The 1097072-nt window shown below is 41.4% G+C and overlaps 3 protein-coding genes, 1 non-coding gene and 3 pseudogenes across 13 annotated transcripts; 3 read left to right on the top strand and 4 right to left on the bottom strand.

Moving 5' to 3' along the window:
- Window positions 1-46980: 46980 nt before the first annotated feature.
- PLBD1 (phospholipase B domain containing 1) lies at window positions 46981-135444 on the top strand. 2 transcript variants are annotated; one of them, XM_027541399.1, is made up of 12 exons: window positions 46981-47642; window positions 75337-75556; window positions 96391-96474; window positions 98177-98315; window positions 103008-103148; window positions 103729-103873; window positions 122265-122465; window positions 122573-122713; window positions 131571-131756; window positions 132463-132569; window positions 134239-134347; window positions 135148-135444. In XM_027541399.1, exons 1-12 carry the CDS (start codon window positions 47537-47539, stop codon window positions 135243-135245), a joined length of 1677 nt encoding a protein of 558 aa, XP_027397200.1. In that variant the 5' UTR covers window positions 46981-47536; the 3' UTR covers window positions 135246-135444. The 2 variants fall into 2 exon arrangements, with proteins under 2 accessions (XP_027397200.1, XP_027397201.1); XM_027541400.1 differs by lacking the exon at window positions 134239-134347 and having other exon boundaries at window positions 47302-47642.
- LOC113892513 lies at window positions 66953-68890 on the top strand (annotated as a pseudogene).
- On the bottom strand, window positions 86178-87452 carry LOC113892514 (annotated as a pseudogene).
- A 687-nt stretch (window positions 135445-136131) lies between the features above and the next one.
- Window positions 136132-251304, bottom strand: ATF7IP (activating transcription factor 7 interacting protein). 9 transcript variants are annotated; one of them, XM_027541398.1, is made up of 17 exons: window positions 251123-251170; window positions 249474-249506; window positions 196485-197971; window positions 188224-188307; window positions 186712-186857; window positions 185200-185337; window positions 177923-177988; window positions 169182-169255; window positions 168506-168594; window positions 165762-166400; window positions 159582-159646; window positions 150894-150972; window positions 149175-149330; window positions 146564-146746; window positions 146408-146434; window positions 144551-144663; window positions 136132-140764 (listed from the first exon to the last, which is right to left on the bottom strand). In XM_027541398.1, exons 3-17 carry the CDS (start codon window positions 197962-197964, stop codon window positions 140345-140347), a joined length of 3759 nt encoding a protein of 1252 aa, XP_027397199.1. In that variant the 5' UTR covers window positions 197965-197971; window positions 249474-249506; window positions 251123-251170; the 3' UTR covers window positions 136132-140344. The 9 variants fall into 9 exon arrangements, with proteins under 9 accessions (XP_027397199.1, XP_027397191.1, XP_027397197.1 ...); XM_027541390.1 differs by lacking the exon at window positions 249474-249506 and having other exon boundaries at window positions 251123-251278; XM_027541396.1 differs by lacking the exon at window positions 146408-146434 and having other exon boundaries at window positions 251123-251273.
- LOC113893899 lies at window positions 165148-165253 on the bottom strand. Its single transcript, XR_003511411.1, has one exon. It is a non-coding gene; the product is annotated as a U6 spliceosomal RNA (small nuclear RNA).
- Window positions 251305-489291: 237987 nt separating the features above from the next.
- On the bottom strand, window positions 489292-609206 carry LOC113893429 (annotated as a pseudogene).
- Window positions 594907-1088436, top strand: GRIN2B (glutamate ionotropic receptor NMDA type subunit 2B). Its single transcript, XM_027541389.1, has 15 exons — window positions 594907-594990; window positions 595341-595571; window positions 596541-596982; window positions 742421-742849; window positions 865420-866018; window positions 956301-956415; window positions 1023849-1024051; window positions 1024768-1024939; window positions 1025976-1026129; window positions 1031191-1031316; window positions 1033935-1034164; window positions 1076826-1076986; window positions 1078779-1078966; window positions 1081934-1082172; window positions 1085655-1088436. Exons 4-15 carry the CDS (start codon window positions 742439-742441, stop codon window positions 1087548-1087550), a joined length of 4494 nt encoding a protein of 1497 aa, XP_027397190.1. The 5' UTR covers window positions 594907-594990; window positions 595341-595571; window positions 596541-596982; window positions 742421-742438; the 3' UTR covers window positions 1087551-1088436.
- Window positions 1088437-1097072: the final 8636 nt, after the last annotated feature.

Genomic DNA, 1097072 nt, shown 5'->3' with positions numbered 1-1097072 from the left:
AAGAGCCTTTCTTGGTGCCTGGAGCTTTATGATCTGTTTGTGCCTCTGCGTCCAGCACAAGGAGACTTGACACTCAGGGATGAGGTTGTGATGTGGACGTTTTTGGTCATTCATTCAGGAAACATATTTGAGCTGCTCTTCTTATTCCAGGAGCTGGGCTTAGTGTACATGGCATAGGTATGGTCTCTACCAAGCCTTGAATTTTACAGGAGAGAGAAATGTAAAGTGATAAATGGGTGTGAAGACCAAACATCTACCTTGACAAACAGGCAAACTTAGCAACTCTAAGCCCGACCAGAAAATCAGTCTTTTAAGGCTCATGAAATGAAGTGAAAGCCACTCAGTCATGTCAGACTCTTTGCGACCCCATGGACTATACAGTCCAAGGAATTCTGCAAGCCAGAATACCAGAGTGGGTAGCTGTTCCCTTCTCCAGGGGATCTTCCTAACCCAGGGATCAAACCCAGGTCTCCTACATTCCAGGTGGATTCTTTACCAGCTGAGCCACTAGGGAAGAGATTGATGAAAAGCTTCTCAGCTGAAGGCGCCAGTGTTCGTGTTCTTTTATAGACTCTACATGCTCGTGAAATATTTCTTGACCTTTAAACAGATGTGTGGCCGTGGCTTGTCCACTTAACAGTGTGGATATGTCATATCAGTGATGACAGTGACTAAGGACAGTACCAGGCAAATTCTTTGCTCTTTCCTAGCTATAAATTAATTAATGTGTCCAAGCCCCTAATGTTTCATTAATAAATCAGCCTTCATAATATCCACCTCAAGGAGTTGCTATAATGATGTTTTCAGTTGAAGTATAGTTGATTTACAATGTTGTGTTAGTTTCAGGTGTACAGCAAAGTGATTAGGTATCATATATATATGTATTCTTTTTCAGATCTTTGCCATTGTAGGTTGCTACAAGATATTGAATATGGTTCCCTGTGCCATAGATCCTTGTCATTTATCTATTTTATATATAGTAGTATATGTCGGTTTATCTCAAACTACTTGTTTATTCCTCTCCCCTACTAGCCAGTTGACAAACAGCTTCTGTAAAGGACCAGATAGTAAATAGTTTATGTTGTGCAGGCTGCCCCGTCTCCATCGCAGCTACTCATCTCTGCTGTCATATCAGGAACGCATCCATAGACAATGGCAGTGGGTAGAATGTGTTCCAATCAAAGTTTATTTTTATTTGTGACTATCGTTTGCTTCCCTGGTGACTCAGACAGTAAAGAATCCGCCTGCAATGCAGGAGACCTGGTATCGATTCCTTGGTCGGGAAGATCCCGTGGAAGAGGGTATGGTAACCTATTCCAGTATTTCTGCTTGGAGAATCACCATGGACAGAGGAGCCTGGCAGGTTACAGTCCATGGGGTTGCAAAGAATCAGACATGACTGAGTGACTAAGCACATGTTTTTTTTTTGCTTACCCCTGTTCTAGCAGATAAGCATTTTTTTTATTTAATGAATTTTTAAAAACATAACTAAAATACCCTTATCATATCCAATGAAATGAATGATAATTCCTTAATATTAATTAATAATAGCTTTATATTTATTAAATGATTTCCCTGATTGTTTCAAAAAAATTTTTTTAATTGGTCTGTTCAAAGCTGGATCCAAAAAGGTCCATGTTTGCATGTGCTTGAAATGTCCCTCTTGTCTCTTAACCTATACTGCTTCACCCGTACACACTTTTTTCCTATGACATTGATTTGTTGAAATTGAGTCATTTTTCCTACATAATTCCTTAATGAATTTAGCTGATTGATTACACACGGTTTTATTTAATTTGTTGTATTTTCCATATTTCTTGGAATTTGGTAGATAGATCCAGAAGATAATTAGAGGCGAGTTTAATACTTTCCCAAGATAATTTATGTAGCCAGTCTCCTAAAGGAGAATTTAGATGTGGAGAATAATACACTGAGATCCAGCTCCAATGATCAATACTGATCTGATTATAATCAGACTAGATTATAATGCCACATTTGGTGCAAGTTTTAATCGCCCACTCCCACTTCATGCCCCCAAAATGACAGAAAAGTTTTATATAAAGAATTGGGAAACAGGAAAGAATATCCTTAGTGAAATAGAAATTATGAGTCAGTTCTGAAAGAAAAACAAATGGGATCAGACTAAACCAAGGAAGAGTAGCCCAAAGCAGTTGGAGAAGAGGACTGCTGGGAAAAGGTAGGATGGGACCTGGGGGAGCTCCAAGCTCAGAAGGAGCAGACAGAGTGGGAAGAGAGGGTCTTAGAGCTAACCCGCACTAGGGTGGAGGCTACCATTGCCCATGAGCATGCATACACTTAGGGGAATGAAGCCAGCTTGGTCCCTGCCTCTGCCTCTGAGGGAGACTGAGGCAGCCATTGTCGGCATGCGCCTCCCTGCCCACACTTGGGAGGAGTGGAATTAGCTCCAGGGTGGAGACCACCATAACTAATGAGAGCAAAACCAGCTGAGTAGTGTGGCAATAGCCCCTCGGACCCTGATCCAGCCTCTAACCAAGTCACGTGTATCAGGGAAAAGGTGAAACCAGCACAAAAGTGAAGCACCAAGCAGGGCCTCAGGCCCTGGCTATGATGCACACCAAGGTAGAAACCACATCACGACAAATCACATATCGGGGAGAAACTCAACTCCCTCAGGGCTCCTGCTACAGCCTCTTGGGCCCCATCTCCACCTCTGTCAGGGTGATAACAGCCATTGATCATAGGAGAAGCTCCAGTTTGTCCCTGGCTCTGGCTTAAGCGACTCCAGCTCTGGCCTCACCTCCCACCGAGGTGGAGGCTGCCAGCACACCAAGGGGAAGACATGCTCACTTCAGATCCAGCTCTCCCAGCAGAACCACTGGGCGCCGAAGACTGCTCAGGATGCTTTACACAAAGACTGGCCTTCAAGACCATAACAGGTAACTGTTTCACCTAATTGCATGGGGCAGAGAAAGTTAAATTGAGAAGACAGAGGAATTTGTTTAAAATGAAAGAACAAGAACAACAACAAAAAGAAACCCAAATGAAGCAGAGATAAATAAGTTACCAGATAAAGAGTTCAAAGCATCTGTAGTAAGAATGCTAACTGAAACCTGGGGAAAGAATAGACGAATAGCGTGAAATTTTTGACAAGAAACTGGAAAATATAAAAAGGAACCAGTCATTGCTGAAGAATACAATAGCTAAAATGAAAAATACACCGGAAGGAATTAACAGCAGATTAGTTGATACAGAAGAACACATAAGTGACCTAGAAGACTGAATAATGGAAATCATCCACTCAGAATACAAAAAGAAAAACAAATTTAAAAAGAGGATAGATAAGAACAGCCTCAGTACTTCTAGGACAACATCAATCTTACCAACATTAGCAATATAGGGGCCCCAGAAGGAGAGACGAGTGAGCAAGAGATAGAAAGTGTACTTAATAAAATTGTGGCTGAAAACTCTCTCTCAACCTGAGGAAGGACATAGATTTCCAGGTACTGGAAACACAGAGTCATCAAGCAAAATGAGCCCAAAGAGACCCATACAGAGACATCTCTTAATTAAAATGACAAAAGTTAAAGAGAATTTTAAAGGCAGCAAGAGAAAAACCAAGAGTCACGTGTAAGGTAGCCCCATAAGGCTAACAACTGGTTTTTCTGCAGAGACTTTGCAGGCCAGAAGGGAGTGGCATGACGTATTTAAAGTTTTAAAAGAGAAAATGTACAACTTGAGGTTGTCATTCAGAATTGAAGGAGAGATAAGGAATTTCTCTGAAAAGCAAAAACTGAAAGAGTTCATTAGTACTAAACCAACCTCACAAGAAGCATTAAAGGGTCCTCTTTAAGTGAAAAAGGAAAAGGCTACAATAAGAAATAAGAAATTATGGGAAAGGAAAAATCCACTGGTAAAGGCAAGTATATAATAGAGTCTGGGGATCAACCACTTAAATAAGCGAGTATGAAGGTTAAAAAAATTTTTAATCAACTATAACTACAAGAAATAAGGGATAAACATGAAAATGTAAAATCCTAGAGGAGGAAATGGCAACACACTCCAGTATTCTTGCCAGGAAAATCCCATAGACAGGGAAGCCCTGGAGCACTGCGGTCCATGGGGTCACGGAGTAGGACATGACTTAGCGACCGAGCACACAAGCATGAAAATGTGAAATATGATACCAAAAACACATAACATGGGGAGAGGGAGTTAAAAATGTACCTCTGTTAAAATGTGTTTGAACTTCAATGCCTACCATTTTACAACTAGTAGATATAGTTCAATGTATATGAACACCACAGGAACCACAAATTAAAAACCTGTCATAGACATGTGAACACAAGCACAACACTGAAGAGAATCAACAAACCACAAAGGAAGAAACTAAAAGAAGAGGAAAACAGAGAACTGCAAAAACAATGAGAAAACAAGTAGCAAAATGGCTATAAGTGCATTCCTATCAAAAATTATTTTAAATGTTAACAGACTGTATGCTCTAATCAAAAGACATAAGGTGGTTAATTGGATTTTAAAAAATGGACCCATCTATATGCTGCCTATAGGAGACTCATTTCAGAGCTAAAGATACATACAGACTGAAATTGAAAGGATTAAAAAAATATATTCCATACAAATGGAAATGAAAAGAAAGTTGGGGACAGATACTCATATCAAAGTGGACTTTGAAACAGGATAGATAGAAAGATATAAATGTACATGTGTCTATATACTAACCCACTAGTAGTAATTAGAAGTCATGACAGCCAAATAGCAATGAACAGAACTAGTGTCCAGATCATGGCTTCTAAATACCATTGTCAAAAAGACTGAGGACTCTGCAGAAGTGATTGACTTTAAGACTAGGGAAGGGAAAATACAAAAGAAACCTGGAGCATCTTGTGTTCACAGAAAGTAATGAAGTAAGTACTCAAAAATAAGCAAAAAAAAAATATGGGAACATATCAAAATGACACAGAAGCCAACTTGAAAGAACTCCCAATGGTTTCAGCTGGAAGGTAATTACTGATAAATAATAAAATTACCCATGATTCCATAAAAAGGAGGTATAATTAAATATATGAATAAATATTGGAGGTGAGACAACACTTCCTTATAGAATAATCTGAGAAATGTAGAAAAATGAAGGAAAAAGAAAATGACTATGGGAATACCAGACTAATATTTTTCAGGCAAGATCCATTCAGTTGAGTTCAGTTGCTCAGTCATGTCCAGCTCTTTGCGACCCCAGCATGCCAGGCCTCCCTGTCCATCACCAACTCCTGGAGTTTAACCAAACTCATGTCCATTGAGTCAGTGATGCCATCTAACAATCTCATCCTCTGTCGTCCCCTTCTCCTCCTGCCTTCAATCTTTTCTAACATCAAGGTCTTTTCAAATGAGCAGCTCTTCGCATCAGGTGGCCAAAATATTGGAGCCTCAGCTTCAACATCAGTCCTTCCAATGAACACCCAGGACTGATCTCCTTTAGGATGGACTGATTCCATCTCCTTGCAGTCCAAGGGACTCTCAAGAGTCTTCTCCAACACCACAGTTCAAAAGCATCAATTCTTCGGTGCTCAGCTTTCTTTATAGTCCAACTCTCACATCCGTACATGACTACTGGAAAAACCATAGCCTTGACTGGGCAGAACTTTGTTGGCAAAGTAATGTCTCCTCTTTTTAATATACTGTCTAGGTTGGTCATAACTTTTCTTCCAAGGAGTAAGCGTCTTTTAATTTCATGGCTTTAATCACCATCTGCAGTGATTTTGGAGCCCCCCAAAATAAAGTCAGCCACTGTTTCCACTGTTTCCCCATCTATTTTCCATGAAGAGATGGGACCAGATGCTATGATCTTTGTTTTCTGAATGTTGAGCTAAGCCAACTTTTTTACTGTCCTCTTTGACTTTCATCAAGAGGCTCTTTAGTTCTTCTTCACTTTCTGCCATAAGGGTGATGTCATCTGCATATCTGAGCTTATTGATATTTCTCCCGGCAATCTTGATTCCAGCTTGTGCTTCCTCAAGCCCAGCATTTCTCATGATGTACTCTACATATAAGTTAAATAAGCAGGGTGACAATATACAGCCTTGATGTACTCCTTTTCCTATTTGGAACCAGTCTGTTGTTCCATGTCCAGTTCTAACTGTTGCTTCCTGACCTGCATACAGGTTTCTCAAGAGGCAGGTCAGGTGGTCTGGTATTCCCATCTTTTGAAGAATTTTCCACAGTTTATTGTGATCCACACAGTCAAAGGCTTTGGCATAGTCAATAGAGCAGAAATAGATGTTTTTTTTCTGGAACTCTCTTGCTTTCCCGATGATCCAGAGGCTGTTGGCAATTTGATCTCTGGTTCCTCTGCCTTTTTTAAAACTAGCTTGAATATCTGGAAGTTCATGATTCACGTATTGGTGAAGCCTGGCTTGGAGAATTTTGAGCATTACTTTTCTAGCATGTGAGATGAGTGCAGTTGTGCTGTAGTCTGAGCATTCTTTAGCATTGGAATTGGAATGGAAACTGACCTTTTCCAGTCCTGTGGTCACTGCTGAGTTTTCCAAATTTGCTGACATATTGAGTGCAGCACTTTCACAGCATCATCTTTCAGGATTTGAAATAGCTCAACTGGAATTCCATCACCTCCACTAGGCTTTGTTCATAGTGATGGTTCCTAAGACCTACTTGACCTCACATTCCAGGATGTCTGGCTCTAGGTGAATGATCACACTGTCATGATTATCTGGGTCATGAAGATCTTTTTGTACAGTTCTTCTGTATATTCTTGTCACCTCTTGTTAATATCTTCTGCTTCTGTTAGGTCCATACCATTCTGTCCTTTATTGTGCCCATCTTTGCATGAAATGTTCCCTTGGTATCTCTAATTTTCTTGAAGAGATCTCTAGTCTTTCCCATTCTACTGTTTTCTTGTATTTCTTTACATTGATCACTGAGGAAGGCTTTCTTATCTCTCCTTGCTATTCTTTAGAACTCTGCATTCAAATGGGTATATGTTTCCTTTTCTCCTTTGCTTTTCACTTCTCTTTTCTTAGCTATTTGTAAGGCCTCCTCAGACAGCCATTTTGCTTTTTGCATTTCTTTTTCTTGGGGATGGTCCTACTCCCTGTCTCCTGTTCAGTATCACAAACCTCTGTCCGTATTTCATCAGGCACTCGTATATCAGATCTAGTCCCTTAAATGTATTTCTCACTTCCACTGTGTAATCATAAGGGATTTGATTTAGGTCATACCTGAATGGTCTAGTGGTTTCTCCCACTTTCTTCAATTAGATTATTTAAAAAAATAAATAACAGCGTGGGGCAACATAGGGGCAAAGGATTGAGATGTGAACTATTAGTTATATATTTTGGGAATATAACTAATATTTTATAATAACTATAATTGGAGTATAACCTTTAAAATGATAAATCCCTATATTATACACCTGTGACATATAATGTTATATACCAACTATTTCAACAAAGAATAAATTTAAAATAATGCAAAAATAACAGTACTCCATAAAAATTTGAACTCCTATGTTTTTAAAAGATTCAGAATAAAATTTATTTAAAATTTGGACATTTCCCATGTGAAGGAAATGAGGTTCAATAAAACAGGGAAAAAATAATTCATGCAATTTTTTTCAGGAACCTGCTTTTGCACAAAATGAAGTTCAAGTGTCTTTCCAAGAGAGTCTTTTAAATGATCATATAGCCTTTGTTTTTGTGACTGAGAGAAGAATAAAAACTGAAATGATGTAGGAAATTGCTCCTTGTGTGCCTGAGTCATGTGAATTTTTATTCAGCCAGCAGATGGTAGACCAGATGTTGGATGATGTGTTCTGAAAATGACCTTGTTCTATTAAGTGATTATAAGTTAACCATTATAGAAATAGAAGACTTTCCAGCCTAGAATTCTCATGGACACTGTATTTGCAGCAACAGCACACTGTTTTCATGTTTGCTAAAAATGGCATTATCTTTTTTTCTGTATTTTTATAGAATGTAAAACTTTGTGCATATGTTTACACATATATTGCATAAGGCAACCCCAGTTAAAACACATCTTATCTAGCACCTTTAATTGCAATTTAACATTGTGTAGATTATTCCGCCAAATTGTTTAATCTGACCGCAGGGAAATAGAGCTCCCAGCAGAGAAACCAGTGCCACACTCTTGGTTTGTGTCCTAATATTTGGACAGATCATGACTCAGAGTCCACATTTGTTAGAAAAAACATGAGTTATCACTTCCAGTTCTGTATTTCTTTTGAAATAAATAATCAGATTTTGTGGTTTGTGATAAAATAGATGTTTTGTAAGAGTGGGAATTGCACCAGAACCTTCTGCAACTTCTAAGGAGATCCTAGATTACTTAGTCATCCTTTCTGTGGAGAAACAAAAATTACAAAAAGCAGTATTTTTCACTCTGCGATTGAAGATTTTTTTTGTTTCATTTTAATGTGATCTCAGAATGATACTTTTATAAAACACAGAAGCCTATGTTTAGATGTGGCAACAGTTCAGCTGCCATTGCAAGCCAGGACTGGCCTGCAGAGCCCCTGAAGTGCAGATTTCAGTCTCAGCTTTGCTACAGGCTAATCCAAGAGCCTTTGGACCAGTCACTTAACCTCACAGGGCTTCTGCAAGAACCAAAGTTTTTATAGACACAAAGCTTTGTAAAGAGCAGAGAACCATAATCATATTGAAGTGATGTGAAGTCGCTCAGTCATGTTCGACTCCTTGTGACCTCGTGGACTGTAGCCTACAAGGCTCCTCTGTCCTCCTCTATCCATTTTCCAGGCAAGAGTACTGGAGTGGGTTGCCATTTCCTTCTCCAGGGGATCTTCCCAACCCAGGGATTGAACCCGGGCCTCCCATATTGCAGGCAGACGCTCTACCATCTGAGTCACCAGGGAAGCCCCTATAATCATATTAGTTATCTTCTTAACCTCTCTGGACCTCAGTTTTAATGTGACCCAAAGAGAGTTGGAGATGATCTTTATAGTACTTTAAACTTTAACCATTCTGTGTACTGATGCATTTGTTTAAATAAAGCAAGAGATGTGGACAGTCTGTTGATACAGTGTAGTATCTCACTGGGTAAAGAATCTGCTTGACAATGTAGGAGATGCAGGTTCATTCCCTGGGTCAAGAAGATCCCCTGGAGAAGGGCATGGCAACCCACTTCAGTATTCTTGCCTGGAGAATCCCATGAATAGAGTGGACTCACAAGCTACAGTCCATAGGTTTGCAAAGAGTTGGACACAACTGAAGCAACTGAGCACACACATAGAATAGATTGTACAGGACCCATGTTTTATCCTGACTCTTGGCTCCGCTCCATGAGGTCTATGGTGACTGATAAAAACAAAGGCTGCTCTTGGAAACTTACAAGTTCCACTTGGAAAAGAACATGTATCCAAAGCAGCAAGTTGGGGACAGGACTCAGTGTTACCATGGGAACAAGAAGTCCCACATTCCACCACCTAGTCCCCTCTGTGAGGTCCTCCGTCTCCTCCAAAAGCACAGTTTCCTGTCTTGATTCTGCCTTGTTGCTTGTACACTTCTTCCCTAGTTCAGTTCAGTTGCTCAGTCGTGTCTGACTCTTTGCAACCCCATGGACTGCAGTATGCCAGGCTTCCCTGTCCACCACCAACTCCCAGAGCTTGCTCAAATTCATGTCCATTGAATCAGTGATGCCATCCAATGATCTCATCCTCTGCTGTCCCCTTCTCCTCCTGCCTTCAGTCTTTCCCAACATCAGGGTCTTTTCCACTGAGTCAGTTCTTTGCATCAGGTGGCCAAAGTATTGGAGCTTCAACTTCAGCATCAGTCCTTCCAATGAATATTCAGAACTGATTTCCTTTACGATTGACTGGTTTGATCTCCTGGCAGTTCAAGGGACTCTCAAGAGTCTTCTCCACACCACAGTTCAAAAGCATCAATTCTTCGGCGCTCAGCTTTCTTTATAGTCCAACTCTCACATCCATACATGACTACTGGAAACACCATAACTTTGACTAGACAGACCTTTGTCTTCCCCAGTAAGAAGGCCCTTTCCCAGCTACAGACAAGAAAGTCGGCTCCAGCTAGTTTAAAAGTAAGGAGTTTATCAAGAAATGGCAACCCACTCCAGTACTCTTGCCGGGAAAACTCCATGGATGGAGGAGCCTGATAGGGGTTGAAATGGGTCAAACATGACCGAGCAACTTCACTTTCACTTTCCACAGGTTAAGGGTTCACTCTCACAAGACTGCCTTCTCTACAGATGGAGTCTTAAGTCCCAGAGGGCCACCAGTACATCTGACCAAATGGCTACAATCCAGAGGTTCCCATGGCCCTCTCCTCAGGATCAATAATTTGCTAGGGCAATTCACAGAATTTGAGAAAACACTTATGTTTTGTTCTTATTGTTGTGGTTCAGTCATATCTGATTCTTTGTGACACCATGGACTGTAGCATGCGAGGCTTCCCTGTCCCTCACCAACTCCCAGAGTTTACCCAAACTCATGTCCATTGAGTCAGTGATGCCATCCAACCATCTCATCCTCTGTTGTCCCCTTCTCCTCCTGCTCTCAATCTTTCCCAGCATCAGGGTCTTTTCAAATGAGTCAGATCTTCGCATCAGGTGGCCAGAGTATTGGAGTTTTAGCTTCAACATCAGTCCTTCCAATGAACACCCAGGACTAATCTCCTGTAGGATGGACTGATTCCATCTCCTTGCAGTCCAAGGGACTCTCAGGAGTCTTCTCCAATGCCATAGTTCAAAAGCATCAATTCTTCAGCACTCAGCTTTCTTTATAGTCCAACTCTCACATCCATACATGACCACTGGAAAAACCATAACCTTGACTAGACAGACCTTTGTTGGCAAAGTAATGTCTCTGCTTTTTAATATGTTGTCTAGGTTGGTCATAACTTTCCTTCCAAGGAGTAAGTGTCTTTTAATTTCATGGCTTTAATCACCATCTGCAGTGGCTTTGGAGCCCAAAATAATAAAGTCAGCCACTGTTTCTACTGTTTCCCCATCTATTTCCCGTGAAGTGATGGGACCAGATGCCATGATCTTACTTTTCTGAATATTGAGCTTTAAGCCAACTTTCTCACTCTCCTCTTTGACTTTCATCAGAAGGCTCTTTAGTTCTTCTTCACTTTCTGCCACAAGGGTGGTGTCATCTGCATATCTGAGGTTGTTATTTCTCCCGGCAATCTTGATTCCAGCTTGTGCTTCTTCCAGCCCAGTGTTTCTCATGATGTACTCTGCATATAAGTTAAATAAGCAGGGTGACAATATACAGCCTTGACGTACTCCTTTTCCTATTTGGAACCAGTCTGTTGTTCCATGTCCAGTTCTAACTGTTGCTTCCTGACCTGCATACAGGTTTCTCAAAAGGTAGGTCAGGTGGTCTGGTATTCCCATCTATTTCAGAATTTTCCACAGTTTATTGTGATCCACACAGTCAAAGGCTTTGGCATAGTCAATAAAGCAGAAATAGATGTTTTGTCTGGAATTCTCTTGCTTTCCCAATGATTCAGAGGATGTTGGCAATTTGATCTCTGGTTCCTCTGCCTTCCCTAAAACCAGTTTGAATATCTGGAAGTTCACGGTTCACATATTGGTGAAGACTGGCTTGGAGAATTTTGAGCATTACTTTACTAGCGTGTGAGATGCGTGCAATTGTGTGGTAGTTTGAGCATTCTTTCACAGTGCCTTTCTTTGGGATTGGAATGATAAGTGACTTTTTCCAGTCCTGTGGCCACTGCTGGGTTTTCCAAATTTGGTGGCATATTGAGTGCAGCACTTTCACAGCATCATCTTTCAGGATTTGAAATAGCTCAACTGGAATTCCATCACCTCCACTAGCTTTGTTCATAGTGATGCTTCCTAAGGCCCACTTGACTTCACATTCCAGGGTGGCTCTAGGTGAGTGATCACACCATTGTGATTATCTGGGTCGTGAAGATCTCTTTTGTACAGTTATCCTGTGTATTCTTGCCACTTCTTCTTAATGTATTCTGCTTCTGTTAGGTCCATACAACTTCTGTCCTTTATTGATCCCATCTTTGCATCAAATGTTCCCTTGGTATATCTAATTTTCTTGAAGAGATCTCTAATCTTTCCCATTCTACTGCTTTCCTCTATTTCTTTGCATTGATCACTGAGGAAGGCTTTCTTATCTCTCCTTCCTATTCAAAAATGACAGAATGGTCTCTGTTCATTTCCAAGGCAAATCATTCAATATCACAGTAATCCAAGTCTATGCCCCAACCAGTAATGCTGAAGAAGCTGAAGTTGAATGGTTCTATGAAGACTTACAAGACCTTCTAGAACTAACACCCAGAAAGGATGTCCTTTTCATCATAAGGAACTGGAATGCAAAAGTAGGAAGTCAAGAGATACCTGGATCAACAGGTAAATTTGGCCTTGGAGTACAGAATGAAGCAGGGCACAGGCTAATAGAGTTTTGCCAAGAGAACACACTGGTCTTCTTAGCCAACACCCTCTTCCAACAACACAAGAGAAGACTCTACACATGGACATCACCAGATTGCTAACAGCGGAATCAGACTTTGCAGCCAAAGATGGAGAAGCTGTATACAGTCAGCAAAAACAAGACCAGGAGCTGACTGTGGCTCAGATCATGAACTCCTTATTGCCAAATTCAGACTTAAATTGAAGAAAGTGGGGAAAACCACTAGACCATTCAGGTATGACCTAAATCAAATCCCTTATGATTATACAGTGGAAGTGATAAATAGATTTAAGGGATAGATCTGATCGACACAGTGCCTGATGAACTATGGACAGAGGTTCATGACATTGTACAGCAGACAGGGATCAATACCATCCCCAAGAAAAAGAAACGCAAAAAAGCAAATGGCTATCTGAGAAAGCCTTACAAATAGCTGTGAAAAAAAGAAATATGAAAAGCAAAGGAGAAAAGGAAAGATATACCCATTTGAATAAAATGGGAAAGACTAGAGATCTTTCCCAGTATCAAGGCCTTTGCATCAGGGCCAAAGTGTTGGAGCTTCAGCATCAGTCCTTCCAATGAACACTCAGGGTTGATTTCTTATTGGATTTCCTTTAGGATTGACTGGTTTGCTCTCCTTGCTGTTCAAAGCGACTCTCAAGAGTCTTCTCCAGCACCACAATTCAAACACATTAATTCTTCGGCTCTCAGCCTTCTTCATGATCCAGCTCTCACATCTGTACATGACTACTGGAAAAACCATAGTTTTGACTAAATTGACCTTTGTCATCATAGTGATGTCTCTGCTTTTTTAAAAGAAACAACAGACCCAAAGTGGAGTCACTTGTTCTAAGCCCATGTACACCAAAGTGAAACTAAATATATATCCTAATTATAGCCCCAACCCCTGAGGAATCTTCAACCAGTCAACCCGGAATTACCTGGTCAGCACTGAGATAATCTGCCCTGTAGGCTCTTTCATTCCCTTTCGGAGGATAATCTTGCCTGAAATAATGCATTATTTGCTAATAATTTCCCTTTTCTGCCTTCTTTCTGCCTATTTAAAGGTCTTTTCTTTTTTATGCCTTAGAAGAGGTCCCTTCTATTTTCAAGGATGGATACTGCTCAATTCATTAATTGTTTAAGAAAGCAGATTTGATCCTTAAATTTACTCAGTTGAATTTTTTTTATTTAACAGTGTGATGGCAGCATCAGGACTGAAGACTTTCGACAACTTCGAAGACAGTAAGAGACACAGGTGTGGTGCCCTGTGAGCTGCCTGAGTTCACTGTCTTTCTCACTATTTCTGAGGCCCATGGGTAAGTCCCTTCTTGGTTCTCAGCTCTGCCCTCTTTGCACTGAGCTGCTGATCTATTTAGATTTCCATAGTTACTTATTTGATTGGAAACCCCAGCCCTTGGTTTTGTCCCCAGATCCCCAGATTCCACATCGAACTATGGGTGGTTATTGACCAGAGTTGGACTGGGTCAGACTTTTAAAAACCAGGCTTGGTCTGGATTCAGACTAGGTCTGATTTAAACTGGACTGGGTTCAAGTGTGAGGCCTTGAGTGGATAGATTTTATGTAAAGGCTATTGGTATTAGGAATCTCAGAAGAGAAAAGTCACAAAATTGGTGGGTGTGGGAAGCGCATTTAAAAGCTGTTAGAATATTCACCACGTAACCCAAGAGTCTGGTGTTAGGACGGTTTGGTCACGAAAGGGGATAGATCAGCACTCGGTTACCTGACAACCTCAAGAAGACTTCTGTGCAGTGAAAGTCAAAGTTGTTCAGTCATGTCCCCATGGAGTATACAATCCGTGAAATTCTCCAGGCCAGAATACTAGAGTGGGTAGCCTTTCCCTTTTCCAGGGGATCTTCCCAACCCAGGGATCAAACCTAGGTCTTCCACATTGCAGGCATATTCTCTACCAGCTGAGCCACAAGGGAAGCCCAAGAATACTGGAGACGGTAGCCTATCCCTTCTGCAGTGGATCTTCCCAACCCAGGAATTGAACCAGGGTTTCCTGCATTGCAGGCGGACTCTTTACCAACTGAGCTATCAGTGCAGTGAGGTACCCTGCAAAACACCACACAGTTCCCAATCCAACAGTATATTCCTTTTAGGAATTATTTTGGCCCTGAGAAACCCAAAACCTTCTCTAAAATAATAATAACAATGGAATCCTTAAAAATCCAAAGAGTTAAGCATGCCACCTTCCAGCACACCTGCTTAAAAGCTATGGTCCTAGAAGCTGTACTTATCTACCAAATGTGGTCAAAATCTTACTAAAGGCAATCTAAATTTTGTGTCTTGAGAACTTGCCTTGGTAACCATCAGGTTCATTGTTATTCAGTCGCTCAGTTCAGTTCAGTCAGTTCAGTCACTCAGTCATGTCCAACTCTTTGCGACCCCATGAATCGCAGCACACAAGGCCTCCCTGTCCATCACCAACTCCTGGAGTTCACTGAGACTCACGTCCATCGAGTCAGTGATTCCATCCAGCCATCTCATCCTCTGTCGTCCCCTTCTCCTCCTGCCCCCAGTCCCTCCCAGCATCAGAGTCTTTTCCAATGAGTCAGCTCTTCGCATGAGGTGGCCAAAGTACTGGAGTTTCAGCTTCAGCATTATTCCCTCCAAAGAAATCCCAGGGCTGATCTCCTTCAGAATGGACTGGTTGGATCTCCCTGCAGTCCAAGGGACTCTCAAGAGTCTTCTCCAACACCACAGTTCAAAAGCATCAATTTTTCTGCACTCAGCCTTCTTCACAGTCCAACTCTCACATCCATACATGACCACTGGAAAAACCATAGCCTTGACAGATGGACTTTTGTTGCCAAAGTAATGTCTCTGCTTTTTAATATGCTATCTAGGTTGGTCATAACATTCCTTCCAAGGAGTAAGCGTCTTTTAATTTCACGGCTGCAGTCACCATCTGCAGTGATTTTGGAGCCCCAAAAAATAAAGTCTGACACTGTTTCCACTGTTTCCCCATCTATTTCCCATGAAGTGGTGGGACCGGATGCCATGATCTTCGTTTTCTGAATGTTGAGCTTTAAGCCAACTTTTTTACTCTCCACTTTCACTTTCTTCAAGAGGCTTTTTAGTTCCTCTTCACTTTCTGCCATAAGGGTGGCGTCATCTGCATATCTGAGGTTACTGATATTTCTCCCGGCAATCTTGATTCCAGCTTGTGCTTCTTCCAATCCAGCATTTCAATGATACTCTGCATATAAGTTAAATAAGCAGGGTGACAATATATAGCCTTGACGTATTTCCAATTTGGAACCAGTCTGTTGTTCCATGTCCAGTTCTAACTGTTGCTTCCTGACCTGCATACAGATTTCTCAAGAGGTAGGTCAGGTGGTCTGGTATTCCCATCTGTTTCAGGATTCCCCACAGTTTATAGTGATCCACACAGTCAAAGGCTTTGGCATAGTCAATAAAGCAGAAATAGATGTTTTTCTGGAACTCTCTTGCTTTTTCCATGATCCAGCAGATGTTGGCAATTTGATCTCTGGTTCCTCTGCCTTTTCTAAAACCAGCTTGCACATCAGGAAGTTCACGGTTCACATATTGCTGAAGCCTGGCTTGGAGAATTTTAAGCATTACTTTACTAGCATGTGAGATGCGTGCAATTGTGTGGTAGTTTGAGCATTCTTTGGTATTGCCTTTCTTTGGGATTGGAATGAAAACTGACCTTTTCCAGTCCTGTGGCCACTGCTGAGTTTTCCAAATTCGCTGGCATATTGAGTGCAGCACTTTCACAGCATCATCTTTTAGGATTTGAAATAGCTCAACTGGAATTCCATCACTTCCACTAGCTTTGTTCATAGTGATGCTTTCTAAGGCCCACTTGACTTCACATTCCAGGGTGTCTGGCTCTAGGTGAGTGATCACACCATTGTGATTATCTGGGTCATGAAGATCTTTTTTGTACAGTTCTTCTGTGTATTCTTGCCACCTCTTCTTGATATCTTTTGCTTCTGTTAGGTCTGTACCATTTCTGTCCTTTATCGAGCCCATCTTTGCATGAAATGTTCCCTTGGTATCTCTAATTTTCTTGAAGAGATCTCTAGTCTTTCCCATTCTATTGTTTTCCTCTATTTCTTTGCATTGATCGTTGAGGAAGGCTTTCTTATCTCTCCTTGCTATTCTTTGGAACTCTGCATTCAGATGCTTATATCTTTCCTTTTTCCTTTGCTTTTTGCTTCTCTTCTTTTCACAGCTATTTGTAAGGCCTTCCCAGACAGCCATTTTGCTTTCTTGCATTTCTTTTCCATGGGGATGGTCTTGATCCCTGTCTCCTGTACAGTGTCATGAACCTCATCCCATAGTTCATCAGGCACTCTATCAGATCTAGTCCCTTAAATCTATTTATCACTTCCACTGTAAAATCATCAGGGATTTGATTTAGGTCATACATGAATGGTCTAGTGGTTTTCCCTACTTTCTTCAATTTAAGTCTGAATTTGGTAATCAGGAGTTCATGATCTGAGCCACAGTCAGCTCCCAGTCTTGTTTTTGTTGACTTTACAGAGCTTCTCCATCTTTGGGTGCAAAGAATATAATCAATCTGATTTCGGTGTTGACCATCTGGTGATGTCCATGTGTAGAGCCTTCTCTTGTGTTGTTGGAAAAGGGTGTTTGCTATGACCAGTGCATTTTCTTGGCAAAACTGTATTAGTCTTTGCCCTGCTTCATTCTGTATTCCAAGGCCAAATTTGCCTGTTACTCCAAGTGTTTCTTGACTTCCTACTTTTGCATTCCAGTCCCCTATAATGAAAAGGACATCTTTTTTGGGTGTTAGTTCTAAAAGGTCTTGTAGGTCTTCATAGAACCGTTCAACTTCAGCTTCTTCAGCGTTACTGGTTGGGGCATAGACTTGGATTACTGTGATATTGAATGGTTTGCCTTGGAAACGAACAGAGATCATTCTGTCATTTTTGAGATTGCATCCAAGTATTGCATTTCGGACTCTTTTGTTGACCATGATGGCTACTCCATTTCTTCTGAGGGATTCCTTCCTGCAGTAGTAGATTCAGTTGCTAAGTTTGTCCAACTCTTTGGGACCCTGTGGGATGCAGCACTCCAGGCTTCCCTGTCCTTCACTATCTCCTGGAGTTTGCTCAAATGCATCTCCATTTAGTTGGTGATGCCATTCAACCATCTCATCCTCTGTCGCCCCCTTTTTGTCCTGTATTCAATCTTCCCCAGCATCAGGGTCTTTTCCAATGAGTCATCTCTACACATCAGGTGGTCAAAGTATTGGAGCTTCAGCATCAGTCCTTCCAATGAATATTCGGGGTTGATTTCCTTTAGGACTGATCAGGTTAGAGGGCCTCAAAATATTGCCAGACAGAAGTTTGGATTGCATGAATCTGTGGCCAGATGTGGCTGGACAGAAATGTGGGTTGAACTTATTTGGTAAGTGTCCTGCCAAACTGCTACCAGCACTCAGGGAACTTAGTAGGGACCATTATGAGGAATGTTCCAGTTGGATAATATTATTTAAGAAGTGTATTAAAACACAAGGAGTACATATTTTAATTGGTAGGAGGAAGCCTCCAAAATGTTTCAAAATTCCAAAAAAGCTCATTAGAAGATTCATTGTAAAAGGCCAGAATGAAAACACTAAGGACATAAAAGGTACCTAAAACAAAAGATCTTAGGACTGCTATAATTCCTACTGCTCCCCTCTATGCTCCTTTGAGTACTTATTCTAACAATCCTCTGTCTGAATTGCCTTTCTACACTGAAAAGACTATTAAACAGTTACCTTTAAAGTAATAGCTTGGCTTGACTTTCTGCTTCCTTGGGACAGGCAGGCTGTTGGTTCCTTCTTTTGGTTATCTTTGGGAATGACTCTGATCTTGAGAAGGTAGTAACTTTTTCGCTCTCTTTGAAGATACCTCTGGGTCCATGAAGTTGTTTAATTCTGCTAGAAATATGTACTGTTTGTCCTGGCTGCAAACATAGAAAAACCCAAGTGAGAACATTTCAAAAGATTAATTCTTTCTCTTTATAAAATGAGAGATGTTACACTAATTAGGCTTATTTGGCATATTAAATTATATGAGAGACATTGTTAAATAAGTGATGATCAACCTTAGGTTATATTATATATTACATAACCTAAGGTTATATAATATAACATATTATATAACCTATGAATGTTATTAATATAATTTCAATTTTAGCAAATAATTTCTCCTGCAGAATGCAGGCTGGTGAAGAGAATCACAAATTCATGCTATGAGGCTGTGTCTTTGGGGTCATCTGCTGACCTCATTTCATTTGATGTAGGCTTTGTGCCTCATGGAAACTCCTAACGGCTACATGTCATGCATACTTAGGACCTCTCTTTGATCATTTAAACTGTGACTACAAAATCCACAAATAACAGAGGTCTTCTGTATATAAAAGGAAACCATTTTGGATCTTCCTAATTAAGATCTTACATGGAGTAGAAGTGAAACTGTTAGTTGGTCAGTCGTGTCCCACTCTTTGTGACCCCATGGACTGTAGCCCACCAGGCTCCTCTGTCCATGGAATTCTCCAGGTAAGAGTACTGGAGTGGGTAACCATTCCCTTCTCCAGGGGATCTTCCCAACCCAAGGGTCAAACCCTGGTCTCCCACATTGCGGGTAGATTCTTTGCCATCTGAGCCACATTGAGTAAAGGCTATGTGCCCAACAAATCTTCTTAAGTCAGTGAGTCTTCATATTTAATCAGATTCCCAAGCCCTGCTGTAGAAATTCTGATGTCATAGAGACCAGGACTCTGTATTTTATAAAGTTTTTGAAATATATATATGTATTTTTAAACTTTTTATTTTGTATTGGGGTATAGACAATAAACAGTGCTGTGATAGTTTCCTGTGAACAGTGAAGGGATTCGTCATACATACACATGTATCCATTCTCCCTCAAACTCCCCTTCCATCCAGGCTGCCACATAACACTGAGCAGAGTTTCCTGTGCTGTATAGTAGGTTGTTCTTGATTATCCATTTTAAATATAGCAGTGTGTACATAGGACTCTGCATTTTTTATAAGGATCTCAGGTGATTGTGATGCTGGTGGTTGTTAGAACTGATATTTGTGACACGATCAGAAATTTCCTAATGATTCTTATGTTTAAAATGACACATACCCTGAGAGTTGTGTCTAAGCTTCTATTTTCTTGCTACAGTTTCGATCTTAGTTCAGTGATCATTCTTTCCTATGTCCTGTAGAGTCCTCTTTTTTTATCCAAGGCAACTGGATTATTTTCACTTGGCTCCAAAGCCAAGGAGAGGATTTTAAAGGAGAACACAGGATGGCTTTAAGGACAAGGGAAATATCTCAAGCATGAGCTCAAAGATACATCTGTCCAGCATGAGTTCCATCAGCCCAGGGTGTAAACGTTCCTCCTAACTCCCCTTGACTACCTGGTCGCCTGCCTTTCCACCAGGATGAGGATCCCCTGGGCTGACCCCAGGTATGAGGGCCCAGAAGGTCCAGTGCAGGATTTATTCCACTGCCACACTGTCAGGGGACATTCAACTGTAAGGGATCAATTATGTTCTTCTTTTGTGTGCTGTTTCTCAAGGACTCTCTATTCCTTATCAGTTCCTGGCAAACAGGAACGAGCAGAGCTGCACGCAGCTGTCAGGACTGAGATCATGAGATCTCACCTGTTTGGATTCCTTTCAGTGACCCCCTTCAGTGACCTTTTCAGTTATGCCCTTCTTATGCAGGGTATTGAATGCTTTCTGGCCCTTTGAAGATTGTTATTTGCTTGGCTTTGTTTTTGTTCAATTTTTTTACTGCCTAAAGCTGCCTTGTATGAAGATATATAAACATGTGTTTCTGCAAATAAAGCACCCTTGTTTCACTCGAGACTTGGGTCCCCTGCATCCCTCTTCTTGTCGACTCCAATCCCAGGTCCCAATCTACAAAGACCGTGACACTGCACAGCCTTTTACAGCCTGGCTTCCTCATCTAAATCACAGGATGCAGAAAATTATTTGACTATTTTCTTAATTCCCCCAAAGATGTACATAACTAACTCTAGTCTACATGCATAAAAGAGATTAACTCGTTACATACAAAGGATGTCTTTGGCCATTTAGGGCTAGATTTTCTCAAGGAATCCTGTTGAAAAATTCTGAAAGATGTCTGAGATACAGTCGTGCTCACTCACTCCAGCTAGGCTTCTATACTCCTTTAGAAATGAGTCCTAAGGGAATACTCACCCCCATCCTGACTCCTCATGAAAAACTTCAACAGTTACCTAATTGTCATACAACTTCTAACTGAAATCAAACTAACATCTGTAAATTGGCCCTTAAATTAAAATTATTTTTGTTTTTTGGCCATGCCACACAGCTTGTGGGATCTGAGTTCCCCCACCAGCAATGAAACCCATGCCCCTGCAGTGGAAGACAGGAATCTTAACCACTGGACCAGGGAAGTCTCTAAAATTCATTTTTTAACTTGGCAAAGCAGTAGATACTAGGTTCCACTTCATACTAAATGTAAATACTGTACAAAATGAAATTGATGTGCCCTAACTTGAATGCTTGCCAAATTCAGACTTAAATCGAAGAAAGTAGGGAAAACCACCAGACCATTCAGGTATGACCTAAATCAGTGAAAATGACAAATAGATTCAAGGGATTAGATCTGATAGACAGAGTGCCTGAGAAATTATGGACAGAGGTTTGTGACTTGTACAGGAAACAGTGATCAAGACCATTCCCAAGAAAAAGAAATGGAAAAAGGCAAAATGGTTGTTTGAGGAGGCCTTACAAATAGCTAAGAAAAGAAGAGAAGCTAAAGGCAAAGGAGAAAAGGAAAGATATACCCATTTGAATGCAGAGTTCCAAAGAATAGCAAGGAGAGATAAGAAAGCCTTCCTCAGTGATCAGTGCAAAGAAATAGAGGAAAACAATAGAATGGGAAAGACTAGAGATCTCCTCAAGGAAATTAGAGATACGAAGGGAACATTTCATACAAATATGGGCAAGCAGAAGATATTAAGAAGAGGTGGCAAGAATACACAGAAGAACTATACAAAAAAGATCTTCATGATCCAGATAACCACGATGGTTTGATCACTGACCTAAAGCCAGACATCCTGGAATGTGAAGTCAAGTGGGCCTTAGGAAGCATCACTATGAACAAAGCTAGTGGAGGTGATGGAATTCCAGTTGAGCTATTTCAAATCCTGAAAGATGATGCTGTGAAAGTGCTGCACTCAATATGCCAGCAAATTTGGAAAACTCAGCAGTGGCCACAGGACTGGAAAAGGTCAGTTTTCATTCCAATCCCAAAGAAAGTCAATGCCAAAGAATGTTCAAACTACCACACAATTGCACTCATCTCACACGCTAGTAAGGTAATGCTCAAAATTTTCCAAGCCAGGCTTCAACAGTACATGAACCGTGAACTTCCAGATGTTCAAGCTGGTTTTAAAAAAGGCAGAGGAACCAGAGATCAAATTGCCAACATCCTCTGGATCATTGGGAAAGCAAGAGAATTCCAGAAAAAACATCTATTTCTGCTTTATTGACTATTGCAAAGCCTTTGACTATGTGGATCACAACAAACTGTGGAAAATTCTGAAAGAGATGGGAATACCAGACCACCTGACCTGCCTCTTGAGAAATTTGTATTCAGGTCAGGAAGCAACAGTTAGAACTGGACATGGAACAACAGACTGGTTCCAAATAGGAAAAGGAGTTCGTGAAAGCTGTATATTGTCACCCTGCTTATTTAACTTATATGCAGAGTACATCATGCAAAATGCTGGACTAGATGAAGCACAAGCTGGAATCAAGATTGCTGGGAAAACATCAATAACCTCAGATATGCAGATGACACCACCCTAATGGCAGAAAGTGAAGAACTAAAGAGCCTCTTGATGAAAGTGAAAGAGGAGAGTGAAAAAGTTGGCTTAAAACTCAACATTCAGAAAACTAAGATCATGGCATCTGGTCCCATCACTTCATGGCAAATAGATGGGTAAACAATAATAACAGTGACAGATTTTATTTTCTTGGGGTCCAAAATCACTGCAGATGGTGATTGGAGCCATGGAATTAAAAGACACTTGCTCCTTGGAAGAAAAGTTATGACCAACACAGACAGCATATTAAAAAGCAGAGACATTACTTTGCCAACAAAGCTATAGTTTTCCCAGTAGTCATGTACGGATGTGAGAGTTGGACTATAAAGAAAGTGAAAGTGAAAGTCCTCAGTCGTGTCTGACCCTTTGTGACCCTATAGACTATACAGTTCATGGAATTCTCCAGGTCAGAATACTGGAGTGGGTAGCCTTTCCCTTCTCCAGGGGATCTTCCCAACCCAGGGATTGAACCCAGGTCTCCTGCATTGCAGGCAGATTCTTTACCAGCTGTGTGACAAGGGAAGCCCAAGAATATTGGAGTGGGTAGCCTCCAGTCTCCAGAGGGTCTTCCTGACCCAGGAATCGAACTGGGGTCTCCTGCATTGCAGGCGGATTCTTTACCAACTGAGCTGTTAGGGAAGCCCCATGAAGAAAGCTGAGTGCCAAAGAATTGATACTTTTGAACTGTGGTGTTGGAGAAGACTCTTGAGAGTCCCTTGGACTGCACGGAGATCCAACCAGTCAATGCTAAAGGACATCAGTCCTGGATATTCATTGGAAGGATTGGTGCTGAAGCTGAAGCCCCAATACTTTGGCCATCTGATGTGAAGAACTGACTCATTAGAAAAGACCCTGATGCTGGGAAAGATTGAAGGCAGGAAGAGACAGGGATGACAGAGGATGAGATGGTTGGATGGCATCAGTGACTCGATGGACATGAGTTTGAGTAAACTCCGGGAGTTGGTGATGGACAGGGAAGCCTGGAGTGCTGCAGTCCATGGAGTCGCAAAGAATAGGATATGACTGGGTGACTGAACTGAACTGGACTGAAGGGCACACTGGAAGCGCCACCCCACAGCTTCCCTAAGGGAAACACACATAATAAAAGGTCGCATCCCACAGGTGGTAAGAAGCAGCATTTTCAGTATTATGAGTTCTAAGTGTTGTCAAAGTTCCCTCATGATTTATTCTGTCATCCCTGAATTACTTAAATGTGTATTTTTAAAATTTTTAAATGTTTGGGGGAGTATTTTGTTACCTTTATCTAATTGATTCTGTTTTCATTTAATTGTGATGTATACACCATTAACTTTTTTTGAGTTGTGGATACTTGCTTTATAGCCTAGAACATAAATGACATGAGTGTGCTCGAAAAATAATGTGTGCATTCTTTATGCAAGATAAATATTTTTGTGCCAGTTGTACCAGTGGGAGGGGCATTTAAAACACTCCTACCAAAAATAGTCCTTCCCTGTTTTTTAGTCCAAACCAAAAAGAAATTCCTTTTTGTGCAGCACACGGCCCTCGCTATGTGCCACTCTCCTCAGTGTTCCCTACGATCTTAACCTGTTCACATCTAACACCATCCAGGCTGCACCACTCTTAGTCGTTCCAGTGAATGTAGAAGACAGTCTTTTTTCTCTGATGCTAATTTTTCAAGCTTTCTTATACAACATACTTATTGTATAAGTAGTGCATTTTTATTCTAAAAAAAATTGAAATTACAGATAAAGTGAAAAGAAAATAAAGAATACCCCATGCTTCCACCTAGGTTTCTTTATGTAGGAAAACCACTCATAATATTTTATATACACATCCATACTTATGCATCTATGCATGTACACGCAATTATTTTATTTAAGTGGATGATATGCCTAATACATGCATGCATTAGTGCTCAGTTGTATCCAACTCTTTTTTATTCCATGGACTGTAGCCTGCCAGTCCCCTCTGTCCATGGAATTTTCCAGGCAAGAATAATGGAGAGGGTTGCCATTTCTTCCTCTAGGGGATCTTCTCAACCCAGCGATGGAACCCATGTCTCTTGTGTCTCCTGCATTGACAGGTGGATTCTTTACCAATGCACCAGCTGGGAAGCCCAATTTGCATAATACTCTGAGTTTGTGTTAATATGGTTTATCTAACTCTCAAAGGTTCAGAGACACCCCAATTTCACAGCCAGTGTTACGCTAATAATTTGGCAGGTGTATGTTCCCATGCTAATTTCTTTCCCCTGAAGTCTTAACATGACCTCAGCTCATGATGCTTGCTCAGCAGGTACTATTTGTGCCAGTTCCAAAAGACATTCTCATTTGATGCTTATCAGTCTGAGACCTGGCCCTGTTTCCCAAGCTCATCTTTCACATAACCATAGTCCTGAGGACTTTTAAATCCAGTGAATCATATAGATTAAGAACAGGAAATCAGACCCACATTCTCAACCAAGCAGCTGCCTGTTCTAGCTAATTCCTTTTGCTCTGACTTCAGGCTCTCAAGACAACTGTTCAGCCTGCCTATATGGAGCACATGTACCAGTCATGACAACACGAGTGTTTCAGTTTGCATGACTTTCCTATTTTTATTCTACGTGAATGCATTGTCACTTTTATTTTCATCTCCTGTTTTTAAATTGAACCAGTCCGTAAGAGATTGTTAGTCACTCAGTCATGTCCTACTCTTTGAGACCCCATGGGCTGTAGCTGACAGTCCATTTTAAATTTAAAAAAAATTTAATTATTTCTTTATTTTTGGCTGTACTGGATATCGCTGCCGCTCAGGCTTTTCTCTAGTTGCAGAGAGTGGGGGCTACTCTAGTTGCTGTGCAAGGGCTTCTCTTGGTGCAGAGCACAGGCTCTCAGGCACACAGGCTCAATAGTTGTGGTGCATAGACTTCATTCCTCCGTGGCATGTGAGGTCTTCCCAGGCCAGGAATCGAACTTGTGTCTCCTGCATTGGCAGATGCATTCTTTACCACTGAGCCACCAGGGAAGCCCTACCTTTTTTTTTTTTAATTAATTAAAGCATGTAATTCTCTTGCTTTTGAGTTGAATTGTGTAGACAGAGGAGCTTCAAAACCTTTCCCCTGTCTGCCTCCTCTCTTTCTTCTGCTCCCAGCTATTCATTTTAAGAATTAGCTCAAGTTCGCCTCAACTAGGAAGATTTCTTTGACTCACTTCATCCCAAGCTAGATACTTCCTTCTTGGAACTTCCCAAAGTACCCTGTGTTTATCAGTCACTACACTTACCACAGTGTATTATAGTTACGTGGTTATCCCTTAACTTCCCTAAGACTGTGAGACCATTGAAAACAGAGATTTTGCCTTATTCTTCTTTGTAATCTCTAAGGTCAGAGAAGGCAATGGCACCCCACTCCAGTACTCTTGCCTGGAAAATCCCATGGACGGAGGAGCCTGGTAGGCTCCAGTCCATGGGGTCGCTAAGAGTCAGGCACGACTGAGTGACTTCACTTTCACTTTTCACTTTCATGCATTGGAGAAGGAAATGGCAACCCACTCCAGTGTTCTTGCCTGGAGAATCCCAGGGACAGAGGACCCTGGTGGGCTGCTGTCTATGGGGTTGCACAGAGTCGGACACGACTGAAGCGACTTAGCAGCAGCAGCAGCAGCAAGGTCTAACAAAGTTCCTGATACATATGTTTCTTTATGAATGAGTAAGTGAATAACTGAAGCACTAGTCAAACTTGAAGGTCAAAGTCAGCTGTATTACTTTATACTTATTTCCATATTGAATATATATACTTTGATATTTAGTTGCAAAACCTAGCCTTCTGACAACATAATTACAATAACAAAAATAATAATAGGTAACATTTACGGGGCAGGTAGCATGATAAATAGCTTTATATGCATTTTGTTGTTACTGTTGTTATTCAGTTGCTCAGTGATATTCAGCTCTTTTCGACTCCATGGACAGCAGCATGCCAGGCTTCCCTGTCCTTCTCTACCTCCTGAAGTTTGCTCAAACTCATGTCCTTGAATCAATGAACCCATTAGCTCATTTAATTCTCAAGACAGTGCTTCAAGGAAACTGTTGTTATTTTAAATTTTCAAATAAAGAAACTGATTCCAAATCCACATGTAGGTTATACTGCTTATATTGCTAGTTGTTATTCCGGTTTTAGTCTGTCCTGCATCCCTAATCCTGGTTTGTAAATTATATATATTTTCTGAGTAGATGAAACCTTAATATGGTTCTAAAGTTCAGGGCATAGAATGTTATACCCAGAGAAATGTCACACCTAGCCTCCCTTCCCTTCTGGTGTGTGGGTTAGTCACTCAGTCGTGTCCAATTCTTTGGGACCCCATCAACTGTAACCCACCAGCCTCTCTGTCCATGGGATTTTCCAGGCAAGAATCCTGGAGTGGGTTGCCATTTCCTTTCCAGGGGATATTCCCTACCCAGGAATCAAACCCGGGTCTCCTGCATTGCAGGCAGATCCTTTACCGGTTGAACCACCAGGAAAGCCGTCCCTTCCCTTCTGCTGCTGCTGCTGCTAAGTCACTTCAGTCGTGTCCGACTCTATGCAACCCCATAAACGGCAGCCCACCAGGCTCCCCTGTCCCTGGGATTCTCCAGGAAAGAACACTGGAGCGGGTTGCCATTTCCTTCTCCAATGCATGAAAGTGGAAGTGAAGTCGCTCAGTCGTGTCCGACTCTTAGCGACCCCATGGACTGCAGCCCTCCAGGCTCCTCCGTCCATGGGATTTTCCAGGCAAGAGTACTGGAGTGGTGTGCCATCGCCTTCTCCACCCTTCCCTTCTACCTTGCTCCAATTCCTACATTTTTTACACTCCATCCCAGTCTGTCCCCTGGGATAGAGGTTTTGGTTTATCCCTCCTATTTCTTTTTTATGAATTGGGAGGACACTCTCAGCTCCCAGCTTCTCCTTGGGGATGGAAGGAAAGGAATGGATGTTACAGCCAACATGTTGGTTGTTCTGGAGACTGCCCAAGGCACTTTTTTTTTGTCTTATCTGAATCTGAGCCTGGACAGCAGGGGATGCCAGATCTAGAGACACAGAGAACAAAGACAACAGCTTGTACAAGCCGGCAGGCATTTGGCATCAATCATCCTCCTGGCTTCGTGTAGGGTGAGCAAATGGAAATCCTCCTATCCTAGCTTCTCCCTGGGGAGGGAGAGAGAGAGAGAGAGAGAAAGAGATGGGGGCTTCCCAAGGGACAGCCTTCTGTCTTGCTTGTCTCGGAGCGCTGATGAGAGCCAGTGTACTCTCAAAGCCTAGAGGCTGCTGAGAATAAGGCAGAAGTCTGAATTAGCATGTCCTCCACCAACAGATTCCCTAACCCTGACTCAGCACAGCCCAATCAGGAAGACTCAGCTCCTGGCTTATCCCTGAGGAGAGAAAGAGAAGACCTAAACACACAGATGACACTCATACTTTTCAGGAGGCTGCCTGAGGGCTGATTTCAGTCTCACCTGTCTCAGAGTGCGAGTGGAACTGACATAGGTCAAAACATGTTTACACTTTAAATTCTACGCTTTAGGTCTGTGCAGTTTATTGTGTGTCAGTGATACCTCAGCAATGCTGTGTCTGTCTCTTATTACAGTCTTTGTTTTAGTTGTTTTTTTTTTTTTTTTTTTTGGCTTCTCTGTATCTTCATTGCCCCACAGGTTTTTCTCTAGTTGCGGCTAGCAGGGCTACTCTCTAGTTGCAATGGACGGGCTTCTCGTTGCAGTGGCTTCTCCTGCTGCAGAGCACAAGCTCTAGGCACGTGGCTCAGTAGTTGTGGATCCCGGGCTCTGAGCACAGGCTCAAGAGTTGTGGTGCACAGGCTTAGTTGTCCTGCATCCAAGGGGGGTCTTCTTGAACCAAGGATTGAACCTGTCTTCCCTGCATTGGTTCAGTTCAGTTAAGTTTAGTTCAGTCGCTCAGTCATGTCCGACTCTTTGCGACTCCATGAATCGCAGCACGCCAGGCCTCCCTGTCCATCACCAACTCCCGGAGTTCACTCAGACTCACGTCCATCGAGTCAGTGATGCCATCCAGCCGTCTCATCTTCTGTCGTCCCCTTCTCCTCTTGCCCCCAATCCCTCCCAGCATCAGAGTCTTTTCCAATGAGTCAGCTCTTCTCATGAGGTGGCCAAAGTATTGGAGTTTCAGCTTCAGCATCAGTCCTTCCAAAGAAATCCCAGGACTGATCTCCTTTAGGATGGACTGGTTGGATCTCCCTGCAGTCCAAGGGACTCTCAAGAGTCTTCTCCACACCACAGTTCAAAAGCATCAATTCTTCAGCGCCAAGCCTTCTTCACAGTCCAGCTCTCACATGCATACATGACCACTGGAAAAACCACAGCCTTGACTAGACAGACCTTTGTTGGCAAAGTAATATCTCTGCTTTTTAATATGCCATCTAGGTTGGTCATAACTTTCCTTCCAAGGAGTAAGCGTCTCTTAATTTCATGGCTGCAATCACCATCTTCGGTGATTTTGGAGCCAAAAAATATAAAGTCAGCCACTGTTTCCACTGTTTCCCCATCTATTTGCCATGAAGTGATGGGACCGGATGCCATGATCTTCGTTTTCTGAATGTTGAGCTTTAAGCCAACTTTTTCACTCTCCTCTTTCACTTTCATCAAGAGGCTTTTTAGTTCCTCTTCACTTTCTGCCGTAAAGGTGGCGTCATCTGCATATCTGAGGTTATTGATGTTTCTCCCGGGAATCTTGATTCCAGCTTGTGCTTCTTCCAAGCCCAGTGTTTCTCATGATGTACTATGCATATAAGTTAAATAAACAGGGTGACAATATACAGCCTTGACATACTCCTTTTCCTATTTGCAACCAGTCTGTTGTTCCATGTCCAGTTCTAACTGTTGCTTCCTGACCTGCATACAGGTTTCTCAGGAAGCAGGTCAGGTGGTCTGGTATTCCCATCTCTTTCAGAATTTTCCACAGTTTATTGTGATGCACACAGTCAAAGGCTTTGGCATATTCAATAAAGCAGAAATAGATGTTTTTCTGAAACTCTCTTGCTTTTTCCATGATCCAGCAGATGTTGGCAATTTGATCTCTGGTTCCTCTGCCTTTTCTAAAACCAGCTTGAACATCTGGAAGTTCACGGTTCACGTATTGCTGAAGCCTGGCTTGGAGAATTTTGAGCATTACTTTACGAACATCTGAGATGAGTGCAATTGTGCAGTAGTTTGAACATTCTTTGGCATTGCCTTTCTTTGATATTGGAATGAAAACTGACCTTTTCCAGTCCTGTGGCCACTGCTGAGTTTTCCAAATTTGCTGGCATATTGAGTGCAGCACTTTCACAGCATCATCTTTCAGGATTTGAAATAGCTCAACTGGATTTCCATCACCTCCACTAGCTTTGCTTGTAGTGATGCTTCCTAAGGCCCACTTGACTTCACATTCCAGGGTGTCTGGCTCTAGGTGAGTGATCACACCACTGTGATTCTCTGGGTCATGAAGATCTTTTTTGTACAGTTCTTCTGTGTATTCTTGCCACCTCTTCTTAATATTTTCTGCTTCTGTTAGGTCCATACCATTTCTGTCCTTTATTGAGCCCATCTTTGCATGAAATGTTCCCTTGGTATCTCTAATTTTCTTGAAGAGAAAATCTTTCCCATTCTATTGTTTTCCTCTATTTCTTTGCATTGATCACTGAAGAAGGCTTTCTTATCTCTTCTTGCTATTCTTTGAAACTCTGCATTCAGATGCTTGTATCTTTCCTTTTCTCCTTTGCTTTTCACTTCTCTTCTTTTCACAGCTATTTGTAAGGCCTCCCCAGACAGCCATTTTGCTTTTTTGCATTTCTTTTCCATGGGGATGGTCTGATCCCTTTCTCCTGTACAATGTCATGAACCTCCATCCATAGTTCATCAGGCACTCTGTCTATCAGATCTAGGCCCTTAAATCTATTTCTCACTTCCACTGTATAATCATAAGGGATTTGATTTAGGTCATACCTGAATGGTCTAGTGGTTTTCCCCACTTTCTTCAAATGTACTCATAATTTTGATGTGGTTATGGGACAAGGTGAACCTGGGATCTCTCTACTCTGCTGTCTGTCTTCTATTGAGAAAGACTATCCCTAGTCTCTCAATACATCCATTTACTGCTTATTCTTTTTTTTCCCTGGCCATGCTGGGTCTTTGTTGCTGTGCATGGACTTTCTCTAGCTGCGGTGAGTGGCGGCTACTCTCTGGTTTAGTGCATTAGCTTCTCATTGCAGTGGCTTCTCTTGTTGTGGATCCCAGGCTCTAGAGAGAAGGCTTCAGTCGTTGTAGTGCATGGGCTCAGTAGTTGTGGTTGTGGGCTGCAGAGCACGGGCTCATTAGTTGTGGCATATGGGCTCAGTGCCCCCACTGCATTTGGCCTCTTTCCAGGCTGGAGATTGAACCAGTGTCCCTTGCCTTCAGCTCAAAATAATTTTTATGTCAAAAAAGGCATATTTTAGGGTGACATTTTGGTTTCTTCAGTATATTTTGGAATACAATATTAGAATACAATAAAGTCAAACTAAAACTGTAAAGATTTTTCTATTGAGATTAGCTCCAATCGAAAGGTTAAATAATTTTAACTCTTTTTTTTCTTTTCTTTTATAATTGTGCGTACTGTCCTAGTTGCAGCATTTGGAATCTTTAGCTGTGGCATGGAAACTCTTATCTGGGGCGTGTGGAATCTAGCTCCCCAACCAGGGGCTGAACCCCAGCCCATGTACTGCGAGCAGGGAGTCTTAGCCTCTGGACCACCACGGAAGCCCCCATGAATTCTCAAAAGGAATAGTCTTGCAATATTTTCATGCGTAAAACTTTACATAAATTGGGAGTAGAAAGCCCTTTTTTTTAAAAGATAAAAGTTATAGAGTTCTTAACATGAACCAGGTTATTTCATAATTACATGATATTAGGCATGATTATAGGTTCTTTGGATAGCCGGACACAGCCAGTGACACTTGGATGAAAGGCTGATTTTTTTTTACAGCTCCAAACTAGTGAAGGATGCCACGCACGGCCACACAGTAGTTTTTGCCTAGAGCCATGGTCAGCAAGCTGGAGCTGTAATGGTAGTTTCATAGCAAACGGGATGAGGTTGGCTAGGTTTTGTGGCTTCCCAGGGATTGGAAATTTGAATACTTCTGAGGGCTGGAAGAAGAAGAGGCCATTCCTGGGTGTTAAATATCTGAGGTCTCTGGCAGTGGGTACTGAATACTGTAACCCAGAGGTGTCAGAACCTGATAAGGAAAGAAGTTGAAGTGTGGGTTTAGAAAACTGCCTCTAAAAGGTGTGAATGATTTTTTTTTTTTTTTTAATTTTAGAGACAGTTTTACTTTACTGAACATTAGGAGCATAAACAGAATCAAGCCTTAAGTATTTATCACTCAAATAATGTGCAGAATGATATAGTATCTGTTAGAAGGTTTCCAAACCTATGCTAATTGTAAACTTTTTTTTACCAGGGTTGACTGCAAGGAGATCCAGCCAGTCTATCCTAAAGGAGATCAGTCCTGAGTGTCCGTTGGAAGGACTGATTTTGGAGCTGAAACTCCATATTTTGGCCACCTGATGTGAAGAGCTGACTCATTTTAAAAAACCCTGATGCTGAGAAAGATTGAGGGCAGGAGGAGAAAGGGATAACAGAGGATGAAATGATTGGATGGCGTCACTGAGTCAATGGACATGAGTTTGGGTAAAGTCTGGGAGCCGGTGGTGGACAGGGAGGCCTGGCATGCTGCAGTCCATGGGGTCACAAAGAGTTGGACACGACTAAGCGCCTGAACTGAACTGATAATAGTACAAGTCATGTTATAGTTTATAATAAAATATAGAAATGTTTCTTAAGAATAAGTCAAAATTTTCATTAATTCAACTGAGTAGACTTCCAGTAAGTGCAAACTGATAAATATAATAAAGTTTTTAAAAATAAAATCACATTAGCTGTAATGAAAGAAAGTGAAGTCAGTCAGTCATGTCCAACTCTTTGCGACCCCGTGGACTGTAGCCTATAATGAAGACTGTTATATATAGAATCAGGTTGGTTTATTCAGGTAGACTAGAAACTTGACTCTGAAGACTTCTAATTCTTTCACATGAATGGAGAGTTTTTAGCCCTGAGTTAGAAACTGGATCAAGAGAGCACTTGTGAAATCTTCTATCACCTGACCCAGGGATCAAACCTGGGTCTCCTGCATTGCAGGCAGATTCTTTACTATCTGAGACACCAGGGAAGCCCCTTCTATCACATGGGTATTGTTAAATCACCTTAAGTCTATTCACTCTGATACTTATGATACACATGTGAGGCAGGTACTAGCATTATTATTCCCACTATAAAGGTGAGAAAATAAAGATATGGAGCTATGAAGTTACTTGCCTAGTTAGTGGCAAAGTGAAGATTTAAAACCATCTGATTTGGTTCTAGAAACAACATACCCATATGGGTTACATTATGTGTCACTGACCAGAATAAGAAAGGTAAGAAGGAAAGTAAAAATAAGTCATTCCCTAGACCTTCAGACCCTAGTGTCAACAAGAGTTGTTTGATAGAAAATATAATGTCTTAAAAGGGAGAGAATCATGCTCTTAAGAGCATCAGAATATATACATACGGAGCTAGTGAAGCAATGTGTCTGAGAGGAAGAGCCAGGGAGCAGTCTTGGAGATCAAAGAGCAAGCTCATTGCTTTTACCAAGCTGATTGTTTATTTGGAGAGGCTTAGTAGAGTCTCCTCTTCAGAGCTTGGGGCATTTCAGTTCAGTTCAGTTCAGCTCAGTTGTGTCTGACTCTTTGTGACCCCATGGACTGCAGCACGCCAGGCCTCCTTGTGCATCAACAACTCCCAGAGTTCACCCAAACTCATGTCCATTGACTCAGTGATGCCATCCAACCATCTCATCCTCTGTCATCCCCTTCTTCTCCTGCCTTCAATCTTTCCCAGCATCAGGGTCTTTTCAGATGAGTCAGTTTTTTGCATCAGGAGGCCAAAATATTGGAGTTTCAGCTTAAACATCAGTCCTTCCAATGAACACTCAGGACTGATCTCCTTTAGGATGAACTGGTTGGATCTCCTTGCAGTCCAAGGGACTCTCAAGAGTCTTCTCCAACACCACAGTTCAAAAGCATCAATTCTTCAGGGCTCAGCTTTCTTTATACTCCAACTCTCACATCCATCCATGACTACTGGAAAAACCATAGCCTTGACCAGACAGGCCATTTAACCAGTTCTTAACCAGAACAGTAGCTACAAACTTTCTAATTGGAGCTCTTATAGCATCTAGCATAAACCTATTTTTTTACCAGGTGTTCCAAAATGCTTATTGAAAATATCTGATTTGGACCTAGAGTTGAACCTTACATGATAGATTGTTTTTGTTTTATTTATTTTGGGGGCTGCACTGAGCTCTCTAGTTGTGACACATGGATTTAGTTACCCCACTGCATGTGGGATCTTAGTTCCCTGACCAGGGATTGAATCCATGACCCTTGAATTGGAAGGAGGATTCGTAACCACTGGACCAGCAGGCAAGTCCCAATAGATTGCTTTTTAAAGAAAGAGAGAACAAGGATAAACCAGGAGAACAATCACATCAAAAAGGGAAAGGGGAAGATATTTCAGACAAACAGGAGGGGATTCACCCAGGAGAGAGAAAATGAGGTAGAAAGGCATACAGAGTCATATTTGTGAAGGTTAAGTTATGAAATTCTAACTTTCTCATGTCAGCTGGTGACTTTTAATAGTGCAGGCCAGGGGAAGTTCAAATCTTCTGAGGTGGTTTTTGAAATCCCAGCCCAGAGAAGATCAGGCTGATAGAGTATTAAGCAACCATGATGATTCTGAAAATGCTTCCTAGATGGTTCATACACACAACTATTGCTTCTGATAATGGAAAGGCTTTGGTGGAAAAAAAAAGAAAAACTATGGAAATGATATGAACAGAACTGTTAATTAAAGTGTTTGTTCAAAGTGAAAAAGCTTGATGTAAAATATATGTTTCAAAGTGTATAATAGCCAATTTAAAACTTCTGATTTGATTTAGACGTGAGTAAGAGGATTTGTTCAGTCAAGACACCTTCAAATATTTTTTAAAATAAAATGATATTTCTTATGGATATTTCAAAATAAAAATTTTAGATGAGAAAACTACCATATTCTTGTCATTAAATTTTGGGAAAATACTGACAGGTGAGGGAAAAAAATCAACACCAAGCCCACAACACAGAGACATTCACTATACTATGCTCATGTAATTCTTTCCTTTGCTTAGCCAGCTTTGTTTTCCCAACCCCACTTAAAAGTAATACCCAACTGAGTATAACATTACTTTGCCAGCAAAGGTCTGTCTAGTCAAGGCTATGGTTTCTACAGTGGTCATGTATGGATGTGAAAGTTGGACTGTGAAGAAAGCTGAGCGGCAAAGAATTGATGCTTTTGAACTGTGGTGTTGGAGAAGACTCTTGAGAGTCCCTTGGACTGCAAGGAGATCCAACCAGTCCATTCCAAAGGAGATCAGTCCTGGGTGTTCTTTGGAAGGACTGATGCTGAAGCTGAAACTCCAATACTTTGGCCACCTCATGCGAAGAGTTGACTCATTGGAAAAGACCCTGATGCTGGGAGGGATTGGGGGCAGGAGGAGAAGGGGACAGCAGAGGATGAGATGGCAGGATGGCATCACCGACTCGATGGACATGAGTTTGAGTGAACTCCGGGAGTTGGTGATGGACAGGGAAGCCTGGCGCGCTCCAGTTCATGGGGTTGCAAGGAGTCGGACACGACTGAGCGACTGAACTGAACTGAAATGAACTTCATTACCTTCACTATAGTTTGGCCTCAGGTCAAACAACAGTGAGGGAACACAGCCCTGCATATCAACAGAAAATTGGATTAAAGATTTACTGAGCATGGCCCCACCCATCAGAATAAGAGGTTTCCCCCTCATCAGTATCTCCCATCAGGAAGCTTCCATAAGCTTCTTATCCTTATGCATCAGAGGACCAACAGAATGAAAACCAGTCACAGAAAACTAATCAAACTAATCACATGGACCACAGCCTTGTCTAACTCAATGAAACTATGTGCCCTGTAGAGCCACCCAAGATAGACAGATCATGCTGGAGAGTTCTGACAGAATGTGGTCCACTGGAGAAGGGAATGGCAAACCACTTCAGTATTCTTGGCTTCAGAACCCCATGAACAGTATGAAAAGGCAAAAAGATAGGACACTGACAGAAGAACTCCCCAGGTCAGTAGGTGCCCAATATACTACTGGAGATCAGTGGAGAAATAGCTCCAGAAAGAATGAAGAGACAGATCCAAAGCAAAAACAACACCCAGTTGAGGATGTGACTGGTGGTGGAAGTAAAGTCTGATGCTGTAAAGAACAATATTGCATAGGAACCTGGAATGCTAGGTCCATGAATCAAGGCAAATTGGAAGTAGTCAGACAGGAGATGGCAAGAGTGAACATCAACATTTTAGGAAGCAGTGAACTAAAATGGACTGGAATGGGTGCATTTAACCCATTATATCTACTAGTGTGGGCGAGAATCCCTTAGAAGAAATGGAGTAACCATCATAGTCAACAAAAAATCTGAAATGCAGTACTTGGATACAATCTCAGAAACAACAGAATGATCTCTGTTCATTTCCAAAGCAAACCATTGAATATCATGGTAATCCAAGTCTATGTCCCAATCAGTAATGCCGAAGAAGCTGAAGTTGAACAGTTCTATGAGGACCTACAAGACCTTCTAGAACTAGCACCCAAAAAAGATATCTTTTTCATTATAGGGGACTGGAATGCAAAAGTAGGAAGTCAAGAGATACCTGGAGCAACAGGCAAATTTGGCCTTGGAGAACAAAACAAAGCAGGCTAATAGAGTTTTGCTAAAAGAACACACTGGTCATAGCAAACACCCTGTTTCAACAACACAAGAGAAGGCTCTACACATGGACATCACCAGATGGTCAATTCTGAAATCAGATTGATTATCTTCTTTGCAGCCAAAGATGGAGAAGCTCTATACAGTCAGGAAAAACAAGACCGGGAGCTGACTGTGGCTCAGATCATGAACTCCTTATTGCCAAATGTAGACTTAAATTGAAGAAAGTAGGGAAAACCACTAGACCATTCAGGTATGACCTAAATCAAATCCCTTATGATTATACAGTGGAAGTGAGAAATAGATTCAAGGGATTGGATCTGACAGACAGAGTGCCTGAAGAACTACGGACGGAGGTTTGTAACATTGTACAGGAGGCAGGGATCAAGACCATCCCCAAGAAAAAGAAATTCAAAAAGGCAAAATGGTTGTCTGAGGAAGCCTCACAAAAAGCTGAGAAAAGATGAGAAGCTAAAGGCAAAGGAAAAAAGGAAAGATACACCCATTTGAATGCAAAGTTCCAAAGAAGAGCAAGGAGAGATAAGAAAGGCTTTCTCAGTGATCAATGCAAAGAAATACAGGAAAACAATAGAATGGGAAAGACTAGAGATCTCTTAAAAAAAATTAGAGATACCAAGGGAACATTTCATGCAAAGATGGGCTCGATAAAGGACAGAAATGTTATGGACCTAACAGAAGCAGAAGATATTAAGAAGAGGTGGCAAGAATACACAGAAGAACGATACAAAAAAGATCTTCATGACCCAGATAACCACGATGGTGTGATCACTCACCTAGAGCCAGACATCCTGGAATGTGAAGTCAAGTGGGCCTTAGGAAGCATCACTACAAGCAAAGCTAGTGGAGGTGATGAAATTCCAGTTGAGCTATTTCAAATCCTAAAAGATGATGCTGTGAAAGTGCTGCACTCAATATGCCAGCAAATTTGGAAAACTCAGCAGTGGAAAACTCCAGCCACAGGACTGGAAAAGGTCAGTTTTCATTCCAATCCCAAAGAAAGCCAATGCCAAATAATGCTCAAACTACTGCAAAATTGCACTCATCTTACATGCTAGTAAAGTAATGCTCAAAATTCTCCAAGCCAGACTTCAACAGTATGTGAGTGGTGAACTTTCAGATGTTCAAGCTGGATTTAGAAAAGGCAGAGGAATCAGCAATCAAACTGCCAACACCCACTGGATCTTCGATAAAGTACAAGAGTTCCAGAAAAACTTCTGCTTTATTGACTACTCCAAAGCCTTTGACTGTGTGGATTGTAACAAACCATGGAAAATTCTTCAAGAGATGGGAATACAAGACCACCTGACCTGCCTCCTGAGAAATCTGTATGCAAGTCAAAAAGTAACAGTTAGAAGGGGACCTGGAACAACAGACTGGCTTCTGATAGGAAAAGGAGTATGTCAAGACTGTATATTGTCACCCTGTTTGTTTAATTTATATGCAGAGTACATCATGCAAAATGCCAGGCTGGATGAAGCACAAGCTGGAATCAAGGTTGTGGGGAGAAATATCAATAATCTCAGATATGCAGATGACACCACCCTTATGGCAGAAAGAGAAGAAGAGCTAAAGAACCTCGTGATGAAAGTGAAAGAGGAGAGTGAAAAATTTGGCTAAAACTCAACATTCAGAAAACTAAGATCATGGCATCTGGTCCCATCACTTCATGGCAAATAGATGGGGAAATAATGGAAACAATGAGAGACTTTATTTTTTGGGGCTCCAAAATCACTGGAGATGGTGAGTGCAGCCCTGAAATTAAAAGACGCTTGCCCTTTCCAAGAAAAGCTATGACCAACCTAGATAGCATATTAAAAAGCAGAGACATTACTTTGCCAACAAAAGTCTGTCTAGTCAAACCTGTGTATTTTCCAGTAGTCATGTATGGATGTGAGAGTAGGACTATAAAGAAAGCTGAGCACCAAAGAATTGATGCTTTTGAACTGTGTGTTGGAGAAGAGTCTTGAGAGTCCCTTGAACTGCAAGGAGATCAAACCAGTCCATCCTAAAGGAAATCAGTCCTAAATATTCATTGGAAGGACTGATGCTGCAGCTGAAACTCCAATACTTTGGCCACCTGATGTGAAGAACTGACTCATTGGAAAAGACCCTGGGATGATGCTGGGATACACTGAAGGTGGGAGAAGGGGATGACAGAGAATGAGACGGTTGGATGGCATCACATCACTGACTCAATGGACATGAGTCTGAGTAAGCTCCGGGAGCTGGTGATGGACAGGGAAGCCTGGCATGCTGCAGTCCATGGGGTCAAGACAAGAACCGACAAGAGTCAGACAGAACCAACGACTGAACTGAATATAAGAATATGCATGCAGCAAAACAAATTTGGCTATAATACAATTGGTGATTGATTCCCTTCCTCCTCCTAGTCACCATTTTCATTTCAGTGGCTCAGACAGTACAGAACTGGCCTGCCAATTCAGGAGACACGGGTTTGATCCCTGTGTCGGGAAGATCCCCTGGAGCTGGGCATGGCAACCCACTCCAATATTCTTGCCTAGAGAATCCCCATGGGCAGAGGAACTTGGCAGGCTTTGGTCTGTAGGGTCACAAAAGAACTGGACATGACTTAGAGGCCAAACAATAGCAACAACCTTGCAAAAGGGTGTCCGTGATGTTAAACTAATTTGGGAGGGCTTCCCTGGTGGCTCAGATAGTAAAACATCTGCCTGCAATTCGGGAGATCCAGGTTTGATCCTTCGGTCAGGAAGACACCCCTCTTCCTCCCCTGGAGAAGGGAATGGCAACCCACTCCAGTATTCTTACCTGGAGAATCCCATGGATAGAGGAGCCTGGCGGACTACAGTCCATAGGGTTACAAAGATCAGACGCAACTGAGTGACTAACACTTTCACTTTCATTCATAGCATTATCATAGGGTTTTTCCATACATATGCACTTTATCTTTACCAGTGTCAGTGCAGTTTGGCCCCTTTGCAGTTTTTACTTGTGGAAGCCATGTTTCTTCTCTCCACTCCATGGCCCATGTGTCACCCGGCATCAGAACAATGCTCTAATGGCTCCAAGTCTCACAAACTCCCTGAAATCTGTTCCTTCTGCATGAAGCCCCTTTCTCTTCAAGCTTTGAAACCAAGTTAACAAGGCAGGCAAATTATGAAAGAGGCACCATGCTTTTCTCTCCACCCACTCATCTTTCTCCCCACCGATTCTACTTTCCCCCAGGTACTCAACACAAACCTACTTCTCCAGTTTCCTTCCTCAGTACAACTCAATTCAGGTAGATGGATACATGTGGACAAATGCATTCATCAGACGTGTTCAAACATGAATCCTAGTTTTGCTTAGCCAAGACCCCACACCACTAGGTGTAATGAATAAGATTGATCATTCCTTAGAAGAACAATAAGAGGTTGGGCTTCATAACTGCTAACCGATTGCCCCTGACTAATCTGTTTTTCATAGCCAGTTTAAAAAAACAAAACAAAACAAAACACATTTTTGAAGAGGAGTTGCCAGGATGTAGAAAAATCATTGCTCAATTTATTTGGCAATGAAAAGATCCATTATGGGTTTGTTTTTTTTTTAAAGGCAACTTGACTTCTGTTAGGTAATTCTTGTTGACACAGCGTTTCGATCAAATTGCTTGGTAGGGAGAGATGAGCAGAAAAGCACTTACAAGCTATCAACCACAGCAGGGACTCAATCCACACTGCACTGTGGAAAATGCAACCTGAGAAATCCACCTTGTGTCAGTGGGCAAGAAGGGGAAGAGGGAAAAAACACAGTCTTGCTAATGGAAGCCCAGAAGGGCAAGCTGCCACCTTCCTAGCAGAATTCACTGGAGAATACAGAACCCCTTTGATTCCTGAATGTGGGGTCCTGAAGTTACTAAACCACGTAAAAGCTTCTCTAAATTTTTACATTATAACTTCCCTATTTTTCTTAATTTTGACTTGTCATCCAGTCTGTTGAACTGTATCAAAGTAATTCTTTCAAAAATGATTCATGCAAGTTCTATTTTCTGAGTCCTTGAACACTGGTTACCTTAACACATGAACTAAAATTAACTCAATATAAAATTTCATGGCCACAACCTTTTCTCTCAACAAAGGCTGTAGAAGATTTTTGAATGGCGAAGTTGCTCTGCCTTTTTTTTTCTTCTCTACTACTTTGTAGGTAACATTTTCCATTTTCCCTTCACTGGAACAATCACAGTTCTTGATTTTTTTTTTTCCTCTTCTTATATACCATTCAAAACCTGTTTTCTTAATAGTTGATAGGCAGTTACCCCTAGGGAGAGACTTACCTTTATTGAGTGAAGACTTTGATAAGTTTATAAGGTAAAGTTTTAACCTCTAGGACCAGGGCCCCATAGATTGATGAGTTCAGGCTTGAGAGCTTCTGTGTTTAAGAGAAGTCATCTGCTGGTTGCTGAAAGGGCACAGGGAGGAGATGCCCAGACTTAGGTATTAGTGGCACCATGGAAAGGGAGACTCTGGAGATGTAAACCAATTAGAAAATCAATGGACAAATACTCATTAAAAACTCCCCCTTAGAAAAGAAGTTTGCTGAGAGGATTATTGTGGGAGTTCTTTGGTCATATTTATTTTACTTGTGTCCATATATGCATTTGGGCTTCCCTGGTGCCTCAAAGAACCTCCTGCCAATGCAAGAGACGTGGGTTCGATCTCTGGGCTGGGAGGATCCCCTGGAGATGGAAATGGCAACCCACTCCAGTATTCTTGCCTGGAGAATCCCATTGACAGAGGAGCCTGGAGGGCTACAGTCCATTGGGTTGCAAAAAGAGTCAGACAAGACTTAGCGACCAAACTACATGCATTTATTTTTAGCAAACCATTTGAAAGTAAGTTGCAAACATCATGACACTTGACCATAGCCTGTATTGGCTAAAAACTAGGACCTCCTTTTGCATACACAGAATGCAATTTTCATGCCCAATAAATGTTTAAATGTACAATGCCATTTAATATGTAGTCCTTATTTATTTAAAATTTTCCAAATATTCTCCCCTAAAATGTCTTTTGTAGATATCCCCCCATCATACACATATACCCACTCAAGATCCAATTAAAGCTTACACATTATTAATATTAATATTTTGGGTCGTCACGTCACCTTAACTGCCTTTAACCTGGAAGAGTACTTCTTCATGCTTTTTCTAGAGCAATGGGTTTTTGAGGGGTGGGGAAGGGGATATCTATTAAGTAACTGACATTTTAAAAAATAATATAGGCCAGTTGTCTTGCAGAATGTCCCACAATGTGGATTTGGCAGATTCAGGAATGGCTGTATGATTTGTGATGCCCCACATGATGAAAATACAAGACTGTCTGTTCAGAAATTAGTAAGAATTTCAGGACAAGTGACAGCAGGGCGTTAAACCAAATGTGGGTCCCTTCTAAGGATGATGATGATGATGATGTGTGTGTGTGTATATATATATATTTTTTTTTGCAGGAAAGATTGCTGAAACTTTTATTTTTTATTTTGCTTAGAGCAAGTTAGAGATTGTAAGATTATAAACTGGTAACTTACTATAGTGTTCATTTATAATTTATATTTAGAACACATCTTACTATTTTTAACAAAAAAAATTTTTTTACTGTTATAAACGGGTTAGATTTAAATTATTTTTCTATAACCTGAAAGAAGATCTGGGACATTTAATACAGAAATATTTTGCATCTGTAGTCCAGATGCAATAAAAGTCACAAAACATAAAACCTACTATTGTAACCCTATATAACTGTCTGGTTCAGTGGCACTAAGTACATCCACATTGCTGTGCATCTCTCACCATCGAGGATGGGGGATATTTCACCACACAGGTCATGTGCCCGTGGAGCTGGCCCCAGCCAGATATGATCCCCATGATGTGATTTAGGCAAAGATGTAAGTGATGCTGTGCACCTCCCATCACATCATATCAGGAAAAGCACTCAGCTCAGGAAAGTTTTCCTGATTGTGTTTTGATCAGTGCTTCTGTTTGATTTTATTTGATCTTAATTTTCAGTAAGAGTATCATTCTTAGGTTGGACTGTAGACTCTTTTGTGTCTCTCACCTTTACCTTCCTTTTCATTTCTATCTTTCTCCTCTATTTTTTGGAGGGCCTCATCAATTTTTCCATCAAATTCCTGACTCCATTTTCAACGGTGTCAGTTTCTGCTCTTCATTCATAGCTTTCAGTGGAAAGTCAATAATACAATGAAATTTTTTGTTTTCTATCAACCCTCTCCTATTCTATCCATCTCCCATTTCATCTCATGCCTTTTCTTCTCAACCTGTTTTTCTTTATAAATTTCCTTCTCTTGATAGAGACAGCCTATCTTCTCATATCCTATAGAAGATGCTAATATTATTTTCCTAAAATTTCTTTGGGTTCCTAAAATTGATAGTTTTTAGAAATTTGAGCTTTCAGGATGATGTTCCTTTTCCCTCATATGGCAATATTTCTAAAAGACTCCATGTTGTCCTGGTTCTTTTTTCTGATTACTCATCTTTACATTGAAAGTGCTAGCAGACAATGTGTTTCTCAACAGAGAGAGTATTCAAATTTCTCTTGGCAATGCTCCCTAGTATTCCTTTCTCAGACTGCAGTTTTCTTGAAGATTGATATGCACAGTTGAGAACACAATTCTCTGTATCCAGGGGATGTTCATCTAGTTTACTCAGCTAGACTGAAATAAGATCTTTTCCTAGTAACATTTTCCTGGGTTTTGACCCTGGGTTTCATTTACATGTTAATTTCTATCCACTTTCCAAGAATTCATTGCCTAAGACTTGTATTCTTGTTGTCTTCATTTAAAAATATCAATGGCAACTAGACCAACCAAATCTTGATCAAATACTTTTCATTTATTCACTGTTACACACGGTTTAGGCTTAAATCCTTTTTTATAATCTGAAAGGAGATCTGGGACATTTAATACAGAAATATCTTGCATCTGTAGTCAAGATTAAACAGAACTAAAAAAGGGTTGCATTTTGTTAACTGTTTTTACTTGGCCTTGGTATTTCTGTCTGTAGAAAGAAGAGAAAAGACTAAGATAATTAAGAGTGGGGGAAGGAAAGTAAATAGAGAAATTGGTGGCATCTACTCCAGTACGTCGGACACCTGATGCGAAGAACTGACTCACTAGAAAAGACCATGATGCTGGGAAAGATTGCAGGCTGGAGGAGGGGGAGACAACAGAGAATGAGATGGTTGGATGGCATCACCAACTCGATGAAGATGAGTTTGAGCAATCTTTGGGCGTTGGTGATGAACAGGGAAGCCTGGTGTGCTGCAGTCCATGGGGTCGCAAAGAGTCAGACACGACTATGCGACTGAACTGACTCCAGGAGATAGCCACTGAATTTAGAAAAGAAATAGAAAAAGAAAAATTACGAAAAAAGAACCCCAGGCAAAAAAATTACATCTCTTAAACAATGAAGAAAATGTGCTTGGCCTCAAGGGTGTTCAGTCTTTTTTTCAGCCTCTTTGGAAAGTAAAGATGGGGACAAAGATGCCTATCAGCTGGGTAAAAAGTTTATAGTTATCTGTAGAGAAAGATAATGATACTAAATCACCTACTCTATCCCATCTACTCTACTCTACTAAGCATCTACTCTAATCAGTATTCAACTTGTATAGCAACTTCTCTTTTAAACTCTGCTTCATTTACTTCAGTCAACCCATGCCTGATTCACGTCTCACCCTTATACTGTGGTCCTAAAGCTAAGATGTGCTAGTGGCCTTACAATTGCTGACCAATGGCAGCTCCTCTTTTATGTAACCAATTTACAAAACACCTGCAGTCTGGAAATTACAATGGATGGTAGCTTATATAAAGTCCGAGCAAGTGAGTAGAAGAGAGGATAGGGATATAGTACAGTTGTTCAGTTGCTATGTCATGGCTGACTCTTTGGGACCCCATGGACTGTAGCACACTAGACTCCCCTGTCCTTAAGTATCTCCCAGAGTTTTATCAAATTCATGTCCATTGAGTCGGTGATGCTCAGTACAGAACTGTGCTATAGGTGAGCAAAACAAGCTGCACGGGCATTAAGCTTGAGCCCAGGAATGTCCATCTTTTCTTTGGTTCTGTAGCAGTCTGAACTCAATAATCTGATCTCAAAGTACCAAATGGTAAGTTCAACTACCAAAACAACCTGCACAAAAATGAATGTAGGAAAATAATAAATAAATACAAGAAAAATTAACTACAGAAGTAAATATACATAAGGAAGTTGAATATTACCCTACACATTTAGTAAAACTTAGTAAATTTTCCAGTAGTAGATTAAATACAAAAAGCTAAGACTTGTTTCTCAAGGAAGGAGGAGACAAAAGTAATGAAAAAACCAAAGAGTAAAGCTTGTGACTTTTTGAGGTCTTGTGTAGATACAAACCATAATATTCAAAGTCATTCCAATGTCAGATGTGTGCATTTGAGAGAGAAAAATATTCAACAGTTGATTAAAAGGCACAGATTGAAATAAAGTGGTGTGAAAAATATTCAAGAACAATAAATTGGAATAAGAATACATAATAAGGTATATAGTAGATAATAAATGTTTAAAAGATAATAATGTATAAGAATGTATAATAACTCTTATACAAACATCTACAAAGTTTGAAGAGCTGATAAGAGAAAGACTCAGTGGGTTGGTGCAAGGGCCAGCACCACCCTTCCTCTAGGAGATGAGTCGCCTATTTGATGGGTGGGGCGGGATGTGGGAGCATTTGGTAATAGAAACTCCAAATAGGTCTAGAGTTACCAGAGCAGAGGAGGCTGTGTTTAAACTTCTCAGAATGTAGCTCATGAATTTGCAAGGAGTTATGTGCCTTACAATGACATGTGAATTGCAGATAAGCAGTGATAGAGGGCACTGTTTGGGGAGGCTGACTAACACCCCCCAAGTCAGAGGATCTTTGTGTCCCTACTCCACACACCCACCCTACCTCCCCACTCTCCACCTCACCACATCCCCCACCCCCACCCACACACACACACATAGAGGCATTGGAGGGGTCTGAGAATGAGCCAGAGGATCCAGTAGAATCCAAGTCTGGATGGAGAGGTTGACCAGAGTGCCAGAGACAGCCAGCTTCCTTCCCCAAAAATGTACATTTTCTTTCCATGCTGAGAGGTGACATCTGAGCCAGAGGCTGCATTTCCCAGTCTCCTTAGCATCCAGGTATGGCAATATGTCTAGTTACTGTTGATGGAATGTGAGTGGAAGTGAATAAGAAGTAAGAGAGCTGTCCCATATTCTTGGGTGATGGTTCCTGTATCCAGTTTGACAACCACAGTGAATTCACAAGGGCTACCTAGAATATGGGCTTCCCTGGTGGCTCAGATGGTAAAGAACCTGCCTGCAATGTAGGAGACCTAGGATATGCTAAATATTCACAGGAAATAATAGTATCAGTGGAAGATACCACAATGAACTAAAGGGAACATTTGAGATATTATAAATCTTTGAGGAAAACATAGTACCATCTAGGACACTGAGTAAATTACTACTTATAAATTGTTTGATCCTAACTAATTAATAAAAGAAACTGTTAGATATTTCTTTTGCCCTGCAAGATTCTCAGGGCACTATGAACCAAGAAAGATGGGGACATCTGTCTTAGGGAATGGTGGAACCACAAAAGAAAGGATACTGGATTCTAAATTCCCACATGAAAGAAAGCCACCAACCAATAAACAACTCCCGCATTAGACTGGTATATGAGTCAGGAATACATTTCAGTTGCATTAACCATTGAACTTTGGGAGTTTGTCATTACCTAACTAATATGCAGAGCATGTAGGAATCCAGATGTGAGGCCAAGAGCCTCAGATGTCAACAGTGGATTCCTTCCACTGCTGTACCACAACGAGGACAGAAGAGATGAACTACATCTCACTGGAAGCCACCAAGCCAAAAAGATGACTCACAGAGTAGATGCCCTCTACCCAGTCAATGCATAAGCTCCCTGAAACAAAAATGAACCTTAAGTAAAGGGGCAAAGAATATGGAGGAGGTGAAGAATGCTTAGAATTTAGCCCAAATGAGATTGAGTAACAAATTTGTCATGCTAAAATTTTTGCCATCGGTGCATAAGTGTTTAAATGCTGTTAATTACACCTTTTGGAAAGAAACAGGCTTACTTGATGTGTTTAACAATTTGCATAGAGATCTGATGTAATTGTTTTATATCTTTCCTAGCAAGACAAATGTGTTTTGCCCTCTAGGGAAGGTGCCTCTTTCCCTCCCTTCCCATCTCCTCTCAACAACTACGGTAAGCTCAGAAGAAAGATGGAGAAGGTGGTGCCTTGGTCCCCAGGTGGATGCAATCATAGGTAAGCAGGGCTCTGTTACACACTGATGGCAACTTCCGGTACCTGTTTATTTATAGGGCTTTGTCGCTCCTTGCCTGCTGTAGACCGTGGTCTTAATGGTCTTTATAATACCTGTACGGGACACACAAGGTGGGCTCAACAGAGGTCTTATTGGATGAATAAAATGCCTTTTGCCTACTTCACAATGTCACCTAGGGCACCCTCTGCCACCTTCACAATGTCCCCCAAGGCACGGTGTTGCCTACTTCACAATGTCACTTTCAACAGACCCCGCACAGAAATGGGGACTTCACAGGAGTTTTCTGGGATATCACTGGTTTCAGTCCCATCTAATCTGAATCACTCGCCAGTGGTGGTTCCAGCCAATGAAGTTTTGAAAAACAAACGATCCGAAGTCCTGAGCGGCAGCAAATGGATTTAGGTTAAACAGCGGGGATGGAGAGGGGCACTAAACCCTGAGTTGTAAGCACTTGGGAAGCCCTCTCCGAAAGCGCGAGGAATCGGAGCTGCGTGTAGGCAGGGGTATGCATTTCTACACTGCCCAGGACGCCCCCTCTCCGCTGCTGCAAACCAGTGGCCGGCCCTGGAGGCCAGCGGTGTGGACATGAACTGATCTGTCCCAGCCCTGGGTCGCCATACCGCTCGACGGAGTGCGGAGAAAGCAGCAAGTAGGTCCCAGGAGTGCAGGAAGGGAACCGGCCCGGCCCGGCTCACGGGGCGCTAGAGGGTCAGAAAGGACCCGCCCTTCCCAGACGGGCCCAGCAGGGCGAAGGTTGTCCTCAAGACCACGTGAGGTTTCCTCGCCCCTAAAAAGCCCCAAACAGGCCGGGCTTATGAGAGAGGAAAGTTAAGAAGGACGCCCGAACCTCCGCGTCCGGGCGCCCCGCTGCCGGCCCTAGAACCTTTCTGCCTGCAGCTGCCTGGTCCTGCCAAGCGGAGCGGAGATTGCGGCCGCCGAGCAATGTCCCGCCACAGCCAGGATGAGCGCCTAGGGCTGCCCCAGCCGCCGGCCCTGCTACCGCTGCTCCTGCTGCTTCTGGCCGTCGCGGTGCCTCTGAGCCAGGCAGGTGAGCCGCGCGCCCAGTGTGCCGCCCCGGCCGGGGGCGCCGGGAGGGACCCTTGGAAGCCTGCGCTCTTCCCTCTGCTCGCGTGCCGCCCCGTGCGCTCCAATCCACTCAAGTTGACTTCCCGCGGGTGTCCGTCTGTTTTCTGGGTGGAAGCCAGCTTCTGCCAGGGGGAACGGCCCGGGTTGTTCCAGCCCTGCTGGCCCTCGGGGGTGGCCCCTGACGAGGACTTGGGGGTGTGTTTCTCCGAACTTAGAAAGTGCTGGCCGGAATTCTTGGCAGACAAATAGGTTCTCTCCGGCACGGCTCTTGGCTTTGCTGATTCTTGACTGATCCTAAAAGAGTCAGCCAAAGGACATCTAAATATATTTATTCTCATCATAGAGTGTGATCCAGGTTGCCACTTTTTTTTTTTTTTTTAAATTGACAATGGCTTTGGTTTAAAGTGTTGAGAAGAGCAACCTGGTATTGTTAGCTTGAAATGTGCTAGGCAGTGTACCCAAGGATTTATGTTCTTTCATATACTGCTCACTGCAGTCCTAAATGGGCTTCCCCGGTGGCATAGTGGTAAAACAGAATCCGCCTGCCAATGCAGAAAACGCAGGAGGCGTGGATTTGATCCCTGGGTGAGGAAGATCCCCTGGAGAAAGAAACCCACTCCAGTTTTCTTGCCTGGGAAATCCCATGGAAAGAGGAGCCTGGCAGGCTACAGTCCATGGGGTGGCAAAGAGTTTGACACGACTTAGCCACTAAACAACAACAATAACACGATCCTAAATAGGTTTATTATCCCTATTCTACAGATGAGAAAGTTTGAGACTGAGCAAGTTTAATGATTTGCATAAAGATACACAGCAAATGGAGGCAGAGCTGAAGTGCAAAACGGCATGTACTTGGCTACTCCCCTCTTAATAAAACAGGTTTTAAACAAGGTTTTATCCCTACAGGTATTGACACTGAACTGTACCCTTTGCTTCAAAAGTAAAAGGAGTGGGTGTGTTTGTGTGTGTGTTGGGGTTGGGGGGGAGGTCTGGGTTTTGTCTGTTTCACTCCCAATGAGTAAAACTAAGATTAAGTTAAAAAAAAAAAACCAAAACCTGAAAAACTTCAAAAGTAACGTGTAAGAAACAATTTATTTAAAACGAGAGAGGATTCATTTTATTTCCTAATCCCCTTTCTATGCTGACCTTGCGCAAGACTAGGGTGGGGTTCAGCAGGGCTATCCCTTCCTAAAAGCGCCTTATGGGTTCTTGTTCTACTGTCTTCCATCAACCAGTATGTGCAGTTACCAGATTTCAAAGCCTTAGCTTTCGCAATGTGCCCACTTATCACTCTTAAATTTTTCCAGTCTCTGAAGCTGCCTCAGCTTCTGAGCTCAGAAGTGATCACTCCCCCGGCTCCTGATCCGTGATTTGCTTGCACATTCTGGAGGCGGTGGTGTCGATGCCGCCTTGTGGTGGCTCACTGAAACTGCTCATTTTTGGACACACCTGGGACAGGCTGGGGAGTGCCCCGGAAACGGAAATGGCGGTAGTGTCTGGAAGGATGGCAGAAACTTTTCTCCCTTTCCTGGTCTCCTTTTAGATTATTGGGATTGTTTTAAATGTTCCGGTAGATGGAATGGGCAGCCTAAAGAATGAGGTGGAGACATTGTTTTTCTGAAGATGGGGCACTGTTTGTTTAGGAAAATATCACCCTGCAAGAAATTGCTTCTTAAACTGAGTCCCCGATTCTGGCCTCAGTCTATTATAGACTTCAAACATAATCACATTGCATTTATCTTTCCAGACCAAAAGCCCCACGTGTGTTTTAGGTTGCCTTGTAAATTTTTCTTTTCTTTTTTTTTTTTTTTTTGCCCAGCAGCTTGTGGCCACAAGCAGAGATTGAACCCAAGCCATCGACAATAAAAGCATGGAGTTCTAACCACGGGACAACCAGGGAATTACCAATTTTTCTAGTCATATGTATAGAGAAGTCAGGTTGTCACTAGGGAAAGAGATGGGTTGGTTGCCAAGACACTCAAAGTGGCATGTGCCTTGGTAAAGTGAGTTTCAGATCTGGCCCTGGGTTTCTCAGGGATAGACTCTAGAAATTCATTCTTTGCAGTTCTCCAGAGCTGATCAGATACAAGGAAACTGATTTTTAACAATCCGGTTATTTGTGTAGCCTGCTCTGGGCACATTCTCACTGTAATCAAACTACCTGGGATAAAAAATATATCAGGGATTCTCAGGCTGAGGACCTGATTCATCTACCTCTCACTAGGACTGGGCATTTCAGACAGTACATAACTGCTCCTTACCAGTCACTGCTTGCCCAAAACAGCTGGTCACAGACTCCTTTTCCACTCTTCCATGGCTTACCAGTACCACTTGAGACTAACTGACTGCCTGTCTAGATTAGCTAATCCCTTTAAGTGGCTGTCAAGGAGTCTACAGTCCTGGGAGTTGTTCAGGCTCCTTAATTGACAGCAGATTTGTGGTTGAGGCCAATCTCAATTGATCCTTTATCTCTGAGGGCTTCCTTATTTCCAGATTCCCTGTGGAAGTTGCACCATATGTTCACTCTTTCCATTGTAGGTCTTCATTCTTGGAAGTCAAATATTAGAGAGATGGGTTGAAATTCCAAGCAGAAGGCATGGGGCCAGACCGCCTGTGTTTGAAGCCTGGCTCCAATACTGACAAACTGCATTACTTTTAGCCAATTATCTAATCTCTCCATGCCTCAATTTCCTCATCTGTAAAATGGGTATTATAATAATACCTATATCGTAAGTTTGTTATGAGGAACAGTGCCTGGCACATAGTGTGAAAGTCCATCAGTCATTTCCGACTCTTTGCGACCTCATGGACTATACAGTCCATGGAATTCTCCAGGCCAGAATACTGGAATGGATAACCTTTCCCTTTTCCAGGAGATCTTCCTTCCCAACCCAGGGCTCAAACCCAGGTCTCCCACATTGCAGGCGGATTCTTTACCAACTGAGCTATCAGGAAAGCTTAACTAACTAGTGCCTTAACTATTAGGCTATATAATTGAGTGTCTATTATGACCAGCCATGGGAGTTGCTTTTCTCTGAAAAGGCATCATGGATCTCTTGATAAGAAAGTGAAAGTGAAGTTGCTCAGTTGTGTCCAACTCTTTGCGATCCCATGGACTGTAGTCTACCAGGCTTCTCTGTCCATGGGATTTTCCAGGCAAGAGTACTGGAGTGGGTTGCCATTTCCTTCTCCAGGGGATCTTCCTAACCCAGGGATTGAACCCAGGTCTCCTGCATTGCAGGCAGACGCTTTACCCTCTGAGCCACTTGATAAGGCAACAGAATTGCTGATGATAATTCCTGTTCAGTGAAGTAATAACTTGTTATAAAAACAGATTTTCTTAATCATGGCCTAACATTTTAGGGAGTTGGGGTGCCTACCAGTACATTAAGCAGCTCTTTCAGAAAGCACTTTCCTGGGTTATAAGTGTCTGAAGTCATCATGATTATTTTTGCCAAAGTGCAATTTTATTAACCATGGCTGCTTTAGAATTTCCCAACACTTTCCTGTTTTTTGGGGTTCCCTGGTGACTCAGCTAGTAAAGAATCCACCTGCAATGTGGGAGACCTGAATTTGATCCCTGAGTTGGGAAGACCCCCTGGAGAAGGGAACAGCTACAGTATTCTGGCCTGGAGAATTCCATGGATTGTACAGTCCCTGGGATCACAAAGAGTCGGACATGACTGAGTGACTTTCACTTCACTTCACCTCACCTCACTTCCTGTTTTTCTGTACCAGTTTTTTTTTTTCTTTAATGTGGTAACGTATTATCTTTTTTAAAAACACACACACACTTTTTATTTTACATTGGAATATAGCCCACTAACAATGTAATAGTTTCAGGTGCACAGCAGAGCAACTGGGCCATACATACACATGTATCCATTCTCCCCCAAACTCCCTTCCCCTCCAGGCTGCTTCATAACATTGAACAGAGTTCCCTGTGTAATGCAATAGATCCTTGTTAGTTATAAGCTTTAAATACAGCTGTGTATATATGTCAATCCCCAAACTCCCTCATTATCCCTTCCCTTCACTCTTTGCCCTGGTAACCATAAGTTTGTTCTCTAAGTCTGTGACTTTGTTTCTATTTTGTAAATAAGTTCATTTATATCATTTCTTTTTAGACTTCCCATATAAGCTATATCGTATGATATTTCTCTTTCTCCCTGTCTGACTTACTTCACTCAGTATGATAATCTCTAGATCCAGCCATGTTGCTGCACGTGACATTATTTCATTCTTTTCAATGGCTGAGTAATATTACATTGTATATATGTACCACAGTTTGTTTATCTGTTCCTTTGTCAATGGACATTTAGGTTGCTTCCATGTCTTGACTATTGTAAGCAGTGCTGTAATGAACATTGGGGTGCATATATCCTTTCCAATCATGTTTTCCTCCAGATATATGCCCAGGAGTGGGATTGCAGGGTCATATAGTAGCCCTATTTTTAGTTTTTAAAGAAACCTCCATACTGTTCTCCATAGTGGTTGTATGAATTTACATTCCCACCAACAGCGCAGGAGGGTTCCCTTCTCTCCACACCTTCCCTAGCATTTATTGTTTGTGGATTTTTTGATGATAGCTATTTTGGCTTGTGTGAGGTGATATCTCATTGTAGTTTTGACTTGCATTCCTCTTATATGGCTGGATGGCATCACCAACTCGATGGACATGAGTTTGGGTGAACTCCGGGAGTTGGTAATGGACAGGGAGGCCTGGCGTGCTGTGATTCATGGGGTTGCAAAGAGTCGGACACGACTGAGTGACTGAACTGAACTGAACTCTCTTAGTCCTATATTAATTCAATCACATCCCAGTTGTTGAACTGGATCAGGCGAAGGCTGAGAAGTCCGTCCTGTGCTAATTAGAGCATCATGAGTGACAGCTGTGTGACCACAGAGGCCTCCATACCTGCCACGTTGACTAGGAAGGATGCAGGGTGCAAACATAAAAGCATCTCATTTTTATCTCCCCCAGTCCCATCAAGCTTCTTCAGTGGAGCCAGAAACTTTCTTGTCTCTTGGAAGAAATCTAGAGCAAGTTTCGATTTTTCTTGTCACTCTGTTCATAATAGCAATGCCTTACTCCCTGTAATGGTGAAAATCTCCAAACTCATGAAGAAAAAAATCTCTTTCCTTAACTGCTCATTTTTGACCTAGCTGTCAGCGTGGACAAGTGACAATGCCACCTACCTCTTAGTCTTCCTAATGCAGCTCCTCCTTCTCACTAGGCTGCACTGGCTCCTCCAAGCTGCAGGAGCTGAGGGGAGGACGGGAGGTGAGGGCAGCTGGCCCCACCCAGGCGGTCTGGATGCTCTTTGGGACTAAGAGCATCAGAAGGGCTTTGCTGGCCCACAGTCACTGATTTTGAACTTCCACATGCTACCCCCATCACATGGGTAAGTGCAAGTCTTGGGCTGTCATGTCAGACTCCTTTCGCCCCTGGAATTTCAGGAGTCCACCTGCAACTCCTTTTGTCCATCTAAGCAGAAGTCAGGGAGAAGGATATGAAGCAATATTCTCTGATTTGTTTTTCTTTTTTAGGAATGACTGAAACTTTGTCCTAGTAGTTTGGTTACACTTGCTGACTCTTTGGGGGCGTAAAAACAGCAAGGTATCATTGCAAATACAGTAAGAAAGCAGTAATGAATTTGTGGGCATCTGAATATACCAGCTCCCCATCTAGTCAAGGCTATGGTTTTTCCAGTGGTCATGTATGGATGTGAGAGTTGGACTGTGAAGAAAGCTGAGCACCGAAGAATTGATGCTTTTGAACTGTGGTGTTGGAGAAGACTCTTGAGAGTCCCTTGGACTGCAAGGAGATACAACCAGTCCATTCTAAAGGAGATCAGTCCTGGGTGTTCTTTGGAAGGACTGATGCTAAAGCTGAAACTCCAATACTTTGGCCACCTAATGAGAAGAGTTGACTCATTGGAAAAGACTCTGATGCTGGGAGGGATTGAGGCCAGGAGGAGAAGGGGGCGGCAGAGGATGAGATGGCTGCATGGCATCACCGACTTGATGGACGTGAGTTTGAGTGACCTCCAGGAGTTGGTGATAGACAGGGAGGCCTGGTGTGCTGCGATTCATGGGGTCACAAAGAGTTGGACACAACTGAACTAAACTGAACTGAACTGAATACTTAGCAATGTTGAATGTCTTTTCATGTGCCTCTTGGCCATCTGTACGTCATCTTTGGAGAAATGTTTATTTAGGTCCTCTGCCCATTTTTTGATTGGGTTGTTTGTTTTTGATGGTATTAAGTTACATTAGCTGTTTATAAACTTTGGAGACTAATCCCTTGTTGGTCACATAATTTGCAAATATTTTCCCCAATCTTTGGGCTGTCTTTGGTTTTGTTTATGGTTTCTTTTGCTATGCATAAGCTTTTGAGTTAAATTAGTTCCTATTTGTTTTTGTTTTTATTTCCACTACTCTGGGAGGTGAATCAAAAAAGATATTGCTGTCGTTTATGTCAGAGAGTGTTCTGCCTATGTTTTCTTCTAGGAGCTGTGTAGTGTCTTTAATCCATTTTGAGTTTATTTTTGTGTATGGTATTAAAGAATGATCTAATTTCTTTCTTATTTTTTTTTACATGTAGCTGTCCAGTTTTCCCAGCATCATTTATTGAAGAGACTATCTTCCCACCATTGTATAGTCTGGCCTCCTTTGTCATAGATTAATTGAGCACAGGTGCATGGGTTTATTTCTGGGCACTCTGTCCTGTTCCATTGATCTATAAATCTGTTTTTCTGCCAGTACCATACTGTTTTGATGACTATAGTTTTCCAGTATAATCTGGAATCAGAGAGCCTGGTCCCTCCAGCTCTGTTTTTCTTTCTTAAGATTGTTTTGATGATTTGGTATCTTTGTGTCTTCATACAAATTTAAAATTTTTTTGTTCTAGTTTTGTGAAAAATGTCATTGGCAATTTGATAAGGATTGCATTTGATCTGCAGATTGCCTTGGGTAATATAATTATTTGGACAATAGTGATTCTTCCAATCCAAGAACATAATATATTTTTTCATCTGTGTCATCTTTGATTTCTTTCATCAGTGTCTTATAGTATTCCCTGTACAGGTCCTTTGCACCCTGGGTAGATTTATTCCTAGGTGTTTTATTTTTTTAAACAATGATAATGGCAATGTTTCCTTAATTTCTCTTTCTGATGTTTCACTTTTAGTGCATAGAAATGCAAGAGATTTCTCTGTATTAATTTTGTATCCTGCAACTTTACTGAATTCATTGATGAGCTCTAGTAGTTTTCTGGTAGTATCTTTAGGGTTTTTTATGTATAGTATCATGGCAGTTTCACTCCCCCACCCCCGCAATTTGGATTCCTTTTATTTTCTTCTCTGATTGCTGTGGCTAAGACTTCCAAAGCTATGTTGAATATAAGTGGCAAAAGTGAACATCCTTGCTTGTTCCTGATCTTAGAGGAAATGTTTTCAGCTTTTCACCATTGACTATGATGTTATCTGTAAGGCTGTCTTATACGGCCTGTATTCTGTTGAGGTATGTTTTCTTTATGGAGAAGGAAATGGCAATCCACTCCAATATTATTGCGCAGAAAATTCCATGAGCAGAGGAGCCTGGAGGGCTACAGTCCATGGAGTTGCAAAGAGTCAGCCTTGACTGAGTGACTGAGCATGTGTTTCCTTTATGCCCACTTTCTGGAGAGTTTTTAAAAATCATAAACCGGTGCTGAATTTTATCAGAAGCTTTTTCTGCTTTTATTGAAATGATCATATGGTTTTTATTCTTTAGTTTGTTGGTGTGGTTTATCACACTGCTTGATTTGTGAATATTGAAAAATCCTTGCATCCCTGGGATGAATCCCACTTAATCATGGTATTTGAGCCTTTTAATGTATTGTTGGATTAGAATTGATAGTATTTTGTTGAGGATTTCTGTGTCTGTGTTCATCAGTGGTATTGGCCTGTAATTTTCTTATCTGTGTGGTATCTTTGTCTGATTTTGGTATCAGAGTGATGGTGGCCTCATAGAATGATTTTGAGAGTTTTCCTTCCTCTGCCATTTTTTCAGAACAGTTTCAGAAGAATAGGTGTTAGCTTTTCTCTAAATGTTTGATAGAAGTCACCTGTGTCCCAGACTTGTGTTTGTTGGGAGTTTTAAAATCACAGTTTTCAGTTTCAGTGCATATGATTGGGCTATTCATATTTTTTATTTCTTCCTGGTTCAGTCTGCATCTTTTTAAGAATCTGTCCATTTCTTCCAGGTTGTCCATTTTATTGTCATACAGTTGCTTGTAGTAGTCTCTTATGATATTTTGTATTTCTGTGGTGTCAGTTGTAACATTTTTTGCATTTCTGATTTTACTGATTTGAGTCCTCTCTCAATCTGGCTAAGACTTTATCAGTTTTATCTTTTCAAAGAACCAGCTTTTAGTTTTGTTGATCTTTGCTGCTGTCTTCTTTGTCTCTATTTCACTGATTTCTGCTCTGATCTTGTTTTCTCTTCTTCTACTAACTTTAGGTTTTGTTTGTTCTACTTTCTCTCATTGCTTTAAGTGTGAGGTTAGGTTGTTTATTTGAGATTGTTCTTGATTCCTGAGGTAAGACTGTATTGCTATAAATTTTCCTCTTAGAACTACTTTTGCTACATCCTATAGGTTTTGGATCATTGTGCTTTCATTTTCATTTGTCTCTAGGTATTTTTTGATTTCCCCTTTGATTTCTTCAGTGATCCATTGTTTGTTGAGTAACATATTGTTTAACTTCTGTGTGTTTGTGTTTTATTGTTTTTTTTTTCTTGTACTTTATTTCTAATCTCAAAGTGTTGTAGTTGGAAAACATGCTTGATATGATTTCAGTTTTCTTAAATTTACACTCACTTTGTGGCCAAACATGTGGTCAGTCCTGGAGAATATTGCATGTGCACTTGAGAAACATGTATTCGTCCACTTTTGGATGGAACGCTCTATAAATATAAATGAAGTCCATCTAGTCTAATGTGTTATTTAAGGCCTGTGTTTCCTTATTGGTTTTCTGACTGGATGATTGACGAAAGTGGGATGTTATGGTCCCCCACTATTATCGTGTTACTGTCAATTTTTCACTTTATGGCTGTTATGATTTGTCTTATGAATTGAGGTGCTTCTTCGTTGGGTACATATATATTTGCAATTGTTATATCTTCTTCTAGGATTGATCCTTTGATCATTATGTAGTGTCCTTCTTTGTCTCTTAGAAGTCTTTAAAGTCTGTTTTGTCTGATAGGAGTATGATTACTCCAACTTTCTTTTGATTTCCATTTGCATGGAATATCTTCTTTCATCCCCTCACTTTTAGTCTGTATGTGTCCCTAGGTCTCAGGTGGGTCTCTTATAGACAGCATATGTACAGATCTTGTTTTTGAAGTCATTCAGACAGTCTCTGCCTTTTGGTTGGCACGTTTCATCCATTTGCATTTAAGGTAATTATCAGTATGTGTGTTCCTATTGCCATTTTCTTAATTATTTGGGGTTTGTTTTTGCAGGTGTTTTTTCTTCCTTTCCTCTTTTATTTTCTTCTCTTGTGGTTTGATGGTCATCTTTAGTGTTATGTTGGGTTGCTTTTTCTTTTTTGTGGGTATATCTATTGTAGTTTTTAGGTTTGTTGCTTCTATGAGGTTTTGATATAGCAGTCTATAGTTGCACAGTTTGTTCTAAGTTGCTAGTCTCTTTCCTACCTAGAGGAGTTCCTGTTGTATTTGTTGTAAAGCTTTTCTGATGATGTTGAATTCTTGACTCTTGCTTGTTTGAAAAGCTTTTGGCTTCTCCCTCAAATCTGAATGATATACTTGCAGGGTAGAGTATTCTTGGTTGTAGTTTCTTCCCTTTCATCGCTTTATATACGTTGTGCCACTCCCTTCTGGCTTGTGGAGTTTCTGCCTAGAAGTCAGCTCATAACCTTATGGAAGTACCCGTGTATTTTTTTGTCATTTTCCCCTTGTTGATTTTCATATTTTTTCATTGTCTTTAATTTTTGTCAATTTGATTACCATGTGTCTTGCTGTGCTCTTCTTTGGGTTTATCCTGCCTGGGACACTCTGCACTTCCCAAACTTGGTTGAGGGGGTTTCCTTTCCCATGTTCGAGAAGTTTTCAGCTATTGTCTCCTCAAATATTTTATTAGATCCTTTCTCTATTTCTTATCATTTTTGAACCCCTATAATGCAAATGTTGGTGTGTTTAATATGTCCCAGAGGTCTCTTAGGTTGTCTTTATTTCATTCTTTATTTTGTTCAGTGGCAGTGATTCCCACCATTCTGCCTTCTAGGCCACTATTCCTTCTTCTGCCTCATTTATTCTGCTTGATTCCCTCTAGTATCTATTTAATTTCAGTAGATTAAGTTAAATCTACTGATTTAAAAAATCTGTTTGTTCTTTAGTTCTTCCAGGTCTATATTAAACATTTCTTGCACCTTCTCAATCCTTGCCTAAATCATTTATCCAAGATCCTGGATCATCTTCACTATCATTATTCTAAATTCTTTTTCTGCCTATCTCTACTTCATTTAGTTGCTTTTCTGGGGTTTTATTTTGTTCCTTCATCTGAGACATAATCCTCCACATTTTCATTTTCTCTAACTTTCTGTGATAGTGGTTTTTATTCAACAGGTTGCAGGGTTGCAGTTCTTGCTTCTGCTGTCTACCTTCTAGTAGATGGAGTATCTAAGAGTTTTGTGCAAGTTTCCTGATGGGAGGGACTGGTGGTAAGTAGAGCTGGGTCTTGCTCTTGTGGACAAGTCTGTGCTCAGTTAAACTTTACCCCACTTGCCTGCTGATGGGTATGGCTGTGTTCCTTCCCTCTTGGTTGTTTGGTCTGAATCAGCCTGACACTGGAGCCTACAGGCTGGTGTAGATAATGGTGACCTCATGGAGGCCTCATGCCAATGAGTACTTCTGAGAACTGCTGCTACCAGTGTCCTTGTCTCCATGGTGAACCATAGCTGGCCCCCTCTTCTGCAAAGACCCTCCAGCTCTAGCAGGTAAGGTCTGGTTCAGTCTCCTATGTGGTCACTGCTCCCTTCCCCTGGGTTCTACTGTGTACCAGATTTTGTGTGTGCCCTCCAAGAGTGGACTCTGTTTTCCCCAATCCTGTGGAAGTCCTGCAATCAAATCCCACTGGCCTTCAAAGTCAGGTTCTCTGGGGATTCCTTCTCCTGTTGCCAGACCCCCACATTGGGAAGCCTGACATGGGGCTCAGAACCTTCACTCCAGTGGGAGAAATTCTGTGTTATAATTTATCTCCAGTTCATGAGTAGCCCACCTGGTGATTATGTGATTTTATTTTATCATGATTGCACCCCTCCTACTATCTCATTGCAGCTTCTCCTTTGTCTCTGGATATGTGGGACAGCTTTTTTGGTTGGTTCTAGCATCTTCCTGTCAATGATGGTTCAGCAGTTTGTTGTGATTCCAGTGCTCTCTCAAGGAGTGAGTGCACATCCTTCTACTCTGCCATCTTGAAGCAATTCAAGGGCTATACCAGTTTATCAGAATATATACAAGATAATTCCCAGAAATGGGAAAAGCCTCAACTAAAGCGATACATAGGGAAGGAAAGGAAGTAGATAAAAGTGTGAGGACTTGGTAAATGGCCAGAAGGAACAACATCAATTTCCTTTTTAGGGTAAGAGCATTGGGGTGCATGTATCATTTCCAAGCATATTTTCCTCCAGATATATGCCCATGAGTGGGATTGCAGGGTAGTATGGTAGATCTATTTTTAGCTTTTAAAGAAACCTCCATACTGTTCTCCATAGTGGCTATATCAATTTACATTCCCACCAACAATGCAGGAGAGTTCCCTTCTCTCCACACCTTCCCTAGCATTTATTGTTTGTGGATTTTTTTTTGATGATAACCATTTTGACTGATGTGAGGTGTTATCTCATTGTAGTTTTGATTTGCATTTCTCTAATACTTAGCAATGTTGAGTTGAGAATACCCAGATCAAATCGGGTAGATGTTTCTTGCCTTCATCACGGTAAGAACTAAAGGAAAAGGTGTTTATCTGAGGGTTGGGAATAGGGTGACTTTAGTTTGAGATGTGTGGAGTTTGGGATATTTTGAGAAAATTTAGGGAGGTTCTCTCATAAAGACTAACATACAAATATTTTGACTGAACATTTATTATAGACTCTGACAGGGCAAATATAAGCATGGCATCACATTTATTGATTAGACCTTAGCTAAAAACATTTTTTTAATAGATAACTTCAGAAGAATTTCTGGGAGAAGTATTAATACTTATTAATCTTTATTATTAAATTTTGTTTCCTGGTCCTGAAACTTATAGAAAAGATCAAAACCTTTCTCCAGAAGAAAATTGAAAAGACCCTCCTCCTTCAGTCCTGAAATTGGGGTATGTGTATGTTAGCTGCTCGGCTCTGTCTGATTCTTTGTGATCCCATGGACTAGCCTACCATGCTCCTCAGTCCATGAGATTCTCCAGGAAGAATACTGGAGTGAGTTGCCATTCCCTTATCCAGGGGATCTTCCCAACCCGTGGATCAAACCCAGGTCTCCTGCATTTAGGCAGATTCTTTACCATCTGAGCAACCAGGGAAGCCTCAAAATTGAGATAGAAAATTTTAAATAACTATTTCTTGGTGATTTACTTTCCATAATATTTGAAGTTTTTATCCGTGAACTTCATCTTGGGTCTTGGTTCTGACACACAAAATAGAAACTTTAGTTTTCACACTTATTTAGACATTATTTTCACTTGTGTCACCTGTTATGTTTTGTTGGATTCCAAATTACAATGCATTAACTATTGAAATAGCAAAAAAGGTAGTAGCAGCAATAATGTAGTGAATCTCAAGGAATTAATTTTGTTTAACATTTTAAGAATTGTTTAAGAATACATTTGTTTTACCTTTTTAAAAAAAAAATAGAGAAGGTTCCAGTTGCTTCTACAACTTAGGTCTCACAATTTTTTGATAACTTATCTTTAAGATGTGACTAGAAAATGTATTAATAATGTTATTATGTAGGTTTCTTATACTACAATGAAACAGGAATTTACTTAATGTGGTTAAAAAAATGAAACTAATAGAGGTAGTGAAATTATGAGGAAACTTGAGTCTAACACTTGCAACTCCATGTCTGTATAGACAGCAGATATGTTATAATCTTCTTGGGAAAAATTGTGAAAGTCTCTTGATTGAGAGAGACAGGCTTGCTCTGAAGTTTGTCCTGCAGCCTTGCAAACACAGCTATAGTTCTAATATAAAGTAGTGTCAAGTTACTCAAACCAGACCTAAGATATCAAAATTCTAATTTACAGTGAGAAATCAAGAATTAATATACTGCAGATGTGATGTGAATCTGTCTCCAATGGTAACCTTCCAGCCAGTGTAAAAGCTGAGGATTTGAGTGGCCATAGGATAAAACATTATATTAAGCCCAAGGGAGTCAATACAATGAGATACATGATGCCACCCCTCATTCTTAAGAAATTTATAGTCAAATTTACTGCAACAAATACACACAAATTCATATAACTAAAGAGAGATCTAGATGAGCAGTGAGCTTAGTGCTGAATCAGAATGGGGCAAAGTTGACTTTCTGTTGATAAGACTTTTTTTTTTTTTTTACAAGTTGATATCTTTATTTTTTTTAATTTTATTTTATTTTTAAACTTTACATAATTGTATTAGTTTTGCCAAATATCAAAATGAATCTATCACAGGTATACATGTGCTTGACAAGAACTCTGAGTTAAGCCAGCAGTGAAGAACCAGGTACACTTCTAGGAGGTGAAGGAAAGAGATCATTCCAGAGCCAAGCAAACCTGCAGCATTTTTATGTACTAGTATTTTGTTTCCTTGAAGATTTTTTCTTTTAAACTAATCCGTTTCAACCTGCTTTGTGTATTAGACACATTATTCAACCCACCTCATATTCTGCCTTTTATTCTAGCTTCAATCAGGTAAGCTGAGGCACTTCACCTCAGCCAAACTGCAAGAGCCCCCACTTTCTACCTCAGAGCTCTTCTGAAATCATAGCTGTTTAGTACTGGAGCATGTGCATAACTGGGAATGGTCAAAGGCCACTTTTGACCTATGCAGGATGTGAGTAGGTGGATAAATGCTCCCTCTTTCCATCCCTGGGGTGTGGTCTTCAGAGGCTTATTTTGCACACCTCTTTGGACCATCTTAAATGCACCCTGCTGCTTTCCCTCCCTCTGTGTTTCACTCTCCTAGCCCCCTACTCCTGTTCTCTGGAGCACTTTGCCAAATGATTCTCTTTTCATCCAGAATCTCAGGCTCTGATTTCTGGAGAGAGTGAGAGCTAAAATACCAACTTATGATTTTGTTGCCTGGAGATTGATTATTCATTAGTTAGTTATTTTCTTAGTGATTCTGATGAAGAGATAAAGCAAATCTAAAAACCAGGTATCCATTTATTTTAAGTCCTTTCAGAGAAGGAAAGATGCAAAGCCAGGGTACAGAGAAGGAAGTTGAGTGACTGTGCTCATTGAACATGAAAGAGAAAAGCAATTCGAGGATCATAGTAAACTATTAGCTAAAACTAATCTGAATAGATTAAGTTGCAATTTTGCTTTTATATTTTCTCTGACATATGCTCTGCTTTCTCATGTATCTTTTTTCCCTCTATCTGACTGACTATATTAGGGGGAAATCGTATTGCTCAGGGTTGAAAACCACTTCCTCTTTCATAAATGAAGTGCTAGCAAACTTAGGTTCCAACTATGGGAAAGAGTGATTTCGGCCATGTATTACTGTTTTACGGATTCTAAGACAGTGTGACGAATTTTTTTTTTTTAACTGAAAACAATTAACTTATAGAAAATATTAGAATACATAAAGAAAAGAAATTCAATTTGGGTGTTTGGGTTTTTACTTAGAAATCAAAAATTGATGGGGCTTCTTTTCATCTTTATTTATGGAAGAAAAAACTTTTTTAGAAAGTAATATTCTCAATCATTCAATAAATATTTATCAAGTGCATTGATTCTAAGGATGTTACTGTTATAAATGTTTAAATCTCATTTTCACGAAGATGGCATTTGCCCCTTGGACATCTGAATGTCCTCTAGGCTTCTTACCCGAGCTTGAGGACATAACGACTTGAGTTATTTTAGACTAACTTCTGTGAATGTTCAGGTAAATTTCACTTTGGGGTCAGGAACACACACATGTAATCTAGATCCATCACAGAAACAGTATTGTGCCAGCTCTAGCATTCCCAGGATATGGGGTCATCAGCAAAAGTGGCCCCTACCTTCACAGAGCCTGCATAGAGCAAGGCTGAGATTAGAATTATGTGATATTTTTCTACCTTTTTGCTATTACAGTTTCCACACCAGTCACTTCACAACGTGGGGATTTTTTTTTTTTTTTAATAGAAAAGCATAAGGCTTAAACTAATCAAGTATTTAAGAAAAAAAATTTTTTTTAAAGGCATGAGACTGGACAACCAGGAAGAGTTGATATATGGAGAAAACATTGAGGAACGGAGGACATCAATTAGGGGTAGCACAAGAAACTCAGATTTTGGCTTAATTCTCAAAGCACTTGCTAAATTGGTCAGTGTGTTAGCAGTAAATTTTTCTCATTGAATTCTCTTGAGGACTGGGTAAAAAAATTTTTTTTTTCCCATATATGGGGGCACATGAATGTCAAAAAAGCACAGATTTGCAGAAGTTTATTATTTGTGGTAAGAAAAGGGGGTAGTACCAGTAACAGTGAAACAGCCATCCTTTCTCATTTCCCTCCACGGTCACTGGTGGTAAGGGTGGATGAGAATGCAGGAGAAAAGCTGGGAAGGGGCTGAGGCTGTAGCATTCATGGTCCAAGATCAGTTTGGAAAGCATATTTATTATATTTGGGAGGAGCAGAAAGGATGTTTCTGTAGATGTTGCCCACAATTATCCAACTATGGTCAATTGACTCAGTAACAATTGGACTCTCTTTCATGACCAGAGCTTCCCTGGTGGCTCAGATGGTAAAGCGTCTGCCTGCAATGTGGGAGACCCGGGTTCGATCCCTGGGTTGGGAAGATCTCCTGGAGAAGGAAATGGCAACCCACTCCAGTATTCTTGCCTGGAGAATCCCAGGGACGGAGGAGCCTGGTAGGCTACAGTCTATGGGGTCGCAGAGAGTCGGACACGACTGAGCGACTTAACTTCACTTGACTTCAAGACCAGAAACCTGGTGAATAGGTGTTCTGCACCTGCCTCTGTTTATCACTGCCATTACTTCCACTTTACCATTTTCAAAGAAAACCCACCATTATGGGCATGACTTGACTGAGAACAACTGACTTTCCTGCTCAAGATCTTTCTTTAACAGTTATAACACTGGCTGATCAGGGCAGCTTGACCAAGTCCCAGTCTATCACCTTGTTGGGCCAAGGTGCCGTGATGCTCGAACAGTAAGATTCTAATTTTAGTGCTCATTTCATATACAGTTTTCCCTGGTGGTCCAGTGGTTAAAACACTGCACTCCCAATGCAGGGAGCCCGGGATTTGATCCCTGGTCAGGGAACTAAATCTTATGTGCTGCAACTAGGAGTTCGAATTCTGCAACCAAAGATTCCACATGCCTCAGCCAAATAAATAAAATACTGAGTCAGTTTTGAATGTTGAAAGCAGATAACTGGATTTAAATATTGTATCTGAGCTTTCTAGTATCTTAACCACTAAAAACTTAGTATGTCCAAAACTAAACATATGCTCCCTCCCAGACATGTTTCCTTTCTGCTCCCTCTCTCAAGTGATGATACAATACCCATCTGCTGAGTCCCAGCCCAGAATCTGAGTCATTCTGGCCTCCTCCCACCTCCCTGATGACCTGAATATAAAGTTTCTCTTTAACCTGAGCAGCTGTGCAATGGTTTCTTAGGCAGAGAAATGAATGCTGTGTATACCATTTCTTTTCTTCATTTTGCTCTCTTCCTATGTCCTCCTCCTTTTTATAGATATTTATTGAATACCTATGGCTTCCCAGGTGGCTCAGTGGTAAAGAACCCACTTACCAATACAAGAGACATGGGTTCATTCCCTGGATTGGAAGATCCCCTGGAGAAGGAAATGGCAACCCACTCCAGTATTCTTGCCTGGAAAATCCCATGGACAGAGGAGCCTGGCAGGCTACAATCCATAGGGTCGCAGAAGAGTCGGACATGACTTAGCGACTAAACAGCAACAAAAATTGAGTACTTGTTGTGGGCCAGACACTGTATTAGGTACTGAGGAAACAAGTTCACAGACTGGGAGCAGGAGCAGACGTGTAAGTAACATTAGACCAGCAGACCTACGTACAAGGTACATAGAGCTTGTAGAGTGAGTCAGTCCCTATAAAGGGGGTGCTGCTTCCTGAGTCTTAAATAACAGTTTTGAGATTACTCAGTAGTCAACAAGGGGGCAAATCTCAGGCAGAGGAAACAGCATATGTAAAGTCAGAGTGTTGGACCAGCTCATGGTAGGCCGGAGAACTGTGTGTAATGGTTTCGAGATCACATGGAGTGCAAGAGGTGGTGGATGAAACTAGATAGGTAGGCAGAAACCAGGTCATGAAGGACCAAGAGGATAAGTCAAAGAATTTTAATTCTAGGAAGTAGAAGCTGTTGACAATTGGGGGTAATCAAGTCAACAAATTAGTTTTGCATTTTAGAAAGGTCACTCTGGCAAAGTATGAAAAATGGATTAAAAGTCAGAGAGACCTGGGGGATAAAAGCCTCTTCAAAGTTTAGGCTAGCTGTGATATCGAAACTAGCATAGCAATGGTCTTCCCTGTGTCTCAATAGTAGAGAATCTACCTGCCAATGCAGGAGATACGGGTTCGATCCCTGGTTCTGGAAGATCCCACGTTCTGTGGAATAACGAACCCTGTGCACTGCAACAACCGAGCCTGTGCTCTAGAACCCGGAAGCTACAACTACTGAGCCTGTGTGTGGCAATTACTGAAACCCAAGCATCCTAGATGCTGTTCTCTGCAAGAAGAGAAGCCACCACAATGAGAAACACATGCATCGCAACTACAGAGCAGCCCCTGCTTGCCACAACTAGAGAAAAGCTGGTGTGCAGCAACAAAGACGCAGCACAGCCAAAAACAAATAAATTTATTTTTTAGAAACTAGCATAGAAAGGTAGAGCTAAGGAGGCACTTACTAACAGGAGTGCTATTTAGGAGGTTTTGATTAAATATAAGTTGTGGAGGAGAGAGGAGACCTGGATGGACTTGGGTTTTAGGCTGAAAGACACAGAGCTAGAAAGCAGATTGGAAGAGAATATGAGTTTTGCTTTGGATATTTTTAATTTCTAGTGCTAAAGGAATCATCCAGAAGGTATTAACCATTGTGCTGTTGGGGATAAAGTGGAACTCCTGGGAAAAGTAAGGAAAAGGCAAGTAGAGGAGGTGGTGATTCAGAAGTGATTGTTATTCCAGAGGCCATGGGAGGAAAGAGGTTTAAGAATAAGTGGTCACCAGGGACATGTGCTTTTGGAAGTTCATGTGACATTAGGATTCAAGAATTTCTTTTGTGATCCAGAGAGGGCTGCTGTGGTTGGTTAGCTTAGAGCTGCAAGACAGTGGAGCACGTTAATATCCTGAATGGGGATGAACCACTGCAGAGAGGGAGCTTTAGGGTACATGAGCAAGAAGATATAGGGTGCAGTGAAGTTCCTAATGAAAGTGGCAGATCCACTTAAGGAAAGTGGTGGGACTCAGAGCATGGGTGGAGGGATGGAGGAGACCATCAATTCACAAAATTATCAGGAACTTGAGGAATCCACAGGTGATAGCTTCTATCATTTCTACAAAGTAAGAATCTAATGTCATTTGTGAAGAATTAAGCAGGAGACCCCCTTCCATTGAAGGAGGCAGAAAGGCCACAGCCAGGAGGAAGAAATCAAGGCATCTGAAAAGAGTTAACCAGACCTGGCTTCCAGCAACCCACTGACTCAGGACTTGAACCAGGCCCTGCCAAAGACTTTCTCCCAATTCTACACTTCCTGGGTTCTGTTGAGTTTTCACCAGGCCTCTTTTTTTTTTTTTTTTTAATATAAAAGAGAGAAGAGACTTTCCGCTATTAAGGGAGGGGAACTAGAGAATAAAATTAAAAAACTCCTCAATCTTTTTTAAATGTTGTGTTTAAAAAAGGTTTTTTTGGTTCAATGTCTCAAATTCATCTGATCTCCTATTAGCTCAGTTTTGGATACTGACTGCCGCCGACCCTCCAGGACACACAGGCTGAGGACAACTTTATGACCCAGAGCCGAACAAGATGCACTGTGGGAGGTTACTATGTATCCTGAGAATAATTGGAACCACACTTTTTGGAGTTTCTCTCCTCTTTGGAATCACAGCTGCTTATATTGTTGGCTACCAATTTTTCCAAACGGATAATTACTATTTCTCTTTTGGGCTATACGGTGCAGTTTTAGTATCACACCTCGTCATCCAAAGCCTGTTTGCCTTTTTGGAGCACCAGAAAATGAAAAAATCTCTAGAAACCCCCGTTAAGTTGAACAAAACTGTTGCTCTTTGCATTGCCGCATATCAAGAAGATCCAGGCTACTTACGGAAATGTTTGCAATCTGTGAAAAGGCTAACCTACCCCAGCATTAAAGTTGTCATGGTCATAGATGGAAACTCAGAAGATGACCTTTACATGATGGACATCTTCAGTGAAGTCATGGGCAGGGACATGTCAGCCACGTATATCTGGAAGAGCAACTTCCACATGAAGGGTCCTGGTGAGAGAAATGAGTCACATAAAGAGAGCTCACAACATGTCACCCAGTTGGTCTTGTCCAGCAAGAATATCTGCATCATGCAAAAATGGGGTGGTAAAAGAGAAGTCATGTACACGGCTTTCAGAGCACTGGGACGGAGTGTGGATTATGTACAGGTCTGTGATTCAGACACCATACTTGACCCTGCCTCATCGGTGGAGATGGTAAAGGTTTTAGAAGAAGATCCCATGGTTGGAGGTGTTGGAGGAGATGTCCAGATTTTAAACAAGTATGATTCCTGGATATCTTTCCTCAGCAGTGTGAGATACTGGATGGCTTTTAACATAGAAAGAGCCTGTCAGTCTTATTTTGGCTGTGTCCAGTGCATTAGCGGACCCCTAGGAATGTACCGAAACTCCTTACTGCAGGAATTTGTGGAAGACTGGTACAATCAAGAATTTATGGGCAGCCATTGTAGTTTCGGAGATGACAGGCACCTAACGAACCGAGTGCTGAGTCTGGGCTATGCAACGAAATACACAGCTCGATCCAAGTGCCTTACTGAAACACCTAAGGAATATCTCAGATGGTTAAACCAGCAGACCCGTTGGAGCAAGTCCTACTTCCGAGAGTGGCTGTACAATGCGATGTGGTTCCACAAACATCACCTGTGGATGACCTATGAAGCCGTCATCACTGGGTTCTTCCCTTTCTTTCTCATTGCCACAGTAATCCAGCTCTTCTACAGGGGTAAAACTTGGAACATACTCCTCTTCCTCTTAACTGTCCAGTTAGTGGGTCTCATAAAATCATCTTTTGCCAGCTGCCTTAGAGGAAACACCATCATGGTCTTCATGTCCCTCTACTCCATGTTATACATGTCAAGTTTACTTCCCGCCAAGATGTTTGCAATTGCAACGATTAACAAAGCTGGGTGGGGTACTTCTGGAAGGAAGACCATTGTTGTTAATTTAATAGGACTCATCCCTGTAACAATTTGGTTCACAATCCTCCTGGGTGGTGTGGTTTTCACCATTTATATGGAATCTAAAAAGCCATTCTCAGAATCGAAACAGACAGTTGTAATTGTAGGAACATTGCTGTATGTATGCTACTGGGTCCTGTTTTTGACACTGTATGTGGTTGTCATCAAGAAGTGTGGCAGGCAGAGGAAGGGACCACAGTACAGCGTGGCGCTTGATGTATGATCTTACATTTGGTGTTTGCAGTTATAGATGCAGACACATGCACACAATCTTCATCCCTCCAGGGGACTGCACGGTGTCTTGGCATCAAGTATTGCCACCAAAGGAGACATATCGCTGCTGCTAGGACTTGAACAAAGACATTTGTATGGGTTTATTTTAATTCTGCCAAAGTAAAGTGACACGTCAAGAAGGATGAGTCAGATTTAACCTGATATTTCTATGAAAATGGGAAGAATTCTTTGTTCATGCACTCTTTCTTTACTTTACGTTTGCCTAACAGTGTTCTGCCCTATCGGAGAAGGTGATGGCACCCCACTCCAGTTCTCTTGCCTGGAAAATTCCTTGGGCAGAGGAGCCTGGTGGGCTGCAGTCCATTGGGTCGCTAAGAGTCAGACACAACTGAGTGACTTCACTTTCACTTTCATGCACTGGAGAAGGAAATAGCAACCCACTCCAGTGTTCTTGCCTAGAGAATCCCAGGGACCGGGGAGCCTGGTGGGCTGCCGTCTATGGGGTCGCACAGAGTTGGACATGACTGAAGTGACTTAGCAGCAGCAGTAGCAATTCTGCCCTATATACCTCACTAGTGATAACTTACATGGGTTGTTGTTGTTCGGTGGCTAAGTTGTGCCCAACTCTTAGCGACCCCATTGATGGCAGCACACCAGGCTTTCCAGTCCTTCACTATCTCCTTGGATTTGCTCAAACTCATGTCCATTGAGTTATTATGGAAGAAAAGGATTTTGAAACTCAAGGGAAATTTCTTTCAACATATACAACCCTAACTTATGGACTGTGTTTGTAGCTATTTTTTTTTTTTTTTAGAAAAGTTTTCTGTCTAACTACCAAGTGAAATGCCAAAGGATATTTTATAGACTGTACTTTTATATAATTGTACTGTTTTAGAAGTTTGTATGCCAATCTTAAAACAAATTGTGCATAGTTTTATATTTTACTCCTCTGCCAAAATTCACCTATTCTTCCTTTTTTAAAAATAAATAGATTCTGAAAAAATTCATACTTGAAAAATGTCTACCCAAAATGTGAAGCTTGGTTGACTGATATTATTCATGATAGATAAAAAGAATAAAGTGTTTCTTTCTCTCTACTTTTAAAATTGAATAGTTAATTTCTGTGAAAAGGTGCTTAAACTTTCAATATTTTAATTTTTTTCATTTATTTTTAAATATTTATTTATTTGGGAGCTCTTGTAACTGTTTATTTAGTTGCAGCACATGGTATCTTCCAACTTCATTGCAGCACGTGTGATCTTTAGTTGAGGCATGTGGGATCTAGTTCCCTGACCAAGGTCCCCTACATTGGGAACAAGGAGTCTTAACCCCTCCCACTGAACCACCAAGAAAGTCCCTTTCTTCATTTGTCTTCAGTCAGTTCAGTTCAGTCGCTCAGTCGTGTCCAACTCTTTGCAATCCAATGAATTGCAGCACGCCAGGCCTCCCTGTCCATCACCAACTCTCGGAGTTCACTCAGACTAATGTCCATCGAGTCAGTGATGCCATCCAGCCATCTCATCCTCTGTCGTCCCCTTCTCCTCCTGCCCCCAATCCCTCCCAGCATCAGAGTCTTTTCCAATGAGTCAACTCTTCGCATGAGGTGGCCAAAGTATTGGAGTTTCAGCTTTAGCATCAGTCCTTCCAATGAACACTCAGGACTGATCTCCTTTAGAATGGACTGGTTGGATCTCCTTGCAGTCCAAGGGACTCTCAAGAGTCTTCTCCAACACCACAGTTCAAAAGCATCAATTCTTCGGTGCTCAGCTTTCTTCACAGTCCAACTCTCACATCCATACATAACCACTGGAAAAACCATAGCCTTGACAAGACGGACCTTTGTCGGCAAAGTAATGTCTCTGCTTTTCAATATACTATCTAGTTTGGTCATAACTTTCCTTCCAAGGAGTAAACGTCTCTTAATTCCATGGCTGCAATCACCATTTGCAGTAATTTTGGAGCCCCCCAAAATAAAATCTGACACTGTTTCCACTGTTTCCCCATCTATCTGCCATGAAGTGATGGGACCAGATGCCATGATCTTAGTTTTCTGAATGTTGAACTTTAAGCCAACTTTTTCACTCTCATCTTTCACTTTCATCAAGAGGCTTTTTAGTTCCTTTTCATTTTCTGCCACAAGGGTGGTGTCATCTGCATATCTGAGGTTATTGAGATTTCTCCCAGCAATCTTGATTCCAATTTGTGCTTCTTCCAGCCCACCATTCTCATTTATCTTAGAAAAGGCCAATATATCTGTCACACTTTGGAAGTAGAAATTCATACTTACATGTACCAAAAAGAAGTCCTTGAAAAGCAAAGCCAAGTGGGTAGAAAAACACAATTTTTTCATAAGATTGAAAAAAAAAAAAGCGAGTGCTTGATCTCAAAAGAAAGCACTAGGTATCCAGCAATAGATGAAATTTATGTATCAAAGATAGTCTTTGGAGATTCTCATAGTGTTTTTCCAGGCCAAGAAGAAGTGGGAAAAATTATCTGTGTAATTTGGACAAATATAGTACAGTTCATCATTTTGTTCTGTGACGTGTATTCACTGGATCCTGTCCATATGTTGAACATACTTCACCTACCTTTTTTTTTTCCCAAAGTTTTTTTTTTTTTCTCCAAAGTTCACTTTGTTGTTGTTTAGTCGCTAAGTTGTGTCCACCTCTTTGCGACCTCCTGGACTGCAGCATGCCAGGCTCCCCTGTCCCTCAACGTCTCCCGGAGTTTGCTCAAATTCATGTCCATGAGGTTTATATGGGTGAGTGGGATAAATTATAACAAGGATAAAGCATATAGTACGCACAAAGCACGCTAGTAAAGTAATGCTCAAAATTCTCCAAGCCAGGCTTCAGCAATACGTGAACTGTGAACTTCCAGATGTTCAACTTGGTTTTAGAAAAGGCAGGGGAACCAGAGATCAAATTGCCAACATCTGCTGGATCGTCAAAAAAGCAAGAGTTCCATAAAAACATCTATTTCTGCTCTATTGACTATGCCAAAGCCTTTGACTGTGTGGATCACAATAAACTGTGGACAATTCTGAAAGAGATGGGAATACCAGATCACCTGACCTGCCTCTTGAGAAACCTATATGCAGGTCAGGAAGCAACAGTTAGAACTGGACATGGAACAACAGACTGGTTCCAAATAGGAAAAGGAGTATGCCAAGGCTGTATATTGTCACCCTGCTTATTTAACTTATATGCACAGTATATCATGAGAAACACTGGGCTGGAAGAAGCACAAACTGGAATCAAGATTGCTGGGAGAAATCTCAGTAACCTCAGATATACAGATGATACCACCCATGGCAGAAAGTGAAGAGGAACTAAAACGCCTCTTGATGAAAGTGAAAGAAGAGAATGAGGAAGTTGGCTTAAAGCTCAACATTCAGAAAATGAATATCACGGCATCTGGTCCCATCACTTCATGGCAAATAGATGGGTAAACAGTGGAAACAGTGTCAGATTTTATTTTGGGGGGCTCCAAAATTACTGCAAATGGTGATTGCAGCCATGGAATTAAAAGACGCTTACTTCTTGGAAGGAAAGTTATGACCAACCTAGATAGCATATTCAAAAGCAGAGACATTACTTTGCCGACAAAGGTCCGTCTCGTCAAGGCTATGGTTTTTCCAGTGGTTATGTATGGATGTGAGAGTTGGACTGTGAAGAAAGCTGAGCACCGAAGAATTGATGCTTTTGAACTGTGGTGTTGGAGAAGACTCTTGAGAGTCCCTTGGACTGCAAGGAGATCCAACCAGTCCATTCTAAAGGAGATCAGTCCTGAGTGTTCATTGGAAGGACTGATGCTAAAGCTGAAACTCCAATACTTTGGCCACCTCATGCGAAGAGTTGACTCATTGGAAAAGACTCTGATGCTGGGAGAGATGGAGGGCAAGAGGAGAAGGGGACGACAGAGGATGAGATGGCTGGATGGCATCACCAACTTGATGGACATGAGTTTCAGTGAACTCCTGGAGTTGGTGATGGACAGGGAGGCCTGGTGTGCTGCAATTCATGGGGTTGCAAAGAGTCAGACACAACTGAGCAACTGAACTGAACTGAATTGAAAGCATATAGAGTCAAAAGTGGCAGAATCAAGCTCCACCTATTGTTATTTAACTTTCTAGGAAAGATTTTTTCTGATTTATACAGATAATTGCTTCATCTCTTCTGTTTGGCCTACATAAATATGTTCACATAGTAGACGTGGTATCAAGGTTTAATATTAATAGCTGTATCAAGAATTGGCACATAAAAAATTGATGGATCAGGTACCCCCAGCCTTGTTCATTTAGCTACTCTGGGATCTTATTTATTCATTTTGATTTTTGAGATGACCCATCTTGCCTTGTAGCTGGTGCTCTGTAGACCTGTGTTAAAAACACAACTGAACACATGAAGAGCTGAATAAAAAGTACTGTAATGAAGCAGAAATGTGGAGAAGTGTTCAACCATGTGGTTCCTGCCTTTCTACTTCCTTTTTATGCAGACACCTATATTCACCCATCTTGCTTAAGAATAAAACTGCACAGCCTACCTTCAGAGTACAAAAAGGATAATGTTCTACAATGTATACTTGCACTGATTGGAGAGCTTGTGGAAAGCAAACAGACCATGCCATTAAGTGAGACAAAACCTTGAGTTTGCCTTTCTATTTATGTTCCAAGTTAAGCTTTCAGTTCAGTTTAGTTCAGTTCAGTCGCTCAGTCATGTCCGACTCTTTGCAGCCCCATGAATTGCAGCACGACAGACCTCCCTGTCCATCACCAACTCCCAGAGTTCACTCAAACTCATGTCCATTGAGTCGGTGATACCATCCAGCCATCTCATCCTCTGTCATCCCCTTCTCCTCCTGCCCCCAATCCCTCCCAGCATCAGAGTCTTTTCCAATGAGTCAACTCTTTGCATGAGGTGGCCAAAGTACTGAACTCCTTATTGCCAAATTCAGACTTAAATTGAAGAAAGTAGGGAAAACCACTAGACCATTCAGCTATGACCTAAATCAAATCCCTTATGATTATACAGCAGAAGTGAGAAATAGATTTAAGGGACTAGATCTGATAGATAGAGTGCCTGATGAACTATGGAATGAGGTTTGTGACATTGTACAGGAGACAGGGATCAAGACCATCCCCATGGAAAAGAAATGCAAAAAAGCAAAATGGCTGTCTGAGGAGGCCTTACAAATAGCCAAGAAAAGAAGAGAAGCAAAAAGCAAAGGAGAAAAGGAAAGATACAAGCATCTGAATGCAGAGTTCCAAAGAATAGCAAGGAGAGATAAGAAAGCCTTCTTCAGTGATCAATGCAAAGAAATAGAGGAAAACAACAGAGTGGGAAAGTCTAGAGATCTCTTCAAGAAAATTAGAGATACCAAGGGAACATTTCATGCAAAGATGGGCTCAGTAAAGGACAGAAATGGTATGGACCTAACAGAAGCAGAAGATATTAAGAAGAGGTGGTAAGAATACACAGAAAAAAACTGTACAAAAAAGAGTTTCACAACCCAGATAATCACGATGGTGTGACCACTCACATAGAGCCAGACATCCTGGAATGTGAAGTCAAGTGGACCTTAGAAAGCATCACTGTGAACAAAGCTAGTGGAGGTGATGGAATTCCATTTGAGCTATTTCAAATCCTGAAAGATGATGCTGTGAAAGTTAAGCTTAGTAACATTCAAATGTCAAATTCTCTGCTTCTTATAAAAGATGAATGAATTGCCTGAATTTATTTTAGCAACTATTCAGTGTATTTACATTGAATTTTTTGTAATATTTTTGATAAGAAAAAAAAAAAAAAAGAATTAAGCAGGAGAGATAGGGTAGAAAGTGAGAGAATGTGGATGCTTTGGCCCAACTATTGAGGGGGATGAAAAGGGCTGCAGACCAGGGTTGAACCCTATTCTGTTTTGAAAAACTGTATTTATTTTATTATTTATTTGGCTGCATTGGGTCTTAGTTGTGGCATGCACGATTTTCAGTGTGTAATGTGGGATTTTTTTGTTGCAGCACTTGGGCTCAGTAGTTGCAAAGCACAGGCTTACCTGCTCCAAGGCCTGTGGGATCCTAGTTCCCTGACCAGGGATTGAACCCAAGTCCCGGGCATTGCAAGGCAGACTTTCAACCAGGGAAATCTCAGATCTTATTCTTGGTTGAATGACAAGGAGGGTGAGAGGTCCAGCTCCTGCCTTGCCCAGAATTCCATCCCTAAGGTTGAGGCACTTAGACCGCCTTTCTGATGCTCCAACTACACCCCTACCTTTGACCTGGTTCTTTGTGCTGTAAGCTAATTGCCTTTGTTCAAGGCTCTGGTTTTCCCCCATTTGTAACAAGGACAAGGGCTTGCCAGGTGGCTCACTGGTAAAGAATCCACCTGCCAATGCAGGGTACATGGGTTTGATCACTGGGTCAGGAAGATCCAGTGAAGAAGATGACAACACACTCCACTGTTCTTGCCTGGGAAATCCCATGGACAGAGGAGCCTGGAGGGCTATAGTCCATGAGGTTGCAAAGAGTCATACACGACTTAAGAGACTGAACAACAACAATAACAAGGATAAACTATGGTGTGACAGATTTCCCAACTCTAATAGAATGAAACTCTTTAAAAGCAGATGTACTAGAATTGTTGGTTACACAGAAAAAGAAAGCCATCAGCCACTCAGTTCAATCGCATCCTAGCATTATTCCTTTTTCTTTTTTTCCAGGGGTCTACTATGCAACTGCGTACTGGATGCCTACCGAGAAGACAATACAAGTCAAAAATGTCCTAGACAGGAAGGGGGATGCCTATGGCTTTTACAATAACTCTGTGAAAACCACAGGCTGGGGTATCCTGGAGATCAAAGCAGGGTACGGTTCTCAATCCCTGAGCAATGAGATCATCATGTTTGCTGCCGGCTTTTTGGAGGGCTACCTCACTGCTCCGTAAGTACCCCAGTCATGGTAGAGAACTGCAAGGCAACCTCTGTCCCTTTCTTTTTTCAGCAGTATCATTTTTCTTCCTAGCATTGTACACTAGAATTGAAAAGTCACCGTGGTCCTTCTCATATGATAGAAACATCAGAATTACATTTACAGGGACTTCCTTGGCAGTCCAGTTGTTAAGACTCCGAGCAGGGGGCCTGGGTTCAATCCCTGCTTGGGGAACTAAGATCCTAAGTTCTGTGCAGTATGGCCAAAAGTTAAAAAAAAAAAAAAAAATCACAATTACATTTGTATCTATAACCATGCTGCCTAGAAGGAGCAAAGCCCCCAGTTGTGACATTTAAAACATTTCCCTCTCATGAAACTGTTGTAAAGACAGCTAAGTCATTTCATCTCACTAGTCATTTATTGTCAGGGAGAAAGCAAAAGGGAAGTGGAGTGGCTCTTTGAGAAGCACAAAACAGAGAGGATTAACTAAAATTTAATTAAAAATAAAATGTAAGAGCATTTATTTTTAACTGTTTCTTAGAATGATACTTTCAAGTGGACAAATATTTTAAATTGAAATTTTGATGTCTTATCATGAATGTTCTATTGTTGTTTGATTCTTGAGTTCTTCCTTTGTCTAATGAAAATAACAAAAATGTAGTTATAATAATGCAATCATGATGCATCCTTTTTGGAGAATGCTTCCTTGAGGAAAGGAAAGTTGCAAATTATCAAACAAGCCTCATTCTTCCTTTGATATAAAATATCTTGAGGACTTGGCTTTCTTCTTTTTATGTTCTGTGACCTAGATCGCTGAGTGCAAGTTTAACCAAACCTCATTTTCCCCTGTTACAGCCTTAGTCATAGTAAACACAGTGCTGGTCTTAATCTGTTTCTAAGTGCTGGCAATTATATCAAATGTTGAATGGCTAATTACTGGGCTCTGGCTGCTGTGTGTTTTTTTTTTTAACCTTAAACTAAAAATTCCTGTTTTTATCTTTCTACCAAATTTTTATTACCTTGCCATACAAGTCCCCGTAGTAGGGAACTCTCTATTTGGAGATGTAGAAAACAGTAAAGTGAATACAATGTTTAAAAACATGTTTAAAACTATTATTCTGCATATAACAATCCAGACTTTTTTCTTTTTCCCTCCAAATCCTTATCTGTTTCTGGATCCACTGAATTCTCATTGCATTCTTTTTAGAAGTTTTTATCTATTTATTTATTTTTGGCTGTGCTGGGTCTCGTTGCTGTGCAGGCTTTTCTCTAGTTGCGGAGAGTAGGAGCTCCTCTCTAGTTGTTGTGGGCAGGCTTCTCATTGTGGTGGCTTCTCTCATTACAGAGCACAGGCTCTAGGGCCCTCAGACTTCAGTAGTTGGGGCTCCCAGGCTTGAGAGCACAGGCTTAGTAGTTGAGGCACATGGGCTTAGTTGCCCCTCGGCTTGCGGAATCTTCCTGGATCAGGGATGGAATACAGGTGGAATCTGTCTGGCAGATGGATTCTTTACCACTGAGCCACCAAAGAAGCTCCTGATTTCAGACTCTGAATCCGCCTTCCCTAGGATCCTGTAGCAGCAGCCTGGGGATCGGGGATCAGGAGTGAGGGAGGGGCCAGCCTAGGAAGCTCACTCATTACAGGATCCTTTAGGAAACATTGGGAAATATTCTTGGCAGCATCTCTGCTGCAGAGAACACAGAAAAAGTGATTCAATCATTAATCCTATGGGAGTCTGAGAGGAAGGCACCCCTGTAGACCAGAGCAGCCAAGGGAGGCTTTGTGGAAGCAGTGAGTGATGAGAACCCTTAGGCTTTAGCCAAAATCATTCAAGGTGGAAGGTAACAGAAGGGAGCACTGAAGAAAGGCACTCAGTCTGAAGAAGTTGCATTTACAGTGACCAGGAGTGGAAGCTCCAAGTGAGCAAGCAGGGACATCTGGTTTGAAAAGGCAGATGACAGCCATGTCATGGAAGCTCTGGGTAGAGGCCCATGTGACGGTGGTCATTCTCTACTTCAAGCAGAGTTCTCTTGAATTGGAAAGACAGCCTCTTTGTTCATCTCCATCTAGGATTTGTGAGTGTGGAAACTCTCCCCAGCTGCTCATGATGGGCTTCCCCTGTAGGTGGTACTAGGAGTCTGAGAGGAGCTCTGCTCTTCGCAGGACTTTGTTGTATCTCACGGAGCCCGAGAAGATGCTGGTGAGCAGGAAGTTGCCTGATAAAGGATAGAAGAGGGTGGAAGGAAGAGTGAGATCAATATTTGTATGTTTGAAGGAGAAGAAAAAGAAAGAGAGGAGGAGAGGACAAGAAGAAAAGAGGAAAGGAAGGAAGGAAGGATGGAACAGAACAGGAAAGAGGAGGAGGAGGAGGAGGAATAATTACAACCAAGGGATATCCCTGGCTGATCAGCGGTTAGGACTCTGTGCTCTCACTGCCGAGGGCCCAGGTTCAGTTGCTGGTTAGGGAACGAATTGCCCATGAGCTGTGCAACCAAATAAATAAATATATGCTACTATTTTTTTTTTTAATTATAACCAAAACCCTCTTTTTATTTATTTTTTTTTCAATGTATGTTTTGGCTATGCTGGGTCTTCACTGTGGCACACCGGCTTAGTTCCCCAACCAAGGATCAAACACAGGTTCCCTTCATTGGAAGGCAGATTCTTAACCACTGGACCACCAGGGAAGTCCCCCAAACCTATCTTTAGAAAGGCATTTCCCATAAGCTCCTTTCAGAGGCTGTCATTCTGACTGCATTACTGAGAAGTTCAGTAAGTAAGGGAATTTCTGAATCAGCACACATTCCAAGGCTCTGCTCTGTGCCTTGCTCAAAGCTTGGAGCCACGGGATACGATGCAGCAAGTGTCAAACAGACCCCTGGCAATGGGTTGGGGAAGAGGGAGGAGAGGGAAGAGGTTACCAGTTTCCTGCCTCCTCTCTGATATGGTCCATGGGGTGAAGGCTTAGTACACATTCTGTGGTGCAAGAGTTTAATTTGAAGGAAGTGCCAAATGGAGTAGAGAGCTGGGGCTCACAGAGACAAGAGCTTTTGCAGGGAGATAGGGTGGGAGAGGCGGGGTGGAGGGTGGTGGTGGTATGGTTGGTGAGTGGCAACTGGAAGGATTCCTGGAATCGAGACTCTTAGACTGAAGGCCCCATCAAAGAAGGACTGCAGCAGTAAGAGCTCCATGCACTGTCTCAGCTGAGCAGGAAGGCAGTGGGACTCCCTCTGAGCAAAAGTATCCAGCATTCTCTGAAGCAAAGCAGAAATAGCTTAAAATATCAACCCTCTGGAAGGACTGTAGCCACAAACCAATGGTGGAGAAACAAGTCACAGGCTAGAGTCTTTTGTTTTCAGATACACTGCTGCTGCTGCTGCTGCTAAGGTGCTTCAGTCATGTCCGACTCTGTGTGACCCCATAGATGGCAGCCCACCAGGCTCCCCCATCCCTGGGATTCTCCAGGCAAGAACACTGGAGTGGGTTGCCATTTCCTTCTCCAATGCATGAAAGTGAAAAGTGAAAGTGAAGTCGCTCAGTCGTTTCTGACTCTTAGCGTCCCATGGACTGCAGCCTACCAGACTCCTCTGCCCATGGGATTTTCCAGGCAAGAGTACTGGAGTGGGGTGCCATTGCCTTCTCTGTTCAGCTACACAAGGGGAGTTATATGAGAAGCAATAGCATCTTCATACCCAGGCATCATTTCATCTACTTAAAACATATACTGCTGGAGACTGTTTTGCAAAGTACAGTCCCACGTACCCAGACACAGCCTTGGTGCTAGGGCAAAGAAGGTGAGTTTGTGCCAGAGGCCAGAAGAAAGAGCTGCCTTGTTTCCCTCTCATTTTACAGAGTTGCTCAGGCAGCTACCAAGAGCAGTAGAAGGTATAGGCCTACCACTTTCTTCCATGTTTAAAATGGAGTGTTCCTTATAGTCTCCTGAACCTCCTAAGGGCAGAAGTGTGTGGAAGGTTGGAGATCGTGGAATGAACGACTTGAGATAGACAAGGATGTTGGTTTGACAACCTCGGAAAATATCATTTGAAATATGAAATATTCAAGAAACCAAATCAAAATGCAAAGACATATCCTCATATGCTCCATCATCACCTTTGAAGCATTCTGCAATTTGCTGCTTCTCTGAACTTTTACAACATTCTCCTGGGTCCAGCCCTTTGTATCAATACTTTATCCTGAAGCTCACGGCCATCTACCTGCGCTGCTTCTGCAGGGTGATCTTGTGTGGAGCAGCAGCACATCAGCTTAGAGCAGGCACTCACTGTTTTCAGGGGTTTCTCTCACTGGTTTGCTCTTCTTCATGCTCTACTCTCCCTCTTCTTTCCCTGCCCCACTCCCATCCCCCGAGGAACCCCCTCCCTGTGTGGTGCACCACGAATTTCACATGTGCTCATGAGCCGTGCCGTGATGCTCCTTCTGCCTCTTGCTCATCCCCTTCCTAGCAACTCTTCGAACTATGATTCCTAAGAGCCAGATGCTGCTCTTCACATCTCTACCGATCAAAATACTGCTCAACCTCCAAGACCCATCTCAGGTGCTGTCTCCTTGATGAAGCTCTTCCTGACTCCATTTCTACTGGGTCAAAGCCCCATCTTTCTCCTCCACCATCTGTTAGTGCTTTGGGGACAGGGTCCCCATCTTTCATCTGTGCATACCCAAGAAGCCCAGCACAGCACTTCTGCCACCAGCACTTACTTAACAGGCTTGTTAAGTTGAACTGAATCCTGTTGTTGTTCCAGTTTTATTAGAGATGAATCAGAAGTGTGAGCTACCTATTTCCATGTAATGCCCTGTCTAGCAGCCTTGGCCAGATGGAATTCTTTCCTCCTTTTTTCTTTTTTTTTAAACTCTACTGGGGTGGCTCCCTAAGAGTTGCAAATTAAGAGTCTCTGATGGCTCACTAATGAGGTAAAAGCTGATAAACAGCCATAGATTGGTTTTTAATAAAATGAGTCATGAGACCTTTGTGGAAAGAATGGTGATGAGGGTGTGGAGACCTGGTCTGCTCTAGTTTTTAGCAAAGCAGCTTATCTCATGCATTGCTGGAGCAGCTGCAGAAATGACTTCTTCAGGGTTTACGCAGCTTGGGTGAGTGAATTCCATGCAGCCAACACTTGTGAATATTACCTTGTGCTGGGCTCTGGGAACAGAGAGACAGTGGGGAGTGAGTTCCTCAGTACTTTGCTCACTCTTTTTAAGTTAATGTGTTGACACAACAGTTGCTGAAACTATGATGAAAAGATATTCTAGCAAGATTTTGACACAAGTAGAGAAAGTAGGGAAAGCAGTCAAAAGGTGGAACCTTTTCAATGTTTGTCTTACCATCAGATACTTCAAGAATCTCCTCCATACCCCCAAACTTGCTCCTTCTGATATTAGAAACTGACTATGGCTTCTGGTCAAGGCTGTAGACACAGCAAAGATAAGTAAGACACAGTTCCACCCTTAAAATTATCAAATGACACATCAACCAGTAATTATTTGGAAATTAACATGAACCACAAAATGGTGATGATGATGATAACGACTGGCATATATATATAATTTAAAATATGTCAAGCATTGTTCAAAACATTTTATATATGTTATATTACTTGTATGAGGTGTGTGTATGCTCAGTTGTGTCTGACTCTTTGCGACCCCGTGGGCTGTAGCCCACCAGGCTCCTCTGTCCATGGGCTTCTCCAGGCAAGAATACTGGAAAGTGAACGTGAAAGTGAAGTCACTCAGTCGTGTCCGACTCTTAGCAACCCCATGGACTACAGCCCACCAGGCCCTCCGTCCATGGGATTTTCCAGGCAAGAGTACTGGAGTGGGGTGCCATTGCCTTCTCCATTAACATCGGCTAGGCATCTTATATTTACTTGGAGCTGGTATACTTGGTGACAGCCTTAGTGCCCTTGGACACGGCGTGCTTGGCCAGCTGCCCAGGTAGCAGCAAGCTCACGGTGGTCTGGATCTCCCTGGAGTGGGTTGCTATTTCCTCCTCTAGGCGATCTTCCTGACCCAGGAATTGAATGCACGACTCTTGTGTCTCCTGCATTGGCAAGTGGATTCTTTACCACTGAGCCATCTGGGAAGCCCATTAAATTATTTCATCCATAACAGTGCTATAAGATATATATTATTATTATCTTCCTATCATTGATGAGAAAACTAGGGCACAGAGAAGTTCAGTAACTAGCTGAAAGTCACAAAGCTAGTAAGCAGAAGCCAGGTTTGGAAACAAGCTATCTGGCTATGGAGTCCACGCACATGCACACAACACGTACAAACACAAATAGATTAATCACAATGGGAAATACTAGAGGAGCCCGTTCCTACTAAAGGAAGTAGGAAATCAAAACAGCTAGGAAAGAGTAGGAGAGAGCTCCTGACAAGCACTAAGTGAAACTCACTCAGTCGTGTCCGACTCTTTGTGACCCCATGGACTGTAGCCCACCAGGCTTTTCTGTCCATGTCATTTTCCAGGCAAGAATGCTGGAGTGGGCTATACCATATCAAGTGATATGGTATTAACATAATGCAGATAGATTTAAGGAAAAGTGGGCATACGAGTGTGTGAGAGATGGAAAGGTGGGTGAAGTCTCCGCCAGCTTAGGAGGAAACTTACTGACTTTACACACCATAGGAGCTGGAGCTAAATCTAACACATCCTTGATCTGGAGACTGGTGTGGGTTCTGTTTGATGAGAATTCAGAGACATGGAGAAGCTGGGAGTCTTTCATATGGTCGAAGAGCCCTGAAGGAGTAGGTCGAGCTTTAAGCTCAGAATTCAAAGCCTCTGCTCTTATCTGCTGTCCGGTGTTGCTATAACACACACGAAATGTAGAGTCCCAGGGCCAAGGGTCAGAGAAGGGCCTCAGCCTTCTGAGGGGGCTGTGAGTGGACTGTGTTCCTCAGGGCCCCTAGATGGGGCAGAATCAGGCGAAGCCTCCATTTCTGATCTCAAGGTACAGGTTTCTCTTCACCTGCTCTGAATGTCAGAATCAAAAAATTTAGCCCTCACCCAAAAAAGAAAGAAGCAATTTTAATAATCCTAGCCTAATTACCCTCCTCTATCTCCATCTGTCCTGTCTACTGTGCTGTGGACCTCTCAGCTCCACCCCCAAGTCAGGGTGAATGTTCCTCTGTTTCAGGGTTTCTCAGCCTCAGCACTTTAACATCAGGGATTGAATTATCCTTTGTTGTGCATTGTAGGATGTTTAGCAACGTCCTTGCTATTTACCCACTAGATGCCAATTGCACCTTCCCTCCCCCTATTGTGACAATGAAATATGTCTCCAGACATTGCCAAATGGATGGAAAAATCACTCCAGTTGAGAAACATGGCCTGTATTGAAATAGACTGAAAAGTAGAGAGGATCTAGAACTCTGAATGGAGCTGGGCAAGATGCAGTGGTGGAGACCTCAGCTAAAATGTATGACTTTTGTTTCTTTACCTGAGTGACCACTGTGGGTCAATAGCCCACAAACTATTTTTTTCCAAAAAAAAGAACTTCATTTTCACTTAAATCATTTTAATGTTAAGAGCCCATTCCTCCTCATGGCAAGAAATGTGACCATAGTTATTTCAATAAGAACAAAATAATTTATCATTGAGACTAAGTCAGTTCAAAATAGGCTTCCCAGGTAGTCCTAGGGGAATGAACCTGCCTGCCAATACAGGAGCATAAGAGACATGAGTTTAATCCCTGGGTTGGAAAGATCCCCTAGAGGAGGGCATGGCCACGCACTCCAGTATTCTTGCCTGGAGATTCCAATGGACAGAGGGTCACAAAGAATCAGACTTGACTGAGCACGCACCCACAAGCAGTTCAGAATATTACACTCCTGTCCCAAACACTTGTCTCCAGAATGGACTGGTTTTACTGAGGCATCATGGAGGGAGGGGAGATGTTTAAGTAGTGATTGTCTGTCTTGTGTCCTTCTCTGGAGCATCTACGGAAGTGGAAGGATCTCACTGAGTCTTTAGCTTTGGTGTTTCCCCACCTGACATCAGATGAGGCTTCCATGGTCTCCCTGGTCTCCAGTTGCACAATCAATGCCATTGACGCTGCGATAGTCACCCCAAGTGTTAGTCCTCTGCCCCGAGAAGGTTCATCAGCTCCCAGTGTCCTCTTATTCCACCCTAGACCTGACAAGAGCAACTTTGGCTGCCCGCTAAAACTCAAGGTGGGTGCAGAGTTTGCTGCATTTAGCTCATGAGCCCAGACAGTCCAGGAAGCCATCTCTGCTTCCCCAGGCAACCTTGGAGGGGAAACATCAGGGCTCTTGCTTCTAAGCAACTAAATCAAGTCACCCAACATACCTGTAGTTTCTGCATTCCATTCCCCTGAACTATGAGGCCAGGGCAGAAGATCTCTTACCTGTCACCCACATACCTGTCTAGCTTTATTGCTGTTCTCTCCCTCCATTTTAGAGGTGATAGAAAAGGGATCAACTTGATAGAGAATATGGCAGCATAAGAGATATATAAATAAAAGTTAAATGCAATTCCTCAATTAAAAAAAAATACTTAAAAATAATTTGAAGGAAATGGCCTCATGAAGTTTGTTGACGTCAAGGACCATAAGAGATTTCAAAGGATTTTAATGTTTTTTGCCTGGATCTGCTGGGCCCTTGTCCTTGAAACAAATACTTTAAATATGCTTAAGGAAAACTTGAAGAATTGTTTTCTTTTGCTTTGTAATCAGTATATTAAAGAGACATTCATATATTTCAAGAATTGCTTAAATCCTGATACCCAGTTGCAGTGCTAGAAACTCTTAGATAAAGGATATCTAGATTTCCACTGTGCCGAGGGCCAAATTCCCATTTTTGAAAGCTGAGTCATGGCCTGCTTACAGTGCTGAACTCTAGGTCAACAAAAGCCTCAGGCTTCCCATGTGGCGCAAGTGGTAAAGAACCCACCAGATAATGCAGGAGACTCAAGAGATTAGGTTCAATCCTTGGGTCGGGAAAATTACCTGGAGTAGGAAATGGCAACCCATTACAATATTCTTGCCTGGAAAATTCCATAGACAGAGAGGCCTGGTAGGCTACAGTGCATGGGGTCACAAAGAGTCGAACAAGACTCAGCACAGCACAGCATAGTACAGTACAAAAAGCATCAAATGAAAACCAGAACTCAGACTTTAGGTAAAATTCCAGTCCAGAGAGTGCAAGGAGCTCACAATTCGACCTACTCTGCTCTAAATTTAGAGCAAATGGTAGACAAAATGTGCCACAAGAGAGCTTCGTGGTAATATAGCTGGTCCCCCAAACAGGGTTGAACAACTCTTGAACCAGAAATGGGGCAGAAAACAAAGAGAGGGAGTATGGATCTGCTGGGCCCTTGTCCTTGGGACAAACACTTTAAATATGCTTAAGGAAAACTTGAAGAATTGTTTTCTTTTGCTTTGTAATCAGTATATTAAAGAGACATCCATACATTTCAAGAATTGCTTAAATTCTGATACCCAGATTTAAGCTTGTGAACATATGATTTTAAACATACAATCAAAGCTATTCATCATAATTTGCTATAGTACCAACATTAAATTACAGTTACTCTGGAGTATAAGTTAAATGGTTTAAAGTAAGCCTACAACATACCTACAAAAACACCTTCCTATCTCATACATGCAAATTACTTCTCCATGTAAAGGCCTCATCACTCTAAGTTTCCCTGCTCCAGAAGTCACTACTCTAAGGCTACTGTGGTCTGAAGAGAAGGGGGAGGGAAAAAAAGTAACAAGGACCAATAGCTATATATATTAATAAAAGACGACACAGCAGAAGAGAATGCAATTCTATAAATGCAAGCCCTCAAGAAGCAGCATGTTATGATAAACCCCTTCTTTAGAAAGGCATCATTTCTATCACTGATAGCACAGGCTAAATTAAATTGTACAGCATGCCATCTTCAAATAACAGTGGAGGCAATAGAATAAATATAGAAGCATCACAGTGAATCCCACTTAATACAACTATACAGACCAACACTTCTCTACAAATTAAGTTCTTTGTCTGACTGCCAGTTAAATACAATTTTAATTTCATAGCTTAACAATTAAGGGTCATACCCTGAAGTCAATACATATACCTGGCATTTCAGTCTAAGCTATTCCATGTACATAGCTGAAATCAATTACAAAGTATGGCCTAACAAATGCTATGCTAAGTCACTTCAGTCGTGTCCGACTCTGTGCGACCCCATAGACGGCAGCCCATCAGGCTCCCCCGTCCCTGGGATTCTCCAGGCAAGAGTACTGGAGTGGGCTGCCATTTCCTTCTCCAATGCATGAAAGGGAAAAGTGAAAGTGAAGTCGCTCAGTCGTGTCCGACTCTTAGCGACCCCATGGATTGCAGCCTAACAGGCTCCTCCGTCCTTGGGATTTTCCAAGCAAGAGTACTGGAGTGGGGTGCCATTGCCTTCTCCGAACAAATGCTAGGGGAAATTTTTTAAAGTAGTTTTTACAAGTATTAAACTTATCTTGCACACTTAAGTCATCATACATACAGGGCGAAGTCAGACCTTTTATATTCCAGTTTATTCTTCATTTAACTTTTAAAACACTACTATAGTTGAATATTAAAACAAAAGCAAGTAGTGAGCATATTATGATTATAGCCCTTCACTCAATCACTACTGCAAATAAAACACTCGCAGTGAGTGTTATTCACGGACCCTACTAAGAGGTCTGACACTGAACACCACCCCTAGGATGATGTTCATCATCCACATATGCTTCTCCGTTGTAATGGTGCCATCGTTCCTGATTTGGATCAAAGTCCACTAATTCTACCTGGTCCATTTCATCAGTCTCTTCTACCTCCTTCCTCTCAGGCAGAAATTTTTCCAGCAAAGAGAGTTCATCAGGAGAGAGAAAGCCATTCTCAGGAAAGTTTACCTTAAATTCAATGATTAGGCGACCCTTTTCATATGGCCTATGATAAATTGGCATGCCTTCATTTAGCACACACTTGAGATCTCCATGGGTAACAATCTGACCTGGATGAGAAGTGATGACTATGATTCAGTTGTCAAGAGTAGATATTGGCTTCTGGAAGCCACACAATGCCTCAGTCAACTGTATATCCATACACATGAAAAGGTCTTCTCCTTGTTGAGTAAAAACAGCATGGTCCTTCTGATCTAAAGCAAGGATAATATCTCCTGGCTCCGGTCCTGGTTCTTGGTCTCCTTCACCATGGAATGTTATCTTGTGGCCATCTTTCACGCCTTTGTCAATATGAACTTCTAGAATTTTCTTTTCTCAAACTGTCTTCCTTCTGTTGTGGCTTTTACATCTATCTTTAGGACTGATCCACTCCCCATGGCCCTGGCAGTCCATGCAGACAGACTGAATTTGCTGAACCATTCTAGGTCTTATTTGATGAATTCTTATTTGTATTCCAGTACTTTGGCAACTGGGACAGCATTCTGCCACTCCTTTCTTACCACTTCAGCCTTCACATTTGTCACAAATCACATTCTTTTGCAGAGCTACTTTTCTTGTTGCACCATTATATAAAAAGGTTACTGCAAGTTGACGCACAACGTTTTTACCTCCCTCTCTCTCTCTGCATCCTGCTCCTCCTCTGAAAAACATATCAAAGATGTCCGTGGGGGAGCCCAAACCACCACCTGCTCCACCGTCTTTAATTGCCTGTTCTCCTCCTTTGTTGTATGATTCCCTTTTCTTTGCATCAGAGAGCACTTCATAAGCTTGAGAAATCCATTTAAATGTCTCACCTTCATTTGGATTCTTATCAGGGTGGTACTTCAAGGCCAGTTTCCTGTAAGCCTTTTTCAATTCTTCTTGGGTGGCATTGGGTTTGACCCCCAAGACATCATAAGTAGTTTTTTTCACCATTTTCACCTGCCAATTAGCAGGCCGATGCCAGTGTCAGGGAGTGGGGAGGAGCGAGTTGCTGTGCACAGCTCAGGCAGCCACAGCTCCTCCGCCTCTCACTGGGCCCTTGTCTTTGGGACAAACACTTTAAATATGCTTAAGGTACTCTAAGTTATAAATGAAGGAAAACTTGAAGAATTAGTGGAACAAGAAGGAAGATAAGAAGACAGGTAGATATTTAATAAGAACTTGTTTGAAATATAAATGAAAATTAGGGAAATTAATTTTTTAAAATATTAATAAGTGGGTAAACCTTGGCCAAGACAAAGTCAGAGAAATAATTTCTGAATCAAACACTGGTATTGAGGGATTTACATAGTACACTGCCCAGAGAGAGAAAGGGGTAAAAATAACGAGAGAGCTGTTATTAAATAGAGAGATTTGATTAAGAAACTCCAACATATGTCTATCAGAAGCCCCAGAAAAAAACAATATAAACAAAAATTGGAGGGAATTTCAGATAAGGAGGAGTTAACAGGGTAGTAGTTGAGAATTGATCAAAATTGAAAAAGACGTGAAGGGAATTCCCTATGGCCTAGTGGTTAGGATTCCAGGCTTTCACTGCCATGGCCCAAGTTCAGTTCCTGCTTGGGGAACCGAGATCCTGCAAATCACCCAGTGCAGCCAAAGCAAAGAAAGGAAAAAACAAAAAACAAAACACTTTCAGTGTTCCCCAGCAGTCCAGTGGTTAGGATTGAACACTTTCACTGCCATGGGCCCAGGTTCGATTCCCTGGTCAGGGACCTAAGATCCCACAAGGTACGTAGTGCAGCAAAAACACAACAAATAAACAAAGGAGTCCTTGGTTAGAAGACACAGCCTATTAAATTGCTACAACCCAGAGGGTGAAACTACAGAGAACTGAGGATAAAGGGAATAATTTTATCTTTATCAACTGAGCTATCAGGGAAGCCCAATATTTTTAAAGTACTAAGGAAAAATAACTAGAGTTTTAAAACCATTTAAATTATCCAAGAGCAAGGGCAAAATAAGGATATTTTTAGATAAATAAAATATTTCACCATGCCCAGACTTCTATTAACCTGTTGATATTATAGGACATACACTGACAAGAATAGCAGGAGGGAATATTTGGGATATAAGGAACAATCATTAACACAAGAAAGAAAGAAAATAAGATTTAATTGTAAAACTTTGAAAAATTTTAATTTTTTTAATTGAAAAGGTAAAACTAAATCTTCTAACAATAACATGATGGATGATGTCAATGGGTAGGTAAAGCTTGCTAAGATGTATATGTTTGGAGGAGAGAAATATAAAATTCATTTAGATTTTATATGGGAATTCCCTGGTAGTCCAGTGGTTGACTCTGTGCTTCCATTGCAGGGGCACCGGTTGCTCCCTGGTCGGGGAACTAAGATCTCATCTGCCACTTTGTGCAGCCAAAAACAAACAAAAATTCACTTAGATTTTATAATAAAATGCATAGTTATGAATGTTTTTGAAATTTTTAATGATGGTTGCCCTTAGGATCGGAGAAGGCAATGGCACCCCACTCCAGTACTCTTGCTTGGAAAATCCCATGGATGGAGGAGCCTGGTAGGCTGCAGTCCATGGGGTCGAGAAGAGTCGGACACGACTGAGCGACTTCACTTTTACTTTTCACTTTCCTGCATTGGAGAAGGAAATGGCAACCCACTCCAGTGTTCTTGCCTGGAGAATCCCAGGGACAGGGGAACCTGGTGGGCTGCTGTCTATGGGGTCGAACAGAGTCGGACACGACTGAAGTGACTTAGCAGTAGCAGCAGCAGCAACCATGATAGAGGTGTTAACTAATACTATGGTGGCAATCATACTGAAACAGATAAATGTATCAAATCATTACACAATGTTATATGTCAAGTATAGCTCACCAAAAATGCTTACTGTATATCATATGAGGGACATTTAATTTTTAAAATAAGTTTTAAAGAAGCTCAAATAGCCAATAATCCTGAGGGGAATGGAAATTAAAACAACATATCATTTCAAATACATCAAATTGTTGAAAATTTGAAAGTCTGATATGCCAAGTGTTGGTGAGGCTATGGAACAAAGAGAAATCTAACATGTAGTTCAGAAGAATGTAATTTGGTACAATCACTATGGAGAACAATTTGGCAATATCTATAACTCTAGGTATATAGAATATTCACCCCAGCATTTTTATATGTGTGTGTGTATATATATATATTCTAGAAAAACAAATGTGTAAAAAGAGATATTTACAAGAATGTTTGAAGTTGTATTATAATAGTGAAAAATTAAAAACCAGTTAAATGTTTATCATCAGATCAGATCAGTCACTCAGTCATGTCCGACTCTTTGCGACCCCATGAATCGCAGCACGCCAGGCCTCCCTGTCCATCACCAACTCCCGGAGTTCACTCAGACTCATGTCCATCGAGTCAGTGATGCCATCCAGCCATCTCATCTTATGTCGTCCCCTTCTCCTCCTGCCCCCAATCCCTCCCAGCATCAGAGTCTTTTCCAATAAGTCAACTCTTCGCATGAGGTGGCCAAAGTACTGGAGTTTCAGGTTCAGCATCATTCCTTCCAAAGAAATCCCAGGGCTGATCTCCTTCAGAATGGACTGGTTGGATCTCCTTGCAGTCCATGGGACTCTCGAGAGTCTTCTCCAGCACCACACTTCAATAGCATCAATTCTTTGGTGCTCAGCTTTCTTCACAGTCCAACTCTCACATCCATACATGACCACAGGAAAAACCATAGCCTTGACTAGATGAACCTTTGTTGGCAAAGTAACGTCTCTGCTTTTGAATATGCTATCTAGGTTGGTCATAACTTTCCTTCCAAGGAGTAAGCGTCTTTTAATTTCATGGCTGCAGTCACCATCTGTAGTGATTTTGGAGCCCAGAAAAATAAAGTCTGCCACTGTTTCCACTGTTTCCCCATCTATTTCCCATGAAGTGGTGGGACCAGATGCCATGATCTTCGTTTTCTGAATGTTGAGCTTTAAGCCAACTTTTTCACTCTCCACTTTCACTTTCATCAAGAGGCTTTTGAGTTCTTCACTTTCTGCCGTAAAGGTGGCGTCATCTGCATATCTGAGGTTATTGAGATTTCTCCTAGCAATCTCGATTCCAGCTTGTGTTTCTTCCAGTCCAGCGTTTCTCATGATGTACTCTGCATATAAGTTAAATAAACAGGGTGACAATATACAGCCTTGACGAACTCCTTTTCCTATTTGGAACCAGTCTGTTGTTCCATGTCCAGTTCTAACTGTTGCTTCCTGACCTGCATACAGATTTCTCAAGAGGCAGATCAGGTGTTCTGGTATTCCCATCTCTTTCAGAATTTCCCACAGTTTATTGTGATCCACACAGTCAAAGGCTTTGGCATAGTCAATAAAGCAGAAACAGATATTTTCCTGGAACTGTCTTGATTTTTCAATGATCCAGGGGATGTTGGCAATTTGATCTCTGGTTCCTCTGCCTTTTCTAAAACCAGCTTGAACATCTAGAAGTTCATGGTTCACATATTGCTGAAGCCTGGCTTGGAGAATTTTGAGCATTACTTTACTAGCGTGTGAGATGAGTGCAATTGTGTGGTAGTTTCAACATTCTTTGGCATTGCCTTTCTTTGGGTTTGGAATGAAAACTGACCTTTTCTGGTCCTGTGGCCACTGCTGAGTTTTCCAAATTTGCTGGCATATTGAGTGCAGCACTTTCACAGCATCATCTTTCAGGATTTGAAATAGCTCAACTGGAATTCCATCACCTCCACTAGCTTTGTTCATAGTGATGCTTTCTAAGGCCCACTTGACTTCACATTCCAGGATGTCTGGCTCTAGGTCAGTGATCACACCATCGTGATTCTCTGGGTCGTGAAGATCTTTTTTGTACACTTCTTCTGTGTATTCTTGCCATCTCTTCTTAATATCTTCTGCTTCTGTTAGGTCCATACCATTTCTGTCCTTTATCGAGCTCATCTTTGCATGAAATGTTGCTTTGGTATCTCTGATTTTCTTGAAGAGATCTCTAGTCTTTCCCATTCTGTTGTTTCCCTCTATTTCTTTGCATTGATCGCTGAGGAAGGCTTTCTTATCTCTCCTTGGTATTCTTTGGAACTCTGCATTCAGATGCTTGTATCTTTCCTTTTCTCCTTTGCTTTCTGCTTCTCTTCTTTTCATAGCTATTTGTAAGTCCTCCCCAGACAGCCATTTTGCTTTTTTGCACTTCTTTTCTATGGGAATGGTCTTGATCCCTGTCTCCTGTACAATGTCATGAACCTCATTCCATAGTTCATCAGGCACTCTATCTATCAGATCTAGGCCCTTAAATCTATTTCTCACTTCCACTGTATAATCATAAGGGATTTGATTAGGTCATACCTGAATGGTCTAGTGGTTTTCCCTACTTTCTTCAATATAAGTCTGAATTTGGCAATAAGGAGTTCATGGTCTGAGCCACAGTCAGCTCCTGGTCTTGTTTTTGTTGACTGTATAGAGCTTCTCCATCTTTGGGTGCAAAGAATATAATCAATCTGATTTCGGTGTTGACCATCTGGTGATGTCCATGTATAGAGTCTTCTCTTGTGTTGTTGGAAGAGGGTGTTTGCTATGACCGGTGCATTTTCTTGGAAAAACTCTATTAGTCTTTGCCCTGCTTCATTCCCTATTCCAAGGCCAAATTTGCCTGTTATTCCAGGTATTTCTTGACTTCCTACTTTTGCATTCCAGTCCCCTATAATGAAAAGGACATCTTTTTGGGGTGTTAGTTCTAAAAGGTCTTGTAGGTCTCCATAGAACCGTTCAGCTTCTTCAGCGTTACTGGTTGGGGCATAGACTTGGATTACTGTGATATTGAATGGTTTGCCTTGGAAACGAACAGAGATCATTCTGTCATTTTTGAGATTGCATCCAAGTACTGTATTTCGGAGTCTTTTGTTGACCATGATGGCCACTCCATTTCTTCTGAGGGATTCCTGCCCGCAGTAGTAGATACAATGGTCATCTGAGTTAAATTCACCCATTCCAGTCCATTTGAGTTCGCTGATTCCTAGAATGTCAACATTCACTCTTGCCATCTCTTGTTTGACCACTTCCAATATGCCTTGATTCATGGACCTGACATTCCAGGTTCCTATGCAATATTGCTCTTTACAGCATTGGACCTTGCTTCTATCACCAGTCACATCCACAGCTGGGTATTGTTTTTGCTTTGGCTGCATCATAGGACTGCATAAATGAATTTTTACATAGTCATAGTATGGAATACCATCAGCACATGAAAATAATAAATTTAATCTGATAATAACATAGATAATTCTTTTAAAATGTCATATGGAGGGGTGGGAGGTGTGAAGGAGGTTCAAGAGGGAGGGGATGTATGTATACCTATCACTGATTCATGCTGATATATGGCAGAAACAAACACAATATTGTAAAGCAATTATCCTCCAACTAAAGTATTTAAAAAAAGAGTTGACCATGTTATTTAGACCACTTCCAGAATAAATTATATTAATGTAATTTAATACTATAGATTTGTATTAAATAAATATTATGACACTAAATGCAAAAAATTTTAAAAATGTCATGTGGAAACAACAAGTTAGAGTGGTAGATGGTATGATATTATTTATTTGTTTATATATGTTCTGAAACATGATAAATAATGCTATACATTCAGTTTAGTTCAATCGCTCAGTCATGTCCAACTCTTTGCAACCCCATGAATTGCAGCACACCAGGCTTCCCTGTCCATCACCAACTCCCAGAGCTTGCTCAAACTCATATCCAGTAAGTTGGGGTGCCATCCAGCCATCTCATCCTCTGTTGTCCCCTTCTCCTCCTGCCTTCAATCTTTCCCAGCGTCAGGGTCTTTTCCAGTGAGTCAGTTCCTCGTATCAGGTGGCCAAAGTATTGGAGCTTCAGCTTCAGCATCAGTCCTTCCAATTCAGGACTGATTTCCATTACAATTGACTGGTTTGATCTCCTTGCAGTGCAAGGGACTCTCAAGAGTCTTCTCCAACAACACAGTTCAAAAGCATCAGTTCTTCAGCGCTTAGCTTTCTTTATGGTCCAACTCTCACATCCATATATGACTACTGGAAAAACCGTAGCTTTGACTAGATGGACCTTTGTCGGCAAAGTAATCTCTCTGCTTTTTAATATAATGTCTAGGTTTGTCATAGCATTTCTTCCAAGGAGCAAGCATCTTTTAATTTCATGGCTGCAATCACCATCTGCAGTGATTTTGGAGCCCCCAAAAATAAAGTCCTTTACTGTTTCCATTGTTTCCCCATCTATTTGCCATGAAGTAATGGGACCGGATGCCATGATCTTAGTTTTCTGAATGTTGAGTTTTAAACCAGCTTTTTCACTCTCCTCTTTCACTTTCACCAAGAGGCTCTTTAGTTCCTCTTCGCTTCTGCCATAAGGGTAGTGTCATCTGCACATCTGAGGTTATTGATATTTCTCCCTGAAATCTTGATTCCAGCTTGTGCTTCATCCAGCCCAGCATGTCACATGATGTACTCTGCATATAAGTTAAATAAGCAGGGTGACAATATACAGCCTTAATGTACTCCTTTCCCAATTTGGAACCAGTCCATTCTTCCATGTCCAGTTCTAACTGTTGCTTCTTGACCTGCATACAGATTTCTCAGGAGGAAGGTAAGGTGGTCTGGTATTCCCATCTCTAAGAATTTTCCAGTTTGTTGTGATCCACACTGTCAAAGGCTTTCATGTAGTCAATAAAGTAGAAGTAGATGTTTTTATGGAACTCTCTTGCTTTTTCAGTGATCCAACAGATCTTGTCAATTTGATCACTGGTTCCTCTGCCTTTTCTAAATCCAGCTTGAACATCTGGAAGTTCACGGTTCAGGTACTGTTGAAGTCTAGCTTGGAGAATTTTGAGCATGTGAGATGAGTGCAATTGTGTGGTAGTTTTAACATTCTTTGGCATTGCCTTTCTTTGGGTTTGGAATGAAAACTGACCTTTTTCAGTCCTGTGGCCACTGCTGAGTTTTCCAAATTTGCTGGCATATTGAATGAAGAACTTTCACAGCATCATCTTTTAGGATTTGAAATAGTTCAACTGGAATTCCATCACCTCCACTAACTTTGTTCATAATAGTGCTTCCTAAGGCCTACTTGATTCGCATTCCAGGATGTATGGCTCTAGGTGAGTGATCACACTCACACTCTGGCTCTAGGTGAGTGATCTCACCATTGTGGTTATCTGGGTCATGCAGATCTTTTTTGTATAGTTCTTCTGTGTATTCTTGCCACCTCTTCTTAATATCTTCTGCTTCTGTTAGGTCCATATTATTTCTGTCCTTTATTGAGCTCATCTTTGCATGAAATGTTCCTTTGGTATCTCTGATTTTCTTGAAGAGATCTCTGGTCTTTCCCATTCTATTGTTTTTCCTCTGTTTCTTTGCACTGATCAGTTAGGAAGGCTTTTTTATCTCCTTGCTATTCTTTGGAACCCCAGTCAGTCTTTCCCATCAGGAAGCTTCCATAAGCCTCTTAACCTTATCTATCAGAGGCAGATAGAAAGCAAACCAAAGTCGTAGAAAACTAACCAAACTGATCACATGGATCACTGCCTTGTCTAACTCAATGAAACTATGAGTCATGCCATTTAGGGCCACCCAAGATGGATGGGTCATGCTGGACAGTTCTGACAAAATGTGGTTCACTGGAGAAGGGAGAAGTGAATGGCAAACCACTCCAGTAGTCTTGCCTTGAGAACAAAAATATATGACACTGAAAGATGAACTCCCCAGGTCAGTAGGTGCCCAATATGCTACTGGAGATAAGTGGACAAATAACTCCAGAAAGAATGAAGAGATGGAGCCAAGCAAAAACAACGCCCAGTTGTGGATGTGACTGGTGATGGAAGTAAAGTCCAATGCTGTAAAAAACAATATTGCATAGGAACCTGGAATGTTAGGTCCATGAATCAAGGCAAATTGGAAGTGGTCAAACAGGAGATGGCAAGAGTGAACATTGACATTTTAGGAATCAGTGAACTAAAATGGACTAGAATGGGTGAATTTAATTCAGGTGACCATTATATCTACTACTATGGGCAAGAATACCTTAGAAGAAATGGAGTAGCCCTCATTGTCAACTAAAGACTCTGAAATGCAGTACTTGGGTGCAATGCTCTACATTATTTATGATTAAATATTTAAATACATATATGTATTAAAATGTGTATGAGAATAATAAATACTGATTCAAGATTGCAGTTACCTCTATGGAGATTGAGTGAGTGAAGTCGCTCAGTCGTGTCCGACTCTGTGCGACCCCATAGACGGCAGCCCACCAGGCTCCCCCATCCCTGGGATTCTCAAGGCAAGAACACTGGAGTGGGTTGTCATTTCCTTCTCCAAAGCATAAGAGTGAAAAATGAAAGTGAAGTCACTCAGTCGTGTCCAACTCCTAGCGACCCCATGGACTGTAGCCCACCAGGCTCCTCCATCCATGGGAGTTTCCAGGCAAGAGTGCTGGAGTGGGTTGCCATTTCCTTCTCCAGGGGATCTTTCTGACCCCGGGATCGAATCCAGGTCTCCTGCATTGCAGGCAGACGCTTTACCCTCTGAGCGACCAGGGAAAGGCCAGGAAGAAGGGAGAAGGGAGGACAATTAATGTCGGCACTTCAATTCTAGCTTATGTTTTATACCTTTTTTAAAAATATGAAACAAATATAATAAAATATAATGAATGATTTAATATAGTTGACTAGTGGATCCTTGGGTGTTTGTTATATTCTATGCTTTTCTATACATTGAAAATATTTCCAATTTTAAATTGTATGTTTGATTTATTAAAAAAGGTAGGGAAGGTTTGCAATAGGGAACCTCCCACTTAGCCAAAATATCAAGTAATTTACTGTGATGGGAAAATCCCAGAAGAAAAATGGAAATGTAACGATTTTCATCTCTCCTTTCAGACACATGGATGACCACTTCACAAACCTCTACCCACAGCTGATTAAGAAACGTTCCATGTTGAATAAAGTGCAGGACTTTTTAACGTACGTATGATTAGCATCCTCTTCTCATTGCTGCTGAGGCTTCAGGGATTGAGTCTGTCATTTCAAACAGCCGTTTTCCCTTCACCCATTTCTTTTCCATTTCTAAGGCAGGACTCTGGAGTGGTTCTTATAGTTAAGTGTAACACCTCTTGTTGATAGCGTAAAAACTGGTTGCAGACAAATGCCTTCTAATTTATGCCCTTTCAGAGGTCAGGTTAATATATCACATTGTCAGCTATGACACAGCTAGAGGAAACCTCACAGTACAAGACAGGCAAAACCAAACCCCTGGATCCCTTCCACCTGGGGGCTCCTCTCCTTTAGAAATCCCCCTCCTCCCTCTCTAAGGTGCTTTCTTTTTATGGACCTAGACTCATCCTAGCTGGGGAGTTAGTGCACATCTTAAGTTATAATTCCTCACATCCTTTGAGAATATTTTTATTTTAGTAAAGCTTTCTGGAGACTAATAATTCTCAATATTCAGAATTTGTTTTACATTTGTGGGAAGGACAGACTGAGACTAATTTGGGGATAGAAGAACTCTTGGTTTGGCCCTCTAAAATATATACCTAGCAACCTGTTTGCCAGATGTGAAGGTCCTTCCGAGCATCTAGGCTAGATCTCATGAAGCACTGATACTGTGTTTTTAAATTGATCTGGAGATAGCCTGAACAAATCAGAAACTGCTTTTAGTATACAAAGTTATGTCAACTCATCTTGCATAAAGTGCAGACAACTAAAACATGAGATGAAAGGAGTATAAAACAATGACAAAAAGACTTTTTTGTAGGACAGTCATTGAGGCAGTTATTGGCAAAAACTGGAATACAACAAATCATAGACTATGAAAATGATCTGAGAGAAATATAAGCAAATATAAACCACTATATCCTTATGGATTTAGTGAAAACATTATAATGTTATATGAGATGCATTTGAATAGTCCGTCCTCAGCTTTCTTAGGTCTCAATATCACAGATAAATAAATAAATAAATATCACATCTGTGTTTCTAGATAGTTCTAGGTAAAGCATGCAGAGTTATAAAGAGAGAGTCATAGTCCTTGGGGCTTCCCTGGTGGTTCAGATGGGAAAGAATCTGTCTTCAGTGCAGGAGACTTGGGTTCAATCCCTGGGTCAAGAAGATCCCCTGGAAAAGGGAATGGCTATCTACTTTAGTATTCTTGCCTGGAGAATTCCGTGGACAGAGAAGCCTGGCAGACTGCAGTCCACGGAGTCATAGAGACTTGGACATGACTGACTGACTAACATGTTCACTTTCATAGTCCTTGGGAGAAATAAAAAATCATTTAGGATTTGCTCTGATATCTTTTCAAAATGATTGGAATGTTACAAGAGCCAGAATTTAAATTATACTAACCTTTGTGTGGGCTTAGTTGCTCAGTCGTGTCTGATTCTTTGGGACTGCATGGACTGTAGCCCACCAGCTCCTCCATTCATGGGGATTCTCCAGGCAAGAATACTGGAGTGGGTTGCCATGCCCTCCTCCAGGGGATCTTCCCAACCCAGGGATCAAACCCAGGTCTCCCACATTGCAGGCAGATTCTTTATCATCTGAGACACCAGGGAAGCCCTACACTAGCATAGGAATCTGAATATATAATCTTTAAGTGCTTGGTTTTAATTTGGCTTTGGATGAACAACCGTAGAGACCACTAGTACAAATCTAATTTGTCTTCCAGGAAGCAAGATCAGTGGACCCGGGAGAACATCAAATATTACAAGAGTGACCCATTTTGGAGACACGCAGACTATGTTATGGCACAAATGGATGGGCTGTTTGCAGGGGCAACAAAGAGAGCTGTATTAGAAGGAAAAAAGGTAAGATTTCTAGAAAGCTACTCAGGATTTATATGGTACGGCAAGAATACTGAAAATGGTCTTTAAAATTACATTCCAGTTAAGGAGAAAATCAAATTAGGACTAAAGAATAAATTTCTTGCATAGAAGTACTGTCTTATCTATCTCATTACTAGAACCTGACTCAATGTCTTACACAAAATCCAAGCCTAACACATAAATAAACCAGCTTGTTTCTGTATCCTCTCTGTCTCGTTCATGTGCCCTGGGTCAGCTTAAAGTCCGATATGAATGTACTGGCTATTTGATTAACCTACTAAAGCTAGAGTTTTAGACAATATGATAAAGAAAAATGTATACATTTTTAAAAGTGTACAAGTATTATGATTTCCATCCTCCACAGCACTTGCACACACATACACACACATAAACACACACACACAACCCAGGCCCACATGTCATAATTTTTTCTGAAAAGTTTACTGAATCATTGAGGATAGAAAGGTACTGTTTAATATACTTCCAAAAATTAGGAAGAGTTTATTTCCTGGAGGTAATATATATACCACACGCACACTGGACAAAATATACAAAATGACAGTTTATAGAAAATAGGTGCAAAAAGTATTCTTAATCACATGAGCTCAGCCTTGGTAATAAAACTAGAAATACAAATTAAAACCATACTGAGAAATGCTTGTTGTTTAGTCACTAAGTTGTGTCCACTCGCTTTGTGAGCCCATGGACTGTAGTCCGCCAGACTCCTCTGTCCATGGGACTTCCCAGGCGAGAATATTGGAGTGCATTGCCATTTCCTTCTCCAGGGGATCTTCCCGAACCAGAGTTCGAACCCATGTCTCCTGCATTGGCAGGTGGATTCTTTACCACCAAGCCACCTGGAAAGCCATACTGAGAAATCTTTTCTTACTTATCAGTTTGGCAAAAATTCCAAAGTGTGAGAGCATACTGTGTTAACAGGTAATAGGGGGAAAAAAACATTTTCCTAAAAGACTGGTGGGAATACAAAATGGCATATCTGCTATGGACAGCTTGGCATCCAACACCAAAATCACATACTCATTTATCCTCTGATGCAAGATTTCCAGGATTATCACAAAGGTTCACTGGCAGCAATATAAGCCTATTCATTGCAGATAATTTACAGTAGTGAAAAGACTGAAAACAGCCAAAGACATGAAGACTGGCTGTACGAATGATGTGGCTGTAAACAGGAATGAGGTGTATCTCCATATACTGCTATGGACTGACCTTCAGAATCTGTTATTAAGTGTAAAAAGTAAAGACTGGTGTATATCATGTGCTGCCTTCTGCATAAGAAATTGAGATAGATAGATAATAGATGATAGATAGAGAGATGATAGATTTACACATATTTTCAAGGAGAAACAGCAATGAAAGTGTAAACCAATAACTAAAAGATAAATGAAAGGAGAATGGAGGGAGCAGAAAGAAAGCTACATTCCTCTGGATGTAACTTGTTTTTTTACATTTGACTTTGAAACCATGTAAATGCTGTTCATACTTACACAAAATTTTTGGAAGCTAAGTGATTCCTAAGACCTGAAAACGAATGCACACAAATATACTTAATACATCAAGTTCATGGTATAACCATATGGGCAACAGTTAGATGATGTCAAAACAGAGTTACTGAACTTCCCTGGTAGTCCAGTGGTTGGGACTCCACACTTTCAGTGCAGGGGGCATGAGTTCCATCCTCGGTCAGGAAACTAGGATCCCACATGCCACACAGCATGGCCAAAACAAACGAGCAAAAAACAGTTATCCTCACAAAGCAGTGCATCCTCAGTGGAATAGATGCTAAGGATAAGAAAACCACCAAAACAGAAATAGACAGCCTTGACTTGTAATCTTACTTTAGTAAAAATATTATATTGCTATTTTGAAATCTGATAGATTTGATAGATAAAGATAAAGCAAAGAAGTATATTAGATAAAAAGATTTTCAGCACAAGAAAAGTTAATGAAGTAAACATGCTGTGTATTTTTTAATTAACATATAGGTAGGAAATCATTACTTTTGGCTTCCTTAATTAAAAAAAAATGTACGTTTCCTTTCTTTGTCCCTTGAAAAAGCCTAGAAGTAATGACAATAGCCTTGACCCAGCAGCATTTAGTCTTCCCCAGGAGAATATGGTCTATCTTAAACAAGACATAGAAGCACTAGCCATGGAGAAAAAGATTGGGAAATTTGACTAATTAAAATAAGAATTTCTTTTTATCAAAAAACAATATAGAGAGTGAAAAGATAAGCTGCAAACCAGGGGAAGATATTTGCAATACATTTAACTAACAAAGGATTTGTATCTAAAATACATAAAGAATGTCAACAAATTTTTAAAAAGAACATACCCAGTAGAAAAATGGGTAACGGGCACAAAACATCAACAGGAACTTCACAGCAGAGGAAGCACAAATGACCAATACACATGTGAAGAAATGCACGATTTCAAGGAAATGCATCATAAAGCCACAGTGAAATCCTATTACACACCAGAACTGGGAAATCCCAACCACTACTGGTGTAAGTAAACTCTTACAACCACTTTGGAAAAGGATGGGACATTACTTGAAACATTTGAGGTTAATACATATTCTACAACCTGGCAGACCCACTCAGAGATTAGATACAGTCTTGAACATGGGGTCCACATATGTAAAAGTTCACAGCATCATTGTTTACTGTGAGCTGTAAACGTCTCAAATGCTTTTCCTAAGTATATTGTGATACCGTATGTTCATGTAATGTGATACCATATGGGAATGAACATGAACGAACCGTTTCCACACTGTCGACATTGATCCATGTCAAAAAATAATTTTGAGCAAGGGAATGCACATGATATGATTCTATTTATCCATATTCTAAACCAGGCAAAGTTTTAAAAATATATTGCCTAGGGATTTATACATAGATGATAAAATGATAGGAAAGCAAGTAATGAACAACTTGAAATTTAGCAGAGTGGTTACTGCTGATGGGGAACAGAAATGAGATTGGTGACTTTCTAAGGCACAGCTGATAGTCTATTTAAAACAGTCTATTTTTTAACTGGGATGCAGGTACATAGGAGTTTATTTTTATTATTTTTTCTTAAAATGTGCATTTACATCTTCATTCTTTCATATGTATGATATCATTCTTGATTTTTAAAATAAATGCAAAAAATTTAAAGGCAAATTACAAACTGAAAAAATCTTGCAATTCATGTCAGACTTAAAGAGCTCTTAAAAGTAGATAAAAAAGAATAACCTAGTAGAAAAATAAAGCATGTTAACAGTTCACAAAAAGTAAATCCAAAGATTCTTAAATATATATTCAGCTGTATTCATAAATGCCAAGATAAACTACAGTGAGGGGACTTCCCTGGCAGTCTAGTGGCTAAGACTTTGTCTTCCAGTGCAGGGGGTTCGATCCCTGGTTGGGGAACTAAGATCTTACATGCCTCATGGCCAAAAAAAAAAAAAAAAAAAAACAACACATAAAACAGAAGCAATATTGTAACAAATTCAATAAAGACTTTAAAAATGGTCTACATTAAATGTAGCTACCAGATACTGTTTTTTCCTTATCAACTTGGAAATAAACTAATTGTTTAATTCGTTGTTGAGGCTGTAATAGTATAATTGAAATAAGCCCTGTGAAGATAATATGGAAATATCTATTAAAATCAAAATCATCTTTAGAAATCTGTTCTACACAGATTATAATATAATGTGTGTTCTACACACATTATTATAGAAAATAATGTGTCCAAGGCTCATTATTGGAAGATTGTCTTTAATAGTAAAAGACTAGAAACCACCTGAAAGTCCATCAATAAAATACTGATTAAAAACATTATAATGCATCCATTCATAGACATACTGTTTAAAAGAATGAAGAAGATTTTTACATCCAATATGGAACGGTCCCCAAGACACCAAAAGATACGAAGAGGAAAAAAAAAAAATCAAGGTGAAAAGAAGCACATAAAATATATTATTATTTATGTTTTAAAAAATGTATTTGTAAGACATTTTAAAAAGATCCCTTGGAGAGGGCATGGCAACCCATTCCAGTATTCTTGCGTGGAGAATCCCCATGAACAGAGGAGCCTGGTAGGCTACAGTCCATAGGGTTGCAGAATTGTACACGACTGAAGCAACTTAGCACAGCACAAGGCATTTTTAAAAGTCTAAAGAGATACACTAGAAACCAAGTGGTAAGCTGGAGATAGGATTGAGGTTTGAGCAAACAGAGAAGAGGAGTGAAAAGAATTTCCACTATAAATCTTATGGCAACCCACTCCAGTGTTCTTTCCCAGGAAGTCCCATGGACAGGGAAGCCTGGCAGGCTACAGTCCATGGGGTCACAGAGTCAGACATGACTGGCCATGCACACATGTATCACTTGTGCCAAGACTGAAAAAATCTGCAGTAGAGAAATGCAAGCAGAGTGCTCTGTTTTCCTTTCCTAGGACCCACTCTTCGAATCTGTGGATAAAAGGCTAAAATGTCTCGTAAACTATAAAGTAATAAAAATTATTTTATAAAGTACAAAAAAATCTTGGTATCTGTTACATGAGGGACTCTTCACAAAGGAATACCTAACAAGGGGAACCCTCCCAATAGAAAATGACATGTGATAGTAACAAATCAATGTTAAGTGCAGTCTTTGTCTTTCCCCAGCCCATGACCCTGTTCCAGATTCAGTTCCTGAATGCTATTGGAGACCTGCTGGATCTGATTCCCTCACTTTCTCCCACAAAAAACTCCAGCCTGAAGTTTTTTAAGAGATGGGACATGGGACATTGCTCTGCCCTTATTAAGGTGAGTCACTCGGTAGCCTTTCTCTTTGTCCTTCTTCTGGTCCATGGAGATTCTTTCTATATGTCACCCAAACATGGCATCTCACCACCCCTGCTGTAGTTACATATCACCTCATGGGTTCCTCTGTCATGGAAGTTAAGAACTGGAAGGAACTGATAGAGGGAATTGGATGTACATGATGTTAAAGAACCCACCTGCCATTGCAGGTTCAATCTCTGAGTCAGCAAGATCCCCTGGAGGAGAGCATGGCAACCCACTTCAGTATTCTTGCCTGGAGAATCCCATGGACAGAGGACCCTGGCAGGCTACAGTCCATGGGGTCGCAAAAAATCAGACACGACTGAAGCAACTTAGCATGCACACAGCACTTCTGTTTCTTCCATCATTTTTCTCATGCTGTATGTACCTGCCACTCCTACCTTCTAGAATCTTCCATTTTGGAAGCTAGGACAGAATCTGTCTTGTGTACATTAAAGGTTAATTTTCCACTACCAAATATAGCAATAAACACCTCAGTAGATGTATATTTCCCACATTTGCAGTCAGTTTTCTGTTTACTTCACTGTGATTCTGGCTACAGGTTCTTCCTGGATTTGAGAACATCTTTTTTGCTCACTCAAGCTGGTACACATATGCAGCCATGCTCAGGATATATAAACACTGGGACTTCAACATCGTTGATAAAGACACCAGCAGCAGTCGCCTCTCTTTCAGCAGTTACCCAGGTAACTAAATTTAGAGAGACATCTCAGTACTTTGAGTCCTATTTCCAGATGAAACCTTGGTGATTCAGAGTAACTGGAATGGATGAATAAATGTTTAGTGATTAGCATATATTAATAAAAACTGGTTTTTAGAGTGCTGTTTGAAGATATATAACTCTATTACTTTTACTTAAAGTACTATGTCATAAACTATGTTAAGAGGATTGCCAGAAATTCACTTCTACAAATGCCAACTGAGTATTAAGTACAAGTCACTTTCTGAGGCTCTGAAGTGGAAGCAAAGATGAGCAAGAAAGATCCTGATTGCAATTTCTCCTTGAGAGCCTGTCTCCAGTTCTCTTTTTTATGATTTTTTTAGTCAAAGTATGGTTGATTTACCCATTTCTTGTATTCTTTGCAATATCCACAGGACTTTACCTAGCGTATGGCAAAAAATAAATTCAGCAAAAAATAAATTTTTGCTGAATGAATGAGTGAATGAATGTACAAGCTTATAGGTCTTATACTAACAAGATAAATAAAATACAGATAAGAATAATATTACTGCTGAATACTGTATAGGCTACAAAAGCAGTGTTAGAAATGTTGTGAGTATTCAAAATAGGGATAACTCACATCTGATTGTTGGGAAAAGGAAAAAAGTTGAGATTTGAGACGAACTATGAATGATGACTAGAATTTGAGCAAGTAGAGATGGATGAGAAGGGACAATCTTTGTAGAATAGGAGTTGCAAACTCCTATGCCTAAAGCAGGGGGCTTCCCAGGGGGCTCATGCTTGCAATGGGCTTCCTAGGTGGTGCTAATGGTAAAGAACCACTTGCCAATGCAGGAGACATTAGAGGTGTGGGTTTGATCCCTGGGTTAAGAAGATCTAAAGGCATGGCAACCCACTCCAGTATTCCTGCCTGGAGAATCCCATGGACAGAGGAGCCTGGTCGGCTACAGTCCATGGAGCCACAGAGTTGGACACAAATGAAGAGACTGAGCATGCACATATGCATGCCTAAAGGAGACAAGAAGATGATATAAGTGAATAAAAGGGATCAGTAAAAGTAAATAGAAGTGGAAACAATTGTAGCAAAGACAGGGTCCATTGAAAGGGAGTCAGCTGTTCAGCACCTACTAACCATTGTCACCCGGACACGTCCTGGAGATCAGTATTTCCATATCCTCTAGCTTCTCAAGAGAGAAATATGGATTTAAAAAACAAAACCCACTGTGTAAACCCCTAAAATTGTATCTGATAGCTGGAATTGCCCCCAACAGCTGGTTTGCAACCTCTTCAGAAAACATCACCAGCAAAAAGACAAGGGGGAAGTTCTTACCAAACATCCAAGTGTCCTATAGGGATATGATGTGGATACTAACCTCTAATTACAAATATGCAACTTACAGGGTGGTTATACCAACTACCTGTCATATCTACCTTTGAAAGAGTATTTTTGTCTGAGTATTATTGCCTCTTCTGGTTCTGTTGTTCTTGATAATACTAGCTTTACCCTATCAGGAATTCTGACCAGGGGAATAGTGGTCTGTTTTACTGTCCTTGTGATCTGATCCTTCCTTTGAGATCACTTGGATTTCATCTTTGTTGTTGTTTGCTGAATTGTTTTAGTATTGAGGGGGACTGAGGACTCCTTTCTGCAAGTTAGACCATGATTTGATTCTTTGTTCCAAAATTTAAGGACAGCAAGATACTGAGACAATGAACCATTCCTATTCTTCCTCCTATTTTTGATATAATGCAAAATTCAACAGCTACCTGAAATCTTTGCTTTCAAAACTCTCCAATCTTAACAGTCCTGGATCCCAAAAGTAGTGAGGGAGAAGGACATGGAGGAATTTCGTATGAAAACGTTTGGCTTGCTAATATTTGCATATATTGTTGTTGTTTGATCGCTTACTTGTGTCTGACTCTTTGCGACCCATGGACTGCAGCACACCAGGCTTCCCTGTCCTTCCATCTCCTGGAGGTTGTTCAAACTCATGTCCATTGAGTCGGTGATGCCATTCAACCATGTCATCCTCTGTTGTCCCCATTCTCCTCCTGCCTTCAGTCTTCCCCAGTATCAGGGTCTTTTCCAGTGAGTTGGCTCTTCGAGTCAGCCAAAGTATTGGAACTTCAGCTTCAGCATCAGTCCTTCCAATGAATATTCAGGGTTGATTTCCTTCCAGAATAGACAGATACAGAAGTATATATATAACTGAGAGAAAACAAAAGACATCTTTCTTACTCCAAGATGTTTTTATAGGAGCCAGTAGAGCAGTGTAATTCATAATTTCTCTAACTAAACTGCTTTGTTCTCAACAGCAAACATGAAAACCACATAGAATTTTATTTATATTACAAAGAATTTTTTAATTAAGGGATCAGTCACATCGGATTCATTCAATAGGTGTGGAACTAAGCTTTGCCGTGAACTCTATGCCATGTGAAGGTGCTGTTGATCCCAGAAAAGAAGCTGGGTGACTTGTTTTTTTTTTGGTGGAGGAATGCCACGGTAGATTGAGTGAATTAGGATCATGATGTTGGTTTTGTACTCAGAGTAGCAGGACCTGGAAGTTCTTCCTAATATGGATAAATATACTAAGAATTGTTGAGTCAGAACTGATAGATCAAGTCATGATATAATTTATTCATCTACAATTTTCCATTAAAATGTGCTAGACAGAGTGTTTGTGATGAAAAACAGGACAAATGGTCTCTATTCTAACAAAATTTTACCTTCTTGTAAAAAATAGAGACAAACAAAAGAAAGCAATGCTTAAAGTGTGATTTGTGTAATAATAGGGAAGAGTAGTTTGGGGACGATGAGAAAACTTTTAAGAGAAAGTAAAGTTTATGTTAAGACACAAAAGCAAGTATAAATTAGGCAGACCAATCGGGATATGTGATGGAATGTGATGGAATGTTCCACATGGAACATAGCACATGTAAAAGCCTGTAGGCAAGAAAAAGTTCAGAGCAGCCCAGAGGGAGGGAATGAAGGGCAATGCAAGACCATTAAAGTGACAAGTGAAAGTGACATTAATAGATTTGCATTTTAAAATTACAAAATGCCAAGCTCCTGAGCGCTGGACAAGAGAGGCTTCCAACAGAACATGTAGAAGTGTGAGGCAACAATCCAGGCAACTCAAACCATGTAACGTGTTATAGCTCAATATATGGAGAGAAGATTGATATTCATCTTCAAGAAGAAAAAAAATATGACTGCTGAATTACTAGAGCAGATCTTGGCTTTCTGTATATTCCTGTTGTTCCTGCCAAAATCCTTGAGGGATAATTGCCTAGTAAGAATTATTACAAGGGCACTCTCAAAACTGTCCTCCAGCATAGGGGGATAGGAGGAGCATTAGTAATCCTTCACAGTGCCTTGGTCAATATTGCAAAAGGATTTGCTTACCCCAGCACACCCAGACTTATTCAAGCCAATCTCGTGCTCTGGGTTCACCAAGAGTCCCAGCTGACTTCATAAAAATAGAGGAGGTTATTCAAGGAAACAAATTAATATAATATCCCCCATTTTAATCTAGAAAGGTTTTAAGGCAGTGTCCAGGATGACAGAGTAGAAAAATTCTGAACTCATAGGCTCTCATGGACACACTAAATCTACAGCTAAGTATGGAACATTTCCCTCTGAAAAAGATCAGAAAACTAGACAAAAATGCTCCCCACAACACAAAATAAAAGAAACACACTGAGGCAGGTAGGAGAGGCAGAGACAGGTCTTGCAAAAGACCTCTCCTTACTGTATGCAGCAACACTGGACAAGGACTCATGAGCCTGCCGCTTCTCCAGGAGAAGTAAGGGATTGGAGCCCCACCCCAGGCACCCCAACCCTTGGGGTCTGCCCCAGAAAGATGAGCCCCCAAAACTCCTGGCTTAGAGACCCAACAGGGCTGAGCTCCAAGGGTTCCAAAGTGCTATAGGAATGTGAAATTCCCCTATTAAAGGATTTTGCATGTGGTCTTACCCCCAGAGCGAGCTGAGTAACAGTAGCTTGGAAAGGGCCATACGTGAAGGAGATTCGTTGTCAATCTAAAGGCATCAGCTGGAGAGGCAGGGGACAATTGAAAAGCTCCTGGGCTCCCCTGGTAGCTCAGTGGTAAAGAATCTGCTTGCCAGTGCAGGGGATGCGGGTTCGATCCCTGGTCTGGGAAGATCCCACATGCCGCAGAGCAACTAAACCTGTATGCCACAGCTACTGAGCCTGTGCTCTAGAGCCAGGGAGCCACAACTACCAAGCCTGTGTGCCCTAGAGCCCGTGCTCCACCAAGAGAGAAGCCACAGCAATGAGAAGCCCATGCACTGCAATTAGAGAGTAGCCCCCACTTGCCTCAACTAGAGAAAAGCTTGCACAGCAACCAAAATCCAGCATAGCCAAAAATAAATAAATAAGAGCAAAAAAAAAAAAAAACCCTCCCGAAGGCAGAGGCACTCATGGACCTGGTTGTTGCACTCTCCACCTAGCACGCTAGAACAGGTTGGTGAGCTTGGATACAATACCCTCCCAACTGCCTAGCTAAGCAGGCAGGGGTGGATGGTGGTGACACCGTCCCAGGTCCTGGCTGAAGTCTGCAGGTACAGTGGTTGCGCCACTCCCCCACCTCCTGGCTGGGGCTGGAGAGCTGTCTTTCTGAAGCCAGTGAGCGTGCTCCAGCTGCTACACTCCTCATCAGTCTTGCTAAAGCCGCTGAGCACGTGCAATCCACACAGGGGACACCCTTTGATCCCTCAGCCTTGCTGGCCAAGGACCCTGGCATTCCTGAGCTCCACAGGGCTGTAACCATCAGAAAGACAATTCTCAGCAGGCAAACATCCCCGGGGCACTGCACAGACAGCAAGTGGAAATAAAACCCAAGTATTCCTGTGAAAAAGACCTATTTACTTAGCCTGGAGCTTCAGCTTCAGGCAGGCTTCAGGTTTTCCACCCCTCTAGAGGCTCAGGAGACATAGCCAGGGAACATAAGCTGGGAGACATCATGCTGGCACACCCCCTTGGCCTCACTATAGCTTGGGAACACTTCCCAGATAAAAGGTTATACACTGGGACTTCCCTGGTGGTCCAGTGGATAAGAATCTGCTGTCCATGCAGGGGCAACAGGTTTGAGCCCTTGTCCGGGAAGATTCCACATGCCACAGGGCAGCTAAGCCTGTGTGCCACAACTACTGAAGCCCATGTGCCTAGAGCCCATGCTTTGCAACAAGAGAAGCCACCATAATGAGAAGCCCATGTACTGCAAATAGAGAAAGCCTGCTTGCAGCAACACAGACCCAGCACAGCCAAAAATTAATTAATTAATTTGAAAAGCAGTTAAAAAAAAAAAGTTTATATACTTCTCTGGATCCTTAGTTTCTGCCACCATCACTAGGCACTCCTGGAAGAGGAAATGGCAACCCACTGCAGTATTCTTGCCTGGAAAATTCCATGGACAGAGGCTACAGTCCATGGGGTTGCAAAAGAATCAGACACGACTTAAACAGACAACACATATGTAAAATAGATGACTAATAAGGACCTTACTGTATGACACAGGGAACTCTACTCAATATCTCTAATGGATGTGGGGAAAAGTGAACCTTTGTACACTGGCTGGTGGAAATCTGTATTGGTGCAGCCACCGTGGGAAACAGTATGGAAGTTCCTCTAACACTACAGCTATCATATGACCCAGCAATTCCACTCCTGGATACATATCCAAAAAAAAAAAAGCCAGAAACACTACCTTGAAAAGATATGTGCCCCTCAGTGTTCATAGCAGCATTATTTACAATTTCTAAGACATAGAAGCAACCTAAGTGTTCATCAACAGATGACTGATAGAGAAGATGTGGTATATATGTTATATATATATATATTTATATATACACACACACACACACACACAATGGAATACAACTCAGCCATAAAAAGAATGAAATTTTGCCATTTGGAACAATATGGGTGGACTTGAAAGGCATTACGCTAAGTGAATTATTTCACTTATGTCAGAGAGAGAAAGACAAATACTATATGAAATCACTTATATGTGGCCTCTAAAACAATATAAATTAGTGAATATAACAAGAAAAGAAGACTCATAGATATAGAGAACAAACTAGTTGTTACTAGTGGGGAGGAGAGAGGGTTTACAGAGGGTAGGGGGACTGGGAGGTACAAGCTATAGGGTGTAAGATAGGTTACATTTTACAACTCAGGGAATACATCAAAGTGTAGCCTTTAGAAATTATATTAAAAATAAAATTTGTTCATGTCAAAAAAAAAGATCTATTGATTTCTATTGCATTGAAGCTTTAAATTAATCAGAGAGAATCAACATGTCAGTAAACCTGAGTCTTCCCATCCACAAATATTGTTTCTTTATTTATTTAGGTCTTCTTCTTTAATTTGAGCAATTTTTTGGTAGTTTTTAGTATATTGGTCTTACATACCTTAAACTAATTTGAATCCTAAGTGAATTTTGATGCTACTGTCATCAGATTCGGTTTTTTATTCCCTTTTCCAATTGTTCATTGCTTGTATGTATGCATTAGTTATCTATCACCATGTAACAAGTCATGACCCAAACTTGTGACTTGAAGGAATGACAGTAATTGTTTAGCATTTCATAGTCTCTATGGATAAGGAATTTAGATAGGGCCCAGTTAGGATGGCTTGTGTCTACAAAGACCCGGAGACTGAGGGGCTGAAATCTCTGATAACTTAACTGAAGCGAAAGGATGTACTTCCAAGGTGACTCACTTCCATGGTCAAAAAGATGCTGCTGACAAATCGATTCCCTTCCATGGGCCTCTCTGTAGAACTGCTCAAGTATTCTTGAAAAAGGGCTCCTGGTTCCCCCAAACCAAGTGATCCATAAGAACAAGGCAGAAACAGCAGTGACTATTATGACCTAGTCTCAGAAGTCACATGCTGTCACTTCCACCACATTCATTAGAAAGAGGTTGTTAATGATTAGTCCACACTCAAGAAGAGGACGTTAGAATCTATCTTTTTAAGGGAAAATTGCCAAGGAATTGTGGAAATTTAAAAACCATCACAATATTGAAATACTATTTTTTGTATATTTACTTTTTATCTTGAGAATTTTCTAAGTTCATTTATCATTCTAATAGCTTTTTTTTTTTTTTTTTTTTGGTAGATTTCTTGGGATTTTTCTAGATGCCTCATCAGCCCATCTCTGTAGGAAGACACTTTTACTTCCCCCTTACCTTCTCTGTCTTTGTTTTCTTCCATGAGTGCACTGGATAAGACCTCCACGACTGTAGACTATAGACTAGAAGTGGCATGGAAATCCTTGCCTAGTTCCTGATCTTAAGTGAAAAAGTATGCAGTCATTACCATCAAGTATGATGTTAATTGTAGGCTTTTTGTAGATACCCTCTATAAGGTTAAAGAGGATTCTGTCTCTTACTACTTTTCTTTATGTTTCTATCAATGAATAAGTGCTGCACTTCATGCAATTCTCATTTTCTATTAAAATGATCACCTGATTTTCATCTTGTATTCATATAGTGAGTTCCATTGATTAATTTTCAGATGTTAAATCAACTTGGCATTCCTTGGGTAAGCCCCAATTAATCATACTGTTACCCTGGAGAAGGAAATGGCAACCCACTGCAACATTCTTGCCTGAGAAATCCCATGGAGAGAGGAGCCTGGCGGGCTACAGTCCTTGGGGTCACAAGAGTCAGATGTGACTGAGTGACTAAGCCACCGCCACCGTACAGTTTACCATTTTTACTTGTGGGAGGAATCATCCAATTTCTTTGTGTTGCTATTGGAATGTTCACCCTATGAACATTTTTATTGCCTTTTAATGCACCTTACCCAAATGTTTGCCATATTAACAAAAGTCTCACAAGCGCTCCTCTTCGAAGCCTTCCTTAACTTTCAGGCAGAGCCAGCTACCCCTCCTTTCAGCTTCCCTGGTGCCTGTGGGTAACTTCTTCAAAGCCCATGTTCCGTATTCATGTCTGCATCCCCAGGGCCAGTACAGAGGCTTGCATATGGTAATCATTGAATAAATATTTATGGAGGCAAGGAAGGAGGAAAAAGATAATGGAAAGAAAAAGGAAAGGAGACAGCAGACAGATTACAGACAACCCATCCTGATGTGGACATGTGGAAACTGGAGAGAGAAAGATGGGAAATTCAGTGAGAGGTGGAGAAGGGCCTGCTGAAGAGAGCATCATCTCTATCACAGTCTCACTGACTTTTCTTCATCCTGCCCTCCCCCCCTTTTTTTTTAAATAAACTGCATGTTTTTAAAACTAATTTATTTAGCACCCTCCCTTTATACTGTTGATTTGAAAACAAGAGTCTAAGATGTTCAGGAATTGTTATCAAGGCATCTCAGATGCACACCTGGACAGTGTAGGGATTGGACCTGTAAGTTGATCCTTTGTAGCCACCCAGGTGGCACTAGTAAAGAACCCGCCTGCCAGTGCAGGAGACAGAAGAGATGTGGGTTCCATCCCTGGGTTGGGAAGAAATGGCAACCCACTCCAGTATTCTTGCCTGGAAAATCCTGTGGACAGAGGTGCCTGGCGGGCTACAGTCCATAGAGTCTCAAAGAGTCAGACACGACTGAAGCAAGTTAGGACCTTAATAGGAATGACATGAATAGGACCCAACTAGTTGTATGGGAATTAGGCAGCACCCAAGTTTTAAGTAAGTTACTTTAAACTCATTTGTGCTTAACCTGTCTTTGAAATAAAAAGAAAAACAAAAAAGCCCCCAAAACTAATGTTTGTTTAGTTCCTACTTATGTGTCCGGCATTATAACTTACACTCAGTGTATGCATAATTCACATTTGGTGTGTTTTATGTCACTTAATTTTCATAAAGACCTAACAAGGAGGGTATTGTATCAGTATTTTTCAAATAAACAGGTTCAGAGAAGTTAAATAGCCTTTTCAGAACCATACTGCTCAGAAGTTGGGCAGTGCGGTTCAAGCAAAACATATCTGACTACAAAATACCCATTTTTTGGTTTGTTTGTTTGTTTTCAGAAATGGTTCCATTTGTATGTAAGTTAAATGGTTAAAACTAAAAGAGACCGTGGATTCAAAGGGCCTCTTGGGATGCGGGTGGGTGGAACTTTTGCATGGGAACCAAAGCTGGAACCTATTCAAAGTGTTCTAATTGAGGAGTACAATAAATAATGATGATGCCTATGAGGCCGAGGCTTCCCGCTTAATTATCTGTAAGTGGAGCTCTCCAGAGCACACTCAGTATGTTTCACCAAGCATGCATGTGTTCCTACTTTGCATTACATCTGGGCGTTCCATCACCTCCCACACACATATTACATACCCCTTTACAGTTTTCTCTGGAGCTTGTTAAAAATGAAGATTCTAAAGTGCCATCCATAGGAATTCTTAACCAGTTGATCTGGGTTGGTACATTCAAACAAGCACCCTAGGCGTTTCTAACTTATTGGGTTTCCATGTCTATCCTTTTAGACTCTGGCAGCCCTTCGGGTTTGGGTAGACATGATTTTGCTCAGCCTTCTTCTGTTTGAAGTTCCAATACTTGAAAGTAGGAAGATAAAAGAATACCCTCAATGCCTGGGGAAAATGTAGCCAAGTCTCCTTCATAATCCATAATATTACTACTTTCATTCATTATTAAATTGCCTTTATAGTTGTAAACATTTTTAATGAAGTACAATTACTTTTATTAATTTCATGTTACCTCTTTTATCCTAGATACTTTGATCATAAGGCTGAAACATATACAAACTATGATTTAATACATGCCAAGATCTATATCTTCTGCCTTTAAAAAGCAGAAGAACCAAAGGAGGAGAAGAAATAAAAGTAGAATTAAATAAAAGTAGAACTCGGTCACTTATTCCAAAGACTGTAGGTAGATTTTGTAGCACTTCATTCCTGCTTTCCTATGTGCCTTTCTTTTGTTTTATGTTCCTCTTTGGTATCATCCCAGGATACTGAGTAGCCACCCAGGTGGCGCTAGTGGTAAAGAACCCACCTGCCAATGCAGGAGATGTAAGAGATGTGGGTTCAATCCCTGGGTCGGGAAGATCCCCTGGAGGAGGAAATGGCAACCCACTCCTGTATTCTTGCCTGGGAAATCCCATAGACAGAGGAGCCTGGAGGGCTACAGTCCAAAGAGTCGCAAAGAATTGGACAAGCTGAAACAACTTAGCACCCGGATGCTGATAACATCTGCCAGGCCACCCCTGCCTTGAATCGTGCCCCACCTAGCCAAAGAAAGCTTCTTCCCTTCTATCTTTATAGAAATTCCACCTTATTCTCCACACTTTGCTTGATTGACTAGTCATAAGGTGATTTTCCCCACCTCCACCCTGTTTAAACATGCAACTCCCCATGATTCACCCTCTCCTTAATTGCTTCTAATGTATTTGCTCCATTGTGCCTATGTGTTGTTGCCCTTTGCATGACTATTCCCCTCAATGTTGTCAGATGTATGTTAGGGTGGAAAAGGCATGTGTTGAGATTCAGTTCTAGATTTATCCCTGACAATGCTGTTTATAAGCTTTAAAAAGCGAAATACTTAAAAAAAAAAAAAAAAAAAAAAAACCACCTCATCTAAGTGCTCTTTTTGTGAAGATCAAATGAAAGTATCCATCCTTCTAAAGCAAAGTTTCTGATGTGTAGTAGGTACACTATTAATGTTAGTCACCACCATCTTCTCCTTCTCTCTTGTACGTAACAGTTATTTACTGAGTACCTACTATGTTTCAAGGGGCTTCCCAAGTGGCACAGTGGTAAAGAATCAGCTTGCCAATGCGGGAGACGCAAGAAACACAGGTTCGATTCCTGGGTCTGGAAGATCCTTTAGAAAAGGAAATGGGCAACCCACTCCAGTGTTCTTGCCTGGAGAATTCCATTGACAATCCGTGGGGTCACAAAGAACTGGACACGACTGAGTGACTAAGCACAAAGATACTACATGTCAAATCCTTTTCTTGCCACTGGAGTGAATAAGACAGAAAAAGTTCCTGCCCTGGTGGAACTTACATGCTATGGGATAGATGGAAAAGGAAACAGTAAACAAGTAATATAACCTAAAGTAAATAACTTCTTATTGAAGAAAAGCAAACAATTTTGATTGTTTGAACATTGATTAAATGTACACCCACCTCTTCATATTTACTCTGTATAATCTTTGCTGTTGTTCAGTCACTAAGTCATGTCCAACTCTGCGATACCATGGACTGCAGCACGCCAGGCTTCCCTGTTGTTCACTATCTCCCCAAGTTTGCTCAAACTCATGTCCCTGAGTCAGCGACATGCTATCTAACCATCTCATCCTCTGTCATCCCCTTCACCTCCTGCCTTCAGTGTTTCCCAGCATCAGGGTCTTTTACAGTGAGGTGGCTCTTCACATCAGGTGGCCAAAGTTTTGGAGCTTCAGCTTCAGCATCATCCTTTCAATGAATATTCAGGGTTGGTTTCCTTTAAGATTGACTGGTTGGATCTCCTTGCAGTCCAAGGGACTCTCAAGAGTCTTCTCCAACACCACAGTTCAAAAGCATCAATTCTTTGGTGCTCAGCCATCTTTATGGCCCAAGAGATTATTATTATCTTAGAATAAGAATTATACTTATTGTTTTATTTGAGCTACTTCAGGATATTCAGGCTCCAAAGTAGGGTCTTCATGTGCCTGAATATCTAATAGTATGAATCTTTCATTGATCCCATTCCTATTGCAGGGTAAAGCAGAAATGTGCTGAAAAATAAAAACAAAAACCCAGCCATACTTGATTGAAGAATAATTACTGGAAAGTGAAGGGGGAAATTGGTTGGTACCAGTTAGGTTCTTAGCAGAAAGAGAAGTCAAAGAATGCCATTCTGTAAGGTAGGAAGACTGAGTCCATTGTAGAGTAGACAGAACAAGTGACTGGAAGATTTCACGTTGTGTGATGACATGAGAGCATCTTTTCTTAGGGAGGAAACAGAGGTTTTTCCCGCAGCAGTCACCTTAGTGCAGGGCTCCCGGTGGAGACTCAGAGTGGAGCACAGGTGGGTAGGGAGAGCAGTCTGGGCATGTGACTTTTGGAGAAGCTGAAGGAATTCTACTACAGTCTCTAGGCTGGGGTCATTGCACAGTGCTTGGAATGTAGTAGGTGTTAAATAAAGTTTTAATGAGAATCAGATAGGCTTTGAGACATCAGACAGCCCAGCATAGGTGATTGCCTTCCCCAAGATCTGAGAAGTGACGTAATTCCTCTTTAGCTGTGGGAAAAACCTAAGCAGAAAGGTGAGTATGTTGCCAAGATATTACTTTGTTTTTTCCTTTAAAAAAAGAAAACTATTCCTGAAGTGTCACATCCATCTATGTTAAAATCAAATGGCAGTAAGACATTTGAAAACAAAATATGTTGTGTAACTGGGTTACTATTATTATTATACTGGCTACTGCTGAACCCTCAAAAGTTTGTGCTGTAAACACATATGTGATTAGTATTGCTTTTGAGTATATAGGACAGTGTCTCAGCTGGGCACATTCATGCATCCATGGTTGGCTGGGGTTGGGTGGGCAGCTCTGCTGATCTTGGATGAACTCTGTCGCACTTAGGGGGCTGCCCAGCTAGAGGCTGGGCCTCCTGCACTTTGCCTCCCATCCCAGATACTAGGCTAGGCTGCACCAATTTTCTCAGCTGTAACAGGATTATAAGGGAGTGAGAAGAAGTGTGCAAGGTCTCTTGAGGCCTAGGCTAGAACTGGCACCTTTTGTTAAGCCAAAACAGTTCAGATTTAAGGGGTGCGGAAACAGACAATGTCTCTTGCTGGGAGATGCTGCCATGTCCCATTGCTAAGTATGGATAAAGCAAGGGGTGAAGACATGCAGTACAGATATTTTTACAATCGTGATCCTCATGCCTGACCCTGAGTTGTATGTCATTCATGAACTTGGTCAACAATAAGTCTACTCTTTTGGAAGGAAGGAAGGAAGGAAAGTTTTTGGTCTTCACAGTGTTGCTGAAATTCAGCCTCTTTACTGGTGCTGAATAGAAATGCAGAGACAGAGTTTGGGGTGAAGCAGAAAAGAGTAGCTTTTATTGCTTTGCCAGGAAAAAAGGGCCATAAAGGGCTAATGCCCTCAAAACTATATGACCCACCCTGAAGAGGGTAATGAGGAGTTTCATAGTGTGAGGAGCAGGGCATTGATCAGCTAATAGACAGTTCTTGGGTTGGCTGGCATCAAGGTGAAGCTTCAGGCACCATCAGTCTTCAGTCTTCTTCAAGCACCAACCAGTCTAGGGTCTTTGTCCTTGTGGCCAGGAGTTTTCATCACTCCAGATGAAAGGGGGAGGGGGTCTGCTTCTTGTAAAAACAACTTAGGAATGTGTGTCAGGCCTTTATCTATGTCTTTCAGGGAAGTGAGAGTTCAGTATTCTTCTGTGTGGCAGAATTATAGCTTAAGTTGTTACCAGTTCCCCAGCCCAACAGCTATTCTTTCTTCTTCTGCTGCTGCTGCTGCTGCATCACTTCAGTCGTGTCCAACTCTGTGTGACCCCAGAGATGGCAGCCCACCAGGCTCCCCCGTCCCTGGGATTCTCCAGGCAAGAACACTGGAGGGGGTTGCCATTGCCTTCTCCAATGCATGAAAGTGAAAGTGAAGTCACTCAGTCGTGTCCAACCCTCAGCAACCCAATGGACTGCAGCCTACCAGGCTCCTCCATCCATGGGATTTTCCAGGCAAGAGTACTGGAGTGGGGTGCCATTGCCTTCTCCTCTTTCTTTCTACATCTTCACATTTTCCAATGATTAACTCTTGAGTCAGTATTTTACTTCAGAAGACAAGGACGCGGGGGCTTATGGTTTCAAAAGCTTTGGAGCAGTTAATGTATGTGATGTGCAAATGAACACCTTTTAAATTTTTAATGGTTTATAACATTATCTAAGTTATAGAGAATTCAGATACCTGTGAAGATACCCAATGAGCTACAAGAAAACTTTGAAAGGCAATTCAGTGAGCTCAGAAATAAAATTAATTAACAGAAAGAATACCAAAGAGAAATTGGTATTTTCTGAATACCAACTGAAATTCAAAAATAGAACCAAGGAGAAACTCTGGAGCTGAAGAACTTTAAATGAAATAAAGACTGAATTAGAAAGCACTGGAAATACTGGAGACCACATGGAAGAGAGAATTAGTGAGCTCGAAGACAAATCTAGAAATGATATAGATAGAAGAGAGGAAATTAAGGTCTACAAAGAAGAAAATCCTATAGAACTATCTGACTCCATTAGGAAATGTATCATTAGGGTAATGGGTATCCCAGAAAGGAGAAGGGAGAGTGAGGAGAGTGTATTGAAAGAAATAACAGTTGAGGACTACCCAAACCTGGGGAAAAAACTGGACATACAAGTCTATGAAGTTAAGCAACTGATGTGTCTTTTTTGTGCCAGTTCCATACTGTTTTATGACTGTAGCTTTGTAGTATAGTCTGAAGTCAGGGAGCATGATTCTTCTAGCTCTGTTCCTCTTTCTCAAGATTGTTTTGGCTATTTGGGAACCTTGCAAGTATTATGCTAAATGAAGTAAGTCAGATGGAAAAAGACACATATCAGATGATTTCATTCATATGTGGAATACAAAAATAAATTAAAAATAAATGAACAAACCAAACCAAACAAAAACAAACACACAGATACAGTGAACAGATTAGTGGTTACCAGAGAGGAAGGGTGGCAGGGGGAGGGCATTTTGGGAATGAGCACACTGGAGTGTATACAGGAGGAGAAATATAATATTTATATATACAAAAATTTATATAATGTTCAGTTCAGCTGTTCAGTCGTGTCCAACTCTTTGAGACCCCATGGACTGCAGCACACCAGGCCTCCCTGTCCATCACCAACTCCCAGAGTCCACCAAAAACCATGTCCATCGAGTTGGTGATGCCATCCAACCATCTCATCCTCTGTCGTCCCCCTTTCCTCCAGCCTTCAATCTTTCCCAGCATCAGGGTGTTTTCCAGTGAGTCAGTTCTTCGCATCAGGTGGCCTAAGTATTGGAGTTTCAGCTTAGCATCATCTTCCAAAGAATATTCAGGACTGATTTCCTTTAGAATTGACTGGTTGGATTTCCTTGCAGTCCAGGGGACTCTCAAGAGTCTTCTCCAACACCACAGTTCAAAAGCATCAATTCTTCAGCACTCAGCTTTCTTTATAGTCCAACTCTCACATCCATACATGACTACTGGAAAAACCATAGCTTTGACTAGATGGACCTTTGTTGGCAAAGTAATGTCTCTGCTTTTTAATATGCTGTCTAGGTTGGTCATAGCATTTCTTCCAAAGAGCAAGTGTCTTTTAATTTCACAGCTGCAGTCACCATCTGCAGTGATTTTGGAGGCCAAGAAAATAAAATCTCTCACTATTTCCATCGTTTCCCCATCTATTTGCCATGAAGTGATGGGACCAGATGCCATGATCTTAATTTTCTGAATGTTGAGCTTTAAGCCAACTTTTTCACTCTCCTCTTTCACTTTCATCAAGAGGCTCTGTAGTTCCTCTTCACTTTCTGCCATAAGGGTATGTCATCTGCATATCTGAGGTTGTTGATATTTCTCCCGGAAATCTTGATTCCAGCTTGTGCTTCATCCAGTGAATTTGAAGTGTCAAATATTTCTTCTTTGGGTAAAACTCCCCCCCCCCCCCCCCCCCCCCCCCCCCCCCCCGCTCTTGAGTAACTGTTCAGTAGTTTAGTAATTGGGCCTTCCCTCATAGCTCAGTTGGTAAAGAATCCGCCTGCAATGTTTAGTAATTAGATGCCTTTCTTTTGCTTTCCAGTAGGTGGCGACATAGCGCAAGTTGGTTTTGTTGTGGTTTTTTTCCTTTTCTATTTTTTGCGACGGGGAGTGGTCGGGGTTCTTTTCCCAGAGCTGCCTCTGGTTATTTTTGAGAGCTGTCACTTCCCACCCTCTTCTGTCTCTGTCAGGGATGTTGCCCTGGACCCTCACTGTCACCGGTGCTGTTGGTGGGGCACCTCTGAGATAGCAGGTTCCTCGGCTGTGTGCAGTTCCCTGGGTATGGGGAGGGAGAGAGTGAAACGGAACCGGGGTCGCAGGTGTCTCTGCCTTGACTGGGGTTGTAGGTGCTGCTGCTGGAGGCAGTGGGGGAGGGGAGGCTGAGTCGTGGTGCCCTGTAGCTTGAGGAACAGGGTTGCAGGGCTTGCTGCCGCTGCCTTCCAGCTCCCTGTTGGCTGGGGGTGCTGTGACCAGGCCACCAGACTCCTGTGTGCCACCTACCCAGCTATTAAGGCTTCTCCCGGGCTCTGGGCCCAGCTATTGTGGCCAGGGGTTCAGGACTACAGGTACTGCCTTCATTGTTCCTCTGGTTCTTCCTCCTCCATATGGTCCAATCCACCCACCTTTAGATAACAGATGTGTGGAATTCTCCAGCATCCTGCTGTGTGGGGCAGAGTCACCTTTGTTGAGTTACGGATGCTTTACTGGTTTTACTGGTTGTAGATTGAGGGGGAGAGATAAACGGAGTGTCTCACACCCCTGTGATGTTGATGTCACTCTTCCAAACGGGGCACATTTTAAATACACTTGGTAGGATAATAAGGATAAACTCTTCTGGGTTGTCCTAAGCAAGAGATCTAAATAGAATTAGAGGAGAATGGCCATTGTTTATAATTCAAGTGGCTATTTTAAAAAAACCTTCTGAAAGTCCATTTTTAAAAAGATTTTATTTATTTTTGTCTGCACTGGATCTTCGTTGCTTTGTGCAGGCTTTCTCTAGTTGCAGCGAGCTGGGACTACTTACTCTTGGTTGCGGTGCAAGGGCTTCTCATTGCAATGGCTTCTCTTGTTGCGGAGTATGGGCTTTAGGGTGCACAGGCTTAGTTGCTCCACGGCATGTGGAATCTTGCTGGACCTGATCTGTGTTCCCTGCATCGGCAGGCGGATTCTTATCCACTCTGCCACCAGGGAAGACCTCAGGTGGTTATTTTCTAAGTCCTGGAAGATGCTTTATTAACTGTAAGGGTTCTCTTTTGTCTCTTAATTAAATTTAGTAAGAAGCTTACTATGAAATGTAATTTGCCAGCTGGCTTTCATCCCAGATGTTTCACTCTATCCTTATCTAACATAGAGTGCCTTCTGAAGTTGCTAGTGAAAGATTAGAGCAAGAATATAATTTTACATATTCAAAGAACACTTGTTTCTCTTATAATGCTATATTTCAGGACTTTGTCCCTTCCCTGGGCCTTTTCTTTAACGTTAAACTCAAAATTATAAAATTAGACTCCTTGACTAAAGTTTTTTGTAAGACAGTTTATCTTCTTTGTTCTAGAACTCTAGATGGCCTACTTTTTTTTTTTTTTGGTCTTCTATAAACAGTCTTGCTCTTGAATGAAATACTGTTCCTTTCATGTTAGTATTAGTCACTTACCTATACATATTAAAGAATGCCTGCCCTCTTGTGTCCATCGAGGCTGCTACAATAAGGAGTGAATTAGCAAGAATATTAGGCCAGAAATACAGCTTTCCATCATGTGGAGATTTTCTATCAGAGAGCTTGCTCAAGGCTGCCAATATGGTTGTTCAGATGAAACACTGCAAAATGACTCCAGCTCAAGTGGTGAATGAATAGTCATTAAAATTTGCTTGTATATAGTCATTAGTATGACTATATAATCATACTATGACTATATAGTCATTAATACTTTGCTTGTCAATCATGCATCCTTAGGTCTGGTTCCTGATTTAATGTATTTTCATCAAATCATAAAATCAAAATTTTTCAATGGAGAGCCCAGGGATGGAGGTTCACCGGCATCTGCTGCCGAGGTGAACCAAAGCTGGAGGAGGGCAATGACAACTGACACCCTAGAGCTTGTTATAAACAGTGAAGCAAGCCAGAGAAACACTATTATTGCATATTAACACACACATATGGAATCAAGAAAAACAGTACTGATGAGCCTATTTGCAGGGCAGGAATAGAGTCGCAGACAGGGAACAGACTTGTGGACCCAGCAGGGGAAGGAGACGGTGGGATGAACTGAGAGAGTAGCTCTGAAATATATACGCATTATATGTAAAATAGATAGCTGGTGGGAATTTGCAGTGTGATGCAGGGAGCTCAACCTGGTGCTCTGTAACAACCTAGAGGGGTGGGATGGGGTGGAAGGTAGGAGGGAAGTTCAATAAGGAGGGGATGTGTGTATACCGATGGCTTATTCATGCTGATGTATGGCAGAAACCAACAACACTGTAAAGCAATTATCCTCCACTTATAAATTTTTAAAAACCCCCAAAAGAAATAATAACTAATACTCTGCAAAATGCATTGTATATGCGAAGTTCTACATTAACAATGATGGTTTGATATTTTGCATGTATGTACGCTGATTCATATATTCATGTTTCCTGTAGGGTTTTTGGAGTCTCTGGACGACTTTTACCTTCTTAGCAGTGGTTTGGTATTGCTGCAGACCACAAACAGCGTATATAATAAAACCCTACTGCAGCACGTGGTACCCCAGTCTCTCCTGGCCTGGCAAAGAGTCCGGGTGGCCAGTATGATGGCTAATAATGGCAAGCAGTGGGCAGAGGTCTTTTCAAAATACAACTCTGGTAAGTGGCCCTGCAGAATAACGTTTACGCATGTATGATTTTTTTAGATTTTGAGTTAACCAGCCAAGCAGTACCCATGCCCTGTCTTCATGTCTTCTCTGCTTCAGGCACATATAACAATCAGTACATGGTCCTAGACCTGAAGAAGGTAAATTTGAACCACAGCCTTGACGAAGGCACTCTGTACATTGTGGAGCAAATTCCTACATACGTAGAATATTCTGAACAAACTGCTGTTCTACGGAGAGGTACTTTCTTCATGCTACAAGTCTGATGAGTGTGTGTGTGTCTGTGCACACATATATGATGGATAATGTGTGGTGTGTGAATGTACTATGGGGCTGTGTATGGTGGGTATGCAGGGGTGGGAATGCTGTTGCTTGTCACACAGGGAAAGAATGACAAGGTTCAGCACATGTAAAACCTACACCTCAAACTCTTACATGACAATGTACTCTTTTTTATACTATTTATTTTAAAAAAAAGTGTTTTGTACTATTTATTTATGACCTCTGTTGCATGCACTGGTTAAGTCACAGTGATGATTTTTCCTAGTACAGAGTAGCGGCTCATTCAATACTTATTTTGGCCGCACCATGCGGCATAAGTGATCTCAGTTCCCCGACCAGGGATGAATCGAACCTGCACCCCTCGGTGCGTGGAGTCTTAACCACTGAACCACCAGGAAAGTCCCATGACAGTGTACTCTTACATGTGTGTGCATGTGTGCAAAGCCACTTCACTTTAGTCATGTCCAGTTCTGTGTGACCCTAGGGGCTGTAGCCTGCTAGGCTCCTCTGTCCATAGGATTCTCCAACTAAGTATACTGGAGTGTGTTGTCATGCCCTCTTCTAGGGGATCTTCCTGACCCAGGGGTTGAACCAGAGACTCTTAAGTCTCCTGCATTGGCAGGTGGGTGGGCTCTTTACCACTAGCACGACCTGGGAAGCCTACCTTTGCAATTTCACTGGGTTTTATGAAAATGAATTGAGATAATTTCTCTCGATTCTTAAGCATATTACCGGTTCATAGCAAGTCCTAGCATCTTGCATTGAACATACTGCTCAGCACACACAGGAAGTCCTCACTGGATATTTGTTGAATAAATGAAAGAGAAGATGATGTCTGGGTGGAAGTTTACAGGCTAGAAAGTTCAGTTCAGTCGCTCAGTCATGTCCAACTTTTTGCAACCCAACTTTTTGGACTGCAGCACGCCAGGCTTCTCTGTCCGTCATCAACTCTCGGAGCTTACCCAAACTCATGTCCATCGAGTTGGTGATGCCATCCAACCATCTCATCCTCTGTCATCCCCTTCTCCTCCGGCCTTCAATCTTTCCCAGCATCAGGGTCTTTTCCAGTGAGTTATTTCTTCTCATCAGGTGACCAAAGTATTGGAGCTTCAGCATCAGTCCTTCCAATGAATATTTAGGACTGATTTCCTTTAGGATGGACTGATTTGATTTCCTTGCTGTCCAAAGGACTCTCAAGAGTCTTCTCCAACACCACAGTTCAAAAGCATCAATTCTTCAGTGCTCAGCTTTCTTATGGTCCAATTCTCACATCCATACATGACTACTGGAAAAACAATAGCTTTGACTAGATGGACCTTTGCTGCAAAGTAATGTCTCTGCTTTTTAATATGCTGTCTAGGTTGGTCATAGCATTTCTTCCAAGGAGCAAGCATCTTTTAATTTCAAAGCTGCAGTCACCATCTGCAGTGATTTTGGAGCCCCAAAATAAAGTCTCTCTCTGTTTCCATTGTTTCCCCATCTATTTGCCATTGAAGTGATGGGGCCAGATGCCATGATGTTAGTTTTCTGAATGTTGAGTTCTAAGCCAACTTTTTCACTCTCCTCTTACTTGCATCAAGAGGATCTTTAGTTCTTCACTTTCTGCCAAAAGGGTCGTATCATCTGCATATCTGAGGTCACTGATATTTCTCTCTGAAATCTTGATTCCAGTTTGTGCTTCATCCAGCCTGACATTTCACATGATGTACTCTGCACATAATTTAAATAAGCAGGGTGACATATACAGCCTTGATGTACTCCTTTCCTGATTTGGAACCAGTCTGTTGTTCCATGTCCAGTTCTGACTGTTGCTTCTTGACCTGCATACAGATTTCTCAGGAGGCAGGTAAGGAAGTCTGGTATTCCCATCTCTTCAAGAATTTTCCACAGTTTGTTGTGATCCACATAGTCAAAGGCCTTGTAGTCAATAAAGCTGAAGTAGATGTTTTTCTGGAATTCTCTTGCTTTTTTGATGATCCAACAAATGTTGGCAATTTGATCTCTGGTTCCTCTGCCTTTTCTAAAACCACCTTGAACATCTGCAAGTTCTGAGTTCACGTACTGTTGAAACCTGGTTGGAGAATTTTGAGTATTACTTGTTAGTGTGTGAGATGAGTGCAATTATGTGATAGTTGGAACATTGTTTGGCATTGCCCTTCTTTGGGATTGGAATGAAAACTGACCTTTTTCAGTCCTGTAGCCACTGATGAGTTTTCCAAATTTGCTGACATATTGAGTGCAGCACTTTCACAGCATCATCTTTCAGGATTTGAAATAGCTCAAGTGGAATTCCATCACCGCCACTAGCTTTGTTCATAGTGATGCTTCCTGAGGCCCACTTGACTTCCCAATCCAGGATGTCTGGCTCTAGGTAAGTGTGATCTGGGTCATGAAGATCTTTTTTGTATAGTTCCTCTGTGTATTCTTGCCACTTCTTCTTAATATCTTCTGCTTCTGGTAGGTCCATACCATTTTTGTCCTTTATTGAGCCCATCTTTGCATGAAATGTTCCCTTGATGTCTCTAATTTTCTTAAAGAGATCTCTAGTCTTTCCCATTCTATTGTTTTCCTCTATTTCTTTGCATTGATCACTTAGGAAGGCTTTCTTATCTCTCCTTGCTATTCTTTGGAACTCTGCATTCAAGTAGGTATATTTTTCTTTTCTCTTTGTCTTTGGCTTCTCTTTTCTCAGGTATTTGTAAGGCCTCCTCAGAAACTATTTTGCCTTTTTCCATTTCTTTTTCTTGGGGATGGTCTTGATCACTGCCTCCTCTACAATGTCACAAACCTCTGACCATAGTTCTTCAGGCACTCTATCAGATCTAATCCCCTGAATCTGTTTGTCACTTCCACTGTATAATCATAAGGGATTTGATTTAGGTCATACCCAAATGGTCTAGTGGTATTCCCTACTTTCTTCAATTTTAGTCTGAATTTGCAATAAGGAGTTCATGATCTGAGCCACACTCAGCTCCCAGTCTTGTTTTTGTTGACTGTATAGAGCTTTTCCATCTTTGGCTGCAAAGAAGATAATCAATCTGATTTTGGTATTGACCATCTTGTGATGTCCATGTGTAGAGTCTTCTCTTGTGTTGTTGGAAGAGGGTGTTTGCTATTAACAGTGCATTCTCTTGGCAAAACTCAGCCTTTGTGCTGCTTCTTTTTTTTTTTTAATTTTATTTTTAAACTTTACGTAATTGTATTAGTTTTGCCAAACATCAAAATGAATCCGCCACAGGTATACATGTGTTCCCCATCCTGAACCCTCCTCCCTCCCCATACCATCCCTCTGGGTCGTCCCAGTGCACTAGCCCCAAGCATCCAGTATCGTGCATCGAACCTGGATAGGCATCTCATTTCATACATGATATTTTACATGTTTCAATGCCATTCTCCCAAATCTTCCCACCCTCTCCCTCTCCCACAGAGTCCATAAGACTGTTCTATACATCAGTGTCTCTTTTGCTGTCTCATACACAAGGTTATTGTTACCATCTTTCTAAATTCCATATATAGGCGTTAGTATACTGTATTGGTGTTTTTCTTTCTGGCTTACTTCACTCTGTATAATAGGCTCCAGTTTCATCCACCTCATTAGAACTGATTCAAATGTATTCTTTTTAATGGCTGAGTAATACTCCATTGTGTATATGTACCACAGCTTTCTTATCCATTCATCTGCTGATGGACATCTAGGTTGCTTCCATGTCCTGGCTATTATACAGTGCCGCAATGAACATTGGGGTACACGTGTCTCTTTCCCTTCTGGTTTCCTCAGTGTGTATGCCCAGCAGTGGGATTGCTGGATCATAAGGCAGTTCTATTTCCAGTTTTTTAGGGAATCTCCACACTGTTCTCCTTAGTGGCTGTACTAGTTTGCATTCCCACCAACAGTGTAAGAGGGTTCCCTTTTCTCCACACCCTCTCCAGCATTTATTGCTTGTAGACTTTTGGATCGCAGCCATTCTGACTGGTGTGAAATGGTACCTCATAGTGGTTTTGATTTGCATTTCTCTGATAATGAGTGATGTTGAGCATCTTTTCATGTGTTTGTTAGCCATCTGTATGTCTTCTTTGGAGACATGTGCTGCTTCATTTTTACTCCAAGGCCAAATTTGCCTGTTACTCCAGGTATCTCTTGACTTCCTACTTTTGCATTCCAGTCCCCTATGATGAAAAGGACATCTTTTTTGTGTGTTAGTTCTAGAAGGTCTTGTAGGTCTTTGTAGAACCATTCAGCTTCAGCTTCTTCAGCATTACTGGTTGGGGCATAGACTTGGATTACTGTGATTTTGAATGGTTTGCCTTGGAAATGAAAAGAAACCATTCTGTCATTTTTGAGACTGCATTCAAGTACTGCATTTTGGACTCTCTTGTTGACTATGAGGGTCACTCCATTTCTTCTAAGGGATTCTTGCCCACAGTAGTAGATACAATGGTCATCTGATTAAATTTACCCATTCCAGTCCATTTTAGTTCACTGCTTCCTAAGATGTCAGTGTTCACTCTTGCCATCTCCTGTTTGACCACTTCCAATTTACCTTGATTCATGGACCTAACATTCCAGGTTCCTGTGCAATTTTGTTCTTTATAGCATCGGACTCTACTACCATTACCAGCCACACCCACAACTGGGCGTTGTTTTTGCTTTGGCTCTGTCTCTTCATTCTTACTGGAGTTACTTCTCCACTGATTGGAGGGTTTAAACAAAACATTGTGCACACCAGAGAACCCACAGAGACTGAGCTTAGACCTGCCTTTGAGTTTTTGTCTACTGTGGAGGTATGGGTCAGCAGTGGCCTGCTGACCAGGGGCAGCAGGGGCAGGGGCTCTGGGTACAGCAGACCTGGGTATGGCATAAGACCTCTTGGAGGAGGTCGCCATTAACCTCACCATAGAGCCACCAGAACTTACACAGGACTGGGGAAACAGACTCTTGGAGGGCACAAACAAAACCTTGTGCACACCAGGACCCAGGAAAAAGGAGCAGTGACCCCACAGGAGACTGACCCAGACTTGCCCGTCAGTGTCCAGGAGTCTCCAGCAGAGGTGTGGGTTGGTGGTAGCCTGCTGCAGGGTCGGGGGCACTGAGTGCAGCAGTGCATGCATGGGGCCTTTTGAAGGAGGTTGCCATTATCTTCATTAACTCCACCATAGTTTGGCCTCAGGTCAAACAACAGGGAGGGAACACAGACCTGCCCATCAACAGAAAATTGGATTAAAGATTTACTAAGCATGGCCCCACTCATAAGAAGACGACCCAGTTTCCCCCTCAATCAGTCTCTCCCATCAGGAAGCTTCCATAAGCCTCTTATCCTAATCCATCAGAGGGCAGAGAGAATGAAAACCACAATCACAGAAAACTAATCAAAGTGATCACATGGACCACAGCCTTATCTAACTCAATGAAACTATGAGCACGGGTCATGGTGGAGAGTTCTGACAAAACGTGGTCCACTGGAGAAGGGAAAGGGAATGGCAAAACACTTCAGCATGCTTGCCTTGAGAACCCCATGAACAGTATGAAAAGGCAAAATGATAGGACACTGAAAGTTGAACTTCCCAGGTCAGTAGGTGCCCAATATGCTACTGGAGATCAGTGGACAAACAACTCCCAGAAACAATGAAGAGACATGCGAGAAAGGAGCTCAGCAGTTTGACACGGGGACAAATCAAACAGAGAGAGACACGAGACCATGGCATGAAGAAGAATGTATTGGCCCAGGATGGCTGGAGAGGAGGCTGTGATGTGGAAGATAAGGTAGTGATGAGAAAACTACAGCCCTTGGATCTTGCTGAGCAGTTTAGCCTTTATCCTTTAGAGCATCAGTCCCCAGCCTTTTTGGCAGCAGGGACTGTTTTCATGGAAGACAATTCTTCTACAGCCTGGGGTAGGGGGTGGGGATGATTTGGGTTTGGGGATGATTCAAATGCATTATATTCATTGTGCACTTTATTTCTGTTATTATTACATCAGCTGCACCTCAGATCATCAGGCATTAGATTCCAGAGGTTGGGGATCTTGCTTTAGAAAACTGGAGTCTTTGTAAAGGGAGAACACACTGAAAGAGAGAATACAGGAGGTGAATTAGGAAAATGTTGAAATAGGTCCACTGAGAGATGAACAGGTACAGAACCAAGATAACGTGTGGATCCTGGGGATCAGGGCTGGTCCTTCATTTCCCAGGTCCTCACATTCATCTAGTAATGACACCCAGGGGGAGATGCCTCACTCCACGGTGGCTCCCGCCAGTGAAATGCACACCACGTGCGTAAAACAGAATTGACTAAGGTGGAAACTTCAGTTGCTAAGAAGATACGCGTGCTACCAAGCAGTGGACCTGCCTCCACTTCTTCTTGGGAAATCCACCTGAGAAGTCAGATCACTAGGTGGTTACTTGGTTAGCACGACAATTCAAAACTGAGGACCCAGCTATCTGACTCTGAAGACTGGTCCATCCAGCTCCTAAGAGCCTGATAGTAATAGCCAGCCTCAAGAGGGAGATGCTTGTTAAAGTAGACTAGTTACCCCAGGCCTTTTCTTCTTGGGACTGCTGCTGCTGCTATGATGGGATTTGGGTTCTTTGCAATCCCATTTTTAGATTCCATGAAGAAATCTACCCTGGTATTAAATAAACTGATGATGATCTGTCTGTAGTTTGTGGGGCTTTATGTTTTATTTTTCCCCCAGAGGCAGAAAATACAGAGTTAAATTCAGAGTGTCTACCATATACTTGATGTATCTTTTATTTATTTTCTTTTGTTTGACTTTCATAACGTGTTTCCAAGGGCTTCCCAGGTGGCACAGTGGTAAAGGATCTGCCTGCCAATGCTGGAGCACAGGAGAGTTGGGTTCGATCCCTGGGTCGGGAAGATCCCCTGGAGAAGGGAATGGCAACCCACTCCAGTATCCTTGCCTGGAGATCCCACGGAGAGAGGAGCCTGGCAGGCTACAGCCCATGAGGTCACAAAGAGTTGGACATGACTGTGCAACTGAGCACACACACATAACATATTTCCAGATAAGTAGTATTGTTACCGGAGAAGGCAATAGCAACCCACTCCAGAACTCTTGCCTGGAAAATCTCATGGATGGAGGAGCCTGGTAGGCTGCAGTCCATGGGGTCGCAAAGAGTCAGTCGGACACGACTGAACAACTTCACTTTCACTTTTCACTTTCATGCATTGGAGAAGGAAATGGCAACCCACTCCAGTGTTCTTGCCTGGAGAATCCCAGGGACGGGGGAGCCTGGTGGGCTGCCGTCTGTGGGGTTGCACAGAGTCGGACACGACTGAAGCGACTTAGCAGCAGCAGCAGCAGCAGTATTGTTACTATCTTACTGAAAGGGAAGAAAAGCTGAGGAAGAAACATATGATTTTCCCAAATAAGTGATATCGTACAGCCATTTTTTAAAAAGCCCCACAAACCTAGTATTTAGAAGCCACAGTGATGTATCGATAGAAGTCCTGGGTGCTTTTAGTCAGAAGGAAGGCATTCAACCTCTCTGAACCTCTGTTTCTTCCTTTAGAAGGAAGAATGGTAATATTTATACATCAGCAGGTGGTTTTGATACTATATTGCTGGCCAAAAAGTTCGTTCAGATATTTCTATACACTGTGATGGGAAAACCTGAAGAAACTTTTTGGCCAACCCGATACAAGATACTCTTTTAAATGCTTTTTTAACCATAAAGCTTTATGAAAATGTAAACAGCAACCATTTTTATTATTCATTTGAGCTATTCACGTAGAGAACTGTAATAGTTAATGTTCATCTACTGTTTACAAAGTACCAGACCCTGTCGTAAGCTCTGCCATCCACGTGAACTCACTTAATGCTCACAGCAGCGATCCTTGTGAGGTTAGACATCATTGTTCACATTTTACAGATGAAGACGTGAGCCACAGAGGGGTTAAGTAACTTCTGTAAGGTCACATACCAGGCAGTCTAACTCCCCAGTCTCAATTACCTAGATATACTGCAATAGTAAATGTGATTTTTAGCCTGTACTTTCAATGTTGTCTTTGTCTGCCTTCACCCTGATGCTGGCTCCATGCCCCAGAATCAGTGAGGTTGAATGTTTTGTCATTTGTTTTGTCCTAATAACTTCACCTCGAGCAGCGGATCCTATAAAATAGTACAGAGAAAGGAAGGCAGACAAGGGCCAAGAGAAGATGCGAGTGGCAGTTAAACCCTGAATGGTGAAGGTGGTCCTACATTGGCTGACAGTCCTGCAGCAATACCTGAGGCTACTGTAATCTGAGATGTTCCTGAAATGGTGATTTTATTAAAGTTGTGTCACATTTGATGCCTAGTGACGAAGGGCTGGCACTGTGAAGCTTCGAATGAAGCTGAGCCTTATCAATGTTTAGGGTCAGAGGAGTTACAAGTCTACTGGAATCTTAAGATCATCTCCAATCCCTTCACAATATAACTTTTCCTTTCCCTCTTCCTACTTAAAAAAAAAAGAGGGGGCAGAAATGAGGTTAACTGACAAAGGCCTAATTATTCAACTCTGAGCCTAGAAGTCAGGTTTTCTTCTGCTTAATAGATTGCCTTAAGACTCTGGGGTGAAAAACCAAAAAATTCTGATGCTCTTCTCCCCCTAATGGAATAATCTAGACTATACTGGTTCTGTAAATTTCTGAGGATCTGTGTGATTACCAGGGTTCACAGCCATTATTTGTGTAATATTACTTTGTAATTACACAGCTGTGCTGATGTTCAAAAGAAAGTACCATTCATGACACTTTGTTTCCTCTCTCTTTTGTCTTCTGTCAATCCCACCCTTCTCTCTCTTCCATTCCAAATCAGGATATTGGCCCTCCTACAACATTCCTTTCCATGAAAAAGTTTACAACTGGAGTGGCTATCCAATACTGGTCAAGAAGCTGGGTTTGGACTACTCTTATGATCTGGCTTCCCGAGCTAAAATCTTCCGGCGTGACCAAGGAAAAGTGACTGATATGGAATCCATGAAATATATCATGCGATACAACAGTACGTAGCACATGTCTCAGGAATCATTCTTCAAAACTCCTTTTCTTCCCCATGGATAAAGAATCCATGTAAGGTTATCACCTCTGTACTAGAAGGCAGTCTAAGAAGTTATTGAATTATCTAGTATTCAGTTGATACTATGCATATTATATATTCAACAAACAGAATTTTGTCCTTCTTTATAAAGATAGGGAAGAAGATTCTATAGATTTAATTGAAAAAAGTCTTACGTAAAACACAAAACAAATAACCCATACGGGGTAAAACCCATACGGGGTATACGGGGTAACTTTTTTTTCTTTTTTACCGTACCATCCCAAACACAGATTTCCTTCCAAGGACAAAAGCAGTTACTAAAATAAAAATTACCCATAAACCCTTTGTTTTTGATGAACAATATCAAAGTCAGATTCGTATTTGTTTTGTTTAAAAAAACTGGACACACACTTGTGCTGTTATTTCTCTTCTGTCCAGTCATCACTGTGAAGGTTTGTGAGTGCAGGTTGAGCCTGGAGTAGGGGCTCGAGGTTGCCTCCCCCCTGTACAAGTCACAGGGGCCTTCCATATGTGGGAACAGACTGAGCAGAGGAGGCCTCTGGGGTGTATGCTCTGGACACCTAGGCTTGAATAGGGCCACACAGCTTACTGTGGAAAAAATGCATCTCAGAATGGCCAGCACTCACTCTGTCCCATCCCTGTTCCCTAGATTACAAGCAGGACCCTTATAGCAAGGGTGATCCCTGCAACACCATCTGTTGCCGTGAGGACCTAAACTCACACAGTCCGAGTCCTGGAGGTTGCTATGACACCAAGGTAATGTGCTGTTGGGTTCTGTCTGCTTTATTTTTGCTGTGCTGGGTCTTTGCTGTTTGGGGTTTTTTCTGCTTATGGTGAGCAGAGGCTACTCTCCAGTTGCAGTGCCTGGGCTTCTCACTGCAGTGGCTTCACGGGCTTCAATAGTTGCAGTTCCCAGGCTCTAGAGCACAGGCTCTGTTGTGGCCCATGGGCTTAGGTGCTTGGCAGCAAGTGGGATCTTCCTGAACCAGAGATTGAACCCGTTCTCCCACATTGGCAGGTGGACTCCTTCCCACTGAGCCACCAGGGAAGTCCCACCCTATTGGTTTTCCAGTGCCTAGGCCTATTCAAAGGCACAGCTGCAGAGATTTTTGTGGCATAAATCACAATAACGTCTCTTATTGTGCCTGTGCTCTGTTGCTAAGTTGTGTCTGACTCTGCAACCCCATGGACTGTAGCGTGCCAGGCTCCTCTGTCCATGGAACTTCCCAGACAATACCGGAATGGGTTGACATTTCCTTCTCAAGGGGATCTTCCTGACTCCGGGAATGACCAGTGTCTCCTGCACAGGCAGGAGGATTCTTTACTGCTGAGCCACGTGGGAAGCCCAATGTCTCTTAAACATGAACTCAATTACAGAATCAGCTTTTTCAGGTTATAGTGGTAGGTCCCTTGCACTAACTTCCAGTCCCTGCTCTGTCACTTCATCACATCATCTCACAGTGCTTCTGAAAAATGGAAAGAAGAGTACTTGCTTCCTAGGGTTGTTGTGAAGAATGAACAATTTAATATCTATAAAATGTTTACAACAGTACTTAGCATGTTATTTGTAAATGTGCATAACCATAATGATGATGATGATGATGATGATGATGGTCATAGTGTTGCTGTCTTAAGTTTTCCCAGACTGGCCCAAAGTCCAAAGAACATATTGAGAGCACAGTGATGTCACTTTAAACGGAAATTGAATCGAGCTGAAGGAATAAGTATTGGGCCAGATGCTCAAGCACTAAAGGGTTTTCACTACACTACAATTGTTAAGTGCTGTAATGTGTCTCACAATATAGGTAATAAGTTTACAGTGGGGTTGAAGCCCACTCATATAGGCTTGTGAGAACCAGTTGTTTAAAACGTCAACACCAGTTTGATAGCCTGAAATGGTGGGATATTTACATCATGGAAATCAGCAAACACTACAAATTGGGGTCTTTTTTCCTAAGAGAGCTAACTGTTAACAACTTATTGGCACAGGACTGCATCTGGAGTGTCCAAGATTATACATTAACTATCTAGTGGGTGGAAAAGAATCATTCTACCACATCTTTTTGTACTTTTGGGCGTGGGCATGTGTCTATTCATTTGCATCTATGGTCCTAAATTCTGAAGAAATCTATTAGATTTAAGAGTTAACTGTTCTATCTGAAGCTCTGAAAACTATTAAAAATGCCAACCCCCTGACACATTATTTTTTCTGTCAGCCTAATAACTAAACAGAAGAGGGTTTAGAATGGTTTGAGCCAAGCTTTAGTCTTTAATGACCAAGATTTTGTGTAATGTACAAAAAATTTAGTGGATGTAGTGAGCCTGGCACACATGAAGCCCCAGTGAATGCTTTTGTATTTATTTCTTTTTAATGATATTTGCAAACATTCAGTAAAGTGTGTAAAAAGTGTTATATCCATTCCAGAGTACACAAAGAGAATTACTTGAACTGGGGAGAAACCAAGCCAAGCTTTCATCTGCCAAATTTTACCTTTTTGAGGAGACAAGAGCCTGCCAATTTTTCATCAAAAAAGGTTCTGTTGAAGCACATATTTTAAAAATATCACTTCTCTTGAGCCATTTTGAATGAGGAAAATCTGAAGTTATGAGACATTTTCTGCTTTCCTCTCTAAGCTTACGTTCTGCTGTGATCCAATGTTCAATCAAGTGTTTTTAAGAACCATGGACCTTATTTTTTGATATCAAGTTCCATCTACTTTAATACTCTTGTTACTGCCCTGATTAATAACAACTTTTACTGAGGAATTAATACGTTCTAGGTACTGCTTCAAGTATTTACTCTCATTAATCCTCATGACAACTCTTCTATGAAGTAGGGTTATTAGTCTAATTTTACAAATAAGAAAACTGAGTCAAAATAAATTTTGGAGGTTGAATTCTAAATATGAGTAATCTGACTCCAGATCTCACACTTTGGGCTGTTAGTTTAATACTCTTCTACGAGTCAATGCAGGGCTTCCCAGGTGGCACAGTGGTAAAGAATCCACCTGCCAAGCAGGAGACATGGGTTCAATCCTTGGGTTGGGAAGACCCCCCCTGAACAAGGAAATGGCAACTCACTCCAGTATTCTTGCCTGGGAAATCCTATGGACAGAGGAGCCTGGCAGGTCATGACTTAGTGACTGAACAACTAGTCAATTCACATTTGGATGCCAAATGGATACACAAGAGCATATTGTGGAAGCTTGCAGGATTTTATTTTAAGGGGAGCTAATATTGTGACTTTGGACAAAGAGCAGGGACCCCATCCAAAGGGGCTTAGTCGTGTTTTTTCCCAATGGTTTTCTAAAACATCCCCCTCCTCTCTCTGCAGGTGGCAGACATCTACCTGGCATCCAAGTACAAAGCCTATGCCATCAGTGGGCCCACCGTACAAGGTGGCCTCCCTGTTTTCCACTGGAGCCGTTTTAACAAAACTCTCCACGAGGGCATGCCAGAGGCCTACAACTTTGATTTTATTACCATGAAACCTATTTTGTAACTTGACATAAAATGGAGGGAGATAAGGGAATAGAAGGCTGCAAGGAAGATACCAAAGGCACTATTTTAGCTGTTTTTCCATTCAGAATTAGTTTTAATGAAATATATTCAATTCAGTCTATCACTTTCATTTTCTGCTGCTGATTTTGTCATTTTTAAAACAAGCGCCTACAATTGGGTGGGGCACCATACAAGAAACATATGATAAGTAAACAATGCCATTTCAGCACACAAGCTTATACACCAGAAAGTATGTAGAAACTGCTCCCTTGCCCCGAGATCCACTGTCTCCATGTATGCCTGGCTGCACAGGCCGCACCTCCCACTTCCCCTGGGCAGCTATGCCATGTGACAGAGTCCTTGGGGGGACTCCGAGTTGAGTGCTGCTCCCAGGCCCCGGCTCCTCAGACCCTGACTCCCTCATGCTCTTTCCCTTTCTCCTTGCTGGATGGTTTTCATGACAAAGCCCTAAGGGATGGTGGAACCTCCAAGAGAAATGCAGTTAGTACGTTTTTGTTTTTTTCTGGTCATTAACAAGCAACAGTCGAAGTCTTTCTCTGGTGTACATACACAATACAGCAGACTTTAATGTTGTTACCTATTAGTTAAAAACAGTTTATCTAACCTAGCAGCAGCTCTGCCTAACAACATTTCTTTCAAAGCTGGAGGATTATATGTTGTTTGAGGGCCACAGTGTTGTCAAATTAAGTAAACCATACTGAACGGTCTAACAGTGACTCTTAACAAGGTGAGAGACTCACAAAAGAAAACAATACTCATAAGGTCTGAGGATAACAGAATGAATCAGAGTACTCAGAATGTTAAAAACCCAGTAGTTTATTTCAAAGTATAAATTTCAGGCTTGCTGGACAAAATCCCACTACAGTTAACACTTATACAGACACCACTCTACTGTACATTTAAAAAAGAAGAAAAAAAAAAAAAAACAAACCCACAAAAACCTTCAAAACCTAATAAAAATAGGGCAACTTGCTACAGCCCAGTTTCTATTAGACATCGGAAGGTCTTACATTGTCATTATTTACACTTTCAACTGTAATAAAGAAATATTAGGATGCAAGTTTCCTACAAAGGAATTATTTTTATACTTAATTTTGAAATGGCTGATAAAATTCTAAAGCCAGGATTCCCCAAATGATGTTTGATTGCCCAGTTGCCTTATTTACAAAAAAAAAAAAAAAAAATTTTAAGGTAGCAATTAAATATAAAGGGTGGGTATTTGACTCTACAAGTAAAAAAAAAGAATGACAAACTTAGCATGATGAAACTGAAGATGAGAAGACAAAACACGTGTTTGTATCGTTCTATTCCTCCCCACTGGCTGGCTCAAGGGAAGTAAGTTTTTGGAATTGGATAAACCTGCCACACTAATGAAACACTTTACAGGAATTGTTCTAACCTTTTTTGTTTGTCCCAAAGTTTTCAGAAAGGGGAGGGGCCATCATTTACCCAGTAGAGAATAAGGCAGGCACAATTATACATTGGTTTTAAATAGAGTTATTTGCAATAATCTAATACTGGGACATGGTCTTTCTGGAAATCAGAATAAAACAGGCCAATGACTGGTCAATGATCAAGTTAAAATAATGAATAAATCACAGGATATTGAAATAGCCCAACAAAGAAAGTCTAGGAGAACACTTGGAAGTCTTTGCGGTAATGTGCTGTGCCAACATTACAGTGTATACAAATGAGAGAGGAGGATAACGCAGGTATTATTCTGTTAATCTTGTACAGTACTGGAAAATTTGTGGAACAAGATAAATGCATATCATGCAATATTAACACCTTGCTGCATGAACAATAATTTGGAAAATACAAGCAAAAGAGCAAACAAACAAAAAAACCACGTTAACACTTATTGGCTACAGGAAGAGAATTGTATGGTGCAGCCTGCCTAGGGAGTTCTGCTGACAGGTGGTCCTAAGCTCCTTGTTTGAGGTCATTTTATTCAATCAAACTTTTCATTTCTTATCTGGCAATGGGGGTTGGGACAGTGGGGAACACATGTCTGTGAGGCAAATGGCATCCCAACAAACATTCACTTTTCAAGGAAGCAAGCTCTGCTCTTCACTTCTCTCGTCAACTTCCACTTTGTTAAATAGCACACAGTATTCTGCATGTTTTAAAAAGTGAGTCCAGAGAAATAGAGGGATATAGTTACCTCATAAAGTTACCTGTTACCAACAGATGTCTTTGTATGTACTTTATAAATGTACTGGCAAGACTATAATTTTAAAATGTGAGGCTTGCTCACACTTAAAATTGGGTGAAAATTACTCTGACAAAGTACAAAGTAGACAGTAACAAACATCACCATTACCTTTAAACATCATATAAACATCCTCTATTTCAGGTTGAAGTATCAGAAGTTTCCAGGATTTCCAATAAGGCAATACTTACACAAGTATTGTCAGACTAAAAAGGTAGCAAACTCGCATTCCCAAAGTGGGATTATTAAGCTTATTTGTAATACTCTGTGAAAAGATACTGTGAAATTAAAAAAGGTACCATGAAGTGTGATTGCTATTAAAAATTATGTGACCAGTAGCTATTTCTAGTTGAGTCCTCCATTCTCTGTCTCTAAAGAAACAACCAAACAGAAAGCTCTCTTCAACATTATAAAACCTGCCTGAAATAAAAACCTAGAGTTCAAGTCTAGCACCCATTGGTAACTCCAATATAGTTGTTGCCTATAAATTCTGTGGCAGGCTAATTGAAAGAAACCATCTTATAATATCTTTTCCCTCAAATAATTACAATCTCTCTTTGTACCTTCCCTCCACTACATGGAATAAAAAGTTTTATTTTACTGTAGTAAATCTATTTTTTAGGGTTACTATTTATTTCTTTTTTCTCTGACAGAAATCACACAGTATAGGTCAAAATAATATTTTCATTCTACTGGGCTTTCTTCACCTGATTATATAATGCTATGAAAGCTTTTTCTTAAAAAAAAAAAAAAAGGATTAGTAAACATAAAGTACTCACCAAGGGAAGCTTTCTAGGCTAGGTAAGCAAATTATCATATGACCATAAAACCGGTCAATAAAGAACAATTTTGAACATGGGCTTTCTGTCAACTGAAATGCTCTTCAACACATAATCAACACTGCAACCACTGCAGGTAAAAACATATGTACATGCAGATATAAGACAGGTGCTCACATACATCTAGAAGATCATCAATTTCTCCCTTTAAAAATTTTCATTGGCATGACATTGGCAATTTCTTTACCATCATCATTAGACCCACAATGAGTAATGCCTACATAGTTGGTTGGCAAATATGACTCATGGAAATTTTAATTCTCATTGTGGCCTATTTTCTGAAAGCAAAAGGAAGATTTTGGAGCATTTACTTTTGGCAATCTGTAGGCTTTCTTCCACATCAATCAAACTTCACATCCAACCTGACAGTACAGTGACCAGTAAAAGTCTCTAAAGAGAGTTTCTTTACAAGTAGAATGTTTCCTATTATAAGCCATTGAAGTCGCAAACCAAGAAGCATTAATATGGAAATGACAGTTCCCTCTTATAAGTCCAGAATACATTAATGACTTAACTCATTTAAGAAGGCAGGAATATGATTTCAAATATGATATGGAAGATGGCTTGAAAATGTATTCCACAAACTCCACAAATTCCTTTCCAAGTATCGCCAACCCCTCTTATCCCCCAAATTACGCCATCTCTCCTGTCTTGAGCTACCTACACTCCAACACGTACCTGATACCAGTATAACTGGCACTCAAATAGAAAATCCATAATCAAAGTTTGATTAAAACTTTGAAGAGGAACAGAGATGCACAGAAGTTGTAAAGTCATTCTTACATAAATGACCCCAAAGGATATACTTTAAACCTTATCCAAAGCTGACATGTGTTGAATCAGATAAAATTTAGCACCATCAAAAGAAAAGATTAATAATATAGGAAGAATGATATGAGGATAAAGAAGAAATGGAGCTTTCCCTTTGATAGTTTAGCTTACTGTATTTTGTGAATTTTACTATTTACTTTCTTTGAAAGAATACTATGGGTGATAAGGTGAACCAGAATTGTTTTCATAATCTCTAAGACAGTGTGCAACATAGATACTAAAATATGTTTGAAGGGAAATTGGCTCATATAAATGTGGTCTTCTTTTGGTTCATTTTACAGAGTTAAATAGTGACCAGAAATAAAGAGCATTAATTTTCTTGGAAGAAAAGAGAAAGTTAAATGTAATGATGTCACTGATCAGACTACATATAAAAGCCTTGGTTTATAATTTACTTGAGGGAAATGTGCTACATTTGGTGGAGAAAAAGGAGAAATGAGGATGAAAGGTTGACAGAGAAGAGTAAACCACAATGGAAAAACGGCCCTGTTTACTTTTGCAGTTAATCTTTAAGGCACAAAAATAAATGGAAAAAATCTCAGATTAGAAAAGGGAGGGCCCACTGCAATTCTTTTTCATTGAATTGACAACCCAGAAAAGACAAAAGAAAACATGAAAAGATCTTTTCCTGTGTTCAGATTAACCTTTTTAAACTATTTGACCATTTTGCTTTTTACTTTTTCTTTGGGTTCCATTTAGAGTCAGTTTAAATCATCTATCTATAAACCTACAAATCACGTAGAAGCAGAATCATGCCAGATACATACCTCAAATCCTTTGATCTACTTGCTTCACACTGGAAGAGAGGTAAATTTGAGAATGAAAATGGGAGATTCCACTGTAATAAACATATAAATACAGAAAAGCACACACCACACATATACTCCAGCCTCAAAACTAAAGCAAGGTGCACATTTGTATTTCAAAACCTTGAAGCCTGAATTGTTCAGGAAAAGATTCTGCTTTATGGGCTGAGTTTATTCTGATTATAAACAAATGTAGTGTATATACACATCGGTCCAAGAAATCTTGCACAATGTGCATTTTACAATGGGTATCATGCACAAGATTAAAACAAGACCAAAAAGTAGAACTTCTGAAAGAGGAAGAGGGAAAGGCTCCAAGGTTTAACTGCTCTGCGAAGAAGAGATCACATCTGTTGACTGAGGATCACAGAAAGGTCCAAAACGCCCATAAATATCCTTGGCTCGTACTGCAAAGTAGTATTTGCTGCCAGACACGAACTGGGTGAGAGTGCATGCCATGGGCAAGGGAAGTGCCTTGACTTCGCCAATCTTCTTCCACTGTGAGGGTACAGTGGCACTGGGTTCCTCGTGGTAAGCGTACAGGTGGTAGCTGTCAACAGTGGCGCAGCTTCTGTCCACCTCCAGAACACTCCAGGACAGTACAATGCCATTTTGACTCTGAACTCGTGCTAACTTCAAGTGAGGCTTCTGAGGCAGAGACGTGCTGGCAGCTTCAGGGGGCAGACGCTGTGGTTGTGGGGCTTCTGGTAAGGGTGCCGGGTGCACAGGGCGTGGGGGCTCCTAACAAAAAAAGAGTCATGTTGATGGATAATGATTGGAGAAAGGACTGTTTGTTAATGCGAGAACTGTAACATCCTAGAAATCACTTACTTTTAGAGAGTCTTCATTTTACATCAAGAATACTGGGAAATAGCAAATATCACACATCTGGCAAGTTCTCCCTGATGATTTGAAATCAGTTCATGACCCAGAAGATGAGTGTTGAGATTATTCCCTCTGTGCTTTTTGGGTCTGAGATACTGAGTTTTCCTTAGGAGACAAAAGCCCTGGCTGATGGAACATCATCTTGACAGAAACTGAAATAATCATCTACTTCTGATAAAATAATTAATGATTTAATGGTCTATACCACAGACCCTTGTTTTAATATAACATATTTTTTAATAACATATGTTGGCAATCTATCAATCATCTAAAATTTGAGTATCAACTCTACTTTCATTTTCAGACTGTTTCTCCATAAAAAGACTAGCATATTCTTATAAGTTAAGTACATATAACACTGACTGTATATTATGTTCTTGGTCAGTCTGCATGTAAAAGGTGACATTTATACCAGACTGTGAAAGAGAGAATTTAGAAATGTAGAAATAGTTGTGAATCTTTCTGCTAATTAGGTAAAAGCATGAACAAGGGCATGGGGATAGGCAAATGAGGGGATTTATGGGCAAAAACACGGAGAACATGAAGAAGAACACACAAATTTGGAAAGGTAAGTTAAGGCCAGATAATGGAAAAGCATGAATACTAAGCTTACAAACTGACTTAATGCTGGACATTATTATCATCTGGGTTTTAAGATTACAATGATAACAGTTTTTTCAAAAAGATTTAAGTAAGAGCCAGGAAACAGAGATATAAGTGGTCTTTTTTTCCCCCAAAGTCAAACATTATTGCTCAATGACTTTAGTTTGGAAGTCATGAAAAAAATAAGATTTCCTTAACTGAAATTCATTTAACAAAATTATGTTTTAATATGTATTTCATTAAATGGATAATTTGCATATACTAAATAGTGAATTCTGTGAAGATCTGTTATCTTCTAAATCTCCATGCCTTTTCAAAGTTCAGTGCTAGTAATGTGCACGTAGTAACAACTCAAAAAAGGATCTGCCAAATAATCTCAAGGAATGAAAATATGCTGAAATTCATGTGTGAAGTGGAAAAAAATTCATATACACATCTAGAGAAAAGCATAATCCACAGTTTAAAAGCTAAAATAGATACAAAGTTAGAGGGGAAAAAAAAGCAAATGCAAATACATTAAACATGGAAAGCTGAAGAAAAACAGATTTGAATACTGGCCACCTTACTGTATTACTTCTCTCAAATTAAGTAAATAACATTAAATAAACATACAACTAGTAAGATCTATGAGAAGGCTGAAGTCATGAACTTGACTGGAGAGAGTAGGAATTTAAGGAGTGTGATAATAGCTTACAACCTATAACAGCCCTTTCTAATTCTTAAAATTCGAGGCTACCAAATCCTCTCATATCTTAAAACAGTTAAGTCAACTGAGTTACTGTTTAGTTTCTGCCACTGCAATGGAGGTTTCTATTGAAGTTTTAGAGATAATATATCAGGGATTTGCTTCAAAATATTCCAGTGCATACACAGGTTTTAGGAGTTTGGGGGTGGCAATACAGAAGAAAGAAAACTGGCTATGACTGCTGAAGACTGATGACTACTGAAGACAGGTGATGGGTATGTGGGGATTGCAACACTAGTCTTTCTACTTTTATATATATTTTTGAAAATTCCCAGTTAAAAATATTAAAATTAAATTAAAAGAATGTTTCTTCTATGAGATACTGCTGCTGCTGCTGCTAAGTCGCTTCAGTCATGTCCAACTCTGTGCGATTGCATGGACTGCAGCCTACCAGGCTCCTCCGTCCAAGGGATTTTCTAGGCAAGAGTACTGGAGTGGGTTGCCATTGCCTTCTCTGATGAGATAAGTGTATTTATTGTAAGACAATTCATATGGAATCATGTGTTAAAAAAAGCTCTGATGGATCATCACATTTGCAAAACTGTGGCATAAATAAGAGATTTTTACTATATATTTCTCAAAGGAATATGGGATGAAGTAAGTTATTTGTAGTTGCAAACAACAGTAATGAGATATTTGCCACAGATCCTATAAGGCTAGATCTGAAGCACTGTGACAACATGCTGGAGGTGCTGGGACCAGAAAAATTTGAGTTTTAAAATGGCTCTGCCTCTGACACTAGTTTGGTAATGACACTGAGTAATCACTTAATGATCTCTAAGACACAGTAGCCTCTTCTATCAAATGGACAATATTGATTCTCAAGGGCTTCCCTGGTGGCTCAGACGGGAAAGACTCCACCTGCAATGCAAGAGACCTGGGTTTGATCCCTGGGTTGGGAAGATCCCCTGGAGGAGGACATGGCAACCCACTCCAGTATTCTTGCCTGGAGAACCCCATGGACATAGGAACCTGGTGGGCTACAGTCTATGGGGTCACAAAGAGTCAGTCACAACTGAGCGACTAAGCACACAGCAAGGTTGGGAGGAGTAAATAAAATAATACAAGTAAAATAGTAGAGTGCCTCGTATATGTGAAGTGCTCCATTAACGTGACTTTTTTTCACTGCAGTGGGACAGTAAAATAACAGCTGCTAAGAGCACAGGCTCTGGAACTGAAATGTAATGGGTTTTATGAGGTATGACCTGGGGCTGGTTATTCAACCACTCTGTACATTAGCTGCCATACCAATAATAAAGGATAAAAAAAGAAAGCTAGAGTTCTGAAGAATTTCTGTGTAAGGACCACATAAATTAACAGTGCCTTGTGCATAGAAAGCACTTCACAAACTAAGCCATTATTATGTATATTTTAAAAAGGATGCATTGCTTGGTAAAAAGTGGTATCAGCCTCAATCTCCTACCACCATTAGAGCCAGCATTTCCATTCACACACTCTATCATACCAAATACTATTACAGTCAGGTCACAGGATAATGTGACATTGATTTGGAGACTAAAACTAAGGAGAAATCTTTGGTTTTCTCTATTATTTCTTAACCAATGAGTTCCCAATACCACTAGATGATTAAAAGTAGTAACTGATAAGTCAGAAAAAGACAAATTTATATGATATCACTTATATGTGGAATCCAAAAAACACAAATGGTCTTCTTTACAGAACAGAAACAGGCTCACAGACACAGAAAATAGTTATGGTTACCAAAGGAGAGGGGAAGGGATAAATTAGGAGTATGGGATTACCAGATATACATTACTATGTATAAAATAGGTTAACAACAAGGATTTACTCTATAGCACAGGCAACTCCATTCAGTATCTTATAATAAACTATAATGGAAAAGAATCTGAAGCTGTACACCTGAAACTACCACAATACTGTAAATCAACTACAGTTAAATTAAAAAAAATTTTTTAATTAAAAGTTTAAAACCAATAAAACGATAGCAATGTAACAGAACTAGTATAAAATTCTGAGAAAAAAATAAAATTAAACATGCAACAATATTTCTTAAAATATTTAATACTTTTAAAAAATATTCACTACTCAAGAATGCTCTCTTTAACCTAACCATAAGTTTAACATGGTCTATTTCACTTCTCATGCCCCAGATGTGGACTCTTTTATATGCTGCACACCACCACAAGCAAACTCTATACTCCTCAACCATCATTACCCAGAAGTGCTTCTGGGTGATGGTGATAGTACCAGCTGCAGTGGTATCTGACAGCATTACAGGTGAGGATTTTGTGAAGCCAAGGGTCCTCACTTACAGTATGCACTTGTGGTGGTCGGTGATGCACTGTGAGCTGAGGTCCCGTTGATCCCAGGGTTAATCCATTGTTTACAACATATGTAGTTGCTTGAGGCACTCGGACTGTAACACCTATAAAAGAAAATGAAGTGATAGAATTAGAATTCTATTCTCAATTTGGTAGAACACTGAATTAAACATTTAAAAATCAGTAAAGTGATGTTTTTAAAATTCAAAAGAAAAAATATATCTAACCTAGAAGTCTATACTCAACTAAAGTATCATTTGAGCATGAGGATAAAGAAATCCTCACATATGCAAGCTACCAAAATAAACAGTCTACCTCCATGAACTTTTCTTCAAGTAGCCACAGAGAGACAAGATCAATAAAGGACAACAGGAGACACAGTGAACAGGAGATCCAGCATAGGAAAGAAATCAATGCAATCCATACCCAAAATCCTAGCACACTGAAACACTGGCAGAACATAGAAGGCAGACAGGCCAGAACGGAGCACTGGGACTCTAAAGATAGAAAACATGAAGCTCTCTTCACAAAGATCTCTGCTGTCTCCAGAACAGGCAAGTTAATCTTGCCTCATTTTAACAATGTTCCTCTCTTCCTTTCCATGCTCTGCTGATCAGCTGAGGATACTCATTTCATCCAACAGAAAACTTTATACAGACATTAGGGCAACAAAAGCAGAAAATTTAGAAGCAGACTTCCTCAGTAGTACAGTACATAAGAATTTGCCTGACAATGCAGAGGACACAGCTTTGATCCCTGGTCTGGGAAGATCCCATATGCCACGGGGCAACTACTGAGACTGTGCTCTAGAGTCCAGTCTACTCTACAGCTGCAACTACTGAAGCCCGAGCCCCGAGAGCCTGCACTGCACAAGTCACCACAATGCGAAAGCTGAACACCACAACTAGAGAGGAGCCCCTGTTCCCTGCAACTACAGAAAGCTCATGTGCAGCAATGAAGACCCAGTGTGACCAAAAATAAAATAATTTTTTAAATTAAAAAATGGAGAAAATTTAGAAGCCTCTCATCGCTCAACCATATTTCTGCAATATATCCAGTACTGTGGGTACCTTGCCTGGGGTGAGCCCTGTTTCCCAGAATTCATTTAAGACACTGCTGACGGATGTCCCCAAAGAAAGCTCTTGTAAACTTGAGAAAGCTAAAGCCAGAATGTGAACTAGAGACTCTGTTTAGTTTATTTTCTCCTATAGCCATCACCTAATAATGGCATGACTGAAGTTTCAGTAAACAGGTGGATTTGTCCCTGCTTGTTAAGTTTGGCAAAACTAAATATTTTTAGTGATACCTATAGAGATTGCAAAACCATACAGAAAAACAAAAAGTAAGGGTGATGGTTACCTCTGATGGAAAGGGAGAAGGATGCAATTAAGAGCAGGCATACACAGACTTTTGGATTCTGATAAAGTTCTATTTCTTAGCCTAGTGGAGAGTTCATATGTGGTTCATTTTGCTATTTTTATTTAAGCTTTAGATATATCCTTTATAGAAACTTGTTTGTATATTTTGCAACTGAAAACATATATATTTCATATATATATATGTGTGTGTGTATACACACACACACACACACACATAAACACACACACACAGAAATTACAAGTTACCTTAAACATTTTCCCATCTTTTATTTCTCAGCCACTTTCCATACCTTTAAGACTCTCATTGGAGGCTATCCTTTACCATTATCTCCATCTGGGCTAAGTCACAATTGATCATTCCCATTTTAATTAGGCAAGTTGTCTCTAAAGTATGGTACAGACCAACATCAAATCAAGTAGGCCATAAATAATTAAACTGAAGACAACACACAGAACACAAATTAGATACCAGTCCATTTTTTTCTGGTTAACTCTCCTAAGAAAAGAAAATGAATGAATAATAGTTTTAGTATGATATGGAACACTTTTTGCTGCATCTAACATCAATATAAGCCACTCCAACTACATGCAAAAGAACAACATAAACAGGAAAAGGGTCTCTTACTGTTTTGGGGATTGACCTGCCGAACAGCAGGAGCCTGCATAACAGTCCCTCGAAGGGGAGCCTGAGCTGGTGGTGCGGGCAGGGTTGTATAAACCACCTGGTGGTTTGCAGGAGCTCTCGGTACAGGGAGTCTCGTGGTCACCTGAGTCACTGGACGATGTGTTACATTCACGGTGGTTGGAGCTAATGAAAAGCAGAAAAATAGATTTAAGATGCAGTAAATTCTATGTTAAGTAAGCAACATTAAATAACAATTCACTTTATACAAAATCTAATTTACTATAATAGACAAGAGTCTCCTTTTGTAATCGTGAAAAAGTTAAGAATGACAGGGTCAACCAAGGTTAATATTAGTACAATCCAAGTTTGAGAAGAAAAGAACACCTCAACCATGTCCAAGGCCCTTCCCACTCTCGTCTGTCTAGATAAATAAACATGTGAAGATGAAGAAAGGGTTTCGACTTTGGGGAGTATGATGCTATAGGAGTGACTTAGAAGGGTAAATTTTCCCTTCCTCAATGTTAAATTATTCTTAGCAGAGTGGAATTTTAGGCCCTCCAGGCCTTCTACTAATGGGTATAAATCAAGAAGAGTAACTTGTGGTCCCATAGTTCAAAAAACTGACTGGCTATTGTAACTGACAGGTTCTTCAGATAAGTCAAATCACCTCCTATTCCAAACAATAAAATACCTATTAAAATATAGGCTTCTTCGTTCTCTATCATGGCATTCCCCCTAATTTATGTTCCAGAGAACATTAATGCCTTGAGTGATATTAACATATATTTACCAATAATGAGTTCTAAAATGTTCACCGATAGCATGGAGTACAAATAGTGATTTTAAGGAGTTAACAATTTTTTGTTAAAACTTTCTGAATTAGAACTACATTTTACAAATGATGTGTTAGCTATATAATACATATCAATAATCAATATACTTTCCTATGGAAAAATATGTTCTACAATAAAACAAATTTGGAGGTAAAAACTGTATACAATAAAGAGACCCCTTAGCCTTTATATATCCTAACTTTCAACGTGAGTCTTTACAAAGAAGAAAGTATATAAGGAGGAATACTTAGCTCTTCATCTTTTTATTCCCCATTTTATTATCTATATTATTAACACTTCTTTCTAAATCATCTAAATTGACTGTCATTTTATTTCACTGGATAAAATTCCATGTAAGCTCAATGCTTTCCTTAATGAGAAAAGTGTTTATGTAAGCATTTCACAGATAAATTTCTTAAGCAATGGGCTATTTTATGAAGAAGACGACCTGTCTTAATTGGCTTCCAAACAGATTAGGGGAGAAGGCAATGGCACCCCACTCCAGTACTCTTGGCCTGGAAAATCCCATGGATGGAGGAGCCTGGTAGGCTGCAGTCCATGGGGTCTCTAAGAGTCGGACACGACTGAGTGACTTCACTTTCACTTTTCACTGTCATGCATTGGAGAAGGAAATGGCAACCCACTCCAGTGTCCTTGCCTGGAGAATCCCAGGGACAGGGGAGCCTGGTGGGCTGCCGTCTATGGGGTCGCACAGAGTCGGACACGACTGAGCAGCAAACAGATTTGGAGATACAAACTACATGTTGAAATGTCTAGTTAATAGTTTCTTGAGAGGTAGCAGGGAAAATATTAATGGTTATCTTCTGACAGTAGTGTTAGGCCAGTTAAAACAATTTCTAGTTAAGAATCACTTAAAAACTCTTATTTGATCAATTATAACATCTTGGTTATAATTAGAATGAATCATTATATTCATCCCTTCCAGAGAAACTGTATTCATTTCTGCTGTTTACACTGTCAGATGACAAAGACATATATAGTTTAACTCTTCTTTATAACCATTCTGTATCAATGCTGCTAGTTAAAAGACTGTCTGCAAAATTAAGTTACACTGCATTCAAAAACATACTTTGTCTTCAAAATGACAATGAGGAATATGCCAATACAATTTTTTTAAAAATAAAAAATAACAATGATTATTCTTAATCCTCTAATCTTTTAAAAAAATAGTTATAGCTTTTATAACTTATTACTAACATAATTAGGGTTAAAACAAGTTCATCTCAAGGGAATGTGAAGAAAAGGACAAAATATCTGCAAAAGACATTTGGTAAAGGACTCATCCAAAACATACAAAGAACTAGAACTCAACAAGAAAATGTACAACCCAGTTAAAAAGTGGACAAAGGCTCTGAACAGACACCTCACCAAAGACGAACAGATGGCAAACAAGCACAGTTAGAAAAGCTGCTCAACATAATATATCATCAGGGAGATGCAAATCAAATAACAATGAGATTCTACTATCCCTATTAGAACGGTGAAAATCTAAAACACTAACAATACCAAATGCTGGTGAGGATGTGGAACAACAGTTCCTTCCTCACACTCACTGCTGGTAAAAATGCAAACTGGTACAGCCACTCTACTCTGGCAGTTTCTGCAAAACCATACTCTTCCTGTATGATCCAGTAATCATGTCCATTGGTACTTACCTAAATGACCTAATTTTCTGTCTAACCTTTCCACTCAGTTTCACAGTCATATTTCACAACAGGCAAAACTAAAGTTTCACCTCAGTGATTCAGTAAGTTTACCTGTCGGTAGCAAGTGTATGGTTGTCTGAGATGGTCCACTTGTTGGCACTCCAGATGGTTGAAGAGGTGGTGCTGGCTGGATGGGTTGCAACGGTCGAGATAAAGCCTGAGAAGAACTCATGGTTGACACAGCGGTATGATTTACCTTTTTAGGGTCTGTTAATTAAAAGTGAAGCAATATGATTACTGATACAAAAATATTAGATATACAAGTTTATCTTTGCCATTCAGTCACATTTTACCACTAAGAGAACAATTTCATTGTATTTTAATTAAGTGTACTTCTGCCAATGTGAAAACCAAGTCAGAACCTTAAATAATTCACTGTTGGTTCTAGCATAGATTTTAAATCACATTTAAAGAAAATATAGTTGTAATTTTTTTTAAAAAATGAAAAGAATCCTACTTTTAACTTAATACAACACGCTTACGGCTTTAGCAGCAGCTACTTTAATATTTGAGTGTTGATGAAGAAAATGCACATTAGATGGCAGAATTTAAGTAACACTCAATGGTGGGGCAATGGAGAGAGATTCTAAGAGGCAGGGATGCTACATAGGGAAAAGGCAAGAGTACTGATGACAAACTTTTATTTTACTTTTTAATCCAAAACCAGCCCTATCTGTGTCCTCTTACAAATAACCAGTATTAACCTGTGTGCTCTAGGAAATTTCTGTAAGATTTGTGTATTAAAAAAATAGTAAAAGCAATACAGAAAATTTGAAATGTTTAAACAGTACTCAGACAGGCATAAATTCAACCCCAACAAATGATGACATAAATCTTCCAATTTTATATCAGTTTTATACAAAGAACCTGACCTTACTGTCACATAATGAATTGTATAGCTACTTAATTTTGGTTTTCTTGAAACCAACTGAACTATCTTATTCCCTAAAATATAATTTCTTAAAATCTCTAGTATTTTTTTTTTAAATTAATGTCTTAAAGGTATAATAACATCTGATCCTACTAGATTTTTCACATGCATTATATAATTACCACCACAAAGTTTTACAGATATGTCTATGAATAAAGTCATTTTGTACAGTCAAATAAGTTTGAGAAATACTCAATGAATCATTCTTGGAGATTTACATTGTAAATCAGCACAGTAAAGGTTCAGAGATATCTGTATTAAGGGAAAAAACCCATATAATTTTAACTCAGCATTTCCCAAGCATATTTAACCATGAAAGTTTTTATTTACAGACACCTATTAACACTGTGGAAGAATAACTTGGAATATTGTTCAACAGCTAACCAATATAATTTCTAAATATTATAACTCAGAATAATACTGAGAATTCTGGGTATACATGCTTTTTAACAATATCTTGATTTAACGCCTACATTAAAATATACATATACACATATGGAAAAAACATTTAAAGTCCAAAGACCTAGATTCAATTCGTACTCTAAATCTATCCTCAATTCTAAAATGGGCATTACAGGGTTATTGTAAGGATCAAGTGAAATAACAGATATAAAAAGAGAAGTATTCCATAAGTTAAATATTCTCCTAGTTGCTCTGTTTTCCTTTATGCTTTGTTAATATTCTCCCAAGATTTGACTTCAGTTTTTTACTTCTAATCTTAAAAACTCTTTCTAAAAAGGACACAAACAGTGCTGTCAAGATTTGTACTAAGTATAATGAGTTAAGAGAGAAAAATGGTACCAAAGCATTCCTTAATATGATTACTTATATTTAAGTACCTTGTAAAGCTCCACTCTCTTCATCATCCATTGTGAGATCAATGACGCCACCTGAATCGTTGCTTGTGGCTTTTCCACTCTAAAAACAAAATATTTGCATTTTGCTATGGGAACTCTGGTAGGCATAAGGAAAATAAAACAATACTGAAGGGAAGCAATGATAATGCACAGCCTGGTTCAATCTGGACCCCTAAATGACTTTACCTAAAGAGTGTTTGTCACATAAATGACCCAAGGATACTCAAGAGTCAAATATCTGCCACACACACACAAAAAATCTTCCACAATAAATTATTTTTTTAATTATATTGTCAATCACATAGAGCTATGCTCTAAGCACTTTAAGTGATTAAATGTAAACATAATTCATTTCTAATATTTAAATGTTGACCAAACCTACACTAAATTATCAACATTAATTCACAGGAAGACCAAAGGCAACTTTAAAGTCAGCATTAGGTTACATAAAATAATCTATTTTTCTCCCCTAAAGAATGGTATGGTATCATAGGATGTAATGTGCTATAATCAGATGACATCCAGTTTGACCAAAGTCAACTCATTGTCCAAAATTATTAGAAATGTAGTTAAAACTTTTTTTAAAACTATATAATGGCAACAAAAAAAGGAAAGCAGTACAACATAGACCTAAAGAGCCAAGATCTTCAAGTCAAAAAGAATAACTGAATCTTTTAGTTCCAACACTTACAAGTTATGTGAACTTATGTTAAAATGTCATTTTCTAAATTTCAAAAAATTGGATATGAAGTCTATTATAAGTATTAATACAAATATGCATTCAAACAGCTTAACACCAGGCATGACACACAGTAACCACTCAATAAATGCTAATCATAATTACTTTATGGTATATTTACAGTCATGTCAACTCCAAATGATTACGGTTTTCATCCACAACACTAAAGTTTTACAAAATTAAAGAAAATGATATCTTGATGTTAGATATACAGGCCAAATTCAAAGACCATGATGTAACTCTAAATCTTACAATTATAAACCTTTTCTAAGATAATGACTTCACAGAAAATGACTTGTTAATAAACATCACAAACCTGTAAATCCGAAACTGAAAAGTTCTTAACAAACCCTTCAAGAAAATAACAGAATCCACTTGCTACAACAGATCTATAAGATCCACTTGTCCAACTAAAGTCCACTTTTAGAATTAAATTTTAAATTCATCAAAAATTACGAGAACAACAGGCAAAGACTAGTAAAGTAGAACCCAACTAGAAATAAAAGATAGTCAATAAAAATAACTCCAAGTGGAGCCAGATGTTGAATTTAGCAGACTTCAAAGCAGCTGTTAAAAATATATTCCAAGAATTACTAGAACAAATAATCCCAAAACTTACGTAGGATCATAAAAGACCCAGAATTGCCAAAGCAATCCTGGGAGAATAGAACAAAACTGGAGGCCTAACACTCCCAACATCAACAATACAACAAAGCTATCGCAATCAAAACAACATGTGGCGTTGGCATAAAAACAGACATGGATCAGAAGAGAGCGCCCAGGAATAAACCCACACACCTATAGTCAACTAATCTTTGACAAAGGAGACAAGAATGATAACAATGGACAAAAGACAGTCTCTTCAGCAAGTGGTGCTGGGAAAGCTGGGAAGCCACATGTCTATCAATGATGCTGAACATTCCCTCACACCATACACAAAAGTAAACTGAAAAATGGCTAAAGACTTAAATATGTAAGACATGACACCATAAAGCTCCCAGATGAGAATGTGGGCAAAACTTTCTCTGACATAAATCACAGCAATGTTTTCTTAGGTCAGTCTTCTGAGGCAATAGAAATAAAAGCAAAAATAAACAAATGAGACCTAAAAAAACTCATAAGCCTTTGCACAGCAAAGGAAACCATAAACAAAAAGACAACCTACAGACTGGGAGGAAATACTTGCAAACAACACAACTGACAAGGCCTTAATTTCCAAAATATATAAACAGGGTATACAAATCAATAACTAAAAAACAAATAGACCAATCAAAAAAATGGGCAGAAGGCTTAAACAGACATTGCTCCAAAGAAGATGGGCAACAGGCACATGAAATGATGCTAATACAGCTAATCACCAGAGAAATGCAAATCAAAACTACAAGGAAGTATCATCTCAAACTGGTCAGAAGGATCATCATTGAAAAGTCTACAAACAATAAGTGCTTAAGAGTATGTGGAGAAAAGGGTACCCTCCTACACTATGCAACCACTATGGAGGAAAATAAAGAGGTTCCTTAAAAAACTTTACCACTTGATCCAAACATCTCATTGCTGGGCACAGATCCAGAGAAAACTCTTAACTCAAAAAGATACATGAACCTCAATGTTCACAGCAGCACTATTTATAACAGCCAAGACTCTTGAGAGTCCCTTGGACTGCAAGGAGATCCAACCAGTCCATTCTGAAGGAGATCAGCCCTGGGATTTCTTTGGAAGGAATGATGCTAAAGCTGAAACTCCAGTACTTTGGCCACCTCATGCGAAGAGTTGACTCACTGGAAAAGACTCTGATTCTGGGAGGGACTGGGAGCAGGAGGAGAAGGGGACGACAGAGGATGAGATGGCTGGATGGCATCACTGACTCGATGGATGTGAGTCTGAGTGAACTCTGGGAGTTGGTGATGGACAGGGAGGCCTGGCGTGCTACGATTCATGGGGTCGCAAAGAGTCGGACACGACTGAGCGACTGAACTGAACTGAAGATACAAAAGAAACCTAAATGTCTACTGACAGATAAATAGATAAAGATGTCTCTCTTACACACACACACACACGGAATATTAATCAGCCATAAAAAAGAATGGACCTAAGGATTATCATGGAGAAGGCAATGGCACCCCACTCCAGTACTCTTGCCTGGAAAATCCCATGGACAGAGGAGCCTGGTGGGCTGCAGTCCATGGGGTCGCTAAGAGTTGGACAGGACTGAGCGACTTCACTTTCACTTTTCACTTTCATGCATTGGAGAAGGAAATGGCAACCCACTCCAGTATTCTTGCCTGGAGAATCCCAGGGACGGGGAGCCTGGTGGGCTGCTGTCTATGGGGTCACACAGTGTCGGACACGACTGAAGCGACTTAGCAGCAGCAGCAGCAAGGATTATCATACCAAGTGAAGTAAGTCAGAAAGATATATGATATCACTTACACATGGGATCTAAAATATACAAATGGATTCACTTATAAAACAGAAACAGACTCACAGACATAGAAAACAAACTAATGGTTACCAAAGGGCCAAAGGCAGGGAGGGATAAATTAGGAGTCTGGGATTAGCAGATACAAACTTCTATATATAAAATAGACAACAGTAAGATTCTACTATATATCTAAGGGAACTATATTCATTATCTTCTAATAACCTGTAATGAAAAAGAATATATACATATGTATAACTGAATCATTTTGCTGTACACCACAATCTAACACAACATTGTAAATCAATTATACTTCAATTTTTTAAGAACAGACAACAGAAAAATTAAGAGCATTAAAAATCAACACAAAATTAAAGTAGGGGGAAAAGTACCCCAAAACAAAAAATAGATGATATATTTTTTAAATTATAAAACAGACCTAAATTCAACCATATCAAAGACTAAACCAACTGAATGGAATAAAATTTCCTATCAGTATTAGGGACTGTCAGATAAAATAACACATCAAAAAATCAATAAGTAAGTAGTTTTTTCCTCCTAGATACTCACTTTAAATACAAATACACAAACACACTGAAAAAAACTGCTGTAATTACATTAATGTTAGAGAAGATACAAAGAGTAAGTCTTATAAAGATAAAAGGGTCAATTTGTCTTTCTTTTTATTGTTTTAATGCTCTATTATAAGGTGCCTATTTTTCAATAGTGTATAATCTATAATAGGAAGAGAAGGTCTATAATCAATGAGCTAATCTACTGAATTGTATTTTTATTTATCCTAACTTGACTGATAAAATTCATCTATTATCACATACTACAGTAGTCTCCTGTTTCTATTTTCTAAAGAAATAAAATCTAATTATTTCAATAATTATTAACAGCAAATAAAAGATAGTCATGATAGCTGGAACTATTTTTATCAGGCTCTTCAGTGTTCTACATTCATTAACAAATTTCATCTATAATAATCTGTGGCTGAGATCAGCATTAACCATATTTTATATGTAAGAAATCAAATCCAAGGTTTAGATAACTTACTCAAGCCTTACATATTAGGTAAGTTAGAGCTGCCAGAGTGTCTGACTCAGCTGCTGCTGCTGCTGCTAAGTCACTTCAGTCGTGTCCAACTCTGTGTGACCCCTGAGATGGCAGCCCACCAGGCTCCCCCATCCCTGGGATTCTCCAAGAACACTGGAGTGGGTTGCCATTTCCTTCTCCAATGCATGAAAGTGAAAAGCGAAAGTGAAGTCGCTCAGTCGTGTCTGACTCTGAGCGACCCATGGACTGCAGCCTACCAGGCTCTTCCGTCCATGGGATTTTCCAGGCAAGAGTACTGGAGTGGGGTGCCAATGCCTTTTCCATGTCTGACTCTAGATCTTATTATTTCTATGTCACTAGGTTCATGTTTTTCTGCCATCAATTCTGAGAAAACTTATGTAATCAAGAAACATTACATGCCTTTATCTGCATTTATACATATTACCAAAGTTCTGAAACTGCTAAAAAACATCTTGTGTCAAATAGGTTTTAATACTAAGAATCTATTTTATTAAAAAGTTATTTAATCATGTGTCCTTCCCCCAAATGACCACTCTCATCATATGAACACTAAGAAAATTTCAAGAAAGCAAAGATATTGGCTTTGTAGGGTACTTTTTTTTTGTACTAAAACAAATAAGAAGATCATATTTAAAAGGCAATAACAAAGAATATATTTGAAAAGCTAGAATAGGGCACTTCGACAACTGCAGAGAATGCCAGTACAGAAGACCGGGCTGCTCCCTCCACACACATCTCTCCAAAGGAACTTGGGAACTACCTTAAGGTTTGGTTGGCTACCAAAAATGTGGCCCTTAGAAAGTTTACATAAATTATTGATAATTTTCTTATGTCCCTTAAACACCTTAAATAATGAACTGTGTCATACTGGCTTATCATGGTTGATCTGCACAAACACCAAGACTGATGATGCACATCTGGTTTCACTGTTAGGAGTCTTGCATTTTGACTGCCATAGCTGGTTACACAGAAAGAAGCAGCTGTCCAATCAGCTCAGGCCATGATACTCAGTCAGGCTTACCTGGGCAGAGACTTTTGTCACTTGTTACTTAAGGTAGTATCCAGAGAGAAAGCCCCTCCTGTGCAGTGCTGGTTAGGGAAGAACATGGAAGCCTCAGCCTGACCGCACTTGATCCCACTTGATGCTTATTTTTTTTCCCTGCTGGTTTGGTTCTCTATTTTTTGCTGTGATAAACCATAACCATGAGTATAATCAACCTATCACAGGTTTTATGAGTCCTTCTAGCAAATCAGCAAAATTGAGGTGGATCTCAAGTCCCTCCAAACAGTAATATAAAACTACAGATGCAGCAGAAAATGATTTCTACACTGTCTTACAACATATGCTGGTAGTTTCAATAAATAATGTTTTACCACATAAAATATATTAGTAATGTACTACATGAAATGAGATCTATGAATAAAATATGTAATAACAATGATATGGAATATGCTAATAAATACTTATTTGGAAGACATTAGAGAAATCTTCATTCAAGGACTACAAAAAGAGAACATTTTATATCTTTAATTATTTTCTCATTAGGTATGAACAACAATCATTTCCATACATGCCATCTAGTTCCTTCTAAATTATGATAGTCTTAGAAGTGTTCAGAAGTACAACTAAGACAGACTTGGCATAGGAAAAAGAAGTTATCTGAGTGGTTAGAAAGCTAAGAGTGTAAAGAATCATAGGCTACCTATTTCACACCAGATTCTATTTGCTACCAAGTAACATACAGGGTCGGAGAAGGCAATGGCACCCCACTCCAGTACTTTTGCCTGGAAAATCCCATGGACAGAGGAGCCTGGTGGGCTGCAGTCCATGGGGTCGCCAAGAGTTGGACACGACTGAGTGACTTCACTTTCACTTTTCACTTTCATGCATTGGAGAAGAAAATGGCAACCCACTCCAGTGTTCTTGCCTGAAAAATCCCAGGGACAGGGGAGCCTGGTGGGCTGCCGTCTATGGGGTCGCACAGAGTCGGACACGACTGAAGTGACTTAGCAGCAGCAGCAGCAACATACAAGGTAAAAAGCTAACAGCAATTTCTTAACATATGTTTTAAAACAACTGTAGTGTTACATTATCAAAGTATTTTTGCACAACAAAACTTTTATCTATAACCCAAAAAGCCAATAAAGCATCAATTTATAACTAGCAGCCCATATATATTTCCATAATAATTTCTTATTATATAATAAAACTTGCATATTACATTTACTATTTAAATTCATAACTGGAACTCATTCAAACCTTTGATCAGGCGTGACCTTAACAGATTAGCTGCCTAGTCATGCTACTTGTGTTTTTCATACAATGGTAGTGAATTACTATTCCTGTAAGCCAAATAAAATATTCATTGAGAGACTTTCCTGGTGGTCCAGTGGCTAAGACTCCACGCTCCCAATGCAGGGGGTCTAGGTTTAATCCCTGGTCAGGGAAGTTAAGATCCCACATGCCACAACTAAGACCTGGTACAGCCAAATACATTCATTAAATAAATAAGAAGAATTTTTTAAAAAATATTTTTTGAGAACTTAGAATTTGGTTATATAGTCTCTTTGCTAATCTGATGCAGACACTTCAGGTGTCTTTTGGATCTACTAGAACAAGTTGCTTCATCAAAATAAAAGTTATAGAATACAATGAAAACTAAAACTTGTGAAGTAGTAATACATGTCTTAGAATTTCTAGAACATAATAAGTAGCTGAGTGTGACTAAATTTTATATTATTTTTTTTTTATTTAAAAAGAATATTTTTAAGCAAAGAATTTTAAAAGTATGGCAAACTTCTATATCAATTTTAATTTCACTGAAATGTTTACAATATTATATATACTTTATTTCAGCAATCTAATATAACTTAAAAATTTTTTTTATTTTATACTGGAGTATAGCCAATTAACAACGTTATGCCAGTTTCAGGTGGACAGCAAAGGGGTTTAGCCATACATATACATGTACCATTCTCCCCGAATTCCTCTCCCATCTAGGCTGTCATATAACATTGGAGTATAACTTTTTGCAATGATGAAAATGTTCCATATCCTTGTTTTCCAATATGGTAGTTACTATCTATGTGTGGCTTTTGAGCCTTGAAATGGGCCTACTGTGATAGAGGAAGTAAATTTTTTATTTAAGGCTAAATTAAGTCCATTTTCATTTAAATAGCCTACATGTGATTAGTGGCTACCACATTAGACAGCACAACTCTAGAAGAATCACCATTTATAACAAGATGAAAACACAGCCATTACAGTGTACATCTTCCTCTCCTAAAACATTACCTAGTATGTCCAAACAAACAAGAAAAAAATTACTGAGAGAAATGAGGATGTTTGTAATTTCTTTCTTTAGCTTTGGTTTTACTTTATAAAGTAAAGCTAGACTTCCTATGTTACCTAAAAGTCACTGAATATATTGATGCTTCCTATACTACATGCCTCCCAAAAAAGTACTCCATATACTTTTAATTAAAAACACAGCTACAAGACATCCTCAGAAACAATCAAAACTTTGACCTTTAATATCATATAAAAAGCCTGCTAAAATTTGTAAGAAATAAAATATTTCTAATAGCTTTAGTTTGAGCTATACAGCATGGGGTGTGCTGCGATTCAAGGGGTCGCAGAGTCGGACACGACTGAGCGACTGATCTGATCTGATCTGATCTATCTATCTTTAGTCAAAAATATCATTTTAATAAAGATGAATAGTCAAAATTAAAGATCACTATGCTCTTGTTTTAAAATTCACATCATTTATTCATGCCTGACTTACTCAAGATTTTTTCTCTCACTAGGAAAATAAATGAGTTTCCAGATATGATTAAGAGGAAGGGAAGAAATTAGACCATCAAACATGCAATGACTTCCCTATGCATCTATTATACCTAAAGCAACGTAGAAGAAGAATCGTGATGAACTTTATTAATACAGGAAAAATGGAGTTACTCCACTCCTGGGTGACTTAAATTTAACATGAAAAAGTACCAAGACTGGCAAAATGTTAATAAGCCAGAAAAACCAAAATTTTCTTTCCATAAAACTATTTCTGATCAGCTCTGAACAACCTAAAATGGTGTCTCTGTGTGTGCTGGCTATGGCAGGACAAAGGATGGGGAGGCGTGGGGAGAGATAAACCAGGGAGACCTTCTTAAACAGATGGGCCAGGAAGAAATTACATGTGGAGACTAAAACTTCCCACTGTATGAAAGAAAATAACCAGACTGTCAGTTATATACAATCCAATATCACTAAGAGAATTACTAATCAAAAAAATTCAATTCTTGTCAAACAACACAGAGAAGCTGTTTGAAAAATTTTGGACAGTTGTAAAAAACAAACTTGGAATAATTTTCATTTTATCAATGAATATCAACAGAAATCCATCTTTTCATTTTGAAACAGTAGGAAACATCTTACCTGTGATGTGCTATCGGCTGCTTTCTTATTAACAGAAGCATCTACTGTTTTGTTTGTCTGGTTTTCTAAGGAGTCAAAAAACAAAACAAAACTCAGAGCTATTTTTAAAGGAACCTACAAAATGTAAAAGGACAGGTTTCTTTATGTACAACAATTCACGTTAATTTTCTCCAATAGTTTTTTGTGTGTCAACATGTTACATATGTAAATTACTCTCTCAGAGACCACTGCTACAAATCTTTCAGAAGGACAAATTGATACTAGAAATCCAAACACTTCATATACCCATTAAACAGAAATTTTAACTCTAACCAAATGAATATTGCAGGGAAGCAATTTAAGATGTGTATAACCTAAATGCTGTAACACAAAAAGTTAAATAAAATATAATCCTTCCCTACTACACACCTCTGGAGAAAAAAACTTAGTAACATGCCAAAATGTAATAAATTCACTAGAAAAATAAAATGATCCTGATGAAATATACATGCATAATCTCAATAGCTCAATCACAGATGATTTTCCTTTATTCATTTTTCAATAAACTTGTATTGAGTATGTACACACACACAAACATACATATGAATTTTGCATGTATAGAACTACAACTATATAGTCGTATAAAAGATAGCTGAATGAAAAAACAGCACAGAAAACAAAGTATGTTTTTCTGCCTCAATTTCTAAAGAAAAGGTATTAAGTTTTGTCAAATGTCTTGAGCGTCTACTGAGGTGATTAATCAGTTTTTTCTCTTTGGTAATGTGGTCAATTACATTAATAGGAGTTCTCCAATGCTGAAACATCCTTATCCACACTTTCTGTCAAAAAGACTTTAGTCAAAATATGACACTCCTTTCATTTGTAAATCTTCATAACATACATACAAAGTAAATCATTTATCAATATATTTAAAAAGATAAAACCAGAAATGATAGATACAATTATTTCTATCTATACATTAAAAAAAATGAGGATAAATATCTACCTGTTAAAAAGAGGGTTTTACAGGCTAGGTTAAGTAAAAGGGGCCCTTCCAATTTCTGCCTACCCTATCTGAATTATCTTAGTTCTTTGCATAGCAAGAAAATATACATATATACACATACATATATGTACATATTCCTGTGTGTGTATATATAACCTAAGGAATCTCTCAGGTATATTTAAGATGTATGTAACTTTTAAAAGACATATACATATCTCTAATATCTTAAAATTACTTCATTTATAATGAATCAGCTTCATTTCTGGACTGCAAAGTTCTTGAAATACTACTTAATAAAAAAATTTTTTTTAATTAGTACTTCTTAAAAATACTACTTAATAAAAAAAAAAATTAATTCCAGGTTACTGACATGCAGAGTATTAACACACATTCAAGACATTACCAAAACATAAGCAATTTACTACCAGTTTTAAAAAACATATATACAGTGTTAGAATACATTCATTTTGATTTAAAACACATTTTCAAGTGAAAATAAAAGGTACGTCAAGAAGCAAAGCAGGTGAGGGAGTTTCATTTTTATTTTCTGTTGATTGGTTGGTTGGCTGGTTTAGTTCTAAGTCATGTTGGACTCTTGCAACCCAAGGGCTGTGGCCCACCAGACTCCTCTGTACATGGAATTTTCTGTGGAATTATCCTCATACAATTATTCTCAAGATTCAGGAAAGATTTAAACTGATTAATGAAATGTTTTATTTCTACACACACACAAATACTAATAAATATGAGAGTTTTCTTATCCAGCATGATTCTCTCTTTGACTTAATTGTCTCAGGACACAAAGGTAATTATTCATAAAGCTGTAATAATATTCTTTATCCTAGATTTCCCATTAACTTCTCCTACCCTTTTATTAGATTGTTGTCTTGATTCTCAATGTAACATTTTATAGATTCAATGTATATTTTGTTTTCTTTTACTACTTCAGATGAATTTTTAAAGTTAAAAGTTACAATTCAATCTATCAAGCAATAAAATTGGCAGGATATAAAGTCAAAAATTGTACAACAAACTCTTTCTATCATATAAGAAACATCTCTGTCTCTTTATTCTTAAAAGACACTGTCACTTTTAACCAACACTGAATTTTTACCAGCATCAAAAAACGGATGCGTGTATGTGCACAGGACATCACGAGCATCACAGAGCGGATGTGCATTACGTGCATGTGCGTTTCACAGGCGTGTGCTAGTAGTGTACCTTGGTAGGTGCTGAATAACTGAATGAAAATAAACGGAGTGCAAAAACTTGTAAGTCATTTTTACAACTCTCTCTCTCATCTAGAGCATTCCCAAGTGCCTGTAACTCCATTTTCGCCCCTCCTGTAGCCAGTGTTTGTGGATGTCACACTCCTTCCTCTCTGTAAAAATCCTTTAAAACTCTACTTCCCACCATCTTGCCATTCACTCCATTCTCGTACCTTCCCAGAGCTCCCATATTCTCTCACAGAAACCTGAATATATTTACACTCATCACATTTATAATTATTTAACATTAAGTTCCCTATTTGACTATGAGCTTAGTTAGAATAGGGACTATTTTGTACATTTCTGTGTGTCTGCATGATTTTAGAACAAAACAGGCATTCAATGTTTTATGAATGAATGCATGCATGCTAAGTCACTTCAGTTGTGTCTGACTCTGTGCGACTCTATGGACAGCAGCCCACCAGGCTCCTCCGTCCACAGGACTCTCCAGGCAAGAATACTAGAGTGGGTAGCCATTTCCTTCTCCTGTGAATGAATGAGATAAACTATAATTTGGTCTCTAAATTTCCAAGTAATCCTTAGGACAACTTTTATTTTACACTTTATAAAAAACATTGACTTACTCTATGAAGATATATGTATATAAATATATACAAATGCATGCTGTCTAGTTATACATTATGTAGACAACATATTAAAAAGCAGAGACATTACTCTGCCAACAAAGGTCCCTCTAGTAAAGGCTATGGTTTTTCCAGTGGTCATGTATGGATGTAAGAGCTGGACTATAAAGAAAGCTGAGCACTGAAGAATTGATGCTTTTGAACTGTAGTGTTGGAGAAGACTCTTGAGAGTCCCTTGGACTGCAAGGAGATCCAACCAGTCCATCCTAAAGGAGATCAGTCCTGGGTGTTCGTTGGAAGGACTGATGTTAAAGCTGAAACTCCAATACTTTGGCCACCTGATGCGAAGAGCTCACTCACTGGAAAAGACCCTGATGCTGGGAAAGATTGAAAAAGACCCTGATGCTGGGAAAGATTGAGAGTAGGAGGAGAAGGGGACGACAGAGGATAAGATGGTTGGATCACATCATTGACTCGATGGACATGGGTTTGGGTGGACTCTGGGAGTTGGTGATGAACAGGGAGGCCTGGCATGCTGCAGTTCATGGGGTCGCAAAGAGTCAGACACAACTGAGTGACTGAACTGAACTGAACTGAAATAAAACTTACATAAGCATAGTTTTCAAAAAGTTTTAATTAAATAACTAATTAATTCATCACTTTATGGATGTATTAAAGTTTGGCTTCAACCTTCATATTCAGCCAAATTTTGCTATTTGACCTCAGCTTAGGTTTTTGCAAGCCTCAATAGCTAAATGCTTACTTTCATGCCACTTATGGCATCCTTAAAATTATGCATAATCAGAGAATATATTATCTCATAGGACCTCCTTCTAATTAACATGGTAAACAAAGCCAAGCTTATCATTAATATTTTTGGTTAATATCTAATAATTTACTTTCAAATATATGTAAGCATTCCAAATAGAACTCAAAATGAAGATCTCCATAATATAATTTTTATATTAAAGTATATGTGTTAAATATATATATGTTAAAATATAAAGTTTTAAGTATACATATAAATGTATTATCACAAAAATAATAATTACTAAAATTATTAATTTTATATACAAAAAAAATTAAAGACAGTCAAGAAATTAAACAAAACAGACTGACATTACAACTAATAAAGTGCATTAAGCTAGATAATTTTGGGAAAAACACACCCTTTGGGTCAACAAATGTTCATACAATGTTAACAGGATAATGAAATTAAATTATAATTCTGATGTGTGTGTGTATGCTCAGTCAGGTCCAGTTGTTTGCAACCCTGTGGACTGCAGCCCACCAGGCTTCTCTGTCCATGTGATTCTCCTAGCAAGAATACTGGAGTGGGTTGCCATTTCCTCCTCTAGGGGATTTTTCTGACCCTGGGATCAAACCTCCGTCTCCTGCGTTGCCTGCATTGACAGGTAACTCATTTACCAATGAGTCACCTGGGAAACTCATAATTCTGCTACTGTATAAGTATTTAGGGAACTTGCAATCATAACATTAGACAGAGTAATCTCTCAAGTTATTTACTTCTTTTCAGGCTATGGTCTTTCAGGGAAAGTTCTATATTTAAGAATTTACCTTATCTTGTAACCATGATTTAAAAACAATGTCAACTAAGCTCAAAATTTCATAAAGAAAAACTCCAAAATCACAGAAAAGAAGGTCCATGATAATCATCTTCCACCCAACATGGTAAAAAACAGTAATGACTGGAAGAAATGTAACCCACCCCCCAAAAAATCTTGCTCATTCACTGAACTCAATTCAAAGTAGGCATCTAAGGAATGTTGTGACAGCAGATACTGCTAATAAATATCATTACTGTACCATGCAAATATTTAATTTTAAATACTAATAATAACTGTATTTTAAGTTTCAGATTTAATTTTATATCCCAGATGTTAATTGTATGAAGGTGATATTCAACTTCATTCCAGTATGAATTTTTATCTACCATTCATTTACTCTTAGTAACTCTATGAAACTCTTATTTTATGAGAATATATACTCAGAAGACAAGTACTCTACTGAAGATCACATAAGAAATTAGAAAAACAAGCCCTGTATATCTCACATGTAAAAATTAATTTTGTACTTTATAATTTTTTCTTATATTTCAAGTTCAACTATATCAAAAGGACAGCTATTACAACAATTTCACTATATACATGATGCCCAGGTACTCTTTCCTGTCTTTCCAAAAGTAGTGGGGATAAATATAAAATCAGAAATGAAGAATAAGCAAGTTCAAGAATGTATATATAATCTATGCTTTCTAAGAACAAGGAAGACAGAGTTCTACAGATTTTAAATTAGGAACAATCAAGTTCTCCTTCTTGTAATACTACAAAGTATATATAAATATATAAACATAATCATGTAAAATATGCCATATGGGAAAATATATAAGAGAAAACAAGAAGCAAGGAAACGTTCTGCAGTAAATTAAAGAGGGAAGACCTAGTATAAAACCATTCAAATTTGGAAGATAGGAGTGAAGAATGCAAAGGTTTTCCCAAATGGGATAATGGGCAGGGGCTTCCCTAGTGTCTCAGATGGTAAAGAATCTGCCTTCAATGCAGGAGACTGAAGTTTGATCCCTGGGTTGGGAAGATCCCCTGGAGAAAGGAATGGCAACCCACTCCACTATTTTTTTTTAAATTCATTTATTTTTTAATTGAAGGATAATTGCTTTACAGAATTTTGTTGGTTTCTGCCAAACATGAACAAAAAATATGGAACACTTCACAAATTTGCGTGTCATCCTTGTGCAGGGTCATACTAATCTTCTCTGTATCATTCTAATTTTAGTATATGTGCTGCCCAAGTGAGTACCACTCCAGTATTCTTACCTGGAGAAGTCCATGGACAGAAGAACCTGGCAGGCTACAGTCCATGGGGTCACAAAGAGTCGGACATGACTGAGCAACTAACACTTTCACTAGAGAAGATGTGTGGTTGTTATTTTCCTCTTATTAGCATATATTATGTCACTTAGATACTTTAAAACATACTGTTTTCTGTATATTCAGATATATCTGCAAAATGTATTATGAAAGTAATTCACAATGCTTGCTACAAAGACAAAATTAAAAATTTTCCCAGGTTAGGAAAACTAGTAAAAGATGAATTACAAATGATAACTTCTCAGTCAAAATAAAGTCTCAGATCCCACTTTAACATCATTCCTCTTGGGTAACTAAAATAGTCTCTGTGAAATTCTATTCACTCTGTCTTCTAATAATGTTTGTCAACTACATACACACATACACACACAAATTCAATTATCTACAGACTATTAACAAGCTTGCATTTCTATTATTAAATCTACATGTTGACTTACCAATTCTTGTGGTGGTAGTGCTGCTCTGTTCTGCAGGAGATGAAGTACTAAAAGCAGAAATTGGAATTTTCATCTGTATAGGACCTCGATTATTTGACGGACTATAGAGTCCTGATGGGCCTACTGTAGGTAAAGAAGTCCTGGTGGCTTGTACAATAGAGTGTGCTGTTGGAACGGCCTGTACAGCAAGTGTTGTTCCTAACGGTGCAGCACTGGCAGGAGAATTCCTTTGAATACTAGGACTGGGCACAGAAGGAACGTTGTTTGGTTTCGTGGGGTTTGGCAAAGATGGCAAAGACACTGGATTTTTGGTAAGACCACTCACTGTAGGTGGGCTTTGTACAGAAATGAATTCAACGTTGCCTGATGGTTGATTGGTCACTAAAGTCCCTGGATGGCTCTGGAGGAGCTGAGGCTGGGAGGATACAGCAACAGGTACATGTAAAATCACTGGTAAAGACTGTAAAGAGATTGTAGGTTGGGGATTTCCACTAGGCACCTGAGTAGAAGCAACTACTGTAGCTGTGTTGGGTGCAGGAAGAACTGACGTGGCTGTCAGAGAACCTGAAGTCACTGGAGGCTGCAATTTAGGTTGACTACTGACAACCGTTGGAGGAGTGACAAGATTGGTTGAAGATACTATAAAAAAAAGAGAGAAGTTTCAGTTTAAATGCTATCTTTATCAGCTAAAATAATACAAAGTTGATGTAGTGCAATATATACAGTAGTCTCTCATATCTTTTAATTTGATTTAAATTCTTGAATTCTTAGATTATTTGCAGAATCATTTCTGCATCTACATTTGGTACATTATGAAAACAGCACGTTTTATCATTAAGATGGAGGACTGCTATTTCTGTACCAAGAGTCTCTGAAAATTAGCATACTTACTTCAGAGTTACTAGCGGGAAATACAACTATAAAACAGTGAAAACTAGGCAAAATTGTAAAGACAATTTTGAAAGTACATTAAAAATGCCTTAGAACACTGGCAATATATAAACTCAAACAGAGTATCTAGAAAGAGTATCATAAATTCATAATAGGTGAACTTAGTGATGGTATTTTATGATATGGATAAAGTGAAACCTGTACCTGTGGATCCAATTTTACTGAACTCCCTGGGAGAAGAACTAGTGAGGAGAGGCTACTACCTCTATTAACATTCTACTGACATTATGTGATATGGAAAATAACATAGGGAAGATGGGAGAAGAATTAAGGAGCTGACAACAAAGAGCAGAGTAAATCAAAATGTTGGTCGCTGGGAGTTTTATAGTCTTTTTAGTTCAGCCATTTATGTATCTTCTCATTTGAGCAGGTTTAATAAAAATCAATGACTAAGTCTCCTTCTCACTGATTTGTAAAGTCTTTCCAAAATCACAGGCACACATAAAGCATTACTGCTGCATACCAAATAAGGCTGGCTGGCTCAAGGACGAGTGCTCGGACGACTGGCTGAGCTGTAAGCTGAGCTCACAGCCCATTTGATGGAATACCACTTTTACTTGAAAGACTGACTTATAAACATACTAGGGTTATTCACACTTGGGTATCTGGCAAATTTTTTCTTGAAAATAAACCAAAGAAGGTAGAGACTTCAAAGAAAACAACCAACAGTATCGATTGGCAATAGTAAAATCTGAGTTTAAAAAAAAAACTTAGAACTTGGGACAATACATCTACCTGCCACCCTGAGAGCATGGTTAGCTTCCCAAATCTTTAAAGGCTCTTCTGAGAAAAACTGATAACAAAGTAAATAAATACAATTAAAAAAAAATTATTAATGAAATGTACCAGTGTTTGGAAGACTTAGAAAACTCGGTGAATATTTTCCAAGTGATCAATGAATGATATTAGTAAAAGACCCATCCAAGTACAAGAGAGATAAACGAATTTAGTGAAAAATGTACAAACGTTTATTGGTGTGATTTCTGATTTCACTTTGCAACTAACCTTTAAGAAACCATTACTTGCTATGTCAAAGAATAATACCCACATTCTCTCTAGGCCTTTTCCAACTACATATTTGTATGAGGCTGAATTTTCTTCACATAATTCAACTAAAACAACAAACTGCAACAGATTGAATGCAGACACAGATATGAGAATCCAGGTGTGTTTGGCCATCTTAATGTTTTAAGTGAAGTTTAAAAGAGACATAAAAATTTAATATAATAATACTCTTTTTGCTAATTTTTTAAATTTTGGTTAAGAGCTACTTTTCACTAAAACTTGCGACTTATGGTATGTAATTCTGTGGTTTAATTGCTAAATCATGCCCAATTCTTCTATGACCAAATGGACTGTAGCCCACCAGGCTCCTCTGTCCATGGGATTTCCCAGGCAAGAATAGTGGACTGTATACTGGTACAAAATACAGGTTTGCAATTATTTTTAAGTGAATTAATAAACATTAAAAGATTATATGTTTTAATTTCTACCATAGTAAATATCAATTATATACCCACATAAATACAATTCTGTAGATTCTTAATAATTTTTAAGATTATACAGGGATGTCAACACCCCAAAATTTGAGAATCACTACAGCAGAAATCTGAATTTCTGTATTTTTATGCACATCTGTGATCCTACTTTTTAAACAAAATTTTGCTCTTAGCACTCAATTTTACATAACTGTGTTCAGTTTCTTAGTCCATTTCAAGCTCAAAAGTGTGTAAGAAAAGAGAACAAAAGCCTTCAATTCCTAACAAAATGTATTTTGGTGTTAAGAATATTACCTGTATTCACAGGGGTTTGAAAAGATGGTGGTGCACTCTCACTTATATTTCTTTTGGACTCCAACATCTGTCTCACCGTGTTTGTATTTCTGTGAAATAGATACACACACAAATGGTCACTGGACATGCCGTTCTAGGGGATATCTACTTATGCATACAGAAAGCAGTGGCTCATAGGAAGAAAGGGTAGCTAGACTTGGATATTAATTTAAAGCACTAAACTGGGAGTGAATGCGGTGAAGCAAAGCTGGTATGAAAACACTGGAATGTTGGGGTGTAGGGCGTCAGGGGAAGAGTCTTCCTTTTATATTCTATGTCCTTAATACTTTAACCTGAAAACCAAATATGGGTCCGAATATCTGCAACACATTAGTTTTTATCAACTCTGACCAAAGAATTTCTCAAATACTTAAGGTAATACTATTTAACACAAGTGGATAAAGAAATCTGCAATGACAAAAGAAAGCCTTATAAAAAAACTAGCAAAATCAATATCCATAGGAGAACAATTACAGCAAAGCAAAAAGAAGCAAATATACTTAATTCAGTATACCAAACACTTATCTCTACAAAAATATATAGCATCACATTCTAAGATCTTTCTGCACAATAAAGAAAATCAGAACCTTGTTCTCTTAATGAAAAACTTGATAAACAGCCTGTTTACAATTCTCACCTGTAGGGCACACTGTTATTGCTGATGACATCAACTACAGACTTTCCTGGTGATACAGGTGGGTTTGGTGGGTTCTGGGGAGAAAAATACCAAGGTAAAATAAAGCCCAATTCACAAGCAATCTTTCAGTCCTCTAAGTGCTTTGTTAATATGTTATCTGTTATTTCTATGCTGCTGCTAAGTCGCTTCAGTCTTGTCTGACTCTGTGCAACCCCAGAGATGGCAGCCCACCAGGCTCTCCCGTTCCTGGGATCCTCCAGGCAAGAACACTGGAGTGGGTTGCCATTTCCTTCTCCAATGCGTGAAAGTGGAAAGTGAAAGGGAAGTCGCTTAGTGGTGTCCGACTCTTAGTGACCCCATGGACTGCGGCCTACCAGGCCCCTCCATCCATGGGATTTTCCAGGCAAGAGTACTGGAGTTGGTTGCCAGTGCCTTCTCCCAGCTTATTATCTAAGAATGGTTATAAATACTGTTACCTCATAAGACCCCTTTAGAAATGGCAGAATTGACTGCTTTACTGTGGAAATAGGGCATTTGATGACCAAAACGTGTAAATTAATCATCACTATTCTACAAAACAAGACTTAGAAACTTATGTTTTTTGCCACTTACTTACAAATCTGTTGCAAAATTTAAGTCTTTTTGTAGGTGTAAAATAAAAGGATTAGGGAATTAATGGTATTAGATCAGGAGTCTGTGAACTTTATAAAGGGCCAGATTGTAAATATTTTAGGCTTTGCAGCTACTCAGCTCTGCCACTGTAGCACAGAAATTAGCCATAGATGATATGTAAGTGAATAATCATGGTTGTGTTTGAATAAAATTTTATGTATGGACACTGAAATATGAATTTCAAGTTATTTCTATAGTACAGGAGAAAATCTTTCTAAGAAAAAAAAAAAAACCTTGGCATTGGCACATATTAAAGTGCTTACACAAATTAGTCTATTGTCACAACTACTTACTGTATGAAAAGTGAATAATTCCTAGACCTCAGTTTTTTATGAGTAAATAAATAATGTGAAAATAGTTTATATGCTAAAAGTGTTCAGTAAGCATTAACAATATGAATCTAAAGAATAACTAGAAAAAAAAATAAATAAATTTAAAGAATAACTAGATACTCATTCAATAAACATCTAGTAAATGCCTACTAAATACCTAGCAGAGGAAGCACCAGATTACAAGCAGAAACTCAAGAAACAAGGAAAATATTTGTTTATCCTCAGAAGTAACTGATTACCAATTAAGTGGTATCCTAGGTCACAAAATTATTTTTATAATTTTTGTTTAAAAAAAACTACTTGTCACTATGTGACTTATAATTTCATAAAAAGATGCCCCAATTATAACTTCAGTACAAACTAAGCCTTTTTCCATCCTCCAAAACAGGGACTATAGAAATACAGTTGTAACATTTATATGCTAATTATCATTATTTGGGCCTCCATTATAATTCTTTCATCATCTATTTCTTAAACTGAGAAAAATAAGTCCACTCAAATCTTAATTAAATATAATACATATTAAACAAAAGGTGATAAACAGAAGCATATCAAGCAGATGCCACTAATCACTCTTCTCAACAACAAATATATTTTGCTACTTTTTATAGGATAAAAGAATGATTTTATCTGTGTAGAGGAGGAAAAAAGATAAAGAATTAAGATAAACTGCTCTGACAGAAACATTTGAAATATCTAGAAAAGGAAATGAAAGTAACATTGTAGCCTCATTGGGAAAAGTTTTAAAAAATTTTTAGGGGAAAGAAGTGCATCTTCTAGTAAGTCTTTGAGTAATCAGTACACTCAAAACACTTAAAATGAAGGTACACATTTCAGAGGGAAAAAATATAAAAGGAGTATAAGCATAATAAATAGGTATATATAAGTAAAGTATGGCTTAATGTCACTGGATGGAGGACCTTAAACACTACAGTGTGGTGACATCAGCAAGATGGCAGAACTGAAAATCCTATAGAATCCTTCCCTTATGAAAACAATGACTTAACAACTTAAGGATCAAATTTCACTTGTAAGAAGTCAAGAAACCTGTTGAGAGATTAGAGCACCCTAAATGAGAGTAAGCCCCAAAGAGATAAATAGTACAAGGTAGGAAAGTCTGTTGCACTTAACCATCATATCCCACCTCCTTCCTTCCACAGTGTAGTAAAATAGAAAAGAAAAAGGGAAAAAAAATCCCAAAAAGTGTCCTCTTCTTCAGGAAAGAAACACTGGAATTTGCATGCAACACTGACTTTCGGAGGACACTGATCAAGGTACTGGCTTCCGTCTCACCCAACTTGGAAGAAGCAGCACACATTGGGTGTCTTGGGGGGTAGATGAGAAGAAAGGCAAACCTCTTGGCTTGGTACTAAACCAGAAAACTGGCAGTAATACAGAGAGACAGTAGGGGTAACTCCAGTATAATGGTTTGCTAAAGCAGCAGCAATTTGAAAGGCAGATACCAGGTCGGGGATGGGACGTTCCCAAATAGAACCAGACAAAACTCTGCAGATTGGAGATACACACACAAACGCCAAGAAAATGCCATCTCTGAAAAAAGGTTTGAAAGGAGATCAGAGTTATCTAACTTGACCTACTAGTAAAGGTCTTCATCTGTACAAAGATATTCCAAAAAGATGGGAAGTGTACTTTTTCAAATGCCTAATTTCAGCAAAAGAGAAACATACCAAAAAAAACAGAGAAATATGGATCAATCTATGAAATTAATCTCTAGAAACTAATCTTAAAGAAACAGACCTAGGAACTACCCAACAAAGAATTCAAAATGACTATCATTAAGATGCTCAATGAGACAGAAAAGAACACAGAAAGAAAACTAAATGAAATTAGGAAAATAAAGCAAGAAGAAAATGAAACTTCAGAATAGAACCAACAGAAATTCTGGAGCTGAAGCCTACAACAACTGAATTTAAACATTTACTAGAAGGGATAAAAACCAGACTGTATCAAGCAGAAGAAAGAATCAGCAAACCTGAAGATAAATCATTTGAAATTATTGAGTTAAGAGAATCAAACAGAAAAAGTGAATGAAAAAAAGGTAAAGACAGCCTAAGAGATTTATTAGACACTATCAAGTGGGCCAATATACAAATATGGGAAAACAAGAATGGAAAGAAAGAAAGTAGGCAGAAAGCCTTCTTAAGTAAAGGCCAAAATCTTCCCAAACTTAAGAAAGAAAACCGACAAATTCAAGAAGGTGAAAGACTTCCAACTCAAAGAGACCTACACTAAGAAACATTATAGTCAAGTTGTGAAAAGTCACAAAGGTTGTAAAAGTGGCAAAAGAAAAGGGACCCATCACATTTAAGGCTGCTTCCTTAAGATTATCAGTGCTTTTATCTCAGAAAAAACCTAGCAGGCCACAAGGGAGTGGAATGATATATTCAAGTGCTAAAAGAAAAATACTGCCAAGCAAGAATATCATAACCAGCAACACTATCATTGCAAAAATGAAGGCAAAATTAAGAGTTTCACAGTAAATACAAAGCTGAGTGCATTTTGCACCACTAAATCCACCATACAAATGTTAACCAGAGTCCTTCAAGTAGAAATGAAAGGACACTAGAGAGCAACCTGAAAGCAAAGAAAAATATAAAACTCTCTAGTAAAAGTAAATACAAAAATAAATACAAAATACTGCATTACTAGAAAGTGGAAATAGAAATCCCACCTAATTCTAGTACAGAATTTAAGTATAAAATATAATTGTAAATCTATATTAACGTACACACAATACAAAAAGATATAATGTATGATATCAATGAAGTGGTGGGAGGAAAAAAGTGACCTGAATTTATTTCCAGTTTAAAACAGTTGTAAACTTAAGAGACGTGCAAATCAAAACTACAATGAGATATCATCTCACACCAGTCAGAATGGCCATCATTAAAACATCTATAGTATTATTAAAATGTCCATCCTACCCAAAGTGGTCAAAAGTTTCAATGCAATCTCAATCAAAATTCCTGTCATTTTTTGCAGAAATAGGAAAAGGCATCCTAAAATTCAAATGAAATCTCAAGAAATTCTGAATTACCAAAACAATCTTAGAAAAGAACAAAGTTGAAAGCTTATACTTCTAATTTTAAAACATGTTACAAAGCTACAGTAATCCAAACAGTATGGTGCTGGAATGCAGACAGACACATAGAAATGTCAAACAGAATACTGACCCCAGAAATAAACTCTTAATGTAAACACTCAAATGATATTCTACAAGGGTGTAAAGGCTACACAATGGGTAAAGAACACTCTTTTGACAAACTGTGTGAAATTGGATATCCAAATGCAAAAGAATGAAGTCAGACCATTAAATCATATATAAGATTTAATCCAAATGGATTAAAGACATAAAACCTAAAACTATGAAATTAAGAAGAGAAAACACAGAGGAAAGCTTAACGACAGTGGATTTGGCAATGATTTCTTGGATCAAAGCAAAGGTAACAAAAGCATTAACAAGACAAAGAAGATTACATCAAACTTAAAATCTTCTGCACATGAAAGGAAACAATCAACAGAGTGAAAAGGACACCTACATGATGGCAGAGAATAACTACAAATCATGTAACTGGTAAGGTGTTAATATCCAGAACATAAAAAGAACTCCTACATCTTAACAATTAAAAGATAAGTAACCAGATTTATGAATGGCCGAAGGACCTGAATAAACATTTCTCCAAAGAAAATATGCAAAATGATCAATAAGCATGTGAAAAGATGCTCAACATCACTAAGCAGAGAAATGCAAATCAAAACCACAATGAGATAAGGCCTCACATCCATTAGGGTGGACACTATCACAAAAGAGGAAAAAAAAATTTTTTTGCCAAAAATATACAGAAATTGGAACCCTTGTGCCATGCTGATGGGAATGTAAACGATGTGACTGTTCAGTTCCTCAGTGTTACTTGTTCAGTCGTGCCCAACTCTGCAAGCCATGGACTGCAGTCCACCAGGCTCCTCTGTCCATGGGATTTTCTGGCAAGAATACTGGAGTGGTTTGCCATTTCCTTCTCCAGGGGATCTTCCAGACCCAGGGATGGAACTGGGGTTTCCAGCACTGAAGGCAGATTCTTTACCGACTGAGCTACCTGGGAAGCCCTAAATGTGACTTTAGCAGTGATGTGACTGCAAAAGAAAACTATATGGAGGTTCCTCAAAAATAACAGAATTACCAAATGACCCAGCAATTTCACTTCTGGGTAGAAATATCCAAAACTTTGACCTCAAAGAGGTATCTGCACACCAATGTCATTGCAGCATTATTCGTAAGAGCCAGAAGTTGAAACCAGCCCAAATATCCATCAATAAATAAATGGATAAAGAAAATGTGGTATATACATACAATGCAGTATTAGCCTTAAAAAAGGAAATCCTGTCATATGCAACAACCCAGATGAACCTTGAGAACACAATGCTTTGTGAAATAAGATAAAACAAATACTGTATGACTGCACTTATGAGATATCTAGAGAAGTCAAAACCATGGAAACAAAGTAGAATGATCATTTCTAGGGGCTAAAGGGGAGAGGAAATGGTAGTTGTTCTATGGAGGTCTTAGTTTTGCAAGATGAAAAATTCCTAGAGATATGTTACACAATAATGTGAATATAGTTAACACTACTGAATTGTAGGATTTAAAATGGTAAATTTTATGTTAAGTTTTTATTACAATTAAAAAAAAAGAATTATTTTTAATAAAAAATTGAAATGCAGGATTTAGATTAAATCTAAAATTTGAGAATCAACTATAAGTCACTGATTTCCATAAAGGAGAGAAATATCTTGATATTTCTTTTATAGTAAAAAAAAGATAAAGGATGAAAGTTAAAGATATCAGTCATAAAGCCCTAAAATAGATTAAACATGAATACGGTCTTAATAGCAAACTGCTTATGAGGATTTTATTTTCTTTCAGAAATTAATAGAAAATGTTTTAAGCCAAATCTGAATAATGGGGTTTGTTATTAACTGATTAATATCAGAGGACCAAGGAGCAAATCTAAACAGAAGAAAAGAATCTGAAGTGGTATTGCTTGTTTAGTTATTTTGGTAAGGGGGATAATTCTCAATATTATTTTATGTGTCTTGTTTTTAAAGCCTAGAAAGACATATGTAAAATTATAGTGGAAATTAAAACATGGAAGAACAAAATCTTTTGACATTTCTCTAGAAATATCTCTCATAAGAAGAAAACAATAACAAGAATGAGTTAGAAAGATGTCTAAGTTTTGAAATTTAAAACTGGCCTTACAAACTAAAAGAAGTAACACAATTTGAAAGACTGAACACTACCTTAACATTTTCTTCAAGTGCCACACACACTAATTGTTCAAATTAATCTTTTCTGATTTTTAGGAATTACACAGTATTTGTCCTTCTTTCCATACTTATTGTAGCTCTTCAAGACAAACTTTTCAGGGATCATAATATTTTTATCTGTGTATCTTAAGGTCTCTGCCTATCTCCTTTAACTAAACAAGTAAGACCTGGAAAACAGTTCTGATAACAAATGAGATATGCACAAACACTGGAAAAATACAAGGTGGGCAGCACTACTTAGTTCAGACACAGGAGGAAAAGAAAAAAATGGAAAATCATATTGTAAAAAACAATGGAAAAATTTCAAAACCCTATGTTTCGTTCAGGCATAGCAAATAAAGGTTTATACCAATTTTCTAATAGAAGAAACAGTTTTTATAGTGTGACCAAAAAAAAAAACAAACTTTTTTTAAAAGCTGAGAAACTAGAGTTTAAAATCAGAAATGTAATTACATCAGTGAAGAAGACCATAATAAAAAAATCTTTGGGTGTGGCCAAATGAGGATTTGATGATTAGCCTGTGTAAACAAACTGTCAGTTGCTCAAGAAAAGATAAATCAGAGCTTAAAAATTTAAGTTCAAAGAATATAAAGATGCAGAACAGATTTGTAGCTGCCAGAAAACAGGAGGTAAGGGTAGGGTAAAAGCACGGTTGAAATTGTAAAAGAGAAGCAGGAGGGTATCCCTGTGTGGTGTGTATCTTGAACTGTGGTGGCAGGTTACATAAATCTATACATGAGATCAAATTGCAGACAAACACACAGATAAACATAATTAATTTATGTAAAACCTGAAGGAAACTGATAAAGTCTACAAAACTATCTGATAGAACTGTACTAATTTCTTGGTTTTGATAATGTACTATGGGTATAGATTTCACCAATGAGTGAGGCTGAGTGAAGGGTTCATAGGAGTCTGTGTGTTATTGTTCCAATTTCTTGTGTATCTATCATTTCAAAATGAGTTGTTTTAAAAAGTCAAGTAAACAGGATATGAAAATGACTCAAGACAGAAATATCTATAGGAATAATGACTACTACTGAAAAAACTACTATTGGAAATTACTATGTACTAGGCAATAAAGTGCGATTCGTGAGGTCGCAAAGAGTCGGACACGACTGAGCGACTGAACTGAACTGAGGCAATAAAGTTATCAAGACTCAAAGAAATGTAACTTGCTCAAATGAAAAAAAGAGGAAAAGAAATTCAACTAAAAACAATACTGCAATGTACAATGCTATACTAAAAATCCATATTACAGAATAACTAAGGAAACAACAGAAAGCAAAGACTAACTGCAGACCACAGTTTGTGCTATGCTACGACACCTGTACTAAACTACATGGAGTAAGAAAGGAAGAGGAGAACTGGGCTACTTGAGGCCGTGTAATACTGAACTGTTTTGCAGGACATAAGAGACTAAACCACTACACTGGCAAATACAGGCATGCCTTGCTTTAGTGCACCTCACAGACACTGCATTTTTAAAAAACTGAAGGTTTGTAGCAACATGCGTCAAGCTTGGTACAATTTTTCCAATAGCATTTCCTCACTTCTTGTCTCTGTGTTACATTTTGGTAATTCTTGTAATATTTCAAACTTCTTCATTATTATTATACTGCTATTTGTTGTTGTTTTAGTCACTGAGTTGTGTCTGACTATCTGTGATCCCATGGTCTGTGGCTTACCAGGCTCCTCTGTCTATGTGGTATTCCAGGCAAGAATACTGCAGTGGATTGCCATTTCCTTCTTGACCCAGGGCTCAAACCTGTATCTTCTGCATTGGCAGGTAGATTCTTTACCATGTAGCCACTAGGGAGACCCTATTATAGTCTACAGTGATCTGTGACCAATGATCTCTGATGTTACTGCAATTATTTTATGTTTTGCATTTTTTAATTAAGGTATGTACATTAAAACGTATCTAAACGATTTTTCAGACATAATACCACTGCTCACTTAATAAGACTACAGAATTAATGTAACATTTATGTATTTTTTTCTTTAATGAAACATTTTTTTTTTTTTTTAACAAATTTGTGGCTTGCTTTATCACAATAATTGCTTTACTACAGTGGTCTGGAACTGAACCCACAGTATCTCCAAGGTATGCCTGAGAGAAACATGGTAAGGCAAATCCCCAAAGCTTAATTTTAAAGATGGATAGAAAATACAATTTCAAGAATGCCTTACATATACATATTACATGTACTGATGTTCATATGAAAACAATGAGGATTAGAAAGGGTTAATGAGCAGAAGTTCCAGAAACAACATGCAGGAAGTACACAGTGTAAAAGAAAATTTCAGACTTCTTTCCTCCTAGGTCAGCACCTCCTAAGATTACCACTTAAAGCTAAATATCAACTATCCAAGAATAGAAATTCTTACTTCTTGTCTTTTCTTAAGATCTTCTTTGGCTGCTCCAAAGCGTTTGGTTAACCTGGCTATCTTGGCCTAAAAAAAGCAAAAATGAGACAGAAATCAAATGGCATTATAATATTAAAAAGGAACCTGTGCATACATAACAAGAAATCTATGGGTAATAGGATCCTCAGAAGACAGTCAACAGCAAAGAAAATAAGACAAGTTGTTGTATAATCCTTGACTTCAAAACCCAAAGTAAACACTCTTAAGTTTTAGAAGATTGGCTTTTTTCCTCCTTGCTCACAAACCAGCATATTTCTGAATATATGTGCTTGCATTTCTTATTATTTAACATAGTTGGAACCACACTTAATTTTCTCACTGAGAATTATATATTAATAGTAAACATATCTATAAATCACAGAAGATCCCTAACCAATAGTACATATGAGTCTGAAATTCTCTAGGCCAGAACACTGGAGTGGGTAGACTTTCCCTTCTCTGGGGGATCTTCCAAACCCAGAAATCAAACCCAGGTCTCTTGCATTGCAGGTGGATTCTTGACCAGCTGAGCCACAAGGGAAGCTACATCTACAGTAATCAAATACTTCTTTTCAACAATTAACCTACTGGCAGATAAATAGCAGCAAGATCTTTTTTGACCCATCTCCTAGAGTAATGAAAAATAAGTAAATAAACAAATGGGACTAATTAAAAGATTTTGCACAGCAAAGGAAACCATAAATAAGATGAAAAGACAACCCTCAGAATGGGAAAAAATATTTGCAAATGAAGCAATTGACAAAGGATTAATTTCCAAAATATAAAAACAGCTTATCCAGCTCAATATCAAAACAAAAAAAAATACCAATCAAAAAATGGGTAGAAGACCTAAATAGACATTTTTCAAAAAAGACATACAGATGGACAAAAAACACATGAAAAGATGTTCAACATCACCAATTATTAGAGAAATATAAATCAAAACTACAATGAGATATCACCTCACATTGCTCAGAATGGTCATCAAAAAAAAATCTACAGACAACAAATGCTGGAGAAGGTGTGGAGAAAAGGAAATCCCTTACACTCTTTGTGTGAATGTAAATTGATACAGCGACTGTGGAGAATGGTATGTATGTGTGTGTAAGTCGCTCAGTCGTGTCCAACTCTTTGTGACCACATGGACTGTATACAGTCCATGGAATTCTCCAGGCCAGAATACTGGAGTGTGTAGCTTTTCCCTCCTCCAGGGGATCTTCCTAAACTAACCCAGGGATGGAATCCAGGTCTCCCTCATTGCAGGCAGATTTCTTTACCACCGGAGCCACAAGGGAAGCCTGGAGAACAGTACAGAAGCTCCTTAAAAAAACTACCATATGACCCAGCAATCCCACTACTGGGCATATACTCAGAGAAAGCCATAATTCAAAAAGACACATTCACCCCAATGTTCAATGCAGCACTATTTACAATAGTCAGGACATGGAAGAAACCTAAATGTCCATTGAGAGAGAAATGGATAAAGAAGATCTGGTACATATATACAACAGAGTATTACTCAGCCATAAAAATGAATGATATAACGCCATTTGAAGCAACATGGATGGACCTAGAGATTTTCATACTGAGTAAAGTCAGACTGAGGAGGAGAAATATTGTATGACATCTCTTACAAGCAGAATCCAAAAAGAAATAATACAAATCAACATTTACAAAACAGAAACTGACTTACAGACTTAGAGAAAGAACTTATCATTGTCAGAGGGAAGGGATACAGGAAAGGTTTAGTCAGGGAGTTTGGGACAGACATGTACATACTGCTATTATTTAAAATGGATAACCAACAAGGTCCTACTGTATAGCACAAGGAACTCTGCTCAATGTTATGTGACATCCTGGATGGGAGAAGCGTTTGGGAGAGAATGACAGATGTATATGTATACCTGAGTCCCTCTGCTGTCCACCTGAAACTATCACAACACTATTAATCAGTTATACTCTAACATAAATAAAAAGTATTAAAAAAAGAAAAGAAATGCCTGAGATGGAAAAGGTTGGGAAAGAAGACACATGGCAGAAGGGGGCTTTAAAAGCTCTCACCCATCTCAGGAAATTGAGAACACTATCTGAATGTTCAGGACATAATGCAAGCTCACAAGTGGCCTGAAAAGACCCTAAGCTGCCACCTCAGACTAGCTTTCAGAATTTATGCAAGCAGGAAGAGAAGAATAAGGCAAGTGTGATAAAACAGGTTGTAAATGGTCTAGCCTAAGTGTTGAAAGAGTACCCCAATGCAGTTAATCTGCAAACATTTGGGAGAGTAACCATTTTATTTTTTAGGCTCCAGGCATTTAAATGAAAGTTGCTCAGTCATGTCTGACTCTGCTACCCCATGGACTGTAGCCTGCCAGGCTCCTCTGTCCATGGAATTCTCCAGGCCAGAATACTGGAATGAGCTGTTCCCTTCTTCAGGGGATCTTCCCAATCCAGGGATTGAACCCAGGTCTCCTGCATTGCAAGTGGATTCCTTACTGTCTGAGCATTTAAGTTAACTGTCAAAATATCAGCTGACCACTAAGCTAACAAAACATAGACTTCAGTGACCATACACAATAACGAATATATACTTTCCAAAAATTGTTTAGAAAACCCACTAATCAAGCAAACAACAACAAGCAGCAATAGCAAACCCTAGATAGAAGGGGAAAATCTGATTTTCTGAATTGTCACATTGCAATATTCAAAATATCCATTTAAACAGTAACAATGAACAAATTAGGGCATATGCAAAGAAGTAAGAAAGTATGGTTTATTCACAGAAAGAAAAAAAATTAACAGAAATATAGCTCAGGCATAAGACTTACTAGACAAAGACTTTAAATAAATGGTTTTAAATCTATTCAAAGAGCTAAAGGATACCATTGAGAAATAACTTGAAAAGAAAAAAAGGAAAAAAATGTCTCACTAATAGAGAGAATATGAGTAAAGAGACAGATATTATATCTTTTTTAAAAAGCATAAATTCTGCAGCTAAAAGTACAATAACTGAAATTAAGAAATTCACCAGAGAGATGGGAGGACAAGACTGTGAAAGAAAAGTTTTGTATACTTTTTTGCATAATAGGTATTAATTCAAGAGGTTAAGTTTAATCTCCAGAGTGATCACTAAGGAAAAAATAAAAACTTTATAGAAAGAGAAAAATGAAGAGAGTTTAAATGGTTCACTAGAAAAAAATCACAAAATAAGGCAATAATGTAGGAATTAAGCAACAAAGAAGGTGAAAGACAAGTAAAATGGTAGGACTAAGTCTTTCTTTATCAATAATTTAAATGTAAAGAGATGAAAAACTCTTCAGTTAAAAGGCAGAGATTGGCAAAGTGGATAATAAATCATAACCTAACTCTATGTTGCCTACAAGACTTCATCAAAATGTAAAATTTCTGTGCATTAAAAGACATTATCAAGAGAGGAAAGTAAAAAGAAAACTTACAGAATGGGTGAAATAGTCATAAATCATGTACTTTAAAGTGTTCAATATCCAAAATATGTAAAGAACTCTTACAGCTCAACAATAAAAAGGCAAAAACAAAAAATCCAGGAATAAAAATAACTTAAATTTTCTCTAAAGTAGATACACAGATGTTTAAACAACACATGAAAAGATGCTGAACATAAGTAGCCACTAGGAAAACACAAACCAAAATCACAATGAAATACCACTTCATATCCATTAGGATGTCATAATTATTTTTAAAAAACACAGACAGTAACAAATGTTAACAAGGAAATGGGAGAAATGGAAACCTCAACATTGCTGGTGGGAATATAAAACAGGAAACAACTGACTGTTCTACAATCAATTAAAAGAATTACCATATGACCCACAATTCCATGCCCCAAAGATTTGAAAACAAGTATTCAAACAAATACTTGTATACAAATGTTCACAGCAGCATTATTTTCGATATTCAAAAGGTAGAAAGAACCTAAATGCTCATCAAATGTTCATCAACTGAAGAATACATAAATAAAATATGTGTATGTGTGTGTATGTATACACAAGTTAACATCTTGAATTAATTCCTATTTATTTTCAACAGTATAGAAAGATAAATATTACTTAGCAATGAAAAGGAATATAGTAGTGATACATGCTACAACATGTATGAATCTTAAAAACATTATGCTGTGAAAAAACAGGCCAGACACAAAAAGTCACATATTGTATAACTCTGTTCATATTAAATATGCAGTATAGGTAACTCAGTAGAGACAGAGAGCAGATTAGTGGTTCCCAAGAGCTAGGGGGAGAAGGAAATGAGAAGTGACTATTTAATGGATACAAGGTTTGCTTCTGGATTGATAAAAATGTTCTGGAACTAGATAAAGATGATGATCATACAACAGTGTGAAGGTACCAAATGACACTGAACTGTAAACTTTGAAAGTAACTGCTATCCAAATTTTACTTCCATAAATATCTAAATATCAGAACAACAAAGAAAGAGATGGGAACTAAATCGGGCTGAGTAAAATGTAAATAAATGGCATGGTAAGGACAGATCATAAATGAATGGAAGCTACAATATGAAATCAAATGGCTGAAATAAAAATACTGTGAGCATTAACACTCTGCAGTGGGCTTTCCTGGTGGCTCAGTGGTAAAGAATCTGCCTGACAATACAAGAGGTACAGGTTTGATCCCTGGTCTGGAAAGACACCACATATCGTGGAACAGCTAAGCCCGTGCACAACAACTACTGAGCCCGTGCTCGAGAGCCTGGGAACCACAACTACTTAGTCCATGTGCTGCAATTACTAAAGCCCGCACACCCTGGAGTCCATGTGCAGTAACAAGAGAAGCCACCACAACTAGAGAGTAGCCTCCACTCGCCTCAACTAAAGAAAACCCCACACAGCAATGAAGACCCAACACAGCCAACAAATAAAGATTAAAAAAAAAAATACTCTGTAGGACAGTGAAGCAACTGGTGGGATTAGGAAAAGTGGATCAAAAACTAGGAGATCTAAGTTACAAATCAGAAAATGAACACAGGTTTAAACTGGTACACAACTGAGGAAACTGAACTACACAGAAGAGAATTAACATGCAGCATTTTAGAAAGATGAATACAATGCTTGAGAAGGACCAGTAAAGATGTAAAAAGCAGTACCAAAGTGGTCGTGTAAAAGGCTGCTATTATAATCAAGGAACTGGGTAATGATGGTCTTGTAGAAAGTTAAAAGATGTAAAAGACAGACTTTTATAAGAAATTTAAAAGTTTTAATTTGGCAACTCACTGTGTATACGTGAAGTGATATAGAGGAATTAGTTTCCAAGAACTAAAAAATTGTGAATAAAAGAAACAATGGGAAGACATTCCTTGAAGATTTTTCTGAGAATTCAAGAATTTTGAGTAAGGGGAACAATGTGCAACTCCACAACATGACTTATTTGTGGAGAAGATGATTGATTTGATGCTGCAAAGATTAAGATTCTAAGGCTACAAAGAAATATGCTAGTGCAAAGGTTTATTAAGTTAGAGACAGACTTGTATCTTAAAAATATGAGTTAAAATCTCAGGTTCTAAAAGCACAAAATCATAGATGCAGCCATGGGACTGATAACAAACCATGAATGAAATTATTCTCTTAAATCTTCCAACATTTTCAGTTCTAATTCAACATTCTAAATAGTACTAGTAAAATAAAATGTAATGATCAGACAACACTATCACTAACTATATAAGGACCCGCTAAAGGTAAGAAACAGGAATAGTGTTGTCCTAAATGATGCATTATAAAATAACTACAATGACCTTATTATTAATAAAGTCTCACTTTAAATAAAATTTACAATATTAAATTAAAAAACTACACTTGTTGGCTGAGATACATAATTCCTAAAATCTAGTCACAGTTGCTTGCAATTTGCTTTCAACTGCGCAACTTTATTTTCATGAAACACTTCTCCCTTATTTGTAAGTAAGGCTCTATAAGTGGTTTTCAAGTCAGCATCTGAGACAATGCTCATTTTTCAGACAACCTACCAAATAGAAACACATTCCCTTCTGACAGAATGAATGCATTGATGAAATTTCCCAGTTTCTTAATCTTGGAATGAAATTAATTACTAACACATGCTACCATGTGCACATTTCAACTAATCAGAAGCTCAAGCACTATGTGTTAATATACAGACATATTCAATAAAAAATTAAAAGTAGCAATTATTCATAAACACAGATCAACAAACTAATGTCTTTAAAAATACAATTCATTGGAGGAAATAGATTAATATAAAAAGAATCACAGCAAACATTATTTAGTACTTAACAGCATTTTAGATGATGCCAGCCTTTCTTCACTGACTGAAGAAATACTGAAGATGCACTACCAAGATTATTTCTGAGGCTTGGCATGGGTTGATACATATCTCAAAAGTATGTTGAAGTCTGAACCCCAAGTATTAGAACACAAACTTATCTGGAAATAGGTAATTGTAGAGGTAATTACAGTTGACCCTTGAACAACATGGAGTTGAACCGCATGGGTCCAATTATACATGGAAATTTTTTTTCAATAAATATACTATTCATATTTTCATTTTACAGATCTTTAAATTGAGTTAGAGTCTGTGTTCAATTAGAGATCACCATAACTGAAATCAAAGGAACTAGGGTTTGAGTTCTGATTCTATCCGAACTGTTCACTGCTGTGGGTGAGTCATTTATGAATTTCTTCATTTTCTGAGGCAGGTACCAGTACACAGATTTTCAACTGCAGGCAGTGGGGACAGCACCTCTAACCCTTACATTGTCTAAAAGTCAACTCTAGTTAAGATGAGGTCCTACTAGAATAGTGTGGGTCCTAATCCAGAGTGACTAGTATCCCTAGAAAAGGGGGGAATTTGGAAGCAGACACACATACAGACACAGCACTATGTGAAGATGGAGCCAGAAATCACAATGATACTTCCACAAGACAAGAAATGCCCAAGATTGTCAGTAAACCGTAGGAAGCTAGAGGAGACAAATGCAACAACTCTTTCTTACAGCCTGATGGCAGCTTGACCTTGGGCTTTTAGCCTCCAAATCTATGAGACACCACATTTCTGTTTTGGAAGTCACCCAGTTGATGGTATTTTTTTTAATGGCAGCCTGAGCAAACTAATAGCGATTCCTTTTATTCCTAATACTTATAAGTTAAATATACTTTATTGTCAACTTGGAAAACATATACTAGAAAGTAAGTTATGAGAATGATGACATGTGGATATGCAATTTACTGTACAAACCTGTAGTTCAGCAAGAACTGTTTTATGCCTCTTGTTACACTCAATCTTTTCCACTCGTGTTTTCAATTCTGCCAATGTCTTATCAAATACAGCACACTGCAGTGCACACAATTTTTCTTCCAGTAACCACTGTACAACCTAAAAATATATATTCCTTTGTTACAAAAATGGAATTTCAAGCAAGCAGCAAACAGTAAATATTCTGAAGTACTCATAAGACAGTACTAATACATTAGCTAGTTTGTTTAAAAAAAAGTACTGGCATCCATAACACAATGATATCTGTTGAAATCCTCTACTTCTGCCTATATATAATATCTACTGTAACAGAATAAAATGTACTAAAAATAGAAAATTTCCAGAGGGTGAAATTTTTAAAACATTTTGAAATTGGAAGTTTTAATATTTTCCTCCCATACCCTCTATTGTGATTTGAGGAAACAAGGTGAAGGACCAGATTTTAATATTTTCTAATCTGTTACAGATGATATTTTTAGCAGACACTAAGAATCTCACTGCTCTATGAAATTTACTCACAGTTTTTGTATTTATCTCATTATGGACCCATAAAGAGGACACATGGTGCGTATCCATGGACCACACTTGAGTAACACTTTCCTAGAGGAGTAAACCCTCAGTATACACAGATGTTTTCAAAATCCTTTCACATAGCTATCTTCATATTTCTAATAGCTCTAAAAGAAAGACTAAACTGGCATTATTATCACCATATGATAAAAAGATCCGAGAGAAAAAAAGCTACTTTTTTACTGTCTCTGTTCCTTTCTCTAATGGGGATATTTACACTTTGAGGCCTAGGTTATTTATAATTTCACCATTAAATCTGTAAGGCTTTGAAAAATTAATTTCACCCAAGTCTCCTATTCTTCTCTTAAAAAAAGATTTGTCGACATTTATGAACACATTTTGAAAAATATATTAAATACTTCATATTTTCATTATTTTTATCTCTAGTCTAATACATACAGTGAGAAGTTTCCAATGCCTGTACTTTAAATATTCCTTTTCCCTAGTCCTTCCAGAGCCTTGTTCATACCATTTTTAATACTAACCCTAAAACACATAACAAAGAGCTTAGAATGCAGGGACTTACAGTCATGAAATCAGCTTATGAAAAAAATTATAAAAGCTAAAATGTTAACATATGAGACTCTAATGTTCCTACTAGAATGAAGTTGAGTGTAGAAGGGAAAAAAAGCTGAAAACTGATACTCAGTTTTGTATAAAGCAAGTAAGAAGTCATAATGTCTCTCCTATTTTGATGATTAGTATCATATCTTTAGAAAAACAAAAACAATTTAGCTTCAAAAGAGTCACAAGGAATTTTAGAATTAAATTAAGGGTAATAAGCCCAATCACTTTCTTCAAGTTCTTTGTTTCTATGAGAAATCTGAATATGTCAATAAAATACAGAGTAAAGTCAAAAACCTAGAAGAATAAAGATGGTGGTGCCTTTTATTTAATATGGTTTTAACTTATAATCTCTAACACCTTTTGTAGCTTCTGGTTTATATCTCCTTTGGCTGTAATCTTTACTTGAAATTCTGCCTCATATTCCTCTTCCAAATATCGACGGCGTTTGGACTGTATATTGTCCATGTCCTCTGACTTAGAACGTTTTCTTCTAAAGAATTCACCTGAAAAGAAAAAGTAGGTGTTTTTATTCAACACCAATTAGATGCTTTTATTATAGACTTTAATGCTTATTTTCCATCCTCAGGAAAATATTATTTCTATCTACAAAACAGCTTTCTCAATCATTTGCTTTTGTGATCAGAAAAGTTAGTAGATAGCTTTTAGCTTTAAACTTGAAATGATTTTCAATATGCTAAATATGAACTTCCTAATGGCTAAATAAGCAAATGGACGAACAACATGAACAAAGAACATTCTTTCCTCAAAATCTTCCTATTAAGATGGAAGATGAACTAACAATATGAGATCATCTCAAACTCATTCCTTTTAATAAATTCTATATACAACATGAATTCTGACAAAATACAGCATTCATTCACAAGTCACAGATTTCTCAGCATGCATTCTCATATCACATACTTCTACAACTGTGCATAGCTTTAATTATTTAATTCTTTCCCCTCAGTAATATTTTTTCCTCACTAAATTTAGGAAAAATTCTTCCTTAATCATTAGCCTTAGGAAAATAACATATCAACAGTTACTCTTAACATATCTTAAGAAATTGCAAATATATATTGATAAAAATAATAAAATTAATGTTATTAGGAAAGCAATTTGGTAAATAATAAATATTCAAAGACCTTCACTTAGAAATTTGTTTTAAATACTGACAACACTCATGAGATCATAAGCAAGTTTTATCTGGTTTCTTTTTGAAAGAAAAAAAATATAAGAAAGAAAATATTAAAATCTCCACACTTATTAAAGAAAAATGGCTATATGTGACCATAAATTTTCCTCTCTACCTCACCCTATATCCATATCTATGTGCCTGATTTAAAATCCAATTCTATTCCACAACTTTTCTTGTATTATAACTTACACATGCACAGATGGAGGGCAGTAAGACAGAGAGTTACAGAATACCAATTTCTTGACTTCTGGTCCAGTGATCTTTCCGTAAACCTAATGACATTCAGTTACATTGTTTTCCCCTTCCCATAAGGCTTAAGAACTTTAAATAAACTGAGATACATACTTTCATTAGCCATATCACCTCAGACACAATTCCTATAGGCCCATGATCTAAAAGAAAATCTAAAACAACTTCTCTCAAGATATTCAGATAGTACCTTACTAAATAGTAAGCTTAAATCTTTCTTATGGAACAATGGAAAGAATAAACAAAACAATAAAGCACATGAAATAATTAACATTGAGTTAACCATCAACAAAATGATTTTACTGTGGCTTACTTAAACTGAAAAATTTTACAATCATTTCATGGACAGAAGAGTATTTTCTACAGCCTTAAAAGCAGAAACAATTTTTAAAACAATTTCAGGTTTGCTTGTACATGCTTACTTTTCTCAGAAGGTCTTTCATCTTCACGTATTACTTGCTCTTCCTCCTCAGGTTTGCTGTCCTTTTCATTGCTTTCTACTTGTTCTGTAACAAAAATAGAAAAGGAAAATTTCTTCCAATATAATTTGTCAACAGTTCATAATAATTTATATTTTTGGTGTAATTAACCAGCTAATGATATTTTATAAAATCAGTCTCAAAATGTAAAATATTGGGAATAAAAAAAGGAGCATGAACTGGTGGAAATCAATGACCAAGTCTAGCTTTAAATGTTCTTGCAAGTACATAATAAACTCTTAACATGGAAAAAAAATAATTTTGATTTTAAAACAAAATATCTTAATAATTTACTGTCATCAATAGATGTGAAAACAACTACTATAGTGCATTTAGATTCCTTTACATTCAGTTATTAAAACTAAAACATTACTTGTGACTAATTACAAAAAAATACAAAAAAAATTACAAGTTACTGACAAACTCAAAACACCTAATATTTTTGACCAGATAGGCTGAATCACTATTTTAATGGTTATGGATAGGTAAAGTCTATCCTAAAGATATCTTTTATCCTAAAGATAAAAAAAAAGTTTTACTAAAAAGTATTAGCTACTTCAATACCAGTGCCAACAACTAAATTAGCTAGGTGCTTGACATACATTACTTCTTATTCTCCAAATAATCCTACACGATAAACAGTATTTTTGCCATCATGTAGATAAGGAAAGTAACATTCGGAAAGGTTAAGTAATTTTCGGGCTTCCCAGGTGGCACCAGTGGTAAAGAACTCGCCTGCCAATGGAGGAGAGTAAGAGATGCAGGTTTAATCCCTGGGTCAGGAAGATCCCCTGGAGGAGTATGGTAGCCCACTCCAGTATTCTTGCCTGGAGAATCCCATGGACAGAAGAGCCTGGCTGGCTTCACAAAGAATAGAACATGACTAAAGCAATGTAGCACAGGTAATTTTCACAAGAGGCATATAAAAGCTAACAATTAAAGAACGTGACCAAAAAATATTTATAAAGATATCTATACAACTGCAATGTTATAACAAAGAAAATTCCACAGGCACCAGAAATGGCCTTTGGTCAATCAATTTATAGCTCCTCAACTAACTCAATCATTTAGGGGAGAAGAATGATTCTCTAATCACTAATCACTAATATACTTGGATTCTATTTTTCTCCCTTATATCCTTTAGCTTCAATAAAACATGCCATATTTCATCATATACTGCAACCAAAATTAAATAAGCAATGATGTGCATATAGCACTATATAAAGATTCCAATAAGGCATTTCTGCTTCAAACACCAGGATTTTAGTTTCAACAGCCCTGAGTAGTGTGTGTGTGTGTTAGTTGCTCAGTTGTGCCCAACTTGTGATCGAATGAACTGACTATAGCCCACCAGGCTCCTTTGTCCATGGAATTCTCCAGGCAAGAATACTAAGTAGAAGCTGAGGTTTAAAAAAAAAAAAAAAAAGGGAATTTTTAGGAGAAAACAGGCAAACACGACTGTTTGTTTCCTATTACAATATTTTTCACACTAAGATATTAAAACAATAAATCTGTAAAACACAACAATAGTAAAAACAAGAATGTTAACACAGTACATATAAAGATTACTGAGACTATACTTAAATTTTAAAGTTTAAAGTATTAGAAAATTAACTTCCTATTTACCACCCTATGCTCATGAGAAATGTTTTTCAGATTTCATCCCTCAACCTCAGTTCAATGAAATCAAAGTTTGTTTTGCTCCTTTGTAGACTACACATTCATTACAAAGCATTTACTGTATTTACTTTCCCAAGTTTTCTTGTCTTTAATACTAAGGGTGGTGACTCCCATAGTTTCCTAGTTTCCAGAGTAACTGGGTTGCTTAAGATTAAGATTTACATAGTCTTAATTCAGCAAACCATCATACCACCAAAGGACAAAATTAGTCTTGTAACTTCAATCGATCAGAAAACAGCAGAGCAAACTGGCCTGGTTTGGTCTGCCTGTCTTATGTGTATGTTACTCTCCCTCTTCTCCAAGAGAGATGTCAAGCTAAGCTTGCGATTCCTTCATTTTATTAAAAAAACTCCTCTTATCATCCAATTCCCTTTTTCCAAATTTGTTTAGAAGATGAGACTATATTCTCAATACTTAAAACACTTATTAGGACTTAAAAATAGACAAAGAGAATTAAAATTTAGGCTTGAGTTTGACTTTATTAATAAAGAATTTGGGATTAAAAAAATGGTATTAACAGAATCTACAGAAAGGAGTAAGGCCCTATCTTTAATATTTTTTGTTGTTGCTCACAAAGCCTATACAGAATCTAAGTGAACTTGCATCAACTCAGAATAATAATCAAAAGCCTATGTACACAGGTTTATATATAACTTAAAGTAGTTTCTGGGATTCCTAAAAGTTATCCAAATACTTAGGTTAAGACTGTTTTTGTTTTTTAGAAGCTGTCCTCATCCACAGTTTCTGCTGTAATCCCTCCCATCTTGAGTACAGACTCATATATTGGCATGCTTTCATATGCATTTCTATCTGTGGTATTCTTTCAACCAGATGAGACAGTAAATTCCCTAAGAGCAGGTACCAAACCTTGTAATTTTGGTGATCCTAAAAACCTTGGGAGAGAGCTAAGACAAATCTTTCTGATGACAGTTACCTTTAATATAATTCCACTAAATTACAGTAGAAAAACTGTGTTGTAGAGGATAAGAAGACAGAATTTACATCAGGGGTTATTTCCCCATTTTCAGAATTACATGGAATAGAACTCTATTCCAAAAAAATATGGACAAAACCATTGCCCTGGGTCAGAGTTGACAAACATTTTCTGTAAATGGTCAAAACATAAGTATTTTCAATCTTGTGGGCTCTATGGTCTCTGACACAACTGCTCGATTCTGTGCTTATGATGGGAACTACTGATAAAAAAATATGTAGTACATAAACAAATAGATGTGGCTATGTTCCAAGAGAACTTTATTGACCAAAACAGTTAGGGCTTATAAGTCATAGTCTGCAATTCCCCACCTTAGATTAATGTCTCTGAGAAACACTTAAAACAAAAAGTTCCTACAGACTAACTAAAGACAATATAATCCACAAAAAAAAAAAAAAAGGCAAAGAAGATAAAACAAGCAATTTATAGATACTAGGAGAAGGCAATGGCACCCCACTCCCGTACTCTTGCTTGGAAAATCCCATGGATGGAGGAGCCTGCATGGATGGAGGAGCATGGCTGCAGTCCGTGGAGTCGCAAAGACTGAGCGACTTCACTTTCATTTTTCACTCTCACGCACTGGAGAAGGAAATGGCAACTCACTCCAGTGTTTTTGCCTGGAGAATCCCAGGGACGGGGGAGCCTGGTGGGCTACCGTCTATGGGGTCGCACGACTGAAGCGACTTAGCAGCATCAGCAGCAGGAACATAAATAGCCAACGTAAATGTCAACCTCACAAGACATATTAAATGTCAGGAAAATGTGGCATTACTGGTAAAATGTCTTTTCCAGAACATTTTTAAAGGCTTTGTTTAACTAATACAAATTTCCAAATAATGTATCTTCCACAGTAAGTTTTTGTGCTCCCTTTTAAAGCAAAATTGGGGGGCAAAGTTACATTTTATTATCTTTAATTCTCCCATTCTCTCTGAAATTCAACTTCAAATAGGCTTTCAACTACGCTGCCCCTTGTGACAAATGACCTCCAGGTCATTAAATATTTCTCTTCCACCTTAACTGAACAAATAGCAGCATTTGATACATAAATAGAGCTAGTTCTTCCTTCCTTCTCAGAACATTCTTTACTTGACTTTCTAAGACAACAAAATCTCCTAATTTTCTTTCTAACGGAAGCTCTTTCTTGGTACTCTTTGCTGGTTCTTCCTCATCTCCTCAATCTCTAATCACTGGACTACAAAGAGCTCAGTTCTTGGACCTCCTCTCACTCACTTATGTCTATATGGTCATATAGACATTATCTATGTGTGCATGCTTGGTCATGTCCAAATCTCTGAGAACTCAAGAAGTGTAGTCTGCCATGCTCCTCTGTCCATGAAATTTTCCAATCAAGAATACTGGAGTGGGTTGCCATTTCCTACTCCAGCCATATGGTAATGTATCTACTCCTAATTATTCCTAGACAGTCCAAGCCTCTGCCCTAAAATCCAGATATATATCTAACATGGGCAACAACAGCCATCTGAATCTGACCTTCCTCTCACATTTCCCTTTCCAAAACTGGTTTTATCTTTGATCTTCCTCAACTTCTTGATAAAAAAAATCTGCAACTTCCACACCAATGTATAGGAATACGAGGTTCCATAAAGAAAATTCAAATAGGTTAAGACAGTTGAATATTAGTGGGCTGAGATAATAAAGAATTTTAGCTGAACACAGTAAACAGTGAAAACAAATTATTAATAATTTTAATTGTCTAAACCATGGCAATTCTATTACTTTCCCTAAAGCAAAATTAGAAATCTTAAATTCTATTCCCATGCAATTATCCTGATTAGCATTTATGATCACTTAATTTATCTTATAAATAAATTAACTGAAGATGAGATGGTGGATGGCATCACTGACTCAATGGACATGAGTTTGAGTAAGCTCCGGGAGTTGGTGGTAGACAGGGAAGCCTGGCGTGCTGCAGTGCATGGGGTTACAAAGAGTCGGACATGACTGAGTATCTGAACCAAACTGAATTTATCCTAAGGATTCAGTAAAAAGGGAAAAACAAATCAATCAGATATTTTTAAAATCTGAAATAATATCTGGAAGGAAATTATGTCAGAACTTAGTATAAAGTCTTATTTACTCTCAGATTATTCTCCTCAAAAATATTAAGAAATAACAATGTTTAAAGAATTTTAAAAAGCCAAGTAGTCAGAAGAGCTCTCCCTTTCATTTCTCCATAAGAAACAGAATGACAAAGGCAAAAATGGAAGGAAAATTTGAGAATACAGTAGCTTGAAAGCTAAGGAGAATCTCAAGAGAGAGGGACTGTTATTAAGAGATCATTTAAGTATGAGAATAAAATTAAAAGAAGGATGCACCTGGATTTAACAACAGGACCATCAATGTCACTCCTCTGAGAACAATTAAGTAGGAGGCTGCTGCTGCTAAGTCACTTCAGTCGTGTCCAACTCTGCGACGTGGAAATCACAATTCAACTAAGTTAGAGAGTAATAGGAAGAGATGAAACTATGCTAGCTTTGTTAATGTAACTTGAAGAGTGCCACTGAAGACAGGAAAGATGGAACAGTAGCTAGAGGAGAGTATAGTAGGAAAATACATGAAAGGTATAACTAATGTGTACACCTCCTCTAGTGTTGCTGCAATGTTCCCACAGAGAAACCTTTCTTTTCCTAGCCTTTTTACACAGACTATGATTTTAAACATTTAGTGAGTATCAGTTATTATACAGTAGGAATAGCTGCAATCGTTTTAGATTTTTCTATCTTTGTAAATCTGAAATAGCTTTTCTATTTGCTTTCTGATATCATTCATTATTTTTTATTGATGCTAATACATATCATAACTGCTACATTTAAAACAAATTTGCTAAAGAAGTGTCTGAAATAAAAAGTTTTATGTTTTCCTACTAGTACAGCCATAAGCATTAGTACTTAGAGGGAAAAGCCAGATTTACAATTCTGTGTTCTGAAAATACTAAAAATTAGTCAAGAATAAGGAATCTGAAGAAAGTAATACCTTGACAGATGAACAGCAACAAATATGACATGAAACAGATTCTACCACCATATAAAAAGAACAAAGAACAGATAAGAAACTATATTTTAATCTACAATAACAAAATTTCCTTTGGATCCGGGGACAGAAAATAAAAGTTCAGTTACCAGCTAAGAAATTAAATCTATTACTAAACTTACTCTGTTAACAGCATACAACCAAATAAAAGTCTAAAAGTAAGTAACCAAAAATAAACCCAACTCTGAATTTTCAAAGTATGCAATAGGGGTAGCTGAATATTCATCTTGCTGCATTTAACAGCACTGTGTGGGAGGAATAGTCTCCAACAGCCTAGATTCTGGAATAAAGGTAAAACATATAAACCCATTAAAGCTTCAATTTGCTCTAACTTTCTTATATTCACTACCAAAAGATATTTTTAATACTACTCTCTCTATACTTACTGAGAAATAAGTGAAGTTCACCCTAAACGCTGTTACTTATTATCTTTCTAAAATGTAAATTTGATCATGTTATTCTCCTCTCCTTGAACTCATTCAATGGTTCCCCAGTGCTAGTATGTTCTGGCATTATATGCAAGGTCCTCCATGACACACTTTTCTTTATATTACTTAAAATATTCTTATATTTCTTATATTACAAATTACTTACTTAATTCCACAAACATTTACTGAGCACTAACTGTGACCCAAGTATTATTTTGACCTGATTATGAGGGCTCAGAGCAGAAGTGATAGCAGTGAAGATGACGAGAAGACACTACATTCTACATCTATTGTGCAGGCAGCAACAACAGGATTTCCTGACAGACTGGATATGGAACATGAACCAAACAAAAAAAGAATCATTCCAAGATCTTTGACCTGAGCAAGTAGGATGCAGTTGCCATTAAGAGGGATTATCTTCATTAAAACTCTACGTTACACAGATAGTGAAAGGAAAGTGCTTCCCTGAATACATCTGTATCTCATAAAGTTACTCTCCTCTAAACTCCCAGCCTACCAATTTAACATTATTACTGTATTCACAACCTTGTATTTAATGGCCTGTGGTTTAATTCTTGTCAGAATCCTCAGGGCAAGTAATAAATTTTACCTTTAAATCCCCAAGCCAAGAAGAACCTGGCCTTTCTATATACACAGGTTTAATAAATGAATGAATGCTCTTTGGAAATGAAGTCATCTTTAATAAGGGGAAAGTTTCTATTTCCAAAAGAAATGTAGGTTTGATATATTGGAGTGGGGTGGGGGAATCCTGTGTCTTTTTTTTTTTTTTCTTCAAACAAACTAAAACCAAATGCTATGCTTCTTATTACAAGGTCACTCCACTCACAGGGCTCTAAGGCTAAGAGAATGTGACACAAAGGAACCATAAGAGTACTCATGCCAGTGTGAAAGTAACTGAGAAAGTTTCACATGGGAATGATGCTTGAGTTTGACCATGAAACCAAAGTAGGATTTTCTCATTCTCCCTTTTTCTCTAGCAATAACAAAAGAGATGGGAAAGACAAGCATTGACCAAATCATGAAGTTTATACAGTTTTTATATAAGGAGTCTGAAATAATCCTAAAAGTAATAGGGATCTAACCAAAGAGAGGAACATAATCAAATAATAGAGATGTAAGTTATTAAGAGATCATTTAGAAAATGAATCAAACATTAGGTAGAATCTAGAATGCTTAGGAAGCAAATGGATAGTCTTTATCAAACATATAATTAGGCCTCCAGGTTTCTGAATTCCAGCAATGATGGTATCATTCCCTGGACAAAGAATATTAAAAAAAATCAGATTTCAATTGGAAAATTGTAAAATGGAATTTGTCACACTTGAAGAAAATAAATTAAATAGTAGGCCTTTATAATAGATTCAAGGTTATTCAGTTGGTAAATGATAGCAAGAACAACTTTTAGAATTTTGATTATGTACTGGAAATTGTTATATTACAGTGTTATATTGGTCCATCTTATCTCTATTTCCAGTCTACAAGCTTCTTACGGGCAAGTGTAATATTTTCTACGTTTTTTATCTCCCTTCTCAGCACTTTACATAATGCTGCTCTCAGAATGCATCTTTGTTAATTCTGAATTCTGTGAAGTTAGGAACCTGTCAAGTTAGAGTATTCTGCTGCTGCTGCTGCTAAGTCGCTTCAGTCGTGTCCAACTCTGTGCGACCCCATAGACGTCAGCAGCCCACCAGGCTCCCCCGTCCCTGGGATTCTCCAGGCAAGAACACTGGAGTGGGTTGCCATTTCCTTCTCCAATGCATGAAAGTGAAAAGTGAAAGTGAAGTCGCTCAGTGGTGTCCGACTCTTAGCGACCCCATGGACTGCAGCCTACCAGGCTCCTCTGGCCATGGGATTTTCCAAGCAAGAGTACTGGAGTGGGGTGCCATTGCCTTCTCCGAAGAGAGTATTCCAGTCATCATCATTCTCAACTTCCTCTGTAACTAAAAGAAACTTAAAACTTTATGAGAATGTTTAACTAAGCTGTTTATTAAAGCTAATCAAAATCTTTAAAATTTAAATAATATGCTAACCTGGAGAACATGTCTCATTTTGTGATATAACTTCAGACTCATCCTTTTCACCCGAGATATCCTCTTCATCAGAGAGGACCAAGAAGGCTTCTTTTGGCAAGCTCTCACTACTTTCTTGTTTAGACGGTGAACCAAAAGAACCTTCCATCTTTTCTTCCAAATCTGGATTTGACTCATCAATTGGAAGGAGAGAAGCTTTAGAAAAGCAAGTGAGTTCATCTTCAGCAGGTGCAAGCTTTTCCAAAATAGGAATGATTTCATCTGTCTCCATAGAATCTGTATTTTCTAGGATATTCTCATTTTTGTCATCTTTTATAACATCTTCACTAATGGTTTCCATAAGGTCTGCAGAATTTTCTTCTTCATTCTTTTCACTGTGGTCAATCTCCACACTGCTAGATATAGCCTCCTCTCCAAGAGCAGATTCTGTGATTGCATCTTCTTCTAACTTCTTTTCAGGAGACAGATCTGAACAAATAATTGTATCATCTGTTTCGAGAGCTTCTGCATCAGCATCACTATTACCATCAGCTTTATTTTTCTCATCAAATGAGAAAATTTTATCTAACTTTTCATCGTCTCTATTTTGTTGAAGAAAATCATCACCTTTATTGCTACTGGGCTCTGTACTATCAGTTTCAGGAACTGGTTCACAGGCTGGTACCGAACTTGGGTCAAAGGTGGGGTCAAAGGCTGTCTCAGAAGTTGGTTCATCAGAGGCTGGATTACCAGAGGCTGAATCACCAAAAGCTGGATCACTAGAAGGCAGATCACCAGAGCCTGGATCATCAGAGGCCAGTGATTCAGAGGCAAGATCACCAGAGGCCGGATCATCACATGCTGAATCACTGGAGACTGGTTCACTGGAGACTGACTCACCAGGGACTGGTTCACTGGTGACCAGTTCATTAGAAACTGGCTCACTGGAGACCAGTTCACTGGAGACTGTTTCACCAGAGGCAAGATCACCAGAGACAGGGTCATCAGAAGCAGGATCACCAGAGGTTAATGTTTCAGAGGCCAGGTCTCCAGAGACAGGATCTCCAGACCCCAGACCTCCAGTAGCCAGATCAGAAGCTGGATCACCAGAAGATGGTTCAGCAGTCAATTTAGAGGCTAGATCTGGACTTATATTATTTGCAGACAAAGGTTCACACTTTAAGTCATCATCCTGCTTGCTTTTTACATGAACATTTAAGGTACAGGGTGTTTCTTTCCATTCTGCTTTACTTTTTTCAGGGTCAAAACAAACATTCTCAATGCCATTCACCTCTTCCTTGTCATTAAGATAGTCCATATTTTCCAAAGGTGAGGTTGGGTCCAAATCTCCATTTTCATGGTTGCCATTTAACAGCTTGACATCAGTTTTCAATAGTTCTTCCTTGACCTTGTACACTGCTTCAAGTTGCTGACGATCACTCACTCTCATTGTTTTTCGAGCCTTAAAGACTTTTTTTTGAGGTTCTTCTATACTATCCATTTTGAATCTTTAAAAAAAAGAAAGAAAAAGAAAGAGTTTAACAATTGAAACCAAAGCCACCTAATTATAGACTTATTGCAAATTGATCTTAGAAGCAAGCACCACTTTATGTAATTTTAAAGTAATTATAGAAAGCATAATTATTTATGCTAATTTATTTAAAGCATAACACATATAATGCTGTGTATTAATTTTTATATTTATTGAATTTATATGACATAAAACTGATAATAGGTACAGTTCATAAGAAATTAATTACTAGGCAATGTTAGGGGGAAAGTAGTTTTCATTCTCAGTAAGCTAATGGATTCAGAGTATGGAGGAGAGAGCGTTAAAAAAGTACATGAAGTAAAAAAGTAGTTGTCATAGGAATAATAAGAGAATGAAAGCAGAGAGGAATGGGGGAGAGGTATAGAGGTAGGGGAAAAAAGAAAGGAGAATTAAGGAACATAAAGAAATATTACATTTGTAACCAGAAATATCTAAATAACTGTTAACATAATGTAACAGATTATTACCTAGAAAGTGAAAAGACAACTCACAATAGAAGAAAATACAGTTGACCCTTGAATGTGGTTTGAACTTTAGGGGTCCTCTTAAAACTTGGAATTTTTTTTGATAAATACATACTATACTACTACCTGACCCACTGTTGGTTGAATCTGCAGGTACAAAGGGCTAACTATTAAGTTACATGAGGATCTTCAACTGTGCAGGGGTTCGGCACCCCTAGTCCCTCCATTTTTTCAAGGGTCAACTGTATTTGCAAATCATATATTTGCAAATAATATATCTGATAAGAGATTTACATCTGGAAAATGTAAAATACTATTGCAATTGAAAAATAACAACAACAAAAAAAAACAACTTAAAAATAGGCAACAAACTTGAACAGACATTTCTCTGAAAGATACAAAAAAAGACAATAAGCAATGAATATAAACAGATGCCTCACATCATTTAGTCATCAGAGAAATACAAATCAAAACCAAAATGAGGTAACATCTCACACACACCAGGATGGCTATTATCAAAAGAAATAATGAGTGTTGGTAAGAATGTGAGCAAATTGAAACTCTCATACAATGGCAACAGGATTGTAAAATGGTACAGCTGCTTTGGAAAATAGTCTGGCAGTTCCACAACATGCTAAATATTACGCATTAAATTTAATCTTTCCTCTTTTTTGTAATGTATTCATGTAAAGCTATAAATTTCCCTCTAAGCGCTGCTTTAGCTGCATCTCACATTTTAATGTGTCATATTTTTCACTGTTCTATTAAAATATTTTCTAGTTTCCAATGTGATTTCTTCTTTCATCTGTGAGTTATTTAAAAGTATATTTCTTTAAAAGGTAGTAACACACAACTATGTGAATAGGCTCTTTAAAATACATATACATAAAGTCAATTTCATTAATAAAAAAATGAGGCAGTGTAGATTTATAAGTCACTAAGCATTGCAGATTTTAGGCCTAACGAAGATGTCCACTTGAAAAAAATAAATTAACACCCTAAGACATAATTTCTCAAATTGTAACCTTATTTGAATAGGGGTCTTTGCAGAGATAATAAAGTTAAAATAAGGTCATTAGGGTGGGTCCTAATTCCATATGATGAGTGCACTTATTAAAAGGGAAAAATCTGGACACAGACACATACATGTGAGAACGCTGTGTGGTAACTGGAGTTAGTCACAAGCCATAGCTAGGAGAGAAATATGGAACAGATCCTTCCTTAGCTTCATCAGTAAGGGCATGGCCCCCTCAGCACCTTAATTTCAGACTTCTAACTGCCAGAAATGTAAGACAATACATTTCTGTTATTTAAGAAAAAAAATTTTTCTTTTTCAAGCAATGTGATTTACCATATAAACAGAAGGTAAAAATAAACAACAGATTATCTCAACACAGAATATTCATTCTACAAAATTCAAAACTGAGTCATAATTAAGCTCTCAGAAATCTAACAGAAGTAAACAACTAAAATCTAATACAGGTTATCTATAAAAGAAAATTGCAAATATCATACTAAATGGTAAAATAGATCAGAACTAAGATAAGGATATTCTCTATCAATGTTTCTGTGTGTGTTAACATCTGGCCAGTTCACATTTGGTCCTAGAAAAAGACAATGTTGCCACTCTACAGTGGAATAAAACAAACATCCTTTTAAGGACTAAGATATACAGGAATCATGAATATTGCTTTTAAATGGATATTCACTTAGTATCACCATTACCAGTATGAATGATGCTAGGATATACTTGCTTGGAGAAGGGAAAAAAGCAGCTCTGAAATCTAGGAATTTAAGGTTCAAAGCTCAGTGTTATTATAAATTGATCTGATGCTTATAGCTAAGCCATGTTGGACTTAACAACCTCAGCATTTAAATTAGGCAAGGTCACTGTGCAACCCAGCAACACATAAATTACTAAATATCTTCCCCTTTGACTAAACAAGTGATGGTTACACTTTTTTTTTTAATCACTTGTGGTTTTACCTTCACTGTAGTTTGTCTTTCTTATAGGTAATAGTTACTGAGATAGTTACTGAGCACAGAATTGCTCCTCCCGTCCATCACTTTCTGATAGTACCTAATCCAGAGTAAGGCTCTCCTGCCTCAAACCCTTCCAGCAAAACCCAACCTATACTATAAGTAAACCCTTTACCAGGTTTTTTTCTAATATCCTCCTACTGATACACCTCAGTTTCCCCCAAGGTGAGCATTCTCTCTCACTGCAACAAATAATAAACCCAACTTTTCAATTACAGGTATGTTCCTGATATTCCATCATTCCTCTAGCTGAAAGGCACAAAACTATGGCCCAGCCTATTTGCTGGAGGCCAGTAAAGCTTGAGAATCAACCATTTTGTCACAGCACTTCTAGATTGCAGTACAAAATCTGCATTCATACTATTACCGTAGGCCAACTACTTATATTTCTTAGTCTTCCTAGGTTTTTAAGTTATATAGCTGAGTAAAACTATTTATAAAAACTACCTTAAAATGAGAAGAAACGTCAAAGCAAAATTATCATAGCACTATTTTTAAGGATTATTAAATGCAGCTACAATTTAAACTTCAAAATTTTCCCCACCTACAATCCATTTTAAACTCACTTACTGAAAAATGTTCTGCAAAGAAGATACAATGCAAGTTTTGTAGACATTTTCCTTGCTGACTCCAAACATAAAAATGATTAAATTTATAGTACTAGGAGTGTGGTTACCCTTTAAATATTTTCAAATACTGAACTGCAGTTCTTCTGGATTTTGACATTGTAAAAGCCACATTTCTCAGCCATTATATACATAACTGGTCACTGTTGCCAGATGCATTAAAAACAAACATTCCTCTTTTTAAAAAAGCATATTTTCATAATTTTTAGTAATTCCAGTAAGAACATGAATTCTGCCAACAGAAACATGTGCTTTAGTTCTAACTCTTATGTACTTACTGTGTGACACAGGGCAAGTTACCTAGCATTTCAATGTTTAATATCAGCCACCTTAAAAAGGGAATATCAGTACCTGACACAGAGGTTGCACTAATGATTATGAGATTCTATACATTAAGTGTTTGGAAGGCAGTTAGCACTCAACAAATGTTATTGTAATTGTCTATGTACATTCAGGATGTTTTTAGGCATACAGAATCTGAAACAAGTTTCTCTTAAATATTTTTGGTAGTTTGTATATGAATTAGAAAGTCTACCATGTACACATCATGTTCAATGTTAACTGCCACCAAGTAACATTTAATAAAAATAAATGTTATCAAAGCAAGCTGGTTTTATCAACAAAATTGCCATCAATACAGTAAAATAAAAGCCTATACAAAGAATTACAGAATAACTACCATCTATACCCACAAGGGCGCACACTACAGCCATTTACAGGATCTTTTTAGGGTTCTAAGTAAATATAATAAATAACAAAGCAAGAAGGAAGAAGCATGAACAACCAGTTCAAACTAGTTCAGCCATATCTATGCAAACCAATCAGCAGTAAGTTTTTTTAAATCTATTTTGCATAAATAATGTATATTTAAGAAAGACACAGCAGAGAAGGGTGTGTTACCTGCAAACAAGTCTCCATTACTATATGACTGGAACAAAACATTTCTAAAGATCATTTTAAATATCGTCATCTGGAACTGACATATCATTCACAAAACTATACTACAAAAGAAATACTACTTTTTTAGGTGGCAACACCACAGTCATGAAAGTCTCACAGGACTGCAATTTATTTTCATAGGAAAAGCACTTATATTTTACAGCAGAAAGTGTCTGCCATATCTAGAAGCAAATATGTAAAATGTAATGAACTACTTTCTCCTGAAAACATTTTTCATAAGGAAGATAATAAGAAAAACATGTTTTAAGTCCTTACTTTAATGTTTAGATTCAAGAACTGTGGGGAAATATCACCACTTTAAAAAAAAAAATCTTTTTCTACAGCATTAACAAGAATTTCACCTTTACTAAAGGAATTTATATTTAAATAACCAAGAAGGGTATGTTACCTGCAAATAAGTCTCTATGGCTTGGGGTTTTTTTGTTTTTTTTTTTCAAATTTTGGGTAAATTATTTTTAAGGAAAGCCCAATAAGCCTCTTCTTTAAGTGAAACCATTATTTTCTTCTCTGCTTCATCCCTCTCCACCCATTCCTTTCACACTCTTCTTCCTAGCAAAGAGATTATAGCTATGAAACAACAAAGAGAAGTATTACCAAAAGCTGTAATGTCTTAGCCTACAATCTGCCTGCTCAAAAAGCTCAAGAATTTAAGTGGCTGTTCAAGAGCTGCTCACAAACTCAGCCAATCAGCAGCCAGCATTCTGATTCCTGCCCAGCAACAGGAGACAGACAATAAGGTCAGAAAAACATAGTTAAAACCTGGATTCACAACACTTCAGTGAGGTTCTTTGTCTGATAAAAGTAACCTAGAACATGATTGCATAAAATTCTAAACCTATAACGTACACAAAATATACCACATAAATAAAATAGAATAAAAGGTGTAAATCTTATTTATCTTCATTTAAAGAATATTTCCAGAAATATAAATCCATGCCCTACCTGGGGAATGAGTCAAATATGGACAATACATAACAAGAACATACATCTCTACACAATGGGTTAGAATCTGCGAGATTCAACTGTAAATTTCTTTTTAAAATTCCATAGTCTTTAACGTATATAAAACATTTATACTAAAAATCCAGCAAAATCTTAAATCCAAATAACTAACAAGATTATTTTCATACCCATCTATCCTTATCGTTATAGATTTCCAATTCCAAAAGTTAATTGTATTCTGGACCCAAAGGTTAACTATGGATAGCATTATAAAGTGTTTTGCTGTCTACTGCACTGAACTGACTTAGTTTGATTCATTTAATGAAATTAAAATGTGATTCTTAATAACCTGTATTAAGTGTTTTAAGTACAATTACTATATTCTTTGCACCTTAACTGCCTTTGGCAGCACGTTACAAAAAGGTTATGAGCTCTCCCTTTTTGAAGAAATAAGCAAATATATATACTACATAATAAATATTCATGTAAATTGAAGGGAAATTTTTTCTACATGATATCATTCTAGTCCTTTAAAAATAAAATTATAAAATAAAAATAGGAAATCTGTTATCAGAATATTTTTTCTCAAATTCACTACCTATGAGATTTTTAGTAGTAAATTTTTAAAATAAACTTCATTTTTTTCTCTTTCAATTACAGAGGAACCTTGTAATTTTTCAAACATACCCAAGAGGGAGCTTGCTGCAGCCATACTCTTAGTTTATATAATCTCACCATAGGAAAAATAAATCAGCAGCTGCTTGAATGCTTCAGTCTCGTGAGAGAACTGAAATTCACTGTTTGATTGGCTTAAAGCCATAGCTGCCTACACCAATCAGACGTCAGCATCACAAACCTTGCCCGGCAACAAGGGAAGCAGATGAGGGCAAGTGCTCTACCAAGAATCCAAACGGTGTAAAATTCAAGGTGAACTATGAAATTGACACATATTTGTAACATACCCCCAGATTCTTATTTCAATAACAGGTCCATAGCAGGGTTTTCCTGATTAAATAAACAAGGATCTATACTACTGCTTTCCAAGAACTGCTTTAACTAACAAGGCAACAGGAAGTACCAAAACTGTTGGGTCAAAGCGCACAGACACATACACAAACACTATATTAATTCAAAGTATGGATATGTGATGAAATATATTTAAAAATAAAATTTTAGCAAAAACTTGCAAAATGCTAAGCAAAGCCATTTAAGTGGACTTGACATTTCTATCTTTGACACAAGCACTCCAATTAAATTCATGCTTTTAACTGATAGTACTGTAACATTATTCTGAATAATGGGATGCTGAAAATAATTTTTCAGATTTGAGTTTATGTTAAATGGATTAAACAAACATTAGTCAGTAGGCTTGACTAATGATGGCTTACTCTTAAATAATCACTTTATGCTGAGGATTCCTAGCCTCTATAGAAACGCAACTCAGTTACTGTGCTAAGAATTCCATTCTCAATTGAGAACCGTGTGATATTATTCTGCACTTCTAAATTTTACTTGAGAATTCTGCAATAGTCCTGGAAATAAAATCATAAAGAATAATCACTCTGCTAATCTGCATACTGTTTACTGTTCATTAGTGAAGACTGGTGAAACTGCGAGTGAAATGATTCATCCTCTTGATATTTATCTGTGCAGATTTAATATAGTTTCTAAATTTTTATCTTAAATACTAGATATCTTGTCAACTTTGTCAATAGCTATTTTTCTAAAACTGTAGTAAAACATAATCACTACTCCTATTAAAACTTCCACAAGGATTTTCATCTTGTTTCCAAACTTCTCTTGAAGTCACTCACAAAGCATTGGCAATATTTACTTGAGAATCCAGAATCCCTTACAGTTCACAATTCTTCAATTCTACTATGCTATGGTTCTTCCCTCAATTGCAAAAAAACACTACTGCACTAAAAAAAAAAAAAAGGAAACATTAACTGGTGGAAATCCATTCCTTATCTAATAATTTAACTCATGAGTTTGGTATGGTTTCACGTGCTCATAATATTTGATGCAACAAATAACCCCTTCTGCCTCTCAGCAACCTCATGATATCAGCTGAGATATCAAAACATATAATGGGATATCCCTTAACTAAATGTTTAAAACTAATCAGCAACAAAGGAAACAGAAGTTTGCTCTACCAACAATCCCTTGGACAAAACAAGAGCAAATCAATATTGATTAATAAGCACAGCAAACCAGAACAATCACTACAGTCTAATTTGTTGCATTCACTGATATATTTTGAAGAATACTAGAATATTCTATATGAAAAAATGCAAATGCAAGATACCTTAAAATAACTTCTTCCAGTGTATTTCGGGGATCATTCTGTTACATACGCAAAGTCAAATTAATTGACCTGATCCAACAAACTCAATTATAGAACACACTTATTAAATTACATCCCCTCAGAAAATTAGCCAGTTATCCATCAGGGCCCACTAGCTTATCCAACTCATCAAACTCCACCAGCACCTGGGCAGCAATGAGTAAAGTTACAGACAGCTATGTATTTTATTTCCTCAAGAATTTAAGAACCACTTTTCCAAAATTTTTCATACTTTACTTGGATGAATTAAAATACCCAGAATGATTTAGGAGGGCAACATGAAAGATGTGAATCCTTCAAATGATAGGAAATAGATCTCACTTTTCTTATCGACTCAATCTAAGGAGAAAGGACAGACAGCTTACTTTCTGTGTCAGTCAGCTTTCACTAGGTAATAAAGCAGTAAGGAAAAAAAAAATGACTGGCTAATAACTAACAATCTTCTTCATTCTAGGTCATCAGCTGAAGAAGCAGCAAATGCTTCCCCAGCCCCCACAATTCCAGGTCTTGTGGCATAGAGAAAAGCCCATAATGACCGAGAAAAAAAAGCCCACAATGACAGAACCATACAATATACAATGGATTTTAAAGCTTTTTCTTAGACACAGTATACGCCACTTGCACTCACAGCCCATTGGCTAAACCCAAGTTAAGAGGGTAGAGAGAAAAAAGCTCTCATGGGGAAACATTTCACATCACATGGCAAAACGCAGGGATAGGTAATCTTACCAAAACAATAACAACAGTGAACTATATAATTTACCCATTGGAGTAGGAAATGGCAATCTACTCCAGTATTCTTGCCTGGAAAATTCCATAGACAGAGCAGCCTGGGAGGCTACAGTATATGGGGTTGCAAAGAGTCAGACACAACTGAGCATGCATGCACATATAATCCACCACAACTCAAAAATACATTATTATAAAAGTTTGGCAAAACAAAGATTTCTAAACTAACAAAACCAAATCTACTCTGTGTTCCAACATTAGCATAATAGTTGTCACAGGATAAATCACCCAAACTCTCCTGATTTCATGTCACTCACCAGTAAAACCAAGGAGGTTAGACTAGATGCTTGCTAAGTTTGATTCTAGCTTAAATTTTGAATTATTTTACTAAACTCTAGCTATATTGATGTTCTTTTATAATTAATTTTTCATTATTAAATACAGAGAACATGCAGCAAGATATAAACTCTAACATAATGAACACATGTGAACCCATCATCCAGATAAGAAATTAAAAACAAAGCCTCCTGTATAACACTATCAGATAGCATGCTACTCCTTCCCCATCCCAATTCCTTAACTCAAAGATAAGCATAATCTTGAATCTGATGTTTATTATTCCCAGGTATGTCTTATACTTTTTTTCTATATTATAAAGTCCCCATTTTATTAATGAAACAACCCACCTTAAAGGGATAAAGAAACTGACACTTATCAAGGGGTATTTATATGTCAGACCCTATACCAAGGCATATTTTTTCCCATTTAAGTGACAAGTTATACAAGTTCAACTTTACATCTGAAATAATACATCAATAGCCAGGCTACTATCATTCATTACATGGATAATAATTAACTTAGTAAAGTAAAAAGACACTTGATTCAGCATGAAATTGCTTTCTTTGCATATATACACTTCTTATGCATTTCATCCTTTAAATTTTGCAACCATGGGGGTCTTCCAGAGTTCAAAACAATAAGCAATAAACTATACTGTATTTGCCACTATTTTCTTCTCTCTTTGAAAATGGAAAAGTCATTTAATATAATTGCTAAGGCCTATTCACACAGTGAATGAGTTCTGACTGTTACAGCCTCAATTTCATCAGCCTACAGACTGGTTCACATATTAGCGCCAACATTATTACAAAGAAGCTCTTAAACATCCAAGTATCTTTTTAAAAGTAACTTTTCATTAAGTCATCCAAGCAAGTAACAATAGAACTAGCTCAACAAACCACAGGGAATTTCCTCAATCTGATAAAGAGCATCTAGGAAAAACCCATAGCTAACATACTTAATTGTCAAAGACAGAAAGCTTTCACCCTAAGATCAGAAACAAGACAAAATGTCTGCTCTTAGGCACTGACTAGAGGTTCTAGCCAGGACAATTAGGCAAGAAAATGAAATAAAGGTCATGTACCTTGAAAAGAAAAAACTGAAACTATCTCAATTTGCAGATGATAAAATCCTATGTACAGAAAATCCTAAGAAATCCATCAAAAATTTTATTAGAACCAGTAAATAAGTCTAGAAGGTTGCAAGATATAAAATCAATATATTGAAAAATATAATAAAAAATACTTGTAAAAACAATTTCAGAATGAAATTAAGAAAATAGTTCCATTTACAATAGCATAAAAAGTAAATTTAACAAAAAGTACAAAACCAATACTCTAAAAAATTACAAAGTGTTGAAGAAACTAAAGATCTAAATAAACAGAAGGACACCTTATACTCTTGAATCAGAAGTCTTAATATTAAGACGTCACTACTCTCAAAACTGATTGACTGATTCAAGGCAAAGCCCTATCAAAATCTCAACTATCTTCTTTGCAGAAACTGACAAGCTGATTCTAAAACTCATATGGAAATGCAAGAAATTCCAAATAGCCAATATGGGGGAGGGGGGTGCGGCAGGGAGAGACAGTGAAAGACTCACGCTTCACATTTTCAAAACTTATTATAAAGCTACGGTAATCTTTACAGTGTGGTACTACTAGGGCTTCCCAGGTGGCTCAGTGGTAAAGAATCCACCTGCCAATGCAGGAGATGCAGGTTTGATTCCTAGGTTGAGAAGGTCCCCTGGAGAAGGAGATGGCAACCTACTCCAGTATTCTAGCCTGGAAAATCCCATGGACAGAGGAGCCTGGTGGGCTACAGTCCATGGAGTTGCAAAGAGTCAGACACAACTTATCAACTGAGCATGCACTACTAGCAGGACAGACAGAGAGAGCAATGGAATCAGTTCAGTTCAGCTCAGTCGTGTCCAACTCTTTGCGACCCCACGAATGGCAGCATGCCAGGCCTCCCTGTCCATCACCAACTCCCAGAATTCACTCAAACTCACATCCATCGAGTCGGTGATGCCATCTAGCCATCTCATCCTCTGTCGCCCCCTTCTCCTCCTGCCCCCAATCCCTCCCAGCATCAGTCTTTTCCAATGAGTCAACTCTTCGCATGAGGTGGACAAAGTATTGGAGTTTCAGCTTCAACATCAGTCCTTCCAAAGAACACCCAGGGCTGATCTTTAGAATGGACTGGTTGGATCTCCTTGCAGTCCAAGGGACTCTCAAGAGTCTTCTCCAACACCACAGTTCAAAAGCATCAATTCTTTGGCACTCAGCTTTCTTCATAGTCCAACTCTCACATCCATACATGACTACTGGAAAAACCATAGCCTTGACGAGACGGACCTTTGTTGGCAAAGTAATATCTCTGCTTTTGAATATGCTATCTAGGTTGGTCATAACTTTCCTTCCAAGGAGTAAGTATCTTTTAATTTCATGGCTGCAGTCACCATCTGCAGTGATTTTGGAGCCCAAAAAAATAAAGTCTGACACTGTTTCCACTGTTTCCCCATCTATTTCCATGAAGTGATGGGACCAGATGCCGTGATCTTAGTTTTCTGAATGTTGAGCTTTAAGCCAACTTTTTCACTTTTTCCCTTTCATCAAGAGGCTTTTTAGTTCCTCTTCACTTTCTGCCATAAAGGTGGTATCATCTGCATATCTGAGGTTATTGATATTTCTCCCAGCAATCTTGATTCCAGCTTGTACTTCTTCCAGCAATGGATTAGAACAGTCAAAAAATATACCCTCACATTTATGGTTAAATAATTTTTGACAGGAGTGCTAAGACCATTCAATGAGGAACAAACAGTGTTTTCAACAGATAGTGCAGAAACAACTGAATAGCCACATGTTAAATAATGGCTTTGGATCCCTATCTCATACCATAAATAAAGACTAATTCCAAATGGGTCAAAGACCTAAATCTAATGGCTAAAATTTTTAATCTTAAAAGAAAACAGATATAAATCTACATGACCTTAGAATAGTCAATGATTTCTTACATATGACCCAAGAGATTAACAAAAGAAAAAAAAACTAGACCTCATAAAAATTAAAAATTTTGTGCTGCAAAGGTAACCATCAAGATAGTGAAAAGATAACTCACAAAATGGGAGGAAATATGTGTAAATAATATATCTGAAAAGAGACTTGTATCTATTAGAATATATAAAAACTGCTATAACTCAATAATAATAAAACAACCCAATTTAAAAATGAGCAAAAGACTTGAATAGATATTTCTCCAAAGATAAGCCAATAAGCAACAAACATAAAAAGATGCTCAACATCATTAGTCATTAGAGAAATGAAGATCAAAACCATAATTAACACTTCACACACAACACAATGGTTATAACCAAAGCAGAAAATAACAAGTGTTAGCAAAAGATGGAGAGAAATTGGAATCCTCATACAGCTGATGGGGCTGTAAAGTGGAGCAGGTGCTTTGAAAAAGAGGCTGGCACTTCTTGAACTGTGCTGCTATAAAAATCTAGCAATTCTACTCCTAGGTATACATATCCACAAGAAATAAAATCACATCCATGCAAACACTTATACACAAATACTCATAGAAGCACTTCTCATAACCTCCTAAAAGTATCTATTCATAATAGCCATAGTCCAGCATAGTCCAGCAACTGATAAATAAAATGTGGTATATCCATTAAAATGAAATATTATCTGGCTATAAAAAGGAATGAAGTACTGATAAATGTAACTTCATGAATAAACCCTGAAAATATGCTGAGTGACAGAAGCCTATCACAAAAGGCCACACACTGAGTAACTTTATTTATATGAAATGTCCAGAATAGGCAAATCTATAAAGACAGCAGATAAGTAGCTGGCTAGTACTGGGGGTTGGGGAAGAAATGAGGAATGGCTCCTGACGGATACAAGATTTCTTTATAATGTAATAAAAAATGTTCTAAAATTAATTGTAGTGATGGTTACACACTGTGTGAATGTTTTAAAAATCAATGAGTTGTATACTTTAATCATGTGGATTATATGGCATGTGAATTACATTTCAATAAGCCTGTGATTTTTTTTTTTAACAGCAAAACTAGAGTTGAATAATTTTTCATTTGTTTTCAACCTATGACTTTTACTGGGTCACACTTTCAAAACAGACAAAGCAACAAAAACAAAAAGAACTGAGAATTGGTTCCCACTTTAGAGAATTAACACTTCTAGGTCAACAAGTAGACCTGTAATTACACTAGTATACTTCTATAAAAGGCAATATGTAGAAAAAACAGCAACCTTGTTCTCCATGTGTTCCTCTCAGATAAGCCAGTTACTTTTTTCCCCCTGTCCTAAATGGGACATAATTCTGTAGTATGTTTATCTCATAGGATGTAATAATGGACATGAGAAGATAAAAGAACAAAACAAATTTTACCAACAAGAAAACAGTACTGAGTATGGTGCAAATGAACGCTCCAGGTACATATATGAATCAAGTATCCTATACATAGAAAATGCAATCAACTGCCTTTTCCAAAAGGACTAGGGAGTCTTAAGTGAAACAGGAGCATTCTCTTTTACTATAAACTGGTACCATAACCAAGAGGCCTTACATGTAATTAATGATAAACTTGCTTATAAACAAGGCTTATTTACTGAACTTTCTGGTGTTACATAATGCTTTGTCACAGGTTCTCAGTGCTGTCTTTATTCAATATGAAGTGTCTTGCCACTGTATTTACCAGTACGTTACATGTATATTTCTAGAAATAATTATTAGGGGAGGCAATGTGGGGAATGAATGAAACAGGTGAAGGGGATCAGGAGGTAGAAACTACCAGTTATAATATAAATAAGTCACAGGGAAGGAATGTCATAGCACAGAGAATACAGTCAGTAAAATTGTAATAACTTTGTATGGTATATAACCTATAATAACATTGAATCACATTTTATACCTGAAACTAATATAAAACTGTAAGTCAACTATACTTCAATTTTTAAAACAAATATTATAAATGGACTATAATACCTACATTCATGTCTATTTTATGAAATACTTTGGCACATCTCATCATGTATTTAGTATAAGATTAATACATTTTAAATGCCCAAGTTTTGCTGTCAGAAAACATCTTAAAAATATGCTGGTATCACTATGACGTACTTTACAGGTCATTTAACAAAAGAATAAAAAATAAAGTAAATATCCGGGAATAATATTAATAAGCTACACGGTGTCTGGAATATAAGATACACTTAGTGAACACCGACTAAAAGAATGATGGGCTATATACATATAACTAAAATAAAAAATGATTCTTAAGCGAAACAATGAAATTATTTTATAAAGCAAAGGTAGTAATCTAGAATATCTCTGACAGAATTACACACTAACATGTTGGCATGTTCACATACAGCAGGTTTACACAGAAGTCAACCTTCCTTTGAGAAGTCAGGATGTTTACTAACAAAAAGTAACATATACCCACCGACACAAAATGCTGCCTCTAACAAGGTTCAATACAGAACTCCATTAAAATTAACCTAATCTGACATAAGAAGCATTTTTCAAGGCTTATAAAACTTGTTTAATTAGTTGATTTCACATTTCAAGAAATAAAATACCATTTTGAAAAAAATCTACTTTTGCTTATTACATAATGATGAAAATCCTCTTTAGAATAATAAACATACCCCAAAGGAAAACCCCTGCAGCCATCTTATCAGTTCTCTCACTGCAACAGAAACTGAAATACAATTTGCATAGTCACTGTGGTTGGCTAAAGAAAGCAGGTTCATGTAACCAATCAGAAAACTAGAAAGTGGGCAATCCTAAGAGGAGAAATTTTTAATCTGCCTGGCAACAGCCTAAAAATAGAAACAATATGCTAGTATGAATCCCAGAATAGACGTGAATATAAGAGGAAAACCACCAGCAAAAACACTTTATTTTCCTGGGGAAAATTATGTACCTTGCATTTCATCTAGAATATTAACTTGGAACTTTTTCTTACTAAGTGGCAATTAAAGAAAAATGAATTCTAAGCTAAATTAATCGACCAATTTCAAGTTACATGCCATTGTCCATACCATTTTACTTATATATGTACACATGTATACATGTACATAAATATTTAAGTGTTCTTTTTTCAGGAGAAAAAGTTAACACTTTAATCACAGTTCTTACATCTCTAAACTTCTAAAATCTGTCAAAATCTGAACAGTGCTGCATTTTTTTTCCTAACACTTTTCCCCTGCAATCATTTGAGAATCTTACTTAAGTGTAGAAGATTTTACTGTGTATTAAAAATATAAAGATTAAATATTAATCAAAGCAGATCTCTAAACAGGTGGGGATTAGGCCTTATTTTTTGACACAAACTTGTTCCAACATATAGTGCTTTCCACACAGTCAACATTCAATAACTGTTTTTTCAATCAAACTACAACAATTCCTGAGGAAAACAATCTTGTTATTCATGTCAAGTAAAAGTTAAACATATAAATATTTAATCTTTACATTACCGCTATGTTTGGTTTTTCAGTTTTGTTTAATGTGGGATAATATTAAAGTTGACAACATGTTTCTGTCACCCAAATAAAAGAATGTTTGTCATCATTCTAACTTTCCAACCTAATTATGCTTCAGTCTTTCTCAGCATTAGTTCCTCAGTGGTGTCCAACTCTTTGCAACCCCATGGGCTATAGCCCACCAGGTTCCTCTGTCCATGGAATTCTTCAGGCAAGAATACTGGAATGGTCTGCTGTTTCCTTCTCCAAGGGATCTTCCTGACTTAGGGATCAAACCCGGGTCTCCTACATTGCAGGCAGATTCTTTACCATTTGAGCCACCAGGAAGCCACATTTATGTTTAGTATGCATGCTTGTATGTATATAACACATTTACTCTGGAGAATCATAAAGATGCCAAGCAATGTGAAGTCTAATGCAATTAACTATGAAGCTCATGAGCTACTACAGAATGACCAAAATTAAAAATAACTAAATAAAAGGAAAATAAAGAGAAAAGGTAAAAGGGGAAAAAATCTGTTTTTATTTTCAAGAATTTAAATTATAGCTGTTGAAATGAAAGGTTGGTTACAATCAAATCATATTAAAACAAATGTGGCCTATCAAAGTTCATGTTTTAAATATCTCAAACCCTCCATTATGTTTTAATAAAGTGGTAAATTAACTTTTAAAATGTTTTCTTTGGTCAAAAAAGGAATTCATGTATTTGATATTCGGAAAGTCTAAAAACTTCATTATGAAAATTACATGTAAAAGACTTATTTTTAATAAAGCTTATAAACAATGTGTTTAAGACATAAAAATGCAGAACAGTTTTAAGTAACAAAAAGAGCTCCAGTGAAGGATGAAAATACATCAAAAAAGCAATCCATTGGTAGTATATCCTTTTAAGGATAGCTAGATTCTAAAATTAAGTTCAACCAAGCCTTTAAAAACATAAATATTATTTTAAGCAGTGTTCTGAATGAAAGGTAACTTAGCTTATTGTTTTACTTATTTTTCTTAATGTTGTATTCACATGTGACTTGGATATTCAGATCTAACTTAGAACTGTATCCACATCTTGACAATTTAAATCTTAAATGTAAATTCATCTTGTTCACTTACCTGAACAAACTATGATCCTCATCAAAAAAAAAGACATGAATTAACCTATGAGTTATAATTAGGAAGAATGTAACAAATGGGTTGAAATTTGATAACAAGGCACAACAAGTGGGAAAAAGTATTTTACAATTCCAGATATCTAAGTCAAATTATCACTTTAAATATATATCTTAGCACTTCATATTTCCTTAAAATTATTTAAAGCAGTTATTATACATTTTAGTTTTACTGACACCAGTTTTATATTTAAGGGAACAGAAAAAGCATGAAATTTTCAAAGTAAACATTTTATCACACACCAATTGGAATTTTGGGAGGATTGAATTATCAATGGCACCTTAGTGTTAAAAATTAGTACAGCAAGTAAATGCTCTAGAGAAGTTTAGATACATGCCAGAAATGTCACCCTCCTCCGTATCTCTATACTCTTACCCATCTCTAGACCCTGACCTCCTACAACCCACAGGAATTCAAAATGTCATCTGAGAACCAGATATTCTGTGGCCGTAGCCTATGTGTACAGAAGTTTAACAACAAACATAACTAAATTTCAAAAAGAAGCCTAATCTTTCATTTCAAAGAGGAAACTCAAATTCTTCTTTGTACCTACAATTTTTCCCTTCTGTAAAAAAGCAATATTTGCTAGTATATTATCATTGAATAGATTTAACTAAAATTATGTTTACTGCAACTTTTTGAATTGATCTTATTTGCAAATCTATGTTTTTCTTCTGTTAGAATTTAAGAAAAAACTTACGCTTTTGATAACAAGATCTCTCTTGGGCATACAACTCAGAATGGACCAGCATTCTTCCAGGGAGCAAAAAAAGAAAAATTACATGCCCACTCTGAAATCTCCCTGGCAAACAATGCATATAAGAGAATATAATCTACTTGTGTTAGGCAAATATTCTTAAAAGCTTACTTTCACAAGTTGGGCTATCAGAAGCTACTACAAAAATCTTGTGATATATTTTAAGAAAACACAGTTCCTTTACCAAAAACTAAGGATTATCACTTTGTTTTCTTTCAGAACCTAAAAAAAAATCTGCAAATCTCACCAAAATATTATACTTTGAAAACTCCCTTAATCTCTCTCCTACTAACCATTAGACCAAGGAAGCCAATGTTTTCCACCCATTCTATAAACATATTGACTGATGACCAGAAGTATTACTGAGATCTCATGTTCTTCTGTTCTCATCTAAATCTGCTCATATTAGTTGTGCTTGCTACTGAATTTGGTTTATGTTTTTACTTTAAATTACAGACTACAATTAAACTTTGTATAAACTGATGAAATATGAGTGCAAAAAAAAAAAAAGCTTTTAGATCTGCATCAGGAGAAGATAATAATGCAGAAAAAAACACAGATTGGAGAGAGTTGGCTTGGGCAAATCATTCAAGACCTTTAGGTCTAAAGTTTTCCATCTGGAATAAATGGAAAACAAAAGGACTGAGAGGATCCTTAAATTTTGACTCAAATAAAATTTTAATAAATTCCACTCAAAAACCCATTGCTCTACTGAGAAATGGCAAAGATAGCTTGGAGTACTTGTGTATTTATCAAATGCCTACATGGTCACTATTATAGGACAGTTTTTAAGACACTAAATAAACAATGTGATTAAAAATTTTTATAGAATTATAACCAAAAATTTGTTACACATGTAAATTTTAACAAATGTGGAAAAGAAATATAGGCAGTAATACCATCTGTAGAAACTTTTCTACATGAATAACCATGAAAATTAGGAGAAGTACTCTATTTTCCATTTACTGCTATCTCTCCAGTATAGACTATTTAATCCTAATAATAAAAACAGGCTTTCAAATGTGTAATTACAAACAAGACCTCTACAGAGCCCTGTCTTCCTGATAGGGTTAGTACACCCAGTTTTTATGAGCCAGATTTCTGAAAACTAACTCTGCATAAAGAATAACTCAAATTCAAATGGGGGGTGGGGGGAAGAGTATGCCTTTCTTACCAATCTCAATTCCACTTCTGCCCATAACCCTACTTATAATTCAGTTATATCCACAAGACTTCACAAGTAGTTGCTAAGCAACAGCAACATGCTGAGTTCAGGACTATTGGAAATCTGGCTGTCTGCCACATTAAAATATTTAACTGAGCCTAGAGCCTCCAGAATTAAAAAAAAAAGAAACAGAAAGAAAAGGAAAAGGAAGGGATTGGGGAGGGAAACCCAAAGAAATACATATATGCAATACGCCACCAAGTTCTTTTCAAGGGTTCACAAATTCAAATCAAAGACCTTATTTTGGTATGTTCAAATATTTATCATAGTTCACTACAAAATTTTTTTATCATCCTTTAAATATTGGAATACACATTCTAAAGTTATTCTACTGGAGAAGACATGTGATTAGCCAGGTCACTGTTAATGGCAATAACAACTCTCTCAATAATATACTGTGCAGAGAACAGTCCTTGGAGAAAACTAGAAGGGCAGTCTCTATGAAATGACTCAGACTTCCTATTAGATCTTTAAGGCCCAGAAACAAAAAATTATACATTCTCATTAGAAGCACTCTATCCCTATAGGCATGACTAACTACCAAATGAAAAGAATTTTCTATCCTAAATTGCACTTTTTAAACATTTTAAACACCTCTAATACCTTAAAAAGTAAGCATATTCAGATATGTATTAACAACCTAAAAATTAACTGTCATTTTTCAACAGAAACTGAAAAGGCATTGAGTATGTTCCCTGACTCATTCACTGGTAAAAATGAAAATTAAGAACATAAAGACTGCTTGTTTAGCTGATAATGGCAACTTCAAACCAATAGGAAACTTCATATTTAGTAGTAAAACATCACAGATATTTCCATAAAAGGCAAAAACAAGAAGTGTAGTATTATTGTTCTAGAAATCTTGACAAAAAGAGTAAGACCTCAGAGAAGATATAAAGAAGAAAACATTTAATTCAGAATAGCAAGAAAAAAGGTTATCTAGAAACATCAACATATAAGAAAAAGACTGACAAAACAATGAAAGTATGTGAAACATTAGAACTATGTTGGGTATATGACTCAATGTAGAGAAATATCAAAGGCACAGAAAAGTAACAAGTAACCACAAGTTTCGAGAAACACTTTAAACCTAAAAAGCATAGTGGGCTCGCACCCCAGCCCTTCTCAGGTGCTAGGCCTCCTTCCTCCGCTCCTCCACCTGCCAGTCTTCCGTGGGAAACAATCTCGGCTTATCTTCCGGGGAGGACAGTGCACTGAGTTGGGGTGCCTCACACCAAGGGCATGCCAATCAGTGAGCAGCAGCCTGCCAGCCTAGTGGCTGCAATGCCAAATAGGCGGAGCTTGTCACCTGGGTGGGAGGCGGGCCTACCGCGCAGCTGTGGTAGCAGAGCAGCCCCCAGTTCAAAAAAAAAAAAAAGCATAGTGCTAATAGGATTAGTACCAGAATAAAAGAGTATCTATTAGTGAATATAATAAAGACAAAAAACTCAAAAGGACAAAAAAAAAAATCAAATAAGCAATTCATAAAAGGAACGTAAGAAAAAATATTCAACTTCAATAATAATCAGAAAAAGACAAAACAAAGAGACAATATTTTGTTTACATCAGATTGGCAACTACTTGGGATTCGTGGTGGCTCAGACGGTAAAGAATATTGTTAGCGATAATGTACAGCAATGAGTAGCATCATACACTGCTGATATAAGACTTCAGTGTCATAACTATTTTCAGGGGCAAATAAGCAGAACTGTGTAATCACTTTGATACAACAAAGGGCTTCCCTGGTGGCTCAGATGGTAAAGAGTCTGCCTGCAAAGCAAGAGACCTGGGTTAGATCCCTGGGTCGGGAAGATCCCCTGGAAAAGCGAACAGCAATGCACTCCAGTGTTCTTGCCTTGAGAATCTCATGGACAGAGGAGCCTGGTGGGCTACAGTCCATGGGGTCCCAAGGAGTCTGACAAGACTGAGCCACTTTCACTTTCACTTTGACACACCAAAGAATACATTGAGATATCCATCTTAAGTATTACTAATAATATATTTTTAAAAGGTAATGTATCAGGATATCTACTGTTGTACTATAATAGCAAACAAATTAATAATCAATCCCTAATAGTTAAAAAATACTGGAAGATCCACTAAAGAATAAAGAACAATAAGACAAATTAAGAACACAGTAGATACTTTTTATTGGTGTGAATATTAAGTATACAAGTAGCTACAGAATTCAATATACTTAACAGTATAAACTTTGAAGTCAGACATACCTCTTTGAATACAGGTATGATCATTTCCTTCTTAAATAACCTGTCCAAGATACTTATCGTCTCCTTGACTCAGTATCTTCATCTATGAAACTGAGACTATTATAATGCCTGCCTTCATAAAAATGTTATGGAGATTAATAAGGACATAAATAGAAAATTCTCAGACATATAAGTAGTCAATAAGTATTCAAAATGTTATGCAATTATGCTTTAAAATGCAAAATAATATATTTCTAAACATTTATATATGCATATAAGGGATATTTCAAAGTCTGGAAGGATAAATGCCAAACTAGTTACACCAGTTCCCTTGAGGAGAAAAGACAAAAGATACAAACTTTTACTTAGACCTGATATTTCAGTTTCAACTTTCAAATGACAACATATTTGTGCGATTTATCTTAACAGTTAAGCTCATTCCACTTTTCCCAATCTCTTTCATGCTAATGCTAAACCAAGGCAGCAGTGATGTGACATTTATGAATGTAGACAGGGACGTGACATTTATGAATGTAGACAGTGTAGTGACTCACATAGACACTAAGCTCCTGAAGAGACAGGGAAAGAAGGCTACCATTGAAAACACAAATTCCCAGCTTATGCCATGAGCAGCAAGCAACAGCTCCCTCATAATCACCTGGGTCAGCATACACACAAAGTAAAACAGGAACTCTCAAGCACAAAGATGAGTACAATCAATTAAAAATTTCAGGGCAGGCGGAGGTAGGGATTATACAAAGGACAAACAGAAAGCTAAGAGATATGAGGGATATACCCAGAAGCAACAACATTCATCCAAGAGGAAGTATAGAAAAAAAGAACTGAGGGGAAAAAAAGGAGAGAAGTAAGAAAAAAAACTTCACAGACCTAAAAAAAAAAAGTTTTCCAAAGAAAAACTAATTACCAAAACAAACTAAATTAAATTTTTTAACACTTAGATAGACATACTATGTTAAGATTTCAGAAAACCCGTATGAAGAAATACTAATAACTCAGAATTTTTTTAAACATCATTTTAATTACAAAGGAATAAAAATTACTGACATCAGACTTGTCATCAGCAATACTAAATGCTAAAATAAAACAACAATATCCCCAAAGTTCAGGGAAAACTTATTTTTAGCCTAGAATCCTATTGCCAGAAAATCAACAAGGACAGAAAAAATCAAAGTATTACTTGTGAGCAAAGACTGAGTTAATAAATTATTGTAACATATATAAAGATATACTTACAGATAGAAGACAGCAAAAGACCCTAGGAAGAAACTCAGATCAGGGGAATAGCAATGCTCCACAAAACAAGTAAAACTCATGAGCAGACTAAAATAATTGAGGACCGACCGTCTTTAAAACAAATATTCTGGAACAAAATACAAGATAATTACAAAATGGGAATTAATGGACTTTAAGATTGTGGAATAAGGAACAAAGGAATAAAGAAAAAATCTAAAAGTTACTAATAGTTACCTAAAAGTTGCTAATAGTTATAGTTACTAAAAGTTACTAATAGTTATCTAAAAGTTACTAAAGTCTAATCTAAAAGTTACTTAGGCTTCAAACTGGGTAAAATGACAAAAATACCATCAAATAAATATGTGCTATATATTACCTTATAATAAAATAACATAGAAAGGTTGAAAACAGGTTAAAATGATACATTAGGCAAATGCCAACCAAAAAAAAGTTAAGTAGATGTACAAAACCTACATATAACATATAAAAAAAAATTCAAATTTAAAATCCAGTAATGGAACAAAAAAGATATTTCTAATTAATAAAGGTACAATCCACTAGAAACATTATGTCTGATATACCTAAATACCACTTCAGATCACATAAACCAAAAATATATTTTTAAAAATTCAAGGAAAAACTAATAAATTCAGATAGACACACTTCTTTCTAAACTCTACAGATGAAAAAAAACAAATATTAAAAATGCATTTCTCAATTAACATGAAGTGAAGAAGTGAAGTTGCTCAGTAGAAAAGTAAATAGAACTGTATATCCAAAAAACCCAGAATACAAATTTTTATGAACAAAAATCAACATACATTAATATTGACTGTGCATATGGTGACAAGGAAATATTAATAAATTCAAAGACCAACCCCCCCCACAAAATTCACACAAGGCCACATTCTCTAGCCATAACTTACTACAGTTAGATAAACAATAATGAAATGAGAGGGAAAGTTATCTCCTTATAAATTTAAAAAAAAACTTTAGATTAAGGAGCAGTCAGTGGTAAAATAATATAAACAACAAAGTATTAACAAAATACCACCCAGGGAATTCAACTAAAATGATACTCAGGAGAAAACCTAAATGCACATATTAATAAAGAAGCACAAACTCAAAAATGCAAGTAAAAGTTATAAACCCAAAGAAAGTAACTACAATAAAAATTGAAAATTATCATGGGAAACTCAATAAAACAGCAAGCAATCAATGAAATCTAAAACCAGCTCTTTGAGAGACTTCCTCAAGGGGGAAAACAAGCAAGGAAAATCAAAAGAAAGCATAATAAACCACATTAGAAATTAAGAAAATATAATTATAAGATAATACACTTGGTTCAAATACTTAAGTATATTACATGTTATCAATGGAATACATGAAAAAAACTAAGGGATTTTAACTTGCTTCAAACTCAATAAAATTCAGCAGTGGAAAGTGGCTGCCAAAAACGTCAATGCAAACTTAAAACTGGAGAACGGAAGTACACTGTCAGAAAAAAGGAACATTCTTTTTAGTAATGTATTTACTTATGAGCATCACAGATAAAAAGAGACTTTTAAAAACAGTAGAATATTAGTGAGGGTGGGATGATTTGGGAGAATGTCATTAAAACATGTATAATATCATATATGAAACGAATCACCAGTCCAGGTTCTATGCGTGATACAGGATGCTTGAGGCTGGTGCACTGGGATGACCCAGAGGAATGGTATGGGGAGGGAAGAGGGAGGGGGGTTCAGGATGGGGAACACATGTACACCTGTGGCAGATTCATGTTGATGTATGGAAAAACCAATATAATATTGTAAAGTAATTAGCCTCCAATTAAAATAAATAAATTTATATTAAAAAAAATAAAAACAGTAGAATAAACAAGAGGATGACCAGGCTAAAGAATGACCTACAACAATGCAGTATATGAGCAAATGTCAGAAAAATGGTGGATATTTAGCCTAGAAAACACAAGAGAATTTTAATGGCTTTCTTTAAATAGTGCAGATTTGTCATGTAAAAATGACAGAGAGATACACAGAGAAAGAGACAGACACAAGGTAGAGGGCAGGAACAAAACAATGAAAGGCCAATTTTGTTTCAAAATCTGCAAACGTTCATTGTTTTGGATGTCCAACAAAAGAAGGAACTGCCTTATAAAATTAGAGCCTTTCTTTTCTGTCGCTAGAAACGATGCAGAAGCCAGATAACTACCTGTCAGAAATAACAAACAGTAGACTCCAGTGCAAGGTGTGATGTTAGATCACTCACGTCTGTTTCACTTCAAAGATTTTCTAGGTCTACATTGCTTGCTAAACAAAAGTTGTTGCCTAAGAGGAACACCAAAACTAAAACTTCAAATTTCATTCCCTAGATTTTTGGATCATGCACACTCAAGCTTAACAGTCTCGAAGACTGCACAACTTTATTATGCTCATGTCCTTTATTTTTGTTTTATATGCCTTTTTAGGTTTTTTTCTCTATAGACAGAACACTCCTGTTTTCCAACATCTTTCTTTGCCGTGACCCCGAACTCTAATAGTAATCAATAAATGCCTGTTTTGGTCTAACAACTCCTTGCCTCTTTATCTATATACATATATAAACCAGTCTATCTCCACTGTCTTCCTAGCCCAACATTCTCCCAAACATTGCCTCAAAGAGAAGTCTGAAAACATTTCCCAACTGTGCTCTCTACACCAAAAGAACACATCCAGCCTCATTCTTCCACTGAACCTCAAGCACATTATTCAAAATTAATATATTTCTACTATCACCATTTCTCCAATTCTAGTGAAATTCTTTACTTGGAGGAAATACATCCACAAATATACATTTTTATACTTCAACAGAACATATATTAAAACAATCATTTTTAAAATCCCAAGCAACACAGTCAAAGGGCAATGGGAAATAGTTTGGGCCCCTGAAACATGAGTGTGCCTTTTATCACAGTTGACCTCTAGATTTTAAGCATTCAACTACACAGTAATAAAGGACCAACTACCCTTTATCTAAAGAACTGAAGTCCCAACTAAAACTAGCACTTTCAGGTTGCAGAAAGAATCTGCTATTTAACTCCCAGAAAGAATGCAAAGGCAGAGAACTGCCTATTCTAATTCCTTCCCTCCATTTCCCTAAACTAGCCTCACCACCCTCTCTCAGCTTCATTCAACTTTCTTACCTCCCCACTCTCATTCCTCTAAAACTATTATACCAATCTGTAATATATCCTATCACTGGCCATACTGATACAGTGTGAAAGAGTGAAGGACAGGAGAACCTGGCATGCTGCAATCCATGGTGTCACAGAGTCTGACAAGACTTAGCAACTGAACAACAATACTGATATATCAGTATGCATTTCTTTATAAACAAATCTTCATATCTTTTCATGCATGCTGAGTTGCCTTTGTTATGCCTGACTTACAATAATGGTTACCATATTCATTATTTTATATAGTTATTTTTATTTCAATGAGATTTTTTTGTATGCAATTTTTCAGACACACACACAAAAAATAATAAATGCTCATGTACCTTTCACCAAGCTTAAGAAATAAAATATTAGACTCAACAGAATTTCTAATTAATACATTCTTGTTAGTTTTAGATTCTTAAATTCACTTCATAAAATGGTAATGAATTTAAATATGTGGAAATGGAAATGATAAAGGTGGTAGGGAACACTTGACCATGTTATATGTATAAATATACATTATCTAATATATGTTAATGAGTCACTTGTGAAAACAAGCATTCTGATTTTGAAGTCAAAGGGGTACATTTAAACTAAAACTTCATGTTTAGTAAGGTTACAAAGTCATCGCTCTTTATGTACCAGTTGGTGTCACTACAACTGAGAACACAGTAACAGGACTATGGAGAGACCTAAAACTGATTTCTATGTAATAAGAACATATTGTATGCATGAATAATACTCATATATGAAGCCTATTGTTATTTTCAATTTAAACCTGAGATAAATTAGAGAAGATGAAAATATTTTTAAGAAATCAAATCCAAATATGACATTCAGAATCTCCTGAAAATTAACATTAAACAATCTAGTAATCTTAGTATTATAAAACTAAAAACAAAAAAACTTCTCAAAGGTGAGAGACAGATATAAGGCCTGAGGAGGTAGGGGAGGGATAAGAGTTATCATAGAAAACGGACCTGAATCTCTTACCTGTGGGCAGCTTGATACTGTGAAAAAGACTTCCTCTTCTGTTAACCACTGCTACTCAGTTCATTTGTATAAGCATAAAAGCTAATGCAGATTTCTAGATCAGCTTTTTTTGAGCCTAAATTCCTTGTTTGGTACATATTCATTTAAAAAAAAATAGGAATACAGTAGACTGGCTACATTTTAAAATTCCTTTCAGTGGTTCACATCTGTTGTGTAGTTTGTGCAGCAAACATCCCATCAACCACAAAAGCCAGAAAACATCAGACAGCATGTCAGTGAAGCTCACAGAACACTCAACGTACATCTTCCAAAGGACTGTTGTAAGTGAAGATGCCTAGAATCAGAATTCTTTTGTATAGCTTTCTATGCTGCCAACTATTAGGTCTGCAGCAACTGTGTGCAGTTAAGTACCTCCCACATATTACCCAATAGTATCAATAGGTACAAATCTACAAAAGCAGAGCAAAAACTTAAAAGGCTTATAGCTTCTCACTATTTCACTTATTCACTGGCAATTGTGGAGGTCTCAGTACTCCTATTCTAATGCATCAACTCTGTTCTTTCAGTCCAAAAGGCTGCATTCTTATACATTCCAAACAGAAAATCCATGACACATATTATTTGCTACCCTAGCACAGCCAGACTGCAGTTACAGCTAGCTGGCGCCAGTAAGAACAATTTACATAAAGCAGTCCTCATTTCATGACCAAACTGAAGAATACTGCTGAGTAAACCCTCCCCCATTTGTTCCCCAACAGGCACTGACTGGTTCTAGAATATATCTAGTTATCTATTTACTAACATGATTAAAATCCAGGTAATAAGAAAAAACCAACTTAGAGTTCTTATATAACTGAAATTCTAACCCCACTACATCAAGAATATTTTTAACCCCCAGAGATATTCAAAAGCCTTAATTTGTGGCATAAATCAACATGATTACATAAATCCAATGATTGCTACTTTAACAATCATTAAAAATATAAGTTATAATTCATATTAGCTAAAAGCTGTCCTTATTCTACTCTACAGCTGCCTTTCAAATTTTAATTAATCACTTAAATAGTAAATGATCATTAAATAGACGTGTTCTTAGAATGATATTGCTTTATGTTTTACCAGATAATAAGATAATACATCTTCAAGTGTCACTATTATGATGTTTAAATTATTCGACATATTTACCACTGGTGAATATTACAAAAGTATGCACTCAGTATCAACACTCAGGTATGTTACATTACAAGTATCTACATAAGAACATATTTTGTGTGATATATTCTTTTTGAACCTAAATCACTTATGTATTGTTTTAATGGATCAGATCTGACTGGGTAAAAATTGAGTCATTATCTATGAAAGTGTTAGTCGCTCAAGTCATGCCTGACTCTGTGACACGATGGATTATATAGCCTCTGTCCCTGTAATTTTCTGGGCAAGAATACAGGAATGGGTTGCCATTCCCTTCTCCAAAGGATCTTCCTGACCCAGGGATTGAACCCAGGTCTCCTGCACTGCAGGTAGATTCTTTACCATCTGAGCCACCAGGGGAGTCCATTTAATATGCTAACTAAGGGTTATCCAAAATATGTTCCTTATTTTTTAATCTTATGTTCAGTTGTCTTAAAACACAGGTCTTAAATTATCCCTACATGCAATAAATAAGGCTCTAAATAAGGAAATGATAAAGCTATATAAAAACAGGAATTGGTAGACTTCTAATATGTGGATAATCCTAAATGCTACCCACATTATCTCTGATAAGTAGTATAGATTTCCTCAACTATATTCTCTTCTTAGGATCTGTGCTCCACCAGCATCATATGAAGGGACAGGGACAAGTATATAAGATTGTGTGACTTCATATAGTAGACACTGTGCAAATTAACACTTGGTGGGAGTAAAGATTTTATACCAAAAGAACAATTGATCATAAAATCTCAGAGTCGGAAATCATCTAAGTATTGTATTCATTCCAGTTTTAATTTTGGTTCCTCCCTCTTTCTACTTTATACACCCAACTCTTTGAATAAATGTACTTTAAAATCAAAGGAACTAAAGTCCTTTAATCCAGCATAAAATATAATGTTAATAACAAGTAGAGACTGTTTTTTAAAGCAAAATAAATTAATCCCAACAATGAATTAATTAACTGTAAGAAGCTCAAATTTTCTGCAGCCTGCTTATCTAAGTGCCAAGAATGGAAGTTACCACACTAAAATTAAAGTTGAGAAACAGTGAGAAACAATGTTTCTCAAACTAACAATGGTAAAGAATCAAGGTTTTATTTCCAATCCATTACAGATTAGTATTCTTGTAAAACACAATGAAGATGAGTTATCTGGGGGTGAGGGAAGCATATAAAATATATGATTCTTATTCTTTGATCTGATATAAAATTATTTTCTTAGATTGATGTAAAATTTTCTAGACATTCTTAATTTTAGTTATCTAATGGAGGACCAGGAACAGATAAACTGATAACTGACCCTGAACTGACCTACAAAACACATTTTGAGTAGGGTTCACCTAGCTAGTCACTACCCCATCCCACCTCCAGCATTTTCAGTTGAGCATCTCTTATTTACTTCTATGCTCCTTTTTTCCCTGCCCCAGTGTAAACTCCTTGAGAGCAAAGGATCTTGTATTCCAGCCATCAAAACAGTACCTGGGAAATTAAGAGGGGCATAATAAATATTTATTAAATTTGTTGATTCAACTGATCAATTCACAGTACATTGTTGTTTCACTGTATCATGCTGCCCTAGCACAAATAAAAACTCTTTGTTTTGTCCCCTTCGGGCTCTTGAAGGTCTTCAATTTGAGATTTAAACACCTTGCTCTTGGGCATTGTTACTGTGTATCAGCCAGGGCCCTAACAACCCTCTTTCCCTAAACCCTTTTCTAGAGTACCTAGTACCCCAGACCTCTCAATTTCATAATGATTAAAAAAAGAAACACAGAGCAAAACAATTCATGCTGGAGGGAACCTTGTGAGGAACAAGCAACCAATCTTACTCATACTTTATTTGTGTCATACACTACACTAGGTACTTTGTTTTGCCCATTTAAATCCCAGTATCAACTCTATATGGTACTTTATCCCCATTTTAAAGAAAACTGAAATTCTGAAAATAAGCAAATAGCCAGGACCAATTGAGCACTTACTATATAGGCATTATATTGATACTCTGAGCACTATTCTAACAAATGAGTGGAAGAATATGAATTTACCTTGACCCTGTTTGATTCTAAAGTTCGTATTCTTACCTGTGGTCCAACCACCTTCCTCATTTAATGATCACAAAATGGCATCTAGAGCTTAAATAATTTATTCAAACTATGCAACTACTCACTAGCAGCACCAAAACAATCACTTCCTGACTTCTACATTAATACTTTTCGCTCTGCATGACATGATGCTTGTATGTCAGAAAAAAAAATCAGTCAGATGACTCCACTGGGCAGTACTGTCTGGTTTACTTCAGCAGAGAAGGCAGACACCCTCAAGAAGATGCAGAAGCAACTCTAAGCTTTTTTTCTTGTGTTAAACTCCCCCTTCTCATTAAACTCAAAGATTTATTGAGTAAGCATTATTTTCATCATTTCCATACTTAAACATTCATGTCCAATAACAGACTTACAAATTACTAATAGAGAACACTCAGTGAAAGTTCTAACCTGAGCAATTTATTAAAAATCCCTTATGTGAATAAACTTTATGCTTTCTTCCAAATGACTTTCTCTTTCAGGAGTGTAAGAAGTGGGAAAACAAGGGAGTCAATCAATGTTTCCTGTGCAAGTTAACTGGATTTTCAATTTTCCCTAAAGCTTTCTAATCTGAAACTCACTTTCTAAAAATGAATAACATTCTTCTAGCACATCACTGGGGTTACCAATGTCATGGCATTACATGAACACTAAGAAGCTGGCTTACTCTGGAAAATGTGGAATTCAAATTCACATCAGATCACAAGTATACACTACCATGTTTCATGGATCATCAAGGAAGTCTTCACATAGCTGAGATGGTAAATCTTTTATACATGGAAGTGAAATATTAACAAAAACAAGTATATATAATGGCCTATGAAATTATGTAGTCTAGTACAGTGAAGAGAACTTTCTATTAGGAACTTACTTATTTTAAGTGTTAATATTTCTTAATCAATTTAAGCAAAACTCTTTTATAAAGTTCATTCCATTTACCTGTTCAGTAAATTGCACATTGTGAATATAATTTAACATTTTTTATTCAATATCATCATTAAAAACATCAATAATGATATAACAAATAAATATAGTGATAGATTTAATAGAGTGATAACATGTAAAGAGAATTTATTATCACATTAAAAGACTTTGAAGAACTTAAATGTTCCTAGTTTGTATTTTTTTAACCACTTTACTTTCAAATGAATGTCACTTTTTGCTGATGTCAGTGGATCTCCTTCAATCAGTAACGATGGTACTCTACTATAAAATCCAGGACAAGACAAATGTGCCGTATCTTCTAAAGAGTAAGCTGATTTTACATATGCTATCTCTCCTACCACATGAAGTAGGTCAGATTTTACTTATGTTTACTTTCTTCTGGATGAGAAGCTGTATTTTAGATATTAATGGCCACCAACAATCTGTGAAGTAAGCAGGATAGGGATTTGAAAGGAACAGCTCACAGGAGCCCAGAAGGTAATATGAATCAATGAAGAGGACCAGCTGTGAGGAGGAGGCCCTATCTGAAGGAGACTATGTACTAAACTGTTGATTATTTTTCTCCAGCAAAATACATTTCTAGCACTACCCAATATTCTATTTTCTAAAAGATGAGACATGCAGATTTTTGTTTAAAATCTGGCAACTTTAAGTATTAGAGAAATATAGCAGTGGTTAAAACATTAAAGAAGTCTGCTCGCTGCCAGTTTGTGGCCACTGAAAGAGAACTATACTGTAAGGACTCTCATCTGTACTGAAACATATAAAACTCTTAGGCCCTGAATTCAAGTTATCTCTTTAGAAAAAGTTATTTTCTCACCGCATGTGTGGACTACTCAGCCAGACTGGAACCGAAACATTTCTCCTACTCTAATTCTGCAATGACAACATTCTATATTGGCTTGACTTAATAAATACATCTACCACTACCCACATACAGCAAAGGAAGGCTAATTTATTCAACAGAGAGGACCCAGGAGTACAAATATGAATATATCAATTACCAGGTAGATATAATGGTGTTAGTTACCACTTCTGAGCATTAATTCTATGAGAAATTTCCCCTTCTTTCTAAACATAACACATTCCCTGATCCAATCCTATCTGATATAGTATATGACATCTGAGAAAAGAAACTGAAGAGCATTCAAGTACTACAGAAAAATTAGTATGCTAGATATTTGTGGAGTATTTTTTGGTATTATTCAAAAACATGTAAATCGCCAACATATCCTTGCCAAATAGAGAGGATTTTTTCCTCCATTTTATAGATAAGGAAATGAGAATCAGAAAATGTAAGTTAGGCAATATAAGAAAAGGTAGCAAAAGTATAATTCAAATATAGGTTTGAATTCTTGGTCAATGTTCTTTCTGCTACCTCAACATTTCTCTTGAAGATTTATGCTAGCAAAATGGCTTGTGAAAAGGAATAAACAAATGAGGAGGGCAAAAAGTGACAAAATAATAATGTAACATGTTAATTACCCAGCACCCAGATTTATTATGCCCTCAATTATTGAGCATAATAGCTAACATTCAGCATAGAAAATTTAAAAACTGTGACTAATCCTAAAAGTAATAATCCCAGTGAGGTCAACTTTATGTTTATAGTTGCTTATGTTCAGAGCTGCAAAAGTGCAACATGGCACTGAAAGAATCAGAAATGAGTAACCACAGTGCATTGGTGTTTCCTCTTGTCTAAGTAATAATCAGTGGATTCATCTTGTGGAGGGTAAGGTGGATGTAAATTTTATAGTCCACAACAGAAGGCAAGAAGAATGGATCATTAAAATTTCCCTGAGGCCCTACTCTGAAGGTTAACAGAAATTGATCAATAATTTCAACCTAGTTAGTTTCTCTCCAGCAATAAAGAATATAAAACCAAGTAGCTGGTTTACATCATATGCAATTTTTGAAATACAGTGAGCTGTTTGTACTATAAGAAGCCAAAAAAATAAGAATGATTAGAGTCACAGCACATTCACTTTCCTATTTCATACTCTGGGGCAAAACCTTACTGAAACGAAATGCACAATGGATAGAATTGCTCACATATATTGGATTTGTCACACATATTGGATTCGTAGTTCTTTTACTTTTTCACAGGCAAGCTCATATGTACATTTACATAAAGAAATGTTCAGATTATGAGAATTCATTACGGCACACAAAAAAGTCCTAATAACTTTACAAAGTAATAAATTAATACATAAAACGAACATACTGCAGCTGTTGATTAAACTGAGCTAATGATCCCAAATAAATTTTAGGCCACTGAATAAATAAATACTGATTAAGTTAGGAAAAACAATAATGTTGCTTAAAAAGTTTAAAAATAAGAACAAGTAAAAACAATTTGAGGGCAAGGCAGCAATTTTAAACTGTTAAATCATGCAAATATAGGTCTTAAAATATAGGTCATGAAAATTTGTATATCAGAAAAGAAATGAAGGATATATGTTCTAGAGTATTTTTCAAGCTGAATTCCACAGTCCCTTAGCACCTAGACATCTACAAATAGGTGACCTAGATCCTAAAGACCATAATTGTCATACATGATCTGGTTTCAAACTTTCATTTTTATCATAACAGACTAATTGTTCTCATTTTATTAAGTAAGTTTATAATAAGTAAATGTCATAAGTTCACATTATAAAATACTTACACAATAAATACACCATTCATATACCCCTTTTATACGCTAGGATTCTTCATAACAACTTAAGGTGCAGAAAGTTGCTATTTTTTAGAAGCTGCTGTATTTAGAAAGTTCAAAACTTACTGTTCTGTGTCATATTAGTCAGGGATATATTCATAATACTCTTGATAAAGATAGAGGGATGTACTATATCATTTAGAAAAAAAATTTTACGTACTGAGATTTAAGTATTAGCGCTTTAATTATAAATAACTGTTCTGCTATCTGAAATAATATAGTAACAAAAATTTAATTCTCCTACTTTCTGGGTCACTACCGACTTACAATATCTCAATAAAGTTTTCTACTTCAGAACAACGTTAAGAAAGCTTTTTGAAAATTTTGAAACTAAATTAACAAAGTTACTGAGTCATTAGTTTAAGTATACTACAGATTTTAACTAAGGTAAACTGGGCACACATAATATCACTTAATTAACTAAAAAACAGATTTACTTCAGTCCTGTTGCATAAGAATATATTAGATACAAAGAAAAAGGTATTCAGACCTAGAAAATGTGAGCTATTTCTAAATTCAAAATCTGAATCTCAATGTCAATTTAAGCAAAAAATATAATGATAAAAAGTTAGCTCCATCAAAACTGAAAGAACTGGGTGGCCGGGAGGAGGCAGCATAATAATAAAGAACTGGAACGCACAGCACAAAAAAAGTAACAGTGCAAAAAAATTTTTTTAATTTTTGTAACTGTGATTTATATCCAGAAAATTAACATTCTTCCCAGAAAGCAATCAAACAATACCTCCAAAACATACAGATACACACACACAAATTTAGAAAAATCACAATTTTCATGCAAAACAAGACTTATTTATGGCTTCTTTAAAAAAAAAAAAAAATCTGAGATAATATACTGTTCTTTGTTTCTACAAATAAATAACAAGCACTGAATTTTCCAACATAAAAGGAACATGAAGTTAATCAGGGCCAGAAAAGCATTACTGTGGTGATCAAATGTTCTGGTAATGACAGAGCATAAGATGGTGAGAAATTACAGGAATTTAACCTTTGACCTCAGCATGCTATGTACTATTTCCATAAAAGAGGCTTATAGGTTCTACCAGCAAACATTTCAACTTCTTAGCCAGCAAGCTCTAAGTTCACCTTCCTATATAAACTTAGTAAAATGCAAATATTTTTTAATTAAAATGTTCAGAGATCAAGAGTAATTGGTTCTTACCTCTGGTCCTGATGCAAGTGACAGGTCTCCTTAGTGGCATAGTGGCTGCCTAAGCAGTTACAAAGACTAGGTTAGCAGCCATTTTGAGACAGCTGCACTGTCTCAGTTGCACTAAAGTGTAATTAAGATGGCTGCAGTGTGCACTCAAGAACTCACACAGTGGAAACTCAGCTATGTATCAAACAAAGCCCCTCCCACTATGTCAGCCTGCAGGAAACTGAACACTGACAACAGCTAATGCATATACTGCAACAAACAATGCAGCTACTCAGAACACAGAAAACAGAAGGCAGCAAGCCAGTTGTGTAACATAATGCCTGCGGATCCCGACTTGCAATACAGAGTTTGGGTACATCCTGATCCCAAACAGCTTAAAGTCCATGCCACATATTAGCAGTTACAGAGATAGAGCCAAATCACACACAGCAAACATCAGGGAATTCGCTTGAAAGAAAGCCTCCATTTCAGTCCAGAAAAAAAAAAAAAAAAAGTCAAACTCTGCTCAAGGTCTTTTTTTTTTAACTCTTTTATAGTACTTTTTACATGAAAAGAGTGCCAATTTTTATAATTTCTAGAAAATTAAGTTTTTTAAATCCTGATAATCAATTTCAATTTATAGAAGGCTAGTTAAAGATTTTCCCACAGAATCTAAGCTCCAAAAAGTGCTCAAATCTAGCCAATGGTTAAACCTTCCAATCAGATTTTTCACTCTTGACAATAATTTTAAATAAGTACTGGGGAGGACTAGAGACTTTACAGCTGAAATGGCAACAAAGCTTATTTTAAGTAACCTGCAATAAAGGTAAAAAAAATTTCTTCTAGTCTGTAGCCCAGATGGTCACAAAGACATCTCCAGGTGAGTGGTTGGTCCCAGGGTAAATTTAATTTCATGCCCTGGCACAGACCTCTCAACATTTTGACATGGGTGAAAAGCAAATAAAAATAAAGAATGTAGACACCCTCAAGGGGAAAAAGTGGGTGTATTAACAACAAGAATTAGTTTTTAGCATTAACCAACCATTAAAAGAAAAAGGACAAAAGCATAGAAAGAACCTGTTTGCTTGATAACTCACATCAGCTAGGAAATCCATCTTTTCCTTTTCTCTTACTTGGTTTACCTTCCTAAATTTAGCTGCCTTGTGCTCTTGTCTCTATCCACCACTAAAGGTAAGTATTTATGAAAACTTGCTAAGGGTGTGGTAGGGATTAGCCAAAAGAAGATTGGCCCCCAAAACTAATGATTGTGTAAGCTGAGTGATGGGCACATGGAGCTCATTATTTCATTCTATTTCTCTATACATTTGAAATTGTCCATAATAAAGGTTAAAAAAAATTCTGCTTTTTAAAAGTCCTTATTTATCCTTCATGAGATTAGTCAGACAATGTAAACTGCTTTAAGTCCTGCATTAGGGGAAGAAAAGTTGATATTAATACTTGATCCAAGCCACATTAATTCTTCAAAAATATAATGGATTCTCTGAGGGTAGCTCAGATCTATTTGTTAAAAGCAAGAAATTGGTAAACTGGGAAAGATTCTAACAGGACAGACATTACTGTAGCACCAGAATGTGGCTAAGGTTAATGGCGAAACAAACAACCAAAACATTTTGAGCTGCCTGATGAACAGCAGTTGATATTCAAGCAGCAGATTCTTTTGGAAGCTTGTTCTACAAAGATTTACACTGTGTAACATACCTTCAAGTATAGGGTGCTCCCCCGCACTCCTTAAACCTCCTATGTCTTGCCAAATACCTTTCCAATGTAAATACTAAATACTTTTTTCTCAATCTAAGCTTTCCAGGGCAAGCTAAGCTGCTGGCTATTGGCTATTTGTGCTTAGTCGCTTCCTTGTGTCCCACTCTTTGCGACCCCAGGGACTGTATGCAGCCCGCCAGACTCCTCTGTCCATGGGGATTCTCCAGGTAAGAACACTGGAGCAGGTTGCCATGCCCTCCTGTAGGGGATCTTCCCAATAGCTCTTATTGGCTATAAGAGCCACCTTTTCACCCAATTCAGATTTCAAAATAAGAAACATAATCTAAGTTCCCTCCTTATACCAATCCTCCTCCAGCCACTACAACCAATTTACTACCGATGGCAACCCACTCCAGTATTCTTGCCTGGAGAATCCCATGGACAGAGGAGCTTGGTGGGCTACAGTCCATGGGTCGCAGAGAGTCGGACACGACTGAGCAACTTCACTTTCACTTATTTATATTCTATTATCCCAAGACACTTTGAGTCAAATCAATAAATATATCGATTGTCTACATGCAAGGGGCTTTAGAAGACAAAGGAGTAGAAAAGTACATTAACATAAATCAAGATTTCATGTTTTATATACATTGTTTAAAGTAATTCTCACACTAACCCTACAAAGTAGCTTTTTCTCTGATTCGTGATTGAGGAAACAGGCTCAGAGATTAAAGAACTTCATGAAAGTGCTAACAGCTAAAATATAGTCTAGGCTACACTCAGCCTAAGCCTACTTGAGCTTTGTCCATCCCTTCCCACATTGGTTCTGTTTCTATGCAACACATAAACAACTTAGAATAATGGTTAGGCTGCTACTCAGAGAACTGGTGTCATTGCCAGTTTCACTCCTTATCCCAAAAAACTATGCTGGTTTACTCAATAAATCCTATTCGTAATTCAACCTAAATTATCTTATCACTGACAATCCTTTTTTTGCTCTCCTTTCCCCTTATTGTGCACAAACCCCAAACCAGGTGTACTTGCTCTCTCAAGATCTTTTATACATACCACCAACATACTCAGCATCTTTTGTCATTGACATCTTTACATATGAGTCCTTATAGGACAGAAATCACAACCTAATTCATTTTCCACTCACTTCCATAGTGTGAAACACAGTATTTATTTGCTCAATATTTGGTGAGTTGGAATTAATTCCTTGTGTTTTTTAATTTTTTAAAAATGCATTTTATTGAAGTATAGTTGATTGACAGCATTGTGTTAATTTCTACTGTACAGCAAAGTGACTGTCATACACATATATAACTTTTCATATTCTCTTCCACTATGGTTTATCACAGGATACTGAATACAGTTTCCTGTGCCACACAGTAGGACCTTGTTGTTTATCCATTCCCCTATATAACACGCAGTCTGCATCTACTAACCCCAAACTCCCAATCCCTCCCCAACCCCACCCTACTCCTTTGGCAACTACAAGTCTGTTCTCAACGTCTATGAGTATGCTTCTGTTTTGTAGATATGCTCATCTGTGTCAAACTTCAAAGCCCATATATAAGTGCTATCTTACGGTACTTGTCTTTCTCTTTTCTTGTCTTTTAAATTATGAAAGTACTATAAAACATTTACAAGAGACTTGGAACATACAGAACATAAGTTATATATAGTTCCACTATATATTACAATTATCTTAAGTAAATGAAGATTTTTAGCTGGAGTTTCAATATCAAACTCTCAAAAATTAATAGAACAGACAGAAAAGTAGGATATAGTAGACCTGACAAGCACTATGAACCAATTCAACATAATTAAAAGACTTACACAACTTTACACACAACAGCAGGATACAAATTCTACTCAAGTTCCCATAGACTATAAACCAGGAGGCACTTGAACATATCCAGGGTAATTCCCTGTGTTTTCATTTCTTCCACAAAAATCTCTGAAAATTCTACATCTTTAAGAACCTTCATTTTTAGGATCTCAACTCTTATTCTCTAGGAAGAATATGTCAGCTAAGTTTTTAACTGTCAACTTAAAAAACTCTGCACTTCAAAACCCAAGGTGGAAAAAATATCTTTTGTAGAGCATTTTTCAGTTTTTAAAGTGTTTAATAGGCACTATACAGGAGAGAGAGAACACATTCTTAGAATAGCTGAATTCTGAAAAAAAACTATAGAAAATTACAAATATAACCATATTATCTACTTTAAAAATTTTCAATACTACTAAGAAAGAGTACAGCTTGATTATATAATGTCAGATTATAATCAACTTGTTTTAGGTAGAGTCTTAATAAACCCAATTAATGTTAATTTGTAAAAGCAAACACATCTGGAAGGCATTTCTAATGTAAGGTAAACATCTCCATGACTACTCAATGTTTTACCCTTTTCCTAAGTAAAACTAGCACTCTCATTTCATTCTTACTATGACCATGTAAAATAATGGTACTATAATCTCAAACATTTTATGACTAGAGAATATAATCATTTGCCAAGGGTCACACAAGTAGTAATGAAAAAGAACTATAAGAGAATTAACTTTAGTCAACTACTATAGTTTTAATATATCACATATCACACTATTAGAAAACTTTGCATATGTAGAATGTTGAAACTTCCATGGAACCTAAACAAATGGCTTCACTGTATTAAGTATAAAATACATTTTATTAATTTTGTTAATACATTTTAATTACACAGGTTACTATCAACATTAAAAGTAACATTAGAAGGTTATTAAGATGGTAAACTGAAAACACCTAACTTCACTCACTCAAATCCCACTAACCTACACTGGAGGTATTTTTTGAAGGCATGAATCCTCAAGAACAAAGAGAAAAGTAAGAGGGACAATAGCTACAAAGATTTCTGGGAACTGGAAAATAAGCAGAATCACTGGTAACTAACTAAGCCATTCCCAAAACACTACATTCTAAGTTGCATAGGGGATAAGTTAGGAACCAATTTGATTTACAGGCAGAAACTTCAAAAGACATAGAAACCAGAAGAACTAAGCACTTTGGAAATTGAGGTCAACAGAGCAAATAGTAGGATGGCATGACTAAAAAAGAGAATATTAGTGAAAGCTGTTTGTGAAACAGTGAAATCTCTAGATGTCCTTACCACATTCTACTGAATGCCTGCTCTCCCCAATCCTAGCAAAGATCTGAAAACAACATCCACAGTTTAAAAGGAGTGTAGTAACTCAACTAGTAAAGAATCTGCCTGCAAAGCAGGAGACCCCAGTTCAATTCCTGGGTCAGGAAGATCCTCTGGAGAAGAGACAGGCTACTCACTCTGGTATTCTTGGGCTTCTCTGGTGGCTCAGATGGTAAAGAATCTGTCTGCAATGCAGGAGACCTAGGTTCAATCCTTGGGCTGGGAAAATCCCCTGGAGGAGGGCATGGCAATCCACTCTAGTATTCTTGCCTAGAGAATCCCCATGGACAGAGGAGCCTGGCAGGTGACAGTACACAGGGTCACAAAGAGTCAGGCATGACTGAGCTTAAGCACAGCACAGCACAGCCAGTGTTATGTGGCAGCCTGGATGGGAGTGGAATTTGTGGGAGAATGAATACATGTATATATATGGTTGAGTCCCTTTGCTGTCCACCTGAAACTATCACACCATTGTTAATCAGCTGTACTCCAACATAAAATAAAAACTTTTTTTAAAAACTGAGAGTAGCATATGAAAAAGAGAGGGACTGAGTGCTCACTGAAGACAATCCAGTCCTCTTCCTTCATTTATCTTTCAGAATGCTGGCAATATCCTTACTCTCCATGTATGAAAATGAAAGACTACTTTCTAAGGGTATATAACAAGCACAGGACACAAGACCTTAGGTCTTGGGAACTCTCCAAAAACAGCCCACCCAGACCAGCCCATAATGAAGTCTAAAACTGACAAATTTAGATATTCTAATCAACTTTTTACTCTGCCACAATATATTATACAGTCAGGCAAGAAAGAGAAAGACAACTAAGAAAAGTCTAATATGGAAGACAAAAAATAAAACACATAGCAACAGACTACACAGGGAGAACACTTCAAAAATAAATTAATATCCACATATATTAAAAGATGCTGCATTCATGTGTCAAGAATAGAATACTACAGGCAAAGAATAAACAAGAGAAATTAAGAACATGACAAAAAGAAAAAAGAAAAAGAAGGTCCTTCAACAGAAGGACCTCATGATAAAAAATCTACCTGAGCAAAAAGACAAAGTTGTAAACAGAAGAGAAAAAAAATGTGAGTATCTACCCGAAAATTCACCTTGGAATGATAGAATAGCAGGAGATATCACCAGTAAAATCATTTAAGAAAAATTTCAGGGTTGAAAGACAACAGCTGCTAAACTGAAAGGGACTGATGAATTCCAGGAAACAATAATAAATAGATCAATATCAAGGAATTAAAGTGAAATTTCAGAAAACCTGGAAAGTAATAACAGATTCTACATGCTTCCATTGAGAGAAAAAAATCAAAAATAAGAATGGCCTTAAATTTCTCAGTGGTAACATAAGCAAGAAGAGAATAGAGTGCCTTTAGAATTCTAAAGTAAAATGATTTCCAACCTAGCCTTGTATACCTAGCCAAACTATCAATCAAGCATAAAAATATAAAATGACAATTTTCAGACACACATGGTCTCAAAAAACTTATTTCCCATATACGCTTTCTCAAAAAGCTACTAGAGAATGTGGTCCACTCCTCCTAATAACAGAGTAAGTCAATAAAAAGATATAGCACACAGAAAACAAAAGACCTACACAAAAGAGGGGTGAGAGAAATCCCCACAACAGTGAATAAAATTTTAAGGATGAAAGTAGTGTACCAGATGTAGAAAGTGAGTAGGTAGCCCAGAGCAACGAGAATTAAGAAACAAAAATGAATCATGATCCTTCCTGCCACTGAAGCTGGATGGGTAGGGGAAGGCGGGTGTCTTCTTAACAAACATAAAAAGTCCTTAGTAAAGAACTGTACCAATTGTACTATCAGGCTTCCCAGGTGACGCTAGTGGTAAAGAACCCACCTGCCAATGCAGGAGACACAAGAGAAGTGGGTTTGGTCCCTGGATGGGCAAGATCCCCTGGAAAAGGGAATGGTGATACACTTCAGTATTCTTGCCTGGAGAATCCCATGCACAGAGGAGCCTAGCAGGCTACAGTCTGTAGGGTTGCCCAGAGTCAGACTGGACTACATCTCAACTATTATACAGATGAGATTCATGGATACACACATCCTAGTATAAAGTTACCTTCATGATCAACTTGTCATAACTATATCAAGAAAGTGAGTCAAGACTTCCACAATTCTCTTAGTTCAATGTAGAAAACTTTAAGTAAATTACTTAACCCTAGAACGGAGAGTAAGGATTACCTAGGACTAAAGTTTAATTTAGTTTACATTGTAGTTAACTAATTGCAGTTAACATTTTATTTTTAATGGTCATATAAGAAAAGCACTATCTTCTTAATCTACCTTTAACTCTTAATTTAAGATATATTTTGTACAAATGATTATTTAAATAGTCTCTTGATCCAATACCCTCAGAATTCAGGAGAAAAAAATATTCTATGAAAGATCTTAATATAGGTTGTAAGTTAATAAACCATCAGGTTATTTTAAGCACAATTCTATAGAAAAATACTAAATATACTGATTGGCCTTGTTTAAAAACTACTTAGAAGAATGATTAAATCTTGTATAAAGTAGCATAACTGAGTTTCTCTACTTTTTATGAACTCACATACATAGTCTCAATAAGAACTTGTTTTCCTTCCTTCCAGGATAAAACTGGATAAATCAAATTTGTAACCATGACCACAGAGACAGGTGATATTTAAAAACAAATCTCTTTTAATTAGTTATGACAGGGAACAAGGACTGCACCTCAAGCATAGAAACGATGCCTTGTTTAAGTCTTCACAGGAAATCATTATAGTATCTTTTTCATAACTTAACAGATTCCCAGCTCAGAGGAATAAAGAATATCACTTGTTGACAGACAAGGAAAAATGTGGGAATCTTAAAGAACCATGACACAGTACAGCTTTAAGTACACCAGGTGAAAACTCACTGAAATAAATTATATGGCTCTTAGCTCCTAATCTTGTAATCAAGCAGATAAATAAGTAAATTATTATACTTTATAAAACAACTAGACAAGTTAATTCATATCAAACATATATAGTTTTGTTAAGCAGATAAAAGGAAGCCCTTCTATACTTAACAGTACTATGTTAGATCAATAAAGCAGTCAAATAAAACATCAAAATAAAATAATTGGAAAATCATTAAACAAACTTATATGGTCAAGTCTATGCCTTATGGGGTAGAAACCTGGTCACAGGAAGGGTTATGGAAGAAAACTGACACTTCGTTTTGCCTCAATTTTAAGTTAGCATGTCCAGCAAGGTAAATAAGCAGTGAGGGATCACACTGCACCCTAAAATTACAAAAAGAAAACAGGATAATTCTGTATGGACCTAGCCCCCCAAATAAATGACTTCATTTCTAACTTTGACAATGACGACAGTCTGAAGAATTATGATAAACCTTGAAGATACGTAACTAATGTGAGAAAATGGCTGCTTTTTCATCATGAGGCTGGTGAATTCAATATCCCTGAAAGATTTTTATTCTTTAAATATTCTAGTGGTGTTTTCTGTTTTTTGTTTTTGTTTTAATTTAATGAATAAATCCTAAATCTGGACTCTCTTACAAACCTTTGCAAATAAACTACTTTTCTGAATGCATATTTTTCCTACTAGGGAGTGGTATTATCAAACTTACTCTTTTAAGTTATTTCTTAAACACCTAAAGTTCTAACTCCAGTAATCAAGAATACTGTCATTTTCTATATACCTCCTTGTACTTCAGTTCAGTTCAGTCACTCAGTCGTGTCCAACTCTTTGCGACCCCATGAACTGCAGCACGCCAGGCCTCCCTGTCCATCACCAACTCCTGGAGTTCATTCAAACTCATTGTCCATCGAGTCGGTGGATGCCATCTAGCCATCTCATCCTCTGTCATCCCCTTTTCCTCCTGCCCCCAATCTCTCCCAGCATCAGAGTTTTTTCCAATGAGTCAACTCTTCACATGAGGTGGCCAAAGTATTGGAGTTTCAGCTTTAGCATCAGTCCTTCCAAAGAACACCCAGGACTGATCTCCTTGCAGTCCAAGGGACTCTCAAGAGTCTTCTCCAACACCACAGTTCAAAAGCATCAATTCTTCCACACTCAGCTTTCTTCATAGTCCAACTCTCACATCCATACATGTCCACTGGAAAAACCAGAGCCTTGACTAGACAGACCTTTGTTGGCAAAGTAATGTCTTGCTTTTGAATATGCTATCCAGGTTGGTCATAACTTTCCTTCCAAGGAGTAAGCATCTTTTAATTTCATGGCTGCAATCACCATCTGCAGTGATTTTGGAGCCCCAAAAAATAAAGTCTGATACTGTTTCCACGGGCTCTCTACAGCTGCTCATGGTTGCCTCTTAGTAAATATTCATGTCTTACTAAAAGATTCATCAACTGATTGAAGTCAAATCTGAAAAGTATGTCAGGAACAAGTGCTAAGCATTTTATATAACTAACCTCATTTAATCCTCAAAATAAGCCTACCAGGTAGGTGGTATCACCATTTTGTGTAAGAAATACTGTTCCGAGACACTAGTTGGCCAGGCTCCAAGACAAAATTACTATATGTTCCATTTCACTGTATTACTAAATGGCTTTAGGAAAATTCTTTGCCTTTTCTTCTTTTTCTTCTTCTTAATTTGCTTGCATATTTTTAATCTTCCCACTATTATATCACTTAAGTTTTACGGGGAAGAAGACAATCACACAAACGACACAAAATTAAGTCATTCCACCTTTTCATCAAACCCTTATTAATTTGCATACATCTGTCCTTCAGATTTATATTTTAAGAACTTACTAATAGTTAAGCAAAAGTGTTTTCTTAATTTTTTTTCTATTTCTTAATGAATGAAACTCAAGATTTTTTTCCCAAAAGTTATTTAACTATTTATAATTTTGCAGATGCAAAGTGTCTGTCAAATCTTTTGACAATTTATCCAGTGGGTTTGAAACTTCATGGTTAATTATTCTCTGAAAAGTTCTGACATCTGTGGATTATCATGAGTTAAATGAAAGGAGTTAAAACACCTTCTTCACCACCACCCCCCTCCTTTTTATTTGGCACCTAAAACAAAGGGGTTCTGTTCTTTCAATAAGCAAATATTTACTGAATAATAAGGTAGGTATTGTGGAAAGCAACTTTATAATTTTAATAGCAGTCTTATACCTAATTAAAAGGGCTTGTCTTTACAATGTGATACTTGTCAAATACATCAATAAGATAAAATTCCTCACTGCAGGATGCTTATAAAGTTCTACACAAGTAATTATAAACATAAAAGTTGAAAGGAATAAAAGCCTTTAAAAGAGATACAAAGTAGAACAAAGTAAAAAGAGAAATTAGAGACTCCTAGCTCAGGATAACAATATCCTTTATTAGGCACATTATGAGTATATTCTCCTAAACATACTACTTTCCCACCTCTGGGATTTTGAATACCCTTTACTAAGAATATCCTTCTAATTCTTCCTTTAAAATACAATTTTTCTAAGGTTTTCTTGACCTCCATCTAACAGAGTCCCATTTTTTGTGCCTCACACACATATCTATTGTGTTATATTTATCATCTGTAGACAACTACTTTTACCTACTTATTACTTACCAGTTAAGTTTTACCTGAAGGCAAAGAATTTATGGCCACATTTTTTTTCACCTGTGTATATTACAAAGCCCTCAAAAATGACATTTTCTATCTTGAAAAAAGTACAGTTTATTTATATAGTTATAAAGGAAGAAAAATAGTATCTGGATAATTCAAACATAAACTCAACTTTGAAACTACAAGAACCAGTTCAAACAGTCAGAGTTTACCTACAGTCTTTCATCCTTTTAAAGTAAGTTAACTGGCAAGATTCAAAGATATTACACTGAGTTCTTGCAAAAGTCATCATGATTTAATGTTTTCAGAGGCAAGTAGAAAGAGAAAGAATTCTACCTAATAAGATATTCATAGTAACTAGAATCTCAGTCAGGAATCATGACTGTAAAGCTCTCAAAATTTCATTTCAAAGGAAGATGTGTATGTGTATGCATGTGTGTTTACTCAGTCAGGCACATCTGACTCTCTGTGAAGCTTTGGACTGCAGTCCACCAGCCTCCTCAGTCCATGGGATTCTCTTGGCAAGAATACTGGAGTGGGTTACCAGGCCCTCCTCCAGGGGATCTTCCCAACCCATGGATCAAACCCATGTCTCTTGTGTCTGCTGCATTACAGGTAGATTCTTTACCCACTGAACAATCAGGGAAGCCCATCAAAGGAAGCTATAGACAGTTATAATTGGATTTAAGTCTTAAAACAGAGAGTCAGTTTTCAGTATCAAATTATCAATTAGAGACCACTTCTCCAGCTTCCTTTAGTAGCAGAAAATGCTACGTTCTCTAATATCCATTTCTTTCCTTCTTTCATAAAATTTTCTAACTTTAGCTGAATGAATGGTTGTCCAGCCAGATACTCCATTTCCCAGCCTTCCTCTCCCAGCTATGTATGTTCCAATGATTACATACAGATCCATAAAACATGCATCAAACCGATATATGCCACATCCATATGAGGCTCTCAAAAGAATGATTGTGCACTCCCATTATTCTTTCTCCCCTGTCCCTGGCTGGTGAAATCATCCATGTTCAACCTAGAAACCATGTTCGACATACGAAAACCACAAATATTAAGCCAAAGCCACTTACACATCTGAAGAGTTTTCCTCTGTATTACTTTATAAGAAAAATAAACATTCATTATCCTTAAAACTAAGTTTCTGAAAAAGTTTAGCCTTTACTGTACTCCAACAGTTCCTGACATTTACTACCTAAAAGAAAACAAAAGTGAAAGTGAAAGTGAAGTCGATCAGTCGTGTCTGACTCTTTTTGACCCTGTGGACTGTAGCCCACCAGGCTCCTCCGTCCATGGGATTCTCCAGCCAAGAATACTGGAGTGGGTTGCCATTTCCTTCTCCAAGGGATCTTCCTGACCCAGGGATAGAACCCAGGTCTCCTGCATTGCAGGCAGACACTTTAACCTGTGAGCCACCAGGGAAGCCCCAAAAGAAAACAAAGGAAGTTAAAAAACAGCCTCTTTTCCATTCGTTTCCCCATTTATTTCTTTTCTTGAGACATTTAATATAATAAAGGTAACAGGGCAGGTACACACCTAAGCTGAAAAGTCTTAACTGAGAAAGAGCTGACGCAGTAAAGTCATTCATTATTGTTTCACCAATCTCTTTTTCTTTTGTCCCTGGTCCTCAAAAGAGCAGAATCTTTTCCTAACATCTAAGTTTACGCTTCTACAAAATGGAAGACATCATCTTTGACAATTACTGACTCAAGGAGAGATTCTTTCACAGCTCTTTTAGTTCCAAGAACCTCCATTTTTACATCCAATTCAAGCTCTCTATGCTATGCTAAGTCACTTCAGTCGTGTCCGACTCTGTGAGACCCCATAGACCCCAGCCCACCAGGCTCCCCCGTCCCTGGGATTCTCCAGGCAACAACGCTGGAGTGGGTTGCCATTTCCTTCTCCAATGCATGAAAGTGAAAAGTGAAAGTGAAGTTGCTCAGTCATGTCCGACTCTTAGCGACCCCATGGACTGCAGCCTAACAGACTCCTCCGTCCATGGGATTTTCCAAGCAAGAGTACTGGAGTGGGGTGCCACTGCCTTCTCCAAGCTCTCTATTAGAATGTAAAAGTGCCATACACATAATTCCTGGGTACCTACCAAAACAATGTTTCACAAAGTAGCACAGGGTTACACAAACAACAAAGAGAGGGAGAAAGGATGACACAACTAACTCACATCATCATCATAGAAAGGGGCTCTCCCTCCCTCTCAAACCAAAAGGGATAAAGCCAGTTATTCATAGTTATCTGATACAAAATAACACAAAACTTTTTAATAATATTCTGAACAATGAAAAATTGCAGATGCAAATAAAGTATTTCTGACAGTAAAGTTAATAGATCATCTTCATTTCCCAGACATTTGTGTTTATATAAGTCCAATTATTATATAAAGACTGTCAAGCAGACACAATCAACTGTACCCTTAGGCCAGCCACATTTTTTAGGAGGGGGACCAACGAGATGTCCTAGTCATTCTCTTAAAGATTAAAAAACCCAAAGATCAAAATTCAAACTTGGAAACATTCCATTATAAATCAATACTAATACCCTGGTTTTCTCATTTTGCAGCACTTAAAAACACTGAAAATGCTGCCCAGCACTCATACTGTCTCCAATACAAAATGGATTTCAGCATACAACTTGAAGCATATATAAACATAGTTTAACTTTGGAATTCACTTTTCTGTTTTGAAAAAAAACTATAACGACAGAAAACACCACTGAGTTACTCCCTACACTGCATGACAGTCTGAGAAAGAATACTGAGAAGTAATTTCTAGTCTTGCAATCTCCAAAGAACATAACAAGATCAAATGGGCAAGAATTTGAAAAGAGAAGGTCCACTAATGGATAGGCAATTTCTGCGTACTATAAGAAACTAAGAAGGACAATACTCTCCAGAACTACTCAATGATACTTATAATTTACTGTTAAAACATCACCCAATTTTTCCCTATAATGCCTCACAGCTCTTAGGAACTCGAAAGTAAGATCTTTACTCTCAAACTTCTTTCTGCATGTGACTCCTTTGAACAACTAGGTATGATAATATATGAATTTCCCTATATCTCAAAACTTAAAAACAAAGTAATAGAAGTTTTTTTTAAGCCAAATCACATCTAAACCTCTTTGCCTTCTTGAACAAATTTAAAATCATTAGATATCCTCTATAATTCAGAATTGTTAATAAGATCCTCAGTTACCATAATGAACATTCTATAAATACTGATTTGTCTCTAGGAGTAACAATTCCCAAGCAAAATAACCTCAAAACTAACTTTGCAAATTTTTGTTCTCACACTTGATACCTAACCCCAATTCACAATCAAGATGCCAGCCATCGCTTCCTGACCCTATCCATATGCATTTTTCTAGTAGCATTTCTCTCCTCTCCCTAATTTACTACTGTGCTGTGTGCTTAGTTGCTCAGTTGTACCCAACTCTTTGTGACCTCTTGGCCTGTAGCCCATCAGGCTGCTCTGTCCATGAGATTTTTCAGGCCAGAATACTGGCATGGGTTACCAGTGCCTTCTCCAGAGGATCTTCTTGACCCAGGGATCAAATCCATGTCTCCTGCGTCTCCTGCATTGTAGGCAGACGCTTTAATTTACTGCAACTTATATATTATAGTCTGGAAACATAAGAATCACAATAGAGAACTAGGAAAAATGCTCAAGGGCAAAGGTCATACACAAAAAAGTAAAAATATGCAAACTTCTATAAGTGGATTTGCTTGAAAAATACCCAAAGACAAAATTTCCCATTAAAAAGAAAATACTGAAGAAAAGTAATTTAGTATCGTAACACAATTTCTAACTTGTCTTAGATTCATTTTTATAAAGCCGATATTTTACCATTTGATTTTTATCTTTATTTCCTTGATTTCTCCTTTACACACATGACACGAATTTTCAAGTTTCACTATATTCAACATAAATATTTTGGCAATTATTTTATATTCTTTCCTGTACTTTTTATAAAAATATTTTTAAAAGTAGAATTACAACTGAAATACACTATTAATCAAGATATTTTTCACTGCAATCAGCAGAAAGAATAGATTTAATAGAGAATTAATTTATGCTAATAATTAGGGAAACATCCTTATGAGAGAAATAGTCAATGTTACCAAAGAGATTAAAAAGAAAAAATTTTAATCTTTATTACATATTATTTACTAGGCTCCATACTGACCAAAAAACGAATCAGATAACGTTTCAAAAATTTCCCATTTAAAAAAAAAGGTCTATGTTAAACAAAGAAGAAAAATTGTTTTTAAATATTATAGAACACTTTACCTCAGCAAGCTATTTCTCTTACTTCTAACTTTATACTTGCACTATTAACATGATGTTATATCCTAAAGCAGATTAAAAATGAAAATGAAATCCTACATCCTCTACCTTATCATCCCTATTAACAATATACCATTAGAGGAAACCAGTAAAGTAACAAACACCTTAATAAAAAATAACAAGTACCACAATTTTTCCTAGAGTTCCTACACAGTACATTTTTGTGGGATCTACAGGAAATGCATCATATCCGTGAATTAAAAACAAAACTGTATAAAGATGTAAATTATCCTAACTTAGGTTTCATGCAACTCTAAACAAAACTTCAAATATTTGGCTGTTTTAAAAATTTGCCAAATTTATTACAAAGGCGGGGAAAACTCACTTAGAAAATTATGAAAAGGAATGCTATGTGTTTTCCCTTCATATATTTATATAGTCTATAGCACTACAGCAGATAAAGTAGTACTGCTACATAAACAAGGCCCTGTTACAGTGTTGTTAACCTGCTTTTAAATTTTACATAAAATATTCCTGTGAGAAGCTGATAAAACTGTAACTCTTTCCCCATAAAAACTTGCAAATTATGTTCACTCACATAAAACTGTGTATATCATGGAACCCATGCAAGTTTTCAAACCTATCTATAGATCCCCCAAAGGTCAATGGGCCTAATTAAATAGCCCTAGTAAATGAAGCAGAACTGACATCTCAAACCTAGTAAGTTATGGTCAAAGAAGCATCTTAAAGTAATAAGAAATGAATCACCAATACAAAATTCAAAGAAAATTAGGTATTTGGAAAAGATTGAAACTAGCAACCCATCTTTACCCAATGTCAAAATAAACTCTATGTAGATGCAAATGTATTTTTTAAGATAATTAAAACACCTGGAAAAAATAAACAGAATAATCATTTAGTTCATCTTATAACAGGTAATATTTTTTATGCAAAGAAGTCCTGGAAAAATAATAAATGAAAAAGCAGTGCACATCACTACATTAAAACATAACAATTCTAAGTGGGTAAAACCACGTCCAAATCTGCAAACCAATAGATTGTAGACAGCCAGGTTCTTCCACCCATGTAATGTTCTAGGCAAGAAATACTGGAGTGGGTTGCCACTGCTACTCCAAGGGATCTTCCCAACCCAGGAATCGAACCCATATCCCTTGTGTCTCCTGCATTGGCAAGTGGATTCTTTACCACTGTTCCACCTGGAAGCCCATAGCAATTGTTTTTAAAAATTTAACTGAAAAAAAAAAACCCTGCAAAAAATATGAAAAGCAGTTTTCATACTCACAAACAACTGTTGCAAACAAATAAGAAAAATATTAACATTTACCACAAAAAAAGATGCACAAAATATCCTCAAACAGCAAAGTCAAGAAAAATGAGAAAGTTGCATATATATTAAACATTTAAAAGTTCAATTTCACTAGTTACCAGGAAAAAAAGTTAAAAAGCTACTATTTCTCAACCACCAAAATCATGGTGGCATGGGAAATGCTTTTCAAAAAAACTAAGTTTTTATCTATTTTGTAAATTACTTTAAAAGCCCTTTGAAACAGTAATTTCAAAGAAATAAGATATAGATTGTGATTCACGTACAAGATGTTCACTGTAGCTTTATTTATAATAGAGAAATGCAAAATGAACAAAATGTTCAATAAGGAAAATCACAGTACATTCTTATTAAAAACACTGATTATGTGGCTGTTCAAAAACATATTTCAAGAACATTTGATAATTTAGGATATTTTCACAAAATGAATATTATGCAATCATTTTTGAAAAACATACTTCTAAAGAACAATGAAATGGATAAATATCCACAATATAACACTAGGTTGTGTGTGTGTGCATGCTCCAGGCTCCTCTGTCCATCAAATTTCCCTGGCAAGAATACTGGAATGTGTTGCCGTTTCCTCCTCCACAGGATCTTCCCGACTCAGGGATCAAACCCATGTCTCCTATACATCTGCTGCATTGCAGGTGGATTCTTTTCCGCTGAGCCACCAGGGAAGTAAATAGCCACAATACGACATTGTGTGTGTGTGTATATGCTCAGGTTAAGAGGCAGAAATGAAATTATGATCCAGAACATAAACTAACTGATCAATCAATAAATAGGAAAGTCACAAAAACATTTAGTGTGTTTATTTCTAATTAATTTTCGACACCTTCTAAACGTGCTAAAACAAGTAAAAAGTTTTAAATATCAATATTCAAATCACAATTTAAAGAAAACACAAACTTTAATGGCTTTGGCTTAAGTATTCAAGTCTTTTTTTCCTGAATTTTTTGTTTAAAATGTACAAATCTAAAAGGATTTTTTTTGACTCCTAGTAACAGAATTCATTCAGTATTCATTCAATCTTAATAGTAACTTAAATTCCAAATCATGCCTGTTATTCACAGAGTACTAATGAACAAAAAATACTAGATGTTCAGACAGTACATTATTCTTAGTTTTAAGTTTATAGAACTATACTTGCCTTTCTAACAAACGTTTAACAGCAAAACTGTCCTACCAATACGTATTTACATAGTTCGTTATGTTCTTCAGTGTTGTCAAGTGCCTCTTATAAGCTTCAACATTAACCTGAGGCAATCATTTGTATATGCAAATGAAAACATAAACTTAAATATATAAAACAAAAATATTTCACTTTTCTGGAAGTGCAGAATGAAACATGCCCTATGACAGAAGTTCTTTTCTTAACCTAACTATGTATGTATACACAGACACAGAAAAAAACATGTTTCAACTCTTAAATATTTGAAATTATACCTGGAGATGGAAGGGGTGTGCTGGGTAATCAACCTGGAAGCATAAAAGGGGAAAAATCACACAACTGCCCTCTAAATATATTTCTGTGTAAAAGACTTAGGAGGTTCAAAAATTATATCACAACAACAAATACTCTGTTCAGAAAAAAAGAATTATTCCTATCATTGCATTCTATCCCCTGTGTGATGTCATTTTTTAAAAACCCATCAACCGAAAGTATTCCTTTCAACTACATCTATTTAATTCTTATTAACAGTACCTGTAGGCAACAAAGTCCCTAAACCAACCAAGATTATAAAGCGACAGCCACTTCTTCATTTGACAGGTGACTAATTTCAGAGTTACATAACCAACCAAGAAAACAGTTGTTGTATATACAAGCCAAAGATGACATTTATGACAACCATTTACAAGTTTTCAGGCCAGTAAGAAATAATTTGCACAATGGTAGAATTATATTAAATCGTATAAAACTTCTCCCAGAGGCTTACCTAAGATTTAAATATAGTGACACTACCATTTTAAACTAAAATAATCAGAATACTTGTAAGTACTTTAAGAAACTAAAACCAGGAACAGACAACTTAAAAAACCAAACACAAACTATCTTACACACATTTATATATAGCAGGCTGTTTTTTTAATCAACTGATTTATGGATGATTCACAATCTCCTCAGGCCTCAGGGTAGTTGGGAGTTCTTTGTAGAATTCTTTATCAGGAAAATTTACCGAGTTTAAGAGTTATATTTTACATATCATTACAATTTTAAAAGTCAAAGTAAAAAATATAATCTAACTGAAGCAGTAATAGACATGCAATCAGAAATAGAAAAAATGTAAAACTCAAATGCAAGCAAGGTTAGAGGCACACCACTGATTAAAACTCCACCGACTGAAGATCAAATTATTTTAAAAAATATAAATACTTAGGAGATTGAGATTTCTTTTTAAAACAACATTATATAGATTCTTCCAATGTCCCCTCCCTCTCATATTTCTAAACCTCAAACTGTTTCTATTTTGAAAACATTCCATAATGAAACTGGTAAGGATAGGGTTAAAAATGTATTTGCAAATATGCAGTTCAAATAATTGCACTTCCCGTGAGAACACCACTAGGTGCTGATCTTTAGCTCCCTAAATAAAAACTTGAATCCAGCAATACACTTAAAGTGAAATTAAAATCGAGAACCACAAATGGACAATCATTTTTACACAAAATTAAGTCCACAGCTTCTCAGAGAATAGGAGAAACACACACACACACAAAAAAAACTCTTAAGTCGCTACAGGAATACAGCATAAAAGAAACGTTTTCCTTGAAAAATACAGGAATTCCCGCGTAACAAAACGAAACCCCTCAAGAAAGAAAAAAATTAAATCTAGAACCCGAATGGCGTCCAAGAACATTAGATCTTGAAAATGAATATTGCGCTTGCGCAGCCACCGCCCCGCCAGCTGCACAACTGCAGCTAGAGCCCGACCCCGCAAGATCACGTGCTCCCATGCAGCGCCCGCCCGCAGCTCCGCAACCGCGCAAGCGCAAACACAACTCCCGCAGCCGCCATAATGCGGTCTTGACTCTTAAGAAATACAATAGTAATTTAACAAAATGTGGTTATAACAGCCCCTGGGACTCACATATACCTTTCGGGGCGGGAGATGAGGCTGGAGGAACCAAGTTCCGTCCTAAAGAGTCGTCCCGCGCAGCCGTCCCCACCGCTGCCGCCTCAGTCTCGCGCTCCCCACTCGCCGCGCCGCCGCTGCCTCCGCCGCCGCCTCCGCAGATTCAAAAACAAACCCGCTTCTCCCCTGCACGCGCCGGGGCCGTTATGCAAATTATTGTAGGCGGGGCTTGGTGGTCGTACTATTGGCCACGCCCGCCGTGCTTTCAGCCAATAGGCTCCCGGATTGGCTGTTCCCCATGCAAATCTCCAGGGTTTTAATTTGAATGAGAAATATTGGCCCCGCCTCCTGCCGTGGAAAAGAGAAGCTAGTCTGAGGTGGTGGCGCTGTGCCCTTTAGTTGCAGTGAGGTGTGTTTTTTGAGTGGCGCATCGCTCAACCGGTGGTAGCACTTTGTGAGCGCCCTCTATGAGCCTCAGGAAAGAAGGAAGGAAATAAGTGGGTGAAAGTTAAAAAAGCTAGGGCAAGGTTTTCGAAAAAGACTGTAGCATGTTACTTTATCGTTTATATTAAAAACTCGGAAAATATACTTTAAACTGTGTAAGTCAGGAGGAAATGGCGCAAACACATCTTTTCTTTCAGTTATTCTCTTCCAGAACAAGCGCTTCCAGTTATACCTTTCCACCTGTTGTATCCCTGTTATTCAGTTTTTTATTGCGAGCCAAACCCTCATGAAGGCCACAGAGTGTGATTAAAAAAAAAAAAAATGCTCCTCGTGTTTTTTGAAGAATCTGGGCTTACGTCCAGTTACTCCTGCTTACTTGCTTGTTACTTGGAATAAGTGTGTTAGTCAGTTTTCTCGTCTCCAAAATGATGATAATAACTGTAATTCAAATCAGTTGAGGAGGCTAAATGATTGGATAAATGTAAATGTGTTCTGCAAAGCAAAGGCAGACTGATGAATTGATAGTGAGGTTTGGTTGGTTTTTTTTTTAAAATATCATTAGTAAACCCTAACGCTTAATCTATTCATTCAGTATTTATTTAGCAATGAGTGTGTTCCAGACCTATATTAATTTGCCCATCTTTAAGAAATCTCTGCTACAGTGGAGGAGACAAAAAAGTGAACAAGGAGTTTTTATAAATAATTAGAAATTAATGTGGGGTGGTTAATATTTATTTCTATAACTTGATTCTGTCCTTAGCACAGAATATATAGTACATTGGTGCTCAGTAAATTACAAATAGAGTCTCAATTATAACAAATTATGTATTATAATTTACTTAACACATAGTGCTCAATTATAAAATAGATGCTCAGCAAATTACAAATCTATCAATATTTAAAATTCTATAATAATAAATGAGGTTGGTATAGTAGAGTTCATTAGCTTTCTTTGTCTTCTATAAGCAAATAAAAATGAATCATTTTCATAATAGTTCATTCTTAATTGTCTTGGCTAATGACAAATAATTGAACATGAACTCACCAATTGGTCAATTTTCTTTCTTGCTCATATTCTAGGCTTGCCTCTCTAAAACTCCAATTAGACAGTTTTATTGTATTTGAATCTTCCCCCATATATCCTCAACCACATGTTTATAAGCTCTTTAGCCATTCTACCTACTGGTTAATCTAACCAATCATTCATTGTTTCAATCAACAAGTACATCGTTTTTTATTTATTCACACACTTTCCTAAGCACTAGAGATGCCCAGAGGAAATGACACTGCCTCTAATCAGGAAGGAGTCATATATACAGATTCCCATTATGAGATCATTACAATCATGAGATTATATACTAAAAATAAAAGAAATATAAAACAAGAGAACATAAATCTTCCTTGTGGAATGTAGGAAAATTTCACAGAATAGGTGATGCTTGATCTGACTCATAATGTAGAACTTAAAGTGGCAGTCAGAATAGGTACAAAAGAAAGAAGATTCAAGTTAGGTAAAACAGAAGCACAAAGACATTGTAAAGGGGAAAAGGTGTGGGTTAAATTTATAGTAGGATGATACTTAGAATATTTATCAATCCTTGTGGTACCAGGCACTGACCAATTAGAAGAGAAGATTTGAAGATCCCTAATTTACCAGATGTTAATCTTCTAGTTGTAGGTTTGTGGAGAGGTCCAATGATTCTTCAGCTGAGCATTGAGACAAACTGGATGGTAGGAGGGATATTTGGTGTAGGGCAGCTACTTACCAGTAAGTACTGAAGGATTTATATATTTTACCCTCCATGATGGGCTTATTTATATATACAGACTGAATAGTCTTCTAGAAAAAAAGTGGAGTAAAGCTATATCACAGAAAAAATTCCAAAAAACAAAAAGGAAAAAAACCTAAAATAGTCAACATTTTAAAATGAAGCAATTGAGCAGCAATTGAACAAGGAAAATAAAACTTTTGAAAAACAGTATAAACTTGAGAAAGGAACAGTTAAAGAGGAAAGCTGGAGTTTCTAAGTACTGTTAGAAACAGTCTAATTTAGTGCTTATAAAAATGGGCTCTGAAGATACACTACCTGAATTAAAATCTTGTCTCTTCCTGCAATGGAGGAGACCCTGATTTGATCTCTGGGTTGAGTAGATCCCCTGGAGGAGGGTATGGCAGCCCACTCCACTTTTCTTGCCTGGATAATCCCTATGGACAGAAGAGCCAGGCATGCAGCAGCCCATGGGTTCGCAAAGAGTTGGACACAACTAAGCATCATCTACTCAATGGACATGAGTTTGAGCAAGCTCCAGGAGTTGGTGATGGACAGGGAAGCCTGACGTGCTGCAGTCCATGGAGTCACAAAGAGTCTGACATGACTGAGCGACTGAACTGAACTGAACAACTAAGCACACATGCACGTTCAGCTTCTTACTACATATTCTAAACTTCTCTATCCAAATGGTTTCAGAAATAGGAAATGAAAAAAAAAAAAAAAAAAGAAATAGGAAATGGGCTTGGTAAAAATTGCCCTTATCTGGTAATGTTTTTACAAAGATTAAATTATGATAAAACACTTTGAGGAATGCTGACTATATACTAGCATTAATACCTTGATGAGTGTTAGCTAATAGTAATCATAGTATCAATAGTAGTATTAGTAGTATTTGTCAGAGTAGTAATAGCACAAACGTAGATCACTGAGCAGTTTCTGTCTATATATCCTATACTACCATTAAGATAGAATATGAATGAACCATAACCTTATAATTCTTGTTGTCCTCCAATTTTCAGAGTAGTTTACTGAGGTGTTAAGTAGGAAAACCTGGAAAAACTTAAGAAATAACTTCTTGGAATAGGTGTATAATAAAAAAGAATCTAAGATGATCTTTGGAAAATTCTGAAAGAGATGGAAATACCAAACCACCTGACCCACCTCTTGAGAAATTTGTATGCAGGTCAGGAAACAACAGTTAGAACTGAACTTGGAACAACAGACTGGTTCCAAATAGGAAAAGGAGTACGTCAAGGCTGTATATTGTCACCCCGCTTATTTAACTTATATGCAGAATATATCATGAGAAACGCTGGGCTGGAGGAAGCACAAGGGGGAATCAAGATTGCCGGAAGAAATATCAGTAAGCTCAGAAATCCAGATAACACCACCCTTATGGCAGAAAGTGAAGAGGAACTAAAAAGGTTCTTGATGAAAGTGAAAGAGGAGAGTGAAAAAGTTGGCTTAAAACTCAACATTCAGAAAACGAAGATCATGGCATCTGGTCCCATCACTTCATGGGAAATAGATGGGGAAACAGTGGAAACAGTGTCAGACTTTATTTTTTTGGGCTCCAAAATCACTGCAGATGGTGACTGCAGCCATGAAATTAAAAGATACTTACTTCTTGGAAGAAAAGTTATGATCAACCTAGATAGCATATTCAAAAGCAGAGACATTACTTTGCCAACATAGGTCCGTCTAGTCAAGGCTATGGCTTTTCCAGTGCTCATGTATGGATGTGAGAGTTGGACTGTGAAGAAGGCTGAGCACCAAAGAATTGATGCTTTTGATCTGTGGTGTTGGAGAAGACTCTTGAGAGTCCCTTGGACTGCAAGGAGATCCAACCAGTCCATTCTGAAGGAGATGAGCCCTGGGATTTCTTTGGAAGGAATGATGCTAAAGCTGAAACTCCAGTACTTTGGCCACCTCATGTGAAGAATTGACTCATTGGAAAAGACTCTGATGATGGGAGGGGTTGGGGGCAGGAGGAGAAGGGGATGACAGAAGATGAGATGGCTGGATGGCATCACTGACTCGAAGGACATGAGTCTGAGTGAACTTCTGGAATTGGTGATGGACAGGGAGGCCTTTGTGCTGCCATTCATTGGGTTGCAAAGAGTTGGACACGACTGACCGACTGAACTGAACTGAAGATCTCTACACCTTTGCATTCACACCCTGTGTAATCATTTCCCCTTGAGTGTGGACAAAACTCATGACTTCCTTCCAGCCAATGTTGTTATTGTTCAGTCACTACGTCATGTCCAACTTTTTGTGAACCCATGGACTGCAGCATGCCAGGCAGCTCTGTCCTCCACTATATCCCAGAGTTAACCAATAGAATATCACAAAGTTGAATAAATTTTTCAGATGTAATGAAGGTCTCATAAAAATTGATTTTGAATAACCAAAAGAGATATTATCTTGGATGGGCCTGACTTCATCTGGAAAAAGCCCTTTAAAAAGGAACTGAGCCTTCCGTAGGGAGAGAGATTCTCCTTGCTTGTTTGCTGAAGTAACCAGAAATGAAAGAGAATAAATTATAACTGTACTCCATAAATACAAAGGCTCATAAGACACTACTATGAACAATTATACATCAACAAATTGGACAGCCTAGGAGAAATGGATAAATTCCTAGAAATGTATAACCTACCAAGACTGAAGCATAAAAAAATAGAAAATCTGAATGCACCAATTAACCAGTAAGGAGACTGAATTGGTAATCAAAAATTTCCGAACAATAAAAGGCTAGGACCAGATGGTTTCACTGGTAAATTCTACCAGACATTTAAAAGAAAGCTAATACCAAATTCTCTTCAAAATCTTCCAAAAAAAATGGAAGAGGAAGAAACAAACTCATTTTAGGAGGACAGCATTATCTTGATACCAAACCCAGGAAAGGATGCCACCAGAAAAGAAAATAACAGACCAGTATTCCTAATGAACATAGATGAAAAATCCTCAACAAAATATTAACAAACAGAATTCAATTAGCAAACAATACATCAAAAGAATCATACACCAAAATAAAGTGGATGTAATGATAGTCAAGATCCAACCAGTCCATCCTAAAGGAGATCAGTCCTGGGTGTTCATTTGAAGGACTGATGTTGAAGCTGAAACTCCAATACTTTGGCCACCTGATGTGAAGAGCTGACTCATTTGAAAAGACCCTGATGCTGGGAAAGATTGAACGTGGGAGGAAAAGGGGACGACAGAGAATGAGATGGTTGGATGGCATCACCGACTCAATGGACATGGGTTTGGGTGGGCTCCGGGAGTTGGTGATGGACAGGGAGGCCTGGCATGCTACGGTTCGTGAGGTTGCAAGGAGTCGAACACAACTGAGCGACTGAACTGAACTGAAGGATAGTTTAATACCTGTAAATCAATCAGTATGATATGCCACATTAATAAAATGAAGGATAAAAATTATGATCAGCTCAATAGATGCAGAAAAATGTTTGACAAAATTCAACCTTATATATGATCAAAAACTCCCAACAAAGTGGTATAGAGAGAATATACCTCAACATAATAAAGGCCAAATATGACAAGCCCAGAGTTAATACCACTCTCAAGGTTAAAAACCTAAGAGCTTTTCCTCTAAGACCAAGAACAATACAAAAATGCCTACTCTTGCCACTTTTATTCAACAGCGTATTGAATGTCCTAGCCAGGACAATTAGACAAGAAAAAGAAATCAGTTATCCAAATCAGAAAGAAAGAAGCAGAACTGTCATTATGACAGTTTTATTATGCAGATTACATTATATGATATGCAGAAACCCCTAAAGACACAAAGAATCACACACACACACACACACACACACACACACACACACCTGAACCACCAAAGCAATCTTGAGAAAGAGCAAATCTGGAAACATGAGGGCTCTAGTATCAAACTATATTACAAAGTCATAGTAACCAAAACAGTATGGCACGGGCATAAAAACAGATATATAGATCAGTGAAACAGAATAGAGATCCCAGAAGTAAATCCACAAATATGTAAAATCAACCAATATGTTAAATATAGTAAGTTAATTTACAACAAAGGAGCCAGGAATATACTATGGGGAAATGACAGTCACTTCAGTAAAAGGTGTTGGAAAATTAGAACAGCCACATGCAAAGAAATGAAGCTGGACAGTTGTTTTATACCGTATACAAAAATGAATACAAAATGAATTAAAATCTTAAATGTAAGACCTGAAGCTTTAAAACTCCTAGAATAAAACAGATGTTATGCTCACTGACATTAGTCTTAGTGAGTTTTTACACTTGACACAAAAAGCAAAGGCAACAAAAGCACAAAGAAACAAGTGTGACTACATTAAACTAATAAGCTTCAGCATAGCAGAGGACACTATCAACAAAATGAAGAGGAAGCCTACAGAATGGGAGAAAATAATTCATAAATTTTGTATCTGATAATAGATTAATATTTAAAATATATAAAGAACTCATACACTCAACAGCAAAAAAATATTGAAAAATAAGCACAATATCTGAATATACATTTTTCTAAGACATACAAATGACCAACAGATACATGAAAAAGTGATCAAATCAGTAATAATTAGGAAAATGTAAATCAAAACCACAATGAGGTATTACTTCACTCTTATCATAATGACTATTATTGAAAGGACAAGAGATAACAAGTGTTGATGAGGATGTAGAGGAAAAAGGAACTTTTGTGCACTGTTGCTGGGGATGTAAATTGGTGCAGCCACCATGAAAAAAAAAAATTAGAGGTTTCTCAGAAAACTTAAAAATAAAACAACTATCAGATTAGATCCGATCAGTCGCTCAGTCATGTCTTCTCCAACACCACAGATCAAAAGCATCAACTCTTTGGCGCTCAGCCTTCTTCACAGTCCAACTCTCACATCCATACATGACCACTGGAAAAACCATAGCCTTGACTAGATGGACCTATGTTGACAAAGTAATGTCTCTGCTTTTGAATATGCTATCTAGGTTGGTCATAACTTTCCTTCCAAAGAGTAAGTGCCTTTTAATTTCATGGCTGCAGTCACCATCTGTAGTGATTTTGGAGCCAAGAAAAATAAAGTCTGACACTGTTTCCACTGTTTCCCCATCTATTTCCCATGAAGTGGTGGGACCGGATGCCATGATCTTCATTTTCTGAATGTTGAGCTTTAAGCCAACTTTTTCACTCTCCACTTTCACTTTCATCAAGAGGCTTTTTAGTTCCTCTTCACTTCCTGCCATAAGGGTGGTGTCATCTGCGTATCTGAGCTTATTGATATTTCTCCTGGCAATCTTGATTCCAGCTTGTGCTTCTTCCAGTCCAGCGTTTCTCACGATGTACTCTGCATAGAAGTTAAATAAACAAGGTGACAATATACAGCCTTGACGAACTCCTTTTCCTATTTGGAACCAGTCTGTTGTTCCATGTCCAGTTCGAACTGTTGCTTCCTGACTTGCATACAAATTTCTAAAGAGGCAGGTCAGGTGGTCTGGTATTCCCATCTCTTTCAGAGTTTTCCACAGTTGATTGTGATCCACACAGTCAAAAGCTTTGGCATAGTCAATAAAGCAGAAATAGATGTTTTTCTGGAACTCTCTTGCTTTTTCTATGATCCAGCGGATGTTGGCAATTTGATCTCTGGTTCCTCTGCCTTTTCTAAAACCAGCTTGAACATCTGGAAGTTCACGGTTCACATATAGCTGAAGCCTGGCTTGGAGAATTTTGAGCATTACTTTACTAGCGTGTGAGATGAGTGCAATTGTGCGGTAGTTTGAGCATTCTTTGGCACTGCCTTTCTTTGGCATTGGAATGAAAACTGACCTTTTCCAGTCCTGTGGCCACTGCTGAGTTTTCCAAATTATGATCCAGCAATTACACTTTTAGGTATTTATTGAAAGGAAATTCAAACACTAACTCAAGAAGATACATGCACTTCCATGTTCCTTACAACATTGTTTACAATAGACATGGAAGCAACTTAAGTGATCATTTAATGGATCAAAAAACAAATAAGATGTGATATATATATAATGAAATATTATTCAGTCATAAAAAGAATGAAATCCTGCCATTTGCAACACCATGGATGGATCTTGAAAGCATTTGGCTCAGTGAAATAAGTCAGAGAATGACAAATACCATATAATCCCACTTACACGTGGAATTTTTTAAAAAATCAACAAAGTAGAAGCTAAACTCATAGATCCAGAAAACAGGCAGACACTTGCAAGAGATGTGGGATAAGGAGGTAAGTGAAATGGGTGAAAGGAGTCAAAAAGAACAAATTTTCAGTTATAAATAAGTCATGGGGATGTAATGTATAGCTTTGTTTCTAGTTTAAAATAATGTATTATATATTTGAAAGTTGATAATAGAGTAAATCTTGAAAGTTCTCATAAGAAAAAAAAATTGTAACTATGTGTGGTGATGGATGTTAACTAGACTTATTGTGGTGATCATTTTGCATGGTATACAGATATTGAATTATGTTGTATATCTGAAACTAATAAAATATCATGTTAATTATTTCTCTATTTTTTTAAATTAAAACTTTTATATCTCAAAGGACAAGATCAAGGAAATAAGAAGACAACCCACCTAATGGGACAGAATCATTGAAAATCTGATTAAAGTCCAGAATTTATAAAGAATTTTTATAACTCACAACAATAACCACAACAAAACCCAGTTCAAAAATGGGTGAAGTACTTAAACAGACTTATCTACAAGAAGATATACAAGTAGCCAATAAGCATACAAAAAGGTGCTCCACAGCATTAGTCATTCAGTTCAGTTCAGTTCAATTTAGTCGCTCAGTCGTGTCTGACTCTTTGCGACCCCATGAGTCATAGCACACCAGGCCTCCCTGCCCATCAACAGCTCCCGGAGTTCATTCAAACTCACGTCCATCGAGTCAGTGATGCCATCCAGCCATCTCATCCTCTGTCATCCCCTTCTCCTCCTGCCCCCAACCCCTCCCAGCATAAGAGTCTTTTCCAATGAGTCAACTCTTCACATGAAGTGGACAAAATACTGGAGTTTCAGCTTTAGCATCATTCCTTCCAAAGAAATCCCAGGGCTCATCTCCTTCAGAATGGACTGATGGATCTCCTTGCCATCCAAGGGACTCTCAAGAGTCTTCTCCAACACCACAGTTCAAAAGCATCAATTCTTTGGCACTCAGCTTTCTTCACAGTCCAACTCTCACATCCATACATGAGTACTGGAAAAACCATAGCCTTGACTAGACAGACCTTTGTTGGCAAAGTAATGTCTCTGCTTTTCAATATTCTATCTAGGTTGGTCATAACTTTTCTTCCAAGGAGTAAGCATCTTTTAATTTCATGGCTGCAGTCACCACCTGCAGTGATTTTGGAGCCCAAAAAAATAAAGTCTGACACTGTTTCCACTGTTTCCCCATCTATTTCCCATGAAGTAATGGGACCAGATACCATGATCTTTGTTTTCTGAATGTTGAGCTTTAAGCCAACTTTTTCACTCTCCTCTTTCACTTTCATCAAGAGCCTTCTTAGTTCCTCTTCACTTTCTGCCATAAGGGTGGTATCATCTGCATATCTGAGCTTATTGATATTTCTCCTGGCAATCTTGATTCCCCCTTGTGCTTCCTCCAGCCCAGCGTTTCTCATGATATACTCTGCATATAAGTTAAATAAGCAGGGTGACAATATACAGCCTTGACGTACTTCTTTTCCTATTTGGAACCAGTCTGTTGTTCCATGTCCAGTTCTAATTGTTCCTTCCTGACCTGCATACAGGAAAATGCAAATTAAAAATCACAATGACACACCACATTATAGCAATTAGGACTATCACCAAAAACAAGCAAACAATAATAACAAATGTTGATGAGAATGTGAAGAAATTAGAATTCCTATGCATTACTGGTGGGAATGTAAAATGGTATACCTCTGTAGAAAACAACAGACATTTCTCCAAAGAAATGTCTTTGTTCAGTTCAGTTCAGTCACTCAGTCATGTCTGACTCTTTGTGACCCCATGGACTGCAGCACACCAGGCTTCCCTGTCCATCGCCAACTCCCAGAGCTTGCTCAAACTCATGTCCATTGAGTTGGTGTTGCCATTGAACCATCTTATCTTCTGTCAGATGGCTAATAAACACATGAATAGATGCTCAACATCATTCATTATTAGAGGAATGCAAATCAAAAACTACAATGAGATATCATCTCACACTGGACAGAATGACCATAATAAAATTAAAAAAAAAAAATTCACAAATAACAAGTGCTGGAGAGGGTGTGGAGAAAAGGGAACTTTACTGCACTGCTGGTGGGGATGTAAATTGATACAGCCACTATGGAAGACAGTATGGTGATCCCTTAAAAAACCAGGAATAAAACCACCATATGACCCAACAATTCCACTTCTAGGCATATACCCTGAAGAAACCAAAACTGAAAAAGACACATGATGTACCCCAATGTTCATTGCAGCACGATTGACAATAGCTAAGACATGGAAGCAACCTAGATGTCCATCAACAGATGAATGGATAAAGAAGCTGTGATACATATATATAATGGAATACTACTAAAACATAAAAAGGAACACATTTGAGTCAGTTCTAATGAGGTGGATGAACCTAGAGCCTATTATGCAAAGTGAAGTTAGTCAGAAATAGAAAAACAATGTATATTAAAACATAATATGGAATCTAGAAGGATGATATTGATAAACCTGTTCACAGAGCAGCAATGGAGACCCAGATATAGAGAACAGACATAAGGACAAAGGTGGGGGAGAAGAAGGAGAAGGTGAGATGAATGGAGAGAGTAGCATGGAAGCATATACACTAACTTATGTAAATATATAGCCAATGGGAATATGCTGTACAACTCAGGGAACTCAAATTGGAGCTCTGTAATAACTTAAAGGGGTGGGAATGGGTGGGGGGGAAGGGACATATGTACACCTATGGTTAATTCATGTTGATGTGTGACAGAAATCAAACCAATATTGTAAAGCAATCATCAATCAGTTAAAAATAAATATTTTAAAAAATCACAATGACATGCCACATTATAGCAATTAGGAGGGCTATCACCTAAAACAAACAAATAATAATAACAAATGTCGACAAGAATGTAAAAGAATTAGAACTCTCATGCATTACTGGAAAGAAAAAGTGAAGTTGCTCAGACGTGTCAGACTCTTTGTGACTCCATGGACTGTAGCCTACCAGGGTCCTCTGTACATGGGATTTTCCAGGCAAGAATACTGTAGTGGGTTGCTATGTCCTTCTCCAGGAGATCTTCCTGACCCAGGGATTGATTGAACCAGGGTATGCCTCATTGCAGGCAGATGCTTTACCATCTGAGCCACTGGTGGGAATGTAAAATGGTATAGCCTCTGTGGAAAAGAGGTTGACATTTCTTCAAAAAGTTAAACAGAATTACCATAGGATTCAGCAATTCCATTCCTGGAATATAAACCTGAAAGAAATGATAGAGGGAATCTGAGATAGGCTTGTACACTCAAGCAAGACAGACAGAACACTTAAGAAATCCATACCGCAAGATCCAAATTTACAGGCCTGCTTAAAGCTGTGACTTAATCTCAACATTATATCCCTCACCTCCTTCCCCACCACCTCATGCTAAAATGATTAGATTTTTAAAATAACATTACAGTACAGCTGGGAGAGCTAAAAATCACAGTGATGGAGATGAAGAATGCCTTAAATGAGCTCATCAGTAAACTCAACATAGGTAAGCAAAGAACCAATAAACTTGAAGGTAGGTCAATAGAAATTACCCAAACTAAAATGCAAAAAGAAAAGCAAGAATCAACAAAAAAAATAGAACAGAATATTCAAGAGATGTGGAATAATATCAAATGGTCTGATATTATACATAATTAGAATCCCAGAAGGAAAAGAAAGAACAAAGTAGAATATCTGAATAACAATGGCCAAAAATTTTCCAAAATTAATTACAGAAAGTAAATCTCATATCCAAAAAGTTCAGAGAACCAAGTAAGATAAATACAAAAGCCCCACAATTTAGGCATATCATATTTAAATAGCTGCAAATCAAAGACAAGCAAAAATCTTGAAGTCACCCAGGGAACAAGATATATTACTCATAGAGGGACAAGGCTTAGAATTATAACATATATGTCTCATCAAAAACAATGCAAGTCAAGAGACAATAAAGTGACACTTTTCAAGTGCTGAAAGAAAAAAAAACATAATTCTATACCTGGCAAAAGTATCCTTTAAAATGAAGAAGACATAAAAAATACTTTCAAACAAATCAGAACTGAGGAAATTCATTGTCAGCAGAAATACTCTAAAAGAAATGTTAAAGAAGTTCTCAGGGATAAAGAATATTAGATAGGTCAGAAACACGCATCAACATAAAGGACTAAAGAGTATCAAAAATGAAATAAATGAAGGTAAAAGAAAATATTTTAAATTACTCTAAAAGATAACTTGTCTTTAAAGCAAAAGGCCATTCTACCATTCTATTAGGACAGTTGTTTTAGATAATGAGAACAGGTAAGACTAGTGAATTCTATGAAATAAGCATATCAACATACTTTGCCATAAAATGAGTTAGTTCCTTGGTTGAAAATTATATTCTTTGGAATATTGTGCTTAAGGCATTCTGTAAATCCACAGGTTGTGGTGGGTTTAGAAGAAGTATTGTAGATAAGAAAGGTAAATCTTCTTCCAAATTATATTAGTCTGAAATAGTCTATATCAGTGAGAACAAAGTATACCCTTTGAATGATGGAATTAATCTAATGTAATCAGCCTGCTGCTAAGATAGACTTATCTCCAGGAATGGTCTCAAAGCAGGAGGGTCATTGTTGGTCTCTACTGTTGCAGCTTGGGCTCATTGCAATGGTTTTGGTTCATGGAAAGCCATGTTGTTAAGTCCATGCATAACCTCCGTCCCTGACCACATGACCACTTTGTGCAAAACCCCATTTGTCAAGGACAGGGATGTCTGAGGAAAAATGATGCCTAATATCTATAGAATGGGTCGTCTTTTCTGCCTTATTTTAAATATACTCTTTTGCTGAGGTTGTTCTTAGGTGATATTCACAAGGAATACAAATATCTCCATACTCTGTGCTCATTTGGAGGGGTCCATTCACATACCTCTACCCCAAACTGCTGTGTCATCAGTCTTCAAATTCTGTTTTGTTCCTGACCATCCAGCCAGATGCCAGCAAATGCCCATTAATAAATATAGATCCATACTTCTAACCAACTCTTTGGTCCTGATACAGTAGACAACTGAATGTACCAGTTGAAATCCCACCAAATGAGGTTTTTCCTTCACCCATATTCTTCAAGTCTACTCCAGAGTGTGACTGTGGTACTGTAGCCATCCAGTTTCAAATGATGCCAGTATATAATTCAGAACCATCTTTAATCCAGGCCCACCCAAATTTTTCTTAGTTATAGGAAGTCCCCATGTATTCACAGGTGCAAAAGAGAGAAGAAGTGTAGCAGAAAACAGAAGCAGACTCATACAACTTACTACTTCCTGTACCAATTTTTCAAGACCAATCTATACTGATGATAGAGTGCTGCCATGCATACTTAATTTTATGCTTCTGTGTATCATACAATACTCAGTTCATGACAGGCAACTGAGGTTACATGGTAACTTAGTGGCTTGTGGTCAAGCTGTCAGTCTGTATTAGGGCCTATAGTGGGACAGAAGCTATTTCTCAAAGGACAGTAGTCATCCACAGAAGATAGTGTACTTCTGCCTAAAAATCCTATAGGAGTCAGCCAGAGGTTCCATATAGTAGCCCTATCTACTAAAGAAAGCACAAGCATAATCATATCTGCTGAGTTATATGGCCCAAATGACAGAACAGATTGTGCAGAAGACTAGATCTGATGCTGAGGTTCTTCCAGGATCCATATCAAACCAGCAGGCTTTGGGTTATCCAGTAAGTGCATCATCAGTTCAGTTGAGTTCAGTTCAGTCACTCAGTCGTGTCCGACTCTTTGTGACCCCATGAATCGCAGCATGCCAGGCCTCCCTGTCTGTCACCAACTCCGAGAGTTCACTCAAACTCACGTCCATCGAGTCAGTGATGCCATCCAGCCATCTCATCCTCTGTCATCCCCTTCTCCTCCTGCCCTCAATCCCTCCCAGCATCAGAGTCTTTTCCAGTGAGTCAATTCTTCACATGAGGTGGCCAAAGTACTGGAGTTTCAGCTTTAGCATCATTCCTTCCAAAGAAATCCCAGGGCTGATCTCCTTCAGAATGGACTGGTTGGATCTCCTTGCAGTCCAAGGGACTCTCAAGAGTCTTCTCCAACACCACAGTTCAAAAGCATCAATTCTTCAGCGCTCAGCTTTCTTCACAGTCCAACTCTCACATCCATACATGACCACTGGAAAAACCATAGCCTTGACTAGACAGACCTTTGTTGGCAAAGTAATGTCTCTGCTTTTGAATATGCTATCTAGGTTGGTCATGACTTTCCTTCCAAGGAGTAAGCATCTTTTAGTAGTAGCTTATGTTGTCTCTAAAATCCAAAGAGACACAAAAGTCATCCTGTCTCTTTCTTACTAGTAGAAGGGATCAAATGAAACAACTTGCACTTTATTTTGGAAGGGACACCTTCCAAGTCCATTCCGTGGATCACTGGACCCTATTAAGCAAACAATTCAGGAAAGGTCATTACTGGTCCTTCAGACAAAAGAAAAGTAACTAACAAAGACATTACAAAAGGCTGTTTCTTTTTTTTTTTTTTGTATATACTGCAATTTTATTTCAATCGCACAAACGAAGTTAGCGTGTAGGAAATTTAAATGGAACAGTATGGTAAAAATAGCAGAGAAACAAAAACTCTACAAAGAAAGTACACCTAGAGCATGAGGATTCAACATTCATTAGTGTTTCATCTTCAGTTCTGACTGACACTTGATGCTTGCAAATTCTGAAACAAACTTTGAGATCATGATGACTATTCTGAAGAGATTTCAGCACCAGCACTAAGGTTGTACATTCAGTTGGTTTGCAGTTGACTTGTTAGCCATTTACATAGTGTGTCTGATGCAAAAGATGCTTCACAAATGTGGGTTCTTAGCCTAATTGGAGTCTTCTCTATGTTCCAGCCCCAATTCTCTCACTCCTAATCAAAGTGCTAACATTAATATAAGAGACCATTTGATGTTATAATTTTAATCTGCATTGTAACTTAGCCGCTCACACATCTAGACTTTGGACTTGGTCAGAAACCTTGACGCTCTGCAGATAAAAGAGATAGAGGTTTATTTTAGGGCAGTCATAGAAGCCATCTTGTTCCTTATCTGGATCTAAAGCTGGAAATTTAAGGTTCTGAACTCATAATTTTTGTTCTTCAAGTTCTACAGTGCCTCTGGAAGCAACACTATTGTTTTTCCCATGAGATAATCTATGGTAATAGCTATTTCTATAGGCCATTGATTGCTCATGACAATGTGTTATAATTTAAGTATCTTGCCCACTTCATGCAGTAGGCTACCATTTTATTACTGGCAACAGGGTCATTAATCCCAAATTTAGGCAGATCAGAGAATCAGTTCAAAAGTCCCATCATTTTGTTTCTGTTCCCTGGAAACAATTGTTCGTACCAATAGAAATATCAGTTAGTATTAAATAAGAGAAGTTAAGATCTAAATGAGTCTTGTGAAGTAAGAGATTCTATATGATTTAAACCTTCTACACCTGTAGTAGAAGCTAGCGAAATAACAGCTAGAGAAGGCTAGTTGAAGGAACAGGGAAGGAGTCACTAACTAACTTCTCTGAAAAGTAAGGGTTGTATAGCTGCCTAAGTGGGACTGCAAAGGGAAAGCTATTGCCTCTGTGTAGTTAGCTATGGCTTCTGTGTCCTAACCAAGTGTCTGTTGCTCATCAACAGGTTTCACAGATAGGAAGACAAGGTGAAGTGAAGGAGAGTGAGGACCATCTGGAAGTTGACAAGGTCAATATTTGACCTCTTTGTTCACCAATTTTGACTAAGATGACCTTTAGAGAGCAATGGCCAGTGCTTCACTTCAGGCTTCTGAAGTACATTTCAAATGGTATTAATAAAAAATAAACCTGTATTTTAAAACATTTTATCAGCATATTTGAATAATAGGCAAGATAAAAATCCTATAACCTTTAGCTTGAGAGGAGCTTAAGAAGGTATATATGCCATTGGTGAGTCTTTGGTGGGTGGATAAAGAATAGAGATAAAAAATGTTATATTTCAAGGAGCAAAAATCAAATTGACATCAGACTTCTCCTCTGTTGTATTAATACCAAATACTTAATTGAGCAATATCATAATAGTTTTGAGAGGAGAAAGGATGGGACATTAGAAATTATGTTTAAATTGTCTTTAATGTAAAAAAGTAAATAACAAATTTATCCTTAGATACTCAAAAGTTCAGAAAATATATGACCTATGTGTCCTTTTAGAAAAGCTACTGACAGTTATAGGCCTATTTACCTAAGAGATTAACCAAAATTAATACCTCCAAAATTAGAAGGTTTGGGTATTAGTTAAGCAGATTTGTTTAAAGGAACTATAGGCACAGCACACAACTCCCAACAAAAATTCTGAGAATAATAATTTAAGAAGCCACTCTGAATTGACTTTACCACACTAATGATCTTGCAAGAATGCAAAAGGGTGGATGTCTCCTTCTCAGAGAAAATTGGACAAAATGTAAAAGCAAGCAGTCTCATTATAAATATTATTTTCCTTTAGATTTTGACCAAAAAAATATTTCTTAGGTAGTCTCACCCTCAATCAAAGTATATATTTATTTTTAGCATTTCAATTAAATAATGAGACAATTATAAGCTATTAAACCCCAGTATAATTTCTGTAAGAAAATACATCAAAATAATGATGAAATTTAATTGAAGTGATGGTACTTTGATTGAGTTTTATCTTTTTATTTGGAATTATTTTCCAAATTGTCTTTCAAAAGCAAGTATAAATTTGTTAATTGTAGGAGTTTGCTTCCCAGTAAGATGTAGCCAGTCTCGCAATGCCTAATCCCAAAGTCCTACTAGAGGAATGGATATGCTATACACACAGGAGACAACTCCAAGTTTCATACTCAAGATACTTGAAACCTGAGGCGAACTCAAACAAAATAAATTTGTAGTAATCTAAACCCAACAGTGGGCTTCCCTGGTGGCTCAGAGGTTAAAGCGTCTACCTGCATCTGCCCACAGTGCAGGAGACCTGGGTTCAATCCCTGGGTCGGGAAGATCCCCTGGAGAAGGAAATGGCAACCCACTCCAGTATTCTTGCCTAGAGAATCCCATGGAAGGAGGAGCCTGGTGGGCTACAGTCCAGGGGGTCGCAAAGAGTCAGACACAACTGAGCATAATCCCAATTGGATCAAACCAATGCCTCTCAATCTAACTTCCTGAAAGTGGAAAAGATACGAACTCTCTGGGATAAAAACAATATTTCAGTTCCCATAAGTTTTTGGATATACAATATTCAACATACAATTCTTTTAAAATGAGACTTGCAAATATGAAGGAAAGATACAGCCTTTAAAAACAGACCTCTAGATTACCCAGATAATGCATATATCCAAAGAAAAACATGATCTGAAAGGATACATGCACCTCAATGTTCATTGCAGCACTGTTTACAACAGCCAAGACATGATAGCAACCGAAATGTCCATCAATGAGGAGTGGATAAAGAAGATGTGGTACATCTATACTATGGAATATTACTCAGCCATTAAAAAGAATGAAATAATGCCATTTGCAGCAACATGAATGGACTTAGAAATTGTCATGCTGAGTGAAGTAAGTCAGACAGAGAAAGACAAATATTGTATGATATCAGTAAAGTACCTACTACATTCCATTTATTGAAGGTTTCCAGTGTGCCTAGTATGTGCCAGGTATTTTAAATATTTTGTGTCATGTAATCTTTACAACCCTGATAGGCAGACATAATCTTCATAGTGGAGGAAATTACAGATCAGAGAGATTACCTGAAAAAGTTAGTAAGTAGTAGGAATGAGATTTAAATACTTGACTCAGTATACTATAATCTTTTCAATACAACTGAGATCTCCAATTAGGAAACAAATAGGAACTAGTATAAAGCTAATATTTAAAAAAAAAAAAAAGCCTCAGGCCCCACCCTAGAATGTTAAACCCAAAACTCTCTGCTAACTGGTAACCTCCACATTTCAAACTCCATAGTCCAAATTACAGAGGAAGCTAGGGTGTTTGTCCTAGATGTTTACAATCACATTTTTAACTGGTCATCTCATAGGATGTAAACTAGCTTCCCTCCAATCACATACCTACCCTGATCTAATCACTGATCTGGAATGCAATTCAAGGTAGCTTTCCTGAGCAGGGCTTGAGTTAAAAGATGACAGTGGAGTGGGTAGGGGGAACTTCTCTGGTGGTCCAGTGGCCCAGATCCTGCACTCCCAATCCAGAGAGCCCAGGTTCGATCCCTGGTCATGGAACTAGAGCCCACATGCCACAACTAAGTGTTTGAGTGTCATCACTAAAGATCCTGCATGCCACAACTAAAGATTGGTTTAAAAACCAATTATTAGACATAGTGGAGGAAACATGAAATGTTACTGCATAAATTAAAGTTAGGCTCAGCTAGTTTTGTTAGTGATGAAAAATCAATAATACTGACCCTTTTTAAAGATAGAAGTTTATTTCTCTCATACATAAAACATAGGCAATTCAGGGCTGTCACACCCCATCATTATGTAAGGAATGCAGGCTCCTTTTAAATTTTTTCTCCTTCTATCTGAGAGCGACACCATCCTGAGCATGGACCTTTTGCCTCATGCGACCAAAATGGCTGCTTGCTTGCCGGACATTATGCCCACATTTATCTTGTGAGAAATTTCCTTGATGCAACAATAAACTCTAAGTCCACTAACATGCAAGCTATCATAGAGGTTTTGGGACAAAAAGGTCTGCAGATGAAATGAAGATGCTCAAATTATGTGGCTTATTAAATCAATTTATAACAGAATGAGAAAACAAGGAAAAAGAAACAAGGATAATAGTTTCATACACTTAGGATGCAAGTAGATGGAATCACCACATTAACTGAATCCTTGATTACATAATGTTTATATATTCTCTTTTTCTGTCTACTACATCACTCTTCCCCTTTGATGGTATGATTTTGATAAGCAGAACTAGGATTTGAGCAAAGGAGTTTGGCAGACAGGTTTCTGGAACCAACAAACTTATATGTTCTATCAACAAGAGGCAGGGATGAGTATGCCTGGCTGCAAGTGTAGCTCCCTAATTAGCTTACTGAACAATTATGAGTGTTATCTATGCTTGTAGGGTAGAACGTGTGTGAGGCCAAAATGGTTCCGTGATAAATATCACTAATGAGTAGCTGTATTCCTTTTCTAATGCTGTGTCACAAATTATCACCAATTTAGCAGCTTAAAACAACACCCATTTAGTAGTCACAGCTCTGGAGGCTAGAGGTTCTGCGTGACTAGTTTCTCTGCTCAAGGCATTGCAAGGCAGAAACCAAGGTTCATCTGGGCTGAGTTCTTATCTGAGGTTCTGTGGACGAATCCACTTCCAAGCTCATTCCTCCTGTTGACTGAATTCAGTTGCTGAAGTTGCAGGACTGGGGTTCCCTTTCCTCACTGGCTGTGAACTAGGGGCTGCTCTTAATTCCATGAGGCTGCTGATCTTCCCTGCCCTGTGGCCCCCTCCTTCTTCAAGGCAGGAATGGTGTATCAACTCCTCATGTTTTGAATCTCTAGCTCTCTGTTTCTGATCTTTATGCCTATATTTACAGCCTTCTTAAACTTAGGTCAGGCCCACCTGGATAATCCCCCTATAATAAGATAAACTGATTTAGGATCTCAAATACATCTGCAAAATCCCTTCACAATAACACCTAAATTAATGTTTGATGAATAACTAAGTGAAGGAGCAGCAGCAGCAGCACAGGAGAAGGCAATGGCAACCCATTCCAGTACTCTTGTTTGGAGGATCCCATGGGCGGAGGAGCCTGGTAGGTTGCAGTCCATGGGGTCGCTAAGAGTCAGACACTACTGAGCGACTTCACTTTCACTTTTCACTTTCCTGCATTGGAGAAAGAAATGGCAACGCACTCCAGTATTCTTGCCTGGAGAATCCCAGGGAAGAGGGAGCCTGGTGGGCTGCCGCCTATGAGGTCGCACAGAATCGGACACGACTGAAGCAACTTAGCAGCAGCAGCAGCAGAAGTAAAGGTGTATATACACTGGGGGCCAGAAATTTAGAGGACCATTTTACAGTTCTTCCTACCACAGCAGCTGCTGTTAGCCCAAAGATATACCTGTACCTTGTGATTCAATTTTTTTTACCCCTTTCTACCTACGAAAATTCTTGTTTGTCCTGTCATATACTTCATTTATCATATGTAACTTAAACGTTTTACAAATTACTTACTTAAAATATGTATTTAACACATTTTATGAAATTTGCCTACATCTCATAAGCTATCTGCCTACACATATCTATAGCTAACACCGTCCATGAATTTCACCTTTATTTTATAGCTTACCCAGTATCTAGACTTAGTACTTCTTATGAGTTTCAAATATCTCATTTATTTGCTTTATCCTGAATGGAAGAATGGAATATTCTCAAATAAGACAGCACACATACATTCTTTCAGTCAGCAAGTAAAGAAAGAAGTGAAAAGGGTATGTCCCAACCACCCCCAATTAAGGAATTTCACAAACATTTCTGCTTATGTTTCGCAGGTCAGAACTGAGTCATGTGAACATACAATCAGGTAGATGGCTTCCCCTACCCCTCTCTCTAGTTTCCTCTTAATTGTTCATGGATCATTATGCCTTGCCAATTAAACCCTTAGCAATACTGGTGGTTTAGCCACTATGATGTCCAACTCTTGCAACCCCATGGACAGTAGTCTGCCAGGCTCCTTTGTCCATGGGATTTCCTAGGCAAGAATACTGGAGTGGGTTTGCCATTTTCTTCCCAACCCAGGGATCAAACCCAGGTCTCCTATATTACAGGCACTCTCCTGTACTGCAGGCAGGTTCCTTATCAACTGAGCCACCAGGGAAGCCCTAGCTGATGAGTTAGCGATGGTGAAGTCAAGTCCAGGTGATAAATGGAAATGATGGTCTTCTTCACTGCCACCATTGTTACTTTGCTTATGGATGCATTGAGCAAGAACAAGGTCAAGGGTGATTGACAACCATAATGTGGGTCGTATCATCCAACTAATAACTAGCCATCATATTTTAAGCAAGGGTTATCAGAATGAACTCAGAATTTGACTGAAGCCATTGGGCAACAAATTCATATATCTTATTATGAATATATAATATATCTTATCATTTTCCTATTTTTAGGAGATCCAACCAGTCCATCCTAAAGGAGATCAGTCCTGGGTTTTCATTGGAAGGACTGATGTTGAAGCTGAAACTCCAATACTTTGGCTGCCTCATGCGAAGAGTTGACTCACTGGAAAAGACCCTGATGCTGGGAAGGATTGGTGACAGGAGGAGAAGGGGACGACAGAGGATGAGATGGCTGGATGGCATCACCGACTTAATGGACATGAGTTTGAATGAACTCCGGGAGTTGGTGATGGACAGGAAGGCCTGGCGTGCTGCGATTCATGGGGTTGCAAAGAGTCAGACATGACTGAGCGACTGAACTGAACTGAAAGCCCATATTCTGATAAGTGGAATTAGTGATGTCCTGGGTCCTAAGAACTTGATATATTAGGTCAGGCCAATATCCAAAAGTTTGCCATTTGCCCTCTCCCAGTGTGTGATGTTATATCATTCTTTCTGTGGGATTTCTCATCTCCCATTATTCAGATATTTTACTTTTATAAACTTATTTAAGCCTGAGAACTGCCTTAGTGCCTATAATTCTATTGTCATGGCTTAAATCAGTTTTTGTTACATCCAGTGTCTTCTTGAAATATACATTTAGCAATGTCTTAGTAAGCTGACTGTCAAATTTTTCTTGCCAATTCCACTGCTGCTGCGGCTGCTGCTGCTGCTAAGTCACTTCAATCGTGTCCGACTCTGATTGACCCCATAGATGGCAGCCCACCAGGCTCCTCTGTCCATGGGATTTTCCAGGCAAGAGTACTGGAGTGGGGTGCCATTGCCTTCTCCGAAATTCCACTGCAATGAAGCTAAAACCATTGATTTCTGAAGTGAAGCATCTTTTGGCAGAATTCATAGTACACTGTCTAAATAGCTACTGCCTTTCTTTTAACCTCTGCAATTGCTATGCCTAGATCACTTGGTTGTTGTTCAGTCACTACATCATATGTGATTCTTTGGAACCCCATAGACCGAAGCACACTAGGCCCCTCTATCCTTCACTGTCTCCTGGAGTTTGCTTAAATTCATGTCCATTGAGTTGGTGATGCTATCTAACCATCTCATCCTCTGCTGCCCCCATCTCCTTTTGTCTTCAATCTTTCCCAGCATCAGGGTCTTTTGCAATGAGTAAGCTCTTCCATACCTGTTTTATTTCCTTAATAGTTGCCACTTGGGCCAGGCTAACCCCAATTTCTTCCAACACTATAGTTACCCAAAATTGTATTTTGTTTTCTGTCTCCATATCAGTTGGTATGGAAAATTAGCTTTCAAAGCCTATTTTCAGCTTTTTCAGTTTATCATTTCAACAATGTGTTCAGGACCTTGTGCTTAAGAATTCCCTGGGAGATCTGAGTGAAAATTCAGACTCTTCAGCTGATCTCAGTCCTATAGAATCAGAGTATCTGAGTACAAGGCCAGGAATCTTCATTTTAACAAGCTTCTTAGCTAAGTCTTGTGTAAAATAAGAATCGCTGCCTGGTTGGCCTTCTCTTATCAATTGAATCCTAATGGCTACAGAGATGGGTGAATAATCAAACCTTGATTGATAAATTTGATGGGGCAGTGAAGAACTAGTATAATATTCCTTCTTGGGGAAGAATTTATTTTGCCTCTCAACATAAAGCCAGATAAAAAAAGTGGGGCAAAAGAGTTAATGTATTTATCCAAGATCACAAAGATAGAAGGAGTTAAGCTGCTTCTTATGCTCCTGTTCTATGCTGAAAGGCATAAGATCTTGGAGTAGACCATAGAACAAATACCTGAAAACATACAACTAAACTATAATTGAGTGAAACAGGCAAAAGTAGATTTTGTATATTATACACGCACTGTTGTTTTACAGTCGCTCAGTCGTGTCCGAGTCTTTGCAATCCCATGGACTGTAGCCCGCCAGGCTCCTCTGTCCATGGAATTCTCCAGGCAAGAATACTGGAGTGGGTTGCCATTTCCTTCTCAATTATACAGGCATAAATAAATGTTTAAAATTATTCATAATTATTTTTGGGAAGACCTGGAATGTAGAAGTTATGTTAGAACTTGATCCACTTCAAACTCCATTTCTCCATTTTTAAAAGCTCAGCTACAAGTGTTCCTATTGAAGAAATATTACCATTTACTTGCTTAGAAAGAAATTAAAGGTGATATAATTCTTGCTTTTGCTAATAAATTAAGGAAAAATTCTCAGTGAAGATAGAGCATGTGGCTGTTGCTCTAGGCCATTACTCACACCCACTCTGTTACCAAACAACAGTTACCATGGGACTATTAGTGGTCCTGCTAGCCATTGGTCAGCACAGCAGTTGGCCCCTCCCACAAGCAACCAACTGTCAAGGAGTGACGTTAGTCATCCTACTCAGCCATTGGTCAGCACAGCAGTGGGCCCCTCCCACAAGCAACCAACTGTCAAGGAGTGACCGTTAGTCAGGTGCCCAGGCAACCATCTGTCACAGAGCCAACCCATTAGTGGTTCTGCTCAGCTATGGGGGGGCCCCAGGCCCCACCCACCCCACCCACAAACAACCAACTGTCAAGGAGTGACTGTTAGTGGTCCTGCTCGGCTATTGGTCAGCGCTGCAGTGGGCCTGCCCACAAACAACCAACTGTCAAGGAGCAATAGGTGGTGAGGGGATTCGGACAAGAATCTGTGGAGTGGTAGTTGGCAGGTGGAGAGTGAGATAAAAGGCAGAGCCCTGTCTTCTCCCCAGGGGCTCTCCAGCTCACCTGGCCTTGAGTGAGTGGTGAGCTGAGGGCCCAGGGAGCAGGCTGGGGACTATGTCCTGAAAGGCTTCAGAGCCCCTGCCAAGGCCGCCTACTGGCCAGCCCAAGGCCTTGAGGTGGCAGTGAACCTCTTCCCCATCCCCACCTCTGTGGCCTCACAGCTATCTTTCTGGGGCACAGTCTATGGGACCTGCCCTTGCCATATGAGGGCCTGAAGAGCCCAAGGGTCAGCTGGGTCCTGGGTGCCTGGCTCCCTCAACAATGATGATGATGGCTGGGCAGGGTCTGGGAACCTGGCCCTGAGGAAGCCTCCAGCTGAGGTCTGCCTCCTCTTAGCCAGGACCGGGACTTGGAGGGTGGAAGTCATGCCTGGGGACCTGACCCTTTCTTGTCAGAACAGAGAATAATTATTTGTTTGGTAGAGATTTATAGGAACATCCTTATCTGACCATGACCTGACCTCCAGAACAAAGGCTTTCACCACGCACCTCCCTCAACTTTCTTAGAAGAGGGCTTTGCTGAAAGCTTTTGGGGAATCTGGGTTTTTAAGACATGAGCCACTCATCTCCTTGCATGGCCCTCAATAAACTTTTCTCGGTTCTGAACTCCAGTGTTCAGGCGTTATTTGGCCTTGCTGTGCACTGGTTACAAGGGCTTGTGTTTTGGTAACAAAAGCAATTTTAGGTCACCTACAGAATCCCCTAACTTGGGATCCCAGCAATATACAAAAATGTGGCAGAAGTAACTAAGAAATAAATGAAAGTCTAGAGAGGAAGTAAATTTGAACTAATTTTTTTCATATTTTACTTTCATTCTCCTTGTTAAAAAAATGTATCTAAAAATTGGAGCTAAAGAAAAAGGATGATTGAATGTTCTTTCAGTGTTACATTTCATCCTGTAAACAGGATGAAGTACTCTAGGATTAAGTACTATGGTTTAGAACTGTAAAGGTACATATCACCGTGTAGATTTTTTTTCCTGGCAGATATATGAGTAATAAATGGGAAGAGATATCATCATAGGTTATATTAGTCTTATTGGATTTTGATCACTTTTGTCCCAAATGTAACAAATTTATTTTGGTATGTCTTTCTTGAAGGTTTATTTTATAGTCCTTAGTTTATCTAATTCTCCTTTAAATCAGTTTTACAATCCTAGTTCCCTCAGAATGAAATAAATTGTTGAGGGTGTCATTATATGTGTGTTTGAGTTATTTTAAACTTTATAGAAATAAAATTTAACTTTCACAGTTATGGAAGTTGTTCCACCTAGATGCCAACCCGTACTCACCCAGCTAGAGCCAGTGAAACTGCCTTGTTCAGGAAGTACATCTCATGGAATACTTAAGGCATTACTCTTTTTGGTCTTTGGAGTGAATTCCAGGCAGCAATATAATTTTACTTAAGCTGACCTCTTCTGTATCTCCTTTTTTGTTTCTGGTTCTTGGTCAGGTTTGGTCCCAGTTCTGATGTGCACATAACTGTTCCCATTGGTAGCAGCAAGGACTGGAAATCTGATTTTATGATCTGAATCATTGGTGATCTCTGTTGATCTGGTGGGATTCTACTCTCTGTTTAATGAGATGTGGTGGAGTATTTTGGCTTTTTTTGTCATTTTTCTTGCTTATTTGACAATTTATGAATCCAAATGAATTAAGCAAATGTTTTGTGCCCACTGGAAAGAATAAAAGAATCTTTGGATGTCTAGACAGGTGAGTTTTCTGTTCTGGGTTTACTTTTTACCCATGGATAAGGTTGTACAACAGAATCTTTGAATTCTCAGTGTGTCTTTGTTATTTAAAATAGCAAATGCATTGTACTTCCCTGATGTACAGTGGTTAAGATTCTGAGCTTGCACTGCAGGGGAACCTGGATTCAATCCCTGGTCAGGAACTAAGATCCTGCATGCTGCACTGTGGGGCCAAAAAAAAGCAAAACAAAACATAGCATATCCATCCCATTGCATTAGAAAGAGGTAGTGCATTACTTTTGGAGTATGTTCACAAAAACAAATTAAATAGCCTTTACATTAAAGGAGCTCCAATTTTGTTGGTTTATACACACTAAAAAAAAAATCTTACAACCTATAAAGAAGATAAGAATTCCAGGGGAAAACCCCTGAATTTCTAAGGTTCTCAATGTGCTGGCTTTTTCAGAAGAAACAAATCTCATTAAAAACTTCTAACTCAGATGAATTTAGATATAAAAATCAAGTTCACAGGACTATGGTGAATCCTTGGACAAATAGGACTAGTCTGATAGATAAGGTTCAAAAAAATAAATAAAAACTGTATCTTCCGGATTTAATTAGTGAAGAATAAGCTATAAAAATTTAATATCATGAAATATATATTCAATTAAATTGAATTATAATTCTAATAAACTTTCTCATATCAATAGTAATTATGTTCCATTAACACATCAACTTAAAATCCTTAATTTCAATATGCTAATATTGGCTAAAGTTTCATTTCTGATTACCTGAAAAATTTCTAAATATGATAGAATACTGAAAATTGGTCATTATATATTAATAGATATATTAAGTATGTTATATATATAAAATATACATTTATTTTTATATATACTTTTTTTATAATAAGACTTTAAAATTATTGATTTTAAATGTATGTATTTATTTTTTATTTGGAGGCTAATTACTTCACAATATTCTATTGGTTTTGCCATACATTTACATGAATCCACCACAGGTGTACATGTGTTCCCCATCCTGAACCCCTCTCTCACCTCCCTCCCAATCCCATCCCTCTGGGTCATCCCAGTGCACCAGCCCTGAGCACGCTGTATCATGCATTGAACCTGGACTGGTGATCCATTTCACATATGATAATATACATGTTTCAATGTACAAGGGTTATCATTACCATCATTCTAAATTCCATATATATGCATTAGTATACTAGTATACTGTATTGGTGTTTTTCTTTCTGGCTTACTTCACTCTGTATAATAGGTTCCAGTTTCATCCACTTCATTAGAACTGATTCAAATGTATTTTTTTTAATGGCTGAGTAATACTCCATTGTGTATATGTACCACAGTTTTCTTACCCATTCGTCTGCTAATGGACACCTAGGTTGCTTCCATGTCCTGGCTATTATAAACAGTGTTGCGATGAACACTGGGGTACACGCGTCTCTTTCATTTCTGGTTTTCTTGGTGTGTATGCCCAGCAGTGGAATTACTGGGTCATATGGCGGTTCTATTTCCAGTTTTTTAAGGAATCTCCACACTGTTCTCTATAGTGGCTGTACTAGTTTGCATTCCCACCAACAGTGTAAGAGGGTTGGTTCCCTTTTCTCCACACCCTCACCAGCATTTATTGCTTGTAGACTTTTGGAGTGCAGCCATTCTGACTGGCATGAAATGATACCTCATTGTGGTTTTGATTTGCATTTCTCTGATAATAAGTGATGTTGACCATCATTTTATGTGTTTGTTAGCCATCTGTATGTCTTCTTTGGAGAAATGTCTGTTTAGTTCTTTGGCTTATTTTTTGATTGGGTCATTTATTTTTCTGGAATTGAACTGCAGGAGTTGCTTGTATATTTTTGCGATTAATTCTTTGTCAGTTGCTTCATTTACTATTATTTTCTCCCATTCTGAGCACTGTTTTTTCACCTTGCTTATAGTTTCCCTGGGATTTCTTTGGAAGGAATGATGCTGAGGCTGAAACTCCAGTACTTTGGCCACCTCATGAGAAGAGTTGACTCATTGGAAAAGACTCTGATGTTGGGAGGGATTGGGGGCAAGAGAAGGGGATGACAGAGGATGAGATGGCTAGATGGCATCACTGACTCGATGGACGTGAGTCTGAGTGAACTCCGGGAGTTGGTGATGGACAGGGAGGCCTGGTGTGCTGCGATTCATGGGGTTGCAAAGAGTCGGACACTAAGCGACTGATCTGATCTGAGAGTTTCCTTTGTTGTGCAAAAGCTTTTAATTTTAATAAAGTTCTATTTGTTTATTTTTGCTTTTATTTCCAATATTCTAGGAGGTAGGTATAGAGGATCCTGCTGTGATTTATGTCAGAAAGTGTTTTGCCTATGTTCTCCTCTAGGAGTTTTACAGTTTCTGGCCTTACGTTTAGATCTTTAATCCATTTTGAGTTTATTTTTGTGTATGGTGTTAGAAAGTGTTCCAGTTTCATTTTTTTACAAGTCATTGACCAGTTTTCCCAGCACCACTTGTTAAAGAGATTGTCTTTTCTCCATTGTATATTCTTGCCTCCTTTGTCGAAGATAGCGTGTCCATAGGTGCATGGATTTATCTCTGGGCTTTCTATTTTGTTCCATTAATCTATATTTCTGTTTTTGTGCCAGTACCACACTGTTTTGATGACTGTGGCTTTGCAGTAGAGCCTGAAGTCAGGCAGGTTGATTCCTCCAGTTCCATTCTTCTTTCTCAAGATTGCTTTGGCTATTCAAGTTGTTTTTGTATTTCCATATAAATTGTGAAATTATTTGTTCTAGTTCTCTGAAAAATACTGTTGGTAGCTTGATAGGGATTGCATTGAATCTATAGATTGCTTTGGGTAGTATACTCATTTTCACTATATTGATTCTTCCATTCCATGAACACGGTGTATTTCTCCATCTATTTGCATCCTTTTTGATTTCTTTCACCAGTGTTTTATAGTTTTCTATATATAGGTCTTTTGTTTCTTTCAGTTCAGTTCAGTCACTTAGTCGTGTCCGACTCTTTGCAACCCCATGAATGTCAGCACCGCCAGGCCTCCCTGTCCATCACCATCTCCTGGAGTTCACTCAAACTCACATCCATCGAGTCGGTGATGCCATCCAACCATCTCATTCTCTGTCATCCCCTTTTCCTCCTGTCCCCAATCCCTCCCAGCATCAGAGTCTTTTCCAATGAGTCAACTCTTCACATGAGATGGCCAAAGTACTGGAGTTTCAGCTTTAGCATCATTCCTTCTAAAGAAATCCCAGGGCTGATCTCCTTCAGAATGGACTGGTTGGATCTCCTTTCAGTCCAAGGCACTCTCAAGAGTCTTCTCCAACACCACAGTTCAAAGGCATCAATTCTTCAGCACTCAGTCTTCTTCACAGTCCAACTCTCATATCCATACATGACCACTGGAAAAACCATAGCCTTGACTAGATGGACCTTTGCAGGCAATGTAATGTCTCTGTTTTCAATATGCTATCTAGGTTGGTCATAACTTTTCTTCCAAGGAATAAACGTCTTTTAATTTCATTGGTGCAATCACTATCTGCAGTGATTTTGGAGCCCCCCCAAATAAAGTCTGACACTGTTTCCAGTATTTCCCCATCTATTTCCCATGAAGTGATGAGACCAGATGCCATGATCTTAGTTTTCTGAATGTTGAGCTTTAAGCCAACTTTTTCACTCTCCTCTTTCACTTTCATCAAGAGGCTTTTGAGTTCCTCTTCACTTTCTGCCATAAGGGTGGTGTCATCTGCATATTTGAGGTTATTGGTATTTCTCCCAGCAATCTTGATTCCAGCTTGTGCTTCTTCCAGCCCAGCGTTTCTCATGATGTACTCTGCATAGAAGTCAAATAAGGAGGGTGACAATACTGTACTCCTTTTCCTATTTGGAACCAGTCTATTGTTCCATGTCCAGTTCTAACTGTTGCTTCCTGACCTGCACACAGGTTTCTCAAGAGGCAGGTCAGGTGGTCTGGTATTCCCATCTCTTTCAGAATTTTCCACAGTTTATTGTGATCCACACAGTCAAAGGCTTTGGCATAGTCAATAAAGCAGAAATAGATGTTTTTCTGGAACTCTTTCTTTTTCCATGATCCAGCGGGTGTTGGCAATATGATCTCTGGTTCCTCTGCCTTTTCTAAAACCAGCTTGAACATCAGGAAGTTCACGGTTCATGTACTGCTGAAGCCTGGCTTGGAGAATTTTCAGCATTACTTTACTAGTGTGTGAGATGAGTGCAATTGTGCAGTAGTTTAAGCATTCTTTGGCATTGCCTTTCTTTGGGATTGGAATGAAAACTGACCTTTTCCAGTCCTGTGGCCACTGCTGAGTTTTCTAAATTTGCTGGCATACTGAGTGCAGCACTTCCACAGCATCATCTTTCAGGATTTGGAATAGCTCAACTGGAATTCCATCACCTCCACTAGCTTTGTTCATAGTGATGCTTTCTAAGGCCCACTTGACTTCACATTCCAGGATGTCTGGCTCTAGGTGAGTGATCATAACATCGTGATTATCTTGGTCATAAAGATCTTTTTGTACAGTTCTTCTGTGTATTCTTGCCACCTCTTCTTAATATCTTCTGCTTCTGTTAGGTCCATACCATTTCTGTCCTTTATCAAGTCCGTTTTGCATGAAATATTCCCTTGGTATCTCTAATTTTCTTGAAGAGATCTCTAAGTCTTTCCCTTTGTTTCTTTAGGTAGATATATTCATAATTTCAGGATGCTAATATTGGCTAATTTAAGGTTCATCTGATTACCTGAAAAATTTATAAATATGATAGAATACTGAAAATTTGTCATTATATATTAATAGATATATTGAGTATGTTATATATATATAAGGTATACATTTATTTTTATATATACTTTTCTTATGTTTATATGTTATTAAACAGCTGTCTGTAAGTGTTCATTTTTGCCACCTTAAGAAGGTTTAAAAATGATGTACGTATGTGGTTATGAGGGTCATCATAGATTTCAGTGAAGTGTTAAAATGCTTACATATGACAAGTATCAAATCTTCATGTTCTGTCTCTGAAATAGCAGTTAGTTAATTTTTTAATATATATGTAATATGGGTGTTTAAGACTACAGGTAGTCTTCACTTTGCACAATTCTGACATGTATGAATTTTAGTTACCACATTTTGTTTTAGCATGTGTCAGTTCAGTTCAGTTCAGTCACTGAGTCGTGTCCAACCCTTTGTGACCCCATGAACTGCAGCACACCAGGCCTCCCTAACCATCACCAAGTGCCGGAATCTACCCAAACCCATGTCCATTGAGTTGGTGATGCCATCCAACCATCTTATGTGTATCATTTTGTAATTCTAGTTACTGTGAGATAATAGAAAATATTTATTGGTCTCTTCCCCCCAATTCCTGACACATGGTTCCTGAAAGCTTTATAATTCTTGGATGCTGAGTGTCTTTTGTTCTAATGAGTTGACTTAGGTTGGGCTTCTGGATGGCTCCTGAGTAAGGGCTGGTCACTGGAAATGCCAGACCATGATTATAAACTTGGAATTGTAATCTCCCCCCACCCTACCTCATTCTCTTGAGAATAGAGAAGGGTTGAAAATGACATCAATGATGGATCATGCATATGTGATGAACCTGTGGGATGTAATACTATCTCCAGGGAGAAAGTGTCAGAATTAAGCTAAAAATGCAGAACAACAACCAGTTAGTGTTGCAAATTGCTTAGTGTGGGGGAAAAAACCCAAACATTTGGTGATCAGAAGTGTCAGAAGTGAAGTGTTCTGTGTGAAAGTAAAGAAGAAAAGCACAAGAAGAGAAATGTAGGTTTCTCGAATGTAGTTATAATGCGTGTTAGTTTCCTAGGGCTGCTGTAGCAAAATACTATAAACTGGGTGGCTTAAGACAACAGGAATTTATTCTGGAAGCTACAAGTCTGGTGTTAGGGTCCTCATTCCTTGCCTTTTCCAGCCTCTGTCAGCTTCAAATGTTCCTTGGTTTACAGCTGCATAGCTTCAACCTCTGCCTGCACCTTCACATGATGTTCTTCCTACTATCTTCACATTGCCTTTTTATAAGGACACCAGTCATACTGGATTAACGCCAGTATGACCTCATCTCTTTTTAAAAAATGTATTTATTTTTAATGAAGGATAATTGCTTCATAATATTGTGAGTATGACCACATCTTAATCAATTACATCTTTTGTAATTGCAAAAATTTTGTTTCCAAATAAGGTCACATTTTAAAATAGAAGGGGTTATGATAACTTCCAATTATCTTTTAGGATCATCATTCAACTTATAATATCATCTTTAGTTAAATAACACCCATTTGCCCAAAATGTTTCCAATTTAATTATCATGGTATATTAATGTTAGTAATTGCACAAAGTAAAAACTTTGCTATAGGTCTTATTAAAAAGCAAGACAATAGACCCCAAATGCAGTTGCTTATGCTAATAATCCCCAGATCACCGAACTGAAACTTAATTACAATTTTGGCTCTCCCAGAAAGGAAATCTTAAAATTAGTCAATTAGGAATTACCTCCTAAGCACTAGTTAGGTAATCTGCCTGATAGACTCCTGTGATCCCCCAAAGGAAAGCAACCTTGCTATAACAATTTGCTTTTATGCCAAGTACAACTTCCTTGTGTCTGCTCCCTTCTGCTATGAAAATCTTTTATTAAGTACTGGTCTTCAGAGCTCCTTTTTATCTGCTAAATTGGATGTTACTCAATTCAAATCAATTTTTGCTCAAAAAACTCTTAAACTTTTTAATATGATTCAGTTTATCTTTTAACACAAAAATTACTATGTTAATAACAGATGCACACCATGACCAATGATCAATCATGTTGCTTCTTTCAAGGTCTGTTCACACCCTTGCTAAGCCTGGTTATTTTCTGGTTTGTGTTTGTTTTTGATAACCATACTGAGTGTAAGGTGATGTCTCAGTGGCTTTTATTTTTTCATTTGCATTTCTCTAAATAGATAGCATATTGAAAAGCAGAGACATTACTTTGCCAACAAAGGTCCATCTAGTCAAGGCTATGGTTTTTCCAGCGGTCATGTATGGATGTGAGAGTTGGACTGTGAAGAAGGCTGAGCACTGAAGAATTGATGCTTTTGAACTGTGGTGTTAGAGAAGACTCTTGAGAGTCCCTTGGACTGCAAGGAGATCCAACCAGTCCATTCTGAAGGAGATCAGCCCTGGGTGTTCTTTGGAAGGCAAGGTGCTAAAGCTGAAACTCCAGTACTTTGGCCATCTCATGCGAAGAGTTTACTCATTGGAAAAGACTCTGATGCTGGGAGGGATTGGGGGCAGGAGGAAAAGGGGACAACAGAGGATGAGATGGCTGGATGGCATCACCGACTCGATGGACATGAGTTTGAGTGAACTCTGGGAGATGGTGATGGACAGAGAGGCCTGGTGTGCTGCAGTTGACGGGATCACGAAGAGTCGGACATGACTGAGCAACTGAACTGAACTGAACTGAATGGTTAGTGATGTTGAGTGTCTTTTCATATTTGGCCATTTACATATCTTATTTGGAGAAATGTTTATTCAAGTCTTTTGCCTATTTTTTAATTTGGTCATTTGCTTTGTTACTATTTTTGTGTTGTAGGAATTCTTTATGTATTCAAAGTTATTTCCTCATCACATGTATGATTTGCATATATTTTCTCTTATTCCATTGGCTGCTGTTTCATTCTGTTGTTTCCTTTGGGGCACAAATATTTAAAATTCTGATGTAGTCCAATTTATTTTTTCTTTTGTTATCTATGTTTTGGTATATATACATAAACATCACCAAATCCAATGTCATAGCTTTTCTCCCATATTTTTTTCTAAGAGTTTTACAGTTTTAGCTCTCAGATCTTTGATTACTCTTTTTGAGTTAGTTTTTGTGTATGGTGTTAGGTAAGGGTTCAACTTCATTCTTTTGCATGTGGATATCCAGTTTCCCCTACATTATTTGATGAAAATAAATATGTTGAAATATGTTTCATTATACGATGAAAAAATAATGTCCTTTCTCTATTGAATGATTTATCATTTGAGCAAATATGTGAGGGTTTATTTCTAGACTATTTTATTCTATTGGTCTGTCTGTCTTTATGCCAAGACCATAGTGTTTTGATTTCTATAGTTTCATAAAAAGTTTTAAATCAGGAAGTGTGTGAGACCTCCAAGTTTCCTCTTCTTTTTCAAGATTATTTTGGCTACTTGAAGTCCGTTGAGAGTCCATGTGAATTTTAGAATGGATGGATTATTTTTTTTCTATTTCTGCAAGAATAAAGTGTTATTTTTTACCTTCTTCCCATATAGAAGAGATTTGTTATGTCATTAAAATAATGTTCTGTGCTTTGTGCTGTACTTAATTTTTAGTGTTCACTTCTGAAAAAGCTGTTTCCTTGCAATTGTGTTACTTTCTGCTATGTTTTATTTTTTTGGCCCACACCATGTGGCTTGCAGTATCTTAGTTCTCCAACCAGGATGGAACACAGGCCCTTGGCAATGAAAGCATGGAGTTCAAACCACGGGGTGGCTGACCACAGAATTCATGTTATGTTTATTTAAAATTACTGTTTTGACATTTTGATTAATAGACAGCAAAGCTATAACCATTTATTGTTCTAAGGTGTATATGATTCTATGTTAATCATGACCACATCTCTTTTTATAGCTTAAAAATTTTTTTTCCTTCCAAAACTAGAACCTAAGTTCAAGGAAAAAACATAAGAAGTATTTTGCTATTCAGAGATCCCCTGGAAATCACAAATATTATTGTTACCTTATTAAAAAAAAAAGTTAAAAATGAAGCTTGTTTGATATGCTCTACTTTTTGAAATTATTTCCACACTGTTTTAAGAGGTGTATAGAAAGAACTTCCCAATCAATACAGTAGCATAACTTTCCTTGGTTAATTGTATTTGATATTCTTTTAAGAATAAAATGTATGTATATTTAAGGTGTGCAACATGCTTTGATATATAGTACTTAATAAAATTATTACAATAGCAAGCTAACTAAAATATCCATCTCCTCCCATAGTTACATTTGTGTGTATATTAAAAATACCTGATATCGGAATTCCCTGGTGGTCCAGTGGTTAGGCCTTTATGCTTCCACTGCAGAGGACATTGGTTTGATCCTTAGTTGGGTAACAAAGTGTTAGGTAACTATGTGTTAGTTGGGTAACACATGCCACATTGGGTAGCAGAAAAACAAAACAAAAAACCTGATACCTACTTTCTTAGCAAATTTCAAGTATGCAATACAGTATTATTAGCTGTAATCACAATCTAGTACATTTTATCTCTAGAACTAATTCATCCTATGTAACTAAAACTTAATACCTGTTGACAACATCTCCCAGCTTCCCTCACCTCCCTGCACCTGGTAACCGTCATTCTACTCTATGCTTTTGAAAATTTGACTATTTTAGATTCCACATATCAGCACAATCATCTAGTATTTTTCTTTCTGTGTCTAGCTTCTTTCCTTGTCTTAGCATAATGTCCTCCAAGTTCATCTACATTATATAATATTGTTAAAATGGCAAGATTTCTTTCTTTTTAAAGGCTGAATAGTAGTCCAGTGTGTGTATGTGTATATGACAGTTTCTTTATCCATTCATTTGTTCATGGATACAAATTGTTAACATATCTTGCTTATTGTGACTAATGCTGCAATGAACATGAGAATATAGATATCTCTTTGAAATACTGATTATATATGTATGTGTGTGTATATATATATATATATATATATATATATATATCTCATATACACATATGTCGTCTGCTTCTCCTCCTGCCTTAAATCTTGCCCAGCATCAGAGTCTTTTCTAATGAGTCGGCTCTTTGCCCCAGTGGCCAAAATATTGGAGCTTTGGCTTTAGCATCAGCCCTTCCAATGAATATTCTGGATTGATTTCCTTTAGGATTGATTGGTTTGATCTCCTTGCAGTCCAAGGGACTCTCCAGAGTCTTCTCCAACACCACAGTTCAAAAGCATCAATTCTTCTACATTCAGCCTTTTTTATGATCCAACATCCATCATGACTACCAGAAAAACCATAACTTTGACTATATGGATTTCTAATACACTGTCTAGGTTTGTCACAGCTTTTCTTCCAAGGAGCAAGCGTCTTTTAATTTCATGGCTGCAGCTACCATCCAGAATGATTTTGGAGCACAAGAAAATAAAGTGAATCACTGTTTCCATTGTTTCCCTATCTATTTGCCATGAAGTGATAGGACCAGATGCCATGATCTTCGTTTTCAAATGTTGAGTTTTAAGCCAGTGCTTTCACTCTCTTTCATCTTAATCAAGAGGCTCTTTAGTTCTTCTTTGGTTTCTGCCATAAGGATGCTGTCATCTGCATATCTGAAGTTGATATTTCTCCTGGCAACCTTGATTCCAGCTTGTGCTTCATCCAGCCTGGCATTTTGCATGATGTACTCTGCATAGAAGTTAAATAAGCAGGGTGGCAATATAAAGCCTTGTCATACTCCTTTCCCAATTTGGAAAAGTGAAAAGTGAAAGTGAAAGTTGCCCAGTCGTGTCCAGCTCTTTGCAACCCCATGGACCATACAGTCCATGGAATTCTCCAGGCCAGGATACTGGAGTAGGTAGCTGTTCCCTTCACCAGGGTATCTTCCCAACCCAGGGATCGGACCTGGGTCTCCTGCATTGCAGGCAGATTCTTTACCAGCTGAGCCATAAGGGAAGGAATCATCCATTGTTCCATGTCCAGTTCTAACTGTTACTTCTTGACCTGCATACAGGTTTCTCAGGAGCCAGGTAAGGTGGTCTGGTATTCCCATCTCTTGAAGAATTTTCCAGTTTGTTATGATCCACATAGTTAAAGGCTTTAGCATAGTCAGTGAAGCAGAAGTAAATGTTTTTCTGAAATTCTCTTGCTTTTTCTATGATCCAACGAATGTGGGCAGTTTGATCTCTGGTTCCTCTGCGTTTTCTAGATCCAGCTTGAACATCTGAAAGTTTTTAGTTCATATACTATTGAAGACTTGCTTGGAGAATTTTCAGCATTACTTTGCTAGCGTGTGAGATGAGTGCAATTGTGCAGTAGTTTGAACATTCTTTGGCATTGCATTTCTTTGGGATTGGAATGAAAACTGACCTTTTCCAGTCCTGTGGCCACTGCTGAGTTTTCCAAATTTGCTGGCATACTGAGTGCAACACTTTAATAGCATCATCTTTTAGGATTTGAAATAGCTTGGCTGGAATTCCATCATTTCCACTAGCTTTGTTCATAGTGTTGCTTCCTAAGGCCCACTTGACTTCATACTCCAAGATGTCTGGTAGGTGAGTGATCCCACCATCACAATTATCTGGGTCATTAAGATCTTTTCCATATCGTCCTTCTGTGTATTCTTGCCACCTCTTCTTAATATCTTCTAGTGTTCTATTTTTTGATAGGTATATCAGTAAGCCCCCCCTTTCTTTTTTATTCAAATTCTACCTCCAACCTTAAATATAGAAAACTATGCCTTTGCAAACTGAAATTAAACATTCTTTAAATTGTATTTCATTCTCCCTGACCCCTTGGCATTTAAGAACAAATACTTCAGCTGAGTCTCTTTATTTTTCTTATGTTCCTTATTTTTATGTTAACCATAAAAATTTGTATGCATTCAGTAAGAATCTGTCCTACTTTCTATGAAGATACAATTAAACAAGTCAATTGCCCTATGAGGGCTGTACTGGAGTATATTTTACAGAAAGAATCTCATTTCATTGGATATGAAAAGCCTACCATGAAGGAACTGGCATGGTTCTTAATATGTGGAAACAAAACACATACATTAGTCAGGTTGAAACACAATGAGTCCAGCTTTTAAAAATAAATGTTTTCAAGACTAATTTTCAAAAAATTTTTATGATCGTAAGGGGGAGTATTAAGAAAAATTATCCAAAACTCAGAAACAAGACCAAAAAATGACTCAGTTCAGTTCAGTTGCTCAGTCGTGTCCAACTCTTTGTGACCCCATGAACTGCAGCACGCCAGGCCTCCCTGTCTACACAAACCCATGTCCATTGAGTCAGTGATGCCATCCAACCATCTTATCCTCTGTTGTCCCCTTCTCCTCCTGCCCCCAATCTTTCTCAGCATCAGGGTCTTTGCAAATGAGTCAGCTCTTCACATGAGGTGGCCAAAGTATTGGAGTTTCAGCTTCAACATCAGTCCTTCCAATGAACACCCAGGACTGCTCTCCTTTAGGATGGACTGGTTAGATCTCCTTGCAGTCCAAAGGACTCTCAAGAGTCTTCTCCAACACCACAGTTCAAAAGCATCAATTCTTCGGTGCTCAGCTTTCCTCATAGTCCAACTCTCACATCCATACCTGACTACTGAAAAAACCATAGCCTTGGCTAGATGGACCTTTGTTGACAAAGTAATGTCTCTGCTTTTGAATATGCTATCTAGATTGGTCATAACTTTCCTTCCAAGGAGTAAGCATCTTTTAATTTCATGGCAATCACCATCTGCAGTGATTTTGGAGCCCCCCAAAATAAAGTCTGACACTGTTTCTCCATCTATTTGCCATGAAGTGATGGGACTGGATGCCATGGTCTTAGTTTTCTGAATGTTGAGCTTTAAGCCAACTTCTTCACTCTCCTCTTTCACTTTCATCAAGAGGCTTTTTAGTTCTTCTTCACTTTCTGCCATAAGGGTGGTGCCATCTGCATATCTGAGGTTATTGATATTTCTCCTGGCAATCTTGATTCCAGCTTGTGCTTCCTCCAGCCCAGCATTTCTCATGACTACATGTCCTTTTAATGTCTAACTTTCCTAACCCTAACCACCCAGGATTATTTAATTTTCTTGGGAATATAGTTTTATGTGACTTAATATTTAATATTGATTAGACCCCAGACTTTGTTATAAGTTTTTTGAAATTATAATTTTATTTTTCAGGGAAAGATGCAAATCATTTCTTTCCCACAGAGGAAAAACAAAAAACTTTGAAGTTTTTCCCAAATCTAGCATATGCATTTCTATATTATTTTTCAGATGGACATTTATATATCTTCCATTCTTCTAATTCTTCTTTGAACTAACTTACCGTCTAACTCATTAATGAGATAAATAGTAATCATTGACATATTCATTCTATATTTGTATAAAAGTCATGTTTTAAAAAATTATGCTCTTTTAAAATCACACTTTGGCACTTCCTAATTAAAATCACACTTTGGCACTAGCTTCTCTGATTTCTCTTTTCTAATTCAAACTACACAGTGCTGTCAGTCTGATCTTCCTAAACTACCACTTATGACACTCCTCTCGGTACGATGAAATATCCTACAAACAGGATATGTTTCCAAAAGTTATTAGCCTGGCATTCACAATCCCTCATTGTTGCGGCCCAGTTGCTTTTAGAACTTTATCTTCCACACAAACTCTCATTTCAGTCAAATGAAAGTACAGTAATTTTTAAAAACCAAAATGTCATATTAATACAGTGAGATTTAAAGATCTCATCTGACTTGTTTTACTGTCCTCTTCCCTTTCTGAAATTTCTATTTCAGCAAACCAACTCATTTTATCTCAGCCGTTAACCCACCATGGGAAGTGAATGCCTGAATTCTTACAGTGTTTTAAACACAACATAAGTAAAGATATATTGTGATGTAATAAAGATATATTTTATCTTTTTTCCTGGTTCCTGGTACAGAGGATCAAAAACTCTTGGAGAAGAGTATCTTTTTTATTACCAATGGGTGACTTATGACAGACCCCTAGATAAGCTCAAAGTGGGGACTGGTCACCAAGAAGACCAACCATGTGATGAAAGGATTAGATGCTTAAGTCTTTGAGCCAGACTGACCTCTAGGGTGGCAGGGGGAGCTAGAGATTGAGTTTAATCATGTGGCCAATGATGCATCCCTTGGACTGCAAAGAGACACAACCAGTCAATCCTAAAGAAAATCAGTGCTGAATATTCATTGGAAGGACTGATGCTGAAGCTGAAACTCCAATACTTTGGCCACCTGATTCAAAGAACTGACTCATTGGAAAAGACCCTGATCCTGGGAAAGATTGAAGGCGGGAGGAGAAGGGGACGACAGAGGATGAAATAGATGGCATCACCGACTTGATGGACTTGAGTTTGAGTAGGCTCCGGTAGTTGGTGATGGACAGGGAGGCCTGGTGTGCTGCAGTCCACGGGGTCACAAAGAGTCAGACACAACTGAGAAACTGGACTGAACTGAACTGAGGAAACTATGGAAACCCCTAACGTTACAGCCAAGACAGTCAGGAGTGCAGGTGGACTTATAGTTAGCGACTCTAGTAAGGGCAGTCACTGGAGAACTGAGTTCTTAACCTTTGGAGTCTTCTAACACGGGGTGTTAGTGTCAGAATATATTGCAGTACACCCCACTTGGGGCTGCAGTGGAGTGTATATCTAACACTATATGTTAATAGTTTATATTCCATGTATGGAAAAAGCTTATTAATCCATTTGTCTGCCTTATCCAGCCATCTTCTTAGGAATTCTTTTCCATGGCAGTGAACTATGTGATTTTTGCCTTTTGGGTACTGCTGATCTGATCAGAATAGATGCATGAGCTAAATAAACCAATAAAAGTCTGTCTTATTGACCTGTGTGTGGAATGTGTATGCTACTGCTAAGTCACTTCAGTTGTGTCCGACTCTGTGTGATCCCACAGACGGCAGCCACCAGGCTCCCCCGTCCCTGGGATTCTCCAGGCAAGAACACTGGAGTGGGCTGCCATTTCCTTCTCCAATGCATAAAAGTGAAAAGTGAAAGGGAAGTCGCTCAGTCGTGTCCGACTCTTGGCAACCCCACGGACTGCAGCCTACCAGGCTCCTCCGCCCATGGGATTTTCCAGGCAAAAGTACTGGAGTGGGGTGCCATTGCCTTCTCCAGTGGAATGTGTATAGAAACACTGAAATGTTAATCTGTTGGCAGGTTTGCTGGAGCAGGAAGTATCTGGCATAGTAAGCCTCTGACAGATTTTTGTTGAATGACTGCATAAAAGAAATTTCTGTAACTTTAGGGCTTGAGAGGGCCATTTCCCCTCATACACGGAAAACTGAGAAAAAGTGAGAAGCAGAGACAAAAAGATCACGTAGATTGGGAAAGATGGTAAGATAAACACTTTGGACTCCTAAAGATTCTCCTATTCCAGACCTAAAGGCCCTTATACATCCTGCTTTGGTTTTCCTTGAAATGGACCTGCGGTTTCCCATTTGCCCAAATTAATTTGAGTAGATTTTTGTGTCTAATGTTTAAGGGTAATTTTTTAGTGATAAAATCATGATTCTCAGACAAATATAAAAATACTATGTATTAAAGATTTTACTAGCTCTGTAGTAGTTAAGGGCTTCCCAGGTGGCTCAGTGGTAAAAAATCTCCTTGCCAGTGTAGGAGATGCAAGAGACACAGGTTCAATCCCTGGTTCAGGAAGAACCCCTGAAGTAGGAAATGGCAACTCACTCCAGTATTCTTGTGTAGAAAATTCCATGGACAGAGGAGTCTGGTGGGCTAGAGTCCGTAGGGTCGCAGAGAGTCAGACATGGTGAGCATTCACACAGGCAGTCATAGTAGTTAAATGAGGAAACCAGTAAGATGTTACAACAGATTCAAAGGAGAATCCAAACAAGAGACACATTTATTGATCAAGAATATTGAAAGGAATTTGCATACAACTGACTTTGGAGAGAGAGTGAGAGTTGTCACACCTCTGGACAGAATGTATATGTTTGGCTCTGGACAAGAATTATCTGCACTGTTACTTGTTTTCTACAAGTTAATTTTCATCTCTAAAGAGTTATAAAATAGCCTAGTCAAAGAGAAAAGTGACTCTCTCTCTATGATCAGATCATTCCAGCAATACAGCTGGAATACGGTTTTATTGAAGGTACATCCAGTCATCTTGTTTGCATATTCTGCTGTCCTGTTTCCTCATACTATTGAAAGTGTGAACTATTAGTCGTTCAGTTGTGTCTGACTCTTTGTGACCCCATGGACTATAGCCCGCCAGGCTCCTCAGTCCATGGAATTTTCTATGCAAGAATACTGGAGTAAGTTGCCATTTCCTACTGCAGGGGATTTCCCAACCCAGGGCTCAAACCCAGGACTCCCACATTACAGGTATATTCTTTACCATCTGAGTCATCACACTATTAATACTAAACAAATGATTCCTGCATTAAAAGGAGTGTTTTCATATCTCTGTGTGAGAAAGTTATCCATCTTGTGGAAAATTTGTACCTACACAGAGACAAGAAGGAAATCCCTGCTGTCACAGAGGTTGAATCAACCCAGTGATCAAAAGATATTAAAACCCCTTGTATCCATTCCCCCAGGCTTTCCTGATAGCTCAGTTGGTAAGGAATCCAATCCCACAAGCTGACTTTAAGCCACTCAAATACAGGAAACTTGCCTTATGCCAACCTGACCTTTACAAAGTATGTTGTAAGAAGCAGCTTAGAGCAAATCAATATTTGCTAACTGATTGTTTTAAGTTAGCAAACTGAAATAAGAAATTTGAGATTCTGAAGATTTAAAACAACCAAAACAATGCAACAACAGAAACTAAAAACAGACACTTTTCCTAGCCTGCTGTCAGGAAAACTCAGAAAAGATTCTTGTGATCTACTGAAGGAGTCCAGTGAACTCACTGTCAAATCTTCAAGCCTTTACTGGTCTCATAATATAGAAACATTTAAAGTCTCTATAAAATTTATGAACATCTGAAACTCAGCGGGGCCCTGTGAAGCTCACAGGCACAGAGGCTTTTTTCCCCCTAGTTTCCTGTAGGTAAGCCTCCATGACCTTCCCAGAGTTCCAGTGGGCTAATCAAGGGAGAAGCAGCCAAGAAAGCACCTGAGACAGGATTAGAGGGAGCAGATAAGCTCATCATAGTTAGGAGACAGACCACTTGGACACACCCTAACCTTGTCAGCAACCCCAACCATGGGGAAGTATCGTTAGAAAACTCTTTACCAAGTTCTCCCAGATGGGGACATACACCTTTTCCAAGTAGGAGCCCACTGTGTCCTCCTTTGCCTGGCAAAATAATAAAGCTATCCTTTTCTACTTCATCTAGAACTCTGTCTCTGAGATTCAACTCAGCACCAGTGCACAGAGGCCAAGCTCTCAGCATCACAGTTAGTTTAGTTGCTCTGTTGTGTCCAACTCTTTGTGACCCCATGAATCCCAGCACGCCAGGCCTCCCTGCCCATCATCAACTCCCAGAGTTCACTCAGACTCATGTCCATCGAGTCAGTGATGCCATCCAGCCATCTCATCCTCTGTTGTCCCCTTCTCCTCCTGCCCTCAATCCCTCCCAGCATCAGAGTCTTTTCCAATGAGTCAACCCTTCGCATCAGGTGGTCAAAGTACTGGACTTTCAGCTTTAGCATCATTCCTTCCAAAGAAATCCCAGGGCTGATCTCCTTCAGAATGGACTGGTTGAATCTCCTTGCAGTCCAAGGGACTCTCAAGAGTCTTCTCCAATACCACAGTTCAAAAGCATCAGTTCTTCAGTGCTCAGCCTTCTTCACAGTCCAACTCTCACATCCATACATGACCACTGGAAAAACCATAGCCTTGACTAGATGGACCTTTGTTGGCAAAGTAATGTCTCTGCTTTTGAATATGCTATCTAGGTTGGTCATAACTTTCCTTCCAAGGAGTAAGCGTCTTTTAATTTCATGGCTGCAGTCACCATCTGCAGTGATTTTGGAGCCCCCCAAAATAAAGTCTGACACTGTTTCCACTGTTTCCCCATCTATTTTCCATGAAGTGGTGGGACCAGATGCCATGATCTTCATTTTCTGAATGTTGAGCTTTAAGCCAATTTTTTCACTCTCCACTTTCACTTTCATCAAGAGGCCTTTTAGTTCCTCTTCACTTTCTGCCATAAGGGTAGTGTCATCTGCATATCTGAGGTTATTGATATTCTCCTGGCAATCTTGATTCCCGCTTGTGTTTCTTCCAGTCCAGCGTTTCTCAGCATCACAGCTATACAGTAAACATTACTTATGCTTCTGGGCTTCCCTGGTGGCTCAGCGCTAAAAGAATCTGCCTGCAATGCAGGAAATCCAAGAGAGGTGCATTCAATCCCTGGATAGGGAAGATCCCCTGGAGAAGGAAATGGCAACCCACACCAGTATTATTGCCTGGAAAATCCTATGGTAGAGAATTCTGGTGGGCTATAGTCCATGGGGTTGAAAACAGACATGACTTAGCGACTAAACCACCACCACCACCATGCTGCTGGGACTTTGCTGAAAGTCCAGTGGTTAATATACTACACTTCCAATGCAGGGCATGAAGTTTCAGTCCTTGGTTGTGGAACTAAGATCCCACATGCCATTCTGTGTGGGCCAAAACAAAACAAAAAATCACTTAGGCTGTATTTTATATATGGAAAGAAAGAAGCCTGTAAAAAAAATTGGGAGGGGGGATTTATTGTACAAGGTACTAAGGGGAATGGGCTGATTCTATCTTTTCTTCTCCCACCCCTCATCTCTCCCCCAAGTCTTAGGAAGCTACAGTTAACTTGAAATGATTAAGGATAAAGATAGTGAAGGCTGCCAAGCGCTCACTGAAATACAGCTAATAAAGAGAGCTTAAAAAAAAGAATTCTTCCCAGGAGCTGACTGTTGGGGTTGGAAAGGCATGTCCTCCATAGAGATAAGTTGGTCCAGGGTGAGTGAGGAGACTGGTCCCTAATCACGGATCTCCCATCTCCAGCAGCTGCTTCTCTGGGAGATCAGTGTAAGACTAACATGCTTAGATAATGAATTCAAAATATTACACCTAGCTGTGAACCCACACAGGGACCTGAGGACTGCTCAGACACAGGGTCCATGTCTCCCTACCCGGTGCTCTTCTTGCTGTAGCCTTCTTTCTTCTGCCTTCACGTGCTATCATCTTCCACTTTTCTGTCAAGCTGTAAAGACAAACCTACCCTGGTGATTTGCCTCTGTGGGAGTTTTGTTGTTAATCACTACCAGGAACTAAACCTGAAAAACCGTGACAGAAAAAAAGGAAGCTACAGTGTTATTACAGTAGACTAATTTCTAACTTAGTAAATGACAAGTGGAAACCAATTTTAGGACTTCTGTTTTCCCCTCTACTTTTATTTCTCCAGTGAGGGGAAGGGCGGAGCTTTCCTCTAGTCCCACCCTCATATTCCACATTAAGATGTAAATGAGACATGAAGATAAAATCATGGCACTAGATTAGGTATCTCTTTGATACAAATGACAATTTACATATTTAAAGCCCCTATAGCTTTTCTTGCCTGGAGAAGGCAATGGCAACCCACTCCAGTACTCTTGCTTGGAAAATCCCATGGACGGAGGAGCCTGGTAGGCTGCAGTCCATGGGGTCAAGAAGAGTCAGACACGACAGAGCGACTTCACTTTCACTTTTCACTTTCATGCATTGGCGAAGGAAATGGCAACCCACTCCAGTGTTCTTGCCTGGAGAATCCCAGGGACGGGGGAGCCTGATGGGCTGCCGTCTATGGGGTCGCACAGAGTCGGACACGACTGAAGCGACTTAGCAGCAGCAATCAATAATCACTAAATCTTCTATTTTAACATTAGCAATGATTTGGTCAAGTTTAACGTGTCATTCTTTGTGTTATTAAAGCAATATTAATTTTTACTTGCTCTCCAAATAGAAAGTTATAATATGGAATATATTTATTCACACTGCACATATTTTCAGAGGTACAATAAATAAACTACTGATCAGTGCTTTGCTTTCATTCTTTAACATTCATGAAATATTCTAATAATATAAACTTAAAATATAGAGTCAGTCAGTTCAGTCAGTTCAGTCACTCGGTCATGTCCGACTATTTGCGACCCCATGAACTGCAGCACACCAGGCCTCCCTGTCCATCACCAACTCCCAGAGTTCACTCAGACTCATGTCCATCGAGTCAGTGATGCCATCCAGCCATCTCATCCTCTGTTGTCCCCTTCTCCTCCTGCCCTCAATCCCTCCCAGCATCAGAGTCTTTTCCAAAGAGTCAACTCTTCACATGAGGTGGCCAAAGTACTGGAGTTTCAGCTTTAACATCATTCCTTCCAAAGAAATCCCAGGGCTGATCTCCTTCAGAATGGACTGGTTGGATCTCCTTGCAGTCCAAGGGACTCTCAAGAGTCTTCTCCAATACCACAGTTCAAAAGCATCAGTTCTTCAGGGCTCAGCCTTCGTCACAGTCCAACTCTCATATCCATACGTGACCACTGGAATAACTATAGTCTTGACTAGATGGACCTTTGTTGGCAAAGTAATGTCTTTGCTTTTGAATATGCTATCTAGGTTAGTCATAACTTTCCTTCCAAGGAATAAACGTCTTTTAATTTCATGGCTGCAGTCACCATCTGCAGTGATTTTGGAGCCCCCCAAAATAAAGTCTGCCACTGTTTCCACTGTTTCCCCATCTGTTTCCCATGAAGTCATGGGACCAGATGCCATGATCTTTGTTTTCTGAATGTTGAGCTTAAAGCCAACTTTTTCACTCTCCTCTTTCACCTTCATTAAGAGGCTTTTTAGTTCCTCTTCACTTTCTGCCATAAGGGTGGTGTGATCTGCATATCTGATATTTCTCCCGGCAATCTTGATTCCAGCTTGTGCTTCTTCCAGCCCATCGTTTCTCATGATGTACTCTGCATGTAAGTTAAATAAGCAGGGTGACAGTATACAGCCTTGACGTACTCCTTTTGGAACCAGTCTGTTGTTCCATGTCCAGTTCTAACTGTTGCTTCCTGACCTGCATACAGGTTTTTCAAGAGGCAGGTCAGGTGGTCTGGTATTCCCATCTCTTTCAGAATTTTCCACAGTTTATTGTGATCCACACAGTCAAAGGCTTTGGCATAGTAATAAAGCATAGTCAAACACAACAGAATGATCTCTGTTCATTTCCAAGGCAAACCATTCAATATCACAGTAATCCAAGTCTATGCCCCAACCAGTAACACTGAAGAAGCTGAACGGTTCTATGAAGACCTACAAGACCTTTTAGAACTAACACCCCAAAAAGACATCCTTTTCATTATAGGGGACTGGAATGCAAAAGTAGGAAGTCAAGAAACACCGGGAGTAACAGGCAAATTTGGCTTTGGAATATGGAATGAAGCAGGGCAAAGACTAATAGTTTTTCCAAGAAAATGCACTGGTCATAGCAAACACCCTCTTCCAACAACACAAGAGAAACTATAGAGTAGATTGATTTTATTCATTAAAGTGTGTATATTGTTTGTAATCTAAAATTTTTTCAAGTTGTAGTAAAGTCACTTCATACTGAGGAAATCATCTGAGTCTTTTGTACTGGTGATTTCAGTAGAAGCATATTAAGAAGTGGAATGTTGGGTTTCACTTCTATATAGTGAACATTAAAGGTTATTCATGGAAGGCAGGGGAGACTACACGTCTGTGGGAGCAGGGGATACATGGGGATTCTCTGTACTTTCCGTTCAATGTTTCTGTTAAACCTAAAACTTCTCTTTTAAAAAAAGTCTGTTTAAAATAGTTACCTGAGTAGGAATAAAACAAGGTAACTTAGACACAAATAATAAACATTTAGACCCCATTTTGATACAAATAATTGTTAACATTTACTGAGTTTTTAACTATATGATAGAGGCTGTGCTGTGTGTTTCACATCCCATAGCCAAGCCTGCAATTGGTCACCTCATATGTTCTCTCCTTATCTTCCCCTTAGTAACAAAACTTTCCATTTTTAGCTAGGTATTTGACTCCCTAGAATACTTTATTTTCTAGCTTCCCTTGCAGGTAGAAATGCCTAGAATTGGTGAGTACTTTGTTTCCCGGCAGTGTACCCAAAGGGAGAGAGCATACCTTTTTTTGCCTCTTCCTCTTTACAACTTTTCACACCTAGCTGAAAGGAATGTTTGCAGTGTTGCATAGAACTAAGTTTTATCCAATAGGCAATATCCAGTAAGCAAAAGTGAAACTGAGCAGGACTCTGTGGGGTTCCTAGACACGGAAGCTTGCTTGTGTCCCCTCGGTTCTTGTTTGCAGGAAGTAGGCTTCAGCCTCCATGACCTTCCCTGTGTACTAAAGTGTAGGTTCAAGCAGTTGCTTATCAGGGAAGGGAGGGGATGCAGAGACAAGGGAGGAGCAGTCAAGAAAGAATAGAGCAGTCTTGGGACAGTGTCCTGGTTCCACCTCAAAGGATATACACAACAGTATCTTTGAAGTCTTTTGCAGGACTAAAACCCCCAACAAATGGAAAATGTTAACTACTTAATGAACCATTCCTCATTCCAGAGAGAAGGTCACAGTTTAATAGTCTTGAGAACCACAGAATCTCATCAGGACGATCAGTTCAGTTCAGTCGCTCAGTCGTGTCCGATTCTTTGAGACCCCATGGACTGCAGGATGCCAGGCCTCCTTGTCCACCACCAACTCCCGGAGCTCGGTCAAACTCATGTCAATTGAGTCAGTGACGCCATCCAACCATTTCATCTTCTGTCGTCCCCTTCTCCCATCTTCAACCTTTCTCAGCATCAGGGTCTTTTCCAATGAGTCAGTTCTTTGAATCAGGTGGCCAAGGTATTGGAGTTTCAGCTTCAGCATCAGTCCTTCCAATGAATATTCAAGACTGATTTCCTTTAGGATGGACTGGTTGGATGAGGATACCTGAGGGACAGTTAAAGGAATGCAAGCCCTGCACATACCTTGATCCTCATCGGCAACCCTGCCCTTGAACCATTATAAAACTCTTCACCAGATCTCCCCTGGATGGGGACACACAGTTTTTAAGGGCATGAGTCCACTGTGTCCCCCTTTGCCTGGCAAAGCAACAACACGATTCTTTTCAACGTCATACAAAATTCTTTTCTCAGAGATTTGATTCAGCACAGAGGCCAAGTTTTTAGCATCAAAAGTAGTTTCCAGTAAGTTTCTGAAAAATCTACTTTAAAAAGAGGAGGCATGATTTTCTTCACACCTTTCTTTTTTTCACTAGCTGCTGCTGCTGCATCACTTCAGTCGTGTCCGACTCTGCATGATCCCATAGACAGCAGCCCACCAGGCTCCCCTGTCCCTGGGATTCTCCAGGCAAAAACACTGGAGTGGGTTGCCATTTCCTTCTCCAATGCATGAAAGTGAAAGTGAAGTCGCTCAGTCATGTCTGACCCTCAGCAACCCCATGGACTGCAGCCTACCAGGCTCCTCCGTCCATGAGATTTTCCAGGCAAGAGTATTGGAGTGGGGTGCCATTGCCTAGGAGATACAGATTTTGAGACAGTTTTGAGGATGGAAGAGCAACAAGATAGAAGGATAGGTCTTTGAGAGCTAGCACTGCTTTCAAACCCTGCCTCCTTTACTTCCAACAAAGTATACATGAAAGAGAAAAAACTACCAACTACCATTTGACTGAACTATCTATTCTTTTTAGTTTTCTGTGTTTCATGCTAAATGGATTCACAGTAAACACAGGATTAAGTATGAGAAAATTGGGTAGTGCATCGAACAACAACAACAGAAATATTATACATGGTACTGGTTTAGATGTGGAGCAGCATGTGGTATAGATTCAATATTGCACACTGACCTTTTCATGACAAACATTCCCCTACTTTAGCTTGGAAAGGAAACCATGTACTGACTGGGGCTGTAGCTTTAGGGGAAATGATAAGAAAGATTAATACTTCTGTGTGTCTTGTCTGCTTCCTGACACTTTCAGCAAAGCCTTACAGGCTAGAGACAGACAGTATAGAAACAGAGATTGACGACACTACAACTTTGCTAAAAGAGTTACTATCTGTCTGAGGCCTGTATTCTAAATTGAGGTCTCTGCAGGGATAAAACTTTCTGCACCCCCCAAACCGAACCAATTATAAACAGTGGCTCAAATCCCTCAGCTTTAGCAGGAGATCAGTTGCTAACAAACAGTAGATTAGGGTTTCTTTCTTCTCACTCAACTGTTTTAAATGACTACAAAGTAACTCCATTAAATTTAGGGAGACATAGTTGGGCAGAATAATACAACCAATAAGTAAAAGACCAGCATTCAGGCTTAAAAAAAAACGATGTCTATACAAGGTCTTGGCTATGATTATAAGAACTGAAAGTAAATAAAAAGGAAATCTTATTTGAAAGAATTATATTGCCTGCAAGAAGGAACTTGTGAGGGAGCAAAGCTAAGGGCCATGAAGATTGTGTTATTCTTCCAGGACTGCATAACAAAATACCACTGACTGGGAGCTTAAACAACAGAGATGTATTTTCTCACAGTTCTGGAGGCTAGAAGCCTAGGATCAAGATGTTAATGGCTTTGGCTTCTTCTGAGGCAGCTCTCTGTAGTGTGTAGACAGCTAACTAACTGCATGGCCTTGTTTCTGGGATCTCTCTCTTTTTTGAAGGACACCAGTCATATCAGATTAAGGCATCACCCTTTTGACCTCATTCAACCTTCAGTTCAGTTCAGTTCAGTCGCTCAGTCGTGCCCGACTCTTTGCAACCCCATGAATCACAGCACGCCAGGCCTCCTTGTCCATCACCAACTCCTGGACTTCACTCAGACTCACGTCCATCGAGTCAGTAATGACATCCAGCAATCTCATCCTCTGTCATCCCCTTCTCCTCCTGCCCCCAATCCCTCCCAGCATCAGAGTCTTTTCCAATGAGTCAACTCTTCACATGAGGTGGCCAAAGTACTGGACTTTCAGCTTTAGCATCATTCCTTCCAAAGAAATCCCAGGGCTCATCTCCTTCAGAATGGACTGGTTGGATCTCCTTGCAGTCCAAGGGACTGTCAAGAGTCTTCTCCAACACCACAATTCAAAAACATCAGTTCTTCGGTGCTCAGCCTTCTTCACAGTCCAACTCTCACATCCATACATGACCACTGGAAAAGCCATAGTCTTGACTAGATGGACCTTTGTTGGCAAAGTAATGTCTCTGCTTTTTAATATGCTATCTAGGTTGGTCATAACTTTCCTTCCAAGAAGTAAGCGTCTTTTAATTTCATGGCTGCACTCACCATCTGCAGTGATTTTGGAGTCCAAAAAAATAAAGTCTGCCACTGTTTCCACTGTTTCCCCATCTGTTTCCCATGAAGTGATGGGACCAGATACCATGATCTTCATTTTCTGAATGTTGAGCTTTAAGCCAACTTTTTCACTCTCCACTTTCACTTTCATCAAGAGGCTTTTGAGTTCCTCTTCATTTTCTGCCATAAGAGTGGTGTAATCTGCATATCTGAGCTTATTGATATTTCTCCCGGCAATCTTGATTCCAGCTTGTGCTTCTTCCAGTCCAGTGTTTCTCATGATGCACTCTGCATGTAAGTTAAATAAGCAGGGTGACAATATACAGCCTTGATGTACTCTTTTTCCTATTTGGAACCAGTCTGTTGTTCCATGTCCCGTTCTAACTGTTGCTTCCTGACCTGCATACAGATTTCTCAAGAGGCAGGTCAGATGGTCTAGTATTCCCATCTCTTTCAGAATTTTCCACAGTTTATTGTGATCCACACAGTCAAAGGCTTTGGCATAGTCAATAAAGCAGAAATAGATGTTTTTCTGGAACTCTCTTGCTTTTTCCATGATCCAGCAGATGTTGGCAATTTGATCTCTGGTTCCTCTGCCTTTTCTAAAACCAGCTTGAACATCAGGAAGTTCACGGTTCACGTATTGCTGAAGCCTGGCTTAGAGAATTTTGAGCATTACTTTACTAGTGTGTGAGATGAGTGCAATTGTGTGGTAGTTTGAGCATTCTTTGGCATTGCCTTTCTTTCAGATTGGAATGAAAACTGACATTTACCAGTCCTGTGGCCACTGCTGAGTTTTCCAAATTTGCTGGCATATTGAGTGCAGCACTTTCACAGCATCATCTTTCAGGATTTGAAATAGCTCAACTGGAATTCCATCACCTCCACTAGCTTTGTTCGTCGTGATCCTTTCTAAAGCCCACTTGACTTCACAGTCCAGGATGTCTGGCTCTAGGTCAGTGATCACACCATCGTAATTATCTGGGTCATGAAGATCTTTTTTGTACAGTTCTTCTGTATATTCTTACCATCTCTTCTTAATATCTTCTGCTTCTGTTAGGTCCATACCATTTGTGTCCTTTATCAAGCCCATCTTTCCATGAAATGTTCCCTTGGTATGTCTAATTTTCTTGAAGAGATCTCTAGTCTTTCCCATTCTGTTGTTTTCCTCTATTTCTTTGCATTGATTGCTGAGGAAGGCTTTCTTATCTCTTCTTGCTATTCTTTGGAACTCTGCATTCAGATGCTTATATCTTTCCTTTTCTTTGCTTTTCGCTTCTCTTCTTTTCACAGCTATTTTTAAGGCCTCCCTGTTCAGTAAACCCTTAATCCAATTTTCTGTTGATGGGTGGGACTGTGTTCCCTCCCTGTAGTTTGGCCTGAGGCCAAACTATGGTATGGGTAATGGCGACTCCTAGGACTGTTATATTCAGTGCTCCTGACTCCACAACAGGCCACCATCAACCCATGCCTCTGCTGGAGACTCCTGGACACTCACAGACAAGTCCAGCTTAGTCTCTTATGTGGTCATGCCTCCTTTCTCCTGGGTCCTGGTGCACACAGGGTTTTGTTTGTGCCCTCCAAGAGTGTTTCTCCAGTCCTATGCAAATTCTGTATCAAATCCCACTGGCCTTTAAAGTCAAATCCCTTGGGGTTTTCAGTCCTTTTGTCAAATCCCCAGGTTGGGGAATCTGTGGTGGGCCCTAGAACTTTTGCAACAGTGGGAGAACTTCTTTGATCTAATTGCTCCCAATTTGTGGATCATCTGCTCCATGGCTATATAATAGGGCTAATGGCAACCTCGTCAAAGAGGATTTATGCCAAGTGGTGGGCCTCCCAGGTCTGCTGCAGCCAGAGCCCTGTCCCTGCAGCAGGCTACTGCTGACCTGTGCCTCTGCAGAAGACACTTAAACACTCAAAGGCCTATAAGTAAATACAAAAGAAATAAGTAGACCTATAAGTAAATTAAAAATAAATATAATATTGAATCAATTTTTGGATGGAATATTTCTGGTTTTATCTGATGGTTTTTATTAGATTATTATTATTAATTTATTTTTAGTAAATATTTTGCCCTGGGAAGGTTTCTTTAAGTATGGCATTTTCCTGATGCATTTAGAGTATGATTGACCTGGTCAATATTTTTAAAGAATACTTGTTACAGAAATTAATGTACTCTCTAATCAACCAATTCTGGTTGTTTTTTTTAATTCTTTAAAATTTATTTTAATTGGAGGATAATTGCTTTACAATGTTGTTCTGGTTTCTGCTGTACAACAATGTGAACCAGCCATAAATATACATACATCTCCTCTCTCTTGAACCTATTCTCCCACCCCTATTCTTTCTTAAGACTGAGTAATATATCATATCTTCTTTATTCACTTATCTATTGATAGGTACTTCAGTTGCTTCCAAATGCTTTGAATATAAGGCAGGTATATATCTTTCTAATTAGTCTTTCCATGTTTTTTGGATAAACACCCAGAAGTAGAATTACTGGATCCTGTGGTAGCTCTATTCTTAATTTTTTGAGGAACCTCCATACTATTTACCATAATGGCTGCACCAATTTATATTTCCACTGACACTGTACAAGGCTTTCCTTTTCTCCACATCCGTACCAACCCATGTTATTTGTTCTCTTTTTGATAATAGCCATTCTGACAGGTGTGAGATGATATTTCATTGTGGTTTTGATTTGCAAGAAATAAACTATACATTTAAAGCCAGTATTATTTGAGGCATGCTGGATTGTTCTGTCGTCAATTTGGCTAATATGGGAGTGCATTTCCCAGAATCCTTTTCCTTATATAGTTCCAGGTTAGAGTTGACCACAAGAAGAATTTGTTCATGATTTGAGAAGCAGAAGTGAAACAGTAGCCATGTCTGTCTTAAGGTCTCCATGGTGATGACCAAATGTCATGGTGCTCGGTGCCTTCAGTTTGTCCACTCCACTCTGTTCTACACTAGTCTTTTCTTCCCAGCTGCTTGCCCTTCTGATCAATAGCAGTTGTAAGCCCACCACCAGACATGTAGCAGTGGACACACAGAGGTTATAGTTATGGAGAGACATAGCTTCCCTTGGAGTGCTCAGCCAGCTCTCCAATCACAGTCCTACATTGGCTACTGGGCTTCTGAGATTTCCTTGCAAGCTTCCACTTGTACCCCTACCCCAGGACTTCAGGAGGATTGCTTATAACAACTATTCTTCCAACTTCCTCTTCCAGATCTTTACTTCCTCAGCTCCTCCCACAGTTGTGCAATCTCTAGTTCTGGTAATAAGTTCCTTGTCTAAAAACACACATAGTGACTCTGTTCCTTCCCTGAACCCTTATGATACATTCAAATGTGTATGTCTTAAAACATATGTAGACCACGTTTATCCCAACTGTCACGTACATTGCCACATTAAATCTTCCTAAGAACTACAGAAAGGTAGCACTGCTATTATGTCCATTTTACAAATGTGGAAATGGATTTAAAGAAGTTAAGTAAGGACTTTCTGATGGTCCTGTAGCTAAGACTCTGAGCGTCCATTGCAGAGGGCCTAGGTTCGATCTCTGGTCAGATACCACATGCTGCAACTAAGATTTCGTATTCCACAACTAAGACCTGGTGCAGCCAAAAAAAAAAAATGTTAAGCAATATGTTCACATTGTCATGCAGCAAGCAAGTGATGAAGTTAAGTTTATAACCCAGGTTACCTGATAGAGCCCAAGAGCTTAACCATCAGATGTTAATACCTATCTACCTTCTGTACAGGAATTCTACCCTAATTCTTATCCTTTCTTACTTTAGTGACTTTATGTTAATCATGCTACCTGTTCCAACAGCCATATTATACAGCAATTAATAAAGATTGCAAATATGTCATCAGGATTTAGTTAATAGCTTAGGAAAGAATCCGTTTTATTGAAAGTCTGTTCATCTATTTCTACATCAGTTCCCAAAAAGCAAAACCCCTGGTTAGGTAGAACTCCATTCTAGGCAAGTTCTAGGGTTTTTCTCATTTTGTTTAATATTTTAAAATTGAGGAATGATTAATGACACATCCTTGGCATATTGCCTATGAAAACAGAGACTTTAAGTTAAGTTGCCACACTCAGTTCTTGTGTGTGTGTACCAAAAGAAGCATTCTCATAAATTTTATTACATCATCCTGAAGACTTTCAAAACAACCTATTTCGTCAATATTTTTGCTGAGTATATTCCATTGTAGGTTAGTGCAACACAGTAGGTATAATTACCTGTGCTATACAGTAAATCCTTGTTGCTTATCTATTCAATAGTAGTTTGTAAATGTTAATCTCATACCTCTAATTTGTCCCTCTCCCCTTCTCTCTCTCCTTTGGGAACCACAAGTTTGTTTTCTATGTCTTGTGTGTCTGTTTCAGTTTTGTATATACATTCATTTGTGTTGTTATTTGTCATTGTTGTTCAGTTGTGAAGTCGTGTTTGACACTGTGTGACCCCATGGACTGCAGCATGCCAGGGTTCCCTGTCCATCACCAACTCCCGGATCTTTCTCAGACACATGTCCATCAAGTTGGTGATGCCATCCAACCATCTCATCATCTGTCATCCACTTCTTCTGCCTTCAATCTTTCCCAGAATCAGGGTCTTTTACAATGAGTCAGTTCTTTACATTAGATGGCCAAAGTATGGAGTTCCGGTTTTGGCATCAGTCCTTCCAGTGAATATTCAGGAGTGATTTCCTTTAGGATTGACTGGTTGGATCTCCTTGTAGTCCAAGGGACTCTCAAGAGTCTTCTCCAACATCACAGTTCAAAAGCATCAGTTCTTCAGTGCTCAGCTTTATTTATGGTCCAACTCTCACATCTGTACATGACTACTGGAAAAAATCGTAGCTTTGAATATACAGACCTCTGTTGGCAAAGTGATATCTCTGTTTTTTAATATACTATCCAGGTTGTCATAGCTTTTCTTCCAAGGAGCAAGCGTCTTTTAATTTTGTGACTTCAATCACTGTCCACAGTGATTTTGGAGCCCTAAAAAACAAAATCTGTCACTGTTTCCATTGTTTCCCCATCTATTTGCCATGAAGTGTGGGGACCAGATGCCATGATCTTTGTTTTTTTAATGTTGAGTTTTAAGCCACCTTTTTCATTCTCCTCTTTCACCTTCATCAAGAAGCTCTTTATTTCCTCTTCACTTTCTGCCATTAAAGTGGTGTCATTTGCATATCTGAGGTTGCTGATTATTTAGATTCCACATATAGGTTATATCATATAGTGTTTGTCTTTCTCTGTTTGAGATATTTCAGTAAGCATGATATCCTCTAGGCATATCCACATTGCTGCAAATGGCATTATTTCATTCTTTTTTATGACCAAGTAATATTCCGTTTCATATATATACACCACATATTCTTAATCCAGTTGCTTATTGATGGGCCATTTGTTTACTCCATGTTTTGGCTATTATAAATAGTGCTGGTGTGAACATTAGAGTGCATGTATCTTTTAAAATTACTGTTTTCATGTTTTCCAGATATATACCCAGGAGTGGAATTGATGGATCATATGGCAGTTCTGTTTTTAACATTTTAAAGGAATCTCCATATTGTTTTCAAAAATGGCTGCACCAATGTATATCCCCACCAGCAGTACATGAGGGTTCTCTTTTCTCCATATTCTCTCCAACATTGTTTGTTTATAGACTTTTTGGTGATAGAAATTCTACCTCATTGTGATTTTAATTTCTATTTCTGTAATAATTAGTGGTGGACAGCAAACAGCAGCTGCATGATGCTGTACTCCAAGGCCAAACTTGCTTTTTACCCCAGCTGTTTCTTGACTTCCTACTTTGCATTCCAGTCCCTTATGAAAAGGACATCTATTTTAGTTGTTAGTTCTAGAAGGTCTTGTAGGTCTTCATAGACCTGTTCAACTTCAGCTTCTTCAGCATTACTGGTCGGGGCATAGACTTGGATTACAGTGATACTGAGTGGTTTGCCTTGGAAATGAACAGAGATCATTCTGTCGTTCTGCATTCCAGTACTGCATTTCAGAATCTTTTTTTGACTACGATGGCTACTCCATTTTTTCTAAGGGATTCTTGCTCACAGTAGTAGATATAATAGTCAACTGAGTTAAATCCACTCATTCCAGTCCATTTTAGTTGACTGATTCCTAAAATGTTGATGTTCACTCTTGCCATCTCCTGTTTGACCACTTTCAATTTGTCTTGATTCATGGACCTAACATTCCAGGCTCCTATGCAATTTTGTTCTTTACAGCATCAGACTTTACTTCCATCACCAGTCACATCCACAGCTGGGCATTGTTTTTTCTTTGGCTCAACCTCTTCATTCTTTCTGGAGCTACATCTCCACTCTTCTCCAGTAGCATATTGGGTACCTACTGACCTGGGGAGTTCATCTTTCAGTGTCCTATCTTTTTGCCTTTTCATATTATTCATGGGGTTCTCAAGACAAGAATACTGAAGTGGTTTGCCATTCCCTTGTCCAGTGGGCCACATTTTATCAGAACTCTCCATCATGACCCATCCATCTTGGGTGGCTGTACATGGCATGGCTCATAGTTTCATTGAGTTAGACAAGGCTGTGGTCCATGCGATTAGATTCGTTAATTTTCTGCAAATTGTGGTTTTCATTCTATCTGCCCTCTGATGGAGAAGGGTAAGAGGCTTATGGAAGCTTCCTGATGGGAAAGACTGACTGAGGGGAAAAACTGAGTCTTGTTCTGATGGACGGGGCCATGCTCAGTAAATCTTTAATCCAATTTTTTGTTGATGGGTGGAACTGTGTTCCCTCCCTGCTATTTACCTGGGGCCAAACTACTGTGGAGGTATGAAGATAACGGTGACCTCCTTCAGAAGGTCCCATGCCTGTACTGTCACACTTAGTGCCCCTGACCCTGCAGCAGGCCACCACCCACCCACGCCTCTGCTGGAGACTCCTGGACACTCACAGGGAAGTCTGAGTCAGTCTCTTGTGGTGTCACTGCTCCTTTCTCCTAGGTCGTTGTGCACAAGGTTCTGTTTGTGCCCTCCAAGAGACTATTTCCCAGTCCTGTGTAATTTCTGACAGCTCTATGGTGGGGTTAATGGTGACCTCCTCCAAGAGGGCTTATGTCATACCCAAGTCTGCTGTCACTGTGGCAGGGGCCAGATAATCACGATGATGTGATCACTCACCTAGAGTCAGACATCCTGGAATGTGAAGTCAAGTGGGCCTTAAGAAGCATCACTATGAACAAAACTAGTGGAGGTGATGGAATTCCAGTTGAGCTATTTCAAATCCTAAAAGATGATGCTGAGAAAGTGCTGCACTCAATATGCCAGCAAATTTGGAAAACTCAGCAGTGGCCACAGGACTGGAAAAGGTCAGTTTTCATTCCAATCCCAAAGAAAGGCAGTGCCAAAGAATGCTCAAACTACCACACAATTGCACTCATCACACACGCTAATAAAATAATGCTCAAAATTCTCCAAGCCAGGCTTCAACAATATGTGAACCATGAACTTCCAGATGTTCAAACTGGTTTCATAAAACGCAGAGGAACCAGAGACCAAATTGACAACATCCACTGGATCATCAATAAAGCAAGAGAGTTTCAAGGAAACATCTATTTCTGCTTTATTGACTATGCCAAAGCCTTTGACTGTGTGGATCACAATAAACTGTGGAAAATTCTGAAAGAGATGGGAATACCCGCCCCCCTGACCTGCCTTTTGAGAAACCTATATGCAGGTCAGGAAGCAGCAATTAGAACTGGATGTGGAACAACAGACTGGTTCCAAATAGGGCAAGGACTACGTCAAGGCTGTATATTGTCACCCTGCTTATTTAACTTATATGCAGAGAACATCATGAGAAATGCTGGGCTGGAAGAAGCACAAGCTGGAATCAAGATTGCTGGGAGAAATATCAACAACCCCAGATATGCAGATGACACCACCCTTATGGCAGAAAGAGAGAAGAACTAAAGAGCCCTTTGATGAAAGTGAAAGAGGAAAGTGAAAAAGTTGGCTTAAAAGTCAACATTCAGAAAACTAAGATCATGGCATCTGGTCCCATTACTTCATGGCAAATAGATGGGAACAGTGGAAACAGTGGCTGACTTTATATTTTTGGGCTGCAAAATCACTGCAGATGGTGACTGCAGCCAAGAAGTTAAAAGATGATTACCCCTTGGAAGAAAAGTTATGACCAACCTAGACAGCATAGTAAAATGCAGAGACATTACTTTGCCCACAAAGGTCCGTCTAGTCAAGGCTATGGTTTTTCCAGTAGTCATGTATGGATGTGAGAGTTGGACTATAAAGAAAGCTGAGTGCTGAAGAGTTGATGCTTTTGAACTGTGGTGTTGGAGAAGGCTCTTGAGAGTCCCTTGGACTGCAAGGAAATTCAACCAGTCCATCCTAAAGGAAATCAGTCCTGAATGTTATTTGGAAGGACTGATGTTGAAGCTGAAACTCCAATACTGTTGCCACCTGTTGCAAAGAGCTGACTCATTTGAGTAGACCCTGATTCTGGGAAAGATTGAAAGCGTGACGAGAAGGGGATGACAGAGGATGAGATGATTGGATGGCATCACTGACTCAATGGACAGGAGTTTGAGTAAACTCAGGGAGTTGGTGATGGACAGGGAGGCCTGGCATGCTGCAGTCCACAGGGTCGCAAAAAGTCGGACACGACTGAGCGACTGAACTGAACTGAATAATTAGTGATATTAAACATTTTTAAAATGTGCCTTTTAATCATTTGCATGTCTTCTTTATAAAGATGTTTATTCAAGTCGTCTGCCCATTTTTTGACTGGATTGTTTGGGGGGGGTCGGTTATTGTTGTTTTGTTTCATTTTATTTATATTTAGTTGTATGAGTGACTTGTATATTTTGTATTAACCACTTGTCAGTCACATAATTTGCAAATATTTTCTACCATTCAGTAGGTTGTCTTTTTGTTTTGTTGATCGTTTCCTTTGCTGTGCAAAAAGCTCTTAAGCTTTTGTCAAATGCTTTTTCTGCATCAATTGGATGATCATGTGGATTTTGTCTTTTGTTAATGTGATGTATCACATGGTTTGATTTGTATAGGTTGAACCATCCTTCTGACTGTAATAATTTCCACTTGATCATGGTGTATGATCCTTTCTGTATATTGTTAGATTTGGTTTGCTAATATTTTGTTGAGGTTTTTTTGCATCTATATTCATCAGAGTTATTAGCCTGTAGTTTTCTTTTTTGGTAGTGTCTTTATCTGGTTTTGATATCAAGGTAATGGTGATCTTACAGAATGAATTTGGGAATGTTCTCTCCTCTTGAATTTTTAATAATTCGAGGAGGCTTGGTGTAAGTTCTTCACTATATAAAGCAACCTAAGTTTTTAAAGAAGACATGTTTGGGAATAGATATATTATTGCCCTTTGTCTCAACAATTTAGAGTACATTTCCTAGGAACAAAAATGTGAAAAGTGAAGGTGTTAGTCACTATGTTGAGTCTGACTCTCTGTGACCTTGGGAATTGTAACTTACCAGGCTCCTCTGTCCATGGAATTCTCCAGGCAAGAATACTGGATTGGATAGCCATTCCTTTCTCCAGAGGATCTTCTTGACCCAGGGATCAAACCTGGGTCTTCTGCATTGCAGGTGGATTCTTTATCATCTGAGTCACCAGGGATACACTCCTAGGGACAAGTATATTCTTTATGAAAGCTCTATACAGTTATCCAATTCAAAATGTTGACATGGATACTTCATTCTAGGAAACATATTCTGATTTTGTCGCAGTAATGCCCTTTATGTTACTCTTTTTTTCTTCAAGCATGGGATCCAAGATCACATATTACATTTAGTTGTCATATTTCTTTGGTCTCCAATATGGAAAAATTCCTCAGTCTTTGCTTGCTATTCATAACATTGACATTTTTAAAGACTCTATTCTATTTTATAGAATGTTTCTCAGTTTGGATTTGTCTGATGTTTCCTCATGATCTGATTCAGGTTACGAATTCCTGATTGACAAATAATAAAAGTGATGATTCTTTCTCAGGATATCAGATCTGGTGGGAACACTGTATAATACTTCGTATTATTTTCATTGTTTTCTACTGTGGTGCATATAATTTCCTCTCCCCAAATCCAGCCCCAATATATTCTGAAAGAACAGGTCAGAGCCTGACTTTGGGCTGTAAATGAAACTAAAGTCAGAAGTATGGTACATCTTGGGAATTTACTATATACACATACAGGGAAGGGAGAAAGAAGACAGGCAACAAGAGTTGCTACAAAGTTCTTCTGATTTCTCTTAGATCCCAGTACTCTCTAGGGAATCTGAGGCCTTATTTTGTTGGCCAGTATGGAAGATACCATCAACCCCATGCTCCCTTCCCACAACTTACTATTTCTGTACATGCAGTGTCCTACTGCTGCCTCATGACTGCCTGAGGGCTTTCTCTCAGCCTAGGGGTAGAGCAGGTTCTAAGTGCTGGGAAGTTAATACCCATGGGAACAGCTCTCAGCAAGTGACTGAGAAGAATGAGAGAATAAGCGCCCCAGCTTCCTCTTCCCCTAGTGGGATACTGCTCAGAGGTTCCACTCATGATTCATAAGCATTGGGGTGCATGTATCTTTTCAAATTAGTGACTTTTGTTTTTTCCAGATATATACCCAGGTATGGAATTGCTGGATTCCACACCTGGAATTGCTCCTTTCTACACTAGACTCTTCTTCCCAGCTGCTAGCCCTGCTGATCAACAGTAGTTGAAGGCCCACCACCAGACATAGCAGTGGACACACACAGAAGTTACAGTTACAGAGAGGCATAGCTTCCAGTAGAGTGCTCAGCAAGCTCCCCATTCACAGCCCTAATATCCACTGATGGATGTGCTTGGCTTCTCAGATTTCCTTGCAAGCTTCCTTTGTCCACCCACCCCAGGGCTTCACGAGGATTGCTTATAACAACTATTCCTCCAACTTCCCCTTCCAGATCTTAACTTCCTCAGCTCCTCCCACAGTTGTGTAATTCTTGTCTAATAACATGCAGAGTGGCTGTGTTGTCCCAGTGGTAATTTGCCAATTACTGTAACTGCTCCTCCCCTTCCCTAATTTACCTCTCTTTTCCCTATCAAGGCTTCCTAAGATCACCTCTCAAACTACTTGCACTGAAATCTTTTGTGTAGGATCTGCTTCCAAAAAATACACCCCAAGACAGCTGTCTTGTGGGACTGTCCCAAAATAATTGGCTAAAATTCTCCATTTTATCAAACTTGAAATTTTACCCATTAGAGATGCATATGGAGTGTCGGGTATGAAGTTGAGAAATTCAAATTTCCCTTTCAGGATTAAAAATTGGTTATATTTTTTCCATATCTTAGGGGGAAAATATTTGGTTATGTTGTTTTCCTCTTGTTAATTTTCAACCTGGCCTCAGTATTGCTCAGAAAAATCATTAACCATCATGAAGTAAGTTAAACTCCTAATACCTCATATTGGAGACAGCCTAATAGAGTTGTCAGTGTCAGAAGAATGATCTCAACCCTACCTCTGTCATTGGAGTTGAGAGACTGAATACACAAGCGGACAATGGCCAAACTATATATAAAAGTAGAACTCTGACCCATAAGAGGGAATCAGAACATGTTACCCAGTACACGCTGTTGAGGAATATTGATAATTTTGGCATATTGATAATACTGATAATTTTGAGAAGGCAATAGAGAAACAGCAGATCTAGGAAGAGTTTCCCACCCTCCCCCTTTCTGCCTTAAAACAGGTCACAAATTTCCCATGAAAAAGGTGGCCTCCTGGTGCCAGGAAGAAGAGAACATTCTTATCACCAGAGACAGTTGATACCAAGATGAGACTGCAGTAACAAACCTTAGCAGAATAACCTTTCTTCCATTAGTTTCCCCCATATTTGTAGTCACTTTTGCACAACTTACTGCCCACAGAATCCCAAACTCCTTTCCTTTGTCTAGTCATTTTACCCCAATTTATAGCCCTTGATAAAAATGATATGTCAACCTGTGAGTCGAATCACTTCTTTGGGGTTTCCAGTTCTTTTTTATGAAGCCCTCATACCATGTAAAGATATTAACATCAAATAAAGCTTGTGTACTCTTCTCCTCTTAATCAGTCTTCTGTCAGCTTAATTATCAGAGTGCATCTACTAAACCTAAGAGGGTAGGATAAAAGTGTTTTCTCCCCTATATCCATAACCTGAAGCAACTTGTCCCAGAATCCAATGTATTATTTTCAATAACAAGCTCAGAAAGCCAGCATGACAGTCAGGCTTGTGGAAGACAAATTGCCATCTTTAGAGATAGTCCAGGAAACCAAACAATAACGCCTATGACAACTAGAACTGTATGGTCAAGACTTGATTAATAATTGACATGTGCTCAGTCACTCAGTCATGGCCAACTCTTTACGACTCCATGGACTGCAGCCTGCCAAACTTCTCTGTCCATGGAATTTTCCAGGCAAGAATACTGGATTGGGTTGCCATTTCCTACTCCTGGGGATCTTCCCGACTCAGGAATCACATCTGTGTCTCCTGTGTCTCCTGCATTGGCAGGCGGATTCTTTACCACTGAGTCACCCAGAAACCCCTAATGATTGACAGCTTACCTAATTTTTGTTCCTACTTCCAACTTAGAACCAATCAGAGAAAGCCATACATACACCCTAACCAATCACGTAGGACACCTCACTTCTAGTTAGCTTACCTGGCAGTTTCCCCATGCCAATAGCCTTTATTTCAGGCATATTTGAAGGCTTCCCTTTTTATTTCACTATGAAGCTTTCCCACTCCTCTGCCTGCCTTTGAGTCTCTGCCAAAACACAAGTGATAGTGGCTGACTCCCTTGCTATAGGTCTTTGCTTTTATTTCCACATAATGCCTACCCTTGTAACTTTCTACATGGGGCTAGTATTTGAAGTTATACCTTATCTTCTCCATCTGCATTGTCCTAATATGAATGGCATGCAGTTTTAGACTTCCAAATATAATGGTGCTTTTTCATCCCTAGATAAGCTTGCACTTTAATTTTAGTGAAACAAAATTTTAGGACATCAAGAGGAAAATGCCATAGGATTTCACAGGTCCTTTTCCCACTATCAAATTCACTCACAAAAACAATATTTAGATTTTACCAACACTGCTTTTGTCCCATATCCCTTGCTTTAAAATGGGAATCTACAATTGTGTGAAGTTTCCTAGTCTCTGTGTCTGAAGGCTGAAGACTATTGAGTAAGCTACCCGGAGCTTTACTGTTGTCTTCAGAAAACCTTCCAAGGGATGTGAAGGAGTGTCTCGGCCATGTTAAGTCCACGTGGTGTAATTGTCTTACAGCCTCTTAGGCTGGTTATTTACGTATTTGTTCTCAGCCCTCATTCTCACACTTGTGTGCTCTGCAGAACATTGTAAGGTGCTTAAATTCTGTAACCGACATATATCTGATGATTTGGGGTCAGATTCTGCTGATGGAGGGAGATTTAAAAGCAAGAGGAGGGGAGATGTGACTCTCCAGTTTTTTCCAGGTTCAAACAGTAGTTGAAACAACAAAGACTGCCTCAGTGATCAAAGAAAGAAGGGGACAAGAGTACTGGTGTCAGAGGCAACAGTAGCAGTGATGTCTGGGTCAGGGGAAGCTGCAGTGACTTTGTCAGCCCAGGGTTCAGGCTCCTGGGCTGTGGCTCAGGCAGCTGGGCTCCAGTAACAGAAACCTTAGCTGCAAACATCCTTGATCTCTGCTTAATGCTTTTGCTCTCCTAACCCAGAAACGGTAGTCTTGATTACAAAGAATAACCTTCCTCTCTTCAGATTTCCCAATAAGGTTAACCAATTCCTTTATTTTGGGGGGCTCCAAAATCACTGCAGATGGTGATAGCAGCCATGATTTCAAAAGATGTTTACTCTTTGGCAGGAAAGTTATGACCAACCTAGACAGCATATTAAATAGCAGAGACATTACTTTGCCAACAAATGTCCGTCTAGTCAAGGCTATGGTTTTTCCAGTAGTCATGTATGGATGTGAGAGACAGACTATAGAGAAAGCTGAGCACAGAAGAATCGATGCTTTTGAACTGTGGTGTTGGAGAAGACTCTTGAGAGAACCTTAGACTACAAGGAGATCCAAACAGTCCATTCTAAAGGAGATCAGTCCTGAATGTTCATTGGAAGGACTGATGTTGAAGCTGAAACTCTAATACTTGCCACCTGATGCAAAGAGCTGACTCATTTGAAAAGACCCTGATTCTGGGAAAGACTGAAGGTGGTATGAGAGGGGATGACAGAGGATGAGATGGTTGGATGGCATCACCGACTGAATGGACATGAGTTTGGTAAACTCTGGGAGTTGGTGATTGACAGGGAGGCCTGGCCTGCTATAGTCCATGGGGTCGCAAAGAGTCAGACACAACTGAGCGACTGAACTGAACTGAACTGAACCTGGAAATGGTAGTCTTGATTACTCGAAGAGTAACCTTCCCCTCTCCAGATTTCCTAATAAGGTTAACCAATTCCTTTATTTAAATATCTTCTGGTTGAAAGAATAGGTTGGTTCTTGTTTGCCTAATTGCATAATGAATGTTGAAGATCCTCAGTAGAGACTTTGAATTAGAATTCTACCCTAAGTGAAATCTCAATGCATCTTTGTTTTGTTCTCTTTAGGATATAAAGGGACAAATTTCTTTCTTATCTCTTTGGGAAGATATTTGCCTTAAAGAGCCTCAGTGGATTTGCATAGATTATTCATTCTGGCTTAGTACAGTTCAGTTCAGTCACTCAGTTCAGTTCAGTCCCTCAGTCGTGTCCGATTCTTTGCGACCGCATGAATCACAGCACGCCAGGCCTCCCTGTCCATCATCAAATCCCAGAGTTCACTCAGACTCACGTGCATCGAGTCAGTGATGCCATCCAGCCATCTCATCCTCTGTCATCCCCTTCTCCTCCTGCCCCCAATCCCTCCCAGCATCAGAGTCTTTTCCAATGAGTCAACTCTTCGCATGAGGTGGCCAAAGTACTGGACTTTCAGCTTCAGCATCATTCCTTCCAAAGAAATCCCAGGGCTCATCTCCTTCAGAATGGACTGGTTGGATCTCCTTGCTGTCCGAGGGACTCTCAAGAGTCTTCTCCAACACTACAGTTCAAAAGCATCAATTCTTCAGTGCTTAGCCTTCTTCACAGTCCAACTCTCACATCCATACATGACCACTGAAAAAACCATAGCCTTGACTAGAAGAACCTTTGTTGGCAAAGTAATGTCTCTGCTTTTGAATATGCTATCTAGGTTGGTCATAACTTTCCTTCCAAGGAGTAAGCATCTTTTAATTTCATGGCTGCAGTCACCATCTGCAGTGATTTTGGAGCCCAGAAAAATAAAGTCTGACACTGTTTCCACTGTTTCCCTATCTATTTCCCATAAAGTGGTGGGACCGGATGCCATGATCTCCGTTTTCTGAATGTTGAGCTTTAAGCCAACTTTTTCACTCTCCACTTTCACTTTCATCAAGAGGCTTTTGAGTTCCTTTTCACTTTCTGCCATAAGGGTGGTGTCATCTGCATATCTGAGCTTATTGGTATTTCTCCTGGCAATCTTGATTCCAGCTTGTGCTTCTTCCAGCCCAGCGTTTCTCATGATGTACTCTGCATAGAAGTTAAATAAACAGGGTGACAATATACAGCCTTGACATACTCCTTTTCCTATTTGGAACCAGTCTGTTGTTCCATGTCCAGTTCGAACTGTTGCTTCCTGACCTGCATACAGGTTTCTCAAGAGGCAGATCAGGTGGTCTGGTATTCCCATCTCTTTCAGAATTTCCCACAGTTTATTGTAATCCACACAGTCAAAGGCTTTGGCATAGTCAATAAAGCAGAAATAGATGTTTTTCTTGAACTCTCTTGCTTTTTCCACGATCCAGCAGATGTTGGCAATATGATCTCTGGTTCCTCTGTCTTTTCTAAAACCAGCTTGCACATCAGGAAGTTCACGGTTCACGTATTGCTGAAGCCTGGCTTGGAGAATTTTCAGCATTACTTTACTAGCGTGTGAGATGAGTGCAATTGTGCGGTAGTTTGAGCATTCTTTGGCATTGCCTTTCTTTGGGATTGGAATGAAAACTGACCTTTTCCAGTCCTGTGGCCACTGCTGAGTTTTCCAAATTCGCTGGCATATTGAGTGCAGCACTTTCACAGCATCATCTTTCAGGATTTGAAATAGCTCAACTGGAATTCCATCACCTCCACTAGCTTTGTTCATAGTGATGCTTTCTAAGGCCCACTTGACTTCACATTCCAGGATGTCTGGCTCTAGGTCAGTGATCACATCATCGTGATTATCTCGGTTGTGAAGATCTTTTTTGTACAGTTCTTCTGTATATTCTTGCCATCTCTTCTTAATATCTTCTGCTTCTGTTAGGTCCATACCATTTCTGTCCTTTATTGAGCCCATCTTTGCATGAAATGTTCCCTTGGTATCTCTAATTTTCTTGAAGAGATCTCTAGTCTTTCCCATTCTGTTGTTTTCCTCTATTTCTTTGCATTGGATCGATGAAGAAGGCTTTCTTATCTCTTCTTGCTATTCTTTGGAACTCTGCATTCAGATGCTTACATCTTTCCTTTTCTCCTTTGCTTTTCGCTTCTCTTCTTTTCACAGCTATTTGTAAGGCCTCCCCAGACAGCCATTTTGCTTTTTTGCATTTCTTTTCCATGGGGATGGTCTTGATCCCTGTCTCCTGTACAATGTCACAAACCTCATTCCATAGTTCATCAGGCACTCTATCTATCAGATCTAGGCCCTTAAATCTATTTCTCACTTCTGCTGTATAATCATAAGGGATTTGATTTAGGTCATAGCTGAATGGTCTAGTGGTTTTCCCTACTTTCTTCAATTTCAGTCTGAATTTGGCAATAAGGAGTTCACGATCTGAGCCACAGTCAGCTCCCGGTCTTGTTTTTGCTGACTGTATAGAGCTTCTCCATCTTTGGCTGCAAAGAATATAATCAGTCTGATTTCTGTGTTGACCATCTGGTGATGTCCATGTGTAGAGTCTTCTCTTGTGTTGTTGGAAGAGGGTGTTTTTTATGACCAGTGCATTTTCTTGGCAAAACTCTATGAGTCTTTGCCCTGCTTCATTCCGTATTCAAGGCCAAATTTGCCGTTACTCCAGGTGTTTCTTGACTTCCTACTTTTACATTCCAGTCCCCTATAATGAAACGGACATCTTTTTTGGGTGTTAGTTCTAGAAGGTCTTGTAGGTCTTCATAGAACCGTTCAACTTCAGCTTCTTCAGTGTTACTGTTTGGGGCATAGACTTGGATTACTGTGATATTGAATGGGTTGCCTTGGAAACGAACAGAGATCATTCTGTCATTTTTGAGATTGCATCCAAGTACTGCATTTCGGACTCTTTTGTTGACCATATGGCTACTCCATTTCTTCTGAGAGATTCCTGCCTGCAGTAGTAGATATAATGGTCATCTGAGTTAAATTCACCCATTCCAGTCCATTTGAGTTTGCTGATTGCTAGAATGTCGACATTCACCCTTGCCATCTCTTGTTTGACCACTTCCAATTTGCCTTGATTCATGGACCTGACATTCCAGGTTCCTATGCAATATTGCTCTTTACAGCATCGGACCTTGCTTCTATCACCAGTCACGTCCACAGCTGGGTATTCTTTTTGCTTTGGCTCCATCCCTTCATTCTTTCTGGAGTTATTTCTCCACTGATCTCCAGTAGCATATTGGGCACCTACTGACCTGGGGAGTTCCTCTTTCAGTATCCTATCATTTTACCTTTTCATACTGTTCATGGGGTTCTCAAGGCAAGAATACTGAAGTGGTTTGCCATTCCCTTCTCCACTGGACCACATTCTGTCAGAACTCTCTGCCATGACCCGCCCATCTTGGGTTGCCCCACAGGCATGGCTTAGTTTCATTGAGTTAGAGAAGGCTGTGGTCCTAGTGTGATTAGATTGACTAGTTTTCTGTGAATATGGTTTCAGTGTGTGTGCCCTCTGATGCCCTCTTGCAACACCTACTGCCTTACTTTGGTTTCTCTTACCTTGGACGTGGGCTATCTCTTCATGGCTGCTCCAGCAAAGCACAGCCATCCTAGAGGAGCTACACATTCAAGGTCAGTCACTCAGTCATGTCCAACTATTTGCAACCCCATGGATTGCAGCACGCTGGGCCTCCCTGTCCATCACCAACTCCTGGAGCCTCCTCAAACTCAAGTCCATCAAGTCAATGATGCCATCCAATCATCTCATCCTCTGTCATCCCCTTATTCTCCCAACTCCAATCTTTCCCAGCATCAGGGTCTTTTACAATGAGTCAGTTCTTCACAGCAGGTAGCCAAAGTATTGGAGTTTCAGCTTCAGCATTAGTCCTTCCAATGAATATTCAGGAGTGATTTCCTGTAGGATTGACTGGTTGGATCTCCTTGCAGTCCAAGGGACTCTCAAGAGTCTTCTTCAACACCACTGTTCAAAAGCATCAATTCTTCTGCTCAGCTTTCTTCACAGTCCAACTCTCACATCCATACATGACCACTGGAAAAACCATAGCTTTGACTAGATGGTCCTTTGTTGGTAAAGTAATGTCTCTGCTTTTAAATATTCTGTCTAGGTTGGTCATAGCTTTTGTTCTTAGTACAGATATGTAAATATATTTCATGAAAAGACTCTAGTGACCTTGATCTACTTTGCTTAAGAATAAGTAATGATATTTTAGTACTCTTTTTTGATAAATTTGAAAAGTATAAGCAACAAAACAATGTTTTAAAAAAATCATTACCAAGGCTGAGCCCCATATGGAGATCTTTCAGAACATCTTCCATAACATAGGTTTTTCCCAATCAGTAGTCTGAGTTACAGTGAAGGCTTGTGAAGGTAATTAACATCTGTCATTCTCAAGCATGAATTTCCCTCTTTATGAAGTCCAGTTATATACTAGACTATTTTCTTTTTGCTTTAAACACTTCTTTGGCAATAAGAATAATACCTTATCATGGGCCCTCCCTTGGAACCTCCCATACTTTCTGGAATTCAAGCAACTAAAAGGTTAATGACCTTGCCTCAGGGCTGGGCTCTGGGACTCATTGTCTAGCCCACATCCAGGAGGCACCTGCCTTGGTGAGAGTTGAATCCTAAGCCCAGTGGGGAAGACAGGGCTTCTAATATGGTGCTGGCACTTTGGCATTGAAGACCCAGGATACACCTAAGGGACCTGTTGATGGTCCCCTATGACCCTCATACAACTGCTTATGGGAGATGTAGTTTCTGTAGTGTTTTGGCTGTGAGCAAAAAAAGGAATGAAAATGCAGATGGGCAGGTCAAACAGGGGCAAATGCAGCCATGGATAGACAGAAGTCTGTACTTTCTGCTATCATTACAGGCACTCTCAAAACAGGAAAACGGAAAAAAAGACAAGGCTCTTTGGATCAGTTTGGAGCCAAGAATGATCTGAGGTGTAAGAACCACTTTTTAATATTCTCTTTGAATTTCACATCCATTTAATGGTGATTAATTCATTAAAATTCATGGAATGCCCATTGATCAAGGACATTAACATTACTTTTATTAATAAAAATGTTAACGATTACTTATATTAGCATTTTCCCTGTATCAGGTCTAATCTAAAAGTCTAAAACTGATTCAAGAAATCATCATCAATCCTATTTTTAAAATGAGAAAATTAGTTAAGATTTACTTGACCAACCAGTATTTGAATCCAGGCAACTCAGCCTGGCACATGAGCTCACATTAATTGCCACCTTTCATTTGGCCTGAAGAATTTTTTTTATCCTATTTTTAAATAATATTTCCTATTTGATTGTTGATATATGTATACTGATTATATAAAATTAATTATTATTAAAACTGTTCTAGAAAAATTTTGAATGGAATGGTTCAGCAGCAACTGAAAAATCAGCACTATGAAAATCATTGCTGGCGTTAAGACAAACTGAAAACTTACTCATAATACAAGCCACATGATGACTATCAATTCAGTTAAAATGTTATTGGAAAAATTTTATGGCAGGTCTTTCCATGGAATCATGACTCATACTGGGGCATCTTTTAGCTAGTGAACACTGTATCAAACCATATTTCCAACTATTTCTAAAAATCAACAAATTACTTGGAAATTAGAATAATTTGAAGAACAATTTGTATCAAGCATTTATCCTATGGTACATAGTTCTACACAGATACATACCTTACATATGTAACAGAATAAAAAATTTTATATAGACAAACCCACATATATATATCTTTTATAATTTAGAAATCAAAAATGTATCCTTTATATTCACTGATATATAGGTTAATTTATAATACATATTGATAATCAAATATGCTGAATATCCATTCAGTTCAGTTCAGTCGCTCAGTCGTGTCCGACTCTTTGTGACCCCATGAATCATAGCACGCCAGGCCTCCCTGTCCATCACCAACTCCCGGAGTTCACTCAAACTCATGTCCATTGAGTTGGTGATGCCATCCAGCCATTTCATCCTCTGTCGTCCCCTTCTCCTCCTGCCCCCAAATCCCTCCCAGCATCAGAGTCTTTTCCAATGAGTCAACTCTTCACATGAGGTGGCCAAAGTACTGGACTTTCAGCTTTACCATCACTCCTTCCAAAGAAATCCCAGGGCTGATCTCCTTCAGAATGGACTAGTTGGATCTCCTTGCAGTCCAAAGGACTCTCAAGAGTCTTCTCCAACACCACCGTTCAAAAGCATCAATTCTTTGGCGCTCAGCTTTCTTCACAGTCCAACTCTCACATCCATACATGACCACTGGAAAAACCATAGACAGACCTTTGTTGGCAAACCATTGACTAGCCGGACCTTTGTCGGCAAAGTAATGTCTCTGCTTTTCACTATGCTATCCAGGTTGGTCATAACTTTCTTTCCAAGGAGTAAGTGTCTTTTAATTTCATGACTGCAATCACCATCTGCAGTGATTTTGGAGCCCCAAAAAATAAAGTCTGACACTGTTTCCACTGTTCCCCCATCTATTTCCCATGGAGTGATGGGACCGGATGCCATGATCTTCGTTTTCTGAATGTTGAGTTTTAAGCCAACTTTTTCACTCTCCACTTTCACTTTCATCAAGAGGCTTTTGAGTTCCTTTTCACTTTCTGCCATAAGGGTGGTGTCATCTGCATATCTGAGCTTATTGATATTTCTCCTGGCAATCTTGATTCCAGCTTGTGCTTCTTCCAGCCCAGCGTTTCTCATGATGTACTCTGCATAGAAGTTAAATAAGCAGGGTGACAATATACAGCCTTGACGAACTCCTTTTCCTATTTGGAACCAGTCTGTTGTTCCATGTCCAGTTCTAAATGTTGCTTCCTGACCTGGGTACAGGTTTCTCAAGAGGCAGGTCAGGTGGTCTGGTATTCCCATCTCTTGAAGAATTTCCCACAGTTTATTGTAATCCACACAGTCAAAGGCTTTGGCATGGTCAATAAAGAAGAAATAGATGTTTCTATTTATCAGTCAGCTTCATCTTAAACATGCTGAAATTGTAAGAAATTTATTTTTTCTCACATAATTAGTAGTCCAGAGTAGATTGTACCTTAGCAATGTCATCAAGGGCCTTTCCATATCTGCTCTGCCTTCTTCAGTGTGAGGGGACCCTTAGGCTTGAGCCCCTCATAATTTCTACACAGCCACAGTACTTTCTGCTGATACACCTGTGTTGGTTTAAACACAAATTTTTTAGTAGTCTTCTCCCAAAAGGTGGAGCATAATTCTCTTAAAGTTGGGCTGCATTTAGTGATTCACATTTAAAGAATAGAATGTCATGGAAATGACAATGTGTTGCTCCTGAAATTAGGATATAAAGGCATTTGGGTTTCCTCCTTACACTTTCTCTTGGGTCACTCCCTCCAGGGAAAGCCAGTAACCATGTCATGAGAATGCTCAGTTAACCCTATGGAGAGGTCCACATGACAAGTAATAAGCCTCCTGCCAAGAACTAGCAATGAACTGAGACCTTCTGCTAACAGCCACGTGATGGCATAATCTAGGAAGTAAAGTTCCTAGCCCAGTCAAGCCTTTAGATGACTGCAGCCCTAGCAGGTGTCTCAACCACAACTTCTTGAGAGACTCTGAGTCAGAGCCACCCAACTAAGCTGCTCCTGATTTCTTGACTCACAGAAACTGTGGAATAATAAATATTTGAGATAATATGTAAATAAACATGTAAATTGTAGCATAGTACTGGATAACTAGTGCCTTATCTATAGATGACAACAGCTGGAGAAAGAAAGGAGCAGCTTTTTCTCTCTGTCTGTCTGTCTCTCTGTCTTAACTCTTTTTAGAAACTTTTCTGAGGCTTCCCAGTAGATTTCTTTTGACATGGCCAAACTTGGTCGGTCACCTCCCAATTTCTCAATCACTGACTGGTAAGGGACTATCATCATGATTGACTTATGCTGAAGATCCACCCCCTCAAGCTGGAGCTAGTCAGTCTCTCTGAAACAGAAGACTTTGTAGAGTTTTGACTTTTGACAGTGTCACGCGAGTGTATGTTCCTTGGTTCTCTGTCTCGTCACAACCAAGATTTGGAGCAACGGACATTAAAGCCCTCGGCGCATCACAGCTCTCGGGTCTTGGGGACAAACCGTGTTACAGCTCTTAGGCAAATCAGTGTTACAGCTCCATTTTATTTAGAAGATAGCAGGAGAGAGGGAGAGTGAGAGAGAGTGAGAGAAAGAGAGAGAAAGAAAGAAAAGAGCACGCGCATGTGGGAGAGAGAGAGTCCGAGAGAAAGCACTTTGGCTCCTCCTTTTATATGTTTTTTCCTCCACCTGGGCCTGCCCTATGCAAATTGGGCTTAGCCAGGAGTGCTGTTTGTTCTGTTTGTTCTGCCTGAAGTCTTCACTCTGCTCCTCAGACCTTCCTTTGACCTTCCTTGTCTTTTAACCACTGCCATTTTGGACTCCTTTCCCCTATTCTACATACCTAACAACAGGAAGGAAGTAGATTAGATAAATGGATATTGAGGTGAGTCAATCAGGATAGTCTAGATCATGCTGTGTAACAAATAGCCACCAATTCTTTATGGTGCAATGCACCAAAAGTTCATTCATCTCTCATACTACCTACTAACGTGGTTTTGCTAGAAGACCCCAGCTGAAAGAGGTTCATCTCAACATTGCTTTTGTGATCTCCCCAGAAGTGAGATGGAAAGGCTGCTAATGGTTGACTAGGTCTTAAAGCTTTTTCCAGGAAGTGACATGTATCACTTCCTCTATCTTATTGACCAAAGTAAATATACCACTAATTTCAAAGTGGTCAGATCATGCAATCTTACGTTGTGATCAGAAACTGGAAATGTAGAAATATTCGGTGAACATTACTAATGAATTACCAGAAGAAGAAAAACAGTGTCTGAAAAACCTGCTTGCTGGAGGGACCAGAAATTGGAGTTGCAGTTTGAAAACAGACTTTCTACACTCTACCCTCTAACATTTGCAAACTTCTTAAGGAATCTCTCTTTCGTTGTTATTGTTTTTAAGAGCAGAAGTGGTGGAATAGATCAAGTGTTAATTGCTGGTGCTACATCTTAGTGTAACATATGTGAACAGATCTTGGCAAATTAACTGAAAATTTCAGTGAAAACAGTATTGACCCAGCATCAGGTATTTAATTGCACTCTAATTTCAGGTCTTGCATGCATGTGAAGTCACTTCAGTCACATCTAACTCTGCAACCCTATGGGCCATAGTCCACAGGCTCCTCTGTCCAGAGGATTTCCCAGGCAAACATACTGGATATCAGGTCTAATAATGTGTAATTTTGCTAATAATCATCAAGTTATAAATAACATATTGAAATGTTAAAAGTGTCGCAGTGTTGAAACCTGCTGCTCAATAGCTAAATTTGCAGGATTCTTCATACTTATGACACGGCTTTTCTTTTTACAAGATGCATGGAAACCTCCTGGGTGAGGGAATAGATCAATTCTGCTATGTCAGTCTTCTAGTTCCAGTCCTGCAAAGCTCCTGACCTTCTGGACTTCACGTTCCCTGCTTTGCCTTTGTTCTAAAAGTGAAAGTGAAAGTCGAGTCCTACTCTTTGAGACCCCATGGACTAGTCCACAGAATTCTCTAGGCCAGAATACTGGAGTGGGTAGCCTTTCCCTTCTCCAGGGGATCTTCCCATCCAGGGATCAAACCCTGGTCTCCCGAATTGCAGGTGGATTCTTTACCAGCTGTGCCACAGGGGAAGCCCAAGAATACTCTAGTGGGTAGCCTATCCCTTCTCCAAAGAATCTTCAGGCCCAGGAATTGAACTGGGATCTCCTGCATTGTAGGTAGATTCTTTACTAACTGAGCTATCAGGGAAGCCCTTTATTACCCTCTTTTTAATAATGTCTTCCTGATAACTGACAGACTGATAAATCTGGAACTAAAACTCAGTTCTGACTCTGAGCTCTGGTATCACTTTAGCTAACTCCATCTTATTTTCCAGTTCCTGACAGGAAGCCCTCTAGTTATCTGATTGCTCTACATAGCCTTACTCTGTTTTTCATGTCCCTTTCTTCTCCCACATATATCTTCTTATTCCTATTTTTACAAAGCATGTATCATACCACTCTGCAATAGCTGACTTCCTGGGTATCGGCCTTCCCAGCCTGTAAGCTCTCTGAAAGTAAGTTTCATGTTTTATGTGATTTTTAAAATCCACAGTTCTAATGTAGTGAAAAATAACATAGTGCTTGATTCTTAAGAAGTGTTCAAGGAATGTTGAATGGATATTTAATACTACAAGGATCAATCTTGGGGAGAGGGATTGTACGTCCCTGTGTTCTAGGAAATACTCTTGAGTTTCAAAAAATTCACTGTAAAGATCCATTGTTTACACTCCTAAAGCGGGGTAAGTTAGCATTATCTACTGAAATACATTACCAGGAGAAAGGTCAATAAATTTAGGCCTTAATTTAGAATCAAAGGTCACTCAAATAACTCCTTACAAGCGTGACACTGGCAGCAGTTCTCAGCTTTGTTCCATATTGGGGGATGACATCTATCTTTAGGTCATCCTCTGGCAACAAAAAATCTGGGGATGCAGTGGAGAAGTGTAGTTTAAGGAAATCGCTCAGGCAATTCCTGTAGTCACCCAGAGAAGGTGACCTGTTTTCCTTCCTCCCCAGTCACTGCACAATGGGGAGACATAGAGGCAGGCCAATCTGATTTTGGTCTTAGAGACTTTATAAGGGATTCGGCTGCTGGGGGCCACCCAGAATCAGGTAGCCAGGCTTTTACTGCCACGAAGTAGCTGAGCTCTTACTCTTTCTGGCTCACATTGCCGGAAATTTACATTTAAAAATTACATTCTTTATAAGTTTGGGCTTTTATGGTAGATCGTTTGTTATTGAGCTTGTATTAAGTTTTGTTCTCGGCCTTGCGGGTGGAGACTGACTTCCGTGGCCCTGATGTCATCTTTAGCGAGGTCACGCCCTGGCTCAGCAAAGCTACAGTCTTCAAGGCTCAGGGTGTAGTCTGGCTGTAGATCATTTGAAAGCCTGAAGTAGTCATCACCGGTCGACACACTGTCTTCTTTCAGTTCTCTGAGCAGGAGTTTCCCAACCGGCTGGAGTTGGAGGCTTGCAGGGGTGGGGCTGGAATGTCTTCCTCATTCCTTCTTCCCTTCCCCTCCACTCCCTTACCCTCCCCTCCCCTCCCCTCCCTTCCCCTCCCCTCCCCTCCCTTCTCTCTCCCACTCACTTACCCCTCTTCCCCCTCCCCCACTCCTCCTCTTCTCTTCTCCTCCTCCTCCCCCTTCACCCCCTTCACCGCCTCCTCCAGGCTGCGGTTGCTGGTGCGGGTGAGGGGGAGGGGGAGGGCCGAGTGGCTGGAAGTAGAGAGTGGGAAGGACCGGAGTCCTAGGAGGCCCGGTAGCTCCCGGGCCCTTGAGCACGTGGACAGGAACTCTGTTCACATTATCTGTAGAATGATCATAAATTATGCAAAAAGGCAGGTCCCCTTCACGAGGTCGTCTGAAAGGACGCACCAGTGTTTTAATGATAGTTTTACAGAGAGCCAGTTCATTCATGATTACTACTCTCCCATCTGTAAAATGGGGATGAAACAGAAGTTAAACAAATATTATCCCAAAATAGGAAGCTTGTGTAACAAAGCTGTGTTCGTTTCCTCTGAACAGTGAAGAGGAACCAAGCAACTGCGCGTTGTTGATTTTATTCCAAACAAATACAGACCCTATACAACAAATGCCTTCCTTTGTTCTGGGTCTTGTAAAGAGTCGTTTCTCTACAAAGAAAGGATCCCCTTGGTGCATTCCTTGGCCCAACGGGCCGCGGGGATTATGAAGAGAAAGCTCTCTGGAGCCGTTTTCCTGGTTGGAGACATTGTTCTGGAAAGCAGGCTGGGTTGCCATGGCTACGGCTCCCCAGCGGCCTCGCCCTGCCCCTTTCCACCCGGCCTGCCCATGCTGCCTGCTTGTACCAGGGTTGTCCTGACTTCAAACGTTCCTCCCACACAGCACGGAAATGGCAGGGAAATTCCAAACTATAATTCCCAGATGGCCTCTGAGACCCAAAGGCAGAAAAAAAATAATTCCTTGTACGGTAGTCCTGAATTGTCTTAGAAAAAAACAGCCGTTAGATTGAAAGCTTGTTGAAGGCAGGAACCACGTCCTCATCGCTGAAGCAATGCTCCCCTCTCACCTAACCATGTTACCTCCCAGCCCAAAGTAGGCAGACACACAATGGGATCTGAAAAAAAGTTTATGACTATTTGCCAGCGAGGTGGCAGTTTAACAGGGGGTTAAAAACAAGGACTCGACCAGAATCTTGGTCTGTCACTTAATTTGATGAATTTGATGAAATACTTAATCTTTCCAAGCTCCATTTTCCTCATCTCTAGAATGGGAACAATAATGTCTGACTCAGAGGTATATATGAATACTGAATAACATACTGTAATATATGAAGTACTTGGTATTGTGTATAGCTTATAGCAAGCTCTAGGTGTTATGATTCTGTTTACTTCTAGATTACCTTCATCTCCTCTATAGCCTTCTGCTTGTTCCTGTGGGGAGAAACACTGCCCCTACTAAAAAACAAATCGAAAAAACCTAAACAACAAAAACCTTCTGGCAGAATCTATATCAGCCCCAGTCTAACAGTTAATGAAATGAATATAGAAGGGCTGCGTAAGTTATCTATTTGTGTAACAGCGTCAACTAGGGCATGCTAGTAACAAGCTTCATTTATGGAAGACTGTCGAACATAAATAATGCAAAGTGAATGTGTTTCAATGGTCCACCCATACATGCATTTATGGTATAAAGATAAAAATAGCACGGTGACGTCTTTTAGTTTGACCTTCTCCCTCTTCCCTCCCCCAATCTCTCAGGATATTTGGAAACTCTACAGACCCGGTTTTCATTGAATGTCTTTGAGTATGTGTGTGAGAGAGAGAGATCTGTACACTCACAGGGGTCCCCACAGTCCTCCCCACACCAGGGCTGCCTTCCAACTCAAACAAGCCTTGGGGTCTGGAGGCACTTATCTAGTGCCTCTGGAAGAGTCTAAACATCTTTGGGATACTCAGGAGAAAGGGAATTTAGCACCCCACACCCCAAGTTTGCTCTTCCCCTCCCCCACACCTCACACCTCGCTAAGTCCGGACTTTGGCTAGAATTCCTAGGTAGCCTTTGGAGTTTAGGGGTGATCAAGAGATGTAAGTGGTCCAGGAAGGCTCTGAGCCCAACCTGGCCGCAGGATGTGCACACCCTGGACAGCTATGGACCACAGCTCAGACTGTTGGACTCTGAGAGGAGCCACTTCAGGGTGGGACTGATCAAATGTCAGAGGTCCTGGCACCTGGGGGAGGGGAAGCGAGGATAGGATTATCATTCCACCGTTACCTAATACTGCTGTGTCCCTTGGTTGAGAGCGTATGTACGGCTTGTATGTATTTTAGGGCACGAAATGAGAAGAGCATGTGGACAGTCCTGATTCGTGTATTGTTATTAATGCATAGAGCCGAAGGAGCCCAGTAATTACATCTGCAAGTATCCAGAGTGTAGCGCGCTCCCAAGACACCTTTGTGCGGTGTATGTTGAGGTTGTGCAATAATGCAGCAGAGGTGCAGAGAGGCGGTGTGAACTGCAGGGTGTGAAGTGTTGTTCCCTCTCCTTCAGACTCTTATACATTCAACACCCCCAACCCCCAGGGATACACATTAAACCACCCTAGACACACAATCCTCCCCTCCCCCCACACCGCAGCCAGCCTTCTCTGAAAACTGATACCCTGAGGCCCTTTTCCCTCACCAGCCACAATTAGGGGAAGTATGAGGGAAAATGCGGACTGGATCCAGGCACAGAGGCAGTGCTCTGTCGTTTTTCCTTACTTAGTAGGCCGCTGTTCCGGCTCCAGGCCTTATATTTTATCTGACTTTGCTACTCCAGGAAACAGCTTTAGGCTCCTGCGAGTCCAGGCCAATTCCACTTCTCACTGCGAAGTCCATTTTGTATTTTCTGTTTCACCCTCGTCAAGTCTCAGCCGTGGCTGTTGTTCTCAATCCAGCTCAGAAACTGGCTCAAACCGCCCTGAACTGGATTTGGTGGCTGTTGAGACACAGTTTCTGCCTCTTTGTTAGGGCGGATCCGGCCTCATTTGCTCTTCAGTTTCCCTCCCTCCTGTTTTCCCAGAGTCACCACCAGCAATTCCCCTCCCCCTGCCTCTCCAGTTTGGCATTTTTTTACCCTTCCCTGGGCCAAGGCCCCATGAAGTAGATTAAATTCTTTAATAAAATAGTGGGTTTAGGTTGTAAACCTTCAGCTTTTGGGACATTAACTGTTTTATTTTTATTTTTTTTAAAATTTGTTATCTAACCAATTGACATGGTGCCCTTAAAATCTTGGCTCTCGTTCTAACCTAGAAATATCTTAAAATTTCACTCTAGATGGAAAGAACTTTAAATTTCACATAAAAGACTGAAAGGTGTTGGTGTATTACATTGTTAATTTGTTTTGTAACTATGCAAATAAAAATAATTTATTCATTTCTTTGTTGAGAAAGGACAAAACATAATATATAGAGAATTTTTTAACAGTTACTTGTACTGGCTGTTGCAACCTCACGATTCCCAGAGAAAAAACTGAAGACTTGAGATGGTTTTGGTTTTTGAACATGTAATTTTAACCCTGGATCAGATTCTGTGAATTGTTTAGTGGGGAAGGCTGTTCGGAGAATGCGCGGGAACCATTTCTAACGTAGTGCAGGTGGAGGCAAAACTCAGAATGTGACGAAATGAGGAGAGGACAGGGCTGGGCTTTTGTAAGTTTTCTTTGTATGAAATGTAAGCATTTCTTATGTTTTGGAACGAGAGAAGGGGCTGATTATGCAATACTGTGGAGGTAATAGATGTACACTCTAAAATGGCTAATTTTCTGTTATTGTGGATTTTACCTCAGTCTTAAAATTTAAGCGTTTTCTGGACAATAATTTTTCTTTTTCTTCTTGTGGTTTTAAAATATCAGAAGAGAGATAATAAGCAACCATATTCGGGGTGTGGCTCTATTAGGTGCTTGACGACTCTCTGGTCTCCCTCTGGTGGCCAAAGTGAGCAGTGTGTCACGATGTCGCAAGGCCTTTTGAGCCTGTCTCAATTATATGTCGAAGCACAAACACTGGGCTGCTTTACTCAGAATCGTCCTCAATGCCTTGTTTCGTGTTCATTTTGTCTTACTTACGTGGTTGGTACAGGGCTCTTTTACTGAACAAGGATCACAGATGTTTTGCTTCTGCAGTGTTACAAAGGATTAATTATAACTGAGCAACTTAAAATTCAGCCCTACATCTCAAAACAGAATCAAAAACGTCATTTTTCCTAGGCTAAAAACCCGAGTTAAATTGCTCATTTAAGTGTTTAGTTTCCGTAGAGCATAAAGCCCTGGAAAAAAGCCAATGATAACAGTAGATCTGGAAAAGCTATTTTTAATATGCACTAGAAGACGGCTGGCTTTGTCTAGTGATTCACTACCCCGAGAAAGAAAAAAATGTACATAAAAAAGGTGAGTCGATTAATTGAACTTAAGAGATTTACAAATCTTAGGTGGTTGTTGTGGAAAGAAAAGCAGTATATTGCTGTATTGGAGATCAGGTAATTCAGATCAACCTTCTTCTTGGTAGGTATCTCTTACTTTAGGATCTTCACACCTTCTGTTTCACATGCTTAAAATGCTTCTCCCTCCTCCAGTTCCTCCTATTCATGGTTAAGCCTCACCTATCAAGCGTTTTCTTATATGCCACCTCTTCAGAGAAGCCTTCCTGCCTGGTTAAAACTAGATTTCTTATACTTGGTTAAAAGTAGATTCCTTATATAAAAGTATATTCCTTGTTATCTTCTTATATGACATCCTCTCTTTTTTTGTTATAGGATCACTCTAACTTACAATTGTGTATATTTGTTTTCTTGAATATTCTTTTTCTCCTTCATTAGCTTTCTAAATCCCCTAAGGGCCATGCCTATCTGATCAGAACTGTATAATCAGCTTTTGGAAGAGTACTTGGCCAAAAATAAATGATTAAGTAAAATAACAAGGAATAAATATTTGTTCAACAGATAAGTTAATTTCAAATACCCTGTTTCTAGCTCCAGTCCAGTACTTTCTGGACTACTTTTCTTCTTTTATACCTTGTAGGTTTTTCAAGAGTTAGCTTGTGTTTTTTCCTCTCTTGGAAACTCTCAGAAACTACTGATTTGTTTTAGAGCTCCTTTTCTCATAGTGTGAGAGCTACTGAGTGTAATGGAATTGTTACAGTTCCTCGATTTTTAAGCCACCTAAAAAAGAAACAGATTAATCATCAGTTTCATACAGTCTGTGTTTTCTCTTCTGTGGTATCTGATTTTATTCTGAAACATCTCTCCCCACCATGTTCCCCTTCCCCCCTTTTGATTTCTGAACCTGGAGTTCTCTACTTGGTGCTACTTGGTGCTCCCTTCCCCGCACCCCTTACCCCCATCAAAACCTTCCCTGTGATGGGGAAAGGGTCTACCAATTCTTCAAAAGAGTCTCTTCCTCCAGTCCAGAGAAAGACTCCTCCATGCAGAGATTTAAATTCCCTGGAATTTGAAGTAGGCAATTTGCATTTCTGAGAACCTTTAGATTAGATGTCAGTCTTTTCTTTGGACTTCAGCCCAAAACAAGAGTAATCCCTTAGGGGCATTTCTTTACCTAGGCAAATTAACTATTATTACACTCTTCCAAAAGCTGTGCTAGGGATTGGAGGACTTTTGAGACCTGTGGTTTATTCTGTATTTATTGAATGGTTTTGATTGACTGATGGTTGTGTAACTTGTAGAATTCCCTAGCTGCCTACAAAATGCTGTGACTTTCACCCTTTTTAAACTGGTATAAGGTAGTAGTTAAGAGACTAAAACTACTGGAAGTCAGAAAAGCTCAAAGCTCTGAAGTTTTGGTTTTCTTATCCATTTTCACTTTCATCTGCATGGAGTGAATGTCCACTTTTTAGTGTTGTAATAATCATTTTAATAGCATTTGTAGAGCAATTACTTTATGCCCATTACTATTCTATATACATAAACTACATCTGTGTAGTATTCTACATCAATATATGACTAGATAGATAGATAGAGTCATTTAATCCCAGTGACACTTTGGGCGTAGATATCATTGTGTTTGTGTCTGTTTTACTGCTGAGGACATTGACAGCACAGAGAGGTTAGGTAACTCCCCCAAGGTAACACAGCTAGTTAGGTGGCAGAACACATAAACAAACCTGGGCTGTTTGGGTTCTGAATCTATGTATATAAAACCCTAGTCTCATTTACCTGGCACAAGATGACTATTGCTAAATGTTCATTTCTTATCTCCTCCCTTATTTCCATGAAAACACGAAGTCATGACTTCCTTAATATAAAACCCTAGTAATTTGGAACCAGCACAATCCCTTACTTTTTCGTTGAGGAAATGGAAGGCCAAAGAGCTTGACCCATTTGTACTGTGTGGCTGGATGGAAGTAGCACTGGATGGAATTGGCTCTCCTAACTAATCCATGAAGGAATAATGGTTTTCTGTATTGTGTTCTATTTCCTTCCTCTTAACATTTTTGAAAAGAAAGGAAAAATGATCCCTCTTATTAATTTCACTCCTACCCCCACCTCATTTTTCCGCAGTTGAGTGACACAAGCTCCACTTGCAGAGACTTAACTAAATGGAATGTGCTGCTTTTCTGCCAGAGCACACAAGGGAGCAAGCTCCTGTTCGCCCCTGGCAAAGCCAGCAGGGAGGAAAGTTAGTCAGCACTCACTCCTTTAATTATTCTTCCTCACTGTTTTCCCTCTTGATCCCCTCCCTACTTGTTTCTGGCTCCACCTCTCTGTTCCCCTCTCTGGATTATGAGTAGTGAGCTATTGCTTGTGTTCATTCTCATAAAAATCCCACCCTGAACCAAGATGGGAGAAGTAACCTAGGTTGTCATTAGCTGTCTAATCTCCCCCACAACCTTCCTTGAGAACAGTAGAGACAGCCCTGATTTCCTGTCTTCAATGTGCTATTATCTCTCTCTCTATATATATGCATTTGCATGATTTAGTTAACCTGTGCTAGCCATCATTTTCTCATCTTTGAATGAAATATTATGTTTCCTATTGTTTTCTCACAGGGAATTTTGGCTTCTCCGTGAAGAAGTACTGTGACAAAGCTCAAGAGAACACAATCTTTGCTTTATTTTGTTTGGCTTAAAATAAAAATTTTAAGAAGTATCACTTAAATGTCTGTAGTCGCAAAAGTGCAACATGCCATATGGTCTTTGAACAGCGCTATTCTAAAAGGTCACTATATGTAGTGTTGTGTTGTAAACACAGACAATATAATTTCAAAGGAAACTTATGCTTTTACTATCAAGGAAGAGGAAATTGAGGTTTTTATTTTCTTCTTCTTCCCCTTAGCAGTTTTCTTGGAACTGGACCTTGGAGAAGTAGAGTACAATAAAAGGAGCTTCTGGCTAGAGTGTTTGATGCCTCATGAGTCACAGTGTGAAGTAAGTTTGAAAATCTGGATTAGGTTCAGATAGTGGAAGTTCTTGATTTTAACAATACTTAAAAAAAATTATTGAGTTTCTACCATCTGCCAGGTTTTTGTTTTCTGCATGCTGTAATCATCATACATAACTTGAAACTGAGACTTAAGCAACTTGCCTGAGCTCACAGAGATGGAACAATTCCATTCTAGGAATTTCTAGTCTTTGAGGGCAGAAGGAGATTGAGGGCATCAGAGGATGAGATGCCTGGATGGCATCACCAAAGCAAGAGACATGAACTTGGACGAATTTCTGGAGATGGTGGGAGACAGGGAGGCCTGGCAGGCTGCAGTCCATGTTGCAAAGAGTCGGACACAACTGGGCGACTGAACAAAAAAAGCGCTGTAATAGAAATACATTCATACTTCAGTGTGTCACAATGCAAGGAAGGATCATCTCAGACAGGAAGGCAAAAGGGGAAAAGCGATTGTTACTCAGCTCAAAGTTCACGATATCTAGATGTCACAGATTCCTCTTGTTTGGACTTAGAGTTATCTCCTACGATTTTAGAATCTATAGCTTAATAATATATTTAACCATCCTGGCCTATCGCACATTTATGAAAGGAAAAGAGGATTACCATAATTTAAAAGTAACATTTAACATAATTTTCGGGAATTCCCTGGTGGTCTAGTGGTTAGGTTTAATTCCTGGTTGTGGAACTAAGATCCCACATGCCACGTGGCTGGGCCAAAAAAAAGGGAAAAAGAAAGGGAGATGATATATAATGGCTGCTGTTCTGTGGCATACGTAATGTCATGCAGAACAGGAATATCACAGACCCCTAACCTAACAGTGGCATAAATTCCTTTGTCCCTAGTCTCTCCTGGGCTCTGGTCTCTATCACCCCTTGTGGCCACAGCTGAAATAGTCATTAAAGAAGATTCCTTTTTTCTTCCAGCATATTCCTTTAGGGAAGGTTTGGGGAGACTTGAATATTAATTGCCTTAGAGGTTGAGTAATTATAGAGCTTTGTTTCCCAGGCCTGGGGTTTCTAAGGCAATCCAACTCCCTTATAATATTGGTACATTTGTTTTTATCGACATTCCTTGAGATTGTCACCAAAACCAGAATCCTTTTTAAAATAGCTTATCTTCAAATACAGTCACATCAGGGGTAAGGCTTCAACATATGAATTTCTGTCATACACAGTTTTGTCTGTAGCAGTACTATTTTCATGTATAACAGTTCACATATTTGGATTGAGGACTAAAATGAGGTCTTCAGGATTCTCTGTCTAATGTTAATTTTTGCTTTCTTCTTTGTTGATTTTATGTTCAAGTAGACCTTTATGTACTGGCCCTTTGACAACTCTAGAGTATACTTTTAATGATTTAATAAATGCAGTGGAAAGATAATACCTTTTTCTGGGTAATTCTAGTAAAAATTTTTGTGGTTGCCGATCAGATCAGATCAGATCAGTCACTCAGTCATGTCCGACTCTTTGCGACCCCATGAATCACAGCACGCCAGGCCTCCCTGTCCATCACCAACTCCCAGAGTTCACTCAGACTCACGTCCATTGAGTCAGTGATGCCATCCAGCCATCTCATCCTCTGTCATCCCCTTCTCCTACTGCCCCCAATCCCTCCCAGCATCCGAGTCTTTTCCAATGAGTCAACTCTTCACATGAGGTGGCCAAAGTACTGGACTTTCAGCTTTAGCATCATTCCTTCCAAAGAAATCCCAGGGCTGATCTCCTTCAGAATGGACTAGTTGGATCTCCTTGCAGTCCAAGGGACTCTCAAGAGTCTTCTCCAGCACCACAGTTCAAAAGAATCAATTCTTCAGCACTCAGCCTTCTTCAGAGTCCAACTCTCACATCCATACATGACCACTGGAAAAACCATAGCCTTGACTAGACGAACCTTTGTTGGCAAAGTAATGTCTCTGCTTTTGAATATGCTATCTAGGTTGGACATAACTTTCCTCCCAAGGAGTAAGCATCTTTTAATTTCAGGGCTGCAGTCACCTTCTGCAGTGATTTTGGAGCCCAGAAAAATAAAGTCTGACACTGTTTCCACTGTTTCCGCATCTATTTCCCATGAAGTGGTGGGACCGGATGCCATGATCTTCATTTTCTGAATGTTGAGCTTTAAGCCAACTTTTTCACTCTCCTCTTTCACTTTCATCAAGAGGCTTTTGAGTTCCTCTTCACTTTCTGCCATAAGGGTGGTGTCATCTGCATATCTGAGGTTACTGATATTTCTCCCAGCAATCTTGATTCCAGCTTGTGTTTCTTCCAGTCCAGTGTTTCTCATGATGTACTCTGCATGTAAGTTAAATAAACAGGGTGACAATATACAGCCTTGATGTACTCCTTTTCCTATTTGGAACCAGTCTGTTGTTCCATGTCCAGTTCTAACTGTTGCTTCCTGATCTGCATACAGATTTCTCAAGAGGCAGGTCAGGTGGTCTGGTATTCCCATCTCTTTCAGAATTTCCCACAGTTTATTGTAGTCCACACAGTCAAAGGCTTTGGCATAGTCAATAAAGCAGAAATAGATGTTTTTCTTGAACTCTCTTGCTTTTTCCATGATCCAACAGATGTTGGCAATTTGATCTCTGGTTCCTCTGCCTTTTCTAAAACCAGCTTGAACATCAGGAAGTTCACGGTTCACATACTGCTGAAGCCTGGTTTGGAGAATTTTGAGCATTTCTTTACTAGCGTGTGAGATGAGTGCAATTGTGCGGTAGTTTGAGCATTCTTTGGCATTGCCTTTCTTTGGGATCGGAATGAAAACGGACCTTTTCCAGTCCTGTGGCCACTGCTGAGTTTTCCAAATTTGCTGGCATATTGAGTGCAGCACTTTCACAGCATCATCTTTCAGGATTTGGAATAGCTCAACTGGAATTATATCACCTCCACTAGTGTTTGCCGAAGAACTGTACAAAAAAGATCTTCACGACCCAGATAATCACGATGATGTGATCACTGACCTAGAGCCAGACATCCTGGAATGTGAAGTCAAGTGGGCCTTAGAAAGCATCACTACGAACAAAGCTAGTGGAGGTGATGGAATTCCAGTTGAGCTATTTCAAACCCTGAAAGATGATGCTGTGAAAGTGCTGCACTCAATATGCCAGCAAATTTGGAAAACTCAGCAGTGGCCACAGGACTGAAAAAGATCTGTTTTCATTCCAATCCCAAAGAAATGCAATGCCAAAGAATGCTCAAACTACCTCACAATTGCACTCATCTCACAAACTAGTACAGTAATGCTGAAAATTCTCCAAGCCAGGCTTCAGCAATACGTGAACTGTGAACTTCCTGATGTTCAAGCTGGTTTTAGAAAAGGCAGAGGAACCAGAGATCAAATTGCCAGCATCTGCTGGATCATGGAAAAAGCAAGAGAGTTCCAGAAAAACATCTATTTCTGCTTTATTGACTATGCCAAAGCCTTTGACTGTGTGGATTACAATAAACTGTGGGAAATTCTGAAAGAGATGGGAATACCAGACCACCTGACCTGCCTCTTGAGAAATCTGTATGCAGGTCAGGAAGCAACAGTTAGAACTGGACATGGAACAACAGACTGGTTCCAAATAGAAAATGGGGTACATCAAGGCTGTGTATTGTCACCCTGTTTATTTAACTTATATGCAGAGTACATCATGAGAAATGCTGGACTGGAAGAAACACAAGCTGGGATCAAGATTGCCAGGAGAAATATCAATAAGCTCAGATATGCAGATGACACCACCCTTATGGCAGAAAGTGAAGAGGAACTCAAAAGCCTCTTGATGAAAGTGAAAGTGGAGAGTGAAAAAGTTGGCTTAAAGTTCAACATTCAGAAAACTAAGATCGTGGCATCTGGTCCCATCACTTCATGGGAAATAGATAGGGAAACAGTGGAAACAGTGTCAGACTTTATTTTTCTGGGCTCCAAAATCACTGCAGATGGTGACTGCAGCCATGAAATTAAAAGACGCTTACTCCTTGGAAGGAAAGTTATGACCAACCTAGATAGCATATTCAAAAGCAGAGACATTACTTTGCCAACAAAGGTTCGTCTAGTCAAGGCTATGGTTTTTCCAGTGGTCATGTATGGATGTGAGAGTTGGACTGTGAAGAAGGCTGAGTGCTGAAGAATTGATTCTTTTGAACTGTGGTGCTGGAGAAGACTCTTGAGAGTCCCTTGGACTGCAAGGAGATCCAACCAGTCCATTCTGAAGGAGATGAGCCCTGGGATTTCTTTGGAAGGAATGATGCTGAAGCTGAAAGTCCAGTACTTTGGCCACCTCATGTGAAGAGTTGACTCATTGGAAAAGACTCTGATGCTGGGAGGGATTGGGGGCAAGAGGAGAAGGGGACGGCAGAGGATGAGATGGCTGGATGGCATCACTGACTTGATGGACGTGAGTCTGGATGCACTCTGGGAGTTGGTGATGGACAAGGAGGCCTGGCGTGCTGTGATTCATGGGGTCGCAAAGAGTCGGACATGACTGAGCGAATGAACTGAACTGGCCTGGAATGGGATATGTGCATATCCTTGGGATAGTCACTGGAGCCAGGGCAAAAGGCTATGTTGATTGTCCAGTTCTGGGTCACATGCCCATCCCTGGATCCAGCATGAGAATAAAGTGCCCCAACTTGAACTACAGGGACTCAGAGTAGGGAAGAAGGTGTTTCTCCAAAGGAAATTAAAATGCTGCTCTCGAGAGACTGGGGAACAGATAATGGTAGGTAGAATCCAGCAAATATTCCATGACATCTAAGTTTTCTTATAATGCCAGTATGTTATGATTTAATCTTGAATCACTGAGTATGTTGAATCAAACCAACCCATTGTTTTATAGGACAATACTGGTATTGTTTAAAAAATTCAGAGTTCTTTTCATAATCCTTGAAAGATAAAGGAAACATGTAACTAATTTTGAAGTACAAAAGTGTACAGAGACACCTCACTCAAATGAAAATGCTAAATTGGATTCTTAGAGGAACCATGCACTGGCTGTCTTCAAAAAATACAACGTTGAACTTCACTGTGAAGGATCCTTATTCTGAGCGGATCATTTTTTATGATCATCCTCTGTTGGTAGCTATGTGCTGTGAGACCTAGTGTTGCTTCTCAGATCAGATCAGATCAGATCAGTTGCTCAGTCGTGTCCGACTCTTTGCGACCCCATGAATCGCAGCATGCCAGGCCTCCCTGTCCATCACCAACTCCCGGAGTTCACTCAGACTCACGTCCATCGAGTCCGTGATGCCATCCAGCCATCTCATCCTCTGTCGTCCCCTTCTCCTCCTGCCCCCAATCCCTCCCAGCATCAGAGTCTTTTCCAATGAGTCAACTCTTTGCATGAGGTGGCCAAAGTATTCGAGTTTCAGCTTTAGCATCATTCCTTATAAAGAAATCCCAGGGCTGATCTCCTTCAGAATGGACTGGTTGGATCTCCTTGCAGTCCAAGGGACTCTCAAGAGTCTTCTCCAGCACCACAGTTCAAAAGAATCAATTCTTCAGTGCTCAGCCTTCTTCACAGTCCAACTCTCACATCCATACATGACCACTGGAAAAACCATAGCCTTGACTAGACAAAACTTTGTTGGCAAAGTAATGTCTCTGCTTTTGAATATGCTATCTAGGTTGGTCATAACTTTCTTTCCAAGGAGTAAGCATCTTTTAATTTCATGGCTGCAGTCACCTTCTGCAGTGATTTTGGAGCCCCCAAAAATAAAGTCTGACACTGTTTCCACTGTTTCCCCATCTATTTCCCATGAAGTGATGGGACCAGATGCCATGATCTTAGTTTTCTGAATGTTGAGCTTTAAGCCAACTTTTTCACTCTCCTCTTTCACTTTCATCAAGAGGCTTTTGAGTTCCTCTTCACTTTCTGCCATAAGGGTGGTGTCATCTGCATATCTGAGGTTATTGACATTTCTCCTGGCAATCTTGATTCCAGCTTGTGCTTCTTCCAGCCCAGTGTTTCTCATGATGTACTCTGCATAGAAGTTAAATAAGCAGGGTGACAATATACAGCCTTGACGAACTCCTTTTCCTATTTGGAACCAGTTTGTTGTTCCATGTCCAGTTATAACTGTTGCTTCCTGCCTGCATATAGGTTTCTCAAGAGGCAGGTCAGGTGGTCTGGTATTCCCATCTCTTTCAGAATTTTCCACAGTTTATTGTGATCCACGCAGTCAACGTCTTTGCATAGTCAATAAAGCAGAAATACCCCCAAATCAGCATGTCTTCCTTCTTCTGGCAGCTCAATCTTGTAGTATCCCACAAAATAATACTTTTATTACCAGGTATCTTTATGGAACTGTGCTAACTGTGCACACCCATAGGTATGAGTTTGAAACTCCCTTAGATATCTGGGGAGGAGGAGAGAGGGAGAGCACAGAAGTTAGGTTTTGGAGACTGTTGTGAAGGGAAGAAATGGGTATGGGGACACTGTAAACTTGACTGGTCCCAGGGACTGGACAGGGACTTGCAAAATCTTGAGAAGATCCTTCGAAAATCTGAAAGGTGGGGAAAGGAGGCCCTGAGACTGAGGACTGAGGAAAGGAGCTTTATTTCCCCAGGTCAAAGGACAGTACTGTTCTTTCTATTATCTACAGGGAAAGTCCAGTCTTCTTTGTTGAACATTTTAATCTTCCACAATCTGGCGTAGTTCTCTAACAGGTAAGGAGGTAGGATCTTGATTCAGTGGTATTCTGTAACTAGTTCTCACTGACTCCCAAGAGCCAAGTGTGGGCATTTCTTTCTAATTTCACATTGTGTGATATCACATTGGTAACTTGAAATTTGCCATGATGGCTTTTTGGAAAATGCTACAAATTATGTTCTTTTATTTTTGTTTTTAAAAGGCAGTTAAACATATAGCCACACACCACTGATTAGCTTATTATGAAAAGGACATCTTACTAGAGTGAAAGATAGGTTTACTGAGGCCCCCAAGAAGGGATGTTTTCAATGTGTGCCCTGGACAGAGTTTTCAATGTGTGTTTTTTTGGAACTGAGGAATTTGAAGGAAGAAGAAGGAAATTTAAATGAAAGGGACAAAACTCCAGAAAGTTTTATATAGTTGCTTTTAATTTAACTAAGGTATTTAGCATCAGACAGATATGGGAAAGTTGAAAATCTCTCGAATTATTTGTATGAGTCCATCTGATTTTAATACCAATACCTGATACAAATAATACAGAAAACAGAATAGAATACAGATGAATATAGAATATATTCTATGAATGCAATATTCTATGAATATATTCTAGAATGCAAAATGAATTTGAGGTGTGTGTGCATGCTATTGTGTCCAACTCTTTGCTACCCTATGGACTGTAGCCTACCAGGTTCCTCTGTCCATGGAAAATCTCCAGGAGAGAATACTGGAGTGGGTTGCTGTTACCTTGCTCCAGGGATCTTCCCAACCCAGGGATCAAACCTGTGTCGTTTGAATCTTCTGCATTGACAGGAAGATTTTTTTTACCACTGTGCCACCTGAAATTCTATACAATATTAATAAATGTAATTCAGAAATTTATCCTATTAATAATAAAGAATGTATAATTAAGATTTATAGGAATGCAAGGATAGTTCAATAGCAGGAAACTATCAATATAATTGTATTAATAAGTTTTAAGAAATCATACCATATCAATAGATTCTGAAGTGATAACTGATAAATTTTAGTAGCCATTCCTGATAAAACTCTGCAATAAAGGATATAATTGATGAATTTGACTATATTAAAGTGAAATTTTCTCTTCATCAAAAGAAAGTGAAAATATCATCTACAGACTGGGAGAAAGTTTGAAATATTAAAACAAATTCTTACTCAGAAGATTTAAAGAGCTACAAATCAACATTAAAAAAAAAAAAAAAAAAAAACCTGAAAGAAAAATTGGGGAAAGAGTCAAACAGAGAATTTACTGAATGAAAAGATAGTTAATCTCACTGTTATAAATGCAAATTAAAACAATATGAAGTGCCAATTTATCCATCAGATTAGCTAAATTTAATGATGGAAGTGTGGAACAACTGGAATTCTTACAGACTGCTGATGGAAGTATAAATTGGTGCAATCACTTTGGAGAGCAATTTTGCAATTCAGATAAGGCTGAAAAGACCCTCACTTTACTGCACTTCACAATAAACTGTGGAAAATTCTTGAAGAGATGGGAATACCAGACCACCTGACCTGCCTCTTGAGAAATCTGTATGCAGGTCAGGAAGCAACAGTTAGAACTGGACATGGTACAACAGACTGGTTCCAAATAGGAAAAGGAGTTCATCAAGGCTGTACATTGTCACCCTGTTTATTTAACTTATATGCAGAGTACATCATGAGAAATGCTGGACTGGAAGAAACACAAGCTGGGATCAAGATTGCCAGGAGAAATATCAATAAGCTCAGATATGCAGATGACACCACCCTTATGGCAGAAAGCAAAGAGGAACTCAAAAGCCTCTTGATGAAAGTGAAAGTGGAGAGTGAAAAAGTTGGCTTAAAGCTCAACATTCAGAAAACGAAGATCATGGCATCTGGTCCCATCACTTCATGGCAAATAGATGGGGAAACAGTGTCAGACTTTATTTTGGGGGGCTCCACAATCACTGCAGATGGTGACTGCAGCCATGAAATTAAAAGACACTCCTTGGAAGGAAAGTTATGACCAACCTACATAGCATATTGAAAAACAGAGATATTACTTTGCCAACAAAGGTCCGTCTAGTCAAGGCTATGGTTTTTCCAGTGGTCATGTATGGATGTGAGAGTTGGACTGTGATGAAGACTGAGCTCCGAAGAATTGATGCTTTTGAACTGTGGTGTTGGAGAAGACTCTTGAGAGTCCCTTGGACTGCAAGGAGATCCAACCAGTCCATTCTGAAGGAGATGAGCCCTGGGATTTCTTTGGAAGGAATGATGCTAAAGCTGAAAGTCCAGTACTTTGGCCACCTGATGTGAAGAGTTGACTCATTGGAAAAGACTCTGATGCCGGAAGGGATTGAGGGCAGGAGGAGAAGGGGACAACAGAGGATGAGATGGCTGGATGGCATCACTGACTCAATGGACGTGAGTCTGAGTGAACTCTGGGAGTTGGTGATGAACAGGAAGGCCTGGCGTGCTGTGATTCATGGGGTCGCAAAGAGTTGGACACGACTGAGCTACTGAACTGAACTGAACTGAACTTATTGCACTTCAGAGATATTACTTTTTCTGCAAGTTGAAGCAAGTCTATTGGTACCATCTTTCCAGCAGCATTAACTCACTTCATGTCTCTAGGCCCCATTTTAAAATTCCTGAAGTGCTACTGTAATTGTTTTGGCATTATCTTTTAGCAATAAAGTATTTTAAATTAAATTATGTACATTGTTTTCCTAGACATAATGTTACTGCACACAATAGACTACAATATAACATAAACATGACTTCTATATGCACTGAGAAAGAAAAAAATTCTGAGACTGCTTTATTGTGGTGGTCTAGAACTGAACCTTAACACCTCTGAGGTATGCCTATACTTTATTGGACACAAACCTTGTACATTTCCTCAGGTTCCTTCTTTCTGAAGGCACTGTCCATCTTCTAGTTTTCACTAATATTGCTGCCTCTGCTTGTGATTTTGCCACGCTCCCTAAGTTGCTTGGAGTCTGAGTTGAAAACCCAGACTTTCATAGCGTTCATACTGCTTATGCCAAGTCCTATTCACAATAAATGGTCTCTAGGCTTCCAGACTTGGATATAAACCTACCCACAGGTTATCGGATTATAGGATTTGGATTATAGGATTTGTCAGTTATAGGACTTGGCTTTTGGAGAAACTGCCAAGAAGCCAGATGACACAACCTTAAATGCAGGGGTAGAGAAGTAGTCAGCTCCTTGTTGGGTGAGCAACAAGGAGCTCACCTTGACCTATGGGAAGAGGGTGAGGGGAAGAGAGCTGGGCAGATAAACCCCCATCTCCCTTTTTTGTGCTATGAATTTTGCTCTAAACGTGTTTTCGTTCTGGGGCAAGACTCACACACTGTGTAAGCACATCTGCCAAGTGATCCTGGCACTATCCGGGCTTCCGTGATACAAGGTAATGAACTGCATTGTATCGTTTTGTATCTTTTCTTGCTTCACTTCCTTTTATCCTCTTCTCACTGCCCTGGGCTTATACTTTCTCAATAAACTGGCAGTACCTTAATTTTTGCCTCAGGCTCTGCTTTCTTGAGTTCTTAGGCTTACACTTTTACTCCTAGCTCCATAGAGAGAGTCTTTACACATGTGCCTAAGGAGATATCTATAAGACTACTAATTACAAACTTGTTGATAACAATAAAAACTTGTGAGCAATTAGCTGTTACTGTGGTGATATGTACAAAGAGATAAAATACCCCACTGAAAATAAAGGAACTGGAGTGTCATGTACAACATGACTAGTTATCAAAGTAATACCCAGTGGGGCAAAAAAAGTGGTAACAAAGAAATTCATACTGTACCCAACCATTTATATGAAGTTTAGAAACATAAAAACAGTATCCTAGAAATGTCTAGATATGTGTTTGTAGTAGAAATATAAAATTATCTTGGGGAATGAGAAACACATACTTTAAGATAGCTGTTACCTTTGGAGAAGGAGAAAGGGAACGGAGATCAAGTGAGTCTGTTGGGAGAGTCAGTGACATCTGTAATGCTTTAATGCATTAATGTAGTGCTTTAATGCTTTAATGTAATGCTCAGTTCTTAAACTGAGCAGTGGAGCACAGGTATAATGGTCTGAACAAAAATTGTGCTGAATATCTTTATTTTTCCTCTCTAGATCCAAGGTCCTTTTCTCTAGTCTGCTGTGTGCCTGAAAGAGGCATAAAGTGACCCACATGGAATACATCAGTGACCTTTCCTGCTCTGTAGCTTCCAACTGGATCCATCTAGTGAGCATCCAAAAGGAGATGAGAGGGTGGGAGGAGACTGAAGCTCAGGTGTCCTCCTTATATCACTATTTTGCTTAGTGTTTTGTTATTTACTTAAGTATTCTACAAAGCATGAGTTATAGTGAATGTGGGGTGGGTGGAGGTGCCGATACAGGTGGAAGCGAAGGAAAGAGGGGTGAGGAGCCTCACTCAGAAGGAAAAATGTATCTACCCTTTAAAAAGAGATCTGAAGGTTGGATATGGGCATTTAGTTTATAGCTCCATAGGGAATTGGCCACCTGATGCGAAGAGCAGATTCATTGGAGATGATCCTGATGCTGGGAAAGATTGAAGGCAGGAGGAGAGGGGGATAACAGAGGACGAGATGGTTGGATGGCATCGCTGACTCAATGGACATGAGTTTGAGCAAGCTCCAGGAGATGGTGAAGGACAGGGAAGCCTGGCATGTTCAGTCCATGGGGTTGCAACTGAGCAGTAACAAAGGGAATTGTTTTTCATCTGATGGAACAGCCAGTGCAAACTTTTTGAGGCAGATAGAGGCCGTTGTGGCTGGAGCTGAGTGACCGAGGAATAGGATTGTAGGAACAGAGTTGGAGATGGGGTGAGTAGGGGAAGTGGAACACTATAGGAAATTAGTTCTATAGGAAACTATAGAACACTATTGGAACACTATAGGAAGTTGACTGGGTACAGTATAAGTTTCTTTGTCACCACCTTTCTTTTTTTTCACCACTGTGTATTACTTTGATAACAAGTCATGTTGTACATGCAGCTCTGGTTCCTTTATTTTCAATGGGGTATTTTATCTCTTTGTACAGATCACCACCGTAACAGCAGGATTTTGGTTCTCACCTTGCTTTCTGAATTGACAAAATCATTTTGCTAATCTCATCTGCAAATTTGCTTGTCATTTAGGAGTTTTTGTTTACTTGCTAAGTAGTGTCTGTTCTTTGTGATCCTATGGTTGGTGGTTCACCAGGCTCCTCTGTCAGTGGGATTTTCCAGGCAAAAATACTGGAGTAGGTTGCCATTTCCTTCTCCAGGGAACCTTCTTGACCCAGGGATCAAACCCCTGTCTCCTTCATTAGCAGGTGGATTCTATACCACTGAGCCACCAGGGAAGCCCTGATACTTTGGCAAATCCTCTTTCTTTTCCCCAGCCTTCTGAGTCAGTCTTCGGTATGCTTGAGAGTAAAAGGTGGAGTATCTCTAATCTTCATTAGTGGCACAAAGAACTAAACTCATAGTTTCCATGTCAACACTGGAAGAGCACTCTTCCCAGGTGGCGCTAGTGGTAAAGAACCCACCTGCCAATGCAGGAGACACTGGGTCAGGAAGATCTCCTGGAGGAGGGTATGGCAACCCAACCCAGTCATTCTTGCCTAAAGAATCCTGTGGACAGTGGAACTTGGCAGGCTGCAGTCCATAGGGTCCCACAGAGTTGGGCACAACTGAAGCGACTTGGCACAGACACACTGGAAGAGCAAGTCAGATCTGGTTTGCCAGCCTAGTAGGATAAATAAGAGGGAGCCAAGATAATGGAGCCAAGGGAAGGGTCTTGAGGCACCAGGCCTGGCAGGAAGGAGGAAGGGGCAGCAGTGCTGGCCAGTGAGAGAGAGGGATTCAGGAAATGAGATGCAGATGTGTGAGTTTAATTTATCTGAGTTAGAAATCTCAATATTTAGAACAACTACTCAGCGTCTTACAATTTTTGTCATCCATCTTGGGTTTTAATTTACTTTTGCCAGTCTTAATTCTAATTTTTTTTATTCTGAAAATATTTCTATTGATAAAAAACAAGTGAAATTGTTAAAATTTGTTTCTTTCTTTTTTTTTTTTGGTCATTTCTCAACCCAACCATCTCTAATTTGCAGCCACAGCAATTTTTTTTTACTGTGCAAATCTGATCATGTTTGGCTTTCTCACACATTTAGGACAAAATCTAAACCTTCTTTTTGGCCAATGAGATTTTTTAAAATTTTGTGCCCTATCATTTTGGCTTTATCTCTTGCCTTCTTCCTATCCCTCCCTGCAAGCGAGCCACTCCACCAGATGCAGGTTGTGGTTAGAGCACAGTTTCTCAGTAGCAGCACTATAGGGGGTGGCCAGAGAACTTGTTTGTTGTGGGAAGTTCTCCTGAGTGTGGTAAGATATTTAGCTGTATAACTGACCTCCACCTGCTAGACACCAGTAGCATATACTCAGTTGTAACAAATAAAACATGTCCAGACATTGCCAGTTATCTTCTAGGGGCTCAAATTGCCTTTGGTTAAACACTGCCATGTCTGCATTCCCTTTCTACTTATTTCTTCTACATGGGGTGACCTCCCTGTGATCATCATGGCAAACACCTGCTCACCTTCCAGTGTCTCAATCCTCTTTCCAGTGAAGTCTTATATGACCCCCAAGACAGAGTTAGGTGAGCTGGCCCTCCCAGTTACAGATTGTATTCCAATTTGTTGGATTTGCCTTCCTCCATATCAGACACAGGGTTTAGAGGGCCAGACTGTTTCTAAAATTCTTGTCCTCTATATCTAGCTAAGGGCTTCAGAAGTGGTGCTAGTGATAAAGAACTCACCTGCCAATGCAGGAGACACAAGAGATGTGGGTTCCATCCCTGGGTTGGGAAGATCCTCTGGAGGAGGAAAAGGCAACCCACTCTAGTATTCTTGCCTGGGAAATCTCATGTACAGAGGAGCCTGGTGGGCTGCAGTCCACAGGGTCGCGAGGAGTTCACATGACTGAGCACATACACACATACCTAGCTAAGTACCTAGCAGCCTACAATATTGACAATATTTATTTGAATCTTTAAAACATTATAAGTTTAAATGTTGGGTGTGACTAAAACAGTTTAGAAATGAAATATAAAAGCAAATTAATTTTTTCCTCATAGCTGATGTGATATCTCTGATATCCAGGTTGCAACTTGTCCCTGCATCTGAAATATGATACTTTGTATATTTTTATGAGTAATTGCCTGTAGCTATTACATTTGCTTTGGAGCACAATTTGTTGATTATGGCTTACAACCCAAGCTTTAAAATTCTAACAATTTATGCAAATATTATAAAGTCATTATAGTACTGTCTATAGATATGTGTCTGCCAGATTTGAGTATTTTATCAGGTAAGTATAGGGATATAAGTACTCTTGGACTTCCCCAGTGGCTCAGTCATTGAAGAATCTACCTGCAATGCAGGAGACAACCTGCAATGCAGGAGACCCAGCCTTGATTCCTGGATTGGGAAGATCCCCTGGAGAAGGAAATGGCAACCCACTCCAGTATTCCTGCCAGGAAAGTCCCATGGACAGGGAAGCCTGGCGGGCTACAGTCCATGGGGTCCCAAGAGTCAGTCATGACTTAGGGGCTAAACCATATCTGTACTCTTGAGGATCCACCTTTCTAAAGCCAAACTATTAATTGACAATAATTTAGTATTCCTGCATCTTGTTACTTAGGACCAATCACTGCTTTTAAAAGGTTATTTCCCTTTAGGAAGTCTGTTATCAGTGACAATTGTAAAAAACATTTTAAACAGGTCTAACTAGTGCTATAGTTTACCAATGCTGCCATCTTCTGGATGCTATTAAGGACTGTAACAATCAAAGAGCTTTCTTTTATATAGTTCATATACAGTGATTTCCAAAAGTAAAGTGATATGCGGCTCTAAAAAAGTTTCCATTTTCTTTTTTGTATCTTCAAGGGTGTGTGCGTGTGCATATATATGTATGTGTGTGTGTGTGTATATATACATATATATATATATATATATATATATATATATATCTCCTTCTTAACCAGCTACTGCTGGAGTCTGAATGGTACAGTACTTGGTTATAAAATCAATATGCTAAGTATCTTAATTTCTTAATTTTGCCCCTTGAGATCTGTTAACCATGCTTCTGTATTCTTCTTTGAGTCCTGGGAAGTAGAGACTCACCTATATGGGCTATATCAATAAACTTCCTGGGAAATAGGAAGCATTCAAAGAAAATAAAGGGAGAGAAGAGAGTAAAGTTGGGGTGTCCATCTCCTTCATCCCCTTCTATGAGGCCACAGGGCTCTTCTACCTACTACTTAACTGAAGGCCACGTTTACTGGAAATGGCCCTTACCGAAACAGCTCACTCTATCTTAGAGAAGTAGTAATCACTGTCCCTATATCCTTGGAGGCCAAGGAGAGTAACAGTACCTAAGTGTCCCCTGTGGTCACCCAACTGTCTGTCCATACCTTTGTGTAAAAGATCTTTTAAGTATTCATTAAATCATTTGGCTTGCGTACATCACTTGCTGGGCCCCTGACCAAAACAACAGGACTAATGATAGCAGTTATCCATAAATACATTATAAGAGTTAAATAAATCAAGACCTGACTAGTGCTTAAACAGAGAAGGCAATGGCAACCCACTCCAGTTCTGTTGCCTGGAAAATCCCAGGGAAGGGGGAGCCTGGTGGGCTGCCGTCTATGGGGTCGCACAGAGTCGGACACGACTGAAGCGACTTAGCAGCAGTAGCGGCAGCAGTGCTTAAACAGTGTCTGAGAAAAGAGATGAAGATGAAAGCAATTCAAAAGAAAACCACAGTGATGGAGGCCAAAGATAATCTGATAGTAGAATAATTTCTACTTTTTAGTGGTTAGAGCCTCCCCTTCCCCAAATGGAATATTTCTATTAAAATATCTTTATAGGAAAGATTCAGAGATATAAAAGAAGAAACTTCCTAGTATAAAGAAATAGCTGAATCAGTAGATCAAAACTTTACACAAAGAGGAAAACCGATATAAAATGAGCGGCAACAAGACATGAGTAAAATAAATAATCTTTAAGCAACCACCTCCTCCTTCAAGTTCCCTAAAAGACGAGAAAGAAGGATTTATACTCATTTTTAATGCCAGAAGACATCAAGGTCTACAAAGCTCTAAGGGAAGAAATATGACACAAGATGATAACCACATACAGCAGTTTTCCTTAATGTCAGGGTATTTCTTGGTTAAAAAATGCCCAGAGTATTGTATTTCACAATAGGTATTCCCGAAGGAGTCAAGAAGTCTTACTTTTGTTCATGATCACAATGAATATTGGTAAAAGTTTATCTATTAAACAAATTATAAAATAGATTTTAGAAAATACCTGGTAAAATGACAAAGTGGTTGTAATTTGTTGACTAAACCATGTATCTGAAGGATGCACCCACTTTCTTCAACGTTCAGAGACTTGTACCGTTTGTTAGGGATACCATCCATGGTTGTGATAAAAAGATCATAAAGTTTACATAGTATATTTTTATTCCTATCTGTTTATGCCCATATCTGTCCATTATATAGTATGTTAGTATATATCCAAGGAAATAATCCACATACAAAATTATAGCCAAGAGTCATGAGCTAAATTTTGTCCCTCTCAATTCATATGTTAAAGTCCTATGACTATTTGGAGATAAGATCTTTAAAAGGGTAATTAAGTTAAAACAAACATATTGAGGTGCTGCTGCTGCTGCTGCTGCTAAGTCGCTTCAGTCGTGTCTGACTCTGTGCGACCCCAGAGACAGCAGCCCACGAGGCTCCCCCGTCCCTGGGATTCTCCAGGCAAAAACACTGGAGTGGGTTGCCATTTCCTTCTCCAATGCATGAAAGTGAAAAGTGAAAGTGAAGTTGCTTAGTCGTGTCCGACTCCTAGCATCCCCATGGACTATGGCCTACCAGGCTCCTGCATCCATGGGATTTTCCAGGCAAGAGTACTGGAGTGGGGTGCCATTGCCTTCTCTATATTAAGGTGCACTCTAATCCAATATGATGTGTGTTTTTACAAGAAGAGGAAATTTGGACACAGACCTGTACAGGGGGAAGATGATATGAAGGTAGAGGTAATGAAGCAGGAGTAGATGCTCTGGAAATCTGCCACCACCTGTTCAAGCAACTGTCTATTCCTTCAGTACATTTTGGAGACTAATATTATATACTTTAAATTTTTAGTTATAGCTGTGCTGGGTCTTTGTTGCTGCCTGGGCATTTTTCTAGTTGCGACAAGTGGAGGCTACTCTCTAGCTGTGGTGCACGGGCTACTCATTGTGGTGGCTTCTCTTGTTGCGGAGCTTGGGCTCTAGGGCACATGGGCTCAGTAGTTGCAGCAGTTGTGATGCATGGGCTTTGTTGCTCTGTGGCATGTGGGATCTTACCAGATCAAGGATTGAACCTGTGTCTCCTGCATTGTCAGGCAGTTTCTTTACCACTGAGCCACCAGGAAAGCCCTGGAGACTAATATTATAAACACTACAAGGACCATTGTGTTTGCTCAACACAATATTTGTGATAAGCAGTTCAGTTCTGTTGGGCATTTCAGGGCTGATGATCAGGCATTTAACCTTTACCAAGGCTCAGTGGAATTCCAGGACACATTTGTCCAAAGAGATGTTATCTACAGAAGGAAAGGTGGTTATACTCCAACATTTTAGATGGCTATCCAGTGGTTCTCCTACTGCACTTTCTAGTGTTATTCATTCTGCTGCAAACCTGAATATGGGCCTGCAAGGTCATAAGGTCTAAGTGACAGGACTTAGGCTTCTTCATTGCATCCAGGACCTGTTGCAGAAATTTTTGCTGCTTATGGGCCCATTCAAACTGGCAGCACACTCAAATATTTATTGCCTTCCAAATCAAGAGAGACGTTCAAAGTGTCTCATTTTTCTTAGTGGGAAGTGCAATGTTCAGGTATTTGTCCTTTATTTTGACCCAGACCACACAGTCCCTAGAAACTCACTAAAGTGACAGGGCCCAGAATCTAATGGGGCCTATCTCCCATCCCATGCCATACATGTGTATCACTGTAGCAAATAGGATACTTACTATTCCTTACTCATCAGTTCAACTTAGCATGATGTCATTCATGTTGTAGGCTGGCATGGCCTTCTGTGGTATTTCCATATAGTCAAGGTCTCTGTGAACTAGATCAGAGGTTGAAATTTTTTGTAAATGATCAGATAGTGGGTATTTTCGGCTTTGTGAACCATATGATTTCTGTTTCTACTGTTCAGCTCTGGTTGTCATGTGAAAACAACCATCAATAACACATCAATAGCACACGACTCTGGCTATGTCTCAATAACACTTTATTATAACACCGAGACTTGAATTTCATGATTTTAATGTATCATGAAATATTCATCTTTGAATCTTTCTCAACTATTAAAGAACATAAAGACCATTCTTGTCTTGTGAGCCATATATGGCAGGCCTGTGGATTGTAATTTGCCAATGGCTGGATTATGTGTGTGTGAGTTTAGTCACTAAGTCATGTCCAACTCTTTGTAACCCCTGAACTGTAGCCTGTCAGGCTTCTCTGTCTGTAGGATTTTCCAGGCAAGAATACTGGAGTGAGTCGCCATTTCCTTCTCCAAGGAATCTTCTTGGACAAGAATTGAACCCTTGTCTCTTTCATTTGCAGGCAGATTCTTTACTATTGAGCCACCAGGGAAGCCCAGTGGCTAGATTAGATTATGGCAAAGAGCAAGAAACTTAGCATAGACAACTGTGACACAATCTTGAGAGTATATTGCCGGCCCTATCAGGTGAAAGCAAACTGCTCCAGTTTTTATACCTTGTTATACAAAATAAGCACATGACATGTCAATACCAGCAGACTAGATGAAAGGGGCTGTATCAATTCACTCCAGCAAAGAAGTCAGATCTAAAATAGTAGCTTCAATTGAAGACACCACCTAATTAACTTTATGATAATCCATAGTCATTATCCTAGATATTTATATCCTCTGAACATGTGTGTGTGTGCGTGCTCAGTGATGTCCAACTCTTTGCAATACCATGCACTGCAGGCTCTTCTGTCCATGGAATTTTCCAAGCAGGCAAGAAAGAATACTGGAGTAGGTTGTCATTTCCTACTCCAATCCTCTGAACATAGGCAAGTTAAATAATAATATAATAAGATTCATAACTTTAGAAACTTTAAAGTTTTTTTTAATTGAAGTATATAGTTGATTTACAATGTTGTGCTGGTTTCAGATATAGCAGAGTGATTCATGTATATATATATATACATATTTATAATATATATACACATATATATGCATATTCTTTTTCATATTATTTTCTATTATAGATTATTACAAGTTATTTAGTATAGTTCCCCGCATTGCACTGAAGGTCCTTGTTGTTTTTGTATTGTTCAGTTGCTAAGTCATGTCTGACTCATTGCAACCCCATGGACTTCAGCACTCCAGGCTTCCCTGTCCTACACAATCTCCCAGAATTTGCTCAAACTCATTGAGTTTGTCCATTGAGTCCATTGAGTCAGTGATGCTATCTAACCATCTCAACATCTGCTGCCCCCTTCTCCTTTTGCCTTCAATCTTTCCCAACATCAGGGTCTTTTCCAATGAGCCGGCTGTTCGCATCAGGTCGCCAAAATATTGGAGCTTCAGCTTCAGCATCACTCCTTCCAAAGAATATTCAGGGTTGATTTCCTTTAGAATTGACTGTTTTGATCTCCTGATCCTTCTTGGTTATCTATTAATATTTTGTATATAGTAGTGTGTGTATGTTAGTCCCAAATTCCTAATTTATCCTTCCCCACTCCTCTCCTTTGGTAGCCATAAGTTTGTTTTCTATGTCTGTGGATCTCTTTGCTTTGTAAATAAGTTTATTTGTATCTTTTTTTGGGATTCCATATATAAGTGGATATAATATCATACTAAGTGAAGTAACCTGGACAAAGTTGTCCAGCTTACTTCACTTAGTGTGATATTCTCTAGATCCATCCATGTTGGTGCAAATGGCATTATTTCATTCTTTTTTTTTTTTTTTGGCTGAGTGATATTCCATTATATATATGAGGTACTTCTTTTTTATCCATTTATTTGTCATTGAACATTTAGGCTGCTTCTGTGTCTTGGCTATTTTAAATAGTACTGCTATGAACATTGGGGTGCATGTATCTTTTCAAATTATAGTTTTCTCCAGATATATTTGGGTTCCCTAGTGGCTCAGTAGTAAAGAATCTGTCTGCAATATGGGAGATGCAGGCTCAATGCCTGGGTCAGGAAGATCCCTGGGGGAAAGGAAATAGCAACCCTCTCCAGTATTATTGTCTGGAAAATTCCATGGACAGAGGAACCTGGCAGGCTGCAGTCCATGGAGTCAGACATGACTGAGTGTTTGAGTACACACACCTAGATATATGCCCAGACGTGGGATTGCAGGGTCATATGGTAACTCTGTTTTCAGTTTTTAAGGAACTTCCATACCATTCTCCAAAGTCACAGTACCAATGCACATTCCCACCAATGGTGTAGGAGGGTTTCTTTTTCTCCACACCCTCTCCAGCTTTTATTACTTGTAGGCTTTTTATTTTTGGCCATGTTGCATAGCTTTTCAAGTATCTATTGTCCATCTGTATGTTTTCTTTGGAGGAATGTCTATTTAAATATTGTGCCCTTTTGGTGAGGGGAGGGTTGTTTTTTTGCTTGTTGATATCAAGATGTACAAGCTGTTTGTATATTTTGGAAATTAATCCCTTGTTGGTAGCATCATTTGCAAATATTTTCTTCCATTCTGTAGGTTGTCTTTTTGTTTTATGATTTCCTTTGCTGTATAAAAGTTTGAGTTTAATTAGGTCATGTTTGTTTATTTTGTTTTTGTTTCTATTATTCTGGGAGATGGATCCAAAAATATATTGTTGTGATTTATGTCGGGATGTCCTTCTGCCTACATTTCCTCCAGGAGTTTTCTAGTATCCAGTCTTACATTTACATCTTTAATCCATTTTGAGCTTATTTTTTTGTATGGTATTAAAGAATGTCCTATTTTCATGTTTTTACATGTGGCTGTCCAGATTTCCCAGCACCGTTTATTGAAGAGACTGTCTTTTCCCCATTGTATAGTCTTGCCTCCTGTGTTGTAGATTAATTGACTACAGGTGCATCTATCCTGTCCCATTGATCTATATTTCTATTTTGGTGCCAGCACCATACTATTTTGATGACTGTAGCTTTGTAGCATAGTTTAAAGTCAGGGAGCCTGATTTCCTCCAGATCCATTTTTCTTTCTCAAGATTGCTTTGGCTAATTCAGGGTGGTGAAGATTCTTTATAAAGTCCAGGCTCCACGTAGGGGAAAAAAAAAGATTGCTTTGGCTATTTGGGATCTTTCATGTTTCCATATAAATTTAAAAAATGTTTGTTCTAGTTCTTTGAAAATTGCCATTAGTCATTTGATAAGGATTCTGTTGTGTCTGTTGATTGGGTAGTACAGTCATTTTGACAATATTGATTCCTCCAATCCAAGAACATGGTATATCTTTCCATCTGTTTAATTGTCTTTAATTTCTTTCATCAGTGTCTTATTGTTTTCAGGGTACCTTTCTTTTGTGGGCAGCCGCGACAGCGCACAGAGCACGACCGAGAGGAGCTACCCCACGTCCGAGGTCAGGGGCAGAAGCTGGGAGGACCCCATGCCCGAGGGTCGGCAGCCAAGAGGAGTTACCCTACGTCTGAGGTCAGGTGCAGCAGCCCAGAGTGCCAGGCTGTGACGGCGCAGGAACTGCTGAGAGGAGCTACCCACTGCCCGAGGCCAGGGGGCGGTGGCTGAGACGAGCAACCCCACGTCCAAGGAGAGGTGGCTGCACGGGCGCAGGAGGGCCTAGAGGAGCTATTCCACGTTCAAGGTCAGGAGGGAAAGCGGTGAGGAGATATCCCTTGTCCAAGGTAAGGAGCAGTGGCTGCGCTTTGCTGAAGCAGCCATGAAGAGATACCCCATGTCCAAGGTAAGAGAAACCCAAGTAAGACGGTAGGTGTTGCAAGAGGGCATCAGAGGGCACACACACTGAAACCATAATCACAGAAAACTAGTCAATCTAATCACACTAGGACCACAGCCTTGTCTAACTCAATGAAACTAAGCCATGCCCCTGGGACCACCCAAGACGGGCGGGTCATGGTGGAGAGGTCTGACAGAATGTGGTCCACTGGAGAAGGGAATGGCAAACCACTTCAGTATTCTTGCCTTGAGAACCCCATGAACAGTATGAAAAGGCAAAATGATAGGATACTGAAAGAGGAACTCCCCAGGTCAGTAGGTGCCCAATATGCTACTGGAGATCAGTGGAGAAATAACTCCAGAAAGAATGAAGGGATGGAGCCAAAGCAAAAACAATACCCAGTTGTGGATGTGCCTGGTGATAGAAGCAAGGTCCGATGCTGTAGAGAGCAATATTGCATAGGAACCTGGAACGTCAGGTCCATGAATCAAGGCAAATTGGAAGTGGTCAAACAGGAGATGGCAAGAGTGAACGTCGACATTCTAGGAATCAGAGAACTAAAATGGACTGGAATTGGTGAATTTAACTCAGATGACTGTTATATCTACTACTGCGGGCCAGAATCCCTTAGAAGAAATGGAGTAGCCATCATGATCAACAAAAGAGTCCAAAATGCAGTACTTGGATGCAATCTCAAAAAATGACAGAATGATCTCTGTTCATTTCCAAGGCAACCCATTCAATATCACAGTAATCCAAGTCTATGCCCCAGCCAGTAATGCTGAAGATGCTGAAGTTGAATGATTCTATGAAGACCTACAAGACCTCCTAGATAGGTTTATTCCTAGGTATTTTCTTCTTTTTGATGTGATGGTAAATGGGATTGTTTCCTTAATTTCTCTTTCTGATCATTCATTATTAATGTATAGAAATGCAAGAGATTTCTCTGTATTATTTTGTATCCCACAACTTTACCAAATTCACTGATGAACTTTAGTAGTTTTCTGATAGCCTCTTTAAGATTTTCTATGCATAGACCTGTGGTTTCAGACTCAGTTCTGCAGGCTTTGGGACAGTCATTTTCTTGCTTCTGATGTCTGCTCTCTGGTAGGTGAGGTTGGTCTAAAGGCCTGTGCAAGCTTCCTGGTGAGTGGAGGAGACAGTGCTGTGTCAAGGGGTGTCTGTGGGCTCAGGAAGATTTTAGGCAGCCTGTCTGCTGACAGATGGAGCTGTGTTCCAGCCTTGTTGGTTGTTTGACCTGAGGCATCCCAGCACTGAAGCCTACAGGCTGTTGGGTGGGGCCAGGTCTTGTGCTAACGACCCAGCTAGATGTCTGCTTCAGCAAGTATTCACATAGATGAACACTCCCTGATATCCCTGCCACCAGTGATCACATCCCCTTAGGTGAGTCATAGTCATCCCTCACCTCCCCAGCAGACTCTCAGAGACCAGCAAGAAGGTCTGGCCCAGGCTTCTATGAAGTCACTGCTTTTGCCCTGGGTCCCAGTGCACAAAAGAAGTGGAGTCTCTGTTTCCCCCAGTCCTGCGTAGCTCCTGCATTCAAGCCCCACTGGCTTTTAAAACCAAATGCTCTGGCGACTCCTTCTCCTGATGCCGGACCCGTAGCCTGGGGAGCCTGACATGGAGCACAGAGCTTTCATTCCTGTGGGAGAAATTCTGCAATGTATTTATTCTCCAATTTGTGGGTCATCCACTCAATTGCCTGGTGCCTCAGACGGTAAAGCGTCTGCCTGCAATGCGGGAGACCCAGGTTCTATCCCTGGGTTGGGAAGATCCTCTGGAGAAGGAAACGGCAACCCACTCCAGTATTCTTGCCTGGAAAAATCTCAGGAATGGAGCCTGGTAGGCTACAGTCCATGGGGTTGCAAAGAGTCGGACACGACTGAGCGACTTCACTTCACTTTCACTCATATGGTATGGGATTTGATTACATTGCTTGTGTGCCCCTCCTACCAACTACGGGAGTTGGTGATCTGATATGACTTAAAAAAATTTTTTGGGGGGGCATCCCACTCCTGTGGGATTCTTGGTCCCTAATCAGAGATTGAACTCAATGCCTCTGGCAGTGAAAGCTCCAAGTGCCAACCACTAAACCCCCAGGGAATTCCAAATAGTAATTTAAAATTATTTAAATATATGTATGTTTCAGTTCAGTTCAGTTCAGTCGCTCAGTCGTGTCCGACTCTTTGCGACCCCATGAATCGCAGCACACCAGGCCTCCCTGTCCATCACCAACTCCCAGAGTTCACTCAGACTCATGTCCATCGAGTCAGTGATGCCATCCAGCCATCTCATCCTCTGTCGTCCCCTTATCCTCCTGCCCCCAATCCCTTCTGGCATCAGAGTCTTTTCCAATGAGTCAACTCTTCACATCAGGTGGCCAAAGTACTGGACTTTCAGCTTTAGCATCATTCCTTCCAAAGAAATCCCAGGGCTCATCTCCTTCAGAATGGACTGGTTGGATCTCCTTGCAGTCCAAGGGACTCTCAAGAGTCTTCTCCAACACCACAGTTCAAAAGCAACAATTCTTTGGAGCTCAGTCTTCATCACAGTCCAACTCTCACATCCATACATGACCACTGGAAAAACCATAGCCTTGACTAGACGGACCTTTGTTGGCAAAGTAATATCTCTGCTTTTGAATATGCTATCTAGGTTGGTCATAACTTTCCTTCCAAGGAGTAAGCATCTTTTAATTTCATGGCTGCAGTCACCATCTGCAGTGACTTTGGAGCCCCCCAAAATAAAGTCTGACACTGTTTCCCCATCTATTTGCCATGAAGTGATGGGACCAGATGCCATGATCTTCGTTTTCTGAATGTTGAGCTTTAAGCCAACTTTTTCACTCTCCACTTTCACTTTCATCAAGAGGCTTTTGAGTTCCTCTTCACTTTCTGCCATAAGGGTGGTGTCATCTGCATATCTGAGCTTATTGATATTTCTCCCAGCAATCTTGATTCCAGCTTGTGTTTCTTCCAGCCCAGCGTTTCTCATGATGTACTCTGCATGTAAGTTAAATAAGCAGGGTGACAATATACAGCCTTGACATACTCCTTTTCCTATTTGGAACCAGTCTGTTGTTCCATGTCCAGTTCTAACTGTTGCTTCCTGACCTGCATACAGGTTTCTCAAGAGGCAGGTCAGGTGGTCTGTTATTCCCATCTCTTTCAGAATTTCCCACAGTTTATTGTAGTCCACACAGTCAAAGGCTTTGGCATAGTCAATAAAGCAGAAATAGATGTTTTTCTTGAACTCTCTTGCTTTTTCCATGATCCAACAGATGTTGGCAATTTGATCTCTGGTTCCTCTGCCTTTTCTAAGACCAGCTTGAACATCAGAAAGTTCACGGTTCACATACTGCTGAAGCCTGGCTTAGAGAATTTTGAGCATTACTTTACTAGCATGTGAGATGAGTGTAATTGTGCGGTAGTTTGAGCATTCTTTGGCATTGACTTTCTTTTGGATTGGAATGAAAACGGACCTTTTCCAGTCCTGTGGCCACTGCTGAGTTTTCCAAATTTGCTGGCATATTGAGTGCAGCACTTTCACAGCATCAGCTTTCAAGATTTGAAATAGCTCAACTGGAATTCCATCACCTCCGCTAGCTTTGTTCGTAGTGATGCTTTCTAAGGCCCACTTGACTTCACAGTCCAGGATGTCTGGCTCTAGGTAGTGATCACACCATTGTGATTATCTGGGTTGTGAAGATCTTTTTTTGTACAGTTCAGCATATAATAACATACATATATATATTACACTATCGAATTGCTTATTACTTGGTTGTGTAATCGTGGGTAATTATTTTTTAATTCTTTATTTTTTAATATTTTGTATTACTCACAGTGAAAATATATTCCCTTGTGGTCAGAAAAAAAAAATTGAATTTGTTTTTGTATGGATTGTAAAATTGTTAAAGTCAGACTACTAAATTTATCTAGATGAGATATATGAACCTAATCCTGAGAATAGCTGGTATCAGAGCTAACCTCAGCAGATGAAAATATTTGAGTCATGAATCACTGTACCAATTTTACAACAATTTCAATTAGCTCATTATTCTTACTTTATTATTTAATTAAATATTTCAATTAACATACATTTGGTCTTTATGATTATACATATTTGTACAAGGAGAATTTTTAAAGCTTCCAAATAAAAGAAAATTAATTAATGGAATCTATTTGTAAATGCTTTCCAGGCTAGTTTTGTGATATATGAACTATGTAATGCTAAATTAACTGGATTCAGTAATGCTGTGTTCAACCACTGTGCTGTAAGTGAGCATGGTTTGTCACTGTCTTCCTGTGGTGAGGCAGAGTGTGTGTGACTACTCAGTCACTACTGTATACCTAGACACTCCTCTTAGCACATCCACGAAATGTTTAGAGTTAATTGGAGAAAAAGGAAAAAAAGATAATGAATGTTTTTCTCCTTTAAAGTTTCCTAAAGTTTTCTTCTATCTTCTGAACCTTTAAAATTCCAGACTTGGGACTTCCCTGGTAGTCCAGTGGTTAAGAATCCGCCTAGCAGTGTAGGGAACATGGGTTTGATCCACGGTCTGGGAAGATCCCACATGCTGCAGAGAAACTAAGCTCATGAACCACAACTACTGAGCCCACATGCTGTAACTACTGAGCTCACGTGCCTAGAGCCCATGCTTCACAACAAGTGAAGCCACTGCAGTGAGAACCCTGGGTACTGCAACTATGGTAGCCTCTGTGCAGCAATAAAGACCCGGAGCAGCCAAAAAAAAAAAGCAAAAAATATTCCAGGCTTATAAATCATAGCTTATTCCTGGAGTCCCAGTGATTTTATTACTGGTCAGCATAATGAATATAAAAGTCAAGAGTATAAAGACTTCCAACATGGGCTTTCTAGCAAAAGTGCCTTTCTAGTCTCTTCTCATTTGGGTATATTGACTGGTGCTCATAATGAGAATGAAGGCAAGGTATTGTCAGAGAGGATAAGTTCAGGGAATTATTTTGGCCACTTGCAGATGACAAAGCCTTAGATCCTTAGGTGAGTTATCTGAAATGGGAAAACCCTCCCATGACACCTTAAGTTTAGGGGAGAAAGTGTGTCAAAGCAGGAAGGGAGCTCCAGGCTGGGCTTAGTAGTTCTTAGTTTTAGTCAGACTTTACTAATGAGTAGATGTGTGACCTTGAGTTATCACTTAACTTCTTTTTGCACCAGCTTCTCTAAGTTCAAAAAATATGATGTAATACATCATATACAAGAGTAGATGATGTATACTCTTGAGCTCTTCTACTCTCAGGCACTTCTGATTACTGATACAGTGGTTGGTACTCTCCTCACCCTCCCTGCCTGTTCACCAACCTGAGAGCTGCTTGAGATCAAGACCATGTCCTTTTCAACTTTGTACTCTCAACAGCCAGTAATTGGCCTGAGCAGGGCATATGAAAACACAGCTCATATAAATGATCAGTTTGTGAAGACTCTGGTCTGTGGAGACTCTAGTCATAGGCTCCATCTGCCTGAGTAGTGGGTGTAATTGGAATAAGAAGAAAGAGGGCAGGTATCTATTGAGTGCGTACATTTAGCCACTAAATGTTTTTATTTAGTATATTTAGGATGTGGTATAGGTATAATTATGGCAATTTTATGGCACAAAGAGTGTGTAATTTGCCCAAGGAAGTGGCCAACTCTGAATGTGAACCCCAGGTTTCTCTTTGCTTCATAACCCAGGCTCCTTTCACTCTAATATGCCTTTAGTGGCAATAATTGATTTCATGACCTCTATAGAATAAGATTATTGCTACAGATTTAGGAAAACACACCACAGAAATGTATGGACTGGAAAGATCTTTTATGAGATCCTATCTATGTAAAACTCACCTCAGCAGCATCCGTATTTCTAGTATATATGCAAACAGCTTCAGAAAGAGGATTGGTACAGGGCAAAGAGAGGTGGCAGGATACATTTAGTGTACTTTATCATAAAGACCTTTGTTCCTTTGTTCCTTGCATCTTTCCCTAGAATACCTCCTCCTCCATAATTCCTCCCTGATACTGTTTTTGCATTCTTGTGGTACTCAGTGTATACCATTCACTGCTCAGTGTCTAGAGAGCCGTGCCATCCTGCCCTCTATTGTAAATGTTTGTGTACCTGGTTCCACTCTAGCTCTGTATCTTCTACACCCTTGTATCTGGTTATGACACTGCGTACCAAGTAGATGTTCAAAACATAAATCTAACATCTTTCTCTTTTGAATTTATCTTGAAATTTTCTTTAAAATATCTGTGGGATTTCCCTCTTCTCCAAGTAGAAAGGGATAATATGAAGAGGACCTAAAAAGGTACGATGATATTTTGTGGGAACCTGTATAGTATCACCCTGTTTATTTCACTTATATGAAGAGCACATCACACAAAATGCCAGGCTGAGTGAGTTACAAGCTGGAATCAAAGTTGCAGGGGGTAATATCAACAACTTCAGATATGCAGATGATACTACTCTAATGGCAGAAAGCAAAGAAGAACTAAAGAGACTCTTGATGGAGGTGAAACAGGGGAGTGAAAAAGCTGGCTTAAAATTCAACATTCAAAAAACTAAGATCATGGCATCTGGTCCCATCACTTCATGGAAAATAGAACAGGAAAATGTAGAAGCAGTGACAGATTTTCTTTTCTTGGGCTCCAAAATCACTGCAGATGGTGACTGCAGTCTTGAAATTAGAAGACACTTGCTTCTTGGAAGGAAAGCTATGACAAACCCAGACAGCATACTAAAAAGCAGAGACATCACTTTGCTGACAAAAATCTATATAGTCAAAGCTATGGTTTTTCCAGTAGTCATGTACAGATATAAGAGTTGGATAATAAAAAAGGCTGAGTGCTGAAGAATTTATGCTTTCAAATTGTGGTGCTGGAGAAGACTCTTGAGATTCCCTTGGACAGCAAGGAGATCAAACCAGTCAATCCTAAAGGAAATCAACCCTCAATAAAGCTTAAGTTTCAATACTTTGGCTACCAATGTGAAGAGCTGACTCATTGGAATGATGCTGGGAAAGTTAAAAGGTGAAGAGGGTGGCAGAGGATGAGATGGCTAGATAGTATCACAGACACAATGAACATGTACTTGAGCAAACTCCGGGAGGTAGAGGAAGACAGGGAAGCCTGGCTTGCTGCTGTCCATGGGATCACGAAGAGTTGGACACAACTTAGCAACTGAACAATGACAACAACAAAACAAGCATGTTACTGTGTTGATGTGAGGACTAAATGAGATAATGTAAGAAATGTGCCCAGCAAGTGTTTAGATAAAGGCAGCTGTTATTATTACTACACACGGGTGTGAATACAAAGATGATTAAGACATTTTCCACTGGCTAGAAATTTAGTAAGGGGAAAATCCTAGTCATGAGGACTATGGGAAAACTAGGTTATTTCCCACTTGGTCCACTCTTTGTAGATTAATATCTAGTTGAGTCAACCACACAAACTCCCTCCTATTCACAGGCTCTGCTGTCCTGGGGTAGGGGCAGGGCAGGCAAAGAGAAAAGGGTTTTCTATCTGATTCTAAAGGTATGTCTAAGATTCATACACATGCTGCTGCTGCTGCTGCTGCTAATTCGCTTCAGTCGTGTCCGACTCTGTGCGACCCCATAGATGGCAGCCCACCAGGCTCCCCCGTCCCTGGGATTCTTGAGGCAAGAACACTGGAGTGGGTTGCCATTTCCTTCTCCAATGCATGAAAGTGAAAAGTGAAAGTGAAGTCGCTCAGTCGTGTCCGACTCTTTGCGACCTCATGGACTGCAGCCTACCAGGCTCCTCCGTCCATGGGATTTTCCAGGCATGAGTACTGGAGTGGGTTGCCATTGCCTTCTCCACATACACATGCAGTTGGCCTACATACATCTCTTTTATCATACCAGCATTAAAACATGAAACCTCACAGGGTACAACTGTTCTTCGTGACTCTTTGATTTTCAAGACAGCTCTTAATGTTCGTTTTAACCTTGCTTTGCCAGATAACAACACTGGAGGGTGGGGGTAAACTATGAGAGTGTAGGGGAAAACCATGAGATTGGCCTCTGAAAAAGGAAATGGCAACCCACTCCAGTATTCTTGCCTGGGAAATCCCACAGACAGAGGAGCCTGGTGGGCAACAGTCCATGGGGTCACAAAAGAGTCAGCCATTACTTAGTGACTGAATAACATTTTCCTCTCCTTTCCAGTCCCTCCCCTCACATGCACACATGTGAGCACACTGGACCAGGTGAAGCCCTGACTAGTCGCATGGAGTCAAGTCTGTGTTTCCTCTCCCTCCTGATATTAGGATTTGTCAGGAGCCACCTTAGGCATTACTGACACAATGGAGGCACGGCCCCAACCCTTCCTCCTCATCTTGCAGGCATGGTCCCAGGATGAAGGAGTTAGGTCTTGTGATTCTGACTTGTTATTTACTTTCTTCGGTTGAGTTGGCTGGAAAGAATGTTAAGGTGCTTATTGTTCTTGAGAGAAGCATGAGAAAGCACAAAGCCTTCTGCAGTTGTGCCCAGAAAATAATCTATAAAGTAAACATTGACATTTGTTCAAGGATCTTTACAAAGAATGTTCCAGGATGAGCACGTAGGCCACAGCTTGAGGCCATGGGAAGGGTTGTTATCTGAGACCTGTTTGTGAGGGAAATGCTTATGGCAAAAGAAGTTTGCTGAATTTAGGGTTTAAGAATAATTAAGAATAGTTAGATTATCTGGGTCGTGAAGATCTTTTTTGTACAGTTCTTCTGTGTATTCTTGCCATCTCTACTTAATATCTTCTGCTTCTGTTAGGTCCATACCATTTGTGTCCTTTATCGAGCCCATCTTTGCATGAAATGTTCCCTTGGTATCTCTAATTTTCTTGAAGAGATCTCTAGTCTTTCCCGTTCTGTTGTTTTAGTCTACTTCTTTGCATTGATCGCCGAGGAAGGCTTTCTTATCTCTTCTTGCTATTCTTTGGAACTCTGCATTCAGCTGCTTATATCTTTCCTTTTCTCCTTTGCTTTTCGTTTCTCTTCTTTTCACAGCTATTTTTAAGGCCTCCCCAGACAGCCATTTTGCTTTTTTGCATTTCTTTTCCATGGGGATGGTCTTGATCCCTGCCTCCTGTACAATATCACGGACCTCCGTCCATAGTTCATCAGGCACTCTATCTATCAGATCTAGTCCCTTAAATCTGTTTCTCACTTCCACTGTGTAATCATAAGGGATTTGATTTAGGTCATACCTGAATGGTCTAGTGGTTTTCCCTACTTTCTTCAATTTCAATCTGAATTTGGCAATAAGGAGTTCATGATCTGAGCCACAGTCAGCTCCTGGTCTTGTTTCTGCTGACTGTATAGAGCTTCTCCAACTTTGGTTGTAAAGAATATAATCAATCTGATATTGGTGTTGACCATCTGGTGATGTCCATGTGTAGAGTCTTCTCTTGTGTTGTTGGAAGAGGGTGTTTGCTATGACCAGTGAATTTTCTTGGCAAAACTCTATTAGTCTTTGTGCTGCTTCATTCTGTATTCCAAGGTGAAATTTGCTTGTTACTCCCGGTGTTTCTTGACTTCCTACTTTTGCCTTCCAGTCCCCTATAATGAAAAGGACATCTTTTTTGGGTGTTAGTTCTAGAAGGTCTTGTAGGTCTTCATAGAACCATTCAACTTCAGCTTCTTCAGCATTACTGGTTGGGGCATAGACTTGGATTACTGTGATATTGAATGGGTTGCCTTGGAAACGAACAGAGATCATTCTGTCATTTTTGAGATTGCATCCAAGTACTGCATTTTGGACTCTTTTGTTGATCATGATGGCTACTCCATTTCTTCTAAGGGATTCCGACCCGCAGTAGTAGATATAACAGTCATCTGAGTTAAATTCACCAATTCCAGTCCATTTTAGTTCTCTGATTCCTAGAATGTCGACGTTCACTCTTGCCATCTCCTGTTTGACCACTTCCAATTTGCCTTGATTCATGGACCTGACGTTCCAGGTTCCTATGCAATATTGCTCTCTACAGCATCTATCACCAGGCACATCCACAACTGGGTATTGTTTTTGCTTTGGCTCCATCCCTTCATTCTTTCTGGAGTTATTTCTCCACTGATCTCCAGTAGCATATTGGGCACCTACTGACCTGGGGAGTTCCTCTTTCAGTATCCTATCATTTTGCCTTTTCATACTGTTCATGGGGTTCTCAAGGCAAGAATACTGAAGTGGTTTGCCGTTCCCTTCTCCAGTGGACCACATTCTGTCAGACCTCTTCACCATGACCCGCCTGTCTTGGGTGGTCCCAGGGGCATGGCTTAGTTTCACTGAGTTAGACAAGGCTGTGGTCCTAGTGTGATTAGATTGACTAGTTTTCTGTGATTATGGTTTCAGTGTGTGTGCCCTCTGATGCCCTCTTGCAACACCTACCGTCTTACTTAGGTTTCTCTTACCTTGGACATGGGGTATCTCTTCACGGCTGCTTCAGCAAAGCACAGCCAATGCTCTTTACCTTGGATGAGGGGTATCTCCTCACTGCTGCCCCTTTTGACCTTGAATGTGGAATAACTCCTCTAGGCCCTCCTGCACCCGTGCAGCCACCACTGCTTGGAGAAGGGGTTGCTCCTCCCAGCTGTGGCCTCTGGCCTCAGGCATGGGGTAGGTCCTCCGGACCACTGCCCCTGGCCTAGAGCCAGATATCCTGGAATGTGAAATTAAGTGGGCCTTAGAAAGCATCACTATGAACAAAGCTAGTGGAGGTTATGGAATTCCAGTTGAGCTATTTCAAATCCTGAAAGATGATGCTGTGAAAGTGCTGCACACAATATGCCCGCAAATTTGGAAACTCAGCAGTGGCCACAGGACTGGAAAAGGTCAGTTTTCATTCCAATCCCAAAAAAAGGCAATGCCAAAGAATGCTGAAACTACCGCACAATTGCACTCATCTCACACGCTAGTAAAGTAATGCTCAAATTCTCCAAGCCGGGCTTCAGCAGTACATGAACCGTGAACTTCCAGATGTTCAAGCTGGTTTTAGAAAAGGCAGAGGAACCGGAGACCAAATTGCCAACATCTGCTGGATCATGGAAAAAGCAAGAGAGTTCCAGAAAAACATCTATTTCTGCTTTATTGACTATGCCAAAGCCTTTGACTGTGTGGATCACAATAAACTGGAAAATTCTGAAAGAGATGAGGACACCAGACCACCTGACCTGCCTCTTGAGAAATCTGTATGCAGGTCAGGAAGCAACAGTTAGAACTGGACATGGAACAACAGACTGGTTCCAAATAGGAAAAGGAGTATGTCAAGGCTGTATATTGTCACCCTGTTTATTTAACTTCTATGCAGAGTACATCATGAGAAACGCCGGGCTGGAAGAAGCACAAGCTGGAATCAAGATTGCCAGGAGAAATATCAATAAGCTCAGATATGCAGATGACACCACCCTTATGGCAGAAAGTGAAGAGGAACTCAAAAGCCTCTTGATGAAAGTGAAAGAGGAGAGTGAAAAAGTTGGCTTAAAGCTCAACATTCAGAAAACAAAGATCATGGCATCCGGTCCCACCACTTCATGGGAAATAGATGGGGAAACAGTGGAAACAGTGGCAGACTGTATTTTTTTGGGCTCCAAAATCACTGCAGACGGTGACTGCAGCCATGAAAAGACGCTTACTCCTTGGAAGGAAAGTTATGACCAACCTGGATAGCATATTCAAAAGCAGAGACATTACTTTGCCAACAAAGGTCCGTCTAGTCAAGGCTATGGTTTTTCCAGTGGTCATGTATGGATGTGAGAGTTGGACTGTGAAGAAGGCTGAGCGCCAAAGCATTGATGCTTTTGAACTGTGGTGTTGGAGAAGACTCTTGAGAGTCCCTTGGACTGCAAGGAGATCCAGCCAGTCCATTCTGAAGGAGATGAGCCCTGGGATTTCTTTGGAAGGAATGATGCTAAAGCTGAAACTCCAGTACTTTGGCCACCTCATGCGAAGAGTTGACTGCTTAGAAAAGACTCTGATGCCGGAAGGGATTGGGGGCAGGAGGAGAAGGGGACGACAGAGGATGAGATGGCTGGATGGCATCACTGACTCAATGGACGTGAGTCTGAGTGAACTCTGGGAGTTGGTGATGGACAGGGAAGCCTGACGTGCTGTGATTCATGGGGTCGCAAAGAGTCGGACACGACTGAGCGACTGAACTGAACTGAACTGAAGAATAGTTAGAAGGTAAAAATTTAAGAATTGCTGTAGTGTTAGCATATTTTACTATAGCTTATAGAGATTAGGAATTTTAGAGATATTGATAGCTAGAAGCCCTTTTAGGAGATAGTGATCTTAAGAGACTAGGGGCAAATAGGATTTAGAAAGATAAGAAATAAACAGGAATATGGCATGAGTTACAATGTAATCACAAGTTAAGTATAGGACACGTAAGAGGAAGTAGATAAAAGATAGTAAAGCAGATTCTGAGAGAATCACTGAAGCAGGAACTCAGTTTGCAGGGCAACAGTGATTTCTGGAGACAGTAAATCTGGGTGGGGGTGGGGACTGAAAATGTCAAGGCTCTAACCTAATGCTTTTGTCAAAGTATATAAACATGTAGGCTACATCATTGTCTGCCGACACCGCTCATCCCTTCAGGCTGATTCCCTGGCTGCTGGAGCTGGACTCTGGCAAGGATTGGAGAAGGGAATGGCAACCCAGCTAAAAAATCTCCAAACATCTAGGTCAGGCCAGGTTATTCTTCATTTAAGGGTTTCAGTGAAAACTAAAATACATATATGTTCTCAAATTTACCATAGTTTGTATTCTGTAAATCAGTTGTCTCAAACTGAAAATCCATCTTCCATGGAAACCATGTAATACAATAATTTTTAACAGTTTGTTTTATTAATACTGTACTTGACATATAATCTTGCACTCTATTTACTACAGGTGAACTTGGCTTTTATGCACAGCACTCTGTCGCCTGAGGTAGTCATAAGACCCCCCTTTACACCCAGTTTTATCTTTGGGGACACAGTAAGAGATACTCTCCAATTCTGACTCTCTGAGGGTAGCTCTTGGGTGTCGTAAGAGTTCCAGGGGATTATGAGCAAGGAGCACGTATCTAGTAGGATGTTTTCAAAGGTCTTAAATAATGAAAAAATTTTATCTCACGTAAGAGTGGGTCCAGGGCGAGGCTATCCCAGTGGTTTAATTATGTTAACAGAGACATAGACTTTCAATTTTTACGCTCTACTATTCCAAGTATTGACCTCGTTTCCTAGCTTGTAGCAAGACAAAGGAAAATTTCCCAGAATTTCCACAGCAAACTTCCCTTCATGTCTCATTGGCCAGACTTTGGTCATTAGTTCATTTTCAAACCAAGCAGTAGCAAAGAGGATGGGCTTGCCATGATTTATAATATTGTAAACAATAGACAATGGCTGCTGGGCAGTCAGTCCCAGTGCCTGTTTTAGGCCAGTTGCTGGTGTAGCTGGAGATAACTTTCAATCTGTAGCTTTCTTCTGAGGCCTCAGAACTGGCCTACCTGCTTTCCTTTTTAACTAGTATGGCTTCTTTCACTAGCTCACGGCTCTGCAGAAAGGGATGGAACCAAAACCAAACATCTAAAAACTTCCCCACTCACCTGGTCCTGAAGTACTTTGAGGGTTTTTATTTTAATTTTATATTATTTTTATCTTATTTTAAGCTAATAATGATGAAAATCTGTGGTAAGTTAAAACAGCTCCCTTCTGCAAAAACAAACACACACACAGACCTCCCACACATTTTCTTCTGTGTTCTCACTTCCTTCTTTTTTTACTTAGATTGAGTATGGGAATTTTAAGAGTGAATTTTGGGGTAAAGAAAGGACTTCAGTAGCATTCATTTGCATTTAGAGAAGAGCCAGACCTAGCGATTCCCCAGGGTATTTCAAAGCCAGGCCTGCAGAGATAGAAAAGGTAGCAGGGTGATTAGAAAAGGTAGCAGGGACTTCAATGTTGATGTGGGTCTGGAGTTGAGAGGAAGGTCTTGATCACACCCCCGCCCTCCCTCCGCTTTCCTATGGTGTCCATTAGTTGGCTAAGTAGCAAAGCCTATTCCTGTGCCATATAAGAAGCAGGGCAGGGTTTTGACCTCACTGACAAGGAAGTAAAAGAAATAAGCAGGAAATTCTCCAGCAATAGAAGCTGAAAGAAAGTTCCTGGGTTAGAAATCAGAGGCTGCTGTCTGAAGAACCAAATAGCTTTCCGATAGGCTGGATTGAAGTCACTGGGAGACTGAAAAGCAACTCGTCTTCTTGAGAATGAAGACTTGTACTGACTTCGATGTAACACTACTTACCTTGACTTTCCCATTCATATCCTTGTTAGGTCCCCCGCAAACCCACATTCATGCTTCTAGCACAAAGCAATGTGATCCCAGGTATTTGCAAATTCACACCTGCAGTCTGAGCTTGTCTTTCATTCACACCCAATTAAACACACAAAGTACACGTTTTATTTCCACAAATGCCCAGAGAAAACAAAGCCTTTTAGTTGGCCTTGATTCAAAAGTAAACTGAAAAATTAATCTTTAGCCAATACCTAGAAACAATGTGGAAAAGAACACATGTGTATACAAACTCAGAGATTATTAAACTTTTCACTCGGAAAGAAAAAGTCTAAATCTAATGATACGTGATCTCAGATGGGAACTGAATTTTATACGTTAATATTTTCAGTGTATACATACTGCTAATTGTTGAACAACTGCCTCTTTAAGAAAGAAAAAAAGATGGTCTTATGCTCTCTATTCCCTAAAATCAGGAGTCTAGTGTGCATACAACCAATGATGAGAAAGATATGGTTAAGAGGAAAGAGAACTGAACCAATAAGAAATGAGGGTCAGTGATCCAAAACCTGGCTTCCCCAGTTATTTAGTTTGAGTTTGGGGAAGAGTTTTGAAAAGCCCTAAATAGCAAATGATCTGAAGCATCAAGTTTGTTTTCTTATATTTTCAACACTGCAAGCTGAAACTGAATTCTACTAAGTCCAAGGAGAAAAAGTTATGCTGTATTTCCTTGGTGGTGCACTAAGGCCCATTGGTAAGTTAGTGGGGAGAGGAGCGTGGGAGGAGAGGGAAAAGGAACAGGTATGGAAAGTGTAATCTGATTTTTTCCCCCTCTATGTTGATTTCTTCTGAAATACGTAACTGGAGAGAAATGAAGAGCAGAAAAATACGGTTGGCAGATTGAGGTTGTAACACAGGATTCTCCCTGCCTTCCCTTCCCCAATGGAGACTCTTTCTCATGGCTACAACTTTGACAGCAAAAGTATCCAACATCTATTCTCCCCTCTTCCTTCCCAACATATCCTTGACTATGTCCAGATAATCACTCTTTCCCCTTCTAACTCCAGGAGAAGACAACCATGTCTTCATTTTTGGGTGTGGATCTTCATTGTTGTTGTTCAGTCACTAAGTTGTGTCCTCTTTGTGACCCCATGGACTGTAGCACACAAGGCTTCCCTGTCCTTCATTATCCCCAGGAGTTTGATTAAACTCATGTCCACTGAGTTGATCATGCCATCCAACCATCTCATCCTTTGTCACCTCCTCCTCCTGCCCTCGATGTGTCCCAACAGCAGGGTCTTTTCCAATGAGTCAGCTCTTTACATCAGGTGGCCAAAGTATTAGAGCTTCAAGTTCAGCCTTGGTTCTTCCAATGAATATTCGGGGTTGATTTCTTTTAGGATTGACTGATTTGGTCTCCTTGCTGTCCAAGGGACTCTCAAGAGTCTTCTCCAGCACGACAACTTGAAAGCATCAATTCTTTGGTGCTCATACATGCATGCTAAGTTGCTCCAGTCATCTCTGGCTCTTTGCAACCCTATGGACTATAGCCGGCCAGGCTCCTCTGTCCATGGGATTCTCCAGGCAAGAATACTGGAATGGGTTGCCCTTTCTTTCTCCAAGGGATCATCCCAGCCCAGGGATAAAACCTGTGGTTCTTACATCTCCTGCATTGGCAGGCAGGTTCTTTACCACTAGTGATACCTGGGAAGCCAGAGCAGGGGTATAAAGTCCTAACCTTGTTGCTTCAATATGGGCAATTCTGGAGGACCACCCCAATTCCAGAACTTTGTTGGATAAACTAAAGTCTTTGTCTGGACTGACTCGCAGTTCAGCTTTTCTCTCTACACAATTTTGTTTCCTTTTTCCCCCAAAGGAGTTGATTCTAAAAGCAACTCCCAATGAAGCCCCTGTATGCAAATCTCTGTCTCAGAATTTGATTCATGGTGAATCCAGTCTATAACAAATGGGACCAGGAGTGTCTCAGAAAGCAGACTCTAAGAAAGGACTTTGGACGTGGGTCACTCAATGGGCCAAATATCAACGGGAGCCCCATCAATGCTGGTGGAAATAGTGCATAGTCCAGGGCATGTAGTAGCAGTGCAATTTTAAAAACTTTCACCAGTGGTGAACTTGGTATAGGAGTGGACAGAATGTACTGTTGGGTGCAGTGTATCACTCTTTTGAGAACAAAAAAGAAAATAGTAAATATAAAGACTATGAAATTGGATGGCTATTGCTGAGTAACATGGAAGCTCTATAGAAAGACAAAGGAAGGGTGATTAAATTATTAATTAAAAGATGGGTATGAAAGCCAGAGGCCTTCTTTATAGTATAAAAGAAACTCTCATCTCCTGGAGGCACCCAGGAGCTGAGGGTAATAAGAGTAACAAAGCTCCAGAGAAAGTTATATTCTCAACCACAGCAAGGCAGGATTGGTTCCACTAATCATCATTCCCCAGTGACTCACTGGGGAACTTGTGTTCTCTATTTCTAAAACACTGCAGGTTTAGAGATCCTGGTTCTTAAGAGAGATCACTTCTACTAAGGGATATAGTGAATATTTTATTAAACCTCAGGCTGTGGCTGTCGCTCAGTGATTCATTCTCCCCAAAGACCAGCAGCCAAGGAAAGTATTTACTATCCTGGGAGAGGTAATCAACTCTGAACTCTGAACATTAGAAAGAACATGTTTGTCACCTACATGATCCACTTGTCTTCTTAATACACCTTTGCCCAATTTTGACTGTAAATGACAAGTAAAATAGGCACATGGTGGGAAGGGGATACTGACCAGGGTCTGAGACTCCTCAAGGATGGGGTTCTGGGTCACCCACCTAGGTAAGTCACCTGAGGCCAGAAGAATAAAGGGCATCAATACGTGGTGATAGAGGAGAATGATGGTGAGTACCAGTTATGGTCTTGAGACAAGTTGCACAGTGGGTATTGGAGTTCATTTCACTAATTTTTCTCTTACAAGTCTCTTCCCAACCCCTTGCCAGCTGAAAGTGAAAGTCGCTCAGTTGTGTCCAGTTCTTTGCGACCCCATGGACTATACAGTCCATGGAATTCTCCAGGCCACAGTACTGGAGTGGATAACCTTTCCCTTCTCCAGGGATCTTCCTCACCTAGGGATCAAACTCAGGTCTCCTACATTGCAGGCGGATTCTTTACCAGCTGAGCCACAAAGTCCTTTAAAATACTAGAGGAGATGCTCTTAAAATTTATATAAAGCAAGTGCATTCAAGAGGCTCAGGGATGGACTCTGAATGCTGCACTGCACCCCTCAGATTTCCACTACCTCATTCCTCCTGACTGGAAGTGTTGTCAGCCAACTGTTCTTGGCTGAGTCCTCCTCTGGGACTTGGACTTGGTTGAAGAGACCCACCTTGTCCAAGGTCTTGACCCTTCCTAGGAGCAGCTTATATCCAATCGCTGGTTGTTATGAGAGTGTAAAGGCCTGGTCCTCTCACCCTAATCTGGGGTAAAACTGGAGTGTTACTCTGTCCCTAGAGTTCCCTGTAGGATTAGCTGTGAGCTTTGCTGGGACTGCCTGAATTTACAGCCCAATGCATAGAATCTATGACATTTGACTGGAAACTTTGCAGTAAAGTTGAGTATGTGTGTTGGTATGATGTGCTGTTTACAAGTCCCATCAGTTCAGTTCAGTTCAGTTGCTCAGTCATGTCTGACTCTTTGCGACTGCATGAATCACAGCACACTAGGCCTCCCTGTCCATCACCAACTCCCAGAGTTTACCCAAACTCATGTCCATTGAGTCAGTGATGCCATCCAGCCACCTCATTCTCTGTCGTCCCCTTCTCTTCCTGCCCCCAATCCCTCCCAGCCTCAGGGTCTTTTCCAAGGAGTCAACTCTTCTCATGAGGTGGCCAAAGTACTGGAGTTTCAGCTTTAGCATCAGTCCATCCAATGAACACCCAGGACTGATCTCCTTTAGGATGGGAAGATTGGATCTCCTTGCAGTCTAAGGGACTCTCAAGAGTCTTCTCCAACACCACAGTTCAGAGGCATCAATTCTTTGGTGCTTAGCTTTCCTCATAGTCCAACTCTCCCATCCATACATGACCACTGGAAAAACCCCACGTCCAAGGTAAGAGAAACCCAAGTAAGACGGTAGGTGTTGCAAGAGGGCATCAGAGGGCACACACACTGAAACCATAATCACAGAAAACTAGTCAATCTGATCACATGGACCACAGCCTTGTCTAAATCTATGAAACTAAGCCATGCCCCTGGGACCACCCAAGACAGGCGGGTCATGGTGGAGAGGTCTGACAGAATGTGGTCCACTGGAGAAGGGAATGGCAAACCACTTCAGTATTCTTGCCTTGAGAACCCCATGAACAGTATGAAAAGGCAAAATGATAGGATACTGAAAGAGGAACTCCCCAGGTCAGTAGGTGCCCAATATGCTACTGGAGATCAGTGGAGAAAGAACTCCAGGAAGAATGAAGGGATGCAGCCAAAGCAAAAACAATACCCAGTTGTGGATGTGACTGGTGATAGAAGCAAGGTCCGATGCTGTCAAGAGCAATATTGCATAGGAACCTGGAATGTCAGGTCCATGAATCAAGGCAAATTGGAAGTGGTCAAGTGGCAAGAGTGAACGTCGACATTCTAGGGATCAGTGAACTAAGATGGACTGGAATGGGTGAATTTAACTCAGATGACCACTATATCTACTACTGCAGACAGGAATCCCTCAGAAGAAATGGAGTGGCCATCATGGTCAATAAAAGAGTCCGAAATGCAGTACTTGGATGCAATCTCCAAAACGACAGAATGATCTCTGTTCATTTCCAAGGCAAACCATTCAATATCACAGTAATCCAAGTCTATGCCCCAACCAATAACGCTGAAGAAGCTGAAATTGAATGGTTCTATGAAGACCTACAAGACCTTCTATAACTAACACCCAAAAAAGTTGTCCTTATCATTATAGGGGACTGGAATGCAAAAGTAGGAAGTCAAGAAACACTTGGAGTGACAGGCAAATTTGGCCTTGGAGTACGGAATGAAGCAGGGCAAAGGCTAATAGAGTTCTGCCAAGAGAACACACTGGTCATAGCAAACACCCTCTTCCAACAACACAAGAGAACACTCTACACATGGACATCAACAGATGGTCAACACCGAAATCAGAATGATTATATTCTTTGCAGCCATAGATAGAGAAGCTCTATACAGTCAGCAAAACAAGACCAGGAGCTGACTGTGGCTCAGATCATGAACTCCTTATTGCCAAATTCAGACTGAAATTGAAGAAAGTAGGGAAAACCACTAGACCATTCAGGTATGACCTAAATCAAATCCCTTATGATTATACAGTGGAAGTGAGAAATAGGTTTAAGGGACTAGATCTGATAGATGGAGTGCCTGATGAACTATGGACGGAGGTTCGTGACATTGTACAGGAGACAGGGATCAAGACCATCCCCATGGAAAAGAAATGCAAAAAACAAGTCCCATACCCATATTCAAATAATTTACTAATAAGGAAGTACGCATTATGTTCCTAGAACATTGTTCCTGGAACTAGGTACAAGTAACATTGGTACAATATTTTCTCTAAGGCAGACTGGCTCCCCAGCTATCAACACGGGCAATCTTTAGCTAATCAAGAATTCAAAGGGAACATAAACATTTAAATGTAATGTAATTATACCTGGGTGTAGGCATAAAGATATTTATCTCCCCCAGTAGCTCTCAGGTTAATTTACAGAGAGCTAAGTTGGTTAAGCGGAGAAGGCAATGGCACCCCACTCCAGTACTCTTGCCTGGAAAATCCCATGGATGGAGGAGCCTGGTAGGCTGCAGTCCATGGGGTCGCTAAGAGTCGGACACGACTGAACGACTTCACTTTCACTTTTCACTTTCATGCATTGGAGACGGAAATGGCAACCCACTCCAGTATTCTTGCCTGGAGAATCCCAGGGACCGGGGAGCCTGGTGGGCTACCGTCTATGGGGTTGCACAGAGTCAGACACGACTGAAGCAACTTAGCAGCAGCAGCAGCAAGTTGATTAAAATTCATTTTTCATTTCTTCAGGAAAGAGAACATATAGATTTCTTCGAAATAGGAGCCAAAAGAGATTGTTTGTGTTAATCTAGGCTTCTCTACTGCCTCACTCAACCCAGATATGACACAGAAAATATCCTTCTGTCTTAAAATTAAATTGTGTTGGAAACACTAGCAGAATTTTTGCTATATGCTATCTCTTAAAAAGGGGACAAACATTATTAATGTGACACATATATTGTCAGCTGCATAACTGATTTTTTTCTCCAAACAAAAACAGGAAGTACCTAAATAAAACAAATAACAGTTAATTATACAAAGTATAATGTGGTAATAATTCCACATTTAGGTTGCAATTATGATTCTTCTTTTTTCCAAGCCTCAACACCACTACAATTCATTAGAGGAAAATAAGGCAGAAAAAACAAACAAACAAAAAAAAAACTTTTTTTTTCCCTCAGAGGATTAAGGGAAAAGATAAAGAGAGAGGAAAATATTTGAGTAAATTAGAGTTAATATGTCTCCCTATCTAGAATTACTTATCCAGACTGCTATTTTTCTTTCTTTCTTTCTTCTTCTTTTTTTTTTTAACCTTTTCTGGCCTCGCACCATGTGGCATATGGGATCTTATTTCCCCCACCAGGGATGGAACCTGTGCCCCTGCATTGGGAGTGCAGTCTTAACCACTGGACTTCCAGGGAAGTCCTACCCAGACTGCTTTTTTGACAAAGAACTCCAGTAATTATCAGTATTTGGCAACAGGGATTGCAGATCGTTTGTGTGAGGTTAATATTTAATTTTAATTTTCCTTACATATATTTTCCAAACAGAATGTCAACTTATGTGTTCTTAAGAGTATTGTATCGTTCATTTCTTTGTTACGACTTTTTGTGTGTTGAGAGGTCTGTAGTGGGGAGATCTGGAATTTCTCTTATTTGTTTTATTTTCATTTCTTTGGTGAATCTGTGCTACATTTGGTAATTCCATTGTTTTGTTAATAATAATAAGCAAATTTTTCATTCTTTGAGTTCAGTGGAAGGTATTCTTTGGGTTACTTTTTATTTAGTGGGATATTCTGAGAGCCAGCTATGATGAATACATAAATAAGAGGGCTACAGGTCATGGAAATGTATCAAAATCCAGTGGCTTGAGGACAACAAAATTTAATTGGTTTAAAAATCTTTATAATCAAGTTCCAGTGGCTGATTTCATCTGTCAATATAAGTTGGTCAATGAAATAATTCCATGGTTTTTAATAGTGAAATTGATTTGCATTTTGAAGAGTCAACTAAATTGGCTGCTTAATACCAAAATTTTTGGCTTACAAAACAATAACGTTTTCTTAACTTCTACTTTGTTGTTGTTCAGTCTCCCAGTTTTGTCCGACTCTTTACCACCCCATGGACTGCATAACACCAGGCCTCCCTGTCCCTCACCATCTCCCGAAGTTTGCCCAAGTTCATGTAGATTGCACCAGTGATGCCATCCAGCCATCTCACCCTCTGACATGCTCTTCTCTTTCTGCCCTCAATCTTTTCCAGCATCAGGGACTTTTCCAATGAGCCGGCTGTTCGCATTAGCTACTTTGTTAGCTAAGCTTTAACTAATACACTGTTTCTGAGCCCTGTTTTTTCTTCTTCTTTATTCATTCTATTCCAGCTCCCTGGGATCCCAGAAATTATGGTATTTCTCTTTTCTGTCATTTTCCCCCCACAAGACCTTTGGTATTTATGAGGCTAGTCTCATCAGCTCTCAGAGCTATTGATTGGAATTTTAAGGTCATAATCTCAGGTCCTACAAGGCTCTCTGTCTTGGCTCCTTAGGAGGTTGCCAGTCTCCAAGATATGAAGAAATTCATCTGGCACATAGTAGATGCTACATTTAGTTTTTTGAAGAATTAATAATTCACATGTTTTAGAAACAAAAAGATATAAAAAGATTTAGAGAAAAGTCCCCTTCTGGTACCCCCTCCCCAAGTATCCTCATCTACTTCTCCACAATCTCCCAGAAATAATTCCTATTATTAGTTTTTGTTCCTTCCAAAGTTTCTTTATGTATTCCAGTGCCACTGAGATCAGTGGAGTGATTTCCAACTTTGAACACACAAATTTCTTACATTCTAAATGTGTTCACCATCTCCATCTTATTATCTCTTATTTACTCTTTTTTTTTTTTTTCAAACAGACTTTATTTTACAGAGTATTTTAAGTTCACAGTAAAACTGGGAAAAGGTACAGAGGTTTCCCACATACCCACCCTGCTCAGCTGCCTACAGCATGCCCTTTCCCACTGTTAATATCTCACACAAGAATGGCTCATTTGTTAAAATTGATGAACCATGTTGACATACTATCACCCAAAGTTCACAGTTTATATTACAGTGCATTCCTGGTGCACATGGTGTGGGTTTTGAAAAATGTATAATAACATGTATCCACCATTATAGTATGGCTTTCCTGGTGGCTCAGTGGTAAAGAATCTGCTCGTGATGAAGGAGTTCAGTCCTTGGGTCGAGAAAATCCCCTGGAGAAGGAAATGGCAACCCACTCCAGTGTTCATGCCTGGGAAATCCCATAGGCAGAGGAGACTGGAAGACTACAGTCCATGGGATTGCAAGAGTCAGACACTATTTAGTGACTAAACCACCACCACCACCACTATTATACTGTCATACAGAATAGTGTCAAGCAGTAAAAATCCTCTGTATACTGCCAATTCATCATCTCTGCCTCCCTAACCCCCAACAATTACTGATCCTTTCACTGTCTCCATAGTTTTGCTTTTTCCAGAATATCATATAGTTGGAATCATACAGTATGTAGCCTTTTCAGATCAGCTTCTTTTGCTTAGTAATATACATCTAAGTTTTTGCCATGTCTTTTCATAATTTGAATGCTCATTTCTTTTAAACACTGAATAGTATTTCATTTTCTGGCTGTACCGGTTTATCCATTCACTTACTGAGGGACATTGTAGTTGCTTTCAAGTTTTGGCAGTTACAAATAAAGTTGGTTTAACATCCATGTGTATGCTTATGTGTGGACATCAGTTTCCAGCTCCTTTGGGTAAATACCAAGGAGCATGATTGCTGCACTCAATATGCCAGCAAATTTGGAAGACTCAGCAGTGGCCACAGGACTGGAAAAGGTCAGTTTTCATTCCAATCCCTAAGAAAGTCAGTGCCTAAGAATGCTCAAACTACCGTGCTGTTGAACTCATCTCACACACTAGTAAAGTAAAGCTCAAAATTCTCCAAGCCAGGTTTCAACAGTACATGAACCGTGAACTTCCAGATGTTCAACTTGGATTTATAAAAGGCAGAGGAACCAGAGATAAAATTGCCAACATCTGCTGGATCATTGAAAAAGCAAGAGAGTTCCAGAAAAACATCTACTTCTGCTTTACTGACTATGCCAAAGCCTTTGACTGTGTGGATCACAACAAACTGGAAAATTCTTAAAGAGATGGGAATATCAGACCACCTGACCTGCCTCCTGAGAAATCTGTATTCAGGCCAAGAAGCAACAGTTAGGACTGGACATGGAGCAACAAACAGACTTATACCAGATCAGGAAAGGAGTATGTCAAGTCTGTATATTGTCATCCTGCTTATTTAACTTATATGCAGAGTACATCATGAGAAATCTGGACTGGATGAAGCACAAACAGAAATCAAGATTGCTGGGAGAAATATCAATAAGCTCAGATATGCAGATGACACCACCCTTATGACAGAAAGTGAAGAAGAACTAAAAAGCCTGTTGATGAAAGTGAAAGAGGAGAGTGAAAAAGTTGGCTTAAAACTCAACATTCAAAAAACTAAGATCATGGCGTCTGGTCCCATTACTTCCTGGCAAATAGATGGGGAAACAGTGGAAACAGTGAGAGATTTTATTTTCTTGGGCTCCAAAATCACTGCAGATGGTGACTGCAGCCATGAAATTAAAAGATGCTTACTCCTTGGAAGGAAAGTTATTACCATCCTCGACAGCATATTAAAAAGCAGAGACATTACTTTGCCAACAAAGGACTGTCTAGTCAAAGCTATGGCTTTACCAGTAGTCATGTATGGATGTGAGAGTTGGACTATAAAGAAAGCTGAGCACTGAAGAATTGATGCTTTTGAACTGTGGTGTTGGAGAAGACTCTTGAGACCTTTGGATAGCAAGGAGATCCAACAAGTCCATCCTAAAGGAAATCAGTCCTGAATATTCATTGGAAGGACTGATGTTGAAGCTGAAACTCCAATACTTTGGCCACCTGATGTGAGGAACTAACTCATTTGAAAAGACCCTGATGCTGGGAAAGATTGAAGGCAGGAGAAGGGGACGACAGAGGATGAGATGGCTGGATGGCATCACCGACTCAATGGAAGTGAGTTTGAGTGAACTCTGTGGGTTGGTGACGGACAGGGAGGCCTGGCATGCTGCAGTCCATGGGGTCGCAAAGAGTTGGACATGAATGAGCGACTGAACTGAACTGAACTGATGATTACTGGATCTGTGATAAGGGTATGTTTAGTTTTGTCATAAACCACTACACTGTTTTGCTTTCTGCATTCCCACCAGCAACAAATGAACACTTTTCATTAACTTTTGAACAAACTGCAGCCATTTTTCCACTTTCACCACCTTATCCAGTTTCTTTTGTTAGGATTTCCTAGTTGTTATCAACAAGCATTTTTTAGGCCTTATTTTACTTGGTCTGTCTGGTAATCACTCACATCCACTTACCTCTCCCACGCCTTCATCTCTGATGCTAGTCATTTCTGGTTTCCTTTTTACTTTTTAGATAGCTCCCCTTTTCTCTTTTGTGGGTCTCCTTTATCTCCATTTATTCCTCAGTCATTGGTATTTTAGAATTTCCTCCTTTACTCTCTTTTCTGACTCAGCATTCTTCAAAATTTCTAACATTAATTTAGAGATTCTTGACTGGATTTCAGATTCACATTTTCAACTGCTTATTACGATATCTCTTAGACTGCAGAAATTCAGCATTCACTCTATCTATGGCCACCAAAAGTAAGCAAACCTCTGTTCTTCATTTGTAGTTTTGGTTAATAGTCTGTCTGCTCACATCTGAAACCTGAGACCCTCTTAGATGCCTCCTTCTTGTTTAGATTTCCACATTCAAGGAAACCGACTTTACTTCCTCTGATCATTCTAATCCTACAGTCTTTACATTGCCCCATCATTCTTTTCTTGTCCTTATACAACAGAGTCCTAATTGCTCTCCTTACTTCCTGCCTCATTGTCTTCCTGTCTTTCCTCCACACCAGTGTCTGGCTGATCTTTTTACAATGTAATCCTTGATTACATTGTTCCTCTTCAATTCTCAATGGCCTTGAGAAAAAAGTGAGTTCTGGAGTGTGATGTTCAAGGTCTTTCATGAGCTGACCCTGCCCATTCTGTGACCTCATTCTCAGCTAAGTTCCCAAGACTTCACATGCTTTCTCTGGCCTTCATGAAATGCCTGTCTCTTGTCTCTTTAGGTGTTATCTCTGGTCCCTCTTTTATTTGGGGCTTTTCTGTCTTCTACTCCAAGCCCCTACTCCAGCCTATTTAGGTGTTCCTTTCTTTCTATTCCATGTGAAGTGAAGTGAAGTGGAGTGAATGTCTCTCAGTCATGTCTGACTCTTTGCAACCCCATGGACTGTAGCTCAGCAGGCTCCTTTGTCCATGGGATTCTCCAGGCAAGAATACTGCAGTCGGTTGCCATTTCATTTTCCAGGGGATCTTTCCAACCCAGGGATCGAACCCAGGTCTCCCACATTCCAGGCAGGTTCTTTACCATCTGAACCACCAGGGAAGCCCGTAACCCTTTATAAACGTCTCAGTAACAAGCTCTGGGCATGACATTTTGTACTGCTTTTTTATTTGTCCAAGATCTTATGGACTTTTTATGAGCATAATGATTACTTGAATTTAGGAATGGCTTTTCCATATTCCATTTAATTTAATATAATTTAATTGCACGTCACCTTTTTTTCTTTAACCACTCCATGCAGCTTGTGGGATGCTAGCTCCCCAACCAGGGATTGAACCTGGGCCCATAGCAGTGAAAGCATGGAGTCCTAACCACTCAACCACCAGGGAATTCTCCATAGAATTCCTTTTGTCTTTAAAAAAGAGCTTGAGACAAGGTTGATAGGTTAGTGCTTTGTTTGGTGTGGAATCCCAGGATAGCAAGAGTGAGAGAAAAAGGAAAGTAAAGCAGGGAAGGAGGATAAGAAAACATAAGTTGGCATATTACCAAGTAGGCCTCTGCTTCACTAAGAGCTGTGGCCAGTGCTCTTCACATGGAGCATCTCCTGAAAGGTAGTGAAGGTCTGCTGTGCCCTAGGACAGACTGTTAGGTTGGGGAAGGAGGTGAATCAGGGGTGCGTTGGTCAGCGACTTCTTACTTCCTGCTTCTCATTGGCCCACAATCACCCAATTACTTTAAAATTTCCCTGACTTCTAGATGGTGTTATCTGGCTCCTCTGAGCATCTGTTGGGGACGCCAGAGGCACGGCGTGTCTCAGGGAGGCTGAGACAGTGGGTGGTGTGAAGAGAGGAAGCAGAGGCAGTAGCTGGCCGGCAGCTCTCATTTAGCAAGCAACGCAGGAGGTGGGGCAGATTCGGTCAAGCTGTTTGATACAGCATATGAGCTGGATCGAGTTCATCATGATGTTAGCAAAACCCTACTCTCTTCATATTATCATTGAGGATATTGGGAGATTAGAGAAACCAAGTGAATTGTCAAAAGTCGCATAGCTGTTATGGTTGAGTTAGAAGGTATTTCAAAGTGTTTCCTTGTACATTTTATGCTGCTTTGCAATGAACAAATGTACTTCTTAAGTTTTTATCTTTTCCTTTCTTAGTTTTCTTTTTTCCTTCCTCTTATTTCAATCTCTGGGCTTCCCTCATGGCTCAGTGGTAAAGAATCCGCCTGCCATGTAGGAGATGTGGGTTCAATCTCTGGATCAGGAAGATCCCCTGAAGAAGGAGATAGCAACCCACTCTGGTATTATTGCCAGAAGTATCTCACAGACAGAGGAGCCAGGTGGGCTACAGTCCATGCCATGGGGTCACAAAAGAGTTGGATACAACTTAGCAACTAAAGAACAACAACAACATTTCAATCCTTAGTTTGCAGGAAGAAGAAGCAAAGTGGTTTACCCATGTCTCATATTTGGGTGACAGAAATTGTTGTTAAAGTATTCAAATAAACACCCAACATTATTATTATTTTTAAAAAAATTTTGGCCATACTCTATGGCATGTGCAATCTTAGTTCCCTGACCAGGGGTCGAACCCATGCCATTTGTATTAGGAGAGCAGAGTCTTAGCCACTGGACCACTGGGGATGCCCCCCACCCCGCCCCTGCACCCAACATTATTTTTTGACATGACGGTTTAACTGCCTAGGCTTGAAAAGTTGGGCATAAACTTTAGGATGGGGCTTTTCAGAAGTGGAAGCACCAATTCTTTTTATTTATATATCCCAGCAAAATCTTTTTTGGTCTCCTCAGGTGAAACAATTCTACCAAGCAAAGCAGACAGTACTACTTAATTCAGAGTGTGTTTCAAGAGGAATAAGTTTATGATGCTGAGAGCAAAAAGTTTTCACTCCTTTTCCAGCTAACACCATTTTTTATACAAATATATTGTTTTAAAATGAGTATTTCAGCTTGCCAGGTTTAAATATCCTTAGTCTTAAATTTATTTGGTAATATGAAAAAGGGATATATTCTTAATTTTAACTTTCTCTTGTGTTTATTGCATTGGTACCAAGAATGAAAAGCCATAGATTAGGGCTTTGAATAAATAAGTCATCCTTCACTGACAAATATTTTCCAGCTTGGAAGAAGGTATATCTTTTTTCCTGAGATCAAACAATATTTACCTTTTGTTTCCATATCTAATCTCCCTGGCCTTCCAATTTAATAATGGGAAGGTTGATAATTTATTCTCTACTACATAGACAGTGTGAAAAATAGTAGGAATGGTTTTAGTGTTCAACACCCAATCTGAATTTATTTTCCTTGTGCTATCTTTTCTTTTCTTTCTTTCCTTTTGCAAGCACTCATGACTTTTGATTCAGTCAGTAATTACTAGTCCAGCATGGTCTGTCCAAATCAACTGAGCAGAATGGTTCAATAGTAGGAATCACGAAAGGCAGAATTTTTAGAATGAACTACTTATTTGGTGTGCTTATTCAATGTGATGTCCCTTTCCAAAACACTTGTCTGCAGCCCAAGTTCTAGAGCCCAGTTGATTTCTATGAAAGCCTTTGGAGGACAGTTTAAACTTCAGACCTTTGTTGCTCAGAACTCCTGGGAAACAGATTGGGATTGAGGTGGTGATAGTAAGGGCAGAAGCACTAAATCCTGGACTTGTAGTGGCCTATTTGGTTCTTAATTACCTAGTCTGAAAGTCCTCAGGTATATAAGTAATCCATTTAGGACCAAGAGGACCCTATTGCTTTTATCTTCGTTAGCTGCTGGTTAGTTCATGATTGACAAAAAGGCAGAAGCAGCACAGATTATCTCTTGCTTGAGCTGGGACATCCCTCTTCTCCTGCCCTTGGACATCAGCACTCTTGGTCCTTGGGTCTTTGTACATTTTTCAGGCATTGGGGTCTGAGCTGGAACTACATCAGTGGTTTCCAGGGTGTTTAGTTACAGACTGCATATCGTGGGACTTCTCAGCCTCTATATGAGTCAAGCCCTCATTATAAACCTCTTTCTGTTTATCTATCTATCTATATATCTTATTGGTTTTGTTTGTCTGGAGAACTCTAATACAACATGGAAGGGAGGCTCTATTAGAACAAAGTTTGTGGTGGTACAAATCTCCCAGTGAACCCTATTCTAACTGAGGGCAAGAACCTGTTAACCATCAACAATAGCAGAACAAGACCACAGTCCATGGAACCTGTTGTCTTCCTACTGCCTTGTCTTGGTAAATATGGAAATTTCAATTGCTGGCATTTGTGAGGTGGAGAAAGAACCCAGAACCCCAGTGTCTACGGCAAAGAAAGGAAAACAGTGGAATGATCCAGCCTCAGAGGGGTAAGCCATGGTTATCATTAGGCAAGGTTTGCGGATGCCAGTTACCCTCTTCATTTCTCTTTCTCTTCTTCTTTTCCCCAACATAACAGTGTTAAATATAAAATTCTCTTGTGTTTTGAGCCAGGCCTAGACTCAGGTATGCTCACCAGAGTTGGAACTGTCCCTCATTCTATTATAAATATTTTTCTTACTTAGCCCCTCTTACCTCAAGCCAGAAAGCCTGTATATTACCTGGAAAAAAAATAATAAAAGCTAGTCTCTGCTGCTGGCTCTGTGCATGTGGCCAAGTGATTATTTGCAAGACTACTGTTAGGGTTTCAGTAGGGGATCCCTCAAGGTGTCTGCTAATAACATAATCACACAGGGTGGTTTTAGTGAGGCTGCAGGGGTACAAGGCTCTTCCTGATGTCAAAAGCAATTCCATTCTCCGTCAGGGCAATTTTCTGCCTTTCTTGGCCTGTCTTTCTCTCACCCTAGTCTGTCCTAGGTTCCACCCAGTGTTTTCATAAAGAAACAACTTTTAGATAATGACTCATGGCAATCACCTGCCCAGTCAAGGATATATCTGGGTGCCAGACAGCAACTATTCAAGGGGCAGGCAAGCTGTGAGGCCCCCATGTCCTTTGAAAGCTGAGCTTAAAGTCTCTGCTCCATCTTCCAAGAGAATCTGGTTAAAGTGCGTATAGAAACTTATAAAGCAATTTGATAGTCTATGTCTGTTTGAATCTAATAAAAAAAAACTTGGGCTTGTATTTCCTATGTCTTAACTTGCTTTATTTTTCATTTCCTTTTCCTATTGATTTATCTTTAGTTTATTTTGTAAATGTACCAGGGCTGAATGGAAAAAAAACAAACAATAAAAATCAGCCGGTACACAGGCGTTTGGAGGAACAGCGCCCTAAGTCATGCTGGTTCCTGCTTCTTCCCTGTGTTGATGCAGCCTGCTCCTCCCAGGGTGTCCAATAAGGAGTGGAGCAGAGACCCTGCAGTCCCCAGTGTTCCTCCTCAGCCTGTCCATCCCACTTCTGGGGACCTGGAAACCCAGCAAGGCAGGTCGCCTGAGCTGTCATTCATCTTCTCCAGCCCTCCCCACTTCCAGTCCCACAGTCCCTTGGGTAAGGAAAAAATATATCATTAACCTCTACTCTACTTAAATGTGATATAGTCTATCAGGTCTAACGCTTGATATATGTAGTGCAAGTTAAACATTTTGAGAATCCTTTCTTTCTCAACTGTGTATTTTCTAGTCTATTGTTATGCTGCAAAATTCTCTTTGTTACAAGTTGAATAATAACTTCTGTTCTTTTCCTTCCTTCTTTGACAATCTTGATCCAGTCTGCACCTCCTTCTCTCCCAGGATGCTTTGGGTTTACTAGGAAGACATTCATGTTTCCAAAAAGCTGAAAGAGAAAATCACATTTGTCTGTTAAAAAAAATACTGTTTCCTCTTGCACAGTGTTATGAATCAAGTAATTTCAACAGTATCACTTCTGCCATCACATAACCACCACTGAGCTCAAATAGCACCTTAATAACCTGAAGAACTCTCAATATATAGTATAATTATTTTTATTGCATCACTTGTGGTAAACACAGGCAGGCTCATTCTCACCTTTCAAGTTTCAGCTTAAGTGCCACCACCTCGGAAACAGCTTTCTTGATGAGTGCCTTTCCTTAGTTTCTATCTTGTCATTCTGCTTATTTTATTCATAACTTTTTATCATAATGTATTATGTTGCTTTCCTTTTCTAAAAATAAACTCCAGTTTATTTTATTTTTAGGTTAAGCATTTTGGCCAGCCATGCTGCATAAATTTAAGGTGTATACCATGTTGGTTTAATATATGTGTATGTTGCAAAATGATATAGTAGCATCAGCTAACACCTCCATCACATCACATAATTACTGTTTCTTTTTTGTGGTAAAAACATTGAAGGTCTATTCTGTTCGCAACTTTCAAGCATGTATTACAGTATTATGTACTATAATCTCCGGTTGTACTTCATTTCCTCAGAGCTTATTCATCTTATAACTGGAGGTTTGCCCTGTTGGACCAGTGTCTCCTTATTTTCCCCTACCCCTCAGCCTCTGGTAACCACTTCTCTACTCTCTGTTTCTATGAGTTTGGTTTGTTTTTTTTTTTTTAGATTCTGCATATAAGTGATACCACACAATATTTGTCTTTCCCTGTCACTTAGCATAATGTCTTTAAGTTTCATCCATGTTGTCTCAAATGGTAGGATCTCCTCCTTTCTCATGACTGAATAATCTTCTTTATCCATGCATCTGTAGATGACCACTTGGGTGGTTTCAATATCTTGTCTATTATGAATAATGTAATAAACATGGGAGTGCAAATATCAGTTTGAGATCCTGTTTTTATTTGCTTTGCATATATATATATGTACACACACACATAAGTGGGATTGTTGGATCATAGGGTAATTCTATTTTTATAGTATGTTGCTTATTTATGTGTTTACTTACTAATTGTCTTCCTTATAAAACTGTAAGATCTAAAATACCAGGAAATTTTTATTTTTATTCAATATTGTGTCCCCATTGCCTAGCATAGAGAATGACACTTAGCAATATTTTTAAAATCTTTGTTGAATAGGTGAAGAGGCAGTAGAGAGCCCCTTGTGGGCTAAGATAGTGAGCCCTACTGAGGCAAGATGGCATCGCAATATCCCTCCCACTCAGCTTTCTGTGCTGGGAGGATTCAAAGTCCGATAGGTGTAATTGCATCTTGCTGTTCAGGAAGCATTCCTGGTTTCAGCCTGAAGCATTCAAATTTCATGAAATGAGAAGCTACTAGGTGGTGGGGCTTCACCAGGAGAATTCAGGTAGCTAAGGGTTGGGAGGTAGGATTGTTACAGCCAATAGTTCCTTCTCCCAAGAAGGGTATGAGTCACCTTCTGTGCCTAAAAACACAGAAGAGAATTAATGGGATCCCAAGAGATGCTAGGGAAAGGGAAGATGGTTATATTCCAGAAGTCCTCACTTTCTCTATCAAGTCTGTTGCCAATTTTGAGGATTATTTTTGTGGCCCAGGAGATGTCCAGGCAGGTGATCAAGGGAGACGGTTGTTGCAAATGAGCATCATGGTGGTGCCCTAGGCAGGGGCTGGAGTAGAGGACCTGGTAAATATCATATTCCTAGGTGAAGTGGCCCAGACAGGCTGGCATGCTCCTAACAGCATGCCACTTTATGGTCACAGCTAAAGATGACACCTGCTCTTTCCCTGGAGTATTTTGTGACTCAGAGACTCAAGCCAACACAGCTGGTACTCTGCAGGGCATTACCATTCACTGCTGTGGCCAGAAACCTGGGAGCAACCCTGGTCACTGCCCTTTCTGTTATCTTCCCCATTTGTCAATAGCCAATTATGTTGATTTCATCTCCAAATTATCTCTTGACTGTTTTTGCTTTTCTTCTTCTCCTTAATGTGTTAGTCACTCAGGTCGTGTCCAACTCTTTGCAGCCCTATGGGCTGTAGCCTGCCAGGCTCCTCTGTCCATGGGATTTTCCAGATAACAATACTGGAGTGGGTTGCCATTTTCTTCTCCAGACCCAGGGACTGAACCCTGGTCTCCCACATCCCAGACTCTTTACTGTCTGAGCCACTCTTGCCTGACACTGAACTATCATCTTTTTCACCTAAATGATTGCAAGGGCCTCCTGAGAGTTTATTCCGAATCAAATTTGCTTTCTTCTATTTCACTTTTCATATTTCAGTCAACAGAATCTCAGTCAAGTCCCTGCCCAGATTAAATTCCCATGGATCCTTTCATTGCTCTGCTGTTCAGTGAGCCTCACCTTGCTCTTTGGCCTCATCTTATTATACTTTCTCTTCTGTCCTACTTAAGGTTTTTCCCAGTTTCTAGAACTTATTCTGCATTTTGTTTTTTAAACTTTAGTGCTTTTGCACTGCAGTGTCACTTTGTCTAGAATGTGTGTTCCCTTCTGCCCAGCACACCCAACTGGCAGTATCCAGCCAGCTCCTCTCCACCCTGTTGATTTTAGCTTAATTTTTTTTTTCCTATCTCACTTCTCAAAGAGTTGTACGTAAGCAAGAGCTTAAATTACATGTAACTCACTGACGAGGGAATCAGTAGGAAAAATACTGGCTCCAAGATGTATTAAAGAATGGGGATTTATACATTCTGATAAGAAAAAATGTCTTGGGACTGGCATACACACACTACTATATAAAAAATAGAGAATTAATAAGACCCTACTGTATAGCACAGGGAACTCTAGTCAACACTCTGTACTGACCTATTTGGGAAAAGAATCTAAAAAAAGAGTGGATATATATGTATGCAAATGATTCATTTCACAGTATGGCCTTCCCTAGTAGCTCAGATGGTAAAGCCTCCACCTACAATTCAGGAGACCTGGGTTCAATCCCTGGGTGGGGAAGATCCCTGGAGAAGGAAGTGGCAATCCACTCTAGTATTGTCTGGAAAAACTAATACAATATTGTAAATCAATTATACTCCAATAAAAATAATTTAAAAAAAAGAGTATAGGGTTATACCTAGTACATGTAGGTCCATTTATAAATAAAAGTTTTTCAATATCTTAAAAAAATAGAAATGTCAAAATAACAATGTTAATTTGTATGCAAAACTAGTTAATGTTCTACAGGGTAACAATAGCCTAACTGTTCCTTCTTATTTACTACAAAGCCGTGACACCTTACCAGGTTAGTCTGTATTCTTTCAGGTCCGTAAAATGTCCCTTGTCAGTGGTGAGTTACTTTTTTAAAGTAACATTTTCTGAGAGAGTCACATGAAAATCAAATAAGCTTATTGAAAATATTCTCTGGTATGATATAAAAGTCTCAAGTAATTATCATTTTGCCTTATTTCCAAGTTTGGAATTACTAAATTCAAAATATTATAAATTATATAATATTTATAAAGAATACAAATTTTTCTTTTTTTTCTATTTTTTAAAAATTTGTGGTATAGTTGTTTTACAATGTTGTGTTAGTTTTTGCTGTACAACAAAATGAATTAGCTCCAAGTGTGTGGGTGTATATATATATATATATATATATATCCCCTCCCTCTCGGACCTCCCCCCTCACCCACCCCTCTAGGTCATCACAGAGCTCCCTGCGCTAAACAGCATGTTCCCACTAGCTATCTGTTTTACACATGGCAGTGTATTGGGAGAGCAGAGTCTCAGCTACTGGACCACCAGGGAAGTCCTGGTTTTATTGGATTTCCTGTATCATTTTTCTATTTTTTAATTCATTGATTTCTACATTTTTGTTTATTGTTTACTTTCTTCTGCTTGCTTTGAGTTTAGCTCTTCTCTTTCTAGTTTCTTAGAGTAGAGTTTCAGATAATTGATTTATACCCTTCTCCTTTTCTGGGCTTCCCTGGTGGCTTAGCTGGTAAGGAATCTGCCTGCAAGGCAGGAGACCTGGGTTCAATCTCTGGGTTGGGAAGATCCTCTGGAGAAGGGAACAGCTACCCATTCCAATATTCTGGCCTGGAGAATTTCATGGACTGTCACAAAGAGTCTCAAAGAGTCACATGACTGAGTGACTTTCACTTCTTTCCTAAAATAAAGAATCACTAATACCGTCTACATTTCTTTCTAAGAACTGTTTTAGTTGCATCCCACAATTCTGATATCATGCATTGTCATTTTTATTTATTTCAAATATTTTCTAATTTCCCTTGGGTTTTATACTTTGATTCAGATTATTTATAATTATGTGGTTTAACTTCCAAATACTTGAGGATTTTCCAGACATCATTCTGTTATTGATTTCCAGTTTTATTTAGTTGTAGTTAGAGAACATACTGCATAAGATTTAAATACTTCTAGATGTATTAAAATGTGCTTTATAGCCAAAAGGATAGTCCAGCTTGGTCAATGTTCCATTGACCAAGGAGTCAAAAGGAGTGTATATTCTGCTGTTGTTGGGTATAATGATCTATAAATGTCAATTAGGTCAAAGTGGTTGACAGCATTAAGTCTTTGAGGTTTCCCTGGTGGCTCAGATGGTAAAGAATCTGCCTGCAGTGTGGGAGAGCTGGGTTTGATGCTTGGCTTGGGAAGATCCCCTTGAGAAGGGAGTGGTAACCCACTCCAGTATTCTTGCCTGGGCAATTCCATGGACAGAGGAGCCTGGTGGGCTCCAGTCCATGGTGTCGCGAAAAGCTGGACACAACTGAGCGATTAACAACACATTGTCTTCTACAGCTATTTCTGTCTATTTGTGCTACTATTTACTAAAAGAGGAATATGTAAGTTTCTAACATATTTGTAGGTATTTCTATTTCTCCTATCAGTTCTTGATTTATATATTTTCAGACTCTGTAATTAGGTAAATATGCATTTATAATGATTATATGTATTTTTTAATGAATTGGTATCTATCTTAAACTTGGTAAAATTTCTTGATCTAAAATCTACTTAATCTTATATTAATATAGACACTTCAGCTTTCTTTTTTTGATTAGCATTTGCATGTTATATCTTTTTTTTTCTCCTTTCTGTTTTAACCATCTGTGTCTTTATGTTTAAAGTGGGTTTCTTTTTGCATTTAGTATATAGTTGAGCCTTTTAAGGGCTTCCCTGGTGGCTCAGAGGGTAAAGCATCTGCCTGCAATGCAGGAGACCTGAGTTTGATCCCTGGGTTAGGAAGATTCCCTGGAGAAGGACATGGCAACCCACTTTTGTACTCTTGCCTGGAAAATCCCATGGATGGAGAAGCCTGGTAGGCTATAGTCCGTGGGATCACAAAGAGTTGGACATGACCGAGCAACTTCACTTTCACTTTCTTTCACGTTAAGCCTTTAAAAAAAATTCAACCTGACAATCTCCACTTTTTAATACTTTGAACCATTTATACGTAATGTAAATACGTGTATGGTTAGGTTTAAATCTACTATCTTGTTAATTGTTTTCTATTTGTCTCAATTGCTTTTTTCCTTTTTTTCCTTCTTTTCCTGACTTCTTTTGGATTGAAATTTTTTCTCATTTCATCTTATCTCCACTAGGCTTTTAACACTTTAAAAAATTTTAATGACTGCTCTATAAAATACAATATATTTTTTAAACTTTTTGCAGTCTACTTACAAATAATGTCCTACTATTTCACATACAGTATAAAAATAATACAAAAGTACTATATGTACATTTATCCCTTCCTTTCCTTTGTGTTTCTATTATAGTTTACTTCTACATTTGTTATCTATCCACGATAATTGTTATTTTTTCTATATAAAATATATTTAATATTTAGTATATTTATATTCTTGGGCTTCCCTGATGGCTCAGTGGTAAAGAATCTGCCTGTAATGCAGGAGATGTGGGTTTGATCCCTGGGTCAGGAAGTTTCCCTGGAAAAGGAAATGAAAACTCTCTCCAGTACTCTTACCTGGGAAATACCAAGGACAGAGGAGCTTGGTGGGCTACAGTCAAGTGGGCTGCAATAGAGTCAGGTATGACTTAGTGATTATATTGCATATAAATATGCAATAACAGCATATTTATATTCTTACTGTATAAACATATATATATAGTTATTCTACTATAATTAGTTACCTTTTGTAACAACTTTATAAGAATATAATTGATATAACATACCCATATTTAAAGTATACAATTTACTAAGCATATATCTATGAAATTAACACCACAGTCAAATAATGAACATATTTGTCACCTCCACAAGTTTCTTTATGACCCTTTGTAATCTCTCCTTCTTGCCTGCCCATTCCTGTTGAGATGACCATGTAGTTTTTTTCTTATATCACTTATTAATATACTGAATTACAGCTTCAATCCTCTAGTCCTTTCTTGTGGTTCTTTCCCTGGTCTTGCATGTAAGGTGTTTCCTCACATGCATGCTCCTTTCAAAACTCAGCTGGATGCTTGATGAAAACTTTTAGAGATCTCTGGAGTTCTCTTGGGTCTTAGCTGGCTCCTCCCCAGGACTCTGACCTGCAGACTCTAGCCACTTTGCCTTTTTGGATACCCAGCATCATCTCCCCTAATCACAGAGACCAGCAGGCTCTGCTTGGGTTTCCCCTTCTTCCACAGCAGCCTGGAAGCTGAAGGTTCTAGGTGTAGAGAGAGCAACATTCACACTCACAGTTGGGAGAGTTGTCTGGTTGAGGCTATGAGGATGGGTGAGACAGGTAGGCATCAGAGATAGGACAGTGGACTGAGAGTTGCAGAGTTGAGAAACAGTTATTTGGGGGACAGAACTTGGGTCATGAGTAAAAACCTTAGAGAAGAAGACCAATGATGAGAAGCTGAGTAAAGGAAGGGAAATGAACTTGTATCGAGCATAATTCTGGCTGCACATGCTGACATAAACTAGTCCTTCAGTCAGCCCAATGATGACTTTTATCCCCAAATTCACTCTAAGCCATTTGTGAACTAGGTGTCTCTCTTTAATCACTCTCTTCATGAAACTTAGTGCAACTCTTACAGGTCCATTAAATATCACTATGCTATTGATTAGAAGGAAGCAAGTGTTAAGTCTTCAGTAGGTCCTGAACCACTTAGGATCAAAGCTCCTTGAAAAACTCCAGGACTTCCTGGAACTGATTTGGATGCTCCCTGTCCTTGGCCACTGTATGTGGTAAGCCTGTTTATTCTTGCTTTGATTGCTCTAGAGAATCCTAGAATGCTTTTATTAATCCTAGAATTCTAGTATGCTTTTATACTAGAATATGAAAACTCTATATCCTCCTGGTAAGAGCAGGCACTTGAGGGCAGACTCTTCTGCAGGAGTAGAAAAAAGCCTGATCGAAAAGCATCATCTATGGTGGATGGTACAGATAGGTGTAGAAGATTCGGCAGTTGGCCAAGCCATGAGGTCCAGCAAGAAGTAACAAGTGGAACACTGGGAACAAGTGGGGCCCCAGAGGGCAATCCAAGAGTCCTGCAGATCCAGACAGACCGTCAACAGCCTGCATCAGGGTTTTCTCATGCAAACACAGAGGAAACGAAGATGAATCACTCTCCTGGGGCCCAGATTATCCATCCCAAGTGCCCTACCTATCATTCAGTTCTTGGATCGAGAGTTTTGGAACACAGGATTACTGGCAGTTGGTGGAGTCTAAATTATTCATGCGTTCCTTAACTTAACAGCTTGTAGAAACCACGATTCCACTCTTTACAGCCGTTATAGGAGCTCTGCATTTGAATGGGGGAATCTCACTGCTTAAGGTTAAAATTAGGAATGGTGAGAAGTATTTAGGGAGAGGACAAAGGGAGTCTTCTCTGTGCATTATAAAACTTAAAACATTATGTTCAGGGGTAAATAATGAGACAAGAAATAGATATAGAAACAGATTTTTTTTTTCTTGAGTAAGCATGGGCTTCTTATGGTGTCAGTGTTTCATGGCTTAGGGGTTATGCATAATACCCCATGTATATCACTACCACTGCATTTCCATGTTGTCTAATAATCATTTATGCATCAGCATCCCATACCAGACTGAACTCTTTGTGGATAGAAACTGAGTCTTATTAATCTCTGTATCTCTAGCACCAGGCAGTGATGAATGATAAAAGGTTGATCCCTTTCTTACCAAGCATGTGTTATTCCAGAAGTGCTTTGTATTAGAAATTCCTTCACAGTGAACATCAGATCTTTCTTTTCCAGTGTAAGTAGGAAATAACTCAGAACAATACCTAACAGGCATTTAGCAAATGTTGATGATGCTAATGATGACATCTAGTTTCCATGGCAACATGCACTTATACTTACAGTGTTTCTTGGACTATGTGAAATTTGGAATAAAAAAATACATACTTCTTCCCACATTGTGAGAAAAGCTTTTGTATTGCAGTATTTCTATCCACCTTATCTTCTTTCTAAATGTGTTTATTCCAAGTAGTTGAGTCAATGATATACATACTGTGGACTATAATGAGGTCAAACCCAGAAATGGTATTGAGGGTGGCGAGGGAGAAAAGCAGAGAATAAGGGATGTAGATTGTTAAAAATATATAGGTGGCAAACTCATCTCACCACACATTTCCTTCCTGTTTTTTCTTTTCCTGTACTCTGCCTCTCTGATCCATATAACTCAACTAAATCCAGCTCTCCTTAAACCTTGAAATCACTTCACTTTCTGCATAGACCATACTGAAAACTGTGAAAGGGGGATCCAAGCCGCTCTCCCACTCAGGATCCTTTAGTAGCTCCCATTGTCTCAGCCACAGTATAAACTCATCCTCTTGGCATAGAAAGCTCCCTCCCCCCAACCCCCACTTAGTTCCCTGACCAGGAAACTCACTCGGCAGTGAGAGCACAAAGGCCTAACCACTGGACCACTAGGAAATTCCCAAGTTCTTCCTTAAAGAGCCTTCAGCTATCTTTCTCCTATCTCCCAACTCCTCTAATTGGCATCTTAAGCACAAGCTCTCTCTGAGTCTCCGAACCCTGTTGGTTAACATGGAGTAGGTTACCACTTTCTCACCTGATGAGCTTATGTTTATATTTCAAACCTTACTTTAGGTCTCACCTTCCCCAGGAAGTCACTTTAGCTCCCCTTTCATTCCTGGTTTAGGTGCTGATCCAGGTGCCCTAGAACACTTTGGGTTCCTTGTACCATTGGGTTGAAGCCACCATATCCTAAACGAGTCCCTCAGTAGATAGCGGAGAAGGCAATGGCACCCCACTCCAGTACTCTTGCCTGGAAAATCCCATGGACGGAGGAGCCTGGTAGGCTGCAGTCCATGGGGTCGCTAAGAGTCGGACACAACTGAGTGACTTCACTTTCACTTTTCACTTTCATGCATTGGAGAAGGAAATGGCAATGCACTCCAGTGTTCTTGCCTGGAGAATCCCAGGGATGGAGGAGCCTGGTGGGCTGCTGTCTATAGGGTCGCACCGAGTCAGACACGACTGAAGCGACTTAGTAGCAGCAGCAGCAGTAGATAGCAAACACTTGTGGAGAGCAAGATCTGTGTCTTTTATCTCTGAGTCTCAAGCCTCAAGGATAACTGAGGGCTAACTGGGTAGGTTCTCAGCTCATGCTTTTGAATGAATGACTGAATGCTGTGGTCCAATAATGCCTGGGACTCCTTATACTCAAAGTCTACCTCCACTGAAGTTGTTTTTTTCAATTTACTTATTTATTTTTATTCATTTATTTTGGCTGCTCTGGGTCTTTGTTGCTGTGGGCAGGGTTTCTCTAGTTGCAGCAAGTGGCATGTGGAATCTTTCCAGACCAGGGCCCGAACCCATGTCCCATGCATTGGCAGGTGGATTCTTAGCCATTGGACCACCAGGGAAGTCCGAAGTTGTTTTAATACATTAGAGAAATATGATGTTGAAACTAAAATCTGTGGGAGAGTCAGAACATGAAGCATTGATAATGGATCCAAATCTAAGAGGAAGCATCCGCCTCAGGTCTGGGCAGATTTCCTTGCCTCCTTCTAGTCTGTCCTTTTATCCGACAGATGCCTGAGCGCTGTAACCTCACGATGATTAATCACTCAAGGGCTGCGGGAAGGGACTAACTTTGTACTTCTTATCAGCACTTTGGACTCAAATCTTTCCTATGTGTAGCAATTTTATTTTCCTCTCTTGAGGTATGTAGGTAGATGCACTTATCTAGGAGTAACTGTTAAGGATTTATAAAGATTTGTTATGGGAGAAATGGCCCTTGAGAAGCAGCAGAGAACAGGGGCCAGCGGTAGAGCCAGTGGTAGAAGACATCTAGGAAAGGAAGGTAGTTGGTTTAGAGGAACTAAGAAACAAGATGAAAGCAGCCCAGTGTATCCTTGATCGATGTCCTTATTGATTTAAGCATCTGAACATATGACCATGGCCCTCTGGGAGGCCTTGAAGTTATTGTAAGGGGTTTGACAACCAAATGAAAACTTGTATATTCTCAGTCAATACATAGGAAAAAATACAGTTACTGGTGTCTCAGGGTTTCCACATTTAAAAGGTTGGGAATGGATCTTGATAAACCAGTAGTTCTCATCCTGGGCAATAATTACAGTCATTTTGTATTTGTAGAGCACCTTATAATGTACAAAGATCTTTTATTTACACTCATTTATTATATTCACCACAATTCTGTAGGATAAAGCAAGTAGATATCCTGATTTTTCAGATGTGGAAACAGAGACTTAAGCTGTAGCCTGTATGTGGGGTCTCATGAGTTTGACTCAGTTGCGATGAGCTTGCAAGTTCCACGGCTCTTAGTCCAGTGCTTTCTTCTCTCCATCACAAAGCACTCTCTGTGGAGGAAAAAAACCATATCCAGAACTAAAGACAGAGAAAGTTGCAACTGGATATAAAATACCCACTTCCAAAGAACCAAAGAAAAGAAAGAACAGGGTTAGGAGCAAGGCTGGGTTCTTCTGCCTAAGAGTGATATTGTAAACTAAGCGATTCTAGAAGTAAGACTTGGTTATGAAATTGAACAAAGGTACATTATGACCAACTAATCATAAATACTTGTGCTTTAAAAAATATTGCCCATTCATTAGGAAGTAAGTTTTTGTTTTGTCTTTGCATTCAAGACAGACTCAAAGTTATGCTGTTGAATATTTGTTTTGGGAATAGATATTAGAGATAACTGAAGTGGCTACATTCCCAAGGTCATAGATCAAAGAATGAACTTCAAATTTTTATTTTAATAACAAAGAAAGGAACAGATGTGAACACATTCAATAAAAAAAAAATTCAGTGTTTTTATTGAGTCATTAGAATATTTATTTTAGGCAGCAGGATAACAAAGAATGTATAATTCCTGCAGGGAAATCAGACCTAAACTGTGCTAATGTAAGTACTCTAAAATTGATCATCATCTCCTGTTTAATTTAGTTAGAAGAGTAGGGAGTAGCAACCCATATAGAAATGGATATTCTATGTAACTCCTCCAAGTAGCTGATAATAGAAATAATAATGATTTATTATTATTTATTAAAGACTAATTAGTCTACTAGATATTCTTCTATATATTTACATTAATTATTAAGAAATTCCTCCTAGGTAGCTAAATTAACCTAATTTTAAAAATTATATAAGAATTTCTCCAATTATTACCAAACAAAAATCCTTGGAAGGAAAGTTATGACCAACCTAGATAGCATATTCAAAAGCAGAGACATTACTTTGCCAACAAAGGTCCATCTAGTCAAGGCTATGGTTTTTCCTGTGGTCATGTATGGATGTGAGAGTTGGACTGTGAAGAAAGCTGAGTGCCGAAGAATTGATGCTATTGAACTGTGGTGTTGGAGAAGACACTTGAGAGTCCCTTGTACTGCAAGGAGATCCAACCAGTCCATTCTGAAGGAGATCAGTCCTGAGTGTTCTTCGGAAGGACTGATGCTGAAGCTGAAACTCCAGTACTTTGGCCACCTCATGAGAAGAGCTGACTCATTGGAAAAGACTCTGATGCTGGGAGGGATTGGGGGCAAGAGGAGAAGGGGACAACAGAAGATGAGACGGCTGGATGGCATCACTGACTCGATGGACGTGAGTCTGAGTGAACTCCGGGAGTTGGTGATGGACAGGGAGGCCCGGCGTGCTGCAGTTCATGGGGTCGCGCAGAGTCGGACACGACTGAGCGACTGATCTGAACTGAACTGAAATAAGGTAAATGACTTGTCCAAAGTCACAGAGACAAAACTCAGAGATCTGAACCCAGTGTCCATACTATTAACATTATGCTAGGCATTCCTAAAATAAGCATGTATAGTGTTCCCTGGAAATCTCTGGAACTGAAATCTAGGTTTGACTGCTCTTGTAAATACATCGTCTGATTTTTAGCTGCCAATTTTATCTACAATCCAAACTGAGAAGATTTGGGTGCATTCTTGACAGCAGTCACTAGGTGGCGCCAGTGCACTGAAAAGCTATCATAGGCTTTTTGGAGAGCAGAGCAGGATTTATTCTAGGAAGTCAGCAAAGGCTGGTTTTGATTGGAAAAGTGCTAAAAGGATCACTCCCTCTGACAGCTGGCTTTTTTTCTTTTCTGGATAATGTAGATGAAGAGTAAGATGAGAGGTCTCTGGAGGTGTAGAGAATTGCTGGAGCCAAGAGCTATGTGGGATGAATGCATAATCAACGAATTCTGTTCTTTCCCAGAAGTGGTTTTAATAATCTGATGTGTGGCTGGGCTGGTGGGCTGTAGAAGCAGAGCACAGTATCACTCTGCCCTGTGTGCTCTTCCTTCTCTCAGATTCCAGCCTTTCACATTATGTAATACTGAGCAGACCTTGTATCTAGTGTTTCAAATCGAATGTCTAAAATGATAACGCTAAAATGATAATAATGATGTTAGCATACATGTTCACAAGATTTTATAGTTTGTAGATCCCTTTCACCTGCATTCACTATTGAGTTATGGACCCACTGACTGGGACTAGTCCTTTCTCAATCAGAAGATGTGGGATAAGGGCAGGGTTGGGTAGAAAAGTCTAGGAAGATGTTATAGGGTTTTTCAGAGAAACAGAACCATAAGGGATACATAAAATACATATATACAATATATACACAAAATACGTACATATATGGGACATATATATAAATTTTATTGAGAATTCACTGAGGGTCAAATTGTTCCTGCTCTTCCTTTCTCTTCCAGTTCTTTTTGCAACAAGATTGAGGAAAACAAATAACCACCTATAGAGTCATAAACAAAAATAACTCAGGGAACAATATATTAAATTTCATTTAGGGTTCTTCCCCAAGTTCCCTTGGAATCATAAATTGTCTTAACCCAGATCCTGTGGTTGGTTGCAAGTGTGTTTCAGATTTCACTGGTTCGTGTCCTTTCCACTTCCTGGAACAACCCTTGTTTATGTCTACAATGTGTTCCTGAAAACCATGCCATATAGGGATCTCTGGTAACACAGATCACTCTCCTGTGCAAGACCAGTGTTATAACTCAGGGTCCTGGTCCTTTTTCAGTTTCTCAAGGTGCCCACATTCATTGGTTCGTGGCCCACTTTTGTCTTTAAAATCAGCGATGGCCGGTTTGACAGTGACAGAGGCAGATTAAGAAATTAGCTGCCATGACTGTGGAGCTGGGAAGAATCCTTGCTGATGTTGCAGTTCAGGTCCGAAGGCAGTTTGCTGGCAGAATGTCCTCTTCCTCAGGGACCCTGGTGTTCTTCTTACAGCCTTCAACTGATTTGATGAGGCCCATTCTCATTTGAGAGAATAATCTGCTTTACTCAAAGTTTAAATGGTAACAGTAGTTTAAATATCTACTTTACTCAAAGTTTAAATGTTAACAAATGTTGTTACCTTTGTAAAAGGTACCTTAAACATCTTAATATGTTTGACCAAGTATCTAAGTATGGTAATCTAGCTAAACTGGCATATAAAGTTAACCATCACAAGAATGCCTCTGATTCCCTGGTGGACTTGAAGGGAAAATGGTTTTTGCTAGGGTTCAGAGCTGTTCATGTCAAGTTCAGGAAAAGCACTGTACTCGCCTTTTCTTCTGTCCCTGAAATCTTGATGGGCTGTCAGTGCTATTCTTAATAGTTATATAAAACCTTTTAATATAAATATATAAGAAATCAAGAATTCTGTAAAGCATGGCTTCCAATCTTATCATTCCATGTTATGATTATTAGGTAGTTTTGAGATTTCTGTTTTGTAGAAGTACAGAGGAAGTGCAAGTAATGAATAAAGCACTTTTCAAGTAAAGTGTAGAAGCATCAACTATTATTTCTGAGTGGGTCCCTAGAGAAAATGTGTTTAGATTCCCCCATTTTACAGATAAATGGAGACATTAAAAGAATGAAATGACTTGCCAAGGTCACACACGGATACTTCCTGAGAGAACCCAAGTCTTTTGCCAGCAGTTCTCTTGTTCTTCCTGTTGCACCTGGGCTGCTACATAAACATGCAATAATATGCGCTTGGACTACAGGTGCCCAACCAGGTGTGCCAGGCAGCATGTGTCTAAATAGTACTAACAAAAAGTAAGCAATGTCCGTGTTGAAAGGGGCAATGGTGAAGAAAGGAAAACTATAAAAATGTTGAATCCTAGTCCTTTCCAATGAAGTAGAGATGCTAACTGGAATAAACATGACAAAGAGTGAGAGGAAAATAACTGAGCCTTCAGGTCCTATGAGCGCCAGTCTTAGCAATCAGATCAGTTCAGTTCAGTTGCTCAGTCATGTCCGACTCTTTGCGACCCCATGGACTGCAGCACACCAGACCTCCCTGTTCATCACCAACTCCCAGAGCTTACTCAAATTCATGTGCATTGAGTCGGTGATGCCATCCAACCATCTCATCCTCTGTCGTCCCCTTCTCCTCCCATCTTCAATCTTTCCCAGCATCAGGGTCTTTTCAAATGAGTCAGCCCTTCACATCAGGTGGCCAAAGTATTGGAGTTTCAGCTTCAACATCAGTCCTTCCAATGAATATTCAGCAGTGATTTCCTTTAAGATGAACTGGTTGTATCTCCTTGCAGTCCAAGGGACTCTCAGGAGTCTTCTCCAACACCACAGTTCAATAGCATCAATTCTTTGGCGCTCAGCTTTCTTCACAGTCCAACTCTCAGTCTGTCTGACTAGACAGACCTTTGTTGGCAAAGTAATGTCTCTGCTTTTTAATATGCTATTTAGGTTGGTCATAACTTTCCTTCCAAGGAGCAAGCGTCTTTTAATTTCATGGCTGCAACCACCATCTGCAGTGATTTTGGAGCCCCCCAAAATAAAGTCTGACACTGTTTCCACTGTTTCCCCATCTATTTCCCATGAAGTGATGGGACCAGATGCCATGATCTTCATTTTCTGAATGTTGAGCTTTAAGCCAACTTTTTTACTCTCCTCTTTCACTTGCATCAAGAAGCTCTTTAGTTCTTCACTTTCTGCCATAAAGGTGGTGTCATCTGCATATCTGGGGTTGTTGATATTTCTCCCAGCAATCTTGATTCCAGCTTGTGCTTCTTTCAGCCCAGCATTTCTCATGATGTACTCTGCATAGAAATTAAATAAGCAGGGTGACAATATACAGCCTTGACGTATTCCTTTTCCTATTTGGAACAAGTCTGTTGTTCCATGTCCAGTTCTAACTGTTGCTTCCTAACCTGCATACAGGTTTCTCAAGAGGCGGGTCAGGTGGTCTGGTATTCCCATCTCTTTCAGAATTTTCCACAGTTTATTGTGATCCACACAGTCAAAGGCTTTGGCATAGTCAATAAATCAGAAATAGATGTTTTTCTGGAACTCTCTTTCTTTTTCCATGATCCAGCTGATGTTGGCAATTTGATCTCTGGTTCCTCTGCCTTTTCTAAAACCAGCTTGAACATCTGGAAGTTCGCAGTTCACGTATTGTTGAAGCCTGGCTTGGAGAATTTTGAGCATTACTTTGTTAGTGTGTGAGATGAGTGCAGTTGTGCGGTAGTTTGAGCATTCTTAGGCATTGACTTTCTTAGGGATTTGAATGAAAACTGACCTTTTCCAGCCCTGTAGCCACCGCTGAGTTTTCCAAATTTGCTGGCATATTGAGTACAGCACTTTCACAGCATCAGCTTTTAGGATTTGAAATAGCTCAACTGGAATTCCATCACCTCCACTAGTTTTGTTTGTAGTGATGCTTCCTAAGGCCCACTTGACTTCAAATTCCAGGATGTCTGGCTCTAGGTGAGTGATCACACCATTGTGATTATCTGGGTTGTGAAGATCCTTTTTTTTTTTTTAACAGTTCTTCTGTGTATTCTTGCCACCTTTTCTTAATATCTTCTGCTTCTGTTAGGTCCATACCATTTCAGTCATTTATAGAGCCCATCTTTGCATGAAATGTTCCCTTGGTATCTCTAATTTCCTTGAGATCTCTAGTCTTTCCCATTCTATTGTTTTCCTCTGTTTCTTTGCACAGATCACTGAGGAAGGCTTTCTTATCTCTTCTTGCTATTCTTTGGAACTCTGCATTCAGATGCTTATATCTTTCCTTTTCTCCTTTGCTTTTCATTTCTCTTCTTTTCATAGCTATTTGTAAGGCCTCCTCAGACAGCCATTTTGCTTTTTTGCATTTCTTTTTCTTAGGGATGGTCTTTCTCCCTGCCTCCTATACAATGTCATGAACCTCTGTCCATAGTTCATCAGGCACTCTATCTATCAGATCTAGTCCCATAAATCTATTTCTCACTTCCACTGTATAATCATAAGGGATTTGATTTAGGTCATACCTGAATGGTCTAGTGGTTTTCCCCACTTTCTTCAATTTAAGTCTAAATTTAGCAATAAGGAGTTCATGATCTGAGCCATAGTCAGCTCCCAGTCTTGTTTTTGCTGACTGTATAGAGCTTCTCCATCTTTGGCTGCAAAGAATATAATCAATCTGATTTTGGTGTTGACCATCTGGTGATGTCCATGTGTAGAGTCTTCTCTTGTGTTGTTGGAAGAGGGTGTTTGCTATGACCAGTGTATTCTCTTGGCAGAACTCTATTAGCCTTTGCCCTACTTCATTCTGTACTCCAAGGCCAAATTTGCCTGTTACTCCAGGTGTTTCCTGACTTCCTACTTTTGCATCCCAGTCCCCTATAATGAAAAAGACATCTTTTTTGGGGTGTTAGTTCTAAAAGGTCTTGTAGGTCTTCATAGAACTGTTCAACTTCAGCTTCTTCAGCATTACTGGTCGGGGCATAGACTTGGATTACTCTGATACTGAATGGTTTGCCTTGGAAATGAACAGAGATCATTCTGTCGTTTTGGAGATTGCATCCAAGTACTGCATTTCGGAGTCTTTTGTTGACCATGATGCCTACTCCATTTCTTCTATGGGATTCTTGCCGACAATAGTAGATATGATGTTTATCTGAGTTAAATTTACCCATTCCAGTCCATGACATTCACTCTTGCCATCTCCTGTTTGATCACTTCCAATTTGCCTTGATTCATGGACCTAACATTCCAGGATCCTATCCAATATTGCTCTTTACAACATCGGAGTTTGCTTCCATCACCAGTCACATCCACAACTGGCTGTTGTTTTTGCTTTGGCTCCATCTCTTCATTCTTTCTGGAGTTATTTTTCCACTGATCTCCAGTAACATATTGGACACTTACCGACCTGGGGAGTTCATCTTTCAGTGTCCCATCTTTTTGCCTTTTCATACTGTTCATGGGGTTCTCAAGGCAAGAATACTGAAGTGGTTTGCTATTCCCTCCTCCAGTGGACCGCATTTTCTCAGAACTCTCCACCATGACCTGTCCGTCTTGGGTGGCCTCACATGGCATGGCTCATAGTTTCATAGATTTAGACAAGGCTGTGGTCCATGTGATTAGATTGGTTAGTTTTTTGTGTTGGTGGTTTTCAGTCTGTGCCCTCTGATGGAGAAGGATAAGAGGTTTATGAAAGCTTCCTGATGGGATAGACTGACTGAGGGGGATACTGGGTCTTGTTCTGATGAGCTGGGCCATGTTCAGTATATCTTTAATCCAATTTTCTGTTGATGGGTGGAGCTGTGTTCCTTCCCTGCTGTTTACCTGGGGCCAAACTATGGTGGAGGTAATGAAGATAATGGTGACTTCCCTCAAAAGATCCCAGGCATGTACCTCTACAGTTCTGCAGCAGGCCACCACCGACCCACGCCTTCGCTGGAGACTCCCGAACACCCACAGGCAAGTCTCTATAAAACTGTCTCTTAAAACTGCTCTTGCTGCATTCTGTAAGCTTTAATATACTATATTTCCTTGTTCATCTTTTCAAGATATTGTTTTTATTTCCCTTTAATTTCTTCTCGACTCATTGGTTGTTCAAGAAATGTGTTGTTTAGTTTTCACACCCTTGTGAATTTTCTAGCTTTCCTCCTATAATGATTTCTAGTTTCATATCATTGTTGTTGGAGAACATGTTTGATATGATTTTAATCTTAAATTTGCCAGGACTTGTTTTGTGATCTGTCAGTGAGGTTCCCTAGAGAATGCTCAGTGTGCAATGTGTTGTTCTGCTGCTGTTGGGTGGGATGTTCTGTATATATCTCTGGTTTATTTAGCCTAAAGTATTGCTTAACACCAACATTTCCTTATTGATTTTATGTCTGGATGATATATACGTTGTTGAAAGAGTTACTGATGTCTCATGCAATTATTGTATGGTTGTCTATTTCTTCCTTCAGATTTGTTAGTACTTGCCTAATATACTTAGGTGATCTGATGTTGGGTTCAAATATATTTACAATTATCATATCCTCTTGATGAGTTTACCCCTTTATTATTATTTTCATTATATAATGACCTTCTTTGTCTCTTATTACAGCTTATGAGTTAAAGTTTATTTTGTCTGATGTAAGTGTAGCTATCTCTTCTCTCTTGCTTTCCATTTGCATAGAGTATCTTTTGGAGAAGGCAATGGCACCCCACTCCAATACTCTTGCCTGGAAAATCCCATGGACGGAGGAGCCTGGTAGGCTGCAGTCCATGGGGTTGTGAAGAGTCGGACATGACTAAGCGACTTCACTTTGACTTTTCACTTTCATGCGTTGAAGAAGGAAATGGCAACCCACTCCAGTATTCTTGCCTGGAGAATCCCAGGGATGGGGGAGCCTGGTGGGCTGCCGTCTATGGGGTTGCACAGAGTTGGACACGACTGAAGCGACTTAGCAGCAGCAGCGGCAGCAGAGTATCTTTCTCCACCCCTTCACTTGCTCCCTCTTGTGGCAGAATTCTTAAGTTTTATACCTTCGCTGGACCCAGCAATGCACCAGGCAAGGTACTCAGTGTTCTTTTGGTTTCCCGAGGGCAGTGCTAAAGTTTAAGTTTGTAGTCTTTTCCTGCTCTGCAGATTTAGATCAGTTTTGTGTTGTGCTCACTAGCTATTTGCCAAAGCAAGCTCTTGATGCCATCAGGAGTACACACAGAGAGCTGACCGCAGGGTAGCGGTGTGTTATGGGGACATATGGAGCTTTGTGGGTACCATGGAACAGTTGCGGGGGATCCATGGGAAAGGAGCACCAATGGCTCATGGGAAGGCTTCTTGATGGAGTCCATGATGCCTTTAGTAGGATCCTCATCCCTTTAGTGCCCTCCCAGCATCCCATCTGCCACTCTCTCAGCCCCTTCATACCTCCTAGTCATAGAAATCATGACTCAGAACTCTGGATGGGTTGAGAGAGAAATAGACCTCTTTGGCAGAGTCTGCACTTCTGTGGAAGCCAGGTTCTCACTCAGACTCTCTCTCTCTTCCCTGTCAGTGAATGCTACTTGCAAGGATGGGTGGTACTTCTCCCAAGTCCCTTGGCATATGGTGCTGGATCTCACAGCTCCCACAAAGGCATTTTTGTTAATGGGTTTATGCCAAATTGTTGTTGTTGAAGGGGGAATACAAGTGAGGGACATTTCAGGTATATTTCTCAGAGGATGCTTTTGAAGATCAAATGAGAGAATACCTATAAAAATTGTTTGAAACTGGTAAAGTAGCATTCACTTTCTCCTATTCAATCATCCATCCATTCATCCACCCAATCACCATCAATTCACCTTGATCAACCTATCCTTTCCTTTGTCAAATACTTATTAAATATCTACAATATGACAATCTCTGTACTATGGCATGGACTCAATGTAAGGAATTCTTGGTTCTCTGATGAATATTCCTAAAAACCATTTTCTGAATCAGTGGCAGTAAATTAGAATCAGCACTCTCTCAGAAAGATTTAACCAGTATATATAGACTAATTGGTCACTTAAAGTAAATGTTTTATTTTAATGTTCCAATTTAATGTTTGTTTCAGCTTCTTTATCAATGGTAGTGAAATTTTAAAATCTTTTCAGAGGAATTTTTCTTTTCACATAGCAATACAAATAAGCTCAAATAATCTGCTTTATGAGATTTATCACAAGTAGCAACTTATGTGCTCTATTTGGCCAGAATTGTAGGTTTGTTATCACAGCATTTTCTCAATGTTATATATCTTTTAGTGGCTATCTTCCAACATATCCTTGGGTTCACATTATAGTACAGCATTTCTTAATTTATAAGCAGACTGAGAATTAATTATTTATAGTTATTTAAACAACTGCATTGTAGACCTATAGTATGAGATATAGTAGCCAAGAGATCAAATTCCACAACAACTTTTGTTGTTTTATTAATTACAAAATATCATTACCACCCAACACCAACAAATCCCTTCTGAATATATCATAAAAATCCTGTGAAATTTTACTGCAGTTCAGTTTATCCCAGATCTCCGCACAAGTAGATCTTTGCAAGAACTTTTAGGCCAGCATGGTGGGTAGTGGTTAAGAGCATGGCTCTGGAGGAAGATAGATTGGGTTTTTAATCATGGCTCTACAGATGCTTGATCCTTGAGTCGGGATGGTCCCCTGAAGGAAGGCATGGCAACCCACTCCAGTATTCTTGCCTAGAGAATCCCATGGGCAGAGGAGCCTGGTGGGCTACAGTCTGTGGAGTCACAAAGAGTTGAATACAACTGAGCAACTAACACATTCACTATAGATACTAACTGTGTGACCTTAGACAAGTTACTCAATTTCTTTAAGTGTCAGCATCTCCATCTCTAGGATGTGAATAATAATTCCTATTTATGTGGCAGCAAATGAAGAAACTTAGTCACTTTGGGCTATTCAGAACACTCTCATTTCAATTTGTGAGCTCCCAATCTTTTCATTTAAAAACATCTATGTAGGACTTCCCTGGTGGTCCCGTGGTTAAGAATCCACCTGCCAATGCAGGGGACACAGGTTTGATCCTTGGTGTGGGAAGATTAACATGCTGTGGAGCAGCTAAGGCCAAGCACCACAACTACTAAAGCCCATGAGCTCTAGAGCCCATGCGCCTCAACAAGAGAGGCCCGCACACGGCGCCTAGAAAGTAGCCCTGCCTGCCACGACTAGAGAAAGCCTGCAGGCAGCAATGAAGACATAGTGCAGTTGAAAAAACAAACAAACAAAAATTTAAATTACAACTCTCCTCCTCCTCTTCCCAATTCAGGTTGGATTGGTAGTTCTATGGGTCTAGAAGGTACCTGGCATCACCTGCTCCCTTTCATCTTCCTCTTTCCTCCTCCTATTTACCTCTATAAGACTGAGTCAGGGACACGCATGAGGGACACAGATGTGACGTCTTCCTTTTTTTTTTTTTTAATTTAATTTAATTTTATTTTTAAACTTTACAATATTGTATTAGTTTTGCCAAATATCGAAATGAATCCGCCACAGGTATACCCGCGTTCCCCATCCTGAACCCTCCACCCTCCTCCCTCCCCTCCCCTCCCTCTGGGTCGTCCCAGTGCACCAGCCCCAAGCATCCAGTACCGTGCATCGAACCTGGACTGGCGACTCGTTTCATACATGATATTATACATGTTTCAATGCTATTTTCCCAAATCTCCCCACCCTCTCCCTCTCCCACAGAGTCCATAAGACTGATCTATACATCGGTGTCTCTTTTGCTGTCTCATACACAGGGTTATTGTTTCCATCTTTCTAAATTCCATATATATCGTTAGTATACTGTATTGGTGTTTTTCTTTCTGGCTTACTTCACTCTGTATAATAGGTTCCAGTTTCATCCATCTCATTAGAACTGATTCAAATGTATTCTTTTTAATGGCTGAGTAATACTCCATTGTGTATATGTACCACAGCTTTCTTATCCATTCATCTGCTGATGGGCATCTAGGTTGCTTCCATGTCCTGGCTATTATAAACAGTGCTGCGATGAACATTGGGGTACACGTGTCTCTTTCCCTTCTGGTTTCCTCAGTGTGTATGCCCAGCAGTGGGATTGCTGGATCATAAGGCAGTTCTATTTCCAGTTTTTTAAGGAATCTCCACACTGTTCTCCATAGTGGCTGTACTAGTTTGCATTCCCACCAACAGTGCAAGAGAGTTCCCTTCTCTCCACACCCTCTCCAGCATTTATTGCTTGTAGACTTATGGATTGCAGCCATTCTGACTGGCGTGAAATGGTACCTCATAGTGGTTTTGATCTGCATTTCTCTGATACCGAGTGATGTTGAGCATCTTTTCATGTGTTTGTTAGCCATCTGTATGTCTTCTTTGGAGAAATGTCTATTTAGTTCTTTGGCCCATTTTTTGATTGGGTCATTTATTTTTCTGGAGTTGAGCTGTAGGAGTTGCTTGTATATTTTTGAGATTAGTTGTTTGTCAGTTGCTTCATTTGCTATTATTTTCTCCCATTCTGAAGGCTGCCTTTTCACCTTGCTAATAGTTTCCTTTGTTGTGCAGAAGCTTTTAAGTTTAATTAGGTCCCATTTGTTTATTTTTGCTTTTATTTCCAATATTCTGGGAGGTGGGTCATAGAGGATCCTGCTGTGATGTATGTCGGAGAGTGTTTTGCCTATGTTCTCCTCTAGGAGTTTTATAGTTTCTGGTCTTACGTTGAGATCTTTAATCCATTTTGAGTTTATTTTTGTGTATGGTGTTAGAAAGTGTTCTAGTTTCATTCTTTTACAAGTGGTTGACCAGTTTTCCCAGCACCACTTGTTAAAGAGATTGTCTTTAATCCATTATATATTCTTGCCTCCTTTGTCAAAGATAAGGTGTCCATATGTGCGTGGATTTATCTCTGGGCTTTCTATTTTGTTCCATTGATCAATATTTCTGTCTTTGTGCCAGTACCATACTGTCTTGATAACTGTGGCTTTGTAATAGAGCCCGAAGTCAGGCAGGTTGATTCCTCCAGTTCCATTCTTCTTTCTCAAGATAGCTTTGGCTATTCGAGGTTTTTTGTATATCCATACAAATTGTGAAATTATTTGTTCTAGCTCTGTGAAGAATACCATTGGTAGCTTGATAGGGATTGCATTGAATCTATAAATTGCTTTGGGTAGTATACTCATTTTCACTATATTGATTCTTCCGATCCATGAGTATGGTATATTTCTCCATCTATTAGTGTCCTCTTTGATTTCTTTCACCAGTGTTTTATAGTTTTCTATATATAGGTCTTTGGTTTCTTTAGGTAGATATATTCCTAAGTATTTTATTTTTTCCGTTGCAATGGTGAATGGAATTGTTTCCTTAATTTCTCTTTCAGTTTTCTCATTATTAGTGTATAGGAATGCAAGGGATTTCTGTGTGTTGATTTTATATCCTGCAACTTTACTATAATCATTGATTAGTTCTAGTGATTTTCTGGTGGAGTCTTTAGGGTTTTCTATGTAAAGGATCATGTCATCTGCAAACAGTGAGAGTTTTACTTCTTGTTTTCCAATTTGGATTCCTTTTATTTCTTTTTCTGCTCTGATCGCTGTGGCCAAAACTTCCAAAACTATGTTGAATAGTAATGGTGAAAGTGGGCACCCTTGTCTTGTTCCTGACTTTAGAGGAAATGCTTTCAATGCTTCCTTTCTTCTGATCATTCTCACTGCTCTGGCTCATTGCTTGAAGGTCCAGTGGAAGCTGTAGAGATTCCTCTAAGCCTTGCTGATGAAGCTCCACCCTGCAGGTTCCATTGGCATTGGTAGTCCTTTGTAAGTTTCAGGGCTATCTGCCAGTCACGTCCCCCTACTCAGGGTCTATATCCACTTGTGGAATCTATCTTCTATGTGCCTCAGGAAACAGGAACCCAAGGAGACTGTATGCCCCTCTCAACCTGGTTATGCACCTGTGCCCTGCTCTGTGATGCTCTTTCTCTTGCACTGGAGGCAGGTCAACAAGCCTGATGGCCTTAGACTGCTTAGACATCTGTTGACTGGGGAAAAATGTAGTTTAAGAGTTGTAAGTTTTAGTTTTACTCAGGGACCTTACTGAGGATTATTGCCTGAGAAACAGTCTCTCAGTAGCTCTGAGGGTAATTGCTCCAAAGACGGAGAAGAAACCACTTTATATGTATCAGTTCAGTTCAGTTCAGTCGCTCAGTCGTGTCCGACTCTTTGCGACCCCATGAATCGCAGCACGCCAGGCCTCCCTGTCCATCACCAACTCCCGGAGTTCACTCAGACTCACGTCCATCAAGTCGGTGATGCCATCCAGCCATCTCATCCTCTGTCGCCCCCTTCTCCTCCTGCCCCCAATCCCTCCCAGCATACACACACACACACACACACACACACACACACACACACACATATATATATATATAAACTTTTGGCTAGGGAATGCATGCAGTCATGTATACATCATGAGGAGCAGATTTCTCAGTTAATAGTTTTAGTGAGTTTATGTTATGGGAAGATGCAGGAATCTGGGTTCATTAAAATTTTCCCCCAAGGGAATTCCCTGGTGGTCCAGTAGTTAAGACTTCACTCTCCAATGTAGCAGGTGAGGGTTTGATACCTGGGTGGGGAGTTAAGATCCTGCATGCCTCCTGGCCGAAAAACTAAAACATAAAATAGAAGTAATATTGTAACAAATTCAATAAAGACTTTAAAATGGTCCCCATTTAAAAACAAAACAAAACACAAAACCTTTCACAAAAAATTTTTTTTCCAAAGTATCTCTAGCTATCTAAGGGACTGTTTTTCCACAGCACAGAGTGCCTTATTTTGTTTTTGTCTTGAATTCCTTTCAGGGCACACTGGAGGTTAGCAACTGCAGTCCCTAATGAATTGATCCTTGGAGAACAGGATGGTGAGCAACATTCTTTGTTTTATACCCTCAAACAGAACAATTCCTGGCCCCTCTTTCTTCTTCCTATTGTGGTAAAATATATAAATAAAAAAATTGCTGTTTTAATCTTTTCTGAGTGTTTAATTCAGTGACCTTAATTATAATATATTTACAGTGTTGTGCTGTTTAATCACCCAAATTGAAACTCTGTACCCATTAAACCAAAAACTCCCTGTTTTTCTCCCTTGAATCCGTGACAACCTTGAATCTGTTCATCGTGTCTCTTTGAATTTGCCTAGCCTAGGTGTTTCATATAAGGGAAATCATATCATATTTGTTCTTCTTGTTTGGATTATTTTACTTAGCATAATGTTTTCTTGGTTTATCCATATTGTAGCATATATTAGAAGTTCATTCTTTATTATGGTTGATTAACATTCCAAATTCAGACTTAAATTGAAGAAAGTAGGGAAAACCACTAGACCATTCAGGTATGACCTACATCAAATCCCTTATGATTATACAGTGGAAATGAGAAATAGATTTAAGGGACTAGATCTGATAGACAGAGTGCTTGATATGAACAATGGACAGAATTTCGTGACATTGTACAGGAAGCAGGGAGAAAGACCATCCCCAAGAAAAAGAAATGCAAAAAAGCAAAATGGCTGTCTGAGGAGGCCTTAGAAATAGCTGTGAAAAGAAGAGAAGTGAAAAGCAAAGGAGAAAAGGAATGATATACCCATTTGAATGCAGAGTTCCAAAGAATAGCAAAGAGAGATAAGAAAGCCTTCCTCAGTGATCCATGCAAAGAAATAGAAGAAAATAATAGAATGGGAAAGACTAGAGATCTCTTCAAGGAAATTACAGATACCAAAGGAACATTTCATGCAAAGATGGGTTCAATAAATGACCGAAATGGTATGGACCTAACAGAAGCAGAAGATATTAAGAAGAGGCAGCAAGAATACACAGAAGAATTGTACAAAAAAGATCTTCATGACCCAGATAATCATGATGGTGTGGTCACTCACCTAGAGCCAGACATCCTGGAATGTGAAGTCAAGTGGGCCTTAGGAAGCATCACTATGAACAAAGCTAATGGAGGTGATGGAATTCCAGTTGAGCTATTTCAAATCCTAAAAGCTGATGCTGTGAAAGTGCTGCACTCAATATGCCAGCAAATTTGGAAAACTCAGCAGTAGCCACAGGACTGGAAAAGGTCAGTTTTCATTCCAATCCCTAAGAAAGGCAATGCCAAAGAATGCACAAACTACTGCACAATTGTACTCATCTCACATGCTAGCAAAGTAATGCAAAAAATTCTCCAATCCAGGCTTCAGCAATACGTGAACCGTGAAATTCCACATGTTCCAGATGGTTTTAGAAAAGGCAGAGGAACCAGAGATCAAATTGCCAACATCCACTGAATCATCAAAAAAGCAAGAGAGTTCCAGAAAAACATCTGTTTCTGCTTTATGTGTGCGTGTGTGTGTGTGTGTGTGTGTGTGAGATGATTGGATGGCATGAGTCATCTCACACGCTAGCAAAGTAATGCTCCAAGCCAGGCTTCAGTTCAGTTCAGTCACTCAGTCATGTCTGACTCTTTGCAACCCCATGGACTGTAGCACACCAGGCTTCCTGGTCCATCACCAAACTGCAGAACTTGCTCAAACTCATGTCCATTGAGTCAGTGATGCCATCCAACCATCTCATCTTCTGTCATCCCTTCTCCTCCTGCCTTCAGTATGTCCCAGCATCGGGATCTTTTCCAATGAGTCAGTTTTTTTGCATCAGGTGGCCAAAGAATTGGAGCTTTGGCTTTAGCATCAGCCCTTCCAATGAATATTCAGGACTGATTTCCTTTAGGATGGACTGGTTGAATCTCCTTGCAGTCCAAGGGACTCTCAAGAGTCTTCTCCAACACCACAGTTCAATAGCATCAATTCTTCAGCACTCAGCTTTCTTTACAGTATAACTCTCACATCCATACATGACCACTGAAAAAACCATAGCTTTGACTAGACGGACCTTTGTTGACAAAGTAATGTCTCTGCTTTTTAATATGCTGTCTAGGTTGGTCATAACTTTTCTTCCAAGGAGTAAGCGTCTTTTAATTTCATGGCTGCAATCACCATCTGCAGTGGTTTTGGAGCCCAGAAAAATAAAGTCAGCTACTGTTTCCACTGTTTCCCCATCTATTTGCCATGAAGTGATAGGACTGGCTGCCATGATCTTAGTTTTCTGAATGTTGAGCGTTAAGCTAATTTTTTCATTCTCTTCTTTCACTTTCATCAAGAGGCTCTTTGGACATGAGTTCGAGCAAAATCAGGCAGATAGTGAGAGGCTGAGAAACCTGGCACACTGCAGTTCATGGAACCGCAAAGAGTTGGACATGACTGAGTGACCGAACAACAACAATATACATATATCCCCTCTTTTTTGGATTTCTTTGCCATTTAGGCCACCACAGAGCACTGAGCTATACAGCAGGTTCTCATTAGTTATGTATTTTTTACATAGTAGTGTATATATGTCAGTCTCCCAATTCATCCCTCCCTCCCCCAAGAAGCAGGCTTTCAAAACTGCTTTCTCAGTATTCATCTCTGGACGTTCAAAATGATCTTAACCAGATTTTATATGAGCCTCCTTCACTTACACATAGAATAATTTAGTCTTAGGACAGGAAGAGACCTTAGAGTTCATCAGGTCCAACCTCAACATTTCACAGATATGGCTTCACAGGTCCTGAAAAGTGAAATAACTTTGCCCAATGTAAATTGCTAGTTTAAAAATTGATTTTTGTGTGTGTGAAATTTGAACAAAGTCTATATAAAACTTATTTTTTCAAGGCCTGGTTTATGTGTAACTATGAGTAGTTGTAAAAGTGTGCCTTCCTTTTTTGTAATCTGGAAGATTATGGATATACGACTATTTCTGTTTTCCCTTCCCCATGTCACGGAGGCAGATTCGAGGGGAAACTATTGCTATCAATTCTAACATATGGATGGCTTCTTGACTTTGGGGGATCAGGCTATGATACTGAGTGAATGCAGAGGACCATTTTGCTTATCTAGTACTCTACTCTGCGAAGTGGTATCGTATTCTTACAACATCCTTACCATCAGTGAGGGATGCGTATTCCTACTTGGATGGGTGAAGGCATGACCAGTATCATCAGTCAGCTGGGGGCAGTTTGGTGCAGATCACAGTCCCTGTGAAGGTGATCTGGCTCTCACCCCACTGATGGCCGGCAAGCTGCAGTGAAAAGAACATCACCCTATTCCCCCATCTGCCCCTGCTACCTCAGGTGAGTTGCTCTGTCTTTTTGATTCACAGTCTCCTCATCTGTTAAGTAGAGACAAAAATAACACCAGTCTCTCCAACTGTTGTGAGAATCAAGATAGAAAGTGGAATTAAAGTCTTTAATGAATATAGAGAGTTATCCAAATATTAGTGATTGCTATTATGTGGCTGTCTAAGTAGGTGGTCACTTTATACATTGTAAATAAGCCTTTGTAAGGTTTAATGAAGTTAGAAGCTTAGGAGAGATTCAAAGGGCCCCTGCAGAGTAAACGATGATGTGCTCTTCATCCTCAGGTCTTATCCTAACCCATAACCATTGTTACTTAGAATTCAACAGACATAAAAGCTAAGTCTTCTTGAGATATTCCTTACTCTGTAAATATAGCTTAGCTTTTACAGTTCTTTCAGCCTCAGAAAGATGCAGCGTTTACTCATTTCACCTAGCATTTGAAAGGTCAGTCATGAAAATCTGAAAATCTTTCTAACATACAAATCCAGTAACAATGCTCTTATTATTAAAAACCTTTTTACTCCCCATGGCTCACAGGATAAAGTCCAAATGCCACAGCTGCAAATCTTTTTCCTGGCCAAGTAGACTATAAATATGTAAATAAGATTGATAATCAAGCCTTTACCATGAATATACAAGGTGCACTATGGTCCAGCCCTGGTCTGTGCGTTCTGTCTGACCTCCTGCCTCCAGTTCCCACACACCCACAGACACAGCCCCTCTCAGCTGGAACCACAGGCGCCCTACCAGGCCCGGCCTCTCTCTGTTTGCTGGTCCTGCCTCAGCTGTGTGGATGTCCTGCTCCCTCCTCTCTGCCTGCTTGCTGCGTTCATAGTTATCCTTGAAGACCCAAACATTACCTCCTTTGTGAAACCATCTCTGACCTCTTCTTCCTCATGAGGAGGATTAATCACTCTGTGTCTCTGCGAAAATAAGCATTTCTCACATGATTCTGTCGTTTGTTTTGCTGTTTTGTTTGAACATTTAGTCTTCAAGGGTTCTGAGGGCTGAGCAAGAATCATACTCTTCTTTGTCTCTCTGCACCCTAATGCCCAGTAGCATGGGTGGAAATGGCAGGTGCTTAATATGTTTGCCACATGAATGCTTGTGGAAGACCACGGGGCAAGATATACTGATAAGAGAAGCAGGAACTTGTTCATACTGTCATTTAAAATGCACCAACAATCCCTGTGGCCTAGAACTATACCCATTATTGCTTTGGGTCTTCATCCCCTCCATCCACGACTAAAACGATTCTCTGTTCTCTAGCCATTAATTAGACATGAATGAGACAATAAAACAGACCACACTTCTGACCTCTGGTTTAGCCAGTCAGTCCACTAATTGGAGATCCAGGGCCTGAGACACCAGGTTTCTCTCTCCTTAGAACTCCAACAAGGCGTGTGACTTGAGCAGATCTCTCTTGGTCTCTGGGCTTCAGGTTTTGGAATCAGGGAGGTAGACTTCATATTCTGAGGTTCCTCATGGTCTTGACGGCTTAGCTTCTACATAGTTGATCCTGGGAAAGCGGATGAGGCAAAGGACAGGCAAGTATATTCCAGGGTGGCAGTAGAGGGGGCATAAGAAAGGTGGGACAGGGATGAGCATGAAAGCCCTAGCATTCCTTCAAAACTAGAGTGTCCTGGGACTTCCCTGGCGGTCGGTCCAGTGGATAGGACTCTGTGCTCCCACTACAGAGGGCCTGTGTTCCATTCCTGGATCAGGACTCAAAAGGGACACGGCCTGGTCAAAAAAACCCCAAGAAAATTCTAGAGTGTCCTGTTGTTGTTGTTTAACATTTCTCTCAGCATAGAGTAGCTGCTTCTAGCTCAAAACCCCTTCCCCAAGATGCCCCCTAAGCCTGGAAATTTTTCCTCACACTTAGTCATGTGGTCCTCCAGAGGTCTTGTGGTCTCTGTGTCTGCACCTTTCCAGAATCTCAACACGTTAGCTCCAGTGAGATCAGAATGGGAGATAGCGGAAGGGTCACATGAAGCCTAGCATATGCTTGGATGAGAGCAGACAAGTCAGCGAAAAGGAATAAAAATGGCAGGTCAGTGAGCACTCTGGATGGAAAAGAGGAGTGGAGAAATCGAACAGCCAGTGTTGGGAGGGAGGGCTGGGGAACAAGACAAGCTTAGGCATTTTACTGCAGGTCTGTTGTACTGCAGATTTTTTTTTTTTTAAGAGGGAGCTTTCTGAAAGAAAATACGAGGCATAAGGATTACACACCAGCATACAGGGTAAGGCTAATAATTCAAGAGCATAAAATGAAATATTTTACAAAAGGCCTTGTATTAATTTTGATATGCCTTTTATTAAGTGAAAAGTAGAGACATTTATTGGGTGGATTGGCTATAAATAAATTTTTAGATAACTTCTAATCTTTATTGCTCCAAGAGGGACAAATACAATCCCCGACCAACACTGATCCAGCTACTGTCCAAAAAGGGCTAAAAGAAACATTTTATCTTCTTTTATTACGGTGAAGAAAATAGGAAGCAAAACAGATTAAGGGAAAAGAACAAAAAATGAAAAGAGGACACAGAGTGCCCAGTATCAAGAAGGCCATTATCCAGTGACCCTCAGCCCAGCATTGCCTCCCTGACTTCCCATCGCAACAGCTTCCCCTTACGTAATAAGAACAGGGTAACGCTGGGTAGTCAGAAAAATGTTGCTCAAAATTCAACTAAAGATAAGTAACAGCAGAGATATATCCAGTCCCTCGGCAAACTACTTGATGTCGCATAGCAACAACTGCCTAGTTTTATTTCTGTCACAGTATTGCCATAAGGAAGCTTTGAGATTAAGTATTTTTTAAAAATTTAAACAAACAAGGTAGCATACCTCACCACACCTCACCTGCCTCCCTCTAAAATTAGAAAGGCAGCCTCTCAAAGGAGGAGATCATTAAGATGGTAAAAGGGGAAAGAAAAATTTCCTGGGTCCTTCCTAATAATCTCCTTCTGATTTATCTCAATCCTGACAAGAACCTGCTGAGGAAGGTCTTGATCCCATTTCACAGATAGGGAAACATACCTAGAAGTGTGGAGTAACTTGGCCAAGTTACCCAGCCAAGAAGGGGCAGAGTTAGGTTTTAAACATTCCTGCACCCTTTTTCTGTCTGATCAGCAACCCAGTGCTTTCCCATCACTGCCCTGCAGTGAGGCCAGCAGTCAATTGTGGCAACAACTCTCCACCCTTTCTGAGCTGTCTGTGGCAGGGTGGTCATGCCTCCAGGACATCTGGAGATGTGGGGACCCACATATGACCCTACAGGCCAACTGTTTCACGGTACAGATTAACATGAGAAAATCGGCGTTTGCAATCAGTCTTGTGCAAGAAGTGCAGAGAAAGGCAGAGACTGTGGAAACACAATCTTTCCTCAGGACATTTGTGTTCTGATGTATTTGAGGGGAGTCACAATTCCTGGTGTTGGCATCTACAGACAGATATTTAGGAGTTATTCAAGAAATAAATTGTCTATGATTCAAGATACTGACTTTGATCCCTTGTCTTTTCTAAGCAGGAATGATAGACCAAATGCAAGGAACCCACACTGTAGAAGTTTTTGAAATCTCTGCTTATGACTAGGGTGTGTGTCATGGAAAGATATCATTTCTGATTACCAACCACCCATGTGGTCCTTACATAGAGGAGGAACTTAATTCAACAAATATTCACTGAGTACCTATTGTGCCAAGATATATTATCATGACCCCTAACCTCAATAAATTCTTCAGCCTCAAAGAGGAGACAAATATAAAAACAGTTAATACTGTGTGATGGAGGAATGTTCTAACAGATGTAGGCTTCAAGTACAGCAGGGGCACAAAAATAGGTCTCTCCAGTCTGGTGCATCAGAAAGTGTTTCTAGAGAAGGAGCCACATGATCATGTTAATGCAGGTCTCAGGAACACTGAGGCATTCCACGTAGAAGGATAGCATGGAGTCATGAATCCACAGCAGCTCAGGAAGCCCAGAGTATAGACTGTTGGGAGGGAGATGACATCAGAATGGTGAGTAGGAGTCAGTGATGCTGTGGTATCTGTGTGCACCGGGGGTGGGGTTATGGTGTAAAGTTAGGGAGGTGTGTTCATTCAAAGAATGATGCCAACCATTGACAGATTTAGAAGCATGGGGGTAACCTGCTAAGATCTGTGCTTTAAGAAGGCACATCTAGTGGCAGTTAGGAGGAAGTAGAAACAGCTGGGCAAGATCAGATGGCGAAAGACCAGGAAAAGAGTGAAACAAATTTGAAGAGATTTCTTTGCCAGATTTCTCTTTAAAATGTCTAATGTGTGAATGGGGTTTTGCAGGTGGCACAGTGATAAAGAATCTGCCCGCCAAAGCAGGAGACACAAGAGATGTTGGGTTCGATCCCTGGGTGGGGAAGATCCCCTGAAGGAGGAAATGGCAACCTACTCTAATATTCTTGCCTGGAGAATCCCATAGACAGAGGAGCCTAGTGGGCTGCAGTCCATGGGTTACAAAGAGTCAGACATGACTGAGCATGCACATATGCATTGCCAATGTGTGACTGAATGCTGTGAAATGGCTTTGTTGCTCCCCTGGTGGCTCAGACAGTAAAGAACCCACCGACAATGCAGGGGACCTGGGTTCAATCCCTGGGTTTCGAAGATCCCCTGGAGGAGACCATGGCAACCTACTTCAGTATTCTTGCCTGGAGAACCCTCATGGACAGAGGAGCCTGGACGGCTACGGTCCATAGGGTCACAAAGAGTCAGACACGACTGAGTGACTAAACACACACACACATACTCTCTTTGCCCCTCCAGACCCGCACACCACCCTCTCTACCCTTACCCTAGGAAGCTGATGGTTTGAAAAAGTCCCCTGCCTTTTGGTATCACATTGGGTTCAGTCAGTGGGAGGCACTCACAGGAGATTTGACAGTAGGTTGGGAGACTGGATGGGATTCCCTGGTGGCTCAGGTGGTAAAGCGTCTGCTTGCAATGAGGGAGACCGAGGTTCGATCCCCGGGTTGGGAAGATCCCTTGGAGAAGGAAATGGCACCCACTCCAGTACTCTTGCCTAAAAAATTCCATGGATGGAGGAGATTGGTGGGCTACAGTCCATGGGGTCGCAAAGAGTCGGACACGACACGACTGAGCGACTTCACTTTTTTTTGGGAGACTGGACAGAAATTAACCCCTGCCATGGGGTCTTGATTTGTCAGTATTCTCCCTGTGGTCCCCGATAGCACAGTGGGTAAAGAATCCATCTGCCAATGCAGGAGACACAGGAGACAAAGCTTTGATCCCTGGGTTGGGACAATTCCCTGGAGGAGGAAATGGCAACCCACTCCAATATTCTTGCTGGAAAAATCCCATGGACAGAGGAGCCTCTCAGGCTATACTCCAAAGGGTTGCAAAGAGTCTGACGTGAATGAGCGACTGCGCATACTACCTGAGGTCACAGTTCTAGCTGGGTGGTTCCTATCTATAGCCACAGCTTGTTCTGGGTTTTAGAGCTACAGTTCTCTCCTTCAGACTCAGCAGTGGCAATGCCTTCCTGCTATCACTAATCTAGGACAGGATCACCATATCTTACTAGTTTCTTTAGCCTGCTGGTAAGCAGATAGGGTAGAGGGTCCCCAGAGAAAGAGAACCAGGCATGGCTTTCTTGACGTAAGAAAAGTCATTTTTGGCCTAAGCCATTTGTGATCTAAGCCTGGCTACAGTGCTTGCCCTTGAACAAGTCTCAGTAATAAGGATTTTAAGGGAACAAAAGAACCAACAGTTATCAAGCAAGAGAAGTAAAAATTTGTTGTTCAGTCACTAACAGTAGCAAAGGTAACAAATGAGTTGCAAAGACTCAGGTTTTGTTTCAGTGGTAAAGACAAACCTGAAGCTTTTTCTGGAGCTGTTTCACAGAATTTAAGTCCCCTAGGCACTCAACTCCTAGAACAATTGGAGCCTAAGGGATGTTGACCTTTTCTGACCCTCAGTGACTTCAATTAACCAAAGCTTGAACTCTGTTAGCCAGACTGCCCAAGCCCCTTCATAAATATGCATGTACTCTTAGCATAAAACTTCCCCATTTTGTTGTTCAAGGAGGCGCTGCTTTGGGAAAGATCCCTAGTGTTATTCTTACTTGCTACAAGTAATAATAAATCCTTCTTTCTCCCTCTCTTTGGCTTGGTTGGGTTTTTTGGCTTGACACCCACCAAGAGGAGAACCCAGTTTTCAGGTAACATCCTTACACCTTTGTGAAAAGTCCCTTCATTCAAGTATCTCACATTACCATGTTGGAATGTGACCCAGCTTCTTGCTGGGCCCCTGATTCATGCAATTATGGAAACTTCTTGAGAAACATCTGTAGGTTTCAAGGAGCATGCTCTATCTGGGCAGAGAGAATGAGAGTTTGAACGAAGACTGGCAGCAAATATGAAGGAGAGGACACATGCTACAGAGATACTCAGGAAGGAGAACTGACAGTGCAGCTGGGAGGTGAAGAGGAGCTAAGAAGGGAAGAGAGTGTTTGGGTGGCTCCCCACCTTTGAGTGATATCATTCACCAAATCACAGAACACAGAAGGAAGGACAGGTACTAAGGAGAATATGAATAATATTGGGGGGGGATGTATTAAATTTGGGGCTTCCCAGGTGCACTAGTGATAAAGAACCTGCATGTTAATGCAGGAGACATAAGAGACGTGGGTTCTATCCCTGGATTGGGAAGATCCCCTGGAAGAGGGCATGGCAACCCACTCCAGTATTCTTGCCTGGAGAATCCCATGGACAGAGGAAGTGGGACATCTACAGCCCATAGGGTCACAAAGAGTAGAACACAACTGAAGTGACTTAGCACGCAGGCACGCATATTAAATTCAAACTCCTTGTGGGGCCTTTAGGGGTAGAGGGACTCTTGCTTATCTACTGACTTGAAGAACACACAGAGCTCAAATATGTTTCTCACTGCTGCTCAGAATTTGCCCTATTTACTTCTGCAAATCTTTTCTTCATGATTTTGAACATATGCAGATCCTTGGATGTATATAGTTTCTGGTATCTTTTTTTAAAAAAAAGAATAAAGAGGAAAATTAAAAGAAATTTAATTTTAATTTTAGGAAACGTTTCTCCTTTAATTAAAGGAAATGTAATTTAATAAGAGAAAATTAAAGAAAAAAAATTTTTTTCCTGCCTTATTTTTTTTTTCTTTTGGCCACGCTATGTGGCTTGCAAGATCTTAGTTCCCCAACCAGAGATTGAATCTCTGCCCTTGGCAGTGAAATCTCGGTGCCTTAGCCACTAGACCACCAGGGAATTCCCTCTGGTATCTTTATCGTGACAAGAGAGCCAAATAGCTAAATGTATTGATAACTAGGGTCATATTGATCTTCTTAAAAGGCCCACACTTGTCTCTGTTTTCTCTTTATCAAGCTAGAACAAGGTCTCTTCAAGACAGACATGAAAAAGCCTTCAGCTGCCAGCCAATCAAGCACGGCTAAGCTCCCACACTCACCTCTAGTTTCCAGGCTCTCACTTCAGAGGGCACACTGCCCATGCCTATCACCAGGTGGCAGCCCTGCCCAACTGACCTGTGTGAGCCTGTGCTTGTTGACATGACTCCCTCTGCCTGACACCAATCAGCTCTCATCCCTGATGCAACCTTAGCTCAAAAAATCTTCAGCAATTATATAAAAGGAGCTTAAATTCCATAGCTTGACAACCAGCAAAAGTGTTAGTCGCTCAGTTGTGTCTGACTCTTTGCGACCTCATGGATTGTAGCCCACCAGGCTCCTCTGTCCACGGAATACTCCAGGCAAGAATACTGGAGTGGGTTGCCATTCCCTTCTCCAGGGGATCTTCCCAACTTCTCAATCTTCCCAATGAGATTGAACCTCAGTCTCCCTCATTGCAGGCAGATTCTTTACCATCTGAGCCACCAGGGAAGCCCAGCCTGACAACCAAGTCTCACCCACAGCAGTGAAGAAAGAAGCAGAGGCCCCTGATATTTTATCCTTGGGGAGAAAAGAGCTTTTAGGGAATGATTATGGGGATTTCTGGAGAAGGCAATGGTAACCCATTCCAGTACTCTTGCCTGGAAAATCCCATGGACGGAGGAGCCTGGTGGGCTGAAGTCCATGGGGTCGCTAAGAGTCGGACACGACTGAGCGACTTCAGTCTCACTTTTCACTTTCCTGCATTGGAGAAGGAAATGGCAACCCACTCCAGTGCTCTTGCCTGGAGAATCCCAGGGACGGGGGAGCCTCGTGGGCTGACGTCTACGGGGTCACACAGAGTCGGACACGACTGAAGTGACTTAGCAGCAGCAGCAGCAATGGGGATTTCTAAGTCTAGATTCCTAAGTCTAGATTACCTGAGGGTGGGGTATGACTTTAACTGGGGAATCAGTGGATTTCCTTTATTCTTTCATTTTTTTGGTCTATGATTTTTTAAAAATGCTTATTGCATGTATTGTTCCTACTGTTCATTCAGCAGGCAGACATATACTGACTTCATTGTAATTTTTCATCACATTTGTGTTTTATCCCTAATTAGATTTTTAAGTCCTAGCATCTAATATATATATTTTTTATAACCCATAGATTTTGCTAGGTTTAAAGCAGGTGTCAAAAAAAATACTTGCTGAATAAACAGATGATCATATTGCCAAGCGTAAATCACCAACACGGAGCTCACTTTGAATGTAAAGGCCCAAGGTAAGAACCCAGTTTACCCTTTTAGGACAGCTCTTGTTTCTTCTAATCTTCAATTATCTCAAGGTCAGTGAGCCTTGAGAGCAGGAAAAAGATTACTATAAAGAATGGAATCGTGTTCAATACGTTAGTGCAGAGGCTCAGCTACTTGCTTGCTGTAAAATCTTGAGCAAATTACTTAATCCACTTGGACCTTATTTCTTTATCCATGAGATTAACCCATTATGGAGAGTCAGCAGACTTTAGCAAAAGGAGTGTTGAACATCAGTCAAAAGACGTTGGTCCTCGTCCCTGCTCTATTGTCGGTCAGTGGTATTAACCTCCTTAAGCCTCAGTTCTAAAATTCTGTGTATATTAACTTTTGAATAGCTAAAACTGTGCATGTATATATGTGTACATGTGTGGATTAGTATCTATTGTTGTATAATAAGTCATGCCCAAATTTAGCAGCTTTAAAGAACAAATGTATATGATCCCATGCACTTTCTGACTCAGTTTCTCACTGGGTTGCAGTCACATTGTAGATCCAGGGCTACAGTCATTTTGAGGTCACTTTGGGGCTAGAAAACCTTGAGCTCCCAAGTTCCTTGAAGTGATTATCCCAGGCCTCAGTTCCTCAGTGGCTAAGGACTGGAAGCCTCAGTTCTTTACCATAGAGAGGCTCACAGCATAGCAGCTGGCTTCCCCCAGAGCAAGAGAGCTAAGAAAGGTAGAGCTGGAGACACACTTACAGACAGATGAGGGGGAAGAGGAAGCCCAAGACTTGGCTCAAATATTTTATTGTCTAGCAAACTTGGAAGTGTGTGTGGTGCTAAGTCACTTCAGTCAAGTCCTACTTTGCAACCCCATGGACTGTAGCCCACTAGGCTCCTCTGTCCATGGAATCCTCCAGGCAAGAATACTGGAGTGGGCTGCCATGCCCTCTTCCAGGGGATCTTCCCCACTCAGGATCAAACCTGCATCTCTGCTGTCTCCTGTATTGGCGGGCGGGTTCTTTACCACTATCGCCACTTGGGAGGTCGGCCATCATTTCTGTTGTGGACTGTTGGTCATGAAACAGGAGGGAAGGGGGCAGGGAATAACTTTTAAAGGAATGACACAGCCATTGGACACAACACAAGCTGGTTAGAACCAACTAGGTCCAAGGGTGGAAGACTCAACTTCCAGTGGACCTTGAGCCTCATCATATGCTATTTGTAATACATTAGCATCTTAATGATATGCCCTTAATCAGTGCCATGACAGTTCTGAGGCTAACTATAAAAGGCCAGAGAGTGTGCAGTGGCTTAATTCCTGGAAATCCACTTCCCTTCCCTGAAATAGTTGGAATAATCCTTCTACTCATTAGCCTATGAAATTACCCAGCTCATAAAAACTAACCACACCATATTTCAGGGCCTTTTGCCTTCTGAGATCACCTGCAATCTGTAAGGCGTGTGTTTCTTTCTAAATAAATCTACTTCTTACCCCTTAGTTTGTCTCTCACTGAATTCTTTCTGTGACGAGACATCAAGAACCTGAGCTCCATTAAGTCCTGAGATCAGGTGTGATCTCCATGAAAAGACCTTGGATTCGAGTCCCAATCTAAGTTGCATGGTTTCAGTCAAGGAGACCAGACCCAGTACAACACAGGAACAAATTCCGCAGAAATGCAGATACTCAAAACAGGGATTATTTGGGCCATTTCGAGGTTGGTTACCACAGTGCTCAACAGCAGAATTCAGTTTCGTCAAGTACTGCTCCTTCCCTTTCACATCTCAGCTGATGTCTTCCCAACCACAGTTTAATTCTATTGTTCTCCACTCTGTCCCTCTGTTCATGGCATGTGCCACATGCTCACTTTGTTGAAATGAATAAATAAGTATTACACTCAATCCATGCCTTTTTTTTTTCCCCAATGAGATGAGAGCCTTTTACTGTACTTTATTTCTTTAAAGATAGGGAAGCCAAGGTCTAGAAAAGGCTCCTTATTTGCTAGCAGTAGAGTTAAGGCTAGACCTTGGTCTCTAAACTTTCCATTCTCTGTACTTTCCGCTTCAGTCTCTCTTAACTTCAGTCTTTGTAACTTGGAATTATCCCTGACACAGAATTTAGTAGCTCTGTTAATAAATCATCTACCTCTGCAGCTTTGCCTTTTTGTGCCATTGCCTTAATTCCACTTCTATTGAAATATTCAGCAATGCTTTCGTCTGATTTTCCTTCTATGTTATAATTTTCTCTTTCTGTTCACTTTCCGGTTCCCTTGCCCTAACCCTAAATGTACTTGAATGGCCACGGTTTCATGGATATTAAGTTCTAATATTAACTTGCAGTATCATCTTCCATGCTCTGTTTATTTTTTATTCTTATAATACAGTTCATAATTATGTGTCTGAAATAGTTTCTAGTTTAAAAGGCAAAAGCAAAAATCCTTTTGCAATAGGTCCTATTTAAATCACAGACCTCATTTTTGCTTCATTTCTCCATTTCTTCCCCTTATCTATTACTAGCCTCACTGAAAAAAAAAATTATTTGAGATCTCAGCATTTCTAGAGTGAAGATATCTCTTTCACACTTATTGAGATTTGAAGCAGGCTGCTTCCCTCTCCTCTCTCTCCGGATGGCACTTTTCATGTGAAGCTATTTAGCAGGTACCAACCACACTGCATTATTTACACATCTTCCCTATTGGACTGGGCACTTTGAGGGTAAGCATCATGTCTTATCATTGTTTGCATACTCCAGTATCTCACGATATAGTTCCCAAGAGGGTCTTCATACACATTTGTGAAGTTGAATCAACCAACTCTTTATGTCATTTCCAAAATTAGATAAAGCATCCTTTTCCCAATACTGATCATTCTTCCTTAAGATCTTGTACTTCTCTGAGTTAGAGACAGGGATTATTATTTCTTCAGGCTACTGTTTGCTGACTCTGGAGCGTCCTGTAGTCCTAAGTCTGCCCTGAACAAAGTCATTTGAAAGTGACTCAGATGGTAAAGAATCAATTTGATCCCTGGTTTGGGAAGATCCCCTGGAGAAGGGAATGGCAACCCACTCCAGTATTCTTGCCTGGAGAATTCCATGGACAGAGGATCCTGGCAGGCTACATACAATGGGGTCCTAAAGAACTGGACACGACTGAGCAACTAACACTTTCACTTTTTTTCCACTTTCACCCAAGGCAATCTACAGTTGTCCCTTGGTGTCCATGGTCGGGGATTGATTCCAGGACCCAGCAGTGGATGCCAAAATCCGAGGGTGCTCAAGTCTCATGGTGGGCTCTCCATATGAGCAGTTGCACATTAATGTATTCAACCAACTTCAGTTCTATGGCAGTCCACTCCAGTGTTCTTGCCTGGAGAATCCCAGGGACAGTGGAGCCTGGTGGGCTGCCATCTATGGGGTCACACAGAGTCGGATACAACTGAAGCGACTTAGCAGCAGCAGCAGCACTTCTATAGTGCTGTGTATATATATATATATTTTTTTTTTTTTTTAATGTGTGTATAAGTGGATCAACATGATTCAAATCTGCGTTGTTGAAGGGTCAACCTTCATTTGAGGTGTGTGTGGAAAACCTCTCCCCAAGAAGTGTGGTCCTTTTTCAGATAAATCCAAACCCCTTCTCACTGGAGACTGAAGATGTATCTTACAAGATGCTCTTTTTGAAATCCAGATGTCTCAGGGAGAAGCTGTAGCTTATCTCTCATCTGCTGGCCCCTTAGCAGGATGAATATTTCAGTAGAAAGAGCTACAAAAGCATGCAGATTCCTGTTAGAATGAGGTCCTCTGTCTGGAGTGGAGGTGGGGAGGGAGGTGGTGACAGGGGAGGAGGGAAGAGCCAGTGCAAACTGTAGCCTGCCCTCCTCAGTGATCCCGCACTGTGAGCAGCCACCAACAGGAGAGAGAAGCAGAAAAATGCCCTTTGTTTGCTCTGGCTTCCTGGTCTTTTTCTCTTTTCCACCTGTGTATTTCTTGAGTTCACGTCCAAAGCTGAAGAACTAGCCATGAGGCTGCCACAGTTACTCTACTCTGGGGACTACTGCAGCCCGGAGGGTCACTCGCCTGCCTTCAGCTCCAGCCCCACCAGGCAGGTTGTAGAGACACCTTTGCCCAGCAAAGGATGCTCTTTTCTCAACCACTCCAAAGTCACTACTCTGAAGTTAACCACAAAGTTAGTTGTTTTTTAGTCCATGGGGTCACAAAGAGTCGGCCACGACTGAGCCACTAAGCACACACGCAGTGTAACCCATATGAAAAGAAAAAAGAAAAAGTGCAAGTCTTAGACCGATTCTTTGCGATCCCATGGACTATAGCCCGCCAGGTTTCTCTGTCCATGGAATTCTTTCCAGGGGAATCTTCCCAACCCAGGGATCAAACCTGGGTCTTCTGCATTGCAGGCAGATGGCCATCTGAGCCAACAGATTACTGGATGACAAATGTTTATTTTTAAAATTAAAAGGTAAAATTATTAAAGTTAATTACAGATTACTTTTGGGAAGCTAACTCCCTCCCCCTCTAAATTCTCAGATGGTGTGAAGGAGTCAGGCGATGCTGGGAAACAGGATGGGATGTCGACTGACCTCCTTTGGTAATGAGAAGGTACATTTGCTGCCCTTGACTATGGCTGTGTCTTCACTCTCATTCAGGTTGCCCACAGAGCAGGGGCTGATCTAGGGCCCCAGGAAGAGGTTGTATGCCTTTGAGGATTTGTGTGTTCTCTGGCTGAGCACAGTGTTAAGTGTTCGTTCCTCTGGTCTTCAGGAAGAGCTTAGCTCAAGGCAGAGTCTAAGTGAAAGGTGCTGGCCTGGATGTGTTGCCCTTGGAAAGGGGCCTTCCCGGCCCATCTTAGTAGTTCCAGGCACCTTTTAGGCCTTGCCATGGTGATGAGAGTGTCTGTGTATGACTGGCCCAAGGCCATCCTGTTATCACTGATGTGTTTTGGGCAAACCCAACAGCCAGCAGCATAGTCCTCAGAGAGTCTTTCAACTGTACATGGAACTTCTGCCCTTATTGCAGGGAATTGCCCTGGGACAGACACCAGATCCTTACCCTCTGGCTCCTCAGACACTGCTCTCCAGTTGCATTAAGGCCTGTGAAACAGGAACTGATGGAGCTGCCTAATGCTTCTTAGCATTTCAATGTTGTTACATTTATAATGTTACTCAATTTAAAAATAAATGTATTTTCTACTTTGCAATTCTTATGTTCTCTTTCATTCAGCTGTTTAATAATGTCAAAGGCTTAGAACCCAGATTAGAATTTCTTACAATGGTCTCTGATTAAACCCCAATAAAAGCACAGTCAGGAAAATTCATAATATAAGGTATGCTAACTAACTCTTGGAAGCTCAATTTACATTTTATAAATCTTAAACTAATTTGAGGATTATGCCTTAAACTAAAAAGGTCTGTGGGTATTTTGGCAAAATACTAACAATAACAAATTAACCCTCCTCCAAAAACCTGGGTAGATTTGTTTGTTCATTCATTACTTTGCCAACTTTCAAAAAATGATTTGAGACAATGTACCATAAGTCTTTAAAACCACTGAAATAAAATTATAAGGATGAAGACAAAGCAATGAAAGTCATTGAATAATTATTCTAGAAAATCTAGACTGAGGGAAATGTTTACTTTTAAGTTCAAGACATAGTCTCAGGTTTTCCCACAGCCAAGGTTACGATTACATCTCTCTTACATCTATTATGAAAAAGCATGTTGAACAAATATCTTCCTGGAGCTAAATTGTAAATAAAAAATTGTATTGTGAATCTTTGGGAATGTTGATCAAGACAGTAGGCATATCTTCAACTAAATAAGATGCTCTTTATTTAATTCTGTCTATACAAAGTTTTGATTTATAAAAAGAGGGCATGATATTAAATTTTAGTTTGTAAAACCATTTCTATAAAGAGCTAGAGCACTATTCAGATATATAAGTTTCTGTTGAGATGACATGATATAGCCTAGAAATTCTAAAAGAAATACAAGGACAATAAAAAGTTAAAGTTACCACAGTCTATCTTTCTTGAGCATCAGCAGTCTTCACTGGGTTTTTATTAGGAACTTATAAAAGACACTTCAGAATTGAGGTTACTGGTAGGAATCTGAACCCCATATATCCTGTGTTATTTGAAATAATATTCATATACATTGGAGATGTGGCAAGTCAATATTTTATTATACTTTCTAAAAACTGACTTATCTTCCTGTCTTGATGATAGACCACTCCAACTCTAAATAAATGAAAAATACCTATAAAAATATGAATAGAGCATCAGCAGACTTATTGGGACTTAGAAGACCCTCAGGACATGTGAGTACTCTATTGGTAGAGGCAATCTTCCCAGGCTTTGAATTTTCTAGACATTCTTGCCAAGCGTACTAGCATGCAAGGCTTATCCATCTTCTGAGGTTGAACAGTTTTTGGAGTTAGCTACGCAGGCAACTAAGTAAGTCTAAGTGACCACAATGTGACTACCTTGCTCTCTAGAGGAAAGGGGACTAACTAACTTCAAAATACCCATTAGTGCTTCTTTTATTAAAAGTCATTTTACATATCTTTATTTTCTGCTTGCTGTATCATTTGCTTCTTGATAAAAAAGTTCTGGACTTGGGACTTCCCTGTTGGTCCACTGGTTAGGATTTTGCCTTCCAGTGCAGGGGGTGTAGATTCCATCCCTGGTTTGGGAGCTAAGACTGTAATGCCTGGTGGCCCCAAAACCAAAACATAATAAAACAGGAGCAATACTGTGACAAATTCAGTAAAGACTTCTTAAAAATAGTCCACATTAAAAAAAAAAAAAGTGCTTGGCTGTAGGCCATGGATTTTTCTCCTGTAAAGCAGCCCACTGTGTGTGCAGGTGTCTTTGGTTCCATCATGGCACCCCTGTTGGACTTGACAGCAAGGATAACTGAGGCAAATCTGCTGATGTTCACATTACTCACTGTGCTGTGAGTAAAAAGCCCTTTGTCTCTGACCCCGAAATCTGCTGTCTTCTGTCCATGAAACTGTGGTGGACCACATGGCTAGCTGGAAGGTAGGGGAAAATCTCAGACTCTTTACTGCTTTTGACAGTCTTCCTAAAAGTCATCAGTGCCTTAATCTGCCTTCTTTAGCTGCCTCTTTAAGGCAGATTCCTTATGTTCATTACCTCTAAGAGTGTTTGCTCCAACTGGCAAGTTTATTTTTCCTTTACTTTATTTACAACCACCATGATTGGGAGTTACATTCTTTAGCTTGAATGAGGATCATGAAAATAGAAGAGACCATGGATGGGATATACTGTCCTTAAACATACCTGTCAAAATGATAACAGTAATAACAATTAATAATTGTCATCATTATATATGAAAAATTGAGATTCAGAGATTGTAGAGCTTCTTCAAGGCCACACAGCCTACGAATAGCAGAAACACAATTGAAACCTAGACCTGCTTACCCTTACCCATTATTCTGTACTACTTCCCCAACTGAAGTTTCTAGAATTTCCATATTTAACATATATAAATATATACATGCATATATAAATATATATTTCATTAACCTCCTACCCCTCTTTGCTAGGCATTAGTAACCTCTTTTTAATCTTAGCTCAAGTCTTATGACTGTTTCTGTGTCATCTCCTCCTTTCTTCAGTCTTCAGTTCAGTTCAGTCGCTCAGTCGTGTCCAACTCTTTGTGACCCCATGAACTGCAGCATGCCAGGCCTCCCTGTCCATCACCAACTCCAAGAGCCTACCCAAACTCATGTCCATTGAGGCAGTGATTCCATCCAACCACCTCATCCTCTGTCGTCCCCTTCTCCTCCTGCTTTCAATCTTTCCCAGCATCAGGGTCTTTTCAAATGAGTCAGCCCTTCCCATCAGGTGGTCAAAGTATTGGAGTCTCAGCTTCAACATCAGTCCTTCCAATGAACACCCAGGACTGATCTCCTTTAGGATGGACTTGTTGGATCTCCTTGCAGTCCAAGGGACTCTCAAGAGTCTTCTACAACACCACAGTTCAAAAGCATCAATTCTTTGGCATTCAGCTTTCTTTATAGTCCAACTCTCACACCCATACATGACTACTGGTAAAACCATAGCCTTGACTAGACAGACCTTTGTTGGCAAAGTAATGTCTCTGCTTTTTAATATGCTGTCTAGGTTGGTCATAACTTTCCTTCCAAGGAGTGTCTTTTAATTTCATGGCTGCAGTCACCATCTGCAGTGATTTTGGAGCCCCCCCCAAATAAAGCCAGCCACTGTTTCCACTGTTTCCCCATCTATTTGCCCTGAAGTGATGGGACTGGATGCCATGATCTTAGTTTTTCTGAATGTTGAGCTTTAAGCCAATGTTTTCACTCTCCTTTTTCACTTTTATCAAGAAAGTGATTTATTCTTTATTTCTTCTTCACTTTCTGCCCTAAGTGTGGTGTCATCTGCATATCTGAGGTTATTGATATTTCTCCCAGCAATCTTGATTCCAGCTTGTGCTTCCTCCAGCCCAGCATTTCTCATGATGTACTCTGCATAAAAGTTAAATAAGCATGATGACAATATACAGCCTTGACGTACTCTTTTTCCTATTTGGAACCAGTCTGTTGTTCCACGTCCAGTTCTAACTGTTGCTTCCTGACCTGCATACAGGTTTCTCAAGAGGCAGGTTAGGTGGTCTGGTATTCTTATCTTCCCCCAAATTGACCCAAATCCCCTTCAGCTTGCTTTGGGCTGGCAGTTAAATCAAGTAATGGTAGCAACAGGGAAGTTACAGTGACCCAGGGAATCCTCAGCATTTATTCATAATTACTGGTAAAGTTAAAAAAATACTCTTAATTCTATTTCCAAACTACTCATTGCCACTATTTTTATTTTTTCTTGAATGTCTTTGATTTTTTTGGTCCACTTGTCTTTGTGTCTGCACTGCCTGTGCAGTGCTAAAACTGTTCTTCTGATGGATGAAAGATGAGTCCTTTCATCTGTAGTACTGGGAAAAGTTACTGAGCATCTCTGAGGCAGGTGTGGTGTTTGTGGTAGGAAGGGCGAGTTTCTCACTGCTCTGTTTAGAAGAAAACCGTCAACTCTGAATAGGAACAGAACTTTCCTCCATTTTCTTTCCTATTTTCCATTTTGAAATAGTTGACAGACACAACTTGACCAAAGACTCATATCTCTGGGGTTGTAGATCTCTCAGGCAGAGTTCTCCCTACTGTTATGTTACAATAACTTATGGCCTGATTGCAAGTTATAACACCCGCAAAGAAATAATAATGTTGATAATTATAGTTATTATGCTAACACCACTACCTTTTATCAAATATTGACAATTCACAAGGCTCAATATTAAAGTGCACATGCATTATATCATTTAATCCTTTTACCTCTGTATCTACAGTGAGCATTATTATCACCCATTTTACAGATGAAGAAATTGAGGCTTAGAGAAGTCAAGTGGTTTCCCAAGACTGTTCAGCTGACATATGGCAGAATTCCATCTTAGGTTTTCAGATGTCAAAGCCTCTCTTTAAACTACCGTGTTCTAAAGCAGAGGTTCGCAAAGTATGGGTCTGAGAACAATAGCATCAGCATCACTCAGTGTCCCGCATCGACAGGTGGATTCTTTACCACTGTACCACCTGGGAAACCCAGTTATCTTTTTAAATAAGTCCTTATATTTTCAGACATAGATTGTTGTTGTTAGTCACTAAGTTATGTCTGACTCTTTTACGACCCTATGGAATGTAGCCTGCCAGACTCCTCTGTTCATGAGATTTTCCAGTTAAGAATACTGCAGTGGGTTGACCAACCAGGGAAGCCCCCAGACATACATACTAGAGCATTTATTGAAGTAGAAGTTCCTGGGGTCAAGCCATGGGATTTGACAAAGATTATGGTGTCTCCCCAGATTTTCCTGGTACTGATCCAGATTTCTGTGTGTCCAAACCCCTCTGCTCTGTGTAGCCCCAGTAATGGGGTATGTAGTGTGCAGCAGTCTTCAGGGTCACAAAGACTCGGACATGACTGAGTGACTCAACTGAACTGAGCGCAGGCTTCATATCAGATCAGATCAGTCGCTCAGTCATGTCCAACTCTTTGAGACCCCATGAATCGCAGCACGTCAGGCCTCCCTGTCCATCACCAACTCCTGGAGTTCACTCAGACTCATGTCAATCGAGTCAGTGATGTCATCCAGCCATCTCATCCTCGGTCGTCCCCTTCTCCTCCTGCCCCCAATCCCTCCCAGCATCAGAGTCTTTTCCAATGAGTCAACCCTTCTCATGAGGTGGCCAAAGTTAGCTCAATCCCAAATCTTAGCTACACTTTCTAGTTTGAGGATGGACCAGTTAGAGAGAAAGGAAGTTTTCTGGAGATCTCTGGGAAAGAAATTCCTTATTCTTCTGAGCAAACTCTAGGATATGACTCAGACTTGCTTCACTACGACAGAGATGTGGTAGCCAGTTCCTCAAATGGCCTCCTGAGATCCAGGCCTTACATAGTCTCCTCCCATACTGAATCATGGCTGAACTGTGTGAACAACAGAATAATAGAATACCATGCAAGAAATGGTGCATGAGTTTGGAGGCTAAAACCATTGCAGCTTCCTTCCTTCTCTCTTTGACATCTTGCTTCTGGGGAAAGCTAGCCACCATGTCATGAAGATGCTTGTAGTTCTGCATACAAGTCCACACGGAGAGGAACTAACTTGCCAGCATCAGTCTATCAGCCATATGAACAGACCACTTTGGAAGTGGGTCCTTCGGCTGTAGGCAGACCTTTGTGTCTGCAACTTCAGCTCACATCTGATTACAGCTTCAGGAGAAATGCCTAACCAGAACCAATAACTAAACCACTTCAGAATTCCACAGTAACTTTGGGAGATAATAAACGATTATCATTGGTTTAATGTAACTTGTTGCACAGATATAAATAATATATAAGAGAAAAAAATTGTAGCCCAGAGAGTTGTAGGCAGGCATCTTGTGACCACAGGAAGGATCCAATTTGAGGTGAAATTACAGTTTGGAAGGCAAAGCAGGAGAGGCTTGAAAGAACGTGATTCCTCATTATCATCACTGAAGCTCATCTCACTCTGTATTTTGCAGATTGCGAGCAATAAATATTTTATTGTTAAAACCAATTTGGGTTTCTGTTACTTCTAACTGCTTAATTAGAGTAGAAAATTTGAGAATTTTGGCGGTATGAATGGAATGTAGAAGAATCTGAGACTAAACAAAAGGAGTAATAAGTGAGTGGAAATGTGGCCAGAACAGACAGGCTATTGTGTTAGTTTCCTAGTGTGGCCATGACAGATGACCACAATCTGGGTGACTTACAACAACAAAAATTTACACTTTCTCAGTTCTGGAGGCCAAAAATCCAAAATCAAGCTGTCAGCAGGGTTGGTTCCTTCTGGAGTTCTGGGGAGAGAGTCAGTTCCATGTCCTTCTCCCAGCTGTTGCTGGCTGCTGGCAATCCTCAAGACTCCTTAGTGTAGAGACAGCTCTCCAATATCTGCCTCTGCATTCATATGACCCTCTTTTCTCTTTTTAGTTAATTAATTAATTTTTGGCAGTGCTGTGTCTTCATTGCAGTGCACAGGCTCTTGGTTGCTGTGTGTGGGCAAGCTGGGGCAAGTGGGGGCTACTCTCTAGCTGTGGTGCATAGACTTCTCATTGTGATGGCTTCTCTTGCTGCAGAGTGCAAGTTTCAGGGTGGAGCATGGACTCTAGGGCATGAGGGCTTTAGCAGTTGTGGCCCACAGGCTTGGCTGCCCCTCAGTATGTAAGATCTTCCTCCCCAGAGGAGGGATTGAACCTGTGTCCCCTGCATTGGTAGGCAGATTCTTAACCACTGGGCCACTAAGGAAGCCCCCCATGTGACCTTCTTATATGGACACCAATCATTGGATTGAGAACCTGTAAGGTCACCTTCTGAGGTTCCAAAGCAGTCATGAATTTGGGGGTGCTTAGTCACTAAGTAGTTTCCAATTCTTTGTGATCCCATGGACTGTAGCCCACCAGACTCCTCTGTCCATGGGGATTCTCCAGGAAAGAAATACAGGTGTGGTTAGCCATGCTCTCCTCCAGGGGATCTTCCCAACCCAAGAATTGAACCCAGGTCTCCTGAATTTCAGGCAGATTCTTTACCATCTGAGCCACCAGTGAAGCTCAAGATTTGATGCTTTTGAATTGATGAATTTGGTGGGGGGGGGGGGACTTTATTCAACATGGCATGGACATGCTTTATAATGTTTATTCATTCAACAAATTCTTACTGTTCCTAGGCCTGATACTGTGTGCTAGGCCTGGCATTGGCTCCTCAGGATAGATGGATGAATAAGACAGATGTGGTGCGAGTCCTATATGAAGGTCACAGTCCTTACAGTCCAGTGTAGAAGACAGATGTTAAGCAAACGAGCATGTGCACTTTTAACAAGCACTACAGTAATGCTCATGCATAATGGACTGTACCTTGGTCTCCCCATCAACCACTGTCGGGAAAACTCTTCTACTGTTTCTCCACTCAGCCCTGAACTGGGATGGGGTGGGAGGTGGGGAAGGGAGGCTCTTATTACTGAGCCTTCCCACCCTGTGGACACATGGGCCCCTTTCTACCACTGTGAGGAATCAACTAAACCAAGCATGTTGCTTATATCTAGGCTAGATTTTCTCCTCCTTCAGTTAGCTTTCTCCACTTTTTCCCTCCTCTCACCCTGCTCTATCTTTTGCCACAGACCATGTCTACTTTGCGTTTTAGTTGATAAATTAGTGGCCATTGAGTTGTAGGAGGCCACTTTTCTTTTGAAAACATGTTTAAGTGTATGTTGCACTAATTCATGTTTTTTAGGAGGAAAAGATATATATTTTTTTCATTTTTCATCTTCCTCAGCACAAAAAGTTTGTTTGTTTTAAAGTTTCTTTCCAGCAGAATAAAAGACAGAGATAGTCCACAATGACATTCCTCAAATATCACAATTGGAATAAAACCAAATATAGTAACAAGATTCGGGACTGTTTCTCAGGGAAAATCTAGTGGATTCTTACAATTTGGCTCTTTTGCAAGGTTAAGCGCCTTTGCAGCTAATTTAAAAATGATATGCTCATATATGTTAGAGCTTTACAGACTCTTGGAAGTTATTAAGATTCAGGAAGACCACCATTCCCTTTATTTTACATATGGGTTTCCCAGGTGGCGCTAGTGATAAAGAATCCACTTGCCAATGCAGGAGACACAGGAGATGTGGGTTCGATCCCTGGGTTGGGAAGATCCCCTGGAGTAGCAGATGACAACCCACTCCAGTATTTTCCATATGAGGACAGGTAAACCTGGAGGTGAAGTGAGTTACATAGTCACTCTTAGCCAGATGGTTCAAAACTCCTCTCATTCCTCAAAAACTGTTATTCTATGTATTTTTAATGACTTCGTTTCTCCACCTTGCTTTGCATGTGTGGCTATACTCTTAATACTCCTTACAGTCTCTTCAGGCTTCTCTTCCTTATCTGCTGCCCCTTAACTCCTAGGAAACCCAGCACCCTCCTTCCTCCATGGAGGTGCTCCAGTCTCAGAGAAATGAGGATCACCTTATATCAGGACTGGGGGACTTGCCCCTACCTTGGAGCTCAGCTTTCTGAATCTTTTTTTTTTAAAGGTTATGCATGTCTTCAACATACAGAAAAGAAAAAAAATATTTTAAAGCCGTTTTCATTCGTTGTCTTCAGTCTAAAAATAGGGTGACAGAGGGATCGTGGGATAAGCAGCAGGAGCAGGGAAGAGTCGGTTGCCACAGTAACCAATGAGCCATTTCGCTGCATTTGCCTTGACTGTGTGATTTCTGGGAGTTTTTTCCCCCTTTCCTTCTCCTGTGCGTGGGGGTGGGGGTGGGTGGTGGGGGCATTTTTAGATTATGTAATATGGAACCCGATTCCTCACTTCCGGACTCTTCGAGAAAATGCTGTTCCTTTTCACTTCCCCACCCCCTAGCCAACAGCCTTGGGTCATTGGCTTTGCTGGGGACTAAGAAACAAGATTATAATCACACCCATCCCCATCTCCGTGTACAGTAGTGCCTTTCTTGAACATTTCTCCAGTTTCTGACAACCTAGTTCCATAGAAATATCTGCCTCCACCCCCTCCATCCCAATTCCAATCAGGTCCTCAAATGCCCTAGGCTCCAACAACCCACCAGGAGACTACCGCCGGGAGCTTTCTTCTGTTCCAGAGAAGAGAGAGGCAGCCTTGTGTGCAGGTCAGTCAGGGAAGTGGCTCTGAAGCTGACCTGGTTTTGCTGTCATCTCAGCCAGCTTCACTCTCACCCCATCAGCAGATCCTGGGATCCAGGAACCCCTTCCCCTCTTCCCTCCATGTCAGAGTGTAAAGAGCACTGGCTCTGGAGGCAAACAGACCTGTGTTTGAATCCTGAACCCACCTTGGGCTAATCATCATTTGACATTTTTGAGCCTGTGTCTGGCATGTATTAGGCACCGGCTAAATGTTAATCTCTTCTACTTCTTCCCTGGTTTTCCTGTCCATTCGTACCTGCTTCTCCCCTTCCCTGCTGTTGGGCTCTGGTTGACTGTAACCAGCTCAATTCTGTACAGTGTTTTGGAAGAACCGATATATACAATTGGGTTTCCTTCGTGGCTCAGTGGTAAAGAATCTGCCTGCCAACGCAGGAGACGTAGGTTTGATCCCTGGGGTCTGGAAAATCCCCTAGAGTCGGAAATGGCAGCCACTCCAGTATTCTTGCCTGGGAAATCCCATGGACAGAGGAGCCTGGCGGGCTACAGTCCATGGGGTCGAAAAAGAGCTGGACACAGTTTAGCAACTAAACAATAACAATTACGTATGCATTTGAGGAGTCACACTCTCTGTTAAGAGACCTTTTCTACCTGACTCTCCACAGTCATTCAGTCTCCTCATCGGCTGCCTCATGTCCTCACACGACATCCCTCCAGGCTTCAGTCCTTTCCTGACTTCTTTTCATCAGAACACATCTGTTCTCAATCCCATTCATGAAGAAAGAACACAGGAGGTGTCTGGATAGCTCATCAGGTTTAAATCAAAATGTAAAAGTGTATTCAGTGTATCCAAATAGAGTAAAATGGTGCATGAAAAACTCCAATCCTTGCTATTTATTAGAGTGATCAGGAATGAATGAGAAGCTGAATGAGAAGTATTAGTTAGAAATCATTTTTTGTTGCAGTGTTGGAAATCCAACCTGAGCTTACCTAAGAAAAAAGAATATATTAGCTAAAGTCATTGGGAAGTCCAGGAGTGGAGCTGTCCACAGGATCCCAGAGATCCAAATGACTGGCATCAGAACCTGTTATGTTCATTAACTCTGATTGTCTGTGAGTGGCTTTATTCTCTGCTTACCACAGACAGACTTTCTCAAAATTGATAACATGGCTCAGATTGACATCTTTCCAGCTTCTATGACCTAAGAGGCAAGACTCCTTCTATTCCAATTCCAAACTGGATAATCCCAGGGACAAACTTTGGTTAGCTTGGTTTGGGTGTTATACTTACTTTGGCTAGGAGAATGGGGCCCTCTCTGACCATGTTGTGTGTCCCATGTCAAGGAGGTGACAGTCACCAGAATGACATGATTTGTATCACCAAAGGAGACTGGAATGGTCGTGGAATGCTGGAGCAACAGTGGTTTACCTCAGAAGAGTGACTGAGATGAGTAATGCTGGCCCAGTCAGAAGAGTGCCTGGAGAAAGGGGAGGCGGGTAGAAGCAAGTGCTTGCTTAACTCTGAGGAAGAGGACAAAGCTCTTGTCCTTAGGGAGCTCTGAATGCAGAAGGGAAGATTGAGAACCAAAGAGAAAAAGGTGGAATGGAAGGCACCAATCAGAACTTACCTCCACAGTCAGAGAGGGTCAGAGAGAGGGCTGAAGGTGAAAATGGAAAGTTGCATCCTGTGCCAAAGGAACTGACTGTTTATAATAGCAGCATGTCTCAAATTGGGTTTTGTGGACCCCCAGGTGATGGCACCCCACTCCAGTACTCTTGCCTGGAAAATCCCATGGATGGAGGAGCCTGGTAGGCTGCAGTCCATGGGGTCGCAAAGAGTTGGACACTACTGAGCGACTTCACTTTCACTTTCCACTTTCATGCATTGGAGAAGGAAATGGCAACCCACTCCAGTGTTCTTGCCTGGAGAATTGCAGAGACAGGGGAGCCTGATGGGCTGCCGTCTATGGGGTCGCACAGAGTCGGACACGACTGAAGCGACTTAGCAGCAGTTGATGCTACTAGGTCCTCCTAAGGAAAAATGAAAAGAACGGAGGGACTACCCTGATGGACCAGTGGCTAAAACCCTGCTGTACAAGTGCAGGGGGCCAGGGTTCAATCCCTGGTCAGGGAACTAGATCACACATGCCTCAATTAAGAGTTTGCATGCTGCAACGAAGATCAAAGATCCTGAGTGCTGCAACTAAGACCCAGAATAGTCAACTAAATACAAATAAATATTAACAAAGAAAAGTAAAGTAAAGAAAGGGAAAACAAAAGGAAGGGAAAGGACTCTGGCCATGTTTTGGGTTGGAAATTATGACAAAGTTATTAAAATGTTTTTATTCTCATTATTACATTATTGCTCATTCTACACATATTTGACAGTAGAAACAACCCTCTTAACCACTCACTATTTACTAGCATCTTGAAGTGGACCCCTGTTCCATAGATAATATTTTGAAAAGTACTGCCGGAGAGGTATCTACACAACTCATGGTGACAATTAGAATGTCAGATTCATAAGGACCTTTAGAAATGTCTGAGCTTTCATTTTTTAATTAAAATTTTAATTTTAAGAGAATTTTAGACTTACATGAGTTGTAAGAAATAATACAGAGAAATTATGTGTACTCTTTACCTAGTTTAATGGTAACATCTTAGGAAACAATACTCTACTGTGCCTATCAGGTTATTGACATTGATATAGTCAAGATACTGAAGGTGTTCATCACCACAAGGTCCTTCATGTCACCCTTTTACAGTCATGTTCACTTGCCTTCTGCTCCACTCCCTCCTTAATCCCTGAAAACTGTTCCAGGAATCTGGTATTTGTCATTTCAAGAATATTATGTAGTTAGAATCATACAGTATGTAACCTTTTTGGACTGGCTTTTTTTTTTCCACTTAGCATAATTATCTGGAGACTATATGTACTAATAGTTTGCTCTTTTTCAGTGCTGAATTGTATTCTACGGTATGATCATATGACCGTTTGTTTAACCTTTTATCCATTGAAAGACATCTATCTGGGTTGTTTCCAATTTGGGGCCATTATGACTAAAGCTGCAGGAAACATTCATGTCCAGAGCTTTTGTGTGAACATGTGTTATTTCTCTGCTGTAAATACCCAGATCACAATTGACTGGGTCAAAGGATACTTGCATGTTGAAGATTTGAGTCATTCTAGATACTGGTCCTCTGTTGGATGTGCAGTTTGCAAATATATTCTTCCAGATTATAACTTGCTTTTTCATCTTAACAAGGTCTTTAACAGAGCAAAATTTTTAATTCTGATAAAGCCAAATTTATCCATTTTCCTCGTGGATTATGCTTTTGGTGTTAAGTATAAGAACTCTTTGCCTAGCCCTAGATCCTAAAGATTTTCTCCTCTAAAAGTTTTATAGTTTTATGTTTGACATTTAATTGTGTGATCCATTCTGAATTACTTTTGTATAAGAAGTGAGACTTAGATCAAAGTTTATACTTTTCCCCTGTGCTATAAAAGAGATCAGCCCTGGGTGTTCTTTGGAAGGAATGATGCTAAAGCTGAAACTACAATACTTTGGCCACCTCATGCAAAGAGTTGACTCATTGGAAAAGACTCTGATGCTGGGTGGGATTGGGGGCAGGAGGAAAAGGGGACGACAGAGGGTGAGATGGCTGGATGGCATCACCGACTCGATGGACGTGAGTTTGAGTGAACTCCGGGAGATGGTGATGGACAGGGAGGCCTGGCGTGCTGCGATTCATGCGGTCACAAAGAGTCAGACATGACTGAGTGACTGATCTGAACTGAACTGATGCTGTACTTAGTTGCTCAGTCGTGTCCAACTCTTTATGACCCCATGGACTGTAGCCCACCAGGATCTCTGTCCATGGGAATTCTCCAGGTAAGAATACTGGAATGGGTTGCCATACCCACTTCCTGATCCAGGGATCGAATCCAGGTCTCCCGCATTTGCTAGTGGATTCTGTATCATCTGAGCCACCAGGGAAGCCCAAGAATACTGGAGTGGGTAGCCTGTCTCTTTTCCAGGGGATTTTCCTGACCCAGGAATCAAAGTGGGATCTCCTGCATTGCAGGCAGATTCTTAACCAGCTACCAGGAAAATTTTTCTTCCATGGATATCTAATTGCTCCTGCACCATTTGTTGAAAAAGGTAACTTTCCTCTACTGCATTGCTTTTGTACCTTTGTCAAAAATCTTTTGGGCATTTTCATGTGGGTCTGTTTCTGCATTCTCTGTTCTGTTCCATTGATCTGTGTGTCTACCTCTCTGCCAATACTACACAGTCTTGATTACTGTTGCTACACAATAAATGAAATAATAAATAATGAAATCATGTAAACTGATTTCTCGTGATGATTTGGACTGAATGGTTTTGTCCCCACTACTGCCCAAATGTATATGTTGATTACCTCTCTTTAAAGAGGTAATCAAGGTTGAGTGAGATCTTTGCATAGGGCTTTGATGCAATAGAATTAGTGTTCTTTTAAGAAGAGACATCAGAGAGCTCTCTCTCTCTACCCTGACACCATGCCATGAGAGGGCCATGAGAGATGAAGACATAGCAATCCATATACAAGCCAGAAAGAGACCTTTTATCAGAAACTGAACCCTGCAGGAATCTTTATCTTGGACTTTTTAGCCTCTAGAATTGTGAGAATATGAATTTCTGTTAAGTTACCCAGTTTGTGCTCTTTTGTTATGGGAGCGCTGCCTGCCTGTATGTGTGCTCAGTCGTGTCCAACTCTTTGCGACTCCATGGACTGTAGCCTGCCAGATTCCTCTGTGTATGGAATTCTCCAGACAAGAATACTGGTGTGGGTTGCCATTTCCTTCTCCAGGGGATCTTCCCGACCCAGGGATCGAACCTGCATCTCCTACATCTCCTGCACTGGCAGGAGGATTTTTTTTTTCCACTGCACCACCTCAGAAGCCCTATTGACTCATATACCCACTTTAATCTTTTTTTTTTTCAAACAATTTTAAACTTATCCCAGTTCCTTTGTCTTTTCATATACATTTTAGAATAATCTTGTCTATATATAAAAAAATATTGCTGAGATTTTGATAGGAATTACATTAATTTGGGAGAAAATTAACATCCTTTCCATGCTGAGTCTTTCCATCCAGGAACAAAATACATCTCTTTATTTATTTAGATCTTGTTTGATTTTTTTTTCATAAGTGTTTTTTAGTTTCGGCACACAAGCTCTGTACATATAAGATCTACACGTAAATATTGTTTTTTTTGAAAATAATTTTTTTAGGTCATTACCATAAGCTTATAGTTATTTTTAAAAATTTTTTATTGAAGTATAGTTGATTAGGGCTTCCCTGTTGATTCAGGGGTAAAGAATCTGCCTACCAGTGCAAGAGACTTGGGTTCATTCCCTGGGTCATGAAGATCCCCTGGAGAAGGAAGTGACAACCCACTCCAGTATTCTTGCCTGGAAAATCCCATGGACAGAGGAGTCTGGAGGGCTATAGTCTGTGGGGTCACAAAAGAGTAGGACATGACTTAGCAACTAAACAACAAAAAAAATTGTGTTAGTTTCAGGTGTACAGCAAAGTGACTCTGTTATTATACATATACATATGTCTACTCTTTTTAAGATTCTTTTCCCATATAGGTCATTACAGAGTATTGAAAAGAGCTCTCTGTGCTATACAGGAGGTCTTAGTTAATATATATGTATTTATTAGTTATATGTCTATCCCAATCTTCCAGTTTATCCTTACCCCCTTATCCCCGGTAACCGTTAAGTTTGTTTTCTGCCTCTGTAACTCTATTTCTATTAAAGCAATTTTAAATAATACTGTGCTTTTAATTTTAAAACATTTTGGTCACATTGCATGGCATGTAGGATCTTAGTTCCCCCACTTAGGGATTGAACCTGTGCCTCCTGCAGTAGAAGTATGGAGTCTTTACTGGACCACCAAGGAAGTCCCTGTATTTTAAATTTTGGTATCTATTTGTTCATTACTGGTATACATACATACAATTGAACTTCGTATGTTTATCTTGTGTCTTGTGACCTTACTGGAATCACTTATTAGTTCTAGGTGAAGTTTTTATAGATTCCCTGGGGTTGTCTATGTACACAATCATGTTATCTGATTATAGGACAGCTTTATTTCTTTCTAATCTGCATGCCTTTTATTTCTTTTTCTTGCCTTATTATACTAGCTAGAACTTAAAATACTACATTGAATAAGAGCAGTGAGAGTGAGCATTCTTGCCTTGTTCTTGATCTTAGGGGTAAAACATTCAGTCTTTCACCATGAATTTTTTTTTTTTTTGTAGATGTTCTCTATTGAATTGAGGGAGATCCCTTCCATTCCATATTTCTGAGAGATTTTTTTGTTTGTTTTGTTGTTGTTTTCATAAATGGTGTTGAACTCTGTCAAATACTTTTTCTGCATTGATTATGTCATATGAGGTTTTTTGTGTGTAGCATAATTTGATGAATTACCATTATTGATTTTCAAATATTGAACCAGTCTTGCATCCCTGAAATAAACCCTACTTGGTCATGGTGTATAATTGTTTTTAAATATTTCTGGTAGTGAAGCTGAATCTAGCCTCTGTACCCTGACATTGAAATAAATCTCAGAGACAGAGTTTAGGAGAAGTAGAGAGGAATAGCTTTGTTTCTTTGCCAGGCAAAAGAGGCCACAGTGGGCTAATGTCCTCAAAACTGTCTGTCCCGACACAGAGCAGGTAGTGAAGTTCAAAGAGGGCAGGATCGGTTGGGGACATTCTTCTGATTGGTTAATGGTGAGATAAGTGGGAGTTAGCATCATCATCTTCTGGTTCCAACCAATCTGGGGTCTACAAAGCTTGTGGGCAGCATACAATTAACTTCTCCCATGTAGTAGGGGTTTCAATATCTGCTGCTGCTGCTGCTAAGTCACTTCAGTCGTGTCCGACTCTGTGCGACCCTATAGAGGGCAGCCCACCAGGCTCCCCCATCCCTGGGATTCTCCAGGCAAGAACACTGGAGTGGGTTGTCATTTCCTTCTCCAATGCATGAAAGTGAAAAGTGAAAGTGAAGTCACTCAGTCGTGTCCGACTCTGTGCGACCCCATGGACTGCCACCTACCAGGCTCCTCTGTCCGTGGGATTTTCCAGGCAAGAGTACTGGAGTGGGGTGCCATTGCCTTCTCCTCAATATCTGCAAATCAGCCCAAAGATAATATTATGAGTATCTCTTGAGGTGGAACCTGGACCCTGCTCCAACGCTGCACCATTGTCTCTTGTCTGTTCCTCCTTTGTTTCTGCATCCCCTCACTTCCCAAATGTTTCTGCTTGTTGGAACTCGGGGAAGGTCAAGGAGGCTGAATGAAGCCTATTTCCTCTAATGAAGAAATGGTAGGTGGGTGAACTTCCCTGGCTGTCCAATGGTTAAGATTCTGTGCTTCCACTGCAAGAGGCATGGGTTTAATCCCTGGTCCATGAACTAAGATCCTGCATGCCTTGTGGCATGTCCAAAAGGAAAATAGGAGACACAGAAAAGGTTTTGGTGCCCAGAAGTCCCCCAAGGTCCTGTTTAGTTTCAGTTCTATTTGGTAATAAGGATTTTTGTGTCTGCATTCATGACAAACATTGGATTTTAGGGGGTTTTTTTTCCTATTGTTTGTTTTTCTAGTTTTAGTAATACTAAAAACTAGCCTCATAAAATGAATTGAGAACTGTTTCCTTCTCTTGCATTATCTGGAAGAAATTGTGTGGAATTGGTGTTGTTTCTCTTTTAAATATTTGGTATACTTCTCAAATGGAGCCATCTGGGCCTAGAGATTCATTTCTTGGAAATTTTTCAAAATGTGAACTCTAATTTCTTAATAACTCTAGGACTATTCACACATTTAATTTTTTATAAGCTATGATAGTTTGTGCATTTTTTTAAAGGAAGTGGTTCATTTCACCTAAGTTGTCAAATGTATGAATAGAGTTGTTTGTAGTATTGCCTTATTATTCTTTTGAAATCTTCTGAATCTGTAGTAGTATAGCCAGTTTCATTCCTGTTCCTGATAATTCAGTCTTCTCTTTTTTCTTTGTAAGTCTTACTAAAGGTTTGTCAATATTATTGACTTTTGAGAAAAAAAAAGTCTTTTATAATTGATTTTCTCTATTGTCTTAGTTATCAATTTTATTGACTTCTGCATTTATCTTTATCATCTCCTTTCTTCTACTTGCTTTGAGTTTATTTTGCTCTTCATCTTCTAAGTTCTTCAGGTGAAAGCTGAAATTATTGATGTGATGCTTTCCTCTTTTCTAATATATGCATTTAATGCTATAAATCTCTTTCTCAGCACTACTTTAGCTGTGTCCCAAAAATTTTGGTATGTTCTATTTTCATTTTGCTTCAGTTCAATGTATTTTTAAAATTGTTCCTTGAGATTTCTTTTTTGACCCACATATTACCTAAAAGTGTCTTGTTCTGGTTATAAGTATTTGGAAATTTTCCTTTTCTCTGTTATTGATTTCTAGTTTGATTCCCTTGTGGTCAGAGAATACACTCTGATATAGATTCTTCTAAATTTTTTGAGGTTTGTGATATGGCCCAGGATTTGTTCTATCTTAATATATGTTCCACGAACACTTGAAAAGAATGTATATTGTGTTGTTGTTGAATGGAGTGTTCTATAGATGCTTACTGATCCTGTTAGTGGTATTATTGAGTTCTTCCATATCCTGCTGATTTTGTATTTAATTGCTCTATTAATTATTGAGAGAGGAGTGTTGAAGTCTCCAACTATAATTTGGATTTATCTATTTATCTTTTCAGTTCTGTTAGTTTTTGCTTCACACATTTCCCTGTTCTTTTGTGCATAAAGATGCTTACTCCTTGGAAGGAAAGTTATGTCCAACCTAGATAGCATATTGAAAAGCAGAGACATTACTTTGCCAACAAAGGTCCATCTAGTCAAGGCTATGGTTTTTCCAGTGGTCATGTACGGATGTGAGAGTTGGACTGTGAAGAAAGCTGAGTGCCGAAGAATTGATGCTTTTGAACTGTGGTGTTGGAGAAGACTCTTGAGAGTCCTTTGGATTGCAAGGAGATCCAACCAGTCCATTCTGAAGGAGATCCATCCTGGGATTTCTTTGGAAGGAATGATGCTAAAGCTGAAACTCCAGTACTTTGGCCACCTTATGCGAAGAGTCGACTCATTGGAAAAGACTCTGAGGCTGGGAGGGATTGGGGGCAGGAAGAGAAGGGGACGACAGAGGATGAGATGGCTGGATGGCATCACCGACTCGATGGACGTGAGTCTGAGTGAACTCCAGGAGTTGGTGATGGACAGGGAGGCCTGGCGTGCTGCGATTCATGGGGTCTCAAAGAGTCGGACACGACTGAGTGACTGAACTGAACTGAACTGAACTGATGCCTTCTTAGTCAATTGGCCCTTTTATCATTATATAATATCTCTCTTTATCTTTTTAAATTGTCTTTGCTTTAACATCTACTTTATCTGATATTCATAGAGGCTTTCCTTTGATTAATGTTGGCATGATACATCTTTATCCATTTATTTTTTGTACTTAGTGCCCATACCATTTTACTTTTTGCCTATACCATTTCATTTGAAGTTTCTTTAAGACAGTATAGAAATATTTAGGTCATATTTTAACTGACTTTGGTAATCTCTGTCTTTTAATTGGTGTATTTAGACCACTTAAATTTAAAATAATTGTTGATGAATTAGGGAATAAATCTGTCATTTGGTGTTTTTTGTTTCTGTTGGTTCTTTCCCTTGTTTTTTGTTTTCCTGCTTTCTTTTTTCTACCTTTCCATGGTTTACTTGAACATTTTTAGAATTTCAGTTTGATTTACTTATAATGTTTTTAATCTCCTTGTATAGTTTTTTTAAAATGGTTTCTTTAAGTATTGCTACATTGCACATCCATACCTTATTGCAGTGTATGTCTATCATCATATTATCAGCTAGAGTGAAGTGTAGAAACCTTATTTCCCTTTTGTTTTTTTTAACCCCTTCTCATTTATAACATAATTTCTTAAATATTTCTTCTATATATATTCAGAACCAAATCAGGCCATGTTATATTTTTTTGTTTTGATCATCAGACATAATTTATGAAATTCAAAAGGAGAAAGTCTACTATATTATTTTTTCTTACTGTGTTCTTTCTTCCATCTATTTTTTTTGATTTTTGTTTTTTTTTAATATAAATTTATTTATTTTAATTGGAGGTTAATTACTTTACAATATTGTATTGGTTTTGCCATATATCAACATAAATCCACCACAGGTATACACGTGTTCCCCATCCTACACCCCCCTCCCTCCTCCCTCCCCGTACTGTCCCTCTGGGTCGTCCCAGTGCACCAGCACCAAGCATCCAGTATCATGCGTTGAACCTGGACTGGTGATTCATTTCATATATAATATTATACATGTTTCAATGCCATTCTCCCAAATCATCCCACTCTTGCCCTCTCCCAGAGTCCAAAAGACTGTTCTATACATCTGTGTCTCTCTGTTGCTGTCTCACTTACAGGGTTATCATTACCATCTTTCTAAATTCCATATATATGTGTTAGTATACTGTATTGGTGTTTTTCTTTCTGGCTTACTTCATTCTGTATAATAGGCTCCAGTTTCATCCACCTCATTAGAATGGATTCAAATGTATTCTTTTTAATGGCTGTGTAATACTCGATTGTGTATATGTACCACAGCTTTCTTATCCATTCATCTGCTGATGGGCATCTAGGTTTCTTCCATGTCCTGGCTATTATAAACAGTGCTGCGATGAACATTGGGGTACACGTGTCTCTTTCAATTCTGGTTTCCTCAGTGTGTATGCCCAGCAGTGGGATTGCTGGATCATAAGGCAGTTCTATTTCCAGTTTTTTAAGGAATCTCCACACTGTTCTCCTTAGTGGCTGTACTAGTTTGTATTCCCACCAACAGTGTAAGAAGGTTCCCTTTTCTGCACACCCTCTCCAGCATTTATTGCTTGTAGACTTTTGGATCGCAGCCATTCTGACTGGCGTGAAATGGTACCTCATAGTGGTTTGATTTGCATTTCTCTGATAATGAGTGATGTTGAGCATCTTTTCATGTGTTTGTGCCATCTGTATGTCTTCTTTGGAGAAGTGTCTGTTTAGTTCTTTGGCCCATTTTTTGATTGGGTCATTTATTTTTCTGGAATTGAGCTGTAGGAGTTGCTTGTATATTTTTGAGATTAGTTGTTTGTCAGTTGCTTCATTTGCTATTATTTTCTCCCATTCTGAAGGCTGCCTTTTCACCTTGCTTATAGTTTCCTTTGTTGTGCAGAAGCTTTTAAGTTTAATTAGGTCCCATTTATTTATTTTTGCTTTTATTTCCAATATTCTGGGAAGTGGGTCATAGAGGATCCTGCTGTGATGTATGTCGGAGAGTGTTTTGCCTATGTTCTCCTCTAGGAGTTTTATAGTTTCTGGTCTTATGTTTAGATCTTTAATCCATTTTGAGTTTATTTTTGTGTATGGTGTTAGAAAGTGTTCTAGTTTCATTCTTTTACAAGTGGTTGACCAGTTTTCCCAGCACCACTTGTTAAAGAGATTGTCTTTAATCTATTGTATATTCTTGCCTCCTTTATCAAAGATAAGGTGTCCATAGGTGCGTGGATTTATCTCTGGGCTTTCTATTTTGTTCCATTGATCTATATTCCTGTCTTTGTGCCAGTACCATACTGTCTTGATGACTGTGGCTTTGTAGTAGAGCCTGAAGTCAGGCAGGTTGATTCCTCCAGGTCCATTCTTCTTTCCCAAGATAGCTTTGGCTATTTGAAGTTTTTTGTATTTCCATACAAATTGTGAAATTATTTGTTCTAGCTCTGTGAAGAATACTGTTGGTAGCTTGATAGGGATTGCATTGAATCTATAGATTGCTTTGGGTAGTATACTCATTTTCACTATATTGATTCTTCCGATCCATGAACATGGTATATTTCTCCATCTATTAGTGTCCTCTTTGATTTCTTTCATCAGTGTTTTATAGTTTTCTATATATAGGTCTTTAGTTTCTTTAGGTAGATATATTCCTAAGTATTTTATTATTTTCATTGCAATGGTGAATGGAATTGTTTCCTTAATTTCTCTTTCTATTTTCTCATTATTAGTGTATAGGAATGCAAGGGATTTCTGTGTGTTGATTTTATATCCTGCAACTTTACTATATTCATTGATTAGCTCTAGTAATTTTCTGGTGGAGTCTTTAGGGTTTTCTATGTAGAGGATCATGTCATCTGCAGTGAGAGTTTTACTTCTTGTTTTCCAATTTGGATTACTTTTATTTCTTTTTCTGCTCTGATTGCTATGGCCAAAACTCCCCAAAACTATGTTGAATAGTAGTGGTAAGAGTGGGCACCCTTGTCTTGTTCCTGACTTTAGGGGAAATGCTTTCAATTTTTCACCATTGAGGATAATGTTTGCTGTGGGTTTGTCATATATAGCTTTATTATGTTGAGATATGTTCCTTCTATTCCTGCTTTCTGGAGAGTTTTTATCATAAATGGATGTTGAATTTTGTTAAAGGAATTTTCTGCATCTATTGAGATAATCATATGGCTTTTATTTATCAATTTGTTAATGTGGTGTATTACATTGATTTGTGGATATTGAAGAATCCTTGCATACCTGGGATAAAGCCCACTTGGTCATGGTGTATGATCTTTTTAATGTGTTGTTGGATTCTGATTGCTAGAATTTTGTTAAGGATTTTTGCATATATGTTCATCAGTGATATTGGCCTGTAGTTTTCTTTTTTTGTGGCATCTTTGTCAGGTTTTGGTATTAAGGTGATGGTGGCCTCAAAGAATGAGTTTGGAAGTTTACCTTCCTCTGCAATTTTCTGAAAGAATTTTAGTAGGATACGTGTTAGCTCTTCTCTAAATTTTTGGTAGAATTCAGCTGTGAAGCCATGTGGACCTGGGCTTTTGTTTGCTGGAAGATTTCTGATTACAGTTTCAATTTCTGTGCTTGTGATCGGTCTGTTAAGATTTTCTATTTCTTCCTGGTCAAGTTTTGGAAAGTTGTACTTTTCTAAGAATTTGTCCATTTCTTCCATGTTGTCCATTTTATTGGCATATGATTGCTGATAGTAGTCTCTTATGATCTTTTGTATTTCTGTGTTGTCTGTTGTGATCTCTCCATTTTCATTTCTAATTTTATTGATTTGATTTTTCTCCCTTTGTTTCTTGATGAGTCTGGCTAATGGTTTGTCAATTTTATTTATCCTTTCAAAGAACCAGCTTTTGGCTTTGTTGATTTTTGCTGTGGTCTCTTTTGTTTCTTTTGCATTTATTTCTGCCCTAATTTTTAAGATTTCTTTCCTTCTACTAACCCTGGGGTTCTTCATTTCTTCCTTTTCTAGTTGCTTTAGGTGTAGAGTTAGGTTATTTATTTGACTTTTTTCTTGTTTCTTGAGGTATGCCTGTATTGCTATGAACTTTCCCCTTAGCAATGCTTTTACAGTGTCCCACAGGTTTTGGGTTGTTGTGTTTTTATTTTCATTCATTTCTGTGCATATTTTGATTTCTTCTGTGATTTGTTGGTTATTCAGCAGCGTGTTGTTCAGCCTCCCTATGTTGGAATTTTTAATAGTTTTTCCCCTGTAATTGAGATCTAATCTTACTGCATTGTGGTCAGATCTTCCATCTATTTTTATATTTTTAATAATTTTATTCTGTTTAAATAACTTATTTTAGAATAAATCTGCTGAAAAAAAGAATAGATCTGTTGGAAACAAGATTTCTTAGTTTCTCTTCATCTGAGAATGTCTTGATTTTCTCTTATTATTAAAAGATATTTTTGCTAGATATAGAATTCTAGATTTACAAATTTATCTTTTAGTACATGAGAAATGCTGTGCCACTGTATTCTAACCTCTATGGTTTTGATGAGGAATCCAGTGTATTTTGAATGCTTTTCCCTTATTGATATGGTGCTACTTTCAAGATTTTTCTTTGGCTTTAGTTTTCACAAGTTTGACCATAATGTATCTTGGTATAGAATTCTATGGAAGTAACAAAGCCTTTTAAGATTTGGGCACTTTCAAAGTCAGGTTATTCAGGGAGGAAGCAGTATTTTCACTCTTTTTAAGTCAGAGAGAACCCTGATCTATAAGATTGTCTATCCTGTAACTGTAAATGCTGGTGAAAATCTTTTGACACTTGTATTTAGAAGAAAATTTATTTGTTCCTTAAGAGCAAGGCCCAGAGTTTCCTGGTGGTCCAGTGGTTTAAAAAAAGGAGCAAGGCCCATATTGACTTAAAAAATATATTTACATTTAAAAAATTTTATTGGTATATAGTTGATTTACAATATTTTGTTAGTTTCAGGTGTACAGCAAAGTGAATCAGTTATACATACATATATATTTACTCTTTTTTTTTCTTTTTAGATATTTTTCTCATATAGATCATTACAGAGTACTGAGTAGAGTTTCCTGTACTATACAGCAGATTCTTATTAGTTATGCATTTTGGGTAAAAAATCTGCCTCCAATGCAGGAGACACAGGAGATGTGGGTTTGATCCCTGGATCAGGAAGATCCCTTGGATGAAGAAATGGCAACCCACTCCAGTATCCTTGCCTGAAAAATCCCATGGATGGAGAAGCCTCATGGGCAGAGGGGCCTACCTAGCAGGCTACAGTCCAAAGTGTTGCAAAGAATTAGACATGACTGAGTGACTAATTAGACATGACTGAGTGACTAGGAACCTGGAATGTTAAGTCCGTGAAACAAGGCAAATTGGAAGTGGTCAAACAGGAGATGGCAAGAGTGAATGTCGACATTCTAGGAATCAGTGAACTAAAATGGACTGGAATGGGTGAATTTAACCCAGATGACCATTATATCTACTACTATGGGCAGGAATCCCTTAGAAGAAATGGAGTAGCCATCATGGTCAACAAAAGAGTCCAAATGCAGTACATGGATGCAATCTCAAAAACGACAGAATGCTCTCTGTTCGTTTCCAAGGCAACCCATTCAATATCACAGTAATCCAAGTCTATGCCCCAACCAGTAATGCTGAAGAAGCTGAAGTTGAACAGTTCTATGAAGACCTACAAGATCTTTTAGAACTAACACCCAAAACAGATGTCCTTTTCATTATAGGGGACTAGAATGCAAAAGTAGGAAGTCAAGAAATACCTGGAGTAACAGGCAAATTTGGCCTTGGAATATGAAATGAAGCAGGGCAAAGACTAATAGAGTTTTGCAAAGAGAATGCACTGATCATAGCAAACACCCTCTTCCAACAACGCAAGAGAAGACTCTACACATGGACATCACCAGATGGTCAACACTGAAATCAGATTGATTATATTCTTTGCAGCCAAAGATGTAGAACCTCTATACAGTCAGCAAAAACAAGACTGGGAGCTGACTGTGGCTCAGATCATGAATTCCTTATTGGCAAATTCAGACTTAAATTGAAGAAAGTAGGGAAAACCACTAGACTATTCAGGTATGACCTAAATCAAATCCCTTATGATTATTCAGTGGAAGTGAGAAATAGATTTAAGGGACTAGATCTGATAGAGTGCCTGATGAGCTATGGAATGAGGTTCGTGACATTGTACAGGAGACAGGGATCAAGACCATCCCCATGGAAGAGAAATGCAAAAAAGCAAAATGGCTGTCTGAGGATCCCTTACAAATAGCTGTGAAAAGAAGAGAAGCAAAAAGCAAAGGAGAAAAGGAAAGATATAAGCATCTGAATGCAGAGTTCCAAAGAATAGCAAGAAGAGATAAGAAAGCCTTCTTCAGCGATCGATGCAAAGAAATAGAGGAAACAATAGAATGGGAAAGACTAGAGATCTCTTCAAGAAAATTAGAGATACCAAGGGAATATTTCATGCAAAGATGGCCTCGATAAAAGACAGAAATGGTATGGCCCTAACAGAAGCAGAAGATATTAAGTAGAGATGGCAAAAATACACAGAAGAACTGAACAAAAAAGATCTTCACGACCCAGATAATCTTGATGGTGTGATCACTGACCTACAGCCAGACATCCTGGAATGTGAAGTCAAGTGGGCCTTAGAAAGCATCACTATGAACAAAGCTAGTGGAGGTGATGGAATTCCAGTTGAGCTATTTCAAATCGTGAAAGATGATGCTGTAAAAGTGCTGCACTCAATATGCCAACATTTGGAAAACTCAGCAGTGGCTACAGGACTGGAAAAGGTCAGTTTTCATTCCAATCCCAAAGAAAGGCAATGCCAAAGAATGCTCAAACTACTGCACAATTGCACTCATCTCACTCACTAGTAAAGTAATGCTCAAAATTGTCCAAGCCAGGCCTCAGCAATACATGAACCATGAACTTCCAGATGTTCAAGCTGGTTTTAGAAAAGGCAGAGGAACTAGAGATCAAATTGCCAACATCCACTGGATCATGGAAAAAGCAAGAGAGTTCCAGAAAAACATCTATTTCTGCTTTATTGATATGCCAAAGCCTTTGACTGTGTGGATCACAATAAACTGTGGGAAATTCTGAAAGAGATGGGAATACCAGACCACCTGACCTGCCTCTTGAGAAACCTATATGCAGGCCAGGAAGCAACAGTTAGAACTGGACATGGAACAACAGACTGGTTCCAAATAGGTAAAGGAGTTCATCAAGGATGTATATTGTAACCCTGCTTATTTAACTTATATGCAGAGTACATCATGAGAAATGCTGGACTAGAAGAAACACAAGCTGGAATCAAGATTGCTGGGAGAAATATCAATAAGCTCAGATATGCAGATGACACCACCCTTACGGCAGAAAGTGAAGAGGATCTAAAGAGTCTTTTGATGGAAGTGAAAGAGGACAGTGAAAAAGCTGGCTTAAAACTCAACATTCAAAAAACTAAGATCATGGCATCCAGTCCCATCACTTCATGGCAAATAGATGGGGAAACAATGGAAACAGTGACAGACTTTCCTTTTTTGGGGCTCCAAAATCAGTGCAGATGGTGATTGCAGCCATGAAATTAAAAGATGCTTATTCCTTGGAAGAAAAGTTATGACCAACTAGACAGCATATTAAAAACAGAAACATTGCTTTGCTGACAAAGGTCCATCTAGTCAAAGCTTTGCTTTTTCCAATAGTCATGTATGGATTTGAGAGTTGGACCATAAAGAAAGCTGAGCACCAAAGAACTGATGCTTTTGAGCCATGGTGTTGGAGAAGACTCTTGAGAGTCCCTTAGACTGCAAGGAGATCCAACCAGTCAATCCTAAAGGAAATCAGTCCTGAATATTCATTGAAAGGGCTGATGCTTAAGCTGAAGTTCCAATACTTTGGCCACCTGATGTGAAGAACTGACTCATTTGAAAAAGACCCTGATGCTGGGAAAGATTGAAGGCAGGAGGAGAAGGGGACAATAGAGGATGAGATGGTTGGATGGCATCATTTACTCAATGGACATGAGTTTGAGCAAGCTCTGTGAGTTGGTGATGGACAGGGAAGCCTGGTGTGCTGCAGTCCATGGGGTCACAAAGAATTGAACATGAATGAGTGACTAAACTGAACTGACTTAGCCCTCTTTAAAAAATTATTGACAATAACATTTAACAGTGGCCATGACCAACTTGATTTGTAAGTGAACAAATATCCCCCTGATGAAGACTGGCCTAGATGGGTGGCCTGGTCAAACTTGTTTTCCTCCTTCAACTTGGATTTCCTTACCTTGATTATTTGCTTCCCTCTTTCCACAGCAATTCCTTGTTTTTCAACTCTATCTGGAGTAAAAGCTGGAATGATCTCAGGCTTGATTCCAGGCTGTTGGCTATCCTTTACCTACCCCCTCTTTCTGTGTAATCATATCTAATTTAATTGCTTTAAAAAACATCTACGTGCTGATGGCTCCCTTATTTATATCTCTGTCCCTGATATCTTCCTGAACTCCAAATATAGTTGGATTAATCTCTACTGTAACTGTAACTTTTTTATTTGTTGCTCTTTTTGTTTTGCTTGTTTTTATTTTTGTCTTCCACTCTTTTCACCTCTTTTGGTTTTAACTGCTTCCTAGGTGGCACAGAGGTAAAAGAATCCACCTGCCAATGCAGGAAACATAGAGATGCAAGTTTGATCCCTGGGTTGGGAAAACATCCTGGAGTAGGAAATGGCAACCCACTCCATATTCTTGCCTGGAAAATTCCATAGACAGAGGAAACTGGCGGGCTACAGTCCATAGGGTCATAAAGAGTTGGCAAGATTGAACACACATGTGTATTTTATATGAATGCTTTTTTCCATTCTATGCATTTCGGCTGCATTTCTTTTATTCCTATTCTTCTTAAGATTATATATATATTTTAAAATTATTAACTGAAGGATAATTGCTTTACAGAATTTTGTGGTTTCCTGTCATACATCAACAAGAATCAGCCATAGGTACACCCATTTTCCCTCCCTTCTGGACCTCCCTCCCATTTCCCTCCCCACCCCACCCTTCAGCCTGTTACAGAGGCCCTGTTTGAATTCCCTGAATCATACAGCAAATTCCCACTGGCTATCTGTTTTACACATGGTCTTGTAAATTTGTATGTTACTCTCTCCATACATCTCCCCTTCTCCCTCCTCTCCTCCCACCTTGTCCATAGGTCTGTTCTCTATGTCTGTTTCTCCACTGCTGCCCTGAAAATAAATTCATCAGTGCCATCTCTTCAGATTCCATATATATGTGTCAGTATATGATATTTACATTTCTCTTTCTGACTTACTTCACTCTGTATAATGGGTTCTAGTTTTGTCCACCTCATTAGAACTGATTCAAATGCATTCCTTTTTATGGCTGAGTAGTATTCCAATTGGAGAAGGCAATGGCACCCCACTCCAGTACTTTTGCCTGGAAAATCCCATGAACAGAGGAGCCTGGTAGGCTTCAGTCCATGGGGTCGCTGAGTCAGACACGACTGAGCGACTTCACTTTCACCTTTCACTTTCATGCATTGGAGGAAGAAATGGCAACCCACTCCAGTATTCTTGCCTGGAGAATCCCAGGGATGGGGGAGCCTGGTGGGCTGCCGTCTATGGGGTCGCACAGAGTTGGACACGACTGAAGCGACTTAGCAGCAGTAGCAGCAGTATTCAATGTACATATACATCACAGCTTCTTTATCCATTCATCTGTCAGTGGACATCTAGGTTGCTTCCATGTTCTAGCTATTGTAAATAGTGCTGCAATGAATATTGGGATACATGTGTCTTTTTCAGTTTTTATTTCCTCAGGGTATATGCCTAGGAGTGGGATTGCTGGGTCATATCGTGGTTTTATTCCTAGTTTTTAAGGAGTCTTCATACCATCTTCCACAGTGGCTATATCAGTTTACATTCCCACGAGCAATGCAAGAGTGTTCCCTTTTCTCCACATCCTCTCCAGCATTTATTGGTTGCCCTAGAGTTTATAATACACATTTATGATGAGTCCAAGTCCACTTTCAAATAACACTATACCTCTTCGTGAGCAGTGCAAGTATCTTCCAATAACTGAATAATGCTATTTCTCCTTCCCAAACTTTGTGTCATTGCTGCCATTCATTGCACTTATGCATAAGTGGAGGCACACACATACCACACACACATGCTCAATATTGGATGCATTATTGCTATTATTTTAAACAAGCTGTTATCTGTTCAGTTAAGAATAAGAAAAATAAAAGTTTTTTTTCCACCTTCATTTATTCCTTCTATGGTGATCTTCCTTTATGTAGACAGAGTTTCTGATGTGTATCACTTTTCTCTTGGAGGAACTTCTTTTAACATATCTTATAAGGCAGTTCTACTGGCGAAAAATTCTCTCAATTGTTGCTAGTCCGAGAAAGTATCTTTTTCCCTTTACTTTTGAAGGATAATTTTACAGAGTACAGAATGCTAAATTGGTGGTTTTTTCTTTCAACACTCTAAATATTTCACTCCCCTGTCTTCTTGTTTGCCTGGTTTCTGAGGTGACATCATATGTAATTCTTTATTATTTTGGAGGAGTTTATCTCACTTGGTGTTCTGTGAGCTTCCTGGATCTGTGTTTGATGTCTGACATTAATTTGGAGAAATTTCAGTCATTATTACTGCAAATGTTCCTTCTATTCCTGTCTGTCTTTCTTTGGTATTCCCATTAAAAGTATGTTACAGCTTTTGTAGTTGTCCTGCAGCTCTTGGATATTCCATCCTATTCTGTATTTTTCAGTTTTTTTTTTTTTTTCTCTTTACTTTTCCATCTTAGGAGTCTGTATTGACATATCCACAAGCTCAGAGCTTTTCTCAGCCATGCCTAGTCTACTAATGAGCCCATCAAAGGCTTGCTTCATTTTTGGTATGGTGTTTTTGATATCTAACATTTCTTTTTTATTCTTTCTTAGAATTTCCCTCTATGATTACATTGCCAATCAGTTCTTGTATGTTGTCTGGTTTACCTGTTTCAGCTCCTTACTATATTAGTCATAGATGTTTTAAAACCCCTGTCTGATAATTCCAACATCACTGCCGTATGAGTCTGGGTCTAATGCTTGCTCTGTTTCTTTGAACTATGTTTTTGAATTATAGTATGCTTTGTAGTTTTTCTTGATAGCTGGACAAGATGTACCGAGCAAAAGAAACTTCAGTAAACAGATCTAAGCTGTTATGGACAGAGAAGCATTCCCTAGTCCTATGATTAGGTCTCAGTACCCTGGACTGGGAACTTCCCCAGCCCTCCCCCTTCCCCCACAATGGGACAGGATGATAGAGTGGGCTGGAGTTGGGTATTTCCCTTCTCCCAGGTAACTTAGGCTCTGATAAAGCCCCAGCAGATTAGGCTCTGATTAAATAGTTTCTCTTGGAGGCAGGCCCTGTTAAAGACAGAATCTTCTTGAGTATTTCAAAATGGTTATTTCCTCATTGCTTTTCCAGAAGCACAAGGAAAAATTCCCCCCCAGTATTCACCCTGGAAGAACTCCTAGCAGTAAAACTCATAAAAGTGTAGGGGCCCCTCATGACTGCTTCCCTTGCTGTTTTTAAACTGAGTCTCCTCAATTCATCTATGATGAATAAGATTTTGTACCCCAGTATTGGTGACCTAGAGCCAGACATCCTGGAATGTGAAGTCAAGTGGGCCTTAGAAAGCATCACTGTGAACAAAGCTAGTGGAGGTGATGGAATTCCAGTTGAGCTATTTCAAATCTTGAAAGATGATGCTGTAAAAGTGCTGCACTCAATATGCCAGCAAATTTGGAAAACTCAGCAGTGGCCATAGGACCAGAAAAGGTCAGTTTTCATTCCAATCCCAAAGAAAGGCAATGCCAGAGAATGCTCAAACTACTGCACCATTGCACTCATCTCACTCACAAGTAAAGTAATGCTCAAAATTCTCCAAGCCAGGCTTCAGCAATATGTGAACCGTGAACTTCCTGATGTTCAAGCTGGTTTTAGAAAAGGCAGAGGAACCAGAGATCAAATTGCCAACATCCGCTGGATCATGGAAAAAGCAAGAGAGTTCCAGAAAAGTATCTATTTCTGCTTTATTGACTATGCCAAAGCCTTTGACTGTGTGGATCACAATAAACTGTGGAAAATTCTGAAAGAGATGGGAATACCAGACCACCTGACCTGCCTCTTGAGAAATCTGTATGCAGGTCAAGAAGCAACAGTTAGAACTGGACATGGAACAACAGACTGGTTCCAAATAAGAAATGGAGTACATCAAGGCTGTATATTGTCACCCTGCTTATTTAATTTCTATGCAGAGTACATCATGAGAAACACTAGACTGGAAGAAGCACAAGCTGGAATCAAGACTGCTGGGAGAAATGTCAATAAGCTCAGATATGCAGATGATACCACCCTTATGGCAGAAAGTGAAGAGGAACTAAAAAGCCTCTTGATGAAAGTGAAAGTGGAGAGTGAAAAAGTTGGCTTAAAGCTCAACATTCAGAAAACGAAGATCATGGCATCTGGTCCCATCACTTCATGGGAAATAGATGGGGAAACAGTGGAAACAGCGTCAGACTTTATTTTTTGGGGCTCCAAAATCACTGCAGATGGTGACTGCAGCCATGAAATTAAAAGATGCTTACACCTTGGAAGGAAAGTTATGTCCAACCTAGATAGCATATTCAAAAGCAGAGAGATTACTTTGCCAACAAAGGTCTATCTAGTCAAGGCTATGGTTTTTCCTGTGGTCATGTATGGATGTGAGAGTTGGACTGTGAAGAAGGCTGAGCGCCGAAGAATTGATGCTTTTGAACTGTGGTGTTGGAGAAGACTCTTGAGAGTCCCTTGGACTGCAAGGAGATCCAACCAGTCCATTCTGAAGGAGATCAGCCCTGGGGTTTCTTTGGAAGGAATGATGCTAAAGCTGAAACTCCAGTACTCTGGCACCTCATGCGAAGAGTTGACTCATTGGAAAAGACTCTGATGCTGGGAGGGATTGGGGGCAGGAGGAGAAGGGGACGGCAGAGGATGAAATGGCTGGATGGCATCACTGAGTCGATGGACGTGAGTCTGAGTGAACTCCGGGAGTTGGTGATGGACAGGGAGGCCTGGCGTGCTGCGATTCATGGGGTAGCAAAGAGTTGGACATGACTGAGCGATTGAACTGAACTGATTGGTTATAGAAGTTTCTGTTCATGAGTTTCTGCTCACAGGTTTCTACTCATGAAAGCTGTGATTGTCTTTAATCACTTGTCTCTCTTATTTGGGGGGTGGGGGCCAGTGGGGAAGAGTTTACCCTGTGACATCACTTCCCTGATGGATCTAAGAACAGCTGTTGATCTTTCAGTTTGTTCAGCTTTTTTCTTATAGTTAAAATGGAATGACGGCTTTGAGACTGGAAACCAGAACTCTAAACTCATGTGTGTTGCTACCCAGCACCACACCACTCCTGTGTCCTAACCACCAACACACAGCTGAACGCACCTACTTCTTTTCCACTTTGACTAATGAAAACAATCAATTTAGCATTATCTTTTGGCTGAACAACTTCAACAGTCTTCTAAAGCATCATTTGGCTGTTCTGTTCTTGTATGCATATAATCAGTTCTCCATTAGCAATGTGAGTAATCGTTAAAGCAAAAACCAGATATAACTTCCCTTTAGAACTTATCAATGGTTTCCTGGTGTATATAGGAAAAAAAATGCATTTTCAAGTAATGTTCTACAGGCCCTGCCTGATATAGCCTGCCTGCTTCTCTTAACTTGTATCTACCTCCTCAGTCACTCACTGTACTCTAGTATGGACTGTCCATCTTCTCTCCCCCGACTCCTTTTTTAAAATTAACTTTTATCAGATTATAGTTGATTTACAATCTTGTGTTACTTTCTGCTATACAATGAATCAGTTATGCACATATATATACCCAATCTTTTTCAAATTCTATTCCCATATAGGCCTGATGAACTATGGATGGAGGTTTGTGACAGTACAGGAGACAGGGATCAAGACCATCTCCCAGCCAAAAAAATGCAAAAACACAAAATGACTCTCTGAGGCTTTACAAATAGCTGTGAAAAGATGAGAAGCGAAAATCAAAGGAGAAAAGGAAAGTATACCCATTTGAATGCAGAGTTCCAAAGAATAGCAAGGAGAGATAAGAAAGCCTTTCTTGGCCATCAATGCAAAGAAATAGAGGAAAACAACAGAATGGAAAAGACTAGAGATCTCTTTAAGAAATTTAGAGATACCAAGGAACATTTCATGCAAAGATGGGCTCAATAAAGGACAGAAATGGTAGGGACCTAACAGAAGCAGAAAATATTAAGAAGAGGCAGCAAGAATACACAGAAGAACTGTACAAAGAGGATCTTCATGACCCAGATAATCACGATGGTGTAATCACTCACCTAGAGCCAGACATCCTGGAATGCTAAGTCAAGTGGGCCTTAGGAAGCATCACTATGAACAAAGCTAGTGGAGGTGATGGAATTCCAGCTGAGCTATTTCAAATCCTAAAAGATGATGTTGTGAAAGTTCTGCATTCAATATGCCAGCAAATTTGGAAAACTCAACCTAGACAGCGTATTAAAAAGAAGAGACATTACTTTGCCAACAAAGGTCTGTCCAGTTAAAGCTGTGGTTTCTCCAGTAGTCATGTATGGATGTGAGAGTGGGACTATAAAGAAAGCTGAGCACCGAAGAACTGTGGTGTGGGAGAAGACTCTTGAGAGTCCCTTGGACTGCAAGGAGAGCCAATCAGTCAACCCTAAAGGAAATCAGTCCTGAATGTTCATTGGAAGGACTGATGTTGAAGCTGAAACTCCAATACTTTGGCCACCTGATGCGAAGAATTGGCTCATTTGAAAAGACCCTGATGCTGGGAAAGATTGAAGGCAGGAAGAGAAGGGGATGACAAAGGATGAGATGGTTGGATGGCATCACCGACTTGATGGACATGAGTTTGAGTAAACTCTGGGAGCTGATGATGGACAGGGAGGCCTGGTATGCTGCAGGCCACGGGGTTGCCAAGAGTCAGATACAACTGAGCAACCGAACTGAACTGAACTGAAAAAATAGGTTGATAATAGGCCTGAAAATAATAGGCCAAAGGTATCTCCACATTCTAACATGAGAATGAGAGCTCAGCCCCCTAAGTGGGAGTATAAGAACTGGCATTTTACACCTGAACAGCCACCCATTCACCCACCTGCGAGGGCGAAGGAGCAAGGGTGTTTCCCCTTTACTCAGGCCTCGTTACGGGGCTTCAGCAGAAATGCTATGGACTGTGTCTGCTCCCTGCTTTGTGACACATGGAGACAAGTGATGAGGCTGGAGATGCTCTCTGGGTCAGTAGAGCAACAAGAGGTGGCTCATGAGAGGCTGGAGGGAGAAGGAAACACAGTTGGTCAGAATAAAAGGATGAGAGAGGGCTTTCTATGAATCATAGGCATACTAGATAGGTGCTTTGCTTAGAGAAAAAACTGGCTGGGTTTTTCTTTTACACCACACAGAGGGTAACTTGCAAGGGGCAGGAAATCACAGCAGAAAGTATAACGTCAGGTGTGCAAACCCTGAAGGAGGAAATGTGAATGACCATCTGAGGATGTGCATTTGTTGCTTTAAGGGAACGGAAGGTAAGCCATTTCCGATGGTGTGTGGGAGCCTTTCTGAAGAGCTCATGAAAATGCCATGAGAGGAAGTGTCTTCAACACCTGCCAGTCCCAGGGAGCAGGGACGCTAACTCATAGCACTGCCAGCCATGAAGGCCTTCCCTGTTGTTTGAGGGCAGCTATATGAGATAACCCTGGGTACAGACCGACTTCTGAATCCCAGAGGCTTAATACAGCTTAATGCAGCTTTGGTTTTGTGTTTACATGCAGCCTATGCAGGAGAGGTGGCCTTCCTTCATCCAATGGCAGGGGAACCCAGGGATGGAAGAGGTGTAATGTCTCATCTGCTTTGACCCATAAATGACACATCACTTCCACTGATGTTCACTGGCTAAGAGATGACATATGCAAGGGAGGATGGGAATGAAGGGAGGATGATGGAATGTTTGATGAGCACAAACTATACCTCACTGTCCTCCTCCCTGTTTCCTCCCATTCCCCATTCTTCAGCCTGGCTTGAGGACCAGTTATCTGCCTGAATGCACCATATAGCCGTATAGTTGTAAAATTGTTTTAAATAGAGGTGATGGATAGAAAGTGGTCATTGTACTCTTCTACTTTTAATATAAGCTTGAAATACAGAGTTTTGACAATGACACGGGACTAGTTTTTTGTTTTATTATTTATCGAGCACTTATTATGTTCTAGGGCCTTTACAAATATGTATTTTTCTATTTTCACCAGCCTGCTCAGTAGGCATTATTAGTATCCTCATTTTATAGATGAGGACAGTAAAGCACAGAAAGATGAAGTACACGGCCAAAACATGGATATGGTGAATGATTTCCTAATTGCATTGCCTATTAGTTGTTAATTGGTGAGAATAGGAGTTTCTGAGTGAAGGGATCTTTTCTTATTTAGTTTAGTACCTCTAGCATCCTACCTAGGGCTTAGCACAAAAATAAATATTCAATAATATAGGAATAGTCATTTTAATGACTGAAATGGGAGTATAGCGTGACTTGAAGTGACTTAAGAGACTGAAGAAATCCAGTTACTTGGGTGAAATTGTAGAAGTCATGGGTGTATCCTATGGGCAGACCATGGGTATATCCCAAGGGGCAGGGAGAACCAAGCCCCACTAGTCTGAGCAGTGCAGGGGCTTATTTTAAATTGCATCCATCAGGTCCCACCTGTCACCCATCAGGTGACACTCTGGGAGATAATTTTGTGGGACTCACCTTAAATGCCACTTCCTCACAGTGGCCTCCCCGGAACACTGGAGCTCAAACAAACACCCACTTTTAGCCTGAGGCCCAGCCCTTGACTCATCTCTTTTATAGCTCTTATGCAATTTTTTGTTTACTTAAAACTTCTCCACTAGAATGTAAGCTCCATGAGGCAGGCATCATGTCCGTTTTATTTACTCTATTTTCAAACATAAAAGTGAATCACACATATTACATGCTCAAGAATGAGTAAATGAGCAAGTGAATGAAAAAATGACCTCATATCACCTTCTATCCTATACCCCAAGGCCTGTTAAGAGTGGCTTGGATTTAGCGGAGTCCTGCACTTGGACTGCTTAGTAGGTAGAACCGGGGAGAGAACAGGGCAGGGAGGTGTCAGATCCAAATGCTGGCAGAGGGAGACGTCAGTAGTCTACTGAAGAGTTTTCATAGAGTTGTTTGTCTAATTCAAGGATATGCTGCTGCTACATTGACAAATTTTTTTGTTTGTATAATGGGGAGGAGGGAGGAAGTCTAACCTAGGAAGCTTGTTATCACTAATAGCTGTGTTTCTGTGGGAAAACACATTCTGAGATTAAACCACAGACTTTAAACAGGACCTTTAAAACAGCTAATTTGTAAATCAAGGCCTGTTTCTATATAATATTAATCTCTCACTAGAAACTCAAAAATTGCTCACGTGCTAGACATTGTTGACAACTGGGAAATACAGAGAATATAAGGCACATTTTCCTCCCTGGAGAGGACACAATCTAGATAAGAGACAGGCTTCGAGCGTCAACTCTCTCCTGAAAAGCTGTAAAGAAATTACTTTCACCCACAATTTTGTGTAACTTCATTGTAGGGACACCAGACATGAAAATCATAATAATTTAGAGTTATTCCTAATGCTTTATATTTAGAGAAAGCAAAATATACACAATGCAATGAAGAATCAGTGTGTCATTTAAACAAAGTTTGACTTTCTTCTTTAAAAAATTAAAAAAATTCTTTCTTCCCCCTTGTAATATCTGTTTAAATTTGCTTAGGTATCCTGTCTCTTCCACAGCTTGTAACTTGACAGAATTCTTGCTGCATTTGACCTTGAGTTACAGTTGGCAGCTTACACATCTGTCTTCCCCCACAGACTGTACATCCCTGTACTCCAGAATAATAGCTCACTGATCTCCACGGCCCTCCATCCCACATGCTGTCTTTCCAATGCTTGACTCATGGCAGACTTGCACTCATCCTTCGTTAAAACATGTGGACTATGTTTTCTTTTCCCCAGGACACCTTTGGAACCCTTTGTGATTCTTGTCATTATTATTGTGAAAGAGGAAAAGTATGTCCTATGTACACTGTGGTTGTTATTAAAGGTAGCAATTGTCACCCAAAGACATGATGCTCCCACCTCTTTTATTTAAGAAGCTACTGATAATTCTGTATATAATTATGGTTAAAAATGATATAAAAATTTGTGCAAGGGATACTTTCAGGCTCTCAGGATGGAGTGGGAATCTCATCCAAGGGGCCTCATTTTTAGTGACAAGTGGGGACTGGTCCTTACACCCTCCTTGTTACTTGAAGCATTAGAGAGTGGGGAAATAGTATAGTTTGTAGATATTTCTCATGAACTTTCATTGTTTTAACTTGCTTTCAGTTTAGAGGTTGACATTTTCTGATCTGTTGCAGTGGTGATTAGGGATTCATTTTGTGTTCTGAAGGCCTCTGTATACTCACCAACCATATATTTCCCCCAGAATTAGTGTTCCTTTCCCCTCATTGTGAGAAGGTGTCTGTGTCAGTTAACTACTGCAGGGAAAACAAGCCACCCCAAAACTCACAGATGCTGAAAGCAACCGTCATTTACCTCACTCACGAGTCTACAGGTCAGAGGCTGCACGTCTGGACAATTCTGCAGTTTCAGCTGGTTTCTTTGAGCGGTCAGGTGATCAGCTGAGTGTTAGCTGAGGCAATGAGACCCTGGATTCTCATGCTTCTGCAGGTGAGCCCAGGCACGTCCTCATGCCAGCAGCCAAAGCCTAAGAGCAGAAGTGCTTTTTCAGGGTTACACCTGCATCAGATCTGCCTACATCTCATTAGCCAAAGCAAGTGACATGGCAAAACCATGAGAAATGTAGACTCGTCTGGCAAAGTGGCATTAAAACAGAGGAGGCAAAGAACTGGGGCCATCAATGCAATTAATCTATCCAGCTTTTTTCAGTCACTATCATATCCCTCACACTGAAGGGGCTCAGAACCTCAGCTGGACTGGACTGTGTGAAATGGGAATCATTCTTCTTGGTCCTCTAGGAAGATCACAGGACTGGATTGGAATCCAGACTCTTCCATATCTTTGTGACCTTGGTCAACTCACTTCAGCTCCATCAGTTCAGTTCAGTGGGTTAATATTATCTCTTGCGTAGAGTTGTGAAAATCAAATGTAATGATTAGAACACGTATAGTGCTTGATGTGGTATCAGCTCAATACATGTTTTCCTTATGCCAAAGACTGGCTCTTCTCTTATGTATTCAAGTGGTAGAACTTCTCTTTTGCTTTCTACTAGTATGAGGAAGATATTTCTCATTTTAATCAAATGTGTGGTATAATCATCTCTAATATTGAAACATACATATATTTGCACTTGAGTGAAGGATGTCTCAGGAGCAGTTGTAAGTTTGTATCCTAAATGAAGTGAAATTTGCTCAGTTGTGTCCAATTCTTTGCAACCCCATGGACTGTACAGTCCATGGAATTCTCCAGGCCAGAATACTGGAGTGGGTAGCCTTTCCCTTCTCCAGGGGATCTTCCCAACTCAGGGATCAAACCCAGGTCTCCTGCATTGCAGGCAGATTCTTTACCAGCTGAGCCACAAGGGAAGCCCACGTTCATATCCTAGAGCATCCAATATTATCATAGTTATTTCAACTTCCAAAGAAACACAGTATTTATGAGTTAGAGTTTTTCTAATTAAACATATTTAAATTTCTTTCTTTCTTTGTACTATCTCAATATAGTTTACTCCAGCTGAATTGATGTGTAGAGATTCCTATTCATTATTTAAGGTCCCTCTTGAGAACACAGATGTCAGTGTCTTTCTACTTCAAGGGATAGGCAGGGCCCCAGACTAATCATGAGGGAAATTTAAACTCCATTAAATTGCCTAAATATGTAAGAGGCTGCATTAAAAACAAACGTGTTGCGTAATAAGTAAATACATTTTCCCCATTCATTTTCTTCAAATCCATTTAGGAAAAATAACCAGGGATGGTTTTTGAGTTTTTATTTTAATGTTAGTAAAAGTGTAGTGGGACCATTAAAAACATTTGGTTATAAAGCTTAAAGATGAACATATTTTATCAGCCTCTTTTAAAGGTTCTTTAATGTATTCTTGTCTGTGTAATTTTTGAGCTAAAAGCACTGTCTAAATTTAAGTTGGTTTTCACTCGCATTGCAAACTCCATCTGTGACGAGTCTCCATAGCTGTCCTTTTATCCCTCAAATGACGTGTGGTTCATCAGTCAGACGGTGGGGGGACAAAAGGAGGGCTGTGTATTACTAGTGTCAATCACATTTTTCAGTGAAGCATGTTCAGTATTACAGAGAAAGTTTATAACCAAGTGTTTCATATTAAATAGCCTGAGAAATAATCAATTCTTTCCATTTTCCCCTTAATTCCATTTAAAAATTACTCCAGTATATAGTACCTCCTCAAGTCTCTCTACCTGTCTTTTTATTGTTGTTGAATTTGTAGAAGGTCCTTATAAATTCAGGATACAAGTCCTTTGTCACTTATATATGATATAATACTTTCTTCCACTCTGTACCTGTCTTTTCCAGTTTCTTAATATTTATTTGATGAATATAAGTCCTTAATTTTAAGGTAATTCAATCTAATGAATTTCTTCTTTAGTAATAATGTTATATGTGAAAACATACTGTACTCTCTGTGCCTGCTGAAGACATCTTTTCTACTCCACAGACACTAAGTGTTCTTATATTATCTTCTAGAAGTTCCATTGTTTTGCCTTCACATTAGGTCTGCAATTAACCTATAATTAATTTTTATGTGGCATCAGGTAGAGGTCAGAATTAATTATTTTTCACATAGACATTACAGTTATTGAAGTGCAGTTTTTGAAAGCTGTCAAGTCCTCATTGTTAGGCAGTACCACTTTTGTCATAAAACAAGTACCCGTATATATATACATATTCATATATATGTAAAATGTATGTATGTGTGTGTGTCTATATATATGGGGCCATTTCTTGCTCCTTTGGTCTATGCCCTAGTATCTATACTATCCTAATTACAGTAGATTTATAAAGTCATTATATCTAGCAGAGCAAGTCCTACAACCTGATTCTTTTTGAGCGCATCTGGACTTTGCATTTTCGTGTAAGTTGTAGAGTTGACTTATTTATTTGCCAACAACAACTATTGGTTAGGGTTTTTACTGATATTTCTTTGAATCTGTAAGTCAGTTTTGGGACAGTTAATATCTTGTTTTGTGTCTTCAAGTCTATAAACAGGGACTATCTTTTCATTGATTTAGATCTCATTTAATATCTTTTAGAAATGTTTTAAAATTATTATTTTATTTTCCAGTTTTATTGATATATAGTTGGCATAAAACATTGTGTAATTTTATTTTTTTTATTTTTTTTCATTGTGTAATTTTAAAGTGTATAACATGCTGATTTGATATTTGAACATTGCAAAATGATTATCACTATTGCATTAGCTAGCACATCCATCATATCACATAATTACTATTTCTTTTTTTGTGTGTGATAAGAACATATAAAATCTACTCAGCAAATTTCAAGTATGCAATACAGTATTATTGACTATAATCACCATATTGTACATGAAATTCTCAGAATTTATTCATCTTATCACCGGAGTCTTGTACTCCTTTTTTAAAAATTATTTATTTTAATTGGAGGCTAATTACTTTACAATATTGTAGTGGTTTTTGCCATGCATTGACATGAATCAGCCATGGGTATACATGTGTTCCCCATCCTGGAACCCCCCTCTCACCTCCCTCTGCATCCCATCCCTCAGGGTCATCCCAGTGCACCAGCCCTGAGCACCCTGTCTCATGCATCAAACCTGGACTGACAATCTATTTCGTATATGATAATATACATGTTTCAATGCCATTCTCTCAAATCATCCCACCCTTGCCCTCTCCCACAGAGTCCAAAAGTCTGTTCTTTACATCCGTGTATCTCTTGCTGTCTCGTATATAGGGTCATCATTACCATCTTTCTAAATTCCATATATATGCATTAATATACTGTATTGGTGTTTTTCTTTCTGACTTACTTCACTCTGTATAATAGGCTCCAGTTTCATCCACCTCATTGGAACTTATTCAAATACATTCTTTTAATGGCAAAATAATATTCCATTGTGTATATGTACGACAGATTTCTTATCCATTCATCTGCCGATGGACATCTAGGTTGCTTCCATGTCCTGGCTTTGTAAACAGTGCTGTGGTGAACTTTGGGGTACACATGTCTCTTTCAATTCTGGTTTCCTCGGTGTGTATGCCCAGCAGTGGGATTGCTGGGTTGTATGGCAGTTCTATTTCCAGTTTTTTTGAGTCTTGTACCCTTTGACCAACATTTCCCATTGCTCTCATCTCCTACCCCTGGTAACCATCACTCTACTGCCTGTTCCTGTGATTTTAGTTGTTTAGATTTCACATATAAACATGCCACACACAGTATTTGTCTTTCTCAGCTTGACTTATTTCACTTAGTATAATACCCTCAAGCTCAATTCATGTTGTTGAAAGTTAGAATTTCCTTCTTTCTGATGGCTGACTAATATTTATTGTATATGTATATACCACATCTTCTTTATCTGTTCATCCATTGATGGATCCTTAGGTTGTGTCCATATCTTGGTAATTGTGAGTAATGCTGCAATGAACATGAGAGTGCAGATCTCTTTGAGATTCTGTTTTCATTTCATTTGGATATATATCCAGAAATGGGATTGCTGGACATATGGTAGTGCTATTATTAATTTCTTGAGGAAACTTCATACTGCTTTGCACAGTGGCTCTACCAACTTACATTATCATTAACAGTGTACAAATGGTTCTTTTTTCTTCACATCCTCACCAGCAATTCTCTCTCTCTCTCTTTTTGATGATAGTCATTCCATAGGTTTGAGGTGGTATAGCTCACTATTACTTTGATTTTCATTTCCCTGATGACCAGTGATGTCAAGCATTTTTTCATGTACCTATTGGTCATTTGATGTTTTTTTGGAAAAATGTCCCAATGCCCACATTTTAATTGAATTTTGTATAATATTGATTTGTATAAGTTCTTTATATATTTTGGATTTGTGCGTGCATGCTCAGTTGCTCAGCTGTATCTGACTCTTTGTGATCCCATGGACTGCAGCTCACCAGGTTCCTCTGTCCAGGGGATTTTCCAGGCAAAAATACTAGAGGGGTTGCCACTTCCTCCTCCAGGGGATCTTCCTGACTCAGGGATCGAATCCAGGTCTCCTGCATCTCCTGCATTGGCAGTCAGATTCTTTACCACTGAACCACCTGGGAAACCCTATATATTTTGGATAGTAACTGCTTATTGTATAGATATCTATTAAATATGTACTTTTATATTTTCTCCCATTCTGTAGGTTGCCTTTTCATTTTGCTCATTTTTTCTTTTGCTTTGAAGAAGACTTTAGTTTGATGGAGTCCCACTAGTTCATTTTTGTTTTTGTTGCCTTTTTTTTTAAAGTTATCATATCCAAAAAAAATTGTTGCCAACACGAACATGAAGTTTTCCCCCATGATTCATTCTAAGAATTTTGTGGTTCAGTTTTTATGTTTAAGTCTTTAATCCTTTTCAAGTTAATTTTTTCAAGTGGTGTAATATAAGGGTCCAGTTTTATTTTTCTGCAGGTGGTTATCCAGTTGGCTGACACCGTTCATTGAAGAGACTGTCCTTTCCCTATTTGAATGTTCATGGCTCACTTGTCAAATTATAGTTGACTTTGTATGCTTGGGTTTGTTTCAGGACTCTCAGTTTTATTCCATCTGCCTATGTGTCTACTTTTGTAAATGTACTATTCTTTTTTGATTACAACAGTTTTGTAATACAGTGGTAAATCAGGTGTGATGCCTCCAGCTTTGTTATTCTTTCTAGAATTACTTTGCCTGTTTAGGGTTTTTTTGATTCCATATAAATTTTAGGATTATTTTTTTATCTCTGTAAAAAATACCTTTGGAATTTTGATAAGACTATACTGACTCTTTGGAGAAGGCAATGGCACCCCACTCCAGTACTCTTGCCTGGAAAATCCCATGGATGGAGGAGCCTGGTAGGCTGCAGTCCATGGGGTTGCTAAGAGTCAGACACGACTGAGCGACTTCACTTTCACTTTTCACTTTCATGCATTGGAGAAGGAAATGGCACCCCACTCCAGTGTTCTTGCCTGGAGAATCCCAGGGACGGAGGAGCCTGGTGGGCTGCCTTCTATGGGGTCGCACAGAGTTAGACATGACTGAAGCGACTTAGCAGCAGTACTGACTCTTAGCTGGCTTTGGATAGTATAGACATTTAATATATTAATTTTTCTGATCCATGAACATGAGATATCTGTTCACACGTTTGTATTTCCTTCAATTCTTTTGTCAAGATCTTATAGTTTTCATTGCACCAATCTTTCATCTCTCTGGGTAAATTTATTCCTAATTTGTGTGTGTGAATGGGAGAGTTTTCTTTATTTTTCAAATATTTTATTACTTTTATGTAGAAATGCAAATGATTTCTATATGTTCACTTTATATCCTGCAACTTTACTGAATTCGTTGATTAGTTCCAATAATTTTTTGGTGGCATCTTCAGGATTTTCTACATATAAAATCATATCATCCACAAATAATAACAATTTTATATCTTCTTTTCTGATGTCTTCTATTTCTTTGTCTTGCTTAATTGCACTAGCTAGAACTTCCATTACTATGTTGAGTAAAAGTAGCAAGTGTGGGCACCCTCGTCTTATTCTTGATTTTAGAAGAAAAACTTTCAACATTTCACTGTTGAGGATGATGTTGACTCTGGATTTGTTGTATACGGCCTTTATTAAGCTGAAGTTTGTTTCAATTTATTGAGTGCTTTTTTTTTTATGAAAGTATGTTACTTTTTTGTCAAATGCTTTTCTTCATCTATTGAGGTGATCAGATGGTTTTTATTTTTCATTCTATACATGGAGACATCCTGGCATTGCAAGATGTTTATTCTCATCATGGTGTGTGACCCTTTTAATGTGCTACAGATTTCAGTTTTCTAATATTTTGTTGAGAATTTTATCTGTGTGCTCTTGTAGCTCTCTGAGAATGTTTAGAACAACTACTTTGAATTCCTTGTTGGGAAGTTCCCAAATCTCCATTTATTTAGAACAACTGGAGGTTTACTGTATTCCTTTAATGGAAATATGTTTCTCGATTCTTTGTGATTCCCTATAACCTCGCACAGGTGTCTACACATTTGAAGAAACAGTCACCTCCTCTAGGTTTTACGGAGTAATTTTGGTAATGGAAGACTTTTATCTGTGGATTGGGGCACCCAGGAGTGTTCTGTGACTCAGGATCTAGAGGTGCAGGGTGCCAAGTGCAGGGGTATGTGGTGATATTGCACCCAGGTCAGGCCTCCCAGCTCAGGCCACTGAGTCCCATAGCACTGATGACTGTGTGGCCTTTGACAGACGTTGTGGCTGTAAGGGCTGCTAAGTCCTCAGTGGCACATCCAGGTGCAGCACTAGGGACCATAGCAGGCAATGGTAGTGGCCAAGATGGTGGCGTGCACACACTTGGCTGTTGGGACCAGTTATAGGTATCTGTGCGGTGGTGGGGGCCAACTGCAGACACACACGTAGTGTGTCTGTCAATGTGCTCTTCCAAGGCTGTGCAAATTCCACGCTCTACCCCCTGCCCCCAGCCTGTGCACTGCAGTGGAGGTTGGTGACAGGTGTTGGGTCAGTGATGTGCAAGTGCAAATCTGCACTATGAGTGAGAGTCACTCATGTCCAGGCTACTGTCTTGCACTGATGCAGTTGCAGAGGTCTGAGATGGCTACCGGTGATTCCCAGGAGTCAGTGGGTCCTAGGGTTAGAGAGTGGGCTGAGAGTTAGGCAGCTGATTTATCAAACATAAATACTTTGGAGACCAAAGCTGATATATCTGCAGGGAGTCTGCAGCAGTTCTGCTGACCATTGGTTACTTCTTCAGTGGCTAAGGCTGTCGAGTTTGTACAGCAAACCACTGTGTAATATAGCTCCTGCTGCATGACTGCTATTGGTAGCCCCTGCTTTTTACCCCTGTTCCTAGCAGTCTAGAGACTGCTGAGGTTTGCTGGTTTGGATGGGGGTAAAACTAAGCTGGGAAATTCATTTGCTGCTGTCTAAGGCTGGAGGAGCTGAATTCTCATGTTGCTCTTCTTTCATGGTGAGAAAGAAAAGTTGGGAAAGTTACCTCTTAGCACTACACCATGCTTTCTCTGAGCGCCGAAGAATTGATGCTTTTGAACTGTGGTGTTGGAGAAGACTCTCGAGAGTCCCTTGGACTGCAAGGAGATCCAACCAGTCCATTCTGAAGGAGATCAGCCCTGGGATTTCTTTGGAAGGAATGATGCTGAAGCTGAAACTCCAGTACTTTGGCCACCTCATGCGAAGAGTTGACTCATTGGAAAAGACTCTGATGCTGGGAGGGATTGAGGGCAGGAGGAGAAGGGGACGACAGAGGATGAGATGGCTGGATGGCATCACTGAGTCGATGGACGTGAGTCTGAGTGAACTCCGGGAGTTGGTTATGGACAGGGAGGCCTGTTGTGCTGCGATTCATGGTGTCGCAAAGAGTTGGACACGACTGAGCGACTGATCTGATCTGATCTGATCTGATGCTTTCTAGGGGGACAGGATGATGTAGGCAAAATGAAACTGTTTTTTGTTCTCTTCTTGAACTGTCATTCTCAGGTTTCTCTGTTCTACTGTGTTGCTAAAATTTCTCAAGTGGACTCTAGAGCTCTCCCAGATGTGTTTTTTGTTTGTTTGTTTGTTTGTGGATAACTAACTGCTGACCAAAGATGGGAAACAGAGGCTGGGGTCTCCTATTTTCCATTTTGGTGTCTTCACTTCAGAAATGCTTTAGTTTTATGGATTATGTTCTTTCACATGCTTTTATAAATTTGTTCCTAGTTTAAATTTTTTTGATGATTTTATAAATTTAAGTTATTAAAATTCATTTTTCTTAGTGTTTATTGTTGGTGTATATAAATATAATTATGTTTTCTTTATTGATCATGTATTTAGGGCTTACCTGGTGGCTCACTGGTAAAGAATCTACCTGCAATGCAGGGGAAGTGGGTCAATCCCTGGGTCTGGAAGATCCCCTGGAGTAGGAAATGTCAACCCACTCCAGTATTCTTGCCTGGGAAATCCCATGGACAGAGGAGCCTGGAGGGCTACAGTCAATGGGTTGCAAGAGTTGGACACGACTCAGTGACTAAACCACCATCACCACCATGTATTTAGTAACTTTGCTACATTCACAATTCAATAATCTATCTGTAGCTTATTTGAGTGTTCTAAATACACATCATATTATCTGCAAATAATAAATAATAAATTTCCTTTATTTATTTTTGCCTTGCTGCATTGTCTAAGACCTAAGTAGAATGTTCATTAGAAGTGATGAGAATAGGATTTATTGTCTTGTTACTAATCTCAGAGGGAAAGCACTTGGGATTTCATCATTAAATAAAATATCTGCTATAACCTGCTGCTACTGCTAAGTCACTTCAGTCGTGTCCGACTCTGTGCGACCCCATAAACAGCAGCACACCAGGCTCCCCCGTCCCTGGGATTCTCCAGGCAAGAATACTGGAGTGGGTTGCCATTTCCTTCTCCAATGCATAAAAGTGAAAAGTGAATGAAGTCGCTCAGTCATGTCCGACTCTTAGCGCCCCCATGGACTGCAGCTTACCAGGCTCCTCCGTCCATGGGATTTTCCAGGCAAGAGTACTATTATTGCCTGGAGAATTCCAAGGATGGAGGAGCCTCGTGGGCTACAGTCGATGGGGTTGCAAAGAGTCAGACATGACTGAGTGACTAACATTAGATCCTGGCTAGATGACACTAGATAACTTTTTTGGATACACTTTATTACATTAAGAAAACTCCCTTCTATTCTCCATTTACTGGGGCTTCCCTCATAGCTCAGTTGGTAAAGAATTGGCCTGCAATTCAGGAGACCCAGGTTTGATTCCAGGGTCAGGAAAATCCCCTGCAGAAGGAATAGGCTACCCACTCCAATATTCTTCTGTTTCTTTTGTGGCTCAGCTGGTAAAGAATCCACCTGCAATGTGGGAGACCTGGGTTCAATCCCTGGATTGGGAAGATCCCCTGGAGAAGGGAAAGGCTACCCACTCCAGTATTCTGGCCTGGAGAATTCCATGGATCCATGGGGTCTCAGAGAGTCAGACACGACTGAGCCACTTTCACTTTCATTCTCCATTTACTAAGAGCATATTTCTTAGAAATGTTGAAGTAAATACATTGCTTTATTTGTATCTATTGTAATTAGTATATAATATTATTTTCCTTATTAATGATAGTTGGTTTATTTAAAGAATTTTGCTTTAGCAACATTAGCCATTAAATTTTGGTGTTAATCAATATTATATATTGATTGATTATGTGTGTACATTTATGATTTCTCTTTCTTACAATGTCTTTTTTAAGTTTTGATATCAAGAACATATGGGCCCCAAATATGTTGAAAAGTATTTTCTGGAAAAAGTATGTGTAAATATGGCAACAGTTTTCTTATATAGTAATTTAACTTTACCTGCAAAATATCTGTTTCTAGGAAGAATTTAAGTTATAGACTAAAATTTTTAAAGAGCTATAGGATTTTCTCATATCATTCTGGGTAAGATATTTTTCCCCCTAGGAGTTGATTCATTTCATCAAAAATTTCAAATATTAGTATAAAGTTTTTCATGTCATCCTATTTTATTGTTTTTTTAATATTTGGGGATATAGTACAGTGCTCCTATTTTTATTATTAGTATTGGTTACATATGACTTCTAACCATATATATGGTAATATATGACTTCTTCTTTTAGACTTTTAGTCTTTAAGCATTTCATTTTTGATAACAGCTTTACTGAGACAGAATTCAGATACTGTAAAATTCACATACCACAAAATTGAAAAATGTACAATTCAGTGGGTTTTAGTATATTCACAGAGTTGTGCAACCATCACTGATATCTAATTCAGAATATTTTCATTACTCCAAATTAGTCCTGCTAATGCACCCATTAACAGAGACTCCATTTCTTCCTACCTAAGCCCTAAGCAACCACTAATCTACTTTGCATCCTTATGAATATGCTTATTCTAGACATTTCATTTAAATGGAATCCTGCTGGGTTCTCTCACTTAGCATACTGTTTTCAAGGTTTTTTCATGTTGTGGCATGTATCAGTACTTCATTGATTTTTTTACTGCCAAATAATACAGATGGTCCTCAATTTATACTGGTTTGACTTAATGATTTTTCAACTTTATAAGGGTGCAAAATGATATGTATTCAGTAGGAACCATACTTCATATTTTGAATTTTAATCTTTTCTCCAGGCTAGTGATACACAGTAAGTTGAGATATTCCTTCATGCTGCTGGGCAGCGGCAGCAAGCTATAGCCACACAATCACCAGGGTAAACAACTAATATACTTACAATCATTCTGTACCCATGCAACCATTCTGGTTTTGACTTTCAGTATGGGGTCAAATAAATCACATGCGATGTTTAGTGCTTTATTATAAAATAGGCTTGTGTTAGATGATTTTACCCAACTTTAGGCTAATGTGTTTTGAGCACACGTAATGTAGGCCAGGCTACGCTAGTTGCCCTAAATGCATTTTTAACTTACAATGGGTTTATCGGGATGTAACCCCATTTTTAGGTGGAGGAAGATCTGTACTCCATTACATAGATACTTCACATTTTGTTTTTTCATTCACCAGTTGACAGATATTTGGGTTTGTTTTCTACTTTTTGTCTATTATGCTCCTATGAACATTTGTATACAAGATTTGCCTATACATTTGTTTTCAATTCATTGTGTACATATCTAGGAGTGGAATACCTGGGTCATATGGTAACTCTAGGTTTAATATTCTGAAGCACTGTCAAATAGTTTTCCAAAGTGGATGCATAATTTGATAATTTCACCAGCATGCTTAACAGTCCCAATTTCTCCACATCCTCCCCAAACGGGTTATTGTCTATCTTTTTTGCTTTTGTCATCCTAGTGAGTAGGAATGAAGTAGTATCTCATTGTGGTTTTGCTTTACATTTCTCAAATAACTGGTGATGTTAAGCATCTTTTCATATAGTTATTGACTATTTTTATATCTTCTTTGGGGAAATGTTTATTCAGACCATTTTTCATTTTTTAATTTTTTTTTATTATGGAGTTGTAGGAGTTTTTTAAATACTCTAGGTAGAAAGCTCTTATCAGATATATGATTTGTAAATATTCTCTCCTCATATGTTAACTGTTTTTCCACTTTCTTGATGGTGTACTTTGAAACATAAACCTTTTTAATTATGCAGTTTGTTTATATTTTCTTTAACACTTGGGTTTTTGGTATTATGTATAAGAAACCATTATATCATCCGAAGTTACAAAGATTTACTCCTATTTTTTTCTAACAGTTTTACAGTTTTAACAGTTACATTTAGATCTATGACTCATTTTAATGTTTTTGAACATAGTGTGAGGGAGGGTTCCAACTTTATTCTTTTACATGTCAGTATCCAGTTGTTCCAATATCATTCACGGAAACGATTATTCCACAAGCCCCACTGAATTCTTAAAAATCAATGACAACAGTGTATGGGATTATTTCTGTACTCTCAATTCTGTTCCATTGATATCTTATTCTACCACTGCATTGTCTTTGTTACCGTAGCCTTGTAATAAGTTTGAAATGAGACGTATGTGTTCTCCAACTTTGTCTTTTTTTTAAGACTGTCTTCTCCGGGTTCCTTGCCTGTGACTGGAACCTTGCATATGCATGGAATAGATAAACGTTACAATCAGTTTTTTGATTTCTGCGAAAAGCCAGCTGGGATTGTGATAGCAATTGCACTTCATCTGTACGTCAGTTTGGGTAGTATCAGTATCTTAGTAATAATGTTTTCCAGTCTGTGATTATGAATATCTTTCTATTTAATTAAAGCTTTCTTAACTTTTTTTCAACAATGTTTTATAGTTTTCAGTGTACACATTATGTAATTTTTTGGTTAAGTTTACTCTAAATTAGTTTACTCTTTTTGATGATATTGTAAGTGGATTTTTTCTTTTTTTTTTTTGGATTTTTTCTTAATTAAATTTCAGAGTGTTCATAGCTCAGTTCCTTGTGTGTGTTTGTTTGTTTTTAGTTCTTTTTCCAAACACCAACTTTTGCCCTTGATTCATTATTGTACATTTTAAATTTATTTCATTAATTTTTTTCTTCTCTCCTAACTGTTTCCCCTATTCTACTTTCTTTTAAGATTTAAATTTCAGCTGTCTTTCTAATTCTTGAAATGGATTCTCAGATCACTGATTTTCAGCATTTTTTCTTTCTTATATGCATTTAAAGATATAAATATCCTTTAAAGCATGGCTTAATTGCATCTTACAAGTTTCAAAGTGTAATATCTTAATGATTAGTAAATTCAGATATTTTCTATTATGATTTTATTTACATACACTCTTAATTTATAAAGATATGATGATCTTTAGATATCTTTCTCTTGTCAGTTTATTGCTTAATTGCACTGTGGTATTAGATGTACTCTATATCAGTCTTTTGAAATTTTTTGATATTTATTTTATGGCCCAGCTTACAATCAATTTTTTGAAAATGTTTTATGCACAGTAGAAAGTAATATATATTCTATAGTTGTTGAATGCAGAGTTTTATATATGTCTAGTATGTCAAATTGGAGAAGGCAATGGCATCCCACTCCAGTACTCTTGCCTGGAAAATCCCATGGACAGAGGAGCCTGGTGGGCTGCAATCCATGGGGTCACTAAGAGTCGGGCACGACTGAGCGACTTCCCTTTCACTTTTCACTTTCATGCATTGGAGAAGGTAGTGGCAACCCACTCTAGTGTTCTTGCCTGGAGAATCCCAGGGACGGGGGAGCCTGGTGGACTGCTGTCTATGGGGTCTCACAGAGTCAGACACGACTGAAGCAACTTAGCAGTATGTCAAATTAATATTGTATGTCAAGTTAATATTATTGTTCAAGTCTTCTTCTATTCAGTTATTTTATTTTTGCCTGTGCTGGATCTTCAGTGCTTTTTGGGTGGGCTTTCTCAAGTTCTGGTGAGTGGGAGCCACTCTCTAGTTGCGGTACGTGGGCTTCCCATTGTGGTGGCTTCTCTTGTTGCTGAGCACAGGCTCTAGGTGTGTGAGCTTAGTAATGGTGGCTCACAGGTTTAGTTGCTCCACAGTATGTAGAATCTTCCTAGAATAGGAATAGAACCCCTGTCCCTTTCATTGGTAGGCAGATTCTTATTCTCTGCGCCACCAGGGAACTCCCAAATCTTCTATCCTTTGTGATAGTTTTCCTCTGCCTAATCTATGTGTTAATGAGAGAGGTAGTTAAAATTGCCCAGAATAGTTGTGGATTTATCTATTTCTCCTTAGAGTGCTATTTTAACTTTATGTACTTCAAGGATGTGTTATCAGGTGTTCACATATTTAAAATTTTCATCTTCCTAGTGGATTAAATCTTTTATCATTGTGAAAGTTTCCTGTTAATCTATAGTAAAGGTTTTCACATTTTATCTACTTTGTCTGGTGTTAATATAGTTATTGCTCTTTTTTTGTGTTTGTGTAGTATATTTATGTTACTTCCCTTTATTTTGACCTCTTTAGGAGAAGGCAATGGCACCCCACTCCAGTACTCTTGCCTGGAAAATCCCATGGATGGAGGAGCCTGGTGGGCTGCAGTCCATGGGGTCGCTAAGAGTCGGACACGACTGAGTGACTTCACTTTCACTTTTCACTTTCATGCATTGGAGAAGGAAATGGCACCCCACTCCAGTGTTCTTGCCTGGAGAATCCCAGGGACGGGGAGCCTGGTGGGCTGCGGTCTATGGGGTAGCACAGAGTCGGACACGACTGAAGTGACTTAGCAGCAGTCCTGTTTCTGTTATCTGTTGATGACACCCAAACCTTAGTGGCTTAAAACAACAGTGTATTATTATCTTTCATGGTTCTGTGGGTTCATACGCCTCAGCTCAGTAGTTCTCATCTGGAAGGGGGTCCCTTATGTAGTTTTAGTCTTGTGGCAGCTGATGCTGGAATCATGTATGGACTTGATTTGACTGGATGGCCAAAATATCTTCTTTTCTCACTTATTTGGCATCTCAGCTGGAATGGTTGAAGTAGCTGAGGGATGATCAGTCATCACCCTTTCTTCACAGGACCTCTGTATATGGCTAGCTCAGGTTTTCTCACAGCATGTCAAGCTCAGAGTAGTTGGATTTCTTTCATGGTGACTGGCTTCCCCCAGGGGGTATGATCCAAGAGACTAAGGAAGAATCTACAGATGTTTTGTGTCTTAGCTATGGAAGTCAGAGACATTCAATTACTGACAAAGATCTGGCTAGTCAAAGCTATGGTTTTTCCAGTAGTCATGTATGAATGTGAGAGTTGGACTATAAAGAAAGCTGAGTGCTGAAGAATTGATGCTTTTGAACTGTGGTGTGGGAGAAGACTCTTGAGAGTCCCTTGGACTACAAGGAGATCAAACCAGTCAATCCTAAAGGAAATCAACCCTGAAGATTCATTAGAAGGGCTGATGCTGAAGCTGAAGCTCCAATACTTTGGCCACCTGATGCAAAGAACTGACTCATTGGAAAAGACCCTGATTCTGGGAAAGACTGAAGGCAGGAGGAGAAGGGGACAATGGAGGATGAGATGGTTGGATGGCATCACTGACTCGATGGACATGAGTTTGAGCAAGCTCTGGGAGTTGGTGATGGACAGGGAAGCCTGGAGTGCGACAGTCCATGGGGTTGCAAACAGTCGGACACAACTGAGTGACTGAACTGAACTGCACTGAACTAATGGAAGTCATGTAGCACCACTCTACTGTATTCTGTTTGTTCAGAGTTAGAGGGTTGACTCAGATTCAAGGAGGATGAGACTATACAAGAGTGTAAATACTGGGGAGTATGATTCACTAAAGGCTATTTTTGAAAACTTAGTTACCACAATTTGCTCTCTGGCCTGGAATGGTTTCTATCTCTTCCACATGAATCTATCCATCAAGGTCCCTGAAGTCTCATTCTACTGTGGCGTTAAGCTCCTTCCTGAAGTCAAGGATCTTGTTATATGAATTATGTCCAGGTACAGATGAGGCTTTTTGGCTGTATCACTTGGGCACAGTTCCTTTCAATCTATATTTCTCAAAGCATGGTAATTTTAGAATATTTGTACTTCTTGCATGGTGACTATCTTTCCCCAAGGCATATTTTCTAAGAAATTAAGTACATGATACAAGGCTTATTTTGACTTAGACTTGGAAGTCACAAAGCAGCACTTATATTCTATTAGTGCAAAGCAAGCCACAAATTCATCCCAGATTCAAGGGGAGGAGAGTACAAAAGGGTATGAATATTGGAAGGTGGGCTCACTGGGGAGAGGACACATGTAACCTTACATTTCCCATGTGTTAGTTGTAAGTAGTGTATAGTTTCTATCTTTAAATCTATCCTAAAAATATATTTTTGAAAAAATCAAAACATTTAGATCATTTACATTAAATCTAAGTGAGGGTATGCACTGAGTTTTATTATTCTATCTCACTACTTTTTTCTATTTATTTCACTTATCCTATATTCTCTTTTCTTTCCTTTCTTGACTCCTTTTGTGTTGAATAACTTTTCTTATTTTGCCTCCCCTCTCCCTATGAGCTTGGTTACATTTTTACTATTTCTGAGTAGTTATTAATGGGTTATTAATGAGCATCTGAATTCTTGAAGGGTGATTCTTCTGGCTATAAATCTTTGGTTACTATTTATTTCTTTCAGCACTTTGAAAATGTAACTCCTTCATCTTTTACTTTCTATTATCTCTGTTGGGAAGTCATATACCAAATTGTTAGTCCTTTGAAGATAGTCTTATTTCTTAGGCTGCTTTTAAGACTTTATATTTTCAACAATTTTCTGTTTTTAATGTTTTTTTTTTAATTTCTACCAATATTATTCAAATCCAGTTTCTGCTTCATTGTCTTGATCATAAAGACACATGTCTTGAACACGGACATATGTTTTCTTCTAGGACTAACAGTATAGAGATGTGTACTGTGGTAGACATTTTTCTTTATTAGTATCTAGAGAGGAAACCAGCGCAATATTGTCAAGCAATTATCCTTCAATTAAAAATAAATAAACTTTTAAAAAAACCTAAAAAAAATGTTATTCTTATTTTTAAAGACTATATAGTAATTTAGGTGCATGAGTTATTGTAATTTATTTAAATAGCTCTCTATGACTAAAATTTATAATCAATATCATATCTCTATTTCTTTGGATTTATTCTTCCTTTGCCTTTCTTTCTTTGCTTCTCCTTGATAGTTCATGCCCATTATTTTTTTTTTTTAGGCTGCGCTGGGCCTTCATTGCTGTAAGAGCTTTCCTTTAGCTGTGACTAGCAGGGGCTACTCTTCCTTGCACTACATGGGCTACTTGTTGCGGTGGCTTCTCTTATCATGGAGAACTGGCTTTAGGTGTGAGACTTCAGTAGTTGAGGCCCCCAGGCTCTAGAGGGCAGGCTCAATAGTTGTTGTGCTGGGATTACTTGCCCTGTGGCATGTGGGATCTTCCCAGAACAAATGGAACCCCTGTCTGTTGCATCGGCAGGCAGATTCTTTACCACTGAGCCACCAGAGACGCCCTCATGCCTGTTTTTTTTTTTTTTTTATGAGTAAACTTAAATATAAGTTCTTCAGTTCAGTTCAGTCGCTCAATTGTGTCTGACTCTTTGTGACCCCATGAATTGCAGCACGCCAGGCCTCCCTGTCCATCACCAGCTCTCGGAGTTCACTCAAACTCACATCCATCAAGTTGGTGATGCCATCCAGTCATCTCATCCTCTGTCGTCCCCTTCTCCTCCTGCCCTCAATCACACCCAGCATCAGAGTCTTTTCCAATGAGTCAGCTCTTCCCATGAGTGGTCAAAGTACTGGAGTTTCAGGTTTAGCATCATTCCTTCCAAAGAAATCCCAGGGCTGATCTCCTTCAGAATGGACTAGTTGGATCTCCTTGCAGTCCAGGGGACTCTCAAGAGTCTTCTCCAACACCACAGTTCAAAAGCAACAATTCTTCGGCATTCAGCTTTCTTCAGAGTCCAACTCTCACATCCATACATGACCACTGGAAAAACAATGGCCTTGACTAGATGGACCTTTGTTGGCAAAGTAATGTCTCTGCTTTTGAATATGCTATCTAGGTTGGTCATAACTTTGCTTCCAAAGAGTAAGCGTCTTTTAATTTCATGGCTGCAGTCACCATCTGCAGTGATTTTGGAGCCCCCCAAAATAAAGTCTGATACTGTTTCCACTGTTTCCCCATTTATTTCCCATGAAGTGATGGGACCAGATGCCATGATCTTCGTTTTCTGAATATTGAGCTTTAAGCCAACTTTTTCACTCTCCTCTTTCACTTTCATCAAGAGGCTTTTTAGTTCCTCTTCACTTTCTGCCATAAGGGTGGTGTCATCTGCATATCTGAGGTTATTGAGATTTCTCCCAGCAATCTTGATTCCAGCTTGTGCTTCTTCTAGCCCAGCATTTCTCATGATGTACTCTGCATATAAGTTAAATAAGCAGGGTGACAATATACAGCCTTGACATACTCCTTTTCCTATTTGGAACTAGTCTGTTGTTTCATGCCCAGTTCTAACTGTTGCTTCCTGACCTGCATATAGGTTTCTCAAGAGGCAGGTCAGGTGGTCTGGTATTCCCATCTCTTTCAGAATTTTCCACAGTTGATTGTGATCAACACAGTCAAAAGCTTTGGCATAGTCAATAAAGCAGAAACATGTTTTTCTGGAACTCTCTTGCTTTTTCAGTGATCTAGCAGATGTTGGCAATTTGATCTCTGGTTCCTCTGCCTTTTCTAGAACAAGCTTAAACATCAGGAAGTTCATGGTGCACATATTGCTGAAGCCTGGCTTGGAGAATTTTCAGCATTACTTTACTAGCGTGTGAGATGAGTGCAATTGTGCAGTAGTTTGAGCATTCTTTGGCACTGCCTTTCTTTGGGATTGGAATGAAAACTGACCTTTTCCAGTCCTGTGGCCACTGCTGAGTTTTCCAAATTTGCTGGCATATTGCGTGCAGCACTTTCACAGCATCATCTTTCAGGATTTGAAATAGCTCAACTGGAATTCCATCACCTCCACTAGCTTTGTTCATAGTGATGCTTTCTTTTTTTTTTTTTTTTTTTAATCTTGTAATGTCTGATTCTTTTTTTTTTTAATTTTATTTTATTTTTAAACTTTACAATACTGTACTAGTTTTGCCAAACATCAAAATGAATCCACCACAGGTATACCCGTGCTCCCCATCCTGAGCCCTCCTCCCTCCTCCCTCCTCCCTCCCCATACCCTCCCTCTGGGTCGTCCCAGTGCACCAGCCCCAAGCATCCAGTATCGTGCATTGAACCTGGACTGGTGACTCGTTTCATACATGATATTATACATGTTTCAATGCCATTCTCCCAAATCTCCCCACCCTCTCCCTCTCCCTCTCCCACAGAGTCCATAAGACTGATCTATACATCAGTGTCTCTTTTGCTGTCTCGTACACAGGGTTGCTTTCTAAGGCCCACTTGACTTCACATTCCAGGATGTCTGGCTCTAGGTCAATGATCACACCATCGTGATTATCTGGGTTGTGAAGCTCTATTTTGTACAGTTCTTCTGTGTATTCTTGCCACCTCTTCTTAATATCTTCTGCTTCTGTTAGGTCCATACCATTTCTGTCCTTTATTGAGACCATCTTTGCATGAAATGTTCCCTTGGTATCTCTAATTTTCTTGAAGAGATCGCTAGTCTTTCCCATTCTGTTGTTTCCCTCTATTTCTTTGCATTGATTGCTGAGGAAGGCTTTCTTATCTCTCCTTGGTATTCTTTGGAACTCTGCATTCAGATGTTTATTTCTTTCCTTTTCTCCTTTGCTTTTTGCTTCTCTTCTTTTCACAGCTATTTGTAAGGCCTCCCCAGACAGCCATTTTGCTTTTTTGCATTTCTTTTCCATGGGGATGGTCTTGATCCCTGTCTCCTGTACAATGTCATGAACCTCCGTCCATAGTTCATCAGGCACTCTATCTATCAGATCTAGTCCCTTAAATCTATTTCTCACTTCCACTGTATAATCATAAGGAATTTGGTTTAGGTCATACCTGAATAGTCTAGTGGTTTTCCCTACTTTCTTCAATTTCAGTCTGAATTTGGCAATAAGGAGTTCATGATCTGAGCTACAGTCAGCTTCTGGTCTTGTTTTTGCTATATATAGAGCTTCTCTATCTATGGCTGCAAAGAATATAATCAGTCTGATTTCGGTGTTGACCATCTGGTGATGTCCATGTGTAGAGTCTTCTCTTGTGTTGTTGGAAGAGGGTGTTTGCTATGACCAGTGCGTTCTTTTGGCAAAACTCTATTAGTCTTTGCCCTGCTTCATTCTGTACTCCAAGGCCAAATTTGCCTGTTACTCCAGGTATTTCTTGACTTCCTACTTTTGCCTTCCAGTTCTCTATAATGAAAAGGACATCTTTTTTGGGTGTTAGTTCTAAAAGGTCTTGTAGGTCTTCATAGAACCATTCAACTTCAGCCTCTTCAGCATTACTGGTTGGGGCATAGACTTGGATTACTGTGATATTGAATGGTTTGCCTTGAAAATGAACAGAGATCATTCTGTTGTTTTTCGATTGCATCGAAGTACTGCATTTCGGACTCTTTTGTTGACCATGATGGCTACTCCATTTCTTCTGAGGGATTCCTGCCCAGAGTAGTAGATATACTGGTCATGTGAGTTAAATTCACCAATTCCAGTCCATTTTTGTTCGCTGATTGCTAGAATGTCAACATTCACTCTTGCCATCTCCTGTTTGACCACTTCCAATTTGCCTTGATTCATGGACCTGACATTCCAGGTTCCTGTGCAATATTGCTTTTTACAGCATGGGACCTTGCTTCTATCATCAGTCACATCCACAACTGGGTATTGTTTTTACTTTGGCTGCATCCCTTCATTCTTTCTGGAGTTATTTCTCCACTCATCTCCAGTAGCATATTGGGCACCTACTGACCTGGGGAGTTCCTCTTTCAGTATCCTATCATTTTGCCTTTTCATACTGTTCATGGGGTTCTCAATGCAAGAATACTGAGGTGGTTTGCCATTCCCTTCTCCAGTGGGCCACATTCTGTCAGACCTCTCTCTACCATGACCCGTCAAAAATGTTGACTCATTGGAAAAGACTCTCATGCTGGGAGGGATTGGGGGCAGGACGAGAAGGGGATGACAGAGGATGAGATGGCTGGATGGCATCACCGACTCAATGGACGTGAGTTTGAGTGAACTCTGGGTGTCGGTGATGGACAGGACGGCCTGGCATGCTGCAATTCATGGGGTCTAAAAGAGTTGGACAGGACTGAATGACTGAACTGAACTGAACTGAAACTTAAATATAAAGCCCTACAAAACTCTCTCAGAAAGGAGAGGAAGATCATGGTATAAGAATGGCACCTACAAGAAACATGGTAGGAACTGAAGGCCATTGTAACTAAAAGGAAGCCCAAGATTGACCACGTATAACTATGAAATGCCTCCAGGGAGGACTAAGAATGCCTTCCCAAGAATCCAATAGATTGTACTGGGGTATGAAGGGAACTGCTGAGGATTGTCATCTTTAATACTCATATGAGTCATCCCTTTCCCCTCATGCTTCTCAATTCCTATAATAGGACAACTCTACAATCTGAGCAGGCATGGTAAAAATAATGGGCTTCCCAGGTGGTGCTAGTGGTAAAGACCCTGCTTGCCAATGCAGGAGACATAAGAGACATGGGTTCAGTTCCTGGGTCTGGAAGATCCCCTGGAGAAAGGCATGGCAATCCACTCCAGTGTTCTTGCCTGGAGAATCCCATGGACAGAAGAGCTTGGAGGGCTACAGTCCATAGGGTTGCAAAGAGTTGAACACAACTGAAGTGACTTAGCATGCATGCTTGGTAAATAATAGTTAAAACATTATGGTTTAATATAATAAAATAATAATAATAAATAAATAAAATAAAAGTTAAAGCAATAATGGTTAAAACATTACTCCTTTGTGGGCACTGTTCACCCTTATGCTCAGATGACTAAAAACATGTACCTAGAAATATATCAAAACAAAACAGGTTTCTTCTTGTAGATGAAATAGCTGAAATTTTGGCCTCTTTACTGATTGCAGGTCATATATTTGGCTTGGGAAAAAACCACAATAAACAGTTCCAATTAAAAGTTACAGAAGCTACGGTTTTCTTCTGGATTTCTAAATGCTCATGGAGAGTCAACTTCCATGATGCATAGCAGACAGCACATACTCGAGAGTCATTCCTACAGGAATTATTTATATGAGCAAAACAAGATTTTGTTTCTCATTACACAAACATTACCTGAATTTATCTAATCAACACACTAGTTTTAAAAAAATAATCTGTAACTAAAAGCATCATCTTGTTTGTTGGATGCCATTCTCATTGGAATCATATCCAAAGCATCTAGAAATAACTCAAAACTAGAAAGTGGCTATTTGCTAAGGCTGCCTATGATTCTTGCTATAAAATAGTTGCCAGTCTGATTTGAACGTCTAAAAAGAATGAGAATTATAGGGTTCTTCTAGATTTCTAAAGAACTTGCCAGAAGGAGGCAGAGGGCCAAGAAATCCACCTGTGTGCTTGGTGGCAGCTTGTGAAAGGGCAAGGCTGAGATTTTCTGGATGTTCTGTCCAATGACATGGTGCAGAGAATACACAGGAAGATGGTGGAACAGTCTATGGTGTCAGCCTCCAACAGACTCCCTTGAGGTAGTCCTCAGATGAAGGAAAGCAGAGTCGGAGGAGACCCATGTCACCATTCTACCATCAAATATGGACTTGAAGATTCCCACTTGAGCAGTAAAACAAATGCCAATTGCAAACAAGGATTTCATTCAAGCCATCTTTGCGGGAGACCTGGGTTCAATCCCTGGGTTGGGAAGATCCCCTGGTGGAGGGCATGGCAACCCACTCCAGTATTCTTGCTTGGAGAATCCTCATGGACAGAGGAGCCCAGCAGGCTGCAGTCCATGGGCTCTCAAAGAGTTGGACACGACTGAGGAACTAAGCACAGCACAGCACATCTGTTGTTATTCTTCAATTTTTCTTCTTGCCTATTTTCTAGTTTTTGGTGGTCAACCAGCTGATTTTTAATGTTTCCTTCTTCTTTTTAATTTTTTACCCAGTTTTTCCATTTCTGCCTTCAGTCTCTTGTCCTTGTCTATCCTGTAGACCAGAACCCAGGTTACTCTGGCATGTGTGTGGGTGCTAAGTCACTTCAGTCATGTCCAGTTCTTCATGACCTTATAGACTGTAGCCAGCCAGGCTCCTCTGTCTATAGGATTCTCCAGGCAAGAATACTGGAGTGGCTTGCCAAGGCCTCCTCCAAGGGATCTTCCTGACCCAGGGATAGAACCCGCATCTCCTGTGGCTCCTGCATTGCAGGTGGATTCTTCACTGCTGAGCCACCAGGGAAACCTGAGAATAAGAGGCAGGAGAAGACAAAGATGATGAGCAGTGTGTCCATGAGCTGGGTGCTCATCTGAGACTTCTGTCTGTACACTCCCACCCAACCTGGGGAGGGGAGGAAGCTCTTGAGAGCCAGGAAAAGAGAAGCAAAGCCGACTTCCAGATTTCAGGACCACTTAATTGTCAAACTTGCCTGGCTGCATCAAAACCAAGTACAAATCTTAAATCCAATTAGTAAACAGTGCTGGTAGACTGTGACATCCTGCTCCCAAACAACCCTTAGACCTACGATTTATCTTTCCTTAATATATTACATAGTGTAGGCGAGAGGTTACTATTATGGGCCAGAATGCTCTGGAAATAAGCATCCCAGAACAGCTAAGATTGTTGCTAAATAACTGATGAGAAGGATAATGTCAGGATGCTTCTCAGTTTTCAGAGCACCAAAGATTCTTTTAAACACTATACAGGTGAAACATCATTTTTTAACTGGGCTGAACACAAGTTTCCCTGCAAATAAACCCAGATAGATTTTGAATCATATTTTTGGGAAGTAACTACTTATTCTGGAAATCACAGCTAGTCATTGTCCATCCTCAAACTAAGATGGCTTAATCTCATCTGGCTTCTCTGAAGGCTATTAATGTATTATTAATTATTTCCAATTCCCAAACCCCATACAGTGTTTATAAAGCTCTCGGGCCCTGTAACATCTCTGAATCACCTTATACTCCTGCTATATGTATACTTATATAGTTGATCTAAATAACCTGGAACCTGCCCCTGCACTTAAGAGTCTCTTTGCCAAAAATGTTTTCTCGTTATCTCCGCCTTTTAACTTTTTTCTGTCCTTTGAGGTATGACACCAAATACCTCTTCCTTAACACAGTCTTTCCCAAACCCCAGTCTTCCCTTTCTAACCTTTTTTTTTTTTTGACCATACTGTGTGGCATGTGAGATCTTAGTTCCCTGACCATGGGTCAAACTCAAGCCTCCTGCATTGGAAGGCGAAGTCTTAACCACTGGACTACCAGGAAAGTTCACTTTCCTAACTTTCTTTTGAATTCATTGTCATTTATTGAAAAGAACATTAGGGATGTGTAAGAATGCTTTTGATTCTGTCACCATATGACTTTCAACAAGTTACTCAACTTACCTGAGCCTCAGTTTCTCTCATCGTACGAGTCTTAAACAATATTACAAATTGTAACAAATATTTAAAAATCTACTCTATATAAGTAAGATTTTCCACTCCTCATTTCTACTTCTGTTAAGAATTTTCTTCAAACATAGGAAATCTGTGTTTCGGTGGTAGGATTACGAGCCTTTGCAGTTAGATCCAGCTCTGCGTTATTAATAAAGCTCATCAGTAAGCCTGCATCTTACAATTTGCCCTTTCTCCATCCTCCCACCACTTGATTTTAGCCATGCAAATTTTGTTTTGTCTTTGTGTGTGCGTGTGTGGGGGTGGCGGTGTGTTGTTGTTTGTTTTTTAGTTTCTCTGCATCTTGCCCCTACTTTTCCTCTACTTCTCTGCACAATCTCCTCAATTACTCCAGCTTTCCTTAGCTAACTCTTATTCAGCTAAAATGTCGTGGCCATGATGGTCTCCTCTGACCACCTGCAAGTTTGGGTGCCTTAGATTTACTTACTATTTCATTTGTCACACTTGTACTTTAACAAACATTGTCTGCCAGAAGAGCCCGATAGCTCTGTGGTTAAGAACTCGGGCTCTAGAGACAACCAAACCAGATTTGAATGTTGCCTATTACAGCTAGTATGTGAGTCGTTCAGTTGTGCCTGACACTTTGTGACCCCATGGACTGGGGCCCCCCAGGCTCCTCTGTCCATGGAATTCTCCAGGCAAGAATTACAACTAAGAAGTCCACTATTTCACTTCTCAGCTGGAATAGCCCAGGCAGCTCTCATCACCTCTGTAAGCAAAAAACTGTTGTAACTCACTTGGCATGTACACTGGACACATGTCATATATTTTTAATATTATTAGTCAGCAGTGGTTTTATCACTGACTGTTATGTCCTTGGTTCCTTCCAGAATACTTGCCAAGTTATAAATAGTTATTGAATAAGTGAACAGAGTATATGAGAAGATTAAATCATTTTTTTGTGATAAAAAAGTTTGCTTCAGATCCTTAATGATAATTCATTTTTATTAACATTTTTAAAAGATATTTCTTTTTTAAAAAATAATTTTAATTATTTTCTGAATTTATTTATTAGCTGTGCTAGGTCTTCACTACTTTTGAGGGGTTTTCTCTAGTTGCAGTGACTAGGGCCTACTCTTTAGTTGTGATGCGAGGGCTTCTCCTGCTGCTGAGCTCAGGCTCTAGGGCACTCAGGCTTCAGTAGTTGCAGCTCATTGCCTCAGTAGTTGTGGTTTCTGGGCTCTAGAGCACAGGCTAAATAGCTGTGACACACAGGCTTAGTTGCTCCACAGCATATGGGATCTTACCAGATCAGGGATCAAACCCATGTCTTATGCATTGGCAGGCAGATTCTTTATAACTGAGCCACCAAGGAAGCCCTGTCTTATTATCTTTACCAGCTGCCTACCAGTCCCTTGTACGGAGAGACATAATGTATTTAGCCTCTCCGCTATTCCTGGCTATTTATGCAGTTTCTAGTTTTCTTCTCTTTCAAATAATGCCACTGCAACATTCATTTATATTTATCTTTGTGTGCTCTGAGTCTCAGTTTCTTTATGCCAGATACGGAAGTGCCACTGCCTATCTCAAAGAGTTGTTGTGAGAATCAAATGATATAATGAGTGTGAATATGCTTGGTAAGCTGCTAAAGACTATAGAAATAACTTCTCAGCATTTGCCTTGTACTGAATTGCAGTGGACTTTGGAGCATACATGTTTAGCTTTCCTATTGCATTAAAAAAAATTCTTTGTGCGGACGTATTTTTCTCACACAGCTTTGTAATCATCTCTATCAAGTTCTATCACCGTACTTTGCCATTAAATGACTTTAAATAGATATTAGTTGAATAAGAGAATGAAAATTTGTCCATATCTTCCATCGTTCTCTCCTTCCTCTTTTAGACACAGTTCATTAATTATATTTATCTTAGTTCTCTTTAGCAATTCACTTATTTTTAAAAACTAATTTCCTAAAATCATTGATCTTCAAGTTTTCATGCATATTTTTAAAAAAGATTTATTTAGCAAACTAGTACAGCCACTATGGAGAACAGTGTGGAGATTCCTTAAAAAACTGGAAATAGAACTGCCTTATGATCCAGCAATCCCACTGCTGGGCATACACACTGAGGAAACCAGAAGGGAAAGAGACACGTGTACCCCAATGTTCATCGCAGCGCTGTTTATAATAGCCAGGACATGGAAGCAACCTAGATGCCCATCAGCAGATGAATGGATAAGAAAGCTATGGTACATATACACAATGGAGTATTACTCAGCCATTAAAAAGAATACATTTGAATCAGTTCTAATGAGATGGATAAAACTGGAACCTATTATACAGAGTGAAGTAAGCCAGAAAGAAAAACACCAATACAGTATACTAACACATATATATGGAATTTAGAAAGATGGAAACAATAACCCTGTGTACAAGACAGCAAAAGAGACACCGATGTATAGATCATTCTTATGGACTCTGTGGGAGAGGGAGAGGGTGGGGAGATTTGGGAGAATAGCATTGAAACATGTATAATATCATGTATGAAACGAGTCGCCAGTCCAGGTTCGATGCACAATACTGGATGCTTGGGGCTGGTGCACTGGGACGACCCAGAGGGAGGGTGGCGGGGAGGAGGAGGGAGGAGGGTTCAGGATGGGGAACACGGGTATACCTGTGGTGGATTCATTTCGATATTTGGCAAAACTAATACAATATTGTAAAGTTTAAAAATAAAATAAAATTTTAAAAAAAAGATTTATTTATTTAATTAATTTTTGGCTGCACTGAGTGTTCATTGCTGTGCAATGAAGCTGTGGCAAGTGGGGGCTACTATAATTTCAATGCATGGGCTTCTTATTGCGGTAGCTTCTCTTGTTGCAGGGTAAGGGCTCTAGGGCGTGGGGGCTCCAGTAGTTCTGTGAGTGGCTCAGTAGCTGTGGCACATGGGCTTTGTTGCTCCACAGCATTTGAAATCTTCCAGGACCAGGGGCCAAACTTGTGTTCCCCTGCATTGGCAGGCAGATTCTTAACCACCAGACCCCCAGGGAAGCCCATCACATGTATTTTTGCTAAGTTTCCTGGTGATTCAGATGATTACCCAGACCCAGGAACTCCTGCTCTAATGCACTGTCCCAGGCACTGGCACTGGCATTTTTTCTACCCTATCACAGATTGGAGGTCGTCTGACTTTTGCCTCACTCCTCCAGGGTTCTCATGGGTGCAAATGACAGAAAAGTCAACCTAAATTAGCTGAAGCATAAAGGTGGGTTCACATGGCTGAGAAATCAGAGGTAGCACAAGCTTGGTCTAATGGCTTCAATGATGTCACCAAGGCAATCACATTGCTCTGCCTTCCTAGGTAAAAGCTTCATGTTTAGAGGGCCCTAACCACTCTGGGTTTTCCTCCCAGCTTGCAAAATGGCATCACAGTTGTAAATCTTGCATCTTTAAACTATACATTCTAGAGAAAAATATCTCTTTAAGTAACTCTTGAAGAAGAGAGAGGAATTCTTTTCTTCCCATAAGTTCCAACATAGCATCTTACTGACTCTGATTCCTAGTCAGGTTACAATGGCCAGAGGAATGGGGTTAGGCTGATTGGCTTAATCTGACTGGCTTAAGTAACACCAGCTCTTGGTTTAAGTTAAGTCGCTCAGTCAGTCGTGTCCAACTCTTTGTGACCCCGTGGACTGTAGCCCACCAGACTCCTCCGTCCATGGGATTCTCCAGGCAAGAATACTGGAGTGGGTTGCCATTTCCTTCTCTAGGGGATCTTCCTGACCCAGGGATCGAATCCAGGTCTCCCTCATTGCAGGCAGACGCTTTAACCTCTGAGCCACCAGGGAAGCCTAGCTCTTAGTTTGGGAGGATCTAATTCTTCCAAACTCTGAATGAGAAATGTTTTTTTCAGAAGAATTTCAGAACACTCTTAGGAAATGGAAAGGACACTGGGCAGCCAAACGATACTGCATGTTTTATATAGGAGCCTCCTATGTTTCAGTTTCATTTCACATATCTAATGAAAGCATCTTATTTCAATTTATTTTTCTGCATCAATACCAAATCCACTTGATAGAAGCCTGCTCAATGGTAGTTCTGTTTAATGAAAATGTTTTCCTAAGAATCAAGGAATATCCTTTCAGATACAGGTGAATTGCAATTAATCATTTAAAAAAGAAGCAAATCTCTTTAACCATCACCACTGAGAATCTTACCATTACCCAACTTTACTTTAAATACAAAGTGACAATACCAACTTCTTTACCCAAAGGCAGATTTAACATATGGTTGCAGGTGGGTTCTCACTTTTAAATTGAATTTAATTATAATGATTTGCCTGGGCAACAATTATCCTAAACTGAATAGGAAGAGGATAGCACTTTTCCTTAAAATTCAGACTCAGTTGGGTGACTGAAAACAGCTGCCATGGATGGGGTCAAACAAAACAAAACAAAACAAAACATGGACTTAAGAAAGGCCAAGGGCCAGTAAGAAATGAGTATATTCTCTTATTCCTTGGTTCTCCTACCACTGCCTTTTTAAAAAAATTAAAAACAAAAAATAGACAAGCAGCAGCAGAGATTTGCAGGGATAGCATAACCAATTCTACTTTCTAAGTAGTTCTCCTGCCTGAGGCAGAAGGAGAGTGAGCTATCCACAGGAATATTGATACAAATAAAGGCATGGGGGGGGGGTGTTAAGGATCATACTCTCTGTTTTTCCCTCTTTGCTCTATTTTTGTTGTTCACTATATCATCTACAGTGACAGTCCAACTCCCCCTCTTTATAAACAAAAAATGTCTTTTGATCTAGCAAAGAACAGGCAAATATGGGTAAGTCAGCTTTTCTCGAGCGTGTTCATAGAACCATACCAAACAGTGGTCCTTGCTTCTAATAGGATATGGGCTAAATGCTTCCAGGTAATTGTTCTCTGGTTACTGAGCAACCATAAAATCTTTCCCTGTCTTCTCCCCCCAAACCAATCCCCTTGCACAATACCTAGTGGAAAAATAGTATAGAAAGTTTACTTGAATTTATCAGGATAACATTTTATGACTCAGAGGTCAATCTGAGATAGAAATACAAGATTCTTTGGACTTGATCTTTGATTTTAATTTTAGACCTGTATAAGCTTTGCAATCATGTTCATACCAATGGGAAGCTAAAGCTTTAAAATATGTGCCAATATTTTAGGTCCATCTAAAATGCTACATTTAATCTACTGCAAAGAGATCAAACCAGTTAATCTTAAAGGAAATCAACTCTGAATATTCATTGGAAGGACTGTTGCCGAAGTTAAAGCTCCAATACTTTGGCCACCTGATCCAAAGAGCCAACTCATTGGAAGAAACCCTGATGCTGGGAAAGATTGAGGGCAAAATGAGAAGGGAGAGGCAGAGGATGAGATGGTTGCATGGCATCACAGACTCAATGGACATGAATTTGAGCAAACTCTTGGAGATAGCAAAGGACAAGGGAGCTTGGTGTGCTGCAGTCCTTGGGGTCCCAAAGAGTCTGACCTGACTGAGCAACTGAACAACAGTAACGAGATGCTACTTGTGGGGGGAAACTTAAGCATACTCACAGTTGAGTGTTTTATGTGTTGACACTGAATACTTTTAATAAAAGAACACAAGGACTTCTGTGTTATGGCTATAGAGGACATCTGTTGATCGTAGGCCTTCTTTCCCCCTTCTTTTGGAAATAATTCCTTGAATTTCTGTTCTCTTCCTCTCACAGCCATTATGGAAGGCAGGCATGTGATTCAACTTGGCCAAAGGACACACTCAAATTCATAGCAATGTGATCAAGAATGAGTCCTTGAAACAAGTCAGGTCAATCAGAGTGGAGCCCAGAACATTTATCCTTCAAACTCTCCTCCAGCTCCACAGAGTGTAGGATTCCACAAAGTGCTGATCATCCTTTCTGCCACCAAATGGACACCAAAAAGGAAAGCAATATGAAGGAAGGAGAAATGCAGTGTGGCGAGAGAACAGGCTCTGGTGATGGAGCTTGGCTCTTGGGCTAGTCTGTGCCAGAAGCCAGCTCTAGGCCTGTTACTTAACTAACAAGGGCCCTTTTTATCCAAGCTAGTTTGAGTTGGCTCTTGTCTCATTTGGAACTGAAAAACTCTTGAACGTGAAAGTGTTAGTCACTCAGTCACGTTTGACTCTTTGTGACCCCTTGGACTGTAGCCTGTCAGACTCCTCTTTCCATGGGATTCTCCTGGCAAGAATACTGGAGTGATAGCCATTTTCTTCTCCAGGGACTCTTCCTGACTGAGGAATCAAACCTGGGTCTCCTGCATTGCAGGCAGATTCTTTACTATCTGAGCCACCAGGGAAGCAAAAAACTCTTAAAATGATACAAATGTATTCTAGCCAAGTTATCTGTACAAGACTCTTCCTTAAAGACAAAACTGTTGTCCCATTAACTCCCGCGACTGGCACACTTAGGTGCGGGCAGCTGCGACCGGTGCACTTAGGTGTGGCCAAGAGGAGTTACCCAACGTCTGAGGTCAGGGGCAGTGGCGGAGAGTGCCAGGCTGCGACGGCGCAGGAACGGCCGAGAAGAGCTACCCTGTGTCTGAGGTCAGGGGCGGCGGCCAGGAGGAGCTGTCGCACACCCGAGGCCAGGGATGGTGGCTGGGAGGAGCAACCCCACGCCCGAAGCCAGGGGCCACGGCCAGGAGGACCAACCCCACGTCCAAGGAGTGGTGGCTGCTCGGGCACAGGAGGGCCTAGAAGAGCTATTCCACGTTGAAGGTCAGGAAGGGCAGCGGTGAGAAGATACCCCTCGTCCAAAGTAAGGAGCAGTGGCTGCGCTTTGCTGGAGCAGCCATGAAGAGATACCCCACATCCAAGGTAAGAGAAAACCAAGTAAGACAGTAGGTATAGCAAGAGGGCATCAGAGGGCAGACATACTAAAACCATACTCACAGAAAACTAGTCAATCTAATCACACTAGGACCACAGCCTTGTCTAACTCAATGAAACTAAGCCATGCCTGTGGGGCCACCCAAGACAGGCAGGTCATGGTGGAGAGATGTGACAGAATGTGGTCCACTGGAGAAGGGAATGGCAAATCACCTCAGTATTCTTGCCTTGAGAACCTCATGAACAGTATGGAAATGCAAAATGATAGGATACTGAAAGAGGAACTCCCCAGGTCAGTAGGTGCCCAATATGCTACTGGAGATGAGTGGAGAAATAACTCCAGAAAGAATAAAGGGATGGAACCAAAGCAAAAACAATGTGGATGTGACTGATGATAGAAGCAAGGTCCAATGCTGTAAAGAGCAATATTGCATAGGAACCTGGAATGTCAGGTCCGTGAATCAAGGCAAATTGGAAGTGGTCAGGCAACAATGAATGTTGACATTCTAGGAATCAGCGAACTCAAATGGACTGGAACGGGTGAATTTAACTCACATGATCATTATATCTACTACTGCGGACAGGAATCTCTCAGAAGAAATGGAGTAGCCATCATGGTCAACAAAAGAGTCCAAAATGCAGTACGTGGATGCAATCTCAAAACGACAGAATGATCTCTGTTTGTTTCCAAGGCAAACCATTCAATATCACAGTAATCCAAGTCTATGCCCCAACTAGTAACGCTGAAGAAGCTGAAGTTGAACGGTTCTACAAAGACCTACAAGACCTTTTAGAACTAACACCCAAAAAAGATGTCCGTTTCATTATAGGGGACTGGAATGCAAAAGTAGAAAGTCAAGAAATACCTGGAGGAACAGGCAAATTTGGCCTTGGAATATGGAATGAAGCAGGGCAAAGACTAATAGAGTTTTGCCAAGAAAATGCACTGGTCATAAAAAACACCCTCTTCCAACAACACAAGAGAAGACTCTACACATGGACATCACCAGATGGTCAACAACGAAAACAGATTGATTATGTTGTTTGCAGCCAAAGATGGAGAAGCTCCATACAGTCAACAAAAACAAGACCAGGAGCTGACTGTGGCTCAGATCATGAACTCCTTATTGCCAAATTCAGATTTAAATTGAATAAAGTTGGCAAAACCACTAGACCATTCAGGTATGACCTAAATCAAATTCCTTATGATTATACAGTGGAAGTGAGAAATAGATTTAAGGGCCTAGATCTGATAGATAGAATGCCTGATGAACTAGGGAATGAAGTTCGTGACATTGTACAAGAGACAGGAATTAAGACCATCCCCATGGAAAAGAAATGCAAAAAAGCAAAATGGCTGTCTGGGGAGGCCTTACAAATAGCTGTGAAAAGAAGAGAAGCAAAAAGCAAAGGAGAAAAGGAAAGATACAAGCATCTGAAGGCAGAGTTCAAAGAATACCAAGGAGAGATAAGAAAGCCTTCCTCAGTGATCAATGCAAAGAAATAGAGGGAAACAACAGAATGGGAAAGACTAGAGATCTCTTCAAGAAAATTAGAGATACCAAAGGAACATTTCATGAAAAGATGGCCTCGATAAAGGACAGAAATTGTATGGACCTAACAGAAGCAGAAGATATTAAGAAGAGGTGGCAAGAATACACAGAAGAACTGTACAAAAAAGAGCTTCACGACCAAGATAATCACAATAATGTGATCACTGACCTAGAGCCAGACATTCTGGAATGTGAAGTCAAGGGGGCCTTAGAAAGCATCACTACGAACAAAGCTAGTGGAGGTGATGGAATTCCAGTTGAGCTATTTCAAGTCCTAAAAGATGATGCTGTGAAAGTGCTGCACTCAATATGCCAGCAAATTTGGAATACTCAGCAGTGGCCACAGGACTGGAAAAGGTCAGTTTTCATTCCAATCCCAAAGAAAGGCAGTGCCAAAGAATGCTCAAACTACTGCACAGTTGCACTCATCTCACATGCTAGTAAAGTAATGCTCAAAATTCTCCAAGCCAGGCTTCAGCAATATGTGAACCGTGAACTTCCTGATGTTCAAGCTGGTTTTAGAAAAGGCAGAGGAACCAGAGATCAAATTGCCAACATCCGCTGGATCATGGAAAAAGCAAGAGAGTTCCAGGAAAACATCTATTTCTGATTTATTGACTATGCCAAAGCCTTTGACTGTGTGGATCACAATAAACTGTGGAAAATTCTGAAAGAGATGGGAATACCAGATCACCTGACCTGCCTCTTGAGAAACCTATATGCAGGTCAGGAAGCAACAGTTAGAACTGGACATGGGACAATAGACTGGTTCCAAATAGGAAAAGGAGTACATCAAGGCTGTATATTGTCACCCTGTTTATTTAACTTACATGCAGAGTACATCATGAGAAACACTGGACTGGAAGAAGCACAAGCTGGAATCAATATTGCTGGGAGAAATATCAATAACCTCAGATATGCAGATGACACCACCCTTATGCCAGAAAGTGAAGAGGAACTAAAACGCCTCTTGATGAAAGTGAAAGAGGAGAGTGAAAAAGTTGGCTTAAAGCTCAATATTCAGAAAACGAAGATCATGGCATCTGGTCCCACCACTGCATGGGAAATAGATGAAGAAACAGTGGAAACAGTGTCAGACTTTATTTTTTTGGGCTCCAAAATCTCTGCAGATGGTGACTGCAGCCATTAAATTAAAAGATGCTTACTCCTTGGAAGGAAAGTTATGACCAACATAGATAGCATATTGAAAAGCAGAAACATTACTTTGCCAACAAAGGTCCATCTAGTCAAGGCTATGGTTTTTCCAGTGGTCATGTGTGGATGTGAGAGTTGGACAGTGAAGAAGGCTGAGCGCCGAAGAATTGATGCTATTGAACTGTGGTGTTGGAGAAGACTCTTGAGAGTCCCTTGGACTGCAAGGAGATCCAACCCGTCCATTCTGCAGGAGATGAGCCCTGGGATTTCTTTGGAAGGAATGATGCTAAAGCTGAAACTCTAATGCTTTGGCCACCTGATGGGAAGAGTTGACTCATTGGAAAGACTCTGATGCTGGGAGGGATTGGGGGCATGAGGAGAAGGGGATGACAGAGGATGAGATGGCTGGATGGCATCACTGAGTCGATGGACATGAGTCTGAGTGAACTCCGGGAGCTGGTGATGGACAGGGAGGCCTGGCATGCGGCGATTCATGGGACCGCAAAGAGTCGGACACGACTGAGCGACTGAACTGAACTGATAAAGCATTCTCTAAGAAATATTTCCATAAACTTGGAAATGACATCAGTACCACCACATCAAGATCACAAACTTGATTGTCATGAGTCTGAGTAAGCTCTGGGAGTTGGTGATGGACAGGGAAGCCTGGCATGCTGTAGTCTATGGGGTTTCAAGGAGTCAGACACAACTGAGCAACTGAACTGACCACCATATCTCTGGACCCTGTGGTCAGTTAGCAGGCATGCTATGTTTTCCAGTTAATGGGGATTTCTCCTCTTAATCCTATCCTTGCAACTTGGTTTGATTTTCATCTTTCTTTAGTCTGAAGACCTTCAGTGTTTAACAATGAGCTCCATCTGTAGATATTGCCATGCACATGTATACCTAGTACTTTACTACTCAGAGTGTCACATAATGTGGGACAAATTTGTTCCTCACTTCGCCGATCTTGTAAGCTCAGCATTTGGTACAGTGTATAGGAATGAAAGTTGTTTTCATATATGCATTTAGTGAGTCTGAACCTGGCTACTTTGTAGCTCCGTGGCAGGAAAAGAAAGGAGACACTGAGTGATGTTGAGTTGTGGAAGTGACTGCCTTCCATTCTGCTTCCCTGGATGACGGTAAGAGAGCAGTGAGTCAAAGCTGGACCTGAGTGTCTGCTTCTAAGAGTTCTGATCTGGGAAGAGACAGAAGAGTAGCTCTGTCATGAGGCTTGGACTGAGTCGGGGAGAGGGTCCCCCCTGTGCAGATCCATGGGGAGTGGTGCTCCAGCTGTGTTGGGAAGGCATACCGCCATTTTTTTTCTGCATCACTGGGGCAGCAACCATAGGTGCTGTCACTAGTGATGGGTGTGCAAGTCAGGTGGCACTAGTGGTAAAGAATCCCCCTTCCAATGCAGGAGATATAAGAGATGTGAGTTCGATCCATGGCTAGGGAAGATCCCCTAGAGGAGACCACTGGCAACCCACTCCAGTATTCTTGCCTGGAGATTCCCATGGACAGAGGAGCCTGGTGGGCTACAGTCCATAGTGTCACAAAGAGTCAGACCCAACTGAAGCGACCGAGCATGCACACACATGCAGGTCAGTGCTGGTAGTGGGACGTGATTCTTTTTCTCATCAAAGGACAGAAAGTAGAAGGATGAGTTATCTCCTTTCTTTTTAAAAAATATTTATTTATTTATTTTTTACTGCCTCAGGTCTTAGTCATGGCACATAGACTCTAAAGTTGGATATGTGGGCTTAATTGCCCCTGAGCAGGTGGAATCTTCCCTGACCAGGGATCAAACCAATGTCCCCTACATTGGCAGGTGGATTTTAAACCATTGGACACCAGGGAAGTCCCATCTCCTTTCTTTACCTACAATAGTGCAATGATTTGGCTCTAGAGTCAGAAGACTGGGTTCAAAGTTACCTCTGTCCTTGCAAGCTGTATGGCTTCTATCTGATGGAAGCAATAACAGTACCCACCACACAGGTTGTTGTAATAATTAAATGAGATAATTCTCATGAGAGCAATTGATGTGTTACCTAGCACATTAGAAGTCTTCAGGAAATGTTAGCATATAAGGGAGAATGGGGTACATGATATGAGATATACTCAACTCCCATTTACCCATGAGCCTCCCAGCAGCTACTTAGCCATCTCCGAGTTTCCTTGTCTCATAGCTGAAAAATGACTGTAGATCACATTGAGTTTCAAATCATCCAAGAATGGTGCGGCAAGCTCAGGATCTGAAATTAACTTTGCCTTTATATTGTTCATGCTAGTTGCTCTTCAAGTACAATTAGAATCAGAATGCTAGCACTAAAAATAGTACCAATTCTCATTTCTCTTCTCAGTGTTATCTGCTGCCATGGTGTTTCCTAGGCATGTTTATTTACTCGATTCACAACAGGGAATCTTCTCTCTTATTAGCCTGACAGCCATAGCTGGATTCCACAGCAACGTTCCATGCAGCTGGTAAAATCTTTATTATGGGAGAAGCACTGGAGGTCTAAGTCGCTGCCTCCCTGAGTGAGCTCAGTGGAAGAGTGTGTCATGGTGAGAGTTGCCCAGTTTTGTTGTGGAATAAAGAGAGGCCCAGAGTGGGACCTTCCCTTCCACAATTTCAGAACACTTTTCCCTCTGAGTAGAATGACAACATAGCCCTCTGATTCTCCTTGCTCTCTCTTCACTGCTCATTTGTGCTTTGTGTGAATTTAATGCCAGTAAGAGGCCAGACTGACAGCTCCCAGCACATCCTGCCCCCTCTTTGGTGTCTCTCATTCACAAGTTAGCAGTCAGCGAGGGGGATTCTCACTCGAGATCTCTGTTTAGAGTCTTTTTGATTATTATATGCCAAGATTGAGGGCAAAAGCAGAAGGAGGTGACAGAGGATGAGATGGTTGGATGGCATCATTGACTCAATGAGTGTGAGTTTGAGGAAACTCCAGGAGATGGTAAAGGACAGGGAAGTCTGGTGTGCTGCAGTCTATGGGGTCACAAAGAGTTGGACAGAACTTAGCAACAGAACAACAACAACAAGATGTTGACCAGTCAGCTATCTCAAAATAATGGAAGCATCTAACCCTGGGGTTTTGACCCCTAACTTTGTCCATCATAAACCTGAAGAGTTAGACTGAGATGATTTGAGGTCTCAGTGACATTGTTAGGTGAGCACCAATCGCTGTTCATTCCAGTAATTATTCACCTCTTTCTTCTTCCTCTCTAACACCCCTCCTCCATTAAAAAATAATCATCTAACCAAGAGAAGGAGCAACAGGCAGCTTGAGGACACGGCTCTGTAATCTGCAGGCTTCAAATGTTGGCTCTAAAGATGGGAGGTTGGCTGGCCAGTGAGGCAGCATCTGAGAGCGTAGGGGTTGTGGGGAGGGAGAGAGAAGTGAAAGTCGGAAGGAAGGGAAAGAAAGTGAACAAAGTCAAAACAGGAATGGAAGCAAAAACAAAACAAAACAAACAAACCAAAAAAGCCAAGCCAACCAAATCAAACCAAGAAATTGTATATTCCAGTCCCTTCAGGGGGAAGAACAGTGTGCTGAGTCGGGCAGGGCACTAGAGGAAGGGTGAGCGGCACTGAGGGTCTAGCCCTGGTGCTGCCTGTCACCAGCAGCGGGACCTCCGACTAGGCTCTGGGCTGCTGCTACCATGTGTGAACAATGGAGGATGCTTACAGCTGCCTGCAACATCTCCTAGGGTTGACGAGAGGCTGAAGTTATATGGAAACTTATGAAACCCCCCTTTAAAAATGGGAAAGGCTAATTCCAAGCATAGCATACTATCAGTTCTTTTCCAGAGAATGTGCGTCCATCATGTCACAAGTTCTTCCGTTTCTTCTCTTCCCTCGAACATTATGATGCTTACTTGAAGGCATCTGAGGCTCTGCTGAGAATCATCCATTGTTGAGGGAGGTGGCATTTTATCCTTAGCAAAGAAGTGAAGGCATGGACCCTGCTCTGCTACTGATTCCCAAAGGAAATAATGATATCGAGCGGTCAGTCACAGGTTGCCTGCAGCCAGACTTTCCCACTGGAGATTATCATCCAGTTGGCAGTCTCTCTCTGGCTAGACTCCAGGTATGACACATGGGGTGGTCATCACATCCTGCCATGTACTGGGTGGGGAGGGGCTCAGTGTGGAAGGACATGGTTGGGGGCTGAAGAGGTCTGTGGATGCTCCATGTGGCTTAGATTAGACTAGAATTAAAATAACTTCTTGTATCTTGAGGAGAGGGTGGGGGTCCTCAGCATCTACACCACCCAGTCTTAGCCAGACTACCTTGCTGCCAAATGTTTGGGAAGTTCATCATTTCTACCCTGGAACTTGGCAAGGCTCTGGGACTTAAGTTCCATTTAAATCTTATTCAAACAAAGGATCAGGTCAAGGATTTTCAAAATACTTCTTTGTCTGACTACTCAGGCAAGATTTGGGGCACCCTTATGATTCCCCTATAACTTCCTGTTCCTTATGGCATGCTGGGGCAGGGAGATGCAGCACTTCCAACATCACCCTTTTCCATCCACCATGACAAGAGAATGGCATGTGCCTTGTTACCATTCATACTAAGTGACAGGCTTCCATCACTGTTTACTGTCCAAGCTCTTAATTTCTCACACAAGCTTCCCTTGTAGCTCAGTTGGTAAAGAATCTGCGTACAGTGTGGGAGACCTGGGTTCAATCCCTGGGTTGGAATATCCCCTGGAGAAGGAAATGGCAACCCACTGCAGTATTCTTGCCTGGAGAATTCCATGGACAGAGGAGCCTGGAGGGCTGCAGTCCACATGGTCACAAGAGATGGACACGACTTAGTGACTAAACTACCATCACCACCAATTAAGTGTACATACCACAAAAGCAACATGTATTTATTAAGTATCTTGCAGATCATGTGCTTCCAAGGGATTTTAATTGCTGTACCTGAGACATGGGCTTCCCTGGTGACTCAGATGTAAAGAATCCACCCACAATGCGGAAGATCTGGATTCAATCCCTGAGTCAGGAAAATCCCCTGAAGGAGGGCATGGCAACCCACTCCAGTATTCTTGCCAGGAGAATTCCCCATGAACAGAGGAGCCCGGAGGGTTGCACTCCATGGGGTGGCAAAGAGTTGGACATGACTAAGTTGAGCCACTAAGCACAGCATAGCACCTGAGACATATGAGATATTTCTATAAAATATGATATGGGACATCTCAGTGCCAAATGAGTGGTAGAAATACACCCTGTTAGAACTCAGAGGATGAAGAGGTCCACACAGACTAGTGTGCTCTAGGAAGAATTCACTGAGGAGAGGGGATTTAAACTTTGCTTTGAATGAGTGTCAGTAGGGCTTGGAAGGCAGGAGAAGGACAGTATCATGTAGGGGACCCAGTGGGAGCAAAGGTGCTTGCACAGGGTTGAAACTGACTCAGGAGCAGAATGGTAGTTCAAGGTAGTGGTTAAGGGCATGGCATTTGAGGGACTTTACTGGAGGTCCAGTGGTTAAGACTCCATGCTCTCAATGCAGGGCGCCTGGGTTCACTCCCTGGTCAGGGAACTAGATCCCACATGCCTCAACCAAAAGTTCCCACAGGCAGCAATGAAGATCTAAGATCCTGCATGCTACAACTAAGACCCAGCACAGTCAAATAAATAAATTTTATAAAGCAAATACTTAGGGAAAAAAAAGAGTGGGGGCTTTGGAGTTGGTCATCTCCGTACTTTCTATGTGACCTTGGGAAAGTTAGTGATCACCTCTTAGCATTATTTTTCTATTTTATAAAATGAAGATAATAATTCTTGCCTTAAAGGTTTGTCATGCAGAGTAAATGATGTAATGCACAGAAAGTCTTTAGCACAGTTCCTGGCACATAGTGAGCCTTCAGTGGAGGTGGTTTAGTTGCTAAATGGTGTTTGACTCTTGCGACCCCATGGACTGTATCCTGCCAAGATTCTCTGTTCATAGGATTTCTCAGGCAAGAATAGTGGAGTGGGTTGCCATTTCCTTCTCCGGGGAGTCTTCTTGATCCAGGGAATGAACCCACATCTCCTGCATGCAGGCAGATTCTTTACCAACTAACCACCAGGGAAGCCCAGTCAGTCAGTTCAGAGACTCAGTCATGCGTGGCTCTGCGACCCCATGGACTGCAGTACGCCAGGCTTCCCTGTCCATCACCAACTCCCAGAGCTTGCTCAAACTCATGTTCATCAAGTTGGTGATGCCATCAAATGATCTCATCCTCTATCGTCCCCTTCTCCTCCTGCCGTCAATCTTTCCCAGCATCAGGGTCTTTTCAAATGAGTCAGTTCTTTACATCAGGTGGCCAAAGTATTGGAGTTTCAGCTTCAGCATCAGTCCTTCCAATGAATATTCAGGACTGATTTCTTTTAGGACTGGTTGGATCTTCTTGCTGTCCAAGGGACTCTCAAGAGTCTCCTCCAACATGATAGTTCAAAAGCATCAGTTCTTTGGTGCTCAGCTTCTTTATAGTCCAACTCTCACATCCATACATGACTACTGGAAAAACCATAGTTTTGACTAGATGGACCTTTGTTGACAAAGTAATGTCTCTGCTTTTTAATATGCTGTCTAAGTTGGTCATAGCTTTTCTTCCAAGGAGCAAGCATCTTTTAATTTCATGGCTGCAGTCACCATCTGCAGTGATTTTGGAGCCACAAAAAACAAAGTCTGTCACTGTTTCCATTGTTTCTCCATCCATTTGCCATGAAGTGATGGGACTGGATGCCATGATCTTAGTTTTTTTGAGTATTGAGTTTTAAGCCAACTTTTTCACTCTCCTCTTTCACTTCCATCAAGAGGCTCTTTAGTTATTCACTTTCTGCCATAAGGGTGGTGTCATCTGCATATCTGAGGTTATTGATATTTCTGGCAATCTCGATTTCAGCTCGATTCACCTGGCTGCCTGCAATGTGGGAGACCTGGGTTCGATCCCTGCATTGGAAAGATCTCCTGGCAAAGGAAAAGCTAACCACTCCAGTATTCTGGCCTGGAGAATTCCATGGCCTGTATAGTCCATGAGGTCTCAAAGATGAATTAGGCAGTGGTATAAAGAATTTGCAGAAAAAGAAAAGGCTAAATGTAGGAATTCCAAACAGGAAACAACTATAACCATTCAGTCATCAAGTAATGATTAATCACGGTGGAGGCAAGGAAGAGATGAAAAGAAAAGAGGTTTATATTGATTTTCACAGTTGGATGCAAAAGATAAGAGAATGGAGAATTTCCAAGATCAGAGTGTAAACTTCTTGAAGCTGGGAGCTGGATTTTATAAAAATTCTCTTCCTCTCTAGCGTTTATCACAGTGCCTACCTAGTACATTACAGTCATCACTGCATTCATACCAGTGAATGAATGAGTGAGCAAAGGAGTGAATGAGTGAAGGAGTGAGTGAATGAAAGAAAAATGACTCATAGGTCATGAGTATAGTTCGTTGAAAAAATGGCAGTTGCCAGTGGCCAAATACACTCCTTTCTTGGCATCATCTTGGTATCTATGTACTCTTTGTACTCAAGCACAGATGCTTACATACTCAGTACACAAGGTCCTACCAGTAGGTAATTACTCCTTTCTAAGGAAGTGGTTCTAACTTTAGTTTAGATTAAACTAAAGCTTTAGTTTAGATTAAACTAAAGCTTTAGTTTAGGGATTTTTTAAAAAAAATTTTTGTTTTTTAACTTGAATAGAGGTTTTACATACACAATGTGTTTTCTCTAGGATTACTAAAACTAGAACAACCTAGGCAAGTTTGTATTTATAGAGTGGGATTAAGACATCATCTCCATTTTTACATTGTATAATTCTGTCCCTTTTTTCCTTTTCCAAGTCACAAGAAACTGGAATCAATTGACTTGTTTCTTCAGACCACTAACTTTTGTTGAAACCTCAACTCTTTGGTTTCTGAAAATGGAGGACGAGATTTGAATATGATCAAGAACCAAGGATTTTGCTTTTATACAAACATGAATAATCACTAATCTGTAGACCACAACCTGAAACTGTTAACTCTGTGTGTATGTGCTCAGTCATATCCAATTCTTTGCAGCCCTTTGGACTGTAGCCTGCCAGGCTTCTCTGTCCATGAGATTTTTCAGGCAAGAAGACTAGAGTGGGTTGCTATTTCCTTCTCCAGGGGATCCTCCCTGACCCAAGGATTGAATCCGTGCCTCCTGCATCTCCAGCACTGCAGGCAGGTTCTATACCCACTGAGCCATCGGAGAAGCCCAAAACTGTTTACTAAAAGATACCAACTTCCTCAGATTTAAATTCACTCGAAGACCTTATTCGTATTTTTCAGAGAATCAAAAAGAGACCCAGGTACTAGGACATCTGCCCACAGGATGCCTAACTTTTATCCTTGATTTAGCCTTTGCAAAAATTGTCATGATATTGTAGAGTTTGGTAACCCTTATTTGCTGGACATTTACTAAGACCATTTTCCCTTTTCAGTAACAAAACTGAATCAATTCCCAGACTTGTCCTGAATGAAATAGGTGAAATTTAGCCACGTGACTGTGTGAGCTCTTACTGAAAACAAGATGCCCTCAGGAGCTGTTTGGCAGCATTCACCTTTCCCTGAACAAATATAATACAAAATGACTGTGTAACCTGCGGTCTTTTTTTCTGGGCCCTGAATTGTGGTAATTATGTAAGATCCCTGCTCTTTTAACTAAGATTTCTTAAATAAAATTAGTATATTATAGTAATTTACAGAGGCCACAGGGAATAAGGGAATACAATGGTCTGAGCTGCCCAGGTGGGCAGTGGAGAAAGACTTTGTACCTGGCACCACAGACTACCAAAAACCCAGTTTCCTGAGAAACTAGTTGCAGATGTCATCATCTACACTTGCTTCTTCCTACTGCCATCACCAAGGGTGAACTGGACAGCACAGGGTTGATGTCCATGTGATAGGAGCATGTAGTGATTGGGACAGGGAGAGCTTTCATCAGTGAAATTATTATTGACAGAGACTTGCTTGTATCTGATGTCAGCACTGATCTGAGCAGTAGGTGGAACCGGGGAGAAAGGTAAGATACCAGCTCCCCTGATCTCACTATACTATGAGGTTATTTTCCTAGGCATCTGCTTCCTTCTATCTCCCACACAGTAGATGAGCAGGGAGAGGTGCAAGACCCCCTGAGAAATCCACAGGAACCCCAGCCTTGAGCTTCCACTCTGCTAAAGCGGGGATTGGGACTTGCATTTAGACTTACTTTTTTCAGCAGCCAGGCAAAAAAACCAACTCAAGGAAGCTTATGTGAGAAAGGGGGTTTATTGGATGAATACTAAAATACGTCACAGAGTCTAATGAAGAGTTGAACAGCCATTTCTTTAGGAAGGGTGGGGGACGGTGTGTCTCTGGGGACCTCAGAGTAGTCTGAGCCTTTGTTCCAGAGCCATACTATTAAAGATACTTAGTTCTCAAAGGTTTCTAGTCTCTAGATTTCCATTCAGTATTTCAGACTCACCAAGGAGAGATAAACTTGCCCAACTTGTAATAGTATCTGTTCTTGGATATTCATTCATGGATAAATTAGTTATGGCTGATGGCGAATAGTCAAGCAACAGAAAGTTGCTACCAGAGATCACTCCTATGGAGAGCTTGAGCAGGTCTGTGAGAACTTAATATAATAGGCAATGCTATTTATCTATTAGAGCTTCCACGGTGGCTCAGTGGTAAAAAATTCACCTGCCAATGGCAGGAGATGCAGGTTTGATCCCTGGGTCAGGAAGATCCCCTGGAGAAGGGAATGGCAACTCACTCCAGTATTCTTGCCTAGAAAATTACAAGGACAGAGGAGCCTGGCAGGCCACAGTCCATGGGGTCACAAAGAGTCAGACACGACTGAGTATGCATGAGCATTACTCTGAAATAAGCCTGGGAAATTGATATAGCAAGAATGGAGGAAACTCATCATTCCCTGAGGCATTAAATGTAGTTCCCAATCTTTGGGGAATCTCCACTGCCTCCTCAAAATGATGGCCATGAAATCTCTCATCCCTTATTTATCAGTTATGTATACTCTGCATAACAAATCACCCCCACACTTCATGGCTTAAAACAACAACAGTTTTTATTCACTCCTTATTTTCTGGATCAGCAATTTGGGATGAGCTTAGTTGTCTACTTCTACTGGTGTCATCTAGAATCACTTGTGTGGTTCAGTCTCCTAGAGGCTTGAATAGGGCTGGATAGTACAAGGGGGCTTCATTCACCTGCCATTCAGCATTGGCATTTAGCTGGAACTCTCTCCCCATAGCCCTTAATTCTCAAGCAAGAGAGCCACGCTCTTTCACGTGGCATCACCATGTTCCAAGAGGCATCTTGAGGCCTGGGCTTGGAAGTTCCACTATGTCACGTTGCTGCATTCTACTGTTCAAAGCAAATCACAAGGTCAGCCCAGACCCAAGAGCAGGGGAATAGATGCCATCTCTCACTAGAAAGAATGGCAAAGTCATGAGCATATAAGGGTAAGAGGCTTTGTAGCCATTTTTGCAAATAATCTACCATGCTTAGTGGAGAAGGAAGTGGCCACCCACTCCAGTATTCTTGCCTAGAGAATCCCATGAACAGAGAAGCCTGGTGGGCTACAGTCCACGGGGTCACAGAGAGTTGGACACGACTGAGTGAACACATACCATGCTTAGGACCTATCTGCATTAGAACAGAAACAAACAAACAAAGAAAAAAATCAAGCAGTTACAGCCAATATCTGGACATGGAGAAAGTTGAATGACACGGCATTATAAAGCCTCTGTGAGAAGTTAGTAGCCAAAAATAAATAAATAAATAACTTAAAATTTCTGTAATTCACAGGAAAGTTATAAATAATTCCCATCCAAAAGCATACTGGATTGAGATAAAGGGATATTGAATTGTAGACCCAGTCTTGTTACTGATTTTCTGTGTAAAGTTTACAAAGCACTTAACCTCTGAGTCTCATTTTTGCTACGGGTCAAATAAAGAAATGTGTAAATTACACAACTTCAATGAGAAAGAGCTCTGTGAACTGTAAAAATGCTATTATAATGAAAACGTTGTTAAAAAAGAATTCAAATCATGGAATCTTGTTTTCCTCCTCATCTCTAGTTATGTGGTTTAAAACAAGGAATGATCTTCTGCTTATGTTGCTACAAAAGATATGTTTTTACAAAAATTTTCTTTCATCTAAATGTTTTTTTGATGATTTACCAGTGAATGTAGTGCAATCTATGGTCTTTCTAAGTGTACAAAAATGTGTGAAATTAAAACACCCAAGAGGAGAATAATTGGATATATCCATTTGGGGAAAAAAGGAAAGTGTGTGGAAAAGAAAATGAGCTTAAAAGCATAAAGAGACAGCGTCTTTTAGGCTGTGTAAGCATAATTAGGTGAAACCCCTCTGTGTGGCCAATTTTAAGAGAAAATGATTTGAAATGGTAGAGTGTGTGCAAAGCTAGGTATGAGAGCTGAACACACAGTTAACTTTGAAGAAGTAAAAGAAAAGAACTTTTCTGAAATGCAGCTACTCATTTCCTTAGGGAATGGGTCATACTGAATATAAAAACACCAAGTCTTATCATTTCCAGAGAAAAAAGTGGTATGGCTGGATGCGTTAGGACTTAGGAGAGACTTGTGCAGTCATTTCAGCAAAGATGAGAGTATGGTAATATTTTCTCCAGAACTTTGTGATCTCAGCTGGTTCCCTGCAGCATCTGGGAGGCACTCCATCACATCCCCTGAGTCCGTCTGACTCCAGCACACAAGGATACTCCCATATATCCTTGCGGACCAGGCTTCTCCATCAAACACATGGGGTATCCATTTGTGTTGGTTTCTCACTGTCTATGCCCGCTGAGCAATGGAAAGAAGATTATTGCTCTAGTGTGGGTGTGTGCATGCTAAATCACTTCAGTTGTGTCTAACTCTTTGTGACCCTATGAACTGTAGCCTGCCAAGCTCCCCTGTCCATGTGATTCTCCAGGCAAGAATACTGGAGTGGGTTGCCATGCCCTACTCCATTGCATCTTCCTGAGCCAGGAATCAAACTTGCATCTCCTGTATTGCAGGCGATTCTTTACCACTGAGCCACCAGGGAAGCTATCACTGTAGTGTAGAGGTTGGCAAACTCTGGCCTGTGGGCAAAACCCAATTCGCCTATTTTTGTAAATAAAGTTTTCCTGAGATGCCATCATACCCATTTATTTACAAATTGTCAATGGCTACTTTCATGCTACAGTGGCAGAGTTGAATAGTTACCAGAGACTGCACAGTCTGTGAAGAGGAAATTATTTAATATTGGGCTCTTTACAGGATATCTTTGCCAATCTCTGTCTTAGTGGTTCAGTTCTTGTTTTTTTTTTTTTTTCCTTTCTTTTTTAAATTATAAAAGTATGATAACACATTTACAGGAGACTTGTAAAATACAGAACAAAGTTACAAATAGTTCTACTATATATTACAATTTTTTAAGCAGATAATGATTTTTAGTTGGAGTTTCAATATCAAACTTTCAAAAACTAACAGAATGAATAGACAGAAAAGTAGAAGGATATAGTAGACCTTAAAAGCACTATGAACCAATTCAACATAATTAAGATTTATACAATTTTCACACAATAGCAGGATGCAAATTCTCTTCAAGTTCTCATAGACTATAAACCAGGAGACATTGGAACATATCTAGGGACATAAAACAAGATGCAAAAATTTCATGGTCTAATTTGAGATCTGCTCCAATGGGAAAATTTTCCTTCTATGTTGACTTCCAGCAAAATTTCTCCTTCCACAGTAGAGAGATTGTGGCTATCAGCTGTTCTGGTGCAAGCAGGCATTTCACAATAAGCTGACCTGCTTCATGTTGCATCACATTGAGGAACCCTGTCCCTGGGGGCTCATACTGCTGTTATTGTTCTGCCCACCTGGATTATTAAGGTGAAGAAACCTCAGACATCAAACCCTGAGCCTTTGGAGTGGGAGCACTGACTGCAAAACCCAAGACTACCAGAGAACTAACCCTAGGGAATACCAAATAGTGAGAACTCACACAAAGGAAACCACTTGAATACAAGACTTGACATCATCCAACCACCAGTAGCACCCTGTGCAGGACACCTCACCTAAACAACAAACAAAACAAAAACACAAACCCAATCATCAGCAGCCAGGATCACCACCTCTCTCAGCCTTGCCTATCAGAGGAAAAACAAACAAACGAAAACTCAGCACAAATCTCACCCTATATGAAGCTTACACAAACCGGTGGACCAATCTTAAGAGGGCAGAAACCAAAAGGAAGAAATAGTTCAACCTTGAAGCCTGGGAAAACAACCTCAAGCACAATAAGTTAAAAAAAATAATGAAAAGGCAGAGAAATACTACACAAATGAAGGGACAAAGTAGAAACACAGAAGTCAAATAAATGAAGAGGAAATAGGCAAACTACCTGAAAAAGAATTCAGAATAATGATAGTAAAGATGATTAAAAAGCTTGAAAACAAATGGAGAAAATGCAAGAATCAATTAACAAAGACCTAGAAGAATTAAAGAATGAACATACAGAGACAAACAACACTATTACTGAAATCAAAAATACTCTAGAAGGAATCAATAGCCAAATATCTGAAGCAGAAGAATGAATCAGTGAGCTGGAAGATAAAATGGTGGAAATAACTTCAGGAGAGCAGAGTAAAGTAAAAAGAATGAAAAAAACTGAGGATAGTCTCAGAGACCTCTGGGACAATATCAAATGTGCCAACATTCAAATTATAGGGGTCCCAGAAGAAGAGAAAAAGAAAGGATATAAGAAATTTTTTGAAGAGATTATAGTTGAAAATTTCCCCAACAGGAAATCAATCAAGTCCAAGAGGCACAAAGAATCTCCTACAGGATAAACCCAAGGAGGAACATGCCAAGAAACTAATCAAACTAACAAAGACTAAACACAAAGAAAGAATATTAAAAGCAGCAAGGGAGAAGCAACAAGTAACATACAAAAGAAACCCCATATATTTAATAGCTTATCTTTTAGCAGAAACTCTGCAGGCCAGAGGGAATGGAAAGATATATTTCAAGTACTGAAAGGGAAAAATGTACAACCAAGATCACTGTACCCAGCAAGGATCTCATTCAAAATTGATGAGATATAAAAAGTTTTTCAGACAAGCAAAAGTTAAGAGAATTCAGTACCACCAAACCAGCTTTACAACAAATGTTAAAGAGACTTATATAGTCAAGAAATACAAGAGAAGAAAAAAGATCTACAAAGTTAACCCCAAACAATTAAGAAAATGGCAATAAGAACATGTGTATCAATAACTACTTTAAATGTACATGGATTAAATGCTCCAACCAAAAGACACAGACTGACTAAAGGATATAAAAACAAGACCCATATATATTCTGTCTATAAGAAACCCACTTCAGACCTAAAGACACATATAGACTGAAAGTGAGAGGATGGAAAAGTATACTCCATGCAAATGGGAAGCCAAAGAAAGCTGGAGTACCAATACTCATGTCCTACAAAATAGACCTTGAAATAAAGATTATTACAAGAGATAAGGAAGGACACTATATGATGATCAAGGGATCAATCCAAGAGGAATACATAATAATCATAAATATCTATGAACCCAACATAGGAGCACCTCAATACTTAAGACAAACACTAACAGACACAAAAGGAGAAACTGACAGTAACACAATAATAGTAGGAGACTTTAACACCCCATTCACACCAATGGACAAATCATCAAAACAGAAAATTAATAAGGAAACACAAGTCTTAAATGATACATTAGATGAGATGGATCTCACTGATATCTTCAGGACATTCCATCCAAATGCAGAAGAATACATATTCTTCTCAAGTGCACATGGAACATTCTCCAGGATAGACCACATCTTGGGTCACAAATCAAACCTCAGTAAATTTAAGAAAATTGAAATCGTAACAGGCATCTTCTCTGACCACAATGCTATGAGACTAGATATCAATTACAAGAAAAAAACTGTAAGAAACACAAACACATGGAGATTAAACATCACATTTCTAAATAACCAACAGGTTACTGAAGAAATCAAAAGGGAAATCAAAAAAATTCTAGAAACAAATGCCAATGAAAACACGACAACTCAAAACCTATGGGATGCAGCAAAAGCAGTTCTAAAAGGGAAGTTTATAGCAATACAATCCTATCTCGAGAAACAAGAAAAACATCGAATAGACAACCTAACTTTACACCTAAAACAACTGGAAAAAGAAGAACAACAAAAATACCCAAAATTAGTAGAAGTAAATAAATCATAAAAATCAGAGCAGAAATAAATGTAAAAGAAATGAAATAAACAATAGCAAAGATTAATAAAACTAAAAGCTGGTTCTTTGAGAAGATAAACAAAATTGACAAGCCTTTAGCCAAACTCATCAAGAAAAAAAGAATCAAATCAACAAAATTAGAAATGAAGAAGGAGCAGTTACAACAGACAATGCAGAAATATAAAAGATTATAAGAGACTATTATGAACAACTATATGGTAATAAAATGGATAACCTGGAAATAATGGACAGATTCTTATAAAAGTTCTTCCAAGACTGAACCAGGAAGAAATAGAAATTATGAACAACCCAATTACAAGCACTGAAATTGAAGCTGTGATCAAAAATCTCCCAAAAAACAAAAGCCCAGGACCTGATGACTTCGCAGGAGAATTCTATCAAACATTTAGAGATGAGCTAATGCCTGTCCTTCTAAAACTCTTTCAAAAAATTGCAGAGAAAGGAACACTTCCAAACTCATTCTATGAGGCCATCATAACCCTGATACCAAAACCAAACAAAGACAGCCCCCAAAAAGAAAACTACAGGCCAATATCACTGATGAACATAGATGCAAAAATCCTCAACAAAATTTTAGCAAACAGAATTCAGCAACACATCAAAAAGCTCATACACCATGATCAAGTTGGGTTTATTCTAGGAGTGCAAGGATTCTTCAATATATGCAAATCAATCAATGTGATACACCATATTAACAAATTGAAAGATGAAAACCATATGATCATCTCAATAGAAGCAAAAAAAGCCTTTGACAAATTTCAGCACCCATTTATGATTAAAACTTTTCAAAAAATGGACATAGAAGGAACCTACCTCAACATAGTAAAGGCCATATAAGATAAGCCTACAGCAAACATTCTTCTCAGTGGTGAAAAACTGAAAGCATTCCCCCTAAGATCAGGAACAAGACAAGGGTGTCCACTTTCACCACTATTGTTCAACATAGTTCTGGAAGTCTAGCTACAGCAATCAGAGAAGAAAAAATAAATAAATAAAAGGAATCCAGATCGGAAAAGAAGAAATAAAGCTCTCACTGTTTGCAGATGACATGCATGAAAGTGAAAAGTGAAAGTGAAGTCGCTCAGTCGTGTCCAACTCTTCATGGCCCCATGGACTGCAGCCTACCAGGCTCCTCCGTCCATGGGATTTTCCAGGCAAGAGTACTGGAGTGGGGTGCCATTGCCTTCTTTGGATATTTTACACAGAAAGCCCTAAAGATAGTATCAGAAAATCACTAGAACTAATCAGTGAATTTAGCAAGGTTGCAGGGTACAAAATCAATACACAGAAATCACTTGCATTTCTATATACTAACAATCAAAAATCAGAAAGAGAAATTAAGGAATCAATCCCATTCACCATTGCAATAAAAAGAATTAAATATCTAGGAATAAACTTACCTAAGGAGACAAAAAAAAAAAAACACAAAAAACTGTACACAGAAAATTATAAGCCATTAATGAAAGAAATCAAAGATGACATAAACACATGGAGAGATATTCCATGTTCTTGGGTGGGAAGAATCAATCCTGTGAAAATGACTATACTACCAAATGCAATCTACAGATTCAATGAGATCCCTATCAAATTACCAATGGCATTTTTCACAGAACTAGAAAAAATTTTCACAATTCATATAGAAACACAAAAGACCCCAAATAGCTAAATCTGTCTTGAGAAAGAAGACTGGAGCTGGAGGAATCAATCTTCCTGACTTCAGATTATAGTACAAAGCTACAGTCATCAAGATAGTATGGTATTGGCACACAAAAAAAGAAATATAGACCAGTAGAACAAGATAGGGAGAAGGCAATGGCGCCCCACTCCAGTACTCTTGCCTGGAAAATCCCATGGATGGAGGAGCCTGGAAGGCTGCAGTCCATGGGGTCACTGAGGGTCAGACACGACTGAGCAACTTCACTTTCACTTTTCACTTTCATGCATTGGAGAAAGACATGGCAACCCACTCCAGTGTTCTTGCCTGGAGAATCCCAGGGACAGGGGAGCCTGGTGGGCTGCCATCTATGGGGTCGCACAGAGTCGGACACGACTGAAGCAACTTAGCAGCAGCAGCAGCAGCAGAACGAGATAGAAAGCCCAGAAATTAAGCTATGCACCTATGGGTACCTTATTTTTGAAAAAGGAGGCAAGAATATACAATGGGGCACAGACAGTCTCTTCAATAAATGGTGCTGGGAAAACTGGACAACTACATGTAGAAGAATGAAATTAGAACACTTCCTAACACTATACACAAAGATAAACTCAAAATAGATTAAAGACCTAAATGTAAGACCAGAAAATATAAAACTCTTAGAGGAAAGCATAGGCAGAACACTCAATGACATAAATCAAAGCAAGATCCTCTATGACCCACTTCCTAGAGTAAAAGAAATAAAAACAAAAGTAAACAAATGGGACATGATTAAACTTAAAAGCTTTTGCACAGCAAAGGAAACTATCAGCAAGGTGAAAAGACAACCCTCAGAATGGGAGAAAATAGTAGCAAATGAAACAACTGACAAAGGATTAATTTCCAAAATATACAAGCAGCTCATACAACTCAATACCAGAAAAACAAACAATTCAATCAAAAATTGGGAAAAAGACCTAAACAGACATTTCTCCAAAGAAGAAATACAGATGGCTAACAAACACATGAAAAGATGCTCAACATTGCTCATTATTAGAGAAATGCAAATCAAAACTACAATGAGATATCACCTCATACCAGTCAGAATGGCCCTCGTCAAAATGTCTACAAACAATAAATGCTGCAGAGGGTGTGGAGAAAAGGGAATGGTCTTGCTCTATTGGTGGGAATGTAAATTGATACAACCACTATGGAAGATGGTATGGAGATTCCTTAAAAAACTAGGAATAAAACCACCATGTGATCCAGCAACCCCACTCCTAAGCATATACCCTGAGGAAATAAAAACTGAAAGAGACACATGAATCTTATTGTTCATTGCAGCACTATTTACAATAGCTAGAACATGGAAGCAGCCTAGATGTCCACTGACAGATGAATGGATAAAGAAGTTCTGGTACATATACACAACGGAATGTTACTCAGTCATAAAAAGGAACACATGTGAGTCAGTTCTGATGAGGTGGATGAACCTAGAACCTATTATACAGAGTGAAGTGAGTCAGAAAAAGAAAGATAAATATCTTATTCTAATGCATATATATGGTATCTAGAAAAATGGTACTGAAGAATTTAGTTACAGGGCAGCCGTGGAGAAACAGACACAGAGAATAGACTTATGGACATTGGGAGAGGGGAGGAGAGGGTGAGATGTATGGAAAGAGTAACATGGAAACTTACATTAGCACATGTAAAATAGATAGTCAATGGGAATTTGCTTATGGCTCAGGAAACTCAAACAGGGGCTCTATATCAATCTAGAGGGGTGGAATGGGGTGGGAGATGGGAGAGAGGTTCAGAAGGGAGAGGATATATGTATACCTATGGCTGACTCATGTTGAGGTTTGACAGAAAACAACAAAATTCTGTAAAGCAGCTATCCTTCAATAAAAAAAAAGAAAGAAAAAAAAAACCTCTTGATTAAAAAAAAAATTTCATGGTCTAAAGGTATTGAAATCTTACAGAGTCTGTTCTCTTAAAGACTCTGTTAGAAATAAGTATCAAAAGATACTTGAAAATAACCCTCTAAGTGGGTCAGTTCTGAGGCACACAGTTCTGAGACAGTTCCTCAGTTGATTACCAGAAAGATGGAGATGGGCTGCCCACAGTGGTAGCCAGTAGATTACGCACACTTTATGGGCTCTGACCTTCCTTTCCTCTCTTTTCCCTTCTTCCTCCCTTTTGTTTCCTAGGATTACTTTCCAAAGAAACTACCTGCGCCTGGGACCTTGTCTGTAAAGGTAGACTAAGACTAAGACAGGACTCAGTCCTCTTTTGTCTGACATTTATGAGACTTTGCTCTGGGTTGTTACTTTGTGACTGACTCTTCACACATACTGTGCATGAAGATGAAATACACACATAACCTATCACAAATGTTCCATGCGATAATATTTATCTTCACTACCAGTAACATATGCTTGTGTTTTCCATTCCATTTTACTTTCTTATATTTCATTTAAAAAGCAGTCTGGTCACGACCAGTTAAACTGACTTCAACACAGCACTAGAAGTCTATTTACAGTTTTTGAACCCATAAGTCTGTGAATGGCCACATCCAAACTTGGCATGGGCATCAGATCCACAAAGCTTTGATTCAGATTGCTTGCTAAACAAATGCAGACTAGGTATCTGGGAGATATGAGATATGACCTCATCTGTAAAGGCAGAAATGTATTGGCTTCATCATGAGAAGAAAAAGATTTTTTACCTAAGCCACCAGGGAAGCTCCATGAGAACAAAGGGAATGAAATGAGGAGATTAAGCAGTGAAGAAAGGGAAAGTTGCCTTTAGGATGGAGGGGGAAGATAGTGGAAGAGACGAAAGACAGTGAAAAGGTGAAGCTGCAAAAAACATCCTTTCTTCTTCTCGTTGTATAAAACCACACCCATGTGGAAAAGCAATAAAGAATGACATTTGAATGAATGTGAGTAGTCAGTTGGAATCCTTCTTGTGTTTTTAAATGGATGTCTTCCATCAGTTATCATTTATGTCATCTTCATGTCTTTACCCATGATTTCAGATAACCTCTTCCTGCTTAATACCATACTGTCTGGATTATTCTATCTCTTTTGGTTACTTCTTGATCTCTTTTGCTAAATTCTCTTCTAGTATTTGCTTTTAACCTTTGATGTTTTCCAGGGATCTTTTTTTTTTAACTTTCCACTTTTTTCATGCTACACATTTCCCTTAATCAATTTTACCCACTCTCACGGCTTAATGACCATTTCTGTGCTCCTAGTCTTCAAAATGAATACCTTCAGCCTCAGTCCCCTCACCCTCAGACTTACTAAGCCAACTGCCTACTTAATATCCAGACCACAAATTTAATACATTCTAAACTGAACTCATCATCTATAATGCTGGGCAAGTATCCCTCTCCCCCTCTTCCCTGTCTTATATTCTGTCTTCTATATAATTAGTGCAATCACCTATACCAGAAATCTGAGCTCCTCCTAAACTCCTTTTATTTTACTCCTCCATCCAAGTGGTTATATGTCCTGAATATTTTTAAAGTCAGTCTCTTCTATATCTATTGCCACTGTCCTATTAATAATTTTGAGTTTCATCAACTCTCCTTTGTATTGTTGAAATAATCCATCTATTGATCTCCCTGACCCTAGTCCTTTCCTCTTTCAGTTCTTTCTTCATGAAGCCATGAGGGTCATACTAAACTGGATCAGGGAAATAGAAACCACACAAAGTATTTTAGGCAAGGGTGGATTTAAAACCACTAAATAATGCTTATAAAACACTGGAAAAGTTGTTGGATTGTAGGTCAGAGAAGGTTGTCGATGGCTCTGCAGTTTACCAGTAGGTCTACAATGTGACAGCAAGCTTTCCGGGGATGAGGAAGCAACCATTGTCACCTGGGTTAAGGACTTCAGAAAACCACTGCTGAAGCTCAGAGCTGTCTGACGTGCCAAAGTGGGTACTGAACATGCAGCAGAACATTGACAAAACCTAAATCTACTGAAGCTCACACATTCATGCTACTATTGGAGGAGGAATGGTGGCCTTTGATTTCATTTTACCTTCTTAATTAGGCAGGATTCTAAATTAGTGGACCTGAAACTGAAATACTGCTGACAAGAGATTCAGGAAGTGTACTCCCAGATTTCCAACTCCTGAGACACAGGAGAGTGCTTAGGAGGAGTGGGAATGGTTCTGAGGACCACAGGCAATCTGGTGGTCTCCCCTCAGCCATGACCAAACACAACCTTCATGACTCCAGTCACTTCCCTCCACTCCACTGTCTTCCCTGGTGCTGGTTTTCTTGAATTACTTACTTAGAGCTTCATGTCTCATACCATTCCAGATCTGGAGGTCTTCCTACCCTCCTGTGCAGTAGCTTTCTTGGCAAAATTCTATTTATGCTTAAGACCCTCAACGCAAAGAGCTCTTCTTTTGTGACGTTTCCTAGATTATCCTTAGTAGAACTGACCCTCTCTTATACCAGCACTGTGCTTTGGGCTTGCGTCTTTATTTTAGTAGATGCAATATTCACTTCTGTGCTTGCCTCGTCTATTACACTTTGAGTTCCTTGTTTTTCTTAACCTTTACCTCCCTAGTACCCTGCCTAGTGTTTCGCTTGTAATAGGTGCTCAATTCACATGGAATGAATGAGTGGATGACAGCTTCTATAAGTCACTGTGCCTTGAGGCCATAGCACCAGTAAAACTGCTTATGAGAGATATAAGGAACCAGGTCCTTTATAATAGAGATACTACTCACTAACTTCTACCCTATGGAAAACAAGGTTATATAGGTAGGTTCTGGCTGCGTTCTAATTCAAGGCCTGATTTCCTTGTCATATCTAAGTGATTATTCAGCACCTGCCTGTGAGTTTATATCCCAAATATCTTTTTAAAATGGATTCTGAATCTGGAAATGATGTTGGAACTTGGCTGTATACAATTCAGCTTTAAATACAGCTGGATACAATTCAGATTTATATATATATAAATCTAGGATGCTTGCTTGCTTCGATAAACTGTGAGCTTTTGAAGAAGGAAATGGGGATGGGATTGGGGAAGGGAAAAGGGAAAGCTGGCCACCTTTCTGAACAGAAAATGAGGAGGAGTGAACTGGTTTCCTAGGAGATAAGTATTTAAAGTTTTTCCACAGAAGGATTTCTGCATTGGTGTCTTCTTCTTAGTCATAAGGGGTTCACCATCATAGATGCAGCTCAGAATTACTTTCAATCAGCGGCTGCCAAAGGTAAGCCTAATCATCTGGTCTTTGGTCCTTATTTCCTCTGCTGGAGCCTAATAAAGGTAACTCCTTAATACTAATTGCAGTAGACATCTTAATCACCTATCGCTGGAACAGGAATCTTGATCAGTAGCTCCGCTGGGGATCAGAAGCTCATTCTCTCCATATAGTCTCACAGACAGTTGCCCCATGTCCTGCCACCTGAGCCACTTGTTCCCAACCAGGTTTTCTGATTCTCTGAAAGGAAGGGGGCACAATAATCTCTCAGCTCAAGGACTTTAACATCAGTAGTGTTTCTCTTCCGAGGCACTTTCTCCAAAAGAGATTGTGACTGTACCTCTCTTGTACTTGCCATCGGGCAAGGCTAGATTTCTCTGGACACAGCTTTTATTTATCCGGTCCTATGTGTGTGCATGTTAAATCACTTCAGTCATGTCCAACTCTTTGCAGCCCTATGGGCTGTAGCCTGTCAGGCTCCTCTGTCCCTGGGGATCAAAACTGCATCTCTCTTACATCTCCTGCATTGGCAGGAGCATTCTTTACCACTAGATAAACCATTTTACCTGGTCAGTTGGAGGTAACTGAGACAGTCTTAGGTAGACCATGCTGCAGTTAGAAGTTACTGCATACTGCATTTCAGAATTTCCTCACCTCCGGTGATGACAACTTCCTAAAGTTCGAAGACAGTCTAAGATGAACAACACTGAAGTGCTGCACGGCAGTAAACATGTTCCCAATTGTCTGTCCAGCTCGCATGTCTCTTCTGTGGGGGCAGTCAACCTCTCTCTCCCTCAAATGGGACCCCATTATGTACTTGTATTCTATAAGTTCCCAAGCTTCTGGTGTCCATTGATTCAACCAAGGTGGATTTTTAATTCAAGCAGGGCTAGGTAATTCTCCCTCCCAGTGAGTTTAAATTGAGGACAGAAATTGCTGGTTTCTCTCTGAGCTGGCTCTGGGAATGGAGAAGATGTCAAGAGCTGTACAGTAGTCTTGCAGGCAGCTGAGAGAGAGAAAAAGAGAGGGAGGCCGAGCTGAGGTGGGAACACTGAGGGCAGCTCACGCAAATGCTTCCATGATGGGTCTGTAGTTGTTACTGGTATTTTGTTTTAGAGTCAACAACTGGAAACTGTGAAGACAGAGAGGGTCCTTGGAGAGAAAAGGATGTGGTTAGTACAAGCCTTGCTGAGCTCCTCCTACTCCTTTGTGTTTTTGGACCTTGGAAAAACAAACCAGTGCTTGACAGCTTCTGCCTTTGAGAAAGCACATGGAGCAGGATGACGTCGGGACCCTTTACGGTTTAGTCATTCACTTGTGTCTGACTCTCTGCGACCCCATGGACTGTAGTCCACCAGGTTCCTCTGTCCAAGGGCTGTCCTGGGCAAGAATACTGGAACACGTTGCCATTTTCTTCCCCAGGAAATCTTCCTGAGCAGGGATTGAACCCACTGCTAGCAGTCTTCTTACCAACTGAGCCACCAGGGAAGCTGTACCATTTAGTTTCCCTCAAAGCCCTGGGCTCTGAGACTACCGGAAAGCAGGTAGTGTGCCCGTAGGGCCTGCTATGGTTGATTTGAGGTATTTATAATCCACTGCTTTCTACGGACATGAATATTTCCTGCGAATGTGGCAGGGTTCCTGCAGGGTTTTCCAGTCACGAAGGAACGCAGTCTTTCTCTTTCCTGGGCTTTTCAACCCCTCTCCTCCCCCCATCCTCTCTCTTACCTGCTACCCCTGCACTGCCTCTTATCTTCCACGAGGTCAAGACTGCAGCGGTGCTAGTTGTGTTCTTCAGCGTGGAAGCTGTGTCAGAACTAGAGTCACTAGAAGCACATTCCCAGGACCGCGCAGCACTGCATGTGTCCGGAAGCCACCTGGTCTGCATGTCTTTTGGCTTCTGTTGGATGTGGCTTCAGGACCAGGATGGCATTTGCAAGGACAGGTCCTCTCACCTCACTCACTGCTGCACTGTCTTCTTTTATTCCATGTTCTTCCCCTCTGCCTACCAAATTGCGATCCACCCAGTACCCAGACTCCACCTCCAGCACTTCCTCTGGCTCCTCCAATAGGCACGTTTGCCCCGTGTCTGACTTCCTTCCTGGCCTCTGTTCTTTCCTCTCTTCCTTCCCTTTTCTTTGCTGCATGGTGACCAAATACAGCTCTCCATCAACAATCTGCCTCAGAGTTTCTGCCACTGGTCCTCCAGGGCAAAAGCTTTAAGATGGGAAGAGTGAAAATCACCCTGTTTACCAATATCTCAAGGCTGGGATGGGGACAACTTGGCAATAAGGCCAAGAGTGCCCAACACCTCAACTGTGGACTATTTGGGAAGGGAATGAACATGGAGACAGAACATGGAGCAACAGCTTTGGAGTTGAAATACTGTTTTTTTAGTGATGCTGGGGATGGGCCATCTATGAACAAGTATAGAGAATTCTGTACATGGGATTCTCTGTATACAGAGATAGGGGAAAGCTGGGGATATTGGTGTAATTTGTTAATACCAGAGAACAAATAGTATAAAAATTATGCTAATTTTAGTAATTTATGAGAGTGACTTACCCTTTATAACTAATTACAGCATGCACCACAGCTATTATGCACATCATTAATAGGTGTCCGATGAATGCTATTGTAAGTTTTATTTGATCACAGTTCTAAGTCCCACAGATGCATGCTGTCTTCTTGTCTGACATTGGCCTCTGCTCACCACCTTCAATAATTAGAAGCACTATTGAAGATTGAATTAGGACAGGGAACTCAATCTGCTCCTCACAAGAGCACATGAATATAGTGACACCATTACTTGCTTATTTGGCAATGTTTTTATTTTTAAAAATGACAGGGATGTAACTACTACACTTTTTAAAACTTTTATTGGAAAGATCAGGCTTGACCTCTGTTCCATTCCTTTAGTACTGTGCTGTTTACTATCCAAATGAAAGTGTGAAAGTTTTAGTTACTCAGTCATGTCCAACTGTTTGTGAACCCATGCACTGGAGCCCACCAGGTTCCTCCATCCATGGGATTTCCCAGGCAAGAATACTGGAGCAGGTTGCCATTTCCTTCTCCAGGAGATCTTTCTGACCAGGGATCAAACCTGGGTCTCTTGCATTGCAGGAATATTCTTTACTATCTGAGTCACCAGAGAAGCCCTATTATCCAAATTCGGCTACTTGAGTTGGTTAAGTTAAGGGACTTCCCTGGTGGTCCAGTGGCTAAGACTCAGTGCTCCCAATGCAAGGGCTCCTGCAGGGTTCCATCCCTGGTCAGGGACCTCGACCGTACATGCTACAATTAGGAGTTCCCATGCTGAAACTCCAGTACTCTTGCCTGGAAAATCCCATGGACAGAGAAGCCTGGTAGGCTGCAGTGCATGGGGTCGCTGGGAGTTGGACACAACTGAGTGACTTCACTTTCACTTTTCACTTTCATGCATTGGAGAAGGAAATGGCAACCCACTGCAGTGTTCTTGCCTGGAGAATCCCAGGGACGAGGGAGCCTGGTAGGCTGCTGTCTCTGGGGTCTCACAGAGTCGGACATGACTGAAGCGACTTAGCAGCAGCAGCAGCAGCATGCTGAAACTAAAGATTCTGCATGTTACAACTAAGACTCAGAGCAGCCAAATAAAATAAATACGCATATCTTTTTAACTAAAAAAAATTAATTAGGTTACTCCTTCAGGACTGCTAATCAAGGGGTCAATAGCCACATGTGACTGGCAGCTGTCCTCTACACAGTACATATACAGAACACTTCCACCACCGCAGAGTTCTGTTGGGCAGTGCTGCCAGCATCTCGGGGGTTGCCGAAAGTGAGGTTTATCTGTCAGGCTAGTCAGCTAGCTCTGAATTTTCCGTATAGAGGTGGAGATCAGGAAGCTCAGGCCCCCAGCTCCCGTGGAGGTAACAGTGAGTGACAGGAGTAGAGTCTCCCATGAGATAGCGTCACTCGCTTCAGGGAGCTCCTGGTGGGGGAGAGGGAGCTGGAGAGTGGGGAGGGACCCTCTCCAGCAGCAGGATCCCATCGTTGCTCCTAGAAGGGAGTTGCCACTCCTGAGCAGTGCCCTGTTCAGTGGGATATACAGAGAGAGAGGGTGCTAGTGCTCAGTCATGTCCAATTTTTTGCTACCCCATGGACTGTAGCCCACCAGGCTCCTCTGTCCATGGGATACAGAGAAGTCACATTCCAATTAGCTCAATTAATTAGTCTTACACTAGCTAGAATATTATTCAACAAAAATTTGCAGAGTGAAAGAATGACACAGCAGGCAGCAGGTTTTTATAATGTCAACAATCTTCATGAACACAGTTTATAGACCTCTTAAATGCATTCTTTTGTTTGATCCTCATAACAACGTAAGGTGAGTAAAAAACGCGTGATATTTCTCTTGTTGAGAAAATCAGGGCTCAGAGGGTTTAGAACATTTTCTCAAGGTCACCCAGCTAGTAAGTCTCAGAGCTGTGACTCATATCCAGGGTTTAGACCACAAGTGACCCTTTCCATGCAATGCATGGCCTTTCAGGAGCCTTCCCAGTAAGGGTGTTTCCAGCAGCAGACTGTGGTTGTGGTAGGATTCAAAGATGCCTTTGACACAGAGTTTTCCAGGGACCAGTTGTTTCAACCTTGATAGGTTTTCTAAGTTGTTGGTGTGATGCATGATTTTTATATTTCATGTTTGCCTAAATTTATGCTTGCAAGCTTTCAGAGGCACACGGCGTGGCATTCTGAAGTACCGGCTTTCAAACTGTGTCTCACCGGTGCCAACAGATCTGCGGAGAGGCCATAGAGGCTGCCGTGGGGGCGGGGTCCAGTGGGGGCGGGGTCCAGTGGGGGCGGGGCCGCTAGGATGCCGTGGGGGTGGGGCCCAGTGGGGAGGCCTAGTTGGGTTCTGGGCTGTTCTGCGCTGATATGCTTTCAACTATTTTTATATATTTAACATCCCACAGAAAAATTTCACTTGAACAAAGGTTGTCTTACTAACCATTAGGAAAAGAATCACTACTGTTCTAAGGCATTTCTGCGGCAGCTTGTTTCCTGTGACAAGAAAGTGGGGCAAGCTGAGCTCTGTGCCCAGGCATCATCCAGGCCTGGGATGCATCTGTAGACCAACGCTTTCTTGCTAGTTGGAAACAAGCCCTAGAAGTTCAGAGTCTCCCACAGCCTACCGAGCCAACCCTAAGGCTGGGCAGGGGCAGAGGGTCACTGTGCTGGGACCAGAGGACCCCTGCCTGTTTGACAGAGCTGCCATACTGTTTTTTCTGCCACTGGCTCGCATTCTGCTCTTAGTCAAGATTTCTCTTAGCTGCCTGAGCCCGAAGCATCTGCTGAATCCTCCTGCTATGACTTGACACTTGGTCCTAAGGGCTTGTGGGCCTTAGCCAGAAGCAGCTGCCAGATTGCTTCAACTCAGAGACCCCCATTCTGGCCTCCTCTGGACAGTCAGATTCTGTCATCATTCAACTATCTGCAGAGTCAGGAACTTACCAGAAGGTCAGAGAATTCCTCGACATCAGCTTTTAGATTCCTTGCTCCTCCCTGGAAAGTTGAGTCCACTAAAATTGATTAAATAAAGCCTGGATTTTCACATTATAATTTTGCCCCTGCCTAAGGTTTTCAGTTCAGTTCAGTTGCTCAGATATGTCTGACTTTTTGCGACCCCATGAATCGCAGCATGCCAGGCCTCCCTGTCCATCACCAACTCCTGGAGTTCACTCAGACTCACGTCCATCGACTCAGTGATGCCTCCAGCCATCTCATCCTCTGTCGTCCCCTTCTCCTCCTGCCCCCAATCCCTCCCAGCATCAGAGTCTTTTCCAATGAGTCAACTCTTCGCATCAGGTGGCCAAAGTACTGGAGTTTCAGCTTTAGCATCATTCCTTCCAAAGAAATCCCAGGGCTCATCTCCTTCAGAATGGACTGGTTGGATCTCCTTGCAGTCCAAGGGACTCTCAAGAGTCTTCTCCAACACCACAGTTCAAAAGCATCAATTCTTCAGTGCTCAGCCTTCTTCACAGTCCAACTCTCACATCCATACATGACCACTGGAAAAACCATAGCCTTGACTAGACGAACCTTTGTTGGCAAAGTAATGTCTCTGCTTTTGAATATGCTGTCTAGGTTGGTCATAACTTTCCTTCCAAGGAGTAAGTGTCTTTTAATTTAATGGCTGCAGTCACCATCTGCAGTGATTTTGGAGCCCAAAGAAATAAAGTCTGACACTGTTTCCACTGTTTCCCCATCTATTTCCCATGAAGTGGTGGGACCGGATGCCATGATCTTAGTTTTCTGAATGTTGAGCTTTAAGCCAACTTTTTCACTCTCCACTTTCACTTTCATCAAGAGGTTTTTAGTTTCTCTTCACTTTCTGCCATAAGGGTGATGTCATCTGCATATCTGAGGTTATTGATATTTCTCCGGGCAATCTTGATTCCAGCTTGTGTTTCTTCCAGTCCAACGTTTCTCATGATGTACTCTGCATATAAGTTAAATAAGCAGGGTGACAATATACAGCCTTGATGTACTCCTTTTCCTATTTGGAACCAGTCTGTTGTTCCATGTCCAGTTCTAACGGTTGCTTCCTGACCTGCATAAAGATTTCTCAAGAGGCAGGTCAGGTGGTCTGGTATTCCCATCTCTTTAAGAATTTCCCACAGTTTATTGTGATTCACACAGTCAAAGGCTTTGGCATAGTCAATAAAGCAGAAACAGATGTTTTTCTGGAACTCTCTTGCTTTTTCCATGATCCAGCAGATGTTGGCAATTTGATCTCTGGTTCCTCTGCCTTTTCTAAAACCAGCTTGAACATCAGGAAGTTCACAGTTCACGTATTGCTGAAGCCTCGCTTGGAGAATTTTGAGCATTACTTTACTAGCATGTGAGATGAGTGCAGTTGTGTGGTAGTTTGAACATTCTTTGGATTGCCTTTCTTTGGGATTGGAATGAAAACTGACATTTTCCAGTCCTGTGGCCACTGCTGAGTTTTCCAAACTTGCTGGCATATTGAGTGCAGCACTTTCACAGCATCATCTTTCAGGATTTGAAATAGCTCAACTGGAATTCCATTACCTCCACTAGCTTTGTTCGTAGTGATGCTTTCTAAGGCCCCCTTGACTTCACATTCCAGGATGTCTGGCTCTAGGTCAGTGATCACACCATCGTGATTATCTGGGTCATGAAGATCTTTTTTGTATAGTTCTTCTGTGTATTCTTGCCACCTCTTCTTAATATCTTCTGCTTCTGTTAGGTCCATACCATTTCTGTCCTTTATTGAGACCATCTTTGCATGAAATGTTCCCTTGGTATCTCTAATTTTCTTGAAGAGATCTCTAGTCTTTCCCATTCTGTTGTTTTCCTCTATTTCTTTGCACTGATCACTGAGGAAGGCTTTCTTATCTCTCCTTGCTATTCTTTGGAACTCTGCATTCAGATGCTTATATCTTTCCTTTTCTTCTTTGCTTTTTGCTTCTCTTCTTTTTACAGGTATTTGTAAGGCCTCCTCAGACAGCCATTTTGCTTTTTTTGCATTTCTTTTCGATGGGGATGGTCTTGATCCCTGTTTCCTGTACAATGCCTAAGGTGTACTGTGTAATTAATCTTAAATCTCTTAATTTTTCATTGATAGATTTGAATAAGTGTGATGCTATTATCAGCACAAAGAGGGGAAATGAGGAATGTCACATGGGAACTGGAAAATAAGGTTGACTTGTGACAATAAACCTCAGAAAGTCCACATAGAGTGGATGAGGTCAGCCATCCTTAAAATGTGCACACCTTGAGGAATAATCAAGAACTTGGTGTCTAGAGGGCAATACTGTAGTATATAGACCAAGACTGGGGTATGGTCTTGGGAAGATGAGATGGTACCACAATTTTTGAAAGTTTGAGAGAACTAGAAAGTAGTGTGTAACCAGGACATCTTTCCCGGAAACAGATGAACAGTGGAATCATATTCTGCAGTAATAACAAGGTCAGAGCACTGACCTGACCATACATCAGGCATATGCATCTTGCATGTTGTAATATATGTTGAGATGGTGGTCACAAGCCTACAGAAGTTTTAAGTCTCCAACACTATCCAGAGAACCTAGGGTCTAGATACCAGACCCAGGGCATAGGAATTCTTTGGTCTTTGGGAGAGATGCAATTTCTGGTGGGATAGTGAATGTTTATGGATTTTTCCTGGGGCCCAGGGTGAATGTGTTTACTGTAGGGCTTCACAAATGGGGTTTGTTGTAAGATACACGGGAGAACTAGAAAGTGGTGTATAACCAGAGCACCTAAGTGACTCTCACTGGCTGAAGAGCCGTGATTCAGCACTTCAGACTTTACTTCTTTTTCTATTTGTACTTGTTTTATATTTGCCAAACTAACAAGGGGGCAACAGAGGTTGTGATGGTTGGATGGCATCACTGACTCAATGGACATGAGTTTGAGCAAATTCTGGGAGATAGTGAAGGACAGGGAAGCCTGGTGTGCTGCAGTCCATGGGGTCTCAAAGAGCTGGCTATGACTTAGCCACTGAACAACAACCCATCTCCATTTTTTTTCTATATTGCTTCTACCAAGATGTTGTTTCTTATGTTTTAAGGCTTTTACTTATTCTCTTTCCCTCTCTCTCCATAGGTTTCATAACCAAAATCTCAAGGAGAAATGAACCTATTAAGTTACATACAGTCAATACAAGGCCAGCTCTTAGACCTCTAGATGGTGGTCCTTCTAGATGGTTTTCCATCATGTGGAACAAATGATAGAAATCTATTGACAAGGAAAATTTCAAAAAGGCAAGAACTTGCAGGCTTCTTTGAAGGATGGTAGAATTATAGGAACCTGCCAGAACCTGACCAGTATAGTGAATTATTCCCCACAGCTGTCCTACTAACTTTGTTCTAATTCACACCCAAAAAGTAGTTTGAAAGTAAAGTCGCTTAGTCGTGTCCGACTCTTTGCGACCCCATGGACTGTAGCCTGCGAGGCTCCTCTGTCCATGGGATTTTCTAGGCAATAGTACTGGAGTGGGTTGCCATTTTCTTCTCCAGGGGATCTTCCCAACCCAGGGATCGAACCCGGGTCTCCCGTATTGTAGACAGACGCTTTACCGTCTGAGCCACCAGGGAAGTCCAACAAGTAGTTTAGGGCTTAAATTTACTCTGTCACATGCTTTGACACTAAAGTTGTCTGGTTAGAAGACATATATACTTCAATCAATGGAAAGAAATGTCCCAAATTTAAATTAATGAATTGACATTTTGTGTGCCCAAATGTTTGGTTGAACATTATTCAGAATATTTCTGTGGAAGTGTTATTTTGGTGAAATTTAGATTTGAACTGGTGGACTCTGAAGCAGATTGCCCTCATAATGTGGGTGGGCCTCATCTAACAAGCTGATGGCCTGAATAAACAGAACACTGACTTTTCCCCAAACAAGGAGTTCTGCCAGCAGGCAGCCTTAGGACTTCAACTCAACATTGGCTTTTCCTGGGTCTCCAGCCTGACAGCTCACCCTTCAGATTGCCTCCATAATCACGTGAGCCAATTCCTTAAAATAAACCTCTTTCTATTTATGTATGCTTCCTATTGGATTTGTTTTTCTGGAGAACCCTGACAGTTATTTCAAGTGTCTTGTGAGTTTGTTTAACATGGGTCAGTTCTTCTGAGTTCATTCTACTGTCAGGGCTCTGAAAACACATTTCTCAAGTGGTTGTCATCTTCAGTTAAAAGTTTCAGCTTTTTACTCTCTAACTACATTGGTCTCTTTCTGCAGCATTCAATGATTTATTTCATGCTTGTCGAAACTTCTTAAGCACTATGGAGTGACATTCACATGAGTCTCCAAATAAGTTTTAGAGAACAAATAGATACTGTGCTCAGGGTATTAGTTATCACTCAAGGTTGAACACAGAGTGTTACATGTTGCATATGGGTAATTGAGACCAAGTGGACAGGGGACAAGTGACTTCAAGATGTTGGTTGTTCTGTTCCTTTCCTGTTGTTGCTTTAAAGAAATTAGTACAGAGTTAGGGGCTTAGAACAAAACAAATTTATTGCCTTATAGTTCGGAAGGTCAGAAATCTGAAATCCATTTCATGGGTTCAAAATCAAGGTGTCAGTGAGACTTCCCTGGTTGTCCAGTGGTTAAGGTTTCGCCTTCCAGTGCAGTGTGGTATGGGTTTGATCCCTGGTCAGGGAGCTAAGATCCCATATGCCTTGTGGGCACAAAACCAAAACATAAAGCAAAAACAATATTGCAACAAATTCAGTAAAGAATTTTAAAAAATTAATATAAAATCAAGGTGTCAGCAAGGCACCAGAGTCTCAAGGGAAGAGTTCCTTTTCATGCCCTTTCCAACTTCTAGAGGCTGCCCACATTTCTTGGCTTGTGGCCCCCTTCCAGTTAGCAGTTGTGTCACTGTGGCATCTCATCCATCATCACATCTCCTCCTCTCACTCTCCTGCCTCCCTCTTCTACTTATAAGAACCTTTGTGATTACACTGGCCCACCCAAGTCATCCAGAATAATCTCTCCATCGCAAGATCCCTGACTTAATCACATTTGCAAGCTTCCTTCTATCATACAGTTCAGTTCAGTTCAGTCGCTCAGTCGTGTCCGACTCTTTTCGATCCCATGAATTGCAGCACGCCAGGCCTCCCTGTTCATCACCAACTCCCGCAGTTCACTCAGACTCACGTCCATCGACTCAGTGATGCCATCCAGCCATCTCATCCTCTGTCGTCCCCTTCTCCTCCTGCCCCCAATCCCTCCCAGCATCAGAGTCTTTTCCAATGAGTCAACTCTTCGCATCAGGTGGCCAAAGTACTGGAGTTTCAGCTTTAGCATCATTCCCTCCAAAGAAATCCTGGGGCTGATCTCCTTCAGAATGGACTGGTTGGATCTCCTTGCAGTCCAAGGGATTCTCAAGAGTCTTCTCCAACACCACAGTTCAAAAGCATCAATTCTTCGGCGCTTGGCCTTCTATCATACAAGGTTAACATATTTGCAGGTTCTAGAGGTTGGAGATAGAGTTTTGAGTGGAAGGTATTAATCTGTTTCCCATGGTTGTATTATTTTCTGGTTATATACTTTTTTTTAAGAAAGATTTTTTGTTGTGGACTTTCTTTTTAAAAAGGTCCACAACCTTTTTATTGAATTTGTTACAATATTGCTTCTGTTTTATGTTTTGGTCTTTTAGCCCCAAAGCATGTGGGATTTTAACTCCCCAGCCGGTGATTGGGCCCACACCACCTGCATTGGAAGGTGAAGTCTTAAATCACTGGAGTGTCAGGGAAGTTCCTTCTATAAGCATTTAGGGGTTGTAGTTGGTGGGACTCTATCTAAATATTATATAATTTACCATAAAGATAGAGAAAAATCATCTGAAGAAGATGAAATTACTGGTAGGCAAGCATGCCTTCACTGTAATCTCTTCAATGTCTTAATATCAATGGTAGAATTAAATAAAATTGAAGAAAAAGAACAATAATGTAGATATATATTGGCAGTGCTCACCCAATCACTAAAAAGGAAAAGGGATGGGACTTACCTGGAGGTTCAGTGGTTAAGACTTTGCACTTCCAATGCAGAGGGCATGCGTTTGACCCCTGGTGGAGAAACTAAGACGCCATATGCTGTGCAGTGCTGCCACAAATGTTTTTTGTTTGTTTTTTAATAAAAATTTTGGTATTGATTATTTCATTTCTCTTGGTTCTGAGTCTCTCTTTTCTTTTTTGTTTATTTTTTAAATTGTTATTAAAAAAAAACATTAAAAAATTTTTTATTTAAAAAAACTTCCCTGGTGGCTCAGATGGTAAAGAATGTGTCTGCAATGCGGGAGACCCAGGTTCGATCCCTGGGTCAGGAAGATCCCCTAGAGTAGGAAATGGCAACCCACTCCAGTATTCTTGCCTGGAGAATTCTGTGGATAGAGGAGCCTGGTAGGCTACAGTCCATGGGGTTGCAAAGAGTCGGGCATGACTGAGTGACTAACGCATTTCACTTTCATGGTGTGTCCATGAAGGGTGAATGATGCAGGACTTTAGTCCTTGCTTTCCAAATACACTAAGACCACTAAAAATCTGTCCTTATGGCTAGAATTTGGTCAGTTAATCCTAAACTGTATCTGAAAAATAATATTGTTCTCTGAGATATTCTATAAAGACAGGAGCTAAATTTATTCTAGAAAAGCTGTCTATCTGAGCTCACAACTCCACAGTGTACATCTGCAGACCAAAGGAAATGTGCAGTTATGAAAGCTGTTTTCCTTGGTTTAATCCAACACTTTTCAACCTCACTTGATCACTGAACCTTCTGTTGCTGAAAGATCTATTAAAGTGTCTCCCAGCACAAAGCACATTTGGGAAAGGCTGCATTGAAGACTTGATTTCTCTACCTCCTGTTGTTTTGAGTCCGTGCTCACGAAAGCATCTTTTGATTTTCATGTGGTTGGACCCCAAGAAAAAAAATGCTTTGATCAAGCCAACATGGTATTTCTTGCATGCGGTGTTGTATTTCTCACTGTAAATTAACACATCAGCCTTTGATGTTTACTTTTGTCTCATGTGGCTTTTAGTTAGTTAGTGTGAATTGATCTCTTTGTCACCCAAACTTCCATTTACTTTTAAATGCCTGTCTACTCACCGACATCTATAAAGGAAAGGGTAGCCAGAACTTTACTACTTGAGTGATGGTGGAAAATAATAATGAATTCTGGACACCAGGTACTTGTTCTGGTAGTCAGATATCATGAGAGTTGTCTGGAGGACTTTGAGAGATGAGTGATGAGTGGATCTTGAAGCTAAACCTTAAAGTGAAAGCCTAAGGTTACCTCATATATCTGTCCTTAAGCAATCATTTCAGTTTTTTTCCTATTAACTGATGGATAATAGTATCAAATCTATTACACATGGTTACTATAAAGTGCATTCATCATCCTGATTGTAAAAGGATCCTCCAAAGCTAGGAGGGAATATGGGATTAAGGAGGGCCAAAGACAGATCAAAAAGAGCATGCATTAATAGTCTGATTTTTAAAAATCAACCTGTGATACAAAGATCTTTTGTAAGAGCTAGTTAATGTTAGGACCATGGGTTTTCCTCTTATTGCACTTCAGCTGTAGTTAGACTCTTCATATGTACTGTGAGTTGTATTAAAATCCTCAACACCTCAGAAGAGAAAGAAAATGTTGAGAAAATTCATGTAAGAGTAATCAAGTATTAGATGAAAATCATGAAGAAAGATGAAAAGATGCAGAATCAGCAGACCTTTGTAGAAAATGGTTACATAATTATTGTATAAAAATATAACAAACTTATAATTCATTCAAAATCAATACACTTAAACCCACAAAGTCCACAGTAAATAAAACCTTATAGGTAATAGTCTTATAAGCTTTATTCTTGCCATCCTTCTTCCTCTGAGTCCTCAATTTACTCGAGCATCATTTCCCATACCACGAATACACTGTGTCTCCCCAAACCTCTGCATCTTCCAGTGGTTCTTAATTATCACCTCGTGGGGTAAAGAGTACAGATTTATTCTCCATCTGCTTCTTAGGACCTGACATTTAAGAATTTTCCTTCACACAGGGTTGTCCTAGAGGAAGCCTACAGTTCATCTGGTTCTTTGCTAAACTTTGCCCTGGCTCTCATCCAATGAGAAAAAAAGACATTCCCTCCACCTTTTTGGTTTGAGGGAGGTGGCTAAGCAGAAAATTTCACAAGGCATTGTCCTGTGGACCAGGACTTGTAGAAAAATGTGGAATGACACAAGATCTGAATTAGATCACAGAGAAAGCCTACTTCCCTAAGAAACATGTTCTTTGCATTTGTTGTCATTTGATCATTAAAGAGTTTAATTTTAATGTTACATTAGTAAGATTTTTAAAATTTGTTTTTATTTTAGAAAGTGCAGTGAAACACAAGGAAATTTACATGTGATTTTTAATAGCACCAAACTATAATACAAACTTATATACAGTCAAATGACCCTATACTGATAGACATGTGAAGAAAAGACTTACTTTAAAATATTTTTATTAGATGTATTTAATAGAGCCTTTCTTACTGTGATCTAGACATACATTGGAACAATCTTTGAAAGTTCAAAGTTACAGCTTTGAAGATTGAACTTATTAATCTCAGAAGTGACTATGTAAATAGCTTTGGGTGTTTACAATTCTCCTTCCTCCTCTCCAGATGCCAGGACTGTGGCATCAAAGATAACACTTCATTTCTGAGTGCTCGAGGAAATCTGACAAAGAAAACTTCTTCATAAATCTCATTTTCGAAGAGTCTATGACTCTTTCCTTCCTCTTACTAGGAGTTAGTACTTTTTTTTTTTTCTGCCTTGGTAATGGTTATTAGAGACACATCTTCAATTCTTTTGACTTTGTTTATGAATCTTTGGAGAAACTGAGAGAACATATGTGTCTTGATATTTGCATTTCTTCTAGTAGTTCTGAATACTGGGTTGGAATACTCCAGTTGCATTTGCATTAATTTCAGTTGTTCTTCAATAAAGCTTCATGTATTGAGAGCCGTGCTGTCTAGTATGGTGGTCATCAGCCAAGTGTGTCCACTGAGTACGTGAAATGTGTCTAGTCTGGGCTGAGACATGCCATAGTGTAACATATACCAGATTTCATAGGCTTAGTACAAATGAAATGTGGCAAAATTTCCTTGATAATTCTTATGTTGATTGTACATTGAAGTGCCATAATAATGTAGTATTTTCACTACTTTGGGTTAAATTATATTTATTATTGGAATTAATTTTACTCTTTTGAAAACTCTTTTAATATATCTGCTAGAAACTTAAAATTACATAGTTGGCTTCCACTGCTGGCTCAATGTTTTGTTTCTGCTGAGCAGTGGTGATCCAGAGCCATTGTGTGATGAAGCAATTCACATGTTTATATTTTCCAGATACATTTAAATGTTCACTGTGTCAATTATTTTTGTGAAAGTCTTCTTACACATACTACACTTCTATATCTTCTTAATCAGAAAAAGCAACTTAATGTAACATTTCCTTGATAAGTCAATATCATCATTTATGGAGCTTAATATTTTTTTATCTTGTGTTTTATCGATGCCCTTATGAGTTAATGAAGCTTATAGGGCTATTGCTCTCATATAAAATGGCCCCTGATTCATGTATGATTATAGTCAGGAATGTTGGCTGTGTTTTCCCCAATGCTTGTCAGTGCTTCTTAAGGATACCTTTATGCCCTTTCTAGTGCAACCTGTATGTCCCTTATGATTTAAGAAAACCAGATAGCATATTCAAAAGCAGAGATATTACTTTGCCAACAAAGGTCCGTCTAGTCAAGGCTATGGTTTTTCCAGTGGTCATGTATGGATGTGAGAGTTGGACTGTGAAGAAAGCTGAGCGCCGAAGAATTGATGCTTTTGAACTGTGGTGTTGGAGAAGACTCTTGACTGCAAGGAGATCCAACCAGTCCATTCTGAAGGAGATTAGCCCTGGGATTTCTTTGGAAGGAATGATGCTAAAGCTGAAACTCCAGTACTTTGGCCGCCTGATGTGAAGAGTTGACTCATTGGGAAAGACTCTGATGCTGGGAGGGATTGGGGGCAGGAGGAGAAGGGGACGACAGAGGATGAGATGGCTGGATGGCATCACCGACTCGATGGACATGAGTTTGAGTAAACTCCGGGAGTTGGTGGTGGACAGGGAGGCCTAGTGTGCTGCGATTCATGGGGTTGCAAAGAGTCAGACACAACTGAGCAACTGAACTGAACTGAACAGTTTTCTAGAAAAAGCAGACAAGCCCCTTATGAGGTCTGTAAACTTTTATAGAATTGTAGATCTGAGTGCCCATGGTAGACCTGCTTCTTCTATAGATAAAGTCCAGGGGTTTTATTTCAGCTGGTTTTCTTGCAAGGCACTGATTTTTTGGCTTCTGGATTAGACGTTCTGGATGAGATATCTGTGGCTGCCAGAAGTCATCCCACTAATCTATTACCTTCAGTGTGGCACTTTCAGATAACATTAGAATTTATGTATACAATTGTTGAGATAACTATATAAAATATATAAGGGATTGATAGGCAATAGCTAGAATTATTCTGTTGACCTCTGTTTTTTAAATTTTTTTTTAGACAGTGTTGTGGGTCCAAGCCACAGCTGCTGTGTTCAAGTGTGGCTAAGCAGAATGAACCATGCTCATGTGAAATGTGAACCTGTTAGCGGATGTAGCCTATTGTTGTTTAGCTATTCAGCTGAAGGCTTTCTCTACATTCCTTACAGCTGAGCTCGGGCTGTTTTGTGTATTGCTGCTGTTTCGCAGCAGTCTAAAGCTCTGTTGCATTGCTTGATGCTGTGTTTCAATGTGTACTTATAGCATTTATCCTGCTTTCCTTGCCTGTGATTTTTCCAGCCTCAGCTATCATACACAATAGGTCCTTGAGTGTCCTGCTGTCTTGCATTCTCTGCATACACACATTCCAGGGGCATGTCAATATGAGGATTATTTCAGTGCCAAGACTGACAATATTTCTTAGGATACTGGTGAGAGATCGGATTTTTAAGTTAACATTCTTAGATCTGGAATATAATACTGTTCCCTAACACATAAACATCTAATCTTATAACCCATATAACATCCTATTAGAAGCCTCTATTTATTGGTAAGTTCTATCAATCAAGTGAAGGATTCTAGGATGCCTTGGGCTGCTCTCAGAGTATTGTAGGTATTCTGCTGTGGCTGTTGCTGAACTGAACTGAACCAATGAAACTGCTCAAGAGGCCCTGTAAGGTGTGCAAAGAATGCAGAGCCTTCAACAAAGCAGGTTTAGATGCATTCTTGCTTATGAACTCTCAGTTCATAATGCAGAGTACGAGAGTAATGCTGGGTTACCTCTCAACTTGGTCTATCAGGCTCAAAAAACACAATGGCATTTTTCATATGCTTCTCTACTTCTTTGTCAATAACCCTTAGAAGTAAATGGCTTCTTTAGGCTTACACTAGCTCATTGCTCTTTCTTGACTCTGTAAGGAATTTCATGATAAATCCATGCCAATTGCTTCATTATCTCCCCATGGCATTTGATGATGCCTGTAACCTAGACATCACCCTTCAGTCTGGGATCCTTTGAAAAGGTTGTACAGAGCAGATCATGGCACTACACTCTTTTATTGGTGATATGGAACAGGTTAGATATGATGCTGTCTGTTATTAGGTGACTGCATAAGTTTGCTGCATAAAAAGTAATGTCAAAATTTTCAGTTGCTCCTAATAACAAATATTTATTTTCTTATTTATGTGTCTGTGGGTCAGTAGGGTTTCAGCTAGAGTTTGGCTGAATATGGTTGAGCTCAGCTGGGCTTGGCTTCAGGCTTAAGACTGGATGTAGATCTACTACATGCTTCTTTATTTAAAGGCCAGGCACCATCCAAGGTGGGGCTTCCCAGGTGACACAGTATATAAAGAACCCACTTGCCAATGTGAATCCTTAGAAGTAAGAGAGACATAAAAGGACTCCATAAGCTTTCCACACATTCCTGGCTGAGTGGAACTATGAACTATGCTCATTTCAGAGAAGCCCAAAAAGAATGCAGTGGAAAGTAAAAGCAAAGGCTTACTTGAGAAGTAACTGAATGTCGAATGCATTTCCCAAACTATACACAGGTTGACTGACAGAGGGTGGAAGTACTTTTGGACTTGAGGTGCTTAAGCAAACCTCTGCACAGATGTATGGAGAACAATACAAAGTAAGGGCTGACTTCTCACACAAATATGGAGTCTAGAAGGTAGTGGAAGAACAATCCAAAGTGCTAATAGAAAAAATGACCCAAAAAGCCTGTTAATCAAGAATTTTCTATCTAGCAAGACCATCTTTCAAAATGAAGGCAAAATAAAGATATTTCCAGGTTAAAAAAAAATAGACCACACTATAAGAAATCCTAAAGGCTGTTTCAGGCTGAAAGGAAATGATGATAGCAGATATGACTCAACTCACCTCAACAGGAAGGAATGAAGGGCACTGAAAATGTTAAATATGTGAGTAAACATAAAAGAATGCTTATTTCTTCCTCCTAATTTCTTTAAAAACAAAGACTATGTGAAGCAACAATTATAATGCTTTATTTTTGGGAGTTGTTGCATGGATAGATGTAATATGTATAATAATACTAGCATTAAAATGAGAGGGAAAATAAAAATATATCAGAGAAAATTTGCTATATTATTCTTATTGTTGTTACTGTGATTATTATGAAGCAGACTGTAATGAGTTAAAGATATGTATTGTAATATTTAGATGAACTATTAAGAAAATAATTTTTAAAATAATAGCTAAATCTTTTGTATTTATGTGTTGTCTGTTGTGATTTCTCCATTTTCATTTCTAATTTTATTGATTTGATTCTTATCCCTTTTTTTCTTGATGAGTCTGGCTAATGGTTTGTCTATTTTATTTATCTTTTCAAAGAACCACCTTTTAGTTTGTTGATTTTTGCTATAGTCTTCTTCATCTCTTTTTCATTTATTTCTGATCTGATTTTTATGATTTCTTTGCTTCTACTAACTTCGGGGTTCTTCTTTTCTTCTTCTTATAGTTGTTTTAGCTGTAAAGGTAGGTTGCTTATTTGATGTTTCTCTTGTTTCTTGAGGTTCTGAATGGGAGAAAATAATAGCAAATGAAGCAACTGACAAAGAATTCATCTCCAAAATATATAAGCAGCTCATGCAGCTCAATACCAGAAAAATAAATGACACAATCAAAAAATGGGCCAAAGAACTAAACAGACATTTCTCCAAAGAAGACATACAGATGGCTAACAAACACATGAAAAGATGCTCAAAATCACTCATTATCAGAGAAATGCAAATCAAAACCACAATGAAGTACCATCTCATGCCGGTCTGAATGGCTGCCACCAAGATGTCTACAAACCATAAATACTGGAGAGGGTGTGGAGAAGAGGGAACCTTCTTACCCTGTTGGTGGGAATGCAAACAAGTACAGCCAAAATGGAGAACAGTGTGGAGATTCCTTAAAAACCTGGAAATAGAACTGCCATATAACCCAGCAATCCCACTACTGGGCATACACACTGAGGAAGCCAGAATTGAAAGAGACACATGCATCCCAATGTTTATTGCAGCACTGTTTACAATAGCCAGGACATGGAAGCAACCTAGATGTCCATCGGCAGATGAATGGATAAAGAAATTGTGGTACATGTACACAATGGAACATTACTCAGCTATAAAAAATAATGTATTTGAATCAGTTCTAATGATGTGGTTGAAACTGGAGCCTATTATACAGAGTGAAGTAAGTCAGAATGAGAAATACCAATACAGTATATGAACATATATATATATATATATGGAATTTAGAAAGACAGCAACAATGACACTATATGCAAGACAGCAAGAGATACAGATATAAAGAACAGACTTTTGGACTATGTGGGAGAAGGCAAGGGTGGGATGATATGAGAGAATACCATTGAAACATGTACATTACAGCATGTAAAATGGATGACTGGTGCAGATTCAATGCATTACACAAGGAACTCAAAGCTGGTGCTCTGGGACAACCCAGAGGGATGGGGTGGGGAGGCAGGTGGGAGGAGTTCAGGACGGTGGGACACATATACACACATGGCTGATTCATGTCAGTTCAGTTCAGTTCAGTTCAGTCGCTCAGTCGTGTCTGATTCTTTGTGACCCCATGAATCGCACCATGCCAGGCCTCCCTGTCCATCACCAACTCCCGCAGTGCACTCAGACTCATGTCCATCTAGTCAGTGATGCCATCCAGCCATCTCATCCTCTGTCATCCCCTTCTCCTCATGCCCTCAACCCCTCCCAGCATTAGAGTCCTTTCCAATGAGTCAACACTTCGCATGAGGTCGCCAAAGTATTGGAGTTTCAGCTTTAGCATCATTCCTTCCAAAGAAATCCCAGGGCTGATCTCCTTCAGAATGGACTGGTTGGATCTCCTTGCAGTCCAAGGGACTCTCAAGAGTCTTCTCCAACACCACAGTTCAAAAGCATCAATTCTTCGGCGCTCAGCTTTCTTCACAGTCCAACTCTCACATCCATACATGACCACTGGAAAAACCATAGCCTTGACTAGACGGACCTTTGTTGGCAAAGTAATGTGTCTGCTTTTCAATATGCTATCTAGGTTGGTCATAACTTTTCTTCCAAGGAGTAAGCGTCTTTTAATTTCATGGCTGCAGTCACCATCTGCAGTGATTTTGGAGTCCCCCAAAATAAAGTCTGACACTGTTTCCACTGTTTCCCCATCTATTTCCCATGAAGTGATGGGACCAGATGCCATGATATTTACTTTCTGAATGTTGAGCTTTAAGCCAACTTTTTCACTCTCCTCTTTCACCTTCATCAAGAGGCTTTTTAGTTCCTCTTCACTTTCTGCCATAAGGGTGGTGTCATCTGCATATCTGAGGTTATTGATATCTCTCCCGGCAATCTTGATTCCAGCTTGTGCTTCTTCCAGTCCAAGGTTTCTCATGATATACTCTGCATATAAGTTAAATAAACAGGGTGACAATATACAGCCTTGATGTACTCCTTTTCCTATTTGGAACCAGTCTGTAGTTCCATGTCCAGTTCTAACTGTTGCTTCTTGACGTGCATACAAATTTCTCAAGAGGCAGGTCAGGTGGTCTGGTATTCCCACCTCTTTCAGGATTTTCCACAATTTGTTGTGATCCACACAGTCAAAGTCTTTGGCATAGTCAATAAAGCAGAAACAGATGTTTTTCTGGAACTCTTTTGCTTTTTCCATCATCCAGCGGATGTTGGCAATTTGGTCTCTGGTTCCTCTGGCTTTTCTAAAACCAGCTTGAACATCAGGAAATTCACGCTTCATGTATTGCTGAAGCCTGGCTTGGAGAATTTCGAGCATTACTTTACTAGCGTGAGGGCATAGTCAAGGCTATGGTTTTTCCTGTGGTCATGTATGGATGTGAGAGTTGGACTGTGAAGAAGGCTGAGCGCCGAAGAATTGGTGCTTTTGAACTGTGGTGTTGGAGAAGACTCTTGAGAGTCCCTTGGACTGCAAGGAGATCCAACCAGTCCATTCTGAAGGAGATCAGCCCTGGGATTTCTTTGGAAGGAATGATGCTAAAGCTGAATCTCCAGTACTTTGGCCACCTCATGCAAAGTGTTGACTCATTGGAAAGGACTCTAATGCTGGGAGGGATTGGGGGCAGGAGGAGAAGGGGATGACAAAGGATGAGATGGCTGGATGGCATCACCGACTCGATGGACATGAGTTTGAGTGAACTCCGGGAGTTGGTGATGGACAGGGAGGCCTGGCATGGGGTCGCGAAGAGTCGGACACAACTGAGCGACTGATCTGATCTGATCTGATCTTACTAGCATGTGAGATGAGTGCAATTTTGTGGTAGTTTGAGCATTCTTTGGCATTGCCTTTCTTTGGGATTGGAATGAAAACGGACCTTTTCCAGTCCTGTAGCCACTGCTGAGTTTTCCAAATTTGCTGGCATATTGAGTGCAGCACTTTCACAGCATCATCTTTCAGGATTTGAAATAGCTCAACTGGAATTCCATCACTTCCACTAGCTTTGTTTGTAGTGATGATTTCTAAGGCCCCCTTGACTTCACATTCCAGGATGTCTGGATCTAGGTCAGTGATCACATTATCGTGATTATGTGGGTCGTGAAGATCTTTTTGTACAGTTCTTCTGTGTGTTCTTGCCACCTCTTCTTAATATCTTCTGCTTCTGTTAGGTCCAAACCGTTTCTGTCCTTTATCGAGCCCATTTTTGCATGAAATGTTCCCTTGGTATCTCTAATTTTCTTGAAGAGATCGCTAGTCTTTCCCATTCTGTTGTTTTCCTCTACTTTGCATTGATCGCTGAAGAAGGCTTTCTTATCTCTTCTTGCTATTCTTTGGAAATCTGCATTCAGATGCTTATATCTTTCCTTTTCTCCTTTGCTTTTCACTTCCCTTCTTTTCACAGCTATTTGTAAGGCCTCCCCAGACAGCCATTTTGCTTTTTTGCGTTGTTTTTCCTTGGGGATGATCTTGATCCCTGTCTCCTGTACAATGTCATGAACCTCAGTCCATAGTTCATCAGGCATACTATCTATCAGATCTAGTCCCTTAAATCTATTTCTCACTTCCACTGTATAATCATAAGGGATTTGATTTAGGTCATACCTGAATGGTCTAGTGGTTTTCCCTATTTTCTTCAATTTCAGTCTGAATTTAGCAATAAGGAGTTCATGATCTGAGCCACAGTCAGCTCCCAGCCTTGTTTTTGTTGACTGTATAGAGCTTCTCCATCTTTGGCTGCAAAAAATATAATCAGTCTGATTTTGGTGTTGACCATCTGGTGATGTCCATGTGTAGAGCCTTCTCTTGTGTTGTTGGAAGAGGGTGTTTGCTATGACCAGTGTGTTCTCTTGGCAAAACTCTATTAGTCTTTGCCCTTCTTCACTCCGTATTCCAAGGCCAAATTTGCCTGTTACTCCCGGTGTTTCTTGACTTCCTACTTTTGCATTCCAGTCCCCTATAATGAAAAGGACATCTTTTGGGGGTGTTAGTTCTAAAAGGTCTTGTAGGTCTTCATAGAACCATTCAACTTCAGCTTCTTCAGCGTTACTGGTTGTGGCATAGGCTTGGATTACTGTGATATTGAATGGTTTGCCTTGGAAACGAACAGAGATCATTCTGTCATTTTTGAGATTGCATCTAAGTACTGCATCTCGAATTCTTTTGTTGACCATGATGGCTACTCCATTTCTTCTAAGGAATTCCTGCCCACAGTAGTAGATATAATGGTCATCTGAGTTAAATTCACCCATTCCAGTCCATTTGAGTTCGCTGATTCCTAGAATGTTGACATTCACTCTTGCCATCTCTTGTTTGACTACTTCCAATTTGCCTTGATTCATGGACCTGACATTCCAGGTTCCTATGCAATATTGGTCTTTACAGCATCGGACCTTGCTTCTATCACCAGTCACATCCACAGCTGGGTATTGTTTTTGCTTTGGTTCCATCCTTTCATTCTTTCTGGAGTTATTTTTCCACTGATCTCCAGTAGCATATTGGGCACCTACTGACCTGGGGAGTTCCTCTTTCAGTATCCTATCATTTTGCGGTTCCATACTGTTCATGGGGTTCTCAAGGCAAGAATACTGAAGTGGTTTGCCATTCCCTTCTCCAGTGGACCACATTCTGTCAGAGCTCTCCACCATGACCCGTCTGTCTTGGGTGGCCCCACAGGCATGGCTTAGTTTCATTGAGTTAGACAAGGCTGTGGTCTAGTGTGATTAGATTGACTAGTTTTCTGTGAGTATGGTTTCAGTGTGTCTGCCCTCTGATGCCCTCTTGCAACACCTACCGTCTTACTTGGGTTTCTCTTACCTTGGACGTGGGGCATTTCTTCAGGGCTGCTCCAGCAAAGCGCAGCCGCTGCTCCTTACATTGGACGAGGGGTATCTCCTCAGCGCCGCCACTTCTGACCTTGAACATGGAATAGCTCTTCTAGGCCCTCCTGTGCCCGCACAGCCACTGCTCCTTGGAGGTGGGGTTGCTCCTTTCGGCCGCCGCCCCTGGCCTCGGTCGTGGGGTAGGTCCTCCTGTCCGCCAGCCCTGGCCTCAGATGTGGGGTAGCTCCTCTCGGCCACCGCCCCTGGCCTCGGGCGTTGGGTAGTTCCTCCAGACCTCCGCCCCTAACCTCGGATGTGGGGTAGCTCCTCTTGGCTGCCGCCTCTGACCTTGGACCTGGGGTAACTCTTCTTGGCCACCTCCTCTTGGGCATGGGGTCCTCCCAGCTTCTGCCCCTGACCTTGGACGTGGGGTAGTTGCCCGCGTGCTAAATGCGCCGGTCGCAGCTGCCCGCACACTAAATTCATGTCAGTGTATGGCAAAAACCACCACAATATTGTAAAGTAATTAGCCTCCAATTAAAATAAAGTAATTAAAAAAAACAGGCAAATCATTAATAGAGCTTCCCTGGTGACTCAGACAGTAAAGAATCTGTCTTTAATGCAGGAAACTGGGGTTTGATCCCTGGTTTGGGAAGATTCCCTCAAGAAAGGAATGGCAACCCACTCCAGTATTCTTGCCTGGAGAATTTCATGGACAGAGGAACCTGGCAGGCTACAGCCCATGGGGGTCTCAAAGAGTCAGACTAACATTTTTCACTTTTTTTTCCAAACTATTAATAGAAGAAAGAGCAAGATTCAACTAAATATCATCTATAAAAAATGTATTTATATTTAAAAACCCAAATAGTTACAAAGTAAAAGGATGAAAAAGCAAACAATAATTATTAAAGAACTGGAATGACTATATTAATATACAAAAATAGGCTTTAAGACCAGAAATACTACTAGAGACAAATGGAAACATTTCATACTGGCAAGATTTTCAATACATCAGGATGAAGGAGCAATTATAAATGTATACATACCTAACACCAGAGCACCAAAATACTTGTAGCAAAGATGACAGAATTGAAAACTAGGTAGCAATTCAGTATTATAGTGGTTGAAAATTTCAATATTCCTCTCTCAGTAACTGATAGAACTAGACAGAATATTCAAGATTTAAAAACACAAGCAAGCAACTAGGTAAAAATGACACAGAATGCTCCATCCAACAACAAAATAAACATTCTTTTCAAGTGCACAGGGAAGTCTCCTCATATTAACTATATTATAGGAAACAAAATGAGTCAAACTATTTTGACTGCAACAAAATTAAATAAGAAACCAGCAACAGAAGGTAATTTAAAATTTCCCAAATATTTTGAATTTCACAATATCCTTTTGAAAAAACATGAGTCAAAGGTGAAATCACAGGAAAATTAGAAAATGTGCTGAATTGGATTTAAATGAAAACCTAACATATCAAAAAAAAAAAAAAAAAAACCTAACATATCAAAACCTAACATATCAGCTTGAAGGATAGCCTTTAGGTGGTCTTATAAGGTGGTCTATTTTTGTTTATCTGGGAAGATCTTTATTCTGCCTTCATTTTGAAAGATGGTCTTGCTAGATAGAAAATTCTTGATTAACAGCCTTTATTGGTCATTTTTTTCTATTAGCACTTTGGATATGTTCTTCCATTACTAACAGACTCCATATTTGTGTTAGAAGTCAGCCCTTACTTGTATTGTTCCATACATGATAAGTCATTTTTATCTTGCTGCTTTAAGACTGTCTTGGCTTTCTGGAGCTTTTAGTATCATTGGCCTATGTGTGGCTCTTCATGTTTAGTCTACTTGGTGGTTATTGAGCTGCTCGAACCTATGGATTGAGGCTTTTCATCAAATTGGGGAGTTTATGGTCATTATTTCTTCAATAAACATTTTCCCTTTGTGTTTCTCCATTTTTTCCTGGGACTGCTATTGCAAGTACAATTGATAGGCTTGACATTTTTCTACAGATCTTTGAAATGAAAACCTAACATATTAACATATCAAAAAATAACATATTAAAACCTAACATATCAAAACATCAAATGATACGTAGCTAAAGCAGTACTTAGAGGGGTACTTACCACTTTAAATGTTTATATTAGACAGGAAAGACATCTAAGATCAACAATCTAAGCTCCCACTTCAAGAAGCTAGATAAATATGAGCATTTCAGACCTCAAGTAAATAAAAGGAAAGAAACAATAATGACCAGAGAAGAAATAAATGAAATAAAAATCAGAAAAACAAACAGAAAATCTGTGAAAACCAAAAGCTGGTTCACATAAATGGTCAACAAAATTGGCAAACATTTGCTTACAGTAACAAAAACAAGAGAAAGAAAAAACTAATAAAATCAGGAATAAGAGGGAGAAAGTGAAAAGTGAAAGTGAAGTCGCTCAGTCGTGTCTGACTCTTTGTGACCCCATGGACAGTAGCCTGCCCCAGGCTCCTCCGTCCATGGGGTTTTCTAGGCAAGAGTACTGGAGTGGGTTGCCATTTCCTTCTCCAGGGAATCTTCCCGACCCAGAGATCAAACCCAGTTCTCCCAAATTGTAGACAGACACTTTACCATCTGAGCCACCAGGGAAGTCCTTAAGAGGGAGAATATCACTACAGACCCTACGGAAATCAAAATGATTCTAAGGGAATATTATGAACCACTTTATATAAACAAATTAGACAACTTAGATGAAACGGTTAATATATTGAAAGATACAAGTTACCAAAACTATCTCAAGAAAAAATAAAAATATCAACAAACCTAAAATGCATAGAGATTAAATTGGAAATTGAAAATCTTTTTCAAAGAAAAGCCCAGGCCCAGATGACATCATTAGTAAATTTTATTAAACAGTGAAGACACAAACCAATCCTATACAAATATTTTCAGGGGGAAAAAAAAAAAAAAGGAGGGAACACCTTCTGGTATCTTCTGTGAGGCCAGGGTTTAGTGTGATACCAAAGTCAGACAAAGATAACACAAGAAAGAAAAGTATAAAACTATTTCTAAAGAACATAAATGCAGGATTCCTCAATAAAATATTAGCTAAGTGGAACAAGTAACATATATAAAAAATTATATACCACGACCAAATAGGATTTATCCCTTGAATGCAAGAATGATTTTACATCTGTAAATCAATGAATATAATATTTATATTAATAGAAGGAAGGAAAAAACTATACAATTTTCTCAATAGACAGGAATAAATCTTTTGACAAAATCTGATATCCATTTATGATAAAAAAAATTCTCATCAAATTAAAATAGGAAGAAATATCTGCTACTTGAAAAAGGGCATGTATGAAAAATGTACAGCTAACATTATACTTAATTGTGGATAGCTGAAAGTTTTCTCACTGAGATTGGGTATAAGTCACTCTTACTATTTTTATTCAACATTTTACTGAATGCTCCAGCCAGTGTGATAAAGCAACTAGAGAAAGCCTGCACACAGCAACAAAGACCAAGTACAGCCAAAAATAAATACATAAATTTTTAAAAAAGACACCATCAAGAAAATAAAAACACAAGCCACAGACTAGGAGGAAATATTTGTAAGTCACATATCAACAGACATATTCAGAATACATAACTGTTACAACTTAATAATAAAAAGACAAACTCAATTTAAAAAATGGGCAGATTTGAATAGCTGTTTCATCAATTCAGTTCAGTTCAGTCGCTCAGTCGTGTCCGACTCTTTGCGACCCCATGAATCACAGCACGCCAGGCCTCCCTGTCCATCACCAACTCCCGGAGTTCACCCAGATTCATGTCCATTGAGTCAGTGATGGCATCCAGCCATCTCATCCTGTCGTCCCCTTCTCCTCCTGCCCCCAATCCCTCCCAGCATCAGAGTCTTTTTCAGTGAGTCAACTCGTCACATGAGGTGGCCAAAGTACTGGAGTTTCAGCTTTAGCATCATTCCTTCCAAAGAAATCCCAGGGCTGATCTCCTTCAGAATGGACTGGTTGGATCTCCTTGTAGTCCAAGGGACTCTCAAGAGTCTTCTCCAACACCACAGTTCAAAAGCATCAATTCTTCGGCGCTCAGCCTTCTTCACAGTCCAACTCTCACATTCATACATGACCACAGGAAAAACCATAGCCTTGACTAGATGAACCTTTGTTGGCAAAGCTGTTTCATCAAAGACACGCAAATGGCTAGTAAGCACATGAAGAGATGAAAACATTTGGGAAAGGTAAATTAAAGCTACAATGAAGTATTATGACAGACCCATCAGATTGACTATTATCGAAAAGTCTGACACCATGAAGGTTGGCAAGAAGATGGGCAAACTGAAATCCTTATACAAAGCTCATGAGAATGTAATTGTTACATCCAGTTTGGAAAAGGGTTGGCAGTTTCTTGACAAGTTATACATATACTTACCATCCTGTCCAGCATTTCCACTCCTCTGTGTCTACTCAGGAGAAATGTTCACAACTACTTGTGAATACTCACAGCAGCATTATTTTTTAATAACCCAAATTTGGAAATCTATATTTGTTGATTTAATCAGGTAGGAAATGGATAAGTGAAATGTGGTATACCTGATAGCTTATGGTGAACAGTGTCAGATTTGTGATCTCCAAAGAAGATTTAGCTCCAGGACCAGGGACCAGGCTTGATCACTCAGCAGCTTTTGTGTAGCAGAGTTTTATTAAAGTATGAAAGGGACAGAGAACACTTCTGACATAGACATCAGAAGAGGGATGGAGAAGGTCCCCCTTGTGAGTTTAAGCAAGGGAGTTATATACTTTTTAAATTGGTTATTACAATAGATCAAAAGAATGTCTCAAAGTTGTAAAAAATTTACCAGACCCACTCTCACAATTTACATTTTAAGGTAACAGCGTTAAAATTTAACAGTAGAAAGATTTTACCAGACCCACTCCCATATATACATTTTAAGATAACAGGATTAGTCAGGTTTTCAGGAAGCAAAAACTGTCCTCAGGCAGGATACATTGTTGTTGTATAATAAATAGTACAGAATTTAAACTGAGCTGTAATCATTGCACCATCATGATTATCTGGGTCGTGAAGATCTTTTTTGTACAGTTCTCTGTGTATTCTTGCCACCACTTCTAAATATCTTCTACCTCTGCTAGGTCCATACCATTTCTGTCCTTTATCGAGCCCATCTTTGCATGGAATGTTCCCTTGGTATCTCTAATTTTCTTGAAGAGATCGCTAGTCTTTCCCATTCTGTTGTTTTCCTCTACTTTGCATTGATCCCTGAAGAAGGCTTTCTTATCTCTACTTGCTATTCTTTGGAACTCTGCATTCAGATGCTTATATCTTTCCTTTTCTCCTTTGCTTTTCACTTCCCTTCTTTTCACAGCTATTTGTAAGGCCTCCCCAGACAGCCATTTTGCGTTTTTGCATTGTTTTTCCTTGGGGATGGTCTTGATCCCTGTCTCCTGTACAATGTCACGAACCTCAGTCCGTAGTTCATCAGGCACTCTATCTATCAGATCTAGGCCCTTAAATCTATTTCTCACTTTCACTGTATAATCATAAGGGATTTGATTTAGGTCATACCTGAATGGTTTAGTGGTTTTCCCTACTTTCTTCAATTTCAGTCTGAATTTGGCAATAAGGAGTTCATGATCTGAGCCACAGTCAGCTCCTGGTCTTGTTTTTGCTGCCTGTATAGAGCTTCTCCATCTTTGGCTGCAAAAAATATAATCAATCTGATTTTGGTGTTGACCATCTGGTGATGTCCATGTGTAGAGTCTTCTCTTGTGTTGTTGGAAGAGGGTATTTGCTATGACCAGTGCGTTCTCTTGGCAAAACTCTATTAATCTTTGCCCTGCTTCACTCCGTATTCCAAGGCCAAATTTGCCTGTTACTCCCGGTGTTTCTTGACTTCCTACTTTTGCATTCCAGTCCCCTATAATGAAAAGGACATCTTTTGGGGGTGTTAGTTCTAAAAGGTCTTGTAGGTCTTCATAAAACCGTTCAACTTCAACTTCTTTAGCATTACTGGTTGTGGCATAGACTTGGATTACTGTGATATTGAATGGTTTGCCTTGGAAACGAACAGAGATCATTCTGCGTTTTTGAGATTGCATCCAAGTACTGCATTTTGAACTCTTGTTGACCATGATGGCTACTCCATTTCTTCTGAGGGATTTCTGCCCGAAGTAGTAGATATAATGGTCATCTGAATTACATTCACCCATTCCAGTCCATTTTAGTTTGCTGATTCAGAATGTCGACGTTCACTCTTGCCATCTCCTGTTTGGCCACTTCCAATTTGCCTTGATTCATGGACCTGACATTCCAGGTTTCTATGCAATATTGCTCTTTACAGCATCGGACCTTGCTTCTATCACCAGTCACATCCACAGCTGGGTATTGTTTTTGCTTTGGCTCCATCCCTTCATTCTTTCTGGAGTTATTTCTCCACTGATCTCCAGTAGCATATTGGGCACCTACTGACCTGGGGAGTTCCTCTTTCAGAATGCTATCATTTTGCCTTTTCATACTGTTCATGGGTTCTCAAGGCAAGAATACTGAAGTGGTTAGTCATTCCCTTCTCCAGTGGACCACATTCTACAAACGAAGCTAGTGGAGGTGATGGAATTCCAGTTGAGCTATTTCAAATCCTGAAAGATAATGCTGTGAAAGTGCTGCACTCAATATGCCAGCAAATTTGGAATAGTCAGCAGTGGCTACAGGACTGGAAAAGGTCAGTTTTTATTCCAATCCCAAAGAAAGGCAATGCCAAAAATGCTCAAACTACCACACAATTGCACTCATCTCACATGCTAGTAAAGTAATGATCAAAATCCTCCAAGCCAGGCTTCAGCAATATGTGAACCGTGAAGTTCCAGATGTTCAAGCTGGTTTTAGAAAAGGCAGAGAACCAGAGGCCAAATTGCCAACATCCGCTGGATCATGGAAAAAGCAAGAGATTTCCAGAAAAACATCTATTTCTGCTTTATTGACTATGCCAAAGCCTTTGACTGTGTGAATCACGACAAACTGTGGGAAATTCTTAAAGAGATGGGAATACCAGACCACCTGACCTGCCTCTTGAGAAACCTATATGCAGGTCAGGAAGCAACAGTTAGAACTCAACATGGAACAACAGACTGGTTCCAAATAGGAAAAGGCGTACTTCAAGGCTATATATTGTCACCCTGCTTATTTAACTTATATGCAGAGTACATCATGAGAAATGCTGGACTGGAAGAAACACAAGCTAGAATCAAGATTGCCTGGAGAAATATCAATAACCTCAGATATGCAGATGACACCACCCTTATGGCAGAAAGTGAAGAGAAACTAAAAGCCTCTTGATGAAGGTGAAAGAGGAGAGTGAAAACATTGGCTTAAAGCTCAACATTCAGAAAACGAAGATCACGGCATCTGGTCCTATCATTTCATGGGAAATAGATGGGGAAACAGTGGAAACAGTGTCAGACTTTATTTTGGGGGACTCCAAAATCACTGCAGATGGTGACTGCAGCCATGAAATTAAAAGACGCTTACTCCTTGGAAGAAAAGTTATGACCAACCTAGATAGCATATTCAAAAGCAGAGACATTACTTTGCCAACAAAGTTTCGTCTAGTCAAGGCTATGGTTTTTCCTGTGATCATGTATGGATGTGAGTTGGACTGTGAAGAAGCTTGAGCACTGAAGAATTGATGCTTTTGAACTGTGGTGTTGGAGAAGACTCTTGAGAGTCCCTTGGTCTGCAAGGAGATCCAACCAGTCCGTTCCGAAGGAGATCAGCCCTGGGATTTCTTTGGAAGGAATGATGCTAAAGCTGAAACTCCAACACTTTGTCCACCTGATGCGAAGAGTTGACTCATTGGAAAAGACTCCGATGCTGGGAGGGATTGGGGGCAAGAGTAGAAGGGGATGACAGAGGATGAGATGGCTGGATGGCATCACTGACTCGATGGACGTGAGTCTGGGTGAACTCCAGGAGTTGGTGGTGGACAGGGAGGCCAGGCGTGCTGCGATTCATGGGGTCGCAAAGAGTCGGACACGACTGAGCAACTGAACTGAACTGTAATCATCTGTTCAGGGCTTAAAGAAAAAAACGTTTTGTGTGACTAAGGAATGTAGAGAGAGAGAGAAGAAAAAAAAGACATTTGTCCTTTCCTCCTCCTTGAGAATTTCAGACCCCTTTCTCCTCCTCGAGGACCCAGGACTTCTTATCAACCTGCCTATAAATTGACTCTCGGACACCCATACAATGGTATTTTTTGTGTGTACATGTTCAGTCATGTCTGACTTTTTGCGACCCTAGGGACTGTAGCTTTCCAGGCTCCTCTGTCCATAGGATTTTCCAGGCAAGAATGCTGGAGTGGGTTGCTGTTTCCTTCTCCAGGATCTTCTCAACCCAGGGATTGAAGTAGCATCTCCAGCATTGCATGCAGATTCTTTACCACTAGCACCACCTGGGAACATCCACAATGATACACCACTTAGTAAGAAAAAGAAATCAAGTTTAGTAAAGGACACAATGTGAATGACTCTCAAAACTATTATATTAAGTAAAAGAAACCAGACACAAAAGACTCTTTATTGTGTGATTTCATTTATATAAAATTTCTAAAAAAGGGAAAACTATAGAGATGGTTGCCTCGGGCTGGGAGACAGGATTGACTGTGTAGAGCATGGGGAACCTTTTTGTGGTAAGAGGCATATCTAAAACTGCACTGTGGTGACTATTCCACTATAGTATACATTTACCAAAAAAAATCACTGAACTGTACACTTAAAATGGGTGAATTTTATGGTATTTAATTTATACTTCAATAAACCTGTTAAAAGTCACATGACAAAAATACATAATTATATAATAAGAAGGATAATAATTCACTTTGTCACAGTAAACATACATAGTTTCTTCAAATAAATGAAATTTGCTGGTGAGTTTCTTGGTGCAGTCAAAGTTGAATCGCTGGCTTCTACAGCCCGTATCTAATATTGACTTCAACCAAGCTCAACATCCACATTGTTGCAGTTCCCACTGCATTCCTGGCAGTTACCACAGGACGTTGTGCTGCTGTGCTGTCCTTAGTCACTCCATCGTGTCCAATTCTTTGCAACCTCATGGACTGTGTAGCCTGGCAGGCTCCTCTGTTCCTGATCCCCTTCTCCAGGTGATCTTCCCAACCCAGGAATTGCCCAGGATCTCCTGCATTGCATGTGGATTCTTTACCAGCTGAGCTACCAGAGAAGCCCAGCACAGGACATATAATAGGTGCTTAATACATATTTTTTTGAATCATATGTAATAAGGATGTCTTAAAACTCTAATTTTTAGTATCTACTATGCAGCCAAAACCTCACTGCATTTTTTAGTAGTATCTAAAGTTGCTTTGTAATTTTAGAAAATTGTCATTTTTTTTTTTTTTTGGTTTGATGCTTTCATATTGTTGCCAAGGAAAATACACCTGTAACTCAAATCATCCAGGAATGTGAAGTCAAGTGGGCTTTAGGAAACATCACTACAAACAAAGCTAGTGGAGGTGATAGAATTCCAGTTGAGCTATTTCAAATCCTAAAAGATGATGTTGTGAAAGTGCTGCACTCAATATGCCAGCAAATTTGGAATACTCAGCAGTAGCCATAGGACTGGAAAAAAGATCAGTTTTCATTCCAATCCCAAAGAAAGGCAATGCAAAAGAAGGCTCAAACTACTGCACAATTGCACTCATTTCACACGCTAGTAAAGTAATGCCCCAAATTCTCCAAGCCAGGCTTCAGCAATATGTGCACCGTGAACTTCCAGATGTTCAAGCTGGTTTTAGAAAAGGCAGAGGAACCAGAGATCAAATTGCCAACATCTGTTGAATCATCAAAAAAGCTAGAGAGTTCCAGAAAAACATCTACTTTTGCTTTATCGACTATTCCAAAGCCTTTGACTGTGCGGATCACAACAAACTGTGGAAAATTCTGAAAGAGATGGGAATACCAGACCACCTGACCTGCCTCTTGAGAAACCTATATGCAGGCAGGAAGCAACAGTTATAACTGGACATGGAACAACAGACTGGTTCCAAACAGGAAAAGGAGTACGTCAAGGCTGTATATTGTCACCCTGGTTATTTAACTTCTATGCAGAGTACGTCATGAGAAATGCTGGGCTGGAAGAAGCACAAGCTGGAATCAAGATTGCTGGGAGAAATACCAATAGCCTGAGATATGCAGATGACACCATCTTTATGGCAGAAAATGAAGAAGAACTAAAGAGCCTCTTGATGAAAGTGAAAGAGGAGAGTGAAAAAGTTGGCTTAAAGCTCAACATTCAGAAAACTAAGATCATGGCATCTGGTCCCATCACTTCATGGGAAATAGATGGGGAAACAGTGGAAACAGTGACAGATTTTATTTTGGGGGGCTCCAAAATCACTGTAACCATGGAATTAAAAGATGCTTGCTCCTTGGAAAAAAAGTTATGACCAACCTAGACAGCATATTGAAAAGCAGAGACATTACTTTGCTGACAAATGTCCATCTAGTCAAAGCTATGGTTTTTCCAGTAGTCATGTATGGATATGAGAGTTGTACTTAAAGAAAGCTGAAGGCCAAAGAATTGATGCTTTTGAACAGTGGTGTTGGAGAGAGTCCCTTGGACAGCAAGGAGATCCAACTAGTCCATCCTAAAGGAAATCAATCCTGAATATTCATTGGAAAGACTGATGGTGAAGTTGAAGCTCCAAAACTTTGGCCACCTGAGGCAAAGAACTGACTTATTTGAAAAGACCTTGATGCTGGGAAAGATTGAAGGTGGGAGGAGAAGGGGATGACAGAGGGTGAAATGGTTGGATGGCATCACCCCTCAATGGACACGAATGTGGGTAAACTCCAGGAGTTGGACAGGGAAGCCTGGTGTGCTGCAGTCCATGGGGTCACAAAGAGTTGGACACGACTGAGCAACTGAACTGAACTGATGGACCACTAACTCTTTAGGCTCTTATGAAGTCCTGCAGTTTTTCTCAGCAACCCAGGGACTATCTCACGTGTAGACTCAAGTGCTCTTTGCCCTCCTGACATTATCACTGCTCTTCTGGATAGAGTAGTTTCCTTGTTTGTAGCTATTCTTACACTTCCAGGTATGGCAGATGGTGCTTCTCACCTGGCCCTCCATCCTTTGATACAAAGCTGTATCATCAAACAACTGGCAGAAGACTGTGTCTGTCTGTATGGCTCCAGCACTGGGCCTTGGCCATGCCAGTTGTGCCCAGGAGGCTGCACCCAGATCTCAGCACATCAAAGCTTTGGAGTGCCCCTCCTGTGGAACTGGAGAAGATGCCTTCCTATCTTTTGGGTTGCACTGTGTTAGAAGTGTCCTGAGACAGTGCTGCTGAGCCCCCAAAGTGTTAGAGAGTTTAGAGATTTTTGTCTTGTGTGTGTGTTTTCAGTCATGTCCAGCTTTTTGTGACCCATGGACTGTAGCCCACCAGGCTCCTCTATCCGTGGAAATTTTCAGGCAAGAATACTGGAATTGGTTGCCATGCCCTTCTCCAGGGCATCTTCCCAACCCAGGGATCAAACTTGCTTTCCTTTCATCTCCTGCATTGGTGGTGGATTCTTTATCACCGAGCCACCTGGGAAACCCAAAGAGTTTTAGTTTTAATCATAGTCTTCCTTTTCCTTATGATTCAGACCTGCACCAAAGGAATGGTGTTGGGAACTGATGTTCTTAGTCTGGATTTGTGGGTCTCAGAATCCCTATTCTCCTCTGACTCAAGGGGTCAGTCTTGTTCTTTAGGACTCCCTGAAAAGGGTACTCCCTCAATCTGACAAACATATGCAGGTATACCTAAAAACACAGTGATGGATGATGGCTTAGTAGTGAGCTTTACTACATTTCAACACTTACCATTATTATTAAGAAGTCCCTGGTAGAGCACATAGAATAATGGACATTTTTAAAAACTCTTGGGTCTAGTCTTTAAAAAATATTGTTAATATTATCTTTATTTCCATAGCAGAAGCTTAAAATATAAAATTAGTTGATTACATATTATTCACAAATTTGATAGTGGAAGAATTTCTTCTCTTTTTCTGGATTATGGCTGCTTGAGCAAGATGATAAATAGAACATAAATGGTAAATGTCACAGCAGGAGTAGATTTTGCATAATCACTGTGACTCTAAGCATGATCTTCAGAAATTGGCCTGTGGCATATGTTGAATATCTGCTGTGTTACAGACTGTTAATTGCTTCTCCAAATCTATTATCTGTTTATTTCTTTGTAACCAAATCCTTGCAATGGGCCCAGCTGAAAATATTATCTCCTTTACAGATTGGTGTGGCCAGTGAGATACTAGTGGAAGAAGACCTCTTAAAAGTGAGGGGAAAAGCATTCTTTCCTCTCTTTCTTCACGTGGATGTGATAGCTGGAATTAGAAGCCATGTGTTAGGTGGTTTGAGATGAAAGATGCAATGAACCTGCCTTCTAAAGACTTTGAGGAGTCACTGTGGTGGCTCTAGTCTGCTTGCATATGTCTTCTTTTAGGTTTAAGGAAAAAACAGCATTCTATATTATTTGAGACAGTCTCTGTTTTTTTCTTTTTCTTTTTTTCCTGGAATACACAGTTGAGGGTTATTCCTACAGAATGCATTTGCTAAGCACAAGAGGAAGATGAACCGTCCCCACTATCAGAAGAATAAATCACCTGACTATTAGCTATTGATTTAGGAATCGTTCATTATGAAACAACATCTCAGAGGGCAGCTGTTACAGCATCCAGTTTATCTGAAGCATTTCATATATTAGTTAAAAATAAATGATTAAATTTATGAATCATAGAGTCATAAATGGCTCTGAAATGAAGCTGGGCTAAATACCAAACTTCTGAGATTGAAGTTAGAGAGGATAATTCTGTTTCCCATGCTGTGCCTCTTGGGAACCTTGTTATGAACAATGCTAAATAAACCCCATTTGTAATCCATAAAAAGAATCTCATATTGCCGTATGTCAATTTCCTTACATCTTCTGCCTCTTAGTGAGGGCTGTTTATTTGTTAAAAATTATACATCAATAATGTAAGAAATTTAGACAGTAATAGGATACAAGGTATCCTTAAACACTAAAACCTCCATTTATTCTGTTCCATAGGGCTTCCCTGATAGCTCAGTTGGTAAAGAATCTGCCTGCATTGCAGGAGACCCTGGTTTGATTCCTGGGTTGGGAAGATCCCCTGGAGAAGGGATAGGCTACCCACTCCAGTATTCTTGGGCTTCCCTTGTGGCTCAGCTGGTAAAGAATCTGCCTGCAATGCAGGAGACCTGGGTCCAATCCCTGGGTTGGGAAGATCCCCTGGAGAAGGAAAAGGCTACCCACTCCAGTATTCTGGCCTGGAGAATTCCATGGAGAGTCTATGGAAACGACTCAGTGACTTTCACTTTCACTTTCATAGATGAAATGGAGGAGTTTAAATTCTTAACTAAGAATTTTTTCACTTGTACTGTGGTATAATCAACAAATGAAATTGTTAGATATTGAAAGTACAACATGATGCTTTGATAAACATGTATTGTGAAAGGATTTCTTCATGGAGTTAATTAATGTATTTGCCTCATGTATTTACATTTTTAATGTTTACTTTTACTTATTAGTTTTTTTTTTTTTTTTTTCTGAGATGTACTCGATTTACAGTATTATATTAGTTGTGGGGGCTCGACTTCCTGGTATAGGACCTCGGGCCTGGGGAGCCTGATATAGGGCTCAAACTCCTCTCGCCTTAGGGATTAACTCTGAAATTATAATTGTTCTCCAGCTTGTGGGTCACCTACTTGGGATTTTGGATCTTGACTAAGCTCCTAACATCTTGTGGTGGTTCCTTCTTCACATCTTTAGTTTAGATCTTTTCTGCTGGATTCTGGTCTTTCTCATCAGTAGTTGCTCTGTAAATAGCTGTAGTTTGGTGTGTCCATGGGAGGAGGTTGAACTCAGCATCTTCCTACTCCACCATCTTGGTCAAGCTCCACCTGTACCCCTCCCCCTGCCTTTTTTTTTTTTTTTCTGGTTTCTACTTTCTTAGCAAATTTCAATTATACAACACAGCATCATCAACTAGTTATCACATTATATATTAGATATTATTCAAATAATATATATATTTATATATAAATATATATATATTATTCAAAGAAACTTTTTGTACCTGCCTAGGAGAAGGCAATGGCACCCCACTCCAGTACTCTTGCCTGGAAAATCCCATGGACGGAGGAGCCTGGTAGGCTGCAGTCCATGAGGTCGCACAGAGTTGGACACGACTGAGCAACTTCACTTTCACTTTTCACTTTCATGCATTGGAGAAGGAAATGGCAACCCACTCCACTGTTCTTGCCTGGAGAATCCCAGGGATGGGGGAGCCTGGTGGGCTGCCGTCTATGGGGTCGCACAGAGTTGGACACGACTGAAGCGACTTAGCAGCAGCAGCAGTATATTTTAGTCTGTTTATTTATTTTTAAATTATTGTTTAAATAATTAGCAATTATTATTCCTACCAGATGATTAATCCCCAGAAGACAGAAGTTATATCTTAAATGTGTACCCCAGGACATTTGCCTTTAATAATTACAATCATAATATGTCAAAAATAAGTTAAAATACAATTAAAATTAAAACCCTCATAGTAATACCACAGGATATTTTGAGATTCAGATATTGTAGGGGGTGGAGTATTGATCCATTTATTTGAGTTTGGGTGCTCTGGCAACTTAAACTGGTTTCATTCTACCCCACAGGTTTCTTTTGCCTCCACAAATTTACATAGGAGTGGAGGAGTCTCTTAGGAGAAGATGGGCTGGTACTCTGACCACTTCATCTCCAACTGAGGTTCATATACATAAAATAATACCTATTTTAAGGGGCTGGCTCCAACTGAAGCTGGTTGCCGAAGAGGACAATGGGACTCCTAAGAATAAATTTTATGCAGTGTAGAGGTGAGTCTGCAACAAGAACTGGGTTCAATATCTAGATTTATATTATTATGAGGGGGTGATGGCTCTGGATAAAGAGTATGTACAAACATAAAATTCATCCTTGCCCAGTGTATTAGTTTCCTAGGGCTGCTGTGACAAATTCTTGCCTGGAGAATCCCAGGGACCGGGGAGCCTGGTGGGCTGCCATCTATGGGGTTGCACAGAGTCGGGCACAACTGAAGCAACTTAGCAGCAGCAGCAGCAGCTGTGACAAATTACTACAAACTTGGTGGCTTAGAACAACAGAAATTTATTCTTTCACAGCTCAGGAGGCCAGGATTCTGAAACCAAAGTGTTGGCAGGATCCTGCAAGGAGAATCCTTTCTTTCTTCATTTAGCATCTGGTGGCTGTTTAACTCCAGTCTCTACCTCTGTCTTCACATGGTCTTCTTTCTAATGTTTCTGGGTCTGTTTCTCCTTTTCTTTTTTCCAAAGAACCAGTCATTGGCTTTAAGACTCGTCGAACCCAGGATGATATTGTCTCAAGATCCTTAACTTAAGCAAGTCTGCAAAGACTCTTTTCCTGAATACGTTCTCATACATAGGTTCCAGGTGATTTATCTTTGTGAGGGCTGCTATTCAACACACCAAGTCCATTCTCTGGCTCCCTTCAGTTTATGTGTTTTGTATTTTATCACTTATAAAATACACTCACTCCATACCAATATCACCCAAAGTCTCAACAGCACCAACTCTTAGTCCAAAATCTCATGTAAATATTATCAGTTTGAAGGGCCCAAATCTCATCTTCTAAATCATCTAAATCAAGGATGGGTGGCACTCTGGGTATCATTTATCCTGGGGCAGATGTGGTCTGAAAACGTAGAAAACAAGTTATTTGCTTCCAAAATGGAATGGTGAGACAAGTTTAGTACAGATAGCTACATAGCAGAAGGGAGCAATTGGAAAAGATAGAGGTCACAAGTACCAAGCAACTCTGAAATCTGGCAGGGCCAACTGCATTAGGTTTCAAAACTTGAGAATAGTAGTGTGAAGTTCAAGGTCTTCCCTCTGTGCCTGCACCATTATCCTCTGTACCCTCAATTGCAGCTTCCTGTGCCCTATGCCCTCGGCAATGGCTCCATTGTCTTTGACCTCTGGGTCCGTGGCAGTACCACCTTCTGAGTCTTTCTTCTTCTTCTTTCTTTTAAGAGTAGCTCATGCTTGCAGCTGAGTGGCTCTGTGTTTCCATTTACTTCCTGTAGGATTTTGGGAGCAGACCACCTTCTTTCCTTTTGTCCAGTCCCCATCCTTATCAGTTCGAATTGGCAATGCTTGTCCCAGTATAATATTATCAAAACCCTCACGAGCCTCCTATGTCTGTAAAGAGTGTTCATACCATCAGGCGAGAGAGTTCTTCACAGATCCTTCCTGGATAACCTCATCCTTATTTTTGGCTTCTACTGAGATGGTTGATTGGGAAATGAGTCACACACCTAAAATCTCTTCAACAAAAGGCTGTCCAGCTACACTCAGCTTTTTCTCCAGAGCAGACTTCCTTAACAGTGAATTTCCTAATTTTAGCATCCTTTGCAATATGGATAGTCTGAAAATCTCTCAAATCATCAAGTACTGGTTTCTTTTTACTTAACAGTTCTTCCCTCAAATTATATTTTTTTTCATGCATTTTACTATAAGCAGCAGAGACAAACAAACAAACAAAAAAACCCCAAAACCAAAAGAGCCCAAAACCTAACAGTATCTTAAATGCTTTGCTTGGAAATCAGATCAGATCAGATCAGTCACTCAGTCATGTCCGACTCTTTGCGACCCCATGAATTGCAGCACACCAGGCCTCCCTGTTCATCACCAACTCCTGGAGTTCACTCAGACTCACGTCCATCGACTCAGTGATGCCATCCACCCATCTCATCCTCTGTCGTCCCCTTCTCCTCCTGCCCCCAAATCCCTCCCAGCATCAGAGTCTTTTCCAATGAGTCAACTCTTCGCATCAGGTGGCCAAAGTACTGGAGTTTCAGCTTTAACATCATTCCTTCCAAAGAAATCCCAGGGCTGATCTCCTTCAGAATGGACTGGTTGGATCTCCTTGCAGTCCAAGGGATTCTCAAGAGTCTTCTCCAACACCACAGTTCAAAAGCATCAATTCTTTGGCGCTCAGCCTTCTTCACAGTCCAACTCTCACATCCATATATGACCACAGGAAAAACCATAGCCTTGACTAGATGAACCTTTGTTGGCAAAGTAATGTCTCTGCTTTTGAATATGCTATCTAGGTTGGTCATAACTTTCCTTCCAAGGAGTAAGTGTCTTTTAATTTCATGGCTGCAGTCACCGTCTGTAGTGATTTTGGAGCCCAGAAAAATAAAGTCTGACACTGTTTCCACTGTTTCCCCATCTATTTCCCATGAAGTGGTGGGACCGGATGCCATGATCTTCATTTTCTGAATGTTGAGCTTTAAGCCAACTTTTTCACTCTCCACTTTCACTTTCATCAAGAGGCTTTTGAGTTCCTCTTCACTTTCTGTCATAAGGGTGGTGTCATCTGCATATCTGAGGTTATTGATATTTCTCCCGGCAATCTTGATTCCAGCTTGTGTTTCTTCCAGTCCAGCATTTCTCATGATGTACTCTGTATAAAATACTTGAGTCCATTTCTTATACATTCTGCTTTTCCAAGATCACCCAAGTTCTGCTACTTTTAACAAAGATAAAAAAAAGTGAAGTCACTCAGTAGTGTCCAACTCTTTGCTACCCCATGGAGTATAGCCCACCGGGCTCCTCTGTCCATGGGATTTTCCAGGCAAGAATACTGGAGTGGGTTGCCATTTTCTTCTCCAGGGGATCTTCTCAACCCAGGGATTGAACCCAGGTCTCCCGCATTGCAGCAAATGCTTTAATCTCTGAGCCACCTCTGCTTTAAAAAGCAGAGACTTTATTTGCCGACAAAGGTCTAGTCAAAGCTATGGTTTTTCTAGTAGTCCTGTAGGGATGTGAGGGTTGAACAATAAAAAAGGCTAAATGCTGAAGAATTGATGCCTTCAAACTGTGGTGCTGGGAGATTGAGAGTCCCTTGGACAGCAAGGAGGTCAAACCAGTCAATCCTAAGGGAAATCAACACTGAATATTCATTGAAAGGGCTGATGTTGAAGCTGCCGTTCCAAGATTTTGGCCACCTGATACAAAGAGTCAACTCATTGGAAAAGCCCCTGATGCTGGGAAAGACTGAAGGCAGAAGAAGGAGGGGACCACAGAGGATGAATAGGTTGGATGGCATCACTGACTCGATGGACATAAGTTTGAGCAAATAGTAAAGGACAGAGAAGCCTGGCATGCTGCAGTCCATGAGGTCACAAAGAGTCAGACATGACTGAGTGACTGAACAACAGCAACAACAAAGATGATCTTTCCTCCAGTTCCCAATAATGTTTCCTTCTGACATCTCACCAGAAATACCTTTAACATTCACATTTCTACCAGTTATCTCCATAAAGTAACGTAAGATTTTTCAGTCAAGCACCTCAAAATTATTTGACTCTGCGTGAGTGCTAAGTTGCTTTAGTCTTGTCCACTTTGTGACCCTGTGGACTGTAGCCTGCAAGGCTTCTCTGTCCATGGGATTCTCCAGGCAAGAATACTGGAATGGGTTGGCATGCCCTCTTCCAGGGGATCTTCCTGACCCAGGGATCAAACCCATGTCTCTCGTGTCTCCAGCATTGGCAGGTGGGTTCTTCACCACTAGCCCTACTGGAAAGCCCATTTTAGCCTCTACTCAAAACCCACACCAGAGCCACTGCCATATTTTTAGGTATTTGTTACAGCAGCACCTCACTTCTCAGTGCCAAAATGTGTATTAGAGCTCTACCAGAGAACCAGAAACAGCAGGAGATTTTATACTAGATTCTATACTAGAAATTTTATACTATGTATGTATACATACATGTACCTAGCTATCCATTCATCCATCCATCCATTCATCATCTGCCATCTGTTCTGTATCTGTTATTTAATCTCTCTATTTCAAGGAATTGGCAAGTCCAGAATCTGTAGGGCATGTCAGCAGACTGGCAGCTCTGATGGGAACTGACACTACTGTGCATGGACAGATTCTCTTCTTCAGAGAAAATCAGTTTCACGCTTTTAAAAAAAATAGCATTATTGAGGTATAATTCACATTCCATACAATTCACTCACTTAACACGTACAATCCAACGGTTTTTAATATATTCACAGGTATGTGTAACTATCACCACAGTCAATTCTACAATGTTTTCATCACCTCAAAGAAGAAATTCCATATTCTTTAGCTTTCACTTCCCATTTCCCCATTCCCTAAATCTATCCTCTTGATGCACTACACTGAAGAAACACTCATCTACTTTCTGGGTCTACAAATGTACCTGTTTCAGAATTTTATATACTAGGAATTATATGATGTGTGCTCTTGGATATATAGTAACATTTGTTATTGGATTCTTTCACTTAGCATTGTATTTCTGAGGTTCTTCTATGTTGTAGCATGTATCTATATTTCACTCCATTTTATGGCTAAGTAATATTCCATTGAATGGATTGTTAGATTCAGATGAATTATCCATTGTTTTGTTGATGGGCATTTGGGTTGTTTTCACCTTTGGGCTAGTATGAACCATGATGCTATAAACACTTGTGTACAGTTTTCTGTGTGGACACATGTTTTCATTTCTCTTAGATCTATACATCAGAGTAAAATTTCTGGATCATATGCTAACTCAATTTTAATCATTTGATCAACTGTTGGACTATATCCAAAATAGCTGGATCATTTTATATTTTCACTAGCAATGCATGAGACTTCCGGTTTCTGCATATTCTCATCATTTGTTGGCTATCTGTGTTTTTTATTCTAGTCATCTTAGTAGGTGAGAAGTGGTATCTCATTGTGATTTTAATTTAGTAATTATGTTGAGCATCCTTTTGCATGCTTATTAGCTACTATATATCTTCTTTAGAGAAATGATTATTTGGATACTTTGCCCATTTTTTTATTGGGTTCTCTTATTATTGAGCTGCCGGAGAAGGCAATGGCACCCCACTCTAGTAGTCTTGCCTAGAAAATCCCATGGATGGAGGAGCCTGGAAGGCTGCTGTCCATGGGGTCGCTGAGGGTCGGACACGACTGAGCGACTTCACTTTCACTTTTTGCTTTCATGCATTGGAGAAGGAAATGGCAACCCACTCCAGTGTTCTTGCCTGGAGAATCCCAGGGACGGGGGAGCCTGGTGGGCTGCCGTCTATGGGGTCACACAGAGTTGGACACGACTGAAGTGACTTAGCAATAGCAATTATTGAGCTGTAAGAGTTCTTTATGGGCTTCCCTGGTAGCTCAGTAGTAAAGAATCCACCAGTAATGCACAAGAACATGGGTTCGATCCCTGGGTTGGGAAGATCCCCTGGAGAAGGAAATGGCAACTCACTCCAGTATTCTTGCCTGGGAAACCCCATTGACAGTGTAGCTTAGTGGGCTTCAGTCCAAGGCATTGCAAAAGTGTTGGACATGACTCAGCGACTGAACAGTAAGTTTTTTATATAGCATATAAAATATCTTATCAAATACATAACCTGCAAATATTTGTGAGTTGTCTTTTTACTTTCTTGATGATATTCTTTGAATCACACATGTTTTAGATTTTTATTAAGCCTGATTTGGGTTTTTCTTCTGTTGCCTGTGCCTTTGTTGTCATACCTATGAATCCTTTGACAAATACAAGAGCATGAAAATATTCCCCTATATTTTTTTCTGAGTAATAGTTTTCACCCTTACATTTATGATTTTGGTTCATTTTGAGTAAATTTTTTTGACTTTTTAAAAAATTTTATTTTTTTTTAATTGAAGGATAATTGCTTTACAGAATTCTGTTGTGTTCTGTCAAACCTCAACATGAATAATTTTAACTAAATTTTTGTATATTGCTTGAGATGAAATTCCAACTGAATTCTTTTGCACAAGACTGTCCAGTTGTCCCAGTACCATTTGTTTAGAAAACTGTTTTTTCTTATTGAATGGTCATGGCACTCTTGTCAAAAACCAGTTGATTATATATAGACAGATGAATTTATTTCTGGGCTCTCATTTCTATTTTGTTGGTCTATATGTTTATCTTTGTCGACACTGTCTTGTATACCACTGCTTTGTAAATGTATTTTATAATCAGGAGGTGTAAGTTCTCCTTTCAGTTTGAATACTATTTACTTCCTTTTTTTGCCTAATTGCCCTAGCTAGAAGCTCAAGTAATATACTGAATAGAAGTGGTGAGACCAAATACCCTGTTTTGTTCCTGCTCTTAAGGAGAAGAGAAATACTTAGGTGAAAGAAATATCTTTCACCCTTAAGTATGATGCTGCTGTGGATTTAGTTTTGCTCTTAAGGCCTTTTGGCTGATTGAATGACCCATCACCCAGATTATTGAGGGTAATCTTCTTTACTTAAAGTCAACTGATTATAGATGGTAACTACATATACAAAATACCTTTACAGCAATACCTAGATTAGTGTTTCACAACTGGGTATGTATAGCCTAGGCAAATTGACATGCTAATGATCACATGCAGGTTCTTTGAAAGGTGGATGTTCTCCGAGAGGAAGTGGTTATGTGTATGAAATAAGAGACAAAATAGTAAAACCACAATGTTTTGGAACCCTTTGGTGTGGAAATCTAAAGAAGATTGAAAAGGGGAAGCCTCTCCCTTTATCATTTACAAGAGTGTTGTCAAGGACTTCAGCTCTGAAGTGCAGCATCAGAACTTTGCTTTTGCTAACATCAGATTTTTTAGGTGGTGTCCTAAAATTCATCTTTTCCCTGAGCTCAAAATTGATGAATATCCTACAACCAACTCAAATATAAAATATAAAAACAGAGTTTGTTGTCCTTTCTTCCCTCTACCTCCTCTTTTTCTCTACTTTTGCTTCTGTTTGAGTCTCTGCCTCAAGGCAGGGTTCCCCAGGAGGGCCGAGAGGAGCTAATCCACGTTCAAGATCAGGAGGGGCGGCAGTGAGGAGATACCTTTCGTCCAAGGTAAGGAGCAGCGGCTGCGCTTTGCTGGAGCAACCGTGAAGAGATACCCAACGTCCAAAGTAAGAGAAACACAAGTAAAACGGTAGGTGTTGCAAGAGGGCATCAGAGGGCAGACACACTGAAACCATAATCACAGAAGACTAGCAAATCTGATCACATGGACCACAGCCTTGTCTAACTCAATGAAACTAAACCATGCCATGTGGGGCCACCCAAGACGGGTGGGTCATGGTGGAGAGGTCTGACAGAATGTGGTCCACTGGAGAAGGGAATGACAAACCAATTCAGTATTCTTGCCTTGAGAACCCCATGAACAGTATGAAAAGGCAAAATGATAGGATACTGAAAGAGGAACTCCCCAGGTCGGTAGGTGCCCAATATGCTACTGGAGATCAGTGGAGAAATAACTCCAGAAAGAATGAAGGGATGGAGTCAAAGCAAAAACAATACCCAGTTGTGGATGTGACTGGTGATAGAAGCAAGGTCTGATGCTCTAAAGAGCAATATTGTATAGGAACCAGGAATGTTAGGTCCATAAATCAAGGTAAATTGGAAGTGGTCAAACAAGAGATGGCAAGAGTGAACGTCAACATTCTAGGAATCAGCGAACTAACATGGACTGGAATGGTGAATTTAACTCAGATGACCATTATATCTACTACTGTGGGCAAAAATCCCCTAGAAGAAATGGAGTAGCCATCATAGTCAACAAAAGAGTCTGAAATGCAGTACTTGGATGTAATCTCAAAAACGACAGAATGATCTCTGTTCATTTCCAAGGCAAACCATTCAATATCACAGTAATCCAAGTCTGTGCCCCAACCAGTAATGCTGAAGAAGCTGAAGTTGAACGGTTCTATGAAGACCTACAAAACCTTTTAGAACTAACATCCAAAAAAGATGTCCTTTTCATTATAGGGGACTGGAATGCAAAAGTAGGAAGTCAAGAAACACCTGGAGTAACAGGCAAATTTTGGTCTTGGAATTCAGAATGAAGCAGAGCAAAGGCTAGTAGAGTTTTGCCAAGAGAACACACTGGTCATAGCAAACACCCTCTTCCAACAACACAAGAGAAGACTCTACACATGGACATCACCAGATGCTCAACACCGAAATCAGATTGATTATATTCTTTGCAGCCAAAGATGGAGAAGCTCTATACAGTCAGCAAAAACAAGACCAGGAGCTGACTGTGGTTCAGATCATGAACTCCTTATTGCCAAATTCAGACTGAAATTGAAGACAGTGGGGAAAACCACTAGACCATTCAGGTATGACCTAAATAAAATCCCTTATGACAATACAGTAGAAGTGAGAAATAGATTTAAGGGACTAGATCTGATAGAGTGCCTGATGAACTATGGATTGGCATTCGTGACATTGTACAGGAGACAGGGATCAAGACCATCCCCATGGAAAAGAAATGCAAAAAAGCAAAATGGCTGTCTGAGGAGGCCTTACAAATAACTGTGAAAAGAAGAGAAGCAAAAAGCAAAGGAGAAAAGGAAAGATATAAGCATGTGAATGCAGAGTTCCAAAGAATAGCAAGGAGAGATAAGAAAGCCTTCCTCAGTGATCAGTGCAAAGAAATAGAGGAAAACAACAGAATGGGAAAGACTAGAGATCTCTTCAAGAAAATTAGAGATACCAAGGGAACATTTCATGCAAAGATGGGCTCAATAAAAGATAGAAATGGTATGGACCTAAAAGAAACATAAAATATTAAGAAGAGGTGGCAAGAATACACAGAAGAACTGTACAAAAAAGAGCTTCACGACCTAGATAATCATGATGGTGTGATCACTCACCTAGAGCCAGATATCCTGGAATGTGAAGTCAAGTGGGCCTTAGAAAGCATCACTATGAACAAAACTAGTGGAGGTAATGGAATTCCAGTTGAGCTATTTCAAATCCTTAAAGATGATGCTGTGAAAGTGCTGCACTCAATATGCCAGCAAGTTTGGAAAACTCAGCAGTGGCCACAGGACTGGAAAAGGTCAGTTTTCATTCCAATCCCAAAGAAAGGCAATGCCAAAGAATGCTCAAACTACCACACAATTGCACTCATCTCACACACTAGTAAAGTAATGCTCAAAATTTTCCAAGCCAGGCTTCAGCAATACATGAACTGTGAACTTCCAGATGTTAAAGCTGGTTTTAGAAAAGGCAGAGGAATCAGCGATCAAATTGCCAACATTCACTGGATCATCGAAAAAGCAAGAGAATTCCAGAAAAACATCTATATCTGCTTTATTGACTATACCAAAGCCTTTGACTGTGTAGATCACAACAAACTGTGGAAAATCCTGAAAGAGATGGGAATACCAGACCACCTGACCTGCCTCTTGAGAAACCTGTATGCAGGTCAGGAAGCAACAGTTAGAACTGGACATGAAACAACAGACTGCTTCCAAATAGGAAAAGGAGTTCGTCAAGCCTGTATATTGTCAGCCTGCTTATTTAACTTATATGCAGAATACATTATGAGAAACGCTGGGCTGGAAGAAGCACAAGCTGGAACCAAGATTGCTGGGAGAAATCTCAATAACCTCAGATATGCAGATGACACCACCCTTATGGCAGGAAGTGAAGAGGAATTAAAAGCGTCTTGATGAAAGTGAAAGTGGAGAGTGAAAAAGTTGGCTTAAAGCTCAACATTCAGAAAACGAAGATCATGGCATCTGGTCCCATCCCTTCATGGGAAATAGATGGGGAAACAGTGGAAACAATGTCAGACTTTATTTTCTGGGCTCCAAAATCACTGCAGATGGTGATTGCAGCCATGAAATTAAAGGACGCTTACTCCTTGGAAGGAAAGTTATGACCAACCTAGATAGCATATTGAAAAGCAGAGACATTACTTTGCCAACAAAGGTCCATCTAGTCAAGGCTATGGTTTTTCCTGTGGTCATGTATGGATGTGAGAGTTGGTCTGTGAAGAAAGCTGAGTACCGAAGAATTTTGAACTGTGGTGTTGGAGAAGACTCTTGAGAATCCCTTGGACTGCAAGGAGATCCAACCAGTCCATCCTAAAGGAGACCAGTCCTGAGTGTTCATTGGAAGGACTGATGCTAAAGCTGAAACTCCAAAAGTCTGGCCACCTGATGCGAAGATTTGACTCACTGGAAAAGACCCTGATGCCGGGAGGGATTTGGGGGCAGGAGGAGAAGGGGACGACAGAGGATGAGATGGCTGGATGGCATCACCGACTCAATGGACGTGAGTTTGAGTGAATTCTGTGAGTTGGTGATGGACAGGGAGGCCTGGCATGCTGCAGTTCTTGGGGTCACAAAGAGTCGGACATAACTGAGCGACTGAACTGAACTGAACCGAGTCTCTGCCTCAATGCATGGTAGCATCAGACATCTCATGTTTTAAATTCAGAACCCACTGAATCATCTGCCATTCATCTCTCTTGCTTAATTTCTCATTTAACTACTACTAAGTTTTATAAATTTTTTCCTGTCAATTTCTTTCAGACCAACTACCTCCATTTCATTCCCCCATTGCTGCTTTAGTTCAGCATCCACCTAGTTCTTTCTGGACCCTCCAGTGAGTCTTCCACACCGTGGCAAGAATGTTTTTTCTCAAGTCCTAACCTGATGACCCCAATGTTCTGCTTAAAACCATCATGAGCTACCCATTGCAAAAACTCTAAACCTCAGAGTGTGGTGAAAGGTCCCAAAGCCTGTCTACCTACGTCCCATCCATAGCCCTATCTGTCATTCAGCATCATGTCCCCATCTTCACCACCTCCCCCCACCAAACAAGCATCCACTCTCCAGGCACATTCCAGGTACCTGCATTTCCCTAAACACGTTACTTTGTTCCATATCCCTGTGCTTTTCCTCTGGCTTTTTCCTCTGGGAGAGGAATTCTCTCTTCTCTCACCTGAGTTTTTCTGCCTTCATACATATAGGAAGACACATAGTTATTCACTAAGACTCAATATCTACAGGATATGGAGGAAAGGAAGTGTCTTCAAAGAAGGTTGAGGAAGAATTATATATGAGAAGATATGGGAAAAAGTACTGGGTCCTGAATAGTTTTAGGAAATGGTGTTGTTACTCAAAAGAGACTGAAATTACAAAACATTCAAACAAAATATTTCCTTAGGAGTCTAAGAAGCTGGCAAACTTTTATTTACTTTTAGATTCAATCTTTATATTAGAATTTATCATATATATATATATACATATACACACACACACACACACACACAGGTGCTTCATAATGTCCAGATATAGCTTTTTAAAGTTTCATAACTTGGGTTATAGATATGATAGAAATAGCATATGTATATCATATAAAAGTCAAAAGAAATTTTCTTTCAAAGACTGATACTGACTAATTCCATAGCCAAAATTAACCATTATCTTTTTATGTAAGGAAGCCATTTCTATTGACATAGGACATACAGTTAGTATATACTGTTATAACTGCACAATATGGTTGGCCTACAGTTTCATAAATTCACTTCGGCACAGGTTATTTCTATCATAAATCTAAACTAAGTTATTAAACTGCAAGACACACACATTAAAGAAAATACAATACACAAGGGCTTTATGAAGGCTTTGAATGTATTTATGTCTGTATATGTGCATGTCCAGTTTCCATGTGTGCATTTAAATATTTTCGTAGGGACAACATATTTTTCCAGGGCAATTTTAAGTTCTTTTTTTCCTGCACTCTGTCCTGAGTGGAATGAAGTTAAGCTTGCCATCATCTTTCTTAGAGTAAACACTTATACCCTTGAATACTGTTACTAAGCCATCTCTTAGGCTATTCACTGTGCAAAAATTTTCTAGTTCTTTTCATTCACCTTCATCTTCTTTCCCAAATGTGAAAGAATTCCATTCTAGGCGATGCTGTCAAATACATGGCTGACTTTGGGAGTATAAAAAATGGGATTCCCTATTTCAGGAAATAGTACGGAAAGGTAGAATAGAGAAGGAGGATTATTCTTCCCCAGGGTCTTCTAGGAGATTCTTGTATTTATCCAAATATTAAAATGATTGCAGCAATAATAATACCATTTTGCATGCCAAGTGTCATTTGAGACATTTAAAAACGCTTAAAATTTTTTGAACAGAACAATGGATCTGGTTGCTGTGCACTTCATAAAACTGAAAATTGAAGATTCTTAAAATCCAGGCATTTTTTCTGAAGTGACAAGTGGTCCCAGGCTTCAACAGTGTACGGGATGTGGCATTTACTGATAAGCGAACCAGAGTAAAGGACCTATTTCCCTGGAAGATTACATTCCAGTTACCGCTCAAGCATGTTTTTCATTATACAAGTGTACCTGTGTGATTTTATATCTTTGACTAGTTTTAATATTAGGAATACTGTACCCTCTGGAAAGATTTTAGTAATACTTTCTAAAAAGGGGGGAACATTTCAAATAATAAGGTCCTTTTAAATCTGTATGGAAATGAACAGACTGGAACTTCAGTTCTACAAGATTACAGCATACCAGAAAGTGGAAAAAAAGGATCAGATATACTGGTGAAAATTGTCAAGAATCAGTCCATGACTTATACATTTGAATGTATTCATTTGAATGTATACATTTCTCTGTGTGTATATGGGAGCAAAGTGGCCTGAAAGAGAAACACCTTAATATCACGTTGGCCACGTATCCTGGATCCCAGATCCCATTTGGGAAAGAGGAGAAGGCATTGTCCTTCCCTACTCACACCCACCAGAGTGCTGAAATGTCTCTGGGCTGGACTGAGGAGTGATGAGGACCAAGAGAGGGAGGAACAAATGTGTTTTCTAACAAATGTGTTAGTTAGAGAAAACTAACCTTTATGAATTTGGTATGGTCCACAGTAAGTGGGTAGAGAAGGCAATGGCACCCCACTCCAGTACTCTTGCCTGGAAAATCCCATGGACAGAGGAGCCTGGTAGGCTGCAGTCCATGCTAAGGGTCAGACACGACTGAGCAACTTCACTTTCACTTTTCACTTTCATGCATTGGAGAAGGAAATGGCAACCCACTCCAGTGTTCTTGCCTGGAGAATCCCAGGGACGGGGAAGCCTGGTGGGCTGCCGTCTCTGAGGTCGCACAGAGTCAGACACGACTGAAGTGACTTAGCAGCAGCAACAGTAAGTGGGTACCTACTCCACGGAGACTTTGCTGGAGAGAAGGATAGGGAAGAAGTGATGTAAGGACTCATGTGTAATAAGCACCTGTAAGGACACTGATGCATTCATCTTCCTCCCTATAAAGATGAGAGGAAGTGGATATAAACGTTAAGTAGGCGGAACTCCATGTTGAAATCTACTTCCCATGACAACTAAATACCTTATTCTCATCCATCTTAGGAGTAGTTTTAACCTTCCCATCCCATTTGAATATCTGGAAGCTTTTTCTTGCTTCAAAAATATCATTAAAACATGTTTGGTACCTTAATGCTATTGATGCTTCCTTTTTGCTCTTAAAACAATGATATTAGAATGAACGTGACCTCTCTTCTGCCTCCACCTTTGTACTGCAAGTGCTTAATCAGAAGCTTGACACTTGTGCTGGTGAGTTTCCTCTCAGTGAACATTTATTTAATGGCTGAAGAGTAACTTACACACACAGGAGCCTGGGAACAACTCATCAAATCCCCCAACTTCTTAACTCATAATTTTAAATCCTTGCTCTTGAGCAAGAGTGGTGTTTCTTCAGTCAAAAGGAAAAAAAAAGTCTAATGAACATTTTTGTGAAGTGTTTATTTGTAGATCAGAATTTTATATTCCATCATAATGAAGAGGGTGTTTGGGGTAAACATAATACTTGGAAACAATCAATTATTTCAAGGAACTTACCTGACTTACCCTATTCTATGTCTCCTTTGTCTCCCCCAAACCTAACGTGACCTGACTGTTATAAGCAAGACATGGACAAATCGAGAAAAAAAAATCTAGCCTGCCTTAAAACTTTCTGTATTAAATATAATAAAAAACTTTATTTCCTCTGCTAAAGGGAGACATAAGATGTTATTATAAGAAAGACTATTTTAGGTAAGATAATATTGAGTTTTATATGTTTTTAACCTGGAAGTTCTTTTAAAAATTGTTATTTATTCCACTTCCCTAAGGAATAGGAAGGAAGCAATCCATAGACATGTTTTCTAGTTTGGATGAATGCCTCGGAGGGTTAGGTTGAAGTACAGAGAATCAGAGAACCATTCATTTGGCTGAAAGTAATTCATTTCTTCTTCTGGATCTGACAAACTCTGAATACAGGTGATCCAGTCTTCTCGGGTCTTTGGTTAGGAATACTGGGAAAATTCATGGGCTAGAGAGGCAGGGCCAACATTGAGCAGGAATCTGAAGCTCCAGGTTCAAAGTTGGAACTGATAACGTGATAGCTGTTTTTGTACTTTGCTTGGCAGAGCGAGAAGCCCCGAGAGAGAATGAATTGTTTCTAGCGGTTAGGTAAAACACCACCGTAGCCTCTTTTCTTTCTGGTGTTTCTCTTAGTCACTGTATGGTATGTTTACATCCAGGCCTTTTTTTTGAAGGTGAAAGGATCAAAGAGAAAGAAATGAGAGGATTTATTAGGATGAATAGAAGTGAAAATCCACAAAAGGAGGAATACCTTTGAGCTGATGTGAGAAAGTCTCTCTTCTTTGTCTTCTTTTCCCTGAGCCTGAATAACTTTGGGGCTCAAGAGAAAGCACAAGAGAGTGGAGGAAAGAATTCTGCCAGTGCTCTACTTTTCTAAGGAAAAGAGACCCAGGTGGGTTCTGTCCAATCCTTCATTTGAAAACATTCTAAAAGTAGGCAAAACAGCTTTCCTTGATCCATTAACTAAAACAGTGCCACAACCAGATTTTCTATCGACCCTTTTGGAAAAATTTCATATTCCATTCTATTGTTAGAAGTGATTTTTTTTTTCAAGCTTGACTTTAATAGTTGATCATGATTAACAATCCTAAACCTGTGGCTTCTCTGGATGCCCTGTTGAAACCCTGCAATATAGTTTATAAGCCTAGAGCTGTCCTTCTGGTCAACTGTTTCCTTTTTGTCACTTGTGTGTTTTTTCATTTAAAAAAAATATCAAATCACTATTTACTCTCAAATGTTGAAATGAAAAAACAGAAATGTTATGATGAGTAGATCTATAAATTCATTCTGTGAATTAATCTTTCTGTTGGACTTGGTTGTAATTAAGTTACACTTGCCTTTTGAACTCTGGTATGTCATTAAAGCATGTGGGTTTAACTTCTTACAATAAACTCTTTCATTCAGGAATTATGCTAAAATTATTAAGCATGTGTAGAGTATGGTGGGCTGCTGTCTATGGGGTCACACAGAGTCGGACACGACTGAAGCAACTTAGCAGCAGCAGAGTATGCAAGGGCTTCCTTGGTGGCTCAGTGGTAAAGAATCCACCTGCCAAGCAGGAGACCTGGATTCAACTTCTGGATTGGGAAGATCCCCTGGAGAAGGAAATAGCAACCCACTTCAGTATTCTTGCCTAGGAAATCCCTTGGACAGAGGAGCTTGGAGGAATACAGTCCATAATGTCACAAAGAGTTGTACACTACTTAGTGAATAAAAACAACATAACATATTAAATAACCACACTATTAAAGCCCAATGTTGATAAATATTGATCCACTACTTTTTTATTTTTCAAGTCACTCAGTTGTGTCTGACTCTTTGTGACCCCATGGATAGTCCATGGAATTCTCCAGGCCAGAATACTGGAGTGGGTAGACTTTCCCTTCTCCAAGGCATCTTCCCAACCTAGGGATCGAACCCAGGTCTCCTGCATTGTGGGCAGATTCTTTACCACCTGAGCCACAATGGAAGTCCAAGAATACTGGAGTGGGTAGCCTATCCCTTCTCCAGGAGATCTTCCCAACCCAGGAATTGAACTGGGGTCTTCTGCATTGCAGATGGATTTTTACCAACTGAGCTATCAGGGAAGCCCCCACTACTGAGTTAATAATAAACCATTATGATAATATAAGCTTCACCTCCAAAAACTATAGAAATTGGATTAAGGAACATAGCTGTCTATTTCTAAGATGAAAGTATGAAAAACCAGGGATGCAGTCATTGACTGCATTTCTATTTCCACTTAGTCATATAAGATTTGTGTTATTAATTATAAAAATTGTTTACTGTATATAACAGTTATATACTAACTATATAAGTTGTTAGTGTAATTCATCACCATTGTAGAGTCATCATTTCAAGTCTTTATCTGTTCTTTGAAGGCATTTTGCAAATAACGAATGTCCTCTTAACATGCTTCCATGCTAAGCAGTTTAGACTTTATCCTGTAAGTGATGAGAGACAGTTAAGAATTTTAAAGCGGGAAGTGTCTTGATCAATATGTATTCCTAAGAGATCCCCCTAATGTAGTATGCTGGATGCATGGGAGGGAGTTGAGTCTAGAAGTTGGAAGAATGATTATGGGTCTATTACAACAGCTCAGGGTAAAGCTATGGAGAGCTTGGAATGAAATCGTGAGAGTAGAGAAGCTAAGAATAAGATGGATTCAAGAGATATTCATGAGAAAGAATTAGAGTAAGAGGTGTGAGAGAGGGACAAGTTGGATTCATCTTCAGAATTTTGAATTGGACATCTGGGTAAATGCTGATACTATCCCCAGTAGGGAACATAGTAGCGGAGGAGGACTTGACAAGAGAAGAAAGAATATGGATAAGTGTGGACATGTTGAGTGTGCAATGTTTCAAAGACATCAGTCTCCTGGGCAGCAATCTCCAGTGCATTTGAAAATGTGGCTCTCAAGTCTGGAAGAAAGGTTTGGCCTAGGGTACAGGAAATCACTGGAAATCCCAGCTGTACAGTTTGGGTGTTGGAAACCATGGGAGTAGATGAGACCAATAGAAAGTGATTCTGCAGAGGTCATAGTACTGCTCCAGTGAATTTCCTAATGCAATATTTTTTTCCTTAATAAGAATGAAGCATCAGAAAGCACAGGGAATTTTTTAAGAAGAGGCTATTGTTTCTTTAACTTTGAAATGGTGGATGACTGTGGCTGTCACAGAAAAGAGAAATAGTTAACATTGTTGCAAGAAGGAACACGGCCTTTTTCTCAGCAGTGCTCCATCACTGTGAATTTTTATTTATTTCTATTACTAGTGAGAGTCTCACCAGGATGCTTCTAGCATGGCTTCTGAAAGTATTGCCCAATAATGGATTATTGGAATAATAGTGTGGATTTAGGTTGCTAGGTGGTACTATACATTTTATGATCACTGCTCCATGGAAAGCTACCACACGAGACTTTTCTATACTATATTTGCTAACCCTATAAAAACATAAACCCAGATCCAACCTTAACTCAACTTCTGTAACACAGGTCAACCTGGGTGATTCACAAAGTCAAAACACTAAAGTAATATTGCAAGGAAAATTGAAATTGATCAAAATTTCACTGAATCAAGACTAACTTAGGGCAATGTGAATTTTCTGGAAGTTTATGATAGTTAGGAATTTTTGTAAGTGCTTCTGTGATAAATATTTTAAAATAGTTTAATATAAAAATCTTCAAAATTAAAGTTTTATACTAGGGTAAATGTGCAAAATAAATGTGATGGGTATAATTTGAATATACAAATGTAAAGAAAATAACTATAGGTAAAATCAATATTTCTTCTCCACAAAATGACTGACCAAAGAAGATGAGCAAATCGTTTGCTCAGAGGATGAATATTAAATTAATAAGCTTGATAAGAACTACAGAAATATATATTAAAGGAGATGCTCATAGGAGATACTCCTTGTTATGTTATATAAACAAATATAAATAAAATAATATAAAGAAAGTTTGCAGGGCAGTGAGAAAGAGGTGCAAATAAGATTTTGCAAGCTCATAAAGTTTTCCTAGATGGGAATTTCCTGATGGTCCAGTGGTTAGGAATCAGTACTTTCACTCCTGTGGCCTGCATTCGATCCCTGGTTAGGGAACTAAGATCTCACATGCTGTGAAGTTGGGTGCCCCCTCAAAGAAATCTCCTTAGAGAAAAGTTGGAAATGAAGTCAATAAATGTGATAGTACTCAATGATCAATAATCCCACTTTGGGGGATGCACCCCAAGTAAATATTTCTAAGAGAAAAAATGTATATTTTTATATCCAGCTGTAGCAGTAGCAAATTATTTATCACAGTAAAAAATTAGAAACAAAATTTAAGGAATGGATTAGCAAATTATGACCTTTATCCTCATCAATATATGACTTATGTAGATTACTTAGAAAATAATATAAAAAGTAGATTTAAGTGAAAAAAGAATACAAGTTATGTAATCACATATATTACAACTACATAAAAATTAAATATATACATAAATATCTATAAAAATAGAAACAAATAACACAAGTAGCTAGTGTTTTGAAATTAAGGTATAGGCTAAAGAGTTATTTTAATGTAAAAGTAATTAGAAATACTAGTACAAAAGAAAATATTTTGAATCTTTAGTAATAATTTTAAATTTAAGTTCCTTTCAAATTAAATGACATGGTCAGTCTTTTTCAGGGGTCAAGATAAGACATAAAGTAATTGTCCTGCTTAACCAAATTCTAAGAATTTTGGTGTCAAGTGTGAATGTACTCTTTTAAAAACTCAGAAAACCTATAGCATAATAGCACATGTCTTTCGAAGGCCTTAATTAAGCCAATCCATTGTTCCTTCTGCAATCATGTTAGTTAATTGTTCTTTCCTTGTTCTTTCTTTAAATGTTGAAGTTATTAGATAATTATTAATTTTTTAGTTCTAACATCTACCATGCCATCAGATCTGATTTCAAAGTACAGGAAAACCTCATTAATTTTGACCTTACTAAGTTTAAATTTGTGATACTTTAAGCAAAATGTACTTAAATTCTCTTCGAATCTAGTTTTACTAGATTAGGCAAACTTTCCTATGGCCAGATTCTCTGGGACAGCAGATATTCTGAAGACCACTCCCTCCAATCTTCCTTATCTCTTATCTGTCTGAAACTTGTAACAGAGCATGGTGCCTTGGGATGGGGGCAGGCCTTCCCCCTTATCCTCTGCCTTTGCTTTTCTCTAAAGCTACCCCACGTCCGAGGTCAGGGGCGGCGGCCAAAAGGAGCAACCCCAGGTCCAAGAAGCAGCGGCTGTGCGGGTGCAGGAGGGCCAAGAGGAGCTACTCCAAGATCAGGAGGGGTGTCCATGAGGAGATACCCCACGTCCAAGATAAGAGAAACCCAAGTAAGATGATAGGTGTTGCGAGAGGGCATCAGAGGGCAGACACACTGAAACCATAATCACAGAAAACTAGCCAATCTGATCACATGGACCACAGCCTTATCTAACTCAATGAAACTAAGCCATGCCGTGGGGGGCCACCCAAGACGAACAGGTCATGGTGAAGAGGTCTGACAGAATGTGGTCCACTGGAAAAGGGAATGGCAAACCAATTCAGTATTCTTGCCTTGAGAACCCCATGAACAGTATGAAACGGCAAAATGATGGGATACTGAAAGGAGAACTCCCCAGGTAGTAGGTGCCCAATATGCTACTGGAGATCAGTGGAGAAATAACTCCAGAAAGAATGAAGGGTTGGAGCCAAAGCAAAAACAATACCCAGTTGTGGATGTGACTGGTGATAGAGGCAAGGTCCAATGCTGGCAAAAGCAATATTGCATAGGAACCTGTAATGTTAGGTCCATGAATCAAGGCAAATTGGAAGTGGTTAAACAGGAGATGGCAAGAGTGAACATCGACATTCTAGAAATCAGCGAACTCAAATGGACTGGAATGGGTGAATTTAACTCAGATGACCATTATATCTACTACTGTGGGCAGGAATTCCTTAGAAGAAATGGAGTAGCCATCATGGTCAACAAAAGAGTCCGAAATGTAGTACTCGGACGCAATCTCAAAAACGACAGAATGATCTCTGTTCGTTTCCAAGGCAAACCATTCAGTATCACAGTAATCTAAGCCTATGCCTCGACAAGTAATGCTAAAGAAGCTGAAGTTGAACGGTTCTATGAAGACCTACAAGACCTTTTAGAACTAACACCCCCAAAAGATGTCCTTTTCATTATAGGGGCCTGGAATGCAAAAGTAGGAAGTCAAGAAACACCTGGAGTAACAGGCAAATTTGGACTTAGAGTATGGAATGAAGCAGGGCAAAGGCTAATAGAGTTTTGCCAAGAGAACGCACTGGTCATAGCAAACACCCTCTTCCAACAACACAAGAGAAGGTTCTACACATGGACATCACCAGATGGTCAACACCAAAATCAGATTGATTATATTCTTTGCAGCCAAAGATGGAGAAGCTCTATACAGGCAGCAAAAACAAGGCTGGGAGCTGACTGTGGCTCAGACCATGAACTCCTTATTGCCAAATTCAGACTGAAATTGAAGGAAGTAGGGAAAACCACTAGGCCATTCAGGTATGACCTAAATAAAATCCCTTATGATTACACAGTGGAAGTGAGAAGTAGATTTAAGGGACTAGATCTGATAGACAGAGTGCCTGATGAACTATGGACGGAGGTCCGTGACATTGGACAGGAGACAGGGATCAAGACCATCCCCATGGAAAAGAAATGCAAAAAAGCAAAATGGCTGTCTGAGGAGGCCTTACAAATAACTGTGAAAAGAAGAGAAGCAAAAAGCAAAGGAGAAAAGGAAAGATATAAGCATGTGATTGCAGAGTTCCAAAGAATAGCAACAAGAGATAAGAAAGTCTTCCTCAGTGATCAGTGCAAAGAAACAGAGGAAAACAACAGAATGGGAAAGACTAGAGATCTCTTCAAGAAAATTAGAGATACCAAGGGAACACTTCATGCAAAGATGGTCTCAATAAAGGACAGAAATTGTATGGACCTAACAGAAGCAGAAGATATTAAGATGAGGTGGCAAGAATACACAGAAGAACTGTACAAAAAAGATCTTCACAACCCAGATAATCATGATGGTGTGATCACTCACCTAGAGCCAGACATCCTGGAATGTGAAGTCAAGTGGGCCTTAGAAAGCATTACTACGAACAAAGCTAGTGGAGGTGATGGAATTCCAGTTGAGCTATTTCAAATCCTGAAAGATGATGCTGTGAAAGTGCTGCACTCAATATGTCAGCAAATTTGGAAAACTCAGCAGTGGCTACAGGACTGGAAAAGGTCAGTTTTCATTCCAATCCCAAAGAAAGGCAATGCCAAAGAATGCTCAAACTACCACACAATTGCACTCATCTCACATGCTAGTAAAGTAATGCTCAAAATTTTCCAAGCCAGGCTTCAGCAATACGTGAACTGCGAACTTCCAGATGTTCAAGCTGGCTTTAGAAAAGGCAGAGGAACCAGCGATCAAATTGCCAACATCTGCTGGATCATTGAAAAAGCAAGAGAGTTCCAGAAAAAACATCTATTTCTCCTTTATTGACTATGCCAAGGCCTTTGACTGTGTGGATCACAATATACTGTGGAAAATTCTGAAAGAGGGAATACCAGACCACCTGACCTGCCTCTTGAGAAAGCTGTATGCAGGTCAGGAAGCAACAGTTAGAACTGGACATGAAACAACAGACTGGTTCCAAATTTGGAAAGGAGTAGGTCAAGACTATATTGTCACACTGCTTATTTAACTTACATGCAGAGTACATCATGAGAAACTCTGGGCTGGAAGAAGCACAAGCTGGAATCAAGATTGCCAGGAGAAATCTCAATAAGCTCAGACATGCAGATGACACCACCTTTATGGCAGAAAGTGAAGAGAAACAAAAAAGCCTCTTGATGAAAGTGAAAGTGGAGAGTGAAAAAGTTGGCTTAAAGTTCAACATTCAGAAAACGAAGATCATGGCATCTGGTCCTATCACTTCATGGCAAATAGATGGGGAAACAGTGGAAACAGTGTCAGACTTTATTTTTGGGGCCTCCAAAATCACTGCAGATGGTGATTGCAGCCATGATGTTAAAAGACACTTACTCCTTGGAAGGAAAGTTATGACCAACGTAGATAGCATATTGAAAAGCAGACACATTACTTTGCCAACAAAGGTCCATCTAGTCAAGGCTATGGTTTTTCCTGTGATCATGTATGGATGTGAGAGTTGGACTGTGAAGAAAGAATTGATGCTTTTGAACTGTGGTATTGGAGAAGACTCTTGAGAGTCCCTTGGACTGCAAAGAGATCCAACCAGTCCATCCTAAAGGAGATCAGTCCCGGATGTTCATTGGAAGGACTGATGCTGAAACTAAAACTCCAGTACTTTGGTCACCTCTTGGGAAGAGTTGACTCATTGGAAAAGACCCTGATGCTGGGAGGGATTGGGGGCAGAAGGAGAAGGGGATGACAGAGGATGAGATGGCTGGATGGCATCACCAACTCGATGGACATGAGTTTGGGTGAACTCCGGGAGTTGGTGATGGACAGGGAGGCCTGGCATGCTGTGATTCATGGGGTTGCAAAGAGTTGGACACGACTGAGAGACTGAACTGAACTGAACTGAAAGTACCTCGATAATAGGAGTTGATGCACAAGTCCTGAGTTGTTTTGTAGATGTAAGAAACCTATCCCCTCTCCAACAAATGGAAGATAACTACTTGATGACCATGAGTACATAGCCCTGAGCCTCTGGAGCCTAAGGACTGATAATGTTAACTCCTGTGACACCACCGTGCTACCTCACCATCAGCCAATCAGAGAATTGTGCACAATTACCGACCCTGTGACTGTCTCCACCCCCAACCTGGCTTTTAAAAGTGTTTTGCCGGAACCCTCTGGGGAGTCTGGGGCTTTTTGTGGCAGGAGCTACCCATCTCCGTGCATGGTCCTGCAGTAAAGCTTCCTCTGCTCTAAACCCTGACATTTCAGCTTGTTTGGCTTCACTGTGTGTAGGGCACATGAATTTGCAGTATCAAAATTACCTTTTTAATGTAAAGCTTTGTTATCAAGTAGCACCCCAGGTTCAATCCTTGGGTTGGGAAAATCCCCGGGAGAAGGGAATAGCTACCTACGCCAATATTCTTGCCTGGAGAATCCATGGATGGAGGAGCCTGGTAGGCTGCAGTCCATGGGGTCCCAAAGAATCAGACCCGACTGAGCGACTAACACTTTGACTTTTTTTTATTTTTCCCAGCACAAAGGTACTCTAAGGCAGAGGTCACAGTCCAGACACTTCCAGGAAGCTGTGTTTTGTTTGATCCACATGGTGTGTTTGTGTGTTCCTCCCAGAATTTGAAAGCCTTTGGATAGAGCATACACTTTTCAGTTCAGCATACACTTCATCATCCTTACATTATGTTACTTCATGCATTTGAGTTCGCCATTTCTTTAACTGTTAAGATTGTCCCAGAAAACCGTTTTGAAAAATTCCACATTTTTTTCTTCCATGATCTCTGGAATAGTATTTCCAGTGAGAAGTGCCAATTGTCACATATTTTCTGCTGCTTTGCTTTTATTTATTAACATTTCACAGGCACAGCCTGGTGTCTTAATGAAACTGTACTTCCTTGAGGGCAGGGATAGGTGTTTAATTTGTTTTGTATCTTCTACAGTGCCTAGTGGGCTTCCTAGGTGGTGCTAGTGGTAAAGAATCTGCCCGAGACATGGCTCAGTCCCTTTCAGTTGGAAATTGGCAACCCACTCCAGGATTCTTGCCTGGAGAATCCCATGGACAGAGGAGCCTGGTGGACTACAGTCCATGGGGTCACAAAGAGTCGGACACGACTGGAGCAACAAAGCACATACGCACAGTACCTAGTAGAATAACTTTAGTGTAAGTGCTCCATGACTACTGAATGACTTGACTGGCTAGTTGATAACTGAGGGTAAATAAAGATTCTAATACCAGACAGAATGATACTACTCATACTGTGCTTTAAAGTTTGTGAAGCATATGGATTATGTCATTGGATCTTTTCAGTCTCTCTGGACAGGAATAAGAGTGGTGAAGCGGATCAGAGCATGAACACCCTAGATTCTGAGAAGGGAGGTAGAAATTAGGATATATGAGTATACATGCTTATCCAAAGACATTTTAAATTAGTGCTTTCACCTTGACTTTGAGCTTTAAGACTTAAATGTCTAATTTCTGGTTGTTAGGAGAGAAACTGGTTGAGGAACTAGGTATCATTGCTGCTCACAGAATTTATGGATCTACTCCTCCTCGAAAAGATTACACTTCCCGGCTCCCATGGGATTGGCCACCAGACTAGTCCTGTCTGATGTGTTGTGGGGACATGCACATACACACAGCCCCTAATGAAATTTGCTTAATTCACACAGTTTCACATTAATTTCACATTTATTTTGTGGAACCACTGACTCCACGTTGTGATCATCTCACACCCTGTGACTCTGTGTTGTCTCAATAGGGTGCCCAGGTCTCCCTGCAGCCTCTTCATCCCCTCAACTCCAGCAGGAGAACCCTACGCTGCTTTGTCCTTATTTCCTTTATTTAATTAGTTTCTATAAAAGGTCTCTTGCTTACGAAGGCAGAGGGTGCAGGGTGATGGGAACAGAGGGGCCAGCAGAAGTGGGCAGAAGCATGATAAAAGGAAGGGGGCAGGAAAAAGAGGTGGTATCGGCCCAGAGGATGGTGACAGGGACTGTTCCAGGAGTAAAGGACCACGTGGAAGGAGGCAGATGATAAAGTGGAAAAATAAATTGGGGGCCCAGACGTGTGACTTACAAAGGAAGACATTAAAAGTTGAAGAGAAGAGCGTGAAATGACAAGAGAAAAAGGAACTAGTGAGAGAAGAGTTATAAAAGTTATCTCCATTTTGTTTTATCATTTGCATCATTATCCGACTGCCTCTGGGAATAAGATGTTTCAAGATGCCTTCAGATGGAGATGGAGTCTCTCATCCATATTGTCTGAGTACAAGACATTGGGGCACATTTCTCAAGAAGCTTCAACAATCTGATTCTGTATCATCAGAAGAGTGCATCTTCTCTTCATCGTAATGGTGAGACGAGAGACGGTTCCCCCCCACCCCCAAAGTGTTTAGGTGGAAAAAATAAAAAGACCTTTACAGGTGGCAAAAAGCAAGATTCCAAAGAACTCCTTTTTAAAAAGAAAAACAAGCTGGGTCAGATACAGAGTTGTCATATTTTTGCTATGTTGCAGGAAGGGAAAAAACAATTAATAAGGCAGTGCCAACTCTGACTGTGCTTAATAGGGAGTTATTTCCATGTGGGTCGTGTTCTCGCAGGAGTTGAGTGATGCTAGAAATAACACCATGCGGATTCTTCCCCTTCTCTGTTACAGAGAACTCTTACCACCACATTGCATCACATCATGTCTCCTGCTTTCTAGATTCAGTCTTCATTCTGAAAGTCTTATTTATTCCTCCCTTTTCTCTTTCCTCCTTTCTGCCCCCACTGTATAATCTGGAAAAGAAAAGGGCCTATTTGGGGATGTATTAAAGAAATATTCCCCTGAGTACACAATGCAAATGTCTAGAAATGTATTGTTCCCAATATATACAACAAGCTCAAAAAACCACAGTGGATAATGAAGACTTGCTTTCATTGTTGGAGGACAGGCAGGTCTTCACACAGGAATGAAAGTTGTTTATCCCTTTGAAAAAAGACTGCCCGAGTTGAATAATTAATATCATTATGATAAGAACAAAACAGAGATTCTTTTAAAAGAGTAATGATGGTAGAGTCAGAATCTTAGTATGCTTGTGAGGGTGATTAAAACTGAATGCTCTGCCCGTGTTTCCTGTACACTCCAGGAACTGCAAGCAAAATAAGATGGATTGGATTCAGCTGAAGGCATTAATATGCATGTTGTCAACTAAGCCTTTAACCAATTATTTTTTCAGAGATAATAAACATTTGAATATTTTCTCTAGAAACCGGAAAGCCTCTTTTACTTGAAGTAACGAGCAGGGGCAGGCTGACTTTGAAGCTAATGCAGCTTCAGACTCCCAGCCACTCACCTGGGCCCTTTCTAAAGCTGTGAGAGAGGCCCTAATAACGTGTCCAAATGTTTTAGTAGAATTTGTGAAAGTAGCATATTTAAATTGCAAATAATTTAAGATTGCTATCTGTTTCCACTCCAATCTTCTCTGATTTTTCCCTTGAAGGAGGAAACAGACAGAGCTGGACTCCATCTTAGGCCAGGCGGTGAACATTAGGCTACATGCATGGTCACCCTCCTAAAGGACTCTGAACTTTGTGCCCGGTGTCTATAGAAATGGCATACTAATGGGAAACCAGACCCCAGGATAAAAGAGCCTCAGGACTTGGACTCTCCCTTGCCTAAAAGAATATGCTAATTATCTCTGTAACAGAACACAGTTGTAAATTCCATTAAGTTTATCGGGATATGACCACAGTCCTACTGATAAATGTCCACTGTTTATCTAGTCTTGTGACACATGAATCATAAGCTAACTTTGATCATATCTCTCTTTTACCTTGTCCGGACTAGTTTCAAGGAACTTGGGGAGGTGGGTTTGAGCAAGTACACTTTGGGTATTTAAGGTTTTCACAAAAGTCGGTCATGGTCCTTGGCTAAGAGGAGACTCTGCCTTGGGCCCACTGTTGTAATAAACTGCACTCCACTATCTGCATTGTCCTTCTGAGTGAGTTTGTTTCTCAGAACGCGTGGCTACAACACCCTCATGCTGAATGTCCTTGAAATGGTGGTGTGCATCTTCGAGATGAAGCTAGGAGGAAGTTGAGCTGGGAATAATTTAATTTGGATTTAGTGAGATACATTTATGCGGCTTGCAATCAGTTTCCTGTGAAGTTATTGCCAGCTGTCCCAAGGGAAAGCTTCCAGAAAACACCACCTGCGCCTCATACCTACTCGCCCAGCATTGTGGCATGAAAGAGCCACAGAACATGTGCTCTTTGGGTCATTCCTTTTCTCGTTGGAAAAAAAATCTTCCCCACCTCACCTGAAGTTGTTGACCACGTTTGTATTTTGTCAGTTTTTTTCTTTCCGTTTAAATTTTCTCCCAGATAGAGTATGTGACCACTTAGAATTTTTGTTAAAGAACCAAAGCGTTATGTTTCCCATGAGAAAGCTGCTCAAGCTTTGTAACATGTGTACATCAGTATTAAGGCTCTAAGATTTTTCATCGGCAGGGAAGAGAAACCCAAACATAGAAATGTAAAAAAGTTTATTCAAAGAGTTGATAAAGCTTGATTGTACCACCTAACCTGTAATTTGGAAAAAACATTTTGGGATATTTTAATAAAAGAAGTGAGAAATTACAGACTGGTGTTTGGGACATATTTGAAGAGTTCCTTCTTTTATAATCTACATTTATTTATCAAAGAGTTGAGAGAAAACTTAGATAATAATTAATGGAATGTGAAACAAAAAAGAAAAAGATTAGCTTTGACATCAATAGAAATCAATCTGACATTGAGAAGTGAATTGCAACCTTTTTCTTTTATTTTTTAAATTATACTTTAGTTCTTTAAGAAGAAAAGAGAAATTCTGAATAGAAGTAATGAATAGCCCTCTGGATTGTTCGATAATCCAGTTAATGAAGAGGAGTGAATCATCTGTACACATTGGGAAATGATTTAAGTTTCTGGCAGGTTTGAGGCAAAATACTTACATGGATGAAGATAATGTAAAACTTTATAATACATTGCAAACTGGTTAATGAGTGTCATCAGTCCAAAGATATATAAGATGAGTCACTGTACAGTAAAACTGAAACTCCTGAAGCCTTACAATTTATATATGAAAGAAATTTGAGAAAAGATTTTCCCCAATTCTACAACAATTCAAAAAAAAATGTACATTTCACTACTACCAATAAGTAAGAAATCTTTCTGAATGATCAACAACAACAACAACAAAATTTTGAACAACCATCAGACTGGATTCTTTCTATTATTTTTATAGAAAATGATATAAATCATAATGTGAAGAGGTGTTCAAAGAGTATGAAGCTTAAAAAGGTAGAAAAGCAAGTATTACCAAAGAGTCAAGCAGCAACTAGTAAAACCTGTTATTTAATTTAAAAAAATGTCACATTTATAAATATCAGAATTCTTTAATTGTTGCGATTTATTTTCTCATGTTAAGTAAAGATTTGCTTTCACATCAAAATTTCTACTCTTTTCCTTAAAGAAGGACCCTGAATTGTAAGCTTCAGGCCCTACCTTTTGGTTTTAGTGTTTGATCTGAAAGATGCTGTGAGATAAATATACTTCTTTTTCCCTAGACTAGGCATGGGCTTTGCATCTGCTGAGTGGGCCATGGACAAGAGTCTGCATCTCCGGGGATCCTTTGGGTCAAGTGAGCTGGCAGAATACCTCCAACGGTGTCATTAGCAGCCTGGAGCAAGATCTTTTACCTCAATAAACAATGCTGTGAAATACAAGCCAGCATCTTGTCATGTTAGAATATTGCTTTCTGAACTATTGGACTAGGAGTTAGGAAATGCATACTTGCAACATTGAGAAATGGTGTTTCAAATTTCATGAATCTGGGTGATCTTTGAAAACAGTTTTATTGAAAGGCTTGTGGTCTTTGGAGGCAAAGGTTGTTCATTACGAGGGTAAGTGAGTGACCGGAAGTCAGAAATAAGGAGAGAGGTCTCCCCCGTTAAATAGGCAGTGAACATCATAGAGAAGTGATACCACCTTCCACTCACAAGCTGCATCGTCCCTAGAATCAGCTCTTCCATGGTCAGCAAGGCTGCTTGGGAAAATGGTTTCTAACAGTCATAAAAATTTCCTTAAGATTCACTGAGACCCCACTGCATGTCTGGAATTGCACCACTGTTGGAGGAGATCATTAAGAGGATGTAACCGCCAATGGACCCAGGCAATATAAAAACTCCTTACACCCTCCCCTGTCTTTGGAATATTCATTTCACCCGCTGTTCGCACTCGGAGCCACTTCAAGGATGCAGCCTTGAGAGGACATGTTATTAAGATCATCTGGAGTGTACAGGACTTCCCTGATGGTTCAGTGGGTAAAGAATCTGCCTGGCAATGCAGGAGACACAGGAGATGAGAGTTCGATCCCTGGGTTCAGTCCCTGGGTTCAGATCCCCTGAAATTGTTTCAGAGCAAATGGCAACCCACTCCAGTATTCTTGCCTGGAGAATCCCATGGACAGAGGAGCCTGGAGGGGTCACAATGAGTTGGACACAATTGTGTGACAAGCACCTTTGCACGCTGGAATGTGTATGTGACTGAACTCCATTAGGGCTTCTATGTAGGGCCAATAGAAATGGAGATCTACTCATCTTGCAGCTGCCAAAGACAGCAAGCCTGGTATGTGAGTTCCTTTCCTTATTAAAACTGCCACCTAAAAATATACAATGGAGAAAAGACAATCTCTTTAAACAAGTGGTGCTGGGAAAACTGGTCAACCACCTGTAAAAGAATGAAACTAGAACACTTTCTAACACCATGCTGCTGCTAAGTCACTTCAGTCGTGTCCGACTCTGTGTGACCCCATAGGCGGCAGCCCACTAGACTCCTCTGTCCCTGGGATTCTCCAGGCAAGAATACCGAGTGGGTTGCCATTTCCTTCTCCAATGCATGTAAGTGAAAAGTGAAAGTAAAGTCGCTCAGTCATGCCCGACTCTTAGCGACCCCATGGACTGCAGCCCACCAGGCTCCTCCGTCCATGAGATTTTCCAGGCAAGAGTACTGGAGTGGGTTGCCATTGACACAAAAATAAACTTAAAATGGATTAAAGATCTAAATGTAAGACCAGAAACCATAAAACTCCTAGAGGAAAACATAAGCAAAACACTCTCTGACATAAATCACAGCAAGATCCTCTATGACCCCCCTCCTAGAGTAATGGAAATAAAAGCAAAAATAAACAAATGGGACCTAATTAAACTTAAAAGCTTTTGCACAACGAAGGAAACTATAAGCAAGGTGAAAAGACAGCCTTCAGAATGGGGGAAAATAATAGCAAATGAAGCAGCTGACAAAGAATTAATCTCAGAAATATACAAGCAGCTCAATACCAGAAAAATAAACGACCCAATTAAAAAATGGGCCAAAGAACTAAACAGACATTTCTCCAAAGAAGACATACAGATGGCTAACAAACACATGAAAAGATGCTCAACATCACTCATCATTAGAGAAATGCAAATCAAAACCACAATGAGGTACCATCTCATGCCAGACAGAATGGCTGCTATCAAAAAGTCTACAAACAATAAATGCTGAAGAGGGTGTGGAGTAAAGGGAACCCTCTTACACTGTTGGTGGGAATGCCAACTAGTATACCTGTTATGGAGAACAGTGTGGAGATTCCTTAAAAAACTGGAAATAGAACTGCCATACGACCCAGCAATCCCACTGCTGGGCATACACACTGAGCAAACCAGAATTGAAAGAGACAGGTGTACCCCAGTGTTCACTGCAGCACTGTTTACAATAGCCAGGATATGGAAGCAACCTAGATGTCCATTGGCAGATGAATGGATAAGGAAGTTTTGGTACATATACAAATGGAATATTACACAGCTATAAAAAAGAATGCATTTGAATCTGTTCTAATGAGGTGGATGAAACTGGAGCCTATTATACAGAGTGAAGTAACTCAGAAAGAAAAACACCAATACAGTATACTAATGCATATATATGGAATTTAGAAAGATGGTAATGATGACCCTATATGCGAGACAGCAAAAGAGACACAGATGTAAAGAACAGACTTTTGGACTCTGTGAGAGAAGGCGAGGGTGGGATGATCCGAGAGAATAGCACTGAAACATGTTTATGTGAAATAGATGATCAGTCCAAGTTCAATGCATGAAGTGGGGCACTCAAAGCTGGTGCTCTGGGACAACCCAGAGGATGGGATGGAGAGGGAGGTGGGAAGGCTTTGGGGATGAGGGACACAAGTACGCCCGTGGCTGATTCATGTCAATGTATGGCAAAAACCACCACAGTATTGTAAAGTAATTAGCATCCAATTAAAATAAACAAATTAATAATAATAAAAAAAACCTGCCACCTACCAATCTGGAGTGGTCTGCCTCTTCCTTTGGTCCCTCCTTGCCCTCATGTATGAGGCCATTTTGAATCACCCCAGGGGAACTCCTCTGGTTGCTAACCAACAGTCCATGCTGGGAATATATGGATACCTAGATGCTGGTCTGTCTCCCTAAATAGTCAAACAACTAGTTGGGAAAACTAGAGGTGGGGATGGTAGTGAGGTGCCAGACCTCATTTAAAAATCTTTAAAATTGGTACAGAAATCAATTCAGGCTGGGTTAACAGAAAAATACCCTCTGTGGAGGTGGCACTTGAGCCACTGAAAGGGAGAGTGGACTTCATGAGGAAAAGGGGGTCTGACAGCTCCTCCCTCCCTCTGCACTTGCAAAAGTGAACTGGAAGAACAGGATTGCTGGGTCCAGGAAAGGAATAAAAGAAGAGAATTGGTCCAGTTTGGGTGAAGGGGATTGGGGATAGGAAGGGGATGGTGGGCTCTGAAGTTAAAAAAAAAAAAAAAGCCTTGAGTGAGCTTGGATATTATTTTGAAGTTAATGGGCATTCCTGGAAGACTCTGGGAAAAGTGTTTCAGGAAATTCCCACAGGGCCCTGGCTCTCCTCATCCTACACCCCTCCTGGAACCCACACTTCTAACAACTAGAAATTTATGTACAGAGGGGCCTGGGTTGGGTAAGCTGTTGTGTGTCAAGGGGCACAGCAATTCCAGATGTTTCTGCTTTTCTCCAAAGAGATGGAAGATCAGCTCTGTCTTGAGTTAGTCGCTCAGTCGTGTCCTACTCTGCAACCCCATGGACTGTGGCCTGCCAGGCTCTTGTTCACAGAATTCTCCAGGCAAGAATACTGCAGTGGGTTACCATTCCCTTCCCCAGGGGATCTTCCCAACCCCGGGACTGAACTTGGGTCTCCTGCATTGCAGATGGATTCTTTAGTCTTCAAGGGAAGCCCAGACCAGCTCTACCTTGACTTAAAAAAAAAAAAAAAAATAGGACTACTATTACTGCTGCTGCTGCTGCTGCTGCTAGTCGCTTCAGTCGTGTCCGACTCTGTGCAACCCCATAGACGGCAGCCCTCCAGGCTCCCCGGTCTCTGGGATTCTCCAGGCAAGAACACTGGAGTGGGTTGCCATTTCTTTCTCCAATGCATGAAAGTGAAAAGTGAAAGTGAAGTCACTCAGTCGTGTCCGACTCTTAGCGACCCCATGGACTGCAGCCCACCAGGCTCCTCCGTCCATGGGATTTTCCAGGCAAGAGTACTGAAGTGGGGTGCCAGAGAGTAATTTGCAGGTGAACACAGGGTATTTGTGTTTTCACGTAATGCTTATGTATTTGTCTTAAAAATCTTACATTCAAAGATTCGGCCTATCAAAATGCAGAAATATGAAAGAATTAGTCCAGATACATTGGGGGTGCTGTCTGGTGTGTAGGACTGCATTCTACAAAGATCAAAGCGCCCAGCTGCTAGGTGTAAACGCTTCACACAGGATTGTGACCTGTGCATGTGTGGCTCCTTCTCAGAAATGGGTGAGAAGCTCATGATGTCACCAAAATGAAAATGTCCTACCACCATAGCATTCTGTATCTCTGAAGAGACAATGGATCTGAATAAAAATGATACCTGCACAATGATATTAATATTAAAAATAATACTACAGGTGGTGAAACTACTGTTAAAATAGCAGCTTAAGAGAGAGAAATGAATAGATAAGTTTGCTTTTCACAAGAGGGTGGGTTTGCAAATGTCAGGAAATCTAGTTTTATTTAGGGATTATTCATCTGTCTCATCTTCTTCTCAAAGTCTTTAAATACCAGCATCTACTTTAATAAAAAATTCCAAATTCCTCAAACCTTCACTAGCAGTCAGCAAAGCACACATGTAATCCGTACTATACAATTTAGCCCTTAATTACATTTGCCTTGCTTTGTTTCCCGTTGTTTTAAGGCGTCAGCCTCCTGTGCTCAAAATAGATCTTAAGCTTCTTGAAGGCAAGAACCCGGCTTTCAACTGTTTGCAGCACGCGGGCACTTAACGAAGCCAAGGCTGATTTATGGACAATGAAGCCAGGATCTTAAATTTTAAACCGCAGTCCGGCCTGGGGAGACGCTTACCCGCTGCGGAGCCGGGCCGCCCACGGGGGGCCCTGTCTCGCTCCCCCCACCCCTTGGCCGCCCTTCCTCGTCGCTGTTCCCCAATCCGACCAGCAGGAGGCGCCACAGACTCGGGTTAAGCCGTTTCCCCCTTTTTCCTACCCCACTTCCCCCAACACATGACGTGGGAAGCTGCCTCCGCCAGAGTCTTAGCAATAGGAGTGAGGGGGTGACGGGGTTTGGGGGTGGGGTGGGGTGGGGGGTCTGGAGAAAGAGGACACGCGCGCACACACACCTTGGGAGAACGAGCGTCTTCCCCCAGCTTCGTGGGTTTCTCCGCCCACCAGGGCAGTGTGTGAGAGGTAGGGTGTGTGTGTGTGTGTGGCACGTTTTTGAGTGTGAGACCCAAATCCAGACCAGGCGACCTGTGATCTCCCGCCCTGCCCCCGCCCCCGGTGATAAATCCCCCTTTTTCTTACTCTCCCCATCCTCCCCTCGTCCTCCTCTCCCTCTCCCGCTGCCGCGCGGTTGACTTGCACAGCCTGCCCCCGCCCGCTTCCCCTCCCCCGGCTCCCATCACCACCAACTGGAATCTGGGCTCCTGCCTCTCCACCCCCCACCCCCCACCTTTTTGGAGAAAGGCAGGTCCCCCACCCCCTTTGGGAAAAAAAAAAAAAAAAAAAACCACTTCCTTCGGCTTCTTCACCTCTAGGAAATCTCGGGGCTTTGCTCTATCTCAAGTGCTCGTCTGGGCGGTTTTTGAGCACCACCATCCAGAAGTGCTGGCGTCCGGATGCATTTGCCTTTGCTTTGCAAAGAAGAGTCGTGAACTTCAAGACCCTTCCAGACGGATAATTAATCCTGCTTTGCAGGAAAGGGAAACCCTCCATCCCCAGCCACCCCATCTCCGGAGACCCTGCAATCGCCCAGGAGCTCCGAACCGGTAAGTAAATATTCGCCTTGGAGTCTCTTGTCTCAATTTTGGGGTTTGGGGGGGTGTCAGGAAGATAAAGGGTCGAGGCGGTGGAACCCTTAACCAACCTGGTTATTAGGTAAGGCTCTTAAAGCCGGCAGAAACCGGCACTTGCTCATTTGGACGTGGCTTTTTGTTTTTTTAAGATTTTTCAGGGTAGAAGGGTAGGGCACTCTCTGATCCTTTTGTTGCGGGGTTTCGTCCCCTTACCGAGCAGAGAGGCTGGGCATCGGTGCCCGGGGCCGGAGCCGCGCGCCGCGACCATCCGTCCAATAGACACGTTGCAGGTGAAGCCCCGTGCGCTGCACATCAGCGCGGCGGCGGCGTGAGTGTGCGCGCGGGGGCGCGTGCGCGCCGGGGGCGTGTGTGTGTGTGTGTGTGTGCGCGCGCGCGCGTGTCAGTGTGCCCCTTCCAAGGAATGCCCAGTGTGCACCCGGTGCACAATCAGAACCCACTGAGCACGAGCCCGGGGTGGGAGGAGGCGCTGCTGCTGGAGGCGATGGGGACGGCGAGACAGACATGTCGGCAGCACTGCAGATGGGGCTGGGGGCCGCAGTTGCTGGCGAGTTAAGTGGGGCTTGTGTTTCTGCGTGTGTGTGTGTGTGTGTGTTGCTACAGGGAGCCGCTTCTCCCTCCCTGCTTCCCACTTCCCTCCTTCGCTCCCTCCCTCTCTCTCCCTCTCTCCTCTTCCATTCAGGTTGGCTTTCCCACCTCGCATCCATGCCTGTCCCAGGAATGGTATAGCCAGACCTTTTCTGAATTATTTATAGACCGGTGCCAGCTGTTTTCCATTCCTCTGGTGTGCACTCTGTGGGAAATGCAGGGTTTCCTCCCCCCTTTTCCTTAAAACGAATTGATTTCTTTTTTTCGGAATGCATTTTTCTCATCCTCTGGGGGACACTCGAATCAAACCCTGACCATCTCTTTTTTCCCCCTTAGGAAGGGGACGCTTTGGGAATGACCACGCTCCACGGAGGGACAGAGCCGGTCCCCAGCTTCTCTACACAGAGCCTCCTCCACTAAAGCTCCAAAAACCAAAAACCGTAATTGCCCGAAGAATTGTTTAAAAAAAAAAAAAAAATAGTCCGGCCACTAACCTCACATGCACACGGAATAATCATTCTGGATTCTGCATTGTGAGCTGTTCTCCATAGCCTGAATTACCTTTGAATTCCATCTTTTTTTTTTCTTTGAATTTGCCTCTCTTCAAGACACAAGATTAAAACAAAATTCACGCTGAATTGGATTTTAAATGATCTTCCTTTTCTTTATCCTTCGTCTTTCTTATGTGGATATGCAAGCGAGAAGAAGCGACTGGATATTCCCACCATGCTCACTCCCTTAATCTGTCCGTCTAGAGGTTTGGCTTCTACAAACCAAGGTAGGGCAAATCCAATTTCATTTTCTTCTCACCTGGGGTAGGGATTCCTTGTTTATCTCTCTCTTCAAGTCCCTCAAGTGGATTTTTTTGAGGGGGGAAGAAAGGGTAACAAGATACTCAAATAATGCTGTGTGGGGGAAAAGGCTTGTTACAAAGGGGGAGATCTCCCATGTTATTTCTTTTCCTGCCTCATCAAACAGGTTTGGGGTTTTTTTGAAGGCATGGGGCCGGATATATGTAGGGACAGCCGTTGGATGGCAGAAGGGCTGGGAGACCTGTGTGATTTTCAAGTCAAATAGCAAATTTATTCACCCTGAGCTAAAGCTCTGATTTTTATGGGAATTGGGAAAGCTTTTTTTATTTTTTTTTTCTTTTTTTCAGGCTGCCTTTCCCCCTTGCCACTTCCATGTCTCTCTAGCTCCTGTCTCTACCTTCCTGGGCATCCTTTTTATGCCCTTTTTTAAAAATGAAATAATGAATGAGGTTCTTGTAGCTGTTGCCCCGAAGTCCACTTGCTGTGTAAACGCCGACCCTCGGCCAGAGATCCCGGGAGGCCTACTGCAGAGGGACAGGTCTAGGTAGGAAATCAGCCTGCTCTCAGAACACCTGGAATTGGAGGATGCTGCAGGTTAAGAGGACTCAAATTTTAGGCTCGGAAAGAAAGAATTCTGTCAGTATTCTGCTTTTTCATTTGTAATTTTTGGTGTGCTATTATATTTGAGCTATAAATTTCTCCTTCTGTCTACACATCTATTTATACCCACACATCCTCCAAGCAAACTGTTACTTCCACACTCTTGCAAAATGGCTATCTTGCAGAGTTCTAAAATGCTGTGCGTGTGGCAGGGGTGCAGAATTTGACACGTGAGTCTTTGTGTTAAACAAAGAGATGTGCAGTTTGCTTGGGTTAGCCATGGACCCTCCAAAGAGAATGAACACTTACATTTTTTCTCCGTCTCATCGAATTCTACAACATGAGCAGTGTGGTTTGGCGGTATTTTCATGGACTTGGAAAGAGAAATAGCAGGAGAAATGGAAAAGACTTAGCTAATGGCTCTTCAGCTAGCCACTCATGCAATCCAAGACTACTCCTAGGAAATAAGATCGCCCACGGGCTGGAGGGCCAAGGTGGTGAGCTGGCTACTCCACTGACCGTATATTCCCAAACTCCGAAGGCACCCAAGGGTAGGAATCGGGTTGAGATAAAGATTTTCAACATAATGTAGCAGAATCACTAGTACCAGTAATCTTCCTGAAAGTATTCCACCTCCAAATCTTTTTTTCCAGTATTTTTTTTTTTTTTTTATAATACTTTGAAACAATCTAAAATACTAAAGGGATGTGGGAGAAGTCCTGGAAGGTCCTTATCACTCAACATCACTTTAGAGGAGAGTTAGTTCATTGTCCAGAAAGAATGGTTGGAATCTGATTCACTGCTGCCCTGCCCCAGGTTTCGTTCTTTTGAACATTCCTTGCTTCAACTCTCATTTGTAACCATGGTGTTATCAGAGTGACAGGTTGGGATCCCACTTGGAGCCACGCTCTCACCATCTACAAATAGCCGGGGTGATCTAGTTGTGCGCTCACCTGAGACACTGGAGTGGCTCCCCATCTGCTCTGCCCCTTCAGGTGGGAGGATGAAGTCTGAATTTGACTTCAGAATAGAGCAGAGGTCTGGGTGACAATAGCAGCTCCATGTGCAATGATCCCATGGGTAGGATGAACCAGTCGAGATGGGCCTCTGCCTCGTTTGCATTTCTGAGGCCACCCCAGTGCTCTCCACCAAGTAGGTCCTTCATCAGGTTGGTTGGTGACGAGATTGTCAGGAGGCCTTGCGATCAGAGTCTCAGCCCCATTTGCCCTGAATGCCAATGGGGTGAAGACAGGTTCCAGGCCATCCTTAGCAGGCTCTAAGACTGGGCAAAGGACAAGACACTGAAAGGGGAGGAAGGGAGGACTAAGTGGTGGGAAAGCCTCCAAGAGGAAGAATGGAATCTATCCGGAAAGAGCTTGTTGGGATTCAGGGAGGAGTCACCACAGGTGATCCATGCCTTTCCACATCCAAAGCCCTTTTGGAGACCCTGGGAGGAGGCAGGTGTCCGGTCCTCGAGAGCAGATGCCCTGAACTCAGTGGTGTTCTGGGCTGTCTCGGGGCCATTGTTTTCTACCCCTGCTTTTTTTTTTTCCCCTCACTGTGCAAAATGCTGACTGGGTTCTATTTTGTCTTCCCTCCTGTCAACTCCCCTGATGGTGTGGGCTACGTGGGAAAGAAATGTGGCTCCTTATGGGAGGAAGAGCACATTTAATTCCAATCGAGGTGCCTCCATGATATGCAATTAAGAAAAAGATTAATAGGAAATAAAGACTTCCCAGGAAAGCATGGTTAAGGATGTTAGACTGGTGATTTCAAGGGAAGCAGAACAACATGGTGTCTTCTGTATATATGTTTCAGGTGTAGCAAAGCCTGATGGAGATGTGAACACAGGACGATGTGGCAGCTTAGAATAGATACTGGAAGCAAGGAGGGGGCAGGGTGTGCCCAGGAGTGTCTAGTTCCTTCTCTCCATTGGTTCCATCCCTGGGAAGCCTGTCTGTCTGAAGAGCCTTGCTTTGCCACACTATCTGTATAATTTATCAGGGGGGGTTAGAGGCAGAGAGACTAAGGAAGGAGGAGAAATGACAGAAAAGGAAGAGTAAGAGAAAAAATTCCTCTAGTCACTACTTTGCACACCCAGTGCCTTTCTGTTAGGCTGAGAGAGAAGAGAGACTTCCTCTGGTGAAGGGATGAACAGCAGGTACTTTGATTTCGTATTCCTGCTTTACCTCCAGAAATATGGTTTCAGAACCTTGACCGTCTCCCTTGACCTTCACATTCACGCACCCAGACTTGTGTGTGTGTGTGGGGGGGGGGCAATGGGCATCTGGGGGGTGGACACGTGGACTAAAATTGGTTGGTGGGATGAGTGGCTGCACAGGACTGAGCTGGGTTCAGTCCTTGGCCACATCATCATTACCTTGTATAACCATCTCCCATCTCCTCCATGAATATGATGAACCCAGGATATAGAGTTTTTTTTCCCCCCTATTTTCTTGTTCAAGGATCTGAAAATTGAGATAACATATCGACTAGTACTGACAGGCTAAAGCAAAAATTTAGTTAATATTTACAGACTGTGAAATAGAGGCAGGGGAAAGGACCGGTTGTGTGTGAAGAAACCAGAGCAAAATAGCAGCCTATAGGAGCCAGGTGGAGCTCGTCATTCTAAAGGCAGGGAAACTATTGTTCTGAATGATGGCCTTCTCTCTGTAGTGATGGACAGTAGGGCTGACAAAACAGCTCATCTTGGCTAACTTGCTGGGGTCAGAAGTGGATAAGCTCCTTTTCCTCACTGCCATTCTGCACCCTCCTTAAGAATTCTAGAAATTTCTTCCTTTCGGTAAACTACATTTGCAGTCTCTGCTATGGTGCATACAGTTGGATTGTAATATCCGCTCTCTCTGTAAATAAATATGAATCCAAAGAGTCTAATGAATTGTTCACATTTATTAAAGTGCATCTCCTCTTTGCAACCACAAGAAGAAGTCTCCAGGGAGAGTAAATTAGTGGTTGAATTGATATTATCTTTCAGAAGGTTGCAGAAGATAGAATGTGAAGGGGCAGGCATAACTCAGAGGAGGTGGGTTTCTACAGTATACCTGTGGCTGTTAATGAGGTGCCTGCAGCCATGACACAAGATCCGTGGTGTGGATCAGCTCTTAGGGTTTGGTGAGCCCAGAGAGGTGTGTTCAGAACCTTGCAGTTGGTTCCTCAGTGACTTCCAACCATATTATTTTTGTGTTTTCACTTTCCACTGCTTTCAGCTGAGGTTGGCAGAGAAGGGACCTCGTGCCTATGTAACCTGTCATTGAAATCCTCTGTGCCTACCCTGGGAAGTCCTGCCTTCTCTCCATCACTAGTACTTGCAGATGACCATGAGTCCACTTTATCCTAGTTTTGTTTATATGCCCTGTTTCCCTAAGAAGTTTGTGAGCCCCTTGAGGGCACAGAGGGGTTTATTCACCTTGGAATCATTTTTACTTGACACAGTGTCTGGCACATAATAGAGACTTGGGAAAATAGTAAGTGAATGAGTGGAGAGAAGAAGTGAAATATTAATTAGTGAAAGATGCTACTTGTTATTCATTCAGGTGGGTTTAGGAATGGTTCACAGTTAGGATGTTAGAGGAGATCAAGAGTTTGAGAGCTCTGCGACACTTTTGAAAGCATCTTCTCTGACCTCACGTAATAGATGAAGACACTGAGATCCAGGGACGTTCAGTGATTTGTTTAAGTTGGGTAGCTGCTTACTGCCAAGGCTTTGTGTACCGCTTCTCTTAACAGAGTGAGATATGGAGGTTATTTGTGAATTTCAGATGTCTCCATCAGCACTTCTCAAACTTTATTGAATAACAATCACCCGGGGACCTTATTAGAAGGTCCATTCTGAATCAGGAGGTCTGGGCTGGTACCTTAGATTCTGCATTTTTGGCCATTTCCCAAGTGATGCCCAAATTACTTGACCATGGATCGTGGGTCTACATCACTCCTGAACCCAATTCTGTATCATCGTGAACATTGGCAGTTCCACATGTATTTCTGTTCCTCTGGGGACTTCCAGCCTTTCTGCTTTGTTCTTAAAAATAGAAAAGAAAAAAATCAGAGAGGAGGTTTTGTATTTAAGTTCACCCTTGTCCTTTCTTCCTTCACTCTTCCACCCACAGATGTCGTTTGCCTCTTTGCCTTCGGTCCTCTCTGGTTTTCTTATTCCGGTCCTTCTCATCACCGATTCTTTTCTTGTACTCCAGCTTCTGAGTTTATTTATCTCTTGGTCTCTTTTCTTTCACACTATCTCTTCTTTTAACTTCATTTATTTTTATGACTTTTGCTCTCCTCAATTATTCAACAAACATGTGTTAAGAACCAATTTTTGTCAAGCACTGTGTTATAAAAAAAATTTAGCTCTGGCTGTGCCTTCCAGTAGTTGGGGATTTAATGGGGGAGACATGTAAGGAGACCACTGTGTCCTTGGGTAAGAGATGTAAAAGAGAGCAACCTTGGATAAAGAGGTGGGCTTCATGGAGGTGGTGACATTTAAACTACATCTTTAATTAGCAGTTTCCTAGAAGAAGGAGAGAATGGTCGTTTCAGGAGGATGGAGAACAGACGGAGAGGCAGGTGTTGTCACGGGGCAAGCCTCCCGCTTTTGCTCACATCCCTTAACTTGGGGAGAAGATCAGCACGTCATCGTGCTGGTTCAGTGATTAGGAAGGAATTTCAGATTTCAGATGATGAGGCCAGAGGATAATGTGAGGGTCTTGTTGAAAGAAGAGGGAAGAGAGTCCTTTCTGGTTTAGCAGCTCTACGGTTAATGAATCCTAGCCCTGTTTATAAGGCTTGCCTCTGGAATGAGCAAAGGACACCATCTTCATCTCAGGCCACGGCTTGCTGCTAACTTTGCTGATGGCCGTTATAAAGAAAGGGACAGCTGTTAGTTGGTTTGTAGCCAGGGAGAGAGCTGGATCCTAGCCCGGGCCAAGCTACTGGGAATGAAGGCCCAGCCGAGCCCCATGTGTTTCTAGAGGAAGGGAGGCAGAGAGAGGCTATGCCAGGCAGACACTAGCTACTTTCTTTAATGGTGAAGGGGAGTGATGAAAGAAGAGGGGCTCAGTTACTTGCTCTTAGGACATTCACAAAATGTTTTGGTGGCCTCTTTAGAGGGCTTCTTGTTTCAGGAGTGTTCCTCATGGGGCTGTCCTGGTGTAGACATGCTCAGAAGACACCTCCAGCTAGCACTTCAGTGAACTGTAGCACTGGAGCCTAAGGGGAGAGGGATTGGAAATGAATGTTCTGCTAAATTTTATTTGTACCTTTTCCTGCTCCCCATCCTTCTCTACCCCTTTCCCCGCACTGTCACCATTTCTCTGGATATTATGGTCTGTATACGTTTCATTAGCAAAAGGAACCTAAGCTCAGCCTGAAGAGCCACCTACATGTAAAGAGAGCGTACACCTGAGGGTGTGTAGATGAGCAGGTGGCACCGCTGGGTGGTGGGACATTCATTTCAAGGTGACCGGAGGGGCAGGGCAGGGAAGGCATAGTGACAGGGCTGTGCTTAGAGTAGCGGGGCCAGGGGCCAGGAGGAGGCCAGGCCTAAGGGAGTGACAGGTCTGGAAGGAAAAAGAGATGCAGTTTTGGGCCCTGCTGGGGGTCCACCCTTCTAAGGGGAAGTATCTGTCACCTGTCGTGGAGAGCTTCCTAGATCAAGACAGTTGAAGGTTTCAACTGGTTAACTCGCGCGACTTCTAACAGCCACACCGCGCTCCACACATGCCATCGTCTGTGGCTTTGCTCACCGCCTCATTCAGACCACAAATCTCCTCCTTTAGAGAGAAATGTCAAGCCTCAATTTCCTATGACTCTTTATAGAGACCCTCTCAGAGCTTCAACTGGTGAGAATTTCTTAGGAAATCGGATCTCGTTTCTTTCGGAGAGAAGGGACTTCAAAACAAGGGCCGGATGAAAGCTGCATTGTTCTGGGAGGGGAGAAGAGAGGCTTGGGAGAAACCTGGAGCTTAGCTGATGTCTTTAATCCTTTCCCCAAAGCCCTCTGTACCCCATGAGAATGCCCAGACATTCTGGGTCGACCCTCTCACCTCCCAGGGGTCTTAGTCTGGTCACTTTAGATTAGAGAGCAGTTTTTTTGTGTGTGTGTATCCAAATACACACACACACTAGACTTGTGTACATATGGGCATGTTTGTGCAGGGACTTACTTGCCAAACAGTAGTCAAAGATTTTCTTAAATGCAGTAAATGTGTCTGTGCATTTAGGTACAGTAATGCATGTGGGTGTGTATATGTGTATATGAAAGAAATAGGATAAGTAGCATATTAATTGGAGAAGGCAATGGCACCCCACTCCAATTCTCTTGCCTGGAAAATCCCATGGACGGAGGAACCTGGTAGGCTGCAGTCCATGGGGTCATTAAGAGTCGGGCACGACTGAGTGACTTCACTTTCCCTTTTCACTTTCATGCATTGGAGAAGGAAATGGCAACCCACTCCAGTGTTCTTGCCTGGAGAATCCCAGGGACGGGGGAGCCTGGTGGGCTGCCGTCTATGGTGTCGCGCAGAGTTGGACACGACTGAAGCGACTTAGCAGCAGCAGCAGCATATTAATGCTGACAGGCACCTTGGAGATTATCTTCCACAGGCCCCATTTTGAAACTGTGAAAGTAGTTCTGAGGTTAGCCACGTGGCCTAAAGCCACGTGCATGTGGCAGAGTCAGGTCCACAGAGTCCCTTTTCGGTGCCTCCCCTCCACTGCCCGGCCCCACTTGTCTCCTTGGCCTGCCTGACCCTGAAGCCAGCCAGTGGTGAGCCCTTAGCCCCATCTTCTGGAGCCCAGGGTATCCTGTTCCCCCTGGGAGTGTGAGGGGTCTTTACAGAGTTACGTTTTCCCAGGGTGTCCTCCGTGGTGGTGAGGACGGCGGTGGTCCTGGCAATCAGAAACGCCTTTTGGTTTCTGCTTGTGTTCTTTACCCCGTGACCATGTGACCCCCAGGGATGCTGGGCATTGACTTCCTCATTTCTGAAAGAGCAAGACAGGCTCCTTAACCAAGCAAGACAGTGCTCCTTAGCCCCAGGTCAGTCACACAATCACCTGCAGAACTTTGGCAAAAATAAATACAGACAAATAAATAACACCACCCCAAGGTCATGGATGTCCGTGCCCAGGCCGACCCCAAACGGTTCAATTAAAATCTCTCAGGGTGATAGCTAGGCTGTGGTCATTTAAATATGTTTCCCAGGGAGCCTCATGTGAGGCCATATTTGAGAACTGCTGGGCGAGATGACTGACAGGCACCTGTTAGCTCTTAGCATCCCACAGCCCTAGTATTTGAATGTGCAAATGGAGACCCTAAGGCTGTGAAATGGTCCCATAACCAGCAGAGGGTCCCTAAGTCAGAGGTCAGAAGAAGTGGTTGGAGCGTGAGGGCATGTACTATACAGAGTGTACCCAAAGGGTGGAACTGGTGTGAGCTTCAGAGGAGAGCTATAGTAACCCTGTTCCTGGGCTCTCTCACCAGTGACCTGCGCTGGGAATGGGGTGGTTGGGGGGAGGGATGGTGGGGGACTGCTTTCCCGGACACCCTTGAAACAGGTGTGCCTGCCTGCAAGTAGGGCGCATGGCCCCATCCCCTGTTCCACTTAGTCTGTATTGAGGGTGCCCCATTTCTCATTTCGGAGAGAGAGCCTCATTTCACTCCTGTGTAACACTGTAAATGTAGGAAAACTATTAATAAATGGGGCTGGCTGAGCGGACCCTGATTGACTGGTGAGGGGTGTGAATGGGGCAATTATCTGAGTGCGGTTGGGATCCACTGGCCCCCGTCCCCTCCCTCTCAGCGCCTGGAGTTGAATATTAAAGGCATGAAGAGGAGGAAGAAGGTGGGAGGCAGTAAGCTTCGTTCTTCTGTGACTGTTACTTTAATCACTGACTGTTAAGCTGGCTGGCTTAAGAGTTTTCTCACCTGCTTCCTTTTTGTCTCCCTCCCTTCCCCATCTTAAAATCAATGTGAACCTAAATGTACAGAGGTGAGAGGAGAAAGCAGATTTATTGGATCTGTGTTCCTTTAAAAGGACAAATCATAAGAAAGTAAAAATAGTTCTGTTTTGGACGTCTGCTCAGAGCAGTTGGAGAGAAAGGTGATTAGTGTGGTTTGGACTCACAGTGGAGTTTGGTGTGATGTGCAGAGGTGTGAGCCGATGATTGTCTAGGAGAACCCTGAGCAGAGGACTCACTGATCTGCATTTCCCAATATCTATTGGTTGGTCCTTTGGAAGCAGAACATCCGAATCATGGAGATACTGCAGCCTCTTGCTCTGGGTTTGTTACCACGCAGACCATGCGTTCCGTGGGGCCAGAGCTGTTGTCTTTGGGGTTCGTGGCTCTTCTCTCGATCACCTTGTTAGAAACTCTGGGATTGTTTCTGGGCTTAAGGGGAGACGGAACTCATTTCAGTCCTGTGCTGGTCTTGTTTACGTGTGTGTCCTGGTTTTTCCTTCAGCTCACAGAGGAAGAGAGACTGCAGAAGAAATCTGACCCTGGCCAAATATAGGTGCTCAGATTTAACGGAAGGTCTTTCTTAGGTAGGAGAACGTTGACCCTTTGGATTTTTTGAGGGAAAAAAAAATACTGGGTGGGTTTTTTTTTCTCCGTATAGAAGAGAAATCACTTTTGCTTGTTGATGAATTTGCCATTTTTCCATGAGAATGAGACTCCTGCTTCCTGCTTTATGTCACTTTAAGTCTTTGGTGCTTAGCAGAATGCTCTCTGCACATGGGCACTGCTCAAAAATGCTGCTTGTCGATACCGATGTGATAGAAATTAACATGCATTGAGGATACAGTTGACATATTTGTACGTCTAACGTTTTCATTTCCTGGCCATCCAAGCACCTCGTGATGCTTCCGGTGTGTTTCACTAGAGCTGTATGGATGCGAGTGTCTCTAGTGCTTGCTACAGACTGGTGATGAAAACATACCCATTTCTCAGTGCCTCGCTTCTTTGAGTTTCATTTTACATTGTGTTTATTAAGGGCATTTCTTCCAAAAGCGCTCCCTTATCACTTACTGTGCTTTTCCCCTTTGCTGCAAATTCCATGTAAAATACTGTCATCCTTCCAGGTCCATCTGTAAGACTCTCTTCTCCGCCAAGTCCTGCTTGATCTTCCCAGCTAGAAATAAGCCCTCTCAAGTCATCTGTATACATCCTCTTTTTATTTTCTTTTCACCTTTCTCATGCTAACTTTGGGGGCAAATCCCTAGGAAGGCCTTTTCATCTCATGTGCCCCAGTTGCTTTCACTGCACCGGGCTTTCTGGAATAAATAGGAACATGGTTACTCACCTTCTCAACCTCTCCTTTTTATTCTGTCGCTCTTTACAGAGAGGCTTTGATTTCAAGATAAAATTCAAAGTTGGTTCTGAAACTTATGAATGTCTTTCTACCACCATAGCAGGGAATCTCAGCTATTGGTCAGTCTTCGTTTATGTACCTCGGTTTATGGAACCTCAGTTTGAGGTTAGGGAAGGAAATGAGAAGGTCCTGGAATTAGGTGGCCAGAAATTATAGATCATTTGGGAGAGAAATGGTGGAATGAAAATACTAAGAATTATTGCTGTCAGTTTAAGTATAATAATCATCTAAAAGGAATGGCCTCACTTTTGCTTAGGACAGTTTCAATTTTCTGTTGAAATTGGGCCTTGAATTGGCAATAGATATTTGTGGTTACATTATATATGTAATATTCTGGCTTGCATTACATATGTTATCTCATTCAATCCTTACCAGCAGGCTGACATTATTTTCTTTTTCTCAGATGGACAGAGTGAAGGTTAGAGAGCACAAGGGCACCTAGCTGTCAGCAAGCCAGGATTCCAGCCGACACCCTTGGATTCTAACCTCTGGCTCTTGACACTCTATAGAGCCACTTCCATGTAAAAGGCGGGGAGGGTTTATGTCGCATGTAGAGGGCCCCATAAGCACATGTACTCTGAAACTTAGCTGAAGTGACTTCCTTCTGATCCCTTCTCTTTGGGCTTCGCTCTTGGCAAAAGACAAAGTTGTTTTCAAGTAGAAAAATGCATCCTACAAAATAGCCAACTTCTGGACTGTAATTTAATTTAGTGAGGACAAGAGGTGAGAAAGTCATGGCATTGGCAATCGGCATCTCTTTTATTTCACATGATGGTTAAGGCTTGGACACCATCTTCTTAGCCTATTCCTACCCTTCTGTAAATATCCTGCACCTCCAACTTGAAGATACTTTCTTTAAGAGGAAACAGTCCCCTTTGAACTTACTTAGTCTTGGACGTTCTGATGATTACCCATTTTCTCCCACCTATGTCTTTCTCAAACCCAGGTGTACACTACCACTTTGAGTGCTTAGAATAAGAGAATGGCGATCAAGCATCCGGCTTCATCATTGGGTTTTTACTAGTAGCAGGACTCACTATTATTATTCCATGAGATACATTTGCTTCATTCCAAGAAGGATAAGAAGGAACTCTTTTCATTTCAAATATCTGCATTAACTAGTGACTCAGAGGGTACTTTTTTTTAAGTAAAAATACAAGACAAAGATTCAGTTTCCCTGTTGTTGCTCAGTCACTAAGTCATATCTGACCCTTTTTGACCCAGTGGACCGCAGCACGCCAGGCTCCCCTGTCCTTCACTGTCTCCCGACTTTCCTCAAATTCATGTCCATTGAGTTGGTGATTCTATCAATTTCCTGTGTCTTTACTTTTCTAAGAAAGGAGGTTGTGTCTTGGTGTTGCAGGGCATTCTGGTGCTTAGCTTTGTCATGTGTGGATCTTAAAACTACTTTTCAGTAATTTGAAGCAGAGTGGTACTGGGGAAGGAATGCTTGAGGGGCCAGGAATCTGGTCCCATCTCAGCCCCACGTGCATGCTGTGGGACTCAGGCAAGTTACCCAACCTCTCTGAGTTCACGTCCTCATTTGTAAAATGAGACCTTTAGGGGATACAGGGATTGTGTTGTGGAGCAAGTGAGGAAATGTAAAGAACCCCTCAAACCATGAGCTTAATATACACACGGTATCATTGTTAATAACTCCACCCTGCTCAACATCACGGCTTTGGAACGACCTCCAGTGCGATGCGTGGACCACATACTCCCCGTGGGCAGGAGAAGAGGGGGCATCTGATGGGGGCCGCAGGCAGCGAGGCCCCGGCATTTGGAACCCAGGGCAGCAACAGGCACTGTGACCTGTGGTTTTTAATATTTGGGCTCTGTCTCCTTCTCCGGTTCTCTTTCACAGTATTTATCTAGAAAACTAGATAAATGCTTGTCAGAAAGGAGAGCAAGACTAATCTTTCTAGCTCTATGTATAGAACCATTTTTCCCAGGCTTATCTTTTATCTTTACACGATCCGAGAAGGGGAGAGATGAAGATGGCGATGCAGGCAGAGGAAAAGGAAAATGTGAAAGGCAGTCTCAGGCTCCCGCCTTTGCTCACACCTCCTGCTCTGTCGCGGTGCCCTCCCCACCTCCGCTCACCTGCCTCACTCCTGTCCTGTCTTCAAGATTCTGCTCAGGACTTCTCTGCTCCAGGTCCTCCTGGTACCCCCAGGCTGGAGTCACTGCCTCCTTGCTGACCATGGTCCTCTGGTTTGAAATGACTCTTACCGTGTCTCCATTCCATCCATCCTGCTTTCTCAAGGGCAGAAAACGCTTCTACCCTCTACCCCTGGGGAGCCTAGCAGAGTTGGCATGGGGTGGGCTTGTACCAAGTGGCTGGTGCTGTGATCTGAGCACCGACAGCTTCTGTGTCAGCGCTGTCCATGCATGAATGAATCTGACAATCCCAATCCCCCAACCCCGAAAGTGTGTGTAGTTATTGCCTGCATTTTATGGAAGAGAATACCAAGGACACAAAGAGGTTAAAACTTGTGTAGCTCAAGTGGCAGAGCTGGGATTTGAACCCAGCTGTCTGGCTGGAGCTCATGCTCTTAAGCTTTATGCTCTATAGCTCTGTAGTAAATTTTTATGGCCGAATCGAGCGGTCAGACACTTGGACATATTTTGTGTCCGGTTCTCCGTAATGAGGAGAGTGCACATGGTTGGGACCATGCTCCTTAGATATAAGACACACCCAGGACCGTATTCCAGAAAAGCAAGGGCATGTGTTAGCATCGTCAGTGATCAGCTTTGCTGTGGATGGAGTGGATTGTGCTTCTCTGCTTCTTGCTGTCATCACCTTTTGGTGCCTTAAGGTTTTGTGGTCACCATCTCTTCCAAGGGGACCTGCTAACCCGCACACCCCTCCATTGTTTCTTATAACGGTCTAACATGGTGGCAGGTCCAGAAAACAGTGGTTGAAAACAAGCACTCAGGAGTCAGCCAGCCAGAACTTCCATACAGCTCCTTTGGTTTACTGGGCAGAGATCTTCATATCTCTGTAACCCCAGATTCCTTACCTGTACGAGGGACTTCCCTCGTGGCTCAGATGGTAAAGAATCTGCCTGCAATGCAGGAGACCTGGGTTCGATCCCTGGATTGTGAAGATCCCCTGAAGAAGGGAATGGCTACCCACTCCAGTATTCTTGCCTGGAGAATCCCATGAACAAAGGAGCCTGGCGGGCTACAGTCCATGGGGTTGCACAGAGTTGGACAAGACTGAGCGACTAACACTGACTTTTCAAGATGTTCAGTTCAGTTCAGTCGCTCAGTTGTGTCCAACTCTTTGCCACCCCATGGACTGCAGTACACCAGGCTTTCCTGTCCATCACCAATTCGCCGACCCTACTCAAACTCATGTCCATTGAGTCAGTGATGCCATCCAACCATCTCATTCTCTGTTGTCCCCTTCTCCTACCTTCAATCTTTCTCAGCATCACGGTCTTTTCAAGTCTTTTCAAATGAGTCAGTTCTTTGCATCAGGTGGCCAAAGTATTGGAGTTTCAGCTTCAGCATCAATCCTTCCAGTGAATATTCAGGATTGATTTCCTTTAAGATGGAAATTCAAGATGAGGTATTCATAATTCTGGCCTTTCAGTCATTATGAGAATTAAGTGACTTATTTCACTTTGAACTGTACTTGTGACAGAGTTAGCATTCAGTAAGTAATAACTATTATGACAGCCCTTGGTCCCCACCCAGCCAGAGCCAGTTTGGTGGTGAGGATGTAATGCGTAGTTGTCCCATGTTTGGGGCAGTCATTTCTGGCTTAAGGCCTTCCAGATGAAGACTGGCATTGACCTCTTTGAATATCTTATTAGATCATAGATGGCAAGAGAAGAAAGTATGGTCAAGAGCTGACATGTTCCTAGAATATTGAGAAAAAATGAAATCTAAGTACACACAAAAAAATGCAGATCATATGCATAAATAGGCCCCAGTCTCCAGGAGTTGGTGATGGACAGGGAGGGCTGGCGTGCTGCGATTCACAGGGTCACAAAGAGTCGGACACGACTGAGTAACTGGACTGAACTGAACTGAATCAAAGATTTAAAAATTAAAGTGAGCTTTGGGCAGAATGACTATGAACTGATCAGAGGGGGAAAATAGAAAGATGTAAGGAAACCTGTAAACAAACAAACAATTTGAGCAAGAAAGGGAAGTTTTCAATGAAAGAAGGAAACAGAGGCCAAGACAAACCGACTTGTTTGTAATAGTAATAATCACTTACATTTTTGGAGTGCTGTATAGTTTTCCAGGTGGTGCAGCAGTAAAGAATCTACCTGCAATACAGGAGACTTGTAGGAGACCTGGGTTCAACCCCTGGTCAGGAAGACCCCCTGGAGAAGGAAATGGCAACTCACTCCAGTATTCTTGCCTGGGAAATTCCATGGACAGAGGAGCTTGGCATGCAACAGTCCATGGGGTCACAAAAGAGTTAGACCTGACTTCTTGTTCATTCGATAAGTCGTGTCTGACTTTGGACACTGGATCCCATGGACTGCTGCACACCAGACTTCCCTGTCCTTCACTACCTCCCAGAGTTTGCTCAAACTCATTCATATCCTTTGAGTCGATGATACCATCCAACCATCTCATCCTTTGCCGCCCCCTTCTCCTCCTGTCCTCTATCTTTCCCAGCATCAGGGTCTTTTCCAGTGAGTCGACTCTTTGCATCAGGTAGCCAAAGTATTGGAGTTTCAGCTTCAGCATCAGTCCTTCCATGAATATTCACAGTTGATTTACTTTTGGATTGACTGGTTTGATCTCTTTGCTGTCCAAGGCACTCTCAAGAGACCCTTAGCGACATGACTTAGCAACTAATCAAATAAACAAAACAAATTGTTCTAGGCTTTCTCATGTTTTCTTCCCTGCATATTTTTGATAGTCCCAGTGTAGGAGAAATTCTGGCAGAAACTGTTATCCCCATTTTACAGATGATGAAATTGAGGCAGAGTGCTCTAGTGATTATACAAAAGGGTACAGCTGAAGAGAAAAAAAGAGATGGAGCTCCATCCCAGCTTTTCTGAGTTCCAAGTCCAGTGTTCTTTCTTCTCTGCCTCCACTTTGATAGAGACAAGGAGAGATGCTTGTTACCTTGGGTGAGAAAGCCAGATTGAAGAAACAAGGAGGAAAACTGACTCTGGTGAGCGGATGAGCCTATTTAGGAAAAGTGAAGGTTGTGAAACCTGAAAAGGTCAGGCCAACATATTGTGCAAAAGACAGAAGAATTTAGGAGAAGGGAGTTATCATTTTACTTCTTTATATTTTTCTTTACTTTCCAAAGTTCCACAATAAAGTGAATTATTCAGAAAAGATGCTATAGGAAATAAAAAAATAAAGACTTTCAATTATATCAAGAATTAGATAAATGTAAAGGGGTAAAGATCATCACCATAAGGGCCAGACGTATACCCTTGCTTTCTTAGAAAATCACTGGGAACTGGTTACTCACATACAATCACATGTGTGTGTTTGTGGGTTATGTGTGTGTGTGGGTGGGCATAACCTGGGTTCTAGCGTGGGTTAGGGAACACAAAACCAAATTAAAATTGGAGGGTATTTGGATACATTAATCAAGAAGAGTATAGTGAATAACCCCAGGTCTTAAAGGCAGATTCTAAGCTGCCTCTAACAAGAAAGTGGTCACTGCAGGGCAAAGGCTGCCATTTGAGAAAATCACAGAGGATTGGAAAGACGTCTGAGGGCCAGCTTCTAACCTTTTTTAAAAAAGAGATGATGACTGAAAGTTACAAACTCAGGAGCATAAATGTTACAGTGGAAAAATATTGAACCTCCCAGTCCATTTCCAGCTCCTTAAAGAGACCAGGCCTTGGCAACCATCAACATGGGTTTTTAAGGAACAAACCCTATTAGAACTGTGGTTTTCTGAGAAGGACAGGCTTGGCAGACTGTAGGCAACTGATACATGTAATTAAGAAGAAGTAATGAAAGTTTTAGATCTGACTTCCCTGGAGAGTCTACCTTTTAAGCAGAAAAATGGGGCGAGGTGAATAGACGGTGCTCAGAAGGGAGCGATGGGCAGTGCAGCTGGCCCTGGAGATGCTGTGGAAGCGTGACTGCCTCTCACCTGGGAGCACTTGAACTCAGCCTCTGTTCTGTCCTCAACAAGGCGGGATGGTGAAGCCGGCGCTCTGCCTGCCCCTCGGGGACTATTCTCCTGGCTAAGGGGTGGGGGTGTTCCTCCAGAGGTGGCTCTGCAGCTGTGGTGTGGAGAACACTCCACTTACAGCCTCTGCAAGTCCTGCCACCACCCCCGCGCCCCGCTTTATCTGCCACCACCCCTCCCCCTCCCTCCCCACACATGCACTTGATCAGTGATTTCTAAAATGTGTTCTCTGGACCCTCTTCCCAGAAAAACCCACTTTCGAGCCAACTGTTCCAACTCCACACCAGAGGTTAGGCATGGGTGCCATGAAGGCCAGGTTTAGAACCCTTGCCCTAGGCCCCATGTCCAGGAAACACCCTGGCACGTATTCCTCCACTTCTTTGTCTGTGGAACGGAGTGGGCTGTGGTGAAGCATTTTCCTTGAGGTTCCAGCTCCTGTGTTCTTCCAGGTTCAACCACCCTCATGGGTTCGATTACAGAATGTTTATGAGGTCAAGTACTGGACTCCAGCCTCTCTTTGCTGTGGAATCAGGCATTATGCCTGTTTCTCCAAGTGCCAACAAGCTAGGAGCTGATACTAGAGCACAAATGGCTGAAGGAGCAGGCAGAATTGAAGTTCAGGATGGTCTAAGCAAGTGATGTAGTAGCCTTGGCCATCTGGCCAGACATGAGCCAGCCAGCACGGCCGCTTGCGGGTGAGGGGACTGGAGTGCTTTGGAAGTAGTAGATGTGATTCAAACAAAGTAGATTCCGGGCAGAAACTACCACCTCATGCCTCTCCCAGTCTACTCCATCTGACTCCTGGGCTTTTGTCTAAGACCCTGAGGACAATGTCTAACCAGAGACAAATGCTCCTTTGGGACCCGGAGTGAGGATTTCTTTAGGTTTCTGAGAGGACTCCCCTCCCCTTCCAACAGAAGGGACAGTCAGTGAAAATAACTTTTTTGGATCCCCTTCTTCCCCTTCCTCCAGGTGGGAGCTTTGTATTTTTACTGGGTGTCAGACAGTGCTTTTCCAAGCTGCTTGGGGCCAGCGTCTTTAGAATTTCTAGGCTGGAATCCCTGTGGCTTTTAAACCAAAGCAAACTTGGAGATTTTGAATAGTGCCTTTGGAGGGAAAGGCCAAAGCCCCTTTAGTTCTGCCCAGATCATCAGCCCACAGGAGTCAACGGCCCTGAATTTGCCACTTGCCACCGAGTGACCTTGGATTAGGCGTTTGATTTTTTGGCCCTGGGTTTCCCCTCTTGTGTGAAGTGCAGGTTATGTGAAGGTTCGATGAGGCAAAGTATTATATAAAGTACCTGGAACTTTAACTCCCTGGCTTCTGCCGTCCACACCCTAGGAACAGGGCCGGGGAGTTCTTAGTAGGGCAGGACAGCGGAAAAGTGGTGCTCTGTATTGGTCTTCTCCGTCTTCCGATTCTCTTACACAAATACCTTCCCCAGCCTATCCCTCAGCGATCCTTCACTCCAGCTCTAGTGCGCAGAGGAGAAGCAGTACAGAAGCTGGGAGTGGTTTTTTTTTTTTTTTTCCAAGTATGAGAAAGGCAGAGGAAGTGTGTGAAACCTGGTGGCCTAGGATGACCTTGGGGAGTGGGGAACGTTTCTAAATTGGTCCTGAAGATAGGTGGGTTGGGGGTATGTGTGCACTATCCAAAGAGAGCTGAGCCTGGGATCCCGACGTTATTAGAGATGATGGCAGCAGCAAAGAAAGAGGGAGAGACAGAAAAAGAGAGTGACAGAAGGAAAAAGAGAGTGACAGAAGGAAAAAGAGGAAAGTGGCACATTCAGGACATCAGCTTCAATCAGTTTCTTTGGCTTCTCCTCCCCTTTGTGTGTTGAGGACAAAAAATACAGGGAGGGCAAGAAAATGGGAGAGGGGCAGAAAGGAAAGGGCTGTAAGGAAGTTCCCCTTCCCAGACCCTGGGGACGGGACTTGTGTGGGCAGAGTGTCAGTCTGAGGTCTGACTGTAGTCCCCCAAGAGGGGACACCCATACTTCCCTGCCTGCCCACCTTGCCTGCCTGGCTGATGATGATAAGGATGGAGTCATCTGCAGTTTTGGCAGACTTCCGGGGAGAGTTGGAGAGCGACAGCTGCTTTCCTCAACCCTGGGAAGTTCTGTCTGGACTCTGGGGGTAGTTTTTGCAACCTCTTGGTGGAGGTCAGCCAGCCTGTCCGCTGGCCCAGCCTCTCCTGGGCTTCCTTGGGCATCACAGCCACGGGCCAACCTGCTGCCCGGCAGACATGTGCTGGCTGCAGCCTGTTCTGTGCCCATCTCTCTCTCAGTCCTGCCTCTAAATGGTGGCAGACAGACATTTTGGGAAGGAATTAAGCGTTACGAATTCATAGAATGTCAAGCATTCAAACAGCAAATAGAAATCACTTTGGACTTTTTCCTTGGTTTTTGTCACGGTGTCTACCGGTCGCTTAGGCAATCCAGGGTTAATTTTATACAGAATGAATGCCGCGTGCGAACCTCTGAGTTGAGTACCTGCAGGCTGGTGGGTTATTGGTCTTTGTGAAACCCTTCTGTTTCCATGGGAGAAGAGGTGGATGTGTTGAAGGCACTGGATCCTGGTCTCCCTTTGGTGTCCAAATCAGGGAATCAGGGGTGGGGATGAGGTGGGTGTGGAGGCAGGGACCGCCCCACTCTGCTCCCGCCGGGTTCCTCTGTGCCGCTGGGCTCCAGCCTGGATGCAGCTGGAGCACGGAGCTGCTGCCAAGTGAAGCCGTGCTCTCTGCTGCTTGCTGTGTGAAAGAGCCAGCCCGGTGCGTGTGTGTGTGTGTGTGTGTGTGTGTGTGTGTGTGTGTGTGTGTAAGACAGAGAGAGAAAGACACAGAGACAGAAAGACAGAGAGAAGATGAGAATATGAATGAAAAAATCATTCCTTCACGGGATACAAGAAGCCTTAGAGAATGTTCCCTGGGGCACCGATTCCAGTTTCTTCATCGGGCACCAGGATATTTGAAATGCTGCCCAGGTGATTCTGATGGACAGCCAGGCTGGAGAATTGCTCCCCTAGACCCAGCGCCCTGGCTGCTCCCTCACCTGCTCCTTTGTCTCTGGTGCTGCTTTATCACCCACACGGCTCTTTGCAGCATCTGCTCCAAGCGATCGAGTCCCCAGTTTCTTTGAAACTCCTGGCCATTCTTGTCTGCCTGTCCAATGGACCCGTGTTTCTAAAAGACATGGTGGATTGATTAAATAAATGCTCTTAACCCTGTAATTTTATGCACACGGCTCTACATGCTGTGGAAATAACGGTTCTTAGATTTGTTATTCTAAGTGGATTGTTCAAATCGCCCAGAGGGAAAGAACTTTCTCTAATTTTAATAGAACAAGTGTTTATTTAGCTATTCAGTTAAAATAGTCAACGTTTTTACTTTTGATTCCTTTTCCTGCTATATTTCAAAATATACACTAAAGGAACTTGGAAATATGTTGGATTCATGGGTTCTTGCACGTTTCCTTGGCACATCAACCCCTTACCAACCGAGACACATCCTCCACTTTGTCTGCCTTGCACCTCAGGTCTCCAGCAATGTCCTTCCCCTAAATTATCATGTCTTTCTCACCCCCCCCCCCCCGAAGACCTCAATTTGCCCTCTTTGTGACCTTCAAGCTCTGCTTCCTCCATTTCTCTTGGATCCCCTGACCTGACCATGTGGAACCCTTGTTGCTTCTCTCCCTTCCCTGCTCGACCACTGAGGTTTCCTCACCCTCTGGTTTAATATCTCCACCACTGACCCATCAACTTGCAGTCGTATCTGCTTTTTCTGTTCTGTCACTCACACTACTAAGAGAGGATGACAAAAGTCCCAGAAGTCTCATTTCATTTGTCATGCTCAGAGTCCTTCCTTCCAAAACACCATAATCCCTGAAGGATGGGGGTGACCAGCCTTTGTCTGCAAGCCCCAGAGTCACATGCTCACCTTGTCCCGAAAGCATCACCTCCCCAGGCATTCGCTCCAAACCGTTGTTCACGGTCCACGGTCTCCTGACACTTGGCTGAAAAAGTCAACACTCTCTGATGTACGTGTCCACCATCCTCCTCTTCTCAACGCAAATGGTCATGTCTGTCTTTTGTTTGCTGGAAACTGCAGAGGGGCCTCCCTTCCATCTTTCACGACTTGGACAAGCTTTTTTATTTCTGGCCCAATCGTCTTTTCTTTTTTTTTTTTAAATTTTTCTCAGAGCCGCGGGCGGGAGGGGTGGCTGCGACCCCGCCCCGCGCACACCCCTAGCGCCCGCGCCCGCAGCTCCGCCCCCGCCCCTCGTCTTTTCATTAGAAGTTTTGCTGTCACGTTCAAGGCTCCTCTCCTGACATGATGAAATCCTGTCTTCCCATGGCTTCTTCACTGCTGCTTTCAATGGTGACTTTTTAGGTGGTTGCCCTAAATCCTTTATTTCTCCAAAGCAACGTTCATTTTCCTCCAACTCATTCATTTTCCCCGCTCCTTTCTGAAGTCCCCATGTCTTTCTCTCAGAGCCTCAGGGCTGGCACTTCTGGGAGCCTATGCATCTCCCCAACTCCCTGTCTCCAGCCCTGATGGGCTCTGTCTTCAGAACACTTTCACATATGATTCTTCCTTTCCACAAAAACACTGGTCAAGCCTCGTGTTAACAGATCATGGACCTTGAACCTAAACTGCCCAACATTGTCAGTTCCTAGTAGTGAAACCTTTGAAAAATCATCTGACCTCTGAGTGTCCGTTTCCTTACTCATATAATCGGGGTAATAATAGTATAGCTGTTTCAAAATGTTTGGGACTTAAATCACTAAATATCTCTCAAGTATTTAAAACCGTACCTGGCACATTGTGAGAGTCCAGCAAATAAATGTTCGATGTTCCTATGACCTCACGTCTGTGGTTCTCAGCTGGAGACCATGTGGCCTCTTGGGAGGCACTTGGCCACATTTGGAGCTAGTTTTGAATTTCACAGCTGGGGAGAGGAGGGCTACTGTCACCTAGTGAGTGGAGGCCCCAGATGCTGCTCAGTTCAGTTCAGTCACTCGGTCATGTCTCTTTGCCACCCCATGAACTACAGCATGCCAGGCTTCCCTGTCCATCGCCAACTCCAGGAGACTGCTCAAACTCATGTCCGTCGAGTCGGTGATGCCGTCCAACCATGTCATCCTCTGTCATCCCCTTATTCTCCTGCCTTCAATCTTTTCCAGCAACAGAGTCTTTTCCAATGAGTCAGTTCTTCATATGAGGTGGCCAAAGTATTGGAGCTTCAGCTTCAGCATCAGTCCTTGCAATGAATATTGAGGACTCATTTCCTTTAGGATTGACTGGTTTGATCTCCTTGCCATCCAAGGGACTCTCAGGAGTCTTCAGTGTCCTGTAAGGCGTGGGACAGCCCCTGGAAACAACAGTCCAGTCACAATGTCGGTAGAAACTCTGCCCTGCATCTTGGCCCAGACCCTGCCACCGCCTTCTCAAGGTGTAATCTAGTGTCTGCTTCTGTTTTATTCCTCAAGCCTCAGGTCTTCGGAAGACTCAGTTTATCACCTGGTTTCAGTGATGTACTTATTCCCATGGTTCTGAAATCTCCATTTCCAGCATCCTAATGGCATCTCCAGTGGTTTTTCAGAAGAATCTTCCCTGAAACATCTTCCCAATTTTGGAAGATGTTAAAGAAAAAAACATTAATTTTTTTTTTATTGGAGTATAGCTGCTTTAGAATATTGTGTTAGTTTCTGCTGAACAGCAAAGTGAATCAGCCAGACATATACATATGTCCACTCTTTTCAAGATTCTTTTCCCATATAGGTCATAGAGAGTGTTCAGTAGAGTTTTCTGTGCTATACAATACTTCGTTATTGTGTGTGCTGTGCTCAGTCATGTCTGACTCTTTGCGACCCCATAGACTGTACCCCACCAGGCTTCTCTGTCTGTCCGAATTTCCCAGGCAAGAATACTGGAATGGGTTGCCACTTCCTCCTCCAGGGCATCTTCCCAACCCAGGGATCAAACTCACGTCTCCTGTGTCTCCTGCATTGCAGATGGATACTTTACCCGTGAGCCTTCCAGGAAGCCCAGGTCATTATTAGTTATCTATTTTATACATAGTACTGTGTATATCCATCCCAATCTCTCAATTTATCCCCCTCCCCCTGGTAATCATGTTTATTTTCTGCATCTGTGACTCTATTTCTGTTGTGTAGATAAGTTCACTTGTACCCATTTTTTTAGATTCCACATGTAACCGATATCATATGATCCATGTATTTGTCGGACTTACTCCACTCAGTATTCCGGCATCCTGATGATGTCTCCAGTGTGAAAGTTTTTCAGAAAGATCTCCCCAGGCACATCCTCCAAAAATGGGAAAATTAAAGGAAAAGCATTAGAAAAAAAAGACCTCTCCCTTCTCTGTTCAGATGGCCACCCTCACAACGTTCCCCCGTTGCCAGTCGCACACTGTCCTGGCCCAGGTTCCCACTGGCTGTCTCCCCGGGAGCTCCTGCCTCCAGCCCACGCCACTTTCGGCCAGTGTTTCCTTTGGTCCTTATTTCCATTTCCATGACTACTGCTAGTGCAGGACTCAGGCTGCCTTGCCTTCCTCCCCTCCTCGCCCCAATCCTTCACACGGCTGCTGGAATTGTCTTCATTAAACACTGTTTTCCTCTGCTCAAGAGTCCACAGTGGCTCTCCATTACCACTTACTAGCAAAAGGAAATTCCCCCACGAAGCCCATTAAGGCTTGACCTCCCTGTTGCTTGGGGCCCCGGCCCCGGCGGCCGTTAGCCTTTGTGTTACTGCCCACCCCCCAGGTCTCTGGGCGCTTACCTGTCTGACCCCCCCGGCCACCCCATCCTGTCTTTGCTACTTGGCATCTTATAATCTCCCGCCCTGGAAGGTCTTCTTTTTTTGCCCAAACAGCTCCATTACCTCTTTCAAAGTCTGGCTCAGTTTTGAACTCTCTGAGGAAGCTTCCTGAATAGCCCACCGTATTCTCCCGGTCCTCTTACTCCGACTCTCTTTTGGTCTTAAGTACTTACTAGATTTGGTCTACGCTAGTTTACACCTGCTGAGGTGTATAAGGAATCCCTAAGCATTTTGAAAGCCTTTCTGTATGTGCGTGTTTCATTCCCTCCACCTTTTTTTGGTCGTACCTCTATTTTTTAAAGCTAATTCCCATGGCTCAAATAAAGTACACTGCGTATTGTAGGACTTCAATAAATGGTGTCTCTGAAACTGTCTTCTCCGCCCCCCTCCTTTTAAGGGGACTCCAGGAGGAACTCCAAGATTGTGTTTTATGGGTGACTTTAAAATAACCTTCTCTTCTCTTTCTGGTTACATTGGTGTTGGGAGGAAGAGGAGGAGGAGGATGGAGGGGGGAAATTTGGTTTTGCCAAACACAGCCAACAAAACAGCTCTGCTAAAGAATCAGCCATCAAGAGCAAGGATGTGGTTGTGAGAAAAAACATACTAGTGCCTCGACCCGGGCACTTGTAACAGAGATGCTTCATGGGGATAAAGAGAAGTTGGAACCCTAAAACACTGTGCACGCCAGGTGTTTTAGCTTCTGAGGGTAACACCTAGCTCTTGTTTAGCATTTTGCACCTAGCAGCAATTTTTTCCCCCATTTTGTTGAGAGATAATTGACATCCATCATTGTATCCATTTTAGGTGGATGATGGTTTGATTTGCATATATTATGAAGTAATTACCACAATAGGTGCAGCGAACATCCATCTTCTCACATAGTTCTCATGAAAGGAAATGGAAATAGCAAGGAGTGAAGGGGGGGAAAAAACCCTTTTGGGATTGAGAGCTTTCAGAACTTTCTCTGCTAACTTTCCTGTATGTCATGAAGCAATGTTAATGTGATTTAGGAAGTAGATGAAGACATTCCATTCTGCAGCCGAGGGTTGAAACTGAGGGCTGGGGGACTTGCCTCTGGTCCTCATGACTGTTGTAAACTCAGGGTTCTCCCCGTGGGGCCCACTGCCTCATCTTACTTTGTCAGCTAAGGTGTTAGGGGTCACACATCCCATTCCGTTGTGCTTATCATCGAGGTTGGACTGCTGAGGGATTCCTGGATGACATTAAAGCCTGTGGGAAGGAAAGTGGGGCCTTGAATTAACTCCCAGTTAGTGCTGCTGTCACCCCCACACTTTAGTCCTAATCTGGGGTGTCCAAAGGCCTCTTCACGACAACCTTAAGACCAGTGCTGTCCAGTAGGACTTTCTACCATGAGGGAAATGTCTTATATCTTTTCTGTCCAATGCAGTAGCTCTTGGCCACACATGGCAAGTGTGCCTGGAGAGTTTAAGTGTAAATAGTCACAGGTGGCCAGTGGTTCCCCACTGGGCATCGAAGCTCTAGAGTCGCTATTTCCTTATACTCAACAGAGTCAGTAATTTGTCTAATCTGGGTTTTTAACCTCATCTGCCTTCCCTTTTTGCCTCTTGGGAGGTCCCAGTTCACCATGAAGAACTGAAGGTGGGGGCTTGCTGGGGAGCAGTGTCATCAGAGCCTGGACCATCTGTAGGAGAGAGGCGAGTGTTGAGAGCCACCTGCCGTCCCGGGTAGGGAGGGTTTACAGAGAACGAACCACCAGTTCCTGGGTCCCCTCCCTGTCCCCTGCCCCCAGCAGTCCCAGGCCAGCTTAGCACTCACATCTGGGGGGCCTCAGCCTCTTCCCAAGGGGCCCAGGCTGAGGGAGGCTGGGCCATGTGGAGGGGGCTCTGTGTAGCCCACCATCACTGTGTGGTCCACGGGAAGGTTATTGAGGAGATGCAAACAGACTCATAAGTGCCTCTGTCTCCAGTGTCCATGGAGACACACCTCAGGAGTCCCTGTGGTTGAAGCCTTTCTTTACAGCTCTTCACCTCTCTTGTGTGTGTCAGTGTGTGTACACACATACTTTCCTGCCCACAACTTGCATTTCTTAGCAGTCCTAGTGTTTGCTGAGTCTGGACCCCCATCAGAGGCTCCGGGAGGCAGATGTGTTGCTGCCAAGTCCAGTGGAAGCCTCAGAAAATGACCCCCGACTCCCAGGAGAGGAGCTAATGAAAGCGATAGGTTGATGGCCTGGCCTGACCTGACCTTCTCTTTGCGTGTGTCTTTCCCCTTTCTTGTTTTCATATTCTGCTCAACTTGAATTTTAATCTGATTCATTATTTAATGCCTACGAGGGGAACTACTGAGTTCTTTTTAACCTATGGGACAGAGGCTTTGGGAGCTCTAATCCTCCACAAATGGAACAAACTCATGGAAATGGAGGGGAGAGGGAAAAAGGGCTCTGCTCCAAAACCCAGCCTTTAATTTCAGGACCAGAGGGAGGGTTCCAAGCTCTGATTCTCTGAGTCCAGAGAAATTGTGGAACAAGATAACCTTGACATTAACTGTTTCAGGCACATTCATTGTTGTTTAGTCGCTAAGTTGTGTCCGACGGTGTGACTCCATGGACTGCAGTGCATCAGGCTTCCCTGTCCTTCACTATCTCCCGGAGTTTGCTCAGATTTATGTCCATTGAGTCCGTGATGCTGTCTGACCATCTCATCCCCTGCCGCCCCCTTCTCCTTTTGTCTCAGTCTTTCCCAGCATGAGGGTCTTTTTGTTTCTTTACATCAGGTGGCCAAAGTATTGGAGCTTCAGTATCATTTAAGGGACATAGAGGCTACTTATACAGGTAAAATGTATCCTTTGGCTCCTTATTGCCATGGACGTTTATAGAAAAGTAGAAGTTGGTCATTCAGCAGCTTTCTGGTGAACTCTCAGGGGACAGTCTGGGTCTCACCCCTGATGCTACAGCTGGTTGCTGGTGCTGTGACACCACCCAGGGCTTCCAGGGTCCACACAGAATGGACAGCTGGAGGCAGTGACTTGAGGAACAAGGTTCTGGGCTTCAGTCTAAGGGGTTTAAAGCAGAACCAAGGTGGGAGCATTCAGGGCAGCTGTGACCAAGAGTTATTGCCCAGGAGACGTGGGTTCGATCTCTGGGGTTGGGAAGATCCCTTGGAGATGCTATGCTAAGTCACTTCAGTCGTGTCCGACTCTGTGTGACCCCATAGACGGCAGCCCACCAGGCTCCCCTGTCCCTGGGATTCTCCAGGCAAGAACACTGGAGTGGGTTGCCATTTCCTTCTTCAATGCATGAAAGTGGAAATGGCAACCCATTGCAGTATTCTTGCCTGGGAAGTCCCATGGACAGAGGAGCTGGTGGGCTGCAGCCCATGGGATCGCAAAAGAGTCAGACACTACTTAGCGACTAAACAACAAACGACAAGAGATTTTTGCAGAATTTTCTCCCAGGAATGTAGATTTTTAAGAATGTAACTCAGGGACTTCCCTGGCAATCCAGTAGTTAAGACGCTGCACTCCCAATGTAGGGGGCATGGATTCTGCCCCTGGTCAGAGAACTACCATCCCACATGTTGTACAATGAGTAGGGGTGGGGTGGGGAGGGAGAGAAAGTAACTCAGATTGCCACAAGCTGTCTTTTAAATCACAGATCTAATAGCATCTGCCTTCTCTGAAACCTTTCATGGCTCATTACAACCTGTAGACCCAAGTCCTCGCTGTCGCCTGCTGGTGGCCCAGGCTCCAGGGTTTGACTTTTAGAGGCTAGGCAGCCTCCTGCCCACTGCGTTACCTTCTCCTTTGTCCTTTGCTACACTTGCCTTGGCCCCAACAGCTCATCTTCTGGTGCCCCTCCACTCTTGGCTTTGTCAGAATTCTAGCCATTCTTCAAGGTCTCATTGGAGGCCACCTCCTCTAAAAAGCCATCCCATAACTATCAGACAGGCAGCACCTTCTCTCTTCCGCAGTCTTAAGCACCCCTCTCTGTCCTCTACATGGCGTTCGTCACTGCCAAGTCTGCTTTCAGATGATTAATACACACATCTGACACCACCACTGGACAGTGGGCCCTGGACGGTCTGGCTGCCTCTGCTTATCTTCATGTTCTGCATGGGATCCAGGAAGGCACATTGCATGTGGTGAAATGAAAGTCATGCAGTCGTGTCCGACTTTTGCAACCCCATGGACTAATCCATGGAATTCTCCAGGCCAGAATACTGGAGTGGGTAGCCTTCCCAGCCCAGGGATAGAACCCACGTCTCCTGCGTTGTGGGCAGATTCTTTACCAGCTGAGCCACAAGGAAAGCCCAAGAATACTGGAGTGGGTAGCCTATCCCTTCTCCAGCAGATCTTTCCGACCCAGGAATCGAACCAGGGCCTCCTATGTAGCAGGCAGAGTCTTTGCCAGCTGAGCTATGAGGGTAGCCTTTTGCATATGGTAGGCACATTAAGTGGATCTGTCCTTTGTTTCTTCACTGACGCTGCTGGCTGTTTACCTTTAGCTCTTCATCTGCCTTTTATGCCTGATTGTTTCTAAGTATTGTATAATGTGTCCAGGCCCCAGCGTGGAATCAGGTAATGGACGAAAGCTGCCCCTGTGTCTGTGATGAATTCTGCCCAGTTCGTCTCAAAATCATTCAGAGACAGAAATAATTTTAACTAAGGAGAATAAATACATTTTGCTCCAGTTAGAACTTGTTTCTTGCTCTTTAAAGCCATCACTTTAAAGTTTCAGATTTGAATACAATTGGCTCTTCATATCGTAGGGTTCCACTTTCAGGGAAGCAACCAACTGTGGATGGAAAATACCCGGGGTGGGAGTGTGGATCCCAGTAAGCTTCAAAAGGCAGGATTTGAATTTGCTGCTCACTGACTACTACTTACAGAGCATTTCCATTGAACTTTTTACATAGCAGTTCCATTGTATTAGGTATTGTGAGTAATCTAGAGATGATTTAAAGTAGAAGGATGTGTTTAGGTTTTATGCAAATACCATGTAATTTTATACAAAGGACTTGAGTATCACGGAACTTTGGTATCTGCAGAGGGGACAGGGAGGGGGATGTCCTGGAATGAACCCCTCTTGTGCACCCAGGGACAACTGTACTCTGTTCAGTTAGAACCAGGGTGGCAAATTTAGGCAAAATTTTAAGTTGGCTGCAAATGTGTGATGAGGCCTCAGTTCTCATTGTTAGCCTTTAAGCATCTCTTAAAAAAAAACTAATTGGAGTGTACTTGATTTACAAGATTGTAATAGTTCCAGGTGTACAGCAAAGTGATTCAGTTATATATACACATATATTCATTCTTCTTAAGATTCTTTTCTCATCTGGGTTATCACAAAATATTGAGTAGAGTTCCCTACAGTGCTATACAGTAGGTCCTTGTTGGTTATGTCTCTCATACATAGTAGTGTGTGTGTATGTTCATCGCAAGCTCCTAATTTATACCCCCCAACCCCCACCTTTCCCCTTTGGCAACTGTAAGTTTGTTCTCAATATCTGTGTGTCTCTTTCTGTTTTGTAAGTAAGTTCATTTGTATCTTTTTTAAAAATTAGATTCCACGTATGAGTGATATTATATGATATTTGATATCTGATATTTGTCTGACTTAACTTCAATTAGTATGATAATCTCTAGGTCCACTCATTTAGCTGCACATGGCATTCTTTCATTATTTTTTTATGGCCGAGTAATATTCCATTGTATGTATGTACCACATCTTCTTTGGCATTCCTTTGGCAATGGGCATTTAGGTTGCTTCCATGTGTCGGCTATTGTTAGTAGCACTGCAATAAACTGGGTGGATGTATTCTTTCAGATTATGCTTTTCTCTCTGATGGGTGCCCAGGAGTGGGATTGCTGGATCATATGGTAGTTCTATTCTTAGTTTTTTAAGGAACCTCCATACTGTTCTCCATAGTGGTTATACCAATTTTTATTCCTAGCAACAGCGTAGGAAGGTTCCCTTTTCTCCACACTCTCTCCAGCATTTATTGTTTATAGACATTTTGATGATGGCCATTCTGACTGGTGTGAGATATATCTTATTATAGTTTTGATTTGCATTTTTCATAATTAGTGATGTTGGGCATCTTTTCATGTCCTTTTTGACCATCTGTATGTCTTCTTTGGAGAAATGTCGAATCTGTCCATTTTTTGATTGGGTTAACCCATTGGGTTAACATCTTTAATATTATTTCAGGGTGTCGGTTTTGGATGTGTGTTTTCCTAAACTATGTTTCTGACTGGTATTTAGATTGATCAACAGGTCAAATCCTGTTAGAAGAAGTAGCTTGAACATGAAAACCTCTCTACTACCAAAGAATGCCAGGAGTAAAGATCTAACTCATTTATCTCAAATAATATTCAGTCGAATAGAACATTGTGATTTAAAATTTATGATCAAATTGTAGTTTACTGAAGTATTCCGTTTACTTCCTTCACATATCTTAAAGATGTTATGTTAAATCTATGATCAATTTTGTTGATCTCTTGAGATGGGAAGATGATGAGGGGATGGGTGAGTTGGTGGAGGAATCATTTTACAAGTAGACTTCAGTGATTCAGAAAGTTTAGCCCCAGACCATTGCCATCCAGTGTGCGTGTGCTCAGTTACTAAGCTGTGATCCCCTCTTTGCTACCTCAGGGACTGTAGCCCGCCAGGCTCCCCTGTCAATCAAGTGAGTATTGCGGTCAAGTCATGTGATGTTTTTGGTTACCCAGTGCATATAAAATTATAGTTACACTATACTGTAGTCTATTAAGTGTGCAAGAGTGTTGTATCTAAAAAAAAAAAAACAAAAACAATGTAGAAACCTTAATTATAGAATAATTTATTGCTAAAAAAAAAGGGGGGAATCATCATCTGACAATGCAGGGTTGGCACAAACCTTCAGTTTGTAAAAAAAAAAAAGAATGCAATGTTTATGACTCACAATTAAACTAGGGTGCCTTTATATGCACCTGGAGGAAAAGAGGGCACTAACTTGCCACTGCCCCTATCTCCGTCAGCTCCATCATGAAGGCATTTCTCTAAAGTGGAAGTTTTCCTCTTTGATTGGATTCTTGGCAGGCTCATTGCACAAGGTTTTTAATTTTTTTTCCCCAGTTTTGCAACAGCCTATGCTCCTCTTACGTCATAAGAATTTTTTTTTCCCCTTTAAAAAAGGAAAAGAAGAAAAAGTTCTTTTTTCTCTGGTTTGTATGTCCCCAGATGGTTCCCCTGATCTTGGATGGTGCTCGGTCTGCAGATGGCCTGGCTGCTGTGTAAAGGTCCGGTGGCAAACACTGTCATGCTTTTATGTAGAGCTGAGAAGCCAGAGCTGACCTGAGCCTGGTAGCCTTGGGCTCCATCCTCCGTCTCACCTTCAGCAGCACCTCACCAGTGTTCATTGCCATGGGCAGGCTCCTACTGTCTCTAGCCTGGCTAGTTCCCTTTGTTGAATCATGTAGCAAAATTATGTTTGTTTGTGATGGTCATCTTTTTTAGAGCTGAGATGAGATGCATAATCAGGGTCAGTGTAGATTTGGCCTGAACCTAGTGGGCAGATTATATCTGAAAGATAAAGTCATAGAATGTAAATACAGAGAGGGACCACTCATTGTGTGGTTGAGGATACTAAGACTGTACTGAGCAAGTGTCAAAGAGCGAAACTAGTGCCTGGTCCATGACCAGAACTCAGGCAACCTGGCTCCCATTCCACATCTTTTTGAAAACTACATCAATGGTTGACACGTTGTTTTGATCCCACATTTTGGCTAGTAAAATGTTTTGGAATATTTACCCTCAGTGTGTGTATACTTATTACATTGCTAGGAAAATAAAAGTCCACATCAGGTGGTTTGATAAAGGGATTGGAAGAGCTGACACAATAAGTGGGGCATGGCTGATGCCATATCAACCCCAGATAGCAAAACAGGAAGTCAGTACTGACCTTTGAGTCACAAGGAACAGGAGGGAAGCTGTCCAGTGGGAGCTGGAAGGCATGGTGGCTGTTTAGCTGAGAAGGGAAACCAAGGAGGAGGTATAGCCCCTGGGGTGTGCTGACCAGTGTGGAATATCCCAGCTTCTCCTGGCTTTGGTACCCCTCCATCTCTGGGCAGTACCTTTATTGTTTAAACCTGGCCAGAGTTTGGATTTCTCTGGCAGCCCAGTGATTAAGTCTTCTCACTTCCACTGCAGGGGACATGGGTTCAGTCCCCGATGGGGGAACTAAGATCTTGCAACCTAGCTGGAGTCTATGGCTGCAAAGCCTGGGGAAGGTGGTCCACAGGGTGTGCCCCCTACAATCCAGAGCAGTGGAGGGGAAGTGTAGGGAGACAGATCTTAGAGCCAAACAGGAAAATGGAAGTGGATTACTTTCCAAGGGTGGCAGCGACACCGCCTCCCCTCCCTGCTCTTCTGCAGTGTGAGCTGGCTGCTCCCCTTTGTGGGTGGAGCCTAGTCCCCTCCCCCGTGTCTGGGCCGTTTTATGAACCCTTCCATCAACTGGGTCTGGAGAGAGATCCTAGGGGACTTCTGAGACGAGGTCGCCTAGTGGCTCTCATTTGGTTTCTTGGTTCATTTGCTCTCTGGACCTTCCAGCTTCCGGACAGTGAGAAGCCACCTGCAGAGGCCACTTCTGTGCTGCAGGCCAGGGTCCCTGCTGAGCCCAGTGCCAGCCATGTCTTGGAGAAGTTCCAGTCAATTATAGCATCTGGCCCTCGGAATCACCTCCCAGCCATTTGAGTCTTTCTTGCTCAGCCCCCAGTGTCATGGGTCTGAGACAAGCAATCCCACCGAGTTCTGTCCAGACTCCTAACTCTCAGAATCTGTAAGCATAATACAAGGCCTGTTATTTTATACCACTAAATTTTGCAGTGGTTTCTTCCACAGCCATCTATCTATAATTGGAACACAAGTGACCAAGATGTTTATTTAGTACATAATTATATGTGTGTGCTGTCTAATATGTGGTGTCCATTATAAAGCACACAGAAAACCAGAAATTAAAAATGGGTGAGATGAATGTAAATAGAAGTTCTCACATTTTCTTCCCATGCCTAGTGAATGGACTTGCCCAGAACCTGGGGTTCTGGAGAGTATATATTATTCTATACATTAGATTCATGTTCAGAAGAGGATGGAATCACAGCTACTTAGAAGTTCTGGTCTTCTAAGTAGCCAGTGACTACTTGAGCAGTCTATGAGGAGGAAAGACTGGGGGGCAGTGTCAGAGATGGGAAAGACATGATGCAGAGGTGCCCAGGGAGGTAGGCAGTGAGGAGGGGAGATCCCATGAGGTGGAAGGCAGGGCTCCTAGACTGGTGGAGATTTGTCCTGAAGCAGTGTGAGGCTCTGAGGCTCTGAGTTGACTTTCATTTCTACAGTGCCATTCTCGACCATCACATCACCCAATGCTAATTCCTATGGACACAGTACTTCTCACGGTTAGTGTGCAGAGATGTGTTACAGTCTAATAAACCCAATAGGAACCATGACTGAGAGCTGATTCTAGAATCAAGTGCTTCAGTCATCTTCATATTTCCAGGAAGAGATTGCATGCATGCATGCTAAGTCTCTTTAGTGGTGTCCGACTCTTTGTGACCCCAGGACTGTAGCCTGCCAGGTTCCTCCGTCCATGGGATCTCCAAGCAAGAATATTGGAGAGGGGTGCCATTTCCTTCTCCAGGGAATCTTCCTGAGCCCCACGTCTCTTACGTCTCCTGCATTGGCCTGTGTGGTCTTTCACACTAGCACCACTTGAGCCATCTCAGGAAGAGATTGGGTGGAGTCTTTTGTCTAGTATCTCTCATTTCCTTTAAAAGACCTCTAGTGGATTCCATCAGTATACATGGTATGCAGATATAGGTACATACTTAAGGCCCTTATCTACATCTTCATCCTTACATCACTGTATACATGTAGTTCTATCCCCTACCCCAGCTCCCAAAATCGACCTAAGGTTTTGGAATTTTCTTTTCTGCTTATATATACACAGATGTACTGATGAAATAAAATGTACTTATGTAGAAAACCTGTACAAATAAACATATCTAATCTATTGAGTATTGAGGAGGATTAATAAAAAATCATACTTTTTCTCCCTTTTCTGACAATCTGCATAAAGCCTATTTATCACCTTTTTAAAAAAAATTTATTTTAATTTTTGGCTGTACTGGGTTTTCGTTGGGCTTTTCTCTAGTTGCAGCCAGTGGGGGCTACTCTCTAGTTAATGGTGGGTGCACAGGCCTCTCATTGCGGTGGCTTCTCTTGTTGCTGAGCACGAGCTCTAGGGTGCAAAGGCTTCAGTAGTTGCATTTCCCAGGCTCTAGAGCAGAGGCTCAATAGTTGTGGCTCACAGCTTAGTCACTCTGCGGCCTGTGGGATCTTCCCGGATCAGGGATCAAACCTGAGTCTCCTTCACTGGCAGGTGGATTCTTTACCACTGAGCCTCCAGGGCAGCCCCTGTTGCCTTCTTACCATGAATGAATTCCCTTTCGAGAACTGTACAAGTCCCCCAGCTGTACTATGGGGGTCAGCACTGTTGGGGTGTGGGTTCACAGATGATGTCCTGGCCCTGGAGGAGCTCACAGTCTGGAAGGAGAGATGAATAGATGGTGGTTGAGACTGTTTTGTGTGGTGGGTGCTGAGACGGGAGTGGTGGGTGTGATATGCTGGGTAGCTGGACAGACACTTAGTTTCAATGAAATCTTCCTGGAGTTTTGACAAATGGGGGCAATTAGGCAGCTCTATCAACCATGAATTGCATATGCTTGGCTTTTGGGTGCAGTGAGCTTTCTGCAAACAGACTGGATTATTTGACTTGAATATCCCTTAATGAGACAAGCTAATTTGCCCAAGGGGACCTCTTCACCCCTTACATTTAGGCTAAATGCTTTACATGTTGGATTTTCTTATTCTAGCTTTGGGGTTCCCATCTTCCCCTGGCACGAATTCTCTCTGGCCAGTCTACCACGCAGAGAGACTGTCTGGGGGCTCACTCTGGTTTTCAGTATTGCCAGTCCATTCTTGGCCTTGGCTGGTCGGCATATGGAAAGTTTACCCATACCGTCTCTAGGGTTGCCACATTTAGAGCATTAAAAATACTTTAACACTCAGTTTGGTTTAAATTTCAGATAAACAAAGATCCTTTTTTAGTATATGTTCTAAGTATAGCAACATTTGCATACTTATACTAAAAATATATGTTATTTATCATTGAAATTCAAATTTTATTGGGTGCCCTGTATTTTGTCTGGAAAGCCATATCATCACTCTCCCTTGTCTTTACTCTTCTTTTTTCTAAAAAAAAAAATAATTAATTAATTAATTTGGCTGCAGTAGGTCTTAGTTGCAGCACACACAATCTTCCATCTTCCTTGCAGCATGCAGGATCTTTAGTTGTGGCCTCTAGTTCCTGGATCAGGGATTGAACCTCTGCACTGGGAGGGGAGAATTTTAGTCACTGGACCACTGGCGAAGTCCTGGCTTTATCCTTCTTGGAATGCTCACAAGGGAGTGAGAAATGTCTGCAGCTTTTATCTCTAGAAGCGCCTCTTCTGGAGTGGAGTCTTATTCTTTGTTCTCCTCTTTCCTGATCCAGCTTAGCTTTTTCCTATGCTGAGCGTGATTTAACCTGTCAGTCAGAGCACCTGTGCTGAGCTTGCTTCTGATGGGGAACTCTGGTGATATTAAAAATCTGACCTTCGGTTGAACTGCATCTACCCAAATGATATTGTACTTAAAACTTATCTTGTCCCACAGACTTTAAGTGGAAAGCTTTTCATAAGGAACTGTGTTGGAAGCCTGAGTCAGAGGTGGGAGTGAAGGCTGAGGGAGCAAAGAGCGTTCACGGTCAGGCAGGAACCCGAGACATCTCACCTGACACATCAGAAGTGCTTTTTGTTTATTTCTTCATTGGGCAAGTGGCTCCTGGACTGGCAAGGAGCCAGATCCACGCAGCACCAGTAATTTATTGAGCTTGCCGTCCATGCCAGACACTGCGCTAAATGCTTTCATGAATGTTTTCATTTGATCCTCACACTAATTTGATGAGGTAAGTACTCTTGTCACCTTCGTCTTATAAGTGAGGCAACAGGCTGAAAGCAATTGAATCACTTGCCCAAGGCCCCAGGTAAGTGCGCAAGCTGGGATCTGAACCCTAGTTAGTTCTGGGGTCCTGCTTTTAACTACGATGCTTAGGCCTGGGCTGTGTGGTGGGTGGGTCTCAGTAGACCTTTGTGGGTTGATTTACTTGCTCTGTTCTTAACGATTTCTAACAAGGAGGGATCCATGACCCCCTCTTTAGTGACTTCTTCTGGTGTGGGAGGCCCCATTTTGATGGGTGGCTCTTCCATATATGAATAAGACATCTTCCCGTCCACAGTAGAAAACCATTCCTCGGCATCAGTGGGAGAAGCAGCCTGATCAGCCTTTCTGTGTAAAGTAGTGGCTCTTCTGTTTCCTCCAGCCACCTCGAGTCTTTCCTCTTAGTTTCTGTAGTCATCATGATCAAAGATAATTCAAGTGTCCATTTCTTAACGCTTAGTATCTTCTGTTGCTTTCTTTTGAATTCCTCCTCAATTACATGGATTAAGTTCATAGTGAATATGAGTTCAGTGGACTTGGATCTTGTGTGTTATGTGCTGCAGACGCAGCCTAGCTTGGTACATATCGAATGTTGGGTCTTGTCTTTCTGTATCCATCTCTTTGTTTGCTTGGCTGCTTACCAGTGTGCATGCCACTGAGTGTAACTTCTTCTTGGTGTTGTGGTTTGTGAGCTTACTCAAAAATACCTGAACCTGTACACAAATTAAGGAGTTGGTTAAAAATCCTGTGTCCACCATGGGATGCTTGACATGTGTTACAGAGACCAATGACAGTGCAGATGTCACATGGGATGTGATCATAAGAGCGTAGTGCTCCACACAGCCGGAGAGTCCCACACCAGTGGCTTGGAGCTGCTTGCAGATGCCCCAGCAGCTTTCATGCTTTAAGTCCTGTAAAGACTTTAGGACACCCCGTTGTCTCTCTGGTTGAGTGTTCAGACTGAGGGTCTTGGGAACCTGAGCAGCTCTGGGAAAAGAGAAGCAGAGAGGAAAACTGCTGTTGGTGATCTCGGGGAGCCTGGATGTGGGAGAGCTCTGGCACTGAAACAGTTGGAAACTTTCTTTGTTGAAATTCCTGTGTAGCAGCAAGTTGCTTCTGAGATGTCTCTGATAATCATTCTTTTCCCCAGCTGAGGATTGCTTGCTGTCCACGCCAGAGTGAGGGCGCACATCGACCTTCCCCACTGTTTTCTTTCCAGAAACTCTGGGTTCTTTAATCTAGGGACTCAGCCCTGATCTGGAGCCCTGAGCACTCACTTCTGGAGCTGAAGCAGGGATCCCCTGATGTCCAGCAAACACCCAGATATTCCTGCTGTTATCTGTTACAGGGACTCTCAGCCTGCTCTGCTGGGGGCCTGAGATACAGGAAAAGTCATAGGGTCTCTGGGAGCATCCTTTAAAGGGTCATTCAGCTAAACACTCCTTTCCTAAGCACTTAGTTCTTTCCAAGAAAAAGTGGGCCTCAGCAGTATGGCAAGTCTATGGTCCCTGGGTTGCCCAAGTAGCTGCCCATCAGTTTAGAGGGACCAAAGTGCCAGTCATCCTAGATGTTCCCTGTGTGTGCAGAGCCCATCCCCATTATTCTCATGATTCACTGATCAGCTTGCTTACATTGAGGCCTTTCTGGAGACTGCACCTCCTGGGTCTTGACTGTGAATTAGGACACAGCATCTCTGGTTTTGCCGATGGCATGGGTGTAACCTGCATTCAGAAGAGTTTCAAATTTTCTAACCAGAGGTAGAGTTGCTTCTCGCAGGATCCAAGTCTCTTACGTCTGGACCCCTCTCCCCTTCAGGAACATGGTTTTTGAATGAATAGACTTTGTTAAGTCACCAGTGTTGGCTGTGTCGCCACCAACTGTGCCACAGTCTTTGGCATCAGAGCGGAACTGGATGACTCTGGCAAAAATGAATTGGAGAGGATCTTAAAAAAAAAAAAAAAGAAGTCTAAGGCCCAAATCTGTAGGACTGTGCTTTATCTGTGAACAAAGAAAAATAGGACTTCTTTGCTATTTACAGTGCTGTCTCAGCAAGGCACACACTTCAGCATCTTCAGTCCCCCCAGAGGGCTCGCAGAGGTTTGTTGTTCTTTCATCGCGGTGCATTTTTGAATTTAGCATTTAAACATATGGGGCAGGGTTGGATTGATCCTTATGAAAAGAAAGCATTTACCCGAAGGATACCCGCTGGCAGGGACTTTCTTTAGGCTTTTTCTATGAGGCACTGTGGCTGTGTTTGCCCCAGAACGTTCTTTTTTGTTTCCATCCAACAACAGTTTGGCATTTCATACTGTATTTACTTACCCTTGTGCTACTTTTTGGGTATACCATCTTTCCCTCCCCCAATAGCATTTTTTTCTATATTTAACTGAAAGATAGTTGGCTTTCGTATGAATAAGTGCCACTTTAAGGGTCTAGATGGAACTATGGCAATGTTTGTCATAGTTTTCTTGTAGAGAGATGTCCTGGGGAGAGTGCAGAGAACAATTTCAGTTTAAAATTGCTGCTGCAGAGATCACAGTGCTAAGACTAAATATTTTAGTATACTGGAATTATAGGTAAACCTTTCCTCTCTCCTTCCTATGCGTTAAAAACATTCCTATTGCTTTTTAATGAAAAATAACTGTTATTAAAAGGCATCACTGAATTTTAAAAATGCGCTGCTTCCTTGATTCTGGGTCAGGCCAGTAAGCCTAGAGGGTGATAGATAACATGAGATTCACTCTGTAGAAGCGATTTGAAGAAGAATCCATGCTTCATCCTCAGCTTCACGCTGGCTGTTGGTATGATGGTTGCCATGGTGATGCTTCAGGTGTCATCAGCAGAGGATCTGAGCAGGGACTGTGAATAAGCCACAGCCACAGGTGGGGTCCTACAGGGTCCATGGCCACATTTTTTATGTCAGAGTTTCAAGTTGGAAAGGAGAAGATGGAATTATTGAAAATACAAGACACAGGCTGGAGAATGTCCATGGAGATGTTGAAATATTATGTTGCAGGGTATAGGAGAGGGTTGCTGTTGGATGTGTGTGTGTGTGTGTGTGTGTGTGTCTGGGGCTGTGTGTGGGATCGTGGCTGTCTTTGCTCCTGTTATTGATCACAGTCCTCTAGTGATGGGAAGCTTATTTCTGAGCTATGTTCCAACTTGCCTGGCAAAGACTGGTTCATGGGCTCTGCTGCTTGCTGGGCCAAGCTGTTGACTCTCCCCTGTTGGGAGATAATGAGGAAAAGAAAGCAACACACAGTCTAGGTGGTGTAATCCCAAGATCATTCACAGACATGGCGAGCCTCAGCCGTTTCCTACCCTGAGTGGATACGTACATGCAACTTCAGGATTTATTAGCTTCACTGGCTACACTTAGGTCAGCAGGAAAGTCCACAGTTCTTCAGTGTTCTAGAAGTTCTCCAGCACAATATCCTTCAAGCCAGAGAACAGATGCTTTTGTGAGCACATGAAGACATCCCAAGGAATATGAAGGCAGGGACAGTGTTAAGGGACTGAATTTCCAGATCTCCAGTTTCCTAGTATATTCTTTCCTAAAAGTTTATCTGCTGGAGAAAGTGCTCTCTCCCGTTCATGGTTGTCCTTGTCTACTTTACAAAAGAAAAGGTTCTGTCTCATTTTCTTAGTATTTTACTATATACATTGCCCTAAGCTGAAAACCCTTCTTGGGCAGGGTACACATAAAGGAATAATTAGAAATACTGGAGGGGCTTCCCAGGTGGCTCAGTGGTAAAAAATCTGCCTGCCAATGCAGGAGGTGCCAGAGTGTGGGTTTGGTGCCAGGGTTGGGAAGATCCCCTGGAGTAGGAAGTGGCAACCCTGGGAAATTCCATGGACAGAGGAGCCTGGGGGGCTGCAGTCCATGGGGTTGCAAAGAGTCAGACACAACTGAACGACTGAGCACAACACACACAAGAGATACTGGCGTCAGGGGAAACTTCCTTTATTCAATACACCATAAACTATCTTGTATCCAGCTTACTAAGAGATATATTTCAAATAAAATCTTTTTATAGTAGTTTTTGTTCAATTGTGGCAAAATGCATGTAACATAAAATCTAATAAGATTTTACTATTCATGTTGAATACCCATCTGTCAAAATTTATCATGTATTTATGTTATTTTCCCTGAACGTTTACAAATAATAATTGTAATATTATCTCAATCCACAAAAGAACAGTTAAACACTTAGAGTTCATGATTATAGGTAATACACAGTAGTCATAAACTTCAATTTATTTTGATTGCAAAGAAGCATGATAGAGAGTGATCATTCCAGTATTAATACTTTTGAGCATGATATATATTGTACTACCACACAATCTTGCGGGGGAAATGAGACAGAAATACAATGCAGGGAACCAAGGAAATGATATAAAATTTATGACACTTAAAGAATAGCTCCGTCTTATATTTTGAAAGTGCATGGTGGTAGATACCAAGTTACTCTGGTATTTACACTCCATTGAATACATTTAAAAGAGTGATGGAACAGTTTATCTTAAAGTGTGTATATTTACTGTATGGCAGAAATTGTATCCTTTGGAACGTTTAGACTATGGTGAGAAAAAACTTAAATGTCAATTTAAATTCGGGCACCAGGGTGCATCATTTTAAGGAATCTTTTTTGTGGCTAACTTAGCAAAAGTTTTGAAGACATTATGCTGCTCCCCTTACTCCAAATTTTATATACTGATACTAATTTCAAAGCCTAACTCTCAGTGAGAACCTACTAAATAGCACAGGGAACTCTCCTTGTTGCTGAAACTCAGCCTCTGCTTATTGGTGCCGAATAGAAATGCAGAGACAGAGTTTTGGGTGGAGTAGAAAAGAGTAGCTTTTATTGCTTTGCCAGGCAAAGGGGGCTGCCCTGAAGACCGCGTGACCCACCCTGGAGGCGCAGTAGGAGGAGTTTTATAGTGTTCAAGAAGCAGGGCGTGATCCGCTCATGGACGGTTCTTGGATGGTTGGCATCAAGGTGAAGTTTCAAGCATCGTTAACCTTCTGGCTTCAACCAGGCTAGGGTCTGTGTTCTTGTGGTCAGCAGTTTTCATCTGGAGGGGGGGGTCTTCCAGATGAACAATTTAGGAATGTGTGCCATTCCTTTATCTATATTTTTCACTGGGAGTTCAGTGATTCTGCTATATGGCAGAAATATAGTCTAAATTGTTACCAGTTCCCCAGCCCAACAGCTAGTCTTGGTTTCTACATCTTCACATTTCCCAATCATTAACCCTTGAGTCAGCCTTTCCCTTTAGAAGACAAGGACAGAGGGGCTTGTACACGGTTCATACTCAGTGCTCCGTACTGACCAAAATGGGAAGGAAATCCAAAAAGAGAGGATACATGTATACATATAGCTGATTCACTTTGCTGTACAGCAGAAAAATAACAACATTTTGAAGCAACTCTACTCCAATAAAAATTTTAAAAAATGAAACAAAACCAGAAACCTAATGTCCCCTGTTTCACCTTCATTGGTGGAAATGAATGAATGGCCCACCATTCATTTTACTCTGTCTCCTCATGCAGTGGTCTGCACGATCTCTGGACTGTCGCATGGGGCTGCTCACCTCCGTTCCCAAATGGGGCTCGTTCATTCACCCCTGACATCTCTGAGTTGTGTACTACAGGCAGAGGTTTCTCGTCTAAATCTTTTCTCCGGTACCTGCACAGGAATTGAGTCTGGTGATGGCTGGTTTACTTCCAAGTCCGAATGCATCATACTTTGCTCCTGAAATTACAGTCAGGTGAAGAAGCAGTTGCTTACATTACCTTGGCTCAGACACTACAGCTGGGGTTGGAATGATCTGTTTTGCCACTGTCTTTATAGTCTTTTTTTTTTTTTTAATAACTCTTTATTTTATTTTATTTGGCCGAGCTGGGTCTTGGTTGAAGCATGAGGGATCTTTAGTTGCAGCATGTGGGATCTAGTTCCCTGTCCAGGGATCAAACCCAGGCCTCCTGCACTGTGAGCACAGTCATAACCATTGGGCCCCCAGGGAAATCCCACTGTCCTTATAGTCTTGATTTGACAACTAGGCTACTGTAGCATTCACGGGCATCTGAGCCAGTCCCCATCATTGACTCAGGCAGCCCATATCACTGCAGGCTTACCACCCTTCTGGGTACTGATGTGTCTGCTGTGCTGGGTGGGAAGGCTAGTTTTGGAGAGAGAAAGGTGAAGGGGAGTAGAGAAAATCTGTTGCCATTGAGTTCACAGGGACTTAGTGCTGTCCTAACAGTTAAAACAAGGGGCTTCCCAGGTGGTGCTAGAGGTAAAGATCCTGCCTGCCAGTGCAGGAGATGCGGGTTGGAGACTTTGATCCCTGGGTGGGGAAGATCCCTTGGAGGAAGGAGTGGCAACCTACTCTAGTATTCTTGCCTGGAGAATCCCTTGGACAGAGGGGCCTGGCAGGGGTTGCAAAGAGTCAGACAGAACTGAAGCAACCTAACAGGCAACAAGTAAGACAAAGGCTCAAGCGTAGCCCCTGTAATTCATTCCTAAAGAAGCTTTCCCCAGGATCACAAGGGCAGAGCCAGACTTCAGCTGTAACACCCAGGACTGCAATGAGAATCTGTAGTGATACAGAAAACACCACTTCTTAGAAAAAGGAAGTGTAGGTTAGTTACAAAATTGTAACACCTCAGAAAAATGCTTACCCTGACACTTCTCACTCTTTCTCATGTCCTAACAATGATACAGCCAATGGATTTAGCCTCTGGAGCAAGGAGAGTAGCAGTTCCTTAGTTGCATTTTGTTTGGGGTGGGGATGCCTGTAGCTTCTTTTTTTTGTTGATCAGCCTCCTACCCCCTCCGTTTGTGTCAGACCTTAAGCCTCTAAGCCCCTCCATATTCATAGTGTAAATTTAGGAACTTGTGTTGAATCCCTCTATTCTTGAAAAGCACATGATACTAGTAAAGCAATTTATTCTTCTAGCCACAGGCATCTGAGAAGTGAAGTGATGTGTGATGAACAACTCACAGTTCACAGGAACCATACAGATAAATTTACCCAACTGTCCAGCTTTTGGAAAAATTAAAGCTATGAATATGTTCAGTTCAGTTCAGTTGCTCAGTCATGTCTGACTTTTTGCGACCCCATGAATTGCAGCACACCAGGCCTCCCTATCCATCACCAACTCCCAGAGTTCACTCAAACTCATGTCCATCAAGTCAGTGATGCCATCCAGCCATCTCATCCTCTGTCGACCCCTTCTCCTCCTGCCCCCAATCCCTCCCAGCATCAGAGTCTTTTCCAATGAGTCAACTCTTCGCATGAGGTGGCCAAAGTACTGGAGTTTCAGCTTCAGCATCAGTCCTTCCAAAGAACACCCAGGACTGATCTCCTTTAGAATGGAATGGTTGGATCTCCTTGCGGTCTAAGGGACTCTCAAGAGTCTTCTCCAACACCACAGTTCAAAAGCATCAATTCTTCGGTGCTCAGCTTTCTTCACAGTCCAACTCTCACATCCACACATGACTACTGGAAAAACCATAGCCTTGACTAGATGGACCTTTGTTGGCAAAGGAATGTCTCTGCTTTTTAATATGCTATCTAGGTTGGTCATAACTTTCCTTCCAAGGAGTAAGGGTCGTTTAATTTCTTGGCTGCAGTCACCATCTGCAGTGATTTAGGAGCCCCGAAAAATAAAGTCTGACACTGTTTCTACTGTTTCCCCATCTATTTCCCATGACGTGATGGGACCAGATGCCATGATCTTAGTTTTCTGAATGTTGAGCTTTAAGCTAACGTTTTCACTCTCCTCTTTCACTTTCATCGAGAGGCTTTTTAGTTCCTCTTCACTTTCTGCCACAAGGGTGGTGTCATCTGCATATCTGAGGTTATTGATATTTCTCCCAGCAATTTTGATTCCAGCTTGTGCTTCTTCCAGTCCAGCATTTCTCATGATGTACTCTGCATAGAAGTTAAATAAGCAGAGTGACAATATACAGCCTTGAAGTACTCCTTTTCCTATTTGGAACCAGTTTGTTGTTCCATGTCCAGTTCTAACTGTTGCTTCCTGACCTGCATATAGATTTCTCAAGAGGCAGGTCAGGTGGTCTGGTATTTCCATCTGTTTCAGGATTTTCTACAGTTTATTGTGATCCACACAAGTTAACCACACTGATGGCTCCAGCTCTCCCTCTCAGCTGGGAACCTATATATTTCTTTTGTATTCTAGATTATCTATCTTGCGGACTTCCCTGGTGGTCTGGAGGCTAAGACTCCACACTCCCAATGTAGGGGGTGGAGAGTCCAGTCAGGGAATGAGATCCCACGTACCACGACTAAGTCTGGGAGCAGCCAAATAAAAAAAAATTATTAATTATTTAAAAAAATATAAAAAGTCCTGGTCTGAGACACATATTAACTGCATGAAAAACACTTGAACAGTTAGGCAAAAGCCTTAACGTTTACCTCTTAGAACGGAAAGAGATATTTCTTCCTTGGCCTTGAGTCTGCTCTGGGTTCATTCATTGACCTTACTGACTTTGTGACCTTGGATCATTGGTTTACTTTTCTGATAGCATTCACTTTTATCATTTGTAAAATGAAAAGTACAGAGTCTGCCTTTGTAGTTGAGAGAAAACAAGGGTGAAATGCAGAGCAGGTGCTGAGCAATCAGGACCATTTTCCTCAAAGGCATCTGAATATGAATCCTCTGTGCACGAGCTGAGCTGGAAGCTGAGCTAGAAGCTGGCCTAAAGAGCCGAACAGCTCTGAGACTGTACGGACCCCCGGCTCTGTGTGGGGCAGAGGATGGATTCTGCCTGTGATCGTCATTTGGTTACTTAGGCTATGAAATCTTGGGTTGTGTGACTGAGGTAGTAGTCTTGAAATTGTCATCCCCGTCCCCCTACTATGTGGTAGAGAAAGTTGTAGCAGATCATTGAAGGCACTTCTGGGAAGTGGGGAGCATGTGGCAGTTAAGCACATAGTGTTTTGGATTTGAGGAATGAAATAAGAGAGGACCTAGATGGGGCTTCCCTGGTGGCTCAGATGGTAAAGAGTCCACCTGCACTTCAGGAGACACAGATCCAATCCCTGGATCGGGGAAGATGCCCTGGAGAAGGAAATGGCAACCCACTCCAGTTATTCTTGCCTGGAAGATCCCATGGCCAGAGGAGTCTGGCGGGCTACAGTCCATGGGGTCACAGAGAGTTGGACATGGCTGAGTGACTAACATTAACACTTAGATGGGAATGGAAAAATTAGATAAAATGGGTATTGAATAGCCCATCTGCATAAAATTGAGGTTGTCCTTCTTAGCTTTTTTTTTTTTTACAAAGGAAAGGCAAAGGGAAGGAGGCAAATATGGATCTGCTGATAAGAGAATGTAAGTACATGTATTCATTCATGGACAGAGGAGCCTGACGGGCTACAGCTCATGGGGTTGCAAAGAGTCGGACACAACTGAACAGCTAATACTTTCACTTTTCCTTCATTCATTCAGTTAACATTTACAGAGTTTCTGCTATGTGCCGGGAACTGTCATAGTGCCTGTGATTCCACAGTGATCAGGGCAGACCAGCTTCCTGCCCTCGTGGACATGTTGCTGAAATGGGGAAGACAGTAAACAAACAGATGTGATTGTACTGATGTCAGAGGGTGATAAGGGCTCTCAGTAAAGCTGAAGACAAATGAAGGGACAGGAAGGGATGGATGTTTCTATTTTAGGGGGATTGGGCAGGGAGAGGCCTTTTGGAGAAGGTGACACTGAGCAGAACCAAGTGAGGAGGTGGGTCATGGAAGTAGAGAACTGGGCTGAGAGTGTCTCAGACAGAGGCAGCAAACACGCACAGACCTTGGAGCAGAAATATGCATTCTTGTTCAAGAAACAGTAAGTCAGCTGTGCGAGAGGGCAGTGAATGAGCAGAAATAGGGGAAGTGGGCCGCAGATGCAGTCAAGGGCCAGTTCACGTGGGGCTTTGTGAGTCATGGCAACTTGGGATTTCATTCTAAATTGAGTGGGAAACCAGTGGCGAATTTTGAGCACAGGCATGACTTAATGATCCTTTACGTAAGCAAATGATCATCTCGAAAGCGCTGTCTTTAAATTATCATTTCATTTGCATAGCAAGCATGATGGAGGGTTCCAGTCCCCACATGAAGGTCGCATTAGAGGCCAGCAGTTACTGGCCTGGACTTTAGCTTCAGCAGACTTGGACATGACTCTTGACTCTACTTCCTAAGGTTTTGTAACTTTGAGCAAGATGCTGATATTCGGTACTCTTCTCTTTTCTCAGCCTTAAAATGGTGGAATAATATTAAGATCCGCCTGCAGATCTGTTTTGAGGACTGTTTTGAGGGCTAACTGAAATATCCCTGCAGAGCTGGCACGTTGCTTCGTGGATGGTGGCCGATGCCCTTCTCCTCAGAGAGGAAAGTGAGCAGCTCTGAGCCTGGGGGTCAGGTCCCTCATCAGGCTTACCCCCTGCTCCTCCCTCACGGCTACCCCGTACTGCATGCCACTGAGGATACACTTTTTCTGGAATGGTGATGGGGAGGGCCTCTTCAGGAGGGGTCAGGGAGGATAGCGGGGGACATAAGATCAAAATGCCCCCTCTGTTGGCTCTCAAGATTCCCTGTGATTGATCCTCACGGGGAGACCGGTAATGAAATTGTGCTCCATCCCCAGGTATAGTGCTGTGTGTGCAGCAGGCCCTGGGTAAATATTTGTGGAGGATGAGAATCCTTGAAAGTGATTATTGTCCTTATTGAAGGATATCGAATGGTAAATTCCCATTAATTTGGATCCTTTTCATTTGTATGATGTCAGACCTGGTTTTCGTACTTCTTGCAAAAGTAAGAGTTGGAAATAAGTGACTTACCTCAGGTCTTTTAAAAAAAAAAATAGATTCTTACCTAATTTAGGCTGATCAGGGCATTGTTAATTAATTTGTCTCATTTTCTTTTACTTAGTATTCCTGTGTATCTTCCTTTAAACTGTTATTTGTACAGCCACCGAAAGTCATAAAATAATTATTTCCAAAAGATTTGAGTTTTCATTAATTTTGGTAAGATATTCTAGCCCTTCTTCAAAATTGCAAATGAACTCGATTTAATTATGTTATTCAGTTGTACAAGTTAGGTTCCGGCAGAGGCAGTGCTCTGGCATAAGGAAGAACTGAGAAGGTGTGTGAGGGGAGCAGTTAGGATTGGAAGAAGAAATTTTCTCAAGTCCAGGTGAATGTTTCTAGGGCAAGAACTGTTCACTGTTCAAGAACAGTGAAGGGAGCTGCTGCCTAAGAAGTAAACCAGGAGGAAGTTCTGGGCTGTTCTCCCACTTCCATCAGATCAGCTGTCCCAGTGGACAATTCTAGTCCCTTCCCCACAAGCACCCACTAATGAGGTCTAGGGTCTTAGGAGCTTTTGGTATCAGGGGGCAAGGCCAAAGGGGTAGTGAGGGAGAGGTTTGTCTGCAGAAGACGGTGGAAGGCAATGCTGTTCAGAGAACAGTGGATTCAAGATTAACTGCCTTGGGGCAGGCAAACTTGAGCCAGTTGTGACTCATGCATCTGCACCATCTTTGACCTTTTGCCCAGGAGAGGGCAGTAACATGCTAACATTTAAGCTTTTCCAAGTGGTCCTTAATGCTGCAGGAGCCTGCATAGCGTTAGTCACAGGTGAGCTTCATTTTCATTCTCACCGAATAAATATTTAGTCTTAGGTTTGTTTTCAGCCTTCAGTTCCCATGGTCTGCAGGCACACAGATCTGGAAGTGACACTTTCCACCCGTCCACAGGACACTGACATTCTGGAAACCTGCAGCGAGGCTCTGCTGTGTTTAGTGCTGTGAGTGCTGCAGACCTCGGCTACCTCGTCCCCGTGGATCAAGTTTAAGGGCAGATTATGCTGCTCTGTGCCGGCTGTGAAGGTGGCTGTCCTAGTCCCAACTTAACTAGACTAGCAAATCACACTGTCCAGCGTTAGCGTCTCCATCCTACTACAGAGCTGGGTGCCTTGGAAACAAGAGATCCTGCCAAATCCCATGCCTTGCACAGGGTTTGAAATGCGAGTAGCATTATTTTTCTCTTGTCCCTTAGTCTGTCTTCACTGCTGGAAGATTTGGTGCCCTGACCCCATCTTATCATGCATATGACTAAGACAGTCGACTTTCCGAGAACTTTTTAGCCCCAAGGTCTGTGAGGAGCTCTGTGCTGGTTGCAGGCATTTTTAGCTTTTGACCAGGCTCAGTATGGGAACATAATGTAGTCTCAATGTACTAAAAATAGGAGGAGGCATTGGAATATAAAATCATCCTCATTATCTAGCAACACTGTTTTGATTGTTGTTGGTAATTGGCTTAGCTTTATCCAAGAGCCACACACCAGTGTGAATTTCCTACCAACCCATCTACCCCCTTCTCCCATCTGCCTGGGGCCCGTGGTACTGTTGGGGGCGGGGCACCAGCTTAAATATAGTGGTTTAAGAAAGAAAATGTGAGAAATGAAGGGAGAGTACACAGGATGAGTGGTGGGAGATGAGGAGGTTGATGAGGTAGTAGATAGTTAGGAGAGAAAGGGTCAGGGTGAGCTGGAGCCTGGAGGGCCCTGTGAGGTGCCTGGTGAGCCCCCTGCTTCTGGTCATCATATTGGAAGGTGTGTGGAGAGCATGGATGCTTGTGAAATGGGCCTGTATGTGAGAAGGCTAGAGGGGGAGAGAGAGAGAGAATGAGGATGAAGACAGAAACATTCACTCATCACTGACTGACTTAGCAGAGCAGTTCCAGGATGTCACCTCTGCTCCCTTCTGGCCACCTGGCCAGACCCCTTATTTCCCATTGTTGAGTATGCGGTGATTTCCAGCTGGATGGCTTCCCTGGCCTCTGTTCTGCTAGCTAGCTTCACGTTCTGTTGAGTTTCAGATATCTCTTGATATTCAGCCTACACGTGCCTTTGCTCAATGTCACCTTTTATGAGTCAGTTATACCCCCCGTACCACCCTCATAAATCAGTCTCTTCCCCCACTTCATCATTTTGGTGATTGGGAGCCTTATCTGTTTCTGCGTTTGTGGGATGGGTGTGGGGGAACGGGTTGAGAGCAAATGAGAAGATGAGGAAAAAACGCAAAACACTGGGGAAAAATGCCTTTGGCTGTGCTCCTTGGAGTTCTGTAAAGGTTAGGAGGCTTCCTTATTCCGCTCTTCCACAAAGCACAAAGCAGGTAAACCACATCACGGTGGATCTGGGGACTGTATTCCTCTGCCAGCAGATGTAGGGGAGTGCTAATTGCATGGGGCTTGCTGAGGGGAACAGAGCCGCAGCTTGAAAAGCCAGCCCCCCAACCCCGCTCCCGGCAGAAGATGGTCTTGGTTTCATTTACATTACTGAAGCTGTAAATATCTTAGGGAACTGGTGAAATTTAGTAATATAATCTGTGGATCTCTGACTCTTTCTTTCACATTCCGTAAGCTTGTGATAAACATTCTCCTGGACTGTCAACCTGTGTCTGTGGGTTTTCAGGTCACTGTAGTAGCTTTTCAGCTCCTACCTCGAGGCTGGAGCTAACACATGGGGGGCCTTGTATCCTGTGCAGTCAAGTGGGGTAACAGTGTTTCTTGGATTAAAAACACTTGTGTTTTTGAACTGCTTTGGTTCCACAAGAGAATTTTAGAAGCAATTAGTAGTCAACTCTGGAGGAGAGCATGGTATCCCACTCCAGTATACTTGCCTGGAGAATCCCATGGACAGAGGAATCTGGCAGGCTATAGCCCATAGGGTTGCAAAGAATCAGACACAACTAAAGTGTCTTAGCATGCATGCACAGTAGTCAATTAAGCTCTTCTACAGATCTAGTCAAGGCTATGGTTTTTCCAGTAGTCATGTATGGATGTGAGAGTTGGACTGTGAAGAAAGCTGAGCGCCAAAGAATTGATGCTTTTGAACTGTGGTGTTGGAGAAGACTCTTGAGAGTCCCTTGGACTGCAAGGAGATCCAACCAGTCCATTCTGAAGGAGATCAGCCCTGGGATTTCTTTGGAAGGAATGATGCTAAAGCTGAAACTCCAGTACTTTGGCCACCTCATGCAAAGTGTTGACTCATTGGAAAAGACTCTGATGCTGGGAGGGATTGGGGGCAGGAGGAGAAGGGGATGACAGAGGATGAGATGGCTGGATGGCATCACTGACTCGATGGACGTGAGTCTGAGTGAACTCCGGGAGTTGGTGATGGACAGGGAGGCCTCGTGTGCTGTGATTCATGGAGTCGCAAAGAGTCGGAAACGACTGAGCGACTGAACTGAACTAAACAGATCAATAAAGTTGTTCAGTAATAATAATATTAGGTGGTAATTCAAAGACTGCATTCAGAATAGCTAGGGGATGGGGGAATAGTTCAATTGTTTTGAGGTGAGTTTTAATTTTATTTAATCCTCTATTTTTCTTTCCTGGATGAATGTGAGTTAATCAAGTTTGATGGTGATGACAAAAAGAAGAGAGAAATGTTTAGTTGCCTCTATTTAAAAATTAAATCAATTTTATTTATGTAAAATTTACATAAAATAAAATTCAGATATTTTAAACATATAAGGTCAATAATCTTTGACAAATATATGCAACTACATGATCACCACTCTAATTAAGAAATAGAACATTTCTGTCATCTCAGAAGCTCCCCCCTGCCCTGTTGCAGTCGTTTTACTCCCCAGCTCCTTCACCCAAGGCAGTTATTAGTCTGATTTGTAATCTCTAAGGATTGGTTTGTCTATTCTAGAATTTCATATAAATGGAATTAAACATTATGTAGTCTTTTGAATCTAGCCTTTTTGGCTCAGCAAAGTGTCTGTGAGATTTATCCATTTTGTTGTATATATCGGTAGTCTGTTCCTTTGGTTGAATAGTATTTTATTTATGGATATACTGTAATATGTTTATCTTTTCACCTATTTATGGACATACGGATTATTTTCAGATTTTGGCTATTATGACTAAATCTGCAAAGAATGTTCACGTCAAAATCTTTTTATGGACATATGTCTAGAAATCTTAGAAATACTGGATCATGTTGTTACATGATTTAGTTTTTAAATTCTCTTTCTTTTAGCCTGAATATGTCTTTATATTTAAAAATGCATGCTAAGTTGATTCAGTTGTATCCAACTCTTTGTGACCCCATGGACTGTCACCCGCCAGGCTCCTCATGGGGTTCTCCAGGCAAGAATACTGGAGTGGGTTGCCATGCCCTCCCCCAGGGATTTAAAAATGCATTCCTTATAAATAGCGTATAGTTGAGTTTGCTTTTTATCCGGTGTGACAGTCTCTTCCCTTTAACTGGAGAGTTAGTGTATTTATATTTAATGTAATTATTGCTGTGGATGTGTTTATGTCCACTGTCATGCTATTTGGATTTCGTTTGTCTCTTTTGCTTCTCTTCATTTCTCTGTTGTTTCTTTCTATCCTCTTTTAGGTTAATAAAATGTTGCTTAGTTTTCCATTTTATTTCCTCTGTTTACTTCTTAGTTATACCTCTGTTTAACTATTTATTTTAGTTGTTGCTCTAAATAAAACTATTTATATTTAGTTTAGTTAGGGCTAACTCTATGTGTTTTTAGTTATGGTAGCCTGTTTAGAGTCGATATTATATCCTTCATGCTTCACAGATCACATAGTTTTCCCATAGTTTCTCCTTCCCACTTCTTGCTTCAGATCTGTCACTTTCCAGTTCCCACGTTTGTTTCCTGATTCACACTTCCCACTTCACAAATGTAATAACCTCACAACAGCAAAATTTTATTTAACTGCACACTTCGTTCTCTCCAAGACTGTTGTCTTATCTTTTACTTTTACCTAGGCTGTAAGACTTTTCTTTATAATGCTATAATTATTTTGGCTTTAATAAACAGGACTATTTCTTGTAACTTATGAGAAGAATGAGAATATAGTCTTTTATATTTGCTCATTTGATATTTCCAGTGGTTCTCATTCTTATGGACCTGAGTATTTTCATCTGGTATTATTTTCCTTCAGCCTAAAGACCATCCTTTTGCCCAGCTTTTATTTATTTAAAAATGTCTTTATTTTATCCTTATTCTTAACATTTTTTGCTAATAATAGAATTCTGGTTTGACAGTTATTTTCCTTGTGGCACTTTAGAAATATTGTTCCATTGTTTTCTGGTTAGCAATCATTTTCCCCCTTGTTTCTCTGTTCATCTTTTGTTTGCGAGCTGCTTTCAATATCTTCTGTTTTTTTCAGCTTAGTCTCCAAAAGTTTGGTTTTGATTTACATATTGTGATTCCCTTTATGTTAATCTTGCTTGGAGTTTGCTGAGCTTCTTAGAATTGTTAAGTCAGTGTTTCTCAGTGTACTAGGGAAGTTTTTGGCTGTTGTTTCTTCAGATATTTTTTTCTGCTTCAGTTTCATTCTCTTTAAAGATCATTCTTTTTATCATTTGAGACTCCAATTATATGTGTGTTAGATCATTTGATACTGTGCCAAATATCAATATGCAGCTCTTTCATTTTTTATTCAGCCTTTCTCCCTGCTTTTCCTTATTTTTGTGCTGTGCTTGGACTCCAGTTCTCTTTATTATGGTCAGAAAATTGTCTCTAGGCAGAGAGCCAGGATGAAAAAAAGACTAAATCAATGATGTTATTAATCTGTCTTCAAGTTCACCAACTCTCTGTCATCTCCAATCTTCTGTTAAGCTGAACAAGTGATTTTGTTTTTGTTTCAGTTATTGTACTTTCTAGTTCTAGAACTTTCATTGGCATCTTTTTGTAATTTCTGTTTGCTACCGAAGTTCCATATCTGTTCACTCATTAATACATTTTCCTTTAATTATTTGAACATTTTTTTTACTTCTTTGAATGTAATAACTGCTAATAGCTACTTTAAAGTGTTTACTTACCAAGTCCACAATCTGGATCACATTTCCCATTTTCTTTATATGTGTCAGTGATTTTATTAATTGAATGCTGGACATTGTGGATAATATATTTTGAGTCTCTGGATTCTGTTATTTTGCTTGGGAAAGTATTAATTCTTATTTTCAGTTTAAATACTGACTCATCACAGTGAGTTTGTGCAGACTTGGTTTTATGCTTTGTTATTAAATGTCTATTTAATAGACATTTTCCCAAGCCCCTCTAATTTGGTGGAAATCAATCTCTAAATTTTATCTCCTTGTGGATCTTGTTGGGGTTTAGAATTAGTGTTTATTAGAGTGAGTCTAGAGTAAGTCTTATTTCAGGGTATGATCCTTGTTCCTAAAGGTGGCACAGTGGTAAAGAATCCACCTGCCAATGCAGGAGACACTGAAGACTTGATTTGATCACTGGGTCAGAAAGGTCACCTGGAGGAGGAAATGGTAACCCACTCCAGTATTCTTGCCTGGAAAATCCCACGGACAGAGGAGCCTGTCCATGGCTACAGTCCTTGGGGTTGCAAAGAGCTGGACACAACCAAGCCACTGAGCACCTTGTTCCTTAGGAGTGGTATTTCTGGAAATCTCCATTCAGGAAGGGCTCCAGCAGACTCTAGCACTTCCCTATTCCCAATGGTGCTCAACCTCTAGTATCTCTTTTACTTCCACCTTTGGAGGAAATTCTATCAAGAAAATTATGGATGTCTTGCCCCAAGATGTATATCCAGCCCTCACTTATGAACTTATGGGGTCCCCTTTCTGCAAATTTCCCTCTGATACACTTCCCTGCAGATTCCAACCTTTTTAGCTGCCAGGAACTCTGACCTCTGCCCCCTCAGCATGGTGTGACCACTGTGCTGTGTTTGAACTTCAGCTTTCTTTACTTCTCCAGTCAGGAAACTGACTCTCTGCAAAAGGCCAGATAAATCACAGACTTTTCTCACGAGTTTCCCTTTTCTCAGGAATTGAAATCTTATACAGCTTTTTGTCCACTGCCTGGTAATAGTTGCTTCATGTATTCTATCAGTTTTATACTTATTTCCAGGAGTGGACCACCTATGCCTCCTGTCATCTCTGCCTTAAAGTCCCAGAAACTTTCGGCTCTCCATCCTTAGAACCCTTGAGTTTCCTTTTAGAGCACAAATGGGAATAAACACTTCATCCATTTAGGTGAGAGAAGAATGGAAGATACAAGGCATCAAGCTGCTGCTTGTGGTTGGGTTTTGTTAGCTGGAGGCATGGGAGAGTCTTCCATGAGAAGGTGTTATTTTCTGGTTGCTGTTCATAGCAGCCTTGACAGATGACCAGGAGATGGAGTTGTGTGAACATACAGGGATCGAACCAAGAGACTTACCTTTTGTATAGAGGGCTGGTGAGCCTCACTTGCAAGTGTGTGCAGCAGCAAGTGGAAGCCAAGATTTAGGGCTCAGCCATGTGTATGGGGGATGAGGGTCTTGGTTCTGCACTAGTGATTCAGCCATGAGTTATGCCCAGTTGCCCTGTTGTATCGCCCCATCATGATATGTTTGTTTGGTCATCTGTGGAGGAAGGGGTGTTAACCTGGGCCTGAGGGAGAGGTGAGCTCATAGCAAAGCAGTGTGGGGTCACACACAGAGACCTGGGTTCTAATTAGAGTTAAAATCACTACAAGTGCTCTTGGGTAAATTACTTAATTTTTTGAGCCTTGGTTTCATTAATTCTTAAATGGGAATCATAATGCCTATTGTATCCAGTCTTAAAGATAATTTTGAGAAAATAAAAGTATGTTTGAAACTGAGCGTTAGTTGCTCAGCCTTGTCCGACTCTTTGGGACCCTGTGAACTGTAGCCCACCAGGCTCCTCTGTCCATGGGATTTTCCAGGCAAGACTACTGGAGTGGATAGGCATTCCCCTCTCCAGGGGATCTTCCTGACTGAGGAACTGAACCCAGGTCTCCCACATTGCAGGCAGATTCTTTACCATCTGAGCAGTAGCCCCTAAAAGTATGTTCATGAAAACTATTTTATCTAACCCAGTTTCCAAATCATTTTCTGAGAGTAAGAGAGTCAATGGCATGAAACTTCTGGCAATTTCATTATTGTTCATTTTCTGGATTTTAGAAAAAAGTGCAGGTGGAACCAGTTGGCTGGGGAGACTTAAGGATTCACAGAAGAAAGGAATGTTAGGATTTGGGTCTGTGAGAGTAACCGAAGTAGGCTGCTGAGATGAGGTGGTGAGTGACCAGGCCTTTTCTGAAGCCCTCCTGGTGCTCAGCACTGTGCCAGAGGCTTCGGAGAACACAGCAGAAGAGAAGGTAGATTTCCTACCCTCTGTGGGCTATAGTGTCCTTAAGGAGTAAGACTGGGTCCTGCGAACAGATGCTTCAGGGGAAGCAGCCGTTTGGGAAGATTGGTGACTGGGCGATATTGAGAGGTAAGAGGAAGGTCTGAGGAGGAGGCAAATGCCCACTGTTGCCTTTCCCAGCCCTGTTGCCTTTCCCAGCCCTGTTCACCTTCAGGCAGGGTGAACCTCATTCTGTCAGCTTCGATCAGTTCCTCTCCCAAACTGGGCTTTACCAAGGCAGGTAATTCTCTACCCTCCAATCGGTAGGATCGTGACACAAATCAGGTTCCTCTAAGCCTGGGGTCTGGTAAACCGGGTAGACTTGGGCCACATACCTGCAGTCTTCCCTTCAGCATGTCCTGTGCAGTCCTGCCATGAGTCTATTGATACTCTGCTTTCTTGATTTATCTTCCTGCATCTCGGTGGGACAGGAGGCCATCTCTGAGCCGTAGTCGATTGGCTAAGCTGGACTTTCTCTACAGAGGTGCAGCACCTCTTGAGCCATGACACGGAATGGATATGGTTGCATTTGGGAAGCCAGGGTAGGTGAAAGTTGAAATTAGGATAGAGTTATAAATGTAAAGCTGTTTGAGTGGGACTGTATCAGGTAGATGCCTGGGGAAATGGTGATGCAATGGGTAATTAGCTGGAAACAAAAACAGATTGTTGTTAATCTGCTGGTCTTGGAGTTCAAGTAGTGGGCAACTAAAGAAGGGAATGGTCCTCACCTTAAGTTGATTGGCTAGAAAGTGCTGCCCCAGGTAAGGAGCCATCCTTCAGGCTTTAATGTTTTGGTCAGGGTCCTGATAGGAAGGTGATGAATACTCCAAGGGTTTAATTGAAGAGAGCATCATAAGGGGACTGTTAACAGAAGTATGGTGAGAAATAAGGGACTCACCATGAACTGATGAATAAATTCAGAGGCTAGCAACAGCTGGGAGATGCGACCCCATGGACTGCAGCCCACCAGGCTCCTCCGTCCATGGGATTTTCCAGGCAAGAGTACTGAAGTGGGGTGCCATTGCCTTCTCCAATACAGTGGAAGTTGCTCAGTCATATCTGATTCTTTGCTATGCAGTCCATGGAATTCTCCAGACCAGAATACTAGAGTGGGTAGCCTTTCCCTTCTCCAGGGCATCTTCCCAACCCAGGGATCGAACCCACGTGTTCCACATCACAGGCAGATTCTTTACCAACTGAGCCACAGGGAAGCCCATACCTGACAGAGGGAAGGGGAAAGACCGATGTTTAAGAAACCTGGTGAGAACTGTGGCTATGGGAGGGGCTGCCCAGCATGAACTGTGGCTACACACACAGACACAGACACACAAAGGCCTTTTGAATGCAAACACTTTAACTGTCATCCTGCGGTACCAACAAACCAATGTCAGTAGTTTTATTTTTTTATTATTTTTAATGACAGACATTTACTCTTTTTTAAAATTTTTTATTAGAGTATGGTTGATTTACAATGTTGTTTTAGTTTCAGGTGTGCAGCCAAGTGAATCAGTTATACATGTACTTATATCCACTGTTTTTAAGATTCTTTTCCCATATAGATCATTACAGAGTATTGAGTAGAGTTCCCTGTGCTATACAGCAGATCTGTTTCATATATAGTAGTGTGTATGTGTCAGTCCTAATCTCCCAATTTATCCCTCCCTCCCCACCCCCTGGAAACTGTAAGTTAAACAAATGTCAATAGGGGGCCAACAACAAACATAAGTTCCCCAAAACTGGAGCAAGCCTGTCATGTTTGAGTGTAGCAAGAAGGTCAATGTGATTGGAATGTAATGAACATATGAACACTAAAAGATAAGACTGGAGTGATAGGGACAAAATCCTGTGGTGCCTTCTCGGCTATGGTAAGAAGTTTGGACTTTTATTCTGTGTCATAGAGTCATTGGAGGACACGCTCTGATTTATATTTTAATCCAGCTACAGTGTTTCAAAATACAGGTGAGAAATGATGGGGATTAAAGTAGAAGCCGTGAAGGTGGTGGGCAGTGTTAGATTCTAGATATGTGTTCCTTATGGAGCTGACTTAACTTGCATGTGTATTGCATGTGGATGGGGGTGAAGGAGCAAGAGGAATCCTGGGTGACTGTGCAATTGGGACATGGTGGTGTTATTATCTGAGACAGGGGAGACTTGAGGAGGGAGCAGAAAGAATGCAGTATTTTTATATAAAGCAGCTTGAGGTATTTCTGATTTAGAAAGCTATTTGAGTCTTGAGTTTGGAAGAGGTCAGGACTAGCGATATAAATTTGGGAGCCAGCATCACAGATAGTATTTAAAACTATGAATTTGCATGCAGTCACTTAGCGAGTGACCCTAGGTAGCCAGGGGAAAAAACCTTGGAGCATTTGTTATGAAACAAAGAGGCAGAGAAGGAACGGCAAAGACTGACCACTGAAATAGGAGGAGGCAAGGATACTGCAGTGTTACTGAGGCCAGAATAGACATGTTTCACAAATCAGGGGCTAGTCTACAGTGTTGAATGGACTTGAGAGATGTGACAGTAAACTGACCCTCGGATTTGGTGTTATGAGGATCATTGGGGACCTCTCCATAAGCAGTGTTAGTAGAGTTAAAGGAGAATGGAATGTGAGTAAATGATGTTCTGCAACTATTAGGAGATGAATGCCTCAGTTTTCCTCTTCTTTTGTACCCGCTGTATATACTGTTTTTTTCTAACTGTTTCTAACATGATATAATTTTTAGATTTTTCTTAATTTTTTTCCCCGGTCAACCACCTCTAAATGAGCTCAGGTGTTTCTAAGTAATGCCCAGAACTGAATATGATACTCCATGTGTGATCTGTCCCGTGTGAAATATACTGGGGAAATGATTCCTTTCATTCTCAGTATTTTCTGTCTATGACTCCAGCCTAAGATAGATAACATTTCTTTATTTTTTTATGACAGACATATTGAACTTTTGATTGATATTTAGTTATCATCTAAGAGCTCTAAATCTTTAACAGACTATTTCAAAGCCATTTCTCCATCCTGTTATTAAATGGATGGTGTTTTCTCTTGTTTGTTTGTTTGTTTTCTGGATTCAAGTGCTGTACTTGAAGCTTGTCACTGTTTCGCTCATCGTGTTTGTTCGATTTGGCTTGTTGAAGTTTATTTTGGGTCCAGATTCTGTCACTCAGGGACATCCTGTTATAAACCAGTTCCTATGCCTTCATCCAAGTCATTAATAAACATGTTAATTGCTTCTCATATTTTGTGAAAGTGGGTGGGCATAAATTATCAATTACTGATGTATGTGCTGTGTTTAGTCACTCGGTCGTGTCTGACTCTTTGCGACCCTATGAACTGTAGCCTGCCAGGCTCCTCTGTTCATGGGAAATTCTCCAGGCAATACTGGAGTGGCTTGCCATACCCTCCTCCAGGAGATCTTTCCAACCCAGGGATTGAACCCAGGTCTCCCACAATGCAGATGGATTCTTTACCATCTGAGCCAGCAGGCAAGCCCAAGAATACTGGAGTGGGTAGCCTATCCCTTCTCCAGGGGAACTTCCTGACCCAGGAATCGAACGTGGGTCTCCTGTATTGCAGGCAGATTCTTTACCAGCTGAGCTACAGGGAACCCCTATAAATTACTGATAGATACACATAGACAGGTCAAATGATGTTTAAACACAATTTAAGAGTGAGGAAGGCCCTACAAAGTCAGAGGGTCTGGTTCTTACTTGCTCAAGATCACAGGCAGGAATGATGCTTCTGTCACCTGGATGTGTCTGGTCCGGTTCCCCAAAGCGCTTTCTGAGCTGCATTATCCTCTCCTCATCCTATCGTGAACCTCTCTGGCTGGTCTATTATCCTGCCCATCTTTCTCTGTCATATTCTCAAAGGTCTCATGGGAAACTTGGCTTACTGTCCCACTAAAATCAAGATTCTTTATACTTTTCTCTGAATCACATGTCCAGCAGCCTGATCAACGACAGTTACAGTATGGTTCTAATTAAAAAAAAATAAGAAAATAACTTCTAATCCTTAATATTTGTTTAGCACATTGTCATCTTCAGAGCGCTTTAATCTGTGTTTTCTCACTTACCCATCACACTGAGCCATCACAATAACCCAGAGGCCTAGGGTGCTTCATTTTGCAGATAAATTCATCATCAAAGAAGACAATAGCTTAGCCTAGGTTTCAGGACCGCTTATGAAGGGCCAGCCAAACTAGGATCCAGACCACTGACGTGGGAGGCTGGGAATGGGGACCTGGACAGGTGGTGAGGTCACTGCTGTTCACAGGTGATGGGGGGTGAGGAAAGCTGAAGCTTGGTGCTCCCCTGGACACCCAGGCTCTGTTGGGCCAAGCGGAGTAGCACCAGGTATGTGGCAGAAAACTGTGCTCAGGTGTCTATCACTTACGGGGAATTCTTCTTTGGCACATCCTGGGGCCTGCCTTTCCCAGGCTCAGGATGGAGCTGGGCGGAGACCATATTGTCTGGATGTTATACTGGTGAACGCCAAAGAACTGATGCTTTGAACTGTGGTGTTGGAGAAGACTCTTGTGACTGAGCAACTGAACTGAACTGATACTGAGTGGGGTCAGGGCAGAAATGAACCAGCAGTGAACGAGTGCTCATTCCTGATGATCACATCTTTCTTTCTTTCTTTTTTTTTAAAGCAACCACACCACTTGTTTATCATTCTGATTTGGAGCTTTTCTATGAATCTGTGCAAGTTAGAGCTGATTGTATGCCAGTCTTCCATTTAGAGGTCCAGTTCTATAAAGGATCAGTGACAGTGATTCTTGAACAAGTCTTCAGGTTACTGAAATGTCCTTAAAAGCAGGATTTTGGTATTTAGGCAGACTTGAGTTCAGAACTACGTCTGTACTTACTAGGAACTTGGACAGGTTTCTTAAACTCTTATTTATTCATCTGTAAAATGGGGGATAATGATAGTACATATAGGCATACTTGGTTTTATTATGCTTCACTTTATTGTTTCCCAATACTACTTTTTTTTTTTTTAACAAGTTGAGGATTTACAGTAATCCTGCATTGACCAAATCTATCAGTGTCATTTTATTCCAACAACATTGCTGACTTCTTTTCTCTGTGTCACATTTTGGTAATTCTACCAACATTTTAAACTTTTCATTGTTATTATATTTATTTGGTGACTTGTGATCAGTGATCTTTGATGTTACTTTTGTGACTTGCTGATGTTTCAGATAATGTTTAGTATTTTATAGCAACAAAATTCTTCTAAATTAAGGCTTGTACATTTTTTAGACATAATGCTATTGCACAATTAATAGGTTATAGTATATTGTAAACACAATTCCTTTTTTGGCTGTGCTGCAGGCTTGTGGGATCTCAGTTCTTTGACCAAGGATTGAACCTGGGCCCCTGCAGTGAAAGCCCAGAATCCTAACCACTAGGCTACCAGGGCACTCCCTAAGCATAACTCTTACATGTACTGGAAAAAAAATGTGTGTGACTTGCTTTATTGCAATACTTGCTTTATTGTAATGGGCTTCCCTGGTGGCTCAGTGGTAAAGAACCTGCCTGCCAATGCTGGAAGATGTGGGTTCAACTCTTGGGTTGGGAAGATCCCCTGGAGAAGGCAATGGCAACCCACTCCAGTACTCTTGCCTGGAAAATCCCCTGGATGGAGGAGCTGGGTGGGCTGCAGTCCATGGGGTTGCTAAGAGTCAGACATGACTGAGCGACTTCCCTTTCAGTTTTCACTTTTATGCATTGGAGAAGGAAATGGCAACCCATTCCAGTGTTCTTGCCTGGAGAATCCCAGGGACGGGAGAGCCTGGTGGGCTTCCGTCTATGGGATCGCACAGAATCGGACATGACTGCAGCACTTAGCAGCAGCAGCAGCAGCAGCAGCAGGAACTAACTTAGTTAATCATATCAAAGTGTTGAGCATAATACACTCAGAACTCAGTGAACACTGACCACTGTGGTTGAGTTGCCATCATACACGCGGTGTTAGTTTAAGGGACTGGCTTCTTCTTTACTGTTTCTTTTCCCCTATAAGGTTTGTTTCATCTTAGCCCCATTTGCCTTACTCTTTTCAGTTTGAGGATCATTCACCTTGGTGGAAGAGATGAAAAGCAAGAATAAAGTTGAGTACCTCTGCCTTCTCTCTGTCATCTTTTAACTTTCCATCACCCTAAAAAGCTTCCTGGATCACTTTCTTTTGAACCCAACTTTAACAACTCTTTCAACCATTTTTTTCTTAGACTTGAGCCACTTTTCTTATAAGTTCATCCTCCTGTTTTTGTAACTGTCCTGTTTTTATATATTAGAAGTATATCCTACTTTTATGGGCTTCCCTGGTGGCTCAGATGGTAAAGAATCAGCCTGCAATGCAGGAAACTTGGGTTTGATCCCTGGGTTTGATCCCTGAGTTTGGGAAGATTCCCTGGAGCAGGGCATAGCAACCCTTTCCAGTATTTTTGCCTGGAAAATCCCATGGACAGAGGAGCCTGGTAGGCTACAGTCCATGGGGTCGCAAAGAGTTGCACATGACTGAGCGACTAAGCACACACATCCTACTTTTAGACATTTTCTGATAAAATTTGATTTAATCATAGACTTCCTGGGTATCCATATTGTCTCTTAAATATCTGCATTGGGATTGTTGCCCTTCCCAGGTGGCACAATGGTAAAGAATCTGCTTGCCAGTGCAGGATATGCAAAAGATGCGGGTTCAATCCCTGGGTCAGGAAGATTTCCTGAAGAAGGAAATGGCAACACACTCCAGTATTCTTGCCTGGGACATCCCATGGACAGAGGATCCTGGCGGGCTACAGTCATGGAGTCTCATAAGAGTCGGACAGGACTGAGCTACTGAGCATTGGGATGATTAGCTATTAAACAGCCAGAATCAAATCATTTAAAGCAGTACATTACATCTCTTTTGAATCACATTGCTGTTTTAGAAATGTCTGTAGACTCAAATGCATTATTTCCAACTTTTAATTTAACCTCAGAAATCATCTTACTAAATGACACATCTTATTCTTCACTGCATCCCATTTCTTTAGTATAAATTCCAGGAGGATGCGGTCATTTTCTCATAGGGATATCATTAATTCTATATAACCATCTAGGGCAAACATCCTTCAACTATAGCCTGCAGACTAAATTGCGTCTGCTATTTGTTTTTGTAAATAAAGTTTTATGGAAATACAGCCTTGTTCACTTGTTTGCCTATTGTCTGTGGCTGCTTTTGCATTACAAAGGCCAAGATGAATAGCTGTGTCAGAGCCTGTATAGCTCACAAAGTGTAAAATATTTCCCTCTACAGGGAAAAAAAATTGGCTGGCCCACTGCTAGGGCTTCCTCAGGGAGGAACCTTAACCCCTCCCTTGCAGCAGCTCTTCTCAAAGATTTCCTAGCCTTCTGGGAAATACTGCTGTCAGAAGGGAAAAATCAGATATGCTGTTTTAAAAGAATTAAACTTCTAGCATGTCTAAATAATTGAAATCTCATCTCACAAACATATCTTGCCTCTCTGCCAGTTTTGTGATCTCTTTCAGGAAATATTTTCAATATCCTCTGTCAGGCTGAGATGCTCGGTGGTCTCGTCTTACTGTGACGCTATTTTCTGTCTTATTTGCTCTTTGATGCAAATGCTGTCAGCCATGGATCCTGGTTCGTGAATTTCCAGACAAGTCGACAACACCTTAAATGCCTTCTTTCCATGTTTGTATTTCATAATGCCAGGAGAGCCAGGTGGGGGCCAAGTCTTTGACTTTGTTCATGTGTCGCTTGCCAGTAGAGACAAACACACTCATCTGCTTCCTATGCTTTCATTGTGGGACAGACTTCCCTGCTCTCACCGGTTTCCAACCACTGAGCAGAATGGTACTGGGGAGAAGCTGAAACCAGAGGGTCATTGTATAAGGTGGGCATTATACGAGGTGGTCTCTACGTAGTGTTGTCAACTGAAGAAAGACCACACTAGCCAGGACAATAGCTGCTTCTGCTGCCTGGCGAGAAAGGACTGGGTACCTTGTTTAGGGGTGGATTGTGGCTTCAGAGGACATAAGCTGGCAAGGCGCAGTGGCTCAGGCATTAAGCCAGGTCCAGAGCAAGAGAGATGAACCTGTTAGTTCATCAGACACATCAGAGTGGGATGCTGCTTTTTTGTTGTTGAGTGTGTATGATTGAAGCAGGTGCAACTCCTGGACGCTGATGGGTCCCTGCCCCTACCATTATGCCATCTCCATCACCCTCTCATTTCTGCCTTCAAACTGCTCTTATCTTCTGCCCCCTTCTTGGTCTGATTGTGCCCCTGCTGGATTTGCTTCCTCAATAAGCCACCACTGCATACAAACAGAAACTCAGAGTCCTTTTCTTCTTGGCTCTTTTCCTTTGCCTTCTCTGATTCGCAGTCGCCAAAATGTATTCTTTGTGTGTGTCTGTTTTATTTATCCATGAACCCTTCAAATTGAAAGGAAAAAAGGATATTTCAGTTGGGATAGAGTTAGGAGAAAAGAAGAGTTAATGGCTTTATATAAAAGCCAGTTATTCTGTATTTTAACAATAGGTCATTCACAGGGTTTATTGCAAGAACCATTAAAATCATTAACAGGTCATTAATGCTGACTTTGAACTAGCTCATCAAAATCTCACTATTAATAGCTTTAAAAACTGTTTCTAATGCTTGAATTTTAACTGTCAGGGATTAAAGGTGGAACAGATGACTACGGGGCTCCCTTGGTTTTAAGGTCCCAAGGGAACCTCAGGGTGTTTGGGGTTCTTCTCGAAAGCCTGAGGCCAATGTCATGGAGGGCAGTGAGTGAGTTCACTCATAAACCATCTCCTGGTGCCCCTGTCAGAGCAGAGACGAAGCGCGTGACGCACCAGTGATTCTGGCCTACAGAGCCGTGCACACACTCCTGTCTAGCACGCATGGGGATGGGTCAGAAAAGGAAGCCGTGCTTTGAAGATTCTGTCAGTGGATGCTCAAAAAGGACAGCCGTCCCACTTTCTAGTGCTGCCCTTTCATGACGTAACACCTCTCATCTTGTGAGAGCCTCTTCTAACACCGTGCTCCTAAATTACCCTATAATTTCTTCCTGTTATCCTTGCCCCGTCACGTGCTGTGAAGAGGATTTTGTAGGAGTCGGAGTCCTGGATGGGTCAAGTCACATGGGAGGCTGGGACTTAGTCTATAGTTAGAGACAAGGAGGTGCCGAGAGAGGTCCCTAAGGCGGAGTCGGGCTGACAACATGGGCAATGCCAGGTGGAGGGCAGTGCTGCCAGTTCTGCCACAAAACAAAGAAACACAAGGCTGGCTTTCATACTGGGTGTACCTTAGAGGATACCTGGGTTCTGTGTTGTTAAAGCAAAGATTAGCAAAGATTTCCTTTTCCTTTGAGGTATGTAGGATATTAGCATTTCTATCATCATCTCCCTTTTTCCTTTGTGATTAAGGAAGCTTTTGTTCCTTTTGATGTGTGGCAGGGTGGGGGGGATGATGGAGTAGGAGGAAATACTACTTTTGCATCCTTTCCCCCAATTTTATTTTATATACTCAGAAAATTAAGGAAAATGTAGATTAGTATTTAGGGAGGGTTGGTGCAGAAAGTGAAGAAGAACTTAAGAGCCTCTTGATGAAAGTGAAAGAAGAGAGTGAAAAAGTTGGCTTAAAGCTCAACATTCAGAAAACTAAGATCCCTGGCATCTGGTCCCATCACTTCATGGTAAATAGATGGAGAAACAGTGGAAACTGGCTGACTTTATTTTTCTGGGCTCCAAAATCACTGCAGATGGTGATTGCAGCCATGAAATTAAAAGACACTTACTCTTTGGAGGGAAAGTTATTACCAACCTAGACAGCATATTAAAAAACAGAGACTTAATATTACTTTGTCAACAAAGGTCCATCTAGTCAAGGCTGTGGTTTTTCCAGTAGTCATGTATGGATGTGAGAGTTGGACTGTGAAGAAAGCTGAGTGCCAAAGAATTGATGCTTTTGAACTGTGGTGTTGGAGAAGACTCTTGAGAGTCCCTTGCACTGCAAGGTGATCCAACCAGTCCATCCTAAAGGAGATCAATCCTGGTGTTCATTGGAAAGACTGATGCTGAAGCTGAAACTCCAATACTTTGGCCACCTGATGCGAAGAGCTGACTCATTTGAAAAGACCTTGATGCTGGGAAGGATTGAGGGCAGGAGAAGAAGGGGATGACAGAGGATGAGATGGTTGGATGACATCACCGACTCAATGGACATGTGTTTGGGTGGACTCCAGGAGTTGGTGATGGACAGGGAGGCCTGGCATGCTGCGGTTCATGGGGTTGCAAAGAGTTGGATACGACTGAGTGACTGAACTGAACTACCTGGTGTGCTACTAAAGAATCTACCTGTGAATGCAGGAGATGGAAGAGAAATAGGTTTGATCCCTAGGCTGGGAAGATCCCTTGGAGTAGGAAATGGCAACCCATTCCATCCAGTATTCTTGCCTGGAAAAGCCTATGGGCAGAGGAGACTGGTGGGCTATAGTCCACGGGGTTGCAAAGAGTTGGATACTACAGAGCACAGTAGACAGCACTGAAGATCTTACAGAGAGTAAAAGGTTGAAGTGAACATCGCGTCCTTTGGAGGAAGATGTGAAAAGTTGTCAAGGTGTGAGATAAGAAAGCGATCTCAGTATAGATATGGAGATGAGTGTTCCTAGGTTTGTCCCTTTAGACCCAGTTTCCATCCTTCCACTCATTTTTTCATTGTTGACAAGGCAGCTCCTTCTAACTCCAAACCCATGTACGTGAGTCATCGTGGAGGCAGAGTAGGATTTGATGATGACGGAGAACAACGGCAGCAGCTGCTGGGCTGGCCTCACCCCTAGTCTTCACTTCCACTTTGGAGCCTGGGTGGCTGGGGTTGGGGTTTCTGTAATCAGCAGGTGTGGCACTTAAGCCTGGAGTGGCTTTTAGCTTCCAGCTCCACCTAGGAGAGCAGGGCTGTTGGAAAACAAAGCTGGTGTCTCCTTAGCATTCATCCCTTTACCCTGAACGGCTTGATTTATTTTTTATTACGCTGCTTCTCCAAACCCCATTGGGTTTCTTCTCTCCTTTCTCTCTCTCTTTAAATAAAGAGTGTACCTAATGATTCAGACAACGTACCATAGAGGTCACTTACCGTGTTGTACTTTGCTAATGTCTGATGGGTTGCATTTTATGCAATATAGAACTTTAATGGCATTTAGAAGTGCCTCATCTCACTGAGATCGCCTGTCTGGTCCTCTGCTTTTACCTTAGTTCTAAGATCAGGTGACTTGTTCTGGTGCGTAAATATTAGAATCATTTCTTTTGCCCAGAAAAATGTCAACGTGAATTTCTTTCAAGTCAAATCAAAATGCTCTGATTTTTAGATCGCTTGCATTGTTCCTTATGTTAATGTCTGAAAGGGTATTTTGAGAATTGCTGGAGGGTCAGACCCACAGATTTCCAGTTACTTCAGATGTCTTAGAAGCTGCATCTTTATTAGTGGGACTTTTTGGTTGCAGTCCACAGAAAATGGTATTAACTCATATAAGGGGGAAAAAGATGTATTTTAGATCTGAAGGGAAAGGAAAGGGAAACGTGTCACAGTGCTTCCAAGAATCTGGGTAGCAGGAATTAATAAATGCATTTTCTTTCTCTCAGAGACTATATTCCCAGAGCAAATGGTGTTGGATGGCTCTGTGATTTCTGAAGTCACTATGGCGCTCTACTTAAGATTCAGATTCCAGGAGGAGAGGATGTTTCTGGTCCAACATGGGGTATCTTGTTTGACAGTCCCATGGAAGTTTTATCCACTGCAGAAGGAGTTGTTTCCCAAAGCACAACTTGGGTGTTGTTACCACCAGCAGGAGAATGGGTGCCCGGCAGGCAGAGCCAACAGATGTCCAGTGCAGCGTGTCTCTTTAGTCTTCTGTTTATCTCTCTTCCAGATCATTAAGTAAGACGTTAAATAAAACTGGACTTACCCTGGGTGCCACAGGCTCCCCACCAGGCGTTCCTCTGACTCTTTACATTATCATTGATAATTGTTCATTTGCCTTTAGTGAGGTTTTAGCCTCTGTGATGAGCTTCACACTCCTGCCAGTTTAAATTTCATAAAGAGTAAAGCTTCCAAGAGCTGCTGTATCTTTTTTTTTTTTTTTTTCTAGAGTCAAAATGTATTATTTCATTGACTGTGTGCTCCTCTCTACTAATCTTGTAATCAGACCCCAAATAACAGTTCAGTGTGGAGGACTGCCACGTGGCCAAAACATCAGCTTTCCCTAGCCAGCTTCCCTTGTGAGAGCGAGGGCCCGAGCTAGGACAACCAGGGCACTGTGCTGTCTGCCATTCTGGCTAATGAACTGGAGACATGATTTCTGTTTCAGATGACCTGCCGAAGCACTTTAGCACTCTCTGAACCATTGAGGAAAGATTGAATTAGCCTTGGTATAGCAGTATAATCCAAGCATATTTGAGGCTATTTCAAATCCAGGGGACGTTGGTAATGTTAATAGCTAATAGTTATGGGGCGCTTACTATGCGTCAGACACCTTGCGCTTCACCTGTATCATCTCTCTTGAACCTTCACCTGAACCTTAACAACCCTATAAAGAAGGTACAATTATTAGCCTCCTTTTCCCAATGCAGAACCTAAGGCTTTGGGGCAAAATAACTTGCCCAAAGTTACACATTTACAAATACACATTTTATGTACTGTAACTTCTGTGCTGTGCAGCCGCTCAGGCTAGGTAAATACTTATCTGTCCAGCCATCTCTTCACTGATTCCTCAATTCAGTGACTAAGATATGAATCAAGAGCTTAGGATGGGCCAGCAGTGTTGGAGGCACCAGGTGCGGAAGGCAGAGCTGATTAGACTCGACGTCTTCTCTGCCAGGAGGGAGCTTGCATTCTAGTAGCCAATTCTAACAGTGTACGAAAACCCAGGGACTTCACCACTGTGTGCCCTTCACCACTGTGTGCCCTTCACCACTGTGTGCCCTTCACCACTGTGTGCCCTGACTGTACTGTTCATAGTGTATCCCCAAGGCTACCATGCTGTCTAGAATCCCTTCTGGAATGGAAACATGGGAGAAGCTTGAGTAGGCAGATGGGTAGATAGAGAGATAGGCAGATAGATGGATAGACAGACAGACTTACGTGTGTCACGTCTCTAACTCTTCCACCAAGATAGGCTCGATTGCCGAGAGTGGAAACACGTTCTTCAGATTCTGAGTGTGTGGTAGAATGACCTTCTGCAAGAGTTACATTCTTGGGTTTTGTATGTTATCTTAAGATTTTAGTTCCTTTGTAAATTGAAGCATAGTTGAATTACAATGTTGTGTTGTTGTTGTTCAGTCACTAAGTTGTGTCCTACTCTTTGCGGTCCCACGGACTGCAGCACGCCAGGCTTCCCTGTCCTTCACTCTCTCCTGGAGTTTGCGACTTATGTCCATTGAGTCAGTGATACCATCCAACCATTTCATCCTCTGTCGCCCCCTTCTTCTCTGGCCCTCAATCTTTCTCAGCGTCAGTGTTGTGTTACTTTCAGGTATATAGCAAATTGATTCAGTTTTATGTATAAGTATACCTTTTCAGATTCTTTTCCATTATAGGTTATTACTAGATATTGAATATAGTTTCCTGTGCCTTACAGTAGGACCTTTATTGTCTATCTGTTTTATATACAGTAGTGTGTATCTGCTAATCCCAAACTCCTAATTTATCCCTCCTCCCCTTTCCCCTTTGTAACCATAAGTTTGTTTTCTCTGTGAGTCTATTAAAATTGTTTTTTAAAATGCCCCTTTCCCCCATAACATTTCAATGATTATTTTGACGTAAAAATAAATTCCTAAAGTAGGCACTGCAGAGTAAGCCGTGGCTCAAGGATATGTACTGTGTTTCTGGGCTGTTTCTGTACCCCCAGTGCCCTCGGGGGCTGGTCCATGTACTCTGATTTGAGAAGCGTGCAAGAGTCTAGTGTGTCAGCCAGGAGTCTCATAAGCCTCCACAGCTGTCTTGAATGGCAAGTGGTTTAATACCAGAAATTCAGAGTTTTGGAAACCTTTGAAAGGCTGGTGGGGGATGCAAGGCCAAGAAAGCTCTGTTCAGGAAAAAGGTGAGTTCAGGGACTCGAGTGAAGCCCATGGGTTAATCTTAGATGTCTGGTGTCTCAGGCCAAGTCCCCTTTGCCGGGTGCCAGCGCTGGGTCCTCACTTCCAAGTGTTCCTGGATCATAGTAGCTTCTCTATCATAGTAGCTTCTCTTTCTTTTCTGCTTCCCCATCACACCTTGCCTCTCAGTGGTGGAGTCTAACTGGAAACACACTGACCAGGGCACCTAGGAAAGGCAGTTTCTAAGTCCTGAGAGCAGGTATGCGAGGGAGAGCTTGGAGCTGTGAGGATGGTGCTGAAGACCAATAGACAACATCCTTTTTTCTTTCTGGCCACACCGCGAGGCATGTGGGATTTTGGTTCCCTGACCGGGGAGCTAACCTGTGCCCCCTGCAGTGGGAGCACTGAGTCTTAGCCACTGAACTGCCAGGGAGGTCCCCAGCAAATAATATATCCTTACTGCACAACCAAAAGTGACATTTGGCCTAGGGTAAGGCAGTAGCCATTCCTTTTTTTTTTCTTCTTCTTCTACTACTGCAATCCTATCCCTTTCAGCCTCCCCCTTGAGCAGCTTAAAGTGCCAAGGAATGAGGTTTCAGTAAGAAATGTAACCGTGGTGGGGAAAGTTAGTTTCATTGACTCTCTTCCTTTTTTATTTCACTTTTCCACTTGCCGCCCTCTTGGTTCTCCCATCCTCTTCTTTTAGGAAAGAGAAGGGCTGTTAGTCTCAGGATCGTGTGTCTATTCCTTGGAGGAATTTATCATCTGAACACTCTTCAGAGATAAGCTCTTTAGGGAGACACAGGGTAAAAAGCTGAATTGATTGAAAAGATTTGTGGGGTTTTCCTCTGAAGGAAGGGGCTTCCGTTTTGTTTCAGTCCGTAAAGAATCTGCCTGCAATGTAGGAGACCCGGGTTCGATCCTTGGGTCGGGAAGATCCCCTGGAGAAGGGAACGGCAACCCACTCCAGTATTCCTGCCTTGAGAATCCCCATGGACAAAGGAGCCTGGCGGGCTACAGTCCCTGGGGTCACAGACAGTGGCTGAGCGACTAACACACAGACACCTCTGAATGAATGTGACTTCCTCCTGTGGTAAAGAGTTAAGTGCTCCAGCCAGTCCATCTGCAGCATCTCTGACTGCATCATCAGGACGCTTCTGATATGAAGCTAAAGAAGAAGGTCTGTTTTCTTTTAGTCCCTGAGGTCCCAACCACTCTCAGAATGGGGAGCCTTTCCACTCCTTTTCAAGTAGACTTGCTCTTCTTCAGCTCCCAACTTCTAAGCAAGATCTTGGCCAAAAGCTTCAGTTGGTTCATTTTGATGCTTCCTTACCTTTATGTACCCACTCCAGTGTTCTTGGCTGGAGAATCCCAGGGACAGGGGAGCCTGGTGGGCTGCCGTCTATGGGGTCGCACAGAGTCGGACACGACTGAAGAGACTTAGCAGCAGCAGCAGCACCTTTATGTAAATGAATACCACCATTTGTTTTTTTAACTCACACCAATTAAGTTGATGGACTGTCTTAAAAGACTGCATCACATGGTTTTTTGTTTTTTGAATTATCGTTAGAGCTGCCATTAAGCCTGCAAGAAAAAGAAGCCATATGGCCTCTCCCTGGCATCGCTCATGTCAGACAGGGCCATTGTTTCCGAAATGTTGGGACCATTCCAAAAGCATGTATTAGAGAACACTAGCTTAGAAAAGAGTTTGAATTTTAGAAAAGTTGTGAGAGAAGCAAATGATTTAATTTATGAGCAAATGTTTCTTTGGAAGAGTTTGAATAGCATCTATGAAGAATACTAATTTATATCTTAAACTTGGCTTTATTTGCTTTCTGTATGGATTGTATATTGGGTCTCATATAACTATAGGCTCTAAACCACATTCAGAAGGTCACCAAGAACATAGACACTCTGACTTAGAAGACTGAAGGTCTACATGCCTGTTGGTGGGAAGGTTTGATTCTGTGTGCATTAATACACTGAAATAAAGCAGGGAAATGTTGAGCTTTTGGGTTCTGCATGTGGAGGTAAAGAAGCTCAGGCTGTTGGTGGGAATTCCCCACAAAAGAGATTTGAAAGCAAGTGAATCTCCCTTTTTAGCTGAAGTTAGAAGTCTTTATTCCTTTTGAGAACAAGTGAGGTATTAAATAAGTGAAATAAATAAGTTAGTTGGACTGTCAATAGTTCTGAGTGGGTGGAAAAGATTGAGAAGAATCTGGACAAAGAAAGCTGACTTTCAAGCTGATTGTTCCAAAAAGAGATCACAGAAGGAGGGGACTAAGGAATTCTTTTCCAGCTTTATTTTGATAAAATTATTCATTTTTGGAGCTACAAACCCTGTACAAAGCAGGAGACCCCCACCTTCATAATGGGTAGTCTGTGAGTCAGTTGTCCACAGGCTTTTAGGGGGAGGAAGCAAATAACCACCTTTTAATATATTTTCTTTTTCCTTAATCAAGTCCCCACTGCAGAATATGAAATGGATAGAAAATGCTAGGAACTGGGATTCATGTTTTCAGTCTGTGACTGATCATTAGGCAAGTGAGGAGAAGCCAGGATTGTTGATAGCTATGTACACATTTTATTTAACGTCCAGATTTCATAGAGACACAGACATAGAGAACAAATGTATGGATACCAATGGGGAATGGGGGTGGAGGGGTGAATTGGGAGACTGAGATTGACATACACACACACACATATATGTACATATATATGTATATTTTTATACACTATTGATACCATGTATAAAATAGATGGGAACCTACTGTATAGTTCATGGAACTCTACTTAAGTGCTCTGTGTTGACCTAAATGGGAAGGAAATCCAAAAAAGAGGGGATGTATGTATGCATATAGCTGATTCACTTTGCTGCACAGTAGAAACTAACAATATTATAAAGTAACTATACTCCAATTAAAAAAAAAAAAAAAAAACAACTACCCCTAAACATCTAGGCCATCAAACTCCTATTATGAATCAATGCATGGTATTTATCAGAGTCAACTGAACCAAGATTTATTGTCTACTATTTTCTGCTTATAACATTGTCTTTAATCTTCTTAGCAATACTCGGAGGTATTCCTACTGTTCCCCTTTTACAGATTAGAAAATTGAGGTCCAGAGGAGTTAGGAGACTTGTCTTTTTAAATGTGCATAAGGAGAAACGAATGGACCTGTCATACCCAAAGCTAAATCTGATGGCTGTCTGATGGCAGGTCCTGGGCTATTGTCACAATGTGCCCTACTTGGTCCCAGTTTCTGGGGACCTGAATTCTATCATTGATGTTGCCAGCTGACCACTGTGATGTCTTTATTTGGGAAAATCCACCCAGCATGTCCAAAAAGCCTGGTGAGGTGACCTAATTTATAAGACGATACAAAAAAAAAAAGAAAGAAACTCTACCCAAAAAATCCAACACTTTTCTAGCATCCGGAATAATAAGAAAGCAGAAAGAAGCATTTTTGTATATTCTGAAATTGTCACTTAAAATGAGATATTGTCATCTAATGGAACAAATATTCGTCATCTATTGGAACAAATATTTCTCATCTAACAATTATAGGCTAGTTTTGAGTATATGTTTATCTGTAATATTGTATAGTTTCCTGTGAATATTCTAGCTTGGGGTAAATGTACCTTCTGAAAACTAGTGTCCTCAATAAGCATGGCTTAGAAGATCAATTTTAGGAATCTAATATCATGCCAGAAAAAAAGTCCAGCTAGCCCACACTTACATTGGTCATCACTGTCTTTTTCTTCTTCTGCATCATTCTGTTGTACTGTACTTTGCAGCCGCTTTTAACCTCCTGACATTCCTCTCATTACATCAGCTATCACTTAACATCTCTTCTCTCTTTTATAATAGTACTACAGCACTTCCCAACACAGCCGGCCCACCCTTGTGGTCCTCAGCTCCCTCTAAAATTTTTGGATCATCATCCAAAATGGCTACCTCCAGTGGCAGTGAGGGGTCTATTTTCAGAAAGAGCAAACACCATTTATGGGGATGGCCGGTTGCTGGGGCTTTGTATAAAGAAGCAGTATCCTTGATGTGGGATTTCGTTAGCAGGACTCAACTTGAAGCCTTCCCATAATGGGGCATGACCTGAATGGGCAGGATGTTCTTGGACTGGTGGCTTCCATTTGGAAGAGGGCTCAGGTAGCCAGTGAAGACTGGGAAGATGGAGAGACTTCTGAAAACAGGCCAGTTCTGGAGCTTATCCCAGGTGTAGAAGACTCGTTCCCCTGCTGTGGTTTTGTACTCTTCTGGAAGTACAGCTCTTCCCTCTCCCCTTGTTGCCTGGTGTACTTCTCTCTAGTCTTCAGTCCCAACTGAAGGCTACCTCTTGGGAAAGCCTTCCTTGACTTTCCCTGTGGAATGTCTGTGCTTCCAGGCAGCTTGTGTGGGCTGTGTATCTTTTACATGGTAATTATTCATTTATAAATTTATCTCTAACTGGACTTGGTGGAAAAGGCAATGGCAACCCACTCCAGTACTCTTGCCCGGAAAATCCCATGGATGGAGGAGCCTGGTAGGCTTCAGTCCATGGGGGTCGCTAAGAATTGGACATAACTGAGCGACTTCCCTTTCACTTTTCACTTTCATGCACTGCAGAAGGAAATGGCAACCCACTCCAGTGTTCTTGCCTGGATAATCCCAGGGATGGGGGAGCCTGGTGGGCTTCCGTCTATGGGGTCACACAGAGTTGAACATGACTGAAGCGACTTAGCAGCAGCAGCAGCAACTGTACTTGGAGCCCTATTGTCTGTGACTTCCTGGGCAGGTGGTTCAGTTGCTAGGTCATGTCTGACTCTTTGTGACCCCATGGACTGCAGCACACCAATCTTCCCTGTCCGTCACTGTCTCCCAGAGCTTATTCAGACTCATGTCCATTGAGTAGGTGATGGACATATAAATGGTAAAGGCTTGGTAGATTTTTATCAAGTGAGCAGATGTACTTTCCCATATTTTCTCTCACTTGGACCGTGGTGTTTTGTTTTGTTTTTGCCTAGAGTAAGTGACTGAGAACCATCCACAGGACACATTTAATACCCTGGATGAAGGTCATGACTCTATTCAAGGTTCACACATTCCAAACAAGAGGACAAATCCTGTCTCTCTCTCAACCCCCTTAGGGCCAGTCTCAGTTTGGCAAAGATGATAATTTGTGTAGGATATGAAACCTAACAAGCTTTCTGATTTAAAGTAAAAGCTAACTTAATATTCTTTATTGCTTCCTGGAATCTGATCCTGGCAAGATTAATGTAAAAAATATTGTGAAGTAAGGTAATTCTTGTAGGCTTTTGACCAAGTGAAATTAAATTGCCAGAGATCTCATGTTTGAAAAGGTCCCCAGCCATTTGCCCCTTATCTTCAGTCAGGGTACAGCCTTTTTATCACTGGCCTGAAAGCTCTGCCCTTTGGTGAGATTCCCCACAAAATAATCCCACTGCAAGCAAAACCCTTAGCAACTATTATTGACAAAAAGGTAGCTGAAATTTACATACATTCCCCCAAATACAGTGAACCAGGGAAATGTTGATTTTACCTGCATGTTAAAAACAAGTCTTCTGGCTGCCTCATGATTGTGGAGGGCATTGGAAATAGCCGTTCAGTGACCTGATTTTCCTGCTTCCCCAAACCAGTCCTGGTGGAAGTAGCAAAGTCCAAACACAGATACCAGCCAGCTGGTTGGAAGGGTTGGGATGTCTTGCTTGGAAGAGTGGCTGGAGTTAGCACTTTGACATCAACTAGGGGTGGTTCTCAGAGAAGGCAATGGCACCCCACTCCAGTACTCTTGCCTGGAAAATCCCATGGATGGAGGAGCCTGGTGGGCTCGGTCCATGGGGTCGCTAAGAGTTGGACACGACTGAGCGACTTCACTTTCACTTTTCACTTTTATGCACTGGAGAAGGAAATGGCAACCCATTCCAGTGTTCTTGCTTGGAGAATCCCAGGGACGGGGAAGCCTGGTGGGCTGCCTTCTATGGGGTCGTACAGAGTTGGACACGACTGAAGCGACTTAGCAACAGCAGCAGCAGGGGTGGTTCTAAGGGTGTGTTGTCCAGTATGGGATACAGTACCCACAGATCATCTTTACATTTCAATGAATTAAAGTTAAATGAAATAACAGTTCAGTCTCTCAATTGCTGAGCTGTATTTCAAGGGCTGCATGTTGGCCCCCGCAGATAGAAATGGCCATCACTGCAGGAAGTCCTCCTGGGCAGTGCTGCTCCAAGAGACCTGGACGCCTCCAGCGTTACATCCGCAAGATGCCTGACTGTTCCAGAATGGCCAGGAGCAGTCCCGGGAGGCACTGCTTAAAATAGAGAGAGAGGACAGCAAATGGTGCTGGTTTGCCTGTGGCCAGGACATGGGTGATGCCCTTAGGTCCCACTAGCAGGTCTGAAACAGCTAGTGGAGAGCAAGGAAATGGAGTGGCTCAGATTCAAGTTGAAATCGACCTAAGTTACTGTGTGACTAACGCACACCAGGGCCTGTGCTGGTCACTTTCACCTCGCTTACCTTATTTCTGCCTCTAACACGGTGGCTCCTTGCCTGCTTTTTATGGATGAGAAAACTGAGGCTCAGAGGCATTAAGTAATGTGTAGAAGGCCGCTTAGCGGCAGGGTCTGAGTTGGAATTTGGTGCTTCTAACTCCAGTTCAGTGGTTTTCTGGCTTTAGGGCTAGGGAGAGGGAAGGGGGTGTAGGTGGGCAGAGAACCAGTCCAGGTGCCGTTTATTGAAGAATTCAACCCAGTGGCTCCATCTAGTAGTCCCTTGGAGTCTGGTCAGAGGTTAGCCACCTGCTCATGGCCTGTTGTCAGGGACTGATGCTGAGGTGGGTTTTCCTTCCATGGGAGGGTTAGTGAGTGGAATGAGGAATTTAGATTCAAAGATGAAAATACATCAGCAGTCATGACAATAAGAATAATTAGATAGTCAATATTGCTCAAGGTGCCAGCTACTATGCTAAGGGCTATGCGTAAGGTAACTAATTTAATCCTGTGATTTCCCTAGGAAGTAGATGTTATTTGTACCCCTGTTTTATAGATGAAGAAACCGAGGTTTGGTGAGAGAAAGTCAGTTTCCAAAGGCACAGGCAGTGAGGGGGTGGCATCTTAGAAACCGCTGTCTCTGTTTGATGGCCCTGGAGCGGGTGCGGGGTGGGTAATGTCAGGAATAGTGGAGCAGGAGTGCATGCCTATCCCAGTGCTCTCTAGTCACATTAAATAGCATCTGCAGCACCTCTGTGTGGAGAAGGCAATGGCAACCCACTCCAATACTCTTGCCTGGAAAATCCCATGGATGGAGGAGCCTGGTAGGCTGCATGCAGTCCATGGGGTCACGAAGAGTCAGACACGACTGAGCAGCTTCACTTTCACTTTTCACTTTCATGCATTGGAGAAGGAAATGGCAACCCACTCCAGTGGTCTTGCCTGGAGAATCCCAGGGATGGCAGAGCCTGGTGGGCTTCTGTCTATGGGGTCACACAGAGTCAAACATGACTGAAGCGACTTAGCAGCAGCAGCACCTCTGTGAGCCCCCTCCCCAAAGCTCATCTGCAGATGGCACCTTGCAGACCACTCATTTTTCAGATGTTGAATTGGAGGCCTAAAGGGTGGAAATGACTCTCTTGGTGCCTCAGAGAGTAAGTGGCAACACTAGTATTCCAGGAACCCTTATAGACCTCTCCCTGCCTCTAAGATTCCAGTTCTGACCCCTTCTTGGGATAGCGGGTTCTTAAAGGCAGCACCACGTAGAAGTTTCTGGAGATTCTCTGTGTGTGTCAGAGTATGAATCTGTCCTCCACCATCCATTTCACTCCAGCCAGTCCATATGTGTCTTGGGTTGTGCTGAGTATTCAGGCTGATATAAGAAAGGCATCAGTTCAGTTGAGTTAAGTCACTCAGTCGTGTCCGACTCTTTGCGACCCCATGAATCGCAGCACACCAGGCCTCTTTGCCCATCACCAACTCCTGGAGTTCACTCACACTCACATCCATCGAGTCAGTGATGCCATCCAGCCATCTCATCCTCTGTCGTCCCCTTCTCCTCCTGCTCCCAATCCCTCCCAGCGTCAGAGTCTTTTCCAATGAGTCAACTCTTCATATGAGGTGGCCAAAGTACTGGAGTTTCAGCTTTAACATCATTCCTTCCAAAGAAATCCCAGGGCTGATCTCCTTCAGAATGGACTGGTTGGATCTCCTTGCAGGCCAAGGGACTCTCAAGAGTCTTCTCCAACACCACAGTTCTAAAGCATCAATTCTTCAGTGCTCAGCCTTCTTCACAGTCCAACTCTCACATCCATACATGAGCACTGGAAAAACCATAGCCTTGACTAGATGGACCTTAGTTCACAAAGTAATGTCTCTGCTTTTGAATATGCTATCTAGGTTGGTCGTAACTTTTCTTCCAAGGAGTAAGCATCTTTTAATTTCATGGCTGCAGTCACCATCTGCAGTGATTTTGGAGCCCCAAAAAATAAAGTCTGACACTGTTTCCACTGTTTCCCCATCTATTTCCCATGACGTGATGGGACCAGATGCCATGATCTTCATTTTCTGAATGTTGAGCTTTAAGCCAACTTTTTCACTCTCCTCTTTCACTTTCATCAAGAGACTTTTTAGTTCCTCTTCACATTCTGCCATAAGGGTGGTGTCATCTGCACATCTGAGGTTATTGATATTTCTCTCAGCAATTTTGATTCCAGCTTGTGCTTCTTCCAGCCCAGCGTTTCTCATGATGTACTCTGCATAGAAGTTAAATAAGCAGGGTGACAATATACAGCCTTGACGTATTCCTTTTCCTATTTGGAACCAGTCTGTTGTTCCATGTGCAGTTCTAACTGTTGCTTCCTAACCTGCATACAGCTTTCTCAAGAGGCAGGTCAGGTGATCTGGTATTCCCATCTCTTTCAGAATTTTCCACAGTTTGTTGTGATCCACACAGTCAAAGGCTTTGGCATAGTCAGTAAAGCAGAAATAGATGTTTTTCTGGAACTCTCTTGCTTTTTCGATGATCCAGTGGATGTTGGCAATTTGATCTCTGGTTCCTCTGCCTTTTCTAAAACCAGCTTGAACATCTGGAAGTTCGCAGTTCACGTATTGCTGAAGCCTGGCTTAAAGAATTTTGAGCATTACTTTACTAGCATGTGAGATGAGTGCAATTGTGCAGTAGTTTGAGCATTCTTTGGCATTGCCTTTCTTTGGGATTGGAATGAAAACTGACCTTTTCCAGTCCTGTGGCCACTGCTGAGTTTTCCAAATTTGCTGGCATATTGAGTGCAGCACTTTCACAGCATCATCTTTCAGGATTTGAAAGGCATAGGAGGCATTGAATAGAAGATTCTAGTGTTAAAACCCATGTCTTAGTGCTACATCTGCCTGTGCTCTAATGGATCTTCCCAGGTGGTGCTAGCGGTAAAGAACCCACCTGCCAATGCAGGAGATGCAAGAGATGCGGGTTCGATCCCTGGGTCAGGAAGAACCCCTGGAGGAGAGTATGGCAACCCACGCCAGTATTCTTGCCTGGAGAATCTCGTGGACAGAGAAGCCTGGTGGTCTATGGTCCATTGGGTTGCACAGCATCGAAGTGACTTAGCATATATGCACATGCTCTAATGGGACTTTTGTTTCAGAAAAGAAAAGGAAATGTGGTGAGCATGGCTTATATAGACCTATAGATAGACACGGGGTATTCCATCCAGGCCATGTGGACTCTGGGTATTGGCTTTATATTCTTTCTACCTGGGCTCTGTGATGCTCACTGCCACTGTTACTCTTGGCTCAGGTATAAGGAGGAGGGCAGGGTCGTTTCTTTCCAGTGGGAAGATTGCGGAGTAAGGTGAGATGTTACCCAGCCCCCTGAGCCATAGGGCTGAGATTCTTGCCCGTGGGACCAGGAGCCTGCCTACCTGCTCTTCTAAGCAGAGAACAGGAGGAGGAGCCCCAAGGGTTTGTAGTGTGCGTCTGGGCCCTCTTACTCTTCTGCTTCCTGCTTTCCTATGGTTTTTTTGGGCCGTGCCTCACAGCATGCGGATCTTAGTTCCCCGGCCAGGGGTCGAACCTGTCACCCTGCACTGGAAGAGCACAGTCTTAACCACTGGACTGCCAGGGAAGTCTGTTACTTTCCCAGGTTGGGAGGCACCCAGAGCGGACACTTTATTGCATGTTGCAAAATACATATGCATGGACTCCTCCCAGACAAATCTGTGAAGGGTATTATATTCAGCCCCATCTTAAAGATAAGGAAACCGAGACTCACAGAGGCCAGTCATACAGCAAAAGTAGTTTGAACCCGGCACCCCTAAATCCTAAGGCCATGTTCCTTCTACACTGTAGTCACCTTGATTCTTACAGTGTTAGTTGCTCAGTTGTTCTCACCTCTTTGTGACCCCTTATACTGTAGCCTGCCAGGGTCCTCTGTCCATAGGGTTTTCCAGGCAAGAATACTGGAGTGGGTTGCCATTTCCCTCTCCAGGGGATCTTCCTGACCCAGGGATCGAATCCAGGTCTCCTGGATTTCAGGCAGATTTATCCTCTGAGCCACCAGGGAAGCCCTGATTCTTACAGAGGGCAGTGCAGATTCAGACACCACCTGAAACCCAGGCTGCCTTCACGTGGTCTCATCCTGACCCTGTGCCCGCAGGTAAGTACTGAGGAGGCTCAGGGCGGCTCCTGGATGTTCTGTGCTCTCTGAAACTCTCACGGTGGTTTCCTTCCAGTTGTATTAAATACGCACTTGGACAGGAGCACGAATTCCTTCCTAGTGTTGTTCATGAAGCATCTCCTTTACATGCAAGATGTCGTTCACTTTCTTCTCTCTCTTTATGTCCCACTCATGTCCCCCTTCACCTCTGATTGTCTCCCCTATCCTTTGCACTCCTCTTTCTCCTGTTGCTCTGGGAATAGTAAGAGAGCCTGGTTGGCTATTGTTCAGGGCATACAGTTGTTGAGTCTCACCGGAGTGAGCATCAGACTGTGATGAGGGGCAGTGGCATCAGCTCCATCCTAAGACCGCCCTGTGCTGCCTGGGGTGGGAAGCCCCGAGGAGACAGCAGCAGGACCCCCTTCCTATGGAAGAGGGAGGTGGCCTTGGGTTACAGGGGACTCCATTAATCCCGCTCCTCCTTATTCCCCGTGCCCTGTGCTGGGGGCTGTTCTAACTTCACCTGCTGGCCTGTGTGCACGGTGGAGGGCTTGGGTGGTCAAGCCTGCTGTTCTCCAGCTAAAACTTTCTTCAGGAAGAGGTGCAAAAAACCAGAGAAGGAGGCGAGTGAAAGAGGCTGAAATGAACGGGTAACTGAGAGGTCCGTGTGTCCCAGCAGCTCCACCTTCTGCAGGGCGGGGACCACGCTGACCCCAGCTTCCTGTGCTTGGTGGGGGGTACCTGTGTGCGAGGGGCTGGGGGGAGCCTCAGACCTAGATGGGGCTCCCAATAAGGGAGAGAGACTATCTTCCTGCAAAGCTACAGAAGATAAGGGGCCTTCCAGAAAGCCAGCAGATTGGGAGTTTGATGTATGGCCTGTAGTGAGCAGCTCACCAAGGAGAACTGTGTAAAGATTAATAGATATTGACACAAAGTCTACAGGGGTTGCAGGTTGGTTCCTGTTTTCCATGCTGGGAGGTCAGAGCAGATCCCTGAGAGGAATTCGCTTCCTGGCTGGGCGCCCTTGTGCTCGTATCCCTCCCCTCTTTCTTCCCAATTCCAGCTTCTCCAGAACCTTGGAGTTCACACTAGGCATCCAATCCTTTACTAAGATCTCCTCGAGGCTGGACCACCAGTGATCCTTCATACATTCTTTTTTGGGGGCTGCTCTGGGTCTTTGTTGCTACATGTGGGCTTTCTCTAGTTGCAGTGCGTGGGCTTCCCATTGTGGTGGCTTCTCTCGTTTTTGGAACACGGGCTCTAGGCGTGAGGGCTCAGTAGTTGTCAATGAGCTTCACTGTCCCACGGCATGTGGAATCTTCCTGGAGCAGGGATCTAACCCGTGTCCCCTGCACTGGCAGTTGGATTCTTAACCATGGACAGCCCCTTCATTCATTTTTGTATTCAAAAATATTTTTTTATTTTGCTTTAGGTTCATTTGTTGTCGTTCAGTCACTAAGTCATGTCTTTTTGACCCCATGGACTGCAGTACGCTCATTAGCTCTTATTTTTTCTTTATAAATTCTGTGTCAGTGCTAGAGATATAGAAAGGAATGGGATCCAGTTGTTTTCTAGAGTTGTTTCTGGTCTAGTTGAGATAGCCAAGGACTGACACAGTGCTGTCACAGGAGATGCACCTGTAGGGTCTTGCCTGAGAACAGAAAGAGGCCTGGAGCAGGGCCAGCCCAGGGAAATGCAGGAAGGCTTGAAAAGGCCTTTTGTGAGAAGGTGATGCTTGAACTGCTCCATCAGGAGAGAATGCCCAGGCCCCCTTGGGCATGAGTTAAGGTGGGGAGATGTGTAAAAGTCCAGCAGATTCAGGAGCCTTCAAGTCAAGGACAGTAAGCTTGAGGAGTGATAAGGTGAGAATGAAAAATCTCTGAAAGATGCAAACCGCAAAGATCATTTCTTGTCCTGCGAGGGGATTAATTCAGACTATATCCTGAGAGCTGCGGGAGGCCACTGAAGAATCTTTAAACAGAAGAGAGTGACATGGTGAAATTTACATTTTATTAAGAAAATTCCTTGGGAGACGGTGTGCAGGAGGATTGCTCAGAGCGGTGAGGCCTTTACAGTGATCCTGGCCGGAAAAAGATGAAGGACTGAGCCTGAGCGGCAGCGGGAGACGAGATGGAGGGAGGACTTGGATGGAAAGATTAGCTACGGACAGGAGGGGGGTGCACCTTCTCTGGGGTGGAGGGAAAGGAGAGAGCAGGCTGCATATTGCTGGAATAATTCTGTCCCAGCATTTCTCCCTTTTCATCAAATGAGACCAATTCTGTTTTCGCCCCTGCACCCAGCACCAAGGTGTGGTAATGACATTGATTCTTGTAAATACTCGCCGGCAGAAATTTGGAGGTGTTTATTTGTGTGTCCTATCAGTTTTATAAGACTCTTAAGCTCTTCAAAGGAGGGCACACGATGTATTTACCCATCTATTATGTGTGGCATTCAGCACACCAGGGAGACTTAATAAGTATTTAATAATAATAAGATCTAAGCCCCAGGAGCTTTACTGTATTTGTCAGTGAAGGAAGGAGGAGGTTTGGAAGCACTTTGTCTAAGTTTAAAAATTATAAGAAGAATCTCAAGTATTTGAACTTCTGAACACATTAACATCCATTCCTGAAATATAAATAGTTCTGCTCTTGGTTTTCCTAGGTAAATAGTTTTAGTTGCCTTTTGGAGATTGTTTCTTAAAATGCAGGAGATGGTATTTCATTGTTGTTGCTTAATCTCTGACAGTCAATCAATCTATCTTGAGAAAGAAGAGGTTTTTACAAAGATGGCTGATGTTTTCGAATCTGGGTCCCTTTTCTCTTCTCTGATGTTTTATATGAATCAGAAAAAACACCATTTGTTTGTCTCTTAGTTGCAGCCTCCTCCTCTCTCTCGTATTTATTCCTTGTCACATTTATCTCCGTTACTCCTGGGTATACCTCCAACCTTACAGTCCTCTTGTTTGCATCCTTCTTTGAGTGTTTCTAATCTCTGTTCCAGTTTAGGGACCAGTCAGATTATCAGCCATCAGGCTGCTGGATACAGTGTATTTTCCCAGTGCCTCAGGTGCTAGACTTGCCTGTGCTCCTGTCTGTTGCGATGTATCTTGTTTATATCTTTCCCAGAGACTTTGATAAACCTGGTTAGGAAGTTTTACTGGATTTAAGAACAAAGCTCTTTATTTCCTGCTTGCCTCCCCCACTCCTGTTTGGACTCTCCATCACTAGGACACACAGCATGTATCTATTGGCCCTGTGGAGGGATATCATTACCAACCATCCCAATAGGCTTCTGACCACCCTGTGTTGAACCCAGGTGGTCCTGATCCAAGATAGGCTTGCACAAGTGAGCACTGCTCATCTTTATCCACTTGGGTTGTCTCACAGCCAGCCATGAGTTTTCACAGGGACTTCTATGCATACGAGAAGTATTGGTTTGGGTGACAAGTTCGTCTGGGTTTTTCCTTAACGTCTTATGGAAAAACCTGAATGAACTTGTTGACCAATCCAATAGCTATCCAACATGGCCTGCCTGTCTGAGCCATGAAATTTGGAGCTCCAAAATTTTGCTCAAGGATCAGTGGCTTTGATCAGGCTTTAGGAAAGTAGAAGGTGAGAAGAAAATATCTTCATGTCGCTTTCCTGGAGCCATCCCTTGTTGCAAGGACGTCTATCCTGAGTGTGGTGTGTGTGTAGTGTAGGATAAGGGAGTCAGAGAAGGCGAGTTTTGGAAAAAGAATGAGACCAGCACTTTACAGGAACAGATCACCTTTAATAAGGCGAGAAGGGGCAGCAGTCAGATTAGTGAGCTGCTGCACTAACCCAAGGAAAGATTAGGTATATATAGGCATATATGTGGAAATCCACTGTCTTAAGGGGCTTGTTCTTCTCTAAGGTTGTTCAGAGTAGTTATCTCTTAAACGGCTGGGGCAAGGAATTCTGGAGATCGGCCAGAGGCTGGACGGGCTGGGAGCTGGGTGTAATCAACCTTAATGTCCATTTTTTTTTTCTTCCGATGAGAGAGTTCTTTGTTTTGCATAGAATTGTGGGGAGGACCTGGAGGGGAGTTTTAACTCCAGGCTATTTTGAGCCATGTAACTTTCCCTCACACAGTCCCAGGGCTCCTTCTTCTGACCACTTCTTCCACTACGTACGGATCATTTCTAGCTTCCGTTAAAGTGGTTCTTCTCTTCTGGAGCAGACTAGCAGTGTGCTTTGTGTTGTATACGTTTCAGACCACTTGGAACATCTTTTCTTCCATTTCCAGGCAATTACTGAATACACTGGGGTGTGTTTTGTGCGAGGTTTTAAGCAAGCGGACATGACTTGAAACAAGTCATATTAAAAAAAAGGAGGTGGGGGCGGTAGCGGTGTTTAATCTGTAGGAGAGAAGATCGGGGCAGGACTCGACAGTTTTCTTCAAGCATTTGAAATGTTGTCATATGGAAGGGGATTAAAGTTGTTCTGTGTATCCCTCAGGAGCAGAACTAGGTGCAAAGTAGAGGGAGGACAGAGTTCAGTCATCATAAGGAAGAATTTTAGAGCTCGATGGTGAAGAATTTTTGTTTTAGAATCAAGCTTCTTGAGTTTAAATCCACCATCTGCCAGTTACTAACCACACTTGGGTAATTTTTTTAAAACTCTACTAATCTTTAGGTTCTTTTTTCATTTAATGTGGTTAATATTAGTATCTATCTCATGAATTTCTGTGGTTACCTGATAACATAATACCAGATAAATGCTCTTACCGTGCATGATTCACAGTGAGTACTTGATAATACTGGCAATTATTAACAGTCCAAACTGTCTCAAGATAGAATATGGGTTTAATGATAGTTTCCATCATTTCCATTGCAATTGAGCATTATAATTTTTTCTTTTCACAATTGAAATTCTTTAGAATATTTATGGGTTGTTTTTAAATACTTTTTTCCTTTGATGAAGGAGGTTGGTGGTGTCAGGAAGGAAGAAATTTTCGTCTACCCTTCTAGGTTCTTCTGGCTGATGTAAAAATGAAATCAACCTGAGACAGATTATTAGGAGAATATCAAATGTTTAATAATATGTGTATATGAGGGAGACCCAGGAAAACAGAGTAACTTGCGAAAATGGCTAAAATCTTCACCTTCAATATTATCTTCAGCTAAAGACAAAAGAGGATATTGGGAGTAGTATTTTGGGACTTCACAGGGGAGGAAGGCAATTTATATGAAGATGGAAATGCAAATGTTTCATAAATAAATGTTTGCTGGGCCACAGAGAGACTATGAGACACAAAGTGGACTGAGATCTGTAAGGTCCCGCCTGGACTTTCTGCCACCACATCCAACCCATATTCTTTGCAGATATCTCTGGTGACAGTTCTATTCAGGGGAACAGGTCCTTAATCTAAACTCTGTTAGGTCATTAAGGGGAAGATCAAAGTTTTTTCCTGAGTCTTTCGAGCCTTGATTGTTTTCACCTTGAAATAAACTACATGCTAAAGAGACATTTTGGGGTAGCAAATTTTGCTCCCTACAATGGAGAACTGAGAAGCTTAGCTTCCAGGAAAAGTTGAATTGCATAGCTATTCCCATAATGTTTAGGAAATCAACCCTGAATATTCATTGGGAGGACTGATGCTGAAGCTGAGGCTCCAGTACTTTGGCCACCTGATGTGAAGAGCTGACTCATTGGAAAAGCCCCTGATGCTGGGGAAGATTGAGGGCAGGAGGAGAAGGGGAGGGCATGGAATGGATGGGAAGGGGAAGGATGAAATGGTTGGATGGCATCACTGACTCAATGGACATGAGTTTGAACAAGCTCCGGGAAATGGTGAAGGACAGGGAAGCCTCGCATGCTGCAGTCCATGGGGTCGCAGAAAGTCAGACATGACTGAGTGACTGAGCAGCAACAATAACATTGTCTTGAATTCAAAATAATGGGAGCATCAGGGAGAATGGATGAGGATGCCATTCTGACCTGGCAAAAGTTGAATGAGGATTTCTTTTTTAAATAAAAGAATTAAGCTTTAAGACTTAAAAATATCATACGCATTTCTAACTAAGGCATTCACGGGTGGTAATAAGTAAAATGCCATTCATGCTCATCTTTTTTTAAAAAGAAAAGGATGAATTGTTCTTATCTTTTTATAAACATTGATATAATAAAGTATATAACTTTTGAGTCCTTGTTTATACACTTTAAAAACCTGCGGTATAATATATATGTAGTTAAGTGAAGAAATACCAAATATCATGATCGATGAATGTTTATGTATGTATATACTCACAGAACCATCACAGATAAAGATAAAATATTATCGTTGGGCCAGAAAGTTCCCTCATGCCCCTTTCCGATCAGTATCATCCCAGGTAGTGATATAACCGGTATTCAGACTTCTGTCAAGTGTTAAATAAGTTTTGTCTATTCTTGAAATGCATGTAAAGGAAATAAGGCAATATGTACTCTTGTGTCTAATGGCTTTTGCTTAACATCTTGTCTGTGAGATTCTTTCTTATTGTTGCATATAAAAATATACAAAAACTTATTTCTAGAATGTTTTTTCCATTTTCTGTATTTAATTTATTTAAAAATTTTTCATTGGAATATAATTGGTTTACAATATGTTAGTTTCTGCTGTACAATGAAGTCAGTCAGTCTGCTGTACAATGAAGTAAATCAGTTGTATGCATACAAATAGCCATACTCTAATCTTCGGAAGAAATGTGAGAGTATAAAGAGTTTTACACAACTTCATGTCCAGGCCTGTGATTAACAAATGAAGCATCTGATTCTAAATTACGTTAAGTAACTTTCATGGTTAACGCATGACCAAGTGATGTAGTATGCTGTATCTTCACCTAGATGTGTCTACTGCAAGCTTTATTCTCAGTGAGAATCATGTACACAGTGTCTGAATTACACACAGAATTTGAATTATTTAAAATTATAAATTACTTTGATACAAATCAAACCTCTTTGCTATTGGACTGGCTTCTTAGGTTGTATACATATGTTTTGACAATGACATTTTTTGAATAGCTTATTCCGATTGTCCAAATAAGGAAATCATTGTCATCATGCCCATTCACAGTCATAAAGCTCTAGGTACAACAAAATGGAATCAATTGGTCTAAATCTTAACCCACTCATCCTCTCTCTTTCTTGTTCTCACTTTCTCTTATGGGTGTGCACGTGACTACAAACACACACACACACGCACACACATACTCACAAGCACATATATACCACCTTCAACAGACCCTGTGAAAACCACTTATTACTGGGATATAACCATTCATTGCTATCTGATTAAGTGGGTCACTGTCCCCCCACAATAGTATTGTCTGTGAGACTCAAAATGTTATTCTTGGAATTGGCTGAATGTAGCAAAACTGTATAGTGAGAGGATGGGAGAAGATAGAAGTCAGGTTGAAAATTGCCCTGCAGTGGGCAGTGCCCTTTAAGCTTTGATACTGGAGGATTAGGGGTACAGCTCTGAGCACCTGTGGATTTGCTTGTAGTTAGGACACCAGGTACAAGATGAAACACGTTAAGTGACAGGAGTACAAATAAATGCCATTTCAGCTCCAGGAATATGGCAATCTGGCTATTCAGCCTAACCCTCTGGCTAAAAACAAATTAAAATACTGGACAAAAAGGATGTTGTCCTAAAAGCATCAAATTGCTATAAGAAAATGAGAAATCAGGGGTTGAAATGTAAGAGAGAGAAAAGCACTGGGAGCTCCTTTTACCCAGTGGTATTTGTTGATCTAGGAAATGGAGCTGCTGTTCTGATGGCCTGGCAAGAGAGGGCACAAAACAGTTAGTGTGGGACCCTAGGGAAACCCTCCCATATTAGAGCTGGAATCTCTGAACCAGAAATATGAGCATCACAGCCCCAGGTGAGTCTATGGAGAGCTGCCTTGAGACTGAGCAGAAAGGGTTTGGGGATGGGCAGGTGAAAGAAACCTGTGGCCGAGAAGTTGCAACCACAGCAGACCTTCACCCCAACAGGTACTTGTAACCATATTTGCATAAATGGACAGTCAGGAACTCTCCAGCTGTGAGAGGTGGTTCTGGGTTCCTAGTACTACTCTTAGGCACCTGACAGAACCAATGCAAAATCTAGGGGGAACACACCTTCATCCTTCATAAGATTATTGGGAATACTTCCTTCCCATCACTTTTAGTAAACAGCGTGCAACAAAAAGCGAAAGGGAAAGTGTTAGTTGCTCAGTCATGTCTGACTCTTTGGGACCCTATGGACTTGTAGCCTGCCAGGCTCCTTTGTCCATGGGATTCTCCAGGCAAGAATACCGGAGTGGGTTGCCGTTTCCTTTTCCAGGGGACCTGCCCAATCTGGTCTTCTGCATTGCAGGTAGATTCTTTACCATCTGAGCCACCAGGGAAGCCTGCAAGAAAACCAGCACCAGCCAGAAGAAACACTGTGCAGAAAGGCCAGCAGCATCTTCAGACTTTGTGATCATCAGACACACTTTGTGAAACAGCCATATTTACTAGATTTAAATTGGTGGCAGGTTGCTGAAAGTCAGCAGCTTTCAGTTGGAAATGGCAACCCATTCCAGTATTCTTGCCTGGAGAATTCCATGGACAGAGGAGCCTGGCAGGCTACAGTCCATGAGGTCCCAAAGAGTCGGACACAACTGAGCGACTAGCACTTTCACTTTCGCTTTTTGTTGCACGCTCTTTACTAAAAGTGGAGGTCAGGAAGTATTTCTGCAACTTGGTGGGTGACACCTTCTTTTCACCCCCAAATAATTTTAAAATGGCAGAACTCCTTATAAAATGGCAGAACTCCTTATGTGAAGAAGAGTTGGAACTGTGGCAGAAGGAAGTAAAAGCATATGAGGATGGTAATGAACCAGTCTTGGTCAGAGGGATATCAAGTCAAAGCCAGCAATTTCAAATATTTTGAACACAGCTCCTATTCAAAGGAATAAAGAATAGTGCTCTCAATCAATATATTACTGCTGATTTCATGACTACAGGACAGCACTAGGAGAACCCAGCACCAAATCCAATTGTTATTCAATTGCTCAGTCATGTCGGACTCTTTGTGATCCCATGAAATGCAGCACACCAGGCTCCCAGTTCTTCCAATGAATATTCAGGGTTGATTTGCTTTAGGATTGACTGGTTTGATATCCTTGCAGTCCAAGGGACTCTCACGAGTCTTCTCCAACACCACAGTTCAAAAGCATCGGTTCTTCAGCACTCGGTCTTCTGATTCTTTAGCACTTAGTCCAGCTCACACATCCATACGTGACTACTGGAAAATCCAGTGCAGCCTGTAAATTTTTATCCTGATTCTAGATCTTCAGGTAGTTCTGTTATTGTTCAGCCATTGTCTCAACCTGGAATAGAAGTGTTTCTGAAACTATGCAGTCTGCTCAGGGATACATTGGGCACTATTTGTCAGTATCAGCAATACCCAATTGAGGTTTTGGACTGTTATCGGTAGTCATCCAATAAGAGCATAATTGGCATCAGAGTATGTCACTATCTTTATGGTAGCTCATCCAGGAACTAACTACCCATCCTGTTTGTAAATCGGGTAATATGCTTAAATTAAATAGATGCAGTATTGAAAACTGTGCCATCAAAATATGATTCAAAATCAGGAATGGATACTGCATAATGGTAAGCTATTTAAGATTATAAACTAGGTCAAATGCTCTGAGTTCTTGATTGGGAAAATTGCTGAGATGCTATTGTAGCTTTTATTTCTGAAAATATGCCTTCATATATTTAGTTAGTGAAAAAAAATTCTAAAAAAGTAATAGGTAGTGGTAATAGTTAATATTTATTCATCTGGTAATATTTATTAGGCTTTGTGCTAATTGCTATGCATAAATTAATCCCATTTAATTTTTAAAAATCTCTTTGAAGAAAGAGTTATTATTATCCTTCCTTTATAGTTGAGGAAAGTGAGGCTCACAGAAGTGAAATAATTCACTTCATGTCACACAGCTGGCAAATGTTAGTTCTGGCATTTTAATAGAGACTAACACATACTTTCTCCAATAGGAAATGGCAACCCACTCCAGTGTTCTTGCCTGGAGAATCCCAGGGACGGGGGAGCCTGCTGGGCTGCTGTCTCTGGGGTCGCACAGAGTCGGACATGACTGAAGCGACTAGGCGGCAGCAGCAGCAACACATACTTTATATATATATCTGCACACTTGCATTTGAGAGTGTTGTATTTAAATGTATACTCTTAAAAAAATTGAAGCATTGCCTAAGTGTGGCAGTTTTCAAAGTGTAATCTTTAGTCTCCTGGAGTTTTCCTGAGAGTCTCAGGGGTTTGGGAGTCAATACTATTGTAATAACAAAATATCTTATAGATACTATTTTCCTCTTTCACTATGTTGACATTTGCACTGATAATTCAATGGCAGTGATAGGTAAACCGCTGGTGACTTCATATAAATCAAGACAGTGGTACCAAGCTATTCTAGTAATTTTTGTTTTTAAACACCACCATGCATTCACAATAAAGCAATTCCAGATATATTAAGTTTATTTGATGAAATATTACAATTTTATTAATTTTGTTAATGCTATACTTTTGAATATGTGTTTTAAAAAATAGTTTGTGTGATGAAATGGAAAGTATGCATAAAGCACATCTTTTTCTGAAGTATCATGGATATCTTGAAGAAAAGTACTTGGTGATTCAGTTGTGAGCTAAACCACACACTTTTTAAAAATACAAGACTATTTTCAGCTGAAAAAGAACAGATCAGAACTTTTAGAAGTATAACAAAAACAAAAAAACCCTGAAAGTGAAAACTCATATGATTGATTAGTAAGTTTCAGTTCAGTTCAGTTCAGTTCAGTCGCTCAGTCGTGTCCGACTCTTTGCGACCCCATGAATCGCAGCATGCCAGGCCTCCCTGTCCATCACCAACTCCTGGAGTTCACTCAGAGTCACATCCATTGAGTCAGTGATGCCATCCAGCCATCTCATCCTCTGTCCTCCCCTTCTCCTCTGGTCCCCAATCCCTCCCAGCATCAGAGTCTTTTTCAATGAGTCAACTCTTCACATGAGTTGGCCAAAGTACTGGAGTTTCAGCTTCAGCATCATTCCCTCCAAAGAAATCCCAGGGCTGATCTCCTGCAGAATAGACTGGTTGGATCTCCTTGCAGTCCAAGGGACTCTCAAGAGTCTTCTCCAACACCACAGTTCAAAAGCATCAATTCTTTGGCTCTCAGCCTTCTTCACAGTCCAACTCTCACATCCATACATGACCACAGGAAAAACCATAGCCTTAACCAGACAGACCTTTGTTGGCAAAGTAATGTCTCTGCTTTTGAATATACTATCTAGGTTGGTCATAACTTTCCTTCCAAGGAGTAAGCGTGTTTTAATTTCATGGCTGCAGTCACCATCTGCAGTGATTTTGGAGCCCCCAAAAATAAAGTCTGACACTGTTTCCACTGTTTCCCCACCTATTTCCCATGAAGTGATGGGACTGGATGCCATGATCTTCGTTTTCTGAATGTTGAGCTTTAAGCCAACTTTTTCACTCTCCACTTTCACTTTCATCAAGAGGCTTTTTAGTTCCTCTTCACATTCTGCCATAAGGGTGGTGTCATCTGCACATCTAAGGTTATTGATATTTCTCCCTGCAATCTTGATTCCAGCTTGTGTTTCTTCCAGACCAGCGTTTCTCATGATGTACTCTGCATATAAGTTAAATAAACAGGGTGACAATATACAGCCTTGATGTACTCCTTTTCCTATTTGGAACCAGTCTGTTGTTCCATGTCCAGTTCTAACTGTTGCTTCCTTACCTGCATACAGATTTCTCAAGAGGCAGGTCAGGTGGTCTGGTATTCCCATCTCTTTCAGAATTTTCCACAGTTTATTGTGATCCACACAGTCAAAGGCTTTGGCATAGTCAATAAAGCAGAAATAGATGTTTTTTCTGGAACTCTCTTGCTTTTTCGATGATCCAGCGGATGTTGGCAATTTGATCTCTGGTTCCTCTGCCTTTTCGAAAACCAGCTTGAACATCAGGAAGTTCACGGTTCACATATTGCTGAAGCCTGGCTTGGAGAATTTTAAGCATTACTTTACTAGTGTGTGAGATGAGTGCAATTGTGCGGTAGTTTGAGCATTCTTTGGCATTGCCTTTCTTTGGGATTGGAATGAAAACTGACCTTTTCCAGTCCTGTGGCCACTGCTGAGTTTTCCAAATTTGCTGGCATATTGAGTGCAGCACTTTCACAGCATGATCTTTCAGGATTTGGAATAGCTCAACTGGAATTCTATCACCTCCACTAGCTTTGTTTGTAATGATGCTTCCTAAGCCCCACTTGACTTCACAGTTCAGGATGTCTGGCTCTAGGTCAGTGAGAGAAGTTAGGTAGAAGTAATCAGTTCAGTTTAGTTCAGTTGCTCAGTCGTGTCCATCTGTTTGCGATTCCATGGATTGCAGCAAGCCAGGCTTCCCTGTCCATCACCAACTCCCAAAGCTTGCTCAAACTCATGTCCATTGAGTTGGTGATGCCGTCCAACCATGTCATCTTCTGTCGTCCCCTTCTCCTGCTTTCAACATTTCCCAGGATCAGGGTCTTTTCAAATGAGTCAGCTCTGTGCATCAGGTGGCCAAAGTATTGGAGTTTCAGCTTCAACATCAGTTTTTCCAATGAACATTCAGGACTGATTTCCTTTAGGATGGACTGGTTGGATCTCCTTGCAGTGCAAGGGACTCTCAAGAGTCTTCTCCAATACCACAGTTCAAAAGCATCAATTCTTTGGCTCTGAGATTTCTATATAGTCCAACTCTCACATCCATACATGACCGCTGGAAAAACCATAGCTTTGACTAGATGGACCTTTTTTTGGCAAAGTAATGTCTCTTTGTAATAATAAGTAATATTATTACAAATAATATTAAGTAATATCTAAGTAATATCTGGGTTGGTCATATTTTTTCTTCCAAGGAGCAAGCCTCTTTTAATTTCATGGCTGCTCTCACCCTCTGCAGTGATTTTGGGACCCCCAAAAATAACATCTCTCACTGTTTCCATTGTTTCCCCATCTATTTGCCATGATCTTTATTTTCTGAATGTTGAGTTTTAAGCCAGCTTTTTCACTCTTCTCCTTTACTTTGATCAAGAGGCTCCTTAGTTCTTCTTCACTTTTTGCCAAAAAGATGGTGTCATCTGCATATCTGAGGTTATTGTTAGTTCTCCTGGCAATCTTGATTCCAGCTTGTGCTTCATTCAGCCTGGCATTTCATATTATATACTCTGAATGTAAGTTAAATAAGCAGGGTGACAATATACAGGCCTGACATATTCCTTTCCCTATTTGGAACCAGTCTATTGTTCCATATCCAGTTCCAAGTGTTGCTTCTTGACTTGATAATCATACAGATTTTTCAGGAGGCAGGTAAGGTGGTCTGGTATTCCCATCTCTTGAAGAATTTTCCACAATTTGTTGTGATCCACACAGTCAAAGGCTTTGGTGTAGTCAAGAAAGCAGAAGTAGATGTTTTTCCGGAACTGTCTTGATTTTTCAATGATCCAACAACGGAAGTTGGCAATTTGATCTTTGATTCAAGTTCTTGGTTCACATACTGTTGAAGCCTAGCTTCGAGAATTTTGAGCATTACTTTTCTAGCATGTGAGATGAATGCAATTGTGCAGTAGTTTGAACATTCTTTAGCATTGCTTTTCTTTGGGATTGAGATGAAAACTGACCTTTTCCAGTCCTGTGGCCACTCCTGAGTTTCCCAGATTTGCTGGCATAATTGGGTAAGAGCAATATATTTGAAGAAAGTGAAAAGTGAAGTGATGCAGTCGTGTCCCACTCTTTGTGAGCCCGTGGACTATAGCCTGCCAGGCTCCTCTGTTCATGGGATTTTCCAGACAAGAATACTGGAGTGGGTTGCTGTTTCCTTCTCCAGGGAATTTTCCTGACCTAGGGATCAAACCCAGGTCTCCTGCACTGCAGGCAATCTCTTTGCTGTCTGAGCCACCAGGGAAGGCATAATAGGGTAGAAGCGATATATTTGAAGAAATAATGCCATATATCACAAGCATAGATCCCATGATTGCATCATAATGATAAAAAGTTCTACCAGAAATACATACCAATTTAAAATTTGTATATACCTAAGACAGTGACTTAAAATAGCTATATATCTATCTTGATCTGTTTATACTTATAAACTAATAGTTTTCTTAGAGGAAAGAACAAAATATACAGACTCAAGAAGTATAATGAACATTAAAAAAAATATGAATATGTGTATTTTTAATTTATATTTCAAAATGACTTGTGCAGTAATCAACTGCACAATGGTTTGTGCAGCAGAAAATCAAGTATATAAAGAATATTTTAAAAAGAAGTCATAGAAAAATGGTAGGATATTATGAAGAAATGACAAGCAGACTAACTCCTGATTTCTCAACAGCAACAACAGAAGCCAGAAGATAACTAGAAACTTAATATGCTGAAATAAAGTAATGGGTATGTTAGAATTTATGCTAGTGAAAATACCATCTAAAAATGAAAAAAGCTGTAGGCATTAAGCAAAATGAAAAGTAGAATTTTAGTCACTAAAGAACATTCTGAAGGTTATCCTTTAAGCAGAAGAACAGGAGCCCAAGAGGAAAGGTCTGAGATGCAAGATGAAGTGAAGAACAAGTAATGAACATGTGAACCTAAGTGAATATTAACTATATAAAATAATAAGAATAATAACTAATAATGAAAAAATAAAAATGGAGAAAATGAAAACAAAAATGTGATAAGAAAGTAATGGCGTTAAAGTGTCTTAAGATTCTTATATTTTCTGAGAGAAGGGTAAAGAACTTTAAACTTTAGTAAATTATGTAGGTATGTTATAATTTCTAAGATAACCACTAAAGCAATAGAACTGTGTATAATTTAAAGTAGCAGATGGGAAATAGAATGATAAAAATATTTAATCATCCCAAGGAAGCCAGAGAAAGAGGAAATAAAAAAAGAGAAACATATGTGAGGTGGAACAAATAGAAAATGCAAAATAAAATGATAAACTTAAGCTCATCAATTACAGAAACTAAAAATGATCTAATTAAAGACAGTTATCAGACTGGATTAAAAATCTGATTATTTGCTATTTTTATGTGACATATCTAAAACATAAGGATAATGAAAGAATGAATATAAAAAGTTGGAAAGATATATACTTTATAATACTAACCAAAAGAATGCTGAAATAGGGTGTGGAGAAAATGGAACCCTCCTACAGTGTTGGTGGGAATGTAAATTGGTGCAGCCACTAGGAAGAACAGTATGGTGGTTCCTCAAAAAAACTAAAAATAAAGCTACCCATATGATCCAGCAATCCCACTCCTGAGCATATATCCTCAGAAAACTCTAATTCAAAAATATATACACATTCCAATGTTCATAGCAGCGCTATTAACGTAGCGAAGACGTGGAAGTGATGTAAGTGCCTATTGACAGATGGATGGATGGATAAAGAAGGTATGGTGTATATACACGACGGAATACGAAGAAGTGATGCTATCTGCAGCAACATGGATGGACTTAGAGATTATTGTATTGAGTGAAGTAAGTCAGACAGAGAAAGATAAATGTATGATATTGCTTATATGTGGAATCTGAAAAAATGCTATTAATACAAACGAACATATTTACAAAACAAAAATAAACTCACAGGCCTAGAAAGCAAACTTATGGTTGCCATAGGGGAAAGGGGAGAGAGGGATCAATTAGGTGTTTAAGATTAAAACATATTCTTTTTTAGGTTCTTTTCCATTATAGACTATTAAAAGATACTGAGGAGAGTTCCTTGGGCTATACAGCAGGTTCTTATTGGTTATCTATTCTACTATATATAAAATAGATATATAGTTATCTATTCTACTATATATAAAATAGATAACCAATAAGAACCTACTGTATAGCCCAAGGAACTCTCCTCAGTATCTTTTAATAGTCTATAATGGAAAAGAACCTAAAAAAGAATATGCATAAAACTGGATCACTGGTATACCTGAAATTAATCCAACTTTGTAAATCAACTATATTTCAGTACAAATTTAAAAAATAATTAAAAACACTAAAAAAAAAACCCCAAAGAATGCTGATATTGGTATGTCAGTTTCATACAAAATAGATTTTATGCAGGTGGATCACTTTAATGATTAGAATTTTGGTTTACTAGGAAGATATAAAACTTTTAGATTATATGGACCTAGTAAGTGAAAGTGAAAGTGGCTCAGTTGTGTCTGACCCCATGGACTGTGGCTCAGGTGAACCTAGTAATACAACCTCAAAATATGTGTTATAAAGTTTAACATTTGTAGAAGGAGAAATAAAAACATTCAAAATTATGATAGGAGATTAAAACATACTTCTCTTAGTCACTGATAGAAAAAGCAAACAAAAGATGCATATGGTTATAGAAGATTTGACCAATATGATTAACAAACTTGACAGAACAGATAAATGCAAAACACTGCAGTACAAATCTGTGGAATACATTTTTTTTCAAGCACATACAGAACATTTAAGATACCGTTAACCGAACTTAAATCACATCTCAGTAGATTTCAAAGGACTGAAATCAAGATAAAAAGGACCTTATTCTTTCTGACCACAATTAAGCTAGGAATCAAGAACGAGAGGATAGCTAGAAAAATCCCATATATGTGGGATAAAAAGCTCATGTGTTAAAGGAAAAATCGAAATAGAAGTTTAGAAAGTATTTTGAGTCGAAAATGACAAAAATTATGGACTTACCTGGTGATCCAGTGGTTAAGACTACATGCTCCCAATGCAGGGGGCCCGGGTTCGATCCCTGGTCAGGGAATTAGATCCTCCATGCCACATCTAAGAGTTTGCCTGATACAACTAAGACCCGGTGCTGCCAAATAAATGAATTTTTAAAATGCTGCATATTTATACATGGGGGATGCAGATAAAACAGACCTTAGGAGGAAGTTTATGGTCTTTATAGCTTGTATTATAAAAGAAAAAGGCTAAAAATTAATAAGCTAGGTATTTGTCTCATGAACTTAGATAAAGAGAAATAAAATAACCTAGAAGAGTATAGAAGGAACTAAATAATCAAGAGTATAAATGAAAGAAATTGATAATATATGTGAAGTATTCACATACTTACAAATGTAGGGTAAGGCTAGTCATGAAAAAAATGATAAAGGGCATGCATAAATAATCTAGGGAATGAAAAAGAGAATAAATTATAAATTCTGCATAAAATAAAAAGATAAGAAAATTGTCATAAAATCTATATGCAGATGAATAAGAAAATTAAATTAAAATAGAAAAATTATTAGAAAATAGAGCTCACCAATTTGTTGTTGTTCAGTTGCCCGGTCATGTCTTTAATATATATTAAAGAAATATATATCCAGATTATATAAAAGATAGTTCCATATATCTTTATAAGGTTTCCATAATTTGTAAAGAAGTGAATATTTTTGTATAATGAAGAAGACAACTTGGTAGTAAAAAGGCTTTAATAGGTCCTTCCTAGAAAAGGATACCTAAATGGTCAGTAAACATCTGAAAAGGTATCAACCCCTTAAGGAAGCAGAAGAATACAAATTAAAAACGTATAGACTCAGGTACAATCTCTGGATCAGAAAGATCCACTGGAGAAGGGAATGGCTACCCACTTCGATATTCTTGCCTGGAGAATTCCATGGACAGAGGAGCCTGGTGAACTACGGTCCACAGGGTTGCAAAAGTCGGACATGACTGAGCAGTTAACACAAAAACATTACAAGTTGCTGCTGTATGCTCGGTGTATGCTCAAAGGATTGACTAAAATATTTTGAACACCAAATGTCAGAAACGTCTACACTCCTTGTAGAAATGTAATAGTCCAATTTTGAAAAATAGTTTTGTATTATCTATTAAATCTAAAGTACATAAAGGATAAGTTTGAGGTTCATAGGGAAAAAATATATATGCATACATACATACACACCCATATGTATATATCCCTGCTCTGAATCACACATGCACGTAAAAATCCAAGAGAGTTTCATATCTCTCTTGGTATGAATAATGAAACATTTTCCTACCAGGGTTTCTTGGATGAGAATTCACATGGCAGATTAACTTCAAACTGCAATCAACCCAAAGGTCTTATCTGTATTCTAATGTAGAGAAGTATTGATATATTGAATGCAGCAGTGTATAGCAATTAAGGTAGGTGAATCACAGCTGCATGGCTAAATCTCACAGGTGTGATAGGAAAAGAAGCAGAATGTGAACTAACACACATGGTATGATTCTATTTATATAACAATATAAATCAACTAAACCATACTATCTAGGGATTTTTCATAAGGTGAAATTTATGAAGAAAAGGAAGAAAATGATTAATATAATACTCACTAGGCTGGTGGTTTCCTCCACTGGTGAGGGAAACGATCATAACAAGGAAAGGGCTTACAGGGGTCTTTTGGGGGTAGTTAGCATATGCTGTTCTTTGATCTGAGTGTTATAGGAGTGTTTGCTCTAGAATTACTTGGAAGATTGTACATAAAGGTTTTTTCAACTTTTGCTATGTATATTCCACAATAAGAAAGGAAGCCCTAAGCTGGGCTTCACAGATGGAGTAGTGGTAAAGAATCTGCCAGCTAGTGCAGGAGACGCAAGAGATGCGGGTTTGATCCCTGGGTTGAGAAGATACCCTGGAGGAGGAAATGGCAATATGTTCCAGTATTCTTGCCTGGGAAATCCCATGGAGAGAGGAGTCTAGCGGACTACAGTCTATGGGGTGACAAAGAGTCGGTCACAACTGAACAACTGAGCACACACAGGCCACTTATATATTCTGGAGTATATTTGAAAAGAAGTTATATATAGGAAGGATATTTAAGACTGATATGAATAGAGATGGGGAAAGAACATTCTAGGATCAGAACATCATGAAAACAGCATGGAGGTGGGAAGACATGCCTATTTGAGTCCTGTCAGTGGTCCCAGCATCCTTTATGGAAAGGTGGAAATTGTTGGGAAATAAAGCTGTTATGTAGGTTAGAGATGTATCATGAGAGCTCCTCCTAGACTTGCAATTTTTAAATTATTCTTCAATAAGAAAAAGCCCTTCATAGATAAATACATCATCTTCTGCAAAACATATCTTTGGATTTCTTGAAAGAAAACACGACCACGGCCATAACCCCATTGGCATCAGACAGAATAAGAAAAGTTTTCAACATCGTAACATATTATTCTTTGTTTATACCACCTGACAGGAAGTGGACAGTTGGCAGTTTCCCCATTTGATTTATTTAATTACAGATGAATCATTTGCTTTAATTTATTATTTTGATGTAGAAAGCAATCATATCTAGTATTTATAGATTTCCTAATGTGTGTTTGGCACTTTTAACTGGCATGCAATGTTGTCTAGCAGAGCTTCTTGGGGCAAAAGTAGACACCCCTCTGGACATTCCTACCTGTGTTCATTTGTATTTGGATTGAACATGGCTTGTGTAAGGCACCTGCCCAACTGCTTTGCAACTAAACCATCTTCAACTTGGCACTGACCCACTTATTGTTGTCAGGTTATACTGTCTTATCTTATTTCTACTGAACGTTATCCAGTCTTTTTCTTTTTAAGGTCAGGTTTTCCATTTAAAAATTTTATATATATATGTGTGTGTGTGTGTGTGTGTGTGTGTATTTTTATCTTTAAAATAGTTACATATACATATCTTTAAATATAGCTATATATATCTTATGTGTAAAAATATTATGTATAGTGGGTATGTTAGTTGCTCAGTCATGTCTGACTCTGAGCGACCCCATGGACTGTAGCCTGCCAGGCCTCTCTCTCTATGCAATTCTACAGGCAAGAATACTGCAATGGGTTTCCATTCCCTTCTTCAGCGGATGGATCTTCCTGATCCAGGGATCAAACTGAGGTCTCCTGCATTACAGGCAGATTCTTTACCATCTGAGCCACCAGGGAAACCCATATATGTATGTGTGTGTATATATATATATATACACACATGTATATCTACATCAGTTCAGTTCAGTTCAGTCACTCAGTCGTGTCCGACTCTTGCGACCCCATGAACTGCAGCATACCAGGCCTCCCTGTCTATCACCAACTGCTGGATTCCACCCAAACACATGTCCATTGAGTAGGTGATGCCATCCAACCATCTCATCCTCTGTCATCCCCTTCTCCTCCTGCCCTCAATCCTTCCCAGCATCAGGATCTTTTCAAATGAGTCAGCTCTTTGCGTCAGGTGGCTAAAGTATTGCAGTTTCAGTTTCAATATCAGTCCTTCAAATGAACACCCAGGACTGATCTCCTTTAGGATGGACTGGTTGGATCTCCTTGCAGTCCAGAGGACTCTCAAGAGTCTTCTCCAACACCACAGTTCAAAAGCATCAATTCTTTGGCGCTCAGCTTTCTTCACAGTCCAACTCTCACATCCATATATGACCACTGGAAAAACCATAGCCTTGACTAGACGGACCTTTGTTGGCAAAGTAATGTCTCTGCTTTTTAATATGCTGTCTAGGTTGGTCATAACTTTCCTTCCAAGGAGTAAGCATCTTTAAATTTCATGGTTGCAATCACCATCTGCAGTGATTTTGGAGCCCAGAAAAATAAAGTTAGCCACTGGTTTCCATTGTTTCCCCATCTATTTCCCATGAAGTGATGGGACCGGATGCCATGATCTTAGTTTTCTGAATGTTGAGCTTTAAGCCAACTTTTTCACTCTCCACTTTCACTTTCATCAAGAGGCTTTTTAGTTCTTCTTCACTTTCTGCCACAAAGGTGGGTGTCATCTGCATACCTGAGGTTACAGATATTTCTCCCGGCAATCTTGATTCCAGCTTGTGCTTCTTCCAGCCCAGGGTTTCTTATGATGTACTCTGCATCTAAATTAGATAAGCAGGGTGACAATATACAGCCTTGACGTACTCCTTTTCCTATCTGGAACCAGTCTGTTGTTCCATGTCCAGTTCTAACTGTTGCTTCCTCATCTGCATATAGGTTTCTCAAGAGGCAGGTCAGGTGGTCTGGTATTCCCATCTCTTTCAGAATTTTCCACAGTTTGTTGTGATCCACACAGTTAAAGGCTTTGGCATAGTCAATAAAGCAGAAATAGAAATAGATGTTTTTCTGGAACTCTCTTGCTTTTTTGATGATCTAGCAGATGTTGGCAATTTGATCTCTGGTTCCTCTGCCTTTTCTAAAACCAGCTTGAACATCTGGAACTTCACGGTTCATGTATTGTCGAAGCCTGGCTTGGAGAATTTTAAGCATCACTTTGCTAGCATGTGAGATGAGCCTAATCGTGCAGTAGTTTGAGCATTCTTTGGCCTTGCCTTTCTTTGGGATTGGAATGAAAACTGACCTTTTCCAGTCCTGTGGCCACTGCTGAGTTTTCCAAATTTGCTGGCATATTGAGTACAGCACTTTCACAGAATCATCTCTTAGGATTTGAAATATATATTATATTTTTTTACTTTGAAAAAGTTTAGGACCCTGCAAAGGTTAGTGTCATATGTCAATTTAATTAATGTGGTTTTAATTCCATATCCAAATCTTTAATAGTATATTTCAGGATGTGTTGGACAGTGTTGGGCGCAAGATTCATCTCCACTTTACAAGCTGTTTTGACCTGAGGCAAATTATTGGCTTCTCTAGATTTTAAGTTTCCTTATCTATAAAATGAGGGAAATAATTCTCATGTAAGCCTAGGATGGTATCTGACAAAATGTAATTTTCAGTAAGCGATGGTAGTAGTACTAAGTGGTATTAATAGTAATAGTAGACGTCGTTATTATTTGCACTCGAGAATATGCCAGGAAATGCATTGAGCAGACAAGGAAGAGCTGCATTTGTGCTCTGTCTCTTGATTTCTCTCTACATCCAGCAAGAAGGATGCTCTGGCCACAAAGTAACCATGCAGTGTCAACAGAGTTCTCTCCTGTGGTTAAAAGCATCAGCCTGGGAATCATGCAAGCCTGGGTTTGTATCTTTACCCTGACTTTATTAGCTGTGTGACTTTTGCTTAATAACATAACCTCTCTCTAGAAAGCTTTAAGTATTAAATGCAATTCTGGGCATAAATGTCACAGCATAGTGGCTAACACATAATTATTCAATAAATATTATTGTCAACTCTAGAAATAGTAATATTAATCAAGAATATAAGGCACTAGAAATAATGACTGGGAAAAAAATCCCTCCATCTCAGACTCTGACCCTGATGGGTCATTTTCAGCCTGTGGTCTTGGTTAGCTCAGAAGGAGAGGGACATAAGCAGCTCTTGTGGGTATTTATTATCATTGTTTCTTTTCTATCTCTCTTTGTCTCACCATTAAAGCAAGCCTTTTTGGCAGAGCCAGAGGTGTTTTAAGATCTCTCTTTATTATTAAGAAGATGGCAGTGGGAGGTGGGAAGTAGGAGATGGACAATAAGGACCAAATTATTGATTTATTTTCATTGTGGTAGAAAGCACATAGCATAAAAGGTATTATCATAATCTTTTTTAAGTGTGCCATACAATGGTGAGCAGCAATTGTGTGGCACTGGAGTGGCGAGTGGCCGGGCAGAGAGGGGATACCCCATGTCCAAGGTCAGGAACTGGGGCTGTGAGGAGATACCCCATGTCCAAGGTCAGGAGCAGGGCTGTGAGGAGATACCCCATGTCCAAGGTCAGGAGTGGGGCCGTGAGGAGATATCCCATATGCAAGGTCAGAAGTGGGGCCATGAGGAGATACCTTATGTCCAAGGTCAGGAGCGGGGGTCATGAGGAGATACCCCATGTGCAAGGTCAGGAGCGGGGCCATGAGGAGATACCCCATGTGCAAGGTCAGGAGCGGGACCATGAGGAGATACCCTATATCCAAGGTCAGGAACAGGGCCGTGAGGAGATAACCCACGTCCAAGGTGAGAGAAGACCCAGTAAGATGGTAGGTGCTGAGAGAGGGCATCAGAGGGCAGACAGACAGAAACCACAATCACAGAAAATTAACCAGTCTAACCACATGGACCACAGCCTTGTCTAACTCAAAGAAACTATGAGCCATGCCATGTAGGGCCGCCCAAGACAGACAGGTCATGGTGGAGAGTTCTGACAAAATGTGGTCCATTGGAGAAGGGAATGGCAAACCACTTCAGTATTCTTGCCTTGATAAACAGTATGAAACGGCGAAAAGATAAGACACTGAAAGATGAATTCCTCAGGTCAGTAGGTGCTCAACATGCTACTGGAGATCAGTGGAGAAATAACTCCAGAAAGAATGAAGAGACAGAGCCAAAGCAAAAACAGCACCCAGTTTTGGATATGACTGGTGATGGAAGCAAAGTCCGATGCTGTAAAGAGGAATATTGCATAGGAACCTGGAATGTTAGATCCATGAATCAAGGCAAGTTGGCAGTGGTCAAACAGGTGATGGCAAAAGTGAATGTCAACATTTTAGGAATCAGCGAACTAAAATGGACTGGAATGGGTGAATTTAACTCAGATGACCATCATATCTACTACTGTGGGCAAGAATCCCTTAGAAGAAATGGAGTACCCATCATAGTCAACAAAACAGTCCAAAATGCAGTACTTGGATGCAGTCTCAAAAATGACAGAATGATCTCTGTTCATTTCCAAGGCAAACCATCCAGTATTACGGTAATCCAACTCTATGCCCCAACCAGTAATGCTGAAGAAGCTGAAGTTGAATGGTACTATGAAGACTTACAAGACCTTTTAGAACTAACACCCAAAAAGATATCCTTTTCATTATAGGGGACTGGAATGCAAAAGTAGAAAGTCAAGAAATACCTGGAGTAACAGGGAAATTTGGCCTTGGAGTACAGAATGAAGCAGGGCAAAGACTCATAGAGTTTTGCCAAGAGAATGCACTAATCATAGCAAACACCCTCTTCCAGCAACACAAGAGAAGACTCTACATATGGACATTACCAGATGGTCAATACAAAATCAGATTGATTATATTTTCTGCAGCCAAAATGGAAAAGCTCTATACAGTCAGCAAAAATAAGACCAGGAGCTGACTGTGGCTCAGATCATGAACTCCTTATTGTCAAATTCAGACTGAAATTGAAGAAAGTAGGGAAAACCACTAGACCATTCAGGTGTGACCTAAATCAAATCCCTTATGATTATACAGTGGAAGTGAGAAATAGATTTAAGGGACTAGATCTGATAGACAGAGTACCTGGTTAACTATGGACAGAGGTTCATGACATTGTACAGGACAGGAATCAAGACCATCCCCATGGAAAAGAAATGCAAAAAAGCAAAATGGCTGTCTGATGAGGCCTTACAAATAGCTATGAAAAGAAGAGAAGTGAAAAGCAAAGGAGAAAAGGAAAGATATACCCATTTGAATGCAGAGTTCCAAATAAGAGCAAGGAGAGATAAGAAAGCCTTCCTCAATGATCAATGCAAAGAAATAGAGGAAAACAATAGAATGGGAAAGACTAGAGATCTCTTCAAGAAAATTAGAGATACCAAGGGAACATTTCATGCAAAGATGGGCTCAATAAAGGATAGAAATGGTATGAACCTAACAGAAGCAGAAGATATTAAGAAGAGATGGCAAGAATACACAGAAGAACTGTACAAAAATCTTCACTACCCAGGTAATCACGATGGTGTGATCACTGACCTAGAGCCAGACATCCTGGAATGTGAAGTCAAGTGGGCCTTAGAAAGCATCACTATGAACAAAGCTAGTGGAGGTGATGAAATTCCAGTTGAGCTATTTCAGATCCTAAAAGATGCTGCTGTGAAAGTGCTGCACTCAATATGCCAGCAAATTTGGAAAACTCAGCAGTGGCCACAGGACTGGAAAAGGTCAGTTTTCATTCCAATCCCAAAGAAAGGCAAGGCCAAATAATAGTCAAACTTCCGCACAATTGCACTCATCTCACACGCTAGTAATGTAATGCTCAAAATTCTCCAAGCCAGGAAAATATGTGAACTGTGAACTTCCAGATATTCAAACTGGATTTAGAAAAGGCAGAGGAACCAGAGATCAAATTGCCAAAATCCACTGGATCATGGAAAAAGGAAGAGAGTTCCAGAAAAACACCTATTTCTGCTTTATTGACTATGCCAAAGCCTTTGACTGTGTGGATCACAACAAACTGGAAAATTCTGAAAGAGATGGGAATACTAGACCACCTGATCTGCCTCTGAGAAACCTATATGCAGATGAGGAAGCAACAGTTAGAACTGGACATGGAACAACAGACTGATTCCAGATAGGAAAAGGAGTACGTCAAGGCTGTGTATTGTCACCCTGCTTATCTAACTTATATGCAGAGTACATCATGAGAAACGCTGGGCTGGAAGAAGCACAAGCTGGAATCATGGTTCCTGGGGGAAATATCAGTAACCTCAGGTATGCAGATGACACCACCTTTATGGTAGAAAGTGAAGAAGAACTAAAGAGCCTCTTGATGGAAGTAAAAGAGGAGAGTGAAAAGGTTGGCTTAAAGCTCAACATTCAGAAAACTAAGATCATTGTGTCCAGTCCCATCACTTCATGGTAAATAGATGCGGAAACAGTGGCAGACCTTATTTTTGGGGGCTCCAAAATCACTGTTGATGGTGATTGCAGCCATGAAATTAAAAGACGGTTACTCCTTGGAAGGAAAGTTATGACCAACCTCAGTTCAGTTCAGTGGCTCAGTCTTGTCCAACTCTTTGCAACACAGCACGCCAGGCCTCCCTGTCCATCACCAACTCCCGGAGTTCACTGAAACGCATGTCCATTGAGTCAGTGATGCCATCCAGCCATCTCATCCTCTGTCGTCCCATTCTCCTCCTGCCCCCATCCCTCCCAGCATCAGTCTTTTCCTATGAGTCAACTCTTCACATGAGGTAGCCAAAGTATTGGAGTTTCAGCTTTAGCATCAGTCCTTCCAATGAACACCCAGGACTGATTTCCTTTAGAATGGACTGGTTGGATCTCCTTGCAGTCCAAGGGACTCTCAGGAGTCTTCTCCAACACCACAGTTCAAAAGCATCAATTCTTCAGCGCTCAGCTTTCTTCACAGTCCAACTCTCAGATCCATACATGACCACTGGAAAAACCATAGCCTTGACTAGACGGACCTTTGTTGGCAAAGTAATGTCTCTGCTTTTTAATATGACCAACCTAGACAGCATATTAAAAAAGCAGAGATATTACTTCATCAACAAAGGTCCATCTAGTCAAGGCTATGGTTTTTCCAGTGGTCATGTATGGATGTGAGAGTTGGAGTATAAAGAAAGCTGAGCGCAGAAGAATTGACGCTTTTGAGCTGTGGTGTTGGAGAAGACTTGAGAGTCCCTTGGACTGCAAGGAGGTCCAACCAGTCCATCCTAAAGGAGATCAGTCCTGGGTGTTCTTTGGAAGGACTGATGTCGAAGCTGAAACTCCAATACTTTGGCCACCTGATGTGAAGAACTGACTCATTTGAAAAGACCCTGATGCTGGGAAAGATTGAGGGCAGGAGGAGAAGGGGATGACAGAGGATGAGATGGTTAAATGGCATCACTGACTCAATGGACATGAGTTTGGGTAAACTCTGGGAGTTGGTGATGGACAGGGAGGCCTGGTGTGCTGCAGTTCATGGGATTGCAAAGAGTCGGACATGACTGAGTGACTGATCTGAACTGAACTGATATAGTATTGTTAACTTCATGTGTATAGTTTTGCAACTGATATCTAGAATTTTTTCATATCATGAATCGAAACTCTGTACCCACTGAACAGCAAGTTTCCTTTCTTCAATTGGTCCAGCCCCTGGCAGCTACATTCCTACTACTTGACAACTTGAGATACCTAATTTAAGTGGAATTGTGCAATATTTGTCATTTTGTATCTGGCTTATTTCATTTACACCATGTCCTTATAGTTTGTCCATATGATAGGATTTTCTTCGTTTGGTAGGCCCATTTTTAATTTTTTGAGGAACTTCTATACTGTTTTTCCATAGGAACTGTACCATTTTACATTCTCACTAACAGTGCACAGCAGTGCACAAGGGCTTCACTTTATCCATATCCTTGCCAACACTAGTTATTTTTATTTTTCATAATGGCCATCCTATTGGGTGTTAGGCTATATCTTTTATAGTTTTGATTTGTATTTGCCTGATGATTAGTGACATTAAGGGTATTTTCATATGCTCGTTGTCTGCATATCTTCTTTGAAGAAATGTGTATTCAAGTCCTTTGTCTGTTTTTAATTGCATTATTAATTTTTGTTGCTGTTATGAGTTCTATATTCTTTATGTATTCTGGATGTTTCCTCTCATCAGATATATATTAGCAAATATTTTCTGCAATTCCATATATTGCTTTCACTTTGTTGATTGTTTCCTTTGCTGCACAGAGTTTTCCAATTTGATATAATCTCATGTGTCCACATTGGCTTTCATTGCCTTTCCTTTTGGTGGCATATCCAAGAAATTATCACCAATCTAATGTCATGAAGATTTTCCCCTGTGTTTTCCTCTAGAAATTTTATAGTTTCAGGTCTTAACATTTAGGTCTTTAATCCATTTTAAGTTAATTTTTGTATGTGGTGTAAGTTAAGGGTCCAGGTTCCTTCCTTCCTTGTGTGTGGTTATCCAGTTTTTCCAGCACCATTTATTAAAGAGTCTACGCTTTCCTCTATGTGTAGCCTTAGCGTTCTTGTCATTTATAAAACCATTTGGCTGTATATATCAGGATTAACTTCTGGGCTCTCTTCTGCTTCATTGGTCTATATGTCTATCTTTAAGCCAGTAACATACTGTTTTGGTTACCATAGCTTTGTAATATGTTTCACAATCAGGAAGTGTGTGAGGCCTCGAGCTTTTTTTTTCTGTCTCAAGATTTTTTGGCTATTAAAAGTCCTTTGAGATGGCATATGAATTTTGGGATGGTTTTCTATTTCTGCCAAAGAAAAAAAAGGCCTTTGGAATTTTGATGGGAATTGCAATGATTCTGTAGATCACTTTGGATAGTATGAATATTTTAACAATATTAAATCTTCCAACCCATGAACATAGGATATCTTTTCATTTATTTGTATTTTCTTTAATTTCTTTGAGGATTATTTTGTCATTTTCAGTGTGTAAGTCTTTTTGCCTTCTTGGTTAAGTTTACTTCTAAATATCTTATTTTTGATGATAATATGAATGGGATTGTTTTTAATTTCCTTTTCAGATTATTCATTGTCAGTGTCTAGAAACACAACTGACTTTTGTGTGTTGATTTTATATCCTGTAACTTTGCTGAATTCATTTATTAATTATAACAGTTTTTCTGTGGAATCTTTAGAGTTTTCTATAAATAAGATTATGTTAAGTGTGAACACAGATATTTTCATTTCTTCTTTTTCAATTTTCATGCTTTTTATTTAATTTTCTTGTCTGGCTTTGGTTAGAACTTCCAGTATTATACCGAGTAGAAGTGACAGGAGTAGGTATTCTTGGCTTGATCGTGATCTTAGAGGAAAAGCTTTCAGTTTTTCAACCTTTGGATATGATGTTAGCCATAGGTTTCTCATATGTTTTTCATTATGTTGAAGTAGTTTTCTTCTGTCTCTAGTTTGTTGAGTGTTTTGATCAATGAAAGAGTGTTTGATATTTGGCAAAACTAATACAATTATGTAAGGTTTAAAAATAAAATAAAATTAATTAAAAAAAAAAAAGAAAGAGTGTTAAATTTTGTCAAATGCTTTTCTGCATCGATTGAAATGATCATGTAATTTTTGTCCTTCATGATGTTATCGTGGTGTACTACATTAATTGATTTTCATATGTGAACCATCCTTGTATTACAAGAATAATTCTCAGTTGGTCGTAGTGTATAATTCTTTTAATGTGTCATTTTGGTTTACTGATATTTTGTTAAGAACTTTTGCTTTAATGTTCATCAAGGATATTGGTACATAGTTTTCTTGAAGCATCTTTGTCTGACTTTTGGTATCAGGGTAATGCTGGCCTGATAAATGAGTTTGGAAGCGTTCCTTTTTCAATTTTTCAGAAGAGTTTAAGAATTGGTGTTAATTTGTCTTTAAATGTTTGGTAGGATTTTCCAGTGAAACAATCTGGAAAGCAGATTGGCTGAAGCAATCTGGCTTTGTTTTGTTCAGAGGTTGTGACTACTGATTCAGTTTCCTTACTAGTTATAGCTTTGTTCAGAGTTTTAATTTCTTCATGATTCAGTCTTGGTAAGTTGTAGGTTGTGAGGAATTTGTCCATTTCTTATAGATTACGTTATTTATTAGTGTGTAATTATTCATAGTAGTCTCCAATGATCATTTTTATTTCTTTGATATCAGTCATAATGTCTCCTCTTTCATTCCAGATTTTTGTTAGTTGAATCCTCTCATTTTTCCTTTGTCTAGCTAAAGATTTGTCAATTTCATTGAGGTTTTCAAAAAACCAACTCTTCATTGATTTTTTCTATTTTTTATTCTATATTTTGTTTATTTCTGATCTAGTCTTTATCTCCTAACTTTGAGTTTAGTTGCTTTTCTAGTCCCTTGAGGTGTGAAGTTAGATTGTTGATTTGAGATTTTTCTTCCTTTTTAATGTATTTGGCACAATAAACTTCCCCCTTAGTACTCCTTTTATTTCAAACCATAAGTTTTGGTGTGTTGGGATTTTGTTCTCAATGAGGATCAAATTACTAAACATAATCTGGGTGCAGGACATAATTCTCCAGCCAGTAGAACTAAATAATTAAGGCATACTCAATTATTTGTATTTTCCAGTAAAAATGTACTCTTACTGTGTATCTATCATCTTTTGATCTTCTATCTAAATATAGTTGACCCTTGAATAACATGGATTTGAAGAGTACCAGATTCACTTGTATGCAGATTGTTTTCAATAAATATGTGCTACAGTACCATACAATCAACAGTTAAGTGGAGGTGCAGAATTGTGTCATTGAGGGACGGTTGTAAAGTTCTTGGTCTCTGCAGGAGTCAATGCTCCTAACCTCTACATTGTTTGAGTCAGTTGTATTTATCTGTCTATTAATCTGTCTGTCTATCTCTGAAATGGACTGTTAAGATTACCTAACACAGCATTTTTATTTTCCAGAGGGAGAATCCATGCTCAGAAAAAGAAGTGTCTTGCATGAGATCCCATAGCCAGTTACCTCTGAAGGTCTAAGGACTCCTGACTCAGTGGGGAGCCTCTGCAGTCTGTAGACTGAAAACAAAGTTAGCATGCATGCAGACACTCCAGAAAATTGTTTTGGGTAATGGTAGGTAAGGAGGTTAATAGTTTAATTTGAATTCTTGTCAAATATGAAAGATTTAGGAGTCTCTTGCCGATTATCTGATGCACTTTCATTGCACAGCAGTCTCTCTCCTCTGCACGTGCTCATTTGTAACTTTTGGCTTTAGCAAGGCAGAACTTTAGCATGTTCTTTTATTGAGAACATGCCATCTGTCAGAGAAGGTGGTGGAGTGATTTGGATAGTGTCTGCAGCAAGGCTCTGGCTAGTCTGGGCTGTGGTTTCCCTGCATGAGAGAGGCATGAGTTTGGCTGACTAATGCAAGAAGCTCTGAGGAAATGTGCTCAGTCAGTGAGAAACTTTCCTAAGATATCAGCTCTTCCGTATTTCTTGTGCTTTTCTCAGAGAGTTGTAGGGAGTGCAGGAGACAGTGAAATGATGCTTCTTTTTAGGGCAGTTAAAAAGAGCAAGGGAGGATGGGGAGGGAAATGGGAGAGAGATTCAAAAGGAAGATATATGTATATCTATGGCTGATTGATGTTCAGGTTTGACAGAAAACAACAAAATTCTGTAAAGTAATTATCTTTCAATTAAAAAAAAGAGCAAGGGATGGAGAATTTTAAATGTTTGCAGTATTTTAAGTAAGTAGCATTATTATCATAGCTTATCACAATTATTATCATAAGTAGTGTCTGTTATGGGGGCCAATGTGACAGGCTTCTTTCTAGATACTTTACATACATGATCTCAATTAATTCTCCCAGGAGTTATGATGGATATTATTATCTCAGTTACTGTTATCTTTACAGATGAGGAAACTTGGCTTAGATAGTTTAAAGAGTTTACTCACGACCACTCATGTCAAAGCCAGGTCAGCTCTGTCTATAGTCCTTGCTAGAGAGTTAAATATGTAGATAAGGCTTAACTTGCCCATAAAGTGATAATAGTCTTTATATATACGGATTTCTAAAGGCCACCCCCAAAGACATTTTATATTCTGGGCTTTTCTTTTTCAAAGACTTCCCTTGTCTACAGAGCCATGAGATCACCATGTGAGTATGATAAAATAATGAAATGGGTTTTCTAGGATGATTTATGGATATCATCATCATGTAGTTGTGCCTTACATTCATTTTGGAGATGTGTTGCAAATTTTACAAACACCACTATGGCCTCAATGATAAGCTTCTTATATCGTCTGTGTTTTTGTAACTCTGGATTCTTTGCATACCTTCTCTGCCAGTGGTGATGCTGCAGACCTTTTGAAGGACTTACTGCATCACTTTGCTCTTTTCATTGGACACCCTCTCCCCTTCTGAATTCCATTCCAAATATCTGCCTTGATCTTTAATTACAATCCACTATGTACTTGTCGTAGCCAAGCTCATCCTGCACCTTAGCTTCATCAGCTCTGCACTCCTGTCCAGTCCTCTCACTATTACTCATTTCCCTTGGCACCATACTCCTGTCCTCAGCTCTGAATTTAGTGCCAGTTAAAGGAGCCTCCACATTGGATGAGCCCTCCATTACATCCCACCTCTTCTCTAAAGCCCACTGTAATCTTCTACATGCATTATTTTCTGTTGCATTATCAATACTGAGTTTCTAAATGTAGAAAATGGGCTTCCCTGGTGGCTCAGTGGTAATGAATTTGCCTGCCAATGCAGGAGACGTGAGTTTGATCCCTGGTTAGGGAAGATCTCCTGGAGGACGAAATGGCAACCTGCTCCAGTATTCTTGCCTGGAGAATCCCATAGACAAAGGAGCTTGGTGGGCTACAGTCCATGGGGTCGTGAAAGAGGTGGACATAACTTAGTGACTGAACAACAGCAACGACAAATGTAGAAAATATTTGCAAATGGAATTTGCCAAAATAGCATAGATGAAATACATAAAGTATATGCACCAACTATAACATGCACACATATATTTGGTAAAAGCCCACTGGATATGAATGGAGTTGACAAGTTCTGCCAAAGTGGTTTAAATCCTGATTTAGTCAACCTCTGCTATTTATAAGGATACCCTTATTAATATGCACAAGGATTCTTAAGCTGAAAGACACTTCCTTAGACCCCAAAGTTGGAAGAACTGATACAGCAGGAAAAGATCTGAAGATCCACATTCAAAAACTTTTTCTGAAGCCCTCAGATAACAAGCCTAATAAGTCACCTTGAAATACTTTACATATGCTAATCACAGCCACCAAGAATCACAAGGCAGGGCTAGCCAGCCTAATGTTGTACAGGAGCAGTAAAATATTTATTATCTGCAGAGTTCAGTTTACATTATTAACCCACTTTTCTGTCATTCCTCAAGAACGTCTCAAATTCTTGGCCTTTCAGATTATGGAAAGAGCCGTTTTGATCTCACAATACCCATAAAACAAACAGTGTTTTAGCCTCCACTTTCAGTTCATTCTGCTAATTGAGCAATTAGTGACCACCCAAGACCATTACACACAGATCAAAGCTTCCAGTCATATGCTCCCAAAAGCTTTTGAAGTCCCTTCAGTACACTGAGTGGATAAGGTGACAGTGCTCATTTTCTGGGTAGGGTAAGAGTAGGGTGTTACAGTAACTTTATTTCAACTCTCTAGTTTCTTAACAGTCACATTCCTGGGGTATAAACTTGGCGACCAGTGGAAAACCTCCAAACTGGTCGTCCAGCTGCACTGGCTTTGCCACTGACAGTCAAGTGACCCTGAGCAAGGGTTTTTAGCTTCATGATTTCTCTGGGTCTCAGTTTCTTCATCTGGCAAGAGAAATCAACCCATACAACTCTTAGTTGCTCTTATATTCTTTAGTATGTGTCTACATGTTGCAGGCACATCCACATTATTTACACAAAGTACACATGCCTTTATAGGGGATGTGTATGCATGCTAAGTCGCTTCGGTTGTGTTTGACTCTTTGAGACACTATGTTCTCTAGCCCGCCAGGCTCCTCTGTCTATGGGGATTCTCCAGGCAAGAAAACTGGAGTGGATTATCATGCCCTCCTCCAGGGCATCTTCCTGACCCAAGGATCGAACTGGCATCTCTTATGTCTCCTGCATTGGCAGGCAGGTTCTTTACCACTAGTGCCATCTGGGAAAACCCCAAAAGAGGGTGCAACCCTTTAAATAAACTTGAAAACTCAGAATTAGAGCATGACTCTCATTCAACAGAAATGATTCTTTCCAAAATGATTCATTCTGTGATTCCTTTAGGTCAGAAATAGGAAATATGTGACCCTGAACGGATTTATGCATCCAAGTTAATTTTATTCAGCTAATGGGGTAAATATTTCATACGCTTGCAGTTGCTAACACAACATGGCCTTAAAAAATTTAGAGGCAGTGCCTAAAAGGGGACAGGAAGAGGCTCCATTAATCTGTGTCTCTGCCTTATTTCAGTTTTATCCATTTCTGTCTTTATCTTTTTTTAAGACATTAATCGGTTGGTGTGAATACTTGAAATGTAATATATACTTTTAATGTTTTTTTAATATGCAAGTAATATATATTCACTGTGAAATATTTGGGAAAAATGGAAAAGTTGTCAGAAAGAAAAAAAAATCACTTAAATTCCAATAAAGTAATTGCTGTTAACATTTTTATATATTTCCTTGCAGCATTTGTGTATGAATTTTTATATAGATGGAATCATACAATATTTTTTGTGCTGGATTTTTATTTAACACTGCAGCCATAAGGGATTTTTCTATGTTATTAAAAATTCTTGGTAAACATAATTTTTTAGGGTATTTAGCATTCTGTCATACAGCTATAGCATAATTTACTTAGCCACCTTCTTACTGTCAGCCATTTAATTACTTTGAATTTTTCACTATTATAAATGATGTTGCAGTGAACATTTTGGTGTATGAAGCTTCTCTGTCTCTATTTTACATTATTATTTTAGGATAGATTCCCAGAAATTAAATTACAGGGTCAAAGGTATGAACATTTTAAGGCTCTTGATCCATAATGCCAAATGGCTTTTCCAAAATGGTTTTTCATCAATTTATACTTCCTATAGCAATATGTGAGAGTGTCTTTTTTTTTTTTTTTTTTTACCATATCCTTGGCTACTCCACTGTAAAAATTAAATTAAAAATATCTTTATGATCTGTTGGGTAAAAATTATACTCCTTTGCTTGGTTAATTCTTATTTCTGTAATTACCAGTGACATTGAACAATTTTTCGTGTTGGTTATTCATCCGTAGTTTCTATTTTGTGAAATTTCTGCTCTTATCTGCAGTATTTTAAAAATTCTTTATTATATTTATGAACATAATGGCTTTCAAATATCTATGTAATAAATACATAGAGTTAAGTATAATGTGTAGCTTTCAGAAACGTGTCTATTAAATAAAGTGAAATGCACTTGTGTATATCTTTTCACAGATTTCCAGGTAGCTGGAACCTTAAGTTTTTGCAGTTCAATGTTAGTTATTATAGTAATGATTAAACAAAGAATTAAATGAATGTTTTTCATCTAATATTTTGGTATGTTTCTTCCTTTATTTCTATGTATTATTCTATTAATTTGAAATCTCAATTTTTTATCTCACACTTTTCATTTGACATGACAAGTTTAGGATTTTTTTATGACTACCAAAAAATTCCTCAGGAAATAACATTTTCAAGGGTTTCTGTTACCCACTCCTAACTCACAGCATCTGTCTTCCGCATCAGTCTTTACCAGCATAGGGAAAACCGAAGGCACATTTCTTCGGTACTTGGCCATATGATTAGAAATCAATGTGTGTACAAGCTCCATGAATATTTTATTGATAACAGTGGTGAAATAGAGTGTGCTCGCTATTTTAAAATATAGCTGCTCAGATGTAATTCAGAAGCTATTCGAAGCAATTTAATCATCTTTATTTGTACACAAGCACTTAGATATGGGCCAAGTGCTAGTCATTGATCAGTGTCAATCAAGTTATTTGCATAGCGAACAAAGCCAGAAACCAACTGAATGGTTCTCAAGAGACGGAGGTGTGTGGTCAGGTCACCTGTCAGCTCTGACTCCAGGTCCTCATCCTCGAGCATGTTGCTCTGAGCTTTGGATCTACTGGTTCTGTGGAAGAGAAGATGCTTTCAGGATGTCAGGTGAATTCTTCTGGAGCAAGCTTTAGGATTCATTCTCTGAAACCTTCGTCATATGATGTCTTCCTGGAGGGCTAACCGGATAACCTTCACTCCCCTGAAGTCCTCAGGAGAACTGTATGGTTAATGTGGACCATACTTAGCCCCTAAGACTCCCATTGGAAGCCCTGGTGTCTTACTGTATTCTAGGCTCTCGAGAGTGTTATGCATTCACAGGGAGGAACATCTTTATCCAAGGTGGCAGTCTTTGCCTCTCTGACCTCTGCAAAACCAAGAGGGATAAACAAATGGTTGAGGAATAGAGCCAGTGGGAGATAGAGCTTCATTTTTCACCAGTGTGATGTTTCAGCTCATGGTACCTGGAAATCTTGAGACTGCATCACCCCCTGAGACGCTTGTGCGGTGCTCACTCAGTGCCCGACTCTTTGTGACCCTGTGGATTGTAGCCTGCCGGGTTCCCCTGTCCATGGAATTATCCAGGCAAGAATACTAGATCTGGTTACCGTTTCCTACTCCAGGGGATCTTCCCGACCCAGGGACTGAACCTACATTTCCTGTGTCTCCTGCATTGGCAGGCAGATTCTTTACCACTGAGCCACCTGGGAAGCCCTTGGGGAGTTTCATTTATTCCATTCCCAACATAGGAAGGATAAATCTAGACTCTGTGATATTTCATTATGAGAATTGGAAGTAGCTTTTTAAAAATGATATTCCTTATAAAGGCAGTAGGACTAGAGAACCATGAGGCTATTTTATTGAATTTGACATGTAAGCATTAAATACAAATTAGAACTGGGCCACTGGGAGGTGGAACTTCTGATTCCTTTCTTCCTCTGTATTATTATAGCCCTGAGTGAAAGCCTTTTCTGAGAGTTAATTTAAGGATCTTATCTTGGTTCTTTGGGATAGTTGTGTTTAGCCTATGAAATTTTAACTCAATTCATTTAACAATTATTATTTTTTAAACCTTTTTTTTTTTTACCACACCACAAGGTGTGTGATACTAATTCCCCGACCAGGTCTCAGACCTGCGTTCCCCTGCATTGGAAGCATGGAGTCTTAACCCTGGACCACCAAACAATTATTTATATATGAGTCACTAGGATGGTTTTTTTGGGGGGTTGAACCTGGCCTCTACCATTTTTTAACTGTAAGATTGTACTGTAACCGTATTGCAAGTACTGTTGTCATAAGGAACTTATGAAAGATTCCTGTTGAGTGTCGAGCATGATGCAAAAATAAGTGCTAAGTGGATATTGGTTCCTGTCATTATTTTTATTAGATTGTACCCTTCTAAATGGCAAGGCTGATCTTAAGCTTGTATTTTTAACAACTCAGAAGAGTGCCTTGAACATAGTAGGCAAATAATTGCTTGACATGCTTAGTTTCTTCAGTTGCCTCTCCTGGATCTGAGCAAGTCTTTTTCTCCTTGTAGCTTTGATGATGGCTGTGGTGGTGGAGTGGTGGTGATGAGGGTGGTGGCTCCGGTCGCATGCGTAAGATACATGTAATTTACTTTGTTGTTGTTGTTCAGTCACTAGGTCATGTCAGACTCTTTGTGACCGCATGGACTGCTAGCCTCCTCTGTCCATGGAATTTGCTATTCTGAGGCTAAATAGAGGGTTCAGTTTTGTAGGTGCCAGTCTGACACTTTTTACCAGTCCCATTGTAAATATCACTTTAAAAATCTTTGTAAACTGCATTTTTTTTCTTTAGAAACGTTATGTGGCTGCATCTGTACAGTAGGTGAGAACACTTAAATTTAGAATTACTAAGGAGACTGTCAGATTCCATGAGGTTAAGAATAAAATCCCAAATTGGCAGTGAAGGAGTGTGACCCTCATTGCATTTGTAGCACACCTATTGAAAAGCACTAAATAATGTCTTGGAATGACCATTATAGGTTTAAATGTAATTCAGTGGCACCTGTAATTTTCTCAGGGCTTTGAAGCTTAGTGAAGTTACAAGCTGGTCAGGACCTTGAAGAGAAGAGCGGGAGAGCACTAATGCAGAGGGACATGAGGAAGATGCTCTTCCTTCTTGAATAAGAATCACAGTCCCATTAAAAGAAAAATGCCAGCGTCTTGGCGGAAAACACAGATTTGCATATTATTCACATGCATTTGCATATCGAATTCAAGAGGCTCTATCTTCAAGTATGTAAAATAAATAGTGTAATCTGCTGCAGCTGTGTTCCGATCCAGGTCCAGGGCACTGCACAGATGAAGTACATAACACGTTTAAAAGTCACATTCCAGGAGATGAAAGATGGCAGTCAGCTAAAGGCAGCTGCGCATCAGTTATGCTGACAGGGAGCAGAGATCGCCTGGCTTGGCTCAAGTGCACGAGTGGGACAGCCACTGCCCTAGAGCATCCTCACCTGCAGGGGATGCTTCTCAGATGGGTCCTGAACACTCTGGGCTTTCCAGAATCAGACAGGGTATTGCCTCTCTCCCAAAGTGAAAAGTCTGCATGGTGCCCAATAGCACAGCTTTCCATGAAATCCTAGCTGAGCTGGGTGGGAGTTGCACCATTCACAAGGCTGTGGACCAGACACCCACCATCTGCTAGATTTCACTGACTCTTCCAGCCTTAGAGACCTAAACACTCAAGATTGTTCAGGTGACAGCAAGGAGTAAGGTGGGGGAAACATTATCCCATAATATCTACAAGCCTTCCTACAGCACTCCTTCGCCTCAGTAAACACACACACCAAGTAGACATAGGGCTTGCTATGTAAATGCTGGCTTATGACAAGTCCCTTAGCTTCGTTTCTCACCAGACTGGTGCTTCTAAGCTTGTCTTAAATGAGCATTCTAGTACTGCCAATGGTCACACTGAGGGACACATACCCCAGCTTCCTTGGTGGCTCAGATGGTAAAGAATTTGCCTGTAATGCAGGAGACCAGGGTTCGATTCCTAGGTTAGGAAGATCCCCTGGAGGAGGAAATGACAACCCATTCCAGTATTCTTGCCTGGAGGATTCCAAGGACAGAGGAGTCTGGCGGGATATAGTCCAGGGGATTGCAAAGAGTCAGACACAACTCAGTGACTAACACTACCCCTAGTCAGCAGTAGACAGATGATAAGACTCAGTTGAGATGCTGTGGTTTACAGATCCCCGTATGGCTTTCAGAAGTTAGAGAATAATCTGAGAATAACCTGGACTCTTCAGAGTCCAGAAGTCCCTGATGTAGATGGGCAGGTGGTTAACAACCAAAAGGGTCAGAGAGAAGAGACAGATGGAGCAAGAGGAAATTGCTGGAGGTGACAACAATGTGCTGGTAGTAAGGAGTGGCAAATATCTGGGAGAGAGGACATCTGCATTGAAATAGTGTCCTTCGTGTTTCACATTTATAGTTCACGGAGATTTGACTTTAAGGATGTCGTGGGATCCTTGCAGTAGTCACTGGGGAAAAGGGAGGATGAATATGGTGGCAGAGGTCAGGGAAAGTAGAACTGATTCAGCAGTAGAGATAGCTTTAAAAAATTATTTCAAAAGAGAGGAACAGATGGACAGACACACAGGAGGAGGAAGCACCAATTGATGGAGTCTGAGCAGGTTCCTGAACTCTTTCTGTTCACTTAGAAAGGAGAAACCGTCAAGAGCCACGCAGAGGGTCAGGGCTCTTATTTTGTGACTGGAATTCAGGGAAAGCCTCCCGCTGTAACAGGTGATTGTGGGGTGATCAAGGAGGGAAGGTAGATGTGCCATATGGGCAGGATGAGCCCCACAGCTGGGCAGCAGGGTCTCAGTTCCTCCCAGGCACCAGGAGAACAGACTTAAGATAGGAAGACCCGCCTGCCAAAGCAGGAGATATAAGAGATGCAGCTTCGATCCCTGGGTTGGGAAGATCCCTGGGAGGAGGGCATGGCAACCCACTCCAGTATTCTTGCCTGGAGAATCCCATGGACAGAGGAACCTGAAGGGCTACCATCCATGGGGTTGTACAGAGTCACACACGACCATTTCAGTCCCCACTAATTGAAGGGACACTGGCTGATGCCTTGGCCACGCTTTGCTCAGAAGCCTAAAAAAAGATGAAATCTGCTGATGGGCAAGGCTATAGAATGACAGTGACTGATGGTGAGCTTTTGTGCCCTGCTTGTGCAAGGAGATCCAACCAGTCCATTCTAAAGGAGATCAGTCCTGGGTGTTCTTTGGAAGGACTGATGCTAAAGCTGAAACTCTGATACTTTGGCCACCTCATGCGAAGAGTTGACTCATTGGAAAAGACTGATGCTGGGAGGGATTAGGGGCAGGAGGAGAAGGGGATGACAGAGGATGAGATGGCTGGATGGCATCACCGACTCGATGGACCTGAGTTTGGGTGAACTCCGGGAGTTGGTGATGAACAGGGAGGCCTGGCGTGCTGCGATTCAAGCGGTCGCAAAGAGTCGGACACGACTGAGAGACTGAACTGAACTGAACTGAACTGTGCTTCTCTGTTCCTATTACTACTGGGTGTTTTAGTTTTCCCAGGCTCATATTTACTTGTGGGAAGTGTACCTCTTTTTGTCATTTGAATGAAAGCCAGGTGTGTGTACCTTTTACTAAGTGCAAAGCTCTATCCCTGGTGCCATTCCATACATGCTAGGAGGTTGAAAACACAAGCAGTTTGGAAAAATATGGGTTTGGCATGGTCTTGGGGAACAGAAATACTTCATTGCTGTTCCCATTCTGATTTCACATGCCAGCTTCTCTTCATTTTTAGGTAAGTTATGTAAACTCAGGCACTTGGTTTGTCCATTTACGGTGGGTGCTTAATACATTCAGACCTTATGGAGGTTTGGTGAAAATTAATTAGGTAAAGGTTATGAAGTATTTGGAAGATGAAGCCCTCAGTGATATTAAGTTGGGTAATTAGATCGTGCTTATCTAAAACTCCCTCAGCAGCTCAGATAGTAAAGGTTTTTTAATGTATATCCTGTGCTAATAATAGGTGATGGCAACCCTGTTTTCCTTGCCTAGAGATGTTATATATGTTAATTTCAGGGTAAATGCTACTGTCTGTCTGTCCTCTTTATTCTTATTCTGCTAGCTCCCTTTGCCTCTCATCTCTCTGCATTCTCTTTCCAATGCCGATTCAGCTGTTCTGTTGTCTGCTCAACTGACTTGGAATTGGGACAAGGGAGCAAACAGGCTTATGAAAGTGGATGAAGGTGGACTGCAGACTGCATCAGTCCATGGCCACTAAGACAGAGACATCGTCCCCCTGCATTTGAGGACATGGCATGGTCTCCTTCACATTTCAGAGTGATGCTGCTGTATAAAGGTATTAATAGTGCTTACCCCCAGAGCAGGCTGTTGAAGTAAATACCTAAGAGCTATTAGACCTCTCTCCTTCTCAAGATTGTTTCAAAGAAATAAAATCCATGAGATCCAGAAACCCCCAGTCTTCATTACTCACTTTGTATAATTATTATGTGTCCTAGATGAGTGGGTAAGTGTAAGTAAGTCTGAAATAAATCCCCAAACTGTTTTGAAAGCAGGTCACTTTGACTAAGAATTGAATGACTCTTTTAGGAGTTGTGATTTCCTTTAGTTTGTTTTTTCTCCTTCCATTCATGCTGTCTTTTGCTAATTTTTTTTGTAAGAGTCCTGTTGAATTCTCTGCTTTATCTTCTTGCCACTCTATATTAGGTTTTTTTTTTCTTGTTCCATTTTTCTTTTATTAGAACTTTTTTAAAATTAGAGGATAATTGCTTTACAATGTTGTGCTGGTTTCTGCCATAAACAATGCAAATCAGTCATAATTATTAATATATGTATATATATCCCCTCCCTCTTGAGCCTCCCTTCTACTCTCCTATCCTAGCAATATCACACATTTTAACACATATATATGAAGTCTAGAAAAATGGTTCTGTTGAAACTATAGGGAAAGAATGGAGACTTAGATGTGAACGGACTTGGGGGCACAGCAGGGGAATGGGGGAATAGGACAAGCTGAGAAAGTAACACTGACACATTTACACTGTCATGTGTGAAACATAACTAGTGGGAAGCTGCTGTATAACACAGGGAGCACAGCTTGGTGTTCTCTGTATTAGTTTTTTTTTTTTTTTTTAATTTTGTTTTAGGGATAGAGAGAGCAAGCATCAAGCATCCCCATGATAATTTCTCTGTATTTAATTACGAAGGCATTAAAAAACTTCAGTGATAGTGTATTTGATAAAAATTCATTGAGCTGTGTGCATACTTATAATGTATGTATTCATCTGTGTAAATGTTATCAGTTAATGAACAGTGTTTTAAAAGTCACTCATGTTAGGGACTTCCCTGGTGGTCCAGTGGCTAAGACTTCACCTTCCAATGCAAGGGATATGGGTTTGATCCCTGGCCGGGGAACTAAGACCCCTCATGCGTTGTGGCTGGAAAACCAAAATATAAGACAATACAGTAAATCAAATTTACAAAGCAATATTGTAACAAATTCAAGACTTTAAAAGTGGTCCACATTAAAAAAAACTTTAAAAAAGTCACTTATGTTATTCATATTTCTGTAATCTGTTTTCTTCTTTGTGTTTTTGTTTCTTCTGTCTCACTGAAGAGTTTTTAAAAGCATTTCTGTTTATTTTTGTAATTATTTTCTAGCTTGAAATTGTATTTCTTTTCCTCTGCTGGCATCAGCTGTGAGTGTGCTGGAAGATGAATGTGGGGACCCATTGGCTTTTCTGCACTCCTCTAATGGGGACTCCCTTACGTATAGTGTGGGCTCCCCCAGAGGCTCAGTGGTAAAGAATCCACCTGCAAGGCAGGAGACGTGGGTTTGATTTCTAGGTAGAGAAGTCCCCTGGTAGAGGTCATGGCAATCCACTCCAGTATTCTTGTCGGGAAAATCCCATGGACAGAGGAACCTGGTGGGTTATTGTGCGTGGGGTTGCAAAGAGTCAGACACTACTGAAGCGTCTAAGCATGCACACACATACCTAGAGTACACAACAGGATCATGTGGGGCACTTGTGAAAAATACAGATCCCCACATTTTATCCTCAGAAATTCTGCATCACCTTTTCTGGTGTTAGGCCTAGGTATCTATAGCTTTTGCCAATTGCTCAAGTAGTTATGAAGCAAAGTGCTTGCCGCTCATCTTTGGAGATACACAGCATTGGATGTGGGTTCTTTAATAAACAGTAATCCTTGCCGTCCTTTTTGTCCTCTCTGTGCACGAATACTCTATCTTATGAACAAGTTGTATTCATAAAATTGTTTCTGAGACTTTCATTCAAAAGAACTTAAGAATACACCTCTTTTGGGAAGGTTGGTAGATTCCTAAAGCCAACATGTAAAAGCCTCGTTAAGCTTTCTGGTTTGTTACCAGCCAGACCCTGTTGCTGGCAGCACTGGTTATAAGCGAAGGATGGGTTGGGATGGGATGTGGATCATAGTTAGGGACAGTGATGAAGGCCCCACGACAGTAGAAGAGCTTTTATATAAAGAGCCAAGTGGACATGAAGGGAGAGTGAAAATTCTTACATTAATAGGGAAGAAAAGTTTGTTTGGGGTAGTTTCTAACCATTCCAGGGAGACAGGAAGCTCTTCTCTTAAGGATGTGTATTTGTGCTTTCAATTTTGAAAGAGGTTTCATCTCCATTTAGTTGTCACTTAGATTAGTTTTTTGGGGCTCTGCATTTTTTTCCCTGTGGTATAGCATTTATCCTTCATTATCTGTAATATTTTCTACAGGACTATGTACTGCTGACACCTGGAAACTGAAATGGAATAAACAGAACTTGTTCCCTAAGTTATCTTCCATCATGGACTTCGCCTTCCAAACATTGTTGTAGGGGACAGTTTTAGTACAATTTTAGTTTCCCACCTTTTCCACATCTTTGTTGTTTAGTCACTCAGTTGTGTCTGACTCTTTTTGACCCATGGACTGCAGCACACCAGGCTTTCCTATCCTTTGCCACCGCCGGGAGTTGGCTGAAACTCATGTCCATCGAATCGGTGATGGTGAGTCATCCAACCATCTCATCCTCTGTCGTCCCCTTCTTCTCCTGCCCTCAGTCTTTCCCATCATCAGGGTTGTTTCCAATGAGTTGGCTCTTCGCATCAGGTGGCCAAAGTACTGGAGCTTCGGCTTTAGCATCAGTTCTTCCAATGAATATTCAAGGTTGATTTCCTTTAGGATTGACTGGTTTGATCTCCTTGCTATACAAGGGACTCTCCAGAGTGTTCTCCAGCACCACATCTTACTGTGTTTTATTCCTTGATGAGTTTCAGACGTGTTATCATTTCTCCAGCAATTTTTTAACAGCCTGGTTATCTTCTACGTGAATAGCTATAACTTCCTTGGGGAGGCTTCTCACTTTCTGTTAGACTTCAGTCAATATGATAAATTCTAAGCTGAATAACCCACTCCATCTGTAGCACTCTTTCAAGTCCCTGTGAGCAGCCAAGCCTACAGATGGAATTTTGAAGCAAAGGTACAAAGAAAGAAAAAAAAATTGTTTTTTCCAGTAAAGGAAACAAAACCTCCTAACTTTACATACATGTTCATGACTTTAAAAATCCATCAAACTAGAACTAGAAGGGAACGTCCTCAACCTGACGAAGGGCATCTATGAAAATCCTTACAGGTAATATCCTGCCTAATGCTGAAAGACTGGATGCTCTACCCTTAAGATTAGGAACAAGGCAAGGATGCTTCCTGTACCACTCCTCTGAGCAATTGTATTGGAGGAAGTCCTAACCAGTGTAACAGAAACAGAAAAGGAAGGGAAAGGGAAAAAGAAAGGTGTATTTATGATCATCTATGTGGAAAGTAGCAAAGAATAGACCAAAAAAGTATGAAAATGAACCAGTAATTTTGGTAAGGTCAAAGACCAATATACCAAAACTAATTGTATTTATAAATGCTATTAATGAACAATTAGAAAGGGAAATTTAATAGTTTGCCTCTGCTAATCCCATCTCCCGTTCCGTCCATCCCCTAACCAGCCCCTCCTGTAACCACAAGTCTGTTCTCTGTATCTGTGAGTCTGTCTTTGTTTCATAGATGGGTTGGTTTGTATTGTAGTTTAGATTCCACATATAAGTGACTTACTCTGCTTAGTATGATAATACCCAGGTCCATCCGTGTTGCTGCACAGGGATTAGCAGATGCAAACTATTAAATACAGGATGGATAAACAAGGTCCTACTGTATAGCACGGGGAGCTATATTCAAGATACTGTGAAAAACATAATGGAAAAAATATGAAAAAGGATATGTATATATGTTACATATATGTAATTAAATATATAGTATAACTGAGTCACTTTGCCGTACAAAAGAAATACAACATTGTAAATCAACTGTATTTCAATAAAATTTTAAAAAGAAGTGGAAATGTAAAAAACAAATTTATGACATCAGAAGCATTATATTCATAGGGATAAACGTTATAAAATTTCTAACTCGGTATTTTTTTTTAAAGAAACATTCTTTTATTTTTTAAATTATTTATTTTTGGCCATGCGGGGTCTTCATTGCTGTGAGGGCTTTTCTCTAGTTTCGGCAAGCGGGGGCTACTCTCTGGTTGTCGTGGGCAGCTTCTTATTGTAGTCGCTTGTCTTGTTTTGCAGCATGGGCTCTAAGGTGCGTGGGCTTCAGTAGCTGTGGCTCCCGGGCTCTAGAGCACAGGCTCAATAGTTGACACATGGGCTTAGTTGCTCTGCAGCATGTGGGATCTTCCCGGATCAGGGATCAAACCTATGTCTCCTGCATTGGCAGGTGGATTCTTTACCACTGAGTCACCAGGGAAGCCGAGTATTTTCTTTTTAATTTGTATCTTTATATTTAAAATATATTTTTTTCAAGACAACACAGAACAAAAGTATACAAATCAGTGAATTATTATAAAATGCAAAATGAATACCCAGGAAATCATTTCCACCACCAATTCAGTATTGTTAGAAAATCAGTTCTAAAGTTTTGTTAAGATTCAACACAAGCCCCATAGAAATCCCAGCAGACTTTTTTTTTTGGCAGAAATTGACAGATGATTCTAATATTTATATGGAAAAGCAAAAAAGCCAAAAGAACTTTGGGATGAAAGAGTAAAAACTTGAGGACATACACAGATTATGAGACTTACGATAAAGCAATAGTAATCAAGTTAGTGCAGGAATGGCATAAGAATAGAGATAGAGATCAGTCAGGCTGCAGAGAGAGTTCAGAAGTAGGCTCACACATGTGGGCAGGTGATTTTTGACAAAAAAAAAAAAGAAAGAACCTCTGCTTATATCTTTTGTCACAAAAAAATTAACTTAAAATGTATCATAGAACTATAACTGAAACTAAAATACTTTGGGAAGAAAACAGGAGAAACGTCTCTGTGTCTTTTGTTCAGGTAAAGGTTTCCTAGATTTACAGAAGCATGAACCATAAAAGAAAAAGCTGATAAATAAGATTTCATTAAAAAAAGAAACTTCTGTTCTTTGAAAGTCATTGTTAAGGAAATGATAAGATAAATCACAGAGTGTAAGAAAATATGTGCAAAATGCTTGTCTTCTATGAAGGACTTGTATTAATATGAAGAACTCTTACTACTCAATAGTATGACAGACAACCTAATTAAAAAGTGGGCAAAAGACATTTTATGAAAATAAGGATACAGATAGTAAATAAGCATTTGAAAAGATTCTCATCATCATTAGTTGGCAGGAAATTTAAATCAAAACTGTGGTAAGATACTGTTAAACGTCCAGTGGCATGGATTAATTTTTTTTTTAATTTAAGAAGGAAAAAGGAAAACTCACAAAATCTAATGTTGCTAAGAATATGAAAGAACCGCTGGTGGGAACACAAAATGGTATAACCACTTTGGAAAAGTTTGGTAATTTCTTATAAAATTAGTATTACTCTTACCATATAACCCAGAAACTTCATTCCCAGGTACTTACTTAAGAAAAATGAAAACATATGTCTAAGAAGTGTATGTGAATGGTATAGCATCTTTATTTTAAAAATCACAAAAAGTGGGTAGATAAATACATTCATACAAAGGAATATCACTTGTCAGTAAAGACAACCAAGTACCAACATAAGCCCCAATACTGAGAAGTCTCTAAAGCCACTATGTCAAGTGAATATATGGAATCTAGAAAGATGGTGCTGATGAATTTATTTTCAGGGCAGCAGTGGAGAAGGAGATACAGAGAACAGACCTATGGACACGGGGGGAGGGGAGGAGGGAAGGGGTGAGCTGTATGGAGAGAGTAACACGGAAACTTACAATACCGTATGTAAAATAGATAGCCAGTGGTAATTTGCCGTATGATTCAGGGAACTTAAACAAGGGCTCTGTGACAATCTAGAATGTTGGAATGGGGAGGGAGTTAGAAGGGAGGTTTGGGAGGGAGGGGATATGGGTGTACCTATGGCTGATTCTTGTTGATGTTTGACAGAAAAACCACAAAATTCTGTAAAGCAGTTATCCAAAAAGTGGCGCAAAAAAAAAAAAAAGTCAGACATACAATATGACTGCATACAGTATGATTCCATTTATAGTGATAGTGAAATCGCTCAGTTGTGTCCAACTCTTTGCGACCCCATGGACAGTAGCCCACCAGGCTCCTCTGTCCATGGGATTTTCCAGGCAAGAATACTGGAGTGGGTTGCCCTTTCCTTCTCCATTTATAAGACATTCTGAAAAAGGCAAAATTACAGAGACCAAATCAGATCAGTGGTTGCTAGGGGTTGGGGAGTGAAGTGATTGATTATAAAGGAGTACATACAGGGAACTTTTTGGGTGATGGAAATATTCTATAATTTGATTATAGCGATGGTTACTTACATGCTGTTGCTGCTGCTGCTAAGTCGCTTCAGTCATGTCCGACTCTGTGCGACCCCATAGATGGCAGCCCACCAGGCTCCCCCATCCCTGGGATTCTCCAAGCAATAACACTGGAGTGGGTTGCCATTTCCTTCTCCAACTTACATGCTGTATAAGTTGGTAAAAACTTATAGAACTGTACACTTAAAAGGGTGAATTTTAATATATGCAAATAATACTCCAGTAAACTAGACCTAAAAAAAATTGTTATTTGTTAAAATTTACATACTGATGTATGCATCAATGAATAATTTGTCAGTTCCATTTAGTAATAACAGACTTCCCCATTTGCATGGTACTTTTCAATTTGTTTGCTATATTCATACCTGTTTTCTCATGTAAGTCTCCTAACTCTGTGAAATTGTGTAATTTTCACATCCTTTTTCACATTTAGAGAGGACCTCCTCTCTGACCTTTAGAGAGCCTAGGTGATGTGCTTAATGTCACATGGTAAAATTTTTTCAAATTCTTGGCTTTTCCCACAGTTTTTCAGTGCCTCATTTTTTTTTGGTTTGTTTTAATAATTGTTTATTTTTGGTTCTGCTGGGTCTTCATTATTGCATGCGGAGTTTCTCTGTTTGTGGTGAGCGGGGTCTACTCTTCGTTGCGGTCCCCCAGCCCCTCATTGCAGGGGCTTCTCTTGTTGTGGAGCACGGGCTGTAGGCATGTAGGCTTCAGTAGTCGTGGCTCTCAGGCTTAGGTGTTCTACAGCATGTTGGATCTTCCTGGACCAGGGGTCAAACCCACGTCCCTTGTATTGGCAGGAGGATTCCTATCCACTGTACCACCAGGGAAGTCCTCAGTGCTCCTTTATTTATTATTATAGTTTTTGGCCATGCCTCGTGGCCTGCATGATCTAGTTCCCCAACCAGGGTTAAACAGGAGCCACCTGCACTGGAAGCCTGGAGTCTCAATCGCTGGACCACCAGGGAAGTCCCCAGTGCCTCTTTAACAATTGTTTTTCATGATGGGTTACTTGGATGCTCTTTCTTCCCCTGGACTAGCTGGAAATTCCTGCTTTGGTGCCTTGCACTCCAGGGAGCTTCCTGGTGCTTCACTCAGTCTCTTCCCCTCTCACACATGCTCTGTCAGAGCCCTTTCATTTCCTCCAGACCTTAGGCCTCCTGGGAAAATGCTCTTGATGAGCTCAGTCACTTCTGGAACCCATGGCAAATATGACACATACTGTCGTTTGTGTTGGCTATAACTAGTGAATCTCTATGTTATTGCTTCATCTGTTGCTTGGAGAGATTTGCATAAGAAAGAGCTTGTTGATTCTGGACAAGGAGACAGATGGAAATTTGGAGGACTGGCGTGGGAATGACCAAGTGTGTGGCTAGGAGAAGAATAAGTGAATTTCCAGGCAGAATGATTAATTAGGTGCAGGGGTGAAGGCTCAGCAGACTGTTCACTAAACCCTGTGGAGTTCAGACTGGATCTGTTGCGTTTTTGTCAAGCTACATCACTGAATGTCTGTGTAGGCTCTTAGTGGAAAAAGAGACTAAGAAATGAGATGTCAGCTTTTAAAGAAAAAAAAATTTTTTTTTTGGCAACCAGGAGGAGTTGATTCTGATGGGGATATTTTGATGTGGAGTGAGAGAAGAAATTGGAGGAAAGATGGTTGTATGAAGACATTAAGGGCTCACATCAGGTGATGGGAAGACTTTGGTGCCAAAATAAAGTAGCAAAGTCTGACTTAGATCTGAATATAAATTAGACAAAGGAAAATGACAAGGGCATGCAAAGAGCTGTGAAAGCATTTCAGATATGTCGACCTTGAAGTGACGCTGGGCAACCAAACAGATGGAGAAAAGTATAAAACAAGGCCTTTCTTTAACAGGTTAGGACTGAGTAAGATTTGAGTCACCAGCTCAGTTGAGGGAGGGAAAAGTATTAAATTCTGGGTAAAAATGGAGTTCTCTGAAGAGATAGGATGAGGAAAGAAAAAGAATGGTCAGAGAAAGTAAGAGAGTAGAAGCAGAGACACTTGAGTGCAAACAGGTCAAGGTAAGCAAGGCGGTTAGGCTTCCAGAGAGATGATGAGACAGGGGAGAAACAGATGATGAATACTGTCAAGCACAGTCAGGGAAAATAGAACAGCAGAAACAAAGAGGCAACCGGAGTTTTTCATGAACATATTATTAGTGACTCCTGTCAAGGTAGTTTTAGTCAAATGGAGGGGATGAAAGTGAGAAGACGCTCAAAAAGAACTTGGGACTAGAAAATTCTAAGAAAAAGGGAAAGCAGATTTGAAAAGCGAGGTGAGGAATGCCATGAAGAGGTTGGAGAAGGCGACACCAAATGAATGAGAATGAGATATTCCTGTTGCTCTCAAATCCACACACAGGTGTGCACACACACACTGAACCTCTTATGTTTTCATCAGCCACTGTGAAGCCAGAGAGAATTTGCAAACTGAAAAAAGGCTGCCTGAGGATGAAGGGTTTCAATGAGGCTGTGAGACAGCCTTTGAATGAGCAAGTGAGGGTCCTAAGCTGGAGGAGCTGAGGGACTCATCTTAGGATGGAGATGAGAGAAGGAAAGAGACATCTGAGCCCAGGGGCAGCTTCAGGCAGTGGTCCAAGGCCATGGTGGTAAAGTTCATCTAAGAACGCTGTTTCCATAAATAGAATCTGAATTAAAAACACTTCAATGAATGACATTTCATTAGCACCTCAGTTTCTTAATCGTCACAAAATTGGGGTCTTCTCAACAGTGGCTTTTCCAGTAGCCATGTGTGGATGTGACAGTTGGACCATAAAGAAGGCTGAGCACTGAAGAATTGATGCTTTCAAACTGTGGGGCTGGAGAAGACTCTTGAGAGTCCCTTGGACAGCAAGGAGATCAAACCAGTTAATCCTGAAGATCAACTGAATATTCATTGGAAGAACTGAGGCTGAAGTTCCACAACTTTGGCCACCTGATGCAAAGAGCCGAATCATTGATGCTGGGAAAGACTGAGGGCAGGAGGAGAAGGGGTCGACAGTGGATGAGATGATTGGATGGCATCACTGACTTAACGGACATGAATTTGAGCAAACTCCAGGAGATAGTGAAGGACAGGGAAGCCTGGTGTGCTGCAGTCCATGAGGTTGCAGAGTCAAACACGATTTAGCAACTGAACAATAGCAAGAACAGTGGCAGCTATTATTCTGAGCAGAGCAGGAATTGCCATGCTATCACAGGCCAGCCTGGTTGATTTCCCAAAGAGCGCTGGAGTTTTATTTGCCTTGGCAGTTGAGAATAGACTGAATCTGGTGAGCGGATATCTGTTCCTCCCTTCCCATTCTTCTATCGTGTCTTGTTGCCTCTCTAGCAGTAAGTAAAGCACCTTAGTTGAGTACCCGGATTCCTCTGTGTCCTTTTTCAGCTTTATCTCATGACCACTCTTTCCATGAACTCTTCTTCAGCCAGACCACACTGTTTACCATCCCCGATAAACTTTGTGCCTCACAATTTCACCGCCTAGTGCTGCCTGCCTCGTTTCTGTTTCTGCATCCGAGCCCAGTTCCTCACCTCAGATACCCTCAGAGCTGCTTCTTGAGCAAGTTGTCCTCACTTACCCAAGCCCAGAGCCAGTCTCTCTCTGTTCATCTCTGTCCTCCTTTTCATCCTTCATGCCGCCTGATGGTCCAGTGTTGGGGAGTCTGTGTTGTCTCCTTGCTGGGGTTGGCCGTCCTTGTGAGCAGAAGCCCAGTCCTTGACTGCCTGCAACACTTCTCTCTGATCTGCAAAATGAGTGAGTCTTCAGTAAGGATGTGTTGATTCATTGGACTTTTGAGGGGAAAGGGGTAGGAGCTGGTGTGTGAGGTCAGGTTTTTTGCTTTCAGAATCTGTTTTTTCCCCAGTTTTATTGAGATATAATTGACATACAGCACTGAGTAAGTTTAAGGCATACAGCATAATGACTTAACTTATTGTGAAATGATTACCATATAAGTTTAATTAACATCTGTTGTCTCCTGTATCAAGTTCTGATTTTAACTGGAAAGCCGCAGGTACCCTGAGCGCACTCCCGATATCGGATGCTCAGATCTTGGCAAGTGGATTCCAGCATGGCCTGTGGCTGAGTTGTATCAGAGAGGAGTTTCATTTGCCCTGGACCAGGCCTGGGAGGGGAGGTACAGGCCTGGCCAACTGGCCCTGTCGCTCCATCTCTATGGTGATGGAGGACATGGCGATGCAGGCCTGATATATGTGCTTTTCTTTTCTTTTCTTTTTTTTTTATTTTTTTTGGGGGGAGTCATTCCATTTTTTGGGGGGGGGGACACGTGTACACCTGTGGTGGATTCATGTTGATGTATGGCAAAACCAATACAATATTATAAAGTAAAAAAATAAATAAACAAAATATATGTGCTTTTCTAACAGTGCAAAAATGCTGGGCTTAGGTAGAGAGAACAGCTTTGTTGTTGTTGCTCCGTCGTTAAGTCATGTCCGACTCTTTTCGACCCCATGGACTGCAGCAGGCCAGACTCCTCTGTCTTCCGTTATCTCCCAGAGTGTGCTCAGACTCATGTCCCTTGAATTGGTGATGCTATCTAACCGTCTCATCCTCTGTTATCCCTACTCCTTTTGCCTTCAATCTTTCCCAGGATCAGGGTCTTTTCCAATGACTCTTTGCACCAGGTGGTCAAAGTATTGGAGCTTTAGCTTCAGTATCATTGTTTTTTCAAAACAGTATAAAATGTTAAGGGCGACCAGATTACAACTATATTATTAGCATTACAGCATCTTTTCCACGTTAAGAAAAAAAGGAAAAGAAGAAAACATACAGAGTTAACTGTCATGTTGCCTTGAAATATCACCTTTATGGTTTCTTGTGTTGCTATATTTCTTTGTTTACAAAGAAATTATTGGCTTACAATTTGACAATGAAAATTGACTCTAAAACTCATTTTTTTCATGAAACAGATTCCATCCAAATCAAATCGAATGAATGAAAGTTAATGTTTCCTTATCCAGTTTGTTTCTTTGGTAACATAAATTCCCATTTAATGTCCTCTTCCTTCATGAAAAGACTCGGCCTTTCTCTGGGTTGTGCTTTGGAATCAGTCTGATAATTGCCTGGTGGATTTTTCTGATGCCCAGTGCTTTTACAGTCCTCACTCTGCAAATGCTAGCTCCCGGCTATTCTCTTGACATATTCTACATACACTTATCCATCCTTTGCAGGGGAGCCAGTCACCCGGAGAATGTTACTGTTTATCATGCTGCTGACGAAACCTGGGCCTGAAAGATACACAGGAAGCACTAGCAGTAGAAAATACAGTCTAAAGGCAGTCACAGTCTCTACTTAAGACTCCATTCTTTGGGTACAAGTGAAAGAAAGTGAAAGTGAAGTCACTCAGTCATGCCTGACTCTTTGTGACCCCATGGACTGTAGCCTACCAGGTTCCTCCATCCATGGGATTTTCCAGGCAAGAATACTGGAGTGGGTTGCCATTTCCTCCTCCAGGAGATCTTCCCAACCCACAGACTGAAGCTGGGTCTCCTGCATTGTAGGCAGACGCTTTATCATCTGAGCCACCAGGGAAGTCCCTAGCAAGAGAGGCCATACCTTCAGGAGAGGCCATACCTTATTTAGTGGTGGATGGGGTGGAGGTCAAGTCCTGCCTTTGCCATTTCAAACCTGAGAGTTTTCTAGGCATTATACATGAAATGCAGGAGGAAGCTGTATCATTTATGGTCAGAGTAGGAAACAGATAGCAACCTTCAATTGATTTAATTTGAAGAGAATTTACCAAGATGTCAGCAATGCACAGAAACCACAAGAGGTGGTATAGTGTTCTGAACTAGAAGCGACTTCATGAAGTTACCACTACTTTTAGTCCTGAAGGAGGAAGTGGAGGAGGGATTTCTGGAATTTGGAGGGGGAACCTGATGGAGAGAGTCATGTGGAGAAGGATGTTTCACGAACTCCATGACCTTCAGTCAGGTGATACAGCCAACCCACAGGGAACCCACAGGAATGGAGGCACAGAAGGGAAAGAGCCCAGTCTTGGCTTTCTTATTCCCTTTCCTTTTGTCTGTGCTGTCTGTTGGGTTAAACCCAACTGAACACCAGAGGACTAGGATGTCCATGGATGTGCTCCAAACAGGACTGCCTCCCAGGGCTCAGAGAAGAGTAGAGAGTTGAACTTGAGGGAGAAATGGAAGACAGAGCAATTCACAAAATTTTAAAGCTGGAAGAGACTTTGAGAACAACCAGTCCATTTCTCTTATTTCACAGATAAAGGACCAGAGTCACAGAGAGGCTGAGTAGTTCTTTCCGAGTGTCCTGGCTCATTCATATCAGGGTTGTAAGAGGGCCTGGGGGTTCCTAATCCTCAGTTCTGCGTTCCTTCTACTATGTGTTCTTCTCGTCCAGTTAAGTGGACAGTGAGACGAGGAAGGGTGAGTGAAATTAGAGAGGAATGTTTCTCCTTATGATTAGTTCTCTGAGTAGGTGCTCAGTTCCACATAAAAGGTTAGAGAGAAATTTAAGTGAGCTCAGATTCAGTTATGATTGGTTGTGTGGTTAACAAATATGGATATCAATGACAAAAATAGAGATGGCATTATATATTAAGAAACATATGACTGCATCTGAAGTTGGCCTGAGAACCAGGCTGCTCAGATGGTGTGGTTGTCTCCTGTTGATTCTGGTCCTGCCACCATGCTCTCTTTGGGATCTTTTATGGCCTCAGGGTCTTGTTTTAAACCTTTGAGTGAAGGCTGAATCATGTTTAGGTACCATGCTTCAGCAGCAGCAGCATCTTACAACTCAGAGACAAGGGAAGGAGGGCTAATTTTTAACATATTGCACATCGCCAGTATAGGCGTTCATTTATACACATAGTGGTGGTTTAATCGCAAAGTTGTGTCCGACTCTTGCGACCCCATGGACTGTAGCCTGCCAGACTCCTCTGTTTATGAAATTCTCCAGGCAAGAATACTGGAGCGGGTTGCTATTTCATTCTCCAGGGATCTTCCCAACCCAGGAATCGAACCCAGGTCTCCTGAATTGTAGACAGGTTCTTTACCAACTGAGCTACAAGGGAACCCCTACATATACAGGTACATATGCAAATGAACACTCATATATATATAGGCAATTATCAGCTAACAACACTGACCTAAGAATGACCCTGCAGAATATCAAGAGTTTGGGAATGGTATTGGTATTTATGATATTCCCCTCATATGTCAGTAACCCTTGGGAGTGAAGGATCTAAACCTTCCTTTATGTGTCAACAGAGATGGAGAGAGTCAACTTACTATTGCCTTTCTTAGGTACTTATTCACTATTTCATTAAGTAATGTCATCAATAAACATTTATTGAGCACCTATTATATGCCAGACACTCTGTTAAGTACTGGAGGTAGATAAGGAAGACACATGTATTCCTTGACTTCACTTCATTAGGGCTTTCTAGAAAAGCTGTTTTATTAGCCAAACTAGTGAGAATTGGGTTCCCCCTTCCTATATTCCATGTAGGGAGAATCACTATTAGTAAGTGAAGATCTGGTGATTAGTAAGTGAAGATATGATGAGATGGTTGGATGGCATCACCAACTCAATGGACATGAGTTTGAGCAAACTCTGGGAGATAGTGAAGGATGGGGAAGGGGAAGCCTGGCGTGTTGCAGTTCATGGGGTTGCAGAGAGTTGGACATGACTTGGCAACTCAACAACAACAATAAAGTGAAGATATGGGTTCCAAAGATAATAAATAACTGTTTTTATGTAGTTGAAGTTATTGGATTACTTTGCCCCAAATTTGGTGGCTGTTTTGTGGCTGGTGGGAGATGGGGGAGTGGGTTCTGCTGCTGGTTGGTTCTAGGATTTAAATATTGTTTATATTGGATATCAGGTGGTTACTTATAGACTAACTTTTAAAAACAAGCTATGTCTAAGATTAGTAGAAATTGTACTAAAGCTGGAGAGAGGGGTGTGAAGGAAGCAGTCTTTGACTTCCAAGTAATTCAAGGCAAAAGAAGTTCCTTATCTGTCTCTGAACAGAGTATATTCATATTCAGTAAATAAATATCAGGTACCTGTTATTTGGGAGCTTCTCTGGTGGCTCAACAGCAAAGAATCTACCTGCAATGCAGGAGCCACAGGAACCATGAGTTCGATCCCTGAATGAGGATGTGGTAGCCTCCTCAAGTATTCTTGCCTGGAGAATTCCATGGACAGAGGAGCCTGGCAGGTTATAATCCACAGGGTCACAGAGTCGAACATGACTGAAGTGACTTAGCACAGCACAGCACCTGTTATTTGGGGCTTCCTTGGTGGCTCAGATGGTAAAGAATCCTCCTGCAATGCAGGAAGCTCGGGTTTGATCCCTGGGTCAGGAAGATTCCCTGGAGAAGGGACTAGCTACCCACTCTAGTCTTCTTGCCTGGAGAATTCCAGAGACAGAGGAGCCAGGCATCACTGACTCATTGGACATGAGTTTGAGCAAACTCTGGGAGATGGTGAAGGACAGAGAAGCCTGGCATGCTGCAGTCCATGGGGTTGCACAGAGGGGACATGACTTAGTGACTGAACAACAACAACACCTGCTGTTTGCTAGGTTTAATTTTCAAATAAACTGTTTATTATTCACGACAACTCTGTAAGGTGAAGTTAAGCATCTCCATTTTATTGGGTTGGCCAAAAAATATTTGTTCAGGTTTTCGTGAAATAGTGTATGAAAAAACCTGAATGAACTTTTTGGCCAACCCAATACAATGAAGAAAATGAGGTCCAGGTAATTGAAGTTATTGCCTCCTCTGCACCTAAGGGGACTAAGTGTCAAAGCATGTCAGTTCTACATCTTTTGACTTCTTTCTAATATTCTAACTAATATTTTATTTTTTGAGTCGTAATATATTGTTTTCATTACTGTTTCCTGCTTTCTGTTGGTGAAGGAAATGGCAACCCATTTCAGTACTCTTGCATAGGAAATCCCATGGACAGGGAAGCGTGGTGGGCTGCAGTCCATGGAGTTGCAAAAGAGTGGGACAGCATGCATGCTTACCTGTTAGTAATTAGTTTGTTAGTCTCTTGGTCTCCCAGGTGGATTAGATGGCCTCATGGAGCACCGGGTATGCTCTTTGCTAACTCATCACATTGTACTGTGATTTCCTATTTATTTATTTGTCTTGGACACTGGACTAAAGGCTCTTTGTAGATTGTATTCTATCCCATGTTGGGTCCCATCTCCTAGCACGTTCTTTGGCACATGGAAAGTGAAATGAAAGTTGCTCAGTCGTGTCTGGCTGTTTGCAACCCCATGGACTATACAGTCCATGGAATTCTCCAGGCCAGAATACTGGAGTGGGTGGCTGTTCTCTTCTCCAGGGGATCTTCCTAACCCAGGGATTGAACCCAGGTCACCCTCATTGCAGGAGGATTCTTTACCAACTGAGCCACCAGGGAAACCCATGGAAAGCATTTAATAAACATTTGTCAGATGAGTGAATCTTCACAGTTATCCTGTGAAAGCTGTTACTATCTCGAGTTTTACAGATGAGGGAGCTGAGGGTCAGAGAGGTAAAGAAACTGATCTCAGATCACATAACAAGTTGAGAGTAAATGGAAAGTGTGTTCTTAACTACAAAGTTTTGCTCTCTTTGCCACAACACAGCACAGTTATCATTGGTGTTGCAGAAGAGCTTGGTAGAAGGTTGCAGTAGTTTGAGATATGCTTAGGCAGTAGAGTGATCATAAGGGACACTTGGAAATGGCCCTTCTCAACACCCCATTTTTAATTCTGTTTTAGCACAGCCTGTTTTTCTTTATCTCAGAACACCAGTGTTTTCTGGCTGAATGCATGAAATTCTCATGGTCCTTGCCCCATTCCTGGCTCACTGTTATCTTCCCAATGTCTTACTTTGACCTCCTTTCCAGTAGATATTTTTCCTGCTACACTGTTCCCATGATTGTCGTTCTTATCATCCATCACCCATTTTTACTGCTCATCATCCCTCTTAATAGTCAGTGACAAGCCAATAATTTTTATTAACACTTGAAAATGCTATTTTGCTGTTAAACCAATACACGCAATTGCCCTAATCTGCTGCCAAATGGTAATAATCAGAATCAGGTTTCAAAAGGTTTGGATTTCACCAAGGCTGCCCACACTGTCCTTGGAGGCATATAAATTAATTATAATTAAGAACTGTGTGCAGATGTTACAAAAGAAATTTTGAACAATTTTGGTGTCTGCTCTTGCAGAATATTAAAGAGAAAAAACCTATGACTGGCTGTTGCTGGTGAGAGTATCGATCAGCATCTATGTTTGTATTACAAATTCCTATGAAAATGCACACATGTAAAGTGACTTATAATCCTTTATTAGTTGCCTGTTCAACTCTTATGTCAAGAACTTGGGTGACAGTAGAAGTGATACTTCTGCTTTGGGCATACAGAAGGAAAAAACAGATGAGATAGAAAAGCCAAGATTTATCTACTAAAGTATTGCAGAACAAGGAGGTAGGTTGTATTAATAGAACAAGGCTGAGGTGGTATGTCTGCTTGGACTAAGAACAAGAAGGCTCTTCGGTGACAGAAGTCCTAGGAAAGCAAATTTCCCTGCTGAGGAATTCATGCCACACTGGCCCTTTCCAATGTGGGGACCACCTAAGTTCTCATAGGGTCTTGGGGACATCCTTTCCTGCGTTCTGCTGGAGAACTTGATGGAGCCATCTACTCCATAGTAGTTTAGATAAATTTTACCTGTATCATTTTCCTTTCTCCCATCGATCCTGCTCTTCCCTGATCGAGCCCTTTCCCAGAAGTGATTTAACTAAAGGCTCCCTTTTCTTTGATTTTTATATTTACATCATTGGTTGTGGCTATGGTATGTTGAAATGGATTTGGGGTTAGCTCTGCACAGAAGTGTTTTTAGATTAGCTAAATACCCCAGCAGGACCATTAAACTGTTGTTACCACATCAGTCACTACATTAAAGTTGGATTCGGCATGTTTATAGGGTGTACAGGTAAACTTTTATTTTGTCGTTCATTTCCTAGGCACAGTCTCAGCCCCCAAACTCCAGACTACCAGGATTTCTTACTTTGTTCCTTTTGAACAAAGAGCAGGGGCAAGGGAACTCAGAAGCTCCAAGAGTTTGGATGATAATAATAGTATGAAAAGGAGCAAGATGACAATACAGAGAGAAGTTGTAGGTTCTAAGGACACTAAAATTAAAAGTGTGTGCCTCCTCAGTCACTCAGTCATGTCCAACTCTTTGCAACCCTGTGCACTAGAGCTCACTAGGCTCCTCTGTCCATGGGATTATCCAGGCAAAAATACTGGAGTGGGTTGCCATTTCCTTTTCCAGGGGATCTTCCTGACCTAGGAATTGAACTTGCATCTCCAGTTTGGCAGGCGGATTCTTTACCACTGCACCACCTTTTATATGTTATTGCTACAGATTTAGATGAAATTTACATGTGTTTAGCAGATGTTGAATGCATCTGGAGGATTGAAATTGGGTTTCCAGATGCCCTGAATATGTAAATGGCATTTGACTTCAGAATGGCACTGGATGGTAGACGTGTGACATCAGTTATACTTTTTGCTTCAGATGATTGGTGAACACATTTGCCTAAGCTATTATTCTGACTCAAAAGCACCTCTTTGGTTCAACATTTGCTCTGCTCTTACAAATTTGAATTTAGGAAGTATAACTTAAAACCTAAAATCGACTTGGAACATAAATATTTAAAAAATGTTCTTAATAAAATTTTTCTTTTATTTTGGATCTGTTCCTCAGTGTTAAGTTAATCATACTTCTCTGTTTATGGCACACTTTCATTATTGGTTCAGATAAGGATGTCTTGCTTAGTTAATTTGTTCTCTATGTACCTTTATTCTTGTGTATATCTCTTAGCGTAAGATAATAAAATTCCTTGAAAAATCCTGCTGTTATTTTGATAGGAATTGCCTTGAAGTTATGGATTAATTTGAAAGAAAATAGAACTCTCTAAATATTATGTTATCCCCTCTGTGAATGTGGTGTATGATTGCATTGTTCAAGACTTCTTTCATATCCTTTAATAAGAGTTTCAGCTTTTCTCTGCAGAGGTCTTGTGCATTTTTTGCTAATTCCTAAATAATTTATAGTTGTTTTTGCTGTTATGACTGTTAACATTTTCTGGTTGGTTAAAAGACCTATTGATGTTTTCTCCGAGTAGTATTTATCTAGCAATCTCATTCTCCCCATGTTAATTAATAGTTTTAAAATTCTGTTGGATTTTCTGTCCAGATAACCATATTATCTTACTTTGCTATTTTTCTCTATCTTTCTAGTCTTAAAACTTCTGTTTTCTTGACTTATTTACCAGGATGCTCAATATGATAGCACTAAACTTACCTTTTTCTCATTGTCAAAAAATTTTTTTCTTAAGAGATTTTGGAGGAGTAGGATGGGGAGGTAGGAAAGAGGCTCAAGAGGGAGTGGATATATGTATACGTACAGCTGATTCATGTTTTGAAACCAACACAGCAGCATAAAGCAATTATCCTCCAATTGAGGAGAGGGGAAAAGCTACCTACTCCAGTATTCTGGCCTGGAAAATTCCATGGACTGTATAGTCCTTGGGGGTCACAAAGAGTCAGACGCGACTGAGCAACTTTCACTTTCACTTTTTTTTTTCCCAATTAGAAATAAATTTTAAAAAAGTTTTGGGTATATACTCTTACAGGTAGACTGATGATCTCCTTTATTTCCTGTCATCAAAAAGTTAAGAAAATATTCTAACATTTATATCATAAATAGGTGTTGCCCTTAATCAAATGTCTTCATTTTTTGAGATATTCATGCAAATGTCTCCTTTGGCCCATTAATGTGGTAATTATTTTGACTTATATTCTGATATTAAAGCATCCCTGAATTTCTTGTGTAAACCACATTTGAATATTATTATTATTACTATTATTAAATATATTATTTGTTTTGTTAGCTAATATTTTGTTTAGGATTTTTTTTGCCTTTATGTTCATAAGTGAAAGAGACCTATGATAACCTTTTCTGGTACTATAATTATCTGGATTTATATTTAAACTTTTCTTTTTTCTCTGTTTTGTTCAACTTGTACGAACAAGGCTCATTTCTTTCATATGTACCTATTTTATTTCCTTTTGTTTTGGCAAAGGTGGGGTGAGTGTGTTTGGTGGATTTGGATTGGGGACTTTTGATAACCATTTTATTTTCTTTAATGATTATTATTATATTCCAACGTCCTGCATTATTTTGAACCTCTTTTTGCTTTTTAAAAGTAGATTTTATGCATTAACTTTAAAAGAAGCTAGCTTTCATAATATTCTTTTGTTATCTTAAAATTTTTATTGTATATATTGCTATTGATTCTTTTTCAGTTGCATTTGCATTTTCTCTTCCATTTCTCTGATCTTGTCAGAATTTTGTCTAATGTAGTCTTTAAAGGATCAGCTTATGGTTTCGTTTTTTCCTTGTTTTCTATCTTATGGATTCCTTTCTTTTCTTATTTAGTTCCTTCTTGGGGTTGACTCTGTTCATTGTTCAATAAGGGAAAATTTAATTACAATTAATTATATTTTATTTTCTTAAAAATGAATTTAAAGGTATAGATTTCTCTCTAAACTGTTTCAGTTATGCTCTAGAAATTTTTATATTTAATATTTTCATTGTCACTCTAGCTCAAAGGATTTTTCATTTCTGTTATGATTTCCTTCATAACCTTAGTGTTACTTATTATTGCTTTTAAAAAGTTTTGGATGTGGGACTTCCTTGGTAGTCCAGTGTCTAAGACTCCGTGCTTCCAATGCAGTGGACCCAGTTCTAGTCCCTGATCAGGGAACTAGATCCCACATGCCACAGCTAACACCCAGTATAGCCAAACAGATAAATTAAAAAAAAAATATTTGGATGTGTGATATTTTTAGCTACCTTTAAATTTTTACTTCTAAATTTAATCACATTATAGAAACTGCCAATCATTTCATATTGATTCTTTGGAATATACTGAGGCACTTCTGTCGAGTTACTATTTTTCATGTGCTTAAAAATATATATTTTTTGTTGTATATGTATTGCTAGATATCTGAACTAGTTCAAGCTGATTACTTATGCTTTGGACTGTTTTGGTTTGGTTTTTATCATTTTGATCGTTTGTCATTGTTTACATTTCTCTGTTGAATGTATCTGTTACTCCTTAGTGTAATTTTAGTTGCTGCTTTATACATGTTATACCTTTATTTTTAGATTCATATATATTCATGATTATGGTATCTTCTTGGACCTAGTATGTGACATCTCTCATTGTCAATTTTGATATTTTCGTCTTCAATTTTATTTTGTCTTGATATTAAAATTTTGATGGACATTCTCACATTGCCCTCCATAAAGGTTATATTCATTTATATTTCACTTGACTTATACTGTGTGAGACTTCTTGTCCCTGCATTCTCCTGTGTAACAGATTTTAAGGCCTGTGCATCTTAACTTTCTGTCTTTATTGGTATCTTGGTAAACTGGACCTGATGCATGGTTCTGGCACTTTTAATCTTCAATTTATTCACTGCCTGTCATATTCTAATCACAGTTGCCTTAATTGGGTCACTCTGAACACTGTCCTGACTGCATTAAGGATGGTACTTGGAGAATTTGACTTAATCATCTATTAAGTCACATTTTATCCTTCCTGTTGGGGTTGCCCCAGGACTCAGTTTTATCTGAGGACAGGATTGGTCCAGCTTCTCACTCAGATATGTCTTCCCTTGGAGTCCACTGTGAGCAAAGTGTAGACTGGCTCCTGTTAGAGTTACCCGGCTCCGCTCAGAGGCATCAACGCAAGCTGCTGTGGTCTTCTGCTTGCTGTAAATCTAAGGGCCACTCATCTCAAGCCACAGGGAGGCAGAGGACCAGGAGGTGAACAGCTGATTCTCTAATCCTGCTGCTTTCTTGTTTCTGCTTGTGAACCCTTGTGTCTGAATCGACAGCGTCATTTGAGGGGGTGCCGAGCTTCACTGATCCCCATTACTGTCCCTGGCCCGAATGACTCTTGAATTCTGCTACACTTGACTGGTAAGCTGTCTGGGGAGTTTGCTGCTACCCTCAGGCCAATAAGTGACATCGTCTTCAGGGAGTTAGAACATCACGGAACTCATACCTCCTGCCGCCCCTCATGCCCCCCACTGTGAGGCTCCTCTTAGCTTTCCTCTCAGGTTCTGCCAGCCATCACACCCCCCACTTCCCATATGCTGACCTGATGCTTTCATAAATAGCCAGGTTCCTTGAACAACTTCTACAGAAGCGGAAAGGTAACATCCTTTGCATCTATAGAGCATTTTATATTCTTCAAAGCACTTCCAGCTGCATATGATCATTTGATCCTCACTAAAAAACTCTTTCAGGTATTTAGGTTAGGTATATTATCCGAATTTCACCTGTGAAGAAATAAAGACAGTGATGAGGACTTGCCCATCCTCAGGTACTTAATTAATGTGGAACTGGTATAAGAACACAGCTTGGTTTGGTTAGTGAATTTGTTTATTTATTCATTAATTCACACACGTACTGAGAGGCAGCAGGATAGAAAGAGCAAAGGTTTTGGGGACAAACTTTGGTCTGAAACTTGATGCCATCCCTTCTTAGCTGTGTGATCCTGTTCGTGTACTTAACCCCTTTCTCAGAAGAGCAGTTTCCTGATTTGTGCATGTGCCACATGCTCAGTTGTGTCTGATTCTTTGTGACCCCATGACTGTAGCCCACCAGGCTCCTGTGTCCATGGAATTCTCCAGGCAAAAATACTAGAGCTGGTTGCCTTTTCCTTCTCCAGGGGACCTTTCCCACCCAGGGATCGAACCCACATCTCCTGTGTCTCCTGCATTGCAGATGGATTCTTTACCTACTGAACCATTGGGGGAGCCAATGTATGGGAAAATTATATAATGTTTATATGTGATTTAATAATCCATGAAGGTTACCTGGCAATTATAGTGTGTGGCATAGGGTAGATTATAGGTAAAATGTTACTGTAAATATATAATATGTAAAATAGGTTACTAATACAGGTAAAAATGGCCAAATATTGGTAATTTCATAATGGTAGGAAGTCAGTGGTTCAGTCCTTCCTTGTATCCACGGCCCTGCTAGGCCCCAGGAACTGCAAATACAGGCGAGGTGATGTTTTCTCGTGTGTCTCTATCTTCTAGACTGTGGTCGTGGAGGTTAGAACCTGTCTCCATTGCCTCCCAGATGACAAGAACAATGTCTGCTAGGGAGGAGGTGCTTAATAACTGAACTGAAAAAGTTCATGCCCACCAGGAGATGAGCAAGCAGTGAAGATAGGCAGATGCATCATCACATAACCCTAATACACTGTAATAGGTATTTAGATAGACACGCACAGGCCATGGCAAGAGCCCAGGAGACAGAATGCTCAGTTCTCCTGGGGGAGGGGGAGTGCAGTACAGAGGAGGGGGTGCCGCTTCATAAAGCAGGTTCCTGAAGACTAACCGTGGTCTGTGGGTGGAAGGGAGAGAAACCAATTTGCTTATCTTGGACGACAAGCTTCCTCTCCACCAACCCCCTTCTGATGTGTGAAATTGAGTTTGTATTCACAGGTCTTCTTTGTCTTGCAGTCCCTGTTACTCATATCTTCCATAATGTATTGCTTTGTAAAGTGCTTTGCTCGATCCCGAGTATAAAAGAGATGCTCAGTAAAACCAGAGTCTATTCTTCGAGTGTCACAGTCGCCATTGCATAACAAAGTGTAATATATTGTGTGAGAAGAAATAGAGGAATGTAAGAGGTGTCTTAAAGAGAGCAAATAAAACATCAGAATGGGAGAGGGAAGTGCATTAAAGTTAATAAACTGTCATGACAGAATGGACCACTTTTCAGTGTGAAAGAATCTGATGTAGTGACTGATGATGGTAGGATTAGAGCCCTACTTTAATGAAGTTAGTTGCTACTTTTGCCAACTTCTAAATCTTTTGGTTCTCCTTGAGAGTCAGTCCTTGAAATTTAATAGATGTGATGCCAATAGCTCTTTGAGATGCTAAACCCATCTGTCTTCTTTTGAGAATTCAGTGCTGCTGGACTCTATATAGTGCTGCTTGGCTGGGAGCTCAGGGATGGAGAATTCAGACCTCAGCTGCCCTGCCCTGCTGGGGACAGTTCAGCACACAGGTTGCCAGGGCCTCGTCATCATTCCGTTTCCACAGAGACATAGCCAACAAAGCCGTCAAGAGCAAACTTTGCTCAGATGTGTACCACTGAGCCACTCCTCTTACTTGTGTGCGCAAGAAAGACAACGCCATCGACACAAGGCTCTTTCTTGGCAGTGTGTAAGGATGACCACAACAGCAAGGGTTCCAGAATGTTTTCTGCCAAGACCTGGATTGGATTTTGTGCTTCTTCAGCCACAAAATGTCCCCAGCATCTTAGCCTCAAATCATTAATGCTCTTTGCAGTCAGTCTGCTCCCTGAATACTGCCTTATCTTTCTTTGCTCAACACCCTCATCATTATTGTTTTCTTTTTGTTTGCTAGACTCGCAAAGCTTTTAGATTCTTAATATCTTACTTCTCCTCCCACCCTGCCACCACCCCCCCCCCCGCCCCCGCCGCCAAACAAGCAGGAGATATGAAGCAGCGTTTTCATCCTTGGTTACACACTCTCTCTCTTTGGAGAAGAATAAAAACCCTAGTTTTGGTTTCGGGTGCAGTTTGTAGATTATTTCCTTGGAGTATAAAGATGCTATGTGTATGTATTGGCATGCTGTTGTAATATCATTGACCTTGGCAACATTGCATAAGTGTTTTGAGCTTAAGTTTCTCTCTTTGAGAAGCAAGGATAAAATGACTAGTTTATCGGGTGTCTAGGAAGACCAAAGAGATTGCACAGGAAGACATGCTTAATACGGTTCCTAGTACATCCCAGACGCATAACAAATGATTATACGTCTCTGTGGAGAGCTGCACCCTCCGTCTGGTATTTAGGGGCCTCTGCCTCCTAATATTTAGGGGCAGTAGTTCAGTTTAGTCGCTCAGTCGTGTCCGACTCTTTGCGACCCCATGAATCACAGCACGCCAGGCCTCCCTGTCCATCACCATCTCCCAGAGTTCAAACTCACATCTGTCGAGGCGGTGATGCCATCCAGCCATCTCATCCTCTGTCGTCCCCTTCTCCTCTTGCCCCCAATCCCTCCCAGAATCAGAGTCTTTTCCAATGAGTCAACTCTTTGCATGAGGTGGCCAGAGTACTGGAGTTTCAGCTTTAGCATCATTCCTTCCAAAGAACACCCAGGGCTGATAGGCAGGAGATCGTTGTAAAAGGTAGAAAGTGATGAATAGTATGCAGACATGAAGTCAGTCATTTCAGGAAGGAGACTCTATCAGTAATTTAATAGCATTTGTCAAATTCACCATACTTCGATGCATAATCAAATGGGAATAAAACTATCTTCATAATAACTGATGATGTAAGAGGCAGTGTGATGTAAACTGGCCTGAAAGCTGGAAGATCTGGGTGCATGTTCATTTCACTTTATTGGCTCACGGTCTCGGATTTCTTAGGCTTTGCTTCACCATCCATAAAATGGTGATAATAATGTTTTTCTTATTTTCCCCCTGCTGGGTTATTGTAAGGATCAAAGGAGGTATTTTTAAAAGTACTGCCTATGTATGGGTTGCTTTTGATTTAGTAATAAGAGGCAGATGGGTTACTGAAGAATCTGCAGGCTCTTTTCCTCTTTGAGGTGAACATGAAGTACAGGTAGCAAGAATGGGGGCTTCAGTGTTTGTAGCTTCCTATATCAGGCTGCTCCAGGTCATGTTTTGTTGGTAGCCTCTGCTGAGCCCATTTTGCTGCTCATTTTGCCTGGCCTTTGCCATCCTTTGGCCTCAAGAGCCATTAGAGGGTGGATTGTGACTGGGGTACCAGGGATCTCATAGCAACAGTCAGACCCCTTTTTGGAGAATCCTGTGTTGGTGTACTTGGTGTGACTGCCTGGACCACTTGCATCCTCTTCCCATGGCTTGTCCTTGCCTGTCTGCTGATGATGGCTAGAGCAATAACATCTCTGACTGTCTTGCTCAAGGATTTCTGATGCTTTGGGAAAGTTTTTTTTTTTTTTTCCCCCTCTTACTCTACTGCTCAAACACAAGAGATAAGAAACCAAACTAGAAGATAAAAGTTGGGTTTGAGGATCAGGAAAAGGAGATAAGTTCCTTGACTTGGAGTATCCAGCCTCTCCCCAGACAGTGTAGGTTGTAATTTAACCTCTGTGTGTGTGTATGTTTCCAGGGAGTCGACGAGTTGAAGATGAAGCCCAGAGCGGAGTGCTGTTCCCCCAAGTTCTGGTTGGTGCTGGCTGTCCTGGCCGTATCCGGCAGCAGAGCTCGTTCTCAGAAGAGCCCGCCCAGCATCGGCATTGCTGTCATCCTCGTGGGCACTTCAGACGAGGTGGCCATCAAGGACGCCCACGAGAAAGATGATTTCCACCATCTCTCCGTGGTGCCCCGCGTGGAGCTGGTGGCCATGAACGAGACGGACCCAAAGAGCATCATAACCCGCATCTGTGATCTCATGTCCGACCGGAAGATCCAGGGGGTGGTGTTTGCTGATGACACAGACCAGGAAGCCATTGCCCAGATCCTCGACTTCATTTCAGCCCAGACTCTCACGCCCATCCTGGGCATCCACGGGGGCTCCTCGATGATAATGGCGGACAAGGTAAAAGGGGGTTGCGGTGAGAAGAGCCTGAGGGCTGTGTATGAGAACTAAATGATCCATTTGTTTACATGCCAAACCTGGTTATGAAAGATGGAGGGTACCCAGAATGCACTGGGTGAGGGGATAGTCCAGGAACTAGTCTAACTGTTTGGAGATTAAAGTGAAGGCAAGGTGCTTGTATCTAGAAGCTCCTTCTGTTTTGAACGGGTTGTGTGTCCATTCGTTTGTAAATGAATTTACTGAAATGGCTAAGAGATGTTGAAGCTGGTAGCTTGGTGATAAATTTTTTTTCAAATACATGAATGAATAGCTCCTTCCAAACTCTATTCTTCCTTGATAATATCCTTTCTCTCCCCATACCAGTTTCTGGAATCTAAAAAGCAAAATCCCTTGAGGCAGGTAGTTTATCTCCTTGGAGATACAAATGTCCTCGAGAAGTACTTCTTGCTAAGGTGTCAAGGCTCAACATGCATCGATCTGCACATATGAATGGATTTTAATCCATAGAACCAGTCACAGCTGTGTTTTCCCCCAGGCTGAGCTTTGAAAGGTGGTGGTTCTTAACCTTGACCGCACATTGGAATTTCCTAAGAGCTTTCTGCACAACCAGTGCCTGAGTCCTACCCGTAGAGGTTCTGGGGCACAGTCTGGGCTTCAGGATTTTTAAAAGCTCCCCAGATCATTCTAGTGTGTAGTTAAGGCTGAGAACCACTGCTGTAAGGCCACAAATAAATCATAGTCTCTGCTGCATTAATATTAGATTAATTGTCACATGACAAAGTAATTATCCTATGACACTGATGCTTACCCTCTAACTGCAGAAAAGTGTTTTGTCTGTAGTTATGTTTTGTTTTTACATTTTCTGATTAGTTATTTTTCCTTGCTTTATACAATGATCACTGCTTATTGCTTAAGTACAGTTATTTTCACATACATATTGTCTTTGCAGTCATTCATATCATATCATTCATATCTTAGTCATTCATATCATATCATATCATCTTAGAATGATCCGTTTCACAGAGGCAGTATTTGTTTTATATCACTTTGGGTTTCTTAAAGTGTTTTGCATTGTCATCTTATACTTCTTAACACCATTTTCAAAACTGCCTTCAGTTTTGTACTTAAAAGACATGTTGTGGGGTTAATGATGTTCGCAAACACCTCAAAACCTAGCACAGACACTATAAGCCTGCAACTTGGCAAGCAGAGAACCATCAGGGTGCAGGGCTTAACAGAGTGAAATAACCTTGCATGATCCCTATCGCCATCTGTTGGCAGCAGGCGGAGACGACTCATGTCCGTTTAGGAGCTTCCTTTATTCAGTCTAGGAAAGGTCAAGTGGAAAGTACTAAATGGAGGAACTTCAGTACCATATGAGAAAGATATTGTCCCATTTGCATGGATAAAGGCACAGGTAAGGATGCTAGAAAAATGCTGCAACAAAGAGCACATGTTAAGGGAAGTGGGATAAACTTGAACAGAATGGAAATTACAGACTGACTATAGCAAAAAGTTGCTTCCCTGATAGCTGAGTTGGTAAAGAATCTGCCTGCAATGCAGGAGACCCCAGTTGGATTCCTGGGTTGGGAAGATCTGCTGGAGAAGGGATAGGCTACCCACTCATTCTTAGGCTTCCTTTGGGGCTCAACTGGTAAAGAATCTGGCTGCGATGCGGGGGACCTGGGTTCAGTCCCTGGGTTGGGAAGATCCCCTGAAGAAGGGAAGGGCTACCCAGTCCAGCATTCTGGCCTGGAGAATGCTATGGACTGTATAGTCCATGGGGTTGCAAAGAGGCGAACACGACTGAGTGACTTTAACACAGCAAAAACTTCCCTGGTAGCTCATCTAGTAAAGAAACCATGCAGGAGACCTGGGTTCAATTCCTGGATTGGAAGGATCTCCTGGAGAAGGAAATGGCAACCCACGCCAGTACTCTTGCCCGAAGAATCCCATGGACAGTGGAGCCTGGTGGGCTCAGAGAGTTGGACACAACTGAGTGACTAACACTATACTATACTATAGCAAGAACTAGGGCTTCCCAGATGGCACTAGTGGTAAAGAATCTGCCTGCTGATGCAGGAGACGTAAGAGACGTGGGTTTAGTCCCTGGGTTGGGAAGATGCCCTGGATGAGGGCATGGCAATCCACTCTAGTATTCTTGCCTGGAGAATCCCATGGACAGAGGAGCCTGGTGAGCTATGGTCCTTAGGGTTGCAAAGAGTTGGATACAACTGAAGTGACTTAGTCATACATAAGCACACGTAGCAAAACACTGAGTTTTTTACTTCAGGAAGATCTTTTTTGTCCTTAGTGGATTATATTTTAGCAGTGGTATTTTGAGGGCACAATATGCATGGAAAGAATGCCAAGATGGATGAGACAAATTTTTGAGTGATAAATAAGTGCAAAGTTACTGCGAGAGCAAGACAGGTGGAAATGATTGATTGATTTAGCACCTGTGGGCTTTTATGCAACCTATGTTGTTTCAGGTTCACCCCTCCCCAGTATAAAAGGTTGTTGGCTAAACTGGTTGATTGTGTCTCTTTTTTGCAGTTATTTGTTACGCCTCTTACAAATGCATAATAATAACAGTGTAGTAATTTGAGGAACGGTGCAGGTGGTGTGGAGAGACAGGCCTCTCTTGTTCACTGACGTATCCAAGGTGCTTTGAGTGTCTACCATGTGCTGGGCATGTGTTGCTTTGCCTGCATTATCTTATTTAACACTCTCAACAGCCCAGTGAGCTAAGTGGTATTTATTCATTTCCATTTAGCAGATGAGAAAACAGGCTCAGAAAGGTTGAATAACCTCCCAAATGATGCTGCTAGTAAGTGACAAGTGACATTGGTGGCTGGCTCCACAGGCCATGTGCTTGATGACCTCTCAAGAGAATGGAGAGTCTGGCTAAGGTCTCACATACCATGATATTCTTTACTTCTTCCTCTGTTACCTAGTGGTGGGATCTGACGACAGGGGATCCATTGCTTGATTCATTGTGGCAATATTGGAGTCTGACTAGAGGAGAGGATTAATGATATGAAATAGTGGAAGCTTGCTGCTGCTACTACTAAGTCATGTCAGTCGTGTCCAACTCTGTGCCACCCCATAGATGTCAGCCCACCAAACTCCCCCGTCCCTGGGATTCTCCAGGCAAGAACACTGGAGTGGGTTGCCACTACCTTCTCCAATGCATGAAAGTGAAAAGTGAAAGGGAAGTCGCTCAGTCGTGCCCGACTCTTAGTGACCCCATGGATTGCAGCCCACCAGGCTCCTCTGTCCATGGGATTCTCCAGGCAAGAACACTGGAGTGGGTTGCCATTTCCTTCTCCAATGCATGAAAGTGAAAAGTGAAAGTGAAGTCGCATCAGTCGTGTCCAACTCTGTGTGACCTCATAGATGGCAGTCCACCAGGCTCCTCCGTCCACGGGATTCTCCAGGCAAGAGTACTGGAGTGGGGTGCCATTGAGTAGCATAATTCTGTAGGGGGCCCATTGGCCACCAGCTCCAGGGGTAAAAACGCACGATGGAAGCCAGTGAGGAGGCCTCTTCTGGGTCATTGTAATGAGAATTCCCCTCTGATCTCAACCCCCATACCTTCCCCCCATACCACAGCCACACCTCCAGATCCCATCTTATCTTTTTCTCTCTCCATCAAAAAAAGGAGGTAGGTAATGCTTTTTAGGCTGCTGCTGCTGCTAAGTTGCTTTAGTCATGTCCGACTTTGTGCGACCCCCATAGACAGCAGCCTACCAGGCTCCTCTATCCCTGGGATTCTCCAGGCAAGAATACTGGAGTGGATTGCCATTTCCTTCTCCAATGCATGCATGCATGCATGCTAAGTCACTTCAGTCGTGTCTGACTCTGTGCGACCCCATGGACAGCAGCCCACCAGGCTCCTCTATCCACAGAATTCTCTAGGCAAGAGTACTGGAGTGGGTTGCCATTTCCTTCTCCAGATTTTTAGGCACTTCCCTCAAAATAGCCTACGTAATATCTAACTGACTTTGGACCTGAAAAGAAGTTTCTGAAAGGCAGGTAGAAAGAAGAAAAAGGAGAAAGGAGCAAGCAGAAAAGCCTGGTGCCACAGAAGTGGGAGGGTTGAAGGTTCAGTCCTGGGGGTGAGAAGCCCCGATGGGCAGGGGGCAACTGCAGCAGCAGGCATAGGGAGGGGCCCAAGGACCACCGGGACCCCAAAGGCAGCAACGCACAGATTGTGGGCAGCTGTGGAAGAGGGACATTCACAGGCTGAAGAGGTTGAGTGGAAGGCAAATGAAAGGAGGCCCCCACATCTCCAAGAAATAAGCTTTGGGGACAAGTTTCAAAAATAAAATAACTTCAAATTCTGAGGCCAGCTTTTTTTTTTTTTTTTTGATAGAAGTGTATTTTTGGTACCATGACCATATTTTACCAACATAGAATGGGGACATGGAGTTTGACAACACTGAATCAACTATGGGGGCAATAGGACAACGCATTTGAAAGTGGAACGAATGCAGAAAAATCTAATACAGCTTTACTGCATGTAAGGCGTAGTCTTGAAGGTGCAGTTGCCACCTGAAGGATGGTGACTAAGCCTTCTCTTTTGCTTTCTTCTTCTAAGAGATAGGAAATTGCCACTGTTTTGACTCGGTTTTTGTTTGTTTGTTTGAAATAAAGCTCACTTATTATGTGTCTTTGTGGAAGATTGCTTTACAGGGGTGAAATTCCCGATGCAGGGAGTCTGTGATGGAAGGAAGGTAGCACATGGAGTTATAAAGACTTTTTGGCACAAGTAGGGAAACGTGAGTTCAGCATCTGGTCAGCTTACTTTTTTGCATATGCTAATTAATCACAAATATTAATTAGTGCTGTACTTTCCCTTTGAGGAAATGCTCTTGTACTGTGGCAGAAAGAAGCGTGGGAGCTGGTGGGGCAGAGGTCTTTTAAGCTCAGAATTCAGTCAGAGCACTTTTAACAAGCACTTGCTAGGTGTGAGGATCTGGCCAACTTACCAACCACTTACTCTAAGCCTTGGTTTTCTTGTCTGTATCATGGGGATTATAATGTATTCTATTACAGGGTTGTTGAAAATTAAATGAGGTCATACAAAGCAGGTGCTTCACTAAGTGTCCAGCAAGGCATTCAGTAGGCTAAGCTGAAGGGCAGGAGCAGAAGAAAGGGAGACGGCTTCATGATACAGGAGAATTGATTAGAATCATAGCCAATTATAGAGACATTGCTGAACTGCAGACCAACCAAGGAGGCAGCTCAGTTGGAAACCTGGGAATGGGCTCTGAGGTGTGGTGGGAACATCAGTCTCACCCCACCAGGGAGGCTGAGACTCATCCGTGATGTAGCCCCTCCAGGGCCAGCTCAAAAGGGGCACATTCATTTAAGGGAAAACTCTAACAAGGAAAGAACTGCTAGGCGCTTGTTGCAAGAGACTGTTTAGAATAGTAGCAGAATCCATTTAAAAATGTATGAGGTGATTTTTGGCAGTTCCCCACCTGAGTATAAAGTGTCTATTTTATTTTGCCTTTGTTATAATTGCTTTTATTCTCCCTGAGATGCTGGATTTAGGATGCCCATCTGAATCCAAATAATGAACTGAAGCTAGACATAAACTTTCATTTCTTTCCTGGAGGTTTCTCTGCTGATTTGCTGAACTCTTTCTTGGGTTTTCAGATTTTAGCTCAGATAGGTTAAGTAACTAGTCCAAGATATCACAGCTGATGAGCAATGGGACTGGGATTCAGATCCCAGAAGTACCTATTTTGAAGCTTGTGCTTTCTATTTATACAATTCTGCCCAACAAAGCTCCGCACTAAGAATTGTAAGTCGTGAGTTGTTCAGTCTCCACTCTTACGAGCTTTGGGAATTGAGACAAACAAATTGCTTTAGCTTTATGATACTCATGGATACTCCATGATACTTCTGTTTTATAAGATTTAAATTTTGTTTTCTGCCCTGTGCACTTTACAACATTTTGAAGATAAAATGAAATAAAATAGTTGGAAAAGTGCTGGGCAAACAGATACTTTCAGTTCAGTTCAGTTCAGTCGCTCAATCTCGTCCGACTCTTTGCGACCCCATGAATCGCAGCACACCAGGACTCCCTGTCCATCACCATCTCCCGGAGTTCACTCAAACTCACGCCCATCAAGTCGGTGATGCCATCCAGCCATCTCATCCTCTGTCGTCCCCTTTTCCTCCTGCCCCCAATCCCTCCCAGCATCAGAGTCTTTTCCAATGAGTCAACTCTTTGCATGAGGTGGCCAAAGTACTGGAGTTTCAGCTCTGGCATCATTCCTTCCAAGAAACACCCATTAGGACCAATGAAAGAGCTTGGGAAGGTTGTAGGAAGGAACCCAGAAAGTGAGACTTGCAGTAGGATCAGGCCAAAGAATAGAAGATCCAAGCTCTAATGCTGCAAGAATGGAAGAGAGCAGGTATGTCTCTGAGTAAAGGATCAGGGTCTGAAAATAGATGCATTGATCAGATATAGAGCAGTAACTGAGACGTGTGTCATGCTCCTTACCTTGTTCCTCCCTGAAGGACAGGTGAAAATATTCTTACTCTGGCATCTGTTGCTATGATTCCTTTGTTTCTAAATTTCTTGGCTGAGAATTCATACTTTGACTAGCATTCTAATTTTCTGTGTAGAGAGCCATGCTCTGGAATCCAACTTAGTGAGGAAGATAGCCCTTATTCTCCTTTGTCCCCATCTCCTCCTCTCACTCTCTCTGTACTCCTTCCTCCTCCCCTTACCTAATGGAAATAGGTTTGGAGGGAGTTGAGCCAGCGGTGGTGTGTAACCCTGTAAATCAGCAGTCCCCAACCTTTTTGGCACCGGGGACAATTTTCCATGGAATCAGGGCTGGGGGGATGGTTTAAGGAGGATTCAAGTGCATTACTTCACTGTGCACTTTATTTCTATTACTATTACAGCAGCTGCACCTTAGGTCATTAGGCGTTAGAACCCAGAAGGTTGGAGACCCCTGCTGTAAATAGTCTTAACTGCCTCCATCTGCTCTTGTAGGTTTCCATCTCCAGCAGAATCTTGTACCAAGATGGCCACGCTGTTCATAGCCCACTTTATGCTTCTTCCCTATGTTTCAGTGACTTTGAGGTTTTACCTTGCTTCTTAGTTGTTTGTGATATGATATTTCTTGGGACAGCATTTGGTATTTCTTGCTCTTTCTTCAAGAGCAAATGGTGGGGTTAGGACACTCTTGGGGGATGAACAGAATTAAGACATAGAGGTGGGAAGGACAAGACAGTAACAAAGCTGATATCATCAGATGCCAACTTTGTGCCAGTCATGATATTAATGAGTATGTTAATTCTTAAGCAATCCTATGAAATACATAGTATTATTTCATTTGACAGGGAAAAGAAATCAGAGAGAGTTTATGTATTGTGGCCAAAGTCACATAGCTAGAAAAATTGTGGGACTGAAGTTTTAACTTTTTCGGTTGACTTTAAAACTCCAAGTCTACACACTGAGGAAGTCAGGGCTCATCTCTGGGGTTCTCTTGACATTTTGATCATGGAAATGAGGAGGCTGCTCTAGCGCTAGGTATCCCACTTCATACCCAAAAGCAGGGACAGGCAGAGGTGGCTATTAAATCAGGAAAAGTCTTTCCCATATCCTGGATCTCACAACCCCATATTTTATCACATGGCCACCCCGTGGGGGTTGCAGGCTCCCTGATAGAGTGGCAAGGGGACAAGTGTTGGGACCAGCTTTGAGGTTCATCAGCAGTATCTCTCAAAGGAAGTTAAGCGATCACCTGGGAATACAACCAGTATCTGTGTAACTCTAAGGCTCAGCATCTCTCATCTGTCATTTCTCCTGCTTCATACTAAACTTCTTTTGTGCATGTGTCCTCCAGAACTTGGGCCTTGGCTTGTCAATTATGTCCCTTTTCCCTTTAATTATCCACTTCCTCCTCCTTGCTGGAATCTGCCCTCTAGCTTAGTGGTGTGCACGTGCCCAGTACCAGTGCTTAGAACCCAGAGGCCGGGCGTGTTGTGTCCTGCAGTACATGGGATAGTACCCACCAGTCAAGAATAGTCTTGCCCAAAATGTCAATTTTGCCCTCATTGAACCTGTTCAGATCACTCTCATATCAATAAATAAACAAACCTGAAAGCTTTCCTTGACCCCAGTTTTTCCTCCCTTGCTGTTTCTTTTCATAGTTAAATTCCTTAAATGATCATTTGAAATTGCCGTTTTCATGTCCTCATCTTTCCCTTTATCCAAAATGCCCAATCCAAATGGGCTTTTCAAGTCGTTGGTGACCTTCTGTGGCACTGAACACCGTTGACCCTTTTAGTGCTGTTACAAACGTGATGACAAGAGCCGTTAGATTTGTCACAGATTTGGTGACAGCAGGAATGAGGCTGAGTAGGATTGAAACATGGTTAGGTCACAGAAGGGGAAGTGTCTGGGAAGCAGCTGGATTTGGGACTGGAGGTTAAAGAGAGTGATTTGGGCTGGAAATTAAGAGATGCGCCTTGTTAGTAAGGAGAGGATCCTTGAAAGTAGGAGGGTGGAGGAGAGGCTCAGAACCAACAAGGGGACTAAGAGGGAAGTGTATCCAGAATAGAACCCCCATCTGAGGGACGGCCAGAGGAGGGGGAAATGGGAAAGAGCTAAAAAAACTTCTTAGATAAGAACATAAACAAGGGGAAAGAGAGGCTTCTGTATAAAGCAGCAGGGAGCAACTGACCAATCTGGGAATCGACCGGCCCCTCCCCTCCCCTTAGGACAGTTCTGCCGGCAAACGGTAAGGAAGCCTTACTTTCGGTTACTAGGGAGGGAAGGATGAGGGGAAGGGATAGTTAGGGAGTTTGGGATCGACATGTATATGCTGCTTTTTAAAACGGATACCCAGTAAGGTCCTACTGTATAGCACAAGGAACTCTGCTCAATCTGTGGCACCCTGGATGGGAGGGGAGTTTGGGGGGAGAATGTGTGTGCGCTTAGCTGTGTCCGACTCTCTGTGGCCCTGTGGACTGTAGCCCACCTGGTTCCTCTATCTATGGAATTTTCCAGGCCAGAACACTAGAGTGGGTTGCCATTTCCTCCTCCAGGGGATATTCCCAACTCAGGGATTGAACCCGAGTCTCTTGCATCTCCTGCATTGATAGGCAGATTCTTCACTGCTAGTGCCAAGACACTCAGCATTTGAGAGGAGAATGGATACGTGTAAATGTATGGCCGAGTCCCTCTGCTGTCCACCTGAAACTGTCACAACATTGCTGATTGACTCTCCTCCAACATAAAATAAAAAGTTAAAATAAATAAATAAAGCCTTGTTGTGGGTCCCCTGCCATCTGAGCACTCCTGCCCTCTATGCCTCTCACCACATGGCAGATTACCTGTGTGATTCCTTACGAACTCAGATCCGACTATGACGCACTTTCATTTAAAACTTTCCCCTGGCTTCGCACAGCTGAGACTAGGACACCTTCTGGGATGTGGTCCCAGGCCACTCCTCCAGGATTTCCTCTTCACCTCCTGGCCCTCCCGTGTCATGAATACACACTGAGTTAGTTACCACTCCTTGGACTGGTCCTTGATGGTTTACAGCTCTGGCTTGCTGCCTCCTCTCCCCCTCCTCGTCCACCCTGAAGAACCTACTCACTTTCCAAGAGAAATCATGGCACATCTGTGCGCCCTTTTCTGACTCTGATCTTCACAGAATTTCTTATTTCTTCTTTTTATTTTTTGTGTTTCACCTGTGCCCTATTTAAGGGCTTTTATGATAACCCATTTGTTTCCTTATCTGTCTCGTTTCCTGTATAGTGGGCCCACTGTAGTGCAGGCCAGGCTTTACTAACTTTTGTGTTCCCGGCACATGCCATAGTGTCTGGTGCATAGCAGTAGCCGACTTAGAAGAAAAGCTATGAGAAACCTAGACAGCGTATTAAAAGCAGAGATACTGCTTTGCTGACAAAGATCTGTAGAATCAAAGCTATGGTTTTTCCAGCAGTCATGTACAGATGTGAGAGTTGGACCATGCAGAAGGCTGAGTTCCCAAAGAATTGATGTTTTCAAATTGTGGTACTGAAGGAGACTCTTGAGAGTCCCTTGGACAGCAAAGAGATTCAACCAGTCAATCCTAAAGGAAATCAGCTTTGAATATTTGTTGGAAGGACTGATGCTGAAGCTGAAGCTCTAATACTTTGGCCACGTGATGCAAAGAGCCAAATTATTGGAAAAGTTCTGATGTTGGGAAAGATTTAGGGCAGAAGGAGAAGGGGATGACAGAGGATGAGATGGTTAGATAACATCACTGGTTCTCTGTCAGATATGACTTAGCGACTGAATAACAACAGCCAACTGTTATTACATGATTAGCAGTTATAAAAATGGACTGTCTATACACATGCCAGTGGGTTGAGTGGTGGCCCCAAAGATATAGATCTGTGTGCTAACTCCTGGACCCTGTGAATGTGACCTTATTTGAATAAGGGATCTTTAAGGATGTAAATTAGGTTCTTATGATGAGATCATCTTGGATTAGCCAGACAGGCCCTAAGTCCAGTGACACATGTCCTTCTAGGAGATGGAAGATGAGAAGGCATGGTATGGAGTCTGGAGTTATTTAGCCACAAACCAAGCAAACCACCAGAAGCTGGAAGAGGCCAGGGAAGATTCTCCCTTGGAGCCAATGCTGTATTAAAATGGATAATCAACAAAGACCTGGTGTAGAGCTCTGGGAACTCTACTTAGCCTGGATGGGAGGGGCGTTTGCGTGACAGTGGATCCATGTATATGTATGGCTGAGTCCCTTCACTGTGCACCTGAAGCTATCACAACATTGTTAATTGGCTACACCTCAATACAAAATCCGGAGAAGGCAATGGCGCCCCACTCCAGTACTCTTGCCTGGAAAATCCCATGGACGGAGGAGCCTGGTAGGTTGCAGTACATGGGGTCGCTAAGAGTCGGGCATGACTGAGCAACTTCCCTTTCACTTTTCACTTTCCTGCATTGGAGAAGGAAATGGCAACCCACTCCAGTGTTCTTGCCTGGAGAATCCCAGGGATTGGGGAGCCTGGTGGGCTGCCGTCTATGGGGTCGCACAGAGTCAGACATGACTGAAGTGACTTAGCAGCAGCAGCAGCAATACAAAATAAAGAGTTTTGTTTTTTGTTTTTTTTTTTTAAAGAAGTAACATGATCCCACTGACACTTGATTTTAGGCTCTGGCCTCTGGAACCGTGAGAAACAATTTTTCTATTGTTTTAAGCTGCCAAGTGTGTGATGCATCTCTTAGGGCAGCCCTAGGAATCTGGTAACACCAACATCTCAGTGAAGAGGGGCACCCTGGAGTCTCGTTGCTTGGATGTTTCCTGGCTCCACCATTTACTGTGTGACCCTTGGCAAATAACTTGACTTCTCTGAATCTTGGATTCCTCATCTCTAAAATGGTGGCAAATATAGACCCTGTTTCTTAAGGTTATTAGGTAAAGCCATTAAACAGCACTTAGAAAAGGCCCGGTAAATAGCAGGAATCGTTAAGAGTGGGTCTGTGAGAGGTTTTCAGTAAGTCTCCATTGAATACAGGAATGAGTATAGTGATGTGAATATAAATGCAAGGCATCTACGACCGGATCAGAACTCACCAGGCTCCGTGGTAACTGGCTCATGTATTCTGGATTCCTGGGACCTGAGGCAGTGCTGAGAGGTGGGGTGATACAGTTAGGCAGCTCTGCTTTGGTGGAACTTCAGGGCAGCGAGGCTCATTTTGAGCATCCTTTTCTGTGCTCCTCTCTCCTTGGGTTTGCTTTTGCTTCTCTGTTTTGTGTGCATTCACATGTGTGTGTGTTTCCCACCACGGTTGGTTGCCTGTCTCTTTCTCTTCTCAGTGCTCAGGACAGAGCATCTCCCCTAGGCTGCCCTCCTCATCCAATGTCCTGCTTTCAGATTTTTCTTATTCTCTTCCCTGAAGTAAAAATTTTTGCCTCTTTCCCCTTTATTCTCTTCCACTTCATACTTTTCATCATCCTCATCACCATTGTAATGAATCACCATCCTTTTTTATTAGCTGCCTGTCTTGCTCAACTACAGGCTTCATGAGGACAAGGGACTATGTCATTTTCCTTTCCATATCTGCAGATCCTAACATATAACCTCAGGCTAAGTCCTTAATATACACTTATTTACATGTGTGGCTGGATTCATTATTTCAGTGCAGCAGCTGTCAGTAGCAATTAAAAATATTTTAAACCCAAATGAAAATGGATGCTAGGATTCATCTCTGGTTACTGGCAAGTTACCTTCCTTATCTCTGTCCAGGCTGCTGTCTCTCATCCTTCCATTCTTCACACCTGCCAGATGCCAGCAGTCAATATCTTGGCACTCACATCCACTTAATCTCCATCAGTCATGGCAAGAGGACAGTCTCAGGTCAGGGTGCATTCTGGGGTGGCAGAGCAAAGCTTTTATCATGCAAAGCAGATGGGTGCTGATGATTATCTTGACTTTATTAGCTTCTTTCAAAGAGAGATGCAGAAAGAAACAAACATTTTCAAAAAGTTTTGAAAGATAAACGTATGCAATTCCTGAGATGTGCAAATCAGCCAGGTAACATCAAGGAAATTTAATCAGTGCAATTAAGTTTCCAATGGTAGAAGGAAGGGATTTTGAAACTTGCTTTAGCAAACAACAGCCTTTCTCCTTGATTTATTCATTCATTCCAAAAATATTTATTAAGTGTCAGCTGGGTGTCAGAAACTGTTCAAGGTCTTAAAGATACAGTCCATAAGAGAGGTCTTGTCCTCATGGTACATTGAGTGACAATAAACAAACACATAAATGGAACAGTGTTATTTCAGGCAGTGGTGAATGTTTTCATGAAAATAGCAGAAAGGGATGTTGTAGGCTGTTTTAGGGTTGTCAGGGAAGGTCTCTGAGGAGGTGGTGCTTAAGATTTGTATGAGGAGAACATGAGAATCTGAGTCTTAGCAGAAAGATGGGTATTTTTAATCCATTCTAGAAAGTGTAAGAAGGGAGCAGTGTAACTTGGCCTAGCATCTTTTCAGATGGAAGCAGTGGAGTGTGGTGGACGGGACACACACCCTGGTGCATTTTGAGCCCTGGCTTCATCTTTCAGAAGCTGAGTGACCTCTGACATGTTGTGTGACTTCTGTGATCTGTTTCTTCTCACCTCTGTGATGGGGTTAATATGCATCAACTTCAAAGACCTATTATGGAACAAAAGAAAATAACATTTACAGGACCCATTACTCTGTTAGGAACACTCCTGGTTTTAATAAATCAATGCTATTATCATTTCTGATATGATTGAATACAAATTCCTCTGGAATTGGGCATCATTTTACTCTTGATATATGTACCAGTGATGTGGTTTTGTTGTTTTTTACAAAATTTGTTTACTGACTTGGGAAGGAACATTGAGATTGGCTTTCCTCTCCCTAAGTAGTTTCCTGTCCTTTTGAGTTCATAGAGTTCCCAGTGGCCAGTGGCCAGTTCCTAGATTTGCACCTACATCATTGCAGCCCAATAGAATTTCCCGCCTTTCCGAATGGGGCTTCTGGCACTGAGAACAGTGCCACAGGGAACAGAGCACCCAGGGCAAGATTTGGGGGTGAAGGGTGTGGGCATTGAGGGTGGGAGGTAGTGTAATAGCACAGCCAGTATAGCCTGCCTTGGGCTGAGGATTCCTGGCACACCCCAAGACCTCATGGCTGGCCACCGTGTGTCCTGGATGCATTCTGCTGCCTTGAGAACATGTGGTCCGGTGTTGTAGAGAGCAACAGCCTTCAGGCCTTCAGCGTCATGTTGCCATGACAACAGACAACTATAGTCAGACTCCAGGATGCTGTCACCCACCCCTCCCACCTACCCCTGCCGACACCTGCCCGCCTCCCCCTCACTTTTATTCCCACCTGCCCTCTGTGTGCATTCTCACACCTCTGCCTCCATAGGTCCTTGTCTGCGTAGTCCTTCTGGTTCCCTCCAACTGCTTTGCCTTTCTTTCTCTTACCATTTCTGGGTTCTCATTGCTCATATGAAAGCAAATATAGTAAATTCTCAGAAAGTAAAGCCACATGGCATCATAAGTTGAGAGGGTGATGGGAATGAAGGAGCTAAAAAATCATCAAAGAAAAGAGGGGAAAGGAGCTTGATAGAGTTTTGCAGTTTAGTTGTACAGTCTATGGTTCTTAAACTGACTGGAACTTAGAAGCAACAGAGAAACTTTAAAATTTTATTGTAATTATTATTTTAAAAGTAGAGCATCTCTGATCCCATACTCAAGGATTCTGATTTAATAGGTTTGGAATAAAGCCCATTAATGGCAATTTTCACAAACTTCACCCAAGGGACTGAGGCACAGCCAGGTTTGGGTGCCACTGAGGAGTAGAACCTGGCATGTTTTTAGGTTGTAAAGTTTTGCGATGGGTCAAAATCTCTTCGTTGAGTTTATTTTTGTGGTCTCCAATGCAGTGTATTAGTGTGGCTGCTGCATAACATTTAAGGAGGAGGAAGAGGGATTGGAGAAGGATGAGAAGAGGCTAAAGGAGGCGAGAAGAGGAAAGAAAGTTGGGAGGGAGCGATGTGAAAATTATAAGGTGGAGCTGTGGATCAGGGGCGGAGACAATCAGCCATCAGACACTGGGCTCCAATGCCCTTGCCCCCGACTTTCAGCTGGAACGCAGGCTCTGTCTTGGTCCGGAAGTAATTAACATGCTTTTTTGGATGTATTTTGATTCTAGATTTTCCCTGGTTATTGAGCGACTGGGGAGGACTAGATCTGGAGTTTCAGAAGAAGTCAGCTTCATTCTCTTTCCCCCTTTGAATAAACCAAGTGCCTCCTACAATTTAGGGCTACACCTTATATGAGATAGTGCCTACTTACATTTAGCCAGTTTAACTCTCAAAGGAACCCGGGGATTTAGACAGTAGGATTGTTCTCTTTCTTTACAGATGCAGAAACTGAGGGTCGGAAAGGAAAGTGACTGGCCACGGTCACGCACTGGCAGTGTCAGGGTGGCAACAAAGACCCTTGTCTGATGAGAGTAATGTTCAGGGATTTCAGCGGGGGGCTGCACTTGCCTGGGGTCACTATCATGGACTTGGTTTTCCTGAAACATCTAGCTTAGCCTGTGTGAGGCGACTATCCCAGCTGCCCAGAGAGCGACCAATTGGAGCTTGATCTTTAAAGTCGGTTCTTTCTTCTTCTAGTCGGTCTTGATTAGGACCTAACTGCTCCAAACAAGGTAACAGCTCTGAAGGAGAGAAGAGATTGAGATGAGAGACAAGAAGCAGAACGGGCAGTCCAGTGGTTAAGACTCCACCTTCCAGTGCAGGGGGTGAGGGTTTGATCCCTGGTTGGGGAGATAAGATCCCACATGCCTTGCAGCCAAACAGCCAAAACAAAACAGATGCAATATTATAACAAATTCAATAAAGACTTTTTAAAAAATGGTCCAAAAGAGTTTTGTTTTTTTTTTAAAGAGAGGTCCGTGAGGGTGGACAGAACTGTGGGTTGGTTCCCAGTCTGGGGGTTCTGGGGGTTCCAGGGACTGAGGTCTCCACTCTCCAGAGTGTACCTGCCCCCCCTCAAGCCCACCCACTTCCAAGTAGATACCCCAGGATTTGAGTCCTGGATCAGATCAGACTCCTCACTGACGTTTTGGGGAATTGGAAAGATTATTTTTTTTCCAGCTTGCTGTGTGTCTGGAGAAAGTGAAATCAGATATACATAGGTCTGAGATTCCATCTAAGCAGATGAGAGGTTGACAAAGGAGGAATATTTTTGCTTTACTGCCCTGGATGGCTGTAGGTCGTGGAGAAAATTGTCTCTTCCTACTTTCTGAATAGTTATAGAAAATCAGCTGTGGCTGTCGTTGTGAGTGTGTTAGTCACTTAGTCGTGTCTGACTCTTTGCAACTCCATGGACTGTAGCCCGCCAGGCTCCTCTGACTGTTGTTACTTTGGATCAGTCTCAGAGGGTATCACCTTCTTGGGGATGATAATCAGAGGGCGCTTGAACCAGCTCCCTCCTCAGCCCCTTTGTGCTGTTTCTATTTGCTGGGCCTTCAACACCCACACTTCCCCTGTTAGTTTCCCTGATGATCAGAGTCTGGTCTGTTTATGGGCAAGGGTGGTATTCAGGTGTGCCAAGGGTGTCTGTGTTGGGATGGAGGGACAGAGATGCAGGCAGCACCCAGGAGAGGTATGGCATTCTTGAGGCGTGACAGCCATTTCCTGAAGAGGACAGTCCTTTCGTCTCCCCCTCCCTAGGTTGGGGCAGCACCAAGCACTCATGGCGCACTCGGTACACACCTCACTGTAAGGAAAGAGCCTTTGCAGTCGGACGGGAACAGGACATATGCTCCTGGAAAGGGGCCTACCTCGCAAGGTGGGATGGATGAGTGAGGTGTGTGTCTGCAAGTTCTTTTCGTCTCTAACATCTGTGAGCCTGTGACTAATTCTCCTCCTCCTGGCCCAGAATGGCTGCTTGCTTGGAATCTCTCTGCCACAGCTCTCCCTCTACAGCCCCTCTGAGTGGGGATGACAGAGGGTCTCCTACCCTGGATGGATGGTTCTGGAAGGCAGCATTGATACTGAGAGGAGGAAAGGTCTGGATGGAGCCCAGAGACAAAGGAATTGGGGCAGGACATGTGAACGCGTAATCCCCAAAACCAGACAGGAGAGAAGTGGGATGCATCCATTGAAGTTGTCACTAGCAGCAGCTCTGGTTGCAGTCCTGGGGGCCAGGGAGGGGCACAGGGAAAGCAGCAGAGCCCCACAACTGCTCAGCGAGGTGGGCAAATACAGTGGTGGCCAGAGTCTAGTCCTCATCCTGCTTGCCCCACGATCTTCCCAGAGACATCTAACCCATCTGTACCAGAAGAATCCGTAGATTCAGATACTTTTCTTATGAAGCCTTGGTCTTTGATCATTGCAGCTGAGACTAATATTGGTGGCTAATTTCCCCAAGGAAAGTAATGTGGCCTTTGGGGTTCTGGAACTTCTGCCATTCATCCCTGGAGTTTCTGTGTCCAAGGACAAGTCTCATTGGTCAGTGGAAGGGGACACCTGATAACACCTTGAAGAGTTACTGAGGTCATTTTGGTTCTTTTTGGATACCTATGTCGTGATTAGGATGGAAACCCGTCTGTCCAGCCGAGGAGGGGCCAGGAGGAGGTGCACCTCCTCTTTCTTTGTTGTTTTCTACTCTTCTGCCCTTTGATCCAATAGTGAGTCTCCCCCATCATTACGGCAAGGGCTTCTGCTTCTAAGAGTTGCAGATATCTGGAACCGGTTTCCTGTCCACTGGGAGGGAGCAGCAGGGCTTGAATAGGGTTCTTTTTTTATGTTTTTGGACTTTCAAGTAGCAACCAGGGCCACCTTTGTCATCCTGACCTCCGTGGTGTGTCCTGAGAAAATGACGCAATTGGAAAATAATGTATTTTTAATCTTTTTTTAAAACTCCCTTTTCCCATGCTCCTCTCTCCTCTTTTGACAGCTGCCACCTTATTTAACCATCCTGTGTCCTTATTCTGCCTCTTGGCTGCCTAGAGGACTCCTAGCTCCCTGCCTCTAGCTCCCTGCTCTGCTCACTGATGGGGCTTCCTCTAAGAAGTGTCATATGATTCCATCTTGGGTCTGTCCTCCAAGGAGCACCACCCCCCCAAGGATGTCCTTCTTGTGGGTCCCTGTTTCATTTCAATCTGGGAGACAATCTAATCAGTTAAATCCTTGCCTGGTTTTAAATAGACAAAAGCAGCTGATGTGTGACCCTTTCCATGGGCATTTATTTATGTTTTAACTCAGAGGAAGGACTTGAATTCATGGAGTTTCAGATACCATATTGTGTCATAGGGGAAATGCATATTTAAAAGGGAAGGTACTTCCCTGACTCCCACAAATCCTGCCATTCGCAGGGAGCTTCGCTTGGGCCAGCATCAGCCTAGGCTCCACTAGGGGACCTGGTTGCAAACAGAAACTAAAGGGAAGCCACTGGAGAAGGGTGTCAGCTAACCCCGACTGGCACAGCACACAGCCTGCCTTGGGGAGCATCTTGGCCAAGAAGCCAGGAGGCATCTCAGCTCACTCTGAAAAGTGGAAGAGAATCCTGTAGAAGAGGAAGCCCAGACTCTTCAATGGATTCTAGTTCTAGATGTTTTAATTTTTCACACCACAGAGAAGGCTCAAATCCTATTTTTTGCTCTAAGAACCCAGAGCTGTCCTTGCATGCCCCTAGGGCTCTGCTCCCCACCTGTCTGGATCTGGATCCTTCTTTGCATGTCTTGCTCTTAGACTCTCTGATTTCTCCTTCTCTCTGTCCTTTTCCCCTCTCCTCTCTGCTCCCTGCTCCCCTCTCGTCTAGGTTCTGGCGTGTGTTTCTCTGTCCTTTTCTCCCCTAGCCTTCCCCCTGTATTCTGTGACCCGCTCTTCCATGTGACTTATACTCTGTGTGGTGCACACAGCCACCTTCATGCTTCATCCTGTCAGCGTCCGGGTCCCTCAGTGGCCCACCTTTGGACCTGGCATAGTTAAAAGTTCCCAGGTGGTCTGCTCGTGGACGTCAAACAGTACTTTTATAGGCTGTGGCAAGTGGGTTCAGTTGGTCAGAACCTGGTATTTAATGAGGCCAACCAAAGATATGTCTCGTCTCTGTAGGACCCACTCTGTGAGCCGCCCTTTTCTTGTCCACAGCCTTGGTCACAAGGAGGCGGTGGCTGAAGGGCTCTGGTGGAATCCGTGCTAATTTATTGATAAAGGACATCAGTAATAATATTATATATGTCTATTTTTTAAATTATATTTTTACTTTGAGATTATTGTAGATTCGCATTTTATGTTGTTAAAGGTCTGAAAAAGATTTGAGCTCAATATTATGGACAGAATCCAGGCTCAGACAGCCCTGGACTCAGATTCTGACTGTCTGTGACCTTAGCCTGGCTGCTTAGCTTCTCTGTGCCTCAGTTTCCTTAGCAGGGAGGCGAGGGTTGTGATGACAACAAGGCACGCTTGGCCTCCGGCAGCCTCCCTCTGCCTGCATGCCTTCCCCTGTCTCTTCTGTTACTACGTCTTCAATTATGCTGTTTTCCTCCTTAACTGTCTTTTTTTTTTTTTTTAACCAAAGTCTCTAGAAAGTCTGCTTTTTCTCTCCCCTCCTCTTCTTTTCTATTCTTCCTGTTTTGTGCTTCTCTTTCCATTTTCCTGACTCTCAGCCTGCCCCTCATCCTAGTTTCTTACTGTCTCTCCATCAGCCCATCTCTGAATTTTCACTTCCTTTCCAAGACACGTGTCCTGATCCATTTCCCCCTGTCATTCACTCTTCCTAGGCCCTTTGTGGCTTCTGGGAGAACGTACAGCCCTTAATTACTTATAAGCAGGAGGGAATAATTACAGAACTGACTTAATTACCTTTTCCATGTAGATCCTGGGCTGGATGATGATGGAGTGGAACATATCAGCTGGCACTTTTTCTATGAGGAAAAAGGGTTGTTTTGAGTGGCTCTGAGGTGGCGATGCAGCTATAAGGAATCTATAGGTGGTTCAGTGGTAAAGAATCCATCTGCCAGTGCAGGAGACATGGGTTCGATCCCTGATCTGAGAAGATCCCACATGCTGTAGAGCAACTAATGCCGTGCACTACAGCTATTGAGCCTCTGCTCTAGTGCCTGGGAGCGGTAACTACTGAGCCAATGTGCTGCAACGACTGAAGCCCTCCAACCCTAGAGCCTGTTCTCCATAACAAAAGAAGCCTCCGCAATGAGAAGCTGGTGCACCAGGACTAGAGAGGAGCCCCCACTCACCACCACTAGAGAAAAGCCTGCACAGCAATGAAGACCCAGTGCAGACAAAACAAAAAAGTCTATAGCAGACTTAATCATGTTTGTCAAAGAACTGAAAAAAGATAGGCAGTTATACCCAGCTCGGACTATAAAAGATATGTATCACCAATATCTGAATTTGAGGGGTTAAGTTTTTTAGAAACCACTTTGAATCATAGAAGCCATGGAGTCGATGGAAGACTTCTGCTCGTTTTTTGGGGGGAAGATTGTATCCTCTTTCAGCTGCTCTATGGGGCTGGATAGAAATACTCACTTAGTGGTAGCTGGGGTTACTGCAGAAAGCCTAGACTGAACTACAGAGTTAGAAGGCCTGGTTTTCAATCTTCCTTCGTAACCAACTATAGCTGTTTTGACTGGTCATATCCCTTGATATCGCTTAGTTTTAGTTTTGTTCATCTGCAAGATGGAGGGATGGGGATATATAACATGTGGAATGCTTCCCTAAAGGAGAAAATGGCACAGACATTAGAGGAGGAAAACCAAATTTGATCAACCAAGATTTGGGAGGCCTTCATGAAAAGTTCACAGCAATGAGCTACAAAGGCCAGGCAGATAATTCGTTCTGGAAGTTTCTGATAGGATGTCCAAGAGAAGCAGATGGCAATTACAGGGAAGCCACAAAAAAGGAGTCAGGATGAGGAGATAAAACTAAACAAAGGCAGTGAAGGACAGTGATAAATATGGACACATGTGGTCAGACTGAGTTTTCCAGCTGCACCCTTTCTGATAGATTTTGAGGTTTGAAATACAGAGGGTTGCCAAGAGAAGGTTGCAGCTCCCTTCACTCGGTGAGGAAGGGAGAGGGAATTTCTGAACAGAAGCTCTCTGTGTTCGTCTTTACCCCATCCTAGTCCCCACCCTTCTGCAGAAGTCTGGGTGCACATGTTATCTCGCATCCTGTGTGAGAGGCCTGTTGGCCTGGAAGCAATCTCAGAGACTAGAGCACTGCCCTTGTTTCATGGTAGAGGAAACTGAGGCCAAGGAAGATAAAGTGACTTGCCTGAGGCCACACCTCAGTTGTCTCCTGGAGTTGGCCTGATTTTCCAGATTACCAGGTCAGTCTCTGGTAGGACTTTTACATCCACAAATCACTAATCCTGTTTACTAGTTCACGCTCCAGCAGAAAATGTGATGTAATGAATTGCAGTCTCTTCTCTTTCCTGACTAGAGGTGAAGGACAAGGGCAAATTGAAATTAGGATGAGGGGAAAACTTCTTTTCTTTTTTACCATTTTTGTGCACTGAATGTGGTCTGAGGTAATTGATTAAAAGTATTTTTAACAAATCTGTCAGATATTGATAAAAGTAAATATTGGATGAATTTTTGAACTATGGTAAAAGACCTGTAACCCACTCCAGTATTTTTGCCTGGAGAATCCCCTGGACAGAGGAGCCCGGTGGGCTACAGTCCATGGAGTTGCAGGTCAGACACAACTGAACTAACTTAGCATGCACGCAGGCATGCAACGCACACAAAAGACCTATATACTGGGGGTTGTATGAATTTATGATAATCAAGGTATACAGATGGAAAGTAGGTTTAGATAAAGTAAATTCCATCTCGGTGAGACTCGTCAATGATCAAAGAAGCAGGTATCTTCCAAACTACTTACAGGTTGAAGGTGAAGGTGAAGGTGAAGTCGCTCAGTCGTGTCCGACCCTTTGCGACCCCATGGACTGTAGCCCACCAGGCTTCTCCGTCCATGGGATTCTCCAGACAAGAATACTGGAGTAGGTTACCATTTCCTTCTCCAGGGGATCTTCCCGACCCAGACCCAGGGATTGAACCAGGATTTCCCGCATTGGAGGCAGATGCTTTAACCTCTTAGCTGCCAGGGAAGCCCTGGTGGTAACCTGTAACTTACAGGTTACAGATAAGAAAATACACATTTTTCTCCACAAATGGTGCCTTGGGATTACTCCTCTTACTTTTCATTTTGAACCATTCTTCTCACTAAGATGACTAGGAAAGCAGGACTCAAGTACACATGGACATTTGTCTGCAAAGGGGGATTCCTCCTGGAAGGGCAGAGAAGCCTCCAGAAAGAAAGAGTGTGGGAGAGAGATGAGAAGGAAACTCCTTAGTATGTGTGGTTAGACCATAACCAAATCTTACATTTTATGATATTCTGCACTTTTCAGAGACAATTTATGTACTTTATCTTAATTTGATACAACAGTCATACAAGATGGGAAGTACAGCTTTACCTTGTCTCTCTGAAGAATGCAGGTAACCATAAGCATCATTTCCCTTCTCCCAGATATGGAAACAAAGAATTCAGGAAGTTAAATGATATATCAGAGACGGGAAAATTATAGGCTCCAGATCTGGAATCTAAGCTACTGCCTGAGGGAGGACAGAACCAGATAAACTGCACTGAAGGGTGTTGAGTGCGGTGTCAGGTGGTGTCATAGGGAGTCATACAGAATCCAGAGCAGGTAGCCACAGGAATTCTTGGTAGGCCTTGGCTGATGAGATTTTAGGTGAATGAAGAGCTCAGGTGGAATTAGAGAAGATCAAGAAGTTATTTAGAGGGGAGAAAAACAAGCCGTGATATGTTAAATCTGTATGGACATATCAGAAAGGTGAGGCCGTATCTAGGATGGGGAGATCACAGGTAAAGCCCATACAAAGGAATTTTAAAGTAAGGACAAGGATTAAACCTCAACATTCATGAACGACAGTCAACATCATTCAAGCAAAAGGTGGCAAAGCCAACAGTACAACCTCTTACTTTATCTGTCCTCTCTTGGGGGAAAAAAGAACCACTAGGCAATGGCATCCCACTCCAGTACTCTTGCCTGGAAAATCCCATGGATGGAGGAGCCTGGTAGGCTGCAGTCCATGGGGTCGCTAAGAGTCAGACACGACTGAGCGACTTCACTTTCCCTTTTCACTTTCATGCATTGGAGAAGGAAATGGCAACCCACTTCAGTGTTCTTGCCTGGAGAATCCCAGGGACGGGGAAGCCTGGTGGGCTTCCGTCTATGGGGTCGCACAGAGTCGGACATGACTGAAGCGACTTAGCAGCAGTAGAGCTTTTTACCAGGGTACACTTAAACCTGTTCTGAACAAAGCTTAGAATGGCGGGGACATTTTCCCTTCATTAACACTTCATTAAGCTTTGTCAGATGTAAGCCTCCTAGCCAGATCCTGGCAAGGGACTCGTACTGAGGTGATAATGAGGAGAAAATGTACTGGGCTTTGGCCTACTCCAGAGCTGTTGAATGTAGGCTGAAATATATTTTGATAACATTGGCTTTAACATGGATATTAAGCACTATTTTACACTGGGCAGTGTAAATAGAATACAGAGGCAAAAGCAGAAAGAAGTGTGCATGCCAATATAACATGATACATCTCAGAGAGATTTGGTGATTTGTTGCAAACGAATGATAAAAATCTGAGTCGTGTTGGATCCAGAAAATGCTAGGATCTTGAGAGATCTGCAACTTTTACCTATTATTTAAAAACTGCCTCTTTCAAAAATAGACATAATAATCTTGTGTGATTCTTGGGATGTTGGTGCTTCTAGCCCTCATCGGTGACTTCTGGCTATTTAATATTTATCAGCTACAGGTGCTCTTAGAATTAAATAGCACTCACTTTTCAGAAGCTTTCCCAGTGCTCCTAAAAGTCCTGTTACACTGCCTTAATATACCATGAAAGCCTGAAGGTGCAGACATTTTAAAAGAAAAAAGATATATTTAATTTTTACTTTGAATAAGCTTTTGATTTGATCATCCATGAAAAATTGGAAAACTTTGAAAATTGGGTCAAATGTGAACGGCCCTTAGAAGTATTTGATGTGGACACAGGTATCTGGAAGATATTATATTTATAATAATTAGCAATGTGATGTCAACCAAGGGACTTCCCTGGTGGTCCAGTTGTTGAGACTCTGTACGTTGATATTAATTTCTCATTTAAGCTTTCTTCTCTGCAATCAACCTCTTGTGTTTTTTCAGTCTTCGAAGTTTATTAAGACTTTCAATGGCTAAGTCAAAGATCTCTCTTGGTAAATGTCACATTGTACTTGAAAACATGTGATTATTTTCAAATACGTTTGATATTGATTTGTAACACAGCTCCATAGTGATAAGAGAACAGTCTCTGCAGGATTTTAATACCTTTAGACCATGAAATTTTGCACCTTGTTTTATGTTCCTGGGTGTGTTCCAGTGTCTCCTAGTTTATAATCTATGGGAATTTGAATAGAATTTGTATCCTACTGTTGCGTGAAAATTGTATAAATCTTAATTATGTTGAATTGGTTCATAGTGCTTTTCAGGTCTACTGTATCCTTCTACTTTTTCATATATTCATTCTATTAATTTTCAAGAGTTTGATATTGAAACTCCAATTAAAGATCTTGATTTATCTACTTAAAAAATAATTATAATAGATAGTGGGACTACATGTAACTTTGTTCTGTATTTTTTTTAAAAAAAAAAGACCCTATAATTCCAATGCAGGATGGACAAGTTCAATCCTTCGTGAGGGAATGAAGATCCCATATGCTGGGCAGCCAAAACAAAACAAAACAAAACAAAATCACTTATAAGATGTCAACCAAAATTTTGGAAGAGTGTGTGTGTGTGTGTGCGTGCGTGTGTATTCTGAAGAACATAACAAGTGGTGAAAGGGTATTTTCAAGGTGTTTTTTCTTGGCTCGGTATTGATACTATAGTTTTTTTGAAAAGCAGTGTTGTGACTGCAACAAAGCAGATTTTCTAGAAAAGAAAAAATAAATCACCCTGGCTTTCCTACAATAAGAAGAGGGCTTGGAAAGGGAAGAAGATTTGTGAAATCCTTGCTGTGTACAAAACTTTATCTGTGTTATCTCATTATAATTATCTTAATTATTTTTGCAGGTGAAAACCCATCACTTCCCTGAACCTCATGTTCAACCTATTTCTATAATGAACTGTAGACGTTAGCTTTCTTTCCAGGTCTATTTTCACAAAAAGGTCAACATTTTGATAATTTCATTGAATGGTTTTAGGATTAGCTTCTTGGAAAGTGGTCTAGGATTAATTATTTATTCATTCAGTAAATATAATTGAGCATTCATTATGTGTTGGATCTGGTGCTTGTCACTGGGAGCACCATAGTGAGGTTAGAGAAATAGATGGACAGAAATAGAATTTTAATCTATAGTAACATGCAGAACACCTCACTAAGGGAGAAAATGGCTTGGAAATTAGATGAAGAAGACGTAATTTGAGAAACTAAAGTGACCTGTCCTGAGGTCAGCATGAAAAGTTTGTAGCCATGAGCTACAAAAACCAGGCAGGGTCACTATGAATACTTTGAAGGCTTGCTCAGAAAAATGATGCCTGTAAGAGCTGCTGATAGCCATGTTGGTGCTTGGGTGGGTCATTACCTACCAGTGTTAGTTGGATATGAAAAATGGAAGCAAAGAAATTAAAACCAAAATCCCAAACGTACACAATGAAAAACCTATGTAACTAAATTCAGAAGATACTGAGTGGTGAGTATTGTGTTGGACTATGGTTTTATGCGCGATCAGTCACTCAGTCATGTCCGACTCTCTGCTACCCCATGGACTATAGCCCGCCAGGCCCCTCTGTCCATGGGATTTTCCAGGCAAGAATACTGGAGTGGGTTGCCATTTCCTTCTCCAGGGGTTCTTTCCAACCCAGGGAATGAACCTGCATCTCTTGCCTCTCCTGCATTGGCAGATGGATTCTTTAACGCTGTGCCACCTGGAAAGCCCATAGTTTTATGATGCCTGGGGAAGTCTTTTGAACATGGCAGTGGCAGGCCCTTCCCAGGCCTCACTTCTCCTGGGAGTGCCCCAACCTCAGGGGAGACTTTATTGCTTCCTGACACACAGCCTGTGCTGCCTGCTGCTAAGAGGTGAGATTCCTGGTTTCCTGATCCACAGATTCTAATTATTTTATAATCATGATGGCAGTGGTGGCATGATAGAGCATGGTGAGTCTTCATTTTCCCAATTAAAGATATATTTTGCAAACTCTGTACCAAATTATTTTTTAAAAAGAAAGGCCTTGGATATTTACTAAAAACAATGCTAGGAACTACATGATCTCAGAATAAAGGAGAGTCCTTTAAACTGAATACTTTTAGCAGTATCAACACACGCTGCATTGTTCTTCTTTTTCTCATTTCTCTGGACAACAATGATAACTTCATCATGGACTGTCATTGATCCATGGACTAGTGTTTAGGAAGCACTGGTGTAGATATTATTGCTAGAGGCGGCATTACCAAGGAAATTACTTCTAAGAGCAGCAGATCCAGATGCGTCCCCTGAACTGTTGGTCTGGAGCCTGACAGGTTAGGGGCTTCACTCATATCCTGTTTCTCTGCCAGAAATCACATTGCTTAATAAAGAGTGTTGCACTGAGATTCTCCGGGGTATATCATAATCTCCTTCAGTGACTGACTGATGAGGCTCGCACCCTGGGGGGGAGTGATCGATGTACTCTGTCTCAACTTTAGCGAGGCTTTTATTTCTGTCCTGTGTGACATATTCATCAATAATCTGAGAAAATAAGATCTAGGCACAACTTTCTGGTGGGAAGGTTATCTCACAATTGTGGTGTTGAGGAGGTAGGGGCTCATCTGAGAGTCCCACGTCCTGGGTAGGTGTCCTGGCTCTGTCCTGGCCAGCTGAGTGACCTTAGACAGGTCACTTCATTCGTTGGTCTCAGTTTCCTTATCCATAAGAGAAGAATTATATACCCTGGGGCCCACCAATTTGTCTTCAGTGTCCAAAAAACCCAACAGTAACCTTATGTTTAGCTGCAACAAGGGCTTCCCTAGCAGCTCAGATGGTAAAGAATCCACCTGCAATGCAGGAGACCAGGGTTCGATCCCTGGGTCAGGAAGATCCCCTGGAGAAGAGTTGGCAACCCACTTCAGTATTCTTGCCTATAGAATTCCATGGACAAAGGAGCCTGTCCAGGGCGGGCTATAGTCCATGGGGTCGCAAAGAGTTGGACCCGACTAACACTTTCACTTTCAGGCTATTTAGGCTAAGAAAAATAGTATGTTCCTTTGCTTTGAGTTACCAATATATAAGCTCACTGATGTACGGTTATCTCATACTGCTCCAGTACCTACTCATAAAAAGAAGAAAACTATGATTACACATGGTTAAGGGCATTATGTCATCCCTGTAGTGAAGGATGAGCTGCCTTCACTTCTTACTTCTGGCCTCTAGAGAATCAAGCTGAAGAAGAGATTCATACATTTACTCTTCAGAAATGTGTTAAAAATGACAGGATAAACAATTCAAGGCTCAGAGTGGAAAAAAAAAAAAACAAAACAGAAGATGTAGCACATCAGAGATAAAAATCAGTCATGTAGTATTATTTTAAAATTAAATCACCAAAGAAATACTCAGTGCTTTTGGACCCAGTTAGAAAAGGGATATAACTTAAACTGAAAAGGTACTTTGTTGAGTACCTGTTCAGCTCAAAATATATTTTATCAAATCTGATTTTATTGTTTACTTGTATTATTTGGGCTTCCTTGGTGGCTCAGTGGTAAAGAATCCACCTGCCAGTGCAGGAGACTTGGGTTTGGTCCCTGGGTTGGGAAGATCCCTTGGAGAAGAAATGGCAACCCACTGCAATATTCTTGCCTAGAGAACCCCTGGACAGAGGAGCCCTAGTCCATGGGATTGCAAAGAGTCAGACATGACTTACTAACTAAACAACACCATTATGTTACTTATTCTATAATCTTACTGGTATCTTGGTTTCACTATAATCCTGTGAGGTAGATATTATTACCCCCATTTTATATAAACAAAAACTGAGGCCAAGAGATTTCAAGTGGTTGTCCAGACTGCACATCAGGTAAGAGGCACAGCCAGGAGTTAAACCAGGCATCTTGGCTCCAAATTGCAAGATATCCCCACACTGATACATTTATTCATTGCCACTTCCTAATGCCGATAAGTGTCCAAGGCACTTTTCTCAGCATTGGAATCTCTTTGCCTGTCTCACTCTGTTGTTTTTCCTTTCCAGTGAGATGACCTTGAGGTCCTTTCCAGCTGTATGTTTCTAGAATGCCTGGATTCTTACGGAATAAACAAGTTCCAGGGGAGCAGGGCTGGCTCCAGTGATATGGAGGGGTGCACTGGGGCAGAACTGAGAGGCGCAGAATGAAATAGAGCAGTGCGTCACACACTGTGGTAGTATACATAATGTCCTCCTAGAGATGATGAGAACACAGCTCACCATTTGAGTTATGAGTGGTTCGGTCCTTCATTACAGAAAATGGTACATTTTATTCAGAAAGATTCTCAAGTATAAAAATATTCCATGATTCGTATATAAATACACACATAGGCAAATTTTCTATTATGGACGTGCTTTATGTTCATTGAATGAGCTATACTGGTCCATTCAATAAAATCAAAGCTTTGACCTGGTTATTACTCGCTAAAGAAGCTGCATTTTCAATAGCTAATTGATGCTGTTGGGTGGCTTTTCATGAGCACATTTTTCTTGGATCTTGGGCTTTTCTTGCGCCTGTCCTTGTTCCTCCCAGGACTGGGGCGACTGGCATAAATTTGTGGCGTGTAGTCACCAGACCTTTGTCCGACACGTGGGTCTTCCACTTGGCTCTGCTTCTTGCTGGCTGCGTGACCTTGGGCAGATTATTGAAGCTTTTGAGCCAAAGTTTCTCTGTCCATGAAATGACATTGGATGACGTAACAATTAAAAATGAGATGATACACATAAGCGTGCTTTATTAAGCTATAAGCACTCTATAAGCATTAGGTGTGATTGTTACTCCAGTTAGAAGGAATTGAAAAGAACTTGGGGATTATCACCACGGTGATTGTGTGTGTGGTTACATTTCACCCCTTTTAAATTTCCATCATCTAGGAAAAGTTCTAGCCACAACCTTTCCTCTGTGTAAATAAACTGTGGTAAAGCACCTCCTGGGCTCTGTCACCCTCACTCTGTCACTTCTTAGCCTTTATTCAAACTCCGCTCTTTTGTGGCTGTGTATGTGACATCACACATGTAATTAATTATAAACGAGGGGAAATCAGCCTGCCAGACCACTGTGGAAACCACTGGATTCTTTGCTGTTCCTCGTAGGCTCATTCACCTTTTTGCACATGTGGGCTTCACAGTATCAGAGCTGACTTGACCGCCAAGTGCCATCAGCACATGTTATAAGGGTCCTTGGTGGCACCTTTTCTGCCACATGTTGGCCAAGTGGACAGGTACAAGGGTTGATCAAAAAGCAGCTCAGGTCCTGGGGCCTTGCTCGATGATTGTAGATTCAGTGAGCTCCCCAGAGGTGTGCTTCCAAGTGAGTAAGTGAGTCAGGTTATCAGAGAGGGTGAGTAGTGACTGCTTGGGATAACTTCGAAGCAGCATCAGCGGGGAGCCAAGAGCAAGCTGCCAGTTCCCTCTGTATGACACCCCTAAAATATATGTATCTCTTAAGCAAAACATCTGGTTTTTGTAACCACTCCCCCTGCCTGTTAAACAGCTCTGAGGCCATGTTAGAAATCCTCATGTGTCACACCTGATCATCAGTGACTACAGGTTGAATGAGGGGTTTGACTCTATTAGTCCTTGAATAGGTGCCAGGAGAGGGAATAGGTGGGAGAGAGGAGGACCAGACTCAGACCTTACAGGAGGTAGAGGCCAGAGGATTGGCAGTGTTGTCACCAGATGAAATGTCTTGTGATGAAACAGTACAAAGATAATTCAGTTATTTTTCAAATGCAGGTTAATTCGCCAGAGGGATGGAAAGAGAAACAGGAAGGTCAGATAGAAAGAATAAGAGATTGGCAAGAAAAACAGCGCCAGAGTCTTTGAGTTCTAGGGGACTGGGGTACACAGACATGGGAGTTTCTGTGGATCAAATGGACTGTTAGACTAGGAGTTTTTTCCTTAGAGAGTGAGGCGTCCAGGGAAGTAACAGGGGCTTTGAAGGGTGGGGAACGGAGCACTTTGGGTCACGTCTGGCTGTTTTCCAGGCATTGTCCTAAGCGGGATTTTAAGTGGTGAGTTTATTAAACACTTAACATTTTCCTCTCTCCTTTTCCCCATTTGCAATTTATATCATTCTTTCCTAATCTCACCCCTCTAATAGGCAGCCTTTTGCTCGTCTAAATTTTATAAAAACAAATGGTTTCACGTTTCCTCTTGTATCTCCTTCCTGAATCTTTAAATCCCTTGGTAATTCATGGAGCTCCAGTTGGGAAAATAAAAGCAGAATTGCTACCAAAGAATCCACGACATGGCATTTTCTATTAAACAGATATTGATTTGCATTTATCAAAAGGGCAATGTGCTCAGGGCAACACCAAGAGAGATGGTGGGTAGGAGGTGGGGGGGTGAGGAGATACCTTCCCAGACTTCCATCAGCTCTACCGCCTCACCCTGAGTTACCCCAAATAAACCCACATAATAATAAGTGCTGACTGTGCTATGAAGTACAGTGTTGGCCAACACCTGAAGCCCTACCTTCCAACCAGACCGCCAGCCCCAAGTGCTTCTGTGCAGAAACCCTGAGCCACCGTTGAGAGTAGGGTGGCAGCCAAGTGCAGTGACTATGAAAGTCAAAATCGGGGTCTGCCCACTCCTAGCTCTTAGAACACAGGGAGTTATATAACCTCTTAGAACCTCAGGCTCTCATTTTAAATTAGAGTCGTAATACTTTGTGGGGTCGACAGAGAAGGAAGTGCCTTATGGTTCTTGGCACACACACACACACACACACACACACACACACACACACACACACACACACACTTGGGGACCCTCTTCTCACTTTACTCTGCACTTGGGCTTCACTCTTACACAGATATCTTATTCAGTTCCCCTAGCAATCCTAGGAGGTGGAGATTGTTGTACAGGTGAAGACATTTAGGACTCAGGGGGATTGTGGTTTGAGTCTGTGCACAGGAAGTAAAGAGGGGAAGATACAGTATAAGTGGAGGGGGCGGCCAGGGGAGAGGGTGTTGATGGAGGGGCAAGGCCTGGTTTTCTTCAGCTTGGGATCTCGTGAGGCCTCCTGAGGGGGCCTGAGGTCTCTACCTGGAGGCGTGGCTACACAGGACTAGATAGGAGCCTGCAACTGGGCTGTGGGATGTTCACGGAACAGGACACTTTCTGAGAGCTCACAGCAGAACAAGTGGAAATTTGAGCTTCACCTGCCAAGAAGAAATCTATGGGGAAACTGATGTGATGTAAGCAGATGAGCGAAAAGAGAGGGAGCCCAGGCCTGGGGAAACAATATACTTCTGCTTTTATTCTTCTTGTTGCTGTTACTCCCCATTGGGCGACCTGTGACACCTTTCCCCACCACCCCATCCCCCTTGGTCATCCACTGGAGCTGCTTTGTTCTCCTGTTCCATCGAGGGGCAGCCCGAGACCCTGACAGAGGAGAAGTGTGGAAGGGCAGGTGGGCAGGGTCAGAAGGGACCAGGTGAGGGACATTCTAAGAGGAAAGGATACAAAGTAATGTGGAAGACAAAGACAGCTGAAGATGATTGAGAATTAGTTTCAAGGCAAAATAAATGCCAAACATGACGTGCATAATTCAAGCAATTAACGTTCCAGATGGGAGAACAATTTTATATTCTTACTCATATTTTCAAAAGGTTCAGAGCCACTCAGTAAACTGTTTCCTGAATTTCTGTCATCACTGGCTTGATCCCAAAGAACCACACATGGCATCACTTCATTTAGACATGGTTTCCAGGTGGATTAAACCTTTTTTTTTTTTAATCAACAATTTTCCCTCCCTTAGGCCACAATTCCCGACCAGTGTGCCATGAATCGGTTATAGATGTGATTCTCCCCAGCCCTCCGGGCTGCTGGATTCCCTTCCTTTTTGGCACAAGACCACAGTCTCCTTGGGGGTCCTAGCCCAGAGGGCAGCTTCAGTGTTGAAGCAGCAGTTCACATGAAAAAGATTAAAATACTAAGTTAATAACTTTATGCCTTCGAGAAAATCTTCCTTACAGGTTGTGTGCCTAAGTCGCTTCAGTCGTGTCTGACTATTTTGTGACCAAATGGACCGTTGCCCGTCAGGCTCCTCTGTTCATGAGATTCTTCAGGCAAGAATACTGGAAGCGGTTGCCATGCCCTCCTCTAGGGGATCTTCCCGACCCAGGGACTGAACCCCAGTCTCTTATATCTCCTGCAGTAGCATGCGGGTTCTTTACCACTAGTGCCACATGGGAAGCCCAAGATACAGGGTAACTCTAGGCAAATACAGCCCCCAACCTGCACAAGTCCCAGAGGAAAGATCCTTCTCAGAACCTGAGGCTTCACTTAGTAAACCTCCCTTGATGAAGAGCTGGGCCCTCGGTGGCATGGCCCTCTGGCCCACAGCGACTCCAGACCTCTTTCTTCTCTCTCAGACCCCCTACACTCTTCTCTCTCTTCTTCATAGCTGAACTATTTAACACGCTGTTTAAAGATATGCCTGGCTGCCTCTTGGAGATTCAGAGTTGCCATGGCAATGTGGCCTGTTTCTCCAAATTAGGACATATTCCTGCTGCCTTTTTTTTTTTTTTTTTAACATGGTATGGTTTTCTCCCTCACACAACTCCTTTGCTTCTTTAAATCCTTCCCTCTCTTTTTCCCCCAGAATGCTAATTTAAGTGCATGTCCCCAGGACCAGCTAGGTCCCCAGCTTAAGGGGGCATTTTCCTGAGGTTCATCCCAACCCCTAACCCCCCACCCCTTCATCCCACTGCATGAGGGGTTGTGTCTGTTCTGGTCATTTCAGTGGCCTTCACACAGTCCTTTCTGCTGGGTTCACTCCTGGCTTGGCTCCTGTTCTCTCTGGGCTGAGCTCATAGCAAATAAGTTTCTGTTTTACATCAAGGTTGCTGTGAATGAGAAATGGTAAGGTAGAGACAGCTGAGCTGAGATGTTGAGTATTCATTCTCAGAAACGTCTCACTAAGCACATAATCACTTTAGGGGATGTTCACAAGATAACCAGGATTCTGGATAAATGAGCGTGCATGCATCTTGTCTCTTCCCTTACAACCCATTTTAGGATCTTGGGAAAATATGAGCTTCAAATCAAGAAAGCTCAGTAATCTGAGAGTAAGAACAGAAGTTGGCCAGTGCTTTAAAAAGGGGGCAGGGGGAGATATTCCTTTCCTTCAGGATTATTTCTGGTCTGTAGATGGTAGAATCTCTGAGTCACTTGAATTACAGCCTATGATGAAAATGGGGGAAGAGAGAGAATAAGGAACAAGTCACAGATTTAACTCTCCTTTTCCTCATTTCCATTGCTGGTGCTCTGTCCTCGGCACATAAATGTCAATTAGAGAAGGTTCCTTTGGTCCATGCTTGGAACAAAGGTGCCCAAACTCCACTGTACTTGGGAATCACCTGGAGAGTTAAAAAAATAAAAAAAGAAATCCAAGTGCCTGCATTGTTATGCAGGCCCGTCCCACCCTCAGGCTCTGATGTCATTGTTTTGGGGTGCACCCAAATGTCATTTTTGAAATCCCTCCAGGTGATTCTAATGTGTAATAGATGTTGAGATTTACAAGCTTAGCTGGTGATTGTTTGGGAGGAAGTGATCCTGGCTTCTGTACCCTTAGCTATGAAGCGGCCATCTCTAAAATCTTTGGGGAAAAAAGGCACAGAATTCTCAGATTGAGTTCAGACCTCCCCCTCCCTCTCTGCAGATCACTTTTAGAAGATGTAGGGTCCTCACGAAACATGACCACTCTTTAACCTGTGAAAGCGGTGAAGGGAGAACACCGCGCAATTAGCCAGATAAACAGGCGGGAGCTGTCCTAGGGTGAAGGTCTTCCAGCCGACGGGATGACAAGATGGGAACCCAGGCAGAGTCAGGGGTGCCTAATGTGAGGGCGCTGGGGGCAGGGAAATTGTGCGCTCTGGCGGTCACTCAGGTCGAAAGATGATGCTCTTAGTGGTGAGCCTGAAAGAAACATGACTTGGCATTTTGATGTGCGTCTGGAGCTTGACCTAAAGCTGCTGATGGAGCTTCCTGTGGAAGGGCGTCTTCTCATTCGAGACATTGTCAGATAGAAGAACTGTGTTTTCATTTTGCTCTTTTTTCTTGCTTTTGTCTGTGCGCAGTGGACATAAGCAAAAAATAGCGAGCCAGAATTTTGATCACATTCAGGAAGCATCACTAGAATGGCCATCAGCTTTCTTTCTTTCCTCTATGAGTTTCATGGAGGAGGAACCATAGGGCTGTAGGAAGGACTTGACACCTCTTTGTCATCATAAGCTGTGATGCTGTGGACCAATCCCTTATCTCCTGGGACCTCACTTCCTAATCTGTAAAAAGAATGAGAATGGATGCTTGGGGCTGGTGCACTGGGACGACCCAGAGGGATGGTACAGGGAGGGAGGAGGGTTCAGGATGGGGAACACATGTATACCTGTGGCGGATTCATGTTGATATATGGCAAAACCAATACAATATTGTAAAGTTAAAAAATAAAATTAAAAAAAAAGAATGAGAATGGGAGCAAGATAGGACTGTTAGGGCCTCTTGGGTTCTAAGGGTGTTGTTTCCATTGGTCTCACACTGGCAGTTGTCATGTGCTCACAGTTACCTAGCAGGTGGCCACACAGTGACAGCCCCATCCTAGACCAGGACGAGAGATACACTAGATGAGAGGAATTCTGGATTTGGAGCATCTTGGGCTCAGGGTTCATTCAGCAAAACCAAATCAGAAAACAACTGAATTTGTAACAATTTTATAACAGAACTTAGTTTACTCAACTAGTTTCATGAACAGGATTTAGGAATCAGGGACAAATCACAGAGTAAAAATAGAAAAAGGCCAAGGGTCTGAGGAGACAGAAAGGAAGAATGTTCTGAGGCCCATGGTGGCTGTCCTAAGGCAGGCTCTTGTGTATTAATCCCCTGGACCAAGCCTAACGATTCTTACATTCCAATGCCTACAACCCTCTGGTTAAAAACTGTAGACTATCTTAATGGTCAGCCATATTCCAAGGTCAGATTTATGGTATGTTCCCGGGTCAACACAGATCCACAGCACCTGTCTACTTTCAATTCAAGAGATAATTGTTTTTAATACCATGTGTAAAAGAAAGTGTGTTAGTTACTCAGTTGTGTCCGACTTCTATGAGACCCCATGGACTGTAGCCCACCAGGCTCCTCTGTCCATAGGATCCTCTAGGCAAGAATACTGGAGTGAGTAGCCATTCCCTTCTCCAGGTATTTTCCCAACTCAGGGATCGAATTTGGGTTACCAGCATTCCAGGTGGATTCTTTACCATCTGAACCACCAGGGATTCCAAGTGCCAAATGCCCTGCCAGGCACTGTTTTCAAGAAGCATGCAAGCCCAGTAATAACTCCAACTTTAATAATAACCATCATGCCAGCCATTGTACTGTACCACTGTACTTTTCAAGGTACTGTACTGTAAGATTAAAAATGCTTTCTTTATTTTTTCTGTTTGTTTTATATGTATTATTTGTGTGAAAAGTAGTTCAAACCTATTACAGTACAGTACTATATGACTGATTGTGTTTGTTGGGTACCTAGGCTGTGTTGGACTTACCAACAAATTGGACTTACGAACGCGTTCTCATTCGGAACTCATTTGTATGTAGGGGACTTACTGTATTGTTTTTGGAGAAGGCTTGAAGGAAGGGTGGGCTTCCTATAAGTGGAGATGGTGTGGAGGATGGAAATCAGATAGAAGAAGATCAGGGCTACAGAGCACAGCTGGCCTGGGAGGAATAGCAAATATCCATTTTGGCTTTTCTGTCAGTTAGATAAGGGGAGAATAACAGAAGATTAGGATGGAGAAGGCAATGGCACCCCACTCCAGTACTCTTGCCCGGAAAATCCCATGGGCGGAGAAGCCTGGTGGGCTGCAGTCCACGGGGTCTCGAAGAGTCGGACACAACTGAGTGACTTCACTTTCACTTTTTACTTTCATGCATTGGAGAAGGAAATGGCAACCCACTCCAGTGTTTTTGCCTGGAGAATCCCAGGGACGGGGGAGCCTGGTGGGCTGCCGTCTATGCGGTTGCACAGAGTTGGACACGACTAAAGCGACTTAGCAGCAGCAGGATGGTAAAAGGTAGAGAATTGACTTTATCTCTTTGGTAAGTAACATGATTTTGAAACTTTGCTGAAGAACACAGGAAGCTCAATTTCACTGATATCAAGAAATTCAAATTCAAATATAGTAATGAGATACTATAGTTTAGCCATCAGAGTGACAATTTTTTTTTTCATTAAAATAGTTTTGGTAAGAGTACAGGGAAATAGACACTGTCATAAATTCATGGTAAAAATATAAACCAGAATGACCTTTTAGGAAGACAGTTTGGAAATTAATGCCTCAAAAATATGTATACACACTACGGCTGCTGAACTTACAGAAAATGACCCTATGACAATGCAAAAAATATTTATCCAAAAGATGATTATCAAAGCATTATTTATCATAGTGATTTGAAACATTTTACATGTTCAGTGATGGCTACTTAAATTATGGTATGGAGGATAAACAACCATTAAAAATTGCATTAATGAAGACAAAAAATTAATGAAATGGTAAAATGTTATATTCGATAAATACATGAACAAAGAAAGTTGTAATAATTAGTCAGCAAATACTTATTGATTCCCTATTGTGTTAGGACGCAGTATTTACTGTGATATGTGGGGGATGGAGTGTAAATATGAGAGACAGCCAGTGCAGTCTAGAAGATCCCATCCAGCGAGGACTGGGCTGCATGCTGCAAGTTTTACCTGGTAGTGGTGCGGTGGGCTGTGCTGTATGGAAGATGATTCGTGGTGTGGTGTGTATTTTGCTGAGGTGGAAATTGACCTTAGGAGGAGGACATGCTTATAAAAATGAATACACTGTGATGCTATGAGCAATGATAAAAAGACACCAAAAACCATGTTATGATCACCGAATGAAGATAATGGACATGGTTTCAATGTTCCTCTGTATGTTCTTTATAATTCCCCAATTTTCCACATTCCTAGATATAATAATACTCTTGCAATAAGAATACATATTTATGAAAAAGAAACAGGTCCTAGGAAATTTGCTAAATTTTCCTGCATTCCATGTTTGTTTGTGAACACTACCTGCCTGCCCTGGTAGTATTTTTAGATCTGTCTATATGGCTTACATTGTCCTATAGCTTAGTTTCTTAGCCTGGATGTGTGTGTGTATGTGTATATGTGTGTGTGTATATATGTGTGTGTGTCTATATATATATATAATATGTTATATATTTTAATTTTTTCTTTATTCCTTTGATAAGGTGTTTTATAAAGATAAACTAATGCTAGTGTTTGTTCCAGAGAAGATGACAGTATTTGTCTTTTTCTCCAATTATATTCTCTGTAATTTCTCTACAACTTCCTTTTTCATTAAGAAATCAAAGACATACTCTCTTTGGGTTTGTCTGTATAGGATCATAAAGCTGGAAGTCTTATATCAAAACCATGTACTCCTCAGGTAGAAGCCTGAGTAAGTTAACCTGATTTGTTTCGGTTTTTGCAAGACTTATAGTTTTCTTATCTTAGTCTGCATTAATAAGTTATAATTCAAGTCACAAAAATAATAGAATTGGGTCATAACCCAAGGCATAAGAATGAGCCGACTAACTTGGTCCTGCCCTGGTTTGGCCTCTTCCTGGGCTGTAGTCCCTTACTTTCTATAACATAATGTCTTCTGTAAGCTTCCTTGCTTTTGTTGAGTATGTTTTGTGTGGGTGTCTTAAAGGACTTGGGCTTGTTGACAGACCTCAACTATTTTCTGATCACAGGGCAGCACACTCACCATCTGTGTCTGCCAGGGAGTGAGTCGGTCTTGGGCGCTTTGAGTTTTTTGATCCAAACCTCCACACACACTCTCCTGTCTCATTCCCTCCTGCAGCCCCTCTCCCGCCAGCACTCTGCACCCCTTCTCCACGCCTGTACCTTCTCATACATCTTGGCAAGAGGAGGAGGACACTTTTTTGAGGTGGCCCTTTTCTTTGACACAGAGCCCTGGCCTCGCAAGGATGCCTTCATGTAAGCATGGGGCAGCTGCTTCTGTAAGGGAAGTCCTCCTTTCCTGCCCTGGATTCAGGAATAGCCTCATCTGAGACACAAAGAGAAAGGCTGCTGAAACCTGGCAGGTGGACTCGCCACGGCTGGTGTTCTCTTGCCTCCTACATCTCCCTCTTAGAGACTGGCATCCCAGAGGATTCTAATTTTAATTTGGATAAAGATAAATCTCAAATATTCAACCAGGATCCAGTGAAATCTGCATCATTCTTAGGTCTCAAATTGATCCGTTAGGCCAGGGCTGCAGATAATGAAGTGGGAGTGGGTGTGTTGAAAGAGCAATTGGAGAGAAAGGGTGTCAGCATCTCTGAGGGCTCAGTTCCTCACTGTGTTTTCTCTTCATTCTAGACCACAGTTTGTTATCCATGTTCTAAATTCTAATTAAAAGTGAATGATATTATTTATTCAACATATACTTATTGAATACCCAGTATAGGCAGGTATTCTTTAGGTGATGGATATTCAGGAATGAAGAGACTTGTCTCAGGTCTCATGGAGTTTACATGTCCTAATCTTGGGGGTTCTCAGATAATACATCAATAAACAAGATAACTTCTGATAATGGTGAGTTTTATAAAGGAAATACAATGGAATCTTTTAATGCAAAATGACCAGGAGAGTAGCTAGCTTAGATTGAGTATCCAGTGAAGATTCTGAGGAGGCAAAGTTTGAATATTTAATTTTTAAAAATTTGTTTCTTTGACCGTTCTGGGTCTTAGTTGCAGCATACAGGATCTGTTTTAGTTGTGGCATACAGAATCTTTCAGTTGCAGCATGAGAACTTTCAGTTGTGACATCAGGGACCAAACCTGGGCCTCCTGCATTGGGAGGGCAGAGTCTTAGCCACTGGACCACCGCAGAAGTCCCCAAGGAGGTAAAGTTTGGACTGGAATTGAATGACAAGAGGCCACCTATGTGAAATCTATGGTAGACACACCCTAGTAAGAGTTAGCAGCAAGGTAAAGGCTCTGATGAGGAATTGCAGAGAATAAGGGAGGCAAATGTGGCTGAAGTGGAGTAAGCAGAGGATGACGGGTAGGCATTGAAGTCAAAAAAAAAAGACAAGCACTAGGTCATGTACATCCTTAGAGACCATGGTAAAGACTTTGGATTTAATTCCACTTGTCATATGAAGCCATTGAAGGTTTCTTAGCAGAGACAATATGATATAATTTAACAGCACTTTAATATCAAAAATGAAAAGTATGAGACTTCAACTCTCAGCCATGAAGGGGTAAGACAAGCTAGAATTAGCCCTCCCTCCCCACCATAAAGAACTAGAAAATTGAAAGGAAAAAAGAAAATGGCTAATTTTAAACCTTGGAAAATAACCAGCATAGGACCCATCTTTCTGGGAAAAGTGAAGTCAGGTTGTCCTAGGCTGTTTACCTGGAGGTAATTCCATGTCTGAGGCACAGGGAGGGTTGACCTGAGTCGAGTTCAGCAGTCTCATTGAGGTAAGGAAACAGAGATCATACTTTCAGGAGGCTGGGAAGGATTTTTGTGGGATTGAACATCTAAAATGAGAAGGAGCTCCAGAAATATGCACAGGGCTCCTCTTGAGTCTTTGTCCAAATATCAGTCTGCATATTTCAAGAGAAACTCCCTAAGGTTGGAAAAGAACAATTTCTGAGGAAATAACAATTATCACGGAGTCGTAAGAATAGTCTCATAACTTATGTAGGGCCAGGGACCTTTCTAGTTCCTTTAAGCCAGGGTGGAAAGACTACTGAATTCAATAGAGATCTCAGAAGGATCATGTCTTAGAGGTGGGGTTAAATTCATGATAAAATAAGGGTTATTCTAGAATGCCATCGAAAGGAATAAACTAACCTGTAAGTAGCTCTGCCAGAAAAGAAATCTCACCTTTTTTAAAGGAATTTTAAAATTTCACACACACACACACACACACCAGGAAAATATGAACTGTAAACAGGGAAAAGACTCCAAAAAAACTTTAGAGGCGGAAATAACAAAGATATTCAAAGCATAAATAAAGGATACTGAAAGAGCTGTTATAAATCTGTTCAAGGATATAAAGGAACATATGAATATAATGAGGAAGAAAATGGATGATTCTTATATTGTCTGAATAGTGGTATAATATTATTTGAAGAAAGAGTAACATAGTTTAAAGATGAATATTGCAAATCCTAGAGAAACCCCAAATCCAAAACAATGACAATCCAAGAAAAGGCAGAAAACAGAAAAAAAAGGAACAAAGAATAGATGTAAAAAGTAGGAAGAAAAGAGCAAAATGGTAAATAGAGACCCAAACATTATTAATAATGCTAAATGAAAATGGCCTCAATACTTCATCGAAAGACATACATTGTAAGATTGGATAAAAAATGAGAGCTGTATAAGAAACTCTCTTTAGATATAAAGACATAGGTAAGTTTTAAAAAAAAGATGAAACAAAATATACTACACAAATGCTAATCAAAAGAAATCTGATTAGGCTGTATTAATGTCAGATAAAAAAGAATTCAGGGCAAGGAATATTAACAATATTACCAGGCATAAAAAGAGACATTTCATGATAAAAAAAAGTGTCCTTTTTCCCCAAGAAAATGTAACAATCTTAAATGTGTGTGCATCTAATCACTTAAAAATACACGGAATGACCACTAATGGAACGCTATTGGTAAAGAGAAATAAACAAAAATACATTAGTAGTTTGAGGTGTCAGCACTTCTCTTTCATTCATTACAAAACAAGTATGCCAAAACATATTAAGTATATAGATGACTTGGAGAGTATTGCCCATCATCTTGACTGATTGACTTTTATAGAACAGTTTATTCAACAACAGGGGAATATACATTCTTTTCTAGTACGCATCTAACATCAAGACAGACAATATTCTGGGCCATGAAACAAATATCAATAAACTTAAACTGACTGAAGTCTCACAGGATGTATTCTGTGACCACATTAGAATTAAACAGAATTATAACTGGAAAATACTCAAATTTTGAAAATTAAGCAATAAACTTCTAAAAACAAATGGGTCCAAAAGAAATCGCAAGGGTAATTAGGAAATACTTTGAACTGAGTTAAAATGAAAAACATCACATTAAAATTTGTGCCATATGCTAATGAAGTGGTTAGAGGGAAATTTATAGAATTTAATGCTTATATTAGAAAAGAAGCAAGGTCTTCAATCAGTTAAGATTTCAGCTTAAGAATCTAGGAAAATAAGGTCAATATAAATCCATAATAAACAGAAGAAATGAAATAATAAAATAAGAGGGGATATCAATGAAATAGAAAATAAATGAAAGAAAAAAATCAAGGTAATCCAAAAACTATCTTCAAAAAGATCAATAAAATTGATAAGCCTCTAGCAAGACTGAGAATTAAAGAAATTAAATATAATTGTCAATGTCAGTCATGAAAGAGGGATACCACTATAGATCCTGTAGAAATTAAAAATTATTAAAGGAGTATCATAACCAATTTTATGCTAATAAATTTGACAACTTAGGTGAGTGAGTCAATTCCTTGAAATGTACAAAACTGCCAAAATTAACTAGAGAAGGTAACCTAAGTAACTTTATATCTATCAAAAAAATAGAATTTCTAGGTAAATCCTTTCATAAAGATAATGCTGGATCCAGGTGTCTTCACTGTTGAATTCCACTGAATTATTTGAGGAAAGAATAATATAAATTCTACACAAACTCTTCTAGGAAATAGAAAAGGAAGGACCATTTAAACACTAGTATTACTTTTCATAGACCCGGGAGACCCAGGTTCGATCCCTGGCGCAGGAAGATCCCCTGGAGAAGTAATGACAACTCACTCCAGTACTCTTGCCTGGAAAATTCCATGGGCGGAGGATCCTAGTAGGCTTCAGTCCATGGGGTTGCAAAGAGTTGGACACAACTGAGCGAATTCACTTATTACCTTATAAAATGAGATAATAAGAATACTATATACACTAATATTCCTCATGAACACAGAAGCAAACATTTTCAAGAAAATAATAGAAAGTGGAAATATAGCAAGAAATAAAAAGGATAATACATGATATCCAAGAGGTGTTTCTCTCAGGAATGCTATGGTAGTATAAAATGTGAAAATTAATGTAATTTGCTGTATTGACAGAAAAAGAAGAGAAAAACCATGTGACCATCTTAATAGATGCAGAAAAACATTTTGGAAAAATTCAACTCTCTTTTCTGATAAAAACTCTCAACAAACTGAGTATAAAAGGAAACTTCCTCAACCTGATAGACAAATTGTGAAAAACCTACAATTAGCATTGTGCTTCATGGTAGAAGAGTGAATCCTTTTATCTTAGGACTGGAAATAAGGCAAGAATGTTTACTCTTACTGCTTCTACTTAGCGTTATACTAAGTCTTGAGACATACTGAAGAAGTTAAGAAAAAGAAAAACTCTACAGATGAGAAAGGGAGAGATGAAAGTATCATGATATGATCTTAGAAAATTCTAAGGAATAGGAATAAAATCACCGGAACAAGTGAATGTAGCAAGGTTATAGGATTCAAAATATGTAAGAATCAATTGCATTTTTATATATTATCAAAGAAGAATTGGAAATTTAAGAAATTTCGATATAATATTATTTATAATAGCATTAAAAACATGAAATAGTTATAGAAAATATAACAAAACATTGGTAAGACTAATACATTGAAAACTGTGAAGCATTACTGAGAGCACCTGAAGACTTAAGTAAATGGAAAGATAGACTGTGATCAAAAGATTTAATATTTCTTTTAAGATTCAGATTTTTTCACCCGAATCTTTAGATTCATCTAAATCTCTATCAAATTTCCAGGGAATTTTTTGGTATAAATTGACAAATTATTATAAAAAAGCTTATGGAAAATTGGAATTACAAAGGACCTAGAATAGCCAGTAAAATTCTGAAAAAGGACAAGGTTGGAAGATTTAGACTTCTTGATTTCAAAACTTACTAATACATTACAGTAATAAAGAAAGTGTCGTGTTGGCATAAAGATGGATATACAGATCAATGGAATAGAATATGGTTCTTAAATGGACTGTATACTAATATGTTCAGTTGATTTTCATTAAAGATGCCAGCATAATTCAAGGAGAAAAAGGCTTTTCAATAAAAAGTGATGGAACGATTGGATAATCAAATCATAAAAAAAATTATTCTCAACCTTTGGCAGGTATCTTAAAGAGATTAAAACTAGTAATTGTAGATTATGGACTTTGTCATTTTTGTAAGAAAGATAGGAACTTTAGTCATCAAATCAACGATCAATGAAAAAGCTTTGTCTCTAAATCAAAAGATTAGCAAAATGGATGCTCATTTATATATTTTAGCTTAAAATAAGATATAAAAGGTATAAATATTACTTGCTTCAACCAAAGTTTTCTGTCTATCCTGATCTTATCAGATAAGAAGGCTTATAGTGTAGTTACTTTGTATGGTTATTATGAGACTCAAGTGTTGTAAACTACTTGACACATAGAGCTTCTCAATAAAGGTTTGTTTTAATACTACCCCATACTTTGATTTCTTTGCCATTCATATCACCAACCTTCATCTGATTCTGTCATATTTTTGTTACTTCTCCTCATAGGCACATTTATTTTATCAAATAGTCCGTAAGTCCATGGGCTGTGTGCTTTTTGTAACCCCTAAACCACCCATCCCCCATGCCTGATACAATTTAGATTTTTGACTACTGCATTACAGACTGAGAGGGCTAAACCGCTTTAAGAATGTTTTTCAGAATCTGTTAGATTGTTTGGCTCCTTTTGACCAAATAAATTAGAAGGGTGGTACCATTATTTTTCATTAAATATGTTGCAAACCTGGTTCCATAATTTTTTCATAGAGTTCTCTCTCTTTTTGCATATCCAAATTCTCTTCTGAAGTGCTTGTGTTAGTAATTCACGAGACTTTAGGCCCAGCCCTTTAGGAAATACAGTACAGAAAAGAGAGTCGAGTGACAGAGCAAATTAAATTGCTTTGCATCTCATTCCTTTAGTTGCATTTGACTTGTTATATGGGTTAAGAGTTAGGACATATTTCATGACTAGGATTGAGAAAATTTATGAGCAGCTTCTTACTGCTTCATTGCCTCCCATGTTTATTCTGTTTAATGGACAAAGTTAGTCATCTTTGAAGTCTCAGAAACTTCCAAGGAGTCCAAAAGTCCAAGGAATATATTTCCTTCATTTTTCACTCAATTAGTAGAAAACATCTGGCCCTGGGTGGGAGGACAGGCTTGTAATTCTTGTGAATTCAACTATTTACTCGATTGTAAGCTGTTTGAGGATAGTGATGGTGTCTTAATCATATATGGCTGCAAAGGAACATTTCACAGTGCCTGGTACTGAATTTTTCCTAAATGACTGAATGATCAGGGTCTCTGCTACTATTGGGTTGACCAAAAGGTTCGTTTGGGATTTTCCATAAAATGGAAAAATTCAAACGAACCTTTTGGCCAGCCTATTACATGATTCAGTGTTGATGTGAGACAAATAATAAAACAGGGAAAGTTTGTTTTATATTTCTTTCTACCTCTCTTTGTAGGTAGCCCCTTTCTTCCTCTCTGATTTCTCCTTCTTTCTGGACACTCATTGCTTTCTATTCCTCAGCTGGTGATTAATCCCTGATAGCGATTAACTGATCATTAGGTTAGCCTTTGCTTGTGATATATCTTTTAGATATTAGCGTTTTAACAAGATCTCCTTACACACAGAGGAGTACATTTCCCAGTTTTGAGTTTGGGGCCAGAAATGACCTATTCTAAGTATATGTTATGTGTAAGGGAAGAAGTGATCCCTTCATTCTGGAACCTTCCTTGACTATATTGCTTGGTTTCAGGGGAAGAGAATGAGTTTGCCTGAAGAGTTGGAGAGGCTCCATATAAGAAATGATACTTGAGCTAGGTGCTGAACAATGGACAGTGGGTTTTTTCTCGTGGGGAGGTGTTTGGAGATAGGGAACAGAGGTAGGAAAGAGGAGTGGTAATTAAGCATTATAGAAAGAAAAAAGGAACAGCATGGGGAGAGACACAGAGATGAAAGAGCACAGTGTATATTTTAGGAACATGGAGCAGTCTTGGGTAATAGGTAAATGTTGCATAGTAGGAAGTGCAAGGAGGGTGGAAAAAACAAAAAAGCAAACAAAACAAAAACCAGCTTGGGCTGGATTGTGCAGGGTCATATTTGTGATTCAGAGGAATTTGATCTTTGTCAAAGGGCAGTGAAATGATCCAATTTCTGTTTTAGAAAGCTCTCTTCGGTAGCAACATGGAGTGTGAATTTTTGTGGGCACGAAGACCAGTTATCAGACTATTATGGTAATTAGCCAAAAGTTAGTAAAGGCCCAGCTCTGGGAATAAAGAAGGATTGCCTTTAGGTAATTAAAAACATTTAGTGACCAAGTTCTCTATCATCCCTGTTCATTTGTTCATTAATCCAACCAATGTTTATCTGGACCTCTAATATAGGACAAGCATTATGAACTTGAGAACTAGAAAGGACATGGCTTCTTTTCTGTAACAGATTCAAAGTTTAGTAGGGGAGGTTGGCATTTAACAGGTAAAATGCTGTGTGGTGAGCACTGTAGCAGAGGTAAGTAATGTGTGCTGTTGGTATACAGAGCGAAAAGGTTTCTAAGAAGTTCCCTGAGGGTAAGTTTAGTGTTTATTCATGGTGGTATCCTAAGCACTTAGTTGAGTTGAAGAATCTAACAGTTATTTAATATTTGTTGAATAAATATTTGCGCTTGGGTGTATGTGTAATGACAACTTTGTTGTAGGCTAGAGAGGGACCTTTCTCTTGGTTTTGAAAATGGAAGGGTCAAAATGGATAGGATCATGTCTCTAGGTGGTGGGCTTAGGATAGCACTAGTTACTTGGCTTTGGATAGCACTAGTTACTTGGCTTTGGATCTTGTTTCCTCTTTTGTCTTGGGATGTGTATTATTTAGGGGGCCCTGTTAGCCACTGAGAGCTAGATACCCAGAGTAGAGTCAGAGTAACTATTTGTTCCCCTTTGGTATTTAATAAAGGTTTTTTTTTTTTTTTTGTAAGTTCTCAAAAGGGAAACTAAAGGAAAGCCTTTGTCCAAACTTTGCCAGAGATTTAAAAAGTATTCACCCAGGGCCAGGAACCAAAGTAGGAGAATCCAGTGAGGAAAGAGAAACCTCATAGCAGGAAGTTTATGTTGCTCATTGGTTGCTCCTGTTCACCAGAAGAACCTCCATTTAATTCTCAACTCTGGAAGTTCTGAATTTCATTTATTAAGGGAGGTGGATTGAGTTCATGATTGCTTATTTGCTGGGGAGAAATCCAATACATTCTGAAAAACAAAGCATTTTGTTTGTGTAGTTCAATTATGGTTGAAGTCTGATCTAATATAAATTCATTTGGCAACAAAATCTGACCTAAAGTGATGTGAATCAATTTATAGTCTTAATTTAATCTTACAAGTGTTCAGTTTTTATGTTTTGTGGGGGGAAACATTTATGTGTTTGATTATAGGATCTTGTCCTAGACAAGGGGGGCTGTTGTATAATATTTGGGAAATGTACCACCGTGTTACTTTTAGAATTAAAAAAAATTTTAAGTGATCAAGCATATGCTGCTCCTGGAGTCTTAGATATAAGGCTTATGGATTTAAAGCCTTTTGGACAAAATGAGTGTGAGCTGGGTTTTGAAGATGTACAGAATCTTGTTTTGCCTCTCAACCAGAGGTGGTATTATCTCCTGTATTGGTTCACTATGGCTGTGATAATAAATGCCACAGACTGGGTGGCTTAACCAACAGAAATTATTTTATTAAAGTTTTGGAGGCTAAAAGTCCAAGATCTGGGTGTCAGCAGGTTTGGTTTCTCCTGTGGCCTCTCTCCTTGCCTTGCATCTTCTTTCTGTAGGTCCTCTTGTGATCTTTTCTCTTATGAACATGTCCCTGGTGTCCAGATCTTCTCTTCTTATAAGAACACTGGTACTGGTCATTAGTGGCTCTGATAATGACCCCGCTCTAATGGCCCCATTTTAACTTAATCACCTCTTGAGAAGCCCTGTCTACAAATGCAGTCATATTGTGAAATTGTAGAGGGTGGGTTAGGGCTTCCGCTACATGAACTTCAGAGGAACACAGTTCATCTTGTACTAAGCCCATGGGATGTTTTGAAATGTGTGAATGCAGATTAGAGGTTACAATGACTGTGACGTTATTCTCACAGAACTGCTAAACAGTCTGTAGTATAAAAGAGAGCCCCCCTCTCCCCCGAAGGCCTACCATGGAGGGAGGAGCCGAAGAAAGACCTGGACCCTGGGATGAGGTATGTCAGGGTGGTCCCGCCTTTGCTGGGAAATTGAGGTCATCTTCAGGGGATGGATATTCTCTTCTTCAATCCAATGTCCACTCTCCCCTCTTCAAGCCCTTTTTGACTGGTTCCCTGAGGCAGATGCTTTAGAGGCAGATCCCTCTAAAGCAGATGTCATGAGGAAGTGGATTGAAGCATATGAGGTTTGGACTGGAGTTTCGGCTCCTCAGTCTCTAGGAATAATGAGAAATTGACACTTTCTGTTTCCTCAACTCACCTGTGACTCTTAGACTGAAATAACACCCCTCTTTGAAAATAAATCCTGCTTTGTCTGTAAGCTTGCAGTGGTATGAAATAAGACTGCATCCAGAGCTCAGCACTGTGCTCAAAAGCCAGAGCAGGAATTAGTGCCCAGAAATGGGCCTCTGGCATGTGTGGGCACCAATGTCTTCCTGAAGTGGCCTTTGGTTCCAGAACATCCCAGGGCTTTCCCACTGGGTTCTGTGCTCCTTCTTGTCCTGTGGTGAAAATGAAGAGATTGAGACAGTTCAGTCCCTTTCACATTTAGAACATTGAAATGCTCTACAAATTTTATCACATTCATTAACACCGTTATAGGTTGCTAATTAAATTATAGACTGGGGCATACACAAAAGTTAAGAAAAACAACAAAATGACCCTATTTCGTAAATAGGCATTCACTGCCCCGCCAGTACTCCACTTAGGTTTTCTTGAGTCATGCTGAATTATTCAGTCTTCTTTTTACAATTTCAACATCCAGGAGAAACAAAAAAACTGTAGCAATTGCCACTACAATACATAAATAAAAATGAATAATTCAGAACTCCTGTGTATTTTACTCCCCCTCGTCTAACTCTGACTGATCTCGGCTTTGCTTTCCACTTCACAGTCCTCAGCCAGGCAGGTGGAGGAGACTTTTCAGGTGAAGCAATAAAGACATAGAGCATTTTAGTTGTTGGCCCTGAAGATGCATTCCTGGGCTGCTGGAAACTCAGGGCCTGACTTTCATCCTCTCTGCTTATCTATGTGTACCCTCTCTGCTCTGAACTCATCATCAGGTGATGCTGAAGGGGTTAAAAACCACAGCCCCATCTTTCCCCATTAGCAGTTTTTGAATCCCTCCTTTGCTACCTTTCCTCACAACGGTTTTACCAGAAACTGTAGCTTCAGGCTCTTCTCAAATGTAACGCTTTTGTGCATCTGTGCATTCCATGTGCGGAAAGGTCAGTGTCTTAAGTACATTTTATCAGGTGGGGAAAGATCTGAAGACAGGAAGGGGATTCTGAGGGTCCAAGCTGGAGTCCCCTGGCTGGGCCGGGAACTGTCCTGCCATGCTCTGTCTAGTTCCTGAGCATCTGCTGGTGACCAGCCCCTCTGAACTCTCGGCTGCTCCTGGTCCACGGGCATCGCTCCAGCTTGACCAGAGTGCATATCATCGAGCCAGATTCCAGTCCTGTGTGCCACTGGCCGGCTGTCACTCAGCCTTCAGAGGGGCCAGAGAGAGATACAAAGGACACAAAACTTGTGCAGTCACCCATGCTTCCTTCTGTTGGGATTTTCTACCTGATTCTAGATGGCCCTTTCTGAACTTACATTCTGTTTTCAAATTTCTGACTGAGGGATGCAGACTGAGAAAAAATTTCCTTCCAAAGCTCCAATTGATCACCCATATACTAGCGATTAGGGGAGAGGTCCATAGACATTCTAGCAGTTAAGTCCTTTATATTTGGATGCTGGCATTCCAGGCAGACAAAAGAGGATCAGAGAACCGACTGTATGAGATTAGTAAGTACATCTTTAGTCCACTACTTGATAAGATTTTTTATATTTCTGCAACTTCAAGTTTCAGGGTTTGGGCCTTTTGGTTTTTATTTTTCTCCTTTTTATTCCCCACCTCCCTTCCACCCCCAATGAAAGAGGAAGAGACATCTGATTTTTTTTCTTCTTCTTTCAAGGATATTAATGTATATTAATATCACCAGGCAAAAGCCCAGTTAGGGCCCTGCTTTCTCAAAATACCCTTTAATCATTTGTGAGGGGTTGGGGGCATGTGATAATGGAGGTGGGTGTGGGAGCAAAAAAAGGGAGAGATGCTTCAGTTTGAGAGGGCTGGGAGGCAGAGTCGCAGAGAGCTGTTTCCATGGCAGTGCTATGGAAACCAGGTTCTGCCGCTCACTCCTTCCCAGAGTAGAATTTCCATGCTTCGTATAGCATGGAATCCAAAAAAGGGTGCAGCCTCTTGCCCAAACTGTGACTTTTCATTGTAACCTCATTGTAACGTGTTGTTCTGGCCTCTTATAAGCGGAGGAAGGTGGGAAAAAAAAAAATAGGAACCTAGTCCAAATCAAGGGTAGAAACTGTAAACCTTAAATCTTCTGTGAATTTTCTAATAAGATGGAGAGAAAAATTTTACCATATGTTGGTTGTCTTACCCATATGCATCCATTTTTCTGGGTTCCATTTTGTGGCATTGTCAAACCTCATAGTTTTACAGGTGTTAGCTACTCATACCTGTTTGTTTGTTTTAAATAACCCACTGGAATAAGGATACAGGATCTGACCCTTTAGGGACCTGTTATCTGTTCTATCTGTGCATAGACGGTGGTCTTAGCCATCCTATGATATGTATGTGTGAACTGATTTTCACAAATGGGGACCATGAGACAGACCATGGATGATTCTTCACTCTGCAAACACCTCTCCTGTGTATGCACTGCTGGCTGTTGGTTTGTGGCATCATTTCATACACAGAGAACTGCAGCTATTTGTGTGTTTGTGTATGTATGTGTGTGTTGGGTCTCTTGACTCAGGGTATTGATTTACACTTGCAATTATCACCTACTTGTGTTCTTTTAATGGAAAGATTATTGTGTAAGGAATGACGTCAAATGAAGCCCATGAATACAAGTAGCAGAAGAAAGCCTAAAGTCTACAAGTCCATTTTTAGAAGGACAGGCGGAAAATGTATGTGTGTTTTAACTCATCTTTCCACTTCAAAGAGAGGCTCAATGGACTTACATGAACTACACCAAGCCAGATTGTTTGCAGTGACAGCTTATTTTGTTAGACTTTAAAAACTGGCAATCTTTTTTCCTTCACTTCTCCAGTTCTCATATTACACAGATACATCCCCAAAGACCCATTATTAGACTGTGAACACATCTCTTCTACAGACTCTTCAAATGTCTCTGGTACATATCCGTAGATCTCCCTTTTCTAACGACTCCATTTCTCCCCTCAAGAAGCATCTCACCCTTAATGACTTTTAATCATTTTCTGCTCCAGGAATTTGTGAATCCCTGGATTCTCCATGATTATTTTATTCTTATTATGTCAGGATTTAATATATGTTGTCTGTTCTGAATGGTACCTGATAATAGATTCAGTTGAAATCTATTCCTGTTACACGTTTTTTGATTTGAGAGGGTTTTGCCTCATGGCTTAACCTCAATATCAATTATGTTTGCCTGTTGATTTGAAGAAAGTTACCTTGAGTAATGCTTAAGTTACTTGCTGGCCACCTGAATTCATCATTCATTTATTCAGTCAATATTCCTTTGTTCCTTCACTCGTTCATCCTTTCATTCACTTATTTAACCGCAGATGGTTTCTATGTGCAGAGCTTTCTTTGTGTCATGTATCAGTCATACCAAAGAAACCCAGGACACATTATATAGAGTTGAACCATTGGAAACTGCCAATATTCCACTGTTTTTGACCTGTAAAAGGGCAATTTTAAGACTTTAACCAAAGATAAAGGTGCGGTATAAAAAGACCTTGAAAAACAAGATTGACATTTAAAGATAGATTTTAAAAAATCCGAGAGCTAAAAGTTAAGGGAAGAGTTGAAAATAGCTTTCAGAGACAGGAAGAATTAGGAAATAAGAGCTGAGCCTGCTCAAAGTTCTAAAGTTTCTGCCATGACCAACACAGTAATCACTCTCCACCTGTGGCTATTTAAATTTCAATTTCAGTTACTTAAAACTAAGTAAAATTAAAAATTCAGTTTCTTAATGGTATGAGCCACATTTCAAGTGCTCGCTAGTCACATGTGGCTAGTGGTTCTCACACTGGACAGCAAAGGTAGGTAACATTCCTGTCGTCACCAGAGGCTCTGATGACCAGTGCTGCAAGGCACAGAGGGTATTGGTCATGGCAGAAAATTCAGGTTAAAGCAACTTAAACTTCCTAAAGAATATCTGTAATGATAGAGAACAGGTTTGGTGACTTGACGGAGGCCCAGGTTATTCACTGAAATTCTTTCATTCTCTCCTTGGGTACCAAGCTTTGTGACTGTTTCATAACTCTTAGTGGTCCCAGTGGGACTGGTCCTAAATCCTAGAATACATAAAATAAGCGTCACATTCCGAAAATACTTGCAGTGATTCTCTCCTTTGCTGGCCATCTCAGCCAACCCTAAATGTGACATGTGGGGTCTGACCTGGCTCTTCTTCTCTTGGGTCCCTGTGGCTAGGATTGCACACTGAGGAATACACTGGAGAGGGAAGTTCTCATTAACCTGCCTTCATCTCTTTTGAGAGCATCTTGTACTTGAGATTTAAGTTCCTAAATCCAAACACTTCCCAGGTTCCCTGGAAACCCAGGTGTTTGGTCCTCACTCTGAATCTTTGCTGTTTCCTTCCTTGTGACCTTTTAACATCTGTGGTAACTTTCTTATTGTGTCTAAAAGGAACCATTTGGGGAAACCCTGAAGTGGTGCCACGTCCCTGGTTTTTGCCTCTTGAGTCATTGTCCACGCTGATCTGAAGACTCAGTTGATGGAGTGTGAGAACACGTGTACACAGAGGCATAAACACTGTCAGCCTTGAGATTTTCCAGTTTCCGCAAAGGTGGGACTGTACAGCTTCATTAAAACAAGGTTGAGGAAAAGAAAGCATTTTGAGAAGGGTAATTTTGTTACTTATGCTGTGATATTTCCTATTACCCATTATTGACCTGTAGGTGCTCACTTCAGAAAAGGGATGTATTCTAAATTCTTGACTTCTTTTATGCTTCAGTGAGTGAATTAACACTTAGGAGGCAGGCCCCCTCTTCCCCCCAAAAAAGTGAAAGTGTTAGTTGCTCAGTTGTGTCCAACTCCTTACAACCCTATGGACTGTAGCCAGCCAGGCTCCTCTGTCCATGGGATTCTCCAGGCAAGAAGACTGGAGTGGGTTGCCATTTCCTTCTCCAGGGAATCTTCCAGACCCATGGATAGAACCCAGGCCTCCTGCATTGCAGGCAGATTTTTTTACCACTGAGCCACCAGGGAAGCCCAGGAGGCAGGCAAGCTTGGGTATAAATCGTTCATAAATGACTTCTGGCAAGTGCCTCCATCTTTCCTTCTGTTTCCTCATTTGTTACAGAACCTTGTAGAGTGGTCATTTGAATAAAATGAGAGTATGTGTCAAGCACTGGCACATAGTAGGCTGCTTATTTTTGTGGCTGCTGTTGTTATTGCTCCGCCTCCTCCCCCCACCAATTTTATCCTCCCCCTGTTTCCAACTTCCTGTAACCAAGTCCCGGAAGTGTAGTGTTTGGGATCCACAGCATTCTCACATGCTTGCTTCGCCATCTGGTTCTCATTTTTGCCCACTCTTATTCTAGCCTTCTATCATAATTCTGATGTTCAGTATTCAAATGGATGACTCTTTAAATAGCTTTATTGCTTGGTCTTTACTTTTCTTGAGTTCCAGTTTTACATAAAACTTCCCCAAACTTCTCAATTGCTTACCTCACTCTAGCCCGGATTCCAGTTTACCATGAAATGCCTTTACTGATTTCTACAGTGATCCTCTAAAGGCGAGTCCAGTGTCTTTTCACTCCCAATGCACATGGTTTCATGGTTTTCAACATCATGTGTCTATGGTAGACACCCTGATCAGCATCTCTATCTTACTATTAATTTTCTTATTTCTTTTCCTCACTTCCGTTTCTTTCAGACATTGCCATTTAATCTCTTGCAGCTGCCTCAGATTTAATAGAGTAAAACAGAATTTTTTATTTCATTTGCAGTTTTTACTTGTTTCATTTTATACTGTTCTTCCTATATGAAATGCAAAGCACTGTGGCAAGATTTTGCTTATGGAAAATGTTCAAAGTTGAAACAGATTTGGTAGCAGATGAGAAGAGGAAAAATGAAAAAAAAATATTATGTACAGATGAAAATCGAGGTTGGGGAGAGTCAATAGTGGGAAATGCAAATGTAACAGGTGAATCATATTCAGTCTAAATGCCTGATCCCAGAAGTTATTTCAGTCAACATTTTGCTAAGAACTTTATTCCCACATAAAAGAAAAGAATACTAACATTTTCTCGAAATTTCTTCTGTTAGGCACACTCCCGTGGGCATGGGCTACACAGTATCTTGCAAGTCTGGGGCTTCCCAAATATTTGTTGAATTGATTTTTATGGTTGTATAGATTGATTAACAGAAAAATTGAATACTGCCTATGAACACCACTAAATCTTACGAGTTACCAGACATCCTTCCTTTTCTCTTTGGAGACTTGTGGACATGGTTTACAGAGCCTTTAAAGACCCTAAAGGAAGCTGTAGGCCCCCTTTTCAGGAAAATATCCACATACCCAATTCCACGTGCAGTTTCAGGGGCTTCATGAATTCTTTGAGGCCCATTCAGAAACCCCAGGTTTAGAGCATCCTTTCTTTCTATTCATAGTTCACCCCTGTCCATAGATTCATAAATTCTTCCTCCTTCCTTATCTCCATTGAAAGGTGACCTCTGTGGCTAGTTCCAAACTGAAAGTCTTAGTGCCATCATCCACTCTCTGCCCTCCAAGCAGGCTAGTGTGTTAGTTGCCAGAGTTCGTAGCTTCATGGAGCCCAAGTTACTCTATTTTATGAAGGAAAAAAAAAAAGAAAACCTGCTGAAGCATTTGTAAGTAATATTGTCCAGAAGGTCACTGTGCAGACATAGAGAGGACCCTTCTGGATATCTGGCTGTATTTTACAACTGTAAAGAGAGGGTCTGTCCCTTGAAGAATGGGAATGGAATCATGGGGAGGGCTTGGTTTCCATTCTGTCATCTCTGGTTTGATTTGACATCTTCCTCGTTATCGCCTTCCCCAGTTATATGTGCCCAGAGTCCACCGACTGAAACGAGGCCACTGTTTCCTGCTAGTTACCATGGGTGGCAGTGGCTTGTGATTAGATAAATGAATCTGGCTGCTGGATATGATAAATGAACCCTACTCAATGTGACAGGCGGCCAATCCTTTGTTGCCACTGGTTCATTAATTCCAGTCCACACAGTCAGACCTCCCTCCACAATGATTATTTGTGGAGATGTTTTAGGGGTGCTGGAAAGGAGGAGACAGGCCTTCTGTGACCCCCTTCTTAGACAGTTTGAACAACTGGCCCAGTTTTGGGATGTACTGACAGAGCAAAAAGGTGTATTATTCCTCATTCCTCTGATAGTAGAAGCCATCCATATGTTTGGGTGTCTGCTGTGTGCCAGGCACAGTGCCGGGCATTAGGCAGAGGCGTAAAGCACCACTAAGAAGGACACAGTGACTGTTCATTCAGGAGTGCCTGGGGTTACTCATTTCTCATGAGCCGGTGTTCAGGGAGGTGGGCTACTGGCTCCCCTCACCAGTAAGAAAATCCTTTAGAATAAGCATGTCTGCAACTCAACTACGTTCATTCGACAAAGAGGTGCAGAGTGCCCGTGGCTGGCTGGATTCTGGGGCTACTGAGTGGACAAGGCAGAGTCCCTGCTTTGAACTTACATTTTCATGAAGGAGAAAGAAAACAGATAACACAAGATCTAGTTTGGGGCAGAAGTGAAGTCCTGCAAAGAAAGGAAAGAAGGTAAGGGGATACAGAACAGCGGGCGATGGAGAGGGAGTTTGTTTTGAAAAGATGGGTGAAATAGGTCTCTCAGAAGAGATGGCGCCTGAACAGAAGCTTGAAGGATGGGAAGGAGAAGGCACTTTCTAGGTTAAGAGAAGAGCCAGTGGAGAAGGCTTGAAACGGGAAGGCATTTGGCAGTTGCAGAATGAGGTAGAAGCCTTTCTGGATGTGGCAAAGTGAACAGGGGAAGGAGCAGCAGTTCAGGTTGGGGAGGGGGATAGGCTAAACCCTCAGGCCAGATTGAGAAACCTGGGTGCCGTTTGAAGCGTGCAGAGAAGAAATGGGAGGGCATTAACGTTTACAGAAGAGCGCTGAGTGCTGGAGGAAGATGAGGTGGAGGCATAGAAGTGGCCAGGAGGCCGGTTTAGATGGTCACGCTTGCAGTCCCGTTGTGCAGCTATATCCCAGATGTTCCCAGCCTCAAGGAGCCCAGCTTCAGGAGGGTCTTGCTTATCTCTCTCTTCCTTTCCTTCCTTAAACCATTTATAACAAAATTTCATGGTGACCAGCCAAGGTGGCTAATGTTTCACTTTACAAGTTCTCTCCTTGTCTTTGGCATGTGATTCTCTGTCTCAGATTCTCTGTCATGGAGTCTAAGATTTTGAGCACTAATGATTGCCACTGTTGGGTTTTCTTTTCTTTTTTTTTTTTTTAACGTGGACCATTTTTTAAGTCTTTATTAAATTTGTTACAGTATTGCTTCTGTTTTATGCTCTGGTTTTTTGGCCACAAGGCATGTGGGATCGTAGCTGCCCGATCAGGGATCAAAGCTGCACCACCTGCATTAGAAGGCTAAGCCTTAACCACTGAACTACCAGGGAAGTTCCACCACCGGTTTTTAATATCTCCTCTATAACCACATGCCAGGCATATAGTATTATATGTTTTAATTCTCATAAAAACTGTGCAGTGACATTCTTCTCACCCTACTGAAGCTCAGAGAGATACAGTCCCTCGGCCATGATCACACACTAGCACACGAGGTAACTGGGACTTGACCATGGGCCTCTTGACCTCACAGTCTCCCTGCCACACCATAATGTCTCTCAGCTGAAGGGCACGATGAGCTTAATTGGGAAAAGTTAGGAAATTGGTTTTTCTGAGATTGCTCTTATTCTAGAGCCATAGTTCTCAAGGGAAAGGGGTCATTGACAGTATCTGGTGACCTTTTGGGTTGTGACAAGCCAGGGTAGAGGATATTCCTGCTATCTTATGGGTAGAGGCCAGGGAGACTGCTCAAGCATCTATGGGGCCCAGGGCGGCCTTACATAAAAGAATTATTTTGTCCAAACTGCCAATAGAACCAAGGTTCAGAGATCCAGTTCCAGAGTCATTTTTCTGTATTCCTGATTGGTTGGTCGCTTTGATCAGTACCCATCCCCTGTATCACTCATCACCTTGATTGTATTTCTTTGCTCTGATTCTAAGGAAAAATTAGGATACACCTAAAAAAGAGCGACCTCTGTTGTCAAGCAGCTTTTTGTTTCGCTTTGGTTAATGAGTGGTTGTCTCCTAGCACCACTTGATCTATTAGTTGCTGGTGACCTGGGCTCTGATTTCTAGGGCTCAGGAGCCCCTGAGCCATTCTAGTGGAATCCTGGGGCCCCTTCACTGAGCTGCCCCATTGTTCCACGCTGGACTTCCTTTGGAGGGGTGCACGTCACTGGAAAAAGCGCTTCTGCCAGAAAGTCGTGCGAATTGGGAGCAGGTCAACTCTGACTCCCTCCCGCAACCAAATTCAAAGTGACCTCAGCTCTGAAATTGGGAACATGGTCTGGTAAGCAAATTGCCTTCTACCAGCTAACGTGCACCTTTAAAATTTTAAAATGCCGATGCATGCCAGTGGGAGAAACAGAGTGACCTCTGTGCTCCTCCCTGCAACAGTGCACGCATGCAATCTTTATGGTTTTCTCAGCCTGGACACTAACACAATTCAGAGCTGCTATAGCAATGACCCTATAAAAGCAGCAACTTCTCCACATGTTGGATTGTATTTTATATTTATTGTGCACTTAGGAATTTATTTAGAAGATAGATCTCATGCTAAATGTTCCTACCACAATAAGTTTTTACAAAAGAGAATGGTTTATAAAATAGAATAAAACGTTGCAATGTGGATGGACCTAGAGAATATTATACTTAGTGAAGTAAGTCAGCGAAATATAGAGACTATACGATATTATTTCTGTGTGGACTATAAAAATTAAAACAGAAACTATATACACAAAACAGAAACATACTCACAGACATAGGAAACAAATTAATGGTTACCAAAGGAGAGAGGAGGAGAGGGAGGGACAAATTATGAGCATGGGCTTAACAGATACAAACTACTGTATGTAAAATAGGTAAGCAACAAGGATGTACTATATAGCAGAGGGGATCATATTCAGTATCTTGTAATAACCTCTGGGTGTGTGTCCATACGTTGGATTTTAATTGTGCACTGCATGAAATAACCCGTCATCTGACTCTCTCTAGGGCACAAGGCTCGTTCCATTACATAAAAGGATCAAGGACTATGCATTATCTTGCTGCTTCTTGAATTCCCATGGAAGGCACAGTCCCCAGCTGGGCAGGCTGCTTGCGGCCCTGAAGCCATGACCGTCTTTCGCTGGGAGAACCTTGGTGTGCAAGCTGGCGAGGGTCCTCGACTGGGTGCCCTTCTCTCGGCAGCTCCTGGCACCTTTGCTTTCCCTCTGACTCGCCTGGGTACAAAAAACGCCTCCCGCTTAATAAACGGCAACTTGTAATATTCTGAAACAAGGAGGCTAATCAGAGGCCCTGTTCTGCAGAACAGGACGCTAAATGACAAGATTAATTTCCGTAATCAAGCGGCTTAATTTGGACACTTTCCCTTCTCTGTGGCTGATTGAAATTGAGGCGGATTTCGCTGTGGTGAGATTCTCCCCTGGCCTCGTAAATCTCGCTTCCTGGGATGAGAAGAGGGGAGGCAAGGTGACTGTGGTCAGAGAGGAGATAGGAGGTGAGAGGGAGTGAAATGTGAACAGATGCAGAGAAGCGGTTGGCATTTTCTAGGGCCCTTTATTAGACATGGTGTCAAGCCACCGGCCCCAGTTGTCCAAATGCTGATCACCCACCTACCTGAAATGTTTCCGTCATTTCAACCAATTGGCATGGCAGCCATGTAGATACATGCAGTTTGGGCAGGAGAACATCATAGAAGTCTTCTCATGTGCCTGCCTCTTTCCCTAAAACAACCCGAGACCTTAAGGAACTAGTGCCCTGTTCAAGCAAAAAGTCAAGACAGAAAGTAAAGAAACGAAGCTGTCTCATGGGGGTTGTAGGAAAATAAACATAACACAGTGATGGATCTCACATTCATATAAAGTATTATCATTTATGAAGCACTTCCAGGACATTTGAGTGGCAGACTATATTGCTCAAATTAGGATTTGAACGGAATATTTTTAGATCTTTAATAACATACATGATAACGACCTGCTTGCTTGTTGTTTCTTAGAAAAGTAAACACCTCACAGCCGAGACGCAAGCAGCTTCCTTTCTCTGGTGCTATAGTTAGCACTGAAGAGTATTACTTTCAAGGAAGAAAAAACACCAATCCTGCAGTTTGGGATAACTGTTTGGATTTGTGACCTTCAGGTTTTTCTCATCCATTCTTATTTGGGTTAGGAGGTTCTTTTATGCTGAGCCCTGAGCCTGGTTTCTGGTGGGAAATGTGGTGAGGTGGGAGAACCTGTGGGCAAGAAATTTCAGTGCTGTAGGGTTTAACATTGACATTATCTTTGCTCCTCCATGAGTCATAGACGTTTTCTGGGCTTCAGTTTCCTGATCATAAAAGAAGGATGACAGTACCGATCTGTCTCACAGAAGAATAACTAATAAATGATTACAAAGCTCTTCCCAAACATGAAGTACTAAATAAACACTAAAAGATAAAGTAAATTGACAGTCAAGGCCAGATTGAAATTAATAGTTAAACGGAAAGGCTGTGTGCGCGCTGTGGGTAGGAGAGGGGCCACTTCTTGCCCAGAAAATCCATGAACTCTGGGTTCACTGTGCACATTGGCTTCTTCCTCATGGCCAGGATCTTGGAGAAACACAGTTAGGTTTATTTGTTCATTCATAAAATAATATTTGAGGACCTCTTAAGGGCAAGACATTATTGCCTCAAGACACTCTTCTAGACCTCATGGGGTTTAGAATTTATTGGAGGAGATAAGACATAACCAAGGGAATATAATATATATCTCTATGAGAATCACTGCAGGAGCTGTAAAACTGTTATATATGAATGCAGAGGGAAGCTTTAATTAGTGTGATCAGAAAACGAGGTGGTATTTGAATTTCATGGATTTCCAAGGGCAAAGAGGGCAGCAGTCTAGGTGAAGGAAGCAGCATGACCAAGTGTGAATCAAAGTGGAATAATTGTCATGAATGAGGAGTTTGGATGACTTGCTTTTGGATTTATGTTGAAGGACTGAAGAAAAAGGACTGAAAAATAAGTTGGATTAGAATGTGGAGAAGCCTCTATGACTGTGAAACACTAAAAGGCTTAAGAATATTGAATGGGGACTTTCCTGGTGGTCCAGTGGCTGAGACTCCACAATCCCAATGCAGGAGGCTGGGGTTCGATCACTGGTCATGGAACTATATCCCGCATGCCACAACTAAGATCCAAATAAATAGAATAACTATTTTTTTTAAATACCTTTAAAGGAAGAATATATGAATTTACAGGTTTTTAGGAATAACAACCTAAAACATGAAGAAAGCTCTAATCTTCAGGAAGAGGAGAGTGAAAATCAATTCATTAAATCTAAGTAATGCACAGTGTAGGCTGGACAAAACAGATAATAGAGGATTGAAGCAGCATTGAAAAGATTGCTTATCTCAACACAGTATCTTGCTAACAAAAAGACTCTGTAAAAACCACAAGACACAGTGAGATCAGAAAGAAGAGGCAGAAGTTTGACAGGTTCATACTTGATCATGCAAGAATGCATATCACAGCACAAAGATATAATTTTCCAGGTTCAGAGAAAGATGAAAATGGGTAAATAATGAATAAAGCACTTAGTGAAGTGACAGTTCCTACTGAGCAGAATGTAATTCCATGGACTGTACTTTACACAGAAGCAGAGGTGCATAAAATGACCGGTTGGCAAAAACATAACTGCAGGTTCACAGGCAGAAAGGCAAATACCCATCTGGTTGACTTTCTCCATCAGCTGAGACTTGGCTGTGGGTAATTCTGCGTGAATTGTTGTTCCCACATGCGTGTCTTCTGGGTTTTTTTTTTTTTTCTTTTTTTGGCTTCCTACTGTTCCTATCCCCTCCCCGTCTCATCATAGGCTTTAGGGGGTTTAGCTATAAGCTCAAGTGAAAGAAATTTCTCTTAAAGGCACTTTTTTTGCCTATTCACAATCCCTTAAATTTTATTTGAGGTATTGTGTTGGTTTAAAAAATGTTTTCATTTGGCTTATATGAAAAACTTTTTGTAACATCATAGTGATATCGATGAAAAAAAGTCTGATTTTAGGGAACAGGTAGTATGGACTAACCAACAGGGAGGGAGATAGGAGTTTGAGAATCTGATTTCTTCGTGCAACTGCTGGTTTACCAGTTGTCTGACTAGGTGAGTCACTTAATCTCACTCATTGTCTGCAGGACTGTGAAAATTAGAGATTGTGTATGCACAGACATCCCCCATGCCCAGCACAAGATATGTACTTAATTTGCTTCTAGAATGAAGTGTAACTTAATTTTTTTTTCTTATTACAAAAGCAATACATGCACATGGGAGAAAAATTGGAAGAGAAGGGAAAAATGAGAGCAGACATCGTCTCAGCAGATAGCAGCACTGCAAACGTCTCTCAGTATGTTATGCAAAATAAAAATGAGGTCATACTATGCATATTGTTTTGTATCCAGCCTTTTCTTTTTATCAACATACAGTGATTATTCTTTCCTGTCAGAAGCATCCTATATCATTTCTAATGACTGCAAAGAATTCTGCAGTTTAACCAGTTCTCTATAGTTCAGCATTTTACTTTGCTTTCAAAATGAAGACTTTTGCAAATAGCATAATGATGCATAGTCTTGTATATAAATCTTTTTCTCTGTCCTTGTTTCTTTAGTATAAGCTTGTAGAACTCGGTTTACTTAAAGTCAAATAATATCAACATTTTGTAACTTTTGGCATGTATATTATCAAATTGATGTCCAAAGATTTAAAACTATTATATATGTTTGTGTAAGTGTATATGTTTGAGAATATCCAGTACTGTGACCTTTGCATTGAAGGTAAAAAACCTTTTCATGTTTAAGAAGGTATAATGTTATTGCTTAAAACTTGGTAAATAAGATCAGACTTGTGGTTACCAGAGGTGAAGGGCAGGAGGAAGAGAAATTGGAGGAAGGTGGTTCAAAGGCTCAAACTTCCAGTTATAAGGTAAATAATTTGGGTGGGGGGTGGCTCGCAATCAGTTGGACATGAGTTAGCGACTGACCAGCAATAGCAGCACCATGATGACTATAGCTAGCACAGCTGAATGATATACAGGGTGTTATTAAGAGTGTTAATCCAAAGAGTTCTCATCACAAGGAGATTTTTTTCTTTCTTTTTTAAAAATTATATTTAGATGAGGAGATAGATATTAGCTAAACATGGTAATAATTTCATAATATGTATCAAACCATCATACTGTGTGCCTTAATTAATACAGGGAGGTAGGTCAATTATTTCTCAATATAACAGGGAAAATGTTTAAATTTCTATTTAGTTGATCTCTCAATGAGCTTGAATTTTAAAAATATCCTTTTTAGCCATTTGCATTTTATTTCGCTTTTGTCAACTGTTATTCCTGTGAGGACTTTCAAGTGGAAGCTTTCTTCCCCTGGGTCTGTCTTCATGATTTCACTTCAATAAATTATTAGTCTTTGTTTACATGTTTATTACTTTGGTGACACCTTAGATTCCTTCAGGGCAGCATTGTATCTTATTTGTTTCTATCCTGAGCACCAGCATAAGGGCTCAGTAAACCTCTGGTGGGTGTGCAAAGAGATGGGTCTCAAGTGAATGGAAAGATAGGAAGCAGTGTATGCAGCTGAGGGGCTTCCCAGGTGGTGCTAGTGGTAGAGAACCTGCCTGCCAATGCAGGAGACATAAAAGACGCAGGCAATTTCACTGCCTGGGTTGGGAAGATCCCCTAGAATTGGGCATAGCAGCCCACTCCAGTATTCTTGCCTGGAGAATCCCATGGACAGAGGAGCCTGGAGGGCTACAGTCCACAAGGGTCATGAGGAGTTGGACACAACTGAAACCACTTAGCATGTGCACGCACACACACATGAAGCTGAACTGGATTGAATGCCGCCTGCCTGCTCTCCTAGACTTACACCAGCCAGTGTAGGTAGGCCTCCTCTACACCATGCTGGTGAGCAGAGCTCTTAGGTGCTCCCAGGGACAGACTCAAAGGCTTAGTTTGACCACAGGTGGATGACATGTAAGATAGTGAGTCAGTTCAGTTCAGTTCAGTCGCTCAGTCGTGTCCGACTCTTTGCGACCCCATGAATCGCAGCACGCCAGGCCTCCCTGTCCATCACTAACTCCCGAGTTCACTCAAACTCAGGTCTATCAAGTCGGTGATGCCATCCAGCCATCTCATCCTCTGTCGTCCCCTTCTCCTCCTGCCCCCAATCCCTCCCAGCATCAGAGTCTTTTCCAATGAGTCAACTCTTCGCATGAGGTGGCCAAAGTATTGGAGTTTCAGCTTTAGCATCAGTCCTTCCAAAGAACACCCAGGACTGATCTCCTTCAGAATGGACTGGTTGGATCTCCTTGCAGTCCAAGAGACTCTCAAGAGGCTTCTCCAACACCACAGTTCAAAAGGATCAATTCTTTGGTGCTCAGCTTTCTTCACAGTCCAACTCTCACATCCATACATGACCACTGGAAAAACCATAGCCTTGACTAGATGGACCTTTGTTGGCAAAGTAATATCTCTGCTTTTCAATATGGTATCTAGGTTGGTCATAACTTTCCTTCCAAGGAGTAAGCATCTCAAGATAGTGAGTCAAGTGGCCAGCGATTCAGAGAAAGAGCTGAATGATCAGTACAGGTTCAAATGAGGCACTGTGTGTCCACAGGACTGCATTTCTTTTATTTTGTCAAAGTTTTTCCCATCTGACACTTTGGAATTGTTATATCTGATTTCCTCAATTGATTGATCATGTCACCTAGAAGGAACTCTTTGAATATGAAGGTTCTTCGCTCTGTTTATTATTGAGAAGGTCATTTTCATTTGCTTTCATAGTGGATGGTGGAGCCTGGCTGGGACATTGTCATAAGGTTCTCTGTCCCCTAAAAGTTTGGAGAGGCTGGTGGGGGTGAAGCTCCTGGAGGAATTCTTCTGGCTTTCTCTCTCTGGAATCTTGTCTGTTTTGAGATTCTGGTATTTACAGGAATAGGTACAGGAATGAAAAGAAGGAAGGACGTTGACACTAAATAATAAACCATTTGTAGATTTTTACAGAGTTTTGACACAGAGGTCACAGATTGTCATTTGAATATACTGTGGCAGAGTGCTTTATACAGTCTCTGTGCGTTGGTAATATTTGCACAATATATTCTGCATAATGTGCTTAATAAGCATTTACTCTCCCTACTATAGAGCTTAATTCTAAATCTATAGTTACTGTCAATGAGTATATGTTGACATGACAGCTTTGGACTTATTACAAGTTGTCTATTGTTTGCTGGTTGTTACTTTAGTAGGGGCAGATAGTTTTATAAATCTCCTGCTTATTAGGCATTCAACCAGAAGCAAAAGAAAAAAGAAGATAAAGCTCCTTGAGGAACGCATTCTTAATCTGTATAAACTGTTAGCAAATGCTAACCTACTGGAATATTCTATTTGAAATATATATATATATACACACAATATATATAGAGAGAACTTACATCTTACATCATTTACTTATATATTTATATCAGAATATGATATGACATTTAAACTATGTCTATGCAGTAGAAAGTGAATTTTTGATATTTACTTAGTTTATTAGATCACTGTGGACATCCAAGTCTTCTGAATTATGTTCATGGTAAGTATTCTTTTGAGCCTGTGACATCCAATAGGTCGTCCACGGAAGCAAAATCAATGAAGTAATAGCTGTTTTTCTCATTTTAAGTACATGCTTCCCAGGAATGCCATGTTGGTTTCATATTGTAAATCTGCTTGTGGGACCAGAGGTGAAATTTATATCATACAGAAGCCCCAGAAATGGGCACAGAGTACTGTTTGGACAGATAGAGAAGATTTAAGTAAACTTGCCCGTGAAGAAAAATCATGAGAAATGTTATTAACTTTGAAGTGACTTTAGTAAAGAATGATAAAACTGATCAGGAGTTTGGATGACATGAGTCAAACCAAGGGTCACAAATATACCATGGATGAAGGAGGGGCTGGGAAAGGAAGATGAGCTATGGCTATGCCCACAGTTCAGTGAACACTGTTACTCTCCCACTATAGGAGAGGGCAAAGAGAGGGTAAAAACTATACCCAAACCTAGCAAAGGCAGCAGAAGGTGGGGTCAAAACGGAACCTAGCTGCAGGTATGTCCTTAGGTCCTGAAGCTGTTGCAATGGGGAACTTCCTGTAGGGGGCCTTCACTTGGCCCTCTACCAGGTATGATCCTGGATATTGAATGGAGGGACAGAGAGGCATGCTTCGGTTGGGCCCGAGGGAGTCGCTCCGTACTTCTGATACCAGAACTCTTTATATTCCGGTGCTGATCTTTCATCAACATTGAACCAATGGCTCCTACTGTTCAGCAGGGTCCCCTGGGAGAAGTCGGGTGTTCTGGAGCTGGGACATATCCCAGGCAGGCAGCAAGTTTTCAGGTCTGGCAGAGTTTTATATTAGGATCCTTCATTCCCTCCCCGGTGGCTCAGATGGTAAAGAATCTGCCTGCAACGCAGGAGATCTGGGTTCAATCCCTGGGTCGGGAAGATCCCCTGGAGAAGGAAATGGCAACCCATTCCAGTATGCTTGCCTGGAGAGTTCCATAGACAGAAGAGCCTGGTGGGCTACAGTCCATGGGGTCACAGAGAATCGGACACGACTGAGCAGCTAACACACACACACAGGTTCCCTCCCAGCCCCTGCTTAGCACATTCTCCTGAGGCTTCTCTCTCTAGCACTCTCACCGCGGGGGGCATCTTTAACATGCCCACACCCCCCTGCCATCTTTTGACAGTCCATTTCTCAGGGAAACAATCCGGGATGCTCCTGGCCACCTCCCCTCCTCCTCCCCTCCTCCTCCTCTCCTCCCTCCCCCTCCCTCCCGCTGATTTGTTATTATGTACTGCAGCTGCCCGGAGGATCTTAAATAGAGCCATAATGGCACAGCAGCGCCTCTTGGAAGTTTAAATATAACCTTCTTGTTAATCTTGTCTGTGGCGGCAGCGGGAACAGCACCTGGAGAAGAAGGCAAGGGGCAGGAGATGCCCTGGGGTTCTACCCTGAGATCGTGGCTTAGCCACCTCTCAGGTGTCCTGTGATCTGAAAGCCTTTGGACTCAGCCTCATGGTGGCAGTGCCTCTGCTTAAGTGGATTTGGTGCTAGACTGACAGTCCCTGGAAATGGAAGCACAGTGTAATACCAGAGTGAAAGAGATGCAGCGAACGGCGGCGAAAACCCTGAAATTCCTGTCCACTCTGTGCCATCCTCCACCGCCCTGAGCAGCTGACTGCCCTTGTGTCTCCTTTAGCCTTTGGCCTGGTATGGGGGCCTGCAGTGGGAAGGGCTAATTGGTGTCAATTACATGAGTGGCCATGATTCTTAAAGAACAAGTGTATAAATCATAAGTGCTCCTAAGGCACAGCATCAAGGTCTCATACAGCTTCCAGGGGATGCGAGGGATGGCTGCCCTGACATGGGGCAGTGAAATTGTTCACGAAGAGAAGGAGGGCTAGGGATCCTGGCTCCAGTTCCCAAACATGTCAATATTTTCTTGTATTTAACAAATGTCAAGTGAAAGAAAGTGGAAGTCGCTCAGTCACGTTTGACCCTTTGCGACCCCATGGACTAGACAGTCCATGGAATTCTCCAGGCCAGAATACTGGAGTGGGTAGCCTTTCCCTTCTCCAGGAGATCTTCCCAACCCAGGGATGGAACCCAGGTCTCCCACATTGCAGGCGGATTCTTTACCGACTAAACCACCAGGGAAGCCCAGGAATACTGGAGGGGATAGCCTATCCCTTCTCCAGCGGATCTTCCGGACCCAGGAATTGAACCAGGGTCTCCACATTGCAGGCAGATTCTTTACCAGCTGAGCTACCAGGGAAGCCCTAACACATATCAAGCCCTAATATCAATTCAGTCACTCAGTGAACGTTTATTGAGTGCCAGCGGTTGTGGGGACTGTTCTAATCAGTGGAAGGAAGGGGCCATGGGGAAATGAAGTACCTTGTTAAATTCAAAGAAGAACTTAGTGTTGGAATGAGAAATCATGCAGAGCAGAGATTTTTGGAGGATGTGTTCTAGTATCCATCTGGTTTGATTTTTTTCTTGTGGAAATGTTCTAGGATGTACTGCTTATCCAACAACAGAAAAAAAAGAGATAAGACGTTCAATGAAGGAATTTAACTTGCATAAGGTGTAAAAAACTATGCTAAACTCTTAGTTTTGGAAGAAGGGAAAAAGTGATTTTTGTTAGCATCAGGTAGTTTACAGTATAAAAGGGGAGCCCAAAACAGATAGGAACGAACACATTACAGGTTTTTATATTAATAATACATTTTGGAGCGTGTTGTGAGTTCTCATACATAGTTCTGTTTTATGCTTACACTTCCCTGTGAGGTAGACATTGTTATCCTTATTTTATAGAAGAAAAAGCTAATACAAACAGATCAGGTAGTTTTCCCAAGGTCAATCAGCTAGTAACCCGCAGGGCCATGGCATCTGTCTCCAAGTAAGATTATGTGTTGTTCATCTCTTGTCTTCTTAGGGTCTGCTACGATATGTGCCATATCCCACATTCTTAAATATTTTTAACTGAACAAGTGACTCCATTGGTTAATTTTCATAACACTGCGATCATAAGTTCATTTTACAGTAAACACACAGAGCATCTTAAACATTTCAGTAAACAGGTGCTGAGGAAAGGGGGTGAGTCGGGAATAACATGGGTCATTAGGCAGACATAGTAGGCTGCAGCTGACACATACATGCCTCTAAGGAAGGTCCCAGGTGACAGTAGACACACCATGGTAATTAGACATCTAAGGTCATAGGAGTCACACCTGGGGAATTAGGGAAACATCGTTGGTCAGAGTAGACACGCTGGGAGTTTTAGAGTGATACCCAGGTCAGGGTAGAAACACCTGAGAAAATGGGAAGATACCCCAGGTCAAGGTTGGGTTGGGTTGTTGGTTGCAGCGTCCGTATTTTCAGGGACCTTGTTAGAAGTGTAGACTCTTGGGCTGCACGTGAGATCTTCTGAATCACAGCTGTGACTTAAAAGATAAGCTGGATATGGTGGAGTACATGTGGAGGCTCTGCACAGCCTGGACTAGGAGTGTTATTGGAGATAGGAGATCAGTGGTGGCAAGGAATTAAGCATTGCTAGAACATCACTGTCATAAAACAGCAGAAAGTAAGAGAGGATGAGAAAGCTCACGGGAGGGCATATTCCAGTTCTGTCTTTGTACGGAATAAGGACTGGACCATTCAAGTTGGACAGCATTATTTATTTTAACAATTAAAAAATTTTGTTTTAAATTTGTTTTTATAGTTAAATTACAATGTTGTGTTAATTACTGCTGTATAGCTGTAATATTATATTATAGCTGTATTACTCAGCTATAAAAAAGAACGCACTTGAGTCAGTTCTAATGAGGTGGATGAAACTGGAGCCTATTATACAGAGTGAAGTAAGTCAGAAAGAGAAATACCAATGCAGTATACTGCTGCTGCTGCTAAGTCGCTTCAGTGGTGTCCAACTCTGCGTGACCCCATAGATGGCAGCCCACCAGGCTCCTCCATCCCTGGGATTCTCCAGGCAAGAACACTGGAGTGGGCTGCCATTTGCTTCTCCAATGCATGAGAGTGAAAAGTGAAAGTGAAGTCACTCAGTCGTGTCTGACTCTTTGTGACCCCATGGACTGCAGCCTACCAGGCTTCTCCGTCCGTGGGATTTTCCAGGCAAGAGTACTGGAGTAGGTTGCCATTGCCTTCTCCAGTATAGTAACACATATACATGGAATTTAGAAAGACGGTAATGACAACCCTATATACAAGACAGACCCTATATGCAAGACAGCAGAAAAGGCGTAGATGTAAAAAACAGACTTTTGGATTCTGTGGGAGAAGGTGAGGGTGAGATGATTTGAGAGAATAGCATTGAAACATGTATATTACCGTATGTAAACTAGATGACCAGTGCAAGTTCGATACATGAAGCAGGGCACTCAAAGCTCTGGCCCAACCCAGAGGGATGGGTTGGGGAGGGAGGTGGGAGGGGGGTTCAGGATGGGGAGACACATGTACACCTGTGGCTGATTCATGTCTGTGTATGGCAAAAACCATCACAATATTTTAACGTAATGAGCCTCCAATTAAAACAAATAAATTAATGTATGGCAAAACCAGTACAATATTGTAAAGTAAAAAATAATAATAATAAATAAAATAAATATTTATTGAAATATGAAAAAATTAAAAAATAAAAAAATTTTAATTTTTTTGTTTTTATAGATGAATTACAATGTTGTGTTAATTCTTGCTGTGCAGCGAAGTGACTCAGTTATATGTATTTATACATACATTCTTTTTCATATTCTTTCCCTTTATGGTTTATCACAGGATATTGAATATAGCTCCCCGTGCCATGCAGTAGGACCTTGTTGCTCATCCGTTCTGTATGTATCAGTTTGCATCTACTAATTCCAAACTCCCGAGTGGGTGGTGGATAGGATGACTGTCTCCTACTGTCCCTCCCCTTTGGCACCACTAGTCTATTCCCTATGTCCCTGATTCTGTTTCTGTTTCATAGATAGGTTCGTTTGTGTTGTATTTTAGATCCCACATATAAATGCCATCCTACGGTATTTGTCTCTCTTTCTGATTTACTTCCCTTAGTATGATAATCTTCAGGTCCATCCATGTTGCTGCAAATGGCATTATTTTATTCTTGTTTATGGCTGGGTAGCATTCCACTGTATATAGTACCACGTCCTTCTTTATCCATTCATCTGTCAGTGGACATTTAGGTGGTTGTTCCCATGTCTTAGCTATTGTGCGTAGGGCTGTGACCATAGAGGTGCACGTACCTTTTTGAATTACAGTTTTGCAGGATATATGTCCAGGAGTGAGGTCACAGGATCATATGATAATTCTGACTTTAGTTTTCTGAGGCGCCTCCATACTGTTCTCCACAGGGCCTGTACCAATTTACATTCCCACCAGCAAGGTAGGAAAGTTCCCTTTTCTCCACACCCTCTCTGTAGCATGTGTTATTTGTAGACTTTTTAAACTATAGCTATTATGACTGATATGAGGTGGCACCTCATTGTATTCAATAATTTTGATTTGTAGTTCTCCAATAATTAGTGAGATTGAGCATCTTTTCATGTGCCTATTGATCATCTGTATTTCTTCTTTGAAGAAATGTCTTTTTAGGTTTTCTGACAGCATTATTTTATAAGATTTGTAAAAGCAAAGACCACACCACATTTTTCTTTTAGTTTTATGCCCAGTGAATAAAGATATTATCTCTGCCTTATGTACCATGAAACTCTTGTTGCAGTTTATTTTAATCCTGTATGAAAATGGAGAACAATCAGTTGCTACTCGAGTCAAAATGTATAGCTTTCTGCCCACTTGCATGACGCTGGGCTAATTTGAAAATGGTAGGTCTTATCCATATTCTGTGAACCTTGGGGATTTTTCAAAATTATTAGCACAATTAGGTCTGACATGAGTGAAGCAGAATAAATCAATCCTTGCCCAAATGGGTCTTGGTTCCTCCCTTCTGCACCATTATTTCGATAAAGGTACCACTGATTTGTATTTAAATTTCTTTTATTGGAGTACAGTTGACTTACAATGTTGTGTTAGTTCCTGCTGCACAGCGAAGTGAATGAGTTATACATACACGTATCTCCACTCTTAGATTCTTTTCCCATATAGGTCATTACAGCATATTGAGTAGAGTTCCTTGTGCTGGACAGGTTCTCCTTGTTGTTGTTTTTCCGTTGCTGAGTTACATCCGACTCTTTGCAACCCCATGGACTGCAACATGCCAGACTATCTCCTGGCATTACTATCTCCCAGAGCTTGCTCAAACTCATGTCCATTGAGTCAGTGATGCCATCCAACCATCTCATCCTCTGTTATCCTCTTCTCCCCTTGCCCTCAATTTTTCCCAGCATCAGGGTCTTTCCAATGAGTCAGTTCTTCTCATCAGGTGGCCAAAATATTGCAGCTTCAGCATCAGTCCTTCCAATGAATATTCAGGGTCGATTTCCTTTAGGATTGACTAGTTTGATCTCCTTGCTGTCCAAGGGACTCTCAAGAATGTTCTCTAGTACCACAGTTCTAAAGTGTCAGTTCTTCGAACTGATTCTCATTAGTTATCTGTTTTATAATAGTAGTTTATACGTGCCAATTTAATCATCTGTTTATGGCTGTGAGTGAGAAATACTAAAGTTGAATGCTTTACCTACCTTTAAGGACCTTGCTGGGGCTTCCCTGATGGCTCAGTGGTAAAGAATCTGCCTGCAATGCAAGAGATATAGGTTCAATCCCTGGGTCAGGAAGATCCTCTAGAAAAGGAAATGGCAGCCCACTTCAGTACTGTTGCCTGGGAAATCCCATGGACAGAAGAGCCTCATGAGCCATGGGCTCACAAACAGGCAGACACGACTGAGTGACTAAACAACAGCAACAACAGCAAGGAGCTTGCAGTCTAAATAGAGAGAAGTGAAACCATCGTATTCCTTGTCGTCATGAAATCTTTGAGGTGAGAATGAGCAAGTCAGGCATGGCGGGTAATCAGAAAAACCAGGCTATCGTACCAGTTTTGCCACTAAATTGGCATTCTTGGGAAACACCTTCATTTCTCCTAGTCTAAGTTCCTCATCTGTTAAAATGAAGAGTGATCTGGGTGGACTTCAGGGTTTCTGCTATTCTCCTCCCAAGCCTGCACGGGAAGTGGCAAGTCCAGTGGTGGAATGATGATGGGAAGGCTTAGCACACCAGATGGGAGAGGCGGACTGCAGCAGGAAGCCTGTTTCTCTCACAAAGGTTTTTAAAAAATACGTGGATCCTTTTCCTTTATAAGGTGACAATATTTGCATTACTAATTGCCTGCTTTCAAGGTTAATGGACACTTCTACTTAAAATGGTCCTGAAAGCCTTTTGGAATTGGGGAAGGGCTTGGCTTGTCATTTGCAAGCCCAGCTGCAGTTGATCCAGGTCTGTGCCCTGTGGTCACAATTATGTTCCCCTTTGGCCCTCTTCCTTCACTCACAAAGTGAGGTTAAATGGAGAGATTGCCAAGGAGTCTGGCAGTTTCCCTAGGCTGAGCCTTGCAGAACAGGGCAGGGGCACAAAGACTGAGGGTCCCACCTGATCCTTAGCTTTGTAGGTCTGTGGTTGATCATATTTCCAGGAGACATTTTTTTACAATATTTAAAGTGTGTAAGGCTTCCCAAGAAAACTGTACGGTATGTTTCCACTCATCTTTCTTTGGCAATATCAGGAATAGGTGTTCCATGAACAGCTAACATTTACTAAACTCTTATCCTTGCCATGTACTTTAAAGCACTTTATATACATCACCTCACTGAATTCTTATAAAATCTAATGAATTATGTATTATTATTATTATGTCCATTTTATAGATGAGAAAACTGAGGTTCAGAGAGTTTATGCCAGGTGGCATAGTGAAAATGCATAGCAAGGTCAAATCCAGTTCTTTGAAGTGTAAACCTGTATTTTATAGTATTGTTTTGTTTTTTGTTGCTGCCCAAACCTGACTTCTTTCTCTAGAAGAGACCTGTAGGGGAGCAAAATTTGCCACTCCAAAGTTTTTCTTTGGCATGTGGATTACTTTGAGTTGAAATGACTCAGGAAGATGCCTTGACCTTCCCCCTAACTACTTACAGAATGTATAGGATCTGGTCAAGGAAGGGAAATATCAGCGTAGATCACTATAGTATGAACTTGGGGTGGAGACAGGGAGGAACCTACCAAAGTCTGTTAAGATTCCTCTCTGTGCCCCAAGGTCTCTCTAAGACCCTGCCAACACTTGCCTTTCCATCTCCATGTCAACAGTCTTCCTCCCTTTTGTGGTCCCAAACTATTACCCTCAACATCGTCTTTTGGCTTTAGCTGAAGATGGTATTTAAGGTGAAGGTTTTAGCCATTTTGGTGAGTTGACGTCCCTGGTGGCTCACACGGTAAAGAATCTGCCTGCAATTCAGGAGTGCCGTGTGCTGTGCTTAGTTGCTCAGTCGTGTCCGACTCTTTGCAAGCCCACGGACTGCAGCCTGCCAGGCTCCTCTGTTTATAGGGATTTTCCAGACAAGAATACTGGAGTGGGTTGCCATGCTCTCATCCAGGGGATCTTCCACCCAGGGATCGAACCCATGTCTCTTATGTCTCCTGCATTGGCAGGCGGTCTCTTTACCACTCATTTGGTAGGAAGCCTATAATTCAGGAGATCAGGGTTTAGTCCCTGGGTTGGGAAGATCCCCTGGAGAAGGGAATGGCAATCCACTCAAATATTCTTGCCTGAAGAATTCCATAGACAAAGGAGCCTGGTGGGCTACAGTCCATGGGGTTGCAAAGAGTCGAACATGCCTGAGTGAATAACGCTACACTACTACACTCTCATGCACACACGTTATTAACCTTTCATGTGGTTTTTCTCCCGTTAATCTGTCTCATGTCAATTTAGTTCCTAGACAAGCCAGAAGAACCTAGAAGGGCAGATGGAACTCTTTTCCTCCCTGACAGATCTAACCATATTTAAGCATAATAGATTCCTTCTTATGTCTGCCTTGCATTCTGAAATTTAGATATTCTGATCTAACTTGTTCTTACCTTGTTACATCACTAACTAATTTGGCTTATTGTCCACTAAATGTTCCTGGACTTTTTTTTTTTTCTCTGCTTATTACAAACTGACTCAGCCTCTTTGTACCAAGCGGCACTTGTTCCTGTTACTTTACTCTTTTGGTTCTGATCATGTCACGATCGTGTGCTACACTATTTCCAAAGGCTGGTGGGTGAGCCCAGCTGAGTTCTGACTGCTCCTTTAGGTCCTGAAACATCAGAGTCGCCTGAAGCCATCCTCAGGCTCTGTAGCCTTACCCAGCCTTCCTGGGGGCTGGCTACGGGCACAGTGAGTTCCTCTCCTGGCCAGGCTAGCTGGCAGCAGAGACTCAGAGCGCATACCTGCAGTGCAGTCTGGCTTCTGTGCCCAGGAAGACGAGATGGCTCAGTGTCCATCTGGACTCACCGATCACCTCCTGGGAGGACAAAACCTGAATTAGATTGTCATGGCTGAACAGAAAAGGGCATTTGTGTATTCTGAGGCTTGACGATGAGAGAAGCGCTTGCCAGCATTTTGCTGAGCTACGTCTTCCCACTCCATGGCTAGCATTATTTTTAGCCTCATTTCTTCTGATTACTCAATTGTCTTCAACAACTTTGTGAGGAAAAATGATGTCTCTGTCAGACAGTCTTAGAGGAATTTCTTGCTGGAGCTGTGCTGATGTAAAAATATTCTATGTTCCTGTAGTCAGTGACTCTCTGTGACCTCTTTGGTTTGGAAGGGGGAGGTGTGACAGTAATGGAATTAACTGAGGGATGATTGCTTTGGTGATCTCACATCTTAATTTAGTGTTTGATTTGGTGGAGAGGAACTTTTCCAGATGCGCTGAAGTGGGCCTTCTGCTCTAGAATCATCCACTGGCCATGGCGGTAGAAAATGAAGGTGGTCTTTACTCGAACATATAAGTAAGTAAACTACTCACCTTTCCTTTGCTTTAATTTTTTTTTTACTTTCGTTAGGGAGTTGAAGACATAGATGTCAGCAGAATTAAAGTTTACCCCCCTCCGCTTCTATATCCCCCCCAAAGTATAATGTCTGTGTGTTAGTCACTTAGTCATGTCTGACTCTTTGTGACCCCATAGACTGTGGCCCGCCAGGCTCCTCTGTCCATGGAATTGTCCAGGCAAGAATACTGGAGTGGATTGCCATTCCCTTCTCGAGAATCTTTCTGACCCAGGGATTGAACCCTAGTCTCCTGCACTGCAGGCAGATTCTTTACCATCTGAGCCACCAGGGAAGCCCAAAAGTATGATGGTGAGGCAGAAATTGTTTATGTGCTCGGATGCTGAGACAGGGTTTAAAGAGCCCCACTGGAACACACGATTCACGTAGGGGCCAAACCATGGAGAAAGCCAAGGCCAGAAAGGGCTGATCCACCTCGCGGTGGTCAGTGAGGAGAGGTGCTGGGGCAAGCTTACTGGAGCCCTTTTGGGAATTGATTCAAACAAGGAAATATGGAAACACAAGCCAAAGAGGAGGAAGAGAAAAATGACCACATTCAGCAGCATCCTGGGTCCTCAGTTCCTTCTGCTTGGAAAGGAGAGAGGGTGCTGAACACATTTTTGGTTGGAAAACAAAGTGTGTCCTGAAATCTCCTCGAGGACTATAGATTTATGAATCTCATCACTTTATCCAGAAGACTGAGGTACACACTGGGCTTAGTTTGAATGGCAGACATTACAGATGCAGCAGAAATTAACACAACATTGTAAATAAACTCTACTTTCAAAAAAAAATGCAGTTAGGAGTACAACGTGTAGCACTGATTTCCCCAGGCCTCTGCACTCTGTGTGTGTATGTCAGTAACAGTTCAAATCACATCTGTTTTTGAAAGTGGAATGAATTGGGAGAGTAGCATTGACATATATACACTACCAGGTGTAAAATAGATAGCTGGTGAGAACGTGCTCTCTAGCCCAAGGAGCTCAGCTCAGTGCTTTCTCATGACCTCTAGGGGTGGATGGGAGGGAGGTCCAAGAGGGAGGGGATATATGCTTACATTATAGCTGATTCATGATGCTGTACAGCAGAAACTAACACAACATTGTAAAGCAATTATTCTCCAATGAAGAAAGAGCATCTGTTCTTGCTTCCTTCTACTCTTGTAAGACCACAGTCCCCACAAAGCCGTTATCTGCTGGGGTGGCTCAGGCAGCCCCCAGGAGGGCACGTCACAGGTTCACAAGTGGTTCTGATACCAGATTTGCTGGGAATGGCAGCCATTTTCCGGTTTCCTGGATTCCCCCTTGGCGCTGCTGCCGTTTCCTCTTGTTCTATGTGCACAGCAATGGAGTTCTGTGGCATCTGCCTTGCACGTCGGTCTCTTTCCGACCCTGCTGCCTCCTCCCTTGGGGACCACAGTCTCCCTGTGGATATGATGCTTTCCCACTGCGCACCTCCTCAAGTGCACTGGGGCCTTCCTCATGCCAAGGCGTCCGCATGGGCTGTGGAGAAGTGTCTGGTGAGAGCTCTCGTCCCCCGTTGTGTTATAAGCTATTACTAAGGCCGCAGGCACGCTCGTGACATAATTTCTTCTAAGGTTTTAATGAAACAGCTTTTCAGTGTTTACTTACATCTCCTTCCTTCTCATTCCCTGAGGACCTGCAGTCAGGCTGGGGGAACTTAAGCAATAACCATTACGATGGCTTCCAAGCTGCTCCTCCCACCCTGTGACTACAGCCTTGTGAGTGGATAGCATTTATTTGGTTCCTTCTTAAGGAAAATTTTCCCCCAGGGTGCTCCTTCGTTTCTCGTGAAAATAGACTTTTTTTAAACATATAATAAAATTCATTTATTCTAAGAACACAATTAAATGACTTTAGTAAATGTGTACAGTTACAATCTATTACTACATTTCAGTCTTAATATTTTCATCAGCCCCCAAATGTTTTCTTGATCCAGTTTTCTTTTCTTAAAAAAATTTTATTGGAGTATAGTTGATTTACAGTGCTGTGTTTGTTTCTGCTATACAGCAAAGTGAATCAGTTATACACATACATATATCACTCTTTTTTAGATCCTTTTCCCATATAGGTGATTACAGAGTAGTGAGTAGGGTTCTCTGTGCTGTAAAGGAGATCCTTAGACAGCAAGGAGATCAAACCAGTCAATCCTAAAGGAAATCAACTCTGAATATTCCTTGGAAGGACCGATGCTGAAGCTGAAGCTCCAATACTTTGGCCACCTGGTGTGAAGAGCCAACTCACTGGAATAGACCCAGATGCTGGGAAAGATTGAGGGCAGGAGGAGAAGGGGGCAACAGAGGAGATGAGATGTTTGGATGGCATCACCAACTCAATGGACATGAGTTTGAGCAAACTCCTGGAGATGGTGAGTGACAGGGAAGTCTGGCATGCTGCAGTCCATGGGATCACAAAGAGTTGGAGATGACTTAGCGACCAAACAAAAACAACAAAATTTTATATATAGTAGTGTGTATGGGTCAATTCCAGTTTCTCAGTTTATCCCTCCCCTCCTCCCACCCCTCCCCTGGCCCCAGCTTTCCCCTACCCCAACCCCCCAGTAACCCGTAGGTTTGTTTTCTACATCTCTGACTCTATTTCTGTTTTCATCTGTACCATCTTTCTTAGATTCCACATATAATATATGTTGGTCTTTCTGTGTCTGACCTCTTCACTCAGTATGACAATCTCTAAGTCCATCCCTGTTGCTACAAATGGCATTATTTCAAAACTGAAGGGGATTTTTTCAGAAATCTCTTTTCATTCAGTCATAAAAGAATGAAAATAGTCTTCCTCAGAGCCCATGCTCTAGTTTCCAAGACCTGCCTGAACATTGAAAACACTCATGATGGCTGAGGCTGAGACAGGACCTTCATGGGTTCCAGGCCAGCTGCTGCCCTTTAAGGCATGAGAGACTCTGCCCTCACTTATGGTTGGCAGCTGAGGCTGATTGGAAAGAGCACGGTATATGGAGTTAGACTTTGTGCCCCCATCCCACCTCTGACACCCACCCACTTCATAGCCTTGGGGCAAGTCCTTAGTATCCCTGAGCTTCAATTTCCTTATCTCCATATTTGAGTTAAACATTCCTACCCACAAATCTGTTGAGAAAATGAAAAAGTTCGTAATGAGTGGTGTTCTTAGGGTGAAGTCAGAGAATTGTAAGAAAATGATAACCTGTAGCTCAGGTGATAAAGAATGTGCCCTGCAATGCAGGAGACTTGGGTTCAATCCCTGGGTTGGGAAGATCCCCTGGAGAAGAGAATGGCAACCCACTCCAGTATTCTTGCCTGGAGAATCCCATGGACAGAGGAGCCTAGCAGGCTACAGTCCATGGGGTGGCAAGAAGTCAGACATGACTGAAGCAACTAAGACTTTCACTTTCAATCCTAACTCTGCTCAGCGCTCTGTGATGACCTAAATGGGAAGGAAATCCAAAAGAGAGGGAATGTGTGTGTCTGTATGTATATATATATACACACACGTACAGCTGATTCAGTTTGCTGTACTGCAGAAACTAACACAACACTGTAAAGCAACTAGACACCAATGAAAATTAATTTAAAAAACAACAAAACACCCTCCTGAGGATGGAGCGATCCTGTCTATGGTATACTCCACACTTCTGTGGTTCTTTTTGCTGTTAAAATTCTGTGACTCCTTCACAAGAGGTTTGGAATGTTAAGCCTGTTATCAGGAACATATTCCAGTGAAGCCCCTTCATTGTCTCCGCACTGTCGTTCTTTTCTGTAGTTATTATACAGTGACCTGTGCTGAAATTAGTAACGACCACGCGGGGGGCTCCCTGAGCACCTTCTACTTTGCCTGAGGTGGGGCCGGGGCTGTGACCCCCCTGTCCTCCAGGTCTCCCTGTGGGGTGGAGCTCTGGCCTCCTCTCTCTGGCCCCAAGGGCAGCCCCGGCCTTGCTTGACCTTTCCTCCCTGGCCCCGCTGTCTGGGTCCTTATTGCAGCCTCAGCCTTGCACAAACCAAACTGCCCGCCTTGGGCCCTCTTTCAGCACTGCCTTAGGTCCTAATAATGGTGCTTATTTCACTTTCACATCTTCAACAACAGGGGCGTGTGTCTTCTCTGGACCTATGGTTCCTACTACAAATTTTATAAAATCGCTGCCAACAGGTACTGCCCACTGCCCACTGACCTGCCACTATTTCCCCTGCCAAAAACAGAATAGGGAAAAAGGAAGAGAGAAGAGAAATGATTTTTCACAGAGTGTTCATGCGAGATGGCTGTTATAAAATGCAGTGACCCCTTAAGTTACGGAAAACTTGAAAAGAGACCTCTGGGAGCTGCTGATGCTGGCTTTAACTGTCCGTAACAATTTGCACCTCTTGAAAAGGAAAATAAAAACATTTTCATCTGGGTCAGGTGGATGTATGATTGGGGAATAGTGTAATAAAAAGAAGGGATATGTGTATACATATAGCTGAGTGACTTTGCTGTATAGCAAAAAAGTAACATAGCATTGTAAAGCAATATATACTCCAATAAAATTTTTTAAAAATAAGTTTTTTTCCTTTATAAATGAAATCTATGTATTCAAGGATTTGACTCTTCCCAGGTAGCGCTAGTTATAAACAACCCGCCTGCCAATGCAGGAGACCTGGATTTGAGACTTGGGTTCGATTCCTGGGTTGGAAAGATCCCCTGGAGGAAGAAATGGCAACCCACTCCAGTATTCTTGCCTGGAGAATCCCATGGACAGAGGAGCCTGGCGGGCTACAGTCCATGGGGTCACAAAGAGTCGGACACAACTAAAGCAACTTAGCACAGCACATATATTCAAGGAAAGCAGAGATAATGAGCTCAAAGAGAGATGATTCAGATCAGAAGGGCTTGGGGATGAGTGGGATCGGGGAAGCCTGAGGAGCCGAGTGTTCAGCAAAGGAGGTTGCTCCCTGCAGTAATATTACACAAGGGACCGAAGGCCCTACAGGCTGAAGCTTAGAGAGTTTTACTACAGAGTGACTATATCTGTGATGGACAGACAGGTGGAGGCCAGGAGAGCACAGGGCAGATTCATACCTAGACCAGGTAGCGCTTGCTCACCCAGTTTCATAGGAGTTCAGAAGTCTGAAAGCTGGGTGGACATCTCAAAGGAGGAGCGGTCCCCCGCAGATACATCAAGTATCAGGCAGTGTGTCAGAGCCTGTGGAGTGAGGGTGATGAGGGTGTGTTTCTGCTTTAAACTTATGCCAGACTAGCTGAGTAGAATCTGCTTCTGGTTCGCCTCACCTCTGTGGTATGGGATCCCTCCACATGTCACTAAAAGCCAGTTGTGTGAAATCACCACATGGCCTCAGAAGCTCTGTGGTCTGAAGATGGATGGAGCACTGCAGGATGAGCCAAAGATTGTCCTCCCACTCCAAGCCTCCTGGCCAGCAGTGTGATCCCATCCCCATCCTCTGTTACACTTCTGGGTGATGGTACTAGCAAGTTACCACCATTCATATCAGTGGTCATGTGGAACATTGAAAGAAACCTTGTTTCAACAGATTTAAAAAACAATGGCGGCTATCATTATTGAGCCCTTACTTCTTGTACTCATTCCTTGTTCCCGATCATTTCATCTTTCCAGCAGTTCTTCTACAAGGAAAGGGACCATTATCATCACCTTTGCAATAGAGGGAACTCAGTCTAATAGTGGTCAGGCAATATTCAGAGCCACGAACAAGCTGACCTTGGACTGGCCCTCAGGTCTAACAGCAGGATGTTTACCACCAAAATAGTCTTCTTCATTGTAGGGAGTCTTGAGGTTTGAGAAGGCCTGGCCCAGGGTACCCTGAGAAGCAGAGCACCCTCAGCTCTTTCCCCCTTTGTCCTCCTCTGGCTACTTTCAACCTCAGCCATCTTCTAACACCTGTTGCTGGAATATGATGGCACACCCACTTAGTTTAATAGTAACATTCTTTTGCAGTTATTGCCACTTAAGATCTCAATTGGTGACAGGAAACCATTATTGCACTGTTGTCATGGTTTATCATTGTGCTGCCCTGGCACGCATCCTGTCGAGGCAGTTGTTGAATATAAGAGTTTATAACCTCCGGCATGCAAAGCTATGGATAAAACACTATTTGACTGTTTTAAAAACATTCTCTCTTGCTTAATGAGGTTTTTAAGTGTATACAGGGGGAAAAAAATTAAGACTCTTTAAGAAGCCGTTGGCAAGAAGCTCCAAAGGTTTAGCTGGGGCTGACTTGAAATGTGGAGAGGAGCCATTGATCAGTTAGCAAATTAAGTGAGTTGGACACTTGCAGGAGTTTTATTGCTCTCTCACCAGTGTCTTCCACTTGCTTGGGAGGTAGTGAGTGTGGAAGGCCTGATGCTAAGGGCCAAGGATGGCCTTCCCTGGAGAAAAAGGAAAAAGAGCTCTCCTGGCTGCAGAGAGAGTTCCACTGGAGTCCTGAGAGTTCAAAGGGAGATGCCTTGGGTGAAGCTATTAATACCTTCCCTCAGATAAACAACTTCTCTGGCTGGGAGCAGCATTTAACTTCCAGGGGGAGCATCAAGGCAGAGAAATGAAAGGCTCCTGAAAGAAGAGAAACCAAAGTTTATATAAGAGGCACACGTAATAGTGTCCCCAGTGGACACCGGGTGATTTCTGTGTCTAAGTAACTGGAGAACTTTCTGGAAATCACTCAAGTTTTCCATCTTTTGATGACCTTGTTTTAAAAATGAAGGTCTCGAGGTAGGTGACCTCCAAGGCTCTATTAAGTGCAAAACTTCTATGGTTCTAGAAAATTCTTGGCAAGAGCTGAGTATATTGATAAGATCATTATACCTAGATTTTTTTTAAACTGTATCTTTCTATAGTTAGTATGTGTGTGTTAGTCGCTCAGTCATGTCTGACTCTTTGCAACCCCATGGACTATAGCCCTTTGGATCCTCTGTCCATGGAGATTTTCCAGGCAAGAATACTGGAGTGGGTAGCCATTCCCTTGCCAAGAGTTGAGTCTATGGATAAGATCTTTATAGCTAGATTTCTAAAATTGTACCTTTCTATAGTTAGTATATAATGGTTAAAATCAGTATTATGAGAGAAATGTGGTTATTTTATGAGTGATTGTTGCTGGAAAAGTTAGACCTGCACTCAACATTCTGTTGAAAGGCTATAGTAGTCTCCCTGATGTTCCAGGAGTCTAGTTCTGGAAAGCTTCATCACATACTGTCTCCCTTCCTTTGATGTTCCCTGACTTTAGGAGGAATATTATATCTTTCCACCTCTCCCACCAGAGTCTCTCTCCAGCTACCACAGTGATGGAATTTGATATGTTTTTCGCTTTCACCACCATAATTTGCACTGAGATGTCAGGATACTGATACCAAAGGGACTTTAAGACTCAAGGGGACTCCATGGGGTGAGGCTCAGAGAGGCCAGAGGCTCTTAGGAAGACTCTTCCCAGTGTTGTTGTTTAGTCACCAAGTTGTGTCCAACTCTTTGCGACCCCACGGACTGCAGCACACCAAGCTTCCCTGTCGTTCAGTGTCTCCCAGAGTTTGCTCAGATTCACATCCATTGAGTTGGTGATGCTTTCTAACCATCTCATCCTCTGCTGCCCTCTTCTCCTTTTGTCTTCAATCTTGCCCAGCATCAGGGCCTTTTAAGATGAATTGGTGTTTGCAGGCTGGCCTGAGTTTGCAGTCACCATCTATTACATTGGGTCAGTGGGAGGATGCTTTGGAGTTTCTAAGGGAAACTTTCTGGAGTTACTTTTTGGAACGTGGTGCGTTTGCATATTGGGGAATGACCAGTCTAGTTAGAGAGATAAAGAAAGCGAGATCTGACAAAGACATTGTCATATTGAATGAAGTAAGTCAAACAGAAAAAGATAGATACTGTGTGATATCACTTACATGTGGAATTAAAAAAGATACAAGCGAACTCATTTACAAAAGAGAAACAGGCTCACAGACATAGAAAACAAACTTATGGTTATCAAAGGAGAAAGGGGGAGGGAGGGATAAATTGGGAGTTTGGAATTAACAGATGCACACTACTACATATGAAATAATAGATAAATGAGGACCTACTGTACAACACAGGGAACTACAATATATTCAGTATCTTGTAATAACTAATAATGGGAAAGATCTGAAAAAGAATATTTATATATGTATAACTGAATCCCTGTGCTGTACACCTGAAACCAGCACAACATTGTAAATCAACTATATTTCACTTTAAAAATAAGGTGAGCTCTTTTTCTTAGAAATGTAGATTACATGTTTATGCTGATTGTTCACCTTCCCTTTTCTCTACCATATCTGGAGTGAAGAAAAGGAGATTGGATACCTTATTTACAAAAGATTGCTCCCATTGACCTACGTGTTGACCCACCTTCCAACGTGTTGAAGAGTCTGTTACTGGAGTTTATCTTAGTTGTAGGCCTTAGGAGAACAACAGGTTACATGAAATCCTTAGATAATTCAGAAACATGAAAGCTCATAATTCTTGCTCTTTCCCTCCATGAGGTCTTTTTCCAGCTGAATTGGCTATTATTTGTATGTCATTTCACTGGGACTGCCCACCCTTTGGCAGAGGTGCTCATAAGCCTGTGGAGTGGGAGGAGCTGGGGGAGAATCAATGGTTCTGTTGAGTCAGACTTTGAGGAAAGAACGACTGAACATCAGCCTGAGAATCTGGAAGTTTCTCTTCTAAGGGCATTCCCAGTAACAAAGACCCATCTTACCTGCTATTACCTCCCTCTCTCCTGGACTGAGTAGAATAGCACTCACCTTTTCTTATGATACACGTGAGATAAGCGATGAATAACGGAAGACATCTGGAATTCAACTGAAGTTCCTCTTTAATGCAGGTGTGCACCTGCATACTAAGCTGCTTCAGTTGTGTCCAACTCTTTGCGACTCTATGGGCTGTTGCCCGCCAGGATCCTCTGTCCATGGGATTCTCCAGGCAAGAATACTGGAGGGGGTTGCCATGCCCTCTTCCAGGGGATCTTCCTGACCCAGGGATTGAACCCACACCTCTTATGTCTCCTGCATTGGCAGGTGGGTTTTTTACCACTAGTGCCACCAACATAAGGGCTTCTCATAAACTTAAGAAAGTTTTTCAAATAATACTGAGTGGATACTTTTCCCAGCCTAGGTGAAGCCTGACCTTCTGTTTCATCCAGTCACTTGTTATGCCTATTTTATAGGTCTTAAGGGAAAAAAAAAAAAAAAAACAAGCCTCTTACATGAGCAGGAATTGGGGGATGCAGAGGATGGACATAAAACCACAGGAAGAGCTGTTGATCAAAGGTTCTTCGGAGGAGGTGGATCAGTGTAACATTTTCTGTTCTCCTTTGAAGCCTGCATTTGTTGTCTCTCTTTTGTGGAGAGTCTCAAACCGGGAGGACTAAGCGCTCTTGAATAGACCCGTTCTCCCGAGCCCTCGGCAGCCCCTGCCACTCGCGGTGGTAGCTCGCACCTGCTGGGCAGCTGCGTGGACAAAGAAAGGAATGGACACCAGGCACAGTGGCCAAACAAGCTGTGTCAGTTTCTCTTCCTTCCCCTTTGAGTTAGTAAAGGAGCTATTTCTAAACTTACATGGTTCACCTGAGCTTGTAGTCAGCGCTTTTTTCTTTTTTTCAACCCTGATTCTTGTGGTCAAAATGTGCCATATTCTTGGTTAGCATTCTGCTATAGTCTTAGTTCACATTGCTTTCTTTGGCTCTAGCCTCTCGAGACTAATAACGACCAGCCAACTGCGGGCCTGCTTTCTTAAGAGTGCAAGTATATGCCTCAGGACCAGAAACAACCCTGGCTGACATTCTCTGTAATTAAAAGGGAGCACAGTTCTTGAAAAGCAAGTCTTGATATATTCAGCTATGGGGTGCTCTTTGGGAGGCCAGTAACTAAAGCAGGGGGTTCTTGCCCGATGGCTCAGAAGTAAAGGATCTGCCTGCACTGCCTGAATTGTTGTTCAGTCCCTTAAGTCATGTCTTTGTGACCCCATGGACTGCAGCACACCAGGCTTCCCTGTCTATCACCATCTCCTGGAGTTTGCTCAAACTCATGTCCATTGAGTTGGTGATGCCATTCAACCGTCTCATCCTCGGTCGCCCTCTTCTCCTCCTGCCCTCAATCTTTCCTAGCAACAGGGTCTTTTCCAATGACTCGGCTCTTTGCATCAGGTGGCCTTAGTGTTAGAGCCTCAGCTTCAGAGACTCAACTTCAATTCCTAGGTCAGGAAGATTCCCTGGAGGAGGACATGGCAACCCACTCCAGTATTCTTGCCTGGAAAATTCCATGGACAGAGGAGCCTGGAGGGCTACAGTTCATGGGGTCGCAAGAGTCAGTAGGACTGAGTAACTGAGCACAGCACACCTAAAGCAGGACAGAATGAGGTTAGCATGTTTAAGGCATCAGTGTGACCTGTGTGGTCCCAACAGAACTAGACACAATTGGGAAATTTAGTTCATTTATGTATTGAGAGTGTTACTGGGTGGACTATTCTTCACATGTGAATCAGATGAAGCCAAAATTTAATTTGGTTTTAGATTCAGTTTCTTCTTCTAACTTTGCAATCTTGGCTGAAGTGCAAAGTATGAGTCCAGCAGCAGGAGAAAATAAAATCTACATGTTTAGTTCAGTTGAAGCATTTTAACTTAAAAAAAAAAAATATGGGCAAAGGCAAAAATGCACATGCTCTGCTGGGGATACCACACAGCAGATATATTTTCCCTGGTGGCACAAAATTAGCATGAGATTGGAGGATTTGGAGTCCTTAATTCATGATCTGGTTCTGCTGATGACTCTGAGGCCTTTGGGCAGGTCATTAAACTCCTTTGTGCTCTCATTTATTACAATAAGTATGGGAAATTCAAATGAAACCATAATGTAGCTTAGTGTTTTTACTCCTGGAGTCCTTGATCCAATTTTAGCTCTGCCACTTAGTAGATATTTGACGTTGGACTGATCAACCTCCTGAGTCTCATCTGCTCGTCTATAGCATATAGATAGCATTAAGAATAGCTATGCCCTAGAATAGATGTACTGGTTAAAAGAGAAGGCGTTTGGAGTGTTTAACACAGGACGAGTTCATAGTGTATGTTTATTAAATATTATTACTGGCATTTTTGTTATTATGATGTCACTTTTATTACATAAAGATATGGTGGGAGATCAGGATAGCGTCTTTGAGTGGGTGACTTGGGTAGGAATTTGGTGTTTAGGAAATTACAAGCCTATGAAACAAGTTGGACAGAAACATGAAGGTGGAGAAGGTGGGAATATGGAGAAAGACAGGTGTCCTGGGACATGAGGTGTTGTCGGGGTTGCAGTCTGAGGCCAGCCTGGGAAGAGGCGTTGGGACAAAAATGCAAGAGACGTGACTGGCCGTGTTGTGTAGTTCACGCTTGGTTCCGTGCACGATGTGAAAGGCTTAAACGTTTTGATGACGGGCCTCACTTGATCGCACACATGTTTTGTGATGATAATTCTTACGTGTTAAGATGGGATTATAGCAAAGATGGAGGCCTGGGGACCAGCTAGGGACTGATTTTACTAGAAAAACAGACATAAGTGAGGACTTCCAGAGTTAGAGGCAAGTAGATGGGAAAGAGAATGGACGTTTAGAGATAAGTTATTATTGAATGAATGATAGGGATTCTTTTTTATTTTTCTTTTGAATTAAATGATTAGAAGTGAAAATATTTCACAAGGATTTAAAGGCAAGGTCAGTGATAAAAGCAACATTTAGTGATCTATGTCAGTTTGCTACTGTTGGATAAAAGCCGCTATCCAAAACTTGGTGGCTTGAAACCACAACCATTTATTAATTCTCATGAACCTAGGAGTCAACTGGACAGGTCTTCTGGTCTCAGCTGGACTCAGGCATGCATCTGTGGTGAGCTGAACATCTCGGCCGAGTTCCCTCATCTGTGAGTGTTGGCTGGCTTTAGGCTGGTCTAGGATGACCTTAGTTGGGACAGCTGGTCTCTTCACCATGTGATCGCTCATCCTACATTAGGCTAGCTTGGGCTTATTCTCAAATCATGACAGGTCCCCAAGAGAGAAAGCCAAAGTATGCAGAGCCTCTTGAGGCCTAAAGTTGGAACTCTCACACTGACACTTCTTCTGCATCGTATGCACTGAAATGAGTCATTAGGCAAGTTTATTTCAAGGGATGAAGAGCTTGACTATCCCTCTCAGTGGGAGGAACTTCAGAGACATGTTGCAAGGGGTGGATCCAGGTAACCCACTGATGAAAGCCATTAGTACGTTCATTCTGCCACATAGGAACAGCTCAAATTAAGCTCTTGTAGTCACGTAACAATCATGTATTAAGCACTTACTATATTCTAGTCCCCAGAGATGGCAATGGCACCCCACTCCAGTACTCTTGCCTGGAAAATCCCATGGGTGGAGGAGCCTGGTAGGCTGCAGTTCATGGGGTCGCTAAGAGTCAGACACGACTGAGCGACTTCACTTTCACTTTTCACTTTCATGCATTGGAGAAGGAAATGGCAACCCACTCCAGTGTTCTTACCTGGAGAATCCCAGGCATCCCCCCAGGGGATGGGGGAGCCTGGTGGGCTTCCGTCTATGGGGTCGCACGGAGTCGGACACAACTGAAGCGACTTAGCAGCAGCATATTCTAGTCCCTACCCCAGGCATTTCCTGCCTTCAGGAAGCTTCCTATTGAGCAGGGAGACAGGGACCCCGTAACTAGCTAGGATGCAAAGGGATATGTTCTGTGTTAGTTATGCATTCATTCCTGTATTCCTCTGACCTGCTTAAGTGCAGATTCTGAAGACATTGTACCTTCAGGTTCAGCATCTCCTAGTTCTTGAGTTCGTTTATACCAAGTCCAGCCAAAAGGTTCTAGAGATTTGCTGCTGGGAGTGGACTTCTTTGTTTATTCAGAATAAATTTATTTCATATCTTTTTTGGGATTATTTGCTTCATAACAGAGAGACACAGTTGTCAATGGAAGAGCCCAAAGTCCTTCATCTTGCCAGGAGTTCACAGACCTCAGTCAAACTCCCTTTATTCATATGTCCCAGATTTTTGTGCCTAGATCATCATGTCTTCATTATTAATATCATGGTGTTTTAGCCTTTGAAATACTTTCTCTGTTAACACCCACCCAACTCTGCCTATTGCTTGGAACAAAGGGCTGCATTTCCCCCTACTAGCTGTGGTTTTCTAAAAATCCATTCATGTTAGTATTTCTCTTGTCTCATATTTTGGACATCAGTAGAATGTCCATAGCTTATTACGTAGGGAAACCTGTCGTTTATAAGCTGAATGTAGGTATTGTACATGGAATGACTAACTTACTCCCCTCTTTCTCCCTAGGGCATGAGTCCTTCTTCTTCTTCTTCTTTTTTTTTTTTCTTCAGTATCCTGCTCCTTTGATTATTGAGGTGGGAGAAGGATGAACTGATGTAGAGGAGACCTAAATAAATTTTCAGTGAAATCATTGAGTAAAGTGAAGATTTTCCTATTTTTTTGTAGCATATTATAAACTTGTTGGATCTTTCTGTTATTTAATGTTGACATTGAGAGTACAAATTGTATTTTTTTTATACTAAATAGCATTTAAAAGATCTCCCACTCAGTATATAAAAATTTGATTTCTTTTGGGAATGATGGTAGACTTGACTTGTGTCAAATCATTGGTTCTCTCTAAATGTGAGAGAGCTCTGGGTGCTCATACAGTATATGCCTCTTTCTATGAAGACTGGAAAGATCTTTTTTTCCCATCTCCATAGACTAAAGGATGGACTCCTTCCATATCACTACCTTCTGAGTTCCTAGTGTGCTGATGAGCTGCAGCCTTGACCTTTAGTGGGGAGTTACAGTGAAACCAGGAGTGTGATGTGGAGATAAAAATATATGGGTGACTCGGGTCTGGAACAAAGAACCTCCCAAGCTTGATTCACCAAAGTGAAAGCTAGCTTCAGAATGACGTGCAAAGTGGAACTATAAAATAGTGAGAGATCTTTTCTCAAAGCTGCGAGAAATGAGCCTCATTATCTTACTTTCAGAAAGGGAGCCATATTGAATCATCAATTTTAAAACTGGAAGGGCTGAGAGATGATACCGAATTCTTTGTGTATTTTATTGAAGCCTCCACTCCGAGATAAAAATGATATCTGACAGTCTGACAAATTCATCCCTTGAGAGAAGGAAAAATATAATACTATTCTTAACCTCAATGGCAAAGATCATCTGGATATAGAAGGGGAACGATTGCTCTCAAGCTGCTTAGAAAGGTTGACAGTCATAGAAGCCTAGTCCCTGGATGCTACTAGGAGAGTGATTGTGTGTGTGTATGTGTGTGTGTGTGTGTGTGTGTGTGTGTGAGAGAGAGAGAGAAACAGCCCCCTCCCTTCCTTTCCCCTGTGTTGCCAACATAGGCAGGAGAAATGAACACCATTCCTTTTCCTCTGTACCCTGTTTGCTTCCTTTGACAAGCCTACTGACTGACCTCTGCTTTCTAATTATGGAAAAGTGAAGGCTATTTCATCAACTCAGATAAATTCTGATCATGTTCTACATTCAACCTCGCTAGCTCAAAGTCCAGCACATAACTCGGTTGACATAATTGATCTACAGATATGGGAGAGCTAAGGTTTGAGTCAAGTAATAACATATGTCCCCAGGCAGCGCTAGTGGTAAAGAGCCCACCGGCCAATGGAGGTTAGTTATAAGAGACTCAGGTTCGATCACTGGGTTGGAAAGATCCCCAGGAGAAGGGAACAGCAATCCACTCCAGTGTTCTTGGCTGAAGAATCCCATGGACAGAGAAACCTGGTGGGTTACAGTCCATAGGTTGCAAAGAGTCAGTAGCAACTTGGCAGCAATACAGAACTCTGTAATACGGGTAAAAGTGTTAGTCGTGCAGTCATGTCTGACTCTTTGCAACTCCATTAACTGTAGGCCATTAGCCTCTTCTGTCCATGAAATTCTTTAGGCAAGAATACTGGAGTGGGTTACCATTTCCTTCTCCAGGGGGAAGGAATCTTCCTGACTCAGGAATCTAATTGCAGGTCTCCTGTGTCTCCTGCATTGCAGGCAGATTCTTTACCATGTGAGCTACCAGGGAAGCCATATGTGTAATTACCTCACAGTTTAATGGTATAGAGTCAGACAGAGCTGACTCAGTTTGTCCACATTTTACTACATAAATACCATACTAACAGAGTCTCACAAGGAACCCAAAATATCATTTGGTTCAATATTTCACTCAGTGCAGGAATCTCTGAGATGGAGGTGGTCCTGAGACTCTTTTTGTTGGAATGTCTCTGGTGGCAGGGAACTTACCTGAATGGTCAAGAGCGTCTATTCGATTCAGGCTGTGCAACATTTTCTTTACACTGAAGCAATATCTACTGTGTTATAACTGCCATTTGGAGGGTTATATTCTATCTGCTGGGGCTTCCCTGGTGACTCAGTGGTTAAGAATCCACCTGCCAATGCAGGAGGCTCATGTTTGATCCTTGGGTCAGGAAGATCCCCTGGAGAAGGAAACGGCAACCCACTCCAGTATTCTTGACTGGGAAATCCTATGGACAGAGAAGCCTGGTGGGCTCTAGTCCATAGGGTTACAAAAAAAGTTGGACATGACTTAGCAACTAAATACAACAATAATATTTGGAAGGGTAAATCATGGTGAATGCTTTCCTCTGACTAAACATTCGTGAAATGCTGGGAAGAATTCAAGCATAGAGATAGAAGTTGCTTACATAAATTAGAAGACTGGTTTAAAAAATAGTTCGATGGTGAATAAATAAAACTTCAGATAAATTCACCAGGTAAATAAAAATTGTATTTTCAGTGTCTGTACTTGGGCTGTACTTGGCTGAATTCACTTTTTGTTACATTCAATCTATTTCGGTCAGGATAGGCACCCTCTAATTAGCTGAACATGTAAGACTGTTCTAGGTCATTATTTCTCCAACTGAAAAAAAGGCAGAGGCTGGACAACAAGTTCCTAGCGAGAGAAGTTATTCATGCTTAAGGGAAACTGTAGCCTGTAAGTTCTCTAATTTTATATAATTTGCACCATCATGTAATATCCCTAGAGGAAGTTGTATTCTCCAGAATACCTTTCAGAGAGATTAATTCATATTCTTCAGAAGAAGCAACTTGAAAAATTTGCCTGGGGTAGAAACTGAGTTTGAATGACTTCAGGGTCTGAGAAACAGTTCTGCTTGGTGTATGAAGAATTGTATGAGGAAGGTCTAAATATGTATGTATAAAGAGAGAGAGGGAGGGAGGAGAGAGCCAGATGTGGACCAGCATGGAGAGGGTGCTGGTCCATTCCAACAGTACTGTGGCCCTTCCCTAGGTCTACCAAGATCTTATGTCAAGTTACTGAGCTCACAAGATGGATGAAACAAGTGGGTTTTTCCCTCCTTTATGTAGATTTCAATTAAGGCTGGACTTCAGATTTCAGTTGGTCTGGGTGGAACAGCAGTGGGCAGACAGGGCAGACATGGGAACTCGAGGCCACAGGAGCTGGTAGAAGTTCAGGAAAGATTGAGTGTGCCAGTGTGAGAACTGATACTTGGGCCAACATCAATAATACCGTCCCAGAGGAGGGAGGCATTCGCTGAGATGTTGGGCATAACACACCCTTTAAATATGTGCATATTTTCTAAACATCCCTCTTTGAGAGGGAGGAACAAAGGAGAAAGGCTTATGAATAACAAGGCTTTGGAGGAGAAATCATTCTAGGTTCTGGGGATAAGTGTGTGCTTGCTAAGTTGCTTCAGTCATGTCTGTCCCTTTGTAACCCTATGGGCTGTAGCTCACCAGGCTCCTTTGTCAATAGGATTCTCCAGACAAGAGTACTGGAGTGGGTTGCCGTGCCCTCCTCCAGGGGATATTCCTGACCTAGGGATCCACCCCGTCTCTTATGTCTCCTGCATTGGCCAGTGGATTCTTTACCACTAGCGCCACCTGGGGAGCCCCGCCGGTGATAGGAAGACACCAAATGATGTGAGGTCTTCTCTCCTTTGGGGACCTTTCATCCCAGTTGCTGTGGATCGTGCAGCTGCTTGTTGCTCTCCTTCTGCAGTGGACTGGGGGGTATTGCAGAGAACCTCAGAGCAGTGACGGTACAGACCTCCTTGAACTTTCTCTTCTGCTGCCTCTCCTCTCCTGAATGACTTGCCTTTTCTGCAGTTTCCTGGCATAGGTGAGGTGGGCTGAATTTGGCGTAGAAAAGACAAGGTTCAAAGGAGGCTGGAAACTCTTGCACGGTCAGGTTGTAGATGAGAGTTTGGTTAGGTGATCACTCCTGAGCAGAAGTGTCCTTAAGGAAGTTGGCGAGAGTAAGCCCTTGGCTCCAGTTCACTCCTATTCTTGGCCTCCGTCTTAACTCCACTTTCTCTGTCTTGACCTTCTGTTCTTGGAACCAAAAGGGGCCATTGCAAAGATGACTTGGGCGAAAGGATCCACGTCCAGAAGCTGTTCTTATTCGGGCCTTTCTTTTTTTGCTTCCAGGTCAGGACAAAGACAGGGCCACTAGGTTAATGGAATGGGGCTCAGGATTACCTTGGCTTTGAGAACAGTGCACCTTGGGGACTCCCATTAGCCTGTCCTTGCTCTCTCCTTCCAGCTTACTCTCCCCGCCCTCTCTTCCACATCACTGTGCAGCTCCAGTCATAGAGATAAAGCTTATTTGTTCAAGTACAAACCTGGGGGATGAAAAGAAACAAACTATATGAAAATTTTCTTATTTTATTTATTTTCAAATTGATTTTTTTTTTTAATCTGAGTGCAGTTGATTTACAATGTTGTTTTGGTTTCAGGTGTACAGCCAAGTGAATCAGTTATACATGTCCATATATCCACTCTTTTTTAGATTCTTTTCCCATATAGGTCATGACAGAGTATTGAGTGGAGTTCCCTGTGCTGCACAGTAGGTTCTCATGAGTTATCTATGTCATGTATAATAGTGTGTGTATGTTAACCCCAATCCCCCAATTGATCCCTTCCCCTGTATATAAATTTTAATTTGGGGGCTCATTTCTCATCTACTTCTTTGCCTGCTTTTGGTAATCACATTGTGCTCACTGTCCCCTTTCTCTTTATTTTGTTCCCTATCCCGTTTTCTGTCTTAAAGTTTTCAATGCATTCTCTTGTCTCTATTCTTTTTTTTTTTTTTTTTTCTTAAGCCTGTTCTATACATCAGTGTCTCTTTTGCTGTCTCGTATACAGGGTTATCGTTACCATCTTTCTAAATTCCATATATATGTGTTAGTATACTGTATTGGTGTTTTTCTTTCTGGCTTACTTCACTCTGTATAATAGGCTCCAGTTCCATCCACCTCATTAGAACTGATTCAAATGAATTCTTTTTAATGGCTGAGTAATACTCCATTGTGTATATGTACCACAGCTTTCTTATCCATTCATCTGCTGATGGACATCTAGGTTGCTTCCATGTCCTGGCTATTATAAACAGTGCTGCGATGAACATTGGGGTACACGTGTCTCTTTCCCTTCTGGTTTCCTCAGTGTGTATGCCCAGCAGTGGGATTGCTGGATCATAAGGCAGTTCTATTTCCAGTTTTTTAAGGAATCTCCACACTGTTCTCCATAGTGGCTGTACTAGTTTGCATTCCCACCAACAGTGTAAGAGGGTTCCCTTTGGTCCACACCCTCTCCAGCATTTATTATTTGTAGACTTTTGGATCGCAGCCATTCTGACTGGTGTGAAATGGTATCTCATAGTGGTTTTGATTTGCATTTCTCTGATAATGAGTGATATTGAGCATCTTTTCATGTGTTTGTTAGCCATCTGTATGTCTTCTTTGGAGAAATGTCTATTTAGATCTTTGGCCCATTTTTTGATTGGGTCTCTTGTCTCTATTCTAATCCATTCCTGCTCCATAACTCCCTTAAACTTTCCTTAGTATTAATTTAGTTTATTTCTGTTCTTTCCTAATAATATGACAAGAAAGGAACTAGCACGTGTGCACTGTAGTGTAAAATCATACCAGTTTGTTCCCCTCTCAGTAATTTTCAAGCACATCACATCTTTGCTCTCTTTGAGTCCAATCTCTGCAACCAAAATTCCCATTTTCCCCACCTGTAAAATGGTAATGCCATTTTATGTGAAGAAAAACACACACATCTGATACACATGAAGAATGTTTGCCTCACCATAATGAGAAATACAGAAATTAAAAAAAAAAAAAACAATGATATATCATTTTCATCTACTAAATTGGCAAAATTTTAAAGAATATATTAACTGTGGAGTATAGTGAGGTCAGCACTTTCCTACACTGCTTATAAGAGTGTGAAATGATACAACATTTTTGGAAAACAGTGTGTAAAAAATACATTAGTGACTTAAAATTAGTATCCTTGACCGAGTCTTCCCAAGTTTTACTTCTAAGAGACTCTCTCTATGACTTCAGATATTCTCATAGAAGTACAAAGAGATATATTCTTTTTTAAAGCAATTTAGTTTGTGGAAGTGTAGTTGACTTACAATGTTGTCTTAATTTTTACTGTACAGCACAACGATTCAGTGATTCACACACATACACACTCATATACATTCTTTTTCACATTCTTTTCAATGGTTTATCATAGGGTAGCGAATGCAGTTCCATGTGCTATACAGTAGGTCCTTGTTGTTTATCCGTTTTATCTGTAATAATTTGTGTCTGCTAACCCCGAACTCCCAATCGGTTCCTCTCCCCACTCCCGCCTCGGCAACCAGAAGTCTGTTTTCTGTGTCTGTGAGTCTGTTTCTGATTTGAAGATAAGTTAATTTGTGTCGTGTTTTAGATTCCACACGTAAGTGCTATCACATGGTATTTGTCTTTCCCTTTCTGACTTATTTCACTTACTATAATAATCTCAAGATCAATCCATTTTGCTGCAAATGCCAAGATTTCATTCTTTTTTATGACCGAGCAGTATTCCATTATATATGTGTATACACACACACACACACACACACACACACACACTCCATTTTGTTTATCTATTCATCTGTTGATGAGCACACAGATACTCTTTATAGTACTATTCACTGAGCACTTATTCTGTGTCTATCACCACACCAGGTGCTTGACAGGTATCGTCTCATCTACCCTATGAGGCAAGCACATTACAAATGACTGATTTTACAAATGAGGAAACCATGGCAAGAGAGACTGAATAACTTGCCTACATTAACAGCTTGTTGATGACAGAGTCCCGTTCCCACCTAGATGGTCTTACCACAGACCTCCTGCTCTTAACCTCCAAGCTGTAATGCAGTAAGACTGTTTACCTTTTGCTCAGCCCCGTGAAAGCTTAGGCAAGAAGCTCCTGTCTCCGCCCCCAGCCTCCAGCCCAGGGTTTGGCATTTATTAGGCACTTGATGAATGTCTGCTGAAGGAATAGTTTAATTGAACCTTTATTGTTCTCAGAAGCAAATTCTTACCTGTGCTTGAACTGCTCCCACCACTAGAATCAGCTTCTCACCCTCTTAGTACCTGGTTGTTATCACCACTGCCACCATCGTCTTACTTCTCCGCTGTGAAAATTTTCCCCATTCCTGATCATGTGTTATCCTTTTCTCTTCTAAACTCCATAGCATTTGTTTTCATTCACTTTGTGATAATTGCATTACAGTTTGCATTATTATCATTAGTGCATTCCAGGTGTCATAACTGTAAATTCTTTTTTATCAGGGCTAATTTCCCACAGCTTATTGTATCCTCCTTAGTGCTTAGTATGGGATCATTCATGTACTGTATGCTCAGGAATGATTAAATGCATGTCATATCTTTAATGGTAAATAGACAAGGTCAGATTATTCATAAAATACATCCTCCAACTACAGCTCTTGATTCAAAAAGAACTTTAGGAAAGCACTATAACATTATGGCAGTGATTTGGAAAATGATATTTACTCTAACTTTGTGCATTAGACTTGGCAAAGCTAGTAACCCAGTAGGTGTTAGCCCCTTCTTTGATGCCCTTATACCCTAGGGAAGGCCTGTAAGATCAGATTAAATACCTGCTCTAGACTAAGAATTTCACTAGTCCAATTCTCATGAGTCTTATTTTTTCTCCCAGGGATGAACATTCTCCAATAAATTTGGCTTGGAACCACACTGGTTTCAGAGTATCGGGCAAATGAGCTATAATTAGCCATCTGGATGTTTACCTTTCCCCTCATTACACTTCTTCTTTTTCACATTTTGATAAAAATCTACTAGCAAAATTAACTAAATTGAACCCAAAGTGGTTCTATCTTTATCTAATATGTGTAACTAGTTTTATGTCCATATTTGTACTAGTCATCAGCTTAGGTTAAAAGAAGGATCACATTTTTTTTAATTTACTGTTAAAATTCCCTCATACCCATATTGTCAGGAAAAGCAATTTCACCCTCTGAAGGTCTCACTAATAACCATGCCAGGTTATTCAAGAACACAAGGAATTTACTAGACCTCAGGAGGAGAAAGAACTGGACGGTCTGAGCAGTCTACATAGTACATCCCATTTTGGTTTGGCTTGTTTGTTTGTTTGTTTGTTTTTCTGATTTGTCTTGGGCTTGCAGTGCTTCAAGTTACATTAATTTGCTCATCTACTGTTCCCAAGACAGGGTCATTGTCCTGGGATGTCTGTATCTGAAGGACTTGCAGCTTCAGCCTTATACTGTATTGAAACTGGTCCTCCTCCATGAACTTCTAATCCCTTTTAAGTTGAGCAGGGTTCATGGTGCAGACTCCCCATTGCCTCATGGAGTGCTCCACCATTTTTCTTTCCTGTCAGTGGTCTCAGTCTGAACTATATCCATCTATAGAAGAATGTCTCATAATTCTGCAAGAGTTCGGCGATACCAGTCTCTTTTCTCCCAACTGAATCCTTGACCTGTATTACTTTCTCTTTTCTAGAGATCACAGTTTTCCATACCAAGAAGGATACTTTGGGATGCCCCAAAGCCTTCGTTTACTTCTCCTCCAGGAAAGAAGCTGTTTGTTTGCCATGCAGACTTCTTTCCCGAGGTCCACCTTAGTGAAGAAGCAGCCACTGGCTTCTTTCACTAAGCAGTGTTAAGTTCCACCTCACCATGACCCTGCCTCATGTGTATTTAACAGATACTTTGTTGTTGTTCAGTCTCTCAGTTATGTCCAACTCTTTTTGACCCCATGGACTGCAGCACACCAGGTTCCTCTGTCCACCTTTATCTCCCAGGGTTTGCTTAAATTCATGGCCATTGAGTTTGGTGATGCTATCTAATCATCTCATCCTCTGACGCCCCTTTCTCCTTTTGCCTTCAGTCTTTCTCAGCATCAGGGTGTTTTCCAATGAATCTGCTCTTCACATCAGGTGACTAAAGTATTGGAACTTCAGCATCAGGACCAGTCCTTCCAATGAATATTCAGGGTTGATTTGCTTTAAGATTGACAGGTTTGATCTCCGTGCAGTCCAAGGGACTCTCAAGAGTCTTTTTCAGCAGCACAGTTCAATTCAAAACCATCAGTTCTTCAGTGCTCAGCCTTCTTTATAGATCAACTCTCACATCCATACATGACTACTGGTAAAACCATAGCTTTGATTATATAGACTTTTGTCAGCAAAATAATGTCTCTGCTTTTTAATACACTTAGTTGTCAGAAACCGCGTCCTATGCATTGGCAGGCAGATTCTTATCCACGGTGTCACCAGGGAAGTCCAACAGATATGTACTCTCTCTATGTAGATCTTTCTGTATTGACTTCCTTCTTCCTATTTTGCACATGCACACACAATATTGTGCAGTTGTGTGTGTACACAAACTAACAACTGAGAGCACACTAGCTATTTCAGAGAATGTATACATTGAATTTGAGAAAAACAAGAAAAAGTGGACCTTTGAGTAGAGGGGAAAAAATGCCTCTTTATTCGAGCCTTGCAGTTTCTATATGACTGGATGGGAAAGAACTTACCAAGGCTGTATTATGAGTCACTAGGTGGGCACATGGTAACACCGGTCCCTTCTGCAGTTCTAACCATCATCTCCAACCCAGCACCTCAGCAAACTGCAGTTGTTCAAGAGTTCCCACTCTGCTAGTGTTTCAGTGTGAGATTCACAACTGTAATCAGTGACCTCTCTGGACCCTCCCAGAGAATGGACCCTAGAGCACTTACTTCACTGCTGAGGATGTGGGTAGGAATAAAGGTTCATGCTTTGCTCATTGAGAATACATTCCTTAGAGAGCCAGGGCTGGTTTTGATAATGATTAAGAGCATTGAAAACTGTGATTATTTTTATAGACCTGTGAAGATATTTAGAAATTAGTTGATCTGTGAAAGAAAAAAAAAAAAAACTGTTACAGGGCTACTATGTTGCCTGTGATAGAAATGGATTGTCTTAAGGGATTCAGATATTTAGAATTTCAATGTATTATTTCTGCCTTCTCTCTTCTTGCTGTTAGTTCAGGTATTTACTCCATGAGGACATGATTTAAATACTGCTTTTTTTCTCAGAATTATTTTGCATACTTTATGTGTGTGCTAGAGAGTTTTATAGTCTAGAACTTTGACCGGCAGACATGAGATGGTTATTTCATTGCATACATGCTGGCTGGTGAGTCACGAAAGAGAACCAAGGGAATAAGGTGCATTCTGAACCATGGGCATGAATTGGAGTGAGAGATGGGGAGTGTTAGTCTTTTTTTTAATGTAAATTTTATTTTTCTTTTATATGGAAGAGGACTGAAGGTCTGAATTCAGAGCTTCTATGAAGGTTCCTTGGTCATCAGGTTTTTTATTGTTGTTCCTTTGTGTGTGTTTTGCTTGTTTGTTTTGGATCACACAAGCATGTAGGATTTTAGTTCCCCCACCAGGGATTGAACTCGAGCCTCCTGTGGTGGAAGTGCGGATTCTTAACCAATAGACCACCAGGGAAGTCCCTAGTCTGTCTTCGTGCTCAGAGCAAACCAATCTGCAAATGAGCCTGAAGCTAACGGTATTCTTCAGACGGGGGACAGAACTTGGATTGGAGCAAGCCAAGAGGAAATCTGTGATTTTCACACAGGAAGAGAGGGACAGTTTTCCTTATGATAGTGAAGAGGAATTGTGTCTGGTAAAATAAGGTAACCTGTTGGTAAAGAGCCGCCAAAGTGGCACCTGCCAATCAGACCCAGTGGAAGCTCTTCCACCTGAGATCCAGCACTGGGAACAATGGCTGAAAAAGATGACTTCTGTGAAACTATAGGATGAGTATCATCCATGGGCTGGTGAATGTTGTTGACTGGACAGTGAGAAGCAAGAAAAAGGCAAGAGTATGTCTCTTGGTCTGGAAATCAGCAGCCATTCAGTTGAGCGTATGACTGAAGTCATGGAAGAATCCGTAGGACCCATGTCAAGACATGAGAAGATGGAGTGTTCTCACACACTCAGAAAAGGACAAAGTGGGAACCCAGCTCTTATGGGTTGTATTGGAGGTCCAGTCAAACTTGGAAGCTGTGCTTAGTCAATTATATTGATGCTTGGGCTCCCTAAGTGGCACTAGTGGTAAAGAACTCCTACCAATGCAGGAGACTTGAGAGATGTGGGTTCTATCCCTGGGTCGGGAAGATCCCTTGAAGGATGGCATGGCAACCCACTTTAGTATTCTTGCCTGGAGAATCCCATGGACAGAGGAGCCTGGCGGGCTACTGTCCATGGGGTTGCAAAGAGTCAGACACGACTGAAGCCACTTAGCACACAGGCACACAACTGATGCTTAGGCTAGAAGGACAATAAAAATGATGATGGATTTATCAACTTAACCAATTTGTAACTATGTAAGTATGTGTGAAATAAACCTCTTCCTTGACTGTGTTGTTGGTCATAATATATGGTAAATAGATTCACACTTACCGAATCTGAGAATTTAATCTGTGCCAGGCATTGTAGTAGCCACTTTCATATGCATTATCACATTTGATCCTCTTTACAATTCTATAAATAAAGAATTCACCCTGTTATTTTGTAGAGGAAAATAATGCTTGGAGAAGTTAAATTACAATCAAGATCACAAAGAAGTATGCAGATTTGGATCTGAATTCCAGATCCAGTTTTTTTTTCCCATAGCCCTCGTATGCGTCTTCTTTTTTTGTACTTACTGCTTTGTTATGCTGGTTTCTTCCTTTTGAAACCACATAAGTTTTTAAAGAGGCTTCCCTGGTAACTCAGTTAGTAAAGAACCCACCTACAGTGCAGGAGACCTGAGTTCAATCCCTGGGTCAGGAAGATCCCCTGGAGAAAGAAATGGCAACCCACTCCGGTATTCTTGCCTTGAAAATTCTATGGTTAGAAGAGCCTGGCAGGCTATAGTTCTTGAAGGAGTCCTAAAGAGTCTGAAAGAGTCAGACATGACTTAGCGACTACACCACCACTACCACCAAGTTTATAAAGAGCAAAATCTAAATTTTAGATGTTCACTTAGGGGTCTTTATGAAGTGGTGGCTATGGGAAACCGGTTATCAAAATCACAAAGAAGGTTGAGGCATCTGGGATTGAAACCGGGAAGTTAATGTTTGCAGAAATCTCGGAGATCAGGACCAGCTGTTCTTGTCAGACAGAATTCATCACAGAATATCTTTAGACCATTACTCTCTGGGATAAATAATACATATCTGTCTTTAAGTGTGGTTAAAATGAACCAAGTTTTCAGTTTGTACATCAGGGGTGTTGAGATGCTAATGCCAAGGGCTAAATTCATGTTTTTTGGTAGTTTGTTGTTCAGTCATATCCAACTCTTTTGCGATCCCATGGACTACAGCCCACCAGGCTCCTCCATCCATGGGATTCTCCAGGCAACAATATTGGAGGGGTTTGCATTTCCTCCTCCAGGGGATCATCCCAACCTAGGACTCAAACCCATGTCTCCTGCATCTCCTGCATTGCAGGCAGATTCTTTACCACTGAGACACTGGTTTGTTTTAAACTTTAATCTCAATGCCAGCAAATAACTCTGGAAACTCCTCCCATATACCAAATTTCAGTGAATTCTATTAAATATTCTGGAAACTAGCCTTTTTGACAGCTACTGAGCTACCATTTCACAAAGGGTTATACTCTCAGAATGAGCCAAATTTGGTCAAAATCAGAGGACATTAAGTTTATTGATGTGATCATGGACAGATAGGCCACTGTGAAATGCCCCATAATTCAGAAGAAACAGAACACTAACTTTCTCTCATCCTAAATGTATAAGGATGTAGGAAATAACTTGATGTGAACAGAGTGAAGTGAAGTGAAGCCGCTCAGTCATGTATGACTCTTTGCGACCCCACAGACTGTAGCCTACCGGGCTCCTCCGTCCATGGGATGTTCCAGGCAAGAGTACTGGAGTGGGGTGCCATTTCCTTCTCTAGAGGATCTTTCCAACCCAGGAACCTAACCTGGGTCTCGCACGTTGTAGGCAGACGCTTTACCGTCTGAGCCGCAAGGGAAGCCAGAGTACACACTAGCTTTATGTGCCATGAGAAAAAGCCAAGGACTGCCATGAATTTGGCTTCATTCAGGGTGTATGGATACAGGCCTTAAGTCAGCGAGGCAAGATGAAAGAAATTTCATTTTTTTGTAATGGTGGAGAATGGGATATATTGAAATTTCAGAAGCCAAGAGCCATGTTCAGATTAGCAGAAACCTTTTAAAAAAACAGAGGTTCGGGTGACACCCATAGCTTACTTTCTCAGCTGTTAGCTGTTGGTCTGATACTGCAGGAGTAACCTTCCCCAATGCCCGACAGAGGTTCGTGTGGGTCCCCGTGGCCTTAGAGCATGTGGAGCCTCTGTCTTGTTGCTGAGTTATGTACCTGTGCTTCTCATTTTTCATTTTGCGTGTACAACCTGTGCACAATAATCTGAGTTACCTGACATCATCGACTGGCTTGCTTTATTTCTTTGGGAGCCTGTTTGCAAGCAACTTATGGTTAACCCTTTCAGTGCCTGTGAAAGGTTGTGGTTTTGTGAACATGCAACATATCAAAGAAGCTTAACTGCTTCTGCCTCTAGAAGTCACTCACTGAGTGACCCGGAAAACCTCTTCTAGTACATATTTTAATACAAACTAAAAAATAAAGCAAAAAACAATTAGGTAGCCAACGTGTTTTACTGTGACCACATCGGGAAGATCTTTGCCTTTATGGAAAGGAAATGAGAGAGGAATCTGGGGCATTATTCTCCTTATGGAAGAAAAGAAGGAGAGAAGTTAAGAGACAATGCCCAGCGTTGCTCACCAAGTTCAGGCCAGGTGTTCTAAGAAGCAGTTTTCTGTCTGGGGGGTGGTATGGATTGGGGATAGAAAAGGTAAGCAGTAAGACTGAGATGATTTGAGCTCATGCAAGGAAAATGGTCTCATATCCTAGGAGACTGGAGAAGAATTTAGCTTATCTCTCAAGCCTCAAATTTAAATTTTAAAGATAATGCAAGTGTAAAAGATACCAGATACATATTTCTAATAAGTCTCTTATTTTATTGTGAAGGACCTTAGTAAAGAACAGTGGGATGCTGAGGCTTGGAATGGGCGCCTTTTCAAGAATCTGTCTGAGAAACTTGAATTTCCAGATTTCCCTGTAGGCTGTAAACTGGCAGAAGTTTTCATACTTGCTAAAGAAGAATCCTTCTCTTGCTTTTCCTGATGAATTTAGAGGAGTACAGGCACGATCCACTTTAAAAGATGCATTTGGGCTTCAGATTTAAAATGTCTGTTTTTTGAAAGATATTGCTATAGAATAAAAAGATGCCAAAAAAAAGGAAGTTGAGAGAGATGAACTTATTCTTTGTCACCAAAGATTTGAATATTAAGAATTTAGTATAACTAAGCAACTGATTCCATGGAGGTCCTTGGTAGGAATCTTTTGAAAACTCTGTCTAGATAACTTAGAAAATCTTTGCATCTTTGTGGGACTCAGGAAGACAAATACAAGGAGGTGTTTTCTTATGAGCCAAGACATGTTTCTTTTTTGTGTGAAGCATAACTTGCAAGCTAAACTGATTATTTCTAGTAACTTTGCGAATAAGTGGTTATATATGTAATCAACATAAGCCTCAACACACAAACAAGGACATTGTCTCTCACACCAGTTACACCTGAAAGCATCTCTGGTTCAGATGTGTCCTTTTTAAAAATTTTGTTTTATTTTTGCAAAAGGTGAGAAACTGTGCCACTGCGTGAATACTTGAGGATGCCATTGCCACTATGTATTTGTTTAATTTCATGGAGCCAAGAATAAAAGCAGATCTTGAAATATACCCTTTCTTCATCAGTAGGCAAATAACATTAAAAAGAACTTTATGTTAATTTAAGAGACATGGTGGGAGCTTTGAAAATTGATAGTGTTTAGGTAGTTGTCTATGCGTTTTTGAATGAATGGGACATAGAGACTAATAAATTGAACTAAACAAAATTTGATGTCAGGCTACTTTTGTGAGTAGCTTGGATTTAATTTTGCCATCATAGCTAATTTTTATGTAAGAAGCACTAAAATAATTGATTGATCTCCTGATTGATACACACAATTATCGAACTCTGTTGGAGTGTCAGAGGGAAAAGGCCAAAGTAGAGAAAAAATTCATGGAGAGAAAGGAAAGACTAGAAAGTATCATTCCCCTAGCTCTTCTGAAGGAACTCTGAAATCTTAACAAAATCAATTTGCAATCATTTGAAGAGAGAGGGTTTTTTAACTGAGTAGCTTGACTTCATAAAGGACAAGTCCTGTCATACTAATCTAATCTTCTGAAATGAAAATGAAAGGCTGGGTAGATCAAGGAGAAAGATTTATATATAATTCATTTAGACAGTGGAATGCTTTGGGTATGATACTGTACAGTACTTCTATCAGCCCTTACATCACTGCCTGAGAGAGTGGACATCAGAGGCCTGTTGTCCACCTGAGGACAAATTGTCTAAAACTGAGTTCAAGGCCAGTGCTACTTATATTTCTGTACATAGTCTGGTATTTGGATTAAAATGCATAGGCATTTAATTTGCTCACGGCACAGAGCTGGAGAGAGAACTGGCAAAGAAAGAGATAAGTAAAAAGAAGCTTAAAAAATAGAGCTGTCCAGCCACACTGAATCTATGACAAATATTCTAAGCCTCGTGTTATCATTTAGCTTAAGAAAGTCATCAATTCTTCTGTATATTTTGATCTTATTGTCCAGTTGACTCACTCTGAGGATGAGGATAAAGACTTATACCTTATCACTACTTGTTATAGCACGTGACGGGTATTTAATAAATATTTGATTGATTAGCAAACAACTAATAAGATAATAAAGAACCAGTTGTACAACGTTCAATACAAGAGAAAAGACAATGCCAAAGAATGTCCAAACTACCACATGATTGCATTCATCCCACACGTTAGCAAAGTAATGCTCAAAACTCTCCAAACTAGACTTGAACAGTACATGAACTGAGAACTTCCAGATGTTCAAGCTGGATTTAGAAAAGGCAGAGGAACCAGAGATCAAATTGCCAACATCTGTTGGATCATAGAAAAAGCACGAGAATTCCAGAAAAACATCTACTTCTGATTCGTTGACTATGCTAAAGCCTTTGACTGTGTGGATCACCATAAACTGTGGGAAATTCTGAAATATATGGGAATACCAGAGCACCTTACCTGTGTCCTGAGAAATCTGTATGTAAGTCAAGAAGCAACAGTTAGAACCAGACATGGAACAACGGACTGGTTCCAAATTGGGAAAGAGTATGTCAAGGCTGTATATTGTCACCTTGCTTATTTAACTTATATGCAGAGTACATCGTGCGAAATGCTGGACTGAATGAAGCACAAGCTGGAATCAAGATTGCTAGAAGAAATATCAATAACCTCAGATATGCAGATGACACCATGCTTATGGCAGAAAGTGAAGAGGAACTAAAAAGCCTCTTGATGAAAATGAAAGAGGAGAGTGAAAAAGCTGGCTTAAAACTCAGTATTCAAAAAATGAAGATCATGGCATCCAGTCCCATCACTTCATGGCCAATAGATGAGGAAACAGTGGAAACAGTGAGAGACTTTATTTTCTTGGCCTCCAAAATCACTGCAGATGGTGACTACAGCCATGAGATTACTCTATTCAGTTCAGCTCAGTTTAGTCCTTCCATCCTTGCTCCTTGGAAGAAAGGCTATGACCAACTAGAGAGCGTATTAAAAAGCAGAGACATTACTCTGTCATCAAAGGGCTGTCTAGTCAAAGCTATGGTTTTCCCAGTAGTCATGTATGGATGTGAGAGTTGGACCATAAAAAAAGCTGAGCACCAAAGAATTGATGGTTTTGAACTGTGGTATTGGAGAAGACTCTTGAGAGTCCCTTGGACTATAAGGAGATCCAGCCAGTCCATCCTAAAGGAAATCAGTCCTGAATATTCATTGGAAGGACTGATGCTGAAGCTGAAACTCCAGTACTCTGGCTACCTGATGCAAAGAACTGACTCATTGGAAAAGACTCTGTTGCTGGGAAAGATTGAAGGCAGGAGGAAAAGGGGATGACAGAGGATAAGATGGATGGATGGCATCACTGACTTGATGGACATGAGTTTGAGCAAGCTCTGGGAGTTGGCAATGGACAAAGAACCCTGGCATGCTGCAGTCCTTGGGGTCACAAAGAGTTGGACAAAACTGAGTGACTGAACTGAGCTGAACTGAATAGGGTGATAACGTGTACCAGGTCCATCATTAGTTGGTAGTACAACTATGCTAGTGGATGGATACATAAGCTTAAGGACTCATGAAAATAGTCTGTGTACTATACTAGGCTGGGATTAGACGTTTAGTAGATGATTATGATCATTCTGTGGTTCACAGCTAAAACAGGAGGTGTAAATTTTTCAGATAGGAGCCATAAAGATGATTTACAGAAGCTTGAGGCTGTGTGGTGTGGTAGTTATATAAGTACACTCTGTAGGCAGACCCAGCTAGAGTCTCAAACTAGCAGTGGCCTTAGGTGCATTACTTCTCAAAAGCTTTCTTTCTCTGTTGCTGAAACTGAGAGAGTAATAGGGCTTACTGCATAGAGGTATGAGAATTAATGAATGTAATACAGGTATAAACACCTAATACACTTTAAACTCAATAAATATTGTAATAAGAACCATAATTGCTGAGACATAAAAGGATCAGTTTAGTCTAAGGAAGAAAAGGTTGAGAGTAAGTATAATAATCTTTACACACAAAGCAAATCACACACCATCTTCTAAGTTGACATTGCCTTAATTTAGTTTGACAAAATTTTTGAAGACCTTTCATCAAGGAAAGACTTCCCGGGTGGCGCTGGTGGTAAAGAACCCACCTGCCAGTGCAGGAGACATAAGAGACACAGGTTTGATCCATGGGTTAGGAAGATCCCCTGGAGAAGTAAATGGCAACCCACTCCAGTATTCTTGCCTGGAGAACCCCATGGACAGAGGAGCCTGATGGGCTGCAGTCTGTAGAGTCGTAAAGAGTCAGACACAACTGAAGCAACTTAGCATGCACATACCAAGGGAAATATGAGAGCCAAAGGGTTCCATCTGTGGCATGATGGAATTGAGACAGAGCTAGGGAAGAATTTCTGAAAGTCAGGATTGCTGAACTCACTGGCCTATGTAACTGAGGAAGAATGTGGAATTTTCTTTGAAGGCTTGGGAAATAGTCTAGTTCTTCCTCCCATTTTCCTGAACTGGTTTAATTGTATGTGAGCTGGATTAGAGTATTCTCAAGTCACTCAGGTTAGTGTGTCTTCTTTGAGATCCCAGGCTGGCATTTATTTAATAGAGCGTTTAGGAAATGGCAACACACTCCCGTATCCTCACCTGGAAAATATCATGGACAAAGGAGCCTGGTGGGCTGCCATCCATGGGGTCGTAAAGAGTAGGGCACGACTGAGCGACTAACACTTACACTTAAGCTACCAAAGTAACATCAAAATGTCACCGTGGACCATCAGGATCCGCCATTTTGTTTTTGTCAGCCTGGATCAGAATTCACAGCCAGCTGATAAAAGCCTGATAGGTGAGTGGCTTTTCTGCCAAGTCTAAAGATAATGAGACCGTGTAAGAATCATACTCGTCTGGGATGATTCATCTGTAGGCAGAGGCCCCACTGTGAAGAACCTAGATGAGAGATTAATAAGTGCCAGCATCTGATTGTAACCATGGCTCTGTACTACAGAGATTCTGATGAGGATGGGTGAAAGGCTAAGCTCTGAGTTTCTTTCTGTTTGAAATGCCAGTTGGCATTTTCTTTTAAAGAACTCTTTTTCTGCTCACATGCTTCCATGAAAGGAAATGTATTTAGGTAAAGTATATGAACTATAGAAAAGTAGGAGACCACTGAATGTGGTTTAAAAACAAACAAATATACAAACTTCAAAAGAACAATGTATATATTGGCCATTCCTTTCCTCATCCAGTTCTTATCTTTAGAAGTGATCTTGCCACCTTTGATACTGCCCTTGTGTGATGCCCACTGCCAGTCTTTCAGAATCAAAGTGAGATACTGACAGCATTTCAGCTACCCATGTCCCCAGAGAGGAGAATGGAAATGCTGGGCTAAAAGTGTAGGCCAGTTGTGGGTGTATTAATTGCTTCAGTCATGTCTGACGCTTTGTGACCCCATGGACTGTGTAGCCCAACAGGCTCCTCTGTCCATGGAATTCTCCAGGCAAGAATAGTGGAGTGGGTTGCCATTTCCTTCTCCAGGGGATCTTCCCAACCCAGGGATAGAACCTGGGTCTCCTGCTTTGCAGGCAGATTCTTTACTGTCTGAGTCACCAGGGAAATCTTCCAGTGGGGTCTTCATCTGTGGGACTAACACTGTGGGCAAAGAGAGTCAACAAAGGAAGAAGCCTCAGCCTGGGTTGCATTGCTCAAGACACCAGTGCCCAGGACACCAGTGACAAGATGGCCGGGATATTGGCAGAGTTGGTACTGCTGCATTGGTGGGGGGAGGGGCAGGCTGGCCAGAGACGGTTACCCTGGACTGCTTTGGAAACTGGATCTGTAGCATTCTGTACCTTCTCAGCTGAGTATTCCTTCTGTGTGTGGACAGAGAAATAGACAGGTATTTTCTAGGAACATGGACAGGATCCTGTGGTTCTCCCTTTGTCCAGCTGGGGACTAGATGTTAGTTCCAGCCGATAAAGCTGTGTACTCAGTGAGACTTCCTATACTCACATGTCCCAGAGCTGGAGGGAAAGAAAATGAAGGGTAAGCCGTTAGGAATTCTGAACTCTTAAAGAGTCATTTGTGCTATTAACCCATAGGCACGAAGGAGGCATAGCCAAAGTGAAAGTTGAATAATTTCCATAGTGAGTCTCCGAGAGTGATTTTCAGCATGAAGTGAACAAAGAAAATTTCAGAGAAACTTAGATGTAAACAATCCAGCACTGGACACCACTTTCACCTTTTTGCAAGCCAGGCATTCTGAGGTCTAAACGAGTTTAAGGAGAGGCCAAGGGCAGGGAGAGAGTGGATCTTACCTTGTACACTGCCTGCTGCAAGGGAGGAGCCAGCAAGCTCCAAAAAGCATGTGTACATGCATGCAAGTCACTTCAGTCTTTGTGACCCCATGGACTGAAGCCCTCCAGGCTCCTCTGTCCATGGGATTCTCCAGGCAAGAATACTGGAGTAGGTTGCCATGCCCTCCTCCAGGGGATCTTCCTAACCCAGGGTGCGAACCCATGTCTCTTATGCCTCCTGCATTGTCAGGTGGGTTCTTTACCACTAGCACCACCAGCCCTCCAAAAAACATATTTCGAATCAAATAACCCACACTTGGTGTGATTCAGGATGGTGTGGGAATGCAGGGGTTTGATACAATAGTGGACAAAGCAACATAAACTTCTTATTATTAAGAGCAAGAAAGGGTATCCAGTCTCTGTTGGCACCTGGATATAGGGAGCAGGGAGTGTCCAGCATCAAGGGTTTCAGCAGGGACTGTGCAGAAAGTGGGAAGGTCTGAGTAGGGCTGTTCATCTGGTAGGAAGTGAAAATTACTCAGTTGTGTCCAACTCTTTGCGACCCCATGGACTATACAGTCCATGGAATTCTCCAGGCCAGAATACTGGAGTGGGTAGCCTTTCCCTTCTCCAGGGGATCTTCCTAACCCAGGGATTGAACCCAGGTCTCCTGAATTGCAGGCAGATTCTTTACCAGCTGAGCCACCAGGGAAGCCCAGTCTCATCTGGTAGAGACAGGAATAAAAGTCACGCAGAAGTTTGGGTGGGCACATAGTGAGTCTGAAGGGGGAAGCCTTCTTCTGCACCCAGCCAGGCTCACATCACGTGCTCTAAATTCTGGAGTTGGGGCAGCCCAGTCCGCTCTAGAAGATGTCCTGGCTGAGGATGGGATGCAACCAGTCCTGCTTTAAAGGGTGGAAGGCACAACTGGTGGCTAAAATTCTAAGTCCACAGTCAAGTCAGGCAGAGCCAGGCAGGTGATGACAAGCGGTTGAAGATGGATATGTATATTTAATTTGCTTGTATGCAATTTTCTTTTCATTTCTGGAGCCCTTCAAACTGTGTTACCTTTTTTAGACAGAGGACCAAATTGGTTTGGAAAAGTGAAAGTTTCGAAGCCATGTTAATTGTGAACAGCCATCCTTGGCTTTCTGTGAGGAAGTAGTGATCAGTTTCTCAGTACAGGGACCTGGGGCAACAGATCACTGGATATTTGTTGGGAAAAACTTTTTCAGGAAACTTCTTTATGCCCCTGGGGGCAATGGCTTGTTCAGTCAGTTCAGTCGCTCAGTTGTGTCCGACTCTTTGCGATTCCTTGGACTGCAGCACACCAGGCTTCCCTGTCCATCACCATCTCCCAGAGCTTGCTCACATTCATTTCTATTGAGTCGGTGATGCCATCCAACCATCTCATCCTCTGTCATCCCCCTCTCCTCCTACCTTCAGTCTTTCCCAGCATCAGGGTTTTTTCCAGTTAGTCAGTTCTTCGTGTCAGCTGGCCAAAATACTGGAGCTTCAGCTTCAGCATCAGTCCTTCCCATGAATATTCAGGACTGATTTATTTGAGGATTGACTGGTTTGATCTCCTTGTAGTCCAAGGGACTCTCAAGAGTCTGCTCCAACACCACAATTCAAAACCATCAATTCTTTGGCACTCAGCTTTCTTTATGGTCCAACTCTCACATCCATACATAACTACTGGGAAAACCATAGCTTTGACTATATGGACCTTTGTAGGCAAAGTAATGTCTCTGCTTTTTAATATGCTGTCTAGGTTCGTATAGCCTTTCTTCCAAGGAGTAAGCGTCTTTTAATTCCATGAGTGCAGTCACCATCTGCAGTGATTTTGGAGCCCAGAAAAATAAAGTCTCTCACTGTTTCTGTTGTTTCCTCATCTATTTGCCATGAAGTGATGGGACCGGATGCCATGATCTTTGCTTTTTGAATGTTGAGTTTTAAGCCAGCTTTTTCACTCTCGTCTTTCACTTTCATCAAGAGGCTCTTTAGTTCCTCTTCCCTCTTTGCCATAAGCGTGGTGTCATCTGCATATCTGAGGTTATTGATATTTCTCCCAGCAATGGCTTGTTGACCTGTGCCAAAGAGCACAATTGGTCCAGATTCTCAATTCAGCAACGTTTCATCTTTCTCTATAGAGCAGGGACAGAAGGACAGAGAACTTTTTGTTTTCCAGGAATCTTTTGAAGAGACCCATGTGCATGAACATAGCTACTGTATTTAGAACCAGGGCTTTGTTATTTTCAGCAACATATAAGGTACCAGCACTCTTAGCTTTGTCAAGTATAAAATGCCTTTCCTCCTCATCTCCTCTTATGAGCACCTCCCCAATTCTTTACTCCCATTGGTATATGAATGTGATGCTCTGAGCAAATACATATTAAGAGATGGGAACATTAATGTTTTTGAGACAAATGTCTACATCTTCACTCCGAAAAATGCTGCTGATGCGTCCAGTACCATCACTGGTCTGTACTTCACCCTGTTCTTTATTAATGAGCACATTTCTTCGGTAAACTCCACCCTCTTGGCTTAAGTGAAATAGAAAGATTTTGATGGTATAAGCGGTTTTGATTTTGGATTTTGCTCCTAATAAAATTTTCTTTTCTCTTAGTTCTGTGGTTTAGTTTTACCATGCCCTTCTTTTTATCTATGAAATGCGCTTTTTTTAATCCATGAAAACGCTCAGATCTATATTTGTGTGGAGGACACTTGATTTTGTAAACTTGTCTAAATAAATATAGTCTGATATTGATAATCCTAATTAATACTGTTGGTTTGATGTTTATACTATTTTTCTCTATTTCATTTTCCCCCCAACTTTTCCCATTCCCCTGCTTTCTCCACTTGCATTTATTTAAAAGTATGTTTATTCAGTCACAGAACATGGTGATTGTTGAATATGTCAGCTCATTCTTTTATAGAAAAGGATCTCTTAATAAAAATACAAGTCAGTTCATCTGAGAGTTGTTTTGATGTGCAGAAAACACTGGCCATAGTGAAGAATTTTAATTTAAGATGAAATGCAGCTGCCTTGTTAGGATTTTGTTGTCTTTATACCTTATAGCAGAGCCCAAGCACATTCTGAAAGTCCTCTTGGTATTCTCCAGGCCTTTTGCTTCCTGACTTAATTCTTTAATTCACCTGAGTATTTTAGTGAGAGGGAATTGGACTTTTTTATTCTTCTCCTCTTATTGCCCTGTCTGTTGCTGGTAAGCTCTCTTCTTGCTAAAAAATTGTCCCTGAGACCTAGAATAGGAAGGACCTTGTAGACATTCTCAAAGTGAATACTTTTAGTTTGTTTCTCAGCTGTGGCTTAAATTCAGCGATTGAAGCACATCCAAGAGGGAGATTCAGGGAAGAAACTAGGACACAATTCAAGGAGAAAGCAAAATTATCTTCTGAAAGAACAAATAAGAAAAAGAATGCCGGCTTCTGGGGGAGTTGTTTAGCTATCCAGAATGGCTGTTAGACTAGCTCAATCTGCTTGAATGTCTGTTCATGGGCTTTTGAAAACCCAGAGCATTCTCTTTGTGTGCAAGGGTTTACTGAGAATGAATCTGGCATTTAACTGGCAGGAAAGATCATGCATCTCCACCAGTGAGCTTCATTTGTGTGTTTCACTCATGATATTTCTGATTAATGGCGAGAACATCGGGTGTTTTCTTCTTTCTTGCAGGGCTCACAGAATTGACACTAACCAAACCCACTCTAAATAGCTACACCAGCCTTAGTCACCTGAAAAAAAATGATGGTTGATATCAGAGTTTATAGTCACCAAAAAGGGGATCTCTTGGAGTTGGAGGGGTAGAGAAAAATCCTCCCCTTGTGTTGGGAGAGGAGAGATTTTTGTCCCCATATTCTGCTTCTACTTTGTGCTCGGTATGGAAAAAGTAGAGAAGAAATACCCAGGACTGACCCAGCTTGGAGGAACCTGACCTCTTAGCCCGTCATTTCTACATTTGCCTTCTAAATCTGATGGGTAGTGGAGGTTTTCAGCAAAAGCCTAGAGGTTCTAGCCTTTTTTCAAACACAGATCCTTCTTAAGAACTGAATTTAGAAGGCAAACAGAAGGAGGAGAAAGGTCAGATTTATTTAATCTGAAATTGCTTTAATGGCCTAGCAGGCTTGTAATCCCTAGGATGTTATACATTGCTAAGATTTGTGTAGCATGAGGGACTTCAGGGGATATATGTATATCTACGGCTGATTCATGTTTGGCAGAAACCAACAAAATTCTATAAAGCAATTATTCTTCAATTAAAAAATAAATAAAATGCTGGAAAATGTTATCAGTTCAATAGCCAACAAAAATAAACTAGATTTGAAAATTATCTATGGCTTCCCAGGTAGTGCTAGTGGTTAAAGAACCTACCTGCTAATACAGGAGACATACGAAATGTGGGTTTGATCTCTGGGCTGGGAAGATACCCTGGAGGAGGGCATGACAACCCACTCCGGTATTCTTGCCTGGGAAATCCCATGAAGAGAGGGGTCTGGAGGGCTATAGACCATGGGGTTGCAAAGAGTCAGACACAACTAAAGTGACTTAGCATGCATGCATGAGAATTATCTGGATGCAACATCAATTGCCACTTTTGTAATTGAGGTGTAATTGATATGTAATATTATATTTATTTTGAGCGTGCAATATAATGAGTCCGTATTTGTAAACCCTGTGAAATGATCACAGCAAGTCTTGTTACCGTTCATCACCAAACATGTTACAAAACTTTTTTTTCTTGTGATGAGAACTTTTAAGGTTTACTCTCTTAGCAGTTTTTAAATATGCAGTACAGTATTATTAACTATAGTCATCATGTGGTACATTACATCCCAGTGACGTATTTATTTTATAACTGGAACTTTGTACCATTGACTTCCTTCACCCATTTCACCTACTCCCCATCCATTGCCTCTGGCAACCTCCAGTCTGTTCTCTGTATCTATGAGCTTGGCTTTGTTTTTTTGTTTTGTTTTCATTTGATTTGTTTGCTTTTTTTTTTTTTAAAGAATCCACATATAAGTGAAATCATATGGTATTTGTCTTTCTCTGCCTGATTTATTTCACTTAGCATAATGCCCTCAAGGTCCTACCATGTTGTCACAAATGGCAAGATTCCATTCTTTTTTATGGCTGAGTAATACAGAAGCAAAAATAAACAAGTGGTACTACATCAAACTAAAAATCTTCTGCACAGCAAAGGAAACCATCAACAAAATGAAAAGGCTACCTACTGAATGGGAGAAATATTTGTAAATCATATATCTGATAAGGTTTTAATATATAAAATACATAAAGAACTCGTAAAGCTCAATAGCAAAAAAGCAAACAATATGATTAAAAAATGGGCTTGGATAGATGTTTTTCCTGAACATGCAGATGGCCAACAGGCACATGAAAAGATGCTCAGCATCACAAATCTTCAGGGAAATGCAAATCAAAACTATAGTAAAACAGGAGCCCATACCTTTTAGAATGACTATTATTAAAAAGACAAGAAATGACAAGTGTTGGTGAGGATGTGGAGAAAAGGGAGCCTTCGGGTACTATTGGTGGGAATGTAAACTGGTACAGCCACTATGGAGAACAGTATGGGGGTCCTCAAAAAGTTGAACATAGATCTACCGTATGATTCAGCAGTTCTACTTCTGGATATTTATCTGAAGAACGTGAACACACTAACTAGAAAAGATACATGAACCCCACACCCCACAGAAAAATGTAAACACATACAAACACAAACAATGGCAAATTACTACTTTTTAAGATTCAACAGCTGTTTACTGAGAGTCCACTTTGGGCCAGGGCCATTCGAGGTGCTGAGTTACAGCAATAAACAAATAAATTGATGCCGGCCTTTGTGGTATTTACATTCTAGTTGGGAAGAGGCAAACATTCATGATAAATACATTGTATTATATTTGATGGTGATGAATGCTGAGGCAAAAATCAAAAGTGGATTCATAATTAAAAGTGGGTTTCATATGATGGCAGGATAAGAGGGCTCAGGCCTGCGTTTGATGGGAGAGGGTGACTATTGTATCGTATCGCAGGCTCAGGATTGAGCTTTGTTGAGAAGGTGAGGTTTTAGTGAAGACTTGTACCAGGTGTGTGTGTTAGCCCTGTGGGTACCTGGGAAGCTGGATGAAGTGTTTCAGGCAGAGGCTATAGCTTGAATAAAGGTCTGGGGTGGGAATTAGTGTATTTAATTCAGCATGCTTGGAGGAGAGTGAGAGGTAGAGTTGGAGAAGGTGGGATCTGAGGGCCAGTGGGGTTCCAATCATGGGTGTCAGCTTTTTCCTTTTAGTGAGTTGTGAAGTCATTGAGGGTTTGGGACAGAAGATAACATCTTATGATTTAAGCTTTCAAAGAATCATCTTGCTTCTTTGTTGTACATGAGACTGGAGCAGAGGCAGGAAGACCAGTTAGCAGGCCTTTCAATGACAGGTGAAGGATTAGGGTGGCTCAAACAACGTGGGTGGTAAAAGGCTCTGTATGGACAGCCTTTTGAAGGTAAGGCAGTCAAGGTGTCCTGGCTGATTGGATGTAGAAGTCCAAAGAAAGAGCGGGGTTGGCAGTGGGAGGAGAGAATTGCCTTGAACTGAAATTGGAAACATTTCCATTTTGGAAATGTTGGAGGTGGTTCAGAGATGTCCAAATGGGGATGTAGAATAGGCAGTTTGATGTATCAGTCTGAAGTTTTGGAGAAAGAAGTGTGAGAGCAATCGGCAACGAATTGGGATTTAAATCAGGAAACTGAGTGAGATCTCTGAGAAGGGGAACAAAACGAGGATCAAAGATTGACTCTGGGGCATGCCCGCTTCAAAGGATCAGAAGGAAGAGGAGGGACCAGCAAAGGAAATGGAAGAACAGCTACCAGTAAGTTAGGAGGAAAGTCAAGTGAATACGAAGCCCTGGAAACCAAGGGACGAAAGCATATTTAGGAGCCTGTGATGACCCAAGTCAAAGGCTGCAGATGGACATTAGAGTTGGCAATTCAAATGTCACCACTGCGTTTCACAAGATGATCTTTTGGGAAGGAGGAGTGGGGTTGGAAGTGTGATTGGAATTAGTACAAGAAAGAATGGTAGAAGAGGAGTTGGAAGAAGTGTAGATGATGCTTCATGGAATTTGCTGTAGAGAAGAATGAAGAAATGACTGGTACACTTCCTGCCTCGGGCTGGCTCCAAGGTGGATCCCCTTCACTTTTTGTACAAGTGCACAACCATTCAGGCATAACTGCAGACATGTGCCATCAGCATAGAAATTTGGAACCAGTTGAGACCATCAAGGTCATTTCAGTTCATCTCCCACCCAACAAAGGAACGTACTTTGTAATATTAATACAACAAACATTTAAATTTTTTTCACGTGCCTGGAAATTCATCTCACAATCTCTGGAGATTCAGAGATGAATAAGGTGCAATTCCTGCTCTTGAGAAATGCACATTTTTTAATGGGACGAAGTGCACATATATGCTTCCCATGAGAAAAGGGAATCCTCAAACACTGTTGGTGGGAATGTAAATTGGTGCAATCACTATGGAAAATAGTATGGAGGTCCCTTAAAAAAATAAAAATAGAACTACCATTGTTGTTGTTCTTCTTCAGTCCCTAAGCCATGTCTGACTCTTTGCCACTCGATGGACTTCAGCACGCCAGGCTTCTCTGTCCTTCACTGTCTCTTGGAGTTTGCTCAGACTCATGTCCATTGAGTTGGTGATGCTATCTAATCATCTCATCCTCTGCTGCTCTCTTCTCCTTCTTCCTTCAGTCTTTCTCAGCATCACAGTCTTTTCCAATGAGTCGGCTCTTCATATTACGTAGACAAAAGTATTGGAGCTTCTGCTTCAGCACCAGTCCTTCCAATGACTATTCAGGGTTGATTTCCTTTAAGAATGACTCGTTGATCTCCTTGCAGTCCAAGGGACTCTCAAGAGTCTTCTCCAACACCACAGTTTGAAAGCATCAATTCTTTGGCACTCAGCCTTCTTTATGATCCAACTCTCACATCTACACATGACTACTTGAAAAACCACAACTCTGGAGGAAGGAATGGCAAACCACTCTAGTAAGCTTGTCTCAAGAACACCATGAACAGTACCAAAAGGCAAAAAGAACTCTGACTGCAGCCATGAAATTAAAAGACGCTTACTCCTTGGCAGAAAAGTTATGACCAACCTATATACCATATTCAAAAGCAGAGACATTATTTGCCAACAAAGGTCCATCTAGTCAAGGCTATAGTTTTTCCAGTGGTTATGTATGGACGTGAGAGTTGGACTGTGAAGAAAGCTGAGCGCCAAAGAATTGATGCTTTTGAACTGTGGTGTTGGAGAAGACTCTTGAGAGTCCCTTGGGCTGCAAGGAGATCCAACCAGTCCCTTCTGAAGGAGATCAGCCCTGGGATTTCTTTGGAAGGAATGATGCTAAAGCTGAAATTCCACCTCATGCGAAGAGTTGACTCATTGGAAAAGACCCTGATGCTGGGAGGGATTGGGGGCAAGAAGAGAAGGGGACGACAGAGGATGAGATGGCTGGATGGCATCACTGACTCAATGGACATAAGTCTGAGTGAACTCCAGGAGTTGGTGATGGACAGGGAGGCCTGGCATGCTGCGATTCATGGGGTCGCAAAGAGTCGGACACGACTGAGCAACTCAATTGAACTGAACTGAAGACCCAGCAGTTCTACTCCTGGGTATATATTTGAAAAAACGCAAAACACTGATTAAAAAGACACATGTATCCCAGTGTTCATGGTGGCCTCATGTACATTTGCTAAGATATAGAAGCAACCTAAGTGTCCATCAACAGATGAATAGATAAATAAGGTGTAGTCTGTGAGTGTATGTGTATACACACACACACACACACACACACAATGGAATACAATTCAGCCATAAAAATGAATGAAAATTTGCCATTTGCAGCAACAGGAATAGACTTGAAGAGTATTATGTTAAATGAGATGTTAGACAAAGAAAGATAAATATTGAATAATATGACTTAAATGTGGAATCTAAAAAAAATACAGCAAGCTAGTGAATATAACAACAAAAAAGAAAGACTCACAGATACAGAGAAGAAAGTAGTGATTACCACAGAGGCAAGTAAGGAGGGGCAATATAGAGGTAGGGGAGTAACAGCTACAAACTATGAGGTATAAAATAAGCCAGCAGGAAAAATTGTACAACATGGGGAATATAGCCAGTATTTTATAATAACTATAGATGTAGTATATGGACTCTGTGGGAGAGGGAGAGGGTGGGGAGATTTGGGAGAATGGCATTGAAACATGTATAATATCATGTATGAAACGAGTCGCCAGTCCAGGTTCGATGCACGATACTGGATGCTTGGGGCTGGTGCACTGGGACGACCCAGAGGGAGGGTATGGGGATGGAGGAGGGAGGAGGGTTCAGGGTGGGGAACACAGGTATACCTGTGGTGGATTCATTTTGATATTTGGCAAAACTAATACAATATTGTAAAGTTTAAAAATAAAATAAAATTAAAAAAATAAAGTTGTTAGTCACTGTATTGCACACCTATAATTTATATCATATTGTACATCAATTATACTTGATTAAAATGTGTTCAATAAATAAATATGGTGATGGGGCATGTATAAAATATTGTGAAAGCACAGAGCAAAGAGAATTATCTTGACTTGGGAAAGTCAGAAAAGACAACAAGCATAAAAAAAGCTGACTTTTGAAATAGGCCTGAGAGATGAGCATGGCATTTTCCACATGGAGTGCTGGGGAGAATCCCTTATCTGTTAATAATCCAACTCCTTTTTGAATGTTCATAACGACAGCAAGCTCCTTACCTTACGAGGCCCATTTCATTTTAAACAGCTATAATTGTTGCAAATGTACTTTCTCCATTGAGCCCAATGTTGCCTTTTACTACTTCTGCTCACTGGTCCCAGTTTTCTCCTCTGGAGCCAATGGGCAGAGACTTATTTTTATACCATATAAATCATTTTTATATTTGAAAACAGATACCATGTTCACTTTCAAGTTGTCTCTTTTCCACATCAGAAAAGGGAAATGGATAAAGTCTCCAGTTTGGTTCCCTGAGGTGATCTGAGATGAAGTTGGTGCATAGGAGGTTTAGGAGGGAATGCTCTCCAGTCCTACACGCCGTGAATGGAAGGGCAGGAGTAGACAGAGGGAGAAATACAGTGTGAGACAGTATTTTCTTTATTTATTTCTGACTGTGCTGGGTCTTTGTTGATGTGCGCAGGCTTTCTCTAGTTACTGCGAACAAGGGCTATACTCTAGTTGCGGTGTGCCGGCTTCTCATTGTGGTGACTTCTCTTGCGGCAGAGCATGGGCTCCAGGGCTTGCTGAGTTCAGTAATTGTGCTGCACTGGCTTAGCTGCCCTGCAGCATATGGGATCTTCCTGGACCAGGAGTGGACCCTGTGTCCCCTGCCTTGGCAGGTAGACTCTTAATCACTGGACCACCGAGGAAGTCCTTTGATGCAGTATTAATGGAACCTTGTGGGAAGTTCTGAAGACAGACACATCCTTCAGAGTTGCCCAGAATTAAGGCAGGAGGACTAGGTCTTTAGACTCCACGACCACCGGTCACTCCGTGCACTCTATTCACTTTGGGTGAGGGGGTTCTCTTCAGCTGATTCAGTCCCCAAGATGAACTGGCAGCTGAACCCCATTAGTATATCCTTTATGTCTGAAGCAGATCTGTAAGGGATCTCAGTGATATAGAAGAATAATCTCATGTACGGCTAATTTTCTAGGCAGCAATTTTCTGAGGCAGTTAGTAGAATGGAAATAGTACCTGTTTTTGTTTCTTCTTCTTATCAAATAAACATCATGAACACCGACATGATGGGGTTCACCATAACAGTTCCAGACTGACAGGCTCTAATGTCCCATCGTAGCTTCCCTGTGCTGGCTGCACCTATCAGTCATGGTAACCCTTTATCTTGGGCTGCTTTAAAGGTGCTCTGGAGGCAAGTTGAAGAAGTACATTCATGTAATAAATTTGACTGGGAATCTGAGGAGACTGCTCCGAGGACCTGTGCACATAACATTTTGTAATGACACCAGGAGATAAAAATGTTAGTGGGGAAGCATAGTGAGCTGAGTTATATCCCTGTCCTTCATCCTAGAAGATGCTACTTCTTGTGGTGATCACAATGCATGCTGGGAGCCTGCCAAGATGGATGCATGGCCACAGTCCTTTCCACTCCATGCACACATCAAGATTGCTCTTTGATTTGTGGCTGTGACCATAATTTGCAAAGGCTGTCACTGCTTACAACTTATAGTTAGCCCAAAGCTTTGTTGAAAAAGAGCTGTTCCATTCCCGACTGCTATATACCAGATTGATGTGTCAACTAAATTAATAACGCTGGACCAATCATTATACCAGGAAACATTTGCCCAAGCTATAACTTTGTCTCTTGATTCCCATTTGGTTTCATTAACCTCCTCTTGGTGCCCCAGATAAAATTGCCTTGTAAGGCCTCCTTATTTAATGAAGGATTGGCAAGATAAGATGGTTGAACTGGGCATTGACAGGAGTGGAGGAAGTCAGAAAAGGATGATTGTGGAAGACAATAGAATTAGTAGGTAAGATGAGCATGTGGTGGAGGTAACTTGAAACCATATTAATTTTTCTTTTTTTTACTTTCACTATTTATTGGCTTTCTTCACATAATAGCTGGCAGTTTCTTTAAGAGCTCATTTATTTTTGTGAGGGAGTTTTAAGAGAAGACTAAAAAGGAGAGGGTCAGGTTGGTATACAGTAGATTGGCTTTCTTTTAAATTCAGTCTCATTAGTGTGGGCTCATTTACTATGGATGCCTATGGGTTTTCCTTCAAGGCTATCTCTAGCTGTGTTTTGGAATCAGCTGTGGCTTCACTGTGGCTGGAGCTTTGTGGGTGTTCAAGAACCTCCTTGGGATAAGATATGTTCATTTAACATAGAATGGGCAGTAGTTGTACCCATCTCATCCTACGCCCGTGCATTTTAAGGTATATTTGGATGCATCTGTCCCTTTGTCATGCCCACTGGGCTGGTGAAAACTCAAGTGATAATACATCTCATTTGAGAATCTCCCAAACTCCCCAGTTTAGCTGAAAGTAACAAGGAAAACAAATGGCTGTCACTTTAAGGTGATCACAACCATTCTGGGTAAGTTGTTCTGTCACGGGCCTTCCTTTCCTGTTACTGTAGCTCTCTATGGGCCCCTGACAAGTCTTGTCATAAATAAGCTTTGCTGTCTTGGATTCCCACTCTATATTGTAACCCAAGAACAAGGCCAGTGTCACCTGAAGAGCAGTCCATACTTGGCGTTGAAGTAGAAGACGAGGAGCAGGGGCTGGCCGCATTTTAAAAAAAAATTGAAAATCACTATTCTGTTCTGTGTAGGAATGCAGGGGATTTCTGAGTATTAATTTTATATCTTGCAACTTTGCTATAGTCCTTAGAGGTTCCTCTTTGACTGTATGTTTAAACCAAGGGAGGGAGCCATTATAAACACCATTTTACCCTTAGCTCCAGTAATTTTCTGGTGGCATCTTTAGGGTTTTCTATATGTAGTATCAGTCATTTGCAAACAGTGAGAGTTTTACTTCTTCTTTTCCAATCTGGATTCTTTTTATTTCTTTTTCTTCTCTGATTGCTGTGGCTAGGACTGCCAAAACTAGGTTGAATAATAGAGAAGAGAATGAGCACCCTTGTCTTGCTCCTGATCTTAGAGGAGACGCCTTCAGTTTTTCACCACTGAGAATAATGTTTGTCGTGGGTTTGTCATGTATGGCCTTTATTATGTTGAGGTAGATTCCTTCAATGCCTACTTTCTGGAGAGTTTTTTTTTTTTTTTTAATCATAAATGAGTGTTTATTTTTGTCCAAAGTTTTCTCTGCATCTATTCAGATAATCATGTAGTTTTTATTTTTCAATTTGTTAATTTTGTGTATCACATTAATTGATTTGCATATATCAAAGAATCCTTGCATCCCTGGGATAAAGCCCACTTGATGATGATGCTTTTTAATGTGTTGTTGGATTCTGTTTGCTGGAATTTTGTTGAAGATTTTTGCATCTATATATATTGGTGAAATTGGCCTGTAATTTTTTTGTATGTGTGTGGCATCTTTGGTTTTGGTATCAGGGTGATGGTGGCCTTGTAGAATGAGTTTGAGAGTTTTCCTTCCTCTGAAATTTTCTGGAAGAGTTTGAGCAGAATAGGTGTTAGCTGTTCTCTAAACTTTTGGTAGAATTCACCTGGGAAGCCATCTGGCCCTGGACTTTCTTTTATTCTGAAATAATTTCCATTCCCTCCCCATGCATTCTTGATGCCCCACCCTCTCTATATCCCTGAGTTCCATGGTCCTAAGAGGCTTCTCTTAGACTGTATGTTTAAGCCAGGGGAGGGAGCCATTATAAGCACCATTTTACCCATAGCAGAAGGAATTAACCCCAAATGACTGAGCAGCTCCTGTTTCACTTGGATCACTTGTAAGAAAATGTGAAGAGTTCAAGGCACGTGATGCACACACAGCCCTGGCAGAGCCTTGAGCTGGCAGCTCTTGCTGCCGAATCAGGGTCTTTGGATACCAGCTGGATATCTCCCAGCCCGCATTTTTTTTTTTTTTCAATAGCGAGGGCCCAAAAAATACTCAGCAATTTCTCAGCTGTACAACAATATGTTTCTGGACTAAGAAATCACTGCATCATTTTGTTTAAAAGCCTGATCTCTTGTAACCATGCTTCAAAGCTCTGGTTTCGGGGATAAAAAAGCACTGCCCCCTTTGAATTAAAGACACAATTTTGTTAGCTTGGATAGTTATAAAATGGAGATAAACCATCAGATAGGAGACAGGGGCCACTGAACAAGAAAAGAGACGCCATTACCCAGGAGGAACTCAGGCGAAAATAGACTGAAACAGAAGGATGAGGCCGAGAGGGTCTTCATTTTGTGGTTTCAGATTCTTCTAGCTGTAAGATGGAGATAAAATGCAGGGCCTGACATGTCCAAATGGCAGGTGGGATACAGCTTCAAATGGGAGATATGTAAAAGGATTTTCCCCTCACAAAGTGGGAGAAAACATAAGATGCTTAACATTGACAGAGGGTTGTGTGTAATACACAGGTCAGATGGAGACCCCTGGCATTATAGAGGAAAGAAAAAGAGCTATTCTCTATATGCTGTTCTCGAATATAGGCTTAATCACAGATGATCTTGAAGACAAGTCATTGTAACTTGTAGCTTACATAGACTATCTGTGCCTCATTCTAACCTATATGCCTCATTACCAGAGTAGAAGACAGAGAGAAAACTCCATGTGCTATTCATTTAACGGTTATGTCTTTATAGACAATGCACTGATCAAATCTTGTGCTACAGTGCACTTCCCAGCTCACCATACCTGAGTGCCACTCACCAGCTGGACCACTCACCTGCCGCCTCCCTACTTGAGGCAGATTTAAGGGCAGATTGAGGGCGTTTTGGATTATTCCCTGGATTGAATGAAACACACCCACAACTGATGAATCCAAAAGTCTCAAAAACTGGAAAGAGCAAGTTTGTGTTTATATAACTCATTTGACAGCAAACCCTGACCTCAACTGACATGAGGCCATTTTAGTCTTTATCCTGCTTTTTGTGGCTCTTCCTACATTTTGCTCTAGAAATACTAACATATTTGATTTTGAGAGGCTGTCTGGGGCTCTGCAGTAGCCTCGAGGACTTCAAAGAGAGCATAGATCCAGGTTGGTTTTCTCCAGGGGAAGGTTTTAAGAAGGAGAGTATTACCAATGTTTGCAATTCAAACATATCCCTCTTTAAAGGCATTAACGTGGAAAGAGTAATTGACACAAACAAACCTCTGCGTCCAGCTGGTTCAGGCTCTCCCTCCTCATCTTTGTTTTGACTTTTCTCTTTCTTTTTCTTTCTTTATGTTTCCTGCTCTAGGATGAATCCTCCATGTTCTTCCAGTTCGGCCCATCAATTGAACAGCAGGCTTCCGTGATGCTCAACATCATGGAGGAGTATGACTGGTACATCTTCTCTATCGTCACCACCTACTTCCCTGGCTACCAGGACTTTGTCAACAAGATACGCAGCACCATTGAGAACAGCTTCGTGGGCTGGGAGCTGGAGGAGGTCCTTCTGCTGGACATGTCCTTGGACGATGGGGATTCTAAGATCCAGAACCAGCTCAAGAAACTTCAGAGCCCCATCATTCTTCTTTACTGTACTAAGGAAGAGGCCACCTACATCTTCGAAGTGGCTAACTCAGTAGGGCTGACCGGCTACGGCTACACGTGGATTGTGCCTAGTCTGGTGGCGGGGGACACGGACACAGTGCCCTCGGAGTTCCCCACCGGCCTGGTCTCTGTGTCCTACGATGAGTGGGACTATGGCCTCCCTGCCAGAGTGAGGGACGGGATCGCCATCATCACCACCGCGGCCTCCGACATGCTGTCCGAGCACAGCTTCATCCCCGAGCCCAAGAGCAGCTGCTACAATACCCATGAGAAGAGGATCTACCAGTCCAATATGCTGAACAGGTGAGTGTGTGGCAGAGGGCGCACTGATGGTGGATGTTGGAGGGGAGTTTCCAAGACTGGGTCGGAGGGGAGCTTCCGAGACTGGGTCGGAGGTTCACATACCGGGACGAGCGGTTCGCAGTGTCTGAGGTTGAAGGTTGGTCACTGGGCGGGCCAGTGATGGTGGGGGCAACCCAGATTCAGAGCTCACTGTGTGGTGTTCTTGTTTTAAGAAATACAGAACAGCTCCCCTCCTTCTTGATCACTTCCCACATGTCTGGTCTTCCTCTTAAGAGTTTTGTGTGTTCAACTTCATTTAACCCTCAAGGCAACAACTCTACGAGGCAGCTTTTGAAAATTGCTTGCATTTTACGATATAAGAGAATGGGCTTGTAGGTGTAAGCTGTCTAAGGTCATGCTGAAACTAAGAGGTTCAGTTTGAAGTTGAACGCAGATCTGTCCGATGGCTACACACCTGATCACTGGAAAAGACGAGACAGGCATAGATGTGAGAGAGGACTGGCTCCTTACCTTCGGGATGATGCTGTACTGAGAAGGAACAGGGAATAAGGTAGCTGAGTCTGTAGGCACATGAAAAGGGTTTGTCCCTTGGCTTATTTTTGCATTTTAATAAATACTCTTGATTTTATTGAAAAAAGTTAAAAAATTAGTAAATACAAAGAATTTTGCAACAAATAACAGTGTGCTCACCACCAGGAATTAGTTATTAATAGTTTGTATTTACAGATATGACATTACAAATATGACAGAAATAGATATTACATGTATGGTAATGTCTTTTTCTTTTTGGCTCATTGAACATTTATTGTTTTTATTATTATTACTTAAAAAATTTTTTTAATTAAACTTTTTTTTTTTTGCTTCTCCTCTCTCTGCCTTTGAGATTAAGTGAGAGCACCATTGTAGAAACAATTTTTATGGTTGCCCTTGTTCTGGTTTATTGAATGAGAAGATATGGGTGGAATTCTGCTTCCCTGGCCTCACCCCTCCCCATGGGCAGAGAAGCCTGGCAGGTTATAGTCAGAATCCAACTTTGATGGCAGGACATCCTCATAGGGGCCTTTGTATAAACCAGTCAGGTACAGGTTCTGTATCTGCTTCTGTGGTTTTTTTATTTGTATAAAGCTGGTGACCTAGATGGGTGGGATGGTGCGGGGTGGAGAGGGGTCCAAGAGGGAGACTCTTCTCCAGGGGATTTTCCTGACTCAGTGATGGAACCTGCATCTCCTGCATCTTCTGCATTGGCAGGCAGATTCTTTACCACTGAGCCACCTGGGAAGCCCAATAGCTGACTCATTTCATTGTACAGCAGAAACTAACACAACTTTGTAAAGCAATTATACTCCAATAAAAATTCAAATAATATGGAAGAGGCCCCCCCAAAAGTTAAAAAGACCTTAAATCTGAAGAAACAATCATTGATGAAATAATCAATGACCATCTTTATAACTAGCTCCCTATGCATGTGTTCCTGTGTGGAGATGAATCTACAGTTTTACATAAATGAAACTCTAACCAAACATACTGTTTGATAACCGTACTTTCTTTCACTCAACAATGTGTTTTGGGTATCCATTTCACCTTTATTATGAACTATATCAGACATATAGAAACGTATTCAGAAAAACTTAATTCATACTCAGGTACCCTCCATCCAGCTTAAAAAATAAAATATTAGAAAGTGTACTCTGGAGAGGTTCAAGTATATTGTATTTACAGGAGGTTGAATGTGTACCGACTAATGCTTGTTTAACTTCTGGAAGGGACTTGAACTCCATAGCCTCTCTGTGACTGGACCTGGATCCAGCCCTGACATTCCCCCACCTTGAACTCCCTGCTCTCTCTGTCATCCCTCATTATTCCCACTTGTTGCTAAGGACTATCTTGGTTTTCTTCCTGCCTTCCTGGCAGATCTGTCCTGGCCTCCCAGCTTGCTTGTTTCTTTACACGTCTCTTAAATATTGGTGCCTCTCAGGGTTCTGTCCTAGACCCTCTGCTAGATTTCTCATCCATTGCTGAGAGTGCAATGTCTGTAAATTCCCCCAAATTGATGTCTCTGGCTGCAATGTCTCCCTTGAGCCCCACGTGTATCCCTCTAACTATGACCACATCTGTTCTCCTTTGGATGCTGTGGGCCCTAGAGCACACCATATTCAGAGCTCAACTGCTGTCTCATCTCCCATCAACCCTCCCCACACTCTTCTAGAGAAATTGGCACCTCTTATAAAGGGATGTTGTTATTTAGTCACTCAGTTGTGTCTGACTTTTTGCAACCCCATGGACTATAGCCTGCCAGGCTCCTCTGTCCATAGGATTTCCCAGGCAAGACTACTGGAGTCCATGGCCATTTCCTTCTCCAAGGGATCTCCCTGACCTAGGGATTGAACCTGTATCTCTTGGGTCTCCTGCACTGGCAGGCGGATTCTTTACCACTGAGCCGGGAAGCCCTTTATAAAGAGTACCTCTTGTTACCCAGTGCCTACAATAAAAATGTCCAAGATGTCCTTGATGCCCCAGCCAACCATGACCTTGTCTGTGGATTCTCCCTGGAGAGCCTTCTCTTACTTTGACCCGTGTGCTGCATCCCAGTCCACCTCTTCTGACTCGCATTGCTACAGGGCCTCTTAAACACCTTCTGGCTCCGAGTTCTGCTTCTTTTCAATCTCCTCTGCAGTCAGAGTGATCTAAAATGAAAATGTGATTTCATCACTCTTGTGCTTAATACCTTTCAGCAGCTTTTCATTGCTCCTGTAATAAAGTCCCAGCTCCTTAATATGGTTTATAGAGTCTTCCACAGCGTGAGCCTTCCTGGCTTTCCAAAACTGTCTCGTGCAGCTCTCTCTTCAATGCCACCTTCCTGCCAGGCTGAACCTACCATGCCCTCTCTCCCTTCCAGCCCCTACTGCTGCCTAAGTGTGCTCCCCAGGTGCCCCTGCCTGGCGGTTCACAGATGCTCGTGCCCTCTTCTCCTGCCCCCTTTTCATTGTCCCTCAGGATTCAGTCTTGGCATCCCTTCCTCTGCAAGCCAACCCCTGGGCTGACATCACTCTGTTACACACCTGTCCTGCATCCTCTGCCTTTCTAATAAAGACGATCGTCATTATGTGCTTTATCACCTCTCTTCCCTGTACGCTCTGTGAAATCAGGGACACTTCTGTCTGCTTTGTTCATGCAGCATGAGAAAGATCCTTGGATCGACTGCAGGACGTATCTCCAAGATTCCCATCACCCAGTACCTCCCTGCCCCGCAGGAGCGTCTCTGCTCTGCTCCTCTTTTCAAGACAAGGGACGTTTCCTTTAAAAACTTACTATGTGTTCAGTTCTGTACGTTCATGTTTTCTCCTCATTGTTAGTGTTAAATTCAAATCTGATTCAGATGATTTTTCCAAATATTTGTTCATAAAAACCAAAACTAACAATGAAGGAATATCGAGATGAAAACATCTGCCAAACAACCCAAGGAAGTCAAGTGGATATTACCTTAGGGTCCATAAATATGGTTCAGGAATGCCTGCTTTTATCTTAAAAACTTCCTCTGGGTAAGCTACCATCTGAAGATAGTACCTCTCATCTGGCTGACTTCATGTTAGACTATAAATATCTGTGAAGCCTGGTCTCCAATCACCATGTCTTTGAAACCATAATTGTTCTTAACCTTGCCGCCATCTCTTCTGGCCACTCAGGAAGGCAGCCTCCTTCATTCTCTGTGCTCTTTTTTTTTTTTTTGTCCACAAAATGGGATCTTAGTAGCCCCACCAGAGATTAAACCTGGGCTCTAGGCAATGAAAGCTCGGAGTCCTAACCACCAGACCACCAGGGAAGCCCCAGTCCTCTGTCCTCCTTGCTTGCAGCTTATTGTCAAGAGGACCACAAACGCTCGCCTCCGCCTTCTTGTGCACAGTGGTCCTAAATAGAACAAAGATGGCACAGTCCAGGTTATTCACACTTTCCTTGAGACCAGTGCAGAGCAGAGAGACAGTCCATCTTCCTTCGATCTGCCAACTGCTCCATGTAAAGGGCTCACCAGGCTTACCAGAGCACGTCTCCGCTGTTTCCTCCATGAAGGTTCTCTTCTGCTCCTGTTCCCTGACTCTTCCAGGCTTCTGTCTCTGACTGTCTGCTGGGCATCTCCCCTGGACAGGACATCTCCCCTGTCCGTGGACCTGCAGCCCGCATGCTTCTCTGTTGCCTTTTCCTTCCCCTTCTCCCCAGTGCAGCTGCCCCTGGCTCTAGAATCCAATGCCTAGCCTCTCTTAGTATTTGAACACTAGTATTCGAATAGTTTTTCCATTAGGATCCAGAAAGGATTGGGATTGACTAACAGGGACTCTTTCAGTTCATCAGTGGAATTCAGTTAGGCATCCTCAAGTGCTCCTCCTCCTCCTGATCTGAAATCAGCCCCTCCCCACTCCCATCAGAGCTCTGGTCTCACTAGGGTCACTCTTTTAAATAACAAACCAAGCAGCCACCGCATTTAGCCACAGCAGGAAATCTTGCAAATGAAATTGTTGCAGATGCTGAGCTGTTTCCCAAGGAGGACTTTTCCTTTGGCTTGATGCTTAGCTCCCCGCAACAGCAGCAGCCCCAGGAAGGCTCCTCAGGACATATTCCGGGGGCACGCGGCCCCTGGTTGGCACCAGGAATACAGAGTCAGGAAATGGCTTCTTGCCTCACCTTCTGAAAACCCAGGAGCATTCACAGACCCTGTGGTCCGTCCATCCCCAGCAGAACTGCAAGGGGAGGGAAGCCCCTCATTCATACCTGATGAGACGGTGGCATTCTTTCCATGTGAGGGACGTTCCTAAGTCTTGACTTGGGGAACACGGACAGAAGGCTCTATGCTGTCCCTGAATCCCAAACAGAAACACATATTCAAAGGGATTTACTTGTTATTTGGGCTTCCCAGGTGGCTCAGTGGTAAAGAATTATCCTGCCAGTGCAGGAGACACTAGAGACTCTGGTTAACTCCCTTCATCAGGAAGCTCCCTTGAAGGAGGAAATGGCAATCCAAGTATTCTTGTCCGGAAAATTCCATGGACAGAGGAGCCTAGCGGGCTACAGTCCATGGGGCCATGAAGAGTCGGACACAACTGACTAGCTGAGCATGCACGCACTTGTTAGTTGCAGGAGGAAAAAAAATTTTAATGATATATAAGCATTCTCAGAAAGAATCCTTAAAATGAGCTATTTCCTTCACTGTCAAATGAATGTTATTTATTCCCCATCAATCCAAATTCCTTATTGATAACTTCTTAGCTCTTGGAAGCCTGGTGCCTATATCCAGACAGGCTCCTGGACAAAGCTGTTTACCAGGATTGCAAGAAAAATACAGAAACCTAGTTAAATTTGATCTTCAGATAAATGACGAATTTTTTTAAGTATAAGTCTGACTCAGTTATGGCATGGGACATACTGATATTAAAAGATAATTTGTTGTTTATCTGAAATTCAAATGTAACAGGGCTCCTGTATTATTTTTCTTTTTTGGCCAAGTATGACAATCCTACTTGGTATACTGATAGGAATTCATTTTCTGTTAGAACTTTATAGCATTCATCTATGCCTTATTAGTAAATGTAGTACAGCGCCCTTATACCAAGACATGCTGAGAACATTTTGTTCCAACTGGGAACTTTATTTGGTTGAAAGAATTGGAGAATTTCTTATGCCATACATTCTTGAAGTGAAGGATCTTAGTTGCCCAGAGAAGCCCGAAAACCTTTTGCTACCAGATGATCTGGAAGTGTTTAGGAAGTGATCAGGCAAGTTGTCTAAAGCCTCTCTTATGCCCCTGAGCTAGAGAAGATTGGTAGCTTTTAGTAGGCATGAAGAGCCAACTCTTTGGAAAAGACCCTGATGCTGGGAAAGATTGAGGGTAGGAGGAGAAGGGGGTGACAGAGGATGAGATGGTTGGATGGCATCATCGACTCAATGGACATGAGTTTGAGCAAACTCTGAGAGATGGTGAAGGTCAAGGAACCTGGAGTGCTACAGTCCACGGGGTCCCAAAGAATCAGACATGACTGAGCCACTGAACAGCAACAAAAAACAGGCACATATCTGTGTGCTTCCTTTATCATTTCCCTAGGGGAACAGGTCACGGTGAATTTCCTTCTCAGTGTGCCTCCAGTACTTGGCCAGCATGTTTCTGAAACCTGATGGTGTTCCTGCTGCTCACCTCTGGGCTCCCTTTCTGTCTTAAGGACCCAGTACTCTTGTTCTTCATCCATAGCAACTCTGGAGACTTGTAGAAAGAGCAGTTGCTCTTTGAGATCTCAACATAGCAAATCTCTTATCTTGTTGTTGCTGTGCTCAGATGTGTCCAGCTCTTTGCAATCCCATGTTCTATAGCCCACCAGGCTCCTCTGCCCCTGGAATCTTCCAGGCAAGAATACTGGAGTGGATTGCCATTTCCTTCTCCAGGGAATCTTCCTGACCCAGGAATCAAACCCTCGTCTCTTGCATCTCCTGCCTTGGTAGGCAGATTCTTTACCACTAGCACCACCTGAATCTCTCTTAATTATTTTCCCCTGGTGTCCTCAGCTTTCTTGCTCAACAAATGTTTTGTGTTAACCCCTGCCACCCCCAAATTCTTCCTTCCCCGTGAAAGTTGCCATCTCAAAAGGCCACAATCCTCCTCTAGTGAGGTCTTTGAGGGATGAGGATGGCTGATGTGAAGGAAGGTGCTTTGTTAGGTTCTTTTTTAAAAGAGCTGTGATGAACACGATCTTCCTCTAACCTTGGGGCAGAAGCCACACCCTCGAAACCATTATGTTCGTGGGATCATTCCCACGGGATGCCTCTTTGACTCTCCTGGCCTGAAAAATGCTGAGAGATTAAGAAATAAACTAGGAGTTGAGTCAGTTAGTTTTTAGGCACTGTGGGCAAGACCAGCCTGGTCGTTCCTATCTCTTATGTGCATGGTAAGTCACTTTAGTTGTGTCAGACTCATTTCGACCCTGTGAACTATAGCCCACCAGGGATGGAACCTGCATCTCTTGAGTCTCCTGCCTTGGCATGTGGATTCTTTACCACTAGTGCCACCTGGGAAGCCCCACCCATCTCTTATTGTTGTTAAATATGAGTGGAGTGCCAAGCACAGGCAGACTGAAGGTAAGGCAAATAGTTATTATAGGTTCATTTCATAGAGTTTATATGTGAGTCAAAAGTTTCCACAAATGCACTGTTCTAAGTGGACTATTAGGCATGGTGGTCTTTACCTGATTGAAGAAATCTACTAGAACCTAAGGAAAGCTCCATTTTTCACATGAAATGTTTAGTAAGGCAAGACACAATCTGTGTATAGAGAGACTTTAGCTGCTCAGTAGTGTAGCAGGAAATAGAAATTTGGAAAAATAACAGAAGAATCTAATAATCCTAAAAGATACATTCATTGCTGATTGTAATTCAGGCAAGCTTTAACTATTCATGGAGGAATGGTTGAATGTGAGGGTTATTCAAGCTCTCCTGTTTTTCTGTAGTCTTTCAACTTCCTCATGTCAGATATATAGATGTCATTTCAGTAAGTGAGCCTGACTCCTTTCCCTTAAATTCAGTGAAGAGCATTCTGAACTGCTTAACACTGAGACCTCTGCACGATTCCTTCCTTAGTCACTATTGAATTCTATGGCTGACGTTACTTACCAGTGACATAGTTGGGGCTTCCCTGGTGGCTCAGACGGTAAAGAATCTGCCTGCAATGTGGGAAACCTGGGTTCAGTCCCTGGGTTAGGAAGATCCTTTGGAGAAGGGAATCATTCCTGTGCCATGCTAAGTCGCTTCAGTCGTGTCTAGCTCTTTGCGACACTATGGACTGTACCCCACTGGGCTTCTCTGTCCGTGGGATCTCCAGGCAAGAATACTGGAGTGGGTAGCCATTCCCTTTAGAAGGGCATGGGGTCTCACAGAGTCAGACAGGACTGAGTGACTGACACATTTCATTACACACTGTCATGGTTGGTTTTTCTTTCCTCTTTCTTCTCTTTCATTTTCCTTCTCATATTCCTCCTCACTCTCTTCTTTCCTCCTCTAGAAAATTATTTACAATTTGGAGGAGAAGGCAGGAAATAGAGAGGGGGAGTGAGTGGGAAGAGAATTCCATTCCACTGAGGACAGTTTGGGGAGGGGGTGGGATACCCACTTGCTCTGGGCGAGAAGACGTAGGTGGTCCAGGACCCATGGGGAGGAATAGGATGGTCTCAGGAGAAAGGAAGCAAGAGCAGTGCAGGGCTGTGGCTTTCCATGAAGGAAGCAGACAGACATCCTCAGAGCACGCTTAACCTCAGAATGTGGGTTGGTGGCGATGGTCAGGGTTAAGAAAATGGTCATAAGTACATGCTCAAAAGCAGCCCCATTGTCAGCCAGTCTGGCAAAGTTAACAACTCGGATGTTGACTGCCTTTCTGAATGCATTCTACACACCCGGCATAGTGCGATTATCTAACTGGATCCCTGCAAAAATCCTGATCCATGCAAATGTCCTTGGGAAACATTTTCTTATCACCCTTTTAAGGGCAGCTTGTCCTTCCCACCCTCCCAAGCTCCCTGTCCCCATCCCGTGCTTTTTTTCTCTCTGTAGCACTTATCTGACATGTTGTATAAATTTTATTTTAAAATCTTTTGTTGTCTGCATTGTAGGCACTTGATAAATATTTGTGCATAAAAGCATGAATGAAACCGGGAACCATTATGCCCATTTTATGTCTGTAAGAAGCCCAAAGCCCAGGCTTGGGTAGTGTGATGCCTGGGTCTGTCTGGGGGACCTGGATGTCAGCCCCTCACCCTGCTGCATAGTAATCAAGCTTTAAAGAAGCCCTGGCTGCCCTTAGAATTAGAGCACCGCAGCTGTGAGAGGCCTCGGTGCTCATCTCATCCAGCCCTTTCAAGATATGTATTCTCGAGGGAGAGAGAGAGTAGGTAGGATGGTGAATGGATTTCACACATGTGAGGACAGAATCTCAGAGCTGTCCCTTGGCTGTCGGAGGCAGGGCAGCGGCAGAACCCAGGGGTCCCACTGGGAGGAGCCACACTCTGCGGAGAACACACCCCTCTTGGCCGCCTGACCACAGCCTTGGAGGAGCTGGCAGGCAGCCAGGGCTCCCCAGGTAACCTTTGGCCAGGTCTGGCAACGTCCCCATGATCCTTGCTCCCTTGTTCTTACCCAGACAAGGGTGCAAATTCACAGTTAATGGGAATCGAAGCTGGTGTTATTTAGGAATTGAGTGGGAGTCATTTCTCCATCTGCTCTTTCTTCCCACCAGAGGATAAAGGCTGGCTGGGTGGCGGTAAGGACGGAGGCGAGTTGCCAGAAAGCGCGAGTGCTGTCATTTATGGTTACAGACATGGGCTGGAAGCCCGAGTGAGGGCTGGACCACGGCCGGCCAAGGTCAGCTTAACGAACACAAGCTTCTTGAGAGTAGAGAGGGTTCTGTGGCTTTGGCATCTCTGTAAGACCTCGCACGTTTTAAATAAGTAATGGTTTGAGCCTTTCTCCCTTTCCTCTCCAGTGGAGCTGTCATGGATGCATAGATGGTAATCTCTCGGAAAGAATCCTCCAGGACCTGGTGTAGCTGATAAGGATCAGGAGGAAGTAGGGTGTTGGGCCTGGCTGACCTTGAGAGGGGCTTGCTGAGGGAACTGACTCCGTGCTGTAGACAGGGGCACCCAGAGAGGTGGAGGAGGAGGGCAGTGGCTGGGGCTGGGGGTCAGGGAGCCCTCCCCAGCCCTTCAAGCTTTCATCAGTGGCGCATTCTTTTCCAGGAGGGCCCAGCAGGGTCAGTGTGCCCAGACTGGCACCGGTCCCCAAGCTGGGCCGGCCGATCACACATGAAGGGACTGCTGCTGACAGATTAGAGCCCCTGCTGCTGGAATCTGTTCCCTCTTGTCCGGCTGCCAGCAGCAGCAGCAGGCCGGGGGCTGCCGACTGACTGCCTCCCTCGCTGCTCCGGCTTCACTGTCCCTCATTCATCGTTGCCTCACACCGCTCCCCACCTCCTGCTTATTCTTCTCCATCTTTCTCTGTAGGGTGTTCTGTTCGTTGATCTCTTTCTGCCCCACTCTCTTTCTCCCCAGCTTTCCTGTCCAAGCTTTAAAAGCTTTCTTGCATTTAGCTTTCTGTAGTCATACGTGACCCCGTGGAGTTCTTGCACATGCACACACAGGCATACACATCCACGTACATGTGCATTAGATATCCATACAACATGGGCTTTAGTGTGTACCCTGCCCTGGTGGCTCAGACAGTAAAGAATCTGCCTGCAATGCAGGAGACCTGGGTTCCATCCTTGAGTCTGGGAGATCCCCTGGAGAAGGAAATGGCAACCCACTTCACTCTTCTTGCCTGGAGAATTTCATGGACAGAGGACCCTGGCAGGCTACAGTCCATGGGGGTCTCAAAGAGCCTGACACGACTTAGCGACTTTCACTTTTGGCATCTCTCAGGTGAATAGAGAATTATTCAAAGAACTGGATGAAAATATTTCACATAGAAAATCTCTCCACTTCTTCCTGTCCCTGAGACCGTGTTGTTGATTGCCCACAAAGGGCTGCAGATGGGACAGAAGTTGGGAAGAATCTTTCTATGTGACTTGCCTGCAGTTAGCTCTGGTGAATATCAACAAGGTATTTCCATCCACTCTGATTTCGTTTGTAAAGTCTTGGTGGCTGTAAGATTGGTTGCTAAGTAACCCCACATTTACTGTTTAGGTAAAGGAGGTAGACATAGTAGGCCAGTGGGTCTATATCATGTGAAGAAGTCCATAGATATCTTCTTTTTTCTGAAGGAAAGATCTTCCCTGATGAAGCAGCAGAAATAGCTGTGGAAGCCACACTGTGACCATATCATATTCATTCTAAGCAGTCCTTTTCAGCACTCCTTGAAAGGGGTCAGGGCAGCATCCAGGTGAGGATGTGTGGTCCAGGTGAGGATGTGTGGTCCAGGTGAGGATGTGTGGTCCAGGTGAGCATGTGTATCAAAGTCCACTTAGTGTTTGATATCAAACCTGATGATCAATACCTTCAGTTCATTCATGATCATGGCTGATGATAATCAAAGTGACCATTTTCATACACGGAATCTTCATGTCCATCATCTTACAGATTCATTACAACAGAGCTGTGAGGGCTTTGTCTGATCACTGCACAGATAGACGGTGGGGATCAACAGAGAAAACTCTGACACTTACTTTCTTTTAATTTTCCCACCAGCATTTCCAGACATTCCTACGTACTTTTCTTGGTCATTGAACAGAAATCTATCAGAAACTTTTGTTCAAGCGAAATAGCACAATAGAATGGCATTATAATATAGTTCATTATTACATAGATTATACTAATAAGTCAAATTTCTCTCATTTTGAGTAGGTAGAGAAAAAGCCAGGTATCTGAGTGTATTATAGATTATGACTTAAAATGGTGAGTGATCCCACAGGCTGTGTGTGTGTGTACACTCAGTCATGTCCAACTCTTTGTGACCCCATAGACTGTAGCCCACCAGGCTCCTCTGTCCATAGGATTCTCCAGGCAAGAATACTGGAGTGGGTTGCCATGTCCTTCTCTAGGGGATCTTCCCGACCCAGGGATCAAACCCTTGTCACCTGAAAGTCTCCTGCATTGCAGATGGATTCTTTATCACTGAGCCTCGTGGGAAGCCCAAATAAAAATTCTGGCAGCTCCACACAGCATGTGGGATCTTAGTTCCCCAACTAGGGATTGAACCTGCACCCCCTGAGTTGGAAGTGCAGACTCTTAACCACTAGACCCCCAGGAAGGTCCTTGTTGTTTAGTCGCTCAGTTGTGTGCAACTCTTTTGCTACCCCATGAACCATAGCCCGCCAGGCTCCTCTGTCCATGGGATTTTCCAGGTAAGAATACTGGGTTGCCATTTCCTTCTCTAGAAGATCTTCCTGACCCAGGGATTGAACCCACATCTCCTACATTGCATGTGGATTCTTTACCACTGAGGCACCTGGAAAGCCCCCCACAGGCTATGTTTTGTTCCCACATCTCACATGTGTTCACATATAGACTTACCTCCTTTACCTGGGAGAGACGTGGTCATAAATTCAGCAATAGGATGCACTGAACATAACCAAGAATCCCAAAGAAAGTAGAAAAGGGCTTTGAGCTAAAACCACTGACACAAAATCTTACCATAAAATGAATGTGGCCTATTTTATCTAAAGAGTTCATTTACTGTAATTTTAATACATATTTCTAAGAAGCTTGTGGGGCAGTTGGTTTAAATGTAGCATAGAGTATCTGTAACCCTGTTTAAACAAGATTCATAAATATATTTTAGGTGGTTTGTCTGGAACTGGTGTGGTGGCTGCCTGGTCATCAGGCCCCAGACTCCACCTGTTAGCTTTCTACTCTTTTGTTTTTAGGGTGTGGCCTTTATCCCCATGCTAAAGATGCCTGTTTTAAGCAGCAGAGTGAAGTTAGGAAGGAAGGAGGGCAGGTTGTTTCCCTTTCAAGGAGAACACCCAGAAGGCCCATACTTTACTTCTAGCCCGTCGGTCAGAAATCAGTCAAATCAGGGCACTGCTAGCTGCAAGAGAAGCTGGCAGTTCAGCTTAGTCTAGTTTAATTTAGTTTTTGACCTGGGCAGTAATAGGCCCAGTTAAAAATCCAAGTTCTCTTAACTAGAGTGACAAAGTCAAGGCCCTGTGTTTGGTAGGTGACCATTTGTGTCTGGAGATAACTAGCTTCTCTGATTTCCCAGATGACAACAGTTTAGAAATAATAAATAGGATGGGAGTTGGGTAGTTGAACTGATGGCATTAAGAAATAAATACAATTATGAGGTGCGGAAAGTATTAGGAAAACCCAGTGGAAGATCTTGAAAGGAACATTTGTCTAAGATCATTTGGGGCAGACTGCCTTATACTCCTTAGAAAACATATATCCCCTTTAAAAGCATCCCTGTAGAGCAAAACAGCACAGGCATTGTTAAGTCATCAATAAGAGCTTAAATTATATTGATTATCTTTTGTTTAAGGCATCAGTGAACTCTATACTACCTTTCTGAAATTTTCCATTTGAAAATGCTTCCTATAATCAAGAAAAAGCTTGATACTTAAAAACACGAAGCTTCAGCAATTTAGAAAATTTACTTAAAAAAAGATTATTGAGTGACTACTTCGTGCCAAGTGTTTTATATAGCCTTATTTCATTTTAAAAGTACTGCTCAGAGGCATTATAACTTCCATTTTTCAGAGAAAGAAACTGAGATCTGGAAAGGTTCCATCACTTGCCTACTCCACATACAGATAAACTTGAGTTTCAAACCCAAGTCTTGGTGAGTTCCAGGTGTACTTTGCCCCATGCTGTCCATCTTTCCCTGACTGAGGAGGTCAGGTCAGCTAGGCATGACTGTGAGGTAGGTGAACACATCATTAACCTCAGGATGAAGTAGTTTTATAATAATATCCTTTCTTGACTGCTCTACTGAATTCTTGTCCTGAAGCTGTGATCAATCTGGAAACAGTCCAGGAACAGATAGCTGTGCACATGTGTTCAGGACATTCCAGACCGAGTCTGCTTCTTTTCCTCCCCCTCCCAAAGTGTGTCACATCTCTGTTTCCCCAGCCTTGCTGTGGTCTGTCTTATACTTTCCTTTTCAATGAGAAAGGTTGACTTTTCCCCCCATGTTCCTTAGTCCATATTCCAAAGTCCTTTAAGTACGAATATGAAAAAACAACCACGTGTAGTGTTCTTGGACCTGAAAGTCCTTTGAACTGAAGTGAGAGCTGACTTTCTGTTCTGAGATCCGGCAAGGCTCCTGGAGGTGACATGCATATGAAATAACACTGTCAGGGGCTTGTAATAAAACAAAACAAGACCTCGGCCCCTGTCATGATTTACAGGTGTCCTCCAAGGCTGCTGTTCATTTTTGACAGGTCAGATAAGTTTGGATTTGCTTAAGGGTAATACTTGGCTGCTGCCGCTGCTGCTGCTAAGTCACTTCAGTCGTGTCCGACTCTGTGCGACCCCGTAGACGGCAGCCCACCAGGCTTCCTGTCCCTGGGATTCTCCAGACAAGAGCACTGGAGTGGGCTGCCATTTCCTTCTCCAGTGCATGCAAGTGAAAAGTGAAAGTGAAGTCGCTCAGTTGCGTCCGACTCTTGGCTAGAGACTGGGTAAGGGTGAAAGCAGCACTTTGGGAATGAAAGAAACCTGCTATGAAGAGGGTAGCTTTCTCTACTTCTTAATTTCACATTCATTGTTAGTTTTTGACCCCTTGTTGTGTCCTGCACACTGTGCTGGGCCCTGGGTGCTAGGCATACAAATGACACGCCATCCATTTGCTTGACATCACTAGCAGTGGAGCATCCACAGAAAGCTCTTTCAGTCTCCTTGTTTAGACTGATTTTTCTTATAACACAGAGTGAATTGCTTAAGAGGCTAGAGGAATGAGCCTCAGAAACCAAGATCAAAATTCAATATACATTTGTTAAAAGTTTCCAGAATTGCCTGATCCTTCCAACACAAGACTGTGATGGATCTCCTCTGATAGAGAACGAGGTAGTGGAGTTGAGGAGGAGAAAAGAATCCTTCTAATATCGCTGATAGCGGCTGAATTCTTTGATCTCATGGTCACAGATTGTTAGCCACCTGCAAACTCAAAACCTCATAAAAGAATATTTGGAAAGAAATCAGATTCCCCTCCTCCCCCACACACGCATGTCGTGTGCTCACTCACCAACAAGTTTGAAAATAGGAGCCACAGCGCTGCCATGACTCCCAGGCTACTGCTGCTGCTGCTGCTAAGTCACGTCAGTCGTGTCTGACTCTGTGCGACCCAAAGGACAGCAGCCCACCAGGCCCCAGGCTACTAGCAGCCTTCAGTTCCCTGTGATTTTTACGTTGATGCCCAGTTGACCAAGGCTCTGGCTCAGAGCGACCTCTAGCGGCTGGTTCAGTCCTCAGGGAAGCGCTTTCCGGAACAGAAACATTTAGCAGATTCCAAAATTCACCCAGCAACCATCAGTTCCTTCTCTAAGTCTGTGAGTCTGTTTCTGTTTTTTGACTTCATTTGTATCATTTCTTTTCATTTCCTACATGTAAGGGATGTAATACTATATTTCTCCTTCTCTGTCTGGCTTGCTTTACTCAGTATGGTTCCCCGGGGGAAGGATAGGAGGAAGGCAGAGTTAGGGAGTTTGGGATGGACATGTACACACAGCTATATTTAAAATGGGTAATCTACAAGGACCTACTGTAGAGCACAGGGAACTCTGCTCAATGTTATGTGGCAGCCTGGATGGGAGGGGTGGTTTGGGGGAGAATGGATACATGTATATGTATAGCTGAGTCCCTTCACTATTTACGAAACTATCAGGACATTTTTAATAGGCTATGGAGAAGGAAATGGCAACCCACTCCAGTGTTCTTGCCTGGAGAATCCCAGGGACGGCGGAGCCTGGTGGGCTGCCGTCTATGGGGTCGCACAGAGTCAGACACGACTGAAGTGACTTAGCAGCAGCATACCCCAATACAAAATAAAAAGTTAAAAAAGAAATTAACCCAGACTAGCCGAGTGGAACACTTGTGTGTTCTGAACCATCCTCCATGTGATCGGCTTTTTACAGATTCTGTGTTCTTACAGCACAAGGAAAGGATTCTTTCATCAGTCAGTACCTACTATGTGCTCAAAACCATGGGGACCAGTCCAGAAGCTGGGTCTTGCTGGGGAATGAGTCCTGAGTCCCACAAACATTTCCAGAGAGCAGGGGCAGGGTGGCTAGGGTAAAAGTAGTAACAGAGAGTGAGGTAATGCAAATAAGCTATGTTTGCTGTGATCATCAGAAGTTAACCTTTTCCCTTTCCAGACAAAGGAGGCTTCTCAAATGTACCACCTGATGCTGACTCAACAGCCTTGGGGAAGTACTGCTGTGCTGACTTGCCACCATACTGTCTTCAGTTCCTTGTGTTTGGAGTTTTCCATGTCAGTGTTTCTCAGTCCTGATTATGTGTTAGGATTTCCCTGAAAGGTTTAAGAAACTGTGTACAGATCCCAGGGTCCCCCCCACAGCAACATTCTGATTTAGGTGTACAGGATGGAGTAAGGGCCTGGGAATGCATGCTAACTTACTTCAGTCGTGTCTGACTCCTTGCAACCCCACGTACTGTAGCTAGCCAGGCTCCTCTGTCCATGGGATTCTCCAGGCAAGAATACTGGAGTGTGTTGCCATGCCCTCCTCCAGGGGATCTTCCCGACCCAGGGACTGAACCTGTGTCTTTTATGTCTCCTGCAATGGCAAGCAGGTTCTTTACCAGTAGCGCCACCTGGGAAGTCCAAGGGCCTGGGAATGCACATATATTAAAAGCTCCTAAGTTGATTCTCAGAGGCAACCAGGAGTGCAAGTCATTGCTCTCAGTTCAGCTGCCATTTTTATAGCCCCCCAAACCAGAATGGGGGCACAATGGTAAAAGAATCTGCCTGCCAACACCGGAGACTTGGGTTTAGTCCCTGGGTTAGGGAGATCCCCTGGAGGTGGAAATGGCAGCCCACTCCAGTATTCTTGTTTGGAAAATTCCATGGACAGTGGAGCCTGGTGGGTTACTGTCCATGGGGTCACAGAGAATTAAATATGAATACACACAGGAGAGAATGAACAGAATACGGTGAAAGACAATGATAGCATTTGCACAGACTTGAAGTTGGTGCTAATGGGAGAATTTTCTTTTGATTCTCTCCTGATGACCAATCTAAAAATTGTGATCCCTATCAGTGCTGTGAAATTTTAATTCCATAAATTTAAATTTTAATTCAGAAAGAGTAAACAGAGGAAACAGTAGAAAGGACACAGAGGGTACATAAGTTGGTGGCCTACAGGAAATGCCAGAAAGGGTACTTAGAGGGTCATACACTGCTGGTCCTCTTGCAGGTGGTCACACTTTCCTTATACAGTTTTGGGTCCATTTGCTGGCACTCTGTGTGTCTATTTTATGCACAGAAATGAGTCTCTGTCGTGAAAGCCGGCAACGTGAGCATCAAAGCAAATCTGACTTTAAATGGCATTTCAATTCCCCTGTACTTAGATTACCAACGCCAGAGAAACAGAACTTTAATGCTTCGAATTTGATGTCTGCTGGCCTTGATGAGAAATGGAGGCTTTACTAAATTTTGGAGCACACAAGTGGTTTTAAAATTAAAGTTATTAGCACTAGAAAATGATGTTCTTTGTATTACTACACTGTTATTACATTTAATGGAATTGCTCCCTAAAGTGTTAGAGAATGAAGGGAAAAGCAGTTTAGAATGAGGAAGACACAGGGTAAGAGGTAAGATAAGAAAAAAACAGTGTGCTATCTTGATCTTACAGCTCTATCCCTGGAGGCCAGGGGAGCTCTCTCCTTCATGGCAACCCACTGAGTTGGGCTTGAGAATGTTCTGGTTGGGGGGTGGGGTGGATTGCAGGTGGTTTCATAATGTGTGGTATTCTGACTGCTGTGAGCAAGCAAGAAAGTTAGGCCAAGACACAGCTTTGAAATTGTATATTAAGGAGGACAGAATTTTTCAAAATAGAGTGATGCCATCCATCTTATTAAAGACACTGCAGGACAGAAGAAACTGTATGTTTGTCCAGAGGAATAGTAAGAAGAGAAAGAAATGCTGCTTTATTATTGTTAAGACTTTTTGTGATTTGTGAGTGAGAGCTGTGACAGTCTCCAAACATACTTCCCAAGCAGGTGATTATTAGGTGACTGTGATCTCTGGCCTTGATGCCCCTGTCTTCCACCCGCCATGCCATTTCTCCTACATTTATCATATCTCCTGGCTGAACACATGGCATTTTGCAGTGGACCCTTAAGGCCATCAGACTTGGGCTTTGTTGAATGAATGGGAAGGAAGGAATGCAGAACACTTGTGGTCCCCCAGTCTCCAGGTTTCAGATCTGGGCTCTTAAATGGAGGCTTCTGGTGTCTCTACACTGAGAGCATAACAGGAGGGAGGAACTAATCACTATTAAGAAGAGTTTATTAATTGTCACACAACACGTGTACCTCTTTTGGGCTCAACCAGGCATGTTCTAATAGAAAGCTGGCTCCTTAAGGTTGATTGAGAATGTCTCATGAAGGCAGTCAAATCTTTATTTTGCATTTGCCCAGTGACTGGTGATGTAAGTAGGATTATGTGTTTAGCTGTTTGTTTCTAAGTATTTAGAGTGTTTTTTCCAGCTTTCATGGCAGGGATGCACAGGACCATGTTGGGTTCTGCACTGGAGGTGAATGGCAAATAAAGGGAGGCATAGTTACTGCCCTGCACTGCAAACCTCAAACAGTTAGGGATCCATGGCTCTTCGTGGCCGAGAACCATGGCCATTCTTAATGTTTCTTGTGCTTTACAGCAGTTTCCTTTTCCTTGTAGCCATTGTTTTCATATCAACTTTATTTCACCCTGGCTGTTTGGTGTTGTCTTCAGAACCAGTCAGCAAGGAGAAGGACCATCAGAGTTAATCCCCCTAGAATAGCCCACCGTCCTGTCTTCTGTGTTAAGTCCAAAAGGTGACCTAGAGATTTCCAAACTAAGTGAATTGAGTCAGACAAAGACAGAAACCATATGATACCACTTATATGTGGAATCTAAAATATTACAGAAAATAACTTATCTACAAAATAAAACAGATGGATGTAGAAGACAGACTTGTGATTGACAAGGGAGAGGTGGGTGGGGGAGAGACAGATTGGGAGTTTGGGGTCAGCAGATACAAACTATTCTATATAGGGTGGGTAAACAACAGCGTCCTACTGTATAGCCCAAGAAACTATGTTTAATATCCTGTGATAAACCAGAATGGAAAGGAACATGAAAAAAATGTATATATTACTGAATCCATTTGCTCTACAGCAGAAATTAACACAACATTGTAAGTCAACTATACTTCAATAAAATACAAATTAAAAAAAAGTGAATTAGAGAACTTGCCAAAAAAATGGTGACCTATAAATTTCATGTTCTCTTCTGGAGGAGCTAGGGATACATTGGGAGTTGAATGGTTGTCTGATGCTTCTTTTTCCTCTATTTCTGTGGTAGATGATAGTTCATATGTCTTGGTGTCAGGAAAACTGAGACATGCTTCTTTTTCCACTGAAAAGGTAAAATTGGCAAGTAGTCAAAGAAAGCAAGTATAGCATTGACTCAGGCCTCGAAATCTTTTGGGTCCCATGTAAAGAGCACACATGCTACGTGTGTCAGCCCTACTGGTGACACGTGCTTCAGATTGTGAGCTTTGGTGATTTTTTTTGGAAAAAAAAAAAAAAGCCTGTCTTCCATTCCTTCTGAGCCTGGGAAAGGATCCTGCTTTCTGCACACTTGGTTGTACCAGCTGTCGAATCAGTCACTCTGGTTATTAGTAAGCAGCAGGGAAATATGTCTATTAAAAAAAGAAATTGACAGGAGATGTAAAGAAGGAACAGGACATATCTGAGGGGGAAGAGACTTTTCAGAAATAAATGAGACTGGGGCATGATCTTGTAATGCCTGGGTACTGAGAGCCTGATCACAGAGCCCACAGATCTTACCATTGCTTCAGCCTTCTCTGGCCCTCCCTGATGGTGTGGAGAGGAGTAACATTACGGCAGGGGAGCAGTCTGTTCAATGCAGCAGCATCTTGCCTTCGTGAATTCAGTTCAGGGGCGTGTGCTCCTGAAAGGGGCTGTATGGTCATAGTTCCTCAAATATATTCTGCTTTCCTTTACAAAGAAAGAACCAAGGCCTGACAAGAATGGCAACGGTCTCAGCAAGCATATTCTAGGACTTTACTGCCTGGTGGCTACCCTGAATGGTGGGAAACCCATCACCTTTGCATCTGGGCTTTTCTGGGGGTGGAGACATTGCCATTGAAGACCTCAATGTGGCTAAGTAATCTCTCTCAAATCAAGTTGGAATTGGGAAGAAGTTGCAACCATGATTTGCTGAAGCAAATAACAAATAGGATTTCAGTGACCTGCAAAGAATGAAGAATTGGATATTGAGAGCAGAAAGCTGTTTTCCACAAATCTCTGATGGTTCCCTTTTATCTACTGGATGAGATATATATATTTCTCAGCCAGCCATCAAAGACCTTGAATATCTGTGTCTAACTTTTTTAAAAACAATCTTTAAAAAATTATTTATTTATTTGGGTGCATCGGCCAAATACGTTATTTTAGTTGCACCATGCAGGACCTTCATTGAGGCACGCAGGCTTCTCTCTAGTTACGATATGCAGGCTTAGTTGCTCTGTGCCATGTGGGATCTTAGTTCCTCAACAAGGAATCGAACCTGCATCCTGTGCATTGGAAGGTTGATTCTTAACTACTCAGCCACCAGAGAAATCCCTGGATCTAACTTTTACAATTGGGCTTATCCAACTGCCTCCCTCTTCCAACTCCCTGCCTGGCCCCAACACACCCTGCTTGTGATCCAGCAACATCCAATGACATGACCAACCATACTCTAAATGTAACAGTTTCTTACTGCTCCTTGCATCCATGTGGTTGTATCTCTAATATTCCTCTTTCAACTTCCCTGATGGATACATGACTGTCCCTTAAGATCTAACTCATGTCACCTCCTCCATGAAGCCTTCTCTAACAGTTCCAGGCAGAATTTGTCATCCCTCTCTTTGTGTTCCCACAGCCCCGTGTTCACAACTGCTATTATCACACTTAGATGTGAGGACGGTTCAAATTAAAAGTAGATCTGGGAGCGCCTGAGGCTGGACTGTCTCACTCATTTTCACAGCCACCCCAGGATTCAATGCCTAGAAGACTCACACATTTTTTTGGTGAATGAAAATGTGATTGAATCAATAAAGATGAAAGGTGGGGCTCATGCCTGTGGAGTGAAAAAGTGATTATTCTTTTTAAAAATTCAATATGTTATCCGTCATGTGTGAAGGTGATATTTCTGATTCATTGGCAATAAAATGTAGACTTTGGACTAGTTTTAAACATCAGCTTTATATGCAGAGTGCTCACATAGCCTTCTGCCTTCTAATCAGTAACGTGAACTTAGAAATGAGTTCTCACTGCCCTTCCTGCCTTTTTTATAAATAGTCAGACTCCATCATTCTTGCATGGCTCCCCAAAGTTGTCATTCTTTCCTCTCTGCTTTCACAACCTCTGTCCTCATTAGCTTGTGTCCAGATTCCCATAACAAGCTGTTCTGGGTCCCCTTTTTATTAATATCACAAAAATCATCTTACTCACCATCAGGTTTATATTTTTCAAATATCATTTGGATCATTTTGCCTACATGATGAAGGATGGGTGGGGACTTCTTTTAGCCACATTGAAACTTAGCACAGCAGTCATCCTCCCTAGACAGCAAATTTCTGCTTTCAAAATCTGATCTCAAATTAATTTTCAAGAGGGACTTCTTTTCTCAGCCTGCTCTTCTCTTTACCATCCAGCGAGGCGGTCTCTTGCGTGGAAGGTGCACTGTGCTGAGAACACGCGTCTGTCCCAGCTTTGCTACCCGTTAGCTGTGTTATGAGTCATTTTACCTCTCATTTCACCTTTTCAGACTTTGGTTTCCTCATCTATAGGATAATGTCTTGGGGAAATGATTGCCTGGAAAGAATTGGGAAAAGATGAGCCCTGTGTTCCTTCTGATTACGTTCTTTGATTCTTTGATTTTTATGAGGTATTGAACTTCCATGTTTCCTTCCAACCCTGTGATCAAGACTTGAATAGGTTTGAATCCAGAACTGTGGCCTCATTCCCAGCACACAGTAGCTGACTGAGCACCAGGAATGGAGTGGAGTCAGGGCCTGTGTGTTAAGACTGCCTTTTGCATGCGTATACACACCAGGAGCCGTCCTTTTTCAAATGACTTAGTTTTCCGTTCAGCTAAGCTTTTGATTCACTTGATAAAGAAAAATAAATGGGCCAGATTTGATTTTCTTGGATTGAAAAGATCTATTTTGCATTCTTCCAGTCTCAGCAAACACTAACCTGCGGTTATTCACAGTCTCCTTACCCAGTTCTGAGCTGTCTGAGCTCCTTGATTCTGCTTTTCTCTTCTCAGGCCTAATTTGGGTGGAGCATTTTCTCTTTAAGAAACATCATCTGAAGGTGAACAGGGTAAAAGTCAGGACAAGAGCCTCAAACTGCTTCTTGTTGACTTTTCTTATTTGATAGGGTTCTAGTAATGAACTATTCAGCATGCCCAAGGCTGAATTTTCATGATATCAATGCAGTCACTTCAACCTTGCCCTCCAGTACTTCCCTTCATCTCAGAGGAATGGCCGGGTATCTTTACCATTGCACGTATCAGAAATTTGCAAGTTATCTTTGATTCTTTTTTTTCTCTCAAATGCTTCATCTAATCAATTTTCTAATTTTACTGGTTCTATAGCAAAATATACTTCTAATCTGTCCACTTCCCATTTTTCCTAGTGTGTGTGTTAGTTGCTCAGTTAGGTCCGACTCTTTGCAACCATGGACTGCCAGGCCGCAGGCTCCTCTGTCCATGAAATTCTCCAGGCAAGAACACTGGAGTGATTGCCTTCCTTTCTCCAAGGGTTCTTCCCGACCCAGGGATGGAATCCAGGTCTCCCGCATTGCAGGCAGATTCTTTACCATCTGAGCTACCAGGGAAGTCCTATTTTTCCCAGAGTCCTAGTTAAGCTGGGCCTTCCCCGTGGCTCAACAGTAAAGAATCCACCTGCATTGTAGGCTATTTGGGAGACATGGGTTTGATCCCTGGGTCGAGAAGATCCCTTGGAGGAGGAAATGGCAACCCACTCCGGTATTCTTGCCTGGAAAAAAATCCGATGGACAGAGGAGCCTGGGGTCCATGGGGGTCTCAAAGAGTCAGACACGACTGAGTGACTAAGCATACATGCCCATCTAGTCAAATTAAACACACGCTCACACTTCGTGTATGTGATTACTTAATGTCTGTGTCTTTCTCTGACTAGACTATTAGCTCCATGTTGGCAGCAATATGTCTGTTCCACTCACCATTGCATTTTAATGCTTGGCACTTTAATTGGCCCAGAGCAGACACTTATTAAATATTTGAAAACGAGTTAATTAACTTAAACTAATTGGAAAATTAAGCTTTGTATTATCTATGGACTTGATTTCCTCCGGGCCTCTGGATTATCTATTTAAGACTTTGTTTCAGGTTGTATTCTTAGAGTCTTTATGTCTTTAACAAATAGTGCAGTATATCTGTGCACAGAGCTATAGTTAGTGTGATGGGCAGCACAACAAAAAAGACATGAGCTAATTCTCTTCCAAACTTGAGTTTAGTTGAAGTAGCAAAGGCTGCATACATGAAATTTTTGAGTAAAAGTGCCAGACAAAATATGATTTAGTGCCTCAAATGGGTAATACAGTTCATATGCTACAGTCAAGTAGTATTAACTACTTGCAGCTTTGAAACACTAGAAGAATTGGAGGCAGTGGAATGTGACCTAGACTTTGAAGTATGGAATGTAGGGGCCCAAGGGTAGGTGACTTTCTCCAAGTGAGAATGATAGCATGAACTAAGATTTGGACTTGACACTGAGCATGTGAGGGTTATATTGGGATCAAGTTCATCTGAATGGAATTGTAGACAAGAAATGGGAAATAAGCATGGGGTTACCATGGGACAGAGTCATTTTCAGGAAAGGTTAGGGTTGGAAAGGTACTGTATTGGGAGTTGACATCTAATTATGTGACCTTATTCAAGTCATTTAGTCTGTTCAAATCTCATTTTAAAAATAGCATGGTAAGGAGCATGCATCAGTAAAAGGTAGGGATACATCAGCTTTTAGTTAATACATGTTATGTTCCTGTAAAGGAGTTGAAATGGACACCACTGAGGTATCTTTCTGCTTTAGAATCTTCTATGAAACAGCCTATTTGGTTTTTGAATCCATGCTTTGGGCTGAATGAGTATGACTGCTAACCAGTAGGCTATGGAAAAGCCTGAAAACTAGATTAATGTCATTTAACTTTCTCCTGGGAGGAGAGACTTGATGGAATGGTTATGTTGAGAAAATTAATCCCGAACCACTGCATGAAAGGAAGGAAAGAGTAGTGACCCAAGGTGGGAGACAAGTCAGAGCTACTCCAAATGCAAGGTGACAAAAGCCAGGATTTTGGTGACCTCAGAGATGGCAAGAGAATTTTGAAGAACACTACTCTAGGATCTGGTAGTGCCTTCCATAGAGATAATACAAGAGATGAAATAGTCAAAGCTGGCTTTTAGGTTTTGAGGTTGAACGGCTGGTGATGAATCAATGGAAATGAAAAAGTTGAAGCAGAAAACCTGTTTTTCACAGAAGACATGTTAAATTCTGAGCTGAGGGCAGGATGTGCCAGTAAGGATGTCTTGCAGTTCCTCCAGCTAATAGAGTCTGGAATGTGAAGTTACAGATTTGAAATCCATCAGTGTAGTGTTGATACAACTGTCAGTGGCCAGCTGAGAAAAGATCTGCTCTCTCAGGAGAAGAGCATGTAGGGAAAAGTAAAGTGAGGCTCGGCTGAGCCTTGAACACCCAGGACAGCTGGAGGGACAAGGAGGCAGCATTATTCAGTGAAGGTCACAGGCCAGTAGAGACAGGGAGGGACAAGCGGTGTGGTCTGCTCTGTAGGGGGCAGGGTAGTGAAGTCAAAAGAAATAAGTTAAAAAAGCAAAAAGGGTCATAGCGTCAAATGAGGTAGATAGGGCAGGCACATATGGTCTCTACCTAGCTTTTATTTCCTCTTTCATACCATTAACTGTCATTGATCAGGGACTGATTATTTAGGTTTTTGATTATTACTCAAGTCAGCTGCCTATTATTTTTTGCCAAAAAAAATCTAGGATCATAGTTCCCCAACAAGGGATTGAACCCACGCCCTCTGCATTGTCAGTGTAGAGTCTTAATCACTGGACCACCAGGAAAAACCCCCCTTATTTCTGATAAAGGGCAATTGGAGCGGCCAAGATGGTGGAGCCAAAGGACTCTGGGCTCATTATATTATTTTTTAAACAGTGTAGGGAAAGATTTAAAGGGAAGAGAAGGATTCAAACATTTTCTCTTTGTTTCCAGGTATAGGAAAATGTTGGTAGGCAAGGAGCTTAATACTCACTGTTGGTAAAATAAAATTTGGGTCATTTGCATGATATGGAAAGCCAGAGGTATCTCTCAACATTCTGGCCCTATATTTATCAGCTGAGCAGCCTTGGCCAAGTTACCTAATCTCTCTCAGCTTGCTTCTCCATCTGTAAAAACAAGGGTAGTACTAATGGCTTCCTGTTGTCTTCATACTGGTTAAATGAGAATGTATGCAAAGCATGTACAAAAGGACCTATACAAGTGCTCCAAAAATGTAGTCATTGGTTTTATTATTATTGTTTTATTTTATTTGTTTTATTGGACTGTCCCTGCTCTATTGATGTTAACAACTGAGAATGTCCTGGTCATCCAGTGGTTAAGACTCCTCACTTCCAACTGCTAGGGGTGTGAGTTTGAGTCCTGGTCAGGGAACTAAGATCCCACATGCCATGTGGCAAAAAAAAAAAAAAAAAGGAGAACTGTATTTACAAAGTGTGAGCATTAAAGATTGTATTTCTTTCCCTCATTTCTTCCTAAGAGGGACAGATTTCTTCCACTCTAGTTTTGTGAGATGAAATCTACATGAAATCTAGACAAGGACTTACCCCTGAATATTTCCTGCCCTGGGCTCCCAGCATTGATTTGTCTAAAGGGTGGTGATGGCACATTTATGAAGAATGCTGAAGAAGGACCTGGAAATGCCATGTGATAGCAGAAATGAAATTGTCTTAGTCTCTCAATTCGAAGTGTTCTACTGATGTCGGAACGGGGAATCATCTTGAAAAGGAAAAAAAAAATGTGTACATTTCTGAGAGCAAAGATGCATGTGATGACAGTTTAGAGTTTTGCCCAGAGATGCTGGCATTTTCCTCTGGGGGCGGTTCTTCTGTTTCCAACAGTGTTCCCGCTGCATTCCGTGTTCTCTCCTCCTCACCCTTCTCCTCCACCCCCTCCCCATATGTCTTCCTCTTTGTCTCGCCCACCCTACTCCTGGTTTCTTTCTGTCTCTCTCTTCCTTTGTAGGTTATTTCCCTTCAGTAACAAAATGAATCCTGTCATAGAACAGACGATTACTTTCCCCAAATCCACTCTCCGTCTCATCACCTCTTTCTTTTCTGAAAGTTCTGGAATGAGCAAGAGATGTGGGAAACAGTTTTTTCTACAGATTCGATTGTACTTCTTCCTTGATTTCCCCCCCCCCACCCCCACCCCCAAACATTCCAAACTTCTTCTCTAATGCTCTTTCTTCCCTTCTCCTCCAAGACTGTCTCTCCGTGAATCACCTCTTCCCAACTCAAGAATTATCTGGCCTTGAAAATCTCCATCACTCAAAAATTGGGTCAGACAGGGAACTACACAAAATTGGGAGGGACAGAAAGAATAAAGTTCTCTGAATAGGAGAATGGGTATGAGTGACCTGAACTGCCAGATGCAGCTGTTGGAATGGCAATGAATTATTTGGACAAAGAGAACAGATGGAAGGACTTGCAGAGACTAATTTATGTTAGCTCCCACCTCCACCCAAGGTAATCTGCAAATGCTAGGTTATTGTTAGCCTGTTTTATTTTTCTCGTTTTGAAGCACAGGGTAACTAGTGTCAAATAAATGACAGCAAAAAGAAAGCATCTGTCTTTGACTTTAACGACATTTCTGATTTCATCTCTTACTCAGATGGAAACACAATACAGTGAATGAAAACCCCATTGTATTTTGTTGTTTGATTTGTGTGAGAAGACACTTGTGTATGTACAGGGTTTTGCTATTGGATGGTGAGGGAGACAGTTTTCTTTTGAATGACTGAATAAAGAAGGTGATAAGTAAATATCAGTTCTATACAAAAAAGGTCAAGAGAGAATTAAGGGCAAAGAGCATGGTAGCTTACAAGGACATTCTGACCAGAGTTACAGATGACTGTTGACAGTGGTGGCGATAGAAAATTGTACTCTGGGATTTCCCCTGGTGTTCCAGTGGTTAAGACTCCATGCTTCCAATGTGGGTTCGATCCCTGGACAGGACACTAAGATCCCACATGCCACAGGGTATGACCAAAAAAAAATTTTTTTAAGTATATCTGTCCACCCATTTATCCATCCATCCACCCAATTTTTGTTGAGCACTGACTGTGGGCACAGCCAAGTGCTAGGTGCTATGGGAGCTCTGCCCAGTTTATACTTGCTTCTTGTCACTAAGGAATTCTCAATATTCTCATTATGGAAGAGTACACAAAGAATGTATTAACTGGCATCTCCCCCTTCAGGGTCTTTCTAATCCCCACTTCCTTTTAAAAATTGTCTTTGAAGCCAAAAACTACAACTCTCTGAGTGTCTCCTCAGGATTAAAGTGCCCACAAAACAAAGTGCTGAATTGAGTTTTATAAAAATTTGATTTAGTTTTTGCTTTTTAATATGTGAAGGAGGGCATTCTGATGCAGAGGGAGTTATGGGCACTTTTGGTGGTTGGGTGATAAAATACTGAAGAACTATCATACAATATGTTCTCACAAACATAAGTTCCAGGCTTCACTGTCTGGATCTTCCTGAAAATTCCATTGACTCTGCACTCCAATGCTAGCCCTGCTGACCGCAACTCTGGGAAGGTTACTTCAGAACACCCTTAGCCCTGGGCTGCTGAGTGAAAGCAAAATGGTTGCAATTCAAGGAAGTCAAAAGAGTATTCATTCATTCCCTATTCACCCCCCATTTCCTGGGTGCCAACCACACTTCTGGCTTTGTAGATAAAGAGATAAAAGACAAAGGTTCCTGTTGGTGAAGGGCTCCCCACGTCCATTGACAGCAGTTTCTGAGAGAACAGCAGAAATACCAAATGCAATCAGTTTTGATACCTGAGGTTTGTCTGCAATGCTGCAGTAAGGGTGGCTGTGAAACAGCAGGTGAAGGTGTGCACCCCAGGTCTGCGGGAAGGTGGCCCTGCAGAGGTATGTCTCCATGACCCCCAGTTTCTCTATTATTAACAGCCTTACATTTTGCCCTGCCACACCATTATCCAGAGCCGATAATGATGAGAACATGATTTGCATGTCCAGCTTTTACCCTCAGCCTCCCTAATTGCCACAATAGCCATCTCAGCACCAGATACTTCCACCTTAAGATGACCATCCGAGTCTGTATCCTCATCACCATATCAAAATGTCTGCAGAAATCATGGGTGAAACTTGGTGTTTTTAACAGTGCTAATCATCAGCACTGTAACTTTAGGGCTTGCAGGTTTCTTACAATGTGTAGGGCGATACCTCCCATGCACCAGTTGGACTTTCCAGAGAAGAGTAGGAACATATCAGGGTCTCCCAGCTGATCAGGAACCCTAGATCCCAGATCACCAGATTCTAAAGCCCCAAAGGACTAGGTGCAGAGTCTTATGATGACCCATGTGTTTCTACACAACCTTGGTAAAATGATGATCCACAGTGATATTGTAAATCTGCAGGTCACTTGTAGAGCTCATGGGAAACCACTGCTGAAATATAACCTAGAGGTGAATACTGTTGTATAGAGCCTAGCCATGGGATATTGGGGCAAAAACATTGAACTGGAAATCAGAAAACCTGCCTGCCAGCCTCAATGTGCTTATCTTTGCTAAGATCACTTAACATTTTGTGTCTGAATCTCCTCTTCTGTAAAATGAAGGGAAGGGGTGAAATGATCCCTCAGGTTAAGACATTTTTTAGGGCATGGACTTTGGAGCCAGACCTCCTGGTTCTGCCACTTTCTAATTGTATGGCCCAAAACAAGTTATTTAATCTCATTGAGCCTCAGTTTCCTCATCTGAGAAAAAATGAAGTGCTATACCTAACTCATAGAATTGTCATGAGTATTCAATAGGTTAATAATTTCAAGGGATTCAACACTGTGTGTGGCTTAGGGTAAATGTAATTGTTTCCTGAATTTTTTAAAAAAAGGTCCCTTCAGCTCTAGGGTATCATGATTCTTTGAAGCTTAGTTATTACTGGATATGGAAAAAGAATGTGCAGATTACAAAGGACTTGCCTCTAAAGAACAATGCTGAAATGGCAAAGAGTTAGGAGGACTGCAGTGGGAACCTCAAAGAAGGGATGTAGTATAAGAAGAAATTAGCTGTTTCCTTGATGGAGGTGGAAATTCATGGGCAGAAATCTTTGTAGGGAAGCAAAGGGAGGTGGTGTAAGACTCTCGATTTTCCAGAAGCAAAGCAGAACCATAGAAGGTATGCAGGAAATATGAGTCTGGTTGCGTTGTCTGGAGTGTCATGGTCAAGTTCATTGTGTAGTTAACAGCAGCTGCCTAAGTTCTCTGCCCTGGTTCTGGGCTGCCTCATCCTGGTGCTCAGAGTTCAGAGCTCAGTGAAGCAGGTGCTTTTCTTCACAAGCCTTTGTGCCCTCTTCCCTGGAAACTACTCCATCTCTACTTTTTGGTGACCAGGTGGCACTAGTGGTAAAAAAGCTACCTACCAATGCAGGAGACATAAGAGATATGGGTTTGATCCCTGGGTTGGGAAGATCCCCTGGAAGAGCGCACGGCAACCCACTCCAGTATTCTTGCCCAGAGAATCCCATGGACAGAGGAGCCTGGTGGGCTACAGTCCATGGGGTCACAAAGAGTCAGACATGACTGAAACAGACATGACTTAGCAACCACACCACTTGTTAAGCAGAGGGGGAAAATGAAAATATTCTGGTTGCCTGCATTTCAGTTCTATGAATTTCCCCTATAAATTGGTATTTCCAAATAAGTCCACACTCAACGAGGCAGAGGCCTAAGGCATCAGTCTGTCTGGTCTGCTTGGTTTCCCTCATTCTCAAGCGAGCCCTGTCTCTGGTTCTCATGGTGGCACCACCTGCCCCTCCTGGCTGTCAGTTTAGCTTAGGAAGCAGGTGTTTAAGACAGGGACCCTGAGCCTTGACGTCCTCATCCGTGTGACAGGAGAACACCTTGCAAATGTATTGTGATGATGAAAGGCAATCAGATGTGTGAACTCCTCAACCGCAGCACTGTATCCTCCTGTTTCCCTCCTCCCCCTCCCCCGCCTCCTTTCCTTTCTGTCTTCTCCTCTTCCTTGTATTCAGAGCGACACAGTCTGGTGACTAACTCCCAATCTGCTCTTTGATTTCCCCAGAAGGGAAAGCAAACCCTCCAGGGAACATAGTTAACCTGAGGCTATGTAATGAGGAGGGAGACAAACCATGTTCTGGAGGAGGAAGAGCAGAGTCAGGGCCCCTCAGCCAGAGTGGGTTCTGAGGGGCTGTGGGGAGCACTGAGCAGAAGAGATACTGTTCTGTCTCTAGAAAGTATTTGCCCTTAACTGCCATCTAGAGTTACTGATTCAGGGGAAGGGAGAAGGGAAGGAGAGAGTTGTCATCTGATGAGGACCCACTGTGTGCTGGATGGACGTGCAGTAGGAGGTGTTGGGCCCCATCATGTTTGGAGTCAGTGACAGGAACAGGAGCAGCCTTGGGATTCTCTACCTGGCCTAGAACTTCTGCTCCTTGGAAGCAGCTCTTAGTTTTTGCACAGGGAGTTTATGTGGAAGTCAATCCTAAGGGAAATCAATGCTGAATATTCATTGGAAGGACTGAGGCTGAAGCTGAAGCTCCAATGCTTTGGCTGCCTAGTGTGAAGAGCTGACTCACTGGAAAAGACCCTGATGCTGGGAAAGATTGAAGGCAGGAGGAGAAGGGGACAACAGAGGATGAGATGGTTGGATGGCATCACCGACTCAACGGACAGAAGTTTGGGCAAACTTTGGGAGATAGTGAAGGAAAGGGAAGCCTGGCGTGCAGCCGTCCCTGGGGTCTCAAAGAGTCAGAGATGACTTAGTGACTGAAAAACAACAATAATCTTGGGGAGAAGATAGTAGGGACCAGGAAAGGGAGAGTGAGAAGGAGGGAAGCCAATGAAAGGAGCTGTACTGAGCTAATCTATCCTGTAGCGACCAGTGCTTAATCCCTCCAGCATTTTCTGGAAGAAGCTTCAGAATTCAGCTCAGTGCAGTCATGCGATCAGTCTCAAGCTCGCATGGTGCTTCCAGCCTGACATTCTCACCCTACTAGTCTTCTGACCCTGGATTCTGCCAAAGTCATTCCATCACCCACTGCCTCATTCCCTGAGCCACCAACCCAGGAGCATATTAGCAGTGCCCCAAGGAGGCTTCGCCAGGACCTTGACCCTCGATTCACAAGCAGGTGCTCCCGTGCCAACAAATTCTCTATCGTTCCTACCCACCTGGACTTAGGAGCAGAGTCAGACTGAAAGGCACCTGCCTCAGATGAAGTCCTAGCAGAATCTCTGTGAAATGTCAGGTCTCTTTCCTTTGGTGAGGAAGGAGGGTGGGATAAGGCTATAGATCTGTATCTCTTGCCTCCCTTGAGGTTTCAGGAATACCCTCCTTCCCTGTGCACTCAAAGGTCCCCATGTAGGTCTCGGGGTCCCATTCTTTTCCGATTATTGTCACATAAGAGATAGTCCAAGACTGCATTTAGTCTCCTTTGTAGTGTTGTCATTGCTACTGGGTCTGATTTTCAACAGTCTGCCTATGGCTGTATGGTGTAAATCTCTTTATCCATGGCTGTCTGGGTTTCGCAGAAAGCCTTGAGTGGATAGTTGGCTGACTTGATCTTTTCAATTTCCTTTTGCAAAACATGAATATATCGACAAATCAGCCAGTTGCCCACATATTCAAAGACAAAAGAGCCACCACACAACCCCATACGTCATTCTCTACCTCAGCCCGGTCCCAGGCCACTGCCAGGGAGAATATTAGCATTTGTGAAGTCACACATGCCAGGAGTTACCACTACTCTGCTTACCCCAGCAGTGAGGCCTTCACTGAACCCCACAATCCCATCTTGGGGCTCTAATTTCTGTAACTCTTCTTAATACCAGTAGGCTACTTTGAAGGCAGAGATTTAGGCAAAGACTTATATGTAGGTAGGTTTTTAAAAAAGCAGCCCCAAAGAGCAGAAGTTAGGGACCAGAAGGGTGAGATGAGGAAGAAGAGAAAGCTGAAGCAAGGATGCATTATTGGATTGAGCACTGATAAAGGCCAGTGGTCCCTCATCCTAGCAGCATCGTCTAAAGAGTCTGAAGAAATATGTTTTAGAACTGTGTACTGGAAGGGGGAGCCTTATCTCTAGGCTCCCAGGCACTCTCCCACTGCCAACTTGCACCAAGCAGTTCCTTCCTTAATATACCAGGTCATGGCAGCAGAGAAGCCCAGGGGGCCAAGAAGCCAGAGCCGGACAGGATGTGCCCAGGGCGAGATCTGCATGATGCTGGCTGGAGCCTAAGCCCAAATAGTCACCATATCTGTGACTGAAGAGCAGGGGAGGTGAGAGGATTTCAGTGGTGCCCAAGTGGTGCCTGTTACACGGCCCTGGTTGAACTATTTCCTTTTTAAAAAAATTTTATTGAAATTTAGTTGATTTGCAATGTTGTGTTAATTTCTGATGTTCAGCAAAGTGATTCAAGTTGTACATATGTATATTCCTTTTCATATTATTCCCCATTATGGTTTATCATAGGGTATTAAATATAGTTCCCTGTGCTGTACAGCAGGACCTTGTTGTTTATCCACCCTGTATATTCATTTGCATCTGCTAATCCCAAACTCCCAATTCTTCCCTTCCCCTTGTCAACCACAAGTCTCTTCTCTATGTTGTAAGTCTGTTTCTGTTTCTTAGATAAGTTGAGTCGTGTCATATTTTAGAATCCACATGTAAGTGATATCACATGGTGCTTACCTTTGTCTGTCTGGCTTACTTCACTAAGTATGATAATCTCTAGACCCATCCATGTTGCTTCAAATGGCATTATTTCATTCTTTTTGTGGCTGAGTAGGCCGCCTCTTCATGCCTGCCTCAAAGCATTTGAACGACTCCAGTTTCTCCTCCCAAGTTGAAGAAACACAATCATGATGACAAAGCCACAGTTCTCAAACTGCAACTTGATCCTGCCCAGAGCTCCTGCCGCATTTCCTACTGTATTAACTTGCTCCCACTCCAAAATCACTTCTCACTCTCTCTTCTCACTTCAAACCTGCTACGTCTCTTCGCTCCCTGATTAGCACTCTCTGCTGGTAAATCTGCCTTCAGAATTCATTGAGAAAATGGAATTATTCTGCCAGGAACTTCCTCATTTTCATATTACCAAATCTGCCAGGGTACCTGCATCAGCACCACTGCCTTCTGCCTTTTCTCCAGGTTCTGTGGATGAAGCTCCCTGTCTCTTAGAGACCAACCCTCTACAAAGAACACAGTCTAAGAGAAAGCAAGAGTTTGAATCCAGATCTCTTGAATTCTTAAATTCTGGCTCCCAACCTTTTTCCTTTCTCAAAGACCTTGTGTTTTTCATTTTTCTCTGTCTCTACTAGACCATTTTCTCCAGCCATGAATAAATTCTAATACCTCCTATATTAAAAATAAAACAGGGATTTCCCTGGCAGTCCAGTGGTTGAGACTTCATCTTCCAATGCAAGGGATGTGGGTTCAAACCCTTGGTTGGGGAGAAAGGTCCCACATGCCTAGCAGCCAAAGAACCAAAACATAAAAAACAGAAGCAGTATTGTAACAAATTCAAAAAGGACTTCCAAAAAAGGTCCACCTCAAAAATTTTAAAGAAATAAAACAATACCAAAAATCCACATCTTCCTCTGACTACTTCCACCTTTTTCTGTTCCTCGTAATAGCAAAGCTTTTTGGAAGAGTTACCTATGATCGTCTTCTCTCCTTCCTCACCACCCATTCCAGTTGGGATTCCGTTCACACCGTATTAATGGAGTGGCTCTCGTGACTCGCTAGAGTCACCAGCAATCACCATTTGCCCAAATATAGTGGTTACCCTATTGTCATCTCATCCTTGCTTAGTATTTGATGCAAGTCACAGCTTCCTCATTGAAATACCTGGTTTTCATGAAGCCACACTTCTTGTGATTTTCCTCCCATTATATTGGCTGGTTCCTCTCAATCTTCTTTGCTAGCTTCATTTTTTTTCCCTCTCCATCTCTAAAGGCTGTCCAAAGGGCCCTGTTTGGGCTCCCTTATTATTTTTTTAATGTACACAGGTTTTCTATGTGATTTCATCTAGCTGATCGCTTTTCATGTCTTCTTTATGCAAAGACTTTCAAATGTTCATCCTCAACTCAGACCACCGCCTCAGAACCACATACTACCCTCGATAGTTACCTCCCAGACATTTCCACACAGCGTCTGGAAGGCTCCTAAAACCTAACATTGCCAAAAGAGAACACTTCTCCCCTTTCAAATTGTTATCTCTTTTGTCTTCCACATCTTGGTCAATGGGCAACCAAATTCACCCCATTGCATTTCTCACTCTTACATCCAAGAATAAGCAACAGCTCTGGAACCCTCCTTCTCATAGAAAGCAATCCACTCTCCTCTCCACCAGTCACTCTGTCCAAGATGCCAGTGTCCTTTCCCTGGATTACTGCAGGATGCTCGAGGCATCCTCTCCACACAGCAGCCAGAATGAATTTAACAAGAAGAAATCAGGGACTTCCCTGGCAGTCTAGTGGTTAAAACTTTACTTTCAAATTCAAAAGGGCTTGGGTTTAATCCCTGGTCAGGGAATTAAGGTCCTACATACCTCAGGGCCAAAAAAAAAAAAAAAAACCCAAACATAAAAAGACAGAAATGATATTGTGATAAATGCAATAAAGACTTTTTAAACATGGTCCACGTCAAAAATAAGTAAATAGAAGAAATCAGATGATACCACTTCAAGATCCTCCCATGGCCTCCTGTCCCACATGAGGAATTAGAAACCCAGCACCTTACTCATCATTTTTGTGTCCTTACTCTGTTTCCTTGGCTGATGTGTGTTCAGTCTCCATCAACTTTCTTTCCCTCAGGTATGCGGAGCTTCTTCCTGCCGCAGGATTCTTGAACCTGCTTCCTCCTCTTGGTGGCATGTTTTTTCATTGAACCACCTCACTCTTGCCATTTAAGTCTCAGTCTAACTGGTACTTGCTGGGAGCAACCCTTCCTGTCTGCCCTGGTCACTCTGTCAAATGGCCCTAATTAATTCTCCAAGGAGCAGCTGTTGTTAGTTACTGTTTCATTGTCTCAATGTTGTGTGGTGTTTTGTTTTGTTTTTTTTTTTTCTTGTCTGACTCGTTGTAGACGTAAGTGTCCTAAGTCCAAGTTCCAAGTCTAACTTGTTCACATCCGTTTCTGAAACATTTCTCCATCCCAGTATAGAGCAGATAATATATATCCAAAGAGCAAGGAAGTAAAAATCGTGTACTTAACAGGAGCAACTTCAAGACAAATCATTGAATCTTGCTTCTACCAGTTTTCTGCCTCTCACCCTCATCCCAGCTCTCCTTATGTAGAAATTCTAGGAGCCCTGACTAAGAATAACATGCTTATTTGTTTGTTTAGGGGAAAGTGAAAGTCGCTCAGTCGTATGGACTCAGTGACCCCATGGAGTATACAGTGCATGGGATTCTCCAGGCCAGAATACTGGAGTGGGTAGCTATTCCCTTCTCCAGGGGATCTTCCCAACCCAGGGATCAAACCCAGGTCTCCCGCATTGGAGGCAGATTCTTTACCAGCTGAGCCACCAGGGAAGCCCTAATACTTGAACAAAATAAACTTCAGAGGATGAAGGGTCTTGGAGGAGCAATGATGGAGTTACCCAAAGGTCAATGGCTCAGAAGGTAAAGAATCTGCCTGCAATACGGGAGACCTGGGTTCGATCCCTGGGTGGGGAAGATCCCCTGGAAAAGGAAATGGCAACCTGATCCAGTATTCTTGCCTGGAGAATTCCATGAACAGAGGAGCCTGGCAGGCTACCGTCCATAGAGTCACGAAGAGTCGGATGCAACTGAGCAACGAACACTTTTCACTTCAAGGGCTCACTCTAGGTTTTTCCAACTCTTCAGAAATCTGCCGGTGGAAGGAAGGAACTCACAGGCATCAGTACATATTTCTTCCATAACTTGCTTTCTGATAACACTGAGCCTCAGCTCAGTGCCCTGCTGGTGAACATTCACAAGGAAATAATTGTGCCATCGAATTAAGTGCCTTCCTTCAGGCCTCCACGAAGGCTTGTCAGCCCTCAGCACTCTCCCTACTCGGTGGCGTTAGTACCACTCCCTTTCCATCACATCCATCCTATGCGCTGGTGTAGACAGTCTGACGTGGTGCGAGAAAGGCCATGTCATTTTTAATTGGAAATGTAAGAAAAGAAAGCCTGCTTGGTGGAATGTGCCAGAACCAAGGAACCAGACACCCCATGACAGGTGCCAGGCCACATGGGTGCTAGGAAAGTGATATAAGTGAGGTTATTTTTAAAAATTAGATGAAAGCAGTCTGACTCAACATTTACCTATGTTTCCATTAGCCCCGGGGACTGAGACTCAGGCTTTTCTTTTTTGGCCCTGTCAGTTCTCCCATCTCCCAATGCTGTAAGCGAAATATACCATCCCTGAGCAAAGCTCCTTCCTAGCTTCACATAGGAATGGGTGGTTTGGATTAATTGTCCCTTTTATCCATTGAAAGATGCACAAGAGAGTGAACCGGAAGTCTTCCATGGTTCTTGCAGCGCTGCTGTGATTGACAGTTTGGGTGCTTGCAAGCAGAGGCTTCAGAATCTCTGGAGCATCAATTAATGAGAGTGACTGCTGCAGCAAATTGCCTTCTGTTTCTATGAAATAAGATAACAAAAGAACTGCCTCTGAGCCTGTGGCCCTAGAGCAGCTACATTTCAAAAGGGACAAGTGAGCCTGAGAATGGATTTCTGAACCAGAATCCAAGGTCAAGACGCCAGAAGTAGCCACATGAATTCGGTAGCCCCGTTTTGGACTTAACACAAGCTTTTATGCATGGAAAAGAGCCCTTTGGATAATAAACCGAAATGTGGGCGTGGCTTTGCTAGACCCCATGCACACTGTACTGTGATGGTATCCTATGAAAGTGCCTCTGTGTGACTTGTCACACTGACGAGGCAGTAAACCAGAGGGTCACCATCATTTTGGTTGTGTGGAGGGGCTTTTATTGGCTGCACTTCCATATGAAAACAAATATTTGTTAAAATATATATCAGAGAATCTGGGCTTCTCAGGTGGCACTAGTGGTAAAGAACCCGCCTGCCAATACAGGAGATGTAAGAGATGTGGGTTCAATCCCTGGGTCAGGAAGAGCCCCTCCCGGAGAGCATGGCAACCCCCTCCAGTATTCTTGACTGGGAAATGCTGTGGACTGAGGAGCCTGGCAGTTACAGTCCATAGAGTCACAAAGAGTCATATATGATTGCAGTGACTTGGCACGCACGCATCGTAGAATTTAGACATTTTTCTGAAAAGAAACTATGTTCATGTGTTGGAATTTATAACGAAGAACAGGGGTGATTTTCTGATACTTGTCTGGTTCGTGTGGATCAGTGAATGGAGAAGTAAGTCTACCCTCGAATACTCATTTGAGTGGGAAAAAGTCAGCACAGCTGAATCACAGGAGGCACTGTGGACGTATGTACACCTAGGACAGGTTCAGTGTGCCGGGGGAGGCGGGAGTGGTGGGCAGGGATAGTGAGTGGTCTCCTCTGGTGATGGTGGCGGTAGGCCAGCTTTTGGCCTCTGGGAATGGAAGATGGTGGGTGATGAGGGCTGACAGGGAGTGTGTGTAAGTGACCCTGGTGTGTGAGGGGCTGTTGGGGAGGATTTGTGTGAGAGCAGTTGTGAGGGGTGGATGGTGGCCTCTCACCAACTCCACGAGTGGTGAAGGGTGAGCAGGTGTGGGCCAAGTGGGCGGGGCAGTGTGGCTCCGCATTGAGAGTGGGAGGCCTGGGGGATGAAGGTGTCGGTAGGCATGATCCTTTGTGCTGAGTTAGAGAGAGATGCGTGTTGGAGCATGTTTTCTCCCTGTTTTCACTGTTGGGGTGAAGGCAGCCAGTGACCGTACTCCTGTTCAAACTGAACACATCGGAGCCATATTATCAGTGATAGTGCTGTGAGCTTTCGCATCCCTCCTAACCTCAGCCTCACGCCCCAGGGATTGCCTCCCCAGGATGTCACATGACTGACTGAAGGGGCTTCCAGGCGTTCATTGGAAGTGGCTGTTCTGAGGCGGCCTTGCAGCTTCTTTCCTGAGAGTTTGTATCATCTGTGGTCCCGCAGGAGGTTGCTAGCCACGCTTCCCGACACCGGAGAGGTGCTATCGGGCAAGGCAAGCATTTCCACTCGGGAGTAAGCCAGCAGCAGCCCCCAACCCCCTTCATCTGTGCAGCCACCTGGCTCCAGGTGTTTGCCCTTCTTTCCTCAGGACCCCTCCCTCACATTTGGATCTTCTTGTGGACGTTCATAGCTGCCCTTCTTTCCTGAAAATACTCTTAGCTGAGTTTCTTGAATGATGAGTCTGAGAGGCTTTGTCTCTTCACCTTAAAGGAGGGAGAAGGAGGAGGAAGAGCAGCATGTGTAGTGTGTGTATGTGTGTATGTGTGTGGTGTGTGTGTGTGTGGTGTGTGTGTATGGTGTGCAGGTGGCAGAGATGCTGTTCTGGGCACTGGAGTTCTCCTATGGCCCTCTGGAGAGTCAGCCAGGAGCTGGATCTCCGCCGGGGGTGGGGAGAGAGAGAGGTGTGTGTGTGGTTGTGTGTGTAGTGTGTATCATATGTGTGTGGCATGTGTGGTGTGTGTAGTGTGTGTATGTGGTGTATAGTGTGGTATGTATGTGTGTGGTGTGTGTGTCTGTGTGATCATGTGTGTAGTGTGTGTGATGTGTGTCTGTGTGGTTGTGTGTGTAGTGTGTATGAGGTGTGTGTGTGGTATGCATATGGTATATGTGGTGTAGGGGGTGGTATGTGGTGTGGTGTGTGTCTGTGTGTGTGTAGTGTGTGTGGTATGTGTCTGTATGGTTGTGTGTATAGTGTGTATGGTGTGTGTGTGGTGTATGTGGTATGTGTGGTATGTGTATGGTGTGCGTAATGTGTGTGTGTATGTGTATGGTATGTATGTGTGTGATTTTGTGTGTAGTGTGTGTGATGTGTGTGCATGGTATGTGTGGTGTGTGTAGCATGTGTGGTGTGTGGGGGGGTGGTGCAGAGGGCAGAGATGCTGTTCTGGATACTGGAGTTCTCCCATTCCCCTCTGGAGAGTCAGCCAGGAGCTGGATCTCTGCTGGGGATGGGGAAGGAGAGAGGTGTGAATGTGTGTTTGTGTGTGCATGTGTGTGGTGTGTTTGTGTGTGTGTGGTATGTGTATGGTGTGCATAGTATGTGTGTGTGCGTGTGTGTATGGTGTGTATGTGTGTGTGGTATATGTGTGATTGTGTATGTAGCATGTGTGGTGTGTGTGTGGGGGGGGATGCAGAGGGCAAAGATGCTTTTCTGGATACTGGAGTTCTCCCATGCCCCTCTGGAGAGTCAGCCAGGAGCTGGATCTCTGCTGGGGATGGGGAAGGAGAGAGATGTGTGTGGTGTGTGTGTATGGTGTATATGGTGTGTATATGGTGTGTGTGTGTGTGCGGTGTGTATGGTGTGTGTGTGTTTGGGGTGTGTCTGTGATTGTGTGTTTGGTGTGTGTGGTGTGTGTGTGCTTGTGTGTGTAGTGTATATGGTGTGCGTGTGGTGTGTGGGGAGATGGTGTATGGTGTGTATGTTTGTGCGTGGTTGGAACAAGTCCCAGGATGGGAGGCTGGCATGCCCATGTGAAACTTGGGGAGAAAGCGGCTGCCCACGAGATGCAAAAGACTTTGCTTCGTGAGGAGAAGCAGGAAGTCACCATTCTAGATTCCAGACACACAGAGTGGTGGAGGAGAGAGATGAGCCAAGAGGCCCCAGAGGAAACGGGAGTCCCTTTCCTGATGGAGGGCGAGCCCTCCACCCTGTGCTCCAGGTGGGATTATTCGCCTGCCTGGTTCTTCCTTTGAGAGAAACTGTGGCCTTAGGGGAAGCGACCTCAGGGGATGAAGAGAAAAAGAGACTGCTTGGCAGAACAAGGACAAGTCTGTTTTCAACTTTGGAGCCCCCACCCGCCCTCAGGCTGTGTTTTTACCTCCACCTCCAGTGTCTTTGTGTTTTCACTTTGGATTTATGACAGCGAAGGCATAGGTAGAATGATTTCTGAGGGTGGTGGAGAGATCGGAAATTCTTAAGACTAAGTTGACCATCTGTTACAGTTTTGCAAAAAGAAGATGGTTCTTCTGGGGTTTCTCACTTCTACTTCATTATCATTCAACAAATATTTACCCAATGCCTAATGCAGATTCTGTTCCAGAAGTCCTACTGCACCGACTACAGAGTTAGGTACATTCACAAAGGCACCAGACTTAGTTTGTGATGCTATTATTTGGGGCAGTTCATATGCCATTTTATAGAAGAGAAAACTAAGGTTAATAGGATAATTTGTCCAAGGGTTGATGAAGGCGATAGTGTTCAAACAGGGCTTTCTGAGTCTAATTCTCATGACCTTTTCATTATTCTGCACACCGTGCTTTTATTTCAAATCAAAACTTTGTTTTGCTACCAGGAATTGTCAAGCTCTGCCTGTTTTCTGAGCTGTCGTGTATTTTAGAGTCAGCCAGACCTGATTATGAATCCCAATAAATCTACTGGGGTCTACTGGGATTCATAACCACCTACTGTTTAACTTGTATAAAATTATCTGTACCTCAGCTTTACCAATAGTTAAAAAAGAGAGTTATTAATTCCTTATTTTAAGGATATCTGTGAGGATTTTGTGAATATGTACATGTGTGCTCAGTCATGTCCAACTCTTTCCAACCCCATGGACTGCATGCAGCCCATCAGGCTCCTCTGTCCATGGGATTTCTCAACCTAGAATACTGGAGTGGGTTGCCATTTTCTACTCCAGGATATGTATACACATGTGCATGCATATGTACAATACATACATCATTTTGTGTGTGTTATGTATGTAGCCTAATATCATATGTAACACACTTATTAGATAGGAAATACTAATGCTCGTTCCCTCATCCCCCCTTCTGGTGAGAACCCCCTCTTCTTATTTCCTGTGAATACATAAAATTGAATAGTTTTCTATCATTCTTGTTCTTATGCTTAAAGAACCAAGCCCTTGAATATTTAGTCATCACATCAAGATAGGCACAGTCCTCATAGGTGATGAATAAATGGAAGAACTAACATTACTACACGTGTGCGTAGAACAGGACTGGAATGATAGAAATAATTGGTTGTAAACTCCTTCTATTTTATGTTTTCCCAAAGAATATTACATGACATTCATTCCCGGAAGACAGATTAATCCTTTACCTGAAGTTGTGAGAAAGGAGTTCTTTCATTGAAACCATGTCTTTCTTTCTGCCTTTCTTCCTCACCTTCATCCCATACCCCTGTCTTTAATCCTTTTTGAAAAATTTAGCCTTGATCTCTTATATGGTGATGCTTCTCACTGCATTGTCTTTTGAAGCATCTCATATTTTATCGCCATGGTCCGCTATGACAGCAAATGTACACACCTCTGTCCGGCATGGTCCCTCTGAAACAGTAAGATACGAACATCAGAAAAGCCTTGGGTAAGGTGCCCCTGGGAGATTGCCATGAACCGTGGGAGCTTAGGGCTTTTTCTTTTATTTATTTGTTGTTGGCTGCCCTGGGTTTTTGTTGCTTTCTCTAGCTGTGGCGAGCAGGGACTACTCTCTAGTTGCAGCGCACGGGCTTCTCGTTGCGGTGGCTTCTCTTGTCGTGGAGCGTGGGCTCTAGGGGCAGGGCTTCAGTAGTTGTGGCGCCTGCGCTCAGCCTAGCCCACAGCATCTGGAATCCTCCCAGACCTCAGATCAAACCTGTGTCCCCTGCATTCGCAAGCAGATTCCCAACCACTGGACCACCAGGGAAGTCCAGGGCTTTTTCATATTAGGCACTTACATTAGCACTGGCTGATAACACAGTCATTTATCAATACATTATTTAAGTCCTCTATCCTCCATGAAGTCCACTCTGACTTCACCTCTCCACACTATGCTCCCCTGTCTCTAAATTTGCACAGTATTTATTGCCTGTTGCATCACCTTAGTCTCAGGTCTGCGTTTAATCAATGGCAATTTATTAAAAGATTGTTTCATTCAAAACTTGGTATTATATTTGCTGTAGATAGAGAAGTAAGTTAGGTATATTCTTATTTCTGAAATGTTTTCAATCTTTTGGTGGTTTATGTCACCAATGGTCCATTGATACTTTAGTTGTAGATTTTTTAAAAACCCTATAGAAATTATTTTATGGCTCAGTCATGTTGGACTCAGATCATTATGGACAAGGTAATGATTTGGGGATAGATATTGTGGAGGAAATAAGTGAACACTGGTAGAGACACACTTCATCACCACTTTGCATTGGAATCAAATTCTTCTGCTTCCACAAATCATCTGGTTAAAATTGACGTGAAAAATTATAATGGCTTACAAAAGAGCTTGCTCTTATGAGATCATTATGACCAGTTTGCTTGGCTTTGTCATCAGGGGGTCATATTTTGCAATTCTGGAGTTCCTGCAGCCTTGCATTGCTCATTTTAAGAATCGGCGTCCAGGTTTTCTGAGATCATTCTTGCAGAGCATAAGCTCCAGATTCTTAAATGTGATCTTTCTTTCTTTCTTTCTTTCTTTTTTTTACCTATACAATAGTTGCTATTCTAATTAGCAAAGAAATATAGTTCAAGGAGCCATTCCTTGTTTGCTCACTCACTCATGGATTCATTCATTCATTTTACAATCATGCCTGCATTCATTCAAAACATTTACCAAGTGTTTCTTGCATGTTACTTGGAAGGTGAGGAATGAAGGCAGTGCTTTAACCTTTGGTTCAAGATTATTTCTGAAAAGCTCAATATTCTTGAACACTTTGGTAGCTCCTAGTTTGTTAATTCCATACAGACAGAAAGATATTTCTCAGTGTAATGATATAAGAACTTTAGCATGAATGATGTTAGCTTGACTCCTGGAACTCACTTTCTGCCACATCTATATTGTTCTAGAAATGAGTGTGACATGGAAGGTAAGAGTTGAGAGGTGTCAGAAAAGTGAACGAATGAATAAATACATAAAAACCACTCTCAGAATAATTCTCAGTTCACTGTCAGGTCATTAAAAAAAAAAAAAAAACACCTTGGCTTAGTCTCATTGTCTCCTTCATCGCTCTTACTATTGGTACCAACATCAGCTGCATCATTCATCAGTATTTAGAACTATAAGACCCATAGCCCACCAGCAATGCACTAGGTACCATGAAGGAGAACATTTACTGAGGAGGCTGGACCACTGTCTCAGGAGGTTGGCACCTAATTTGATCTTAGTAATAATAATGTGAGTATAGTGCATAGAAACATATTTCTTAGAATTCTGAAATCTCTTGGCTGAACACTTAACTTTGGTTCACTCAAGAATTAGGTCCTAGTGTCAAGAAACTTATTCTCTGAACACTTGCTCTTCTCAGACTTTCTAATCCTTTTGCAGGTGGATGGAAGGCTGGGTACCCTTCCAGAGTTTCCCCCTGGGCTTGAGATTAAGAGATAGCACTGATATTATTCATCAAAGTTTAGAACCCACAGAATACTTAGGACTCAGCAGGACTTTGTGGAATGGGGGCATTTGACAGAGAAGATATGACCTCCTTTTCAAAGAGCTTGGAGTCTAGGTCAGCTTTAAATCATAAGCATAGAAACATAATATTTCTTAGAATCCCAAAATCCCTAGGGAAGCTATTTCTCTCCAGTTTCTCTAAAGAAGGAGCTGTCCTTTGTTTAAAAATCTCCTCATATCAAGCCTCTGTCATGGACTATTTTCTTTTTTCTGCCATATCAGAGGAAGCATCTTACTGAATAGATCTGCCTTCCTCCTGTTTGCTGGGACTTATTAAAAGAGCTGACTGCAAACAGATTTTTACTGCCTCAGTGTGGCCTTACATCAGGTAGCACCCAATAAGACTTGACAAGCTGACATCTCTTATCCATCAGCAGTGATGGGTAGGGGAGGGACTAGAGGGAGGAAAGAATTCTATTCCCACCCACTTTCCATAGATGGACTTTGGTTGCAAGATAGAGGGTCTGTTTTTAGAAATCTGTTTAATTTCTGGGTTGGAGTTTCGGGGGATTTTGTTTCTGGCTAGAAACAATACCCATTTTGTCACTGCTAAAAGGAAGCTGAGCCATGTGACTATATTTTGAGATAAGGCTTTTAAAGAAGTAATCAAGGTTAGATGAGGTTACATGAGCACCAATCTTGATGCTGAAGCTGAATCTCCAATACTTTGGCCACCTGATGTGATGAGCCAACTCACTGAAAAAGACTCTGATGCTGGGAAAGATTGAAGGCAGGAGGAGAAGGGGGCAACAGAGAATGAGATGGTTGGATGGCATCATTGAGTCAATGGACGTGAGTTTGAGCAAACTCTGGGAGATAGTGAAGGACAGGGAAGCCTGGTGTAGAAGTCTATGGGGTTGCAAAGAGTCGGACATGACCTAGTGACTAAACAATGACAATCCAATCTTACTGATATCCTTAGAAGAAAATGGAGAGATGCCAGGGATATGTACACAGAGGAAAGTCTGTGGGAAAACATGATGGCCATCTGCAAGCCAAGGAAAAAGGCCGAGAAGAAAAGTACCCTACCAGCATCTTGATCTGGAACTTCTAGTCTCCAAACCTTTGAAGAAATAAGTTTCTGTTGTTGAAGCCACCCCATCTGTGGTATTCTGTTATGGTAACTTTAGCAAACTAATACAATTACCTACTGATTGATTATTCAGTCTGTTAATTACACAGGAATATCCATCTCACCATTGTTTGGAATGTTCATGTCTACTCTTTAACACGTAATTTTGAAGAATTTTGCTAACTTAGCTTTTAAGATATTTTAAACTGAATATCCCCTTGTATATTTTTGAGTTGGTATTCAAATGTTTCTTTTCCACATCAGTTTAAATAGTTGTAAAGGTTATATTTTGTAATAAATTCTATAGTATATACATGTATTAAAATCATGCATTCACAATAAAAAATGAAAATAAAAAAGAAGCTGAAAGTTATATACCCGTTAGGTCACAAAGAAAGCCATAAGAATGAATCCTTAGGAGGAAAGGGGGAAAAACTTACAAACCCTAGTGCTAGAGTATCATGCTGCATTCTTCTCCAGCCAGGCAGCCTAACAGCTCTATGTGGTTAATACTGATGACAAGTTTTTATTTTTCCAAAGAAGGAATGATCTTATAAACCCAGATTTCCACCAACTTTTGGCTCATCCTTGCCCTAGTTTTCTTTCTTAATTATTGGTGACACTGATTTTTGGGGAAAAAAAGCAAAAACTACCACCAGATTCTGACTTGTTCACTTACAGAATTTTCATTTAATGTGGAGTGAAATACTGGTGCATGTGACTTCTTTATTTGGACTTCCCTGTTGACTTAGTTGGTAAAGAAACTTCTTGCAATGCAGGAGACCTGGGTTCAGTCCCTGGGTCAGGAAGATGCCTTGGAGTAGGAAATGGCAACCCACTCCAGTATTCTTGCCTGGAGAATTCCATGGACAGAGGAGCCTGGTGGGCTACAGTCCATGGGCTTGCAAAGAGTTGGACACGACTGAGCAACTAACACACTTCTTGTTCTATCAAGAATTTGTTACCAATAGTGATGGCTCATCCCTAGGAAAGAAGTAAGTCATGGCTGCTGTTTCATTGGAAGAATGCAAATATAAATACTTATTTCTGCTTAATTTTTAGGATAATTAGATTCTCTTATTCTTTTAGGAAGAAGTTAGTGCCTCTTTAGGTGGGAAACCACACTGGTCTTCTTATGTAAGCTGGGACCTCTTGAATATGTGAAGTTTACACCAATAAGGTCAATGTTCTTTGAAGATCACTTACTTAAATTATTAGAACTAATAGGAACAGAAATTCACTGAAATAAAATTGTCAATGTCTGCTAATTATGTTTGTGAGGGAGCATAAAAATGGCACATCAAATGAACTGGAAGTGGGAGTAAGAAAGTCACGTTGTTAACAGAATGCTTCTCAACCAAGGATATTAAAAGAAGTACCTAACATTTCTCAAGTTTATTGTGAAGTTTTCATATCTTATTGACTCCCTATTATACTTTTTAAAATTCCTTATATTCTACTAATATGTTAGTTTGGTATTCTGTTATCTTACTGTAAATAATAAGCATCTGGAAGAGTAGACTGTATGCCTTCTATCTGTATTTCTTACATTGCTAAGCACCTGACCTTGCACACAGATTTGGTCAATAAATATTTATTAAAATGAAGTAATAAGTGGCACTGGAGAAGACTCTTAGAAGTCCCTTGGGATACAAGGAGATCAAACCAGTCAATCCTAAAGGAAATTAACTCTGAATATTTATACTTTGGCCACCTGATGCGAAGAGCTAACTCATTGGAAAAGACCTTCATGCTGGGAAAGATTGAGGGCAGGAGGAGAAGGGGGTGACAGAGGATTAGACGGTTGGATGGCATCACCAACTCAATAGATGTAAGTTTGAGCATGCTCCAGGAGATAGTGAAGGACAGGGAATCCTGGCGTGCTACAGTCCATGGGGTCACAAAGAGTTGGACACGACTTAGTGACTAAAGGACAACAAAGTGAAGTAAATTGAAATGAAAAAATATTTACACCACATAAACATATTCTGAGGGTAAAGCACCCAGAGAAGCTATGTCCAAGAACTGTCGAAGATGTGAAGGTGACTAGAACTTTGGGGGATTTTGACCATACTAACTTAACGGTTTAAAATTTAGATGTTAGAAATGATGTGCTTGTACTTTATGGAAAGATGTTTCAAAGGCCAAAAAAATAAAAAAGATTGGCTTAAAGTGATACTCAGAGACTCTAAAATATGCTTTAAAAATAAAATTCTAATGAAAGTAAGTACACTAGGTACTTCAATATATATTTTAGGTGTGTATTCAGTGACTTTTGACAAATGTCTTTTTAGGTATAATCCACATCTTTACCAAAATATGGAATGTTTTCATCACTAAATGTTGCCTTATGCCCCTTCCCAGTTGATCCTACCACCTCCCTGCCCCCACTGACATGCAATGTTAACCACTGATTTTTTCACTATAGACTATTTTTGCTTGTTTTAGAACTTAGTACGGACGGACATACAACATATATTATTTTGTGTCTGACTTCTTTTGCTCAGCATAATGTTTTGAGATTCATCCATGTTGTTGCATTTATAAATAAATTGCTCCTTTTTAAAGCTAAATAATATTCCATTATGAATATACTAGAGTATGTTGTTTTCTGCTGACGATCATTTCAGTTTTTGACTTTTGAATGAAAATGCTCTGAACATTTTTGTTCATGTCCTTTGTGGACATAGTTTTTTCATTTCTCCCGGGTAAATACCTCAGAGTAGAACTGTTGGGAGAGGAGAGGTATATATTTAACTTTGTAAGATATGGACAAACCATTTTTCAAAGTGGTTATATCATTTTACATTCCACCATAAATGTATGAATATTTCAGTCAGCAGCAGGGAATGTACTGTAGAAAATTGAAGGGATGAAAGAAGAAAAAGAGAATACTGAGAAATAATGCCTGCAGGAACAGCTATTATTTCTAGAGTTAGGGTTGTGGTTAGCACTTATAAGATTAGAGGAAAACATATGTCTGGTGGCATATGAATCTGATGCGTTACTTAGAGCTTTAAGAAGATATACCGTCCAGTTACTCTTGTTAACTTTAAGTCACTGGCTCTTCTGCCATCAACTTTCTCGTCACTGAGTCTGTTTGGTGGGTAGCTATGGTATTTTCAGTTATAAAACTTTCATTTGCTTTCTGTTGCAACTTTTGTTTCAAGAGTGTTTGAGACTGCTTGTTCGAGTATTTTTTATAGTAGCTGTTTTAAAATCTTCATCACGTAATTCTCATATCCCTGCCAGCACATTGTTGGCATCTGTTGATTGTCTTGCCCCACACAAGTCAAGATTTCATGGCTCCGTGTGTTATGAGTAACTTTAGGTTGGGTTCTGGATTTCCAGAATATTGTGTTCTGAGACTCTGAACCTTGTTTAGAGTTATTAGTTTGATGGTACTTTGAATTCTGGTGTTCTTCCCAACCTGCATGTTGATGTTTGATTTTCAGAGATCTCAGATAGTTGTTTTATGCATTCTGTCTGGGTTTAATAGCTGCTTTCAGCACGAGAGCAAAGTTGTCATGTATGTTCTCCATTTTATCTTACTGGAATCAAACCAGTGAACTTGAATTTCAAAAGCATGCATTCACAAGACAAAAGAAAATCCAGTTGTTCATTTATCTCTGGTTAAGGGCAAGGATCTTTGTCATATTACCAATGTATCCCAATACTCAGAACACTGTCTAGAACTAAATAAATATCAAAGGCATTCAATAAATATTTCAGAATGAATTAAAAATAAGCTAGTAAACAAGGAAGAATACATTAATGTTCACTGAGAGTATTACCAGAAGCCAATTAAAATAACCAATACCTGTGACATTTTACAAGTTGATCAGCCTCTCTCTGTGTGTAGGTCACTGTCTTCTTTTATATAATGAGAAAATTGATATTTATTTCATAGTAGAAAAAATATGGAAATTATCTAGCACATAGTAGGCACCAAGAAAAAAAAAAAGCACAGATTCAAAATTTATTTTTCATTCCTCTTCAAATACAGAGCCAATAACAATAGCTTTTAAAATTGGGAGCAAGAATAACCAAAAGATGGATTCATTTCATGGGGCAGTTGGTTTTGTGTACACAGATGGCAAATGGAAGCAGAAATATTCTACTGCCATTTCCCTTCCATCTTCTCTATTAAGGAACATGAAAAAGGTAATACCATAGCTTTAAAGCGAGTATGGAGCTTCATAGGTGACTTTTTTAACTTTCCTCAGGTTAAGTCAAATTATCTCTGTAAAGCGAGAATCATAATATGTACTCGCATAGAGCTGTTCTAAGTGTAATAGGATAAAAATTATGAACGTTTGGGGGCAACAGGAGAATATGGGCTTTTCTCATTTCCCAGCCTATCAAAGAGAATCTTTTAATTGCCAGCTCATCCCCAAACCAGTTCTAATGGGCAGGCGTAAATTGGCAACCTTACTCATTTCGCTGCTGTTGACCTTTTGGTCCAGCAGAGCTGGGCTAAGTTTGACAGAACTCTGCCTGCTGAGTCACAGCCTACTCTGCCTTACTCCTACTGCATGAAACCTGCAATTTCTTTGGGACCTGCAGACCGAAACTCCACATCCATCAGGCTTCCAGCTTTGCTTGGAGACTCAACCTGGATCCACCTCACAGCAACGCTGTACCAGAGCTCTGTGAGAGACCAGAAGCCTGTTCCTCTCACCTGTTAGATTGCCCAGTCACCTGGCTCAGTATTTCACCTGTTACTAACTCTCAGTACATCATTTCTTACCCAAAGAATTTTCTCTTTTTCATTCCTTCATTCCCGATATTGAGTGGAAATATCCTTAATAACACTTCCAAACAGCTGAAGTAATCAATTTTTTGACAACTGCTTCCACCCAGCATTCATATGTTACCCATCCTCACATTTTCTACCTCGCCCATCATGCCCTACATCAGGTGCTCAGTGAAAATTTCAGGCTTTGTGCAAGAGATCTGGCAAGTGTTCAAAAATATGCCTTGGTTGCCTCAATTTAGTTGTTCGTGGATACAACACTGTTTAATTTTTCTTCAGACTCCTGAAGACATTCTGAAGTCTATGGAAAGACGCTGTTAACATCTTGCAAACTGTGTGAATGTGTAGCAAATGGACATCTCTGTGAGGATCTTCAGCTCTGTTTATTACTCTTTGGCATCAGAGCTGCTGAACTCAGGGAGAGGATATAGGGATTAAATATGCAAAGAAGGGGTTAGAAGCCAGTGAAAGAAAGTGAAAGTCACTTAGTCATGTCTGACTCTGCAATCCCATGGACTGTAGCTTGCCAGTTTCCTCTGTCCATGGGATTCTCCGGGCAAGAATACTGGAGTGGGTAGCTGTTCTCTTCTCCAGAGGATCTCCCCAACCCTGAGATGGAACCCAGGTCTCCTGCACTATAGGTGGATTCTTTACAATCTTAGCCCCCAGGGAAGCTCAGAAGCCAGAGTCACAGGCTATCATTCAAAATATATCCTTTGGAACATGTGAGGAGACCTCCTTCACTGGACACAGTCCAGTATAGAGATCTTCTGAGATGCCACCCGATACTAGGGTATACCTGCTGTTTGCCTTTTTAAAATTGAAGTATAGTTGATTTACAACATTGTCTTAGTTTCAGGCTGTACAGCACGGTGATTCAGTTATTTGTTATTGTTGTTTAGTCGCTAAGTTGTATCGGACTCTTTTGTGACCCCATGGACTGTAACCTGCCGGGCTCCTCTGTCCATAGGTTTTCCCATTCGAGAATACTGAGTGGGTTGCCATTTCCTTCCCCAGGGGATCTTCCTGATCCAAAATCAAACCTGCATCTCCTGCATTGGTAAGAGAATTCTTTACCACTGAGTCACCCTTATAAATTATTAAAAACATATTGAATATACCTTGTGCTATACAGTAGGTCTTTGTTGGTTGTCTGTTTTATAGTAGTGTCTGTATATGGTGCCTCCCGGGTAGCTCAACTGGTAAAGAATCCTCCCGTAATACAGGAGACCTGGATTTGATCCCTGGGTTGGGAGGATCAAGGGCATGGCAACTCACTCCAGTATTCTTACCCGGAGAATCCCCATGGACAGAGGAGCCTGGCAGGCTGTGGTCCATGGGGTCACAGAGAGTCTGACACAACTGAGCAACTTAGCACAGCATAGTGTGTGTATGTTAACCCCAAACTCCTAGTTTATCCTCCCTCCACCCTTTTCCTTTTTGATTAAAAAAACTCTCTAGGATGAAAAAGAGACTATAAGGACCAAATTAGTAGGGTAAACGGTGATAGGATTGACATTTGATAGGTTCTTCAGGAACAAAAACAAAATGAGACTTCATTTACAGTCTCAGAGGGGAATTAAGGCCGAGGAGACAAACCAGGCTCCGAGAGTGTTTATTAGAATCTTGAGTTTTAAAAATTCATTCCCATTTGTATAAGGCCACAGTGATTTTTTAAAAAAAACATCTTTGAACAGAAAGGGGCTTATATATTGGCCTTCATGGGCAGCAAGAAGTGAAGGATTGGAGAGACTGATTTTCCTTGTATAGTCCTTGAGTGAAGAGCTTTTACAAAGGATAAGGAATATGGGGGATATTCCTGAGAGGAGGGGAAGGAGACTGTCTTGGGGACTAGCATCAAAGGAGGAGAAGACAGCCGTCTGGTCCATAGGAGCTCTCAGAGCCTGGAAAGATGCTCTGGGATGTGGTAGACCAAAATTTCTCCTGCTCTCATGGACTGCTGCTCTGTTGACTCTGTGGTGCCCAGTCAAGCAGACATGACAGAGCCCTCACGGGTGCAGTAACCCAGATCCAAAGGCAGTGATGGGGTGAATGAGATGTGCACTCTGCGCTGAAGGGATTTGGTAAATCTTCAGAGAGAAGGTGGCATCTGAATGGGATTTTAGAGATGGTGAGGACTTTGAGGGTCAGACTTGGGGCTTTGGGAGTCCCAGGCTTAGGCTGGAGGAAGAAATGTGCGAGACTGCTTTCCGTGTGGACTTCTCCGGTAGCTCAGTTGTAAAGAATCCTCCTGCAATGCAGGAGACTCGAGTTCAGTTCCTGGGTTGGGAAGATTCCCTGGAGGAGGAAATGGCAACCCTCTCCAGTATTCTTGCCTGGAGAATCCCATGGATAGAGGAGCCTGGCAGGCTACATCCATCGGGTTGCAAAGAATCAGACACGACTGAGCACACACACACTTGCTGTTCATATAACTGCACTGCATAAAGCAGGGGCTTAGGATATGTGACACATGTTGGTTTACTGGAAAATACAGTTAAATAATGATTTTACTTTGACCTCTTCATTTTCTCTAACAATTCAGTTCTGCTTAGGTCACTGAAAGAAACTTTATTTTATTTCTAACCATTTAGTCTCCTATGGGAAAGTATGAGTTCATGCGTTTTTCTTTTGATCTTAATAGCACTAGAATATGATCATATTGGAAGATGGCACGTCTGATGTCTATTCAGTACTTAATTCTACTGCTAATCCCCGCTCTTCCTCAGCCTTATTGATCCTCAGTCTTTTGCCAGTTCCAATAATTTCTGTGATCAGTGAGACACCAGTAAACACTGTGAGAGTCATCAAATCAAATAGTTGTAAAGGACCTCTGGAGGTCACTGTGCCTATAGGTAGATGAGTTCCAAACCCACTATAGATAAAAGAGTTGTTTATTAGCACTCCAGGGATGGAAGCTGGCAACCTCCCTTAAGCAGCTCATTCTAGTCATTAATCAGCTGGAAGGTTCTTCCTTGTGTCTAATTGAAATCTTTCCTGATTTGATTTCATTTGCTCCTGTTTTGTCTGCTTGGATCAGGATAGCCAATGATTGAAAAAAGTGTTAGTTGCTCAGTCATGTCCAGCTCTTTGTGACCCATGGACTGTAGCCCACCAGGCTCCTCTGTCCATGGGTCTTCCCAGGCAAGAATACTAGAGTGGGTTGGCATGCCTTCCTCCAGGGGATCTTCTCAACCCAGAGACGAGACCCATGTCTCCGGCACTGCAGGCAGATTCTTAACCTTCTGAGCCACCAGGAAAGTTCAGCAAATGATCACTACACACTAATAACAGCTGTTCATGAGCTTGAAGACAAAAACCTCATCGCCTTTCCACCTCTCTTCTCTAGATGAAACAACTCCAGTTTCTTGCACTATTCATCAACTGTTTCCTTTCTGTATCTTCAGCTATCTTTATTAAAGTTTTCTCAACTCTTGAGTTTCTCTACATTTTCTTAAAATAATTACTATAGTGAACATTACTTTACACTGAGTGCAGAGTAACTGTTTGGGAGACCTCACTGATGACTTCCACTGTGGCCAAGATCATGGGCCTTTCTCGGTGAAAATTAAAATGACTGCTGCTGAGGCCAGATTTTAGGTGGGGCTATTGGTGACACAATGCATTACAAGTTTCTGTTTCTTTAAATTGTTTTAACAGACTTCATCTCATAGTGGTTCACCTGCATTTCTCTGGAATTCTCGTGGACATGACCATGTGCCTTCTTTCTGTAAAATTACTTTTAAATTATAAACCTATAGAAGACAGGGCACTATGCCTTATATTGTGCTTTTTTTTTTTTTTTTTTTTAATCTGATCAGTTTGGGAGTGGTTAGTGTATTTTAGAGTATCTTGTCCAAAGAACTTGAAATCATAGACAAATAACTGGGTAAAAGTATACGGCTTTATTTCTTTATGAAATAGCTTTGGAGTTCATAGAGAGGGTAAGGGGCTAAATAGGTAATCAGGATGCACTAAGTAAATAGATAATCAGGATTTCCTTCCTGGAGAAGGAAATGGCAACCCACTCCAGCATTCTTGCCTGGAGGATTCCACAGGGTTGCAAAGAGTCAGACACGACTGAACGCACACATACACAAGGTTGGGGAGCAGGGGGGTGAGATTCAGCATTCATCAGATACCTCCCGTGTGTGGGCACTGTGGTAGGTCTCATGGCTATACAAAGATGGGCAGAGATAGCACATCACCCTCAGGGGAAAGGATGATGAATAGATGGGATGATCGAATCAGGGTATGTTTGTGTGGCAATACTACGGCACTTGGGCACTGGAGGAGGGGCCGTCCCAGGAGGTAAGGGCTGTGTGGCTATTCCGTTGAGATAAGTCATTTGGCACTGATTTTTCGGGTGGGAGGAAACTGGCACCTCAAAGTTTAAGGCTAAGTAAGAGATGAGGAATGAAAGTGCCAGTGGCATGCGTTTTACCTATAAATGAAGAAATCACTGTAATAATGGTTAAGTTTTTCGTACTAATTTTTATTGGAGTATAGCTGCTTTAGAATGTTGTGTTAGTTTCTTGCTGTACAGCAAAGTGAATCAGCTATAGGTGTACATATATCCACTTTTTTCCTTAGATTTTCTTCCCATTTAGGTCACCACAAATCACTGAGGTAGAGTTCCCTGTGCTATCCAGTAGGTTCTCATTAGTGATCTATTCTATACATAGTAGTGTATATATGTCAGTCCCAGTCTCCCAGTTCAACCCACCCCCTTTTCCCCACTTCGCAAATAGTTTTTTTGAGGTTTCACAGCATCCCAGGTAAAGTTCTCAGTCCATCTACGTGTATTAATTTATTTAACCCTCACAACAGTGCTGTGAGGCAATACTGTCTTAACTCCATGGGATGGAGGTACAGATGTGGAAATGAACACGGAGGAGAAATCTCGTAGAAATTCCTGGAGCAATGGGTCTCAGTAGCGGGGTCAAATTTCACTTGGAGAGGATACCAGTAGCATTTAAAGAGTTGGGGCACCAGATGAGCAGGTATGTGGCTGCTCCTAGGAGACTGGGGCTCACTGAAGGGTGATGTGATGACCAGGAAGGACTGTAATGCTGCAGGCGTTATTTCAGCATATTTCTGAAAATAGATGGACACAGAATGAGGGATGTCTGTTGGCTGAGTCATCAGAGATGCTGGGTGACTGCTGTGCAGGGATTGGGCATTCATGAAGTGTGCTTCACAGAGATAGAGTCCTTCCTCTCTGTGTTAGCCCACGCCCCTCTCCTTTCTCTCCTACTGTTCTAGGACCACCCCCATAGGTCAATTCCTCCTGGCCCCAGCCCTGGCTCTGCATGGCTATGAGGTGGCTCCCTGTGTGTGTGTGCTCAGTCGTGCAGTCATGCCCAACTCCTTTGGACCCTATGGACTGTAGCCCATCAGGCTCCTCTGTCCATGGGATTATCCCAGCAAGAATACTGGAGTGGGTTGCTGTTTCCTCCTTCAGGGGATGTTCCTGGACCAGGGATCGAACCTGTGTGTCTTGTGTCCCTGCACTGGCAGACTGATTCTCTACCACTGCGCCATCTGGGAAGCCCCATAGGGTGGCTCCCTATTTGGCTCACATCATCCTCATGTCATCGTTCTCTTAGAGTATCACTGTTGGCCTCCCAGTCTCAGCTTCAAACCCTTTCTGACTAAGGCTGTTACGCCTTCTTCTCTTCACATAACTACAGATGCTGCCCTCATGATCCGGTCATTACTTTCTTATCCTTCTGATGACTTCCATTCCACTGGAGCCTTCAGAACTCCTCTCCTGCCTTGTTCCCATCCTCCATCACCCCTAGACCCATCCTACCCTTTCCCCTTCTTTGGGTGCCAGATATAGTGGCATGACCCTGCCTATGGGGTGAGTTTCTATATGAGTTCAAGCTTGAATCTGAACACAGCTGTGAATGGAAGTGCCAGTGTAAGGGTCTGTACAGAATGAAGTGTGAATTTGTGCTCTTTTGTCTGTGTGTATATTTAGTCCCAGGGTGGGAAGAAGCAGCTTGGATTAAATTGATAAGACATCAAAAGAATCCTGTGGTCAGGCTTACTTAAAATAAGGACAAGGTGAACTGCATAAAAACATGCCTTGGAAGGTGATTATCCAGTTTTTGTAAACTGTATGCATCCTTAATTTTTATTACTGTGTCCATATGTATGATGGGATTAATTATATTGTGGCTAGTCAATGAATTATGAGTTCTTCCAAATATATATTCATTCTTATGTGTGTGTGTGTGTGTGTATGTACGTAGAGAAAGGGATGGAGGTATAAAGTGAAAATAGAAGATTAGAGCAGTTGTGTATAATGTGATGTATATTTGTATTGCGTTTACATATTTATGCTTCAAAAGTATCTGAGCATATTGCTAAAATAATAATGTGGTTACTCCCAGAAAGTGAAATTATTCTTCTTAGTTGTGTTTTCTGATTTGCTACAGTTAACACATAACATGTGACTGAGAAAAATATCAAATCATGAGAGGTGACAACAGTATTTTAGGAGTAACATAAATATGAAGAGCGGGCAGAAAGGGAAGAGGTCATTATTACAGACAAATAAGGGCTTCCCAGGTAGCTCAGTAGGTAAAGAATCCACCTGCAATGCAGGAGATGCAGGAGACGCGGGTTTGATCCTTCGGTCGGGAAGATCCCCTGGAGGAGGGCATGACAACCCACTCCAGTATTCTTGCTTGGAGAATTCCATGGACAGAGAAGTCTGGTGAGCTACAGTCCATGGAGTCCCACAGAGTTGGACACAACTGAAGCGACTGAGCACACAAGGGAGGATTATGAGGCCTGGAGCTCATCCTCCAGCTCACCTTACTTTGGGGCACAGAACATCGCCTAAAAGTTTTCCCCAGTTAGAAATTCATTTGAAGTGATAAATACCCCTGGAAGGGCAGAGATTTTCCAGTGATTCACAGGACATTTTAGCCCACAAGTCATCTTTGTGCAAATTGGAAAAAGATGTCCATTCCATAAAGGCCTGCCAGGTGCTGGAGAATTGTCATAGTTAAAGCACTCAGCAACTGTATTCATGTTAGAACAATCCTCCTGAATTTGTACAGTGCTCTCCCTGCACACATATAACTGGACATTCCTTCACCATTGCTTGAGTTAATGACATGGAGGTTGCTTTCCTCCTGGTTTGGCTGAGACCATAGCTCGAAAGGAGGAGTGTCTCCAGGAGCACAGGAGCACATGGCACAGTGGGAGAAGCAGTGACCTTGGAACACCTTGTAGAAGATGTCTGAGAGCTCTGAATCCAGAAACTCTGGAGAACCTGAAACCACAGAGGGCACTAACCTAAAGCACAAAGAGGGACCTGGGCACCCAGGGTCTGAGAGAGCAGAAAGCAAAGAGATGGGGAATCCAGACGCTGTCCTTCAGATTCTTAGTGCTGGCCCGTGGTCTCCAGAATTCTGAAGGTCTTGGGACACTGTCCTTGGATTATTGTGGGGCCCCTCTTCATGGAGCTTTGAAAGCGAGCTGAATCTCTTGTTTATATTGGAGCTACATCCCAGGGATGAATAGACTTGTTGTGCTAATGGTGTGTGGACCCCTATGGAGGGCAGATTAATGCGATCTATTTCTGTGTTCAAGTCATAATGTTCATTTAGCAGCTGTGCTTCTTGGTGTAGTTTATAGCCACTTATGACAATTTCCATCCTAGAGCTTTTCATCCATCACTGATGTAGAATCATTCAAATTCACTGAAGTCAGGAGCCGAAGAGCAGACCAGGAAGCTGACAGATATCTGAGCAGACAGACTCCGAGCCTGTGCTCTGGCTTTGTGTCCTATGATAAAGCGCTCCTTGGCTCCAGGCAGTTTTGATTGTTGCCAGTCATCAAGTTTTCTAGTAAAAAGTGGATACCCTGAGATTCCCTCTTCAAGGGAAAGATCCATTTTTGGACTATTAAACGGTAGATATTTTAACAATTATAGTTCTGTTACTTTGGTTGTGATGGTGGTAGCTGAGATGGGAACAAGCCAGGGTCCCATGGGAAGCAGTTTCTGAGACTGATAATGGAAGAAGTAGGATATACATGAAAGAGGTCCATGAATTCTAAGATGCTCATTATACGAATCTTAATTAGTGTGATTATTTGTTGGCAGATTGCTGAAGTTCTCTTATTGCTGAGATAATTCAAATTAAAAAAAACACTAAAACTTTCTTGGAGTTTGAATTGGCCAGTATTGGTCTGTATACCAAAGACTCTGAACTCACTTAGAAGAGTTCCATGTGAATTTCTCAGTTCTCCCAGGATTCCTCTCACAGTTCCTGTAAACCCATGCTTTGCATTCGTCTTTCATCCACAGAGCCCCCTGACCTGCGGGTATATCCAGGAGGATGGGAACAGTCTTGCCTGCCTCTTGGGGTGCTCAGCTTAAGGAAAAGCCCTAGGAACTGGTGACAGCAATTGAACAGGCATCTCAGCTGTGAAATTCTGGGCTCCTTGTGGTGGGCCAACCTTCCGCACCGAAACAAAACCTCCACTGAGATCTGGCCTGAACTGTAGTGGTGGTGGTGGCTTAGTTACTAAGTCTGACTCTTGCAATCCCGTGTACTTTATAGCCCGTCAGGCTCCTCTGTCCAGAGGTGGCTTAGTTACTAAGTCTGACTCTTGCAATCCCGTGTACTTTATAGCCCGTCAGGCTCCTCTGTCCAGAGCTGTAGTCAATGCAGTTAGAGCAGACACAGATATTATCATTAGAAAGATGAACTGGGCACCTACCAGACCAAGAATCCTGGGAGGGCAGGAACTGTGTCTGGTTTAAAATAACAACCAATAAGCTGATAATTTTGCTATTTGAGAAGGACTCAACAAGGATAGTGTATTTTTCACTCCAAGCAACCTCAGTTAGTGTTTGACTCAAGCTGGTGGGTCTAATTCCAAGATGGTTCACTCAGACTGGTTCTGTCTGTCAGATAGTAGTCATCATGACTCAGTTCTCCTCCATGGGGGTGCCACCACTTGGCTACTTGGGCTTCCTCAGAGTGTGGCCGCTGGTTCCACCTGGCACAGTGCCACTTCTGCTCGTTTTCAGGTTCAAAGCAGTCACAGGCCCTGCTCAGATTTACCAAGGCAAGGGAAGGGAGAGGGATGGATAAGAAATATACTACCCCTTGATGGAAGAAGCACAAGCTGGAGTAAAGATTGCCGGGAGAAATATCAATAGCCTCAGATATGCAGATGACACCACCCTTATGGCAGAAAGTGAAGAGGAACCAAAAAGCCTCTTGATGAAAGCAAAAGAGGAGAGTGAAAAGTTGGCTTAAAGCTCAACATTCAGAAAACTAAGATCATGGCATCTGGTCCCATCACTTCATGGGAAATAGATGGGGAAACAGTGGAAACAGTGTCAGACTTTATTTTTGGGGGCTCCAAAATCAGATGGTGATTGCAGCCATGAAATTAAAAGACACTTACTCCTTGGAAAGAAAGTTATGACCAACCTGGACAGCATATTAAAAAGCAGAGATATTACTTTGCCAACAAAAGTCCGTCTAGTCAAGGCTATGGTTTTTCCAGTGGTCATGTATGGATGTGAGAGTTGGACTGTGAAGAAAGCTGAGCACCGAAGAATTGATGCTTTTGAACTGTGATGTTGGAGAAGACTCTTGAGAGTCCCTTGGACTGCAAGGAGATCCAGCCAGTCCATTCTAAAGGAGACCAGTCCTGGATGTTCATTGGAAGGACTGATGCTGAGGCTGAAACTCCAGTACTTTGGCCACCTCATGAGAAGAGTTGACTCATTGGAAAAGACTCTGATGCTGGGAGGGATTGGGGGCAGGAGGAGAAGGGGACAACAGAGGATGAGATGGTTGGATGGCATCACCGACCCAATGCACATGAGTTTGGGTGAACTCCTGGAGTTGGTGATGGACAGGGAGGCCTGGCGTGCTGCGATTTATGGGGTCGCAAAGAGTCAGACACAACTGAGCGACTGAAATGAACTGAACTGAACCTCTTGATGGAGGAAGTGATAAAAATTTGTAGCCATTTTTACTGAACTCCAAATGTTCACTGGAGAAGATCTATTCAGAAGATTTGATACTGAAGTTGAATGTTCATTACATTTTCTTCCTTATAGAAAAGTTTCAGTTAGCTAAATTATATAGCCCAGAGGATGGGACTTGACTTCCTTAAAATTCCCATCAGCTCCCCTTCCAAGCCCTGGCAAATAAATGTACAGTCTAAGTGGGACCCATTTATTATGCAGATGTCTTTTTAACAAAAGTCTCAGTCTGCCAACATCCCCTAGTCCACCCTCCCCACACACAAATCACATATGTTTCTTCTTTTACTAAAACACTGGAGCTGCCATGATCCACTTACAAGAAGAGCCCCTGGTATGCAGAGACCAAGGCAGTGAATTCCATGGTATGAGAATCTGTCCAGTGTCACCAACGTTGTGATATATCCATCTCAACTGTCATGTTACTTGTCAAATGTATTTGTAACAACAACAAAAAGCTTTCTTTGTCCCTCTATGCCAAAAAAGTCATCAGCAAATTCACATACATTAGTTTTTCTTCTAGAGATTTCAAACAAATTTCCTTGATCAATTCAATCTCTCTTCAGAGATTTCCTGCCCTACAAGTTATAGATGTTCATTTGATTCTTTTGCAGATTCCTTATTCTGTTAGAATCACCCTGGTAAGTGTTCCAGAATCTGCTTGCTTTTCTTGAATTTAGGTGACTCGAGTAGCAACCACTTATCAATGACCTGTCAGTTCCAGGCATATAGGTGTGTTACACTGTCTCCAGGCAGCGCTACAAGGCACCGGTGGGTATTTGGGAAAGAAGGGGTGTCTGAGAGGCCAACTCACCTGAGGTCCTTAGTGCTGCCTCCAGGTGTGAACTCAGTCTTCCTAAGTCCACGGTCTTTGTGATGTTTTATGCAAGCCCACATCAGCCGTGATAGGTCCAACTGGACTAGTTTACCTCCCAGAGCCAACTTCTCTCCATATATGGAGGCACTTGGCCCTATCTCCCGATAAACTGACTGAACAAGCCATAATACTGAGTCCCTTTTTTTAAAAGATAGATGATAGATAATAGATAGATGAGATAGATGATTAGATAGATAGGTAAGTAGAGGACAGGTAGGTAGATAGATAGCAACAATAGGAAAATTGGAAACAAAAGAAAATAGACTTATTTTCCCACCACCATAAGACAAGCGTTTTAATTTTACTGCAGCCTTTTACGCTCTGCCCACTGACTTCTATACAATTGCCATTACAGGCATATACCCAGTTTTCATTATGCTTTTCAGAACATGTTTTGATATTTGGACTCTCCCCCAAGTTTTTACCTTTTATAATAATAATTTATATTTGCTAGTGTAATAGTCTGGGCAGATGACCAAAGTAGATTGATGTTTTTTTTTGTTTGTTTGTTTTTAAAATATTTTTTTTTTCTGTCTATAAAAGCAATTCATGTGCATTGTAAAAACATTTGAAAAATCTACATAAGCCTAAGAAGAATAAAAAGATTTTTGTTCTACTCAGAGATAATATTGTTACAGTTCGGAGTATTTTCTTCCAGGCTTTAAAAATATGTTATAAATAGATTTTGTTTATATAGACACACATATGTCATTTTATTGTATGCAGAAGTGGGATCATGCTGAAAGCAACAACTTCAGCTAATGTTTGCATGTCTCCACAAAAGGAATTTTTTTTTCCCTGATGCTTTGATTTTCTATAAGGACTCTCCTTATAGAGAGTTTCATTGTTTCCCAGGAATTCCTTGGGATTTTTGAGACATTCCTAAATATGAAATTACTTCCTCCCAGGTTGGGCTGCATCAGGATAGAGCAGCACACACACGCATCCTTTAGCAGAGCGTGTTATGCATTCATTGCCTCATAAACCATGGAGCAGGGCTGATAATGAGGTGGCGAGGTGACCTCTAGCTAAATGCTGAAGCTGGACGAAATGATGCTATTCTGTGCAACTGTGGTCGCCTCTGAACAATGCCCCAGCTTCTCACAAAGGATGCTACAGACCTCATGGAGGAGAATGGGTTGGGTCTACTTCATCCTACCTGTGAGACGGACGAGCCAATCTTCCCTGTTGTGGTTAGTCACTCAGTCGTGTCTGACTCTTTGCAACCCCATGGACTATAGTCTGTCAGGCTCCTCTGTCCATGGGGATTCTCCAGGCAAGAATACTGGAGTAAGTTGCCATGCCCTCCTTCAGGGGATCTTTCCAACCCATGGATTGAACCCAGGTCTCCCATATTGCAGACAGATTCTTTACCTACTGAGCCACCAGGGAAGCCCAACTTCCCTGTTACTTTGGTGCATATTTCAGAGATGTGAGTTAAATTGGGTGTGGAAGCTTAGTTTCCAGTAGGAGTAAATACTGTACACATCAGTTCAGTTCAGTCGCTCAGTCGTTTCTGACTCTTTGCGACTCCATGAATCGCAGCACGCCAGGCCTCCCCGTTCATCACCAACTCCAGGAGTTCACTCAGACTCATGTCCATCGAGTTGGTGATGCCATCCAGCCATCTCATCTTCTGTCGTCCCCTTCTCCTCCTGCCCCCAATCCCTCCCAGCATCAGAGTCTTTTCCAATGAGTCAACTCTTCGCATGAGGTGGCCAAAGTACTGGAGTTTCAGCTTTAGCATCATTCCTTCCAAAGAACACCCAGGGCTGATCTCCTTCAGAATGGACTGGTTGGATCTCCTTGCAGGCCAAGGGACTCTCAAGAGTCTTCTCCAACACCACAGTTCAAAAGCATCAATTCTTCGGTGCTCAGCTTTCTTCACAGTCCAACTCTCACATCCATACATGACCACTGGAAAAACCATAGCCTTGACTAGACGGACCTTTGTTGGCAAAGTAATGTCTCTGCTTTTCAATATGCTGTCTAGGTTAGTCATAACTTTCCTTCCAGGGAGTAAGCCTCTTTTAATTTCATGGCTGCAGTCAGCATCTGCAGTGATTTTGGAGCCCAGAAAAATAAAGTCTGACACTGTTTCCACTGTTTCCCCATCTATTTCCCATGATGTGATGGGACCAGATGCCATGATCTTCGTTTTCTGAATGTTGAGCTTTAAGCCAACTTTTTCACTCTCCTCTTTCACTTGCATCAAGAGGCTTTTTAGTTCCTCTTCACTTTCTGCCATAAGGGTGGTGTCATCTGCATATCTGAGGTTATTGATATTTCTCCCAGCAATCTTGATTCCAGCTTGTGTGTCTTCCAGCCCAGCATTTCTCATGATGTACTCTGCATATAAGTTAAATAAGCAGGGTGACAATATACAGCCTTGATGTTCTCTTTTTCCTATTTGGAACCAGTCTGTTGTTCCATGTCCAGTTCTAACTGTTGCTTCCTGACCTGCATATAGGTTTCTCAAAAGGCAGGTCAAGTGGTCTGGTGTTCCCATTTCTTTCAGAATTTTCCACAGTTTATTGTGATCCACACAGTCAAAGGCTTTGGCATAGACTGTACACATAGCAAAATACATATCTTAGGATCAACATTCTCTACTTTAACTCTGAAATAGTAGAATGGTGCAAGTCACCTGTCTTTTATGTTCCATACAGTGTAACATTTTTAAAATGCAAAATTCTTTAAATGCACGAGGAAGTACAGAAAATACTAACTTGGATACCATGATTCCATTGCAGGTTTTTTAAAAATTTCCTTATTTATTTTGGCTGCTCTGGGTCTTTGTAGCTGTGTGCAGGCTTTCTCTATTTGCAGTGTGCAGGCTTCTCACTGCTGTGGCTTCTCTTGTTGAGAGCACAGGCTCTAGGCATGCAGACTTCAGTAGTTGTAGCACGTGGGCTCAGCAGTGCAACTTGTGGGCTCTAGAGCTCGGGCTCAGTTGTGGCACACGGGCTAACTTGCCCGGAGGCATGTGGGATCTTCGTGGACCAAGGATTGAACCAGTGTCTCTTGCATTGCAAGTTGGATTCTTAACCACTGGCCCACAGGGGAGGCCCACTCTACACAGATTTAATGAAGATCAGTGTTGTCCATATTTGCTTTCTATCTCTTTGAAAGACAGTATTTCATGGTGGGTATACTCTCCCAACACATAGTCTTGGAGAAAAGTCTTTTGGCATGAGGACTGGGGGCCAGGGCATCTTGTCAGCCTCTCCACTCTAGTTCGTGCTCTTAGAAGGTCACTGTGAAGTGAAATGATTCCCTCCAGTGACTACAGAACCCACAGGAGAGAAAACAAAGGGGAGAACAAAAGGAAGATGAAGTCAGGCGTTGCCCAAAGCCTAGAGTGACGAGGGGGAAGAGGGTATGGTGGGAACACCGGCTGAGCTGGATGTTAATTGCACCATCTGTAAGTGTGTTAGAAGCCCCGATAGACGCAATAGACTTTTTTTTTTTTCTTTTTCTTTTTTTTTCATCACATTTAGAGACAAGCTGCTTCCTGAATTGGATGAATTTTAAGGTTATGGTTGCACATTTAAAAAGTGAAAATTGAGGCTTCTCCCATTCTTTGCCTCTCTCCTGAGTTGTGGGAGTAATTCACAGCAATTCAGAATTTACATCTTGGAGCAAACTTGATGATTTGTCTTCATTGTATTTGACGGAAAAAAAGAAGCCTCATCAGCCAGGGTCTGATTTTCCAAAAGCCTATCATTCAGTCACTTATTATCCATTCTATGAAGTTTCTAGGTCTTCTGCTTCCCCCGTCCCCTTCCACCTCCTGCTGAGTTTCGGTCATTTTTGCTGCTAGTTAGGACTTCCATCAGCGGGTGTGGAGGAGCAAAGAGAACGGGCAAAGCGTTATTAAGTTTTGCTTCGTGATAAGAGCTCTACAAAGGACTCAGTGGGGGAGAAATGTGAGCCTTTGCCTACAACGAGGTTTGAGTTATCTGTTGATTTGGGTTATGTATGCCTCCCTGTCCTCCTTTAGTCCTGGTGATTAAGAGTTGACTTGTGGAAAAACAGCTACAAAACACAGCTAAGAATCACAGTGAGCCTTGACTTCAACATGGTCCTGTGACAGGACACCATGATGAGAGGGAGGCTGCATCATCCATAGGAGTTCACTGAAGGGTCGAATTGATGTTCAGTCTTTGTCCCCACCCGGAGTGGGTAAGTAAAATAGAAGCTTTCAACAGGAGTGAGTCTGTGTGGAGGGGTAGAGTCTAGAATCACTTGGGACAACTTTCTCAAACTGAATGCAATGATTTCTCTGCATGCTAACATTTGAGGTAGGTCTGGGTATGGACTTTGGGTGGTATATCATCTTATGTCCTGACATGTAAAGTGAGAGGAATTGGGAAAGAACACTGAAAAGAGTTAAAGGAATTCCACAAAGGAGAAGGAAGCTGATTTCTCAGACCTGAGTGGAATACTACTTAGCCATGAAAAAGAACAGACAGTTCTTTTTGCAGCAACATGGATGCTACTAGAGATTATCATCCTAAGTGACATAAGTCAGAAAGAGAAAAACAGATACCATACGATATCACTTACATATGGAATCTAAAATACAGCACAAATGAACCTATCTACAGAACAGAAATAGACTCACAGACATGGAGATCAGACTGCTGGTTGCCAAAGGGGAGTGGAGGAGGGAGAAGGATGTACTGGGAGTTTGGGGTTGGCAGATGCAAACTATTACACTTAGAATGGATAAACAACAAGGTCTGACTCTATAGCACAGGGAACTATATCCAGTCTCCTGGGATAAATCATAATGGGAAAGAATATTCAAAAAGAATGTATATATGTGTATAACTGACTCACTTTGCTATACAGCAAAGATTGGCACAACATTGTAAATTAACTCTACTTAACAACAATAAAAAACAATGCTCAGTCCTCAAGATGGGGGGCTTCTAAGTTAGCTAAATAAGTGTTGTCAGGTATACCACAGGGTGCTTATGGGCAGCAGGCTCCCCACTTTTGCTAACACAACCTTCCAGTGTGTGGAATGGCCCTACTGCCCCCCATCTTGGTCTTTATTCAGGCTCCAAGCTCCCTTTCCTTTATGACTCCCCAGTCTTCCTTCTTCACTGTCTTCTAATTTGAATAAGAACCAGTCAATTCACAACTGATTCCCAAGTCCTAAGAAGGTTGTCATTTTACTAAGGAAGATCCTAAACACAAGATGCTGTGTCCTGAGAGTGGCCTACAGAGTTCACAGCTGTACTTTCTCTCCCTGTCATGAGAGGGAGTAGATGATGCAGCCAGACCCACTACAGTTCACATCCTGCGTCCATCCACACCATTCACAGGGTCCCTTAGATTGTCCCCCCCTGCGTTCAATCTCTGCTTCTACTCCTAAGCTTCACATTCACATGGTTTCTCTGATCTGGACTATGAGCCCCTTAATGTGTCTTCATGCCAAGTGTTATTTTTCCCAAGAGCAAAAAAATTAATTAGAAACATGATTTGGCTCACTTATCTGCCCCATTTGAAGACTTGTCTTGGATTCTTACTTATAGGGATGGAGCATCATGTCCAAGACCTTCCCTCATGACCTCAGTCTCTTCCCAGGATTAACCCTGTCATTGCTTCTTTCCACTGCAGTGACCTTATTCCCCTTCCTCCACCCTGTCCTGTGGCCACGACACCAACATTCCTACAGACTCTCCAGCCCTTTCTTCCCCAAACTACTCATTAATTAATTTTAATTTTTATTGGAATATATATACATTGGTTTACAATGTTGTATTAGTTTCTGCTGTACAGCAAAGTGAAATCAGCTGTACATATACAAATGCCCCCTCCCTTTCGTATTTCCTTCCCATTGAGGTCACCACAGAGCACTGAGTAGAGTTCCCTGTGCTGTTCCGTTATGCTCTCATGAGTAATCTTTTTCATACTTAGTATTAGTAGTGTATATATGTCAATCCCAGTCTCCTAATTCATCCCATATCCCCTTGGTATCCAGACACTGGTTCTCTACATCTCTACATCTGGTCTCTATTTCTGCCCTGCAAATAAGGGCATCTGTACCATTTTCCTGGGCTTCCCAGGTGGCACTAGTGGTAAAGAACCCTCCAGCCAATGCAGGAGACATAAGAGACACAGGTTCGATCCCTGGATCTGGAAGATCCCCTGGAGGAGGGAATGGCAACCTACTCCAGTATTCTTGTCTGGAGAATCCCATAGACAGAGGAGCCTGGCGGGCTATAGTCCATAGGGTCACAAAGAGTCGGATGCAACTGCAGCAACTTAGCACCTACGCATTCTATTTTTCTAGATTTCACATATATGCATTAATATACAGTATTTTTTTTCTCTTTCTGACTGACTTCACTGTATGACACTCTTTAGGTCCATCCACACCTCCAGGAGAACCTCAATTCATAAAGCAAATGTTAACAGCCAGAGAAGGGGAAATGGACATAAACAACTCATTCTTTAGAAGCCCCTAAAATAGCTCCCCCCACACAGCTCCTTCCATCAGCTTCTTCCCCACACAGTTCCCCCGCGTCCCTTGGGTTCTCCCTTCCTCGTAAGGCGGCCACAATGCTTAACACTGTGTTGGTGAGTCTTCCCTCTCCTGAGCAGCGCCCCCTGCTGGGTTCCTCTTTGCTATGCTGTGTTCCTGGAAAGTGAGGCAGTTGGCAGTCAGCACTTGGGGAGGCAGATAGGGGACAGGCAGGTGAGTGAACACATGCATGTTTCCTGCAAGGCTTGCCTATCCTTACTGTGTACCACCACTGGGACACACTCCCCAACACAGATTTTTTTTGGGGGGGCTGTGCTTTGAAGAATGTGGGATCTTAATCCCGACCAGGGATCAAACCCATGGAAGCGCAGAGTTTTAACCACTGGGCTGCCAGGAAAAGTCCGCAGATTCTTTTACTTCCTTGGTCAGTGCTTTGTTTGTGTCTTTTTCGGTGAGTGGAGTGGGACAGTGTAGCTACTGCAGGAATCTTTTTGCAGCTTTCCACAAAGCACTCAGCTCCTCCTCTTCAACAGGACTTGCAACCCTCTGCATTCTTCAGAGCCAGTCAGCACCTCTCAAGGGCATGCATAGCCTCACATCTTGTGAAAGTGGCAGAATGAGAGGATAGGCAAAGGGAGCCAACATACGAATATATTCCTTTACTCCACCCATGGAAAGGCTTTCTTTCCACTCTTTAGCTCTGAACAGAAGAGTGGGAAACATCTCTTGTCTCTTCTCAGAAAGTGTTAGTCGCTTAGTCGTGTCCTACTCTCTGCGACCCCATGGACTATAGCCAGCCAAGCTCCTCTGTCAATGGAATTCTCCAGGAAAAGAGTACCAGAGTGGTCTGCCATTCCCGTCTCCAGGGGGATCTTCCCAACCCAGGAATTGAACCTGGGTCTCCTGCATTGCAGGCAGATTCTTTACCATCTGAGCCATCAGAAGAGGTATTTTTTTCCCCCATGATAAGTCCATGTGCCTGTTCAGGGATTGAAGTAGAGGGGAAGAGTGGACACGTGATATGAATTTTGTACACACATATCTGTGTGTACCCCAAACTGGGAAAGTGCTCCTGTAGTAGATTTTAAAAGTATCATTTAGGGATCAGACACACCTCAATTTTAGTTCCACCTGCCGTTTAGTAGCTCCGTGAATTTGAGGAAGTGAGTCACCTTTCTGAGCCTTAGTTTCCTCATCTGTAACAAGACATCACATGAGATACTGTCTGCAAGACACCTGCGACAGAGTGAGCGCTTGGGAGATGCCAGGAGCTTCTGTCTGTATTCACCATGTCTGACACATCACAGGGCTCCATCAGCTTGAGGTTGCTCCTGTCAGAGGCCTCACCTCGTAAATTTTACTTCTTTATAGGCATGATTGAGTTAGTTTGGGAAGTGCTTCTTCAGACGTTTGGTAGTAGAAATCAGGATTAAAAGGCTGGTGTTACTGAAAGATAACGGAGTTTTGAGATAAGTGATGTCAAGGGTGACATTGAGCAGGGGGCAAAGAAGGATGCAGAGGAGTGCCCCTGTGGGTCCAGAGAAGGATTAAGAGTACTTGACTTTCTCATTTGAAACTTAGCTATTTATTTTACCTTGCTGCTGCTAAGTCGCTTCAGATATGTCCGACTCTGTGCAACCCCATAGATGGCAGCCCACCAGGCTCCCCCATCCCTGGGATTCTCCAGGCAAGAACACTGGAGTGGGTTGCCATTTCCTTGTTCAGTGCATGAAAGTGAAAAGTGAAAGTGAAGTCGCTCAGCCGTGTCTGACTCTTAGCGACCCCATGGACTGCAGCCCACCAGGCTCCTCCGTCCATGGGATTTTCCAGGCAAGAGCACTGGAGTGGGGTGCCATTGCCTTCTCCATATTTTACCTTAAGACCTAACTATTCTCAGTTACTGCGCAAGCCCTCAGTGTCAATGGTGTTCCCTTTCTCCCGAGTTCAACCCTTTCCCCCCAACATTTATAAAAGAGTGATTCCAAGATCAAACTCTCTTTCACAAGAGTGTTAGCAAAAGTTCATGTTTCTGACACACAGTTAGGCTGAACAAACTAAATTGAGGGTGTTTGGAGCAGGGAAAGGTGTATTGCAGGGCTTTGCAAGAAGACCGGTGGCTCATGCCCTAAAAGTCCAGAGCTCTCCTGGAGGGTTTTGGCAAAGCATTTTCAAAAGCTGGGTGGGGTCCCAGGGTGTGTGGTCAGCTTGTGCACAGTTCTCTGATGGGCTGATGGTGAGATTGCAGGGAGGTGTCATAGGGGTTAACGTTATCAGTCCAGGCTCAAGTAGTTAACAGCTTCCATTTGTTGGAGAGGGTGACATTTTTTACATCTGCAAAACAACTCAGGAAATGTGCCTCAGATATTGCCGAGAGGAGCTAAAGCAGAGCTTATGGGAGAAGCGCCTGTCCCTGGAAGCCCCCATAGGGTTCTGCTGGGTTAGTGGAGTAGGTGGTGACCAGCCCTGGTCTCAGACCCATTTTCAACACAGAATGACATTTTTCTGGCTTGGGGAGTGAGGGGTAACTCTCTGCCAGGCTTGAGGGTTCTGCCATTCCAAGGCTGAGAGGCTGCCTTCAAGCTTTTTGGCGAGGCAGGTGGTGGTGGTTTTGTTGCTAAATAGTGTCTGGTTCTTTGCAACCCCATGGACTATAACCCACCAGGCTCCTCTGTCCGTGTAATTCTCCAGGCAAGAATACTGGAGGGGGTTGCCATTTCCTTCTCTAGGAGATCTTCCCAATCCAGGAATTGAACCTGGGTCTCTTGCATTGCAGGCGGATTCTCTACTGACTGAACCAGAGAGTAAAGAAGTCACAAGAAAGTGGGGAGAGGGAGTTCGCTTCCTGGGATGGTCTCCACACCCAGCTACACTACAGAACCACCAGGGAGCTTTAAAATGTACGTTACTTAGGCTCTTCCCAGGCGCAGTGAATACCTGTCTCTGGAGCGTGGCTCACAAATTCATATTTTTAACAGGCTCCCCAGGTGAGCACTGGGGCTTCCAGGTGGCGCTAGTGGTAAAGAATCTGCTTGTCAAGGCAGGAGATGCAGGTTCGATCCTGGGTGGGGAAGATCGCCTGGAGGAGGGTATGGCTACCCACTCCAGTGTTCTTGCCTGGAGAATCCCACAGACCAAGGAACCTGGTGGGCTACGGTCCGTAGAGTCACAAAGAGAAACAGCTGAGGGACTGAGCACACGCACATACACACTTACGTATATGCATGAACGTGAACATGAAAACGTGAAGTCGCTCAGTCGTGTCCGACTCTTTGCAACCCCATGGACTGTAGCCTACCAGGCTCCTCTGTCCATGGGATTTTCCAGGCAATAGTACTGGAGTGGATTGCCATTTCCTTCTCCAAGGGATCTTCCCAACCCAGGGATCGAACCCAGGTCTCCCACATCGTAGACAGACACTTTACCGTCTGAGCCACCAGGGAAGTCACGTGTATGTATGGCTGATCCATTTTGCTGTACAGCAGAAATTAACACAACATTCTAAAGCAACTATACTCCAATGAAAAATTAGCTTAAAAAAAAGTAATGAGTTTGGTGAGTCGAGGTCACACGTTTAAGGACTGGAATTTGCTGGGAAACCAGAGAGAGATGAAGGGCCCTGAAAGTCTTGTTAGGGAGCCTGGGCTCCACCCTATAACTCAGTGGGCAAATACTCCTCACTTCAGATCCACTGGGTGACTTGTTGAAAACAGGAACTTCTGAGCCCTACTTCAGACTGTAGGGTTTCCCAGGTGGCTTAGTAGTAAAGAATCTGCCTACCAATGCAGGAGATGCAGGTTTAATCCCCAGTTTTGGATGATTCCCTGTAGAAGGGATTGGCAACCAGCTCCAGTATTCTTGTCTAAAGAATTCCATGGACAGAGGAGCCTGGCAGGTGACAGCCCATGGGGTTGCAAAGAGTCAGATGCAACTGAGCACACACACACACACACACACACACACACCAGGTGAGTCTCAGAGACTCAGTGGGTCCCTTACTCGGATGGAAATCTGTGTGAAGTTCACATGAGGCGCTAGCCTGGGACTCCCCACAAGGCATGAAAATCCTGGGGCTCTTGGTGGTTCTTATATGTGATATCCTAAAGTTATAAAGCAGGACTGATTCTACATTATTTTCAGATTCTCAGAAAATAATCTCTCCAAGCACCTAAGTTTTCCAGGGACATCTGACTCTATTTTTGACAAAGCTTCTTCCGATGTTACAGGGTTGGATTCCCCACTGTGGGTAGCCTAGACCACCAGTGTAGGGACTTGGTACCTGTCTTACACATTCAACAGCATCTCCATCAGTGTTGTTGTCCCTCTTTAGGCCAACTGAAGAGTGAAAATAAAGCTATTCCTTCTGTGAATATTTCTGGGGAAAAAAAAGTTGGAAAAACAAGCTATAGGCTATGGGGATCTTATTCACCTCCCTCAGGAATTTTTTTTTTTTCTCTCCCTTGGCTTTCCTGGGAGCCTTTAAGCCTCATTCCTAGGATCCCAAGACCTTCCTGGATGAAATTCAGATTTGGCAGCAGCCACACATCAGTTGCATTCTCACTCAAGCAGGAACTTTGGGTATGGTTAGAGAAAGAAATGAGAAGAAGAGTTAAGCTCACAAAGAGGATTCATCTCCTCTAGCTGGTTTTCGTCCATTGCTGAGTTCTTATCTCCACTTCCCACCAACACCTACTTACTTGGATCTTGACTTATTTTGGCAGTTCTCTGCGAGTGGACTGTGGTTGCCATGGAGATGTTATCCCACGTGCTGCATGCTGTCTCATCTCCATCTCTTCCTTTCTCTCCAGCGTGCGCTCGCTCCCTCCATCCTCTCTTGTGCACTCAGCCTGGCCCCGTTGTAATTGAGGACATCAAACACCACATCTCTTCAAGCTATTTTGCCGCTCTGCCCCCAGTCACACTGACTGTGTTTTAACTTCATATAATCAAAGCAACCTGGGAGTGACTGGAAGAGAGGGGAGGAAATTGACTCAAATGCTAAATTCCTTTAGTTATGCTAGGATGCTCAGGAGTTTGAGGGAATTCAGGCAAGTGTTAATCAAATTAACTTCCCTCTGCTTTCACAGGGATTAAACCTTTGCTGAGGTTCAGAGAGACTTATTAACAATACTTTTCTGATTTCCACCTGGACTGTTTCTTCATGTCCTGGTGTTATCTACAAAGGAGAAAGCCTGAACTATTTCAGCTCCTAATTTCCCACCCATGAAATAATTCACTTTGTGCATTTTCTGTACTGACCCGAGGGTGTCTCAGAGGAAATATATTGACATCCTGGGTTATCAAGTGTTGGGCCAGATGTAGAAAAGATCTTAGTGTGAATAACTGAAGATTTGCCCTATTTGAATAATTACAGGTTTTATGCATGTTTGACTATGTGGACATTGGGGGGGAAGTTCTCTCCCTCACCCACTGAGGTCATTTTAATTTTTTTTAATTTACTTTTAAAATTGGAAAATATTAGAAGATAAATAACAAATTCTCCTTTTGTTTTTCTGTTTGTTTTTTAAAGATCTTCCGATTCCATTGTTACAAAGTATTTTTCTCTGTTCCTAAACTAGCAAAGTGAATTTATATTGATAGAGAACACCCCTAATATTATATTTTACATATATTTCAGATTCCCCTAGTGCTTTTATTTTTCAAACTAAAAATCACTACCAGCAACTCTGTTATCAAGAAGTTCCTTTTGCTTTCTTATGGAATAAGATTTGAATAAGTTACATGATTCTCAGAGATAAACAGATGTTTTATGGACCATTCAAAGGGGAGAATGGTAAGAAGATTCAAAGGGAAGAAGTTTAAAAATTTAAAAACATTTCTGCTTGTGCAGAAATGAAGTCATCCCCACTGTTTGACTCATTGTTTTTCAAAAAGAAAGATTATAGGTGTATATTCTTTAGAAGTTACTCTTCTTTAAATCAATCATTGGAGGAGTCACTTTCCACAGGGAATCAATACTCAGTGCTGATATCGATACACAGTGCCATCTATGTGTGTGCGTGTGTGTATGTGAGAGAGAGAGATGACATAGAAAGGTGGGTGTGAGGGGTGGGAAGTAAGAAAGCAGAGGAAAGGCTTTCAGGACTAGTCTTCTGGAAGTTCAAAAATAAATCAGTAAGTATTAATTGACTGCATACCACAAGCAAGGCACTAATTTGGAATCTGCAAAGAATAATTGAAGGGCAAGATTTGATACTTACCTTATAACAATGTCTTATCTATCTGGAAGACAAAATCCAGACATACAAAATGATGAGTAACAAAAAGGAATAAGAGGTGCTCTGTGACAACCTAGAGGGGCTGAATGGGTTGGGAGGTAGGGGGAAGTTTCAAGAGAGAGGAGACATATGTATACCTATGACTGATTCATGTTGATGTGTGGCAGAAACAAGCACAGTATTGTAAAGCAATTATCTTCCAATTTAAGACAAAAGAAGTTTTTGAAAAAAGGAACAAGATAGGTCAGGTCAACAATTAATCAAATGCTGACATGTGGACTGGAGGCTGGAAAGGGCAGAAGGAGAGAAGAGGAGAGAGGGAGCTGGGATGGTCAGGAATAGAAAAGGGGAAACTGGATTTGAAACCATAAGCATGAGCAAGATTTGTACTGAATTCAATGGAAAAAAAAATAGAATAGAGGCAGGAAAATGCAGGTCATGGTCAGGGGACAGTGAAGAAGCCTCTTGGCTTCAGCAGGAGTTCATACAACACACAGAGAGACAGGGCCAGGGCAGAGAGGACTTTGATCATGGGCAGACTTTTTCTCTACGTAACAGTCATTGGAGTTCTTTGAGCAAGCAGCCCTAAGAGGTCTTGTCGTAAGATGACGTGCAGGTAGTATTTGGAAGGTGGGGCGATTGATATCGGGCTGATGGCCCAGTAGAGGGCTGCTTTAGGTGTTCGTCTACCAAGTGATGAGGTGTGGTCTAGCATGAAGGTCATGGGACTTGAAGGGAAGGGCCAGATGCAAGAAGTATGTTGTAAAAACAGGACTGTGTAGGGGAGGGCGTGGGTCACTGAACACGGGAAACTAGGAAGATGGCAGAGACTCCTGGGAGGTTTCAAGACCACAGGAATGAGGCCAGTTAATATTCACGGTGAGCTGGATCATAAAGAAGGCTGAGTGATGAAGAATTGGTGCTTTTGAACTATGGTGCTGGAGAAGACTCTTGAGAGTCCCTTGTACAGCAAGGAGATCAAACAGTCAATCCTAAAGGAAATCAACCCTGAATGTTCATTGGAAGGACTGATGCTGAAGCTCCAATACTTTGGCCACCTTATGTGAAGAGCAAACTCATTGGAAAAGACTCTGGTGCTAGGAAAGATGGAAGGCAAGAGGAGAAGAGGGCTACAGAGGGTGAAATGATTGGACGGCATCACCGACTCAATGGACATGAGTCTGAGCAAACTCTGGGAGATAGTGAAGAACAAGGAAGCCTTGTTCCGCTGATACGCTGCAGTTCATGGGGTCACAAAGAGTCGGACACAACTTAACGACTGAACAACGATATGCACTGTGCTCTGGGCAGCATCCCAAATGCTTGGTAAATATTAACTAAGTCAGAGAGAGGAATTAGAAAGTCAGTTAGTGTGAGGAAGAAGATAAAGCAAATGCATTTCCAGCCCTAAGAGTTTGTAACGGGGAAAATGCGAGCAGAAATGGCCATCGAAGGGTGAATGTGGGGGATGAGAAAGAGGGGGAATGCAGGCGTAGAATCAGAACTCAGAGAAAGAGTTGGTTCCCTGAGGACAGCTGAAATGAACAGAGACCCTATAATTTCAGGGTTCCTACAAATTTTCTACAAAACCTCAAATAAGGGAAAAGAGAAATTAAAGCAGCCAACCAAGAAGGGAAAGAAGGAGCAATGGCAGGTAAAGGAGAAGAACCAAGATAATGATGAAACCTAGACTAGACACATTTCCAAAGGAGGGGCATGTCGTGCAGCTTAAACCCAGGACGAGATGCAGTGGATGAGCACCAAGGATAATCAATGTATTTGACTGTCCAGATCATAAGTATAGTCCTGCCTCCCTCATGGAGGATTGCTGAGAGTTGATTGCTGCTCCAAAGCAATACTTTAAATATTGTATTTTTTAAGTCCAGAGAGATCTTGAGTATTCTGTGCCAAAGCAGGATAAAGTTTTTTTCCCCATCTTATCCGAGCCAAATAAATATTCTAACTCTTGTTGTCTGCCTCTAACAAGAGCTCCAAGAATATAGTCTTAGACTTTCATAACTGACTTCCTCCCAGAGCGTGATCTGAGAATTAATTTCTCTATAAGTTCAGTCAGGCTTACTGCTTTGTGGTTCGTCTCCTGCTTTCTTATAAGGAAAATTAATTTCATTTCTAACTTTTATGGGGTTTAGTGCTTGTGAAATGACAGACAGACCCCAGAGACCTGGAGTTCTCTTGTTATTCTGTGAATGTATTGCCTGACCAGCAATGTGTCTTCAGTCTTCCTCAGGGCTGTGAGAGCCCATGTGGTTCTCACCTCCTCCCTGAAAACTTCCCTTAATGGTGCTGGCTTAAGGGACAGTTAAAAGCAACTGATGGACTGCTTATTGGTTCTCTAAATAGTGACTGAGTGCTCAGGCTTTGAGCCATTTAGAACTGGGTTTAGATTTTTGTTCGACCATGTTAGGAGTTGGGGACTTACCTCCCTCTTCCCTGATCATCATTTCTGACAATAGTATCCTTAGTGGGAGGAACATGGGTTTTAGAGCCACTCTGAATTGAATGGGGTAGCACCAACCTTGGGTTTTCATTATAACGTGATCTATCATTTTATAGCATTGCTGTGACAATATCATATAATGCGAAACATCCAGAATAGAGTTTGGCATGTACTCAAAAAATGGTAGCAGGTTTTATTTTTATTTTTTAATTGAGTGATCAGAGCAGAAATATGACTTCTAAGCAATTTCACTTACAAGCTAGAAAGCCATGAGATTCATTTACCTTGGGGAGACAAAATTCTGAAAAAAAGGGGAAAAAAATACCCATCAGCTTATTTTGTACATAATGGTAAACTCCAGCTGGTGATTTAGCTGATTTGACTCGTTCTGAGAAAGCAGTTCATAAGAGCAGCCAGCCTGATCTTTGCACTCATGTTATAAAGGTGAAAGCACAACAGAGAGGGAGGAGCCAGAGCTGTGGCAGACTGTTAAACCCTAAGAGTGGTGGTCTCATCGCCAGAAGACAGGGGAATGTGGCCTGGCCTTGACCGTGTTAAGTCTGACCTGATAACTGAGCACTCAGGTAGAATGGTCCCACCAGGAATATAGAACTGAATTAAGGTCAGGAAAGAGATGGGAGCTCCAATGGAGATTTTGGAGGCCTTGGTATCGAGGTGATGATGGTTGATACTTGGCTGTGAATGTGTCTTCGAGAGAGAGCAGTGGTGAAAACCTGAGTCTTGAGTGCCCCCAACTTAGGGATTTCCCAGCAAAAATGGACAGGAGAGGGAAAGAGAACTGGTTCTAAAGGTATAGGAAGAACCAAGAAATTATCCTACTTTAATCCACAAATAAACAAAGGAAAGGAGAGTGCTGAAAATGTGGGAGTGTCATCTGTTAGTTGTATAATGTCAGGCGGAATAATGATAAAGCAAGAGCTACCGATTTTCTTTTGGTTATTGATGACCTTGTAAGATCTGTTTCTGTAGAGTGATAGAGACAAAAGCCTAGACTGCAGAGGTTAAGGAGAGAGGGCTGGTAAGGAAGTCGGGGCATCAGGTGTCAATTACTTTAAGTTTGTAGTAAAAAGAGGTAGAAAATGGAATTACTTTGCAGAAGTTGGAAAACAAATCTCTTTGTGACCTCCCCTGGCTGAGAAGGAGTTAATGTTAGAACTGCACAGTAATTTCAGAAGCATTAAAGAGCATGTTTCCATGGCAACATCAACCTACAGAGGGAGAGAAAGAGCTAGGATCCCCTGACAAAGAAGGAACAGCCGAGTTCTAGCCCCCACATGTACAGCGGGGAGAGATGATTACATGTTTCTTTCAGCTTCCCTGTGAAGATGCAGTTGGGGTTCATGTGTGCTGTCCTCTTGAGGACCAGGAAAGAGGGAAATGGGGTTGGATTTAAATAAACTCTTGCCCTCACCTTGCTTCAAATTCTGACTCAAGGGTCAAGCCATGTTAGAGTTATTAGAACAGATCAATGCACGTCTCTAACTATCTAAAAATAGTTAAATAAATAAACAAATTTGATCTTCCCCTGACCTCTCTGCTCTAACTTGATCTAGAAACTGTGCTATGAAGTACCGTGCTTCACAGCAGCACTTACAGAAGCTCTAGAAACACAGGCTGTGTTTGACTGATAACCTTGGATCAGCACTTTTGCATTGTAGTTTCTATCTTGATGTTTTCTCCTTGACAAGATATACATTTCATCTTACTGTTTTCAGGTCCCTCGTATCCCTTTTAATACTGACAGGCGTACATTTCCGGTACCTTCAAACTCAACCAGACTTTAAGAGGTGGGTCCTCCTGCTGTACTGAAGCCAAAGAAAGCTCTTTTGCAGACCATGCTACAGGAGCCACATCAACAAACTCGTTGTCGCTAACTTTCCCAACAGTTCACTTTCTTCACGCTCATATTTTGTTCCGTGTTGCATCTGGGACGTGTGTATCTTCCATTCCCCTGGTCTTTCCTTGGACTATAGACTGAGTAAATCACTTCACGTCCTATGTAGAAGGGCATTATCCCTGGGACAGGCTGTTCGTGACTGCATCTTCTGAAGATGAAGATGTGCTCTGGAATGAGGCCACAGCCTCCACCACCCTCTGCCTTGCATCTGCAGCATGATGAAATTCTGAGACACCCATCTCCCTGAAAGACATTATCTTCACCCAGGTATCCTGAGTCCTCTGTTGCAAACCATCTCCTGCCCCTGGAATGTCTTCCTTCTTTTGACCACTCTTTTCCTTCCATTCAGTGTAATTGCTTCTAGAAATTTCTACTTAAAATCTGTACCAACTACTACTGAAAGACTTAAGTCATAACCCCCCTTTTTCCATGGATGACAAGACAGTTCCTCATAACCTTCATTCCCAGTCCCTGTAACTAGAGTCATCTCACTAATTCTTTTGCTTACCTCTTCTTCTTTCCTTCAGTAGAGCTATTACAGGGAGCTGTGGAATTAAGTGCATCGGAGCTACACAGTGGCTAGGTGCTTTGTGTATGGAAGGATTGCCAGTCTGTTGGTCTTGTTGGCCATCTCAGGTAGAGGAGAGGGTAGAAAGGGGCTCCCATGGAAAAGCAAACTGAGGAAATGGAGAAAGGTCAAAAGGGAGAGAAAAGCATCCTTATCCCCTCACTTTCACACCCAGGTCACTTTGGATTTGTGACTAGAGGCTTCTTCTTGGGTGTATGTGACCAGGGTTCCTTTCAATTAAGTCTGAATGGTTCACAGTAGGAAAAGGCTTCTGATCAGAGCTGGATGTCCTAGAGAAATCTTTGCCAGTCATTGTTTGGCTGATTTTGGCATAACCCCTGAGTAGGTCTGCCCGCTCGTGAGCTAGAATGGATGTCAGCAAAATATTAGTAGGCATTAAGTTGAAATACCTGAAAAATATTAGTAGGCATAAACAAGAGATACCGAGTACTCAGTGATCAGCTACCTTTTGATCTGCCTTGGCATTTTCTCCGGGAAGGTTCACTGCGTAGTTCTGATGGCCCACGCTGGGCTGTATTCCAATATATTGAGCACATCGTCTAGGGAAGAGAAGAGGGATTTTATTCAGGGCTTTGGAAAAAGAAAGTGATTTTAACTTGTGTGCAACGTGAAAACATGAGCTTAAAATGAATCCAGGAGAGTTACTTGATTCCTTCCCACTGGGACTGTCACCTTTCTCAGTGCCTCTGATGACTCTGGGTTTCCCGTCACACCTTCACTCTCCCCACCCATCGCAGAGGTGATAAAGGGCTGTGGACATGAATACCAGGAGGAATTCTTTTCCCGTCTCAAGTTCTGTGCACAGTTCCCTAAGCTTTGATGTCCAGCACTCTTGATTAATTGGCATCGCCAGTTCCTAAGGAACCTACAAGCAGAAGCGTGCCCCACCAAAGGAAATTTTAAAGAGAATTACATAGTGTTCCAATCAGGGCTCTAGAAGGTCATAATGGGGGTCATTTCAAGGAGTCATTTATTCTAGGCTAAAATTATGGGGATATGAGCTCATCTTTTGCCTTCCTCAGAAAGCGAACTTTACATTGAAGTCGTACAATTAAATGACTTCGCGCTGCAAAATACCTCACAGGGATAACCAATCACAGGAGAGACAACACACATCCCCAAGCCTGAATGGCTGGGATATTGTGGGGGTGGGATGAATGTGTGGTTAATGGAAAAGCAGAGATCCAGAGACTGGCAGACCAGACTCTGAACTTATCCTGCCAAAGAGCGGCAACATCTACCCAGGCAATATCTTCTGTTAAGCTTTAAATATGGAAGGTCAGACTGTGATCCAGAAGTCCTGCAATCTCTAACAGTCTCTGGTATCCAGGTAATACTGTGTTAAAGGTAATCATAATAATAACACCAGCAGCAGCTAAAACTAAAGGCTCATTATGTATAGGTACATGTATCCTCACAACGGTCCTGTGAGGTAAGTACTATTACTGTTCACATTTTTATAGTGAGGAAACTGAGGCAGGGAGAGATTAAATAGCTTGTGAGATCACGCAGCTTCAGAACCGGCCGAGCAAGGACATGAGCAGAGGTCAACGGGCTGCAGAGTCCTTGCTTGTCCACACCACGCTGCACTGCACATTGGTAGTATTGGTGGGGGGGGTGTGCGATACACACTGCATTTCTCTCATCTTCCCTTCACATATCCTGTTTCTCCCTTTGTTTTATCATCGCTGTTTTTTCGTTTTCTTTTTTATTAAGGTATGGTTGATTTGCAGCATTGTCTTAGTTTTAGGTGTACCATTTCTGCCTTCTATGTTCTTTCCTCATCACTAAGCATTTGAGGCATTCAGGACTTTTCATTCGTTTGAGTGTTGGTATCTTATAATGAGAACAAGCTCCTGGCTTTGACCGCAGATGAAAGAGTCCAGAGGAGAGTTGTCCCCTGGCCATGACCTGCCACATTGACCGCGCTTGGTGAAAGGAGACAGACAAGAGGATGAAAAGGTAGACAGTAGGCCCTTGCAGCTGGTGGCAGAACCTCTTGGAGCTCATTGAGCTAACATTTAGAGGAAGAGGAAATGCTCTCTACCTTCTTATATATCTGAGCAGAGATTTTTCAGCAGCTCTCGACAATGCCCCTCTTTTTTTTTTAATTTTGTGTGTGCTCAGTTGCTCAGTCGTGTCCAACTCTTTGCGGTCATATGAACTGTAGCCCACCAGGTTTCTCTGTCCATGGCAGTCTCCAGGCAAGAATACTGAAGTGGGTTGCCATTTCCTCCTCCAGGGAACTTTCCTGATCCAGGGACTGAACCCACGTCTCGTGCACTGGCAGGTGGATTCTTTACCACTCAGCCACCTGGGAAGCTCTTCTTTTGTTTTGATAAAACTAATTCATGGTATTCAGTGGTGAAACAGAATTTGGGTAATAGAGCTCAGAAAATCTCATTGACAGGCTGAGGGCTCTGAGAAGATTCTTTCCCTGTAATAGTTGGGAAGTTGACACATCACTACATACCCTCAGCCAGACTGCTAAGGGGCCAAAACACAATCCTTTTTACCACCAGCAGGAGAGAGGGAGTATATTAAATGTATATCAGTCAGTCTTAAGATACTTTAATATCTCATTAGTTTAACACTACAGATTTAGAATTTCAATAACTGAGTTATGGACTAGCCCAAACGTGAAGCTTTTATGATTTGTAAAGAATGGTTCATAAAATGAATGGCATAAACACCACTTCAGAGAAAGTGTTTAATCCACTGGCACACAAACTATTTTTAATTTGCCTCAAGTAATGATAAATTAATATTACAGTCTACCCTTTAAATCAGTTTTTCCTGAGGTTCTAAGTATCACTTTGCAAAAGTGAGAAAAGGCCTACACTTGACAGCTTAGGAAACTGGTATTTCTAATTATTTTGTTCAATAGCATGGTTTAGTATTTTTATATTTGACACTGTGGCTCAAAGGAAACCTTTAAAACTTCTTCAAATCCCTTTTCCTCAAAGAGAACACCATTGATGACCAGAATAAAATAACTCACGTGCCTTGAAAACATTGTCACATAACCTAAGAACTGTTGGATCTAGGATTTGAACAGAAGTGGTCTGATGGCAGCATCATTGCCTTTAAACGCCACACACACTGGTGGCTGCTGCTGCTGCTGCTGATGGTGATGGTGATAGAGTATGTATTTAGTGCACACTACATTCATTTCCTCTCCACTTAGCTTATTTTTCCTATTTCCCCTCATTTTTCTTTCTACCAGCATTTAGGGGCATTGTCTATGTTGTTCATGTGAATGCAGGATATCTTACTCATGAGTTATTTCTTCTGAGTCTGATCCCAGAAGAAGCTAAGGCAATGGCACCCCACTCCAGTACTTTTGCCTAGAAAATCTCATGGATGGAGGAGCCTGGTAGGCTGCAGTCCATGGAGTCGCTAGAGTCGGCCACGACTGAGCGACTTCACTTTCACTTTTCACTTTCATGCATTGGAGAAGGAAATGGCATCCCACTCCAGTGTTCTTGCCTGGAGAATCCCAGGGATGGGAAGCCTGGTGGGCTGCTGTCTATGGGGTCGCACAGAGTTGGACACAACTGAAGCTACGCAGCAGCAGCAGAGAGAATTGTTCCCAGGCCATGATCTACCACAATGATCACATTATACTGGGTTGGCCATTTTAGATTCATTTTAATTATTATCAATTTCTCTTGTGGCTCAGACAGTAAAGTGTCTGTGTACAATGCGGGAGACCTGGGTTCAATCCCTGGGTTGGGAAGATCCCCTGGCAAAGGAAATGGCAATCCACTCCAGTACTATTTCCTGGAAAATCCCATGAACAGAGGAGCCTGGTAGGCTACAGTCTATGAAGTCACAAAGAGTCAGACACGACTGAGCGACTTCACTCTATGTTGGGGGAAAGTCAGAACTTTCTATTTAATTTCCCAAACCATCACAAGGAACATCTGATTTTTAAATATTTACTTTTGTCTCCCAATATTGGTCTCTAACTAAGTAGCTTTTCAACATTTTCAGTTCAGTTCAGTTGCTCAGTTGTGTCAGCCATGTCTGACTCTTTGCGATCCCATGGACTGCAGCACACCAGGCTTCCCTGTTCATCATCAACTCCTGAAGCTTGCTCAAACTCATGTCCATTGAGTCGGTGATGCCATCCCACCATCTCATTCTCTGTTGTCCCCTTTTCCTTCTGCCTTCAAGCTTTCCCATCATCAGGATCTTTTCCAATGAGTCAGCTTTTCACATTAAGTGGTCAAAGTATTGGAGCTTCAGCTTCAGCATCAGTCCTTCAGATGAATATTCAGGTCTGATTTCCTTTAGGATTGACTGGTTTGATCTCCTTGCAGTCCAAAGGACTCTTAAGAGTCTTCTCCAACACCACAGTTTAAAAGCATCAATTCTTCGGTGCTCAGCTTTCTTTATAGTCCAACTCTCACATCCCTACATGACTACTGGAAAAACCAAAGCTTTGACTAGACAGACCATTGTCAGCAAAGTAATGTCTCTGCTTTTTCATATGCTGCCTAAGTTGGTCATAGCTTTTCTTCCAAGGAGCAAGCATCTTTTAATTTCATGGCTGCAGTCACCATCTGCAGTGATTTTGGAGCCCCCCAAAATAAAGTCTCTCACTGTTTCCATTGTTTCCCCATCTATTTGCCATGAAGTGATGGGACAGGATGCCATGATTTTAGTTTTTTGAATGTTTACTTTTAAGCCAGATTTTTCTTCTTTCACTTTCATCAAGAAGCTGTTCTTCTTTGCTTTCTGCCGTAAGGGTAGTATCATCTGCGTATCTGAGATTATTGATATTTCTCTCGGCAGTCTTGATTCCAGCTTGTGCTTCATCCAGCCTGACATTTCACATGATGTACTCTGCATATAAGTTAAATAAGCAAGGTAACAATAATGAGCCTTGACATACTCCTTTCCCAATTTGTAACCAGTCTATTGTTCCATGTCCAGTTCTAACTGTTGCTTCTTGACCTGCATATAGATTTCTCAGGAGGCAAGAAAGGTGGTCTGGTATTCCCATCTCTTGAAGAATTTTCCACAGTTCGTTTTGATCCACACAGTCAAAGGCTTTGACATGGTCAATAATGCAGAAGTAGATGTTTTTCTGCAACTCCCTTGCTTTTTCGATGATCCAGTGTATGTTGGCAATTTGATCTCTGGTTCCTCCTTTTCTAAATTCAGCTTGAACATCTGGAAGTTCACAGTTCACATGTTATTGAAGCCTGGCTTGGAGAATTTTGAGCATTGCCTTGCTAGCATGTGAGATGAGTGCAATTGTATGGTAGTTTAAACATTCTTTGGCATTGCCTTTCTTTGGGATTGGAATGAAAACGGACCTTTTCCAGTCCTGTGCCACTGTTGAGTTTTCCAAATTTGCTGGTATATTGAGTGCAACACTTTAACAGCATCATCTTTTAGGATTTGAAATAGCTCAGCTGGAATTCCATCACCTCCACTAGCTTTGTTCGTAGTGATGCTTCCTAAGGCCCACTTGACTTCACATTCCAGGATGTCTGGCTCTAGGTGAATGATCACACCATCGTGGTTATCTGGATCATGAAGATCTTTTTTTGTATAGTTCTTCTGTGTATTCTTGCCACCTCTTCTTAATATCTTCTGCTTCTGTTAGATCCATACTATTTCTGTCCTTTATTATGCCCATCTTTGCATGACATCTACTATTTCTAATCTTGTAAAAAATTGTTCCTATTGTTTTCGGGAGGAAATGCATATGATACAGTAAGTGTTAAAGAGACCAGCAAAAAGCTTTTTTAAAGATCTGTGGTTTTGCTATTTTTTATGTTATTTTATTTCTTTATTTACTTTTGGTGCCTGGGCAGGGACCTAAACCCTGGACTCTCAGATTAAAAGTTGGTTTTGTCATTTAGATGATGGAGTTTAGCAGTGTAATAGCCACAATATTAATCAGGTGATGCATCAAGATAGAGAACATCTCCTAGGAGTTGTGTTCTTCCCACACCAGGCAAGTGAGGTAGTCTGAATTTTTAGATGATGGTCTATTTTATAGATGAAGGAGCTAAATGCTTTAAAAGGTAAGTGACAAACCAAAGATGTAGTAACAAAGTTACAGGTTTTCAGAGCTGGAAAATCATAAGCAAAGGGGTCAAGAATTTGAGTCTCTTCCCTGGAACTGTGTTTCCTCCTTTATTACTTTGCTCTAATAGCTGGAGAATGGAAATTGAGAGCTATGGACAACTCCACATTTTTTAATAATTTTTTTTAATTTTTAATGGAAGGATAATTGCTTTATAATATTGTGTTGGCTTCTGCCATACATCAACATGAATCAGCTATAGGTATACATCTGTCCCCTCCCTACAGTCTCCCTCCCACCTCACACCCCTTCCCACTCCTCTATGTTGTTACAGAGCCCCAGTTTGAGTTCCCTGAGTCATACAGCAAATTTTTACTGGCTATCAATTTTACATATGGTAGTATATATGTTTCCATGTTACTCTCTCCATTCGTCCCCACCCTCTCCTTCCTCCCTTCTACTCGTGTTCCTGAGTATGTTCTCTGTGTCTGCATCTCCATTACTGCCCTGCAAATAGGTTCATCAGCACCAGTCTTTCTAGATTCCATGTCTATGTGTGTTAGTTGCTCAGTCATGTCTGACTCTATGTGACCCCCATGAACTGTAGTTGGCCAGGCTCCTCTGTACATGGAATTCTCCATGCAAGAATACTGGAGTGAGTTGCCATTCCCTTCTCCATCTAGATTCCATGTATGTGCATTAATATATGATATTTGTTTTTCTCTTTGACTTACTTCTGTATAAGCTGTATAATAGGCTCTAGGTTCATCCACCTCATTAGAACTGACTCAAATGTGTTCCTTTTTATGGCTGAGTAATATTCCATTGTATATAAGTACCACCATTTCTTTATCTATTCATCTGTTGATGGACAGACATTTCTCCAAAGAAGACATACAGATGGCTAATAAACATGAAAACGTGCTATATTGCTCATTATTAGAGAAGTGCAGATCAAAGCTGCAATGAGATATCACCTATCACAGGTCATAATGGCCATCAAAAAATCCACAAACAATAAATGCTGGAGAAGGTGTGGAGAAAACGGAACCCTTCTTGCACTGCTGGTGGGGATGTAAATTGATACAACCACTATGGAAGATGGTATGGAGATTCCTCAAAATAAATGAGAATAATTCCACATTTTTGAGGCATGATGTTGAGCAGAAAGATCACTGGTGTGGGGTGGGGACACCTGGATCCTCTTTCCAACCCTGTCATCTGATCTTGGTGAAAACACAAACCCCTCCAGACTTCATCTGCTTCATCTGAAAATGAGAGGGTCGTCTGAGAGGATAAACTTGTCTCTCTTATTACCACATTAAAAGACATTCATTTAAATAAAAAACAATAGTCCCTTGTGAGAATCTGGGGGGCACAATGAGAACTGTGGGGCTAGGGCACTTGGTTTTCTGGGGAGATTCTGGCAGGGCCCTCTCGGACGCCTCCCACACATGGTGTACTGCTAAATCATTGCAGCAGATGAGCTCTGAGTGGCATGGTCAAAGTCAAAGAGGCACACAGGCTTTTTACCTCAGCTTGACCCCATTCAACCCAGTGGAGGATGACTTTGGCCACAGGCAGCAAATATGTTGGACCTGAGCCCAGCAGGGTTCCAAGACTTTCTCCACAAGCCAGAGTCAGGCCGGAAATGTGATCGGTTTTATTTTCCGCAGTTTGTATGAGGGGGTCTCTGTAGTCGAGGGCACGTGATGGTGATGTGAGACTGCCAAGAGGCCCATCTGAGGCTCTGAGACACTGATTTCACTTTACTTACTGAAGTAATGAAAAGAACCCTGAGCTTGAAATAAGAAGACTTGAACTCCAGTCCTGAACAGGCAAGCCACCTTGGAAAGTCAGGTAGTATTGAGGGATCCATTTTCTCCCGTCCAAACTGGCAGTTCTCAATGGATGGTTTTTAAGTTTTCTTCTAGTTCCAGCAATCTGAGATTTTTGCAGTGTTAGAACTTTATGAGATAAGCTATCATTTGGCTTATGGGTCAAACTACATCCCAGAGACAAATCAAGCAATATTTTTTTATATACCAAACCTTGATGGGCCTTCCAAGCGACTAGGATCTTATGAGCAGAACTTCTGAATTTGAGTGCCACTTGAAGCTAGGCTTTCTCATTACATTCTTGAAGATGACATTTTCAGAGACAGAATAGCTGTGGCATCTCTTAATAATATAGTCAAATCCTTTACTGAGGATTTATACACGGACACTTTGAGGTTTTAATTAATATTCAAAATTGACAAAGTGCCACCAGATGCAAAGGTGGTTAGGTATTTTCAGGTCTTATGGAAAGCTGAACTGATTAATATGACCATTAGACCTAGTTTATCCTCCATATGTGGGAGGCAGTTTCCATTTCTCCCGTGTGTTCCACTGATAGTTCAGCCCTGATGAATGTAATTGTCCCACTTTTACTCACTGAGGTCCAAAATGAGGCAAGTTCCCTGCCTTTAGATAATTCTAATCAGGCTAGTCGAAGTATATTACTTTTTTCTAAATGTTTCCTACTATATAACCTTTTATTTGTGTCATATTTTATATAGTTTTTCTACCCCGTATTTCAGGTGATCATCACAACCTGGTAAACTAGAGGTAAAAAAAAAATCGGTGTTTCCATTTTAAAGAGGGAAAAACTCAGGTTCAGGGCCAAGGTCACAGGTCTAGAAGTGACCACACTCCCAATTATTTTTTCACACTTTTAATTACCAATGAATGGATTGGTCTGTTCCACTATTCTAAGGGCATCCTTACCCAAGGCAAGTGTATATTTGCAAGCTCCTCACTAATAGCTAAAGGTTGGCACGTCTCGGGGAATTACTCAGAAAAACACAATGTGAATGACGAATCTTTACACTGCTGAAGGATATGAATAATTAAAGGATACTTTGCAGAAGAGTATTTTGTGTACTGTCATAACATTTTATTAATATTTTTGATAAGTAAAATATATGAGAAATGTCAACACAGAATAAAATGAACATGTAGAACTGGAATAAGGTGAACATCCTAGAGAGAGAAAAATATATAAGGAAAATCAAAAGGATTGGGAGCAGGAACAACTAGAGAAATTTAACTACAGAGCAATTACCCATGAATGTGGTTTTATTTTCTTGGAGTTTGAATTTCCCAACCTATCCACTCAATTCAGGGAGTTGAATTCCCCTTTCGAAGAAGTCATCTTGAGAGGCCATATGCTTATTCCATTCATGCTGATTGTTGCTTATATGATTGGGGGGCTTCTCTTTTATAATTGCCTTCTGAAATGGACACTTTCTTTGAAATATTCTTAATGGTGATTTAGATAAAGTCAGAATTACTCACAGCCATGTCTGGTGAAAAAGAGGGTTCTTTAGCCAGATAATTTCCATCCCTCCCCCATCCTTTCCTCCTTCTTCCTTTCTTTCTTTCCCTTTCCTTTAATCCCTACCTCTCTCCTCCCTTCCCTCCCCTCCCTCCCTCTCTCCCTTCCTTCCTTCTCCCTCTCCACTTCCTCTCTTGTGTTCTTCCAAAAAAGAGGCAAGACTAATTTTTTTCTACAAGTCTCATACACCTCCTCTGAAAACTTTCAGAAATTACTCTAAAGTATAATGCCATATTGATGTAGTAAGAACCTGCTTTCCAAATGGATTATGTCTGATGCTTAAATTCTGGTCTTTTAGTTTAAAATCATACTCCCTGAAATGAACTGCATGGAACTTAGGTTGGAGTGTTGAAGTTGTTGTAAACTACAGGAGACCTGAATATCATCTTCTCACTAGTGATGGGCAGGAGCAGGCAGCAGTGAGCTGAGAGGAGGAGCAGCACAGAGAGTGGAGAAGACACGGGGTGGAGCCTTGAGTTGAATCAAGGATGTTACACATTTACCAAGTGAAGGTGTTCAGAGATCACAGCTGAGGGGGTAGAGAGGGAGTTACACCATGGCACGGTGTAGCTTGGTGCAGGAACGGGGATATTAAAGCTGCTGTGGTGTGTGAGAATCAGAGTGGGATGCTAGAGAACACATGGGACTGGGAACAGCTCTTTTTTTTAAATATAAATTTATTTATTTTAATTGGAGGCTAATTACTTTACAATATTGTAATGGTTTTGCCATACATTGACATGAATCTGCCACGGGTGTACATGTGTTCCCCATCCTGAACCCCCCTCCCACCTCCCTCCCCATCTCATTCCTCTGGGTCGTCGCAGTGCATGAGCCCCGAGCACCCTGTATCATGCATCAAACCTGGACCGGCGATTCATTTCACATATGATAATATAGCTCTTAAAATGTTATTTCTGCTCCCAATTAGCTGGGGGCAAATAATTTGACCTCTTTGTGCTTCAGTTAGTTCCCTTATCTATCAAGTTAAAATTATAGAACCAAATGAGCTCATAGTTTCTTCAAAGACTAAAATTCATTTTATAAGGGATTTGTTATTGTTGTTGAGTCACTAGGTCATGTCTGACTGTACGACCCCATGGACTACAGTCCACCAGGCTCCTCTGTCCATGGGTTTTCCCAGGCAGAAGTACTGGAGTGGGTTGCCCTTTTCCTTCTTGAGGGGATCATCCCAACCCAGGGATCAAACCTGTGTGTCCTGCATTGGCAGGCCTATTCTTTACCCATGAGCCACCTGGGAAGCCCTTTATGCGGGATACATGATGAATATCTTCAAATGCTTGAAGAGCTCCCATGCAAAAGAAGCATTAGACTGTATAACTGTATAACTCCTAAGGAGGAGACCAGGATCTAGAGGTAGTAGGGGAGCAGATTTCACCTTTAGGTAAAAAAGAACTGCCCAACAGTGAGGTTGCTGCCTTGAGGGTAGGGAATACAGTGATGAGCTCCCCATCAATGGAAGTATTCAAGAAGAGCTGAGAGGGCTGGTTTTATGATGTCATAGAAAGGAAAGATAAACTGCAGGAACTGGGCTCATTGATTATGAAGATCTCTTCCAATTTTGAAATTCTAGGAATCTCTGCTCTTTTGTGGTCTCTGTTTTTGACTGCATTTGCCCTGGAAATGACAGCTTGAAAAGTCCCAGGCAGCTTTAGAAGAAGGAATGTGGTCCATGAGGATTTGGTTCACAGTACCTAGTCATCTTTAGAATTTCCTGAAAGACCTACATCTTAGCAACCCTAAGCAACCTTGGTTGCTTAATCTAATGTTACCTGGTAGCATCAAAGAAGAGGCTCACAGTTTTTGTTAAATGAGAAGACTTACAAAAGGAGCCTTTAGGCTGCCTCCTGCACGTTCTTCTCTCCTTCAGTGCAGTAGGGAGCCATGGTTGGTCGAAGTTTTGAAGCCTGTCAGAAGACTCCCAACAATCACAGGTTGCCCATTCTGCTTCTGAACAGAGATAGGTCTCACTGCAGCATCAGGTGCAAGGCTCCAGAGTAGCATGTCATGTGAACATGGAGCTAATCATTATTGACGCCTTGAGCCATGGTGGTGAAGGGACCTGAATAACCATCAGCACGGTTGCACTGATGCCATGGGAATGAACATGCCTGTGGGAATTCCCAGTGAGGGAACTTCATCAGGTCAGAGCAGCCAGAAAGGGAGAATGGGGTGAGCTGAGAGTATGGGTGTTGAAAGACAGCTCCATTGGTCTGACTCTCATTATTAGTTTTTGCTAATTTACATGTCTGAACCTGAAGCACTCTGCAAAATGTCTTTCTCTCCTCCCTGGACTCCCACCCCACCCCTGCGATTTTCTGTGAAAAGGGAAGCTGTCTTGCCCACTCCCACTGTATCTTGTCTCTACACCCCCCTCCCTTGAACTCACCTCCTTTTTTGAATAATAGTCATTAACGCTTAATGAGGGTTTACTCTGCCCCTTGGTCAGCTATCTCATTTAAGCCCTTCAAACCTAATAGAGTAGGTTCTTTATTACCCCATTTTTGTCAAATCGTGAAAAAAACAGATATTCAAAAGGCTCAATAATTTGCTCAGTCATAGCTGCTAACTAAACTCAAGCCCATTGCTCTTATGTCAAATTTTTACATTATCTTTCTTACTATTCATATAGTGTGAAAACTTGGATGGCAGTTATTGGATAATGAAACTGAAGCCTGAGGGGCACAAGCTTTACATGATATTTATAGAGCTATCTACACGTCAGTCTCCATCCACCTTTCTCTCTGTCTTCCTGACTGTCTTGTTTTGACATACCTTCTTCATGCTTGTAACCTTCTCTTCATTCTCTGTTTACAGGTATCTGATCAATGTGACTTTTGAAGGGAGAAATCTGTCCTTCAGTGAAGACGGCTACCAGATGCACCCAAAGCTGGTGATCATCCTTCTGAACAAGGAGAGGAAGTGGGAGAGGGTAGGACATGTCTTTGGCAATTCTCAAGCTAAGTGGAGGGGGTGGGGATCAGAAATTTTGCAACACACAGGAGGAAAACGGCCACTTGGTTTGGTCTCTGAGCTGGAGATCAATACTTTGAGAACACAGAGGAGGCCATTTCTCAAACGTGTGCCTTCATTTTCTTGCCACTTTGGTCAATCAAGAGATGATTTTCCCTGTGTATTACCATTTTTATTGGTAGCTGTGCTGTCTGCAGCATGACTTTGTTTTAATGGAAGAGTGTGCAGGCACGGGATAATACAATTAAGTGGAGAAACCGAATGATGGTATAGTTCAGGAGTCATGTCCTACAGGGTGTACTGGGAGGCCTGTGAAACCTAATTCATGAGCACACAAATTTCGATTTCCTGTGATTGGAGGCTTGCTCTTAGGACCTACCTCTCCCACTGTCAGCTGATCACAGTGTCTGAAATTCTACTATTAGGCATTAATTTACGTGGGTGCCAGACTGCCTGGGTTCAATTCCCAGCTCTTTACTCATTAACTTGGCTACTTACAACCTTGGGCAAATCTCTTAACTTCTCTCTGCCTCCACTTCCTCATCTGAAAAATGGGAAAAATAATAGTTTCAGTATCACTGGGTTGCTATATGGATTAAATATATTGATATATATAAAGGACTTAAAAGGGTTCTTGGCACATGGTAAGCACTTACTAGGTATTGGCTTCTATTGTTATACCTGATTCCTAGTTCAATACAAATGTTCCTGAGAGTCATTTCATCACACGTGTTCATGAGAATCAGGACACTTGTGCCTTGAGAGGCTTTGCAGAGAAATGGTTTCTCAGTTAAATAAGATTAAGGGGTGCTGTCTACTGTGTCTCACTCTGGGAGATTCTCCGAACACATATTAATTTGAAAGTTCAGAGGTGTCTTTTTTGCTGAGATGTCATTGACATATATCATTGTACTAGTTCTGTATGTACAATATAATGGTTCAATATTTGTGTATATTGTGAAGTGATCACCACAGAGAGTCTAGTTAACATCCATCACTGTGCATGGTTCCAAATTTTTTTTTCTTGTGATGATAACTTTTAAAATCTACTCTCTTAGCAACTTTCAAATAGTTAAGAGTATTATTAACCATAGTCATTGTTCTCTACCTTACATTCCCATGACTTCCTTTTATAACTGGAAGTTTGTATTCCTTGACCAACTACCAGTCTGTTCTTTGTATTTATGGCTAGATTTTTTTTTTTTTTCAGATTCCACATACAAGTGAGATCATGCAGTATTTATCTTTCTCTAACTTCACTTAGCATAAATACCCTCAAGGTCCATCCATGTTGTTGCAAATAGAGGTCTCTTAGCAAAGGAACATCTTTAATTTTATCTAATTTGGCATTTCCCCAAATGATTTTTATCACAAGACCCTTTAGTTTGTGGAATCAGATTCTGTGAAACACGTTGAGAAACACTGATTTCAGGCAATTTCTGCAGACTCTGTGGGCCAGTTGGCTGAGAACAGACTTCAGGATGTCAGTGTGGCTCTGACTAGGATGGAAACCAGGCGATATATTTTCAGAGAGAATAACCAGGAAAAGAAGCCAGAGATAAACGTCTTGAAATTCATAATCTTGTCACAGAGAGACGTGGACAGGTGAAACAGGGCGTGTGTGTCTCAGGTAGTGGGACCCAGAGCCTTGCCCTTCAAATGAAAGACGTCTTCCTGTCATGTGTTCCTCCAATAAGGGCTCAGCTATAAGGCTAACAACATACCCCGGCGTCCTTGATTGAAGTTATCATTTGTTCCAAAATGGCTCTTCTCTGGGCTCCTGCTCTTCACCCCAATCAAGCTGCTTTTCACTGCTGCTGTGCAGACATAATAATTTAAGAAGTGTTCTGGGGCCGGCGTGTACACCAGGCACTTCTGTAGATCTCCAGAAGAGGAGTTATTAAAAACTGAGGCTTCATACATGGAACAGAAGACGTCCAGCTGGGGATAGCTTTTATGCAATAGACTCATGATTACTGACTCGAGTATGGGGCCTCTCACAGCCGTCCTGTCTTAAAGAGACACCACTTCCACTCATTGGCACTGCCTTCTCTTCCTTAGGCTGGAATCTGAGGCCTGGGACCCCCACCCCTTTCCACAGCTAGTTTCTCCTTCCTGGGGGTTGGATCCCTCCCCTCCTTATCAATTCTACCTTTACTCTCACTCTTATATGTATTGCTTATTTTTATATGATCCAAAAACCATGTGGATAATGTTTTAAATGGACCTCCCTCTCTCTGATGCACACTTTCTTATTTTTTTAAATATTTTTACTTTTAGATATGTTTTATTTCAGAGATCATTGGCATATTCAAATGGCATCAGTAATCATCCATAAATAAAATTAAGCCCTAGCTGACAAAAATAAAGATTCAGATTGTAAAATGATATGTTTTACTCAGTGATAACACTTAGTGAAATTTTTAATTGCATGGCTCCTTATTAACTGGGAGCCCAATGTAAGCATCAACCACACCTGGATCCAGGTGTTCAAAAAAGATCACTCGGGATGTCACCCACTTCTGTCCATTCAGCTCAGTTCTGGACATGGCTTCTAGAATGAGCTTCCCAAGGCACAGTTGTGGTTATGTTCTTTCTCTGCTCCAGACCTCCGCAAAGCTCCGGTGGTTTGTGAATTGGGTCCAAACTTTATCTCTTCTTGCATTCAAGGCAGCGGTCTGTTTTCCAACACTGTCTTCTCTTCCTCGGTGTGTCCTTTATCACCATCAAGCAGCACTGGGTTCGTCGCTGTTCTGAGAAGGTGCCCCTGTACGTCTTGCTCCCTGTATGGCGTGTCATGATGTTCCCTTTTCCTGGAACGAATGGTCCAATTATACAGATCATAATCATCCTTTGAAACCAATTAAAATACTGCTTTTTCCTTGCCTGATCTTTGGCCGGGATTTCACTTTTCACTCCCGTATCCCCTGTAGCATTGGTCCGCACCCCTGTCAGCAGCACTCGTGACAGCTGCCTGTGTCAGAGCTGTGTGTGTGATGCTTCTGGAGGTCAGAGGCTGTGTCTTCATATCGTCCTGTCCTCATGGGAACCTGAAGGAGCATGTCACACGGCTCAATAAACCTGTCGAACAACTGAGAACCATTACATAATGCAACGGTCTAAAATCCATCATTAAGAATCCAAGTTTATGTTGTTGCCCTTGATACAATAGCTGGATTTTTTTTTTTTTTTTTTTTTTTTGGCAAGAGGAGATAAAATCTTTATGTAGATTGAATTTTCATAGATTGTATTTTAAGTGTGCTAAGGGAGCTTGTTATTTAAAGAAATTCTGTGGATAATCCTTTGATAAAGCATTTTGGGGGGATTGGGATCATACTAAATAGAATAGAATATTTCATACTGACTTGGTTACATCAGAGAATGCTGCTGCAGAGAGAAGTCAGTATTTTTTGGCTTTATGAGCCTCATGGCTCCCAAACGTGGAAGGTGGAAGCCCCTGTGGGCAGAGAGGGGCAGCCAAGCTCAGGTCAAAGGCATGTCTGGGACATGGTGAAATCGAACATCCTTTTCTTCCACCATCACCCTGGCCCCCAGAACCCTTCTGCATCCCCAGGATTCCTAGTAGTGTTCTAGATGGTTCCCAGTGGTCCTGGGAAGATTTAGAGATCAGAGAGGCAGGCCTTAGAGTGAGGATTCTACAGTGAAGAGATGCTCGCTGGGGAGAGAATTGAGGAGTGAGTCTCAGCTTGTGGAAGAAACGTGGGCTAAGAGACGGTGCTGTCAGCTTCCAGTGACATGCCTAACTCACTGTGTAATCTGCTCCCTTCACTTGTCTAAGGTCTTTCTTTCCTCATGTCTAGAATGGTGGCATGAACAGTGGGTCCTTCTCGAGATTACAAAGTCATGCTGTAAAGAAATAGGACCTTGGCGTGGAAGTTGGGTGAGAGCTGGAGCATACAGAAGAAGACTTTGTTTTTAAGGACAGTAACTCCCAGGTCATTCTTGTCACTTGGGTAAATATCATGACCCGAGCCGAAGCAGCCACAGTCAGGTTTATGTCTCTTTTCTTCAGTATACTTGTTATCTGATGTTTTGCTTATTTGTCTGCCTATTTACTGCCTGTTTTCTCACACCAGGAGAGATGTTGCATGGGGCAAGGGCCTCTTTCACCTCGGTAATTCCAGCACTTAAGAAGGGTGCTTGGCTCACTCCAGAGACCATTGTTCAATAAATGAAGAATCTGTACGCTTAGGGGGGTTGGAGTAGTGACTAGCCACTCACTTCTACCTCAGGCTGTCCTGTGCAGATGGAGTGGTTTACTGAACAGCTCACAAGAGCAGATACATCCCTGCCCTTGGGGTGAGTGCCCCCAAGGACCAGCGAGGACTCAGGGGACCTTTGGGGAGGCCTTATCTCCAGACAGGTGTGCCCAAGCAGTGCTCTACAAGACACCTTGGCCGGAGGAAGATTCATTAAGTTGTCAGTGTGAACCCCATGATAGGATGTCACAGGATTCCTTCAGGTTTTTACAAAGCCACTGTCTTATAAATTCGGTTCCTTCTGAAAGACTCAAAGTGAAGGCAGGATGGTCTAGAGCACTGAGCTTGGTTTTGGAAATGGGAGAGAGCCCAGTTCAATGACCCACGCTAGTTGTTTTTTTTTTTTTTTTTTTTTTTATGAGCTGTGTTAGCCGAGCCACTGATATTACCTGAGTCTATTTTCCTTCTGTAATATAGGGCTTTGCCTAAGGCTATTATATAGATTAAAGGGGATTTTACAGTAACCAACTATAAAGGAGATGATAGTAAAACTAGTTAACGGTGGCTGAAACATAGCCAGCGTTTTACAAATATCAATTGGTAGTCTCCACCCTCTTTGTACAATTTTTAAAGATACTATCTACATATGATAAAAAGCCAAATGATGCAAAAGAACATCCAGTAAAAAGAATGTCCTTTTATCATCGATGAGCCTTGGTTCCCCAGACTGCTCCTCAGAGCAGTTGTTGTTCTCACTGTCACCTTTTTGCTCTGAAAATACACCAAGCATATACAAAGTTTCTACATTTACTCAACCCCCTTTTTACTTTTTAAACAAAGGGTACATGCTTTTGTGACCCTTTAATGGGATCCTATATAAGTAGCCATTAAGTACTCTTGCCTGGAAAATCCAACGGACAGAGGAGCCTGGTAGGCTGCAGTCCATGGGGTCGCTGGGAGTCGGACACGACTAAGCGATTTCACTTTCACTTTTCACTTTCATGCACTGAACAAGGAAATGGCAACCCACTCCAGTGTTCTTGGCTGGAGAATCCCAGGGATGGGCGAGCCTGGTGGGCTGCCGTCTATGGGGTCGCACAGAGTCGGACACGACTGAAGCGACTTAGCAGCAGCAGCAAGGAGGCATGGAGCCAGGGGGCTGGAATAGCAGAGATCTCTGGATCAGAATTATATTCACAGAAAGCCAAGTACATATCTCTGGTAGGTAGAAATGTGAGGAACATTTAAAGAGGACTACACATACACACAGACATAGCCTGGTGAGTTGGAAAGGATAGGGGATGGTAGAAAAATATTTGTGTGCAGAAGGGTTCATTTCTAAGTCTAAGAGGGGGGCAGACGCGTAAACTTGCATTAAAAATAGTCTGGCACAGAGAGGCAGTTCCAACAAGCATTCGGGCTTCTGTCTTTATCTGAGCCTCTCATGATTTGCTTCATTGCTGCTGCTCCCTGCTTCCATTTAATCGTTCCTAAAATGGGGATAATAAAAATGAAATGCAGTGGGGGTGTGTTCTGAGCAATGACTTCAAGAAATGATGATGGTGCATTTTCAAGCTGTAGGATATAAACAGACCTTAAAGGGACTGTCTAGGTCAGAACTGCGAGGATACGTATGGTTTTCACCTCCGCTATCCTTTCTCCCAAAAACACCAGACGTGTATTTTACAAGCCCACTCCCTCTTCCCTGCTTCCATCCACCAGAAAATACTCCTCCTTGTATAGAGTACAGCATTCTCTGTTTGTCCAGGTCATTCTTTGGGCTCCCCAATCCCCAGATATCATTTTAGGCTTACAGTCCTAACAGATTAGAGCCACATTCACCAGTGAAAGAAGGACTCCAGGAGAAATTGGTTGGTTGGAAATGCTGGGTCAGTAGTCTTATTTGTGAATTAACATCTGGATCAGTAAGAGAGAGGAAGGCTAACCGAACTGGTAGAAAGATGACTCCCAAGAGCTGCTGCAGCAGCAACATCATAAAACAGAAGGCGCCACTGGCCTTTGGAGCCTGAGATGAATGAGTCAGGTTAAAGGATGCTTCTGGTCACCCTGTATCCAGGAGACAGCACTAACCCCAGGCTGTGGATGCTCTGTCATACTGGTACCTGCTGTTGTTGTTTAGTCGATCAGTCGTGTCCAACTCTTCGAGACCCACAGACTGTAACCCGCCAGGCTCCTCTGTCCATGGGATTTCCCAGGCAAGAATACTGGAGTGAGTTGCCATCTCCTTCTCTAGGGGATCTTCCCAACCCAGGGATCAAACCACATCTCCTGCATTTCAGGTGGATTCTTTTACTGCTGACCATTAGGGAATCTCTTGAGAACTAGCAAAATCCTATTCCAGGATGGTCGGTTTGGTGGTGATATGAGAAAGGTTGATTACTGCCGTGACAGATTCCACTTGAAAGCCATTGACTCTTGACATAAAACAGCTTCTCCATCTATTCATGTGTGCTTGCATGGGCTCACACACATACACACACACACACACACATCATGGACAAGCGGACAGGCTGCTCACAAACACGGGAACCACATCTGTTTGGTTTTCCACTAGATGTCTGTACCCTGCCTTAGACAGTGCTCAGCAGGCCAGGAAATACTTGATGATGGCTGGAACACGCCTGCCCCCACTTCACTCCACCTCCTACCCCAGGGGAGGATACACGTGCCATTCACATACTTTCCAGGCTCACACAAGGTATCTGAGAAGTGAAATATGAACTCCTTCCCGTGTCGGTGTCTTTGCTCTGCATCTCCCGATACCACCGCTTAACAACATGTTCTTTTCGCTGACTTTGAACTGCGTCCTAATAGGCATCATTGGATTAAGGGATTAAGAAACAGACTCCATGGAGAAAGGCTGTGGGAATTGGGGTCATGGAGGGGAAGGAGGAGAGCAAGGAGGTGATGACTTTCTTTAAATCTATGAAGAATTATTGGACCAAGTGTTGACATCAGCTGTTCACTCTCTCTTCTCCTAGATAGAACCAGAGTAAGAGGGCTTAAGATCCAGCAGAAAGGATCTCTACTAGCTCCCGGGAGAATTTCTTCGTAGAGAGAAGTGTAGAGTGCCAGAACTGTTAACCGCACCAGGGGCTGACTTTGGAAGAACCTAAAATCCGGGGTATTTCTTAGGGGGCAGTCCGGCCCTGACAGCAAGGTGTGGCCTCCAAGGCGTTGAGGGTTTTGGATCTTCCCTTCTTTCTTACACATAGTAATTGAGCACCTACTGTGAGCCTAGCACTGCTCCCACCAAATTAGTCTTGACATTTTCCTAGTTGCTGGGGAAAACAAAAAAAAAGAGTGCTGCAAGGAGAAGGATACTGATTGTGACACACGATTTCTATACCCTAAGGTGATTTTTAAATCTATTGTCTAATGTTTGGGTGGCCTTTCACGTTGCCTGGTTAGTAAAGACCGTGCATGTATATGACACTGGCTTATGGACATGGCATAAGCCGGTGTCATATAGATGCACGGTTTTGGTTGTCTTTCCAAGTTGTTGATTATCACAGACTCTCACATCCAAGCGATGTGTTTCCCTCAGCTCCAAGAGCCATGGCCCATGTGGGTTTTAGTCTACACCCTTTTCTGAGGTTCCAGAAAGAGACTTGTGGGGTGGGGAGGTGTGCGCTTAGCCCTCAACGTCTCCACAGCCCTGTTAGTCCACAAAGTCAAGCTGCTGCCCCCGTGTACGTTTATAAAATAATTTGAAGAGCAGAGCAGGATGTATTGGGGGAATAGACTTCAGAAATGTCATTTCAGAAAGGCTGGTTGTCTTCATGTGCTGTCATCAGCCACTGAATGAAAAGGATAAAAGACCAAGATAACCTTGGTTGACTTTGCTTTTGAAACCTATACCCGCTTATCGGGTTTGAGAAAAGCTGGACGGAGCTTGGAGACAGAAGTGCTGGCTTGACCTTGACTTAAGGAAACGTAGTAAAGAGGAAAGTGTCCCCAAAGCTGAAAGATGGCTTTCATCCACCTTGTTTACATTTTATTGAGATTTTTATTTCATGACAGTTGTCTCTGGTTGGCTCCTGAGTCTCTGAACCATCTTTCTAATTCTGGCTTATGATGTTTTTTCAGTGGTAGTATTGAAGAAGAAGTCGTGGTGTAGGGGGCTGTTACAAGACTCTTGTGTTGATAGACAAGTTAAAAACACTTATGATTTTCTTATTATAACATTTGTAATTTTCTTATTTGCTTATTAATTGTATTTAGGGGACAAAATAAAATGTACCCATTTCCATACCTACAAAGAACTAGCATTTACATTTCTTCTGTTCCTTATCTGATGCTTTTTTCTGTGTATATTATAATACAATACAGTGTGATACAATAGAATTGGAAACACAATGTATGAACAGTTTGCAATCTTCTTTCTCTCACTATGATACTGTGGCCATATTCTTATTTTATTAATGTTATCTGAAAGCATGAAATTTAATGACTGCCTCATATCCCATTGTAAAGATGTATTGTACTATTTTTTTTTTTTCTGCATCGCGTGGCATGTGTGTTCTTAGTTACCCAGACAGGGATCTAACCCATGCCCCCTGCAGTGGAAGCACAGTCTTCGCCAGTGGACCACCAGAGAAGTGCCTGTATCTCTAAACTAACCTCCCATGATTAAGCATTCACATGTGTATTCAGTAGAGACTGGTACTCAGATGAGAATAATTTCAGGGTTTTTGATAATCCAACTTCGATGCCATAAGATTGATGTCCAAGGTGACAAGGTTTGGTCACATTTTTGTTTTTGTATAATGACTCTAAACATTCAAAATGACATCCCTTAACCTGAGAAGCTTGGGTTATATTAATTCAGTAACAGGAGAGTAGACACATATGTGGTGGGTATGTGTCTCTCCTTGGTGGTTCCTGGTCTGCTTGGAATCTCAGAGGGTTTTCTCTTTCTGATTATCTGATCCTCTAATTTCGCTGTTAAGAATATTTATCATCTTTGTCAGTTACAACACACAGAGGATAGGGTTGGTCATGTGGTCTGTGTCTGCAGTTTTCATCATGCTAGGACCATTTCCTTGCAAGTTAGAGGCCTTCAAAATTCAGGCACATGTTCTCAAGGAGCTAATAGGGCTCATGCTTGTTATGACATCATTTCTAGTGCTATTTCCATTCTCTGTGCCCCACTGCTACTGCTACTGCTAAGTCGCTTCAGTCGTGTCTGACTCTGTGCGACCCCATAGGTGGCAGCCCACCAGGCTCCCCCGTCCCTGGGATTCTCCAGGCAAGAACACTGGAGTGGGTTGCCATTTCCTTCTCCAATGCATGAAAGTGAAAAGTGAAAGTGAAGTTCGTGTCCAACTCTTAGCGACCCCATGGACTGCAGCCTACCAGGCCCCTCCGCCCATGGGATTTTCCAGGCAAGAGTACTGGAATGGGGTGCCATTGCCTTCTCCAAGTGACCCAGAAAGACTGGAGAGCAACCCCTTCTTTCACCAGTGGGGCAGCACCTGGCTGACTCTCACAGGCACAGGCTGATGTGCCTCAAGACTGTCAGAGGCCATCATGGCAGAAACCACTCCTTTTGTTCCTTGATGTATTTTCTAGTAAACCGGCTACTTTGTGCATACATTAATAGCCTATTAACTTTCCCTGAGGTTTAGCATTAATGCTATAATATCTGAATGTCCTTCATATGCAAGCATACCTATGTTGACCTACCACCAGGAGATCTTCTGCTTTGAGTTCTTCCTGTAGCGCTGATGGATTTGTGCAAGTTCACACACAGTGTCTCTCTCCACCATACCTATTTCTGAGAGTTCGCTGAGACCAGGGTAAAGCAATTTGTGTGTACAGGAAGGGAAGCAACTGACCTTGGCTTGTTAACTCTCCTGATTGGCCCCTAGTACAAAAATTTAAAGGGAAGTCTAATTAAGAAAATAAGGGCTTCCCTGGTGGCTCAGACAGTAAAGCGTCTGCCGGCAATGCAGGAGACCTGCGTTCCATTCCTCGGTCGGGAAGATCCCCTGGAGAAGAAAATGGCAACCCACTCCAGTACTCTTGCCTGGAAAATTCCATAGACAGAGGAGCCTTGTAGGTTACAGTCCATGGGGTCTCAAAGAGTCAGACATGACTGAGCCACTTCACTTCTACCTTTAGGAATGAAAGCTATTAATAAAAAACATGAATACAAACATCCACAACATTTATAGAAGTCAGATTATTTGGTATGATTTTTCTTTCTCTATTAGAATGGTTTATGTCCATAATTTAGTGAACATTTCAGTTCATTTTGAGAGTGAGTTGGGGGAGGAGGGGCTCTCACACTTTCTGTGCACTCTTCCTCTCTGTGATCGTGTGACCCAGCTGTTCTCTCCTGCCCATAAAGGCTGCCAATGGCTATTTCTACATGCATTCCAGGTCTTAGTTCTATCAGCTAAGTGTTCTGAAGGTTTAAACTTAAAGCACGAAGGGCATGATGAGAATGAAAGTGTGGTCTTGGGAAGGCAAAGCAAGGAGAAGAGCAGAGCAGAAGGCAGTCGTTGGGGAGAGAGTGATAGACCCCTCGGGGAAGAGGACCAATCTCCTGCTGTGCGTTCCAAGTGCACCATATTCTCCTTTTACACCAGACTCCACTAGATCTCCTTTTCTCTTCTTCTACTCTTAGAGTTTGATATGTGGTGTCTTCTAAGATCATCAACTTTGGCTCTTCTCGTAGCAAAACGTACCATTTTTTTTCACTCATCCTATGAGGAGGGAAACTTGCTGGTAAAGAATTTGAATACGACCTACCTCTTAGAATTTCTGGTGGATGTTTAAGCCACCTCAACATTCTCTTCATAGAACAGTGCAAAACATCTGTTCTCCCTATAGGGTCTGAGGAAGATGTATAGTTTCTAGAACAGTGTAGCCTGAGATCAAAGGATCTTAGGAAGATTTGGTCTCTAGCACATCTGACATGTATATGGCCCTTTAAGAGCAATGTGGTTTATGAAGAGTTTTATCATATAGGATCTAATTTTGATTGCGATGAAAACTCTGGGAAATACTTGTGCAGTTACATAAACTGAGGCCAGAAAAGTTGTCTGACTTGCCAAATTCATACACATAAGGAGTGGCAGTGCTGAGTGTAGATATTTACATCTGGCTCCATTTAAGTTCAATATGCTTTTTGCCTTAATACAAAGACTGTAACTAGATTAATGGGGTCAAAGTGTGGCAATACCAATGGGAATTGTTCTGTAGACCAGAGGACAGACCACACCATGGATACATGTGAGCCCTATCACATGAGAGCGTTTAAACGAAGTGTTCACAAATGATCCTGGACTGGGAGGAGGGAGAGGTTGGCTCAAAATGTGACTGGCTGTTTCAGGGTAATATTTTCCTGAGAGGAACACGAAATGAAAAAGTAAGGTGGGGAGGAGTGGAAGAAGGGAGAGAGGCAGGAAAGATAGAAAGAGCAACAACAGAAAAGCTTTTCTGTATCCTTACATCCTTATACCTTTTTGCTATTATTACAGATACTGGCTTTCCAGGTGGCAGGTGGTGATAAAGAACCCACCTGCCAGTGCTGGAGATGTAAGAGACGTGGGTTTGATTCCTGGGTTGGGAAGATCCCCTGGAGTAGGAAATGGCAACCCAACTCCAGTATTCTTGCCTGGAGAATCCCATGGACAGAGGAGCCTGGTGGGCTACGGTCCATAGGGTCAAAAAGAGTTGGACATGATGGAAGCAACTTAGCACGCATGCATGCGTTACAGACACACACACACCTGAAAATACATCATGAATACATGCATCCATGTTGTCTTTTTTTTTTCAGTTAGAACAATAACCTGTCTCTTCAAACTGTGAGGACAGAACGCCTTTCTCCCAATAGCAAGGGCCTAATAGCTATCTACAGAGGCAGCTGTCTAGGTTCTGATGGCATAGGGGAGACTTGGTAGCAAAGAGCTCACTTCTGCAATTGAAAGCTCTTCTAAAACACAACCACCATGGCAGTGGCACTGTGGCCATGCAGCCCCATTGATCAGACACCTGCTGGAGGTGCAGAGAAATGTTGAACCACCAAGGAGAATTTAAAATAGCTGACCTACAAAACAGTCCTCAAATCTTAGCAGGAGAGTGACATGAAATTTTAACTTTGTTTTCTATAAAACAGAATCAACCAAATATTTTATGAGTTCAACTAGCTAAGAGAGAGGAGTTTGGGGATGTTATATAGAGCTAGCTAAAGAGCCATTGAGAAAAATACATACAAATATATAAAAGAGAAAGTAGAAGCCAAATTTGATAGCTGAGACCACTGATCTGTGATTCATCATTGCCACTTCAGTGTTTCCCGAAGTGTGATTTTGAGTTTCACTGTGGTACATAAGTTAAGAAGAATGAGTATTCTTTAATTTAAATAATCTACTGAAAAGTTTTTAAATTTGTTTTTGGCCGTGCCAGGTCTTCGTGGCTGTGTGTCGGCTTTCTCTAATTTTGGCAAGCAGGGGCTACTCCAGTTGTGATGAGAGGGCTTCTCTTTGCAGTGGCTTCTCTTGTTGCGGAGCACAAGCTCTGGGGAATAAGGGCTTCAGTAGTTCTGGTGCACAGGCTTAGTTGCCCTGAGGCACGTGGGGTCTTCTCAGACCAGAGATCAAACCCCAGTCCCCAGTCCCAATACAGTATCCTGTATTGGCAGGATTCTTAATCTCTGGACTATCAGGGAAGTCCTATTTATTTTTATAGTTATCTTCCATCTTTGGCAAGTAACACTTGTCGTACATTCACAGTAATGATATGGATTTTTTAATAAATGTATTTTTTAAGATGGTTATTTCATATATTAAATTAAAAATAGTGAAAATGGTGCACGTATGTTACAAAAATTGGAAGAGTAGTTCTTGAGTTAAATTTGGGACATGCTTCCAGAAGGCAAGGGGTGTTATTGACCCCTGGTTCCCAAGTCACAGAGTCAGGACTGCCCGCCCTTTGCACCCTCTTTCCTTCTCACCTATCTGTGTTGAGTCTACACACCACCATAATTGCGACAACACCTTCTCCCAATCTCCTGTACTTTTATGGCTGCGTGTCTTGTCTTATGCTTTCTCCTTAACCTTGGATTCTTAAACTTGTCCTTTGGAGCACAGTTAAAAGCTGAGAGGCATCATATCTTGCTCCCCTCTGCCTAAAACAGTGAATCATACAAAGCAGTGTGAATAAATGTTGCTTCAGCTTTCTCATCCCTTTCCTCCCTTTCTTCATCTATAAAACGGGAAGGATGGTAGCACCTACCTCAAACTGTTGCTCGAAGGGTCAAATGAACTTTAGTTCATTTAAAATTCTTAGCACAGTGTCAGGTGTGTAGCAGGCACTGTGCAAGTGATCACTGTTCTTTACTTGAACGTGTTTTTTCTTCTCATTTTATTGAGACAAAATTGACAGCCCTGTATGAGTGTAAGGTGATTTGACTTCCATACCTCATGAAATGATGATCATAATAAGTTTGGTGAACATCCATCATCTTGCATAGACTCAGCATTAAAGAAATAAGAAAAAAAAAGTCCTTCTGCTAATAAGAACTCTTAGGATTTAGTCTCTTAACAATTTTCATATGTATCCTATAGTAGTATTAATTATATTCATCATGTGGTACACTACATCCCTAGGATTTATTTATCTTACTTACAAGTTTATACCTTTTGACTGCTTTCATCCAGTTTCACCTACCCACACCGTCCGCCTCTGGTAGCCATAAATCTAAGCTCTTTCATATGAGTTTGTCTTTGAAGTATAATTGAACATATGTTAAACCAGTTTTAATACAACTGAAATTGGGTTCTAGAAAACAAGAAAATGAAGAAAAACGATTCACGTGCACACGTAAGATGCTGTGTGGACATGGCTGGATTTTGGCCTAAGTTGCTGAAAGGAAGTAGCTAGGAAACAACACACAGAATCCTTGACACACTTGATGATAAACCGGCCATGAATACACTTCTTCCTTCATTCTTGACAACGTTTTATACAGGGATTTTAAAAAATTGAGTCTTATTAATAATAAAAGAGTAGTACAAGCCCACAGTACAGCACAGCAGTCCGTGCCGGGCTCATTGCCCCCAAAACGGGGATTGGAAACATGTTCAGCTTCGATTAGGACCCTGTGGTTCTCAGTAACCATTAAATAACCACCAAACCGCATTAGGCAGTTGTGACTGCTCATGAAACCTCATGTATGATGTGTCCTTGTGCATGCGATCTCCTTGGCTTTTGTTTCATTGTAATAAACCAGCGCTTTGTGGTTGATAGTAAAGAACAGCCAATCTCTCCTTTATGGCTTCCTTTTTGTGCAGCAGGTAGGTTGACCCACAAGTGTGAAAGGAATTCCTCCCACAGGGGATGGTGGTTTATGTTCAAAGATAAGTCCCAGTCAGGGTTGACTGTAAAGGGGATAGCGGTGAAGTTGGAGAGTGAATGATATAACAGTTGATGCATGAATAGTGTCTTACAGTTCATACCAGTGGTTCTAAAAGTGTGGTCCCCTGGCCAGCAACAGCAGCATCACTGGGGAACTTATGTGAAATGCAAGTTCTCAGGTCCTATCTCCGAAGCTCCAGGGATGAGACCCCAAAAATCTGAGTTTTGACCTATAAAACACAGGGGTAGTTTACCACAGATGTTGCCTTTTCGCAAGGAGAAATGTCCACTTAATGGATATTGAATACTGCTACTTTGTCACTGTTCTGTTCTCATTTTATTTCCCAGCCATTTACTTTGAAATAAATCTGAATCTTTATCCCTCCACAGAGTTAAAGATAGAGCCAGAAACCCAGCAGAAAAGAGTTAAGACCTGTACCTCTCCCTCCAGGAGATTCTGAATTATCCATGGTCTTCAGTTGCTGATACGGAACTCCAGGATATTAGGCTGATTGTCTGAGGTTATTCATTCAGGAAATATCTTCTGAGGCCCTACTAAGTACCAGGCACTATGCCAGGTGTGGGCTAAACAGTACTGAGTAAGATCAATAAATTCCCCACCCTCCATGAATTTATGTCTTGGTGAGGAGATGAGACAACAAACACATCAACAAATAAGTAACTATCATCACTTCAAATAATATCAAGTGCCATTAAGGTGGGAAGATCAGGTACAGTGGCTCTCAACCACATGACACCAGCCACCAAGGGGCTTTTAGAAATACCAGCCCCCAAAGTGACTTTGCAGATGACTCAGTGGTAAAGAATCTGCCTGCCAATGCAGAAGATTCAGATTCGATCCCTGGCTTGGGAATGTCCCCTTGGAGGAAAGAATGGCACCCCACTCCAGGATTTTTGCCTGAAAAATTCCGTGAGCAGAGGAGCCTGGCGGTCTACAGTCCATGGGGCCACAAAGAGTTGGACACAACTGAGTGACTAGGCATACACGAAGGGGCTTATTTAAAATGTATTAGTTTAATTAAGTTGTCAGATAAATTTCTAAGGAGTATACCCAACGGCTGTTATTAATTTAACTGCAACTTAAAGTAAAAACCTTTCAGATGATGCCCATATGTCCCCCGTTTAAATGTTGTCTAGCTGCTTTGTTCGGAGAAGGCAATGGCACCCCACTCCAGTACTCCTGCCTGGAAAATCCCATGGACAGAGGGGCCTGGTAGGCTGCAGTCCATGGGGTCGCTAGGAGTCGGACACGACTGAAAGACTTCACTTTCACTTTTCACTTTCATGCATCGGAGAAGGAAATGGCAACCCACTCCAGTGTTCTTGCCTGGAGAATCCCAGGGACGGGGAAGCCTGGTGGGCTGCCGTCTATGGGGTCGCACAGAGTCGGACACGACTGAAGCGACTTAGCAGCAGCAGCAGCAGCAGCTGCTTTGTTGCGGAGAAGGCAATGGCACCCGACTCCAGCACTCTTGCCTGGAAAATCCTATGGATGGAGGAGCCTGGTGGGCTACAGTCCATGGGGTCACACAGAGTCGGACATGACTGAATCGACTTAGCAGCAGCAGCTGCTTTGTTGAGACTCCAGACCCACTTCCGAGCAACAGGGAAAATGTGGGTAGTATTTGATCTATCATTTTTCCCTTGACTACTAAGTTTTAGAGAATTGGGATATGAATTTTTATAATTTTGACACACTGGGCTATGAACATTCCACTTTTTATGCTTGATTTTTCCAAAGAGTTGATAAGCGTTAATCCTCTTTGTTTACTAAGAACTGCATTTAGTCATGTACCCTAACCTACTGTTCCAAGTGAACATGACATTGTTTGCAGCTATTGTGTCAATTATTTCGCTCCATCAAGTGTCTCCATTTGACCCTGTGGTGACAGTGTGACACTACACAAGGACTTGGTGAGAATGTTTAAGAAAGGTAATAAATCACAGGATGGGTAAAACATGGATCATAGACATGTTCTACGTGACCTGGGGTGTTTTAGTGAAGATTAAATTGGCTCTACCGTTTAAAATTTTATAGATTACCCTGAAACTCCAGATTTGTGGGTTCCTAGAAAATCAGGAGAGTGGCCACCCTAGGCTCGCATTCTGCTGGGACTGAGGGGTCGACCCTCCTTGGAATGGAATGCATGCTTGCTAAGCAGCTTCAGTCGTGTCTGACTCTTTGCGACCCTATGGACTGTAGCCCGCCTGGTACCTCTGTCCATGGGATTCTCCAGGCAAGAATACTGGAGTGGGTTGCCATGCCCTCATCCAGGGGATCTTTCCTACCCAGGGATGGAACCCATATCCCTTATGTCTTCTGCATTGGCAGATTCTTTACCACTAGTGCCACCTGGGAAATCCCAGGAATACATGCTATCAATTCAATGCAGCCCTCTGGGGGTCCAGCCCTGTATTAACAGTCTGCCTAGTTCCTGCAGCCATTGGAGTCTGCAACTCCTAGAACAGGAATGAGTTCAGAAAAAATGCAGTCCCTGCTTAAAATTTAAAACATGTACCTTGAAAATGGGTACATTAAGTGTTAAGGAATTGGGTAAAAATGAAGAGGACGCAACCCTTTGTTTGCTTGGTGCAATTCTCCTTGTGGTCCCTAGGGGGCAGCTGAGAATTCTGAGCACTGTATTAAAAACACATCAGCCCCACAGAGCATCCACAGTTCTGGACTGTACTGAATTCTCAAATTCACCTTAGAATTGTAGAAGGCAAAAGACACTACCTGTCTAAAGGGTTTTCTATTCGCCAGACAATGAAATACAGAAATATAAACTTCTTTTGTCTTTAAAACTTTTAGGCATGTGTGAATTTGTCTTTTCTCTTGGCAAAGTCACAAATAATTCTACCTAGATGAATATCCTGGAAAGGCTTCATAGACAAGAGCTTTCAAGGGGAATTTGAGTGATCCAAGGACATGTACCTGGCAAAGAAAGAAGGCTTCTGCAGAGAGAAATCTCAGCCAGGAGACCAAGAAAACGAAGGAAAGTGGTGGGCAAATGAAAGGAAAGAGATGTGGAAGAGGAAAAATGAAATCAGAATTGAAGGTAGGGGAAATGTCACATCTTAAGAACAGAAACCTGATAGTGATTAAAGACAGAGCAAGAGTCTGAGTGTAGGGAGAGAGCAAGATGACTCCCGTTATGCTAGTCCGCTTAAACTAATGCAGAGAGAAAGGAAAAGTCAGCAGAGTCAGGGAAAAAGGAGGTTGAGGTTGTCCAGGCAGGAAAAAAGCCACACTCAGATGAGATTCTGAGCTTTCAGGATATAAGGCAAGGCAGGTTCAGCATGACAGTATCGGCAGGGGTATCTTGATCTTCCTGCCAGTGCTAAATAAGGATGTAAAGGAGGGTGCTCGATTTCTTTGTGTCCTGGAGATGAGGAATTGTAGATTTCCAGGCCCCCTGCCCCACCCCACCCCAGAAGTAAGAGACGCTCCATCTCAGAACAGAATTTCCTATATCCAAAGAACTACAGTGAGTAGGCAGCATTTTCCTCTACTCTGCAAAGTTCAGATAAACAAACCTTTCTTCTTGGATCTCCACTGGCATTTCTTCTTTTCATGTGAGAGCAGAATCTCAAAGTCCACCAGAAGGCATTGCTTTTCCTTCCTGTATTCAGTTACCACTTCCTTTATCACGAGGCTTCAGTTCAGTTCTGCAAACATATTCTGAAGGGCTTCCCTGCAAAGGACTCTGTACAGGGTGCTAAGAAGAAAAGGTAAACAAGACACTCTGTCCTCAAGAAATGCGTGCTGTTGAGAATATCACACAGGTATAATGTAGGGAAGAATGTGATGATAGTAGGCAGCCACTAAGAAAACCCCCCAAATCCCTATGTATATTTTTATTTTCCCCATGACTGCTTGGGCTACTTAAGACTGTATATATAAAAGCCCAGAGGAGGAAACCATGGTTTTAAATGTATTGCACACAAACTTGTGAGGATCTCTTTTTCAGAACCAGAGGAATCTCATTTCATCTTTAGTAATAAACCTGTCTTTTATGTACTGATATTTGTTGTTTATGTCTAATCCAAAAGTATAGCAGTCATTCACTGAGAAAAAGTTCATAGAGAAAAGCATAAAGAAAAAAATAAACTTCACCTCAAATTCTATCACCCAGAGATAATTTCTATTTATATATTGGGTTCTATCATTCCAATCTTTTCCACCATGCTCTAGATTATAAATATGTTTTATAAATGTAAGTGTGTATTTTTATAAAATTGAGATAATATTATACATCCTGTTTTGTAATCCATGCTTTCTTTTAACAATATGTTGTGAATGCTATGCTGTAAATATATATCATTAAAATATAAGAAATAAAATATGATAGAAAATATATCATTAAATATTTATCAAGCCATTAATTGATCTATTATCTACATATTGCTGTTGTTCAGTCACTAAGTCTTGTCCAACTCTTTGCGATACTATGAACTGCAGCACACCAGCCTTCCCTGTCCTTCACTGTCTCCCAGAGTTTGTTCAAATTAATGTCGATTGAGTCCATGATGCTATCTAACCATCTCATCCTCTGTCATGTATGCTTATGCAGTCGGTGATGCTATCTAACCATCTCTATTCATCTATTTATTTATCACATAACTTTTGGTGCTAGGGAAATGGCAACCCACTCCAGTATTCTTGCCTGGAAAATACCATGGATGGAAGAGCCTGGTAGGCTGCAGTCCATGGGATCGCAGAGTCGGACACGACTGAGCAACTTCACATTATCTCATTAGTTAGAATCTGTGTGTGTAGATATACGTTACAAAAATCCCTCTCCCATCAATGCACCCCTTCCTCTTCCCACACCCCCGCCCCCATCATTGACACATGAGGTCCAAGGTTTTGGCCATGGCTCATTGGTCTGAGCGTGTTAACAGTAGGGGGGCTGCCCTTTTCGGGGTTTGCCTCCTGCATCTCTCACTTCCAGGTGACCTGCTAGAGGGGGAACACCAACAGGTGCTCCGAGAACGCCGGGACACCCGCCCGTGTTGGCCCTCCCTGTATCACTGAACGTGAACTCTGCTCCTCCTCTGAGCAAACACAGCCCTCCTGGGACTGCCGCTGTAGTTGCAAATCTGTCTCCTGGTGCTCTTTCCTAAATGCCTTTTTAAACATGTTCAATAATAGATGAGCACCTGGGCCCTTCTTCTAGGAGAGCTCCAGTGGTTTTCAGAACATGAAAAAGCTATTTGGCCCTTTAGAGCCGAGTCTTGGAACAACCCCAAATCCCCGCGACAGTGTTTAATAACCACTCGCTCCAGGACAGCAAGTGGTTTGCCTGGTGGGTTTTGTTGCTCCATTTCCTCGCTGTGTTACTTTTTCAATCCTGGCCTCAACTCTCATTGAATCTCTGAAACCAGTCTGCTGGCATGGAAGTTCCTGATCTCTTCTCTTGCCCTTTTCTTTTTTAAAAAGTATTTATTTATTTGGCTGCATCAGGTCCTAGTTGCAGCACGCGGGATCTTCCGTCGCCGCTCATGGACTCTCTAGTTGCGGTGCGTGGGCTTCAGAAGTTTCCGCATGTGGGCGCTCTAGTTATGACACGTGGGTTTAGTCGCCCTGCAGCCTGTGGGATCTTAATTCCCCAACTAGGGATCGAACCAGCATCCCCTGCATTGCATGGCGGACTCTTAACTACTGACTGGAACACCAGGGAAGTCTCTCCTCCCTGCTTTCTTTCTCTGGCTCCTCTCTGCTGTTTACCTCAAGCAGGGTGTCCAGCCCCAGTAGGCCCTAAATTCCCAGATACAGACAAGCCCATTCCCCTTGCCCTGTCCAGACTTGGCTCCACTTCCATCACTGCATGACCTTGGACAAGTCACTTAAGGTCCTCGGACTTCAGTTTCCGTATCTATAAAGCAAGAATCCCCAGGATCCCTTCTAGTTCAAGCAGTCTGTGGTTTCAAGTACATACCTGGATTTTCCACAGTGTTCTGACTGTGCCATGGTTTTAATGGGATCTATTTGTTCGTTAATTTGCTGTAAGGATTGCTTATTTTTAGAACTTCGTTTCCTAGGTGGGAAAGCTCTGTCCTTGGATCCATAGGCTTTCTTAACGGCCACCTTTCTGGGATGGGAGCTGGGAAGGGGGGTTGAATTTTTCCACTGCCCTGCTTCTCTGGTCTTTTTAGTAATTGACAAAATAATGGTGGGGGCGGGGAGGGTAGGCTTCTTTGGGACCTGGCTCCTGAGCACTCAGGGGAAAGCTTTGATGGTCTGCTTTATGAGGTTTGACTGTTTGTGTCTCCGTCATGGAAGAGGCGTGGGTGGCTGTATTGCCTACATGTAAGTGTCACGGTTGCACACACACCCACTGGAAACTTCTCTTATCTTTATTTTGTGTTTCTGGATATTGTTTGATAAGTGATCACTTATCTTTTTCTCTGAGATCCCTTCCTTCAATATTAGAAATAACTTATAGGGTATTTTTTTTTCCTTTACATGTTTGAAGTCACTATTGTATTCTGAGACTAAGTTGTATGTTACTGCTCTGGTTTACCATTGGTTGGATGAATTTTTAATTAGTGCCTGCAGTATGCTGGATTTGTTCTCCAAGAAAGGAGAGTGAGGGAAAATGGACAGAAAGATGGAGAAAGCAAGAGAGAACTGAGGAAAAGGGTTGGCAACACAAGAAAAATTAGAAAGGATGGACATTTCTCAAAAGGGGTAAGGAACAGTGTAGACTGCACCCAGGACAGAAAACAGGGGAAATGAAGGGAAGAAATCAGAAGACTTGGGGAGTCAAAACCCTAGTTTGTGGCAGTTCTTCTAAAGAAGATTCTCGAAAGAGTCAAGAGCCCTGGCTAACAGGTAACAGTTAGTAATAGCTATCACTTCTGCAATATGTCAGCAGTATAGCCCAGGCCCTGTTCTAAGCAGATCACTTACATTAACTCCAAGTAGTCTTCACAGCATTGGTATGGAGCATTATTTAGGGACAAAGCAACAGATCAAAATATCATGAGGCCCAGAGAGCTGTAGTGGCTTTCTGAAGGTCACACAGCTAACAGGTGGAGGAGCCAGGACTTGAACCAGGCAGTCAGACTCCAGAGATGGTGTTGACTACCGCACACCATTACATGTAGCATAAGGAAAGATCTGGTCCCACTCATGGCCCATTGGTGGGACAGGAGGCAGTATGGATTAATGCTCTAGCTTCTAAGTATCCTGATGCCTGTTTCCTTCCCCATCAATTCTCGCTGCTCTGAAATTCAAGCCTCATGCTGCATGTTTGCCAGAGATGCTCAGCATGTTTGCTCTGGCCTCAGGCATTGAGTATAATCGTCGCTGGTTGGGCTGAGTGGTTCTATTCTGGGCCAAGTCCAGTCAGGAGAGCAAGTCTGAGAAAAGAGGGTATTTGGCCCACATGTTTGCTTGTACAGAGAGAGATGAGAACTGTGTGGGTTTTGAATACCTTGGCTATCTTATGCCTGCTGGTTTCATGTAACTGACACCCCACTCATTTCTAGCCTGTCCTCGAGAGTATATGAAATGTAGAAAAATGGTAGTCATGAACCTATTTCAAGAGCAGGAATAGAGATGCAGACACAAAGAACAGACTTAGGGACACAGGGGGAGTGGGGATGAACTGAGAGGGTGGCATTGACATGTATATGCTACTGTATGTAAAGTAGATCGCCAGTGGGAAACTGCTATACAGCACGGGGAGCTCAGCTCGGGGCTCTGCAACAAGCTAGAGGGATGGGATGGTGGGGTGGGAGGCTCAAGAGGAAAAGGATATATACACACATTGGAAGGACTGATGCTGAAGCTGAAGCTCCAGTACTCTGGCCACCTGATGCAAAGAGCTGACTCACTGGAAAAGACCCTGATGCTGGGAAAGATTGAGGGCAGGGGGAGAAGGGGGCAACAGAAGATGAGATGGTTGGATGGCCTCAGAGACTCAATGGACATGAATTTGAGCAAAGTTCAGGAAATGGTGAAGGACAGGGAAGCCTGGTGTGCTGCAGTCCATGGTGTTGCAAAGAGTCAGACACAACTTAGCGACTGAACAACAACATAGATCAGAAACTGACACAACACTGTAAAGCAATTATATTCCAACTACAGAAGAGAGTGTAGTCCACTTAAGCAAGTAAAACAAGGGACCCAGCTTAGGGAGTTGCTTGTTTATTTCTTCAACTCTCAGAGAGAAGGCTGACATTCCCAATTCCATTTCTTCAGTCAAAATATTGTTCTTCACTGTTCCTGCCGTCTCTGACAGAAGCTTTGTTTCTCTTACTTGCAGATAAATAACCAGAACCTAGGCTAGAATGTCATCCTTCACCTTAAGCCTTGGACTGGGCTTCGCAAAAATGGAGGCAGACCTAGCCTCACTTTCTTATAATTGCCACGGTAACGAATGGACAGGAATCCCAGAACCTTAGGTTTCAGGACAGTTCCAGCCCAGAAAAGCAAAACACACCAGCAGGATGGCCGAAACTAAACTCCAGAGCCCTTAGCAGTTTCAGCTCCAGAAGAGAACACAGTCAGTACTTGTTGTCTACAGGAACTCAGCAAAAATGAAAATAAACTGTCAGAAACAGAACCAGTTGACTCATGGGCAGCAAGCGGTTTGGGGGAGCCAGTGCTAAGCTGCCTTGTCCATCTTTCCGTGGGCATCACCCTGCAAGGCTATTGTCTGGAAGTTTAAGCAGAGACCCCCAGCTGTAAAGTGTTAGCAACAGATTTCTTAAAAGATGTGCTTTATGTCAAGATTCTCTCTTTGGTCTTTTCGCATACAAACAAGCAAATGGGATTAGTTCACCAGCACTGGAGCCTTTCATTCTTCAGTTTTCTACTTATTTCTCGACATTCACACATTCTCAAATATTTTCCTACAACTTCTCTGTAAGGAACCCAGGGAAGCTTTTCTTTTCCTGGCCGCCGCCTCCTTCTTCTTTCTCTGTAGCCCTGCAGTGAGCTTCTCATTACACCTCTTACCATAATTTCAGAAATAACATCTCACTCTTCCCTCACGCCTTTTATCTGTGGTTTCCCATTGAGCCACTCAAGCAGTGAGGGCTGCCCAGCAGCCTACTGACCAGTGCACTGTTCCTCCGCTTCTGGACCTTGGAGGGAAAGAGCTGTAAACACAGATGTAGCCCCTTGGTGTTTTGATCATCAGAGAGTAGGGGATGTAGGAAGGATGTAGCAAAATTGTGCAGCTGTTTTCTTGATCATTTTTGACAAAAGCAGATACCTAGTCCCAAGTCTGGCTCAATGAATAGAAATTTTCAGGTAAAAGAACCGTAGACCTATCCTGCAGAGAAGGGGAACGACGGACAATGCACGTGACCAGTTAATGGTCATAGACAAAACTCACCTGCGGTCACTGGATGGAGACATACTTATTTGAAACAATGGAATATTATTCAGCCCTTAAAAAAGAAGGGAATCTACGGTATTCAACAGTGTGAATATTTTGTCACAGAAGGACAGACAGTACATCATTCCAGTTACGTAAGGGCTCTAAAATAGCCACAGTCATAGACTCAGAGAGAGAGGGATGGTGGTTGCCAAGGGCTAGGGGGTAGGGCATATGAGGCGTTGCTAACCAATGGGCATAAAGTCTATGTAATGCAGGATGAAAAAATTTTAGAGATCCACTGTGCAACATTGTACCTGTGATCAATACTGCTGTACTATGCATTTCAAAAGGTTAAGAGGATAGATCTCATGTTGTGTTCTTAACACCATAGAATATTTTTTTAATTAAAGAAAATTTTAAGAGATAAACTTATGTCAAAGATAAAGTCACAATAATGTCACTGTATATACTCAATGAGCAGAATGGAAGTTGTCTCACTTCCAACACTTGTAATACCATACAATGTGCTCCCGTTGTAATGGCCTTCCTTCCTGGCTCTCAGTCCAGTTAATCCCCTTATTTCCTTTCTGACCTGTCTTTGGGAGCTGATTCTGGTGACCCCTCTTTCATTCTTGTGACTCCCTCTCTGTATGTGTCTCCTTCCTTTACTGGCTTACCTTTCACTCTTGTTCTCATTCCCACCCCATATTCACTGTGTGATATCCAGGGTTCCATCCTTAATCCTCTCGTTCTCTCACAGATTCATCTACACAGACGTTATAAACAGCCTGTGTCTACAAGTGATGACTTAAAAATGTCTATACCCAGATTTTTCTCCTGAACCCAGACTTAGTCTTATGTGTCCAGACACCTTTAGTCTTTTTATTTTTTCAACATGGACCACGTTTTTTGAGTCTTTATTGAATTTGTTGCAATATTGCTTCTCTTTTATGTTGTGGTGTTTTGGCCACAAAATATGTGGGATCTTTGCTCCCTGACCAGGGATCAAATCCATACCCTCTTCATTGCAAGGAGAAGCCTTAACCACTGGACCACCAGGGAAATCTCCACCTTTAGTCTTACATCCCACAGAGACCTCAAGCCCACCAAAACCAAAACTCTCGTTTCCTCCTCTCTTCTCGCGTCAACATTGACACCACCATCTATCCAGTTATCAAGCTGGAAACCTGGGAACCATTCTGGGTTATTTCTCTTTCTCGTCTATCCCCCTCGTATCTGCCTGCTTCTCTTTCTTTCTTCTCTTCTTGTCTTTGTCATTTATTGCATGAGTCAGTGCACTTACCTCCTTTCCCTGACTCTGATCCAGTCCTATTCTAATCTATCCTTCACACGTATTAGAGGGATCCTCCTAAACATAAAATTATTCATGTCTGTTCCCTGACTCAAACTTTGCCCTAGCGCTCCAGTGACATCAAGATGAAAATCAAAGCTACTCTGAGAAGCTTTGATTCTCATGTTCTGGCTCCAAACTCCTGCCAGCCTCTTCATTCTCATTTTCCATCATTCCTCCCCTTAAACCTGATGTTCTATCCACAAGAAACTGATTATGATTCTCTGACTCTACCAGATTCTCACCTCCCTCTCTTAACCTGCTTTTCCCTTTGTCTAGAAGGGTCAACTTCCCTCTTCTTGTCTCAGGACTTTTCCACTTGGCTAACATTTTTTTTAGCTTGGGCCAGCTAATGAGTTGGTCTTAATTTTTGGACGAAGATCTCAGTCAGTCACTTGGCTAACTCTTAATGACTCCTCAGGGTTCAGTACAGAAGTTGCCCCCTCTGGTGAGCTTTTCCTGACTTCCTTGCCGGGTAGATTAGAAACTGAGTATGTTTGTCCTGGAACCAAATGATACATACCTTCATCCATACGCTTATCACACTATATTGTGCTTGCTGATGTGTGTCTTTGCTGATGTGCTTGCTTGAGTGTGTCTTTCTCCTGACTGCAAGTTCCTGCCAAATAAGAATTGAGTCCTTAATCTCTGTATCCTTAGTACATGATGCAGCCCAGAACATAGTAAAGGCTCAGTAAATGTTAAACGAACAAATAAATGAAATCCTAAATGATCTCATTTAATCCACACAACTTCTCACTGGGTAAATATTACCCTTGTTTTATAGATGAGAAAACCTAGATCTGAGGAGGTTAAATAACTAGCTCAGGATCATGCGAATATCATGTCACAGAGCAGTGTGGGTTTGTCTGAACCTCATGGAGACTTTGCATGGGCACTAACAGCATCTCCTTGCACTCGAAGCAACTTCTAATGTAGAACAGCTTTGAGCATGGTTAGGAGAAAGGTAGGGAAGTAGGAAAAAGTCATATTAACAAGTTAGGGTCAGAGTGAGGAAAGTTAGCAATAGATCCTAAAGCCCAGTGAAATGGATAGACGTTATGCTGGCCTTTATTTTAGTCGCAACATTTCTGTTAATGCCTATAAAATCAACACCAGTGCTCCAATTCACTAGCATTCACTGAGCCACCGTTATATGCTTGACTCATTGGAGACTGTAAAGCTGGCATTGCCACTGCTTGAGAAAGTCTGCACTGAGATATCTTTCTTCCCCCTCTTCTCTCATTTATGTTTCTCCCTCAAAAGATATTAAGCTTCTTCTTAGGCTCCTCTCTCCACTGGGTTGCAGGAAAGATGTTGGAGACCCACTTGTCTACACATGAGTGAGTGAAACTTGCTCAGTTGTGTCCGACTCTTTGCAACCCCGTGAACTATACAGTCCATGGAATTCTCCAGGCAAGAATACTGAAGTGGGTAACCTTTCCCTTCTCCAGGGGATCTTCCCAACCCAGGGATCAAACCCAGGTCTCCCTCATTGCAGGCGGGTTCTTTACCAGCTGAGTTTTCAATGAAGCCATGGTTGATGACAAATTTGATTGATCACAAGGCCCATTTTAATGGAGGACAGAGTCACCGCCAAAGACATGTTCTTCTGCTTGAATGTTGTCTGGGTCCATTTGCATACCTCTGGTTCCATATCACCCTTTCTCCTTGCATGAGGAAATCAATCTTGTCGTCCTCTCTCTTTTCTTCCACTTGCTAGTCTGGCCTGGGTCCTGTCCCTACCATGGGTTAGGAGGTCTACACCAGCTTAGCTCAAGGTTTCTGAGATGAGCAGTATGCTCCAGCTATCTTTCTCATTCCCTTTTCTCTGCCACTGGTGGATGTGCTTCAAAATGGACTTTCCCCTTACTGAGTGGAATGACCTCATCTTCATGGAAATATTTAGTAGATAAAAGAGCAAACAGTAAAAGGCCATATAAACCCTTTAGGTTAAATGGCATTCTTTGCATTGATTTATTCACTCAAAAAATTTAAGTATCTACTATCCACCAGGTTCTTAAATAGTCCTCTAGCACTAAGATTTGGTCACAAACCCAAAAGACAAAAATCTCTGCTCTTATGGAGTATCCTTTATAGATGGGGCGACAGAAAACAATGGAGCTAAGTAAATTATACTGTATGCTGTTGTTTTCAGTCGCTCAATCGTGTCTGACTCTTTCCAGCCCTTCGGACTGTAACCGCCAGGCTCTTCTGTCCATGGGATTCTCCAGGCAAGAATAAGAATACTGAAGTAGACTGCTATTTCCTCCTCCAGGGCATCTTCCAGACCCAGGGATCAAATCCATGCCTCCTGCACTGCCGGCGGGTTCTTTACCACCTAGCCATTGGGGAAGCCCATACAGAGTGTTAGATAGAGATAAATGCAAAAGAGATAAAGTGAATGAAGGACATTTGAAGTGCAACAGGGAAGGTGTTGAAATTCTAGACAAGTAGCTGAAGAAGTCCTCACTGAGAAGGTGACCAAGGTGACCATTTCTGCTTTATTTGTAAGGGGAGTTCTTGAATTAAGAATCAGTTGGGAGAATCCAGAGTGAAGAATTTCTATCACAGATCGTGGCTCATGGTGAATGCTCAGAGAGACCACCATTGAAAGCCTCCCAGAAGGGAATTGCTGGTTATCTAAGAAGGGCCATAGTAACATGCATAATTTTGAATCCTTAATCCTATAGTTCTCATCCACATGTAAATGTTCAACTATTAGAGCTAGATGGGTACTCAGAATGTGTCTCTAACCCCTTATTTTACAAGTGAGAAAACAGAGGGCCAGAGGTTTGAATGACTAGGGGAGCACTGATGAGGAAAATGGGCCTCTTCTTTCAGAATATTTTCCCAACAGCCTCTTCTGGGGACTTTTCAAACCAGTGCTTAATGAAAGCTAGTATGGCTGTCTGTTGTGTTACTCTCCCCAGATTATTTATTTTTCGCCTCTTATTCTTCTGTTCCTTGTGAAGTCAACCACACAAGGCATTTATGTTAAAACCAATACCCTAATAAGTTAAAGGAGAATGCTGGACTCACAAGGACGTTCAACCCTAAGGCTCACACATTTCCTGTGCCTCTTAGCTTTTTTATTTAGCATGTAATTTAGTCTTTCTTGATCATCAGATCCTGCAGGTCAGGGCTTTGTTATTTGCATTCTGAAGTTCTCACTGAACACTACCTATGCATGCCTTTTTCTTGGAAGGTGAAGATGATAAAGTCCAGAAGTGTTCTTTGATCTCACACCCCTTTTCAATTAGACCCTGCCTGCTATCATAGGCGGTCCCTGGAATAAGATCTTTCATCCAGGAAGAGGCTGTTTTCTTCGAGGCAGTAGGAGGGAATCTGAAATTCTAGGAATTCTCATAGCAAATGACAGTCTGTCCCTTAGGCCTTTCACACCTGCTACCTGGTCTTCTCTTCTCTGGTGGCTCAGATGGTAAAGAATCTGCCCACAATGCGGGAGACCCAGGTTCGAGCCCTGGGTCAGGAAGATCCCCTGAAGTAAGAAATGGCAACCCCCTCCAGTATGCTTGCCTGGAGAATTCCGTAGACAGAGGAGCCTGGTGAGCTCCATGGAGTCGCAAAGAGTTGGACATGACTTAAGTGACTAACACACACACCTGGTCTTCCAAGTGGCTTAGTGTTACCTAATTGATTACATTAGAGCTGAGGCTGGCAGTGCTCTTCGTTCTTGCCTGCTCTAGAGATGACCAGTTCCAACCATTGGGAAGTCTGCTTAGTTATTAATGTACACCCTTCTCTATCTTACTGGATTATAGACTCTGGGTGGGGGTAGGGCTGTGTCTCACCCCTGGTCGCCTCACAGTACCCCACCCTGAGCCTGGCATGGGATAGGTTCTTAACTGTTTGTTGAGCTCTTTCTGAAGCTGTGCTATAGAAACTGAGCATTATGATGGATTGGGGAGAGCTAAGATTTATGCTGCTCCCTCTATGCTCCCATGTAATTTGGCATGTCAAGATTTTGATACACTTAGTTTATTACAGTTACAGTAATTTAACCAAGGCACATATAAAGTACAGTACAACTCTGCCCAACAGCAGACAGGCCCAGCCAAGCCTAACCAATGAAATTTCAGCCGTTATAATCCACATCAAACAAACAGCCCCTAAAATATCTGAATCCACGCTCCTTGACTTGTCAAACTCAAAGTCAGCCTGCTGCCATCGTCCTTTCATCCAACCCAAGCCAACCATTATTGAAGTGAAGCTGTGGGATTCATTGTTACCCAGCATTGACCGAACCTTATTCATCAGCCCCAGGCTTCTGCCTCCGGGGTACTCCTGGTGGGAAACTCATTATTGTGATTCTCAGAGCTTTTTTGCCTAGGTGGAGCCATTCTTTTTTGGAGAACATTTATTTAATTCCCTTTTGAGTGGGTGAGAACCTCTCTCTCTGGGGCTAGTCAGACAGCCTCCTCCATTCTAAGCTTCCCCATTTGGCCTTCTCCTCTCCCTCAAGGGGGAAGAGTAGGCAGCGTTCTTCTACATCAAGGCCAGGGAGGCAAGGAATGCACTATTATACTTCAGGTCTTTCGTTTTAACCTTCAAGACCATATCCACTAGAGGTTCATAACTGCCAGAGGTCATATCATAGGCCAAATGTGGTGATATTCCATCAACAGTGCCAGTGACTAAGAAGAAAAGTGTGGAAAGGCATCATGCTGTATTGGAAAGCATTTGACCTTTAGCTTTATGGAGACTTAAGTTGAAATATGAGTTCTGCTGTTCACTGGCTTTGTGACCTTGACCAAAGTCACTAAATTTCTCAAAACCTTGCATACTTAGGTCTTCAAAGCTTGCTTTTCTCTTCTATGAAATAGAAAAAGGAATTATAGTAGTTTTCTACTGCTGTGGAACAAATACCCACAAATCTGGTGATTTTAGTTGAGGTAAACTCATTATCTCAGTTTTTGGAGATCAGGAGTCCAGGGATGTCTCTAACTGAGGGTCTTACAAGGCTGCAGTCCCAATATTGGCTGTGCTGTGTTCCCATCTGAAGGCTTGAATGAGGAAGAATCCCCTTCAAGCTTGTTCTGTTTTGTCGGCAGGATTCATTTGCTTGTGGGCTTCCCTGGTGGCTCAGATGGTAAAGAATCTGCCCCCAGTGCAGGAGACCTGGGTTCAATGCTGGGTTGGGAAGATATCCTGGAGAAGGAAATGGCTACCCACTCCAGTATTCTTGCCTGGAGAATTCCATGAACTGAGGATCCTGGTGGGCTACAGTGCATGGAGTCGCAAAGAGTCAGACATGACTGAGCAATTAACACTTTCACACTTTTGTTTTCATTTGCTCGTGTCTGCTTGGCTTGCGATTCTTGCGGGATGTGGTCTAGAGGCCCCTAACCGTATGGTCCTCTCCACAGGCAGGTTGACAGCATGCTGTTTGCTTCTTCAAGGCCAGTGGGAGAGTCTCTCCCTCTAGTCTGTAAAGAAGAAATCTTATGTAACTTAACACAGTCATGAAAGTAACAGTTACATCACCTTTGCCATTAACATAGCCTAACCAAGAAGGGAGCATCTTACCACTTTTTGCCATATTCTACTGGTTAGAAACAAGCCCTCAGGGAGGAGATTACACAAGGTGGTAACTCAGTAAGAGTCGCCTTAGGGTGTATCTGCTGAAATAATATCTGTTCCCCGTACCCCCACATTCAGTTATGGTGAGGATTCCGTGAGATCATCTATGTAAAACATATGAAAAAAAATATATCAGTTCCTTTCTTCCTGTCTGGGAGACACACTGAGGCAGATGTTTGGAGAATCTTGTTGTTCAGTTGCTCAGTCATTTCTGACTCTTTGTGACTCCATGGACTGCAGCTTCTATTCACAAGCTTCTGACTAGAAATATTACATGTGTTTCTTTGGATTATTCTTTTGTAATTCCAGAGAGAGGAGCTTCAAATCATTAACCTCTTATGGTTTGCTGCTGTTTCATGTTCTTGTTTTTTGTTCTGGAGAAAGCCACTGCAGACTGTTCCCTTGTTTATTAGTGAGCATTGTCTGAGGAATTAAAGAAACAATTCTCAGGGTGTTAAGGTGACTGATTAGAAGAACACACATTTATGCGGCAAAATGATGCTTTCAGGTTTCTTCTAATCATTCCTTTCAAATACATGTCTTTCTTTTTATTCTTTCCCGGATTCTACAACAGAGCCTATAGATATCTCCCATCTTTTCCCTGCTGTTTAAATATTTATTTGTGTAGAACTTGCCTTGTAGGAAAAATTCAAGTGAATCGGAGAAATCAGTGAATAGGAGAGTAGAAATGTTACAGAAGATCAGGGAAGGGGGCTGTTGACATCATTCCTCCTATCTGGAGCCCAATCTGGTATCAACTGTGGAAAAGAAAAATCAAGATCTGGATGAAAAAAGGAGGAGGAGGAAAGGGGGATTGGGGAGAAAGAGGAGGAAATTGTTTATTTCTGTGATGAACTTAGTACCAAGAATTTGATTTTTTTTTAAATTATGATTGTTTCCAGACTTAGAGTCAAATAACTTAAAATAATTTACATATACACAGTGAAAGAAAATTCAGAATGACTTTGTCTCCACCAGCTGAATTAAATGATTATTCATCATTGAAAAAGAGAGATGGTCCTCTATAACATAGGGAAGCATTGTAGTTGACTGCTGAAATGATCGATGGTATTTTCTTTTAATGCAGATACTATACTGAGTTTGAACAGTAAATTATGTTGAAAAGGAACATGCCAAATGGAAAGAGTACAGAAGACAGAGTCAAAAATCCTGGCTTTGAAACTTCATAGATATCTTTTAGCTATGGTTAAGTTACTTAACTGCTTCATACCTCAGTTTATTCATCTTTAAAATGCAATAATAGTAACTACTCATAGGAAGGTTGTAAGGATGAAATATATATATATAGAGAGAGAGAGAGAGCCTAGAAATCCAAGTTCAAGCCTGAGCCTTACCACAAGCAAGTTTTGTTGCCTTACACTGTCACTCAACCAATCTGGGCCTCAATTTCCTCCTTCTTCAAGTGGGAATTCTGAAAGAGGCTGCTGTATTGATTATTAGTGATGTCACAAAGAAATGACAAGCATCAGGGCACACCTCGTACATACCTAGCATTCAAGTACTTGAGAATGCACGGAGAAGGCACACATAAGCAGATAAACATGCATTTCTGGCAGATAAATTCCAGATGATGCTGGAGCTAGTCTAAATTTTACTTCTAAAATGTATTCAGAGTTGTAGCATTATATATACGTGTCATGGGAAAAGCTTATAATCAAAGAATGTGTGTAGCAATTTGCCACTGAGAATAATTAGGCCCTTCATCATGAGAGAATCACAGCCTCTCAGACAGGAAGGCACATTTGCAGGCATCTGATGGGAGCCCCTCATTTACTGATGAGGATACAGTCCAGGCTGGCAGAGGTTAGGTAATTCACCCAAGGTCACATGCCGAATGGCAGAGATGGAACTCGGAGCCAGGGCCTTGCCCTTCCCACCCAAGGACCCCTCAGCAGGGCAGAGGGTGTGAATGACTGATTCCCAGGGAAGAAAAGTAAAACTAGGTACTGACTTCTACATTCAAAAAATGAGACTTTTTTTTTTAGAAAGAAAGCAATGATTTTGATTATTTAATTTGACTCATAAAGTCAAATTACAGACTTGAATTGCCAAAAATGTCACAAAGTCTACCTGAGTGACCCCAGATTCTGAAGAGAAGAGAGGCTTCTCTTTTCTAAACATCATTAAAGCACCTGCACGCACACTTCTCTTGACAAGTAAGCACATAAAAGCTAAGTCTTGTTCTGGGCCCGGCCCTGGACCCACTTCTAGTTAAGACTGTCATCAATGACTTGGATGCCGCAACAGCATACTCATTAAGTTCATGGATGAGACTGAATCTAAAGTGGAGGCTAAAGCCTTGGGGGATGCAATTAGAATTGGAAATGGTCTCAACAAATTGGACGAGTAATCAGAAGCTAACAGGATGAAGTTCAGCTAAGACAAGGGCAGAGGGAAGTTGAGGACGCAGAGAAAATAAAGACAAGAAAACTTTGAGACATGGACATGGCAGGTCAGGCTGAGAACTACCAGAAGGTGTGTAAGCTACAGAGAACCTGGAAATAAGCACAATGCAGTTGTGGAGCATGAAGTTACCTGGTTACAGAGGTCACCGTGTGCAGCAATGCAAGTCAGTGTCTATCTGTGGATCCTATGTTTTATGGAAAGGAGAATGGAGTCTGAAGTTTTTGTGGGATGTTTATGCCCTGCACTGATCTTCTTACAATAGAATTATGTCCACCAAAAAGTAATCTGAAATAAGAGCCCGTGGTTAATATTGCTCGCTAATTTTAAAACCTTTAGCTAAAAAAAAAGAAAAAAAAATTATCTTCGTTATCTGGGCAGGTAGTGAGTGTGGCCCTTACCTATGAGGTAGACTCCTCAGTTACACATTTGGTTCCTGTGGGTATAGGGCAACCTGGCCATTCTTTGATTCTAAGCTCCTCATTTTTCACAGATAATTCAGAATGGTCCAGAAGTATTTAATATTGTTGGTCTCACCATTATTTAAAATCAGCATGTCACTGAGGTGCTTAAACGCTTTGTCTGTGTGCAGTATTCCGTGATGTCTAATTCTTCCCACGTAAGGGTGGACTCAGAATAGAGAAGTCAGCCAAAGGGAACCCATAACACAGTGAGGGGGACGAGATGAGCTGGATTCTGAGCCAGGAGCGGAGATGACAGCCAGGAGAGGAACAGAGAGAAGGGTAGAATTCACAACAGCAAGACAGCAGACAGGACAGAAGTGGGGGTTTTGTCCTACTTCCTTACAAAACCCTGAATTGAATTTACACACATTATCTTGTGTAATATTCAGATCTAGACATGAATATGTTGATAAACATACTTTACCAGTGGGAAGACTGAGGGAAGGGGGTCACACTGAAGGAACATTGAGTCTAAGCCCAGTTTTTGAACCAGGTTTGTGTGACATCAATACCTGTGTTTTCAAAACCAACTGCTATTGTCTCTGTGCTCAGTCATGTCCGACTCTTTGCAATCCCATGGACTGTAGCCCACCAAGCTCCTCTGTCTGTGGGGACTCTCCAGGCAAGAATACTGCAGTGAGTCGCCATTTCCTTCTCCAGGGGGGTCTTCCCAACCCAGGGATTAAACCCAAGTCTCATGTCTCCTGTATTGGCAGGCAGATTCTTTACCACTATGCCACCTGGGAAGCCCCAAAACTGAACTAATTGGCCCTTAAAAATATAAAAGAGGAAGAGCAGGGTGAAGAAAAGATTGTGGCAAATTTAAAAGTGAAGGAGAGAAAGATGAAAGGAGAAAATGACTAGAGAAAAATAGAGCAGGGATAGAAAGAAGGAGATATGGTAGGGGGAGATAGGTTAAGACACGGAGGGAAAGGAGGCCTCAGTGAAATGAGGGGAGGGAGGTGTGAAACCCCAGCAAAGGACGTGGTGTGCGTCTGACAAGCACATTCTAAATGTTGATCAGGACATCCTTCTTCCAAGACGCACTGCACTTTTCCAGTCTCCCCAGAGAACTGGATCCCGTGGAAAACTACAGACTCCACAGGAATTAAAGAGAACCTGGTGAGTGTCTGTTGGAAAGTAAGAGGATGATTAAAAAGACGGTAAATGGAACACGTGTGGCAACTTAAAAGGAAATGGGACATTGGAGCATTGAGAAGTGACCTATAAATGGTTGCCAGGTATGAAAAAGCTGTTAACACTGACTGCCCAAAACCACAGGAGTTAACCACTGTTAGGGCAGACCTCCTCTCTCTCTGTGAACACAGTGACAGCTTTTACTGCCTCTGCTGCTGCAGAATCTTTTGATTTTCATGACCCATCCAAGGCACTTTCTGGCACTGGGATCTGCTGCTGACTGGCGGCCATGGTGTGTGGATCAAGAAGCATTGTTCCTGAGATTTCACTGGGACCTTGAGTAGGATAGGCGTGATCAGAACCAGGACTTGCCTGGTGGCTCAGTGATTAAGATTTTATCTTCCAGTGCAGGGGGTACAGGTTTGATTCCTGGTCAGGGAACTAAGATCCCACATGCAGCAAGGTGTGGCCAAAAAAGTTTAAAAAAAAAAAGAAGGAACCAGAGTGCCTTCCCTGGGAAGAATTGTGGCTTTTGGGGTGTCAACTGGGATTGAATGTTGGCACTACAACTTTTGGCTCAGTGCCCTTGGGCAAGTTACTCAACGTTCCTGAACATCAGTTCTCTCTTCAGTAAAAAGGAGAAAATACAACTTACCTGGCGGGGTATGTAGACCTTCCTCAGGTACAGGAGATTGGAGGTATTCCATAAATGCTACCCTTCATTTCCTGTTTCCTTCCCTTGGGGGTACAACAAAGGGGAAGAGAATGCCTCCCCTTCACCATCACCTGTCATGAGCAGGGGAGTCAAGAGTAGGGAAAGAAGAGGGGCCACATTCTATGCCCAGACAATTCACACTCATTCCATTTCATAGACAGAGGTAGGATGGGGCTTGCCATCCTGTGGTCACCAGGAGCTCAGTTCTCAGTGTGACATGACTTACAAGAAGCTCACTCCACTCTCACTTGCCAAGTGGTTCTTCAGTGTTAAAAGCTGACATCTGTGCTCTGTTACTGGTATTATTAAAGATGGACCATTATGAAATGAGAGTTCAAGCACCCTTCCATAAAATGAGTTGGACTCCTACTTGCAAATTAGGAGATGTGTTTAACTTGCAAATTAAGGAGACCCTTTCTTGTGATGACTCAGATGGTAAAGAATCAGCCTGCAATGCAGGAGACCTGAGTTCAGTCCCTGAGTTGGGAAGATCCACTGGAGAAGGGAATGGCAACCCACTCCAGTATGCTTGCCTGGAAATTCCCATAGACAGAGGGGCCTGGCGTGCTACACTCCATGGAGTGACAAAGAATCGGACACAACTGAATGACTACACTTTCACTTTTTCACTTTTACTTGTGCTATTGACAGAGGACTAGATTGAAAGCTACAAAGCTCAGCTCCACTATCATTGAAAAGCATGACTTTCCCTCCAAGATGTTACTTTCTTTCATCAATGTCAGTGCCCAGTGATTGCCTCTGCCAATAACTCCTTCTGCCTGCATACACCTGTCTATCAATGTTCATTCACCATGATACTATATATGCTTATGGACACATCTTGGCCTTGGTTTCAGTTCAGTTCAGTTCAGTCACTCAGTCGTATCCGACTCTTTGCGACCCCATGAATCACAGCATGCCAGGCCTCCCTGTCCATCACCAACTCCCGGAGTTCACCCAGACTCACGTCCATCGAGTCAGTGATGCCATCCAGCCATCTCATCCTCTGTTGTCCCCTTCTCCTCCTGCCCCCAATCCCTCCCAGCATCAGAGTCTTTTCCAATGAGTCAACTCTTCACATGAGGTGGCCAAAGTACTGGAGTTTCAGCTTTAGCATCATTCCTTCCAAAGAAATCCCAGGGCTGATCTCCTTCAGAATGGACTGGTTGGATATCCTTGCAGTCCAAGGGACTCTCAAGAGTCTTCTCCAACACCACAATTCAAAGGCATCAATTCTTCAGCACTCAGCCTTCTTCATAGTCCAACTCTCACATCCATACATGACCACTGGAAAAACCATAGCCTTGACTAGACGAACCTTTGTTGGCAAAGTAATGTCTCTGCTTTTGAATATGCTGCCTAGGTTGGTCATAACTTTCCTTCCAAGGAGTAAGCCTCTTTTAATTTCATGGCTGCAGTCACCATCTGTAGTGATTTTGGAGCCCAGAAAAATAAAGTCTGACACTGTTTCCACTGTTTCCCCATCTATTTCCCATGAAATGATGGGACCAAATGCCATGATCTTCGTTTTCTGAATGTTGAGCTTTAAGCCAATTTTTTCACTCTCCACTTTCACTTTCATCAAGAGGCTTTTTAGTTCCTCTTCACTTTCTGCCATAAGGATGGTGTCATCTGCATATCTGAGGTTATTGATATTTCTCCCAGCAATCTTGATTCCAGCTTGTGCTTCTTCCAGTCCAGCATTTCTCATGATGTACTCTGCATAGAAGTTAAATAAGCAGGGTGACAATATACAGCCTTGACGTACTCCTTTTCCTATTTGGAACCAGTCTGTTGTTCCATGTCCAGTTCTAACTGTTGCTTCCTGACCTGCATACAAATTTCTCAAGAGGCAGATCAGGTGGTCTGGTATTCCCATCTCTTTCAGAATTTTCCACAGTTTCTTGTGATCCACACAGTCAAATGCTTTGGCATAGTCAATAAAGCAGAAATAGATGTTTTTCTGGAACTCTCTTGCTTTTTCCATGATCCAGCAGATGTTGGCAATTTGATCTCTGGTTCCTCTGCCTTTTCTAAAACCAGCTTGAACATCAGGAAGTTCATGGTTCATATATTACTCCTTACCAAAAAAAAAAAAATCATCATCATTGTCACTGAGTTCAAGTCCTTTAAATCTATTATTGTCATTTCCCAGTATTGTGGGAAACCTTGTACTAGTTTCTTTTGAGGTTTTTTGTTGTTTTTGTTAGTTTTTTTTTTTTTTTTTTCCAGTTATCTTGTATACCATAGTCTAGAAAACAGGGTCAAGGGAGATGTCCTTGTCTGGAAAGTTTGTTTTGTGTACTTAAGCCATTGGAGATGGGCTTTTGCTCAGTTTCCTTGGGCAGATCTTGTTTATCCCTTTGTTTTCTCTTACATCGTCTTTGGCTTAGGTCAAGGAGTACATAATTCTCACCATCTGGGACAGTGGAAAGATGACAGCAGGTCTCTTTGAAGAGTAGAAGCCTTCCTTTCCATTTCAGTGGGAAATCTGATCTTGGGTCTTTTAAATCCCATTTGCCAGTCAGATCTGTATACTTATTTACAGGTCAGTAACCCTTGGACTGCAAGGACATCCAACCAGTCCATTCTAAAGGAGATCAGCCCTGGGTGTTCTTTGGAAGGAATGATGCTAAAGCTGAAACTCCAGTACTTTGGCCACCTCATGCTAAGAGTTGACTCATTGGAAAAGACTCTGATGCTGGGAGGGATTGGGGGCAAGAGGAAGAGGGGATGACAGAGGATGAGATGGCTGGATGGTATCACTGACTCGATGGACATGAGTTTGAGTGAACTCTGGGAGATGGTGATGGACAGGGCGGCCTGGCATGCTGCTATTCATGGGGTTGCAAAGAGTTGGACACGACTGACTGACCGAACTGAAATGAACTGACTGACATCATTTTGGCCTCAACTCTTCAAAAAGCTTTGTTTGAGTTAGTGATACAATTTACTGATGCCTCTTGGACTTTAGTGATTTGGCACCCAAAGTAGAAGGGAAAAGGAAAAGAGTACTGAAATATTTATTTGATGGACTATGTGAACAGGCATCTTCATATGTCCAGCTTCTAGGTATATTAAGGATCTACTAACCTAAACAGGGAGGAAAACTAGTAAACCTTTTCATCAGGCTCCCATTTACACTTAGGTTATGAAGGATGATGGTTTCTTAGCTTAGACAAGGCTCAGTGTCGTGATTATTGTTTTGAGAAAATGCTGACTAAGCCATGAACCATTTCTTGCTGTAGATGCAAAATGTATGGAAATTCTGACATTTCCTTTCACTGATGGATGCCAGAACTTTACCAAAGATGGAACATCTCATTGAAAAGGACTCACTGATGTTTTTCCTAAGGAAATGTACACAGATGCACAATTCATTTTTTCATTGTCCTTTTCTATGCACATATCTTTTTTAACCTGCTCAGTGTGGGCCATGAGTGTCATGACCAGAAATAGACGAAGAGGAGTGTGAGCATAATTATGAATGGAATTTCTTCCCCCAGGTTTCAGCTTAAACCTCAGTTGCTCAGGGAAGCCATCCCTGTGCCCCCAAGTCTCTAACTTAGCACCTCTTCTTGTGCATGATTCTGCCACCCTGCCTTTCCTTGTTAGCTTTCAAAACACATTAATTTCTTATCCATGACCTGTATTTTTTATTGAAGTACAGTTAATTTACAATGTTGTTATGCATGTTTATCCCAAACTCCTAATTTATCCCCTGCCCCCTCTGCTATCTCTTTTGGTAACCGTAAGCTTATTTTTTATGTCTGTGGATATATTTCTGTTTTTGAAAAAGTTCATTTCTATCATTTTTTTTAGTTTCCAAGTATAAGTGATATCATTTGACATTTGTCTTTGTCTGACTTACTTCACTTAATATGATAACCTCTAGGTCTGTCTGTGTTGCTATAAATGGCATTATTTCATTCCTTTTTATGGCTGACTAATATTCAACTGTACAAGGTCTCAATAGATGGTGTCACCATTCACCCATGGCCCAGAACCCAAACCTCAGAGTCATCTTTTGTTCCTCTCTTTCTCTCCATCTCATATCATGTGTCAGCAAGTCCTGTCATCTTTACCTTCTAAATGTATCCTGAAACTAACCAATTCACACTCCCTCTATTACACCACACTTCCTCTATTACACCACCATCTCCTCATTTGACATCTCCGTCTACTCTTGCTGCCCATAGTCAGTGCTCTATGTAACAGCCACAGTGGTACATTCAAAACAGAATATTTCTTGTCAGCGAATTGCTCAGAACCCTGCAACAGCCATCCATCAAACACAGATGGTCCAAACCCTCACTACATGGTCCCACCAGACTCATTTCCTGCCACTCTTCCATCAGATTCTCCAGCTCCTCTCATATTGGCCAACTTCCTATCCCTTAAACACTCCAAGGAAGATGCCATTGCAAGATTGATGCCCTTTCAGAATTCCACCTGAAATTCTCCTCCTTTAGGTATTCACAGGACCCTCACTTCATACAAGTGTCTGCCCAAATGCCACCTCTTTGGAGAAAACCTCCCTGACCACCCTGTGTCCCATCACACACCTTCCTCTTTCCCACATTTAATTTTCTTAATAGCACGTCTATCCAACTGACCCTCTATTATATGTTTGCCTACTGTCTGTCTCCCTCACCGGAGTTTAAACTTCTGGTGGGCAGGGAGCGGATTGTTCACCTCTGTCCTCAGAACCTAGAAAAGTGCCTGTGTTCTAAGTGGTGTATAGTTGTTGAATGAAGGAATGAACAAAAACTTGTATTCTAATTATAACTGTTGGTATATGAAAGTTTTTTCCTGAGCTTGCGTTTCCACCATCAAATGCCAGAGGTGTAAAATATCTTCCCCAGCATAACGCATGGGAACTCAAGCACATACTCATTTCCTCTCTGCCACTGTCTAGGTGAAGCAGAATGTCTTACTTAAAGCAAGCAAACGGCTAGATTCAGGACACCAAGTTAAAGAGCCCAGGTTCACATGTTTGCCAGTTCTTCTGTGGTCACACTCAATCTTTTGATGACTTACATCTGCTGTTTCCAGCAGGCTATGAGTGTCTGTTGATTCCACTTAGACAATTATCTTTGCAGAAAAGCAGCAGGTGGGGGGAGGTGTTGCAAGCCCAGATGTGCACTGCTTTTCCATCTTCTTCTGCTCCTCCCAGTACCCTGAGCTAATAAAGTTGTGTCTGGGAAAGTGCTGGCAGGGTAGTGAGGGGAAAAAATGAGATAGGTATCTGGTCTTTGCCCAGAGAGAGCTCTTAAGGAGAGTCTATTGATTTCCCTTCTTTGTAGAAAACAGGAAAAAGTGCAAATGGCCCTCTCTCCATTTCCAGTCCCTCTTTAGTCCTGCAGACTGTTTCATCATCCTGCACTCTTCCATGTGAAGAGGCTTGTTTTCTCATATTTCTCTACACTCTGTAGGTTTTTTTAACTTTTTATTTTATTTTGGAATATACTGATTAACAATATTGTGATAGTTTCAGGTAGACAGCAATGGAACTCAGCCATGTATCTACGTATCCATTCTCCCCCAAACTCTCCTCCCATCCATGCTGCCACATAACACTGAGCAGAGTTCCCCATGCTAACAATAGGACCTTGTTGGTTTTCCATCTTAAATACGGCAATGTGGACACATCCATCCAAGATTCCCTAACTAACCCTTCCCCCCATACTTCCCCCCTGGTAACCATAAGCTTGTTCTCTAAGCCTGTGAGTCTCTTTCTGTTTTGTAAATAAGTTCATTTGTATGATTTCATTTAGATTCCACATATAAGAGATATCATATGATGTTTCTATTTCTCTGACTTACTTCACTCAATATGACAATCTCTACATCCATCCATGTTGCTGCAAATGACATGCACCCTGTGTTCATTGCAGCACTGTTTATAATGGCCAAGACATGAAAGCAACCTAAATGTCCATCGACAGGTGAATGGATAAAGAATATGTATATATACACAATGGAATATTACTCAGCCTTTAAGAAGAATGAAGTAATGCCATTTGCCTCTGAATTTTTAAATCTCCTTTTAGCATTAACATCCCATCAGGTCCCAGAACACACATTCATTCGGTGTCCTGCCTTACTGGACCACTCTTGGCCCAGGCACCAAAATGAAATCCATCACTTCCTGATAAATGCCAACACAAAAGTGTATTTCAAGCATTGGCATTAAGTAATGAGTTACTGGCTGAAAAGAGGGATGTAAAGATGTCAAAGAAGCATCATAATAGTACCCATCCCTGGTGTGGACTGTACTGAATGGTATTCCCTAGAGGTTTGGGAAAATCCAGGGAGTAGCCATAAGTACAGATAACGAGATCTTCAAAATTCGGGATAGAGGGGACACGTGTACACCCATGGCTGATTCATGTAAATGTATGGCAAAAACCACTGCAATATTGTAAATTAATTAGCCTCCAATTAAAATAAATAAATTAATTAAAAAAAATAAAACGTGAAAATGGGAAGCAACGAAACAAGACCATCATATATAGCACAAGCGTTTACCAATCTCCCTACACCTGAGCCTCACACTCCCTCCCCAACCATGTTCAGTATGGCAGAGGATGTCACTGTTCAACAAAATGTGTTTGCTCTTCATCTTAGGGGCATACAACTGGACTCTCTTCTCCAGATTCTCTTATAGTTAGGCGTGGCCATGTGACTAATGGCCCACGAATGCAACATGAACAGAAGCAATGTGTGTCATAAAATCCTCCCCACAAGCTCAACTCTGCTCCTTCTGCCTCTGTCTGGCTGCAAGGGAAACACTTCCAAGGATCTTGAAAGCCTCCTGTTGAAGATGGAAGAGTCTCCACTGGCCCCAAGTACCTACATGGAGGAGGCTTCTCTGGCCTCCTGGGTGCAGTTATGTGAATCAGAAATGGGATTCTATTGTGTTGGAGTTATAAAACACTTAAGAGATTATTTGTTACAGAGCTGATACACCAGATGCTGTAAGGTGCTTTTCAGTATGTATGTTTCTTTTTCCTCCATTTTATTGTGCCATCAGCCCTCCATATCTTTGGGTCCTGTGTCCTCAGATTCAACCAGGATTGAATCCAGCCAGCTGGGGTTGTTTGAACCCACAAATGTGGACCCTGCAGGTATGAGGCCCAACTCAGGGGCTTGAGCATTCACAGATATGGTATCTTTGGTGGACTCTGGAACCATTTCCCAGTGGACCCTGGGGCACGTCTGTAAGCTTCTTGAAAACAGAGTCTGTGTGAAGTGTCTTCAGTATCCCCCATGGGGTCTCACACGCAACCTGGCAGAGCCCACGTGATCAATAAAGAGGTGTTGGTCAGAGAGCTTATCTCTACGTTTTATTGTAGGGTAAGTTAAAACATGAGTAGGAACATGGCCAAATCATATGGGCTTTTCATTTTGCTTAGAAATCCGTCTTGGGGATGAAGGATCTCTTCTGTATGTACAGGAGCTCAGAACTGACATGGTCAGCGAAGTGTGACACACATTTTTTATTATCCCTAAATGGATTATCTGCTGTGACCTGGCTCTTCCATCATCTCAGCATATTCCTCTTGTCAACAGCTGTGTGGTAGGCGCTGAGAAGGGCCCTGAGCCAAGGGAGGATGAGAAACAAGTTGGGGAGGGTATTTGGGGATGAGTGCTGGTGTCATTGACTGGTGTGGGTTGTGAATACATCATGCAAGCAGATAAAATGCTATCTTTTTACTATTATATGAATTTCCTTATTATCTATTATGAGACATAATCAAGGGTTGAAATAGAAATATTAAAGTTAACAGCAGGTAGGGTACTGAAATAACCCCTATCGTATGCAAAACTGGAGCTTTAATCAAAGCAGGAATGTATCAGTTTGACATCACAGCTCTTCAAGGGAAGAAAAGGCATTTTATTTTCAGCAGTTAGCTGTAGCCAGGCAGGTGACACACGGTAAATATCAAAATCCTCATTGTAGACAGACATTCTGTGTTTTGCCCTGCAGTCTGATTCGTCCAAAGAAAACCCAGCCATCCTTCATCCTCAGTTGCAGGGGTCAGTGTCCTCATGAGCCTCTTACTGCCATCCGCACCCACTCTACTTCCTGCCACTAAAGACCCACTTTTGAAAACTGATGCTCTAAATCAGAGGTTCTTTAACATCAGTGTGCTTCAGGTATGTTATAACCCAGATTTCTGGGTTCCACCCCCTGCCCCCACAGTAGCTGATTCATGGGGTCTGTAGTGAAGCCTGAGAACATGCCTTGTTAACAAGCTCCCAAGTGATGCTGATGCAGCTGCCATGTGGACTACATTTTGAGCATCACTGGTGCAAATTCCCTCAGCTTCACTTCCTGTTAACAAAGGCATGCCCAAGTGTGACAGCCTGACACAGGGAAGGATCCAGGTTCTGAGAAATGCCTTTCCCTTAAAGCCAGATCGAATCTGTGGATGCAGAGTGAGGCTGCTCAGGGCGACTGAGTGAGACGTCTGCTACCACCATCGGCCCCCGCTGGCTCTCTCCTTTGCTTCCCCATGTCTGTTCCCTAGTTGCCCCCTTAGTGAAATGAAGAGGTCGCCATAGATGCTGTTGTTGTTGTTCAGTTGCTAAGTCGTGTCCGACTCTTTGCGACCCCATGGACTATAGCACGCTAGGCTTCCCTGTCCTTCACCATCTCCCGGAGTTTCCTCAGACTCATGTCCATTGATTCGGTGATGCCATCCAGCCATCTCACCATAGATGAGTGGGCCTCAATCCTGCTGCATGTGGGAATCTTCTTGGGAGATTGTTAATAATACTGTGTTTAGACTACATCCTGAAATTCCAAGATTGAGGTTGGGGACAGGGCCCAAGAATCAGCATTTTTTACAGGGCTAAGTCTTTATTGAAATCTGTTACAATACTACTTCTGTTTTATTTTTTGGATTTTTGGCTGCAAGACATGTGAGATCTTAGCTCCTCAACCAGGGATCGAACCTGAAACCCCTGCATTGGAAGGTGAAGTCTTAACCACTGGGCTACCAGGAAAGTCCCAGGGATCAGCATTTTAATAGCTTTACAGGTGATTTTCACACACAGCCTGGTTGAAAAGCACTGAATCTCTCTAGATCATTTCCAGATCTAAGAGTCTACCCTTACCACCTCCACCCCTTCATGGAATCTCACCTGGTCTCTCCATCCCTCCACCCTCTGCCCAGTCCCAACCCTCAAGCCTCCCTGACTCTCCGCCCTGACCCCTCGCTATCTTTCCCTGTGTACTTTATGTTCTATTCACTGGGTGACATGAATGCACTGCATACCTCATTAACTTCCTCTGCTTAATTAGGCAGAGGACAAGTCCCAAACAACTGCAGAATGCATGGAAATTCACTGACAGAAGCATAAACAATGAATTAGGAGCACTTTTAGAACCCTTCGGAAATGTTAAGTGTGGAAGCAGAGAAGAGACTCATTCCTGGAAAGTGACTGTGACTCATGAGGTCACAGAGAGCCAAAACAGTACACATGGCATTTAACACTGACTCCATATTATTTATTCCCTTAGGCTGACCCATTCCCCCTTTGTTGTGATCCCAACAGATTTCACTTATACAGTTGGCCCGCCATATCTGAGGATCTGAGCACTAACTGTACTATGTTATTTTATATAAGGGACTTGATCATCTGAGCATCCCTGGATATGGGTCCTGGGGATGGGAGGAGAGGAGGCAGTCCTGGAGCCAATATCCCATGGATATCAAAGGATAGCTATACTTTATATTTACTGTAACTCAAGTAAGTATATAGTAAATCTCTCTTTCCTAAACAACCCTTTATCCTTTAAATGGGCTTCCCAGATGGCACAGTGGTAAAGAATCCATCTGCCAATGCAGGAGAGGCAAGAGACTTGGGTTCAATCTCCGTGTCAGGAAGATCGACTGGAGGAAGAAATGGCAACCCACTCCAGTATTCTTTACTGTAAAATTGCTTGGACAGAGGAGCGTGGCGGGCTACAGCCCATGGGGTCACAAAAGAGTTGGACACGACTGAGCACAAACATGAAATATCCCTTAAATAAGCAGAAATGAACTAGAAAATGGAAGCAGTGGTCTGGGTGCTTTAGATTTTCCCAGACACACTTCCACTGTAACCATGCAGATAGTGGCAGTAAACTGGTGGCTTCACTTGGAAGGACTTAGGATGTTTCCATTTTATTTCTTTGTAGGTGCAGATTTGGAATTGCTCTGACCTTTTGTCTCTTGAACTAGAAACACTGGAAACCACTTTCTTTTCTGGACTACACTTGAAGCTTTAGTTGGTGGAGCCTTTTCAATTTGATTGTCACTCTCAATGAAGTGTGTTTTTTTTTTTTTTTCCCAGTCAAGTGGCTTTAGTTAAATTACATGAGGGGCACTGGGAGCTTCCTTGGTAGCTCAGGTGGTAAAGAATCTGCCTGCAGTGCAGGAGACAGTGTTCGATCCCTGGGTTGGGAAGAACCCCTGGAGTCAGAAATGGCAACCCACTTCAGTATTCTTGCCTGGAGAATCCCATGGACAGAGGAGCCTGGCGGGCTACAGTCCATGGAGTCTCAAAGAGTCAGACACGACTGAGAGACTAACACACACACACACACACACACACACACACACACACAGGCGCACTGAGACAATATAGTAATTTAATCCCACCATGTGCTCTGGACAGAAATCCAGGGCTGGGGACTGGTGCCTCTCTGCTAATTAATCCTGCGTGTCAGGCATCTGGAAACTGGCCTCTTCTGCCTCATCTGAGTTGACTAATTAATTAAGCTGTGTGTGTAAACAGGCCGTTTCTCCCCCAGCACTTTTTTGATCATCTGTTTCTTTAGCCACAAGCTGGTGACCCCATTTAATGGTGAACTACCTGGCCAATAATCTTGCTTTCCTGCGGGGCTGAGAAGTTTCCATCTAGAGGCTGCCCAGAACTATACAAGAAGCCCAGGCTTTGGAGGGAGGCCTATTAGGATTTGAATCCAGTTCAGCCGTATATTAATTACGTGCGTGTGTGCACGCTAAGTCACTTCAGTCATGTCTGACTCGTTGCTATACTATGCACTGTAGCCCACCAGGCCCTTCTGTCCATAAGATTTTCCAGGCAAGAATACTGAAATGGGTAGCCATTTCCTTCTCCTGGGGATCCTCCCAACCCAGGGATCCAACCTGGGTTTCCTGCATTGCAAGCAGATTCTTTACTGTCTGAGCCACCAGGGAAGCCCTTATTAATTATGTGGACACAGGCGAATAATCTTGCATCTCAAAATGTCAGTTTCCCCTTTCCCCTTGCAAAACCTACCACATGGTCCAGTGCCTGGGCATTTTCTCAATACAAATACTGCTAAATAAATGAATACTTCTAATCATCGGGCTTTTTCTACTTGCTGCTACCTTGACATTGTGCAGGATATAGTCAGTTTCAAGACATCTCCACACACATTATCACATTTGTCTCTCTTGAACCCCAGTGGGGGAGTTTCGGTAAATGTCATTACTCTCATATTTTACAGGTAGAGAATCAGGCTCAGGAAGGTTAAAGGACAAGATCCCAAAGCTGTTTAGAAGCAGAGGCCAAGCGAGTCTCCACACTCCTGGCCAAGTGCTTTGAGATCAGTTATCACCCAGTCTGTAGTGGATGCTGTGAAACCAGATTATAAATACCAGGGGTAAAAAGAAAACAGTTTCATGAGATAGCAAAGACCACCTTCTACAAGAAAATGATAAGATAGCACTAATATAAAAGGTATTGAAATACCTACTAGAGAAACATTATTTGATCCATGGAAACATGACAGTTTAACTTCCAAATTTCCCTCACTGTCCCACCTGCTTCTGTTGGCTCATAGGTAAATTGTTAGTCATTTTTGTGAACCAAAGTTATTAACTAATTTCAATCACATTAATACTCACATTTGGACAATTTGTTATATACTTTGGATTTTTCCACCAGCCCTGTAGAAATATGTATACATGCATATCACTCTACTTTGCTGATAAGTTCAGATTCCAAGAGGTTAAGTGATTTGTCACATTCACAGGGCTTGTCAGGAGTAGCGCTGGGCTTGAAATTCAGGTTTTCTAACTCTATGTTTAGCACTGTTCCAACAGTACTACAATTAAGAAGGACTTACGTCACCACTGTACTTATTAAAGAACTCTAAAGAACTTCGTGCTATTTTGTCCTTTAATTCTATCTCCATTTGTCTTGCTTCTTATCTTCTCCATTGGTTTTGCCTGCTATCATAGCATTTTTCCAGAGGTGGATATATTTCAGTTAATAACCTCTGCTATGTAACTACCACCCAAAACTTAGTGACCCTGAGACCACCACCATTTCATTACTCATCATTCTTTGGGAGAGTTTGGATGGGTATAAGCTGGGTGGTCCTTGGTCCATGTATCACTCACCTGATGCAGTCAGGTGGCTCAACCGAGGGTGGGTAATCCAAAATGGCCTCACTCGTGTTTAGCTGTTGGTACTGGCTGTCGACTGAACCTCTTTCTGTGTGTTTGCTTACCCTCAAGGAAGCTGATCCAAGTTTTTTCAGGGTTGTCAACAATATTTGAATAAGGAAAGACCCTCTGCACTGTCATCTGTCAAATCTTTACACATGTCACATTTTTGGGTCTCCTTTTGGTCAAAGCAAGTCACAGGGCATGGCTCCTGAGACATATGATTCATTGGGCGCCACTGATATCTACTGTGCTGCTGCTACTGCTTAGCTGCCCAGTCGTGTCTGACTCTGTGTGACCCCCTGGACTATAGCCGGCCAGGCTCCTCTGTCCATGGACTTATCCAGGCAAGAATACTGAATTGGGTTGCCATTTCCTTCTCCAAGGGGTCTTCCTGACCCAGGGATTAAACCCAGATCTCCAGCATTACAGGCAGAATCTTCACCATCTAAAGCACCAGGGTAGCCCAACATCTGCCATAAGTGGGTATAAAAATAATATCTACCCTGTAAAATTATATTGAGAATTAAATTTGATAATGTGTGTGCACGGAGGAGGCAATGGCACCCCACTCCAGTACTCTTGCCTGGAAAATCCCATGGACGGAGGAGCCTGGTAGGCTGCAGTCCATGGGGTCGCTGAGGGTCGGACATGACTGAGCAACTTCACTTTCACTTTTCACTTTCATGCACTGGAGAAGGAAATGGCAACCCACTCCAGTGTTCTTGCCTGGAGAATCCCAGGGACGGGGAAGCCTGGTGGGCTGCTGTCTATGGGGTTGCACAGAGTCGGATACGACTGAAGTGACTTAGCAGCAGTGCATTGCTTATATAGTAGTATCATTAGTAGAATCACCATTAGCCCTTATTAGCTACCAAGAGCAGATTCTCTTTTTGAAATCCTATTCACTTTTACATTCAGCTAACTTTTACTGAGTGCCCATGATGGTACTATTCGCTATGCTGGGAATTCAGGAAAAAAGAAATATTATTCAGCCTCTGCCATTGAGGAACTCATAGTCTGCTGGAGCAGAGGAGACGCATAAGCAAATAAATATAGTATCCTATGGCAAGTTCAGTGACTATGATTTGCTCAGATTTATACACCCTTTTTGTGTTTCCTGTCTAGAGAATATCCTTTAGTATTTGTTGGAGAGCTGGTTTGGTGATGCTGAATTCTCTCAGCTTTTGCTTGTCTGTAAAGCTTTTGATTTCTCCTTCCCAGGTTCGATGCACGATACTGGATGCTTGGGGCTGGTGCACTGGGACAACCCAGAGGGATGGTATGGGAAGGGAGGAGGGAGGAGGGTTCAGGATGGGGAACACATGTATACCTGTGGTGGATTCATTTCGATATATGGCAAAACCAATACAATATTGTAAAGTTAAAAAATAAAATTAAATTAAAAAAAAAAAAGATTTGCTCAGAGCATTTAGAGAGTACAGGAGTGAGTGAGTGAGTGAAGTCGCTCAGTCATGTCCAACTCTTTGCGACCCCATGAACTGTAGCCTACCAGGCTCCTCCATCCATGGGATTTTCCAGGCAAGAATACTGGAGTGGGTTGCCATTTCCTTCTCCAGTGAGAGTACAGGAAGTCCTCTACATAAGAACCTTCAGGTTGTGAACTTTCAAAGATGCAAATGTGTATTCACGTGTCCAGTCACATAAGTTAGTTCCCATGTCTGGCGTACATGGTCACATGTGTACATCCTCTACAAATGGTTGTGCTTTTGCGTGCTGTAAGATTAAAAATATTTTTATTTTTGTGTTTGTTTTTATGTATTATTTGTGTGAAAAATATTATAACCTATATTACAGGTCAGTACTGTATAGCTGATTGTGTTAGGTACCTAGACTAACTGTGTTGGACTTATGGACAAATTGGACTTACGAGCATGCTCTTAGAACAGAACTCCTCCATATGTAGGGGACTTGCTGTACCAAAGAATGATACCTAATCCCTTAACCCAGCCTGGAGGTGGTGCAGAAAGGCTTCTTGATACTGTATGAATTGAATCCTAAAGTCTGTGTGGCTTTCATCCAGAAGAGCAGGGGTTTAAAGTAGAGAATATTATAGCATGAGTGAAGGCATTAGGTAAGAATGTAGTGTGTTGTTATCAGAGTTTGAGGTGAGGAATCCTGAAGAGATAAGCCAGAAAGAAGGTGTGAAGGCAAGAAAGACAGAGAGAGAAAGGGAGAGGGACGGAAGGAGGGTGGGTAGGAATGGGAAAGACAAAGTGTGGGAAATAAACGCATCCTCTTCCAAGGAGGTCGGGGACTTTTCTCTAGGTGAATGAGGAGGCACTGAGAGGTTTTGTAAAGAGCTGGAGTGGAGTCTGATCTGTATGTTAAGAAATCTAGGGCCAAGTGGAGGAGGTAAGACTGGAGGAGGGCAGAGACCGCCTAGGAATAATCCAGAACCCCAGGCAAGCGATAGAATATCTGAGAATGGAGGCCCGAGTGAGATTCTTTCCAGCCATTTCTACCCTGTGAAGATGGGGAAAGTCATTTCAGTGAGAAAAGGGGTGATTGCAGATATCCAAGTTTGGGATAGCATAGTCCAGAATATTCTGGAAAAGAAAAGCTATTTTCTACATATGTAACAGGTATCAAAGTGAAAAGTTGGAAAGTGTTAGTCACTCAATCGTGTCTGACTCTTTGTGACCCCATGGACTGTAGCCTGCCAGGCTCCTCCGTCCATAGGATTTTCCAGGCAAGGATACTAGATTGGGTTGCCATTCCCTTCTCCAGGGGATCTTCCCAACCCAGGGATCGAACCCACATTTCCTGCATTGCAGGCAGATTCTTTACCATCTGAGCCACCAAGGAAGCCCATGCTTGTCTACAAAAGGGACTTTTTTCTGGCTAAGGAGAGGTGGTAGACCCTCAACAGCCTTAGAGTGTTCTAATGAGGAATTTTGTCTTCTTGTGCATGGCCTTAGTGAAGCGTGAGCAAACCATCCTGTGAATTCTCTAAGGGACCTTCTTGGACACACATCTTCAAGATTTTTTTCTTTTCTCTGTGGACTAGTCTTTTAGAAATTTTAATACATTTTCAATGACTTTGACCTTTCATATTTGTGCTCCCTTATTGCTTCAGTAATTTTTCTGTGACTTATCAATGTGTATGCCTTGTTTCTTTTCACATATATTCACAAACTTATGCCTTGGATTTCCTAAATGATCATGCTCTCGACTCTGCTGCTTCCTTGTCCCCGAAAACACATTGATAATCATCAGACTTTACATCCAGACTTGTGGTCTGGAAAACATTGTCATTATACTTACGCAATATATTCCTTTTCCAGAAATATATTCCTTTTACTTTCTTCTCAGCTCTTGTGCCCAAGCAGCCTGCAGTGCTGAAAACAGCTCTCTGCAGCCTCATCTGATGAGGCCCTGTTCCAGCCCTGGCCATTTTACTCCTTAGCTCCTGAAGATTTGCATGAGACCTCGATTTTGTGGTTTGGTTAGTTCAGTCAACGTGCAACACTGGCATCATTTTTCTTAGTGTCCTGAGATGTACTTGATAGAAGTGCTGGCCTTGTGTGTCTAAGATTTATGGGTAGATGCTTGCATATTTTCAAATAACCTTGTCTTTAAACATTAAATACATTTCAAATTCAGAGAAGGATTATGATGGAGGATGTGATGAAACTCATCAGAAGGCCAAGGGCAGAGTGATCGAGAATCTGGTTCAGTAAACATTATTTGAAGAACAGTGTAATCGCCTCTAGCTTCCAGAGGTCTTCCATGAGGAGCTGGTGTCTTCTACATGGTGGTGCTGCTTCTGCTTCATGTCTTCCATCCTGCTGCTGCTCTGGGCCCTAGGACATAGACTATCTAAGAGCAGGGCAGGTGGGCTCTTCTGCATCAGTACCATTCAGTTCAGTTACTCAGTCATGTTCACCTCTTTGCGACCCCATGGACTGTTCCCTGTCCATCACCAACTCCCACAGCTTGCTTAAACTTATATCCACTAGTCGGTGATGCCATCCAATCATCTCATCCTCTGTCGTCCCCTTCTTCTCCTGCCTTCAATCTCTTCCAGCATCAGGGTCTTTTCCAGTAAGTCAGTTCTTCGCATCAGGTGTCCAAAGTATTGGAGCTTCAGCTTCAGGATCAGTCCTTCCAATGAATACTCAGGACTGATTTCCTTTAGGATTGACTGGTTTGATCTCCTTGCAATCCAAGGGTCTCTCAAGAGACTTCTCCAACACCACAGCTCAAAAGCATCAATTCTTCAGCATTCAGCTTTTTTTATAGTCCAGCTCTCAAATCCATACATGACTACTGGGAAAACCATAGCTTTGACTAGATGGACCTTTGTCGGCAAAATAATGTCTCTGTTTCTTTTTTTTAATATGCTGTCTAGGTGGGTCGTAGGTTTTCTTCCAAGGAGCAAGCATCAGTACCACTAATTGAACATTATTATTTGAGTATCAGTTATCAATTATTAATTGAGCATGAGTACCATTGCTGCTGCTGCTGCTAAGTCGCTTCAGTTGTGTCCGACTCTGTGCAACCCCAGAGACGGCAGCCCACCAGGCTCCCCCATCCCTGGGATTCTCCAGTCAAGAATACTGGAGTGGGTTGCCATTTCCTTCTCCAATGCATGAAAGTGAAATTTTAAAGTGAAGTCGCTCAGTCGTGTCCAACCCTTCGCGACCCCATGGACTGCAGCCTACCAGGCTCCTCCATCCATGGGATTTTCCAGGCAAGAGTACTGGAGTGGGGTGCCATTGCCTTCTCCAACCTTTTGGGCACCAGGGACCAAATCTACCACTTAACCCAGTGTCTGGCACATCCTCAGTAGATGTGCATGCATGCTAAGTCGCTTCAGTCATGTCCCACTCATAGGCCCCTCTGTGGGCTGGGGCCTGCCAGGCTCTTCTGTCCATGGGATTCTCCAGGCAAGAATACTGGAGTGGGTTGCCATTCCATCCTCCAGGGGATCTTCCCGACCCCAGCATCAAACCTGAGTCTCTAGTCTCCTGCATTAACAGGCAGATTCTTTACCATTAGTGCCACCTGGACAAAGATATGACAACCCACTCCAGTATTCTTGCCTGGAGAATTCCATGAACAGAGGAGGCTGGTGGGCTGCAGTCCATGGTGTCACAAAGAGTCGGACATGACTGAGTGACTGATACTTTCACTTTCAGTGCCACCTGGGAAGCCGCTCTTCAGTGTAAATAAACTCTAAAAAGATATCTCTAAACATTGGGTATTTTCTGCTTGAAAATAGAAAACATTCTGCTTGCAAGGAATAGTCAGTTTCAAGACATCTCCACACATGTTATCATGTTTGTCTCTCCTGAGCCCTAATCGGGGAATTTTGGTAAATATTGTTACCCTCATATTTTACAGATAGTGAATCGGGCTCAGGAAAGTTAAGGGACAAGGTCACACAGCTGTTTAGATGGAGAGCCCAAGTGAGTCTCCACACTCCTGGCCAAGTGCTTTTGCTTTGAGACCAGGTATCCCCCTGGCCTTTAGTGGATGATGTGAAACTAGATTATAAATACCAGAGGAAAAAGGAAAGGAACAGTTTCATGGAAGATGATTTTTCTGTGGACTTGGAGGAGAGAGGGAGGCAGGGATGGTTTCAGGATGATTCAAGCACATTACATTTATTATGCCACTGCTGATCTGACAGGAGGCGGAGCTTAGGCAGTAATGCGAGCAATAGGGAGCAGCTGTAAATACAGAGGAAGCTTCGCTATATCACCTGCTGCTCACCTCCTGCAGGGCAGCCTGGTTCCTAACTGGACTGATGCCAGTCCGTGGCCTGGGGTTTGGGTACCCCTGATACAGAAGAGTGGTAAAAGCAAAGACTCTGGTATTAGAATGCCTGAATTCAAATTTTGCTCCTGGGCTTTTGAAACCTCTATATAAGGATCTTCTTGGAAGCTTCTGGTTATGAGCTATTGATTCTGGAAAAGGATTTGTGGGCAGAGTCCATGGAGAACAGAAACAGAAGTGAAAGGAAAGAAAATAACTGGACCTGGCAGCACAGTTTAGCATATGGGCCAGTGGGTAAAAGAACCTTCCAAGTGAGATTGTCTGCAAGTAGAGACCCTGTGATTATCCAAATTACACCCAGCCCAAGGCCCGAAGGCCAATGGTGGATGCAGCCACAAGTCACTGTGAGACTTGATCTCAGGAACTCTATTGATCGACCTTTCTCATACCCAAGAACTTGGTCCTGCTTCTCCTTGGTCCCATGCAGGAAGTGCTTATTTGGGAATGATGGTGTGATCTGCCTGTCACTGGTGACACAGCTTACTTCTTGGCCGCTGAGATGTTTACAGCTCAGTCAGCGGATGGACTGGAGATAGAGTAACATGGCAGCTCTCAGAGAACCACGTGGCTGGAATTGAGGAAGGGGCAGTCACAAAAGGAGAGACTGAGCTAAGAAAAGGGGTCGGGAGAGAGAGTGGGTTGAGGGGGGAGAGGTTCAGGCAGAAGATGGCTGGTTGGTTGACAAACTAGCAGATATCTACAACCCAGAATTTAAAAGGTTTAGGTAATTTGTCCAGAGTCACACACAACCAAAGCCAGGACTCAAATTAGGCCTTTTTTTAGTTCAACGCCTATGCATTTAACTAAGATGGTGAATTAGAATTAACTAGTGAAGTGAGTGAATGCCTGAGTGCACACATATATACATATGGAAATATCACTTTAGACCTTGCCAAGTCAGCTCTCAAATCTAGGAGTGTGTTAGTCACTCACTAGTGTCCGACTATTTGCGACCCCTTGAACTGTAGCCTGCCAGGCTCCTCTGTCCATGGGGATTTTTCAGGCAAGAATACTAGAGTGGGTTGCCATTTCCTTCTCCAAGGGAGTTTCCCTTCCCAGAGATTGAACCCAGGTCTCCTGCATTACAGGCAGATTCTTTACCATCTGAGCCACTAGGGAAGCCCTCAAATCCAGGAAGCCACATTCAAAACCTTCAGGCACTGTGGACTTTTACTCTATCCTACCAGCTTGTAATCCAGGGTCAAAGTAGCAATAAGAGGGGAACCTGATGATAAGTAATGTCCATGACTAAAGCCTGTAGCCAAGTCTGCCCAGCAGGTCATTAATCCACCTTCATATGTCAGTCAGTCCATCAGCATCCCTGTTCATCTGTGTTCTCAAGTAACCAAAGCCTTGGGTGTGTTGCACACAGATCTGGAGCCCCACAATACAGGAGAAAGTTGATTCAGAGAAGGTGGGACACAGCTTGGTGCTGATGAAGTTCAAGAGGAGATGGTTCAGGACTCAGTTTTGATGTTCAAGAAGAGGGGCCTTTTGGCGGGGAGGGAAGGTGAATCAGAGGAGAAGGTGGAGCTCAGGTCTCAGTAACTGACCCCCTCTAAGTCCTGGAATGGACTCAGAGGCTTGCTGTCCAAGGAGCAATAGTCAATTTGGGAAGTTTCCAACCCTCGGGGCAGGAAGGCATCAGATACTAGAGGAAAACACGACGTATCCTTCAGCCTATTTGAGCCTATTTGGCAAACTATTTACAATATCCTCTGATCTAAAAGAATTACTATCTTTTCTAAACTATCCATCTTGCCCCGGGGAGGGGCTTATGGGAGAGGAACACCAGCTAGACGGCATTCATTGGGTTCAAGGCCTCAGGCAAACCTAGAAGGATCATAGCAATTTTATTCTCATTATCTATTTTATTTGCACCTGAACAAAAATATCGCGTGAAACTGGAAGAATTGCATAGAGTTTACTCTGACATTTTGAAACACATCAAGTTGAGCATTTGAGAAGTTGGAGTAGTTTAACATTTCCCGTTGCATGGGGGAAACCATGTTTCTGAGAGTAGAGCGGTCATGTTGAGGAGCTGCACTGATGTTTCTGGGAGCAGGAGTGATAGTAACAGCGAGGAGGGGGAGAAGGAGGACAAAAATAGGAGATACTGGTTGTGTAAAACCACCACACACCATGCCCAGAGATGAAATCACTCCCCCGAGGTCGCACAGCTTGCCTGTGTCCTGCCTCCCACAGCCACCTGCCACTATCCTGTCGATGTCCCCCACCCCCAACAGACTTGGGCTGACACTTGGTGTAAAGTCTTTAGACACAACTGTGAACCCCAGTTTCTGTGGGGCTGAGATGAAAGTGGGAGGCTGTGGAGCTGAAACAGACTCTTCTCCAGACTCTTCCCTCCTAGAATCACAGAAGGGAAGGAGTAAGGAGGTCAGAAATAGTCTCCTGGCAACGTGGCACAATGCAAGAAACTTGGGCTTCCAGAGTCAAACAGATCGGCAATAACATCCTAAACCAGATGTCCCCAACCTCCAAGACCTAATGCTGGATGATCTGAGGTGGGGCTGATACAGTAATAATAGAAATAAAGTGCACAATAAGTGTAACACACTTGAATGATCCCAAAACCATCCCTCCTCCACCCCCGTCCCTGGAAAAATCGTCTTCCACGAAACCAATCCTGTGCCAAAAAGGTTGGGGACCGTTATACCTAGAGCCTCGATGAGCCTCAGCTTTTCATAACAATACTCACCTATCTGGGAGTTGGTGCTGGTGGAATGCCTTCAGTCTGTGAGGTGCCTGGCACAGGGCCTAACCTAGAGTAGCCACAGTGACTCTAATGCCATCGCAGTCTCTCCTCATGGTGTTATCTCAAATGACCATAAGTGTTGTCTGGTGCCGAGGGAATTAGCACCTTCCATTCCTGGACCCAGATTCTACCCCAGCATGCCACTTCTCCATTCCTTCACTCTTCAGAGCAGGAGAGATGGAGGGAGAAACCTTGGAGAACAGGGACCATGCAGACAGCCATGACCAGCAGCAGCAGGGGATCTGCACAAACCTCAGGGAACCCCGGGCTCTCTCAGAGGGGCTGGAGTCAGCCGGGGAGAGCAGCTGAGGCCTGAGATGACCACTGACTCTTGGTGCCTCTGGGAGACACACGCAGGTGCCAGGCGAGAGAGGCTGGATGGGTGTGTGCGTCCAGAGCCCCCACTCCCGGCTTAGTAAGTTTCAAAGATCAGGGCAGTCACAGATCAAATTTGAGTATGGAAATTATTTTCTAACACATTTTTTCCAAGACAATAGCTTTCCAGATCTTAGACATCGCTGAGTATGCACGTGATGAGAGGATGTATGCGGTAGATAATGTGGTTGTACATATAGCCATCCACATGGAACTGAGTCTGTCCAGGGCACCTTTATAATCTAGAGACAGAATCGAGAGACATAGTATGTGGGGCACCTCCTACTTCCTAAAGCCTCGCCATGGAAGAGCACTGGACTGATACCTAGCACTGGGGGCTTTCTGAGGATATGAAATATTTTCCCCCCTAGTGACATCATAAGTTACCAAGAACACACAGTCAATAATTTACCGAGAATACACTTGTTCAAGCCAGTACAAGGGACAGAAAGAGGTCAATAATATAGTCTCTGCCCTCCAGTGCTTAAAGATACATTCAGAGAAGGAATTTGTGAATCAAACTATAGCTAACATTTTAGTGTAACTGCCCAGGGGAGCAGCTGACCCACAAAATGATGATGGAAGATGACGTCGAGCTTCTTCTCTGGGTAGGGTGGCCAGGCACAGCATCGTGGTGGTCCTGAGACCCAAGGAGGGCTGGGAAGAGTGCAGAGCATTTGAGAAGCAGGGAAGGAGATGATGGAAGAAAGATTGTGCAGCCCTGAAAGCAAAGCTACCACACGCGGTACAGAAAAAGCTCGTGCAAAACGGAAGAACAAAGAACACTGGAAGGAGACATAGAAAACAAACTTGTGGTTACCAAAGGGGAGAGGGAGGGAAGCAGAGACAAGTTAGGAGTATGGGATCAACAGATATAAACTACTGTACATAAATAAATAAGCCACAAGGACCTAGCTATAGCACAGGGAATTATATTCAGTATCTTGTAATAACCTATAATGGAATATAACCTGAAGAAATATAACTGAGTCACTTAGCTATGTGCTTGAAACTAATACAGTATTGTAAGTCAACTATCCTTAAAAATAAACAAAAAACAGTAAAGACTGAAATATTACAGCAACAAAGGCAAATACATCATATTAATTAATATAAATGAGCAAAATTTAGTTCTTAATAAAGACTTTCAGTTTGGCTTGTAAAGCAAAAGCCAACTTATGCTATACTCTAGAGTCACACCTAAAACAAATTCATACTTTTATATTTCTTCCCAGTCCCTTTTAGTTATTTTCCATTGTCAAGGTTCATAGCATATATATTTCATCCTATAATATTAGCTGTTTTATTATTTGTTCCTAGCTCTATGTTTAAATTAGTATTGCAAATAACACTTCCAAACATTAAAAAAAAAAAAAAAAAAAACACTATGAGAGGAGGTAAATTTTTTTTAAAGTGAGAGTATGGAACCAAACATTCTATGTTAAAAGGGGCATTCAGTTCAGTTCAGTCACTCAGTCGTGTCTGACTCTTTGCGACCCCAGCATGCCAGGCCTCCCTGTCCATCACCAACTCCTGGAGTCCACCCAAACCCATGTCCATTGTGTCGGTGATGCCATCCAACCATCTCATCCTCTGTCATCCCCTTCTCCTCCTGCCCTCAATCTTTCCCAGCATCAGGGTCTTTTCAAATGAGTCAGCTCTTCGCATCAGGTGGCCAAAGTATTGGAGTTTCAGCTTCAACATCAGTCCTTCCAATGAACACTCAGGACTGATCTCCTTTAGAATGGACTGGTTGGATCTCCTTGCAATCCAAGGGACTCTCAAGAGTCTTCTCCAACACCACAGTTCAAAAGCATCAATTCTTTGGCACTCAGCTTTCTTTGTAGTCCAACTCTCACATCCATACATGACCACTGGAAAAACCATAGCCTTGACTAGACGGACCTTTGTTGGCAAAGTAATGTCTCTGCTTTTTAATATTCTGTCTAGGTTGGTCATACTTTATTTCAAAAGAAAAACCAAAAGTAAAATTTTGTGCATAAAAAATTACCAAAAACAGTCAGAAGACAAATCTTAGAACAGAAGAATATTTCAAGTATAAAGGGTTCCTGTCATGCTGTATATCACAGCTCCCTATGAATAGATAGGAAAGACAAACAACTCAACAGAAAATGGGTGAAAAATGTGAACAGAAGGTTAAAGAGGAAAACCGAAACAGATGTGCAAAGGTGCTCTGGTCCATTGCGAGTCAAGGAGATGAAAATTAGAGCATTTAGACACCATTTTTTTATTCTTCAGATTAGCAAACATTAAGTAAGGATGACAACCTAGTGCTGGCAAGAATGTTAGCCAGGTGCACTCTTGTGCTTTGCTGATGGGAACTTCAGTCACTCTAAACCTTTAGTAAAGTATTCCTTCTGGCCACATCAAGCACATTTTCATTCTGCTTTTTTATTACTGGGAATCGATGCTTTGGAAATACCAAGATACGTACCATGTGCTTTGGTTAAATTTTGGGGGAATACCCTAAATGTTTATCAATAAAGGTATGACTGGATAAATTAGGATGCATTCATTATTAGGAAGTACTGTGCAGCTAAACGGCTTTCCTGGTGGCTGAACATAAAGAATCCACTTACAATGAAGGACACAGGAGATGTGGGTTCGATACCTGGGTCGGGAAGATCCCCTGGGGGAGGGCATGGCAACCCACTCCAGTATTCTTGCCTGGAAAATCTCATGGACAGAAGAGCCTTGCAGGCCACAGTCCACAGGGTCACAAAGAGTCGGACACAATGGAATTAGGTTGTTAGAAGGAATTAGGTCTGCCATCTATTGAGTTGGAAGGAAATCCATGGCGTATAATTAAGTGGGAAAAGCAAATCTGCAGAGACGTGTCTACTATGATCTGATTTTGGAAAAATACATACATACTCACATATACTCCTTCCTCAAATGTATGTGTATTCTGTGTGAATATAAAGAATGGATGGTTATACATCAGAAATTCACTTGGTTACCAGGAATGAAGGGAAGAAAATATTGAGCAAAATGAAGTGTTATCAGATACTTAACCTTTGAAAATCCTCAGAGCTAAGATGCATAGCTTTGTTGTTGTTCAGTCACTAAGTCATGTCTGACTCTTTGTGACCCCATGGAGTGCAGCATGCCAGGCTCTTCTGTCCTTCACTATCTCCCCAAGTTTGTTCAAATTCATGTCCATTGAGTCGGTGATGCCATCCAACTATCCCATCCTCTGCCACTCCGTTCTCCTTTTGCCCTCAGTCTTTCCCAGCATCAAGATCTTTTCCAATGAGTTGGCATAGCTATAGGGGGGGAGAAACAGGAGTGCCCTGCTCTCCTCAGATTTCTGTCCTATTAGGAGTCTCAGGCCTGCCGCAGGGCAACCCTCACCCACGGTCAGGGACAGCTGCCTGATGGATGTCACTTTGGGATGGGATGGAGGTGCAGATTTCCCATTGCCTGGCAGAGACTATGCCGGTCCCTTCCACTTGCCCAGGGAAATGCCTTGTAGTTTGAAATTTTGCATTCCAACAGTCAGAGGAAGGCTTCAAATAAGCAGCGAGCATTTAGTGTTAGATCCAGATGTCATCTCCAGCCAGAAACAAAAATGCTCTGATTTGGGAAAAATAACCTCTGATGCTTAAAGAGGCTCTAATGAGTGCTTTTATTCCAGAATCTTGAGAGATGACTTTGCCTGTAGATGAAAGAGGGTGTCCGGGAAGAGCGATGCCCTCTGCTCTCTGAGCAGGGACTGCAGCAGCCTTCACAGCAGCCCTGCCTGGGCCCTTCTCCTTCTCCATGAGGACACTTTCCCCCAGGGGACAGACCCAGGGACTTCCAGAAAGAATATGTTCCCCGTGTCCCAGGGTGCCGACGGCTGCCACCTTCACTGATGCTGGTGGAGGAACTCTAAAGCAGAAGGAAGACTTTGACGTCTCAAATCAGCACAGATTGGTTCTAGAATTTTCCTGAGGGAAGGCTTGTGGCATAACATGCTATAGTTTTGTGAGGCAGACTTTCTTCTGAGGAGACTCCCCGGCCAAACAGGTGTTCAGCTTGTACTGTGAGAACTGATCAGAAATCCTCGAAATGACTTCGTGTTTCCCTGAGAAAACTAATCAGAGATTTTTTTTTTCTCTTGAGGAAGATGATTTCAGGTCTCCAGAGAGCTTCTGAAATGTTAGTGTGGCAGGGAACTGCATTTTTTATAGACAGATGTTGTTGTTAAATGTGTTTGTGGAGATGATGTTTGTTTAGTGCCACCCTCTGAGGAATTCAGGGCGCTTTACAGACATTTTCTTCATTATTTCTTAAGGATTTTTCTTCCTCCTGAACATATTTTACTCCTTGACTATAAATTTTTCATTCGGCTTTTCTCACTGGATTTTCTCTGAAATATTTCCTGTTTACTTCATTTCCTCCTACTCTCTGCATTTCCAAGATGATATACTCATGCTGATTCAGATATCCTGAAAAGACTTCAAGATTTTTCCTTTCAGAATCTCAGGCTTCTCTTTCTGCATTTACTTTCACAGACTTCCCCATTTATAAAGTTTTCACCATACTTTCCTCCCCTTGAAAGAATTGCTTAAAACATACCTTATTCTTACACATAAATAGTCTCTATGTTAACTTTATTTGTTTACTTGTTTCTAACACTCTTGCTTCACAAAGAAGTTGAGGTAGCCATTAGGTTGGCCAAGAAGTTCATTTGGGATTTTCTGTAACATTTTTAAACCAACAATTTGTGGTAGCTAAACACATTCTAGGGATCTCTTCAAGAAAATCAAAGATACCAAAGGAACATTTCATGCAAAGATGGGCTCGATAAAGGACAGAAATGGTATGGACCCAACAGAAGCAGAAGATATTAAGAAGAGATGGCAAGAATACACAGAAGAACTGTACAAAAAAGATCTTCACGACCCAGATAATCACGATGGTGTGATCACTGACCTAGAGCCAGACATCCTGGAATGTGAAGTCAAGTGGGCCTTAGAAAGCATCACTACGAACAAAGCTAGTGGAGGTGATAGAATTCCAGTTGAGCTATTCCAAATCCTGAAAGATGATGCTGTGAAAGTGCTGCACTCAATATGCCAGCAAATTTGTAAAACTCATCAGTGGTCACAGGACTGGAAAAGGTCAGTTTTTATTCCAATCCCAAAGAAAGGCAATGCCAAAGTGTTCAAACTACCACACAGTTGCACTCATCTCACACGCTAGCAAAGTAATGCTCAAAATTCTCCAAGTGAGGCTTTACAGTACGTGAACCATGAACTTACAGATGTTCAAGCTGGATTAGAAAAGGCAGAGGAACTAGAGATCAAATTGCCAACATCTGTTGGACCATAGAAAAAGCAAGAGAGTTCCAGAAAACATCTACTTCTGCTTTATTGACTATGCCAAAGCCTTTGACTGTGTGGATCACAACAGACTGTGGAAAATTTTTCAAGAGATGGGAATACCAGACCGCCTTATCTGCCTCCTGAGATATATGTATGCAGGTCAAGAATCAACAGTTAGAACCAGACTTGGAACAACAGACTGGTTCCAAATTAGGAAAGGAGTACATCAAGCTGATTATTGTCACCCTGCTTATTTAACTTATATGCGGAGTACATCATGAGAACTGCTGGGCTGGATGAAGCACAAGCTGGAATCAAGATTGCCGGGAGAAATAGCAATAACCTCAGATACACAGATGACACCACCCTTATGGAAGAAAATGAAGAAGAACTAAAGAGCCTTTAGTTCTTTCATCAAGGGTGATGAAAGTGAAAGAGGAGAGTGAAAAAGTTGGGTTAAAACTCAACATTCAAAAAACGAAGATCATGGCATCCGGTCCCATCACTTCATGGCAAATAGATGGGGAAACAATGGAAATACTGAGAGACTTTATCACTGCAGATGGTGATTGCAGCCATGAAATTAAAAGACGCTTGCTTGTTGGAAGAAAACCCATGACCAACCTAGACAGCATATTAAAAAGCAGAGACTACTTTGCTGACAAAGGTCCCTTTAGTCAAAGCTATGATTTTTCCAGTAGTCAGGTATGGATGTTAGAGTTGGACTTTAAAGAAAGCTGAGCACTGAAGAATTGATGCTTTTAGACTGTGGTGTTGGAGAAGACTCTTTAGAGTCCCTTGGACTGCAAGAAGATCAAACGAGTCAATCCTCAAGGAAATCAGTCCTGAATATTCATCGGAAGGACTGATCCTGAAGCTGAAACTCCAATGCTTTGGCCACCTGATGCAAAGAACTGACTCACTGAAAAAGACCCTGATGCTGGGAGAGATTGAAGACAGGAGGAGAAGGGGACGACAGAGGATGAGATGGTTGGATGGCATCACCAACTCGATGGACATGAGTTTGAACAAGTTCTGGGAGTTGGTGATGAACAGGGAAGTCTGGCGTGCTACAGTCCATGGAGTCTCAGAGATTTGGACATGACTGAGCGACTGAACTGAAAGAGTGTCTTTCCCAGATGATGCTAATGGTAAAGAACCCGCCTGCTAATGCAGAAGACATAAGAGACGCAGGTTCGATCCCTGGGTTAGTAAGATCCCCTGGAAGAGGGCATGGCAACCCACTACAGTGTTCTTGCTTGGAGAATCCTGTGGACAGGGAAGCATGGCGGGCTACAATTCATAGGGTCGCAAAGAGTCAGACATGACTGAAGGAAATTAGCACAGTGTCTTTCCCCAGGAGACTGTCCGTGAAGGACAAAGGACCATGTCTTACTCCTTCATTTTCCGAGAAGCAGTCCAGGGTGGTGGGTGGGAGCCCGGGCTCTGGAGTCAGGCTGGTCAGCTTCAGAGCCAACGCTGTGCTCACTTACCTTGATACTATGAGCAAGTCATCAGAACCCTCTGATCTCGTTTGTGAAATGAGACCTTAAATTGCAGCCTCCATCTCACAAGTTCACTGTAATGATTCATGAGATTCCTGGATGTGTTTGGTACCCAGCGCATACTAAGCCCTCAGTAAACATTGCCTGATGTTGTTTTCTCGAGCATATAACTCAGTGCCTGGCATGGAACTGATGTACAGTTGATGTCAGTTGCGTTGCATTGAAGTGAAGCACAGATGTGATCCAGCAAGCTTGACAGGAAGTTGGAGAAAAGAGCACTAGAGGAGACCATGTGAGCACATGATTTCTGGGGAAATGAGAATGAGATAGTAAATAAAAACCGATGGGTCATAGGACTGCAGGATCAGAACCTAGCTCTCCAGCTGTGATATGATGAACACAGAGCAGGGTTCTGTGTTCTCCCTCCCCTTGCCCTGTGTGCTGAACGCTCTAAAGTCTGGAAATATCCCATTTTTCATGGCAATAGCTTGTGTGATGTGTAGCTGTGATATGATGAACACAGATGCAGGGTTATGTGATATGATGTGATATGATGTGATATGATGCAGGGTTATGTGATATGATGCAGCTGTGATATGATGAACACAGAGCAGGGTTCTGTGTTCTCCCTCCCCTCGCCCTGTGTGCTGAATGCTCTAAAGTCTGGAAATATCCCATTTTTCATAGCAATAGCTTGTGTAGACTGCTGTTCCTTGAAATAGCTCCTTTTCAATACTGTACAATTGCTTTAAAAAATCTGAATGCTAGACATTAGTATAAATACTGTTGAATTTTGTTCCATTTCATTCAATCCATTATTCCAGTGAATTTGTGTTGCTTCCTACCTTAATTCTGCATTGCAGTCTATCTTCTATCTGTTCTAGTTTGTGTTATCTGCAACTTGGTGAGCATGACTTATTTTGTTTTCTGAAATGCTATACAGGCCACTTCTAAAAACAGAGTCTCCAGACATGTTGCTAGAGACCTCTTTCTGTGTTAGCATTGATTCATTAAATGATCTTGTATTTGTTTTTCTCTTTGGGTATAGATTTTAAACTCCTTTCAAATCTATCAAGTATATAAGGATCTGTATTATATTCCCTCTTGTTCACAAGTTTCATGAAAAAACTTGTCAGCATGCTATGTCTGCAGCATTTTTATTTCACTGATACAGCGAAGCTGTCAGAAAAGAAAATGCAGCCAACTTGTTGAAACCTGTTCCTGATTAACCTATCTGAACTTCCTAAACTGACTTCCTTTTCTGATTTTAACAAAAGAGATGTATGTTTCAAAACAGTGAAGTTAACAGTATCAAGATAGATTAGACTCAATGCCCAAACCTCGACCATCTAGGTGATAAGCCTGGACACAATCCTGAGAGTTATGGAAGGCTGTTGAAATTTTTGAATAGGAATTATATGATGATACGATGTTTTAAGAAGATCCATCTGGCAGCAGTGTCCATGGTGGATGCTAGCAACATGTTATGTGAGGTTTGATGTTGCTCACAGTTATCCCAAAATAGGCTTCCAGACCACTGGGCTACCAATAAAGATGGAAGAGAATATACATTTGAGTTTAAAGAAGAAAATTCAGTGAGACTTTTGGGGTAACACAGCAGCAGTGAAAAAATAAAAATAGATACTTTTGGGCTTCCCAATCTTTTTCACATAATGGAACATACAGAAAGTGTCAATTTGGCCACTGGGGTAACTAGGGCTGCTTGGATAGGGCCATGACCCAATGTCATCGGCCCCCCAGGGCTGGGGCCTCCCTTCTTCAAGCCCCACCTCCCCCACATCACACACAAAAGCCATTATTAAGATCTCCACATGGACATATTTGTTTTAGAAATAAGTAGTCTTAGCAATATGAAGCTATTTGGACATTTTCATTTTAGAAATGAGTAGTCTTAGCAATATGCAGAAAAACAAGCTTGCACCAAAGTCGGGACCAGCAGTATGGAAGAGACTAGATGTGTAAAGGGAAGCCATGTTTGCTTCAGGGCCTAATTCTGAACAGATGTGAAACATGGCTGACACTCTTGGAAGAAAATTAGCGTCAAGGTTAATGCCAAACAAGAGAGGCCAGGCCACCAAGCCACTGCCCATGCTAGAGTGACACAGGAGAACAGAGGCGGTGGCTATACAGCCTAACTTGGGCATGAAGGTAGGCGATACCCACCAGACATTCTGGGGGGAGGTATAGACCACAGCTGGGGAGGCACTAGGTAGAAACTGAGGTGTAGACAAATGCAGAAACAAAGAAGTGGCTTTGAGGTTTGTATTAATGTGGAAATCTAAGCCCTTTTGCTTGGAAGTGTATGCAGTCCTGCCCATTTATTGCTCCTTGTTGGTTTTTGAGGTTTGTAAATTAAGTCGTTCTGTAGTTTTGGAGCCTCACCTGTGCTACTAATTTGCTTTGCTGCATGGAGCAAATTATAGACTGAGAAAATGCAGGAACTTCTCATCTATAATTCCTGGTGCTAATTGAAGATGTTTGGTTATAGAAAATTAAAAGGTGTTTCCTTTTTCTTCAGTAAACTCAATGATAGAGTGAAAGCAAGAATCTTACCAACAAGGCGTGCAGATTCTATTATAAAAAACAGGAATGAACGGCTCTTTTAAAAAGGAATGGAACCCACACATTTCCCCCAGTGCCTGGCAGCAGGGCCACCATGTGCCTGATGCCAGGGGCACCCACCTTTATACTGCAGTGTGTGACATGGGGGCACATGGCCACATGTGACAGCTCACAGAGAGACCCCTCTGATTCCCCCTTGGGCACCCACCCAGTCCAGCAGGTGCGTATCTGCATTGACCTGTGACATTCATCACCCCCACAACCACACTCCCTTCCCCAGGCAAGCTGTGCTCTAGTCTTTCATCCTGACTCACCGTTTTATTCCAATTCAGATCCACCCAGTTGTCCACATGGCTTCCCCCTGGACCTGTGATACGGGCCAAAACACAACCTTCTGGATCATTTGCTCCAGTCGCTCTGTTGACCTTTCCAGAACTACACTCTGCTCTCATCGTCCCACTCCTCAGTACAGTTAAGGAGAAAACACTGCCAGGCACTCCAGGCAGGCAGCTCTGGCCTCCTCCCAGCACTGGGACAGGCATCAGTTTTTGCACTTGTCACTGGGCCCCGTAAACACTTGATTACACTTTGACTCCTTCACTCCATGTGAGCTTGATGAAGGGCAGGGCTTCTTTGAGCCCTGGGGCTTAGCAGCGTGTCCAGGGCACATAGTAGGCCCTCTTTTCACATTTGGTACATGGGTGAGTAAATGAATATCCTGCTTAGATCCAGACACAGTATTCTCATCCTGAGCACACGGTCTAAGGAGGATCCGTGTCTCTACTATGGACAAAGCCAGCATCTTTGACCTTTGTTTAACAGCTGACTGGGTGATGCCAGGAGAGGCCATCCTGTCTCTGCCAGTGGTTTCTGAGTCTTTCCTTTACTCCTGTGCAGGTAGGGAAGTGGAAAGACAAGTCCCTGCAGATGAAGTACTATGTGTGGCCCCGAATGTGTCCTGAGACGGAAGAGCAGGAGGATGACCACCTGAGCATCGTAACATTGGAGGAAGCCCCATTTGTCATTGTGGAGAGCGTGGACCCTCTGAGTGGAACCTGCATGAGGAACACGGTCCCCTGCCAAAAGCGCATCATCTCCGAGTATGTCACCTTCCTCGGGGCTCTGGGGAGGGAGTGGGGCCCGGGACAGTCAGATTGGCCCCAGCCGTTGGCACCAGGCTGGGATCCAAGGCACAGAATTGATTGGGCGCCATGTGTGAATCCTGTTACTGTTGAGTGATGGGGTTTCTGGCAGCCCTGTGGTCTGGCATCTAGTTCTACCCATATCATGACCTGGAAGAATTGCCACTAAACCTGTTATCATTTCTGAGGCTTTGCCTGGGTCTCCATGAGATTCAAGTTCATGGAGATTTAAATTTACATTGGCTTTGAAAGATGTTTTTTTCCGGTCAGCATGTCTTGACATTGTGAGATTTAGAAATATTTTGGGAAATAGATAAAACTAATCTTATATTGTTAGAAGTCAGGATAATGGTTCGTTTTTGGTGAGGGTGGAAAGGGTCTGGAAGGAAGATCAAGAGGCCTCTAAGGTGCTGGGATATCTGTACTTTCCTGATGCATTTTGTACTTCAAAAGAACATTGAAAATTGTAAGAAAACATGGTTCAGTGTGATGAGATAATGAGATTATTTTAGTTCTGTGTTCTGATTTATGTCCTCACTCAGGCCTGATATAAATTGTGCTGAGCTGTGAAGGGGTGCCTGCTTTGTGGTTGGAGTTTTAATGGCAAAGGGTAATATTTTGCCTCTTGTATAAAAGCCTGGTTTTTGTTTTTTTTTGTTTCTTTACCCGGTTAGAAATAAAACAGATGAGGAGCCAGGTTACATCAAAAAGTGCTGCAAGGGGTTCTGTATTGATATCCTTAAGAAAATTTCTAAATCTGTGAAGTTCACCTATGATCTTTACCTGGTTACCAATGGCAAGCATGGGAAGAAAATCAATGGAACCTGGAATGGTATGATTGGAGAGGTGAGTGTCAGGAGTTAAGGGCCATTTACATGTTTCATTTATTTCATCTAATATAAAAAAATGCTTATTTCACAATCAGCATTTTTCATTGGAGTATAACTGCTTTTACAATATTGTGTTCATTTCTGCTGTATAACATCATGAATCAGTTATATGTAAACCTATATCCCCTCTCTCTTCTGCCTCCCTCTCACCCTGCATCCCACTCCTCTAGGTGATCACAGAGCTCTAAGCTGAGCTCCCTACACTATTCAGCAGCTTCCTGCTGTTGTTTAGCCACTCAGTCGGGTCCAACTCTTTTGCTACCCTATGGACTGTAGCCTGCCAGGCTTCTCTGTCCATGGAATTTCCCAGGCAAGAATACTGGAGTGGGTTGCCATTTCCTTCTCCAGGGTATCTTCCCAACCCAGGGATCGAACTCCTGTCTCCTGCATTAGCAGGCAAATTCTTTAGCACTGAGCCACCAGGGAACCTCCCCGCCCCCCAGCTACCTAGACCCAGAGGGATGGTACAGGGAAGGAGGAGGGAGGAGGGTTCAAGATGGGGAACACGTGTATACCTGTGGTGGATTCATGTTGATATATGGCAAAACCAATACAACATTGTAAAGTTAAAAAAATTTTTTTTAATTTAAAAAAATAGAAAATACAAAATAGTATAGTTGACTCTTGAACAACGTAGGTTTAAACTGTGTGGCTCTATTTATGCATAGATTTTTCTCAGTGAATACATCGTCAGCCCTCCTTACCTATGGGTTTTGAATCTTGGGATTCAACCAACCACAGATCCTGTCCTTTGTTTACTAGCGGCAGTTGGTGGAATCTGAAGATAAGGAGGGCTGACTGTGGGACTTAAAGATCCTCAGGTGTTGGTATCCACAGCAGGTATTGGTACGTGGGGACACAGGGATGACTAAATGAAATGCACTGTTCCCACTATACAAAGGGAAGGATTCTAGGGCCCAGAATATTTTCCCCATGTTGACCCATCACCTCCCTGGGCACTCTTAACTGGAGTCTTGCACCTTTTTCCTCAGGTGGTCATGAAGAGGGCCTACATGGCAGTGGGGTCGCTGACCATCAACGAGGAGCGATCCGAGGTGGTTGATTTCTCCGTGCCCTTCATAGAGACTGGCATCAGTGTCATGGTGTCACGCAGCAATGGGACTGTCTCACCTTCTGCCTTCTTAGGTGAGTGCTGGGCTTGCAGGTGTGAAGAATATGGATGCAGGGACAGGTAGAGGAAAGGAAGAACAGGTACAGGCCAGGCTCTCTCAGTCAGGAGCTGGTTTGCCAGGAGCTTCCCTCAGCCAGGGATTTCTTTGTGGGGACCTCAGAACTGATCTTTCTCCAACATAGAAATTGAAGAACACCCTCAAAAATAGGAAGGTATCATTCCCTATTAAAAAAAAACAAAAAAAAACAATGCAGGACCAGTAGCAAGGGATCCTACTTGAGTCCCACTCCTGCCACTTCCTGTCATTTAAGCTAAAACAAGCTTGCTCCATGCTGGGGCCCAGTTTCTTCATCCATCATTGCTGTTGTTCAGTTGCTAAGTTGCGTGCTACTCTTCCTGACCCCATGGACTGCAGCACGCCAGGCCAGTCTCACCTGTCCTTCACTATCTCCCGGAGTTTGCCTAAATTCATGTCCATTGAGTCAGTGATGCCATCTAACCATCTTATCCCCTGCCACCTCCTTCTCCTTTTGCCTTCAATCTTTCCCAGCATCAGGGTCTTTTCCAGTGAGTCAGCTCTTAGCATCAGGTGGCCAAAATATTGGAGCTTCAGCTTTAGCATCAGTCCTTTCAGTGAATATTCAGGGATGATTTCCTTTAGGATTGACTGGTTTGATCTCCTTGCTGTCCAAGGGACTCTCAAGAGTCTTCTCAGGCAACGCAATTCGAAAGCATCTGTTCTTTGGCACTCAGCCTTCATCCGTAGAAGAAGGCGTTTTTGATTAGCTGATCTCTGAAGCTGCTTCCTGCTTTAATAACTTCTAATTCTGGATATCATTCAAATACCTATTTATTTCAAATTATCTTCAAGAATGGAGCTCAGTGCTACCAAAAAAAATTAATATGCCTTCGTATTAATTTTCAGAGGCTTTGCCAAATCAAGCTATTCTGACCCTAACCTATCCCCCACCCTTGCCCATAGGAACCTGTACCTCACTCTCCAGCATCACTTATGTGTCAAAAGCCTTCCATATGATATAAGACCAGGTGAGGTGAGGCCAAGATTTCAATTAGATGAGGTCTTTTGTGAGCTCATACTCCATATTTTTTGGAAGGGACTGTGAGAGCAAGGGATTAGAAAATAAAATGTCACCTTGAAACCAGACCACTGGCTAGGAGATAGGAAGCTGGTTTGGTCCTGAACAAGCTGCAGGTCCTTGGGCCAGCCACCATCTCTCTAAAGGGCATTAATACTTTTTTGTGAGGATATTGGAATAAACAACAACTAACACTTCTTTCATCTCCAATCTGGGGGGAATTATTGAAGGAACATACTCCAAGGCAGAGTTACAGATTCCAGAGAATTTTTTCTATAATTACTCAGATTTCTCAACTAACCTCTTACAGTAAAGCGACTCTCGCCCTGCCAATTTTATGTGAAATGTTATTGGATAGCACACACCATGTATATTAATCCTCAGAGCAGTTTTACATATTTTATTTGCTTTTTCTCCTTTACAAGGGTAATTGAAACATTAAAAGATACAAATAAACCATATTGTAATTCTCACCTTGTCAGCCCAGCACTAACCTTAACTTCTGAACTAGAAGACCCAGGGACACTTCAGTGTAGCCCTAGGATGACATAGAAATGCCAGGCGGGGTGGGTGTGTGTGTGGAGGAGGAACAGCCAGTTAATTACAGGAGTAAGCAAAGTCAATACTTATTGAACACTTATTATGTGAAGGCCCAGGCATCGCTCTACCAACTTCAATTCTATTATTTCATTGGCACTATTAACATACCCAGTTTATGGCTTAGGAAACTGAATCTCATTTATGTAATTTTCTAGCAGTCTTCCAGCTAGTAAGGAGCAGATACAGGATTAAAGTTTAGATGTGGCTGCCCTTGAAGCATGTGTTCTAGTACATGTGGGGCCATTTCAGAGCTTGACTCCTGAATCAGGAGCCAGTCCAGTGGGCTGAGACTAAGATGTGATTTTAAATGGAAAAGCACAGACTTTTGCCCTCAGAAGCCCTCAATTTTTATAACCTGGCCCTGCCACCTTCTGAGTATGAACTTACAAAGGGCTGGGACCATTGAGTCTTAGTTTACTGCTCTGTAAAATACATATAATAATCCATAATGAAAAGGGCCATTATTAAAGGACCATAGAAATTATGTGATGAGGTACTTTCTAAGTTGTGTAGACAAGTACAGATATTTTTTGTGTTTTATGTACTGAAAGTTGCCCTGGGCCTAATGAGGGGAAAGAAAGCCTAGAGATGTGCTTTTACTCAGTTATTCCCTAATCTTGGGCAAAGTGAGATTGGAGTAGGATTGCAGTCCATCAGAACCAAGGAGGAGAGGGTTTCTACTCCTCTTTTTTATTGTTCAGTCGCTCAGTTGTGTCCGACTCTGCGACCCCATGGACTGCAGCATGCCAGGCCCTTCTGTCCTTCACTATCTCCCAGAGTTTGCTCCCATTCATGTCCATTGAGTCAGTGATGCCATCCAACTATCTCATCCTCTGTCATCCCCTTCTCCTCCTGCTCTCAATCTTTCCCAGTATCGGGGTCTTTTCTAATGAGTCAGCTCTTAGCATCAGATGGCCAAAATATTGGAGCTTCAGCTTCAGCATCAGTCCTTCCAATGAATCAGTTCAGTTCAGTTGAGTTGATCAGTCGTGTCCAACTCTTTTCGACCCCATGAATCACAGCACACCAGGCCTCCCTGTCCATCACCAACTCCCAGAGTTCACTCAGACTTATGTCCATCAAGTCAGTGATGCCATCCAGCCATCTCATCCTCTGTCGTCCCCTTCTCCTCCTGCCCCCAATCCCTCCCAGCATCAGAGTCTTTTCCAATGAGTCAACTCTTCGCATGAGGTGGCCAAAGTACTGGAGTTTCAGCTTGAGCATCATTCCTTCCAAAGAAATCCAAGGGCTGATCTTCAGAATGGACTGGTTGGATCTCCTTGCAGTCCAAGGGACTCTCAAGAGTCTTCTCCAACACCACAGCTCAAAAGCATCAATTCTTCAGTGCTCAGCCTTCTTCACAGTCCAACTCTCACATCCATACATGACCACTGGAAAAACCATAGCCTTAACTAGACAGACCTTTGTTGGCAAAGTAATGTCTCTACTTTTGAATATGCTATCTAGGTTGGTCATAACTTTCCTTCCAAGGAGTAAGCGTCTTTTAATTTCATGGCTGCAGTCACCATCTGCAGTGATTTTGGAGCCCAAAAAAACAAAGTCTGACACTGTTTCCACCGTTTCCCCATCTATTTCCTATGAAGTGATGGGACCAGATGCCATGATCTTAGTTTTCTGAATGGTGAGCTTTAAGCCAGCTTTTTCACTCTCCTCTTTCACTTTCATCAAGAGGCTTTTTATTCCAATGAATAGTCAGGGTTTATTTCCTTTAGGCTTGACTGGTTTGACTCTACTGTCTAGAGGCTTTGAAATGTACCTTCCACCCTCACATCTCTGGCTACCACTGGAAGGTTTTGCATTTCACAGTTGGAGTGTGCCTTATCAAGGTTCTTTTTAAATTAATTAAGTAACCAGGCTGTTATAATTCCCTTCGGAGTTCGAAAGTAAAGTAGATTTCAAAGTTAAGGAAATATTTTTGAATTTCCAGTCCGTTTTCCCCCTTTTCAGTTTCATCTTTATTAATGATTTGGAAGATGGAGAAAACAGCATGTTAATTCACTTAGCTCGGAGTTTACAATGTGATGTGACAGCTATAAAAGGCCAGAACTATTTTGAGGCACAATTGAGGAAGCATTGTATTGTGGAACTGAAGAGTGATTGTCCCTTTTCACAGGCCTCCAGAGAGAGAGCTACTGGAATTCAGTGTTCAATTACTGGACACCTCTGAGCCAGAGAGATTTAGATCAGCTGGAAAAGAGTCTCCAAAACTGATTAAAGAAATTAAAGAAAGCAAGTGTAGAACATTCCTGCTATCTTGCCTGGTCTTGTCCCATCAACCCTGTCACCCAGAAATAAGAACTGGATTGTGCTGTATTGTTAATTATCATGTTCCTCTGTTATTTGCTACTTTCCCAGTGTTGTAGATACTGATATTTAATTTAGATGGATTTTTTTTTAACATTGACATAGTCTTATACACTAATGATATCTAATAAAATATACCATATCCAAGCAGGTTGAAAAAGTCAGTCTAGGCAGGAAAGTTAAAGAGAAATAAGTCAAGGAGGCAAGGGAGTCATTCATTGTATTTAAGTATTACTGAACTAATTCAAGCCTCCAAGAGTGACTGAGTTTGTTGGGAATGAACTTGGCTGCAAGGCTTGAAAATGTTACTGAAAGCTTTCCTAGGTCCCACTGTGGGGTGTGGCATATAGAGGAGGGTGTAAACCAAGAGTGGGTTCCACAGGACTCACTTACTCCATGTCTAGTGTAGGGTTGGCCAAAAAGTTCATTTGAGTTTTTCTGTAAGATGTTATGGAAAAATCAGAACGAACCTTTTGGCCACATGAGTGCATGCTCAGTCGCTTCAGTCATGTCCGACTCTTTGCGACCCTACGGACTATAGCCCACCAGGCTCCTCTGTGCATGGGATTCTCCAGGCAAGAACACTGGAGTGGGTTTCCATGCCTTCCTCCAGGGGATCTCACCAACCCAGGGATCAAACCCATGACTCCTGCAGCTCCTGCACTGTAAATGAATTCTTTACCACTAAGCCACTGGGGAAGCCCAACTTTTTGGCCACCTCAATATTTATTTTAGTTCCACTTTTTACCAAAAACCCAGATATCGGTCTAATTGTGGCAGAAACTATATCTACAGTCTCAAAAAGGACAGGCAAGAGGCTGTCCTTCTCACATGTTTGAAAGAAAATAAATTTCCACGTGCCTATCAGCGGAATGGAAATAGTCAGACACAGCCTCTTACTCCTCCCTAACCCAGGCCCTGGCTCTCTGAAAGGAGCACACACCTGTGGTTTGTGTTTCCCAAAGAGACGCATCACATGGAGTGAAGGAACACATGACTAAATCAGGACTGTTTTAACTGTTTTAACCAAGTACTGATGTTCTCCTTCCCCAGAGCCATTCAGCGCTGACGTGTGGGTCATGATGTTTGTGATGCTCCTCATCGTCTCAGCCGTGGCTGTCTTTGTCTTCGAGTACTTTAGCCCCGTGGGTTACAACAGGTGCCTCGCTGACGGCAGAGGTAAGGCGGCTGTAACCGCTGCATGTCTGCCTTTTCCTGGTTCTCAGCTCTGAATCTCTGTGCCCCTGCTGTCTGCCTCCTCCCTAACCCTCAGTCTTCTAGGTCGTCCTCTTGGTGACTTGTTAGAAAGACCCCAATTAAGATGCTAGTTTGAATCTGCATGTCCCTTCCCCGGCCCAAGCCTGACCCCAAGCCCACTTCCACCCCTGGGCAAGAGAGAGCAGAGCTGGCAGGAGATACGTGTAATGTAACCGTGTTAGAGGAAACTGTTGTGATAACCTAAGGCTGTGATAAGCAGTCTGTCTGATCAGATGGGCTAACAAGGCAGATGAGATGTGTGTATCGAGGATAAGAAAAAAAAAGTAGACTGAATCATGGAAAAGCAAGGGCTAGAACTAGTTTCAGAATTTTCTGAATTCAGAGAATAAAACATCCAGAATAATAAAAAAAAGAAAGAAAGAAAGAAAGAAAAGAAAAAATAGGTCACCCCAGGGTACATGCCAGGGTAGTTGTGACTGAAAGAATTCTCCACAGCCAAAGGATTACCTCTGGTCTCTACAGCGTGTGTCCACAGCTCACATCACTCTGTCAAGAGGTATAGATTTGGGTATTAAATAAAATGGCCAGGAGATAACAGTTCTCACCCACGGCTACTCTTGGGAGTGGTGCATCCATCTTCCTGGCTATGAAGGTCCACCCATGTGTTTGAGGCATTTGTGAGACTTCACACAAAGTTTACTGAGATTTCCAAAGGGGGCCATGGGATTCTTCTAAAACTTCCTGAGAACCCCAGGATTAGGAAATATCATGCCTTCTCTGAGTCTTTTCCCATCCACAATGTGAACTTTATCCTGGAATTATGCCTCAAAGAGGAGAGATTCTCAATACATTAAGAATTAACTATAGGGCACTTAAAAGACAAAGATGTAAAGACCTCACATTCCAATATTCTGAATAGTCAATATTCAAGTCCAGAGCGGGACTCGAACCACTACATGTTTCAAAATAGCAGTTCTCTACCTTGGTTGCGTGTTAGAATAACCACTCCACCCCACACCAATTTAATAAGAATCTCTGGGGATGGGGTGCCAGGCAGCGATATTTTGTCAAAGCTCCCCTTGTGCTTCTGCTGAATTCACAGTCCAGGCTATGAGCCACTCCTGCACTGAGGGATTTCCAGGTGCAGACCTACCTTCTCACCTGGGGTGTGCATTCTGGGCTGGAAATTTGAACGTCTCCACTATACCGAATATTCAGGTGCTTCCCGCTTGGGCCAGAAAGTCACCCAAAAGCCGTGACTACTCTCCATCCCGATTAGTAAAAGTGAGACATTGGAGAAGCACAAGAGTACCTACGTATGTTGGCAATGTTAAGAACTAAAGCCAGCATGTACCCTCCCCGACCGCAAAGACAATCAAAGCGGCAAATATTCAGGCACCAAATTCAAACCTTACAATGACTCACTTGACCAAAGGATGCTTGTCTTCGCCAAGGAATTCAACACGGGGCCACTTTAAATGCCAAGTCCCCTTGGGGCATCTTACAGTGTATGCAACTTTGATTTAGACACAACTCTTTGAATGTGCATCTGCCCCCTGAAATAAGGTCCACACACAGAGATGTGTGTGCGCAGTTAGATCTTAGGCCTGACATGTGTAGTCACTGATGATTTAGGCGGCAGAGCAGATGCTCAAAGGATCGCAGAAAGCGTCGTAAGACCTGTGCTAATGTGCTGTAAAACTGTGTGCGCAGATGTTCGTTTCTGAAGCAGAGGAGCTGCCAGCAGACGCAGGGAGCAGGCAAGGTTTCACCATCGCCAAGCAGAGAAAGCGGAGAGGTCACAATAAATTTATGGGCAGAAGCCCTGCATGATCTACATAAAGTTTGTGTGGAGGACAAGGACAACCTACCTTTCCGCCTTTAGATTCATGTGGACAAGCCAGGGATCTGCGGCTCACTCTCTGGGCCTCCTGGTGTTCTCTTACACAAAAGCCAGGTGCTGCTGGAGGCAACCAGGTGGGAGGTGTTGGCATGGGAGTGAGGTCAAGATTGTCTTTGAAACACTGAGTACTGAGTGCTAGAGGCCAAAGGAAAATCAGGATCAACTGCATTCAAAACAGCGTCAGTGAATAAAATTGGAGGAGGTCTGTGACCAATGGGCAGAAAAGACCCTGCATGGTTCTTGCTCATCTTCTTTAAAGTTTAATTGCTTTCTTGATAGATACAAATGTAAATTTTAAGAACAACAGTAATGAGGATGCAAAGGTGACCACAGTGGGATGGTTGCCTTTGTTACTCAGTTTTGATGGGATCTTAATGGTCTTCCATCCACCGAGGCAGAAAGCTGGCTCCTCCTTTGTCCTGGTTGAGTTATGGTCATTGGCTGGAGTAGGATCCCCCACACATCCCAGGCCTCTGGTTTTTCTCTTCTGCCTTCTGGAGGGCCCCAGAAGAAGTGAGACATGAACTCTCAACTGAAAAGGCCACCTATGAAAGGGCTGGGGCTTCACTGGCTGGGGTCCAGTCTGAGCAGGAATTTATCAGCCTATGTACTTATAGGGTTAAATGGAACCGGTGAGTCTGTCTTGACCTTCTGTCCTGTCTTTTTGTCCCACCAGAGCCAGGTGGCCCATCTTTCACCATCGGCAAAGCTATTTGGTTACTGTGGGGTCTGGTGTTTAACAACTCCGTCCCCGTGCAGAACCCCAAGGGTACCACGTCCAAGATCATGGTGTCCGTGTGGGCCTTCTTTGCCGTCATCTTCCTGGCCAGCTACACTGCCAACTTAGCTGCCTTCATGATCCAAGAGGAGTATGTGGACCAGGTTTCCGGCCTGAGTGACAAAAAGGTAGGAGCGCCGCTTGAAACCGCCCATCTTTTCCCTCGGTTCCGTTCTGAGCCGTACTCAGAGCTCTCACGGACCTGTTAATTTTCTAAATCTCTAAAATCGACCATTCTTTCTTATGACTCCTTAAATTGGGATGCGGGAGCAGAAATCAGTGTCCCCACTGAAATAATATCACTTCACGTTCACCTTCTCATTTGTGAAAGGTCGGCGCCAGCAGGCTCTGGGCTGCAAATGAGGGGCTTGGTGTGTAGCGGCTTTCTGAGCGCAGGGCTCCTGTTGTTGGGTACGCTCAGCACAGAGCTGTGACTTTGGGGTGTCATTAGAGGGCTGCCCCGCGCACCCACACTGAGCGCACCGGCTCCTTAGGCCTTCATTTTCTACCCAGGGCTGTTCACCTGCGCGTTCCCCCTTTGTTCTCCTGCACTCTTGCGCAGTCCCAGGGCTGGGAAGGAGGATTGTTCTCATTGTGTCCTGAAGAAAAGTAGCTGCCCTTTAACTAGATGATTGTCCAGGGTGTCAGGGGGGTGCACCCATGAACAGGCTGTTCCTGAACCCAGCGCAGGCCTTGTTGCTGGCCTGTGCCATGGTTGGGGTAGGGGGGGCATGTCTGCCGGTTGCCATGGTCTCTGGATGAGGATATACAAAACCCATGCTCAGCACCTGTGACTCTCTAGGTCTGCTGGAACCACCACTTTCCGTGGAGCTCTGTCACCTGCACTTCTGGTAACTGGGGTGGTCCAACCTGGCACTAGGGGCTGCCTTCCCGGAGCACCCAGCAAAGCTTCTGGACACCCCAGAATCCTCTGGAGACTCTCACCACAAACCTCCTCCTCTCTGCTTTCTTAAGATTTAGAAACTGTGATTGCCCATCTCTACCCCCAGGAGAAACTGTGTGATACAGACAGACCTGTGTCAGACCAGATGGGTCATGTGTAGTTAATGGTTTATCACATGCACAACTTTCCTCAAGATAAACCTAATTAACCACTGAGCAAATGGTTTTGGAAGCGGGAAAAGGAGAAGATGGTCTCTTTGGGGGCTCTAGTTACGGTTTCTCCATCTATTCATCACTACTCATCAGAATATTCAGAAGCATGAAGAAGATAACATGCTTTTTAAGGAAATGAATATATATATATATATATATATATATATTTGTATACACACAAAAGGATCACTCACGATGTTTTCCTCTTTATGTCAGCTCTTTCTCTGGTGTGTCTTCCTTTTCACTTTATTTTTCTTCCTTACTTTTTAACCTATTCCCTCTCTTGTATTTCCTTCTCCTTTACTTTTAAGCTTTATTTTTTTTACTTCTTTATTCTAACTCCTGATTTATTATGCATTTATTCAGATATTCATCCATCTTTTACTTCATTCATTTTAAGCCTTTCTCACCTTGCTCCTTTGTCAGTATCCTTCCTTCACCATCATGATCTCCGCAGAAAATCTGAGCTAGACCTCTCCCCTCACTCCCTTATACAACTGCTTTTTGTGCCCATTTCTGTAACCTGGGCAGTCATGGGGCTGAGAAGAGCTGATCCCACAGGATTCCATACCTGGACCTGGCCTAGCTGCAGTGGGCCGTATGTGTGTATGTGTTAGTCACTCAGTCGTGTCCAACTCTTTGTGACTGTAGCCTGCCAGGCTCCTCCTTCCATGGGGATTCTCCAGGCAGAAATACTGGAGTGGGTTGCCATTTCCTCCTCCAAAGGATCTTCCCAACCCAGCAATTGAACCCTGGTCTCCTGCATTGCAGGCAGATTCTTTACCCTCTGAGCCACCAGGGAAGCCATGCCCCTTCTCAAACACAAATGTGACAGAGGCATGGCAGGGCTCATCCCCACATGTGGGTCTGGCAGAGGTACGGGGGACCGTGTCCTCACATCAGGGAGTGGCAGAGGTGTGGCCGGTCCTGTCCCCATGCAGAGGGCGGTGGAACCATGTCCCTTTGCAGTACACAACGTGCTTGAGGTCAGGGCACTCTGGGCCATTCGGTGGGGGAGCCACCACTTTTATCACATTGTTTTCTTCCAATGCCTCCGAGAATTCATTAGGACACTGTATTTATGTTTTCCATCCTCTCAAGGGCCATCCGGCAACAACTGAATGATTTGCTACTTGAGCTAAGCATAATTGAGATGGAGGGAGATTGTTTTCCCTTCTGCGGCTTTGAAAGAACATACCGTTCTGGGCCACACCACTTGAACAGAGAGGTTCTGCCCCTGTCTGTCCTCCACGCCATGTTGGTTATGTTCTGAAAAGATGGATCCCACCTTTGCTTGAAGAGCTGTGTGGCTCCATTGTTTACAGAGTAAAGGTGACTTTTTTCAGATGTGGCTTTCAGAGCTTTTACTAATGATCCCCAGTGTGTGCCATCAATTCCATCTCATCGTGTGTAGACTCTTATACCCTATGTTCCAGGCATCCTTGCCTCCTCCTCCTTCCCAACCACATGCCTCTGCACCTGCCTGGGTTGCTCTCCTCACTTCTGCACTCACCACACTCCTACTGAAATGGCAAGACAAATTCGAGATCACTTTATTTGTAAAGCTTTCTCATCTGGGAAGTTAGTCATTGTCTTCTCTGTTCTGGCAATCATTTGTACCTTTGTTATAACCCTTGTCTCCTGCATTGTAATCTACAGACCTGTACCTGACCTGTACCTGTATCTCCCTCTATTTTTTAATATTTATTTTTGGCTGCACTATTAGTTGTGGCATATGGGCTCAGTAGTTTCAGGACAGAAGCTTAGTTGCCCTGGGGCATGTGGAATCTTAGTTCCCGATCAGGGACCATACCCACATCCCTTGCATTGGAAGGCAGATTCTTAACCACTGGACACCAAGGAAATCCCTCTCCCCCTATTTGACCATGTGCTCCACAAGGTCAGTGACCATAACTTGGTTATCATTTTTATAAAAAGTCTGTGGGAAGAGAAGGAGAGAAGTGACTATTGAATAGTCTCTTGCACAGAGCAATGGACTGAGCATGACAGGCAAAGAAAACAGCAAGAGAAAAGAGCCCTTTAACAGCTGCTCAGCTTGAACATGGTGATCTGATCCATTTCAGAACTCTGCAAATGACAAAATAGTAAATGGTAAGCATCCTACCAGAAAGTGTCAACATCATTTACATAATTATAGAAAACATTCAAGTAACTAATAACATACGACTGCATATCAGTGTCAGGAGCAGTATTATAAATCAGAGTTTGCCGAAAGTACACTTAAAACGTCAAAATTCTTATTAGTTTTCCTTCAAAACTAAAAGCTAAGTCTTGGGAATGACTTTGTGTGAGAGGAAGTATATGCTGTGAATTTAGAAAAAAAAGTAATAAAGCCATCAAAGCCATAACATTTTGCTTTGCAAAGAAATGAGGTGATTTTAGGATTCTTTTTTCAATGTAATTAAATTTTCATCAGGGAAGGTAACGTTTGAAGTGGAGAAGCGTTTCTAAACTTGTTTTGACTCTCAAAGATGACATATCTTCTATGTAAATCAGACGAAATCGTAAATATTGTGGAGTGATGATGGGAAGGTATTTGCCATCATTAAATCTATATATTTTAAGAAATTAACTTCAATTTTATGTCAGGAAAATGTTCCTGGGTCTTATTTAAGTCAAGGTTCAAAGTCAGAATGTTCAGAGTTAAATTTCCATGGCATCCTATTTTGGGGTTCCTTTTTACTGGATGCCTTCCATCTTGCAACAGCACATTACATCAGTGAATTCGGAATGACTCCGCTGCATCTATAACTAAAAATGGTTGCAAGTTCTAACATTTAGCAGCCCTACTGTACATTCCTTCAGCTCCCCCGGTGGGAGGAGGCTGTAAGGGGGCTGGTGACATCTTTCTTCTCTTAACAAAGAGCCACAATGCTCATTCTCATATTCTCAGCTCTCCAGACGGGTTTCTCATTTCGCAGTCTGCCAACCACCATGTGGAGGGGAAAGAGCTTGGCCAGACAAACAGGAGACATAGTCTCTGGGTGTTGGATACATTAAGTATGTTGCGTCTGTGTTACACAAATGATTTCCATGAGGTGTGATTATTCCCATTTTACAGATAAGAACACTGAGGCTCCAGGAAGTTTAGTGATTCTGTAAAGTCCTACATTATCAAGGTTTGAGTTCAGAGCCAAGGTTTGAGTTCCTATGTGTCGGCCTCTAAAAAGCACTTTGCCAAGATGTCTCCCTAGACAACATTATGCACAGCTAAGATTGGTATTAACATCCTGCACCCACTTCTTCATTTAATCTCCCATCTTCTCATTTAATGACTTTCAGTTTGGGTTCCACTTAATCTATCCCTTCTCAGGTCACCATACACTACCACTGCTGTGACTGCTACAACTACTTCTACTGATAATAATAGTAACAGTTATCATTATTATTAATATAACTTCAACAATGATATCTCTGTGAACATTTTTCAGCTCTCAGGAACCAGGCATAATGCCAAATACATTACATAGATTATCTTATGTAATGGTGCTTTTAATATCTTCATTTGTAGATGAGAAAATTGAAGCTTGCAGAGGTTAAGTCATCTGCCCTTCTGATGTTCCTGGCTGGCTAATAGCCCCTAAACAGCGTGTCACCATGTCTACATCCCAGTGCTCTTTCCAGCTAATCCTTTCTTTCTAACCTTCCCATCTACCTTTCTGATGCTTAACAAGTGAGATACTTCCCCTCTACTAAAGAGTAGCTAGCTAAATGATTAACTCACCCCAAATAATTAGATAGTGTTTTAGCATTTGCCTTTTAATCCATAAGTTTTTCAGAGGCATGACTTTGAATGGAGGGTGGTATTTTCTGGGTTTGAGCAGGCTTACTGCCCACAAGATTGACTTTAGCCTGGGCCTTCTGTGACCAGGAGCTTTAAGCCATGGTTGGAAGGTGGGAGACGGATGGGAGCAGGGAAAGAAGTCAGGGGCTGAAGGAAGCCTGCTGGGGGTGCAGAGGCTGCCAAGGTCACTAGAGGCTGCTGTCAGGCCATGGGCTCCTAAGGGTACCTGGCTGCATCCCACCTCATTCATTCTCATGTGAGTGACATATGCCCGCGTTATATTTTGTTGGTTCTTTTCCTTGGGGAACTACTGGAACTTTATTTACTTGAAATGTCAAGAGGTGTTTCTCTAATTAATGAGGGCAGGCATCTTCGCTTGTAGCATTGAAAGTGCCATCAGGACAGCCTTCTTAAAACTGAGGACTCCATGGCTTTTCTAGACAATGACTCTTCTGAGTTCCCGAGAAGTTCCACAAGCATCTGGAAACTGCCTCATATCCTTCTGGCAGATAGGCACTGTATGACCTTTTAAATCAGAGTGCAAACGAATGTGTCAGTGTGCATCCTGGAAGAAACCCAGCCTGGTGAGGAGTGCATTTACACCACAGCTACACTGATGTGTGATGCTTGGGGGGCATTTGATTGTGAGTCAGGAAATGGGCCTTGCTTTCCCCTGTACAAATGGGACTTTCTCGCCCTATTAACTTTAGGCTGGGAGCCAGTGGGAGACAGCTGATCTCAAGCCTGATCTGTCACACGCTGGTCCTGGCCCAGGCCATCTTGGTTAGGTCCTGGAATACTGAGCTAAAAATAGCTCACCAAGGCACACAGCAGGCATGAACTACTAGCTGGGGACCTAGAAATGAGGGCCTGGGCCTGGCCTTCAGGTAGCTGGGCAAAATAAGGGAATGATTTATTGTGTGGCATCCCCCAGAGATGTCAAATCTCTGGTCCTTTTGTTGGAACTGGTCTCGAGCAGTTCCAGGGGGACTGGGGACAGTCCAAGGGGACTTTCCTGATGGTCCAGTGATTAGGAATCTGCCTTGCAATGCAGGGGACATAGGTTTGATCCCTGGTGGGGGAATGAAGATCCCACATGCCACAGGGCAACTAAACCTGGGCACAGCAACTACTTAGCCGTGTACTCTGGAGCCCGTGAGCCACAGCTAGAGAGTCTGCGTGCTACAAAGAAAGATCCAACAGAACATAATGAAGATCCCACATGCCACAACTAAGACTCGACACAAACAGACAAATAAATTTTTTGAAAAAAGGACAGTTCTGGAGGAAATGACAGAAGAAAACTCCCCAGACCCTGGGGTTGTACTGGGTACAGGACATACATGGCTTGGGGGAGGGACACCAGCCCCTTTGCCTCCTAATTAACTAACTGAACCAATCTATACTAAACGTGGACCACCGCCCCCAGTATCACACCCCCTCATTCCTGCCAGGGTGGCCTCCATCCAGATGGATCCAAAACAAAGCCCTGGGGCTTCAGCAGCCCCCACTCTGTTACTCAGGGTTGGCTCTCACCACGTCTCTAGGATTATTTGAGAATGGGACTGCTTATGGTCCCCAGGTGGCTGTCTTGAACTCTTGATTCTCAATTTCATTCTTGACTTGACTGGCTGTCTTGACTGAGGCATCCAGTGGAGCTTAGCAATGGTCACCCTCCCAGTCCTGGGATACAGATGTCCTGATGTTGACTGTGGGGCTCCCAAGGGGACCCAGAGTCCCCTTTCTCTCCTTTTTGTGTCCCCTTCACAGTGTCAGGCTTCACTCTGCCCTCTTCTCCTTGAATGACCAACTGCTTCCTGATCTTCTGTGACTTCCCCATGCAGAGTTCCTCACCTCCCACCTCTGCTATACAGTAAGCTCCCTACATATGAACAAGTCCCATTCCACAAGAGGACATGCATAAGTCCAATTCGTTCGTAAGTCCAACAAAGTTAGCCTAGGTACCCAACTAACACAATCAGCTATACAGTGCGTGTGTGTGTGCTCAGTCGTGTCCAGCTCTTTGCGACCCCATGGTCTGCAGTCCTCCAGGCTCCTCCAGGCTCCGCTGTCCATGCAGTTCTCCAGGCAAGAATGCTGGAGTGAGTTGCCATTTCGTACTCCAGAGGATCTTCCTGACCCAGGGATCAAATCTGCATCTCCTGCATTGGCGAGTGATTCTTTACCACTGAGCCACCAGGGAAGCCACCGTACTGGGTTTATAATAGTTTTCACACAAATAATACATAAACAAACAAACACACACCAAAACAAGAAAACATTTTTAGTGTTATTGTACAGTACCTTGAAACGTATAATAGTACAGTAGAACAACTACTACAGCGTACAGGGGCTAACAGGTATCCAGTGCAGGCATCGAGTGAACAGGCAGCAAGAGTTACTGACTAGAGGAAGGAGAGGAGGTGGGAGATGGTGGAGCTGAAGGATCGTCAGCCATAGGAGACGGAGGGCAAGCTGCAGTTTCATTCACACCTGATATTGAAGGCACAGGTTCTGGTTCTTTGCTGGTTCGCATCTTTAAAAGTTCACAACTTGTAAGTTTGTATGTAGGGGACTTACCATACTGTCAGAGTTTCTTGGGATTGAACAGTGGTCCCCTAAAAGCTACATCCACATTCTAATGCCTGGAACCTGTGAGTGGTGACCTTGTTTGGAAAAAGTGTCTCTGCAGTTGTAATTAAGTTGAGGATCTCAAGTTACAAACACCGTGGATTGCTGCTAAATCCAAAGCAAGTTGTCCTTACAAGAGAAGGGCAGAGGGAGAAAGCTGACACAGAAGAGAAGGCCAGGAGGAGTAAGAAGCAGAGAGTGTGGCAGCCACAGAAACACTGGGAACCGCAGGAAGTTGGAATACACGGGCATGGACTCTCCCCTAGGGCCTCCGAGGGGAGTGAAGCCCTACCATTGATTTTGGACTCCTGGCCTCGGGAACGTGTGAGAATAAATTTGTGTTGTTTGAAGCCACCAGGGATTCATTACGGGAGCCCCAGGAAGTGAACACTGAGTCTCAGTACCCTCCCGTAACCCGAACTTCCAGGGCCTTCCCTGCCCTGCTTAAATCCCACTGCTTCTCCTACTCAGCTTCTCTGGTCATCCACCCAACCCTGTCCTTCCAAAGCAGGTATTTCTTACCCCAGAATCCAGTTCCTCTTCCCACTAATCTCTTTGCTAGGAAGAACAGATCTACATCACCCTGAAGATTTGCAAAGATATGGCTTACACCCAGAGGGAGTCTTCTCCTGTAGCTTCATTTTAAGGAGACAATAAAAAGCCCCATGTATTGCTGTGCGCTCATGTTTGCTGTGTCCTTGAGCCTGATTACTGATAGTTTATCCCCAGATGTAGCGTGTGAGCTGTGTGTGCGCTCCACTCGCAGGCTCTGAGCAGGAAGGTCATTGTCAGAGGGGACTGTGGACATGTTTTTGGCAAGGTGTATCATTTTCACAACTCTTCTGGGGAAAATATTATTCATGCAGCCCTCTTAATATTCTGGGTTTCGGTGTGCTGCTCAAATTACAGAGTTGAAAGGGATGCTAGCTGGTCATCAGGCACAGGTGCTATTTTTCTCATCAAAGGCAAACAGGTGTCCTCTCCATGTTGATGAAAGTATCTTCCTTGTTACATAGGAAGGCACACTCATATGTATGTACGTGTGTGCATATGTGTGCACATATATATGTGTATCTCTATCCTCCAAAGTTGTTGTTGTTCAGTTGCTAAGTCATGTCTGACTCTTTGCGACCCCATGAACTGCAGCATGCCAGACTTCCCTGTCCTTCACTATCTCCCAGAGTTTGCTCAAACTTATGTCCATTGAGTGAGTGATGCCATCCTACCATCTCATCCTCTGTGCCCCCGTCTCCCCTTGCCCTCAATCTTTCCCAGCATCAGGGTCTTTTCCAATGAGTTGGCTCTTCGCATCTGGTGGCCACAGTGTTGGAGCTTCAGCTTTAGCATCAGTCCTTCCTTCCAATGAATATTGAGGGTTGCTTTCCTTTATGCTTGACTGGTTTGATTTCCTTGCTGTCCAAGGGATTCTCAAGGGTCTTCTCCACCAACCGAGTTTGAAGCATCAAATAACTGGCTAATTAGGAATGTGACATTTAACAGACCTGCATAAGGAATGTAAGTTTCCCATGCTCACAGAACTTAAGAAAGTTGTCTTTATCTGGAAAAAAGAGAAAAGAGTTGTCTCATTCTGCTATCAGTGGAATCATCATTTTGTTAAAGGAAACAAAATGGAATGAAGGAAGGAAAAAGGAAATAAAAAAAAAAAAGCACCTGAACCCAGTTGTAAACTAGATCTGCTCTGTATAACTCTTTTTAGAAAAGTGGTCCTGTGCAAGATATAGGAGAGTTAGACACCTTCCTGGAGCCATAGCTGTTTTTAAATTGCTACTACACAGATTAGCACGAGGATGAATCCACAATTTCCCCAGCTGCATTGAATTGGGCTGGGCCCAAAAGAGAAGCCAGCAATAAACAACAAACACTTTTATTAGCAGAAATCCAAGCACATTCCACTGCATGTAGCACTCAAGTCTTGAGTGCCCTGGGAGTGGGAGGAAACAGTGCTTCTCTGAACTGGTTGGATCCTTCAATTATCTGCGTGGCTTCCAGTGTTGCTACTGTTTAGTCGCTAGTCGTGTCTGACTCTTTGCGACCCCATGGACTCTAGGCCACCAGGCTCCTCTGTCCATGGGATTTCCCAGGCAATAACATTGGACTGGGTTGCCATTTCCTTCTCCAGGGGATCTTCCCTACCCGGGGATAGAACCTGCATGTCCTGCATTGGCAGGTGGATTCTTTACCACTGAGCCACCAGGAAAGCCCTGTGGCTTCCATATGGGGCCTCTTTCAGTCAGGCCTTGTCTTCCAGGTTGGGAAGAGCAAGTGACCCTGGGGACTCCCAGAGAAGTTGGAATTTACTTTTGGTCCAATTTCTGGTTCCAACAGAAGGGAGCTGTTGCATTTAGCTGACAGCTAAAAGCAGTGTCTTCACTCTGAAGTTCATTGACATCCAAGAAGAATAAGGGAGTACTTCAACATCCTTTTCTGTCTGGTTAAAAGCAAACATTAGAAATAAGTGTTTCAGTACGAGGGAGCTCAGCTTTCACAAGCTGACGAAATCTTGGCTTGTGGGTTGAGGACTTATTAAGAATTACTAAGTTCAAGTCCTTCGAGACAAATTAACGCAGCCATGAAAATTTATATGTGGCCAAAGGCATCAAGCCTAAAATAAATCAAGTTTTAGAGGTGTCAGAATTGTATTCACAGTGAAAACTGTGGCCTGGACTGGCTCTGGGCTTTTGTGGGTGTTTCAGCCTTTTGGCTCTTCCAGTGTTCCTCTCCCCGTTTCTATAATGATGGCAAGAGAATAGACAAGGGCCTCAGTGGGCCATGTGTAGTCTCTTGTATTGTATTTTGGGAAGCTTTCTGCATAGCTGGGCATGTGCTCGGGGTAGGGTCAGGGAGGAGGCGTTGAGGGCAGGCCTTAGAGTGCCTGAAGCTGGGGAAGACCACCCATTTAGTTCAAGGGTCCCCAGCCCCCGGGATCTAAAGCCTGATGATCTGAGATGGGGCTGATGTGATCATAATAGAACGAAGTGAAAGTAGCTCAGTCATGCCCGACTCTTTGCAGCCCCGTGGACTGTAGCCCACCAGGCTCCTCTGTCCATGGGACTCTCTGGGAAAGAATACTGAAGTGGGTAGCCATTCCCTTCTCCAGGGGATCTTCCTGACCCAGGGATTGAACCCAGGTCTCCCTCCTTGCAGACAAATTCTTTACCGTCTGAGCCACCCGGGAAGCCCTAATAGAACTAAAGTGCACAACAAATGCAATGAGCTTGAAATATCCTGAAACCATCCCCTACCTCCCCTTGTCTGTGGGAATTGTCTTCCATGAAATCGGTCCCTGGTGCCAAAAAACTTGGGGACCCATGATTCAGTTTACAGTTCAGTGTCAAGTTTTCCATTCTGGGCCCGTCACAGAGAGCCACAGAGAGACCAGCCACGCTCTACAGGCTCCGATTGTTGTTTAGTCACTAAGTCCTATCTGACTCTTCTGTGACCAGACCTCAGACATTTCCTCTGGTGTTTTAATCCAGCTCTAGCTGGATGGCTCTGATTCAGAGCATCAAGGGCAGTGGCTCCGGGCCAGTGTGATCCTCAGAGCTGCCCATGTGGAGGGTCCCCAAGGTATGGCAGCTCAGACTTTCAGGGGGCAGAGTCAGAGGAAAATTGGAGTCTCAATGTCATCTCTGTAAACATTACAGGGTTAGTCTGTCTGTGAAGGCCTGTCTGTGGTGTGAACACGGGAAAGGGTGGGTAGATCAGGGTGTTGATATCAAAGTCACTCAGGGAACCTTTTCCATCCAACTGGAAATTAAAGTCCAGGTGGAAGAAGGTCCCACCTGAGCAGCACCTGCCAGGATGCAGCCAGGAAACTGGATGTATGAAAAGGGTTGTGAGAGAAAGTTACTCTGGGGAGGAAGTTACTGGAGGACTATGTCTCCTCTTTCCTTCTACCCCTCAGACATACAGGCTTTGGGGGATCCTTAGGAGAGCTTGAGATTCACTCCCTGCAGTTAGAATGGGGGAGAGACTGGCATTTCACTCAAACTTGAGAAGACCCAGGTGACGGGTCTTGGATGGTGGTCCAGGGGGTGGTCCAGATGCTCATGTCTACCTTCCCCAGGTCCATGGCCACAAGGGCAGGAGGGGCCAGTCTGGGCAGGAATGGAGGGAAGTGATGTTAAAGATACCTCCCCATGGGCTTCCCGCTCAGGATGAGGCAGCCCCCGAACCAGAGATATGCAGGAGGGGTGGGCCGCCCATGGAGGAGCTGAAGGGACTGATGTAGACAAGTGACTGCCTTCAGGGAACTGAGACCGAGCACTCACTGAGAAGCCCTTGGGAACTCCGTGAACCTGCCTGACCAGGAGAAGACTCTATCTTGCACAGTGCCGGGTCAGGACAGCACCACGAGGGGGTCCCACCCATCCCTGGCTCCTCTTTCCCTCTGCGTTCCACCCAAGCCCCCCAGAGAACAGGGGAGAACAGCTCAGGGTCAGGTCCCAGAAGAGCTGACCTCACTCGGCCCCCTGCCAGGGGCTAGGGTTCTTGCAGCCGCACGTGCCGTCCTAACCCTTGTTACTGAACAGTGATTGAACTATTCAGTGAGCACGTACTACATGCCAGCTGTTGGACTCATCATTATCTGTGGCTCCTTGCAGCCTCATGCCCACCCTGTGCGATAGATACTACCAGTGTCTTTCTACAGACGAGGAGGGTCGTTTCAAGGATAAGTAAATGCCCTGAAGTTACACACAACCAGGTGAGGGGGTTGGATTTGATCCAGGCAGAACTGACACCAGAGCCCGCACCCACCCCGTGTACTCTCTGTATGGACATGGGGACAAGGGACACACTCTTAGAGGCATGGCCCTGGGGTGGCAGAATCCTGTCAAGCCCCTGTCATGGGACCCTCTTTGGCCTGGCTTCTCAGATTCTTAAGGAGATGATTAAGGACCCTCACCAACCCTTTAGGAGTGGGTAGACCCTCTACCCACCTGTGGATGCACAGGACCCTAGGAGAGTCTTCTGTTCACTGGAATCTGGGAATAGCCAAGGGCTCTGTTGTCTTTGTTTCTGAACTCATGTGTGTGCATGTGTGCCTAGTCACTTCAGTCATGTCCAGCTCTTTGTGACCCTGTGGACTGTAGCCTGCCAGGCTCCTTTGTCCATGGGTTTCTCTAGGCAAGAATATTGGAGTAAGTTGCCATGCCCTCCTCCCTCCAGGGATCTTCCAAATCCAGGGATCGAATCTGTGTCTCTTAAGTCCTCTGCATCAGCAGGAGGGTTTTTTACCACTAATGCCACCTGGGAAGCCTTTCTGAACTCATAGCCCCTCGCATACTTAAGAGCCACTTACTTAATGGTAACTGGATGAATGAATGTTGTCAGACGCCATGTTTTCTCCCTTCTACGAAGTAACTAATATACATACTTACTTAATCCAGCTAGAAAGGAAAAGATCCTACTCTCAAGAAAGAGGAAAGAATTGGAGAGGTGAGATGTGCACCCTTCTCCCCATTCGATCGTCTTCTTAGGAGGGAACTAAAGCAAGAACAGTGTTCACTTACTGCTTTTGAAGTGCTTGTGGCCAAGAGACCCTGAACAGCTCAAGTCTAGAAACCACCTCGATAGTAAAGGTGCTAGCTGGATGCTTAATTCCTTCAAACTTGCTCACCCGTCTCCCAGCTCATCACTAGCACAGTAGTGGGCTCTGATTTTTGGACAAGACAGTTCCATTTCTTGCAAGAACTGATTCCCAGCAGACCCTGAGACAGCTGGAGCTCAGCCTTTTCTGGACTGAGTACAAAAGAGCTGTTGAGCTGCATGTCATCCTGGTACTGAAGAAAGAAGGCCGTGATGTCTAATGATGTCTCCTAGTGACCTCAAGTCCAAATTGAACAAGATGGCAAACAGCATTGCATTAGGAAGGACACTGCAGCCGCGGACCTCCCAGGCAGAAGTGCCACTAGGGAGCAGTGCCCCCGGAGGGGCGGGAAATGCACTTGAATATCTGAGGTTATCCTCTTATGTGCCTTTCTGGGGCAAACTCACCCATCACTGCAAACACGCACACACACCCGAGGGTGCCAATGCAGGCTTGACAGGGAGTGCTGAGCCATTTCTGCTTTTTCGCTTTTCTTCTTTTAGTGTGAAGGTGTTAGTCTCTTCAGTTGTGTCTGACTCTTTGCAGCCCCATAGACTGTAGCCTGACAGGCTCCTCTGTCCACGGGGCTCTCCAGGCAAGAATACTGGAGTGGGTTGTCATGCCCTCCTCCAGGGGATCTTCCCAACCCAGGGATCAGACGCATTTCTCCTTATAAAAGCACATCAAGTTAACTGTGGCCAATTACAGCCAAATTCCTTTCTCTTTGCCAACCAGGGCTCTCTCACCCACTTCATTATGCAAACTGATGTTCAGATGCTAAAGAGCAGAGCAGCTTTCAGCATGGCAGTGATTCCAGGTTGTGATTCCAGGCTGCCAGCATGGACATTGTGACCCTCTGATGCCGACAGAGGAAGCTGAGGAGGTTCAGGCGGGGATGGAGTCAGAATTGACACCAGCTCCCCAAGCACCTGCTACCTTGGTGTGAATTGGGTCCTAATGTGGGAAGTCACTGCTAGATCTGTCAAGATTAGGGCTGATTTGGAGTCCAAACAGTGTAGGCAGAAGAGATTGATCCTTTAAATACCCCAGTGGTCTGACGATCATAGCTACCAGTCCACGAGATACCTGGGCATCCTACCAGTCCACGAGATACCTGGGGATCAGGTGTAACCATAAATGTATCCATATTCAGAATACCTGGAGGGACTTCCCTGGTGGTCCAGTGGTTAAGAATCCACCTGTCAATGCAGGGGACATGGGTTTGATCCCTGGTTGGGGAACTAAGTTCCCACATGCCGAGGAGCAGCTGAGCCTGGGCCCTGCAATTACTGAGCCCACACGCTCCAGAGTCTGCAAGCCACAACTAGAAGGTCCATGTGCTGCAACAAAAGATCCCATGTGACATAACGAGGATCCTGCATGCAGCAACTGCGACCCAATGCAACCAAATATATAAATGATTGATTTAAAAGAATATTGGAAGTCAAGAGCAAGCATGGCCACCATGTAAAGAGCACAGAAGGATCAACACACACACATGAAGAAATCAGTGAACAGTAAGATCTCACAGGGGCTTTCCAGGTGGCTCAGGGGTTAAGAATCTACCTGCAATGCAGGAGCCACAGGAGACTCGGGTTCAATCCCTGAGTTGGGAAGATCCCCTGGAGGAGGGCATGGCAACCCACTCCAGTTATCTTGCCTGGAGTATCCCATGGACAGAGGATCCTGGTGAGCTACAGTCCATAGGGGTCACACAGAGTTGGACACGACTGAAGCAATTTAGCATGCACATGAGATCTCAGATTATGAGATTGATTTATTTGCAAAAGGCCAATATAGTTCATTCAGGAGCCCCTGTATGCAGAGCAGGAGTCTTCCCAGTCATTGCAGTGGGGAGAGTTGACTTCTCTCTTGTCCGCTCACCCTGTCACCTTGCCCCAGCACTTCAGAGCCTCGTCTTGAGTTAGGATTACAATCTCTCCTCTCAATCCTGTCATTGTAAAGAGGCTTTTAACAGAATTATGTAATTGCCACCCTGGTTCTCCCTGCTGGAGGCGACCTGGGCCCGACACAGCTCACAGCAGTGGGGGCATCTCTGCCTGATGGTGTGGTTGGTCCCGGTGACAGGAACAGGGCTAGGATTTGCAGGGGAGGAGGGTTGTCAGGATTCGGGGCAGTTTTCCAACCCCTCCTGAATAGTCTTCATGAAGTGCCCTCAGTTCTTTGGTTTGAAGGGTCATGAAATCACACATATCTCTACACCCTGGATGAGTCCCTCCGGGTTACAGATGACCCAGACAAGGCACCGTTCCACTACCAGTCCCCCTCCCCCACTGGAAGCACGTGCACATAAAAAGAGCAGCAGGCACTCGTGCAGCATCTGAAGGACGCGGATGGTTCAGGGGTAAATAAAGAGTCCTTGAAAGACAGGGGTGCCCGGGGCAGTCCTCAGGCAGGGCTGAGAAATCTGTGTGACCCCTGCTGTTTGGAACATTTTCATGTGCTTTCTAGTTTAAACATTTATATAGAGGACTAAAAAAATTTAAACTATCTGCTTCTTCAAATGAAGAGATCTTAGGGACATTGAGTAATAGTTTAATCACAAGTTAGTGACAATTTTTTTTAAGTTTTTTATTTTGTATGGGGTAGAGTCGATTAACTAACAGTGTTGTGACAGTTTCAGGTGAACAGTGAAGGGACTCAGTCATACATATGCATGTATCCATTCTCCCCCAAATTCCCCTCCCATCTGCTGCTGCTGCTGCTGCTGCTGCTAAGTCGCTTCAGTCTTGTCCAACTCTATGCGACCCCATACATGGCCTCCTACCAGGCTCCTCTGTCCCTGGGATTCTCCAGGCAAGAACACTGGAGTGGGTTGCCATTTCCTTCTCCAGTGCATGAAAGTGAAAAGTGAAAGTAAAGTAGCTCAGTCATGTCCGACTCTTTGAGACCCCATGGACTGCAGCCCACCAGGCTCCTCCATCCATGGAATTTTCCAGGCAAGAGTACTGGAGTGGGGTGCCATTGCCTTCTCCGCCCCTCCCATCTGGGCTGCCACAAAACATTAAAAGACCCTGATGCTGGGAAAGAGTGAAGACAGGAGGAGAAGAAGTGACACAGGATGAGATAGCTGGATGGCATCACCAACTCAATGGACATGAGTTTGAGCAAACTCCAGGAGATAGTGAAGGACAGGGAAGCCTGGTGTGCTGCAGTCCATGGGGTCGCAAAGAGTTGGACAGGACCGAATGACTGAACAACAACAGCTCTGTGCTATACAATAGGTGCTTATTGGTTATCCATCTTAAATATAGCAGAGTGTACGTGTGTGTATAATGTGTACATGTCCATCCCAAACTCCCTAACTAGCATCTCCTCTCCCCAGCAACCATAAGCTCCTTCTCAAAGTCTGAGTCTATTTCTTCTGTTTTATAAGTAAGTTCATTTGTATCATTTCTTTTTAGATTCCACATATAAGAATGGCACTTGTTTTTTAGATCATCTCCCCTTTGATACCTAAATCCTTTGGACTGAAAAAAAAATGGACTTTTGGTCTTACAGACATGGATCATACAGGAAAATAGGGACTTTGGGATGCCTGGAAGGGAGCTTAGAAAAGCAACAGGGCTTAGAAAGTGGAGTCTGATCACAGAAAGGGAAGTGTGAGGGCCAGCCCTGACCCCAAGCAAGGGAAACCCCTTCCCCTTCCTCCAGGGCTTCATCACCATTTCCTACCCTTCCCCCACCCCAGATATCCTGCCCCTGTCCTCTGACCACAGTCAGAAACCACCTCTGTCACCCTCCATTAGAACCGCTGATCAGATGACCATTTCCTTCATCACACTGTAAGCTCCTTGAGGCAACAGACATGCTCTCAATAAAATAACTCTGTTCAGCTCCTGGGCTAGTGCCTGGTACATCACAGAAGGGTGTTAAGTGAATGAGTGTTCCCAGAACAGAAGCTAATAATATTAACACTAAAGTTCTGCTCTCTTATGGATTAAATTGCCCTTAATGAGCTAAGCATTTACAGTCTTCTTTCTCTGGGGAAATGTATTTCTGTTTCCGAACAGCTGACTTATAAATGAACTATTGAGGACAATGTGTTCATAGGTTGGAGGCTGCCTATTAAAAATTGCATTTCAAAAGCCAAAAATAAACCAATTTTGTGTCGTGTGCTCCATTGCCATGTGAGCAACCGTGGCTGTTGTCCACGCAGTTCCTGTGGAAACCAAAATCTGGACTTACAGTCTCAGAGTGGGCCAGTCATCTATGCCCAGGGGTGGCCTTCCTGGGCTAGACACTCTGCATTCTTGTTCTCTTTTACTCCTCCTCCCAGACCTTTTAGGCAGATGCTAACTCTGCTTTCCAGAAGGGAAAACAGAGACTCAGCTGCTGAAAAGTATGGCTTCACAGGTGACTCACTGGTACAGGATCTGCCTGCCAATGCAGGAGATGCGGGTTCAATCCCTGGATTGGAAAGATCCCTTGGAGGAGGAAATAGCAACCCACTCCAGTATTCTTGGCTGGAGAATCCCCATGGACAGAGGAGCCTGGCGAGCTACAATCCATGTGATGGAAGAGAGTCAGACATGACAGAGCATGCTGCATATATACCCTGGAAAGTACATGATATGGCCAACTTACTAAGCCCTCTGAGGCCTCAGTTTCCTAATTACAAAATGGGAATAAAAATATTACCTACACTATAGTTGTGTGTTGATTAAAGATGTATAGTACTGTGTACTTACAATATCATGAAATGCTTAGAAGAGTGTGTCCTAATCCCTCAGTAAATGTTCAGGCAGATTCAGGGTTTGCCAAAATCCGTCTTACAAAACCTGTGCTGTTTCCAGTAGATGATTAACGTGCCCGGAAAGCCATAGACAAACTGCTCTCGATGCATGATAGACCACCCCATCGTCCTCCCTCGACTCTCCCTGCACTTGATTTCAGTGAGATTCAGAAATAGGGGAGTGGGGAGGACCTGTACTATGTCAGGGCTGGAAAGGTATGCAGAGCAGGATTGAGGTGCCACCCTGCAATACTTAGACCCCCTGAAAACAGCTCTGGATCCAGAGATGCCTGGAAGGAGGGTCTCTGCCATGGGAAGCAGGCACTGGATACCTCTTTGCAGCCATCCTGTGGGAATTTTGAGAGTAAGCACGGAACATCCTTTCCTAGGTGCAGAGTAAGAGCTCAGTGGATGTTTCTTTTCACTTTTTGGTGTGCTGGGTCTTCATTGCGGCACATGAGCTTCTCTGTAGTTGTGGCACATGGGCTTTGTTGCCCCACGGCATGTGGGATCTTAGTCCCCTACCAACCAAGGATCGAACCCTGCAGTGCAAGGTGGATTCTCAGTCACTGGATCTTAGTCCCCTACCAACCAAGGATCGAACCCTGCGGTGCAAGGTGGATTCTCAGTCACTGGACCACCAGGGAGGTCCCTCAGCGGGCATTTCTAAGTCTGTGTCGTTCACCCACCACTGTGATAGAAAACAATGACTTCAAATATCACTTCCTTGGGCAAGTGGTCCCTACCACAAATGTTTTATTGGACAGATTACACACCTGGTTTCCTCTTTATGCCTTCCCTGCCTTCATGGTCCATATTTATTATTGCCCAGGAGGGGTCTGTCCTTCCAGATTCCCAGAAAAAGTAAACCTAACTGCTTCTACTTTAAGGTGTCTTATTAAAGAAGTGGAAAAGGGCTTTAGCTGCACTGCGAATTACTGATAAAAACAGAGCATGTATTACACTCCTACTTTTATCGTTAGTACACATTTTGACTAGTTTAGCAACAGAAATTATGTTCTTATTGTCCTAAATGGTGGCCACTCTATCATTGTTTGTCTTCTAATAAAGGAAAGACTGATGCTCTCCAATCACTCCTTGCCATTTAAAAGGTTACCAGAAAATCAAGTTTGATGTGGGTTTGGGAGAACCTGAGACCCAGTGGTTTCCTTCCCTGAAGCTCCTAATCTCAGCTGCTAAGCCAGGGAGCTCTCTTCCCACTTTCTGCACCACTTAGGGTATCTTCTGTCCACGTCACACTGAACACACGCTGTGTTAGTGCACCTTATCTCGCGTATCTCTGTGATGCAAACCTAATGTGATGGTGTTCTCTAAACAGTCTGTTTCTTTTTTTTTAATATAATTTGGATGACTTTTTTTTTAATTTTATTTTATTTTTAAACTTTACATAATTGTATTAGTTTTGCCAAATATCAAAATGAATCTGCCACAAACAGTCTGTTTCATTGACTTTCAGTCTTCATGGCTACTCCTCAATTATTCATTCAGCTGCTGCTGCTGCTGCTGCTAAGTTGCTTCAATTGTGTCCAACTCTGTGCAACCCCATAGAAGGCAGCCCACTGGGCTCCCCCATCCCTGGGATTCTCCAGGCAAGAACACTGGAGTGGGTTGCCATTTCCTTCTCCAATGCATGAAAGTGAAAAGTGAAAGTAAAGCCGTTCAGTCGTGTCCGACTCACAGCGACCCCATGGACTGAAGCCTACGAGGCTCCTCCATCCATGGGATTTTCCAGGCAAGAGTACTTGCTTGGAAGAGTACTTCCAGGCAAGAAAATCCATTGCCTTCTCCCATTCATTCAGCAGATAGACCCTAAATATATACCAAAAAACACTGCCTGAAACACGGCGTGGGAAAAGCAGAACAGCTTAGTGCAAACACGCTCTCTGTCACCTACCTGTCATTCCTGAATTCAGAGTCCAACCACACATTTGTCCCCGTCTATCCTATCATTGGACAGGACTGAAGCGACTTAGCAGCAGCAGCAGCAGCAGCATCCTAGCAATGGCAACCCACTCCAGTGCTCTTGCCTAGAAAATCCCAGGGACGGAGGAGCCTGGTGGGCTGCAGTCCATGGGGTCGCTAAGAGTCAGGCACGACTAAGTGACTTCCCTTTCACTTTTCACTTTCATGCATTGGAGAAGGAAATGGCAACCCACTCCAGTGTTCTTGCCTGGAGAGTCCCAGGGACGGGGGAGCCGGTGAGGTGCCGTCTATGGGGTCTCACAGAGTCTGACACGACTGAAGTGACTTAGCAGCAACAGGTATTTATTGGATGGCTACTAATTACCGTGTGAGTAGGGTTGCCAGACTTAGCAAATACAAACAGGGCACCTACTTAAATTTAAATTTCTGGTTAAACAGCAAAGATGATTTTAGTACAAGTTTATCCCCAAATTTCATGGAACCCTACGAGTGATAGGTTGTGCTTACACCAGTTTCATAGTTAGGTGACTAGAACACACTCTCACAATATTAGGTCAAGTTCAGGAACAGAGGAATTTCCTTAAATAAACCCAGTCTTTTAACTTTTCACGGCAAGACTTGCTCCCCTCACCTTTAATGGTTTTCTGAACCTTCTCAAATTTCACTTGTGAGTTAAAGAAGAAAGCAGTCATCAAAAGCTCTCCCACTGACCCATCACAGGGCCTGACCAGGTCCTTCCCACCGGCCACATTTCGCTTTAGCTTCCCATTATAGGCTCCCTATTTAAATAGCAGCACTATGTTGTCAGCTCATGTAGCTTGTGGTCCACTAGGTCTCCATGATACTTCCTGACCATGCTTTGACAAAGCCAGTTCCTGCCCCTTCTTGCTCTGGGACAGTGTGATTTTACATCCTGTGAGAGTTCCTTTGTACACTCTCTAATTGAACTGTATCTTCTTAATATCTTCTTTCCTCATGCCAGACTTACTACTTTGGTGTTTAATTCTATTTCCAAATGGCCAGCCATCCAATCCAATTTAGTGTCATAGCAGATTTAAGGAGCAAGTTTTCCATTCCATCATCTAAGTAATTAAAGAAAATGGGACCTTTCTCTGTGTGCTTAATAAGTGACCCCCACACTCCCCACTCAAGCACTCATGTCTTCCCTTTCACCAGAAGGCCCATCTGTCTTTTCATAAAGAGAAATGTCTTTCTTTACAGTTTGCTTTGGCATTGAGTAGAAACTGGTGGCTCATACGGTAAAGAATCTGTCTGCTCTGTGGGAGACTGGGGTTCGATCCTTGGTTCAGGAAAATCCCTGGAGAAGGGCATGGCAACCCACTCCAGTATTCTTGCCTGGAGGGTCCCATGGACAGAAGAGCCTGGTGAGCTACAGTCTACGGGGTCACAAAGACTCAGACACGACTGAGTGACTTAACACACACACACAGAGACTTTTCTTCCATTCTGTTAATTAGCTCCTGATTTGAAATGTATGCTGCTGCTACTGCTAAGTCACTTCAGTCGTGTCCGACTCTGTGCGACCCCAAAGACGGCAGCCCACCAGGCTCCCCCGTCCCTGGGATTCTCCAGGCAAGAACACTGGAGTGGGGTGCCATTTGTATAGACTAGTTTTAAAGTAGGCTAGGTTCTCTGTAAACCATTGACAAAGGGAACATGACACATGCACTTAGAACCATTGAAAGGACCCAGTGGGCTGGTATCTTTAAAGAATGGTCAAGGAGCTTGATAAGGAAGCTTGCATAAATTCCTACTAGGCGGCTGAGACAATAAACCAATTAGTGCACACATTTACCTCTAATTATGTACACCCAGATAAGGGTCTTCAAAATAGGAATGTGACATGAAATTCATCTAGATTGTTCTCCCAAATATATATTGCAGTTCATAAGCAAGCTACCCTGCCAGTAATTCTCTCTCGTTTGCTTTATTCTATAAAAAGTCTCTCTCCAAGCCTGAGATGAGACACACCTTGGGTTTTAAGTGGAAAAATAAATTTTAATGTTTCTTATCTAATGCAAACTTGAAGTTGTTCTTCTGAAAATTCACACCAGACCAAGACTCAAGGAGGAAGGCTCTTACAGGAAAGTACATTAATAGAGACAAGAGTTTCCAGGCAATGGTGACTTATTATATGTCCCTAAAAGACAGTCTAAGCCCAGGACATCCTGTAGGGCAGGTCCTCAGTTAAGCAGCCACATAAAATCTGGAAGAGGTTCTAAAACAGGTTTTTCCCTCCCTGTCTGTTTTTCTCTTTTTTTCCCATTAGTGGAAATTATGTTATATGGCGTGACAACCAGTCCTTCTTCCTTCAGGTAGCAAGCAGCAGGCAGCAAATGCAAATGTCATGCCAGTGTTGGCACTCTCCTGGCTCATCTCTTAAGTCCTATCTGCTTTATGAGTGTTTTGTGTTTGCATGCCATGTCACTAGTTGTGTCTGACTCTTTGCAACTCTATAGACTATAGCCTGCCAGGCTCCTCTGTCCATGGGATTTCCAGGCAAGAATACTGGAGTGGGTAGCCATTTCTGACTCCAGGGGTTCTTCCTGATGCAGAGATTGAACCCACAGCTCTTGCATTTCCTGCATTGGCAGGCGGGTCCTTTACCACTAGCACCACCTATTTTTACCATATTCACGATGTATACTTGTCTCTCTCTACTAGACTATAACCTCCACGAAGGCAGGAATTTTTGTCCTTATTTACTGATATACTCACAGTAACTGTAATAGAATCTGGCAAATACATATCCTCAAATATTTGTTGAAGGATGAGTTAATGAATTATTTAATCAATGAATGAAATGAGTGAGAAGATAGTTACATAATTCATAGTGTTCATAGAGTAAACCAATACTTCCTTTTCTTTATTAGCCATTCAGATGTGAGGAACAGTGGAGGATAGTTTAATCACTAATGGTGAGGAAGAGAGGGTAATGTAGAGAAATATTGGATATTTGTAGTCAGAATTTGCTCATCCTGTGATTTCTACTGTCAAATCATCTAAATCAAATATGTGTATAAGAAGAATACTGAATAATACCACTATTGTAGCTCACCAGATCTTAACTTACAAAGTGATTTCAGGATTTATTTGACTTGGAAAGATTTATTTGGCAAAATATTTGATTTTGTCCAAAGTCCCTGATTGCTCCTCATCTTATATGTGAGCAGGGTACGGCAGGCTCTCTGTGTACCCATGTAAGTGCTTTCTGCTTTCCCATCACTGATGTAACAAGAGGTGTGCTGTGCTTAGTCATTCAATCGTGTCCGACTTTGCAACCCCATGGCCTGTAGCCCACCAGGCTCCTCTGTCCATGGGGAGTCTCCAGACAAGAATACTGGAGTGGGTTGCCATGCCCTGCTCCAGGAGATCTTCCCAACCTAGGAATCAAACCCAGTTCTCCCACATTGTAGGCAGATTCTTTACTGTCTGAGCCTCCAGAGAAGCCCAAGAATACTGGAGTGGTTAGCCTATCCCTTCTCCAGGGGATCTTCCTGACCCAAGAATTGAACCAGGGTCTCCTACATTGCAGGCGAAATAACTATAGCAATGCCACTTGCCACTTTTAGGAGGAAAAGAGATAAATTATGATTAAACCCAGCTTATATGAAGGAATTATTAAAAGTGAAGCCAGTCTCAAAGATTTTTCTGGCATAAATACACATTAAACACAATCTGTTAAACCATTTTTCACCTTTCGGGTCTACTTTCCTATGCCCTGTCTACATCCAGTAGCTGGAGGCATGGTGGTGCTCACCGAGCATGTCTGACAAAGGTAACCCTTAAGAGGAGTGTGAATTACCATAAGTTAGACTGATTCTCAGCAAAAACATTGAAAGTGAATGAGCTTTTGGCTTAACCCTGTCAAGTGGAAAAATCAAATCCATTCCTCTCTTGATGTGGTTATTGATCTTTTACTGCTTTCCTTGTGGTTCAGATGATAAAGAATCCACCTGCAATGTGAGAGACATGGGTTTGATCCCTGGGTTGGGAAGATCCCCTGGAGGAGGGCATGGCAACCCACTCCAGTATTCTTGCCTAGAGAATCCCCATGGACAGAGCTTGGAAGGCTACAGTCATGGGGTCTCAAAGAGTCGGACACAACTGAGCAACCAAGCACGAGCACAGCAGTCACCATAAAATAGTGATGTCCACCTTGTAACTGGAGGCCCATCAAGGATGAGGCAATCACACTGGATCCTCATTACCCCCAGGCGTAGAATCCTCTGTCTCACTCATCACTGAGGCTCATGCAGCTTCTGGTGCTGAGTTGCTGCTTAACACATGTGGTGACCAGATGAGGGAGGGGATGGAGGGGAGAGGAACTGGGGATGGCCCTGTGGCCCTGGATAGGTCAGACTGCCCAGGCCTCTGCTTCCCACTCTGTACAACTAGGGCATCATTCAATCGGCATTTCTCAAACTTTGTTTCACAGCCCACAAGTGTCCTGGGAGACATAATGGGTATTCTTAAAAAAAAAAAAAAAAATTCATGGCAGAATGTGTCCTGGGAAATGCCATATCAAGATTAGATATGTCCCTTTACTGAAGGACGTATTGAAGTTCACACCCGTGTCGGTCCCTAGTGAACCCAGAAGGGGATACAGTGGGCACTGTGGGGTCACTGAGCCCCCTCCCAGCACTGACACTCTGCAGTCTGGAGTGTCCCCTGCTGGGGAGGTCTACTCCATTGATCAGAGCAAAGAGTTCTGCTCTGTGTACACTAGGCACAGTGTGAGTGTGTGAGCATGTGCTGGGGTTTCCATTTCTCAGTCTGGAATTGACTGAGCTGATCAATGGCCAGGAGAGCAGAGGTGTGTCTGTCTCCCTGCCATGCCTCTCCCAGGATTCCCAGCCCTGCCCCGGCACAGACCTCAACTTGGCCGTCCCCAACTTTGTGACTCTAAAGCTGTTTTCACTGTGATAGGAACCTCAGGTTGTCATGCTAATAGCTGGCATGCCCCTAAATTCCCAGGGCATCCTAGCATATGGAAATCCTGATAGTAACCCTGAGCAAGCAGTCTCCCCCAAACTGTGGATGAGCTGCTGGAGCTCTCCACGGTGAATCCGTCTGTACTGTTTACTTAACATCTTCTTTAAAGTCTGTGTCTCTTTGCCAGCACCCACAACTTTCATAAGAATACCTGCACAGTGACTGCCATCTCACAGATCTGTCTGGGGGGTCGGCATAAGTGGACAGAGGCTGTCACACCTCTTTGTAATGGTCTCACCTAAGGGGAGGTTGAAGAAACACCACCAAGACCACCTGTCAGGCACAGGATGGCTTCAGGGTGAAACTCAAATGCCTCAGCCCTTCTGCCTCTGTTTCCTTCATCCCTGTGTTATCAGAATCATCTCCAGCTCTGTCACATTTTTGCTGCCAAAGAAATATCCACACGCATTGTCAAGTCCTAATTTGACAAGCTCTCCTGGGATCACAGCTCAGATGTATTTTTTGAAGGGAAAACGGAGACTGGGCCAAGAAAGATGTCCTCCACTGCTGTGAGGACATATTAACTCCTTATTCACCAGGGATACCAGAAGAGCACCAGCTCTGAGCATCAGTCAGTCTCAACTGTGTTGCTCGGTAATACATTCACCAGTAAGGAGGACATTTTGAGGGATTTTTAAAAAATATAATAAATAGCTTTATTTGTGCTATTTAATTCATTCACTCATTTAGTCCTTCAATCATTCATATGGAGAGCCACTAAGTCTCAAGTTCTGTTTTAAGCACCATTTGGTGACACAGCAGTTACAGAGCAGATCACAGTTCAGTAAGTTCAGTCACTCAGTCATGTCCGACTCTTTTGCGACCCCATGGACTGCAGCACACCAGGTCTCCCTGTCCATCACCAACTCCTGGAGTTTACTCAAACTCATGTCCATTGAGTCAGTGATTCCATTCAACCATCTCATCCTCTGTCATCCCCTTCTCTTACCTTCGATCTTTCCCAGCATCAGGGTCTTTTCAAATGGGTCAGCTCTTTGCATCAGGTGGCCAAAGTATTGGAGTTTCAGCTTTAACATCAGTCCTTCCAATGAACATTCAGGACTGATTTCCTTTAGGATGGACTGGTTGGATCTCCTTGCAGTCCAGGAGACTCTCAAGAGTCTTCTTCAACACCACAGATCAAAAGCATCAATTCTTCAGCTCTCAGCTTTCTTTATAGTCCAACTCTCACATCCATACATGACTACTGGAAAAATCATAGCCTTGACTAGATGGACCTTTGCTGGCAAAGTAACGTCTCTGCTTTTTAATATGCTGTCTAGGTTGGTCATAACTTTCCTTCCAAGGAGTCTTTTTATTTCATGGCTGCAGTCACCATCTGCCGTGATTTTGGAGCTCAAAAAAATAAAGTCTGCCACTGTTTCCACTGTTTCTCCATCTATCTGCCATGAAGTGATGGGACCGGATGCCATGATCTTTGTTTTCTGAATGTTGGGCTTTAAACCAACTTTTTCACTTTCCTCTTTCACATTCATCAAGAGGCTCTTTAGTTCTTCTTTGCTTTCTGCCATAAGGGTGGTGTCATCTGCATATCTGAGGTTATTGATATTTCTCCTGGCAATCTTGATTCCAGCTTATGCTTCCTCCAGCCCAGCATTTCTCAGGATATACTCTGCATATAAGTTAAGTAAGCATGGTGACAATATACAGCCTTGATGTACTTCTTTTCCTATTTGGAACCAGTCCGTTGTTCCATGTCACAGCAGATCACAGCAGTGATCAAAACAGAAAAAAATCTTGTCCTTCATATGGCTTGTATTCTAAAGGGGAGGGGGCAGAAAATGAAAGAAAAAGACAATTATATACTATCTTATGGACAGAGGTGCCTGGTGGGCTACAGTCCATAGGGTCGCAAAGAGTCAGACACGACTGAGCGACTTAGCATGCATACATATACTATCTTAAAAGGTGTTCACTGCTGCAGAGACAAGTAAAACAGAGAAGGGAGAGAGTGTTGACAGAGGAACTGCAGTTTGAAGTCAGGTGGTCAAGGAAGGTCTCTGACCTGAAGTTAGTGAGGGAGCATTGGGTGTGTGGGACTTCTGGGTGGACAGCAGAGCAGGCTAAGGTGGGAGGTTGCCTGGTGTGTTCTAGGAACTTCCAGGAGGCCAGGGTAGCCTCTCGGGGCCGGCGAGGAGAGCCATGGGAGTGGAGGATGGGGCTGAGCCCCTCTGCCACATCCTCTCTTTCCTCCTTCTCAATATGGAGGCCAACTTAGATTCTTTCGAGGCCTCTACTTAGGTGTCTTCTCCATATATTCCTCCCATTATTGTCTCCTGGAAATTGGACAGACCCCCAGTGAACATTCCAGCCCAGACCTCTAATGTTCTTCAAGCTGTTGATTTAGCTGCATAATGATACCTAATGCTGCATCCTTCACCAGCCTGACCATGCCCCGTGCTCTGCGCAGGGCTCCTGCCTGGACACCAGCGCCGTGGTCCACATTCGCATGTACAAACTTTCTTTCCAACTTTCCTTGAGACACCGAGCCTGGGTCCCTCTGCGTCTTTGCTCTTGTCTTGAGTGTCTTCACTGCATGTCTGCCTGTATAAACCTTGGCCCATCTGTAGGGGTTGCTGCATTGCTGCTTCCTCCCTGGAGTATCGCAATGATCTCTGCTCCTCTAAACCTGCAGAGCCATTACTTTCCTTTTGTCCCACTTGGAACTTGGTATATTCCTTAGTCATTGGATTTTTCTACTCTACATGTTTGCTGAGCACCTACTCTGTGTATCTAGAATTCTGTGATGTGTTTTGCAGTTAAGGGTGAGGACCCTGGACTGGAACCCTTGCTGTACTAGTTTCTAGCTAGGTGATCTTATTCAAGTTACTTACCTCTCTGGGCATCAGTTTCCAGGGCTGTTACCTGGTGATAATAATACCTTCCTCACAGGGTTGAAGGCTTCTCAGGTGGCACTAGTGGTAAGGAGAATTTATCTGCCAATGCAGGAGATGCAAGAGACACTGGTTTGATCCCTGGGTTGGGAAGGTCTCTTGAAGTAGAAAATGGCAACACACTCCAGTATTCTTGCCTAGAAAATTCCATGGGCAGAGGAGCCTGGCATGGGGCCAGCAAAGTGTCATACATGACTGAGCACGTAGGGTTGATGGGAAGATTAGTGAGTTACTATATGTAAATCGTGTATGCATTAACATGGATGTGTTAGCTGTGTCTGTATTGTCTTAACAGTTTTATTTCCAGTTGAACTATAATGTAGGAATTGTATCTACTGTCCCATTTCATTTCAGATTCTCATTTCAGAGCTCAGCGACTTATGTATGGATGTTTCCCATGAAATGTGTGTTGATGCTGATACTTTATGGCCAGACACCTAAGACCTCAGGGTACACTATGATGTGGTAAAGTGAATACAGGAATCAGCCCACCTGTTCTGCTCTACCAGCTCAAGGACCAGACCTCAGCGAGCTAACATGAACTAGAATGCTACTGTTTACTCTTATGACATATTTTAGGAAATATTTATTAAGGCTTCTAGATGCAAATTTTGCAAAATACAAAAGAAGTGACTGTTTTACAATGAGAAAAAAAAAAAAAAAAAACTGGTCATTAACTCCTTTCTAGGAATCCAATGATTTTCTTTTCTACAAGCTCTTGTTTTGGCCATAGCAGGAGGGTAGTGACAGAAGGTGAGCCAGTATTGTGTCCTCCATCACGCTCTGCCCTCTGCAGCCTGTCATGGAGCCCCAGCTCCATGTTGAGCTCAGAGAGGTAAGGGCTGCCTTCCCCAGAGGCACAGCATCCAGAGTTGTGAAGACTACTTACCAGGCTTCTTAGAGCCAAGGGCAGGTTTCTTTTTTAACTTTTTATTTTGTGCTATGGTATATCTGATTAACAATGTTGTGACAGTTTTAGGTGAACAGTGAAGGCACTCAGCCATGCACATACATGTATCCATTCTCCCCCAAATCCCAGTCCTGTCCAGACTGCATCATAACATTAAGCAGAGTTCCCCGTGCTCTATACAGTAGGGCCTTGTTGGTAATCCATTTAAAATACAGCAGTGTGTACTGGCAACATTAAGTTCATTCTCTAAGTCTATATCTTTCTGTTTTGTAAGTTGACTTGTATCATTTCTTTTTAGATTCCATAAATAAAGGGTGTCATCCAATATTGCTCCTTCTCTGCTGCCCTGCTTCACTCAGTTTGAAATCTCTAGGTCCTTCCATGTTGCTGCAGATGGCATTATTTCCTTCTTTTTAATGGTTGAATAATATTCCATTGTATAAGTGAGGTTTCTTCACGTGCAAATTTAGATGTGTTTGCCACTGTAGACAAGCATAGGACTAATATTAATAGCAAGAGAAAAAAAGAACAAAAAGACTAAGGTGTTAGGTTCTTCCTGAATGCTAACTCTGTTTGTGACAGTAGCAAAATGGAATCTATTTCTCCAGGTACCCAGCAAGAGAACTGAGTTGATTTGGGCAATTTGATGATATACCTGTATCTTCTAACTACATTCTGTGTTATTGTTGTCACAGTAATTGTTAATCAGTCACCTGTTCCAAATGAATTTTAACAATATTCTCTCCAATGAATAACATAGAATGAAATAGAAAACCAAATTTTTTTCCTCCCCCTTCCATCAGATTCTAATTCTCATGAACAGCCTGCCTTTCTAATCTGTCACTATATATCCACAGCCAGCTTGTTCCATGGCAGGCCCTGGGTGGCTACCCTGGGCCCCAGGTTTGAAGTGGAGGATCTCTAATGAGATGCTGTTCATTATTTCTACTCTTAGAACACTGTCGATATTCAGTTTCAGAGCTAAGTGGTTTGTTTATGAAGTCGCTTAGTTAATAGAGGGTGGAACTCAGTTTTGAATTAAGATCTTCTGAGCCCATGACCCATGTTCTGGCTTACTGTTCCATCATTACACTGCCTTTTCCGGCTAAGCACATTGTGCCTCCTTTCCGCATCTTCCCGAGCACTGATGGATCATCAAACAGTGAAAGTCAGACCTGCAAGGAGTCTGGTCTGTGTTGTCATCTCACCTTCTTCTTCTTTGGGCAAACAAAGGGTCACCGATCACCACGGAAGAGAACAGGAACCACTTTCTCCAGCCATTCCCTGCCACCTTCGGGTGTTGCTTAGAGTCTGAAGTCACACATACACACACAACTACATCATCCTAGATAAGCTGTAGGATAATATTATGGAAGGAATAAGAATCAGGCAGAATAATAAGATAATAATAGTGGATGTACCTACTTTACATGGTGGTTTAGTTACTAAGTTGTATCTGACTCTTGTGACCCCATGGACTGTAGCCCTCAGGCTCCTCTGTCCATGGAATTTTCCAGGCAAGAATAACTGGAGTGGGCTGCCATTTCCTTCTCCAGGGAATCTTCCTGACCCAGGGATCGAACCCAGGTCTCTTTCACTGCAGGCAGATTCATTACCAACTGAGCTAATTTACTTTATAATTCATGGGAAAAATGGAAAGGTCAAGAGAGAGAAGAGATGCAAAAAGAGGTACACTTGAGGGAGGAGGTCCCAGACAGGAGGGTGACTCATGACCAGCTCCCACTCCCAGGTATTTACCTTCAGTGAAAATTTATTTTCATACAAAAGCTTGTACATCCATGCTCCATTCATGATTATCCCAAACTGAAAGTAACTGAAATGTCCTTGATGGGTGAATGGATAAACAAACCAATGTACCCACACAGTGGAATTCTACTCAGCAATAAATAGGAATGACCTTCAGATACAAGCAGCAGCATGAATGAATCTCAGGGGCATTATGAGAAGTGAAAAGCCCGTCTCAATAGGTTACATGCTGTGTGATTTCGTTCATAGGACAGACATTCTGGAAAAGACAAAACTGTGGGGACAGAGGACAGAGCAGCGCTCGCCAGAGGTTAAAGGTGGAGGGAGAACAACTCTAGACAAAGAACATACAGGAGTTCTTGGAGGTGATGGACTTGTTCTGTGTCCTGTCCTGCTGCTGGTTACAAGATTCTGTACATGGTCAGGGCTTCCCTGGTGGCTCAGTAGTAAGGATCCACCTAACAGTAAAGGAGACATGGGTTTGATCCCTGGTCTGGGAAGATTCCACATGCCTCAGAGCAACTAAGCCCGTATGCCACAATTCCTGAGCCTATGCTGTAGAGCTTGGGAGCTGCAACCACTGAGCCCTCGTGTCTCAACTACTGAAGCCCGAGCACCCTAGAGCTCATGCCCCTCAACAGGAGAAGCCACCACAACGAGAAGCCCATTGTGCAACTAGAGAGTAGCCTCCACTCACTTCAACTAGAGAAAAGCCCGAGCAGCAACAAAGGCTCAGCACAGCTAAAAATAAATAAAATTTTAAAAAGATTCAATGCGTGATTAAAATTCATTGAATGAATGGGGAGTTATTGTTTAATAGGTACAGCGTCTCAGTTGAGGAAAATGAAAGATTTCTGGAGATGGATGGTGGTGATGGTGCACAACAGTATGAATGTATTTAATGCCACAGACCCGTACATTTAGAAATATTTAAAATGGTAAATTTTATTGTTAGAACAGAGGGACAGCTCTAAGAAGATTAAATGAGTGCCAGATACGTTTTTTCCTATGAATAAATAAAAGTAGCGCAAATTCTTGTACTAAAAGCAAAAGATTCTCAGATTGGATCCCAAAGCAAAACCAAACTATCAATAATGGATTAAAAGACAGATCGATAACAAAAAAGAGTCCATTTTATGTACACGTGTGGGCTCAGGCGCTTCAGTCATGTCCGACTCTTTGTGACCCTGTGAGCTGTAGCCCTCCAGGCTCCTCTGTCCGTGGGATCTCCCAGGCAAGAATACTGGAGTGAGTTGCCATTTCCTTCTTCAGGGGATCTTCCCGACCCAAGGATCGAACCCTTGTCTCCTACATTGCAGACGGATTCTTTACTGGCTAAGCCACCTGGGAAGCCCTCATTTTATGTACGGTGATGGTGGTGTTAGTCTCTCGGTTGTGTCTGACTCTTAGCAATTCCACAGACTGTATATTGATAAAATGAACGAATAACTAGAATAACAAAATTCGTAGAACTGTACGTCAAAATAAAGGAAGTCAATGATAAAACAGTCCTGTGAAAAAAGAGGGTACTGATGCTAATAACAGCGATGATGGGATGGGACTTGGGTAGGTAATGTGCTCCCCACCAAATTCTGCCGTTCTGCCACCTCCTCTTCATTAGCACATCACCAAATGCCACCCTTGCTGCCTAAACCTTCCCACCTTTTCTCCTGGGTGCCTCAGACAGCTGAGCTGAGCTGCATCTGGGCATTGATTCTTTTTGTGATTCAAATGTTAAAGCAGGAGTGCTGGGATGAATATTTATGCATGGGATTGTCAAGCTTTGCAGACAAAAGCCCCCAGATTCTGTGTCTCACGTGGATGGACTCTGCAAACAGGACGTTACAATATCCATCTCTGCAAGGTCACAGTGCTGGTTTGTCCTAATTTGCATATGCTGATGGGACTCTGACTGAAGGAGAAAAGCCATCTTTCAGGGTCCCCAGCTACCCCTGAAGGGACTTACTGCCACCTCCTCCTTTGATTTGCCTGCTGTCATTCCCAGGATCTAATGCTAAGGAAGCTCATTGGACTGTGTCTAGTGGTCAGCACAAAAGCCTGGATGCCATCAGCATGTAGAAGGGTTTGTGTTTTCTGTTTTCCTGGCATCATGGCCTCAAAACTTCCCTGTGAGGACCTGTTTCCCCTCTCACTGTGGGAACAGAGCTGGACGAGGAGTGTCTTACAGTGGCTGTTGAGTCGCTCAGTCGCATCTGACACTTTGCAACCCCATGAACTGCAGCATGCCAGGCTTCCCTGTCCTTCACTCTCTCTCCAACTTGGCTCAAACTCATGTCCATTAAGTCGGTGATGCCATCCAACCATCTCATCCTCTGTCACCCCTTTCTCCTCCTGCCCTCAATCTTTCCCAACATCAGGGTCTTTCCCAATGAGTTGGCTCTTCGCATCAGGTGGCCAGAGTAAGTAATGGAGCTTCAGCTTCACCATCGGCCCTTCCAGTGAATAATCAGGGTTGATTTCCTTTAGGATTGACTGGTTTGATCTCCTTGCTATCCAAGGGACTCTCAGGATTCTAGCACCACAATTCAAAAGCATCAATTCTTCAGCACTCAGCCTTCTTTATGGTCCAACTCTCACATCCATAGATAGCTACTGGAAAAACCATAGCTTTAACTATACAGATCTTTGTTGGCAAAGTGGTGTCTCTGCTTTTTACTACACTGTCTAGGTTTGTCCTAGCCTTACTTCCAAGGAGCAAGTGTCTTATAGTGGAGGGTTCTTCTAATGGGAAGGGACATTCATGCCCCACCTCCACCCTTCCAAACCCAACCCACTCCTCCAGCTTAAATCCAGCCTCCTTCAAGAGCCGTCCAGGAAGCCAGGTTGCGGCACTGGTGTACACCCTGTGGTCCTGATTTTATCTAGCTGTGCACGTGGTATCTTTCACAGTCTTGGGTGGTAGGGAATTATCTACAATGTTCCTGCTCTCCTTGTTTTCCCTGGCACCCAGACCCTCATCCCAGTGCATCTCCTTCTCGGCTCCTGTCACTCTCCTTTATCCCTGCATGCCTCAGGGCCCTTTCCAGCACAAAAACCCAGTGTTGACACTCGGCCAGAATTCTCTGGTTGCTTCTGATAATGATGATGATGACAGTTATAATAGCTAATCTAGTGTGTTTAACTTGTGCCAGGCACTATGCCAACATGTTGCCCAGATTAATCTGTTGAATGGTAAGAAGCCTAATGAGGTAGGTAGCATTATTAGCCCCACTGTACAAATATGGAAACTGGGGCACAGAGAAGTTAAGTAAGGTGCTCCAAGTCACACAGCTATCAAGAGACAGAGCTGGAGTTTGAACACAGGCAGTTTGACTCCAGGGGTTCTACTGTTTCTTTTCCCTTAGAGCATGGACTTTGTGCAGAATTCACTTCCCACTGGGACCCAGGCACCGCCTCCCTCTTTAGCCCCAATGCCTTCCGTTTACCACGGCCATATCTATTAGCCTCCAGTAATGACAAATGAGAGGTAACTCAGCAGTGGCCACATGGAAAAGGCCAGTGGAAAAGGTCCGTTTTCATTCCAATCCTAAAGAAAGGCAATGCCAAAGAATGCTCAAACTACCACACAATTGCACTCATCTCACACAATAGCAAATTAATGCTCAAAATTCTCCAAGCCAGGCTTCAGCAATAAATGAACCGTGAACTTCCAGATGTTCCAGCTGGTTTTAGAAAAGGCAGAGGAACCACACATCAAATTGCCAACATCCACTGGATCATAGAAAAAGCAAGAGAGTTCCAGAAAAACATCTATTTCTGCTTTATTGACTATGCCAAAGCCTTTGACTGTGTGGATCACAATAAACTGTGGAAAATTCTGAAAGAGATGGGAATACCAGACCCCCTGACCTACCTCTTGAGAAACCTATATGCAGGTCAGGAAGCAACAGTTAGAACTGGACATGGAACAACAGAGTGGTTCCAAATAGGAAAAGGAGTACATCAAGGCTGATTATTATCACCCTACTTATTTAACTTATATGCAGAGTACATCATGAGAAACACTGGGCTGGAAGAAGCACAAGCTGGAATCAAGATTGCCGGGAGAAATATCAATAAGCTCAGATATGCAGATGACACCACCCTTATGGCAGAAAGTGAAGAGGAACTAAAGAACCTCTTGATGAAAGTGAAAGAGGAGAGTGAAAAGATTGGCTTAAAGCTCAACATTCAGAAAACAAAGACCATGGCATGTGGTCCAATCACTTCATGGGAAGTAGATGGAGAAACAGTGGAAGCAGTGTCAGACTTTATCTTTGGGAGCTCCAAAATCACTGCAGATGGTGATTGCAGCCATGAAATTAAAAGACACTTACTCCTTGGAAGGAAAGTTATGACCAACCTGGATAACATATTACAAAACAGAGACATTACTTTGCCAACAAAGGTCCATCTAGTCAAGGCTATGGTTTTTCCAGTAGTCATGTATGGATGTGAGAGTTGGACTGTGAAGAAAGCTGAGCGCCGAAGAATTGATGCTTTTGAACTGTGGTGTTGGAGAAGACTCTTGAGAGTCCCTTGGACTGCAAGGAGATCCAACCAATCCATCCTAAAGGAGATCAGTCCTGGGTGTTCATTGGAAGGACTGATGTTGAAGCTGAAACTCCAATACTTTGGCCACCTCATGCGAAGAGTTGACTTATTGGAAAAGACTCTGAGAGGGATTGGGGGCAGAAGAAGGGGACGACAGAGGATGAGATGGATGGATGGCATCACCGACTCGATGGACCTGAGTTTGAGTGAACTCCGGGAGTTAGTGATGGACAGGGAGGCCTGGCGTGCTGCAATTCATGGGGTTGCAAAGAGTCGGACATGACTGAGTGACTGAACTGAATGACAAATGCCCAGCCTTTCTCAGGGCCCTGTGTCTAAATCCGACTGCTGTCTGTCTAGAAACCCTTCGGCTCCTCTTGCCCTGCTAGAAGACTCTCCCTTCATCTCTTAGCCCAGGGCCTTCAGCCTTTGTAGGCCTGTTCAGGACAGCGCCCTTTGCTCTGGGCTCCTCTGTCACTGGCACATGATTCCGTGATGCCCCGCACGTGGCTCCTGGCCCACCAGCCACACCAGGCTTGTCTCCTTGTCTGGCCTTGGTGTTTGCTGTTCCCTGGACTTGCTGCGCTTTCCCCTGATCTTCACATGCCGAGTTCCTCCTCTCATCCAGGGCTTTGTTCAGATGCCACCTTCTCAGACAGGCCTTCTCAGGCCAGCTGGGCTAAACTCGTTTTCCTGCCAGTCAGTCACCCTGTGTCTTGTATCCAAGCTGCGTCAATGTCTTCCCAGAACCTGGTTTTCACTACTTGAGATCACCTGTGGGCTCGTGATCTATGGCGGCACAGCAGTCTACCCTAGCACTTGGTGGCTTAAGCAAGAGCCATTTCATTGTATTTCTCCAACTTGTGGGTCAGATATGCGGGCAAGGTTGCCTGGTGCCCCGACTGGAGTGTTTGGAAGATTGTGTTCAGCCAAGCCTGGAGACAGAAGTGCCTACACATCACAGCTCTGGCATGGAGCCCATGGGGCTGTTGACTTCATACAGAGGCCCAGGTGGAAACCACAAGGCTTCTTATGACCAAGCCTCAGAAGTCCCAGAGTGTTCTTTCTGCACATTCTGTTGGTCAAGCTAGTCACAAGCCCAGATCAGAATTAAGTTCATAGCGTGTAGGCCTCATCTCTTATACAAGGACTGGAAAAGAATCTGTGGCTGTGTATTGGTCAACTATGCATTATAGTTTATTTTATTTTTGGCTGTACTGGGTCTACATTGCTTCATGCAGGCTTTCTCAAGTTGCAGTGAGCAGGTGCTACTCACCTTGCGGTGGTGTCTCTTGTTGCAGAGCACTGGCTGTAGGGCATTTGGGCTTCAGTAGTTACAGAGCAAGGGCCTAGCTGCCCTGGGGCATGTGAGATCTTCTAAGACAGGAGTCAAACCTGTGTCCCCTGCATTGGCAGGCAGATTCTTAACCACTGGGCCACCAGCACAGTCCCCAGTCCACTACAAAAAAAAAAAGGTTTATTATCTGTCCCCTTTGTTTACAGTATGAACTCCTTGAAGGCAGGTTCTTCCTCTCCTGTCACATTGCATCCCCAGCACCCAGAATATGGTGATAGATACTGTAAATACCTGCTGAATGTCTATAAGAATGAAATAATGAATGAATGAAAAGGTAAAGGGATGAAAAACTGAATGAATGTTTACATCCCCCTCTGGTATGTAAACTTCCTGAAAACAAGAGTCTGATGTTTTCATCTTTGCATCCTCATAAATACAGGCTGTACACTATTAGATGCTCAGAATATATATTTATCAAATAAATGGAGGCATTTAAACTGTTATCATTAAAAGAGTTAAGAGAGTTATTCTCAGCACATATATAGGTGTTGAGTATTAGTAGCTGCTATGAACAAATTAATAATGCCGTATACATAGTAAAATCAGTTTATGTATTTAATAAACAAGCAAAATGGACCAGATCTCCACTCCCTTGTTATTGTTCAGTCGCTCAGTCATGCCCAACTCTTCGCGACCCCAGGGACTGCAACACACCAGGCTTCCTTCAACTTCACTATCTCCTGGGGTTTGCTCAAACTCATGTCTATTGAGTTGATGATGCCACTTCCTTGACATCTTGCCTTTTCCCTTTCTCTCTGAAGGCTGCAGAAGGGCCTGTCTAATGGAAGGCATTAGCCAGTACCACTCCAGGGCCCCCAAGTCCCCTCATCTCTGGGTTGGGGTGGAGCCTTGTCCTTGCCTCCACACCTTTCCCCTCCCTGATAGCCAAGACTCACTCACTTTGAGGTCATTAATGTGGGGGCTGAGATGGTCATCTGAGCCTCTCAGATGGCTGAATTCTGATTCCCAGCAGCTCTCCAGGAAGATCAAGTGAGATTACAGGTCTCTTAACATTCTGCCCTTGGGTGAGAGCCTGCTTACAGTTATGGCTGGACGCCCTGGGTTGAACCCTGAGAGGGAGTTGGCATCTGATATGCCAGGAAGGGAAGGGTGCCCTCGCCAGGTGGCCCCACATACACATGCATAGAGTTCCTTGCTGGTGAGCAAAGGTAGGACCTGGCGGCTGGTGTTTGAGCCGTGGTCGGAGGACTCAGCTCAAGGGTCAAGCCCTATAAGCTGGTCCTCCTATTTCACTCCGTGGCCTGGAACAACTCCTCGCTTTCTTCAGAGCCTCAGTTTTCTCATCTGTGAAATGAGACTGATCCCCAAAGTTTCTTCATTTCTGTGTTTTTGTTCTCCTCTCTCTGTTTTTATGGGGCTCCCCTGATGATTCAGCAAATAAAGAATCTACCTGCAATGCAGGAGACACAGGAGACCCGAGTTCGATCCCTGGGTCAAGAAGATCCCCTGGTGGAGGAAATGGCAACCCACTCCAGTATTCTTGCCAGGAGAATTCCATGGACTAAGAGCCTGGCGGGCTACAGTTCATAGGATCACAAAGAGTTGGATACAACTGAGCAACTAAGCACATGTTTTTATAATGTAGAGAAACATTCCAAGTTCAAGAAAGCTCTGTAATAGCCAAAGGTGACTAATAAGGAATAACTATATAAAATTCATGCTGGTCTCCTTGGTGTATTGGGGTCTTTAATTTTTTAAAAAAAAAATTTTCTCAGAGTCCTCCCTGTTCCATGGATTTTAAGACCCCTGGTTCTGGACAGTACTAAGTTTTACTCCTTCCCCAAACCCCAAGGAGCACTGACTGCCGTTCGGGTAAAACAAGTGCCATAGAACACCTCACAGCTTGGAGTAAGTTTTATTATTGGGCATTTATTGGAAACATCAAGGTGATATTTGGAAGATCCTTCCTTTTCCTTCTTCCTTGCTAAAAATAAAGTTCTCCATGGCCATTAATTTTAGTGAAATTCAAGTTCCAGTGACAGTGTTTTAAAAATATAGGTTTTATTTAAACTTCACCAATCTGGGACAAGAATTTTTCAGAGGAAAAGGCTGGCTTACTTCTTCTGCTCTGGCTGATTCTGGGGTGATACACTCACCCGTTTGGTCCCCAGACTGGCCAAATTTAAGGAACAAATCAGGAAACAGGAGTTTTCCATCTTAGGGGACATAATCTAACATGGGACAGTTTTAGGTATGAGAACTTCACCCTCATGGAAGCAGTTAATAGTTTTGAGAATTTACCATGTGCCAGATACTGTGTTAAGTGATCCTAGATATTATCATAATAGTAATTAAAAACAATACTTCCAGGAAAATGGGGCTCCATGAAGTTAAAGAACTAGCCCATGTTCATACAGTTGGTCAAAGAACTGGAATTGAAATCCAAATTGTCTGCCTTCGAGACCAATGCTTTCCATAGGCCTGTGCCTCCCATTCTTCTTGTGTTGGCTATTTCTGACTATTTTCTTACAGAAGATGCTGTAACCACAGTCTTGCTGTGTTGTTATATAATCCTTTAGTTCTTTAATAGTTTTAAACTGTTTTCAGAGATTTTTATCTCGCCGGTGTCTTGTCTTTCCATGATCTTAACGGTGCCTTTCAAAGAGTTCTTCATTTTAACAAAGCCCAACTTACTTGCTTTTGATGATGGATTATACTTTTGGTGTCATATCTAAGAAATCTTTGTCTAACTCAAGATGACAAAGCCTTTCTCTTATATTTTCTCCTGGACATATTATAGTTTTAGGACTTGTATTTAGGTACATTGATCCACTTAGTCTTAATTTCCATATATCTTGTGAGATGTGGAATGAAGTTCTTTTTTTTACACATAGAGTTCCAATACCACTGGTTAAAGACTGTTGTATCTTTACTGAATCGCCTTTGTACCATATGTGATGATCTGTTGAGGGCACTCTGTTCTCATGATCTCTTTACTCTCTCTGTGTTAATGTCCCACTGTCATGATGGCTACAGCTTTGTAAGTCTCAAAGTCAGGTAGTATGAGTCCTTCAACTTTGTCCTCCTTTTTCGAAATCATCTTGGATATTCCAGTTTCTCCATTGTTTCTTTAGTTTTTAAGTATTCAAAGATATAAAACAGCATCTAGAGGTCTAAAGATAATTTAGAAATCAAAGTTAATAAAGAGTAGCACAGAAAATTTCCATAATCTAGCTTTATCAAGACATGAGGCCTTCTGGATATCACATTCCATTTGATTTGGTTAATCAAAAATTGTCATATCTATAGAGAGCAGATTTGTGGTTCCCAAGGGGAAAGGCTTGGTGGGGAAGGGAAGAATTAAGTGTTTGGGATTAGCAAATGAAAACTGTTATATGTACAATAATAGAAAAATAAGTCCCTACTGTATAGCACAGGGTACTACATTCAATATCCTGTGATAAACCATAGTGAAAATGAGATATATATATATAGATAGATATATAGATAGATATATATATATATAATGAATGGGCTTCCCAAGTTGTACTGGTGGTAAAGAACCTGCCTGCCAGTGCAGGAGACATGAGACATAGGTTTAATCCCTGAGTTGGTAAGAACCTCTGGATTAGGACATGGCAACCCACTCCAGTATTCTTGCCTGGAGAATCCCATGGACAGAAGATCCTGGTGGGCTATAGTCCATAGGGTTGCAAACAGTCGGACACAACTGAAGTGACTTAGCATGCATATATAACTGAATCACCTTGTCGCAAAGCAGAAGTTAACACAACACTGTAAATCAACTCTACTTCAATAAAAATACTTTTAATTTGAAAATAATTATTATATCTATCTTACATTGACTACTGATTTTCAAAAAACTAGAATGTAAAAATTTATACCAACATTGTACTGGACACAATTTCAACTTTCATTGATGTTTCAGAAAATACCTTAGACCCTAGAGTATCTCAGTCATTGTAAGCATCAGTTCTCACTGTCCTAACAAAATGGGAAATTACTGATTAAAGAGAGCACATTTGGTTATATTGCTGCCTGCCATGGTATCTATGAATACTCTACTTTTGACTGGGGGACACTGTCTTTCAAATATCTGAAGTGTTACAACTGGCAGTTCTATGCATAGCATTCTGTCTCTTCCAATAAAGCATATTCGTATTTACTTTAAACTTGTTATCTGCTGGGAACCATGAGAAGTACTATTAATTAAGCCAGTTGATTTCTGATAATGTTAGCCATCACTGCTGTGGTATGACATTGAGCAGATAACTCGTCCTCCTTGGGCCTCTGTCTTCGTTTGTAAAATTAAAGGTTTAGACTAGTTAACCTTGAGTGGTTCATACAACTCTAAAATTCTTTGACTCTTTTGTAGTATCTTTATTTTCTTAAAAATCACAACCCCTTAAAAGTAATTAAACAAAAACTCTTAATGGCAAAAAGCATTGTGGTAAGTCAGAAAGTAGTGATCTTTTGATGCATCTCAGATTACCTAACCCCACTGCATAACCTTACTTCTAACTACGGCCAACTCTAAGCAATGAAGATGGCATTTATGGTTACTGGTGCTGTGATATTTAGTGGCCCATGAAATCCCCATATTCTGAGAAGCTGTAAGTGTCTCACGTCAAGGGAAGGATAAAGGAGAATGGTTGTAAGCCCAGACAGCTCCAGAACTTCAGAGTACTCCTAAGTTAGACTTTCAAAGGTACCTTCAAAGATTTTTAAGATATCTTCACTTAGAAATGGCAACCCACTCCAGTATTCTTGTCTGGAAAATTTCATGGACAGAGGAGCCTGGCAGGCTACAGTCCATGGGTCGCAAAGAGTTGGACATGACTCAGTGACTTTCACTGCACTTCACTTAATATTGAAACCAAGTGGACTTTAAATATCTACATTGGCTTTCCTATACCAGGGCATAGCATATATGACTGTGAACTCCAGTCATACTCTAGCTGATCATTGCTGTCCTAATAGAATGAGAAACTTGGAGAGTATGAAATTTACTAGAGAATGTAGAATGTAGATATGAATTTAAACTGATATAAGAAGTCTTTATTGAGCACTTACTGTGTACAAGATTCTGTGTCATGTACTTCCAATGCATTGTATCATTTAAGACACACAACAATCTTGAAAAGTAGACATTACTGTCTTTTTATTATATATGAGGAAATGATGCACAGAGAGCTCCTGTTATTTGCCTTGGTGGCTCAGATGGTAAAGAATCTGCCTGCAATGCAGGAGACCTGGATTCAATCCCTGGGTCAGGAGGATCCCCTGGAGAAGGAACTAGCAACCCACTCCAGTATTTTTGCCTAGGAAACCCCATGGACAGAGAAGGCTGGCAGGCTACAGTCCATGAGATCGCAAAGAGTTGGACACAACTGAGCAACTAACACACACTCAGAGCCGGTCTTCAATCCATATGTGTCTCAATCTAGAGCTTCCTGACTACCTCAGAGACCAGCTCTCAGAACTTGGCCAGCTTATTTAGAAAGTAAATGAATTTGTAGTATTAATTACAAGGATCTAGACCAAGAACACCAAGTACCGATGACTCACTCTTGGGTAAACTTGATGGAAGAAAGAGCTCATAGAAAGTGTCCTGAAAAATTGCTCTGAGTTACATGAATGAGGTGAAGGACATGAATTGGCCCAGGGAGAAAGGTGAGATCATGCTGAGGGAACAGACTCTCTGAGGCCATGAAGATACAAATGCATGAATTGTGCTTTCAGGAAGCAATATACAGACTGCTCACTGCAGGGCAATAGCCAGAAACAAAGCTGATGTCATAGGGGTGAAAATTCAAGAGATTTCCCTTTATTATGCTATGCCCTGGCAATCCACTCTCAGTTCTTAAACACAAGAGGGAATATAATTAAAATTGCATTTGCTTTTACAATTTCTCCTACAACTCATGTAGGATACATGTGGGCTTTTAAAGCATCAAGGAAAGTAAAGACAGAATTTCTTAGCAAAACATATTTGCTACCCAACAAGTGATTTTCAGGAGTGCGATGTAGCTTGCCTTACATCTTAGAGCCTTAATAGTCCAATGATGGGGCCTGGAAGCAGATTTCACACAATTTTCAGAAATAAAGGCAACCAGCCCACTGCAGTTAAGCTAATAGCTCATTCCCATCATCCCTGGTTTTGTGCAGTGTACATACACGGGGCAGACGAGAGTGACAGATTCAAGTCAGGGGTGGGCAGTTAGAAAGCTCTCAACAATATGGATTAAATTGAGTTGAATTGAAGTTCACTTTCAGATAGCAATTGCTACTCCTGAGCAAGGGCTAATATGTTTGGTGAACTCTCATTGGTCCCTTCCATGATAAATCCACAAATGTTAACTGAATATCTCTCCACATTTTCTGAAGCATTCATCTTCTCTGTCTCTCTTTAACTCTCTTTTTAGTTCCAGAGACCTAATGACTTCTCACCCCCTTTCCGCTTTGGCACTGTGCCCAACGGCAGCACAGAGAGGAATATTCGCAATAACTATGCAGAAATGCATGCCTACATGGGGAAGTTCAACCAGAGAGGTGTTGATGATGCACTGCTCTCCCTGAAAACAGGGTAAGAACTGCTTCCAAGCTCAGAATCTTTGCTGTGTTGCTCACATTTCTTAAACATCCATGTAATAAGATGGACCATCTTTGTTTGCCACACCAAGTTCAAGCAAAGAAGACTGCATTTGCATTTTGTGGGTCTCCAGGTTAAATTGATGGTATAATTCAGACCAGTGTATGGATATTCCACTGGTATGATTCACTTATATATATTTTCAACAATTTCTATTTTACTTGCATGAATGTAACAGTGAAATAAGAATGTAATAGATATAAAAGTCAAAGAGGAGAGTCAAGGCTAAAGTTCATGTGTTACACACAAAATAAAGACCTGCTGACCTGAAAGTGAAATTGATTTTGGTGTCTTATGGACAAGGGAGAAAGAAACAATGAAAAGGGTGAAAGCTTTTAGATAACAAACAGTAAGAATATGTTAATTGATCTCCAATTCCAACAAAATTGGCACTCTTTGATCCAGCTCTATAATCTAGGGTGGATTGTTCATTCAAAAGAACTCACAAACTGCAAATATGTTGGCTTACATAATCTCAGCCATGGCGGTTCCTTCCCTCAGAAGCCACAGCTGTGGAATAAGACAGACAGTTGAGCATGAGAGTTGTTGGAGTTAAGGTCTCATAGCTGATTTCCTGTGTTGTAGGATGACTGACAGCCCTTAGACCTTCTGGTGGCTTCTGTTCAGAATGAGCCTCCCAGAGGCATGTTTACTTAAATACTGTTAGACTCTGTCTTATTGTTATAAAGCCACAGCAGATTTCAGAAGGTGGGATTTGAATTTGGGGGATAGATGACTCTGGGTTGTCTGGCCCCTGGTGCAATCACAGTTCTCAAGCCCTTCAGAGCTTTGACTTTCTGATAGACACACTTCTAAAGGATACTCACGGACCTTTGGAAAAAATGTTGTGCATTTTGTCATGCCAGAAAGGGCTTCTTTTTTCTTAAGGAGGGGTAAAGCTAACTGAACTGCACTTGAACAGTGCAGGTCATGATGCCTGGCTTTCTTTCTTGCAGACCTCTCTATTACCTATATGAATATATCTGAATTTCTTCTCCATTTATTGTGTTTAAATATTGACCTGTACCTTCCTGAACTTGCCCCTAGCCTTTCCCCACTCCCTGCCTACTTCTCCTTGCAAAGCACTGTACATACAAAGAGATTCTCATATGTTTGGGAACATGAGACATCTGAATTCTCCTGTATGTTGCATTGGCTGTGGTTTCACGCATTCGCTGTTGACCTGAGCCTATAATGTCACCACCCCCAGCAACTCTCTCCTCTCCTTGTGCTGCAAAACAAAATACTAAAACCTTTCTGACCGCCAAAATAGCATTGCCCATCCAGTGCTCCTCGTCCACCTACGCTTATCCCCACTCTGGACTGTAATGAACTGAGAAATGAAAAATGTTATGTAAGTCTAACCCATGCTATTTGTTGCTATCATTGTGATGGTTCCTTTTCATTATTTCTGTTATTATTTTTATTGATTCCTTTTTACTCCTTCTCCTTTTCAGACACAGCTTATGAGTTGGCTCCGGGCCCAACTAGCATTCTCATCATTCCCAACAGGAGGGAAAAAACTCCTCCTTTCAATCTGAAATCACAAAGAACCACCTGGGAGTTAGGCTTTAGCTTCTGGCTGAGTTCCACCTTGAGCTCTGCTTTGAACCAATTCTCCCCATAGTCTGCTGGAGTCCTACTTCCTCCTCTTAATGGCCCCATAGGTAGTTTTGGACTCGAGTTCCTCCACTGGACTTGGTTTGTTTGCTCCTTTCTTGCACAGGAAACTGGATGCCTTCATCTACGATGCAGCCGTGCTGAACTACATGGCCGGTAGAGATGAGGGCTGCAAGCTGGTGACCATTGGCAGTGGGAAGGTCTTTGCCTCCACTGGTTATGGCATTGCCATCCAAAAAGACTCTGGATGGAAGCGCCAGGTGGACCTTGCTATCCTGCAGCTCTTCGGAGATGGTGAGTTAAAGAAAGGGAAAGTGTCTACTTGGCCTCTTCCTACAGCCAGTCCAAAACATCAACCCTTCTTCCTTCCCCATCCCTCTAACCTCTGCATTTCCAGTAAAGCATTTCATAGTATGCTAGGACATTGGGTAGTATATGTTAGCTTTCTAAAGCTTCGTAATGAGGTTGTTGTTATTGTTCAGTGGCTTAGTCATGTCCGACTCGTTGCAATCCCATGGACTGCAGCGCACCAGGCTTCCTTCTCCTTCACTATCTCCCAGAGTTTTGCTCAAACTCATGTCCATTGAGTCGGTGATGGATGCCATCCAACCATCTCATCCTCTGTTGTCCCCTTCTCCTCCTGCCTTCAATCTGTCCCAGCATCAGGGTCTTTTCTAATGAGTCAGTTATTCACATCTGGTGGCCAAAGTATTGAAGCTTCAGCATCAGTCCTTCCAATGATTATTCAGGGTTGATTTCCTATAGGATTAACTGGTTTGATCTCCTTGCAGTCCAAGGGACTCTTAAGAGTCTTCTCCAACACCATAATTCAGAAACATCAATTCTTTGGCACTCAGCCTTCTTTAGGGTCCAGCTCTCACATCCATACATGACTACTGGAAAAAACAGTAGCTTTGACTATACAGACCCCTTGCTCTGGTCCCAGAGAAAGGGCAAAGAAATCCATTCATGGCTATTTGCTCAACCTTCCCTCTGCTATTGCCTCTCCCAGTGGAAGAGATAGGAAGCAGGGCCAAGTCCTCAGAGACAGACACTGGAAGGTACTCACTCGCCAGAGTGATTCCTTGAAGAGACAACTTGCTTTGAGAAAACCTAATCTCTTTTTTTTATTTTGCTCACACCTTCCACATCCCACTTCACTTTATTGTCTAAAGGACCTCCTTCTCCTGTTAGTCTCACAGAAGCTAATCCTATTACAACGAGCAGCCTGACTGTACTTGGCCCCACAGGCCATCAACCCAGCAGTTCCCCCAGTTCTGTCTGCAGAATCTTTGCTGGTAAGGAGAAGACAACATAGCTGGATTGGCAGACTCCAGGTGAGGTCAGTTGTTCAGTTAGGAAAATCATCCAAGTTTGATCCAAGAAATGAGCAAAAAGTGATTTGATGAGCATTGGAAAGAGGATGGGGTTCTAGGTGGAGGGTTCCAAGCCTTTTTAGTGTAAGAGCTTCTGTCACAGTAATGTAGCTATCACTTCAAGGCAATAACAGGGCCTCTGTCCACAAGAAAGAGCAGCAGTAGAGACAATTTGCAAAAGTTACCGGAGCTTCATGGGCTTTCCGGGGGCTCAGACGGTAAAGAATCTGCCTGAAACGTGGTGGACCCAGGTTCAATCCCTGGGTTGGGAAGATCTCCTGAAGAAGGGAAAGGTAACCCACTCCATTATTCTTGCCTGGAGAATTCCATGAACATAGGAACTTGATGAGCTACAGTCCATGGGGTCGCAAAGAGTTGGACACAACTGAGCGACTAACACACACACACACACACACACACACACACACACACACACACACCAGAGCTCCAGTCAGACTATGCAAACAGATTTCACGTTTTAAGCCAAACTGGCAATTTTCTTCATGAGATTTTCAGATTTTTGCTTCTCTAGAGTCAGATGCATTCTCAGGCTCATGGTTTCTTTTATTTTCCTCTTGCCTATGATTTCTACATTTCTAGTTCCTAGTATCCACTGAAGTGGATCAAGGTTGTTGTAACCTGGCATGACTTGAATTAATCAAAACTTCTCTAAGCAGCATTAAAAGGAGGCAGGTCCGAATTTGGTGGTCTCATTTTATTCCAGCTTCCTCCCTTTTCCTGTGAATATTTATGTTTTCAACAAGAGATCAGGAAGTCTGAGGGCCTCTAGGGAATCAATCAATCTCTCCACCGATTTGTCTCTGTCTCTCCTCCCCCAACTCGATCTGCTCTGCACATTTTTTGAGAGCAATTTTCTGAATCGCTTCTTCCATTATGTTGTTCCTCGCTGTCTACAAAAAAAAAATAAAACCCGTGCAAAGTGCTTAGTCTGATACTCAGGTGCTCAGCAATGTTTCATCAACCTTTTGTATTCAGCTTTTTTTTAACCAACTGTTATTGTTTTTGAATTGTTCTGCCAGCCTTTCCCAAATATGACTTGTGTTTTTCTCCTTCCTCCCCTTGATCATGCTATCTCTGATGCCTGGAGCCCCTTTTTGTACAATATCAATTAAAATTCACTCATTCACCATGCCCACCTCAAAATCCTACCTTCCTCGTGAAAACCCACTGGCCACCGCATCTACAAAATTACCCTGACTAATTCGGGAAGCTTTTGTTACATACAGCTTGTCATACTGATTGTTTATATACCCATTTACACTGGGTAGCTAGGGCTTACCTGGCTCAGACCGTAAAGAATCTTGCTGCTATGTAGGACACCCAGGTTCTGTCTCTGGGTCAGGAAGATCCCCTGAAGGAGGGTATGGCTGCCCACTCCAGTATTCTTACTTATACTGATTGTTTATATACCCATTTACACTGGGTAGCTAGGGCTTACCTGGCTCAGACCGTAAAGAATCTTGCTGCTATGTAGGACACCCAGGTTCTGTCTCTGGGTCAGGAAGATCCCCTGAAGGAGGGTATGGCTGCCCACTCCAGTATTCTTACTTGGAGAATTCCATGGACAGAGGAGCTACAGTCCATGGGGTCTCAAAGAGTCTGACACAACTAAGCAACTAAAACTTTCACACATTCATACAGGGCACAGAGGTAATATCTTCTATCTTTGTATCATCTCTGGTACCCACATTGTGTTTTCATTGACCACTTGTTGAATAACGTGATAAGTTTAACAGTATTAATAAAATTACTAACTTTCTCTCTTGGTTTTCTTTATGTCTCTTCCCCTCTCTCTCATGTTTTCCTTTCTTTTCCCAACACCCCTCTCTCTCCCTCTCTTCTCTCCTTCCTGCCCGGCCCCCAGGGGAGATGGAGGAGCTGGAAGCTCTGTGGCTCACAGGCATCTGCCACAATGAGAAGAACGAGGTCATGAGTAGCCAGCTGGACATCGACAACATGGCGGGTGTCTTCTACATGCTGGGGGCAGCCATGGCTCTCAGCCTCATCACCTTCATCTGTGAACACCTTTTCTATTGGCAGTTCCGGCACTGCTTTATGGGTGTCTGTTCTGGCAAGCCTGGCATGGTCTTCTCCATCAGCAGAGTAAGTGGTTTGATTTAGGTGCCTGGAACTTGGGAAAGGAAGTTTAGCCTAGTGCCATGCAAAGCAGAGAGTGCAGAGGGGCACTAACTCCAGCCTGAGGCTGTGAAAGCAGGAAGCCACATCATGTACATTTCCCCAGGGGGTAGGATGACATCATTTCAAGTGGCTCAGAGAACAGGTGAAGCTGTTTTTCCTTTAAGAAATAGCTTTCTGTGTGGGGTTTGGGCATTTGGTTCTTAAAAAGAACTGGCAGATCTATCAAAATGAAACATTTGGCCTTTCCCCAGGTGCCTTTCATCACTATTAGTTAATTCTGCATAGGCTGGATTAATCATTTAATCCTTTTAAAAAATCACATTTCTGTATAAATCATGACATGTATCTCTCTTATTCTGACATGCAAATGTATATTGGTCGTTTCACCATCCCGCTTTATATTTTAACCATGTATGCATTTGGAGCATTCAGGAGGAGCTTAACAGAACTTTCAAAAATAAGTCCTGACCTGTTAAGAAATTTACATTCCAGAAACTTCCTTAATTGGAGCAAGAGTACCACTCAAGTCCTTCTTTATTTAGTTCTCTTCTACATGACTAGTCCAAAGTGAGATTTGGAGCACAGTGTTGAATATGAATAAAGGGTCACAGGGAAGAGTTTTTTTTTTTTTTTCTTTTCTTTACTTAAAAAAGCAGACTTTTTTATTTTGTTAATAAAGTTATGAGATTCATTCACGAGAAGTGAACTCAGATGTCCTCTTAGAATAGAGGTCTAGGCTTCAGATGTAACCAACTTTGTCTCTAATGGGGTTATGTAAGAAAATGGAGTACTCATTAAATTGTCCCATCTTTTGATCATTTTCCTATAGTATTTTAGTTCTAGAGAAAAATGTCCTCTCTGGCTGTGAGCTGCTTCAGGCCATTCAGTTACCTGGAAACAGGAGGCTGGGACTTGTGGTCCCTAAGCCACCTTTTTGTACCTCGTGGCGCTTCCCAAGACCCCAGACAGGGGGCTGGCCACAGCACAGGAAGCCTGTAGTAGAAATCCTATTTGTCGCCCCTCGACATAATCAATGGCTCTGAAGAGGACAAGTGCATTTTCTCCTGGCCGTAATCAAGAAGGGTCAGAAAGGATAAGAAAGCAGGGGAACTCTCTATTTTTTTTTAATGGGAGTATAATTGCTTTACAGTGTTGTGTTAGTTTCTGCTGTACAATGAAGTGAATCAGCTGTATGTACACATATATCCCCTCCCTCTTGAACCTCCCTCCCATCCCCACCCCTATCTCACTCCTCTCGGTCATCACAGAGCACTGAGCTGAGCTCCCTATGCTATACAGAAGCTTCCTACTAGCTACTTTACACATGGTAGTGTACATATCTTCTCTTCTGCGCTCAGTTATGTCTGACTCTTAGCAGCCCTATGGACTATAGCTCGCCAGGCTCCTCGTCCATGGGGTTTTTCAGGCAAGCATACTGGAGTGGGTTGCTATTTCCTACTCGAGGAATCTTTCCGACCTAGGGATTGAAGCCGCATCTCTTGCATCTCCTGTATTGGCAGGCAGATTCTTTACCAGTGTGCCACCTGGGAAGCCCCTATTGTGTGTGTTTGTACATATATATTAATCTCCCAATTTTCTTGTAGATCTCTTATCTTGTGGCTGCCTCCAGGGCAGGGATGCTCATCTCATGCAAACCATCCTTCTTTCCCATCTAGCTGCCACTCTACCTTTGAATCTTCTCTCCTCTCATCCTCCTCCCTCAATAGGGACAGCCCCTTTCCAAATGAATTCCCCTTGTTTTAAAGACACTATTCAAACAACCTCTTCTGCAAAGACCTTCCCTTGCCAGGTGGAAAAGTTCCAAACATGTCCACCTTTCAAGGCAGGGAACTAGAGATTGGCAGGAGGTTGGCCTGACTTTAGACTTGAGCCCAAGCCTCTCCTTCTCCCAGACGGTGCTTTTTAGGGCTCTACACAAGAAGCTGCACACAGGGAATTCTCAATCGATACTAATGTTAAGATACTAGTTATTTATGATCACAGTGAGTGAGAAACTTGAAGAAAAAAAACAGGACCTAAAGAGAATAAAGGAGAGCATTCGACAAGGGGATTCTTTTTAAATTCATTTTATTGAAGTATAGTTGATTTCCAATATAAAATTTCACTGTACAGCAAAGTGATTCAATTATACATGTATATACATTCTTTTTCATATCTGTTTTACATTATGGCTATTTACAAGATATTTCATTTACAGGATATTGAATATGGTTCTGTGCTATACAGTAGGACTTTGTTGTTTATCCATGTTATATACACTAGTTTGCCTCTACCAACCCCAAACTCCCACCCCACCCCTCCTCGACTACTCCTCTCCAGCAAGGGGATTCATGATTGCTATTTAGTCCTTAATATCTGTCCCAGGTCCTCCCTCCCACGGTGTAAGGCACAGCAGCAGAAATATCCTTCTTTGACCTCAAAGCTGCCTAATTGTCCTGTTGAATTTGGTTCATGCTTGGCTCAGGGAGAGAATTGCTCAGCTGTGATCTGATGATCAAAATCCTAAAAGCTGCTCAAAATTTGTCAGAGCTGGTAAAGAGTAGCAATTGTGAGCGCCTGGGCTCCCCAGTCTTTACTGCCAGCCAGGGGTGACCAGCCAGGGCAGAACAGCCCCAACATCTGTAAAGCATTGCTGTTGATTTCCAGAAGGCTGACAGTGTTGTTTGCTATCAGTTGATATCATGGCCTCATTTCTGTGAGGCAAAAACCTAGTGTAGAAAGAAAAATCAGTACAAATCAGTTGCGGAGTGAGGCATGAATCTCCTGAATGTCTTGTGATTCCAGACCATTTGCTTAGATCACTTGGTGTATGCAGTGAGGCCCCTTTTGGAGAGCCAAGCCTATCTAATCAGACCCCCAGCTCATGTTGCATTCTAAGTTGCTTCAGTCATGTCCGACTCTTTGTGACTCTATGAATAGTAGCCTGCCAGGCTCCTCTGTCCATGGGATTCTCCAGGCAGGAATAATGGAGAAGGTTGCCATTTCCTTCTCCAGGGGATCTTCCTGACCCAGGGATGGAACCCTTGTCTCTTGCATCTCCTGCAGTGGGAGGTAGGGTCTTTACCACTAGCCCCACGGGGAAAGCCCTAGGGTTCATGATGAGACTTGCTAAATGCTGGTGAATAAGGCAAGCAAATGGCAACCCACTACAGTGGGTTCTTGCCTGGAAAATCCCATGAACAGAGGATCCTGGCAGGCTACAGTCCATGGGGTCCCAAAGAGTCAAACACGACTGAAGGACTGAGCACAGCACAGCACAAGGCAGGCAAGCTTCTAGACACAGGTTTCTATGAGTCTATAAGACCATCTGTTTCATGTTTTCCTGGACTTATCTCAACCATTTACGCAGTTAGCAGGGGTAGGGATCCACTTGAGGGTCCCTTCCAGCCTCAGGAGAGACCTAACCCGTCTCATCCTCTCTGCAGGGTATCTACAGCTGCATCCATGGCGTGGCCATTGAGGAGCGCCAGTCCGTGATGAACTCCCCCACCGCCACCATGAACAACACGCACTCCAATATCCTGCGTCTGCTGCGCACGGCCAAGAACATGGCCAACCTGTCGGGTGTGAATGGCTCACCGCAGAGCGCCCTGGACTTCATCCGCCGCGAGTCGTCTGTCTATGACATCTCCGAGCACCGCCGCAGCTTCACGCACTCCGACTGCAAGTCCTACAACAACCCGCCCTGCGAGGAGAACCTGTTCAGTGACTACATCAGTGAGGTGGAAAGGACTTTCGGGAACCTGCAGCTCAAGGACAGCAACGTGTACCAGGACCACTACCACCACCACCACCGGCCCCACAGCATCGGCAGCGCCAGCTCCATAGATGGGCTCTACGACTGTGACAACCCGCCCTTCACCACGCAGCCCCGGGCCCTGGGCAAGAAGCCCCTGGACATTGGCCTCCCCTCGTCCAAGCACAGCCAGCTCGGCGACCTGTACGGCAAGTTCTCTTTCAAGAGTGACCGCTATGGCGGCCACGACGACCTGATCCGCTCCGACGTGTCGGACATCTCCACCCACACGGTCACCTACGGCAACATCGAGGGCAATGCGGCCAAGAGACGGAAGCAGCAGTACAAGGACAGCCTGAAGAAGCGTCCAGCCTCGGCCAAGTCCCGCCGCGAGTTCGACGAGATAGAGCTGGCCTACCGCCGCCGGCCGCCCCGCTCCCCAGACCACAAGCGCTACTTTCGGGACAAGGACGGGCTACGGGACTTCTACCTGGACCAGTTCCGTGCCAAGGAGACCTCGCCGCACTGGGAGCACGTGGACCTGACTGACCTCTATAAGGAGCGCGGCGAGGATTTCAAGCGCGACTCGGTGGGTGGCGGAGGGCCCTGTACCAACCGAGCTCATCACCTTAAGCACGGCACGGGCGACAAGCACGGCGGGGGGGTCGTCGGTGGGGTCCCGGCCCCCTGGGAGAAGAACCTGACCAACGTGGACTGGGAGGAGCGCCCTGGGGGCAACTTCTGCCGCAGCTGCCCATCCAAGCTGCACAACTACTCGACGACGACGGCAGCAACGGCAGTGGTGGCTGGCCAGAACTCAGGCAGGCCGGCCTGCATCCGCTGCGAGGCGTGCAAGAAGGCCGGCAACCTGTATGACATCAGCGAGGACAACTCGCTGCAGGAGTTGGATCAGCCGGCCGCCCCGGTGGCGGCCGTGACATCCGCCGCGTCTAAGTACCCGCAGAGCCCCACCAACTCCAAGGCGCAGAAGAAGCCCCGGAACAAGCTGCGGCGCCAACACTCCTACGACACGTTCGTGGACCTGCAGAAAGAAGAGGCTGCCCTGGCCCCGCGCAGCGTGAGCCTCAAGGACAAGGGCCGCTTCCTGGACGGCAGCCCCTACGCGCACATGTTCGAGATGCCGGCGGGCGAGAGCGCTTTCAGTGGCAGCAACGACGGCAAGGCGGCGGCGCCGGCCGCAGGACATCACCACCATGGCAATCCCGGCGGCGGCGGTGGCTACATGCTCAGCAAGTCACTCTACCCCGACCGGGTCACGCAGAACCCTTTCATCCCCACTTTTGGGGACGACCAGTGCTTGCTCCACGGCAGCAAATCCTACTTCTTCAGGCAGCCCACGGTGGCTGGTGCACCGAAGGCCAGGCCGGACTTCCGGGCCCTTGTGAGCAACAAGCCGGTGGTCTCGGCCCTGCACGGGGCTGTGCCGGGCCGCTTCCAGAAAGACATCTGTATAGGGAACCAGTCCAACCCCTGTGTGCCTAACAACAAAAACCCCAGGGCTTTCAATGGCTCCAGCAATGGGCATGTGTATGAGAAACTGTCTAGTATTGAGTCTGATGTCTGAGTGAGGGAAGAGAGAGGCCAAAGGTGCGTCCGGGAGGGTCTGGCTGTGGGCGTGTGGCACGCATGTCACAGAGGGCGAACGGGGGGTAAGGGGGTGAACTTGGTTCCCATTTGCTCCTTTCTTGTCGTTTTCATTTATTTTTGGGATCCTGGAGTTCTGATTCCTTCTGAGGGTGAGCCTGGTGACCAGCACCATCTCTGCTCCCTTTCCAGCACCCTCTTCCTACTTCCTCCTCCTTCCTGTCTGTCCATCCTCTCCCCTTTCCCAGTTCCCGCGAGAGGATACGGTAGGCTGCCGTTCCCAGTTCCGGAGAGTGGATACGTGGGCTGGCTCGTTCCGCTGGAGCTGAGAAGGCAGTGGCCGCAGGGCATCTTGCTCCTGGTGTGGAAGGACTCTTTGCCACCCGGTTGGAGTGAAGCCAAGGAGAAGCAGGAGGAGGCCACGGAGAAAGCAGGATACCTCTTGCTGAACTGATTTGTATGTGTAGGTGAGGAAGCAAAAGCATTCCCATAAGATCTATTAGCATACTGCCTGTGAATGAAAAAAGGCTTTTGCTAAATTCTTGTTGCTTAGATGGCATGTGTTTGGGGATCAGGCACCAAGCAGAGGGTGGGAAGCCTTGTGTGTTTATATATAAGCCAAAAAATAGTTTTCTCCAATTCCGTGGGACTTACTGATGGTGAACTGGAGTGAAGTCATTGACAGATGATGAAAGAATATTAGAGCAGTGTTTTGTGGTACATTAGAGGCAAAGAAGGAGGGACTGCCTGTGCATGTGTGTCTATATACACTTGCACACCTATTGTCTATACACACCTGTTGTCAGGGGCCTATTTGTGTAGAAGGCAACCTTGACCCCATAAAGCTGTTTCTTCAGTATCCCTAAGCAACAGGCTTTTTTTGGCTTGTGTACAAACAAAGATGGTCCTATGTTATCTGAATTATGGCTCTCTCTCCCCCTACACCCTTCCTGAATAAGGAGAATGGAAGTTCTTGATGAGAAGTTTCTGTGGCCTAGACAAAACATGTGGGTGAACATTTCTACAAGAGCAACATATACAAAAATAATTCCTTCATGGTTGCCAGTACTTTCAATCAGTCTTGGCCAAGAACTTTCCAGGAAGGCTAAAAGGACATAGAAGCAGCCAGGATTCTTTTGCATATAACCGAGGGCAGAAGAGTGGACAAAGCTCATTTGAGCTTTTGAGACCCTCAGCTGGCCAGTTTGTGGGAAGGAGCTAAAGGAACGCTTTGAAGGGCAAGGGGCATCGTTTATGATAGGGTAAGTGAGAGAGGGGGATGTTTTCAATGCTTTGATCCCTTCTTACTTAACCTGGAGCTAGGAGAGCAGGCTTGTTACCCCCTGAATTGGCCACAAGTGATATGGAACAGACAGTACAGAGCTTTGAGCTTGCCCCTCAAGTACAGCTCAGGAGACAGGAGAAGGAAGAGAAGAGATTTGAAAGAGGGGATGGGAGGCGGAGAGGGACTCCCCTGCTACCTCGTTGGGTCTGGCTCCCAGAGAATGTGACATTGAGCCCAGTGTGGACACTCTGTAGAAGCCCCTCCTCCTTCCTGCAGCACCTCCTTCATCTCCCAGATTGTACTATTCAAGAATAAAAAAATTATGTGTGTGTGTGTATATATATATATATATATATATATACACATATAAAACTCCAGGGATGAGGGTACTGGCAGACAGGAAGCCCCCTTCACTCAAAGTTGGAAACTTAAGAAAGAAAACGAATACTTGTCACTGCCAGCCCCGAAACTTGGGGTAGACGTGTTCCGGGGGTCAGGTTCACTCTTCTGCCATCCTCCCCGCTCCCCAGGTGGCAGCCAAAGAGCCGAGTCATTTTGGAAGCTTGGCCACAGGATCTCCATGTTACACACAGGACACATAAACCAGAAAGGTGCTCATCCTCCTCTGAAGGAAGCTGCCATGTCTCTTCGAGAAATCCCACCCACCCCGACTCACGCCCCTTCCTCACCTCCCCACCAGCTCCTTACTGCGACCCCACCCTCCTTGATTTTTACCTCAGTGTCTTTCATTTTCAAGCCAACCGAAGGCCTTGTAAAGCTTTGTTTTCTTTCTAAAATGAATCTGGGGGCAAGGGGCTGAACCTCTCACAGATTTGGAGAGAGGAGCGCGGAGTGCTTTACCTTAGATTCAAGGAAAGACTTGAGCGAGAGGACAGAGGGCGTGAGGTGTCTCCAGAAGGAAGAAGGCGAAGGGCCATCAAACATTCTTCACCCTGACTGGATCCCAGGTCAGGGGCTCCTCCCTCACTCTTCCTCTTACCTCACCCCTTTCAAATAAAAACCAAACCAACAATAGCGAACAGCAATCTAGAACAAAGGGGGCTCTGTCGTCTCCGCTGGTGATAGAAATCAAGATGGTGTTTATTTCATATGTAAATATTTTGTTTTCTAATTCATTTTGTATAGATAAAGTGTTCTCTTGTGAGTATTCAGGGTGTTGGCTGGAGGGAGCGGGGTGGGGATGGGAATGAAGGGGGAAGTGTTTTATTAATGGATTTCATTTTCTGTTTCGGGGGGGAGTTTTGTACGGCTTTGGCTGCAGGGTGTCTGGAGAACAGTGAGCGGAAATGGAGGCCACAGTGGTGATGAAGCTGGGGAAGGGCTGTGGGTCTTGGCCGCCCACCTCACCAGTCTTCTCACTGGCCTGTGAGAGGTAGTCATAGACCGCGGGTATGACTGGGCTTGGCTTGGGTCCAGTTTGGCTTCAGGCAAACCCCAGGCCCAGCTTCTGTCTTCCAGGTGGACCACAGATCACCAGCATCCATGCCAGATCAAGCTGGTGGCGCCATATATCTCCTGTGGGCACCTAGGGTAGGAAAGATTCCCCAAAGGGCTTAAACCAGAATTGAGGTCAAATCAATCTCTCCTTCTTGATGTGGCTAAGAGATTTCAGGAAGCTCCGTCTTGAGAAATCTCCCGGCAGCTCAGTCTTTTCTCCCTAGTACCTGGGCTCCAGCCTTCTTCCTGCCCACTTCCTTCCTCCTGAGAAATCACCACCACAGGCACACCTGGAAAATTCCCATGAAGTCTCCTTCCTGGAAACATGTGATATCTGGTTATAGGAGGGTAACTCTGGATCTGTGTCTTACAAATTTGCATACTTTTCTGGAAAAGATTACCAGATCTGCTCCAAACTCAGTGGCCAGGAGATTCTCTTAGAAAGGTTACAAAGTTGGTTTTAGAGGTGGAAGGGTGAGTCCAGGAAGGACGGTGCCTGTAGTGACTTTATATCTGCCTTGTCCTCACTTCCGCCATCAAGAAAGTGCTGTTTGTCTCAAGCCAGGTGTTCAGAACCTGGGACCTGGGGTTAACCAGACGAGTAGAATTTCTTTCACTGGATTGTTGTCTCTGTGAAGGGTGGCAGCCTTCTCTCTCTTTGTACTGAAGGATGAAATTTCCAAATCCATTTCACTGGGATATTACATTACATTTCTGTCCAATTGTCCCATCATCAAAAACTGTTGGCTGGTTAATTTCATTTCTCTAAAACCCTCTTTGGCCCCAATTGGTCACTTCTCTTCAACTGGATGTTTAAATTGAGCCCAAATAAGATATTGACAGCCTGCCCAAGAAATCTTACAGAAAGGAAGGCTGAGCAATGCCAAGTTCTAGATGTTACTTCCTTCCAAATCCATGAGGATGAATTCCACTATCAGCCCCATCTCTTCCACACATGGGTCTGGACAAAGACTCAATCTATTCAAACTGTGAGATTCCACAGACACCCTCAAGAGGGCTAATGGTTCCAAGTTTGTTCAGAATCCGTGCTTTCTCTCGTGTCCTCCATCATTCCCTTCCACTGTGGAAGTGAGTTGGTAGGTATTGTCCTGTATCCCTCCTCTCGGTGGCCATGCTGAAATTTCAGCGTTTCTACCGACTTCAGATAATCTGACCCTTGAATTTGCCTGAAGTGTGCACACCCTTCAGAGTGACGCATGTACAGTGGATCTTGTAATTTCAAAATATGTCACTGTGTATCTTCAGCCAGAATGTGGGAAACATCCTTGATGTGGGTTTCCCCTGTACTGGCCACAGCCATGTTGTATTGAGGGAGAGAAAAATTCCCAAATGATTCCATTAAATGTTGGTGGTGTCAGTAGTGCCAAAACGCATGTGTAATGTGATACAAATAGGAGTCGTCTAGAAAATTAAGGGAATATCACCCACCCAGTCTTCCGTGGCCATCAGAGAGTCTCCCATGGGTGAATTCTCTGCATGGGAGGTGAAGACACTGTGTTGCCAAAACGCAGCGTGCTGGTCACCTGCACATCTCATTTAAGAGCTAGGGTTTCTTTATTTTTGTTTTTAATTTAATTTGTTTGTTCTTTGCTTAGTTCAGGATTTAGGCACAGAATAACCAGATTGTTTGGGCAATAGCCTTTGGAAAAAAGCTATTCCGGAACTCACTTTATTCTTTTAATTTCCATCTCTTAAAAAAAAAAAAAAATCCCCGTCTGTTTGACACTCTGTGTGTGTCTGGTGTGTTAAGAATGATTCAGATATGTGCATAAATGATGCAGCTGCAGTGCTATTGATGAATGCATTAGGGATTTCTAGGTATGTGGCCATACCTTCTATGCTGTCTGAACCCAAAGCCATATAAGAAATGTGTGCTCAGTAGATTGCCAAATACTGGTTGAGCGTTTAATTCTTCACTTGAGTGTCAAGAGACTCTCCTCCTTGTCTAAGGAACTCTGTGGATGAGAAGCAGCTCAGGGTAGGCAGTTACACTGGAATGGGTCTGGCCTTACAAATGGCATATGGCCCATGGTGTGACTTCAGGGGTCCTGAGAAGACCTTTCCTTTTTATTCCTCAGCCTCACTCCAACTACTGTCTTCCCACACAGAGTTATCCCTTTAGCCCTGAGCTGCTCATCTGGCATTTAAGTGAAAGTCATCCCAGGAAGGGTGCCATATTAAGCCATATTAGACATTTAGATATTGAAACACCTAGCTTACATTAGGGTTCTCATTTCCTTTCCTGGGAATAAAGTGATGGTAGAGGAGAAGAGGGAGAGGGTAAAGAACGCTGAGAGTTACAGAGTAGGGAGGAAAGAGATTCCAGAGTGTAAAGACACATAAACCATCTCATCTTTCTCTCGCTTTTAAGGCTCATGTGACACAAAAATAAGACTCCCAGTTGGGAATCATTTCCAATAAGCTGTCACATGGGTGTGTAGTTCATAAATTTCTAACATTGATACCGGGTAGGACAGGCCAAGGGCTTTGACTCCTTTTGTAAGCAGTGGAAGACTGATGTTTCTCCTTTATTACAGGTTACTGAGTAGACAGCTGGAAAGATCAAATTATGATAGCAAAAAGTTACTGTAGTGACAGTAACTTCCATCTTCTGTCCCAGTTCAATTAATTTTCCCATGTAACCAGGTTGTTTTGGATTCTCCACTTTCTACCTCCATAGAGGGGTGATCCCAACACACACTAACTGATAAGGAGTTCCAGGACAAGATACAGTTTAACCAGTGGGCAGTTCTTTCTTTAGACCTACCAGGTGTTTCAGACATCACTAAAACGTAGATTCATCAGTCTGAGAACTTCTAATAATATTCTAGGTCTAGGGTTTCATTCTAGTTTGGAGGTTCCAGTATTATGTAAAATCCCAGGATGTCTGCATATATCCCCTCTTCAGCCCATTCCAACCACACTGAGTTAATCACACAGGGGCCCAATGGGTACTATGACCTGGGTGCTCTCGTGACAAAGAATACCCCCAAGAACCTTAAATGAAAAGCAGTGCTCTTTCCATGCTTTGGAGAGATTAGTTTGGGGCCTCTAATTTACAATGCTGAAGCCAGGAAAGAGAATTTTGCCCAAAGGGTGATGGATTAGGCTAGCAGTCCTGAGCCTAAGTGGGCAGAATTAGGAGTCATCCATGTTTCTCTGCCAGTCTGTGCATTTGCATCTATCTTTGAGCTCATCACAGTGAGTTTCTGGTTCTGTTCTGTGCTTTACAATAGAATTGCTGGTGTGGTTATGAGGGTGAGGACTCCTGATGAGAACTGAAGGTAGAAAGCCGAGCAAACGAGTAGAATTCCCCAGAGCCTTGGGACTCATGTGTAGAATTTGTGCTTTGGCAAAACTGAAAGAAATGGAGCTCACTGCGAGGATTAAGGGTACAATTAAAAAGCACAACACCAAGTCCATTACAAATCTGTTACTTGAAAGATTTGGTCTCTGCAGTTTAAACCTGAACTCTCTTTTTTGTAATTATTTTAGCATTGTGATTTACAGGGTGGAGTAGATTCCAATACTACACAGGAGAAAAAAAAAATAAAAGTTCTGGTTAAATGTGTTAGTGCAATTAAACCAGTGTCTACTGAATGCCTATTATGCCCCTGGGCTGGTACTGTGAAGAATAGAAAAGAGTTTAAAATGGAGTATATTATACTCATATATAATATGTGAATAGAAAAGCATACAGTATTTGAATGTATGCACTATGTATGTATAAATAGGTGTGCATAAATGGGTAGATTTATACATGCAAGTTTAATTTTTTCTGGCTTCAAGGTATGAGTCAAATATATTATGCATTATATTGTCTTAAAAACACTGCAGAGATCCAGCTCTCCCCATAGTGGCCACGCCCAAATCCTTCTTTCAGAATTATTCTGCCTCCCAGTGCTTAAACTCTGAAAATTTCCTCTCTGCCCACTACCTGGCCTTTTCTATAATCCTGTCTGCCTTTCTTCGAGGTCCCTCTGTTGTTCTGGTCCATAAACCCCTCTGATTTCATTTACTTCTCTCCTTGATCTCACCCTGCATTCACCCATATCAACAACACCCGCCCCAGCAATGTCTCTTCCTCTCACCTTCTCACCACACCTACTTTGTTTTTAACTCTGTATCCCATTCTCCCAACATCCATTCCATCTCCAAGAACAGAAGGTCAAAATCTGTGCCAGAGTACACAGCTCAGATCCATTTAATTGCACCTAACCCCTACCCAGCTCAGACGTCTTTTTTTATTTTCCAATCTTGACTCCCCATCACATCTCCCAAGTATTTGTTAAATTTGTTTTTATTTTCTTTTTCACCTCATCTCTTCCTACTGTATTACTAACAAAAGGTACCAGATTTTACATATTTCTTACATGATCTCGCCTGTCTACCTTTAAATTTCTCCTGTGCTTCATTCGTCTTTACCACCCTCCCTCCCAACTCAGTGCCCCTCTTCCCGGTACTGCTACTCACCCTTTGATCTCTTCTGTGGCACCCCAGCCAATAGCAGTTCTTTCTGTTGCATCTTTAATCTTTTCCACACACCGGCCTACAACCGTCTCTAAAAACAATCAATCCTACCATCATCTCCAAAAGCAAATCCTGCAACAGTCTCTAAAACCAAAACTTCTGTCAATAGTTAGATCCTTGAATTCCTATCCTATCTCCAATTTTTTCACTTAAAAGCTTCTCAGCAGGGTCATCTTTCTTTCTTCATTTCCTCCCTTAATGCTTGTGATTTAACTTTAAAACCGGGCTTCATTCTGTCACTCCACTTAAATTACTGTGGCAACCTTCCAATGAATGTCTTAGACTTCTTGTTACAAAATCTAATAATTTTGTGTTTGTTTGTTTTATTTCTGCTCCTCAGTCTCATGAATACTACCCTAAATTTACTGCTTGGTAGCAGCACATTCTGTAGTCTTTTTTTTTTTTTTTTATTCTTTAATTGAAGGATAATTGCTTTACAGAATTTTGTTGTTTTCTGTCAAACCCCCACATGAATCAGCCATAGGTATACATATATCCCCTCCATCTTGAACCTCCTTTCCATATCTCTCCCCATCCCACCCCTTTAGGTTGATACAAAGACCCTGTTTGAGTTTCCTGAGACATACAGCAAATTCCCATTGGCTATCTATTTTACATATGGTAATGTAAGTTTCTATGTTACTCTCTCCGTACATCTCACCTTCTCCTCCCCTCTCCCCATATCCATAAATCTGTTCTCTATGTCTGTTTCTCCATTGCTTCCCTGTAAATAAATTCTTCAGTACTATCTTTCTAGATCCCATACATATGCATTAGTATGTGATATTTATCTTTGTCTTTCTGACTTTCACACTCTGTATAATAGGCTCTAGTTTCATCCACCTCATTAGAACTGACTCAAATGTGTTCCTTTTTATGGCTAATATTCTATTGTGTATATGTACCACAACTTCTTTATCCATTCATCTGTTGATGGACATCTAGGTTGCTTCCATGTTCTAGCTATTATAAATCGTAGCAGTACGTTCTGATTTTCATCCTAGCCCTCTGGCCCTCTCTGTGTGTTCCCTCACTGATTCCTGTTCTTAGTCCTGTCCCATCAGCATCGACTTGCTGGGATGTTCTGAGCTTGACCCTCTTCTCCTTTCCTCTATGCTTCTACGGCAACCTTTCTGTTTTCCACAACTTCAACAACTCTCTGGATGAGGATGAAGTCTAAATATTCCCTTCTAGACCTGACTTTTTGCTTCAGCTTAATGCACAAATTTCACTCTAAATGTGAAGGGATTCATAGTATTGGAAGGTCACCTCTGACCTTATGGCCCTCCTGTTCGTTTAGTTTCTGAGCCCCATTCATCCTTCCCACCACCTCATTGGTGGTCTAGTGAGCAGTCTATCCTATTCTTTCCCGTCAGCGTCAGTTGTTGTTTGACCCCCTGAGCAAACTCTTAGAGCTGGTTTTGTCTTTTCACTCAAGCTGCTCTGGTGACCAATAATGTTCCCTTCTCCTGACCAGCCTTCTCTATAACTTTCATTTTGCCACTGAGCATGAGTTATTTTTCTGTGGGAGGCATCTTCTGCCACTGTGTGCTAATTTAAAGCATCCTTTAGAGAACCAAACTCAAATACATTACAGGCAGTGACAAGTCTGTTCTTCAAAAAAATGAACAGATTCCATTCTTCACTGAGACAGGAGGGGCTGGAGGAATTATTATGGGCAAGATAGGGCAGAATGAGACAACTTGGGAGGCACCCTAATGAAAATTAAAATGTAAGTCTGGGGGAGAAGTGTTCATCCCAAAGGCCCCGTTAAGTCTAGATGGTCCTATTTCAGGGAATGGGCATAGTTTAATGTTTTAGAGCAAAATCCAGCTCATTCTGTTATGACACTTTTTTTAAAACCAGTGAAAGAAATAGTCTGATAATAGCCGGTGGAAGGGTCGAGAGGTGCCATCCTCATGAAAAAGGACATTAATGAATCTCCTGTGGTCAAGTGGAATGAAGAGACTTCCAGGGAACTCAGAATATATCCAGGACATCCACAAGGTGTTCATGTCAATTTTTTTTTTTTGCTTACAAATTTACAGAAGTGGAGGAAAGTTAGCGTAAGAGGGAGGGCAAGCACGGGAGGCCGCCAGTGGAGCCTGGTTTTGTGTCAGGTGCCCGGAACTGCACCTGAGTCTCCTAGGCCCCCTCCCCTTGGTGGCTGGTGTTGCTGGCAGCTTTGGAAAAGGACTCAAAGCTGAT

Source organism: Bos indicus x Bos taurus, chromosome 5, assembly GCF_003369695.1.
Source record: "Bos indicus x Bos taurus breed Angus x Brahman F1 hybrid chromosome 5, Bos_hybrid_MaternalHap_v2.0, whole genome shotgun sequence".
In the NCBI taxonomy this organism is placed as follows: Eukaryota; Metazoa; Chordata; class Mammalia; order Artiodactyla; family Bovidae; genus Bos; species Bos indicus x Bos taurus.
This window is presented reverse-complemented; position numbering and strand designations above follow the sequence as displayed.

Bases quoted from the DNA above. Each gene is read 5' to 3' on its own strand.
- ATF7IP (XM_027541390.1), bottom strand. From the start codon at position 197,964: ATGGATAGTATAGAAGAACCTCAAAAAAAAGTCTTTAAGGCTCGAAAA. The intron at 169,256-177,922 runs GTAAGAATTTCT...TTTTCTCCCCAG, and splicing joins ATCTTAAGAAAAGACAAGAA to AACCCACCAAACCCACCTGT. The intron at 146,747-149,174 runs GTAAACTTACTG...GCTTTTCATTAG, and splicing joins CATACACTTGCTACCGACAG to CTCCAACCACCGTGAATGTA.
- GRIN2B (XM_027541389.1), top strand. From the start codon at position 742,439: ATGAAGCCCAGAGCGGAGTGCTGTTCCCCCAAGTTCTGGTTGGTGCTG. The intron at 866,019-956,300 runs GTGAGTGTGTGG...CTCTGTTTACAG, and splicing joins CAGTCCAATATGCTGAACAG to GTATCTGATCAATGTGACTT. The intron at 1,031,317-1,033,934 runs GTAAGGCGGCTG...TTGTCCCACCAG, and splicing joins GTGCCTCGCTGACGGCAGAG to AGCCAGGTGGCCCATCTTTC.
- PLBD1 (XM_027541399.1), top strand. From the start codon at position 47,537: ATGTCCCGCCACAGCCAGGATGAGCGCCTAGGGCTGCCCCAGCCGCCG. The intron at 103,874-122,264 runs GTAACTAAATTT...TGTTTCCTGTAG, and splicing joins CTCTTTCAGCAGTTACCCAG to GGTTTTTGGAGTCTCTGGAC. The intron at 132,570-134,238 runs GTAATGTGCTGT...TATCCATTCCAG, and splicing joins GAGGTTGCTATGACACCAAG to AGTACACAAAGAGAATTACT.